This window comes from Vanrija pseudolonga, chromosome 1 (assembly GCF_020906515.1).
Source record: "Vanrija pseudolonga chromosome 1, complete sequence".
Lineage (NCBI taxonomy): Eukaryota > Fungi > Basidiomycota > Tremellomycetes > Trichosporonales > Trichosporonaceae > Vanrija > Vanrija pseudolonga.
Window position 1 is genome coordinate 591284 of NC_085849.1, and position 918716 is coordinate 1509999.

The following is a 918716-nucleotide window of genomic DNA, read 5'->3' on the forward strand; positions in this document are numbered from 1 at the left end:
GAGGGCTTCGTCGATGCGAGACGTGTGTCGACGGCTTGTGATCGACGACGATTGCTGACGTGGGGAGGTGGCGGGAAGGTTGATCGGCCGTCGGTGGGCGATCTGGACATGGGCGGTCTGGGCATGGCCCTCGGTTTGTGATCAGCATTCAGTGTGCACCTAAACACCAAGGGCGTCCGGGGGCTACCGTGGCGCAACGACGCTGTCGACGGGCAAAGGGTGTGTTGTCGAGTGTTGGGCACTGTCGAAGGGAAGGGAGGAGAGGTGTGAGCGCTGCTGTGTGCCGTCGAACGGGTACATGCGTCCAGTGAGAGGTACGCCGCTGGTCGACTCGGCTGAGTTCCACAAGAGTCCACTACATGCAAAGTGATAGATGACAACGTTGTGCAAAGGAGACACAAACAGACAGGAGCGGGGAAGAGACAGCCACCCCGGCGTGGAATCAACACCCCCTCCAGCTGCAGATCCCAACAATCTAGCAACAAACACCGCAAACAACACGATAACAAAGCAAGCCGAGCAGCCCGAGCAAGCCGAGCCCCGCGCCAAACCCGCCCGCCCGCCCGCCCGCCCGCCCGCCCGCTCACCCGCTCACCTGCCCGCCCGCAGAAACCTCGGTTTCGAGCTGCGGCAAGCTCTGTGGAATACCGCAAACCCGGCACGCGGTCGCCTGGGGACCCGCGTGGACCCGGGTCACCTCCGCGCGTGTATCGGGGTTGTTGGTGTGGAGGGGCTGGTGGATACCGCAGCTATCGCTTGACGAGTCGATAGCGAGCGCGAGCAATACCAAACCCGATGCAAATGCGGATAGTCTATCTACGTCACATGGTGTTTGAGCGCTTCTGTCGCGTCGAGTACTCGTATCCATTGGCTGCAAACTCGCGCATAGCGACAACTAGACGTCACATGGCGCTTATCGTCCAGTGACTAGTGGAGCTGATGGGCAATAGCAAGCCACTAAGCAACGTTGTTGGCCGCGCGTACCATGTCAACGTGGGCCGTGCACAACGTGTTGTCGCGTCGCCTAGTGGCTGGTGGCTAATCGTCGCGCCGTCTATCGCCAAGGTTGCGCCGTATCGCCAAGTATGGAGAGATCGTGCTGACAGCTAACCGACCTGACGTCAACGTGCGTGCGGGGCATGCGCGGCTGCGGCGGCCAACTAACCAATGCCAGCGGTCAAGGCGGCCGCATGACCGCGGGCCCCACCATCACCTGACCAACGAGGAGAGATCGTTGCCAAGATGGCAGCCTCGCAAACCTCGCACCACCCACACCCCACTCTGCCCCCCACTTTGGTCTACCGAGCCAGCGGCCGAACCGCGGGCCCCACTTGGCCCCACTGCACCCCACTCGATAGGCAACAAGCCAACATGCCAATCAAGACGGCCCTCGTGGTCCAGACCAAACGTGCCTATCAATCCTTGTTGGCGTGCTCCACTTACAATTGGAGCACTGGAGCACATGACCTCCCCGTGGCGACGTTGGCGCGATAACTCCACTCGCAAGCGCCAGTCGAGGCTGAATGCACAGTATTTCCGAGCACGTCGGCTGCCTCGTCGCACCCGGCTCGCCGCTCGGTCGGAATGTCTGCGTGCTGCAATACCAAATCGCACTGTAAATCGCTCAGCGATACCAAACGGTCCAAGGCGGCATTCACCAATGCCTTTGCCGCTGACAGCCACTCGTTCCCCGCAGAGATACCATGTGACCGTTGTGCGCAGCACGTTCCTCCACGCGAACCACACCATGCTCGGTACGCTCGCTCGCGTCGCCGATAACAGCGACTCCAGCACGTTCCAATCGCGTCGGCGCCGCGTTGCAGTTCGATATTCATGCCTTGGCGGGCGGCCAAGCGGCCGCGTCGCGAGGATAGTCGCTTCCCTATCGCCAACGACCAGCGTCATGTGCTATCGCTCTGTAATTTGTTCGCCCGATCCTCGCAACATGTTTGGTCTGATTACGAGTGCGATGAGGAACTCCGGTGGAGCAGGCCAAGGCCATCGGTCAGCGAGAAGCAGGCTCGGCGGGGTTCCATCGCTTGGTCGGTCGGAATGTCCTCTTGCCAAGGTCACCGCTGGCCAAGTCTCGACCAGGCTCCACCTCGGGACCCACCGAGATGGAGCTCTCATTCCCACTTGCACTTGTCATGCCAGAATCCCGCATACCGTCGGTGTTGCACCGACCCGTGTCACCGCGTACCGAGACTCGTTAGTCGCCACGGCCGCCTCGACGCGCCGAGCGAGCGACGCGACAAGGTCTCCAGCACCGTGTCGCCTTGACTCTGGTCAGCGGCTAGGCGTTGTCGCGTTCCTTCTGCTACTGCTCGCCGTCGGGCAGAATGTTTCTTGATTCAGAACCAGCGTCACGAGCATGGTGGACGGGGCCGTCCGTATGAGTCAGAGTCAAGTCACGGGCCTGTGGAGCCTCCACTAGTCCACTGTCGGCGGTGGTGGCCGCTATCATCTGATCGCATCTGCACCACAATGCTGACTGAGATGAATGCGCTACGATCGGCTTGGCGCAGTCCCACACCAATGGAAGCTATCTTTGCAACCCTGCGGCGACGCTGGCGGCCACTCTGGCCGCCATGCAGCACCCTCCCGGGCGCTCCACGGACGCCGCGGCGCCGCCGCGAATGTTCGCCCGGCCGCACACGCGCGCCGTTCGGCATGCCCGCGGGCGGCGGTCGCCACGACTCTGCGGTGGAACGGTGGCCGCGTGCGGCGCCCGGCGGGCGGGCGATGTGCTGCGGCGTTGGCTCGGGCCGTGTTACGGGCCGCGGGGCAGTCACTCGTACCAAACACGACGGTGACCGCGATCTGCGAAATACGCGTCACTGAAGTGTCGTGGCGCGCCTCTTTCCCGCCGGAGTCAAAATAACGTCGTCGTCGCGTGCACTCTACGTACTGCGGTCCAGATCAAGCACACTGACTGCACACATGCTCTATCTCGGCTCGATATAGACGATGCAGCGGGCGCCGATACGCATCTACGTCGGCATCTTGTTACCGGCCGCGGACGGCTGAGGGGGGTGGATTATCGCGGCGCCCGTCATCGTCAGCGTCGTAGCCGGATGGTGGCAGTGGAGCACCGAACGCCGAGAAGAAGCCGTCAACGCCCGCCAGCGTCGAGAATCCGTCGGCGACTCTATGGCGGCCGGCGGTACGCTCGTCTCGCTCGCTTCTGCAACGCCGCCGGCGCCGGCGTCGACGGTCCCCGGTGGACGGTCGCCGGCGTCGGTGAGCGCCGACGCAGTGTAAGTGGCCGCCGAGAGTGGCTGCCGGCCGCGGAGCTGGATGTGGCACACCGAAGTAGGCGAAGACGCCCGCCCACCGGCCGACGCTTCACTCGTCTCGCTCGCTTCGTGTCGCTGTCGTCGTCGTATCGGAGAGCACCGAGAGCGTACAGAAGCGAGCAGAGCGAGCGGGCGAGGATGGCGGCCGCGGCGCGCACTCACGGCGCCGCGGTGCGCGCAGGAGGCGGCTCCATCGGCGCCCGCCGCATGTTCGCACTCGTTCGGGCGCCGTCGTTCCCAGAACGGCACATCGGCGCAGAGAATAGCTCGCTTGGACATCTTATCACGGCGACGTCGGCGCGGGGTGGACGACGTAGACGGCTCCGAAGAGGAAAAGCACACGCGTAGGCGACGTCAGCGATACTGCTGGGTCTGGTTGGTTACAGTCGCGCCGGCACACGCATCTCGGTAGCCTGATTCCAGCGACTCCCCCGGCCGTGGCTTGATTCCAGCTCGCTCGGCCACGGACATGCACATCGTATCGAGCACACGACCGAGTCGCATAAACCGTTCGGAGCTCTCCTTGCCAACAACTTGCGAAGACCGCAACGTCGGGGTTACTTCGAACACATGACGCAGTCCAAACTTGACCACATGACGCAGTACACGCGATTGCTCCCATGGATCTCTGCAGCATCTCGATCGGATATCAGATTCCAGCCACTCGGAGCTCGTCCGCGGCCCACTACGGTGGAGCCGTGTCGCCCACTATGACACCCGTGACGTGGGTGGTATCTTGCGGAACTGGGGCGGCTGGGTATCAAGTGGGGCGGAGAAGTGTCCACAATCGCGGTCATGGTGGTGGGGCGGAGAGCGCGGAGATCTGGCCACCGTAACGGATGCCACCGAAGCGGATACCGCGGCGGATAGTGGTCCACTGTAGCGGATAGTGGTCCACTGTCAGTCACGGTTTATGCGCTTCCGACGGTCTTGCCGCGACCCATCGTGACGTCGAGCCGAGCTCGCTCCACCCCGATAGCATGGGGAACGGCGCCATGGTCTGCCCCGTGACCGCTTTACCGCCGGCACTGGCTCGTTTCCGCGGTATGGTGTTCCGCGCGCAGCGATTCCGAGCGCCCCAGCTCGCACTTCCTCGGCACGGGCGAGCCCCGATTCCTCGGCTGGAATAATCCTCGGCATATGGCAGCAGTGACGCTGCGCGCTGGGGCGAGCGAGCGGCGAATGGCGCCGCCGCTTGGCCTGCGTCATTAGCATTTGGCATAATGCAGCCTATTGGAAGTAAACGAGTTGCTTGGCGCGAGATTGGCTCCCAAACAACTCTGGTGTCGCGAGCGTGCCGAAGTGAGCCGCGACCCAGCCGACACTCCGACACGCTTGGCAGACGTAGGTCGCTTCTACAGCGGCATGGGGAGGGGCTAGTTAGCGCGCGTACCGAGTGCAGAAGCGAGCGCGGCGCGACGGCCGCTTCGCTCGGCGCTTCAGTCTGGTTGTTTGCAGCCAGCGAGCGAGCGACACGGTCCAGTGGGAGCTTATCGCGCCAAGTCGCACCGTGTCAGTGGCGTGTGGTGGGTGGACCAGTGGGCCAAGCCTGGCCCACGCGACACGGCTCCACACCGAGGTCGCTTGCAGCATTCGCTTCAAGCACCGACGATTCACCGACCCCACTCTGCACAAGCGACCTTACACCGTTTGGCGATAACACTATGCATGCGGCGTGTACCGAGCGCACCGATCGCGTTCCGACCGGAGAGAGCGACGTCGCTGTGGGTCGCGCCGACCCGCTCTTCGCCCGCTACATCGGCGCGGATGCGGCATCCGCACGGCCCACGGCCCATGGCCCACGTCAATGCAGCAAACAGCCAGACTCGCTTGCGGCGCCAGGAAGCGCGCAAAGTTTGCGCGACGAATGCCGCCGGCAAATGCGACACGTGAGGCGCTTCCGGGCGGAGCCAGCCAAGCCAATCCTAAGCGAGGTGGCAGCGTCGCGGAAGCCGCCTATCCGACGTCGTTCCGCGCATTTGTCCGTCGGTAGCCTGCCGCAACCTGCCGCAGTCATGCAGCGTGCGTCCAGCGCGGCCCAGCGGCCCTTTGGTCGTGCCATGCGCCGGGCGGGCAGTAGGACCGATATGGCGGACTCGCCGCTATGCCCGCCCACAACCGCGCTCAACCCGCGCATATACCGGGCGGGGTGGAGCAACAATGTGCCGTGTGCTCGCAAAATACGCCGGACAGTGGGCCCACATGGCCCGTTGGGTCGGGCCTGCGTTGCGCCGTGTAGCGCGCATGTTGGCGCGGGTGCGGGTGCGGGTACGGCGCGGCACTTCCTGCATACTGCCTGCTCCCCCACTCCTCCGTTATGCCGTGCCGCTGGAGTATTCCGAGCGTTTGTATTCCGACCGTTGTAATCCCGTTGCCAAGCTACTCTGGCCAACTGTATTCCCGCGGCATAGCTGTTTGTCCAGCGTATTGCCTTGCTTTGCCTGGGTCGGTGTTGTCACCGAGCCATTGTATTCCCGGGCCAAGCCCAGCTCTCGCACCACTGTCCGTGCCGTGCTTCCGCTGAATACCGGCCGCGCCGGCTCGATCCCGTGGCTCGTAGATCCGTGGCTTCGCTTGACTTGCAAGACCCGTGGCATTGGGTGCAGTGAGCTACGCATGCATGCACAGATCCTCGGATAAGATATGCCTTGGCGTTTGGCGAGGATCATGTGGTCGGCAGTTGGCAGGCAGTTGGGGAGACTGCCGACTGGGGCGGGCTGGCGGCCAGCGAGCAAACGAGCAAGCTTCGCTTGTGGCTGCTCGCTTGGCCTAGCGGACAGGACAGTATCGTCCGCGGCCGTGCACGCTGCTCGAAGCGATTCCAGTGGCTCGGCACGCTCGTCAGCATGTTCCATGCACAGAAGGGCAGGCTCCGGCGTGGCTCGGCGTGGTTCCGGCGCCGCCTTCGCCGGAGGTGGCACATGGGTCGGCTGCGGGCCAGGACATTTCGGCGCAGCACCGCAGGACAATCCACCGGAATAGACACGCTGCACGCCGTATTTGGCGGCATCGGCAGCTCGAGCCCATGTGTACACGGCCTTGGCGAGTCATGGGGTGGAGATTAGCGGCTGGGTGCTGCGCCGAGACATGTGCTCTCGCTTTGTAGCGGCAGCCGAGCATGTGCTGCCCGCGTTTGTTGTCGGCTCGCAGTCGGCTTGGGGGCTCTTTGCCCGAACATTCGGCCCGCTAACACAGCGGAGCATGTGGGCGACGGCGTCTTCGGCTCGCCAAGTGTGCTGGAGCATGTGGTCGACGGCGTCTTCGGAACTTGGCGCCACGGTTCCAGAGTGGAGCACGCCGTGGCATTGCTATCGACTACGTCGGTTGCCCGCCTCGCACCGCCGAGAGCACATGCTCAAGCCCGCTCCACGAGGAGTAGCCCGACCATTCGGCTAGCCAAGGCGTGTACCATGTGCTCGCGGCTGGCTTGTCCACTTGGGCCAGGGCTATCTCGGCCCAAAGCCATGTGCAGCCTCTTCGGCGACGTCATACATGCGTCCTTCGCACCACACCACACATGCTCGAGTGGACGCCTATGCACTCGGCGACCAGCTTAGCCTTCTCGGCGTTGCTCTTGGCTGTGTTTGCCCGAATGCCCATGTGGACAGTACTGATCTATCTCAGAGCTGGGCATGTGGGTCCTCGTGGAGCGGCTCCGCCGAGTCGCTTGTCATGCCGCGCTCCACATGACAAGCGTACTTGGCCCCGCGGCTGGCCGTGTGCTCATGTCGGATTCGCTATCTCGGGATGACTGGGCACGCGGCTCCTCGTGACTCTTGCGTCGCCGCGTCGCTTGCAGTGTCTCGTATCACATGGTAAGCGGCGCTTGGCCGCGCTCGGCAGCTTGGAAGTAGCTTGGCCTGCGTGCTGTTGTCGGGCAGCTCCAGTACGCACCATGTGCTCGTCTCTCCCCCGGCCGCGGCTGGAGACGCCGAGATAGTACCTGCCCATGTGTCTAGCTTGCGGGTACTCTCCGCGAGGAGGTGGCTGCATATGGGTGTTGTGGTCTCATGCTGCCAGTTGTCGCCCTCGCTTGCCGACATCGGTCTTCTCCAAAGACGACCATGTGCCCGCTGTCGTTTCCGCGTGCTCGTCAGCCCGAGATAGTACCTGTCACATGTATGCTTCGCTTGCACGTCTCAGACACGACTGCGAAACGCATGCCAGCACATGGGTGCACGCTTCGGCATGGGCCTTGGTCACCGGCCTCTCGGTCATCTCCACGCAGAACAATGTGGACGGAACGGTTTCACACATGCTCCGTGTCCCGAGATAGTACCTGCGACATGTGCTCCGCACTCGGCACTGACGTCGCTCCCAGGTGCACAGCAGGCCTACTCCGTGTGCCACGCAATGCCATGCCAGGATCGACCAGCCATGTGTTGGGCACGGAGACGAGCGAGAAGGCGCTCCAAGCTTCGAACGCGCTGTCGAGATGGTGTGCGGCGAGTGCTGTATTAGTCAGTCCAGCGTGGTCGGGGAACAGAGGCAGCCTCCCGAGGCACTCGAGTAGAATAGCCAGAACGCTCATGGCCGGAGGAGCATACATCATGCGGCAGGCTACCAGCTTCGTCTGCGCGGGGAGTGTGTCAGAGCAGAGTGCGCCACAAACGTTGTCACCCAGGTGTCGAGTGCCACATCACGATGCACGGACCACCAGACACTCTACAGCGCCTACAGAGCTCTCGAGTGAGATGAATCTCACTACCTATGAGACTACTAGAGAACGCAGTGAAGAGGAAGAGCAGTGGTCTCACTTGTGCGCGTGGCAGGAAGGAAGCGTTTGGTGGGATCCTCCACCGCATGATCTCGATCTGTGCGTCTGTCGTGCATTTCTATGACATGCAACTATGCTTTCCAGTTCTGTCTTCCCGGAGGGAGACGACCCGTACACCTGGACAAGTGATCTCATAGCACTGACAAGAGTGAAGCGGGGAGAGATACGAGGGGACGATGTGAAGCACTGCCTCGGTATCGATGCCCAGGCCGTTGTTCAGCCATGGTCTACAACGAGCCCGTCACAACTGGTGCACCCGTCTCCATACCAGTCCCTCGGATTCCTCCCAACAACGTCCGACTCCCGTCTTCTGATCTCGTCCGCGGCGGAAAGAGGAGCGGCCAAGGAGGTCGGCGGGCCGAAGGCCATCCACGGGCGAGTTGCACAGTGAGCCTCCCTCCTCCGACCGGTCCACCAGCTCCGAGGGGACTTCCCTTCCTCCCTCAATCGGCGACCGGGCACGCCGACCAGCCGGTTCGGTGCAGCTCGCCGTCCGGCGTGGACGCTCACCGGCTGAACAAGGCGCCGAGTTGGACGAGTGGCACCCGGATCCGCGTGGGGGAGGGAGGAGGGTGCACAGGCCTCCGGGCGGCGGCAGTCTGCTGCTACGGCACGCATTCATCCACCCAGGCGTAGCCCGACTCATGAGCGGTACGTGCCCGTCCGCAAAGCCAAGCCCATCCGAGCCGTACCCACCACCCTCAACACTCTCCCACTTCGGCCCGACCTCGCCGCGGCACAAGCAGCAGCAACGCACGCCCTTCGGCGCACCGATATCGCGGTGCCTCCTCTCGCCTGCTCGGTATCGCTCATTCCGCGCGCTGTATCCGGGATAACGGTGAGTGGGGGGCCCGGGTACCCCCATCCGCAGCGGCACGAGTGCCGCTCTCGCCGAGGAATCGGGCCCACCGACCACCGAGCGCGCGCCACGGCCACGCCGGTGCGTACGGACGCCTCTCCCCCGGACACGGTGGTCGGCAGGCGTCTACCGACGACGATTGTACCGCGTCCAGCCGTCGTCGCTCCGGTGGTCGGTGCTCTGCCCTGCCCCCACTCCACGCGCGGCATATCCACTCCATCTCTAGGAAGTACAATGTGCCGGCTCCCCCGGGCCATTTCCTCGGGCCGTCGTGCGCCGTGCCGTGCCGCTAGACGGGCCGCTGGGTGTGCTGTTTGCTGGCAGTACTGCCGCGCGGCACGGTGCGGTGCGGCGCAGCTCGGCCCATTCTCGGCAGTGCTGGGCTTGGCTTGGCTCGCGGCGCGCTGGCCGTCCGGACGAAGCAAGCAAACACGCCCACGCCCGTATCAACGCCGTCTGCGCCGATACCGGAGGCAGCGTCGATCTAACCCCGTTCGATTGTGCGTGCGGCATGTATCACCGCACGCTGGCCAGCGCCAACGCCGCACGCTAGCCCGCCCACAGCCGCACGCAGCCGCTTCCCCCTCCCCTTGCCCTACCCTCCCTGAGGCAAAACTGGTAAACCCCCACCGAACCGGGCCGCAGTGCGCCGCGCTGCTCCCTGCCGCAGTATACCGCGAACGGGAATAGCCAGCCCACTGAACGGGAATAGCTGGCGCTCCTGCTGCAAATTTCAGACACAGTGGCAGGGAAGGGAGGCGGCCCCACCCTGGCGCGGCGCGATAGCACCACCGGCAAGTGCGCCGTTATCGTCCACCCACTGCTGCGCCGCCGATAGTGCGGGCCCGCGCTCGGTCGGTCGTCGGTGCTGCTCGGCGGCGCGGCGGACGCTGCACCCCCGGCGCCTCGGCCCGCGATGTATTGCCATTTGTATGTCGCAGCGTGGGCGCTGCACGGGAATCCTCGCAAGGGACCACAAGCGAGCACGCGCCATCGCAGCCGGCGGCAGATTTTCGCCTCGTCGTGACGATGATGATGACTCTGACGACGGGAGTAGTGGCTGTGGTGTCATCCGAGTTGTGAGGCGCCGTGTCATCGACCGAGGTGCCAACGGAACGCTCGCTGCCTGTGGAGCCCGTCGTCGTGATGACACCCACCCACTGCCCGTCCACTGCCTACACCAGCCTGACTCGCCTGCCACATGTCAGCAGATCGCCCGTATGACGCAGGCTGTGAATCACTTTTTGACCCGGCTATTGATTGATCGCCATGTGCGGCAGCCATCGCGACATGACATTGGCGAGACGAGACGAGGCGAGACGTTTACCGGTGCCGCGGCGCCCACGACGACGCCTTCTCACGGCGTGCTTGGCAGGTGGCACACCTTGGCACCTGGTCTCTCAGCCAGCCAGACCCGCCGATACGCATCCTGTCGGAGTGTCTCATGCAGCTGACACGGTCCGGGGTCCGGATAGCAAGACCCCGGTTACCTGCTTGTGGCTCGGTGGCTGCGTGCGGTGACTGACTTGCGCCATCGGAAAGGGTCGGCGTCATCGGCCGCGATCGGATTTGCACGGTACAAGTGGCGGGCGGGTGACCGGGCAGTGGCTCCCCGAACTAAGTAGGGTGGGTTTTTGGTGGGGCTACCACACCCGTTGCTGTGGAGCCACCAACAACGGAGTGGCTCAAGCTCAAGCTTCATGCTATGCGTGCATTTTCTACTGGTTCGTCTACAATGCGAATGATGACGCTCTATGCTCGGAAGGGGGGGAATACTACAACCAATAAACAGTAACAATAAACGTGTAGATGGGAGCGGGTGGACTGGGTAAAATGTTTGTCCGTGAGACTATGCTTGTGCGGGAAGGTGGCGTGAGATGAGACAATGTGGTAGTAGGAGGTGGTCGTGCAAGTAACCGTAGCCGGTTTGGTGTGTGTGAGTTGATGTAGTCGTTGTTGTGTGTTTGTGGCCGGAGCCAGCTATACCGGAGGACGTAGACTTGTTACCCGAGGAATTTGCCACGCCTCTAGTGCGTCCCACATTCAATGCGTGCCGCGAGTGGCGAGGCGCGAGGCGAGACACAAGTCGAGGCGCTTCTTGAGGGCAGGTGATGCACGCACTGACGCGTGCGACTCGACTGCGTAAGATAGGTTGGTGATCGGGTGGCGCACGGTGTACAAGCACCAAAGTCGTGTCGTGATCGGCAAAGATGCAGTGGGTGTTGTGGTCGTCGGTGGCGATGGCGATTAGCAAGCAAAGCAATGCTTGCTGCGCATGCTAGCTTGTGCTTCTCTATCATCGTCCAGCCAGCCTACTGCCATCGAGAGATGCCGTATGGGTCGGGGTAGTAGCTGTCGTTGACTGCGCGCTCCTCTTCGCTAAAGTCGAGCGCCGCCTCGGCCATGTCCTCGTCCATCGACTCGTCCTCCTGCGAGTACTGGGGCACTGGCTCGTTGTCGACGGGTGGTGCGCCAAAGCCGAGGGCGTTGTGGCTTGCCTGCTGCTGGCCAAAGGAGCCGAACACGCTGGCGCCGTTGGACTGGAACATGCGCCACGGGTCGGCCTGCTTCTCATTCACAGCGGGCTGTGCCCATGTGACTGTCGATGCAAACGCGTCTCCCGCAAACGCCGACTTGAGCGCGGCAATGCTCTCCTCCTGCAGCTGGGCATGTGTTGGCACCGACGCGTGCGAGGCCGAGCGCTGGTCGTAAGAGTAGGTGGGGGTAAAGGACGAGGCAGGGTATTCGGGGAGACCGAGTTCGCCGCCCATGTCACCGCCAAAGTCGAAGCTGGCGTACTGCGCGACAGGCGAAGGGAAGGGCTGGTGCGAGGGGGGGAGGGGCATGTCATCGAGGTGGTAACCCATGCCGTTGGCGAGTGATGGTGCGCGAGCACGGGGGATCTGGCCGTCGAGTTCTGGAGAGATGGGGGCGGGGATAACGAGCGTGCGCGCGAGGTGGGCCTTGAAGTTTTCGAGCTCGGCCAGCTCCTGCGACACATGCATGTTGCCGTTGAGTGTAGCGATTAGGTCTTCCATCGTGGTGGTGGTGGGGGAGGTGGGTGGTGGTGGGTGGTGATAGGGAAAGAAAGTAGGAAGAGACAAGAGCAGTCTAAACTATTGTTTAAAGGGGGATTGCGGACAATGATAAGCTATCGGATAGCAAAGGCGACAATAAACGGCTTGTGCTTTCGTTGTCGGGTCAGAACGTGCGTGCCGGGCGGGGACACGGGGAATCGGAGCAGAGCGCAGCAATTGTGCGACCGGGAACGCGACGATTGTCTACGTGTTTGTTTGCTGGTGTGGGTGTGAGAAACAAGGCAGTGAGAACAGAAACAAAAGCTTTGCAGTAACACCACAGTGCCAAGTTAACCGGGGCGTGTTGGGGACCACCGGCCTCGTTTACACTGTGCCAGCGTTCGAAAACCGGGTGGGTGGTGGGAGATGGTGACAGGATGGCAAATTGACAGCTCAGGCGGGGGGACGCAGGCCACGCAAGGGGACGCAGCGGGGCAGCGGGGGTGCACCGTGGGGGGCACCCACCCTTGGCTCACGCGCCCCCCTGCCACACTCGTCAGGTCCCGGTGCGACTGCCCACCCCGGCGCACCACCCGAGGTTGAGGGGGCTACGGGTCGAGTCTAGCCGGAGTACCTGACCGGCCGGTTACGGTTACTGCAGCAATACACAAGACGCCACTGCACACCACCAGCCTGCTCGAGCCGCCGCGTCCCCCACCCACCCACACTCATTGTAGTCGTCGTCGCCATCACACGCACGCACGGCTATCACGCAGCCTCTGTTGCCAGGATCGCCAGTTTCGCTATCTGTCGTCTGTCTGTCGGGTCGTGGAGTGGAGCGTACGGCAAATCACCGCACACCGCCCATTTGAGCAGCCTGCAGCAGCGCCGCCGCGAGCTTGGCCCGCGCACCCGCGCACCCCGTCCGCATCATTGTCCGCGCTCGCCTCGCCACAAAGCCCCTTCCCCACATCCCCACAAACTTTGTCAACGCCATCCCCCACTTGCCGCCGGGTCCCTACGTCCCTGTTTGACCACCACAATTTTTTTTTCAAGAGTCGCCAGTAGTACTACGCAGCAGCGCTATGCAACGCGCTAATCGCGCTTGCATGCAGTAAGCACGCACATGCACCCACTCTGGTGCAACAGCCAAGCTTGTGGCCAAGAAGCCAGCCCACACGTCATGACGCCACAAATGCAACTTTGTTCACTACGCAGCCGTCGGCACCCAGGCCGGAGCAGACAGCGCCGGCGCGGGCTCGCCGCCGTTCCGGTGCGGACAGGACAGGACAGGACATGCTCGCTCGATCGGGTGGATCGGCGCCATTGTCCGCCCTCTATCGCCGTCACCCCGCACCGCACCCCGCATGCTGACGTGCCTTGCCGTCTCCGCCGCCGCCGGCGCTCGCCCGCTCATTCGCCCATTCGTCGATTCGTCCATTGCCCCTACCGAGGCGTCCTGGATAAGCATGCTCCTGTATGCCTGCATGTGTGCAGCAGCGAATCGTTCGGCGCCACTATCCGACGTCCACTCGTGGATCACGCGGGGCAACACTCCAGCCAAACACTGTCGAGCAGTGCTGGTGCTAATTAAACCTTGGAGCTCCGGCTACGTCGCCGCCGCCACGGTTAGCGCAATCGCGCCAGTTACGACGTGTCTGACGCGCGCTGTGTAAAAAAAACCGAAGCTAGTGCGGGTGGAGGGGGTGGAGGGGCGGATGGAGCTCGCCGGTGGAGGCGAGGAAACAGCCGATACGTCGTCGACGCAGCAACGGAGGCAGGCACACCACCCCACCTGGACGCGTCGGCTCGTACACGCCATACGCGGAATACACGTCGTGACACCCAAGTGTGCCATCTGTCAGTCAATTTTGACCGAGTTGAGTTGCATTAACCAGTGTGATGCGCGCGATACGGCACGACACGCACGACAAGGCGCGCCAAAGCACGCACGACGCGTACGACATGGCGTTTGTGTCTCACGTTAGCGCCCCACAGGCCCCACTCCACCCATCCCGGGCGGAACTTCCCATTCACCTGGTCCGGTCTGAGCGCGCGTGCTTTGATTTTCTCCACATATTTCTCCACAAGCCCACGCCCGGCCCCGGCGAACAATAAAAAAGCTGTTCAAGTACCCGTGTGTATTGTTTCGCAGCCATCGGGCAAGTGAGATACCGAGGACATTCCGGACGCCCCGCGGGCTGGGGCAGCCGCAGCCGACTCAGCGGCGCGCCTCTTCGTGCCGAACCCGACGACTGCACAAAGCCGCAGTCAGCCATGGCCACAGTCAAAGAGATCCACAGCGTCAGACTCGATCACGCCACGCGCCATGGCTGCAATCACGCGGAATGCGCTCTGCTTCGCCACACCGGTTGTCAGATACGCTGGTAGCTGTTGGCAGGCATCGGCTATGAGTAACCGCCTCGTGGCAGTCAGTATCGAGAGTATCGAGTGTGGGTTAGCCTTGTGCCACGGACGTGGGACACGGGTCTCCGAAACCATGACGATCGGGACGCTGCACACTGCTGCTGCATGCTTTCTTTACACTGCTCTTGTCACCTGACAGCTGGGTCCTCTGTAAACAATGCCTGCCGAGTTGTGAGAGTACAGGGGGTCCCTTGGGGACTCGTTCTCCTGCTGACAGCTCCCCCCTACTACACCCCTGCCCCATTCGACTCCCCTCCCTTACATGAACATGCCACCTCCTCCCCCGCCGAACCCACCAGAACCGCCCCCGAATCCACCTCCAAAGCCTCCTCCCCCACCGAACCCACCGCGGCCCCCAAACCCGCCTGGGCCTCCAAACCCTCCTCCAAACCCACCACGCCCTCCGCGAGGGCCACCGGGGAACCTCGGTCCCCCAAGGTGACCGAGGTCGGGGCCAAACTCGCCGGGCGGGGGCAGCTCGTCGCCCCAGTCTGGGTCCGTGCTGCCTACCCCTCCGAGGGGGTTACCCCCTGGCCCCAGGAAGCGAGGTCCGCCCGCGCCGGGGCCGACGGGGTCCCAGCGCGATCCGGGCGGGTTGATGGAGCCGCCTGGGCCGTCACGGTCCGGGTCGCGCGCGCGGCGGCCATCAAAGAGCGGGTGGTTGAAGTCGACCAGCATCCCGCCCCCTGCCTCTGAGCCCAGTCCGCCCGGCCCGCGCAGTGGCCCGAGGGGGTCGAGGTCGCGATGGCCGATGGACGGGCCGGGAATACCACCAAAGCGCGGCACATCAGCCAACGGGTCGATGAGCGGGTTAGGCCTCGCCGGCTGCGGCTCAGCACCAGGCCGCCTGGGTGCGCCCGGCTGCTGAGCTGGTGGTGCTGGGGCAACAGGACTGACTGTCAGCGATGCTACTACTTTGTAACTTACGGAGCACGGTAGCCTTCCTTCGCAAGGCCTGGAATCAGCCGCCCAATAATATCGCGGTTGTACTGCTCGATGAAGCGGCGCACGGCGTCGAGTGACGTGAAGCCGAGTGATGACGCATCGCGGGCAGTGGCCGCGCGGCTGGCCGTCGCAGCCGACGGGATGGGGAACGCTGACGCGTTGACAATATCAGCGAGCACAAGCGAGAGGGTGTGCGGCGCGCCATCCTCTGCCATGGCATCGATCTGGACGCGGCCGCCCATGCGGCCCACGCGCACGCGGAACGTCATCGCGCTCTGGGGGTGGCGATACTCGAAGCTGTATGCGTCTTCGCCGCGGTCGTTCCACCCGCGCGGGAGGGCAGTTCCGGGCGGCGCGGCATCGGGGAGCGCCTCGTCCGGGTCGACGGCGGTGGTGGTTTCCGACGCCGCGTCGTCAATCTCGTCGTTGGTCGACCCGCTCGGACCAGGCTCGTCGTCCTCTGCCTGGGCACCATTCTCAGCCCCAGCGAGCCGGAAGCCCAGCACCGCATGGATCGCGTGCACCAGCGCCGCAACGGCATCAGTCGGCCTCGGGAGGGGCGAGGTCGTGCCAGGCGGCAGCAGGAGTTGGAGGAGGGCGAGGACCGCCACCGGGTCGAGGGGGTTGGACATGGCGAAGGATGGATTCGGAATACGATATCTAGCTCGTGATGGATTCAAGCAGCTGCTTGCTTATCGATCGATAGGCACGGCGCGGTGGGTGGCCGGGAACGGAGAGCACGCCGCGCTGCAAGCGTCGCGTTGTGCGTTTGTAATACAGTGGTGCCGAGGCGAGCGAATCGGGAGGCGCTGGAACTTTCCGAGCCGAAGCCGTGTCCCGAAATCTCAGATGTGGTCTCGACGCGCCGTGGCGTTCGGGAGACGATGGTGTGATTGCGTTAGATGTGAGTGTGAGGAGGGGGTGGGTGAGCTGTGGTGTGAGGTGAGGGCGAGGTGGTGGTTTGTGTCGAGATGGAAGTGGTTGTGGGATGTCAGCATTGGAAGTGCGTCATGGTCACAGACGCGTCACCGTACAGCTGTATGGTAGTGAGACGGAAGCAGATTCTCCCACCCAGGCCGACCTCCACCGAGTGAGAGCAGGGAGCTGGAACCCAGCCAGCAGCCACGCCGGTATGCCGAGGTTGAAGCTCGACTCGACTTCGACGAGCAAGCACCCTCAAGAACCCAAGCACGAGCTGAAGGTGCAGCAGCAGCTCGCACCAGCCCAATCGCCCAACTCATGCATCCATACACATGAGCGAGCCAAGCGTTATCAAGGGATCGCCCGGCATCTTACCCTGGGCCCAGCCGAGACCCTACACGCAGCCTTGCAAATTACCCGCCCCGCCGCCGGCATCCTCGATCGGCTACGCTGCGAACGTGTGCAGTGAACGTACGCTGTAATGGGAAATAGCCGCGAGGTATGTGCGGGATTGGCCATCGTCATCGCACTGTTTGCTGTGCGAGGCAGGTACTTCGGCCGGTGGTCGGGGAGGTGGTGGTGCAGAGTGCAGAGGAATAATCTGGGCATACAACAAGGTGGCGTGAGTGGTGAGGTTGCCGCCTCGTTGACCTCAGCACGTTATGCCTTGACTTCGAGTCAAGCCACACGCAATGTCGCGTCGTCGCCGGGAAACAGCCGGGCATGCATACGCTACACAGAGAGAGCATGCAACCCGGTGCTCCAAACGCGTGCGTCGTGCGTCACTGACTGACTTTGCCCCAGGGTTGTGTGGCACTGGGTGTATCCGGCAGGCACGGCGACAACTGGCCCATCACGCCATCGGTGACCATTGTGGTGGCACTCGTTCGCGACGTTGCACAACCGTCCCTACTGCTATGCGTGCTTAGAAAATTTTGTAATTGGCAGCCAAGGCAGCCAGGCAGCGCAATACAAGCACACGGAAAGAGTAAGCAGCACGCGAAATGGGCAGGTCCCGCCTCGTTGCGGGGCACTATGGCGCCATTGTATGGGCAATGGACAGAGTGGAAAACGGTGCAATCGCTCGCCATGGCTACGACGACAGCGACAGTGTATAAGAGTGCAAGCGGGTCGTTCTTGCTCCTGCTCCACAGCACAAACACCACGCAGTACACACTGCCAGCACTTGCCACCGAGTAAAGAACAGCAAGCAACGACGAAACAGCATCGCGCCGCCACGAAAACACATCAACCCACTCAACCTACCCCACCCAGCCCCCCACCCCACCCAACACCACAATGACCGCCGCCGTGGCCCAGCCACTGTCGCCCAAGAGCACCGTCTCCAACATCGAGGACGCGATCCTCAAGCGCGAGATCTCGCGCTCGACCCCGGTCGAGATCCACTCGCTGCGCCACTACAGCGCCGAGGAGGCCGTCGCCATCGCCGACCGGGGACGCCGCACCGCCGCCTCTGGCCGTGGGCGCGACAGCTCGCCCAAGGCGCTCGTGTACGCCTCGGGCTCGTCCCCTCCCCCCGGCGGTCTGCCCGGCCTCCCGCCCCGCCGCCGCTCGTCCGCCGCGTCCACCTCGCTCGACGCGCACGACTTCCACTCGCACCACCAGCCGCCTAGCGCCACCGCCGAGCCGAACGACGAGCCCATCCTCTACCTCCCCCCTCTGCTGTCTGGCCTGCCGCACGACGTCGCGCCCGAAGACCCGTCCACGCGCGGCGAGTTCGACACGCGCCTCCCCCACATCGACCCTGCGTCCCTCGCCCTCCACCAGGCGCTCCACCACTTCCACCCCGTCGACAACCACTACGCGTCGACAGAGTACCCCGAGGCCTTCAACTGGCGCGACCTCTCGCTGCCCGAGGACGTCGAGCGCGAGTGGTATGTGGTTGTCTTCCGCTCCCGCCGCCGCCCCGAGTCGGAGAGCCTGAGCCTGTACGCCGCCGACCGCGCCGCGCACGCCGAGGCAGTCGCCAATGGCGGCCTCATCCTCTACTGGTACGGCGTGCCAGACCACACCGGCCTCAACATGGCCACCTGCATCTGGCAGTCGCGCAAGCACGCCGTCAACGCCATCTCGGGCCCCAAGCACATGGAGGCCATGAAGGAGGCCGCGGGCGCCTACGAGACGTACAACCTCGAGCGCTGGCGCCTCCAGAAGGTGCTCGGATCGACCAAGCTCCGGCTCGCGCGCTGGGAGGGCGGAGACGTGGGATGGTAATTTGTCTTGCCACCACCATTGTCAACGTCACGACCCTTCACGACCACAATTAAAAGCGCCATAGAGCCACATAGCATATTTGGGCATTTAGCAGCACCGCCACCCGAGGGCATTGTACGCATTATAATGTAGTAGTAACATGCAAGAAGAGTAGAACAATCAATCAGCAGAGAGCACTGAGCGGCGGGTTGAGTAGGGAGCAGGTATCAACGATAGCCAACATCGCCAGCGCGAGGCTCCACTACGCCACGTCGGCAGTTGACAAAGTCAGTCGGGTAGGCAACATGGCGTCAACCGTGAGCCGCGCGTCCGAAACCCAAACGGCAACTGCCCAGGAGCCAGCCTCCTGGTACAGCTGACGCCGGGTTGCTCGGCCGGTGCGGCCGCTGGAGCCATGAGGCTGTGGATCCCGCCAGTGCATCAGCATGTTTGGATTCTCGGCCATCTCGCTCGCACGAGTCGCCTCGACGGGGGTCTTTTCGAGGCATGGTGCACAATCGCCCGCACGAGATGAACCGTCAGCCGCAGCCCCATCCTCGCTGCGGTACTCGGCTTCGGTAGCGCGTGATGCCGGTTTCCTATCCAGCAGCTGGAGACCGGTTCCACCTCGACACCGCCAATGACTGCTGCCCTTTTGGGTCTTGTCTGGACGCTGGTTCAGCGACTGGCGAATGTCGAGGCGCTGGAATCTCGGCATCGATGTCTCCACTGCGTCTTCATGTCCAACAGCCGTCCGCGCGACGGCTGGACGAAGTTCTCCTGCCCGTTGCGGTGGCGTTCGGCTTTCAAGTCAGGTATGAGCGGTTGTGTCGGTACCGCCGTCGTTGGTCGTAGAAGCACAGTGAGGGCCGTAGTCGCCGTCTGCTTTTCCCCTCTGCGAGAGACTTTTCTCTCCTCGCTCTTGTTTCTTTGTGAGCTTGCTCCTTGCTCCTTGCTTCGCGTCTGCCCGTCTCCACCTGTCTGGGGTTGGCCGCGCCTGCCTTCGTGCCGTGCGCTCCCCTGCCGCCACCAACACTCCCTCTCCATTCCCCAGCTAGGGTATACAATGCATTCGACCGAAAAGAAAACCTATGCGCCGCCGCTTATCGTCAGCTTGGCCTTCGACATGTGACTTACACAAGGATGTTGTTGATGGGGATGTGGATCAGCTTGACGAGGTAGCCGATGACGCCCATGACGCCGAAGCCGATCGCGATGGCCTTGCAGAGCTGGATGTACTCTGGGGTGTGGGTCAGTGTGTGTCGCTGGGCGGCATGCTCGTGAACGCGCGTGCGTACCCTGCTCGGTGGGCTTGGTACACCTGTTGATGAACTGGGAGAAGTCAGCTCGGCCCCGCTAGCAGCAAAAGCAGGCCACTCACGTGTGTGCCCTCCTTGACGAAGGATTGGGGGATCTCGACAAGCTCCTTGAGGGACTCGGACATTGTGTTTTGTCGTTTGTGGTGGATGGAAGGTTGTCGATGAGATGTTGCGAGTTGGCCAGCACGCGAGTTGTCAGGGCGACAGCAGCAAGCAGGCGGGGCTGGACGTGGCACACCACATTGCAATGCGGCGGGATCAAATTGGCGCGCGTGGCGTCTTCCATCCGCCTGGCGGATCGATCAGTCAACAAATGTCGAATCGCTGTTGCTGCTCGCCTCCACTCCTCCTCCTCGACACCACTTGCGACCATGTCAAAGCCAGAATACGTGACCCTCGACACGTCAGTCGGGTCCTTCACTGTCGAGCTGTACACTGCGCACGCGCCAAAGGTGGGTACCTTACCCGGGCGACAACGCTAACCACTGCAGACGTGTGCCAACTTCTCCAAGCTCGCCGAACGGGGGTACTACAATGGTGTTGTGGTGGGTTTACCGTCAATGTTACGGACCCAGCTGACCCCCCAGTTCCACCGCGTCATCCCCGGATTCATGATCCAGGGAGGTGACCCCACGGGTACCGGCCGCGGAGGAACCTCCATCTACGGCGACAAGTTTGCGGATGAGATCCACCCCGAGCTGCGGTTTGTCGGCGCGGGTATCCTGGCCATGGCGAACTCGGGGCCTAATACGAATGGTAAGTCAGCGAGCGAGCGCAGCGAGTGAGCTGGGTGTGGACTGGAGTGTGATCGAGCAGCGGTTCGGCGGCCGTCCGCCACGCTGCCCAACGCTCGAAACAGCTCACTGCCTCATGCGCTCCCCTCCCTTCCCCAACCCGCTCACCCCATCCCCAGGCTCCCAGTTCTTCATCACGGCAGCCCCCACGCCGTTCCTCGACGGCAAGCACACGATCTTCGGCCGCGTCTCGTCCGGTATGAAGACGGTGCAGCGGCTCGAGGCGGTCCGGACGGACGGCAACGACCGCCCGGTCGAGGACATCAAGATCCACAAGGCGCGGCTGGGGGACGGCGGCGCGGGCAACTCGGCGCTCGTGTACCGGGACTAAGTAGGCGGGGTGTGGTGCACCACCACAACGACGACGACGCAGCAGCAGCAGCAGCATAGAATGCAGTGTATACTAGCTAGCTCACGATACATGACTGATAAATGATGATGGTACAACTCGACTACTAACCTACGCAAACCCAAAGATCTTGTTGGCGTCCTCCCTCGCGGCGCGCTCGCCAGCCGGCATGTCGGGCGAAAGCTCGAACGGCTCGATGCCCATTGCCTGGCGCGCCGTGTGGCCTACGACGTCGCCCACAGTCCCCGTGCCGACGAAGCCCTGCTCGCCCGTGCCGCCGGGAAAGTCGGGCGGGGGCACGGCGTCGCGCAGGCTCTCGAGCTGGTCGCGCACGTACGCGGCGTTGACGCGCGTGAGCGGCACCGTGGGGATATACATGACTGCGCTGGGGCCGGTGCCGCGGTGCGCGGCCTCGACGGCGTGGATCGTGTCGGCGTGCCACCACGCCTGGTCGCCCGGCCGCACGCGCGGGATGGACACCATCGAGCGCGAGAGCTGCAGGTGCGGGTGCGTGTCGTCGTTGAACTCCTGCGAGCGGGCGGGCGGCGCGCCGGGAAAGTCGGTCGTCTCGGTATCGAGCACCCAGTTGTCCGGGGCGAGGTACGCCTCGTGCCCCACTTCCGCTTTGCTCTTGAGCTCGCGGAACAGCGGCCGGAGGAGGGTGTACGCCGTCTCCTCCTTAATGAGGGGGTACACGCGCAGTGTCCCCTCCCCGGGGCCAGTGTCGGAAAGGCTAGTCCAGCCCTGGAACGCGCGGAAGATGCCGCACGCGCCGGCGCCGTCGTACAGGTTCTGGTTTGCGGCGCTGCGCGCCTCGATCTCGAACGCGTCAAACGCCTCCCACTGCCCCTGCAGGATCGCGGCATACACGGAGCGGTACGTCGGGTCCTCCCACCGCTCAATGCTCCCCCCGTCCATGTGCGGCCCGAGCGCGAAGCGCGAGTCGCCCGGGTGCCGGACGCGCAGGCGGTCCGCGTACATGAGCGGCGAGGCGAGGGATACGGACGAGGCGGGGGACGACGCGAAGAGGGACAGCAGGGCGCGCTGGGCGGCGACGCTGCGCGGGTGTGCGCGGGCTGCGAGCTGCGGCTTGGACCAGCTGGTACGTGTAAGCATATGTAGATCCAAAATAGAGCATTGTGGCACGTACTATACCTCAAACACCTGCTTGTCATCCGCTGGGAACCCCTTGACCTGCGGGTTCGCCGCGACATACTCCTCAACCTGGCGAAGCCAGCCCTCGGCCTCGGGGCGCGGCACGACGCCCGTGAGGACGAGCGCGCCGGCGCGCTTGATGCGCGCGATGGTGCCGCTGTCGGCGTTGATGAGGTCGTCGTATGCGACGGTGGGCACGGCCTAGACATGGCGTCAGCACGGGCCTTCTCCCCCACTCGGGTCGGGTCCCCACCCCCACCCCGACTCACATCCTGCTTGGCCGTTTCAATCTCGTCGGCTGCCTGCGCGAGCCGCGCCGTCAGCCGGCCCCAAGACGCCGTCAGCGCGGCGCGGTCCGCGTCGTTGATGATCTGCCGCTTCAGGTCCCTAAAGCGCGGTGGGAGGACCGCGGCCTCCTCGCCGCTGAGGGAGGCGAAGACTGAGCCGATCTGGCGCGGGGGTTAGTCACGCACGTCTCGCTGCCATGGATGCGGCCACTCACATCGCCCTCGGCGCGCGGCTTGCGCTTGGGCGCCAGCGCAGCCATGCTCATCATCGGCGGTGGCGGCGGCGGGGTGGCGTGCGTCGCCGTCTGCAGCCCGCGGCGTGCGAGTCGTGTGATGTGCGAGCTGGTCGTCATTGTTGTTATTGTTGTCGTGTGCCACTTTGTGTTGGTGGTGATGGTGGCCCGTCAAGTCGTCGTCGGCACGCCACTTTATACCTTGCCATGCAGATGTCGAGTGCAGTGCAACGACGACGACCTCGCTGTGCAATTAACAGATGGATGCACTCCTCCTCGTCGTCCCCACCGTCTTGTTGGGGGCCGACGACCAACATTACTCAGTTTACCAGTTCATCCGGGGCAGAGTCCTGCTGATCTGCCCAGTGGCCAGGTGGACGGCCTGGGTGGGTTTTCATCGGCAGTTGGTCCGCTCCACAAACCTTGCTTGGCTCAACGGCCACACCTTGCGGCTCTGCCGTCTGCTGATCTCCTCGGCCGGCGGCAAGAGCCCCGTGAAATCGGTAGAGATGATGCCAAGGTGCTCCATGGAGTCCCCCCAACACACCCGCCCTCGCAACACAACGACCTGCGTCACACATGCATTTGTCGACTGGGGCACCCGGGCCATGCTCGTCCGGGGCTGCGCTTTTCGGCGTCCTCGGCCGGACTCGTCTCGGCGCAACTTCGCGCCTCGCCCCTTCTCGGTATTCTACAGATAGTCTACATGACGCTCCCTCAGCCTTGGCGATCCGTGGCTGTCTATGACATGGTCTAAACGCCCACGCCTACGCCTAGTCGTAGCCGCGGCCAGACCTCTGCTTGCCCTTCTTCTCCTTGAAGTGCTTTTTGCTGTTATCCCGCTGGTTGGTGCCGACCACGGGCTCGAGCAGGGGTCGTCCGTCGGGGCCAAGTCGGCGCTGGTGGGGGTACATTGTGGAGCGTGAGAATCCAGCGCCGCCAACACCTCCGTTCTCGGTCTCGACCGCGGCGCCCTGCGAGCGGCCCTTGACCACTGGCCGGGGCGCGGGGCCCGACTCGGTGAAGAAGGCGTTCTCAAGCGCAGCTGCGCGCTCCTTGCCCGTGCGAGCAGGTGCCGATGCAGCCGTAGCCTTGGTCGCGCGGATAGTGGGCAGACGGGCCTTGATTGCGGGGTCGTTGGCGGTCGCAGCGGCCGAGGTACCAGCGACGGAAAGCTCGTCTCCCTCGTCACCCTCGGCACCTTCGACTCCCTCAACGCCCTCCTCATCCTCAAATTCGTCGTCAAACTCGTCGCCGCCCCGAGCCGCAGACGCCGCGGGAGCGACGTACGTGTCGGCATTCTTCGAAACGTGCGTCTCGGGAGCACGCTTGCGGCCGTTGGCGTACTCGGCCTCGAGCTTGGCAAGCGTGAGCTCGCGGGACGTCGACATGTACTCCTCCTCGTCAATGCCGGGCGGCGCGCGGCCGTACAGCAGCTTGGCGTTGACATAGTCCTTGAGCACGTAACGCGACGCACGCGACGTGTCGGGCATACCGAACGACGCACGGGTCATGCCTCGGGCAATGGCGTAGGCGGACAGCAGATCCTCCCATCCGACCTTGCCAGTTCCGCCGTCCTCGACCTCCTTGACGTCGATACGGATACCGTATGTGCCCTCGAGGATGGCACGAGGGATGCGCTTGCACACGAGCTCGACGGGGGCAGAGTACTCGCGCATCTGGTCGATGGGGAGCACACCGTCACAGATCATGTCGGCCTGGGTGTTGGCGAACTGGGGGAACACGAGACCGGGGCAGTCGCAGAGCGTGATCTCGTCTGAGAGCACAAGCGTCTGGAAGTGCTTGGTCTTACCGGGGGTGGCCGAAACGGACACCTTCTTGGAGCCGATGAGGGCGTTGATAGTCGACGACTTTCCGACGTTGGGGTAGCCGACCAAACCGATCATGAGCTTGGTGGGGTTGGGGTCACGGGGGGTCGCAAAGTCGGCGAGGGGAGGAGCGGCGCTGATGAACAAGTCCTCGAGCTCGGTGACGGTGAGAACGCGAGTACGAATGTCCTCAATCTCCACTGGCTCCTGGTCCTCCAGCTTGGTCTCCTCGAGCTGCTTGGCGACCTCACCGGCCTCCTCCTCCACATCCTCCTCCACATCCTCCTCAATGTCCTCGTCGTCCTCCTCGTCGAGCTCCTCGTCGTCGTGGGCGGGCTCATCGTCCTCGTCCTCGTCATCATCGTCGTCCTCGTCGTCCAGGCCCTCCTCCCTCCTGCGCTGCTTCTCAGCCTGCTCCTGCAAAGCAGCAGCGTCGGCAGCCGAGAAGAAGGCGTAGGTGATACCGTGCTCCTCAAAGTAGTCGGCCCACACGGAACGCTGCTCGTACGTGAGCAGATCCGCCTTGTTGATGAGCAGCAGTGACCGCCTCTTGCCCTTTCCGGGAACCGTCACGTCGTCGCCCGTCGAGTCGTCGCCGACCTCCTTGACGTACGCCTCCAGGTCCTCGGAGCGGAAGTTCAAGGGGTTACGGGCGTCGACAATCTGCACGACGAGATGCGAGCGCTCGAGCACACGCCAGAGCTGGCGCCACAGCTGGATGTTGCGCTCGAACGGCGTGAGCAGCAGCGACGAGTCCTCGGCGAGGTGGGCGAGGTCGCGGCGCCAGTCGAGGAACGAGTCGCGCTCCTGCTGCTCGAGCTGCTGGCGGGTCATGGAGCGGGTCCATGCAGGACGGCGGGGCACCTTGAGGCCGTGGCGCATGTCGTACTGCTTCCTGGCAACCTTCTTCTCCTCGTTGGCGCTCAGGAGGTACGGGTTGACAGCGGCGGCAGGCATGCCTGGCCCGGCGACAATGCGCATCTTGGAGCGTTCTGTGAGTCAAGTCAGCAACGCTCGGCTCCGAGCACGTACCCGTCGTGAAGTCGGCATCGGCGAGGGCGGCGTTGGCGAGGAAAGAGTCGAGGTCGCGCTCGTGGGTGACCGATGCGAGGGGGTTGGAGTCGTCGAGCGTGTACTGTCGCTGGTCAGCCGCTGCCAGTCATGACTTGCGCCACGCGCCAGGCTTTGCTTACCAGCTGGGACTCCTGAGGAGCAATGGCCTCCTTGTGCTTGCGGTTGATGAGGGCCTTGCCGAGGCCGGCCTTGGAGACCTTTGTACGGTTGGGCGCCTAGTCCGTCAGCACCACAGCTCTTGAAAAGGTACCCACCATTTTGTCTCTGGTCGTTTGTTGCTTGTTGACGCAGAGAGGTGTGAGATGTCAAATCGTCACACTACCTCGTTGCGTCAAAGATTTTGAACAACCTTTGCCACTGAAAGTGGAGGAAATCTCTCGTCCATTTCAAAAGTCACGTGGCGATTAGAAATCCCATTCAAAGTCGATATATTTGACTCCGCTAATCACTAAGGACGCGTCCCACCCAAGATTTCGGATTTCGACACGATCCGGCTTTCTCCTACAACCTGTTTGTCGACGTCTGCTATTCCATCGCACAACCAGAAAAATGAGCCGCAACCTTCGTTTCGCCAGCAGCCTGCGCACAATCGCCTCGGCGCCGCGTGCCGTTGGCGCCCGCGCCGTCTCGAGCGCAGCCGGCTCGGCGCCTTCGCTGCCGCCTTCGCCCGAGGCGACTTCCTCGACCGCCTCGTCGTCGTCGACCGCCGGCCGGACGACGCACTTCGGCTTCAAGGACGTCCCGGAGGAGGACAAGGAGTCGCTGGGTCAGTATTCCCTTACCGTCTTGTACTGACCGTCCCAGTTGGCGGCGTCTTCTCGTCTGTCGCGTCAAAGTACGACATTATGAACGACACCATGTCGGCCGGCATCCACCGGCTGTGGAAGGACGACTTTGTCGCCTCGGTCCTCCCCCGCCTGCCGCCCAGCGTGCACCGCAACCCTGTGCGCGCGGACGGCACCCAGGCCCCCGACCACGAGCCCGCCGCTCCCGCGCCGTTCAAGGTGCTCGACGTTGCCGGCGGCACTGGCGACATTGCGCTCCGTCTCCTCGACCGCGCGCGCGAGAAGTTTGGCAGCAGGGATATCGAGGTCGAGGTCGTTGACCTCACGGAGGGCATGCTGCACGAGGGACGGAAGCGTGTTGCCCAGGGTATCTACTACAACAGTGAGTCGCGCTGCGGAGCGATGCGTGAAGAATGGGCCTGGATACCGATCTGGACCGACATTGAGCGATGTCGGACGCGATGGTCCATGCCGAGCCGACGCGCACCCTATGCCGCGCCGATACTCACACTCCCAGCCCCCCAGATCACCTTCACCCAGGGCAACGCCCAGGCGCTCCCAGAGCACATCAAGGACAACTCGATCGACCTGTACACCATTGCGTTCGGTATCCGCAACTGCACGTCGTTGCCTGCTGTCCTGAGCGAGGCGTACCGCGTCCTCAAGCCCGGAGGCCGCATCGGTGTCCTCGAGTTTGGCAAGGTCACCAACCCCCTTCTCAAGGAGTGAGCCTGGCTTCGAATATGATGAGCATGGTTAGCCACTCACACACGCAGGATCTACCGCCAGTACTCGTTCCAGGTCATCCCCGTCATGGGCCAGATCATCGCCGGCGACCACGCCTCGTACCAGTACCTCGTCGAGTCGATCGAGCGCTTCCCCAGCCAGCCCGACTTTGCCCAGCTGTGAGTTTGCTGATTGGCCCCCCCTTGTCACCCAGCTAACTCCCCAGTGTTCGCGATGCCGGCTTCCAGACTGGTGCCATGCGCGAGGGCAAGGGCGGCGCCTGGACGGACTACACGTTCGGTGTGGCGACCATGTGGACCGGTGTCAAGGCTTAGAAAGCCACATAGGGTGTAGCGATAGATTGGTATAGGCGAGCATAGATGCACTCCTCTTGACTGACGGCTGCGATTCGTACGCCACCTACGACTCGTACGGTATTCGTGCATGTCAGGCGGGGCTATAACGAGTCACATTATCAAAACAGTAGTAGTATAAGCAGTTTGCTGTACAACTTTGGGCAGTCACGACTTGGAGCGCGTGTCATGGGCACAAAGGGCGATTTAGACAACGAGGTAAGGGCGCTGGACGTGGGCTTCGTTGATGTCGGGCTGCGAGTCGGTCTGGTTGTAGGCAGGACGCGAGAGCGCCTCGTGCTGGATCTTCTCGTGCTGGAGAGACTTCTCCTGCAGAGCCTTCTCATGCAGAGCCTTCTCCTGGTGGAGCTTGTCGGCGACAATGTTGGTCTGGATGTACGGAGCCTTCTTGTCGGTGTAAGGGGGGTTGATCACGGGCTCATCGTAACCGCCAGGTGGCTGGTACGTGTCGTCATCCCTCTGGTACTCGCCGTTGGGGACGTGCTCGTAGGTGCCCTCCTCGTACTCGTCGGGCTGCTGCTGCGCCGCGTAGTACTCCTCCTGGAGGACCTCGCGCTCGGTGACGACAACGGCCTCGGGGTTGTGGGCGGCGTCGTACTCCTCCTCAAGTCGAACCTCGCGCTCGAACTCAATCTCGCGCTCCTCGGCGACCACGTCAGCCTCCTGCTGCTGCTGGGCGGCATAGTACTGCTCGCGCTGGGCTTGCTTCTCAACAACGGGGTCGACCGGGGCCGGAGCCACCACAACGTCCACGGGCTCCTGAGCCTGGTTGGCGTCGTGAGCGCGCACGTGGTGGTGCGAGAGCTCGTTGGGGTGGTTAATGGCGGGGCCGATAGGAGAGCGGTCGGGGTGCGCGACGTCGATGGCCATGAGACGGTGGACGATGTTCGCAACAGCAGGTGCGGTGCCAGGGTCTGGAGGAATGTTAGATGTACGCTCTCCGTCACAGGCTCGTAAACCTAAACTCACACAGGCAGAAGGCGTGCTTGACACCCTCGATACGCCACGAGCGCTCGGGGCCGAGAGCCTCACGGATGCTGTTGGCCTCGTTGCCGACCCAGTGGTCGAGCTTGCCACCCGACCAGACGGTGTAGATACCCCTGCCGACGGGCTGGTTGCTCTCCTCACGCCACCAGGTGAGGTTGGGGGCCCTGATGTTGTCCATCTCGGAGCGGGCGAGGTAGAGCACATTCTTGATCGTGGGCTTGTCGTGGATGAGCTTGAGGGTCGTCGGGTTGGCATCGGCCATGCGGAAGAAGGGCCTCATGATGGCAGCGATTCCAGTGCCCGCCTGGAGCAGCGGCGCGCGGAAAACGGGCCACATCTTGATTCCGTTCCAGGTCTTGCCGATCCAGCCAAGGGTCGGGAAGAGGAGGTACGTGACGTGAATGCCCTCGGGGTTGCGCTCGAGCATCTGAGAGCACATCCAGGCGCCGACCGAGTGGCCCATGAGGGTGAAGCGAGGAGGAGGGAGGTGCTCAAACTTGACGCCACCCTCGGCGTGCCATGCGTTGAGAGACTGCTGGAGAGCACCGACCAGCTCGATCTTGGTCTCGAGAGTCTGGTAGATGTCGAAGGGCTTGGGGGGCGGCGGTACGGACGGGTCGTGGCCAACGTGCGAAGTGCAGAGGACGGCATACGAGTCGGGGACCTTGTTGTGAAGCTCGAGGAGGAAGTCGTCGTAGTAGTCGAGCAGGGCGGGGTTACCTTGACATGTATCAGCACTGTGCCCCGGCCTAGGCACTCTTTAGTCTCACCGAGGATGAAGAGAACAAAGTTCTCGGGCGGAAGGTCGGTGCCGCGCTTGGGAGGCAGGTAGCTCATGGCAGCCTCGCCCTCGCAGCCGACCTTGCGGTGCTCGAACGAGACGCGGATAGGGAGCTGACCATGGCCGGCCGACTGGATGAACTCGAGGCGCGGGTCGACGTTGGAGGCAACAGAAGATTCACCGTCGATGGAAGAAGCCATGCTGGAAGTGAATGTAAGTTTCGCAAGTGATTGCGAGGGTGGGTTGCCATCGACCAGTCATCACCAGTCTTATAAGTGCATGCAACAGAATCAATGCACCTTGCCGACCTTGCCCCTTGACGTCGACTCGTCGGTGATGCATGAGTGCAAGGTGTGGTCGTGGCTTCTGTTGACGGGGCCTTGCTCTTGTCGGGCCGGGCCAAGAGTCGTCGTGGTCAGAGTATGAAGTCACAGGACCGAGTTGTCAGTAGGTGCCAGGGCCTGGGTCTCGGTGGTAAGGTGGCAGCAGATAGTCGAGACAGAGTCCGGATTACTAGGGTTAGATTTGTGTGCTTTGATCCGTTGGGCAGGCCGATAAGTTTGGGCTGATCGGCGACGTGGTTTGGGCCAGCTGTGATGGGGGGGATCGGGAAGGAGGCATGGGTGGGGGTGGGTGGTCAATGTCAACGTCGATGAATGCGTCGTCGGTGACGGTGATCAAGGACAACAAGACAACAGGCAACAGCCAAGGTTCACCCACTGCGACGTTGACCATCGCCGAGACCTGGGCCGATATGTGGTAAGGGTCGCCACGTGGACCACGTGGCGAGCCCTCCCTGGCCGACAATTGGAGGTGGATCCGATGTAGCTGACTGGACCCCACGCGACAAAGAAAGTCATGAAAAGCAAACGACGCGTCGAGCAACGCGCAAACAACAACAACAATCATTGACGACGCGTTGGACCAGACGTCGCGCACAACGTCAAGATGTCGACACCAGGCCTCTTCTTCCCGCCAGACTCGGACGACGGCGAGGACGACGACCTCGACTTTGGCAGTGGCGTCGGCAACCATAGCGGCAGCGGCAGCACGCGCGACGCCCTTCCTTCCGCTGGCCCTTCCTCTGCCTCGGCAACGCGTACGGCCAGTCCTGCACCTCCTCCGCCGCGCGTCAAGGAGGCATTGTTTATGGCCTCCGATGACGAAGACGACGGTATCATGGCGCTCGACCAGCCTGTCGCGGGGCCATCGTCCTCTGCGAGCCGAGCCCCAGCTTCCTCGGCGCCATCGTCTTCCTTGGCCAAGCGCCGAGCGCCGCCCTCATCACCATCCAACGTCCCAACAGGATTCCAACGAGGATACCTCGGCGAGTTTGTCTGCGAGGGCTGGTCGCTGTCCAAGGGCAAGGGATACTGCTCTCCAGGAAGCAAGCTCGTGTTCGAGCGGCCCAAAGCCAAGGCAGCCACTGCTGTCGACAGCTCTTCCAAGGGTGGCCCGACGCGAATCGTCAACGGCAAGGTGGTCAGCGGTACCAAGGCACCGATTGGAGGGAAGCAAGCAACTATCAGCTCCATGTTTGCGAAGAAGGCTTCACCCGCGGTAGGTTCCTTCTGCGGGCTCGGCTGATGATTCAGCCAGTGAAGAAGGCAGCGGCCAAGGCCAAAATCGACCAGGTCATCCGTTTTCGCAACGAGCGCGGGTTTGGTGAGCAACAGACTGTGCTGTGCAATGCTGACGTTCTCAGAAGGTAAGCTTGAATCTGAATCGCGGTAATCTAAACGCCCAGTCGGCCGCCTATCAGTCACCGAGGCAGGCTTCCTCGTTCACCTCCTCGACAGCGGCGTCAGTGAGTGACGAGTACTAGCGCACCTCTAACATTCCAGTCGAGCTCGAAGGCCATGTTATCGACTGTCCCCAGGTGCTCGCAACGGGTACAACGATCTTGCTCAACCTCAAAGTGTACCTCGCCAGGAGGGGCTTCGAAGAGACGGACAAGAAGGACAGGAAGGAGGGGAGCACGTTCTGGCAGGAGCAGCAGGAGACTGAGGAAGAGGAGGCTATGAGGAATCGAAAGGACGCGCTTGGGGCATTGTTCTGTGGGTGTTTTGGTCATGTTTTTGAATCACCCATTGACGTCGCTCAGCACGGATAGGCGTCAAGCCGACTCAGTCCAACTCGCTGCTCGCTGCCCAGAAGGGCCCTGGCACCGCCGCTGCTACTATCAACGCGACATCGCTCAAGCACTTTGCGTCTTCACCAAAGAAGCGCAGCCCTAGCCCGTCCAAGGGCTCAAACGGCAAGGCAAAGGGCAAAGCCTCAGCATCGGCATCGGCCCACAACAGTGACGACGAGGACGATGGCGACGACAGTGGAGATGAAGCCGAGAAGCTCGACGAGAAGCAGATGGACGAGATTGACACAATCTATCGCAAGTGAGTCAAGCATCCTCTATCAGGCACCACCCAAGGCTAATGTGGCAGAGCGCAGATGAATGACGCAATGCTCGAAGAAACCGACCCTCCAGACACCTTCCTCTACACCCTTCGACCGTACCAAAAGCAAGCGTTGACATGGATGAGTGCACGCGAAACTGGCAAGGACAACCTCCGAGATACGAACCAGACCCTGCATCCACTGTGGGAGGAGTACGTGTTGGGTGTTGTCACAGTTGCTGAACGTCATAGGTACGCATTTCGAAAGGACCACGCCATCGGCGAACCCATTGAAATCGAGGATGACGATGACTTTATCGACCCCTCCCGGAAGTTTTATTGGAACCCTTACAGTGGCGAGCTGAGCCTGGAGTTTCCAAAGTCTGAGAACTCAGCCCGTGGAGGAATTCTGGCGGATGCGATGGGTACGTCATTCGTCAGAGGGCGCCCATCTAACCACGTAGGAATGGGCAAGACTTGTATGATGGCTTCCCTGATACATCGTAACCGCGAGGTCATCGACGACGAGGAGCCCGGCGAGCTGGAGGCCGAGCCAGTCAAGCAGGAAGCAAGCAAGCGTCGCAAGTTTGTTCAAGTGACGCTGTCGAACCAGTGGAAGGCAGTGGCAAACGCTCCCAAGCCGGTTTCCCGGCAACCCCCTCGTGCCACACTCGTCGTCTGCCCTGTTTCGCTGGCGTCGCAATGGCAGGAGGAGCTTACCAAGATGTCGGCTAAGGGTTCGCTTTCGAGCTTCTTGTGGTACGGCAATGACCGTGCCGATGTTGGCCGCCTACTGGCTCAGGAGGGCAAGAAGAAGGTCGACGTTATCATCACGAGTTATGGCACTCTGGGAAGCGAATACCAACGGTGGAAGAAGAACAAGGATAAGCCGTCCTACGAAGGCGGCAGCATCTATGATCGTGAGTGTGAGGCAGAGTACACGGCTGACAGTCAGACGAGTTCCTCCGCATTGTGCTTGATGAGGCGCACAACATCAAGAATCGTACGGCGCAGATTTCAAAGGCATGTTACGAGCTCAAGGGCCGCCGACGCTGGACGCTCACGGGCACGCCGATCGTCAACAGACTGGACGACCTATACTCGCTGCTCCACTTCCTACGACTCGAGCCATGGGGCGTGTACAGCTTCTTCCGGAGCTTTGTCACCATCCCATTCCTGGCCCAGGACCCGAAGGCACTCAATGTCGTGCAGTACATCCTCGAGTCGTGCCTCCTTCGGCGCGAGAAGAACATGCGCGACAAGGACGGCAAGCTCGTCGTCGACCTGCCGCCCAAGAACATTGATGTCCAGGTGCTCAACTTCTCGAGATCTGAACGGCAGATTTACAAGCGTCTCGAGGACCGCGCCAAGAGGCGGTTCATTGAGCTCGATGCTGACGGGCGTGCCATGTCAAACTATACGTCGATCTTGGCCATGCTCATGAAGTAAGTGTGTGGTTGGGGGCCAAGGCTGACTCCAGGCTGCGCCAGTGTGTTGATCACCCTCTGTTGGTCATGGGCAAGGGATCAGACGAGGACAAGGATGGCGACAAGCTGCTCGACGGTGACGACGACGGCGAGGGCAGCGTCAAGCAGTTAATCGCCAATTATGCTGGCCAGAAGAGCGGCAGTGGGGGAGACGACGATGTCGACCCTGCGTATGCTCTCCAGGTGTTAAAGGAGCTCGCCGACGCCGAGTCGACTCCAGAGTGCCTGATCTGCTTTGGCGAGGTGTCGGACGAGGTCCTGCTGCCATGCTATCACAGAGGGTGGGTCGCAAAAGCTTGCCGTTGCTAACCCACTAGGTGTCAAGACTGCATCGTCGACTACATCGGCCACTGCGAGGACGCCGGCAAGGAAGCGTTCTGCCCGACATGCGAAAAGGGGCCGATAACTGTGGCCGATCTGCGATCGGTTCAGCGGAGACGGAGGCACATCAACCCATTCACCAAGAGTGGACAGCAGCCTCCGTCTCAGGGCGAGACAGTCACACTGGGCAAGGTCGACCTCGCGACAAGCACTAAGCTGCGTGCTCTGACGCGCAAGCTGGAGCAGATGAGGCAGGAAGACGGGCTGTACAAGGCCTTGGTCTTCTCGCAGTTCACGTCGTTCCTCGACCTGATCGAGAACAGCCTGACGGCGGAGGGCGTCAAGTGGCTGCGCTTCGACGGCTCAATGAGCCAGGCGCAACGCGCAGCGACGGTCGAGGAGTTTGGCGAGAAGCACACCGAGCCGGTGGTGCTGCTCATCTCGCTCAAGGCCGGCGGTGTTGGGTTGAACCTGACGATGGCTAACCGTGAGTTCGCCATCGTGTCGGCAGAGGCTAACTCTCAGATGTTTTCATGATGGACACGTGGTGGAACGAAGCGATTGAGCAGCAGGCGATCGACCGCGTGCACCGTCTCGGGCAAACGAAGCCCGTGTACGTAACGCGCTACATCATCAAGGGGACGGTCGAGAAGCGTATCATGAAGATCCAGCGGACGAAGACGGCGCTGATCAACGCGTCGCTGTCCGGCGCGGGCAAGGACAAGCGGGTTGCGCTGGCGGACATTAAGAAGATCTTTGGCCTCGACGAGGAGGACAGCGAGGACGAGGTGTACTAGGGGGCGTCGAGCAGGTGGAGGTAGCGGAGGAGAGACACACACAAGAAGGCACACAAGCCACACACCACACACAGCATTACATTCATATCAAGGAGCGCATGCATAAATTGGAGCTATGAGCTAATGGCTTGCTAAGTGGTGGAACAACGGATACAATGGTTCAGTGAGGACGAGGACGCGGCTAGTAGTCGATGTACAGGTCGCTGTACTCGCCCTTGCCAATGACGCGGTTGAGGATCTTTGCGAGCCGCAAGCCGCCCTGGGCGAGCAAGCGCTCGACGACCTTGTCGCGGCCAATACGGCCGAGGTACTCGTCCGTGTCGAGCTCGATGAGCGGCCCGCTGCCCGTGTACTCTTTCGGCCAGGCATACTCGCAGTTGATGGCGTGGTTGGCGCGGGACCAGGTGTAGGGGCACGCGGGCTCCTCAAAGGTCTCGCCGCGCTTGGCGAGCGCGTCGGGGTGGTTACGCAGCAGCTGGCTATTGAACCCCTCGTACGACGCGTCCGGGACCGGCAAGAGCGGGGCGACGACCCCGCGCAGGCTGTCGGGCAGGCTGAGCGCGGCCACATGGCCCGCGTTGACCAGCCCCTCGAGCCACGGCGCGCGGTGCGCCGCCTTGCCCTGCTTGCTGGGCGGCACGTTGCCCTGCGACGAGTGGGGGTAGGGGTCCCCGCCGGCCGGACAAGCCAGCCAGCTGTCGACGTCGTCCTTCCACCACTGCCTGATGCCCTCCCACACGATCCAGCGGACGTACGGGTCGAAGATGGCGTGCGGGAGGTTGTTCTCGATCTGTTTGGCAGGCAGCGGGGAGGTGTAGTTGCTCAGCTCGCGGATGTTCTTGAGCACAATGCCACCGTCCCACACGCTGTGGAGGTTGCGCGCGCGCCCCTCGAAGCGGAACAGCGCGCCGTTGCCGCCTTTATCGCGCCCGGTCAAGTGCAGCGGCTGGTGCAGGTCGCCGAGGAAGTGGACCAGGAAACGCAGCGAAATGTCGCCCTCGCCCGCGGCGACGCCCGCCGTCTTGTTCATGATCGCTGTCAGGACGTTGACGTCCTCGTTGATCCAGCCGTGCTCGCCGTACTCGCAGTGCGCGTTGGGGCCGCCGGGGAAGTCGTTCTTGGCTGGGTGGGTGAGCGACAGCCCTGGCAGCTTCACTTGGATCGCGCTTCCTCTCTCTCCGTACTCCCCATGTCTGTCTCCCACATGCCACCCCCTCCGCTCGCTGCGCTCGCTCCGGGTCGCACTCACGATTAACATAGTGCATCGGCCCCGTCTCGGGATACTGCCGGCGCACCATGTCCGCCCAAGCGGCCACGGGGGCGAGATGGCACCCCGCCTGGCGCGGGAGGATGCGGCAGAGCTGGTCGCGGACTTGGGGGTGGAGGTGGATCTGGGCGATGGTAGCTACGATTTCGTGGCCTGGAGCGGGTGTCAGCGGGCGAGCGGTCGCGACCAGGCCAGGCGACGACGACGACGACGAGGGACGCGTCGACGCGGACGGTGACATCGTCGTTGTCGACGACGCCTCACCCGACGCCGCCAGAGGTGACTTACCCGCCGCGCCCCATGCCAGCGCTGTTGGCGCCGCTGTCGCTGCCAGCGCAGCGAGGAGAGCAAGCTTCATGATGGTGTTGCTGTAACGAGTGTGATGTGGTTAGTGTTGAGTTGAATAGAGTGGCGCGCGGCGCGATGGGGATGACTGGTGGCTTATCGACCACGGCCAAGCCGACCGACGTCACGTTACGTCACGTGGCGCGGCGTGGTTAACACGTGGAAATACACCCGTTCTCGGACCGACAGCCGCCGGACCGCCGGCTCCGCATCCGACATTTGTGCGGGGTGCTTGTCTCCGCCCTCCGCTCTGCTTGTTTCTGGGGCGATGGTCGACGCGCGCGGGGCATGCGGCGGGGCATGTGGGTGGGAGTGTGTGGGTAGCATGCACGCCGTGTTGTCTGTTGTGCCGCGTGCTCGAGTGACATTGACATTGACAGTGCGAAAGGCAGCGAACGACGACACGGCCACAACAAAGAAGCACGTACACCTGGCCTCTGCGCGCACGACCGCCCCCTGGTCCGTTCTCGCTTCCTTTCCCCAACGCGTGCGCGCGCTCGACCCACCCACCAGCCAGGACCTACCTCGACCCACGGACATGACAGTCACCGTGTCGACGACAATGTCATCACCATCACCCCACAGCACCACGACCATGGGTGCCGACGTCGCGCGCCTCGCGCAGGAGATCATCAAGGCGTACGCTGGGTGAGTGGCGTCGTGGTCGCGTGAGGCGCAGCAGCCGGGCTGATGGGCAGGGTGGCACAGGACAGGAGGCTGCTTATCGCCGTTGCTGGGTGAGTAGGGCGGTGGGTGGCGGGGCGGGGGCGTGTGCGTCGGTGCAAGCAAGCAAGCTGCGCTCCATCACATGGCAGCGAGCGAGCCCCGACGCCCCGCTCGTCCGCCCGCCCGCTGGCGAGCCCGAGCTGACCCCCCTCGCAGCCGTCCAGGCTCCGGCAAGTCGACGCTAGCGTACCCCCTCGCAGACCACATCAACGAGCTCCTCCTAGGCCACCCGGTACCCGAGGCGCCCATCAACGCCGAGACGGCGGTCGCGAGCCCGCCAACGACACGCGCGGACGACGACGTCGCCATCTGCGTCGGGCAGGACGGGTGGCACTGTACGCGGGCTGAGCTGGACGCGTTTCCTGACCCTGTCGAGGCGCACTGGAGGAGGGTACGTCGAGGGGAGGGGAGAAGATAAGAGAACTCACGCACGCCCAGGGCGCCGCGTTCACGTTCGACCTGCCCCGCTACGCCGAGTTTGTGTGCTCGCTCCGCGCGCCGCTGCCTGCCCCACCGATCCCCTTCCCGACGTTTGACCACAAGCTCAAGGACCCGCGCCCGAGCCCCACGCCGATCCTGTCGCGCCACCGCATCGTCGTCATCGAGGGCCTGTACACCATGCTCGATGAGCCCGGGTGGCGCGAGACGGCCGCGCAGATGGACATGCGCGTGTGGGTCGAGGTGCCGCGCGACGTCGTGTTCCGGCGCGTGCTCAAGCGTAACACGGAAGCGGGGATCGTTAGCTCTGAGCTCGCGGAGAAGCGCGTCAACCAGAGCGATATGGTCAACGGCGACGACGTGTATGCGCACCGCTACAAGGTCACCGATACGATCTACCCCGCCGATGTGCCGCAGTAGGCGCAACGTGCGCCACGCAACCAAGCAAGATAAGACAGCCACATTGTAGAATAATACACCCCCCACCCATCCCCACCCCTCATCCTAGACCGCCGTATGGCTATGCATGTCATTAGAGTCCCGAGATATGATTACGATTGCGTCTATGTGCATCATGCCCAGGGCCGGAGCGCCTAGGCAAGCTTGAGAATGTCGTTGATGCGCGGCTCGCCCTCGAGCACAGTGGCAGTCACGGCGCCCTTGCCGGCCGCCTCGTCCCAGCCGAGCGCGCGGCTCTTGGCGAGCATCTCGTCCCACCAGGGGAAGAGGAGGTCGCGCGCGATCAGGCGGAACCACGGCGTGAACGAGTACTGGCTGTCGGCGAACATGGCCTCGAGCTCGGCGCGCGAGACGTAGCGCGCGTCGCCAATCTCGTTGGGGTTGATGTCGGTGGGCACGTCCTTGGCCGTGAAGAGAATGTAGTCGACTAGGGAGCGGCGCGTCAGCGCCCGCCGCGACAAACACGCCTCTCGGTTCTCTGCTACTCACTCTCGTGCTCGCCCCACACGCCGTTCGACGGCGCGAGGTAGTGGATCCGCGTGAGGAAGGTGAACTCCTCGGGCTTGATCGCGTCGGTGGGGATGCCGAGCTCGTGGTCGAGCTTACGGATGGCAGCGGCGCGGACACCTGAGCGTGGGTGTCAGTACTTGCAATGTGGCAGCGACGAGGCAACGGCACGGAGGTCGGCCTCAGCTGAGAGCTTCGGCCTGGGCTCGCGGGTAAACCCCACTCGGTGTCTTGGCACGGAGCACCAGCACGGGGCGCCGAGGCGCCGAGGCGTCGACACGACACAACAGCTGCAGCCCGCGCGACTACTCACCAGCCTGTCCCTCCTCGACAATCTCCGACTTGATGTACAGCGGGTGCGAGCAGCAGGTGTTTGTCCACTGGTCGGGGAAGGTGATCTTCTCGCTCGCGCGCTTCTGGAGGAGCAGGCGGCCGTCGGACGGGCGGAAGAGGAACACGGAAAAGGCGCGGTGCAGGAGGCCGTCGTTGATCGAGGTCATGAGGTGGCCTGTGGCGGGGTGTCAGCTCTCGTGTCTTGCCTGACAGCTTCGAAGCTTCACCACACTCACACTCCTTCTTCGAGCCCTCGCCGTACGCCTTGTCGTTCTCGTCGACGAGGATGCAGCGCTCCTCCATGAGGCGCACCTGCTCCTCGTCGTAGCCGTCGAGCGAGACGGTGTTGTTGGTGGCTGTTGTCGTTGTGGTGGTCGTGGCGGACATTTTAGCAGGCAGATGCGATGGACAAAGTCAAGGCAGGAGCAGCAACAAATGTCACTTTTGTCAGTGGTCGCCCAAGGCGCGTCGAGCCAAGCGGAGATCGTGCCACTGTCGGTCAGTCGGCTGGCTGGGCCGCGGCGCGGCGGCGGCGCGTCTTAGCCGGGCGGAACAAATACATTTGATAAAAGTGGCCCAAGGGTTGGAAATCACAAAAGCCACGTGTAAAATAGGCTAAACTTGTAAATAACTTGAATGGATCTGTGGAAGGCCAGCGTCGCGCGACCACACGCGCGCCCACCGCCCACTTGACCTCGTCGACATTCGCCACATACCACCTGCCCCATGATCATGAGCAGAGGCGTAGTACATACCTCGGATGCATCATTGCGGTCGAGCTGGGCGGGACGAGGGCCAGCTGACGCCCGGGCAATGGGGAGGGGAGACGGCGTCATGCACCGCCGACGAGTGGGCCTCATGACATGGTCACTTCATATATCTGCGCGGTCGGGTGACTGCCAGCGCGCTGCTCGCCGTCGTCTCCCACGCACTCACAACGTCTCAACCTAGCAACGCAACACATCTACACTCGCTGTCCTCTTGCAGTAGTGAGTTGGCAGGCTCTGGCCTCAGTGGCCCTGTGCCTCCCCACGACCTCGCCACCGAGGTGTGGCCCGTGTGCCACTTTACCGCGGCGGCGCCGTTGCCACAAGCCCGCTGACACCCCAGTGAACACAACGGACATGAACGTGCGCCCACTGACTAGTGAGGTCGTTCCGTCTGCTAATACCGCCCCTTCTTCCTCCCCGTCTGCATCTGCCACACTACCCCCCGGGACAATCACCTCGTGCTGCTGCTGGTGCTGCACTGCCGCCTGGGCCGCGGGCTTAGCAGCCTGTCTCGGACTCGCCGCCGATGGGCATCCCCGCCGAACATCAAGTACGCCCGAACGGTCCTCGTCGGAACAGCTGCGAGGCGAGGCCGGGGATCATCGAGAGCACACATCTCGCGCCGCTAAACGAGGGGCTCGTCGCCGAAGAGCACGAGCATGCCGTCGAGATTGAGGGCGAGCGTGGGTGGCGGCGGACGAAGCACAGAGCTGACAGCACGAAGCCATAATGCTCCCGAAAAAGATGGCCATGGGCAGCAAGCACATGCGCAAGATGTAGCGGCGGTCGTTGCTGCTGCTGGTCCGAATTTAGCCCTTCAGTTCGGGTTCGTGGAATGGAATGCGAGAAGGATGGAGTGAGGGGAGGGGAGATAAGGAGGGCGGGGTACATGGCCCCACGCGAGCCGTGTCCTCGTTCATTGTCCTGTGGCGTTTGTATGAGGCTTGCGAAGAACAACAAGACTGCGATAAAAAAAGACAAACACGTTATAACAATGTTGGTGATAGTCAATGCAGGATTCAGTGGCGTCAGAGTCGCCGAGTCGGCTTCGCGTCTTCCCTACCTTCGCCACCTTCCTCGTCTTCCCTCCGTTTGTGAAGGAAGGTGGCCCATGGCTCACCCACCCACCCACCCTCGAGCGTTGCTCGCGAGGGAAGGTCGCCCACCCACCCACCCTGCTGCGCGAGCAAGACGTCGCCCGCCCACCCGCCCCTATGATCGCTGCGCGATCAAGAATGTATGCCACCACCCACCCCTCCTCCGGGTTCCGCCTCCCCCAATGCTGGCACCCACCCCTCCACCTGCTCCTTCCCTCCAGCCGCCTCCCCAGGCACAACACCCCACGTGTCGGCAACGTGATGGTGAGTAGTAGTAAATGCCAGGTACCATATAAAGACGTGATGAAGTGCAGCCAAGCTAGCAAAGATTTGTTAGAGTTGTGGGATGATGCGGGGAGGCAGGCGGCTCGAGGCGGTGCGAGTTGGCAGAGTGACGACAAGGCGTTATATGCAGGGGTGGCTGGCGCGGGGCGCGCATGGCACACATTGCGGGAACTGGGACGGTGAGGCAGTCATGGGCCAGTTCTGCGCTAGCAAGGCCAGAAGAGTCGATAGACGGTGGGACGGGACGAGGGGAAGGGAGGGGGACACTGCGCTTTTGGTGGCTTGGGTCGGGGCATATGTACGGGCGGGCGGCGGGCGGCAAGCGGCAGGATTGCCCAGGGCGTGGAGGGTTGTGATGGCGTCGGAACAGGCACCAGTCCAACCAACATGTATGTCGAGCCAAACGAGACGAGGGCATCTCGTCGAGGAGGAGAGCAGTCAGAGTTCAGCTGCCTGCCTGTCTGCCGCTGCATGGTTGGTGCCTTCTCGGTGTGCCTCGTCGTCTGTCCATCTCATTGTCTTTTGAGCTGCAGCCAGCCCAACAACGACCGAAGGGGGCCAAAGCGCAAAGCAATCCGACAACGACAAGCACTAGCACTCCATCACACTGCAATCACTTTTATCTCACCCACACTACACCTCTTTGCATCTCGCTGTTACCACTTGACCACCTAGACTGCCGTCACGACCCATTTCTAGAAACGACGCCACGCGAGACACGGCGCAGTCACCGCGACGAGGACCACGACCCGCGCCGCGACATCACTGTGACGCCACGATTTCCATTTCCACTTGCACCAGCACCACGCGCAAGCCAGACGCCTTAGACTCCCCACTAAGAGGCCTGCTTTAGAACTCGCATCTCTACGACAACTGCGCCGCGCCCATCTCGACCTCGACGCCCATCCACTCGTCGCCAAGAACACACGACCACATACACACAGATTGTCAACAGCCGAGGCCCCTTGCAGAGCGCAGGGTCGACTTGTTGGAGCCCACTCTCGTCCCCCACATCAAGCGCCCGCCCGCCCGCGCCTGCGCGCGCTGCGACACTCATTTCCACGCACGGGTCACCGCTTGTGGTTTCATTGTCGCTGCCGCCGTGGCTGACTGCCAGACTCGTTGACTGCTAGGAGCTAGCTCACAAGGTGAGTGGTCAGTCTGGCGTCGCGATTAGCTTGACCACTGGCGCCGCCGCTGCAGCCGCTGATACTGACGCGCTGCTCCGCCTGTCTTCCTCTGCGTGACATCTTTTACAGGACGATTACCGCCCACCATCCTCGACGCGTTCTGGCCCAAAGCCTAGCTCTTTGCTGGCCCCGTTGCCCGTTGCCCGTTGCGCCGCCGCGTACACAACGCCCAGCCTACCTTTGACTATCGACAACCACCCACCGCCGGCCAGTCTGCACATACCCCCCTTCCCCTCCCCTCCCCCCTCCAGCTTGGTTCTGCGCCACCGCAGCATCCCCTTTGTTGCGACCGCCCAACTCTCCGCCCAAACTCTGCGTCTCTTCTTGTTTGCTCGACGTCGCCATCCAATCTCCCTCCTCGCACTCGTGCGCCGCAGGCCGGCTCAAGACGACGTGTTGAAAATCGAACGCCCAGCAGCCTAGACAACCATGGGCTTCGAAGCAGCTCCAGCTGCTGCTCCGATCCAAAAGGATGGCGGAGATGACGACGCCATGCTCCTCCAGTCGGTGAGGATGAAGATGTCGTCGCGTGATCTGGAAGCCATGCGTCGCGCAAGGTGGACAATGATCGAGGGGTCGGATGGCGCTCCGTCCCAGCTCTACTCGCAGACCCCCGCCGTCAAGCCGGGTCCCCGGAGATCAAGCTTGAACAATGAGTTAGAAATGGCAACAGAGCCTCCCCGTACAAGGTCGACAGGCGTTACCCCAAAGGTGCGAAGCGGTCGACCCCAGACGGCACCTTCTAGCAACGCGAACGGAGAGGTGCGTGCAGAGCTAACTGCTCGTACTGCTCGTCGGATCTTGGACTGACGTCGACGCGCCCAGCTTTCCTCGCCTCCATTCAAGCCAGACTACGTCATTGCAGTCGTCGGACACGATGGAGTAGGCAAGTCGACAGTCATCAGGCGGGCAATCAAGTCGTACAATGTCTCCACTCCCGTTACAACGGCCACCCATGATGGACATACCAGTGCGTGCCACTGTGCGCCATGGTCCATGAAACCCTGACTAACGAGCACCAAAGTCACGTCGTCGTACGCCCAGATCAAGGCCGGAGGAAAGTTGACCCACGACTGTGCAGTCGAGTTTGTGGAGGTCAACCTTCGCGCCCTCGACTTGTCTGGCGTTGCCAAGGTTTGGCCCGCACAGATGCAGTCGGTGTCTGGTGCGATACTGTGCTATGATGCCGACCGGCGTGATACTCTGCGTGGATTGTCCGAAGCGCTGCGTGAGTGTACCTTGCTGCTTGGACCACCTCCTCGGGGGCTGTCGCTCACACGCACAAAACAAACAGACCAGCTGTGTCCGGCCCTCCCCATCGTGCTGTTTGCGTGCAAGTCCGACCCGGGTAAAAAGACAGAGGTCGACGCCCAGGTCGGCGACTCTATCGGTCACCCATACAACGTCGGTCTAATCGAAGTCACAACAGCAACAACTCAAGGAAAGCACAAGATGCGAACTGGCCTCCGCTGGCTGCTCTACCGTTTGGAGGAACGCCAACGTGAGTGGCGGTCTTTTGATTGCCGCCCCTGTAGCAACAGCCACTGACAAATTTAACAGGCCGAGAGGCGCGCCGCGCGGCTGGTCGTGCTACGCCCGATGGCACAAAGTCGCCGTCATCGCCCGGACCTCCTTCTGGGCTCACAACGTCTGGCCTGACTAGCGACGAGAGGGCAATCTTACGAGCCAAGAGCCGCCGCCCTACCCACGAGCGTGGGACTGGGAGTATCGACGACTTCTCGGACACGCACTCCAGCTCGTCCAGTCTCGGCTGGATGATCAAGAATGGTCTCGGCAGCTCGGCAACGTCGACAGAGGAGTCGCACGAGAGCACCCCCACGCTGGAAGGAGAGAAGAGCGCGGGGCCAGAGCAGCCAACTCCCTCCCAGACCCAGTCTCAGCCATCGACCACTGGCGAGCCAGAACTCTACACCTCGCTCGAGGAGCTGATGAACCGGCTATTCACCGCCATTGTCTCGACAGAGAGTGAGTGGCGCGTAGCTGGAAGCAGCGCTGACACACCCCAGACGATGCCTTTGTCCAGGCATTCTTCATGACGTACAGACGCTTCTGCCACCCTCGAGACCTGATGAAGGAGTTCCACGACCGCTTCGTCGAGGTCGAGCAGTACGCAGTGTCGCGCGACATTCGGCTATGGGCGCTCATGAAGTGAGTTTGTTGACTCGAAAACATGGTTCGATGCTCACGCCTCCAGGCTCGCGGGTGCCTTGGTAACTTGGACCACTAGGTACCCCGGCGACCTTGCCGACCCGGAGGTTCAAGCGCGTTTCCGCAAGACCCTCAGCCTCTTGCTGCAGCACACCTTCCTAGCGCACATCACATCCGAGTTGGTCAACGTGGAGCAGAGGTTTGACAGCACTGTCGACCTCGACGACTCGTGGTCGTACAACCCCCCGGCTGAACCTCTCCAAGACACCAAGGAGGCACCGCTCCTCGAGTCGGCCAACTCTGCCGTTGAGATTGTGCTAGACAAGGATGACGAGGTCGACTCGACCACACCAGTCAGCAAGAAGGCACCATCGTCTCGCACCATGTCCACGACGAGCTTGAGCATGGAGGCCGACCCCTATGCGCCGCGCAAGGGGCCTGCTTCGGAGCGCGCGACCACCGACTCGAGCTCGGACATTTCGCGATCAATCGCGTCCATCAACTCTGGCGACGAGTCTGGGCACCAGCGTTGGAATGCCGCCGTTCAGACGATCCTGTCGATGGACCCGCACGTCTTCGCCCTCGAGTTGACGAGGATGCAGTGGGAGTTGTTCTCTGCCATTCGACCACGTGACATCTTCCGCCACGACTTTGGAAAGGAGCGCGGCGACCCCGTGGGTGTGTCCATCACGTTCTTCAACCACGTCTCGCGATGGGTGTCGACTCTGATCATGGCCCCGTCCAAGCCCAAGTACCGCGCCAAGCTGTACGAGGCCTTTGTGCGCATCTCGCACCAGCTCCGCCGCCTGAACAATTACGACACGCTGTGCGCTGTAATCGCCGGTTTGAGGGAGACGTCGGTTCACCGTCTCAGCCACACGCACCAGCATGTTCGCCTCGACGCGACTCTGCAGCGCGAGTTCCAGAGCCACCTCAAGCTCATGGACCCCCGTGGTGGCTATGTCCACTACCGCCGTGCGCTGCAGGCCGACAGCACGTGCGGGCACGCGGCGATCCCCCTCTTGACGACTGTGCTCAGCCTGGTCAGCCGGCTGCAAGCTGGCCGACCAGAGGACGTTCGGGCCGACGGCATGATCCAGTGGGACAAGTTTGCGCGCTTTGGCCAGATTCTTTCTGTTATCAACGAGTTTCAAGCTCGTGGCGCCATGGTTCCAGGCCATGTAACGCCTGCATTCCGGCGGCTAATGGAAGAGACGCCCATTATTGGAAACGAGGACGTGAGTTTGATTTTGGTGGGCGTGGTTGTGGGAATCATTCGCTGACGGCAACTTCAGGCACTGTACGAGCGGAGCAAGTTGATTGAGCCAGGAGGATCCCACGGGGGCGGCATGCTGCGCAAGCTGGCCAGCCTGGCGTTGTAGAGCGGGTGGGGGGGTCTTGGCCTTGCGTGAATTGCGCGATAGAAGAAGGAAAGGACAGACGACAGAAGTTGATTTTTGGGCTTTTCTAGCATCCACATGTACTACAACACTGCAATTGATTCTCACCCTGCATTGTAATGTATACCACCGTGATTTGTGCGACAAGTGTAGAGGGTTGTGGAACGCGTTAGTATTGCGGCTCTCGTCGGGGTTGCCACACTAGTAGTAGTGTCAGTGTGCCACGTGAGAGAGAGTGAATTTTGCGGCGGGCGCGGCGCGCGGCGCCGAGCGGCGACCTAAAGGAATGAATTCGGGATTGTGACTGGCATTTCAGGCACATCGTAATAACACTGAGAGTTTTGTGCGGCGTCCCAGCCAAGCGACTTGGCCTGGACAGTGCAGTGTAGCCCATTCCACGGCCGTGCACCACGCTGCCGCCCTCTCTCCCTCTGCCCTCCCTCCCTGTGTGTTTGTCGTGGGCTCAGAGTGCCCACCTGATGCCCTCGCTCTGCCCCTGCTCACCGCCTAGGTCCGGCGCTAGTCTACGTCACGAAGCGAAAATGCCTCAACTCACGACCGAGGCGCAACAAACTCTCACCCCTCCTCTCCTCCTCCCTCTCCTTCCCCCACCACCACATCCCGAGAGATACAAGAACGTCGTCGATCGTCGATCTTTCTCTCGCCACACAAACACACACTCACTCAAAGACTCAAAAGTCTTAGACGTACACCAAGAACCACTCTAGACACACATAACAAGAAGCAACAATGGCATCCTCGAGCTCGTGCGGGTGAGTAGTAGCGAGATTCGAGGAAGGAAGGAGGAGCTGGCTGACGACACGGCAGCTGCAAGTCGACCCCCAAGACGGCCTGTGTTTGCCCCAAGGGCCAGTGCGCGTGAGTGTCGTGTCGCCAAGCTGGCCGTGCACGCCCACGTTAGCTGACCCCTCTCTCTAGCTGCGGCAAGGCCACCACCACCTCTTCGTGCCAGTGCAAGTCTGGCGGCGCGTGCTCGTGCGCGTCCGGCTCGTGCAAGTGCGGCTCGTCGAGCACCGCCTGCTCGTGCTCCACCAGCGGCGAGTGCAAGTGCCAGTCGAGCAGCTGCACGTGCGCCAACTGCCCTCACAAGCAGGCGTGCGCGTGCAACCCGTCGACCGGCGCGTGTGACTGCCGCACCGCTGGCAAGTGCACCTGCGCGCCCGGCAGCTGCCAGTGCGCCAACTGCCCCGCGAAGCAGGCGTGCGCTTGCAACCCCGCGACCGGCAAGTGTGACTGCAAGACGGCGGGCACTTGCTCGTGTGCGCCCGGCTCGTGCCAGTGCGCCAACTGCCCTGCGAAGGCTCCCGGCTGCTCGTGCAAGTCTGGAGGCAGCTGCCAGTGTGCCGGCGCTTGCAAGTGTGGCGAGGCCTCCTCGTCGTCGTGCTGCGCCGGTGGCGCCTCGTCGTCGTCCACCGCGTGCGCCTGCAACCCCTCGACTGGCAAGTGCGACTGCCGCACGGCCGGCAAGTGCACCTGCGCCCCCGGCAGCTGCCAGTGCGCCAACTGCCCCGCCAAGTGCGCGTGCAACCCCGCCACTGGCAAGTGTGATTGCCGTACCGCCGGCACCTGCACCTGCGCGCCTGGCTCGTGCCAGTGCGCCAACTGCCCCGCCAAGAAGTCCAGCTGCCAGTGCAAGAGCGGCGGTAGCTGCTCGTGTGCTTCAGGCTCGTGCAAGTGTGGCCAGTCGTCGTCGTGCTCTTGCTCGACCGGCGGCAGCTGCGCCTGTGAGCCCAGCTCGTGCAAGTGCGCCAACTGCCCCCACAAGGCCGCTTCGGGCTGCAAGTGAGTCGAGCTACCTACCACGCCGGTACCTCGCTAACGCGCACAGCTGCAGCTCCACGTCGGTCTGCTCGTGCGACAAGGGCTCGTGCAAGTGCAGCCCCTGCAACGCCGAGTTCACCACCTGCGGGTGAGTATAACGCCAGCGCTGAGCCTCGTTCTCCACTCACACACACGCAGCTGTGGCGGCAACGGCGGCGCCTGCACCTGCGCCCAGGGCAAGTGTGTCTGCGACTCGTGCCCCAAGTCTGTCCGCCGCACCGACTGCGCGTGCAAGGCTACGTGCACCTGTGCGCCCGGCACCGACTGCGGACCCGGCAAGTGCGGCTGCGCGACGTGCCCCAAGCCTCCTCAGGCTTCGGCTTCGGGCTCGGCTTCGGGCTCGGGATGCAAGTGAGTGTTGGCGTGTGGTCTTGGGGCAGGCATCATCAGCCAGAGCAAGGCTGATAGGCATAGCTGCGGCGCGAGCTGCCAGTGTTCCCCGTGCAAGTGCGGCCAGTAACTGGTTGACGTGATGACGGCGTTGGAGGAGAGAGGAGGACGAGCCGGAATGAGGATGCCCCAGGAGCCGGAGCCGGAGCCGCCGAGTCGAGTTTCGTTTGAGCCTTGATTGACCTGGAGCAGAGGTCGGTTGTGAAGAGTCAAGATTGTGCAGCATTACCGTCCCTTGTAGCAAAGATATTCATGAAGTGGTTTGATATATACGGGTAGGGCGGGCATTGAGTGACTGGAGGGGACGACCGCGCGGGTCGTGTGGGTGGGCGTGACGTGGGCGGGGAAGGAAGCATGTGTGTGGAGTTCTCAGAACCATGATCTCATTGCGTCCCGAAGCGCAAGGCCAGGCGAGACGAGCTAGTCACAGCTTCGCAGAGGCGCAGAGGCTAGTGCCGGCTGGCCGGAAATGCCAGCCAGCACGACCAGCAGTTGCCACGAGACCCACAAGCCGTCATGATCCACCACACCCCCCGCACAAGCTCAGCCGGGCCTCTGGATCCGCATCCCCTCCCGCCAGAGTAGCGGGTGGGTACAGGCGCACCAGTCGAGCTGGGCACGTTATCCTCGGTTTGGTTTAATCATTGCTTGTGGGTGGGGGAGAAGGACATTGCAAGTTGGAGGACGGGGGACGGAGGGAGGAGGGAGGAGGGACGCGGGGAAGGGGGGCGTCGACAATAAGCACAAGGCTGCGCCTAAGGGGATGGTCAGCTTGGACAAGCGTCAAGCCGCCGAGGCCGTCCTGCATATGTCAGCCGCGTCAGTTACCCAGCGTCGTCGCGTCCTTGCTGGCGCGCCAGGCGTGACAAGTCGGTCGGTCGAATCGAGCTCGGTGTTGCGCGCGCGCGCACAGCACGCCAGTCAGCTATGTAGCTCGTGTGAGTGCTCTGGTTCTGGTGGATCAGCATCGGCGCAGCGGCGGCACGGCCGTTCCGTTCGTTGCTGGCGGAAGACGAAAGATGAGCAAAGGCAAAAGTCGGCCAGCCAGCTCTCGAGGAAATGCACACAGGTCACCCGCCAGCCAGCGCACGGACCCACGGCGATCTCCGCGCACACACCACTGTTGACATCACGGTTGGCGCGGCTGTGTCACCACAACCACCCTTCCACCATGTCGCCGAGCGTGTACGTCGAGCTACCCAGAAGAACTGCCAAGCGGCGCGCCGAGGTCGTGCCGGACGCGGCCGAGGCGGGCCCGTCGCGCCCATGGCCCAAGGTGGGCCCGTCGGCCGTGGTCATACTGACGGCCAGCAGACGCGTCGGACCGCCAGCCACGCAGAGAGCAGTAGCGATACCGACGAATACGATATCAAGAGCGAGCAGCCCTCGCGGGGCGACGAGAACGCCGAGGCGGTCGAGAGTGACGAGAGTGAGGACAAGCCGCGCCTCGACGACGCGAACGCCCAGCCGCGCACCAGGCGGCGCAGGCGGCGCGACGACGGCGAGCCGCGTGTCCGGCGCCAGCGCCAGCCTCGGGCCAGACGGCAGCGGCGGCGCAGGCACGACGACGACGATAACGACAGTTATGGGGAAGAGGACGACGAACAGCCCCCTGCGCGGCGGCGTCGGGCGAGGCGACGGCGCGCGTTCGACGCGCACGCCGACGACGATGACTACGATGACGGCGGAGGCGGCGGCGTCGCTGGGCCAGTGGGCATCCGTACCAATCCCAACGGGGACCAGTACATCCAGGTAACTAGCAAGGCGTTGTGGTCGGCACTGACGCCAGCTCGCACCCTACCGCCACGTCACGCTGCGCGTGTGGCAGGGCGAGACGTATGTCGATATCCGTAATGTGCGTGGTGTGTGGGCCGGGGCGACACTGACGCTCGCCAGTTCTACAGGGACCGAAGCGGCGAGCTCGCGCCGACGACCAAGGGGATCAGTCTCACGCCCGAGCAGTGGGCTCTGCTGCGGGACAATGTGGGCCTCGTGGACGAGATGCTGGGCGCGGCGGTGGGTATCCATCTGTAGACTCGGACAGCACTGCACAACTTGATGTATCATCCTACAACCACTACTACTAGAGCTTGGCATCAGTCGCGTCCTTGCGGATGCGCACGACGGCCTTGCCCCACGTCTTGCGCTTCTCAATGTCCACCAGGCCGCGGGGCACGCTCTGCAGGCCCTCGTAGAGCGGGTCGAAGACCTGGGGCACGAGGTCGCCGTTGCGGATGTGCTTGAGCACAATCTGGATGACCTCGGCGTAGCGCGCTGGGTCCTTCTTGGCTGTCGCGCCCCAGTGCAGGCCGACGACGGCGACGTTTTTGAGGAGGAGGAGGTTGGCGGGGACCTGGGGGAGGGGGTCAGCGTGCGTCCTGTCGTGGTCGTGCACAGCGGCCTCTGTGCTCGCGGCTAACGCCGCTCGCACGCGCTCGACGTACCTTCTCAATCGCGCCCGCGGCAAAGCCCACAACAATCAACCGCGCGTTCCAGTTGACGCACTTGAGCGAGGGCACGAGCATGCCCACGGGGTCATACACGACGTCGACACCCGCCCCACCAGTGATCTTGAGCACCTCCTTCTGCCACCCCTCCTTGCCATAGTCGACGGTCGCGTCGGCGCCGCCGCGCTCGACGGCAATCTTGAGCTTTTCGGCACTGCCAGCAGCAGCGATGACCTTGCACCCGAGCATCTTGGCGATCTGGACGGCGGCGAGGCCGACACCGCCGGCGGCCGCGAGCACGAGCACCCACTCGCCCGGCTGGGCGTGCGCGCGGCCCACGAGGCCTTCGTAGGATGTGGGGTAGGTCCTGGGCGGGGTGTGAGCGGTCTGACATGTCTTTTGGCGTCGACGGCGGCGGCGGCGGCGGCGTAGCTTCCACAAGCTGCTGCACCGCCGATACCCCGCTCGCCGCGCCCGCTCGCCGCTACGCGGCTCGCTTGCGCCTTGCGCAACTCACAAGTAAACCCCCGTAGCCTGCTCGAGGCTAATGTTGTCCGGCACAGGCAGCAGCTGGATCGGGTCCACGGCAACCTGCTCGGCGTACGCGCCCTGCGTGTACCCGAGCACGCGGTCGCCCGGCTTGAAGGGCGAGCCGGGCGGGATGGGCGAGTTGGCGCTGATCCGGCCTGCGATCTCGGCGCCGAGGACGAAGGGGAACGGGGGCTGGACTGGGCGCGCGAGCGTCAGCGAGCGCTTTCTCTTCCCCAGCACGCGACTCACGCTGGTACTTGCCCTGCGCCTGGAGGATGCTGTGGAGAGGTAGCGGTTAGCAGAGCACGAGGAAGGACAAGCACGCGGCCCAGCCTGCCTCTGGCAGTCTGCGCCGCCGACCTACTCGAAAAAGTTGAGCCCCGCAGCGTAGATGTCGACCAGCACCTGGCCGTCCTTGGGCACCGGCGCGGCGATGTTGGAGCTGTGGTCGTCGTCAGCCACGCCCCACCCCCCACTCCCACTCCCCACTCACATCTCGAGCTTGCTCGGGTGCTGGTACTTTGAAATCTGGATGGCCTTCATGTTGTTGTCGGGGATGAATGGGTAGTCACAGCAAACAGTTGTCGAGAGTCGCGAGTATATAGTTGTGGGGCTCGCTGGCTGCCTGCTTACGGGCCGAACATGGCCCCGGCTAACACCTCACCGACGGGCAAGTCCGTGGGATTACACTCCAAGGCCTGCCTGGCCCCTCACTTCACTCAGCGGCGCCCGCGTCACAAGTCTTATGTCACACTATAGCATATCCGGCCATCACCATCTTCATTAGACGATTAGCTTAGCTCATGCAACCGACTGTCCCCGTTTACACAACTGCCAACTGCATACTGATAACACAAATGACTATCTGCGGCTACCAAACGTATCATTGTTCAATCGCGCTCGACATCGCGCCATCGCTACGACCGCACCGTAGTCGCCGTAGGCAGCACCAATGCAGGCGGGAACGCTGCTCCGGGCTTCTTTTGCCGGCGGCTCAGAAGCGTGGCGTTGTTGATGTCGAGCTCAAACACATTCTTCGCGCCTCGTCCCCGGTCGCGCGTTCCCGCACGGCCATCGTACAACACTGATTCGGCCTCGCGCCGGTTGGCGCCACCACGGCCCACATAGTGGGTGACAACGGGGTCCTTGACGCCCGCCGCAGCGTTTGCGGCCGCCCTGGCGCGGTGCTCGTCGATCTGGCGCGCAACAGCCTCGCCGTGCCGTCTCTTGGCCTCTTCGAGCTGCACCTGGGCGTCTTCCTCCTCGTCGTCCTCGTTGAGCGCATTGAGGAATCCGCCGCCCGAAGCATTGTGGGCTCGTCGCCTCGCTCCCTCCTCCTCCATGCGATGGACGGCGTACGTGATGTCAAACGCCTCCTTGAGCTGGCCAACACCAGGCGACCTGCCCTCGCGGTTGCCCGCGCGTATAGACGCAATGAGTGGCGAGTCGACGGGCGCCTGTCCGGCAATGGGAGGGGGGCGGGTGGTCGCGGCAGGAGCTGGGGGGCCCTGCTTGATCCAAGGGTGGGCGAGGAACTCGTCAATCGTGTAGCGCTGAGCCGGGTCGACGCAGAGAAGATGCGTGATGAGGTCCTTTGCCGACGCCGAAATGTCGTCCCACCACGGGCTAAGGAACGTGTAGTAGCCACGGGCGACCTTTTCTGTGAGGACGTTGATGCTCTCGTCGTAGAATGCTGCGCACTGTCAGCGGGTGAAACATTACGCCAAACTCACGAGGGAAGCCACACAGCAGGGTGTACAGGACACAGCCAAGAGCCCACATGTCCACAGACTTGCTATATCTCTCGTCCTTGACAATCTCAGGGGCAGTGTATCCCACGGTGCCGCATGGAGTCATCGTCTGCTCGTCCCAGACAATCTTGGACAGTCCAAAGTCGGCAATCTTGACCTTGCCAATACCACCACCGCCGACGCCCGGGGTGAACTCTCCCTCATCCTCCTTCTCCTCGTCGTACGGGCGATGGATCGGGTGCTTGGACGGGACGACGGGGATGCGCTCGAAGAGGAGGTTCTCCGGCTTGATGTCACGATGAACAACGCCGCACACCTCGTGCAGGTAGCGAATGCCCTCGGCGACCTGCAGAATGACGTGACGAGACAACTCCTCGGAGAAGTACGTGAGCTTGACAATCTGGTGGAAAAGCTCGCCACCTTCGAGCACTGCCATGTCAGCACAAACACATGCCTGCGACCACTCACGCTCGAGGATCAAGAAGTAGTGCTCTTCACTCTCAAAGAAGCCGAGCAGCTTGACAATGCTCTCGTGGTCGATGCCGCGCATGATCTGCACCTCCTTGAGGATGTTGGCGCGCTGGGACATTAGCAGCTGGACCGTGTCCGATCGCCCGTGCATTCCCCACTCACCTCGGTCACACGGGGACGCTTCTTAAAGTTCTGGTTCAGGTGCCGGTTGCCATTCTGAGTCGAATGCAACTCGTACTTGCGCACGACCTTGATAGCGACCTTCTTGCCGTTACGGTTGTCGATCGCCTTGTACACGTTGGAGAATGCACCGTCGCCCATCTTCTCAACGAGCGTGTAGTCGTCGAGGCCCTGACGAGTCAGCACGGGATCGCACAGATCTCACGGTCAGCACGTACGTCGTACTTCGGCATCCTGTCACCCTGTGCCTTCTCCTCTGCGACAATCTTCTCGGCCTCCTCGCGGTAGTTTGGCTGTTGAGGAACGGCAGCGGTCTTCTCAGACTTGGTCACTGCGGGAGCCTGGGCTGCCGATTGCGACGTTGAAGCCTGGGCTGGTGGTGCTGCTGCCGCCGCCGCCGGGGCAGACTGAGCCTCTGGGGCAGCCTGCTCCTTTGCAGCACGGCGTTCACGCTCAGCGTGGGCCTGCTTGCCATGTCGGAGGATCTCTGCACTGGTTAGGTGTGTTCTCGCGATGGCCATTGGCGGTGTTGCTGAGTGAGATGGGGGCGTGGGATCCGCTGACAAAGACAGGAACCAGAGCCGCGACCGGTGCGCGTGTGGTGTGTTTATGGGGAGTTTGGAATGTACACGACTGAAGGAAAGCCACTGCAAGAATGGGAACCGGGCATCAAAAGGAGTGCTTGTGTGCCCAGACCTTTTGCAAGCCAGGAGCCGTGTCTTTGCGCGCCGCCGCCGCCGCGTCTACGGTCCAATCTCAATGGGATTGACACGGTGCCCATGACGCAATGAGCGCCGTTGATGAAGGGCGGCGTTGCCGCGTCGTCTCTCCCCACCCCCCTCGTCCTTCCCTCTGGCCTCTTCGACGTCACGCACGCCACCAGGAATGAGATGGAAAGGGTTTTTGGAATACTATGGCTTGATGCTTACGCTTGAAACTGGACAACATTGAGTCTTGATCGGTGATGCGGATGTTCTCGAGCTTGTTGATGGCGACTTTAAAGTCTTGGCGGCGGGTGCGGGGCGAGCGGCCAGTAGCTGTAGTAGAAGTGGTGCTCTTGGCGGTGTTGTCTAAGCTTGCAGTCGCGGCGAAGTGTGCTGCGTTGACGGATGCGGTATGCGGCTTTGCTGGAGCGGCTGGTTTGGGCTGAAAGTGATGATGATGGAGCGACGTCTTTTCGCCGTGCTTTTGACTGTGGTAGTGATGAATTGCAGTTGCAGAGGAACGACGACCTGCGAGGGCGGACGGGACGCTGCTCTTTGGCGCCGATGCGGACGATGACGCTGAGGTGACGGATGTCCTGTTGGTGGGCGACGACGGCGAGGTTGAAAGCGCCGAGAAGCTGAACTTGCTGCTTATGGGTGACGACGAGTCTGTGGTTGAGAATGATTCGCCCAGGTCTGACAAAGGAACAATGCTGCTTGGGGAGCGTAGAGGCAAGTTTGTTGTGGATTGGGAGGATGCAAGTTGATCGAGTGATGCAAACGAGGGAATCGCACGTGGAGGTGGTGGTGGTGGAGGAGGAGGAGGAGGAAGGGAGGAAATGGTGGGAGGTGCCAGGTCGTTATTAGAGCGGGAAGGAGGAGAAGGAGGAGGAGGGAAGGAGGAGGACGAAGTGAATGGCTGTATGACGGCAACGATTTCTAAATGGGACAAGTCGGCAGTTTATAGGGGGGGTTTGGCTTTGGGGTGGGCAGATTGACTTTTGGCTGGCCAGACGTCGTCTTGCAGTAGCAGCACCTAGTTGGACGAGCGATCCCCAGCAAGGTTGACGAGGCGTCGAGTGACTAAGGGGCAGCAGCAAAAGCAGCAGCGATGATCCAGCAAGAGTAGCGAGGCCGAGGCGAGATTGCCCAAGCCAAGGAAGGCAGGGTAATTGTCGGCGATTGTGGCCGTATCGATGGGGGCAGGTTTTCGAGTGACGACAATGGCGTCGAGCACGCGCGACGAGCAGTACCGGCTATGGTCGACGAGTAGTGAGCGGAGGGGCGTAGACGGTGTTGTTGTGCAGGGGAGTGAGTGTTATGGCCGAGTCGAGACGTTTCCGGCCTTGCGAAGTCGTACTGTAGGCGTTGTTGGCTGGCAACGCAATCTGGCTGGAGGGCGGGGGGGTTGAGGCAGGCGCGGGGTGAGTCCGTCGCCGTTGTTATACGCGGCGTGGGAGTGGCAACTCTTTCTGAAGCGATAGTGGGTGGGTAAGAGCAATGGTCAAGATACAACGTTGCTCGATGCGATGATGCGAGTGGAAGCGATGATGATGATGATGCAGAGAGAGCGGAGCGCACCACTGACAACATGGTGGTGGCCGCAGCGGGCCGCAGAGCGAGCGAGCGAGCGAGCGGCGCCGCGTTGTGATGTCACACTGTCGGTCGCCTCGCGCTCTATCGTGCGTGGCCCGCTGACCCGCTAGCACCCGCAGCGCAGCGCAGCCAGCAGCATCAGCTGCTGCTGCAGTTGAGCCGCTGCACCGATGATGTGCATCCGTCCTGCACCCCTGCCCTGCCTGCCGGCCCATGATGCCCTGCAGGCGGCTGGCTGGCAATGACACAATGGTGCAGCACCATGACTCACCAATGACGTCGCGCCGCACGCACGCTGCCACCTGCGCACCTGCCTGCAGCAGAGACGTGCCAGCCAAAACCCAATACTTACACCTCGTTACCCCGACTAGCGTTGTGCTCATGCACATGGGCAGCCGGCCCCACCACGGCCAGCGGCCCCACTCGTTTGTTCTTTCGCCGGTGGGCCTTGGGCCTGGCCTTTGCCTCGTTGTATATCTCGGATCCAAATACAAATACACCCCAATCCAAATAACAAATCGTCTTTGGTCATACAAAAGAAGGCACAGACACTAGTGGAGAGGTGGGCAGGCCGGATGCTGCTTGCTGTATACGCGCCGGACTGTACCATCGTCCACTCATGCATGTATCAGTGGCCATGCCATCGTGGGTGGTAGTTGCTCCGCAGCAAACTGTCGTCGCTCTCTTCGTCGTCGCCGTCGTCGTTGTCGCAGCACCAGCGCCTACACCGCCCGCCCAACAGAGTGGAGCGCCGTCCACCCGCCTAGTGGTTTGTATTTCCCAGACAGCAGTACCATTTCCGCGTAGGATCTGGCTGATACTATTATTGCCACTGGGCCACCACGAAATGGCAAATGCTTGGCGCGTGCTGGGCAGGTTCTGCGCTGCGGGCTGCGGAGCATGGGGCAAGTTGGAGCGAGCTCGAGTAGGCAAAGCAAGCATAGACGACTGCCGACAGCGGCGTTTACTCGTGTGGGGTGGTGTGGATCATTCATGTAGTGTCTTGTTGGTTGGTCTTGTCCTTGACGTCACTTGGGAAACCCCGATTTAGCACCCCGAAAACGTCATTGCTAGTTGATTACACCCGACCGACAACGCGCCCAGCGACCGACCGACCACGTCCCCAGACGCCAGCCAGCCAGACGCGCCATCGACCGCCAACAACACCCCTCCCCGTCTGTATCAACTAATAGTGTACATTGCCAGAGGTGGGAGAAAAAGGTACGGGCTACAGGTTACGTTGCTCCACATTTACGACACCACACCTTGTCCCAATGGCTACACTCTCTAACACCCTCGTGCCAATCACGTGGCACACATCATCTCGGCGCCTTGCTCGCTCGGCGCGCTTGCTATCGCTGCGCAGGGTGATCATGTGAACCGCTGCCCCGGTGGGCATAGCCTCGAGACGGCGACAACCCGCGCGCCGTCGGTGCTTCGTGGCCGCCGGCCGCCGTGCCGTTCGGAGCGTGCAAGTACGGCCGCCAGTCACTCTGGCGACCATAGTCGCCAGGGCGAGGTGGTGCCCCAGAGTGCACGTGGATAGGAGCACCTGGAGGGTGCCCTGATCCGTTGGGAGGGAAGACACCGAGAGACGGCATACCAGCGGGATCCCAGTGAGGTCCGCCTCGAGCACTGGGCGCAGGCGCCGCCGAGGAGTGGGGTGGGGGGTAGTAGGCGCCAGGAGGAGGCGGTCCTTCACGTTGTTGCCAGTGGCGAGTACCAGGGGTCGACGAAGGGGGGTAACCATACTGGCGCTGGTATCGCTCGTCGACGTGGTCAAATGACGGTCGCCGCTCAAACGATCTGCCTCGTTCGTATGATCCGTGGTGGTCTCGTTCAAACGACCTTCCACGCTCAAACGACGGGTGGCGGTCGTCATAAGATCGGCCACGTTCAAACGAGGGCGGGCGGTCTTCAAACGCTGGTCGGCGTGGGTGCTGCTCGTAAGAGCCATAAGCCCCAGCCGGCAGCGGCGAGGGGCGACGCTGAGCCGGGCCGTCAAACTCGTCAACGGTACCATCTGACACAACAGACGCTGTGTCGAACGGCTTCGTGTCCTTGGGCGGGTCGTCGTTCAACAAGGCCGAGATGCGCATGCCACCAGATCTCGAAACGGGAGCAGGTGGAGAGGGTACTCGTGCTGAGTGGTGAGGCGGGCTGGGCGGGAACACGGCCATGCGGGGTTCGGTTGGGAACGAGTCGCGACGCGGCTCGGGGTACTCGTGCGAAGTTCTGCGAGGCCCAGGAGGGAAAGAGTCGTAGCCCGGTGGAGGAGGGTATCGTCCCGGGTAGCCTTGCTGCGGCTGCTGCTGTTGTTGCTGGGTAGGAGGAGGCTGCTGCTGCTGTTCGGTCGACGGAGTGGGAGTGGGGATAACAGGCTTGGTCTCTCTGGCAGCCTCAACGCCATTGACCTTGACCGGCTGGACGCCGACTTGCGTGGATGCTGGGAGAACAATACCGCTGGCTCTCATGGCGTCGACAGTCTGGTTGTAGTGGTTTCTGACCTGAATGACAGTCTTGGTGTTGCCTAACTTGTCGGCGATAGCCCTAAAGTCGGCACCATGCTCGCGCACAAGCTCGGGGAACTTCTGCTTCTCAGCAACAGACCAGTATGAATTGGTAGTCGTTCGTCTAGGCTTGCCACCTTCACCAGGTGGGGGAGGTGGCGCGTTCGGGTCCGGGGGAGGTGCGTTGGGATCAACCGGTTCGACGACCTTTTTGCGTCTGGCGCGCTTGACGGGTGGAAGAAGGGGGACAGCGTCGACGACAAGGCCCGTAGCGGGATCCACAACCTGGGTTGCCGAGCTCGAATCCGTGACCGCAACGGGCGGCGGGGCCACCTCCTGGACGACAACTGGAGCAGTGGTGGGCTGGACAACAGGCGATTGAGGGACAGGAGCCACCTCGACAGCCTCTGTCGGAGCTGGGTTCTCTACCGCATCCTTGTTGACGCGCGCTCGCTTCGTTCCCTTGGCTCGCGACTTGTCGCCACCACTACGCGACTTGGTCTTGCTGGCGGTTGATGGTGCCTCCGATTCGGCTCTGGAAGGCGTCGCGCTCTCGACATCTGGTTCTCCCTCGGGCCGACGTTTACGCGCAGGCGCATCAGCACCAGGGGTTGCAGGCATATCAGAACCCTGACGAGCACGCTTGTTTCGGCCGCCACCCTGTTGCGTCGCAGTGGTCGACGCAGAGCCCTCACGGTCGCGGTTTCGGCTGCCCTTTGGAGTCGGTGTCGACTGCTTGTTGCGTTCCAGATCGGCCATGAGAGCAGAACTCTTCTTCTTTGCAACCGCGGCTCTTCTAGCCTTGGCGCCGCGTCTTGTAGCAAGAAGCGTCTTGTAGTCGTTTTCGTACTTGGTGCGGTAATAGTAGAGCACGCAGTCTCCAGCAGTCTTGTTGGGCAGGCCTTCGGCAATCTTTCCAAACAGCTTTGGATACTGAAGGTATCTTCTGAGGAACTTTTCCCGCTCCTCTTCAGTCCAGATGGCTTCGGCGTTGCCGGCAAAGTTGTAGAAGGCAAGCGGGTCATCGACGCGGTTGTTCTCGTCTTCGTACCTAAAGTCGCGCTCCTTGTCGAGAATCATGTCGGGGATCGTAGCTGCCGTCTTGGTGGCACGGTGCGTTGGGTCCTTGGCTGCGCTGTCGGCAAGACCGGCCAGGATGGCCTGATACTCGGCTTCAGTGGCAACCGCATCACCCACACCACGGCGTCGGTTAGAGCGCCCACTGTAGGATGGCTCCTCTGCAATTGGCGTTGCCGGCACAATACCAGGAGTGGGCGGCGGTAGCACACTACCGGGAACAGCATACAGGTCGGCTGGTGGTGGTCCTCGCTTCTCCATGGTCTTGTCGAGCATTTCGCGGTGTTCCGCCCAAAGCTGGTCGAGCTCAAGGTACTCTTCTTGCAGATAAGTGACCTTCTCCTTGAGCTCGTGGTTCTCACGGACCACAACCCTTGCCACGATATTGGCGGTTGGGGCTTGCTCCGCAGCCATAGGTCGCACAATGTCGGCGATGAGCTGGTCGGCATGGAAGTTGCCAACCTTGGGTACACGTGAGCTCTCGGTCGGCGCAGCTTCTTGGTTCCAGGAGAGAATATCCTCGACAGTCTTCTCACAGCTAGCGGGCTTGCCGAGAGCCGCCTTGACACCAGCAACCAGAACCGCCTCGCGTTCGTCGATTTCCATGACCTCGACTTCCTCGTCGCCGTCTGGAGCGTCCGAAGGTGGTGGCATTGCCTCGTCATCGGCTTCTCGCGGTGTGGGTGGCGCATCCGGAGTCGCTCGAGCAGAATCCGACTTGAGCTTGGTGCCAAGTCTCGGTTGTCGTAGAGCCCTGGTGCGGCTTGGGCGATCAACTGTTCGGCGTTCGCGGAGCACGGTAGTGACAGGCGACTGAGGCGACAGGGCCGGAGAGTCGTCGAAGGTGATACCACCATTGTCCACAGATGGTTTCCGACTTGCTCCAGCTTCCGATGCAGGTGCCGTGGGGAGATCGGTAGAAGTCTTGGGCTCATCCAAGCTGATAGTCGGAGCAGGCTGCTTTTCGGCAACCGCATCGGCCATCTCCACGTCCTCGGAAGCCTGCGTCTGGGCGTCTGGCTTTGCCACAGTCTCCACAGTTGGCGCGGGGAGGGCGGTGGCAGCCTCGGCGTCGGCCATCTCCACATCGTTGTCGACATCGACCTTTGGCTCAGGTGCGGACGGCTCGGAAACGACTTCGGCGACAGGGGCAGCAGGCTGCGTCACAACCTCTGGAGTCGTCTCCTCAACCTTCGGTAACGTGGCCTCAGCGACGGCGGGTTCGGGGGCTGGCTCTTCCACTGTGGGAGCCGACTGTGTGGTGGCAGCAGTTGGCTCCTCCACGGGAGCGTCGACCGCGATCGGCTCGGCCGGCAGGTCCACAGGAGAGGGCGGTGTGATCGGCTTGGTCACCTCGACAGGCCTCGGCAGCTCGACGGCCTTGGGTTCGGCCGACTTCGACGCTTCGATGGCATCCTCCACAACGGGCTCGCCTTCCTGCTCCGGTTCAGCCTCAATCGCAGCTGCCTCCGGCGTCGTTGGGCGTGCAGCAGTTGTTTCCACCACCGGCTCCGGCGTCACTGTGCGCGCTGTTGTGTGCTCCGTTACGGCGCTCGTTGCTTCTTCTTTGGTAGCAGAAGAAGCTTCGGGAGCGGGCGGAAGGGTTGGTTCCTTGGCCAGTTCCGGGACCGGCTCAACCTCAACTTCCAGCGCTTCTGGAACGGCGGCACTTTGAACAAGCTCGTTCGTCCCTTCGTCGGCTTCTTGGGGCTCAGCCGCAGTCGATTCTGGCGCATCTTCAGTTGAAGAGGACTCTTCAACAGTCGAGATTGCAACCACAGGCTCTTCGACAGGTGCGGTCTCCGCCTCCTCGCCGGTACTGAGGCCCAGAGCCCCAGTCCCAGTAGAAGGAGACAAGGATCGCTCAACCGACGTTGGCCCGTTCTTCAGTGGACTCGACGCCTGAGGCTTGACGTCTTGTGCTCGAGCCGTTGCAGAATCATCCGTGGGCGCTTGGCGATCCGCCTCGGTGGGGCCCTCACTGGCCTCGCTGCGAGGTATTGACGGCTTGCGGTCTTGCTCCTCTCTTCCGTGGAATCTGCTGTCTGGGAAGCCGGTCGGGGGAGTTCGAGTTCGTGATGCTGGTGAGCGAGGACGTGACGCCGACGCCACTGAATCGGCCGCGGGCGAGTATGGCCGAGAGGACCGAGCATCGTTGGGACCAGCCGAGCCACCACGTCGAGACTGAGTAGGCGATGAAGTTGCCCTTACGCGACGAGAGCCCCAGCCGTCATCCATCGGGCGGCCACTGAACGGCGGCGGTGACGGACTGCGTTGTCTGGAACCGGGACGCGGTCTGCCGGGACCCCATTCTCTGCGAGGAGGGCCCCATTCCCTGTCGCGATCACGCTCACGCTCACGACCAGGTGAAGGCCATCGGCGGTCCCTTTCCCTGTCGCGGTCGCGATCCCGGTCACGGAGCTCACGCTCGCGGAGTTCACGTTCACGCAGGTCGCGATCTCGTTCACGGTCGCGTTCACGGTCACGGTCGCGTCCATCGGGTGGCGGCCAACGAAGAGGACGAACCGGAGATAAGACCTCGCCTTCTTCCAAGTCGCTAGCATTCTGGCCGGGGCTTCGTCGAGCAGGGAGAGCATTTGGGTCAGCAGTAGGAGATGATGATCCTCGCATTGAGCGAGGGGCGCGAGGTGGTGACCTTGCTGCCATTGTCGAGGGGCCAGGTCCTGGAACTGGTCGGCCTTCTTCCCTTGAAGGAGGGCCACGGTGGCCATTTCCCCTCCATCCTGGAGGCGGCGGTGGGGAGATGGGCCGGCCTCGATCCCGTGGTGGCAAAGGGCTCAGTCGAGGAGACCGCGGGCCGCTGCTACGGTTAGAAGACGCAACTGGTACCAAAACCCACTTCCAGTCGTCGCGGTCGCGGTAGCGATCACTGTCTCGGAAACGGCGGTCCTCGCGTTCCCGTTCACGGTCAAAGGGAGGACGGTCTCGAGGGGGAGGACCACGGCCTGGTGGGCCGGGTGGTGGTCCACGTCGGTCAAACCCCCATTCACGATCACGTTCCCGGTCCCAATCGCGATCACGATCCCTCTCCCAGTCGCGGTCGCGGTCAAAGTCTCGGTCTCGTTCTCGTCGCGGTGGGGATGGGCTGCGCGGCCGCCCATTAGGACCAGATGGACGGAACGATCCACCTCGGGGTTGACGGGGAGGCCACGGTCGTCCATGGGCCTGTACATGAGACAGATGGCGGGGGAAGGGGTCGAGGGGGAAGGGACGAGGGGCAAGAGCACGCGTAGAACAAGGATGGTATGAACAAGGCGGTCGAGGATGGGTTGACAAAGCAGTCGTGTCAGCAAACGACCAAAAGCCCTCGAACCCATGTTCACGCCCCATCTCGCGTCTCAAACTCACTTCTGGAGGCCAAAAGCCTGGTCCGCTGCGGCTGTCGCGTGGATCACGGTCGCGGTCACGGTCGCGAGGCCCATGGGCAGGGACGGCCTCTAGTTCGCGTGCGCGCGCGCCGCTGCCGCTGCCTGCCTCGTGTGTCGCCGCCGCCGAAGGTTTTAACGGCAAATGCGGCGGGGGCTGGCGGCCTTGCGGCCCCTGCGGCATCATGATGGCGTGGTGGGCAGGATGCGCAGTCTGTCGACGGCGCTACAGGTTTGAGAAGACAGTGTGAAGAGTTGGATGTGGGAGGGCGGGTGAGGTGGAATCAGTGGGGATGGGGGGTGTATTGTAGCGACTCGTCGATGGCGGCGGCGGCGACGGGGGCACAATTGTTGGTGGTTGGGTGTCGCTGTGAAGATTGCAGAGTGACCGGGTGCTCGAAAAGGACGGTGAGGAAGTGGTAGAAGTAGAAACTATAGGCGACGGTTGTAGGTAAGAAGGGAAGGGGGAGGAGTCGAGGTGAAAAGTGATGCTGCTAGGTAGAGGACGACCATTGAAGGAAGAGGGAGGTGGGTGGGTGTGTCGACAAGTGTTCCGCGCGAGCAGCAAAGGGGGGGACGACCCAGGCAGGTAGCCAGCCAGCCAGCCAGCAGCGACGTTGGACGGGCGTCGACTGACACACAAACCCACCAACTAGACTGCATTAGGCATCTCACCGCCAGCAAACCAAAACAACAACCAAGTCGAGCATTAGCGGGATCAAATATGCACACTGTGTTTTCGTTTGAGTCGACAGGGGCCGCTGCAGGGTTGTGTGATCGATTTCAAGGCAAGGCAAAGGCGAGAGCGAGCAAGGAAGGGGGCGGCGGGCAAGCCTGGCAGAAGAATCCTCTCTCCTCCCCTTTGGAGACTTTGGTCAGGGTGGAGTCGCCAGTCGAATCACCCTCGGCCGTTTCGCCCTGCACTCAAAATTTGATCCCGTCACTCTGCCAAACTTGGTGTGGCGCAGGGGAGGGCATTCCATTTGCCACCCAACTTGCTGCAAAACCTCCAAGGCAGCAGGCGGCAAGAGCAGAAAGCGCGCAAGAGCACCAGACACTGACGCCGACGTCAACATGCCAGCAGTCCTCTGCTGCTCCATTCTCGTTGGGGATAACAACAACCTGGCATGAATCAGCGACTTGTACATTGCACTCTTCCTCACACAGCCACACAAACTTACAATGTCTGACACTCAAGCTCTCTTCATGGGTCTTGTTCACACCGTACAGGTAGGTGGCGTCGTCACTTGACTTGTGCCTCGCTCACAAGACACTCTCCAGGGCGTGGGTGAGAGCGCATTCGCCATTGTCTCGTCGGCTTGGGGCGTCGTCTACACGTTTGTCCGCGGCCTCGTCGTCCTCTTGTGGGACACGCTTGAGAGCTTTGCCGGCTTCCTCGGCGCGTCGGTCAACTTTGTCATCTGTAGGTGTGACGGCTGGTACCATGGTGGTGCCACGATCGCTGACGCCTCCATAGCCAACATCCTCTTGCTCGTCGTGCTTGCGGTTGGGTTTGCCGTGTACCGTGGGCGTGCTGCGGGCAAGCCGGCAGCTGCTGCGCGTCGCGGCAAGAAAAAGGCAGAGTAGAACGACACCGAGCGCGAGAAATCATGATGGGTGGCAAATTGATCGGTGGGTGGAGGTTGGACCGCGAGTGGCGCAGTTTGGTCGAGTCAAGCGGGGCACCTGTCCGTGCTTCGCACCCATCGCGCGCCCCGCCGGATGATCGGTCTTTGTGGTGATCAGCCTTTGTCGAGTCTGTAGTATTCCGTACAGTTATTATGTAGCCCTTTGTACAACCAATGTATCGTCCCGATGCTGTTGCTATGCCAGCTGCCGGAATGTGAGGCTAATTCGACCGTGTTTGACTTTTGGTTCTTTCGGGATCTCATGCTGCGGGCGTGTCAGTGGCAACCCTGATGGCCCACAGCTGCTCACCTTCCAAAAGTCCTGCGTCATCCCTGCTGTCAGAGGCCATACCTCACGAACACACCTACCCTGCATGACGAGGAGACTGCCATTGGCGAGGCTGAGCATGTCAGATAAACTCACGACCACCGCCTTTGACTCACAGCCAGCGCCTCGTCTCGCGCTTCGCCAGCTCGGCACTGCGCTCCGGTGGAACGACAATAGCACTTGCCTTGGGTGGCAAGCGAGGCGTCATGACAAACGTCCGCTCGGCACCGACGCTCAAGCTGGCAATGACGACATTGTCGCGCGTGTCCGAGTGACGCCTGGACAGCACAGACGCCACAGTCAGCGGTGATGGGTGAACAAGGCCGCCGAGAACCCACATACCCAATGTATACGCTGCCGTCGTCGTAGCGGTTGAGCATGACGTGGTTGAACTGCACGCCGAGGGCGTCCTCTACGCGACTGGCCATGGCGCGCAGCGCGGGAGGAAGGGGGTAGTGCACGTCGATCTCGGCCCCAGAGTACTTGAAGCTCGTGCCTGGGGTCGTCGCGTACACTGCCACTGCGCGCGACTGCGTGATGGTCTTGCCGTAGACTGTGATCCTGGGGTTGTCTGTGTATGCGTGAGTCGATGAAGAGGGGGTGTGGACGAAAGGACAGCAGGCGAGGATACTTACACCCTGGACGCGTTAGCCCGAGCTTGCACCACACAACCTACAGGTGTCAAGGGCCGCGAGCTCGTGGTACCACTGCACCGCGTCGTCCTCGGCGATGAACTTGTCTTGGTCAGAAAAGAATGCGCGCTGCTCAGGCGAGCTGGCGGCGGGGGACGTACCGAAGGGTGGTAGTAGACATCTGCGCCAAAACCTAGCTCTCTCATGTGCCATTGTTCAAAGCCGTCACGTGTCGGAGGCTTGGGGGCGGGGGCGGGAGGGGCGCGAGGTGGAGGTGCTGTGGGCCCTGGTGCGACATTGCGCTTTGAGCGACGCGGTGGTGGTTGCTGCGAGTCTGTGGTCGCGGGGAGCTTGCGCTTTGCCATTTGTACAGAGTGCAAGAGGAAGGAAGCCCCCGGATTTTGAAAGAGATGATGAGTGCTCGAGGTAGGGTTTACTTTTGGATCGAGGACGAGACCAGGCAGGAAATCGACTGGCGTCACTGGCGACTGGGCAGTGTCGTCATTCAAAGTGGCAGCACAGCCGCGGAACCAAACCCAATGGCAGTGGCCGCAAGGACTCTCTGTAGGGGGGCACACTTTGGGTGTAACGCTGCGCGCACTCTGAGCTACAGTATGCTTGTTTGCAGTTGACGGTGAAGGGGGGGTGACAGCTCAGGGAGAGGAGTCACCGCCAGCCAAGAGAGCAAGTGATTCACACTTTATGATGCAGAAGGGTTGGTTGGCTATGGACGATTGTTCTACAGTGCCACGCCAAATATGAGCAGCTCAGCTGGCTTTTAACAGTGGGGGTAGTCTATATGCAGAGTAAACCTAGGCCACAGTGGCATTAAGGTCCTCCTCAGAGGTAGAGGTAGGAAGCGCAACATGGCCCTTGCGGGCGAGCTCCTGGCAGCGGTCGTAACAAAACTGCCAGACGAGGAACTCGCAGTAGACGAAGAGAGCCACGCCGATCCAGAAGATGATGTCAAAGACAAAGTGGAACGCGACGTACACAAACGCGTGGCCGGCAATGGCGTAGTAGATGATAAGACCGAGGCCAAAGACGTCAAAGACGGCGATCTGGATCCAGGTCCACTTGTACAGTCCGTGGGCACGGCCCTCGGCGTAGTACTCGGCGAGGTAGCTCGCGCAGAGGAGGCCCTTGGTCGTGGCGACGAACAGGAGCGAGAGGGTCGCGACGAGGTAGATGGGGCGGAGCGAGTACTGGAACGCGGTGACAGACGCGGTGAGCACGAAGATGGTAGCGAGCTTGTAGAAGGTCTCGATGGGGCGAAGGCGGAAGCCGTACGAGAGCTCGAAGAGGTAAAGGGTGGTGATGAGGAGCGCAGCGAAGCGGACACGCTGGACGGCGACAAGGGTCTCGTCACCAAACACTGCAGGGATGGCGGCGAACTCGAGGATGAAGGCGATAGCGCCAATGACCAGGGTGAGGATGGCGAGCACGGTGCGGTGCTTCCTCTTCTCCTGGCGGAGGCTCAGCTCGTCCGAGTCCTCGACCAAGGAAGGGTCCCTGGCGGTAAGGATAGCCTCGAGAAGCTTGGCAGCGATGATGATGGCGACAAAGAGGTAAACACCGTTGGCGGCATACAGGGTCGTGTCCCAGCTGGCCTGGTTCTCGCGCTCCATGAGGATCTCGATGCCCGAGTTGACGTGCGAGCTGCCCGTCATCTTGATGTGGCCAATGTAGGGCTTGTTCTCCTCGTTGGGGGTGAGGGGGCCGATGAAGCCGTGGGGGAAGTGGTCGGCGGTGACGACCTCAAAGTAGTCGCGCTTGATGCACATGTCGCCGCCCGATGGTCCGACGTGGTCGCAGTGGATCTCGGGGCGGAGCTCGAGCATGCCAACGTGGAGGAAGCGGCAGGCAATGTTGTCGCCGCCGAGGTGCCACATGTCGCCGATCTCCTTGGTGTCGAGGAGGTGGCTCATCCAGTGGTCAAACGAGTCGTACTGCTTGTTGTCACCGTAGCAGTAGTTCTGGGCACCGGTACACGTCTGGTTGGCATAGTACTGGGCCCAGACCTGCGTGTCGTTGTCCCACTTGTCGAGACCGATCCACTCGGCCATGGCAGGTACCTGGAGGGGGAGGATGACCTCGGACGCCCACGGCCAGCGGCGGAAGGTGGTCGTGTACTCTGTGATCTGCTGCTGGTCGTTGAGGGTGAAGAAGGTGATGAGCTCGAGAGGGAAGGTGCGGTTGATGTAGGGGTACTCAAAGTCGAAGACGACGGACGCGGCGACATTGTCGTTCTCGACGAGCAGCGCCGTGACAGTGTAGTTCTTGGGGATACCGAGGAACGAGGGGCCCGTCGTGTCGAGGTGACCGAAGAGGCCAAACATGTATTCCGTGTTGAGCTCGCGGCCGTCAAAGTTGGTCGTAGCGTCGACGGTGCCGTGGACGTCCTCGGAGAAGAGGGTCGAGTTGATGGCGTCGGCCTGCTTCTTGCTGTTGGGCCAGAGGAACTGCTTGGAGAAGTTGTCGACGATCCGGAGGTTGTCGTACTCTGACCTGCTGCGTGCAGCGACGGCACCGAGCGCGCCGAGCGCGACGAGGAGGGACGAGGGCCTCATGCTGGTGGGGGTGGGGGGTGGGTGGTTAGTAGGCAGAGGAATGGAGAAGGGGCAGTGACTGCCCGGTACGAGGCATTATATCTGGCGGCCCGTCGTTCGGACGGACGGACGAGCGACGAGGGCGGCGGCGCGTCCATGCCCGGGAAGCAGCAGAGCTTGTCTGTCTCTTCTCGTCACCTGCAAGTGGAGGGGGGGGTGGGCCTTGCGCATCAAGCTCGGGTCAGGCTGGAGGAAGCCTTGCGGCCCAGCCTTGGCGTGCAGCCGCGGGGTGCGGCAGTCGCAGCGTTTCAGAATGTGGGGGGACAGACAGACGCATCCGCGAAGCGCGGACGCGGCGACGGCGGCGTGCTGGCGGCCAGCGCCCACGAAGATGGAGTGTGGCCTGGCAAACATTACGCAAGGGGTACGACGACGACCAGGAAACTGTTAAAGGTACCAGGAGGGCGGCCGGCGCGGCTGCCCTGATCCTGACCCGACGAGCGACCGAAACACGAGGGTGCCGAGGGAGGCGGTGGCCGGCTGACTCGGTCGCTGGGTTGCCGTGATAGTCGGCGCGGGGTGGGCAAAGCGAAGAGCGAGGGGAGGCATGGGAATGTCTGGGTGGTGGGCTGGGGTGGGTGGCCGCTGGTGCTGCGACGCGGCTCCACTCCCCCTACCCTCGCACGTTTGAGGGGGGTGCGCGGCATGCAAGTACAGGAGGAGGTGGTCTTCCGCACGATCTGCGGCAGGCAGGACAGACAGACATGACAAGATCGCCGCAGCGTGCCCTGCTCGCTGACGTGTGGATTGGCCGTGTGAGCGGCGTGTGTGCGACAGCGCTGATCCCCCGCCCATTCCATTCATTACCACGCCGCCGTCTCTTCTCCATTGGAAGACCGGCAAGCACCGCATAAGCATATCCATCCATAACAAGCAAAGGGTACCCGCTAGCAAATCCTATTATGAACTTATGTAGCAGCAGCTGTGCTCCTGTGCTCCCGTCCTCGGGCTGCAGGCGGCGACAAGAGCGTCTAGACGACCAGGGTTAAAACCTTATTACGACGTGTGCTTGTCGACCCGCCGCGCTGCTGCTGCATGCAGTATGCAGCAGCAGCAGCGTTTCAGCTGTTCCGTATCCGCCGGGCCCGGCCTTGGGCGGGTGGCATGTCATCACGCCAGCCAGCCAATGCATGGGGGTGTGTGTCATGGTGTGTACGCAAGATTGAAGCAGCGTAACGCCTCGCCTCCGTCAAGACCGGCACCGTGGGGATCGGAGACGAGGCAGTCTAGCATCTGATCCATCTGTGCATCTGGTGCTCACTCACGTACATCCATTGCTTATCGGGCGTCGTGCTCGATGCGGAGGCGGCGTGGCGGGGACGGTGAGCGCCCGGGTTCCTGGTGGTGGATCGATGTCGACGCCGCACAGACGTATTGCATCGGCGTCAGATCCTGGGCAAGGGCGAGTGTGCAGAGTGGGTGCGAGTGCGAGTGAGTGGTCTGCTGACCTCGATGCATGTGTGCATGGTCGTCGTTGTGGAATACACTCTGCACCGCCTGGCCCGTTGGCAGTGCACGACCGGGAATGCAGTGTGCATTAGGTTAACCTTGTTACTGGCGCTCTTACCACGATTACCACGACGGCGTCGCCTCCAAGCCGCCCTTTCCATCCCATCCCAGCCCTCGGCCCTCACTCCTCACTCTGCCCCCTCCTTCCCCCTCCTCCCCCGGGATGTCTCAGTCGACCCCCAACCTCCGTCCGACCGACACGCCCACAGCCAGAGCCCAAAACGCAAGTTGCAACTTGAGCAACAGCCTCCATGATGCAAAACAAAAGAATTACAGTCTACTGCAGGGGTCGAACCTACGACCGTTGGTTTTAGGCATCGCGGGACCGAAATCCCTAACCGAAGGCCAACGCTCTGCCACTGAGCTAAGCAGACGAATAAGACCGGCATCGGAGACTCCGGGCCGGCTGCCCGTTGCGCCCCGTCGATCATTTTAAGCTTACGACGGTGTGAGTGTGTGTGGCAGTGAGGAAGGAGGGAGGAGGACTTTGGTGCGTCCTCCACGGTGCGTAGCGCCGGCTGACGGCGCCGCTGGGTATGCATTGAGTTGTCTCTGGTCCTGGGTTGGCTCCTTGCTCGCCGTGCACCCTCTCGCAGCTCACCACGCCTGCACGGACTTCCTCCCGATGACGACCATCATCAGGGCCCACACATCGGCGTCCATCCACTCGTGTGCATGCCGGGGCGCGCAATTTGATTAACGCTGGTGAGTAGCGAGCGACCAGATCTGCGCGCTCAGGCTCGGGCGATCTACATTCCAGTGTCCAGCGTCATGCCGCCCTCCACCACAGACAGACAGCGTGAGCGATGCCTCTCTCTACCTTCGCATGCCTCGGCATGGCGGCGGCCGTTGCAGCACGGGCACCCGCGAAGCGATACTACCCAGCACGCCCCCCACTCCACTTGACGGTGTGCCGAGCGATGCCGCGCCACGCCCCCCTGCGGCCTACGGATCGCCGTTGAGATCTCCACCCCCCAGCGCCGACGGATATCGCTTGTCGCTATCGCGAAGCGGGGCGACGTGAAACGCAAGCCTGGCGCATGTTTTGGGTCTCCGCGCCGAGGAATGGCCTTCTCCATGCGGCCCCCGACGCCGCCCGGTTCGGCTTGGGCTTGGGCTTGGCCTGCATACATTCTCGGGCGGTGGCGAAGCCAGACTGAGGAAGGGAAGGTCAAAACACCGGCCGGGCGGGCGGGGTGCGTCTCGTCGCTTCCATCGAGGGTTGGCAGTTGGCCTTGTTTGTCTTGTCGTACTGACCACGGCGTCATCTTGACACTACTGGACCAGGCAGGCCGGACCAACAATCTTCACACTTGGACAGCCCATGTCCTAACAGCCATAGACTCGAACGCAGCAAACACCCTCCCAATGCCAAACTCGCTGGGCCAGCAGGACGCCGGCCCGAGCCGGCATGACCAAGACCACGACAACAGTAACCACGACCACAGCAACAGCAACCACGACCACAGCAACAGCAACCACGACAGCGGCAGCACCACGGTCGATAAGCGCGAGCGAGAGCGGTGAGCCCGCCACCGACCCCAACTCACACCAGTCTCGACACGCTGCACGCGGCGCACACGCTCCTCCTCTCGCCGGCACACGACGAGCTCATCTCGGCCCACTTGGCGGACGTACATCGCTCCGGGCGGCGGAGTACGGTGCTAGACGTCGGCACAGTAAGCTGGTCGCGTATCTGTACACAGCTGACCACAGGGAACCGGCACCTGGGCATTCGCGATGGGCCGCCAACACCCTTTCGCGGACATTATCGGCGTCGAGTGGGTCGGTCCACGACAGAGCTGACACCAGCATCAACTGGTCCGCATATGGCGTCCAAGACTCTCCGCACGGCAACGTCGAGTTCCGCACTGTTGGTGGGTTTGAACCGGAGTCCGTCCTGACGCACCAGACGTGACGAAACCCCTGCCGTGGGCCGGCGGAACGTTCGGTACGCCTCCCAGCAAGCACGACTAACCCCAGACCTGATACATGTCAAGGCCATGGTGATGGACATCCCGCACTACCCGCAGCTGGTCGAACGGCTCGCGGTGACGCTCAAGCCGAGAGGCCTCATGATCCTAGTCGAGAGCTCGATGTCCTTCGTCGGTTGTTTGTCGCGTCGTCGGGATATTGACAATACTCCAGGAATGCATAGACGGCACGCCCTCGGCCGTCGTGGCTTCGTGGTGCTCGTCGCTGCGGGACGCCCTAGCCACCAAGAACTGTGCGTGTCCGTAGGCTGCGGTAGAGCTGACCCGCACAGCCGATATCGACCTGCCGCGTAACCTCGACCGAACGGTAGCTGCCACCGGCGTATTGTAAGTGCCGACCGACCCAGACCCAACTGACCCCACCCAGCACGTCAGAGTTCTTCTTCCAGGAAGTAGGGTGCCCCGTCGGCGCGTACATGCGCAGTGGTGAGTCGTAGTGTAGTTCTGGACGCCTGCCCCGCCCAGCCGCCCCGCCCGCTGACGCTCGCCCGCGCAGAGTTGTCGCCCCGGAAACCGCAACCGTGCCGTCCCCTGCCGTGCCGTGCCGCTGACGCCACACCATCTAGGCTCGGAGCGCCTCCTCCGAGCGGGGAGGCTACACGCGTCCGTCATCCAGCCGACCTTGTGGCGCCTGATATCGAGCCGTCTGGAGCCCGGACCGCGGCGGCGGAACCTCGAGAGTCTGAGCGATGAATGCGCCCGCGATGTGAGCTGAGACGACGTCCTCCTTCAGCTGACCCCACCCCAGCTCATATCCCCGTCGTCGCGCTACATCCAACGCCTGTTCGCAGTGTACGCCTTCAAGCGGCCGAGTAGCGATCGGCTCCTCCCCAGACATCGGCATTCCTACTAGCTCTCGTGCCTCACGTCGTCGTTCCGGGATCTTCGTCGTTGAACACTGCTACTTCCACGAGCCATACACGCACAACGAGCAGCCATACACGACGCTTTGCGAAAGAAGTGATGCATCTCTTGCTCCTCCTCGCTCATCGATGGCGGCTGATCAGGCCCTCGCGGTCCGCCTCGGGGCTCCAGTAGACTGTCGCGCGGCCGGGGTGCGGCGCCCGGCTGCTTGGCACGTCGACGACAAGCGACAGCAGCGTAAAGTGCCCCGCGGCGTTCTTGACGTAGTCGGCGCGGACCTCGCCGATCTTGTACGTTCCCGGCGGCTCGGATTTGGTCACGCTGCGCACAGCCGACGCGGCACCCCGCAAGCTGAGCGACGACGCCCAGCGGCCCAGCAGGCCGGGGCTGCTCGCGTCCTTGCTCTCTCCGGCAGCACCGGCGGCGGCCGTGACAGGCTGCACGATATCCGTGGCCGGCTCGACAGGCTCGCTCGCAACGCCGAGGAGATACGCGCCCTGCCGTGCCCAGCCCTCGGCCTTGGCCCACCACTTCTTCGCCCACGACAGCGGCTCGGGCTCGTCCCGCCCCCGCCCGTGCACCCAGAACGTGATGAGCAGGTGGTCGCGCCCCGAGATGGGGTGGCGCACCGCGCGGTGCACGACGGGTGCGGACCCGCGCGTAGGTGCCGACGAGTGCGGCGAGTGAGTGTACGAGAGCGGTGGGAGGAGGTAGCCGTTGAGCTGGGGTGTGGGTTAGCTTGAGCTGTCGACCGCAGGAGCAGCTCCAACCCACCGCGTCAGAATCCCGGATCATGTCAATGCACTGCGAGTAGAGCACACTCGGCGAGTTCTTGGCGAACAGCTCGGTCGTGAGCGCGATCGTCAAGATGACAAACAGGCCACCGCCGACGAGGATGATCGCGAGGTTACCGCTCTGCCTGAACGCGCGTCCAACTGCCACCATCAGCACAACCCTCCCCCGTACCGGCGCACTCACTCTTCCCGCGCACCCCGAGGTCGGACCAAGCCTTCCACGGCTTCTTGCGGCCGCTAGCGCCGACGCCGAGTGGAAAAGGGCCAGCATGGTCGCGCTGCGCGTCGGCCGCGGTGGCGCGGCGGCGCGCCTCGGCCTCGAGGCGCTCGAGCAGCTCGGACGTCGACTCGGCCGGCTTGCCGCGGCTGCCGGCGCCGGGCTGGTACTTCGGGTCGTCGGTATGGCTCGCGAGGTGGCGCGTGAGGGTCGGCATCACGCGCGGCGCGGCAGCCGTCGGACGCGCGAGCGCGTGCAGTGCGCGCGACGACAGCGGGAGCACGAACGCCGCCCGGGGCGCCGCGCTGCCGATGCACGCGGCCGCGACGGGGAGGAGCAGTCGTGGCGGCATGGCGAGGTGGTGTGAAGTGAGTGTGTGATGGTGGTGGTGACGGGTGCTTGGCCCATAAGGTCTTTGGACGTCATTTGGCTAAGACGAGCCAAGTAATGTAGGCGGGGTCAAATGCCCGCGTGGAAGACACGCGACTCTCGCACCGTGCGCCAGCCAGCGCCCAGCGACGCGTCGTATAAATCTTCGCACCTGCGGCTCGTCGTGTTCCCCATCATTCATCACTCTCGACCGACTCAGCATACGCAAGTACGCGCACAAGTCACGGCGGCAGGCGCCCATCCTGCCCCCACCCCGTCGAGGGTGTAGAGTTTAGTCCTCGTTTGAGGGTCGTCGGCGGGGATCCTACCCCGGCTTCCCATAGTTTGGACACAAATGCGGACGCGGCGCGCCGGGTTTGCGCTTGCGCTCATCCTGTGAGCGCCGTGGCTGGTGCTGGCCGGTGGCCGCATAGTACGCGGGGCTCACGAGCTCAACCATCTCATGTCACTCTTCTGCATCTACTATATCCACCCTATCTAATTTGTATCTGACAACACTGATTTCTAACCCCAGCCGACGAGGACGAGGACGCGCCTAGTGGATGAACCTAAAGTCGAGACGCTTGTTACCCTCGTCCTTGGTCGTCTCGAGGTAGTGCTGCTTCTGCTCGTGGGTCCACGAGTTCCAAATCTTGTCGCGCTGCTTGTTGCGCCAGATGTACCAGCCCTTTGTGGCCCAGAACAGGAGCAGGTTGACGACGACGAGGCCGAGGAGCACGCGGTTGCCGCGGTGGTAGAACGGCGCGTCCTTGGGCTGGTAGATGTTGGACGAGATGAGCGACGAGGCCTGCACGAACATGTTGTAGAGGGATGACGCGACGGTGCGCGTGCGTACCGAGCCCGAGTTCATCGAGTTGAGCGAGACGAGGATGGGATGGGGGTACTAGGGCGTGTTAGTGGTGCTCTGGGGCTTCCGGTGCCGTCGCGACACCACTCACAGGATAGCTCATGACCAGCGTAAGCACGGCCCAGCGGGCCCACTTGCTAGCGCCGGTCGGGAGGTAGATAGTGATGAGCAGGAACACGAAGAGGTACGACGGGCAGAGGGACGAGACGAGGATGCGCTCGTTCACCCTGCGGGCGAGGTACGCCAGCGCGAGATTGCCCGCGATGGTGAGCACCTGCATGGGGATGGTGAGCATGTTGGTTTCGAACGCTGCGAGGGGGGTTAGCTCGTCGTTCCACAACTGGCAGCCAAGACCCACTCGTGTAGCCGAGGTTGCGCAGCGAGAGGGTAAAGTACGCGCCGATAGTGTGCGGGGCGAGGAAGGTGGTCAAGCCGAGGATGTACAATGGCCAAAGGTCGTAGTCTGTGAACGACTTCCACAGCTCCTTGAGGCCCAAGCCCTCGCGGTTGTGCATCGACGACTTGGTCGGGTCGTCACGCAGTACCTTGTTGACGATGATCTTCTCCTCGCGCTCGGTGAACCACCCGGTGCTGGGCTTGCCGCGGATCTTGGCGCGCAGCTTGCCCCACATGTTGCGGCTGGTCTGCGTCGGCCCGGGGGGCAGGTAAAAGAAGGCGAAGACGCCGATGAGGAAGGTCATTGTGCCCTCAATTGCGAAGAGCTGGGTGGGAGTGGTTAGCCACACGTCACCTGCCTGACACGCCCCAGCCACTCACCCAGCGCCAGCCAGCCATGTGCGTAATGTGGCGCAGCTGCAGCAGCCCTGCAGCGAGGAACGCAGCCACGATCTGCGTGACCGTGAGCGAGACCCAGAAGTAGGCGAGGCGGATGGTGAGCTCGGCTGAAGTGTAGTAGTAGGACAGGTACAGGATCGTGTCGGCGATGAACCCGCCCTCGATGAGGCCGATGAGCGCGCGCGTGACGTAGAACGAGGGCAGGGACGTCAGGCCGACCTGCGCGATGGCGACGGCCGACCAGCCCATCATCTGGATGGGGATCCAGACGTCTGACCCGAGCTTCTTGGAGACTGCGCTGGGGTTAGCAGGGAAAGGGGCGGGCGTGTGGGAGTGGGCACGTACTCATCTGCGAGGGGAGCTCGGCGAACAGGAACGAGGTGTAGAAGATTGTCTGGCCGATGTTGTCTGCGTGGCGTCAGTCACTGTGGCAGGAGCACAGCGCCGCACACAACCCACAGTGGTACGTCGTCAGGTTGAGGTCCTTGAGCATGCCGTCACTGAGCGCATTGTTGATGTTGCCGCGGTCGAGCTGCAGTGCAGCAAAGCAGATACACGCGATGAACGTGACGCGCAGGTCGAGCCGGCGCGTGAGCTTCTTTTCCTCCTCGGGCGTCCACTTGAAGCGCGGGTCCCAGCGGTGCTTGTTCTCGTACGCGTCCGGCGGGGTGTACCATTTCTCCAGGATGATGCTTTCTTCTTCCGACGGGTTGCCGAGGTGGCTCTTGAGGTTCAGGCCGTGCTCGTTGGTGTCCTGCGTGCCGTAGTGCACGTCGTCTGCGCGGTCGTCGCCGGCGGCCGTGCGGTTCTTGTCGTCGTTGGTGCCCGAGCCCGCGCCGCCGCTCTCGATCGACTTCTCGTCGTCCTTGAGCGACTCGCGGTCCGCGTCGACGCGCGGCGGCGCAGTGTAGCCCTTCGTGTCTACCAGCACAGGCGCTGACATTGTGGCTTCTCCTGGCGTGTGAGTGGGTGAGTGGGGCCGTGCGTCGCTTCCTCTCCCTCGTCCATTTATGCCCCGGCGATCAACTCCCTCGGCCACCTCCGACTGACTCGAGCAACACGACATCATAGCGTGCGAGGGTAGCTGAAACAGCGTGCACTCTGGCAACTCCCCCGCCCATGTCGTGTTCGCTGGCGCCGAGCACGCCTCGTAGTGCCAGCTGCAACACGTTCCAGTGAGCAGAGCACGCAGCGTCACGACTGGCGTGCGCTGGATTCCAGCTATTCGGAGGAGGGCAGCGAGCTCATGATGATGCGATAGTGCAGCGTTATTCCAGATAATTTGGCCAAGACATTGTGCCAAGAGATGTGGGTGGAGCTGAGTGAGTGAGTGGGGGGAGGTGGCTAGTACAGGCGAGACGCAACGTGGTCTGCGTGCTGGCGCGGTGCTGGACCACGGGCTGCCTGGCCTGGCCAGCAGCTTGGCAGCGGTTGCGGCGTTCCTGGCCTCCCACACGCGCGCCGACCGACCCGACCGAATCGCGCAAGCATTGACAATCGCGCCCCGGAGACTGGTGGACCGTGCCAAGTGCGGCGCGGGAGACGATGTAGATAAGACGCGGCGCTGTGGCGGGATCCCTTTGCCGACAGTGATGATATCTGCCAAGACTGAGATCGTGATGGGTGCCACTTTGGTGCCATCATCACGCCATGGTGTTTCACCGGGCCTGGCTTGGCACTCACTCACTGGCAGTGTACATGCACTTTGCATCAGTCTTGACCCGAGGGATTGTGATGCTATGCGGACGGGTGAGGCCCGTCGCTCGGGTAAGACGAATGCATGGCACCGCGTAAGATGGATGCGTTGTTGCTTGAGGCACGGTATATACTTGACTCTGCGGCGGCGGCCAAGCGCGAAGCTGCAGCCGCCTCCATAGCTGTTGTTTTCCATCACATCCCTGATCTGTAAGTATGCACTGTTGCATGCAAACAAAAGAGTGGTTTGTACTGTCTCTACTCGCATTCGAACACCCTTGCAATAATCCATGTTGCCTCTTGTCTCGATGGCGCAGGACCAAGGTTATGTTCTACCATTATACTAGCGAAGATAGTCAACCACCCATACATCATGTTCAATACTGCTCTATGACTGTTTCCAGGTCTCCCCTTCACCCTCTCAGCACAACCCATTACACTGCACACTGTTACATATGCTCTATGCTTGGCTCACGACTAGAGACCGCGTCGACTTGCTCGACGCAGCGAGGCTAGTGCACCGAGTCGCGCCTTCCCTGAGTTTGCCACATGGCCTCCACTTGGCTGCACCACAATCAGTGATCTGCGTTTCTCGCGGCAACTCTTCGCAAACACAGCCATATCTCTTCCACATACGCAAATGAGCAAGGTAAGTCTCCCCGAACAGCACCCTCTGACGTACTAGCGGAGCCGGCGCACAGCAGGCACCTCCAACGGTGATCCACACGACCCAGCGACGGTCGCAGCCCGTCTCCTCGGCCCGCTCGGCCTCACCCCCGGGCCGCTCACGAACCTGCAAACCCTGTGGGCGGGGTACGGCTCCATCTCGTCGTTCTCCGCGGTGGACAAGAGCGGCTCGTCGCACGCGCTGATCCTCAAGCTCGTTGCGCCGCCGCGCGGCGCGTCACAAGACGAGGGCCACCGGCGAAAGATGCTCTCCTACGGCGTCGAGCAGCACTTCTACTCTGCCGTTGTGCCTACCCTCCACCTTCCCTCGGAGGTGGGCATCGCAAGCGTCATCGCTACGAGCGGGGACGGCGTCATTGCCACTGTGCTCGAGGACCTGCGGCCGCGGTTCCCCGTGTCAGGGGAACGCCGGGGCGAGCTTTCGGCGGCCCAGGTGTCGGCCGCGCTCCTGTGGCTAGGCAAGTTCCACGCCGCGTCGTGGGGCTACGGCAAGGGCCAGCTGGACGCCTTCGTCCTCCCGCCGCTGCTCGAAACTGAGGACGGGAAGAAGGCGCTCTGGCTGAACGGGGGGTACACTTACCTCGCGACACGGATGAGCGAGTTCGCGACCCTCCAGCGCGGGCGGGGCGAGTGGAGCGTGCTCGCTGAACTCGACGGCGCGGGCAACTCGCCCGCGAGCCTTGCAGCGCTGTTCCTCGAGCCGCGAGGCCGCGCTTACGAGTCCTTGATTCACGGGGACGTCAAGTCCGAGAACCTGTTCGCGAATGCCAGAGGGGACAGGGTGGCCTTCTTCGACTTCCAGTATGTCGGGGTGGGACTGGGAGTGTGCGACCTCGCCAAGCTGTTCACGTGTTCTGTGCCGCTTGAGATGCTCGTCGACACGGACGACAGGGGGCGAGTGAAGCGCCGCGGCATGGGCAAGGGCGAGGAGGCCTTGCTCCGCGAGTACCTGGCGTACACTGGCCGGAGCAGCGAGTACGCCTTTGCCGACCTCACCCGCCACTGGGAGACCGCGCTCGTCGACTGGTGCCGCTTTCAGGCGAGCTGGGGCTGGTGGGGCAACACCGACTGGCTACAGAGCCGCGTGCGCGAGATCCTCGCGGACGGCGGGTGGCGGCGTTGGGTGGAGGGGGAGGTGAGCGCTGGGCTGAGCGCGGCGGCGGCGCGGTAGCGGCGTAGATGGGGCGTAGACAGCATCATTGCATGTGCATGTACTTTAGAGCGGCAGTGCGGCTTGGACAAGCGTTCAGAGCAGCGAGCAGCAGCTCGGATATACCCGACGAAGACGTCACACCAGGCGGCGTCCACTCAACGCAGGCATCGGAACGCAACCGCCTCCCCCATGGTTATCAAGCACGGCGGCGCTGCACGCCACCTCCCCACCACCCACTGCGCAATGGAAGCAGCATCAGCGATAGACCACACGGCGTACCCGGACGTCCTGGACGAGATCATTGAGCTCGCGCCTCCGCAAGCGCTAGTTCGACTGCGCGCGACGTCGCGCGATTTCTGCACGCGCGCGGACCGCGTGCTGCTCCGGCACGTCGTGTACGCTTGGCGCAGCGACGCCAAAGGCAACCAACACGCTGACCTGCTGGCGCCGTTTACGCGCAGCAGGCCGCCGCAGGATGGCGGGCAGCGCGGTGAGCGTGCAGTGCTCCCCCTCAAGCCCGAGTGCGTCGAGGTGCTCGACCTGGTCAAGTAGGTGGGGTTCGTGGGTGGAGTGTGGGGCCCTACAGTAGGCTAATCACCGATGCAGTGCGTGGCCCGCGCCAATGCCATCCACCCTCCTCGACCGCTTCACGTCCCTGCACACCCTGCGGCGCATGGGCGCCGGCCTGCTCTCGCGCAGCGCGGACCGGACGGTCGTGTACCCCGCGCGCACCGTCGCCGACTTCTACGCGATCGACGACTTCCGCCCCGGCGCGGGGGTGAGCAACATCCCCGTCGTGCCGGACCCGCACTACGCGTCCGACGCGTGCACGCGGTACGTGCTGCACCTCAAGTGGCGCGAGGGGCCGAGCTGGGCCGGCAAGGAAGTGTGGAGTCTGTCGACTTTGGCGGCTACACGTCTGCAGGAGCTGGATATCGTGCTGTGGTCGTATGGCGACGTCGACGCCCCGCAGCCGGGGGCCCGCGTCGTCGGCCTGCTCCAGGTCGCGGCGCGGTTATGGGACGGCCTCGTCGCCGGCAGCACGCGGCTGACGGTCGTGGGGCTGGAGAAGGTGTACCGCTGGCACATTGACCAGCGGGACCGCTCGACCGAGCGCGGCCTGCACGGCGCCGCCGAGCTGTGGCGCGCCGTGCTGAGAGCCGGCAACTCTGGCGGCCCGGAAGCCGAGTACGACGCGGCGGTGGCGAATGTGACGTTTTTGACGCTCGACGAGTGGCTCGACTCGCTGGGGGACCGACGCGCGGCCGAGGGCGAGTGGCCTGATGCGCTTTGTGGGACATGCGGGAATGTGAGTTGCGCCGCGAGGGTGACCTGACGACATGGTGGCACGCTGACGACGTGCAGTCCAAATGGTATCCATGCGATGCTTGCGGCGACGAGGAGGTGGACGAGGAGACGCGGTACAGCTAGGCAGGCTGTTGTGTGTGTGGCGATGTGTAGTCAGCAACCAGTGTGGCACTGTCAAAGCGTTGTATGCAGCTCGTTGGTCTGTCGGCATGCTTCTCGTGATCGATCCGATCGGAGCAGTGCCCGGGGGTTGCCCGCGCCCGCGAGCGACGGGCGCCGTGATTCACGGGGTGGGCGTGCAGCACATGCCCATGAGGAGATAGACCAGCCTGGCGGGCGGACGGGCGGCGGCGGCGGCGCCATCAGCCCCGTGCTTCGTCGATGCGCCGTGGTACGACTGACTGGGCGCGCGGCGTTGCCTCGCTGCGGATCTGCTGCCCGGGGAAGGACCATCGCGCGATCAGCGCCGTGCTGGCGGTGGGTTTTGCTGGTTCCAGCGCCCAATTCCCGTGCCACACACACACCTCTCGGCGCCACGGCGCGGTGGTCGGTCGACGAGGCGATCTGTGCGCTGTGCGTGGCGTCTGGCGCCGCCGGTGCCCCCGGCGCTACTTGCCGTCTGTAGCCGTGCAGCAGCGCTGTGCTGCATGCATGCGCGCTCTCCTCCGCGGATTCTGATTTCGCGGCGGCCGGCGCGCGCGCCCGCCGTTGCGTGCGCCACGGAGCAGGACTGTGCGCGCGCGGCCGCGCGCATGCAGGCAGGCAGTTAGTCACGCGCGCGAACGTGTATGGCTGCCTTGGCGAGCGGGCGGGATCCCGGCCGATATGCACCGCTGGCCAAGCTCCGCTCTGTCCGTCCCGCCATGCACATGCACCGGCGTTTGCATTATCTGGCTGGCTGGGTGGGCCCATGCCCGAGTAAGCGCTCTGCCCGCGCAGCGCAGCAGCAGTGATCGGAGTCTGTTGATAATGTCTTGCCTGATGTTTATTAGAACGCAGCAGGGCAGCAGGGCTTGGGCAATTAGGCACGGTGAGTTGCACGTTGGTCGTCAAAGTTTGGGGGTGAGGCACAGAGCAGCAGCAGCAGCGGTGGCGACTGATGCCGGGCTCTCGCTGTTTGAGTCGTTAGCTTGTATAGATTGTTATGCCAAGCCCGCTGCGGGTGTCAATTGCGCTGACTATTCATTCAGCCCAACTGGGCGAGATTACACGCCGCGGCGTGGTTGGCAGTCAGCGACGAGGAGACGAGGGGGGGGGGTGAGCTTAATCGCCAGGTCGTGGACCCCTTGACGCCGCCGCCGCCACAGCGGCGCAGGCGAGTCCAGTCCGTCTCTCACGGCCGTCTTTGTCACCACAGCCAGCCGGGACAAGTGCCCCGTGGTGGGTGGGTGAATGCTGCGGCGTGCCGGCGGCGGCGCCTTGGCGCGACGCCACGGATCGACGTCGCCGCAATAGTCGTCGCATTGGGCAGGGTGTCGCCGCGCCAGTCGGCCCTGAACTGGACACCATAGTGCCAGTGGGTGGCTTTTGGCGAACAATAGAGCGAGTGAGCGAAGCGCCTGGCGACGGCGTGCTCGATGGCAGCGTGCGTCGTCGGACTCGGAGGAGACTCGACGGGCGACAACCCCTTGTTCACACTCTTTGACTCTTGACATTCACTCGTTTCGTTTCTCGACACCACCTTGCCACTGATTCACTTTTTGCCCCGCCAGCTGCAGCTGGCGCACCGCACCCAACACTCCGAGCCACCCCGCTCACTCCCCCACGCCCCGCTCGCTCGGACCCGCCGCCCCTGCACGGACGCCCTCCGACTCGGCATTGGCGTGCTCGTGCTCTTTGCTCGGTGTGGTCGCTGTCGCCTCGGCCGGCTAGCTTGCCCACGACGAAGACGACGACGACGACTCGACGACGGCAGCGTTGACTACTTATTCGTTGTGCAGCCGCCGGAGTGTCCTTTGACCCGTGTCCGCCTGCTCGCCCACTTTGTTTTTGTTTCCGAGGCCCAAAGGAACGGATCAACGAGATCCCGGCATCCCAGCGCAGCCAATTCCAGACGACGAGAGCTGAGCGAGGCACGGCACCGTAGCAGCAGCAAGCAGCACGCCCGCGGCACGCACGACTGGGCGACGACGACGACGACTCGGGGCGGCAGAATACCATACCTACCTACACGCAGAGGCCGCGGGCAACCGTGAGTTTGGTCCCAAGTCTTGTGGCTTGCTTGGCGCCCACGAACGGCCACCGCGCAGCCTCCTACTCGGGCGTTTCGTTGCAGGCGCTGCTCGCAGCTACATGCACCAGCAGCCCCCTTGCCTTGCGACAACCACTCGTTTGCCCTTGTTGTCAACTGACATTTGACAAGACAGTCCTCGTCGTGCCCCCCCTGGCCGCCGCGAAAGCTCTTTCCATACCGGATCAGCCACGGCCGCCTTCTCATCACACGCACACACACACGCGCGCGCACATCTTCCCACCGCCGCGCGCGACTCGTCGTCGTCTCTCGTTGGTGTAGACGTCTGTCGTTGGCCACTACCCCACTGCATATAAGGCCACGCAGCAGCAGCAGCATGGACTGGTATCCCACGCCACCAGATCTCACTCCCGACCCCGACCCCAAGACACCCGGTGCAGCAGCCGTCGCAGCCGCGTACAGCCGCATGCCGTCGCTTCCCGCGCTCCCTACGCCGCCAGCGAGGCCCGACGACGACGGCGAGTCAGCCCTGCGGCCCCGCTCGCGCCGCAGCAGCTCGCACTCGTCGAGCCCGTACCCCCTGCTCACGCCCGATCTCGACGTGACGCAGCACATGTCCTTCTCGCTCGCCGCGGACAACAGTGACCGCGGCGACGACGAGTCCACCTCGCCCGCAGACGAAGTCAAGGTGCCAGCTTCGCAGCCGATCGCCATCGCCGCCGCCGCCGGACGTGCGCGCCAGCAGCCTGTGCCGTTATCGCCAGCGGCGGCTGTGGTGAAGCGTTCGACAGCCCCCGCAGCCCTCGTCCTCGGGCAGCAGGACGTCACGTTCGACACTTACGTCCCGCCACTGACATCGACCCCGACGACAGAGCTCGGCCAGTTCGAGTACCCCGTCACGTCTTCGGCGGCGACCTCACCCACGGCGCCGACAGCGGCAGCAACAGTCAGCAGAAGCCCGCCCGCGTCGGCGCCGCACCACCACAAGGCGTTCGCGTCGGTCGTGTCTGCGCGCGCCGTGTCGACGTCGACCGCCTTTCATCCGCGTCCGCCGCCGCTCGGCCGGCGCGGGTCCATTGCCAGCGGCCAGATCTCTCGCTTGGCCGCTGGGCTTCCGGGACCCGACAGGCCCGAGCAGCAGAGCCGCGAAGCCGTCCTCCGCCGGCCGCAGCCAGTGGCGACGGGATCGACGCCGGCGCTCCCGACGCTGTCCCTCTCGCCGAGCCTGCGCCCGGTCAGCGTGCCAGCGACCTCAGCAACCGCGCTGCTGCAGCAGCCTGCGTCGCCGCGCTTCTCGGGCCAAGTGTATCTTCCGCCAGCGCCAGCGCAGCCCCGCCGTGGCGGGCCGATAGCGTTCGCGCACGCGCCGCTGCCGGCGCCCATCCCGCCCTCGCTCCTCGCCCGCAGAGGCTCAGTGCCCCACAACTCGCTGCTCGGCCTCCTGCCCCCGCCGGGCGGGTGGGCCACGAGCCCCCACTACACGGGCAGCAGCGCCGCGGTGGCGCAGTCGCGCCGCCGCCTGAGCGGCCGCGACGAGTTCCGGCCAAAGGTCACCCCGCCGAGTCTTGTCCTCCCCGCGTCGGTCGGGCCCAACGTTGCGGTCGTCGCGGACGACGAGGACGACGGCGCCCAGCTGCCGACCCCCACGGCTGTGTCGACCGCGTCCGTCGTGTCAGACGACACGGCCGCCGCCCCGCCCCACTGAGCTCGGTTACGCCGTCTCGCTAATCAATCAATCAATCACGCCTCGTTACGCCCGCATATCATCTTGGTCATTTGGTTCTTTCTTTCTTTGGTATTTGGTCTTCTCGGTCGGTCATACTCGGGTCTTTCGCTCTCTCGCTCTCTCTCTCTCTCGTCTCATCAGGTACTATCACGCACACCCACACACCCACACACACACACTATTGCATTACACTAGCTAGCATGTGACTATATGTTGATTGCGGTGGTGGGAGTGGGGCGAATGGCTGGCTGTGATGATTGATTGTGCTATGTGGTGTGGTGTTGAGAGTTCCGTGGCGGAAAGGTCAATGGTGATGGAAGTGGCGAAGTCGCGCCGATAAGGGTGGCAAATGTCCAGGGGTATAACCGTACACACAAATAGATGCAGCGAGCACAATGTCGTGCGCGTCGTGCTAAAACCGGCTGGGGGCAACCATGCCATGGTCGACGAGCACGCTGCGGGGTCAGCTGAGCCTGCACAAGGGCGCGCACGACGCACCTGAGACGCGCGTACTCGACGCCCATGACGGCGTACATCTCGTGCTCGAACTTGTCAGCAGGCGCCGCACACGCGAGGCGCAGCGCGAGCGGGTCGGCGTCGGCGTCGGCGTCGGTGTCGGTGTCGGATCCGGACGCTGAGGCCGAGGTGGCCGGGCTGGAGGGACTAGGCGGGCGCGGCGGCGAGGGGAGGGACGGCGCGGCGTCCCCCGGTGTCGGGGGCCGTGCTGGCCTGCTACTGCTGCTAGCTTTGTCGTTACGCGACGACGCGATAGCGACGATCGCGGCGCCGAGGGATGCGAGGTCGTGCTCCGCGTGCGAGGTGAGCACGTCGGCGTCGAACACGGCCGCGAGGAGCGGCGCCATTGCCGTGCTGTGCGTTGTCAGTCAGCATGCCCCATCCGCGACAAGCACGGCGCCTACTCGAGGTCTCTTGAGACGAGGACCACGCGCGAGACGGTGCCGAAGGGCGCGACGTCGCGGGCTAGCTGGAGCACGTGGCTCTCGAGGACACACCTGGTGGGTGTCAGCGGTGCATGCGACGCACGCTCTGCATCATCGCGGGCTCTATACCACGCGCCCACCCACCTCGAGTTGGCGCGCAGGTCACGAAACTCGGACACGACGGCGCCGTGCTCGAAGCGCGTCGTGCCGGGGTATGCCCCGCAGCGGGCGGGGTACGGCCTGTGCCAGTCGTCAGCTCTCTCCTCTGCTGCCTCCACCACCCCACACGGCACCCACCGGACAAACGCAAAGCACTTATCGTCGTGCCCCACCCCGCCGCCAGGAGGCAGTATACCCGCGAGATGGGCGAGCACGTCCCATTTCGCGTTGGCGTACTTGTCGCGCACGGCCAGGCGCGCGGCGGGCGCGTTGGCGTCGGCGAGCACGGCCACGGCGCCGGGCCCGACGAGCTCTGGCAGCCCCGCGTCGGCGTCGGTGCAGAGCGCGGCGTAGTCGATGTCACGCGTGTGAATGACCACCAGGTCGCCTGCGCGCGGGGAGAGCGTGAGGCGGATTGCTAGCGCCGCGGGGAGGACTGGGTGTGAGCGATGCCAGAGCGGGGGGTCTTACATGGCAAAACGCGCGCGCGGGCCAGGCCGTACCGCTCGCGCCAGTATGTCCCGACTGGCCCCAGCGCCTCCGCGGCGCCGGCGACCTTGGAGCGGATCTCGGCCGAGGCGAAGGACGCCGACAGGGAGCGTTCCTGCGCCGTTGCGGCGCCGGAGCGCTGCAGGAGGAGGGAGGTGAGGAACCGGCCGAGCGGGGCGGGGTCGGGCTGCGCGCCCGGGCTGGCGATGGGGGTGGCGATGGTGCCCGTGAAGAGGTCGGCGATGGGCATGTCGGGCAGCTGCTGGGCGCCGAGCGGCAGCGTCGGGTCGAGGCGCGCGAGGGTGCACTCGAAGCCTGGGGCGAGGGCGAGATACGTCGGATGCGGGACCGTGCCGCTGATTGTGGAGACGGCGCCCAGGTCGGCGTGCTGCGCGAGCTTGTAGAGCGTCGTGTCTGGCGTTAGTGGGACGGGTGGCACAGTACGTACCGAGGGCTTGGAGCTGCGCCGAGGTCGACAGCGGCTGGTCCTTTGGCGTCAGTGTTGCGTTCGATTGCCGGCCAGCTTACAGAGGAAGACGACGACGAGAGCACGCGGAACGCCGCCGACAGCTCGACGACCGACTCGAGCCCGTCCCACAGGGCTGCGGTGAGACTTGTCGGCGTGAAGCTCAGCGTCAGGTGCATTGTGAGCGAGCGAGTGAGTGGTGAGTGAAGGCAACAAGTCAACATGCTCTAGTGGTCGTGTTTGCAGCGTCGACGGGGGGCGGGGCGTCGACGCGTCGGCACCGATCCATCCATGCCACCCATTCCGTCGCTCGTCGCTCGTCGCCGTCGCTGTCGTCGTCTTCCTCGCACTCGAGGGGCCCTGGTGCCCCAGCGCCCTCAGCGCCCCAACACCGCCGATCCTCGACACGCGTAACGTCACTGGCCCCCACACTCACTTCACACCCATCACACAGTTTGCATAACGGCTCGACGACCTGCGGCACAAGTAACAGGCGACACTTGACGAGACACCACGCGCCAGAGTCGCAACGGCTTTCGCGACTCGGCGCGCCTCTGCCTCCGACCGACCTCCTCGGCGGGGTACAAGATTTGTCTGGTATCGACACTTGATTTCTGCGGTATAGCGTTTTGACTCGACTCGGTTCCATTGTTCGGTTTCATCGCTCATATCTAGGTCGGGCGGGGGACGCCGGCAGCAGCTGCGGCGGCGGCGTTTCTATACGTCAGCATTTGCACCACGAGACACACTACTCACCGGTTGGGAATCTGTACATGCTCTCGGACAAAGCTGGCCAACTGCGACAGCTGGGCCTTGGTGACGGCGAGCTCCTTCTCCAGCGTCTGGATCTTGGCATCGCGCTCAGTAATCTCGCGCGTGAGCGTCTCGAGTTCCTCCTTTCGCCGCAGGCGGTGCTTCTGTGCCGAGCGGCGATTGATGCTTCGCCGGTCTGGACGTCAGCTGTCGTCGCCAACAATACCACTCACGCTCAAGCCTGTCGATACGTCTCTGCTCCTCGGGGTCAGACCCATCGACATTACGCACGCTGCGCTTCGCTCCCAGCCGCCTCGACGACGCGCCGGCGTTCGCTGCGCTCGACCCCAGCGCTTCAGCATCCGGCGCGATGGTCGTTGGCGCACCGCTGCCGCCCCAGGGCACAGCGGTCGCGCCGAGATTGAGCGCGTTCAGCTCTAAGAGCGGAGACGGGGAAGGCTGGAAGTCTCCTGCCACAGAGTTGTCGTCCGTGTCCATGTCGGTCGTGTAGAAGCCAGAGTCATCCACATCCGTGCTCGACAGCGACACGCGCGAGTGGTTGCTCGCAGCGGAACGAGGGCGGAAGACGTCCTCAGTGGGCGCGGCAGGGGCTGCTGACGCTGACGCTGGCGCTGGGGTCTCGGGCGGCACGAAGCCCGAAGGTGGGTCGAGGCCGACCTGGGCAAAGAAGGTGTCGTTCGTCGTCGACTCGTTGAGGAAGGCCATCGGGTTGAACTCTGACGGCTGGCGCGCGAGGCCGGCCGCAGCGGGGTCGATCGTGCCCGTGCCAGTGGTGCCGACCTCGGATGGCAGCTGTCCAAAGCCATGAAGCTATCGTCAGCCACCGCATCGCGCGCTTCCTTCACTCACATAGCGATCGAGTAAGGACTGGTCTCCGAGCGCCGAGTCGCTCTGGAGCACGCCGAGCCGCCCGCCGAGGAGCGACTCAAAGTCCCTCCCAATGCTGTCGGTCGGTCCGAGGCCGGCACCAGCGCCGCCGAGGTTGGGACGAGGGAGGTCGCGCTCCTCGCGGTCGGGCCGGATAGTCGCCGACGACGAGTTGAAGCTGGCGCGTGTGAGCTAGGTGAAGGGGGGAAGGCGAGGAAGGCGAGGAAAGAGGGGAAGGTAGGCTCGGACTTACGAGTCTGCAGGCTTGAGGAGCGGAGCCATGGTTGGTGGCGATGGCTATGTGGACGAAGTGATGGTGGTAGTGATGGTGACGACGCGGTATGTGGACTGCCCGAGTGATGGTCCTCGGCGGCGTTGGTGGCAAGCGGGGAAAAGGTGGTGACGGTGGTGGCGACCGTGGTGACGGTGGGTGACGGGAGTGGCGACGATATACGTTGAGAGTAAGGTTGAAGGAGGGAGGGGGGAAGGTGGTTAGCGTCGACTTTGTTATGTCTTTTCCTTTTGCCAGACGAGTTGTAGTGAAAGAAAAACAACAGGACTCGCCTTGTCCCCTCTTCGGCACGGCTTTGGACGCACCGACACAGTGGGCACACACTGGCAGGACACACACAGGAGACCACAATGGCGCCAGGCACGGAACAGTTGACTGGACTGCGGCCACGTGAAACACACAATCTATCACATCTGATCCCGTCGCCGCACACACCCCAGCCGGCTCCCCCTATAAAGTGTCCCAGCAGTCCGCTACATATGCGCTACTACTATATCCCTTCGCCTCGATCCCCTCTGCCCGATATCCCCTCGTCGACTCGACATGCCACATACACTGATACACGCGGATAGCACCGCCCCTCAATCATACTTGTACTGGGCGACAAAGTGGCGGATCTTGTCTGTAATGATGCTCGCCCTGACCTTGATGTTGGGCTGGCTGACACTGACACCCTCTTCGCATCCGCGCATGCCACACGTGTCGGGCGTGCAGTACTTGTCCTCGTTGACGAGGAAGTGCTGCACACCGGCGGCGGTAGCCAATGGGCTGTAGTCTGTCTGTCGGCGAGTCAGCAAAGCGCGCCGTGCCGTACCGCTGTCAAAGACTTACGACTGTGCACCCCTTGGGCTGCATTTCAAACACGGCGCGGTGCTTGCCAGAGTTCATCCACAACGTGTGCGTCAGGCCGTTGCCATGGACTGACACGAAGAAGTCGACCGTGCCAACAAGCGCCTGGGTGCTGTTAGTGCCGATCGTGGCGCGGCGGACTCACAATCTGATCGACAAAGGTGACGTCGTCGTCGAACATGGTAATGGTAAGCTTGACGAGCCCCTCCTCCTCGAGCTTCTTGAGCTGGAGAACGAGTGCCTGGTGGTCGGAATCGGCAAGACGGCGCGTGGTGTCCTGGCGTGAAAGGTAGAGCACGTGCGGCTTGCGATGCCTCTTGATCTTGACAACACGGTCGCGGAGTTCGGTCAACCACTCTGGGTAGACAGGAAGGCGCAAGACATCACCCCACGGCTTCCACGACGCCGAGGGACCGTTGTGACCGCTGTATCGGTCTCCGATGACGGCCAGCGGGAAGCGGTACAGCTCACCGGTGGCAGCAAGCTTCTCCCAGTCCTTACGGGCCTGAATCTTAATTCCAGGGCTAGGGGGGGCGTCAGTTGCCGCGCACAAGAATTCTCTCTCACAAGAATGCGTTGAGGAAGAACTCGTTGGCGCCGGCGTGGTCCTGCCACATCATCTGTGGATCGTTGAGGTCCGCAAAGTCTTGCTCATTGTAATTGCGGAGGAAGTTCATGTGCGTGAAGGTTGGCAAGCGCTTGCCAGTCTGGTAGTAGTAGTGCTGCACGATGCGCCATGCACCGAGGAACATCTCGCCCATAAAGTGGTAATAGTGACCGATGACTGGTGATATCAGCGCACGGACTTGACTGCAACGATGTCACAATACGACTAGATGTCACGACACGACTACCCACACTCAAAGTCGTTGAGGAAGAACTGGCAATGTCAGCGTCGGCCGGACGGACGCGCACGCGCACGCGCTCCACGCTACTCACATGCGTGCCGGGCACCTCGATGGCGTCGTCGCTGAACGCCTTTGCGACCTCTGGAAGCGTGCTTGTGCCGAGCTCCTTCGACTCGTCCATGTGCGAGTCGAGGGCCGGGCCACGAATTGAGAGGATCCTGACAACCTCATCTGGCACCTGGCCCCAGTACTTGGTGCCGTACTCCTTGATGTGGTTCGAGCTGACCACGTACTTGAGCTCCGGGATGTGCCATGGCGCGTCGGTGAGGAAGTAGTAGGTGTAGTTGCGCCAATATCTGGGCCGCGTGAGCTGCTTGTCGTGGTTCCTAGCGCCAAGAACAGATCTAGCTCACACATTCTCCGCAATCGTGAAGCCTGGCGCGTGGGCGATGATCTTGGTGAGGTGTGGGCTGCCGCCGCTGCTGGCGCTGCTGCTACTATATGCTGCAGAGCCGTCGCCAGAGGGGAAGAGCCAGCTCCATACTGATCTGCTGGCGGAGGTGCTCTGGTTCTTGTGGGAGGGGAAGGCGATGAGGAGGAAGAGGGGAGCAACGATGAAGCTGATGATGATGATACGCAGCTGGGACCGCGTTAGCAGCATGGTGGACGTCGAGTCGATGAAAGTCGAGCAATATCAACAACGTCAAAGACGCGTGTGAGTTGGTTGGGTGACAGCAGTGTGTGTGTGTTCTGGCGGCTGGCTGCCTGAATTGCAGGCTGGATGCCGTGCAGTGTGCAGCATGCGCGCGAGCAGAGTGTGGTGTGTGTGTGGTTGCCGCGCCGCCAGCCAGACCGCGGAATGGAAGGTCATTCAGTGGTGCACTGGGCTTGTGGGATGCATTGTCCTGCGCTGTCCTGGCTCTCAGCCGTAATCGGGCCAAAGGGAAAGTTGCAGCCAGGTCGAGCGAGGGCAGGAGACCCCTCCCAACGGCTATTTCTACGCTAACAAAAGTAAAAGGACGCCACTGACATGCAGCACCTCGAATGAGGCAAAGGGTCACGGTTGCAGGGCAAGGGGGCGAAGGGCGACAGGGACTACAGGGCAGAGGCATAGAGGCAACATGATCCGCCTACAGTTGTTGTTATTGCGCACTCTCTGCCATCCTGCCATCCTGCCAGCCATACTCAGCCAAACAACGCCCAGACCTGACACGCTGGCAACGCCCTCGGCGCCGCCAGAGACGCCCCAATTCTGATACACAGCCTCGACACACATCGGCTGAATGGGGATTGACGCCGCGGCGCCGAGGCGGCGACATGTGAGAACCGACAGGCTGTGGGCGGGCGGCGAGGGTGGTTGCACGGGCGGGGAGTACAGCAAGGAGTTCGTGCAGCCGTGCAACGGCACGGGACCGGCGCGCAGCCTGCCAAGACTACCGTGTCTGCAGCCTGCTGCAGCCTGACCGTCCCGATCCCTCGTTAGGCCAACCTGCACATACATCGATGGTTGCGTTGGTTACTTAGCGCAGAGGTACTACCCGCGACAAACTGTGTCGGCTCTTGTCCCCACCCAACGGCGACTAAAAACTGAAAATAGGCAAATAGGCGTAATCACCTGCCCTTCCAGGACGGCCTGGCCACTCACCGTCCTAGTGCTAAACTTGTCGACGGCGCCAAGGGGGGATAAGGCATCTAGAATGCTGCAGTTCGGAGGTCGGCGGCGAAGCGCGAACTTGGGTGGTGCAATCATTGCGCTAATCGTCGATCTGGGATGTGTACCAGTGTATGGTAGCCACCGCCCTTGCCCTCTTTCCAGCAGCGCCCTTGCCCTCTTTAAAGTCTCCGAGTCGCTTGTCGCGCACCCGGAATCAGAAACAGGCGCAAGGTGACCTCCCAAGACCCTCACCAGACATGGGCTGCTGGGTGATTGATGCACTCGTCGCACTCGTCTGTGTCAAACCTTGTCCACACCCACAGAGCTTACTTGTGCATATGTGCATCGTGCATAAGTACATAACCTGGCGATGACGTCAAGCTCAACTCGAGGCACAGGTGGCCGTGCGCGTGCCTTATCAAGCAAGAGGAGGTCAATGCAGCAGCAGCAAGGCGACGACTAATCGGGGAAGTGGTGGTATCGTCCAAGTGGTAAGTGATGGAGGAGGGTGCAGAGTGGGCATATCGAGGGATAGATAGGCGTATGCAACGAAGGGAGGCCTGCCACACCCAGATAGAACCTTCTTGGCGTGAGTGATAGCGTGATCCTCTGTCAACGCCGCAAGATTGAAGGATGTGCGCGGAGGTGAAGGAGGTGCGAGGCATTCAGTAAACCCAAACCCAAATCCATTTTTAAATGAGGACCTCTTGTCGGCTGTCGTGCCCTAATGACCCTAATGAAATTCTTCACCCAGCAGCCAGAAGCCAGGAGACAGCCACAACATAGTCGCGAGAATAGCAGCAACGCGCCAGCCAGCCGGCCTGCCCTGCCCTGCTCACAGCCGCACTTCGCCGCCGCCCTAAGCAGCACACAGTCAACTGTTGCTGCTCGCTCGGCCGACATCGACCCGCCCAAGGCGCAGCTACATAAGACGGAACGGCTCCAGCACCGGCCAAAGCGGCCACTGCATCCGGACGCCTTGGACACCACCCACACATCATGTGACGCGTGCTGCCAACGAGCTGGTCATGAGACGACGCGCGCAGACGCCCCGCGCGCCCCGCCCCGCCCGCAGGTGACCTCTGCCAAGAGAGCTTGGGCGTCAGTCGGCGGGCGGAGCCTGCCTGCGCAATGGGCCGTGGGGCCGTGGGTGACTTTGGCGAGGGCCTCAGCGAGGCGAGGAGGAAGGAGAAAGAAGACACAGGCGGACATGAAATCGACCGAGCGAGAGCTGGAGGGGAGGTGCATCACGCCGGTATGCCGGCCCACCCATCGCACCGCGCACCGATCCGACAACAACGTGGCCATTTCCCCGCCTGTCGCTGTTATGGGGCAGGGTCGTCAGTGCCGCCGGCCGGCGTAGTCCGGCGAGTCGCGGGCCGAGGTGGCGGGCGGCGGTGGCGCGTGCGGGCATCTCGCGGCGGCAAGTGGTGCGGGGGAGCGTGAGTGAGCTAAGGCCGGGCCTGCGTCGCTGTGAGGGCGAAGAACAAAAGAGGCAGGGCAGAACGACGACGACGAGGCGTGGGCGTGGGAGGATTTGTGCAGCATCGTGATTCCGAGGAGATGCAGCACAGAGGCCCCCTCGGCCACTTTCCCCCTCGCTTAGCCCGCCCATCGTGGATCATGCGCGCCAAGATTACCCCCACTTGTTCCGGCTGCCCTGCCCCCACCCGGCCCAATCACGAGCCGAACGACGATCATTCCGATGTTGCTGCGTTCCGATGCTCTCTCTCTGTTGTGAGTTGTTGCTCGAATCGACGACTGCTGCACTCGTTGCGACGACCTCGCCTGTGCTCCTGCTGCTGCACTGCACCCACCGCATAGAAACTACTTCTGCATCCCTTTTGATTTACTGCTTATCTCCTGAAACAACTACTACCCCGTCATCAAACAACCCGTAGAAAAAGCCCAAGTAATGATATCACCATGCAGCGTTCGTAGCGCAGCTGATGGATGCAATCGTGCTGTCGCTTGGAATGCTCGCTCTGTGGCCTAAATCGCTTAGGCGAAGAGGTCGAGGACGGCACGGCCGATGATGGTGCCCTTGGCCATCTCCTCGTAGACCGAGTCGAGGGCCTTGAAGGGAACGACCTTGATGGGGGTCTTGACGTGGCCGGCGGCGGCAATGGCAAGAGCCTCGTTGCAGTCGAGGCGGTTGCCGACGTACGACGAGGTGAGGGTCTTGTTGTGGAGGACGGTGAAGAAGACGTCGGCCTTGACGTAGGCACCGGCGGGGGGGAGACCGACAGCGACGACAGTGCCGAAGGGGCGGATGTACTCCATGGCGGTGAGGTAAGCCTCAGGCTTGGGCGAGGCAATGACGGCGGCGTGGGGGCCGAGTCCGTCGGGGGTGGCGGCCTTGACGGCGGCAATGATGGCGTCTCCGGGGTGCTCCTTGAAGTCGACCCAGGCCGAGGCGCCGAGCTTGGCGGTGAGGGCCTTCTTCTCGGCACCCGAGTCGATGGCGATCGACGAGAGACCCATGTACTTGGCGTACTGGATGGCGACCGAGCCGAGACCACCACCGGCACCGGGGATGGCGACCCACTGGCCGGCGCGGGCACCCGAGCGCTTGAGGGCCTTGTAGACGGTCACACCGGCGCAGAGGATGGGGGCAGCCTCAGCCATGTCGAGGTTGTCGGGGATGATGGTGAGCTGCGAGGTGTAGGCGGGGCAGTACTGCTGGAACGAGCCCTGGGCGTTGATGCCCGAGCACTTGGCCTCGGCGCAGAGGGGCTCGTTGCCGGCAAGGCAGTAGTCGCACTGGTTGCACGAGTGGGCGATCCACTTGACACCGACGCGGTCTCCGATCTTGAGCTTGGAGGTGGGGTCGTTGATGGCGACAATGATACCCGAGCCCTCGTGGCCGGCGATGCAGGGGCGCTCGGGCTTGGCGGGCCAGTCCTCCTTGATGACGTGGAGGTCAGTCTGCGAGGTGGGTTAGCAAGTGAGGACGATGAGGAGTAGCAGCGACGACTAACGTGGCAGACACCCGAGTAGAGGATCTTGACGAGAGCGCGTCCGGGCTCGAGCTGGTCGGGCTGGACAACGGGGATCTCCTTGATGGTGAAGCCAGAAGCGTCGTCGGAGACGGCGGCAAGCTGGACCTTGGGGATCTGCTCGTTGGACATTGTTGTGGGTGGGTTGGGTTGGTTGGGTTGGAGTAGTAGTAGTGTAGAGATGCTCGAGAGGAGGCTTGGTGAAGAGACAAGAAGTGTCCAGAGGGCCTCTTCTTATACCTTGTCGAGGGGGGTCGGGTCGTCGGTTTCCAGTATCGATGCCAGAAGGCTCTCACAGTCTCTCACACCTGCAACAACCACTGCTGGACGCCCTCCGAGCGAGCGAGAGCGAAGGCTGCAGCCGCAGCAGCTCTGCGCCTCCCTTGATCCCATCAGTGGCGGAACGCCCATCGCTGCCTCCGCCCCCTGCCCTGGCACACCGGACCCCACGGCACATGCGCTCGGGTCGCGACTTGCTCCGACACTGCCCGGGCGCGCAAAGATCTAGAGCCCCGCTCGAGCAATAACCGGGTGCATGTGCCAGGGCCTTGATTGTCTGTTCACTTGCGCTGCGGCCTGTTTGAGGGGGTGGGGTGGTGGGGTGGGGCTGCTTGGCAAAACACACATGAGTCGCCCGTCTCAAACCGTAACGTACAGGCAGCTGTAGGCTCCTGCTCCTCCTCTCGGCTGCTGCAGGGGCGGGCTGGGCATGCGGCGTGGTCACAGCAGAGCAGAGCCCACAATCGCCGCAGGTTGAGAGCGTCTACCGAGAGGGGGCCCGCTCCGATGTTCCTAGCCACCCTGAGCTCGAGACGGCTATAGACTTCTTGCCGGTCATGTCGCTCGCGTCCAGCCAGTCAGAGCGGGTTCTGGCCCCCCTTGTTGCCACTTGTTGCCGCTTCATCTGCGGCAAAAGATATCGATAGTGAGCCGGTAACGAGGCAACCGGTACATCAAGCCGCCCCAAAGAATCGAAAACTCGGCGCCAGGCGGTGCCAATCTGCGGCGGCGGCGGCGGCGCTCGCTCGCTCGCTGCTCGAGAGTTTTCTGTTCCTGGGACAACACACTGACACACTGCTGGCGCCCCGGGGAGCCCGACGGGGGGGTGACGAGGCAAAGAGGAGACGAGGGCGAGGGGCGAGAACGCAGCAGCATCATTGTGCACAACGACGTTGCTACGCCCAGCCAGCCCTGGGGTGGGTGGGTGGGTGGACTGTGCCGAATGGCCGCCGCGCGCCTCCCTCCCACTCGCACTTCCCCAAGGTGGCCCACATTTGCCCCGGGGCCACTGGTAAGCAGGGGCGAGCGAGTAGCGAGACGAGGCGACGTCGTTGGCTCGGGCGTGGTCGTCGCGACGACGCTGGTGCATGCTTTGGACATTGGACGGGGCATGGCGGGGCGGGGCGGGGGCGGGGCGGGCGTGGCATTACCATGCAAGGCGTACACTGACTGACCCATGCTGCTCGCTCCACTCCAGGTGCGTGTGCATGTTACGAGGGGCTCGGGTGGCAGCAGCAGCAGCAGCAGCAGCAACAACACGCTCTGCCTCGTTTCGTCGTACTCCCCATCAACGTTTGCTGGTAGCCTAGCCTAGCAACGCCAAGTCTTATCGGACACTCTCCGTCGATCACGGTGGGTATTGATTGGCATTGACTGGCGGGTGGGTGGTGGCTAGATTAGCCCGGTCGAGAGGGCGGCCGGCAACCTGCCTGCTCTCTGACGCTCTCTGCCTCTCTCTGGCTTGCACTCGGGCCGCTCTTTTTTTCTTTCTCTTCTCCCTTAACCGCCCGCCTCGCCTCAGGACCGTGTGAGCCACGACGCTCGAGACCACAGGTGACTGACCCGATCCGAGCCCAGCCTTTCCGAACCAGTCGTTCCGAGAGAGACATCTCGCTGTGCCGTGCGTGCCACGTCACGGCGTCGTCGTTCCGACCAGCCAGGGCAGGGCTGTTGGCCCCGGACGGCCCAAGCCGACGTCGCAGGCAAGGAACAAGCATGAGCCCAGCTGCTCACTGCAGTAGCAGCCGGTTACTCTAGCCGTGCGTTTCCGTGTGCTGTGAACCCACTCTGCGCCTCGGAAATGCCAGACGGTCGATATCAAAAATCTGTAAATACGGCCTGGGCATTTCGTAGAGCCTCAGCAGAGTCATGTGACTGACCCGGTGCTTGTAGGCTGCAACTTGACCCGGTTGGTGCGGGCCGGGCCGTCGTCGTTGTTGACAGCGTCGGGTGCGTCGCGCGGTACAAACCTCGAGCCCGGCCTGCGAGTGCACGCGCAACGACCCGCCGGCCCTTATCGAACCCGATTATTTCGAACGGAACGCTTGCGCTCCTCCCGAAGCAGTGACCGAGAGGAAAAAAAAAAGTCGAATGTGTGGGGACCGGACGACGGTGACGGGGGCACGACTTGCAGCGAGCTAGCAACCACGGCTGGCTCGGGGACCACAAGGCCATGTACTGTAGGTGGTGGCTGCTGGGCGTTACACTGCGATCGGACAGCGCCGCGCCACGGTCCCGACGGCGGTGGAGGGGGTGTGGAGGGGGGATGGGGGGTCGGTGGGATACCCCCCGCTGTCGCTGATGTTGGACTGTTGCTCATGGTTGGAACTTGGGGGGAGAAGGGGCTGAGTCGACTTCACTGGTGAGCTTGCGGGGTGGGGAGTGATGAGGGTGACGAGGTTGAGCCGGCCGGTTGAGCTGGCTGGGCGGGCGGGGAAGGTGGTGCGGGGCATGATGGCGAGCTCGAGCTCGAGCTCGAGCTGTGGGGGAACTCACGCGCAGCTCGACATTAACGATGACGAGGCCAGCGAGCTCGACAGCGACGCTCCCACACCCAGCTCGACCTCGCCATCGCCATCGCCATCGCCGTCGCCATCACCTCGCCCAACACCCTCCCTTCGACACGACGACCCCGCCCCCACCGCCCCACCACCCCGCCCCCACGCACCACAGACGCGTGAATAACCGCATTCACGCACGCGCCGCCGCGCTCAGGCCAGGCCGTGAGGCGAGATGAACGCCGTGGTCGCGGTCAGAGCGGTGGCGGGATTGGGCGGGGCGAGCGGGGGCGGGGGATCGCGCTCGGGCCGGCTGTGACGCGACAGACAGTGACGACGACGGTGACGCAGGTCTCGGGGTGTGTTGAAGTGTCGAGGTGTTGTCGACTCATGCCCAGCCATCGACGCCCACCAGCGTAGGTACTTGAGGACACTATGGGTTACGGCGGGTGATGGCGACGCGAGGCCAAGTGGTCGTGAGCAGGCAGCCCAGCCCAGCCCAGCCCAGCCCAGCCCAGCCCAGCCCAGCCCAGCCCCCCGCGCAGTACCCAGCCTGCCTACACCTGCCATGACGCTGACCTCGCTCGCAGCTTTATCTACCCCATACCCCGCCCAAGAATCCACCCCAGCAAGGACCCGACCGGCCGCGCGCAGCGGTTGTATCAGGCCATCAGGCCCAGACACGGTGGTCGACACGAACACTGCGCGGTCACGCCGTCGATCCGGCAGCGACGCGCGCGAGTAGCCGTACCCCGTCGTCGTTGTCTGGAGCTCCGCGGGGTGTGGTGATGCCCCCACCGCGCCGTGAGTCCACCGCAGGCTCGGAAGCGACCGCGCGCGAGCGGCGTCGTCGGCGAGGGCAGCGGCAAGCCACGCCGGCGTACCCACCCTCGGTGCGTGAGAATCCGCCGTGGGCATGGCCCTGCCTGCGCCGTTCGTGGCCGCCGCAGCCATGCTGACGGGAATAGATGACTACGGACATTGGATGGCGGGCATGCTCGCTCGGTGCGTACCGCGATGGCCCGAGGTTGGCGAACTCGAGCTCAGGTGCATGTCCCGTGCTGCTCTCCACTGCGTGTGTGTGCGTGTGCCGTCCTGCGGGAGCGGACACACTCGCGGTGGTGAGCTTGGTCGGGTGCGCGCGGCGGATCTGCGATGCTGGCCGACACGGGACCCACCGGCGACGGCGACCTCGGCACCGCTGTGACGAGACTGAGTGACATCGGTGAGTGCCGGCTCCACCGCTCCGTCGCTGACTGGTAGACGACAGCCACGACCACATCTCCCAACCTCAGCTCTCGCCCAACCAACGCGCAAATACCTATGTGCATGCACTTCTATTGATGACGACCAATGCCAGCCATCGTGAGTCGAGATTGTCTCTGATCATCTTACACTGTACACTCCCCACGTCGACGACGACCGTACTCGCCGCGCTACGCCGTAATGGCTGCAGTTAACGCGTGGAGAATAGTCTCCTTGTCCTCGGCAGAGTCTGCAAACATGAAGTATTCCTGCTCGCGTCAGCGTTAATCACCCCGCCACAACCCACCTCGCCGCTGCCGGAACGCAGCTTCCAGCTTCCCTGCACCTGGCTCTCCTCGTATGTGTGCGACACCTTGGCCGAAGAGCCCAAGGGGGCAACAGTGATCGGTCGCGCCTCGTGGTCCGTCTTGAACATTTGCAGCTCGTGGGCAAGCAGGTGGAAATATCGCCGGCGCCACGTCATGCTCTGCATCGTCTGGACCGTGACCCACTGCGAAGTGTCAGCGTTGACCCAGACACGACGCCTTCGCAACACTTACACCTCGAAGCAGGACAGGCGCCGCACTGCCGTTCGAACCCTGCGCCGCCCTCGACTCCTCGCGGGCTTTGGCAGCGGCAGCATCGCGGGCAGCGGCCTCGGCGGCACGGGCTGCAGCGACCTCGCGCCGGCGCTGTTGCTCGGCGAGCTGCTCGGCCCGGATAGCCGCCTCCTGCTCTGCTCGAAGCTTGCGCTCCTCCTCGGCCTTGGCCCGTGCTTCAGTCTTGGCCGCTGCGCGGGCCTTGGCCTCGGCCTCGCGAGCCGCTCGAGACGCAATCTTGGCCTCACGAAGCTGCCGCTCCTCCTCGAGGCGAGCAGCCTCCTCGGCCTCGGCACGCTCGGCAGCTGCACGGGCAGCCATGGCCTCGGCCTCAAAGTTGGGCGTGGGCGGTGACTCCTCAGACGAATCACGCGCTGCCAGGCGGTGCCGTCTGGCGGCCGATGCCGCTGCTGTGATCTGCTCAACGCGAGCTCCATCCTTTGCAGGTCTCGGCGGTGCCGGGTCACCACGTCGGATGGCGTCGACCTGGTGAGCCGTGTCCGGAACTCGCATAGGGTCTGGGACCTGGCTGGGGTGAGTGTCCTCCGGGCTGCTCCAGTGCACCGACGCCTCGGGACTGTGAGAGCTCTGCGAGAGCACATCGTCCTTGGACTTGGTAGCCTTGGTCTTGGCCTTCCTCTCCTCCTCTTGCTTGCGCCACAGCTCATGGGCTTCGTTGTGGGCGGCCAGACTCTTCTGCCTAGCGCTGAACAACGCAGCCTCAGCCGACATGTTGGGGACCGGCGGTGCCCCCTGCTTGTACGTAGGGGGCGTGTAGCCGATGCCTCCAGAGGGCGTGCGGTAGGCGCTCGGAGCGTGCATGCCGAGGGTGAATCCTAGGCCGATCGGCTCAGGGTGAATGTCGTCGCTGCTGATGCCGACGCCACGGAACGCTGGAGATGCGGGTGGGGTCTCTTTCTTGCGGCGGAACACCTTTGTGAGCGACGCTGTGCGCAAACGGCTGGCGCTGGGCGATGGAGGAATAGAGCCGTGGTTCTGATCCGACGACGCCGGTGAGAATCCGTGATCGCCAAACTCGGAGCTAGGATCGCGCAGGTCACCGTTGGAACGTTGGGACCGGAAGACGTGTCGCAGCTTTGCGCTCTTGGTCGATGTCTGAGATCCTCCACGCTCAAGCAAGGAAGTACTGGCAGGAGCTTGGTGGGTAGTGGGAAGTGGCGAACGAGCGAGGTTGGGCGATGTCGTTGCAGACGCCGCCGCGGCAGCAGCAGCAGCACTACTAGCCCTGGCGCGGTTTACCGCTTCGGACACACTGGACTTGCGCCGTTTGGCCAACGTTGCAACGCGCTCGTCTTCTTCGGTCGCGGGAATGGTGACATGGTCCTTGGAGATCGAGCACTGCGCGACACCATTCGCGTCGCTAGGGGCAGGGCCGGGACCAGGAACGGACGGGATGGTGGCGGCCTCGGTGGTGATGTGCGCTGGCCTGGTCGCGTCAAACTTCTCGATTGGCTCAGAGACTGGCGTAAGGTTGCCGTTCGAGATGTCGACAACACGTGCAGTGGCGACTTGCGCCGGGGTGAGCTGGCCAGCTGCGACCGAAACGACGGCTCCCACGCCATCATCTGAGAATGCCCCCGGGGACGACAACGGAGGCGACAGTGGCACGGTCGAACGTGTAGCGTCGCTGAGCGCGGGTGAAGGTTTGGTCGCTGAGTTGGGGTCTGCTGCGCGACGTGACGAAAATGTGCCAGGGCCACTACCGGTTACGTTAGTATCAAGCTCTGAAATCGTCGTAGTGCCTGCCGCCGCGTCTGGCATTTGATAGAGCTTGCTCAGGCGCGTGGTCTGCTTGCGCTCGAACTCGAGCAGGTCGTCGTCAACCTTTGGCGGAGGCTTGCGAGTTGAGGTTTGTCTAGTCGGCGTTGGTGATCCAAATGTCGGTGACCGGGGGGATGACGGCGTGGCCGGAGCCGTAGACGTTGCAGGCATGGCGAGAGGGACAGGAGCAGGGGAGCGGAGGACCTCGGCAAGGGGCGATGTAGGAGTGGTACGCAGCTGAGGCGAGACCTCTGGCAGGAGGGAGCTGCCAAGCGTGCCCGACTCAGGATTAGCAGGCTCCTCCATACGTGGCGACGTGACCGACTCTGGTGAAGAGGACACTGAGCCGAGGACGGCGGCGCTGGCTGCCAGGACTGACGCGGGAACAGCCTTTGGAATGGGTGGAAGAGGGACTTCGGGGGCAGGGCTGGCTGGAGGGCCATTCCTGCCAAAGGACGAGCGACTACGCGGTCGCGGGGGTAACGGTGATGTGGATGGTACTGGTGGCAGAGGTACTGATGGTGGCGGATGCTGAGGGGGTAATGGGGATGGTGATGCAGGGTAGAAGGTCGAGGGGATGGGTGGGGTATTCAGTGAGCTGCGGTTCGGCGTACCGGGAGGGCGCTCTAGGCCTGGACCGCCGGGTGCCGAGTGCAGCCGCTCTCGTGAGACGCGCCGAGGGATGGTAGTACGAGTAAAGCCTGCTCCTGCTCCAGCAGCAAAGGCCTCCCTCAGAGCCTCTCGCGAGCTCCTATGCAACGCGCTTGCGCTTGAAATAGGCGGGTGCGCGCTATGCGGGTCGGCGCGGTGGTGGATTGGCGATTGAGCAATGTCGCGACTGAGCCGTCTTGGTGTCCCGATCGCGTGCGCGCCGAGCTTGCCCAACGATGCCGAGCTAGCATGGCTGTCGCGCGAGCTGGACGCGCGACGCATCGAGTCATAGTCTCGCGATGAACGCCGAGATTCGACCGTCGACGCACGTGACACCTGCGACACGCGTGGATCACTGGTATGGGACACGCGAGTGTCGCGGGGGTCACCCGTCGAGTACTGCGACGCACGAGAGTCGGGGACAGAGTACAGGGAGGTGCGCGAGTCGGCCGCCGAGTAATGCGACGCACGCTCGATGCCCATCGTGTCCCTGGACACCCTCTTGGCGTCGCTGGTACGCCTCGAGTCGTTGCTACAGAGGGGCTCGCGCGACGAGCGGCGAAGGTCGCCATAGCGGACGCCAAACGAGTCTCTCAGGCCGCCAGCGGAATCGCGCGACAGACGGTTCTCACCTCCTCCAACGCTGTCAGAGTCACGGGACTCGCGCGAGTACCTCGCCGGTGTGTCGGCGGGCGTCGGTGGGATGTCATCCTCTGGCACGGGTGGGGGGATTCCAGGTGGCGGTCCCAATGGGGTCGGCAGAGGAGCCGACTCTGGCACAGGCTCGAGGCTGTTGTCCCTTTCCGATCGGTCTGATGGCTGGCGGTCGCGCTGCCTTGGCCGGTCGCCTGAGATGACACGTTCTCTCGGCGTGCCACGGCTACTGGTGGATATTGTCCGCTCTCTCAGTGGCGGATCGATCGCAACAGGCTCGTCGACGGTGACAGGCTCTGGCGGTGGCGGGGTGACTGGCGGTGGCGCTGCGTTGGGGACATCAAGATGCGCCGTCAAGGCGTCGAGCGCCGCCTGTGGGTCAAGCGAGGGGCCACGGGCATGGAGATTCCTCAGCTCGCCTGGCAGTTTTTGTGCGACCGGGAAGCCAGTTCCAAAAGTCGGCGAGGCTGGACTGATCGAGGGAGCCAAGTCGCGAGTCGCCGAACTCTCAGGGATAGGAGGCAATGGGAGTGGCGGCACAGGCGGCTCGTCTCGTGAGCTCGCTCGTCTTGCAGCCGACCGAGCGGGGATCGGCGGGGTCGGGCCTCTGTCCCGCAGTCTGGGACTGGAGGAGCCACTAACCGGTGAGGGCGAGTACCGGGGTGGCGTCGAGGGCAATGTGGGAGGCGTGGGTGAGGGTATTGGCGAGGGAGGTGTCGGCGCCAGGTCAAACGCCGCCGGTGCCGAGTCGATAGGGGGAGTCGGCGCCAAGTCAACCGTCGGCCCTGCGGAGATCTCGGTGCTTGGCAGCGGAGGTGCCACTGCGGCGGCTGGAGCAGGCGCTGCTGGTGCGGGCGCCGAAGGTAATATCGGGTGCTGCGATAGCAGGGCGGCCGCGGTCCCCTGCTGAGCATCAGGGTTGGGCGTGCCCTCGGCAGTGACAAAGTGCGATGCAGCGTCCAGCGCCGGGTCGTCCAGCGACTCCACACCGAGTTTGTCCTTGAGCAGGTCGTTGGTAAGCTCTGATCCAGAGGTGACAGTAACGAGGGCGGTGTATTCCTGGTGGTTAGCAGGCGCGAGAAGCGGCGGCGACTCACGAAGAGCGCAGCGAACGCGCGCGAGTGGACGATTGCCTTGGCTGCAGTGTGAGCAACCCCATCTCGCAGTCAGAAGCCTACCTCGCCGCACAGCGCTGAGACGACGTCAGTTCTAACCCCCGCTAGTTGACTCACCCGACCCCCTTGCCCATCTTGACGACGACGAGGCCCTTGCCCGCGACGCTGGCGTACCCGAACGCGATGGGCTCCTGTGCCGTCGCCTCGTCGATCGCGATGCCGAGCGCGGGCAGCGGCGGCGGCCCGCCCGACGCGTACAGGACGAGGACGTTGGCGCTGCCCGCTGCATAGGTCGACACGAGCCTGGTGTGGTGCGTCAGCAATGTACTGTGGATCCGGCGATCGATCAACGCCGACGACGCGCGGGCACGCAGGGCTGCGCTCCGTAACCTGAGCCGCACGTCCGGCGCGAGCGAGCGCAGGGTGCACTCGGCGGGGTATGCGGAGGAGGTGGTGGCCGCGAGCGAGCATGTGCAATGTCATGTCCACAACCGGCGGCGGCGAGGTAGTACCCCTCCGACGGCAACAACGTACCAAGAAGTCCTGTCGGATGAGGAGGATGAGGGCGCGTCGTCGCCTCTGCGCACGGCGGCCACGGCGGCCGCGAGGGCCGGGTCCGACGTGTCTGCCGCCATGTCTAGGCGAGTGTGGGCGGGCGGACGATGCGCTGTGCGCGATTAGGCGCCTCTAGGGCGGATGGTGATGGTGATGATGATGATTGCGAGCAGAGCGTAAAGAAAGTGCCGATGGAGGATGTAAGGTTGCGGAGGTTGGTCGGTCGGGGGCGCGTGGGGGGGCGGCTGGCTCGAGTCGCGCGACGATGTCCAGCGGCGGCGCAGAGGACGTGCGTGCCTGCGTGCGTTTGTGCGCGTTGGTGCAGCCGCGGGTCGTCGGGGATGGTCAGGTCGAGCAGCAAAGACGGTCACGCTGGTGCTTGACTTTTTACTTTTTGACAATCGTGTCGATGTGTTTGATGCCCACACTCTTGATGCATGCAACAATCGTCGTCGTGACACCGGCTGGCTTGTGAGCACTCGCAGCCCCCTTGCAGCCATTGCTGTCCGGTTCCCTGCATTTTCTCGACACGTCTCTCTGCCAGAGCGCCAATGTTAATTTAGCGTGGTAGGTTGCTTGAATGGGCCCAGCGCCCAGCAACGCCCAGCGGCGGCGGTCATGGAGGCTTCGCGGCGGCCTCGTCGTCTGTCGCTTGTCAACTGCGGGACGACCCAAGCAAGCCATCGATGCTTGTCTTGGCCCAGACAGATCTCTCATCTAGGAAGGCAGGCGCAGCAGCAGCCAGTCGGCAACCCCATGATGACGAGGCATGGCCCCCGTAGCGTCGTCCATCGCGGCATGGGCAGCACGCAGCAGCAGCAGCACCCGGCAACCAACGACACTAGCGCCACTGACGCAGGACAACCCGCGCCTCCTCATTTCTGGTCGCGATGCATCCCCTGACATGGGCCCTGTACTGGCTGGCCAAAAACGACCTTGCATTCTCGGCCAACACTCGTGACCCCATCTAATGATATGGACTGGGTGGGTGGCTCCCTGCTGGGCCTTTTCGCTCTCTCTCGCACTCACAAACTGGCCGCCGCCTCACCCTGCAGCCTCTGACAAGACCTGGGCCCCAAAGGCCGTCATCCTCCCCCCTGGCTCTCTCGTCCTCCCGCAGAAACATGAAACACTCGACTCTGAGCCTCTGGGCGACCTGGCGGCCCCCGTTTCGGCATTCACCGTAAGGCTGACGGCAAGGCGTCACTGCGAGCTCTCGCACCCGGTGCTGCTGTACCCGCTGCTACTACCCAACTCGGTCAGAGGCGAGACCGAGGGGCTACCGTTGAGCGTGGCCAAACTCGGCGAAGCGCTAGGCGAATCGACGGTCACGGTCATGAGCGCCGCGTCGTTGACGTTGCCAGCAGCAGCAGCAGCAGCAGCAGTACCACCAACAGTATCACCACCACTGTAGGCAACAGCAGCAGCAGCGGTATCAAAGCTTGGTAGGGCCGAACGGGCCACCGTGGCGCCGGCCGCGGGAGTGGCGCTTGCACCGATCGGCATTCCGAGCCCTGGCCCAGCGTGGCTCCAAGTCGGCGCCAGGCCATGCCAGACGTACCCAAGGTTACCACCCCACGGGTGGTGCGGGGTAGTAGCATGCGCGGATGCGGTGTCGGCGGCACCAGCAGCGGCGAGTGAAGCAGCGGCTGATAGCGGCGAGGGGCGGTGCGTCGCCGGAATCGAGGAAAAGCCGTAGACTTGATTGCCCAGAGATGGAACTGGGCGATAGGCGGAGGGCAGCAGCCCCATCGGGTGGGCCGACGGCTGCGCCGACAGCGCCGAGTGCGTGGTTGCCGCAGGTTGGTTCGCAAAGTGGGCGGCATGGGCGGCATGGTTCGTCGCGTGGTAAGTCGAGTGGGCTGGCTCGGCAGACGATGGCACTGGCTCCACAAGGAGGTCGATGGCCGCTGAGCGTGTGGGCTGGCGCGAAGCTTGGCCAAGGGGAGGGAGAAGTGCGAGGCCGCTGCTAGACTGGGTTGCGAGCAGCGACTGGATGCGGCCAGTAACAGCGGTGATGTGCTACAGCGTCAGCGGCGCCACCAGAAGCTTGGGTCGCGACTCACCATGTTCGGGCCCACAATCTGGCACTCGCCGCCGCGGGAGACGCAGCCGTCATCAGTGAAGTCGGCGGTGCGGCACCACTCGGCACCGTTCCACATGCTGAACGCCGCAGTGCCAGCGGGGAAGGAAAACTGGACGGACTTTGCGTCCGTCTCGCACGCCGCGGCGCCCTTGGCGCGGCCGATGAACTCGCCGGCGCTGAGGTCGGTGATTGACGCGTTGAGCGGGAGCGTGATGCACACTCGCTGGCCCTGGAGCACGGAGTAGATGTGTAAACACGGGGCTGGGCCACCGAGCGCGAGCGCGAGCCCGAGGTCGGCGCTGTAGTTTGCCGGCAGGTGCGAGTGCTTCGGGTCGGGCGCGGTCAGGAGGCGGTGCCACCCGGCGACGAAGACCTGGGTGATGGGCACGAGGTGTACTGTGTGTATGTCAGTGCCGAGACTCCCGCCGCCACCATCACCACCACTCACCATCATTGTCGCACACGAGCTGGCGGAGCGCACCAGTCTCGGCGTGCTTGAGGGCTGCCTCGCCGCGGCGGTGCTCGAGCATGCGGTCCTTGGCGCGGGCTTTGGAGCGGCGGTTCTGGAACCACACTTGTAGCGTCTTGGGGCTCACGTTGCCACCGAGGCGGTGGCACAGGGCGACACGCGTCGGGCCGTCCGGGTTGCTGCGGCGGTGGTCAGCGAGAATCATCAGTGTACCAGCTCACTTGTCGCGCTCGTACACCATCACGAGCAGGTCGTACTGCTCCTTGGTAGGCTTGAAACGCGAGGGCTTTGCGTCACACCGGCGCGTGGTGCGCTCAACGTCCTGGAGCAGCATGAAGGGGTTGGCGGTCGTCGTGATGGGCAGCGCGGGGAGTAGCGACCCGGCCGACGACGACGACGACGGTAACGAGGGGAGTGAGAATGTCCGCGTGTACGGGTGCGAACGCGAGGGGCCCGCAGGGGTAGGCGTCGAGGCTGCGCGCGTCGTTGGGCGGCGACGCGGGGTGATCGGCGCCGATGTTTGAGCTGCAGCGCCAGCGCCAACAGGGAGCTCGAGCGGACTCGCGCTGGCCGCGGAGATACTGGGCGCGGCCGCCGGGCTGATCACGGGGAGAACGGGTACCTGTGGTGGGGCGGGGGCTACGGGCGTTGCTGCTGCTGCTGGTGTGAAGGGCCAGAGGGGTGTGGCAGTCGGCTGCTGCGGCGTCGTCGTGGCAGAGGCGCCGACACTGGCGCCGGGGACAAAGTTGGCACCGATGCTACCAGCGCCAGCGACCTCGGGCGCGCTCGAGCTCGTGCTCGCGTTGAAGATGAACCCGAGCCCAGTGGTGGCGGGGGTAGAGCCGGCGGCGCCACCGGCGATCGTGATCTGCGGTGCTGGCGCGGGCTGCAGCGCCGGGGTGAGGTTGAAAGGCGTCACGTGGTAGGGGTAGGTGGTGGGGGTGATGGGGTTGAGCAGGCTCGTGAGCATGGTGTAGCCGCCAAGGAGGTACGGGTTGATGCCTGCGAGGGCTGAGGGGGCGAGGTAGTCTGGCTGGTAGGGCGGGGGGAGGCCGAGCGCGGTGGGGAAGTAGGCGTGGGGGTAGGAGTGGTACGGGGTGTAAGAGGGGTACGCGTAGGGCGGAAGGAGCGGGGTGATGGCCGGCGCCGGCGGGTCGAGGTTGAGCGCCACGAGGCGCGGCGACAGGTCGAGCGGGGGCGGGAGCGCGAACGGCGAGCACTGCGGCGTGGGGGTCGGGCTCGGGGAGTAGGCTGTCGAGGAGGAGGGGTAAGAGTCCGAGTCTGACGACCCAGGCGAGGGGAGCATGATGGGGGTGGTGTGTAGGCTCGGTGGTTCTAGAACAGAAGAGCTGAGCGCTGGGGGAGTGGACGGAGGGATGGGGGGAGGGGGTTATGTATGTCTCTCAGAGGTCGGGGCGAGGCGGGCAGAGCAGTAGGCGTAGCAAAGCCAAAGCCACTGATATGGCCAGATAGGAGGGAGATGGAAGAGGCAACTCGGAGCTCCTTTCGTGTGTGCGCGGCTTGCGGCCACCCGTTCTCCTATATCCTAGGCCCCTTTACGCACGGCTGCTGCGGCAGAGGCAGCAGCGCGAAAGGCGTCGGGGTCGAAAGGACCCAGGAGGCAGCGACGGCACGGGGCAAACGGCGACGAAACCGATCCCCCGCGCGTATCGACGCCCCAACGCGTCGCGTTGTGTTGGGCTGGGAGGGGGCGCAGGCGCTGGTGTTTAGGGGTGGTGGCCGCGTCCGAGCTGCGTGTTTCGCCGTTGCGCTGCGTTGCCTTGCCTGCTCGTTCTACGCGTTCGAACGGCACCGGCGTGCCGTTGATATCGGACAGACACACAGCGCCACACACCACACCACAGCTTCCAGATCCCACACAAGATCCAGTTGCGACTGACTCACACGGCAAGCACACCACAGCACACAGCTTCAAGGAAGGCTAGCTTGGCCATCCATGCCACGTCGGGAAAGATCTCGCTCGACGACTGGGTGTGAGTGTGTCTACGGCCTGCCTTGTGTGTGTGGCGCCGGCAAGTCTCCCGATCGGGCCGTGTGCCACACCCACACACCCACACAACCCTCTTCTTCCGGACGGGCCCTGGGCCGGACGAGAAGCACACATGCATGCACACACACGGCCGCAGGGCTTGGATAGATTGCAGAGACAAGTACGCTTCTGGTAGGTACATACGCTGGCCAAAGGCACCGCTGCGGTGAAGCATTGTTGTCCACATGTCTGAGGCGTTGACCATGGTCACGGCGCCGCGCTGCTCGTGCACCTCGTGGTTATCTTGTCACGCTGCACGCTGTCACCCTCTGTCTACGATTTGCGAGCACCATCACAAACAGCCCGACGTCTTCCGCCGTTTCAACTCTTGCTCTCAACTGAGGTCGACCCCACTCGACCCACTCGACGCCCCCCGAGCGACCCACCACCGCCCGTTCTCCCGGCGCCCTCGCACCCACCGGCCCTGCTCGGAACCCCGCCGCCGACACACACACGCCCCCCGCCCCACCCCCCTCCGTTCGCCCTCGCCCTCGCCCCCTTCCCACGCCTACAATCTACATGTACACAGTATTGATCTATCGTCTAGATGCTGGATGCAAGATGGTGAATACTCCGGCGAGTAGCCTTTTCCGGCAGCTCTGTGGTCTGGCTACAAGCCCTGCGCCAGGCTCTGGCTCATCGACCTCTTCCGCTTCTTGTCCGTGAGGTCCGGCGGCGTGATGCCCTCTGCGAGCACCTTCCAGCCGACGCGGGCGGGGTCAGCACCCGTCTGCGACGGCACAGGGTCGCCCTCGACCCAGAACCACCCGTCCGCGTCCTTGTCGGCCACCTTGACGCTAGGGCCAGGCGGCAGGTCACGCGCCGCAGCCGTCAAGAACTCGGCAATGGGCGTACGCACCCACCGGTCGGTGGAGCCCCAGGGCCCGTCGAACCAGCCCAGGTGGCCACCACCGCCTGTAACCGCCAGGTGCACGTGGCTGCCGCCCTCGACCTCCTTCATCGGCAGCGCGTCGCCGTGCACCACGGGGTCGTCCATGGCGTTGATGCCGAGTGTGGGGCTACATCGTCAGCAAAACGTCATCATCCAACAGCCCGCGGCTACTCACACTTGGATGTTGTGGATCAGCTGGTGGCTACCGGCGTACGTGTAGTACGCGTCCGCGTCGGCGAACGGGAACGGCCCGTGTGGTCCTCCCAGCTGGCTCGTCATGACGCCGTCGACCATCTTGAGCCTGAGGTCACGGCCGAGCCCACGGAGGCGCTTCATCTCAGGGATGAGGTGCTTGACCGGTGAGTCGTCGCGCTCCCACAACTCGGGGTTCTTGTCGTAGTGGCCGAAGAACAGACGCACGAGGTTACTGCCCAGAGCGTTCGAGTAGACGCGCGAGCTGAACCACCCGTCCTCGAGCGCATGGGAGAGGGCAGTGATGTCCCACGGGCAGCCGAGAAGGCAGCCCGACGAGAGGAGCGACGACGAGCCCCGCTCGCCGAGGTACCGGGCCAGAATGGACGCGCCGAGGCTGAACCCGATTCCGTGGAGCGCCGACTGGGGGAAGCGGTCGCGGAGGTAGTGCGCCACGTTGTGGATATCGCACGACGCGGCGGCAGAGTACAGCTGCGGGGTGGTGACGGGGACGTCGCCGCCGCATCCTCTAGACTGGGTTGTTAGTGGCGCCTCGGCACAACCACTCACGTTGACGACGACACCACGGCCGCCCAGACCTCCCTCCGACACGGGCTTGACGACCCATGCGAGCACGTTGCGCACGTAGCTCTCCTGCGAATTGCCAGTCAGGCCGTGGAGCACAACGACGGTCGGCGCGTCGGCAGGCAGCTCCTCATGGTTCTCTGGTGTGATGTCGACGGCGCTGGCGTCAGCTTCGCAGCTCGACAAACAACAACTCACATAGTCCCGCCGTCGGGGATGCGCAGCATCGTGCGCGTGTACTTCACGAGATCCGTCTTTGAGAAGTCGGCCGCGACAATCCACAGCGTCTGGAGGTGGCCGCTGAGATGGTCAGCAAGGCGGTCAAATCAGAGCGGCTGCCGCCTCGAGCGTCCGTGCGTTCGGCAGCAGGCAGTACCCGGTCGACGACGAAGCTTGATCGGCATCGCACCAGCTTGCTCCACCACTACTCACTTTGGAAGCCACCACGACGGCGTGAACGTGCCCTTGAGGCTGGGGACGTTGTCCTCAACCCACTGGTCGACGGTGAGCTCGGCGCCGCCGTTCGTCTCCTTGGCGGCCGCGACGGCAGCGGCAGAGCGCACCAGCGGCGCGGGGTTGCGCGGGCGGACGCGCACAATCTGGCGCGCGTAGTGCGCGAGGCCGACAAGTCCCATGATGGCGAAGAGCAGCTGCGAGGGGAGGGCGAGGATGCGCGCAAACACCGACGACGAGGTGGGGAGGTAGAATGACTTGATGGGGAGGGGCGAGTGCGAGGCGGTGTGCGACTTTGTGGCCGTGACCATGGCTGTGAGGGGAAACGTGTTGGCGCGCGATGGCGTTGGAGGCGTTATCGCGGTGCTTTTGAGAGATGAGATGTTGTGGTGATTCAACGACAGCAAGAGTAGCAGCAGGACGACGTGGCTACTTGGCCTGATGATCGACTTGTAGCTCGCTTTCCACGTTGCTTGCTTGCTGCTTGCTGCTTGTGCGACCTGCCGTCTTTGTCCTTGTCGTCGAGTCACTGTCAACTTTTTCCTTGACCTAGACGTCATGGAGTGACCGCCCCGGCCAAGGCTGACGCGAACTGCATGACTGTCGGCAACGCACAGGGGTGTGATGGAGCCTGAAGGGGGTTGGAGCCAAGCCACACCGAAGATCACGGACAAAGTGGTAGCCACGTGTACAATCACGTGATGCGGCCCCCGATGTTTGGTTCCGCCACTCGTCGAACAGTTGGAGTCCACCTCGACCTGTCAATCGCGACGACATGACCCCTCCAAGCCAGCTCGCTCATATCTCGTCGCGTTGCCCCACTTGACTCAGCTGCGGCGTCGGCGCTCGACGTGGACTCGGCGTGGGGACCAGCCATTGCGTCGTCATCGCCGACGGGCGACGCAGCCGAACGAACGAACGGCAACGGCGACGGCGCGCTCACGCTCCAGCCAGTCGCCCTTCTTCTGCCTGATCACACCGCCGCGTGATAGCCTGATGAGATCCTGCCACTCAACACCAATCACTAACTGGGAGAGAGACCTCGCCCCACCTGCGCACCCTTTAAGCAATGTTGAAACGTGCCCGAGCTGAAACGCGATGCGAGCGAGCGAGCCCCGCCTCGGCATTACGGCCCACCCTGTGGATAGTGGGTGACGGTTGACTGTTATGGGGTGTGGCGAGACCCGTGCGTGGGGTCGCCGTTTCACGACGCGGCTGGCGGAGACGACGACGACCGGGCGGCCCGACGCGATCGGGCAATGGCCTCTTGATGATACGTAGGAGAAATCGGAGGAACTGGCTCGGGGCTGTGGGGCCAGCACCGAGGCGGATATCTGCCGTCTGACTGTCTGACTGACTGTGTGAGTGGCAGCTGACAGACTGTGACAATAGTCGTCACATGGTGTCGATGCAGCGCAGAGCCCCGAGTGGCATCGAGCAAGGACTACAACAATGCCAAGTGATGCCGGAGATCTTGGCAGAGCGACAATAGCGCAGACAATCATGTGGCCACTCGCCGTCGTCGTGAGCCCGAGGCACACCCACCAGCACAGAATGGCCAAAAGTGGGTCTTGCGTCGTCTGCAGCTCGGGCAGATATCCCACCAGGCCCAACCTCGCGTATACGGGCGGGCAGGATATCGACCATTGGTTCTGCGGCAGCGCCCGAGCGCCGCCACACAGATCCCCGTGGCGTCGCCCCACATGGGTCGCGCCGGGTTTTGCGTGTGTGCCGGCTGTTCTATTGGTCGCGTGCAGCGGCGCGTGAGCTAGTTGTACAGGTCGCACGCAGGAAGGCATGGAGACAGGCGGGGCCGCTGGACCTGGGCGGCGAGGCGAGCACGTCACGGGGACGGGAAATCGCGAGCTCTGCAACGCCTATACGCTGCGCTGCGCTGCGTTTTCCCCGCTGCGCACACAGCCAGCAGCGCCGGACATGCCCATCCGGATCGCCTCGCGCTCAGACTGCGGCCCGAGCCGAGCGAGAACAAGGCCATGGGGCCAGACGCCACGGATATGGCATTGCCATTGCCATGGTCGCCGGATTTCGTCTGCGGCCCGGCCCTGTGGCGTCGTTGCTGCTGGCGCTTGATTTCCGGGCGCGTCCTCTCGTCCCCAGTCGTCCCCCGCCTACCCCGGGGCCCATGCGCCACTCTCCGCCACCAGGACGGTCGATAATCTGGGACGAATGGAATAATGGGTGTGCGGTGGCGGCGGGTGCGCTAGTCTGGCTCACTCGCTCGCTCGCCTGCTCGCTGTTATAAAAGCCCGGCAAGGACGGCGGGTCGCGCCGCATGACTCGCGAGAGCAACCTACACTGCACAAAACACGCTCATTGAAATGGCGACGACAACAGACTCGTTCTACGCCGAGAACGAAAAGGGCAAGGGCCAGTGGACGGCCACCGTCGACAAGCCTGCGGGCGAGGCGTGGGCCACCGAGCCCAACCACCTCGACGATGAGAACCTCCAGCGTGGGCTCAAGCTGCGCCACATCTCGGTGGGTTAGCCGACGCCGACGCCGCTGACACGCCGCTAGCTCATCTCCATCGGCGGTATCATCGGCACGGGTCTCTTCCTCGGTTCTGGTGGTGCGCTGCACAACGGTGGCCCGCTCGGCCTGTGGCTCGGCTACTCGATCTTTGGTGTCATTCTCGTCTGGTGAGTTTGAGCACTTGGCACCGCTAATCCAAAGCTTGATGCAGGGCCTCGGTGAGATGGCCTCGTACCTCCCCCTCGCTGGTGGCCACCTGCTGTACGCTTCCCGCTTTGTCGACCCCGCCCTCGGCTTCGCCCTGTCGTGGACCTACTCGGTCATGTGGCTGATTGTCAACCCTGCCGAGCTGTCGGCCGTCGCCGTCCTCATGAACTACTGGGTAAAGTCGACCGTTGTCAACAACGCCGTCTGGATCGCCATCGCCATGGCCCTCGTCTTCATCCTCAACCTCTTCCCCGCCTCGGTGTACGGCGAGACCGAGTTCATCTTCTCGTCCATCAAGGTCATCACCATCATCGGCCTCATCATCTGCGGTATCGCCATCAACTGCGGTGCCGGCCCCCACGGCAAGTACATTGGCTTCAAGTACTGGAAGGACCCCGGACCGTTCGCCCCCAAGTTTGCCAGCCTCACCGGTGCCAAGGGCCAGTTCCTCGGTTTCTGGGCTGTCCTCACCCAGGCTGCCTTCTCGTAAGTGGCACCACCTCTTCGGCGCTTCCAGGCTAATCAACCCCCCAGGTACCTTGGTTCCGAGGTCGTCGCCGTCACCGCCGCCGAGTCCAAGAACCCCACGCGCGCCATCCCCCGCGCCATCAAGCAGGTCTACTTCCGTATTTGCGTCTTCTACATCCTCGGCACATTCATCATTGGTAAGCCCAGTCAGCTGGCCCGTGCCGCGTGCGCACCACGCTCACACACGCCCACAGGCCTCAACACCTCGTCGACCAACAAGGCCCTCGGCTCGGCCGGTGACGTCCGCGCTTCGCCCTTCGTCATCGCCATCGAGGCCGCCGGTATCAAGGTCCTCCCCCACATCATCAGTGCGTCGTCATCAGCTGCTGCTGCTGCTGCGCTGGGCGCTGGCTAACCTCCCCAGACGGTGCCCTCGTCACCTCCGCCTGGTCGGCCGCCAACGCCGACATCTACATTGCGTCCCGCTCGCTCTACTCGCTCGCCAAGCAGGGCTGGCTCCCCAAGATCTACCTCCGCACCAACAAGCGCGGCGCCCCCTACGTTGCTTCTGCCACCGCTGCCACCTTTGGCGCCCTCGCCTTCATGGCCGCCGGCACCGAGTCGGCTGGCACCGTCTTCGGCTGGTTCTGCAACCTCATCGCCGTCGCCGGTCTCTGCTGCTTCACCATCATCGCCTACACCTACCTCCAGTTCCGCAAGGCCGTCGACGCCCAGGGCATTGACCGCAACGACTTCCCCTTCCGCTCCAGCTTTGCCCGCGCCGGTGCCTGGGTCAACCTCATCGTCATCCCAAGTAGGTAGCACGAGCCCGAGCTGGCGCTTGGACCACACCCACTTACGCTCTCAGTCATCATCTTCTTCTCCGGCTGGACCGTCTTCCTCAAGTCGAGCGCCAAGTTTGACCACGCCAGCTTTATCACCAACTACCTGCCCATGGTCCTCACCCCTCTCCTGTGGGCCGGTTACAAGCTCTACCACAAGACCAAGGTCATCGCCCCCGAGGAGGTCGACCTGCACACTGGTGCCCGCCTCAGGTCCCAGTTCGAGGACGAGGATAATGTCCTGCCTACCACCTGGTGGGGCAAGGCTCTCAGCATCATCTTCTAAGACGTGGCTATAAGTTATAATCAGTAATCGCTACTCGTATGCACATGTGTGCCAGTGAAACAAAGTTGCCGAGTCGATAGGGAGTGGTCGTTGATGTGTATTGGGCTGGGCGACCAGACTTGGTTTACATGGCGCCCATGTTGACATGGGCGCTGCCTAGAGTCGATGCGGCCGTCGCAGTCGGTGTCTACCCGGCGTGGCACCGGGCAGGCCATAGGTAGCCGAGGGTGGACTCTTGTCAAAGTATTCACCGTGCCTCCCTTCCGTGGTGTTGACGCCGATCAGTCAAGTGGTGTGAGTGCAAGGACAAGTGGCAGTCGTCGTCTCGAGTGATGATGGGCATGAACGGCACCCCTTCCTCCCTCTGGACTCTTATACCCACCCACCTCCCACCGGACCACATGCTCACGCCATTCCGAAGCGAGACACACGACGAACAAGACACAACTTCCGCCATCGCACTCGACATGCAACGCAACCGCCAGGCCGGAGCATACCACCGTTCTCCGGATCAAGTGGCGACGCGCGGAAGTGTGTCCCGCGCGGGGCGTTGCGCGAGCGGGGGCAAGGGAGGCATGGGTAGGCGAGCGCGCGAGAGGTGGACTTGACACGCGAGCGGGGGCGAAGTTTTGCTCGTGGTCGGGAAATCGCACCCCGCAATGGGCCGAAACGCGCCTCAAGCTCAATGGTACCGGCGTGGGTCGCGGTGAAACGCGGCCCGAGCGCGTAAGCGAGATTCAGTCGTGTCATGTCCCAACCCGCAAGCGAGGTGCTCTGCGTGGTGGGCGCAGTGAGTGAGTGCGAGCGCGAGAAAAGTCAGAGTACATAAGGCAGCAGCGGCGTTGGCGGTGTCGGTGGTCGACTGGCGTCGCAAGAGACGGAAATGGCCAAAAATGCAGATAAATCGCGGAAATATTTCTCCGCAGCTCAAGTGACGGATATGACACTCGAGGCTTATCGATTCCAGCGGACACCGACGTGCTGATGGCTGACGCTGGCGCATGGTACTGTTGTTCCGATCGCATACAGGTCTCGTCTGGTCTGCCGCGCGCTGCGGTGAGGGCCGTGAGAGACAGTGTGGCGCCATGCCGCCAAGCGTGGTGGGCAAAAGGCACAAGTTGGCACGCGAACCCTGCGAGAGGGCAGATAACCCGCCGCAACCGGCAGCATTGTCGGCGGTCTGTGCAGCAGCGAAATCTAAGCGAGGGGACGTGTGAGTATCGGGCCTGGCCTCAACGCAGCAACGCACAGCACATCAGAGGCAGAGGCGCAGAAGCAGCCGCCATGCCAAGCACCCTCGCACGGACACCTCGCGGCCCCGCACCCGCCGTAGCTTGCGCTCACGCTCACTGGCGGGAGATACCAGGCCAAGAGGCCCGACTATCCGGGTCAGACGGTATAGCCGCGGGTGGCGGAGTGTCTCGCCTGCTTGCATGCGGTAGGCGGTGGGTATCGCTCTACCCGTACCCGGGTACTCTGTGCTGCACCGCAATATGTACTTAAGGCGGCGTGTCGCGACTCCGAGTCAACTCTGCACCAAACACCAACAACACAGCGATGAGCATCTCTGAATCCAAACACGACTTCCAGGCTGGCGCGTCCGTCGAGGCTGCGCAGACGGACAAGCAGTTCAACGACGACGAGGGCCTGCACCGCGGCCTCAAGCCGCGCCATATCTCGCTGCTGTCGATCGGAGGCATCATCGGCACCGGTCTCTTCCTCGGCACTGGCAATGCGCTCGTCCACGGCGGCCCGCTGGGCCTGTGGCTCGGCTACTCGATCTGTGGCGGTATTCTGATCTGGTAGGCGGAAGATATGGGAGTGGCAACGACAGGTTGGCTGACGCCCACAGCATCATGCAGGGCCTCGGCGAGATGGCGTCGTACCTCCCCGTCGTGGGCGGACACCTCATGTACGCCTCGCGCTCCGTCGACCCCTCGCTCGGCTTTGCCCTCAACTGGATCTACACCATTGTGTGGATGCTCGTCTGCCCTGCAGAGTGAGTCGAGTGGCGGAGGAAGTTGACGAAGTCGCGACCCGCCGGGGGCGGTCGCGGAGCGACCGCCCCCGGCAACAAGGACCCGGCAAGGGACGAGCCCACAGGGCACCACACCCACAGGAACCAAACCAAACCACCATGAGCCTAAATCCCCGCATCCAAACTAGCGCGCATGCCTAACGCGATCTGGCAATGATCGAGCCAGAACAGACAACCGCAAGCATCAAATAGTCGTTATCATGACGCCGGAAGGCCAAATCACTATAATCACCGTCTATCATCTAACAATCGCCCACACTCGTCCTACCGCGGCTTGGGCAGGCAATTGGCCGGCTTGTAACCCTCCCAGGCTCTCTGCCATTGCCGTCCTCATGAACTACTGGGTCAAGGACACGGTGGTCAACAACGCGGTGCGGATCATCATTGCCCTCGTCTTTGTCTTCGCCATCAACATGTTCCCGGCGGCCGTGTACGGCGAGACCGAGTTCATCTTCTCGAGCATCAAGGTCATCACCATTGTCGGCCTGATCAGTGAGTCTTGGGAAAGTTTTACCAGGGCCCCACCGCTGACACTTGCTTCTCAGTCGCCGGAATTGCCATCAACTGTGGCGCCGGCCCGAAAGGGCACTACATCGGCTTTAGCTACTGGAAGAACCCGGGCGCCTTTGGCGTGAACTACAACGGGCTCAAGGGCTCAAAGGGCAAGTTCTTGGGCTTCTGGGCCGTGCTCACCCAGGCCGCCTTCTCGTGCGTACAGTAGCGCCTGGCTGGGCGACGTGTGCTCAGAAACTGGCTGACCCAGACAGGTACTTTGGCGGTGAGGTCGTCGCTGTCGGTACGTATCACGCACGCCTCTCGACTTGCCTTGCCTCGTTCGCCTGGAGGACACGCACTGACACACCCCAGCCGCCGCCGAGTCCAAGAACCCCGTCAAGTCCATCCCCCGCGCCATCAAGCAGGTCTACCTCCGTATCTGTGTCTTCTACATCCTCGGCACATTCATTATCGGCCTCAACTGCCCCTCCAACGAGCCGCGCCTCGGCACCACCTCCGATGCGACCGCCTCGCCCTTCGTCATTGCCATTTCGCGTGCGGGCATCAAGGTGCTCCCGCACATTATCAGTACGGAGTCAAAGCTCGACCTCTACTAACGCTCACAGACGGCTGTCTTATCTCCTCGGCCTGGTCGGCAGCCAACGCCGACATTTACATCGCCTCGCGCTCCATCTACACTCTCGCCTCGCAGGGATGGCTCCCCAAGGTCTTCCTGACCACGAGCAAGCGCGGCGCCCCCTACGTCGCGTCCATCACCGCCGGTCTCTCGGGTCTCCTCGCCTTCATGACGGTCAGCAACAACGCCAATAAGGTCTTCAACTGGTTTGTCAACCTCATCACCGTTGGCGGCCTCATGGTGTACACTATCATTGCCATCACGTACCTCCGCTTCCGGAAGGGTGTCGAGGCACAGGGTATCGACCGCTCTCAGATGCCGTTCACCTCTGGCTTCGCCAAGACTGGCGCCTGGATCGCCGCCTGCTTCATCCCTCGTACGGTTTAGTCTCCTGACGTCGCTGACCCCAGTCATCATCTTCTTCTCGGGCTGGGAAGTCTTCCTCCACAACGGCAAGAAGTTTGACCACGCCACCTTCATCACCAGTGAGTCGCATGCCACGAACACGGCACTGACCACCCACAGACTACCTCCCCGTTGTTCTCGTCCTTGGAGCCTACGGCGGCCACAAGCTCTACGCCAAGACCAAGCCTGTTCCCATTTCCGAGATGGACCGTGAGTGGGCCTATTATCTGCGGCATCGCTGACCCGCTCCAGTGCACACTGGTGCCCGCCACAAGGGCGACTACACCGAGACCACGTCCACCGAGAAGCTTCCCATCTGGGAGCGTATCGGCAACCTCATTGGTGGTTAAGCATCGAGCTTCGTTCTTCTTGGCGTGTTTGGGATCGTTATATTAGTGTTCCGTACGGTCTAGAGATCTTGGACGGGATATGGACAAGGATGGGATGTGTCGAGCGACTGCCACAGTTGGTTATTTGGTTCCGCAGGAACCTGCAGGGTGCAAGCCTCAGGACGACACGACACAATGTCCGTGTTTGCCACCCAACGGCGCGTCCTTCGTCTGACAATGTCCCATTTGCACGCATCGAGTCGATCATTAACGCGACTCGAAGTCTTGATGATCAGTGAAATGGCAGGATCCGGAGCGAGAGACACGCCTCTCGAACACTGCCTCGGACGCCACGATCGCGCACCCTGCGTCACAGCCTCACCGTGCCGCGGCATCGGATACCCCTGGCGGGCATCGCATCACACCGTCGGGCTGCAATGCAATCGAGTCAACCGTCAACAATCTGCAAATAGGGTGTGCAGCTGCCCTCAGCATCCTTTATCAGGTGTCCCGACCGGCCTGCCAAGCACTTTTCCCACTTACCTGACAGAATACACACCGGCGGCATGACTACATTGTCGGACACTGGCGCCTCCGCGCCCGAGAACTGGACTCTCCCCACGGCGTTCACTGACCTCCTCGGCAAGCCCATCGCCGAGGCAGTCGACATCCTCGTCCCCCCTCCCCCGCCACTCCCCAAGAAGAAGCGCGAGGCGGCAGCCAAGGCCGCCAAGGAGATGCAGAAGACATCGGCCTTCCTTACTGCACTCGCTTCGGCGCCAGACACCAAGACGTGGAACGGCGCCAAGGCATTCTCCTCCACTGGCGAAACATTGCTCGACCTCTTCAACGACCTGTCGCCTGGCATTACCGCCGACAAGCTGTTCGACCTCCTTGACAAGGCCTGGGACGCGCACCCCGAGACGTGAGTCGTGTTGCTTGTCCGTGCTCACCCCGCAGCACATTGCGTATCATCCTCCACGCGCGTTCTATCCACGAGGGCAAGGGCTTCAAGAACGGCTTCTTCCGCTCCATCGCGTGGCTGTACGAGAAGCACCCCCGTACACTGTTCGCCAAGTGAGTTGGCCTCCTCAAGCTCATCAGCTCACGCCCCAGCCTCCACCTCATCGTCGACCCCACCTGCGAGCGCGAGCGTAGCGTGAAGCGCGATGCCGCCAAGGCCGAGCGCAAGCGTGCTGCCAACAACGGCGTCGAGGTCCTCGACGACGAGGGCCATGTTGAGAAGGACGAGGAGCCCGAGTACCCTCCCCGCCCCCACGGCAGCTTTGACGAGTGAGTCCTTCGTGTCGATCGTGCTAACGCCCCAGCCTCAACGACATCCTCATGGTGGCGGTCAACGGCCAGCTCTCAACTGCTCACAAGGCTCCATTGACCGCAATGGACGGCGCGCTCATGTCTTCAGCGGCTGGCGCGGCGTTCAAGCGCGCGCGTACCACTGCACAGGACGAGACCATGGCCGACGACTACGCCAAGTCGCTTCGCAAGGAGGCATTCAACGAGGCGGGAGGTTTGGCCTTGACTGCTGCCTCCAAGGCCAGGGCTTCGCGCCCAGTCGCAACCCCTGTTGTGGCCCACCTCAGGTCGACCAAGACTGTCAAGGCCAAGGCTCTTGCCGCTTCGCAGGCCCCGCCCAAGGACACTACGGAGCCTTTTCTCACCAAGCTGGCGCGCGCAGGGACCAAGGAGGCACGCATCGCGCTCATCAAGGGGCGGGTGGTGACCGCGCTCGCCGACAAGAAGCTGCAGGCTCTGTACCTCGCAGTGATCGACCTCTACGCAGCCAACCTGGCGCAGGACATTGCCCGACTCAAGGCTCACAACGAGTACCTGTTGCGTCCCGCCGACCAGCGCAAGAAGGAGGGCTACGGCAAGGCGGGCACATCACCCCACCTCTTTGGCATGTCGTACGCGGCCAAGTGGGCGCCATCGCCCGGCAAGTCGGCCGACAAGCAGCTGCATGTCGCGACAGCGCTGGCACTCCGCCTCTTCCCCGGGTCCGACACCAAGACTGCTCGTCGCAAGCTGCAGGGCGAGGTGCTCGCGCCTCTCCGCCGCGTGCTTGACATCCCGGAGATCAAGATGGTGCGCGGCCCCTGGACGATCGAGTATGCCAAGGTGCCATCACGCGCCATGGCAGCGTACAAGGACTCGTTCTACGCGCACGACCCCGAGGGCTTGGAGGAGTGCCTTATCAAGGTGGCTTCTGGCAAGAGCACGATGGCTGGCGCGTCCATGGCGCCTCATGACCTGCTCAGCGAGGCCCTGTACGGTAGTGAGCTCGGCGGTCGTATCGCCGACTTGCAGTGGGCGACGCTTATCGACTCGATCCGCTCTACGTCCAAGAACGAGCTGGCGAACTGCATTGCCGTTGCCGACGTCTCGGGCTCGATGGGAACTATGGACCAGAAGCTCGCCCGTGGCCGCACCCCATCACCTATCTGGCCATGCGTAGCTCTCACCCTGCTTATGAGCGAGCTTGCGCGCGCTCCCTGGAACGGATCCTTCCTTACCTTCAGCGAGTTTCCCCGGCTCGAGCATGTCGACTCGACCCTCACCCTCCGCGAGCGTGCGTCCCGCCTCGGTCGCGCAGGCTGGGGCTACAGCACCGACTACAACGGCGTGTTCAAGCGCATCCTCCAGGCTGCGCAGCGCGCCAAGCTTGCCCCCGAGGAGATGGTCAAGAAGGTCTTCGTCTTCTCCGACATGCAGTTCAACTCGAGCTCCAACACGGCCTTCGGCCGCACCGAGCACGAGGGCGTGGAGCGCATGTTCGCCGAGGCGGGGTACACGATGCCCGAGATGGTGTACTGGAACTTGCAGGCCGGCGCTGCCAAGCCTGTGCGCGCCGACACGCCTGGTGTGGCCCTGGTGAGCGGCTTCTCTGGAGCGCTCATGAAGTACTTCATCAAGGCGCTCGGCGAGCCGCCAGAAGAGCGCAAGGCGGCTGCGGCGGCCGCGGGCGGTGACGACTTTGACGACTGGGACGACCTGAAGGACGAGCTGGACGAGATTGGGGTCAAGACCGAGGCGACCCCAGCCAAGGGAGACAAGAAGGACAAGGAGAAGCAGAAGACGCCGCTTGAGCACATGATGGCCATTTTGAACGCCAAGCCATTTGGCGGGTTGGTGTTCGTCGACTAGATGGGTCTTAGACGAACGAGCCGGCGTGCTCCTTGTATGAGTATACGTGTATGTATACAAGTGTATCGTGCCCAGAGGTGGCGGGTGGGCGAGGGCGTCATGCCACGGCATCGCCTTGGAGCCCTGCCGGGAGCGTGCCTCTTGGTCGAGCGCGCTCCTCACCAGCAACGCACTCAAGCGCGCAGTCATGGCGATCATGGAACAGCAGTAGTACTGCTACTCCCTCTGGTCAGCACGGCGGGAGTTCGAGTCCGCTCGCTGAATCCGAACCGGTCTCAGGAGGAAGGGGACTGGCGGCCGGGGTTCGGGAGCGGGGGTAGAGTCTCTTTTGTGGTGTGTGTGGGTGTGTGTGGGCGGCTGTGTGTCGCGCGGTGCGGGGCCACACTCCATCTCGTCCGCTCGCCCTGCTTTTGCTTGCTTCTTCGCCACGACAGTCGACGACCGTCAGCGGCGGCAGATTGCCCAGTGCGGACCATCGTGCCGGAGCTTCTTATCTGGCCTAGTATGACGTGCGGTGCCACACGACGCAACAGAACTAGCCAACCTCGAGCCGACGATTTGCGACGTGTGCCTTTGGACCTCCTCGGCCCGGCTGCACCAATGCAGACGAAGATGATTCACCCGCTGGCCGGCCAGTTTTCCCGCGAGTGGGTCGCCCCACCGCCAAGGGTGCCTGTCAACAAAGCCCGTTGTTGACAAATGGAGCAAGTCCGACGACGCGGACAAGTTGTGCGAAGGTGACGCTCGTTGCGTGCCGCTGCCGCCCGGGCCCCACCTCCACTCACTGTTCTCCACACATTTGGCCCAAACCTGTTTGCTCCTCCTTTGACGAAGAGTGTGTTGCGCCCTCGTCTGAAAACGGTGAACAAACACACACTGAGCAGTGCGGATCCCTCCCACGCGCCCCACCGCAGCGCCCCACCACACAGCGCCCAGAAAGTGGCAATCCAAGTTGCCAAGGTGCCAACAGTGGCTGTTCAGTTGCAACCCGCCTTGTCTTTCCGGCCTCCGTAACCGACCTTTGTGCAGCACTACCCCTGAACCTGGCAAACGCTCGAATTTGACCCCGGCCGCATCTGATGCCTATCAGTTAGCATGGGCTCGAATAAATGGCGGTCCTTGCTCAAGCGACCCTGAAGCTCGTCAGGTCGCCGATATCTACAGGCGTGAGATGCGGCCGGGCTCAAATGTGGACGACTTCAAACGTCAAGGCATGAGACGCGGCCGGGGTTATTTTGTCGTTAGGCTAGTTGTCATTCTTGTCCTCGTCGCCTGCGTTGGCCACCTTGCCCATGACCAATGGGCCGTTGTCGACGCCCAGGACACGGGCGGGCCCGCCGTGCGAAGCGCGCAGGCCAAGTGGATCCAGTGAGACCGGTATTCCCCAAAGAATAGGTGGGGAGGGGGGTTCTCCCCCCCTCGCTCCACGGTATAAGAGGTGTGCGAGCCAGCGCCATTCCCACCTCACTCTGCTATCCTTTCTCACCAGACGCGCTCGCACCACTCTACTGAACCCCCTTGACCACCCCTCTACTACTACTACCACCCCGTATCAATAGCACTGTAGCATGCTCCGCTCCCCTGTTGCCCGGCTTGCGCGCGCCGCCTCGCGGCACACGCCGCGCCACCACCTCCGCGCCATCTCCACCACGGGCTCGCGTGGCCTCGCCACCCCGACCGACAAGATGGTCGGCGCGTCGAGCCAGTGGGCCAACCCGTTCCCGCACGACCAGTTCCACGTCGGGAGCGAGAACGGCTTCCTGCCCCGCCAGGACCCGCTCGCTGTCCTGCCCCAGGAGTACGAGGCCATGGAGGACCTCCTTGACCGCATGCCCCTCAAGATGGCTGATGGCTCGGCCGGCCTCCTGGCCACTGGCGCGTTCGGCGACGCCGTCGAGAAAGACCTCCCAGAGTACGACATCTCAAAGGTGTCGGACCCGCAGCTCCTCTCTGGTGAGTGGCGTCGTCTTGTGATCGTGTCTACGCTGCAGATCCGGTCCGGTCGGAGATCGCCACCGCCGTCACCACCACTGCCGCCACTTTACCCGTGCCCCCTGCGCGCGCCACCGTTACGCGTAATCAACAACAACTAACACTCTCCCAGCCCTCTATCGCGACCTCACGTTCGTCGCGAGCGGATACCTCCTCGAGCCATGCGACATCAACTACCGCAACACGGGCGGCTACGGCCTCGGACGGCAGACGCTCCCCCGCAACATTGCGGTGCCACTCACCGAGGTCGCCAAGAAGATTGGCCAGCGCCCCTTCATGGAGTATGCGCTCTCGTACGCGCTGTACAACTACAAGCGTGTCGACCCGTCCAAGCCGCTCGACTATGACAACCTCGAGCTGATCCGCTCCTTCTCGCGCCACGAGGCCGAGCACGGCTTTATCCTCGTCCACGTCGCCATGGTGCGCAACTCTGGCGGGCTCGTCGACGCGTCCCTCGCTGCGCTCGACGCCGCCGCCCAGGGCAACCGCCCGGCCTTCAACGCCGCCATGGACAAGATGCGCGAGACGTACCAGGTCGTCAACAACGTCATGGAGACCATGTGGGGCCGCAGCGCGCCAGAGGCCTACCTGTCGTGTGAGTTGCATCGGAGATCGCCGACGCCGACCACGCGCTGACTCTTCCAGACCGCACCTTCATCATGGGTACCCGCGCACAGCCAATGTTCCCCAACGGCGTCATCTACGAGGGCGTGTCGGACGAGCCGTTCCAGATGCGTGGCGAGTCGGGCGCCAACGACTCGATGGTGCCCCTCGGCGACAACCTCCTCGAGCTGACGGGCAACATGCCCGTCAACCCCCTCACCGAGGTGCTCCGCGACTTTAGGACCTACCGCCCGCGCAACCACCAGCAGTTCCTCACGTACGTGCAGCAGCGCGCGTCGGCCGTCGGCATCCGCGAGTTTGCCATGGGCGACTCGACCAGCGCCGCGCTGTACCTCGCCAACCTGGACCAGATCCGCGCCTTCCGCCACCGCCACGTGAGTTGCGAGCCGTGCGAGGCTTCAGAGCCGAGCTGCCTGTCTGCTGTGTGCCGCCGCTGACGCCCCCACCAGTGGAACTTCACCAAGCACTACATCCTCAAGCGCACCAAGCACCCCGTCGCGACGGGCGGCTCGCCGATCGTGACGTGGCTCCCGAACCAGCTCGACGCCGTGCTCCAGCAGATGCTGGTCACCGAGGCCGGCATCGACCGTGAGGCCCTCCCGCCGCAGTACCAGACGATGGTGGAGGAGATCTCGCTGCGCGCCGAGGCGCAGCAGCGCGTGCTCACCCGCGAGGTCGCGCGCCTCACCATCGAGCGCGGCGCGCAGGCCGCCAAGGTCGACCCGTCCAAGCCGCAGGACGGATACGCCACCTCGGCGTGAGGGGGTTCTTCGAGAGGCCGCTCTTGGGTTATGAGGTCGAAGTAGAACGTAATGCTAGAAGAAGAAGTGCATGCACGTGTGTGAAGTGTGCTGGTGGTGCTCAGCTGGTCATGGTGGACTGGGTATGGGGAGGTGTCGGGGGGCGCGAGTGTGGCACGACGCTTCGACGTGCGCCCTCCGTTCCACACATGCCAACTCGCTGCTTGACTTCGGGATGTCAATCGCGCTCACCTCGTTCCACTCCCGAGCCCCTGCTGCTTCATTTAATTGCATAGTTGATATTTCTGTACGGATGTGTCCACGACACACTGGAGCCGCGCTGGCTGCGTGCATACCCACAAGTGCATCATGTACAAAAGTCCTTTGGGTGGGTTAAAGAAAGTAAGACGGCAGGCGTGGCCGGGCCAGTGGGCGGGGACAGCCTCCAGCCAACCTGAGCGCTGGGCTTGAGAGAGCCAGCCGGACCCGTAAAAGTTCTGGGAGGGTTGGGGTGAGAAGGACGCTCAGCCCCGTGTCCGTAGCGGGAGGTAATGCGGTCATTGTTGTAGTCGTGTGGCCTGGCCTGCCCGCCGGGAATGGGACATTTGGCGTTTTGGAACGAGTCTGTATGATGCGAGGGGTTGCTGCGAGCAGCGCGAGTCTGTATGAGAGCTGCTAGCCCTAGAGCCATCGTCGAGCGAGGGGCCTCAAGCGGCGACGGATCATGCGCGCAGCCGTGTTCGCCGTCGAGTTGCTTGCCTTGCCGGGAAGAGGAGCAGTCGACTCGTCCGAGCCGGCCGGCGGCGCGGAGGTCCCGTTCGGGTCGCTGCCAGTGACGTTGTTGGCGGCGATGGTGGCGTTCTCGGGTCCGGGCGTGGCGGTAGGCGGGGGCTTCACGGCCTCGGGGGTCTGCGGTCGTGGGCGGCGAAGAAGAGGGTGCTGCGGCATCTGCAGGTGACGACGACGGGCCGAGGGAACGGGCGGCGTCGTAGTGGGCTCGTCACTGCAGTCAGGGAGCTCCGACGAGGTAGTCGTAGTGGGAGGCGCCGAGGTGGTAGTGGGGCCAGCAGTCGTAGTGGGACCAGCGGTAGTCGGCTCATCGCTGCAGTCGGGAAGCTCCGAGGAAGTAGTCGTGGTAGGAGGAGCCGAGGTAGGAGGAGCCGAGGTCGTGGTAGGACCGGCTGTGGTCGGCTCGTCGCTGCAGTCAGGGAGCTCCGACGAGGTAGTCGTAGTGGGAGGAGCCGAGGTAGTAGTCGGCTCGTCGCTGCAGTCTGGCAAGTCGGACGTAGTGGTCGGCGTCGGCCCAGCCGTGGTCGTAGGCTCGTCGGAGCAATCTGGGAGCTCAGAAGACGTCGTCGTCATGGGCTCGTCAGTGCAGTCCGGGAGATCAGAGGTGGTGGTAGGGCTCGGGCCGGCGGTGGTGGTGGGCTCATCCGTGCAGTCGGGAAGCTCAGACGACGTCGTGGGGGTCGGCTCGTCGGTGCAATCAGGAAGGTCGGACGAAGTAGTCGTGGGCTCGTCAGTGCAGTCGGGAAGCTCAGACGATGTAGTCGGCGTCGGCTCGTCGGTGCAGTCCGGCAACTCGGAGCTCGTCGTGGGCGTGGGCTCGTCGGTGCAGTCTGGAAGATCGGACGAAGTAGTCGTAGGCTCGTCAGTGCAGTCAGGAAGCTCGGACGACGTCGTGGGGGTCGGCTCGTCGGTGCAGTCGGGAAGCTCCGAAGATGTCGTGGTGGGCTCATCAGTGCAGTCGGGGAGCTCAGACGACGTGGTGGGGGTCGGGTCGTCGGTGCAGTCCGGCAGCTCCGAGCTGGTCGTGGGGGTGGGCTCATCCGTGCAGTCCGGAAGCTCGGACGCAGTTGGCGTGGGCTCATCCGAGCAGTCGGGCTCCTCTGTCGTGGTGGGAGTGGGGTCGTCGGTGCACTCCGGAAGAGAGGTCGTCGGCGTGGGCTCGTCGGTGCAGTCTGGCAGCTCGGACGCGGTGGGCGTCGGCTCGTCAGTGCAGTCTGGAAGCTCAGACGCGGTGGGAGTAGGCTCGTCGGTGCAATCGGGGAGCTCGGACGCGGTGGGCGTGGGCTCGTCTGTGCAGTCGGGAAGCTCAGAGGCAGTTGGCGTGGGCTCGTCGGTGCAGTCGGGAAGCTCAGAGGCAGTGGGCGTGGGCTCGTCGGTGCAGTCGGGAGGCGGCTCGTCGGTGCACTCGGGCAGGTCGGACGTGGTGGGAGTCGGCTCATCAGTGCAGTCCGGAAGCGAAGTTGTCGGGGTCGGCTCATCGGTGCACTCGGGGAGCTCGGACGTGGGAGTCGGCTCGTCAGTGCAGTCCGGAAGCGACGTCGTAGGCGTCGGCTCATCGGTGCACTCAGGAGGCGGCTCGTCGGTGCAGTCTGGCAGAGGCGCCGAGGTGGGGGTCGGCCCGTCAGAGCACTCGGGCGGCTCCTCCTCGCAGTCGGGCTCTTCGTCGCAGTCCTCGTCCTCGTCATCGTCGCAGTCGTCCGGCGGCGCCTCGCAGTCGGACGAGTGCGCTGGGGGCGCACGGGTCGTCGGGGTCGGGTCGTCGGTGCACTCTGCTGGCGACGGCGTCGGCGTGGGCTCGTCGGTGCAGTCGGGGAGCTCTGACGTGGGAGTCGGCTCGTCGGTGCAGTCCGGAAGCTCAGACGCGGTGGGGGTAGGCTCGTCGGTGCAATCGGGGAGTTCTGACGCGGTGGGGGTAGGCTCGTCGGTGCAATCGGGGAGTTCTGACGCGGTGGGGGTAGGCTCGTCGGTGCAATCGGGGAGTTCTGACGCGGTGGGAGTGGGCTCATCGGTGCAGTCGGGAAGCTCAGAGGCAGTCGGCGTGGGCTCGTCGGTGCAGTCGGGCAACTCTGACGCGGTGGGAGTCGGGTCATCCGTGCAGTCCGGCAGCTCGGGCGACGTCGTCGGCGTCGGGTCATCGGTACAGTCTGGCAGCTCCGATGCGGTGGGCGTCGGCTCGTCAGAGCAGTCTGGAAGCTCAGACTGCGTCGGCGTAGGGTCGTCGGTGCAGTCTGGGAGCTCGGACTTCGTCGTCGGCGTAGGCTCATCCGTGCAGTCTGGCAGCTCGGACCCAGTCGGCGTGGGCTCATCGGTGCAGTCGGGAAGCTCAGAGGCGGTCGGCGTCGGCTCGTCGGTGCAGTCGGGCAACTCTGACGCGGTGGGAGTCGGGTCGTCGGTGCAGTCCGGCAACTCGGAGCTCGCCGTGGGCGTGGGCTCGTCGGTGCAGTCTGGTAGGTCGGACGAAGTAGTCGTTGGCTCATCCGTGCAGTCTGGCAATTCCGAGGTAGCCGTCGGGCTCACTGTGGGCTCGTCGGTGCAGTCTGGCAAATCAGAGGTTGTCGTAGGAACGCCAGTAGGGCCACCGGTTGTTGGCTCATCACTGCAGTCTGGCAACTCTGAGGTCGTCGTAGGAGCGCCAGTGGGGCCACCTGTTGTTGGCTCGTCGCTGCAGTCTGGGAGCTCGGAAGTAGTCGTGGGAGCACCAGTGGGACCGCCAGTGGGGCCACCTGATGTCGGCTCGTCGCTGCAGTCAGGCAGTTCCGAGGTAGTCGTGGTGGTGGGAGCTGCAGAGGTGGGAGACGGGGTCGTGGTAGGGTTCGCTGACTGGCGGTAAACTCCACCACCCTTGCCATGACTGTTCTGGAAGCCGTGGCCGTGGCCGTGGTCGTGGCGATGTCCAGGCTTACCACCGTGGCCGTTTTGGTATCCGGCGAATCCGTGGTGGTTGTTGTTGTTCCACCATTGACGTTTCTCCTCTGGAGCATAGTAGTAGCGGTCTCGGGGGTAAGAATTGTCGTCATCTAAGGGGTTGTCGGAGGTGGCAGAGTCGTCTGAAGCCGGGGCCGGTGCCGGGTTTGTCGACGAAGAGTTGAACACCAGAGCCTGCTGTTGTTGCTCAATCTGCCACAAGGCTTGGTCGTCTGGGGGTAGGGATCGGCCGCCCGCCGGGCTGGCGCTATTGCTGTCCACTGGGATGGCCCCTCCTTGTGCTGCCACAAGGGCGAGGACAGCAAACAACGCAGCGAGGCGAGCCATCGTTGCTGACGCTGTCGCTGTCGTCGTCTTTGTGTATCGAGATGGGGGAAGAAACGAACGAGTGGTGGGGGATCACAGAGACTCCAATGCTATGCCAAATGTGAGATACGATACGCTTGGGGTGAAGAAGGGGATGGGGAGGTGAGTATATGAACAAGGGGGTCTCTGGTCTGCTGGCGTTAGTCTGGTTGTCGATCCTCCTCTGTTCGGCCACCTTTGTGGGCACGCACACTCTCTCGTCTCCAGCCCCATTCCCAAACCTTGAACAGGGGCGAGATGTAGTAGCCATAGCCATCTAGCTGCCATTGAGGCCCGGCGACCGCACAAGGGGAGTGAGGAGCGTGAGTGCGCAAGCAGGTGGCCGTGCAAGGCGGCGCACCAGTGACCACAAGGGTATCGGTCGGTCCGGGGTAAGGGCAACCAGGACAGGCGACATGATCATTCGAGGATAGACAAGCGCTTTGGGACCTGTGCCAACCGCGAGGTGTCCACTGTCCGAGGAGAACGAGTTGCGTAGCTGGGGTGAGGTGCTGCGAGGCTGCCGGCCGGACATGGTTAGATGCAAAACAAGCAAGTGCAAGTGGCCGAACTGGACAGCCGGCCGGTGGAATGAGGGGCAAAGGCAGGAGAGCAGAGGCCGACAGGGTGCCTGCCCAGGAAGAGAAACCGGAGTAACGGGGGGCGATTCCAACCATGGTCACTAGTGTCGTTTGACAGAGCCGATTTAGTGCGGGGATGGGTTTGGCGGCAGACTAGGCCAGCAGCAGCAGCAGGCAGCGCCAGCAGCAAGCAGCAGACGCAGCAAGGTGTGGCAGACGACCGACCTTACCCCGCGACAGCAGCTTGTCGCTTGGCTGAAGTGCCCGGTTGCATCGACGCTACTCGTGTCAGACCCTACATTGTCATATAGCCGAAAAGGAACATTCGGTGTGTTGGACGGTCCCAACATTACTGCAATGAGGCGTGTGAGACATATCGCCCAAGACATTGTTACCCCAGCCGACACTGATGCGGGGTGTGTGTCCAAGCCCACTTAATGTTGCGCGCAAGTTTAAAGCGGCGGGGGCACGATGGGCGCCAAGCGAGAGGAGCATCATGCCCGCATGCAGACTCGTGTGTGTCGCAGTAGCACAAGTAGCATGGATCCATCCCGCACCGCAGCAGGTGTTACATTAAACAGCAGTAACATGTGTGTCTCTTGGCCGCAACCATCTTGTCTCCCCGGCATTGTTTCCAGTCACCGTGGTGCTGCTGGCTGCGTCGGTTTTTGTTGTGCCCTCACAACGGCAAGCAGACCTGGCAGGGCAAGTTCTCGCAGCGCTGCACGACAGGAGGGGGGGGGGGCTATGTACAAGTGAACGTGAGCCGAATGCACAGGCATGCTCAGCTGATGATGATGGCATCGGCCACCCGTCCTCGCCGTTGTCGACGTCGTCGTCATGCACCCAACCTACTTAGGTTTTTAAACCGGTCTCCGGTCATCTGGCGCCAGGAACACTCAGGGTCCAGACACAATATTCAGGGAAATGCGACACGCTAGTTGAGCGGGGGAGAGGCCCGTGCACGGCGGGGAAGCGCGGGGGTCCACAGACCATTTGCCACGTGGCAAATAACAGGGGGTCACGCAGATAAACTAAAAGTCTGGCAAGGGGCGTCATGCGAGTCTCGTCTGCCTTCCCTGGCCGAACAAGCTGCGTTGCTGCTGCAACAACAGAGAGTAGCTAGTTTACATTGCCTATTGTGTCTCGTCGCCAGCCCACGGCAGCTGCAGAGAGAGAGAGAGACCATGGCCACTCTCACACCTATACCCTCGAGTCTAAGACTAGCTGCCCTGGCTGCATGCAGACAGCAACGACAGGTGGCACACCAAGCGACGGCGCAGTGGCCGAGACACTACACCCTGGCTTTCCCATCTCGTCGTCGACCACCACCACCACCACTACGACACGACCGCTCACGGCAACTGTCAACCTCCACCGCCTCCTCTGCCGCCACAGTCACCGCCGCAGACGGCCTGCAAGACATCAAGCTGCCCACCCTCGATGACTTGTATCTCAAGGAAGGCGACAATGGTGAGCTAGAACACAAGACGCAAATGGCTCACGGCAACAGTTGTAGTCGCCATGTCTGGTGGAGTGGACTCGTCCCTCACTCTACGTCTCTTGGCAAACCTCGTACGTCATCCTCTGCCACACACCATCTGCATGCGCCTCTTCTGACGTTAGTCTCTCAGCCCCTGAAACTGACGGTGCTGTTCATGCGCAACTGGGACCCTCTGCTCTCTGAAGAAGCCGCCGCCGACGACAGAGGCGACACACATGATACCACGCTATCATACTCTTCTCGGGATGCAGGGTCGTCCTCGCGCGTGCCCAACCTGTCGCCCTGCGCATGGGAGCGTGACTGGGCAGACGTCAAGCGTGTATGTGCGCACGTCGGCATACCCGAACAGGATATTAGCCTACTAGATCTGTCCAAAGAATACTGGAGCAGAGTGTTCGAGCCGGCCGTCGCTGTCTGGGAGGCAGGGCAGACGCCAAATCCTGACGTCGCATGCAACCGGTGAGTGGCGTGGTGTGCTGTGAAGGGAGGGAGTCGCTGGCCCAGAGTCGTGCTCCTACGCCTACTAGAATGCAAAGACGCTGATGCCTGCTGGTCGCTTGTGTTGCAGGGAGATCAAGTTTGGTGCCTTGATGCAGCACATTCAGCCAGGGCACTATCTTGCGACTGGTAAGTGGCGCCGTCTCAGTGTGACAGCCATTGCCCGCATAGAAGGCAACAGCTGACACTAACAGGCCACTATGCCCGTGTCGTGCGCTCCCCTGCGGGCGACGCCACACTGCACCGCGCAATCGACAGCAACAAGGACCAAACATACTACCTCAGTCAGGTCCCGCGCGACCAGCTAGCCAAGGTGCGGCCAGCACACACACACAGGCTGCTTCGGCTATGTATGCTGACTGGGCACAGGCTGTGTTTCCTCTAGCGGGCATTCCAAAGCCAAGCGTCAGAGACCTCGCCGCACACTTTGCGCTTCCCACAGCCGACCGGGAGGAGAGCATGGGAGTGTGCTTCATTGGCGAGCGTGGCCATTTCGGCGACTTTGTGTGTAAGTGTGGCTGCTGCTGCAGGACAAGTTCTTGGCACAACTCAACTCGGACTAACGTGGCGGCCACTAGCGCAATACACTTCGCCGCCGTCGAGCACCGGCTACCTCGTCGACACGGCAGGGAAGCGATTTGGGGTCCACCGAGGCAGCCACTACTACACGATAGGGCAGCGGGCGCGGGTCGGGGGTATGGACGGACGCTGGTATGTGGCGCAGAAGGGGGTCGGCGAGAGTGGCAACGACATCTTGCTTGTGCACGGAGGGTGAGTCACGTGGCGTGGTTGTGGTTGTGGCTAACGTCGTTCAGTGATCACCCTGCGCTGCAGTGCAAGGAGCTCGCATGTGGCGAGTTCAACTGGATTGCAGGCGCTCCTCCGCCAGAGCTGGAGGATGGCGGTGTCCTCGACGCAATGGTGCAGGTCCGCCATCGCATGTCGGCCGTCAAGGCGCAGGTCGAACTCGTTGACGGGCGGTGAGTGTTTGTGGTACGGTGCGTACTGACCCTTCCCCAGTGTGCATATCACGTTCGACGATACTGTGGTCGGCGTCGCGCCGGGACAGATTGCGGGCGTGTGGAAGGACGACCAATGCCTCGGGAGCGGGCTGATCGCTACCACGAGGTGCTTGGAGTAGAACTGTACCATCTTCATCACCACTCATTGTACAACACCATCATCACAATGCATAGATGGCATCGGCGTGTCTTGCCTTTCTCTTTTCCCCACCTGCCTTCCTTCCTCGGTACTGTCCCCGTTTCTCCCCTCTTCCCCCTCTGCGACCCCTCCCCCTCCAACTGACATTCATCGCGAGCAACTCACCTCTCCCCATCTTCTCACTCACTCTCACTCGTTACACATCTTGACTCAAGCCCTTTCTTCTTGAGTCCAGCGCGAACCCTACCACTCTCACAACCCACTCTCCAAACACAATGACCCCCCGTAAGCGCGCTGAGACGAGCAAGCCGAGGGCGCCGAGGGCGAAGAAGGCGGAGAAGGCGGAGGGCAAGGCAGAGGGCAAGCCCGCACGCCAGCGCAAGCCGACCGAGAAGGCAGCAGCGGCGGCGGCAGAGGCCAAGCCGCGCGCCGCGCCGAGGTTGCGCAAGCCCAAGGTTATCCCCGCGTCGCCGCTCACCCCGCCCCCGCCTGAGCCGATGTCAGCCCCTGCGGAGGCACCGGTGAAACCTCCGTCGTCGTCCCACCTTCCCCCTGACGGTTCTCCCCACCCCTCGGCGTCGTCCGCTTCCTCCATGCAGGACTTTGAGTCGGAGGAAGGCGCGAGCGTGCGGGCCGAGGTAGCGCTGGCGCCGGAGGCAAGCGAGGCGGCGGAGACGCGCGAGGTGGCCAAGGCTCAGCGCCCTGTCGAGGAAGAGATCGACGCAGCAGAGTATGTTCTCCCCCTCGTCCCCCCGCTAACGCCAGCCTCGACGCCGCCGAGGCCGTCCTGCACCTAGCCAACCCGCGCACGCCGCCACCCGAGCGCCGCGCCCCCGCCCCCTCCCCCATCCCCCGCTCACCTTCCCCCGCGCCATCGCTCACCTCGTCCTTGGGGCGCGAGTGCACCCACCGCACAGGCACGGCGCGGGTCGCGATCCGCTCCGCCCCGCGCAGCCTGGTGGCGGGGGCGGCCTTCGGCCCAGGCGACGTGGTCATGTCCGAGCCGCCGCTCATGGTCGCTGACGACGCTGCGCCTGACGAGCTCGCCGGCCGGCTCGGCGAGCTCGCACCGGACAAGCTGTATGCGCTCCTCTCTGCCCCCACGTTCGCGGCGCGCACCGCCATCGAGGGCGTGTTTGCTGCCAACTCTGTGCCTGCGGGCGACGGGTACGCGGCGCTCGGGGTCGGCAGCTACGCCGAGCACAGCTGTGCGCCGAACGCGGGGTTCACATACTGCGACTACTGTGGCGATATCCGTGAGTTGGTCCCGCAGTGGCTTGGCTTACTCGCAGTGCTCGTGGCACACCGCCACATCGCGCAAGGGGAAGCCATCACCGCGTCCCGCTGGAGCCCAGCCACGCTGTGCCGGCGCACGACGGAGCGCCAGGCGGCCATCACCTGGGAGCAGGGGCATGCGTGCGCGTGCGGCGCGTGCGCCAACCCCTCGCTCGTGTCCGACTTTCGCCGGGAGGAGGTCCGCCACTGCCTCAAGATGCTCGACGAGCGGCCCCTCCTCGAGCTCGCGGCGGGCGGCGAGCGCGTCCTCGAGCAGATCATGCAGGCCGCCGCTGCTGCCGAGGAGGAGGGGCTGGCCGAGGTGCTGCCCCGGCTGTGTGAGGGCGCATTCTTCATCCACGCCGCGTGGGGCCACGACGGCGAAGCCGAGGTCGCCGCGCAGAGCGCCGCGGGTGCCCTCCGCCGCGTGCGCGGACGCGACGCCGTGCCGCCGACTCATGTGTTCGAGGTATGGGCTCGCGATCCGCGCTCGTGGGAGCTCTATGGCGCAGCGCTCGACGACAGCAACTAGCCCATATGGTGTGGGGTCCCCTCGTAATCTCATAGCATCGTAGTTTCGTGTCAACAGCAGCAGCAGCATCAGCATGCAGCATATAGTCTGAATCCCATGTCCCTTGCGGGGAATGTGAGACTGCGCCACCCGCCACAGGCTACCTTCCATACCCCACACTTCTGGCGCGACACGACAGATGCACAATGACTCGCAGATCACTGAACAAGCGAGTGGATGATGCATAGGCTGGATCCGGTGTGCTCGCTGCTGCTGCTCTACTCGATCACACTTAACATCCCTCGATGCCACCCACGGCTGCCACTCCCACAATGAGTCGTCACCTCGGAACCGAACCAACCGAACCGGTCATTTCGCACAATCAACCCCGCACGGCACCCACCCCCACCCCGTTCTTTAAAGCCCATCCCATGCACCCATCACATACGCCTAATAACAACACCCCTCCCCTCCCCGACGCAGCAGTGACAACACCATGCAGCTAGCCCCCCAGGGGCTCAGCGTGGCCGAGTACAAGGGCTGTCTCGCGCTCCTCGGGCCCAGTCTCCTCTCGGCATGTGAGCGCGCGAATGCGGCTGATGGTCGGGGATCGCACCAGCCAGGCACGGGACCAAGCAGCCTTCTTCTTCCCGAACAACAACAGCACGTTACGCTCGTCACCGCCGCCGAACGCAAGCGACACCGCATCCCGGTCGCTGGTGGCGGCGTCCCGACGCAGCCGACGCACCCCCCGCCACCACACCCCGCCGTATCCAACGTCTACGTGCTCTATCCCGCGCAGGAACGCCGGCGAGCGCGCTTCCTCACGGTCGTCTGGGCACATGGGGACGCGTGGCGCGCAGCCCACGGGCTCCCGAAGAAGGAGTACCACATCACCTTGAGCGCAGAGGACGACCACGGCGTCCCGAAGGGCGTGGGTGCGCTGGCCAGCGCGCATGGCGCCGATGTGGTGCTCGAGCAGCTCGCGAGCCTAGGCGAGACGGCGCTCGACCACGCCTCGCTCGCGTGCGATGACGCTTCCTTCGTGAGTGGATGCTTGTGGCAGTGGCCCAGCTGACCACCCAGCGCGCGCAGATCGCAGAGCGCATGGTTGCAGACTTCCCAGACTCGTACAAGGGCTATGCGCGGCTAGCCGAGGCAAGCCCCGACCCGAAGGTATCTGCGCTGTCGTACGCGTGTGTGGCGGCGCTCAACCCCGCACTGCTGGGCCGCGCCGCCACCCAGATCGCCAAGCTGCGCGACAGCGTGTCGTACGGCGCGGTGGTCACCGCCACCGAGCGCGACACGCTGCCTCCAGGCCTTGCCACCCACCTCCTCCAGCCGTGGCCGGCGGCGCTGGACGCCGAGCTCGCCCACGTCCTCTGGATGCATGGCACGGCGTCGCGCGAGCGCCAGATCTCCGCGGCGGGGTACGAGCTCCCGCGCTTCTTCTCGTGGCTGTACCCCGGGCGTGTAGCGGGCATGTCGACCCCGCGCCGCGCAGCCGACGTCGACGCGCTCGCCACAATGGGCTTCACGCACGTCCTCACCCTCACGGAGGAGACGCCGCTCGACGAGCAGTGGTTCCGCTTCGTGCTCGAGCACGTCTTCGTCCCTGTGCCCAACTACCATCCGCCGACAATCGCCGAGATGGACGCCATCTGGGGCATGGTCGTCGCTGGCGGCGTGTGGCTCGTGCACTGTGGCGGCGGCGTCGGGCGCGCCGGCACCGTGCTGGCGTGCCTCATTGCCATGCTCGGCACGGGGGACGAGGAGGGCGGGGAGGAGGTCGGCGTGAGCTCGACACCGCGGCTGGACGCCGGCACGGCCATCGCGCTCCTCCGGCGCGCTAGGCCCCGCTCCCTCGAGACGGCGCAGCAGGAGGCGTTTGTCGCCAGCTGGATCTCACACCGGTGGAAAGTGGTGCACGCGAGCGCCGCGCCGCTCGTGGAACCAGTCACCCTGCTCGGCGTCGAGGGCGACGCTCGCGCACCCATCACTGCGCTTTTCCTCATCGGCCGGCCGGGGTCAGGCAAGTCGTGGCTCGCTGCTGCGCTGGCCAAGCGGCGCGGGCCCAAGGAGACGGTCGTCATCTCGCAGGACGAGGCGGGCTCGAGGGCCTTCTGCGAGACGCAGCTGTCGCGGGCGGGCAACCTACCGCCCGACACTCTGGTCATCCTCGACAGGTGTAACCCGTCCCGCGTGGACCGGAGGGCCTGGCTCAGCCTCCTGTCAGGGAGGCCTTGCGTGGCGGTGTACTTTGACTATCCGGCCGCGCTGTGCAAGCAGCGGCTCGATGCTCGGCTCGACCACCCGACACTGCGCGCAGGGCGCGGCGGGAACGCGCTTGCCCAGATGGACAGGGAGATGGAGGCACCGACGCTCGACGAGGGCTGGTACTCCATCCTCACCATTGCCAGCTTCCCCGCCGCCCGCCAAGCAGTGCAGCATATTACACCCGACCCCCCGCTGCTCAAGTTTCCTCGCACGCCGCACCTGCTCAACCTGGGCGCGAGCACGGCCGACGACGTTGTGCTGGGCGACTTTGAGGAGCTCACCGGCAACCTGACGATCGAGGAGAAGATTGACGGCGCAAACATGGGCATCAGCCTCGACTTCAACGGCGTGATTCGAACCCAGAACCGCAGCCACTGGGTCTCGTCGGCCGACCATGCGCAGTTCAAGCCGCTCGACAGCTGGGTCGCAGCACACGAGGATGCGCTGCGCCGTATCCTCGGTGCCGACGCGCAGTTTCCAGAGCGGTTCATCCTGTATGGCGAGTGGGCGGTTGCGCGCCACTCGATCGCGTACTCTGCTCTGCCCGGCGCGTTCATCGCGTTCGACCTGTACGACCGTCTCGAGGCGCGCTTTCTCTCGCGAGGCGCCTTGACCCGCGTCCTCGCCGGCTCTGATATCCCTCAGGTCCCCCTCATTGCTGAGACGACGCGGGTGACCCGCGCCGAGGTGCTCGAGCTCGTACAGCGCACGAGTGCGTTCACCGACGGCCGCGTGGAAGGAGTGTACGTCCGCACCGAGGACGACGAGCGCCGATACACGGTAGGCAGGGGCAAGGTCGTGCGCGGCGACTTTATCGCCGGCAACGAGCACTGGACAAGAGGCCCGCTCGTGCTCAATAGATTTGCTAGAGACTAGACTTGTTGTGTGTATACTGTTAGAGTGGCGTGGGGGCGGGGTGGCGTGCGGTGTGGGGGTGCGGGGGGTGGGGGGGGTGCATGTTTGGTTCCAGCCGCGCCGCGCACCGTACTCACCCAGTCACTCAACCTACACTCACCACACCACGCACTCATCCTCTTCCTCTTCCTTTCCTCCTCATCACTCAACGAAATGACCAACGACGAGCTCGGCCTCGAGCGCAAGCCTACGCCCTCCCAGCTCGCTCCCCAGATCCCCCTGCCGTCGTTCCACGGCGCAAGGATCATAGTGGGCAAGAACGGCGAGCGCGGCCCTAGGCGCTGGCACCTCGCTTCGTCGCCGTCGCCGCCGCCTTCCTCGGACATGGCGGCGACGTACGCGCCGGGGCTGCACATGCTCTCAACCCAGCACCACACCAAGCAAGCACCTGTGGCGAAGCGTCTCCGCGCCGAGCCTCCCCGGCCCAACGCGCACAAGCGCCCCGCCGACTCGGACGAGCTCACCACGCCGCCCGAGCGCCGCGTGTGGCCGCTCACGCAGCACGCTATTGCGCGTCACAACGCCGAGGCGACCAAGGAAGCCGAGCCAGTGAGGTGGGTCGCTTATCCTTGTTCTCGGCTCTGACCCGCCCAGCGCGCCGCCGCAGGCTACGCCTGCCTGGGTCATCAAGCCCAGCAAGACCGGCCTGGGGATGTACGCCACCGCGACGCTCTACGCGACCGACACCATCCTCTCCGAGGACCCGCTGCTCATGACGCGCCGCGGCGCGACGCCAGGCGACGTGCGCGCGCAGCTCCGCTTCGCGCCGTCGGAGAACTGGCTCGAGCTGCTCAACCTGTGCGTCGGGGCCGGCGACGGCGAGCCGCGCGCGGCGATCGAGTGCCTGCTCGACACGAACGGCATCCCGTGCGCGAGCGAGGACGGCGATAACCCCCCCTACGGCATCTTCAAGGCTGCGTCGCGCATCAACCACTCGTGTACGCCGAACGCGGGGTGGTACTGGTGCAGCGTGAAGAAGACTTTACGTGGGTCGCATGCGTTGGCACAATATGAGCCGCTTGCGCTAACGCACTCTTGCCCCCAGTCGTCGTCGCGTACCGCAAGATCAGGAAGGGCGAGGAGATCACCGCGAGCTACCTCCCGCCCGAGGCGCTCTGTGCCTCGCGCGCGGAGCGGCGCGAGCGTATCCAGCTGGGCTTCGGCTTCGAGTGCGCGTGCGCTGCGTGCGGCGTCACGTCGTCCAAGGACTCGGACCTGCAGCGTGCCGTCATCGCCCGTGTGCTAGCCGCGGGGAAGTACATGGACCCGTGGGTGTCGGGGCACTTGACCTCGGTGAGCCACGCAAAGGCCGCCATCGCGGCCATGCGTGCCGAGGCGCTGTGGCCCGTCGCCGCCGAGCTGCGCATGCTCGAGTACTACGTGCACGCTGCGTGGCGCGAGGACGCGCACGCCGAGGAGGCGGCGAAGAATGCGCTTGCCGCGCTCGCGGCCGTGCGCGGCTGGCGCGCCGCGAGAAAGCACTTTGTCGCGCAGTTCGTCAAGGACGTGACGTGCTGGGCTAGCTACGGGGTGTGCAAGTCCGCGCCGAAGTGAAGCGGCGGGAGTGTGGCGGCGCCACGAAGTTGGCTGCCGCATGCCGAATGCATGTCATAAGTTTACCACGCCGGCGGAGGGGCGCAACGCACGGGCGGACACTGATCGGCGGGGAAACCCGCTGTAGGCGGCAGGCAGGCATGACGTGGGGGAGAGCACGCGTGCCGCGCCGGTCGGGCTGGCTTGTTGTACGCCGGTATCGTCAGCCCAGCGACGCACCATTGTACGTCTGACCTCGACGCGTCGCGGTCCAGCATGCAATGCACGCACAATCAACCCCCGAGCACCGCACCCCCGCACATGCTTTGTCTCGCGTGATGCACAAAGAACAAGGTGGGTGAGTCACAAAGGACGCCACGCCTAGGTGGTGAGGGGGCGCATTGTTGACCGTGCGCGTCATGTTGTGCCATTTCACGCGCCCGCCTTCCTTCTCGCCTTGATTTCCCCGCCTTCCTTCCTCGTCTGACTTTCACTTTCTCTCTCTCACGCAACTCAAACAAACAACATGGCACTCAAGCGCGTCCGCCGCCGCGACCCAGACTCACCCGCTTCCTCTCCCGGCCCCGGCTCCGACGAGGGCAGCTACTTCGAGCTCACCGGCGGCGCCGCCGAGATCGAGTGCACCGGGCGGAAATCGCCGCCCCGCGACACTACACAACCGCCGCCTGCCAAGCGCCGCTGGACAGGCTCAGGCCCAACCCCGACGCCGGCACCGATACCGGCACCCAAGCACCCTCCCTACGAGCTCTTCTGGACTGGCGCGCCGCGCGCTGGCATGAAACCACCACCACAACCTGCCCCGACGCCCGCTGCAGCCCCCGCGCCAGCCCCATACCCCACCCCGCGGCCGACGGCGTCGCCGTCGTCTTCCCCCGCCACGCTGCCTTCCTCCGACCTTCCTTCCTTCGGCGAGGGATCACACGTCGGCCCAGCACCACCGTCCCCGCCGAGCATGGCCAACGACGAGGACGCCCCCGTCATACCCCCCGACCCCGACGACTTACCGCCTCGCTTACCTTGCCGAGGCCACGGCCTACGCGCCACTCGCAAGATCAAGCGGGGCACCGTGATCGTCTCAGAGCGCCCGTTCATCCAGATCAGGTACCCGATAAACGACGACGCCGTGAGGGCGGCATTCAACGCGCTCCCCGACGACGACAAGATCGAGTTCCTGTCCTTCTCGGCCGTCGCGAAGGAAGGCGAGGAGCTCCTCGTGTTCCAGGACATCTTTGACACCAACTCGCTGCCGTGCACCGCAACTGATGAGCGCGACAAGCTCCTGATGGGCGAGGCGAGCGACGACGAGGCGGAGCACCGGGCCGGCATGTTCAAAACCATTTGCCGCACCAACCATTCCTGTGCGCCGAATGCGGAATACCAATGGGTTGAAGGGCGGAAAGACCTCAGTGAGTGCGGGGCGGGGCAGTGGCAGTCGGCTGACGTCAGTTCTCTACGCTCTCGCCACCATCCAGGAGGGCGAGGAGATCACGGCGTCGTATCTTTGCGTCCTGCGGCAAGAGACCTTACTCCCGCACGCCGAGCGGCGCGCGCTCATCAAGCAGCGGCTCCTCTTCGACTGCCGGTGCGACGTGTGCTCGCTCAGCCCAGAACAGATCAAGGAGCTGGACGCGGTGTACACCCACGCGCGGGAGCGGCTGAGACGGTGGGAGCAGCTGTCGAGCCAGGACTATGTGGCCAACAACGTCGCCGAGACGGAGCGCACGATCCGCGTGCTCAAAGAGAAGCGCCAGTTCACCTTCCTGAACGACGCGTACGACGCGCTGTTCTACACGCACGCCGTATGGGGGCGCGAGGCCGAGGCGCGTGACGCCGCGCGGCACGGGCTCGCCGAGCTCAGAGTCAAGCTTGGCGCCGAGGCCAGGGACTGGCCCGTGGCCTCGTGGGCAGAAGACCCGAAATCACACGAGGACTGGGACCTCGCGAACCGCGAGCCGCCGAGCGTACGTGCGCCGTCGTTGGGCCCACTGACTCAACATCAGAGCGGCGAAAGCCGCACTCAGGACGACGGCGAGTGGGAGGGGTCCGACGACGAGGAAGACTCGGCCGACGAGCGCAGCCAGCGCGCGATCCGCAAGCGCCTGCAGGCCAAGGAGCTCAAGGACCGTCAGCGGCAGGAGCGTGCCGCGCGGCGCCGCGGCGGCGGCCGGGCGCAGCATTAGTAGACATCAGTGTAGCAACATCAGTTCCGTACAGCCAAGTGCCATGCTACATCGTGCAGGTGCGCCTACTTCTCCTCCTTGCTGGCCAGCGCGCGCTCAACAGCAGCCGCGATGCCCTGTGCCTCTGCGTCCGCGAGCGCGGCAGCCGTCGCGGTGGAATGGTATCGCGCGTCGGTGAGCTTGGCGACAAAGCTCGCCTCCGTGTCCTCGCATGCGTCGGCGGCGTCGAGCGCAGCGACGAGGTTGGCGTGCCGCTCGGCCTCCTCCTTCGCCTTGCGCCACTTGCGGATCTCGCCCTCGGTCGCGATGATGCCCTTTAGCGCGAGCGCGTTGCGCGCTTCTCGCCGGATGGCGTTCTCGACCATGCGCTGGTCTTGTTCGTATTTGAGGAGGTAGTCGTCTGCACCGAGCACCGAGCACCGAGCGTCAGCGAGGTGCGAGGTGTGTGCGTGGGTGGGCGTGACGCCGACGCCGAGCGCAGCGGGGCGGGACGCAGGGAGCTTGGGCTGCAAGCGACGAGCAGCGGCGGCGGCCGCCGCCGCCGCCGCCGACGGCATCGCACCCCGCCCAGCCTCACCTCCCAGCTTCACCGCCCCCGCTCGCTCGCTGCGCTCGCGACCACTCACCAGCCCCAACGACCAATCCAAAGATAGTAAAGCTGCTCAGCAAGAACGCTTTCAGCGCCCACGTCTGCTTCCTGAACCCGGGGGAAAAGTGGTGCGCGGCGCCGATGACCAGTGTGCCGACTACGGTCCAGCGGGCGGCGCCCTGCACACACTAGCGTCAGCGAGTGCGGCGTGGGGAGCACCGCGCCAGTGCGGTCGGCGCGGGCAGAAGCACAGCGGAGGCCCCGCCGGCCGCTCGCTGCGCTTGCTCGCGGCTCGCGGCTCACTCACCTCCAACCCGCCCTTCAACTGCAGCTCATACTGCCCTTGTCAGCGAGCCCACGCCCCCACCCACCGCCTGCTGCTGGTGCGCGAGCCTCCGTCCGCGGTCGCTGCTGTCGCCCATGGTGGTGTGTGGTGTGGTTGTGAGGTTGGTGTCGGGCTGAGCCCGCTTCTTGCGGTTCTGGGGGTGAGGCCTGCCGGTGGGTGCGGAGAGCTCCGGTGGAGGTTGCCACGCGACCTGAGCCGAGGAGTGGCGGGTTGCGCTGCGGTGGTGCTTGGCGTCATCAACGCGCACGGTGCTTTGGGCTGCGTAGCGGCGTCAAGGCCGAGGGTTAGATAAGGACATTGGCGCTGGTGTGACCCGCGCGACTATACATTCCAGCAAGCACAGCCACGAGATCTGTGTCTGCTCCACTTTCTTCCACCCACACACACACGACGATGCCACCCCCACAGACCCCGTTCGCCGCCCCGTCCCGCGCCCACTCGTTCGGCGGCGTGACCTACCTCTTCAGCAGCACCAGCGCGCCGACGCCGCCCCCGCCGCCACCTGCGCCGCGCGACACCGAGGTGGTTCGCGGGCCTGGGTGGCGGCCAGCGCCAGCGGCGGACTACCGACGGCCGCCGCCTCCCCCTCCGCCGCCTGACACGGCGCGGTCGAGCATCGGTAGTTCCGCCTATGCTGCCGCCTACGATGCGCTCGGTGATCCGCGCGGGGTTTGGTAGTGCGCATAAGCTTGTGGTGCTTCGCTGACCCGCAGACCCGCAGACCAGATTCTCTTGCCTGAGGAGCCCGGCAGCGATCGCGGCCTTATAATTACCGAGAGACACTGCTCTCGCCCGCCAGGTTTACTGTAGCATAGTCGATGTACATGTCTAATGTGTGCTCCCCCCACACCCCCTACTCCTCCTCGGGCCCGTCCCAGCACGCAAACTCCCACGTCCTGGCCTTGCCAACGCGCCCAACAATCTCCTCGTTGTTGGCCTTGCTAAGGCCCTCGCGCCAGCCGATTGTCCGGCGGTGCGCGTACCCCGGCCAGGCGGAGGGCACGAACTCGAACGAGCGGAGGAGGCGGTAGCGGGGCTGCGGCTTGCGGCTGTCGGTCTGCGCAGGCGGGGGCTTGGTGGCCAGGCGCTGGAGCTCCCAGCGCGTGTACGGCTCCTGGTTGAGCAGCGTGACGAGGAACGAGCCCTGGCGGAGGGGCGGGGTAAAGCTCGCGGCGACGGGCGTCGCCTTGTCCTCGTCGTCGCCCTCAATGTCGGGCAGCTCGCCCTCGTCATCCGACGGCGGGCTGGGCGCACGCACTCGCGGCGGGCGGTTGTTCTTGCCGCGCAGCTGGACGACGACCTTCTTCTTCCCCTTCTTGACCGGCATGGGGAACGACGAGGGCCCCTCAGTCAACAGGGGCCACACGCTCGCGAGCGCGCGCAGCAGGAGCACCTGGTTATCCCGCACGTTGCGGTCCTGGTCGGTGATGCCCGAGCCCGCGTGGGGGAAGTTGAAGACGACGCGCGACCACCTCCGGCCCTTGCCGACGACCTTGTGCGCGCGGTCGAGCGCACCGGCGTCGACGTTGAACGCGACACGGGATCCGGCCTTCCGGAGCGCGGCGACGTGCGCCGCGGCGTCCGGGTACTTCTCGTATGTCTCCTCCTCCGAGTCGAAGGCGGTCGCGCAGACGAGGTGGGCGGGGTGCCCGCGGCCGACGACGAGCGCGTGCGCAAACGAGAAGTTGGCCTCGCCGAGGAGGAGCACCGTGTCGTCCCGCGCGAAGGGTATTGTTGCTTCGCCGCTCTCGCCGGCACGCTCGCGCTGCTCGCGCAGCTGGCGCTGCTTCTTGAGTGCCTTGCGCTCGGGGAGGGCGATCTTGGACGCAGCCGCCTTGACCTTGGCTGCCGCGGCCGCCTTGGCCTGCTTGGCCGCGTAGGCCGTGTTCGCCTGGTGTCCTGCGAGCGAGGCGCGGAGTCGTCCCTTTGCCATTTGTGCGTGGGTGGGGGTGCAAGTCGAGATGGATCAGGCTCAAGTGGAGGTTGGCAGAACTTCACTCGGTCGTGCGGGGCACACTTCCGGCGTCGAGGTTGAGGCGCCAAACATTTTGGTCCCGTCGACAAGGTGGGTGGTGGTGGGTTTGGTGGAGGGGAGATGGTTATCAGCGGGCACAGGGGGTGGAGGGGGGGGGACGTTTGGGTAAGGCGGCTTCACAGCCGAGGAGCGACCGCGAGACTCAGAGTGAAGCAAGGAGCCGCGAAGGCGACGCCGACGCCGAGGCAGACGGCGCGGCACTGCGCACACCGCCCTGCTTACACCCAACCTGCTTGATAATATCGTCCAGCAGCCCCGACGCAAGCAACCCGACGCAACATGTAAGCGACGGCAACCGGGGTCGTCTGACTCGGCGTCTCCGCACGTGAGTGAGTTCTCGGCGCTCCCTCGCTTGCTTGGCCTTGGCTTCGATGGACAAAGTGCGACCCAGACAGTGGTAATTGCAGGTACAAGCGCGGCAGTATCATGTGCGTGCCAGAGATACCATACCGGGCGCAGCACGCCGGTTGACCGAAAACAGCGTCGCTTGCGCCTGTCGTCAGAGTCCGAAGTCTGCACCACTCGGTAGTCGGCAAGCTCCCGCCGATGGCAGCGGCGAGACGGAAGGACACGGCCGAGTCATCGGCTATCTGCGAGCCCCCGGGGGCAGCGGCGAGCGAGCGAGCGAGCACGCATGCATGCACGCACCGTGCGTTTGTTTGGTTTGGTTTGGGAAGAGCTGCTCGCGAGGTTGGAAACACGGACTCTGGATATTTCGAAGAGTGATTGCGATTTACTTAATAGGCTGGCTAAGCGCGCGCGTGTCGAGTCGACACGGCGCAGCGTGCGCGCTGTGGCCGCGCCGCGTTGCCGGAACGACGCTGCTGTCGGGGTCTTGTTCGCGTCCTGGCTCTCATACTGGCTGCTGCTGCCCCTCATGCATGACCCCTGAGGCCATGTGCTTGTCCTCGCATCTGACGAATGGGGCCTGCAGCGAGCACCTGTTTGCGGTGCGGGGTCGCCTGGGTTGCCTGGCAGTCGCCTCCACTGCGCCAAGCACTTTTGCAAGATCTCGTGGCTCCTGGACGGACGGGTGGATTGGAAAACGGCATTAGTCGTCTTTTATCGCCGCGCGACGGCAAGCCTGGCAGCACCGTGTCTTGCTCCCCCGACTTTGGTAGCAACGACGAGTCGATAGAGAACGAGAACGCAGCGGTCATAGCTGCTGCACGAGTATGCATAGGAGCGAGCAGGGCGACGACGACGGCGACGACGAGGGCGATGGGAGAGGGATTACGTCGCGGCGTGGGTTCCTACCTGCCTGCGTCGCTGGATTTTTCCGGCCCGAGTCATACCACCACCAAGTGTCCAGCTGCCAGCCAGCCAGCCAGGGCTCTGCCTGATTCCATCCACCTTGCTCCGTACCCCACCCCACCCTGGCCAGCAGCTGCTGCCTTATAACCCACACCCCTCGGCTACTCGTGGCCTCTTGACTTTTCCAACCCTTCCAACCGCTTCCTCGGCTGCACACATCGTCGCACCAAACTCCACCTTCTCTCACCCTCTCCATCACCACCACTAGCCCCACAATGTCCTCCGAGCCTACCATCGTCGGCGCCCCCGCTGCCGCTAACGGCGCTTCGACCCCCTCGTTCCCCGCCCGCTCCGCTGGCACCGCCGCGGCCGGCACGCCCAACTTTGGCGTCAAGTCGGGCCTCGCCTCGATGCTCAAGGGCGGTGTCATCATGGACGTCATGAACGTCGAGCAGGCCAAGATTGCCGAGGAGGCCGGCGCCTGCGCCGTCATGGCTCTTGGTGAGTAGCAGCAGCGGCGGCAGCGGTAGTAGCAGGCGAGCCGACGGGATCCGATGGTCACGCCGAGTGCGGTGCGCTTCGCTGCGATGCGATGCGATGCCACTGGCACCCGGCGGCATCGTTGGAAATCACCCCCGCATGCTCGCAGCCCGTGCGCGCGCCACGCTTGGCATGTAGTGGCCAGTGCTGACTTTGCGCAGAGCGTATCCCCGCCAACATCCGTCGCGACGGTGGTGTCGCCCGCATGGTGAGTAAGGAGTGATGAGTCGGTCAGAGGGACGGAGGGGCAAGGCGGGCAGAGACCGAGCAGTGACCGACCGAATGCGTGGCGCCGGCGACGGCGACACCGGTGACTGCCCGGTGGCTCCGCTCCGCCCTAGCGGCCCTCCCGAACCCCGCAGTCGTCCCGAACGCTGAACTCTGCTGACCCCCCAAGTCCGACCCCGGCATGATCAAGGAGATCATCAACGCCGTCTCGATCCCCGTCATGGCCAAGTGCCGTATCGGCCACACTGTCGAGGCCCAGATCCTCCAGGCCGTCGGCGTCGACTACATTGACGTGAGTGAGGGGAGAGCGCAGCGGCATGCAAGCCGCAGCAGCTCGGACCTCCGCCGCCACACGCCTGGGACGGCCAACTGACATCCCCCGCAGGAGTCCGAGGTCCTCACCATGGCCGACGACCAGCACCACATCGGCAAGCACGCCTTCAAGGTCCCCTTCGTCTGTGGCTGCAAGAACCTCGGCGAGGCTCTCCGCCGTATCTCCGAGGGTGCTGCGTGAGTCGAGGTGTGGAGTGGCAGCTTGATAGCACCTCTGGCTGTCCTCTCTCCCGCACCTGCTAACACCCCCCAGTATGATCCGCACCAAGGGTGAGGCCGGCACCGGCGACGTCGTCGAGGCCGTCAAGCACCAGCGCGCCGTCATGGCCGACATCCGCCGCGCCGCCGCCATGTCGGACGACGAGCTCTACGCCTTCGCCAAGGAGATCCAGGCTCCCTACCACCTCCTCAAGGAGACTGCCCGCCTCAAGCGTCTCCCCGTCGTCTCGTTCGCCGCCGGTGGTGTCGCCACCCCCGCTGACGCTGCTCTCATGATGCAGCTCGGCTGCGACGGTGTCTTCGTCGGCTCGGGTATCTGTAAGTGCCGAACCACTCGCTATCTTCTTGTTTGTCTGACACACGCCCAGTCCTCTCGGGCGACCCCGCCAAGCGTGCCCGCGCCATCGTCCAGGCCGTCACCCACTACAACAACCCCCAGGTTCTTGCCGAGATCTCGGAGAACCTCGGCGAGGCCATGGTCGGTATCTCGGTCAAGGACGAGGTCAAGACCGGCAAGGAGACTGCCTACTCGCAGCGCGGCAACTAAGGGGCAGTAGTAGTGGGGCCTCGTCTCCCGCGTCTCGTTCCTCGGTTTCTCGCATTTCCTCTCATTTCACCACACACACACTAAAACTACCGCCCGGTCACACACTCTTTGCCGCCTCAACGCGGGCCGGCCGGCGCCGCGGGCGCGCATACTGTATCAGAAGGATAGGATGCACGTTGTTGAAGAGCACGGCTTGGATGTGGGGTAGGGGAGTCGGGGTGGGTGTGGCAGCTGAAGGTGGATGTGTGGCGGGTGTCAGTGAACCGAGTTTGGCGACGACTGTCTTGACTTCGCCATCATGGTGACAGCTTTGGCGCTTCACCCTCCCCCGCCCCGGCCATTTAATGACGAGTACATGTCGCGACCATGCGCGCAGCGCGCCGCATCTACCACAGCAACAGAGAATACGGACGCGGCCGAGAGTAGTTTTAATCGACCTAGGAGGGTATAGGGGGTATCAAGGTGCCACTGGGCTGGGAATACGACAATTGGGTGACGGGTGATAGGGAGGCCAGAAACAACCGGGATCGGGATACGGGGGAGGGAAGAGGATGGTTACTTGCGCTTCGCAAAGAGCTGCGGGGTTAGCTGTGCTCGACTCTCTCAACCCACCTTGTTGAAGAGTGCCAACACCTTGGGCACGTTGAGCTGGACATACTCGAGGTCGAGCGTCGCGTCATTGTCTTTTTGCTTCTCAAGCAGGTCGTCGATCTTGAGGTCCATCTCGAGAATGGGCTTCTCGCGCCCCTTGAAGTGAAGCGCGATGAGGAAGGTCCCAGGCGTGGGGGATGCAATGTTGAAGAAGATGTTTGCGCGCCTGGGGCGTTAGTTGGGTGCTACACAGTACTATCATCAACTCACCTGTTCTCCGGCACGTTGCTCTCCATGATAATTCCCTCCTTCTCAAACTGAGAGTGCGTAAAGCGGTACGGGCCGAGCGACTGGGCGCGGCCGAGCTTTCTCTCCTTGCCGTTGACGCTGACGACGCCCACACCGCCGGACCCCTTGTCCTTGGACATCATCATGCGTGAGTTGACGAGGTAGGCCTTGTACTGCTCAATCTGTGACCGGAGGTAGTTGTTGTGGTCGCAGATGGTGCGATACACGGCCTCGAGGGAGCGGGTCTCGAGAATGACCTTTTCGCGGGCGTTACCGAGGTGGACCATCTCCATCGACACTTCGTCCTGTAGGATCTTGTAGTGGTCACCCTTGTCAACAACGCCGGCAGCCTCGAGCTCGGAGAGCAGGTTCTGGACCTTGATACCACGGCGGACGAGCACGGGGTCCTTGGACGTGGCGGCGCGCTCTGCCAATGCTGGCAGGTCGATGGGTCTTCTGTCGGCGAGCTGGGGCATGGAACGCAGCAGCTGGACAAAGATGGACTTTGTTTCCATAAAGTGCAGGTCGTTTTGCGTGACACTGTCTGACACGAGTGCAGTCGACAGGTCCTGAATGGGCGTCTCCCATCGTGAGTAGAGGGACAACTGGAAGCTCTTGTTCTCTGCACGCGGTACTTGGGCTGGGGCGGGTCCGAGCTCGTCCAGGAGCACGCGCAAATGATGACGGTCATTGAGTGACTGTACGAGGTTAGTCACGGCCCGTGTAACGCCAGCGCACGCCAGGCACATCACTTACCAAGGTGTCAATGTGATGCTGGAACAGGGCGTGTGTGTTGTAGAGCTCGTTCAGGGTGATCGAGATGGAGAGGTCCTTCTTGGTCAGGGCCATGTACTGGTCCATCTCGAGCGACTCGTAAAAGTCGCCGACCTCGCAGAGGTTGTTGAGGAACTGGTTGATGGTCGTCTTGTTCTGCTCGACAAAGGGGTTGAGCGACATCATGTACTCCTCCTTGGAGTAACTTGGCTTGTTAGCCAAGTTTTGGAGCATTTTTGCGATTAATGTCAACGTTCTTCGGGGGTGTCTGGCGGGAGTCTCGGTGACAAGCATGTAGGCCTGTGGAGTGACAATGGACGGGTTGATGAAACGGAGGAAGAAGAAGCCGCCGATGAGCGAGCACATGGACGCGTCTGTCGCGTCGGGGTACTTTCGTCTGGTGAGAGATCGAATCTGCTTGCAGATCCAGCGGATACCATAGGGCACGAGTTCGATCGAGTCCATGATGGTTGCCAGGAAGGTGTCTGCAATCTCCATGAGCATTGTCAGACGAGGCTGGATAATGGCCTGGACGTCGACATTGGCGGCCGCCACCTCGGCGGGGACACCACGCGGCAGCGACGGGGGGAGGGCGCCCGTGTCCTCCTCGATCTGCTGGATCATTTGCTCGTACACCTGGTAGGCGTTAGCACTGGCCGCTGGGACAAGGCAACCGAAGTGAGGAATGCGGCCCGTGCTTTGAGGGTGGCGCACCCGCCACTTTCAGCGCGCTGGCTCTTCTTACCTTGAGTGGGTTGATCTCGAGGTTGAGATCCTTGTGCGCAATGAGCGAGTTGATCCGCTCCGACAGGACGTCCTTCAAGTAGGCCTGACCTGGCCCTCGGCGCGTGTAGGTGGTCATCATGCGGGAGACGGGGGTGTTGGCACGGAGGAGGGATCCAAACTCGGTGGTGCTCTCAAACTGCGCAGCAAGGACGCTCTGGGGCACGCGGTGTCAGTGTCGTGTGATGTGCGCGCCCGCCAAAACCAGTTTGCCGACTCACTTGGAACATTGTGAGCAGCAGGTGCTCTTCACGCTGCTCGTACTGGTTTCCGTACAGCGTGAACATGACGGTCTGCAGGAGCGTGTCGATTTCCGTTAAGGATACCAAGCGACACAATGAAGCAACGTGCCGTGGTTCCGACTGGAGGAGGAAAAAGAGGTTGCTGTATTGTGATAGCTTGCGCGAGTCTGGGAAGGCTCCACCCTCCTCGTTGACGTCCTCGAGCGTCTCCTGTACTTGACGCTTTTCATCTGCGGCGATGCGGTTCTGGATGAGCAGGCCGATGCGCGAGTCGAGGTATCGGACGTCTCGTTCGAGAACAAAGTTCTTCTTGCTCTGGCTACTGATACGCGTCTTGAGGTCGCGGAGGCGCTTTTGGGCGCGGGCAAGCTCGTCTTCGACCTCGACGTCCTGCTCGGCCGCGAGCGAGTACATGGCGTTGACGCTGTAGCGGTTTGTCATCCTGTTGGTTATTCTCCTGGTGGGTGAGCCTGCCCCCGAGCCCGAAGGATCGGCGCCAGGCGCGCCTGCCGACGTTGCAGGCCGCCCGCCGGCGCCTTTGGGGGCGACGGCACCGATGGCAATGGTCGAAGGGAGTGAGGGGGTCGAGGATGTCGCGGCGCCGAGCGTGCCGAGCGGCGAGAGGGGCGTGCCCGGAGCGGTCATGGTTAGCGCGGCCATCGATGAGCGCCAGAGGCAGCGCTAAGTGTTGGACGGCGGTGGCGGGGTTGAGTGATGAAGTTGGGGATGGATGTGTGTGGTGGTGCGATGGCGGCAAGAGTAACACGACACGTGTGGGCGAGTGTGTGTGTGTGTGTTCAGTGCGCGCTGGCTTCTCTGCTGGCTGCTGGCTTGGAGAATGTTAAAGGCGTGCAGGCGTGTGCGGAGGAGCGTCGCCGTTGTGAGGCCCTTGTGCCCAGCAAGTCTCGTGCGTGGGGGGGAGGGAAAAGGAAATGAGCAGGGTTTTGCGTGTGCGCCGAGGGGCTCGAGCACAGCGGGCGGAGGGCTCGGGCTCGCGCGTGCGGCGTTGTTGCTTTTACAAGCTGCGGCGGCGGCGGCGAGGTGCGGACTCGCAGCAGCAGTTAGGTGCGAGCGAGCGGGGGCGCGGGGGCGGCCGAGCGCACGCGACGGAGTCCGCTGCGGCGTGCTACTAGCAGCTCCGGGTGTGGGGGTTTGGCGGATGCCGGCGGAGGCTGTGGTGTGCCCTGGCGCCGTGTGTGGGGGTGGGCGCGGCGCGGCGCGTAGGTTGAGTGATGGGAGTGGTGGTGGTGTGGACAACGACGACGAGGGCGATGAAAGACGACGAGACCGAGTTGACAAAGAGATGAATTGAGTAGAGCCGCGCTGCCGTCGTGTGGGTCGCGCGTGTCTGGGCTGGCTGGCGCCTGGCTACAAAGCTGCTACAAGGGGTCGCGCAATGATGTTTCAACACCTAAAGAAACTAGTACGACGAGCGACGACGACGACAGCGGCATGCCAGAGTGTCAGTGCCAGATCTGGCCAGCAAGCTCAACCTACATATGCTGCATGCTGCATGGCTCTCTCTCTCGACTCGGCACACGCTCATTCCAACGCCGTCGCCGTCTTCACCGCTCGCCATCACAACAACACACGATTCCGCCGGCGTCTGACCGCTGCGGCGACTGCATATGGGCCCAGGTCTCGGCGCTCACTGCTCCTTGCCTGCTGCCCCAGCGTGCTGCGTGCAAAAACGTAAGGTTGGGTGGTATCCAGGCAGCGTCGTTGCTGGGCCGGCTGGGTCCTAGTCGACGCGGCCAGGCGGAGCATGATATTTTCCCAAAGAGGCAACTATCGTCAGGGTTCAAGTCTTCCCATTAGAAGCGTCGATAGCCCCTTAAAGTGGTCGCCCAGTCCTTGTTCCATCAGCGACTGCCTCTGCACTGTGCACCCTGGGCTGGCTGCAGGCAAGTGGCACCAGTGGCAGCAGCAGTAGCCGCGACGACCACCACGACCCACCACTGCACCCGGCGGCGCTAACATGAAAGGCTCATGTACGGCATGCCGTGAGACAGCGAGTCACCTCTTCATAGACGTCGTCGCGCATGAGCATGACTGACTGCCATGCACACAAACAAACAACACCGACTTGCATCTTGACGCCAGCGGCCCATACCGCCATTGTCCAAGCCGCACGGCTCAGAACATCCGACCGACGACAGGCCGCGACCAGCACGCCGCGGAACGGGACTCCCGCCCCCGCTAAACATAATCGCTTCCATCATTACCGGGGGCCATGGACGCGCTTGCGAGCGCAGCGAGCAAGCGCCAGGCAGCCAGATCCCGCCCGCTTGCATGTGCATGTGCGTGGCAAGGTGACAAACCCACCCACCGGCACCGCCCGGCTGCCGATCCGCCGCAAACAAGCAAGGCTGAGAGGTGGGCACGGCGTGATCGTTACAGGGGTGCAGGGGATGATGCAAGGGGCTGTTGCTACATATACGCGACGACACGACGCGACGCGACGGCGAGACGCGCCGGCGGCGTCCACTGCTGACTGACCACGGCGCATCGGACATGCCATGCACCTTTGTGCCCTGTCGCTGCACACTGCCGAACGAGCGGCCGGCCGATAGTACCTCGGCGCCTCTGGACTGCCACACCTGGTAATGAAGGGCACGGTAGCCCGCTGTCGTCCGCCGAAGACACACCACAGACGGAGAGGAGAGGACAAGATACCCTCCATCCGTCAGAGAGAGGGGGCAGAGGCTGCGCGAGACCATCACGCAGTGGCAGCAGAGGCTACTGCCACCCATACCACTCACTACCACCGCACCACCACCACTGCCACACTACCACACTACCACACTACCACACTACCACACTACCACACTACCACACTACCACACTACCACACTACCACACTACCACACTACCACACTACCACACTACCACACTACCACCCTACCACCGCCACAGCCACGGACAGGCATGCAGGCAGCGGTACTGCCCGACGAGCCGCGCCACGGGGCCGCGACTGCCCCGTGCGCCGCGCCCTCCTTACACCCCTGGAGAACGAGAACAGCGAGCCACGTACAAAGGGAGAGGTTGCTCCCCCCCCCCCTCGCGACTGCTGCAACGGATAGATACCCCGAACGCTAATGCATACGGCATGCTGTCAAGTGGCGTGGCGTGGCCTCCTACTTCTTGGACCTAGGGCAGGGGGTTAGTATGATCTCGAGGCCGCCGCAACGTGGTGGCGTGGCACACGACCACCGGCCACAACTCACTTCTTGATGCCAGCACCGCCCATGGGGCCCTTGCCGGCAGCTGTGTGTGTCAGCAGTGTTCCAGCTTGCGCAGTCGCCACACGAAACAACAAAGGTCGACATCTTAACAGGCACCGAAGGCGCCGCAACCACGCCGCCGTGCCGTGCCGTGGTGGCAGCCGATCTGACGGCACGACCTCATACGAGTGGAGCTTTGCAGAGGCCCTCGGGCTGCTCAGCAGCACAAGCACACGGCCAGTAGACAAATTACCAATGCACAGTGGCACTTGTGGCAACGCCTCAACCCTTCGTCCTTCGTCCTTCGTCCTCCTCATCCCTCCGCCCTCTCCGCGTCCCTCGGTGTCCTCCTCGTCACCGACACGATCAACACACCTCCGCAAGGCCACAAGACATGCACACAGAGTGCCCCTGTGCGCCCTCACGCCGTTGCAACTCCGCCAAGCCACATCTCTCCAACCGACCACCAAAACGCCCCACAACACCCCCAAACCCCCGTCAAGCCCACTCACCCTTCGCAGCGGCAGCCTTGAGCTCAGCAGCGTCCTTCTTGAGCTTCTCGCGCAGAGCGAGATCGTCATCGTCTAACTCTTTCTTGTCCTTCTTGGGAGCCTGTAGAAGTGATGTAAGATGAGGTGTGGGAGTTGTGAGAGGTCGAGGAGGAGGTCCGGGGGTTGGGGCGGGCGGAAATGGAAAGTGCCACATTGCGGTCGGTGGGGGTGTGTAGGCGGGGCGGCGGGGGCGGAGAGGGGTGCAGGAGTTCCCGTGAGCAGCGTGTAGAGCAGGTGTAGCGACCGTATAGAGAGCAGAGAGGAGCAGCGTCAGCGCGGACCACATGCCGACGAGGACAAGGAGGACTCACCTTGAGCGGCTTGGCTTCGCCCGGCGTCAGTACACCGTTACCACGTCCTTCGCTACGCATACGCACCCTTTCCACCTGCACGTTAGCCCCATCTGTCGCAGCATGCGTACGCACCTTGACGTCCACCCATGTTGATGTTGTTGTTGTTATCGAGATCGACGAGCAGGTGCCCGCAGAAAAGTGCAGGTGTTTTGCGCGCTCACGTCGCTGCTTTCCCACGGTCGTCGCGAGTGGAACCCCTTGACATGAGGCACTTGAGCTGTCTTGTGCACCCCCAGCACCCCCACGCCCACTCAATCCTACACCCCGTGCATGCGCTCTAATAATATGACACGCTCGCACACAGCTGCTGCGCTTCTACAGATAACACATCCTATCCCTCAAGCCTCGACGTTCCAGAACTGAACAGCAGGTGTTCCTGGCTCTGATGCCTCGGTCTTGTCAAGAGCCCAGCCGTCCGACTCGCCGTTGGCGGCAATGTGCGCCTTGGCGTCGGCGACAGACACAACATCCACGTCGGTGTACTTGAGAGCCACCTTGATGTACGGGACGAGCGACTTGAGGGCGTCAATCTCGGAGAAGGGGAGCGAACGGCCAAAGGCGCGCTTGCCCTGGGTCTGGACCTTCTTCTTGAAGACCTGGACGAAAGGCATGGCCTTCTTGTCCTTGCTCAGGCCGGCGTCGGCGAGCGCCTGGCGCATCTTGGCCTCGTCGAGCGACTGGGTCGACTCGTCCCATGCAGTCTGGACGACCTCGACACACTGGTTCTGCCACTCAGGGAACTCGGTGGCAACGTAGATGCGGGCAGCCTTGGGCTTGGAGGGGTCAAAGACGACAGCAGGACCCTTGCCCTTGCCCTTCCTGCGCGAGAGCTGGGCCTCGGCGGCACGGAGGTTGTCAACGACGGCACGAATGTACTCGAGCTCCTCGAGGACGACGTGGTCGACAGGGGCGGAAGGCTTGGGGAAGGGAGCGTTCTGGACCGAGCCAGACTCGCCGAGAATGTTGCGCCAAATGTCCTCGGAGAAGTGGGGGGTGATGGGGGTGAGGAGGAGGGCGTTGTTCTTGATCCACGAGAAGACGAGGTCGCGGTGCATGCCCTTGCCGCCGTTGTGGGGCTCCGAGATGAGACGGTACCAGTTACGGGCGTTCTCAAAGTCGTAGAGGCCGAGCTTGAGGGCGTCCTTGAACTCCATCTTCTCGTACGCGGCGTAGGCCTTCTCAACGAGAGCGTCGATCTCGGTCTGGAACTGACGGTCAAACTCGTTGAACTCGCCAGTGCGGAGCTGGCTGGCAGTCTCCTTCATCTCCTTGGCCCAGAGCGAGGCAGTGTGGAGACGGAGAATGGCAGCGTTGGCGACAGTCTCCTCAAAGTTGGCGTCGGTGATGTCGTCACCGGCGTCAGCAAGGGTGAGACGGACAGCGTCCGAACCGAAGCGCTCGGTAGCCTCCTTCATGGTAAGGAAGTTGCCGGTCGACTTGGACATCTTCTTGCCGTTGAGCATGAGGTGACCGTTGGCACGGACAGCACGAGGCCAGTGCTTCTCGGGGAAGATGGCAGCGTGGTTGTAGATCCAGAAGGTAAGGTGGTTGGGGATAAGGTCCTTGCCCGACGAACGGAGGTCGAGAGGGTAGAAGTACTGGAACGAGTACTTGAGGTGGGCGGCCTTCTCCTGGCTGACCTTGGAGTCGGCGGGGTACTCGCCGTCAGCGAGGACGTACTCCCACATGGCGTCGGTCATGTCCTCGGGGGTGATGCCGAGGGGGCCGACCTTGCCCCAACGGTCCTCGTGGAGGAGGTTGGCGACAGTGTAGTACGACATGTAGATGGTCGAGTCGGAGAGCGACTCGACGAGGAACTGGGGGTCCCAGGGGAGCTTGGAGCCAAGACCGTACGAACGAGCGCAAGCCCACTGGTTGAGCCAGTCGAGAACGGCGTTGAAGTTGTTGCGGGTCTCACCAACAAAGGTGTTCATGCGCTCAAGGAGGCGCTCGGCCTTGACCTTCCACTCGGCCTCTCCGTAGTCGAGGTACCACTGGTTGACAAGGGCGACAACACACACGTCGGCGGAGCGCGAGATGACCTCGCTCTCGGGCTCGGCGTAGGCAACAGCGACGTTGGCGGCGATCATCTGGTCGCGGACCTTGGGCTTGGCCTCCTGGACCGTAAGGCCCTTGAAGTCACCAATGGTCATGACACCGTTGTAGAAGCCCTCCTTGTAGGCCAGCTCCTTGGCCTCGGCGAGCTGCTTGGTGTCCTTCTGCGACTGAATCTTGAGCTCAGTGACGAGGGTAGGAGCCGACATCTCGCCGTACTTGGGAGTAGAGAGGACGGGGATGGGGTCAACGGCGGCCCACTCGGGCTGGATCTTGTAGTGCTCAGCCTTCTTGCGGAGGTCCATGAGAGTGCGGTAGTCGTCAGGCGAGTCGGAGGGAACCGAGGTGACGACACCAGTACCCTTGGTGGCAAGGACACCGTCCATGGGGAGGACGTAGACCTCCTTGACGATACCGAACGCGGGCTCGACCTTGGAGCCGACAACCTCGTCGCCCTTGAGCGAGGCAACCTTCTTGTACTCGCCCTCGGGCTTGTCAAAGATGCCCTGGAAGGCCATGTTGCGAGCAGCACGGTCGGTGACGAGCCAGAGCTCCGAGTCGTTGGCCTCGTAGAGACCGTAGTCGAGGTTGGTGCCGACGAACATGTTGGTCTGGCCGTACATGGTCTCGGGACGGAGGGTGGCAGCGACGAGGTAGACAGTCTTGCCGCCGACAGCCTGCTGGATGTCCTTGGGCGCGTTGGGTCCCCACTCGAGGAGCTTGCTCTTGACGGCAGTGTACTCCTGAGGGTTGACGGCCTCACCGCTCTGACGGTCGTGGTCCATGCAGGGCTGGCCGTCCTTGGGCGAGTAGATGGTGTAACGCTTGCCATACTTGATGCGGCCCTGGTCGTGGAGCTTGTTCATCTGCCAGCGGACAAACGAGTCGTAGTAGAGGTTGGCAGGGGTGGTGAGGAACTGCCTGCGCCAGTCGACACGGGCACCGAGAGCCGAGAGGTCCTCCTTGGCGATAGGAGGGAAGTACTCGAGCCAGTGGTGGGGCTCGGCGAACTGCTTGATCTCCTCACGGGGGACACCAATGAGCTCCATGATCTGGAACTGGTAGCTCAGGCCAGTCGACTTGGCGTTGAGCTTGCCTTTCTTCGCCTTTGCGGGGTCGGTGGAGGCAGCCGCCTTGCCGGCCGCGGGTGCGGGGGTAGGCTCCGGCTCCTCGGTAGGCTCCTTGAAGTTGGCAAAGTCCTCTCCAAACATCTCCATCTCACGGATGAGCTTGTCGGCAGAGGCCTGGCAGAAACAGTCAGCTGTCACCCGCTCAATGCCACGGGCGAGTGCTTGCTTACCTTGATGGGCATACCAGTGGCATGGTAGCCAACGGGGAAAAGGACGCGCTTTCCGCGCATGCGCTCAAAGCCCGAAGCGAACTCAATCTTCGAGATGGTGAAAGCGTGACCAAGGTGGAGCGAGCCGTTCATGTACGCGTACGGGAAGGTGCCGAACCACTTGGGGTGCTTCTCCTGGACCTCCTCCATGGAGAGGCCCTTGGCGAAGAAGTCGGCGTACGACGAGACACCCTCGGGGAGGGGTGCGGGCTCGGTCTCAAAGATCTTGTCTTTGGCCCAGGCCTCCTGCGCGCTCTTCTCGAGGGTAATGAGGTAGTCACGCTTGTCGGTCTGTGACAAACGTCAGTTTGGCACTTTGGACGGCGGGCACGGGTGGTCACTCACCTTCTCCATGGTGACGACCGGCGCGGGCGCCTCGTTCTTGGCGGGGGCAGACATGGTGAAGGGTCGCGAGTAGGTTTTGGAAGGAGGGTATGCAGTAGTCGAGGACAGTTGTAACAGCCGGGTAGAGATTACAGTAGCCGCTGTCCTCAGGTGGAAGGGGGTAGAGTGGTGAGCGAGCAGCGCGCGGCGGTAGACGGGGGCTGCGGGTATCGTGATGATAAAAGCCAGGACACCTCTGGCTCTTTGTTTTGAAGTGGAGAGAGTAAAGGGAGGTGAGTTGAGAGTGGCAATGAAGGAGTTGGACGCTGTCGAGCCTGTCTCACCCAGGCCACCAGGCCACACTACTCTCCGAGTCAGAAAAGAGCAGTCAGTTCCAAGGTCCGACTTTCAGATCGGCGCCAAAAAATGACGTGGATTAGGCTCCGCCACTTGACACACAGCCACCATTCATCCACTCAGAACTCTATGTATCCCTCTATGCATGCATGCTACAGCTTCTTCTTCGCTCCTGGAGGCTTCAAGAACTTGTATCCTGACGCTCCAACGTAGCTAAAGCCGCTCCAAATCGTGGTGACGGCCACAGTCCATCTGAGGCGGGGGTCAGTGTTTGATAACGGCGATCGTGATCGACGTACTGCAAGGCCTGGAGAATGCCGTCCATGGGGAACGCCGTGACCATTGGAGAGATCGTTGTGATGCCCATGAGGAGTAGCTGGAGAGCCGTGTTGATCTGTAGAGTTGTTAGCAGGCAAATGTGGGAAGCTCAACTCACCTTGCTGATCTGAGTCGGCTGGACCTCTGCTGAGGGCATTGAGACGTCAAAGTAGCGTTTTAGAGTGCGCTGCAAGGTGTCAGATGAGGACGCAGTAGCGCAATCTGTACACACTGGTGGAGGAATCGACTGGTAGCGAAGGTAGAACGCCCACAACGAAAGAGCAAGGTCGCGCCCGAAGATGATGACCGCGAGGGGGACTGGCAGGTCAGAGACGAACTTCGGAGGTGCACCTACGAGGGAGAAGACCCTTGTAGGTCAATGTCACGACCAGCGTGGTCATGAGCGCCTTGTCGGCCATGGGGTCGAGGATGGAGCCCAGCACAGACTTCTGGTTCCACCGCCGGGCAAGGAAGCCGTCAAGCTGGCAAGTCAGCATTGGTCCAGTGTCAATAGTTTACCTACCCAATCTGTGAAGCCTCCAACAACAAGGATACCAGTTGCAAGCTCAAAGTGGCCCTCGACGATCGCGTACCCGAGGAAGGGGCATGCCGCGATACGCGCCAATGTCAACGCATTGGGGAGGGTGTATGGCGACTCGTGCAGCTCGGTAACTTCTTCCGTCCCCTTCTTTGCGGGCTCTGTTGATAACGGCTGGACGCGTGTCAGAAGGACCCAATGCCTATCGGGGTAGTACCCACCTCCTTCGCTTTCTGTGGGGCAGCCGGTGATCCCTTAGTGGAGTTGTTTGCCCTTGGGGTCGAGGAGAAGTTTCGTGTGCCGAGCAGGCGCAACGACAACGATTGTAATGGCGAGATTGTATGCCTTGGTTTTCTTGTCGCCGGGGCCAGTGCGCTTGTTTCTGGACGAAATGCTAATGTTGAGCGAGCTCGTCCGAGCAGGGGCCCACGTCGGAGAAGTGGTTGAACGTGCCGTGAGGACGTCGCCGCACGGTCGAACAGTCCCACCGATACCCGGGGAATGCCCAGGAATATAGTCGTGGACATGATATGCTTGTATGCTAGATGCAAGCACCCAAGAATGAGCTATGATCGCGATGAAGGAGGCTCAAAAGATCAGAAGAGGACGCGGTCCCTCCCCCCCCATCCTGACGTACCGGGGCGCCGACTTTGTGTTGATCACGTGATTCACCTCCACTTTGCGCTCGCACCCAGTCCAAGCCAAGTCGGTGTCAACAAAACAAAGCCACCGGGCGACCAGCCCCACATTGCGCGGCCCTTGGACACTTATCACAATCAACCACCACAACGACGACTACGACCATGAGTCAAGGGTCTTCATTCAGAAAGCGGTTCGACCCGTACGCCGACCTTGTCGACATTACCGCATCGCCAAAGTTTGTCGCACCCACGCCGAGAAACCATCGATCGCACCACGAGATTGTGTCTTTAGTGTCCGACTCTGAAGACGACGACGATGAAACACAAAGATCGGCGTCTCAGCGATCGTCGCGACCTGGCCCTCCTCCTGCTGCTCCCTTGGTGTCGTCGAGGGGCGCAAACAGAGGAGGCGCCATGCCGCCGCCCGCGACAACGGCGGCGGCTGCTTCGCGTGACGAGTTTGGTGACCATGCGTTTGGTGCTAGCATTCTCAAACCACAAAGACCTCAAGCAGCGACACCCAGAAAGAAGGCGAATGGGCCACCTTCCCTCGTATATCAACCACCCACTGCATCCCAGCCCCAACAATCCACTTCATCCTTCAGCAGCTTCATCAAACCTTCAAAAGGCTTCGCTCAACCTCAGAGCAACAACATGTCGTCCCCCTTCAACAACCAGGCTGACGGAGGAGGTTACCAGAACGGCTGGCCGTCATGGGCATTGAAACCGGGAGCCATAGCATCTCTTCCTTCCTCGTCTAGCATCGCCTCGAGTCCAGACCCGGAGCGCGAGAAGGAAGAGGTTGAGGAGAATGGCGAGAACTTTGACCTCGACCAGGCCAAGATCACCGCCGAGGACTTCCAGCGTCACATTGGGGACGCCGACGAGCAGATGCGCGACCTGCTCGCTGGGGCTGTGGGTGATGGGGAGGACGAGGAGTCTCGCGAGCCAGGTGACGACATCATCGAAGGCTTCGCGGACAACATCAAGCTCATGCCACACCAAGTCCGCGGTGTCAAGTGGATGCGGGACCGTGAGAAGGGAAGAAAGTATGGTGGCATCCTGGCCGACGTGAGTTGGGGAAGGCGTGGTTGCCGGAGGGGGAACTGACACGCTTCCTCAGGACATGGGTCTCGGTAAGACTGTGCAGACGCTCGCTCGCATTGTCGAGGGCCAGCGTACTGCCGCCGAGAAGAAGGTGTACAAGGGAGGAACTCTGTGAGTTGGATTATTGGTACCCGAGCTGCAACTGACCCTACAGGATCATTGCACCTCTCGCCGTTATGGACCAGTGGGCGAATGAGTGCAAGAGCAAGACTCAGCCAGGACTACTCAAGGTCAAGACACACCATGGCGCTTCGCGAACAAAGTGTAAGCAGGGTCGCTGAAGTCGAGTTCTGACAATGTCACAGCTGGCAAGGAGCTTGAGAAGTTTGATGTTGTCATCACCACGTATGACATCCTCCGCGCCGAGTACAATGCCGTTCAGAAGAAGAAGGCCAAGCCTGTGAACAGCAGCGATAGCGATAGCGACGCTCCGAAGAAGCGGAAGCCCAAGCCCAAGGCTGCGCCGGGCAGTCTCTTCGACGTCAAGTGGTACCGCGTGGTCGTTGACGAGGCGCAAAACATCAAGAACCACAAGACCCAGACGGCCAAGGCCGCAGTTGAACTACGTGCCAAGTACCGGTGGTGTCTCACGGGTACACCCATCCAGAACAATGTTGAAGAGCTCTACTCCCTCTTCAAGTTCCTTCGCGCTCGGCCCCTGGACGACTGGCAGACCTTCAAGGAGCGTATCTCGTCACAGGTGAAGGAAGGCCGCACGGGTATTGCTATGAAGCGACTGCACATCATCTTGAAGTCGATCATGCTTCGACGGACCAAGAACGCGACCATTGGTGGGTGCGTTTATTGGGTTCCCGCTGACCTCCAGATGGCAAGCCGATTCTCAACCTTCCGGCGCGCAATGTCAATGTTGTTGAGTGCCAGTTTGATGCCGATGAGCAGGCCTTCTACGATGCTCTCGAGCACAAGACCAACTTAACCATGAACCGGGTAGGTAGCTGTGCTCCCGAAAAGCCGTTCTGACCTATCAGTACCTGCGAAGTGGCACCGCCATGTCCAACTACACGTCGGTTCTTAGCATGCTCTTGCGTCTGCGTCAAGGTGCGTAGATGACGTGTTACGAGGGTCCCCGCTGACGCCTCAGCTTGTGACCACCCCGCACTTGTCACCAAGAGCCTTGCCCTCGACAAGGACGCTCTGGACCCTGAGCCAGAGAAGCCCGAGGGTGTGGACAAGGACACGGCTGACCTCGTGGACATGTTTGCCAGGACTGGCATCATCACTGAGGCCAAGTGCGAGATCTGCTTCGTGGTGTGAGCTTGCTGGAGTTTGTGACGTTTCAGCAGCTGACACACTCAGCCTCGAGGATCAGACCAAGTCACAATGCCCTGATTGTTGGGACATTACTCGCAGGTCCAGGGAGAAGTCTGTCGAACCTGGAGACCTCCCCCCGTCGAGTGCCAAGATTCGCAAGATGCTCGAGCTGCTCAACGAAATCGACGAGAGGAGTCAGCAGAAGGAGAAGACGATCATCTTCTCGCAATTCACCAGCTTCCTGGATATCATTGAGCCGTTCCTGCGCGATGCTGGTATCCCCCACGTGCGATGTGAGTACTTGGTACTGGGTTTGGTTGACGATCAGACGACGGATCGCTCCGAGCCGATCAGCGTGAGGAAGTCCTGAACAAGATTCGCACCTCCAAGACTGTGAGGGTCATCCTCATCTCGTTCAAGGCCGGCAGCACAGGTCTCAACCTGACGTGCTGCAACAATGTCATCTTGATGGATCTGTGGTGGAACCCAGCGTGAGTTTACATGGCGATTTGAGGTCTAACTCTTCAGTCTCGAGGACCAGGCGTTTGACCGTGCCCACCGACTCGGCCAGAAGCTCGATGTGCATATCCACAAGCTGACCATTGCGGAGACTGTCGAGAATCGTGGGTAGGACTACAATGTACATGCTCACCCACCAGGCATTCTTCAACTGCAAGACTCGAAGCGCGAGCTCGCCAACGCTGCGCTGTCGGGCACGGGCGTCAAGAACATGAAGCTGTCCATGGCCGACATTCTCAAGCTGTTCCAGCGTTCCACTCACGACGAGGACGACTAGCCAGCTTGCCAGCTTGCCTGTGTTTATTTCTTTTCTCTATCGTATCGTATCCGTTCCCAACATTGCATGGCACCCACGACTCTGCCATGCATAGATGTAAAGTGTAGACATGTAGATTGCCGTGGAGGCGTCATGGAAGGAAGGCCATGACTTCGGCCGCCACTGAGCCTCAATCTCGGAGACTATAAAGCCGGGTAAACCGGCGGCGAGGGCCTGCATGATGCCGTGGTCATTTGTCACCTCATCAGCCGGCGCACGCACGCTTCTTGTTGTTCTCGCACCAGTCCTCATGGGCATTCTCGACACGCTCACCTCTACCCCCGCACTCGTCGCCGGCGCCCTCGGCCTCTCCGCGTACCTGTACACCAAGACCCGCGCAGCCCCGCCAGTCTCTGCCGCCAACGCCGCCGCCGCAGCAGCTGCCCCTCCCCAAAAGCCAAAGTCTTCCGAGCCTGAACCAGCCGGCGCCAAAGTCGCAGCAGTAAGCGTGGTCGAGATTGTTGACTTCTGACACTCTAGTCTGCATCCATCATGTCGTCTCCTGCCGCCGACCTCGCCCCGCCCAAGGTGAGTCGCGGAGCTGCTGAGCGCTGCTGGGGGGCTTGGCATCGCGCATCGCACCGCCCCATTGTCCCCATCGTACCTCCCCCCCACTGACAACTCCAGGACGACCCCATCTCCGTCGCCGAGCTCGCCAAATTCGACGGCTCGGACCCCTCCAAGCCCATCTACGTCGCGATCAAGGGCCGCGTGTACGACGTGTCGGCCAAGACGGAGATGTACGGCAAGGGCTCGGGGTACAATGTGTTTGCCGGCAAGGATGCGTCGCGGGGATTGGGTGAGTGTGGTGGCGGCGGCGGCGGCGCTGTGAGGCGAGGTGCTGGCATTAAGCACCGGGGCGAGCAGGGCGTAGCTACTCGGCGCTCGAGAGGCCCGAGCTGGCTCGCTCGCTAGACGAGCCCGGATGGTGGCCCCCGGCGCCGAGCCCGAGCACCGACCCGTCAAACCAGAACGTCGCTCACACCGCAGGCATGTCGTCGCTCGACGCAAAGGACGCCGTGGCCGACTACTCGACCCTCACCGAGGCGCAGCGCAAGACGCTCGACCAGTGGGACTCGTTCTTTGCCAAGGTGGGTTGGGTGGAGAGAGTGGCGAGGGGTCAGTCGGGGTGATGGCGTTGCCCCCCATCGGCCCATCACATGGCTGCCATCGCATTGCACGATGGCCCAGAGCCTGCTCCAAACAAGACCCCCGCTAACACGTGCAGCGCTACAACGTCGTCGGCAAAGTCGTGCCGTAGTGCCTATTGCCGTGCCAAGACTCTCGACAACAACTAATAGTTTCTAGGTGTGATGCAGGTGTGAGCAGCAACGACCGCATGGTGCTGGCGCACAGAGCAGAGAGAAGCAGTGCCTGCAGCTTATCGCGTCGTCCGCGAGAGCGTAAATGCGCGCGGAAAAGCGCGCAGTGAGGAGCCGTTCGGCGCTTCGGCGCCTTTGCGTCGAGCTCGTGGGGTGCTGCGCGCTGGCCATTGGGTACGCGTGTGCGTAGAGCGTGCAGCAGAGCTGTGGCGCTGAGCAGAGCTGCTCGCCCACCCGCTCACCCATCAACCGCCGCAGCGGCCAAATCACGCGCGCATCGCCCTGTGCACGGACGCGCACGGGGCGTGGAGGGACGATGGGGCGTGGGCCGCCGCCAGGCAGGCAGGTAGGCAGGCAGGCAGGCAGGCGGCAGGCGCCGTTTTCTCGCGGAGGGAAGGTGGTGCTGCACATTACCAGCTAGCTCCTCCTCACTACTACTACTTATCACTCTCTCGACGACACCGCGCCCACGGCCAGCCCAGCCACGCCCCACCACCACCCACACACCATGTCGTACGCGCCGCAGCAACCGCAGGGATACTACAACGGCCAGCCGCCGTACACGCCCCAGACGGGCTTTGCGCCGCCCCCGCAAGGGCAGTACCCATACAACCCGGGGTGAGTGGGCCGGGGTGGGCGGCGGCGAGGGAGCGAAGGACGCCGAACGAGGAATGCTTCGGCGCGGCGCGGGGCGGGGCTGGGAGCAACTCCTCCGCTCGAAGGCCCTCGTCGATACCATCACCGCCACCGACACACACCGCTGACACGACCCGCAGCATGCAGCCCCAGCCGCAGGTACGCTGATCGATCGCCGACGAGTGGCCGGCTCCCCCCGGCCCACCCACCCCGACCCCGCTCACCCAACCTCCCCCAGGTCGTCGTCATCCAGCAGGAGCAGCAGCGCCCGTCGGCGGCGTCGCAGGCAGGCTGTCTCGGCCTGGGCATGGGCCTGTGCTGCTGCCTCGAGTGCTGCGCGTGCGACGAGTTGTGCTGCTAGGTGTGTGTGTGCGTGCGTAGGGGGCAGCGGCGTATCGCTGACTCTACAGCTCGACCGTGGCATGATGATGGTGTTGATAGAGCGAATGATGATGGACGGATGCACTATATTCGTCGGTCGTTGTCGTCGTGGTTTGTGGCGTCAGTGGCTCCCGTGAGCGACCTTCCCTGCGTCTTCTGAAGTCATGTCGGTCGGCTTTCCCGTGTCCTCCTCCCTTGTTCGGCGCGGCGATTGTCAACAACGCCAGTCATGCCTACTTCCCATCAGCGCCGTATCGTGCCATTTGTTTTATTGTCCACCAGCCGGCCTGCGGCCTCCGGGTGCGCAGCAGCAGCGAGAGCCAAGCCTGCCTGCTCAGGGCGAGGTGGCGGCGGCGCTTGAGGGTCCTCGGCGCGCGCGGCGCGACAACGAAGACAGAGTCGAGGGCGTCGGCTGCCGGGCGTCGTCGTCTACGGCTCGCTCGCAGTTGGAGTCGCGATGCAAGCAAAGTCAGTAGTCAGCTCGCTCGCTCACTAGCTTGTTGTTGCTCCTCTCCATCGCTGACATGATCTCGCCGGCGCCGCCGTCGCCCCCTCCTGCGGGGAGGAGCAGCAGCGCGTACGCCGCCGTGGGCGACGTGTACGCCGAGTACGACGCGAGCAGCTCTTCGCGGCCCGTGACGGCGGCGAGCTCGCACTCGGCATACACGCACTCGACGTCGCCGCCGACGTCGACGACGCAGACGCACGCGCATCCGCCCGGCGATGGCAGCAATCCGCACACACACACGCACTACCACCTCGTCGAGCCGCCGCTCATCACGCCGCCCGACCCCGAGCCGGGCCTGCAGCAGCAGCAGGACGCAGCCGTGACCGGCCTCGGGCTCGACCTCGGCGAGCCGCTAGAGTACGGCGTGGACCTCCCGCGCCGCAGCTTCGAGTTCCCGCCGCGCAACCACGCCGACATCGCCATGCCCAAGGAGGAGGACTGGGCGGCCCAGCAGGGCCTGTACGCTTCCTTGGTGGAGGCGGAGGACGTTGCCGCTGCCGCTGCCGTTGCCGTTGCCGCCTCGCCCCGGTCGTTTGGCGCCGTCACTACGCCCCCGAGCGCACGGCGCAGGAGCCTGCAGCCGCAGCCGCGCGATAGCGAGTACTCCCTCGCCCACATTGAGCCCATCGCGTTTCCTGTCCCCACCGTCATGAGCGCGTACGGCCGCCAGCCCACGAGCCCGGGATACCCCACCCGCCTGCCGCCCGCGCCGTACACCGCACCCTCGAGCCCGGGATACTCTCGCCGTGAGCCGCTCGCGCCGGCACCCATGCCCCCCAGCCCGGGCTACTCAAGGCGCGAGCCGCTCGCTCCTGCGCCTATGCCCCCAAGTCCCCAGCGAGCAATGTACCCTCCGCCAGCACAGTGAGTTGCCCTCCTAGTCTCAGTTCTCAGCGGGGCTCGCTAACGCTCGCCCTTCCCCAGAATAACCACCCAGCCCACGGCCACGGCCCGGATGGACGTCCGCACATCGCAGCACTCGGCGTCGGGCAGGCTCAACGCCCGGGTCGACACTCCGGCGGGGCAGGTCAAGGTCCGCGGCTGCTTCTGTTGTCTCCGCTAGGAGGGAGGGTCTGATCTAGGTCTGTAGGGTTCATGCCATGTACAATGTATACAGCGACTGTGTCGCGGGGTGGGGTGGGGGTAGTGAGACGTGACAGCGAGGTGGCGAGGCCGGCGAGACGATCCGCGAGCCACGTAAGAAAACGCCTCGAAGACGTCGAGAGGGGGCAAGTGGCCTCCTGTGCTGGCCGAGCTGTGCCGCTTGATGGCAACAGCTTTCTCGCGCTCCCACCTATGCCTCGTCCTCGACCTCGTCGGCGTCGTCACCCTCCTCGCCGCCCTCCTCATCCTCCTCCTCGTCACCCTCGCCCTCCTCACCCTCCTCGCCGTCGTCGCCCTCATCTCCATCCCCAGCCATGCTGACGTCCCCCTCGCCGTCCGCGGCACTCTTACGCCGGCCCTTGCCGCGTCCGGGACCGGGGGGCTTGGCCTTGGCCGCCTTGGTCGCGGCGAGGTTCTGCCTGTATGCTGGGGGGGGTCAGCCACACACTACAACGCGCCCACAACGCTCTCCCTACCCACCCTGAAGCTCCTGCTCGAGCAGCGGGACAAGCGCGTCCGCCGGGCCAAAGTCCAGCTCGGTGATGGCCTTGAGCACGTCCGACGCCGTGACCGACTTGCCCGACCGCGAGAGGGCCTGGTCGTGCGCGCTGGGGAGTCAGCAGGTGGCTCACCGTCCGACGACGACACATACGTCGCGGCTGCATTGTCAGCGGGGTCCAGAACACAAACGAGCCAACTCACTCAGGTACGAGATGAACAGCGTCGACGAGCGCATCAGCGCGTGCACGACGTCCTGCTGCATCTTGACATTGTCTGGGATCTGCGCGGTGCGTGTGAGCAAACGCGGCGCGGCGCGGGTCACGCGGCGCAGCTGGTGGACTCCGGACTCCGACCTCCAGCTGTGCGCACACCCACACACGACTCACCGAGCCCTTGGCCAGCTTGGTCAAGCTCGTCTTGGGCAGCTCGAGGTCCGCGATCGTGGTGGCGAACTGGCGCTGCTGCGCGCCGGCAGGCGAAGGCGGCGCGTCCGGTGCGCTGGGTGCGCCGGCGCGCGCGGGCGGTTGGGGCGCTTTTGGTGCCATTGTGGTTGGGGTGGTGGTGGGGAGGTGGTGGGGAGAGAGAGTGACAACGAGTTGTTGTGTTCGCGTTCGTGCTGCGGCGGCGTAATTTCGGACGCGGCGCGTCGCGTGGTGACGGGTGGTGGTGGTGTATGGTGGGAAGTCACTCCGCCGCCCAGTCTGCCCTCCCTTTCTGCTTCCTCGCTGTAGCCTCCCAACCGCACCACATGCACACCCTCGCTGACATCGCCGCCTGCTCTGCACGCACTGCGCGCACACGGATGGACGTAATAATGCATATGAATTAGACTCTGCCGCCGTCCGCGTCCTCGGCCTCCTCCTCCTCGTCTACACTTCCCTCCTCCGGCTCCGCCTCTGCCACCACCTCATGGGATAATGATCAGATACAGGATCCTGCAGGTCAGCAAGCACGAGCGCCAAACTGCGCCAAACTGCGCTAACTCGACTTACACAAACGCGTTCACGACGATCAGCGGCACTGCGCGTAGTGTCAGTGGAGCCCGTAACGAACAAGTCCACGCCCACTCACACCGCATCAAGGTTCGCACCGCGCTGATCAAGTTCACAACCTTAGCCTTGAGGCTCACGCCTTCGGGGCTATCAAAGCCCTGGTTGCCGCCGTATGCGTCGGGCGTGGCGCCGAAGCCCGAGTTGGCCGTTGCTGGGGCCTTGGCGGACCATCCGACTGTGGGCCGAGCGCGCGAGCGGAGCGAGTACGCGAGGGAGCAAGGATGTAAGCACAGGCGAGACACCAATAAAACAAGGTAATCGTCGACCGTAGAGCAGGTCGAGAGTGTGATGGCGGTGGCGATCAGCAGACAGACGAAGAGACATCAGAGAAAGTCGCAAGAAAGACAACGTCAGCTCGTTCGTTCCCCGCCCCACACCAACGCGCTACCCACTCTTCGCCAAAAAGCGCTCCTCGTTCAAAATCGCAATCGCGTTGGTGAGCAGCAGCGCCGCGTAGAAGACGTTGCCGAGGAAGCCGAACATGGTGGTGGGTGGGGAGGGGTGGTGAAGAGGAAGGCTGAGGGCGGGAGACGCGGGGGTCTTGCAGTCGAATGTAGCGCTGCCGGTGGTAGGCTTCTCGCGCTGCTCGTGTAGTGGCCGCGCTGGCGGTGCTGTGAGTTGTTGTGGAGAGTGGACGAATGCAACGAATCTATCCAACAAAGTCTGACGAGTGCGCGCTCAACATCGTGCTGGACGACACGCGATCGACGTCAGGTAAACGTGGCGAACACGTGACACGGCTCGAACTGACTGAATCGCCATCTGCAACCGCGCTCCTCTCTCCGCATTCATACACTTTGTTCATGCTTCAATGTGGTACATAATACCAGCTGCGCGCGCGCGTCGCACACACGCGCTCGCGGCGCAGCCAGTTCCTTGAATTCTAAGTGGCGGTCGTGCCGGCCCGACAGATTATGCTGGGTGGGATACCCGCGATGCTAGAGGGTGCAGGGGGGTGCAGGCGGTGTTTTGGCTGGCTGCTTAACCGAGGACCTTGCGGAGGGCCTCCTTCTGCGGGGCGGTGAGGGTGCGCGGGAAGACGACGTTCCACTTGACGATAAGGTCGCCCTTGCGCTTGACGCTCGCCGCCTTGGAAACGGGCATGCCCTCGCCCGTCACGCGCGTCTCGTATCCGGGCGAGATGATCTCGCCGGCCGGCAGCGACACGTTTATCCTGCGCCCGTCGAGCGTCTCGACCTCCTTGGTGATTGATCCGCCGCCGTCGGGGCCGAGCAGCGCCTGCGAGAGGGTAATGTTGAGCTTGACGATGATGTCGTCGTCGACGCGCTCGAACCGCGGGTGGGGCTTCTCCTCGACGACAAAGGTCACGGTCTGCGCCTGGCCGTACTCGTCCTCGTTGCCTGCAGACGCAAACTTGATCTTGGTGCCCTTCTTCCATCCAGGCTTGTAGGCGACCTCGAGAATCTTCTCTTCGGTCGAGCCGGAACGCAGGTGGCGCGTGATCTTGAGGCGCTTGGTGCCGCCCTTGTACAGCTCCTCGAGCGAGAGGGCGAGGGGCTTGACAACCTCTCCGGGGGGAGGAGGGGGCTTCTCAGGCTCGGCAGCGCCGAATCCGCCAGGCATGCCGCCCATGCCGCCCATGCCACCCATACCGCCGCCCATGCCGGGGAATCCACCGCCGCCACCGCCGAACGACGAGTAGCCACCTCCGCCGGGGAAGCCGCCACCACCGCGCGACGAGCGCATACGGGGTCCACCGCCGCCGCCGCCGAACGAGGCGTACTCGTCTCCGCCGCCGCCGCCGCCCATGGACGAGAAGAATGCGCTGGAAATGTCAGTATATTTGCTCTCGTTGCCTGCCACACACTCCGACTCACTTGAAAATGTCATTGGGGTCCGTGGCGTGGTACGAGAAGCCGCCGCCGCCACCGCCGGCGCCTGGGAATCCGCCCGCGCCAAAGCCGCTACCGTTGGGGGCTCCGCCGCCCTTGAGGCCGTCCTCGCCAAACTGGTCGTAGACGGACTTCTTGTTGGGGTCCGAGAGAACCTCGTAGGCCTCGCCGATCTGGGCATGTCAGTGTCGTGTTCGTCGCTCGGTGTGCCGAAGGCGGTTGTGGGCGCCAAGTAGCGAGCGGTCCGAGCCCCAGCCGGTCGTCCGACCCCGAGCCGAGGTCTACGCTGCCAGCCGAGAGCAACCTTCACCGTCCTCCGGTAACTCGTCCCATTTCCAACGAACCTTTTTGAATTTCTCCTCGGCAGCCGCGCGCTTGTCGCCGGGGTTCTTGTCCGGGTGCCACTTGAGCGACTCCTTGCGGTACGCTTTTTTGATGTCGGCCTCGGAGGCGTCCTTGGATAGTCCCAGGACCTGTGGATGTCAGTGTGGGTACTGGGTGTCGACGGATGCGCAGGCCTCTTCTCACCTTGTAGTACTCGGTATTGTTGACCATGGTTTGATGTCAATTAATGTGATGAGGGGTTGGTGCTGGTGCGTGACTGCGCAGCAGGTGGTGATGTGGTGGTGATGGATGGGGGTGTGTTGCAAGAGAGAGAGAGAGAGAGAAGTGCGAGATGGTAGGATCTGTGTGTGTGCAGAAGAGTAGTCGCGATGGAGGGTGATGAGGGGAGGGAGGTGGGTGTCGACGGGGTTGCTGGAGGTGATCCGCTTCCCTCCGTGCCGTGTGAGAGACGGCTCTGGTCGCAATCCCGTTCAGTGACGACAACCTTCGCGCACTTGCCAGTGTGTGCTGGAAAGAACCTAACGAATGTTCCTGACGACGGAATCAACTTCCTAATGCCCTTCTTGTTGAATACGGGCCAACTGAAACCCCGTCCTAATCCATACTCACTCAGGGAAGACGGTGCCTTGTGCGCGTCTGTGCATGACGTCGTGGGCAAGTGCAGGCAGGTAGGCAGACGAGCAGAAGGACGTAGAAGTGCATGGTGATGAACGCGTCGCCAACCTACAACGAGCGAGAGTGATCATGGCAGACGACTGCAAGGTGGGAGCTAGGCTAGCTTGACCCTTGGGAGATGGAAGATGACCAACTCCACGTGTATGCCCACCATGATCTAGTGGCTCGGCGGTTCCCTATCTGACACGGAATGCACTTGCGTTCCAGCTGTCTTCCTCGGTCGGTGGTCACCCGCGACCAGAACGCGTCTTCGCTGCGCACGGTCCACTCCGATGAACGAGGGCACACCGAGCCATCAGCAGCTCCATGCTGCTTGCACTCACCGGCCATGGGTGAATACACTGTACTAGGCCCGTGCACGGGCCCCGGTGAATGACAGCAGAGAAAGTGGCAGTTCAAGGGGAACGGGGGGAAATGTAGCTGATGATCGATGAGGTGCTGATCGGCGACGAGGGCGTCCTCGACGGCGTGGAGCTCGCGTCAGCTGGCCTCGAGCACTTCTTCTCTCTCTCTGTCACCCTCGTCTAACCGCTCACCCCTCCAGCCGAGAACAACACCCGCACCCTCCTCCTCGCGCTGAGGCCGTGCAGCGCCGAGGACGCAGTGGACCAGTTCGACGCGCAAGGCATCCGCGAGATGGGCCGCGACGTGCTCGCCCTCGCGACGCATAACCTCGCGCAGGCGAACATCCGTTTCGCGACCAGCGCGCACATGATCCGCTTCGGGGCAGCCGAGGTCGGCTTCTCGTCTTTCCCCGCGCACCCGTGGCCCGGCGAGCTCGACGACGTGCAGTCGCGCGCGTGGGACCTCCTCGCTGTCGTCTCCAACTCAGGCCTGACGGTCGACCTGGACTCGCTGCGCGAGATCACGACCGTGCTCGGCGCGAATGGCGGGCTGGTCGCTGTCATACAGGATACCGGCACCACTACGTACTACAGCGCGTAGGAGATCGCCGCCGCGCTCGACATCCTCGTCGCCTGCAAGGAGGAGCTGGATCCAGCGTTCGAGTTCGGAAGTTCAAGGGGCGGCATCATACAGGGCTCCATCCGGAATGTCTTCGCGAACGCGCTCGCCGACCTCCAGGCCAACGCCCCGCCCGCCGCTCGCACCGTGCTCGCCCCCCGCTGGGCCTACCACTACATGTACCGCAGCTTCAAGGCGTCTATGACCCCTGAAAATGACTGGCCGAGCTACTTTCCACCTCCTATGACTCCTGATATCTTAATGCTAACGCCATAGCGAGCGTCTGAAGACATCGGTGACATGGACGATGACGAGGGCGGCAACGACACGATCGCCGCCGCCGAGGGCGCCGACAACGCCTAAACCGACACAAGACCACATCGCAGCAACGACCGACATTCATCCCACCCCCATTCCTATTACGCGTGCATACAGGCCACTATGAATGAATAAATGGTACAAGGCCACCACGAATGCTGGCAGCCACAGTGGCAGGCGGCGAATTTGCTTCCGCGCCACACTCGTCCCCCTCTCATGTGAGGTTGATGTCGTTGAGGGCTACTGCATTAGCGCTTGACCCAAGTCCGCGACGACCGCCTAACTTACCGACAGAGACTGTCGCACGATGATGGCCTTCATATCCCCTAACCGTCTCGCCCTGGGCAGCGCGTCAGCAACCATTTCCCCCACGAGACCACCCCAACTCACCGTGGCCAAGTCCCAGAGTCTCGCCGCGTGGTCAGAGCTCGCAGTGACAAGATACGCCGAGTCTGCGCTGAACGCCGCGTCCCACACCCAGCGCTGGTGGCCCTCGAGCGTCCGCTCAAGCGTGTACTCGTAGTCCTTTGTGCTCCATAGCTTGACGGTTGTGTCGGCGCTGCAGGTGGCGAGGTGGCGCGTATCCGGCGACAGGAGACAGCGCGTGACGTACTTGTTGTGCGCAACAAAGCTCGTCACCGGCACGAGGTTGGTGCTGTCCGCGCCGCCCTGGATACGCCAGACGAACACGGTGCCCAGGTTGTTGCCGGCCACGAGCGTCCCGCCGTCCGACGCAATCGACACGCTGCGAATCGGCACGTCCTCGGCCGGCACGAGCTCGTGCGTACACGTGTTCTCGCCCAGGTCCCAGATCTTGACGCTGCCCAGCTGGTCGCAGCTGATCAGCTCGCCCTGGTTCGGGTGGATGACCACGTCGTTGACCATCGTCCCCTCGTGCTTGTACGTGCGCTGCACCTGGCCTGTTCTGCGGGCACTGTCAGCAGGCGGGCCTGTTGGCTCCCACACGCCCGACCCACCTCGTGTCCCACACCTTGACTGTCCCGTCCTCGCTGCCAGTCACAATCCACTTTCCGGCTGCAGAGTACTGTAGCGCCGTGACGTTGGCCGTGTGGCCTTCGAGCTGCATGATTGGCGAGTTGGAGAGCGACGGGATGTCCCATATCCTGGGGCTGTCAGCATGCCGTTCTGTCCCCAGACACAACTGCTACACACCTAACGCTCGCGTTGCCCGCGGCAGCGAGGTACGTCTTATCCGGGCTAATCGCGAGCCGATTGACCTGCTTCTGTGGGTCCGTCAGCCGCTGGCCGCTTACTGTGCAACACCATACGCACCCATTGCGGCGGCATCGTGATCTGGCGGTAACAGATACCGCTCCATGCCTCCCAGAAGCGGATCGTGTGGTCGTCTGGTGGCGGGTCAGCACGCCGCACCCCAACAAGCCGGGCACACAACAACTCACACCCTGCAGTACACAGCACGACGCTCATCTCGGCGGCCTGCTGTGATGGCGAGTCGGACGCATATTGTGTCGCCTGGGCTGGTGGCGCCGCCTGCTGCGTCGCGGCGGGCATGGTGTTCGGAGCGGACGATGTGAGCCTGGTTGGAACAAGTCTGTTGGGGAGCAGTGAGTCGCTCGAGATTGTTCTGACGTTGATGGTCGGCGGTGGTGGCGGCGTCATGGCGGGAGTATATTGTGGGTAGGCCGTTGGTGGCACGAAGCAACAAGTTGAGCGAGACAAGAATACCTTCAACAACGCCCATGCATATGTTTCTGCCTTATCTATGCACTCGACAAGCTCTGGCCATACCACTCAGTGGCAAATCAGCGCCGACTTGCACAGACTGCACCCCCATCGGGTATCAGGCGACGCACAATGAGAAGGGCGCGCCGCCTTGTGTTTTGCCATTGTCTCGATTGGCGTGGCCTGGCGCCGTAGTGCAGCGCCGTGTAGTTAGTACCTGCAGCCTGACGCATGGTGAGCAGGGCTTGCACGCATGGACCGTTCTCTGCGCCCCGATACGTAGAGATCTACAAGCTCGCGTGATCACAATCCCTCAACGGGCCCAACACGACTCTACGCGATAAAGACACTCCCCCACAGTCCTAAGAAAAGTGCATGCTATACCTAGATACAACACACAGGGTGGCGTCAAACGCGACACGCTTAGTCGAAGAGACCGAAGCCCATGTCGTCGTCGGACTCCTCCTTCTCCTCCTCCTTGGCGGCGGCGGGGGCAGCCTCGGCGGCGCCACCAGCAGCGGCGGCAGCGGGGGCGGCGGCAACGGCGAAGGCCTCGGGGTTGGCAAGGTACTCTTTGATCTGTAATTGTCAGCCTGGCCCTCGATTTGGAGATGAGGAAGAAGAGGGATAGGTAGCGTCGATTTCAGAATGAACATATCTGCCTGCCGCCTGCGGTGAAGCCGGGCAATGCAATAAGTAATCTCCAGTAGAATAAGAAAGATTCACATCACAAGAAGAGGGGGAAGGGCACACAACAAGAGTACTCACCTTGGCCGACTCCTCGAACTCGTAGTCGGTGGCGATCGAGATGGCGAGGAGGTTCTTGTACGAGTTGACAAGCGAGTGGGCGACCGAGGCAATGGTGGGGAAGCCAATGGCGAGCGAGAGGGCGGCAACGGTCTTGATACCCGACGAGAACTGGTCAATGAGGGTCGACTCCTCAATGTCAAGGACCGAGGGGGGGAAGACGGTGCCGTTGTCGTAGACCTGAACAACGCTCATGCCGTAGGTGAAGGGCGAGATGTTGAGCATGTTAAGGAGGGTAGCCTCCGAAGAGCCGACCTTGGTGCCGTTGGTAACGACCTGGACGTCGTTGACAATCTCAATGGTACCACGGGCAATCTTGGTGGGGATACCGAGAGCCTGGAAGAACGAGGTCTTTCCGGGCTCCATGCCGGTGTTACCAGCAGGGACGAAGACGTCGGTGGTGGCAATGGCACCGGCACGAGCGGGGGCGGCGACCTTGTTCGAGACAATGGTCTCACGGACGTCCTTGAGGTCACCCTTGGTGAAGACGAAGCCGATGTTGCCCTTGACGAAGGGGAGGATCTTCTCGTACTGGGGGAACTCCGAAAGGATGGTGCGGAGGGCACGGCGGACCATGGTGTTCTTGCCCATGAGGACGACCGACTCGCCGCGGAGCGACTGACGGATACCGTGGCACTGCTGCGACGAGACGTTGTCGATGTTGACAATGAAGAGCGAGGCTGGGGGTGATGTTAGGACATGGTCTCGTCGTCGTCGTCGATGCAGTAGCACTCACGGAACTCCTCAATGAGAGCACGGAGCTTCACGAAGTAAGCCTCCTTCTGAGCACGAGTGGCACCCATTGTGAAAAGTTTTTGGGGTTGGTGGTGGGGGGTTGTTGAAGAGGGTCGTAGAGTGTCTCCCAAGTGATCTCGCTGTTGAGATCAGAAGGCTGTTTAAAGACTGGGTTGAGGAGCAACAAGGCGATGGCGACGACGAGAAAAGAGGTCGCGAGGGCGCGAGCGAGCGAGCAGCCAGCAGCAGGCCAGCACCCAGCACCCAGGCCACTCTCACTGCACGGACCCGAAAATCGAGTTTCAGGCACGACCAGGATTGTCCACGTGGCGGAAATTGTTTGAATCGCCGAGGTGGCATTCTGACTCCGTCGTGATTTCAGCAAGGTGACTACTACGGAGTTGGTGGTAGGCTCGTCGCGACTGATCGGGGCGAGACGACCACCACACTTCGACACAGACGACCTCATCGCACCTAACAAACTCAACGCCGATACAATAACACACGGCCGGCATCTCACGGCCACACCCAGGACTCGCAGCCGCCGACCCACACTTCCCCAGCCATAGCGTCACGACAGCACTCGTGAGGCGGGAGCGGGCGCGATGCTCGTGCCTCTCGTCCTCAGAAACATTGTGCTTCCTTACCTGAGGAGCACGCCAGCGGCAGCGGCAGCAGCAGCGACACAGGCCTTCTCCACGACAAGTACAAGTCGACGAGCGGCTGAAGCTGTCGCCGCGCTCGGCGAGCAGCTCGATGACCCCTTCAGGCAGGCAAGGCCGTGGACATCGTCGCAGTCGCTGCGGCACGACCGGCTGCTGGACCATGACCCACCGCGGCTGAAGCGGGGTTCATTGAACCCCGTAAAGCGGGAGGGAACGCCCGTACGGCTACCCCGAGCCGAGGACCGGAAGCCGGCTGAGCGTGAGTCGGCTTGTCGCCTGCCTCGTTGTTACGACCAACTGACAGCGCCGATAGCAATACCCCAACGATCAGAGCTACAGCAGGCGGCTCCGGCAACAGACCCCAAGGCGTCAGTCTTCGACCGCTCGCGGCCCCCGCCCATAGTCGACGTCCCGCCCGGCGTGGCCCAGCTCCTCGAGGCCAGGCTGTACCGCATGGCCGTGTTCCAGGTCCTCGGCTCGCCCGAGCTAGTGTCCGATACCGAGCTAGTGGACCACGTCGCGCGCAAGCTGGAGAAGAACGGCGCAGGGAAGCTCGCGCGTCGCCTGCGGCGGAGTGTCGAGCTCGCGGCCGAGGCGCCGCCAGGCCAAGGCGACAAGGTCCGCCTGTGGTCCGACCCGCGACCAACCGACGCCGCCCGCCGGCCGCCAGACTTCTGGCGCGTGGACCGCACCGTCCCGCGCCATGACGGCGCGTACCCCGGCAACACGCCCGCCGAGCGGCGCACGCACCACTTCAACCAGCAGCTCACGCGGCTGCTGACGCTGCGCCATACGCTGCCGTACGAGCTGCACCTTGGCCCGGACCCGCGCGCGCCGGCGCCCAAGCTGCGCCGCGTGCGCGACTTGCTCCACTACATCGACCGCCTGCGCGCGAACCACAGCTTCGTGCCGGACCGCGTGACTGCCAACATTGTCGTCAAGGCGTGGCTGGTCAACCTGGCGCGTGGGACGCACGGCCACGGCGAGGCTGCGCGCGCCAAGCTCGGCCGCGACGGGCTGGAGAAGGCCGAGCTGCGCGGCGTGTTCGAGTTCGTCTCGGCTTCCATGAATGCGGAGGTGGAGAAGTCGGGTGGCAAGTCCCAGCCCGCGGTCTTGGGCGGCGACGACGGCGCGCTTCCCTTCGACTCGAGCCTCGACTTTGACCGCCACGTGCGGCCGTTCGCAAAGATCATGCTCCGCGCCATGCGCCGCATCGGGGACCGTGAGGGCCGCGAGGTGGTGGCCAAGTGGGTGGAAGGGATGGAGATCCAGTTGAAGGGAAAGCAGGAGGAGGAGGTGGCGGAGGTGCCGCGCAAGGGAGACTAGACAACAAAGCAAACTCAGGATCGTTTCATTCATCGGGTCAGTAGCTGTAGGCATCGATACTTGCATTGCATCTGCATGGGGTTGGGTTATGAGGAGGAGCGGAATGGGGCGCTTGTTGAGGTAGGTGGGCCTCCGGGTTTGTTGCCTCTGATGAAGGTGGGGGCTGCCCAGTGTTCACAGAACCGGCTCACCTTGACCACGTCTTTGCTTTGACGGTGTCCCAATTCACAGGTAGAACGATGCGATGCAATGCGAGGATACAAGTACACTACGACACGGCTGCCCTTTGAACACTCCAACCCGCCTAGCCCCGGAACACCTCGGCCTCGAGCCACCAGTTATCAGCCTCCCACCCCTCAGCAACGACACGGAGATGCTTGACGCCGCTCTCCCCTCCCTCACCCTCACGCAGCAGCACAAAGCCAGCGTCGCGCGCCGCGCCTTCGACCAACCGCCGCAGCTCGCCCTCCACAAACAGGTGGTAGTAGCGGTGGAACACCTGCTGGTTGTCGGGCACGTGCTCGCCCTTGGCGCGCAGCGGCGCCAGTACCCACGGCACGAGGAAGTCCTGCGTCTTGTCCTTGTCGTCGGAGCCGGCGAGCGAGCCCATCTTGCGCCTGGAGTTTGGGCCCTGCTCGTAAGCCCATACGTAGATGAAGAAGCGGGCGGGGGGTTCCGGGGCGGGAGAGACGCGGAGGGGTGAGAGAAGGGCCTGTGTGGGTCAGCAAGGGTGGAGTCTGCCTACCCACCTTGACGCTCTCTGCTCTCCGCTCCGGCGTGGAGAGGTGGTGGATTGCCGCAATGGAGATGGCAAAGTCCTAGAGTAGTCAGTAACAGTGCGGAGGAAGGTAGCGTCGCGGAGGAAGGTTGCGTCACTCACAAACACGCCAGCGCGCCACGGCGCGTCGCTAATATCCCCCCGCACGCACTCGGCCCCGTCCTCGAGCTGTCCCTTGGCGATATCCAGCAACCCGCGCGAGCGGTCGACGGCGATCGCCCAGTGGCCGGCAGCCGCAGCAGCAGGGAGGTACTTGCCGTTTCCTGCGCCTGCGTCCAGCCCGACGCTGTGTGGCGGGAGGCGGGAGAGGAAGGCCTCGATCAGTGGCCACGGCTTGAAGCGCGTCCTGGCGAAATGCGGCGCGATGGCCTCGTACACCTCGTGCACCTGCGTCTCCTCGTCCGCGGCGGGGTCGCCAGAGGACGTCGCTGGGCGGGGGAGGGGTTTGGGTGCCGCCGCAGGCGGTGGGGCTGGCGTGGTTTCCGACATGGTCGTGACGTCGCGTTGCGAGCCTTCGAGTCGACAACGAGTCGGGTGGCCAACGCAGCAACAACGGGCAATGCCGGCCGTCGCGCTCACTTGGCAAGCCACTGCGCTGCTGCGAGGTGGTGGCGAATGCTCTGTCTCGCTCGTTTGCTCGACCCGGCGGCAAGTGCGGGTGTTAGCGGCGGCGGCGGCGGCGGTGAGTCTCTCGCTCCGTTTCCCGCGTCGTGATCGATGTGTGTCCCTTGAAGCCTAGAATCGTCGTTTAGTCGTCTCGCGCGTATGGTCTGTCGCGAGTCGGCCGAGGGGGGTGGAGGGTGTGATGGGCTCATGACCTTCTGCAATCAATATTTGGCCGATTGAACGACTGCGCGGGAGCAAAATCGGCAGGAATGGATGGCGGATCTATTTGCTCGAGGCCAAGTCCGCACTAATGCCGCCGCGTTTTCTTATCAGCTGTATTAGAGTCGAGGCAACATAACGATGGTGGTGGCGCGTACGACGGCGCCAGCGACGACGAGTGATGCATGCATGCATGCGTAAGATGTTCCAGCAGCGACGTGTCCGTACACGCAGTCGAGAACATGTCCAAACGCCAACCTCCACTCGACGACGCGACGTGCTGGAACCCGAGAACACCATCACCACAACACCACCCGGAGCTTTCGGAACCAGATTCCGCCGCGCCACGGGCGGTCGGACTCGATCGGCGACGAGACACCACCTGCATCACCACCGCACGCCGTCTGTGCTCTCGGCCGCGTCGTCATGGCTCTCGCGGCCGAGGATTGTGCAAGATAACGATGGCGAAAATGTGACGAGGTGTATAAAGATGTCGAGGGGGTGCACGGACAGGCAGCAACACGTTCAAGCAACACACCACTGCCTGTCTGCCTGCCTCCAGCACCCCCCACCCACCACAGCCCAACCGCCACAATGGCCGAAAAGCAACATCAACATCCCCCGTCCGAGGCCTCGTCGACCACCGTCGCCGACGCGCCCCTCGAGAAGGTGCACACGCACTTCGCCTCCAGCAAGGCCGACGCCCCAGCGCCCGCCCACGCGCCACTCACGCGCACGACGACCGGCCGCTCCATCCGCTCCGTGTCGGCGCGCAACGCGCCCGACCTGTCGTTTCCCTACCTCACCTCGGACCCGTCCGAGGGCGTGACGGGCGAGTACCATGCCGAGACGGAGCGCGGCTACATCACCGCCGACGACCCCGAGTTCGGCCTGCGGCCCATCCTGTCTGCGTCGACGCGCCACTCGGTCGCCACGGAGGGCTTCGCCCGCGTCAAGTCCCGCCTCGACGACAAGAAGCTCGTGACCTGGACTCCCGGGGACAAGGAGAACCCCTGGGAGTGGAGCCACGCGCGCCGGTGGTGTAAGTGGCACATGGCAACGTACCTTTGAATCCAGCTGACAGCGCCACAGTCTACACCGCCATCGTCGCCGCCGCCGTCATGGAGGTCGCACTTTCTTCTGCCATCGTCACCGGCGACTTTGGCGGCCAGGAGCGCCACTTCCACGTGTCCGCCGAGGTCATGGCGCTGACTGTCACGCTGCCAGTGTGCGGCTTCGGTATCGGCCCGCTGCTGTGGTCGCCGCTCTCCGAGCTGCTCGGCCGCCGCCCGCTCTGGATCGCCCCTTGGTTCGTGTACATCCTCTTCAACATCCCGTGCGCGCTTGCGCCCAACATTGGCTGCCTGCTCGTCTCGCGCTTCCTGTGTGGCTTCTTCGGCTCGGCGCCCCTCACCCTCGCGGGCGGCACGATCGCCGACCTCTGGAACCCCGAGGAGCGCGGCTTCGCCATCGCCATCTTCGCCGCTGCCCCGTACACTGGTCCCGTGCTTGGCCCCCTCATCGGCGGCTTTATCGGCAAGTACGCCGGCTGGCGCTGGCTCTACTGGGTCAACATGATCGCCGCCGGCGTCGTGTTCATCTTCATCTGCATCCTGCCCGAGACCTTCGCCCCCGCGCTCCTCAAGAAGCGCGCCGCCAAGATGCGCGCCGAGACCGGCGACGAGAGCTTCGTCACTGAGCAGGAGGTCGCCCGCCGCCCCCTCGGCGAAATCGTCACCGAGACCCTCGTCCGCCCCTTCCAGATGCTCGCGACCGAGCCTATTCTCCTCCTCATGTCGCTTTACATCTCGCTCGTCTACGGTCTGCTCTACGCCTACTTCTTCTCGTTCCCCGTGGTGTTCGTCGAGGGCTACGGCTGGGACGACGCCAAGACCGGCCTCACCTTCTGCGGTGTCTTCATCGGTGTCGGCCTTGCGCTCTGCACCACCCCCTGGCTCGAGAGGAAGTACAAGGCCGCGGGTCCCAACCCCACGCCTGAAGACCGCCTCCCCGGCATGCTTATCGGTGGCCCCTGGGTCCCTATCTCGCTGTTTATCTTCGGCTGGACCTCGCCTCCTTACGTGACGCCTCACGGCGCCAGCTGGGTCGGTCCGACCATCTCGGGAATCCCGTTCGGCTACGGAATGGTGCTTGTTTACTTCGCCGCCAATGCTTTCCTCATCGAGTGTTTCCCTGCGTACGTCGCCTCAGCCCTCGCCGCCAAGACTGTGGTCCGTTCAGCTGCCGGCGCGGTGATGCCCCTCTTCATCCCGCAGATGTTCCGTCGTCTCGGTAACGGTGGCGCCGCGTCTCTGCTCGCCGGTATCGCCATAATCATGGCCATGGTTCCATGGGCCTTTGTCCGCTGGGGCCCGGCCATCCGCGCCCGCTCGAAGCGCGCTGCGGCGTAAAGAGCAGAGCACGACGGGGTGAGCGATCACCGGGTAACTCGCAACACCGCGCCCCGCGCGATGTATAATACCGCACACGACATACCTAATACTAGATTACATAGAGCACGGACAATGCACATATAGCATTTGCGATGGCGGCTGCTGGGGGCGCGAGAAGAGGCCGAGGAGGAGGGAAGGGTGGAGGTGCCACACTCAACTGCCACTCGGCAGCGCACGGACATTGCCACACTTGATCAGGTCCACAGTACGACTCGGACTCGTACCCAGCCCATGCGCCATCGCTGGCTGTCTACGGGGAGAGAATATAACACTCACGGCTCTGAATTCCTAGCTGCCGGAGCGAAGAGGTGCGCCGACGGCAGCGGACCATACCCCTCCGCCAGCCCACCCAGCACCACCCACCTCAATGGCGGGGCGGTCAAATCCTGTGGTCTCAAACAACAGGTGCGCGGTTCGAACCGCGGAGAATCCGGTCCTGAGGGGTCAGGCGACGGGTTCGGGGAGTAGGGTCGGTCTCCTTTTGTGTGTGCGGTGCGGTATGGGTGTGGGTGTGTGTGTGCCGGCAGCCGTGGCGTGGTGGTCGTGGTAGTGGCGGTGATCGGCAGCCACACAGGGCTACATATCGTGGTGCAGCGCCCCATATCATGCGCTGTCTGTCTGTCCTCGGCGCCTGTCTCGATTCGAATCCCTCACTCCTCTATGCCCCTCGTGTCTCCGGCATGCATGTGGCCTGCACCACCGCCAACCCCCGGTCCCACTCCCATGCCCCACCGCCTCGTGCCGACAGCGCAGGCGCCCGCGCCACCGGCAACAAACGACAGCACGGACCACATGCATGTCGTGCTAGTCGCGCCGCAGCGCACAGACGCGCAGATGCAAGAATATAAAGCATCCAGGTCGTCGTGTTGTTGTTGTCCACCACCACATCTCACCACCAGCTATTGCCCCGGCATCGGCCCGACCCCACCCACCTCCACCATGCTCCAACTCACCAGATTAGCCCGCCGCCAAATTATCCGTTCAGCCGATGTCCGCCTCGGCAGTGCTGGAGTAACGACCGCGTCGGTCACCACGTTCCAAAAAGTCGCCTCCTTTCGACACCATCGAACACACTCCCACCACCACCACCACTCTTCGTCTCCGCGCCCTCGCCGCCTAGCGCTCCGCCTCGCGCTCGCCAGCTCGCTAATCTACCCGCTCTACTTCTACACCTACGCGCCGGCGCCTTCTCCTGCTACCACCATGACGCAGACCGCATCTGTTGTCGTCACTGACGGCCTCCTGTTCGACATGGACGGCACGTTGCTGGGTGCGTTGACGGCGAGATGCGGTGTGCTGACCCCCGCGCAGACTCCACACCCGGCGTCCTCGCCACTTGGGACGAGTACGCCAAGCAGTACAAGCTCGACCTGGACCACGTCCTCAAGAGTGAGTAACGAAGGGCAAGGTAGTCACCCGCTGACGCGCTAGCCGCCCACGGCGTGCGCACTATCGACAACATGCGCAACTTTTGCGGTATCACCGACCACGAGGAGCTGCAGGTCGGTGTTGTGCGGGCAGCGGGCGGGCGCTGGCCCGGCCTTTGTGAACTGCGACTGACTCCCCCAGCGTGAGGTTGAGCGCTTCGAGGCGACGATCGTCGCGCAGGCGCAGCGCCTCCAGGCCGAGGGCAAGACGGGCCTCAAGATCCTTCCTGGCGTGCACGACCTGTTGACCGTGGTGAGTGGGGTTGTACCCGAGCGTGTAGGCCACGCCCCGCCGCAGCGCTGACGCGCTGCTCTCCTACTCGCAGCTCAACACCGCGCCCAAGCACGTCTGGGCCATCGTCACCTCCGCCACGACAAAGTACGCCTCTGCCGCCCTCCCCACCGCCCAGATCCCCGAGCACCCCCAGCTCGTCACGGCCGACCACGTCACGCTCGGCAAGCCCAACCCCGAGCCGTACCTCACCGGCGCGCACAAGCTCGGCCTCGACCCCAAGGACTGCATTGTCGTCGAGGACGCGCCGAGCGGGATCAAGGCTGGTGTTGCTGCGGGTTGCAAGGTGCTCGCAGTGTGCACTTCGCACCCGCGCGAGGAGCTCGAGGGCCTCGGCGCCGAGTGGATCGTCGACGACCTCTCCAAGGTCGAGGCGGTCATCACCCCCGAGTCCAAGGTGTCCCTTCGGATCACCGTCTAGGGTGTCGCCATGATCACCGTCTAGAGGATAGAGAGAGTATCTGATGCATCGTGGTATCCGTGTACGAGAGTCGAGCCGAAAGAAAAGAAAAGAGAGACCGCTAAAGAAGCCGTGCCGCGCCGCGCCGCGCTACTGCATACTGCCGAGGACCTTGAACGCGAGGGCTTTGAGGATCTGGGGGCGTGAGTTCTGCATCTCGTCCTAGAGTCATCCGCCGCGGCACCCACCTGCGCCTTCTGGCTCGAAGGCAAGCGCGCAAACACTTCGGCCACGCTCTTGCCCTTGGCGTCGCGGATCGCGCCGATCCGGTTCCCCGCGAACCCACCCGCGACCGCACCGGGGATGTTGGCGACGATGTAGCCCAGCGCGGCGCCAGCCGCGCCACCGACCCACGACCACGTCTTGTGGACGTGCGCGACCTCGGGCTCGAGACTAAGGCCGTCAGCCACGTCCCTCCTCCCTTCCACTTACAGCTCCTCGAACACGTCGCCAAAGACGCGGTTCGCGTCCGGCCTCCGCGTGCGTCCCGAGGCACCGGGCGCCTGCGGCCCGTCGCTCGCAGGCGTCGGCTTCTCGCCACCGGCCGGCGTGCTCGCGCCGCTGTCCACCCCCGAGTCGGGCGCACCGCTCCCACTGGCCGAAGCGTTGGTCGCCTCGGTGAAGAAGCGCGCAAACTCGGCAAAGAAGTTGGAGCTCGCCTGGTCCTGCTCGTCCTCGTCGGCGGTGGGCGACGTGAACGCGCTCGCGGGACGCGAGCGGAAGAGCCGGTCGTACTCTGCCCTGCGGTGCGGGTCCGAGAGGACGTAGTATGCGTCTGCGACGGCTTGCTGGGGTCTCGTTAGGGCGGTGCCATAGGGGAAGGGGGAGGGCGGGGACGTACGAAGCGCTCGGTGGCGCGTCGGCGCTCCTCGGCTGGCGCCTTGGGGCTCAGGCGATCCGGGTGCGTCTTGAGGCTTTCGCGCCGGTACGCCGCGCGGATGTCTTCACTGGGGAGTTAGGCGGTCCGAGGAAGAGACAACTCACGCCGTGGCCGTCGACTGGATGTTCTGCGGGTCAGATGGAGCGGCGTTGTTTGTGACTCACGAGGATGGTGTAGTACTGGTGGCGTCAGTTGTGGTCGTTCGCTGTAACGTACCTGCGGCAGCGTGCTCATTTTGGACCGATTCCCTGTTCCGTTTGTAGTCGAGCGACAAGTGGCGAGAGTGCGATGGAGACAAGAGTGATTGCTGTTCCACGTCGATTCAAAAAGACGAGTTGGGTGGCGTGACAAGGCAGGACTCTTTACCCGGCATCGCAATCGGAGCGCGGCACGCACAACAAGCGATCATCGTCCATTTTGAGACACCTGACGTCATCCACTTATCGCCCTCCTCTGCTCATCACTCGGCGGTCCACGCTGCTCCTCGCTCATCGTGGCGTTTGCATTACAATCATATCTACAGCTTGAACTTCTCCAGCCCCGACTTGACAAGGTCGACGACCGCAGTGTTGTCAAGGGGCGTGTACTGGTTGGTCACCAGCTTGATGACCTCCTGGCCCACAATACCGCCAAAGAACGCGGCAGTCGTAGGTGGCGTCGCAAACCCGCCGCGCACGACCTCGCGGATCGAGTCGGCCAGCTCGTCAGGCACCTCGCCCGTCTCGGCATGCACGGTGGACAGAGCCTTGATCGCAAGGCGCTCCACCTCAGCAACGTCCACCTCGATCGAGTTGCCCTCACTAGAGCCAGGCCAGTGGCCAAACGACTCGTAGTACTTTTCAGAGGCGAGGATGGCCAGGGCAATGCAGATGCCGACTGAGGGCTGAGCCTCGAACGCAAAGTCCTCGGCTGGGTGTGTGAGCTGATGACCCGGTCCTGCCCAGCACAACTCACTGATCCGCTCCTTCATGGCACCCGAGTACTCTTTGGTGGCGCGCAGGGGCGAGCCGTGGACAATACCAACACCACCGACATTCTTCACAAAGGACCCGACCTCCTCCTCGGGGATGGCGTCGCCGGGAAGTCCAATGCTCTGGAGGACACCGGCAAGGAGCTCGGTGAACTTAGCCAGGTCGTGAAGGTGCTGCTGCTTGTAGAGGTTCTGCAGGGCGACGTATGAAGTCGTCGACGAGTGCATGTCTGGAAGGGATGGTGAGACTGGCGGAAGATGTGCCGGCGTAGTGTTCACAAACACCTGCAGAGTGTGAAGCAGGAGATGGAGGTTTTTGGACTGGCGGGTTAGGTACTCCCAGGCTCTTCGCACCCACAGTCTGAGAGATCTTGATAACCGCTGGGTCCTTGAGGAGCTCGTTGGTCTCGTAAGGGAGCTGTAGGGTCAGCTCTGCACTCGCTTCGAATAACGCACCTCTGACGAGCCCCACACACGGTACGCCTGCTGCAAAGCCTCGTCAAAGTTCTCCTCGTCGCCTTTCCGCCTCCAGCTCGTCAGGAGCTTCTTGAACTCGGCCTTCTCTTCAGAGTTTGAAGGGAGCTTGCCACCGTGCTGGGCGGGGTTAGCTATGGCCTGTGCTATCACTCCGAAGCTACTCACTACCTCCTTCCAGATGCTGCCAGCGCGAACCAGGAGCACAACCCAGGGGATATGGGAGTGGTCCATCGAGTCGAGCGACTCGATGTCCAGGGAGCGCGCATACGACTCCAATGACGGGAAGGGCGAATCGATGCGGAGGGTCTGGGTGTTGTCGGGATGTGTGTCGACAACTGCGGAGTTGGTAGGTGCCTCACTCGATCTGCTTGATACCTACTCAAATGCTCGCGTAACTGGATCTGCAAGCGTCCAGTCAGACCAGATGAACGGATGGAAAGCAGCGGGATGTCGGAGTGGCCTGGAATGGTCGAGTCTGGATCGTGTCAGTGATGTTTGGTTTCATTACAACAACACCACTCACTCTTCCACAACAGATCGGAGAGCTCGAGCTCAAGCTGGGGTGCAATGTTCGATGCGATGATGAGGTTGAACGAGAGGAAATAGTTGGGGTCGGCCGCAAGAAGCTCGGTCGCGTCCTGATCTCGTCAGTAGAGCACTTGCGGCCTGAAAGTGAACTCACCGCGAGGCGCGCCTCGCCATGGACAGCAGGGTTAAGCTCGCGCAACAGGCTGGGCCGTCAGTGCTGCCTCACCTCTCGATAGGCCATCACTCACCGGACCTCTTCCTCTGCAATCGGCTTGCCGATCGAGGAAGGCTCGAGGAAGAAGTTGCTCGCGACGTCGGCGGGGGCCGTGATCGCGTCCGAAAGGATGGTGAAGTGCTGGATGCCTGAAATGTCAGCTCAGCGCTGATGAAGCGGCAGCTAACCTGGCAAGACGAGGTTCTTGAGCGACTGGCATCCCGCGGCGTCGTCTCCGATGAGGAGGATGCGCGCCGACTCGAGCGAGCGCTGGCCAGCAGATGCCCAGAGACTGGCGGGAGGTGTCAGCGTTGCACTCGTACTCACGCCACCTCACTCACCGCAGCTGCCTGTCGTACCGCCGGGCCTTGGCATCGGGCCGGCTCCTGTGACTTGTCAGCTCTGCACGATCTCCTCGCGGCAGCTGACTCACGAGGGCACCGGCGTCGAGCGCGACGAGCCGACAGTGATGGCCGTCGTCGCGTCCGATATGTCTAGCGAATCGGCCATCTTGGGTAGCTTGTGGGGGTGAGCGGGGGTAGGTGGCGAGGAAGGTGGGCCTCGTCCGGGCGTCGCCATGGGGTGCGAGTGGTTTGGGCGATGAGGTGGGGCTCGTGACTGGGAGTCTGAGCTAAGCTGCTGGGCGGCGATGCAAGCGAGTGAACGCCCCGTGTGTTTGCGGGGCTGGATGGAGTGGGAATCGAGTACGTGGCCGCTTGTTGCGAGGAGTCGAGGTGGTGTGTTGAGTGAGGAAAGAGAACGCAAGAGGTTGTTTGTCGCGCGTGCGGGTTGCTGACAACGGCGATGACGCGAGGAAGGCCAAGTCCACCACGACCAAGTCTCAGAAGCTCCCGTTTGGTCATGTCGGCCCCACCCCGCTGCCACAACAACCGCAGCCCCCGGCAAGCAAGCAACGACATGGCTCCCAAATGCATTCTAATATGTCTACGCGTATTCTCGCTCGCGAGACTAAACAAGGTCGTCTACTGTACATGTGTGTGCTCGACGCCGCAAGGCACGACAATCACCAGGCGAGGAAACCATTCTCCTTGGCGGTGGCGCCGGGGCGAACAACGCCAGCGGCACTGCGCAGAAGTCCGGGGACAATCTTGCCCTTGAGGATAGTGTCCTCCACGACGCGTGGGATCTCCTGAGGAGTGACACGTCCGTACGAGAGGTACGCGCCGGAAGGGAAGAGGATCTGTGGGTGTCAGTTGGGGGTTTCACCTGATCCGGCCAACTCACCAACATGACACCAGCGTATCGGTGACCACCGAGGTGGTTGATGTTGAAGATGCCGACTTCACCACCCTCTCCGCCGTGGACACCCTCAATGTTGGAGATACGACGGCCCACCTCGGCCTCACGCTCGGCCTCGGTGCCCTCAAGGTCCTCGAGCGCGCCGAGCTCCGGCACGGCCAGGGACGAGCCAGTCTCGTCGACATGGATTCCGTGCTTGGTCAAGCAGGTGACAAGTGCAGAGCGGAGAAGAGGAGCAGCGATCGAACACCGCTTGTCACGGCGTTTGTGCGAGCCTGAGTTGTCAGCCTTTGCCCAATCGTACCGGCCGGCCCCACCGGGTGGCGGAAACTCACACAACAGCACAATCGCACGGTAAGGCAGGACGTACGACCTCCGGCGGTTGCAGCCCTCGCCCTCGTTCTGCAGTCGCTGGCCCGCGCGGCCAAGCGATCCGGACAGCGCACCGTCCCACAGGCCCTGGGCACCCTCGAGCGAGTTTTCCACCTCGAGCACGGCCTTCCAGTCAGGGAAGACGAGGACGGTCTCATCCTCTGGGTCCTCGGCCTGGCTGATCAGACACGACGAGTAGAGCGACGGCAGAGGAGCAATGGGCCCCGAAAGCGCAGTCGATGGAGGAGGGAAGGCCGAGTTGAGCACATATGTGCTGGGATCGGCAGGGTTGCCGTCCTTCTTGTTCTTGCCACCGCCCTTCTGCTTGCTGAGGACCTTGTTGACCTGGTACGAAAGCGAGTCCTGGGCGTCGACGTGGTCCCGGGGCCAGTCGCTCTTGCCGGTGGAGATGACGACCACGCGGCCGACAGGTGGGCCACCAGAGCCAGCGAGGTCGCTCTCCCAGTCCGTGTCGATAGCGGCCGGGAACTCGTCAAAGTCGCCGTACTTGTCGTGGACGTACTGCTCGTACGTCTTGCCGTCCCATGCGTTTCCAATCTCAGCGACGGTGCCAGCGCCACCCGCTCCGTTGGCAGCACCGTCGGCGCACGGCGAATCACAGGCCGCGCAATCCTCAGTAGCGACGGGCACGCCGTAGTCCTCCAGCGTCTTGGCGAGCTGGGCGTACTGCTTGACCCTACCCGGGCCGTGGTGTCCAGCGAGGACGGGTGGCTCGGGCGTGCCGTTGCGGGGCGTGCCAGAGATGGACGAGACTGCCGAGGCGATCTTCTTGAACATTTTGGTGTGGGCAGCCAGTGAATGGGCAACGACAAGAATGAGAATGCTGCTGCGCGCGTGTCAAACGCTTGCTCATCGACTGGCGGCGATGGTGAAAGTCAGGGATCTCGGCGTCATCTGAGGCCCAACATTTGTCGGACCCGCAGCAAGCCGACGCCGCCGAGTGAGCCGAGACGGAATCGGCCGATTTAGTTCCGCCGCCGACGAAGAGCCCAAGTCACGTGATGGGAATACAACAACATGACCAGTTACGCGACTGATCAACGGAAAGCCGCCAGGTTGATAGCAGCGAGTATTGTGCGCTTGACATCTCCACAAGACTCACGACGCGACAACGACCATCAAAGACGCGAGCAACACGCTGCATATAGTTGGGTCTGGAAGAGGTGGTCAGCCCCTATCGCTACACTAGCATCCGCGGCACACCCCTCACCCAGCTCCGACCACCATGGCACCACCGGCACCCTCGTCCGACCCCTACGACGACGGCGACGACATCTTCGGCGACCCAGCGGCGCTGAGGGCCATCGCGGCGATTGAGGAGAGAGCTATATCTGCGTCTCAAGCTCCGCGGAAGGTTGGAAACAAGTACCACCACCAGGTTGCACCTCCAGGAGCAGGACCACGGGCAGCGGCGGCATCGACCTCGGCGCGAGGAAGGCCACCGGCACCGCTGAGGACCAACCCCGAGACGCGTGTTTGCGGGTTTGGCTGGGAAACGGGAGGCAAGCATGCGACCAAGTATGAAGCCGCCCAGGCCGCGCGTCCAGCTGCGATCGACGAAGAGTCGCCGCCGACTGAGTTTGTGGTTGGGGACGATGGGCGGTATGGTTTTGGCCCAGGATCTGGGGACGACGAGCCGATTATCGATCGGCGCGCGCGGCCTGAAATCCGGCAAATGTTTGACTCTGCTCAGCAGCAGCCACAGCAGCAGCCACAGCAGCAGCAGCAGCAGCAGCAGCAGCAGCAGCAGCAGCCGCAGCAGCGCACAAACCGAGCAACGTCTGCCGGGCCAACAGTGACTGCCCAGCCGCGCGGCCAGTTCGCGGCGCGCCCTCTGTCGCGTACGACCTCGACCACCTCGACGACCTCCACTGGCGCGCCTAACGCGCCACAACTGGGGCCCGTGCGGACATTAGCGCGGTCCGTGTCAGCAGGGTCGCATATCTTTGCGCGTAATGCTTCGGCGGGGCCGTCAAGACCAGGCGGCTGGCTACCTCCCATCTCGGGCTCGCAGGGCAGTCAGCCGTCATCACAAGGCGCTGCGGCCAGGCGTGCGGTACTGGAGTTGGAAGAGGAACGGCGGATCCGAAAGCAGATGGAGGACCAAAATCGCGAGCTGAGGGCCAAGCTGGAATCCAAGGCTGGCGGTCCGTGGCGCGACGAGGTGCAGAGCGGCGGCGACTCGGAAGACGACGTCGCGGCACTCAGGCAGCAGCTTTGGGCGGCGCAAGGTCAGGCTGAAAATGCTGTCCGGGCAAAGCAAACAGTGCGTGGAGGAGGTGTCCACCGCTAACGTGTTCAGTTAGAGACTGAGTTGAAAGCCGAGATCGACAGGCTGCGAGCGAACGCGAGAGACATGGAAGGCCAGATCAGGCAGCGCGAGCACGACGCCAAGCAGAAAGTCGAGAGCATGAAGACGCAGGTGGTGTTTAGTGTGCGTGGTGCCGACGTCTGCGTCGCTGACGGTTCAGGCCCACTCGGCACATGCCTCGGCGTCCAAGGTAAAGCAGCAGTCGCAATGGGCAGCCTCACAGCGAGCGGGTGTTCCAACGCCTATGCGAACCGGGTCTCCATTACGCGACAAGTCGATGGTGACACCAGCGCCTCTTGGCAAGTCGGCCAAGGGCAAGGGTGGGTACTGGAGGCGGTCTCAGGCTCACAACGCAGCGCGGATACCGCCACCACGATTCGACGGTCTGAACAACGCCTTCAACCAGGGGCCGGGATCGCGAACAAAACGACAGCGAACGGAGATGCCGAGCCCAAGCCACTCGCCCAGCAGGACCCCACAGATGACTACGCCGACGAAGAGACAGAGGTCCATGTCGCCGGCTGTTCTCTCCCCGATCCAGAGCCAAGGAAGCCAGGGTATGCGTCCGCCTACCCCCGGTGGCGACGGCGGCATGGACTGGGAGCCAGATGTGGCGAGCGGACTGCCAGATGTTTCGTCGCTTCGAGATCCAAAAGCCGAGGTAGGTGGCTGAGCTGGCCAAGTAGAGGAGAAGCTCACACCCACAGCTGGTACACCACATCCTCAACCATGTCGCCCTGTCACCGCTGCAAGTGTTCCTCGACTACACCAACCAGCCGACGATCCTCCGCATCGTCAGCCAGCCGACATTAACGACTGTGGCGTTTATCACTGACAGCCACCCGCCTTGGAAAGACCTCTGTGCCGACCTCCTCCGCTTGTGCAGCGACACGGAGCTGTCGTTTGAGGATCTCAGCCCCGAGGTGGTACGTGTTCTCGGAGGCATGGTTGCCTTAACAAACGACTTGGCATTCTCTGGCGACGCGATTAGTGCCCCTGTCGCACGCTCTATGGTGAGTACGCTGAGCTGCCACTCTAACCACCACAGCTGTGCTGCTTAATCAATGTGTGCCGACTATTGTCGTCGACCTTGTTTCTCTTTCCTACCCTGCTCCACAGCAATGGCGATGCGGCGGCAGGCATCGTGACGAACATCAACTGGATGAGCGAGTTCATCGGGCACTCGTATGCAGATTCCGCAGCCCTCGAAAGGCCGTGGGTCGCATTGGAGAAGGAGCTGGACGAGGCGGACGTTGCCGCTGTGCCGGAGTACTGGCACACACTCAAGCCTGAGCAGAGACCGTCGAGGCTTTGCAGGGCCGAGTTTGCGGATGCGCTCGCCGAGCTGGCCGAGGCCATCTGCCTGTCAGAGGGCAAGAGTGTCTGGTGAGTTGTGGCCAACGGTCCAAGCTAACAACCCAGGGCGTCGGATGAGCTTGCGCGCACCATAATTATGTTTGCGCAGTCAGACGACGCGGCGACGGTCGTGCGAGGCCTCGACCTGTTCGTTGTCGCCGCGTGCAGACAGGACCACTTCCGGCCGCTGCTCTTCCCGGTAAAGCTTCCAGGCGGCGACCAACACGTAATCGACCGGGTGGCCCGCTTCCTCGTCAGCGGGCACAAGGACCTCACAGCAGATCAGGTGAGCTAAGTGATTTGAGTCCTTAGCTGACAGCAGTCGTACCGTGTTAAAACGGACATCCTGTCGGCTCTGTTTGTGCTTGCGTCGCATGACCCGGACGCGATTGTCCTGCTCACGGAGAAGTCTGTCCTCGTGCCTGCCCTCTTAACGCTGCTGCACCGTGAGAGCTCACGGGTGTGGGGCGTTCGCGCAGGTGTTGCACCGTCGTACAAGTAGGTACCTTCTTCGCGTGGTGTCACCTAACCCCCAGCCCGCTCAGCGTTGTGGCGCCGACAATAGCGCTGCTGCACCACATGGTCTACCCCACACCACTGGCGAAGAACAACACGGCATCCCAAGCACCAGATGCGAACGACGATCCGGACGCGCATCTGTTTGCTGGAGCCCCGCCACAGGCCGTAGACCTTGCCCGTCGGCTGCAGGAGGCCTCCTCGACCAGCGAGTTCAACGGGATCCAGCACGTCTTTGTGTCGGCGCTGGGCGCGCTGGCATACGCCGACGTCGATGTCGATGACAGCGTGTGGGGGGTTGCGGCGCGTCCGCCGGGCGAGCACCCGTCGACCAAGCGGGAGCGTGCGCGCGAAGCGTGGCTGAATGATATCCGCACTATCCAGTGTAAGTTGTAAATGTTGTGCTTGTGCCAGCTCACACCCCAGTCCTCGCTCAGGACCTGCTCGAGGCCGTCGTGGAAGGGCCAGAAGGCGATAGCGTATACGAAATCTACGAGGAGGAGGTTGGCAGCGACGACGCGCGCGCCGAGATGGAGATCGACGAGGGCTATGATGAGGAGCAGCGCGTCATGGAGGCTGAGCGCGTCGACGAAGACGAGTAGATTATTTCCACCATCAAATGTAGCTCATTAGTTGCTTCGCCCCGTCCGTGCCGTGCCGGGCCGTTTCGTGAAACATTCATCGGGGCAACTATCAAACGGACGAACACACAGTACAGATGGGAGGGCAAGTGCCCAGAAATGGGAAAATACGGCGCAGCGCCGGGAACACGGTCCACTTGTCTAGCGGCGCCTAGCAGCAGCCTCCCTTCTTGGCGGTCGCCTCGCCGCCGAGCTCGACGCGCGCCGCGTCGCCGGCGGCGGCGTTGGCTGCTGACCTGCGGCCCTGTGCGCCGCCAGCCGCGGGCTTTGGTGCAATCGAGTCGAGGGGGATTGTCTTGGCTAAAGTCGGTGTCAGCAGCCTGTCGCCTGTCGCCACACCACCACGCCACTATCGCACTCACCAATCTCGGTGAAGATGTCCTGCACATTCGTACCCGTCTTGGCCGACGCCTCGAAGAAGAGGAGGCCACACTCCTGGGCATACTTCTCCGCCTCGGCAGTAGGCACCTGCCTAGGCCCGGCCGGCGTGGCGGGCGGCGCGTCCTCCTCGGCCTCGTCGTCGCCCTCTGCGGGCTCTGCGGCGGCGGCAGCGGGCGCCGCAGCCTCCTCCTCGGCGCCCTCGACCAAGTCGAGCTTGTTGCCGACGAGCGCAATCACAATGTTGGGGTTGGCCTGGCGCTGCAGCTCCTTGACCCACGCCTTGGCCTTCTCGAGCGACGCCGCCTTTGTGATGTCGTACACGACGACCGCGGCGGCCGCGTTGCGGTAGTACATGGGTGCGAGCGAGTGGAAGCGTTCTGCGGGAGGCGTTAGCCGCGCGCGCAGGAGAGTGGTTATCAAGTCAAGGGCACCCTGCACTCACCTTGTCCGGCCGTGTCCCAGATCTCAAACTTGACCACCCGGTTCTCGAGGCGGCATTCTGCGTCGGCGTCAGCAATCAAGCAAGCAGGCAAGCACTAGGCGTCACGGCGCCCGCTGGCGCGCACGCCCGCCGGGCAACTCACTCTGCGTCAAGAACGCCGCGCCGATAGTAGGCGACGTGTTCTCGTTAAAGTCGTTCTGGACGAACCGGAGGACGAGCGACGACTTGCCGACGGCGGCCTCGCCTGGGGTAGGGAGCAGAGGTGGGTAGGGAGACGCACACAGCAGGCAAGACAAGGAAGGAACGCGCGTCAGTACACTAGCTACGGGTACGCCAGCCGTAACCCACCAAGAAGGACAAGCTTGACCTGCACGGCCTTGACGGACGGGTCCTCGGAGGCCATGGTGTGATGAGGGGCGGGGTGGGAGCGGGCGGGGCGGAGCGGAGCGGCGAACGTGGGGCGGGGGGTGGTGGGTCGCGGGAAGGGGGGAAGGCAGTCGATTCAGTCTATGCTCGCGGGGCGACGGCGGCGGCGTACAGCGAGCGCGGCGAGGTTAAGAGAAGAATAAAAGATGGCTAGGAGGACGAGGACTCGAGTGCAATGCCAACTCGACTCTGCGACGCACAGCAGACAGCAGGCAGCAGCGACGACGACAGGTGGCAAGTCGTCAGTGCAGCCAGGCAGCCAGGCGGCGGCGGCGGCAGAGGCGGGCAGGCAGGCAGAGGCAAGGGCAGCACAGGGTAGCAAGCGTTTCGTAACTGGGGGGACGGGATAATCCGCAGCACGTCTCCAGGTCCCACCCACCCAGTGCCCAGCGGCATCCAGCAGCACCCACTTGCACGCAGCACGACCCTCGGTTCGCCATGCCGCGCCGCGCGCGCTGCCTGGCTGACTGGCTGTGGGAGTACGGGAGCTTGGAGCACATGCGGACATGCCGACGACATCACGACACCCACGACGACCACGACACCACCCCGACACCCCTCATCTCACACGCGACCACATGCCACCGCTGCACCACTGCACCACCACGGCATCACACGACGAACAAACGACGCCACTGCTCCACACAATCACAACAACCTGTCCACACGACACCAGCTCCACAACCGGATGGCTCAGTTTTGCATTTTGAGAGGAAAGTTTGCACTCTGAAATCGAACAAGCAGATATGACCATCCACCGGCCTCGATTACGAGGACAACCACGCCGCTACAGAGCGTGCACACGAGCTAGAAACTCGATATGGAGGGGGAGGCGCTTAAGCGCCAAGGGCAGGGAAAGCCGAGGTGTCGTTGACCGACACGGCCTGCTGGCGGGGGGCGCGCTGGGCACCGCCACGGGGGGCGGCGCCGCTGCGGGGGCCGGAACCCCGCTGGCCGCCACGGGCACCACCGGCACCACGGCCGCGCTGGGGGCGGTCACCGCCAGTGCGGGGAGGGCGGGCGGGCGAGGCAAAGGTGCCGTCGACCTCGATGTAGACCTTCTCCTTCTTGGGGGCCTTCTCCTTGGGGGCAGAGGTCTTGGCCTTGCCCGAGAAGAAGTCCTCGTCCTCCTCGCGCTTGAAGGCGGTGCCCTCAAGGTTGTCGGCGGTGACCTGGCGGGCCTCCTTCTTGCCGAGGTCGCCCGAGAGGGCAGTCTCAGCCTTCTCGGCGAGGTACTGGTCGAGGGTCTTGGAGGTGTCCTCCTCCTCGACGACCTCCTCGACAACCTCCTCGGCGGGGGCAGCGGCGGCGGCCTCAACACCGTCGGTCTCGCCCTGCTTCTCGGCTGCGTATGGCGTCAGTAAAAAGTCTCCGAAAAAAAGTTGCACATCGACTCGGACAAAACGCCACAAAGTCTCGGCACGCCGCGATAGACACTCACCGCTCAGCTCAGCCTTGCCCTCGTCGTTGTTCCACGACTCGGCGGGGGCGGCCTTCTTGTCGCCCTGGGCACCGCCGGCACCGCCGGCAGCGCGGCCACCACGGGCACCACCCTTGGGGCCACGGGCACCAGCGGCGCCGGGGGCACGCGAACGGGGGCCGGTGTGGGTGCGGTCCTCACGGGGGCCCTTGGTGTGACGGTCACGGCCCTGGTGGTCCTTCTTGGGGGGAGCTGGGGGAGGGTGTTAGTTTATGTGGCTGGTGGTTGGTGATGGCGGCGTGGGTCGGTCAGGGAAGGGATTGGGATGGGTTCCGACAGCCGGCTGACAAAGGCGACGGAGCGGGGCGGAGATGACACTGGCTAAGGGGTGCCACCGGTGTCATCGTCGTCGTCGCCATCTCCAAGGCCTCCGCCGCCACCATTGTTGTCGTTGTCGTCGTCGTCGTCGACAACCCATCCCTCTGCGCTTCCTTTTCATAGACACCACGCCACGGCTCGGCGCTGCGCGCCTCGCCTTGCCATGCCTCCTCTACTCACCAACACGCTCGCCCTCGAAGCCCTCGCCGCCCTCGGCGGGGCGCTCCTCGCGGTAGACGTTACGAGGGCCGCCACGAGCAGGGTAGCGGGCGCCACGGCCGCCCTTGGGGGCAGCGCCGGGGACGACCTTGGGCTGGGCGGACGCGGGGGCGGGGGTAGCCTTGGCGGCGCCGGCCTTGGGGGCGGGGGAAGGAGCGCGCTCCTCACCGTCGTCTGTGTGTGTGTTAGGTTTGTGTGACACGGCGCCGTTCTTTCGGCCGGCACAACGCACCACCGAGGAGGTCGAAGGGGTTCTTGGAGACCACGGACATTGCGGTCGACTCCTTTATTTGGAGCTGTGGTATGCGAAGGTGCGTGCGTGCGATGTGACGAGACGAGGGGAAGCGAGGTGACAAGAACCACAAGAGAGGGGGAGCAAGAGTCAGCAAGACGGTCGAGAGGGAGAAAAAAAAAAAGTCGTCGCCCAGACACGGCGCCCACGCCGGGGCCTGCGGCGCGCGCGCATACCCGCCGCACCCACCTTGTTTGTTGTACGCGCTGGGGCGTGTGGTCGTGATAGAGATGGGTCGAAAGACGCTGAAGGGGCAGAAAGTAGTCGTGATGGTGGTATGGAGCGTGGGTGGCAGGCAGCAGCAGCAGCGCGGCGCGCACTGCCAGTGGGTGGGTGGGTGAGTCCCGCCTGCGCCAGGCAGCAGCAGCAGCAGCACCACAGCACCAGCGGTAGCAGGCTCGCTCACCCAGCGCCTAGCCCAGGCAGCCCAGCCTGCTCCCGCCTGCGCTACCTGCAGCTCCAGTCCAGGCTGCACCTGCCTGCCCAGCTGGGGCTCTCCTGCTACCCCGCCTGGCCGCCTGCTTGCGTCCAAACCTCACCCAGCGAGAAAACTCGAGCGGGGGCAAATCGACCCCGCCAGTTTGGATCTCATCTGTCTATATTCCCGCTCCTAATCCCGTAAGGTGCGGCGACCTTTGTGCCACTGTGGCAATTTACGCCAAGCGTACCTTAATCCATGTTCGTGGCTTCAGTCACCTCGTCGTCGTCGTTGGCCACGACGGTCCCATGCTCGGTCCCATGCTCGCTCGGCGCTGCGCATCTCGCCGCACACAGTCTCAGTAGTGCTGTTGCATAGCAATAATGGCTAGTGGAATAATGTATCTATGGCAATTGCGTGCTCCCAAACAACCGGCTACTGTGTCGCAGCAGCCTCCAATGCAATTTCTCTCCTATGCTCCTTCTCTCTTGACGATACAATTAGTAGTCGCTGGCAGGGCCGACAAAGTCGCGCCACGAGCCGACCTCGGAGGGCTTGAGGCCCTCGTTGTAAGGGATGGGGTTGTTCTTGAGGAACTTCTTCTCGAGCGTCTCGGTGAAGAGAACGGCGAGCTTGGGGTTGTTGATCAGGGGGATACCAAAGTCAACGGCCGCACGACGGGCAGCATAGTCCTCGTCGAGCGTGGTGGCAGCACGCGAGCGGGCCATGTTGATGACCGTCTGGATCTCGTGCTCCTCGAGAATCTCACGAAGCTTCTTCTTGTCCTTGACGGGGACGAGAATCTTCTTGATGCCGAGGTAGGGCTGCTCGTTGATGTGCTTCTCAACCTTGGAGTCGTAGGTGTACAGGGAGAAGCCGAGCTGCATGAGGTTCTTGGCAACCTCGGCCATCTCGGGGCGGGTAATGTCACCGCCGAGGAGGATACCCGAGCCCTGCTTGGGCAGCTTCATGCCGTTGACCGACAGGAGAGCAGCCCAGTAGGCGTCGTGAATGTCCTTGCCGAACGAGGCGACCTCACCAGTCGAGGCCATCTCGACACCGAGGAAGGGGTCGGCACCGGGAAGACGGGTCCACGAGAACTGGGGCACCTTGATGGCAACGTAGTCGCGCTGCTGGGCCATCAGGTCAATGGGCTCGGGCACGTTGGTGTCCATGATGGCGGCCGAAGCAGTGTCGATAAAGTTGTGGCCAAGGACCTTGGAGACGAAGGGGAACGAACGCGAGGCACGGAGGTTGCACTCGATAACCTTGAGCTCGGCGTCCTGGCCGTCGACAGGGGGCTTGCGGATGATCTGCATGTTGAAGGGACCCGAGATGTCAAAGGCCTTGGCGACCTTCTCGGCAATGACCTTGAGGCGGCCCATGTCCTTGCCGTGCAGCGAGAAGGGAGGGAGGACAAGGGTGGCATCACCCGAGTGGACACCGGCGTTCTCCACGTGCTCCGAGATGGCGTGGACGAGAAGCTTGCCCTTGTGGGCAACGGCGTCAACGTCAATCTCCTGGGCGTTGTCGATGAACTGCGAGACGACGACGGGGTGGTCGGGCGAAACGTTGGTGGCGGCAGTGAGGTTGTGCTCGAGGGCGGCCTCGTCCCAAACAACGTTCATGGCGGCGCCGGAAAGAACGTACGAGGGACGGATGAGAACAGGGTAGCCAACGGAAGAGGCAAACTCCTTGGCGGCAGCGAGCGACGAGGCCTCGGTCCAAGCGGGCTGGTCAACGCCGATCGAGTCGAGGATGGTCGAGAACTTGTGACGGTCCTCGGCGTTGTCAATCTGCTCGGGGTCGGTACCAAGGACGCTGACACCCGAGTTCTTGAGACGGAGGGCAATGTTCTGGGGCAGCTGGCCACCGACCGAAACAACGACACCAGTAGCGGCCTCGAGCTCGTAAATGTCCATGACACGCTCAAAGCCAAGCTCCTCAAAGTAGAGGCGGTCGGCCTCGTCGAAGTCGGTGGAAACAGTCTCGGGGTTGTAGTTGATCATGATGGTCTTCTTGCCAAGGCCACGGATAGCACGCGAGCAGGTAACGGCGCACCAGTCGAACTCGACCGACGAACCAATACGGTAGACACCCGAGCCGAGAACCATGGTTCCGTGCTCGTCAAACTCGACGTCGTGGGTCGACGCGTTGTAGGTGGTGTAGAGGTAGTTGGTGTAGGCGGGGAACTCGGCAGCGAGGGTGTCGATACGCTTGACGAAGGGAGTGACGCCAAACGACTTGCGGAGGGCGCGGACCTCGTTCTCCGTCTTGCCGGTAAGCTGGGCAATGTGGGTGTCCGAGAAACCAGTCTTCTTGGCCGTGGTAATAATCTCCTTGTCGAGCTTGTCAAAGGGCGTGTTCTGGAGCGACTTGTACACGTTGACAATGTTCTCGAGCTTGTAGAGGAACCACTTGTCAATCTTGGTCAGGTCGTGGAGGTAGTCGACCGAGTAGTCAAGGTTGAGCATGGCATGGGCGATGGCGAACAGACGACGGTCGTTGTTGTTGGTCAGAGCAGTGACCATGTCCTCGGGCTTCCAGTAGGCCTCAAAGCCGTGGAAGTTGGGGTCAACCTGGCGGATGGCCTTCTGAAGCGACTCCTCGAAGGTACGACCAATGGCCATGACCTCACCGACCGACTTCATGGCCGAGCCAACATCGCGGTCAACGTGCTGGAACTTGGCCAGGTCCCACTTGGGGATCTTGGTGACAATGTAGTCGAGCGAGGGCTCGAAGCACGCAGTGGTAGTCTTGGTGACGGCGTTGGGGAGCTCGGGAAGGGTGTGGCCGAGGGCAATCTTGGCAGCAGTGTAGGCAAGAGGGTAGCCGGTAGCCTTGGAGGCAAGGGCCGACGAACGCGACAGACGGGCGTTCATCTCAATGACACGGTAGTCGCGGCTGTTGGGGTCGAGGGCGTACTGGACGTTGCACTCGCCGACAACACCGACGTGGCGCACAATCTTGATGGCGGCCGAACGGAGCATGTGGTACTCGTCGTCGGTGAGGGTCTGCGAGGGCGCAACGACGATCGAGTCACCAGTGTGTGTGCCGAGAGGGTCAAAGTTCTCCATGTTGCAGCAGATGATGGTGTTCTAGAAAAAAAAAAAAGGACTGATCAGCACAGTGCCTGATGCACAAGCAGCAGAAAGGTGACTCACGTCGGCGGCATCACGGACGACCTCGTACTCGACCTCCTTCCAGCCCTTGAGCGACTTCTCAATCAGGACCTGGGGCGAGAGCGAGAGCGACTTGGCGGCAAGGTTACGAAGCTCCTCCTCGTCGTGGGCAAAGCCCGAGCCGAGACCACCGAGCGAGAAGGCGGAACGAAGAATAATAGGGTAGCCAATCTCCTTTGCGGCGTCGAGGGCGTCCTGGATGGAAGAAACGGCCGTCGACTGGGCGGCGGGGATGTCAATCTCGTTGAGGGCCTGGACGAAGAGGTCACGGTCCTCCGAGACCTCGAGGGTACGGATCGGCGTGCCAAGGACCTGGACACCGAGACGCTCGAGCACACCCATCTTGTCGAGCTGGATACCGACGTTGAGGGCCGACTGGCCGCCAAAGGTGAGAAGAATACCGTCGGGGCGCTCCTTCTCAAGCACGTAGGCGACGTAGTCGGCCGTCACGGGGAGGAAGTAGATCTCGCTCGCGAGGTGGTGCGACGTCTGGATCGTGGCAATGTTGGGGTTGATGAGCACCGTGTCAATGTTGCTCTCGCGGAGGGCCTTGATAGCCTGCGAGCCTGCGCGGGTTAGCGTCTGCAAAGGCCATCACCACAAAACCCACCAGAGTAGTCAAACTCGCCAGCCTGGCCGATGGACAGACCGCCCGAGCCGACGACAAGCACCTTCTTGACGTCGGGCTTCTCGAGCTGCGGGAGGACCTGGGCCGAGATACGGCGGGCGAGCTCGGACGGCGAGTTGAGCGTGGGGCCGTCGTTGACCTGGCCGTACGAGCCGACCGCGGGGGCGGCGACGGCGTAGCCGCGAGCGCGCGCAGCGCCAAGGAGGCGCGACGCGGGGGCAGCAGCGCGGAAGGCAGCGGGCTTGGAGGCGGCCGCGCGCGCGAGGGACGAAAATGAGCGCATCATTTTTGTTGCCAAGTTTTGTCTCTTAAGGAGGAGCACCGTAGATTGTTCAAGAGGGAATTGTTGAGGAGGGGGGTAGGCAAGAGGCAGCCCGTGGTTGAGCTAGCCTAGTGCTTGTGGGTTGTGGGGAGGCCGCGAGAGGTCTTGGAGAGGAGTGTGATGGAGTAGAAGGAAGGAGATGGAGAGTTTTTCGGACAAACGATAGGGAGAGTGGGTGGGCGGGCGGGGGGGAAGGTGCCCACTGGCTGGCTGGGCTCGCTGGGTGAGCGGACCGTCCGGCCGGTGGTGGCTCGCGAGACAGGAACCAGCCAGGCTGCCGACTTTTTCGACTCGCTCAAAACTACTAGCCAGTCGCGATAAGGGTTTCCACTGGCGCACAAACTTCGGGAAACTCGGCCTGGGCCACTGTGCCTATGCATACACGACGGACAATGACCGCCACATACACACATACACCACACAACTACTGCTACAGACTCATGCATGCATGCACAAGTCGACTTGTCTTGCGTCGGCTATGCCTCCAAGCTTTGTGCCCGGCCGACGCGACTGGCGACTGGCTGCCTTCCCTTTCAATTTGGCCTTTCCTTCCCTGCCTGCACCGACGACAAGCGCGTATACAATACCACAAAACAATTTCGACTCGTCGGGCCACTCGGATCAATCAAAGCTCAACCTGCCTTATACTGCAATCGACCCACGAATGCCGGCCGGTAGGGTAAATAAGCAGAGAGATAGCAAACCCTGGCAGTGGCACACGAGCAATACAACAGTGGCAATCCATGCAATGCAATAATGATCTAGACACTAACACTATGACCGGGCCAACTCCTCCTCAACGTCGTCGACAAGCACACCGAGCAGCGTCCGCTGGGTGGCGTTGAGACACGCAATGGCCTTCTTGAGTTCCGCGCCGCGCACAGACCACGCAGTGGTGACAGCCGCGTGGCGAGCCTTGGCTGCTTCTCCCATGGTCTGCGCCTCGGCGGCCTCTCGTGCAATACCAGTCAGCAGTCGGCTGACCTCCTGGGCGACCTCGTCCTGATGGCTCTTCTGCGCTGAGGAGAGAGCAAGAGTAGCCACCTCGAGAGCGGGCGCCCAAGCACTCTTGAGCCCGAGCCGTTGTAGGACGGCCGAAGAGGTGGGCACGAGAATGGGGATGCCGGGCTGCGCCGAGACAGCCGTTCGGAATCGTGCGAGCATGGCTGTCACGCGGCCGCGGCGCGCGGCCTGCAACGAGGCCAGGTACTCTTCCTCTCCCGGCTCGATGTAGAGCTCCTGGTTGAGGGCGGAAAGCGCACCCCAGTGACGGGTCGCACAGGCAGCTGCCACCGCCAACGCCGACGATCCAAGGTCCCAGCCGTGCGCCTTTGCGACTTGCGCCAGACGGTGGGCGAGGGCTGGTTCGCGGGCAACAAGGTCGTGGAGGGCATCCTCGGCGCCGGCTTCGCCGAGCTCAGCGATAAGGACGGCAATGTACTGGTCGGCCTTGCTCGAGTCTTCCGGAGTGATAAGGGCATGTGCGTGCAGCATGGTGAGCGCGACCTCCACCTTGGATGACACGCGGCCAGAGGTTGTGAAATAGTCGGTAAGGACGCGCTCGGCCGACTCGGTGTTCCGAAGCAAGCGATTGCCGCGGGTGAGGGAGCGGACGACGGCGATGGTCGTGCGCGCGTCAACCAGTGTGTGTGGCGAGTGCTCGCGCCACTGGTTGTAGATTCCGCGCGCAAAGGTTGACAGGTTGGCAGCGGCGAGAACGCGGAGCACATCCGGGACGGTCGCGTCGTCAGCCCCGGAAGCGCTGAAGTCGTTGGCTAGCCGGCGCAAGACGGCGCGTGGTGGGCGAGTGAGCGCGATTCGCAGCAAGTGTCGCGTTTCAGGAGCGCCATAGCGCTTGACGGACAGTTTGGAGTAGAACCCGAGCGCCTCAGCGTTGGGCAACGCGTCGAGATGTGCGTTGATTGAGGACGCCGGCAGTGGCGGAAAGCTAAAGTCACCGGCCAGCGACAGCAGCACGCCCTCGGACCACTGAACCAGCTCGGGATTCTTGGTCAAGTCCGCAATGCGGCAGGCCTGCAGAACAACCTCGAGAGACGGCATCGACACCTCGGATGACCGCATCGTCTCGAGGATGGCGTCGACAGCCGAGGTCGCGCGCACATCCATGCCCCATTCGAACATTGTGCGGGCGACGGCCGACTGAACCATGAGTGCAGCGGCCTCGGGGTGGTTCGGCGAGCTGCGACCCAGGGCCGCGGCCGGCAGCTTGCCAAGTGCGAGGGGGTACTGGAGCAGCTTGAGTGCCGATGGCGCTCGGCCACGGTTCGCAAGGTGCAGGGGGATCTGGAGGGCCGCCCACGCATACTCTGGTTCCCACTCCATTGTATGCGCGAGCTGGTAGTAGACCTCTGTGAGGAGGTCGAGGGAGTCCTGGTCGCGGAGGGCACGAGCGACGACAATCGTCGCCTGCCGCGAGAGCGGCGGGAGGGTGCGCCGGCGGAGGGGTGTCGCTATCGTGCGGTAGATCTGGGCCACTAGGCCAGCCCGGAGGGGGGTACCGGTGCTCTTGGTCTCCGCTTCCTCGAGGAGGATCTCGCGGAGTGCGCGCGCATCGGGGTTGCGCAGGACCAGGTCGGAGACGAGCACCTGGTGGATGCCCGACGCACGGAGGTTGGCGTACAGTGTCCTGAATCGCGGAAGCAGGAGCTGGAGGTAATGCGAGAAGAGGGACGAGCCGCGCAGGCCGAGGTAGGCGGTTGCGGGGTCGATCCACGGGCCATGAGGCGAGGGGTTGAGCATGGCCGACATGAGCTCGTCCTCTGCGGCGAAGGACAGGGCCGACCACAGCGCCTCGTCCGGCCGCTCGAGGAAGGCGTCGAGCGTGAGCTTTGAGCTCGAGGCGTGCGGCGACGGGAGGAGGAAGGGCGGGAGGGTGGACGACGGGTGGGTGACGGCGGCGGCGGCGGTTGCGAGTGCCCTCAGCGGTTGTTGCGAGGCAGGCAGCCGGGGAGCCACCCGCCGCAGGCGGAGGAGGTGTCTATTGCCAAAGCTGGGGTCAGTTGTGGTGGGAGGGTAGGACTCACCTTGGCATGTTGCGGCGCTGGTCCTCTGTCTGGCCGTGAGAGATGAGAAAGATGCAGAGAGTGTGATGGCGAGCAGAGACAGTCGGAAGTTGACTTCGCAGTCTTCCGCATCTCTGCGGTTTCAGGGTCTATTGCCACGTTGACCACGTGGCGACCAGTAATATTGATGCTGTTTCAACCTTTGAATTATTTGGGCGGCAACAAGGGCCTCAATGACGATCAGTTCAACCACCGACAACACACAAAATGGTACATACGCTACCTGCTCGAACCCGCTGACCCCAGCCCCGCGCAGAAAGGACCAAGGCGACACGGCGGCACGGCGCAGCGGCCCCGCTCACGAAGCGCGCGCTCGTCGCTGACGGGGCGGTGGAGCACGTTCTGCCTGGTTCGAACCCGGCGGCGGAGGTGAGTCTGGCTTGGGCGTGGGCGTGGGCGTGGCGTATCAGAGGGCACCGGGCGAGGCGCCTAGTGCAGTCGAGCATCGTTGGCCATGTCGATCCCCGCTGCACACAGCTCTTCACTATCCCGCTGACGGCCAGATCCCCGACCTCGCCCCATCAAAGCCCGAACCCACCTCCAAGCCCTTCCACGGCGCGGTCCTCGCCGGCGCCGCGGCCCCATACTCGAAGTCGCACGCGCGGCGAGAAAAGCGCAAGGCCGCGCAACAGCTCGGCAGCGGGCTAGGCAGCGTCGCGGCTGCGCTGTTCGAGGCGGCTGGGGAGGTGCCCGTGCCCACTGCGCCGGTCGCCACGAGCCGCGGGAAGAAGCGCGCCGAGGTGGTGGAGGTGCCCCCGCAGCTTAGGAAGCGGGAGGCGGACGGCAAGATTGGCGAGGGGAGCGCCAAGACGATGGGCGAGAGGCGGAGGAGGAAACAGATGTGAGTAGGCCCAGCGACAGCTGGGCCGCACGACTCGGATTGCCTGCGATGTCCGTCTCGACACTGTCCAGGCTATCCAAGCCGTGCGGCGCTGCGTGACGATGTCCTAGCCTGGGGGGCTATGCTGACCGCCCCGCAGCTCCGCCGCCGCACAGCGCATCCCAGCAGTAATGGCGCACCCGTCCTTCAAGGCCTCGCCGTGGGCCACGATCCGGGAACACGCCGCCAACTCGCTCGCTGCCGCCGAGGCATCGACTTCTCTCGCGCAGAGAAAGGACACGAGCGGGGCCGCTAGGGCGCAGAAGGCGGCTGCGTACGCTGCGTCATCTGGTGGCGCGATGGTCGGGGTTGAGTAGGGCGAGGGCAAAGGGGGAGGGGCATGTATTGTATTGTACGCGGAGTGTCAGGCGCGGTCGCCTCGACTGACTGCCACTTGCACCAGCCAGTCGGTAGTCGTCAATGGTGCACTGCGGCGGTGGCAGTGGCTCTCCGCCCGCGACGCTGCGTTGCATGCACTGCATGCACACGCCATCCCGGACATGTGAGCGGCTGTAGACCACCCCGGGCACGTCCTCGTCGCTGGGGTATGGGTCAGGAACACGAGGTACTGGATGCAAAGGTTACTCAGGCCTGGGAATCGTCAGCTGCCTTGCCTGCCACAAGCTAGCCACCAGCCAGGCGACAGATGCACTTGCATACATGCACGTCGTCCATCACACGCGGCCAATCTTCCTCCTGCGCATCTTCCGCGCATATGGAGGGCACCACCCCCGCCCTCGCGCAGGATCCAGGCCCTCCTCTCCTGTCGTGTCGAATGGCTGCCAGGAACGCGGAGCGATCGCGCAAGATGCTTGCTCGGGATACACTGTGCCGGATTCGCACCACACCACGGCCGCCCAGGATGCTTTTAGGGGGTCAAACACGTCGCGTCGCGCATGGGTGGCAGTCATCGCCGCGCTGCGCCTCGCTGCGCCGATGCCGACGCCGAGCGTCGCAACCATGGCGCCGACGTACATTCACGCGTCGTCGCACGCAGCTCGTGTGCACGACGCAGCCAAGGGCCGCAGCACTCGTTTCGTTTGGGGGGCACATCCAACAGGCCACCAGGCGGGCGGGAAGATGCTGAGCCCGCCCTGCCGTACGCATAGACAATGCCGTACGCATGTACTTACGAAGACGGATGTCAACGCGCCCATCCGCGCGCCCTACACCGCGCGCACTGCGTCCCTGCCCACCGCGAGCCGCTGCCGCATGCCGTAGTCGCAGACATTTCAGGTGGCGGAAGAACGGCCACCTGGCTTGGCTGGCCGCGTCGTCTGTCTCATGCACTGCCGCTGCTGCAGCTGGAGTTACGAGGTGCAAACGAGCCAGCGCGTGCATGCATACATGTCGACAAAAGAGCAGGAATAGCGACTCATGCATCTCTCCACTTACCTCGCGATGCCCGACTCGAACGTGCCATACACGCTCCTCGTGCCCCGCGACCAGCGACCGCCAAAGCGCGGCTCGCGCGCGTTCGTGCTGCTCTTCGCCGCGAGCGCCGTGGGGTTTGTGTATTTCCTCGCGCACCTGGGGCAGTGAGTGTAGCCTTGCGCGCTCTACCACCAACTGACACAGCACCAGGCGCACAACGACGCTGTACCCCTCTTCGTCGACATCGGCAGCCTGCTCCCCGTACGACCAGCGGGGATACCTCGCGTTCGACGCGCACGACGCGCACGCGAACCGCTGGACGCCGTACGCTGCCGGCGAGGACTCGTGCCACCGCCCAGCGCCGGCGCTCGGGGCGGCGTTCGTGCGCGCGGCTTGGGACGCCCAGGTGCCGTCTAAGCGGCCCAACGGCGCCGAGTTTGCGCAGGCTGCCAATGGGCCGGACGGGCGCGAGTGGGAGGACGTGTCGTGGGCCAAGGGACGGACAGTGTTGCTCCTAGGCGACAGTATCCACCGGTTCACGACAAAGTACTTTTGCGAGGTGAGTGGGGCGGGGGGGCGTCGTCGCTTGCGTGGCGGTTGGGCGGTTAAGGCATCGACGACAGCGCTCACACACCCCAGATGGCAGGCGAAGCCTTCCTCGAGCTGAGCGCGACGCACCCCTGGTCCCCTGCCCCCGTGCCAAAGGACTACAAGACGACCAAATACACTGCCGGCGGGCGGCCGAACGCGGCCACCAACACGTCGTGGCATACGCTCGATGCTGGGAACGAGGGGGCCCATGGCGGGCATTACTGCTATGTTCCTGGACTGGACTTTTTGCTCGTCCACGTGCACACTTATGGGCTGGATCGGGAGGATTATTGGGTGCATAAGGTGAGCAGCGTGAGCGCCAGCGAGCGCAGCGAGCTGGTGCGGAGGGGGTGAGAGGGGGAGACTACGATGCCACAAGGCGACGATCGACCGACTGCCTCACCCCGCGACCTGCCACACCCCCACCCCCACCCACTGAACCCCGCCCTAGCCAACCTACATCCCCCCGTACGACTAGGAGGACCGCATCAACCTCCTCGCCGTCCCATATCTCGCCAACATCCGCGCGACTGCCGGGCGCGGAGACGACGCGCCAGAGCTCGTGCACGTCAACAGCGGCATGTGGGATGTCGTGCGGTACAGCCACGAGGACGCGTCGGCGGGTGCGGATCTCGAGACGCCTCTGAGCGCGTGAGTCGCGTTGCGATATCCACCTTGCACCACTGACGCCGCGCCAGCGCCCGAACACGCGAGTATCGCGAGCGCGTGCGCGATATCCTCGTCGCCACGGCGGCCGCGTTCCCCCGCGCCGCGCTGCGGTGGGTCACGACGCATTACCGTGAGTGAGAAGCAACTTGCTTGTCAGTCGTGGCGCTTGCCAGCTCACCCCGCAGCAATCGCCGACTCGGGCGCGGGCGGCAACGCGTGGTTCTTCGGGGACGCGAAGCAGAAGCCCAAAACCAAGCCAGACGTCAAGCTCCTCCGCCTGGTCGAGCTGCACGAGGCTGCGCTGTCTGCCATCGAGGACACGGGGGACGCGAGTGCGCCTGAGGCGGGGGTGTTGGAGCGGGTTGGGGTTAATCGCTGGGGCACGGCGATGCGCGGGTGGGAGAAGCACCAGGTGGACAGGTGAGTGCGGTGTGCCGCGCGCCGCCAGGCGTGCGGCGGTGGCGACGCACGGCAGGCGCCACGCGCCAAGACGCACGCACACAGCTAACGCTCGCCCAGCCTCCACCCCGCTTTCTTGCCCGGGGGATACCTCTGGGCCGACATGATGCTGTACGACCTGCGCGCGGCGCTCGGACACTGAGCGGGTGGGGTGGGGGAGGGGCGTGGCCCCGGGCGTGAGAGCAAGAGGGCGCCGTGGGGCGCTCGGGGCGTGTGAGTGGGTGGGTGAGGGAGCGGGGTGCGCGGTCCAGTCTCGCCTGGCTGGCTGGGCTGCGTCGAGACCGCCATAGATGAGGCTTGTCTTGGTCTGTTGTGATTGATTGATTGATGCATTGCATTGTTCGGCGGGCGGGGGTGGTGGGTTCGGCGTGGTCGGGTGCCACTGCCACCACCAAGTGGACGGACGCACACTGTGCAGACCCGATGCCGCGCGGGCGGTTGGCCGTTGGGCCCCATGACCTGGCGATCAATCACCCGATGCGTGTCGCTGTCGCTGGTTGCATGCCCCGTATTCTCTTGGCGTGCACCTGCACCTGCACCTGCCGCAGCATTAGCATCTCGGTTGAAGGTGCAGCATCGGGATGCTTGTTCGTGCCGAGTTGTCTGCCGAGAGTCATGGTGGACCAGTGCCGGCCCCCGCAAAACTCGCTGGGTTGAGGCACGCCCGGCGCCGGTTGGCTGATTGCCGTGACGGTCATGGCCATGACACTTGCAGCTGGCAGTGTTGGGGGCAACCCCAATCAAGTCACACTGTTTCCACCTCGTCGACCTCGACGACTTTGTTGCAACTGCTCACTCTACAACAACAACAAAGCACTATTAGCCTGCAGCTCATCGCCAGCCAGCGACCGCACGCTCCTTGACAACCCTCGAAACACCCACCACACTCCCTCCCCAATGTCCAAGCCGTCCGAGTTCAACGCGCTCATCGCGCGCCTCGCGCGCATGACGAGCAGCCCCAACGGCCTCGACTCGTCCCTCATGATCGGGCAGTACGGCGGCCCCCTCTCGGCCGGCCTCATCCTCGCCGCCCTCCAGTGGCTCAAGACGCACGGCAAGGTCGTCGCGGACCAGCCTCGGCTCGTGTCCCTCGCCGCTGGGCTGGTCCGCATGGGCGGCGCGATCGGCTCGGCACGTGTCGTCACCAGGCTCTTTGGTAAGTGGTCGTGAGCGCGCGGAGCGCGCGAGCGGGCAGCTCGGAATGAGGTTGGCAGCGGGCATTGCGATACTCGAGCAGCGACGCTGGGGCCGTGTTCATCGCAACACGGCACGGAGCACACGGACGGAGCACGTTGCTACCCCCGCCGCGACATTTCCGCAGCGCCTCCAGGCGCAGGCGCAAGTGTCCTGCACACGGCGGCCAGACTGGCCGGGCACGATACCACGCCACCACGCCCCGCGCCGATGATGGCCATCATCGTGCCAGGCTCCATGCTCTGCACCTCATGCTCCGCGTACGACGACAGCAGCGACGACCTCGCCAACCCCGAACACCGAGCGACGTCGCCCCACGCGCGCATGCCGTCCCTCGCTCGCTCGCGCGCTGCTCGCTCGGCCGTCGCCCCCGCTTCTCCGCACGGCCCGCTGACCCACCCCAGGCCTCCTCCCCATGATCGACTGGCTGCTCAAGCTCCACCCCCAGCCCGTCAAGGCCTTGATCGGCCTCATTCTCCACCCGTCGCGCTTCTCGCTCGACATTAGGAACGAGCGCGTCTACGCGACCATCCGCATCATCGCCCTCTGTGGCTACTACGTCGGCGAGCACACTGCCTGGCTCGCGAGCCAGGGCGTGCTCCAGCTCCAGCCCGCCACGGTCTCCAAGATTGCCGTGTGGTCGGTCCGTTCATGGGCGTGAGTGTGGGAGTGAACGAGCTCTGGCGAGCTCGTTCCGAGCGATCAACCCGTCTCCTAACCGCTGACCTTTCTACCCAGCCTCGACGTCGTCCTCTCCTGCATTCAGCTGTTCCGCAAGTACCTCGGTCTCCGGGCCCGCGAGCGCGCCCTCAAGGCCTCGGCCAAGTCGGAAGTGAGCACCACCGACGATGAAGATGTCGAAGGCTACGAGCTCACCCCCGAACCCAAGGAAAAGACCACTGCCGAGGACCAGAAGGCCGCGCGCGCGGCGCTCAATGCCGACTGGGCGTCGTGGGAGCAGCAGGCCGTTGTCAACTAGTGCGTCACGACGGATCCACTGTCATTTCCCAGCTAACCTCGCCTCAGCGGCTACCTCCCCCTCACCGTCCACTGGTCGACCCCCGGCGGCGTCTGGACATCACCGCTCATCACGGCGGCCCTCGGCTCGGTCGTGTCGGTGGGCAAGCTCGCCGGCGCGTGGGCTGCCAGCGCGTAGATCTAGGTGTTGCAGAGGGGTGTGGCTGCCCCAGCAACGCGTACGTCACGCCACACGCGGGCTGGCAGCCGCGACCAGAGACGTGTAAAGAGGTAGTGGTGGCGGCGAGGCCACGGTTTGTAATGCGCACCTGTAGACTCGGGTGCTGGTGCTCCAGCTCATATGATGATGGCTTTGCATCTGTATGCGACATATTCATGGGCGGGGTGTACCTGAGGGGGACGGGGGGAGCTCTTCTACAACTATATACAACTATGCGCCTGCACGCCCGCCTAAATCGCCACCTGTCCGCCGTCGCGTGACCACACGACGGGGAAGAGAGGATGCTCCATGACAGCTCCGGGCGCGAGCTCGTCCGCGAGGCCAGGAAAGTCGGGGCTCGTCTTCCACCGGCGGGGGGCATGGCGCACGTCGTCGCCAATAAACCTCAGCGAGAAGGCGCGCCGGCGCGCCGTAGCGCCAGCGCTCGCGTGCAGCGTGAGCATGTGGAACGCGACCATGTCGCCCGGCTCCAAGGCCCACTTCTTGATCTCGAACGCGCCGCGGTCAGCCTCGATATCCGGCAGGTCGGCCAACGAGCCCTCGGGGAACCACTTGGCCTCGTTGTCCATAAACGTGCGGGGCATGAGCCAGGGCCCCCTGTGCGAGCCGGCCACAAACTCGAGCGTCGCTGCCTGGTCGACCTTGTCGACAGGGATCCACATGGACACGCTCTGCTGCCCCTCGATGTTGTAGTACGGCTGGTCCTGGTGCCACGGCGTGCGCTGGCGCGTGCCCGGCTCCTTGACCAGCAGGTGGTCGTGGTATAGTCTTGCGGTGTTCGAGGCCATGAGCGCGCCGGCCGCGCTCGACGCGGGCGAGCGCGCGATGAACGACCGGTACGCGGCGTGCGTAGGCCAGTTACAAAAGTCCTCGAAGAACCATCCCGGATCGGTGGGGGAGGAGGCGACCTTGGCCCGCGGGGACGGATTCGCGACGTTGTTGTCTATCCCCGCCGCCAGAGCGGCAATCTCGTCGGCAGTGAAGAGGTTACGCACCACCACGGCGCCGTCGCGCGCGTACGCGGACACGGTCTGCGGCGTGATGGCGGCTGCTACGCGGGCTGCGAGGTCGGCTGGGGAGGGGGAGGTGGGGGCGGTGGTCGCTGTTGCCAGTCGGCGCGCGAGGCGTGGCGAGGCCGAGCGCGCCGCGCTGATGGAGCGCGAGAGGAGCATGATGCCCGCTGCGATAGAGACGTGAGGTTGTAAGAGGTGCGTGCGGCCGTCGCCGTATCGACAACACCCCACACCCACACTCGAGAACCCGGCCATAGCCGAGACGTTGTTGCCGTTGCCGGCGTTCAGGCAGATCTGTTAGGTGTTGGGCGGGTTGCGGGAGTGGTGTCACACGCAGGCAGCCGTCAGCGCCGAGACACACTGACAGCATGCATGCGCACAGCCCGCCTCGGCGGGCACTGCCATGCCGCGCTGTCACCACAGCAGGCAGCAAGTAGCCTGTAGCCACGAAGCTGTCGCCACCAACTTGGCTGACAGCCCAGTCTCGTGCCATTCGCCACCACCACCACCCGAGCCACCCACACCCACCCGCCACGGAACCAATCTCCGCGGAATCTACCTGCCTGCCTGCCCTCGCACCGCGCCGCGCCCGCAGCGCAGGCGGCATAAATACCGCTCGCCGCGCCCATCACTTGCCTCTACAACACCCTCGCCTGCACCGTCCCGCTGCACACCATGCGGCGCGGTTCTCGCGCGAGGCAGAGAGGCGGTGTGCGCGTGCCGACGCGATCCCCGCTCACGCGGGTCGAACGCCGAGGTGTGCCGCGCCGCAGAGCTCACGTATCTCCCGCCCCCTCTTGTCGTGTGGGGGGGTGGGTCGAAGAGGGGCACACATTTAGCTTTGTAGCGCTGGTGCTTTTGGAATGGATTGTGGTACGAGCACATTTTGCATTCGTGGTTGCAGAGCAGAGCAACGCCGCGGCGGGAGACTGTGGCGTGGTGCCCGCCAGACTGGTGGTGGTCATGGTCATGACCTGCCCGTGTTGACGAGGCCAGCACGGCCAGCACACTGCGCACAGCAGGCTCGATGGCCTCATGGCCTCATGGAAGCCGTGCCACTTACTGCAGACCTCGGTGATTCTCCGAGCACGCCTGTACGCCCCAGCGACGCAGTCCCTCGCATCTACCGTGGCTGCTGCCTCGCGCATCCTTGCCAGCAGGCCTTGGATGCATGCGGCAAGCAGCCAGAGAGCCCGTCGCCTTCGAGTGGCGCAAAGGTCAAAGTGCCTCTTGAACGGCGATAGCGCAATGCCGCGAAATCGAGTGTGGCACCCGTTGACCGTGGCCTGGTGCTACCTACCACCCACGCCGCCGCTGCTGCCCGTCTCGCTGCTGCCCCGCCGCCTCATTCAAGTGGCCCACCACAACCACCACGCTCTCCATCCATAATCAGTCATCCAACGCGCACTCGACATCACCCACTTTGACTGCTTCGACACGCACAACAAGCGCACAATCACGCAGCGCACACACGCACACACGCAGCGCTGCATAGCGCACTCTGCCCCCGCGGCCCACTCGCCCACACCACCTCTCCACGTCCCGGCCCACCCCGTGCCCCAGCCAGCAGCCGCCTCACTCCCACCCAACCGGCCCCTCACAGCACCCCCATGTCACTAGGGCCGGACAGCACGCCCGCCGCGACAGCCCCCTCCCCCCAGGCATCCATCACCCGCACCTGGGACTCGCTGGCCACCCCGCGCGCCGCGGCATCACCCACCACGCCAACACTCACCACCGCCGACACGCCGCCACCACCCTGGAACCAACCGCCACCAAAGTCAATGGGACCCTCTCCAAGCTGGCAAACGCTCCAAACACACGACCGCCAACGCTCCCAGGTAGTCGCGAGAGGTTCCCCAGCCCGCGCTGCCAGTGACGCCGACGCACGCACCACTCCGTTCGTTACAGAGCCCCCAAATACCCCGTCAGCGCACGCACACGCAGGTCACGCAACTCCGCCTACTACTTCCGCCAACTCTGCAAACGTGGACCACCACCCATCCCCATTGTCCACGGGAGCCCAACCGCTCCGTGGTAGCAGTCTCCGCACGTACGCCAACGCCAACGATACCGACGATCCCATGGACGGCGGCGGCGAGTCATCGGCGACGGCCACGCCAGCGCCTGCGCCAGCGGCGGCTGCGGCACCACTGTCCAACGAGGGCGTGCGCCCGCCAAACAGCGGCGTCATACTTCGTATCCCTGCCTCTGCAGGCCTTCACCACGCTTCTTCCACACGTGAGGGAAGCAGCCGTGCAGACTCGCCGTCATCAGTACCCGGATCTGGGGGCAAGCGCAAGCGTCGCGCTGCCGAGTGAGTAGTTGCTGTTGCACAGCCATCATGATGCATAGAAACTGACCCATGGCACAGCCCGCCACCTCCGCCATCCACTCGTCCTCGCCGCAGCTTGCGCGGCTCGTCGCCCGTGCTGCCCGTCACGCCCGGTGGCGGCGGCACTACGTCGCGGGACGGGTCTACTGCGCCGTCGTCTCGCGCTACGCCTGCGGCCGAAAGTATGGCCGCCACACCCGCGCCGACGGGCCATGCGCTGAGCATCTTTGCCGACCGCACCGACAAGGACGTGGCAGGCGACCTGCAGACGATCGTCGGGCCCAGCGCTGGGCGCACGCTCCGTGAGCGTGTCGAGCGTGAGACACGTGCCGACTCAGAGTCCCGTGCTCGCCCGACACGCGGCGGCGAAACGCATGTGCGCTCGGGCGTGTCGGCGTCCGGGCGCGGCCGTAGGATTGGCGGCTCGGCGCGCATCACCGCCACGGGGGGGAGTAACGGCGCGACACGCAAAAAAGGCAAGGGGAAGGCAGAGTCTGACATTGTCAACCAAGACTTTTGTTCTGTTTGCAAGGGTATCGGTCGCTTCCTCTGCTGCGACGGTTGCCCGCGGTCATTCCACTTCATGTGCCTCGACCCGCCTCTCCGCATCGACGAGCTGCCATCCGAGGAGACGTGGTACTGCAACAAGTGCCGTGCTGAGAAGGTACGTGGGCATGGATGACGAGAGAGGGCGGTGAGGACTACGACTGACGGCCTTAGAACCCAGAAAAGTTTGCGGATATCCCTGCAAAGTTCAAGGAGAAGCCCGTGACGTCGCTGTTTAGAATGCTCGTCAACAAGGTCGAGAAGGACAACCCACAGCAGTTCAGGCTGCCCCAGGAGATCCGCTCGTTCTTCACTGGTGTTGGCACGGGCAACTTTGGCGAGTATGTCGATGCCGAGGGTGCGAGGACAAAGTACGAGTGAGTGGCAGTGTGGCACTCGTAGTTCCCGTCTAACAATACCCAGCCGCAAGGGCTTTATCGAAGACCGCGACCCCATCCGCCTTCGCGACGCCAAGCAGCGTCCCATCACCTGCTACAAGTGCGGCGGCTCGTCCATCCCGCTTCACTCTCTCGCGTCCGACCCCGAAGCGTCGTGGCGCCAGATTGTGTCGTGCGACTACTGCGCGCTGCACTGGCACCTCGACTGCCTGACGCCTCCGCTGGCGTCGATGCCCAACTCGATGCGCAAGTGGATGTGCCCCAACCACGCCGAGCAGGTCATGGCGCGTAGGCGTACGGTCAAGAACGGGCTTGAGGACGTCGATGTCGACGAGGGAGGCCAGCGCAACAATGGCAACATTACCATTGTGGAGAACGAGGAGCCGCGCCAGGCTATCCCGACCGAGGACATGGTCATCAACAACAAGCGCTACCGCGTCCCCGAGAAGATTATCCAGCTCGACTTTTGGTCCAAGCTCAAGGAGGAGCGCGCGGCGGCCGTCAAGCGCGCCAAGGCGTCGGTCGACAATGCGTCCAAGGAGGATTTGGACGCCGCGGGGTTGATTCTCAGCCTGTTCCATGGTGGGCCCGTTGCCGCGCCTGCCCCCGCCCCCAAGGCGAACGGCGGTGGCGACCACGAGCGGGCTGCCGTTGCCGCGGACCACGCACGCGTGCCGAATGGTATGCCTGGAACGCCTGGCTCGGATGCCCCGCGCAAGATTATGCTGAGAGTTTCTCGTCCAGAGTGAGCAGGCGTAGCGCGGACACGAGCGAGTGCAAAGCGCGTAGACGAGTTCAAGGGCGTAGACGAGAGCAAGAGAAGACGAGAGCGAGGCGCGTAGAGCGAGCGAGCGAGCGAGCGCAAGGAGCAACGTCGAGGAAGATTGAACGAGCGGGCGTCACGTCGAGCGGCCTGCCGTCCCACCAACCCCACTACCCAACCCCCATTTGCCATACCACATCCTGTTATTCCACAGTTACCGTTTATCCCATCCATGCGCCGCGCCGCGGCAGGCGCCCCCCGTCCCCACCCCATCATTCCTATCATCATGTGTATAGTTTTGGCATCGTCGTAGTTTGGTCATACCCATAGGAGGTGTCATGCATATTGCGTGTGCCGATGAGTCGCGGCGTGAGCCGCCCGATGATATAACCAACCCTCTATTAACGTCCATCGCTGTCTGTCTACCATTACGCTGCAGTCTACACAATAAGGTCGGGCGGCGCGTCGACCTTCTCCTCGCTTCCCATAGCGCGCATAGCCAGCTCGAACGCGACAAACGTAGCGCCGTTCGCAAACGGACTACGCACGAGCGTGGGCTCCAGCCCGCCGAGGAAGCCCTTGACGCCCTGCGCGCGCCACGTCTTGGCAAAGCAGTCGAGCATGCCCGTGTACTTGCGCTTCGAGGGCTCGAGCGCGTCCGTCTGCAGCTTGGACTTGACGACGTCGATGGGGTAGATGGAGAACCAGAGGGCGAAGCCGGCTGACGCGCCGAACCCGAGCGACACGAGCGGCGAGATCTGTTCGCGGGAAATGTTGTTGTTGCGCGTGTAGCGTTGGACGAGGTACTCGTACGCGAGGAAGTAGCACCTGTGTCGTTAGCGGCGAGCGGCGAGCGGAGCGAGCCGCGAGGCGCGGGGCGGGCAGCCAGCGACGTCGAGTCGGAGTAGAGCAGTGCCACACCACACCACCCCCGCCACGCACAACGCACCACCGCTGCGCGGTGCTGCTAGGACTCACCCATATCCCACACCATCACGCCACATGGTAGCCACCTGGCCCTTGAACAGCCCGCGGGGCCCACCATGCGCCCAGAGCTTGCGCGCGCAATCAAGCGGCCCGTTGTACAGCTTGACGTCGGCAGGCTGCGTCTGCAGGCGGATACGGATGTGCTCCACTGGCCCGGCCACAGCCGTGTTCGCCACGCCCGCGATCGCGCCGGACGCATAGAGCTCCGCGAGGGAGAGGGGGCGCGCGCCGGCGCGCGCGGCGAACTGGCGCTTGGCCCACTCTAGCGCGCCGAACTGGATCGAGACGCATGCGCCTGCGAGCGAGCGTTAGCGAGCTGCGTGAGGGTCGGGGAACGACGTACCGATGCCGAGGAGCGGGGTGAGCGTTCCCTGTGTACGTTAGCACACATCAACACTGGGCACGGCACACCAGCATCACCGCTGTCCCGTCCCCGCCAGCCTCGCCGCGCTGCGCGCGCCTCGGCAGCTCCGCTTACCTTGTAGAACCCCAGCAGCCCCTCGTTCTTGAGCAGCTTGGTCGCGCAGTCGAGCGGCGAGGAAAACGTGCCCGGCGCGGCGGTCTGTACGCGGACCTTGACAATGTCGAAGGGCTATCGAGCAGCGAGCGTTAGCGAGCTGTTCGGTCGTTGGCTGGGTGAGCTCGGCGCGGTGGGGCCAGCCAGCCAGCGCCGAAACAACAAGCCATGCTCCACCCCGCGCTGCAGCTCACCGGCTACGCCGGTTCGCTGGCGCTGGCGCGACTCACCTGGCCCACCAGCACCTGCGCGACGCCGCCGACCGACCCGCCCACGAGGTCCTTTTGCGTCTGCGAGAGGCCCATTGTTGATGGAGAGATGGGCAAGTGCACAACGCGGCGCCGATTCAATCCATCCCGCGCCGCGCCGCATTTGAAGCGCCTCCCAAAGATAAGGCTTGGAAAAAACCCGAGCTATGTTGGAAATGACGCTTTTCGCGTATCCAAATGGGCCGGCTGGGCCGGTCGCCCGGTTTCAGGCAATGTCAACAAGGCGGCGCAGAGGTGGCCGTGGCCAACCACGACAAAGCCCTTTCCAACAATCCCAGGCCACTTTCCAACGAGCCCCAACTCGCCAACTCCAATATACACTCATACATCTCTAGCAACATGTCTACCACACTTACTCAGATATCTACCAACGCGCGCTCATCTCAGACTAGGCCTGGAACAGACGTGCTCATCTCTCACACTAAGCCTGGAATGGAGGCAGCATGTTGGGCCACTGCACCGCGCCGCCACCGTTGGCAAGCACGGCGCCTCCGTTTACAGTGGCGTTTTGCCCCGCACCAGCAGGCCCCGCCCCCACCGACGCCGCCGGCGAGTCCGTGTCCATTGCAGACATGGTCGACGGGTCAAACAAAAACTCGTCAAACGGGTCACCGACAGACAAGCTCGCAGTCGCATTCGCCAGCATGTGTGTCTGCGACACGCTCGACTCGGACGACGGGTGCGAGCGCATGAGGGGCGGAGGCTGGGTTGGCGCCGCGGCGACCGGGACCGGCGCGGCCCCCGCGACTGTTGACTGCCGCGCTTGCTGGTTTAGCAGCGCCTGCAGAATTCGGTCCACATCGGACGGGTTCAGCGGCTTGGACAGGTCGATAATGTCTGGGTTGATCTGCCCGTTGGCCGCGGCGGCAAGCGGCGCCTGCAGCTGCGAAGCCGCGGCAACAGCCTCGGGCTGCAGAATCGCCGCAGGTGGCTGCTCACTTGCGCTGCTAATGCTGCCGCGAGACGGCGCATTGTTCTCGCCTGGCATAAGAGGTAACGCCGCAAAGCTGTTGCCAAAGCCGGGGTAGTACACATCATCGTGGCGCTTGAAGAACTGTTCGGGCGACGCGCCGTTCGTAGAAGAGGCCTGGTTCGACAACCCCTGCTGGCTGGTTGGCTGGAACCCGACAATGCCGGCGAGTTGTGCGTCTTGGCCGAAGGGGAAGTATCCCTTGTTGCTGGCCTCGGCCGCGTTCGCCTCGGCTGTACTCATATCACCCTGCGCGCGGATTGGCAGGCCATTGGTCTGCGGGACGGTCGCGAGGTTGAAGAAGAAGTTGAAGTTGGATGTAATGTCGGGGTTTTGTGATGGTGTGGGCAGCTGCGCCTGGGGTTGGGGCTGGGGCTGAGTCGGGGGTTGCGCTTGTCGTTGCTGCTGCTGCTGCTGCTGCTGAGCCAGGTGCTCCTGTTGCTTCTGTTGCTGCTGCTGCTGCTGCTGCTGCTGCTGCTGCTGCTGCTGCTGCTGCTGCTGCTGCTGCTGGGCCGCGCCAGCATCCGGCGCGTCAATCACGCCCTGCTGCGCCAGCGCGCCCGCGATAAGCTCCTGGATATCCCCCATGGACGCGCCGTAATCGCCAATGTTGGCATTGAACATTGGAGGGTTTGGCACACCGTCTGCGTCTACTCCCTGCACGTTGATTTCTGGCGGACCGGTGAGACTCGAAAAGGGGGACTCATCCGACGCGACGCCGTTGGTCGACAGGAGCTGGTTGAAGAAGGCCATAAAGTCCACCTCGGACGCTGCGAGGGCCGTTGCAATGTCGTCGACTCCGACTGCCATACCACGATCTGTCGAAGCAATGTCGTCGCGATCTGATTCTGGTACTGGGACAGCTCCAGCCGCACCAGGGCTGCCACTTCTCGAAGCCTGCGACGACGGTGGCTGGGCGGTAGGCGAGTGTTGTCTGGCGCTGCCACTGCCAGAGGCTGAACGTGGCGGTGCTAGGCGACTGGCTCCCGCTGCAGATGGCTTTGGCAAGATTGGGCGAGGGTGGTGCGGGTTGGTGTGCAACGCGAGTGCCTTGGCCGACGACTTTGAGCCAAGTGAGCTCGAACGCTGAACAGAGGCTCCACTAGTGACACTCGACACTGATGTACGTCGGCCTGTCGGGCCGTTGGAAGCCTCTTTGGCGCGATGAACCGATGTCGTGCGACGCACGGGCCCACCAGCCGGCAAGCCGGTAGCTACTCCATTTGGTGGTGTGGAAGTCGATTTTGGAATGGCTGACGTCGATGGCTGAGGTGATGGCTGTCTGTGCGCAGAAGATGGTGTCAAGGCAAGGGGCGAGGTCGATTGCGGCGTGGGTTGGAGCAGCCCGTTTGTCGAAGTCGTCGGCGGGGTCGAGGTCGAGGCGGCTCCTCCGCCACAACAGCCACCGCCAGCGGCTGGTGCCGTTGGCGGCTCGGCCGCGTCGTGCATGTGGGTGTCACCGTCCTCGTCACAGGCACAGCGCACACAGCATCCGCAGCACGAGCTCTCGCAGGTGCATTCACCAGGCGCGCACTGGCACCTGCCGTTGCAGCACTCGAGCGGGAGAAGCTGCACAAGGCCGAACGCCCGCGCCGCGTCGTCGCCCATGTGGGCCGCTGGCGGCAACACGGTCGTGTCGTGCGGATTGAGGTCGGTCGCACGCTGAACCCTTGGCGCAGGCACGTTTGCAGCGGCCACCTTGATGAGCTGCTCGACCGACTGCACACCCGAAGGGATGGAGACGTGGTTGTGGCAGTCGAAGCGACTCGGGCAGTTGGGGCCACAGGCACCATCGTGGCCATGGTGGTCATCGGTCGACGAAGAACCCGGCGCTGGCGGGTTACCGTGCAGTGCACAGCCGGGACACTCGCAACCGTCGCCACACGTGCATCCGGAAATGGTGACGTCTTCCGAGGTTGGGAACGCCACAGGACCGTCGACCTCCATCTCCATTGTCTCGACCTTGATGCCGCCTTGCTGGGCAGCGGTATCGAAGGTATGGATACCTGGCAGTCCAAGAACCGAGCGAGGGATCTCCGATGCAATGGAGCCGTCCTGGTTGAACGCAGCACCGAGCAGCCTGTTTAGATCCGTGAGCGGACGCAGGCGTGGCGGCGGTGGACGAATCGACTGGCCGTTGGTCCATGCCACGGGTGACAGGCCCGACGCCGAGGAACCAGACTCGCTGCGAGCCTTGCCGTGCCGGGGCGACGAGTGGCCGTTGGTAGAGTATGGCGAATAGAGGCGCGTCTTGTGAACATGCGGTGAGGTGTGTGCGGGGTGGTGCCTTTTGTCCGGAGATGCCAGGTTGGCTGTTGTCATGGACAGGTTTGCCCGCACCAGACTGCTGAACGGCTGCATGGTCGCGGCCTGGCTCGGCGTAGAAGAGCCAGAGTTGCTCGTCCCGGCCTCGGATGGCGTCGTTGTCGTCGCCTTGGCCTTGAACATTTCAATGAGGCTGTCCGTGACCTGGGCATGGGTGTCGATACGCGGAGGCGAGCGCTCCCGACGCGCTGCTTCGGCAACGGGAGCAGCTGCCGGTCGCTTCGGCGCACAGCACTTGCACAGGCCCGTCGTCTGGCAGTGGCATGGGTTGAGGAGATTTTGCACTGGGCGTGAGCTAGGTGCCTCTTAAAAGCTATACTTACACTTCCGTTCGGCGGCGCGGCTGCTGTCGCCGCTGAGGCCAGTGAGCGCCTCTGCCGCTGCGGCCATGTCATGGACATCCTTGAGACCGTTTGGGAACGTAGGCGTAGATCCAGGAACGCCCTTCTTTGTTTCGACAACTTCTGGGACAATCAGTGGGGCCGGTGCCGGTGGTGGTTGGGCAGATGCGACGATGGTGGCGGCTGCGGTTGCCGCTCCTCCCGGCAAAATGGTAGAGGGCGCCTGGTTCTTGAGGTCACCGCAAGAACACTGGGGAAGGATCAGCCCGTGCGTGCATAGTCTGGAGCTGGCGCGGGAGCGCTGGGGGGTGCCAGTGGGAGGGCCCCACCCCAGCTTCGGCCCCATCACACAGAGACCACGCACCTTTGTGTGAACGCTGCCACCTCCATTGCTGGCGCTGGCCGACGACGCAGAACCCTTGCGCTTGTCGCGGCAAAACTGGCACTGCGTCGCCGGGCGGCCCTTCTTCTTGACCTCGAACAGGGGCCGGTCGGTATGCGTGCACCCCGACACGCGGTGACCCTTGATGCAGGTCGCGCACGCATACTTTTTGTCGTTGATGAGGACCATTGTGACGACGGGTGCGGTCGCGGAGGAGGGCGGGCGCTAAAGAAAAACAAGGGTGTGTCGGCGAGTGAGATGGGAAGGGTGGGGGGAGAGGGACGGGGCAATAGACCGGTAAGTGTGCTGTACGCTGTTTGGAACTGGGCTTGCTGGAGTCGAGCTGGGCTGTGGTGGTCTCGACTCGCCTCCTCGCTGAGGAAGACGGCGTGCTCGGCGTAGGCGGTTGGTGTGTTGAGTGGGGTGGGGGGACTGAGGCTCGACGACTACCCACTAGGGGTTTTGCCGGCCGTTGAAGCGCGTGTTATTGCCTTGACGAGGGGCAAACCATCTGCCTGGTCGACAATGGGCCAGTGTGGGGGGGAAGAGTAGTGGTTGTGCGAGGGGGAAGAGTAGAGAGGTGGGGATGTTGAGAGAGAATGGACGCGTGGAGGAGAATGCGCGTGAGTTGGGAAGGGGAGGAAGCTTATGTTGAAAGCAGTGGCAACTGGCAGGTAGGTTGCGTGGGGTGGTGGGGGCGGGGGTGGGTGGGTGGGTAGGTAGGAAAGGGGGAGTGCGACTGCCGCCTGGCTGTGGTGGTAGTAGTAGTAGTGGTAGCGCAGAGGTGCTAAGTAGGTAGGAGTGCTGCCGTTGGCAGGCAGTTGACAGGTACCAGCCAGTTGTTGCAACGGACGTCTGACACACCACACAGACACACCGACACTGCAGACGCAGGCGGAGCAGGGCGGGCACAATGCCGCGATGCCGCTGGGCTGTCCGTGCTGCCTTGCCTTCCTCTGAGCAGCCCAAACATTCCCTCTGCATGCATTGCACTAACTTTTTTTTTGGTCCCCATTGTCAGCAAAGTACACCAACAGGCCAACTGCCCCGAGCACCGCTCTCAGCTCTCCTTAGTTTGAATGCAACCAGATTCATATTGGCCATTTGCTCTTGGTAGGATTGCTGCTGCATGTCACCCGTCGCCGTCGTGCCTGTGCTCCCATGCTCCTTGGATCCTTGGTCCCCCCTGTCCCCCGACCACCTGCCCGACCCCCTTGACCCTTCCCCTTCACCCCCACCCCCCCCCCCTCCCCCCTGTTTTGCAGTTTTACCCCTTGCTGACGCCAGGCAAGTCTTCCCTGCAAACTCGACTTGAGATTGTTGAACGCCGCGCCGCGTGCAACCATCCCCCCGCGCGCTTGTCGCCAAACGACGCCACCCAATCTACTGGCCTCTACGTTTTTGATCCCGCCTGCTCGCTCGTCCGCTTGCTCCGGACCCGTATTCTCCGACGACCCAAAGGCCCAAGTGGGATATCGCAAATAGAATTCAGTTGCCAAAATTATTATTGACGGCCCCTCGCCACCCATACATATGCACCCATATTAGGCCGAGTGTGGCATCGCACATCAACGGGGGCATGGCCTGCCCATCTGCTCGACGCTGCACAGACAGCTGCTGGCGATCAGAAGATCAGGTGGTGATCGTGACGCCTCTAACATGTACGCCCGACACCGATCCGGCGATCGTGCCCTCGCCGCCTCGAGCGCCGCGGCCGAACAGGACAACTCCGCCTCGGAGACCACCTGCGTATGTACCTGTACGGCTGCACTCGTATTCCCGGCAATACACCTATCTAGGCTGCTGCCACGATCCCGCATTAGCGGTCTCACGTTAGCACCGGCGTTTCCCAACCCCAACCCCGGTCGGGGTGTCGGTAGTCGAGGTAGGTAGGTCGGCCATCATCGTCGGCAGAAGCCAGCAAGCCAGCGATCCAGCCAGCGCTTGCGTCGATCGACACTTGTCTCTGGGTCATGGGTTTGCCGGACTAGAGTGCTGCAGTTCTATTTGAGCCCACTTGGGCCCCCGTGCCCCCTGCCTCGCCGCCTCGACTGCTGCGGCCTGCTGTGCGGTGCAAACAAGTGAAACCGACACTAGTGGCGACTTTTAGTTTGTGCCTTCCTCGCGTTGTTGAGCCGTGGGTTTATCAATGGAATGCAACTGGCTGACGGGTGTTTCACAACAAAGACCACTGACGCAATGGCGCCTTTGGACAAAACACAGGTGCATGCTACAGTGGCGGTAAACCTAGACCTAGACTATGGGTTAAGCGAGAACCAGGCGTACACCGGCCTGGTGCGAGTCGAGCGCAGTGTTCAAGCTCGCAAAGATGCGCGACACGTCGACCTCGGTGATGGCCTTCTTCCAGTCCTCGCCGTTCTTCAAGAAGCGCGCGTGGCTCGCAATCTCGCGGCACGCGTCGACACTCGCCGTCAGGAGCTGCGTCAACGTGTCGGCCGGGACCTTGATGATCTCGGGCAGGCGCGTCTCGGAGCTCTTGGGCGGCGTGAACAGGTCGCCCGGCTTGCGTCCAGACCACCAGTTGCCGGTCGCGTGCTTGAGCTCGGCGGCGCCCTCGAGCGACTCGGACGGCTCGAGGATGCCGAGGTGGAGGAGCACGCCAAGGGGCAGCGGCAGCGGCGAGACGTTGGCCAGCGCCTTGGCCTCGGGCAAGGGGATCGCAGCGTTGTTCGGGCCAAACTGGTGCGCGAGGTCCTGCAGCAGCTCAAGCGGCGCCGCGGGGAGCACGGTGCCAGGAGGGGCGGGGTACGGGTCGGCGAGCGTGGGAACCAGCCCAACGACCAGGTGGCAGAAGTCCTTGGCGAACGACAGCGCCGTGTCGGGGTCGGAGACACTGCGCTCCTTGTCGACGGTGAGGAGCGCAATGACCTCTTCGCCGAGACACGAGGCCTTGATGCCCTGGCCGAGGGTCTGGAAGAGGACGACGAGCTCGACGGCAACGTCGACGGCAGGCTTCCACCGCTCGCCAACGCGCACGCCCTTCATCGTCTCGTGCTCGCGCTCGCGGAGGATCTCGATGCCGAAGAACTCGGCGATCTTGGCCTCGGTGAGCTCGTCGGCGGCCCACGCCTTGGCCGAAAGGAGGTTACCCGCCGTCCATCCTGGCTCGGAGGCGAGGAAGAGGCCGAGCACACCGCGCAGCGCCGTGTCGCCAGGCGTCTCGCGCGACTCGGCGAAGTACGCCAGGTGCTGTGGGCCCGAGAAGGCCGCGTTGACGAGGTGCAGGACCGCGAGGAAGTTGACGTGGTGGAGGTCCGAGGGGAACGCCAACGGCAGCGCCGTGGGGAGGTGCGACGGGGGGGCGGAGGTCAGCACCTCCTGCGGGAGGCTCGCGAGGAAGTCTCCAATGGCTTGGACCGAGATCTCGACGTGGCCGGGCATGTTGATGATGTGCTGTGGAATGTGGATGCGAGAGAGTGTCGTTCACGTCGTTGTTGTCAGCAGCTGCTGCAGCAACTCACTGCGTCATCGACACCTTCTCGTGTCGTCCGTGCCTGCTAATCTCCAGCACGTGTATTTGATCCCGCCCGCTTTGGCTGGCGGAGGCGCAGGCAGAGGCGCCGGCCAAGGCGCTCGGCGATGCGTATGCAGTGTCACTGCCGGCTGCCAAGCACTTGCTGCCATGCACATGCGTGCATGCGTGCGTGTGACAAGCCAGAGTGGGGGAGGCAGGGCCCACCCGCCTCGCCTCGTGGGGGCTGCCCAGCGGCAACGCGGGGGCCAACCCAACCCAACGTACCCAACCGGCAAATGCCATGAGCCATATTTGCCAGGCTAGCCGCAGCGAATCGCGACGAGTGTGGCGGTTGAGGCAGTTTTGCTGTTGGCGGCGTGTGTCGCTGGTTGCTCACCAGCCGCGAGCCGCGCGCGTCGGGTACCGGTTGCTCGCTAGGTGGATGTATGTTGCGAACAAGCGAGCGAGCTGACATGGCACATTGTTCATGCATGCATTCATGTTGCCCTCGAGGGAGGCGGCGCGCTGGGGTCGATTGCCAACGACGAGCAGATGGGCGGGGCGCTCGAGTAAGGGGGAAAGTAAGTAGGTACGCGCTTGCGAGTGACACCCGGCACGGCGTATGGCATTGCAGACGTGGGCCATCTCGATGGATCCGTGTAACTGGCCCGGCTGTGCCACAAGGGAGGGCAAGGAAAGAGTGTCGCTATGCCCGCTCGCTCGGTCTCGGGTCGGTGATTTGGCGTCACTTGCTCCGAAGCGCACCTCAGGCGCAAGGCGATCACTCTAATGTATTCAGGTCCAAGGCGACTGAAAGGTTTGGAAAGTGGTACAGGTGTGCTAGGCTCACTTGCGCGCCGTCGAGTCTGTGAGGGCCGATCGACGAGCAACGGCTGATGGTATTTTCGTCACCTTTGTGAGTGGGTCTCGCTCCCTTCCTTGAACGAAGCCCATCTTGTTCTACTAATACAACTAACTGACCTCAACCTGCCCTACAGCTTCTGCATCTGCATGCATGCATTTGATCTCTCCACCAGCGGTGCGGTGCGATTCTCACCACAGCCACCCACCTCCAGTGCCACTCGTTATCAAAATAATTCCGTGTACTCACCCCATCACGTGACCTCACCCTCGCCTGATTTCTGAAGTTTCAACGCTCGCACCGGTTCAAACCTGCTGCTGCCTGCTGTTGCTGCTTGCTGCAACGACCACTCCCACCCACCTACATCTCATCCCCTCTTCCCCCTTCTTCCGGGTGTAGCCATCATGGCTCCCACGGTCTCTGACGCTCTGCTCGAGTAGGTCTCAGCTTCGCTTCCCCTGTTGCCCAGCTGACGCCGACAGTGCCGAGCTCACGTTCTCCTCGCCGCCGTTCAGCACGCTCGTTGACGCGCGCGTGCTCCGCGCGCTCGCGGACCTCAAGTTCGCCCACCCGACCCTAGTGCAGGCCAAGGCGATCCCCCTGCTTCTCGAAGGCAAGGACGTGCTTGCCCGTGCACGCACAGGCAGCGGAAAGACAGCAGCATACCTCGTCCCCGCTGTCCAGCGCGTGCTCGAGCTCAAGGCCGCCACGACGCCCGCCTCACCAGACTACCAGGCGACACGGGCGGTCGTCCTCGTCCCCACTCGCGAGCTTGCGATCCAGGTCACAACCCTCGTCAAGGCCCTCTCGACGTACTGCGAGGGCCTGATCTCCGTCGCCAACGTCGCGGCCGGCGGTGCTAGCGTTCAACGGTGAGTCTTGTTCTGTTCCCCCTCCCAACTCGTCAACGACCTTTATGATGAAGCATTTTTCGGATGTAAATGCCTACGGGCAGTGTCCGAGAGCGCAAAACCATGTGGACACCTCCGTTGCCTTCCTTCTGATCCTCTCTTCCTTTCTCCATGTCTTGTGCTCTGCGGGACTGGGCTAACAAACGATAGCGTTCTGCTCAACGACAACCCCGACATTGTCGTCGCCACTCCGACCAAGCTCTTGTCGCTCCTTCAGTCCAAGAGCATCGACCTCTCCCACCTCGCCTTCCTGGCTATCGATGAGGCCGACCTGCTGCTCTCCTACGGCCACAAGGATGACCTGAACCGCATCATGGACCCTGCGATGGGCTACGTTCCCAAGCTCGGCGTTCAGGGATGCCTCATGAGTGCTACGCTCAGCGAGGAGGTCGAGGGTGTCAAGGGATTGATACTCCGCAACCCCGCCATCCTCACCCTCTCCGAGCCCGCCACATCATCTTCTCTCCTCACACAACACTTCACCTACACCTCGGAGCGCGACAAGTTCCTGCTCATCTACGTCCTTCTCAAGCTCAAGCTCATCAAGGGCAAGTCGATCATCTTTGTCAACGACGTCGAGCGCGGCTACCGCGTCAGGCTGTTCCTGGAACAGTTTGGCGTCAAGTGCTGCGTCGTCAACTCTGAGCTGCCCCTCGCCAGTCGATACCACGTCGTCGAGGAGTTCAACCGCGGTGTCTACGACGTCGTGGTTGCCACCGACGAGGCTGCCCTCGGTGACGACGAGGAGTCAGATGAGGAGGAGGAGGCTGAGGAGGAGGCCGAGGAGAAGGACGAGGAGAAGGACGAGGCCGAAGCTGAGCCTGAAGCCGGCCCATCAAAACGTCGTGCCTCGTCACCTGCCGGCGGTGCCCCCGCCAAGCGGAGAAGAGGACCTGGCAACTCGATGGCGCGTGGCATCGACTTCACCGCCGCCTCCTCCGTCATCAACTTTGACCTCCCCACCACCCCCACCGCCTACCTGCATCGCGTGGGCCGCACCGCGCGTGCTGGCCACTCTGGTCTTGCGCTGTCCTTTGTCGTGCCCCGCGAAAAGTGGGGCAAGGACAAGGGTGTGCTTCTCAAGACTGCCGAGCGCGACGAGGCCGTCTTTGAGAAGATCAAGGCGCGCGTCAAGGCCGAGGGCGGCGCAGAGGTCAAGGAGTGGGACTGGGGAGGACGGCGCGGGGAGATCGAGGGCTTCCGGTACCGTATGGAGGACGCGCTGCGCTCCGTCACCGCCAAGCGTGTTACGGACGCGCGCCGCGAAGAGGTCCGCCGCGAGCTGCTCAACTCGGAGAAGCTCAAGCAGCACTTTGCCGCCAACCCTCTCGACCTCGCATACCTGCGCCACGACGCGCCCCTGCACCCCGGCCGCACGGCGAGCCACCTCAAGCACGTCCCGGGCTACCTCATGCCCAAGATTGCTGCTATCCCCGCCGGCTCGGGCGACGTGACCGACAACCAGCACATTGGCTTTGCGAAGCGCGGCCGTGGAGGACACCGCGGGCGTGGTGGAGGACGTGGAGGCGCGTCGAGGGGCAAGGGCAAGAAGGTCGACCCGCTCAAGTTCAAGGCTTAGATGGTGTAGTGTAAGCTCTTGTAGACTACCTGTATTTTATGCCACACATAATCAGAGGACAAGCGTACATGGCTGCCAACAGCGTCTATAATAAAGATACATCTATCAGTCCGCAAAGCGGGCTCGTTTTTGGGTGGGCTCGGGGCTGGCGAAGCGGGTGCGTTTGGTAGTCTCCGCACGGGCTGGGCTAGCAAAGCGTGCACGCTTGCCGCTGCTGCCTGCGGGTTCGTCCTCAGTGAAACGAATACCACGCTTGCCCAGTACCGGCTTCTCATCGACGTCCACAGCGAGCGGTGTGCCGGGCGTGATGAGTGGGGTGTCGTTTGGCGTTCTGCTCGGCGGTGTGACCGCGCCAAGCGCGCGCGCAAGCTCCTCTTTCTCGGGCGAAGTGAGCTCGCTGCCGACCGGCACAAGTTTCACGGGGAAGTATTCCCGCTTGTCAGCTTCGGCCGTGACGTAGCGCGGGTTCTGCGGTGTCAGCTCGGAGCCATTTCATCAGCTGCACTCACCTCGATCAACGCCCGCGAGTACGACTTTTCCTCGTCGCTAGACCGCGACGCCGCCTCGCGCCGCACAATGTCCTCTTCGAACGTCCCCTCCGTCACTAGGATCTCGATGTGCGTGGGGCGTGACTGTCCGATTCGGTGGATACGCTTGATAGCCTGCGCCTGCACGTCGAGACTCCAAACCGGGGACACAAAGAGCATGCGGTTGGCGAGAGTGAGAGTTAGACCACGCGCGGCAAACTTGAGCTCGAGGAGGCAGACCCTCATCTCGGGCTTGGCAAAGTCCTTCAAGGCCTTCTTCCTCGCGTCGGCGGCGACGTGGGCACCGGCGTACACTGATGTGATTCCCGCAAGATCGAGCGCCTCGGTCAGATGCGCTATTTCTTCAAACGTGCCGAAGATGACAAACTTGTCGTCCTCTGGCGCCGAGGTGACCGACTGGATGACATAGTTGGACTTGGCCGACTGGCTTGAGGTTCGGAGGATTGAGGGGAGCGGACGCGGGAGAACGGAAGACAAGTCGGCGGCACGCGCAGCGTTGGTGGCCGCGAGGTTCAGCTGGACATCGATCACATCGTCGTCTTTGGCTTTTTCTTTGCCTCCTGCTTTAACGCGCACAACTCTTGGAGCCTTTGGTTTGTCGGCTGCAGCTTTGGTGTCGCTGCGGTGGTGCGGAAGACTGGCCGTCTGCAGGGACACGTCTTCGCCGCCCGTGGCGCGCCACTTCTTCTCCGCCTTCTCCATTGCCTTGGCGTATTCGTCCGCATAAGGCCGTTTCCCTCGCTCCTCCCATCCCTCTCGGCAAAGACCCGCGACATCTGCCCCTCGTTTGTTAAGGCCGCGAAGGAGCCTCAGGGCATGTGCGTCGATTGTAGTCGGCGATCCGTCTGGGCTCTCGGACCAGGCGTCCAGGATTGAAGCAGGAAGGCCACTGCCGTCATAAGGTATCGACACGACAGCGTGTTGAAACCACTCGGCCCAGCCTGGCGCTTCCAGCGCCTGTCGCATGTAGCTGATGGCTTCGATGACACCTTGCCGTTGCTTTTCGTTCAACTTGTGGCCCTTCTTCTCCAAGTGCTTATCGGAACGTTCTAGTGCTCCTTCAATGTCCATATCGGCCGAGCTGAACCAGAAACAGGCGAGATGCAGGTTTGCCACGACCTGGTTGAAGGCCTCGGTGTTACGAGGATGAAGGAAGTAGTCGGCGTCCTCGAAGCCCGAGGTGTACACGTTACTTGCCACAAGGGCAGTAAGCGCATTGTAGGTTAACCGCTGCCAGTTGGTAAAGTGGACCTTTTCGGCAGTTAATGTGGAAGGTGGGAGGGCCACTTCCTCGTCGATAATGCCAGGTCGGTGCTTGACCATGACGGCAGACATGATCGTGCGTATCCTGTCGACTGCGCCGTATATCGGGCCATCAATACTTCGGAGTGGACTCGTCACCAGTCGGGCAAAGTTTTCACTCTGGAAAACTTCTGCAGCTAAGAAGCCCTTGAGCATGTTACCCAGGCGGGTGACATCGTCGAGGTCGGCCTTGGACCATTTTTTCGTCTTTTGTGCCGATTTGGTCTTTGTTGGCGAGGTCAATCCCTCCGACTCGAGGAAAGATTGTGTGACAACTTCCGTACCCTGTTTCAGATGTGTTGTCGGGGCTGTCGATCAGTACAAAGACTTTCCTGATACACTCACTTCCACTAACGATCCACCTCCTCTCTATGCTTAAAGTCTCTGCAAGTGTCATGGCGTCGCTCTTGGTGTTGTTCGCAATGTTTCCCTCGTCTGATGGGTCAGGGAAAGCGATGGATAGTACCCACCCAAGATGATCCGCTTCCAGCGAGCTCGTAACAACTCAGTCGACAGGAGAGCGTCGGGATCACGGTGTCCCTCGCGTCGGAATCGGTCCAGACTCATGAGCACAATCTGGTGGTCAGTCACGCTCGGTCAGACGCCGCCACTCACATCATGCTGGACCAGCTCTTCCATCGGTGGCAGGGGCTCCTTACCCTCTTTAATGACCAAAATCCTCAGAGCCCCTTCCTGTAGGTGCGACTCCGCCTCCTGCACCCACTGCGGCACCAAGATCGGGGGCACGACAATGAGGGTTGTGGGAGCGAGGACGAAGGGCTCGGCAGGGCGGTACGGAACCCGCTTCGCTCCGCGTGGAAGGCGTGCGGGTGGCGGAAAGCGAAAGTACATGCACTTCCTGTTGTTGAGGAGGTTCTGCGCCACGGGGGATATGGGCAGGTCGCGCGTCCACCCAGCGGCAGGGTTGGACTGGACGATGATATCGGCGCACATGGAGCTCAGTGACGGCGTCCCGGCCAACTCGTCGTCATCGGCGTCCAGCTCGAGTCGCAGGGCAGCCATAGAGGCGGTCGAATAAGTCTTCACCGCCACATCCGTGACTACTTCGGAGATGTCAGTGGCCCCGGGCGGCGGGAGGGTAGCCTGGTGCCGCGAAGCGAGGACCAGCGCAAGGCACATGAGCGTCTTGCCCACACCCATTTGTTCACACAAGATGCCTCCGCGGGATAGCGGGAAGCGTTCGGGATAGCGGCGTATGTCCATGGTGCTGAGGTTAACGTAGTAGTTCTGGCCTGTGAGTTGCTCCATGAAAGACGAGTAGGCCGTCGACACCATGGTCGCCGGGTTTGTCTCCATCTGGAGCATGCGCGCCACCGACCGCTGGACGTCAGCCCCGTATGCAACGGACCCACTCACAATCTGATACTTGTACATCATGGTCTGGACGCCCGGCGGGTTCTCGTACCCCGCGAGGCCATCGAACGCCTCTTGGTCGCCGATGAACTCTGGCTCGCCGAACGCCGGCTCGGGCGGGGACTCGATAAGTGCGTAGAGAGCCTGCATCCCCACGCCTACTTCCTCTTCCTGATTGGTCAGCTCAGGATCTACTGGGTCAAGCTCACAGAGGTCGCGAGGAGCCGGCCCTCGCCACCGTCCCATCCGCGGTCGAGTAGCTTGAAGAGTGCTTTCAAGCGCTTGGTTCTTGCCCCGCCGGCGCGCCACCGTCCGTTATCGTTGGGCAAAACGGACACACGGATGATAGTACCGCTGGGAGTGGCGCGCTGCTCGAGGTAAGCGCCAAGTGTTAGGTCGTGGAGCAAGCCGAGGAGCAGGGCGACGGTGTCCGCTTCCGATTCCGGCCAGTCCGTGTCTTCGAGGAAGGCAGCGTCGAGGGGTTCCCATGGCCCTGGATCGCCATGTGGAGCTCCGCCACCACCGGGGCCACCACGACGCGCCAGCACCACCGTCCCGAGCTTGATGGCGTCGGGGGCCATTGTGCTGGCGGCGGTGAGAAGGTGAGTGAGAAGGCAACAACAAATGTCAGGTGGAGGTGACATTTGGAGCCGCGCCAGTGTGAGTGTAAGTGGCGTGTGTGCCGTGCCTGAATCAGTCATTAGCAACAAGTTGCCCCTCGACCCTCTGCGTCCAGAGGCTCGGGGGGGGTAATCTTGCCGCTCGATCGGCTCACCGTGTGGAACCAGCATCCAATCCCAGTAGCTTGCTGGGTTGGAACGAGGATTCAAGGGCATAAGTCGCCAATGAAACCAAGCGGGCGTGAACTTGCGTTGTAAGCCGTAGCCACAATCCGCAAGACTCATGGGCGTAACACGGTGATCAACCGTGTTAGGCACCCAAGGGTGAAAGAAAGCGGGGTTTACGTGTTATTATGATCAGATGCCTCGGCTGGGCATCCAGAACCCCCCTGCGATGTGACACCATTCTGCGGTTACGGTGCTGGACATTGCGTAGCATGTCGGCGTTGGGGGTGATGCGGAAGCCCATCGGCGAGGTTAAGTGCGGCGCAAGCATCCAACCCGCGTGTGTATGTCACCACCCTCTTACACGATGTTAATGACAGTGGACCCGGGGTTGTTGTAATACGCACATTTCAAGTGGAGGCTAATAGTCAACCGGCTATCTCCGGGCCGTTGAACCCCCACCAGCCAGTCGGCTCGGTCCTGGCGGGCACAATCCGCCCCGGACAAGTCACTGACGTGATGATGCAGCCAGCCAACCGCCCGGCCGAGCGACCGAGCCTCCTCTTGGTCAGTCACCCCCACAACAACGATCAAGCTTGCATGACTCCGAGGGCATTGCGCAACTCTGCCTCGCTCTTGTCCAGTATCTCGTCTAGACGCACACCGCTGCTGCAAGCCCACCGCACGTTCACCTGGCCAGCCATGTCCGACATCCCCAAGTGAGTAACACCGCCGGCGTATCTATCGCGCTGTGGCGCCTGCCAAGCCGGCCCCGACGCCGTCGACGTCGCGCCCCGCACGCTCACAACAACAGCTACTACTCTGGCCAGCCGCCGCTCAACCGCCTGTCGTTCCAGCGCCCGCACGCCGACATTCTCAACAGGCACCTCGAGACCAAGGGCGCGCAGTTTACGCTGTACAAGTGGGTGTGGAGCCGGCTTTGTCAGCACTGACCGGGCAGGAATGGCAGCGTCCTCATCCACAAGGGCAAGACTGGCTCGACGCTGTTCGTCACGTACGACGTGGTCAAGCCGCTGATCGGGGGCGGGTTCCAGAACCCGCCTGCGACGGTGACGGACCCGCGCAAGGCCAAGGTGTTCGAGTCGACGCGGCTGCCCAACACGCTGCCGTCGGTCGTGTTCCTCGGCCTCGACGAGAGAGGTCACGAGCAGAGCGGCGACCTCGAGAACCCGACAGGCACGCCATACTTTGCTGTTGACGCGACCACGCTCGAGTGGGACCCCGAGGCCGTCGGCGGCGAGTGGGGCGACGCGCGCGCCAACGGCAGCGTCATGACGCCGTGGGAGGCCGGCGTGTTTGCGCTCTCGCGCCACCTCATCGACTGGAACTGGCGCAACAAGTTCTGCCCCGCGTGCGGCTCGCAGACGTACTCGCTCTGGGGCGGCTGGAAGCGCGCGTGCATCACGGCCGTCGAGCCGATCGAGGGCAAGGAGCCGTGCTTCTCCACCACGGGCCTGCACAACTTTGCCTACCCCCGCACGGACCCTGTTATCATCATGGGTATTCTTAATGACGCGGGCACGCACATGCTGCTCGGCCGCCAAAAGTCGTGGCCAAAGGGCATGTACTCGTGTCTTGCTGGGTTCATTGAGCCCGGCGAGTCGTTCGAGGACGCTGTCAGGCGCGAGGTGTACGAGGAGGCTGGTATCGAGGTGGGCCCTGTGAGGTAGTGAGTGGTACCGGCAGGGTGGTGGCAGGTGGCTCCCGCTGATGTCCCCAGCTCCTCCTCTCAGCCTTGGCCGTACCCCGCCAACGTCATGGTCGGCTGCTTCGGCCGCGCAAAGGACGGGCAGACGATCCGCCTGGACCTGGACAACGAGCTCGAGGACGCCCAGTTTTTCCCGCGCGAGCTGGTGCGCGCCGTGGCGTCCACCAAGGCCGGCACGACGTTTACCCGCGAGGACCTGAAGCAGTTTGACAATGCTGCGCTCGACGAGCAGGCGCACGGCCACCACGGCGCGCTCGCCAAGCAGGACCGCGCGGAGAAGGAGAACCCGTATGCCGACTTTACGCGCGTGCCGCCCGAGACTGCTATTGCCGGCCAGCTCATGCGGCTGTGGGCTAATGGGGCCGAGGGGCTGGACATTGTCAGCAGACTCTAAGCGGCGGGCAGCAGCGGGCCGAAGGTCCGCTGTGGCAGCGGCCGCTGGACGCGGGGTTGAAGGCAAGTGAGCAGTAGAAGCTTCTTGACATGACAGTACATTTGGTCTATGGCACGGCGGCGGGGCGCTACTACTAATCCAGCATGAGCATCTGGGGCGAGAACGGGATGCGCTCCCACTTATCAAACTTGCTGGTATCGCCGACGATCTCGTCGGCGGCCGCGTCGTCGCCGGGCGCAGTGTCGATGCCGCTCCCCTTGCCGAGGTCGCCGAGCAGCCGGTTGTCCGGGTCGACAAGCACGACCTTGTGTCCTGTCGAGCGGAGGCGGCGGAGCGCCTCGGCGAGGATCCGGGAGGCAACAGGGTATACCTGATCCACGCGGCGCACGTCGACGACGATGCCGTCGAGCTTGTGCTCGGGGTTCTTGAGCGTGCGCCCCTGCATCACGCGCACGATGCGCTCGGTCGCGGTGAAGTTTACCGCGCCCATCAGGCTCACGACGACGACCTTCTCGCCCTCTGCCGAGCGGAGGAGGTAGTCGCGCCTGATTACCGTGCGGGCTGGCGGCGGGGGGAGCATCATGTGGAGGACCATTTCTTTCGCGATTTGCTTGTACCTGGGGGCGTCAGACCAGGAGACCTGCCACACAGCCCGCTCGCTCGCTGCCACTCACATCCGCATACCGCGCACACTGTTCCCCGCCTCGTCCAGCCGCGGGCTAAACGTCGCCATGCCCAAGTTGCCCGGCAGCACGCCAAGCACACAGCCGCTCACGCCGCTCTTGCCCGGGAAGCCGACCTCGCACACCCAGTGCCCGGCCTCGTTGTACATGCCGCAGGTGGTCATGACGGAGAGCACCTGGCGCACGGTTTCGGCCGACACGACCTGCTCGCCAGTCACGGGCTGCTTGCCGCCGTTGGCGAGCGTCGCGCCCATCGTCGCCAGGTCGGCGGCCGTCAGCTGGATCGCGCACTGGCGCGTGTAGCCCTTGACCACGTCCCCCGGCTCGGCCTTGATCGCGCCGTAGTTGCGCAGCATGTACGCGATGGAAAAGTTGCGGTACGCCGTCGCCAGCTCGCTCGCGTAGCTCCCCTCGTCTACGCCCAGCTCGCGGCCGGCGAAGCGCGACAGGCCCTTGCGGATATGCTCGAAGCGCTCGTCGACGGTCATCGTGCCCTCGCCAATCAGGGAGTGCGTCGTCATCGCCCCGGCGTTGATCATCGGGTTCTTGGGCAGCTGCTTGCCGTCGAGCGAGAGCTCGTTGAACGCCTCGCCGGACGGCTCGACGTCGACGCGGTCAAGCACCCAGTCCAAGCCGTGCTCCTCGATCGCGAGCGCGTACACGAACGGCTTGGACACGGACTGGATGCTGAACTCGACGCCAACGTCGCCGCTGCCATACACGTACCCGTCGACAGTGGTGATGCACGCCCCGATCTGGTCGCTGTTCACGGCCGCCAGCTCGGGGATGTACGCCGCGTTCGCGCCCGGGTTGTCCTTGCTGTTCTGCGCGACCAGCCCCGCGAGGTAGTCGGTGATCGGGGACTGGATCTGGACGCCCGGGTGCGCGTTCGGGTCGGTCGGCTTCGGCGCAGCCGCGCTCGCTATCTTGACGGTCGCGGCGGGCTTGGGCGTGCTCGTGGTGGCCATGGTGGTGGTGGTGGGGGGGGGGGGGTGGGGAGGGGTGCCGGTGAGGACGACGGACAAGGCCTGGCCCACGCCCCGTAGCTGGCCGACCTTTATGCATCAGCGATGGGCCGCGCCCTCGTCGGCTCCCACCCCGTCGACGATCGTCTCCACCATCGCCGCGTCGCTTCGCCTCGTCGCCTGCCGAGCCGTGACTGAGACTGAGAATATGAGAATGTGCAAATGACGTAGCCGGGGCCGCGGCAACGTTGGGTGGGCCACTAGGCCCACCGCCGGCTTTCCCGTACCTTGCTTGCCGAACCATGCCAGATCTATGGAACATATACATTTCCGATGGACATGGTACGGCGGTCAGGCGTTTACATGATACGGAGAAAATACTTTTGTTCGTTAATTATCTTCACCAGGTGGGGTGGTACTCGGTGGTTGAGGGCGGGTATTGGCCGGTAACGGCGGGCGTCTTGTGGTCCACCACCACCTCAGCCTCGCCCGTCGCGAGACCCAGCCCGAGGCCGATACCGCGCTCCGAGCTCGAGCCCGCAGACGACGAGCTAGTGAGCACCGACCATTGGCCAGGAATACGCGCGTACGACAGGCTCGTCGTCGACCGGTAGGTAGGTAACGGGAGGGGCAGGTCACGGGGGCGCCGCGGGGGCGACGGCGACGGCGAGCGGCGCGAGGGAAAGGCCGCAAAGCTTTGCGGGCGCGGGTGGTACATGCGCCGCGAAGAGTCCTGGAACGAGCTCTGGCGCGACGTGAAGGGCGGTAACACCGGTGAGGGGTCGCGGTTGTGCACGACCCAGTAGGTTGGCGGGCCGGTGAAGTGGTGGAGGGCGGTGCTCGGAGCGTCCTCGGCGTGCGCGTCGTAGGGCGGCTTGGGGAGGTCCTTGATCATTGACAGGCGGAAGTTGGAAGCTGACTGGCGCTTGTCGACAGATCGGCGCATCTCAACTGACCTGAGCATGTCGGTGCGGCGTGGCGACAGCACCTCGGTCTCGCCTAGCAGCTGCGTTGGCGACCTGACATTAGCTTCACTTGCGTTGTTACTCACCCCGCCACCTGGCCAAACTTCCAGGACGCCCAGTTGACCTCGATGCCCATACACCCGCGGGCAACCCATGACGCGTGGCTCGCCCAGACGGCAGTCTCGACAAGCGAGAGGTTACGTTTCGTCTGCGCGCTGCGGCGCGTGTCGAACCCCACGAATGGGTTCGCGTCGAAGCGGTGCGTGCTGGGGCGGTATGGGTGGTCGCTGCGTGCGATTTTCTGTACGAACGGGAGGAGAGTGGCTGGTACTGGGCGAGGAAGGAGAAGGAGCGCCTGGTGTCAGTGACGCGAGGAAGGCGACTTACAAAGGAGCTGGCCATCGCCCCGTCGCGCAGCCGGTATTGCAGCGCCGCGAGCGTCCACTCCCGACCGCAGTCGCCACTGCCAGGTGAGTGAACAGACACGTGGCACCACCTACAAGTAGTGAGCTGGGAGGTCAGAGTAGCCGAGGACACTGACCACCGCCTCGCGGATGGCCGAGAGCCTTGCTGGCTCATTGAGAAAGTTGCCCGCGGTCGCGTGGAAGATGTCGCTCTGGCGGGTTAGCGCGACCAGCTCACGGCACCCACTTTGTACGCGTGCTCTTGGGGCCCGGGGTGCCCGGTAAACCATGGGCAGGACGACCGCCGCCCGCACCCGCACTGGGCGGGGGAGAAGCTGATGGCTGTCAGAAGACCGCGGAGCGCGTCGGCGATGGACATTGGCGACATGGGACTTACAGAGAAGGCATTGTTCAAGAAGAAAGGTTGGTATTTACAGAGAATCGGAGGGGTTGGAGGAGATACACAGGGTGTGGGAGCTGCACTGCAGTGAGGATGATGAGGTTGTGGCAGGAAGGAAGGTGATTGTGTTGCACATGAGGGAAGACACACCAATGATCCACATCGACTGTCGGCGCCAAGGAGATGCCACCCACCCACAGGCCACAGGGGCGTCTACACATCAATGATACAACTAATTGCTACAATCTATGCGCCCTACACGCCCTACAACGGCGCCTCGCCGCCAACCCAGTCGGCGCACCACCGCGCCATATCCGCAACCTTGCGCATACCGGGGTCGCTCCTCGCCAGGCGCAGGTCGGGGCGGAGCCTCACATCCTCGTCCATCATGTCGCCGCGATCGCCCGCTGGCACAGCCCCTCGCGCACCAGGGCGGTAGACATAGTCGCCCATGATGGCCGAGTAGCGCGGCAACGTACGGAAGAGCACGACTGGCGCGGGGGGCAACTGGCCGCCTGTGGGCGACAGGACTAGCTGCGCGCCCTCGCCTGTGCCGGGCGACGCGGGGCGGAAGGTGGCATCTGGGGGGCGTAAGCTGCGGCTCATCGACGCTTGCAGTCGCGCTGTCGCGCCAACGCACCTTGGATCAACACCACATCACCCTTGCGCACCATGCTTCCCCAGTCTCGCGCACACCCCTCCCAGAGCTTGACGTCGCAGCTCACAGGATCCTTCATGCTCTCACCGCGTGGCGGAGGTGCAGACACCCTCCATGACGCGATCCACAGCTCGGCGTCACGCCCGCCACGCCCGCCGCCCCGGCGCTGTCGTTGGACAGGGGGCTCCACACTCATCACACAACACATGACCGTGACGCGCTGCGGTCCAGCGTCCTCGGCTGGCCGCCTAACCGACCGAGTGCGTACTGGCGGCTGCTCTGCCAGCACGGCCTGCAAGGTCGTAAGCTTGCTCAATGGCAGTGTCCATCTGGGGAGATGGGCAACGGAAGCATTGGGAGCACTCGGAGGCAGGGATGCCGTCGTGTTCAATGACGATATCAAGCTTTCGGTCTGATCGATATGTGGGAGCGCGGCCAGGAAGGAATCTGTCGTGTGAATCGCAGGTTCGCACGCGTTCCGCACCGACTCGACTCACCCGACGCTCGCAGCCTCCTTGACCGACGTCTTCCCGAGCTTGACTCTGCGTGCGGGTCCACGTCGTCGACGGGGCGCTTGTCTGGCTCGTCAAACACAATCTCTGCGCATGAAGAGGACTGTGCCAAGCTTTCAGAGACGTGCCGCAACGGTGGTTCCAGCGGTACAATGCTCTCGCTGGAATGTTGTTGATGTGGTATGGGAATCGCGTGCAACGTCACGTGGGGCTCCGAGAATGGAGATGCCAAGTCGAGGATTGGGGGCAGATAGGCGTGATAGTGGGTCGTCTTGTCATGTGAACGGCGTGTTTGGGCACTCGTGGGTGGTGCCGCCGCGTCGGCGCGTGCCATGCGGACGGTGGTGTTTCAAGGGCCGGTCAGCTGTGAGAAGTCGGAGCTGCAGGTCGGCGGTCGGGCCGTGTAAAACAGGCGAGTGACGGGGCGGAAGGAGGGATGAAAGGAAGACACAAGAGTGGGGGAGCAGATTGACCCGTTTAGCGGCGACTTGGGTTTGTTAATCCCCAAGTCACCTAGTCACCTGATGACTTGTCGCATTTCAAAGTGGGCAACAAACTTTGTTAATGGGGGTTTGCGGGGTCAAATAGGCAAATTATACGATTTTCGGTCGATAACTCTGACGAAGTGTCAGGTGTTTCTCGGCTTTGCCCCTGACTTTGCAAACTGTCCATCCCTGCCGAAGCGAAGCACGAGCAGAGGTCGGTTACACACACGATGACGTTTCCCGCATCTCATGCTCATCGGCAATATCCTTTCAAGTCCCTGGCTGGCACGGCGGCTGGGCAACAGGCAAGGCCACGACAGACTTGAGCCCTCGGCGCCGCCCCAGCCAGCCCCGACTCGCACACACTGCTGCACTCTCTGTCTCGTACCTGATGCGGCGATCACTCGTCATGGTCACAACTGGGGGGGATGGCTCTAGGGGTACCTCCCCTCCCGCAAATGCGCAATGACGGGTGTTACCCTAGCCAGCCGCAGCCGCAGCCGAAGCGCACGCCCGACCCGCACCTCTGTGCCGCTGAGGTCGCAGAGCCCAATGGCAGCAACCCTTGCCCCCCCCGTGTCGCCGTTCTATGGCCCCAGCCTAAACCGCTTGGCACATCCTGAGAGGTCCACCTTATCCTGGCCATGTGGAGGGCCAGCAAGGGTTGTCTCCCGGTCCCGTGCATGCAAAAGTTCCCCCCCAAGGTACGGCCCAGTTGTCGTCGTCGTCGGCTCGGTTCAGTGGGCGTGCAGATCCTAGAGCACGCGCCCGGCGGAAACTGCCAGGTCAGTCGGTCGGGGCAGTCACAGTCACACCCACCCCGACACTTCTCTGCCTGCCTGCTGATCACTCTCGTGTCAGTCTCTGGCAGAGACAGCCGTCTCCCGCGACGACGAGACAACCGTCTGCTTTCAACAACACAAACACGTCTAGCACACACTTGTCTTGCTTGTTCCAGACCAGCATTCTCACTCAGGGCGCAACGCAACACGCTATCAGCAAGCTAGCTACCGACACACGGCCCGACAATCCTTATCCTGCGGCCGCCGGCCCACACCCCTTCCTCGCCATGACAGGCAGCAGTGCCCCGCCGCCACCAAAGCCGTCGTCGCGAATCATTAGCGACTGGTCTCTCGATGCGAGTCTCAAGACGGCATCGTACCCTGGCTCTGCCGACGGGGTCGAGGCGCTCGAGAGTGGAGTCGAGAACCTCGCGCTCGAGTCACTACCCATTGACATGAGCCGGCTGCCCAAAGAGTATCTCGAGGTGCGTCGCGTCCAAGCTGGCCTCTTGCTAACGACCCAGGCATATCCGTACCCCGCCTTCGTCCTCATCAATGATGTCCCCCCACGGCCGTGGGCGAACGGCCGCGGAATCGAGCCGACATCGGTGATCGATCTGCCATTCACCCAGACGACAGCCCTATCCCTCCCAACCTTTACGCCAGTATGGGCCAACGAGCCGTGGAAACTGGCTGCAGAGGGCAAACCACTTCTCTCATGTCTCTCGATTGAGAGCGCGCGCATGTTGGGCGAGTGGCTATCCGGAGCCCAGGATTTACGCGTTCGCTCCATTTCGGGAGCCACCAGCAATCACAACAGCATTCCTGACCTCGACTCGCCAGATGCCGTGCCCGAGACTTCTCCAGGATCCGTCTCAGACGTCACCAATACCCCCTCTCTGACGTCTGCGTCGACGCAGGACACGACTCTTTCGGGCACGCCTGCAGACCTGCTCCCTCCGCCCTCCACTCTCACCCTCGAGTTCAGCTTCCCCTCTGGCCCGCGCGTCTTCGAGGTCATCAGGTCGACCATGCCCGTGTACTACAGCAACAGGAAAGAGGCGTCCCAAATTGGAACACATACCTTTGCCGTCATCACCATGATTCCTCGGCCCGGGTCTCAGCTGCTACCAAAGCAGCAGCTGTCTCCTGTCACTCCCAAATCGGCTGGCATCCCAGCTGTCACCATGGTGGAGCTGGAGGACGAGATTACAACGCCATCGATTCCGAAGGGGTCTGAGCTGGCTCGCTTGATGCTCACGGGAAGACCTGAAGAACCCCGTTGGACACCAGAATCCAACACGCCGCACGCGATGGAGAGCCCGTCGCTCGCCAGCGGCCCCGTTCACTTCTACCGCGATGGGAGAGTCAGAAATATCGTTTCTGCTACCAGTGTCAAATCGGAGAGTGACGACGCTACTACAACGGACGTCCACGAGCTGCTCGACCGTGTCGATTGGGCAAAGACGTCACTGGGTGCAAAGGATGATTGGTCTCAGAGCCTCAAAACGAGTGGTTCGTAACCTCGACTCTGTCCGCTGCTGACATCAGTTTCAATGGTGCTCTACTACCCGCTCAAGGCCTGTCTGTGGTGGGGCAAGGACTTCACTCTGATCTATAATCAGATGTATGCCGAGGTGAGTGTGGCGGTGGTGGGCTCTCGTGATGCTGACGAGAACAGCAAGTGCCAAACCACCCCAACGTGTTTGGCAAGTCCGGTCCTCAAGCTTGGGCAGGTACGTTTAGTACCTGTGAGAATCCGGAGCTGATCATGCTAGAAATGTGGACCGTGCTCGGCCCCTTGACAGAACTGGTCCTTGGAGGAACTCCTATGTATCGGGAGGACGGTATGTCAAGTGCTCCGACCTCGCTAACAATAGATTTCTTTTTGTGGCGAAAAGTCGACACCGAGCCGCTCTACGAGGCGTATCGCTCCCATGTCTGGCTCCCGATCCTCAAGCCAGAAGGCCAAGTCGGAGGCTTGTTCCACTCCATGGTGGACACCACCGAGAAGGTCCTCTCCGAGCGCCGAATGGCCGCCATCAGAGATATGGGTGAACGGACCTGTGAGTGTGACAACGATTTACCGAGCTAACAAACCCCAGTTGTTGCCCGCACCGTCGAGGAGTTTAGCCAAGGCGTCTTGGAGGGTATCGAATCGGGTTACAAGGACACTCCGTTTGCCCTCCTCTACCATGTTGAGCCACCAAGTGAGACGCCTTTGGTAGCTGCAGCTAACCCACAGACACCTCGCAACCGAGAAAGACCTTTGCGCATATCATGCCCTCGGACGATCAGCTCGCCCCGACGCAGGTTCAGCTCCGATACGCAGGAGGTGTAGGCGTTCCGGAAGGTCATCCATCATCGCCAGCCACAACGACTGTTACGATCCCCGCTCGATCGATTGATGTATCCAGCAGTATCAAGGCAGCGTTTACCGACCCCGATGCTGGTCACCGGCATTCTTCAGCTTCAATTGGCGGTGTCAACCCATTTGGAAATGCCCAGGCTCTCACCGACCCAGAGGACATCATCCGCGGGGCGAGCGAGCAAAAGAACGCCGGCCACCAGTGGCCCTTTATGCAGGCCATCCAGACTCGGCAGCCTGTGCTCGTCGAGGACTGCCGCTCCATCATTACTGGATATCCTATCAGGGTGTGGGATGAGTTACCAACCAAGGCGCTCGTCATCCCCATTGCCCATGATTCGGAGGAGGGCCTGCCGAATGCGATTCTCGTCCTTGGCCTCAACGTTCGGCGTCCCTACGAGGCGGACTACAAGGCTTTCATTGTGAGTTGACCGCGCTGTGGACGACGCTGACATCTCTAGCACGGGTATGCCCATACAATACACGTCTCACTTCGCGTACTGACGAAGACAGCCTTCGCCTCCAGATTGCTTCTGGCTTGACGGCAGTGCGGTCATACCAGGCTGAGATCCGCCGAATCGAAGAGCTCGCGGCGCTCGACCGGGCGAAGAGCATGCTCTTCTCCAACGTCTCACATGAGCTGAGAACGCCACTGACGCTTATTGCTGGGCCGATTGAGGACCTGGTGAACGAGATGCCTGATGGACCACAGCGCGAAGCGCTCATCATGGCTAGGCGGAATGTGTACGTGGAGAACGAGTCTTTCGGGTGAAGCTGACAGTCCAGGCGCCGCATGACCCGGCTGGTATCCATGCTCATGGACGCAAGCAAGCTCGAGGCAGGCAGGCTCAAGGGCTCGTTCCGCCTGGTCAACCTTGGCATCGTCACGCGCGACATTGTCGTAAGCCCATTGGAGCCGACCGCAGCTGACACATCCCGCAGAGCCTCTTCCGAACCGCCATGGACAGAACAAAGCTTGAATTCATCGTCGACTGCGATCTCAGCAACTGCGAGGTCTACGTTGATCCTGAGAAGTGGGAGAAGATTCTGTTCAACTTGGTCGGTGAGTATCAGCAGTCGCAGCGAATGCTCACGCCATCAGGAAACGCCATGAAATATACAATGGAGGGCTACGTCAAAGTGTCTCTCCACTACACCCGCGAGGAGGCAATCGTCGAGGTGGCCGATACAGGTGTCGGAATCCCAAGTATGTGGCAGTGTGGCTGCAACACCTTTCCGCTAACCACTCCAGCCTCCGACCTCAGCTCTGTTGGCGAACGTTTCTTCCGCGCCGAATCAGTAGCGCATCTTCACGAGGGCACTGGCATCGGGCTGTCATTGACCAAGGTGGGTAGTCGAGAGGATTCATATCTGACCCACCAGAAACTCATCCAACTGCACCAAGGCACGCTGGACATTGAGAGTAACACTGCCGAGCAGTCGGACGATGGCAGCCGTAAGTCGTATGTGGCTATCAGTTGCTGACACGCGCAGACGGCTCAGTGTTCCGCGTCCACATTCCACTTGGCCGCAACCACCTACCCCCTGATTCCATCGAAGACGACGTTACGACAGACATTGTCTCCTCCTCGCGGTCCTACACCCCAGGCATGGGCGAGGAGTGGCACAGCTGGTCCGAGGGCAGCATGTCCGAGTGGTTTGACGCCGACGAGCCGTCGACGAACGTCATGCCTGGTCTCGGCCCCTCGTCGCGAGGCATCGATCCAAGTACGCTGTACTTCAAGAAGGAAGACGTTATCATGCTTGTTGACGACTCGGCTGATACACGACGATACGTTCGGTCAATCCTCGAGCCGTTCTGCACCATCGTCGAGGCTCGCGATGGCCAGGAAGCTCTCGACACATACGACGTCAAGCCGCCCGACCTTATCATTGCCGATGTCATGATGCCGAGAGTGAGTTGGCTGTATGTGCACCTCCTAACTCCCCAGCTTGATGGCTTCGGCCTTCTGGAAGCGCTTAGGAAGGGAACGAAGGAGCAGCAGATTGTCCCATTCATTCTGCTCACCGCTATCGACGACGGCCAGTTTGAGGGTCTCCTAGCAGGCGCTGATGGTGGGTTTGAAATATGAGCGCGCTGACCCTTCCAGACTATCTCTCGACGCCTTTCAACGCGCGTGAGCTCGTGGCTCGTGTTCACATGCAGTAAGTTGCCTCACCTCGCTCAGCCACGTTCTAACTTTCTCTCCAGGCTGCAGCTTGGCAAGAAGCGCAAGACGCTGGAAACACTGTTCGACGAGCGTACTGCCGAACTGAGGACGTTAACAGAGCTGTCACCGGTTGGCATCTTCCGATGCACTCCAGACGGCTATGTGTCGTACGCCAACCACGCCTGGTAAGCCCTTGACCGCCTCCCTCCCGCTGACACCGCAGGCATGACCTCTCTGGCTACCCTATGGGCCAGGAGATCACCAACTGGGGTGACTTCATCGTGGAGGAGCACCAGGCGCGTATCCGCCACCTCTGGGAGACATACGTACCGTCGACCGCGCCAAGCGTATGGGCCGAATGGCAATGGAACAATGGGCGGTGGGGTGCCACACAGGTGCTCCGCCTCGACGAGGTGGTTCCTGGCTCTCCTCCAGGCTTCATCGGCTGCTCAATCGACATTACCGAACGCAAGCTGAACGAGGAGATGCAGCTCTTGCGCGTCAAGGAGGCGGAGCAACGGCGCGAAGAGGCCGAGGATGCCAAACGCCAACAAGAACTCCTCATCGACATCACGTCGCACGAGATCCGCAACCCGATCAGCAGTCTCATGCAGTGTTCATCGCTCGTCAAGACCAATTTGACGGCTCTGCAGGAAGAGCTGAAGCGCAGCATGGAAGGGGACGACGACTTCAAGCCGACGCACCAGCTCCTTGCGACGATCGACGACGACCTCGAGGCACTGGAGAGTATCTACCAGTGTGCCCTTACGCAAGAGCGGATCAGCAACGATGTGTTGTCTCTGGGCAAGATTCAGCTCGACATGTTGCGTGAGTGGCGCAGTCGACTGTGGCAGAGTACCGGCTTACCTTGCAGAAATGTTCGACGTCGAGACGACAATCGCCAAGCAGGCGCAAAAGGCCGTGTCCGTGTTCCAGAACGAAGCACGCATGAAGCGTATCGACCTGTCCATGGAACTCGGGGAGGCGTTTGAGAAGTTGGGAGTGGAGGTGGTCTTGACGGATCCAGTGCGACTGGGTCAGGTGTAAGTGAACGCAAGTCGTCGAGGTGCTTAGCTCACGCGCCAGTGTCACCAACCTGTTGTCCAATGCAATCCGTTTTACGGCCACGAGCAAGGTCCGCAAGATCAAGCTCGAGGTTGATGTCGGTTTGGAGCAGCCGACGGATGCGACCTGCAACAAGCCCAAGCCGTCTGGCCCTCTGCCGTCATCTGTCGACGCTGACACACCGTTGTACCTCTATGTGTCTGGTGAGTGCTGACTCGCGTGGCTCCGGAGCGAACGCAGCGCTGACAATTGCAGTGTCCGACACAGGCCCAGGCCTCACCGAGGAGGAACTGAACATGCTCTTCCTGCGCTTCTCCCAAGCATCAGCCAAGACCCACACTGTCTTTGGCGGCTCAGGCCTCGGCCTCTTCGTCTGCCGCAAGATCACGGAGCGCATGGGCGGCCGTATCGAAGTGGCAAGCAAGTACGGCCAGGGGTCCACGTTCCGCTTCTTTATCAAGGCTAGGGCATGTCCGATCCCCAGCGGCCCAGCCCACCCCGGCACCCCGCTGGCTGACCCGACGGCGTTCAGCTGGGACACGGAGAAGCCGCACATCTTGGTAGTGGAGGACAACCTGATCAACCAGACGGTTCTGAGGCGGCAACTCAAGCACGTCGGGCTGACGGTGGACTGTGTGTCGAATGGCGTCGAGGCGCTGGACAAGATCCGCTCGACCATGTCGCTGGTGGAGGGGACAAGCGAACGGCAGAACCCCAAGGAGCGCGGGTACGACTGTGTCCTGATGGACCTCGAGATGCCGATCATGGACGGGTACACGGCTGCGCGGATGCTGCGGGCAGACGAGGAGGCTGGCAAGGTGACGCGGGCGTCGATTATCGCGTTAAGTGGGTAGCCGTGTGGTTGACTGAGCTGACCCAGCAGCTGGAAACGCGCGACAGGCGCTGATCAACGAGGCGATGAAGGACTTTGACGATGTAGTGGTCAAGCCGTACCGCTTGGTGAGTGGGAGACTGCGATGGCGCAGACAACTGACGCACGCAGGACCAACTGCTGTCCAAGATTGAGACGCTCACAAAAGGCACGATTGACAGGGCAGGCAAGAGAGAGGTGACGAGACCTGCACTGAGAAGGAGGACGGGCGGTGTGGAGATGGCGCCGGCGGTGCAGGCAGCGCAATCCTAGAATGTATCCCTAGACGACTGTAATAGCGGAGGGCCGCGACTGTAATCATGCATGCATATGTAGGCTGGTGTGGGGGGTGGGGTGGGTGACTATGTGAGGCAGAGTGTGCGGGCGTGGCCGCTACAGCACCTCTGCCCAGCCGAGCGCGATCCAGCGCTCGACGAGGTGGTACCGGACGAGATGGGTTGTGCCTTCTGCGAGGTACGCCGTGTCGCCGCTGCGATGTCAGCACAATACCCACGCTCCTACTCACTGCTCGAGCGTGACCTCGCCGCAGTCCTTGCGACAGAGCACCAAAACAGGCGTATTAGCATTCGGTGTGGGCACTAGGTGGGCGTCAGCTCTTCCTCCTCGCTCGCTCGCGTACCCATCGACACCCCATCCCCGTACGTCTCGTCCGTGCGCCTCAGCCACTCGGGCAGCGAGTCGAGCACCGAGTGCGCGTAGTGCTGCGACACGAGCTCGGCGTACTTGTGCGCGTGGGCCAGTTCGGCGCCCGAGAAGAGGGGGTGCAGGTCGGGCGTGGAGACAATGTGCTGGGCGAACTTTTCGATCTGGGGGAGTCAGCACCTGGCCATCTCAGGCTCATCGAGTCCTGGCTCACGCCGAGCTCGCGCCTGCGGCGCTCGCTTACCTTGTGCAACCTGACCCGCACGTAGCTCCGCACGAGATACTTTGCCCTTTCCATCTCAGTCTGCACCAGCACGAGACGGAAGTGCTCCTCCTCGCTGGTCTGGGGATCGGCGCGCAGCGTGTCCAGCATTTGTTGCTGCAGCGTGAGCATGCACATTACCCCCACTTCCACAGCGACGCAACCCACCTGCTGCTCAAGCCGATCAAGTAACGAGTCCAGCAGCTCCCCCTCCCACCTAAGCAAGGAGGGCACGCCGCGCTCGCGCACCCACGCGCGCGAGAGCCGGCGCACGTCGTCGAGCGTGTCTTCCTCGTGTCCGGGGGAGAGGTCCGCCGCGGAGAAGATGCTCGACGGCTCGGGGGCAGGCTCAGCGTCCATCCCCCCTCCCCCGCCCGCGTCCGTAGCCCCGTCGAGCACGCTCTCGCCGTACAACCCCGGCGCGGGCGTGCCCGCCATGCTCGACAGCCGCGTGAGGAACGACCGCGCGGGCGCGGCGCTGCCTGCACGCGAGGAGCCAGCTTGTGCCTGCCCTGCGGGGTAGTGCGCCTCGTCGTCGTCGTCGAAAAAGGAGGACATGGCGTGGTGGGTCGTGGTGGTGTGGGTTGTCGCAAGATGCGCAAGAGTTACCGTCGTTGATATCTCGGATTCAGGGTTTCGACGCGCACAACCAACGCGTCGGCGACAACGGCGCCAAAGCACAAACAATCAATCACCAGCCGGATGCCAGACAGCCAGCCGCCAAACCACATATCATACATGATGCTCTCTGCTCAAGCCTACGCCACGCCCTACTCCGCAAACCGCACCTTGCCGCCGCCCCCACCGCGTCGGTCTATCCGCACAGCACGCCGCCCAACCGCAGCATAGATGGTCTTGCTCGCCAGATCCTCCGCCCCGTCCCACCCGCGCGCGCGGCACACGGCCCCGAGCCCGCTCTTCGCCTCGGGCATGGGCACGAACGCCTCGGGGTTGGGGCCGGCGCTGCTCTTCCCACTCCGGAGAAGCATGAGCGCGAGGTGTGATAGCAGGATCGCTTCAGACGTGATTGGTGGCGCGTCGCCGCCGCCGCTCTGCACCGACGCCGTGGACGGCGCCGCCAGCGGGTCGGCGCGTGATAGCCGGTGCAGGTGCGCACTAGGGTCAGCGCGGCTCATGTAGAATCCACGTACATTGTCGCCTCTGGCGTCTTGTCCACTGGCTCGTCGGCACCGAGCAGCATCAGGTCGCCGAGCTTGTCCCAGATCTTGTCCTGGATGTCAGTGGGGTCGCGGCTGAGACACGTACGATTGACGGGCCGATGAACGGCAGGTCCACCTCAACACCTTCGACTCTTCGGACGCCTGGTGCTGGTGCAGGCGAGGGAGCAGGCTCCACCGCGGCTGGCGTCGGCACCGGCAGGGGTGTAGGCGCGGCAGGCGTAACCGCGGGCAGCGTGTGCACCGGCACCGGCGTGACCGCCACAGGCGCCACGGGCCGTGGTGTCGCCACCAGCGAGTCGTTCACGTTCGGTGTCGCGACAAACGGCGAGGCCTGGAATCTGCCCGCACCAGCCGGCGTGAAGGTCGGCGGGCGCGCAAAGATAGTGCGCGACTCATCGGCGGCCCCGAGCACCGAGGGACGGAGAGACGACGCTGCACGCGGCGTGCCCAGCAGATGCAAAGGCGAGAACTTGCTCCCTGGCGGCGGGCCCGAGGCCCGATGCGGTGTGGTCATGTTGACCAGCGAGTTGGTAACCACGGGCATTTCACGGGGAGTGCGCGGCGCCTGCAGCTGCTGCTGACCCTGGCCGTACAGCCCTCCGCGGGCCGGCGTCGGCCCCGAGCTTCGGAGCTCCTTCTGCTGGCTCCGCAGCGCCTTGAGATTTGCCTCGAGCGCGCGCAGGGCCTCCTCTTCCGCCGCGATCGCCTCGTCAATCCCAAGCGGCGGGGGCGGCGTAGATGCCTTCGTGGGCGCGGGCTTGGCCTCTGCCTTCGGGGCCGGCTTGGAGGCCTCCGCGATGAGCGCCTGCAGCTCGGCTGTGCGCGCCGCGTGCCGCCTGTGCGTGTCGACCAAGGAGTGGATGTGCGCCTTGGCGCGCGACATGGGCCGGTACGAGTCGACGAGCGCGTCGACAATCTGCTCGGCGGCCGAGAGCGCGTGGTCGACCTCGGCGCCGGTGCCGCGCGTCCTGCGTAACGCCTTGAGCGGTGTGAGCTGGTGCCCCTCGCGCAGCTCGACCCGCCGCTGGCCCGTCCCGCCCGTAATGCCGAGCTCGCCCGCGCGCGACGAGCCAGCTTGTGTTTCTTCCCCGATGAACCGGTACGGCTTGCGCTCCGACTCGTTCGAGTCCCGGATCAGATTCAGCACCGTGCGCTTCGGTGCCCTGCTGCCTGGAGGCTGGAGATACAGGTACGCTGTCGTGAATGGCCCCGCGGGCCGGATGTTCTGGCTCGAGTAGAAGTCGATCTGCTCGCACTCATTTGCGAGCTTGTCGAGCGCTGCGCCGAGCGACGGCATGGTGGCGGCGAGCGTGACTGAGTGAGTGAATGGACAGTGATGGGATCCAGGATGCCGCACTGACTTCGTCTCCATCACTCTTTGTTGACACATTTCAGTGGCTAGACTGATTTTGCTTCCGCGACTGATTTCTGGCCTTCCCTCCCTCCACCTCCATCTACCCCAGCCTGCACACCGCACACGCCAACTCCTCATATCTGTATATGCATAGGCACACTTTTTTCCTTTACTACGTTATACGATTGGGTGTACTAGATAAAAACCTAGTACCTCGCCCTCTACTGCTTGTTCGAGAGCGCGGCAACACCGGGGAGCTCCTTGCCCTCGAGGAGCTCAAGCGAGGCACCACCGCCGGTCGAAACGTGCGAGAGCTTGTCCTCCTTGCCGGCGTTGGCAACGAGGGTGGCGGTGTCACCACCACCAACAATGACGGTGGCGCCCTTGGCGGCGGCGTCAATGGTGGCGTCAAGGAGGGCGTTCGAGCCACCAGCAAAGGCGGGGAACTCGAAGACACCAGCAGGGCCGTTCCACAGGATGGTCTTGGACTCAGAGACGGCCTTGGCGAAGAGCTTGCGCGACTCGGGTCCGGCGTCGAGGCCCATAAGGCCGTCGGGGATGCCCTGGGCGTCGGTGACAATCGAGGTCTTGGCGTCGGGGGCGAACTTGTCGGCGGTAACGTAGTCGACGGGGAGGATGAGCTCGACGTTCTTGGCCTTGGCCTTCTCAACGAGGCGGCCAACGACCTTGGAGCCCTCCTCGTCGAAGAGCGAGTTGCCGATCGAGACGCCATCGAGGGTCTTCTTGAAGGTGAAGGCCATGCCACCGCAGACAATAAGCTTGTTGACACGGTCAAGCATCGAGTCGATGAGCTGGATCTTGTCCTGGACCTTGGCACCACCGAGGATGGCAAGGAATGGGCGGTCGGGGTGCTCGAGGACCTTGGCAAAGTACTCGAGCTCCTTCTTCATGAGGAAGCCGGCGGCACGGACGGGGAGGTCAATGCCGACCATCGACGAGTGGGCACGGTGGGCAGTGCCGAAGGCGTCGTTGATGTAGACGTCGCCGAGCGAGGTGAGCTCCTCACGGAACTTCTTGACGGCGGCGGGGTCGGCCTTGATCTTCTCGTCGCCCTTCTTGCCCTTGCCCTCCTCCTCGACGTGAAAGCGGAGGTTCTCGAGAAGGAAGACCTGGCCGTCCTTGCCCTCGTTGACGGCGGCAGTGATCTCGGGGCCGACGCAGTCGGGGAGGAACTTGACGTCACGCTTCAAGAGCTCGGAAAGCTTGGTAGCAACAGGCTTGAGCGAGAACTTGGGGTTGGGCTGGCCGTCGGGGCGGCCAAGGTGCGACATGAGGACGACCGACTTGGCGCCTGTGCGGGTGAGCACGTTTCTTCCATGACGTGGCCACAATACAACACTTACCATTGTCAATGGCGTACTGGATCGTGGGGAGAGCAGCAACAATGCGAGCAGGGTTGGTGATCTCGAGGGTCGTCTTGTCCTGGGGGACGTTGAAGTCGACACGGATGAGGACGCGCTTGCCCTTGAGGTCGACGTCGGTGATGGAGAGCTTGTTGGAGAGAGACATTTTGCCTTTGGATGCTGTAGTAGCGGTTTTGGTGAAAGGAAGAATGCCAGAAGGACCGGTTGCAACGACTGCCAGCAGAGCGAGAGCGATGGGGATAAGGCCGTACGCGGCGGTGCGAGAGGGGCGTGGGATCAGGTTGGACATTTCAGGGGGGAGGGGGGTGATGTGCGAATCAAGGTGGAGGGGGAAGGAAGGGGGCAGGCAGGCAGGAACGTTTGCAGGACACGACAATGTCAGCGATAACAGAGACGAGGGAAAGAGTTAAAGGGTGCACGTACCACTAGAGTCCGGTTTTATTTACACGTTAGGAGCAACAGACTGAGCTTTCGGAGCTGGCAGGAGCAAAGCAAAGGGTGGTGGTGACTAAAGGCCTGAGCGTCGAGAGTGGGTGGGTGGGACGGAACATGGAGGACCGGAGACGCGCGGAGTGACGCGGAGGGGGGGGCACGGAGGTCCTTGTCAGGCTGGCTGGGCTGGCTGGCAGGCTAGGCTGGGCAGTACCCGGTAGGTGAGGGAGGCCAGGCTGCCTGGGCACTCTTGCTGGCACCTGGGCTGCGGTATGAATGACGACATGTGGTTGGCTGGCCGCGCTTCCTTACCGCCGGTCCCCAACGACAAGTTCAACGCCCGATTGGACCGACGCGGGGCCCAGGGGCTACAATGAGACAGGGCCAGCAGCGCGTCATGCAGCAGGCAGGCAGCAGGCAGGCAGGCAAGCTAGATGGATGGTGGCGCGTGAGAGGCGAACCACTGGTTGTCGTTGTCAACATTCGTCTACTTCTGCACACTGCACATTGAGGAGTGCTGATCCGCACAGCCTGCGACATGGATGGTGGACTCACTCTGACACACACACTCACTGCATTGACCCCCTCGGCTCTCACGCCAGTGTGCACGTCGCGGGGGAAGGTGGAGGCAGCCTCGTGGTGAGAGCGCGCCGAGGGGCGTAGCCGCGTAACCTGCCCTCGGCGTCGGTACGCTGTGGCAACGTCCATGGTCACTCCCCACCGCCCCCGCTGGCTCGTCCCAGTCTACTCACCCACCCATGCGCCCATTCTCTTGCTGGGCCTTTAAATTTCTCTCTCTCGCCGTCTTCCTTTCTCTCTCAACTTGACATTTCCCCCTCACTCTCTAAACTCGCCCCTGTCCCTTCTTCAACCAGTCTCTGGTACGACCTTCTCTCTCGCCACCTCTCACCACTCGCACTAATACTTCTCCAACAGCGCTTGACTGGAGAGACACCAAACATCCCTCTTTGTTTCACGACCGCCAGCGAGAGAGCTCGCACCGTCGACTGTGAGTAACCAACTTCTTCCCTCACTCGTGCCTTTGACCAGTGTCGCTGACCTGTCCACTCGCACAGCGTCCGTATCGTCGTCGCTATCTTCTCTCACACACTTGCGGTCTTCTTTCAACTCACTTCTTTGCCTTCCTCGCATAGCCCGTCAAGCCAAGGTGAGTGAGCATACAGCATGGCGGCCAATGACTGACCCACTCAGAGCCCCTAGTTTAGCCAAGGATGGACCGCAACAATCAGTGGTGAGCAACAGTTGCCCTTCTCTTATTCCCGGCACCGTCACCACCCCTCTATGTGCTGTCGTCGGCAACTGTGGGCCTTTGGTGTTCGGCCTCGCCCTGCTCACGCCCGCCCCCTCCCCCTTCTCCTCCAACGACACGCACATTCATACTCTGCCTCACACCCCCATTGCTCGACGCCGCCCCCCCCCCCCCCTTTTTTTCCATTTGTCTGATCTAACATTCTCTAAGGCAAGGCCAAGGCCAGCGTCAGAACCAGGATCAAGGTTGGGGCGGCGGTGGGAATCAAGGTAACCAGGGGTGGAATCGGGGCGAGGGCCCTCGCGACCGCTCCGAATTCTCCTCGGGCTATGGTCTTCGCGATGCCAATGTAAGCCACTCATTTGTCCTCCTCCATCGGGTACGCTGACATACTAGCAGCGTCAGGATGGACCTCTGCCCCCTGAGCACGAGAGGGTCACTCCCCACGGCTCTGTTCACCGAATCTACCCTGCCCCCACAGAGACGGCGCGCCCTCTCAACGCAGATGAGGGCTGGCCTGAGACCACTTCCCACCAAGACGACAAGGCCCATGGTGCTGGCGACAGTACTGTTGTCCAGCGCAACAACAGCCGCGACTACAACCAGGACTACAACCAGCGCCCCGACAAGCAGCCGTCTGGCGACCGCAACCAGCGCCGCGATGATCAGTCGTTCGGAGGTTGGCCCGGGGCTCAAGCCAGTCAGAACGATCCCCAGCCGCCAACGCACGGCGACTTCTCTCAAGGCGCAACTTCCCCTACCTCTCCTGGCCCGTATGTCCCTTGGGAACCTCCTCAGTAAGAAACCTCAAACGGCTGATACACTATACTGACCACGGGCCAAGGTTCTCTCAGGTGCAGAAGGACTCGGATGCCGAGCTCGAGGCAATGTTTGCCCAAGAGGCGGAGCGCAAGAGGGACAAGGGCATCATCACCATGTTTTCTCATCTTCGTATCTCTCGCGATGATGCTCCTCGCCCGTCCGGAGCTGGGGGCTGGTCTCAGCCACAGCAAGACCAGGGTTGGGGCAGCCGCAACCAAGGTGACAACGGCGGTGATTTCGGCTCGCAGGTGGATTTCGCACCGGTGGCAGTGCAGCTGACAAGGAAAGCGCGAACAGCCACCTCACTTTGGTGGGGGAGGCGTCCGTGGTTGCTTCAACTGCGGTCAAGACGGCCACATCGTGAGTCTTTGAAGTGAAAGGTTGCTAACATATGTTCAGAGCCGCGACTGCCCTCAGGGTGGCCGCACGTGCCACAACTGTGGCGAGCCGGGACACATAGTAAGATGACTGCAACGAACCTGCTGACCACGCCAGAGCCGAGAGTGCCCAAAGGGAGGCGGTGGTCGCACCTGCCATGGATGTGGAGAGCCGGGACACATTGTAGGTCTGGAGTGTTGGAACTCAGCTGACAAGAGTAGCGCGCCGAGTGTCCATCAGGCGGTGGTGGTGGCGGCTACGACTCACGCACTTGCCACAACTGTGGAGAGGCTGGCCACATCGTGAGTCCACCCATTACTTGCGCTGTGATATCGTGCTCACTAGAACAGAGCCGCGACTGCCCATCGGGTGGTGGCTCGCGCACGTGCCACAACTGTGGCGAAGCTGGTCACTTTGTATGTCTTGGGGTTAGGCCACGCTAACATATCACAGAGCCGTGAGTGCCCCAAGGGTGGCTCTCGCCCGTACGGTCAGAGGCAGGGCGGCGACAGCTGGGGTGGCAACACCGGCGGTGGCGACAATGGCTGGGGAGGTGGCGGTGGAGGTGGCGGCGGTGACGATGGCTGGGGTAACAGCGGCGGTGCGGGTGGTGCTGGCAACGATGATGGCTGGGGTAGTGGTGGCGGCGGCCAGGCTGGTAGGTACTATGGGGGCTTCCTCGGCTGACGTCTCTCAGGTGAGAACGGCAACCAGAAGAACGACGACGACGACTGGGGTCAGTCGGCGGCTGCCAACAATGCCGATGACGGCGACGACTGGGGCCAGCCCTCCGCACCCCCCAAGGCCACCAACGACAGCTGGGGCGAAAGCAACTCGGCTCCCGTTCCCAAGAAGCAACTCGACGACTGGGGCGTTCCGCCTTCCACCCCGTCAAAGGCCCCGAGCAACCCGGCTGGCAACGCCGCTGCTCCGAGCCCCGGTCCTGGCATCCACCCAGACAGGCTGCGCCAGATGCAGGGCGAAACTCGTCGTCCGGCCGAGTTCATCCCGTCCTCGCAGCAGGCTCCCGCCAGCGGCCTGAGTGGCCCTGGCACCGGCCTCCGCCCTCCTCCTCCTGCTCAGCGCCAGTCTTGGGACGGACGCAACCGTGAGCAGGGTAGCGGCTATGGCGACAACCAGCAGGGCCCCAACCACCAGCGCTACAACAACGATGGCGACAACCAGAACAGCCCTATCAAGCAGCGCTACGCGGACGAGCAGTACCGCGACGGCACTCAGTCTGGCAGTGGCGGCCGTCAGTCCAACCAGTTCGACGGCGGTGCGAACCAGTATAGCGGCAACACTCACTTTGGTGGCGGCGGTGGTGGCGGTGGTGGCGGATCGCCTACGAACCAGCTTGCGGGCGGCAACCAGTATGGCGGCAACAACGACCAGAACGGCCAGTATGGCGGCAACGGCAACACTCAGTTCGGCGGCGGTGGCAGTGGCGGCCCTCCTCGCAACCAGTACAGCGGTGACGGTCAGTACGGCATCGGCGGTGCAGTCAACGGCCGTCAATACGGCAACGGACCTAGCGGCAACAGCAGCTATGACCGTGACCACAACTACGGCGGTGGTCTCAGCGTCGGCAACGACGGGCAGCGCGGCTACGGCAACGACAACCAGTACAGGGGCGGCAACGACAACCAGCACAGCGGCGGCAGCGGCGGTGGCTACGGCCACGACCAGGGCCGCAGCTCTGGCCCTCCCCCTCCTTCCGCCCCCGTCGCCCAGCAGCAGCCGCAGCCGCAGCAGCAGCAGGCGCCTGAGGTGAGCTGTTCGGCGCGAACTTTCCCTATAGCTAGCTAACTTGCTGTACCAGGTTGCCGCCAATGACGAGTTCGGCGGCTGGTAGGTGTCCGCGTACACCTCTCCCTCCATCCCCCTCCAGTCTCTTCTCCATCGCATTCCCTCCAATCCCGGTGACAAACGTGTAGGCCGTGGGCCGGCCGAGTGGCCCCCAGCATTGTAATTAGTTCGAAATTGTGTCAATAGATTGTGCCCAATGTCATGGCGCAAGTAGATGGCATGCACATGGGTGGCATATCAGGTGACCAGGTGGCTCTACAAGGAGGCAATAAGGGCTCATCTACGGGCCTTGGCTGCGAGGACAGCGGCGACCATGCGCGACGGCATGTCTGTAGTGAGGAAGCTGGACGCGCCCTCGATACGAATGGCACGGGGGACATTGGCCTGGGGGGTCAGCCGCAGAGCAACGACGAGTCACTCACGCTGTCGACGCGGTAGGCGTCCTTGGCCTCTTGAAGGTTGAGCGGGACCGGCGTGGCGTTCTTGCGCTCCGCCGCTGCGCGGGCACGCGACGTCGCAACAGACTTGAGCTTGAGCTCGTCCTCAGGACTGGGGGTTAGCGAGCTCTCCAGCAGCCAACACTTACGTCAAGACCCAGTCGTCAGTCCAGCCGCCGACGCTCCGCTTCTCCGCGGGCGCGGGGCTCTCCTTGCCGCCCTTCAGGTCCGACTTGGAGCCAAACTTGCTCAGCGTGGCGGACAGCAGACTCGTCGCAGCGCTAGCCGCGGGTAAGCGGCTCCCACTGCCGCTGGCGCTCGGCGTGCCAGCCGCACGCTTGGGAGCAGGTAACGGGCTGCCCTTTGGCGTGTCGTCTGCCCTGCGCTTCGGGGGCAGCTTCTTCTTCGCCGACTCGGTGGTCGGCGTGTCGACCACCTTGTTGGGCTTCGGCTTCGGCTCGTCCTCTTCTGGTGGTGGAGCAGACGCCGACTTGGCCCGCGCCGGCTCCTCCTTCTCCTTCTCGACGCGCTTAGGCGGCGCGCCGCGCCCGGTCGCCTTCTTGCGCGCCTTGCCTGGTGCCGGCGCCGCCGCGACCGGCGCTGGCGCCGGCTCAGGCTCGGCCTCGTACTCGTCGTCCGAGCCCACCACGCGCCGGCGCGACTTTGGTGCTGGTGCCGGTGCGTCCTCGCCGTCGTTGTCGTTGGCTGGTGGCTTGCGGCCCTTGCGCTTCGGCAGCTCGGCGGGCTCGGCCTGCTCGACCTCCTTGGTCTCGGGCACGGCGGCCTCGTCCTCCTCCACCACCGCGGCCTTCTTCTTCCCCCTCTTCGGCTTTGGAGCTGCGCTTCCGCTCGCCTCTGCCGGAGCACTGATCTTGAGCTTGATCTTCGGCGCCTCGGCCTTGTCAGGCTCTGGCTCGGCGGCAGCCTCTGCCTCTGCTGGCTCCGCGGCGGGCTCGGTCACCTTGAGCTCGATCGACTGCCGCCTTGTCGGCCGTGCCGCTGCCTTGGCTGGGCTGGGTGGCGAGGTCGGCGGCGCATCAGACAGCGCGGACATGGGGGACGCGGGAACGCTGCGCTGTGATGGCCCGGCGGACATGTCCTCGTCTGGCGGAGGGGTGAGGGAGGACGAGTTGGACTCGGCGCCCGGGGACGGCGCGCGGCCGAACGACATGGCGGAGGCGTGGGTGTGGGTATGTGGGAGGGGAGCGGAGGGGCTTGCGGTGTGTCGGCTGTGTAGGAGGTGCCGAGCTGTGGTGGCCGTTAGAGAGGAGTTTGGGTGATTCTTGGGAATCGTTGTTGCCGGTGATGGCTTGTTGGAACTGCAGAGTGGAGGCGAGACAGATTGTAATCGTATTGGAACGGAGGCTTTTTGGACTAGGATGGCGGAGATGGACATTGAGATGCGTCCAAGACAAGGCGGTGTGCGTCATTGCCGGCTCGTCATTGTTCATGCATGCCTCTGACGCCTTCAGCGGCTGGCAGAGTGGCCGGACGGGGAGCAGCTGACAGAGTACAATGGCGACATGCGATCTGGCGGAATGCGGCGTAGTGGGCTGGGCTGGGCTGGGCAAGCTGGGCTTGCCACCGCCAACTTGTCACGGTTGGTCGGGTTAATGGAAGCAGGCTGGCGGTGTGTAATGTCTGCCGCGCCTGGCAGACGACGCGCTGGACAATTTGCTCGTTGTCGTGCGCGCCGCCCCCCGCCGCGAGGCACAGTGATGCGTCCACGAGCCGCGGCAACAACGCCAACCGCATCCGGTGAGACTGTCCGTGTCCGTCCACCACCCCCTTGCGTCACAGTCGAGCCAGCGAGCGAGCGGGCGACCAGCTGCGGGCGGCAGGCGGGCGTGCGGGCGGGCACCTAGCGTCGTCGCGTGCCCAGTGCCACCGCCTTGCGGCCACCACCATTACTACTCCGACCTTGTGTGGTCCCCAACTCTATTCTCGGACGCGTCCGTTTTTCGTCGTTGCACCGCTTGTTGCTGTAGTCAGTCACAGTGGCGACGTCGTCAGTCACATTAAATACCACGCATCATTATTCAACGATTGATTCACAACACACGCAGTCACCGACGACAACGACTGCTGCTGCTACAAGCAATCACCGCACTACGCTGGCCCGCACGACCGTGACTTGCGCACCGCCACGCCCGCCCAGCCAGCCGCACTGCCGCGCCAGGGCTCCACCACGCGAAAGAACGACGACAGAGCAAGGACGCGGTGCCCTGACCCCCGTCGGCCCTCACCATCTACTGCTGCTGCCCAACGCCAAGGCTTGAAAGTGGCTTGAGGGGCTCGCTCTCCCTCCTCCCTCCTCTCTCGCGCTCTCATCTTGCTTCTTCCTTCTTCGCTCACCACCGAACAACAACATATTGTTAACGCGCGCCCGCCCAGTCCTCGTGCGACATCGCTTCCCTCCTCGTCACCTCGCACGACTCCACTCGCCCATCGCAACCCATCGACTCACCACCCCGGCGCGTCAACCACACAGACGCCCGTTTCGACGTCGGTACCGTGCACCCACCCTTTGTCGACCTGCATCCAAAGCATCTCGGCGGCCGGCCTTTGGCGAGAACCACCACCACCACCACAATCCACGCCACCTTAGCGTGCACCGACTGCTCGCAGTCGACCCATCTGCGCGACTCTTAGTCAAGACTCTAGCAACAGACACGACCAATCTCACACACTCACACGCACACCGTCCTTACCATGTTCTCGTCTCTCATCGCCGCGGCGGTTCTCCTCCCCGCTGTGGCCAACGCCGCTGGCAAGTCAACAATCGACCAGATTGCGGCCAAGTACGGCCTGAGCACAAACTACAACTTCACGCAGCCTACGGATGCCTTGAATAGCCAGGCGGCGCAGAAATTCCTCGTCAGCAACTGGGCGCTCAACGGAGATCACATCGACTTTGGCCTTAATGACATGTGAGTGGACGGGGGCGAGGCAGGCGCGTGGGACCACAAGTACTGACGCCCCTAGCTCGTTCGTCAAGGACCCAGCAGGTGACGCCGGCAACGCGGTTCTCTCCATCAACTACCCCAAGGGCTCGTACTCTGGCCAGACCGGCGGTACCCAGTTCTATGCCCAGCCTCTGAATGCCTCGTCGTCGACACCACACCTTGCGGGCAACGCGTCGAGTGACGGCCAGTTTGAGCGCATGCTGCTCGCGTACGACATCTACTTTGACCAGGGCTTCCAGTGGAACCTTGGAGGCAAGCTCCCCGGCCTTCGTGGTGGCCCAGATGTCTGGGGCTGCTCGGGTGGCCACCAGTCGGACGGCAAGAGCTGCTTCTCGACGCGTCTCATGTGGCGGACAAGCGGCAACGGCGAGGGTGAGTGTGGTTTGGTGGCGGTGTTCACGTTCCCACGACTCTCGCTAACAACCCTACCACAGTCTACGCATACATCCCGACGACAATGAAGAACTTTTGCACGCAAAACTCTTACATCATCTGCAACAGCGACTTTGGTACCTCGATTGAGCGTAGCTCGTTCGGTTTCCAGAGTGGCAAGTGGCAGACCATTTGGCTCTATGTTGCCCTGAACGAGGTTGGCATCGCCAACGGCGAGGTGTCGATCTGGTACAACGGCGTGAACGCGTTCTCGCTCACCAACCTCGAGCTCCGTGCGTCTGGCAGCATCGAGTCGATCGGTGGCCTGTACTTCTCGACCTTCTTTGGCGGCTACGACTCGTCATGGGCGTCGCCTTCGAGCCAGAACTCGTACTACCGCAACATCAGAATGATTGGCGGCCTTGGTGCTGCCAACGGCACTGGCCAGCCGTCGGCCGCACCCACGACCATCGCGTCGCCAACATTGGGAGTTGTTTGTGGCGCTGCGCTCGTCTCGGTTCTCGGCCTCGCCTCGTACCTCTTCTAGGCCTTCACCTTCATTTAGAATTTCATTGATACCCGCTCTTTGATAGAGAATACCATTTGTCACGCTGTAGCCTCATTATGTGATCTAGCATTGATGTCCCCGGGTGTTGCATGGGTGCGAGGCGGTGTCGGCGGCGTCGAGTGGTCTCACCAGCAGATTCAAGATCATTGGCCGCGAAATGGGGTCGGCGCCATGTGCTGCGCAGCGCTTTCAGGCCTTCAGGGGATGAGATACGACCAGTGCAGTGCAACGGAGGCGAGCGGAGCCGGGTGGTGAGGGCATAGAGGTAGCGAGGTGAAGTAGAAGGCGAGGGCTCGCTTGGGAGGGAGATACGGGGGTGTGAAGGCTGCACCGCCGCGTCGAGGGTAGCGAGGCGACGAGGCACAACACAAGGCAGCCCACGGCCCACAACACGCCGCGAAGAAGTGACCAAATCGACCGCCGTCAGTACATCATCAGCCGCAACCTCTGCTCCCAAAGGCAGCGCCACAAGACAGTGTCCACTCATACGATACATCCCACAAGCCGCGGCAAGCCGCGACAAATGTGTGCCCAAAGCGAAACGTCGTGCCCGCGATCCTCCGGCGAGGTAGCGACCGGCAGCGACGTATTAAGAAGGCGTGTATCTTCTCCAACGGCCATATGGCCCCGTCCGTAGGGGGTGAGAAGGACGCGACCTGGTTTTATTGTTGGAGTTGCGAATATGTGAGGAGCAGAAGCTGGTGCGCGGTCGGAATTTATGCTGTCGGCAACCCGTCGTGCCTGAGTCGCCAAGCCACGTGGATGCCAACCGCCACACTGCCTTGGGAGTTTGGATTCCTCGATAACGCCGAGTTTGCCCCCGCTCCAGAGTTTCGAGCTGGCCTCGTCCTGCAGAGAGTGCAGCGGTCGCCTGGTGCTGCTGCCGCCTGCAGGCTGCTGCACTGCCAGACTCTCTGCTCGCTGCCACCGCCGCTCGTCGTTCAAGCCCTCTTGCTCAACGTTTGTCTCCTCAACCGTCAACAAAAAAAAACTGTGCGTATGGCGCCGTGGCGACTACAGAGGGCGAAGTGCTGACCGTTGTTCCTCTCGCTGTCATCTCGCCGCTTCGCAAATTTGTCGTGTGCCGCTTGCTCGCGTTGTCGTGCCGTCGAAATTGTCAAATTGTCACCTGGACGTCGAAACTGTGACCTGTCGTCGACTACACTCGCTCCATCTCTCCTCTTGGAATCTCGAACCTCCCTCGCTCTTGCTCCCCCCACTGCCCTTTGCTCGCGCTGCTCTCTCTCTGTCCCCCGGCACTCCCCCAACCTCAATTTCCACCCACAGCACAATGGCTCGCTCGAACCTCCGTTACGGCCTCAACAAGGGACACCCCACGACCGTCATCCCCAAGACGGTCAAGCCCTCGAACAAGAAGGGTGTCAAGACGTGAGTGGAGAGGCGATGGGCTGGGCGAACAGGCAGGAAAGCAAGGCAGGGCACGGGCAGGACGGACAAGGACTGGGAAGGACGAACGGAGGGTCCGACTGGACGGTGCAACCCACCCTCGTCACGTCGTGCGATGGGATCACGAACAGCTCAGCGCTCGATCTACCGTTGTCCTCCCCGTGGTGCCGCTGCGATCTCCGTCCTGTCGCTTGTCCTGCCGCTGTACCACCTGGCGCCCACAACCCAGCCACACCCCAAGACCCCCCACTAACCCACCCCCCAGCGAGAAGAAGACCTTCGTCAAGTCGATCGTCCGTGAGGTTGCCGGCTTCGCCCCCTACGAGAAGCGCATTATGGAGTTGCTGCGTAACTCGAAGGACAAGAAGGCCAAGAAGCTCACCAAGAAGCGTGTAGGTGTCAAGATGCCCATTTTCCCCATGTTGTGCTCACACCCCGCCCAGCTCGGCACCCTCCTCCGCTCCAAGCGCAAGGTCGAGGAGCTCTCCGCCATCATCCAGGAGCAGCGTCGCCAGGCCGGCCACTAAACCTCTCTCTTTTCTCTAGGGATCTGAGGAGTCGTCGGGAGCCGCCTTGTATCTTCATCGCCGCCGATGCAGCTGTGGTGATTAGGTCTGCATGGCATGATATAGCATGGGCATAGTGGGGTTGTGGGCGGCAGGCGGTGACGAGGAGCAACTGACCAAGGGGTGTGGTGGGGAGAGGGATGGCTGCAGTGGTAGTGGAGACGGGCCCCTGTGAACGGCGAGCAGTGCGCACTCTGCTAGTCGCAGCATACCAAGCCGACACCACCGCGCTACACTCTCAACCACACATCCTCCCTCGTCTTCCTATTCTCGGCCTTGCGCCGCTCCATCTCAGCATTAGCAGCCTCGGCGACCGCGTCGGCCTCCTCGTCCTTGCTGGCGTCGGACCCGGACTCTGCGCGGCGCGTCATGGTCGCCCACCAGCCGTCCTTGAAGCGGAACTTGTCGGGTCGGTGGCGCCATGCGAACTGGGTGTGTGTGTGAGCGGGTGCGGGGGCGTGCGCTGGAGATGGGATGGAAGACAAGCGCCTGTATGGGCTGGAGATGAAGCGAGTCGTGTGTGCCAAGCTGGGCTTGGTGAGGGAGGCGGTCGGCTGTGGCGCCACACAACCTCGCACCCAACCTGATTCCTCCTCACGGCAGTCATGCCCTGCTCCTGTGCAATCACGAGCGACGCGACCAGAAGCTGCCACCACAGCTCGGTGCTCGTGGCGCCACCAAAACCCTCATCCATCACCTCCTCTGCCCATCCCCCATCGCCTAAACCCACCTTGATCACCCCCGTCCCCAACCCGATCGCAATACTCCCCATCAGCCCAGGCGCAGCGAAGAACGCGAGCCCAGACCCAAGGGAGCCGAGCACCCCGAAGCCGACCACGGCGATCACGGACCCGACGGCGCCGTACAGCGCGATGCGGAGCAGCCGGCGGACGGCGTACCGCAGGACATAGCTGGGTCATGTCAGCCGCCGGGCTCCAGAGAGGACAGGTAGGTAGGTACCCACCGCAGCGTCGTGAGGAAGGAGCGCGTCGTCAGACTCTTTGGCGCGGCGCCGGCGCTGCTCCCGAGCGCGAGATACTTGAGATTCGTCTTGGTGCTCTGCAGGCGCGAGTCGTGCGCGGGGGCGGAGGCCGGGGCCGGCGGGGATGCGGGGGTCGCGGCCGGGGCCGGGGCCGTCGGCTGGGCTGACATTGTGCGCGGGGTGAGTAGTGAGTGAGCAAGTGTGCTGTCAGTTGTCAGCTCAGTTCGGGCAGCGGACCGTCGGGGTGAGGGAGGGTCGGGCCCGTCGGTGGTGCTGCTGCCATCACTGCGGCGATGACGTCGGGTGGGGATGCTGCCTCAGCCACTTTTTATGATCGAGCCAGCCGCTGTCCAAGCTCCGGTTCCTACGGCAGCATGGCTGGTATGGTTTGAGCGACCGACCGACCGAGACTTGGCGCCTGTCAGCATGCACACGATCTACCGGCATAGCCCAACTGGCCCAATGCATGCCCACGCATCTTTGTAATGGCCCCCACGGCGTTCAAATGGTGGTAATAGTGCTCATTCCGCGCTCATGTCGAATTCTTCCCACGGTCGATCTCAACCAGCCGAGGCGGCGACTCAATGAGCGATTAGGCCCCCCTCCCTCCCTGTCGCCTGCCTGCCTACGCTGCCTGGCCCTTCCTTCCCTCTCGTGCGCCCCTTGCCTTGCCCTCCGCCTGCCGCCTCCGCCGCCGCCGCCCATCACTCACTCACTCGCTCGCTGCCAACCACCCTCGCAGGCTCCATCACTTATCTCCCCTTGTTCTACTTTATCCATTGTGCGACTCTACTCTACGTCAGTCTGCGACTAGGACGTCTTCACACACACACACACTACACAGCAGCCGCTGCATACCTTGCCGCTTCGTCCCAGGCCTCGTACACACACACCCGGCCTCGAACACCACCACCACCACCCCCACACACCAACCCCTCCTCCCCCACTCGACTTGTGTTGTTCAAGTCGACGCATCACACACCCACTCCCACACCCACATCACCACCACCACCATGCCGCCCCCTCCCCCCGCCCCTCCCGTCTTCTACTCGTTCCCCGACAACCAGAAGCTTGTCGGTGCGTTATCCTCCGGCGTTGCTGGCATTGCTGGCGTTGCTCCCTCGCTCTTGCTTGCCTACCGAGCAAGCGCCCGAAGCGACCCACGCAAATCTCCACAACCCCCCCTTTGGCTACGCCGCTGACACGTCACGCGCACAGACTCGCTCGCCAACTTTGTGATCAAGGCGCAGCGCGATGCCGTGGAGAAGCGCGGAAAGTTCACCATTGCCCTTTCTGGCGGTTCGCTCGCCGCCAACCTGCGCGGTCTGGCTGGACAGGAGAATGTCCAGTGGGACAAGTGGTGAGTTGGAATCAATGATGACGCTGGGCGCTGACAACCACCCCAGGGAGGTCTTCTTCTGTGACGAGCGTGCCGTGCCGCTCGACTCGGAGGACTCAAACTACCACTCAAACTATGTCTCGTTCCTGCAGCACGTCCCCATCCCACCAAAGCAGATCCACACCATCAACCCGGCCTACCTTGACGACCTCGAGGAGCTGGCTGACGACTACGAGAAGCAGCTTGTTGGCCACTTTGCCGCTTCCAACGCCGCCCGCTACCCCACTTTCGACCTGATGCTCCTCGGTATGGGCAAGGAGGGCGAGACGTGCTCCCTGTTCGCTGGACATGAGGTGCTGAGCGAGCGTGACGCCTGGGTCACTTCGCTGGATGACGCGCCAAACGGACCCAAGAGGCGTATTACCATGACGTGAGTGTACGAGCCGCCGCGCGCGCCGGGCGCCAGCCGGGCGAGCGAGGGGGCGACTGCATGGGCACTGCTAACTCTTCCCCAGCATCCCCGTCCTCACTCACTGCTACCGCGCCGTCTTTGTCGTCTCTGGCTCAGAAAAGGCCGAGCTGCTCCACACTGTGCTTGACGAGCCCGAGACTGGCCTGCCCTGCTCGCGTGTCCGCCCAGCGTAAGTGGCTGCCCGGTTGGGTTTCCCTAGCCACTGACACACCCAGCGCCCCTGGTCTCGTGTTCTGGTTCGCCGATGCCGACGCCGCCCGCCTGACCAAGTACCCTCCCACCACCTTCAGGTGGATCGACAACCAGAAGGAGGCCGAGGAGGCGGTTGCCGCTGCCAAGGAGAGAGCTGCGCGCCGCGCGGCCCAGGACGCCGAGTAGTTTGTCCGAGTTCGTCCCCCTCATTCCCGCCCACCGTATCACCGAGACGAGATGAGATACCGCGCGACGGTGTCACCGCGGCGCTGAGCGTTCTAAATATCAATGCAGATGTACACAGCTATGAGTAGTGGTTGGGTGGGGGGTAGGGGGTGGGGGTGGGGTGATTCGGGGGTGGTGGCTTTGTGGCGCAGCGCGCATCACGTTGTTGTTGCTGATCTCCCCCACGTTGATTGTCATCGGCCTTTGCACGTTGCTCGTTGCTTGCAGCTCAGAACCTGCAGCTGCCAGCCCAGCGAGGGAACGCAACGACGTCGCGCACGTTGCCGACGCCCGTGACCCAACAGACCCAGCGTTCCCAGCCCATGCCCCACCCGCCGTGAGGGACAGACCCGAACCTCCGGAGGTCGAGGTACCAGTCGTACTCGTGCTCGCTCAGTCCCGACGCGGCCATGCGGGCGCGGAGCGCGTCGAGGTTGTGCTCGCGCATCGAGCCGCCGGCCATCTCGCCAATACCGGGGAACAGCAGGTCGAAGCACGCGACCGTCGGGCCATGCGCCGCGGCAGCCGCCTCGGGTCCACTGGGGAGCATGTAGAACGGCTTCAGTGCGGCGGGATAGTCGGTGACGAACACCGGCCCGTTGAAGTGCGTGCCGGCGAGCCACTTCTCGTGCTCCGAGCTCAGGCCGTCGCCCCACGTCGGCGCGTGCTCGAACGGCACGACGGCGTGCTCGTCGGCGAGGAGCGCCACGGCATCCGTGTACGTGATGCGCGCGAACGGCGTCGTGGCGGCCGCGAGGAGGTGATCCAGCGGGCCCGCGGCCTCACCCTCACCCCCGCTCTCCCCCTCGCCCTGCTCCGCCGCGAGCGTCTGCGCAATCTTGGCCAAGTCGGCGCGTGCGCGCGTCGCCCGGCGCGAGTCGTACGCCAGCAGCCTGCTCAGCACGCCGCGGAACGCGGCCTCGGCGACGTCGAGCAGGCCGTCGAGCGTGTCGACGAACGCGACCTCCGCCTCGAGCATGTAGAACTCGGCCAAGTGGCGGCTCGTCATGCTCGGCTCGGCGCGGAACGCCGGGCTGAGCGTGTATGTCCTGCCCAGGGCGTGCGTCGGCGCCTCGAGGTGCAGCTGCCCGCTGACGGCGAGGTTGGTCGGCCGCGGGAAGAACGGCGCCGGGGAGCCCTCCGGCCCGGGGAGGGACTGGGACAGCGTGAAGACTTCTCCGGCGCCCTCACAGTCTGACGAGGTGAGGATCGGGGTGTGGACGTGGACGAATTCGTGGTCCTGGGCGCCGTGTCAGCTGCCATCGCTACCGTCCTCCCGGGCACCCCGCTCGCGGCCTGCGGCCGCTCACGCACCTCAAACCAATCATGCCAATCCCGCGCGAGCGCATCCCGCACCCGCATAACGCCGGCCGTCTGCGTCGTCCGAAAGCGCATATGCGCGTGCTCGCGCAGCAGGGGGGCAGGCAAGGCCTTCTTCTGGATGGGGTACGCGTCGGGGTCGGACGGCCCCAGGACGCGCGCGTCGGAGACTTGCAGTTCGAGCGCTTGGCCGCGTCCGCGGGAGGGGGAGAGGGTGCCGCTTAGGCGGACTGAGGAGCCGAGTGTGATGCTGAAGAGCGGGCGTCAGCGAGCGAGCTGGGTGGGGCTGGAAACATCGCGGCGATGAGCACGACAGAGCGGGCTGGACAGCAGCCGGCGCACTCGCCCTCGCGCCTGCGGCGCACGCGCGCGACTCACCCCTCCGCCGTCCTCCCCTTCAGCACAGCCTGCACGCTGTCCCCGCTCCCGTCGTCGACCTCGGCGAACGCGACGTTCTTGTGCGCGCGCACGGAGCGGACCCAGCCGTTGACGGTGGCCTGCGACGGGCCCGCGTCGGCGGTCGCGGCGGCGGATGCGAGCGCCGCGCGGACCGTCGGCGTGAGTGCGTTGGCGCGGGCTAGGGCGCGTGTGGGACGCATTTGTCGTGTGGTGAGATGGAGTAGCGCCGAGATCGAGTTATCAACAATCTACTGTAGTCGTCGGCTGCCGGCCGACTTTTTGCTCCCGACCACTGCCGACGCCGATCACCTCCACCCACCACCACCCACCCCACTGCCCAACCCGATGCATGTACTGTACAATAATGATGGTGGCGCCTACGCCTAGAAGAAAATGGGACTCGGACACGGGTTGTCACCCGCCTGGCAGAGCGCAAAGCGCGGATCGACGCGCTTCTTCTCCTGGTCAGTGAGCGGGCCACACACGTCCGGGTGACATGGGAAATATTCGCCATTGACGCGGGTATGTGCCGTCTCGTATAGTGTTTGTAGGCGCGCCGCTAGCGGAGGGTGCGATGGCCCGCAGATGTCGGTGACGTGCTTGGCCCAGATGAAGTAGGCCTGGATACGGCGGACCGTCCAGCCGACTGGTGGGGAGCGGCTGATGGACTCGAGGTTGTGCAGTTTGCTGGCGTGTCGCGTCAGTTACGCGCTCGCTGTGAGAAGCCCAAGTCTCTCGCCCACTCACTCGGCCAGCTTGACCTGCTGCGCTTCCCGGCTCTTGAGCGGTGCGGTCCGCAGCTGCTCCGCCTTGCGCTCCTGTCCCGTCAACGTCGTGTCGTCGGTACACTCCTCGACGATTGACGCGACCTCTGGCCCAAACGCGCGGATTACTTCCTCTGCGCGGGTTAGCTGGGCCTCTCAACGCACCCACCAATCGTCGTATGCGTGTCCTCTACTGTGTCATGGAGGACGGCGGCCTGCAGAACCCGGATATCGGTGACGCCGGTTGACGAGAGTAGGTTGGCGACCGCCTGGAATTGTCAGCGCCCTCCTTGCCTTCCCTCGTCTTTCCCGACGCGCCCGCCCACTCACAACAGGGTGGTTGATGTACGGCGTCTGGTCGAGATCCTTGCGACGCTGGCAACGGTGTTTCTACGCGTCGTCAGCTGGTGCCCACATCTCTGCGGACTCACATAGGCTGCAAAGTCGACCGTCCGGAGCATGAGCGCGAGCGGCGGCTCGTCGCCCTCGGGGCACTCGTGCTTGCGCTCGTCGAGCGGCGGGCTCTGCCGCAGCGCGGGCGAGTGCAGGCGGATGTCGTCGTCGTGGTGATGCAGGCCGAGGTAGCTGCTGCTGCCGCTGCCGTTGCCGTGGGGAAGGCCGTGGCCGTTGGCCGCGGCGGAGCCCTCTGGTGGAGGCGTGTTCATGGTCGGGTGGTCGGAGCCCACGAGCAGCCGCCTGAAGATGTGCAAGCGGGCCGAGGGGACGGTGGAGAGGGAGCGGCGCGTAGTGATGCGCGCGGAGTGGAGGGTGAGGTGGGACGCGGCGGCGACGGCAACGGCGGAAGAGGCGGCGGTGCGGAGAGGCGAAATGACGGGTGATTAGCAAGACGAGAGCAAGAGTGAGTTGACGGGGTTGGCGGGTGGCGCGGCGGCGGCAGCGAGCACTTCTAACCGGCAAAGCAGGCAGTCACAACGTGTGCAGGGGCCTTTTGTTCGGGTGAACGACGCAGGCGCCAAGCTGGTGGCGTCGAGGGGGGGGGGGGGGGGAGGGGGGGCAGGGAGGGAGGCGCAGAGGCGTGAGCGACAACGACCTGTTCAACGTTTGTGCTGACTGCTGCTCGTTGATCGTCGTCGGTGCGGAGATTCGGACGCGGTGGGAAACGGGCGGGCGGCACGGGGCGGCAGCAGCGGGGGGCTGGGGCTGGAGCCGGAGCGCGTAGTCGGTGTGGTATGGACGTGCCGTGCGTTTCGGTGTGTGAGAAGATTGCTTTGGGTGGCGGCGTGAGTCGTCGTCGGTCGTGCGTCGTCGTCGTCGTCGTTTGTCGTAGCAAATGAACGAGTGGCTGATGCATCCAGCCAGTGCAGTGTCGCCCGCCCGCTGCGGCCGCTGCTGAGATAACGCGCGCGATCCGGTACTCCGAGCCAATGAGGGTCGGGCTTGGCCAAAACTTGCCGCAACAAGGCCGCACCAGCTTACAAATGATGTCACTGGCAGCTGGCAGCCAGACGAGTCAAGACCAACTTGTTAACATGCTTGCTACGGCTACAGAGCACAAACTATGCACAAACCCAGGACAATGGTACGCACCCAGACCAGCCCGCTTCACCAACGCCACCTCCCATCGAGCAGTGACTACCACACGAGCCGCGGCTCCTATCAGTCTCTCACACGACCTCTCCCGCCGATCACCTCCCACCATTCCGCCCACCCCCTACTCCTCTGGAAGCAGCCACGGCGGGGTAAGATTCCGCAGCTCGGGGGGCACCTCGAGCCCAAACTCATTGTACACGCTCCTGAGCTCGTCGTCCAGGTCGACCTTTTCACGCGGCTTGCTCGCGTCGACCTCCCATGCGGTTTCAAAGTCGACGAGGCGCAGCGCGCCCGTCGGCGAGACGCACACATGCGCCGCGCGGAGGTTGCCGTGGAATACGCCGGCGGCATGGAGCTTCTTGTACAGCGGGACGATTTTGAGCCTGCCGTGTCAGTCGGGCCACTCACCCGAGGTGACTACCCCCAGAAACTAGTACTCACGCCGTGTCGGGATCCACTTCCGCACTGGTCATTGCTACCGGCTCGCCGACGTCCTCGAGCAGCATGATAAGAATGTCGGTGCGGTTGGAACCAAAGTAGCCCTCGTACAGCCCGTGAAAGTGCGGCACGACAGTGCCCTGTAGCGCCTGCAGAGGAGAACAGAACATTTCCGCCTCGTTCCTCACGTCGGAGCGGATAGACGCGCGCCCGCGCTTACGCCGCGTATCTGTCGCCGGGAAATCGGACAGGATGACAATCTTGGCAACGAGGGGATGTGCCACGTTGCACGGTTCGACGGAATCTACGCGGAACGTGTCGTAGATTGGCCCGCTGGCGATCAGCTCGCCGAGAACCAGATCAAACCCGAATGTGGCGGCCCGGTCGAAAAACGACAACAGCGTCTCCTCGTCCGTCGGGTACGTCTGGGCCAGCTCGGTGACGATTTGCGTTTGCTCGTTTGCATCTAGCCCCTTGAGATGGTCAGCATGCAGTGAAGAACTCCAGGCGCACAGTTATATACGTCTGCACTGTCGGTGGCAGATCGATCGTCGGGTCGTCCCGGACCGGTGCTGTGGCACGAGGCAGTAGACCCGGGCTGCCGGGGTAGTCTGTCCACCGGTCAAACGTGTCGTCTGAGCGATGCAATGCTAAAGAAAGGATAAGTTGGAGCAGGTTGATGTCCTCTGGTGGTGGCCGTGGTGTGCCGTACCCCAGCAGGCCCGACCATTTCAGCTCATTGGCGCCAGTTCGGCTCAGCACCGAGCTGTTGAACCATGCACTCGCGACCAGCGTATCGCAGCGGTATACGTGCATTTTCTCCCACAGCTGGAGACGGCGTGAGTAATTTCGCCTCTGTGCCATACACGCACCTGCGCCATCGCATCGACCCAAAAGGACGCCTGCCCATCTCGGAGGTTCGAGTTGAACGAGCGGAGTTTGCCGCTCGCGTGCGACAGGTAGACGGTGAAGCCGTGCTCGGATTCCACCTCTTTCATGAATGCCGGGCGATCATAGTGACTGAAAATTGCCCACATCCGAGCCTCTAGTAGCGCCATGGCAGCGTACCCTGTCGCGTGGTTGGCAATGCACACTGCCTCGGCTGTCGACGTCGGGTTGGCGGCGCCTCCCACCCCTCTTCCGAGATACGTTGTCTCCCCTTCGAGGTTCCACGTTGACCAAAAGTGAGCGTTTTTTGGATCCCGCCGCAATGCGGGGTTCACCACGAGACTGTTGACAAGGCCGAACGCTTGGCACAGTGCCGCGGTGAGATCTTCTTGCGACAAGGGACCGTAGAATAGCGACCGGCGGGCTGATTGTTCGTGTTCGGAAACCAGCTCTGATGGGACAGGTGAATCGAGCTTGAGCTGGCTCTCGAGCGTGGACAAGAAGGGCGGAAACGCGTCCCTGTCGAAGCGCACCACGACGTGCTGCCCAGGAGTGGCGGCAAATACGATGCTCGCCTGGGAAGTCGGCCCTCGGAGGTGGTCGGGGGCGCGCTCGTCCACCGGGCCGTTAGGTGGCGAAGTGATCTCAATGGGGAAGAAGCCTCGCCGAAGAAACTCGCGCAGTGTCGGGACATCGAGCCCTTCGTCTGGCGACGAGAGGCGCGGCGGGCACGGCGTCGACGCGTCGCTGTCCGCCCGGTCACGGTCGGGGGTCGTGGCCATTCCCCCCCTCGCCGCGGGGATTGTGGTTACCATTGTGGCGGTCGCGCGCTGCCGTTGGCATCAAGGTGAACGGCGAGATGCGAGGAATGAATGCTTGGACGATCAGGTCAACACAGCGTTGCGTGCGAGGACAGAGCCGAGCTGCTCACCGCCTAAATATCTCTTGGCTCGGCCAAAAACCAACGACGCTTGACGTCAGGCTGGCCCAAGATAGAAGAAGCACCTCGGATCTGTAGTGACCGTTTGTCGGCTGATGCAAGACGCACCGCTTAGCGAGCGAGGTGCCCGCCGATCCTCATCCAGCAACAAGAGCGACAGAAAGAGATGCTCAGTTCACACAGTCAGACTAAAGCGAGTTCTAGACTCGTCAGAGAGTTGCGGCGGCGGCGGCGTAGGCAGATCTGTGGCAGGCGGTGGCGGAATGTGTTAGTGGAGCCGACGTTGTGCCGGTGCACTATGGGTGCCTGAAATAGGCCGTGGCATGGCTCGTCCGCCTTGTTTTGTCAGTTTGAGGCGGCGCGTGAGAGGGGAAGAAAGTAAGATCTGAGTAGGTGCACACAGAGTAACGCGGATGGGAGTTGCCCATCGCCAAGCATGCTCCAGTGGTCATTGCCGTGTCGTACTGTTCCCTAAAGGCGATTGAATAGTCCGTAAGTCATGGTTATTCCAAAGGATCTGTGCATCGGCATTTGCCCTACCAACATGGTTACGTAAAAAGGAAACGCGTGGTCACCACGTGCATATCAAATTCAGTGGCAATTTCGTATCACTCCACCAACCACCACCACCACCACCTCGCCCGACCACAACCAAGGACATTTCCACCCTTGTGTCGAGATCAACATCCACCCACTCCAACACCAAAACACAATGGCGCGCAACTCTGAAAAGGCCCAGTCGATGCTGTATCGCTTCCGCGAGCAGCAGGCCGTCGAGATGGGCCTCGGCAACCGCGTGCGCGGCGAGCGCAGGCCGCGCATGGCGTCGTCCGTCTCGAGCCTGCGCGAGTGCGAGCGCTGGCGCGGCGACATCATGAAGGAGATCAGCCGCAAGGTGTCCAAGATCCAGGACTGTGGGTTACCCGTATGCTGGTGTAGCTGACCGGCCAGCCTCGTTGACAGACTACGAGATCCGCGACCTCAACGACGAGATCAACCAGCTCATGCGCGAGAAGCGCCACTGGGAGACGCAGATCGTCAACCTCGGCGGCGCAAACTACAAGCGCGCGCAGGCGGCCATGGTCGACGACGAGGGACGCGAGGTGCCGGGAACGCGCGGGTACAAGTACTTTGGCCGCGCGCGCGACCTGCCTGGCGTGAAGGAGATGTTTGCCAAAGGCGGTGAGTGTGGAGGTGGAGAGTGATGGGGGAGCGTTGTGCTGACAACGACCAGCCCAGGCAGCAACAGAAGAGTCGGCGCGCAATGCCAGCTTCCAGATGTTTAGGAACCAGGGGCCAGACTACTATGGCGATAATGACGAGCTGGACCCGAAGTTGGCGGCCGAGGAGGACGAGGCGACGCGCCAAGGTGAGTGGGCGTGACGGGGAGGAGGCGGTGTGCGGAGCGTACCCCAGGCGCGTTTTACTTTGAGGCGTATCCTGGGAGTACCCACAAGTTGCGCGTCCAGACAGCCGCGAGTCGAGGGCGGTCGATTCACCGCTGCCCGGAGGCTCCTCAGCTTCGAAGTCGCTGCTTGGGGTATACTACTCCAGACGGTGGTCATATTGCTCGACAGAGACTGACAGCCACAGACTGGGAGCAGGCAGCGCGCGAGGCCGCCGAAATATTGGCGCTGAGCGACGATGCGGTGGTGCCATTCCCCGAGCCGAGCAAGCCTGCTGCGCCTGCGGCGGGTGAGGCCTCTACCAAGCGGAAATCGCCCGAGCCAGAAGCAGCTGCCGAGGAGCCAGCAGCAGAGGACACGAGCAAGAAGTCGAAGAAGGGCGGCAAGGGAGGTCGTGGCAAGAAGGGCGCCGCACCCCCCCCACCGCCACCTGGGGCGCCGGCCGCGACCGGCGGCAACGACGCAGCTGCCGCTGCTGCTCAGGCCGCCCAAGCCGCCCTTGCTGCCAGCTTCATGAGCGTGTTCGACGCCGCTACGCTGAGTGCACCCACTCCTCTGTCGACCGACGAGCTTGGCAAGATTCTGCTGGAGAGGAGGAAACAGGCGTTGAGGGAAGAGTATGGGGTGTAGGTAGAGAGGTGGCGGTTAGGCGCGTGAGATGAGAGGCGTGCAGCATGTACCATTAAATGCATTAGAAGGCTTTTAGGCGTGCATTATTAGTAGTGTGGAATGTGATGATGGCCATGGTGGGCCTACATTCCTGGTTTTGTATTTGACGGGGGCGAGGTCTAAATACGTGAATAGCGCGTCGGATCGGGAGTTGAGAGGTTGACGGCGGGGGGGCGGAGGCAGACTGCGGCTATGTGAGCCAAAGGGCTCCCTCCCCCTTCCTCCCTTCCCTACCTGGGCGTTCATCGGCAAGTCAGGCACGGGTGCAGGAGGTCACGCACGTTCATGCAGAGCCCAATGATGCGATAAACCTGGCAGACCAGACGGAGGAGCCATCACTTGTCCTGGCCGGCCATCACCCACCTTGCCCCCCCTTCGTCCCCTGCCTGCTCATTGCAGACACTGGGTACAAGCCCTGGCACACGACAAACGTTTGAACAAGGACCAGAGAGAGCGAGCATCCAGTAGCACTCCCTTGGCACAGACTTTTGTACAATCCTTGCAACAACATCTATCTAAGGACTCAACACAAACCACCCCATCATCCCACCTGGTCCGTGTCTTGTTTTAGCGTTCCATATCGCACAGACACTTTGTCACAAAACATTGATACGCCACGGCGTAGACAAGCACGGCAATCTCAGCGACCCAAGGACTCGACGACGCCCCCCAGCAGCGACGTCCCATCCTCGTCCGAGCGAAGCAGCAACTAGATAACACGGAACTTGAGATCGACACCTTCCTCCACTCTCTTCCCACGTGCCTAGAGCGACATTGCATCTCTGTTGCAGCAATTTCTCAAGAGCACACAACACATCTCTCTCTTCCTCCTCCCCCTCTCCCACCTCTAGACCTCACTCATCATGAAGTTTGGTCGCCGCATCAAGGTGAGTCGCCGGCATCACGCACAGATATAGCCACGGCTAACACTTCCCCACAGGACTCGCGCTACTCTGAGTGGGCCGACAAGTACGTCAACTACTCTGCGCTCAAGAAGCAGATCAAGTCCAACCTCCCATGGACCGACACTGCCGAGGCAGAGTTCCTCGTCTCGCTCCGTGCCGAGCTTGAGAAGTGCGAGACCTTCCAGCGTGAGAAGGCGACCGAGATTACCGACCGCATCTCGCAGCTCGAGAAGGAGGTCCACCTCCTCGTCGCCCGCGCCGCCCTCGAGGACAGCTCCGACGAGGACACGGACGAGCACCACCCCCCGCGTACCGAGCGCGAAACCGAGGCCCAGGTCAGCGACTACCGCGACGACGATGGCGGCTCGGACGACGAGGATGAGGACGACGACGAGCCCCTCACCCTCGACGAGATTGAGGAGCGCTTCAAGGAGCTCGAGGAGGAGGTCGCTGTTCTTGTTGCCGACGTCCACGACCTCGCCCTCTTCACCAAGCTCAACTTTACCGGCTTCATGAAGATTGTCAAGAAGCACGACAAGCTCACTGGCTTTGCCCTCAAGCCCACCTTCAACCAGGACTTCCTCGAGGAGCACCCCTTCTACAAGATGAACTATGACCCCGTCATTGTCAAGCTTTCCAAGCTCTTCGACCTTGTCCGTACCCGTGGCCACCCTATCGAGGGTGACTCGTCGGCCGGTGGTAGCCAGAACGCCTTCGTCCGTTCGACCACCAAGTACTGGGTCCACGAGGAGAACATTGTTCCCCTCAAGCTCAACATCCTCAAGCACCTCCCCGTGCTCGTGTTTGACCCCAACAAGGAGTTCAACATCAAGGACTCGGCCATCACCTCGATCTACTACGACAACGAGGACCTCGAGCTCTACCTCGGCCGTCTTGAGAAGACTGAGGGTGCCGAGGCCGTCCGTATGCGTTGGTACGGTGATGTCGACGGCAAGGTCGTCTTCGTCGAGCGCAAGACCCACCGCGAGGACTGGACCGGCGAGAAGTCGGTCAAGGAGCGTTTCACCATCAAGGAGGACAAGCTCAACGACTTCTGCTCCGGCAAGTACACCATGGACGCCGAGTTTGACGAGCTCGTCAAGAAGGGCAAGAAGACTGCCAAGGACGTCGAGGCCATGAAGCAGCTCGCCGACGAGATCCAGTACGGCATCATCACCCGCAAGCTCCGCCCCGTCATGCGCTCGTTCTACAACCGTACCGCCTTCCAGCTCCCCGGTAACGCCTCGGTCCGTATCTCGCTCGACACTGAGCTCGCCCTCGTCCGTGAGGACAACTTTGACGGTGTCGACCGCACCCACGGCAACTGGCGCCGTACCGACTTTGGCATTGACCACCCCTTCCCCACCGTCAAGGCCTCAGACAAGGAGCTCTTCCCCTACGCCATTCTCGAGGTCAAGCTCGCCACCCGTGTCGGCGAGGAGCCTCCCACCTGGATCAAGGACCTTGTCAACTCGCACCTTGTCGAGGCCGTCCCCAAGTTCTCCAAGTTCATCCACGGCTGTGCTACTCTTCTTCCCGAGCGCGTCGACCTCATCCCCTTCTGGCTCCCCCAGATGGACCAGGACATCCGCAAGCAGCCTTCGGCCCGCTCGCGTGTCATGATCGAGCGTCCCCACTCGGCGCCTCACTCGGCCGACAGCCAGTCCGGCCCCGCCTCGCCCCTCGTCTCGGGCGAGGCCTCGTACCACGAGCCCGTGTCCGAGGGCGAGGAGGACGAGTACCTCAACCACGCCGGCACCGTCGACGACGAGGACAAGCGTCTCCGTCTCCCTGCCGAGGCTGCCGCCGAGGCCAAGGCTGCTCGCGAGCACCGTGAGCGCACGGCCAACGACTCGATCGACCAGGGCTCGGCCTTCACCCGCCCCGCCGCCGGCAAGTACGAGCGCGGCCTCCAGGTCGACCCGCTTGTCCCCGCCAGCCGCTTCGACAAGAGCCTCGACCTCAAGCTCCAGGCTGCCATCGACCGTGAGGCTGAGGAGGACGAGATGGATGAGGAGGAGGCCAACCCGACCGTCGTCATGACTCGGGAATTCCGCGCTCCGGTGAGTTTGTGGCACTTGTGGCACTTGTGGCACTTGGGTTGTCAATAGTGGCTGACATTGTCAAGGCTGGCAAGCTCATCTCCGTTCCCATCCGCATCGAACCTAAGGTTATCTTTGCAACCGAACGCACCTTCCTTAAATGGTCCCATATGGCCGTGCTGCTGGCCATGATCAGCGTGGCTATGGTCAACTTCACGGGGCCGGATGACACCGTTGGGATGTGGGCGGCGTTCTCGTACACCTTGATTTCCCTCGCGGCAACAGCGTATGCGGGTTGGCGGTACGCTTTCCGTGTGCTTGCCTTGCGCAACAGGCGCTCCGTCGAATACCACGATTCCTACGGCCCTGCCGGGCTCTGTGTTGCCCTGGTCATCGCCTTGACCCTCAACCTGGCCCTCCGTGTTAGGGAGCTTTGAGAGCTGTAGATGAGTGCAGCGCTGTCCTTAGGAGGCCAGCAGACCTGTCCTTAGGAGGCCAGCAGACCGTCCTTAGGAGGCCAGCAGACCTGTCCTTAGGAGGCCAGCAGACCTGTCCTTAGGAGGTCAGCCGACGAGAGATCGAGGAGGAGGAGCGGCCCTGTTCGAGGGCGATGACACAATAGTCATTCTACCCCAGCCATGGCTGGGATTAGTGGCCTGTTCTTGCTGGCCGTAGTTTTGTTATAGCAATCAAGCCTGTTTCATGCATTAGTTCACCTGGGTTTGTGTGCGCCGCGGTGAGGAGTTCTGAATATGGTGGGACTGTGAGGCGAGTTCTGTTTGGATCCAACCGTACGCATGACAGTTCATTTTGTGTAGCAGAGGCGACAGTGTATGGAGAAATCTGACCAAACGACTTGTTGAATGCCTCTGCACCCCCCCCCCCCCCCCCCTTACTCGTCACTGAGCAGGTCCTCAACGGCCTTGTGACTGGGTGGCGCTGGCTGTGTATGTACAGCTTGCTCTTCGCGTAAGCATCCTTGTACAGTCAGTTTGCTTGGGTTCCTGCCATAGGAAGGCGGAAGAGGAGAGGCAGGCCAACGGAGATCAGGTATACATGACTGTACTTGCCGGCCATCTTGTTCTGCGTCTTCTACGAATCCGCCTCCCTCTGCTCGTCCGTCCTTTCATCGCGCTTGGATCTCCGGGTCGCGAGGATCTCGGGCCCGTTTGACTGGTATGCGGCCTTCTGTTTCGCGAGGATGGTGGTCTTGTTGTCGGCGTAGTATCCGTGCTTCTGTGCCAGGATCTCTGTTCGGTGTGACGAGTAGTACTCCTTTCGCTTCGCCGCTGTGACGGCGACTTGCTCGTCCGACCGCGAGGCGTAAACCTCCCTGCGCCTCCTAGACTCCCTCTCGCCGTTTCGCTGCCTCCACGCCTTGGAGTAGGCGTTCATGGCGGCCCTTTGTGCGGGGGTCTTGGCGTGGGCGTAGTAGTACCTGAGGGCATTGGCGCGCAGGCGCCTCAAGCGCTCCTCGGGGTCGACGCAGCTAATGCCAGGGACACCTTGGGTAAGTGGCGAGACCATATTGGCCCCCACATAGGGCGTGGAGGGGAAGACGGTGATCGCGGTGCGGTCGTTCAGAGTGTTCAACCATGCGATTAGGAGTTCCTCGACCCAAAACACGAATGCACGCACGGCGCAGCTTTCTGGATTTCGAATGACGTATTTCGAGGCGTCGATGCTCCAGAGTACCACGATGTCGACATGCGCCTCCTCGGCGGCACGGCCAGCGCGCTCAAACATGCTGCTAATGTCAGCAATGTCAAGTGGGGCCAAGAGACCACTGTACTCACCCGACGGCATCCTTGCGCCAGAAGAAATTGTACTCGTGGGTCTTGCCACGGTGATGGAGACCTCCCTTGATGTTGAAGGTGGACATGGAGGTGGCTAATCCCAGATACACTATCCAGCGCCTTCCAACGCGCTCGAGGACCTTCCGGCTCGGGTGCAGGGTTGGGTGCGGTCGTGGTAGTGTCGATGCCCTCCACATCGTCATCGTCGACTGTGACTACGTCTGGCTCGTCTTGTGCCCCGGCGTAGTCCTCTTCTTCAAAGTCAAAGGGGTCCATGCCCCAAATCATTGTTCATGGTAGCCACGATTTCGTCGTAGGTTGGCATCGTTGACTCGTCGGCCTCGTTGGACGACTTCTCGTCCACGTCGGTGTAATATCCGATGGCTGAGTCGATGGACTCTGCGTCGCTTAAGTCGCTGTAGTCCTCGTCCGGGTCGTACAGCTTGCCGTCCATGAAGTCCAGTCCATCCTCATCCTCACCAAACATGTAGTCGGCAGCATTGATCGATGAGTCGTTATAAAGCTTGCGACTGGACCGAGTCGACGGCCCCGCCACGGACTGTCGTTTGCGGGGTGGCTGGTACACCGTCTCCTCGTCGGACGATGGGGGGACGAGGATGTTGGAGAGGGCGCTGTTTGACTCTGGAGGGCGCGACGTGGACGCCGCCTTTGAACGTTCTGCAGAGCCAGATGGGCGATGTGGCTGGCGCCCAGGCTTGCGGGTGTACGAGCTCGAGTCGGCTTCAGAGTCTGACGATGGCGGCACTAGAACCTCGGAGCGGGTCTTGAGCTTGGTGGTGGCACGGCTGCTAGATGACGCCACCGTCCGGCGTGATGATTTAGGGCCTGACGAGTGTTTCGAGTTGTGAGGCTGTTTGGCCTGAGACGACTCGCCGGCTGAGCTCACCGGCACTAGCGCGAGAGGGTGGGTCTTGCGCCTCGAGCGGTTAAGCTGGCCGGCAGCGAGCTTTGGCTGGCGGCGCAGCTCGTCCTCGTCGGGGTAGGACACGGGCGAGCGAACGCTGGGACGAGAATTCTCGGCGGGCACACCACGTGAAGATGACGGCGCGGTTCACCAACAGGAGGAACGTCCGTCATAAACGCATCGAGTCGCGTCTGGCGGAGCGAGCCCTGAGACCAAGGTCAGCAGTGTCCACGCAAGTGACCTCCAACACTCACAGTCTTTGCGCGCACCGTGTCACCGTGTCGCACAGCGGTGGCCGCGGTGGGCGCGTTGCTCGCCTTGCTCATCAGCATGTACTGTACCGTACAGCATACTGCGCCGCACCCCGTAGCCCGAGTTTGACCCCCAGACGGACAGCATGTCTAGCTGCCAGCATGCCGTGTTGGGAGTATAGATACCCCAGCATCTTAGAGACCACCGGTACCCTTTTGCACAGTTGTAAAATCCCAACATGCCGGGGAGCACTGTACTGGTATGCTGTTAGCGTTCGAATATAACCTTGGTTCTGAGCTATTGAGACAAAAAAGGCAACATGGATTATTGCAAGGGTGTTCGAATGCGAGTAGAGCCAGTACAAGTCACTCTTTTGCATGCGACAGTGCAGGCACCTGACTTGGGGAATGATCGTCGTACATTCACAGTCCATATCCACGGAAACGCCCGTGACCTTGTTGGGACATCATAGCCCGGCGCCTCCAGCGATCACTAGTACCTTTTGTGGAGCTGTATAAATGCCTACAGACCTGGACGAAGGCGGTCAGGAGTGGGCCTTTGGTCAAGGCGCTGACCCTCTTGGTGTTGAGCTGTGCCCGAGTCAGTCATCAACCAAACCCGGTCGAGAGGCTGGCTGTACCTTGGCCGCACACTGCTTGAGCTGCTTGACTGTCTGCATTGTCAGTTGTGGATTCGGGTGGGCCCCAGGGGGGGGAGGGGGTAGGGGAGGGGAGGGGAGACGGAGAAGCACGGGGACGTGGGTGACAAGAGCGGGTGGTGTGACTACAACGCACGGGCGACACTTACTTTGCCGTGCAAGTTCTCGTCAGTTGGACGTGTCGGAGCGCGCGTTGATTGTGCTTGAAGATGGCGTGTTGTAATTGTGAGGAGGGTTGTGCCACACTCGACTTGGTGCCACACCACAAAAGTTAGCCACACCCAATGGCTCCGTCGTGTCTCGGAGCTCGCCACTGCTCGCTGCTTGCCCATACCACCTCTGTAGTTATGCAATGCATTGGTCTCTATCGTCTAAGTATCTCGTACATCTAAAGCATCCCCTCCACGCCGAGGAACACGAGCGCCTTGGCCATGAAGCTGACCCTCCGCTCCTCCAGCTTCCAAGTCTCCGCGTCGACATCGTGCGCGTACTCTCTCAGCGCGCCAATCTCCTTGCCCAGTGCCTCGCGCAGGCCGGTGCTCGAGGTCGCAAGCAGGAGTGACAGCTCAGTGTCGAGGTTAAGCGAGCGCGTTGAGAGGTTGGACGAGCCGATGAAAGTGAAGAACGGGTCTTCTGCCCTTGGCGAGAGCCACATGCCTGCCGTCAGCTGTGAACGTAGCTACCACCCACCCTTGGCGTGATATGTCCACCCCTTGCGCTCCCACTCCTGCAAGCGCACGCCCTTGCCCTCGCCGTCCCACAACCGCCCGTGGCTCGCACACGCGTCGTAGAACCGGCTCTCGAGAAGAGTGTACCCCTCTGGAATGAGGCGCGAGATGCCCTTCGACCCGTAGAACCCGTTGGATTTCGGCGACGCCGCGATGATGCGCACGGGCGCAGGCGAGTCAATCACGGCCTGCTTGTACGCCTTGTACAGACCAAAGTATCCCGACGTGAGGTCGACATTCACGGCGCCCTCGCCGGCCATCCGGATCGCGTGCCAGACATCGCCGAGCGCGCTCTCCTCTTCGCGGATACCGAGCACGCCCGCCTGGATCACGGGCCAGAACCACGTGTCCGCGCCGTCTTCGCGCGCGTCGCGTGCCCGCACAGAGTTGCTCGCGCGCCACGCCTGCTGGAACGCGCTGATTGTCGCTCTCGCGTGCGGCGCCCACGCGCGGGGCTCGAGTGACCGCTCTCTCCACAACGCGCCGGCTGTTCCGGGCTCGAGAGCCACGCCGTGCGGGCCCAGCGTACCCGGCCGCACGTTCGGGTGCACCTTGTACGAGTAGTCTGAGATCAGGCGCGTGATCGACGACAGGTACGACAGCAGCGACGGGTGGTTCTTGATGTGGATGTACCTATCTTGCCGATTGGTAAAGTACGAAGCGGCGAGGTTGGCCCCGCTCAGCACGACGTCGTCGTCGACGGCATAGTACTTGGCGTGCCAGGTCCCCCAGCCCTCGTTGTACCGCGGGGGCACAATCTTCTCCAGCGGTCCGCGCAGCTTGGGCGAGCGGTACAGCCACACGTCTACGCGGTCGCCGAAGCGCTCGAGGAGCGGTAGCAGCATGTGTACTGTTGACTCTGGGCCGGGGCTGCGCCCGAGACGCGTCGCGCGGTTGTAGTCGAGGATGAAGGTGGCGCGGAGGTGCGGCTTGGACTGGAGCGCTGTCGTGACGGCGTCGACCTGGGTGTGAGCACAGCCTTGGCCGGGTACTCACCAGTGACTCCTCCTCGACACCGATATACAGCGAGCTGATGAGGATGCGCTTCTTGGCCTTCTTCACCATGTCCAACAGCCGGTCGTGGAACGCGGTCGGCGTCTCGAGGATCTCGACCTCGTCGCCGCGCATGCCAAAGCAGGGCTGCGCAGTCGACAGCGTGCTCGCGAGGTTGCTGAACGCCTCGTGGGGGTGCGGGATGACGGGGGGCAACGTCGAGGGGTCCTCTGGCGCAAGGTTAGCCGACGAGCTGTGCCATGGCCGTTGGAGGCGCGGGGCGGCTGCGCGTGCCAACGACGCGCCGACGATGCGCCGTGAGGGCCCGGCGATGGGGTGTAGCCGCGGCGGCATGGATGCTTTGTTGCTGGACACAAAAGTCAGAAACAAGCGTGATCGACCATGCTGCATCGCGTCCCCGACGAAACCCGACTGGCGGCCGAAAAGGGCCAGCAGGGTCCAGCCAAAAGTCCAGGCACGCCAGGCCAAAAGTCCTGGAACTGCAGCAGTCACCTCATCGTATCTCGACTCATTCCCGATTCTCCTCTTTCTCCATCTCACCTCTCTCCTCCTCTCCTCTAAACACCAACAAAATGGCCGCGGCACTCAAGCGCACCTCGCTCAAGATCGGCATGATCCCCGCCGACGGCATCGGCAAGGAGGTCCTCCCTGTGAGTGCTGAGCGGGGACGACTCGGAGACTCCCTCGGGAGCTCGGTCCCAGGCCTGCCGGCCCAGCTACACTGGCCTCGGGATGCATTAGACTACAGCGTACTGACCCCCCCGACAGGCCGCCCAGCGCGTCATTGAGGCCCTCGGCTCGGCCATCCCCAAGCCTGAGTTCATCCCCCTCGCTGCCGGCTGGGAGGAGTTCAACAAGAACGGCAAGGCCCTCCCCGACGAGACTGTCCGGTGAGTTGCGGCTTTCGCGTACGTACCCCAGCCGCTAACTACCTCAGTGTCCTCAAGGAGGAGTGTGACGCCGCCATGTTCGGCTCCGTCTCGTCGCCCTCGCACAAGGTCCCCGGCTACTCGTCGCCCATTGTCGCGCTCCGCAAGCACCTCGACCTGTACGCCAACGTCCGCCCTGTCCAGAGCGTGAGCGGTACCCCCGGCCCCGACGTCAACATGGTCATTGTGCGCGAGAACACCGAGTGCCTGTACGTCAAGCGCGAGGAGATCAAGGAGCTCCCCGACGGATCCAAGATCGCCATCGCCGAGCGCCAGATCACCTCCAAGGCCTCGGAGCGTATCGCCAAGCTCGCGTTCGAGCTCGCCCTCCGCCGTGGCGCTGAGCGCGCCGCCCCCGGTGCCCCCGAGACCTTCTGGAAGGGCCCTCCCCAGGTCACCATCGTCCACAAGTCCAACGTCCTCGCCGTTACCGACGGCCTCTTCCGCGAGTCGGCCCGCAAGGTCTACGAGGAGAACAAGGGGCGTTACTCGGGCGTCAAGGTCAACGAGCAGCTCGTCGACAGCTTCGTCTACAGGGCCTTCCGCGAGCCGTGAGTAGATTCTGGTTGTGGTGAGGAGGATAACGGGCGAAGGAGAGAAGTGGCGGACTTCTCTGCCGCCTTCCTCGTCGTCCACTTCGCTGGAACCCTTCGACTACCATACTAACTCCACGCAGCGAGATCTTCGACGTCTGCGTTGCCCCCAACCTGTACGGTGACATCATTTCCGGTGAGTCTGAATCTACACAGGGAACCCACCTCCACACCGCCACACTGCCACTCAACCACCAAACCTCCCTTCTTCCTCAACCCTCTTCGTCCTTAACTGACTCTCTTCTTCAGATGGTGCTGCTGCTCTTGTCGGTTCGCTTGGATTGATTCCCAGTCTCAACACCGGAGACGCTTTCGCCAGCGAGTAGAGTCCAAAAAATGACATGCTGACCCTCCCAGTGGGTGAGCCCGTCCACGGTTCGGCTCCCGACATCGAGGGCAAGAACATTGCCAACCCCATCGCCTCTATCCGCTCGGCTGCCCTCCTCCTCTCGCACCTCGGCTACCCCGAGGCCGCGAACCGCATCAACGTTGCGGTTGACGACGTCATTAGGTCCGGCGTCGCGACCCCCGACCTTGGTGAGTTTGAGCTCGAGCTCAAGGAGGGCGATGGCTGACACCTTCCCAGGAGGCAAGAACTCCACCACCGAGGTCACCGAGGCTATCCTCAAGCGCCTCTAAATCCATACCAGTACATAAGTCATTTAAACAGGCAGCATGCATTGGCTCCTCGGCGTGGAACGGCGGTTGAGGGCAGGCAGGGATGATGAACCACCGCTGTCAATTTAATCCCGCGCCAAGTGCGGGGCCACGATTTTGGATCATCGGCCTCCACTTTGAACGGGCAACTCTTTGACATTACTCTCTCCATCTCCCTATCTTGTGCAAACAATGTCAGAGGACGACGACGTACCACAGTGAGCTAAACTCTTCTCATAAATCAGCTGACATCAGGCTCCTCGACGTCGACGAGCTGCAGGACGGCTCGGACGGCGGCGACGCCTACGACCGGCCAAAAGTGCCCATGACGCTGCTGACTGGATACCTCGGCGCGGGGAAGTCTACTCTTCTCGAGTACGTGGGCAGCTATCCAAAACACGATTGCCAAAGCTGACCACTCAGCTATATTCTCACCGCGGACCATGGGTACCGCATCGCCGTGTGCATGAACGGTACGTGAGGAAGGCGGGGAAGGCAGAGAAGGTGCTGACTCCTCAGACTTTGGCGACACGACGGACATCGAAGGTGGGTAGCTGCGAGGATCTCAGATCGGTGACCAGCTATCTAGAGGTCATGCTTACTTTTCAGCCAAATCCCTCACGTTCAACAACCCTGACGACCCCAACGCGACAACCGACACGATGCTCACCCTGCCCAACGGCTGCCTCTGCTGCTCGTTCAAGGACATGGGTATCCAGGCCATCGAGGACATGGTCGCGGCGCAGAAGGACAAGATCGACTGGGTCATGGTCGAGTTGACAGGCCTCGCTGATCCCGGTGAGTCGGCTAAGAAATTGTACTCGTGAGCTGACTTCTCAGCGCCCATCGCGCGAGGGTTCTGGGCGAACGAGGAGATGGGTGACCTCATTCTTGACTCGATTGTCTGTGTCGTCGACAGCAAGAACTTTGGGAAGGTGAGCTTGATGGAAGCCCCCCTTGCACCCAGCTGACGTCCAGCAACTCGCCGAGGACCGACCAGACAACGAGCCCAACGAGGCGGAGAAGCAGGTTGCCTGTGCGGATGTCATCCTGCTCAATAAGACCGACCTCGTCACGCCAGCAACACTGAAAGAGGTCGCCGACTCGGTGGCGGACATCAATCCCACGCTGAGGGTATTCGAGACTGTCAAGTCGCGTATGCCGCTCGACTCGCTCTTCAACCTGAAGGCGTATACGTCCGGAGCGGCAGCTGCCTTGCCAGAGACCGAGTCGTGCTGCGCCAACGGGGAGCACGACCACGACCACGCGCACGGGCACCGCAGCGCCATCTCGACCGTGTCGATCCCACTGCCAGTTCTCTCAGCATCACAATGGGACAAGCTGAATGGCTTTCTTGAAGCGCTGCTCTGGGACGGCGAGGAGCGCCCGCCAGGCCTGCAAGACCCGCTGCCCGACGTCCTGCGCACAAAGGGCTACGCGCGGCTCGAGGACGGCTCCGAGCGCGTCGTGCAGGGCGTCGCGGACATGTTCGAGGTGACTACGCCGCGCGGAGGAAAGCGAAGTGGTGATCCCGAGCCGTCGCCCAAGATGGTGTTCATCGGGCGTAATGTCGACGAGCGGTTGGGGTATGCGCTGCGGAGTCATGTCGGTATCTAGGCGTCAGCAACATTGCACGGAACGCGCTGCCTGGACTGTATCAGCATAGCAAGCATAGAATGCAGATTGTGTATACGCACGCCGTGGCCTTGGTGCCGACTTGCCCGCCATGCCCGCTCTGGGCTAGTCAATCGGATAACCGCGTGGCGAGGACCTGTCCGGTGAGTCATGTGTTTAAGAGGAGGACTGTGTGATCCGCGTCGGTGTTATCGCATCCACTGCTCCTCTCCACGTACACTACACTGCGGCATTGACTAGACACTGACCGACCTGGACTGATGCTCGTCCCAACCCCACCACCACCACTGCCCACCTATCGGCCCGGAGACTCCGACTGCCCCACCAAAACCCAAGTATTCATGCCAGCCTTAACAGACACCACATATACCGAGTGCAAGATACGACGCATACGGGGAGATAGATACAACGAGGCGACACGGCACGACTCGCGCCGCGCAGTCGCGCGCTACTTATTCGGCAGTGGCGAGCTCGTCGTTGGTGGCGGAGCAGTCGCTGGGGCAGGGTGTCAGCAGCATACCCGGAAGCCGAATCTCTTGGCTGGCGCCGCCGCCCCAGCCAGTCGTGAACCCTCCCCCTCCCCCTCCCCCACAAACCCGCCCGACCCACACTCACCGCGCAATGTGGCCCGTCTCGTTACACTTGTAGCACTTTTTCGCCGAGTCGTCGCGCGGCGCGAGGCAGTCGCGCGCGAGGTGGTTCTCGCCGTTGCAGCGGTAGCACTTTACTGGCGTGCCGTCTGGGTTGGCGGCTGCGCGCGGGCGCGGGGGGAACGCGCCTCCTCGTCCACCGGCGCCAAAGCCGCCCACGCGCGCCTGGGGACACATGCGCGCAATGTGGCCTGGCCTGCCGCAGTGGTAGCATTTGGGCGCGTTGTTGCCGCCAAACCCTCCGGGCCCACCGAAGCCGTTAGCCGCGCCGTGCCCGAACGACGCGCGCATAGACGGACAGTCGGCCTTGACGTGCCCGACCCCGCCGCACGCGTAGCACTGCTTGCCGTCCGTCGTGCGCGGGTGCGGACAGTTGGTCGACTCGTGCCCCGCCTCGCGGCAGTTGTAGCACAGCCGCGCGGGCGACTGGCAGTTCTCGGCAATGTGCCCGACTGCGATGGGGGTTAGGTGGTGTGCGTGGCCGACGACGTACGGTTGCCACACCTGTGGGGGTTAGTATTGCGAGGTATGAGTAGCTGGTCTTGCGACGGAAGCTGGAGTGCCTCCCGAAGCCGACATGACTCACTTGAAGCAACCCTGCCTCGACCCCGGGATGGATGCCGCCGCGCTGCATGCGGTTAGTGTCGCCATCTCGGTAGCCCAAGGCCAACACGTACAACATGATGCAATATGCCTATCTGCAGTAGTAATGGCGGTGATCAGCGCCGTCTGGCCGTGTGCGCATCGCGGCGCCCGCCGACTGCGGATAACTGCGCCGCGACGCGCGCCGTCGACTCGTCGCTCGTCGGTTGCTCGCTCACGCGAGCAACGCGCGCCTCGCGCCTCGCCTCGCACCTCCACTCACACTTCCCAGAGAGATCTGCCTGTGCCTCCGCTCTGCCTCCTCGAGACCTCGCGCCCGTGTCGATTAAAAGAAGGGGTGGGTGGGTGAGTGATCACAGCGTTGATGGCAGACTGGCATCTCTTGGCCCCCGCCCGCCCGCCTCGCCTGCTTACAGCCAGCCGGCCGGAAAAGCGCCGCCGGCTTGCTTGTGGCTGGCGCGTATTCGGGAGTGTGATGGCGGGTGAATCTGGCTGGTCGCTCTGCGTGACGGGTGAGTCGAGATAGACGGTGGGGGGAGGCATGATAGCATTGATGCCGCGGCCGGCGACAGCCGACGAGGAATCTGACGTGTAACCAATGCCAAGGCTTCGGGCCTGGCAACACAATCTGGCTGTAGCTGGCTGTAGTTGCCTGCCTCTGCCTCTATGCAGCAGCCACCCAGCTCCCAGCTCCCAGCTGGGTCCGTCCCCAGAAACCCGAACCCCAATTCCAGTTCCCTCCCCTCGTCATTACCGGGTCGGGTCGTGAGCCTTCCGACATTACGACCGGCCACTTGTTTCAGACGGGGGTAGGTAGGTGGGCGACGTCGACGTCGCCACTTGCAAAAGACACTGCTGCTTGCATGAATGAATCGCTTAGCCTGCTGCGAGAGCGTCGTATCTCGCCGCTAGGATCCAAGTACTCCTGATTGATCGCCAGCGCCAGTGTCGCGTCCCTCTTCCTCCCCCCCTCTCCGGTTCCGATGGTACGTCCGAAAACAAACTCTGCTACTCCCTCTGTGATCTCACCGACCCACGCTCATCGACACTTGCCCGAGCCAGAAGTTGTTGCTGCTGCTGCCTGTTGCTGCCCTGTTTCTCCTCACTCCACGTCTCAGGGATACCAAAATGCTGTGTGAGCGCTCTCTCTCCTCACGACGCGCCACATCCACGACCCCCCCACCCCACTGCGCCAAGCGTCATCGCTAGGGGTAGCTCGGGTCTGTAACACGTCACGCTGGCCCACGGTTCGCACACCCACACACATGTACTTACAGGCACGCGCGCTGCGACTGCTGCTCGTCGCACATTGTTGCACCTTTGTCCCTCATGTTCCCATGTCTCTACGGGGCCAGCAGCCCCGGGACAGAGGCTGTCTGTCGCAAAAGAGGCAGCAGCCAAAAAAGAGGCACATACATCATCGGCACTACTGCAAGAGCAAGAATGCCACAGCCAACTGCGCATTCCTGCAACCCCTTGCACCCCCAAGAGTCTAATGGCTGGAGTAGCAGCAACTGCTGGAGCGCCGCCGGCGGCCGACCTCGACGTCAACGCAAGCACGCACGCACGCAGCGATCACTTGGAAAAATTAGAGGCACTGCAGGCTCATGAAGTCACCAAAGCCCAAGTAACCCCGTTGCTACGTTTCGTCGGATGGCCAACTGCTGCGCTCCTGCTTCTTCTGCGCTTCTGCTCAAATAGCCCACCGTCTCCACGCCGTCAGACCCCCCTTCTCCCATCATCATCTTCTTCTCCTCCATACCCACCACCACTGCTTAGAACTTCACTGCCAGCATGTTTAACCAGGCCATCATTGTTTCTCTGTTCGTCGCCCTCGGCGCCTTGGCTCAGGGCAACCTCACCGTCGACAGCCCGGTATGTTTTGTTTTGACTCGTGTCACGCAGCAGCAGTGGCAGCCACTGACCTAGGTCCTTCCTCCGACACTGCCAACGGCGCGCCACCCCTGATTTCCGGGCCCCTCGCCACTCACACCCGCGTGCACATACCGGCTTCCTCACCAAACTTGCTACTGTTTACAGCCCTCGGTGACCCAGTGCCGTGAGTGATATTAGACGGACCCTCGCATGCTTCAGCCGCTGACACCCGCCCAGAGCCCACCCGCTTCACATGGCATGGCGGAGCTCCTCCGTACTTCGTGTGAGTTGGCCAGCGAACCAGCGGCGTCGAGTACCAAGCGAGGCGTCGCCACAGCCACCACTGGCCCCACTGACATCCCCAGCCGCATCATCCCCGACGGCACCATCAGCAGCACCCTCGAGACCCTCCTCCAGGACACCACCGAGACGTCGTTGACCTGGATCGCTGACCAGCCGGCGGACACCGTCATCAACCTCGCCGTCAAGGACTCCACCGGCCTCGAGAACTACTCGTCCAAGCTCACCGTTCAGAAGGGCAGCACCACCGACTGCAAGAACAACAGCACGGCTCCTGCTACTGGTGGTACCGGTGGTGCTAGTGGCAACGGCCAGTCTGGACAGCCTGGCCAGCCTGGCGGCCAGCCCTCGGGCACTGCCGGCGGCACTGGCGGTGCCGGTGGCGCGGGTGGTGCTGGTGGTGGTGCCTCCTCGACTGGCAGCGGCGCTGCCGGCGCTTCGGGCTCTGGCACCGCGGCCGCTGGCGCGTCTTCTGGTGGCGCGTCTGGCGGCTCGTCGGGCTCGGCTACCTCCGCCCCCGCTGGTGGCTCGAGCGGAGCTGCCGCGTCGCCTTCGGCCTCGCACCCCAGCAGCGCGATGGCTGGCGTGGCCGCCCCCGGCCTCGCTGTCGCCGCGCTTGCCGTCGCCGCTGCGCTTGCCCTCTAAACGGGCACAGTATCGCCCCCACTATGTACCGGGTCCAGGAGACCCCGGCCCTGGCGACTGTGCGCCGTCGGACAATCTTCTTGTAGTCGTTAACGTAACCTAAAGCCTCTTTATTGCATGCAGCCTTTCGTTTATGAGTGGGACCGGGGGTGGGGCGTGGGGGGTGGTGGGCAGGTGGGTGCATCGCTGGCTTGACAACCCCGTTTATTGTTCTGGCGCCGCGGCCGCCAGTCGCCACCACCGCCGCCCTGTCGCTTGGTCGATAACAATGGGCACGAGCAAGCTGGGCGTCGACCTCGCCGCCAATGAAGATTCTTCACGGCGTCAGCTGGGGCGAGCAGGCTATGCACGCTTTGCACGTTCTGCTCTTGGCTCGCTGCGGGACCAGTGGCCCAGCGCATCGCATCCGCCAAGCTAGCTCGAGTGGGTCAATACCTTTTGTTGTAATCAATCGCCTTCTGGGTCTCTTTCAGGCACGGCACGGGGCCTGAACAAGCGTGTAATCTCACCATCCCGGCAACTTACGCTCGAAGTCTTGGTGCTTTACTTTGCTTTGCATCTCCCATCCCCCCTTGGCATTACAACAGTCACTGCACGTTGCCAGTTTGACTGGGCGCGCCACACAGCCAACCTCGGATCGCTGCCGACTACGCAGCGCAGCCCCGCAGCGGCCAACTCCACCTCCCACCCACGCGACGTTGGTTGTCGGACACGCGACGCGCACAGACCCCCTCGGCCACCCTCTCTTGAGGCTTACCCACCATCCTCACACACCCACCCACCCAGGGTGGAAGGGAAACAACAGGCCATCGCATGACCCGACGTTGACAAGGAAGGCCCTACTCTTCCTTCCTTGTCGCGGCGGCGTTGACCGAGTAATCCTCCTCGTCACGCCCACCCACCTCTGGGCCCGTCCCTCTCCCTGCTCGAGCAGGTATGTCGGACAGCAACAACCCTGTCGCACTACTTACGCCTCGTGCTTCTTCTTCAGCCGCCAAAGGACACGCACAACCTTCTCAAGGATCTTGCGTGCACTCCCTCTTCTCGTCGTCGTTGTCTCTCTTCCACCACCACCAGGGCCGTCTTGCAGATCCGAGCGGACGCCGACATTCCCTCTGCGCGCGCCGCGTCGGGCCAATTCCTTAATCACAGATTACAAGCCACAGGATCTGTGCACGACGACGAGGGACACTGCTCGTGAGTTTTTTTTTGCTCTGTCCTGGGTCTTGCGGGGTTGCGCGTGGCCGGGGGGCACGAGGCGGGCTGCACCGCTCCGGGTGCCCCGAGGCGCCGGCACGAGGCAACGGCAACCACGACGACGGCCACGACGACGACCACGACGACAACGCTGACAACTTGATTCTCAGTCTGTTGGGTTCTTCGTCCTCACACTCTCACACCTACGTCTAGGCTTTTACGCCCCGCCCCTCGCCGCCGAGAGTGACCATCAAGGTCCGATCCGTCAACACGTTGCCAGCAGCCACACCGCGGGCTATATTCCCACTGTCACCTCTAGTCGCCGCCCACCGCGACTTGCTCACCACCAACTCGAGTGCCGTCTCGACGTCTACGCCGCCAGAGAGGGCTTCAGCGCTGCCGTTTTCGACTGATCGTGCTGCCTTCCCTTGGCGCGCGCCATTGTGTTGCGACGACGCGCGTGTGCCCGGGTCTCTTTGCCATTGAGTGCTCGGACCGTCGCCCCCCGTCCCCAGGTCACGCACAGACCCACTCGCGATCCTCCTCTTCTCTTGTGCCCTCGTGCACCACCCAGCGCTTTTCTGGCCAGTGTCGTGTCCTGTCGCCTCCCTCCCTCCCTCGACCGTCCTTGCCTCCCTCCTGGCCCTCTCTGTCCTCGCTCGTCCTCCATCCTGTCCATCACCCATCGAACCACCCCACCTATCCCATCATTCTACGTTTCATTCACAACCTTTCCCCTCATTTCCCAAGGCATCCCAAAGCATCCTGTCCATAGGCAGGCGACATCAAGACTACTCTCCCTCTATTCCCACTCATTGCCACTGTCTCAACGCAGGCCCCCCTCTCCCAGGCCAGCCTATTGTCTTCCGAACAAGGTGAGACTCTTGTCCCAAGGCCCCAGCACAATTCGCTTACCCATTGCTCGTCGCTCTGTTCTCCGCATCTCTACGCGTGCCCTATGGAAACACAACGTGCACGTCTACAGTCACTTTATCGACACCTTGTTCGACACCAAACCTTTCCAGCTTTCCTTTCACTCAACTCCCTCCCACCTACCTACACACCTAGGTGCCTGACGACTCGCGCCCGACAGGCTCCAACATAATGTCGACACAATCCGAGATTCAAGAGAAGATCTCGGCAGCCCGAAGGGAGGCAGACGGCCTCAAGGACAAGATTCGGGCAGCCAAGGACCAAACAGCAGACACGAGTCGTGAGGCAACAATGTTGTGGAGGATAGTTGCTAAGCTGCCCAGTGCGCGCCATGGCCAATGACACCCCTCCTCTCCCCCGCCTCACCCTCAAGGTTCGGCGAACCCTCAAAGGCCATCTGGCAAAGATTTACGCGCTTCACTGGTCGGCCGACAAGAGGCATCTTGTCTCTGCCTCTCAAGATGGCAAGCTGATCGTCTGGGACGCATACACAACCAACAAGGTTCACGCCATTCCGTTGCGGTCTAGTTGGGTCATGACCTGCGCCTACTCGCCCTCAGGAAGCTTTGTCGCCTGTGGTGGTCTCGACAACATCTGCACAATCTACTCGCTCCGCGGAGCTGGACCAGGGCAGGGCGGCGGCCAGGTCAAGGTCGCTCGCGAACTGAGTGCCCACACAGGATATCTGTCCTGCTGTCGATTCATCAATGACCGCCAGATCGTCACTTCGTCGGGCGACATGACTTGCATGCTCTGGGACATTGAACAGGGAACACGGACGATGGAATTCAACGACCACACTGGCGACGTCATGAGCATTTCACTTGCGCCCAACCAGAACTTGTTCGTGTCGGGCGCGTGCGACGCAACAGCCAAAGTCTGGGATATTCGTACCGGCCGGGCCGTCCAGACGTTCACCGGTCACGAGTCGGACATTAACGCCGTTCAGTGAGTAGGCTATACCTGGCGCGCACAGGGAGCAACAAATGTCCAGAAACGGCCTCTAACAATACCCTCTCCAGGTTCTTCCCCAACGGCGATGCGTTCGCCACAGGTTCAGATGACGCCACCTGCAAGCTCTTTGATCTCCGCGCAGACCGCGAGCTCAACTCGTACCAGCACGACAACATCCTTTGCGGCATTACTTCGGTCGCATTCTCCATCTCGGGCCGTGTCCTGTTTGCCGGCTACGACGACTACAACGTCAACGTCTGGGACACGCTAAAAGGCGAGCGCATTGGTGTGCTCGCAGGCCACGACAACCGCGTGTCCTGTCTCGGTGTCAGCGGGGACGGCATTGCCCTCTGCACTGGCTCTTGGGACAGCTTGCTCAAAGTGAGTAGAGAGAGCACTTGTCGCGTGGCTGCTGCTAACCCGTTACACAGGTCTGGTCGTAGAATATCCCCACCACACAGTTGGTTAATCAATGTCAGTCATCGCATACAATGCCCCCCATCACCCATACCCCTGCTCTTATCATCCTTTCCTCCTCCTATGTTCACATGTCTCTGTCGCGATCTTGTACAAAGTTTGGGTACGACGACTTTGGCGCGGCGTCGCCAGACATGCATGCTTTTGTCAGCAACGTGTATGCGGGGTGCGTGCGAAAGGGGAGGGAGAGCGAACATTGCGGTGGCTCCAGATCCAGCGGCGGTGGCGCCGCGGGTGGGCGGCGCTGCGAGACGTGCGAAGCGTCCGCGCCGTGGCCGCGAGGTCGGCGGTGCTGCCTCTCGCTGGATAGGTCAGTGGCGTGTGGTTTGGGCAGTGCCGATGCGTCGTCACCGGGGTGTATCATGTGTGCCCTCGCTCAGCCAGCCAGCCTTGGCAAAGGAAGGAGGCGGCGAGGCTGGCGAGCGTGGCACGGCGGGCAACATGTGGTCAGTGGCAGTGACCACCGTCAAACCAGCCGAGCGAGCGGCGAGCAGTTGCATTGTATCCTAGCGAATAAGCACAACACAGGCATCAAGCCTGTGCCTGCTCTCCGCCTACAAAGCGACGGCAGCAGCGAGGGCGGCCGCGGCGACAGCGAGGCCGGGCACAGCGACGGCCATCGCTCTGCTAGGGTGCGAGGCGGAAGGCGACGCCGCCGCCGCCGCGCCGGACGTGGCCTCGGCGCGCGCAGACGACGCGGACGCCTGCGCGCTGCTGATGGCGGCGGCGGCCTGCTGGTTGACCGCGCAGTCGCTGGTCCCGTTCCGGACCTTGTAGGGCATGCTGAACACCTGCACGCCGGACGCGTCGGTGAGGCGCAGGTCGAACCCCGTGCCCTGGGGCAGGTCGACGACCCAGGTGTATGCGTGGTCCGAGGTGGCGTTGGTGAGGACCGTGAGCGGGCCTGCGTTGGGCAGGCCGGGCGGGTTGGCGGTGCTGCCCGTCAGCGGGGTGGCATAGCGACCTGGTGGTGCACTCACAGGACGTATGGCGGCGTGCCGCCCACCCAGGTGATGTTGGCCGGTCCTGAGGGCGTGCGTCAGCTCTGCGCGCGAGACGACGGCGGCGGCGGCGCACTGCACTGGCTCGGAGGGGGGTACTGCGCCGTCAGTCAGCGTGGACGAGGACGTGGGCCTAAACGTACCACCTCGGCGATGGCGAACTGGGCCGCTGCGGCCGTGGCGCCGAGGAGCGCAATGGCGGTGGGGTAGATCATGCTGGGCGGGGCGGGTGTGGTAGCGAGTATGTAGCGGGAGGGGGCGACATGATGCCCCGCGTCGTCGAGCGCCTGCCTTATGGCCGCTTCGCCTCGCAACGTCGCAGATCCGGCGGTAGTACCCGCACTGTACTGTATGCACAGCGCCAGCCGCCAGCCACTCTTGGCGTGCAGAGAAGGCATACTGTAGGTGCACAGCGCTCGTGTCCTCCAACCCGACATCAGTGCCTCGCTCGCTGCAACAAGGGGGTAGGGGGACGGGGCCGTGCCTGTATCTGAGGCGATTCTGGGCCGCAGGAACACAACTTTGCGAGATGTGCCAACGTGAAACGACTTTCGGCATCAGGATCTCGCGTTGCGAGGTGAGCTCTGGGGCCACCCCTGAGTGTAGAGCTACGAGGCAGCCGCCTCTCTTAGCAGTGCGCCTGCGGGGCTCTGGCCAGACGAGAAACGTACACACAGGTCGACAGGTGGTTGTCCGCTAGCATGTGTCGAAGCGGCAGTGCCACATTCCACACCCTTCCCCACCCCCGCCATTCACGCATGTGTTCATCATTAGTCACAGCTAGATAACATTCAAATTTCGTACTCGTCCCGTATCTAGAAGCCGATGCGGTAGACGACAACCCGGCCGCCCTTGAGGTCATCGAGACGGTAGCTGATCTCGTCGGGGTGCCCGCGCTCGACCTGCAACACGCGGAGCTTGTGCTTGTTCTTGACGTCGTACTCGGCGATAATGCCCAGCAGCGGGTCCTCGACGCTGCCAATCTGCTGCGTGTAGCTCTGCAGACCCTTCTTGCCCTTGAACTTGCCGTCGTAGATGGCGACAATGTCTCCGGGACGGGGCTCGTCGAGGCGCTTGAGCACGCTCGACGCCTCTTGCTCGTACACCGGCAGCCCAGGCGGACCAGTCAGATCAGGAGCGTTGAGGTGCGCCTGCTCGAAAGCGATGCGAATGAACCCAGTCGGCGAGCCGTCACCATAGTATCCGCGCTTGCCCTGGTCGAACACGCTACGCGCGGCGCGGATGAGAGCCGCACCGTGGGTAGTCGACGCCTGCTGTAACTCGTTGAAGCCGGGTCGGTGGGCCGAGAGCGATGCACGCCCAGCCTGGTGGTCTCCAGAGCCGGTCGAGGTTACCTGACTAACAGCGCCGCCGAGCACCGGGGGTATGAGCGGGGTACCTGGAGAGGGCGGGAGGGTGGACTGGCGCGAGGGCGGAGGCGGCAGGGTGGCCTGGCGGGCTGGTGGAGGTGGCGGGGGTGGAGCGTCAAAGCTGGCCCGCGAATGCTCCGCAGGCGACTGGGGAACCGGTGGGGCGTACCCAGGAGGGAGGCTGGGCTGCTTCTGAGGAGCACGAGGTGGGGGAGGCGGGGGTGGGGCGTCGTCCTCGACGTAGCGCTGGTTCTCCACTGGTGGAGGAGGGGGCGGGGCAGCACGGGCAGGCGCAATGGGGCTGGGGGGAACAACCTGAGTGGCAGACCTCGATGGGATCGGGACAGCCGGACGAGCAGGCGGCGGGGGAGGGGGAGCATCCTCCTCCTCCTCCTCCTCCTCCTCTTCTTCTTCCTCATCCTCCTCCTCGTCTTCGTCCTCGGGAGGAGGAGGGGGAGGGGGAGGGCGCGCAGCATGTGGTGGGGGCGGAAGGGAAGCACGGTGGCCTGGGACAGCAGGGCGAGCCGGAGGTGGGGGAGGAGGAGCCTCGTCCTCCTCAGCCTCTTCCTCCACACCCCGCTCGTCTTCTGCCTCTTCGGCCTCCTCCACAGCCTGAGGACCGCTGAAGAGGCCGAACCCGAGAGCACCCGTAGCACGGAGACGAGCAAGAGTAGCACGGCGACGCGCAGCCTCGTCCTCTGGCGAGCTCGGGTCCTCGGCAGACCCAGGGACCAACGACGGGCGGGGCGCTCTGGTAGGTGGGTGCGGGTCATCCGCATCGGCGTCAGGGTGCTCCGGGTCGTCAGGCGATGTCACTACGGGGGACTGAGCGGCATCATTGGCGACAACAGGGGAGGAAGCTTCATCCACGCTCTGCTTTCTGAACACGGGGGGAGGAGCGCCAAACTTGATGCCTCCGAGCTTGGCCATGCGCGCGGCAATGCCGGCACGACGCGAGGCCTCGGCGTCCGCGGCGTCGCCCTCGGCGCCGTCAGACGACCCAGCCGCAGCGGCGATCCCAGCACCAGCAGCGAGTGCCCCGAGACCGCCGATACCGGCGGCAGCGGCAGCGGCAGGCGAAATCGGAGACCGGCTCGTGGCCGTGGGCGACGTCGCGCTGCGCGCGGGGGGCGGTGGCGGCGGCGAGGTTTGCAGCGGAGGGAGTGTCCTCTGGTGGGCAGGAGGGACCGGGGGGGATGTCGGCTGGCGAGCCGGAGGGGAAGGAGGGGGAGCCTCGTCCTCCTGTTCCGGGTCAACCTCAATGTGTTCCGGGTCAACCTCAATGACCTCAATCTCCTCCTCGTCCACTTCGACAAAGTCGTGCTGGGGCACAGGAGGGGCCAAGGGACGACCGACAGGAGGCGGGGGAGGGACCGCCGCAGCTGGTGGGACGGAGGGCACCTGAGGCGGCTCCTCTGGAGGTGGGGCCGGCCGGCCTGGGGGAGGCGGGGGTGGGGCCGAAGCCGTTGCGGGCTCGTCATCGTGCTGACCCTCCGCCTCCCCATCCTCCTCATCGTCGTGAGCTGGAGGGCGAGTGGGTAGGGGACGAGGTCCACCCGGGCGGTTTGCCGACAAGCGACGAGCGGCCTTGGAGGCGTCAACAGGCTCGGGTTCGGGCTCCGCGTTGTAGTACGATGCGTTGGCAGGTGGCGCATTGGGGTCCTGGGCCTCGTGCTCGTCGTCGCCCTGCGCCACGAAGAGATGAGCACCGTCCGCACGGAGTGCGTCGAGAGTGGCTTGATCCTCGCCATCCTCGTCGTCGCCGATGGGCGAGAGAGCGATGCCAGCGACAGCAGCACCAGTCGCACCGTGGCCGCCTCCGCCGAGGTTCTCCTCAATGCGTTCAACGTCCAACTCGGCAGCCGACTTGGGGAGCGGCGTCTCCTCGCTGGCCACCTGGGGAGGAGGGTCGGGGATCTCGGTGTGCTGGGAAGCTGGAGCAGGGGAAAGAGCGATACCTGCCGCCGCGGCACCGCCAACGCCAAGAATTCCAGCGCCGATAACAGTCTCGATCTTCTCGAGACGCTGCTGCTCTGGGCTCTTGGGCAGGGGGTCCTCCTCACCGTAGACGGGAATCTGGGGCGGCGGCTCGATGGTGCCGTCAGGGAGGATGCGCTCGAGGCGAGGGTTGATCTCGGGAGCTGGAGGTGCCACTGGGGAGGCAGCTGGCTCAGCAACGTGCTCAGCGACAACCGGGGCGGGCGGCGCGGGCGGGGCTGCGTCGACCGGGGTCTCGGGCGCCGAGGCGGAAGGCGAGGCAGCAGCCGGAGTCGTACCGCGCTTGCGAGGGCCAGCGGCACGGCGCGCGATGGGGGGCATCTTGACCGACGTGGGTGCCGCGGTTGTTGCGTCGTCGGCGGCGGTGGCGATAGGGGGAAGGATGGGCACGGAAGCCGCGATCGGCGATGCGGCGGGCGGGGCCTCGGGCTCGGCGGCAGGTGCGGCCGGGGCCTCATCCGCGGGGCTAGCCACGTCCTCGGGCTCCACAGCCTTGCTGACCTCCTCCGAAGGCGTCACTGCCTCAGCGGTCGGCTTGCGGGCTGGGGTCGGGCGAGCGGCAGGGACAGGCGGGGCGAAGCCCATCGGCCCACGAGCGCCGAGCTTGGCCATACGCGCGGCGATGGCTGCACGGCGGGCCTTCTCGTCGTCCTCCTCGGTCTGCTCGGCCGGGGCTTCGTCAGCCTCCTCTCCCTCTTCGGGATCGGCGCGGGGGATCGCGATGGGCGGGGGTGGGACAGCCGCAGCTGCAGCGCCGTCCTCCTCGCCCTCCACGGGCTCGGGAGCGGGGGGAGCGACGGGCCGCGTCCAGACCTTGCCGGACGGCTTGGGGGGAGGCGGGCGCTCGGCCGGTGCTCCGAACGCACCGCCCGACGCGAGCGCCGCCATGCGCTCCTTCAGCGAGCCTCCCTTCGATACGGCCGCGGCGGCGTCAGCAGCCGACATGCCGGTGCCCTCTTCCGAGTCGCGCGAGGTCGCTCGGGCGATGGGCGCGGCGGGTGCGGCCGGAGCAGCAGCCTCAGCTGGAGCGGCAGTAGCAACGGCTGCAGGAGCAGCAGGCGGGGGCGAGGCAGCATCGCCACGCGCAGCGGCCTCCTCGCGCTCCTTTGCCTCCTGTTCCTGGCGGAGCTTCTGGCGCTGGCTCCAGGTGAGGCCGCCAGCCGCGGGTTTGGGCTTGATGGGCGGCGGCGGGGCCGTCTTCTGCTGGGCGGCGTTGAAGAAGGCCAGGCGGTCCTTCATCGACTGGGGCTTGGGTGCGTCGTCGCCCTCCGCCGCCGCCGCGACGGCAACGGGAGCGCGCGCGGGGGGCGGGGCAGCAGCTGGCGGGGGCGAGGCCGGCTTGACGGCGACTGGGGAGGGGGGCTTGGCCGCTGGGGCAGGCGCGGGGGCGGGGATGGGCGCGGAGGCGACGGGCGCAGGGATCGGGGCGGGGATCGGGGCTGGCGGCGCCTCGGCGACGGGCGACGCGACGGGTGTCGCCTCGGCCACGCGCTCGACCGGGGCTGGGGGCGGGGGCACAGGCTCAGCGGCGGGTGGGGGTGCGGGCGGCGCCGGCTCCTCGACGGGGGCGGCGGCTGGGGGAGGCGGAGCGACTGGGGCCGGCGCTGGCACGGCGGCAGCTACGACTGCAGGCGCTGGCACCACCGGCGCCGCCGCCTCCTCCTCCTCCTCGATCGCGACGGCAAAGTCCTGCCATCAGCGCCATCTCGCAACCAACGCACCTTGGGGAACCCGCCTGATCGCGTGCCGTCGAGGCTCTCGCCGATGGCCCAGTCCTCGTCGTCGGGCGACTCGCCGGTCACGCGGATGCTGGGGGGTGAGCACAGGAGTCGTGGGGTGGGCACGGGCCCGGAGGAGCGCCGATGGCTGGGCGTCAGCCAGGTCGCTACTCACGTCTCGCCCTTGGCGAACGACAGATCCGTCGCATGCGGCGACTTGTACTTGAACCTAAGTAGTTGTTAGCGGTGCTGTGATCAACAAACGTACGTCGTGCGCGCGAGATATGGGTACGCGGCCATTGTGCGCGGGCGGTCTGGCCGGTGTGTGTGTGAGTGAGGGGTATGAGGTAGTGTCAAGATGTGTGTGGGTGGTTGTGGATGCGATGCTGTTATACTCCTCCTAGTGGTGGTCGTCGTCGTCGTCGATGTTCGTCACTGTTGGGCGGCCGACAGAGACAGCGGGGCGGACGAGGAACCAGGGGAAGATGCACCACGACCGGCCTGAGGGGCAAGCAGCAGCCAGCGAGCGATGCACGCCGCCAGACGCCAGCGCCGCGCACCGCACCGCGTGACGTAGCCATCTTTGGTCCCGCAGTCGTCATCGCCCACTCACTCACCCCACTCATGCTGCTGCTCCTCCACCCCACCCCACCCACCCAACCATCTAGGACAACAAATCCATAAGACTTATAGTATGCCTTACTATGATACTACTACTTCTACTCATGCAACAATCTCTGTCGCAGATACGACCGCCGGCTCACCACTCGGTTCATCTATCAGCGGAGTCTCCTCGGCAAGCGGTGGGGGCGCGAGCTTGTCCTCGGTGACGGGGGCTGAGGGCTCGCCCACCTCGGCGTCGGCCATCTCAGTGTCGCCGTCCACAGCCGCTGCTGTCGGTGTATCCTCCACAGGGAGCTCCGGTGGCACCTCCTCACCATCCTTGCCATCAGCCTCCACCGCAGCCTCAGCGTCACCATTTGCCTCGGCAGTCGACTCGGGCTCTGGTGCTGCAGACGGCGCAACTGATCCCGCAGAGGAAGATGCCGACGCTGGCACAGCCAGCGCATCGGCTGAAGGTTGCCGAGCCGGAGTGACAAAGCTGAGCGATTCAAAGTCGCCCGTATGAAAGGCTTCCTGAAAGGCGATGAGGTCGGCCGTCAGCTCTTCTAATAGCTGAGCAGCAGTCGGTGGTGTCGGCGTGGGCGATCTTGTCCGGACAGCCTCGCCGTCCGTCATGGCAATGTCGCCATCGGCGTCCTCAGCGGGCTCCGGGATCGGAGTATGCTTGCCCTTGCCCTTGCCGTACCTCTCTTCGCTGAGAGGAGGTAGCCGTGGACGCGGCGCCAGCGTCTCGGGGATGCCAATCTGCTTGGCCCGTTCACCGCGCTTGGTCTCTTCTATTTGAACGCGGCCAACGTATTCCAGCACGTTTCTAACCCTCTTGCGCATCTCGGAGACGGTGATGCGTTTGACGGGATACCGGACCCGAGTCGGCGGCTCCCGGTGGTTGACTGCGTCGCTGTCGGTTTCCCGCAAAGCCCGATCATCTGGCAAGATCAGCTTTCCAGCCTCGTCGCGATCCTCGGTGAAAGGGCCGTATCGCTGGTTCAAAAAGTGGCTTCGAGGCAAGAACTGCAGTGATCGCGGAGTCGGGACTACCAATGGTGTCGGTGTTGAGGCCGGTAACAAGTCGGACCATGCGGAGAGGTGGTCTGGCAGGTACCAGTTGAGGTTGGAGATGGACGAAGTGGCGTAGTTTGCCGACGCCAGGCTGCTGGCAATGGCACCTGCGCGTCGTGTGCCGTGCTCGTGGGAAGGAGGCGGGAGAGTAGGTTGCGGGGTTCCATTTCCTCTCCGTGCAGGAGACTGGGCGATGGCGCTGCTCTTGGGGCGGTACGTATACTGGTTGGGGTGTTTGGGCTTTGACGGTGCCGAAGGAGCGGTGGCTTCAGAGGACTCTGATAAAGAGTCAGTTTCCGTCTCAACACACAACTCACCATCTTCGTCCTCCTTCTTCTTCTTGCCCTTCTTGGCCTCCTCACCATCATCGTCTTCAGGGCGCCTCCGCTTGCGGTCGTCTGCCGACTCCTCCTTCTCGGGGTCTCCAGACAACTCGCGGCGGCTGGCTTCCAGACTGGCCTTTAGTGCCTCCTCGTAGGCCGCATCGCGCGAGTTCATCGTGCTCCGCTTCCGAGGTTCGGGTCCGACACCTCCACGCCCAGATGGAGGTGGAGACATTGACGACACGTCCGTGGACACTCGGCGGTTGGTTGGTCGTCGGCGATCCCTGGCACCGTCCTTGGACGAGATGGCACTCTTGTCCCTCCCATTCGGTGCTGGGGCGTCACGGCCACGCGCGCTTCTTCGGCCCGCATCCGACTCGGTCTCCTTGCGGTGATGTGACCTCGGAGTGGGCTTGGGAGGAGGCGGGTCCATGAGATCTGGGTCGGTCCAGCGTTTTGACTGAGATGGCGGATTCTTGTCGTTGCTGTTGTGCAAGGCCTGCAGCTCCGATGGCGTTGGCGCAACGAAGGGTCTGGTGTCGTCAGCATGCGGTCGCCATCTCCAAGCTTACGCGTTACGCGGACTCCGTCTGATCCACTTGCGGAGAGCGTTGTGGAGGTCGGGTCGACATTCTTCACAAAAGTACTCTGCCAACGTCAGATCAACAACACGAAGCAAGCAACTCACCGTCGGGAGCCTCGTCGTCGCCCCAGATGCCAACACAGCCTCCGTGCTGCCAAACGTTGCATTTGTCGCACTGGATCATCATGACGTCGGCGTCCTCTGCTCTTTGTTAGACCACTGCACACACATCCGTGAACTCGCCATCATTCTTGCAAACACATCGCGTGATCTCCTCCTTGCTGTCATCATCCTCCTCGTCCTCCTCCTCCTCGTCCTCCTCCTCCTCGTCGGCAACGTCATCCACCACGTCCTCCTCGACAACTGGCTCTTCCTCTTTGGGCTCTGGAGGCGGCTCGCTGCGCTTTGAGCTTGGGGCCTTTTCTCTTCTTGGAGGGATGGCGGCGTGCACGCGCATCTCTTTGGGCAAGAGGTGGTCGTCGAGAAGGAGCTGCTCCTCACCCCGCCGCCTACGCGCCCGAGCTTGAGCCTCGGTCGCCTCGGCGGTAGGGGCAGGGGCACCTTCCTCGGTCGCTGGTTCGTCGGCGACGACCTCGTCGTCCACCGGCGGCTCCTCGGCAGCGCCCGAGGCATCGGGATGTGCCGGTGCGTCGCTAATAGCCTCGTCGCCAGCGGCTGCTGCGACATCGTTGGATGGCTCCTCCACTGGCGGTGGTACGGCATCCGTGTCGACGGGCTCAATCTTGACTGGGGCGGGCTTCGCGCCGCTGAAACTCCGGACACCCCGACTGCGACGATACGCGTCCCAGTCGTCACCGGTGTCCTCGGCGGCAGTGTTGGTGGCGACGGGGGCCTCGGATGGCGCGTTGCCATTCGTGTCCACGTCCATCTCGTCACCGTCACCCGGCGGCGGGGTCAGGCTGGAGGCGCTCGGTGGCACGTTGGGCTTGCTGGGCGAGGCGCGGAGGCCATCGCGCTGCAACGCGTCCGAATCCACATTTGATGTGCGATCGTCGTCATCGATGGCGCTCGAGAGCGCGCTCGACGACGCTAGGCGTGGGGTCCTGCCGGCGGGGCTACGGGATGGCGCCTTGGGGGAGTATTTGGGCGAGTTTTTCGACTGCTTGGGAGGTAGTGGGGGAAAGAGGGGGCCGTTGGTGGGAGGTAGGGGGTTGCGACCACGCGTGCGACGAGGTGCTCCTGCGAGTGTGTCAGCTCAAAGTGTCTTGGAAAATGTACACGAGCTCGGCGGAGCTCGGGGTGGAGAGGGGCCAGGGGTGGTAGATTGGGTGGGAGTGGGAGGTGGTGAGCTGCTCTTACCGTCATCTTCCTCATCGCGCTTGGGGGTGACGCTTCCCGAGCCTTTGCCGTGGGCCAAGGACCTCTCCTCGTGAGAGAGAGAGGTGGATGTGGAAGCAGAGGCTTGCCGCCGCCTTGCCTCCATGGCGGCTGGGGGTAGTGGGGGGTGGTCTCAAAACAAGGTGGTGGAGATGCGAGGTGTGCGGCAAGATGGGGGCTGGGGCAAGGGGAGCGCGGGGGACTCTAGAGGGGTGGGTGTGAGGGGAAGAGCTTGAGATGCAAATGGTAGCTGTCGAGTCGAGCAAGAAGAAGATTGGGGGAGAGATGGTGGGTTGGTGACGCGAGATGATGATTGAGGTGGGTGGTTGGGTCTGGCCGCCGTCGCACTGGAGGAGTCAGTCGGTCGGTCGGTCGTCTCGGGCGGCACACACACACTGTAGGCTGGCAGGCGGGGGGCCAGGCAGGGTATACCTACCCAGGACAACACCGGCTGAGCGCTTCGTCATTTTTAGATAGGGGGACTGCATAAGGTTGGTTCCAAGCTAAATCTGCTTCCGCCGGCCCCGCCGCCCCGCCGATGAGATTGCCGATGAGCAGGGCATCTGCCACGTGCACCACGTGGGAAATCACAACTCCACCGCGCAGAAATGTTAAGCCGCTCACTGGTCGCGACGGTGGGCCACGGTGCTCGCGTTGCACAACAAGCCAACAAAGCAACAGTTACATGCTCAGCAAGACAAGCGCAAGGTTGTTCAGATCCACGCTCGCGCTCCCCCTCCTCCGCCCTACCACTAGAACCTTCATGTCGACCAGCCCCGCTGCCAAGAAGCAAAAGATGACCAAGGTGTGTGCGATCGATCCCACGGACCGCGGTGCCGCGACTGACGGTGCTGCAGACTCTCGCGACCCACAACGGCACCTTCCACTGCGACGGTGAGTCGATATGGCTGGTGGGGACAGGAGTCGATTGTGGGACCACAGACAGGCCCCATCGCACTTGGCGCTGCCACTCACCTTCCCTCGGCATACTGACCCTCCTCAGAGGCCCTGGCCATCTACCTCCTCCGCCAGACCGAGGAGTTCAAGGACTCGCGTGCGTATGATGGTAACACAGCTGCGTCTATAACTGACACCTCGCAGAGCTCGTCCGCAGCCGTGACCCCGCGAAGCGTGCGTTATCTCAACCCGGCGCTGGCTTGCGCCAATCACGCGAAGCCTATTACTGACTCGTCCCAGTCGAGCCTGCCGACATTGTCGTCGACGTCGGCGGCGTCTACGACGCCTCCAAGCACCGTTACGACCACCACCAGCGCGGCTTCACCGAGGTGTTCGGCCACGGCGGCTTTGACAAGATCAAGCTCAGCTCGGCCGGCCTCGTGTACAAGCACTTTGGCAAGCACATTATCGCGAAGACGCTCGGCCTCGCCGAGGAGGACCCCAAGGTCGAGACTCTCTGGCTCCACCTGTACGGCGAGTTCATCGAGTCGATCGACGCCATCGACAACGGCGTCAACATCACGTCTGGCGAGCTCGCATACAACCAGCGCACGGACCTGAGCTCGCGCGTCCGCCGCCTCAACCCCCGCTGGAACGAGCCCACCTCGGACGAGATCTACGACGTGGGTGACGAGTTGCACCCCTAGTCATCACTAACACGCCACAGGAGAAGTTTGAGGCCGCGTCCAAGATCACGGGCGAGGAGTTCGCCTCGCAGCTCGACTACTTTGCCAACGCGTGGCTCCCTGCCCGCGACATTGTCGTCGCCGCCCTCGAGGACCGCTTCAACGTCGACAAGTCGGGCCAGGTCGTCGTGTTCAAGCAGGTGAATGAGGTGCGGCGTATGCCGACACTGCGCGTGCAAAGCTGATGCCCCCAGTCCGCGCCGTGGAAGGACCACCTGTTCAACATTGAGCCTACCCTCAACCCCTCCTCCAAGATCCTCTACGTCCTCTACCCCGAGTCGCCCGACAAGGCCGACTCCAAGTGGCGCATCCAGTGCGTCCCCGAGTCATCAGACTCGTTCATCAACCGCAAGTCGCTGCCCGAGGCCTGGCGCGGCGTGCGCGACGCCGACCTGTCAAAGGTCTCGGGCATCCCCGGCGGCGTCTTCTGCCACGCTTCTGGCTTCATTGGCGGTAACGAGACGTACGAGGGTGCTCTGGCCATGGCCCGCGCCGCGCTCGCAGAGTAGATGTAGCAATTGGTATATGACATTGCATGCAGGGTAAAACTAGAAATTACTTTCCACTAACGGTGAGGTAGCCCGCATGGCGATTGACCCTCCACCCGGCGTCGGTGAGCGCGTTGTAAACGGCCGGCCCGAGAACACCAACACCGCCCGCAGAGTGGTTGCCCTTGCCCGTCACGATGACGAACGAGGCTTGTGGGCCGCCCTTACTTGTGGCCCCTCTCTCCTGCTTGGCCCACCATCTCGTCGTGGTCTCGAGAGACAGGGTGACCGCCTCGTCGATGGTGAGCTTGTGAAGGTCGATGACATTGGGGGTCTCGGCCTGCTGGTTCTCCAGCTGGATGCGAGCACTCTTCAGCTGCCAGGATTGTGCAGCCGCCGTCGCCTCGCGCGCCCGCATAGCGTAGTGACTCTTGGCCATGGCCGCCAGGTCCTTGCGACCACCAGCGGCGAAACGATAGTGATGAGCGCCAGAGCGGATGGCGTCCGCGCGGCGTTGCCACTCGACCTCACCCCGGCGATTGCATTCCTCCAACGACAGGCGGCCGTCGGCGGCCCTAGCCTCGGCGAGCTGCGCAGCCTTGAGGGCACCAGGCGTGTTGTTGCCTGGGAGCATGCCGCGGGCGTAGGCGGGGATGCTGGCGGCCAGTGGATGAGTAGCAGCCGGTGCCCTCTTGCGACCGGCGGCAACTGTCTTCCAGTCTTTCTCTTTGACGGGCAACTTGGCGGCGGGTGCCTTCTTCTTTCCACCGTTTGGAGCAAGTGACGAGCGCGGCGCATAGTCGACGAACTGCCTAGCAGCCCCCGCAGGTATCACGGAACCTGGCGGAGGTGGCTTGACCATGGGTTCGGGGGCCTTGGGTCTCGTTAAGCGGTTCATGTTCTGGACGCGAGTTGCTTGAGCAAGCTCGGGGGTCTGGGGCCTCGATGGGATGGCGGCGAGCGCAGAATCCAACGCGCTCAGAGTGGCGAACGGGTCGGCTTCACGCTCCTTGGCAGCTTCGTAGTCGGGCCAGAGCTTGAGCTCTCTGAGGAGCTCGACGAGGTCGATTGCAACGCCGACGTCGCCGTCGGCGGCTCTTATGGCGGCCCAGAGCTCGTTCTGGGTATCTCTCTCCTCGTCGTCGCGACCGACGCCGAACAAGGATTCGAGAATGAATTGGGCCTCGGGGGTGGGCTTCGCGGTAGATGAGGTGGCGAGGGCATTTAAAGCAGCGATGACAGCGTCGTAGGCGGTATACCAGTCGGGCGAATGGAGGTAAGTCAGGAAGTAGGCCGAATCGCCCCGTCGAACTTGGTCCCCCAGGAACGCCGCCAGCGACGAGAACGCTGTCCAGACGTCAGGTGGCGGGGCAGATGAGGGGTTGGGTGTCGAGCTGCCAGAGCTTTTCGTCGAGCCCTGTCTTCTCTGCATCGTATCGACTAACGGTATCGTTCTCGTTGCGGCCTTGGCCTTGGGTTTGCCTTTCCCCGTCTTGATCGGTGACTGCTTCTTGCCATTCTGCGACTTGGCGCCAACCGTGGCCCAGTCCGAATCTCTGTCGTCATCGGTCTGATCGGGCCACTCGCCCGATCGCTGAACGCCGCGGATGAGCTCGACGGACAGAAGAAAGTCGACCCGAGCGTCAATGCTTGACTGCGTGTCGATGGCTTCCATGATAATAGCCTTTGGCCTTCGATGTTAGCGGCGGTGTTCAAGACGTGTGGTCCTACATATGAGGGAAGAAGGCAGATAGCACTTCGGCGTCGGCCTGTGGGTCGTCATCCTCTTCTGACAACGCGCTCGTCGTCGGGTCAGTTGAGTGAGACAGCCAGTCACCAAGCCGGCTTTGAGAGCGCGACGCGTCCGTTGAGGTCTCCTGCCCTGCCGTGTCCCATATCGATAGATCCTCTTGCCAGCCAGGGGCATCGGTGTCGGGAACGCTCGTTGCTTCGAGGATTCCCAGCTGCGTCCTGATTTCGTCGACATGGCTGTGCAGCGTGTCTTGGTCATAGTCGAGAAGCAAGGCGTGAATGAGGGACGAGTCGATCAAGGGGTAGTCGGCCTGACGTGAGTTTGTGTCAGCGGGCGATGTCTGTCGGGTGACAATTCGAAGCACTCGAGCACTTACCGCAAGCAGGGAAGCCAAGACGGCAGGGTCGACCGTGTCTAAAGGTGCTGAAGGTGCCAAAGGTTCGAGTGGCCCCGGGGGTGGCGCCGACTTGGATTGCTTCTTCTTTCCCATGTTCTGTGGTGGTAGTAGATTGGACGATTGGATTGAGGAGGGGCAGAGAGAGAGACGACTGAGCTCTTCAGCTATTTAAGGGGAACATGGCGGAGGAGGGCAGAGAGGTGAGGGGGGCAAGCAGAGTTGATTGATGAGGGCCTTGGGCACTCTTGCGCGTGGTTGACGTGTTGCACGCGCGTGTTTGGGAGCAAAGGAGGGGTGTTGACCAGGCGAGGCGAGGCGAGGCGAGGCGAGGCGAGGCGAGGCGAGGCGAGGCGAGGTGCGATGTGGGTGCAGGTTGTGTGTCTGTGGATCTGTCTGCGACAACAACCACTCGTGCATGAGTTGCAGCAAAGGGGTTGAACCATCCCCTCCACTATGCTTGTCTGGCCCAGTTGTTGGTCACCTCGACTCCTTCACAGTGCTACCCCGCATTCTCCACACACACATGAACTCTTACGTAACGGAAACCCACGCGATTAGATTTGTGGCCACCGTGCACCACAACATTTTTGAAGACTGGTGTGTAACAGTCCTCCACTTTGTCTGGCCAGATTAGACACAAACCACACACCACACACCACCACGACACAACAATGCCCAGGGCACCAAAGCCAACCAAGGCGAGGCATGACCCCCTCCACGTCGCCATCGAGGCAGACGAGAGCGTGCGGAGGTTTGGACGCGTGACCGCCCCTGGAAAGAGGAAAGGCCGCGTCGACGAGGATGCCGAGGCCGAAGGCGTAAGTTGCAAAGCTAGCAGCGCTGGGCAGCCCCCCTAACACCACCCACAGCAGGTCGAGGATGCGCGCATGTCGAGGAAGATTCTCGACCTCGCCCGCGAGCAGCAGGACGAGATTGCCGACGAGCTCGGCGAGGGCGACGACTGGGAGGACGAGGAGGACGAGGACGAGGCCGAGCCCTCGGCGCGCCCAAGGCAATCGCGGCCAGTGGACTCGGACGACGAGGACGAGATGAGCGATGGGGACGTGTCGGGTGGCGAGGAAGAGGCTGAGCTGGTAAGTGAGGTGACGGGATCTTTGTGTCGCCCTAACCTCGCCGCAGCACATCGACCCCGAGGACCACGCGACGCTGGATGCGCTGAACGCTGGCGAGAGCTCGGGCGGCGGCAAGACGCTCGCCGACATGATCTTCTCCAAGCTTGAGAGCGGTGTGACATCAGCGTTTGACGAGGACGACGGCCCGCCCGACCCGGCAAAGGGCCTGAACCCCAAGGTTGTGGAGGTGTACACCAAGTGGGTTATACACGATTGTACTTGACCCATACTTACACCCCCAGGGTCGGCTTTCTTCTCTCGCGGTACAAGTCTGGCCCATTGCCCAAGGCGCTCAAGATCCTGCCGTCTCTTCCCCACTGGGCGCAGCTACTGGCACTCACCCAGCCCAGCAGCTGGACGCCGCACGCGACCTACGCTTGCACCAAGATCTTCGTGTCCAACCTCAAGCCGTCCGAGGTGCGCGTGTTCAACGAGGGCGTGCTGCTCGAGCGCGTGCGCGACGACATGCGCAACAACCACGGCAAGCTCAACGTCCACCTGTACGAGTCGCTCAAGAAGGCGCTGTACAAGCCCGCAGCCTTCTTCAAGGGCATTCTCTTCCCCTTGTGCGAGTCGGCATGCTCGCTCAAGGAGGCGGCGATCGTCGCGTCCGTCCTGAGCAAGGTATCGGTGCCGGTCCTCCACTCGGCCGCTGCGCTCCTCCGCCTCGCGAGCATGGACTACTCTGGCCCCAACTCGCTCTTCATCCGCATCCTGCTCGACAAGAAGTACGCGCTGCCGTACAAGGTCGTCGACGCGCTCGTGTTCCACTACATCCGCCTTGCCAACTCGCCCCGCTCGGCCGACGGCGAGGACAAGCTCCCCGTGCTCTGGCACCAGAGCCTGCTTGTCTTTGTCCAGCGCTACGGCTCGGACCTGACCTCGGACCAGAAGGACGCCCTGCTGGACGTCATCAAGGTCCGCCCTCACCCGACTATCAGCCAGGAGATCCGCCGCGAGATTGTCAGCTCGGTCGAGCGCGGCGCGCCCCGCCCTGATGACAGCGGCGACGTGGCGATGTAGAGGGGTTGCTTTGATTGTCATGCATGGTGTAGAATAGTATAGATGTGATCCGTGGCTTTGGGTGTGGCGGCGGAACAGGTATATTCGAGGCGCAGAAGACGGGCGGCCGACAATCCGTGGTTTCTGGTGGGACTGCCAGCGTCGGCCCAGGCCTTGCCAGTTGTAAAGAGGCCTGAAAAGCAAGAAGTGAGGACAAAGGAGGCGGACAGACTTGGCGACGAGGGGTGGTGCCAGCAGCAATAGTGGTGCTCCGGGGCACAAACACCGCCTCGCCCATTCCTGCCCTTGTCCTCCTCTTTTATCTCTCCTTCCCCTCTCCAGCGTGATTGTATCTGGCGCCGAGGATCGTCAACAGACGGGATGGGCCACGGAGCTTGCTCGGTGTGTGGGCAGTGCAGCGCCCCTCGTCCGCTCTCCAAACTCCACGAGGTAACAACTCACCGCAAGCCACGAAGCCGCCATCACGCACCACAATTCCTCCCATTGCCTTTATTCCTGGTAATTGTACTACCTCGCTGCGTCCTCTCCTCTTCTCGGAAGCGAAGGTGGCTCCGAGGTGGAAGTTGTACGAGCTCAGTTTGGAGGACGTTCCTCACCCGAGTTCGAGGCGGGGATAAGGCGACGCGTTGTCTGGCCCTCCAGTGGGCTGCGGGTGCATCCTTCGGTATGCAGGCTTCAGTCAGCACACAACCTCCCAAGACAGGATGGACAATGCAGAGAACAGTGGTCGAATTAATTGTTGGACGAACAACCCAGCAAGCACAAGAATAACCCCCGCCATTAATATAGTTTGCACCATCCACGCCAGTCAATCCAGTCGTCAAGCGTGCGCGCTCACGCACTCGCTCGCTCGCGCACACTCAGGGAAGCGCAGGCCAAACGTCACGGGAGTGTCGTGCACGACGACAGCCGCCGGCGGGCGGGGACTGGCTGGCCGTCGACTGTCAACTGTCGACACGCTGTCCGTGCGTGCACTGGCAGCAGAGGACGATGGGCGTTGAACGCCGCTGGAGCCGAGTGCTCGGTTGAATCGGCGCATGTCCCGCTCGGCTGTGTGCGGGGGGTTGTGTGCCACAGCGGTGCACACCGTTGGTATCCAGGCTGGCGGGGTGGGCGCGGGCGGGGTCATTGCCAGACGTGCGTGCATCCACTCGCTCGCTCGTTCGCTCGCCCACCCACGCCTGTGCAGAGGATCGCTTCGGTCCGTGCATTGCTGCCACGATTAGCACGGCGGCGGCGGCGCAGCAAGTGCAATCGACGACGATGAAACGCTGCTCGTAATGGGAGGCAGGCAGGTTGCTTGCTTGCTCGCAGCGCCGCCGTGGGTGCCACGCCACACGCAGGTAGCGAGCCAGCCACCGCATGCACCACCGACTCCCGTGAACTGGTCTTTGGGATTCTGGACCCATGGGTGCGTGCCATTCGTGCATTCGTGCTTGCTTGGTCGGAATGACTTGAGTTAGGGAACAACACCCGGCAGTGGCAGGGGAAACGGAACGCATGCCGTCACTGTGCTATGCATGCGCTCCTGGTCGCCACGTCGAGATGATTAACTGCGAAAGGAGGGGATAATCATCCGATCGTCAGCCAGGCAAGGCATGCCCTTGGGCCTATTGCCTAGTTTGCGCGCGGTCAGTTTGTATTTATTGATTACCCCCATTAATATTCAATGGGCACAGCGTGTGTGTGTGTTTGCGCCCAGCCCCCGCGGGCTCGGCGTAGGCAGGCGCGCAGGCTGGCGGTCAGCCGCCCATAGTAGCCCCCTCCCCCTTGCCCCGGACCCACCGCATTCGACTACCGGAGACTGGGCAGCTTGCAGTCTCGACCCCCCCCCCCCCCCAATAGCACTCCCCCCCCCTCTTCTTCCCCCCCCCATCAACCTCACCTCACTGTTTCCTCTTATTATCCTACCTCTCAATCACTCCAGTTTGTCACTCAAACGCGTTCCTCTGCACCCCCTCACAACCCCCACCAACTCTTATCAAGACATCATGGCCGGTAAGTGCATGCGCAAGGCCCCCAGCCGCGTCGGTGGAGGTTGTTTACGCGCCTTCCCTTGCGGCCTTCGGAATGTCCTGTGGCAGACGTCTCATATACTGACCACATTGCTCTTTCAACGCGTCGTCCTCTTTCGTCTTCCCCCTTCATCCATCCACTCGTCTACTTACAACATCCACCTCACCATCGACACCAATCATGGCCGCTGCAGCTGCTAAGAAGAGTGAGTGGTCGCGCACTGCTTAGACTCGACGATGCACCCCCCGCTGACGCTGTTGTTTGTGCCTTCCTTTGCCACCTTTCACCGACGCGCTTCACCACACAACGCGTCTCTACACACTCACCCGACCATTCATCCATCCATCCACATCCACCACGCTAAACAGCCGGAGGCAAGAAGAAGGCCGGCAAGACCTCTGCCTAGTGAGTTGCTTGGCACCCTCGGATGCGCGGGACATGAGCACTGCGTCGGCACCACCAACGTCGTCATGCTAGCGTGCCTGTCGCGGCACCTTCCCTCGAGTCCCCACCCCCAACCTTCCTTCCTTCCTCGCCTAGCCTACGCACTCGCGTACGCACCCCGCACCACGCACTCTGCACACGTTTCAGAGCTAACCATGCAGCAACGAGTACATGAAGGTCCAGCTCGCCAAGCTCAAGGCTGAGGCTGAGAAGGCTGGCAAGAAGCCCGACCACAAGGTGAGTTGCGTTGTACCCGTCCACTAGTACCAGCTGACACTTCATTAGGAGAACTTCAAGAAAGTCGCCGAGCTCTGGAAGGATGCGTACGTATTGGTGCCGGTCGTGATGCTCTGAAATTAGACTAACATTGCACAGTCCCGAGAACCCTGTGCGTCGCCAGTCACCCTCGTCCGAGGTCGGACATCTTCGGTTGGTTGCTAACCCCTGCTGCAGAAGAACAAGAAGTAAACAAGACGCCGTCGTTACCGGCCGCCAGTCACGGCGTCTCCGATTGATTGATTACTTTGATGATTGATTGAGCGGGGAGCCGCCGAGTGGGCTGGCTGTTTCGATAGTGTTTGTAGAAAGCGCGGCGGGCGATTGTGATGGTGCCAGCTGTTACAGTTGGGCCCAGCAAGAGCTGTGTATGTAAAGCAGTCGAAATCAACCCAGAACCTTGTTTTTTCGCGTGCGAGGAGGCGAGTGAGGTGCGAGCGACACGCTACACGCTTGTTGTGCACAAGATCAAGGCCCGACGTTCCAAGGACTGAATCGCGGGGCGCCCAATTCAAACGACTGGTGGAACAGATTGGCCTGTGTTTGGACGGGTTGGCAGGCATGGCAGGGGCTGATGTAGCGCGGTAGAAGGGGAACATGAGGGGGGAGCGAGGGCGGTTGATGGGGGCATGTGAATACGTCTGGGAGTGGGCTACGGCGGGTGAGAGGTTGCATTGAGTAAGTACCAAAGTATGAGCGTCAAGAGGGGGCCTAGGGGCAGCAGGGACCGACGGCCGTCGTGTCTGAGCATTGCGCAGACGACGACGTGTTATGACAGCCGTGTTTGTGCGTGTGTGTGCGGTGCGCCGTGCGCCGTGGTGTGTGGGCGGGCTTAGCTCATTCTGCACAGACATCCGGCTGCAGCGCGCTGCGCGTGCATTACGACTAAGGGCTTGGAATGGAACCCGGGTGATAATTTAACGCCAGTCATGTGTGCTGGCTGGCCGCTGGGCACGCTGCGGCAGGCTGGCTGGCCCGCCGCCTGCCTGCCTGCCTGCCAGGGAAGGGGAGCGTCCGGCGCCGGTCAAGGTCAGTCAGCTGGGTCGTACCTGAATGCCCAGCATCACTCACTCACCGCCTGGCTGCTGGCCTCTCGCGCCGTGCTGCCGCTTAAAACTCTTCAACGGTTAAGTTTGATACACCATTGCTGCTCACTCCTATATCCCCTCCCACCACATCTCATCTCTCACTCTCCAAACTCCCACTCCAACCTCACACTCACACTCACCTCTACTCTCGTTCAACCGACACTCTGAGCGTCGCGGGTAGAGACGCCTCTCAACAGCATGTCAAACTACCCGCACTCGACGCTCGCAGCGTCGCTCTCATCTTCCCCCTACGGTATGTAACCCTTAAAATTCTAATCGTCACCGCAGCACAGTCAGCGACGATCATCACGCCTTCGCTGGCTGGCTGGCTGGCTCCCCCCCACCCCACCACCCACCATCGCTGACATTGATCTGCAGCGCTACATAGCAACCTCGAGGCGCTGATTCAACGCTCGCGCCAGCACCCCCACTCGCACTCGTACCGTCACTCGTATCCCGCAGAGTACCTCCACAGAACGCCTGCACAGGGAGGAATCCCCGAGGAATCTGGGCAAGATGGCGCCGCCCCTGCGCCCCGCGGCAGTATCGACGAGGACGCCGGCATGATCATGTTCCCACAGGATCGCGAGGAGATTGCCGCTGCCGCTGCTGCAGGCGACCGCGGTCGCCCTCGCGAGGACTCCAGCGAGGCCGCGGCCCCCTCGTCACGCTGGCGCAGGCAGCACAAGCCGGCATACGGAGCAGTCTCGGAGCCATTCATCCCCTCTGCGTCCGCTCTGCCCGCCGACTCTGCCGTCGACCCCTCGGCCGGAGCGGGCACGTCTCGCTCGCGATCAAAGGGAAGGACTCCACCGCGCCGCATCGTCCGCCCCATGACCCGTGCCCATCGCGAGGCGGCCGCGCTCGCGGGCGCATCGCTCGGCGACGTCCCGGCTGTCGACGCGGCCGCCGGCAGCCTCGTCTCGACGACGACGGTCGACAGCCTCGACGCCGGCTCGGCCAGTCCCGAAAACCTCGTCCCGGGCAGCCTTGCGATGGGACGCGGACGCTCGTCTGACCGCCGCCCCATGTCACCGATCATCACTTTCAAGCCCCTGATCAACGGGCAAGGCGGCGGACACCACGACGACGATGTCGAACGCGGATGGAGCGCATTCTCCCCTCCCCCGCCCGAGCCCTTGAGCGGCGACCCTGCACTAGAACTCGACGACAGCGACCTTGATCTTCCCACCGATCTGACCGGACAGGACCACGCTTCAAGGCATGCGCTGAATGTAAGTTTTTGACAACTTCTCTACCGCGACGACGACGACATGCTGACCCGCCGCGTCAAGACCGAGCTCCCTATCCTGCTCAAGACCACGATCCCAATCTTCTTCACCCAGCTCGCAGAGTACTCACTGCAGCTGGCCTCCGTCGTGTCCATCGGGCATCTTGGCACGACACAGCTTGCGGCGTCTTCGTGAGTGAAACTTTGTTTGACCAAACTAACCCCTACTAGCCTCGCCAACATGACGGCCTCGGTTACGGGTTTCTCCATCTTGCAGGGCATTGGCACCGCGCTGGATACGCTCCTCCCCGCTGCTTGGACGTCGTCTGACCCGACCCGTGTCGGTCTCTGGACGCAGCGCACCATGGTTGTCTTGGCCATTGCCATGGTAGGTCAACCGAGGACTGTGCGGTCACTGACGGGTAGCTCCCCATGCTCGTTCTCTGGTTCAACATGGAGGCTGTTCTTCTTGCCCTCAACCAGCATCCTGATGTCGCCGCGCTTGCCGAGGTCTACCTTCGCTGGCTGTCCATTGGCCTCCCAGGCTACGCCGGCAACGTCGCTCTTAAAAAGTGCGTGGTCAAATGTCTCACCACAGATCGGCACTAACGGCTGTTGCAGGTACCTTCAGGCCCAGAACGTCCTTAATGTCCCGACTATTGTCCTCTTTATTGTTGCCCCCATCAACCTGCTCTTAAACTGGGCCCTTGTCTGGGGTCCCAAATGGTGCAGAATGGGCTTTGCCGGCGGCGCCTTGGCGACTGCCATCAGCTTTGATCTGACTGTGAGTCTGTGGCTTGGTTACACCAGCTAACCTCCTCCAGTTCATCCTCCTTCTCGGTTACATCATGTTCTTTGGCTCCAGGGAAGCATTCTCTCCGTTTAGCATCAAGTCGGTTTTCTCCAAGCTCGGCACTGTATCATCACTCGGTCTGGCTGGCACGGTCATGGTGCGTGTCGGGTATCCCGAGGTCGCCGATGCCGCACAAGAGCTAACATTTTTCTCAGGTCTCGTCGGAATGGTGGGCATGGGAAGTTTGCGCACTTGCCGCCTCGTTCTTGGGCCCTACGACGCTCGCCGCCCAGTCGGTCGCCCTTTCGACATGTGCGACCCTGTACCAGTTCCCTGCTGCGCTTGGCATTGCATCCACTGTTCGCGTCGGCAACCTCCTTGGCGCCGGTCGCGCTTGGGAGGCCAAGTGGGCTAGCCGGGCCAGCTTCATCCTCGCTACCGCCTTTGCGCTGTTCAACAGGTAGGCCGTCGTGGTTGTGAGCTGCTGCTGACTCTTTTCCAGCGCCATCTGTATCATATTCCGCGACAACTGGGGCTACATGTTCAACTCTGACCCCGAAGTCGTCGCTATTGTAGCCTCGGTTCTCCCTTGGATCGGACTGTTCCAGGTCATGGACGGTCTGTCGGGTGCGGTCAACTCGATCCTTCGCGCCCTCGCCCTGCACTCGACTGGTGCCGCCGTCAGCCTGACGGCCTACTATGTCATCGGCATTCCGTTTGGGCTGTGGCTCACTTTCCCGATGAAGCTTGGCCTCGTCGGCATTTGGATCGGGCTCACGATTGCGCTCTCCGTGTCGTCTGTCGTCGGCGGCATCATTGTCTGGCGAGTAGACTGGGTGCTGGGCGTCGAGCGCGTCAGACAGCGCCTCGGCCTCGACACGCTGCCGCCCGATGTCAAGTTTGACGACGAGTGTGACGAGTCGTCGTCGATTATCAGCACGCCGCGCGGGGAGCGCCAGCCGCTGCTGGGATAAAGTAAAATGTAAACGAAACGAACCTGCCCACGCACACATAACACTCTACATGTATTCTCGCCCCACTGGCATTCATAGCTTGTCCTGTTGGATATCGTGCCCTGTTACTATGCATTGTTTAGCATTGAGCGGAGCGGGCACGAGCGAGCGCAGCGAGCGAGTGTGCGCGTGCGAGGCGTGGTGTGAGGACTGAGATGGCAGTGCTGTGGCCGGAGCCCCGGAACCAGCCAAGGCGCTCGCTCACTTTCACCCGTCGTCGCGCCGTGACAGATGACACACCTTAACTCGCACCTGTCTTCCATCGCCACCACAAACCAACCAACGACCACAATGTCCGACCCCCAGCCCCAGCCCGACGTGATCGAAGTCATCACCCCCGCTGCCGCTGCGGCGTCCGCAGCAGGCGAAAAGCCGCGCGCGCGCCTCGGCCCCACCGAGATTGTGCAGCTGCGCGACCCGCACGACTCGGAGGACGAGGACGACGAGGACAAGGCGCCCGAGGGCGAGGCGCGCGACGATGACTTTTTGGCAGACTACCCGGATGACACGGAGGTGAGCGTGGGCCGAGCACGAGCGACGCGAGGGCGAGGGCGAGGCCGGCGGCAGGGCGAGGCTACGGCCTTGTTGCCATGACCGTCACGCCGTCGCCGCGGTCTCGTCTCTCGTGCCGCTCACTCGCACGCTGCGCGTGCTCGTTCGCTCGCTGACTCGCCCAGGAACTCCACCTCCAACACCTGCGCCTACACAACACCTCGCTCCCGCCGCTCCGGCTCCCGCGCTTCGGCCGCACCCTCCGCCGCCTCTGCCTGCGCCAGAACGAGCTCAGCTCGCCTTTGCCTGCGGAGGTGTTTGACGGGCTCGACGCGCTCGACGAGCTGGATCTGTATGATAATCGCCTCGGAGGGCGGGTCACGGATGAGGAGTTGAAGGGGGTGAAGAATGTTACGTGAGTAAGCGGCAGGGCCGCGGAGCGGGCCTGCGGCGAGGCTGGGCTCGGGGTGTCCCTCGTCGCCGGCCTCATTGCGTCGACGCACCGCCGCGCTATCGCGCGCCGGCTCCGCACCGCACCGCTGACGCGGTGCTCGTTAGCTCCCTCGACCTCTCGTTCAACAACATCCGCCACGTGCCCAACCTCCCGTCCCTCACCGCCGTCAAGATCCTCTACCTCGTGCAGAACAAGATTGGCAAGATTGACGAGGGCGCGCTCGACTGGTGCAAGGACACGATCACGAGCATCGAGCTCGGCGGCAACAGAATACGCGTGAGTGGGCTAATGCCCGGCCCGTCGTGGCCGCGCTCGCTTTGCTCACACTGCTGACCCCCGCGCCCAGGCCATCGAGCACCTCGAAAAGCTGACCCTCCTCGACGAGCTGTGGCTCGGCAAGAACAAGATCCGCGCGCTGGAAAACCTGGGCACCTTCTCCAACCTCAAGATCCTCAGCATCCAGTCCAATCGCATCACCAAGATGGAGGGCCTCGACGGCCTCGTCAACCTCGAAGAGCTGTACCTCGCACACAACGGCCTGACCAAGATTGAGGGGCTTGAGAAGAATGTGCGTGCCGAAAGAAGGGGACCGCGCTCACACTGCCTAGACCAAGCTGCGCACGCTTGACATTACCGGCAACTTTATCGAGGTGATTGAGAATGTCTCGCACCTGTCCGAGCTGGAAGAGTTCTGGGTGAGTTGGGTCGGGTGGAGAACGGCCGGGCTAGCCACTCACCCCCGCTCTCACACAGGCCTCGTCCAACAAGATCGCAACTCTCAAAGACCTCGACACGCAGCTCCGCCCGCTCAAGAACCTCGAGACTGTCTACCTCGAGCACAACCCGTGCCAGACCAACGACCCCGTCAACTACCGCCGCAAGATCATGCTCGCCCTGCCGCAGGTCTCGCAGATTGACGCAACGTGAGTGGCGCTGTGGCCGTCACGCTGACCCCACGCAGGTTCGTTCGCGCGTCGTAAAGTAACCGCAACACAGGCCCTACACAGCCCCCGCGCCCATCCCCGCCCCATCTCTGGTAGATGACAACGCTGCATAGACCCCATGTCACTGTTGATATCTCTACTGTAAAACCCAAACGACCGAGTCGTGAATAATATAAAGCTACACGCGCGAAGCGCTGGGCCGAGTCTCGGCCCTTTTATGTCTGCTGACAGCCTCGATGCTGACTACACCCGCCGCCTCTTGGCAGCCCGCGACAGATCCACCTCGCCGTCCCTAGGTGTCGCAGTGTCGAGGTAGCGCAGCGCGTCGCGCACGGCGCTAGTCTCGACCGCGACGCGGCGCTTGGCGGCCTCGTGGATGTGGTTCTGGGGCGACGAAGGCGGGGGGGACATCTCGACGCGCGGGCCGAGACACGGCGCGCGGCGCGCGACCACGTCGGCGAGGATGGCGAGCGGCGTGAACTTGGAGTTTGGGTGCGCCTTGAGCGCCTTCCACGCCTCGTCTGGGCGCATCTCGACCTCGTCGACGCCCGCCTGCTGCTCCGTGACATACGGCTCGGGCGCGCCGAGGCCAATCACGTCGCCTGCGCACCCGCCTGCATGGCCGCACAGCTCGGGCGCGCCGCAGCACGCCAGCACGAGCGGCGCCTGCGGCGGCGGGGTGAGCGGCGTCGCTGGCGACCCGGGCACTGGGCCCGTTACGAGCGACGCGATCGAGACCGAGCTAGCTGTTGCTGCTGCTGCCGCCGCGGCGGCGGCACTCTTGCCCGGCCCGCACTGCGTCGCGCAGTCGTGCTCCTTGCCGAAGAGGTGCCCACAGAACTCTTGCCCAAACTTGTCGTTCTTGCACGCGTCGCAGTTTGACGGGTCGCCTGTACACACTGCCTCCTTGCGACTGGTTCCGGACGGAACGTTCTCCAGCGACCACACGCTCTGGCGCTTTGCGGCGCGAGAGCGCAGGCGGAGCGGAATGGCTGGCGCTGCGATGCCGACAGACAGCGTAGGAAGTGGCTTGGCCTTTGGCGGGGGTGGCGCCGCCGCAGAGATGCCAGACGACGGGCCGCTGCTTGCCGCTGCTGCTGTCGCCGCCGCGCCAGCACGGCACGCACAGAACTCGGACGCGGTGCACAGCCCGCAGTCGGGCGAGTCGTCTGGGCCGGGCGAGCTGCGCGGCGAGCGCGGGATGATAGGCTTGATGTCCTCCTCTACCGCGCTGCAGAGACACGCCTCGGGCGCGAGGTCGCACAGCCCGCAGCGCGCCGAGGCGGAGGCGATCGGCCTGGCCAGAGTCGACTCCATGCCCGTGTCGTCGGGCTGCTGGCAGGGGCAGTCTGGATCTGGGTCGGGGCAGATGGGACACGCGAGGGACGAGGAGCCGGTCGGCTCGCGCGGCGTGCGCGTCGCCGACCCGCGCCGTGGTGTCGAAGCGTACGATCGCAGCACGGGCGTGAGTACCGGCGAGCGCGCGAGCGCGGCCAGCTCGTACTCTAGACGCTCGTCGAGGTGCGCTGCCGGGCTGGAGATGTTGGACGCAGTGCGCAACGCGTCGACCTGGGTACGCATGGTCCTCAGCGAGTCGTTGAGCGCTTTGCGCTCCGCGAGCCACTTTTCGCGGTCGCCGCGCGCAGCGGTGAGCGCGGAGCGGAGCTGAGTCAGCTCGGCCTTCATCTTGTCGTTGTCGGCCTTGAGGGCGCGCGCGACCTCCTGCAGGCGGACATTCGAGTGGATCTCGTCGGCCTCGTACTGCCGCAGCCTGTCCTCGAGGGTCTGGATGTAATCTGTCCGCCGGGCGCGGTGTGCGCGCTGCGACAGGCGGTTCTGCGACTGGCGCTTGTTGTCGGGCTCCTCGGTGCTCGCCTTGCGGCCGGGCTTGGCGCGCTCAGGGAGCACCCATTCCTTGCTGGGCTTTGCGAAAACTCGCCCCGTCGACGACGACAGGTCCTTGCCCTGCGGCGGGGGTGCGAGCTTGGGTGCTGTCGACGGGCCCGCGCGGGAGGAGGTGGACGACACGGACGCGACGCTGCCCGAGCGTGGGCGGGCCAGTGGTGGCGGCATGGATGATGATGACGATGGTGAAGTCGATGCTGATGGCGCGGGTTTCGCCGAGAGCACTGGTGCGGCTGGCCTGGGCGCCGTCGGCCGGGACTGCACACGCGGCGGCATTTTGGTGGCGTGCGAGGCGGAGGGGGTGGACGAGTGGTGGTGGGTGGTAGCGGCGTGGGAGTGGGGAGTGGGCCGGAGCGGGGCAGCGACCGACATGTCGAGGCCGGTGGCGAACGGCGAGCAAGGAGCGGCGAGGGCTCGTGGCCTTGTCGGTGGGACGCGGCAAAGTTATTGGCGGTGTGTGTGTGCTGGTAGTGCGGGCTCGGCGCCGGCGCAGACGACGTGGCTGGCGAAGATTTGAGTGGCAAAGAGAGAAAGAGTGTAGATGAGCAATGGCGAGGTGGGTGACAGTGCAGACGGGTCAGTCGACGACGGTGACGAGGCGAGACCCTGCTGGCTTGCTGCAGGTGTGGCCTGGCTGGCTGGTGCTGGCTGGCTGACTGCGTTTTCTCACCAGTGCTGCTGGGGCTGGCTTGGCTCGACACTGCCCCGCCCGACGACGCACACTTGGCCCTCTGCGAGCTTGCCGAGTCGACGGGTTATCAGATTAGACATCAACTGGCGGCGGGCAGAGGGCGGGGCTATGGCGAATTGGCGTGTGGCGGGGGGGGGGGAGAGACTGGGCTAGGGCAAGCTGGCGGGCAGCGTCGGTCGAGGCGGACAGTCTCCTGGGAACTGGAGCAAGAGCAGAGGACAGAGACGCGACCTTTTTGCGATGTCCCTGTCGGCCGACATTTGGACAATGTCAAGCACCACCTCGCTTCGGGCCAGTTCGGCACAGCGGCGACGTCCTGGCGCAGTGCCCGGTGTCCACTTGAAGCGGGAGTATTTTTTTTGGGTTCCGTGTCGGCCGATATCTCGCCAGATCTGGGCAATCTCGTTCGTCACTGTCGCATTGGTCGCCAGTCACATGTCGCCCCTGTTCGCGGCCGACTTTTGCCTTTTGGCCCTCAGGGAAGCAAGCAACAGCACAGGCGACAGACCGAAACAGAAACAGAGCTAGCAAGCTAAACGGTGGTGGAGCCCGAGCCGCCTCCCACATAGTTTGGTTCACTTTGGCGCCGGCGACGCTCCACCTGCACTTCCCGCGCCGAAGGCACGGCCAACCACATTTGTGCGAGCGATTGGTTCGACATGGGCAAATTATGGCCTTTATGACGCGCGCGGCGACCAGATCGAGCACCGAGTCAAGGTCATGGGGCCATGCATGAGGGCAATGTACAGCGTGGGGACGTGTGTTCGTGAGCAACAGCGACCGAACTGCTGGCCAAACAGAGCTGCAGAGCCCGCTGGCAGAGGTCGCGGAATGCCAGGCTGTATCTGATAAATACCCTGGGTGTGTGCCCCCTCTAGCCCCTCACCCCCACTGCTCGCTCACTTGTCGGCCGGTGCCAAGCAACTGTTCGGACTCGTTTTGGTCCTCGGAATAGCCAGGATTCGCTGCTGCGACTACGCTTGTTGCTCAGAGCTCCTACGGGTCTCCCCCTCGCCCCCGCCGCCCCCGCCAACCGCCCACTAGCGTCGGCCTGCAAAGTCCCAAACTTGCATCTCGCACGCAAAAAAGGCCTCTGCGCAGCCGGTCCAACCGCCTTCTGTTGAGACACTATTATCAGATAAATCCCCAGCAGCGCAAAAAAGGATCCCCCCCATCTCTGCGCCATTTCCATCTGGCACCCAAGAAGCCACAAACAGCGCGCCAAGGCTCCCTCGACATCGACAACCTCGCTGACCTCGCTGTCGACCACCAGGCCAAGACTCTTAGCCTGCTGCGTACCGCTGGTGCACCCTTAGAACCCGCCGACCTTGCCTGCCGCTACCAGAGCACGACTCGCCCACCATGGCCAAGGACGTCTTCTATGTCCCCATCTTCTTCATCGTCTTCCGTGAGTCGGGCGGGCAGAACATGTGACAGCGACGCAACACTGTGCCTAACACCCCACGCCAGGTGAGACGATCGAAGCCGCCATCATCGTCTCGGTGCTGCTCTCGTTCGTCGAGCAGCTCATGACGACTGGCCGTCTCTCGCCCACCGAAACCGACGAGCACGCATTCGGAGACCACGACCAGGAGCACAATGCGCAGGTCAAGACGCTCATCAAGCGCATGCGCTGGCAGATCTGGGCCGGCACCCTGTCCGGTCTCGCCATTTCTCTTGTTATCGGTGCCGCCTTCATCGCAGTCTTCTACACCAAGCTCAACAACCTCTGGGGCAAGACTGAGCAGATCTGGGAGGGCGTCTTCTGTCTCATTGCGTGCATCCTCATTCTGCTCATGGGCCTTGCCTTCCTCAAGATGGACCGCTCGCGTATCAAGTGGCGCTACAAGCTCGCTGCCGCCTTCTCCCAGTCGTCCAAGAAGATGATCCGCAACCGCAACCGCGACTCCACTGAGGAGGGAACCCCGGACGAGACGGCCAACCTGACCGCCGAGGACCGCCGCGAGTCGCGCTCGTCAAAGTGGGCCCTCTTCCTCCTCCCCTTCATCACCGTCCTGCGTGAGGGTCTCGAGGCTGTCGTCTTCGTCGGCGGTGTGTCGCTAAACGCGCCCGCGACCTCCATTCCCCTCCCCGTCGTCGTCGGCCTCATCGCCGGCTTCATTGTCGGCTACATCATCTACCGCACCGGCTCGACCGGCACGCTGCACTGGTTCCTCATCATCTCGACCACCATCCTCTTCCTCATCGGCGCTGGTCTCGCCTCGCGCGGCGTCGGCTTCCTCCAGTACTACGTGTTTGCCCAGGGCGTCGGCGGCGACGTCGCCGAGACTGGCGACGGCCCCGGCTCGTTCCAGGTCGCCGGCAACGTGTGGCACCTGACCTACGGTAACCCCGAGACTGGTTCCCCCACCACCAACGGTGGCTGGCAGATCTTCAACGCCATCCTCGGCTGGAACAACACGGCGACGCTCGGCTCAATCCTCATTTACGTCTTCTACTGGCTCGTCGTCATTGTCGCGCTCATCTACAACAAGTGGACCGAGGGCCGCTTCACGTTCTTCGGCCGCGGCTCGTCGGCGTACAACCGCCGCATTGCGCGCCGCGAGGCCAAGGCCCGCGACGCTGAGCTCGCTGCCCAGACCGCCTCGACGCCGCTCGACGAGAAGACGGGCCACGAGTCGGACGACGCCGGATCCTCGAGCGGCGCCACGGCCGAGGAGCTCCCCAACAACAACAACAACAACAAGAGCAAGGAGCACATCCCCACCATCTAGACGCGGGGCATCATTCGTAGATTCATAATACCACCACCACCATGCAAGGCTCTGCCTACGGAACCCGACCTGCATGCACGCACGCAGTAGAACGCCGCTGACCAGAGCCGGCGTCTGAATCCGGCAGTGGAGAGCTGGCTGGCTGCTGCTACCCTGCCACGCCACACGTCATGGGCTATATTCGGGGGTCACGAGTCACGAGTCACGAGCCCGCGCGCTCCCTCTTAACGCTGTCAAGCGAGCGGCAGAGGCCGGCCGACGACGTCATTCGTCATTGGTCTCAAGTTGGGCGATATCGGTCGGTGGAGCCGCCCCGCCGGCTCCTTTGTGACTTCCCACGCCTGCGGAAAACACAAACCAACCAGTACAGACGCGGCAACCACACGTTTCGGCCTAAGCTTACGGTGCCTGGTCCAGACTTGCGCCGCGTGTTGTACGTACTTGTGAGTGAGGGGTGCAAGGGTGATCGATCCGCGTTTGTGTGGCAGCGGATGGACACGTCCGCGCCAGTGCCCCTCCTCTCCCCACTCCCTCTCTCCTTGACCATCTACTGGCATGCATACCAAAGGCTCCATCATGTGTACTCGTTACAACGAAATCAATTCTTTTCGTGATGGAGAAGGGACAATATAATGCAGGATGGGGGAGCGAGAGAGTTACAGATTCAGACTGAAAGATCCCAATCTTGGTCAAAGTGCAGATATATGAAATGTTCGTTGGCGTAAGAGTGCTGCGTGAGGCTCGTTGGCGGGCCTCACCGCTACTCGTACTGTCCGGAACCGAGCCATCTTAGCGTCGGTTCTGCTGATTGATCGCCCGACACCACTGCAGGGTCGAGCTGTGAGAGCCACCGTTGAAGTAGTAGATGGACTTGTTGTCGACCACACGGAGGATGCGGTCGTTGCTGCTGCTCACACTAGCGGGCTCGCGAAGTGTGGCCATGCGAAGAACGCTGAACAGGTCGACCTGGCCGTCCCAGCCCTCGCCAGTGCGCTTTTGGACAAGCACGAGCATGTCGGAACAGAGGATGAGCATGATCGGCTTGTCCATTGGCTCGGCGTTGATGTACTCGATCGGGATAACAGCCTTGGATCCTGTGATGGTCGAGTCGCCGTCGGCGTTGACCTTGATAGACGGAGTGTCGACCTCCACATATGATGAGGCCTTCTTGACAACGCGAACAAGGGCAAGGGCGCCATCGAGGACAAGTTTGCGGTGGGGCTGGACAAGAGGTGAGGGACCACGCGAAGTGATTCGCTGCTGCCAGTGAAGTAAACGCAGACGCGACTCGGCCTCGCGCTTCTCCTCGTTCATCAGCGAGGCGAGGTTCGAAATCTCGTTGATAGCGTCGTCGAGCGCGTCCGTGGGGCCCAATGATTCGCGAGGTGGCGTGCACATGGCAAGGTCCTCGAGTAAGAGCTTGTAGCGGGGAACGCGCTGCACAGGCAGAAGGAGGTAACTCTCGAGGTTGATCTGCGAGTGCTTGGGGCTCTCCTTGGCGCGCTTCAGGAACGTCTTGACGCGCTTCTTCTGCGCGGGAGTGAGGTGCGAACCCGAGTGAGGCACACCGTCACCGACGGGCAAGACGGCAGAGCCAACCAGCGAAGCGCCAACTGCGGCGACGCCGACAGCACCGCTCTTCGCAGCGGCGGCAGCGGAGGCCTTGGTGACGGGCCCGCCGGCTCCGGCCGTGGCCGTCGTCCAGGCTCTCATGCGAGCAAGAGCGTTGTCAAAGTTGTTGATGTAGGTCGAGTACTGCTTCATGTACGCGATGTAGGTGCGGAAGACCTCGCCGACTTGGTGGGCTGTTCGGGCCGAAAGGGCTCCCTCTGGATCGTCACCGTTGTCCAGAAGAGGACGGACAACCTTCTCCAGCGCGGGGAGGAAGTTGTCGCGGTGGATGACGAGGACCGACTCGACGCCGCCAAAGACAACCTTGCGCTCGGCAACCGGGATGATCGTCTCGTTCTTTGACGAGCTGACCGCCATGCTCGCAGGCTTGACGTAGATCGAAACAAGCTCACTGAGACCACGAACGTATGTCTTCTCGGTCTCGTAAATCTCGCGAACGACACGGGCACGCTTGGCCTTGTCGTCCTTGAACCGCTTCGAGGGAGTGTCGGGGTTGGCTGGCTCATGGACCGAAGGGAACCTTGTCTCGCGCTCGCTGCCAGAGCTGGCCATCGACACGCCACGAGAAATAGCGCTACCTTCAACGGCGGGGTGGCGAGCAGAGCCGGCGACCGACGCTCGCGATTGTCCCTCGGTACCGGAGGACGAGTCACCGACGGCGTCAATGACCTCGAAACCGCCGTACGGCTCAAGTGCGGGCAGGGACAGGTCGTACAAGTCGCGAAGGTACGACTTGATCGACTCGAGTCCGCGAGCGTATCGGCCGTCGTTGTCGGCAATCGAGTAGTTGGAAACCGACATCTGGCGACTAGACTTGCGGCGGTAGCCTCCAGGTCCAGCATCACTCTCATCGCCAAGTGTCTCCATGGTATCGTCCGCCTCGGTGAACCTGGGCTCTGTAGGCTCACCGCCTAGGGTGGCCTGTGGAGCCATGAGAGGCGACAGCGAAGGGATGGCGACATTGAGGGACGGCGGGCTCGGGTCGATAGGCAAGAAGCTGCGACGCTTGCCACGAGCTCCACCGGGAGAGGTGCCGTACGCATTCACCGGAGGGACCGGCATCGCACCGGTCGCAATTGGCATCGGCATGGCCGAACCAACCGATAGCCTAGACTGCCCGTCGTCGATGTGCATGTTGTTGAAAGTTGGAACAACGCTGGCTGACCTGGCGGCGGGGGGCAGCTGAGGCCGCGTAGGGAACGCAGGTGCCGGGAGGGAGTGCTGATGCTGGATCATAGGCATCGTCTTGACGTTGGCAGCAGCCGAGACCTGTAGCTTCTCAATCTTGTTGTCCTTGTCGTTACGAAGACGAGACATTGACATCTTGCGAAGGAAGCCCCACTTTGGCTTGGCGTCGCTGTTCTCAGCGTCCGACTCATCGGTCGCGTAGTGGCCCATCGAGCTCTGGGCGCGTCTGTTGCTGGCCGTCGAGAAGCGGTCACCAGCAGAGAGCACCTCAGATACAGGCGGAGGGCCCGTGACGGCGCGGCTTGGAGCACGCATCGAGCCAGGGTGAGATCCATCTGGTCTCTTGTTGCCAATCAGGACAGGACCGTTCAGAGTCGTCATGATCGAACTTGAGATGGGCGAGGAAATCTCCATGGGTCCCCGCGGCGCGGAGACGGGCTGCAGACGGGGGTTGGAGCCCTGCACATGCGTTGGCTGCGAGAAGTCACTGCTTGGGAATGACGGCGCCGGGGATGGGCTAGTAGAGCCCCCGAACGACGATGGTGTGCGAAGTGAAGCCATTCCGCTGGCACCAATCATTGACCGCAGGGAAGAAGACTGCTGAGATGCCGAACGCGAGTGCGTAGGCGTCTGCTGACTCAAAGTAGACGCCAGGATCGGTGCCACAATTGGTGCCCATTGTGACGCGAAGGGGTTGTTGTCCACCCGGAGCGACTCGAGGTGTGTGAGCAGGCAAAGCCACGAAGGAATGACGACCAAACGGTTGCTGCGAATGCAGATCGTGTGCAGGCTGTTCAGCTGTGCCATCTCTGCTGGAAGGCTCTGGAGCATACAGTTGTCGGCAATGAGCATGCGGAGGTTGACGCAGTCGCCGATAACTGATGGTAGTTGGCGGAGGGGGTTGCCCGAGACGTTGAGCTCTTCGAGCGCCGTGCAATGCCGGATGCCGGTGGGGATGGCGGTCAGGTCATTGTTGGGGATGTCGAGGACCACCAGAGTCGTCGAGAGGACATCCAACAGAGCCGGGAGGATTTGGAGAAGCTCGGGGCCAATGCTGGGAAGGAGCAGGTGGGTGAATCTTGGAAGACGAAGCAAGTCGGCCTCATTCATCAGGCACAATGCCCCGAGGCCACCCATGGCATCCAATCTGTCGTGGTCGAGGATGGCACTCCGGCCGTCGTCGATCATTGCGACGGCGTTGGCCTCGCTAACGAGTTGCTGTGGCTCGTCATCCCACGGCTGTCTTGCTGGGAACGAGTGCGAGAGGTACGAGAACGAGTGCGCGAATCCGACTGAGAGACGATCATCCGCAGCAGATTCCGACGTATCTGTCGATTCTGTTGTCGACGCCGAGTTACTGCGTTCTCTGGAGACCATTGGTGGTGACCGCCATGACTGCTGAGTGTGGTCGTACGACGACCCTGGGGACACGGCCTGGCAGCTTGTCAAGGAGCTGTCCTCGGCAGTCGAGGTACGGTTGTATCCAACTGGGTGTGGGACGGGCATAGGTGGCGGGTGGGGGTGGAAGGTGTTGTCGCTGTAGGCATGGAACGAGTAGCCCGCGGAAGCCATCGATGACTCGGCAGAGGAGTAAGCGTTCTCCCGCCCCATGTTGGTCCGAACACGTATGCGAGGCTCGTGCTCGGGCTTGCCCTCGAAGCGTTCCGTTCCGTACGTGTAGGCATCGCTGATCGATGGCGAGCTCGTCGTCGAGTCGACGGTGGAGGTGGTGACAAAACTCAACGTTGGCTGGCGTACCTCGTCCTCGAGGTCATAGTCCTGCGAGTAGCCTTGCGAGTAGACATCAAGGTCGACGTCGAGCTGGTGCTGAGATGAATCAGACTGCGAGACGAACGGTTCGTGCATGGGGTACTGGGCGACCTGTGGGGTGGGGTCGGTGTACTTGCGGTGAGCATGGTACATGTGCTCCTCTGAAGCGGCTGGGTAAGTGGTTGCTGGGCGACGCGCCGCGTCGAGGTTTGATGCCCTGTAACGCGGCTCTGCAAAGTTGATTGCAGGCTCGAACATTGTGTGGTTGACATGGCCGACGTTGGGTGAGATGTCGTCGTGAACCGGAGGAGTCGGGGGAAGCGCAGATTGGGGTGCTCTTGGCTTGCTGGGTCCAGCTTGAGGCTGGTCAAAGCCGTCAAACATGCCAGTCTTTGCTCGGAAGGATGGCGTTGGTGTAGGAGGGAATGGACTCGATATGCCAGACATTGCGTAGCTGGAGCAGAGATCTTCTTGTCGACGGCGGGCCAGCGTCGTCGGTCCGGGACGTGGCACGGGTCGGTAAGCTGTCGAAACCGACACGGACGCCGAGGAGAAATGGACAGGAGCGATTGGAATGTGAAGTGGGAGGAAGATTGACGGTGGGTAGGAGGACGCGTAACGTGTTTTGTTGTGTGGGATGGACGGGCGACCCGCGACGGGAACTAGTCAGCGATCCAGCTCCAATTGTAAGACATTGACGAAAGTTCACTCACAAGTTGTCCGCGCTACAGATGGATGGATTGGAGTGTGCGCAATGGATACCTAGAGTATCCAGTGGTAGGACGATGGTGGGTTTGTGCAGTCAACGAGGCCTGAGGGGAGAGAGAGGACCCGATGTCAGCCAGAGTGCTTGGGCCGTCTGACACGGTGGTCGTAATCCTCTTACTCTGAAACGCCAACCCTTCTTCCTTCCGCAGCAGTCGGTTGGCAGTCCAACAAGGCCGTTAACCGGAATGGCTCGACTGCGTGGAAGGCTCGGTGTATGCGAGGCGAGGGTGCGTCGTCGTCGTGTCGGGCAACGTCAAGTGCGCGAGATCAAACTCTGGTCGTGCACAGAGGTTTCGTTGAAATGGAAATTCTGCGACGCGGTGGTCAGTGCTTGGCTCGTGGCGCGTTTGGTAGTGTGGTGGTGGATGGGTGACTCGGCGACGGTCAAGGGGGGAGAGAACACTGTCAAGCAGACATCGGGCTGGCGAGTGCATGCGCACAATGGCCACGACCAGAGGAACACACATCGCGAGGAAGGGCCGAGTTGCCCACCTCGTCCTCTCCGAGCCCGTTCACACTGCCAGTGCGCAACACTGCTGGATAGATCTACTCACTGCGTAAAAAGGAAGCGCAGCTTCCAGACGTGTCTGTCACCTGTAGAACTAGCAGGGGTGTTGGTGTACTAGAGGGTCGTCGTCTCGTCCTTGCCGGAGGATGGAGAGAGAACAGCCGGTGTTGGTGTCGTAAAAATGACGATGCCTGGTGACAGCACAGCTGATCAGAGGAGCCGACGTCGCAACACGAGGCGGGTTGCTAAGAAACACGCTAGATTGTCGCGCGTGATTCGTGTCGATGTGCCCGTGTGGGTAGGCAAAGGCGTGTGGTCGTAGAGGATGAGTGTGCGTGCGTGGGGGGAAGGCCGTGTAGATTTGGCGTCGAGTGGGTGTGGGTGGGTGGTGCCGGTGGTGTTTGGGTGTTTGGCGAAAACGAGCCGGTGGTAAGGGGGAGATATGGCGGCGAGATAGATGAAGAGATGAGTGAGGAGGCTCGGTCAAGTCGTTGTGCTTGCGAAATCGAGGACCTTTGTTGTACGTTTGACTGCGTGCTCGTTGTAGAAGAGGGGTCGTCACGAGTTGGGTGTCCCGGGAAGGTGGGCGTGAGGGCTGGACAGGTAAGGTGGTGTACCGTGCGGCGTCAAGGACGAGCTACCAACTTCACGCAACGAGGCGTTGTGCGGCGTCGATCCAACGCAACGCAGAAATCCGCAACCGAGATCGGGGGCAGTCTGTCTGTCGGTCTGCAGCAGCAGCAGCAGCAGCGGCGGCGGCGGCGTTGCAGGAGGAGGGGGAGGGGAGGAGGGAGGGGTGTAGAGGGAGGGACTGGACCGACCAAGTTGTCGGTTGTAGCTGAGGGAAGGTGGTGGACGAGGTGCGCGGCTGGCTGGCGGCCTGGCTGCCTGGCTGGCTGGCAGAGGCGGCAGCGGCGTGGTCGCCTGGGTGGTCGCGTTTCGCTGAACCTGGACCACAACGGCGGCGGCGGCGGCGGCAGGATTGTGGATCCCTGAAGGTTCTGGGGGACCGAGGCGGGGGCAGTAGGTAGTTTTGGGATCCTGGGCGCGAGCCAGTGACGAGAAAGGACAAGGGCGAGTGACTTGGCTGCGCGTCGGCGGTTTGTGTTGAATAGACGTCCTAGTGTGTCATTGACTTTGGGACACAATTTCTTGTGAGAGGGAAGAGAGATGGAGATTGCGAGGGAGAGGACCTCTGTGCAAGCAGACGGTAGACGTCTGATGTGTTGTGTACTTTCTTTGTGTGTGGCGAGGATAACGCCTTTGACCGGGTTTCCTTATGCCTGACCAGGTCCAAGGGGGGGGCAGGGGGGAGCAGCAAGGGGCGGTGGTGTTGCCGGGGGTGGACGACGCATCAACAAGCAGCAGCAGTCAGCAGTGAGTAACAGAGGCCGCCGCGTCCCATGCCTCTCTGGCTGCCTTGCCTTGGATCTCGTGCGCGTAGTGTCTGCGGTATGAAACGTTATGCTTTTTCGGCTTGGGGAGGAGGGGGTTCTGCTGGGCCTGCAGGCTGTGGCGCGGCCCAGGCCCCCGCCCCCGTCGGAGCCAGGAGGGAAGGAAAAAAAAACCTAACTTGTCCAGGGTAGCGCCAGGGGTCCATTCGAGGGTTGTCGCGTCAAGCTCGTCAAACTGGGCAACACTAGAGCCAGGCGCGTTGCAAAAGAATTACGAGGGGCCTAGGGGAACAAGAGCCAACGAGCCGGTCGAGACCCACGCACCGACATGTTGTCATTCAGAGGCGCCGCCAGTCGGACGCCGCCCGTGCCGCCCACCAGCATGACGGCTGCGACACGCCGAGACACCAGCGACGCCAACGACGACGCCAGAAACGCGCTATCGACCCTCGGTATTCTCTCTAAACTGTCCACACCCCTCAGTGGCCCTCGGCCCACCCGTATCCAGGTGACGGCAGCACCGCTGTGCATTCGTTGAGCTGCGCGCCCAGCCAGTCGGGCTTGTCGTAGTACGCGACATAGCACGACTATTGTGCTCGACGCAGATTCAATGACGCTGAAACTCACTTGGGCCAGCCAGCTCAATGCAAGGAAATCTCTCTCACGCTTTCGCCTCGTCGACCGGGTTTACGACGATCTCTACCAATGTACCTGCTGCTCTCAGGGCGTAGACAGGTGCACCAGGCCCCCCCAGGCCAAGCAACCCCGACATGGCCCATTGTACAGACACCACAGCAGCCTGGCACAACACTGGTAACCAGCGTCACCCTTGCCTCCGAGGTTGGCTGGATCACGCTAGCGGCATGGCAGCCCAACCCACAGGCGGGTCATGGTCGCACCAGGTGTTTGCGTCTCGCCCGAAGCCAGAATCCAGAGTTTGGGAACAGCAGGGGGTTACCTCACTGCCTTGCCCCTGGCCGTTACACGGCGGCGACAACTGACCACTGTCTGCGTGCTGCCTGTTGCCTGTTGCTGGCGTCGTCGCCAAGCAGGCTCAAGGTATAAACAAACATTGGGACTGGGACACGGTCGCCAATGACGTCTAGCCCAGTTCCAATGTGCCTTGAAGTGTCATCGGGTCGTGTCTTTACGACCGAGTTGCATCGTTTGGGTCGGGAACTATGTGGGCAGCGCAGCGACGCGTCGTGTATAAGTATCTCGTTGCCCTTCCTGGGGTTGTGTTGTTCATGCTTGCCTTGCCCTCGTAACCAGAGCGACCGACGACGGCGGGCATGTTCGCATCGTGTTGTTGCGCTGCCCACTGTTGAGCCCCACTCGGGCATGGCGAAGTGGCAAGCCACACACACACAGGTCGCCGCAGGTATCTGGCCTAAGGCAGCCTGTGCAACCCTGCACCAAGCTGCATCCGTCACTCGCTCAATTGACACAAAGCCAAGTGCGAAAGGTGTGGCATGGGTCACACGCTGAGGTGAGCGAAGGCCGTGTGGCGTCAGGACAGAGCGCCGCGGTTACTAGTCGTGCGTGGGTCAAGCTGTCGTCGTCATGGGATGAGTATTACTCGGTGTGGTGCATGTTGACGAGGGCGAGCAGCAGTACATAGCAACAGCAGCGGCAGCGACAGCCGCGGAAAGGGACATGCGTAGGCCAATCGATCTGTCAATGTGTGCCCAAAGTAAAATCAAACGCGTTACATGTGTCACGAGGTGACAAAGAGGCGATGAAGGCATGGGTCGAGTTAGTGGCGAAGTGGCTGGCTGGGGGGTGAGGCAGTGACAACGGTGACGGCGGTGACCGATATTCAAATGCTCTATTTGAACTTTAAATTCAAGTCAAGACCACCCCGGAATTCTTTAGCGGGATCAAATCCGGCCCTCATTGCTGGCATCTGTGCGGTGCAGCCGCGGCCATTCCGTTCGCCAGGCCATCTCCGGCCGGTCCGTTCATGTCCGGCAAGCGCGACCGACTCGCGACCGACTCCTTCCGCCGCCCCGCATAAGCAAGTTACATCATATCCGCGACTCGACATTACTTTCGCAACTTTCTTTCGCCTCTACCCTCCCTACCCACAATGTCAACAGCAGCAGAGCAGACCGACCTCCTCCCGGGCCAGAACCTCGCACACCTCCTCCCGCCGTCGTGGAAGCAGGTCATCCCTACCTGGTTCGCCGAGGACACGCCGTCCTACGACTGGGCGGGCTTCGTCGTCGGCGAGGAGGAGCAGGATGCGATCTTGTGGGGCAAGAGCGGGGTGGGTGGCGGGGTGGCGACGGCTTGGGGACCGTATCTTACTGACTGCCACAGGGCGTTGTCGCTGGCGTGCCGTTCTTTGACGAGATCTTCAAGTATGTCGACTGCACGTGAGTTGAGCTGGCTCGGACCTCCGTGCTCCCCCCTGACGGACCCCACACAGTGTCGAGTGGCTCGTCCCCGAGGGCACCGTGATCCCAGACGGCGCCAAGACCAAGGTGGCCGTCGTGCGCGGCAAGGCGCGCGACCTGCTGCTCGGCGAGCGCGTCGGCCTCAACCTCCTCGCGCGCGCTTCCGGCATCGCGACCGTCTCGCGCCGGTTCCGCGACCTCGCGCGCGAGGAGGGCTGGGGCGGCGTGATCGCCGGCACGCGCAAGACGACGCCAGGTGAGTTACTCGGCCTCTGGGAGCCTTACTGAGCTGACGGCGGCAGGCTTCCGCATCGTCGAGAAGTACGGCATGATTGTCGGCGGCATCGACCCCCACCGCCACGACCTCTCGTCCATGGTCATGCTCAAGGACAACCACATCTGGGCCCATGGTGCGTGCTTCTCCGTGGGCTGGCCTGGGGCGGTGCTGACGCTTCAGGATCAATCACCAACGCCGTCAAGGCTGTGCGCCGCGTCGCGGGCTTCTCGCTGCTGGTCAATGTCGAGTGCCAGGACTTTGCAGAGGCCGACGAGGCGATCGCTGCCGGCGCCAACATTGTCATGCTCGACAACCTCGTCGGCGCCGAGCTGCACGGCGCAGCCAAGCAGCTCAAGGACAAGTGGCGCGGCAAGCGCGAGTTCCTGATCGAGACGAGCGGCGGTATCGTCGAGGGCTCGCTCACGAGCCGCGTCGGCCCGGGTGAGTACTACTCGTCGAGCCAGGAGCCAGCTGACACACATCAGACATCGACATCCTCTCCACGTCCGCCGTGCACCAGGGCACACCGCACGTCGACTTCTCGCTCAAGATCCAGCCACGGAAGAAGTAGGCGGGCGTCACGAAAACGACATAATGGTATGGTTGGTTGGTTGGCTAGAGGCATGCAGCGGGTGTGTGATTATGATGATGTGGGGGTCATGGCCGGGGCGGGCGCCGGGGCTCTGCAGGTCGTGCTTGGTTCAGTGGGTCGTGGCTCGTCGGCGATGGTGCTGGGATCGTATTGCGCGGTGTGCTGGTCTGAGCCAGCTTGGTGGTGTTACAGTTCACTGAGTGCGCCGTCAGCTAGCCAGCTCGCCTCGCTCCTGTCTCGCTCACGGTAGCGTCATTTCCCCGACACGGGGGTCATGGGCTCGCAGGGCTTCGGGGGCGGGTGCGGCGTGTCCCCCGGGCGCATGGTTGTGTTCTTGTTCTTGTTATGCGAGCGAGCGTGCGTGTGGTGCGGTGGCCGCGAGGCAAGCGCAAGTGGCAACGTCGTGCCGAGCGACAAGGACAGCCAGTTACATATGGCCCGCGAAGCGTGAAGGTCATGGGGTTCGGACGTGGTACGATCGCCGGCTGGCTTGCTTCGATGCTTGCTCCATGACGACAGCACCGGCGAACGCGGACCCCACGACATACATAGTGGGCGAGGCGTTGGCGCTGGTCGGAATGGCGCTCGCTGCTGGCGCCAAGTCGTACCGCGGGTGTGCTTCTGTGACGGCATGTGGCACTAACTCGGTGCCCCCTATCCTAGTCACCGACCGACAGCCATCAATCGCCGTGCCCCACTTCTTTTTGCATGTTATACATTGCTTTCTCAGCGTCATTGGCCTACGGTCGCCTGCTTCTCTCGCCATCTGCTAGAATACACATGAATTTTTTTCTACTTTGCGAGCTCTTTTGGTGTTCATCCGGTCGTGACTTGTTGTAAATGCGACCGGTACGTGGTCATTGTCTCGCTAGTTCTGGTGGTGGTGGTGGTGCAGAGAGCGGGGAGTGAAGTGTGCGAAAGGCCACTCGGCGGCGGGTGGTCGAGCATGTTGGAGCCCGAATCCAGCCGGGTTGAAGAGGGTATGCAATGCGGGGGAATCAGTTGGTAATGTTGATGAGGTGTTTGGTTGAAGTGCTAAGTCCGGAAGGAGGAGTGGAGGTGACGGCTCAAGACTGGGAATCGGCCTACGAGCGCTGGGCCTGCGCTTGCGGCGTAGGCGGCGTCGTTCCCGCCAGCCGCGCGGCAGCGTGGGCGGGTAACTTGAGCTGGAGCTGCGCCGGTGTCATGCCTGGGCTGCCGAAAGGAGCCTGGGTAGCAGCTCCGTTCGCGGCGACCTGAGGCTGGCCCACAGCGACCTGGGCAACAGCAGCTTGTTGGGCTTGCTGGGCCTGCTGGGCGGCGGCGAGCTTGGCCATGCTGATGAGGCGGGCTCTGTTCCGAGCGTCCAGGAAGCCCTGAACGTTGGTGCCAAAGCCGTTCTGCTGGGCAAGCTGGGCAAGCTCACGTCGCTGCTCGGCAGTCGAAGCCTCAAAGCTGACGTCCCCGGTGGCCGCTTGCTGGTTCTGCGCCTGTTGGGCGAGAACATGCGCGCGTGCCGCCGCCATTCTCTGCTGCTGGATCTGCGGGTCGATGGCGCCGACAGGGCTAGGAACGCCAGGCGTACCGTTGGCGACGGCCACGTACGGCTTGCCGTTCTGCATGACCATGCCGCCGTTGACAATCTGGGGAGATTGTTGTCCGCCATTGGCGGCAAGGGCGGCGAGCTGGGCCTGCTGTTGTTGCTGCTGCTGAGCTTGCTGCTGGGCCTGTTGTTGCTGAGCCTGCTGCTGGAGGGCAGCCTGCTGGGCAGCGGCCTGCTGCGGCGAAGCCGAGGCGCGAGCAACGTCCTGCGCAGACGGTCTCTTGACCGCAACCGGTCTGCCGTTCTGAGGGACGCCGTTCGGCGGCAGCATCTGAGGCGTGCCGTTCGGTGTGGCAACACCACCGGTCGGGGTAGTCTGAGCCTGAGCCTGGCCCTGGGCTTGCGCCTGGGCCTGAGCTTGAGCCTGAGCGTAGGCCGCCTGCTGTTGTTGCTGAAGCCTGGCCTGCTCCATCGCTTGCTGCTGCTGCTGGGCAAGAAGCTGGAAGCGCTGGAGCTGCTCCATCTGCTGCTGCTGGATCATCTGCTGCTGGTATGCGACAATCTGGGGGTTTGTCGGGGCGGGCTTGATAAACTTGGGCGGCGGTGGCAAATCCTGAGGTGCTTCGAGGTCCATCTGGGCCTGGGCGAGGAAGGAGACGTCGGGGCGGAGCTTGGCCAAGTCGTCCTCCTGAAGAAGGGTGACACGGTGGCGAACGTATTGGTCCTTGTAGTCGTCCAAGACCACACGGTCCTCGTCACCAGAGAAGCCCATGCCAACACCAGTGCCGCCACCACGAGCGGCATCATATCGCACAATCTCGTTGATCTTCTGGCGTTTCTGGCTGTGGGCATCGGCGAGCTCATCGTCACCGCCGTCGAGAACGTCGTCGATAGACCTCAGGCGTCGGTATGAGCGCTGGTGCGAGCTAAAAGTGTCCGGGAAGAACCAATCCTTGAGCTTGTCGGGAGAAGTGGGCATGGCGCCGCGTCGCGAGGCAAAGGTTGGCAGGCGACGGTCGAGATGAACACGTCCGGCACGGCCACGACGCAGGCGGAAGGCCATGGGGCTGACGAGTCGGTCCTGGTCGTCCGAGTCCGAGTCATCCGTGTCGGGGCTAGATCTATAGAGGGGGTCGAGAACATTGATGGGGCGGAAGGCATGCGAGGCATGCGACGCGGGAAGAGGCTGATACGAAGAGTCGGTGTAGTCATCCCACGAAGCGTCGGCGGCCTTGCGCCGGCCGAGCTCCTCGTCGAGCTTGGCGTGCAACGCCTGCAATCGCTCGCGAATAGCATCGGGTGCCATCGACTTGCCCGGCTGCGAAGAGCGCTCGTAAGCACGCTGCGCTTCCAGGGCACGGTCCCGTCGCTCGCGGTCGTCCTTCTCTCGGTCGACCTGCTTGCGGTTGCGGGGGATGTTGGTGTTGGTGGTAGAGAGCGGGTGGCCAAACCCAGCGGCGGACTGCTGGACGGCAGCAGCTGCAACCAAAGCCGCAGCTGCACCTGTCTGGCGGCCTGTAATAATCTCTTCCTCGTCTCGCGAGACACCGAGTGAAGGCCATCGGCGTTTGGTCTCGAAGAGCTTCCACTTGGCCTCCCAGACATCCTTTTCGGCCTTGTAGAGCGTCTTCTTCTCCGTCTCGCGGTTGAGGACGAGTTTGGCGAGGTCGTGAGCACGGCGAAGCTCGTACTGGAGCTTCTGCATCTGCTCGACCGAGAAGTTGTCGGTACGGCGAGTCTTGCGTGCAGCACGGACGTCACGGCGACGGAAACAGACATACGGGTCTCCGTCGTTGGTTTCGTCGTAGTTGAGCTGCGGCATGATCGACTTGCCTTCACGAGCCTCTCGCCTCGTCTTCCAGTGAGGGAAGACGGAGCGAGCCATGCGGGCGAGGACACGGCATTCGGGGATGCCCTTGGGCACCTCGAAGCCGGGGTAGAAGGAAGCGGCAAGCGGGGACGAGAACAGAGGCTCGACATGGCTGAACAAGGGCATGAGGGAGAGGTTTGTGTGCAGCATGGGGACAGTGTCCTCGGCGTGCTTCTCGAGAACACCCATGATGTACTCGAAAGTGTCCTCGGAGATGTGGAGCGCGGCCGGAGGCTCGCCCTTCTCCTTCTCCTTGCCCTTGGTGCGGCGCTCGCCACGGCCCTGGGCTGGGCTGGTGGGAGTCGCCGTCGTGCCATTAGCCGTGCCGTTCTCGCCGCTGCCACCTTCCGCCTTGGCGTTGAAGGAAGTGAGCCAGGTAAGGTCTTCGTCGTCCATGCAGTAGTTCAGACCGCCCGAGCCGCCCGAGCTTTCCTCTACAGTGTCGCTAAAGCGAATGTAGTTGACGGGCTCGTGGAACTTGTGGGCCTGGTACAGCTTGGCATAGTTGATGTTGTCGATTAAACCAGTGGCATCGGGGGTGGGGATGTGGTAGTTGAGCGTAGCGTTGGCCGACGTGCCGTTGGCAGCAGCTGCCTTTTCAGCAGGAGCTGACTCTGGCTTTGTCGAAGCCGCACGCGAGGTGTTGGGGCTGGACGGCTTGGTCGCATCGCGCGAGTGGAGTAAGGAGGCCGAGGAGAGTGCAGCTTGGAGATGGTGTTCCTGTGATGGTGGTTAGTATTTGGACGATTCGCCACATTGGAGCCACAGCCATGGGAAGTGCCGCAAAGGGAAGGTGAAAAGAAGGAAGGAGCTGGGCGTGGGAGGATTTGCCGCCCAGCTATGGAGGGGATGGGATGCACTGTAGAGTGAGGGGGTGCATTGCACTGGCCGCAAGAGGTCGTGTGCTGGGCAGCGGCCCCCTCTCTGGCATGCCAGAAGCCACACTGATGGCACAGATTATTGTGTGTGTGTGTGCCCCGTGTGTGGATTGTGTGTCGTGTCCGTCGAAGGTGGTGGTGCGGTAGGGTCGGCTGACACGTCGGCCCTTGCCTCGTTTTCGTCGGGGCTGTGCGGTTCCCACGCCGCCGCCGACTTTCGAGACCGTTTTGATGGCGAACGGCCTATGTATACCACCTCCGCATGCATAGGAAAAGTTGTAGAGCGGTCGCTACTCACCAAGAGCTCGCCAGTCTCGACTCCTTTGGCGCCGACATGTTGGTTCTTGGTGGCCTCTCCGGATGCTGAGTCACTGTTCCAAACAATGGTTTCGGCTGCGCTTAGGTCGACCTTGTCCGATCCCCTGTAGACGAGGAGTTTGGTCTTGTTGGTGACTCGTCCGGCACGCCGCGACGTGGTCACCATCCTGCCGGACGTCATGCACGGGGCTGGGGGGGTGGGGGGGTGGTGAGGCCGCAATGAAGCGGTCTCGGTGCTGTCGTTTGGAGCGGGCTCGACGACGATTTACCGCGGGCCCGTCCGATAGCTTTGGGTGTGGGGTGGGGGTGGTGGAGCCTGCTAGAGGGCGTGACACTGCAAAGAAGGGGTGCTGGCCGGCCGAGCCAAAGGGCGGTGCGTGCACGGCGGGAACGGGTTGGGCACTCGAAGGTGAAAAGGCGACGGGTGGCCAATCACGAGCGAGAATTCCGCCAGGCGGCCAGTAGGCTACGACAATGACAGACTGGGCTCAGTGTGAAAATCTGCAACGGGCAAAGGGGCGGCAGGGCAACCTAGAAGCGCCATCAAGCCCCAATTTGATCCCGCTCAGCCACGGTTGTGACACTAACACCGACTTGTGGCGAAGCGGGACCTTTTGGGATATCAGACCCACAGGGTCACCACCATCACTGACGACATGAGCCACACAACACCTGACTGCCACCACACCACACACACAACAAACACGCGACCATGCAATGCAACCCTGCGAGTTGGTCAGTATGCGGTTCCCCCGGGGAGATCTTGGAGCTTGTGCCGCTCGGCAACACGCCGAACGCACAATGAAATCTATGTAAACCCGACTGTTCTGTCAGCCTGGCCTCGGATCAACTCTACGCAGCGCCGCCGCCACTCACCGCCACAATGCAGCCAGCTGCTCTACCACTTGGAGCGCTTGTGCCACCCCTTGCCCCGGCCGTTCGCCATACGCTTGCCCTGCAAGTCTTCGTACTTGCGCTTGGCGTACGACCCGATGTTGGCGTCCTGGATGAGGCTGGCCACAATCTCGCCTGCACGGTACTTGCGTTCCTTTTGAACCGTTGTGTCCTGAAGGTGGCGCGGGGCTTGGACCATGGTTCCGATCTGATGATGACATTGTCAGCCTGATCCGCAAAGAGCACACATCCCACACCCCACTCACGGCAAACTTCTCGGGGACCTTGCCACCGCGGTTGCCGCCCTTCATGAATCGCTTGGGGTCGAGCGAGTTGGCCAATGCAAGCGCCTGGTAGTCGCGCTTCATCTGAGGGAGCTCGTCTTGGCGGGCAGAGGGCAGTGTAGTCCACAGCTCTGAGGCCGTAGCCTTCTTTGGCTGCTGCGGAGAATGTCAGCACTGTAGGCGGCAAGGGCCTCCACGCGTTACTCACGGCGAGCTTCTCCCGCTTGCTCAGAGCACGCTCGTATCCTCTCCGGTCGAGCTCGGGGGCGCCCTCACGCAGCTTGGAGGGACCAGCCTCGCCAGCACGTGCGGTGCCGTCGTCGGCAAGGACGAGGTGGCGTGTAGATATTGAGGGGATCGCGAGGTCGGGGATAGGTCTGTTGTAGATTTTAGCACGTGCACGCGACTGGCAGCAGCCAACTCACGCCTCCTTGGGCTCTTCGCTCTCAAACTTGAGCTCGCCGTCCTCGTCCTCGCCCAGGGCTGTCGAGGGGGCTGCGGCACTGCTCTTGCCCTTCTTCACGGCCGCGGTGGCGGACGCGCGTGCGGCCGCGAGCTGGCGCTCGAGCTCCTCCTCTTCGTCGTCGCTGTCGTCGTCGTCCGAGTCGGACTCGTCGTCGTCGTCATCTTCACTTGACGAGTCGTCGTCTGATGAAGAGTCTGATGCTGATGATGTTGATGTGGAGTCGGATGGAGAGTTTGGTCCCTCGGAGCCGGAAGCTTCACCTGCGTCTTCCCCCCCAGTGGGAGGTTCGGGCGATTCACTGATCGTCGCCGCTTTCGGTGCACTCGACCTGGCCACAGGCGTGCCGCTCACGCTGGGCTCAGCCGAGGCCTCGCGAGCCCGTGTGAAGGCTGCGTGCCGTCTCGCGCGGGGGGACATGAACGAGCTGAGCCCGTCCTCGTCCTCGCTCCCCAGGAGCTGGGAGGCCTCGGCACGCGCGAGCAGGTCCGCCTTGGTGTAGTGCGTCGGCGTTGCTGGCGCAGGCAGCAGCACCACCGGCGACGAGGCAGCCAGGCTTCTGCGCGGTGTCCGGCGTGGAGTGGACATTCGTGGGAAGAGGATGAGAGGAGGGGGGATCTGGTGGAGAGGGATAGGAGGCCACAATAGGCAGTGTCGGAAGTTTGTGCGACGCGCTAGAGCGTAGCTCGGGGCGGGTCGGTGGGAGGAGGAGGTGGGGCAAGTGACGCTGTCGAACCAAGTGCAGTGCAGTGTGCTGCCGTGCTGTCGAAGAAGAAGAAGAGACTTGCTCTGAGCACCTACCGCTGGGACATGGGACACAAACGACAGACGAGAATCGAATCGCGGCAGAGGCAGAGGCGGCGGCGGCGGGCGGCATGGCGGGCGGCATCAGTGGACGCAACTATACGCAAATGCACAAACCCACCCAGGCTGGGCCGGTGGAAAATGATTGTAAAGTCACGTGATGCGGAGACCCCGGAAATTGTCAACCCATGTGTGGTTCCTGGGCGAGGGCGGGTCTGCCTGCAAAAGACAAGATCACGACCGATGAGGTTATGGTCCGCCCGTCCACCACCACCACCACAACTCTTTCTCCACGCACAATGCCGCACGCCGACTCGAGCCTCGTGCCTCCAGGCCTCACGACGTAAGCATCCGCCAAGAGTCCTCCTGACACCGCAGCAAGGCCGAGTTCTACGCCCACGTCACGGAGCAGCTCGAGCTCCTCCTCGACGGACACAGGTACTGGGTTTCCAACCTCGCGCAGGCCAGCGCGCTGCTGTACCACTCGTATGCGGGGTCCGAGCTGTACGGCCTCGCAGACAACCACACGCCCGTGGTCAACTGGGTCGGGTTCTACGTCCAGCCGTCGGCTGAGCCCGTGAAGGGCAAGCCGGCGCCGCTCGTCCTCGGCCCGTACGCTGGCCGCCCGGCGTGCATCACCATCTCGCCCGTTGCCGGGCGGGGCGTGTGCGCCGACGCGTTTGTGAATGACGCGCCCGTCGTCGTGGGCGATGTCGACGCCTACCCCGGCCACATTGGTGAGCTTGCCCCACCACCAACACGAGCTCGGCTGACGAAGCAGCTTGCGACGGCGACACCAAGTCCGAGATTGTGCTTCCCTTGCGCTTGAGCACTCCTGCTGGTGTCTCGGCCACCGTCGGCGTCCTCGACCTCGACTCGACCGTCCTCAGCACCTTTGACGACGAGGACCGCAAGGGCCTCGAGGAGGTGGTTCGTATTCTCGCCAAGGCCAGCGACTGGACCCCTTGAATGCCGTGATGCCACAGCAGAGCCCTAGAGCACATGCACTCTTGATACATAAACACGAGAATGATACCTAATACACAGAGCTACAGCCCCACACGCTGCCTCTCTAACACACTCTTCTGCGACGCGTCGCGTGACACACGCCAGTAGTATTCAAGCACATCATGCGCAGCAAGGCGCTGCAGGAAGCCTTCGTCGTGGGTAATGACGATCAGTTGGAAGTTGTTCTGGCGCCGCCTCTCGCGAATAATCCTGCAGGGTCAGAACAGATGCGTGTGTGACACTCACTCGGCAAGAGCCTCGGCGAGCGCATTGATGTTCTCCTGGTCAAGGTTGGTTGTTGGCCTGAGCGGTCAGCCACGGCCTTGGTGTCGTTACTCACTCGTCAAGCGCGAGAACGCCACATCCCTGGCCAAAGCTTTCGGCGAGAGCCAAGCGGATGATGATCGACGCCAGAACCTTCTGACCAGCCGAGCAACGCCCACGCATGTCAAGCTCCACATCGTTCTTGACCATCACGACACGGTAGTTGTAGCTCTTGCGGGCGGAAGTGCTGGCCTCGTCATGGTCTGAAACGATGCGAATACCATCAATATCTGCGTGGTCAGCCTTCGGCACCGGTCATTCGCCTTACCTGTGCCCTGGTACGTCTTGTTCCACAGGTGGCCGATGGTATCGTTGATCTCATCCATCTTGATCGAGTGGTACTTGAGAATGGCGCTGACTGTCAGTAGCCAGCCACGAGCGTCCACCTACTTGTCCAATGCCTTGCCGTACTTCTCCAAGTCATTGTTCGCAACCTCACTGGTCTGTCCGATCAGTCATGCCCGCGCATCAAAACTCACCTTTGTCTTAATGAGCTGCTCCTTGAAAGTCTTGTCAATGTCCTTGTATTCGTCCCTGAGGGTCTTCTCGGACGACTTGCGCTGCTCCTTGAGCTGCAAGAGCACACCGCTGGCCAATTGCCACTGCAGATCGTCAGCTCAGGCGGCCGCAGGCTGGAGAGACCACATACCCGATTCTGCACAGACGTCTGCTGGTCGAGGGAATCCTGATACGTCTTGTTGAACTCCTTTCGGCGCTCCGCAGATTCCTTGACTGGGAGATCTGCAAGCTCCTTGAGGATGGCATCGATGTGCTGGCTCTCCACCCGGTAATCAATGTTGGCCTTGATGTTCCGGCGCGTAGCATTGGCACTCGAGATGTCGTCTGTGAGCTTGGAGATGACTTTCTCGATGCGACCTTGAGCCTCCCGAGTCGCCACAATCTCCCCGCGGAGCTGCTCCATGTGAGCCTCGTTCTCCCGGATCTTGCGGTCGTTGCCCTCGGCAACGTAGCGTTTACACAGTCGGTCGGTGTTCTCCAGGTCATTGAAGCTGCTCTGGTACTCGTTGACCTGCATCATGGCATCGTTCTCCGCATTCTGCCTCTCGGCGCGGTAGCGATCCTGGGCAGACTTCTTCTCCTTCCATGGAGCAACAGCTGCCTGGGCCTTGGCGTCGAGTTCCTGAACTGTCAGCTTATATGGTGACCTGATCCTCACCTTGAGCTCCTTTTGGAGAGTGGCAAGGGACTCTTGTTGCTGACGCAGTGCCAGTTCATCCAACTTGTGGCGCTCCTGCTTTGAGCGAAGCTCGCTCAACTTGACAGTCTTGCGACTGTGGTCATCGCCAAGACCGCGGAGTGTGTTGACTTTGAGTTCCTTGTCGGCCGACAGGTTGTGCTGCTCGCGCTGCAGATTCTTGCTGTGGGGCAGTGTCAGCAATGCAAAAGAGCACCTCCGTAGACGCACATCTCGGCGGCCATGTTGTCAATGTCCTGCTGCACCTCATCCACTGTCTTTAAGGAGCCCGATGCCTCGAGGTCTCTCTCCAGACGCTGGATATCAGACTTGAGATCCTTGATGTCTCCAGCCGCACGAGCGATGATCGCAGCAGCACTCTTCAAGGTAACCAGGTCACGGGCTGCCTGCTTGACTTTTTGGACCACCAGCTTCGACTGAATGCGTTAGCACTAAACCGACACCACTGACACCCACATCGTCAACCTCGCTTTGAACCTTGGACAAGTTGGCAGTCTCATCTGCAATCTGCTTCTGCAGAGCAGGAATCTCGACCTCTTTAAGCTTTGCAACGACTGCGACTGATGGCTGGACAGCGCGAAGGTTGTTCAGCTGTCCCTCCCATAAGGCAAGCTCCTCCTTGACCTCGCTTGAGTCCGTCGAGGAGCAACGATCGATTCGAGCTTTGATCTGAGCGTCAGCAGCATTCTCGCTTGACTGAGACTCACATAGAGCTCAAAGCCCGGCGTCTCGTTGGCGTGAATGGCACGATCACAACCCAGACACTTCTTCTTCGTCTGACCCAGGTCCAGAATTCTGCGGTAGAACTTGAGACTGTTGGCAGTGTCTGCAAGCTCACTGGGAGGTCAGGAAGAGGCGTCAACGGACTAACTCACTCTTTGCGAAGGTTGACCTCTGTCTGCGCCTCTCCAATCGCCTCGTCAACCGAAGGTGTCTCGAACTCCTGCAATGCGTTGGCAATCTGGGCTTCGAGGCCTGCAGTGTTAGCTGGGTATGGGCGGTGGCACGTACGAGCAAGCTCATCGTTCTTGCTCCTCAGATTCTGCTTCAGATACCCAGTGCTGGTCTGGATCTGAGACAGGCTTCGGCTACTGGCGGCGGCGGCAGACTCGGCATCCACTAACTCGCGATCCTTGCGGCTAGACTATCAGTCGTCTGTCATTGCAGCATTTACTCACCTAAGAGCGGCCGCGATACTGTCCTCCATCGTCTCAGGGTTGATGTCGGAGCCCACAAGTTCGCTGAACTTGGCAGAGTGGCTCTGAGTCCTACGCTTGTCAGCATGGCTCGTCTCGATGACACCTACGAAGCCTCGACCTGATTGGATTTGGATTGCAGTTCATTTCTCTTGATGGACAACTGGGCACGGGTGTCTGCTTGACGGTTGAGTGCCGAGAGTTCCGAGTTTGCCTTGTCACGATCGGCCTCCTTCTGGCGGATGGCGCTCGCCTTTTCACGCATTTGCTCATCATAGCGCGCATTCCTGATCTCTTCGGAGAGGCGGTTCTTGCGATCCTCAGTGGCAGCAATGTCGTTCTCCAAAACGCTAATGTCTGCGTCCACCGAGCTGATAGAGTCGAAAGTCGCATCCATCTGACGAATCCGCGTGCTCAAGGTGACAATCTGGTCATCCTTGCTTGCCCTGGTAGCAACCGCAGCGCTCTTGGCGTTCGCTAGGGCATCGAGCTCAGCCTGAAGCTCCCGATCCTTGCGTGCACCCTCCGTCTAGGAACGTTAGCTTGATGAACGAGTGAGGTGGGAACTTGCCTGGATTCGCTTCAGGTCGCTCTCAGCCTTGCGAATGAGATCCTGGAACCTTTCGACAAACTCGGCCACCTTGGTGTCCTCAAGTGGGCTGTAGTCGAATCCAGGGATGTTGTGCGCCTTGGCAACTTCGTGGACGGCCTTCTCACGGTCACGGAGATGCTGTTCGTGGTTTCTGCGGTTGCCCAGCAAGCCTCCTTGAGCGCCGACAAGGTGGCGCTCTTGCCTCTCCAGCTCCTCACGAGCCTGTTCTTCCTTGTCCCTAAGCTGCACCTGCTTGTCCTTGTTTCCTTCAATGGTGCTCAAGTGCTCATCGAAGTTGCTGAACATGCTTTGGAGCTCCTCGGTGGGTTCTGGCAGGTGAGCAACGTGCCACGTCGATCACATCAACTGTGCATACCTTTGAGAACACTCATTTCCTCCTTGATGCGTTCGCGGTTCCTCTCAAACATTTCCTTGCGCTTCGTGAGACTTTCATGACGCTCATAGACCTGCTGGAATCCGGTGGCTGTCTGGAAAATGGCGTCGGTGTGCTCCTTGAGACGCTCAAACTCCTCCTTCAGGTTCTCGACTTCTGTCTCCTTGGCGTTCTCTTTTGAGACCAACGCCGCCAGATCCTTGCGTAGCTATCGCCATCAGGATAAAGTCTGGTGCTGCGACGTACCTTCTCTGCCTTGTCCTTGTCCGCCTTATAGAACTTCAAGCGCTCCTTGTCCACCTTCAGTTCGGCTGTGCGTTCCTTTCGCAGAGCCTTGATGTTGTCAAGGGCTTTGGTGTACCTGACGTTAGTCACTGGCTTTACAACCAACAACTCACCTAGTGGCCTCAAAGATGTCGTCAAACTTCTTCTTGAGGGCAGCGGGCTCGGACAGGGGCCAGTTCGAGTCTTCCTGGTGGCAGAAGATGACGTTCTCGAGGATCGCCTTGGAAACTCCCATGAGCAGCGGAACCTCTTCGTCCATCTCAGAACACTTGGTCGAGATGACGTTCCTCTGGGATCATGTCAGCGTTTGTTGAGGGGAAGGGTCGAGCTCACCTTGCCGTCTCCACCGTCTGGCTCAGTCTTGGCCAGCAGACCCTCCAATGTCTTCATCGTGAGGCCTCCAGCCTTCTTCACCGTAACCTGGAGACTACGCGTGACAGTCATGCGCTGGCGATTGACGTTCCAGAAACGCAGGCGGACTTGGGCCTTGACCTCCTTCTCGTTGGCCATCTGGTGGTGTCAGGTGAAGCATGGGCGCGGCGCCATCAGCAGCTGAACACACCTTTGGGTCGTGCACGAAGGCTCCGCCCTTTGTGTTTGGTGGCAAGTCACCGGTTGTCGCATACTTCAAGCACTCGATGATGGTCTGGAGAGACGTCAGCGCCGATCCGTCCTTGGGGACGCCCAGCCCACCACTCACGGTCTTTCCGCTGCCGTTGTGACCAACAATAACAGTGAGCGGAGAGTAGAATTCGATCACCTGGACGTGCTTGTCGTCGAAGGATCGGATGCCACGAATGGCAAGCTTGTTTAGCGAGGCCCTACGGGTCGTGTAAGCGCCATGCTGCAGGGTGCCAGTGACTGGAGAGGAGGGAAGGGCACTCACATGACGGGCGAGGTTGGGTGTTGGTCGAGTAGGTGGAGGTTGTGCCAAACTTGTGGACAGGTAGCCAGTTGGTCAGCTGCTCTTGAAGTTATCGGTGTGTAGTATCTGTCTCCAGCAAGGTTGCTTGAGAGGACAGAGAGAGTCGAGTTGGAGAAGTTATGCGACCAAATCGCGGGGTTACGATCGACGTGCAGTGTCGAGTGACTTCATCGGGTCTCTTGTCGGGCGGCGCGTCGGTCCACTCACCCGCACTGTGCATTGTGCCTTGGCACGCGTTCAAGACGGAAGCAAATGCCAAAACATTGCTGATTATCAGTGACTTGTTGACTGGCCGTACAGAGCCGGGCGGCCACAGCCTTGATCATCGCTCCCCGCACCAAGCACCATCAACAAGGCACTCGTCCATGTCAACATTTCGCCATCACTCATTGCATAGACTTAGAACACTATAGGCACAATGTCTTGGGTAAGAAAACCATGCTGGAGTTCAAGACGGATCGCTAACACCACTGTACAGCTTATTCCCTCCCTCCCTTCCATCCCCGGCTGGTCAAGGCCAGCTCCACCAGCCGAATCAGAAGACGACGAGCACGACAAGAAGATCAATGGCGAGGAAGAAGAAGACGAGGATCTCGACGTCCCTCCCCAATTCCCGCTCCCCAACTCGGCCCAGCGCTCGCAGGCCCTAGCCCCGCCCCCAGCACCAGCACTAGCTCTCGCGCCACCGTCGCCGCCAAGACAGCGCTCGGCGTCTCCGCCGTCCGACCTGAATATTGCAATTATCAACGACCCCATCCCGCTCGGTAACATGCCTCTGCCGCACAGCACGACAACACGGCCCGAGTTTGGCATCAAGGCCGGTGGCGGCCTGGACGCGAGCGGCGCGCTCAAGCCCCCACCGCCCAAGAAGGTCAAGGGGCGGGGCAAGGTCGCGCTCGCGCCGGGCCACTCGGCGCTCGACTGGGCACGTCTGCAGCGCAGTGGGGCGGATCTGCGAGGTATCCAGGGGACGGTATATCTGCGCGTCACGATGGAGGAGCTCAAGCAGGTGCGTGTGGAGGCGAGGAGGCCCGGGCGCTTGTTGACATCTTTGTTTTGCAGCACAAGTCGCGTGACGACGCGTGGTCGGCCTTCAACGGGCGTGTGTACAACATTACACCATACTTGAACTTCCACCCTGGCGGCGCCGACGAGCTGATGCGCGTGGCGGGACGCGACGGCACAAAGCTGTTCAGTGAGTTGGACGTGGCCATAGCTGGACTCAACTAACTCGTCAGTGCTTACACACTCGTGGGTGAACCTGGAGCACCTGATGGCGGAGTGCATGATCGGCATGCTTGTCCGAGGCTGAGTGCTGCGGGCGGCCACTGAGGGGGTGTGTACGTCGGCGTCGGCCTCCAAGGCGGTGTCGCCGAGGCATCTAGAGAATGCCGCTGCTTGAACCCCGCGGCAGGTCGCCAGCTGGCCGCGACGCGACACGAACTAGAGGCGTAGAAACAGCCAGCAGAGCACCAGAGCACCCATAGTCATAGATCTAGACGACCGTCATGACATCTTGTACATTGTTGCGTCGTGGTACACAGGTGGCTGTGTGCTTGACGGAGTCACCGAGGCCAATGGCGAGATGTCCATCACCACCACGCGGCGGTTTATCCGGCCGTGCCTGAAACTGACCATTCAAACTCGAATGACGACCACAATCTCGCCATTGTATCCACACCACGATGAGCGACCCAACGGGCCTCCTCTCGCTCCCAGACGAGCTGTAAGCTGCGCTCCGTCTGTCCCGCTAACACCAGCCTCCTGCAGATAGTCCTCGAGCTGCCCCCGACCCCAGCGGCGCTCCACGCCCCGAGCCTCACCTGCCGCCGACTACACGCGGCCGCGAGCTCGCCGATCGCGTGGGCGCGCGTGTTCTTCGCTGTGCCGGGGTTCCGGTTGCGGCCGGAGTTTGCGCGCCGCGTAGTGGCGACCGTCGACGCGCCGGGGCGGTGGGACGAGGACGGGCGGACGTGGGTGCCGGGCCGCGCTGGGCCGCCGGCGCCGGCGCTGTCCTGGCGTGACTGGCTCGCGCGGTTCCCGCGCCTCGTCCTCCCCGCGCGCCTGGTATCCTTGCTCACAGGCGAAGCGGCAGAGGCCTCAGCGCCGGCCGGAACGCGGACCCCGAGCTCGGCGCCGTTGTCGACAGCCGACGCGCCAATCCCAGTACACTACCCCACGCTGTACCGCGCGCGCCTGCTCGCGGGGGAAGAGATGCGCGGCCTCGGGCCGCACGCGCGCTTTCCCTACGCTGGCATCGACGACGAAGCAAGCGAGGAAGACGTGCCCGTCAGCCCGAACCACGTGTGGACGATGGACGCGCACGCGGGGTACGTGTACGCTGTGGCGCTCAAGTCGCCGTGGGCGATCAGCGGGAGCCGCGACCGCAGCTTCCGGGTATGGTGTATGCCTCCCCTGGGGGCGGTCGAGAGCGAGTACGGCCCCGTGCTTGCGTACACCCATGAATCAGCACACGAGGGCAGCGTGCTCAGCGTCGACTTTGAGTGTTCTGGCAGCGCGGGGTTCCTGGTCACTGGGTCGAGCGACATGACGGCGTCGTGCTGGGCGCTCGACTTTGGGACTGGCGCCCAAGACGCGCGCGGGGACGTGTCGGGTGTGTCGGCGCACAAGGTCGCCACGCTCAGAGGGCACACAGGGCGCGTGGCTGCCGTCGCTCTGACACAGCGGTTCATTGTCACTGGGTGAGTTGGGCTCTTCCCGCGCGGCGCTAACCCGACTAAAGGTCGCACGACAGCACGATACGAATCTACGACCGCGCCACCGTGGTCGACGACGCGCCGCCGCTCCACGTACTCCACACGCACGTCGAGCCGCTGAGCGCGATCCGCCTCGACCCGTCGGGCGGCGAGCGTATCGTCACTACCGCGATCGACGGGAAATGGGCGATCGTCGACCTTGCGACGGGGGCGGAGGTGGCAGGCCGGGGCGGAGGGCCAAAGTACACCTGTGTCGACTGGGCGGGGGACACGGTGGCCTGCGGCACCGTCGACGGGCAGGTCCTCCTCTACTCTGCGAGCGACGCCGCCGTGCGCCTCGCCATTCCTGGCGAGCTGCGGCGCCCCGTCCGTGCTGTGCTGTATGACGATGATGCGGGGAGTATCTTGTCTGCCGGGCACGACCAACGCGCACACTTCTGGGACCTCGCTGGCCGTAGGCAGCGGACGTACGACTTCCAGGCGCACACCGTCTACGCTATGAGCCGTGACGGGCTTCGCTTGGCCTGGTGAGTGGAGCTGTGCTGGTTACGCTGACGACAGCGCCGCGGGCACATCAGTCTGGTTCATCACGTACGGCGCGGGCCTGCCCTACTTCGGCCTGTTTGCGTGAGCGATCGAGCAAGCGGGCAACGTCGATTGTTTGGTTCCCCTAGCGCTCGCTCTCTTGTTCGCCTCGCTCGCAGCGCAGGCCGAATACACCAATCGAAACAAGAACCCGATCTATTTGTGTATTGTTCCGCACCACCAGATCTCGCCCACCAACTCACACCCCCGACGCCCTGTCTCGGCCTGTAATGCTAGAGTGGTATGCATGTAAGTTGCCCATGTAGAGGCATGTAAATTGCCCGTGATGGAGTTTTGCGTCTAGTCCTCGTGGAGCGATTTTACGTCTACTCCTCCTCCTTCTCGGCCTCCTCCTCGGCGTTGTTGGTCACCTCGTACCGCTTGCCGCGGATACCCCAGATGCCCCAGTTTGTCTTGACACCGACGCGAATGTCCCACTCGGCAATCTCCCACTTGCGCGAGCCGAAGGGGTTGGCGCCGGGGGTGAGGATGAGCTCAAACTCGTCAGTCACGCCCTCAATGGGCGGTGCCGGCGTCGTCGGCAGGCGGACAGACGAAGGGTACTCGCTTGGGCTGTCGGGGCCGGCCGTGGGCGGCTGCGTGCCGTAGACGGCCGACACGTCGCGCGCGAGGTCGGTAGGCGAGAAGGCAGTGAAGAAGAGACCGCACTTGGTCTCGAGAATCTGCTGCAGTGGCTTGCGCCACGACGTCTCGGCCTGCACGAGCGGCTGCTGGCCCTCCTGCTTGTTCTCGGGCGACTGGTCGGGGAATCCGAGTCCAGGCGAGAAGGCGAAGAAGACGTCCTGGTAGGGGTCGAAGGGGCCGAGCTGGTTGTGCACGTTCTGGTACGTCGACTGGATCGACGTGAGCTTGAGCTGCGGGCTCACGTTGAAGTCGCAGGTCGGGTAGCCATACTTGCTTCCCTCGGTCTCCATCTTGAGGTATTCGCGCTTGCGGCCGTCGACAATGGGGATGCCGGCCTCGGGGCCGATGAAGAAGATGTTGAACTGAGTCGTGGGGAAGAGGTGAGCGACCTGCAGCCACAGGTCGGCAGGGAGCGTCGACTCGGCACGCGCTCCGAGAATGAAGATGCGCACGGGGGGCATTGGCCGAATGTCGCTCGACCTCTCAATCGTCGTGCCGGGGGGAGGGTGGATCGTGGAGTGGATCGCTGGGGTGTGAGCTGTGAAACCAACGCAAGGCAATTAACTCACCGGCCATGCTTCTCCTGCCCTCGTGGGTGATGCGGCCATTGCTAGCGTTGAAGGGACCGTTCTGGTGCAGCACACTGAGGATGGTGATCGGGTACGTCATGAGCTTGGAGACGTGGCGGATTGCCCGTGGCGAGTTGATGGACACGAAGCCACGCGTGAAGAAGAACGAGTCCCACGTCGCGAGCGACACGGCCTGCTCGTATGGCTGAATACCTGGAGGTGTTAATACGAGCTGGACACCACCTCATGGGCTCCTCCAGCTCACCGGGCATGTTCTCAAACTCGACAATACGGCGGCCGCTACGAATGTCGTGCTCGTCCTCGTTCACCTCGCGGATACGGGGGCAGTACTCGTCGTGCTCCGCCTTGCCCTCGACCCATCGCTCCTCGCTCGCATGCGAAGGGAAGCCGCAGTTGGGGCATTCGTACTTGACCGGGACCTGCTCGTGGTGCTTCTCGTATGAGACAGGGCAGATCGAGTAGGTGCGGATCCGCTCGCCCTTCTCGCGGAGGGCCTCGAACGGCGACTCGGAGAGCTTGTGGAACAGGTCGGCCTGGGACAGGATGAGCTTGTTGTCTGTCCCCTGTTCGAACTGCGGCTGCTTCTTCTTCTTCTGGAAGATGTTGAAAAAGGTGCGCTTGGCCTGCAGCGAAGGTACGGCCTGGCGGGGGAGCACGGCCGAGGGAACGGCGGAGGGAATCGGACTGGCGCGCGACGCGACGACCGGCCGGTACGCGGCGCGCGTGAGAGCGCGTCCTGTAGCTTGGCGCATGGTGAGCGGTAGGGGGTGGGGCTACCGGTGACGGTGATGTGCCGAGATCGTAGAGTAGAGAGGTGTGGTTGTGATGGAGGAGGAGACGGAGGACCGATTCTCGGAGACGCAAAGTCTCGTTGGGCCTCTGCCGGATCGACGCCGAGCGCCGGCATGCGAAATCAGTGAATGCGTCACGTGACTTTGGCGTCGCCACCCAGGGCAATATTGTGTTTTGGCGTTTTGCTAAGACCATCAAGTCCTTGTCTTTCCGTATCTCTCTTCAACGACACTGCACTCTCTTGCTCGACAGCGACAATGATATCGGCCCCCGTGGGCATGGCTGGGCTGGGGTCACCCTTCTCCACGCCTAGGGCTCAGCGGTTCGCCTCGTCACTCGACGCTGTATCCCCCTCACTCTCCACCCCACTGTTCAGACCACGCACCCCGCTTGGACCTTCCCTCCTCAACTCGTCACCAGTCGCTGTAAAGGCCGACCCGCGTGACACACCAGTGTACATTGCACCCAAGCCCAAGGCAGCCCCAACAGCCAGCATCAACGACCTCGCAGTAGAAGTGAGCCTTCAGTGACAAAGCGTACGCTGTGTTTGGACAAACACTAACAGCGCCCAGATCATTCAGGACATTCACCTTCTAGCGGGCAACCCCCATTTCCCGGCCGTCAACCAACATGTTCACAACTGTCTCACAAGCCCATCTCCAACATATGCCGCTGCCTACATGCTTCACCTGTATCGCGACTGTCACACCAGGGACATTCTCACCAGCGCCTTGCGACACCGTATCGTCGACATTGCCGTCGCCGAAGAGATGAGGCGTCTGTGGAACAATCGCCGGGGCTATGTCCCCAGTCACCAGTCGTACCTCGACACCGCCTCGCCACGAACTCGGTCACCGTCCAGGACGCCGACTGTGTCAGTGCCCTCCACACCGGAGAAACAGCCCAAACCTAGCAGACCAGCCCTCTCTGTGCACCGTCTTCCCCGCCGCATCTTCCGGCACCGTCCAGGCCCACAAGACCCAGCCATCGCACCCATAATCAAGTTCCTGTTCGAGCGCTACGACCCACCTGTCAACAGTGGCCAAGGATATGCGCTCCAGCGGTCGGTGTTGAACGCCAACTATGAGCTAGTCGAGTATCTCTTGCGTCGCGGTGCCGACACAATGATCAAGGACCGGCTAGCCATCATTCTGGCCATTCGCGCCAAGGACTTGCGCATGATCAAGCTGCTTGTCGAGCCACTTCCTGGCGCTGGGACGTTCAAGGAGGAGGGTGACAGTCCAACAACAAGTCGCGGCAAGAAGCGCAAGATTATCGACCGTGTTAAGATCGACTCGAAGCTTGTCCGTGAGGCCATGTCCGCCACCGACCCATGCGAAGAGATCATTCACTACTTTGTGAATGAGAAGGGTGAGTAGGGCTGGCTTCCGGGGTTTGGAAGACCGCCGCTAACGAGTTTTAGGAGCCATGCCCCCACTAAACGAGATTATGGCCCTGGGGAGGGATTAGACCACAACTTTGTACAAGTAGCACTACACTAGCATTGAGCATGTTGCCAGACCACAACGCGTTACGCGTCAGATAGACGCGTAGGGGCCAGACCCCGGGGTTTGTCTCGGCCGAGGTGAAACAGGAAACAGTCGCGGTGTCAGACGTGCTGCACGTCGACGTGGACGCGTGCCCGGCGTGGCCCTATCCCTACAATGTGCGGCGATAGACGCGAGTACATGAGTCCAGTGAACTGTAAACTGGACCAGGCTCGAGTTGGGGGTGTTAATATCTTTGTTTGGTTCGTCTGTGCACGGAATGGCTTGGCCGTACGCAGTAAGCCCGAGTGGGAGGTGTGGCATGCAGTGGCCGGCCTGAATCGTGCCTCTTTCGCGGCAGCGCGGGCGGAGATGGATGACGCAACAAGCCGAACACGAGCCGGTGAATCAGTGTATCAGCACGCGCGCGGCGTGTACCCAATGCCCATGCACTGGGTCGCTCGGTTGGCCGACATGCTGCCTGCCATGCATGGTACAATACCGAGCCGCGGCTACCTACCTACACAGCGGGCAGCAGCGTTGCGCAGTTTTACAGCTGCACTTGCCGAACGGCCAGCCGACCGACCAGCTGAGTGTCAGAGGGGACCTTAATTCAAGGCGACGCCGACGACGGCGGCCTGATCTTAAACTGTGGCGCGTGAATGCCACCATCCATGGCCGCCAGCCCTGGCTGGCGTAGCTGGCGTCACACACCGCCGCGCGCGACTGAATGCATTGATAACACATTGTATCGGCCACGGCGCGACGCCGCCAGCCCAGCCGCGCGGCGACGGACAAACACAAGCTAACATGCATGGGCGGGCGTCGCGAGCCGTGCGTGCTGCTGCTGCGCGACGCGCCGCCAGAGCGAGGCGTCGGGGGGCGGCGGCGCGCCAGGCTTCGGTCCGATCGCAAGGTGACTCTGCTAGGATGTTGCCGAGTGGTGCGTGCCTCGCCTCACCTCGCTGCTGAAACAGAGATGAACCCACCACGTACGCACACACCGGGCACCATGTCGCTCCTGTCGTTGTCGCGTCCCGGTGCCAGGCAACGCCCTCCCTCCCTGCTCAGCTGCCAGCCAGTTGCTGGCCATTCATGTCGCCCGCTCCTGACCCATGCGCCATGGGCTAGACGGCGCGACGGTGGGCACGGCGCCAAAGGAAGGCAACAACATGGACATTGGTTGCCGCACAGCTGACCTTCCTTGCTGGATTCTGTCACGACGACGTCTGGTGGAGCGCAGTCGACACTACTTAAGCACCTCTCAACGTCGTCTTCCCTCTCTCATCACTCTTCTTCTTCTCTCTGTCCAGTCTTCCACCTTCACCTTCAGCAACTTGTCAAGTTGTGAACACACTTCTCTTCATTGTGAACCACACCCACCTCCTCACCCTCCTTCACATTACAATCTCGCCACCCCTCCGCTATGCGCTCCCCAACCGTCTTCCTCGCGACCGCCGCGGTCGCTGTGACCTACGCACAGGCCCAGACCTTCCTCCAGTGTGCTCTGCTCACCGCCGGCACCGGCATCCTCTCGGGCCTCACCAACCAGGTGTCGAGTATTGGCTCGCCAGCCAACTCGCCTACTGGGTGCCCGGTAAGTATGACCCCCCTGCCTTCCTCCTGACCTCCTAGGCGGCGTGCAAGGCCAACGTCCCCGGATCGGTCTACTCCTTCTTCTTCCCCATCGTCGGTGGCCTCGGCTCCTGCTACTGCGGCGGAGCCGCAAGCTCCCCCGGCGCAGGATCCGTCTCGATCGGTACGTGCTCCTATAAGCCCATTCCCAGTCATCACTGACTCGAGCAGGAACAAGCTCAACTGGAGGGTGCCCTGTCGGCGAGTTTGACGTCGAGTACCTCCCCGCCACGCCCTTCACCTTCACTGGCTGCTTCTCCTCGGCCACGATCACCCCCGGGACCTCCACCTCCATCACCGACGACGCCTCGTGCTTCACCTCGTGCGCCGCTGGCGGCTACAAGTACATGGCTCTCACGTCGGCCTTCAACAGCAACAACTACCAGTGCCAGTGCTCCAACACGGTCACTCCCGGTCCTGCGCAGACTTGCCAGGTCGGCTCGGTCCAGCTCTACACTTCGTCGACGGCGTCTGGCGCTGCCCGTCGCCGCCGCAACCTCCTTGCTGCGCAGGAGGCTGCACGCACCCGTACTCTCTGCCCTCCCTTCCAGACGGCGTGCACTATCCCCGACTCTGAGCACAACTACGAATGCGTCGACACGAGGTACGAGCTTGGTAAGTGTCTCATCACACACTAATCGCGAGTTGCCCGCTGACGATCAATCCAGAGTCTTGCGGCGGCTGTGTTACTCCGATCTTCGGCGCCCAGACTGGCATCGCGCCCGCACGCATTGGTACCGAGTAAGACATTCTATTGTTCTGGATCAAAACACTAACACGCGCCAGCTGCACCTCGCTCCCTGGCGTCGCCTTTGGCGGTGTGTCGTGTATCCAAGGCAGGTGCCACATTGGCCGCTGCGAGCCAGGCTACCAGCTCCTCCGCGGCAGCTGTGTGCCCGCCCTCTACTTCAACGGCATGAAGCGCCAAGAGTGATGGCAAACCACTCTAAACCTCTCCTTCCCTCCCTCTCCCCAGCCATAGACCCCCACCTCCTCCCCCCCATAATGCAAGTGCGAACGATGAGGAACGCCCCGACTTTCAACCCTTTCGGAACCAAGTCGCTTATGACCTAGTCAATACCCAGCGCGGACATTCAGCGGACAGACAGGCCCAACCCATGAACAATGAGATGTAACTTTTGTTACTTTGGCGTTCGATCCAACTAGAGGCTGACTGATGTCAATGGGCAGCTATTGCTGTCCTCGCATTGCTTGAAAGGTGACAAAGCTTAATGTGGCGCTGCTCGGAGTCAATAGAGAATCTAGGGCAATGTCTGATTGTTTCGGCTTTGCCCTAAGCAGCCACTAGCTACAGTCGACGCCACACTGTCGTTTCTGTTTCGAACCAAGACAGAAGACTGAAAACCTTGTTCTGAACTGGCATGGCCGGTGAATGGCGCCAGCCTGAATTGTGCCTGCATTATACCCGACGTGAGGGAGACGCGTACTGGGTAGTCACGCACGGCAGTCACTGACGACTGCGCGCGACTGCGGACTGAACCTCGACGCCCGTCACCTTGATGCCTGCAAGGTCTTACTTAACCAGGTCCATCTATCAACTGGTGCATTCGCATTATTCAGGGTGTGCAGTGCACTGGGACATTGATGATGATGGTATACAAGGGGCCAAAGGGCGAACCAAAGCTACAACAGACGTGAGACAACAGTGAATGCACACACACCCAAAAGCCAGGGAAATGTCCTGTCGTCCTCTATTCTTCCTCCTCGTCCTCCTCCTCGATCACGGGCGCTTGTGTGCGTGCCGCGCCGACGGTGCCGCGCCGGCCTCGTGTGGTTGTCGAAGCACACGACGATGAAGTTGTCGATGTCGACTCCGGTGCACTCTTCGCAGCCGGCTTGCTACTGCTGCCGCTCCCTTCGTCGATTCGCGCTGGTGCAGGGTTTCGTGACGCCATGCCAGGAGGCGCGCGCTTGCCTGCAGAGTTGAATCGGCCAGTAGCAGGGCCTGATGGAGCAGCACCAGGGTATGCCGTGTTGACGCTCCACCTGTTCTGGAACGAAGTCGTCGCGCCTCCAGACGACTGCTGGCCGAGCCCACCAGCAAATGCGTCGTCGTCCTCGCTCTCCCAGTCGTCGTCGAGGTCCTTGTTCTGGAACACGTCGCGGAGCGGCGGCTTCCCGCGGCCAAGAGAACCATGCGCGCTCAGGGCCAGAGGCGAGCGCGTTCTGGTGTGCATGCCATGATGGTGGGACAAGGTCGCTCTGTCCTCAAGTCGTTTGCCGCGGGTAGACGCGGCGTCTTGCGACAGGTCGGCATCGCTCTCATCACGGTCGGCTTGCCGGCTAAGATCGATTGATGATGCGCGAGACGAAACGTTGGATCTAACGCTCGAGGCGACAGACGCCGGTCTCATAACCTTTGCCTCATGCAGCACCTTCATGTGGCGGACCCTCGTCGACGAACTGCCGGACGCCGCTCTGCGGTGGTAGTCGTGAAGCGGTGAGGCCGGCGGGGCACGGAAACGACCAGATCCTTCCGACTGCATTGTGGGAGAGCGCAGCGACGATCGGCGGCTGTCTCCCCCGCGTCGGCGCACAGAGCCAAGTTCGTGATCGGAAGTTGGGGTCTGCGTCCCACCGCTGCGAGCACTTCTGGTGCTCCGATGACTACGCTCACTCGCTCGTCGGTTAAGACTGTAGTTGAGCCCATCGTTCATGTTGATCGTAAAGTCGGCATAGTGGTTGGACGCGATAGAAGACCGACGAGAGTTGACACTGCTCGAACGGTGCGAGTAGAGTCCACGGCCGCCGTCAAACGAAGCGCGACGAGAAGAACCCGGGAGTGGTGTGCGGTTCATGTGAGGACCCCGCGCACCAATGCCCCTCGACGGAACGACGATAGGCGGCGGCTTGTTAGGAACCCGGATCGGCGATGGCTCGCGCTTCTTGCGCCGCTTGTCCTCGTTGAAGAGATGGCGGAACTGCGCCCAGATACTATCCTTTTTAGGAGCCTTGAGCCGAGCGGCTTCCAGCGTCGACTCTGCACTCCTGCTGAACGATTCGCCACCTGACCGATCGCTGGGCTGGCTGGCGGGAGTGATCGGGATTAGGGCTGGTGATGGCTCCCGGCTTCGGTGCGACCCTGGCTGTGACGAGTCGGCATTCAGTAACGTCGGATCACTCTCGCTTCTCGGCATCCGCGGCGGCATGGGGATCGGCATCGTCTTTCCTGGCGAATCGGCTCGCTTCGGTCCAGAGTCGGTCGTCTCGGAGGAATGCCAACTCGGCTCCCTCGGCTCACGGTCGCCGAAGTCTCGACTTGGGTGCTGGTTGTGTCCCTCTTTTACGTCGTGCTTCTTACCACCAAGTGCTAGAACTGAAGTCGCGCGCTGAAGCATCGTCATCGATGGCGAGCGGTTCTTGTTCTTGTCCCGAGGTGGTGACAGCTCCAAGGTCGGGGGTGTCTGCGTGATGACGGCAATTGGGGAGTGTGGTGGCGAGTGCCTGTGCTCTGCTCCGTCGCCTCGATGGGGAGCCAGAAGGGTGCTTGTCGACGTAGTCGACGATGGCGGGATGCCATGCTCTGGAGTTTTGGCTCTGGACTGGTCGGTAGATGACACGGTAAACGTAGGTGGGTTGATATGGTCGGACGTGAATGCTGCTGCAGACGGCGAGCGCTCGCCAGCTTCGGCGCGGCGTTCCCTGGCCCGCCGCGCCGCGCGCTCTCGTTTCCGAGCCGCTGACGCACGGCGGGCTTCAACGACATCATCCGTCTCACCGCGCTCCAGCTGCTTGAACCGGAGAATCCACCACATGGCAGCCGAGCTATCACAAGCGTCATTGGACACCGAGTGAACAATCTGGCCAGTGTCGAAACCAAGGTCGGACATCTGGTGAAGAAGCTGCTTCTCCGAGGCCGTTGAGAACAGCGGCGGCTGGTCGGTGTTGACCAGAATGAGATAGTCCTCGGGCTGGAACGCCTGCCACTGTCCAGAGGTACCTTGGTGCGAGTGCCGTCGCTCCACAGGAAGTTGCGATGTGAGCGACCGCCGTTTTGTTCGCACCGGCGTTCGAGAATGGTCGGCGACTGGCAAGGGGAGCGAGTGCTCCTCAATCATTGGCAAACTTGACAGACCCTGCCGCTCCTCGGTGGCACTGGTGGTCCCAGACTCATCCTCCTTCTGTCCTTCAAGCGTTCCGCGCCGTGAGACCTTGCGAGAGGAGGAAGACCCAGCATTGCTAGGAGACTCGGCCTTGCGGATGGTCGACTGGCTGCTGTTCTGGTGCTGCAGATCCAGCTTGTTGCTGTCATTCTCTGCCCGCGAAGCCAGCTCGCCGACCTCGTCCTCGTTCTCGGCAGTTGTCGGTGTCGTGTCTCCGCTTGCTGGCTTGCTGTGTGTCCAGTCACCAAACTCAAACGAGGTCTCTGACGGGGCGGAATCGGCGTCTGGCGACGTGCTCGCGTCCTTGGTTTGCTGCTGTGGTGATGCTGATGTGCGGGGTGAGAATGGGAACGACGAGATGGAAGTGGATGAGGGAACGGGCTTGAGTCCGGTGTCGCCAAAGCTTGTCTGGTGGGGCATCGGGGAATTAGGGACGGAGCGCTGGTCATCCGAGTGGAACGAGTTGAAGGACCTGGGGTCGTCGGTGCTGACTGCGCCTTGCAAGCTGTCATACATGGTCTTCTTGAACCACTGGTGGTTGAGAATGCCATCCATTGACAAGCGTTCGGAGGGGTTGAGCCGCAACATGCCTCGTATTAATGAACGGGCATCTAGAAAACGTCAGTTGGTCCGCTGTCGATGGGACGTACCCTCTGACAGCCATTCTGGTTCTTCGTACTCGCCCCGCTCGATGAGGTCCTTCATGACACGCTCGTCATCGTCATCAAAGGGGAGCCCTCCACACAAGAGTGTGTAGAGGATGATGCCGAGGGACCAAACATCCGTCTCCACGCCCTGGTACTTCTTGCCAGCCAGCATTTCGGGACTGGCATAACCCGTGGTACCGCAGAATGTCTCCATTCTGTGTCTGTCAGATGCTGCAAGGCTGCACCAACTCACAACCTTCCGCGCTGGTACTCGCGAGCAAAGCCCAGGTCACCGAGCTTGACGCGCAGCTCTCCGTCTAACAAGACATTCTCGAGCTTGAGGTCTCGGTGGACAACGCCCTGTCGGTGAAGGAATCCCACGGCGGCGCAAAGTTCGCCAAATAGCCGACGTCCTTCGCCCTCGAGGATGCGCCCACGCTCGACGAGATAGTCGAAGAGCTCGCCACCCGAGCAGAGTTCTGACACGAGCCAAATATGGGACTCGGTCGCGATAATCTCGTGGAGGTGGACAATGTGAGGGTGGTGCAGCCTCCGGTGGTGGTGGATTTCGCGCGTCAGCTGGGCCGATGCAGACTTGGGAATCTTCTTGATTGCGCAGCGAGTGCCCGTTAGACGGTGTGTCGCGATGTGCACAGAGCCAAAAGTTCCTGGTGAACGGGTCAGCGCGCGCCGCTCCACAGCAGTCCAATGACGAGCCGACGCTGAGCCTACGCACCTTCGCCAATGATCTTGCCCAGGGTGTAAGCCCCCACGACCTTGATCTTGTCGCTGGAGAGCTCCTTGGCGAGCTGCTGGTACGCAGTGGCGAGCTGGGAGGTGAGCGAGGGGCCTAGCGCCGACAGCGCGCAACTCACCTGAGCGGCTCTCGTGTTCTGCAGGTTGCTGGCATAGCCGTGGCCTGCCCGTGGTGGGTGATGCGCAGAGGCGGCCATCTCTGAGCACTGTGCAGGCCGCGCTCTCCTAGGCAGTCACGGCGCGTTCGAGTCTCTGGGGACGGGGCAAATGGCGAGATGGGGCGCGTGATGGCTTGGGAGGCAGTGCGTCGGTGCGGGCCGAAAAGCAAGTTGTCAACGGCGGCGGTTGGCGTGGTGTCTAGAGCCTCGCGGGACGTGCGCGTACCGCCTCCGACGCGACTATAAAAGGTCGAGATGGGGCCGTAGTTTGTAAAATGTGCGAGAGGCCACGCGCAGAGATCGACAACGAGCGAGACGAGTGTTGACTTGGGCTAGGGCGTGTCTCGGAGTTTGCTCCGAATTGGAGGGGGCTGGAACTGGTGTAAGATGCTGGGGGCCGGACTGGAGCGTATGTGGTCGTGATTCGAGCTGTTGAGCGTGTGGGTATCTAGTTTATGTGTGATGTGAATGTAGATGATATGTGAGCGTTGGGCCGAGTTGTGAGCTGGTCGACGGCGGATGTTGCCAGGCAAGGCAAGTCAGTCGAGGGGGGCAGGGGGCATCGCATCGGTTGGCCGCAGTCAGAGGCAGGCAGCGAGCGGCGACGGACTTGGAAGGCACCACCACCACCACAGGGGCCAACTGCGCAGGGGGGCTGCCAAATAAAGAAAAAGTCCATGTCCTTGTTTCGTCGATTTTGAACCCCCCCTTTTCCTTGGCATTTTTATTGTTATTATAGCTGCTAAAGATGATCAAAACTCTAATAGCCTATTACAATCTCACCTCACCCCCCGCATCCCCCAACCCAAAGTGTGAGCTTGTGAGATCTCAGTGTCCCAGTGTCCCACTCGCCCGGCATTCGTCGACCTGTCAATCTCCACCATCTCCACTGCGGTTGTGCTAGGACGGACGGCAGTGACAAGCCCCCGTTAAGCTTGATACGCACTCTCGTCGGCCCACGCGTGCACCATCCCGCCGTGGAGCTAGCGTCGGCGCGAAGCTGGCTAATGAGAGGGGTTGTGGATGCGAACAAGCACACTTGTGCACTTTGGATGGTAGCCGTCGGAAACAAGTCACGTGGGCCACTGCACTGGAGCCGCGGTGGTGCGGTTGTGGGTAACAGACTAATAACTAGCACGATAATGTTTGGGTCTGGTAAGGGAGTTGATTGTGCCGTGGTACCACGCCTTGACTGATCGCTGGATCACATTGCCCAGCCGTCAACCTCTGCGGGCATGCTGACTTGTTGCCGCCGCCACCTGACCAAACCAGGCAAGGGGGAGTCGTCGATGTCGACGCCTGCCTGCCTGCATGCCTGCCGCGGGGTAATCCCTGTGCCAGCGCTCCGATCTTGTGCGATAACCCTGGCGTCTGCTCCCGAGCCGTGAGCCCGACGGTTCCGAGCCTTTGCGCCGCCTCGAGCCGGCACTCCCATCATTAGCAAGGCGTCCTCCCCGCCGCCCACTGTCAACGCACACCCACAATGTGACGCAGACTTGGGCTCGCCCCGACTCCCCTGACCCGACGAGGTTACCATTCTTACATGAGCTTGGAGCTTGTCGCCCCGCCCTGAAGCTTACTCGCTCTCGCTCGCGCGCGAGCTCCGGGCCTCGCGCGACCGCCATGCGCGCCACAGGAGGCATGCCGGAACCGCCCATGCGTCACCAAGCCAAGCCACGCCTCGACGCCTCATCTCAACATGATCACTGCTCGCGCGGGTGCTGCACTCATGCCGTTATGCCAACTCTGGCCAGCGGCGAGAGCGAGAGCAAGAGCAAGAGCTAAAGCGACGTCCTCAAAGGCAGCGAGCTAGATGTGATCTCTCCCCCGTCCCCCTCCTTCCTCTCCATTCTCCTCCTCAGTTCCCCCGCACGATGTCTGTCCGATCAGTGGTCCACCTCGCGCAGCTCTCGGTACAGATGACCGCCAACCCCAACCCGAAGACGCGCAAGAGCGCCGTTCGACCGCGTGAGTGCTGTTCACCAGACGCCACTGACCTGGCCCAGTCGGCGTGATGGACCGGTACATGCTCGTGCGGCACAACACTGGCCGACCACAAGGCCTGATCCACGTCGTGACTTACCCCGAGGACTCTTTACCTTCGCGCGACTTCCTCGAGGAGCGGGTAACGGAGCTGCAGGAGCGGCTCCCGATGCTCTACGCGCGCGTCGTGAACGGCCGCACCAACCGCCCAGGCTTTGCACTCAGAGACGAGCCGTGGCCTGCCAACGCCGTGGTCACTGAGGGCTTTTACTCTTCTGTTCCTGGCTCAGAACTGGACGAGGCGACGGCCGTCCTCCGCGACCAGCTGGCGCGCTTCGAGGCCCGCGACTTTAACAATGAGCCAATGTGGTCCGTGTCCCGCATCGCCGGCGGGCCGATGGACGACCGCGCATACCTCGTCGTCTGTGTAGCCTACCTCATGTGCGACACGCGCGCAGCCGAGCGCCTCACAAAGGCACTCACCGCTCCCAACATCGACCACATTGCCCACGAGGCATGGAACGCGGCGACGCGCTTCGACGACACGTTCTCCCTCCGGCCATCGGCGCGCTTCCTCGCGCCAATCTTCTACCGCGAGATCGTCCTCCCCCGCCTCCCAAAGGCCATCCAGGCAAAGCTGCGCAAGGAGGACCCGTGGCCGGGAACCAAGGTGGACCGGTCGCCGCTCGTCTGCGGGATGGGCATGCTCGCGGCGTCGGTGCCCTCGGCCACTGTCGCGCGGCTGCGCGAGCAAACAAAGCGCAACCACATCGGGTCCCTGCACGCCGTGTACAAGATGGCCTTCTCGGCCGCCATCTGGTCCGTGTTCCTCTCGGACGAGATCGAGCCCAAGCGCATCGTCGCCGCCACGGCGCGCGACGACCGCCGCCCAGAGCTCGGCCACTCGGCCATGACGAACAACTACGTCCAGAGCCCAGAGTACGACAGCAAGATCTCGCCCAATGTCAACTTTTGGTCCGGCGCGCGCCAGCTCAGCGACTACCTTCGCTCGAGCACGACAGCGGCCGAGGCGCGCATGACGCTCGGGCTGCTCACGCAGATCCCCGACCCGGAGATCGACCCCAGCTCGCCGGAATTCGACCCGTCCGCACCGACGGGCTGGGAGCGCTTCTTCATCCAGCGCTCGGCGTCGGCCACGCCGTTCCGCAACAGCTTCGCAATCACCAACATTGGCACGACCGAGCTGCCGCCCGGCGCGCTCGACCAGCTCTGGGGCCAGTCGTCGAACCCCTTTGCGCCGGTGTACAACCTCCAGCTGTTCGAGCACGAGGGCGGCGTCCGCATGACCGCGGCGTACTGCGAGGGCGCGGCCGTCACCGCCGAGCAGACGCGTCTCGTCCTCGCCGTGTGGGAGCTCATCCTCGACCGCGTCGCTGACGGCGCGGGCAACCGCACGATTGCAGAACTCACGAGGTAGAGCCAGTTGTTCGGAGGCTTCGTCAGGCGTTTGGGTTATTTGATTTTTTCGTCTCTCCGTTCATATCCTGTATTTAGTAGCCGCCATACACACGAACATTGATCAATGCATGTAGACTAGTGCTTTATCCCCTGTGTCGCCCCACCCCTACGCGCTCGCGCCTGTGCGGCGGCGCCACTCGGCGTCGCGGTTACGGCGGTCGAGGGCGGTCTCGGCGTCGCGGAGGCGCATGCGGCGGCCCTCCTGGCCCGCAATCGACAGGGTGCCGGCCACGAGCTCGACGGTGCGCAGGCTCTCCATGTTGGCGGGGATGGCGTACGTCGTGAGGCGGGGGTCGGTGTTGGAGTCGATCAGGCCGATGGTGGGCACGTTGCGGGCGTTGCACTCGCGGATGCCGCCGACGTTCTCGCTCGGGTTGAGGAAGACGACGAGGTCGGGCACGTAGGTCCCGCGCTTGACGACGTCCATGCCAAAGTACGTCTCGGCGTTGGTGAGCATGCCGGGCATCCAGTTGTCGGACGCGTAGCCGTTGTCGCCCATCCGTTCCGACGCGGCGATCACAATCTTCCGGTGCATCTTGCGCGTGCCGACGAACAGCACCACGCCGTCCGCCTTGGCGACGTCGCGCACGAGCGTTGCCGCGCGGCGCAGGAGCGGCAGCGTCTGCTCCAGGTCGATGATGGACAGGCCGGAGCGCGTGCCGTACACGTACGGCGAGAACGCGGGCGTCAGCAGCTGCGCAGAGTGGCCGAGCGCGGCGCCAGCAGCGAGCAGAGTCGACAGCGACGCCTCGGTCGGCGACGCCGTGCCCCTGGGCTTGGACGCCGGCTCGGGGATGTAGAGCGGGACGTTGGCCTCTGCGTGTTGTTAGCAATGGTACCACAGCCAGAGTCTAGAGGCGAGCGCTCGCTACCCACTGATCGCCGCGTATCGCCGCCGCCAGTCGCGCACGTTGTTCATCTCGCGCGTCCAGTGCTGCTCGACGGTCTCGCCCGGGATAATGGTCGACTTGTTCGACGACGTCGAGCTCTCCGCCTCGGCCGAGGCGTCGCGCGAGCACGCCGACGAGGCAAAGGTGCGCGCGATGGGGGCCACTGGGCGTCAGCGAGGTTCTGTCGGCGCAGACCTACCAGGCCGCAATGCGCCCGTCTGGACCGCCCGGATCGAAGTAGTCGCCGCGCTCTTCATGCTGCCGGTGTTGCGTGTCGTTGCCGAATGGAGCTGCAGGAAAAGTCGAAATGAGTGCCGTTCTTGACTTTCAGTTTTCGGATCACGGCGGATTGTGTCGACGGAAGCAAATTTCAAGCTCATGTGGCATCTACATGTAAGCTACGAGTTGTGTGTATGTGCAAGATTATGCTGTCTACGGACTCCTCACGTCCTCCATCGGCTCACCCTCGCTCTCGCTCCCGCTCTCACTTCCAGTCTCGCTACCTGACTCGCTGCCCATCTCGGCATCGCTGCCCTCGTCGTTTCCCAGCGTCGGCAGCTCGTGGCGCTCAACCTCAAAGCCGAGCTCCTTGAAGCCAGCCTCCACCTCGTCCGCCTTGCCAGTGTTGACAGTCACCGCGCCGATAGCAGTGTTCGAGTCAAACACGGGAACAAAGTACTTGCGGATGACATCGCGGATCTGGTCCAGAGTCACACCAGGCAGCTTGGCAAGCATCTCCTGGCTAAAGTTCTTGCCGACGCCCTTGAGCGCCTCATCAAGGTAGGCGGTCGAAGCCGCACCGCCAACAGTCTCCGACTTGCGGGCGTAGCTGTACGTCAAGCTGGCACGCGAGCCGTCAACAATGTTGGCGTCAATCTCCGTGGTGCCGTCGGCGAGGCCCTTGAGGACCTTGCCAGCCTCACGGTACGCAAGCATGGCGTTGGGGCTGCGGTACACCGAGAAGCCGACGAGGCCAGACTCGGCGTCGACCTCGACGTTGGCGCCGTACGCCAGACCAGAGCCACGAATGGACTTCCAAAGGTACGACTCCATGGTGTTGAGAACGTTGGCAGCCAGTGTCAACGCAGGGAGGTCGGGGTGGTCCCAGCCACTCAGGCCCTTGGCGTAGTGGTGAGAGTACGAGCCTTCAATGGCAGCCATGGGGACGACAACAAGCTGGCGTGTGAGCTACGCGGTCAGAGCTTGGGCAGCTTACCTTCTTCGAGGGGTTCTTGCCCAGCTCAGTAAGCGACTGCTCAGACGTCGAGATGGTCTTGAGCGCAACAGCCTCCTTGATCGGGATGAAGTTCTTGGCAAGCACAGAGCGAGGCTCAGGCAGGCTCAAGATGTCACCAGCCACGGCAATGCGAAGGGCATCGGGGTTGATCACTAGGCCGGTCAGCAACGATCTCCAACATTCACAATCCACGTACAGGCAGCACGAAGCTCCTCGAGCGTCTTGATCACCTTCTCCGGGTCCTCCTTGAGCTCCTCGGCGACCTTGGGGATGAAGTCAAGGAGGCTGAGGACAGCGCACGACTCGGAGGGCGAGCGCGAAGCATCAAACGCGAGCTTGTTGATCCACGAACGGACAATCATGTCGCCGTCACGCTTCTGCGCAGGAAGGTTCTGGAGCTCCTTGGCAATGATAACCTCCAATCGCTCCTTGGTAAAGATGGAGCCAGTGAGGACGTCACGGAGCCAAGAAACCGCCTGGGCATAGTTCTCCTTCTCGGCCTTGATGGACACAGTGAAGTTCTCGGCAAAGCAGCGGCGGTAGGAGAAGTTGCTGTCCTGGTCAACAGTAAAGTCGTTGAGCTGGTTGACAACCTCCTCGTGCGAGAGCACGGTACCGTCGGCGCGGCGGACGCCGAGGCTGAAGAGGGACGGCTGCAGGATGGCCATGTAAGGCATCAAATGCGAAGGAAGGTTGGCAGCGTCCAGGAGAACGCTGATGGTGACAAAGTTGGACTTGACGTGCGAGAAGTGAGCCTGGAAGGGGACAGTGGCACCGTCAGCGTCAATGTGACGCTGGACCTCGCCCTTGTCGGTCACAATCTTGTCGCCAGGAGCCTTGTTGATGGCAGTCTCCACAGGGATCCAGATGATCTCGGCAGGGTTGGTGACGGGGAAGCTGGTGAGGATCTCGGGAGGGATGGGTGTGTCGCTCTCCTTCTTGGCCGCATCCAGCTCCTCCTGCAGGCGCTTGAGGCCAGCCTCGCCGAGCTCAGCCTTCTGCTTGGCGACACGCTCCTTCTCAGTCGTCTCAATCTCTTGCGAGAGCTTGGCGGAAGGCTTGCCAATGGTGGTAACTGAAGGCGCAGAGACAAGGTACTTGTCGATGAGGTTGGCCCACTCCTTCGCTGTCCACTTGCTGACGGTGGCAAAGTCACGGAGGTCGTCGAAGGCCTCAGGCAGGTCCTTGCCGTCGAAGTTGCCATACAGGAAGTCCTGGATGACAACGTCAGACAAGACGCTGCTGACAGAGGTCTCGGTGCGGTTGAGCATGGCGCGCTTCTCCCGGCGGATGACGCTGTTCATGCGCTCCATGTCGATTCCTTCCTCGGTGACAATCTTCTTAAGCTTGGCCTTGACAAGGTCGGGGAAGGTCTCAAGGTGCTTCTTCGGGACATCGCTGGCAGTCAGCATCAACTCGTTGTGGTTGACGCGTCCATCCGTGTAGAAGCCAATGTATGTGGAGAGCGGCTCGGGAATCTCGATAAACTCCTTCTGCAGCGGCGAGGTGGCCGAGTGGGTGAGGTAGGTGCCAACAACGTCAAGCGCGAGGTTGTCCAAGAAGTTGGTGGGAGCGGGGCCAAGCCAAACGGACATGGTCTCGCCCATCGACTCGTCCTCCTCCATGAACTCGACAACCTTGGTCTCCGAGCCGGGGAGTGTATGAGGCTCGGCAGTCGTGGTCTCAACGAAGGGGCGCTTCCAGCCGGGAGGAGGGGTGTAGGTGCCGCTGGTGTTGGCCTCGGCAGCAGCCTTCTGCGCCAAGATGAGAGGCTCGACCTTGTTGTTGAGAACGTCGAACAGCTCAGGGACATTCACCGCACCGTCCATGTGAAGGCAGAGCTAGGGCCGTCAGCACATCACACAAGGGACCCCGATCGCCAGACTGACGTTGTGCGCGACATAGTATGTGCTGTGGTACTGGCGAACTTGAATGCGTCAGTCACAAACTCCGCGCACAATGACGTACTTTGTTCGGCGGTAAGAACACGAAGCATCTTGAGCAAACCACCCGTCTCCGAGCGGTACGCAGAGGTCTGGGGGTAGATCGTGCGCTGGAGCCTACAGGGTTAGAGTGAAGGCCAGCGCGTGCGACTCACTCCAGGGCCATACGGTCGTAAGATTGGTTCTCGCGTCCCTGCATCTCGCTGTAGACCACACCGGCATCCTCGCCCTCGCCATTGATGTGGTGAACCTCGGTAACGAAGCCCGCGTCCGTCATGGTGGGGTGGAGGATGTGGTCGACATAGACAGGGAGCATCTCAAGGAAGCCCTTGCTGCCGGCTGTGGCGATGGTGTAGGCCGTGTCTGTGGCTGGTCAGCTGGTGCGTAGCTTGGCAAAACGCACGGTCGTTCGCTGTCCAGGCATTCGTGCCGTTGCTACCCGCGCGGTTGGCAAGCTGGTCGAGAACGCCCTTGTAGGGGTACGCCTTGGAGCCCAGGAAGACAAGGCTGCAGGCATCAGCAGGATACTATGCTTTGCCTCAGAGGTGACGTACTGCTCAAGGGTGTGGGGGCGGCCAGTGTCATCGAAGACTAACCATCAGCTGTGCGCAGAGAACCGGGCGATCTACTCACTCTCGGAAGCCACGACAAAGTATCCATTGGTCTGTGAGGTCAGTTATGAGATCGAGCCCCACGCCTAGGCAGTCCTGCTCACGATAGGGGCTATGGGGTGTTAGCGTCTGCCCACTTGTGTCTCAAACAACTTACACGAGTGATTGCCAAGGGTGACGGTCAGACCCGTCTTGTCGCTCCTCCACTTGGAGACAGTGACCGGGGCATAGTCGAGGTCGAAGCTCTTGACGAGCTTGAAATGTCCGTAATCTCTCGCGGTACTAGAAGGCGCGACCATTGTGGATGCTGAACGGCGAGGCAGAGTAATGGGGGAGAAGGAAAGACGAGAAGCCGAAGGGACGCGGTGGTGGTTCTTTGCAGTGGAAATGTGCCGAGTGATTGGGAGGGAAGTGACGGCCGTGCGAGCAGAGTGCTTGAGTATGCCTGCAGAGCGTGGCAACCTCTTGAGCGATGAACAAGGTATCATGCGCTTGTGTCGGGGGGGAGGTGCGTCGGGTGCGTCGTTGTGTTTTACCAGCGATTGAAAGTTCAAGTCCAAGGCAGACGCGACTGTCCCGCATGGTCATCCATCGTCCTTCGAGCCGACTTCCAAAGCGGCAACCGACGCGCAAACCCGATGTCATGGACATTGCACACAACTCCACCCGCCTCTCCTTCCCTCCACTTTGCAGTCCAGTCAACCGATCCTTCTCTGCTCGCGCTGCTCGTTTTACTTTGCAACTTGACCACATCCTATTCAATTGTTTGACAACGTTCTACATCCTCCGCCAGAGTAACGATGGTGGGGGGAACAAGAAGGCCAGAGCCACGGCGGTTGTCCAAGGCTGAGAAGGGCAAAGGAAAGGGTATGAAACGGAAGCACTGGGCGCTGCCCGTAGAGGCTTGTTTTTGTGTTGACGCCGCCGCTCAGCCACGGCAATCGAGGTCCCAGACTCGCCCATCATGATCCAAGACTCGTCCGACGAGGAAGAGGAAGACGAGTTTGAAGAGGTCGCTATCCCTTCCCACGTTGGCTCATCGTCCATGGCTGGCACGCCGCTGTCCGCGTCGACACCCAACAACTATGACGTCGAGTCGGCGAACGAAGCTTCGCTCGCGGATGTTGACATTGGGCACGGATACTTGGACGACGATGATGAAGAACCAGAGGAGGAACGGGTCATCCAGGTCGTGATCGGAGGAGAGACTGAAGAGCAGAAGGCCAAACGGATAGCCTTGGCTCTGCGCAAGTGAGCTACCAATATTGGCCGCCGGTAGCTGACACTCCCAGGAAGCCATTGACTGCCAAGGACCGAGCCATCCGCCTTCAGATCCACAAGCTTCACGTTGTCACCTTGCTGGCCTCTGCAAAAATCCGTAATCAGTGGGCTTCCAACGCGTTGCTGAAGGTGAGTGCACAAGTCGCAGCGTTTGCTCACACGACAAGGCCCGCCTCCTGTCTCTACTTCCCCACCCCTTGCAGGCGGCGTTCGTCATCCCTCCCAAGCGGTTTCCAGATCGTGCCCAGCGCTCCCGGCTCTTCCTCGACGCCCTTCAGTCCCTCGTGACATGGTGGTCACAGGTGTTCTTCGACGTCTCAGACCCGGCGCTGGGAATGCAGACGCGGACATGGGACTTTGTTCAGGAGATTGTCGACCGGTTACCTCGCTTACAAAAGGCCGACTTCCAAAGTGGTTCGTTACTTAGCAGCCGCCCCAAGAAGAAGAGCAGCAGCCCCAAGAAGGCCAAAGGGAAAGGAAAGGAGAAGGCCGGCGACGACGACATCATGGACCTGCTCGAGGACGAGATTCCAGACGAGCGGCTGCGGTCTGTCAACAGCGTCATGAAGAAGGCCCTTCAGCAAGAGGGTTCACGAGACATGTCGGCTCTCCTGTTCGTCTCCCTTGCGCGTGCCTGTGGACTTGGTGCACGTCTCGTGGTCAGTCTCCAGCCAGTGCCATGGCGTGCGGAGAAGGCTCCGCCGAAGAAGAAGCCTCGGGCGGGAGCTGGCAGCGGCGCGAAAGGGCTTCACAGTCGACAGGGAATGGGGCCTGATCCCGAGAGCGAAGATGAGGACGAGTTCGAGGAAGTGCCAATACCTGGGGTGGACGACAAGCCGGGGAAGCTGCCGAAGAAGAATCGGGTGCGAGGCGCTGGCCACCGGTTGAAGGATCCAGCAGATGTCTTTCGACTGAGGCAGCCAAGGCCGGCACCACAGCGCCTGGGTTCCAAGCCCAAGCCAAAACCAAAGCCTACAGGTGAGCTGGCACCTACTGTACACCAAGCTGACAATTCAGACCTCAGCGCATATCCGCCTGTCTTCTGGGCCGAGGTGTTCAGCCGTTCAGACCAGCGGTGGATCCCTGTCGACCCCTTATCTGGCGTCATCAGAAAGAAGGCGCCATTCGAGCCCTCGAACGACAACGGACCTGTGCGCATGATCTACGTCGTTGGGTTTGAAGAGGGTATGTAGAGCATTGTTGAGCATCTTGCTGATGCTCAAGATGGATATGCTCGTGACGTGACGCTCCGCTACGCGAAGAACTTTGGTGCCAAGACGTCGAAGCTTCGCCCTCCCCCTCAGAAGGACGGTACGGATTGGTGGGCACAGTTCAGTTCCCACCTCCAGCGGCCCGTTAGGTTGAATCGGGATGATCTCGAAGACGCCGAGCTGGAGATGAGTCAGGTGTCTGAAGGCATGCCGTTGCACATGACTGGCTTCAAGGACCATCCAATGTGAGTGCCAATACTCCACACGAGAGCAATCACTCATGCGTCCAGCTATGTCCTCGAGCGTCATCTGAAACGCGAAGAGGTCATTCTTCCAAAAAGAGAGATAGGAAGATTCAAGGGCGAACCAGTCTACAGACGCAAGAATGTTCTTGCGTGTCGAACCGCAGACAACTGGATGCGCATCGGCCGCACTGTCAAGATCGGGCAGGACCCACTCAAATGGGTCAAGCAGCGCGCTGTTACAATCCAGAAGCGCCGTGCCCAGGAGCTCGCCATGCAAGAGCAAGGTGAGCCTGTTCAGCAGGGCCTTTACGCCGAGTACCAGACGGAGCTGTATTACCCGCCTCCCATCAAGGATGTAAGTTGACATGGAGCCGTTTGGGGATCAACTAACATGTATCCAGGGCATCATGCCTCAGAACGCGTTCGGCAATATCGACCTCTACGTGCCTACCATGCTCCCAGCCGGCGCTGCCCACCTGCCGTTCAAGGGAATTGCAAAGGTCGCCAAGCAGATGGGCGTCAGCTACGCGGAAGCTGTTACTTCCTTCGAGTTCAAGAGTCAAAGGGCTGTCCCTGTTATCACTGGAATCGTTGTCGCGGAGGAGAAGGAAGCCGCGGTCCTGGACGCATACTACAAGTCCACTGCTGCTGCGGACGAGCGAGCGAAGATTCGAAAGGAAGAACTTGCGCTCAAGCGATGGGCAAAGCTTGTCAATGGTCTGCGTGTGCGAATCCGACTGCGGGCTGAGTATGGTACTGGCGAGGAGGTGAGTGACTCATTTACGCCGGCACTGACGAGTTCAGCTGCATAATCAGCAACACAACCCGATGGGGGATGCCCAGCCGTCGCGAAATGGACCTGACAAGAAGACGGCCGCTTCGATCATTGCGCTTTCGAACAATCAAAACACGGAGGCGTGGGTTGATCGCTTCAAAGCGCGGACTCCCAGCCCGGAGCCAGACGAGGAGGCCGAGCCTGTGCCGGAGCCAGTCGAGGAGCCTCCAGCTCCTCCCACTCGAGCGTCACGCCGGAACGGCACCACCACCGCGGCCCCAATCAAGATCAAGTTGAATGTTCCCCTTGCTGCTCTCCCTAAGGCTACCCCTAAAGCCGCTGCCAAGTCGACAGCAAAGGCAAAGGCCAGCGGGAGACCCAAGAGGGCGAGTAGAGGGAAGCGGGCGAGGGACGACGACGACAGCGAAGCCCAGTCATCTGAAGGCTCTGACGCTACGCCTCGCCGTGTACCTGCACCTGCGCCGGCCGCATCCACACGCAGCCTCAGGAGCCGCGCCCCAAAGTCTGAGCAACAGCAGCGAGATGAGGCAGAGAGGAGAGCGGCTGTGCGTGCGGCACTCGCCAGTGACGAAGAGGAGTACTAGTGTTGTACCATTGTATCTATTATGTACTCGTGCATCATCATACAACATACAGTCTCAGACATTTACGCCGACGTTGCGACCTTGGGCGGGGGCATGGACGCCTTGTCCTTGTTCTGCTTGGCGGCGTCGGTCTTCTTCTTCTTCTTCTTGAGCAAGGCGGCAGCGACGGCCGAACGGACATTCTCGTTGATCTCGCGGCTTTCCTCCATGAACTTGTTGTCGTCAAACTTGTGCTTCTTGCGCGCGAGCTCCTCCAAGTCGACCTCGGCAAGGTGCTTCGCGCCAGACCCATCAGCCTTGGCGTCGATCGCGTCGCTCGAGACGCCGAGCTTGCGCTCCAGTGCCTCGAGCTTGGCCTTGGTCTCGGCCGCCGCCTTGGCCCGGAGGACGGGCAGGCTCTCCACGAGCTCTGATTGCCTGGGCATCAGCACCTGCATTGTCGCGCGGCACTCACTTCTTCGCCTCCTTGATGCTCCCCAAACGCCGGCCATTGAGGTCCCGGCACGAGTCGACGTTGTCGCTCTTCCCGCCGCTCATGCGTCCACCGGCCGCGCGCAGCTGGGCGCCGAAACCGCCCTTGCCGCCGTGCAGGCGCGCAACGACATCGATGCTGATCGGGTGGGACGGGGCCGTGGGGCGCGCGAGCGACGAGACGGGAGCGAGCGGAGACAGGGGGCCCGAGGAGCGTGTCCGCAGGTACGCTTGCGTCTCCCACCCCTCCGGGAGGAGGGATCCGAGGGCCGTCGAGCCGGGGAGGTCGAGGACCTGCGTGCCGAGCGGGCTGGGGAGGCGGAGGTGGACTGTGACCATGTTTATGGGTAGGTGGTGGTGGTGAGATTGAAGGTTGGTCACCGACAAATGTAACCTTGTGTAAGAGTTGGGTGGCAACGAGAACACGGTGGTGGTGAAAAGGCGTAGTTGGATCAAGCACGCCTATTGACGAATCCCCAAAATAGGCCCGCGCTACCACGTGTTGGCCTCCACAAAAGTTGAAAGCTTCATGTCCGCTGAAGTTGTTGCCATCGCACTCTGCACCAGCACCAACATAATGGCACGCAAGCGCTCAAGAAACTCGAGCGGGGGCGGCAAGAAGGCCGCGCCGGGTGCGACGATCAACAAGATCGAGTCGTACGAGGACACACTGGAAGAGGGCGGTGTCGACGACTGTGGGTAGCTGAGGCTGCAGGTGCACCAGCTGACGCCTCAGTCATGTTCAAGCGCGACCAGATCTCGTTCAACCCGCAGAACGACTCAGGCAACGATGAAGATGTAAACGGGGAGGTGGGAGACGAGGTTCTGGGCCTGGACGTTCCCTCCCGCCGCCGCGCCGACGAGGACGAGGACGATGAGGAGGAGTTCGACGAGGACGAGGACGAGGCCCCGCTGCCCAAGCAGCGCAAGGCCAAGACCAAGGCCGACCTGTCGACCAAGGGCCGGTACGGCAAGGAGGAAGTGGACTCGGACGAGGAGGAGGACGACGACTCGGACGCGTCCGGCTCGGGCTCGGAGATCGACGACGAGGAGGGCTGGGGTCGCCAGTACTACTCGAAGCCATCGACGCGCCGCGAGAAGGAGACGGGCGAGTACGACGAGAAGCGCGAGGAGGAGCGCGAGCTCGAGGAGAAGGAGGTGCGCCGGCTCCAACGGCGCGCGCGTGAGGCCATGGGCGGCGACGACTGGGGCCTCGACGACATTGAGGTCGAGCATGCTTCGTGAGTGAACTCGCCTGGGTGGGACTGACAGGCAGTTCTGTGAAGGAGAACGACGAGGCACCAGCACCTGTTGCCGCGCCTGAGACCACCGACCGCGATGTGCTCCTCCGCCACATGCAGTCCCACGAGCCGCTCAAGCTCGCGCTCGCACGCGACTTCTCGCTCGTCCTCCGCAAGCTCAAGAAGACGGCGCGCGGCATCAAGGCAATGGAGGCCGAGGCTGAGGGCGAGGAGTCATTGCATAAGGGCCTCGGATGGCTGCACTACCAGACGCTGTTGACGTACGCCACGACACTGGCGTTCTACATTCACCTGTGCGCGCTCCCGCCATCAGAACGGCCCGACCTGTCCAACCATCCGATCCTGCCGCGCCTCCTCCAGCTCAAGGAGGGCGTGAGCGCACTGCAGGACCTCGACTTTGCTGCCGGCTCCGTGTCGGATGCCGGACCCGAGCTGTTTATCCGTGACGGCTTGGGCGAGGACGACGAGGATGAGGACGAGGAAGAGTTCCAGAACCTCCTGCAGGCGAAGCGCGAGCTCATGGCACGCATGAATGCTGGCGGTGGCGAGGACGACGAGGAAGACGAGGAGATTGACGAGGAGGAGGACGCCGAGAACCTGTGGCACCAGGCCGGACTGGAAGACGACGAGTTGGATGGTCTGCTCGCCGACCAGGAGGAGGCATTGGCTGCCCCAGTGGCTGCGCCACCGAAGAAGCAGAAGAAGAAGCGCGAGCGCGGACGGAAGAACAAGTCCAAGGCGATCGAGATCGACGAGGACGACGAGGACGAGGACGTCACGCCAACAGCGACATTCACACCTCTTGCCGAGCCCGAGTTCGCACCGTCGACCAAGAAGTCGAAGAAGGCTGCCGACGCATTCATGGTCGAGGACACGCTGGGCGACGCGACCTCGCTCGCCGACGCCGATGCTGCGGACAAGGAGCACAAGAAGCGTACGCTGCGGTTCCACACTTCCAAGATCGCTGCCACGTCGGCGCGTCGCTCGGCCGCGCGCGACCGCCGCATGGGTGGCGACGACGACATCCCCTACCGCGACCGACAGGCGGCACGAGACGCTGCGCTGCGGAAGAACGCGCCCAAGGGCGATGGCGGCGAGGCGCTCGACGGCTCCGACTGGACCGAGAGCGACCGCAAGCGCGCACGCGAGGTGCGCGAGGAGGCCGAGGAGGCGGCCGACGACGACGACGGCGACGACGGGTACTACGACCTCGTGAAGCGGCGCAAGGTGGCCAAGGACCAGGCCAAGGAAGATGCGCACGAGGTGTTCCGGGACGCCAAGTTCACGGCGTTCGAGGGCTTCGACGAGGAGACGGACGGGCCCCGCGGCCTCACGCGCGCCATCGAGAAGAACCGTGGTCTCACCCCACGCCGGTCCAAGACGGGCCGCAACCCCCGTGTCAAGAAGCGCCAGGCGTACGAGAAGGCCAAGCAGAAGGTCGGGTCCCAGCGCGCCGTGTACAAGGGCGGCCAGGGCGCCCTGTCTGGTGCGTACAGCGGCGAGAAGACGGGTATCTCGACGACTATCAAGTCGCGCAAGTTCTAGGTGTTGCATGCATATGGTACATTGGGGTGTGGTGAGGTCTACTTTTTGCGCGAGGAAGGTGGTGGGCGGCGCTTCTTGAACATGGAGGAAGGGGCGGCTGGTTCGGCGGCCGGCTCTGCAGACGCGGGGACAGCGGCAGCGGCCTCTGCCCCGGGCTTGACGTCGGGCTTGGAGTCGGCAAGCTGCGCTGCGTCCGCAGGCTTGGCCTCGTCCTCGGCCTTGGGCTCTGGCGCTGCGTCTGGTGCGTCTGGCTTGTCCTCCTTCGACTCGGACTCGCCCTCGGCCCGAGCCGCCGCCGCACCACTACTCCCGGCTCCGAGCTCGAGCTTTCCACTCCACGCCGAGCGGTCGAGCGCAGCGCCAGGCGCCACGGGGGCCGCGGCTGGTGCCGGCGTGGGTTTGGCCTCAGCCGGATTGTCCCCCGCCGAGCCCTTGCTCTTCAACTTGAGCCCGCTCAGCGCCGCCTTGGGGTCCCAGTCGTCGTCGTCCCACACGTCGCGGACGGGGCGCTTATCCCGGTGCGAGAACTTGAAGCTGTCCGGGTCGTCCTCGTCGACGACCTCCGCCTCGTCCGCCTTGCGCTTGAGCTCGGGCAGCCCGTCGGCGCCGTACACGACTTTCGGCTCCACGACCTCCTCCCACGCGCCGACGGCCGTCCCGCGCCCGCGCACCATCTGCTCGATCTCGTAGCTGCTCAGCTGGGTCTCCTCGTCGTCGAAGCCCAGCTGCGCGGCGCTAGAGTAGTTGGCAAACTTGTCGCCTGAGGGCGCTGTGCGTGTGCGCGAGGACGATGCGATCGCGACGCGCCGCGGGGCCGGCGCGGGCGCGGACATGCCTTTGTCCTTTGCGTGGGCCGACTTTGCTGCCTGCGGGTGTGAGTGGGGAGTTGGTGGGTCAGTGGCGCCACTCACCGCCTCGATCCGCGCATACTCCTGCGCCTCGATCTCCTTGTCCCGCTTGGCCCGCTCGCCGCCCTTGTACAGGTCGCGGATGAAGCGCTCCTTGTTGCCCTGATGCTTGAGGCCGCTCTCGTGCAGCCGCTTCGACGGCGCGTCATCGCGGATGAAGATCGAGCAGTACTTGCACCAGTACTGCTTTTTGGATACCCAGTATCTGGGGGAGGTGTTAGCGACGCCGAGGGAGGAAAGGGGCACGACCTACTCTGACATGTTGCTGGGTGTGTGATGTGCAAGTTATCAACAGGAAGTCGCTGCTCATCTCGACTTTGTGTCTTCTGGTGGCCACAACAGGTTCAGTACATGGGGGTATCATTTACGCAGTGGCGAAACCCGGGGTCTCCGCACACAGCACTCGCATGACATGACGAGGCGAGCAGGTCCAGTTGAGATGCAACTGTCACTCTCACCTCACTCCAAGCAACATGGTGAGCAGCACAGTGCGAGGAATGCTAACATACATAGCACGGAGTCAAGCGCACAAAAGTGTCCCCCGAGGCCGCCGAGGCCAAGCGCCTCAAGGAGCTCACCAAGATCCAGGCGTACACCGCGCTCGAGGAGGACGTGCTGGCGAGGGTGGGTGATGTCCTGAGTTACTTGACCCACCTGACACGGTCCAGAAAAAGGCCAACGACTACTCCCCCGAGGCACTGAAGCAGACAACGGCCCTCCTCGACCTCAACCCCGAGTTCTACACCATCTGGAACTACCGGCGCAACATCCTGTCGCGTGGGCTGATCCCCAAGTCGTGAGTTGGCTGTTCATGACACAGCTGACGACACCAGCACGCCAGAAGAGGTCGTGGCCCTCCTCACTGCCGACCTCCGCCTCACGATGGCGTACATGAAGGTCCACCCCAAGGTGTACTGGATCTGGACGCACCGGAAGTGGTGTCTCGAGAACGTGCCGCAAGGCCCTGATGACACGGAGGGCTGGCGCGAGGAGTTTTGGCGGACAGAGCTGGCTGTGGTCGAGAAGATCTTGAGCGTGGACGCGCGAAACTGTGGGTACCACATTTTTGAACAAGCTAACCCACGCCACAGTCCATGCGTGGAGCTACCGCCGCTACGTCGTCGGCTCTCTTCCTGCGTCCTTCACGCCGCCGCGCACGCCGGCCGACGAGCTCAAGTACACGACCAAGAAGATCGAGGCCAACTTCTCCAACTTCTCCGCATGGCACCACCGCACCAAGCTGCTCGGCAAGGAGTGGGCCGCACTGCCAGCCGACAAGGTCGCGGCGCAGAAGGACAAGGGTTCGTGGGTATATGAGATTTGGCTGACGATGGCGCAGAGTTCGAGCTCGTGACACAGGCGCTGTGGACCGACCCGGGAGACCAGAGCGGGTGGCTCTACCACCGCTGGCTGGTCGGCACGGCGCCGACCGTGCTCGTGCTCACGCGCGAGGTGGACAACATCCGCGAGCTGAACGAGGCCGAGCCCGATTCCAAGTGTACGTCGGCGTGGTCAAATGGTCCGCTGACGGCAGGGTGCATGAACGCCCTCGCGCACAACCTCCTCCTCCTTGCTGGGTTGTCGAGCGAGGCTGAAGCAAAGGCACTACGCACGGAGGCTAAGAGCTTGCTGGAACGCCTGGAGGTCATTGACGAGGACAGGAAGGAGCGCTACCGCGAACTTGGTGGGTAGCCCGTTCGTCACACACTGACCCTCGCAGCAGGCAAACAGTAGCATGCTTCGCACTCCATAACAGCACTATGCACCTATTGTATGTACACTACACCCAGATATTAGTCCTACTCCTACCTACTCCTCTACGACAGGCTTCTCAAACAGGCCCCGCCCAAACGCGCCAGCGACGACACCGAACCCGTCGTCCGAGTCGCGCACCTCGCTGATAAAGAGGTCGTGACGGTCGGCCAGGCGCGTCTGGTTTCGGCGGATCTCGCGCACAGTCGCGTGCTGCTGCGAGCAAAGGATGCACTCGGGGTCCGAGTCGGACAGGCAGCGCTGGTGGTAGCTGTGCTTGCACATGAAGTGCACCGCAGGGAGTGTCAGCTGGCCGTTGCAGGCCGCACACTGCGTGACCTGGAACACCTCCGGCTGGCTCGTGCTGGTCAGTGAGCCAATCTGCTTCTCCTTGGCGGCCGTCTCTGTGCGGTATGACTCGACTAGGGCCTTATCCTGGGAATAACGTCAGCACACGGCTCAAAGCACTGTTGTTCGGCCACACTCACGGCCTCAATCTCCTCGCCGGTCTCCTCAATCTTGGCCCGCAGCCAGTCCTTGACCGTGCCGACGCTCGCCACGCCGTTTCTGCTAAGCAGCTGCACGACGGCCAAAGGCGGCATGATGCGCTCGGCATCGATCGTCTCCAAGATATCTGGGAGCTTGTCCTGGTGTCGGGATAAGAGCGCAGACGAGCTTGTAAGGTATCTCAGTACCAGGGGATAGAGGCTTGGGTTGCCCTCGCCGTAGAGATCAAGGTAGCGAAGAACCTCGTCTGACGGCGCCGGGCCGGCCGAACCATTCGATGCCGCATCGCCTTCAGGCGAAGCCTTGTCCTTCTCCATCCAGTATCGGAGTACGTCCTCGTACATTCCCATGGACTCCCAGAGGCCGACGAGGCCGTCCGTGAACCCTGCCATGGAACAGAGAACGAGCGCGTGCATGGCGTCGTAGGGGATGGTCGAGCTGCTCGCGAGCAGTGACAGAGCCTTTGCGCGCGCCGTGGCGGCAATGGTCGAGTCCTCTGACTTGGTCGATGCGAGATACAACTCCAAAAGTGTGTTCCACACTGCACGCTGATCGGCCAGAGCTTCGCTAAGAGCTGCCGCTGCATCTGTATCCCGATGAGGAACCGGACCACTGCGCGCAGGCGGGGTGGAGTCGACCTTCTGGTTCCAGAGAAGAAGAGCGACGTCCTCCAGATAGTGCACGAAGAGGTCGTGGTGGTCGACGAAGTGGGCGAAGAACTGTCGTGGAGAGGGCGGAATGTACGACACGCCGTCTTCCTCGGCCGGGCTCTCCACCACGGGCGACTGGTGGCCGTTGGGGGCTGCTGATGCCCCGTTGGCATCTCCAGCAGGGACTGGTGCATCCCCTGGCTGGGTCGCCGCAGGAGACTGGCCGCCACCGAGCAGACGGTTGACGCCCAGATATGACAATACCGCCGGCCCAGATCCATTGACCGTCTTGTTCCCCGTGCCGTGGACCTGAGAGTGAGTCACCTTTTTGCCGAGGTTGCCACTGCAGAGGTCGATTAGAAGGTCGGTTGTCGCCTCTGGCTCATGCTGGAGCAGGCTTCGACCGTATCGCAGTAGGTTCTTCTCGCACTGGGGAGGGATTAGTCAGGAACAGAGCCACATACTCACGGCCTCCGGACCCAATGACCGCAGATACTTCAAAGCATCCTTGTACTCCTCGGCATCCTCAATCTGAATCCGCAGATACTCCTCGTGACGGCCGTACTTCTTCGCCAAGTACGTCGCATGCTCGAAGAAGCTGGCCTGGCGACAGACTCGAATCGCAGTATCCAAGTCGAAGGGGAGCACCTCTTTACTGCCACCTGCCTGCGTGCGCCTGGCTTCAGTCTTGATGAAGGTGTCCAGGCGAGCCTTGTCAGACGTCTTGGTGTAGCAGTTCAACAACAGTGTCGTGTGGTCGGGATTTGCCAAGCCACGAGAATGAAGCTCTTGCAGGTAGGTCGTGAGGTTGTCTATTCTTTGGGCATCCAGGAACTGCGGGGTGTCAGTTACGCCAACGTGTGACACTAACCTTTCGGATAACATAGCTGGGCTGGAGGAACCCAAGCGTCTTGATAAACTGGTCCATGGCAGCGTCAAAGTCCCCCTTGCCGTAGAGATAATCACCGTAGAGCTTGTGGACCTGAGCCAACTCGGCATCGTCAACTCCCTGGGACTTGGCCAAGCTGAGCGCCAAAGTGTACAGGTTGCGCTTGTACATCGCCTCGAGCTTGGACGCCGTCGAGTTCTCCTCGAGCTTGGACAGCTGGCCATTGCCTTCCAAAACAAAGATGCTGTTCCACTGGTTGAACAGGACCTTTACGCCGTTGCGGAAGATGCCAGTGTAGGCAATCAGCTTGCTATTAAGGTCGAAGATCGTGATCTTGGCAATATCCGCGGATCCGTTGTCACCGGGGGTCCGCGTGACACGCCGCGCTGCTGAGGAGCCAGATGGGGGCGAGATGATGATCAGGTTGTGCTTGAAGACTGAAATGAACGACTTTGAGCCTTCGTAGGCATAGCATGCGCCACGGCCCTCGGGGCTGTACAGGTAGATTGCATCGTCCCGGGCGACGATGAGCTCGCTCCTGCTTCCGTCCATCACGGAGCAGCCGAGGCCTGCTCCTGTCTCGTCCAAGACACGCGTCTCGCCGCCCTTGGCAGAAACCGGAGCTGTGAGAACGCGGTTGGTGGTGACAATGAAGAGCGCAGATGCCGTTGATGCCGTTGGTGATCCTCCCCCTGCCGCTCCTGTCTCTTCTCGGAATCCCAGGCCAGTGACCGCCTCCGGGTTCCGGTCGTTGGGTTCAAGGACCACACGTGCTTTGGGGAGAGATGTCAGAGCCGTTGGCGAGGCTGTGATGGATTGAAGGAGGTGGCGGAACAGAAGCACAGTGCCGTCTCCAAGACCAACGGCCAGATGAGAAAGGTTTGACGTCAAAGCGACAGCCGATACCTCGGAGGTGTCAGCATGACAAACTGCGATGTCGTAGCGGCGACTCACTGGATGAGGTCTTCCCGACGCATGCTGGATCTTGGCATTGCGCACCAAGATTGGAACCCAGGCTGGACCACCACCCGCCTTCTTCTTCTCATCGCGGGTCAAATCCCAGACCTTCAAGGTAGGCTGGCGGCTCCCTTCCTCCTCACCCACGGCCAACAGAAGTCCGCCAGCTTCGACGACAGCCGTTGCGCGTCCGCTGCCCTCCCATGCTGTGAATGTCCGCTCCGGTGCGAAGTGTCGATCCAGGATGGTGATCGTGTTGCCCGAAGCAACAATGATCGCTGGGGCAAGTGGTGAGGCTGGCGATGTCGGTGTGATGAGGATGGGAGGGGTGAGGTCACGAAGTGTCCGTGGGCTCTGTCCGAGGTCTTCAATGTCCTTGACTGACTCCAGATCGAAGAAATTAAACTGACGCCATTGCAGTGCCGAGACCGTTTCTGGGCCTCTTGAAGGACCTGCCATGGCGCAAAGTGTGACTCAAGAATGTGTAAAGAGGAGAGTGACAAGTGGTTGATCTCTGTGCAGTGCATTGATTGATGGGTCGGCTCACCGGCAACAACGTCACTGCGCGCGCCCAATCACAAATGTGGGAGGGTGAAACAAGGTTGCCACTGCACACGCGCCATGGTGATCGAGGTGGAGGCATCCACCCCCCCCCCCCCTGGCGTCGCGCGTCACCAAAAGAACACCGCTTGGCCCGGGGCGATCTCTGCGTCGACTTTATCTCGTCTCCATCTCCACTTGCAGCACGCCAGAGGATGGGGGCACAGGACGATGACGATGACAAGAGGAAGACCCTGGGCGTCCGGCCAGGCTCAAAACCCCGACCAACTGTACGTCCATCATACTGCCAACTTGAGGACTGACCCCTCCACCTCAGCTCATCATCGCGCCGCATTTGACCTATGAGCCTCCAGAAGGGGACTTTAGCGCTCCACCATCACCTCGATCGCCAGAAAAGGCATCTCATTTGAAGGCCCCCCAGCGTGCTGGAACCCGCAATGTCAGCAACAACAGCGCAGCAAGCTCGAGCCAGCCCTTGAAGCAACGTCTTCGTCGAGGAACTCTGGCAGGGCGCAAGGGCCAAGGCCTCACGAACACCAAAGGACAGTTTGAGACTCAGCAACTGCTCCAGGATCGAATTGAAAAGCTCGAGAACCGCGCCAAGGTCCCCGACCTTCTCGACCAGGCAGCTGGGAACGCAAGGCGGAGTGCCGTCCGAGCCAAGGTCAAGGGCAGGTCCCGGCTCAGCGTTGCGGCGTCTTCGTCTGCGCCACATCGTGCCGATACAGCAAACGGCGCAGGTCCCTCATTCGCGCCAACAGAGATCTCAAGCGAAGACCTCGACCGGTTAACATGGACCATTGAGGACGGCCAGGACGACATCGACCATACCTACGAGCTGCTCGAGCAAGTGCGAGACCTCCTCGTCTTGGGAGAAAAGCAGGGTATGGACCTGTTCGGGTCATCACATTTGGAGGCTGCAGAGGCTGCCAGAAACAAGGCCCGGGGAAGGCGCAAGACTGGGAGATTCTCGACCTCTCCGTTAGTTCAGAAACTCGCGGACAATCTGGGCGACGACCCTGTCAGGAGCAGTGTCGACTCCTTCGTCTCCGGTCCTGATCTCTTGTCACGCTTGCAAGCTCTCATCAAGCAGCTCCTTAGCGTTGACTGCATTCACGTCGTGCAACGGTTCCGCCTCTACCGCCCCCCATACGCACTCCAAGCCATGTGCTTGGACATTGCGGCTCTGCTGTATCACAAGGGCACCTTGGACATCAAGCTGTCAATGATGTCGGCGGCTATCGACAGCATTTACGCAATGGACGAAGCTGTGACGGAACGAGTCTGTGTATGGCTCGAGGGCCGACTGGCCGAGCTCCTCGACATGCTTGCAGACGAGCGTGGCCACCTCGATGGTCGCCAGCAATCAGTTGACTTCAGCGGTGAGTGTGCCACGGACTTCAATTCTCTAACGCATACATAGATCCCTTCATTGGATCTGCCCAAGTGTCTCCAGATGTTCCTACCTTTGCGTTCTCTGCGGAGCCCGCGGATATGGACGCTCCAGCGAAGAAGCAGGGCTGGATGAGGTGGTCTCCGACCGCGCCAACACACAACACCGGGCCGACGCCACTCTCTCGCCGCGACGTCACTGGCGTGTTGTCCACACATGCGACTTCTGGCATCTCGATCACCGCCCTTCAAATCGCCGAGCTTGTCCCTCGTATCCTCGTGGCAATCACGTCGACAGTCGACCTCACAACGGCCAAGCTGACGACGCTTTATCGATGCCACAGGATGCTGTCATTGATCCTCACTGCCAAACCCGACGCCGCTCTGGACCTGTTGGAGATCGTCGCACACGGTCCTTCGGTCACGAGAAGACGAGCAGTCGACCTCCTAGCCACATTTTTCCCTCAATCGATGGGTCATAATGTCATTGCCCGTCGGCCGGCCATCTCCACATACATCGCCCACCAAGCCAAATGGGAGACGGGTCAAGATCGTGTGCTAGGGGAAGACGACATGACTGGCCATTGTTACATCCCTTGGAGGTCGACTGATCCATCAGAGACACTCTGCACCTATTGTAATCAGGAGGTCGACGGCTTCTGCGTCCGCTGCGTGGAGTGCCAAGGAGTAAAGCACTTGAACTGCTTGCGCATAAAGCAGGAGGAGATGTTCGAATATGACGTCCTCCATATGGGTGGCCAACAGACGGTCCGAAGCGGCGTGATGGTCCGATTCAGCAAGTGTGTCCCTCGCTTGGACGAGCTCGTCCTGGGAGGTGGCCCGACACGAAACACAGTCCAGGCTACACGACGAAACGTTGGCGGCCATCGTTTGTACCTGGTCAACCTGTTCACATTGACGCTCTGTGGAGAGTGCCGTGAACCACTGTGGGGTGCTTCCTCGCAAGCGTACGCCTGCATGGGGTCGTGCCAGCGCTTCTACCATCGCAATTGCGCTCAAGTCATGCACGAGAGGGGGAATGTTACCTGCCGATCTGGACATGAAGTATACATCAACCCAGCTTCCGTTGACCGCCGACGCGACCCATTCACGACCTCTTCAGACGACGTACTGGATTCGTTCCAGCGTTCCAAGGCCCAGCTCTTCCACGACCCCGACCAACTCGCGAATCTATCCTACGATGAGGTGGTTCTGCTGTTCAACAACCTCTGGGCGCAGGCACAAATCTACAGGAATGGTGTGCAGGCCGGTGCGATCCGGTTCAATAATGACGTTGAGGAGGCTCTCAAGGCGGACCTCGTCGGCTTTGAGAAAATCATCTCTGCGTATGAGGAACAACTGTCGTCCAACCGCCACACCCCTTCAGAAGCACTGGCAGACTTCTCTGGAGTCACAGGTGTGAACCTGGAAGCAAGACACGACCTCCTGTGGCAGCCCAACTATTTGCGCTACTGTGCAGCGGTGACACGAGCGCCACCTGATCCGGAGGAGGCTCATTCTTCATTCGCTTCCAGTGGCGGCCTCTTGACAGTCACCGGAACCCCTCTCACGGCCAGTCCTGAGACCGAGGCACCGCCAGTTTCCTACGAGTCAATCGACATGGCCTCCATGAGGGAGAGTTTGGCTACGGATCTCAGTGTTGGTGACGAGCTGGCCGCCTCGATTCTGGTGGAGCAAATGCGTAACTTTGGTCTCGTCGGCATTCCAAAGTGCCTCTACTTTGGAGTAAAGGACGTTCAAGATAACACGCTTCAAGTGACATTCCCCCTCCCTCTCCTCATGGACTCGTCGCCGACGGTAGAGCTGCTCGTTCTTGTTATCGAGACGCTGTTGGAAGAGATCGATCTGTCCGCCAACGAGCAAGCTCTCAGTCTGCTTGTCAACAGGGCTTGGCCCAATACCATGTGCTCAGCTTATGCTCTGGAGCGTCTCGGAGGAGCAGTCATGTCGTGGATTATGGCGCAGGTGAGTGTTTCCATACGCTACCGGGCCAAACTTACGCCCCCAGGACGACGTGCTGCACCACATTGTGAAGAACTATGCTAGCAAGCGGAAAAGGTTGCCCGGTGTAAGGTCTACAAAGAGCACCACAGTCCAGTCGTACAAGGAGGATCGCATCGCATTGCTCCACCGCTATGCGTACCCGTGGCTCAAAGCACTCCATGACCAGGACACCGCTCATTACGCCAGCTTGGCATACGAGCGCAGTAAAGCCATTGATAATCGTTACGAGGTTATCGAGTTGATGAAGGGTGAAAAGGTAGGGCCACATGGATTGTCGCAGCCGCTGACGCATGTCAGGGTGCCTCTCAAGTGGCTGAGATTGCATTGGAACGGCTCACAGCGCTTGGCGACGCCAACGTGCTGTTTTCGTCATCACTGGACCTCCTCACTGCGTGGCTGGAAGATCTGGGCGCTCTTATCAACAAGGTAGGCAATAGGTTTCGGCTGGTCACTGACAACCACCAGGACGTTATATACAAGTCGCTTCCACGTCTATTACGACATGGAAGTGAGCTGTCCAGAGACACCGCAGGACTGTGGGAGCTCTCGCAAGTCACCAGCGACGAAGGCCCAGATGGTTTCCAGCGAGTGGCACGCTGGATCCGAGTTCTTGCGTTCTCCGGTGTGGAAGTACCTTGGCCCATCATTGAAGGGATGGTGGACGCGGTGTCGCCCCAAACCAGCACCCAAGCAAAGTACGACTTGGTGTCTGCAATCAACGCCAACATCACCGAAGCTCAACCGAAACGTCTGGCGGACATTTGCAACAACTTCTTCAATGTTGTGGTTGCGGGCATTGAACGTCGACCGCCCCTCCCTGCGTCCGTCAGCCCCCCACCAGCGTCTGAAACCGAGGTGGAGATTGTTCGAATGGGCCTTCTGGCTATCCTGAGAGCATATCACACCCCAGCCGAAGCTATCGCGACCACGCCGATCCAGCCAACGAAGGACGCACCTGCGTCGGCTCACCATACCTTTCAGAAGAAGCGACGGCCGACTGTCACGACAACGGCGAGAGTGCCCCTCCAAGCTGAAACGGTATTAGCAGCGGCAGGGCTGCTCCGGCGACGAGAGTACCCAGCAGAAATGTTCCTCGACTTTCTTTGGTTGCTCATGGTCAAATCTCAAGGTGCTGAGAATGTGGACGGCTTCTTCTACATGATTTGCCCAAACCTCTACGAACTCATCTGGCCGCTGTACGACCGACCGGTCGACACACGCAGTCGTGGACGCCTATTCCTGCGTTTACTGACGATCCACCCGGGTCCCATGCAAACCCGGGTGGCTCTGGAAGTCAGCAAGACAGGACGTGCGCAAATCCGCGAGAGGCTTTTGACCTTCGTGCTGGGGCTTGCCGACGAGAACATTACGTCCGGGTCAACAGGATGGCGAGCCGCGGCAGTAGAGCTCATTCTACTTTTCTTCAGCCGCTCCCTCAACCACACCAACCCTCTGCCAGACAACCTGTCCATTTGGAGCGCCTTTCTCCCCTCGCAATTGACTGCGATATCGGCCTGTTTTGAAGAGTACCTCAGCACTTGTACGGATGAACAGCGCCTCAACTTGCTCGTAAGGCTGCAGGAGCTTCAGCCGGCTCTGCCAACCTGGCCCAGTGAGTCCTCCGTTGGTGCCACAGCTAACACCTCAGTGATCAAATGGCAAACTATCGAGCAGCTGTTGATCGAGCAAACCGACACCATTCGACAACTGGAGCGCGCGGACTCTGACAACAGCATGGCGGCGCTGCGAGATGCCCGTGTTACCCGCGCCAGCCTTCTCTCCCTCGGCCTCAACATGTTGTCGGCGGGAGTAGCTTGTGACTGGATGTCGCTGCAGCGATTCCAACAGCATGTGGCTGCTGCCTGTGCTCTTCCATGGCCGGCAGACTCTGAGACGATCACCGGGATTATCCTTCCTGCCTTGAAGCAGAACCTAGACGCCACTGCTCGTATTCCGATCAACGCGAATCAAACAACTGCAAGGCAACCAAAGACAATCCTCATCGGATCTCTCTTCGTTTCTGTGGTCACCGAGTTTGCAACTGAACTGAAGAAGTACGACTTCTTGACGCAGCGTTATATTCTTGATATTCTTCTGGTCGTCTTTTTCAAGGTAGGTAAACACCAAATCTCGTCACTGACGCCCAGCACAATGTCATGCCCGTTGAGCTGCCTGCTCTCAACGCACTCCAGAAGGTTGCGATCTACGCTGCTGACGCCGACTGCATCGACAACAAGTTGCTCGCTCTACGGGTTCTGCAAACGGCGCAGTCACACATGGCCACCGATAGGTTCTCTAGAGTGCTGCCCCAACTGTTCGTCTACGTCTCCGATATCATGATCAGGGAGGCACACGCACAGGGTGACCCTCTTGTCATTGACCTGTGCCGCGGCTTCCTTCACGAGTCTCTAGCGGACTTTGGAAGGGCAGGCCTCTTCCTGCAAGTCCTTCTTACCGACGGTCAACTGGGTGATAGCTCGAGGTCACCAGACGCCATTGGCCGGGCTCTCCGTATCGCTGGAGGCGGTAAGAAGGCTTCGATTGAGAACCACCAAAACTCTTGGCTGGAGCAATTGCTTGTGGACCTGTGAGTTGGCTTAAAGGTCATGACGCTGACTGTTCAGTCCAGGTATCTTGCGTTGGAACCGCGCAAACATCGCGAGACTGTTGCAGTCGCTCAGCCGCCTTGCTGCGACACTGGAGGACAAGCTTACCGAGGACGGCGCGACTGGTATGATTGGAGCCGCGAACATCTTGCTGAGACTTCAGAATTCGGAGCGTTCATTGCGCGGCTGGGCAAGACGGTGGCAGAATGGGACAACCCAGCAGCATTCGACCCCAACCCCGTGTTGCAGACGTGCAGCGCGATCCTCCAGCTGACCCCAAGTTCCTACTCAAGCGTGAGTTATTGTCAGCGTGTGAAGAACCCGCTAACTCCGCCACAGACGCTTCTTCACCAGGTATCCACCTTCCTCCACCTGGCGTTGAGCCGATTCTCTGTATCCTTGGACCCAATCAAGGCGCTTATTCCCGTCTCTATTGACATCTCGTCGTATCACCGCACGGAGAACACGGTGACGACTGTCCTGTTTGAGCTTGCGGGCGAAGCCATATCCGGCCTCGCCGTCATGCCAGAAACATTGCACACCCTCTTGACGGTAAGCTGGGTCCTTTGACTGCTTAGCTGACAACTAGTTCCTCACGACCATGAGCGACGACAGGGTGGCCGGCAGGGCAAACCTCCGGAAAGAGCTCCTCCGCATCCTGGTTGAAGCGTCGCCTGGATGTGAAGCGATTCTGGTGCGCTCGCACCCCACAACCAACCTCCTGCGAGGGCGTCAAAACGCCGAACAAGCGATGAAGTTGTTCAACGCGGCGGCGCAGGTCATCGTACGGGCTGAGCTGGAATCGCCAGGCAACATTGGTCTCGTTCTCAGGGGCATCCAGACACAAGCCTCCATCGTTCAGATGGACGTCTTCACCCACGTCCTGTATGCCTCCCTGAACGTATCGCTCAAGGCGGCCCGCGAGAATCTCATCTCGCTGTATCCGATTCTGGCACGCGCCGCGGCCCTCAGTCTGTTCGCTACTGCCGACCTTCTGCAAGTGAACAACCCGTACGACAGCTACGGCGCGCAGCTCGCCTCGTCCGTGTTTATCGTGTGCCGCCTCGCAACGCTAGCAGTGCACGATATCCAGGACGGTGTCGTGGTGGACGAGCATGCTGGGGCCGACCGGGCACTCGCGGCCTTTTGGCGCCGCCTCTGGCCAGACTGGGAGCGCCTGCTCGCGCTCTCGCTTGCACCGACCTGCGCCAACACCTCCCTCCGGTCCGTTGCCCACTCCGTCCTCCTCGACATTGTCATCTTTGTCGGGCAGGCACAGCCGTCGCTGCTCATCGAGCCCGCCACGCTCATTGGCAGCGGGCTCAAGATGCTCGAGGAGTGGTACCCGCGATCAAACACCACGGCCCCGGCCAAGCTCGGCCGTGCACTCTCAGCGCTGGACTCGGCCGCACTGCGCGGCCACGCTGCTGGCCTGACCCAGCCAACATCATCGCCAGCCTCCACGCGCCGTGAGACCATCAAGCAGATATGGAACGACATGGTCGCAACTGAGCGTCTCCTCTCCATGCCCACCGGCGACGAATAACGAAAAACACAACAACAAACGAAACCGCACGAAACTTTGCATGATGCATACAGGTGGAGAGACAATGAGCTATAGATGTGAGAAGTTGTATGGGATGAAATGCAGCCTAGTTCTTTCCCTTTGAGTGCCTGGGCTTCTTGGACGGCCGTCCCTCGCCGTTCTCCTTGCGCTTCTCCTTCTTTGCGGGAGCAGCAGCAGGAGCCACAGCGGCGTCCTTGACGCTGACAGTCGTGGAGAGCCTAGAGCGCATCTCTGGCGCGGCGGACGCGATGGCCTCGACCTGCTTCTCGGCCTGGGAGAAGTCGGCGCCCTGGTCAATCGCAAACTCGGCCATGTCGAGGGTGCTCAGGAGCTCGCGCTGGGCCGCGCGGGCGCGCTGCTTCTCCTCACTCGCGGCCTCGGCGACGTCCTCCTCCACCGTCGTGGCAGCGGGCGCGAACGTGGGGCCAGAGGTCGGCGCCTCGGTCGGCAGGTCGGCGCCAACGGCCGCCTTCTGGATGTCCTCCAGGTGCCGGGTGGCACGGCGAACCAGCTTGCCAAAGAGCGCGAGCACCTGGTGGGCCGGGGCGCCGAGCTCGGTCTCGAGCGTCTCGAGCGACTTGCGCTGCAGGCCGAGAGCGAGCATGATGGCCTGCTGCGCCGCACTGATGCTGAACTCGGGGCCGAGACGGCGGGAGAAGTAGAGCGCTGCCAGCGTGGGCACCAGGTCGAGGATGACGTGGTAGTCGACCATGCTGTCGGCGTACGAGTCGAGACGCTTCATGTCAAAGGGCGAGATGAGGGCGCTCAGCTCGTCGCCAGTCACAGTCTTCGTCTCCTCGGCCTTGCGGCTGGCCGCGTCGATGACGCTGAGGGCCGTCTCGGAGCGGAACTTCTTGAAGCAGTCGTACGAAAGCAGGTTCATGAAGCGGTGGCGGAAGTCCTGGGCAAAGGCGCTCAGCCAGCCCTCGGACTGGGCGACGTTGCTGAGCAGGGAGCGGAGCATGACGAACGTGTGCTCGCCCGTGAGCTCGTTCTCCTTCTGGCTTGCGTAGAGAGGGACGTAGCCGGCCTTCTTCCAGAAGCGGAGGAGCTCGGGAGTAAGACCGAACGAAACACCAAGGTAGTCGAGGTTCTCAGGCTTGCGCTCCGAGAGGCGCTGGAGAAGTGGAGGCATGCGCGCGACGTCACGGACACCAATAGTCTCCGTGGCGAGCGAACCGCCAGACGATGCCTTGGCATTGTCGGTGAAGGTCGCCTCCTCGGTGACCTCGTCGAGGTTGGTGAGCTCGCCGCTGTAGAACGAGTTGAGGGCCTCGAGGGCACGAGCACCGTAACCCATCTGTATTGTCAGTTGTGTCGTGCTAGGGGTGGTTAACAACTTACCCTGGCGTAGTCGGGGTGAGTGGCGATGCGAACGACACGGGCACCGGAGAGCATTGCAAAGTCGTTGTCCTGGAACTGCTGCGAGATGACCCAAGGGATCATGTCGCCGGCACTCTTGGTACCTGAGTGGCTGAGCTCCTTGAGGATCGCCTCGCGCGAGATGTTGCCTTCCAAGGCGACCTGGAGGACGACGAGAGGGTCGGGGAGGGTGCTGTCGTCCTCTTTCAAGGGAGGAAGGAGGACGAAGAGGTGGTGAGCAGGAGCATCGGAGAGCATCTGCAGGTCGTTGGGCGAGTTCTTGTAGTGGCTGGCAACGTAGAGACCCATCATGCGCTGGAGGAACACCTCCGAGGCTGGGTGGTACGAGAACAGCGTGTCGCGGTTGACGTAGTACAGCTCGCAGGTCGATGGGTGGGGGCAGCCCTGGGTGACCTTGGAGACGACCGTGGCGTCCAGGCAGAGGAGGTGGTTGAGCCACTTCTCGACCTCGTCACCGGGGGCGTAACGGATAGGCTCCTCAAGCTTGATCTCACGAAGGGATCGCACCAAACCGGCACCGGCCTTGCCTGCAGCTCCCTGCTTCGACGAACCGCTGGGGCCAGCCGAGGTCTCCGCCTTGGAGACCGACGGCCGTGTCTGCTCTCGCAGCTGCTGAATGAGCTTGATGGAGAGCGAACGGCCAGTACCCTCGTAACCGTTGATCGTGGACGCCATAAAGACGAGGTAGGGGCCGATGAGCTTGCGGACCAGGGGAAGGGGGATGGCGGCCGCCTCGTCAATGATGACAAGCTCGGCCTGGCCCAGAACGTGAGCGTCCTCGGGGGCAATGTACTGGATCGTCTGACGGTGGCCACGGAAGATGTTCACGCGGACGATCGCCTTCTTGAACTCGGGGTTTGTGCTCTGCACAATGTCGTAGTCGACGTGCTCCTCGTAACCGAGGGCATCGAGGCCCTTGAAGATGAACTCGAACAGGGTCTTGAGGTTCTCGGGGTCAGGCGAGGTGACGAAGATGTTGGAGTAATCGTGGGCAACAGCTGCGCTGATGGCGAGGCCGAGAGCGGCCGACTTTCCGCGACCACGTCCAGCGGTCAGGGTGACGGTCGAGGAGAGCGTCTTCTCGGAGATGGCGTCGACAAAGGTGAGGAGGGCCTTGGCCTGGGGAGTGTCAGTCGCTGTTCGACAAACGCAATACTCAGCAACCCACCTGGTCAACAGTCTTGGACAGCTTGGCAAGAGGTCCGACAATGTCGACACCGTCCATGCTCTCCTTCATGTCCTTGAGCTCCTCGGCCTTGCGCTTGCGGCCACGGTCGTCGTCGGAGTCCTTGATAAGGGCAATGTCCTTGCCCTTGCTGAGGGGAAGGACGTTGAGTTCGTCATCGAGGACGAGACAGTCGGGGTTTGATCCGAGCGAGAGGATGAAACGCTCGTTGAAACGGGGCTGCACGAACTGGTGCGCGTCGGTGCGGAAACGGTTGTGGACATCCTGGATGTCAGCTTTGACTCGTAACACTAGCTTACCATGGCCATCGAGTACAGCTGCTTCAAGCTCGACATGGTCTTGAGGAGGAGGACGACAATACCACCACCCTCGACCGTCTCGATGGTCCTCGCCAACAGGTTCGGTGTGATGGCCTCGTAGTCCTGGAGCACGAGCATGCCAAAGGTCTGACCGAGGATCTTGGCCGAGTCCTTGTAGTAGCTGGCGGCGTCAGCTCTAACCACTGCGGAGATAAGCTGAACACTCACGCATAGCGGATGTCAGTGACAGTGATGAAGAGCTCGAAGGGGTCCTGGTCGTTGGCCTCGCGGATACCGCGCTTGATATCGCGCTTGATCTTGGCCTCGCGCTTCTTACGGTGGCTGTAGGGTCAGCTCAACCCCGCCACTCTAGCCAGCTGACGCACGTAGTGAAGCCCAGCTCCTTCTTGTAGCACCAAAGGACGTTGGGGCGCGACGACACGCGGGCCTGGGACAGGAGGAAGTGCAAGTTCACCACCTGTGTTGTTAGTGGAGGTGCCACGGGAGAGTCTGATCACCTCACCTGGTCACGGCCGCGGTCGCCGACGAGCACGAAGAACGAGCGGTGGTTGGACCGGACGCCATTGTTGATGAGCGCGGGGATGCGCGGGTCGAGCTGCTTCCTCATCGTGGGTAGCTAGCACCTTTGTGAGATGGAGCAAGTTGACACTCTCCTGGACCGTGAGATGCAGCCCAAAAGTGGAGGCAGCCAGCAGAGTTGCAGAAATCTCTCTCGCTACCACGTGGCTTTCATGCCCGGATTAATGTGTGGAAATGCCGATAAAAATAATATGGCGCGAGGGACCCCAGAGTCGGGTGGGATTGGTATTAAAGGCCCACTGGTCGAATGTTGCAACCACTCATCCCCCCTCGAAACAAGTGCACACTCGCCACTCGCACCCAGCACTACCGCCCCACACCACACCACCAGCGCAACTGAACGTACCCGGTGCACTACGCCACCGCAACCTACCCGCTGGACCAGGCGCAGCTGCTCTGCCCCGTAAACACTGGCAAAGATGTACGTGTGGGAGCGTTGGCTGGTGGTGTGGAACCTTGTCCACTGCCACCACGGCAAGCCTTGTCGTACAGCGCTGACACTCGCATAGGTCCAACAAGATTGTCGTGTGTATCTGTGCCGCTCGGTGCTGGTGACCTTGCTAACGTGTTGATCCTTCGCTACACCACGCTCAATCAACCTCCTTTACCGTGCCTCCAATTACATTGCTCGTGATTTGTCCGACGGCGTCCCACCCACAGCCCCAGATCTACAGAGCCATCATTGACGATGTCATGGCCAACGTCGCGGTCGACTTTGAGGAGTACGGCATGGACGAGGACCTGCTCCCATTACTGCAGCAGGTGCGCGCGCTCTGGCACTCTTATCTTATCAGGTGGTGCGGTGGGCTGACTCAGCAGAAATGGGAGAGCAAGCTCCTCGAGACGCGCGTAGCCGAGTTTGCGCGCGCGCCCGGTGCGCCCGAGACTGGCAACGGCGATGCGTCTGCTGGTGCTGGTGCGAGCAGGCCGCCTGCCGCTGCAGCCCCCGCTGCTGCGGAGAAGCAGCCCGAGGCGGTGGTCAAAAACGAGCCCGATGACGTGCTGCGCATCCGTGGTGGTGCGGTGAGTTTGCTGCGCTGTAGTCCGAGACCAGAGCTGACTTGCCAGGCGGACGAGCACCACCCCGTGCCATTGCCAGAACCGCGCGTCGAGCCCAACGCCGCCGGCCTGCTCCCCGGCGACGAGATCATCGACTCGGACCTCGACGACAGCGACGACGAGCTGCGCGACGACGACGAGGGTGAGGACGGCGACGGCGAGATTGACATCGTCTTCTGCGTGTACGACAAGGTACAGCGCGTCAAGAACAAGTGGAAGACGGTCTTCAAGGACGGCATGGTGCACATCAATGGCCGCGACTACCTGTTCGCCAAGTGCCAGGGGTGAGTGGGGCTGCTGCGCTGGTTGGTTGGTGGACTGGTGCTGACCATTCGCAGCGAGTTTGAGTGGTAGACTGGCTCCACAATACACATGATAAAACTCGCTGTAGACAATCCTTCTCCTCTGGTGACACCACCCTCCTCCACCCCCCTCAACCCCCACAACACCCTCCCAGCCCCACATTGAATCACCAAAAGACAACACCCTCCACACCCTCACATCCTTCCTGACCATCCAAGACGTGTACCAGTAGAACTTCATGCATTAAGCGTCAATCGCAATGTCAGGGCGGGAGGAGCTTTGCCCGCAAACCCCAACCCACGGTAGAGATAAGCCCAAGCCCAACTCTTAAATCTGCCGACTCGCACCCCCGGTCCCTTCTCCGAATACCAACCACCTGGACATGTTTACGTTTTCTGCATAAGCTTCCTTCTGACCGTTACGATTATAAACAGTCGTCAAGTAACTCCGTGTATATAGGTTGTGTCGTGTGCTTCGTTGTCTACATAGTCGTCATGTCTGGAATTATAGGGGTATCGGGTGGTGTGAATGAATAGAGCCATGCGTTTAGATGCCTCCGGTCCACTTCTCGTCTGGTGGGGAGCGAGAGACCTCGATCTTGGCCTTGACGTCCTCGACCGCATACTCAGTCGACGCGGGGATGCCCTGGTCGTTCAGGCGCTCGGCTTCAGAGTTTCCAATGCCAAGAGGGTCGTTGGCGATCCAGACGACAGGCTGGGGCTTCCACATGGCCGGGTTGTCAAAGTCGTGAATGATACCGTCATCGCCAGCAGTCTCGGGGTCGTCAACGTCGTTGGACGTGACAGTGAGCTTCTCCGAGAGCTGGTTGAGGTTGGTCTGGCTTGAGCTCTTGCCGTTGGCAGAGCGGCCGAAGATGATGGTCTGCCTCTTGAAGCCAATGTGGTCGATCCACGCCTGGGTGATGGCAGTGACCACGCCCATGAAAACGAGAATGGCACCACCAGCCAGGCCGATCTTGGAGCGCTTGCCGTTGGCGTCCGTGGTGAGGAAGAAAAGTCCAGCCAAGCAGATCTCGGTGAGGTAGAGGGACACAAAGACGGTGCGCATGGCCTTGATGTAGTACAGGCCGCCGGTCTCGAGGTAGCCGGGCTGGTCGGCAGTCCAGATAAGCAGGTACTTGTACGCAGCGTAGAGGATGATCATGGTGACGAGGCCCAGGGCGGTGATGAGGGGCTGGATAACCGAGTAGACAATCGTCACGCAAACGACCAGGCAGTACACTGGCTGGGCGGTAGACCAGAGGGTGGATCCCAGGGAGAAGGTCTGGCCAAACACCTTGCGAGGAGTGTTGCCAGCAAGGAAGCCGCGGAGCTGGTACATGACGAACGGCACGACACGGGCCAGAGACTGGGCAGCGCCGGACCAAGTCACAACCATGATCCAGGTGAGGAAGAAGGTCGAAGCACCTGGGAGCTTGGTGGCAAGGATGCTGCAGATCTCCGTGACGGACAGTTTACCCTTGAGCAGGTCACCAAGAGAGCCGATGATGCCACCCGAAAGTGTCATGATAAGGAAAGAGTGGATGACCTGGAAGAGCCAGTAGCGGGTGAAAAGCTTGAGCTCGACCTCGCTCTTGCGGATCTCTCCCTGCAACTTGATCCAGATGCGGAGGACGATGGGGAGGAGCATCATGAGGACAGCGAGCAAAACCGGAGGAAGGATACCCTTGATGATACCGAGAGGCACACTGCACAATATGTTAGACCACGGCCAGCACGCCATGAACACCGGTACTCACCCAGGAATGTCCTTGCAGATCCAAGCGAGCCACTTAACATCCTTACAGAGAGCGTCAAGGTTGGAAATGGTACCGACAAAGGCCACAGGGATGGCCCAGATGATGATGAGACCAATAGTGAGCGACCAAGAGACAATAGTACGGGCGAGGCGCTGCCAGAAACCAATGTTGGTGTTGGACCAGATAACGTCCTCGGGCTGGACGTTGATGCTCGCCTTGACCCTGTTGAACGACTTGTTGGACTTGGGGCCGAGGCGGGCAAAGTTAAGGGCGTCGTCCTGAGTAGCGAAGCGAACGAAGGAGACATCGCCCTCCTTGTAGTCGTCCTTGGCGCGGAGCTCCTGGAGCTGGTCGTCCTGGGTGTGAATGTACTCGGGGAGATCATCGAGGGCAATCTTGGACTTGAGGAACCCGGGCCTCCACTTGGGCTGCTTCTTGGGAGCAAGGTACTTGTCGAGCAGCTTGGCACCAGCACGGTCGGTGTCAAGTGTGCCTGTGACCGTGTCAGCCCATCGGCCGTGCACGCCTGACGGTCATCACTCACCCTTCTTCTCAGGGGTCTTGCCCTTGCGCTCGTTCTTCAGAGCCTTGCTAATGGCCGAACCAATGGTGCCCTCGAGGCCGTAGATGGCCTTCTCGCGCTTGTTCCAAACTTTCTCCACATCGCCGACCTTCTTGCCAACCCAAACGTCCGTGACACCACCCCCGAGCTTGGGGCCAGCGGCAGTGGGGCTGTCAACCGTGACACCGCTCGGACGGGGGTAGTTGGCATCCGTGCTAGCGGCAACACCAGAAGCAATCTCCTTGATGCTGTCCTCATTGTTCATGCCATTGGGGACGTTGATGAGAGCGATGGTGCGGCTCTTGAGCTGAGCACGGATCTTGGGCGAACGGAGCCAGGTCTCACGGACGCTCAGGTAGTGGTTGTACTCGTGCACAAGCAGGTAGAGAGTATAGGCTGTCGACATGAGCTCGGACCGCATTGACGATCCCGCGGAACTCACAGATGAAGATAACCGCGGCAACAATGTGAGCAATGTTGCGAAGCTGCGCAGATTGAGGCACGTTGCCCATCGTCATCTTCTCGACACCAGTCTTGCCGTTGTTGGGCTTAACAACACTACGAGGATGTCAGTAGAGCACGTGTGATGGAGACCACCATCACTCACGCGATAGGGACAAGAACACCAATCGCGAGGATGACCAAGGGGGCCAACAGATAGATGCCGAAGACCTTGATGTAGCGAACGAAAAAGTAGGCATCAGGGCCGTTGAGCTCGAGAACCTCAAAGTCATCGAGGCTGAAGACTCGCCTCCACCAGCTAACGGGGTTGGGTGGCAGAGATTCGGGTCGCTCATCTGCGAGCTTGATGTCTGTGGTGCGCGGCTGGAAGACGGTGACGAGCTTCTTGCTACCGTGGAAGATCAACCAGAAAAGCAAACAGGCGCCAACCATAATGGCGGCTGAGACGAGAGCCGCCGTGAAGGTGCCGGTAGACGCCGCATTGGCCTGGTCCGAAAGAGACTGCTGGGCCATGGTAGCGGTTGATGAGGTGTCGACCGGGGAGAAGAAGGAAAAGTTGTCGAGTTTGTCGACCTGTGGAACCAAGTGTCAATGGCTGCAGCTAGGTAAATGGGGGATGGAGAGAGGATGCGAGTGGCAAGGGCCAAAAGGATAGGGGGTAGCTCGGGTTGGATGTTCACGCGCGCGCCACTGGTGCTTCTGCTGCCAGCCTGGGTGTGCGTGCAGGTTGAAGGAAAAAGCCAAGCGAATGTCGATCTTCTTGGGTCCGACGCGTGCACCGTGCAGCAGGCGTGATGGGCGAGGTACAATGAGATTGCAGGGGTACGAGCAGAGCGGGTTGGACGCGAGCAAGGGAGGGAGGGCACGCACGAGGGGCGTGACACTTACAGAGAGGAACCGTTACACCGCCCTCGACAGGTTTGTTGGGAGACGAGGAGTGCGTGTGATGTGCGTCGTCGTCGTCGTTGTCTTGTTTGGCTTTTTGGACAAACAGAGGGGTGAGTATTTTACAAGCAAGAAAGGAGGGAAGGAGGGAGGGGAAGGGTGAGACCGAGTAGTGTCTAAGTAGGGGGGGAGTCGCCACTGCGGTGGGCTGGCTGGCTGCGAGTACGGTCACTCTGGTTGACGACCAACCGACCATTGAGTTTTAAAGTCAGTCTCCTCGTCGCTCTCCCTCTGCTGTCGCCCCCTGTCTCTGGCCTGGGCGTTTGGGCGCCGGGGTGGCGTCTGGTTGCTTTGGGTGGGGATTGGTTGTTGTTGGCGGCCATTTCGACTGAAGCAGCAGCGCTATACTAGATACGGTGCCTGGAAAGGGAAGGAGGGGGGGACTGCATCTATTTAGCCTCTCGATCAACGACAGAGAAAGGGGTTTCAGAGCCAAGCGACAAGCAGGCCAGAGGCAGGCCGACCACGGCATGACAGCAGAGGGGGTACCGCCAGGGACGACGAGCCATAATCATTTGGTCAGAGGCAGGCATGGAAGGAGAGGCATGCCACGGCAGGTCACGAGTGGGAGGTGGAGAGGGGAATGCGACGACAACAGACCAGGGCAGGCAGGAGACGGACACAACCTGTTGGTGCCCTTTTGGCCATTGCTCTGCCCTTGCCAGAGCCCTGATCTGCGTCACATGTAACAGACACCCAGCGGCGCAAGGCCCAAAGAGCCACTCAAGTTGTACCCGACGCCAGTCCTAAATCTGCCCATTGCACCCAAAGCTTTGAGCTTGAAATATCCACCACTGCTCTGCACTTCAGGATACTGGCACCAAACAAACCATCGACGCCAACCCGCCCGAACCCTGCATCAAGACCAGTCCACCGTCCCTCTCGCCCCTCCCCCTGACGTCACACTCGCTAGGCCCAATCACCACGGCTCCGTCGACGTAATTACTTTTTGCATCAACAAGGACACAAAAGCACAGCCGCAGCGCGCGTGCGCGACATTCTCGAGGCCTCTGTCTCGGTGAATAACTGGTCTTCCTCTTCTGTCGTCTAAAATGACGCGTGTGGCTCCCATTCCCCTAGCACCACTCTTCCTCCCTCGGATGACGGTGTTTATGGGTATCATGATGCCGAGGTACCGACAGGAATGGTACCAGGGGGTGGAGCAGCATTGGAGCAGCAACAGAGAGACAGGATGCAAATGCCCGAGCACATTGAGAGAAAGCCAAGACGACGGGGGCCTGCCTGCGGTTCTTGTGCTCCATCACCCCGGAAGTCGTTCGGGTCGGGGCAAGGACTGAAACGGGCCAAGAAGCTTGGGTGGTGACGAAGTCCGTCCGACTGTGTGCGTGCACAGGTGTGCAGTGTGAGTGCGCAGTGTGTGCGAGGTCCAGCGGAGGCGGATTTGGTTCCTGGGCAACAAGGTAACCTTTGTCGGGAGTCGGTCTGCGCACTGCGGTGGGTGGGCAGGTGGGCATCAATCCAGTATGCCACCAAAACGCAGCAACAAACGACTGCGTGCGTGCGTACGGCCGTATCCACTCGCCGCAGTGTTGACAGAAAGGAGGTCTGAATTGTGTCTGTCTGCAGGACTACCGGCGACTGCGCCTTGCAGGCCCCCTTGTGCATACAGCTGCGTCATGTTGCCTCTTGTGGAATGGGCGACAGTGTGGCGCTGCGGAGGCCCGTGCCACCGCCGAAGAGGCTGCAATGGCGCATGGCTGCGGCCAGGTGGCTATGGGTGCCACCAGGCGACAATGAGCGCCAGTACGGCCAGTACGCCATTCAGCGCGCCGCGGACGCGGACGCTCGGAAACGCGCCGCGTACGATTGTGTTTCTATACTCGGTGCGTGAGGCTTCTGATCGAGGAGATGGATGTCCGTTTCCGTAACCGCTAGCTTCTTCGCGCCCTCGACGCGACAATGCTACCTGGCCATATTGCTACCTGATGATCCACTTGCCCTTACTTCTCTACCCTAGACAGCAAAACGGAAATGACCCGGCTCGCACTCAACGCGTCGCCCCTGCTTCCATTCTGACAAGTCCAGTATGTAGCCACACGTCCGAAGCAGCCACTTTCATCGACGCCAGACGCATGGGCCGCAACCCCTGTTACACACAAAGACTCGGGGCTGATCCCGTCCTCGCGGATAAGGCTACATGGTTTGGTGACTACCTCTGCAGACTATGATGCACGCGTTCGTGGGTGACATGAGGACGAGCGGGGTGGATGAGGCCGTGAGGTACACTGTGGATCTTGGCACAAACAATGACGACTGTGAGTCGCATCGGAACTCGGCTGGTCTGAGCAACGAGCGGATCTTGGCCAACTCGTCTACCTCTGTCAATGCTCATGCAAAGGCAGCCTTTGATGACAACTGGGTATTGCAGTTGGCCCATTGTTATTGCGGGCCCACTTCGGTGCCGGCGGGATCAAAACGCGCTATCAGCACCCACCCCCGCGCTTCCCTGCCAAGGAGTCCACTGGTTCCGCTCCTGGCACAACTGCGCGCAGTCCAAACGCCCTTCCCTCGCCTCGGCCAAGACTTTTGTTTCCAAGAACGCTCGCCGACGTTATCCTACCCCAGTCAAGTGTTGGCCAACGCAACTCGACAGAGACAGCGACGGTAGACGCAGATCAACGGCCTTGGCAAGCGTCAAAAGTAGCTCCCACTCGACCTCCACCCCAGCAGCCTCGCCACCCTACGCAAACATCATCGACGGCCGCAGTCGCACAGTTTTCCGGACCCGCGACACACGTTCCCGCCCCGCTTCTTATCTTCACTTCAGCCAGCGGCAACACCAGCAGCGGCAGGCTTCTACAATAGCCGCGCGCTCTACCCCGTCGTCCGCGGCATGACTCTGGGCTGCTAGGACAAGCTCGACGTAACTGCTCCACAACAGAGCCATCCCCACCCCCCCTCAGAGCACCCCCTTCCCCCCATCACTCACAAGCGCCGCTAGCACACCATGGGCTTCCACCCCTTCGAAGTCAATGCCGTGCATCTGGTGTACACAATCCTAGGCGCGTTCACCGTCATCTTCAGTCTCGTCTCGCTCTTGGTACGAGAGAAGCTCTACCTCGGTGAAGCCCCGATCGCGACGGTCGTCGGCATTATCTTAGGGCCCTACGCCCTAAACCTCTTTGACCCATACAAGTGGGGAGGCAACAAGCAGCATGTGACGGACGAGATCACCCTCGAGGTCACGCGCGTGGTTATCGCCATCGGCGTGTTCGCTGTCGGAGTCGAATTGCCAAAGGTGCGCAGGGTGACAAATCATCACTGGCCTGGCCTGACTGACACCTCCTCAGGCGTACATGAAGAGGCATTGGCGCTCCCTCTTCTTCCTTCTCGGCCCGTGCATGGTGTACGGCTGGCTCGTGTCGGCAGGCTTCATCATGGCCATGATTCCCGGGCTCACGTACTTGTCGTCGCTGGTCATCGCGGCATGCGTCACACCCACCGACCCAATTCTCGCACAGGCAGTCGTGGGTGGAAAGTTTGCAGACAAGCACGTCCCCACCCACATTCGCCACCTCTTGTCCGCCGAGTCGGGCAGTAACGACGGCGCCGCGTTCCCCTTCCTGTACATTGCCCTGTACCTCACCCTCGACAGGTCGGCCGGGCACGCCGTCGGCGAGTGGTTCTACGTCACATGGTGGGTCATGGCGCGTGTGTGCAGACGTCTGACGCGCTCAGGCTCTACGAAGTCGCGCTTGGCATTGTCCTTGGTGCCCTCCTCGGCTGGAGCGCCCGCAAGGCCATGCAGTTTGGCGAAAGGAAGAAGTGGATCGACCGTCAGTCGTTTGTCGCCCAGTATGTCAGTCTAGCGATTCTGTCGATCGGTAAGTGCTTCCGCGAGTGCCGCGACGCGCAACACGCAATGTTGACAACACAGGCATGTGCACGCTCCTTGGAAGTGATGATCTCCTTGCTGCATTCGCCTGTGGCACGGCTTTCGCCTGGGAGTGGGTCTACAGTGCCGAGTTCATACTGACTCGCCAGTGGTTACTTCAACAAAGCTACCGAAGACGCCGTGTTCTCCAACGTCATCGACCTTCTGTTCAACTGTGCCGCCTTCATCTACATTGGCGCCCTTATCCCCTTCAAGGACTTTGGGAACAAGGATTTCCACGTGGGTGGCACGACTGTGCTCACGACTAACACTGGCAGCTCTCCGTTTGGCGCCTCATTGTCCTGGCCATCCTCATTCTCCTCTTCCGCCGCATGCCCATCATTCTGGCCCTGTACAAATGGATCCCAGACATCAAGACATTCCGAGAGGCCATTTTCGTGGGCTGGTTCGGCCCCATGGGAGTCGGTGCCATCTTCATTTCTACCCTCGCCCGTGTCAACATTCCCGAGCCCGAGCATGACGGTGACACCAGTCAGGTCGACCTACTGCAGGAAACGATTGGACCGATTGTGGCCATGCTGGTTCTGGCATCGGTGCTGACTCACGGTCTGTCGATTCCCTTCCTCCTGTCTGGTCGACGCGTACGCAGCATCACCTACACGTGGTCTCGTAACCCATCGATGGACACGAGAGGGGGCAACGAGCCGGCGTGGACGACGCACACCACCCGCATGGAACCCGGTCAGCAGGTAGTCATCAACCGCGACGACGAGGAGGGTGACGTCGGGCTTGCCCACAACCTGCGGAACCGCAACATCCGTGTCGCCACCGAGGACGGCTTCAAGAGCGAGGGCAGTGGCGAAAGCACCAGCTCGAGGACTCGCGAGGGCAGTGACGGCAAGAAGCGCAGCAACGACGAGAGCGAGGAGATCGAGTTGGAGCGCCGTGGAACGCCTCCCCTTGCCGCGTATCGCCAGGGGGACGACCTCATCGTTGAGCGCAAGAAAACGAACGAAGATGTAAGCTTTCAGGTTTTGTCTCAAACTGACAAAACCAGGTCGATGTCAGTGTTGTCAAGGACGTCTACGAGTGCGAGGGGGCCTCTGCCGATGATGTCAAGCGTGCGGTCCTTGCTGCCGCTGCTCGTCGTGGCTCGCCTGCTCCCAGTCGTCATTCGACCAACGCGTCGTCGCCGCGACCTGCCAGCCGCGGCTCGCGTCACTCGACAAACGAGGACTCTGGAGACGAGCACTCTACCAACGCTGGGTCCGACAACGAGGACGATGGCGACGGTTATGTGAGACGGCCCAAGCCGTACGCGGGGGCGCGAGCGCCAACTCCGCCTTCTCCCGAGGAGACACCGTCAAAGGTTCACTCGTACATTCCTGCGAGCCGTTTGGCTGGCAAGCAGAAGCAGGAGAAGGAGGCAGGTTGGCGCCGTTTCCTGCGTGTGCCGACAACATCGAGCCAAGCGTCGGGTGTGTCGGCTGCCGAGGAGGGGCGATCGCGCACAGTTGACCGTGACGACGGCTTCCTGACACCGCGTGAGCGGGACAATGGACGGTCGATCACGATCAACGAGCCGATTGTGGAGCACGGCGACCACGAACACAACCACGACAGAGGGCTGAAGCTCACTCGCACCCTGTCGCGCGCGATCAGCTTTGCGCCCGAGGCCGCCGACAGCTCTGAGACGGCGCCGGGTGTCAACTATGGCGCGTCGAACCCGCGATTCAAGCGAACGCCAGGGCTGGGCATGTACCGGACGACGTCTGTACAGTCGACCGAGGAGAGTGGCTTCAAGGAGCCGACTAGGCGCTGAGGAGCGTTGTAGGGCGGCGAGTGTTTTGGCGTGGGAGCCGGCGCGGCGTAGGCGCAGGCGCATTGTCAATCTCTAGTTTGATCATTCTCGCTCTCATCTATCAATGCATTGCATTTCATTGTTATTGTTATCGTCCGGCGCGTGCGTGCGGGCGACTGTGCGGGAATCGGACAAGACCGAGCGCGGTCCGAGGATTATCCGCCGGGCCGAACTCGACCAGCAACCAAGTACTTAATGGGGCCGATGCCGCGGCGCACTCTTGTCAGCCCCGTCTTCCCCCAATTGACGACTAACATGCCCGGGCCGATGCCGCGGCGCACTCTTGTCAGCCCCGTCTTCCCCCAATTGACGACTAACATGCCCGCGGAGCTCAAACCAGACGGCGCCAAAAGCCTCCAGGCAGCCCTAGACGAGTGGAGCGACAAGTTGCCAGGCGTGACCCTCGCGCTGGCGTCGACCTCGGGGCTCCTCTTCTCCTCCTCTGCAGGGCGGTACGACGTTCTCGACGCCTCGTCGCGCGCGCTGGCAGAGGACGACGTGATGTGGTTCGCATCGACGACCAAGCTGCTCACGGCCGTTGGTGCGTTCGTCCCCCTTGACACCAGCTGACGGAAGCCTACCTCCAGCTCGTGGACCGCGGCGTCGTTTCGCTCGACACGGACATGCGGGGCAAGTACGCCCCGCTCGACGCTGCGGCCTCGCGGATCTTCACGCGCCTCGACGAATCCGGTACGGCGCAGTTCGTGCCCAACGACAAGGCCGTGCCCCTTGGCGCCTTGCTCAACCAGACGAGCGGGTTCGGCATGGAGTTTGGCGAGCAGGTGCAGAGCTACAAGACTTCTGCGGACAAGGGTACGGGCTTTGTCAACTCGTGCAAGGTTGTGAGTTGCTCCGAACCGTCTACACGCAGGCAGGAGAAACTAATGTCCAGGAAAACCTCATCAACACCCCGCTGATGTTCGAACCGGGGAGTACCTTCCAATACGGCAACAGCGCCGAGTGGCTCGGCCTCATCCTGCCTTCGCTGGTCGGCGTGTCGACCGAGGACTACTTCCAGGAAAACATCCTGCGGCCGCTTGGCATGTCGAACACGACGTTCTATCCGTTTGGGGAGGAGCTCAAGGACCGGCTTGTGCCGCTGCGCTTTGGCGGCGAGCACGGTTACGAGGTGCTGACGGATCAAATGCCGCTGCTTACCCTCCCGCGCAAGTGGGTAACCCTTCTCTCTTCTGTCCAAGAAACAGAATGTCGGGCGCATGCTGACCCCCCAGGACCGAGGACATCGAGTACCCCGTCGCTGGGGGCGGCATCTACTCCACGAGCAGAGACTACATCAAGCTCCTCTCGCACCTGCTCTCGCACTACGCATCGCTGACCGGCGGCGCGAAGCGACCGGAAAGCCCTCTTCTCTCCGACGCCTCCGTGTGGTCCCTTTTCTCCAGGAGCCTTCCCGAGGCCGCGCTCCCGGCGATGGCGACGGCCCTCTCGCACTTCATGGGCGTCGACGGCCTCGCGGCGGGCGAAGCGGACTGGAGCACCGGCATGTCGCTGTACCTCCCCGCTGATGGCCGGCGGGCGCCGAACGGCCGGCACGCGGGCAGCGCGGGCTGGGGCGGCGCCGCGGGGACGACGTACTGGATTGATCCTGTTGCCGGGGTCGCGGTGAGTGGCAGAGGAGGAGGACAAGCTGAAGCCCTACCTAGGCGGTCTTCTCGACACAGACTATCCCCAGCTCCGCACCCGCAGTAGTCGCATTCAAGGGGGCGATGGAGCGCTCCGTGTACGCAGCGCTAGCGTAGCGCGGGTGTCTCGTCGACGAGCATGCATTGCGTTGAGGTTACACGCGAGATACAGTGAGCGAGACATGTGCCAGAACGCGGACGGGGGTGCCAAATGCTCCCGTGCCTGCCACAGTGGCCGCCTCATCGCCGAGGTGCCCGAGTCCCGACGGTGACGCCACCCGCGACGCGCGCCACCATACGGGCAGGCAGGTATCACGCGGGACACAACACCGCCGTCACCGTTGCTGCAACAACTCGGCATCACTCTCTCCACATCACACACTCACCCACAAGCACACACACACACAATGTCCGGCTCTATGGGGGTGTCGACCCTCATCGCGGGCATGTTCCTCACGGGGTGTGCCAACAGTCTTTTGTGAGCCGCGGCGCGGCGGGCGTCGCCACCCCACGCCCGCCAGCTCGCACGACTAACCCACTACAGGGGCAAGTACCAGGTCAAGCTCTGCGTCGAGGACTGCAACACGGCCAACCCGGTGTATTTCGAGCAGCCGGTATACCAGACGCTCAAGTGGGTGTGACCTGACTCGCGGTGATCGTCAGCCTAACTAACGGCCGCAGCATGTTCATCGGCGAGTTCTTCTGCGTCCTCCCCTTACTCTGGGCATGGCTCTCCAGCCCGGCAAAGGGCGGGCGCCAGAGCTACCTCTCGCGCCTGCTCGCGCGCACGCCGACGCCGGAGGGCTACGAGCCCGTACCTGCCGAGCCGGCGCCCGCGGCGGCGGAGGACGAGGAAGAAGAGGGCGACTCGGACTCGGAGACTGAGCTGCGCGTCGGGCGGCCGCTGCGCGGGTGGGCCGTGTTCTGGATGTGGTTCCCGGCATTCTTTGACAGTGAGTGGCGTGGGGGGTGGTCTCCCCTGGCACGTCTCAGCTGGCCGGCACACCCCGCGATAAGGTTATCGTTCGTGCGCTGACGCGCGCTCCCTCGCCCAGTCTGCGGCACGACCCTCATGAACGTCGGCCTCATCCTCTGCCCCGTGTCCATCTACCAGATGTCGCGCGGCGCGCTTGTCCTCTGGGTCGGCGTGCTGAGCGTCATCTTCCTCCGCCACCACCTGTATCTGTACCAGTGGGCCGCGCTACTTATCGTCACTTTGGGCGTCGCGCTCGTCGGCCTGGCGGGCACGCTCATCTCCGAGGCGCTCAAGCAGGGCGTCGCGCTGCCCGATATCCCGTCCGACCTGGTCCTACGCATCGCGACCGTGCACATGCGCTCTGACGACGACCCGGCCAAGGTCGCCCTCGGCGTCGGGCTGATCCTCTTCGCGCAGATCTTCACTGCGTCGCAGTACGTCGTTGAGGAGAAGATCATGGCACACTACTCTATCGAGCCGCTCGCCGCCGTCGCCCTCGAGGGCACGTTTGGCGGCGTGACCACCGCCGCCGCCATGCCCTTCCTCCACCTCGCGTTCCACAAGAAGTCGTCGTACTTTGACATGCCGCGCGGCTGGCACCAGATCATCAACAACCCGCCGGTCATGTGGGCGTCGCTCGCGATTGCGACCAGCATTGGCGCGTTCAACTTCTTCGGCCTGAGCGTCACGTCGCGGGTGAGCGCGACGACGCGCTCGACAATCGACACGTGCCGTACCCTCGGTATCTGGATCGTGTCGCTCGCTATCGGATGGGAGGTGCTTCTGTTCCCGTACAGCCTTATCCAGCTCGCTGGTTTCGGTCTGCTCGTGTACGGCACGTTTGTGTTCAACGGCCTCGTCAAGCCCGTCATCTTCCCTCCCCCGCCCGACGTCCACCTGCCCCACGAGCCCGAGCTGCACCACTCGGCCGAGCTGCCTGCGTCGATCGAGCACGGGTCTCCGGGCTACGACGCGTAGGTGGGGTGTCGGGCGGGGAAGCAAAGAAGGCAGGCAAGCGTGTCTTTTGGCCGCGGCGTGGCGGCCGACGTGAAGTACAATTCCTAGCATTGATACAATGAATTGGTAGAGCGGCAGTGGAGCAGGGTGCGCAGGGGCGTCCACCGTCAAGAGGCGTCACCGACAGCCTACTGATGGAGCAACTGCGTGTCGTCGCTCAAGCACAAGTCACTGTGCCGTGCCCCCGAGTCGTTACTACGCGCTGCATACAACAAAGCGATATGGTCGGCGCAGGCAGGCGTGGCGGGGCGAGCCGCACGCACCGCGCGCGCCGTAAAGTACAGTCGAGTCGAGTCATGTCATGTCAGAGTCTCGCCTCGCCTCGGGTCAGGTCACGAGCGGTCGGTCGGTCACGGTCACTTGGAGAGCGACTGCCGCCAGCGTCAGCACAGCCCCCATACCCCACACCCCACGCACAGACTGGTATGTGACGCTGCTGGACGAGAAGAGGCGGTCGGCGTCGGTCGGCTCGGGCTTCTTCTTGTTCCCCTGCGCGGGGGGTTTGAGGTAGTTGTCGAAGCCCTAGCGAGCGCGTCAGCGCGTCCCTCACCCCATGCCATGCCGCGCTGCCCCACCTTGATAATGTTGCCCCCCGACGCGGCCGTCTCGTCGAGATAGCTGCCCTCGAATGCCCAGATCGACGCCTCGAGGTTGGCCTGCGCGCAGTGTCAGTACGAGCGAGTGGAGGGCAGCAGCCGGCCCCGCCCACCAGGCTCGTGTCGATAGCCCGCTTGCGCCGCTGCGCGTTCTCGAGCTCGGCCAGCGCGGCGGCCTGCGCCTGCTTCGCGTCTGCCGGGGGGCCTGACTGGGACATTCTATGGGGGTGTGTGGGGGTGGGTGTAAGTGTTCGCCGTGTGGCTCCAGTTATCTCGGAACGATCACTGACGTTGTTGCACCACCACTTCCCGACTGATCGTCGCTCTGCTCCGCCTGCGGCTGCAGGCCACAACCACGTGGGTGAGAAACCAAACCCCGAAAATTGCCCCCGCTCGTACTCTACATCTGCAGGCCTAAACCACCACCACCACACCACCACACAAGCAACATGACATGCAGATACACCAGCGACGCGAGTGGCAGCAACAGCGCCAGCAGCAGCATAGCAGCGCCGCGAGAACCGTATCCCTGCCTTCCCCGCCCCACCTCTCAGAGCATGTGATCCATCATACACGACACCCTAAGGTGCCAACCCAATGCTAGCAGCGCGTTTATGCCTCGATGGCGGCAACAGTCTGGCCAGTCTTGGCGGCAACGTCAAGGTCCTTGGCGCGGGCGACCTCGGACGAGGGGGTCGAGAGGATGATCTCAATGTGGCAGGGGTGGCCCTGGTAGGGGTTGATGCGACCGTGGGCACGGTAAGTACGGCGGCGGGTCTTGGGGGCCTGCTGGACGACGACGTTCTTGATGATGAGCTCGTCCGAGGCGAGGTCCTTGGCCTCGGCGTTCGACTCGGCGTTCTTGAGAAGGCGGAGGACGAACTGGACCGACTTGACGGGCCAGCGACCTGGTCGGGGGTTAGTGTCTTGCTGCCTGTGTCCAAAACCTCGAATCCACACCCACCCTTGGTGGTCTTGAACTGCTTGGCCTGGCCGGTGCGGCCGATCGAGCCGTCGAACCGCCTGAAGGGGATGACCTGCTTCTTCTCCTGGACGTCGGCGAGGTACGCGTAGGCCTTGGAGAGCTTCATGCCTGGGATTGTATGTCAGACGACTGGGGACCAAAACCTCGAATTTCTTCAATCCTCACCCGAGATGGCGGCGGCGACCTCACGAGTGTTCTTGAAGTGGGTGCGGACATACTCGCCGCGCGCCTTGGCGACTGGGTCATGTTAGTCTTTGTCCTCGTCGTCGGGTCCATCTCATCTCAACGCACACTTCTCGGGGTTCGAGTTGACGAGGTGGGCGGAGGCGTAGCGAACCTGTCGTCTGTGTCAGTACGTCTGCTCTACACGGCGGTCCAGTCGGCGTCGGCGGCGGCGTAGGCGTCGGTGCGGGTCCATCGCCGTCGTCGTCGTCGTCGAGCTCGCGATACCCACCATCTCGGCTGTTTTTTGCTGGATGAAGAGAACAAGTCGTGAGTGTGTAAGTGTAGGTGCAGCCAACCGTCGCTGGGCGGGCCGTGTGCTGCCTGCCAGTCTGCCCAGTCTGGCTCCGCCGCCAGCCCGTGGGCGGGGCACGCACACTACGCTGGGAGCTCTGCCCACAGAAACTTCAGACTTGGACATTCAAACTTGACAAATTGGTTCCGTCAAGTGCCACAGTTTACTCGGCATTTGTGAGTTTCCGGCGTTACAGCGACCACGCGTACTTCACGTGGCCCTTAACAGCAGGGCATAAACAAATCGAATTAGCCACGTGCACTATTAACCACGGGGCACCAACAAATAATTGTCAGTGGCGTGCCTTGCGCCTCGCCACGAGGGCTGTGGCACTCCCACTGGCCGGTCCCATCTCCCCGAATGCCCCGCCTCCTGCTCGCTTGCCGTCATCCACGACGCCTCCCTACGACTCCTCGCCAGGGGAGGCGGGCTCGACTCGCCTAGTGTGAACTCAACTCAACTGCGGCGTCTAAGCTGAACGCCTTGTACTCGTGCTTGTACCCGTCTGTGGGTATCCTCTGGCGTTGCGTAATCGCCCAGAAGTGGCATTGACAACCGTTTCATACTGAGACAACGACGCCTGGGTGTGCCCTGCTCGTAATTACTCCACGGACCGGTACCGTACCGTACCGTGCCATACGGTACACGTACGCACACGCGGAGCCTTGGGCAGGCAGAGTGTGCGAGTGGCTGGCGTCGGGCGTGTGGCACCTCTGCATGCTTACGGAACTGCGCCGCTCCACCGTGCGTGCACTCTGGTTCAGCGTCCCGTGTTCTGGCCACTGAGACAGGTCGAGACAGGTCTCATCCCCTCGTTCCCTTGCTCGCTCGCGAATACGTCGTCGCCGTCGACAGGGTTTCGTCTTGGTTGTACCGTGGCCGTTGGGAGGCTGGGAGCAAGCGAGCGAGGCGGTGCGGCTCGGTGGGCTGTTCGGGGCTGGGTGCTGCTGGGTCGCGGCCGGCCGTATACACAAGTGGCGCGAGGTGTCGTCCTAGTTGCACCCGTTGGCATTGGTGGCGAATACAGTGTGGCGCCGAGCTGTTGTGCTTCGTCTTGGAACGATGGCGTGAAGAAGAGAAGCTCACGGAATGGCGAGTGGCGTGCGGTGGCGCGAGCTAATGCGAGTCGGCTTCGGGGGAAACGAAACTGGGACGAGGGTGGGACGGCACGCCCATGTCTCGCTTTGAAGATCGACAGTGAGATCGACATCCGGCCATCTGCTCGAAGAGATGTTCAGTACCAGACACATGCAGCTGGGGGCACGCAGTGGGATCGGGCGCGCTTCGCAGCCGCGAGACGACGGATTTAGGTGGATGCGTGGCACGGTCGGTGGCTCACGAAACTCTCACTTCGCCTAATCAACTGTCGCGGTTCAGACCGTCGGAGCACCGAAGACCCCGACAAGTCCACGTTTAGCCCAACACCTGTTCGCAGGAGATGCTAGAACGCTGGATCCCCCTCCTTTTTGTCGGAGGCTCACTTGCAGCCCTTCACTGGCGCATGATGGGTAGCTGGTGCTTGGTGAAAGAGCATACTTGGTACTCGGTGAACGAAGAAGGATTGCACGACAACAAGAGTTCCCATTAATGCAAAAGAAGACCAGAACACGACAGCTTGGTCACAAATTACCGCTCGGCCCTCCTGTGCTCGTTTACATTCACTAACGCACAAGGTTTGTGGAAGGCTCCGAGGTGCGTGCGCCATCACAACCGGGACGCCCCCAATGTGACGACTTCGGAACGTCCGACGCGTCGTTTCCAGCGGCGACCGTGCACCGACGGAGAGAGGCCTTGGCTGAACTCAACTCTCAAACGCTGCCCACTTTGGCCTCAGTAGCAACCATTCGGGCACAGATAAATCTCATACCAGCCTGATACAACATCACTCAAGGATCTACGAAGTCGCGGCAACCGTCGCGTGCCCTGGCTCGACAGCCTCGGCCTTGTCCTCCTCGTCTTGGGCGTCAACAATGTCATCCTCCTGCTTGGTGGAGGCTTGCTTCTCGATGTTGGCCGATGCCAACGAGACACGGGGCGAGTGTCGCAGCTCCTCTGGGTTGGTGCTGCGAAGAGGACGGTGCAGGCGGCGGCGGGCAACCATGACTGGCACCGAAGACTTCTGAACCAGATAGTGTGATGTGGATCCAAGAAGGATGCTGGGCGGGTTAGTACCGACCGTAATCTAGTAGTGCCTTACCCCTTGAGCTGGCCGAGGCCGCGCGAGCCCACAATAACTAAAGTGGGCTCAAGGAAGTCGATCAGGTCCAAAAGCATATGCCTAGCGTTCTTGGCGTGCAGGGCCTGGCAGGTGACAGTAATGTTGAGACGGGTACGGGTCAGGAGACCAGTGACCTGGCGGACAAGGAGAAGGGCGGTTGTTTGGCGCTACAAACGTGGTCAGAATGCCCAGCCGGGAGCTACGCACCTCCTTCTGAACCTTGATCTTGAGAGCCTGATCTTTACTGGACCAGTTCTTGGGGTCAACCTTGTCCTCGTTCTCCATGACCGAGATAAGGAACACCTCGTCACCGTCACGGGCAACCGTGCCAATGGCCCACTCGACAGCGTAGCGACTTTCCTCGGACAAGTCACTGAGCACAACGTAGCGACGCATACGCTTGCCACTCTCGTCGAGCGCAGCATCGGGGTCACCCTGGGTGATGGTAATGGTGCAACGGTCACGAGCATATGTCGGGCGCGACGTGACCAAGTCGAGGCCAGACTTGAGCGACTTGCGGACCTTTGCAGGCTGCAAGTGCGACGGCTGGGCAAAGATGGGCTCCTCAGGCACAACGACATTGGGTCCTTCACCGAGAACATCTTGCTCAATCTCCTCGCCGTAGACGTCAAAGTTCTCGCGGTTGAACTCCTTCTGCTCGGTGGTGCCGTCTTCCTTGGCGATGATGCTGTCATCCTCGTAGAAGGCGTTGGCCTCGGTGTTGCCCTTTGTCTCGTCGTCGAAAAAGTTGTCCTCATCCCACTCAGAGTCGTCATCGTCATCGTCGTCGTGGGGGGTGTGGTGGTGCTCGGGTTCGCTGTCGTCATGCTCATCCTCGGTAAGACCCTCGTTGCCGCTCTCGTCAGGTGACTCGTATGCAGACACCGCGGGGCGGAACTTGCGGGGTCCACCAGACGTAGACTCGGCATCCGACTCGTGGCCAGTGATAGAGTCCTTGCGCAGGGCTTGAACTTCGGGGCTCTTGTCTCGCGCACGGCGCTCCTCGCGGGACCGGCGGGCACGGAAGAAGGGGCTCGGCGACCTGGAGCGGCCAGTGCTCGACGTCTTGGTGGACGAGGTGCGTCCCAGGGGGCGCGAGGGCTGGAGTAACGTTTTCGACGTGGGGTTGGCACCTGCACCTGCACCTGCTGCATTGGGTCCGCTCGGGGGGTCCTCAACGACAGGGGTGGGCGGAGTAATAGTGGGACCGGCGATGGCGGCAGCACGCATGCCAAGTGCCGCTAAGGCTCCAGCCGTGGGCTTGGAGGTAATGGAGCCCTTCTTGGGCTGGTGAGCGGCGGATGGAATGGGGCTGCTGTTGCTTGTTGACCGGCCAAGGGCTGCCATGATAATGTCGTTGGACTGTTGTTCCAAGTCGCGTTCATCGGGAATGACGATTGGCAGGGAGACGACAGAGTCCTGCGTTAGTATTGAATCTTCTCTTCCTGCTTCTTGTAGGGTAGGCTGCTCCAGTTCTGGCACTGGCTCGACCTCTGAGATGTCTTCTTCAACGCCACCACTGTGGCTTGCACACTCTGGGTCGACAGCGTCGATCTGGTGGCCCGACTCTGAGCTCTCCACCTCCGCGGCGGCTTCCGCAGCCCTGCGCTTGTGCCGCCCGCTAACGGACCATGCCGAAACGACGCCAGGCGGAACACCAGTGAACGCAGCGGTGAGGCCGTGAGAGCCTCCCGAGCCTTGAAGTAGAGGGAATCTTGGTGGGAATTGGGGGAGAGAGTCGAGCGACGAGAGTCGCATCATGACGGGAGAGTTGTAGGGTTCTTTGGCATCTGGGCTCACCTGGGACACTCGGGTCAGCGCTTGCCCAACGACGACTCCTTCTTCCGACACTCACCTCATCCTTGTCCGCTCGTCCCGAAAAGACTTTAAAGCGCGATACGAAATCCGACAAGGATGGAGGCCAAGTCCACGATCGATGGAGTTGGTTGGTCATGGATAATGTCGATGTGGTATCGACATGAGCATGTCGTGAAGGGCGACGGGTTGACGGCAGTTGTCAAAGGAGGGGGCCGAGAGTGTGAGGCAGGCGGCGACGATGAGGACAATAGAGGAAAGAAGAGGAGGGAAGATTGTCAGCGACTGATCTAAACACGTTGCAAAGATGCACGCTTCGGTCGTGGAGGGGATGGGACGGGGGGGAGGCGAGGCGTGGTGTGCGTCGTGGTGTAGGAGCGACCAGTGCACGTTGCCACTCAAAGTTTCCATAGGCTACACCACCCGTGCTCCATGCAGCACGAACAGCACCGGATCAAGGACGACGACTAGTAGCAGGGAAGGGGACAGGCCTGCGCAGAGACCACACACACACACTCGTCCAACTCACCATACTCGGCTGCCGCCTCCACATTGTTGTTGGTTTTCTGCAAGGGCGCGCGAGATTGTCAGAATAAATGTCAACCAACGGCGAGAGGGCGAGTGGTGGGCGCGCGCGCCAGTGGCTCGAGGCTCGAGAGGCTCAAGGCGCGAGCGCCCGCCTCATCGCAGCGCCCAGCCCAGCCCAGCCCAGAGCGCCCGGCGCAGCGCCCTCGTGGATGGTAGGGAGGGGAGGGAGGGAGGGAGGGAGGGATCCAGTGCGCATAACGCCTCGAGTGACACTGTCCCTCTGGCCTGTGCGACCGGGCGAGCGGGCGAGCGTCGAGCCAGACAACAACGTCATGCGACCGACCCGACGTTGCTTGGCTGTGCTTTGCTTCCCTTGCCTTTCGGATGATCGTCACGTCAACCAGAGATAATCAACTCACGCCGAGGGCGAACCGCGCCGACCTGTCCGAGATGCCCAGGTCCTTGAGCTTGTTGACCAGGTCCTGCGGCGCGTTGTTGGACGACATTGTGCGTAGTGGGGGGCGATGGATGGCCGTGTGCACAAGTGAGCGAGCGAGTGGATGTGTGCGATGGGTTGTGGTTGTGTAGGTGTGTGTGGGGTGGGTGTGAGTGGGTGGGTGGGTGGGTAGCCCGTAGGCGCAATCGGCCCAACAACGAGTGGGGCCGACGGGCCACGAGTCCTGGCGGGGCAGGCCTGCTGGGCTGGCTGGGCGGCGGGCTGGGCAAGCTGGGCAGACTGACTCCTGGCTGGGCGGCGGCGGCGGCAAGTGGCCAACCCGCCCATAGGCTCATAGCCTACTGGGCGGTGCCTCGCTCAGGTTCACTTATCGCCCTCGACTAGGAACCGCACAGCCAAAAGCTAACTAACCATACATGCCCGTACATAGCCGCACAGTGGCATCGTCATAGCCGCCGCAACCATTCATGCTTCAGCCTCGGCAAATGACTCCCATTTATCCAGTGACCCAGCATATGCATAAGCGTGTGTGTGCAGTCCATGTATGTATGTATCGTGTGTGTATGTGCAGAGAGAAAATAGAATTGTACAAATAAGGGTGGGGGTTGTTTACAAAGGAGTCTTGCTGCTGCTGTTGTTGGTCGCTCCACCACCGCTCTTGGTGCCTCCCCCGCTCGCAGGTGTATCCAGTCTATCCCACTCTGCCAAGAGCTGAGCGCCAACACCTGTGGGGGTTAGCGATGGAACAAACGGCAGCAGAAAAAAAAACCTACCAGGTTCAACTTCCGTTCCGTCGCGCGACACCTTGACCTCACGGTCCCCGTTCCAAGGGTTGCGCAAGTGCCGTGTCCGTGAGAAGCTGAGAGGGCCAACCTTGAGCCATTGCAGGCGGAAAGCCGGTGCCAAGGGGTCGGCCGTATCGGCATCTTGCTCGGCCTCGTACGTGTCCGGAGCCTCGACAATGACCCTCTCGCCACCCATGCTTTCCCTCCGGAGATCAAACGTTTCCTTTCGGACGTTCTCCCCAATGCTCTCCCTCCGAACGTCAAACGTTTCCTTGCGGATGTGAGGCGGAACCAACAGGGAGCCCGTGTGTTGCTCCATGGTTCCGAGCCGTGTGGGCTTTGACTCGCGGCGCTCAAACGCCCGAAGTGTTTGGGGGTCAAGTGTGCTCGCCCGCCTTGCGCCTTCTTCCAACATGTCGGGCGACTCGGAGCGAACATAGAGGTGCCCGCCTTTGGGTGACAGCTCAAGGTTGCCAAAGCCCATTGTCTCGTCGGTCAGAACCCCCGGTGACGAAGCCGAAGTCTCGCTGCGTTGAGGGGCAGGTGACAGCAGCCCGTACAGTCTGTACGGGTCCGTCGCCGCCCGAGTCGCATTGTCTCGGGGGTCGATATCCTCCTCTTCTCGAATCGGAGCAGGTAGCGAACCCTTCTGGTGGCGAGGCAAGTCTTTTCCACCCGGGCTCGTCGCGAGCAACAGTCCAGACGTCGAGGTGAATGAGGAGCGAAGAATGCTGCTGCTTTGCCGCTTGTTGTTGCTAGGCCCGATCATTTTTGCGTAGCCGTAGAACTCTCCAGAGCGGTTGGCGCCAAAGATGAGGATGACTTCTTGCGACGTTCGGAACGCCTGGTCTAAGATGGGCTGATTATGCCGCTGCGTCTTCCACAGGCCGGTCTTGACACACTCCTCCAAGTCGCTCTGGAAAATGTCAGCTGCTTGTCAACGGTCTCCTACTCACAGTCGTGAGACTCTTGAGGATAAAGTAGCGCTTGGGGAAGTGGTGCGCAAGAAAGCTCGAGTTGGTACTCGCAAAACTGGCCGAGCTCTTGTGCGCAGACGACGAATCGTGCCCGCTGTGATCGCCATCGGGCGGCTCAAGTAGCGAGTTCTTGGGAGAAACGGCCAACTGAGCTTGCCTTTCGCTGTGTCGGTGTTGCTCAATCCATGAGCGGTGCATTCCCACGCCACGCTGCGCTCCAACACCGGCTCGGAGGTCGTCGTCCTTTCGTCGCACACGACACACCATGCGGGGGCAACGAGGGTCCCACGGTCTGAGTGACAAGCCGTTGAAAAACGGAACTGCCCGATCGAGATCCGCCTGTGACGAAAAGTTGACGAATGCGCACGACGATCGCGAGATTAAGAAGATGGAGGATGGCCCGCGCCATGGCTCGGACGAGGCTGGGGGCGTAGTGGACGTCGTTGGGACAGTCGTGTTGAAGAAGCGCCATAGCTCCTCGTGCGAGACGTTGCTCGGGCTGACGGCATAGTTAGTGGCCGCAGACGCCAACAAAGCTAGTAGGTACTCACACATTACCAACCCACATGACCCACTCGCTGCGACGCGCAGGGGGCTGAGGGTGGTACTCCTTGCGCTCTCGGTCTGGGCCAGGGCGGACCGCGGCGCCGGCGCCAGCGCCAGCCTTCGACGCTGAGGCCGCGGCGGCCGCAGCAGACGCGGCTGCCGCCCCAGCCGCCGCTGTTGCTGCTGGCTCTTCTCCGGATGGGCCACTGTACGACTGTCGGTTTGGTTCGCGCGCCGGCGCCGCGGGCGGGCTCATCCACGCTGTAGTCGCACCAGCGGCGTGCGGAACGTATGCTGGCCTGACTTGGGCAGCCGCCGAGTTTGGAGGCCAAGCTTCTTGGGGAATCGTCTCGAGTCGGTCGGCACGAGGGCTTGCTCCCTGATATGCGGGGAAGAACTGATATGGCGCGGGAATGACTGGGGAGGCAGACCAAGCAGAGTGGGGGGCGTGGCCGATGTAGACGGACCTTCCATGGGCGAGCTCTTCTCCTAGTTGAGGCTGGCCAGCGTGTTGTGTGCCCGGTGGAGCTGCCATGCCGCCGTAGGAGCCGTAAAACGGTTGGGCTATTGGTGAGTTTGTCCAAGCCGCTTGAGGGACGGGCGGTGTTGTTGTGGGTGGATGGAACGAGGGCACCGCAGGCGTCTGCTGGGAATACGTGTTGACGGGCGATCCACGCGTCGCCGCGAGCGGTGGATATGCTGCGTGAGCTCCGGCATGTGTGGGGTCGACCGAGTACTCGACGGGACCCAAAGTCGGGTCATAATAAATCTGGGTCGGGTAGACGGGTCGGACGGCGGCATAGCCCTGTTCGCTGTAGCGAATTTGCTCTGGCAATGTAGAGGCCATTGGGTGACTTGGGATGTAATGCACGGAATCTGGGGGGTTGGTGTAGGGATGGGATGCGTGATGTCCGTGAGCAGGGGGTCCGACGGTGGGGGCTTGAGCTTGAGCGGCGGCGGCGGCGGCGGCGTGCTGTGGAGGGGGGTGCTGTTGCTGCTGCTGCTGCTGCTGCTGCTGCTGTTGCTGTTGCGAGTGTTGTTGTCCAAGCTGTCGTTCGTCTTGTTGGGACATTGCGACGGTGGATGGTTTTACTTTGTTTGGCAATGCATGTGGTGAAGCGTCGTTGAGATGGTGAGCTGTAGTTGAGGGTACTGGTAGACCTGTTGGATGATGCGAGTGTTAGCACTAGTAGCAGCAGAGATGGACGACCACGAGGGACGAAGGATGGGCCTGGGCGGAGGAGGGAGGAGGAGGGAGGCTGCAGGAGGGGCCGTGGTGTCCAATATGACACATTTGGACCCTTCTGATACATGGTTTACGCACTTGAATGAGTTACGGGCTTGGCCACTCCGCCAGGGGAGACATGATGTTGATGCTCGACATGGCCAGACTCGGGAGAACCGTCTTCCCCTCCTTCCCTCTTGACAATAACCTTGCTGTCAGATGCACGTCGCTGCGTCGTGGGATCAATGTGTCCCGCAGGGTTCGACTTTGTCCCAGGGGAAGCCGGCGAGGTCATGATGACGGAGGCGGCGGCGGCAGAGGCGGCAGCGCCAACGGCAGCAGCAGCAGCAGTACCAGCGGCGGCGGCGGATTGAGCCGCGCGGCAGCGGCAACAGATGGCGGAGGGTGGTGCACGGTGTGGGTGGGTGCGCTGGGTGGGGGGCCGCGTGTGGTGTGGTGGTTGGGGTTGCCGACCAGTGTCTCACTACGAGGGGGAAGCCAGTAGCGTGTGGCCGCGCGGCACTGGAGCTTGGAGCTGGAGCAGTTGTGCTCGTCTGCTGGGTTGGCTCGGCGTTGGAAAGTAGGCAGAACTTTGTTTCGTTGACGACAAAGGGTAAGCGTCCAGGGGTTTACGAGGGGAAAGTGGAGAGGGGTCGAAGTTTCCCAAGTTTATGCCGGGAGAGCGAGGCAGCGAGGTACGGGGACGCAGTTCAAGAGTCGCGACGGCTCATGGGTAGAGGGGAGAGGGGGAAGGCAAGGGGGGGGCCGGGCAGGCCTCGCCTTTGGAAAGTGCGGTGATTAAAAGAGGCGTGGGCAGCGTGTGAGAGATTGGAGCAATTGTGTGCGATTGCTTGCCTTGCCGTAGTTGTAGTAAGTGATGAGACTTGTACGGGGGGGCGGTGACGATGGCGTCCGTGAGCGGGCGCGGCTTGTGTGTGGATGGTTGCCAAGGGGTGGCGGGCGACAAGTGATGGTGGTAGTAGTGTGTCTGTGCGGCGTCGGATGGCGTTGTTGTTCTCTTTCTTCTTCTCGGTGGGCGGCGGCGGCGGTGGCGGCGGCGGAAGAAGCGATCTAGTCGACCGACCGAGAGAGCCAACAGCGTCGCGCGCAAGAGGGAGGAGAGAGGGCGCAACTAAGGTTTGAGTGGAACGTTGGGAACCACTGTCAACCTGTTCTTGTATTCGCAGTCTCCCAGTTGTGTACAGTTGACAAGAGATGCACTGCTGCTATACTACTACCACTACCGCTACTACCACTACTACTACTGCGACTACGGCTGTTGCTGCGGCGACAGACAATGGCGGCGGCGCTCTGATACCGGGCGCAGCTTGTGTGGGTCGGTTCAAGCAAGTTTTTCCTACTAGGCGGCAGAACACGCTACACTCGATGCATCATCCCAGGATAGTGGGCCCGTATTGTCAGTGCCGGTCACCTGCGACAAACATGCTGCCACCTCGCAGAGTGGTAAGCCCGTCAGGATCTCTGCTGGGATCTGGGAAAGGTTTAGTTCAGCTAGCAGCAGGGACGACGCATCACGGCACTTGAAGCCGACGACTGGGACCCGGTGTCGGCGGAACATTGCTGGGCCAGGCCCCAAGTACCCCAAGTAAAGTACCAATGGAGGGCTGACAGCTGGGGAGGCAGGTAGGGAGCAGAGGACCCACGATCGTACTCGATAGTCCATTCCACCCACTAAAACAAGGCTAAGACTGACGTCGAGAGGGTGGCTCGTCCTGACCTGACTTTTGACCTGACCTGACCTGGCCTGACCTGACTGACCATTGTAAACAGACTTTTGGCGGCCCGGGCACGACCGACGACCGGCCACAGACACTTGCACCCGGGAGACCACGCCCCGAGCGAGCGAGCGAGCCGCCCTTGCTTGGCTCCTGGTAACCAAGGTAAAGGCCTAATGATGGGATGACGTAACAGGGAAGACCATTCTCAAACCCAGGGAACACACTTTGCACTGCCCCTAGAATAAGGCCTGCCAGTTGCCCATAACAGACGAGGATCAGCGATTGCCGGATGGCCCAAAGGGCAAAATGAGTCGAGTAAACGGCCGAGACGTCCGCGACGAGGGCGGGTTCAGCAGCCAGGCAGCGCGACGAGGCGCGCGCGCCACGACGGGCCACACCCACCCACCGCCGCTGCCGTGCACACCAAGGGTGTCCAAATTACGGAACCCTCGTCATTGCCAAAACAGGCATTATCGTTGGAATTCGTCCCCCCCCCTCCTTCACTGGCCTCGTGCTTGCGTGCGCCTCGGAGGCAGGTTTTCATGCGCGCCCCGGCATACCGTTGACTGTGCTAAGCCGTTGTAAGAGTAGAAAGAGGCGTGCTTCTTTTTGCAACAGCGCCCGGGCGCAGTAGAGCTGCGGGGCATGCCCATTCACTCCTGCCTCGTTGCAAGAGTGCCACTGGCCAAATTCCACGGATGGCGCCTTTGTTGTTGGTCCCTGGCTTGAGGGGGGGGGGGAGGCGTCGTCCCTGGCCCTGAACTTGTTGCCCCTCATCCGTGCCCCCGACCGGCAGTCTGTGCTGGCAGGCAGCTGGTAGGCAGCATTTGGGCATTCCTCAACCACGACCTGATCCACCGATTCGGTATTGGCGTGGCCCCTCCGGTGCCGTGCCGACACATTGCGAGCCTAACAAAGCAGGTTTTTAGGCCCATGTCTAGGCATTTCCAGTTACCGCACAATCACGTGACCCTCTCCAGATGGTGACCGACTTCTTGGCCACCCAACTCGTTTGTTATGTGCGCGCGACCACCTTCCCTCGTCAACAATAACATTGCGGTCTCGACCACATCGACATCCAAGCTCGCCATGGACGTCGACAGCACTGTGGAAGCGCAGGCTGACCCCCAGGCCCTCGTCAATGAGCTCGGCGAGCTCCTGGCCGAGCTCGAGGGCAAGCCGACCAACGTCCGGCTCCTTCGACGACAGCTCGAACTCATGCTCGAGTTGGACATGATTGACGAGGCTACAGGCGTTCTTGATTCAGTTTTGAGCTTGACATTCCTTGGAGAGCGTAAGTGTACGCGCGACTGCGCTTCTGACACCTTCCAGAGGTCTGGCTGCGCCTGATCAATGCCAAAACAAAGCTCTCGGTTCAACCTCTGACCTTGGAGGGCTTTGCCGATATCCTTGAGCTCTACTCCAAGGCTGAGAATGACTATTTGTGTAAGTTTATTGTCCTGCAGTGCGCCTCTAACCTCATAACAGCTGCTGCCGTTCTGGAGCATCACATCAATTTCATTCTTCAGGCAGCTGGTGCTGCCAGTACCGACGACTCGGCCGACGAGCCGTGGACGGTGGACGCCGAGGTTGCCGAGTATCTGAACACCGAATCTGTGAGGGACCAACTCAAGGGTGCGGTGCATCGCGGCATTGGGCTGCTCAGCAACAGCCAACAGCTCTGGCAGCTCTGGCGCGACTGGGAAGTGAGCCTCCTCGGCTCGCTCGAGGGCGAGGAGAAGTGAGTCCAATGGTCAACAGCTGCGAAAGCTGACAGACAGGTCTGAACAGATCAACCACATTCACGAGATGTACTTGGAAAGGCTACAGACACCACACTCAAGTGAGGATCCGTGGGTGCTCGGCGCTAACCAAGCAGCAATGGCGGAGACTTCAGGTGCCTACTCGTCCTTCTGCTCGGAATACTCGCCCGACGAGTACGAGGGTCGATTGGTCGCTGCCACCGAGGCTTCTCAAAACGCGCAATGGAAGTGGTCCTCAGAGCGCCGGCATGCCAAGACCAGGGCGGACTTTGAAGAGTCACTCGTGAGTCATCACCGCTAAGCAGGGGTTGACCCGGCAGGCATACAGCACCGATGTTGCCCAACAAGCCCAAGTCCTCCTCGGTTACGTTGACTGGGAGACTGATCCGTTTGCGAAGAAGCCGAAAGGAAAGAAGGGCCCGAAGGTGGATGTCACCCTTACGGCTGCCGCGTTCGAGCGCACAGTTGTTGTTTACGGCAATGCGGCCTTCACTGCTGAAGACGCGTCCTTCGGGAAGGACTCTACGGTTGAAACACAGCTGGTGGAGACCGCTGCGGCTTACAAGACGGCCGAAGCCCTGGTTTGGTCACGATACGTGGACTGGATGGTGAGTCCATATCGATCATCCCGGGTGTTGACAGAAGCAGGCTGAGAGCGGTGCGCTTGATAGGGATCAGCGAGACCTTGTGGTGGATCGCGCGACTCGAGCTTGCCCGACCAGTTCAGAACTTTGGGTCCACAAGCTCAACGATCTTGTGAGTGTGCCTACCGACCTATTCATAGCCTTGCTAATGCCGAATCAGGAAGCGGAAGTGGATGTTCCGGAAATCGAGAGCACAGCGGAAAAGGCAAGGAGCCTCGTCGTGGCGAATGGCCAACCCGTGTCTGCGTTGGTTGATATCCTGTATGCCCACGCGGCGATCTTGGCAAGGCGGAACCGCTCGCTGGACGGATCGCTCGAACACCCCGTCTTCCAGTTCCTCACCGAGGCCGTGGAGACTGTTACCGCAGTTTTCAAGTCGGGCGACCCATCTCTGCGATTGGAAAAATACTTTATTGCCTGGGTAAGTGCCAGCTCGGTCGGTGGCTTGAATCTTCTCTGACTAGCTCAGGCTGAAGCGTCGTCTCCCGAGCTTATCCCTGGGGTCATTGCAGTTCTTGAGAAACCCATCAGGGCCCGATTGTCCTCATACCAGTGGGCTATCTTGCGGGCCGATGCGCAGGCTCGCACCGGGGACTTGGAAGCGGCGCGGCATGTGTACGAATCCGCAATCCAGCGGACCGATCTCGACTGGCCAGAGGCCGTATATGAGGCTTTTATTCTGTTCGAGAATGTGTACGGCGACCTCGACACCTTGTTGAAGGCCCGCCGCAGCATTGCCCGTGAACAACAAAAGGTCAACAGGAGGCGGCAGAAGCAGGCCGAGCAAACACAGCAAGCTGCGCTCGAGGCATATCAGGCCGAGGCTGCCGCGGCGGCAGCCGCGGCGCCGACAGAAACACAGGGAGAGGTGACCACAGCTCCAGCGGCGGATGCCGCCGACGTTGTGCTGACCGAATCCACGGAGGCGCCGACCAACGGGGCACCCGAGAAGCAAGCGGAGGACGCCGAGGTGCATCAGAAGAGGTAAGGCCGTAGTTTGTGATCGTAACTGACATTACAGGGACCGAGAGAATACGACTGTCCTTGTTAGTGGCCTCAAGAAAGGCACTCATGAGGACCGGCTGCGGTCGTTCTTCGAAGCGGTACGTCTACCAGCACGGGGCAGGCCTAACAAGCACAGGTTGGCAAGATTCGCGAATGCACACTCCTGCCTGGTGAGGAGACTGACTCGGCACTAGTCGAGTTCCAGTTTGCCGATGATGTCCCCGCCGCCCTGGACAAGGACCGCAAGAAAATCGATGGTCACGAGGTACATGTTGCCATGCTGTGGCGGTCAACTCTCTTCGTGACCAACTTCCCAGCCAACAGTGATGATGCCTCTCTAAGGAAACTCTTTGGTCAGGTACGTTCTTGGCACGGCACTACCATTGGCCCTGCACATCTGACAAGTTCCCAAGTATGGCGGGATCCTTCAAACCCGGTGGCCGAGTCGCAAGTATGGCGACGCACGACGCTTCTGTTACATTACAATGGAGTCCCCTGTAGGTTTCGATCGGGATCAGGTACCGATGCCGGCCGACTACTGACATCACTTGCCACCCAGGCTGTTGCGCAAGATGCCCTTAATCTCAACCAGTTTAAGATCGATGGCGGTCACCCGATGACCGTCCTGATCTCGGATCCATCAGCAAAGACGAAGCGGAGCGATGCGTCCAAGTCGACACTGTTTGTTGGAGGCCTCAATGCCAAGACGACAGAGCATGACGTCCGGGGCTTGTTCTCAAAGGTGGGTTCTCGACGTCATTGACCTTTTGAGGTCGAGGTACCGGGATGCCGTAACTAATAAATGCTTCAGTATGGCACACTTCTCGGCATCAAGTTGGGATGGGATCCCGTTAAGCGTATTTGTAAGGGTTTTGCCTTTGTTGACCTGTCCAAAGACGTGAGTATTGGAGCATCGCTTTCTTTATTTGGCTGACATGCCGTTCAAGGCCGAGGCCAAGGCTGCTCTGGAGTTGAACGGGACCCAATACCGAGGCAAGTACCTCAAGGTGGAGCTCAGCGACCCGAATCATGCCAACAAGAAGAAGGCTCCGTGAGTTGCATTATCTCCGCAAAAGGCGGCCACTAGTGGTGCTAACAGTTACCTAGACGACCAGCAGGGTCTGCTCCTGATGCAAGTGGAGCTCGGGAAGCATCGGAGCGACGCTCGAGGCAGGTTCGCCTGTATGGACTGCCTGAAGGCAGCGAAGAGGGCCTCCTCCAGCAAGCACTTGAGAAGATTGTGCCTGTCAAGCGCCTCGAGATCTTCAGGTCCAGCCATGAGGCACTTGTGGAGCTTCAGTCTCAGAGCGTGAGTAGAGCGTCGATCAACATACGGCGGAGCTGACATTGCAGGACGCCGGCTTGCTTCTGATGCGCACGGAGCCCTTCGAGTTCAACGGAGCGACTCTCCGAATCGGCGACCAGAGCGAGCGTGCGAAGCCCAGCGCGCCAGGGGGGGAGGCTGCTGCCCCAGCTGCTTCCGCTCCCCAGTCCTCTCTTGCGTTTGCTCCCCGTGCGCGCAAGCCGGCCAAGTCGCTCGGCAAGGCGTACCAGCCTCCGAAGAAGGCGGCGGCGACAGCAGCCAGCGTGCCGACGACCGGCGGCCAAGGACAAGACTCGTTCCGACAGTTCATGACCGCCACCAACGAAAAGCGCAAGACCAATCTCGACGCAAAGATTGCAGAGAAGCGCGGGCCCGAGGACGAGCCAGAGGGTGAAGGCGAGGCGAAGAGAGCAAAGAAGGACTAGTCGAAGAAGAGCAAACTAGTCGAGCAGAAGGAAAACCATCGAGCGCGCAAGATCACGTCGTCGATGTACATACAATGCATGGATTCCAGCCAATGTATCAAGTCCTCAGGTGTAACTGCCACAAGTCACTGCGTGTGTGTCCGTCCGTCTCTATGCTCTACCAAACAGCCTCCTCCACCACCTCTTGAATCGGAACCAACCCCCACCAGGCCAGCCTGGCTGCCTGTCTTCCGCGCCAGTCCAGATACGTCCCGTTCCAGACCGGATAACGCCAGCTTCGTCCTCGGCCTCGATCTTGGGCACCTGGACTTGCAGCTCGTCGACCGTGATAGTCTGCCACGGCGTGTCGAACCCTGTGCCGAGCTCAAGATCCTTGAGCGCACGCCCGGGCCGCGTTAACGGGAAGCGTGCGTCCATGTTCTTTCCGCCCTGGCCGCGATACACCGATGCGGGGAAGAGGGCCATCAGCCGCTCGGCCTCCTCGTCGTCAATGTGCGCCGGGAAGACCCAGAGCCGGAAGCGGGGCCGGTTGAGGTCGGCCTCTTCCGCCGCCACATCGTCCTCGTTGAGCTCCTCGTCGTCTGTCGACTCGGCAGAGAGCGTAGAGAGAGGCGATGCCTGGCCGTGCGGGAGCAGCAGGTCGCGGTCCTCTGGGCGAGCTGGGCCCACGAGCGATCCGCTCGGGTCAGGCGTGACAGGCAGTAAGGGCGATGATGGGCCTGGCTCGTCGCGGATCGGCGAGTCGAGCGGCGACGCGGGCGCCGTAGGCCTCCGCCTTGAAGGGGGAGGCTGGGGTGCCGGCCCACGGCCAGAGGGCTTGCGCTCGCGCTGAGCTTGGGCAGCTACGGCGGCCGGTTTCGGACGGTCGGTGAACGGGTCGGAAAAGGTGCGAGCGCGGTTCGAGTGGTCGACTTGGGGGAGAGTGGTGATGCGCCGCAGCTTGGGCGGTGTAGTCAGAGGCTGATCCTCGAAACCCAATACGCCCTTGATGATGGTGACGGCCTCGTGCATGAACTCTGGCCCCCTGAGGCGGTGTCAGCTTGCTGCCAAGAAACGCCGGCGGCGGCCGGCGCGAGGGCCCGGCGTCGCTGCCACTCACCCAGACTCGAGGAAGACGGCGTCGTCCACTTCCCAGACGGCTCGCTTTGGCCCGGCACCACCGGCGCTAGGTGGGCCCCTACTCTGAACGCGCAGGACCGACCACAGGCCGCGGAAGAAGGGCTCTAGTGGACCTGCACTGCTCGCGTGCCAGGTGTGAATAAAGCTGCGCAGGCGCTCGAGACGCTCCGTTTTACCACGCGTGCCAGTGAGCTCGGAGCGCGCGGGAACCGACAGCGAGCCGTTGGCCACCGTCGACGACATGAGCGCGTGGAACGACGATATCCTGACGCGCAGGTGGTGGAGGTGCGCCTGGGACCGGAGGCGCGACTGTACGCGTGTGTACGCCGCCCTGTGTGCTGGAGGCAGCTTGGCCAGAGTCTTGGAGATGAACTCGGCCGACGAGTCATCCGGCGACCCGGACGAGAAATAGAACAAGCGACAGTGGTGTGCGAAGAGCTCTAGCTCCTGGGGGGCGATGTCAGAAAGGGAGGAAGGCTGGACGTCGAGGTAGTGGGGACTTACAGCTGGAGGAGGGCTAGATATTCCCTCGCCACGGCGCGAGAAGGTGCTGCCTTCCCTGCCTGATAAGACACTGGGGCTGGTGCCGCGGAGGGGTAAAGGTGGTGGTGTGCGGCCGAGGCCATCCTTGGTGGGGATGGGCGAGCTCGCGAGGATGTTGTGGTTGAACTGGGTGGTCTCGGAGGATCCGCGGCGACCAACAGACGGACGGCTCGGCATACGGGAGGGGAGTGGTCCTTGGACCAGCGTCTGGGATGTTAGGGACCGCATCGTGTTGTTGGCAGTGTTGACAGTCTTGACACGTACAGGACTCATTCTTGATCTATCTCCACTTGGGAAGCGCGGTGGCTGGGGGCGAGGCGAGCTCGGCAGTGCCGGAGGCACCCTATCACGCGCGGCCATGATGGCGAAGCAGACGAGTGGGAAGTGAGAAGAAGTGCGGGTGTCGAGTGGTAGCGCGTGGGGCGAGCAGGTCGTGCGTGGCTAGTCGCTAGTCGCGCTGATCGAACTGATGGGCCGTGTCTCGAGGCGATGTGCGCGGCGACGCGATGAAACACCGGCTGGGTGGATGTGGAGGATGGAGAGCACAAGAAGAAGGCTCGCTCGCGATGGTGCGGTATCTGCGGTCGAGTCGTGACTATGCCATGTCGAATGCCAAACGAGGCTACACTACAATGATGCTTGCTGCTTGGTTGATTGCGGTAATTGATAGCGTAGCGTGGTGCAGTAGGTGGTGGGAGACGGGCGCGCGGGGAGCAGGGGGCGGGCGTGGTGATGGCGGGCCCGCTCGGGCGACCAGAAGGGGGAAAGGTGGGAGGTGGGGAGGTGCCGGTGATGTTTTGTGCCGTGGCCGTGCGCAACAACGAGTAGGAGAGACAAGTGGTGTGTGAGTGGCTTGCGAGTTGCGCAAACAGACGAGGATAACAATGGGGGGTGTGAGGGTCAAGCAGCCACAGGGAATCGAGGTGATTGCCAGTAGCGAGTGAGCGAGCAGCCACCACCAGTGGCAGTGCTTGTCGCTTGCCTGTAGGAGTGACGCGTCGCACCTTCCAAGGCACGCACCACGCTGCCCTCGCCCAATTTGGGGGTCTCGGCGGTATCATTAGCACACTCGCTGCCTAACAATATCTCTCGATTCTGTTCCGCGCACCACCCACCCCAACACCCAACACCCCCTCGCGCGACCAATGTTTCACAATGCGGCATATGCAGCGAATCTGGCAGTTAGCATTGGCCGCCCCCGCGTCGCGGACTCGGACGCGTCGGCAGACGTGGTCGCGGATACGCGTGCAGCGCGCCGTTCAGGCCGACCTGGCGTCGAGCTGCGATGCACTCTGCTGCTGTATTGCACTGCCCCGCATTGCCTGCGCACGCAGAACGCCCAGTCCAGCCATGCACCCATCCTCGGACCTTTGCTCGTCATTGCCCCTTGCGCATTGGCCCATTCAGCGCCAAGAGACTCGCTCGCTCGCTCGCCCCTCGCGTGGCGTCGCGTGGCATTCTATTACATAATCATTCGCCACTCACCACGTGGTTCTGACCAAAAGTTGAAGATCGTCCATCGCAGAGTCTGGAGCAATGTCAAGGCTTGGGCAGATGTGCTCAGCTCGCACGACTAGACTTACAACAACACCATTGACAGCAGCATCATGGAGAGATCAACAACAAGACCACACGACGAGCCAGAGACCGCACCAGCGGTCGTCGCGGAGCCAGCCCACCGCCCAGACGGAAGAGGATACATTGACGACGCGGACGCCCTCGACAATGTCACCGAAGCTGGCGGCGACGATGCGTCGTCGGACGGCTCGAGCATCGAGGAGGAGGACACCGAGGACGAGCGGAGCCACGGCGGGTGGCCGCTCGAGGCGGGGGCGGACGAGGCCGAGCTGGTGGATGAGCTGAGCGACGACGAGATGCTCGAGTGGGGCGTCGAGGACGAGGACTGGGAGCTGGCCGACGGTAGTGAGTCGCCGCGCGGCGCTGCTGCTGCTGCGCTGTTGTCACATCCTAACGCACCTAGACTTCACAAAGCAGTACAACCGCGTACGGCAGTCGTACGCCGCGACGGACGCGACCGCCGGCCCGTCCAACGCCCTGCCAGCGCGCAACACGCACGCCCTGCGCACGCAGCGCGCGGCCCCAGCGACCGCCGGCAGCCTGAGCAAGAAGCTCGTCAACCCCGCCATTTTGGCTGGCGGCGTAGCTGCCAACCCCAAGAGCGTGGCGGACCGCGCCAACCAGAAGGACAAGGCCGACCGCGCGACGCATGAGCAGGTGCTCGACGCGCGCACGCGCCTCGTGCTCTCGGCGCTCGTGAACCGCGGATACTTTTCCGTCATTGAGCACTGCATCTCGACGGGCAAGGAGGTGGGTAGGACCACAGGGAAGTGTGCTGATGTCTCAAGGCAAATGTCTACCTCGCGTTCCCAGGCGACAATGTGCCCCCCGAGCCGTCGCCATACCCGCCCACCATCGCCGTCAAGATCTACCGCACGTCCATCCTCAACTTCCGCTCGCGCAAGAGCTACATCGAGGGCGAGCACCGCTTCCGCGGCGGCTACACGTCTGCCAAGAACCCGCGCAAGATGGTGCGGCTGTGGGCCGAGAAGGAGCTGCGAAACCTCCGCCGCCTGGTACAGGGTGGTGTGCGCGCTCCGGTTGTCATCGAGCAGCGGGAGAACGTCCTCGTCATGGAGTTTCTGGGACAGGGGAGCACGTAAGTGCGCAGTGTCTGACGCTAGCTGACGTCCCAGTGCCTCACCACGGCTCAAGGACGCGGAAATCTCAAACTCGAAACTCCCCCGTCTGTACGGCGAGCTCCTCGTCGCCATGCGCCGCATGTTCCACCACTGCCACCTCGTGCACGCCGATTTGAGCGAGTACAACATCCTCTACCACGCGGGGCACGTGTACATTATCGACGTGTCCCAGAGTGTGGAGCACGACCACCCGTCCGCATTCGACTTTTTGCGCTCTGACATCCGCAACGTCGAGGACTTTTTCCAGCGCCGCTCCGGCGGCGAGGTGCGCACGCTGGGTATCCGGCGCACGTGGAGCTTTATCGTCGACGAGAGCGTCGGCCTCACGCCCGAGGAGGAGCAGGGCGACGCAGGCGAGGACCGCCTGCTCGACATCCTCAAGACATGGCTCGACGCCGAGCCCGAGGCGGCGGCGGGCGATGCTGTGGCTGCCACGTCGGAGCAGAAGGCGGTCGACGACGCCGTCTTCTTCAGCTCGTACATCCCCCGCAGCCTAGGCGAGGTGTACGACCCCGAGCGTGACGTCGAGCTGCTCCGCAGCGGGCAGGGCGACAAGCTTATCTATGCCGGCGTGACTGGGCTGCAGATTGCCGACGGCAAGGGTGGCGAGGCTGAGGCTGAGGCGGGGGCCGAGGCAGAGGCAAAGGCTGAGGTCAAGGCCGAGGTCAAGCCCAAGGCTGCGGCCAAGGCTGAGGGCAAGGTTGAGGCTGAGGCCGAGGTGCCAGCAGCGCCAGTGGAAGTGGCGGTGGACGCCGAGAAACCTGCCGACACCGACGCCCCTTCCAAAGCGCCCAAAACGGTCCGCTTTGAAGGCGACGATGAGGAAGAAGAGGACGATGGCAGCGACGACGACGACGCCCCCACCGAGAGGAAATCGCGCGGATTCCGTCACGAGGACAAGGAGGCCAAGAAGGTAAGCCATCATCGCACCGACCCTATCGGACGACTCGGCTGGCTGGCGGTGGCTGACGTATCCCAGGAGCGGAAAAAGGCGCTCAAGGAGGAGAACCGCGAGAAGCGTCAGAACAAGATGCCCAAGGGAGAGAAGAAGAGGCTTATTAAGAAGTCTGGGCGGTCATAGGGGCTAGCGGCATTAGATCATAGAGGGGAGGGGAAGTCTTGGGCCTTGGCCTTGCCACTTGCGATGTACTTTGATGCATAATCAGTGGGTGAGGGTGGCTCTATGGAGCCGATTAAACCGCGCGAGATGAGTGCATAATGCGTCTAGGGGGAGGGGAGGGAAGACGGGTCGTCATTGCAGAGTTTCAGAATCGAGAAAGCTTTGGGCCGGGCGAAGATGGACGCGATGGGCCGGGCGTGTTGATTCCATCGCCTGTGACCGCATAGTCCAGGAACTGGAACCTCAAACGGTGGAGCTGGGACGGTGAGCTGCTGGGCCCACGTCGGCATGCACGAAATCGCAACACTCACAATCGGCAGCTTTGGGAAGAGAACAAAGACGAGTGCGGCAAAGTTGAGCGCGAAGAGCGTGTAGTCGTAGCGCGTGTAATGGGTCGAGATCAGGAACCTGATTGGGTCAGTGATGTCACGGACGAGGAAGAGTGGCGAGCGAGCAAGTCGCCGCTCGGCAGAACTGCTCGCTCGCTCGACAAGGCCCACTCACAGGCCGATGGGAACGCTCGTCAGCCACTTCTTGGCCGGCGTGTACTGTGCGCCCGAGTCAATCTGCTCCCAGAGGGTGAGGTCGTCGTAAGCGCCGCCGGCGGACACCCTGTGGCGACGAGTTAGCTGGTCGTACGATGTGCGCCGCTGCTGCGCCGAAACTCACGACGACTCGAATGGAACACCGGTAACGTGGTGGAACATGAGGAAAGAAAGCTGGGGTTCTGTCAGCGGCTGTCCGCACCTGCCCACACTGGTCGTCGCCAAGACACGCACCGCAATGTAGCCGAGGTTGACAATGGTCCAGCTGACGTCCTGAGTCATGCCTGGGAGAGCGTCGATGAGGATCTTTGCGCCGAGAATAAGCACGGGGTGGATGACCCAGGCGCCTGGAGGGGTGTCAGCAGACTGTCGATCGCGCATCGTCGCCAAACAACAAAAGGACATACCCGGTGCATTGACCCAGGCGGCGTTTGGGTTGGTTGCGTTGCCCAGGCGGTCGTTGACGCCTGGTTCGTCCGTGCCGACCTCGGTGACAGTCACGAGCGAGCCGGAGCGCGCGCGGCCCTTGCTGCGGGGCACCTGGACTGCGAGGCTAGCGAGGGTTGCCGTGCCCGACGAGCGGCCGTACGAGCCTTGTCCGACTGCGTTGGACGACAGCGAGCGGGCAAAGTTGGCGCGAGGGTTGCCGCCCTTGCCACTGTCTGGCTGGAGCGTCATGTACTGGAAGAAGTCGGTCTCTACGCCCTCGCGCAGCGGCTGCGAGACGGACCGTGTGCGGCCTGGCGACGAGGGGGCCGTGAGCGTGGCCGATGGCATGGTCGTGAGGTGGTGGTGGGCGGTGGCGGCGGCGGCAAACGTTGTGATTAGATTTGTTCAGTGTGGGGCCTGCCTGAACAAGTGTCCACGGGAAGAGGGGCGGTCGGAGCGGGTCACGTAGGGGCCGTAAGGAGGGGCGTGAGGGGGGGAGGTAGAGGTTGAGAGATTGAGATGGAGGTGGTGTGTGTAAGGTGAAAGAGAGATGAGAGAGGTGACGAGTTGTTGGAAAGAATTACTGGGTGACGGAGTGCGACACGGTGTTGTGAGCCCGCGAGTTGCGTAGGCGTGTGGGAGGGAAGTGACAGGGACCAGCGACGGCGGCAAATGTGGCTGGCTGGCTGGCTGGTGGCGACGGCATTATAATGCGGGCGGGGCCTAATACAAAAAATCAACAAACCTTAATACACCTTTTATTAATCGAGTTTAAGCTAAAGCTAATGCCTCAAAGGCAGCACGTCATTGTCATTTCAAGTCCTTCCGACTGACCTCGACAGACACGCAGGTTGGGCAAAGCAAGGCTTGGCAAGCTATAGACAGCGTAGACGCTGCATAAACGGCCGGCCCGACCCCGGGGCTACGACGACAACACTCGACCCACCCACCCACACGACATACGACATTCCATGACTACATCGGCATGACTCTAACACCACTACATCTACCAGGCCACGGGCCGCCCATTGCTTGGCTTGCCCTTGTTGCGACGGATCTTGTCCAGCTCCTTGGCCTGCCCGTGGGGTTAGTATCCATCTATCGCCTTAGTAGTCACTAGACACTCACCTTGCGCACACTGATGGTCGTCGTGTCGATGCCACCATACTTGTCCTCCTTGATCTTGCTCAGGCGGATCGGCCGGTTGCCGACGTACTTGCCTGCAGAGGTCAGTTATGAGTCTTGTTGGGCAAGCGGCTGCTGCACCACGCAACCCACCATCCATCTCCTTCCACGCCCTGAGAAAGTCTTCTGGGTCTTTGAATGCGATAAAGCCGTACTTTGCCTGGTGGCGTCAGCTCGCGTTCCACCTCCAGCACCCACCTTCTGGCTCAGACGGTCGCGCACCACCTTGCACTTGCAGTACGACGGGTATTTGCTAAATGCGTCGTCGAGGGTACGTTCACTGACGTCGTTGGAGACATCGCCCACGAACAAGCGGTACCATTCTGAAGAGTCAGCATGCTCCTCCGCCGCCGTCGCCGCCGCCGTCAACCGCCGCAACCGCCACTCCATCACTTCGATATGACTCACTGGGATCCCACTCAACCAACGTCGCATCCTCCCATACCCTGCCACCAGCCTTGCGGATGACGGTATCGCGACGCCCGACCGGGACCTGGGTCTTGGCCTTGCCTGTCGTCTTGGGCACCTCGGCGCCGGGGACGTAGACCGACGACTGCTGGAGGAGCTCGGCGTCGAGGAGCTGCGGCGCACCCGCTCCGCCCGTAGACGTGCCGCCAGCGTGGATCCGGTACCCGTTGGCATCGTACTGCACCTGCGACGATGCGGCCGACGACGATCCCGCGCCGTAGCTCGAGCTCGATGCAGCCGGCCCGTACGAGGAGGCATCGGCGCCGGCGTCGTACCCTCCCTGCTGAGCGTAGTACTTGACGGGGTCAGCGGCAAACATCGTCGTACTTTGTGTCTCGACTCACGGCTGCCCACTACACACGGCCAGATCAGCATAGATCGTACGACGGGGGTTGACACTTACCGCTGCTGCGCGCTCCGCCTCCGAGTATTGCTGTTGTCCGTTGCTTGCCATTGTTGTTTGTGGTTGAGACGAAGAATGTCAACATTGCATTATGAAACTCGAGCATTTGTGGTTCAGTGGTGGTGAGTGATTTTGCTCCCGCTACCGATCGTCGCGATATCTTGGATTTTCCTTTTCGCGACGACCGACGACTGTCTGTTCAACTTTCCGAACCGTAACCCATACCCACAACAAAACATGGCGCTGCCTCTCCTCGCCAGGACGGCCCGCGCCGGCCAGCTGCGACAGCTGAGCACGACCGCTGTGCGCGCCGCCGAGGTCCAGCGGCAGATCCGCGCACCCAGGACGCCGGTACCCGAAGGTCTCCGGAGTGAGTTAGGCATCTGCGATCCGACCGACTGACCGGCAGAGCACACTGGGCCCGCCGTCCCCAAGCAGGGCCTGCCCGAGCTCATCAAGATGCTCACCCAGCTCAAGGCTACGAACCTCCAGCCCAAGCCTGCTGCATACCTTGCTCTCATGAACGCCGCGGCCGACTACGCCAACCGCCGGGGCAACAACAAGCGGGAGGTAGCAGAAGGCGAGGAGGCAGCCGACAAGTCGGTCCGCACGCTAGGCTTTGAGATCGCCCTCGGCGCCATGCGTGATGCCGAGGCTGGTGGCATCGACCTCGGTGTCGAGGCGCTCGAGATCCTCTTCCGCGTGAGTGGCCCGGCCCTTTGGTGTATCGCTCGCTGACCTGACCCCCAGTTTGCCACTATCCACCCCGACATCCTCCCGTCCCTTCTCATCGAGCTGGCGGGCAAGGGCACCGTGTCGCCCACGGCTGGCAACACGCTGGCCAACGCTGCCATCTTGTCGCGCTCGCTCGAAGAGCTTCTCGTCGTCGCGGTCGAAATGCTCCAGCACAACCTCATCCCCAGGCCCCACGTCGTCAGGCAACTTATCCGCAGTCTGTGCGAGTGGGGCCTGCCTCGCCTCGCGCTGCAGTTGATCCAGCGCTACGAGTCGATGCCTCAAGCGCCCAAGATTGACGTCGTGTCGTGGATCAACATTCTGACCGCAAGCGCCGAGAACCAATTCGTGGGTTGAGATAAATTTCGGTTCAGAGCTAACCATTCAGCTCGAAGGCGTCGAGGCTGCGTGGGCGCACGCCGTCGATACCAAGGCGTTTGCCCCCGACGAGGGTCTTATTCTCGCCGTGCTCGCTGTTGCCGGCCGCTGGGGCCGTACGGGCCTGGCGACGGAGGCACTCGGCCTGCTCCCTTCGCTCAACGTCGAGGCACAAGAGCACCACATGGCGCCGCTGCTGGAGGCGTTCTGTAACGAGGGCCGTGTGCCAGACGCACTCAAGGTCGTGTCGTCGCTCCGCGCGTCGGGCATCAACCCGACCCTCTCGACCGTGCGGCCGATTGTCAGGGTCTTGACCAACACTGAGATCGTCGACCAAGCGTTCTACGCGCTCGAGGACATGCACAAGGAGGGCGAGGTTGTCGACGTTGCTGCTCTCAACGCAGTCATCTCGGCGTCGTCGCGCCTCGGCGACCTGCAGCGTGCGCGCGCGACTCAGCTTGCCGCGGCCGACCTGGACGTGACGCCGACGATTGAGACGTTCAACATTGTGCTCGAGGCGTGCTCGAGCGGCAGGCACCGCCACTTGGCCGACACGATTCTCCAGGAAATTGCCGAGGCCGGGCTGCAGCCCAACCAGGCGACGTACGAGGCCATGGTGGGCGTGTGCCTCAGCGAGGTCGAGTACGAGGATGCGTTCCACTACCTCGAGAAGATGAAGGCCGCCGGATTCAAGCCCAGTTCGGCCGTCTACTCGCGCCTCGGGTTCAAGTGCGCGCGCAACAACGACAGCCGGTGGAAGCTGGTGTCCGAGGAGATGGGCCAGCTGGGCTACCGCGCGCGTGACTTTGCTGCTGAGTCCGAGAGCAAGCCGCGGGGACTTGGCGACGGCAATGGCGATGGCAGGCGGGCGGGTCAGCGCAACTCGACCCGGCGCAGGCAGGGCGGTGGGGGCGGTGAGGGGGGTGAGGGCGGCGGCCAGAGGCGGTCGAGGGGGCCGAGGGGGCCCAGGCGCAGCGAGTAGAGCGCGCGTCGCGTCGTAGACCAAACATGTATTGCATGGCATTGAGCAGGGCCAAGGCGTGCCAAGCAGCCGCAGGCTGCGAGGCAGGCGGCGAGGCTGGTTGTGGTAGTGCCTCGAAGCCGCGGCGAGCGGTGAAATCAGCATTACGTAACAATGACTGCCGATTTCTTTTGGATGACGCCGGCCGGCATGGCGACTGACTAGTGCAAGAGGCGAGCAACGGCCTACGTCTCTTCACCACCATCGCAAGCACGCCGCCGCCGCCGCCGCCGCCGCCGACAATGCAGTGAGTAGTAGGCAGCGTCGCGCTGCGTACTTCTCCTCCGCCCGCTCGCTCGCTGACGCTCGCTCGCGCGCACGCAGGTCCCTAGCGGAAGAATGCACGCCCCTCAAGCAGCGCTACGACTCGTGCTTCAACCTCTGGTTTGAGGGCTATCTCCAGCCCGCGCTCGACAGCGCGTCCTTGGCGAGCCGGAGCCGGGCCGAGCTGGAGCTGGCGGCTCTCACCACCACCACCTCCTCCTCCTCCTCCTCTTCCTCCTCTCCCACCTCAACCCCCTCGACCCCCTCGACCCCCGCCCCCGCGCAGCCGGCCGCCAAGGCCCCCTTCCACCTCCCCAAACTCGCGCCGCGCCTGCCAACCTCGTGGGCGACGAGCTCCGCCTTCCGCTCCCGCCCCGCCCCGACGGCCTCGCCAGATGCCAATGCCCACCATAGCGCGGGCGCCGAATCCCCCGCCGACGACATGGTGTCCGCCGCGCATGTGCACCACTCGGCTGAGGAGGCCGAGCCCCTCGACACGACTGGCCTTACGCGCGCGCAGATCAAGGCGGCCGAGTATGAGCGGTATTGCGGGGCTGCTTGGCGCGAGTACCAGGGATGTTTGAGGGTGAGTCTAGCGCCGAGCGGCGCCCGAGGCGGCGCGAGGCGGCGCAAGGGGCGTTGGTTTGTCTGGAGAGAAGAGTTGGTCGGGGAGGGAGGAGGCGCAGACTGGGCGGTCTCAGCTCTTCCTCCCCAGAGCTGCGGAGTCGCCTGTCTCCTCGCCGATCGCGCCGAGGCGCCGAGGAGAGCATGTCACGCAGCCCACACACCCACACCCCCACACCCCGCTCGCTCGCTTCGCTCGCTCACGCTCTGCAGAAAGCAATCGCCCAGAACACCAACCTCACCACCCTCCTCGACCAAGCCCGCGAAGAGCACCCCCTCCACACCATGAACGGGCTCGAGGGCACCGCATGGGACCCCAACAACAAGGGCACCACGGACTGAGCAGCTAGCAGCTAGCACGCAGATAATTGCATTGTAACATATGGATACCACTCTAGGAGCAGAGGTTTTACGCACGCGACGCCTTGACAATGTCCTGGTACGTGCAGAGACGGAGCAGGTTGCGCTGCAGCATGGCAATGGTCATGACGCCGACACTTGGGACGTAGATCGAGGCCTGGGGGTGTCAGTGGGGGTGTGGTGTGGGGGTGGGTGGTGGTGAGGAGCGAGAGAGGGACAGGTCGTGTCCCTCCCTGGCTATGCCTCGCCCTGCGGGCTCGGCTGCTCGGCCGGCCACCCGGCGCCGGACTCACCCGCTCGCGAACATCCGCCTCAAAGTTCTTCTCGCCCGCAACATTAACACACACGCAGCCGTCCTTGAGCTGCGCGGTGGGCACCTTGAACTTGTCGCTGGGGACTGCCGAGATGACAACGTCGGAAATGGCGAGGCACTGTTCCAACGTGTTGTCCGTCTTGTTGCTGACGTGGTGCGCGTTAAACTTGGACTTTGCTTCTCCCGTGGGGCGCTTGGAGAACTCGACGACCGAGTCAATGTCGACCGAGAAGACACGCGCGCCGTCGTTGGCGAGCAGGGCGGCGAGCGGGCGGCCAACGACCTCGGAGCGGTTGACGACCGTGATGACCTTGCTGCGCGGTTGTTAGTCACCCTCCACCACGCGTTGTCACCGCCCGCACTTACCCGCGCGCGCGGTCACCATATGTCAGAAGCGGGTTGTACACGCCCACGTGCTCGAGCACCTTGACAATCGCCAGCGGCGTGCACGGCAGGATCGACTTGACGGTGCCGGGAGGGGGCTGGTCGTCCTTCTTGGGGTCGGTGCTCTGCGGCAGGTGCGATGCTGGGATGGGGCGGAGGGTAGCGGGCGAGATGAAACGGATGCTGCGGGTGTCAGTCACCTTACGAGTTCTCTACTCACTTGTGGTACAGGTTGAAGAGGAACTGGTGGTTGAGGCCCTCGACGTCCTTGACGGGGTCGACAACCGACTGGAGGTACTGGTCTTGGCGGTCGCCGTAGATGGGGTAGTAGACCATGATGCCGTCGACGTCGTCGTCCTCGTTGGCCTGGCGAGCGTCAGAGGCTAGGTCAGGCAGCCGTACCCACCTCGAGTATAGCCTCCTCGACTCCGATGCCGACGCCCTCGCCGTCCATGCCCTCGCGAGCCTGGCCGACAAAGCGCAGCTCAAAGTTGATGCCAATCTGCTCGCAGGCACGCTTGGTGAACTAGGACGCGCGGGTCAGTATCGCAGCGACGAGACACACACCACCCACCTCGGCATAACTCCTCGCGTCCTCCTTCTTGGTCGCGAGAATGCCGACGAGGTGCGGCGGGCGGCCCTTGAAGCGGTCGGCAGAGATGTCCTGGATGAGCTCGGTCTTGAAGGGCACGACGACCTTGGAGGCGGTGACGAGCACGCCCTGGGGCGCGGACGGGGCAGCAGCGGCGGACATTGCGGCGGTGGGTGGGTGTGGGTGTGGGTGATGTTTGTGGTGCAGAGTGCGATGCGCGATGTGTCCCGGGGACTGACGGGCTCGCCGCGATCGATGCCTGGCTGCCGTCGCTGCCAGCTACGGATGACGGCTGCCCTCGCTGCTGCGTTGCCATCAGAGATTGCTGAAAATCTAAGTCACGTGATGTACCACGTGGGCTGTTGTGGCCCCGTGCCTTGGCGGCATGGCTGTCCCCATCAGATCCAGCCAGCCTGGCCGGCCGGCGTCACTCGCACTCCGCCGGATCGTGCTTTGCTTGTTGCTGGCGTCGGCGGCGTCGGGGCAAGCTGAATGGCCATCCGTGTTTTGTCAACCCCGACTTACTTTAAACAAGCTCTCTTTACAAAGTCGCGCGACAACTGCGAGCGACAGACTCCTCCTCCAACTCTATCACTGCTCGTTACATTTAACCCATCACCCCTTCCACTCCTTTAACCTCGCTCGCGGCGATCATCGTCGCCCCATCACGTCACCGTCGCCGCAATCACCCACCTAGATAACCGTTGACACGGTCACGACCACCAACCACCCAACCAACCAACAAGACGCGTCGACCACACCAACGTCGCCCGTCCATTCATTCCCCACATTCCCCCGCTCGCTCGCCCGCAGTTGGATCTCTCTACACACGCCTCCAAAGTCTTGATACCACTGCAACTCATTACCGCAGCCGCGTGCATCGCATCACATCGCATACAATCCGGCCCCAAACATCCCCGGCGCTTGGGTCCCTCACCACTCTTGCCCACACGCCCGTTACCCGGCTACTCGCTAATACCCATTTCGGCCAGCGACTCCAGCTACGTCCTCGCCAGCATGTCATTCGTCGAGACGGCGCGCACCGTCGCGGGCTACCTCAACCCATCACTCCCATTCCCGTTCAACTATGTGGGTAGCTTGCCCGCTTACTTGCCGCACGGATGAAACGTGCACGTTCTCGGGCGGTCGCTCACCATCATGACGCAGATCCCCTTATTCTTCCGCCTCTTGTCAGTCCTCCTTGCGGCGCCCTTCCTCGTCTTCATCGCGCTCGACCTCATAGCATATGGTGAGCATGCACAGCAGGCAGAACTGACCCCCTCAGCCATCGCGCGTACCCTCCACCTCTCCATGTCGCAGCTGCGCGTGCCGAGGTCACCACCTTCGGTGCCTCGCGAACTCGTTGCCGACGACAAGGACGACGACGACTTTGACAGCCCGATCGTCGACGGGCTCGAGTCGTCAACGGGCTCGCCGGTCGCAAGAACTCGCAAGCTGGAAGAAGGCAGCAAGGGCCAGGCTGCTACTGGCCCGTCTCTCGCCAGCCGGCTCATCCTCCCAATCTCCTCTTTGGTCGTCGTGCTCGCCATCTTCCTCCAGCTCACGAGCAGCACCAACAACGTGAAGAACTCGACACGCTTGGCCGCCCTCAATGGCGAGGCTCCGCCATACGCGCTCATCCTCACCGCCCACCCAGACGACGAGGTCATGTTCTTCGCGCCCACAATCCTCAACCTCGTCGCGACCGGCTGGTCGATCCTTGGAGTCTGTCTCTCGTCCGGTACGCGTCACAGAGATTACCCACGTGCTGACCGACTCAGGGAACGCCGACGGGCTTGGCAGCACACGAGTTCAGGAGTTGTACGACAGCTACCGCATTCTCGGCGTACCGCAGGACCAGGTGGTCATTGTTGAGCACCCGTGAGTGGCAGAGAATGTGGGCAGTGCCACAACCCCTAACCTCCTCAGCCAACTCCAAGACAGCCTCACTACGAGCTGGGACGGACAGGTCATTTTCAACGACGTTCTTGCGCCTCTGCTGAGGAAGGGTATCACTCATGTAAGCCACCGCCACTCTCAACTGCCCTAACATGCCGCCAGATCATTACATTTGACAAACAAGGCGTCAGCGGTCACCCAAACCACGTCTCCTTGTCCACAGTCAACAAGTTCTTCCCAGAGGACGTGAAATACCTGCCCGAATTCATCACGCTTGAGTCTCCATCACTCGCCGCAAAGTACACGAGTGCTCTCTGGGCCGCGTTTTACGCGCTCCGCGACTGGGCCCGCATCGAGGAACCCGTCGAGCCCGGCCTTGGCCTGACTTTTATCGCCTCGCCGTCCCAGTACCTCCGCGGCGTGAGGGCCATGCTTGCGCACGAGACGCAGATGGTGTGGTTCCGCTGGCTCTACATTTCCTTCTCGCAGCTCATGTGGGTAAACCAATTAGTGTCCAACTAGGTTGGCGTTGTAGCTAGTATAGCTGTTGCATTGTGAATCTGCTCGGGATAACGTTCATATGACATGAAGAGTACTGATGATCTATGACAATGATGGAGTGAACATGGGGGCGGACGGGACAACTTGGGAGATAATGATGATGGTGCGGCTTTCTGTGTTTGGTGGCGCCAGTGTGAACGCTGCTCACATCGCCTGGGCGGCGTTCTCAGCATCGGCCAGCTCAGTGGCGGTCTTTTCGGGGGTTTGCTTGGGAGAGTTGCGAATTGTGAACTTGGGCGGCGAGAACTTGGTGCAGAGATCGCCCAGGAACTCATCCGTGTATGGCGACGGAGGGCCGCTCTGTTCCTCGGCGAGCTCGGCTTCAGTAGCTTGCCAGAAGTTGGGAAGGACATCTGATGGTCAGAACTACCCCTCCGTACTCGCACCCACAATCCTTCATCTTAGCAATCCAGAAAGTCTCGTTGTCATTGATCTTGATCTCGGCCCAGCGACCACGGATGCCCATGCCGATGATCCAATCGTAGTTCTCGTGGTTGAGAGTGGAGAGGTCGACCCAGATGTCAATCTCCTCAGGCGTCTCCACAGTGTCCTGCTCGAGCTCGAGAGGCATCTCCTCTTCGGGCTCGTCAAAGTCTGCCACCTTCTCGATATCGGTCTCCAGCGTCGGGTCGCGGCGGGAACGCCACTGCTCCTGCTCAGTGAAGGGAGCGGGGACGGTGCGCAAACGGTGGTGAGTAGTCTTGAAGTCGGGACGGTCTGGAGACGACTTCTCGGGGGAAAAGACGGCGACCACACGACGGCGACCGAAGGCAATGTAGTTGTTTAGCATCGCCTTCGCGGGGTAGAATGGCTTGAACAGATTCTTGAGCTCCTTCTCAGCTGAGATATTAGCACACCTTCGACGCCCCACGCTCTTCTACCCACCATCCGCAGGCGACACGTTCAAGATGGGGCGAATGTCGGCGTAATCAAAGACGACGGCGCCATCCTTGTCACGGGCTACGTAAAGTTAAATGGGCACCATCCATGGCCACTCACCAACACTCCAGCCGCCGTCATCCCCCTCGGTGTTGGCACCACCACCTTCAGAGCTAACGGGCCCCACAGGCTGGCCCAGAGGCCTATTGCGGTAGGAGCCCCCGTAGCGAACCCAGCTGGAATAGTTGAGACCCTTACGGGCCTCGATTAACTCTTCGACTGTGAAAGCATTCTTGATCGCCTGTGGGGCAGAGCGAGCCAACTTGGCTGCGCGGTGAAACTTGGGCGCGAGGTGAGGCTCGTTCAGCACCTCGTAGTGGTCGAGGGAAGAGAGGAAGGCAGCAAATATCTCTGAGACGAATTAGGAGGTTTCCGCGGTTGCCAGCTCTGACACTTGCCTGCAACGGCCACAGCGGCCTCAGCATCCCTGTCGGTGTCAATACCCGAAGTGCGCGAGTCCAATGACGTACCAAAGCGAGGTGACTTCAAGCGGGGCTGAGCTAGCCTCAGGATTGGCCACAGCTGGTGTACGGCGACGGACTGCGCCAGCCTCGCGACGAGCAATAGCCAGGAGACCACGAACGGAGCGGTCGGTGTAGCGAAGGAGAGGGCACGACTCATGCTTGCCGGGGTTCGCATTCCAAGCGTCGAAGTCGGCACCGGAAGACGTCCGCTTCTCGTTGGTAGATGGTTCGTAGAATTCGGCATCGGGGCCGCTGCCCGGCCAATGCTGGACGGAATGCCTCCTCTGGAGGTCGAAGATGCCGCGAACCTGCCATCGTCAATAGAGAGCTTGTTGTGCCTGCCGGGTTCGTACCGTGGAAAAGGCCGAAGCAGAGACTTTGGGGCCAAACTGGAAAATAGGGGCCCTCGAGTGCCAGAAGTCAATGGTGGCGTTCACCACTGAGCGTGAGCAAGGTCTCAGGTGTCTAGATCACCTACACCTGTTGTAAGGAGGAACAGCGCTGGACGCAAGTCAGTACACAATTGCCGGCGTGTGCGTGACACCTACGGATCAGTATTGACGAGGCAAGTATAGGGGGGCTCCTCCCAGCCGCTGCCTTCGATACCAATCTTGAAAGAGTCCTCCCGGCGAATTTGAGTGAGCTTGCCTTCGATCACCTTGTACTCGCGATGCTCTGGCAGCGGAGTGGGCTTCGACTCGGGACTCGTGTCCACGAATCGCTGGCCGTACGAGTCGCGGCCATGCTGGAGGACGTCACGATGGTAGTCGTAGAGGTCATTGCGGTAGGTGGAGGCGCTGACACTGACGTCAGGAGGGGCAGGAACCGTGATAGGGGTGTTGGGGTTGAGCCGCGACCACTCTGCAAAGGTCAAAGGGGGTGGGCCCTCGGCATCGGGACCGGTGGAGGCCGTATCAGCAACCTGGCTGTCACTGGGGGTCGCCGACAAAGTGTTGACAGTGTTGTCCACAGTCATTTTAATTGTGTCGGGGTGGGTTGTGTGCGTGTGTTGAGTGTTGAGAGAGTGAGTGAAAGAGGGAGAGAGAGTGAGGGAAGGAATGCCCTTTTAAAGCGTGGGGGAACAGGGTGCCAGGCGCGAGGTGTGCGAGGGTGAGGCGAGAATGGAAGGGCGTGAGGGGGGCGCGGATGGGGCGATGGGGGGGAGGATCGATGGGGGATGAGAAGGAATGAGAGAGAAAAAAAACGAGGCGACAAACTGGCTTTGGGGGTGACAGAATCCAAAGTGGTCTGTGCGTAGAGGAGTGAGGTCACCAATGATGGAGGTGGGGCCCCAGAGACTTGGCCCGCGAGTTAGGCTTGCACAGCAGTCTGTGCGTCGCTGGTTGTTGTTTTGACCCACCCACCCAGCGGCGTGTGTGATTTTTCCCTTTCCAGGACAAATGACGGGCAAGCGTCAGGGACCAAAATCGCGGCATCACCACCCAACCGGATACCTCTAAACAATGTAAACAGGCAAAGGGAGGAGCATATCCCACCTTTGACATCTCTCCTTCTTGTGCATAGTACTTACTCTCTCTCTTGTCAACGACCATGGCTTCCTCTAGGAGGTCAAATCGTAGCCAGGACATGGGCGACGGAGCCCCCCCTTGGAGCCGCAACCCGTCCCCCGTCCCTCCTTATGATCCCCCTCACTCGCCAGCCTACCTCCCACCGCCTTCCCCGGGGGGATCGCACAACCCGTACAACATCAACCTTCCCCCGAGGCAAGGCTACCCCGCCAACCCGCCCATCTACGCCCCTCCCTCGCCGTCGGTCGTCGGCTCGGCGCTCGGCGGATCGACCCTCGCCCCCTCGACCGTCTACGGGTCCACCATCGGTCCATCGACCTCGCCCCGGCCGCCGTCTCGACTGACAAACTTTGAGGCTGCCTTGGCCCGCGCTCGGGGTGAGGCCCCGCCGCCAGTGGTCGAGACGCCTCCGGTCGAGATTCCTCCTCTGATGAGGCCGACATACTCCCAGCCGGCCCCCTCTTACCTCCCGCCGCCGGATAGCAACCACCCCGATCTGAACGTCGGCTTCACACGGGCGTCGACTATCCGGCATAGTGGCCTCCGTCGCCGTGAGCCATCGCGCTCTCCGTCTCCTGGGTTCGACAACAGTATGGTCTATGACCCTATTCAGCGCCACGAGGACATTGAGAAGGCCCTTCTGTCCGACGAAGAGCGCGACCGCATCTACCAGCCGATTCAGACCCCTCTTCCCCTCTCGAGGTTTACGCTCCAGAAGACCATGTTGGAGTCGAACGGTGACCTGTCTCTGATGGGCAATGCGCCGCGCCCTGCTGCCAGGAGGTCCTCCATCGAGAAGACGGGGCTCGATGGCTTCGAGCCCGTGGCTCTTGTCGACGGCGCGCATCCGGAGGACACCCATCACTACGGCCCTGCTCCGGAGGGTCGGGTCAGCAGACGCAACAACCAGCACAAGCGTGTCAAGCAGAGGCTTACGCTTGATGAGGAGGGCACCTTTGCCGTTGAAATGCCTATTCCTTCTCGCCTGGCCCAGTTCCTTCCCGTCAAGGGCGTCGAGGAGCAGAAGACCACCAGGTAGGTGTTGTCACCAAGAACGCTGCTGACCCTAGGTACACGGCCATCACGACTGACCCGGACGATTTTGCCAAGTCGCCCATTCGTCTCCGCCAGGAAATGTTTGACCCTCCTCGCAAGACTGAAATGTTCATCGTCATCACCATGTACAACGAGGACGCCGAGCTCTTCTGCCGCACCCTCTACGGTGTGATGAAGAACATCGCCCACCTCTGCGGGCGTAAGAACTCGCGCATGTGGGGAGCCAATGGGTGGCAGAAGATTGTGGTCTGCATCGTTGCCGACGGTCGTAAGCACGTCAACCCTCGAGTGCTCGATTGTCTGGCTGCTCTCGGCGTCTACCAGGAAGGTGCGTACAGGCTGGCTCAGCATCGCAGACACTGACACTGCCAGGTGCAATGACCAACCAGGTACAAGACCGCCCTGTCAAGGCCCACGTCTTCGAGTACACCACCAGCTTTGCCCTCGACCCCGACCTCCACTTCAAGTACCCGGACAGGGGTATCGTGCCGTGCCAGATCCTTTTCTGCATGAAGGAGAACAACGCTAGGAAGATCAACTCGCACCGTTGGTTCTTCAACGCCTTCGCGCCAAAGCTCCAGCCCAACGTCTGCATTCTGCTTGACGTTGGTACCATGCCCGCCCAGAAGTCCCTGTACCACCTGTGGAAGGCCTTTGACGTCAACTCCAACGTTGGTGGCGCCTGTGGTGAGATTGCGACTTTCAAGGGCAAGGGCTGGAGACTACTCCTCAACCCTCTCGTGGCGGCGCAATGCTTCGAGTACAAGATGTCCAACATTCTCGACAAGCCCATGGAGAGTTTGTTCGGTTACACTGCTGTGCTTCCTGGTGCCTTCTCGGCGTACCGCGTGAGTTGTGCAGGTGGCTGGGGTGGCTTGACACGACACTTACGCTTCTCCCCAGTACATTGCGCTCCAGAATGACGAGAATGGCCGCGGTCCACTCTACTCATACTTCCAAGGCGAGAACCTCCATAGTGGAAAGGCCGACTCGTTCACCGGAAACATGTACTTGGCCGAGGATCGTATTCTCTGCTTCGAGATTGTGTAGGTGTTCACGCTTACAGCTGAGCCTCTCGCTGACGACACCAGCGCCAAGCCCAAAGCGAGCTGGGTCTTGAAGTACGTCAAGTCGGCCGTTGGCGAGACCGACTGCCCCGATACCATTCCCGAGTTTATCGGTCAGCGTCGCCGCTGGCTCAACGGATCTTTCTTTGCTGCTGTGGGTTACTTCGAGCGCGCCCATAAAGCACCCAGCTTACACCTCCAGGTCTACTCCCTTATCCACTTCCGCCAAATCTGGCGCTCTGATCACAGTGTCGTCCGAAAGTCGGCGCTGATGGTCGAATTCGTTTACAACGCGCTCAACCTGCTCTTCGGCTGGTTCTCGCTGGGCAACTTTTACATCTTCTTCGTTATTCTCACCAGAGCATTGGAGGGCAAGGCGTTCCACATCAAGAACATTCAGGTCCTCAATGTCATAGTACAATATACGTACTTGGGCACTGTCATTGCGTGCTTCATCTTCGGCATGGGTAACAGGCCGCAGGGGTGAGTCAACGCGAGTGTGCTACGGCACTATGCTGACAGACACAGCTCTCCCTGGAAGTACAAAGTGGCCATCTGGATCTTCGCCGTCTTAACGTTCTACATGCTCGTCGCCGGTGTCATCTGCACTGTTGCGGCGATCCAGAACATTGACAAGCCGATCTTTATCCGCCTCGTCGTGTCGCTTGCCGCGACGTATGGTATCTTTGTCGTCTCGAGTTTCCTCGCGCTCGACCCGTGGCACATCTTCACCTGCTTCCTGCAGTACTTGCTCTTCACCCCAAGTGAGTATGGTGCGGGTGTTGGGTTATTGTGCTGACCATTGTCAGCCTACATCAATGTTCTCAATATTGTGAGTCGCGCGCGGTTAACAAGGATCTTTGCTAACGATGCCACAGTACGCCTACTCCAACCTGTCAGTTACCCCTTCATGTGTTGAGACCCAACTGACATTCCCAGCCACGACTTGTCCTGGGGTACCAAAGGTGCCGACACTGTCGAGACCGACCTGGGCAAGGTCCAGGGTGTTGGCCGCGACGTCGAAGTGGCCCTGGTGTCGGAGCAGCAGGACATCGACATGGCCTACCAGGATGCCCTCGACAACCTCCGTATCAAGCGCGCAAGAGTGGACCCGGATGAGATGCCGCCGGCCAAGAATGCCAGCGAGCAGAAACAAAAGGACGTTTACGCCAACTTTAGGACCAATGTAGGTTGCCACAGACGACTCAGAGCGCTGACGGCAGCTTCTTCTTGTTTGGTCGCTCTCGAACGCCTTGCTTGCGAGCATCATTCTCGCTGGCAATGACAACGAGACGTTCAGTGGCTCTGGCAACAGCCGCCAGGGCATTTACATGCTGATTATCTTAAGTGGGTGTGGCCGAGGTGCTTCTTTGCTGACATTCAGTCTTTGTCGCCGGTATGGCTGCCTTCAGATTCATCTGTGCGACTTTGTACCTCATTATTCGCCTCTTTGGCGGTTAGACATTGCTGTGGACAATGTATGGTTCGCATGCATTCTTGAAGGACCGAGTGGCTTGGGCTCGAGGGGGTCGACGGTGCGCTCCGTGTCGTGGGGAAGGAACACCTTGGGCGATTATAGTTATGGTGGTGACTTGTACGAAGGGAGCGGGGGTGTCAACAATCTCTGGCCCACCTCCACTCCCCACTCGACTTTGTCAACAACCAACCTCCACACCAACAACCACAAACCGACACCATCATCAAATGGCCACCGCGCACCCGGCCCGGGCCTCACCAACGGCGCAGGCGATGCTCGCGGCGATGGCCGGGGAGCTAGAGGACCCAGAGTGGGGTGCGTCTGCGCCGCGACGAAAGCTGACAGCAGCAGACCTCGCGCCGTGCGGCCCGCTCGTTGCGCCCTTGCTCGCGCAAGCCGTGTCCGCCATGACGGCGCTCCGCGACGACGACACTGTCTCGGACGAAAGAGGACAACGCGCCAAGGTGGCACTCGACACGCTCCTCACCGTCGCAAAGGGCCAGGTCGCGGCGCTCCCTTTTAACACGGTCTCGCGGCACACCCTGCGGCTATACACGGACGCGTCGCTGCTCCGGACGGCGCTGGACCTGTTAACTGGCCCCGTCGTGGAGGGGCCGCGGCGCGCGTTCTGTCTCGCTGCCGTGGAACGCGTCGACCGCGCCATCATCGTCGCTGGCGCTGTCGGGCCGCAGAGGGCCGAGTGGGCGCAGCGCCTGGTGGGCGAGGTGCAGGGTGTGCTTGTCGCCGAGGGGATCGCGGCGCCGCCAGCTGGCAAGGTTGCAGCCAACGGCCACGACGACGACGACAGCGACACCAACCCGCACCCCGCAAAGCGGCGCAAGCACGCCGCGCCCACTCGGCCCCCCTTCACGCCCCTCTTCGCGCCCTCCCCAATCCCAGAAACGACAACCTACCCCACCCTCGCTGCCCACGCGCGCGAGCCGCACCACCCGCTAATCCTGCGCGGCTACCTGTCCTCCGAGGCGTGCGCGCCGTGGCCCGCCCTCGAGCGGTGGAAGGACGCAGGCTACCTCCTCTCCTGCGTGGGCGAGGGGCGCGTCGTGCCCGTCGAAATTGGGACCGCGTACGACGACGAGGGGTGGGCGCAGCGGATTGTGCCGTGGCGCGACTTTCTGTCAGCGGCAGGGTGGGACGTGGTGCCGGAGAGCGATGAGCTCGACGCCGCCCCCGCCGCGCCGCTCTACCTCGCCCAGCACGCCCTCTTCGCCCAGTTCCCCGCGCTCGAGCGCGACACCGCCGTGCCAGACTACGTGTGGTCCGAGCCCCAGCTGGCGGGCTACACCGCGCCAGACGACTACCTCGTCAACGTGTGGGTCGGGGCTGGGGGCTCGCGCATCGTCTCGCCGGCGCACACGGACCCGTACTTCAACGCGTATGCGCAGGTGCTCGGCCGGAAACGCGTGTGGCTCGCGCCGCCGGACGCCGGGGAACACATGTATGCGTATAGCAAGGGGAGCGAGGACGACGCCGACGACACCAAGTCGCCCCTCGCGGCAGAGTACATGGGCAACACGTCGACCGTGCCCATTCTCCGCGGCGACAGGTTTCCCGACGCCGCAGCGGCGTCGTTCCCCGCCTTCTTTGAGCACGTGTACCCCCGCGCCATGGAGGCTGTGCTCGAGCCCGGAGACCTGCTCCTCATGCCGCCTGGGTGGTGGCATGCGATGCGCGGCGAGAGCGAGGCCATGTCGTGGAGCGTGTCGTTTTGGTATTAGCACATTCACAGCATTGATAGTAGATTGTAACACGACCTGCACACCACACAATGTAACACCACCACCACACACCACACCACCACGCAACAAATCTAGAAGCATCGGATATCAGATACGTAAACTACAGCTCTACATGACTGGCACACTGCGTAATCACGGTTATCGGGTGGCTTGCGCCTGGGGCTGGTTCCAAGAGAGGACTGGGGGGGGGTTAGTGGGGCTCGATGTGCGGCTAGCGTTGACTCACGAGACATGTCGCCCATCTTGCGGGGCTTGATGAGGTGGCGAAGGAGGCCGGCGAGCGCGAGCGCGACACACAGAATAGCACCGGCGACGTACGCCCAGCCGAGGAACGGCTGCTTGCCACCGACCCAGGCAACAGTAGAAATGACAATCGACTTTGTACCCGAGAACATCTTGACAGGGTAGTTCATGTTGGCGAGGACCTCGTAGTTGCCCTGCAGCATGACGTCGTTGTCGTTGCGGCCCCAGAGCTTGCGGAACGTTGGCAGCGCAGCGACACGCATCCAGATCTGGAAGTGCTCGTCATCGGCGAGCTTCGGCCAGCCAGTCGCGTTCGTGTATCCGTCGGGGTACTTCTTGGCCCAGTTGGGCGGCGGGAGCGTGTTCTCGTAGGTCAGCTCGTTGTTGGGCTCGTTCTTGTAGTTCTTCGAAATGCCGTGCCACGCGATGTTCTTCTCGGAGAACTCGTACGTCTGGTTGTTGGCGCCGTTTGGTGCGTTGAGAAGCACGACGGATGGGAACGTGTCGTTGAACAAGCTGTTGGCGATCAGGCCGCAGGGGTAGTACTGCTTGTCGTCCTTGGAAGTGATAGGCTTGCAGTTTCCCTTGTTGATGTCGTGCGTCGAGCGCTTGTTGCCGAGCAGCTGGCCCGAGTCAAAGCTCTGCACGTAGCGACGGTGGTTCTGGTAGTAGTTGGTAAGCTTGTAGTACAGGAAGACGCCCCTGCCGAGGTCGTAGGGGACGTTGAAGCGGATACGGCACTGGGCCTGCTGGTCGTAAGGGCGGGTAGAGTCGTTGGAGAAAGTCCACTGCGGTGCAGCAATCGCGGATGACTTGATGGGCGAGCCGGACTTGAGGTCATCTACGCGCGCGTCAGCCATCGGCTCCACTTCCCTCCACCTCCTCGATCCAACGCACATCCATAAGCACTCTTGGGCATGTCAGCCCACGTGCCGTTGGTCGGCGCCTGCTCATCGCACTGCGTGTAGTCGAGGGTAATGGTCGTGACCTTGCCGCTTCCCCAGATGATCAACGCGCCGATGGGCGCAAAGATGACGCCGATGAGGAACAGCGTGGGGAGCACGGCCTTGGGCGTGAGGATGGGTTGCCATGCCTTGAGGCGCTGCTGCTTGAACGCAGTGTCTGTACGTGTCAGCGGCGAGTCCAGACGTGTGGGGTGTGTTTGTTTCCAGTGCGCGTTGTCGCCGTCGTCGTCGTCGCGCCGCTGAAAACATCGCCGACGGGCGGCAACATCATGACCACTCACTTGCTGGGCGTTTCGACCATTTGACCTTCTCCTTGTTTGGCTGGTCGGCGTCGACGGGGACGTCCTCTGCCGGCTTCTTGTTCTTTCGGTTGAACAAGCCCATGGCTGGTGAGTTGTGGTGTGGTGTGGAGAGTGTGTGATGATCGAAAGAGTCGAGATGGGCGTGTCCCGTCGGTCGGTCGTCACTGCATTCGCCTGTAGCACAGCGTGGCGACGACGCCGAGCCCTCGCAAAGCCGAGCCTGGACAGCGTCGCTGGATGCAAATACTCTGTGTCATGAACTACGCGTCCCGTAAACGGGTGACACTGCACGCCTAATCCGGCGCCCATCGGCACAACAAAGCACGATATAGTAAATTAGATCTTGCACGCCTGATCCCCCTGCTCGCCTACCCAACCACGTGACTGTCATCCACTTTTGCGATTTCTCGGTGGAGGCGATATCAATCAAGCCAGGCGACAACAGACTTTACATCACAACACGCACACCATGCCCAAGGCTACAAAGAAGAAGAAGGAGAAGGTCGAGGACTTCAAGGTGGGTTGATGGAAGCCTTTACAACACACTGACACGCACAGAAAGCAAAGCTCAAGCTCGGAAAGGGCAAGAAGCCGGCCTCGAACGGCACCGACACGTCGTTCAAGGCGCGATGTAGGTCGTCACCGGCTGGCATTGACTAACACTACAGCCATTGCCCTCCCGTCCCAGAAACCCCTAGCTCGTGCGCTCGCAAACAAGCAGGCCGAAGACGATGGCGAGGACGACGGGCCCGCCGGCGAGCCGACGACTGCCGCCGGCCTGACCATTGACGACGTGCTCATCCAGCTGCGCCATGCCAACGCCGGCGTGCGCCGCGAGGCCGTGCACCACCTCAAGGAGGTGCTTGTTGCGGGCATGAACATGGGGATCAAGATGGGTCAGCGGCCAGGCGAGGTCGCCAAGGTCGTGCGGGCCATCGGCGGGCTGATTGCCGACGATGTAAGTGGCATGGAGGTGTCACGACGTATAGCTGACCCGATCAGGACGCGTCCGTCCGCAAGGCGCTGCACGACTTCCTGGGATGGTACCTCGCGCGACTTCCCAAGCGCGCGCTGTCACCCTACCTCGGTCTCCTCCAGCTGCAGATCTCGTCGGCCCTCTCGCACATCTTCCCGGCGGTCCGACTAGACGCGTGCAAGCTCGTCGAGCTGCTGCTCGAGACGCACCCCGCCGAGATTGTCGCCAATTGGCCCACTCCTGCAGTTACAAGCGAGAGCAACGCGTCGCGCATCGTCCCTACGCAGGGCGACTCGACCGTGTTCGAGGGGCTGCGGCTGAGTGCCGGCCTGGGTGAGGAGAAGGGTGCGAGCACGCAGGCTGGCTTCCGCATGACACCGGCGTCGAAACTCATCATTCTGCGCACGATTAAAATGTTCATCGCACAGGCGCTGCGTCCGACGCTCGACCGCACGAAGAATGTGCTCGACGCTGGGCGGGGACCCGCTGCTCCGCTGCTGGGAGAATTCACCGCCACAGAGCTGAGCCTCCTGCCTCCTGGCCAGCAGTGGTCACTGGACGCTGGCGATTTTGCATTGGAATGGTCTGCAGAATTCCAGCCAACAAAATCCCGTGGGCAGGACGGAGTGTTGAGTGACGCGGCTTTGGAGGAGCTTGCTGTGAGTGGCTAAATCGCGGGGGAATGAATGTGGCTGACTGTCCCTCCAGAAAGCTTACCTCTCCTTGCACTCGCTCCTCCTCTCGACTTTCATGGAGTCGGCCCCCAGTGTCTTTGGCCCTTCGCAATCAGCACCAGCTTCTGACGACATTTATCTCAACTTGTGCTCAGTATGCGCCGAGCTTGAGTGTATTGTCGCCCAAGTCCTACTCGGACACCCAGAATTCCACACCTTGTCCGAGGCAAGCCAACTCCGCTCTAGCTTGTCAGAATTCCTCAAACGCATGACGGCTTGGTTCCCTTTCAACAAGGATTCGACGGCGGCGAGTGATTCCTCGGCGATCCTCTTTGGACTGTCCCTCAGCTACGTAAAGCTGGCGTCAATACTCGCGCCCAAACCACCGACGGTCGTTCTTCGGTCCGGGAAAATGGCAAAGGACTTTGGATGGCGTCAGCGGGTTCGAGCCATCGAGACGTCATGGAAGGCTGCTGCCCAGCCACAGGGCAAGAACACAGGCGCCGAGGAGGTGGCCTTCAACTTGGCGTCGGAGTGGCTCGAGGAGAGTCTTGTGAGTTGGACCTGCATTTTAATAATGTAGCGTGCCCGCTGACACGGCAACCAGGAACCAAATACCGACGTCCTCGCACCTCCGATTAGCCTATCAGCCTACGAGGAGCTTTTACCCGTGATTTGGACGTTGCTGCTAACGGCACGCAAGGACGGCGCCAAGGAAGACGGCTTGCGCGTCGACGAGGCGTTCATGTCCGGGCTCTTGTCGCTGGGCTCGGCGAGTGGCAAACGTCGGGTCGGTGACGCCTTTGTCGTGCGCCTGATCGAGCAGCACGAAGACCGTTTCTCTACGCTCCCATTTTTTGTGCCTGTCAGGTCCGCTCTTCGGTCCCAGATTGAACTTTGGTTCAGCTCGGTGCCGCGAAGCCTGTGGGAAATCGGGGCAAAGGACGACGAGGCGACGACGGGCTTGCTGCGCTTCCTGCTCGAAATCGGAAGGCGGGGGCCGTTGGCGTACGAGGCGCCGTATAGCCTCATTGACGTCAAGGTGAGTTTGCTTGTTTAGCCACCCAGTTCCTGACTTCCGAGACTTTCCCCGCCCTTGCCGCCAAGTTGGCGCCCTTCTTCCATCTGCAGCACCCCGTCAAGGGCAGCGTCGAGGGGCCGTGGGCCAAGTTGGCCTCGGCCAAGACACAGAAGCTTGCCCTCGATGTGGCGCGCATCTGGCACACGTTTGACGACACTGGCCGCCTCGATGACGCCGTGTCCATTGTGGTGCAGTCGCATGCCTGGGCACACAGCTACTGGCACCGAACATAATCTCCGCAAGCCGAGGCTCGTCACAAAAAAGGCACGCAACGCACAATGATACCCTGCATCATTTCTCCTGTCCACCAACCATGTACTACAACAATACAAATCTATGCAAACGTGAGCTTGCGCGCCACACTGCGCTCTAATGCTGTTCCGTTGGGAGACTCTGCCTTGCGCTTGGTGCCCGACTCCACCTGTGGCCGCGTGTCCTGAGGTGCGACGGCGCGCGGGCGGAGCTCTGCCAAAGGCTTGGGGAGGAGGATGGGCGGTGTGGGGCGTGGCGGAGCGGTAAAGAAGGGGTGGTAGAGGGCCTGTGTATATTGTGTTTTTGTTAATTTCGTCTGTTCCTTTCGGAGACTTGTTGTCAAGCACACGCAGCGCTGTGTGTGCGGCACGCACCTTCCTAGCCGTAGGGCGAAGTTTTGGGTCGTAACGCAGTAGTTCTCGGGCGAGGTCCTGGCCGTCCTTGCCCAGCGAGGCGACCATATTCCACCAGGGGTTCTTGGGGTACCCGGGGATCTCGTGGTAGTCTGGCAGCTTTGTGTGGCCCTGAGGGAGGGAACAAGGGGGGGTGAGGGTGAGCGGACGGGACTGTCGGTTGTCCGCGGCAAGCGGAGCGGGACACTACGTACTGGCCAGTCTGTTTCCGTCGGAGAGCCCATGGCATGGAACGTCTTCTTGAGCTGGTCAATGTCCGAGTCGCCCGCGAGGAACGGCACGCGCAACACGAGCTCGACGAGGATTGTGCCGATCGACCACATGTCGACTGCGGGCGAGTAGTAGCGCGAGCCCCAGAGCAGCTCGGGTGGGCGGTACCACCTAAAGCAGAGCAGTGGCGTCAGCATCGTCAGCAGCAGCGTCACGCGCTAGCCAAACTCAAACTAGCTGGCGAGACGCCAGACCGCAACGCATAGCATGACGCACCGCGTAATGACCTGACAGGTCATGCGGGACGCCGCGTCACCAAATTCCCGCGCGAGGCCAAAGTCGGCCACCTTGAGCTCGCCGGTGGAGGCGATGAGCAAGTTGTTTGGCTTGAGATCCTGCGTGGGGCGTGCACGGGTCAGCGCAGAGTTCGCAACCCCACCCCGCCACGCCAAGCTCACACGATGCAGCACGCCGTTGCGGTGGATGTATTCCAGCCCGCGCAGCGACATGGCCATCCACGACTTGATGTCGGCCGTCTGGAAGATGAGCGCCTTGTCGCGGATCACGGCCTCGAGGTCCGTGTCGAGGAACTCGAGGACCAGGTTGACGTTTTGCTTGACGCTGAAGACGTCGAGGAGCTGGAGTCAGCTTCATGAAGATACGTAAGCTCACAGCAATGATGTTCGGGTGGTGCAGCTCCTGCAGGAACTTGACCTCGCGCAAGGCGGTCATGTCCAGCCCGTCCTTCATCTCGCCGACCTTGATCTTCTTGATGGCGACTGGGGGTGAGCGGCGCGGCTTGCGGGCAGCGGCATACCTTTCCTTCCTGTCGCCTTTTCCGTACCTGCGCGTGTCAGCTGCAACTGGGAGCCTTGTATAGCAGACACACCCTTGTACACATTCGCAAAGGTACCCTCTCCGACCTTGACCCCCTTCTCCCCTGTCGCCGTCAGCATCAGATCGTCGCCGCCGCGGATCCACACAAAAGGTGCGCCGGCGAGCACTGCACTCACACCTCTCTGCTCTCTGCTGGTTCTCCAAGGCGGCTAAGTCCATGGCGGTGGAGGATGATGGAGCAAGACAACAACGAGTTTCGTTGGATCCATCGTGAACAAAGCCGTCACCACCTCCACCTTCGCGGCGACTTTGGCGGGAGCAAATCTCGGCAATCTGGTCAATCTCGACAACATGCATCTAACCCAAATAAAAAGGCGATTAACAAGGCGCTCACTTGTGCGCAAGCAGAGCGATAAAGATAACGAGGATGGCAAGGATGAGGGCCACTAGAGAGAACGACACTCCACCAAAGCTGGTCGGGATAACAATCGCCCGTAACGTGTTGTCGGCGCTAGCAGACACGAGGAGGGTTGCGGATGGGTTGAACTTGAGTGCCGTCGGCGGGAAGGAATGTGCTTGCAGAATCTTGAGCAGGGGCTGGGGGAGAGTCAGCCGAGGGCCGGAAGTCAAAACCCACCGCTAGCGTGTTGGTATCCAGCAGGCCGATTGAGAGGTCAGACGAGCCATATGACACGAGATGGCCATTTGAGCTAATGTCAAAGACGGTGACGGGCTTTGACGAGACCTCGCGCTTGGTCGCGAGCTCCCATGCGATGCCCTTGACTTTTGATGGCTTCTCGTCGTCGTTCTTGTCCTGCGACGGCTCCTGCTGGTCGGAAACAGATGCTGCGTACTTGGCGACGAACGCCTTGCGCGCCTTGCTCTTGCCCTTGCGCGACGGCGAGTTTGTCGAGTTGAGCACGGCGAAGATGTTGGGGCATGAGGGGATCTCTGGAGAGAACCTGGGGGGGGGGTGGGTTAGTGTGGGAGGAGCATGGTACCCACCGAGCAGCTCGGAACACGAGCGGGAGGTCGTCGATCGTTGGCAAGGGGATCGACTGGAGAAGGCTGAGCTTGGTCTTCTCGTCCGAGTCAAAGTCGAAGACGTTGATGGCCTTGCTGGTGGTCACAGCAAGCTGGTGGGTCAGAAGAGCGCGACGTCGAACACCCACCCATGAACCCTGTGGGCCTCCCCAGGCGAGGTCGACGAGCTCGCCGGCGCCAGGACTGCGTGGTGAGACGACAATCTCGAGGCTTGGGACCTTGAGAATCGCAAACTCGTCATCTGTCGTGCCGACGGCGACAAAGCCGGGCGTGATGGCGGTGAGTTTCTGTGCCCGTCAGTCGCTGCCTAACCCCTGCAAACCCACTTGGTATGGGTAGTCGTCCGACCACTTGGCGTGTAGTGTCTGCTGCGACGCGACATACTCGAGCCTGGCATCAGGTCAGCACTGCAGGCCAACAAACGTGCGTACTCTTTCGCGCTGTACGAGAACAGGCGCGCCTGCTGGTTCTGTCCGGCCTCGATGGACGCCTGGGACGCGTTGATGCCCGTCACGAACTGCTTTGCCTAGGCGTCAGCTGTGTCGACGGCTAAACGCACCGCCCGGTCCGTCGCGATCGTCATCGGCGCGTCCTCGTCGCTGCTGAGCGCGAGCTCGAACACGGGCTCAACCTTGCGCCCATCCTTGGACACCTTGACGAGTTTCTGCGCGTGTCAGCCGGCTGCGTCATCGCGTGGGCAGTGTGTGCCGCGACGTACAAACTTGTTGGCGATGCCGCTGCGGCTTGCGCCGCCGCCGCCGCCGAGGATGGCCGTGTCGTCGTCTGCCCAGTCGAGGCAGTATACGGGGAAGGAGTGTGTTGGGTGCGAGTGGTGGTCGGTGCGCGTCATTGCATAAGTGAGTGTTGTTGTTGTTGCTGGTGAATGTGGGTGACTGGGGTTGGAAGAAGTTGAGACTAGTGAGTTTGGGTGAGATGGGGGTAGCGACTGGCTGGGACGAGCTGCTGCTGCCTGCCCCGCCCATCAACGTCGTCACGTCGGGCGCGTGTCTCCGTCGTAGGACGAAATGGATTGGGAGACACGTCGACCACGTGGATTTGATTCCGTGATTATGATTTGTTTGTGGTCGGGCGTGGTGGGCGTGGTGGTTGAGGTATGACGCTAGACTGCTATGCATGTAGCAGTAGCCATGACAGCGATGACGCACAGACAAGACTTTTGTGTTTGACGCTTGCCGACTCGTAATAATGCCTGTGCGGCGATTTGCCAAAAGTGACACATCTCTCTGACCGGCTGACGGCTCGCACGGCTGGGGTGACTTCGCCGCGGGCCACCCACCCGGCTCCATCAACGTAACCCCACTCCTTGTCGGTCCGCTCGCTTGCACAACCATTGACGCCACACACCCCCATATCACAACAATGACACCCGCACCACATCACAAGTCGGTTCCTCGGAATCCAAGGCCAAGGCGAGGGAGGAGATCGCCGACCCCCGACCCCCGACCCCCAGCCCCAAATTGTCGTCGAGATTTTTTCATACGAGCCGCTAGTGTATGACTGGTTAAACCCATGCAAAGATGTGTCAAAAATCGAGACGAATGTGTTGATGGTCCACGCTCGTGAAGACAAATATAGGCCATGAGAGGCGAGCCCGTCACTCTCTCTTCCAGAGACAGTCCCAAGCAAAGTGTCGTGATGTTTCACCGGAGTCAGCAGCTGCGGCTGGGCTTGCGGTTCGATATTAAAATGTCCGTGGTCTAGAGAGATGCGGGGAGGGGGGGAGCGGTAACGGCCACAGCCACCAGTTGTCACACTGGTCACGGGCGGCCGGATCTCCGAATCCATGGGTCGCTAAGCTACCATCTTGAAGGCGGTGAAGGCCTTCGGTCTGAAGAGTAGCTTGAGATGGAGGGGAGTGAGGGTCTAGATTGATGAGGATGGGGTAGGGACGATGTGGCTGAGGGCGATCTCCCGCTCAACGGCCCTGAATGTGTGATGGCCGGGAGTCGGATGGGCGGCAGCTGATCCTGTGGAGTCGCTGATGATGCAGACGCATCTGGCGGCAAGTCGCGGTCCAAGAAGGGCAGGTGATGATGCACGGACGGGGTGTGGGGCGTGTGCGGCTGGGGGGGTGAACGCCGGCCAGTGGGTGCCGAAGAGTAGGGAAACTGGGGCGGGGATCGCCGAGGACGGGTTTGCTGCTGTTGCTGCGCAACTCCCTCGGCGGGCGACAGTGACAGGGATGATGTGGCAGCCGGAGGATACTGTAGGCAGGGGCACGCGCTCGTTAGTCATGATTGTGCGCGTCGTTTAACAGCCAGAAAAAAATGTCGCGTAACACTCACCGCGTGCAAAGGTGGCACCAGGTCCCTTGTTGTCGACGAGGTAGTTGCCGCTCGGAGATTACGCTCCCACTCGACCCATCTGTCGACCGTCGCGCGTAACCTGTCATTCTCTTGGGATGCGAGTTTGAGATCCTCTTGGAGCCGTCGGTTGGCAGATTCGAGGCGGGCGACACGCAGATCAGGGTCGGTATCGGGGACGCTCTTGGACGACGAGGGGTATGGGTATGGCGACGAGTGAGGCTTGTAAGAGGACGAGGGCCCGTAGTAGTCTTCGTTTGATTGCCTTCGGTCCCAATCCCTCTCGTCAACTTGGCCTAGTCGGCGCACGAGGGTGGTACGCTCTTCTTCCAAAGCTCTGACCCGTTCCTCGAGGCTGTCCTGATACCCCTTTTTCCGATTTCGAAACCGTTGAGCTGCCAAGCGGTTGGCTTCCCGCCTTCGAAGGATCATTGACTCGCGTGATGGGCTTGCCCCTCTCCCTCCGCCAACAGCCGCGGGTCCCGAAGATGGTCGTACTCTATGCCCTTGATCTTCCCATGCAGGGGAGCCGTAATCACGGTGGCCGGCACTACTCGAGCTGCCGGCGGCACCTTGGCCGTGGCCGAGGCCGAGAGATCGCGAGGGAGCCCCGAGCCACTCTGACTTGACGTGGTGATGATGGTGGTGTGGCGCGGCTGTTGACGTGGACGGGGTCGATGTTGAGGTGGATGGCTCTGTCAGCTGAGGGGAGATGCTGGTGGTGGGCGAGCTCATAGTGGACGACCCCGAGAAAGTCGCGGGGGTTGTGCGTAACACTCCAGCAGTGTTCGATCCGTGTTTCTGTCGGACACGCTTGTGGAAGTGCAGTCGATGTGTATGCTTGCAGTTTGGAGCAGAGAGGGGTGGGGATCATGTGCGCTTTGGATAGTAACCTTGTGTCGACATGACGCGGTGGTGGTATGGGTTGTTGTACAAACAGTGGATTACTTGGAAAATGCCACTGAGGCGTGATGAGGTTGTTCGGGCGGGGCGGAGGGAGCGGCGTTCAAGACAAGCTTAAGTGGGTGCGAGCAGGGGCGTCGGGGGGAGGGGACAATGAATTGGGGTGGGGGTAGAGGGCGAGGGGAGGTTTAGGCCAGGAGGCGCTGGCTGGCTGGGAGGTAGGTACGACTGCGGCGGGCGGCTGGCACAAACTGGCGTCGACTGGCGCAGACCTGTTTGTCGCGCCTTTATCTGTTGATCCTAGGCGGGCCGGACGATCAATCCGGGGGCGGCGGCCGGGGCGATCGCTAGACAGTTGCAAGCCGAGACAATAACGGCGGCGGCAAGAGTAGCCGTTTGTGGATGACAACAGCCGCGGTCTGTGTGTGTGGGTGGATGCAGGTTTATGTGGGGGCCGGCGACGACAACGAGCAAGTGAGCGTGCGACAAGGCCAGAGCCAGCCAGCGAGGCAGGGGGTGAGAGTGAGAGAGAATAACGACAATGATGCACCCCGGTCGGCCAACGTTTCATTCCTTTGTTGGGTCGGCCAGCCTGGCTGCTGCTGGCTTGCTGGGCTGGCTGGCTGGCTGACAGGCTTGGCCCTCATCCCAACGGAGATGAGATGGCTTTCGTTCGGCGTGTGTGGTTGCGTGCGTGCGTGCGTGCGTTTGTGTTGGTCCGGACAGGGGCAGGGCAACCGCCGGCCAGGTCGCAGAACATGCGGCAGGAGCGGCTACGGCGCACGCGCCGCGCCCGGGAGTCAACAGCTACACATGCGAGGGGAGGTGTACTGCATTGCTGGACTCGCACTCATCAGATTCCAGCAAACGGCCTCCTCTGGCCTCAGGGGTGCTGCTGGCCACTTGCACACTTGTCGGTTGCCAGGCACACGACGGACGAAGGGGCAGCGAGCAGGCCGATGACACCGGCGGCCGCGGCGCCTGAAAAGCCTCCTGATGGCGTTTCCCCTTGCCGCCACCCCTTAGTGCAAGTCTTGTCCGTTATCCCGTAGGCAGTATGTAACAGCAAACAAAGTCGACCAACTTGCTCGCAGCCAGCCAGGAGCCAAAAAGAGGAGCCGGGCTCGGGCCCTGGGCCCTGCCTCGCTTCAGGTAACTCGTAACTCTTTTTTTCTTCCCTCCCTCCGTGTCGTTACGCCACTCCTTACTCGTCTACAGTACTACGCGGCATGCACCGCGCGACGCAACTACGACGCACCACCGGCCGGCACCCGGAGCCACGCTCACGCTCACGCTCCTGGCCGGCCGCTTAATTCGGGCGGTTCGTGCCCAAAAAGACTTGCAGACCTTCACGTAACACCAGGCCCACAATAAAACTTACAGGCGCCCCTGACGTACTTACAATCGATGCCCAACCCTGATCCCCGATCTGCGTCCTGCGTCGTGCAGTGTACTACGCGCGTGTGCGTCAGTCAGCCAGCGTGAGGCATGAGGCATGAGGCAGCAGCCGCTGCGTGATCCGCGACACCCACCCACCCCACCCACCTCATTCCCCACTCCACAAGCCCCGGACATGGCCGCCAACCTCGGCACCACCGGTCAAAGTCAGGTGAGATGCACCCACCTCACGGTCGGTATTCGGATCATCGCATCGCCAACCGCTCGACAACTCCGCCCACCCGCACACCCCGCACCCGGGCGGCGCCACTCCCCACTTGTTCTTCGGATCTAACACTCGCTTTCACTGGAATGCCCACATCCGCCAGCCAAGCGCACCACCAGATCGTCGTGCGACGCGGAGACTGGCGCTCGTCCCCAACGCAACGCCGTGGTACTGCGCGATGAGATCATCCCGCACTCTTGCCCACACACACAGTCTCTCCCACCCCCTCAGTCTGTTCCTTCCTTGCCCACCTTCGCGACTACCGCGTTCCACCCCCTCTCGTCCTGCCCATCCCATACTGAACCGCTGCAATGCATATGTGGAGAGGAGAGTGGTGTGGTGTGTTCCTAGGGTGCAGGCTGCATCCTAGCTCGTGGCGCTTGCTTACGCGGTCGTGAGAACTGTCTCACAGCGGTGACACAAAGCGTCTGCCACTGTCGCTGTATGCAGCCAGCACCGAGGGCATGCACTCTTTGTCGACGCCGAGACGGTGAGCTCCGCAGAACCCTTGGCTACAACCCACGTCAGTCACGCTCGTCGATCGGCGGCATCGCCTCGTCTCCGCCACCGTCCAACTTACAGGTTTCGACGGGAGCCACATACGACCACTCAGCCGTGTCAACGCCGGGCGCCAATCGGACCTCGGACACGCCAAAGATGCTAGCAAGTAGCGCCTCTGAAACAGTTGTCAATATTTTTTTCTCTCCGAGAGACCTTCTGGTCCTCCGAGGCCCTTACCATTCTTCGCCAGAAGGCTGCTCAAGTCTCCGCTGGAGGCGATTTGCAAAGTGGCTTCAGTCCCTACGCGCAGTTGCCTGGCGATCTCAGGTCAGCCACTGGTGCCTTTAATGCTCCTTTTCTCCCTTGCTTACTTTGCTTCACGTGCACTCGTCAACAACTTTTGCAGCTCGGTGCGCACAGTCAGCAGGGCAGTCATCTCGTCGTGCGCCGTTGGGTTGAGCCACTCCGTCTAGGGGATTAGCGCGCGGTGAAACGTTTACAATGCGTACCTCTGGTGACCAGTGATCGAGGAAGACTGACGACTTCACGGGGGATCCCGACGCCTCGTAAACCTCCTCGGCAAGGTGTGGCGCAATGGGCGCGGTCATCTTGACGAGCGCTTGCACAACCTATCATAAGCCCCCGCGTCAGCAGCGTCACTTCAAGGTTGAGCGGGCCTTACGTGACTCAGAGTAGCAACAATGGCCTGTCGCCGCGCTCCTTCGACAGGGTCGCAGTAGAGCGAGTCCTTCACCACGTCGAAGTACCACGCCGAGAGGGTAGACTGGAATGTGAACACGCTCTGGACAACTAGCCAACGTTAGTGCTCTGTCGCCAGGCTCCAACATACCTCTGTTAAACGCAAACTGGTCATACGCCGACTCCACATCCACTTCAAGCTGGTTCAGCAGGTGGAGAATGTACCTCTCCGCCTGACTCGTTAGAAAATATCAGCGAAAAATCACGCACAATAGACAGCTCGACGTCGGCCAGCGCTGGTGGCGGTGCCCTGGACGTGTTGCCAATGATGAACCGCATGCTGCTGCGCAGCTTGCGAAGAAGCTCAGAGGCGTGCTCAATACTGGAAGGACCGATGGATGCGTCCCGTGTGTAGTCGACTCCAGCTGCCCAAACACGCAGGGTGTCCGATCCGCGCGCAGGGGTACTCTGCAGTGAGTCAGAGTTTTGTGATTCCAGCGCCCGGTTTTACAGTACGTGTGCCTTTGCTGCACAACGAGCTGCACGCGGCGCCAGGAGTGGCGGGCAACACAAGTCCCCAGCCTCCTGGAGACAGGAGCAGTCCTCAGCCTCCTGGAGACAGGAGGGGCCACCCCCCTGCTGCTACGAAAATGGACAAAATACCCACCTTTGTGCCGTTCACAATATCCATGGGCGAGACGCCGTTCCCTTGCGACTTGCTCATCTTGGCGCCCGTCTCGTCCGTCGTAAATCCGTGGGTAATGAGGTTGCGGTACGGAGCCACGGCCTGGCGACCCTCGAGCGACGCCAGACGCGTCAGCAGACTCGACTGGAACCAGCCGCGGTGCTGGTCGGAACCCTCGAGGTACACATCGGCCAGGGGCTCGTCGTCGGGACGAAGGTGGGCAGCCTCGATAAGAGTCCACGAGGTTCCGCTGTCAAACCAAACGTCGAGGGTGTCGTAGCCGCGGGTAAACACCTGCCCTTTGAACGAGGGCGGAATAAAGTCTTCGGTGGGACCAGACCACCAGTGATCCACACCCTTCTCGTTGAGAACCCCAAGGATGTGCTCTACGGACTCTTCTGTGAGAAGTGGTTCACCGGTGGCGCTGAAGAGAGCCGGGATGGGCACACCCCAGCTTCGCTGACGAGAAATGCACCATTCAGAACGAGAGGACACAGTGGCCGTGAGGCGGTTTCGACCTGTGGTGTGGCGTCAGCTCCACGCCGCTTTTGCCATTCCTCGACCACGACGTACCACTCGCAGGAATGAAATTAATATTTGAGATCGCCTCGGCGGCATGATCTTTCAACGACTCGACATCGGCGAACCACTGAGGAGTAGCCCTAATAATAATGGGCTCCTTTGTCCTCCAGTCCACAGGGTAACGATGGCGGATAGATTCCTTTGCGAACAAGAGATTGTGCGACTTGAGGAGCTCAATCATCGCCTTGGAGCCGGCCTTTTGGACTGGAAGGCCAACAAGGGTGGCAGAATCCTCATGCCCCGACCACGCCTGAACCTCGCTCGTGAACTTTCCGTCATCATCAATAGGGCATCGCAGTTCGTCCTTGAGCAGTCCGAGCGCCTGGAAAGACTCGTAATCCTCGTGACCATGAGCTGGGGCGGAGTGAACCAGACCGGTACCCGAGTCGGAAGTCACGTATTCCGCAAGGAAAACACTTGGGCGTTCTTCGCTGGAAGATGCAGGGTGGAAGAAGTGAGTGTACTTTGTGCCAACAAGTTCCTCGCCTGAAAAGTCAGCCTGTTCGACTGCTGCTACTCACCGGTCAGCTTGTCAACGACCACGAGAGGGCCAAGGAACTGTTGCAATGCCTCCAAGCGCTCCTCGGCAACAACCAAAAGACGTTTACTCTCGTCCACGGCAACGACATAGTTGAGCTCAGCGCCAACCGCCACGCCCTGCATCGTTAGTTTCACATAAAAACGAGTTCACTGACCATGTTGCCGGGCAAACTCCACGGCGTGGTCGTCCAGATGGCAAGATGCAACTTTGCACCAGGAACAGTCTCCCGGCCCTTCGACAAAGCCTGCTGCAAACGAGCCGAAGCGTCCGCATCCTCAACGGCAAAGGCCACATACACGGACGTCGACGTGAGGTCCTTGTACTCGAGCTCAGCCTCGGCAAGGGCAGTCCTGGACGATGGGGAGTAGTAGTTGGGACGAAGACGATGCGAAATGAATCCTACGGGGTCAGATATCGGTTCTTTAGTGCTGTCTCACCCTTCGAGACCATGCTCTGGAATAGCTTCAGTTGCCTCAGCTCGAAGTCGTGGTCTGTAACGCTCAGCTCTGCGCATTTTCGTCCCGTCATGTGAACACACCAATGGTCCGGTACACTCCCTTATCGTTATTCCAGTCCGCCATGACACCGAGCTGCTTGAACTCGTCCTTTTGAATGTCTATGGCCTCCAGAGCGAACTTCTTGGCCTCGGTTCGGACACTGATGGGGTCAAGGGCCGTATGTGATTTCTGGGGGCTGTCAGTGTATGCGCGGAGGAATCTGTAGCTCACTCCAAGAGCAGCCAACGCCTTGTGCTCGATGGGCAGGCCATGGCAGTCCCATCCCGGGACGTAGCTTCATGTCAGACGATTCGTTCAACCTCACAGCGACTCACTGGACCTTCCTTCCGCGAATGACGTTGTATCGGTTGATCATGTCTTTCAAGATCTTGTTCAGAGCATGGCCTGATCGGTTAGCCCTGACGCGTGTTCCATAACCTACCCATGTGCAAGTTGCCGTTTGCATAAGGCGGGCCGTCATGGAACACGAAGACCTTGCCCTGGTTGGAGTCGTACTGGCTGGTTAGCTCCGCGCAGCACAGCTCTGCTCACCTGGGCGCGATAGAGTTCATGGGTTGTCCTGTCCCGGTACTTGGCCTCGAGAGCTGGGGCGTTCTTGACGCGCAGCTGCATGTCCGTCTTTGGCAACAACAAGGAGGCCGAGTACTTCTTCTTGTCCTGGGCGGCGTCGGGAGCTGGGGCGGTCGTCGCATAGCGCACGCAAGTCGGAGCCCGCGTGAAGGCCTGAGCCCTCAGGCCGTATCGCAGGCCGTGGGCCACCAGGAGACGAGTCATGGCCAGTGTCGATGCAAGGTTGCGGCTCTTGATCAAGATCAGTCGGGTCGATCCGAAATCTCGAGGAAGGCGAGCCGATCAGATGGAGGTTGCGGATCCACCGTGGGAAAGTAAATGACGCGACTCCTGGATGGACGCGGCAAGGCGCGGTCGGCATTGTTTTGATGGGTCCAGTGGTGACAACCTCCACTTTGGACTCGACCACATCACCATTGACATTCCCTCCACTAGCCACGATGAGCAGAGTTAGGCTGTCCAAGCCGTCGTCAAGCTCGTCAAGGTCGTCGAGACCCTCGGCTGTGCAGCCGAGTAAGTCGCGCCATCATGCATCCCCTGACATCACCAGAGCCGCCGCCCAACCCCATCATGCGGGCCCGAGCCTCGCCAGGTATGCAGCTTTGTCATACTTGCTGGTGAGCCGCTAACGCTCCACAGTACCAGAAGACGACTTTGAAATGGTGGCCTTGGCCGAGGCGAAAGAATACGCCGCAGTGCAGGAGAATGCCGCGGCTCGCAAGCGAGTCAGCGAGGAGAACGCGGAACGGAAGAAGAAGGGGCTCGCCGCCAAGAAGCTCCCTCCGAAGATCGTGCCCAACGCCTCGAAAGGTAAGGGCAGGGCCCTCAGGAGTAGCTCGTCCAACTCGGGAGAGCAGAGCTCTGGGGATGAGATGGAGTACGAGGGCCGTGAGTAGTGGCTGGCGCGGCGCGGCATGGGGCTAACCTAATCAGAGGTCAAGCTTGGCTTCAACCCGCTCCCGCTACTCGCAAGTGAGTTTTGTCCGAGAATGACCTCAGTGGCACTAATGCCTCAGAAACACCTCTTGATACCCCGGTGGCGTCTATTCGAGAGGCTGACGTGAGGGCAAAACGCCGAAGCGAGTCGACACCATCACCTGCTCGGAAGGTTACGCCGAGCCGGCCGCCGCGCACCAGCGAACGGCAACCTATGTCGCCAGACGTCAAGCCTAAGATCGAACCCGATGTGAAGCCAAAGATTGAGGTTGACGTCAAGCCAAAGATTGAACGTGGCGTGAAGATTGAGCCGGATGTCAAGCCAAAGATCGAGCCCGACACAACGCCCGATACCAAGCCCGTGCTTCAAGTCAAGCTTGAGCCAGGAATTGACGCATCTTCCCTGCCCGATTCCCGGTTGAACATCGAGGCAAGAGGAAAAGACGAGGGTGATCAGGACATCCCAGCAACAGTCGTCAAGTCGGAGCCGCAACCACCGGAGAACCACGATGATGCCGAGTCTGAGGTTCTAGAGGAAGACGACGACTACGACGAAGAGGACATGATCGTCACCGTTCCATGGGCGTCCAGTGGACAGAATGTAACCCACGCCGGCGTGGAGGACGCAGACCTTCAGCCTGAGACTCTCGAGGAAGAAGACGACCAGTACTCTGATGACGACCTCTTTGACTGTAAGTGTCGCTGTCCCAAAATATGCTGATGGTAGACTCCACGTCGACTGGAGAGCCTTCGCAGAAGATGGACGAGTCCATAGGAGGGAGTGTTGCAAAATGGGAGGAGCGCCCCAACTTCCCGGCGACGCCAGAGCAGCGACTAAAAGGCCCGTACCTCCTCGACAAAGACAACCCCACCATGGCGGTGCCGGCATCGATCAACCGTTTCCTACGGGATTATCAACGCGAGGGAGCTCAGTTCATGTACAACAAGTACAAACAGGGCGTGGGCGGGATCCTTGGCGACGACATGGGGTGAGGAGCGAGGTTGCTCGAGTCACATGCTGACGATCAGTCTCGGGAAGACGGTCCAGGTCATTTCCTTTGTGAGTTGGGCCACATGACAACCAAAAATGTCCGCTGACTTGCTCTCAAGCTGTCTGCTGTGATGCGCAAAACCGGGACGTCACAAGACGAAGGTCGTCGAAAGCTACTTATCCGGGGAAGTGGCAAACTATTGCCTCCGCGGCAGTGGCCAACTGCACTGATTGTGGTCCCCACTTCGCTTATTCCGAATGTAGGTAACTGAACTCCGATGGCAAGCTTGCTAACTGTGAACAGTGGTGTCGAGAGCTTGACACAGTGAGCCAGACCATGTAGGACGTTTCTAACCCTCCGCAGTGGGGATTCTTCGAGTACAAAGTATGGGCCACGGAGCATCAACAGGCTGTGAAAGAGCAAATGCTAGGGGGCTATTTGGACATTGGTATGTCAGGGTGTGTTTCTGCTCTAACATGCCCAGTTCTGATCTCCAGTGGGATGATGGCGAGGTCCAGTGACACATTGAAGGACCTCGAGTTCTCGTAAGTTGATCGGCTGTCCACCGGCCTGTAGCCTGACACCAGAAGCATCGTTATTGTGGACGAGGCACATCGACTCAAAAAGCCAGACGGTCTCCTGACATTGGCTGTGAAGAAGATGAAAACTCAGTCCTGTTTCGCTCTCACCGGCACCTTGATCCAAAATCGCATGGATGAAATGTGGAGTGTTCTCGACTTTGTGGGTTTCCTTGTCGCCTGTCTTATCTAACCGAGTTATCAGGTTCGACGCGGTTGGGCTGGTACCCTCGACGAGTGGAGGGAATATGCAGTCAATCCCATCAAACGAGGACATCGTCATGATGGGACGGTCGAAGCTGTGGTCCGGGCAGTTGTGCGTCGAGTGTAAGAAGAGGTCCGTTGCTGACGTCTCAGATGCGAACAGGAGAAGTCAGCAAGAAGATTCTTCCCCATTTCTACCTTCGACGCGACAAGCGCCTCATTGCAAGCGAGGTACGTTGCATGCTCAACCTCGTATTGACCCTGCCGCAGCTTCCTCAGAAGCGAGACCTCGTTGTGCTCTGCCCACTGGGTAGGAACCAAGCCGCCGTCTACCAGCGTATCATTGACTCGCCTGGTGCGTGGCTGGCCGGAAACCTAATGACTTTGTGCTAACACGTCGGCTTAGACGTCGCATTCATTCTCCACGCTCATGACCCTTGCGAATGCGGGTCTAATGAAACGTGTGTGCCTACAGCGATCGTCTGCTTACCATCAGCCGACGAAACTGTTGCCACCGAGAAAACGCCATCGGCGACAGTTACCCCGCGACTATGCTGAAGATGTTCGACGCGCTCGGGCGCGTGGCAAATGTGGGTGCATCGTGTGCTGATGACGGGAAAAGCTGACTTGCAAAGCATATTGCCCTTCTTTATCCTGGTACGCGCTAGGACTTCAGACCGGAAGAGCTGACCATGACAGGCAAGGGCGACACTTTGCGATCTGTGAGTGGCAAGGCATCGACATTAATGCTAATAAGCCCAGCAACAGATCAGCAGACGTGTCTTTGAGTTCTGCGTACGTGGGGTCGTGGAGGGCTATGACTATTTTCTCACGCATCATGCAGACCGGCACAGCATACGACCCTGCGGTCCACAGCGTCGTGGAAGCGACATTGTGAGCCCTCTCAGCAGGAGTGCCGCTAACGAACAGGGACCCGAACAACTGTGGCAAATGGAATGTTCGTGGCCACTGACGTACGCATCAACAGCTGACATGCCCAGCTCCTTGAAACACTGTTGAAGGAGTGGAGGCGAGCCAGCGAAGAGAACAACAAGGGTAGGTTCAGATACGCCTCGTCTGGGCAATCCCTGATCGCCTCAGTCCTCATTTTCTCCAACTCGGTCCGTCTCCTCAAAATGATCAAGGAGTTTATCGACATTTCCGACGAATGTGAGCGGTGGAGTCTTCCGTCGAGCTGACCTACAGTGGCTGGTGTTGACTGCGATGTCTTCTCCGGTGACGTTGACAAGAGTGATCGCATGGCCATGGTGGACAAGTTCCAAGATCCCAACCAGGACATGTTTGTGATGCTTGTCAGCACTCTGGCTGGTGGCGTGGGTCTGAACTTGACCGCGGTAAGTGTCTGCTGCACGATGGTGCCCTGTGGTTAACACCACCAAGGCGAACAAGGTTGTCATCTTTGACCCTTCATGGAATCCCGCAAACGACCTCCAGGCAATGGACCGAGCCTTTAGGATTGGCCAGAAACGCCCAGTGTAAGAGGAATCCATGCGGCGTTGCTGACACGCAGTGATGTCTACCGTCTGGTAGGACAAGGCACCGTGGAGGAGGTTATGTATGAGCGGCAAAGTCAGTCGTGGGATGGGACTCCACTGACAGCCAGTCTACAAGCAGCAGCGTGCACGCCAGATGAATGACGGAACATTCGAGCGCCGCACCCACACTGGTTACGAGGGCGCACAACACAAAGAGGACAAGGGTGAACTGTTTGGTGTCCACAACATCTTCAAGTTTGACCCGCAAGGCTTTGTCAAGGGCAACGTGGGTGATCTCTGTGGGCCGGGGTTAACACTGTAGCTTGAACGTATTCGCCTCGCAGAGGACCAGATCCGCCTTGATCTCATTGAGGGCGAGTACGACGAGGAGCCAGAGGTGGACGGTGATGAATCGGACGTGAGTTAGATCCTCTAGGCGTAGGCTCTTTTCTAACAACCCAGGACGAGATGGCCAAGGAGGTGCGGGCACAGCGGCGTGCCAAGGCTCTTAAGCATGCTATTGGCCAGCCAGCCCTCGAAGACGAGAGTTTGTTGTCCGAGATCAACTCGGACGGCGTGGCTCAGAGTGGGTCCGTTTCGTGAAGGCATCTGACACCCGTAGAGCCAAAGACCGACGACGACGTGTTGAAGCAGCTCGGTGTGACTTGTGAGTGGTGCCGGACATTGGAGCCAATCACCACTGACTTCCGCAGCCCTCCAACACGACAGTGCATTCCGGGACTCTGCTGAAGAGAGGGACATTTTTGAAATCGGGCTCAAGGTGGGCTTCATTGATTCCAGCTCAGCTCACCCCAGATCCTTGCCCAGCGGCCGGACCTCAAGGACATCAAGGCCAACGACGCCGGTAAAGTCCGCCTGCGCGACGAGAAGAAGCCCAAACGCAAGTCTCGAGGTGGCGACGATGAGCCCGATTACAGCGAGCAGCCGTGGGCAAAGCGGTTTTCTGCGGGAAAGACCCGAAACAAAGGCAAGGTGCTCGCCGGGCTCGATGACGACGAGGAAGTCGAGTAGTGTCCATTCTGTATCATGTTCCCAGTTGTATCATTCTTGTGCCTGTCATATCCTGCATACATGCATGTGTTGTGTCCCTAGCTAGTCCATGAACCCATCTATCAAGTCGTCTAATGCTCGCTCACACCTCCCGCGCCGCCTACCCGCGGCGCTCCTTGAAGAACCTAGCGTCGATATCCTCACCATCAAAGTGTCTGCGGGTGTACTCTGACCGGAGCACGCCGTCGGGGTCGACGCGAGCGACGACGCGCTTAAAGTCCTCAAACTTGGGGTAGAGCGCCTCGACGCCCTTGGGGGTCAAGTTGTGCTCCTTTGCCCAGTGGGGCCGTCCGCCGTGCGCGGCGCAGATCTGCGCAAACCGGTTCTGGAAGACGCGGTACGGCACGGCGAGCCCATACGGGCGGAAGGTCACGAGGCCGATCCACACCGTCTCGCGGCCCTCCGAGGGCGAGAGCCAGATGTCGTCGGCGGCCGACCAGCGGATCTCGATGGGGAAGTGCACGCGCTGGCCGTTGGGGTCGGCGGCCTCGTCGTCGAGCCAGACCTTGATCTCGTCGAGGGCCGCGCGGGCCTGCGCCGCGTCGAGCGCCCACTCGGACGTGTACTGCGGGAACTGGCGCCGTCAGCTCCGAGTACAACTGTCAAACCCACCAGACAGTCAAAGTTGAAGATCTTGTGGCTGTGGTCAATGGCCGTGTGCGACCCCCGTGCGAGGAAGTACGCCCACCGCCCGACGTACGGCGTAAAGTTGCGCCAGTAGCGGGAGACGAACAGGAGGAACTGGGTGACGTGGAAGCCGAGGAAGTGGTTGAGGAGGGAGGGCTTGGGCTGCGGGGGCTAGGGGGGAGTCAGTAACACACTCCCATCGCCACGACGTTACCCACCACGTAGGTCCTGTTCGCGCGCGCCACGATGATGCCCCTTGCAGCGGGGTACCACCATGCGCGGACGTGCTGCGCGGTCCCCTTGATCTCGTTAATGTTCTCGAACACCTCGTCAAGGTTGTCGTAGCTCTGCTTGTGCTCTTCGAGGCGGTACGCCGGCTCGACGGCAATCTCAACCGTCAAGATGAGGCCCGTGGCGCCGAGGCCGCACTGGCTCGCCTTGAACAGCTCGGGGTCCTCCGTCGGGGACGTGTGCACGACCGGCGCGCCCTCAGTCGGGAGGACGAGGTCGAGCGAGCGCACGTCGCCCGACACGACCTGGTAGCTCACGCCCGTGCCGTGCGTCGCCGTGCTGATCAGCCCGCCGATCGTCTGGTCCGAGATCGAGCCGACGTTGCGGAGCGCGAGCGGCGGCTCGGCGGCCAGCAGCGCAGCGTGCACCTCGTGCAGCGTCGTGCCGGCGCGGAACGTGGCCGTGTTGGCCGTGTGCGAGAGCTGCGGGGTGTGTGAGCTGAGTCGAAGGCGCACTACTGAGCAACTCACGCTAATCAAACCCTTCACACCCTCCATGCGCACCAGCCAGCCGTTGGTGCACGCTAGGTCGGACGGCGAGTGGCCCACGCCGACGGGGTGCACCGTCGCCTTCTCGCGGCGCGCGAGCTCGACGATCTGGCGGCACTGCAGCGGGGTCGTGGGCGCGAACACGCGCGCCGGGTGGCACTGGAATGTGCGCGCCCAGTTGGTGAAGAAGGCGAGCGGGGACGCGGTGGGCACCGAGATGGGCTCCAGCGCGCGCTGGAGCTCGGCCGTCGGCACGGCTGTCAGATCGGTGTCGAGGCCCATTGTGCGGGGTCGGGTGGGGAGCGGAGGGAGCGGCGAACGTGCGTGCGTGCGTGCTGCGGGGGCTGGGATGCGTGCTATGCCCAACAGCTGGGTGTTGCTGCTCGTCGTGGGTGTATGCACAAGTGTGGTTGCACAGATAGATGTGCCGATTGTGATGGAGGTGGTCCGATCGAGGACCCTCGAGGCCCAACTTTTTGATTACACACCACGCATGACCCGACAAAACAATCATGACTGAGTTGTATCTCGCCCGCCCTGGGCGCCCGCCAGCTCGGACCGCCACCGAGGTCAAATAGCGACACAAATGGCCTGCTATCACGTCACGAGTCGGCAACAGCCGTCGGCCTAAGTGGACCAGTCGCCGATTACAGTTCGAGTCTAATGCATCGTGTGCATACCGCATACCAGGCTATGTCGTTATGTCGGGAGGAAGCCGGCGCTGCGCGTGGGTTAGTTGACATTCCGTCGATGCTGCAAGTGGCGCCACCACTCACGCATCAGAGTACATCTTCTCGGGCGTCTTCTGGAACGCGACAATGCCCCCCATGATGGCCGTGATGAACACCAAGCTCTCCCAGCCGAACCACACCACCGCCCAGACTACCGTCAGCGACATGAGCCCGCGACCAGACTCACTGTTCGATGTCCACCCGAGCATCCCGGCAAACTCTGTGCAGTCGGACGAGTTAGGCTTCTCGAACACGCGCTCGTCGACGTAGTCCCACACCGTGTAGAAGAGGTGCAGGATGCCTGGGGTGAGTGGGTGGACGTACAGAAAACGAACCAACAAAGAGCACTGGGGTCAGCTTGCCCTCTACGCCACGACGCACCGTAGAACCGCAGCGCGTTGCCGTGGTCGCCGAACCAGAGGCCGATGAGGAGCGCCTCGGACGCCATGATGGATGCGTAGGCGCTGCATATCAGTGGCTATCCTTTCACACGTTCTTACATCCAGTGGTCGGCCCGGATAATCGGCACCAGCAGCCCCACGCCGATGGTGAACGATGCGACCTTGCTCGCGACAATGTCGACTGGGGTGAGCCGTGTTCTGGGCGCTACTCACAGGCAGAAAACTGGCGGCGTCAGCCCAACCCCAACGCGACCACACCCACAACATAGCAGAAGCCAAGCACTGACGAGCCAAAGTACCCCGCGCTCAGCGTCGCGACCGCCGCTGCCGACCAGTACAGCCGGCCGAAGGTCATCGGCCCGGGGTCGGCGTACACGCGCGGCTCGGTGCGCATGAGGTTGACGAGGGTCGTCGAGCCGCCGTCGTTGGGATCGATGCAGACGCTTCTGACCTGCCCGCCGCATATGACGCCGACCGCGAGGTGGAACAGCTCGTGGGCGCCGACGACGAACAGCTGCGCAGGTGAGCGACGTCTGGAGACCGGCCACCTGCCTTGAGGCCCGCGATCATGTCCCGCACCACGGGCAGGTTCCACGCTACGAGCGCAACGGGGATGTAGATGCACCCCACGATTACCGTGTTGATTTCTGCCGCCAGGTCAGCCGAGGGTGCTAGCAGGGGACACACGGAAGTGGTTCGGCGTGAGCGAGGCCGCGTGCGGCGCCTCGGGGGCGGGTATAGGCGTGGGTGGGGCCATGGTTCGACGACAATGGATGACCCAAGGTCAACGAAGAGTTGAGAGATGGGTTGAGTGACCCATCAGACCTGTTGACCTCCTTTGTTTACGCCGCGCGCACGGGCCGGCGTGACGGCGAGGTGGGGGGTTGGGAGAGATCCAGTGTGCAGCAGGGCGAGCGAGGGACGTTGATCATGGCGATGGGCATACGCGGCAAGTGTGAACTCCCCTTGTCGTGCTTGTCGTGTCGTCCCATGCTCGCCAGGCCTGTCATGCATGGATCAACATGAGCAAAGGGCAGATCGGCACTCGTACCAGACAGAGGCAAACCCCCTCGCAGACCATTGTCAACAGCGGGGCCCCGGTCAACTTTCCCACGCTCGCCCCGGCACCCAACGCACCAATCCAGCTCCGAGCCTTCCCGCTCAGCGACCACACCGCCCGTCGCCCAGGCCGTGCAGTCTGACGTCTTCACCGACGCTCTCGACACCGCTCAGCAGCCCACACCCTATCCTCCAGCCGCCATGTCCGCCCCCGCCGCTCCTGCCGCCCCCGCGCCTGCCGCTGCCCCCGCGGCGCCCGTGCCCTCCGAGGACCAGATTGCGCGCAAGGTGGGTGACGCCGTTGTCGTTGTGCGATGAGCTGACGCTGGACCAGTTCGACAACTGCGTGAGTTGACCCGTGGGAGTGGAGATGAGCGCCGCTTGCTCTGGCTCCGAATGAGGACGTGGTCGACTGCTCGACTACACGATGTGCTGGACTGACACGCCAGCTCGCTGACCTCCTCGTCAACGCCGGTGTCGGCTTCGGCGTCGGCGTCGTCGCGTCCGTCATCCTCTTCCGCCGTGAGTGCAGATGTAGACCAGAGTGAGACTGTACTTACCCCCCAGGCCGCGGATGGCCCGTCGCCCTCTCGACTGGGTAAGTTGGCCCGCTGGCTGGCCGTGTAACATACTGACTTTGCAGCTTCGGTGCCGGTGTTGCGTACTCCAACGTGGGTGTGATTGACGGATATGTCAGAGACCACCCGCTGACTTGCCCAGTGCAACTACTCGCTCAACCCCTACGTCCTCCCCGGCACCAAGATCCTGCCCGCGTCCAAGCAGTAATCGGACGGTTAAAAGACACGATAGTGTTTGATGATCAACGCGTAGCTAGAGTCTGGCAGGGGGTGTGGGTGCGGGCGGGTGCCGCGTCCAGAGTTTGCGGCGTTGGGGTAGAGGCGCTTGCGCAGAGTGTGCTGACGAGACATTGGTTTGAGAGCAAACTGACAGGTCGTGTGGCATGTGGCGAGCATATCGGCGGCTTCTAGGACATGAACCGATGGCGCGACAACATGATGACAGTGAGACGAACGCAGATGTGCGCCTGTGCATTCTATGTCTATGCTATTGAGGGGGCATGGAGTAGCGCTGCTGGCGCCATCACATGCGTATATGCTTGATGTTGATGGGGGTTGGTTGTGACCCAAGGGCTGTTCTCCGCCAGTGACCATTGCGACCAGGCTGCTGGACCTCTCGACTCCACTCTACTACTACTGCTGCCCGGGCGGCTTCCCGCCCGTCAGGATGCTCGGCAGCTCCGTCTGGGCGCCGTCTCCAGGTCGCGGAATCGTGCGCTGCTTCTCGCCCATGTACGCTGTTTGTCAGCCTTGCCTCAAGACGGCCACTCACTCCGCCGGTACAGGATAGCCGAGGTGACCACGAGGAGGGGGAACGAGATGATGATGACCTAGGGTTGGGGTTAGTGGGCAGTATAGGCGGCGTACTCACTCGCAAGCGCTTGGCGTCGGCGGTGAGGGGGGCCATTGTGCTGTGCTTGGTCGAGCAACTCGGCGACGCGATGATGGAGAGTGAGTGTCGGGGGTTCCGGTCGGTGCCGGCTCAAGATGGATCCAGGTCGAGGTCGAGATTTAATCCCGGGGGACGTGATAAGGCCCCCCACCCTGTCACCTTAGGCACCTCCTGCTCGAGCGAGGCCAGTCACGCTCGTGTTGCTAACACTGATAATCCCCATTCTCCCTCTTCCTTCCTCTCCCATCCTCGTCACTTCGTCGCCTCGTCGTCCACCTCACCCACCTACCGCTCCCCCATCTGCGTCGACGGCTGACCACCACCCCTTCCCATTCTTGGACACCCTACTCATTGCACACAACCCACGTCTAAGCCCCTACTAAGCTAGAAACACTGCTTCTTGACTTGACCAGTTAATATCCTCATCTGCCATGAGCGGCTACAACGGAGGAGGAGGAGGAGGCTACCCACCCCGCCCGCCCCCGTACGCCAACAACTCGTACAGCGACAACAGGCCAAAGTTTCCGCCCTTCCCACCCCCAGCAGGCAACTTTCCTCCGTTCCCCCCATCGGCCGGGTTCAGCGGCGGCCCTCCACCACCGCCACCTACACTCCCCACTTTCCACAACCACTCGCCGTACGACGAGTACAACCCCAGCGGACCAGCACTGCCGCCACCTCCTGGAAACTACCCCTACGACCAGCCGCGCAAGTCGCTCGACCAGGACGTGTACGATCCATACCAGTCTGCCTACGACCCGGGCGCACCGCAGATCCGCAGCAGCGCGCCCTCGCAGCCCTCGTACTCGGCGCCAAAACACTCGCTTCCCTCCCACCCGCTCCCGCCACCCCCGCATAGGCCCGCTCCGCGTGTCGGCGGCAGCGGCGGCGGCGGCGAAGCCCATGACCTGCCCCTGCTCACGCCTGCAACCACAGTCAACATTGGCAGCTATACCGCCACGGTTCACGAGCTCCCGCCAAGTCACCTCCCGATTACGAAGTACGTAGCCGTCAACCCCAACGACGCGATCGACATCCACAGGGCCATCTGCCAGACGGAAATGACGCCGTCGGTGTGGTACTCGGACGGCTCGAACCGCGGCGGTGAGGGCTGGGCCGCGGGCGTCGAGTGGGTCATCGACTCTGGCATGTCCGGCGCAAAGCTCAGAACCTGTGTTGGCATGACCGACTCTCTCGGGACCGAACTCGGTGGCATGATCAAGGCGGTGGAAGGCTTTGCCGAGCAGCTCAAGAGCTCGATCCGGACACAAAAACCAATGTCACACGAGTTTGTTCTGTTCACCAACTCGCCTGCGGCTATCGTGAGCATCGATACGTCGTCTCGTCCCGAGAGCATCAAGTTTTGCGCCTTGTGGCGCGAGCTCTGCTCCGACTTCCTCAAGGCCCACATGACGATTGCCTACCTCCCAAAGAACAGTGAGGTTGAGGGCTTGACGCTGGCCGAGAAGATTTCCACGGTGGCGGCGTCGAACAGCTTCCTCCGCCGTCGCAAGGAGCGCACCATCGACGAGATCTACAACCGTCCCGGTGGTGGCGAGCCAGCACCTGGCGGCAGCACAGAAGCGGGGCCTTGGCAGAGAGGCGACGCCGACCCTTCGCGTTACAAGTCTCCATTCAACCGCCCCAAGCCTTTACCATCACCGGCTCCTACACTGCCCCCTGCGGCCCAGTCACCAGCGCCCCCTGCGGCTGCCGAGCATGAGCCTGAGGACGAGGGGATTCAGCCGCGTGCTGGAGCCCTCTGTGTCACCAAGTGGGTCCCTCGATGATCTCGTTACGCCCTGCTAACCCACCAGCTTCCCTGATGATGTCTCTGCAAAGGACCTCGGCATCCTGTTTGCCCAGTTTGGCGAGATGTAAGTCGGCTGTCACTTTCCACAGACTCACGCCCAGCCTCTCCGTCGACATCTTCTCCATTCCCCCTGTCAAGCCACGGTTTGCCTTTGTTGCCTACGACGACCCCGCCGTTTCTGGCGCTGCCGCTGTCGCCGCCCTGCACCGCAGACCTCTCCGTCTCGACACGCCCTTCGCCATTGAGAATGCGCCGGATCTCGTCATCTGGAAGGGATGGTCTGGCGTTCTGACTGTGGTGGAATCTGACGCTGACCGGCTCGTGCCGCTGAGCGTCGCGCAAGACCTGCCTGACCTCCCCGACTATGCCATCGGCGGACGTCGGGCTAATGAACGCTCAAAGTCTGACGCAAACCGCAAGCGCGAGCGCACGGTCGAGGAGCGCCCAGATGCCAAGCCCTTTGCTTCACCGTGCGTACTATCTTATCGGCACTACTCGTGTCCTAACACCCACAGCCCCGCGTCATCAGCGGTTTCAACGCCGTCACCGAAGAAGCGCCGCCGCTCGGATCTGCCTTCTGACACCGCTGAAAGCACACCCATTGAACAGTCGTTACCCTCTCACGACTCTCACTTCGCTGCTCGACCCAACGAAAGCGCGGACGCAAGTTCCGGCGCTACTACCGCGGCGAATGCGGACCGCACCCAAGCCACGACGCCACCGACAGGCCAGGGATCCAGGCTTCTCAATTCTCATCCCCCTCACCCACTTCCCCCTACTCCTCTGACCGCCCAACATGATCAAGAGTCCGCGTTCGCACCCAAGCCATCACCGCCCGAGACAAAGCCCTTGGCCGGCACAGAGGTGGCGCCTGCGCCGGCGGCGACGGCCGTGGGCACAGACGAGCCGGCGGCGTCCAACTCGGCGGTCACTGCACCTCAAGAGGTGGTCCCTGTCAAGCTGAGCCACAAGACGGTCGAGGCCCAGATCAACCTCGTGAAGAACGTCTTTGTCAAGCATGACCAGTCCAATTGGATCGCCCACACGTGCCTTGTTGCGACAGATCTCGACCAAGCCCGCCGCCATTTGCAGGATGACCTGTACGCCACCGATGAGGCCCTAATCTCTGGACGCGAACTTGAGAAAACCCTGCACGCACGGGGATTTACCTCGGCAAGGATTGACCCCCTTGTCAAGAAGGTTCTCAAGGTGCTGGATGGGATTGCGATGGAGGACGAGCTCGAGAGTGGCGGGCCTGGGCCGAGCGCTGCCAGCGACGCACCACCTGTTGCCCGCGAGGGTGAGTTGGCCGAGCTTCTCGCGCCGTACCCCGAGCAGACGCGCGAGGCGATGGCTGCTGCTGGCAAGGTGCTCGAGTACCTCAACCTGGGCAAGGATGAGCAGGAGAAGAAGCGCCTGGATGTTGAGCGCCGTGTCAAGGTGCTCGAGGGTATGGTGAAGAAGGGGGAGCAGGTTAGCAGTATTGTGCGTTACCTATTGACAGAGGACAAGTGAGACGGAGTGTGGCGTCTGGGGAGGGAGGCTAAAAGTGGGCTCGAGCGGGCAAGACACTGCCTGTTTCTTGTATGCCTGTCTGCAACAATATGCATCATGTCTATAGGTTGTGCCTATGGCGGCGGCGGCTTGGATGGTGTCTGGGTGTTTGCGGGGCATCGGGAGGTCAGTGTAGTGCGTATACAAGTGCGGGATTGAACGGAAGGACCTTGACAGGACCTGTTTGTGAGTGTGCCAAGTCCCAAGTCGAGCAGACGACTAATGGCGGTTGTTGCCATGGACGTAAGGGTTGATCCTGCAGGGAGTGAAAGAGTTGCAGTGGATGAGTTGGATGTATTTCGAGTGCCTTGTTGGCCGCCTTAAGCCTTACTAGCGCGCAATGTCGAACAATGTAACTTGTGCCCTGACGTAGAGTCTACTTGAGTACGCACGCGCAACGCGCAGCGCGACGAGAGGCGAGGTATGAAACCAGGACTCAATCGCGCTCCCGTGGTCGTTTCGGTGGGAAGAACAGTGGATGGACGGGCGGACGGACGGCGGACGCGGCGCAGGCGGCAAGGCGGCGGCAGGCGACACGACGACGACGACACGACACCGCACACAGGAAGTTGCCGTCTCAAAGGCTGACCTGGCTGGGTATTTTTGGGCCTTGCAGCCTTGCTACTCGACGCATGCCGCGCCGCAGACACAGACTACATGGCCGCAACCGCAGCACATAACTTGCAACCACTCTTCTTCCCACCAGCAGCAGCAGCAACGTATACATTAGATTGACTCTCGTGTCTTTCTTTGCCTCGTCGCCCGCCAGCAAGCAAGCATCAGCCTCTCTCAGGGCGGACAAGAGAAAGCGAGCGCAAGCGCACGTACCGAGAGGCTTGATGCTGCGTCCCTAAGCCCGCTCGCCCGTCTGCCTGCCTGCTTGCTGCCAGCATCCAACCCAAACCCACCGACGCGGCGCCCTGACCGATGCGCTCGCGAAAGCAGACGCCTCCGTCTTCCTCACCACCACTCGACGTTGAAAAGGCAGCAGCAACAGCATCAGCAGCAGCAGCTCTAGACTCGTCGTCTACCACGCAGGTCCATAGCGCCGCGTCCGAGCTCCACCGCCGCCAGTCGGGCCACCGCACAACCGCCAGCGAAAGCGACACGATGCCCGCCCCGTCGCCGCAGGGCGCGCGCACCTCGGCCCAGGCCGCACGCCTCAATCCCCTCTGGTACCAGTACGCGTGTGCGACGGTCGTCGCGGCCGTCGTGCTGGGCAACCTGCTCCGCTGGGCCTTCCTCGACTGGGCAGACCCGTACCACTGCGGCGCGCTGCTCACAGAGGGCAAGTGGCTCGACCCGGGCACGTACAAGAACTGGCAGCCAGAAGGGTGCTACCAGAAGCCTGCCGGCGCTGCCGGCCTCGCGTCGTGTCTCTCGTCCCCCGGCGCCCACTCGCCCGGCGCGCGCGATCGCCGCATCTTGTTCGTCGGCGACTCGTCGGTCCGCCAGCTCTTCTTCGCCACGGTGCGCTCGGTCAACGCCAACGCGACCAACAAGGTCCACAACCCGTACGACAAGACGTGGGAGGTCAACGGCGGCGAAAAGCACACGAACCGCGTCGCGGTGTTTGACGCAAAGGGTTCGCCGGCGCCCAAGAGCGGCGCGGCGGCGCTGACCATTGATTTCTGGTGGTAAGTGGGGGAATGAATGGCTGATTGCTGTTTGTCGAGCTGGACTGACTCCCTCACCAGGGACCCCTTCCTCAACTCGACCGAGACGACCCAGTTCCTCTCCACCACCCCCGCAAACCCCACTTCGCTGCTCGTCATGGGCTCGGGACTGCACTACCTCCGGCACCCGAGCTCTGGTGGGCTCCCCGCGTGGACAACGATGACCCGCAAGACGTTTGACCAGCTGCGCGCCAACCAGGGCACGCCGCGCGCGCGCATCCTCCAGCCATGGGACTCGATGAAGACGACGCACTTTAGCCTCTTCCCCGGCGTGCTCCCCGACAACAGCAACATCGAGGCGCGCCAGGCCTCGCACGACTTTGGCCTCTCGGACGCCGTCATCTTCCTGCCTGTCATGAAGCCGGTTGAGGACAAGCTCACCGCCGAGCGCAAGGTGATCAGCCACGAGAACGTCGACCTCATGAACGCCTCGCTTGAGGGCCGGCTCAACAAGGAGAACCCGCCCCCGATCGTCGTGCCCTCCGTCTTCAACGACCTGCTGATTGACAACCACACCACCGACGGCCTCCACTACTCGGACACGATTGTCAACAAGCAGGCCGAGCTGCTGCTCGGCTGGCGCTGCAACGACGCGCTGCGCTACAAGGGCCAGCAGGGCACCTGCTGTGCGCGATACAAGACTATCCGCCCCCTCCAGGCTCTGATCCTCCTCTTCCTCGGCGTATGGGCACCCGTGACCTACGTCTTTGCGTCCAAGATTCGTAAGTTGTGCCGTCGTGACGTTTGCCTGACTCTCCCCAGCCGCTGGTTCCTTTGTCCACCGCCTCATTCCCTCGACCAAGGCCGCATCGGCAATCAGCACCTTTGGCCTGGCCATGGTCTACCTCTTCCTGGCTGACCGCACGACCATCTTCAACAAGGAGCAGAAGGACTACGACGCGTACATTTTCGGCTCGCTCACTGTCCTCGCACTCGTTGCCGGTCTTTTGACCATCAAGAACAAGGGCAAGGATCTGGGCTTCCTTAACCGCGACCTCACGGACGAGTGGAAGGGCTGGATGCAGAGTAGGTTCGCGTGACGAGCCAGTCGCTAACCTACCAGTCGCCATCCTAATTTACCACTTCTTCGGCGCGTCCAAGATCTCGGGCATCTACAACTCGATCCGCATTCTCGTCGCGTCCTACCTCTTCATGACGGGATACGGCCACTTCTTCTTCTACTACAAGAAGGCCGACTTTGGCTTCCAGCGTATCGCCATGGTGCTCGTCCGCCTCAACCTCCTGTCGGTCGTGCTTCCCTACACCATGAACACCGACTATGCGTTCTACTACTTTGCGCCTCTGGTCTCGTACTGGTACATCATCATCTACTCGGTCATGGCCGTTGGGAGCAAGTACAACGACCGCCCGGCGTTCCTCGTCTCCAAGATGCTTTTCTTTGCCGCCCTCCACTCGGTCTTCATGCACTACACCTTCCTCATGGCCGGCATCTTCAAGGTCCTCAACCTCATCTTCCGCATCCAGTGGTCGGCCAAGGAGTGGTCTTTCCGAGTCAGCCTCGACCTCTACATTGTCTGGGGCGGCATGTTTGCCGCCTACGCCTACATCAAGGCCAAGGAGTGGGGCATCCCCGAGCGCGCCTGGTTCAACAATGCGCGCCTCGCCGCCGTCGGCGCCAGCGTGCTCGGCTTTGTGTGGTACTTCTGGTTCGAGCTCCAGCTCCACAAGTTCAAGTACAACCAGTACAACGCGATGGTGTCGATCGTGCCCATCCTGTCGTACATTGTGCTGCGCAATGCCTCGGCCCTTTTGCGCCAGTGCTCGTCTGAGCTCTTCTGCTTCGTGGGCACCATCTCGCTCGAGACGTTTATCCTCCAGTTCCACGGCTGGCTCGCGTCCGACACCAAGGCCATCCTCCTCGTGCTCCCCGCGACCAAGTGGCGTCCCGTCAACCTCGTCATCTCGTCCGTGTGCTTCATCTGGCTTTCGTACAAGGTGTCGGGGGCAACGGGCGACATTACAGAGTGGTCGGTCGGCAAGAAGAAGGCACCGACCCTCCCCCCACCTGCCACGGCACCTACCAGCGAGGCGGCCAAGGACGGCGCCGCGGCGCCAGAAAGCATCCCCCTCATGGACCGCAACGGCGAGGCGACCGAGGACAAGGAGGCTGACGAGCCCAGCGCCGGCACGTCGTCAGGCGCGTACACGCACACCCGCAAGTGGTCAGACTACACGGCCCTGTCTTTCCTCACAAACGTCTTCTCCCTCGCCGAGCGTCACAACAGCGTCAAGCTCGGCCTCGTGCTTGTCGCCCTCTGGATCTTCAACTGGCTCTACTGAGCGTGTACATGACGACAGCGTAGCGAGTGTCTCCCATACACTGTACATTTTCGGGATATGCGTAGAGTAGAAGTGCAGATGCAATAGAGTATTCGTGTCATCTCGGCCTGCCTTTTGTGCAATGCTAATACATGTCAAAACTATCAACAAAAGCGCTCCATGAAAGCGCTCTCCGCAAAATGCTGGAGACAAGTGCTGTACGGTTACCAAGTGTTGGTGCCAAAAGTGCCGGGCAGGCAATCGTCTCAATGAGTGTGTCGTGGGCTGGGGGTGTGTGGGTATCAGGGGCCGGGGCGACTATGCGCCCGCAGCAGCGACAGCGAGCGGCTGGATCGTCGTCGGCTCGACCCACCCGTCAGCGGCCTCTGCGCCCTCGTCCATGTTGCTCTCCTCGTTCTCAAAGTCTTGTTCGTCTTGCTCTTCTTCTTCGTCGTCGTCTTCCTCCTCATCCTCGTCCATCGGCTCGACGTCGTAGCGCGGCTTCTGTGCGCTGCCGTGCACACTGCTCCCGCGACTGCTGGGCGGGGGCGACGAGTAGACCTCCGGGTCGTCCATGCACCGTCCGCACGGCTTGTCCTTGTCGTGCAGCTTGTAGCAGGGGCGACAGACGTCGACTTCGTAGCAGATGGCCGGGTTCGGCGGTCTCTGCAGACACTGGAGCATGTCGTCGAGGTCGACAAAGTTCTTGGGGTTGGTCGCGAATCTGCGGTGCTTCTTGGACGCGACGTGTAACGAAAGGTCCTGGTATCTCACGCGGCAGTTCTCGCAGTACCCGCTCGCCGTGTCCTGGTCCTTGCGCTTGTATCCTGTGTCAACGAGCTCGCGATTGCGGACGCGCTCGTCGTATGATGGCTTGGCCATGGTCGTCGGTGCCTTGAGCTGCTTGAGCATGGCGACGACCTGGTTCTGCGACAGGAACTCCTTGACGGGGGGGGTGGGCGCGTCCATGCCGGTCGACTTGCGGCGGCGTAACGTGGAGGGGCCGGCCTCGTTGGGGTCACGGTTCTCGACACCGCCAGCCAGCTTCTTGCTGCTAGCGGCGAGGCGCGCGTTGCCCTTGAGGACCTGGACGCGCTTGCTCATCTGCATGATGGCGCGGTCCTTGTTCGCGCCGAGCTGCGGCACACCACCGACAAACGTCCCTGGCGTCGTGTTGGCTGTTGACGTCGATGCAATCGCCGACGTGATGACCACACTGTTGCCCGATGCCTTGAGGTACGGCTCAGCCTCAGGAAGCGACGACGTGAGGGACAGGTCGCGGAGCGACTGGGAGCGCTTGAGTGCAGGCTGCGGCGGCTCCTCGCCGCGGAAGGGGACGCGGTCGACGTACAGCGACAGGGCGCGTTCTCGCAAATCCTTGACAATGTTGTCGGACCTAGCCGAGGTGGGCAAACACGACGACGACGTGAGCCGGAGGAAGTGCTCGTGGACGCAGGGCCATTCCTTGTGGTCCTTGGAGTTGTACTCCTTGACCATTACTGGCCTGTTGCGTCCCGTGGCATCCTCGATGAGCAAAAACTTGCTTCCAGGCTTGAAGTAGTAGAAGTCTGGGCGCGGTGCCGAAAAGTCGCGTTCGCGCGTGCCGTGGATCTTCTCGTCGGCGAGCAGGTGGGAGAGCGAGTCGCCAGCGGCGTTGCCCACTGGTGCCAGCTGGTCAAGCATGTCGGTGAGCTCTGAAGAAAGTGTCAGCAACGACGCGCACAGCTGAGAAGCTTCTCCAAGCTCGGGTCATCCAAGCCCGGTACGCCGGCCAGCCTCCACCCACATCCACTCACTCTTCACTGTCCACACCTTGATCCCTAGCTTCTCGGCCTTCTGCACTAGATCCGTCACGCCCGTCGAGTCCAAGAACGGGTTCGTGTCCGCTGCTTCACGCGCAACGCGCTTTGATTGCGATGGTGCAGCACGGGGCTTGTGTGGTGACGCGCCGCCCTTGACCACAAGGTGCGACACGCGTTGTGAGAAGAACTGGTCCACGCGCTGACGAAGCATCAGTGCGAGCTCTACCCCCACCAACAATCCCACTCACCGCTCCCATCTGCTGCACGCGGTTGTTGAGGTTCCGGCCGACGACGCCTTCCTCGGCGCCAATCTCAAAGTGGAACACGAGGGTCGGGAACACCTTCTGCCACTTGGCGAGCCACTGCTCCTGCTCGTGCTTGTGGCTCTTGGCCGCCAGCGCTGCCGCCTCGGCACGGGCACGCTTGGACGATGTCGCGGGCGCAGAGCGCTCGCGGGGCCGCTTGCCGAGCGCGCTGGCAGCAGCAGCGCCGGTGCGGGGCGGCTCGGTGTCAAACACGTCTGGCACGGCGGCGGGCTGCGGGATCGACTTTGCGTGTGGGCGCGCCGCCGTCTGGAGGCGCTTCTGCAGGGTCCCGACATTGAGGTTCACGCCGGCGAGCGCGGCGCGCGGTTCTCCAGCGGCGGTCGTGGCCGCGGGCGGCGCGCGCTTGCCGTCGACGAGCGCGGCCTTGCTCGACACGAAGCGCTCGGCAGGCGCCGCCTTGCGCGGGCTGTTCATCTTGTCCACGGCCTTTGAGGGGGCGGCAGAGCCAAACACGTCTGCTGCTGGCGGGGGCACGGCGGGCTGGAGGGCGAGGGGGCCATGGGCGGGGTTGTGTGCTGCGAGGGGGTCGGTCCGGGTTCTAGTTATGGCCGTCATAGAACCCGGTGTGTGGGTGGGAGGTGAGGCTAGTGGGAGGAAGGGAAAGGAGAGGAGGAGGTGGTGGGCTGAGTGAGATGGGTTTGGTGGTGATGATGGCTCAATGTTGGGTTGCAGCAGTTTGTGTGTGTGTGCCGTTGCTGCGTGCCAGCCAGCGCTTCCCCCTTCAGGAACTTTGCGACGCCTTCAAGGGCAGGCGCGTCCAGCCTCGTTCAAACATTCAACACGTGGATTTGATCCCGCCGTCACCCACTCAGGCCACACAACATGACTGAAGTTGACGTCAACACTGCATCGTGGTCGATTTTTGAGACAGCAGCACTCGCTCGAGGAGACAAACATCCGCAACCCATGTTTATGCACAAAAACATCTGCTCTAGTACTCTCATGTAGCCTATCCTGCCCCTCTTCAGCGCCTTGCCCCCAGGCTATCAGTACCAGTCTCGCCCCTGTGGGCCCTAGTTACTCGCGAGCGATCGGCACCTCGGTATCTCGTCATGCTATGCTGCATGCTTGCTATGGATTTATGCAATATGAACCAGCTCAGGTACTTAGAGCTCGTCGTGAGAGTACGACGAGCCGTCGTCCTCGGGAGCGCCGCCACCAGGGGCACCCTCAGCGTAAAGCTTGGAGGTAAGAGGACCAACAACATCCTGAATGTCGTCAAGCTGGGCCTGGTACTCGTCGGCATCGGCGTCGGGGTTGGCGTCGAGCCAGTCCTGCTTCTCCTTGAGAGCGTCGAGGATGGTCTTCTTGTCAGCCGCGTCGAGCTTGCCACCGAGGGCCTTCTCGTCGTTGAGCTGCGACTTGAGGGTGAAGACAAAGTTCTGGAGGGCGTTCATGTTCTCGATGCGCTTCTTCTGCTGGGCGTCCTCGTCGGCGAACTCCTCAGCCTCCTGAACCATGCGCTCAATGTCCTCGGGCGAGAGACGGCGCTGATCGTTTGTGATAGTAATGGACTCGGACTTGCCGGTGCCCTTGTCGACGGCCGAGACCTTGAGGATACCGTTGGCGTCAATCTCGAAGGTGACCTCGACCTGGGGGACACCGCGAGGGGCAGGGGGAATGTTGGTGAGGTCAAACTCGCCGAGGAGGTTGTTGTCCTTGGTCATGGAACGCTCGCCCTCGTAGACCTGGATGCGGACGGTGGGCTGGTTGTCGACAGCAGTCGAGAAGATCTGCGACTTCTTGGTGGGGACAACCGAGTTACGGCCAATGAGCTTGGTCATGACACCGCCAGTGGTCTCAATACCGAGGGTAAGGGGGCAGACGTCGATGAGGAGAACGCCCGAAGAGCCCTCCTCGCCGGAAAGGATACCACCCTGGACGGCGGCGCCGTAGGCGACGGCCTCGTCGGGGTTGATGCCCTTGGAGGGCTCCTTGCCGTTGAAGAACTCCTTGAGGAGCTGCTGGACCTTGGGGATACGGGTCGAACCACCAACAAGGACGACATCGTCAATGTCCTCCTTCTTGACGTCGGCGTCCTTGAGAACCTGCTCGACGGGCTTCATGGTCTTGCGGAAGAGGTCCATGTTGAGCTCCTCAAACTTGGCGCGGGTAAGAGTCTCGGAGAAGTCATTGCCGCCCTCGAACGACTCGATCTCGAGCTTGGTCGACATCTGCGAAGAGAGAGTGCGCTTGGCCTTCTCGACCTCACGACGGAGCTTGCCAAGAGCCTTCTGGTTGCCAGTGACGTCGGTGCCAGTCTTGCGCTTGTACTGCTTGACAAAGTAGTCGATGACACGGTTGTCAAAGTCCTCACCACCAAGGTGGGTGTCACCAGCGGTAGCAAGAACCTCGAAGACGCCGTCCTCGATCGAGAGGAGCGAGACATCGAAAGTACCACCTCCAAGGTCGTAGACAATGATCTGCGACTCGGTCTTGGTGGAACGGTCAAGACCGTAGGCGATGGCGGCGGCGGTGGGCTCGTTGACGATACGGAGGACGGTAAGACCGGCGATGGTGCCGGCGTCCTTGGTAGCCTGACGCTGGGCGTCGTTGAAGTAGGCGGGGACGGTGACGACGGCGTGGGTGACCTTGTGGCCGAGGTAAGCCTCAGCGGTCTCCTTCATCTTGACAAGGACCATGGCGGAGATCTCCTCGGGGGTCTGGGGGATGTGTCAGCGGCGCACTTTGGGCAAAGCAGGCAGGCGGCAAACTTACGAAGTCCTTGAACTCGCCCTTGTGCTTGACGTGGATCATGGGCTTGCCGTTCTTGTTGACAATCTCGAAAGGCCAGTGCTTGCGGTCCTTCTGGACATCGGGGTCCTTGAAGTCGCGGCCGACCAGGCGCTTGGCGTCGAACACAGTGTTGGTGGGGTTCTGGGCTCCCTGGTTCTTGGCCGCGTCACCAATGAGGCGCTCGTCCTCGGTGAAGCCGACCCATGAGGGCGTGATACGGTTTCCCTGGTCGTTGGCGATGATCTCAACCTTGCCGCCGCGCTGGACGCTGTAGTGGGGTCAGCGACGTGTCCCTCGCGGGTCGGCGGGTGGGGGGTCGACCCGACGCGTCGAGTCGGAAACGCGCCGTGCCGTGCCGCTCCCACTGGTACAAATCAAAAACTCACGCAACACAAGAGTAGGTAGTTCCCAAGTCGATACCAATAACAGTTCCGTAGTCGTTGTCCTTCTGCTCGGCGGCGCGGACCTGGTTGCCAACGGGCAGGAAGCACACAATGGCGAGGAGGACGCAGCAGACGAGCGTGATCTTTGAGAGGAGCGATGCCGAGGCCTGAGCCTGCTTGCTCCTCCGCGGCCTGATGGTGGCACGGGGGTATGCCATGGTGAATAAGGAAAAAGGAGTGTGGAAGAAGGAGAAGAATGGGAGCGAACAAGCAAAGGGGTTGCTCGACTTTTAGGTGCTGGGTGTGGTGGGGGTAGCAGCGTGTACCAGTCCAGTCCGTGCCAGCGTGGCAGGTGTCGACGTGGCGCACGCAGCGCAAGTAAAACGCGACCGAGCCAGATCGGCGCGCGCGGCGGCGGCAGGGGACACGGGCGGGTGCGGGACCAGGCGGCAATTCCAACTGACGTTGCAGGCTTTCCAGCCACTGCTTACCGCATCCAACCGCCCAGCGCCCAGCATTATTATTCCACGCCCTTCGAGAATGCTCCCGCTAGTAACAATATAATTCAATTTGGGTGGGGCCGGCGTAATGGCCCACGTGGATGCCCTGAGTAAACTACACTCGCCACGCTGGACGCCTGCCGCCAGTCATCACCACCGACCGCCGTCAACCACCGCGTCACTGACCTCACCGAGCTCTCGACGCATCGCAAGTGCCAGCAACAACAAAAGGCAAAAGCACGACGACTCGGCCGACGACGACGCGACACGACACGACACCACGGCCGCCACCCACTTCTTGTTTGCCAGAATGTACTCGACGCTCCAGCGGCTCAACCACTTCGGGTCGATATCGACGACCTTCATTGTCGTGCTGCTCTCGCTCATCTCGCTCGCGAGCTTCCTCACGCAGCCCGTGCCCGAGGTGGGAAAGATTGCAGTCAGCGACTTGATTGTGTGAGTGGTGGCGGCGGCAGCGGCGTCAGCCGCGGCCGATGCCGATGCATGCCCTTCGTTTACTTCCTACTTCCTACTAACCCCCGCCTCTAGCCAGCGCGGCCGCCTGAACCGCTGGGCCGCGCGCGAGGAGGACATTGCCTCGCTGCGCTTCAGCGTCAAGACGGACCTCACGCCCCTGCTCACGAGCTACAACACCAAGCAGCTCTATCTGTACCTCACGGCGGCGTACGTCGACCACGCCGGCGCAGCGCACGAGGCCGTGCTCTGGGACCGCATCATCACGCGCGCCGACTCGACAGACTTCCGCGCCGTCGGCAAGGGCAACACCAAGCCCCGCGTCATGCGCAACCCCCGCCTCAACGTGCCCGAGAGCAGGAGCCACTACCACTGGCGGAACCCGTCTGGGTCGTTCCGGTGAGTCTGGCGTGGATATTGGGCTGGAGAGTACGGGAGGGAGTGGCCAGCGTCGGCGCGGCGTTCTCAATGTCGTCCTGCCGCGTCGAGACTGTGCCTTTCCGCTAGGCCCTACTGTGTTCGATGCCCCGTCTTCGTTCTGCTAGACGCCATCGAGTTGGACAGCGATCTGGGCGCTTCACTGCTGGCACCACCACGAGATGGAACCCCGCTCGTTCGCTCGGCATATCCATCAACTGCTATGCCGTAGCCTTGTGCGGCTGTTCTCGACGCTACTCATCCTCCCCTCCGCCTCCCGCAGCCCTCCCTGCCCGCGCCTCGCCACTGACACCACCAGAACCGTCGACAACGCAAACATCACACTACACTACTCGCTCATGCCCTACGTCGGCATTCTCACCTCTGGAATCGCCGCAGAGGCCCAGGGCTCAGTAGACATCACTTACAAGAAGCGATAAAGTTGAAAAGTGGCATTGTGTACAATAGGTTTGCGTAGGCAGCTCGGTGCATTAACCCATACAGACATGAGATGCAGTGTTGGGGACATAGAGGTATGGGGTGCAGCTTGCGCGCTGAGGGTGGTTTCGGTTAGGCAATGCACAGAAAAGTCTTGTTGCTACAGGATGAGGAAGGTCAACTATAGGCAAGCGCCGATGAGCGGTCGCTTGGTGGTGGTGGTGGTGGTGGTGGTGGTGGTGGTGGTGGTGGGTGTGGTTGGAGAAAACCGAGATGGGATTGGGGGCGGTGGTGCGGGTTGTGAGATCCTGGCACCAGCCCGTCCTGAAACGGAGCCAGTGCCAAAAGCTGTGCAGGTCGATGGGGGCGTTAAGATCGCCGTGGTGGCGCCGAAAGGTGGCGCGCACGTCGATGTGGGGAGGGTCGCTGATCCTCAAGTGGAGAAGGCGGTGCATGGAGCGGCTGCGCCGTGGCGAAGCGCCAAAGATGTCGGCTCTCGGCGTCTGAAGTGAACGGAAAGGAAACCGGTGGCAAGTCCGAGTCGCGAATCGGACTTTACGCGGCCGCATGGCTGCCCATGGTGGCGGTAAAGCTTGGCGCCTGTGCAGAGGCCATTGTAACGTTCGAATTGTTGGACCGGACAGACCGAGATGATCTGGTGGCGGGCCTTACAAATCGCTCGGCACGAGTGACTATTGGTGGTGGTCAGCAACGCACCTTGGTTTTCACGCCAAGCTAGCGATCCCGAGCTGGCACTCACCAGTAACGCGCAGGACTTTACCACTGAAGTTTGCGCGGACAGACGTCATGATGGCATCGTCACCGAGTTTGATCTCCCACTGAGCATGGTCTTACGCAGTCAACACCAATTCGCCAAGGCATGCGCATTAAACCCACCATTTTCATCCCACAGGTCCGCCACAATATGCAACATTTGATTGCGTCGCGTCGTAATGGTGATGTCGTCGAGTCTTTGGGGACGGTCAATTAACCTTTCTCTGCGGCGCCACGTCTCGGGCGGACTCACTGGAAGCCTGGGAGCCAGACCATGACTTCGTAGACCGACGAAGTGCTCTTGATGGCAATGCGGCCAGACTCTCCCTTGATGACTTCAATCCACTCGCCGGCAGGTCCCTCTAGAAGCTCGGGGTCAAAGTCGATGTCGGGACGCTCGGGGCCGTTATCAAATGACGACGCGCGGCCAGAGTACGAGCTCATCTTTGCTGGAGGTTGAGCCCATCGTGGCGGGGGTGGAGTGTCGGCCTTTATTGATCCGCCACCGTTGGAGGATCCCGACCCCGACGACGAAGAACTAATGACTGATGCACGATGATGCTCGATAGGTGTTGGCACCGTGTTGACGAGCGAACTTGTTCGGTGATGGTGGTGAGCTCCGGTTGGTAGTGCCGTTGGTAGCGGGTAGAGTGCCGGAGGGGATAGCGTGGAAATGGAGCAAACTGTTGCAGCTCCTCGACTGCGGGCAGAGATCACAGGCTCAGTCACGCGAGTTTCAGAGGCGGCATTGTCGGTTGTCCACTCTGTGTGATCTCTTGCCCACTGTTGTAGCGAGGCCGTGTTGTCCTGTCCATGACTGTATTGTGTCATGGGGTGCCGAGAGACCATGATCATGATAGGCGATGGAGGTTGACGAAGAAGAGAAAAGAAGTGAAAAAGTGAAGCGTTGGTGTTGGTGGCAAGAGGTATTATTTTGTGGTTTAGGGCGAGTAGTAGTGGTAGCAGGAGTAGGCGTGTGTGTCAGCGCGCGTGGCCAAGGAAACATGTGCTTGGGGGTGGTGTGTATCCTCAACGCTGTGCGGCGACTATGCCTGACGTCATGCACCAAGGGAAAAACCCGGGGTAACGACCGACTGGGGTACAATCCCAAAACGAAGATTGGAAAGGGGAGACAAGGGGGAGGAGTCTTGGTCCTGCCGCGTGTCCAAGTTGCGCAGCATTGCCACCAAGGACGCACGCACGGGCAGGCAGGCGCGTGGCAAACACACTACCCAAGGCGTAAACAGGCCTTAGCGTGTGCCAGTTGACCGGGCGCGGGGGTGGCACGACGGCACGACGGCACGACGGCACACACCGGCGCACAAGGGGCAAACGAGTGGCGGCTCAGGGCTTACGACCTTCCCTCCAAAACGCAAGTTTACCCTGGGAAAGGGACAGGCTTTCGGGCACCCGTCTAGCTTGTGCATCGCCGTTGGCAGGCGAGAGGAGGATGGGAGTGGTTGCCGCCCAAGTCGCTAGCTCCAACCCAACTAGAAGAGGGGGAGCGGGTGATGGGATTCCAGGACTGAAATGTAGTATACACAAAACAAGCGTCCAGCATCACGACGAGGCACACACTTGTCCGGTGTGGAATGGGGTGCACACAGACGAGGCAACAACCGTTAAACTCACCTGACAAGCTTGATTCCAACAGTCTCGTGTGCTGTATCTCTCTTTACCATTGACGACGTGGGTGTCACATTACTATGCAAACGAGTCAGTGCGGCGCCCTCCAACGTGTGTGCATGGCAACGGGGCCTGTGCGTACCTTGGGTGAGATTCATAAGACGCGGATGCGATGTCCGTGTCCGCCGGTGCGCCATAATGATCGTCGAGATTGTGCAGGTCCGGTGGGGTCATCGGAGTGTCATCAGACTCGAACGAGTTGCTCGACTGGGGCTGCGAATACGAGTCTGCAGCTCCTTGCCCAGTGACTGTCACGAGATCGCGAGACGTGGTAGACATGAAGGAGACCATGTCCGCCGTTGCCGTGATCGATGACGATGGGCGTGTTTGGGGCGGAGGGGGGGGGAGAGCTCGCGCAGTGCGATGCAGCCGTCGGGCTGATTCTCCTTGCTGGTCGTACTTTTTGGATGCTGGCGTGTGTGAGGAAGGACGCGACGTTGATGACGAGGCCAAAGGTTCGTTCAAATACAAATGGACTCCCCGCGGCGGCGCGTGATGCGTGGTGACGCCCCTGTCAACACGGGTGGGGTGGGGGGCGCCGCTTTCCGGTAGCTCTCGTGGGCGGGCGCTGGGAGGGAAGGTATCGGAGGGAAGGACGGATCGACGCTCGTGTCGTTCCTTCTTGGGCACGCGCGCCTGGGCGTTGCTTGTGTAGAAGAGATTTGAGGATGTCGCTGTCGCGACGTGGTTGAGATGTGTTGCTGGGCTGGCAACGGGGATTCAAGACAGGCAGGAAGGGGAGGGGGCGGGAAAGGCGAGGGACGATGTTGATAGGCCAGCGGCGTAAGGGTGCTCTGGGTGGTGTGCGAGCGGAAGTTGATCACGACTACTGCCGGCGACCAGGGCGTGTTGCTGCTGGACTGGTGGGCACGACTAGAGCCGGCAGACACAAAGGTGGATAGTTTTGCGATGGAAGCTGAGAGATGATGATTGAGAATGGGTGCGAGTTGTTGCTGCGTGTTGCTGCTGCGTGTTGGAAGAGAAGGCCTTTCTTGGGTTTGGGTTTGGACCTACCTTGGTTTCAGTTGACCCGATGACTCAAGGTATTACAGATACCCTGTAAAAGCCAAACCCTCCTCTCCCTCTCAGGTGTGAGATTCCACAACAGGAAGACGGTGGCGGAGGGGAATGGAATGGTTCCGCCGCTCGCCGCAATGCACAAAACAGCAAGGTGCGCCGTGTATGACCTATTTGTAGTACGTCGGTACGTCGAGAAGAGTCACAATGAGAGAGACGAGACGAGGACAAGGCAGTTTCCAAGTCCAGTAGATATCTGTCAGAGGGGTTGAAATAATTCAAAAGTGCAATGGCGCGAAGAAGTAGTTGCTAAGCAAGTGGCCATGAAAGGGTTTGCCCGACCCGACGAGACGAGGTGCAAGGCAACGAGTGGGCTATGGAATGAACCTCTTGCAATGATCAAAGTCGTGTCGATGGATGTAACACTGTTACCCCTTGTCGGGCGCAGGACGACGCCCCCTCACCCTCTTGGCACCCTTCGTATTCAGGTTTGGGGTGGTTATGTACCCCCCTCCTTCTGTGAAGAGGCGGGAGATGGGCGCGCAGGACAATGTGTGTGTCGTCTGGCAGAATGTGCTGGGATGCAAAGGGTAGCTGGGTAGCTGCGCAGTGGATGTAATCACCTGGCGTCATGGGACAAGGGCTAAGCCGTTATAGCTACTCGTTGTGCGTGCGCGACACGCAAGGGCAACACCACTATCGGGGCAGGGCAGCGGTCGCTGGATTCCGCAGCCGACAAGCCAAGCCAGTCGGGCTCGCAGGCTGGCAGGAGGTCGGTCGGCTTAGCACGCAGCACCCGGAGCAGAAGGGGGGGAGGCTTAAAGCACCACGCCGACCGAGGGCTACGCTATCTCGTGTGGCCTCTCTCTGACAAAGGGTTTCAAGGTAGCACGTCAGGGGAGCAGTCGGCTGCGGTTGGTTACACACGGCTGCCTCGCACCGTCCATGACGATGACTGTCCTCGGGCCAAAAGCCTAGCGGCGCAGCGGGGCGAAGCAGAGCTGCGACGCACACACCCATCAACCAGCAGCGAGCGAGCGAGCGAGCGAGCGACACCAGCAGCAGCAGCACCAGTTAGCTCAGCCGCCGGGGACGAGTGGCGCTGGGCGGCGTGAGCGAGGCGGCGCGCGTGACTAGAGCAGTGGGAGGATGGCGCTGAGGCGGCAGGGTCGCAGCGACACGGAGCGCACATATGCATGCCAAGAGGCATGCTTCTTGCCCCCACTCAGTCACAAGTGGGCCGTGCCGTGCTGCGCCTTGCGAGAGAGCGTACTTGTTCAGGAGTGAGACGGCAGGAGAAGCAGCAGCAGCGGCGGCGGCGTCGGTGGGGTGCGTGCGTGATAGGGTAGTCGTAACTGGTGTAGGGTTCACTGCCCGACGCCAATGCAGGTTTAGACTGTGTGCCTTGGAGAAACAAAGGTCCTGAAAAGGTGCAAGGTTGCGGGTCACAAGTTGCACCCAGCGCAGCAGCAGGAGCACTGGCAGCGGCGGCGGCGGCGGCGACAGCAGCAGCGGAGACCGGCGGCGACACGAGGGGGTTTCTTGCAGGCTGCGGCGGGTTGCCGTAATGAGGAGAAACGTTGAGGTCTGTAACAAGAGCATGGCACTGCACGAGGGACGGAGGTATCACCCACCCAATCGCTCCGTACCAAAACGCCCTAGTCTGTTGTGGCCGCGCAATCACTCAATGTCTTGGCTTGCGAGTGGATGAAACATTATGTGCCTAATGAACCGATTAGGTCTCGGATGGCACGGGATAGCATTAGGGGGTGGGCAATGATGCGGCACGCCTAAAATGACACACTGCACACTGCACTATAGACGTCATAAATAATAACAATAATACAAATGGAGCCCCACCAAGTATGTGCCATTCCTCAAGGAAGTTGCTGGGCGGGTGGGCAACGCACACTCCGCCAGCCAGCCAGGCAGCAATGGCCACCACACGCCACGGCACAAGCGATCACACAATTCCAATCTCACATCTCGACAACAACATCATCACACTCACACTCACCTCCACCTTTAAATCCAAAACAGGCCCACAATGACACCAGTAGGTCACAACCACCACCACGCCCGAGACACGACTGACATGCATCTCCCCACAGGTCAGGCTGCGACACCCACGCGGTGTGACGACGCTCGAGATTGACCCCGAGACGCAAGGGGTCGCCGACCTGCGCGTCCTAATCTTCTCGGCCACCGAGATTCCCCCGAGCGAGCAGGAAAGTGCGTCGTCCCCGCATCAACCATCTACATGACATGTAAACTCCGCGGCTAACACGCTCAGTCAAGTACGGCTACCCGCCAAAGCCGCTGCCCGACACGGCGGGCAGATTGTCCACTATCCCCATCACACGTGGCGAGCAGCTTATCGTGACCGCCGTGCCGCCGACAATCAAGTCGCCGCGCCTCCGTCGCCCATCCGTCAAGGAGCAGGACGCGGCCCTGTCGGCGCCGTCACCGCCGAGAGACAAGCCCGCCCCCAAGCCCCAGCTCTCGCCCCTCGAGGACGGCGACATCCCCGTCGAGGCGTCCGAGTCGGTCAAGCTCCCCGGCCTCGATGCGGGGTATCTCCAGCTCCGTGTGGTGCCAGACGACAACTCGTGTCTCTTCTCCGCGATCGGCTTGGTGTTTGAGGGCGGAATATCGGCAGCGCAAAACCTGCGAAAAGGTCGGTATTGTGGTGGTGGTGGCGTGCGAGGTCTGTGCTTGCTGACACCTGCCAGTGGTCGCCGATGCCATCAAGGCTGATCCGGTGAATTACTCGGACGTGATGCTGGGGTGGGTCAAGGTAGCTTGCGTTGGTGGTGCTGACGCTGCAGACGGCCACGCGACGAGTACATTGCCAAGATCCTGCACAAGGACACCTGGGGAGGCGCGATCGAGCTGTCCATCTTTGCCCAGCAGTGAGTGCTCATTCGCCACTCGGGAACGATGACTAACGCAGTCGTCCCAGCTACAAAACCGAGATCTGCTCGTTTGACGTCGCGACTGGCCGGTGCGACAGGTTCGGCGAGGGCAACTATGAGTCGAGGTATGCATGTCCGCAGAGCGTTGCTGATTGATTAGGTGTCTGCTGGTGTACTCTGGGATCCGTAAGTCGTTAGACGCGAGGCGGCCGATGCGGCGACCTAACCATTCCGCAGACTACGACGCGATCACGCTCTCTCCGCTCGAGACATCACCGCCGTCATTCCACACGACCGTCTTCCCCGTCAACGAGGACGACATCTTACCGACGGCTGAGAAGCTCGTCACGACTCTCCGCAAGCGCCACTACTTTACCGACACTGCCAACTTTGACCTCAAGTGCGGCGTCTGCGGTCTCGGCCTCAAGGGGGAGCAGGGCGCGCGCGAGCATGCCATGATGACGGGCCGTGAGTGTTGGGTCGTGTCACGGGGACTCTACTGACCCGCCAGACGTCGACTTTGGGGAATACTAGGTGTAATTGTGCTCACTCGAACACTGGCTCTCTCTCTCTCTCTCTCTCTGGCTCTCGACTATAGATGCTGTTACCCCGGCTGGTTGTTACTGTTTACCTGTTATGATATGTGATACTTATTCCTCCCTCACCGTGTGCCGTGTGTGTGTGTGTGTGCCGGCGTGTGGGGGGTGTGCCGCTGCGCCCCTCGTCGCGTCAATCAACACGCAGAAAGCTGACAGCACTGATGATCATCTTTCTCTTTCCCATTCTCCTTCCCCCCTCCCTTCCACTCTTGTCGCGTCTCACCTCACAAACTGCATAACCACAACACCCACAATGGAGGCCACAGAGCTGCCTGTGAGTAGCACAACGCGCAGAGCTGACCCCAGGCGCTGCCCCCAAGCCGGCCGTCGAGCAGGGCGCGCAGCCCCGCCGCAGAGGACAGCAGCCTCCGCACGGCGCCGCCAGTCAGCCCGCCGACCCCGCCTACCCCAGTCCCAGCGACACCGCCCTCCAACAACCACATCCTCACCTCCTCCGTCGACGAGCTGCAGCAGCTCTTCGCGCGCCAGCTCGTCGGGCCGTCGAGAGAGATGCCCGGCTCGCCGGTGCTCCGGCGGGGCCCGTCCCCGACTATTGCTGACGTTGACGTCGACGGCGACGATGACGAGGGCGCCGAGAATGCCAAGAAGGCGCCTGTTGTTCGCCTGCCTCCGGTCGAGGAGAACTCGGACACGGTGGCGCCGGTGCGTCAGCTGCTGTGACTCCTTGAGCTCTGAAAGCTGACTGCTCCAGGTCGAGCTTGCCCCGCTCATCACGACGGCAGAGGAAGGCGAGGAGGACGGGCAGGACGAGCTTGCGGCACTCGTCGCCGAGTGCGCAGCTGCCCAGCACGCTGAGGTTACGGACCCCGCTAGCCCCGTTGCTGACGACACGGCGACTACCCCTGCCGATCTCATCGTGGTTGCAGCCACCGAGCGGGCACGCACCCCAAGCCCCGCCCCGACGATCACTTCTCTCATGGCGAGAGCGGGGCTGAGCCCATCGTCGTCGGGTACAAGCACCCCTGCTGCCCTCGGCACCACGCTGGAGCGGCTCGTGTCCATCGAGCCACTGTGGCTCGAGTTCAAATCTGCATTCTACCGGTTCGAGAACGACCTCGGTGGCATTGCGTCGGGCGTGCATAAGGAGATTGAGAGGTATGTGGCGGTTCTGATCGGCGCTGACTCGCAGCCACAAGTGTGCCTCCGGCCCCCCCAAGGAGGAGGAGACGACGGCCCGCGCAGCCTCGGCCGAGCTTACTGCAAAGGTCGAGCAGCTCGAGCTCGAGAACTACGAGCTCCAAGTGTGCGAGCGCAAGGCACTCGAGGAGTCGGCGGAGAGCAAGCGGCTGCTGGAGGTGTTCCGAACCCAGCTGGAGAACGTCTCCAAGGAGCTCCAGGAGGTGCACGGCAAGTGCGACCAGGCAAACAAGGACCTCGAGGAGGAGCGTAGCCGGCACGAGGCCGAGCGCAAGCTGCGCGAGGCGATGGAGAAGGCAAAGGTCGAGTCGGTAGCCGACCATGCGCGACTCAACCTCAAGACGGTGGAGCTGGGCAAGCGGTACGTCGTGCTCGAGCACGACCTCGAGATGGCGCACAAGGAGAACAAGTCGCTGCAGGCGCAGCTGGGCGTGAGTGGTTTCCGTTTATCGGGGCATAGCTGACCCAAGGAGGCGACGGCGACGGCGTTCGTGCTCGTGCTCGTCGAGGCCGAGGCACGAATGGTGCGTGAGCCTGTGTGGCGTCGCTAACGTTGGCAGTTCGACCCCCAGCTCCTAAGACAGGGATATTATGGAGGTGAGTGGTACCCCGTGTGGAGCTAACTCCCCCAAGGCGCGCAGTACGCCGACGCGCTCAAGGCGGGCGCAGAGAAGCTGTATAGCATGATGAACCCTGGCGAGTGCCCGAGGGTCGTTATCGTTATTTACTTTGACGCGGTGAGTGGCAGAAGGGAGAGACGGAGCTGACTTCAGGCCACCGTTGCCGACCAGCTCAAGGAGGTGGGTGATGGTGGTCATGGTACCCACTGACGGCAGGTTGGGTGGGTCAAGAATGACAACCAGATCGACGACTTCCTCGAGGGGCTGTCTTCCTGGGACTTGACCACGCTCTCGGACGTCTCGGGGTCTTTTGGCGCGTCAACCAAGATCAAGGGTGGGTTGCTCTGCTGTGCAAGTTTCTAACCCGCTCAGCTCAGCTGGGCATGCTTGGCAGCCTTTACCAGTGTCAGATGATCGTCCTCGTCGCCGGGCAGGTAAGCTGCCCGAATTTTCTCGAAGCTGACTCCCAGGACCGCAAGTACATCGCCAAGCTCGACGAGCTTGGGCCCGATATCAAGAACAAGGTGACTGCCATCCGTTCAACCCCGCTCGGCGAGGCCAAGAATGACCCCTTCCGCTCCCTCGGTGACGACAGGCTGTACCACATGCCTACGGTGTTTGCCACCTCCCAGGCAGAGTGGGACAGCATCAGGTATCGCCCTGCCCCTCGCCCCGCCGCCCCGCGCTCGCCTACCAACACGATCTACCATAACCCACAGCAGACCCCCCAGCGCCACGAGGAATACAGCACGCCTCGTCCCCCAAGCAACCAGCGCATGGCTCAGCCTACGCCCGCCAACAACTATGGATATGAGCCTCAGCCGACACCGATTCCACAGCACCGGTCGCACCAGAGCCAGGAGTACGCTCCACACCACTCGGCTGATCCTCGCCACGACCCCCGCCACGACCCCCACCACGATCCCCGTCGCGAGCGAGCTCAACACGGCCACGACCGTTCTGATACCTACTACTCGAGGGCCTATGACGGCAACGACTACGATGGCAACGGCCACGGCTACTCGACACCCTCGGGCTACCAGCCTCAGAGAACGCCACAGCCAGAGCCCGACCGCTACCAACAGAGGTCGCCACAGCCACCTCGCGCAGAGGCAACCTCCCGCCCCCCGTGGCAAGAGTACCGCGCGTTCTCTCAGGCGGTCGACTCGACGCGCGCGCAGGCACAGCAGCACCAGCAGCAGTCGGTGAACCGCCCGCGCAGCCCGCACATTATCCACCGCCGCCCGGGGTCGTCGATGGGCGGTTCTCCAGCCTCGAGCGACGAGCGTAACCCGCCTCTGCCGCACATCCCCGCTGCGGCGAGGACTCACGTTGTGCGCCCGCCAACCTGGGCAGCAGCAGGTCAAGACATTGCGCGCCCACAAACGTCCAACTCGCTCATCTCGACGATGACCGGACAAGGCATGGGCGGCGGCCCACCGCCCAACTGGAGGGTCAATCTGACCACTTACAACCAGGGCTATAACCACCAAGTTCACTACCCCTCGGCGCAGACCCAGCAGGGGCAGGGCCAGCAGGGGGCTGGTGGCCAATACGAGAGATACCAGCGAAGCAACAGCTCTGACGAACGCGTTAAGCAGTGGCGGGCGTCCAGGTGGGTCCCGATCTGTTCAGCACTGACCCACGCAGCGACTACTCGCGATCGTAATTAACTGTGACGTGTTTCGTGCTCCTTGAAGCGAATGTACGTAGTGTCGTGTACGTATGTATATGAGTGAGTGTGTCTGAGGGGGTGAGCGTGATGTAGAGCCTGTGAAGGGCCAGGATTCCATGTTGCAGGGTGGCTGTGGCTCGGAACAAGTAGTGGACCACCTCCACCACACGGCCGTGCAAGATCAAGACCAAGTCTGTGCGGCGTGCGGGGTGCAGTAGCCCCGCCAGCCCCGCCTATCAGCTGCCACCAACGTCGTCTGGGTCGCACCATTCGCCACAGCACGACAAGAAGGCCGAGCGCCGCCGCAATCAAGCGCGCAACTGTGCGGCGGCGGCAAGAGCAGCGGCGTCGATCTATCCCTGACGTCACGCCACGGCACGCCTCGAACCGCGCGTCCACCCGACTTTAAGATCCACGCACGCATCGAACTTGCTTCTGCCCACACCATTAACACAATGTACATCCTCGCACTCAACTGCGGCAGCTCAAGCATAAAGGGCAAGCTGTTCGCGCTGCCCGCAACCCCGTCGGCGCCACTAGCGGCGGTGGCCACGCTCGCGGTCAGCAACATCGGCGCGAAGGGCGACAACGTCACGCTGCGGCTCAAGTGGGACAACGGGCCGGACGAGCGGCAGACCGGGCCCGACGGCGGCGCTGTCGAGCGTGAGTGCGCGCTGTGGCCCAGCTGACCGAGTAGACCGCGAGCTCTTCCCGTGGATTCTGGACCATATCGCCCGCTCCGGCGCCGTGAAGAAGGACGACATCAAGTACATTACGCACCGGATGTAAGTGGCCGCGGGGACTGGGACGGGGGCGAGCTGACGCTCACGCCCAGCGTGCACGGCGGCACCAACACAAAGGGCCTCGTCGTGACTGCTGACCACCGTGAAGCGCTGGGCGAGATGGACGCCTTGTCCGAGTTTGCGCCGCTGCACGTGCGTTTGCGTGAGAAACGGCGGGCGGGCGGCGGGCGGGCGGCGACGTCGACGACGACGCCACCTGGCGCGCCGCGACTGCGCCACGCCTTGGCCGAGCCGACCCACCGACGACACTTGCCACCTGCTAACAACCCCCGCAGAACCACCACGCCGTCCTCGGCGTCAAGGCCTGCCTCGACGTTCTCCCGCAGCACACGTCGCTGCTCCTCTTTGACACGCTCTTCCATGTACGTTATGCCCGAGCGGGCCCCCGCACGTTGCCGCCGGCAGTTGACATCGGACGTGCCTACAGCAAACCATCCCACCCGAGGTCTACACTTATGCGCTGCCGCCGCCTGATGGCAAGCTGCCGATTCCGCTCCGCAAGGTGGGTACGGGGTCGTCGTGACGCTGACACGCCGCAGTACGGCTTCCACGGTCTCTCGTACGCGTCCATCGTCCGCTCCCTCGCCTCGTACCTCGGCAAGCCAACCGACACCCTCAACATTGTCGTCGCGCACCTCGGCTCGGGCGCTTCGTCCGCCTGCATTCGCGGCGGCAAGTCGATCGACACGAGCATGGGCCTCACGCCGCTCGAGGGCCTGGTCGGCGGCACGCGGACCGGCACGATCGACCCCACCGCCATCTTCCACCACACCAAGGACTACTGGACCGACGCGGGTCTGCCGGGCATCAAGGTGTCCAAGGCCGAGGCGCTCCTGAACAAGAAGTCGGGGCTGACGGCGCTGGCGGGCACGCCAAACTTTGCGACTATCACGACGCGTGCCAACGACCCTACGTCGGCGGAGCACGCGCGCGCCAAGCTCGCGTACGACGTGTTTGTCGACCGCCTCATGGGCTTTGTGTCGCAGTACCTCGCCAAGCTGCTTGCCACGCTGCCGATCGCCGAGATTGACGGGCTGGTCTTCTCGGGCGGCATTGGTGAGAACGCAGCTGGGCTGCGCGCCGACGTGCTCCAGCGCCTCGGGTGGCTTGGGACCGCTGTCGACGCCGCCAAGAACGATGTGCGCAGCGACGACGTCGTGCGCGAGATTACCGTGCCAGGCTCCAAGCTCCGCGGGTGGGTCATCCTTACCGATGAGGAGGGATACTGCGCCCAGGCGGCGCGTGAGCAGCTGGCATTGTAGGTGGTTATTCGCATCGTATTAGTAGTTTCTAGTTTCCCGGGCAAGCTCTCTCTCTCCTATCCGTACATATAGACGATACAATTGGTGCTGTTGGGTGTTATGCGTTATGCGATTGATGATCGTGCGTTGGTGCTCAGATATGCTGTCGAGGCTGTCGCTGTTGTCGACAATGCCTTACTTGGCAGGGCGGTCGATGCCCTCAGTCGCGGTGAGCTCGGCGCGGCGGCAGCTCGAGAAGTTGCCAGCCGAGCAAGCCTTGCACGTCGCCGCGTTGCCGGTGCACTCGGTCGCGAGGCAGCCGTTGCCCTGGCACACGGAGCACGAGGAGGGGTTGGCGGCACAGCCCGTCACCTCGGTCTTTGCGCAGTGGTCGTGCGAGGCGGGGGCGGACTGCGGGGTGTTTAGCTGGTGGTGTCGTGGAGCGGGCTATGGGGACTCACGCCGCAGAAGCCGCAGTCGGAGGGGTTGCCGGTGCACGAGGACATTGTGTGGGTGGGTGGGGGTTGGGCTTGGTGGTAGGGGTTGGTTTGGATAAGCTGAGCTAGCTGCGAGCTGAGAGACGGCGTGGAGAGCTGTTGTGATGAATGGTCGAAGAGCAGACAGATCCAGCCCGCCTTTATACGTGTTTGCGGCGACTCCACGGCCATCCCACGACGTCATGCACCACCCAAGCGGCTACTCTGCCCAACGACGAATCGACGACTCGGCAATCGTCAGCGCTCAGTCGGGCCAATAGGGGGCACGCTAATAGTCAGCTGCCAGCAAGGCCAAGACAGCGACGGCCGAAGCTGCCTAACGGGGAGCGTGGATAAGGTGCCACGTGTACTCCATGCGCCTGACACGCGAGCAAAGTCACGGAACCAGATCCCATCCCATTCCCGAACGCCTATCCCCAGCACCCCCACGTCAGCACTCGGCCGTCATCCCCCGCCCGCCCCACATGCCTGCACGCAAGCCGCCAGTGACGAGTGCAGTGGGAGGACATCCTATTGGCAGACTGTCAGGCGGGTCCACATGTCACGGCTGCTGGCGGGGTTGGCGACACTGCCTACACACAAGCAGCCCCCGCGCTCTGCCGCGTCGGCCCCAGCGGGGGCTGTCGCCCTGGAATGTACTGTCTCTCGTCGGCAGTGGCCCGCGCGCCTCGCTCGCTCGCTCTGTGGCTCGGCCAAAACGACTTGGTCCGTGCCGGGTAAGCTTTGTGCCGGTGCGATGTCCACCTGCCTGGCCGCCTGGCTGGCTGGCTGCTGGCTGTCGGCCTCGCGGATGCCTTGCCCCGCACTCACACCCACCCAGTGGTCACTGCTAGATCGCCTAAAAAGTGTCGTGGTCCAGTCGCGGCGCCGGTAGCCGAGCTTAGAGCCCAGCCAGCCAGACACTACTAGCCCACAGTCGTCGTGTCCACCCCACCCAGTCGCAATAAAACCCCCCTGCCCCAACGTCACACTTTACACTTTCCCCTCTAGCTCGTACTCTCCACCACTCTTCTGCCGCCCAAAAAAGTCATCAACAATGTCCGCCCTCGCCCGCTCCCTCCGCGCCTCGACCAACGTGTCGCGCGTCGCCGCCGCGCGTACCCAGGCCCGCGCCTTCTCCGTCTCGGCCGCCCGCAAGGACTGGGACTTCACCACTGTTGAGAAGCCTGGATCGCTCTACAACTTTACCGACGAGGAGAACCTCCTCCGCGAGACTGGTGAGTAGGGATGGGATGATGGCATTGGCTCTGGGCCGCAGTCGCGCGATGCCATGGCACTGGCACGCGCGTGGCGTCGCCCAGCGTGCCCTGCGTCGCTCTCACGCGCACCGCGCTCACACCTTCCCCAGTCCGCAAGTACGCGACCGAGGTCATCGAGCCCAAGGTTCGCGAGATGGACGAGTCCGAGGTCATGGACAAGGTATGTGGTGGAAAAAAACACAATAGCACACACACGCCCGGACCCCGGCTGACAGCGACCGCAGGACGTCATTCAGGGCCTCTTTGACAACGGTGTGAGTAGCTCGTGGCAGTGCGTGCGAAGGCTGCAACTAACCACCCCGCGCAGCTCATGGGTATCGAGACCCCCGAGCAGTACGACGGTGCTGGCATGTCGTTCACCTCGGCCATCATTGCCGTCGAGGAGATTGCCCGTGTCGACCCCTCGGTCGCCGTGCTTGTCGACGTCCACAACACGCTCGTCAACACCGTCTTCCGTCACCACGCCTCGGACGCCGTCAAGGAGAAGTGGCTCCCTGGCCTTGCTACCAACAAGGTCGGCTCGTTCTGTCTGACCGAGCCCGGAGCCGGTTCCGACGCCTTCTCGCTCCAGACCACTGCCAAGCTCGACCCCTCGGGCGACTTCTACCTCCTCAACGGCACCAAGATGTGGATCTCCAACTCGGGCGAGGCCGAGACCTTCCTCGTCTTTGCCAACGTTGACCCCTCCAAGGGCTACAAGGGCATCTCTGCCTTTGTCATCTCCAAGGACATGGGTGTCGAGATTGCCAAGAAGGAGCAGAAGCTCGGTATCCGCGCTTCGTCGACCTGCGTCCTCAACTTTGACAACATCAAGATCCCCAAGGAGAACGTTGTCGGTGAGATCGGCAAGGGCTACAAGTACGCCATCGAGATCCTCAACGAGGGCCGTATCGGTATCGCCGCCCAGATGATCGGTCTCGCCCAGGGTGCCTTCGACAAGGCCATCACCTACGCCTACCAGCGCAAACAGTTCGGCAAGGCCGTCGGCGACTTCCAGGGCATGGGCTTCCAGTTCGCCGAGGTCGCTACCGAGATTGAGGCTGCCAAGCTCATCACCTACAACGCCGCCCGCCTCAAGGAGGAGGGCCGCAACTTCACCAAGGAGGCCGCCATGGCCAAGTACTACGCCTCGACCGTCGCCATGAAGGCCGCTGGCCAGGCCATCGAGTGGTGCGGCGGTATCGGCTTCACCCGCGACACTGGTATCGAGAAGTACTGGCGTGACTCGAAGATTGGCGCCATCTACGAGGGCACCAACAACATCCAGCTCGAGACCATTGCCAAGCACCTCAAGAAGCAGTACGCATAAGCGGCGAGTTGAAGAGGACGGTGGTAGCAGTTTAGGTCAGCATAAGAGGACACAGAGTTACGTCTAGACGCCCTCAGGCGCACAGTTGTGTATAGGTAATGCATCAATAGCAATACGTGGTGTGGTTGGGGCTGTGTGGGGCTGTGGCAGTGGGGTCTGGGGTCGAGGTCGTAGCGTACGGGGAGCTCGAGCTTCTACGGGGTCTGGGGCTGTGGGGAGAGCGTGGGGAGAGCTAGAGCTTGCGGTGCGATGGCCAGTTTGTCGTCTTTCAGTGCATGAGCCACATCGTAGCACGGTGCGGCTTGTGCAGGTGTGTCGCCGTGTCTCGCCCACACTGACCCGTTGATCGTTGCGGGTATCGCCCCAGTCCGATTCGCGCCGACGCGTCGTCGCGCTTATCACGATTTAGGCGATGTATTGTGAAACAGAGAGGCATGCGCACAGACCTGGCAATCAGTTGGGGGGCGCGCCAAGGCGGGGCGAATTGCACGGCCGCGGACGAAAAAGCCGAAGAATACAACAGTATATGCATATGTACAGCGTGTGCAGACACGCACAACGATCCGAGTGTGGTGCCCCTCCTCCGCTACACCACTGGCACGCCTGCCCCACGGCCCCAGACGACCTGCTTCAACCCAGGCACTGTCGACGGCGTGATAAACTCGCCTGCGAGCCCGCGCAGCTCGGCAACGACCTCGCTCGCGAAGACGCGGTAGGATTGGCGGTGGAGGACGCGACGGGCGTCGATTCCGGCCTCGTATGCCACAAGCGAGGACACGAGGAGGTTGACACAGCGGTAAATGAGAGTCTTGGTCGCTTGCGGAGTGTGCCTGTTCCGCAAGAGATGGGGGAGGTTGGCGAAGATGGCTGGGGAGTTAGAGCCAGCCACACACTTCAACTCACCCTTGAGCACCTCGATGCGTTTCTCCATGAATGTGGCACGCGTAAAGTCGTGCAGTTCGGGCACGGCAGTGGCCACGCCCTCGAACAAGTCGTTGTCCATGGCGCCGGGCAGGGAAAACATTGCCGACGCGTACTTGTGCTCGACTGTCAGGCGGTCCGTTGCCATGGTCTGGAAGAGCAGCGAAATGAACTCTTCCTCGAGGGTGCGAAACGCGCCTGGGTCGAGACGCGCGACGTTCAGCATAAAGTGTAGGCCGACCTGCAGGCGGCCTTGTTCGTTGCCCAGCCGCGACCACGACTGCTGGCCAAACGCGCCGACGTACGACGACCAGTCCTGCGGTGTGAGATGACTTCGGTGACACTGCAACTCACTGCCAACTGGTGCTCAATGACAACAATACCCGCCAGGTCTGACCAGCATTTCGTCAACTTGTTGATGAAGACCTGCCTCTCGCCCTGCGCCTCGATGGATATCTCGTCCATGACAACAGGGAGCATGTCGGAGAGCAGGCGGTAGATCCTGGGACAGATGACATTGAGAATGATCTGGGCAAATTCGCCGTCCTTCTTGTCGATGGGGTCGACCACGGCCGCCTGCTCATCTCCACCCAAAGCTGCGAGATCGACCGCGTCAAAGTCGAACCCGAGTGATGGGTAGTCGTCCAGGCTCTCGACGGCTTTTGCCTCTAGTGCACGGCGCGCACGGCCCGGCAGTGCAGCGCTGCGGGCATCAAGGAACGCCTGGATCGTCAAGACGATCTCCATGCCCGATTTTACGTCCTGGGCGAGGTCGAGATTGAAGATTCGAGCAGTCCAAGCTGCGGGTCAGGTTTGCCAGCGCAGGAGAACTCACATTCGTGCAGGAGCGCTGGGTCAGGGTACACTGGCTCTGGTCTCGCCAGATACCCGGGATGCTCAATGATCTGCCGGAAGCAGGTGACGACAAGAACCATCGTCCTCTCAATCTCGACCCGAGTGGGGAAGAACGCTGGGTTGGTCGGCCGTCCCACGGCCTCAAGTTCAGCCTGGAGTGTACCGAGGATGTCCGCAAACCGCGCGACGACCGTGTCAAGCGAGTGGTTATGGTGCCGACACGCAACGGCGAGGTACATCAGGCCACGGATGCACACCTGGCGAGAGTCAAAGTCGGCTGCGTCAAACGACAGCCACTTGAGCGAGTTTGCGAGCAGCCAGGGTAGCAACGATGGCGAGAAGTAGCACGCGACAACCATGGTCGAGTACCGGTTTGTTAGAGCGCCGAGCTGGCGCAGCGTTGGGGGAGACGCGCGGGTGAACGGCACAGCACTGAGCGGGAAGATGGACATGATGAGACGCTGAACGTCTCGTTCGGCCTGCTGGGCCTCGGCGAGCGCCTCGGCTGACCCGATAATGTCAGACGCAGCGACACAAGCGAGGCGGAGGTAGAGCTCGAATGCGGACGCGTGCCGCGTATTCTCGTCCTCGGCCGTGAGGCCAATGTCGAAACGCGAGATGAAGTCGGGAAAATCGGCTGGTGGCTCAGTAGGCAAGTTGCGCTGGCCCCGTTCCTTGAACACGGCGCCGAGGTCGCGTGTGGCCACAGAAAAGCTCGAGCGGTCAAACGACCACCGCCACGTCGACGACAGACGGAGGCAGCGCGCCACCATCGTCTTGATGTACCTGTCCCGCCCTTGCAGCTGGTTACGGTGCGCTGCCTCCTCGGCTTCCTGGCTGTGCGTGATCTTGATAAGGCCTATGGCGCGCTTGACCAGCGACCATCGAGTATAGGCGATGTATTGGGCCCCAATGATGCCGTTTGCACCAAACTGGGAGAGTGCGCAGAGACCAAAGACCATAAACCAGATGCGTTCGGCTGCGAGGGGGCCAGCTTCGTTGCGGAAACGGTGCTCGAGGGCGTCCGATAGCGCATCCCCAAATGTGCCTTCAGCGCCACTCTTGCGATCATGCGCTGCGAGGACATGCACGGCCGATGCCCACAGCGCCACTGACCAGTCGGTGATCTCGGGCGAGTCGGCGTCGCCGCGCAATAGTCGGCGGATAGGCCGCATGGTGCGGTCAAAACCGTAGATGAGCAAGAGCCGAATGAGGTTGGTCGCCACGAGCGCCACGGACGCGTCGTCCACGAGCAGTGCGAGCTCCAGCAAGCGGTAGCGTGCCAGAGCGACCTGCTCCAGAGCTGGGCGGGACGCCTTGTCCCCCGAAAGGTTGATGTTATCGAGGCGGTCACCCAGGATCTGGAAGTGGGAGTGGGCCTTCGCGCGAGACGTCTCGTCGCAATGCAACAAGGCGAAACGGACGAAATCGAACGGCGCGAGGTCGGGCTTGCGAACAGAGATACCGTCTGCAAACTCGACAATGGCGGTGTGCATACCGTCAACAAGGACGGGCAGGACAGCGAGGAGCTCTTCCGATGCCATTGTCGAGGACAGGTCAACTCCATACGAGCGGCGGGGCTTCGGCCCTTCGTCGTCCGCCGCTGCGCCACGCTCGAGGGCACTGAGAAACTCGACGAGCTGGCCTGACCCTGGGATGCTCGCGTACGCAAGGTGCACACCTGATGGGAGCGGAGTAATGTCAAAGTCGACAGGGAAGCGGTCAAAGTTGGCCCAGGACTTCGCCTTGCCCACTCCGTCGTCGACGCGGGCAGCAGTGGGGCGTCGAGTGCTCGGCGAAGGTACAGAGCGGTTTGAAGGCGAAGCAGCTGAGCGCGGGCTGTTGACAGCACGATCCTTGCGCATCGTAACGGTCGCCAGCTGTCGCTTGCGCGGAGGTGGCGCCGCAGAGGCTGTTTCACTTTCGAACGCAAACTCCTCCGTGGCGAAGATGACGCGGTCGTCGAGGTGAATGGCGGGACGCAGTTCTGGGCGGTTGGACGTAACACCCAGCTGGCGCTGGCGCGGGCCCCTTGTCGACTTGTTCTTTCCTTTCGCTGCTGACCGCCGAGCCGATTCACGGGCCTGCTCCTTGTCCACGGCCGGGAAGTCGAGGCGAGCCTGTACCATGTGGCGTGGCTCAGGCGACCCGTCTTGACGACTCTCGCGACGCCGGAAGCCGATGGCCGGGCGACGGATGTGCTTGCGAGGCTTTTGCCTTGCCGCTGACTGGCCGTGTGGACGCTCTCGACCTCCGGTTGCCGCAAGTCTGCCACGAACGAGTCCCTCAAAGTCGCCCTGCCGAAGCCTCGCAAGTCCGTCTTGGCGCCGATTGTCTTCCATGGCCTCGGAGCGCTCACTGTCACTGGAATCCAAGACAATGATAGGGCCGTCCGAGGCAGAGGTGTCTCCTTCTTCAGCCTCAACCTCGTGACCCTCCCGAACTGAATCATCGGAGTCGTCGTCGGCAAAGATGTCGTCCATGCCCTCCAGACCGCCGCCCCGAATGCCGCGACGCACAATGGCGTGACCTGGCCGAACTGGTGACTCGGTGGAGATCCTAGCAGCCCGTCGCTGCTCTGCAGACTTGCGGGCGGCACGGTCAGCCGCTTCGCGTTCCAGGCGCTTGAGCATGGCCGCGGGCAGCATGCGACGGGCGATCCTTTGCCGCTTATCTTGGACCGATTGCTCGGGCCTAGAGTCGTCCGACTGGCTCGAGCTTGACGACAACCGGCTGCGGGCCTTGGGCTGAGGAGCGGTGCGAGGGGACAGCGGCTCGACCGAGTCCTCGAAGATGTCGGGTGCAAAGTCATTGAACCCAGGCTCGTCGTAGTCGTCGAAGGCAGGCGCCTCATAGTAGTCGTCTAGTGCAGGCCCTGGTGAGGGAGACCGCATAGGCGGTGATGAGGTTGATGACGGACGATTTGCAGGGCGCTCGACCAGTGGTGGCGGCCGAGGGGGCTCCTCATCACTGCCCGGTGGTGGATCTGACAGCTCCGAGTCGGATAGCACAGTTGCCTTTGGGGGTTGCGGACGCCGACGGCTGTAGGTTGTTGTGCGAGGAGTCTTTGACTGGCGGTTCACCGCAGGTCGAGGAGTGCGAGTGGCTGCCGCCTTATCCTTCGGCGGCGCCTTTGCGCGCTCCTCGGCTCGCCGACGCTCTCGTTCCTCTTTCCCTGCGCGCTCCTCCGCCCGCCTCTTCTCTCGCTCTTCTTTCTCCTTTTCCGCGTTTTTGCCCGCAATGTGAGCCTCAAATTGTCGCCGAGCGCGCTCAGCGTCACGTTCCATCTTCTTCGCGTGGCGCTCGGCACGCAGACGCTCACGGGCGATGACCTGTAGCTTGCGCGCGTCCTTCTCATCCTCCTCGTCGGCGACTTGGCCAAAGCGGAGAAAGTACTCGTCGAAATCGGCGTCGACGAGCTCTTTTGGTGTCCGGGGTCGCCGAACGCGCTGCTCGTTCTGTGTATTGCCGATGACGATGGCGTCGGCCGGTGTGGCGTCTTCGGCCTCGCTGCCACTGCTAGAGTCGCCATCTTCCTCTTCGCGCGGGACGGCGATGGCGGCGAGGTCGGTCTGAGGAACCCGCTGCTTGTTCTTTGTTGTCCCGCCACGACGAATAACGCTCTCGTACATTGCTCGTTCGCGAGTGTAAGGCTGCAGTTGCAGGGCAGTACGAGTCCGGAAGGTGCGCGCTGACCTGAACTGGAGAAGTGCGGGGTCGAGTGGGGGTTCGCGGGCTGCAGAGGGCGGCACTTGTTGTGATGGCGGCCGCGACGAAGGTGGCAGGTCCTCACCAAGCGGGTTGAGAAGCGAAGACGAGGCCGGAGTCGGCAGAATCGGCGATCCTAGACGGTGAAGACGGGGTTCGGCGTGTGAGCCCTGCCGTAAGTCCATTGGTGAGGACGGTTCCCGGGCGCGGGGTGGCGTCGGCGTCCCTCCAAGCAGCATAACAGGGCGGGAGGCCCGTTGGGGGGAGGGGGAGGGAGGGTGGACACTGGGGCTGATGGGGTCGTCATGAGGGCCATCGTCTGGCCCGTCCAGATCCATGCCCACGTCCATGTCCATGCCAAAGTCCAGGTCCATTCTGTCGTCTCCTCCGCCGAGCGGGTCAACGTTCATCGGTACGTCAGCCTGGCCAACTCCAATCGGACTGGAGCGAACCGGCGACAGTGGCTCGAAGCCAAACGCAACCTCGAGGCCTTGCGATACGGGCAGCTGGCTCTCTTCTTGCCGGGGTGATGATGCTCGTGGGCGTGATAACCCTGGAGTAAGGGGGCGTTGAGGTGGTGGTGGGGTGTGTGCGTGATGTGGTGCTTGTGGCGATGATTGGGGCGATGCTCGTGGAAGTAGTGGTGAATGCGGTGATTGTGGGGGTAATGGATGTTCTTGTGGTGATCGTGGTGATGAGGGAAGGGCAGGTAATGGCGATGCCGATGCGATGGGCGATTGCTGTCTTCTCCGAGCTGTTGGAAGCGGCGCCAACGACCGCACACCCGACGAGAGGGCGAGGCTCGGTCTTGCTGTCGGTCTGAAAGGAGGCAAGCGGAGCGGCGATGAGCCTGGCGGGGGCGACGGTGACGGCCTTCCGGCCGCGGCGCGCTCCTTTCCCTTCCTTGACGGCGAGGACGTCGGCTCAGAGTCTGAGATGCCGTCGTCGCTCCCTGCGTCGTCGAACAGGGGCACAAAGGTGCGTGGTGCGGGAGTCATTGCAGCAGTCGCCTGGGCCTGAGCCGACGACTCGGCTTGCTGCGGGGTGGGTCAGCTAGTCCACCACTGCCAGGCAGCAGACTCACGCTCTCGAGCAGCACGCTGCTGCCTCCAGCACCATAGGCCCGCTCGACGGCCCTCACGGCCCGCCACGCATCGTATTCGTCGTCACTACTGGGCGGGACGAGGTCTGCCTCCCCTCCCTCGGCGGCGGCGACGTCAGGCCCGCGCACGGCGCGCCGGAAGCGCGTGCGACGTGGGGACGAGGGCCCAGCTACTGCCGTTGCTGCCGCGCGCCGCCGTTGGGTCAGCGGCGGCGGCGGCGGCGGCGAGGCCGACACCGAGGGCGACTCCGCGACTGCCCTACTGCGCGGGCGCTTGGGCGGCATGCTGTGTGTTTGCCATTGGCTTGTGAGTGAGATGAGGATCTTGGCTTGTTGTTCGACGCGTCGCGGTTGATTGTGCTGCTCAAGCACTGATTTCTGACCTACGGTCGCGTGGTCCACGTGGCATTAACCCTGAAGCCGTCCAACCAAGCCGAAGTCAAAGCAAAAGATGAACCCGAGATGATGCAGTCGACTTGCTTCAACATCTTCATCTCACATTGACTCGGCGACACCGCAGCGGAGTAACGCATGCGGACACTACGGCGCGCTAGGTGCGCAATGGGCGAGAGCCCTCTGGCGTACAGGGCCGTGCTGCGCCGACCGCCAATACGACCACCACTACCACCACCACCATCGCCTCGACGGCTGTCGACATCGGTCGCGGCCGCACACACGACACACACGCTCGCCGAGGAGCCTGCAGCATGGGCTGCGCCGGCTACTACGGCCTCTCCACGCAATGTACGCTCAACAAAGGCGACGGACGATCCAACTGCGGCGCTACGCCGAGCGATGGACGCAGACCAGTACATGGGCGCCGGGAATGCGCTTGCGCTGGTGCCGCCCGGCACGGCCTTGAGCGTCGACATGCTGTTCTATGTGCTCTCGCTGTGGCCGTCGGCGCGCTCGCAGGCCACTGTCCTCCGGCTCATCGGCGAGCTCGACGGGGAGAGCATTGCAACGCACATGCGCCTCATAGTGGCGTACATCGGCGCTGCGGGACTCAACCAAACGCTGGTGTTCGTCCGACCGGCCGTCGAGCTCGCCTTGCGCCGTATCGATGAGGCGTTGGCCGCCGACTTGACCAACGAGACAGCGGCCAAGGCAGTGGAAAACACAATAACGTACCACGATGCCCTGCTGCGCGCGCTCACGGCGTACTCGACCAAGGACGCCTACTACCGCGACGCGAGGGACCTGCCGCCGCATGTGCAGCACCTCGTCGGTGTCGTGGTCAAGCACCTGATCGCGTCGCTCGACTCGGTGCCATCCAGCAGCTCGGCGGAGCAGCGGCCATCGATTGGGCAGCGGTCGGCGACCCTCGACGCTCTGTTCTCCCCGCGGATGCTCGTGCCAGAGTCAGTCCCTGCGCTGATTGCGCACTGCGAGAGCACTGGAGTGCGCATGAAGCCTGCGTATTGGCGCCAGGCTACGATTATCGCCGTGTACGGCGAGGACCACGACGCGGCGGTCGAGTATGTGTCCAGGCTGGAGCAGGGGGAGGAGGGGCACGAGCTGGCCCATCTGCTCATCACGGCGCGGGTCAAGACCAACGTCACCGAGATTATCGAGACGCTAGTCCCGCTGCTACAGGCCGACCGTACAGAGAAAGCGGTTGCCGACAGCGAAGACGGCGGCCCGTCAACCGTCGAACGGGCGTGGTGCTTCCTCCTCTCCCGGGCATGCGCCGACCCGGCCGTGACGTCGCAGGAGATTGTCAACCTCGCCAACACGGTGCCCGAATGGGCTATCTCGGCGTTCTCGCTCACGCCGACGATTTACGCGCTCACGGAGCGCGGCGACGTCGACACGGCGCTGGAGATATGGGGGGATCTCGTGCACCGCCACAGACTCGCTGGACGCAAGATGCGGCGGCAGCTCATCGATGCGGCGGCGCTCTCGGTCGGCGCGGACGCCATGTACGCGTCTGAAGAAGAGGGAGCCGATGACCCGCTCGCGCGGTCCATCAAGCTCGTCGACTTCTACGCCGCCGTAGGGACACTCGCCGCGCGCGACGCGATGAGCGACACCACCGACGCCGTGCCCCTCGACACGCAGGTACTCAACACGCTCCTGCGACTATGCGAGCGCGCCGGCCGCCCAGGGACGGCCTTCCGGCTATGGCATGCCGCCCCGCTGCGTTGGGGCGTCAAGCACGATGACATCAGCCTGACGCTGCTGCTCAACACGGCGCGGCACAACTCGCATGACGGCGAGCTCGACCTGTTCCGCCAGCGGCTGCGGCTGCTGCGCGACGCGCTGGGCACACAGCATTCCGACGACGAGGTCGCGGCCGAGCCCACGACGCGCCGCGACGCCGAGTGGCGCACTGGCCCGTCGACGGTCCTCATCGACGGCCCGCGGTATACCTGGCGTGACGAGCACGGCTCTGTGCGCCCCCACGAGAAGGCGCGTGCGGTGTTCCGCGACGTCGTGCTGGGCAACTGGCCTTCGCTGTTGTCCGTCCGCTCGCCGCTCGACCACCCGACGGGCGCGTTCGCCACCTTCTCAGGCTTCATCTCGCCGCCGTCCGCGCTCGCAGCAGACGACGGCGAGCACCCGCACCCCCCGCCGTCGGGCGACGCAAAGTATCCGCACATCATCCCGACGCAGGCCAGCTGGAACTCGTACGTCGGCCTGCTGGGCGGGTTTGACCGCGTACCCGAGATCCCCGCGGCCCTCGCGTGGATGCGCGCGCTCGCCACCCCGCCATGGCGCCAGACAATGGCCGTGGCGCTCATGCATATCGGCGAGCACGAGGGCCCGCGCCGCCGCGTCCGCTGGGCGTCGGGCGAGACGGCCCTCGCGCGCGACGAAGAGATTATGCGCGCGTGGCTGGTTGAGTGGCTTGGTGAAGACGCCGTGCCGACCGAGGAGGAGGTCGCAGAGTATCGCCGCGCGAGGACGAGCCAGCCGTTGACGAGCTAGGCGGGCGCGGCGCGGCGCGGCGCGGTGAGCGGGCTGGGCCGGTAAGCCGGTAACATAGCAGATAGAGATCATGTAGCATGCAATCCCATTAGACTGCTTGGTGGGCTGCGAGCAACAGGACAGCACGTGGCACCCCTTGAGCCTTCGCCTTCAGCTCACTCCACTCAACCCACTCTCACCCCCTCGCACTCGGCATCATTACATACCAAGGGTACTATAGTGTACAACGACATACCTGTCGACCTGATTTTAACGTTCAACACGTGGAGGAATCTCGAGTGCCGCAGCACGGTGGTATAAACATGGGTGTTGTACAGGGAGAGAGACAGACGCACATGGGCGACAATAGGGGGTGGTGGTGGTGCTAAGGTATAGAGTGCGGGTGCTGATGGGCACACGATGAGTGTTCTGATGGATGATGCTCGGCCTCGAACCTGTCGAGACCGTCAATGTCCTCAAGGAGCAGCGAGTCAGACCTCGGCGCTCTCAGTACGGCGGTTGAGCATGCCGAGGTTGAGCCCTGCCTTGCGGCGGATGCGGGTTGCAAAGTTCTTGTCGCCAATCTCGTCAATGGACCCGGGAGGGCCGTACGGCTGGCGGATGACATAGGACGCCGGGACAGCGCCCTGCTGGGCCATGTTCTTGGCCTCCTCGCGCGAGTAGGACGAGAAGGACGCCGAGCGCGTCGCCGCGCTACGCTCAAAGCCGAGGTACGACATGGGCTCCTTGACGAACAGCGAGTCGGACGCCACGACGCGCTCAGACACCGTGGACCACTGGCGCGGCTTGGGCGTACGGCCCAGCGTGCTGCCGTTCACGGGGCCTTGGTGACCGTGCTCGGAGAGCGGCGAGGTCGCAGCCGTGTCGGGGCCAATGGACAACGCGTCGTCGTCGGTCGCCTTCCGACGCGACAGTAAAGCGGCCAGAGGCGAAACGCCAGGCACGGCAGCCTGAGCCGCGGCCTGGTCTTGACGCGCACGCGCGAAACGCCCAAGCGCAGCAGGCGGTGCCGAAGTTGGCGGTGACGTCGTGATGGCGGGTGGGGAGGCTGGTCTCGTGCTGCTCGACGAGCCGCTCGAGGACTGGCGACCAGGCGCGGAGGGCAGGTTCCAGCCAAAGGGCCACTCGGAGCTGTTTTGGGGTGCCGCCGCCACTTTTGCAGTAGGCGACAACGTCGTCGTCCACCCCGCAGCGGCGGCCGAGTCGACGGGGGGAGAGATGGGTGGGAAGTAGCCACTTGAAGGGCCATTTTCGAATGCGGCGCGCACACGGGCGTCATCTGGGCTCATCGGGCGCGTGCGCTCCCGCTCGCGCAGCTCACGGTCGCGCTCTCGCTCGCGGCGCAGAGCGCCGGCCTCCAGCTGGGCGGCGAGGGCCTGCCTCTGCCCCTGCTGCGCCGTGTACTGCGCTTGGAGGGCGAGGACCTGCTGCTGCAAAGCCCGCTGGTATGCTGGGCTCTGCTGAACGGCAGCAGCCCGCTGCTGCTGTTGAAGCGCTGCGAGCTCTAGCTGTGCGGCGTAAGCTCGCTCGAGGTGCATGGGCGGGGTTGTCGCAGCCTGCTGGGCACGCTGCAGCTCGATGAGGGCAAGAGCTTCACGCAGCGCCTGGGGGTCGTTGGACTGGAGAAGGCTTTGAAGGGCAGACGCGCTCTGCTGCGCCCGCTGCACCTGCAGCTGATGCAGCTGCTGAGCCTGCAGAATCTGTCGGGCTTGCTGAGCCTGCTGATGTGCCTGCTGATGTGTCTGCACCTTGCGCTGCAGCTCGGCCACGGGTAGCGACTGCTGCGAGCGTCGTCAGAAACTTCGCGCGACAGGAAAAAAAAAGCGGTCCACTCACGTAGTAGCCTGACCGTGATGGCTCAAACCCGAGGGCAGCCATCTTAGCGGCAATGTAGTCCGAGTCGTCGCCGTCTTCCTCCTCGCTGAACGTAGGGCCCAGCGTGTGGTCGGCCCCCGCGTAGCGGTGGGTGCTACGCGGTGCTGGCTGAGTCGAGGACAAATGCAGTGGAGGCGGTGGGGGCGCCGCCAGGGGAGTCGCTAAGGGGGTAGCGAGAGGCGTCGCCAATGAAGGCGCGAGGCGCGGCGGAAGGTCGAGCGTTTGGGCAAACGGTGGGGGCACAGCTGTTGACAATTGTGACGAAGGGCCGCCTGCTGCTCGGAAGCGCGGCGCAGTGTTGTGAAGGGCGCTCATGGTGAACGAATGTGATGGTGGTGGATCCGTCGGGCGCCAGAAACGATGAGGAGAATGTGACACACGAAGAGAAGAGGCGATGCTGCTACTGCACAGGAGTCGGCGACGTTGAATGTTGGGCGCGCCGTGGTCGTGGGATCAATCGATCGCTTCAATGCAAGACGCAAGCGTGGACAGGTGATAAAGCGGTCGTCGGAACGGGAGGTCGAGCGTGGATAATGGGGTTGGTCTCGGGTGAATAGAGCAGTCGTGTCGTGGTGCGTGCAGAGAGAGCCACACAAACGGACGATACGCGTCTTGGGGGATGCCGTTACAGAGATGAGCTGGCTGGATTATACTTGAAGGGGAAACTTGTTGTAAATCGCTGCCTCGTAAAAAAGGACGGACACGAGCAAGAGGCGACGCGAAACACAAAAGGTGGGCACGCGCGATACCAAGCAAGGTATGTCGCCTGGTTTGTCGCGCGGGTGGGCGAGCGGGTTTGAATGAAGTGTGTGTGTGTCGAGAGAGACGGGTACGCTAAGGACGAGAGATTCAAAGTCGAAGGATGCGAGTTGGGTTGAATGAAAAAGTGGCCCAGTCGAGGCGCAGTGGGGGGAGGAGGGGGGATCGAGAGTGAGAGTGAAGGGAAGGGGGAATGATAACTCGTCTAGTGTGTGTCGGACGGGAACGAGGATCAGAGCCGGAACACGCGCTTCGAGCGACGACGTCAAGGGCAGAGGAGGGAGGGAGGAAGACACAAAGTGCAAGCGGACCGCCGGAAGCTTGGAGGTGGATGAACAGAGAGAGAGAGAGGGAGGGGCCGAGCCGTGCCGTGCCGGCGTATGCAGGAGTCGCGAGACGAGAATGCAGGGGAAGCAAGGATTGCAGGAGTGGTGCTAGAGGAAGGACGACGAGGTGGTGCTCGTCTGCTGCGGCTGCGACTGCGACTGCGACCTGTTTCGGTATATCGTTTTGCCTGGGCTTGGGTGGGTTAAACGGTCGTCGTAAGACACGAGACAGTCGGTTTGAACATGCAGCGTCGCGCGCGCCCCGGGGGTGGGGGGGTCCAGGCCTAGTCTGTGTCGTGAGTGTGGGCCATGGGCGCGGCGGCGCACAGGCCGCCCATGTACTCTCTACGTAAAGTTCCCCTGGCAGCGCCGTTTCATCGAGCGTTAAAACTCGCCGCGGGATGACCAGCCGACGCAGAGTTTGTGGCGGAGGCGGCGGCGGCGGGCGGCGACAGGCGACAGACACAGAAGACGCGTTGCATGTCCCCAGGCACGGGCCCACAGACAGAGAAGAGGACAGATCCTGCCTTGGTAAGGACCCTGCAGGGTTCTTGTGGGCCAAGGGGGCCACTACCACTACCACGGCCTGTCGTCGCTGGCTCGTCTCCAGCATACCCATCATCATCGTGCGGTGTGTCAAGTTCGACCCGTTCCCGCTCACCTCACTTTCGTTTATCCTCCGGTGCAGACCCTCAAACTGGGTGTGGCGTGATGCCGAGGTGGTTGCAGATACAGATCGGTGCAGCAGCGGGGCGGACATTTGCGTCGTCGCCGCCGCCAAGCAGCAGCAGGCAGCGTTGCAGCATGCCTTCCCCGCGCGCCCATTTCACACACACTGGGTCAGCAACAGTGCCTTGGTAAGGGGCGTGCCCAGCCGTGCCAGGCCGTGGCTCTTGCGTGGCTACAGCTTCCAGAATCAAGGTTCCAAGTGTGCGGCGTGTGGGGCCGGCAGAGGCGGAGATGGGATGGACACTCTGGGACCTGGGTAGACGGACAGACAGGCGGACGGTTGTAGAAGGGGTGGTGCGGTCGTGGATGAGAGTAAACCCGGTGTGCTTGGCATGACTTGCTGTTCTCGCAGCGAGCATATGGACGGGGTGTGCGAGGAACGACTTGGTGCGCTGTAGCCCGTTTGTATGGAACAGATGCATGCGAGAAATCGTAGAGTAGGCTGGAATGCCGATTTGGACTGGTGGTAGAGTCTATCAGATTGGTATCCCGCCACCACGGCCACTGGTCATACTTAGGGAGGGGCGCCTATGGCGTCACCGGTCTAGTCTGCCTGCCTGTCTGCCTGCCTGCCAGCTGCCAGCGCACTCAACCACAACAACAATGCATCCATGCAACAACCTTCCTCCTACACACCCTTCTTCTCGCTCCCCCCCTTTCCTCCTTTCCGCGGTTTCCAACATACCTACATCGCACCCGCTCCCCCCTGTACCATCTTGAGCCTATTGCTCATTCCGCCCACCACACCACCCTTGATACACCATGGCGTGGAATCCGGACAACCCAACAACAGGCGATATCTTTGGAAGGCATGCCAGAACACCCTCAAGAGGTAATCGAGACACACCCGTATCATCCACCCCGCTTCGCCGAGGCCCATCGTCATCCAACGCATTCACACAGACGCCGACAAGACACGGCATGCAGGACCGCATCCCCCGCCCCACTATAGACGGCGCATCAGAAACCAAGCAGACTTCCTTTGAGTGGCCAGTCCGTGACGTGCGGGCACTACAGGCACAGCTATTAGCCGGGGATGCAGAGGACGACGACGACTCCCGCCATGAGATCTTTGCCGGCGACGGGGCATACTTTGACGACCTGGCGTACAAGCTTCATCTCGGTGAGTATGAGACAGCGGCAGTGACATGGTGCCAGGGGGCGGGGAGGTTGTTGCACGTTGTGGTGGTTGCTAACCAGGGCGTGTCTCAGAACGTTCACCTGAGCCGCATGTGTCGGACCAAGGTGACCAGGATCGCCAGGAACAAACGCCAACCGAGCCAACCCTCGTCTTGGCTGTCATTGCACTGTGGGCAAAGTGCTCAGACTTGCCCGCAGATGAAGCACTCGCCCGCCAAGTCTTTGTGGGTATCAAGCCCTATGGCACTCGAACGCTAGGGGAGCCACAGTGGATATGGTCGATGGCTACCGTGGCGCTCTTCTCCAAGCGACAAGAGTATCTCGATGTGACCCTCCCGCCACTGGGCACACTGCTCGAAGATCCGTCGGTAGCGGCAGACGACGCCTTCGCCATCCGCATTGTGATCAAGCATGTCTCCGAGCCAGGGCTCCCGCCCATGGTGCACGCGGACCAGCAGTTTATTAGCCGGCGTGTGACGCGCCAAATGGCGGGCTTGCTCGACAGCAAGCGTTCTGGGGACGTACGGTTCCTGTGCCTCGAGCATGCTGGCTTGGGCACTCCCGTGCATGACGGATCTCGACCCATGGCTCGACGTCGGGTCATTTATGCGCACTCTGAGATTCTGGTTCACATCGAATACTTCAAGGCGACACTCCACGGCCCTTTTATTGAAGGAGCCGACTCGAACTTGCGGACGCTGGTCGTGGACGATGCCGGCTTCAGCACCCTGTACTGGGTGCTTCGCTGGCTCTACACTGACGAGATCTTGTTCAGCACTGCAGAGAGCGTGCGCAACGTCATGTCTCAGTTTGCGGTCGAGGCTGAAGCGGTGCGAAAACTGCTCGCACTCGAGTCGTGGGAATACCTGGCTGTTGGTGGCAGCGAGGAGCAAGACGAACCTTCGGATATTCGCGCAAAGCGAGGCAGCGGCATAAGCGATAGTGCTGCTGGTCGGCGCTCGCCCTCGAGTCTGAGCGTATCAAGCGTCGCGTCAAGCTCGACGACAGCAGCGGCGGCGGCAAAATCCAACGCCACCGCACCGCGCCGTGGGTCCGGTTCGGCGCTCGCTACGCCTACCCCGCGGGGCGCCCTCGCCAAGGCGTCACCGTCCAAGCGGCCCACATCTCCGCGGCTGCCCGCGGGATCTGGACAGCAGCAGCAGCAGCAGCCGCCGTCGAGGAAGCCCCCAAAGTCGCCAGACACGGCACCGACCTCGCCCATGGGGATTGGACGCGTCGCCTACTCGGGTTCGGCAACAGGCCCTCGGCGGTCGCATCCCACCCCACCATCCGATCCCCACAGCCATCCAACAGAACCTCCGTCCTCGCCGTCACCTCTGGCCGTGTTCATTCTCGCGCACCGATACGGCCTTGAGGAGCTTCAGGCGCTTGCCCGTGATGCGGTGCTACGCCATCTGACGACGGATACGTGTATCGCAGCGCTGCTGGCGACGTACCACTTTTCGGATCTCCACGGGGCGATTCTCGACTATGTGGTGAGTGTCTGTGCAGGCGTTCTCCATGCGTCGCCATGCGTGACAGCGCGTGCTGATCAAATGAATGTCAGAGCGACAACTGGTCCGAGGTCAGTGCTTCGCCCGAACTGGACCGATGTTATCAAGAGGTTTCTGCTGGCGTGTAAGTGGGATGATGAGGGCAATGTTGCGGCTTTGGGAACGCCGTCGTTGCTGACAATATACAGCTGGGGCGAGCATGCCGGTGGTCAGGTTCTGCTCGGTCTGACGCGGAGGCTGACGGGTGTGGCGTAAGCCAATACCGAGGGGGCACGGGGGTGGATGATTGCGTTGTGCATATGAGATGAGAGCTCAGCTGGGGCAGGTCACATCTCGGAGGATGCGAGAGTGTGTACCTGTACCTGCTGACCTGCGGGCATCGAGCGGCGTCGGGGCGGAGGGCGGGCCGCGATGTGATTGTCAATTGGAGCCATGCATTGGCGGAAGATGGTGCAGTGGAGCGAGGTCTATGCGGAGATGGATCGGAGTGGTGACCGGGCTGTGTCCGTGGTTGCTGGCGGTGCTGGCTGGCTACGCTGCGGGTGATGTGCCTTGCCTGCTGTCCGTCTAGGTCCGTGGACATAATAAAGAGTGAGGGCCGGAAGAAGGACGGAGTGAACGGGTTTGCAGGCCTTGGCGGGTCAAAGCGTCCACCACTACATAGCAAGGGGGGGCTATCGGCAAAGAGCCAGGATTTCTATACCCGCCACCCCCGCAGCCCCGCGCGACGCTTGCCCCACATTGCTTTCTTCGCTGTGCTTTGACCGCCTCGGGTAAAGCCCCCCAGCCAGCCAGCGCCATTGCCCCGCGCCCTTCGCTTCGGGCCGCCAAGCCGAGTTTGCGCCGGCGGTCACCACCCCACACTCGGATCACACTGCTCGAGAATGCTCGTCGCTTGCTCACTGTCATATTGCCGTGCGGCATCCAGCTGGCATCGAGCTCTTCCCCACACGACTCTGTCTCTGACTACTCTTGCTGTTTGTTCACGGCCACGGCCACTGCATCCTCATCCTCGACGATCACTGCACTGCTCATCAACAACACTCAACTTTACCCACTCGTTACCCCACACTCCGACGACGGCGCCCCCTCCTGCCCCAACATCATCATCATCCCCCGCCCCCGCCCCCGACGACGACACCAACATGACAATCTACCAGTCAAACTACCCCGTGCCCCACCTGCCCCAGAGCTCCATGTTCCACTACCTCTTCCCGCAGGAGGCCGGAGACTCGCCCCTGCCCTTCCACCCGCCCGGCCTGCCAGCCTTCATTGACGGCATCTCGGGCCGCGAGATCACGCGCGCCGAGATTGAAGACTCGGCGCTGCGCCTCATCACGGGCCTCAACGACCTCGGCCTCAAGCGCGACGACGTGGCCTGCATCTGGTCGCTCAACTCGCTCGAGTGGATCCAGGCGCTGTTCGGCTGCATGGCCGCTGGCCTTGTCGTGTCCCCCGCCAACCAGGCATAGTGAGTGACACACCCAACCTCGGTGGTTCACCCGAGCCCGAGCCGCGTTCCGAGGTTTCTTGGCGGCTAGCAAGCAAGCAGCTGACATCCATCCCTCATCACAGCGCCGCCCATGAAATCGCCCACCAGATCAACAACTCGGGCTCGACCATCCTCTTCATCGACCCCGTCCTCCTCCCCATCTTTGAACAGGCGCGTAAAGAGATCAAGCGCGACTTTCCCGACGACCGCATTGTGCTCCTCGTCCCTAGGGACCAGAAGCCGCTCGGCACGGGCCACAAGGCCCTCAGCGAGCTCTTTGGCCGCCGCGGTGTCCCCGAGCGCCGTGAGGGCGTGCATGTCCACGACACGGCGACTCTCTGCTACTCGTCGGGCACGACCGGTCTCCCCAAGGGTGTCATGACGACCCACCACAACCTCACCAGCCAGATCCAGGCCTTCAACGTCGCCTACGAGCCCCTCGACTACCACAAGGATGTCATCCTCGGCTTTGTCCCATTCAGCCACATCTACGGCCTGTCCGTCCTCATGTTCCAGGTCTTGTCAAAGGCCACGCCAGTGGTTATTCTTCCTCGTTTCGACGAGCTCGCCGCGCTGCGTGCGATCGAGAAGGTGAGTGTGGCAGTGGCAGTGGCAGTGGCAGCGGCAGCTGGAATATTCCACCACACCGGCTAACCCCCCACAGTACAGGGTCACACACTGCCTCATCGTCCCCCCAGTTATCATCACGCTCGTGCACTCGCAGCACCTCGACAGCTTTGACGTGTCGTCGCTCAGGAGTGTCATGTCGGCTGCCGCCCCGCTGTCTACCGAGCTTGCCGAGGCCTTCCGCAAGCGTCTCCCCGGCGCCTTCATCACCCAGGGCTACGGCCTTACCGAGACTTCGCCCATCATCACGACGTTTACGTCGCACGACTCGCAGGGCAAGGCCGGCTCCATCGGCCGCCTGCTGCCCACGTTTGAGGCGCGCCTCGTCACCCCGGACGGTGGCGACGCTGCCCGCGGCGAGCGCGGTGAGCTCTGGGTCCGCTCGCCATCCGTCATGAAGGGCTACCACGCCAACCCCGAGGCGACTGCCAAGACCATGTCGGGCGAGTGGTTCAAGACGGGTGACGTGCTGGTGCGCGACGACGACGGATGGTACACTGTTGTCGACCGTGTCAAGGAGCTCATCAAGTTCAAGGGCTTCCAGGTTCCCCCCGCCGAGATGGAGGGTCTGCTGCTCCAGAACCCCAAGGTTGCCGATGCCGGTGTTGTCGGCGTGTACGACGCGTCGCAGGCCACCGAGCTGGTGCGCGCGTACGTCGTGCCGAAGAATGTGACGCTCAAAACGGCCGAGGACGAGGCGGCGTACGCGCGTGAGCTGTCGGCATGGGTCGCCGCCCGTGTCGCGCACTACAAGCGTCTGTCTGGCGGCGTCGCCATTGTCGACTCGATCCCCAAGACGCCATCGGGCAAGATCCTGCGCAAGGACCTGCGTGTGCGCGCGCAGGCCGAGCGCGATGCCACCGGCCACGGCGCGACGGCCAAGTTGTAGGCGTTGGCGTATCCGACGTCATCAGTAGTAGTAAATCTGCCCAGCGGCGGGCATAGTGTAGGGCCGGGCTCGGCCCGGCCTGTTGTATACCTTGGTTTTTGGCGACGACGACATGCAATCGCAATGCACTCGACTTGATAGGGCAAGTCGAGCGGGGGAGGGTGAGAGGTGTGGGCGAGAGGGCGAGAGCGGCGGCCAAGATAAACGATAGTGGCTAGTGTGACGCTAACGGGGGAGTGGGCACCGGGGGGGGGGGGGGGGGGGACGCACGAAGGCACGCAAGATAACAAGCACGCGTAAATAAGGCATAACGCCAGCGGCCAGCGGCTGGTCGTCCGACTGGCTCGCCCAAACGAACGAACGAACGCCACGCACATTGTCGTGTCGGTGGCACGACCAACGGCCCGAAGCCGATGCCAGCGAGGGAGCGACAATAGGCCAGTGATCGCCAGTGAGGAGTTTCTGCGTCGCGTCGGGTTTGGGCGGGGGGGGGGGGGGAGGGGGGGGGGGATCGCCACGCCCCGCCACGCCGCGCCGCGCGCTGTTGTGCATGCGTGCTATGCGATCGCTAGAGCGTATTGTTGTTTTGTAGGCGTGGAATTGTGGAATGTGCGTTGAGCGTCTACGCCACGGTGTGAGCGTCAATCAAATCGCTCAGAGGGCACGAGGGGTGAGGCGGCGCCACGCGTGCGAGGGGTGCTGCGGAGTGCGATCAGCGATCAGCGCTCATAGCAGCATTAGTGGGCGGAGGACGCGCCGATGACCCCGCAGGAGCGTGTCAGCAGCCGACAGTGCACGTCCACGAGCGAGCGACTGGCGATCATCACGCGGCGCGGCGCCGAGGCGCTACTCGCTGCTGCTGCGCGCAGACGAGCCTTTGTCCCTCGCCTCGCTGGTATGCGCCACGCCACACCCACCCGCCGGCGCCACCCGCCGAACAATAGACAGCTGCAAACAAGCTTGTTGCTGCTCTATTGTTCTCGGTATAACAATAGACACGGCTGTGGGGTTGACGCACGGGCGTGGGGATAAGCTGGCAGTCTGTCTGGTGGCCAGAAGAAAACGGCGCGAGGTGGCGACAGCGGGGCGAAGTACGCGCATGTTGCTGCGCTAATATGTAGTTAGTCGTGGCCTCGACGACACGACACCCCCACACACACCACATGCATGCCGCAGCCCGACCCCGCCGCAGCGATAGACGAGCGCGCCACGACTACCCCGGCGCGCGATCCCAGCCCGCCGACCCGGCGACGCGCGCCGCCTCCCCCGATCCTCGTGGTGCCGTTCACGCCGGCGCCGAGCCCCCCTCCTCCGCCGCGCGCCAGCATGCCGCAGAGGCCAGGGCTGCGCCGCGCGATGACCGACGAGCCACCCGCTTTCCCCAGCGGCGGTGTGCCCATGTGCCGGACTGAGAGCGTGCCCGTGCTCACTTATGCCGAGCTTGCGGCGGGCGGGCGGGAGCGAGAGCGGGCGTGTGGTGTGTGAGTCGCGCAAGTGGGGTGACGAGCGCTGACAATGAACAGACCACGGTCCGGGCCGAGGGCGTTGCCTCTGCCTCTGCCTGTGCCTCTACATTTGCCTCTGCCACTGCCGCCCCCGCTGCCGCCGCTGCAGCACCCTCGGCACGTCTTCTCCGACCCCTTCACCCTCACCGCCGAGCCCGACGCGGCGAGCGACGAGGAGCCGGGCGCCGACGACGCCGACGTCGACCCACGACCGCTACACCACACACGACACCACCACCGCGCGTCGCACCCGCTGGTGCCGTACACGACCGCCGTCACTGCCCCTCTGCCGCCCGCCTCGCCCCGCCGCGCGTCAGACATGGACGCCGTGCTGCAGATCCGGAGGCGCGCCGCGGCCGCCGAGCGTAATGCCGCGGCGACGCCCAACCGGCACACCATGCACGCTGCGTCGCTTAGACTGCCCCGCTTGGGCGAGGACGACGGCGCGCTGTACCTCCATCTGCTGCACCACCACCCCCACCCCCATCCCCAGCATCACCATCACCATCACCATCCGCATCAGCATCATCGCCGCCTCTAGCGCGGCACACATTGCACACATACAATTGTATCAGATAGTATCATGCAGCCGAGTATCATGCGCCGAGTACGAGGTAATGCTGTCCTGTCTGTCTTCGCGCCTAGGACGCGGGCTGGTGTCTACGCCCGCCGCCTACTTGCCCTCCTTGGCCGCCTCCTCCTTGAGCTTCTTGGCCAACAGCTTGCCGCCGACGTTGCGCGCGTTGGCCGCGGCCCGCTCAATCCCGCCCGCATGCGCCTTCTTGTACAGCGTGAGCGCGGTTTCGAGGTTATCCGTCGACTCGAGGATCGCCGCCAGGTTGTACTGGATCTCGGCGTCCTCGGGCGAGATGGACATGGCGGCGGTGAGCGCCTTGATGGCCTCGGCGGCGTTGGGGGGCTTGGACATCATGTAGGCCGAGCCGAGGTCTGCGAGCGAGTGACGAGCGCGGAGCGCGAGTCGCGAGCGGCGTAGGCGGGCGAGGGTTAGGGAGGTTTAGTAAGGTCGAATGAGGCGGAAGAAGGAGCAGAGCAGAGCAGGTGACGCAAACGCCATCGTCAGCGCCGTAACCCAGCCACACCCCACCCAACCCAACCCACTAGTGTACGCATCTGCCGACGGCTCAAGCGCAATGCTCGCGCGCCACGCATCAATAGCAGCAGGCAGCTGTCCGAGCTGGTACTCGACCACGCCGAGGTTGAACCACCCGCCCGACGTGGGCTTGGCGCCCACGCTCTCCGTGTACATGGCGCGCGCTTTGGCCAGGTCGCCCTCCTCGAGGGCGCGCGTGCCGTCCTCGAGCAGCGACTGGGCGTGCGCGAGCTGCGTGTCGCCTGCTGACGGCGTGTCGGGGGGTGTAGCGTAGGCTGGGCGTGAGCTCGAAGAAATGGGATGCTGAGCTTACACCGTGAGAACGACGGCACGCGGGATGCAGGAGCCACGAAGGCGGCACGCGCGACGGCGACGGTCGGACGCGACCTTGGCACTGCACGCAGAGCTACACGCGCGAATCGAGACATTGTTGTTGATGGACAGTGTCGACACCTTGGTCGCCGAAATAATCTCACTCACCGATCTCACCCATTGCCGATCTCGCTCCGGCATATTTGGCTCCGCATTCCCGTGACTCGCCGCCCCGGCGGCGCGGCAATGACGGCGACGACGTGTCTGTCGATCTCATGGCCGTGTCGATTGTTCACTTTGTCTGCTTCAATCTCACTGTTCTTGCACAGGTACTCGGTGTAGCCGTGCGCACATAGTACCCGACGAGCGCATCGCGATTCAACTCGACCTGCAGACGACTGCAAGCCACCACACTCGCTGCTCGCTCCCTCGCAGCTCGCCCCCGCGATGTCATCCCCACCACAAGAGGACCAGCCCCTCCTCCCGCCCGGCACGCACCTCACCGCCGCGGCCTCCCGCTCCAAGCTCCAGGCAAGAAGATACCTCACGCCGCCGGAAGGTCCGCCGTCGCCAAAATCGGAAAAGGCGCGGGGGAAGCAGCGCGCAGTCGACACGTCGGACGAGGACGAGCCGGCCGTCCCCAAGGCGAAGGGTAAGGCGCGTAAGGCCGAGGCTGGTCGCGCCGTCACTGTCATCTTCTCAAACGAGGAGGCAGGCGGTAACCTCGAAGTCTGGGTCGAGGACGGCGAGAGCGTGGGGCATGTGAAGGAGAACGTGAGTGGCGGTGTTGCATCCGACGCTGACGACGCAGATCCGGCACTTGCGCCCCTCGCTCGCAGGGCTGCAACTGCGTCTGATCCATGCAGGCCGCCTACTAACCGACGGTATTTTGCTCCTCCCGTGGCTCCGCAGCCTGGAGGAGCGGGTGCGCCGGCAGGCCGCCGGCGTGGGCGGTGATGTTGGCGAGGTGCTCCGCGAAGTCGGCCTGACAGACGAAGGGGCCGACAAGCCGCGCCCCCCGGAGAAGATCTACCTGCACTGTAATGTTGGTGGCCCGCAAGCCGCTGGCGAGTCAACGCCCAGCGACGCGGCGGAGGAGGCGCCCGCGCCTAGGCGACGCGGATTCGACGCACTCCTCGATGCTGGACTCAGCCCTGAGGAGGTCGCGCAGATGCGCCGCCAGTTCTACGAGAGCAGAGGGGAGGAGGTGCCCGATGGGCTGGACGCTGGGGACGTCAATGACGAGCATGCGCGTGCGTTGGAGGAGCAGTGGATTGAGGGAGACTTGACGCCAGCGACCGCGACTAGTGAGTTGGCGTGTGGCCCGCTGCCACCCCTCGGCGTGCTAACAACCCTAGCCTCAACCGAAGGCATGTACACGTCCATACTGCACGGCCTCCTCATCGGCTTCCTGGTGCCCCTGACGCCGTGGTTCTTCTTCCGGGACCCGCCGCTACCCAACTTCTTCGACGCCGAGGCGGAGGCGACAGACCTGCGGCGAAGGGAAGAAGAGGCGCAGAGGGCCGAGGACGAGCGCCGCGCCCGCGTGCACGCCGTAGCGATGGGTCTCGCGGTGCCGCGCGACGACTCGGCGCGCCCGTCGACCGACACGACGGGCAACGCGAGCCCGAGCACCCCAAGCCTGCTGGAGGCGATCGCGCCAACACAGCAGCCCAGCACGTCGACGACGGATACCGTCTCTGCGCGCGTGTCCTCGTCCCCGCTGGTCGGAGCCGAGGTCGTCTCGTCGGTCGTGTTTGGCAAGCGCATGCAGGTGGGCTTGGTGCGCGTGGCAGCGCTAACGAACCCCAGATCGGCGTGATTCTCGGGACCATCATCAACGTCTTGACTGGCGTTGCCCGGTTCGTCCTGACCCCGGGATGAGTCGGCGTGCCCGACGACGGCGGTGACACGTGTGAGCGACCCACGGCATGTAGTGAAGATCGTGGCATGTAACCATATGCTTTGTACCCCGCGGTCATCTCGCCATCTCGCCCGGCCGCATCTCGTGTGCCTTCATTATCCAAGGCCTCGCCATGACGACCCATGTGGGAACGCTAGTGCCTAGCCGTTGCCCGCACGGCATGTCGGTGCTGAAACACGTCCTGGAGGTGTAATGTTGCGTTGTGTTCTGCCCGACCCGATTCCCATCATTGTGACAGCGCGACGGGCATGCCGAGACACTTGTCGGGCAAGCCGGGGGGGTTAGACACCTCGTCAGGATGCGTTAATTGCTCATTGGCTGCGCAGCAAGCGACGACGAGGGGGCACAGTGTCAAGGGTAACACGGCAGCCATCCGTGGCAAGGCGTTGTGGCGCCCCCTGCCGCCTCTCTTTGCCCTATCAACACCGCAACAAGCATGTAAATAACGACATGAATCACCAATCACCGGGCTTAGAATCGCGAAAGAGGTGCATAACGGCCATCGAGGCGTGTCACCACCGTCATAACCACAGCAAAGGCAGGAAGGAGGAGGGAGAACAGAACTGGCCGAATCAGATTGTATATGGATTAGGTCTGAGCGAGAGAAGGGGTGTGGTGTCGGACGACCCAGGCGGGCGTGGGCGTGCGGGGCGCGCAGCCTACGGCCTGCGCCTGCGCCTGCGCTCAGCCTCCGCCGAGGACGTGCTTCTAGTGCTTTATCGTCGGACCAGAGCCAGCTTAGAGGGCGATCCAGCCGGCGATACCGGCGGCAACGGCCAGGCCGGCGGGGGCAAGGAGCTGCTCGGCGCCGCTGGGCTTGTTCGAGGCGGAAGCCGAGGGGGCGTGCGAGACGGACGAGACAGAGGCCGAAGCGCCCGACGTGGCCGAGTGGCTCGCCGAGCCAGTGGCAGAGCCCGAGGCGGAGGCAGAGCCCGAAGCCGAGGCCGAGCCGCTGGGGAGCGACGAGGTCGAGTTGGCGGCGGCGGTGCCCGAGGGGCTGACCGACGAGGTGCTCGAGTTGACAATGGCGGCCTGGTCGGGGGTGAAGGTGCCGTTGGTGCCGCGGATGCTGCGGTGACGTTAGTGGTGAACCTTGTGGGCGGAGACTAAACTGGGACCGCGGTCTGCTATTCCTGCACAAGCCGAAACAACCCCAAACCCCGCAGCTCTAGAACAAACCAACTCACGTGAAGCGGCCCGAGAACGACTGGTAAGGAAGAGTGCCGTTGCGGAGCGAGTTCGAGGTCACGCGGACAAAGTAGTACTGGCCGTCCTGGCCGATGGTGGGGTCAATGGTGGCGGTGACAGTCTGGGCCTTGGAGACGTCGACGTCCGAGGCGAGGTTCTGGACGACGACCTGGGTGAGCGGCGAGCCGACGGCAATGTCGACCGACGAGGGGCCAATGTCGGCGAGCTTGGCACCGGCGCCGTCGTCCTGCCAGGTGACGTTGATGGTCTGGCCGGCCTCGACGATGGACGACGCGGTGGGGTTGGTGATGTAGACGCCGGCGTTGACAGAGGACGCGAGGGCGATGAGGGTGGCGAAGAGGGCGGTGACGGCGACCATTGTGGTGGATGGGGTGGGTTGAACGAGTGTGGGTGGATGTAGAGAGCGTGAGTGGCAGCTAAAGTAGCGCGCGTAGAGCAAGAAGAGGTTGATGGACAGAGTGCAAAGAGAGATGGGGCGGCGTGATGAAGAAAAGGGCGTGCTGTGGGCTACCAACGACGACGGCGCAGGCGTCGAGTGTGCGTGCCAAGCGGAACAGGTGGGGAGACGAGGGGAGACGAGGGACGAGGGACTGAGCGAAAACGCCTCACAGCCGTGTTGGACGACAACGGCGGATGGAATGATGAGTGCGTGATCGCGAGCAGGCTGCCAGGCAGGGCACGCGCGCCGCAGCCACAGCAGGGGGGGGGGAGTGATCCGAGCAGAAGAGGTACCCGGCGTAACAAATGGCAGAAGACGATGCACCTGCGGCAGTGCATCGCGCGGCGGGAACCCAATGCGAGACAGGGGTAAACAAGCAAAACAAACGACGCGGTCGACGCGCGCGACGCCGCGTTTATCCACAACAAACCTTAACTCAGGGACACGGCAGCGTACACAAAACCCTGGCGAGGGCGCTGGGAGGGCGCACGGGCCCAGGGGCGCCGCGCCCAGCAAGCACTGACGCACAGACCTACCACAAAATGCCAAGCACAAATACTTCCGCTCCACCACACGCCAGATGAAACCGACATGGCGAAGAGAGCGCGCGGGGTCCCCATACTCGGAGCTTTGGGTAACCCCGCTCCTGCCACGTGGTTGTGGCATCTATTTCGGCCGGGATACGCGGTCGGGATTCGAGTCGAGAGGATGGATCGGCCGCCGTTTTCGACACAGCCAGCCAGCCAGCAGCGAGCCAGCCAGCGAGAGTCGAGCCGAAAGTCAAGTAGTCGACAGACTAATATCTCGACCACAACTCACCCACTCGCATCCCGCACCACCCAAAATGTCGCTGTCAGCAAGCCTCAGGCAGCAGGCCCGCCCCCTCGCGCGTGCGCTCAGCACGTCGGCGACCGCACGTTCCGGCAACAAGCCCAAGCCGATCGACGACAGCACGAGCGCGCTCAACTGTGAGTTGAGGTTGGTCCGAGTGATGGCGCGCGGGGGTAGTGATGGGGTTGAGATGCCGAGCGGACACGGACACGGACAGCGTCCCGAGATACAGCGGCCTGCTGCCAGCTGGTACACCGGCCCGAGATTGCTCGCTCGTGCTCCTGCTCGCTTGCTCGCTCGCCGTGCTCGAGACTGCCCGCGCGATGGTGATCTGATCGGCGCGGGGCCGCAAAGCTCGAGTCGACTTCGAGTCGGGCGCACCAAGACCACAACCCAGCTACAGCTCTAACACCCGCAGACAAGATGCACCGCCCGTCAGCGCGCCTGCCCCACCTCGCGACCGCTGTCCCCCGTGCTCCTAGCGCCGAGGACGCCGTGACCAACATCCTGTACAACACGCCTGCCCCCAGCACCGAGCCCTTCAAGCGCCATCTCCTCAACTGTCTCGTCCAGAACGAGCCCGGTGTCCTGTCCCGCGTGTCGGGTATCCTCGCCGGCCGTGGCTTCAACATCGGTGAGTAGTAGTGTGCCGTATTGGCCACGCCACGCCCGCTGACAAGGCCAGACTCGCTCGTTGTCTGCCAGACCGAGATCCGCGACCTCTCGCGCATGTCCATCGTCCTCAAGGGCCAGGACGCCGTGATCGAGCAGGCGCGCCGCCAGCTCGAGGACCTCGTCCCCGTGTGGGCCGTGCTCGACTACACCAACACGTCGGTGATTGAGCGCGAGCTCCTGCTTGCCAAGATCTCGATCCTGGGCCCCGAGTTTGCCCAGCAGCAGCTCACCCCCGGCGCCGTGTCGTCCGACCCCATCGACCAGCTCCAGCAGCGCGAGGAGGCCCTCGCCCGCCAGTTTGAGCACTCGGGCGAGCGCGACAGCCTCCCCGCCGGCGTGCCCCAGCCTGAGCTTTACCCCTCAAGGCCCCGCGGCGCCGCCTCGCCCTCGGAGCTTCTTATCGCCAAGAACCTCCACCTCGCGGCCATCAAGACGCTCGCCGACCAGTTTGGCGGCCGCGTCGTCGACGTCGCCGAGTCGAGCTGTACCGTCGAGCTGACCGCCAAGTCGTCGCGCGTCGAGGCCTTCCTCGGCCTCGTCAGCCCATTCGGCGTCCTCGAGGCTGCCCGCTCAGGAACCATGCTCCTCCCCCGTACCCCCGTCGCCAGATGGACCGAGGAGGACGAGGTCACGGCTGTTGCCGAGTCGCTCGACGCGTCGCTCCTCCCCCCCGGATAAACAAGCAGTTTAAAAACAACATTGGGTTGTGGTTGTGTACATATGCAATAGTGGATATCGGTGTGTGTGGGGGTCGCGGTGGGGTGTGTGGACAGAGTTTGTGGCAGTTGTCTGACGTGATGAGGCGAGGACGTGCACTGTGACTGGGCCCGAGTCCGCGAACACCGACGACCAACAGTGAGCCCAACTGTGCTTTGCGCGAGTGCTGCATTTTTATGTCTACTAGATTCTAGGCATGGTGATACCTCCTATGGCACGACGCTCGCGGCAAGGGGGTACACCTTTTCGTATACAGAGAAGACGATGCCGCCGCTCATCTGGGACACGAGGGGTCAGTCACCACGGCACGGCGCACAAGGTATGGCCACTCACCACCAGACGGCCGAGACGCGGCACGGTCCCCTTCCAGAACTTGAGGATGCCCTCCTCTGTCGCGATACGGTACGCGCAGTGCAGGGCGTTGCGGTACTCCTTCTTGGCCTCGAGCGACTGCATGCGGGTCTTGATAACGCTGTGGGGTGCGTGAGCGAGCGCGCTAGCGACATGCCTCTGCCGTGTCGAGCCTCGCCAGAGCCAACCACACAACTTACTCGAACGGCATCGTCGTGTACACGGTAATCACGCCCGCCGTCGAGCCGATACCGAACGTTGCCCAGCCGGGCAGCTGCTGCCCAGGGGGTAGGTTACCCTGTGCGAGCTGCTTGAGCGTCGAGTAGGACGAGAAGCGGACGGCCGAGTTGGCGCCTTGGCGGAGCATCTGTGGGGGGTCAGTCTAGACCTCGCTACAACCGACAGAGCCGAATACGCACAACTGGCCCGACGCCGCGGTACACCCCCCGCCAACCCTCCTGCGCGACAATCTTGCGCACGCCGTCGACGAGCCCGTTGAACTGGGGCTGGGCGCGCTTCGAGTCCTCGATCATCTTGGTCCTGTCCCATCAGTTGTGTCCCCACACCACACCCACTTGATCGTCTCGGACGGCGTCACGGCGATCACGGCCTCCATCATGCCTGCGCCGAGGCCGGCGAGCATGGAGCGGGGCGCGGTCAAGTTTCCCTGGGCAAAAGTCAGCACGGGCCGTCGTGTCGTGCGAGCAAGCCGAGCCGAGCAGAGCAGAAGCAACAGGGAATCAATCTGTCAAACTTGCCGTGCCATGCCGCTGCCGCTCCCCACACCCACCTGGTCGTCCTTGAGAATGCTCTTGAACTGGTCGTACGTCGTGAAGCGCACGCCGGCCTTGAGCGCGTTGCCGATCACGACGGCCGTCACGCCGGCATACAGGCCGCGCACGCCGCGCTCGCGCAGCGTGTCGGTCAGGATACCGTATGGTGTGAGTTTCTGGCGGGTCAGAAATTTCCATTGCAAACTCGCCCATCACACCACTCCACACCCACCTTGCCGCTTGGGGAGCCGAACTGGAGCTGCGTCTTGAGACTCTCAAGCGGGTACGTGATGAAGGCTTCCACGCCGCCGGCGGTCGCGCCGGCGAGGAGCGACGCGATCGGCTTTTCCTTCTCCTTTCCCTTTGGCGACATTGTGCTGGTGGTGAAGGAACAACTACAAGCTACAGTGCTATGTGCTCGCGCGAGCAAGATGGAGGTCGATGGCGACTCGACTTTCTGTCCCTGTGGCGTGACGATGGACAGGGTGCTTAGCCGGGGAGGACCGGTGGGTGGGGTGGGAGAAACTCAAGCGACTATAGCGACGGCAAGTGAGGCCGACGGGAGCAGATTAAGTTGACATAGTTGGCTGCAACAACAACTCTGACGCAACTGGTCATATCGTTGGACTGTCACTCGCCCACACCGCCATGACAGACTTAATAGGCCTCACCAAGACGCTCGAGTCGGGGCGCACGCTCCTCGGCACGGGGTGGAAGACGGTCGAGTCGTTTGACGATATCGACGACGATGAGTACGAGGAGGACGAGGAGGTGAGTGCGAGCAAGTGCGACGCGGCGAGCAGCGAGCATCTAGCGACGATGAGCTCGTCGCGCTTGCCGATCTCACACCCCTTACACCGCGGCTCCAGCTAACAACTCCCCCAGGAGTACGTCGTCATGGACCTCGGCACGGCGATGGACGGCCGCACGCTGCAGACCGAAGCGGCGTACCAGCTCATTGTGGGTGGCACTACTCAGCTCCGCTAACCCGCCAGGGCATGGACACGTCCATGCCGTTCCTCAAGGTCGGCGAGCACGTCTTCCAGGGCAAGGTGACGGGGTTAATAGGCGACGAGGTGCTGTTCGACGTCATCCGAGGTGGGTACAATGTCAGCCGCTTGAAACCCACCGCTCACGCGCGCGTCCAGGCGGGGAAGACGCCCAGAACGTGCACTACACGCCGATCCACACGACCCGCAAGCGCATAGAGTTCAGAGGCATCACGCTCGCCCCGCGCCCGACGTACCGCGGGCCAGCGGCCGACCCAGTCGTCGTGATCGAGGATGTACCGATCCCGGGGGAGGAGCCGCTCCCTATGGACGTGGACGAGGAGGAGGCGCCGCTCGAGGCCGTCAAGCCGGAGACCTCGCCAGAGGTCGCGCAGGCTGCGCTGGCGGCGGCGCCGGCGGCGCCGGCTCCACAGCCTGAAGCTGGGCTGTCGCGCCGCGGGAAGGGCAAACCCCGGCGTGGGCGCCCCATTGGCGTGGCGGCGCGCGCCGCGATCGAGGTGCGCACGCTGGCTGATATCGCCGATATCCACTTTGCTGGTGGGCTTGGCGAGCTGCGTTGTGAGTGGGGCCGCGGGCGGCAAATTGCATCGATCGTGCTGACACGCTGCCCCACGCAGTGACGATTGCCAAAGACGCGACAAAGGAACTCATCGACGCCGTGTCCGAGGCGCGCGGGAACAAGCCCTACACGCCCGGCCAGCGCCTCTCCCGCGCGCAGGAGGAGCGCCTGATCAGACGCCGGCCCGGCACCGGCGCCGGCAGTCGTGGCGGCAAGGCTGGGCGCGGGGGCGCGCGCCTTGGCCAGCCTGTGCCCGGAAGAAAGAGGGGCCCGAAGGGCGGTCCCGGGGTGGACAGCTCCGGCGTCGGCATGGCCGACGACTTTATCGGCGGGATTGAGGGCGGCGGCGATGGTGTCGGCGAGGGCAGCGGCTGGGCCGGATATGATGACGGCGATGAGTATGAGGAGGACGGAGAGGGAGATGGAGAGGGAGAGGGAGGCGAGGCCCATGATGCCGAGGACGGCGCCGAGGGCGAGGATGGCGACCACGAGTAGCATAGCACGCACAATAACTGTACTGTACCACCCCACACCACACCACCACCCACCATGTCAAACTAGTGTGCATTACATTACCACGTACTACGTGAGACGTACAGGAGCTAGCTACGGACTACCCAGAGAATACACAATGTCCACAGCGGTTGTGTTTGCGCCGACCAAGTCGGCTGTTTTGTTTTCGTTCAATTAGATCAAATTACGACCACGCCTAGCTCCACAGGGGATAATCCGCTGGCACGTCCAGCGCGTTCCACGACTGGCCGAGACCGCCCTCCTCGTCCATGAGGAAGGAGAAGATGTCAAAGGTCGTGGCCGGGTCGACGACTGCGCCGTCGGCAGCCACGCCATTGGTCGCGACGCCAGGCGTAGCAGCACCACCGCCGTTGGCCGTCGGCGTCGCGTTGCCCAAGATACCGTTGATAGTGAGCTCGTTGAGAGCATTCGAGCTTGTCGCTGTCGCGCCGAGCGCCACTGCCTGCGCAGTGGTCTGTCCGCCGGGCCACGACGGGCCATTGTTCGACGACGCGGCGGCTCCAGAGGCGACCTGCGCAGCAATGCCGTACGGGCCGAAGCTGTGGAATGCCGCAGGGGGGAGGGACTGCGGCATGCCGGGCGACGCTGCCGACGGCTCGCCATTCTTCAAGCCATTCTCGCCGCACACCTTCTTGCAGTTCTTGCTCTTCGGACCGTTCGTGTACTCGCTTGCCTTGTTGTGGCTCGACATGGGGTTGAGGAACAGGTTGTCGAGCAAGGTGAGCTCGTATGGGAGGGTCGTGGGCGGAAGAGGAGCGGGGAAGGGCGCGTCATTCGGTAAGGGGTCGTCGCGCGACGAGGAGATGGGTGCTCCACGGAAGCGGCCGCCTGGCGACAAACGACCCGGCACCTCGTGGCGAGGCGGCGACATCTTTGACAGCTGCTGGAAGAGCGACTGGGACACGCTGCGCATTGTGTCGTGACAGGCGCTGGCAGAGGGGACGCGGGCTGGAGAGGGTTAGCTTGAGGTCATCTCAACACACGCGCTACTCACGAGAAAGGGACTCGAGAACAGCCAGACACGACTCGATGTCCATCATCGCCTCATCCAAGGTAGGCACACCGGCGCCCCCACCCAAGCTGTAGAGATTGGAGAAGGCGTAGAGGAACGATAGACCAGCCATGAATGAGAAGTGACTCGTCATCCACAGCCAGCTGATCCTGTTGTTGAGCTGCATCCTGCGGTAAATGCGGATGATGTAGCTCGAGCTCGCAAGCACCGTCGCGAGCGCAGCACGGCCAGGCTTGGGGTTACCACGCGATGGCCTGAAGAGCAGCAGGCACGAGTTGTGGAACGAGATGGCGTAACCCTCGGAGGATACCGTTCCGCGAGGTTCGGGCGAGCGGGCGAGCCAGTCCTTGAGGCGCTCAAACATGTCATCAAACCACTCGGGCTTGGGCTTGGGCATGCCGTTGACACCATACGTGTTGTTGAGGATCTCGGACTGGAGCTGGCGGAGCTTGACCGTGTGAGCAAACACAGCCTTGTAGGGGCACGCCTCGCCGGTGAGAGGGCCAAATGATCCAGCGTGGATGTCCACGTCATGCTGCAATGCAGGCATGGGGACGTGGATGAAGCCATCGGGGATACCCGGCGGCCTGCCGAGCGACTGGGACAACAAGCGGTCCATCTTGTACGTGATCCAGAAGAGACGGCGGCGCATGTCGATCTCGAGGTTGTCGAGCTTTTCGGCTTGCGCATTGTTCGAGTTGTGGAAGCCGAGGTCGACGCACGTGCGGGTAGCGAGTCCGACGAGGAACCAGATCGACCCCTTGTCTGGGTTGAGGAGCGAGTACCAGACCAACAACAAGATGGCCTGCAGGCCAATGTAGCTCTGGGCCTCGAACACGGCGTCGAGGTGCTTCAATGCCTCGGCGTGGAAGGCTTCAGAGCAAGCGCGCAGCTCGTCTGGAGGGTCGACGAACCGCGAGCTGGCCATCGTACTGAGCGCGAGAACCATCATGACGACGAAGACGTCACTCTCGTCGACGTCTGTGCCCTCGCGCATGCGCTGGAGCTGCTTGCCCAGAGTCGGGATGTGAATGATCGGAGCGGTCACGCCGACAAAGTCGACATAGGCCGCGACCAACCGCTCCACTGCAGGCTGTGGCGGGAGCGGTGGGACATGGAATGCGCGTCTCACTCTCGACTTTGCAGACGAGACGGACGGCGCGGGGCCGCCAGTGACCGACGACACGGAGGGTGGGCCGCGCGTATGGGGGACATTGGCCGGGAGGGAAGGGTGGGCCGAACGCGGCGTGAGAGTCGTCTCTGGCGAAGGGTTGTACTCCTCGCGATCGTGGTCGCCAACGGCCGGTGAATCCTTACCGAAGGATCCACGGTCGCTGGGAGACTCGCCAGCGCGCACGGAGCCCGACACACTTGGTGGGCCGTTGGTGCTGGTAGAGTTGAGGAGCGTCGCACCCGTGATGGCGTGGCCCGTACGCAGGGCAGCGTCCTGGACCATGCGGGTGAGCGACGTTGCTGCGGCTCCGGTGCTCGCGGTGATCGGGTTGGAACGCAATGAGCCGCCGGGCACAATAGGCGAGCCAGAGGGCGAGTCGTGGCCGCCGAGCGGCGTCTGGGGGAAGCCATACTCGGACCGGCTGCGAGCGTTTACAGACGGCGACGAGTCCCACGGTGAGCGCATAGGAGGCTCGCCATCGGGGCCCTGCAGCGCCGGGTCGATGGCCAGGCTGCCGTTGAGAGAAGCAAACGTTGCGATGGCCTGGGAAGCGTTGGATGCAATCTCGCGCTTCGTTCTGCCGACCGGATCCTGTCCCGGCGTCGAGAGGGCAGCCACCTGGGCTCTGAGCTGAGCGACCTCCTGCTCGAGCTGATGCAAGTAGCTGTGGGGATGAGCATGAGCATCCATGATCTAGACGACAATGGCGACGGCGCTACTCACTTTCGTGACACATTCGTTTTACTAATGGCATCGAAGCCGATGCATTCGACCTTTGCGCGTTCACAGGCCGAGCATGCCGGGAGCTTGCCGTCGCATTTTTGCTTTCGCGAGCGACAGCGGGTACATGATGAGATGGCACGGGCGACCTTGTACTGTGTCTGGTCGGGGACCGATGCAGCAGCCGAAGGCGAGCCCCGAGAGACGGAGCTGTTGCTGCGAACGGGAGGGGCTGGTTGTGAGAAGGATGGGGGCAGGTTTGAAGAGGTGGGGTAGGGCGAGTAGTGAGAAGTGTCCGAGGACGTCCTGCGTTCGGTTGGGACCTTCATTGTTGTGGTGTGTGATGGGGCCTCTTGACCTCTGTCGGATCAGTGGCCGATGGAGAGGACACAAAGTTGGGCGGCGGGCGGCAACGAGATGGAGATGGCCGTGTCTTGGATCGTTTTGGCGTTAGGAGGGGGGGCGGTGGGCCGCCGGGTGAGGACGGCGGGTGCTGAATGACTCGGTGCCCAAGACGGATGAGGCCGAAACGCAACCGTTCACAAGTTGGGATGCCGAGTTTGTTCAAGGTTTTGGCTTGTTGCTTCACGTCGCACGTAAAAAGAGTACAAGCCCTTGCCGATGGATGGAGAGGATGTGTACGAGGTGTGGCTGCGTGGGAGAGGAGAAAAGTGCAATTACCAGCGATGAGCCCACTCCTGTGCGTTGTGGGGGGGCGTTATCTTGACCCGAGCATGGCCCAGCCCTGCAACAAGGAAATGGCTGCTGCGCGGCTCTCAGTGGCGGCACGCGGCTGTTTTGGCTGACTGATTGACTCGTTGCTAGCTCGCTTCCCTTGCCTTTCTTTTGCAGGGGCGGGCGGGCAGCCAAGAGCACGCACGCACAGGCCAGTCGGTCGGAACGACATGTCGTTGCAGCAGCCGTTCTCTGTCGTTGCACACTTTGGCAGCGCTGCGACCTGGGCACGACAGGGCAAGAGAAGGAGGAGCAGGCCGACTCAGGCGCGGCATGCAGACCGTCGGCAGTCTCAACAGCCAGGGACGGAACAACAATGTGCACCCAAGGCGCAACCACCACCGGCCTCATCCGGCGACTCAATTAGGCTTGCGTGGTGACCCTGACCAGTCTCAGTCAGGTGCACTACTGCCTTGGCACGCCTATTATTCTCGGTTGACTAACCTCACGTGGACTTGGAAACGCGTCGCGTATGCGCTCCAAAAGCAACAAATGACGGCTGGCGTTGGCCACTGACAGAGTTCTGTTTGTTCGTCAACAACCTCTCCACTTCCACAACGAAACAAAAGCACCCAATAATGAGTGAGTACCAGCACCGACACACTACTGACAGTAGGCAACGGCAACCCATACTACGGCGGCGGTGGTGGTGGCGGCGGCGGCTTCGTGCCCGGCGGCTCGCCGTTCGGGAGCCAGGAGTCGCCCGGCGGCGGAAGGAAGGTGTGTCTGCTAGACTTTGCTGTTCTTTTGTAAGCTGACACGCTCGACCAGAGCCGCGCAAACCAGACCCTCCGCCCCGTCACTATCAAGCAGATCATCGACGCGGCCCAGGCGCACCCTGACTCGGACTTCCAGATCGACGGCGTCGACGTTCAGGCTGTGAGTGGACGCGCGGGGGTTGGTGTCGTGGGGTGAGGTCGGGTGGCGGAGGCAGTACCGGCGCTGGCCTTTAGTCTTGCTCGGCCCGCAGTGTCGTTCTTGATGAACAGGGGCGTCCGCTCCACCCTCGAGCTTAGGTCGAAGAGCTGCTCCGACCAACGCCACGCCCGCGCCCAACCCCTTCCCCCTCACTTCGCACGCACTCACACCCACAGGTCCAGTTCGTTGGCTCGGTGCACAACCAGTCGGCGACGGCTACCAACGTCTCGTACGAGATTGGCGACGGTACCGGCTACATTGACGTGAGGCAATGGCTGGATAGCGCCGACGACGAGGCGGGCAAGACATCTGGCATCGAGCAGGACAAGTACGTCGTCATCACGGGTAACATCAAGGTGTTTGGTGGCAAGAGGCATGTGTCGGCGCAGCACATTCGCCCCGTCACCAACCACGACGAGGTGTACCACCACCTCCTCAAGGCTGTGTATGTCAGCCAGAGCTTCCGCAACCCCAATGGTGTGAGTAGGGCGTGGATGGTATGGGTTGGAGCTGACGTGTGGTTTTTTCTTGTGCGATCTGTCACGGCGATTCGCTCTGCTCGTTACCCTACCTCGTCCTCCTCACCCCGACCGTCAACCCCACAGGCCTCCGGCGGCGCTGGTGCTGGTGCAGGAGCTGGAGCCAACCACAGCGACTACGCGGCCGCGGCCCCTGCCGCCATCTCCGCAAACGACTACGCCCACCTCCCGCCTCTGCAGCGCAAGGTCATGGAGGTCGTGTCGGCCGAGGAGCACGACGACGGTATCCACGTCTCGCTCGTGTCGAGGCGGTGCGGCACGGCCAACGGCGAGGAAGTGATGTGAGTAGCGGCTGCGCAGACGTCTCGAGGGGTGTCAGCTGCCCGCGTGTGTCGGTTGCCCGCATGTCGATCAATCTTGGCGGTGATGGTCGCTGACGTATGCAGGGAGGCAATTGAGAGCCTCATGTCTGAAGGCATGCTCTTCTCGACGATTGACGACCTTGTGAGTGGTTGTTGCTGTGATGGCTGCTGACGTTGTAGCACATCAAGGCCGCTTAGAAACCTGTCTTGCGCGACCGCGTGATCAGCGATGACGAGACAGAAGACTCTGTATCATGTACGTATGCAAGAGAAGTGTGCGGTTTAGTATTGTTCTGCTGGCGGTGATGGGTGGAGGCTTGGGTGGCAGAGAGTGAATGCTTTGTGTGTGCAGGGTGGTGGAAGTGCTGTGGTGGGCTTTGGGGGCGGCAACGGCACAAGGGTGGTCAGGAACGAGGTTTACGAGAACCCTTTTACCACTGGCTTTTGATGCTCGCCAGAATGAGTGGACCCTGCATCAGGGCGTAATAGCGTCTATTAGACATGGGCCACAAAGCCCAAAAGACTGTAGCTCACAGTTTGTTTCCAGGGCCGAGGACGTGAGGTGTGACGGGGAATGGGCACCACCCCAGCACCTCGACGCGTGCGTGCATTGCCTTGACTCTTGCAACTGTTCAGGGTCAATGGAACGCCTCTTGGCCGCCTCACAACACGCCACCATATTCTGTCCATCCTGTCCGTCCTCACCGCCATCACTACACTTTACTCTCCTTCACCTTTCTCTCGTTCGCTCGCTTGCAAGCCTCAGCCACCCACCCGCTGCTGCTCGTTGAGACATTGGATCTCGACTCTCTTTAGCTCGGTTTTGTTCTTTCTTTTGGACAAGCAACCGGCCAAAATCAAACCAAGACCCGACCCAGGCCCAAGTAGTAGCACCAGTCACCACCACCCATCTGGCCAATCTTCCCTCAAGCCCACTGTCGATCAATTTCTACTCTTCTACACCTCACACCTCACTTCGCCAACCCCAGCCCACCCCACACCACATCATGAGGGGAGAACACTGCATCGCCGGCGCCTCGGTCCTGTCCTTCATGGCCATGGTGCTCGTCGCCTTTGCCAACATTGGCCAGATCTCGAGCGGCGCCCTCGTCAACAACATTTACATGGTCGAGCTCAACCTCAAAGCGTGAGTGCACGTGGGAGGTTGGGGGGGTAGCATGGGGGCCAGTAACGATGGCAACGACGGAGACAGCAACAGCAGCGCCGTTGCCACCCATCACTGTGTGGTCGCTGTCCCGGTCTGAAGTCCGGCCGCCCACCGAGGCACGCGGGACGGCGCGGGGCAGCGGGATGGCTTGGCGGCGGCGGTGCATCACATCGCGCGGGCATGGATGGAAACACACCCCGTCTGCACAACTTTGACGCTCCACGGCCCGGCCCGCTGCTTCCCCTGCCCATGTACACGACTCCTCCGCGTCCCGCTAACATGCATCAGGTTCGGCAACGGCCTCAAGGGCGCGATCAACAAGGACCCAGCGGGTCTCTACTCCAACTCGCTCACCCCTATGGGCCAGTCGCAGGGCCTGAGCCAGTACTACCGCTACGGCCTGTACAGTGAGTTAGCAGCGCTGAGTGCCGGGTGCCACCTCACCTTGCGTGGCTGGCTTGTGGACGACCCGCTGACCCGGCGCAGAGTCGTGTGGCTACAACAACCAGAACCAGGGTCGCTGCAACGCGACCATCTTCGGCTACCCCTTCGAGCCCGTCTCGCAGATGGTCTCGGACATCCCGGCCACCAGCTCGGCGGGTAACCTCAAGGACCAGGCTGTTGCGTCTATTGGCAAGGACGCCGTGTCGTTCAAGGACAACTCGTGGAACCATGCGTTGTCGCGCGCCGGCTCGCTCCTGATCTTTGTGAGTGCTGTGGTGCCGCCCGCATGGTGACAGCACTAACACACCACCCAGGTCGGCTCGTGTCTCACTGCCCTCGCCTTCATCTTTGGCCTGATCAAGCACCGCCTGTCGTTCTTCGTCGCCGCGCTGTGTGCGACCATCTCGGCCTTCTTCCTCATGATCGGAGCAGCCATCTGGACATCGGTCATTGCCAAAGACTCTGGCATCCTCAAGAAGGTCAAGGTGACCAACGGCCAGCCTCTGGGCATCTACGTGAACGCTGGGCCTTCGCTCTGTGAGTGGTGGCGGTGTGCGCGTGGCGCAGCTCCGGTGGCCTTTGCTGACCTCCCTCGCAGACCTGACCTGGGTCGCGTTCGCGTGTATCGCCCTGTCCGTGTTCCCGTACGTCATCTCGTGCTGCACGTACAGGAAGTAAAAGAGCGTACACCGCCACACGTCGTCGAGACTGCAGGGGTTTGCGTGCGCAGCAGGGAGCTGCCCGCCGCCATGACTGTCTCGGCCGTCGCCGTCGTCGTCGTCGCTTGTGTGGAGGGCGAGCGACGGCACAGCCTCCTAGACCGCAGCGTGCGCTGCCTGTGCACCCCATCTCTTCTCTCATTCTCTTGCCCGTAGAACTATTGGGTCCATGTTGATTGATGTATTGGTGACATTGGTGTGCAGCAGGGGGCGTAGTGGAGGCCGGCGTCGGAGGCAAATTACGACGCGTCGCGCGCGTCGATTGACTGATTTCATGATTTCCGGCGGGCCGCGGCTGCGCTGTTGTTCTCCACCACCCACACAATGCTTCCAAAAGACTACATCACGGTGCGGTTCCCGCAGACGCAAGACGACGAGAGCTACCAGCTGCTCGAGCTGCCGCCCGAGATCCTCGCGCAGGTGGAGGGGGGGTCGGTGGTGCCGTAAGTCGTCGCCCACGGGGTCCCGCTCGTCCATGCTGATGTTGGCCCAGCCTGACAATCAAAGGCCGGCCAGCCGACGACAGCGTCCTCTGCACGCCGGACAAGACGTACACGCTGCGCAGCGTGACCATCTCCAACTCGCTCGTCATCCTCCGTGCTCCCGAAGAACGTACCCTGGCGATCCGCGACATCTGCCACGAGGTGCTCGAGTGCGTCCCGGCCGCGGGGCGCGTCGAGCGCGTCGGCGTCGTGCTGCGCGAGAGCGCGTGGCGGGGCTTGGGCGCCGAGGAAGCAGCCAACGGAAGTCGGAAACGCAAGCGCGACGCCGCGGGCAAGCGGTACACGCGCGCGCAGCTGGAAAGCATCGTCCAGGCCAGCGACGCGGAGCTCGCTACCGCGCTGAGGGAACAAAACGTCGTCGAGGTCGACGGACACATGTTGCTCTTGCCCCCCGCGCACCTCGCGCCCTTGCTGAGCATCCTGCTGGGCATCGCGACCGCACATGGCGTGCTCTCCGACGAGCCGGTGGGCGTGAGCATGCGCGCCGAGGCGGCGGTCGACGCGCTCGCGGAGCACGACGTCGCTGAGGGCTTGTCGCAGGCCGTGCTGCGCCTGTTTGGCGCTGTCGACGACGCGCACTGGACGTGTGATGTGAGCGCGGCGGTGCGCGAGCTTGGTCGTGGGTTGCTGGTCGGCCTCGGGGTAAGTGTGGACGCGAATGGGGTGTGGCCGGGCTGACCCCGCGACACAGGACACGAAGCGGCCAGAAGACGAGTTCGTAGCCGAGTGGAAGACGGCCGCGGGGGAAGCGTTCGAGTCGGCCGTCGACATACAGCTGCTAGCGGGCGACTATTTGTTGTTCGACCCCCCGCCGAGCGCGTTCGCAGCCCCCGGCAAGCTGGTCTCGTACTTCCCCCGCTCGGCGCTGCCCGCCGACGCGGCCACGCGCTTCGCCGACCTGTTCCTCACGCGCACCGCGTGGCGGCCAGACGACATGATCCCGTTCTTGCGCGGCCTGTTCCCCGCAGGGGATACCAAGGCGCGCGATAAGATTGTGGCCAAGTTTGTCAGGGCTGTCAAGGGGCGCGATGGGACGTGGTGGCACCCTCGGCGGAGCGGCTAGGGAGGAGGTAGTGGAGCAGCGGCATGGAGCCGCAGCAGCAGCATTCAGCATGGTCTACTGTACATACATCCGTCTCATGTACAATATGTTTGTGTGGGTGCGCGTTGCGTGCTGCGTGTGTGCGGCGTGGCACCGTGGCACAAGGTCTAGTGGTGTGTGGGTGGCCTTCCTCTTACGCAGGTGGCGGCGCGTCGCCGTCAGCTCGGGGGGTGTATAGCGCTGTTGGGTGTCAGCATAGCGCCAGCCACGCGCACCCACGCAGCGCCTCTTCATGCCTCTTGCGCTCGGCGCTCGCGGCGCGCTCCGCCTCGATACGCTTCCACACGGCATGCGCCTGCCCGTCGCCGACGACGAGCTTGGCCGTGATGACGCCGCCGCGGCCGGGGGACGGCAGCCCTGAGGTCGGGGTGCCGTCCGGGACGAAGGACACGAGGAGGTGGTTGGCTGAGAAGAGGGGCACGGAGAAGTCGTTGGACTTGATTGTGGCCTGGGGAGTGAGCGGGGAACGTGAGGTCGGGAAGGAAGGCGGAAGGCACTCACGTACGGCACCACCAACGAGCTCAGCGTCGGCGGGCGGTCGTACACGCGCATCTGCGAGTCGGACTGGGGCGCCTGCGAGATGACGACAAACTGGGGTCAGCTTCGTACCATGTCGCACGCTTAGCTCACCCGCTCACTCGTGATCCAGATCAGACCCGCGGCATTCTCGACGCGCTTCGGCCCCTCAATGGTGGCTGGCACGCGGAGCTCCACCTCGGCCGCGTACCCGGGCGTGAGGAGCTTCTCGCCCCGAAGCAGCGCAAAGGCCTTGCTGCCGTGCTCTTCCGTGTTGACTGACATGGTGTGGGAGTGGGAGGAAGCACAAGTGGAGGTTGCGTCGTAAGTATTCTCGCATCGTCAGTGGCAACACTGGCTGGTCGCCGCTGGTCGTGCGTCCACTCGCCGCCCGCTGCCGCCACGTGGACCCCGTGGGGTAACCATGACGTGTGATTTTTCGTCCTGCGGTGGTTGGTTCGGCTGTTGGCGATGGATGGCCCAGTCGAGCCGCTCACCCACTTCGACGGCGCCGACCACTACTTGCCTTGTCGGCGCGCGGCGGGTCGCACTACCACCACCAACTCGTCACTTCTTATCCCCATTCCTTTGTCCATTGTCACTTTACAACTTACACATCATCCTTCGGCTCCACTCCACTACTACACACACACAACGCGCATCACACAGCGCGACCTCCACTCAGCTCATCCACCCCCCACCCACCCAATGCCTCGCGTCGCCGATGCTCCGGTGAAGCGCGAAGCAGGAGCGCGCGGCTCAGCAGAGCCGAGCGAGAGCACCGCGGCGAGCCCGCACGCGAACGGGCACGCGCACAAGCACGCCAATGGCAACGGCACGCCGATCAAAGTCGACGGCAGCGACGACGGCGCCGAGGCTGCCGCCGACGCCGCGCCAACCTTCCTTGAGGAGGCGAAGCGCCGGCACGAGGCCGATCTCGCCAAGCACGCGTACGAGCCCCCGAGGCCGGAGCGCGTGCAGGATGAGTGAGTTTGCAGCTGCGCACCCCGGGCCGAGCTAGACTCGGGCCCGCGTCGCATCCTGCGCGCTGCATGCACACGACCAAATGCTAACGCCAACCCCAGCTGGCAGGTCGCATACACATGGGCGTTTATTGTAAAGTTCAACCTGCGTGACAAGATTCGCAGGCTCGAGTGTCTGGAAGAGTGAGTCGTGGTCGCCGGAACAAGGGCTGGTCGGAATGGTGCATCGTCGGTGGACGTTCCGCCGCGGTGCTGCTGCCGCCGGAGGGGCGGTTCGTCGGGTGGGCCAAAGTGCCACACTGGTGGTTTGGCCAGTTTCCGGGCCTTGGCTGACGCTGATCGTATCTAGCTTTGAACGCTGCCTCACTGAACCCGTCGCCAACCGGCCAGACGACGTCCTCGAGGGCGTCCTAGTCCGTTTCCTCGCAAATCTCAAGCCCGGCCTCCGCAACCTCGAGTACGTAGATCCGCCAATGTGGCGCTGACACCCCAGCTGCACAAACATCCAATCTCATCTGTCAAACTACATTTCAGACATGCTCCTCAACTCGTCAGAGTTTACCGTCTGGGACAGGCCCTGGCCACCCAACGAGGAGGCGCGTGGCGGCTGCTGCAACCCGTCCGAGGAGCGTCTCGAGCTCGGCCGCTTGCGGTACCTAGGCGAGGACCCCAAGGACCGTGTTCTCCGCAACCCGCTCAAGCAGATGGAGGCGCGTGGTGGCGGCCTGTTTGAACTCGACTGGCACGAGCGGGCAAGGTTGCTCCGCCAGCTGGTGGACTGGCAACGTGAGTGGAGTGGAGGTCGCGTGGGCTAGAGCTGAACGGGGCAGTGACGCACTCGGAGGTCATTCGTGCCATCATCAAGGAGCACGAACCGACCAGCAAGCGTAGCGGCGAGCTTGATGCGGCTATCAAGACCGAGCCAATCGGTCTTGACCGTGGGAAAAGCCGCATCTGGAGCCTGGATTGTAAGTAAAAGCTCGGTCAGTACACGTCCCTGACCGCGGGCAGCCTCGGCCCGTTTGTACAAGTCTGGCAACCCGTTCAAGAGGCCATGCCCCTTTGTCGCCATCACAACCACCCGCGCCGAGTTGCAGGAGCAGCAGGCAGTACACGCCGCGCATGGCGAGTCCAAGCCTGAAAAGCCGGCGGGCACGGGGCCAAAGGGCAAGTTAAAACCAAGCGAACTGTTGGCGTACCGCCGGCAAGTCAAGGGTGTCGAGGACGAGGCAAAGCTCGCAACGTGGCTCGCTGAAGACTTGATCCCTCGCGCCGAGAAGGAGGAGCTGCGCGTGCAGCGTGCCCGGACGCGTATCGTCTCGACGTTACGCGCCATGCAGCAAGCCGAGCTGCGCAGTACGCGGACGCGCAGATCGACCAAGAAGGTCGACTATACTTACGACAGCGTTGATGTAGGTTTGCGTTTGTCTTTTGACTTGCTGACAGGACAGGAGGACGACGAGCCGCCCAGGCGAGGAGGCCGTAGGGGCGCTGCCGAGGCGAGCTTTGGAGGGTATGAGCCATCAAAGGCGCGGCCAGTGATCCCAGGCGAGCGGCGCTCGGCACGCGTCAGCCGGCGAGCCGAGATCGAGGAGGACGAGTATGACGATGCGGGCGAGGGCGGCGAGGGGAGCGGAAGCGTGTCGGCGCCTCCCAGTCCACCTGCCGCACCACAGCCCATGATCGTCGAGGTTGTTCCTCCGCCCGGCGTCAAGAAAGTCAAGGGGTACACGTGGGTGGAGGAGGTTGTGCCAGTGGGCGAGACGGGTGGACCAGTTGCCAACGGGTCGAGCCCTGGGGTCAGCGGGGTGTCCGAGGCGATCGAGGTCGACGACGACTAGTAAAGCGCCGGCTCGCCGAGACGCCGAGCGAGTAAAACTTGTCCACGAGTAGCTTGTGTAGACGACACTTGTGTGGCGCCATGCATTTCAATGCGATATCCAACTCTCCCTCTCTCTGTCTCTCGCTCTTCTCGTCAGTCTGCCAGACGGAGTACAATGGCCGAATGTCAAGTCCTGCATGCCAACTACTCTCGGCGCGTTCATTAATGTGCTGGGGGTGTGAGTTGGCGCCGGCAAAGGTGGAACAACTCACCCTCGGGGGTCTGGACAAGGCGCCGGGGTCAGTAGGAGCTCGGGACCGCGAGTCGACAACAAATCAGTACACACCTTGACAACGTACTCGATCGCTGTCTGTCAGCTCTGAAGTCACACTCTGCACCCACCCTGGTCGACCGTGTTGATGGCGTCGGCCTCGGCGTCGGGGATCTCAATGGCAAACTCCTCCTCGATGGCCATGACGACCTCGACGGCGTCCAGCGAGTCGAGACCGAGGTCGGACGTGAACGTGGAAGTGGGGGTGAGCTGGGGTGTGTGAGTGGGGGTATGACACGGCGAGGGCGGGCAGGAGGGAGGCGCGGTGAAGGCAAAGCCGTTGCCGCCGGGCAGCTCCGCGGGTGCGGCGCGGCACTGCGCTCGGCAACAACGGCGCCACCGTCACTCTGGTTTCTTCCCACGCCGTCGGGGGCCTGACCACCCCCGCCTCGCTGCGCCTCCGGCGCAGCTCGGTATGCGCACCTTGGCAGCGTCGACCTTCTCAAACGACTTGAGCACGTCGAGCACACGCGAAGTAATGTCGTCCTTGGTGAGCGCCGCGGCCGAGTAGGCGCGGAACGCGGGACGGGCGGCGACGGCGGGGCGCGCGAGCACGGCGGCGCGGGCAGGCGAGGCGGCGGCACGGAGGGCGAGGCGGAACATTGTGCTGGGGGTACTGCTACTGTGTGTTGCTGCTAGCTAGCTTGCTTGCTTGTGAGCAGAGATGACTGAACGCTCCCTCGTCGCAGTGCCGAACCAGACTGCAGGCGGTGGTCATCGGGCACTCGAGGGACGGTAAGCACGGAGTTATGCGGCCTAGCGCCGCAGTGTGGCACTTGGCCCTGGGTGGTGCGGCGGGAGGGGATGCTTGCTGCATGAGTGGGGACGGGCGGGGTGCAAGCGGTGTATGCGGGCAGCGTTGTGCATGCATATGTGTGTGTTGGGGGTGAGTGCTTGGTGCGGTGGGTATGCATCGACGTGTGTATGGTGAAAGCTGGCTTGGTGGTCTGTGGTCTGGTAGTGGTGATGGTGTGAGGCAGCAGCATGCCTCGTGGCGGTCGATGGGCCACTCAACCAGAAATGCAGGCAGCTTGGACAAATCAACTCGATGTCAGTAAGTAGCCGAAGAATAGGTGGGGAGATGGAGGCACCAGCCACTCTGAAGTGCACCAGTGCGTGCAGAACGTGGCGGGGACACCGCCATCCGCTGGCCGTCGCCGCGGGGGTGCGTGCGCAGCAGCTCCTCGTCACGACCAGGTCTGGAGACGAGGGAGAGTGGGTTGGTAGGTGTCAGGCCATGTACACCGTCGGGGGGCAGTGCACCGAGGAGCCAAGCAAGGGTTAGGTTGGGGGTGGACGAGGAGGATACGGGGAAGTGGCGGGCCATGCAGCGGGGGTTGGGGGCAGGACCACCCATCTTGCACTGGCGGTGCTTGTCTGTACACTGGGCTCGAGTGTATACTAGACTAGCCCCCAGTAGCGCTGTACCAGTACAGGATCAACCCTTGAGCATGACCCACTGGGTGCAACTCGCCGCCAACTGAGGACGAAAGCCGCCTTCTCGCCACGCTAGCTCGCCACCCGCCTCCTGCGATGCACCAGTACCCTCCCCGTACCAAGCACACTCACCTACTCCCACCACCAGACCCTATGCATAGTTGTCTCACCTTCCGATGCAAGCCTCCCACGGCGATAGTGCACCACACCACACCCCACCCCACTCACCCACCACCCAACTCGCCTCCACCAATTTGCTCCCGCGCCTCCTTGAACGGACATTGTCGGTTCGTCAAAAGTCGGTTGACCACCATCGCGATCAGCTCGAGCGACCACTTGAAACAGCAACAACAACACCGCGACCCGCCATGAAGCACGGCATCAAGCTGCGCAAGCTCCAGAGGACGCCGAGCCACCGCGCCGCGCTCCTGAGGTGAGTTGCAGCGCCCCCGGCACCCACGCACCCCGCCCGCCGGCTCACTTTTCAGAAACCTCGTCTCGGCCCTCCTCCACCACGAGGTCATCAAGACCACCGTGCCCAAGGCCAAGGAGGCGGCACGCCTGGCCGAGAAGGTGTGTTAAAGCTGCGGTGGAGGGCACTGTACTGATATCCCAGATCATCTCGCATGGCAAGCGCGGCACTGACCCCGCGAGGCGCGCAGCCCAGGCTTTCCTCTTCGTGAGTTGGCCAATTCCGCGTTCAGCGCTAACTCGCAGCCCGGACACCACTACACGCCCGTCTCGCCGTACGAGCAGCCCGTCGCGCCGACCCGCGCGCCAGGCTACGACCTCGAGACGTCGGACCCCGAGACGTTCCAGGCGTCCACGTCCCTGCTGCCCAAGGTCTTCGGCACCCTGGCGGAGCGGTACGCTGAGCGGCCGGGAGGCTACACGCGCATCACGAAGTTTGGCCGCCGGCCGGGAGACTACGCGCCTGTCGCGCTCGTGAGCCTCGTCGACGGCCCGCGCGACATCAAGTTTGAGCTCACTGCGCGCGCGGCCGCGCGCGAGAGCGCCGTCCTCGCCAACTACAAGGGCCGCGACGCGCTGCCTGATGGCTTTGACACCTCGAAGTTGAGGGAGCGCACGGCGCAGTCGGTCAACAAGGTGCTCAAGTACCGCGGTGACAAGGGGAAGCAGGAGTTTGCGGCGCTCGCCAAGGAGTTCTCGGTGAGTTGGGGCGAGTGGCGCGGCGCGGCGCCACGCCGTAGGCGCGGGCTTGCGATGCGGCTAGCTGGTCAAGGAGGCCGCTGGGCACGCAGTGCATGCGCCTCTGCATATCGATGACAAGCAGCTAATCATCCCAGGACAAGCTCGTGGTTGAGTCCGCCGCCGTTGGACACCGTCGCTCCACCAAGGAGACCGAGTTCCACTTCAACAAGCCTTCGTGAGTAGCATGGGTTGATGCCCTCTCTCGACGAACCAACCCGCTCACACCCCGCAGCCTCACAGCACCACTGCAGGGCCGCCGCGTGCTCGCTGGAGAGCGCTTCCCCGGCATATCGGTCCGCAACACTGGTCTCGGCCTTGCCCGCGGCGCCCTCGCACGGCACTCGGGCAAGCGCAACACGGAGGCCTTGTTTGTTTCTGAGCGTAGGGGCGACAAGGCGCCCGTGGCAGAGGTTGACTAGACGTGATCATGTATGCATTGTTGGCACTTGCGGGGTGTGGTGGTTGTGGTTTACTCGAGGCGCGGCACAAGGCGGAGGTTTTCTTCAGGGCCTTCGTCGGCGGGCGGCCTTGTTGACTTTGCGGTTGCCGATCAACAGAGTGGGTGTCTGGGTGTCTGTCAGGTGGCCGTCGTCGGTACCTCACTTGGCACTCCTCTACCCCACCCGGCGACCCCCCAACAACCCGCACCGCACCCGACGACGACCTCATGACCCACTCGTCGACATTGTGACAGCACTCTTCTCCGTCTCATCGTGATGCGCATCGGCCCCCTCGCGCGCGCGGCGGCGCGTTCAGCAGCAGCAACGCGCGCCTCGGGCTCTTCTTCGTCTGCCAGCCCCAGCCGCAGCCGCAGCCTGCACGACTTTGTGCGCGGGACAACACCAGACGGGAGTGAGTCGGCGCGCCGCCGTGCGATGTTCGGAGCGGGGTCGCTAACTGCCGCAGCCGTGTACAAGGTCCCGCTCAACTCGCCCAAGGTCGTCGGCGTGTACAGCTCGCGCGGGCAGCGCGCGTGAGTGGGCCGAACCGGCTGCATACCTGCACCGCTGACACGCGCAGATACCAGGAGGACGCGACAGCCGTCCACGCCCTCGAGATCGCTGTCACCGAGCTGCAGGCTTCATTGCCGAGCAAGGCGCCCAAGTGGGACCCGGCAAAGGCAGGCGGCGAGGCGCTGGCCAAGCAGGTCGGCTTCTTTGCCATCTTTGACGGGTGGGTCATGTGGCTTAGGAAGCGCGCTTCTGACATTGCAGGCATGGCGGCCGCTCAGTCTCCAGCTTCCTGCACTCGCGTCTCGCGGAGATTGTCGAGACGTGCACGCCTGCCGATATCCCCGCCGTTGTGGAGGAGACGGTCGAGCTGGGCGGATACTTTCGCCGTTGGCGCGGCGGCGCATTGCAGCGGTATACCAAGTGGGCCATGTCCGAGCCCGCGCCCGTGACGGAGCCCATGACGCTCGAGGAGCGGTTGACGCTCGCGTTTCTCAAGGTAGGTTGCGTGCGTGGGCGGGTAGTGCTGACGCCAGGCCGACCAGATGCTGCGGAAAGAGATCGAAGACGGCGCCGAGCACACGGGCTCGACGGCGTCCGTCGTGCTCCTCCACTCGCTCGACGAGCCGGGCCAGCCGCACTGGGCCGCGAGGAAGATCCACCTCACCGTCGCGCAGGTCGGCGACACGCGCGTGCTGCTCTGCAACAAGAAGACGGGCGAGGCCAAGGCGCTCACTGACCGCCACCATGCGGAGAGCCGTATCGAGGCCGACCGCCTGCGACGGATGGGCACGGACAGATTGATCTCGGACAGCTTTGGCGAGACGCGCTGGATGGGCGCGATTGAGAATACTAGAGGGTGGGTTGAATCGCGAGCCGCGAGCGCAGCGAGGGGCGAGCTGGATGAGGGGGGAGATGGGGGGGAGGGGACCAGGGGGGTGCAGAGCGAAGGCACAACCGACAAACGCTGACTCCCTAGCTTTGGCGACTTCGAGTTCAAGTCGTCGGGCGTTACAGTAGAGCCAGAAGTGCGGACAACAATCATTGACGGTAAGTGTTCTGCAGCCATGCGCGAGACGCCAGCACTCACGCCCTCCCCAGGCGCCGACAACTGCTACCTCATCTTCGTGACGGACGGCCTGACGTCGCTCCTCTCGGACCAGGAGCTCGTCGACCTTGCCCGGCGATCAATAGACCCGACGCGCGCCGCCAAGACGATCGTGCACTTTGGCGAGGACCTCGCCGCGCAGGACAACTGCACGTGCATTGTCGTGCCGCTCGCCGGGTGGGGCGAGGTCGGTGGCGAGGACTCGACCGCCGCACGGCGCGAGTACCGCCGCCAACAAGCCGACATGCTCAGCACAAGGATGCAGCGCATGTAGGCTGGCTGCGAGCTGCTAGGTGTACGATTAGATCCCATATCTGTTTCCAAGCATTACATGCATGTGGTTTTTGGCTGGAGCGCAGCGAGACTGTGATGGTCTGGTCGCACTGCCACGGCGCCACTCGGTCGCCGTGTCGGATTCAGGTCCCGTGCAGCCAGCCAGGTCGCTGGTGCCAAAACGTCACTGTTGCACCTGCTGGCTGCAGCACGTCACGACGACCGACGAGACAATCAATCACCTCGCCATCACACCACACAACAACCATCACAATGGACGAGGAAGAGTCCTTTGCGCGCCTGCTATCAGCGTCGACACCAGCGCACAGGCCATCGCTGTACAGCAACTCGACGGCCGAGGCGGACCCATGGGCGAACCCGTTCAACGAGAGCGCACCGTCGTGGGGCCCGCCGCCGCCGGCTGCGTCACAGCAGCACGAGCCAGAGCCAGAGCCAGAGCCAGAGTACGCCGGCTTTGGGGGGTTCGCAGCGACCGTGCCCGACCCGCCGTCGGTCATCGCTGCGCGCGAGCGCGAGGAGCTCGCGCGCCAGTCGCAGCCTGCCAGCCCCGAGGCGTACCCCGCCGATCCGTACGCGCCGAGCGGGTTCGTGTCCCCGCCGCGCACCTCACCGACGGCCGGCCTCGGCCGCTCGGCAGCCCGCTCGCCCCCCACATCGCCCTCCAAGCCCCCAGTAGCGGCGGCGCCCCGCGCACTGCCCGCCGGCCTGATTGACGAGGAGCTGCTCGCCCAGAGCGACCCGCACGCGAGCCTCAAGCGCGCGTTCGTCGCCTCTGCCCCGGCGGCAGCGGCGGCGTCGACGCCGGCCTCCGCCGCGCCGCCGACACCAGAGAAGAAGGGCACGTACGTCTTCCGCCCCAAGCCGGTGGACACGAAGCGCCGGCTGCCGACCGACCCCACCGCCGTGCCGCTGCCTGATTCGGCGGTGCCCTCGAGACCCGACACGCCGGTGGCTGCGGGCGCGGCTGTGCCGACGCCGGGCGATCGCGTGTCCGTGTCCCCGCTCGAGAGCGCAGCGGCCGACGACTACGGGTTCCAGAGCCTCGCGATCGGCGGCGCGACGAACGGGATCGCGGCGCGCATCGGCGGGCGGGGATGGGGCGCCGTCGACGCCGACGAGGGCCCGCTCGCGGGCGGCAGCGACCCGTGGAACGAGGGCGGTGGAGGCTGGGGCGGAGAGCAGGACAGGGAGTCCGAGCCCGAGCCCGAGCCCGCTGCGCCGAGCCCGACCGGCTCGGGGCCGTCGCGCGTCCAGGCCCGCGAGGGCTCGCTGCCCGGCTCGCCGCGCCGCTCCAAGCTACTCAGCACGCCCGTGTTCCAGATCACCGTGTCGAACCCTACGAAAGTGGGGGACCCGGTGCGCGGGCACGTCGTGTACACTGTCCAGACGAAGACGACGTCGCCGCACTACCGGCGTGGCGAGTTCAGCGTGCTCCGCCGCTTCTCTGATTTCCTGTGGCTGTACGAGGCCCTGCTGGCGAACAACCCCGGCGTGTTTGTTCCGCCAGTGCCGGACAAGCATGTGTTTGGACGCTTCCAGGACCAGTTTATCGAGACGCGCCGCTCAGCCCTGCAGCGCTGCCTGACCAAGATCACGTCGCACCCTATTCTTCAGCTCGACCCAGACCTGCGCCTGTTCCTCGAGTCGGACAGCTTTGCGCTCGACATCAAGAACCGCGGCAAGCCGCCGACCGAGGCACCACAGAACACTGGCGTGTTGGCCAGCTGGACGGGGCCGCGCTATGTCGAGCAGGACGACTGGTTCGACCAGAAAAAGCTGTACCTCGACCACCTCGAGACGCAGCTCAAGGGCGTGTCCAAGTCTCTAGATGTGGCGAGCAAGGCGCGCCTCGAGCTCGCGACCACGGTCGGCGAGTTTTCAGATGCCGCACAGGCGCTCGCAGAGTCGGACCTCGGCGCGGCAATGTGCGCTGCGCTCGGCCGGCTGGCGGATCTCACGAAGAAGGAGCGCACGTTTGGCGAGGAGCAAGCGACGAGCGACGTCGCCCAGCTGCTAAACCTCGCCGACGAGTACGTGCGCTTCATCGGCAGCGTGCGGCTCGCGTTTGCGTCCCGCGTGCGCGCGTACCACACGGCACAGGCGGCGGATAGGGAGGTGCAGCGCGTGCGGCAAGCACGCGAGAAGGCGCGGCTGCAGGGCAAGCTGGCCGACCGGGCGGCTGCGTCAATGGCCGAGCTTGGCGAGGTAGGTGGCATTTTGTGAGCGTGAGCTAGTTGCTGACCCGCGCTCCCAGGCCGAGCGCCGCTCGCGCGACGCCGCAGCAGACTTTGAGGCCCAGTCCAAGCTCGTCAAGGCCGAGTTTGCTCGCTTCGAGCGCGAGCGTGTCGACGAGTTCCGCAAGACGCTCACCATCCATCTCGACGGACAGATTGCGCGCCAGCGCGAGCTCGTCACTGCGTGGGAGGAATACCACGCCATGCTGCTCAAGATGGTGCACCGCGCCCAGCAGCAGCAGCAGGCGCAGGCGGCCGCGGCCGCGCAGGCATAGGCAGGAGGCGGGGGCGGAGTATGTGGTTCGGAGTGAGAGTAGTGGCTAGTATGATAATGACATCTGTGCATCTGTGTAGCTGTGCGCCGTGTGGGTGTTTGTGGCCGCGAGAGGGCCCGCTGTGTGTTCCGCATCCCTCGTCGCCAGATCAAATGATGATGCATCCCAAGACAGACCCATGCAAACTACATGCCCTTGCGCTGGATGTTCCTCCTGAAGCGGCGCCTGTCGCCGCCCACAGCCTCGGACGCGCCGACCTCGAGGAACGGCACGTCGTCCCACCGCACGCCAGCGAGGCCCTCGTCGCTCAGGCGCTCGCGCCAGTCGAGCATGCCGCAGGCGGGTAGCTCGAGCGCACCGTTACGCACGAGGGCGGACGCGCGCGCGAGGTGGGCGCCGCCGAGCGGGGTGACGAGCTGCAGGCTGAGCGTGCGTTCTGGCTCGGCACGCACGGCGCGCACGAGCGCCAGGCCGAGGAAGGTAGACTCCTCGGCGGACGGCTGCGGACGGCCAGCCACATACGTTTCGCCGTCGGTGTCCTCCTCCACCAGTGCGACGAGGCTTGCGTTCAGCGCCAGCGGCAGGTCGGAGGGCAGCACGGCGTCCGAGCCTTCGCCGATGAGGAAGGCGCGCTGCAGCGCCGCGCCGCCGAGCTCGACCTGTACGGGCGGTACGGCGAGCAGGGGTGCCGAGAAGTCCCACCTTCCGCTGTCGAGCCGCGCGTGCATGTACGCGATGGTGCTGAGCGCGCGCATGTCGACGGCAGTGTATCGTGCATGCAGAGGCGATACGGGGGCCGGCTCGATGGCGAGCGTGACCGCCGCCGAGGGGAGGTCGTGGGTCGGCAGCACCGGGCTCGTCGTCCACCCTTCCGGTGCGTGCACGTCGTCGAGCTGCTCGAACGCAAACACGCGCGTCGGTTCTGCCGCCGCCTCTATCGCGCCCAGCAGCTCCTCGCCGAGCCCCTTGACCCAGCCCTGCGTGTTGACCACAAGCGGGATCACGTCGGTGCGCTTCCCGCCCACTGGGGCCGAGCCCAGCCCCTCGATGGGGTTCTGCACCTCGTACTTGTAGTACTGGAGCAGTTGGAGCACCGCGTCGAGGTACTCGTCCGGACAGGACTGGGGGCTGACTTCGCCGAGGTAGTGCGCCTTGACGGGGACGCGGGGGTGTGTGAATGATGGGCCTGACTGTTAGCTTCGGACAGACAGGGTCGCAAAAGCTCACCAAGGACAGGCTGGTCAATCACCCAAAGGCCGACAACACCGCCACAACCAAACTCGGCCTGTCCCAGATCGCTTTCGAGCCACGCGACGCGCTCAAATGATTCCAGGAGGCGGTTAAGCGACGCCTTGGCCAACGACGACTTGCCGCTCCTCTTCGGGCCCTTGACGAGCACAACGGGCACGTTGTCCCCACTGTCGAACGCAAAGTCGTCGTCGTCCTGGTTTTGGACGTCGGGCGTGTCCAGAGAGTCGAGGGCCTTCCTCCATGAAGGCGGAGTGACGTGGGGATATACTGGCGTGTAGAACGACCCCGTGAGCTGAGGATTGTCAGCTGGGGTCGGCATTTTATAGCTCACCAAATGCACACCCCTCAGTCCCCACGTTCCCTTTTCGTCCAGCCAGATGTTATTGAATCCCGGGACGATTTTCCCGTGCAGCCCCTCAATCCCAGAGTGAAGCTCTTGGATAAGGGAGATGGAGCGGCTCGCGTCCTGCTGGAACTTCCTCGGCAGGGCAAGGGTAGCCAGCGGAGGTGAGACCTCGGTGTCTTCCCCCTGCTGGCCGGTGAGCACCGGCACAGGGTGCGACGTCGGCGCGTAGACGGGATACGAATCAACAGTGTCGGCAGATGGCCTGATAGTCGCCGACAAGAGAGATATTGACTGCTGCAGCGGGGTGACCGTGAAGGTACCTGCGATCACGAGGCTCTGTGATGTCAGCGGACATACACCGTCTCGCACTTACGTCCTCCTCGCCGAGGCTCACGACGACGCCAGGCCCTGGAGTCTCCACTCCCGCAGCCTTAAGCACCTCCTCATCAACCTTCAGGATGTTAACACCCTCCCGAGGGACAAAGGTCGACCTGCCGACGTCGAGTGCAGGCCTGAAGAAGTGTGAGCTCTCGTCCATGTGCAGCTCAACTCACTGTTGAGCGAGGCGCGACGGCCCAGCATGGAGGCTCGGTGCTCCAGACCACGACACCATGCCCTCGTCCTGTCCCCCAACCTCCTCCTCCTCGCCATCGCTTCCCGAGCTGCTGTCGTCGTCGTTCGGCTTGCTGAACGAGAACCGGCGCTCCTTCTTCCTGGGCTTGGGCTTCTCCTCCTCAGCCGGAGCGGCATAGTACCTCGCCGCCGCCTTGGGCGTCGCCTTTGGTGCCTCTTTGGTCACCTTTCTCCGCTTGCTCGTCCGTGGGGCAGGCTCCGACACCTCGGACTCGGCGTCAGAGGAGAGGAAGGCCTCGCCGGCATCTGGGCTTTCGGGCTGCGGGGTCGCGTTGCGAGGTGGTTCTGGCACCTTCTGTTGGGGAGTTGGCGTCGACGGTTGGGATGCTGACAAGGCAGCCTGTGCTGCCCTCCTTGCTGCCAGAGCGGACATTGTCGACGGGGGTGTGGGAGGAGTGTGCAAGCACAAACAAAGCCTGTGTGATGCTGCTCTGCTTGGCTCGCGACGACGAGCCGAAAGTCGAAACTTCGATCCAAATTCACGTGGTATTTGTGTGTGGAGCCCCGAAAACCGGCCGCACCGGCGCCACTTGCGAATGGCGGAGTCGATCAAGGCGGTAAAAGGAGAGAAGGATGGATTTGACTCAGCTCATGTCGACATCTTGCAAACCTCCTACCTTTCAACAACAACAACACTGTTCTCACTCTTCAAATACCTCTACAGGCTCCTTCTACACGTCCTAGGCTACGACACAACCATGACTGATAGGAAAATCCGTCAGGCGGACGGCCTCCTCATGGAGATTCACGACCCCTCCAAGGGTCCCGTGCTCCCCGTGAAGGGCCAGCGCAACATCCTCATCACCTCCGCTCTCCCTTGTGAGTACAGCGACGCTTGACTTGATGAACAGTATGCTGATGTCGCCGTAGACGTCAACAACGTCCCCCATCTCGGTAACATCATCGGCTCGACCCTCTCGGCCGACGTCTTTGCCCGCTACAACAGGTCTCGCAACCTCCGTACCCTTTACGTTCGTGTCACGCGAGCGGCGGGAGACATTGTGCTGACATTGCCCAGATCTGTGGTACTGACGAGTATGGTACTGCCACCGAGACCAAGGTAAGTGGAGTTGTGGTGTGCACCTTCGAGTGGCGGCGCTGACTTGCTAGGCGCTCGAGGACGGTGTCACCCCGATGGAGCTCTGCACCAAGTTCCACGGCCTTCACACCGAGGTCTACAAGTAAGCTTGTGTTGCTCGCCACCACACGAGCACCCGCTGACGCATCTAGGTGGTTCGACATTGGCTTTGACGAGTGGGGACGCACCTCTACCCCCGAGCACACCGAGTGGGTCACATGCCAAGCTGAATTTCGAGTCGGTTCGGTTACTGACGGCCTTGCAGGATCGTCCAGGACATTTACAAGCACATCCACAAGAACGACTTTATCGAGCTCCAGACTGCCGACCAGACGTACTGCGAGGACGACAAGCTCTTCCTTGCTGACCGTTTCGTTGAGGGCGTCTGCCCCAACTGTGGCTACGATGTGAGTATCAGCCAAGGCGTGCCCATGTGCAACAACGGCCGCTGACGTTTTGACAGGATGCCCGTGGCGACCAGTGCGACAAGTGCGCGCTCACCTTCTCGTCCCCCACCGAGCTCCTCCACCCCCGTTGCAAGCGCAACAAGAACCACAAGGTCTCTGTCCGCCCTTCGACGCACGCGTGCTTCAGGTTGAACAAGGTGCAGAAGGACCTTGAGGCCTGGATGCAGGAGACCCGCATCAAGGGCAAGTGGGCCGGTAACGTTGTCATCAACGACAAGGGAGAGATTGTCGAGCCCCGCATGCTGGGAGAAGGTCTCCGCCCCAGCCCCGTCACCCGCGACCTCAAGTGGGGTGTCGAGGTCCCCAAGGTGGGCGACGCAGAGGAGGACAAGAAGCTCGAGGACAAGGTCATCTGTGAGTCGAGCGTGTTGGTGACGAGGCATCCGCTAACACAATTCAGATGTCTGGTTCGACGCCTGCATCGGCTATGTTTCGATCACCTCCACCTACACCGACAAGTGGCGTGAATGGTGGTTCGCCCCCGACGATGTCGAGCTCTACCAGTTCATGGGCAAGGACAGTGAGTGTCTTGCAGACAAGCCACAAGGCTGACAGCCCAGACGTCTACTTCCACACCGTCCTCTTCCCTGCCACGCTCATCGCCGACGGCCGTGACTGGACAAAACTCCACCGCATCTCGGGTACCCAGTACCTCAACTACGAGGACACCAAGTTCAGCAAGAGCCGAAACGTTGGGTAAGTGGCGTGGAAGCGTTGGAACTACGGCTGACAACCTTAGTGTGTTCGGCAACCAGGCCCAGGAGATCGGCCTCCCCGCGTCCGTCTGGCGTTACTACCTCATTTCGCAGCGCCCTGAAGCTGGTGACACTGCCTTCCAGTGGTCCAACTTCATCGCCGCCATCAACAATGAGCTTCTCGCCAACCTCGGCAACTTCATCAACCGCGTGATCAAGTTCACCAACCTCAAGTACGCCTCGGTCGTCCCCGGCCCTGCCGACCTCAAGGGCGGTGAGGTCATCCCACCCGCCAACCCCACCACCGAGTGGGACAAGATTGATGCCGAGTTTGTCAAGGACGTCAACGCCCGTCTTGTCGAGTTCCGCGAGTCGATGGACGCCACCAAGATTCGCCATGCCTTGAGCGTTGCCATGGCTGTCTCGGCCCGCGGCAACCAGTACCTCCAGGACAGCGGTCTTGACAACGCTCTTCTTGCCAACCACCCTGAGCGCTGCGCCCAGGTCGTCCTCAACGCCATCAACCTCATCTACGTCCTCTCGGTTCTCTTCCACCCCTTTATCCCCTCCACTGCTGAGGACATTCTCAAGCAGCTCAACGCTCCCGCCCGCTCGCTGCCTGAGCGCTTCTCGATCGACATCCTGCCCGGCCACAAGGTTGGCCAGGCTGCTCACCTCTTCAAGCGCATTGAGAACCCTGAGGAGCAGCTGGCCATCTGGCAGAAGAAGTACGGTGGCGACGCCGTCGTCGAGGCCGGCAACGGTGACGCCAAGCCAGTGGCCGCCAAGGGCCCTGTCAACCACGACTCGAACTGGGCTGCCTCGTCCAAGAAGAAGAAGGCTGCTGCTGAGGCGGCTGCCGCTGCCGAGGCTGCCAAGTCTCCCGAGGAGCGCGCTCTCGAGGCCAAGGTTGACGCTCAGAACCAGGTTGTCAAGAGCATTCGTACCGGCAAGGCTCAGGGCGACGTTGAGAAGGAGACTGCTCTTGCCAAGCAGTTCAAGGCTGAGCTGACCGAGCTCAAGAAGAAGCTGAAGGAGGCCAAGATCTGAGCATTGACTATGTAGTAGAGCTATGTTACATTATGGGGTAGCGAGCGGTTGCAAGGATACATGCAACAGCAGGGCAAGAGTGGACACTGAAAGTGGAGGTCCGGGCTTAGGGCCGATCTCCGTGTCGCGACTTGTGAGAACGCGTCTCGGTCCAAACAATGACGGGCGACTTTCGTGGTCGTGTCGATCTTGACGCATTGCCTCTGACATCTCAACATTCACGTCCCCGCCTCTTCGACTAGCTCGTTTTATCAGGTAACCCTTATCGGGTTTGGCCAAGATGAAGCGAGCCGGTTCCATCAACAACATCCTCATGGAGGTGAGCTCGACAGGCACCGAGCAACCTGCCCTAACACTGTCCAGCTGAGGAAGGTGTGCCAGCACCCTTACCTCGTCGATCCCAGCTTGGAAAACTTGGATCTGTCTCCAGAAGAGCAGCAAAAGCGCCTGACGGACGCGAGTGGCAAGCTCTTATTCCTCAAGAAGCTCCTCCCAAGCCTCAAGGCTCGTGGGCGGCGCGTGCTGCTCTTCAGCCAGGTGGGTTGAAGCTGCTGAGGGCATGGCGCGCTGGCTGACGGCACATCTTTGCAGTTCAAGATCGCTCTAGATAGGAGTGAGTGTGACGTCGTGCAATTCCGTGCGTCGCTGACACCGCCCAGTCGAAGACTTCATCATCGGCGAGGGCTACAAGTACTTGCGCCTCGATGGCGACGTGAGCCAGGTGCGGCGGCAGAAGGGCATGGACAAGTTCAACGCCGACAACTCGGACTATTTTATCTTCCTGTTGACGACTCGCGCGGGCGGTGTGGGCATCAACCTCGCGACGGCCGATACAGGTGTGTAGCTCGGTATTGGGGCACGGGGCTGACGACAACAGTTGTGGTCCATGATCCCGACTTCAACCCTCACCAGGACCTACAGGTAAGTTGAAGGGATATTTCGTTGCTGACGCCCCAGGCCATCGCCCGAAGTCATCGCTATGGTCAGAAGAAATCGGTCCTCGTGTTCAAGCTCATGTCGGAGAATGCGGTCGAGTGTGAGTGAACCCCAACGACGCGCATGCTGACATTGCAGCCCAGATAATGGCCAATGGCAAGAAGAAGCTCGTGCTCGATCATCTTGTCGTCCAGAAAATGGGGCAAGAGACCGAGGAAGGCGAGCTTGATGACCTCCTGCTCTACGGTGCCGAGGCGATAAGCAAGGCCGACGAGACTGCTCAAGACCGAGTGTGGACCACCCAGAAGGTCGACGAATTGATCGACGGGGCCGAGAAGGAGGCTGAGGAAGAGGCCAAGAGGCTGGCGGAGAGGGAAAAGGAGAAGGAGCGGGAGAAGGCCCAGGGAAAAACGGGCACCAAGGAAGCTATGGGCTTCTCGTTCGCCAAGGTCTGGGAGACGAACGAAGGCAAGCTTCGGGATGAGGCGGATCAGAACGACTCCGAGGAACCTCAAGACTTCGACGAGAACAGCTGGCTGGCATTCATCGAGAATGCAGACAAGGAGCTGGAACGCCAACGAGCAGAAGAGCTCGCCGCTGAGACGAGCAAGGGTCGCCTGCGACGCAAAACGCAGCCCAAGAGCTATGTCATCGACGACGAACCAGATACCCCGAAGAAGGGCCGCCCCAAGGGCAAGGGCAAGGGCAAAGACGACAATTCCGACAACGAGTTCGTTGCGCCGACGCAGGACGAAGAGTCGGAAGACGAAGTCTCAGACGAGATTGACTACTCCGACCTCAGCTACGGGGAGAGACACAGTCTGGGGGGCGTTCTGGCGGGCAAGCTGGCCGGCAGGCAAAAGCTCACAAAGCACGAGAAGGAGCTCTTGAGAGCCCACAAGCAGGGCAGACGACTCGCTGCACAGCAAGCCCAGGCTGCGAACGGGATAGCTGGGCCCGGGCCCTCGACATTGGCACAAGGTGCCGAGGGCGGAGACCACGAGATTCTGCACCGCATGCAGAACCCGCCGACCCAGATACCGGTGACAGTGACGCAGCAGGGCGTCCTCCTTGTCCCCAACGGTGCCCCCACTACAGCTCAACCCCAGAACGCCCCGCCATCCAGCCCTGCTCAGGCGGTATTGCATTCCAGCAAGATGTCAGCGGCCCGCCAGTTGCTCCGCAATCTCATTGGTGAACTCGTCGCGTCTCCCTTCACGAAGAACAAGGACACCCTGCGGAGGATATGGAGCAGCATGACGGAAGCTGGGGGACCACTGGAACATCGCGAGATACTTTACAGGCACCTGGGCAAGTTGGCCGACCACCTTGGCACACCGGACCGGCGCGGGCCTCTATATCTTCTGCCGGATGCTGCCGAGCTTGTCAGGTACTTCTTCATCGCGAACGAGCCGATTTGGGACCCCGCAGAGGTAGAGGAGCGTCGACGCAACGAAGAAGCCCAGTTAGCCACAGCTCGACTCAAGAAGCAACAAGAAGAATTGGCAGCTGCGGCCCAGCATCAGCTCGCCAGACAAGCTGCACACGTGGAACGAATTGAAAGACTGGCTGCATTACAGCAACAGGCAGTGGCAATGCAGCAACACCAGATCCAACACTCGTACAGCGTTGCCCCCAACCCCGCCGGCCCCTCTGGCCAACCTCATGTGTTGTCCAGTACAATCCAGCCAGCTCCAAGACCAGCGTCGCGACTGGTGCTTGTCCCTCACCCCGAACGGCAGCCACAGCAGCCGGTGGCTCCTCCTGCCGACGTGCCACTGCAAATGCCCCAACCTCAGTACGCTGCCGCAGCGAACCCTCTTCGGCAAGGTGCGAAGGCACTAGCTCAGAACGGTGTCCAGGACCATGGGACTGACGTCCCCGACCGGCCGCAAGCCAATGGCCAACCACACGCCAATGGCTCTAACTACCCAGACGCATATCGCCTAGAGAAACCGGATCCCAATGAACCTGAGTCTTTGGACCCCTCAGACGACGACGAGAGGCCGCCACCTGCCACTCTTCCTTCAAGGCCGCAGTCATCTGGTAGCACGGGGCCAGCTCCCAGCCGAAAGTCCATTTCTTTGAGCGCCAGCAAGAGGCCAAGCACAGCTTCCTCGGACCAAACGCCAAGCGCGTTGCAACTCGGCGATTCGTCTCGGTTCGACATCAACGCTCCCAGCAAAGACGAAGACGAGTGTTACTGGTGCAATGAACACCATGCGCTTCGTGACTGCCCCAACCTTGTTCCCGAGGAAGATTTGGAGAACTTTAGGCAGGCAATCGAGCAGGGCGACGAGTCGCCCGAGGACAAGCAGAAAGGCCGGGACGCGATCCAGAAGATGCTTGCGGCGCATCGCGAACGCAAGAGACCATCCAGGCGCCCCAGCAGCAGAGCGAGTAACAGAAGCCGTGACGCACCTGGATCCAAGCGCCGCCCTATCGACCTCGATGCCACCGACGACGACGAGCCCGCACACCCGGTGAAACGCCCACGGCCCAGCGATGTCGAACGCGTCGAGGAGGATGACTATCAGCCGTTCCAAGGCTGCACCATCTGCCACAACGAGGTATATCACAGCACATCGCAGTGTCCTGTGGTGAAGGCTGGCCCGGAAAGCATTGAAGAGTAGGTGATGATGAGTGTTTCCAAGTGTGCTGACCCCCGCAGAGCCCTTAAACGGTTCACAGCCAGTGATGCCGTCTACGCCGTTCTCAAGCAGATTCTTCGAGTACTCCAGATGGGGCGATCGACGGCGTCGACATGCCCATACTGCGGGCTGCGGTGTGGGCAGGCGGTGCGAGCATGCGCCGAGGAACGCGGCACGCGCAAGGATCTGAAGGAGAAGATTCGCGGCCTCGAGGAACAGATGACTCGGTACAATGCGCGAATCGACCAAAACAGGGAGCAGCTGAGAGCTCTGGGCCGCACTGGAGCCGGCACGTCGGCACAGACCCAGGCCGATGTGCTGATCCGCGAGATCAACGAGATCACCGGCCAGATTGAACAGGTTCGCGAGGTGATTGATCCGCTGTACAAGGCGTATCTGGAGGTGAGTTACGTCGTCGCGTGTAGCAGCTGACATCCAGTGGCCGAAGGAGGACAGACCTTCCAATAATTAGCACCACGGGCAGTCATTTCCGGTCCCGTCCACCATTTGTATCATGTAGTAGTGCATTGCATAGTGATACCGGCTCATGCCTCGCCCATGGCGGCGAGGAGGCGCTCAGCGCGCGACTTGGCGACCGCAGCGGCGGCCTCGGCCTCCTCATCAGCCGGCGTGGGTGCGGCGGGTGCAGTTGCCGTCTCGGCGCCCTTCTTGGCCTCGGCGTCGGCAGCCTCGGCTGGTGCCTCCTTGTCCCCAGCCTCGGGCTTGGCCTCCTCCTCCTCCTTCTCCTCGACCTTCTTCCCGTCCCGCACATCCTTAGCCCTGCTAACGAGCGCCTAGATCGTCAGCGCAGCCCAAACCCCAAACTCACCGCCCGCGCGCCACCGACAACAGTGACCAGGTAGCCGATCACGACGTCGACATACGCGTCGGTCACTTCGGCGCTGCTAAAGACATTGCGCAGCAGCCAGCCCTGCTTGGCCTTCTGGAACTTCCACCCGCTCGTGTCTTTCGCCGCAAAGGCCTGCGCGTACGCGATGCCCTTCTTCGCTGCGTCGGAGAGGGTGGGGTCGGCGAACACGTCGGCCGAGAGCGTCGTTACGCCCGCCGCGAGCTTGGCCGCGTTGGCCTTCTTGCTGCCTTTTGGCCGCTTCGGGGGCTTGGCTTCGGCGGGGACCGCTTCTGTGGGCTCGGAGGTGGTGATGGTCTCAGCGGGGGCGGCGTCGGCGTCGTCGCCGTCGCGTTTCCGCTTCTTGTCCCTCTTGTCCTTCTTGTCGACCTTGTCGCTCTTGTCCTTCTTGTCCTTCTTGTCCTTCTTGTCCTTCTTCTCCTTCTTGTCCTTCTTGTCGCCCTTCTCCTTCTTGTCGCCGGCCTCCTCCGCCTCAACCTCCTTCACCTCCTCAGCAGCCTTGGCAGCCTTCTTCGCCGCCCGGCGCGCCCTCCGCTCATCCTTGGTCTCCTCCTTGGGCTCGGTGTCGTCCCCAGCGCCAGCGGCAGCGGCCTTGACCTGGTCGTCAGCAGGCATCACACGCCCCTACCCACCTCCTTCTCGGCCTTGCGGCGTGCCTTGCGCTCCTCTTTTGTCTCTGTCGAGCTCATTTTGGCGTGTTGATGGGTCTTGTTGACGTCCAGTCGTTGTCGGCTTCGAAATTTCATACCTCCTCCACCTGATGTCTGATGGCCCCGCGATCGGCGACCACGTGGCCTCGATCGGCTCACGTCGACGACGCCATTAGGAAAATGAGGTTGTAATGTTCTATTAGGTAGCCTATTTGAATTGAATTGAAATCCAAACGACCGTCCCGTGCCTGCCGCGTTACCCATCCGTGTGTGCGTGCGCGGTGGCCGTGTGGGTAGGGTTGGCTGGTGGCCACGAACAACGAACGACACCATCTGCTGCTTTTGCGTAAGCACACTTGCCATCCCCAGTCTCCACCGCTTGCTTTTGTCCCAGTCACTCATCCCATCTCGGGCAGCACGCCACGCCTCTCACGACCGCGAGCCCGACAACGACGCGCACGAGCACGCCAAACGACCAGCATAGACGCGCAACGCGCAACACTATCAGCAGCAACAGGAACAGCTCCAGCACCGACCACCCCATCTCCACCACCATCCCACCACCACCATGGGCCTCTCCCTCTCGAGGATCTACTCGTCCCTCTCGTCCCTCGCGTTCTGGGGCAAGGACAAGGAGGTCCGCATCCTCATGGTCGGCCTCGACTCGGCAGGCAAGGTGCGTGCGCCGTGTACGGCCGGCGTGGTGTGGTGCTTGTGGAAACCTTAATCCCAGGCGCGAGATCCGCTGGCCGGGGAAGGGAAGAGACAGCGAGACGACGAGCTTACACACGCAGACAACGATCTTGTACCGCTTGCAGATTGGAGAGGTCGTCTCGACGATCCCAAGTGAGTTGCGGTGGTGTCGGCGCCGCTGTCCAGAGGACACCCCCGAGCTCACACCGCAGCCATCGGATTCAACGTGGAGACGGTGCAGTACAAGAACATCAACTTCCAGGTGTGGGATCTTGGAGGTGCGTAGCGGCTGCGTGGCAATGTGCTGACATGCGTAGGACAGTCGAGCATTCGGTGAGAAGGAGCGACATGCGGTGCCTGCTTGGCACGAATGAGCACAGACTAACCAACCGCGCAGACCATACTGGCGATGTTACTACGCCAACACGCAGGTGGGTCGCGTCGAGCTAGCCTGCCAGACTGTACTAACTTACTTTCCAGGCAATCATCTACGTGATCGACTCGGCCGACGCAGCGCGCCTGGCCACGTCGCGCTCAGAACTCTTGACAATGCTCGCCGAGGAGGAGCTCAAAAACGTCCCCGTGCTCGTCTTTGCCAACAAGCAGGACGTCGCCGGCGCCCTGTCACCCGCCGACATCTCGGACAAGCTCGGCCTCGCGGGCCAGGAGAAGGGGCGCGAGTGGAGCGTGCGCGGGTCGTGTGCAACCAAGGGCGAAGGGCTGGAGGATGGGTTGGACTGGTGAGTCTTCGAGCGCGACGCGGAGCGGCGCGTGAGCAAGCCTGTGGTCAAGAGCCTCGAGCAGAGCCACCCACAGCCCCACTAACACGCGCAGGCTTGTCAGCATAATTCAGAAGTAACTACGGCTCCTTACCACTGCATAATTCTCTCTCTCCCTCTCGTGACGCGTTGGATGACTCGGGCTCGCGCGCGCCGGTGTACGTGACCATGGCCTATGTAGGGCCGATACATAGTCTGCAGCATATCACATGGCCTTTAGATGCACCCTGTGTATGAGTGGGGCGCGAAGTAGGGCTGACGCGCTGACGGAGACGTGGGGGTTGACAAACGACTTGGTTACATGTTACTCTACTACTGCTGCCTGGACGTACAATGTCGGTGCCACTCTACGAACACTCTACGAAACTGCGCCTCCGTCCCCTATACTGCACACGTCGAGGCCATGCCGTACTATGAACGCAGGACGACTACCACGAGTGCGTAACGGACTCGAGGCCGAGGAGCGTGCGGACGGCACGCACAAGGTCGTCCTTCTCGACAGTGGCGGGCACCGGGGCAAGTGCCACACCGGGAGGGAGGAGACGCGCGGGGAAGCCGGCGCGGCGGTACGTGATGTATCCGGCGAGCTGGGCCTCGCTGACGCCGGCGATGGCGCTGGCGTCGTCAAACTGGTGCTGGGGCGCGGCGAGTTAGTCTCCTTGCGCAGAGTGTCTGGCCTGCTCGTTCTCGCGGCACCTCACTCACAGGAAAGCCGGGCGGGAGGGGGACGCCAGGCACTGTGATCGTGATGATGGGCTGGCGGAGCAGGTGGCTCGCGCAGTTGAGCGGGCTGAGGAAGGCGCGTCAGCGCGTCAGCGCATCAGCGCGCTTCGCGCAAGCGGCGATCAATCAGGAGACGGACGACTCACGCAAGCTGGGCGATCGCGAGGGCGTCAACGAGGTCGTTGACGCGGGCCGCGAGGTCGTCGGCGCGCTGCGCCGCGTGACGGTCGAGCGCGTCGGCGCCGTTATCCGTGTTGTTGGCAGCGACAGCGACGCCTGAGCATCAATCAGCCACGCGCCGCACAGGCCACACGTACCGCCCACCGCGAGCACGTTGACCTCGGCCTGGAGCTTGAGCGCGGCGGCGAGGGGCGCGCCCTTCGCGGGCGAGCGATGGAACTGGAGGAAGCAGACGAGCGCGCTGAGCTCGCACAGTGTGTCGTCGTCGACTGGCGTGGGGATCGCGTGCCCCGCCGTGTCGTAGGCCGCCTGCAGACGCGGGTACGTCGTGATGTACGGCTCGAGGACGGGGGTTATGCTCGGCATTGTTGGTGAGTGCGTGAGTGGGAGGAAGATGTTGTTGTTGATCCAAGTGGTGGCGAAGTGGCGATTATATACTGCTCTTGTGGCACCCTGCTGCTCGCGCCGCATCCGGCACCAATGCCATGTCACTTCATGCTGCTGCTACTGCTTCTACTGCTGCTGCTGTTATACTACAAATGTCGATGCAATGCTAATGACTCAGAACCCATTGCCCATCCCGCCGCTCATGCCGCCGCCGCCGCCCATGCCCATGCCCATCCCGCCGCCCATACCGCCGCCGCCGCCGCCGCCCATCATGCCGCCCATGTTTCCGCCAGTGCTGAGGAAATGCATCAGCTCGAGCTGGTTGGCCGGGCGGCCTGTCGACGCCTGCCACGCTGCCGCGAGCGCGGACCACGAGTCGGGCGACGTAGGGTCGAAGGAGGCCAGGTCGAATGTTGCGAGCGTGTTTTGTGCCGCTGGCGCCTGCTGCTGCTGCTGCTGCTGGGGCTGGGGCTGGGAGTGGTGGTTCTGCTGTTGCTGTGGTTGGTGATGCTGCTGCTGCTGCTGCTGCTGGTGTGGTGGTGGCGCGTGAGACTGCGCCTGCGACCCCGCCGCGACGGGCCGCGACGGCAGACTTGCCGGCAGCGCGTAGTGACTCGTGCTCGCCGCCGAGGGGGGCGGTGGCGGGCCACTTGGGCGTGGGGGAAGGCCCGACGGTGCGGGCTTGGGCGGCAGACCGGCAGCGCGCGCAGCTGGTGGTGGCGGTGCGCGGTCAAAGTCGCGCCGGGGCGGCGACCGCTCGCGGTGGTCCCGCCTATCGCGGTCATAGTCGCGTCCGCTGTCCCCGCGCCGGTCGTAGTCGCGCCCGTCCCGCCGGTCAAAGTCACGCCGTGGTGGCGACCGCTCGCGCTGGTCATAACCCCGCTCGCGATACTCTCCGCGACCGTCGCGGCCATCACCACGCTCCCCCCGCCGCCAGTCTGGGCTGCGACTGCGCGCACGTCCCTGTGCGCTTGGGCGCCGCTCGGACGGCCCGGCACGCGAGCGGTCTGACTGCTGCTGCTGCTGCGGCACCGGCGCGGGGAGGTTCAGCCCGCTCAAGTTCTTGAGGTTTGCGAGGGCCGTCAAGTCGAGTGTGGGGGCGGATGCTGGGGCGGGGGCCGCTGCTGGTGGTGGTGCTGATGCTGCTCCGCTACGAACGCCGGCGAGCACGGCGTCAAGCGCCGAGTTGGTCTCGGCCCTATTCTGTCAGCTCTTCGGCTCGGCTCCGCCTCGCAACTCCCACGCGACTCACTTCGCCTCGGCAGCCTTCTGGTCGGCACTCTTGACACCCAGGAGCGCCATGATCTCGGGCGGCAGCTGACCCGGGGCCGCCGCGGGCGCAGGGGCAGGGCTGGCCGCCTTGGCCGGCGAGCCGGCGCCCGCGCGGCCGTACTTGGCCAACAGGTGCGGCGGGGGCGCAAACGGCGGGGTAGTGGAACGCGTAGCTACTCGGAGTCTCAGCAATGCTCAAAATAGGGAAAGCAGAAACACAACAGCACACGGCACCTATCTTGCCTGCGCGTTGACACGCGCGGCGGTCCGTACTCTAGCCCGTCTGCAGCGGCAGTGCAGCGAAAGGGATGCATGCGTGGAGGGTGGGTGTGGTGTCGTTCGGGTGTAGGGGTCTACAACCGTATACACTGGTTGTTGCGGGGTTAGTGGGCGCGGCCACCGGGGCCTTGCCCGTCCGTAAGCCACCGGTCAGAGCGGTGCGCGGCGACGGCCACGGCCACGGGTATGCGTGTTGCAGCGTTCGCGGTGCCGTCGCCGACGCGCCTCGGATCGTCGCCGCCGCCTCCATCACAATAACTGTCAACCAGAACCAACATTTACCTGAATTCGATCCTCCCTCGGCCGTTGGCGTCGTCGCCGACGGTGTCGACGCCGAGGCAATGATAGCCGCGAGGCTGTTGACACACTCGTCGGGGAACGTGCTGCCCTTGCGCCAAATTTCGATAATCTTGCGTGTCTTGTCCTGCTCGTCAGCCCGGCCCAGCGCGACGACGACTCACCCTTCCCTCGGACCACACGCCGCCCTTGCCGTCGTCGACCATGCCCTCGATAAAGGACGTGACGACCCCCTCGAGCTTGGCGAGGAGGCCCGCCTGCGTCCCCTGACCGCGCTCGGTCGACACTGCCCGCCCGACGCCACGGCTGACGGCCGCCTTGGCCTGTCTAGCGATCGCGTCAAACACGTACAGGCTCGAGATGCGCTGAGTGCTCGCTGGCGCCAGCGACCCGTTGAGACGCAGCAGCGCCGTCACGATATGGTGGTCGTGTGCGACGAGCTTGGTCTCGGTGAGCGCGAGGATCTCCTTGACTTTTGTGCCCGACAGGCGCGGCGCGCGCACCGTCTTGTCGAGCAGCTCGTCAAAGGCCTGGGGGTGTGAGCTGTGATGCACAATGCAGTATCAACTCACCTGTACTTCGGCCATTTTTGGTATCTTCGTGTGTGTCGAATGTGTGTGTGTATGTTGATGTTGACACCATCTAGTGGTTGTTGTGGACCAAAGCCAAGTGCCGCCCCCCGCTCCCCTGCCCTGCCCAGCTCGTCGCAGCGGCGTTATTTCAGCGGATGCTAAAAATGTGGCGGGTGGAATAATGGCAGGGGAGTGAAAGGTCCATGACGTAGCGGCAGACTCTAACTTTGGACCGTTCTGAGCGTTCTGCTGGCAGCCACGTATTGCATCACTGGCGCGAGGAGTACTGCTCGGCTACAGTGACCCGCTTTGTCGATCCTTTCAACGAGCCCGGCCAGTTGCACCACCCCCTTGAAACGCATCACATCCACGCTCTTCACAACCTTCAACACCCTCACATCTCACACTCTTTCATCCCTCTTCAAACTAACACATCCAACCGCAGCCCAACATGACAGTGCGTCGCGCCACCCTGCTCTCCGTTAGCCTCACACTGACCCCCACCCACCAGCTCTACTACTCCAGTGCGCATCTCATCTCGGCCGTCGGCCACGACCAACTCCGCCCCGCCGTACTGACCCCCCAGTGTGCTTTGCACTCCTCATGTCCGAGATTGCCCTCTTCTCGGTCATCATCGCGCCCATGCCATTCACGATGCGCAAGCGGTGAGTGCGAGCGCGCCGTCGCACCCAGGCGCGGAGGGGCACCGCCTCGCCGCTCGGCGCAGCTTCTAACCCGCGCAGCATGTTCCACTTCCTGAGCGAGAACCCCATCGTCGCAAAGGTCCAGTACGCTGTGAGTGGCCTGCTAGTTATGCTGCTACACCTCTGACACCCCGCAGCTCAAGATCACCTTCATGTGAGGCTTACGCGGCTTGTGGCGTTCCGCACACACACAACTCACACACCACCCTCAGATTCGTGGCCGTCCTCTTCATCGATGCGCTCCAGCGCATGGTCCGTATTGCGCAGGAGGGCGCGTACGCCAAGCAGAAGCAGGAGATGGCCGATGTTCGCGCCGAGACGACCTAGTAGGTGTCGCCACAGCGGGCCGAGGCCCGAGGCCCTCGGCGATTAACCACTGACGCACGCAGCGCGGCTCGTCGCTTCTACGCCCAGCGTAACCGTGAGTGTGCTAGGACATGCAGCGCAGCGACGTCGCAGCACTAACCTCGCTCAGTCTACCTCACCGGAGCGACCCTCTTCCTCTCGCTCATCCTCTCGCGCGTCTTCTACATCATCCTTGACTTCATCCACACCCAGGAGGAGCTCAACGCCATCACTGGCAAGGGCGGCAAGGCCGCCAGCGCCGGTGCCGAGATCGAGCAGCTCCAGGCCCGCAACAAGGAGCTCGAGGACAAGGTCAAGGCTCTTCAGGCCAAGGACCGCGACTTCGGTAGGTGTGGGATGCGGAGTGCCGAGCAACGGCTGACAACCACCCCCAGACAACCTCAAGAAGCAGGCCTCGCAGCAGGCTCACGAGTACAACCGCCTCGCTGATGACCTCAACAAGGCCGTGAGTGAAGTCACTTGTATATCTGGCCCACGCTGACGGTCCCCCCCCAGACTGGCTCGGTCTCTGACAAGAAAGCCGACTAAGTTCAAAATGTGGCGTTGTTGACATACATCTGTTGCAAGTAGCCCCCTGTTCTTATCATACACTATATGCCATTCGCGCCAGTCGCTTTGCCTGCAGTTGTTGTGGCTGTCGTGGCGCACGTTGGATGCTCGATTCACAACGCCAGTGTCAGTAGCCGCCCTGTTGAGAGGCTCCCATGTGCACAGTTTCAGGATGCCGCGGGTGAGGGCCAGGAGGAATGTAATCGGCCCAGGCTCTGGGTCTATTTTACATCATCCAGTTCCTAGACAATTGCAGCTGGTCACTGACATCATGTCAAAGAGGTAAAACTCGAGTGCCTGAGTCGCGCAATAGACATTATCAACCTAACATGCATCATCACAGAACTTATGGAGGCAGCCAGCACACTTTGAGCGCACAGAAGCTAGCACATCACACGGATATGGCGCCCTCCCGCGCCCAACCTTGGCATTCGTGCCATGAGGGGGGCTAACAGGGACTCGGAGCTGTGACGACGCTGGGCTGTTTGTCATTGTGAGAAGGGGTGGGATACGGTGTGTCAGGGTGAGGGAGAGGGGAAGGGGTGGAGGACTGTTGTACGGGGGAGGTTGGCGAGCGGTCGTGTCGAGAGAGGTAGACACGCCAGGGTCGCAGCTGATGAGGTCGCGAGCGCATCGACGGCGCTGCGGGAAAGGTGTTGGATCGTTGACGACGCAAATGAACTGAGACATATGCCTGCGCAGTCCCAAGAGGCCTGGGCAAAGCGACGAGGCGGGGTATAGATTAAGGGTGGGGTGGTGGTGGTGGATCGAGTCGATGGGTGGAAAGATGAACGTGTCATTGAGTTTAGGGTATCGCGTGTGTTGAAACTTGAGTCGGGGGGTGCAGAGAGAATAATGCAGACAATGGGGAAAGTCGGGGATGGTCGTTAACCGGAGCCATGGCGCCGGGGAATCGTGACTGGCGGTGCAGCGACGTCCGCTCAGTGGGGTGATTCCGTGGCGAGCCGAACCGAGGGGCTCCTACGCATCCGCGACCGCTGCCATCCACCATCGTCCGCTCCTACCGCACTTCACTGTTGTGCCTGAACGCACGGTCACACCACGACCAGCTCGGTCAAAGTGGCGTGCCTGCGCTCCTCGTGCTCTTCTCCTTTACCAGTTTCCCTGCTGCTCACGGGCAATGTTACGCGTTTGCGAACGGAGCTGGCGCTGGGGCTCCGCCTTGGGGTCCTGGGCAATGCCGAGGTGAGCCTCAGGCGCCATGCGGAACTTCTGCGACTCGTCGCGCGGCTCACGGGTCTCGGTGACCTTGGGGGGCTGGACGGACCAGTCGAACACGTAGTCGTACTGGAAGCCCTCACGGACGAAGAGGTCGCGGAACAGCTTGCGGAGGTACGAGTAGTCGGGCTTGTCGTCGAAACGGAGCGAACGGCAGTAGTTGAGGTAGATGGCAAACTCGTTGGGGAAGCCACGGCAGAGGACGTCGGTGGGGGTCGTCATCTTCTTCTCCATGATGCGGTCGTACTTCTGCTTCTTGGTGGCAGCCTTGAGACCCTGCCACGGGAGCTGGCCACGGAGGAAGTACATGAGAACGTAACCGAGCGACTCGAGGTCGTCACGACGCGACTGCTCGACACCTAAGTGGGTGTTGATCGAAGTGTAACGAGCAGTGCCGGTGAGGTTCTTGTTCTCGCGGTAGGGGATGTGGAGGTGGGTCTTGGGGTCACGGTACTTCTTGGCGAGACCAAAGTCGATGACGTTGACCTGGTTGCCGCGCTTGCCGATGCCCATGAGGAAGTTATCGGGCTTAATGTCGCGGTGAATGAAGTTGCGCGAGTGAATGTACTCGGCACGCGAGATAAGCTGGTCGGCGAGGAGAAGAACCGTCTTCAGGCTGAACTTGCGGTTGCAGAAGTTGAAGAGGTCCTCGAGCGAGGGGCCACTGGTGGAGTGTCAGTCCGGTCACGCGCGCTGACGGCACCTCTGGTTACTTACAGGAGGTCAAGGACCATGGCGTTGTAGTCGCACTCGGTACCGTACCAACGGACAAACGGAACACCGACACCACCGGCGAGCGACTTGTAAACCTTGGACTCATACTCGAGCTGAGGGTGCTTGGCCTTGACGGACTCAAGCTTGATAGCAACCTCCTCACCAGAGACAATGTTGACACCAAGGTAAATGTCACCTGGACATTAGTCAGCTGATGCCCACTCCGACCTGCGTCTCTCCACTCCTCCACTCCACTCACCGAACGAGCCGCTACCAATCTTCTTGCCGATGCGGTACTTGCCGCCAACGCGAAGGTCCATGGAAGTCATCCTGGGCTGCTGGGCGTACGCCATGGTATATGGGTTATAGCGGTGCACGAGGGAAGGTAGATGAAAACGAGGCGTCGTGGAGAAATGAACGGGTTGATGAGTGGCCACGAGGGTGACGTCAACGTCGAGTTGAAGGTGTTGACGATGGTCGGGTACGACGAGTTAAAGAGCGGATGCAGTGAGCAAAACCAGATCGGAGCGAACAAAAAGGTTGCGCCAAATGATGGAAGGACAATGGGCGAGTCCACGAACGCGGCGTGGGAGGAGGGTCGTGCAGAATGTGAATTGGAGGAGACGCGAGTTGATGGTTTGCCCCAAATATTGACGAGACGGCGCGACGTTTTCACAATGCGAGGTAACGGTGGGGCAAAGGAGGCGGTCGAGACGAGCAGTGAGAGCGTCGAGGACGAGGGCGAGGGCAATTCGGTGAGGACAAGGAGAAGAGTAGTGGTCAGCAATCAAATTTGAATTGTCCACGTCGCAGTCTGGTGGCCCTTGCATTGACACTGCCCGTCACAATGCATGTATGGGCAAAGTGTTTGCGCGTGCCCGCAAAGGACGGGCATGCAGTGCAGTGCAAGGCGAGGCGAGGCGGCCAGGCGCACCAGTGATGCGTGACAGGAGGCGAACTCACCTAGTCTTGTTGTGTGTCGGGGGGAGGGTACGAAATGGGCACGCGAGGGCGTGGGTTCGACGAATGCAATGGCAGATGCACTTAGGCGTCGGTGAGGGGCCGCGAGTGTAAGTAGAGACGATACTACTGCCAATGGCAACAGTCGAGACGATCGGTGCGAGGGGGGCGGCGGGCCAGGGCGTGCAAGGGGGAGGGGGCTAATGAGACAGTTGGCCGTCCAAGAGCGGGAGTGCAGAGTCGCGGTGGGTGGGACGGTGGCCGGTGGGCGGGGCGGAGGGGGGCGACGATGCACGAGGAAGGCGCACGGGTGCCCGTGTTGATATCGATACGGGGGGAATGACGACGAATGGGAAGTGAAGAAGAATGGGACGAGGGGAGGAGTCAGCTCAAAGTAATCACTGGGCGGCGGTGTGGTGTGGTGGGTGTGTGGGTGGGTGGGTTGATGGTCGGCGGCGGTGGTGGTGTGGTGGTGGTGGTTTGGTGGTGCTCCGGGACAAGCGGGGAAGGTGTCACTCTGGCACGCTTCCCTCTCAAGTGTCCTAGTACGGAGCCTGCAGGCAGCGCGGCGCGGCGAATGGAGCGAGAATTTAAATCGTCGGAGCGTGACGACGAGGGCGCGCGGGCGTGTGTGTGTGTGTAGAAGGAGGAGGGCGGCGAGTGATGCTTACCAGGTGGTGACGAAGGGTTGAGTGGGTATACCTCGAGGTCCAAGTGAGGGGTGTGCAGACTTGGAGACGACGAGAGATATAAGAGTGTATTGGAGGAGAAGGAAGGGAAGGGGGAAGGGATGGAGCAGGATGCGACGTTGAATGATGAATAGCGTGGTGGTGCAGCCAGGCAGGCGGGCAGGCAGGATGCAGCAGCCAGGCAGGGGCGGGGCGGGGGGGGGGGTGGGTGATGGGTGCGCAGGGGTGTGACTCGGTGCAGTGGTGCTGGCTGCGATGGGTGGTGCGCTGGCCCGTTGGCTGGCTCGCTCGCTGGCTGGCTGGTTGGCTGGTAGAGTGAGTGCACTGCCCACTGGCTGGCTGGATGCACTGGATGCGGGGCGGGGCGGGCTGGGCTGGGCTGCAAACCTGGCGCCAGGTAGGTTGCGGGGCTGGCTGGCTGGCTGGGCTAGCTGGGCTGACTGGTTGGCGCAGTCTGGCACGCTGGCGCTCCCACTGGCGTGGCCCGCGTCCCTGGGTGGCTGTCAATCACTCCCACCAACAGAACGCCACGGCCCGGCAATAGACCAAACGCCGTCACCGTACGGTCGCTCACCCAGCCTTGCAGCGCTCAGCGACGCGCGTCATTCTCGACGCTGATGCAATGAGTGCAGCTGGCCAGCAACAACGACAACGATTACAACCTCAACTGCATCACTTTCTGGCCATCACAACCACAACAACTAGCAATCATGGTACGTACCGACCCAACACTGGCAAAGCAGCAGCACAAGCTGACCACCCCGCAGTCCCACCGCATCGTCCCACCAACAGTCAACGCCTCCAACGAGCAGTACGCCGTGTCCACCAAGGTATGCCTCGAGCTGGCAGGAGACGACACCATGCCCAGCTCGGCACAATGCTGACTGGCTACAGGCGACCAACCACTCCCAGTCTGGTGTTCACGACGCGTTCCGCTTCGGCCCCTCGTCGGCCGCCCAGACCGTTGCTGCCGGCAACGCCAGCCCCCTCCAGGCCCGTCTTGAGAAGGTGCGCCGGTTGCGTGCCGAGGAAGGTTGCTGGTGCTCCTACTAACCTTTTCCCAGTGGTCCGAGACGCAGCAGCAGCTTCGCTCGACTGTCCAGCGCAACACGTTCGGCCTGTCTGTTCCCCTGAGGCAAGCCATGGAGGTCAAGGTCGTCCAGGAGGTGGGTTAGCTGCCCATTTGACACCTCGTAGCCAACTGACACCCCGCAGGAGCTCCACCACCCCGTCCTCCTCTCGGCCACGCCATCGGGCATGCCCCTCGGCGGCTCGCACAACCTCCACCTCGAGATCCTCAAGGGCACCGACGAGACGCTCGACGCGCCCGACTTCATGTCTGGTGGCGCCGACCTCCGCGAGGTGCTCGACATGAGCGCAGCAATGGAGCGCAGCCGCGGCATTTAAACGAGTGAGAAGGTCTGTATGTGGATAGAACAACATGCATTGTATTATCAAGTATGTCGTGGGTCTAGAGCTGGGCGGAAAGGGGTACGGCCTAGTTGATGGGCTGGTATCCGCCGTGGTTGGTGTTGCGCGGGGCCTGGCTCTCCTCGTCGCCTCCGAGGCGGTATCCGCCACCAGAGGGGAACGCGCCGGGCGGGGGAGGTGGTGCAGACGCAGCGGGGCGTGGCGCCGTGCCAATGACTCCGCCGGCGTGCTGAGCCTGGGATCCCTGGTTGTTCTGCCATTCTGGTACCCGTCAGCACGGTCCCCGTCACAGAGTCCAAACGCACGCTGCCACAGGTCGACGCCGGGGTAGCCAATGTCTCCGCCCTTGTCGCGGAGGCGAACGAGCGAAGAGCCAAAGATGGGCGCCTTGAGCGCGAGGAGCGCGAGGACGAGGATGAACTGGAACCCGCTCGCGCTGCCGTCGACAATGGCTAGCAGGTCGAAGAACCCAGCCACGGCGACAAAGATGAGGAACCAGCGCAGCGGGCCGGTGCTCGACAGCTCGAGGGCAACAAGGCCGAATAGCTGGGGGCCCGTCAGCATGCCTCGCTCCGCCTTGGACACACCATGAGGGTCCACTCGTTCCGGAGCGACTTGACGTCGATGAACCATGTGAGCACCTGGCGTCAGCTTGCCCGGGCGGGCGGCACACGCACCGCCGAGATACCGATCAGCGACGCGGGGTTGAGCGCCGACGCGCGCTCGTACAGGCCGGCAAGTCCGCCGTTGGGTGATGCCATTGTGGTGGTGTGGTGCTAGTTAGTTGGACGTGAGCAATGTGTCCAAGTCGACGCGCGTTGACGTGACCCGACCCCCAACCAGACCTCCACTTGAGCCGTCCGCCTTCCCTCCACTCAGGCACGGCGTCACCTTCCCCTCAACCCCGACCCGTTCGGTCATGCGATGGACGATGGCGTTGTGCACAACAATTGTCACGGCGACGAGTGCACTTGCGCTTCGACACTCCTCGCCACCATCACAATGGCGCTGACTCTTGCCCTCGTACTCCTCCTCCCCGCACTCGTCGGCGCGCGGCCTTCCCCCGCCACCGCCGCCGCCGAGGGGCACCTCGACCTCGACGGCCAGGCCGAGACTTGGCGCTCGCCACCCGTCCTCCCCGTCCCGACGCGGCCGCTGCCGTGGGGCGATGTCAACTTCCTCGCGACGTCCGACACGCATGGTGGGTGTGCTGCGGGAATTAGCTGACAGCAGGCTGGCTCCGCGGCCACCAGCACGTGAGTTCAGTGTAGCTGTGGTAGCTCCGGCGCTGATAACAACAGAACACCTGGCCTGAGCCTGTAAGCTCGCTCGCGGGGACCCCGCTGACAACAGAACTATTCGGGCGACTTTGGCACGTTCGCCAGCTTTGCAGAGCACATGCGTGCGCAGGCGGCCGAGCGCGGCGTCGACCTGCTCCTCGTTGACGGCGGCGACCACCACGATGGGTCGGGCCTCGTGTCGACGTCGCCCGAGTCGGCGATCGCCGCGGACAACATCTTCGCGCAGCTCACTTACGACGTGCTCGCGATCGGAAACCACGAGCTGTACAAGTACGAGTCGGCGCTCGACATCTACCAGAACAACCGCCGCGGGCGGTGGGGCGGCCGCTACCTCACGTCGAATGTCAACATCACCGTCGAGGAGGGCGGGAAGGTGGTGTCTGTGCCGGTGGCTGAGCGCTTCGCCAAGTTCGAGACGGCCCAGGGACGGAGGGTGACGGCGTTTGGAGTCCTCTTTGACTGTGCGTTACGGTTTTGAGGGCCTAGCTAACGCGCAGTCAAGGCCCACGACCGGTAGGCCGAGTGTTAAGGTCGTACTGACGAGAAGCAACCTCACTGTCCAAGCACCGACAAAGCTCGCGCGCGAGGCGTGGTTCCTTGATGCGATCTCCGATGAACCCGACTTCTTGTAGGTGATTAATGACCTCGCAGCTCACCTCCCAGCCTCCTTGTTGGCCACATGCCGGGCCGTGGCCTGACGTCTGAGTGGACCCCTCTGTATGACGCCATTCGCACCCTGCACCCCACTGTCCCAGTGTTTGTCTTCGGTGGCCACACGCACGTCCGCGACTGTGTCCAGTACGACGACCGCTCGATTGCGTGAGTAAGCTTCCCGGGTTTCGCTCACCCCCGCCCAGGCTCGTGCCAGGACGATACCTCGAGACCATCGGCTTCGTCAGCTCGTCCCTCCCCGGTGCTGAGGATGACGGCGGGCCCCTGGACATGAACAGGCGCTACCTCGACGCCAACGACGTGTCGTATCAGTACCACACCGGTACTAACAAGGACACATTCTATACACCGCTTGGACGCAACATCTCGTCAGCGCTCGCTCGGCTCGCGCAGGACTTAAAGATTGACATTCCGTTCGGCACCGTCCCGCACGACTACTTCCTGAGCCGCCACCCGTACGGTCACCCACGCTCAGTGCTCACCCTTCTGGCAGACAAGATCCTGCCTGACGTGCTGGAGGACGAGAACCGCACTGGCCCTCGCATCATCATTGGCAACGCAGGCACCCTCCGCTTCGATGTGTTCAAGGGACCGTTTGACCGGAACGACGAGCTGACGGTGTCGCCGTTCACCTCGGCGTTCTTGTACACCCGCCTCCCCGCATTCCTCGCCACAGAGGTGTTCGCCGAGATGAACCGCGCCGGCGCGTCAAAGCTGATGCCGACTACGGCGAGGGAGGATGTCGAGGAGAGGGCGACCAAGATCTACAACGACTGGCTCGCCGACCAGTGGGAGGAGCATGTCTCGGCCACGCTGCTCGGCGGTGATGACGACGAGCTGTCTTTCGGATCGCCAGACAAGAAGCCCCACACGCTGGGCTACGTCACGCGCGACGCGTGCAAGGGGCGTGGGGACGACATCCCCCACATCCCCGTGCCGTTCTCGCGCGACCAGGTGTGAGTAGTTGATCTTCCCGTACTTTTCGCCAGCTAATCAGCAGCGACTTCATCATGACTCCTGTTCCCGATGTTCCGGACAACGAGGTCGTCGACGTCGTCGTTATGGACTTTGCAATGGACGACTTTTGTGAGTGCCTCATTCATCCGCCACTGACCCACCCCAGTGACTGCCGTCCACACGGTCGACCCGACGAGCAAGCTCACGCTCGCCGATTTTGAGCCGTATGCCGAGGGGACACTCGTCAATGCCGTGTTTGGCAAGTATGCGTCGCGGGCGTGGAAGTGATAGAAAGCATGTAGACTGCATTGTTGGATCGTGAGGGTGGCGGGCCTTGGACAGTGGTTGGGCGATGTCGGCCATCCAGCGCGCAGCATATCTCCCTCCCCCTCCCTCGCAGCAAGCAGCACACAACGCGCACATCCTGCCGATCATGGCCCCTGCCCTCACCGCGCCGATCCTCCCCATCCGACGCCCCCAAAAGGATTATTCCCGACGCGGAAGAGATTCGAACTCTCGCGTGCAATGCACAACACCTTAGCAAGGTGCCACCTTAGGCCACTCGGTCACCGCGCCTTGAGTGGGAGTCGAACCGCCGACCTGGGCCTGAGGCTCAGGGTGGCTTCCGACTCCGCCAAGGAAAGTCGATGACGTCGGTGCGATTTGGCGGGGTATGAGGAGGCGGCGGTGGTCACGTGGCGGTCGACCCGTGTGGCAACCGCCGTCGCTCCTGCTCTCCTGTGCGAGCGCTCACGACACAATGCAATGGCTACGATTATGATAGTCTACTAGTGTACTAGCGTATAATTATGAAGCTACGCCACGGCGATCGGTAATGCTGGGCGCTGGAGGGGGAGGGCCTGAGGCGGCGGCGACGGCGGTGTCACGTCCTGCTGAGGCGCGGCCTCCGCCACTTTCTCCTCCCGCACCTCCTTCTCAGCAGCCTCTACCGGTGCCTTCTTAGACCCCCGCTTCGACCCCCTCCTACAGCAGTGGCTCGCACCCCCCTCCGCCTCGCTCTCGCCATTCCCATCGCCGTTCCGCTCAGCGAGCTTAGCCCACAGCGCGACGGCGTGCTTGCCCTTGCCAATCGGCGCGTCGACGCTCTTGGCGACCTTGTGCGCGAGCTCAAAGTCACTCAGCGCGACGAGGGCACACCGAGGCGGCGACTCGGATTGCAGCGAGCGCGTGAGGAATCCTGTCGCTTTCGCGCGGGCATAGTCGGCTTCGCGTACGCCGCGGAAATGGGCCAGCTCTTTCGGGAAGCGCGCATCCCACTCCGTGCGCTTGGTGATCCAGTTATCTATCGGCCCACCCGCGCGGATGAAGCCTATCTTCTCTTTAAGGGTTGTATTGAGCGCAGCGACCTTGGACTCGGGCTCGAAGGCTGATATCACGCCGTGCGCGCTCACGCGTTCCGCAAGGATCGTTCGCCCGGCCCACTTAGGCTGAGTGCCCTCGATCACCATGACGGCGTGCCCCTTCGGTGGCGCTGGCTCTCCCGGGGTCGTTGGGCCTGATGATAACGAGCTGCTGGTAGTAGCGGGAGATGACGCTGCGCGCTCCATCCCCACGGCTATCGCTGGTGGCAGATCACGAAACGCCTCGGACGTGGCGGAGCGCGGCGGGGACGCAAGGTCTTCGCACAGCGCATCGTGGATACCCTGCGGGCTCGCGTCGATTTTCTTCTTCGACGCGTACTTGTATGCCCAGATGTTGAAGCTGGTGGTGTCAGTGGGATACGGGGAGGGGGCCTACTTGGCACTGCCGCGGATGATGAGCCGCGCAGTCCGTGTCCATGCCAATGTTGGCGCTACGTGGCACGCGCCTTCGAAGACCTGCAGAACGACGTGTGTGGGCGGGTACTTGTCCACCTGGGCCGCGAGGCTTGGGTACTCTGCTAGCGTGTGCGATGATGGCGGGTACTTGGTTGGGTTCGCCGCCTTGTGCGCGAGGTAGATGATCTCGTCGCGGAGGAGCTCGGCGCCGCCGGCAGACTGGGGTCAGCGGAGCCTCTCGCGACACGCACAAAGTACAGTGGACACAGCCCACCCAGGGACCCCGAGTTGATGACCGACACGAGGGGATGTGTGATGAGCTTGTTCGTGCTTCCGTCCGTCAGCGACGCCATGCGGCAATCACACACCAGTACTGGTGGATCTGCTCGTCGAGATGCTGCTCCTCGCCCTTCTCATCGGTGATGGTTATCCCGTCGCCAGGCAATGGGGGCCACGCAAGACTGGGCTTGAAGTGGAACCTGGCGTCAGCCGTGCCCCGGGGGCGCACGTACCCAACATTGATGATATGGTCGCCCCCGCCCCACTCGTTGATGCTCGGCATGCTGTGCGTGAGGTCGCACCACGCCGACACGAGGTTGGCGGCCGCGGGCAGCGGAACCCCCGTCTCGCGCATGGTGACCAGCAGGGCGACGATGAGGTTTGCGCCTGCCGAGTCGCCCATCATGATGATTGACGAGGGGGGGACCGGCGCCTGTGGCGAGTCGGCCGGCGGGTCAATGAGGTATAGGTACGCTGCGAGCGTGTCGAGCAGGGCGCAGGGCTGGGCGTGTTAGGTTGTCCCGACGCGTCGCCACCTACGAAGGGGTACTGCGGCGCAAGGCGGTAGTTTGGGGTGAACGCCCGCGCGCCCGCTTTCTTGGCGTGCTTCTGGATCTGGTACCGGTGGAGGTTGACGCTGGAGAAGAAGAATGCGCCGCCTGGGGGATGGGGTCAGCGGCGCTGGGGATGGGGTTTTGCGTGCCACTCACCGTGGACGTAGAACAAGACCCGGTCACCGCACACATCGGCCCCCGACCCGTCCTTGACTGGTCTGCGCGTGCGGTGGAGGAGGTGCTCGAAGCCATGCCACGACATGCGCCTGCTAGCCCCGCGCCGGCTGCTGCTGCTGTTGCTGGCTGCGGGCGACGCGTTTGCCCGGGTCGCGTGTGACTGCTTCACGCGCTCGGTGTAGTCTTTCGGCTTGGCATCAGCCGTGGGTTTTACTCTCGACCTCACCTCTAGCCACTCGGCCTCGAGCTCGCGCCCGCGCACCTGCCACCACTTGTCCCCGCCGACGAGGCCCACGAGGTCCCCGTCGCGGGTGTACGTCCGCAGGTGGTCCGCCACGAGGCCGGCGGCGCGCTCGATCGTCGCCTCGGGAATCCCGACCCACTCCTTGTGCCAGCCGCCGTCTGGGGTCAGTCGTCACGCCACCAGCTGTGGGCTCACGCGAGTCGGGCACCTCCTGCCCCGAGAAGCTCTGCACCTCCTCTACGGGGTGCGCCATCGAGTAATCGAGGAACCGCCGGATGACCTTGACTCCTGCGTCGTACCGCAGCTGGTTGACGGGCAGGTCATTGATGCCGACTGGCGACCCGGCGAGTGCCTCGGCGTCCTTTGGCTTTGCGTGCCGCGCCGGCCAGGACGCACAGTGCTCCACCGCGGCCGAGAGCACCGTCGGCGTGGCCATGAGCACGACGTTTCCCGTGCTGAATGGCGACATGGTGGTGGTACTGGTGGTGTGGTGGTGGTGATGAAAGTTGAGACACAGCGTTGGAGCGACCGATACAGGCCACGCGGCTGTGCTGCTGCTGCATGCTACGACTTATGCGCGCCGCAGCTCGGGCACGGCTTGCCTTTGGGCCCGAGCCGACGTCGGGCCGTCAGTCAGTTTGTGTCTTGTAGGTGCGTGTCATTTGCGTCGTCGTGGGTCGGCGAGGACCGGGACCCGCGTTGAGGTCGACGCAGTGGCCCAGACTTGGCAACAACACAATTCCGCCTAGTTTGCCAGAAAACGCCACCTCCACTGACGCGACAACTTGGCAGTGGCTCCACTCGAGTGGGCGGGCAGTGGGGCCATCTCCGCTCGACAGTGGCAGTTGACATGCTGCTCGCTCGACCTGTCGCGCCGAACGGTGCATGAAGAATGCTGCTGTACAAGTGGAGCATGGGTCGTCGGAAGAGGCATGTACACTGCATACCCGCTCCGCATCACCGAGGCAGTGTAATCCGCGGAGGCTTCGTAGTCGCGTCGTAGGCCCCCCGTGATCAAGCCCCAAGCAAGGCGTGTTCCTCGCCACCGTTCATCTGGGTAAGGGAACGCGCATTAGGGTGATTGGAACCTCGCGTAGACGGGACATGTGATCTCAAGGGAGTGATCTGCATCGGCAAGTGTGCATGGTGGGTGCACCGGGTACGAGTTTGGTACACATACCTCGACAATCTCAAGTGGAATGTCAATGGCGACCTACATCAGTATCGCACTTCATCGGCACGACCCGTCGACTTCGTCTTACTCGAAAACAGAGGCCTGTGTGTTCGTCTGCACTGGGGTACCCGTCGTACTATCCATCCGGGGATAACTGGGTACCGAGCACCGTTGAGGCGGCGAGTGTCGACGGGGTGACGCGGGCTCGTCGTCATCGCCACAGTGGACCAAGCGAGCGACTGCAGCAGGCGTATCTCATATCGATTCCTAGATTTGTATTAGATTCGGCCCGGGATTAGGAGACCGGCGGCTACGAGCAGTGGGCAGGATGAGCGAGACGTTGGCGGATGTCTATTCGCCAGCCACCGGGAGTCGCAACTTCTCCAGTAGAGTCTAGTCCCTCTATGCAACGTGACACAGGCCCAGCCATTACATGTTTCACACAAGATCGAAGGTCTGGTACAAACCAGTGCGAGGACCGTCCGCCACGTGCCCACAGACACTGCTGCTACTCGACTTGGCCATGTACATCCCGACTTGTGCTTGTGGCGGCGAAAGCCCCGCCACGACAGTCAGTCTTAACCATGCCACCTCCCACCGCCAAGCATTCAGTTGCTCGCCCGCGCCCAGGATGATCAATGGGCGGCTCACAGCCGATAGCGTTGACTCGGAGTGCACGGATATCGTGAGAAGGCCGGTTTGACGGGAGACATTGTCTACTCGATTTGTGTGGTGTCTTTGCTGTCGGGCGTGGGCCGACGGTGGAAAGGAAATAGACTGTCGATAAGGATTTCTAATGTATATTTGATGCCGCTAATGCCTGATTACAAAATATATTACGTGTATAAGGCGCCTTTAGTGTCCAAGATCCGGTGTCGGGCCGTATCAAAATGATGCGCGCGCACCAACCCGTCCGAGTCGAAAGTCAGAAACGGGCAGCCACCAGCCAGCAGCCAGCCAGCGAGCAAGCCACGGCGGTCGAGCACTTTAAACGACGAGGTGGTATCCAACAACAACACTGCAACAACCACTATAACCATGTCGACAGACGCACTCGCATCTGCCGTCGCTGACAAGCTCAGCGTCAGCGGCTCTAGTGCGTAGCTACATCATCAGTCGAGATTAGCTGACGCTCCACAGAGCCCACGCTCTACGTCGACGAGAAGAAGGGCTCCGACGAGACGGGCAAGGGCACCCAGGATGCGCCCTTCGCCACCCCCGTCGGCGCGTACCTCTCGCTCGCTCCCTCGACCGCGTCCGACAAGGACCCCCTGAGCGTCGTCAACATCCTCGTCCGCAAGGAGGCCGAGGGCGACGCGCCTGCCGAGTGGGCCGAGCTCTCGGGTGCCGGCAAGAAGAAGCTCGCCAAGGGCGTCGACCTCCAGAGGAAGAAGGCCGCCAAGCTCGCTGCCGACGGCGAGAGGCTCGAGAAGGAGCGTCTCGAGACTGAGGCCCGTGAGAAGAAGCGCCGCGAGGAGGCCGCCCAGATCAAGCTCGTCGAGGACCCCTCCAAGCCCGCTGCCAAGAAGGTGGGTTATCGAGAACTGTGGCCGCACGACTAACCCACCAGGCCAAGCTCTACCAGCTCCCGGAGCTCATCGGCGACCGCGTCCGTCTCCAGGGCTGGGTCCACCGCTTGCGTACCCAGAAGACCAACTACTTCATCATCCTCCGTGACGGCTCGGGCCCCCTCGCCCAGCTCGTCCTCTCCGGTGACGCCATCAAGACGCTCGACGCTCTTGACCTGACTGTTGAGTCGACCATCGAGGCCACTGGCACGATCCAGAAGGTCAAGGAGGGCCAGAGCGCTCCCCAGGGTGTTGAGATCGTCGTCGACTGGTGGAAGATTGTTGGCCGTGCTCCCTCTGGCGACGACGCTTTCGAGGGCCGCCTCTCGGCCGACACTGACGCCTCGATCCGTGCCGACCTCCGTCACCTCGAGCTCCGTGGCGAGACCGCCACTGCTGTTATGCGCTTCCGTGCCCTCCTCCTCCGCTACTTCCGCGAGTACTTCAACACCAAGCGCATCACCGAGGTCACTCCCCCCTGCATGGTGCAGACCTCGGTCGAGGGTGGTTCGACCCTCTTCTCGTTCGACTACTACGGTGCCCCCGCGTACCTTACCCAGTCGAGCCAGCTGTACCTCGAGACTGTCCTCCCCTCGCTCGGCGACGTCTACTGCATTCAGGAGTCGTTCCGTGCCGAGAAGTCATTGACCCGTCGTCACCTGTCCGAGTACACCCACCTCGAGGCCGAGCTCGTGTTCATCAAGTTCAACGACCTCCTCGACCACCTCGAGGACATCATCTGCACGGTCGTCGACAACCTCCTTGCCGACCCCGTCGCGTCCGAGATCATCAAGACTTTGCACCCTGAGTTCGTTCCCCCCTCGCGCCCCTTCCTCCGTCTCGACTACAAGGATGCCATCAAGTACCTCAACGAGCACGGTATCAAGAAGGAGGACGGCTCGGACCACGTCGTCGGCGACGACATTGCCGAGGCCGCTGAGCGCAAGATGACCGACCAGATCAACCGCCCTATCCTTCTCATCAACTTCCCCAAGATCCTCAAGTCGTTCTACATGAAGGCTATCGAGGGCGACGAGGACTTTACCGAGTCGGTCGACGTTCTTGTTCCTGGCGTCGGCGAGGTTGTCGGCGGTTCGATGCGTATCTCGGACTTTGACGAGCTCATGGCCGGCTACAAGCGTGAGGGCATTCCCCACGAGCCCTACTACTGGTTCACCGACCAGCGCAAGTACGGCACGACCGAGCACGGTGGCTACGGTCTCGGTGTTGAGCGCTTCATTGCCTGGTTCCTCAAGCGCTGGACTGTCCGCGAGGCGTCATTGTACCCTCGTTACATGGGCCGTGCAACGCCGTAATGTAGAGGGAGAGGTCGATATGGGGTTAGATGCATGGCGATTTATTGTAGAGACGAGGTCAGGCCGGTCAGGGTGCAGATAAGTCGCGACGATAGTCATGCCGATTAACTTTTGCCACGTGGGGGAATACAGAAATTTCTGTAGCTGTAGTGGAGGTTGTGCAAGATGCGACCCGATTGTCCCATCTCGATCAACAACTCTTCTCCACACGACACGATGCCAGCCGAGCGACATCAACGACCAAAGCGACACTCCAGCGGCGGGGGCAACGACCGCGCTGGGTCGTCGTCCAAGACGGCGTCGGGGCACAAGAAGCCGCTGCCGCTGGAGAAGCGCAGCGCGGACGGCATCCCGGGTCTGTCGAAGCTCAAGGGGTCGATCCGGCAGACGAAGCGGCTGCTTGCGAAGGTGTGTAGCGGGATGGCCCAAGCTGGGCATCACTCGTAGACCTTCAGCTTACTTACGCCGCCAGGACAACCTCGAGCCCAGCCTCCGCGTGCAGACACAGCGCCGCCTCGCGGCCCTCGAGGCCGACCTCGCGACGGCGCAGAAGCGCGACGTCGAGCGCAAGAACGGCGCGAAGTACCACGCCGTACGTAGCCTCTGCTCACCCCCTTATCACCCAACTAACCCCCCCAGGTCAAGTTCTTTGAGCGGCAAAAGCTCACGCGCGTGATCAAGCGCGCGCAGCGCAAGCTTGGCGGGGAGAAGAAGCTCAGCGGGAAGAAGCTGGCCAAGGCCGAGGCCGAGCTCGCCGATGCGAGGGTCATGCTCAACTATGTGCTGCACTTCCCGTGAGTAGAGAGCGCGCTGCTCAGCACGGCGCCAGGCGTGTGCTGCCATCTCGTGCTGACGCCACGCCCAGCAACACGCAAAAGTACATCTCGCTCTTCCCCTCGGACGCCAAGGACAAGGCAAAGGACGGCGGCGACGACGACGATGACGAGGGCTTCAAGCTCCCGCCTCTGCTCTCGCAGTCTGCCGACGGGCTGGACGAGTCGGCGCGGAAACGGCGCGAGATGCTGCTCGAGACGCAGCGCCTCATGGGCGAGGGCAAGCTGAGCGCCACGCCCGAGGAGGAGGGCGCCGGCGCCGCTCGCCGCGACGTCGACATTGCGCCCAAGGCTGTCGTGGCCGCTGCGGCGGAGGAGGAGAAGGAGGCGTCGGATGCCGAGGACGACTTCTTCGAGGGGTAGGAAGGGGTTAGAGCAGGCGCAGACTTGTATGTAATGATTGTTCAGAGATACATGCTGGTCTACAGCAGCGACCAGCGCGGTACGAAGATATCTATGATGTGGTCTAGGCGGCTGCTTACGCTTACGCCGACACGAGACCCGAGTGGAAGTTGAAGTTGTACAGCTTGTCCTGCCAGCAGCCAGCGGTGATGGGCACCTCGGAGGTGCCGGATGCCGAGCCGGCGCCGGACGAGAGCTCAAACTTCTGCTGGCCAGTGCCCATGGGCACCTCAAAGACCTGGATACCGGCCTGGGCGTCGAGCGTGACTGGCGCATTCGAGCCCGAAGTAACAGTGACCTTGGCGCCGCTCTTCGAGGACACGGCGACAAAGACGACGTCGGCGACAAACTCCCAGCCCTGCGGCTTGCCGGCCGGCACGCCGCCCGGCTGGACGTCCTTGCTCGCGCTGCCCTTTACGGGGTCGGTGGCGTCGCACGACGCAGACTTGAGGTGCGGGCGGTGCCAGTACACGACAAAGTCCTTGTCCACGACGGGCGCCTTGCCGCCCGCCTTGTACGCCTTGATGAAGGGCACGGCGAGGTCCATGAGCTTGGTGTGGTCCAGCCCCGCGGCGTAGTCGGCGCTCCCGTCGTCGCCTGCCGCGGCGGGCCGCGGGCCGACGTGGTGCGACTCGCCAAAGTCGTTCCAGGTCACAATCTCGACGTACTGCGGCGCCAGGTCGAGGATCTGCTGCCACCTGTAGTGCCACAGCTGCTCCGACTTGAACAGGAAGTTCTTGGTGTACGACTTGTCCGAGCCGATGTGGGTGAAGACTGGGGGAAGTCAGCTCTGGGCTCAAAGTGGTGCGCCACATGACACTTACACCAAGGCGACACGGGCGCCATGTAGTCCTTGTTGTTCTTGCCCACGAGTGCCTGGTACGCCTTGTCCGTGTCGGTGTTGAGGCTCGCGTCGACGGGGATGTTGTTCTCCTGGCCCGGCCAAGCGTGCCACGAGAAGAGGCCGTCGAGGGCCGCGCTGGCGATCTGGCTCTGCGTGCCCGCGTCGTCGGGGCGCAGGTTGCCGGGGATAATGTGCAGGGGGAAGCCGACCTGCTGCTTAACGCTCGCCCAGTCGAAGCCGGCACCGATAAACGTCGAGACAAACGCCGCATTGTTCGCCTTGACCTTGAGCTGGGCGGGCTTGGACGCCCACTCCTTGAGGTAGCTGACGACGTCGGCGACCTGGTCGTTCTTCCACCAGTTGAAGTCGAACGACAGGAAGACCTTGAACCCGAGCGCCTCGGCGGCATTGTACGCGTTGGTCAACTGCGCGTGGTTGTACTCGTCGCGGCCAATGTTGAGCGCGAACGCGTCCACGCCGTACAACTGCGCCTTGCGGATGTCGGCCTCCCAGTCGGCCTGCTGGTACGGCCACGTGATGCCGACCATGAAGTGCGCAAAGACGAGCTTGTCCGACGAAGCACCAGCGTCGGGCACGGGCGCGCCCGTGGCGTCGGGACGCGAGGCATTGCCCGAGTCCGGGGCCGAGGAGAAGGTCGTGGTCGGGGTAGGGCTCTGCGACGAGGTCGTGGCGGGCGAGCCAGACGTCGGTGCAGCGCTCTGCTGCGACGAGGCCGGGGTGATACCACTCTCGGACGAGGTCGAGGTCGAGGCCGAGACAGAGGGAGTGGCTGATGCAGAGGCTGACGCAGAGGCAGACGCAGAGGACGAAGGGCTTGTGGCAGGCGTGGGAATGCCATCGCTCTTGGCGCCACTAGGACTAGCCGCGGGAGCCTCCCCGGGCGTACCGGCGGGAGAGGGCTGCGACTGGACGGCCGTCGGCGCGAGGCTGGGGCTGGCGCTGACGTCGGGGCTCGCGGTCGGGGCCGTGCCGTTGGCCGAGGACGAGGGGGCCGAAGAGGAGGGGAGGACGATGTCGGACGGGCCGGACGGCGTGGGTGCCGACGGTGCTGCCGATGAGGACTTGGACTTGGGGCGGCACTTTGGTGCCACGGCCGACGCGGTGGTGAAGAACGAGCTCACGCTGCTTGTGCTGCTGCTGCTGCTGCCGGACGCACTGGCCACATCGCTGCTCGTCGTCGCGTTCGGGGCGATTGTGAGCCGCGGCTCCAGGCGGCGGCGCTTGACCGGCGAGGCAGCGGCGCCGGTGAGCGCCAGGAGCGCGCCGAGGACGAACGTGGCCTTCATGTGAATCTAACTTTTGCGGGATCGGAGGTGGAGGGGGGGCAGCGGACACCGGGTCCTGGTCAGTGGAGAGAGAGAGGGTGATGGGATGAAGAGACGCTCTTGTCTCCGCGGCGATCTTATACCAGACCATATGCATGCGGCAAGCAGCTCGACGTGTTTGTCGTCGCTAACCATTGTTGTATGGGGTGGGGTGGGGGTCGGGGTGCCTCGACGAAACAAAGAGACGACGTCAGGATAGCCTGTCACAGAATGTCGCCCCTGTTCCTCGTTGCTGGAACTGGGTGCCGCGAGCGAGCAGGGCCCAGAGCCGCCGGGCAGTACAGAAGGTAGAAATGGTGGACGAGTAGAGGATGGATAGTGGGAACGAGACGAGCAAGGTTGGATGGTGTGATGCGCCAAAACCATGTGTTACGAGACGCGTCGTAAGGGCGGGCGGGCACGCTGTGGCACCAACCTCCCGACGACAGCTCCCGACACAGACAAACCGGCGGCACTGCACCGCCGGCCACAGGGCTGTGCCGTGTCCGCGTCGTCCTCACGCGTCACTCTCCTGGTTCCTGCTGCTTGAGCCGTCACCCAGCTCGGCGTCCTCGTCCTTTGCGCGCCGCTCCACAATCTTGTCGACAATGCCAAAGTCGAGGGCCTCGGCTGCCGTCATGAAGTAGTCACGTTCCAGGGCTTTCTCTGCAAGGCGACCAGTGTCAGCAGGTTGGGCCATCTCACTGCACCCTTCCCCTGGCCTGGGCCACTCACCAAACCGCTCCCTCGCAACGCCGCGTTCCTCGCCCTCGCGCGTGCAGTGGTCGGCGTAGATGTCGGTGAGGACGGAGCGTATTCTTAGAATCTCCTTTGCGTGGAGTGCGATGTCGGATGCTTGGCCAGACGCGCCGCCCGATGGTTCTGAGGCACCCAGTTTCAGCGCCCCGGTACAGTGCACCCTTGCCACCCTTGCCAACACGGTCAACTGGCGGGGCTCGGCGTGCCCAGAAACGCTAGATGCTGGTTCCAGCATCTCGTTGCGCCGCCAGAAGAGCTCGTCGCACCGCAGCCACCGTCGCCGCAGGCACACGCCGACAACAGCCAACCAACCACACTCACGATGGATCATGACACTCGAGTTTTTCAGCGAGAAGCGCTTGCCCGGCTCCCCGCCAGCCAGGAGCAGCGAGCCCATGCTCGCCGCCTGGCCCAGGCAGAACGTGTGCACCGGCGCAGAAATGTACTGCATCGTGTCGTAGATGGCGAGTCCAGACGTCACGCTCCCGCCAGGCGAGTTGATGTACAGCCTGATGGGGCGCGTCGCGTCCTCTGCCTCGAGGAAGAGGAGCTGTGCAGTCACGAGGGACGACATGGCGTCGCCGACCTGGTGGTGTTGGTGTCAGTCGCCTGTTGTTGTGTTGTGTTTGCTTGCTCGCTCGCTCGCTCGCTTGCCAGCCGTTAGCCGCTTGTGACTCACCGGCCCGCCGAGGAAGATGACGCGCTCGCGCAGCAGCCGCGAGAAGATGTCGTAGCTCCTCTCGCCGCGAGCCTAGGTAGGGCGTGTCAGCATCGGTACGTCTTGCATCCCCTGGCAGCGCGCAGCACCCAGCTGGGCCAAACACCATGCCCCAAACGCACCGTCTGCTCGACAACAATCGGCACCAGCGTGTTTCGCACAACGGGGTTGACACTGTCGTCAAGGTAGCCGCCGGGTGCGCTCGCGCCTGCGTCAAACCCGAATGTGCGTCGCAGCGCAAAGCTAATACGGGGCGACGACGACGACGACGACGCCGGCACGGCAGCAGCAGGCCGCAAGAGCTGCGCCAGAGGCCGGAGGTGGGCCGCACGGAGAGACATGGTTGAGGGTGATGTGACGATGCAAAGAGAGTTGGTCGTCGTTGTTACCAGCTCGAGCAACAACGGCAATGACGGAGGCGTCGGCGTCACTCGGTCAGTCGGCAAAGTGGAGGTCCGGTCGCATGACGGAATCCGCAACCCGACACACTGTGGCAACAAACCGCCTGCACCTGCACCCTCCTGCTTTCCTGCTGCTTTAGACTCACAATGGGCCATGCATGTAAACAATACTGTGATGAGGGTGATACAATATAGGGATGGGGGCAGGGACAACAGATGGGGAACGCTCGCTCGCTGGCGTTTTTACTACGACTGCTGCTATCATCACACGACAACGGTGGCCGGCGGAGCCGACACAATCACAGATGGAGGCTGGGCCTGGGGCGCCGAGTCGCCGAGTCCAAGCGCCGAGGTTGGGGCGGGGAGAGCAGCACCGGAGGTACCCGGAAGGCCAGCCGTGGCGACCTGTGGCGTACCAGTGACCGACGTCGCGAGGGACGCAACCGCGGTAACGTCGCCAGTGCCAGCAAACCCAAGGGCCGCCTGGGCTTCTGCTGCAATCGCCGCCTGCTCAATCGCCTTGGCCGCTTCGTCCTTCTCCTTGCGCCAGTTCATCTTCGAGTCATTGACAAGCTTGAGCTTGGCAGCACGCTGAGCCGAGATCGGCGCACGACGTGACGACCGAGCCTGGTCCAGTCGGATGGCGTCCGACGAGAACCCTGGCAGCGAGCGGCCAAACAGAGACTCTGTGGTGTGTCAGTTGAAGATCCAACATGAGCGTGTCAACCCACCATAGGCAAACTGCACATCCTTGCGGTCGATCGCCCCAGCCTTGCGGTGCTTGGCCAGCTGGCAGCTAGTCTGAGTCACGAGGTCAATGTACTCGTCCGCCATGTCGAGAAGGACGTCCTCCACTGGCCGGTCGATCTGGAAGCTCTTGTCGATTGTCTGCGCAAACTCTTGCACCTTGAGCTTCTTTTGGCCAGGCATGCCGCTGCCCTCGAGGTCATGCTTCTTGCCAGCCTTCTCCAATGCCTCGCTCTTGGCGTCGGCGTCGCCCTCGGCCAGTGCGCGCAGGTCGGAAGGAAGCTTCTCGCCGAGCACACCGGCCAGAACGGGGACGGTGGACATGCCCTCGAGGAGCGTGGAGCGACCAGCCGAACGCGTAGACTGCTGCTGCAGACGGAGGAGGCTTTCTCTAAGCGCGGCATCATTCTCAGCCGACGGCTGCCAGGAGACCTTGGACAGCAGCGAATTGGAGCGGTCAAGCGCTCCCGACACCACATCGTTTGTCGAACGCTGTGGCACAGTCTGGGCCTGAGGCACAACGTTCTTCTTATCCAAGTCGGATAAAATGAGCGCCGGTGTCATGTGCTGACCAGGAACGAACCCTGGGCGAACCGGCTGCTGGCCTGGTGCAACGGGGATGCCACCGGGGAAGAGGCGCTGTGGCTGCGTCGGCTGGCCGGGTTGTGGGGTGCCACCGGCGGCGCTCGACGGCGTGCCCACGGACGGAGCGGTGGGGCGGACCTGGGGCGACTGCGTGGCGGTCGGCGTGCTAGGCTGCTGCTGAGCTGCCAGATTGCGCTGCTTGTTCGCTGGGATGTGAAGGTTGGGCACGTTGTTGAGGACAGGGAAGCCCATTGGCGTAGGTGGCCGGACCTGCATCTGAGAGGCGTTGCCTTGCATCGGAACACCACCCATGTGCTGCTGCTGCTGCTGTTGTTGGGCTTGTTGCTGAGCCTGCTGCAACAGTTGCTGCTGCTGCTGCTGGTCGGGCTGCTGCATCTGTTGCTGCTGTTGCTGTTGCTGCTGAGCTGTCTGCTGCTGTTGCTGCTGCTGAAGCTGCTGGGCCGCCTGGAGCTGAGCCTGCTGCTGCTGGGCTTGCTGCTGCTGGGCTTGCTGCTGGGCCTGCTGAGCGGCGGCGGCGACCTGTTGAGCCTGCTGAGCCTGCTGAGACTGCTGCTGTGCTGCTTGGGCAGCGGCCTGCTGTTGTGCTTGCTGCTGAGCGAGCTGAGTCGTCTGCAACGAGATGTTGGAGTGGTACAACGCTCTAAGCTTGGGATTCTATAGAGAGAGTGTGTGTTAGCCGTCATTCAACCTCCAAGTCAAAATCAGGCACGTACTCTCTCAAAGGCCTTCTCCCTGTCCTGCTCAGATAGGGTCGCGAGCTTAGCACGGATGTCAGCCCAGTTGTTGGCGACCTGTGCGGGGGGACGGGGAGAGCCAAAGTTGTTGCCAGCGGCAAGTGCTGCCCCCTGTGCTGCTTGTGCTGCCTGTGCTGCCTGCGCTGCCTGCGCTGCTTGCGCTGCCTGTGCCATCTGCTGAGGAGTGAACTGAACGCCTGCCGCCTGGGCATTTTGTTGTTGCTGTTGGAGAAGCTGGGCCGCCTGAGCCGCCTGGAGGACTTGCTGAGCTTGCTGGTGCTGCAAGCCTTGCAGCATGTTGGGCTGGCCGCCGTTTGCAAGCTGTTGCTGGGCTTGCGCCAAAGCCTGCGCCTGCGCCTGCGTGCGGTTCGCCGCTGCTTGCTGGTTGGCCAGTTGTTGCTGCCGGAGCAACAGCTGCGGGTTCTGCTGGAGCAAGAACTGCTGCTGTTGCTGCTGGTGGAGCTGTTGCTGCTGTTGCGGAGTGAGCATTTGGCCTTGCTGGGCGAACTGAGCGAGCTGCTGTGGCGCGAACTGGGCCATTTGATCAGGGCCGAGGCCGGCAGCGGCCGCGGCAGCCTGCTGCTGCTGCTGTTGCTGCTGGTGGCGAGCGAGCGCAGCTTGCCTTTGCTGCTGAGCCTGCAGGTGAGCAATCTGCTGGGCGGCGAGCATGGCGGTCGGCTGCGAGGTCGCGTTACCCTGCTGGGGTGACTGCTGGCTGACGTTGTTGGCTAGGTTCTGGCGGATCGTCTGCTGTCGCTGGCTGATCTGCTGGAGGTAGTTCTTGACTTCGGGCGTGCTGATGAGCGCGTCAAACTGGATCTGTCAGTACAACACTCTTCCAGGCGAGTATTGCTCACCGTCTTCTGCATTTCAGGAGGCATTTGACCTAATTGGCGCAGTTTGAGAAGTTCAGGCATGTTGGCAATGATCTTGCTTGGATCGCTCCCAAACATGTTCAGCCCTTGGGGCGGTCCTCCACCAGCCGCACCAGGCGTGCCTGCTTGGGCGATACCGGGCCCCGCGCCGCCGCTCGCGGCAGCCTGCATGCGCTGTGCAACTGGAGACTGTCCCAGAGCAGCCTGGTTGGCCATTGGTGACTGCTGCGCCTGTGGAGAGGGTGTCGCAATTGCGGCCCCCAATGGGTTCAATGGGTTCGCGAGAGGGGTGGCGACGGCACCTGCCGGTGTCCCGGCTTGTTGTTGCTGCTGCTGTTGTTGCTGTTGTTGCTGCTGCGCTTGCTGCTGCTGCTGTTGTTGCTGCTGCTGTAACCTGTGTTGTGTTGCAAGGATCTGTAACTGCTGCTGATGGGCCGCCTGCTGCGCCTGCACTTGCTGAGGCGTCTGTTGCTGACCGAGCTGCTGCTGTTGTGCCTGTTGCTGTTGCTGTAGACGGATCTGCTCTGCCAGCGCTGCCTGCTCCAGGGATATCAGCAATCTCTTTCTCCTACACATAGAGCACACTTACGTTTTGGGCCAGCTGCTGAGCCTGCTGAACATTCATCTGCTGGGGTTGCTGCATGCCGACTCGTGGGCTGGGCGTTTGACCGACCTGACCGGCTTGCGGCGGCCGAATTACGGACGGGCCTGCTTGTCCTGCTGCTGCCGCTGCTGCTGCCGCCTGTGCTTGTGCTTGTTGCTGCTGTGCCGTGGTCTGCTTTCGCCTATTCTGTTGGTCGGCCAACATGAGGTGAACGCGCTTTCTAAGAATCTCATTTCGCACGTCTGGCGACATCTGCTTCTCGGCGGGAGTAAGAATCTGTGGAAACTTGGCGAGGACCGCCTCCATGTTGATCGGGCCCGACATGTTGCCTCCCCAATGCGCTGGAGCCTACTGTCGGGAATTGGGGCCGTGATGGTCCCAGCCGAGTGATGAAGTGGAGACGGCGCCAAGGGGTGGCCGGCGGTGACGAGAGGGGTGCGAGCAAGCCCCCGGTGATCTCGAGTCGCGGCAATGGCAAGGCTGGGCCTAGAAAACGAGGGCAACAATGCACCGTGTGTCGAGTCGTTCCGTGTCGTCTTTTGTGCAAAGGGGTATGCGTATGGGACGACTTGTGACCAAGTGGGATGGATGTGAAGAAAGTTGGATGAAGATGGACAAGGCGTAGTGATGAAACACCACAGCCAAGTGAGAGGGGAGGGAGGGTGGGGGGTGGTCGGTGGATGCTCCTCCTGGGTGGCGGCTTCGGCGGAGGCGGCGGCAGTAGCCGTTGCTCGTCAGTCTCCTCGCACACCCCATTGTGCCAATCAACTGGCACCATTGTTCCCACTCGCACCAGTGCTCGGTCACGTCTCACTCAAGTGCATTGGAATGTCTATGGCTAAAAGTACATTCACTACGGGCAAGCACAAGTGCCCGTGCATCGAGAACAGCTCGGCTTTTCTCGTCTCTATAGTCCGTCTCTTGCTCAAGGACGGGGTTCACCCGGCGGTGGCGAAGAAGGGCGACTCGGCGGGTCTGTGCGCGCAAAGAAGAGGTCGCTGATAGTGACATCAGCATGACTCTGGTCGCAGTACGCAACCGACTTACCCAAAGTTTCTGCCAACGCCTGCCTTGACCTTGCCATTCTCGCTCTCCGTGTCCTGTGCGCTGCCAGGGGTTGGGTCCGGTGACGCATCCCGAGGAGAACCCGCGTCATACTCGTTGAGCGCGGTAGAGCTGGCCTTCTGGGCCTTCTTGGCATGGTGACGACGCGCTGTCACCGAGTTGGAGAACAGGGGCAAGAGGTAACGCTCATCGAGAGCAGTGAACCACTGGCCATCGCGGAAGATCATGCCCTTTCGTGATGGTCCAGCGGTACCTGCCTTAGCGTCAACTTCGGCAGGGTCCCCGTAGTTTGCAGCTGGGAGAGGCTCCTCGTCCGACTCTTCAGAGTTGGTAGAGAAGCCTGCCGCCGAGGCGCCGCGCGCCAGACGAGGACGTTGTGACGAGTGGCGCGAACCAGACAGGCGAACGCCTCTCTGGAAGGGCGAGTCGAGCGGCGAGGTGAAGGGTACGTCGTCGTCCTCGCTGTACATGCCCTGGCCATTCTGTCCAGCATAACGGCGGCTGCCGGGGCCAACTTGGAGCGCAATGTTGCCATGGTGGCTGGTCCAGCCTTCACCCTCCTCGTCCGAGCTGTCATCGTCATCCTCGACGCCGACGCGGATTCCGAGGACTTCGAGCATACGCGCTGTGGTGCCACCGAAGACGATGACAGTGAGCACGACCACGACGAGGACAGTGGTGCGCAGGGCGTCGGCGTTGGGGCCAGTGAAGCCAGTGGCGAGTGCGACGCCGACAGCTCCGCGGAGACCAGCCCAGAAGAGCATCATCTGGTAAGAGTGAGGAAGCTCTTCGTAGCGCTGGCCACGAGTGTGGAAGATCCAGTTGATGAGCTCAGCCAGAGGGAAGACGGCGGCGTAACGCGAAGCCATCACAGCGATCTGAGCGTCAGCCGTGCGTCGCTCCACAGAAACGTACCGCAGACACGAGGATGAAGAAGGGCTTGAACACCTGAACGTCCTGGGTGAAGAGGTTCAATCCAAGATAGATGAAGATGAAGTTCTCTGACAGCTGGGCGAGAACTTGGAACATGTACTTGGTCGTTCGCTGGGTGCGTTTCGACATTGTGTGGTAGGCATAGTGCTTGAGCGTGATCCCACAGAACAGGAGGGACACGATGCCTGACACGATCAGCACAACACGCATCCATTCACTCACCGCTCATCTCCAGACCGTTGGAGAAGAAGTAACTGGTGTAAGCCACGAGGGCGACAATACAGCTCTCGATCTGGGGGTAGCTCGCAAGGTGAGAGTGCTTGAGGCCAAGCGAGCAAGCGAGGCCAAAGGCAACACCAAGTGCCATAGACACGAGGAACGAGAACAAGAACATGCCGACACCGTGGAACAGCGTCGAGACGTAAATGTCCTGCATCTCCTGGTTGTGGAAGTGGGACAGCGTCCTAGAGAGTCAGCTCCCGCCACATTAGCAACCACAACGTACTGGTACATGACGATAGAGACGGCATCGTTCAAGATACTCTCGCCAAAGATGATCGAATAGAGCTTGGGGTCGACCTTTGCCGAGTTGAAGATGGCCAGAATCGTCACGGGGTCCGTGGCAGACAGCGTTGATCCGAAGATTAGACACTCGAGGAGGCTAAACTTCAAGCCCTCCAAGCCGAGGAACGACCACAGGTAGACCAAGACACTTGGCGCGTCAGCACAGCGCACCTCCAGCACGTCACCTACCCAATGCCCACGGCTGATATGAACGTCCCCAAGAACGCAAACGTGAGGATGACTCCAAAATTCCTGAAGAAGTTTTCCTTTGGTTCATCAGTACGCGCCGGGGCCCAGACGCACCTGCTTGAGCTCGTAGCCCGAGTTGAGGATGATGGGCGGGAGGAGGAGATTGAAGAAGACGGTGTGCTTGAACGCCTGGTCGTGTCAGCCGTGAAGAACGAACATGACGTGCTCGACGTCCATCGTCATGCCCAAGCTGCTACTGCTACTCACAAACATTTCACGGATAAGGTGGCCAGGCGCGAGGCGGAAGATGAGGCCGACGAGCATGCCGGCGAAGATGGAGACGACCGTCTCATGGACGGCACGGATACGCTTGATCTGGAGGTAGTACGAGGTGCAGAGCGCGCCGATGAGGAGCACACAGAGGATACACAGGCCCCATCTGTGCGCGTTAGACTCAGACTAAGGGCGCCCATGATGCCGCAACAACTCACGAGGCGTAGAACTCCTCGTTGATGGGGTCGATGGCCTCGGGCGGCTCGGTGATGGGTTTGTTGCCCGCCATCATGGTGGTGGGCTATCGTGCGGCCAGTGTGCGGCTGGGCCTCTGTGTATGGGACGTGTGGGAGGCGCGAGCGGTGGGAGGGTGTAGTGGCTGGGTGGCTCGTCGCCGAGCTGAGAGCTGCGGTCGCAGCGTCTGATCAATCGAGCCTGGTCTTGGAATCGGCCTGTTACTCGTATCTGGATGCTACCAGCTGCTGTCGACGACGTGTTGTGGTGTCGTAACCGTGTTGTGCAAGAGGCAAGACAAGACGCGATACGCTGGAAGGTCGAGGATCGATCGCTGGGCGTGGTATGCGTCGCAGTTGGCGTCGTGAGCGGCGTGGAGATTGTAATCGTCACCGCGTCACCGAGGCGGAACGCGACATGAGAAAGGAAGGCGCGGGATCAAACCTTGTCTAAGCCAACTGATCTCGAGCTGGACCTCCTGGTACTACAAACCCATCGATGCCTTGCAAGAGGTGTACAGCATGTACAGCTTCCCCTTCGATGCAATGTTATACATGTGGTGAGCTTCTCTCGCCTGCTATGAGATGACCCTGGAGCTTCTTCCGCCGCCAAGCCTCTATCGATGGCCGCTGCGGCTCATTACGCCTCGACTCTTCTGTCCCTCGTCGATGCCATTGTCACGACATCCTCGTTACAAGTCCTCGAGGGCGGAGATGTAGAGAACTGCGGGGTAAGCTCAGCTGGTATTCCAAGAAGCAGGTAGCTGAACCCACCATTGTTGCCGCGAAGGAAGGTGTCGCCGTAGCGGTTGGTCAAGCGGCCAGCGACCCACTCCTCCGTGTCCTCGAGCGCGACGTTCATGTAGCCGTCAAGGCAGGTCAGGAGGCCTAGGGAAGGTGTCAGTGTGTGTCAGTTGGAGGGAAGCAGGCCATGATCGTGGCCACTGGGCCCTGGTCGAGGCGCGCCACTTACCGTGGTAGTCGATGCCGTTTCCGATGCGAACCTTGACCTTCTTGCCGACAATGTTCTTGAGGAAGTCGGAAGGGGATCCAACGATGGGCTGGTCCTGGCCCTCCGATTGTGGTGATGGTGAGTCCATGGTGTGTGAGTGAGTTGGTGTGGTGTGAGATGAAGACGAGGAAGGAAGGAGGAGAGCTCGTATCAACAACAGGAGTTGGTCGCTGGCTGGGACGCTGCGGTGACGCTGGGTGGGGTGGGTGCATGATGGGATAAATGATACCGGATAAATCCAAGAATAATAATTGCGGGATCAAACGGTAGTAGCATCCACCGTGCGTGACCTACCTGGCGCAAGCATCATCACCCATCACAGGTGTGCCCCTTAAAGGACGGCAGCGGCCAAGGTGATGTTGACGTCTTGACCAAGTCACCTGACTCGACTCCCATCTCTCCCACGGCCCCCCCGCCAAGTGACATCAGGCATCCAGACCACCCACCGAGACACCCATCCAAGCATCCACAACGCGCGCAACCAACACACACACATCTCAAACGCGTGTACAAACCCTTCTTGCACCCTCCCTCCCTCCCCCCTCCCCCGCAAGCCATCGCAAAATGTCCCTCGCGACCGCGCAGGGCGGTACCAGCCCCGCCAAAGACGGCGACCTCCCCTCTGCAGCGGCCGCCACCTCGCCGCGCCAAGCCTCCGAGGACCCGTTCGCAAACCTCGACCCGTCGCTGCATCCCGTCACGCTCAACAGCGTCGAGACCGAGGCGCAGAACCCCCTCACCCACTTTGCCCAGCACGTGCTCGATGACCACGATGGCGGGCTGCTCGGCTTCAACGTCGACGGTGACCAGGGTAACGCGTTGTTTACGGCCACGGGCGAGGCGAGATTCGGCGAGCTCTTAGAAGCGGCCGGCCAGAGCGAGCGCGTCCTCGAGCAGCAGTCGACAAACGGCGGCCACGACGACGCGTTCACCATCAACTCGCTCGAGGCTGGCGCGGAGGGCGGCCACAACGAGGAGGTGGGCGAGGATGGTGTGGTCAAGATGGGCAGGCTCGTCGGCCGCCCGAAGCGGCGACGCGATGGAGAAGAGATAATCGTCGGCCCCGTGGAGAATGGCGAGCCCATCGACCCCATCAAGATGAAGAAGGACAGCCACGTGCGTCGCGTTATGGCTTGGTGCCACATTGGGCTCTACTGACAGTCCCGCAGAAAGAGGTTGAGCGCAGGCGGCGAGAGAACATCAACGACGGAATCAACGAGATTGCGCGTCTCGTTCCCGGCGGCAGTGAGAAGATGGGCAAGGGCATGCTACTGCGCCGCGCTGCCGACTACCTGGGCGACATTGCGAACAAGATGGGTCGCTTTGATGAGGAGCTGACGAGCAAGGACCGCGAGAAGCAGACGATCCAGGTGGGTGTGGCTGACGATGGATCTCTATGCAGCCACTAACCCTCCCAGTCCGAGCTCGTGCACTCGCAAGCCCGCTTGGCCGAGGAGCACGCGCGTTCGATGCGCTTCGAGACGTCGTGGCGCGAGGCCGAGGACCGCGCGGCGGCCTCGCAGTTCGAGGTGGATCGCCTCAAGACCGAGATCGAGCAGCTGAAAAAGAAGCTGGCGGAGCAGGAGGCATGAGTTGAGCTGTGAAGCTGGTTGTTCCAGACTAGACGCCGAGGCGATGTTGTATGTGTAGAGAGGCGGGCGATGACCGTTACGTGTTTGGAGCAGATGAATGGACTGGCAGCACAAGGATCAGCGGACTGTGTGTGTGTGGTGTGGCAGTGGACCAAACAAGGAGGATGCGTCCATTAGCAAAAGAGTAATCAACTTCCCGTCGGAGAATCGAACTCCGATCTCCCGCGTGACAAGCGAGCATACTAGCCGTTATACGAACGGGAACAAATTTGTGTTAACACGCTGATTAGCAACTTCGCACGCTCATAAGCTGGCAAGAAGCGGAGGTTCGTCGGTGTTGACTGCCGTGATGTTGTCTGATGATCGTGTAGGTTCGTTGTGTGGGCGAAGGCGACGTGCCACTGAGGGCTGAGGGATTGCAGCGTTCCTTCCCGTGGTTTAGGTTGCCGTGTGCCTATGACGACGACGACGGCCGCCTGCGCATCCCATGCCTGGGTCCTTTGTGTGCCTCCACCTACGCGTTTCACCTCCACCTCGTGACCGATTGTTGTTGTTGTGGCGGCGATAAACGTGTCCGGGTGGCCGTAGTCACGCGTGATGCGCACGGGGCCCAACTAGCCTAGGACCCATTAAAGCACACGGCGACTGTAATCTCATCGCACATCGCATTCACACCCATACGCTGCCGCAGCCAGCATGGACGACGCGACGCCAGTCAAGCACAAGGCAAAGCACACCACCACCAAGGGCATGGTGCGTCGTCGCGCGCGGGCTTTGGACGGCACTGACGGCGGCGGCAGGGCGGGGCAGCGAACAGGAGGACGCTGGCGTCCCTCCTGCGCATGCAGACGGTGGAGGACAGCAAGCCGAGGGTGAGTGGGGGAGCAGGCGTAGGGAGGCACTTGCGATGGCTGACTCGCTCGCTCGCAGCTCTCCAAGATATCCTGGCTCGACGACGTCCTCGTCTACCGCCCCTCCATCATCCCCATCGTCATCCGGCCCGTGCTCTTCATCACGCTGTTTGCGGCCGGCGTGGCGCTCGCGTCGGTCGTCTACGGCAAGCAGGTAGCCTTGACCAACAACGTCGGTGGGTAGATGACTTGAGCCAGTGATTGCCATCTGACCACTCAGTCCCCCTGCTCTCTGTCGTCGTCGGCCTGCTGCTTGGTACGTCTGCCCTCGGTACCCAGCTCACACTCCAGTGTTCCGCAACTCGACAGCGTACGAGCGCTATGCAGAGTACGTTCCACGTCGCAGACCCCCGCTGATCACCGTCTCCAGGGGCCGCAAGGACTTTACGATGTTGCTGTCGAATGCCCGCAACCTGGCACGCGTGGGTGCGAGCTAGACGACGGCCCTAACCAACCCCCAGGTCATCTGGATCAACGTCGTGCCCCCGCCACCAGGGGAAGGACCGCTGATGGACCGCGACGCGCTGACGGAGCGCAAGCGCGAGCTGATCCGCCTCGTCGTAGGGTTCGTCTTCGCGACCAAGCACTACCTGCGCGCCGAGGGCGGCGTGCACCATGCCGATCTGCAGGCGCTGCTCCCCAAGGCGCTGCTCGAGTCGGCAATGGGGGCGTGTACCCCGCCAGACGAAGAGGCAGTGGGCGGCGGTGACATCCTCGACGCGCCGACAGTCATGAGCCCGCGGTCGTATTCCATGTCCGCAGTGTCGATCGGCGACGAGGAGGAGAATATCGGCGGGTCCGGCGGATCCGGGTCCAGCTCGCCGAGGAAGCGCACCGTGTCCAAGTCGTACTCCGCATCACCGAACAACAAGCCAGAGACGGTGTCATCATGGATCGGTGGCGAGAAGAAGAAGCCTGTGCGCCGGCCCACGGCTGTGCGCGTGAGACCGGTTCTCGAGGTGGAAGTGAAGAACACGGTGTATCTGTCCTCGTCCAAGTCGACGACAACGCTCAACGAGCGCACGCCGCTGATCAAGTCGGGCGTGAGGCCTGATATCCGGAGGACGAACGACGACGTCGACAGACAGTCGGTGGCCGGCCTCGGCCGCCTTGTTGAGGTCGGGCTCCCGCTGATCATGTGAGTTGTGCGGAAGCACGAGCACGCTGACGACCCCAGCGCACACGAGATCAGCCGCGGCCTGTTCCGCTTCAGGCGCCAGGGATGCCTCGAGGCGATCGGCCCGGCGGGGTTCAACGCGATGCAGGGGTTCGTGCAGTCCATGACCAACCAGCTGGGCTCGATGGAGCGGATGTGAGTGGTGTGGTGCCGCGTAGGGGGTGAGCACTGACACCGCAGTGTGTAAGTCGTGTCAGTGCATGCCCCACCTGACCACAGCCAAACGCCCCTCCCCTACGTCTTCTGCGTGCACCTCAAGCAGTGCGTGACGCTGTATCTCCTGTGCCTCCCGTTCGTGCTCGTCGAGAGCCTGGGCTGGAAGATGATCCCAATCGTGACCTGCACGGCGTTCACGCTGTGCGGCGTCGAGGGCATCGCAGCGCAGATCGAGCAGCCGTTCGGCACCGACCCAAGCGACCTCAACCTCGACCTGTTCTGCACCGAGCTGCTGTGCGAGTGCGAGTGAGTGTGGTGGTGTGAGCGGCGCTGACTCGCGCAGGGCTATTATCGAGAAGCTGCCGCAGGGCGACGACGACGAGGAGATTGTGTTCACCCGCTCTGCGTCGCAGCGCAAGATTGACGACGAGGACGGAGAGTAGTAGTGCATGTGTAGGAGCTTCTTTGTATGCATCCCAGATCAGTTAACTGCACCCCTCGCTTCAGTCGCTTAGTGAGATGATCGCCGCCACTTCACGTGGCAAGTACCAAATCCCGTCAACTCAAAAACGCCGAACAGTTTCGAGGTAGATTTGGTCCCGCTTGCAAGTCTGCCTGGGTGAGGGTTTGGGTGCACACGCCCAGCCAGGCTGCCTGCCTGCCCAGTCCAGCAGCACCCAGCACTCGCTCACTCGCTGCCTGCCTGCCGCTGCCGCCGCCGAATTCTTCACCAAAGTGGTCATCGACAACGCTCCTTCCTTATCCACAAAATCATTCAAAATGGGTGCGTCGAGAGCGCCAAAGCCGTCGCCGTCGTCGTCAAGGTCGTGACCGCCGCCGCCATGCCGTCGCCCTGTGCCGTCAAGCTCGACTCGGACTCGTTCGACAATGGAGGGAGGGAAACTGAAGGATTGGAGGACAGGCGAGAAGATGGCACAGGCTGGCGCGGACGGACACGGCACGACAGACAACGACGACGACGGCAGGCTGGACAACCCCGAACGAACACTAACCCCGCGCAGAGAACGACAAGGGTGTCCTCGTTGACCTTTACATCCCCCGCCACTGCTCGGCGACCAGTGAGTGGACTTGAAGAACCCGCAATGGAACCGCGCCTGACCCCCCCAGACCGCCTCATCACGGCCAAGGACCACGCCTCGGTCCAGATCACCGTCGCCGACGTTGACGCCGACGGCAAGGCCATCAAGGGCCAGGGCACCGTCATCGCTCTCTGCGGCCAGGTCCGCTCGCAGGGCGAGGCCGACGACGTGAGTTTGCGAAGAGCTGAGCCGGCCTGCGGCCGGCGAAGCGGGGAAGGTGGTCTCGCGTGCGGCGCCGACGAGGACGAGGGAAGGTCGAGCGTTCGTTTGCCGACTGGTACGCGCCAGTCTGCTGTGAGCGAGACCTGCTTTTCCCTCGTCTACCGCGTTGTCGCACGAGACCCTCTCTCCATCCTACCTTTGCACCCAGCTAACCCTGCCCAGTCCATCAACCGCATCGCCACCAAGGAGGGCGTCCTCAAGGGCGTCTGGAACTACTCCCGATAAATGCTCTCTGCATGAGTTTGGACGGGTGTATGCATAGGTCGTCATTTTGATCATTCTGGTCGGTTTGCCGCGGGCCGCGAGGTCTGCAGGACGCGGTTCGTGAAGACGTATCGCGCTGTATCAAAAATGCAGATTGCATCCTAGCATATGGGGGTGGTTCTGGCTGTGATCTACTGATGCTGTCGTGTGGTCGTCGTACTGTTGTGTCTGCTCCCCATCGCCGCAACTACCGGCCCCAGTCCTTGGGGTCCCACTCATCCGCCGACGTGACGTCCGAGTCGTCGCCCCAGATGCCGTCGTCGAGCGTGTCCTCAGGCAAGGGGATGACGCCGTCTCGGCCGGCAGTGCGCGCGACGCGCTGCGCGAACCGCTCGAGGGCGTAGCGCTCGGCGCGCAGTTCGGCGGGGTACCAGCTGGGCGTGGTGTGAGCTCATGATAGCACACCACTGCGTCAGCCAGCTCACTAGTTGACCGCCACGGCCAGCCCGCTCGGCCCCTCGTTCTGCTCGACCTTGTGCCACCACCCCGCGGGGAGGTACAGGCTCTCGCCCTTCTCCAGCGTGATGGTGAGCGGGCGCACGCTGTCGGGGAGCTGCAGGTCCTGTACCCATGGCACGGGGTGTGCTGGCTCGCTGTCAGGCCGGGGTTCGAGCTTGCCTCCTTCGCCGCGGACGAGCGTCGACGGCGGGTGGAAGCGCTCTGCGGCGGCGTCAGCGTCTCCCAGCAGCGAGCGCACACACGGTCCAGCCGCAGCCCGTCGATCGGCGACACGAGCGTAAACGTCTTGCTGCCGCTGAGCACGGTGTATATGTTCTCGTACGGGTCGTGGTGGAAGCTCGTCGTCGACGCGCTCGTCCCGACCCAGAGGTTGACCGCCTCGGCAGAGTGGCCGGTCGCCTCGGCCATCCAGGGGATATCGCGCTGCACGACGGCCTGGAACGGCGCGAGCTCGGGCTCGCGCTCCGCCTCCGCGCGGTAGATGTTGCCGTCTTGGCTTTGGAGGTAGAGGGCTTCCTTTTCCTGCGAGTTGCCGAGGCGCGCGAGGAACGCGGCCATGGTCATGCGCTCATCGAGCGGCTTGACGAACGTCGTGCTGCCGTCGGCGAGCACGCGCACCGAGTCGGCCAACCCGTCGTCCGTCACAGCGATGGTCACCTCCTTGTCGCCTTGGATACCGCTGTACGTCGCCGGCGCGTCCCAGTCGCGCTCGACGCCAGGGGTGATCGGGCTAAAGCCTGGCATTAGGGAAGGCTATCGCTCCATCGTACCGTATATCACTGTCGGGTGCGCCTTGTTGACCATGCGCAAGGCAGCGAGCGCCGAGGGCGACGATGGAAGCTGGTCCGGCACTGGCGCTTGGAGGTCTGCTGTCAGCTGGCACGCCACGAGCTCCTCCACGCACCATAATAGTCCTCTGCCAGTGTGTCGAGGTACGCCTCGAGGACACTCTCGTCGACTGGCATTGCTCTCTGTCAGTGTTTTGGACGACGCCTCGAGCGCCTCTACCCTCAATCTCGGCGTCGCTTGTTGTCAATGTCAGACTTTTGAGTGGTGCCTTTGGCCGCCACGTGCCGGCGAACGCGTCCATCTCGTGCGTCATAGGCCCGGCGGTGTTCTCTCAACAATCGCCGCCAGTCATCCGCGACACATCTTGTCCTCAGCCTTTGTCTCTTCTTCCACTGACCCATGGCGACATTGGCGTAAGCTTCATACTCTACACCACCATGCCGCGCTGGGCCAATATCCTGGCCGCGGTCGGCACGCTCACCGCCGCCGCGGCCCATCTCGACCAGCTGCCGCAGCACGCTTCCTCGCCCAACCCGCCGCCGATCACGGGCAGCAACCCCCTCGTCGCGCTCGCCGGCGCCGTCGTCAGCAGCGTCCTCTACCTCCTCCAACTCGCCCAGTATGTTGCTGGCGTTGTGACCATCACCGTGCCCACGTGAGTCCACGGACCCCAGCACGGACTTGCGAGACAGAAGCTCGTCGCTCGCATACTTCTGTCACCTACTAACCACACACCACGCTCGTTCAGAATGATTGTCCGCATGCTCCAGTACTCGTTCACCATCTCCCTTGGATTCCCGCACTTTGCTGCCCTGTTTATAGGCTTTGCAGGCGCCCTCTTTGCCCTCATTCGTTACCGCGTAGGTGTGGTCGTCTTGCTCGGCTGCTGACAACCCCCACAGTACCTCACTCAATATACCAAACTCAAGGAGAGCGCGTGAGTGCCAAGCAAGAAGCGCATGGCCCCACTGACATTCCCAGCCTCCCACTACCTTCCCCCGCATCTCTCGCCAACACCCTCCCTCTTATCAATGATGCAGCACTCAACGACGCCTCAAGCAGGTCCACAAACGTGCTTCACTCTTACCTCGATGACTTCCTCTCCGCTATTCGCATCTTTGGCTACCTCGAGCGCCCTGTCTTCCATGAACTCAGCCGCCACCTCCAGACGCGTCGCCTCGCCGCTGGTGACACGATAGAAATCGGTGGCGGCGAGTTCTGGTGCGTCGTAGAGGGACGCGTCCAAGTGGTGAGTCACCGTGGAACCGGTAATCGCTGATCTAGCCTAGTTTGCTCCCAACTCTGATCACTCGCCTTCACTCGAGTCGCCTGATCCGTTCGAAACGACCAGAGAGTCGTTCAACGGCTATAGCCTCGTCAACGAGGTGTCGACTGGAGGCACGTTGTCGTCCTTGTTCTCCATCCTGTCCTTGTTCACCGAACACATCAAACTCTCCTGGAACGAGGATGCCGCCGAAGCCCCTCGCTCTGCCTTATTCGCCGAAGAGCCCGAGCGCCCGCGTTCCAGAGCAAACTCTGACGTGAGCCAGCTCGACGGCAAGACCATGGGCGTGGCGAGCCCGGAAACTGTGCCGCAGGACAGACCACCATCGTCCCCATCTACCTCGACCGTCCAGGGCACTATCCGCCAGTCGTCTTCGTCTCCCGAGATCAACAGATTGCCCCAGTCTGCTTCCTCCTCGCAGCCCTCTACCAGCACCCACTCGCCCATGTTTGGCCCACTCAATGGCATGTCCACATTAAAGCCCCCAGGCCTCTCGCACCTTGACACGCACCAGCCGGGCTCTCGCGGATCAGGCTCCAGTCGTCATCGCCACCAAACGCCACTCGAGTCGGTCGCTATGAAGGGCACTATTGCCCGCGCGACTGTAGACAGCACACTCGCTGTCATCCCTGCCGAAGCGTTCCGCAAGCTCACCCGCAAGTTCCCCAAGGCTGCAGGATCAATCGTTCAGGTCGTTCTCGAGCGTTTCAGCCGTGTTACCTTCATGACGGGTGAGTTTGCTTGCCGTGGCTTCTCAGAGCTTAGCTGACTCCCCAGCTCACAAGTTCCTCGGGCTCACCCGCGAGATTCTGCGCTCGGAATCTGCGCTCAACTCCCTCGTGTCCCACCCTCTTCCCCGGTCCTTTTACAGCGGCGGTGGCATGCAGGCTCTTCGAGACCGCTTCCAGCCGGAACTTCGTCCCAAGCACCAGCCCTTCCCTAACCCGGAACAGTCTCCAGCACGCACAAACTCAGGCGGTCCCGACTTCTTCACCTTCGAGTCACCCAGTCCAACTGTCAGAGCCCCGTCACTCCCCTCCGTCACCCCAAAGAACATTGGCACCCCAGCAACCAAGCCCATGACATTCAAGGGCCTTGGGGAGGGGTTCTCCAAGTTGGCCTCCGACTCTGAAGATACTGTTGATGAGGTCCTCAGCCCGACCACACCTCATACGCTCCTCCGCCGCAACTCTGCCATGCGCAATGAGGTCGCTGCCGGAGACCTGGCCATGGCAGGACAGAAGGATAGCGACGGTTTCTTCAGACCTCGCTTCCCCAGAATCGACACTTGGCGCGGTCGCACTCCCACGTCTTCTCTCAACGACCGTCGTCGCGCTTCAGCATATGAGTCGGAAGAGGAGGACGACTACCAGTTTCAACTGCGCGATGAGCTCGTCAAGTCGATCGCAAAGTCGATTGGCCTCCTTCAGCCGCCTGACCAGCCGTCCGACTCCCGGGGCAACCGCTCAATCGCTGCCTCTTTGTCCCTCTCTACACCAAACTCTCCAGCCATGTTCCCCAATGGCCGTCCTCACGGACGCTCGCCGTTCGGCAATGTGCTCGACATGGCCAATGCCTCTCATGAACGTGGAAACATCAGTGGCCTCCTTCGTGAAAGCCTGCTGAATGCTCGACTTGGCGTCGACGACGATGCGAGCAGCATGTCTGCCAGCGTCCTCGACAGTCATGGTGGTGGGATGGACGTCAACACCACTATCATGCGCGACCTTGGTAACCACCTCGACATCCTCTACTTCAAGAAGGGCAGCGTTCTCGTCAAGCAGGGCGAGAGAGCCGCAGGTCTCTACTACGTTATCGACGGTTTCCTCGATGTAAGCCGGGCCTCGAGTTATTTGAAGCTAATCTCAGGTGTCCATCCCCATTCATACTCCGGGCGACCCCACGACCGCTAACCTCCTGGCTTCTGATCTCTCTTCGGCAAGTTTAACCCGACCATTCGGCGCCGCTCTGGGCATCAAGGACCCTGAGGCGCCGGGGTCGGCCAAAACCCCATCGAAGAAGGACGCTTTGGAGTGTGAAGAGGTCTTGTACACGGTCAAGGTAAGACTTATGCCGCTGCTTCGTACTGACTCGTCTAGCCTGGTGGCCTCGCAGGCTATCTTGCTTCTCTCTGCAGCACCGAGTCCTATGTCAACATTTCGTGAGTTTGTTCTCGTCTTCGCAATCTGACAGTTCAGCGCCAAGACCGACTGTTATGTCGGCTTCCTGCCACACAACGCCCTTGAGCGCATCCTGGAGCGCCGTCCAATTGTCCTCCTAACTCTGGCAAAGCGCCTTCTGTCTCTTCTCTCGCCATTAGGTGGGTCTGAACGCGTTTTCACAGCTGACCCACTCAGTCCTCCACATTGATGCCGGCCTGGACTGGATCCAGCTCAATGCTGGCCAGAATCTGTACGAGAAGGGTGACAAGGCAACCGACTTCTACATCATTATCAGTGAGTAACCCTACCGCAACCCCACTGACAATGCTTTAGACGGCCGCCTGCGCGCTATCGATAAGAAGGCAAACAGCGACAACGTCTCGGTTATTCGTGAATACGGACAAAATGATCCCATAGGCGAACTGGACGTCATTCTCGGCGCTCCACGCTCCGACACTGTCCAAGCTATCCGCGAGACTGAGCTGGTTCGAATTCCAACGGCCTTGTTTGACGCCGTCTCCGTCAAGCACCCTGCGACCACAATGCAGTTCATGAAGCTCATTGTGGGCGAGGTTCGCAAGGCGGTGACTCAGCATCAAACCGAGTTCCACCAGGGCAGCCACCATGCCTCTGGAACCGCGAGCGAGCTCCGGGCGGATCGCAACTTGAGTAAGTGGTATTGCCAGCGGACAGAGCATAATAATAACACTGGCAGAAACTGTCTGCATTCTGGGATCCAACCGTGATGCTCCTGTGGCGCAGTTCGCTGCAAAGCTCAAGACTGCCCTGGAGGACATTGGCTCGTCGACTTCATACCTTGACCAGGCGACTGTCATGCGCCACCTGGGCCGCCATGCCTTTACGAGGATGGGGTAGGTTTAAATGAGAAGCATTTGCTGACAATGCCAGCGCGCTCAAGATCGCAGGCTGGTTGGCTGACCAAGAGGTGAGTTACTATCTGCAGGGGCGTTAGCTGACATCCAGCAACACTATGAAATCGTTCTCTATGTCGCCGATACCCCGCCTTCGAGCCAGTGGACCATGACCTGCATCCGCCAAGCCGACCTGGTTCTTGTGCTCGGGGCGGGCGATGACCCCCAGCTGGGAGAGTATGAAAAGGTGCTCCTCGCCATGAAGTGTTACGCCAGGAAGGAGCTCATTCTGCTTCACGACGAGCGGGCTGTGCCCCCAGGATCGACCCGCCTGTGGCTCAAGGTGAGTGCAGATTTGAGGACTTGGGGTCGGATCTGACTTCTGCATAGAACCGCCCTTGGCTCCAAGCTCACTACCATCTGGAGCTCCCCGGCGTGGCAGCCCCGCTCAAGTCGGGCAGCATTCACATCCATGACCCGTCCGCCGTCGCCGCCTTCAAGCATCTTCGCGAGAAGGTCGAGACGCGCATCAAACAATACCGTGGTCTCCGTCCCCTTGGTCGTCCCAGGCGTCCTCCCCACCTGAATGACTTTGCACGCATCGCCCGTCGTCTCACCGGCAGGCAGATTGGTCTTGTTCTCAGTGGTGGCGGTGCGCGTGGTATCTCTCATATCGGAATGCTCCAGGCCTTGGAGGAGCACGGTGTCCCCATCGACGCGATTGCCGGCTGTTCGATTGGTTCTCTTGTTGGTGGCCTGTACGCTCGCAAGACGGACATTCTCGAGACGACTGGTCGTGCCAAGCAGTTTGCCGGTCGTATGGGCTCTGTTCTGCGTATTCTCAGCGACGTGACATACCCATTCGTGGCGTATACTACTGGACATGAGTTTAGTGAGTTCTTTGAACTAACAGCGAACTGACCTCTCCAGATCGTGGCATTTACAAGGCTTTCTATAATACTCACATCGAGGGTACGTGTCAAGTGCCTTTTGAGACCTGCTGACAGCCCAGACTTCTGGATCCCCTTCTTTGCCAACTCGACGAACATTACCCACTCTCGCATGGAGATTCACCGTTCGGGCTATGCCTGGCGTTATGTCCGCGCATCCATGACTCTTGCGGGTTTCCTACCACCTCTGTCGGACAATGGAGAGCGTGAGTTGCCCTCCAAAGTATACAGCTCACCCCCAGTCCTCGTGGACGGCGGTTACATGGATAATACCCCAATTGGGCCTCTCCGCGCCAGCGGTATTCGCGACATTATCGTTGTCGATGTCGGGTCTATTGACGACACGTCGCCACGCAACTACGGCGACTCGGTCTCCGGCTGGTGGCTGTTCTTCAACCGCTGGAACCCATTCTACAGTCGCTCTGTGCTGTCTATGACCGAGATCTCGTCTCGTCTCACCTAGTAAGGCCGGCTCGCTGACATGCCACTAACGCCCAGCGTTTCCAGCGTCAAGACGCTCGAGGACGTCAAGAGTGACCCTCGCGTGTTGTACATGGCCATGCCCGTGCAGGTGAGCTTTCTTTGTGTGCCGTGAAGCTCACCCCCAGCACATTGAGACCATTGGTGGCTTCAAGCAGTTCCCGCAGGTCTTGGACATAGGCCTCAAGGCCGCGCGCGTCAAGCTCAACGAGTGGGAGAAGGACGGCCGTCTGCCTCACGGTGTCTCCGTCGAGCAGAAGCCCGCATTAACCCGTCGCGGCACGCGCATTCGCCGATCCTCGATCTGAGCAGAGTGCCAAGCACGTTCCCTTCAAACCTGTACAACATTGCATATACACTTTTATCAACAGATGCAGTCTGTTTTGTTCGAATGTCTATGCCTTCCCTGGGGCGGCCATGTGGAATCCGGCGGCGCCAGGGGAAATGCTCATATGCTCTAAACTGGTGGAAAGGCCAGTGTCCTTGATGATCCGGCGGCGGTGCTCGCCATACGACCCAGGCTTGGCAGCCATGGGCATGATTTTGGGTAGCGAGCGGCCGGCCGAGCTCGACATTCTGCCTCTGGTGAACTCGTCCTCCATCTCCTCGCTGTCCTCCGACTCGTCGCCCTCCTCGTCCGAGTCGCTCTCGTCGTCGCTATCACCACCGAGATCGACGGCAACATCGCTCCAGGTGCGGTACAGCGCATCGACGTATTCGCCCGAGCGAGGCAGGTCGTACGGGTCGAAGGGGAAGTACGAGTCGAGCCCGGCGTCGATGTTGGTCTGGCGTGCCGTACGCGGGGCAGCGAGTGCCGGGGGAAAGGGTGCCGCCGGTGCTGAGGTCGTGCGCGAGAATGTCCTCCGGTTGCCCGTCGTCGAGGCCGTCCTCGATGCCGAGGCGCTTCGTCCATTCGCCGAGTTTGTCGAGGCGCTCCGGCCTGCTGTGGCGTGCTGGTTCGCCTCGATAATGGAGAAGCAGTACGCAAAGCCGGTCGAGTGGGCGACCTTGGCAAACGTGCTCACGATGGAGGGGTTGCACCCAAGCAGAGGGTTCAGCTCGCTCGTGAGCGCACGCTGGAGAACGTCCAGGTCGCGCATCCAGCGCCCCTCCGACTCGCCAGTGTCGCTCTCTCCGTCCAAGTCAAGCTCACCGACGACGCCGTCGCCGTCTGTGTCGGCCGTGAATGCTCGCCAGCGGAAGCAGAAGGTGAGCATGACGGCCTGGCAGACCGCGTAGAAGAGGGGCAGTTCGTCCATGGAGACCTTGCCGGAAGCCGCGGCCCGGGCCTGGGCGAGCTTGCCGTCAATGTACGCGAGAAGGTAAGTCATGACGGTGCGCGCCTGGTCGTCGGTGACGTAACGCGCGCGGCAGACGAGGGAGCCAATGTAGACGGCGGCGGCGACCCGCTGTGTGAGGGACACGGGCTGCGAGGCGAGGGTCGGCGCGTTCGAGGTCGTGGCGTACAGCGCCTGCGAAACGAGGAGGCCGAGGAAGAGGTCGGTGTGTGCCGGGGAGAAAGACGAGGCCAGAAAGAGGAGGAAAGGGAGGTGCTGGGTGGCTGACGTGGGGAGGATCTGGCGGGAGAAGAGGTTGAGGAGGGCCTGGAAGTGCGCTAGTGACTGGGCCGGGGTGGGCTTTGGTCTTGTCGGGAGCGCTGGGAGAGCCGACGCCGGAGGTGTGGAGTTGGTCGGGGTACCACACGTTGGCGTCCCCGAGCGGGGCGTCGAGGAACCAGAGCTGGCGACGGAGGACAATCCCAGCGCCGCGAGTTCGGCAGCAGAGGGGCCACGCTCGCGGCCACCCATGGCCTCCTCGATGTGGCGCAGGAAGTAGTACATCATGCCGTCCAGCTTTGCGCGCATCGACCTGAGGGCCTCGCGTTTGCGCTTCTTCTGAGCGGCGATCTCGACAGCGTTCGTCGTGGCCTCGTCGTCGGTCTCGCGCTCGTCATCCGAAGACAGCGCGTCGGGGTCGAGCTCTCCGTCCTCCTCATCGTCGTCGTCGTCCTCATCATCGTCTCCCTCCTTCGGGACGTCCTCGGAGATGAGCAGGTCGAAGGGGTCGTTGGCCGGCGCGCTTCCACCCGTCATATCTTCGTCGTCGTCGTCGTCCTCGTCGTCATCCTCATCGTCGTCCTCGACACGGTTGGTGATCTCGACGTCGATCCTCAGCATTCGGTCGACGAGGCCGGACCACACTCTGGGGCCCAACTCGGGGCAGTACTCGATCATCTCGCACGCGTTGCGGACCCAGGTCGTCTGGCACACCTCATCCTCGCGCTTGTGAGGCGAGTTGCGATTCAGCAGAGGCTGAATGATGTTGGGGAGCGTGGGAATGAGCGACAGGAGGTGCGAGATGAGCAGGTGGTGACGGGCATGGAAGGCGCGTCGAGTGATGGGGGTCGAGGAAGCGGACGCGATTTTGGGCTCTGAGGATGGCGTCAGCGCGTGCCCCTTGGTTCTTCTTGACAACTTACGCCATGTGAGACCCCTGATGGCCATACCGACGACCTCCTTTGCCCACACTGGGTGCGCGCTGACGAGCACACCAGCGAAACCGACATAGCACTTGACGAATCGGTCGTCGCCGGCGGCCCAAGGCAGTGCGACGATCGCCGAGATGAGCGACGAGTGGATCTCGGGGGACAGGAGCGAGACGTGTGCCGTCAACGCGCGGAGAAGGGGAAGGATGGGCGCGAGCGGCACCGTCGTCTGCAGCGCAGTGGGCAGGAAGTGCGCCAGCAGGTCGTTGTAGTTTGCCATGTTGCCGTCTGCCGACTCCTTGAGGGCTCGGGGGACGAACACGCCGATGAGCTGGCGCTGGAAGGCCTCGCGGTCCTTTGCGTCGGCGGCGGTGCGTCCTGCCTCGCTGACAGACTTGGTGCGGCGGTTGGCGCGGAGCGAGTTTGTTCTCGGATCCGAGCTGTCCGTCGACTCGCGGGGCCGCTTCTTGCCCGTGAGCGACGATGCGCGGGGGGTGGCGAGGGCGAACGCGTCGCGGGACATGGCTGGCGGCACGGGCGAGGCTATTGGTGGTGGAGGGAGGTTGTTGCGGTGCTGCTGTCGCTTTTGGGATAGCGGCGAGGGCGAGGCTGGTGGCTGTGGGTGGCGCGGTGTCCTGGCCGTGTGCTGTGATGACCAGGAGGAGAAGGCTAGTGGTGGAGGCATGGATGGATACGCGTGTAGTCCTTTCCCCCTGGGGATGGGTGGGGGGCGAGACTCGGCGAGGGATGCGCGCCGGTTCTTGTTGCTTTGCTGTTGCGGATGCGGGGTGGAAGTCGAGGAAAGTGATGAGAGTGGAAGGCATCACTTGTCGCTGCAGTGAGCACACGATCCCAGCCAGCCCGCTACCCACCGCACTAGTCGCGTGATGACTGAAAATATCTGGCGGGAACGAATGACACGTCATTAATGTTTCAGGAACAAGGCACGTGGGTGTCGCCACCGAAGGCTGGGCCAAGGCTGGCCAAAAGGATCACCGCACAGACCTCCACTTTGGGCGTCCACACAAGTAGCGGGGAGATTTGTGGCGACGACGGCAACGTGCGCTTGGGTCGTCTCTGGACAGTCAAACTCGAGCTGGCAGGGCGCGTAACTTTGCCATTGAATAGTGCAAATCTCGCAGATTTGGTGAATGCGGAGGGAGAGAGATAAATTGAGAGAATAAGGAGGGAATAGGGAGGAGGGAAGGGGGGTGAAGTGCCCTCAACCCCTGTGCGCACCGACTCTCATTGTGTCGCGGGGGCCGGGCCATCCTCCTCGTCGTCCTCATCCTCGTCATCTCTCTATTGCTTTCCTCGCCACACACACGCGCCCCCTTTCCAACCTCAACACGCCCCCTTTAGACCCCCTCTTGAGCAACTCGCACCCTTTGCGCCCCCCTTACCACCCGCCCACCCTTATCTTTAGCGCCACCACAATGTCCTCGTTCGACATCCCAGACCACGGGCTCAACACAATGCTCCTCCCAGAGCTTCCCTCAGACCTCGTCCTTCCCCCCCTCCCACCCATCGCAGACCCCCAGCTCGCACGACTGGCAGTCACCCACTCGAGCGCGCACCAGTTGCCGCGCCGGCCCACCAGCCTAGAGTTTGAGGCCGACGAAAAGGTCGAGGACTATGAAAAGCTCGAGCATGTCGGCGACAGCATGCTCGGCTCGGTCGTGACTGGTCTCCTGCACGACCTCTTCCCCCTCCTCCGTCCCGGCCCGGCAACGGTACGTGGGCAGTCATGACGTGGAGCTGACACACCCAGATGCTCAAGTCGCACCTGGTGTCCAACGCCACCCTGCGGCAGCTGTGTATCCGCTACAAGATCACCGACCATATCATTGCGGCCCCTGTTCAGCTGCTTACGATCAAGTCACAGGAGAAGCCAGTAGCGTCCATCTTTGAGGCGTACATCGCCGCCGTGTTCTACGACTACCTCACCAGCGACCTGCCCGGCGCATACACTGCCGACAATATCGAGGTGGACGATGACTGTGCGTCCTCCGAGACCACGGACGAGGTGTCCGTCACTGGTGCCACGGCCGACGAGGAGTCAGTCCAGGGTGACGGCGAAGTGGACATTTCAGTAGACACTGCTTCCCGAGCCCAGTCGGTCGTGAACAGCCAGTCGTCCGAGGGGCTCCCGGCTTCAGTTGCAGTAGGTTTGTCACGCTGCATCTTCTGACCTACGCCAGAACATTGCCGAGAACCTTTCTCTCTACGAGGCGTCGCTCCCCTCTAGACTCGAGGTCCCGAAGCGCAGCTTCAGCAGGCTGCGCGAGACGAGCGGGACGACCTCGGCGTCGGCGCCATCTGGACCTCCCTCGACTGTCGACGCTGACGCGGGGTCCGACATCGCCTCGACGATCGGCACCGAGGCCCCACCGATCCTCCACCCTCTGCGTCCCCTCCAGCTGCGCACACGTGGCGGTGCATTCGACTACATTGACGCCTGGCTCCGTCCTCTCTTCACGCCGATCGCGCGCTGGGCGCTGGACCAGATGGCGGCTGATGCCCGCGTCGTCGTGCAGGAGGGCGAGCCGTCGACGGACCACGCGACGGTCGGCGCCCTGTCCCTCCTCCACAGCTGGGCGACCAAGGAGACGGGCCGCCTGCCGACGTACACGTCGCTCACGGACTCTGGCCCTCCCTGGGCGATCGAGTGCATCGCGGTCGACAAGAACGGCTCACAGGTGCGTGCTGACGCAACGCGCGAGACCAAGGGCGCGGCCAAGAACGTCGCGGCGTGGAAGGTCGCCCGGGCGCTGGGTCTCGAGGTGCCAGAGTAGGCGCGAGGCGAAGGGGGGACAAGCGAAAGGCGACAGTGGTACCATATCCATCCTGTGAATACCGCAGCCGTGTCGGGCGTGTGATATCGTGTCGTTCGTAGCATCGTAGCGTGTGTAATATATGTCGAACATGTCGAGCATGTCGTTGACGCCATGTCAAGGATGTCGGTCGAGTCGACGAGGGCGGTCCGCGGCGCTGTCTCCCGGCGCCAGCCAGCCTACCCACTCATCAACCCGCGCCACCGCTCAGCCCTAGCAGGCCTCCCAAGCCCCTCCTCAATCGCAACAAGCAACGCAAGCACGCGCTCCCGAATCGCGCCAACGTCGGGGCGCCAGCCCTCGTCGCCCTGGCGCTTGAGCAGGCGGCGGCACTCGGCCTGTGCGGCCAGACACTCGGCCTCGGCGGCGTGCAGGTCTGGCGGCGTGAGGAGGAGGTACGCGTCCGCAAGGTCGGCGCGGGCGGCGAGCAGGGGGACGGGGGAGGGGCGCGGCGGGCGAGGTGGCGCGGAGGTGTCGCTTGTCGTCGTGGGTGTAGCTGGGGGTGGTCGTGCCGCCGCCGCAGCGGCCTCCTGCAGCAGATGTACCTTCGCCGACAGGAGCTTTACGCGTTCCGACGGCTCCGACACCCCCTTGAGCGCCGTCTCGACCACCTCGAGCGTGAGGAACTGCGAGGAGAGGATCGGGGCCGGCATGGGAGGAGTAAGTGCTGGACGGATGACGAAATGGGTCCAATCGACGAGTGGTTTCATTCCGCGCCGACGCGCTTCACTTTCTTCTGCTTTGCTTTCGCACTGGCGCCGACGACGCGTGCCTGGAATGCCATGTGCTTCCATTCCCACCTCCCCGCGACTTCTCACAACGCGTTCAACGCACACCCTCTGCATAAGTGGCTACAAACATTGCAATTAACGCCTCGTGCGAGTATCGTCTCCAACGTGGACACAGTGTACACAGCATGCGGATGCGTGGCCCAGGCGGGGGGCCGAAAGTGGGAGCGGAATGTCGTCGCTGCCCCGCGCCTAGAGGCGCTTCAGGCCGCGCTTGGCCTTGGCTGCGGGCTTAGGTGCAGCCTTGACGACGGGCTTGACCACGCTGTCAAAGCCGGCCGCGGGCACCACTGGCGCGGGGCTCGTCTCCTGACGCGCGTGGTTGCCGAGCGGGGACGGTCGGCTCGCGGTGGGCTGCGGGGACGAGTTCTGCGGCGATGATGGCGACGACCTTGTCGATGGCGCTGAAGCGACAGGGGGCTGCGGGAGGAGCGCGTCGACCGACTTGACTGACGCGTCACGGAAGGGGGCGGGGGGAAGCTGCGGTGTGAGTCATGTCACGCGTAAACACTGGACGACAACACACCTTTGGCGTCGCGTGGATACCGGTCAGGAGCCTGGCGTACTGGCGGGTGTAAGCACGTCACCAGACTTGAAACCCACCTTGCAGTACCCGTCGTAATCCGCAAGCAGCTGCTTGCCTGCCTCCTCGTCCAGCGCACTCTCCGGGTTGGGGTAGATGAGCAGGCACTTGATCGTCTGGACGTGTGAGCGGCGCGGATCACACACCGCCATGTCTCGTCCCACTCACAACAAGCACATGCGCCACACCATAGTCCTTCCTCCAGCCCTTCTTGAGCGTGTCGACGCAAATCTCACCCGCCTTGGAGATGTTGGGATGGAATATTTTGGTGAGCATGGTGCCTGTGGTGTCAGCGGCGTTGGTATGCCCACCCTCAATCGGCGTGACGCAAACACACATTTGGGCGGCAGGTTGGGGTACTCTGGGCCAAAGTCGAAGCGCACGCGAAAGTATCCTCCCTCGTAGGGTGTTCCAGCTGGGGTTTGGTGTGAGCACGAGTCGAGGAAGGGGCCCATGGACAACATGGAGCGCCGCGGGCGACGCCGCGTCGCCAACTCACCTGGTCCCTGCACCCAACCCTCGAGCGCCGTCAGGTCGTCCTCATCAACGACGACGCGCACACCCTCGGGCGGCTCGGTGCGGAGCGTGACGAGCTCGCGCGAGAGGAGGCGCAGTGCTTGTGGTGTGAGGGACTGGGGCGTGAGTGAGCATGGACGTGTGGCGGGGAGGTGGAGCGCACGAGACCGAGTAGCGAGGTGCGCTCCCGCTGTTTGACTTTTGGTCCTCGCGCCGTTGACTTACCATTGGATTTGCTTTGCTAGAGGATGATTGTGGGTGGGGATGCAGACAGCCGTGGTTGTGTATGTGTCTGATGCGGGATGGAGGGGATGAGGGGGACCACAGTGTGTCGTCACTTGTGGTGGGTTGCGTGATGGTAGTTGCTGCTCGTTTGATCGAGATGTAACCAGATGAAATGGCTGGTGGCTGGCGACTTCACTTCACTCGCCGCCGTTTCCGGGTCAGGCCAGGTCAATAACAACAAACTCACACACGCCCACGCAACCAGAACCAGCCAACTAAGGCGGGATCAAATTGGACGCCAAGTTTCAGATCTCCACGTGGTTTGTGCGTGGCTAGCCGCTCCACGTGACGCGGCATATGGCGGCAAGAAGCCCAAGTTGTGATGGAGAGACAACGGCCACCCTTCCCATCCCCATGCATGCTATTCATTCGGACAGCCGAGCACAAAGAGCCCAAAGCCCGCTACCACGGTCGTGTGACCTTGCACAAGCCTCCCCGAGACACAAGGTTCAATAAGCCAGGCCGCATACCCATACCGCGGACTGTATCCAGGACGACGCGGGGCACCGAATACGTGGTGACTCCCGACGGTATCGGACGGGCTGCGGCCGCGATAACCACCATTGTCGACGAAGTCTTATATATTCTCCTCTTCACACTCGCCACCGATATACAATGTCGGGCCCTCCGCCGTCACCAAAGCAGCAGCCGCAGCGAGAAGACGCGCCGCGCCCGTCTTCTGTCCCGCCCGCCGCTGACCCGCGCCCATTCCCCCCATCGCAGCCGATGCGCTCCAGCTCGACGCAACACGTGCCTGCGCGCTCGTCGCCTCTGGCTCCAGCTGGCGTCATCTCCATCGCCGGCTCGGCCGCCAAGCCCAGACGCATCTCGCACAGTACCGACCTCCAGAGACTCGGCTCGAGCTCGTCGAGAACAAAGGGCAGAGCTCTCGGCCTCGCGCAGCAGCTCCGCGCCGAGGGCGATGGGGTGGTCAAGCGCCGCTCGGGCGGTGTCCTCGCTCGCGGGTGAGTAGAGCTACCTTCTCCCTCAGACCTAGCTCACCTCACTCCCCAGGTTCATTCTCAAGACTGACCACTACCCAACCGGTCGTGCCCTCGACCTGGACCTCAACGTCCAGGGCGCCCCAAACTTTCGCGCCCCGGATAACGAGGCGCTGAACGTGTTTGGAGTCGCACAGCCCACCGTCGCTGGCCTCAAGTCCATTCTCACCATCCTCAACTGCCAGCCTGCCAAGCCCAAGACACCTGAAACATCGCCGATTGACGGGCCGCTCCACCGCCGCAGGTCCTCGGCAGTGGCTGCGGACACGCCAGGCCACACGTTCTGGTTCAGTACCCGTGAAGAGACGCTTGGTGGGTGATACGCTCTATGGATTGTGCTAACCCTTACAGTCTACATGTAGGTTAGAAAACAGACCAGAGTCGCTAACCTTCAGCGCCGGCCGCCCGTACGTCCTCAGAGACGGCTCGAACCCGTTCCAAACCCTCGCACTTTCCGACCGCGCATCCAACCTCGAGGACATTGAGCGGCGCCTCAAGATCGACATTCTCGAAGAGGCCAAGCGCTATGGCGGACTGATCCTCTGCCACGACGAGGTGCAGGGCGGCGAGATTGTCCCCACGTGGGTGAGCGTCGACGAGAAGATCATTCGTACCCCGAAGGAAGTGTACGACGATGTGCGCAACGCCGGCTGGAGGGTCGACTACTGGCGTATTCCTGTGGGGCCTGATCGCCCCATTGAGGACAACTACCTCGACGCTTATGTCAGCCGTCTCAAGGACACTGACCCGCTCACCACATCGCTCGTGTTCAACTGCGGCATGGGCGTCGTCAGAAGTGAGTGTGGCGCCCGATGTGCACTGACGCCACAGCCACGTTCGCCATGGTCGCCGCGTTACTCGTCAGGCGCGGACAGTACCTCCAGCGTGGTCTCGACGACCCCTTCCCCACCGCTGCCGGCTCGGGATTCGCAACGCCCTCTTCCCAGTCGCCGGCGCCGGGACAGGCTGCACAGGTCCTCCAGCAGGCCTCGCAGCAGCAGGCGCTGAACAAGAGCTTGCTCAAGGTCACGCGCATGCTCGACGAGAGTGAGTTATGCCAGCGTGAGTGCAGCTAACTCTCCAGACCTTCCCTCGCGCCGCTCAACCGCCGCTATCGACCTCCTGTCCAACAACCCCAACCTGCTCGAGTCGCTCAGAAGAGCCCACATGGGCAACTACCAGGTGGTGCTGTCCCTCCTCTCCAGTCTCGACCACGGCCGCGAGCTCAAGCGCCTCGTCGACATCATCATCGACAACTGTGACCAGGTCATCAACCTCCGCGAGAATGTCATCGAGTACCGTGTCAAGTATTCCGTCGCCAAGGGCGAGGACAAGAACGGGCACTCGTGGCTCGACAAGGCAGTGCGGTCGGTGAGTCACAACGCCGGGAAATACGTCTGACCCCAGCTCGAACAATACTTTGACCTCATCGTCTTTGCCGCGTACGTCGAGAGCGACGTCGGCATGGTCTCGGGAACCAAGTTCTCTTCGTGGCTCAAGGCCCGCCCGGAGATCTGGAAGTGGGTTGCTTGCACCTGTAGGAAAGCTAACCCACCAGCCAGATCAAGGTCCTCCGACGCCGATGGGGCGACAGGCTGTTTGCGTTCGCGCCAGCCAACGACCTCAGCGTCATCTCGCGCTCGCTCGACCTCGGCGACAGGCGCGACCAGCGGAGAATCGACTCGGGCCTGGACCTCGAGGGCGGCAAGGTCCTCGGCGACGAGTGGGCCGAGCATGTCGTCAAGAACCGTAACGGCATCATGCTGCGTGCTTCGTGAGTTGTCCAACTCGTCCGTTCAACTGACGCCAGAACCCTCCTCAAGCGCGACCTCTGGGTCTCTGCCACCGCCGCATCGACTGATGGCATTCGTGGCGCCATTGGCTTCCGCCACGTCGCTGGCCAGAGCATCTACACGACTGGCCAACCGACGCAGGACGCTATCGCCACGATCCTCGACATTGTCCAGGAGCGCTCCCACTCCGTCAACCATGTTGTGTGGGTTTGTCTCCGCGAGGAGCCTCTCGTCATGATCAATGGTGAGTTGGGATCGACAGGAAGGCCAACTGACAACCAGGTGCTCCGTTCGTGTTGCGACGAGACACAACTGCTCTGCGCAATATGCGCGACTACACCGGTGTGTCGCCAGCCCGCCTTGAGGTGCTCGAGGAGCGCCTGAAGAGCGACGTCGTCGCCGAGCTTGCCACTTTCGACGGCAGCGTGCTCCTGCACGCTGAAACGGCCAACGGCAAGGTCGTGCCGTTGTGGGAGAAGGTATCAAAGAAGGACGTCGACACTCTTCGCGAGGTCATGGACGACATTGCAGCCAAGCAGCATGACGTGGTTCTGACATTTGAGCGCATCCCCATTACTTCGGAGTCTTCCCCAGACGTAGGTTCAAGAGGGATACCCGCTGCTGACCTGCCAGTTCCACGACATTACCCAACTGCTCGACCTCTGCATGCGCATCAACATGGACAAGACGGCCATCATCCTGAACGACCAGCTCGGCCGTGGTCGTAGCTCTAACACTGCAGCCATTGTCTACCTTATTGAGCGCTGGCTGCGGCTCAACCGCGCCCACCCTCCTACTACGCCGCTGCGGCAGCGTACAGCGTCTCGCAAGAGCCTGATGATCACCGGCGAGTCAAGGACTAGCTGGCAGATCATCAACAGCGCCCTCCGTGTCATCCGTAACGGCCTTGAAGTCAAGCGGGTGGTCGACGAGGCGATCGACCGTACGTCGGCCACTTTCAACCTTCGCGACGCAATTGAGGACTTCAGGGACCGCGCCGAGCAAGCCCACACCCCCGAGGAGAAGAACAGCTACATTGAGAAGGGTGAGTGGTGTGTGTGTGACGGTGGCGCTGATCTCCAAGGAATGCACAACCTTCTCCGCTACTTCCACCTGCTTGTCTTCCAGGCGTACCTCGACGACACCAAGCCTGACGACGAGGAGGCGTACACCTTCGAGTCGTTTGTCAAGCACCGCCCAGTGTTCAAGACGCTGCAGAAGGATCTCCAGGAGGGCGGCCTTGAGAGCTTGACGCCGCTTGAGCGCACCGACCCAGAGACTGGCATGGCTGTGCGTACTGTGGAGAGGAGTGTTCTGACCCACCCAGCTTGAAGACGAAGTCTCCAACGTCGTCACGAACCGTAGCGGCGCGATCCTGTCGGCGCAGACCATCCTCAAATCGGACTTCTTCTCCGGCCTGCAGAAGCAGAGCCTTCCGGAGCGTGTGGACGGTGCGGCCAACTACCGCCGCCTGCCGCTGCTCCTCGATGGGACTCCCGATGCTGAGGCAGCCGACCCCAAGGCCAAGTTTGTCTACGGCACGGGCATGCCGAGTGCCGAGGGCCTGCGCAACGCGCTCATCAAGATGCACGCGGAGCCTGGAGGCAAGAGGAATGTGACGTGGACGTCGCTGCGCGAGGAGCCTGTTCTTGTGGGTTACAAGCATTCTAACCAAGCTAACCCACCAGTATGTCAACTCGCGACCTCACGTCCTGCGCCTGATTGACAAGCCCGTTACGAACATCGAGACGACTGGTGTGACGGCCTCCGTGGTCGAGCGCATGGAAATGCAGCTCAAGGAGGACGTGCTCAAGGAGATCCGGAATGGTAACGGCAAGCTCCTGCTCCACGACGAGGTGGAGATCAAGCCGGGCGTCTACGAGGTCATTCCCATCTGGGAGACTGTCGAGCTCGAGAACGTCATGACTCCCAAGGAGCTGTACCAGCAGGTGGAGAACGAGCACTACCAGGTTGACTATCAGCGCATTGCGATTGTGAGTGGCGGTGTATGTGGCAGTGTTCTGACGGGCAGACGGATGAGCAGGCGCCACTCCCTGGTGCGCTGCAGCAGATTGTTGGGCGCGTATGCACCGGCCTGAAGGAGGGCCACGACTTTGTGTAGGTCAACAACGTTGCAGCACTCTGACGACAGGTTCAACTGTCAAATGGGCCGTGGCCGCACCACCACTGGCATGATCGCTGCCTCGCTCATCGCGACCATCGCTACCGAGACCAAGGAGGAGCTCGCGCGCGAGGAGGCGACCGACCCAGAGGACGAGGACGACCTCCTCGACCTCGAAGACGAGACACAGTACCTCAACGGCGAGTACAAGACGATCTTGCAGCTCGTCACGGTCCTGAGCCACGGCAAAGGTGGGTGAAGAACCACGTGATCACCCGCTGACAGCAGACGCCAAGCGCATTACCGACAAGGTCGTCAACCTGATGGAAGGTGTGCAGAACCTGCGCAAGGCGGTCTACGAGTGGGTTATACTCCTCGTGTGAAAACTAACCCCCAGCTTCAAGCTCAAGGTCGACGCAGCAGAGCCAGGCTCGGTCAAGTTTACGACGCTGCAGCACCAGGCAATCAACTATCTCTACCGATGTGGGTGTGCGCGGCGTGAACAAAAAGCTGACGGCAGACGGCACGCTCATCGTGCTCGCCAACTTCCTCCTCGAGGCCAAGGACCGCGGCGTGTCGCTCGACAAGGCCGACTTCCCCCAGTGGCTCGAGCAGCACCGCGAGATCCGCAACGTGCTCAGCCGGAAGAATCTCGACTAGCGCAACAGCGCCGTGGCATCATAGAAGCACATACATGCATAATGCGAGAAGAGAAGTCTATTGCTGCTGGTGCTGGCCGTCGTACGGGCCCTGGCCGGATGGATAGCCGCCGCCGTACTGGCCTCCTCCACCCTGCTGCTGCTGCTGCTGGGGCCAGTATCCGCCCATCATCTGCTGGTACTGTGCCGCAAAGCGGGGGTTGATGGCCGGCGCGTTGCCGCTGCCGTCCTGGCCCTGCGGCGCGAAACCGGGGATGCCCATGCCGGGCTGGGACGGGTTGTACCCGGCGGGGTTGTACTGCTGGAACTGGGGCTGGAACTGGGGCTGTTGCTGCTGGGGCCAGAAGCCTGCCTGCTGCTGGAAGCCGCCCTGCTGCTGCATGGGCATGGCGCCGCCGAACCCGCCCATCGGCGCCGTTTGGCCCCACTGTCCGGGACGCTGGGGGAGCGCGTGCACCGGCCGTCCGCCGCCCGTCGCACGCCCCTGTCCGCGCCCTCCACCTCCGCCTCCTCCTCGGGGACCACCGCGCCCGCGCCCCCGGCCGCGCTGGGGCCGCTGTGCGCCATAGCCAGAGGGCACGTCGTCGTCGTACACGACCGCGTGGCGCTGGCTCGCGGTGCTGCCTGCATCGCTCACCTCGTCCCACCTGTCCGCGCCGTCGCCGTGCAGGCTCACGCTGTCGTCGTCGTTGCCTGCGTAGTCGAAGTGTGGACGGGGCGGCAGCGGATGCTGCACTGACCCGGGCGTGCCGGGCACGCGCGAGCCAGCGCGCTTGCCCTTCTTCTTGCGCCTGTTCTTGGCGGCGCGCTCCGCCTCGTCGTCGCTCCACTCGACCTCGTCGTCGCCCACCTCCTCGTCGTAGATGTTACTCGCGTCCGACCGGAAGCGCGGGTCGCGCACGGCGTGCATGTCGACAAAGGTGCGGTAGTCGGCCGACTGCGGGAAGAAGACCTTGTCCCCTGCTTCGAGGGAGGGGTAGGGGAAGGGAGGGGGAGGAAGACGGACGGAATAAAACGGCGACGTGAGTGGCCCGAACGTGTCGTGTACCGCGCCGAGAATGTGCCCGTCGGCTGTGGTGAGGACTGAGCCAGACTCGAGCCAGCCGGTGCCGGGCGCTTGCATTGCGCGGATGATGATCGTGCCGGACGAGTTGAACTTGGGGATGGCGGGTGCGGCGGCATCGGCAGCAGGTTCGGGCTTGGACTCGGTGGCCTCGGTGGTGGGCTTGGTCTCCGTGACCTCTCCTGCCTCTGTGGCGGGCTCAGGCTTGACCTCGACGTCGCCGGCTGCAGCAGCCTCCGACTTGATCTCGACGTTCTCGCCAGCAGACTCGGCCTTGATCGCCCCCTCGGCCTCGCCCGCGGCCTTCTGCTTCTCAAGCCACGCCTCCACACCGCGCTCCTTCATCCAGCTCACGACGTCGCCAGCGAGCACGAGCGGTACGGTCGCGGGGATGTGCTCTAAGGGTGGCTGCGGGACGGGCGGGAGAGCCTGTTCGTGGGCCTGCGGTGGTGTCAGCTAATGCGAACCCGTAGCACAGCTGACTCACACTCATGATCGCCCCCGGCTCCCCATCATCCTCGACCGGCGCATCAAAGTCAAAGTCGTCCATGTCGACCTCGTCATCGTCGTCGTCCTCTTCCTCTTCGGAATCCGTGACGAACTCGAACCCGCCAAGCTTGTCGAGCACGGACGCCGTCGCTGCCGAAGGCGCGGGGGCAGGCTCGCCCGTGAACTCCTCGAGCTCCTTCTTCATGCTGGCGTGCTGCTCGGCCGTCATGGGCGTGGCGTCGGGCTTCTTGTACTCGTCATCGTCCTCGTCCTCGTCGCTCGATTCCTCCTCGGACGAGCTCTCGTCGCCAGTGTACTGCGGCACTGAGCGGCTCGCCTCCACCTGCGCGCGCTTCTCCGCCGCGCTCATCGACACCGGGGGCAACGCGCCGACGACCTCGCCGCTCGAGACCATCTGCGCGATCAGGTCCAGGTCCGATACGGGTGCCGCGGGCGCGGCGAACGCCGGTGCCGGTGCCGAAGCTGGTGCCGGGTCGATGGCGAGCTCAATCTCCGTGTCCGAGTCGACCATGGTATGTGTGGTTGTCGTTGAGTGACTGTCGCCAAACACAAATATGACGGCGACGTCCAAAATCGTGACGACCCCGTGGGGAGCAGTCATGAGCGGCGACTTATCTACCACACCCACTTTGTCGCGTGGCTCCCACACTCTCTTGATGTCTTATCGTGCTGCCATACTGCTGCTGCTCTCCTCGATCACTTTAGGGCGATCACCCTGCAGGAAATCACGCACAACTTCTGCACATGCACCCTGCGGCCATTTGTTGCTGCTGCTGTTGCAAGCACGTACCCAGCCAGCACCTGGCTAGTCTGATTGCTACATGCATCTACCAAACGAGTCTCAAACGCCGTCGTACGCTCTCGCTCTTGTGTCTCTTGACCTGACAGTCGCCGGACAAAAAACCTACTGCCATGCCGTATGCTTACGACACACGGCCATCTGCAACAAGCTGCAAGAGGCAGCGGCATGGGGCCGAGGCCGGTCGATCCGTCGGACTGGCCTCGTTCCGGCGCGTGTGCCCTGTGCAGAGTAATGGACGAGTAATTGGCCCAGCGAGTGAGCGCAAGGTGGGGTGGGTGGGTGCTTTGGCGCTTTGCTTGGCGGTGAACGAGGAGGTCGAGCGAGCAGGGCTTTGGGGAGGCAGGCAGCAAGGCAAGACAAGCAAGACAAGCAAGACAAGCAAGACAAACAAGACAAAGCAAGACATGACGCGTCTGGCTGGCATGGTCTCCTTGTCTCGGACATTTGGTGGTATGCATCGCTGCAGCCTCCGGGAACCTGGCAACGTCTATCTGGCCATGTGCTGCTGGCTAGGTCGGTAGGTGGGCAGTGGTGACCGGCCACAGTCACCCCACCCAGATGCTCCAGCGTTAGTATCAGTCGGAGTAGGTTGCCGCTCCGGCGCGGGCGGGCGGGCAGGCGCAAGGGGGAACAAGCAAAGGAAGTCAAGGGATGGTTAGCACGTCGTAAGTCTGTCACTCTGGGTGGGCGTCGGTAGTGTGGAGAGTTTGCCGGCGACGGCACCGGTCGTAGTAGTCGCAGTCGTCGTCGTCGTCGGTCGGCCGAGGGGCTGTCACTACTGCTGCTGCTGCTGCTGCCACTGACTGCCTGCCTGCCCACTACTGCCTGCGCAACTTGAGGTGGTCGGTGCGCGGCGCTGTCGCTGCACGGCGTCGCGGCGGCGTCGTGGGGTGGGAGTGGAAGGCGCAGGGGTAAGACGCCGTCTAGTTTGATTAGAAAGAGGTCCGTGTTACTCGCTGCTGCTACCAAGACCAACCAGTCTTTTGGTGCTGCTTGTTGTCTGTCCTGCCCCGTGCCTGAAAAGTGAAAGTGTGCGCGGCGCACCCCCCTCGTTCCGTTTAGATCCAACCCAGCAGGCGGCGGAGGCGGCGGCGGCGACCCTCTTGCCTGGCTCTCTCTGCCCTCGCGCGGGTCGTTTGGCCCATTGCACCCAAACCCCCCGTTTGTGCAATGCTGCCTTTACGACACCAACCCCCCCCCCCCTTGGCTTGTACTGTGCTGCTGCATTTGACACTTTACTCGAGACTACTACATCCACATTGTCCTCATCGTCGTTGCACAACTACTTTACTCACACCGGCAACTGATACAACGCCAATCTGCGGCAGCACGCACACACACCCTCGCCACCAGACCCCGCGCCGCCCACCGTCCCGCGCCGCCCGCCCCTTCCTTCCCTCCCTCCACCTCGACAACGGGTTCGTGCTCGCGACTAGACGTCACACCATTCCCCTCCATCGCCATCACACCCTCCTTCCACTCACTCTCGCCGATTCCGACGTCCCCCGCATCACGCCAAACGGCATCACACGTCCAGCATGGTGCGTGCATGCCGCCGCCGCGCACCGCGAGCAGCCCTTCTAACATGTCACCCCCCCCGCAGTCGCAATCATCGCGCATGGTCTTCAAGATAACCGTCCTCGGAGACGGAGGCGTCGGCAAGACTGCCTTGACGGTACAGGTGGGTCTGACGGCTCCGGCCTGGGAGATGCGCACGATGGGGATCCTCCCCACCCCCAACGGCCCGCGTCGCTCGCCCAGCCCGTATCGCAGCGCGCGCAGCTGACACGCTCAGTTTACAATGTCTTCATTCGTCGAGACGTACGACCCCACAATCGAAGACTGCTACCGCAAGCAGTGGGTGGTGGACGACCAGCCCTGTCTTCTCGAGGTCCTCGATACGGCCGGACAAGGTGGGTGTGGATGAGGGGAGAGGCTGGAGGCTGCCTGTTGGACGCAACGGCTGGCACCGCGCACCACCACCACCGCGTCCAGCTGGCACCACGCAGCACGGACGCTGGGGCCCACCACGGGTAGGGCGCCCGTGCAGCCGCCAGCCCTGTACCTGGGGAAGGAGGATGATTACGACGGGAGGACAGCACTGACCACGCGCAGAGGAGTACACGGCGTTGAGAGATCAGTGGATTCGGTGAGTCGGGAAAGGGGCGGGGGAGAGGAAGGCAATGGGGCCGGCGACTGGGTTCTACGGCGGCAGCCACTGGCGCGGACCTTGGTGCTACTGCTGGAGGCCAAGCCGTGCACCGTACGATTCCTCACTAGGCCATCTGGTCGCACGCGCGCACGCGCGCTCGCCTCAAAGACCCTACCCTGGCTCCCCCTTGTCATCCCAATGACACTGCTAACATCCATCCCAGCGACGGCGAAGGCTTCCTCGTCGTCTACTCTGTTACGGCAAAGTCAACATGGTCCCGGGTAGAGAAGATTGTCGACCGCGTCATGCTCGTCAAGAATGAGAACTCGCACGCGGCTACCGACTCGCCAGGCTTCGCACCAGGCCAGCGGAGAACAGCAGCGTCCCGTAGCAAGATTCCGATTGTTATCGTCGGCAACAAGCGCGACATGACCAACAACCGCGAAGTGACACCAGAGGAAGGACGAGCCTTGGCACAGTCGCTGGCGTGCGACTTTTACGAGACGAGCGCACGGCTGAACCAAAACGTCGAAGCCGCGTTCAAGAGTCTAGTGCGCCAGATCAAGATTGCAAAGGCGGGCGGCGAACTTCCCAACGAGAAGTCTGGATCACAACCAAACGAGAAGAAGAAGAAGCACAAGAAGTGTGTCATCTTGTAGGCGGCTGGTCCAGGCGTTTGCACTGGCGGCGGCGGTGCGGCGGTGACGGACGGCCGACCACGCTCGCCGCCGCTTTCACGACGGCTCGTTTACGACTTGCACCTACCTCACGACTTATTCTCGGGCTTATACCGGGCGCGCGCGCGTCGGCGCGACGATTTGTGTGATTGAGACAGACTCTATTATTTTACTCTGGGATACAGGCATAGTGGATGCATCGGGCGGGGGTGTGGCGGGAGCCGCGCTGTCGTCTGGGTGTGATATGAGCGGCGTGAGCAGCACAAGCGGAGCGAGTGCTGCGAGGGGGGTAGGGTGGGTGTGCGAGTGCAGTGGAAGGCGGAGGCATCAAGTGCGCACACCAGGTGAACCAACGGTCCGAGGCACGCTATCTTGAACACCGCCGCACGATGTGCCGCGGGTATCGCACCGCGCCGCACCGAGAGATCAAGCCGAGAGATATATCAATGGGCATGGCCGTGCCAACCAGCCGATGGACGGACGGGCCGTGATGATCGATAGCGGTGCAGTGCTGCGGACTTGGCAGTGCGAGAGGGGAGGGAGGGTCCGGGTGGGTCGGGCGCCGAGCCGAGCAGCCCTGGCAACGGCGTGGTAGTCAGACGCGCAGACTCGGTGTCAGCAGGGTGTGTGTGCGCAGTGCCGTGGCATCAGTGTGCTGTCAGCAGGAGCATCGGCGTGGCATCGACGTAGCAGCAAGTGTCCTTGCTGCGTGCCACGCTGATCGTCGCCGTGTCGCTTCGTAGCGCACAACGATGACGTCCTCGCCCACCGGCACCGTCGTCGCCACCCCGAAACCAAAAGCGACGCCCTGATATCAGTCGCAACTCGCCACTTTCAAACACCGTTCGTGCGACTTGGCATCCTTCTTCTTTCTTTCATTCTTTACTCTTTGATAGAGGCTCGACAAGTTATCGCCATGCCGTTCCTCGTCACGCGTTTGATCAAGTGAGTTGGGCCGCGCCGCAACTGCGGTGCCCGCCCGCCCGCCCGCCCGGCGCACTGGGGTCCGCGGCGTTCGCTTCGCTCACGCCGCTCACACGCCCAGCGTCACCGGCGTGTTCCTCTACCCCGCCTACGCGTCCTACAAGGCGCTCCAGGCGCGTCCCCAGTCCAGCCCCGAAGCGCAGGCCGCCGTCGAGCGCTGGCTGCAGTACTGGGCCGTCGTGGGCGCGTGGGCTACGATCGAGGGGGCTGTTGGGTTCCTATGGTCTTGGTGAGTCGACCGAGCCGCGAGCCAGCGCAGCGAGCGGCGGGCGAGGGAGGTGTGCCGTCCCGGCCTTGCCCAGCCTCTCGCTGCCGAGCTCGCTCCGCGACCGCGACGCCGCTTCGCGCCGTCGCTAACGCTCCCGCGCAGGATCCCCTTCTACACGATCATCAAGACCCTCGTCTTCCTCTACCTCACCCTGCCGTCCACCTACGCCGCGCCGTACGTCTACCGCACCTTCCTTGCGCCCCTGTTCGCCGAGCACGAGCCGGCCATCGACGCATTCCTGGGGGACATTCGGGCCAAGACGACCGGCGCCGCGGGTGGGACGGTCGGGTGGTTGTGGGAGACGGTGCGGAAGGCGCTGGGTGTGAGTTGTCGAGCCGGGCGAGGGCGGCGGCGGCGGAGGCATGATGTGACAAGGCAGCGAGCGACGTGCCTTCTTACCCCGACCATGCCACGCTGCCCCGACCCGCCCCCGGCGTGAGGACGACTGCTGACCCCGCTGCAGCTGACGCAGGACCAAGCCGCGTACGCCGCCCACGCGGCAGGCATCCAGCCCCCGCCGCACGGCGGCGCGGCGCCGCCTCCATACGCTTCCCGTCCCGGCGCTCCTCCTGGTCCCCCTCCCCAGCAGCAGCAGGGCGGCGGCGGAGCATTCGGCCTCATGTCCGGCCTCGCGAAGCAGTACCTCCCCGGCGCGATCGCCGCCGCGTCGTCGGCGCTGGGCGCGACCGGCGCCGCCCAAGCACAAGGCTACCGCGTGCCGAATGTGTCCAACCGCTCCTTCTCAGCGGGGAGCGACACGCCGTCCGCGCCCGCTGGTGGCCAGTTCCACGGCGAGACGGACACGAGCGCGCTGCACGCGCACGCGCCGGCCGCACAGCGCAACGTCGCGCCGCCCAGCTCGTCGCGCACGCCGAGCGACGCGAGCCTCGCCTCTGGTTCGGGCTCGGCGGCCAACCTCCGCGCGTCGGGCTACGACGAGATCCGCCGCGAGGAGGCAGAGGGCGCCACGCCCGACCCGTCGCAGCGCCGCGCGTCTGGGTCCAGCTGGCTCAAGTGGGGTGGGGGTGGCGCCGCGCCGCCCGGTGCCCCCGGTGGCTCGGGCAAGGACAAGGCAGAGTAGCTTGTAGCTAGCGTATGGAGCGTATGCAGCGCGGCGTATACACGGTGCCGTGGGGGGTCGTGTGCGTTGTGGTCGTGTTGGTGGCTTCGGGATCGTGGTGGGGGCAGGTGGGGCACGCTCACTCGCTTCGCTCGTTCAAGCCGCAGTCAATAACCCGCTCACTCAACTCGCTTCGCTCGTTCGTGTTCATGCTCGCTCGCATGATGCATTTACTATGTCACAGGCCGACTCTCGTCGCCGTGTTTTTGTACAAACGACCCGGATTATGGGTATATACACACTTGTTTCAATTTCAATGGCCGTCCGTGACGTGTAGGTGGATGTGGGTGGTGGATAGGTGGATACAATGAGGTGTGGCGTCTACAGGGTTGGTGGTGGGTAGGCTGACAGGGGGTGGTGGTGTTGGTACGTTGTTGGTGTTGTGTGGATATGACTTGTCGTGTGGCGTGGCATGCAACGTGTCGTCGATATTCTTAGGCCGCAGCAAGGCTCGGTGACCGACCGTCTCCAGGAGCCCAGGGCAGTCCGTAGGCCGCGGTTACGGGCGAGCGTCCAGATGGGGACGGTGACGCGCGAGGTGTGGTGCCGGCGCCAGATGTAGCCGTAACAGTCGGGCTAGAGTTACCGCCAAATGGGTACGAGTCGAGCGCTTCGTAAGACCTCGTCGGCGTAGGCGTGTCGAGGCGGCTGCCGTCGTACAGATCGAGGCCTGAAGACGACGTGGCAAACCCGGACAGCGGGAGATAGTTGGCACGCGGGGCGTAGTGGTCATCCAGTGGCGTCGTCACCTTGGGCGGCGACTTGAAGAAGCAGAACTTGTCAAGCTACAAGGAGGTCAGTTCAAGCGTCACGAAAGTGTGGATAGGATGAAAAACGAACGTACGAATTCCTGGTAAGAGGCGGCGTTTAACGTACGCCCAATGTCATCTGCCTGAAGGTTGAGTGCCAGGTCTGAAGGCGACTCGGACGGGAAGTCACGCACCGGCGACGAGTCGCCAGTGGAGAGCGATGCCGATGGCGACAGAGGACCAGGGAGGATGGTGCTGGGGGTAGGAGGCGACGAGAGGTTACTGCTGGGAGGAGTCATCAACCCATTGTCGTCACCAGAGTCAACCAACGACTGGAGGTTGGAAGAGCTGCGGTTGTGGCCGTGAATGCCCGAGCCAGAGGGCGCCTTGACCGGCGAGTCGAGGGTCGAGGTTGTCGACTCGGGCGACGAACCCGGTTCTGGCGAACGCGGCTTGGTGGCGGTGGGCGTCACATCGCTCGCTGCCTCGCTGTCGCTCGAAGAAATCGTAGTAGGCGACGTAATGAGGGGCCCGCTGCCCTCGCCGGACCAGCTAAAGTTGTGTCCAACACGGGGCGTCCAGACTGTAGCAGGACGGCCGTTGACGAGCGTCAAACTGGGCCCGCTAGGCGCTGCAGGGGCGGCCGTGGCATGCGTTGGGGCAAGCGAGAGCGGCACCATGCTGGTTGGGAATACAATCTTCTTGGGTGGCGACAGTGGTGGCGAGGGAGCGCACCAGCCCTTGAGGGCAAGGTGGGTGTGGACATTCGGGGGAGCAGGTGCCTGGAACGAAGCGGCAGGTGGGGGACTAAGCGCTGGCGAGTCGGCGCGTGTCGGCTCGGACACACTGCGCGGAAAGACCCAGTTGCGAGGGTTGGAGCTGTCGCTTGCGGCGCGGGTAGGGCGGCCAAGCACGGGGATGGACGGCGCCTCGGTGGTGCTGTTGCGCAGGAAGGTGCCAACCCTCGGCTTGCGGATAGACGTGCGCTTGAACGTGAATCGGTAATTCTCGCCGCTGTTCGAGTCCCACCACTCGTGCCCGTCGCAGTTGTATCGCACACAAATCTCGAGCGATCGCTCTTCAATCTTCCGCTTGAAGTCGTCCAGCCGCACAGTAAAGCCGAAACGGTCCCAGCCCTCATCGCCCGTGGTGCCCGAAGGGATGTGCACCACGTGCTGGCCCGCAACTTCGGACACTGTCTGCCAGTGGTCGAGGGTGAACCTCACGGCGATGAACTTTTGGAACGCAACGTTGCGAGCAATGACAGTGCCGCGAAGGGCCAGGGACACGCCGTTGACAATCTCGACGCGTTCAAGGAGGACGTTCTCAGAGTCGAGCAGGCCCTGGGTGCCTGGGCCAAAGTCCGTGCGGACGCGGGGGACTCTGCTTCCAATGTCGATCTCGACTTCCTTGTCGTCGGATCGGCCGCCATTTCTGCGGGTTCGGAAATGGACATAGTCCGAAAGATCGGTATCATTGTCGTCTTCTGTCTCCGTAGAGGGATCGGCGGCAGCCGATGAAATGGCCGTGACCTTTTGCTCGCGGAGGAAGAGGACAACAGACTCTAGTCTGCGGTCAGAGAAGCGGACGCTCTTGGCGTGCTCCCTAAGGTCGCGGGTAGAGCGTGTAGCCTTCTTGTCCGTGTCCGAGCCGTCGCTGTTGCGGCGGCCAAGATCTGGCGTCGACATGGAGCGAACCTTGAGCGACGACTTGACGACCTCGCCCGACTTCTTGCGGACCAAGTCTGTGGGACGCACATACGTCGACGCAATGAACTCGCGGTTGTCGGGCGAGGGCAACGTCGCCGAGTTTCCGCGCTCGCGACCGTGCTTTGGTCGCTGACCAAGGCTCAATCGTGGAGGCTGGTGCGCAGAGTGCGACTTGTTCTTGGGTGGCGGAGGGTTGTTGAGGAATAAGGTTGAAACGCTACCACCATCGGGGGTGGGAGTGGTAGGCACGCCACCGCTCGAGTCTGAGCCCAATGGTTCTGATGGGTGGGCACCGTGAATCTTGAGGCCCAGGCTGCCCGAGGAAGCAAGTTGAGGAACGCGTCGGGGGATAGCCTCGACCGAGCGCATTGCGTCGAGGGCCCCCTGCGCGGACGATCCTGCCATTGGTGGCTTGAGCGGCTGGGTAGTTGCCAGTGACAGACTCTTCAATCGAGGAACCGACGAGCCAAGAGATGGCGAGCGGCGAGGGAGGCTAGGCATGGGGTTGGACACTGATCGCACGGGCGTAGTGTCGACTGGCGACCCCTGCGAATACCGCCTGCGAGGCGCAAACGTTTTAACAGGGGACGGAATGGGAGACGTGGGTTCGGTGTATGGCATGGTGCTGGGCACAGGTTAGCCGTCTGCGGGGAGGGGGGGGGGATGTTGCAGATGTGGGCAAGATAGGTAGGATGGGCGGAAGTGGGCGATGGATGAGACACGAGATAGCAAAGGGGGGTGGAGAGCAGTCTCCAGGACTTGTTGGGGAAGTTGTGGGAAGTAGCAGATGTACTATCTGCAGGGGAGATGAGACCGACACCCACACGGCGTAAAATTGGTGGTGGGGATTGTGGTTCAATTGCATGGGAACGACACGAAGCGTGTGCGACTGCGACGCATGCAGAATGTGTCGGCACACTCGACACACGTTCAATCACGCCCGCAGTAGAATACACAAAGAGAGTGGTAGACACAAGTGGGGAGGGGTGGGGGAAGGTTGACGAGGAGCAGAGGTCCAGGGGAAGGAGATAACGACGCGATGACTCACAACTGTGGCAAATGATGCGATGGGATAGAGAGTTGTCTAGAGTTGAAAGTCGCACAAGACGAGTACGTCGTCGCCGTCGTCGTCACTGGAGTGTTGTGCTAGGGCGTTATGTCTAGTGGGCACGAGATCATTGCGAGGACGGGGATCGATGTGTGAGGGCGGCAGCGAGGGGGATTCAAGATGTTGGGCGCGGTGGTGGTCACGATGGTCACGCCGATGGAATTGATGCCACAGGCGAGATGGGGCGAGGGCGGGGAGGTGCGGGGGCGAGCAAGCGGGGTTGTGGGGGGTGGGCGAGGGGCGAGGATCAGCTTATGCACAAGCGATGAGAGGTGGAGAGTGTGTGAAGTGGGTTGGGTGTTGCTTGCAGCGTTTGTATAGCAAGCAGTGTATACCAAACTGGGAGAGGCGGAGGGGAGGGGGGGGAGACGGGTTGCGGCTGTAGGGTGGCAGTTGTACTCCTTCCTCTGCGCTGCCGCGCTTTCCGTCGGCAGGTGGATAAGGATTCCCTTGACTCTTGGTCAGGTGGGTGGGTGGCAACATGGGGGGACCAGAAATGTATTTTTTACAGCCGCTGCAGCCAGCAGTATAATGCTGGGCTTTTGGTGGCGTGGGAACGGTGAGGAGAGACGAGGGAGAGGTGGGCAGTGGCAGTGGGTATTCTTACTCACCTTGTGACGGCAAGGCAATCCTTGGCGCCGGGGCTTGGGTCCGCTTGGGTGCGTGCTTGGTACTGCTCCGCGTGCTCCGTCTACGCCGCGGCAGGTCAGCATTACAAGCACCGAAACCAAAAACACCTGCGTCATCATGCCCTCGGCGAGCGAGAATGCACGATGAGCGAGGGAGGCCGAATCCGAAATGGCTTTGTGGAATGATGTCACTGCAGGCCGGGGCGGGGCGGAGCAGGAGGGGGAGCAACATCCGCCCCGTACCCTGCCTTCCTTTCCCTCCCTGGCAGGCCGTCATACACCGAGGCTGCTGCTGGCGGGCGACGGCGGCCGACCAAAAGCATCTCCGCGTCGGCCCTGCATCCAGCAGCTGGTAGCAGCCGCAGTAGCACCACATGGCATCATGCAACAACCTCGGCCAGGCCAGGCCCAGTCCAACGGCACCCAGCAAGCACCACAACACCCAAGACGCCGCAACCGCACCCACAGAGTCCGACTTACCAACTATGGCAAAAAGTCAATCGCGGTACGCGCCGATCGAGCCAGACAAGATGCAATGGTCGTGTCGTTGTCGACGTCGTCCGTCACGGAATGCACACGCACACTAGTGGTGCACGTTCCAGTTGTATGGAACCCTAGGCACGCGTCGGGGATCGGTCTGGCCGGTTGCTGCTGCTGGTGCAACAAAAGGAATGGTTTGTGGCTGCGGGCTGGCTGGTGCGTTGGTGGTTGTGTGATGATTGCTGGTGGTGCAACCTTCCTTCGGTCGGTGGGATCGACGAAAAATGATCGCCGCGGGCGTGAGGTTGGGGGGGGGGGGACGTGGGCGACGCGTCGAGGGAAGGTAGCGAAGCTTATGCGCGTCGCGCGGTCGTGCAGTCGTGTGGTCGAGCGTCGTGAGATGCGCGTCGTTACAGTCGAGCTGTTGTCGGTGCAAGACACGTTTTGTGACAATGAGTGATGGAAAGGGGGGAGCGTGTGAAGGCCGCTGTCGAGGCGATGGCGTAGATATGAGCCGTTCTGCCAGCTACCAGAGGGGGGGTCGGGCAAGGAGTGCACGAGTGGGCGCCAACGTGCCAAGACGGCCGTCAACGTCTAAACAAGGCGATAAACCGGCGGCCCGAGCAGAGTCCCATGGGCCGACGATGTCGTCGTCGTCGTCGTCAACAGGGACGCGTGTGGCGCTGGCTCTGGCTGGCGTGTAGAGGCTGCTAGAGCGCGTCGTTGTCGTCGTTGTGATATCCCGGAGACCCGAGCGCTGCCGACCGGTGAGAGCCAAGCTTTGAGGCGGCGGCGTGTGGCGTCGTTGTCGAGTGCGAGACGGACCGATGCGGCGAGACTTGACGATGGCGTACGGGTGCGGTCGGACAAGACAATGGGTGTGGCGTTTGTTGCAGTCAAGATAGAACGAGTGCGTATGTCGGATGTCGGCGAGGCGGGGCGTCGGCGGCCGATGCGGTGCGAGGTGGTGTGTGATGTGAGCGAGTGTGTGTGTGTGTAGCTGTCGCCGACAGTAATGTACAGAGCAATGTAATGTTCGACGAGGAGACGACCTGGTTCTGAGAAAGTCACGTCGAGACTAGCACTGGGAACGGCACCAGTGCTACACCAGTGCAATTGTGCAATGTGGGCGGGCACGAGGGGCTTGCAAGGCAGGAAGGACGCAGGACAAACGTCCAAGTCTAGACGCGTCAGGGGGGGAGAGGCTGCTGCTATTGTGCTGGCCAGGGTCGAGGATTGGTCTCAGGGAAGACATGCTGAATGAATACCGCAATGGCGGCTCGTGCTGCAACAGCAGGCTAAGCTACGGCACGGCACGCCAGCCAGACGCGACTGCTAATCGCAGCAGTCTCCGCCCCCTCAGCGCCGTTCCCACGCCAGCGGCGCAGTGGCGCGGGGTAAGCTTGTCGACGGCGGGGGCGGCGAGGAGGACAGCCTCGGCGTCGCTGTCGCTGTCGTCGTCAACGAGACCACCACCCACACTACATGCTGTGCTCTGCATGCAATACTCGCTGCTGCTTGCTGCTCGCTGCTCGTTCCTCGCCCCTACTCGGCCACTTTTTGGGGACAGGTTTTTCATTTTTCACAATCTGTCACGACGCGTCAGTACGTGATATGTAACGCTTCTCTGCTGCTCTGCAGGCTCTGCAGGCTCTGCAGGCTCTGCAGGCTCTGCGTTGAGCCTCGGCCCTTCCACCCTCCCTGCATTTCTGCTTTCCACATGACACCGCCCAGGGGGGGCTGTACATAGGCAATAGATACGCTCAGGGCGCGCGTTCCAATTGCGACAATGTGCGATAGCGCTGCTGCAGCGGCAGCGCCGACATGCCTTGTGCGACAGCTGCATAGATCTGCCAGATCACCTACAAGAGCCAGAGCTGCAGCAAGCAAGCAAGCCTCGCTCAGCGTCGTGTCTCGGCTCTGCGCTGCACTGTCTCGCGCGGCTGTCGCTCGCTCGGCACTGCAACCAGCAAGCCAGCCCACACCCCCGTAAGCGGAAGAACGTGCACCTCGTTCGTTTCCCTTCCCCGAGGCAGGCAGGCCCCAGATAATAAATGTCCGGGGCAGGGCGGGGGCACTAGCTAGCTAGCTAGCTAGCTAGCTGCAGCAGAGATGTCTCACTCTGGAAAGAAAAGTAGCAGCTACTGTTCATGAAATTTGGAACACGCATACCAGCACACTTTGCACCACACGTCCCGCCATCACGCCACTATCAATGGCGGGAGGGAGGTGTGCAAGCCTCGGCAAGCGGCTGAGGGGGGCAGGCTACCTCAGCGCAAGAATGCACAATGCGTCGTCGTGCTCAACAACACGCACCAAGCCCCGCTTTGCTGCACAGCACATCCCCAACGAACAGAAAAGAATGCAGATAACGTTCTGCATATTCGCGCAAAACGGGGTCAATGGCGACGAACGAAGAGCGGCACGAGGCACAACCCCATGGTGCCCAACGGCCCCGCATGGGCAACGAAAAAAAAGTTAACCTAGGCCGTGAGAACCAGAATTCCAAGTTACGACACGGCGGCGTAGCCATGCATGCTACGCACGCGGTACGGCGTTCCTCGTGTATCGCTCGTGCCGAGAATGCCTCCGGTCGGAGCCGCTGGCGTGGGGGTGGGCATCGCCTGCTCCGTGCCGGCGTTGCCAGGCCACCAGCCGGCGCCGGCCGCCGCCGCTGGCGTCGTCTCACACACAAGCTACAAGCTACTACTGCGACGTGTGACCTTCGACCTGCCTGCACTTGCCGACTCGCGGACACTGCCCGCCCGCCCGCCTGCGCAGATCACAGATCTGTCTCACACTGCACACCGCCACACTTTCGCTCGCTGCTGCGACGCACGCCAGCCAGGCGCGCCTGGCGGTGCAGGCGAGGGCGATAAGCGCCTGTCGAGCCTGCCGGGCGAGGATAGGCGGTGATCCGGCCAATGCGACCGTACCGGAGTGGCCGGGGCTACGAGCTGCACAGTGTGCTGCGCGTAGCCTTGGGGCGCCGGAGGCAAGCCGCACCCACGCCACGGCTGAATCGTGCACGCCACTGCCAAGTCGTGGTGGTGGTGGTGGTGGTGGTGGTGGTGGTGGTGGCAGTGGCGGGTGTGGCCGCCAGCATATCCGCGGACCACGGCCAGGCCAGGCTACGCCACTGCTGCTGCTGCTGGTGCACCGACCCTCCGCGATCCACGGCGGGGTGAGCGAGCCGCCCCCGCCCCACAACCAAGCCCCAGCGGCAGCGCGCCACAGCCAAACCCCGCTGCTTGCCCACCGAATCGGTGCGAGCAAGTGGCCTCCGCCGCTGCTGCTGGAATCAGTCGATCAAAAACAGATCTCGTCGTCTCTCTGATCGATCGCCCCGAGGACAACGGAGGGCACGAGCCAGCCAAGCAGCCCAACAATCTAAGAGTGCATGACATGCCAAGCGTAACCGATACAGCCCACAAGAAGCGAAACGAAGCGAGACGAGAAGAAGATCACCCGTTGATCTTCTTGGACCGCCCTTGGCGCTGCGGCAGCGTGAGCTCCGTTCGTATTGTTCGCGCCGCGCCCAACGTACCTTCTTCATGCGCTGGGCCTTCTTGGCCGACATCTTGGCCGCGACGGCCTCGAGGCGCGCCTTCTCGGCTGCACGCTCGCGGCGTTCGCGGATGATGGTGACCTTGCTGCGAGGTGTCAGTCAGGTGACGACGGTCTTCGGGACGAGGCAAACGCCAGGGTGGTTAGTTGGTCGCGCGACAAGACCAGACTCGACTCCCGAGGCTGCCAGAGCCACTGCCTGCGGCAGCGGCTCGCTCGCACTCACCGGTCCTTGGCCGCCTGCTCCTCCTCCTTCATCTTCCTCTCGACCGCCTTCATAGCCTGCTTCTCCTTCTCCCTCTCCATGCGCTTCTCGAACGGCGTCTTGAGTTCCGACGAGATATAGTTTCGGCGCGTGGCCGTCTTCTCCGACTTCCACGCCTTGCCGTGCGTGCGGCCGTTCTTGGACGCGCGAACCTCGAGCACGACGAGGGGGCGAGGGGTGGTTGATGATTCTGGTGTTGGGTCGGACATGGCGGTGGTGGTTGCTGCTGTCGTGGAGAGCGACGCACAAGTCGTCGTGTTGACGCAGGTGGTGGAGGGAAGCCTTGAAATTCTCAAACTTGTCGGAGTTGCCACACTTCTCCGCCCACGTGTCGGCCACGCTAGTCCAATGTATCGTGCCTAGCTTCCGGACGCGTCGCAGTCGCCGCATTGGGCGTTTCCGCCCCTGGGCTGCCTCACTCGCGCCCGTCACCCGCAGCCTGTCTGCCTGCAGCCCGCCACCGCGCGACCAATTTCCCTGTAGAAGTCATCCAGCAGCAAGGATTGTCCTTTCTCGCACCTCTGTCGTCGTCGCTATCCTTTCCTCCTACCACCTCCAACCCATCCACTCCTTGTCGTCTCTTGTCTCAACGCTCATTGTATCATACTACCAACTCGTATCGTATCTTGTCAAAAATGTCGGGCGTCAGCGTCACGCCCAGGAAGCGCACCGCCGCCGCGGCGCCGCTCACTCCAGAAACTGGTCGAAAGCGCAAGGCTGGGTGGGTAGAGCTTGAACCGGGGCGACCCACTGACACCGCAGCGCATCCAGCAGCCCGATGAGCCCGCTCACCCCCCTCCCTCCATCACCCCTTGTGTATCGCGGCCGCAGGCTGGACGTCGATGCCGAGGCCCTGCCCACCACCTCGTCGCCGTCTCGCACGCCCAAGGGTCCACCAGCACCCATCCCTCCCCACCTCCAGGCCCTCCTCAGCCTGCATCACGGCCTCAACGTCGCTCTGTCACTGCACATCGCCACACATCCGCCAATCCTCCCGCCACACTCGTCGACAACGACGCAGCTCCAGCTGCTCAACCTGACAAACTATGCCGCTATCAAGGACACCGTCGAGCGCACGTCGGGACGGAGATTCGGCACGCAGGAGCTTGCGCGCCTGGCCTGGCTGTGGACGTGGGACGGGGAATCGTTACCTGCCGAGTCGTCAACCAAGGCAGATGACAACCCCTTCATCGACGCCGCGCCCGTTACCCAGGTCGCAGGCCTGTCGTACCTCATCACGCCGACACGCACCCTCGACCCAGTCACAGGCCGCCGCATTCAGTCGCACGGCATCGGTATCGAGCTCGAGCTACAGCCTGGCGAGACACGCCAGCTGCTGTTGAACGGCGCCGAGGGAGGCCTTGGCAACATGGGCCAGGGCGGCGGTGTTCGCGTCATTGGGCGTTGGAATGCTGGCGCAGAGCTGAGGGAGGAGGCCGTGAGGAAGAGGCTGGAGCAATGGGTCGAGCTGCACGGGGGATACACTCCAACGGTGAGCTAGCGTGACTCCTAACTCTGAGCTGACAACCAGGAGGTGCAGAACGACCAGCTCGCCACGCCGACCACTCGCGACTCGGGTCGCTCGACCATCCCACCGATTCCCCTCCACCCGCTGCCCAAGCTCGGCCCTGCCGTCTCCGCAGGCAGCTTGTTCACCCTCGCCTCAAACACCTCGGACTCAGGCCCAGGGCTCACCTCCCTGCCTAAGTCGACCTCGGGTTTATCAGATCCGTTCGAGATGAAGACTCCGCCGAAGAAGCCGGCTGCCAAGGGCACGCTTGATGAGCGCCGACAGGCCATGCTCGAGAGGGTGAGTTGGGCTGCTGTTTGTAAGGTGCTAACTCTTCAGGTCAAGGCCCGCTTCAGCGCCAACAAGGGCCCTACGCTCGCCGCAGCGATCAAAAGTGGCGCGGCTGTCATCCACCACAAGTCAACGGCGGAGAAGCAGGAAGAGTTGAAGCGCCGCAGCACGCTGAGCCGACTTGAGAGCGTGGCTGAGGGCGTCTGGATGTGGGTAGAGTGTCCTGGAGTACCCACCCGCTGACTCTGCAGGATGTTCTCTGGCCCACCGACTGCCTCGCTCACCAGCACGCCACGCCAGCGCCGTAAGGCCATTCTCATGTCCGAGATGAGCGAGATGATTGTCAAGAGCTCCAAGACGCCAATCTCAGAAGGTGGGTGTCTCGCTACTACTGCCAGGTTAAAGCACCCGCTGACCTTCCCAGCCGAGGCCCAAACCTCTTTGCTCATGCTGTGCGACCTGTGCCCCTTCTTCCTAATCTGCAAGACGGTCGCAAGGCGCGAGTGGCTCGAGATGCCAATGCAGGTGGCGTCGTTCCACCCCCAATCCCCCGGGTCTGCCGACCCCGTCGCGGCTCTCCTTTCCTCGCCGACGACAGGATCGCCACGTACCCTCGCTGGTCCCGCCAGCCCAGGCCGTGTGCGCAAGACTGGCGGTCTGCGTGAGGTGCGCGAGCGTATCCGCCGCGAACTGGGCCAGTGGTGATTGGCCTAGACATAGAGAAGCAGTCAGAAGTACCTTGTAGTAGTTTGCCGCGCCGTGCGCTGCCATAATGCCATACCATGCATGATCTTAGCATAGGCGTCGGGTCAGTGGTCATGGGATGAACTCGCTCCTGGGCCAATCATGGGTGGATGTCAAAGTCAAACCAGTCCGGATGGGCAAGAGCCGGTGGGGAAGAATACCGCTCAGCCTCGCCTACACTTCCTTATAGCTAAAACACAAGTATGGCAACTCCCCAAGCCGGTGCCACACCCACAGGCCATACAATAATACATGCACCTACAAGCTCGCACACTAGTAATCGTCGTCTCCTTCGCTCGACTCGTCGCCCGCCGGCGGAGGCGGAGGCGGCGGGCTGGCCTTTGGCGCCTCGCTCGGCGCGCGGCTCCCGCTGCCAGTCGCGACGGAGCCCTGGCTCGGCGGCGCAGAGGGGGGCACCGAGGCGCGGTTCATGCCCGGGAGTGTCTTGCGGCCAATCTCTGCGCCGGCGGATGCGACGGACCCGGCCGAGCCTTCGCGGAACGACGCGCCTGTCGTCGCCTTCTCCGGCGAGAACGGCGACGCCGAGTGCGCCTTCGTGCCCATTGGCGGCCGGCCGAGCCGGGACGGCGGGTGTGGTGGCCGGCCTGCTGACGGCGGAGCACTGCCCGAGTGCGCAAACTTCTTCTTTAGGCTCGCCTTGGTTGGCGACTGGGCGCGGGACTTGCCGTTCAGCAGCTCTGGTGGGTTAGCGCCGAGAAGGATCCAAGTCACCCACTCTTCCGCTTGCTCGCGCCACCGCCGACGCTGTCCGCGTCGCTGTCGTTCTCGCTCGCGAGGTACGGCGACGGGCTTGCACGGTCGTTGGTGCCCAGGCGCGCCTTGGCTGCTGCCATGCGGCTCGCACCGCGCCGCGTCGAGCCCGAGAAGCCGAGGCACGATGCGAGGTGGGGCGCGTATCGAGCCGATGTTATCTGATGTGTCAGCGACGTCATCCTGCCCGTACCACTGTACTGCACGACTCACACTCCGCCCACAGACCAGACAGTCGAAGAAGACGTTGCCACTCGCGTCCATCCGCCCGCTGCCGCTCCCCACGCCCGTGCCGCCGCCGGTCCCCTTCTCCGGGCCGACAGGGTACCCCGCTGGCCGGGTGGTCGTGAGCAGCCCCTTGGCCGGGGAGCTCTCGCGGGACGCGGCGGTGGAGGACGCGCCCGACGCGAGCGGCTGGATGGGGTCGTGTGCGCGGCATCTGGTGGTGTTAGAACCTGTCGCCGCCACTACTGCCACAACGCGGCTCGGTTTTGCTCGCTGCCGCCCCGCGGCGCAGCACTCACCGCGTGCCGCAAATCCCACACATCGCTTGCCCGCGCTTGATCTCGCGGTGTGCCTCGATCGTGGTCGTCAGCACGCTCTCGCCGAGGAGCTCGGCAAAGATGGACTCGGCCTGGTGGTTGTCAGCGGCGCCACGCGCGGCGGCACTCACCACCGCACGGATCTCGGGGCTGGGCATGTTAAGGGTGAGGTGGTGTGTGGTGGCGGGTGATGGAGGAGAAGGGAAAAAAAGTCGCGGCGGTCCCGGGCGAGTCGCTACCCCGTTGAATACACTCCCTCTACGTCGAGTGTGCGCGCAGTGATGGGGGTCGATTGTGAGGTGTCAGACGAGGCCGACGAGAGCTTTGGAAGCACAAGTCTGACTGACGCAGATCATGCAATCCATCAATCCACGGCGAGAGCCCAAGTGCGGTGACCACGATGTGAGTCAATCACGTGATGCAATCCCGAGGGCCCCGCAATCCATCCAATGTTATTACACCCGCTCCCCCCAGTTAAGAATTTCAAGCGAGAGCTGCAGGTTGTGCTGCAAGATGTGATGAGCTGCCTGCATTGACTGCTCTCTTCAACCAAAAGGGCCTATACACCCATGGCACCACCACACGCAAGCAAGAAGCGCGCGGGCGGCGCCGGCGCCTCGCCCTCAGCAAAGAAGCAGCGCACCGAGCGCACCGACCGCGCACCACGGGACGACCACGCCGCGCCCCGCGCCGCGCCGGCCTTCACCTCGGCACTGCAGTCCGAGGAGGTCGACTTCCCCCGCGGCGGCGGTTCGAGCTTCACCGCCCTCGAGACCAAGCAGATCCGCGCCGAGGGCCAGCGCGAGGCCGACGCCGAGGCTGCCAGCTCCGCCGGCAAGAAGCAGCCGCGCAAGGTCAGCGAGCGCCACGCCAAGCGCATCAAGAAGAGCAAGAGCACTATCGACGCCGAGCGTGCCGAGCGCGACAAGGACACTATCCGTGTCGAGGAGCTCAGCTACAAGCGTCTGGTACCCGGCACGCATGTGCTCGGCCGCGTCCACACTGTGCTTCCGTTGCATCTCGTCCTCTCGCTCCCCAACAACCTGCTCGCCCACGTGCCCATCACTGAGGTCTCGGCGACGCTCACCGCCGCGCTCAACAAGGACATTGACGCCATGTCCGAGGATGAGGAGGAGGAGGAAGACGACGAGGACACTGGCGCCCCCGAGCTCGCCGAGCTCTTCACCCCAGGGCAGTATGTGACCGCCAAGGTGCTCAACCTGTTCCCCACCGCCAGCCAGGACTTTATCGCCCAGTACCCTGTGTCTGAGACGACCCGCCTCGCTGCCCGTGTCGAGCTCACCCTCATCCCCGAGAAGATCAACATCGAGATCGCCAAGGCCGACGTCGAGGCGGGCTTCCGCATCGTCGGCGAGGTTCTCTCCAAGGAGGACAAGGGATACCGTGTCGGCCTCGGCCTCGAGGACGGCGCCGAGGGCTTCATCTCCAACGACGAGGTTGTGGCCAATGTTGAGGGTAAGTGCGGTGAAGTGTGGCGAATTGATGAGTGCTCACACACCCCAGCCCAGGTCCTCGTCCCCGGCCAGCTCGTCGCCACGACTGTCGCGTCGCTCACTGCCGGCGGCCGCGTCGTCCAGCTCTCGCTCAACCAGCAGACGCTGATTCACTCCAGCATCACTGAGGTGTCCAACATTGGCTCGCTCCTCCCCGGCCAGCTCGTCTCGTGTCTCGTCACCGCCGTCGTGCCCTCCGGTCTCAACGTCAAGATCGCCGGCTTCTTCGACGGCACCATCGACCTCCAGCACCTCGGCCTTGGCGAGGCCGACATTGACGACCGCTACAAGATCGGCAAGAAGCTCAAGGCTCGTATCCTCTACGACACGGTCGCGTCCTCTGAGCGCCGCTTTGCGCTCTCGGCCCTCCCCCACATCTTCAACCTCGCCTCGCCCCTCGCCGCCGACAAGAAGACGCCTCTCGAGCTCGCCGTCCCCATCGGCAAGACCCTCCAGTCGGTCAAGGTTATCCGCGTTATCCCCGACTGGGGAGTCATCTGCCGCACCGATGACGACCTCGAGGGCTTTGCCCACATCTCGCACCTTGCCGACGAGCGCGTCGCCTCGCTCTCGGCCTCTACCGGCCAGTTCAAGCCCGGCACCTACCACCGTGCCCGTGTCATCGGCCATTCGCCCCTTGACGGCGTCCTGCTCCTCTCGTTTGAGGAGAAGGTCCTCAACCAGGTCTTCATGCAGGTTGGCGAGCTCGAGGTCGGCCAGGTCCTCAAGGGTACCATTCGCCGCCTCTCCGACAAGGGTCTCTTTGTCAATGTCCAGGGCAGCGTCGACGGCGTCGTCTGGCCCCTCCACTACGCCGACATCCGCCTCAAGCACCCTGAGAAGCGCTTCAAGGTCGGTTCGAGCATCAAGGTCCGCGTCTTCGCCATTGAGCCTGCTCGCAACCGCGTGGTCTTGACCGCCAAGAAGTCGCTCGTCGAGTCCGACCTCCCGGTCCTCAAGTCGTTCGCCGATGTCAAGGCCGGCGAGATCACCCCCGCCGTCGTGTCCAAGATCCTCGACAAGGGCTGCATCGTCGACCTTTTCGGCGGTCTCCGCGCCTTCATTCCCCAGTCTGAGGCCAGCCAGAACTTCATCGTCAACCTCAACGACATCTTCTTTGTCGGCAAGCCCGTCAACGTTCGCATCACTGAGGTTAACGAGGACTCCCAGAGGCTCGTCGCTTCCGTTCGCCAGGCTCTCCCCACTGCCATCGCTGCCGCCAAGCTCGAGGTCGGCGAGGAGGTCAACGGTATCGTTGCCCAGATCCACGCCGAGCAGGTCGTTGTCTCGCTCGTCCCTAGCCAGCTCACCGCCCTCCTCTCGCTCAGCAACCTCTCCAACCACCGCGGAATGGGCGTTGACGAGCTTCGTGCCTCGCTCAAGGTCGGTGACAGGATTGACGACCTCGTTGTCGTCTCCAAGAACCCCACCTCTGGTCTTCTTATCGTTGCCAACAAGCGTGTCAAGGGCACCGTCAAGGCCGCTTCCGGCGTCTCTGCGTCCGCTCGTGCGATTGACGAGCTCGTCGTCGGCGATGTTATCCCCGGCCGCATCATCGCCAAGAACCCTCAGGGCGCCATGGTCAAGCTCGGCAACAACGTCCGTGGCCGTGTCGCGCCTACCGACTCTGCCGACGATCTCGCCCTCGCTGCTGGCGACGGCGCTCTCAACGTCGACGACACGGTCATGTGCTACATCCTCAAGGTTGACGCTGCCGCGCGCAACATTGACCTCTCGACCCGCAAGTCGCGCGTCCAGCCCGAGGCCAAGGACATCAAGATTGTCGACCCCGAGATCGCCTCGATCGCTGACCTCAAGGAGGGTCAGGCCATCCGTGGTCTTGTCCGCAGCGTCGCCAAGAACGGCGTGTTCGTCTCGATCGGCCGCAACGTCACTGCCCGTGTCATGATCAAGGAGCTCTTCGACGACTTCGTGAAGGACTGGAAGTCGCGCTTCACCGTCAACCAGCTTGTCTCGGGCAAGATCCTCAGCATCGACGCCGACAACGAGCTTGTCGAGATGACGTTCAAGTCCAAGTCCAGCCCCCAGAAGGGAGCCAAGATCAGCATCACCGACTTCAAGGAGGGCCAGAAGGTCACTGCCGTCGTCAAGAAGGTCGAGCCCTACGGTCTCTTCCTCCGCATCGACGGCTCCAACATCAGCGGCCTGTGCCACAAGTCGGAGATCTCGGACAACAAGAAGCAGGACGTCAGCCAGGCGCTCAAGGGCTTCCGCGAGGGCGACCAGGTGCGCGCCGTCATCACGTCGGTTGACGCCGACAAGGGCAAGCTCAACTTCAGCATCAAGGCCAGCCACTTTACCGATGAGTTCGCCAACGGAAAGGAGGACGGCATGGATGTTGACGAGGAGGATGATGTCAAGGAGGAGGGTGACGATGACGAGGATGAGGACGACGACGAGGATGAAGAGGGCGAGGAGCTGAAGCTTCTTGGCTCTGACGACGAGGTTGAGGACGGAGAGGAGAACGATGACGAGGACGATGAGGAGGAGGAGGGTGATGACGACGATGAGGAAGAGTCTGACGGTGAGGAGGAGGAGGAGATCGACACCGCCCCTGCCCACAGCTCCAAGGCTCAGAAGCGCGTCTCGACCGCCGGCGGCTCCACTGCCCTCTCCCTCGCTGGCGGCTTCGACTGGAGCGGCTCCAAGCCTGATGGCGAGTCCGACTCGGACTCTGACTCCGAGTCCGATGAGCCCGCCCCCAAGGCGTCGGCCAAGGCCAACGGCAAGAAGAAGGCCGTCGACCTCGCTGCCACGGCACCTGGCGAGGGCCAGCCCGAGACGGCGTCCGAGTTTGAGCGTGCGCTTCTTGCGTCGCCCAACTCGTCATTCCTCTGGATCCAGTACATGTCGTTCCAGCTCCAGCTGCACGAGGTGGACAAGGCGCGCAAGATTGGCCGTCAGGCACTCGAGCGCATCGCGTTCCGCGAGGAGGAGGAGAAGCTCAATGTCTGGATGGCCCTTATCAACCTCGAGATTGGATTCGGCACCGACGAGAGCACAGAAAAGGTCTTCAAGGAGGCCGTGCAGTACAACGATGCGCGGACCGTGTACAACCGGTACGCTGACGCTCTGATTGCCGCTGGCAAGAACGAGCTCGTCGAGCCCGTCTACCAGAAGCTTCTCAAGAAGTTCTCTGCCTTCCCCGACTCGTGGGCGCGCTTTGCCGAGTTCTACCTCAAGAGCGGCAACGTTGAGGCTGCTCGCGCGCTGCTGCCCCGTGCGCTGCAGTCATTGGACAAGTCGAAGCGTGAGTGAGGGAACGCCGGCAAGTGCTAACGCCACAGACGTCGAGATGACCGAGAAGATGGCCGTCCTCGAGTTCAAGCACGGCGATGCAGAGCGTGGCAAGACGCTGTTCGAGGGCATTCTCGACCGCTACCCCAAGCGATTGGACGTGTGGAACGTCTATGTCGACCAGGTCGGCAAGACGGGCGACATTGCGACCGTGCGGAGTCTGATTGAGCGGGCGCTGGCGCGCAAGTTGACGCAGAAGCGAGCCAAGTAAGTGGGCGTGTACCTGTAGCTACAACAACTGCTTACCCGTCCACCAGGTTCCTGTTCAAGAAGTGGCTCTCGCTCGAGTCGCGCATCGGCGACGCGGCGGGCCAGGACAAGGCCAAGGCGCGCGCACGGGAATGGGTTCAGGCCAACGCCAAGCCGGCAGATGACGACAGCGAGGATGAGGAGGAGGAGAGCGACGACGAGTAGACGGATACGGCGAAGCATTCATATTGGTACATCGTTCATGCACATTAGATTCTGAGGACGGCGCTGCAACAAACAGATGAAAAAGGGACATGAGCCACTCACTGCCTGAGCGAGCCCGCCCGGTGCCCCGCATCCGCCACGCGTCAGCCTCCACGCCGCGTTGCGTTTCGCGTCTCCGCCGCCGCGCCGCCGCTGATGATGACTTGACGTCGTCGCAATCTCACAATCGCGAACACTTTTAACTTTACACCCCCTTACTTGCTTGCCCTTATCGCAAAGTTTCCCGAGCCCATCGACGTCGCATCGATCGCATGGCACCACCCCCTCTCCCCTCCCCCGGCGTAGCCGCCACCGCCGACGCCCTCGAGTCGCTCTTCCACGCAGGCACGCTCGACCTCGTCGTGCCGGCGACGAGCAGCCTCCCGCCCCTGCCCGAGGGCAAGGACGAGGCCGAGCTCGGCGCGTGGTGGGCGGGGGTGCAGGCGCTCGAGGCAAGGGATACGGCGTTTCTGGGTACGTTGCGGCTCCTCCCTCCCACTGACCACACCCCCGCGCAGACGAGAAACTAGCCTACGCCGTCTCGCTCTCCTTCCCCGACGCCCTCTTCGACGGCGACGACAAGCCGCCCGCGCTGTCCGCGCTTCTCTCCCGCCTAGTCCTGACGGCCACGGCGGCCTTTCTCCCGCCGCTAGGCAGCCGGCCAACCTCGACCGCGACAACGCCAGCAGGCGGCCTCCGACCGCCGAACAGCGCAGGCGCGACGCCGCGCACCGCGTCCACTGTCGGCCCGCCGACTGCCCGGCCGAACGGCTTCGCGCCGTCCGCAGGGGCCGAGGGCGCGCCGCCCCTCACGCCCAACCCCATCCCCGTTACGCGTGGCAATGATGAGGAGTGGGCCGGCGTCAGCGGCGTCACTGTTTGGGAGGGCGCCGTCGAGGCGCCGGATACGGATCCGCGGCCCGTCGTGGTGCGCACCGAGGCGGGGTGGGTTGCTGTTTGGCGGGGCGAGCTGCCGATTGGTGAGTGCGAGTGGGGTGGTGTAGGAGGTTGCGCATGGCCGCTGACGCCCGCGCGCAGTCTACGTCCGCACGCAGATCGCCAACCCCGTCGTCGCGCTCACGGCCTCGGCGACCCTGCGCGAGGGCAGCGGGCGCAAGCGCTCCACCGCGGCGCCGGACAACGCGTCGATCGTGTCGTCCACCACGATGCAGACGGAGGAGGTGGACATTGACGAGGACGAGGATGAGGGTGATCTCCTGGCGGGGATGCAGGAGATCGACCTCCTCGGCGGGCTGGGCGGGCCCGAGCCGATGCCTGGCTCACGGCTCGGCCCGTCGCTCCGCGACGACCTGTTCGTCCGGCTGCCAGTCCGCACACCGACGTCGAGCCCACTCGCTATCCGGCCCCTGGCGCCCAGCACGACGCTCCGCCAGTCGTTCCGCCGCGTGCTAGCCCTTTCCCCGGGCCTGCGGGTGCGTATGCGCACGCTGTTCTTACCGCAGATCGTCTCGCCCTACAAGGACGCCGACGAGACGGACGACAACGGCGAGCGACGGATCGTGCTCTGCGTCGAGATTGAGAACAGCACCGACGCGCAGGAGCACGGGTTCGAGGTCGACGCCGTGACGGTTGATGTTGGCGGTAAAGGCGCCAAGGCGACCGCAACGCTCGTCTGCGAGCCTGGAGCCACGCCCGAGAACGCCGCGCCGTCCGTGTTCCCGCTTCGCCTGGCCGCGTTGGAACAGTTCAACCTCCTCTACGCAGTCGAGATTGCCTCCTCGCCCACCGGGCTGGGCGGCACCGAGCCCCTGCGGAACAAGGGCGACGAGCACCGCCCCGTGTCCATCATCCTCTCGGGCAGACCTTTCCGCGGCGCGCCTGCCGTTTTCCCCACCGCGCCGTTCCAGTCACGCTGGAACTGCGCGCTGGATCTGGGACCCTTCTACGCCAGCTTGCCACCTGCACCTCCAGCCCCGCCAGCACCAGCACCGCGCCCCGTGTCGCACAGACTGAGCAAGCCGACGCCGCCGACACCAAACGTCATTGCAGGTGACAAGCGCTTCTCCTTGTCAACGTTACTGGCTGCCGATCCCAAGCCCGCAGAGCAACAACGCCCAGGACCGCAGCAGCGCAGATTCGTCTCTAACCCTGTCCGCCCGATTGCACCCACCCTCGGCAACAGGCTAGCGTCGCACCGCGGCCCACCACCAGCGCACCTGCACGTCCCGCACCAGAACGAGGGTCACGGCCTCCTCGTGTCCGTCAAGCTGCTGCCGCAGGTCGGCGATCGCGACGGCAAGAAGGTGGGCACGGCGGGGAGTATCCGCCCGCTGGGGACATTCTCCATCGAGATCTTCGTGCACAACCGTACCGACGCGGTGCGGCGCTTCCGCCTCGCGATCCCGTCGCGCGACCCCGTCGACGGGCGGATCCGCGAGCTCTGGGCCCGCAAGCGGCGACGACGGGCCGACGAGGCGTCGTATGGCGTCGACGACGCCGTCCTCGCCGCCCTGCTGCGCCAGCACGAGGCCGGCGCGGCGGCGCTCATCCCGCTCGAGAACGACGTGCGCTGCGGCCCCCTCCTGCCTGGCGCGTCGCTCGCCGCGCGGATCCGCTTCCTCGCGCTGCGCGAGGGCGTGCACCGTATCGACAAGCTGCGGCTCACTGGCGCCGGGGACGAGTTTGACTTTGTCATCTCGCCTGTTATCGAGGTGGTGGTCGGCGCGGCTGATACGCCCGTCGCGGCGGGCGAGGTGGAATAGAGCGCGCTGTGGCTACTACACAGCTAATGCATCATATAAGAGTGGCACTGTGGCGGCTTGATGACGGTGGTCTACAACTCGGCGATTACCTTCTGACTGGGTTTACACCCCTTGCACCTGCAGATTAGCGGACTGGTTGCAGGAAGTGCGCGGCCCACCACCACTGGGTGAACCACCACGGGTCGTGCTCTGGCTCTGGGGCCGTCACGAGCGGGTTATAGTTGCGGCCCTTGACCGCGGCGGCGATGATGGCTTGCACAAGGGCGGGTTGGTCAAACTCGACCTGGGGCGTGAGCAGCTGAACGTCATACGTAGGTAAGCTGTCTCACGAGATGGCCGGCGTCATCGACCCGGAGGAGTGTGAAGTCAGTCCCGGCACCGATCACATCGCCCGCCGCGAGGCCGCCGAGAAGGGGCACGAACGACGCGTTGTTGAACGCTGCGCGGTGTGGCGAGTCGAGGCGGCGCATCTGATGTCAGCTGAGTATCCCAAGCGCGTCAGCTCACCCATGACAGCGTACTCCGCCACCCGCAGATCGTGTCGTCTTTGCCCGAGTAGACTGGCGTCAGTTCCGCTGTAAGAGAGGCGTACCGAAGAGGCGGGTCCCGGCTTCCAGCGCGGGCGTGAGGAGGCGATAGGCAGACTGGTAGCTGGGCAGGTGAGCTTTCTAACCGAGCTGAAGACACCTACTGGTCTGCCTCGTTGTAGAAGTTCACTGAGGCGGGTCCGATGATCGGCCACTGGAAGACGTCTGTTGGTGGCGCGCCGAGCTGGTGTCGTGGTCAGCTTACAGCGAGGGATACCACTCACAAGACGCCTCAGTGGCTCGGTGTTCATAAGACTCTGCAGTGGCTCGAACCACCAGAAGCACTTGTGGATTGGGACGCACTGGAGAGTGAGTTAGTGGCAACCAATGCTTCACTCACATGCTCCTCGCGCCGGTCATACCGGTTGCGCAGGGCGAGCTTGAACCCGTCTTCGTCGAACGGGTCGTACTTCTCCCGCGCGTTGAGGCGGTTCGCGGTCGTGTTGTCCTCGATAGCGAGGGCGAGCGCGTCCTGGCACGCAGGCAACTTCTCGAGGAGATCGCCACACCTGTACTCCCCCCAGATACGGGGCTCGTCGACACACATGGTGGTGTACTGCCATGTCCTGGGATGAGTGGGGCTCGCCAGGAGGGTCACTCACATTTCCGCGACCATATCTCCGAGGGGGTTACCTAGGACGATGGCGTCAATGTTCTTGGCAATTCGGCCAGGAGAACGTTCCTCATTCTTATTGTTCACCACTGACGCGATGTGAGGCACATATGTCCCGCCGTAAGACACAGAATGGAGCACGAGCGGCTGGGTGGCGTAGTTTGAGAACTCGGTCAGGAATGTCTGCAGGAAGGAGTCAAAGTCTTGTGCGGCTGCAGCCGAGGTGTTGGGTGCGATCCTTGGGTGGCGCGGGTCTGCGTACGACGAGAATCCTGTGCCGACCGGATAGTCGACAACGAGGAGCGAGGCGTGCGCGGTCCATGGGTACGGGGCCGGTGTGAGCGCCGCGAGGGTGGCATTGGCGCCCTTCGTGAGCTGGCAAGGGCCAGCACCTGGGGGTCAGCAGCTGATGATCACGGCACTAGCAGCTACTCACCGAGGAAGGCGTGGTCAAACGCGCTCATACCGGGCCCGCCTTGGAAGTGCACGACCAAGCCCGGCGCCGCGCGCCGCGCCTGGAACAGGGACCAGAACATGTCCCCTGTGGGCAGGTGGACCCAGCCGGAGATCACGTCATGTGCGCCGTCTCCGCAGTCGAGCTGCCTGGTGGCTGTGATCGAGAGGGGGGTGCGGGGTGACGTCTCCAAGTACGAAGTGAGCGCCTGCAGCTGCGGGGCGAAGACTACAGTGAGGAGGAGGAGGATAAGCGGGGAGAGGAGGGCCCAGGTGAGGTGGGGTGATGCCATTGTTGTGAGATGGGCAGTGGGAGTAGCATGATAATGTCGTTGAGATTATTTTGAAGCGGTGGCGAGAGTGAGTGAAGGTGACGACGACGGGCGTGCAAAGGATGGACGCTCGTCTGTGCGCCATCCAGTCATCTCTGCATCTCGACGCCCCCGACTTCCTCACCTTCCCTCTTCCTCATCTTTCCTCATCTCCACCTTTTCCATCTCGACGAACATTCCCCACTCCTCGTCGACACACATCGACCTCACATACAACGGGTACTAGTCCTTGACCTACGCCATAGTGTGTGCACCACGCCTCGTGCCACACTCGCTAATGCCACCGACCGACCTCCGAGCGCCGCGCCGATTCCGCCCCAGCTCCGCGGGACATGCCCTTCCGAGGCGAGACGAGCGATTATCACGCTGATAGTCACCATCGATACCAGAATACATTCGACAGGTGCAACGCGCACCTTCCATGGACCTGGATTATCAATGGATGTATAATCGACTATGGCGAGCACAGGAGACATCCGCGAAGTAAGGCAGTTTAAGGCCCTGCCACAAGCTAAAGCGATCTAGTGATTATCAGATTACCTCGTGGGCCTTGCCGAGCCTTTATGGAACGATTTGCTCGCTTAGGCAAAAGTGCCAATGCCAAGGCGAGAATTTAACACGCCGCTCCAGCCGGCGGCGGCGGCGCGTGGTCACAAGGTTGCTCCTGCCTCCGCAGAGTTCGCCGGACGCCGCCGGGGCCGAGAGGTGGAGGCAAGGAGGCAGTGGAGCAGCGGCGCGCGCAAGTGCGCAGCAGGACTGACGCCGGGTGTGACCAAGCCTTGCTCCTGCATCTTCGGCAGTGCCCCGATTTCCTGTTGTTGCTGCTGCACAACAACATTGCCCAGTCCACCACCATATCCACACCCACTTACTCACCGCGATGAGCGCGTCGGCTCCAGAACGAGATCCAGGCCTCACGTCCAAGGGGCGTCCGAGGCAGAAGCGCGTGCGCACAGTCACGGGCTGCCTGCTGTGCCGACAACGGCGCGTCAAGTGCGATGAGCGGAGGGTGAGGGCGCCGGCGTTGACGCTGCTGACAACCCGCAGCCGCGATGCACAAACTGCACGCGCCACCCGTCGCGCGTGTGCGTGTACCAGTTCCCGCAGAACGCCGAGGCGGGACCCTCGACGCCGAGCGACGAGGCCGGCCACACCGCCGGCCCCTCGTGGCACGGCATGCCGCTGCCAGCCGGCCAGATCCACTCGGTGCCGTCGACGCCCGGTGTGCCGCCGACCCCCGCGCAGCCCGCCCCTGCTGCGCCGCCGCCCGCGCCAGAGCTGACCAGCGTCGCCATCGCGCTCGCGGACAGGCCGTACCTCTCCCCCGCGTACCGCGACCTCGTGGTCGAGCGCGTGCTCATGGGCATGATGAACGCCGAGGGGCGCGCAGTCGACGTGTTGAAGTGGGTCGTGTGGTAGCGTGCATTAGCGCTGACAACAGTCCGTTCGGGAGCAACACTGCGCTGGCAGACTCGCTGCTGTCCAGGGTAGGTGACTTGTTTGGGACCGTCGCTCACCTCCCAGTACCCGATCCCCGAGAAATCGCCCCTGCGGACGATTATCCAGTGCCACGAGTCGCTGGTACGGCACTGCTTCACCGAGCTCGAGCACGACGCCGAGAGCCGGTTGGTGGGGTCGACAACGGCGCTGCTCGCGACCGGCCTGCATCAGAAGGACAAGCAGCAGGACCTCGTGTCCAACTACATTGCGCAGGTGCGCGGCAAGCGCATCGACCAGCCGGTCACGGGCAAGCTCGCCGCGTCGGCATTTACGCTGTACCTGTCGCAGGCGCTCAGCCACGTCCCCGGCCGGTGGAAGGAGACGCTGCGCGTCGGCGTCGAGTGGAGCATGGCGCGCGGTGGCCCCGGGTGGGTCATTGGCGTCGCGCCGCCTATCCCGGGATACCATGGCGGCGTGCTACAGAACGTGCAGCCGCTCGCGATGGCCATGTACTCGGACGTGACGGCACTACTCGTGACTTTTGGTGAGTTGAGGTGTCACCCGCGGTCAACTCTTCTGACGCCACAGCCTCGCTGACCGACGGCACGCTCCCTTCGCTCCTGAGCGTCGGCACGCGCCCATGGCTGCTGGCGTGCCGCGCGCTGCAGGTCCAAATGGCGCCGAGCATGCCCGACCTGTTCGAGACGCTGCTCGGCACGCCGCGGATAATGCTGCCGACGTTCGCGACGGCCGTGTCGCTCGTCGCGAGGCGCATCGGGCTGGACGGACAGCCGGATATGGTCAAGGAGGAGCTCGAGTTCGACGTCGCGTCGCTGCGCGCCGAGCTGGAGCATGTGTGGCCGGCACGCCTCGCCGCGCGCCAGGATACCCGCAAGCTGCAGTACGGCGGGCGTCTGTGGCGTCTCGGCGTGCTCATCTTCACGATGCACAAGGCGCAGCTGTACGCGCCGGCGACGCCAGAGCTGCAGGCCGCTGTCGGCGGGTTTATCGAGCTCGCGACCGAGGCCGCGGCCGACGTCGGCGACCTCAGCGGCTGGATCTGGCCTGTGCTTCTCGTCGCGTGTGCCGCGCACACCCCGCGCCACAGGACAGACCTCGTCGCGTTCCTCCCGCTGCTCAAGAGCGCCATCAACGACCGCGTCAACACGGCCATCTGCGAGCGTATCCTGTCGCTCGTGTACACGCACCACGACAAGGGCGACGTCTTCTACCACGTCAAGGATGCGGTCGACGACGACCCGTCGCTCGACATTCTCCTGTTGTAGCTGCTGCGTGCGCTGCGTGGCTGATCCCCACTCCTTTTGTATCACTCCTCCTCATGTTGTGCCACCTTGTATACACCACGATGTCATTCAATGGCTATGCTTGCATGCGGTTACAACAGTGCGTGAGCTTGCTTGTGTGGGTCTACGTTCTGTGATTCTACCTGCTTGGCGGCTGCGACGAGGGCTGGGATCCTGGCTGAGAAGGGGGCTGGGACGCGGGGAGGGGCGGCGTGTACGAGTTTGGCAGCTGGGGCTGGGGCGGCGTGCGGGGGCGGCTGGGCGGCGCGCTGTTCGGCGCAGACGACCACCCTGGCCGGCCGCGACGCTCGGCCTCCTCCTTGACATGGGGCGGGGTCTGGGTGCCCGGTCCGGCGTCGTCAATGTCCTGCAGCGCGACGGTGCGCATGCGCTCCTCAATGTCCTTGAGGCTGTGGCCGCACGCGCAGTCCATCCACTTGCCCGTCACGTCGTCGGTGATGAAGCGTTTCTCGCAGGTGGGGCACACGCCGTTCGGGTTACCGACGAGCGACGGCGGGAGGTCGTGCCGCGCGTGCGGGACCGACGTGAGAGGGCAGGTCTGGCACGCCTGCTGCTCTGGCGGCGTCTTGCACGTCTTGCACGGCGCCTGCTCGAACGTGTGGCTCTCGTACGACGGCAGCTCCATCACCTCCGGGATGAAGGCGCACGAGGGGAGTACGACGGGCTTCTCGACGCGCAGGACGCGCAGCTGGCCGTGCTGCGGCTTGTCGTACGGCATGCCGCGCGCGTCCTCGCCGTACACCGAGTACCAGACCTCGAGGATGAGCGAGTGGGTGACTTTGATTGGCGTGATAACGCTGGGTGTGTCAGTGAGAATCAAGGTTGGCGGGCCGCCACACCACTCACATAGGCAGTGTTGACGGCCGACCCGCTTCGTCGTTCGGGATCCGCCCAACGCCAGAGAGGATGACGCCCCCATGATCGCTCCCCTGGGCCTTGGAACCGCGGAAGAATGCCGGTGTGTCGCGCGTCGGTGTGGCTTTTGGCGGCCGCATGCCCTTGTCCCAGACGACGAAGGGCGTCGATTGCACAATAGGCACGGCAGTGGCGGGGTCGTCGCGCGGCGATGTGATCGACGCCGTCTGGTTCAGCAGCAGGCGGGCGTAGTACATTGTTGTCGTGGGCGACGGGTCGGGGATTGAGACGTGGATCTTAACCAGGCCGCAGATTGTCCACTGAGCATTCGTCAGCCGCGTCCAGCACGCCCCACTCACAGGATTGGATGTCAACCGCACGTCGAACACGCCAATACCGCCCACATCGCCGCGCCGGCGTACGTCGAGCGTGTTGATCCCGTTCTCTGGGTCGGGGTTGTACAGCACCGTGATGTACCTGCTCGCCTCGACCGTGCCGCGGAGCCACTGGATCTCGGATTCGAGGTTAGTCGCCGAGTTGCCCCCCATAGCCTCGTTCCACGACACGGTGAGGTGTGGCAGGATCACGTCGGCGGGCGTGCCGTCGTCTTGCGCCGGCGGGGTAGCAGTGCCGCTACTTCCCCCGCCGGGCGTCGACGCCCCGTTCACGCTCCGCGAGCTCTCGCTCAGCCCCGGTAGCGGCCGCGCTGGTGGCCTGGTTGGCGAGCGGCCCCGCTTCGGCGTGCCTGCTGGCGATGGGCCAGGACTCATCGTTGAGCTCCTCCCGCCCAGACCCTCGACAGCCGCAAAGAGGTCCAGCTTGATCCCGCCGTTCGGGTGCTGGTCGTATGGCCCAAGCCCGAAAGGCACAATGATGGAGAACTTGAACCTGGGAGGTTAGTCATGGGTAGTCGCGTCCAGTCAACGAGTACCCACCGTTGCACCCCCTCGTGCAGGATGATCGCACCCTTGACCTCGACCTGCCTCTCGAAGAGCACGTCCTCCTCCCATCCCCTCTCGGGGCCCATGTTGAGCTTACACACGCTCTTGAGCGTGACGCGGATGGCGCGGCATCTGCGCGGGCCCATGCCGCGGGGGACCTCGACCTCGAGCTCGCCCGACAGGTCGCGCCCGATCGTGTAGTCTGGATCGCCGGGGGGCACCATGTACGCGTCTGTCGGGAAGACGCTCGAGCCCCCCGGGTCGCAGTTCATAAACACGCAACCGTACGAGGGGATGTTGATGGTCAAGCGGACATTCTTGCTCTTGAATGAGGGCGACGACGTGCGCGACGCCGACGACGAGAAGAAGCGCCGCATCGGTGGTGCGGCGCTGGGTGATTGTCAATGTTTGCGATGTGAAGAGAGAGAGAGAGTAAGAGAGAACAGAGTTAGTTGTCGCGATGCAAGTTGCGGTAGTGGCAGGGTGGGGGAGGAGCATGTGCCGCTCCTCGGCGGTTAACCAAGCGACTCGGTCAGCGCGGGCCGGTCATAAATCGGGTTGTGCCAAGCGACCGAGAGGTTCAGCCAGCCAGCGGCAGTCGGCGGCGTCTCCGAACGGCTCTCTTAACCGCCGCGTGATACTTTGGTGCACCGTCGACCCGCGGCTGCGGCTACTACCGCCAGGGCGACAATCCGAATGGCAACGCGGCGACGGCGCGTCTATGTATTGAACCCCTCTCACTCGTTGCAACTCGCTGCCTCGTCGCCATCACCCGTCCCTGCGGACAGACGGACGGCGTCAAACCCTCGAGGCAGCTCCGAGCTCCGGGTCCGTGCCTGAGAGATATGAGTCACTACAGCCGTCCACGTGGTCATCGGTGCAGTGGCGACCAGCGCGCGCGAAGTTGGACGCCACTGAAATCATCTTTGGCTCGCTCCCCCACAAAAGGGCAACACAAAGCGATCACCGACGTCGACTTTGCTCCTCTTACTTCCACACATACCCAATGCTGCCGCCGCCATAACAGTAATGGCCGACACGACGACGACAACGCTGCCATGGCTGGTGGCGCTGCACGCCGCCCTGCCGACCCCGCACAAGTACACCATCCTCGAGGTGCACGCCGGCTTTGGCCTCGTCGCGCTCACTATTGCGGCGCTGGTACCGCCGCCGACGCGGTCTGTGCGGCTTATGAGGGCGGCACTAGCCCCCCTCATCTGCCTGGGTTATGCCTACCTCGCCTGGGTCAGCATACTGCCCACGCCGCGAGAGCGCTGGGGCACAGCGATTCTGTTCGGTGAGTGAAAGGAAGGGGGAGGCGGAGCCGGCGGAGGCCCAGAGGGGGGAGGCGGAGCCGGTGGAGGCCCAGAGGGGGGAGGTGGAGCCGGTGGAGGGGTGGGTGGTGGCAAACATTCTTCCTCGCGCAGCGAGGATAGGGGTGGGCGGGCAGGCGACGTCTTGCTCGCGCAAGCAGGGTGGGTGGGTGGGTGGGTCACCTTCCTCGCGAGCGACAGCTCGAGGGCGGGTGGGTGGGCGACTCATCTGCGAGCGAGCAGGGTGCGCGGCGGGGTCCTTCCTCGGACTCAGCCAAGTGTGACAGGCCCGCGAAGCATCTTCAACCCCGCTCGGACTGCACTCACACCCACCACAGTCAACTTCATTCTCCGAACCCTCGAACTCCTCGTGTTCTACCCGCCCGAAGAAGGAATGTACCGCATCCTCCCGATCCGCGTGCGCACCGGCGCGTCTGACACGATCACGTTCGCTCCGGAACCCGTGCCCGAGGGCTGGACGACTGCCAAGCTGGCCTGGGCGGCGTCACTGTGGTGGTCGTGGCGCGGTATCGGGTGGAACTACAGCCCGCCGCTGTCACCGTCGCAGCTGCAGTACCCGTACGCGCCTGGGTCGAGCCGACGCGACTACCTCGTCCGCCGGGGGCTGTACTTCCTTCTCGTCCACGCCGCCGAGGACATTGCGTCGAGCTTCATGCGCCTCGGAGCCCCGGCCTACTTCCTTGACGGAACGGTGCCATACTCGTCCCTCACGCAGTTCCAGCGTGGGCTCTACTCGCTGGCGACGGTCGAGCGCGTCTGGTACTCGCTCGAGCTGAGCCACGTGCTCATGTCGCTGGTGTTTGTCGCTGCAGGCGGCATCTTTGGCCTCGAGGGCGAGATCTTCAGTCCGTGGGGGTGGCCACCGCTCTTTGGTAGCATCGCAAACATGTGGGAGTACCCCGGCCTGGCCTTCATGTGGTCCAAGGTGAGTGGCAGGTCGCTGCAAGTGCGTGACTGACGATCAAGGCGTGGAACCAGTACAACCGACGTATCCTGCAGCTCTATGCGTGGTCCGGGATCGGCGAGGGGCTGCTGGGCCTGCTACGCTCCGGCGACGCCGTCAAGCGCCCGAGGCCGAGGGTGCCAAAGGTGCAGGCGGCGGCCAAGGGCAATGGCACAAGCAATGGCAAAGCCCACGTCAACGGCAAGGCTAATGGCCACGGCCACGCCCTCTTGCACACAAACGGCCACGTATTGACCGAATCTTCGTTCAGTGGCAAGGGCGCTGTCAACAGTCACACCAACATCATTGCGCCCCCGCGACGCGACAACGCCCTGCCGACACCGCCGGCCACCCCGCTACCGCTCGCAACGCCAATGGAGAGCCCGGTCCCGTCACGGCGCGCGTCGCCCGCACTACCGCTGGCAGGCCGGAGCAACACGCACATGGCGTCCAACCTGATCAAGTCGGCCATCGTGTTTGCCTTCTCTGGCCTGCACCACGACGTCGGCTCGCTCGTCATGGCACTCGACAAGGTGAGGCGGGGCGAGCCAGTGCGTGCGGCCCAGCTGCTGTCCCTGTCGCCGTTCTTCATGATCCAGCCGCTCGGTCTCGTCATTGAGGCTCTGGTTAGCAAGGCCTGGCGTGCGTACAAGCGCCGCCGGGGCTACCCTCCTTCCCAGCATGCCTCGACGTTTGAGCGGGCCGTCGGCTTTGTGTGGACGTGGTTGTGGCTTGGGTGGACTGCGGGCTTCTTCGTGCAAGGCATGGCCGAGTCTGGTGTCTGGCGGTATTGGCCTGGTACTGTGCATTGGAGCGTTGTGACGCCAGTGTACAAGTGGATTGTTGGATAGAGCATAGACAAATGCATCGACGACGACTTGTTGACACTGTAATGCATCGAGCGTCACTGCCACGGCATTATTCGGCAAAATGTCAAAGTGGCGCGATTTACTCCGCGACTATGAGTGCATAACGTTCCGGCCAATGGGTGAGACCCGATTCGCAGCGACGACTGCAGTCAGGCGGCTGCAACGACGAGCGACGACTGCTACAACGACCAAGCCAGCAAGCCTCTACACCACTCTCCACCACCACACCTCTCCACCCCTCACACCGGCGCCATGGCCCTCACTCGCATCAACCTCGCGCCCAGCGTGCGCACCCTCGCCTCGGGTGTCCCCGCCGCCCGCGTCGCGTTCAACGCCCCCTCGGCCGCGCACCACGGCGAGCACCACGACGTCGCTGGCCCCCGCGCCGACGCCCCCGCCAAGTTTGCCTCGGGCTTCTCGAACGGCATCTCGGCCATCCGCACCTCGGGTATGTCGCGGCGGCAGGCGCCTGTCGAGCATGTCGGAGCGGAGTAGCGAGCAAGCGGAGGCAGGACGGCGACGTCGGCGTCGTCGTAAATGGCAGGCGCCAGGCGTCGGAACGCACGCAGATCGCACATCGCACTTTGGATTTGTGCCGTTTGTGCTGCGTGCCGAGTGCGCCTCGGTCCGAGGGACGATGTGCGCGGCGGCTGCGATGTGCACGCCGTCGCACCGCTACCTGCCGTTTCACCTGCCCCGTCGCTCACTCCCTCCGTCATACTCCGTGACGTTCCGTGTTCTTGGCCCCGGTTCACAACTAACATCCCCAGCCCGCCCCACCGGCGTCTTCACCGCCCGCCGCATGCACACCTCGACCAAGGCTCTTGCCGGCAAGCACTCGACTGGCGTCCCCGACTTCTCGGCCTACAAGACGTCAAACGAGGGCGCCAACAAGAACGTCCAGTACTTCATGGTCGGCGCTCTTGGTGCCCTTGCCGCCTCGGGCGCCAAGTCGACCGTTGTCGACATTCTTTCCAACATGGCCGCTTCGGCTGACGTTCTTGCCCTCGCCAAGATCGAGGTTGAGATGGGTGCTATTCCTGAGGGTGAGTGGGGCGCGAGCGAGGCGCGGTAGCGCCGAGCCGGCAGCCACCAATCGAGCCGCGTGGCTGCCGAACCATACCCATCTGCAACCCACTAACACCCCCGCGCAGGCAAGAACCTCATTGTCAAGTGGCGTGGAAAGCCCATCTTCATCCGCCACCGTACCCCTGACGAGATTGAGGAGGCGCGCTCGGTCGACGTCAAGTCGCTCCGTGACCCCGAGACGGACGAGCAGCGTACCCAGCGTCCCGAGTGGCTCGTCATGGTCGGCGTCTGCACCCACCTGGGTTGTGTCCCCATCGGCGAGGCCGGCGACTACGGAGGCTGGTTCTGCCCGTGCCACGGCTCGCACTACGACATCTCGGGCCGTATCCGCAAGGGCCCCGCCCCTCTCAACCTCGAGATCCCCGAGTACGCATTCGACGACGACTCGGAGAAGATTGTCGTCGGTTAAGCGGGAGAGAGCCAGGCCACGACGACGAGCCAGTTAGATATATGCACCAATATGGGTGGGCGGGGGAAAAGGCCAGCGAGCGGCGAGTAGGTATACTCGTTGTATAGAGCTGGCAGAATGTGACAACATCGAGCACGGCGGGTACGCGAGCACGACGAGCGCAGCGAGTCGTGTGAGGGGTGGGGTGAGGTGGGGAGTGTCCAGGAAGATGGAGATGAAGACTGCTACTCACTCTGCGATCTGCTGCCCAATGTCTGACGGAAAGACGCCCACGAACTTTGGCGCCACGGTCAAGAACGCCACGAGACGACGAACACGCAAACGACTGTGGCCAGAGTGGCCGGGCCACACTAAGTGCACCACACCTACTCCATACACTTGGTCTCTGCTTACAGCCCCCACCACCCTCGCCCACTCGCGAGCTCGTAGACTCGTAAACTCCCGGAATGCAATACATGCGATCGATGCAATGAGCAGTGCTGCTGAAACTACGGACGGTGTGCCATGAGCCGAGCTGCCGTACAATTACTTTGGCGCGACGCCGCCCGCCGACTGTGCGCTCGTCTCGAGCTTCTTGGCGGCCTGCTTGAGCACCGGGTCCTCGAGCTGGCCGGCCAGCGCGGGCAGCACGTGCAGGTAGAAGGCGCGTTGTGCGGCCGCCGACCCGAGGTGGGTGAAGACGCCGCCGAGGATGGCCTCGACGGTCAGGCCGCGGATCTTGCGTGCGCCGCCCTGGCGGCGGCCTTCGTCCTGCGCAGGCGTCAGTCGTGTATTCTGCAGACACTGGGGCGGCTCGACGCGACTCACAACAACACGGTCCCATCGCATCACGTTGTCCAGGCCCCACCTGTTGCCGACCGTCTTGCCGAGCTCGGTGGGGTGGATGAGGTCCTCGAGACGCCCCTCGAGCGCCTCGGCGGCGAAGAACGGGCTCGCGCGCGCGGCGCTCGACGACGGCAGCGCCGAGTGGACAAACATGCCCGTGTAGGCCTGGAGTGCGCGGCGGCCGAGGAACGACAGCCGCTCGTTGTGGCTTGCCTGGCTCTGGGCAATCTCGTCGGGCGTGTAGGGCGGCGCGTGGGCGATGCGGTGCGCGAAGCGGTAGCTCTTGTGCGTGAGGATCTGGAGCGCGAGCGCTGGCGGGAACGCCGCGCTCGGCGGCAGCGTGAGCAGGTCGGACAGGTACGCCTGCGCCTTTGCCGGCGTCGTCTCGACCGCGTGCCGGCGGTAGGTGGAGCGGGGGAGGTGGGGGAGGGGAGCGGTGGAGGGGGAGGAGAGCGGCGCAGAGGGCTCGGACACCTCGGCGGCTGCGGCGGCCGAGTAGAGGCGGGCTGTTTGAGGGAGCGAGCGAGCGAGTGGGCGGGGTAGATCGATGGGTAGGATGATCGACAGATGGGGTAGAGCGATGGATCGGGAACGGAGTCAAGGGGAGACTAGGTCAGCAGGAATACCAGGTCACGAGAACACGCCCAACCCACCCTCTGGTCTCCGTGTCGCGGCGCGCACGGCGCGGCTGGCCGAAGCGACTGTCCTCGAGGTGGACATGGGTGTTGGCGGGGCGGGGGTGAGGGGTGAGGAGGAGGGGTGGGTGTGTAGGTCGTCAAGGGCCGTTAAAGCGCTCGTCGATGCGCGTGCACGTGTCCAGTGGTCCCGAACGTGCTGTTCCTCGTCGCCGTCGTGGTGTGCGTGCTGCTTGCCGCTGCTTGTTGGTGGTCGTATGCCACTGTTTGAAGCTTCCAAAAGTCGGAGAGGACGAACTCTGAACAGGGACTCTGCAGGCGACGGCGGTATAATCCGGGGTTAAAAAAACGGTGGCGCCCAATAGGGCGGGCGAGTGGCGGCAGACGAGATGCAGTGGACATTACAACGATGATGCTACAATGCATAGAGGATAGATGCTAGTGCTACATGCATGGGGAGGGGGCAGGGGAAGCGAGAAGGCAGTGACAGTTATGCAAAACTCCACACACGCATCACCTCGACGCCGGCGTCATCGGCTAGGGCCACAATCTTCTGCTCGTCAAATGCCAGCTGTCGGATCGCGGGGCGGAGATCACTGGGGGCAACAGATGGCGCGGGGTGGAGCGAGGCCGGTGGGGTAGCGAGGAAGAGCTGTCGCGCGGCGGTGGAGATGGCTGCAGGGTGGGGGAGGGCAGAGGGGGAGTCTGGCTCCGAGTCGTCCGAGTCCGTGTCGGTGTCCGGCGAGGAGGGGTGACCAGCCGGCGGGTCGACACGGCGCCGCCCGCCAGGCTGGACCTCGACGAACCCGATCGTCCGGCCCACCTTGGCGCCCTCTTCGTCGCCTTCCCCCTCGTCCAGCTCCCATACGAGCACGCGGCCGTCACGTCCTCCTGACACACAGCGCCCGGACGCGAGTGAGACGGACGTGACGGAAACGGTTGGCGCGAGGAGGGTCTGCGCGTGGACGATTGGCGGCGGGTCTTCTCCCGCCTTGGTATGCGGCGTGGGGAGCGAGTACACGTGAATGACGCTATCGCTCCCCCCAGCGAGGACGCACCACCGGCCGTCGGTGCCGACGCCGACTGCCTCTCCGCGCACGCCGACGAGCGGGCTCAACCGGCGCGGCCAGGCGTCGTGTGGCGCCCCGCCGCCGACCCGGTAGCACTCCCCGCGGTGGATCGCGGCACCGGAAGGCGACAAGCTGATGCCCAATTCCTGCACCGCGACGGTCCAGGACGACGGGTAGATCGGCGTCGAGTACGTCAGCGCCGCGCGGAAGCGGCCAGGCTTGGCGTCGACAGGGGGGAAGAGTGACAGCGCTGCCGGATGGAAAGAGACCTCCGAGTGCAGCGAGCGGAGCAATGTAGGTTTCGTGTCGGACAGGAGGTAGACCGACAGGTGGAAGTGCACTGTGCAGGTTATGAGCACGGGGTAGTTTAGCGCGGCGAGGATGACGGGGTCCGCTCCGGCCGGTGAGCCGCGACGGTGTGGCCGCGCTCGGGTCGTCGACACCGACTCGCGCCCCCAGACGAGTCGCCCGTCGACCAGGCGGAGCCGCACGATCGCGAACCCACCCGACGCGTAGAATATTGCCAGTCGGGCGGGGAGCGCGCCGTCCTCCGCCTGGACGACGGCCTGGTCGGCACAGATCGCCGTAACGTTGTCTGGCCGGCTGGGTGACGACCAGCCCGGCGGCGGCGGAACGATGCCAAGCGAGGGCGGCGCGGCGTCACCCCTCTGAGGTATTTCGCCTTTCTGCGCCGCGTAGACGTGTACCAATGGCGAACTTGGGCTCGAGGTGCAGATGAAGGCCGGGAACAGCGCGAGGTGATGTGGCGTGTACGGCAGTTGCGGTGGCGGGTCGTCTTCCTCAGGCTGGTCGGCTGCCCGCGAGACAGGCGAAGGGGGGAGGGACACGCTCGCCTCGGACCGTGCGTTGCCATTCGACCTGGTGTCAGCTAGTACTCAACACCGGTCAGCTCACCAGTTGGTCCCTAACCGCATCATGGCCTTCCAGTCGATCCCGTCGTTACGCACGACGTGTTCAGTCGCCAAGCTCTCCCGGGTCAGAGCGCCCCGTGCGCTCCCTTTCCCCGACGAGACGAGGGCAATGTCCAAGGCCGGGGACGCAGGCGACAGCGGCGGCGGGAATGCGCGCGACGGCAGCCGCGCGACGGGCCGCAGCGGGGTCGACGCGCCCGAGGGGCGCGTGTATACTAGGCGCGAGTGGTGCGGGTGGGGGTATCGGTCTGGGAGTCGCGTGTCAGCTGAAGTCTGGGGTGAACTCAGCTCACCGAGGTACAGCCGCTTCCACAATTGCGGGTCGAGCGCCATCCTCGCCCAGTGCCGGCTCACGCCCTGCGCGCTGGCGAGCTCGCGCGCGTCGAGGAAGCCCAAGACGCGGAGGAAGAGCTCGTCGAGGACGAAGAGCGCGGGCATGGCCGTGTTGGCGGCATGCCCCCTGTTCCTCATCGGTGACGGCGACCGTCTCCGCTTGCTGCCCGGCATGGTGTGCTGTCAATGTCGTCGCGATGCGATGGTCACATTGTCAATGCGCTGACCAGACCACCTCCACCATGTATGACGCGTTCGCCACCCAGCCGGTGCCACACCCCCGGGGATAGCGGCGTCAACTGGATTTGGTTCCGTCGAAAGGGCGTAGCGGGAGTAAATTGGCTCGAACAGTGGTAGGGGCAATTTGGCTGGCCAGTTGCCTCCGCGTGCAGCACCCCCAGCCTGGCTGGCTGGCTGTCCCTCGCTCCGCCTGGTCGCCCACCGCCTGGCGCCGCTCGCTACGTTACATTCGCCTCGTCTCTCATCCTCTATCCGACAAGCAAAAATGTTAGTAGCCCCAGCGACGACAACGACGACATCGACGACGACAACATGGACATCGTGCTGACGCCCACAGGCCTCCCCAGGTGAAGTCCAAGGCCCAGAAGGCCCTTGCCGCTCAGGCCGGTTCCAAGGCCGGGTGAGTAGTTTCGTCGACAGACTCGAGGTTCGGCAGGCAGGCAGCGACGACACGGACGACAGCGAGGAGGGGGAGAGGGAGGATGGCGACGAGGATGCGCGGGCGATGCGCGAGAGGGAGAAGAGGATGCTGTCGTCACGTCGTCTGCCTCTATGCCGCTTGCCGCCTGCCGCCTCGAGAATCTTCAATCGAGCTTCTTCTGACACTTCACAGTAAGAAGAAAAAGTGGTCCAAGGGCAAGGTTAAGGACAAGGCCAACAACGCCGTTGCCCTCGACAAGCAGACCTAGTGAGTGGGCGAGCGTGGACATGGTCGACATTTTTTTTGCCCTGCTAACAGCCTTTCAGCGACCGTATCCTCAAGGAGGTCCCGACCTACAAGCTCATCTCGCAGTCGGTCCTCATTGACCGCATGAAGGTCAACGGTTCGCTCGCCCGCCGCGCCATCGCCTTCCTCGAGAAGGAGGGCCACATCAAGCGCGTCGTCCACCACCACGCCCAGCTCATCTACACCCGCGCCACCGCCGGCAAGGAGTAAACGTTACCAACCTACGACTACGAATCGTTATGGCAGCGGGCTCGCACACGACCATGTGGCGAGTGCAGGGCATGTAGGATTATGGACAGCTTGCATCAGAGCTTCACTGGGACCTGGGACGGGGTTGGGGGCTGGGTGGGACATTGGAGATGGGCCTGGGAATGGAGACAGACTCACCACTAACGCTGCCTGCTGGGATGGGGCGTAGAGGGGGGACCTCTTTCCGCCGTCGGACTGGACCACCTGCATGGAGCCATGAGGCTGTGCTGCTTTGCAGAACTGGTTCACCTTCCATCAAGCATGATTTTGCTTTTTGCTTCTCGGACCTATGTCGTGTGCATGATCGTCCTTTGCTGCGCGGTACCTACAAGCGGTGTCCAGTGTCTTATCTCTGCACGCGCTCCTCGCACTGCCCGACGCCGCAATCTCGTGGCTCGTGGACACACTGAAACACATTGGCAGACCCACAGCCTCGTCCAATGCAATGCAATACATGCTCAATGCTGATCATATGCTGTGTCCGCCCACTGACTATCCTCTCACGCCGCTCACCTTCGGCCTTGAGGCGAGATACTGCCACACTTCCTCGCCGACATGCTTCATCGCTTCGCGCACCTCGTCGCCCTCGGCGCTGCTCTGCACCATCACTGGCCGGCCGGCATCGCCTCCGTCGCTCACTGACGTGACGAGTGGCACTTTGCCTGCGGGGTTAGCTTGAGGACCTGCAACTGCAGCTGTACCCACCAAGCACATCCAGGCCAAGCTCACTGGCCGCCGCGGTAAACTTGTCCGAGCTCCCAAACAACTCGTGTGGCGTGTCGCACGAGCCGCACTTAAAGTGCGACATGTTCAACAGGAGGCCGATAATCTGTGGCGCCGAGTCAGCGGCTTCGCTCGCCTGCAGCCCGCCTCCGTACTTACCGGCACGCCAACTTTCTGGAACATGGCGACTCCCTTGCGCGCATCGATAAGCGCAACATCCTGCGGCGTGGAGACGATGACGGCGCCTGGGGTGTCAGCTGCTGCATGCGCCAAGAGAATTCAGCAGACTCACCATCAACAACAACCAGCTGTCCCAGACTGAGCTGCACGTCGCCCGTGCCAGGTGGCATGTCAATGACGAGCGCGTCGAGGTCGCCGCCCTGCGACCAGTCGACATCGAAGAGTAGCTGCTGGACAGCCTTCTGCACCATGAGACCACGCCAAACAACCGGCGTGTTGGGGTCTGGGGCTGCGGCGTTAGTCTCTCACAAAGCAGGCAACGCACGCAGCAGGTATCCGATGGACATGGTCTTGACGCCGTGGTTTTGCAGCGGAACGAGCTTGTTTGCTAGGGATCCAGGTCAGCATGCAACTGAATCTCAATCTCCGAAGCAGACGGCGTCTAGCACGAGACACTCACTGTCGCTCAACTCTGGTTCTCCGGCACGATCGAGACCCATGAGAAGGGGTACGCTTGGTCCAAAGATGTCGAGATCCAGCAGCCCGATGCGCGCCGGGCGGCCGAGGGCTTCGGGCGATGTCTTGGCCAGGGCGAGGGCGAGATTCGCTGCATGCACAGTCAGTGGACATGCTCCACCGGACGGAGGGACATCTTGCATGTGATGTGATGTGATGGTGGAGGAGGCGGTCACGTACCTGCAACAGTGCTCTTGCCGACTCCGCCTTTTCCGGACGCGACGACGACGACATGGTTTACACCGCGAATACCGCTCTTTTGCGGTGGCCCAGGTGCGCGACGGGGAATCTTTGGCGCTGGGTTTGCCTCGCGCTTAGGGATGCCCTGTTGTTGACGTTAGTGTTTGCGAAGAATGCGGAGTTGCGAGCTGCGTGCTGCGAGGCGTACCAACGGGTTCTCGTGGAGATGTCTCGCAGAGGAATGCAGCTGTCGCAACAACTGCGATGAGGCTGATGTCGGGTTAATCGGGGCGGCTGTGGTGGTCCTGGTGCGTCCATGGCGCAGCGCTAAAGAGGTGCTGAAGCCCGTGGCTAGCGGTGCCGAGAGCGTGTGCTGGGCGCGGCGGGCAACGAGCGTCGAGAGCGCTGTTGTGCGCTGCTGCAGAGCTGCGTGCATCTTTGCGTTTCTGGGGGGAGGCGGAGCGGGCGAGAGGAAGCCAGCAAGGACAATGGGGAGATGGACAAGGGGTTGGTGATGCGGGGTTCAAAACGGTTGAATAAGTAGACAAGTCGTTGTGCTCATCCGCGGCGGCTTCCCTTATCCCTCTCCCTATCCGCACTCCCACCACCAACCACCACCACCACCGACCCCACCCCCCTTGCACCATCTCTCACATCTCTCTCTCTCACTTCTCTCATTCCACTCTTTCTTTTCCTATCTCACTTCACTCTTGTAGCCACTTCGAAAGGGCCTTGTCCTCGTGCTTACCGCCGACTGCACCTAGAGCAGCTCCCCACGGCAGCAGTAGCACAGGCAGACCACCATCAACGCCACGTGTAGCGGCGTCACCTTCCGCACGCACGCCGCGCGCCGCACACACCACACACAATGAGCTCAAGACCCCCGCTGACGGCAACCCGTCCAGCGCCGCAAATGGGAACCCCCAGGCGACCAGGCGGCGCGCGTCCAAATCCATCACAGGCAGCGGCCGCAGCAGCAGCTGCATCTGCATCGGCAGCCCCTGGAGGTACGCCGCCGCCGCCGGTAACGCCATCACACCGACAGGACTCGGGTTCCGGGTCTGGCTCTGGCAGTGGGTCTGGCTCGTCGACCCCATCGGCCACTCCAAACCCCAGCTATACCTACGCGCCCTCTCCCTCTTCCTTCCCCACGCGTGCAGGCCCACAACCACCAAAGCTTAGCATCCCGTCTGGCAATGTCCGTGAGTAGGAGCAGCATCGTCCTAATTGCCGTACATGCTAACCCCAAAGCCGGCATCAACGTGGACCAAGCAGGTATTGGTGGCTGGCACCAGCCGCCGCCGGCGCTGCCGTCACTGGCGATGAAGCCGCGATCTGGGTCCTCGTCGTTGGCGCCTGGCGCGTCATCACGACCAAGACTGACTCTGTCGCCTGCACTCCCGCCGCAAAGGCCGCAGACGGCGCCCCAGCTTCCGACACTGGCCACGGGACCAAGTCTACGGCCAAGTCTGACCCTTGACCCGAGTGTGCCCCCGGCGCAGTTCGCACCGGGCGCTCCTCCTCGAGCGGCACCACGACCGGGCGGGTTAAAGCTCCAGCTTGCGATCCCAACTGGGAGCGGAGGCGGGGGCGCGGCATTCATGGCCAACGACTACCCAGAAGAACGGACACCTGTGCCTGGAGAGGACCGCGACGCGACGGTTCATGCGCACAACCCGAGGCATGAGCCAGGATACTCGGCCTATGGCGGTGGATATGGCGGGTACGGCGGCGACAACGACGGGCAGGGCCTGCAATGTGCGGAGGAGGCCGGGTTCCAGATTGAGGACATTCGTCAAGCCGTGTCTCGCATGGGCAGGCGCGATACCAGCCCGGCACCCAGTGCGGGCCGCTCGCGCGCGGGCTCTGCGGCCGGATCATTCTACGACCAGCCGCGCTCTGGGTCGCGCACGGCGAGCCGGAGCGACTCGCGCAGCAGCCTGGTGGACATGGACCTGTCAACGTTGCGTGCCCTGTCGATTTCAACTCCCACCCGCGACTTGGAGAACGGCGCAAGCCGGCCCACATCTCTGCACGAGCAGGCCGTCTGCGATGAGCCCGCGGTCTGGATCGACCCGAATGTCGAGCCCGAGCTCAGGCTCATCCGTCACTTGGGCGAAGGCGCTGGCGGCGCCGTTGATCTCGTCGTCGAGGCACGTTCCGGCAAGGTCATGGCGAGGAAGGTGGGTCATGTGCTCGGCGAGCTGTGCTGATTCATCCTCCAGGTTATTACCCGCTCGCCCAACCCCAACATGCACCGTCAGCTCATGCGCGAGCTCCAGTTTGCATCGGAACGATCGCCGTACATTGTGGAGCACTATGGCGCGTTCCTCGCCGAGCGTGACACGCAAATCTGCATCCTGATGGAGTACTGCGAGGCCGGCTCGCTCGACTACCTCATTGGCAGGATGAAGGAGACGGGCTTGCTTGCTTCGGAGCACGTCCTGGGACGCATCGCGTCTTCTGTGCTTCGCGGCCTCGACTACCTGCACGAGCGACACATTATCCACCGAGACATCAAACCTAGCAACATTCTCATTACGCGCAACGGACTGGTCAAGCTCTGCGACTTTGGCGTGGCCGGCGAGCTGGTCGACTCGCACGCTGGCACCTTTACGGGCACTTCATTCTACATGGCGCCTGAGCGTATCCAAGGCCAGAACTACTCGATCAAGGCCGACGTGTGGTCGCTCGGTCTGACGCTGCACGAGGTGGCGCACCTGCGGTTCCCATTCCCTCCCGAGGGCGAGCCACAGAACGTCGCACCGATCGAGCTGCTCAGCTACATTGTCACGGCGCCGGTCCCTGCAATGGTCGACAACCCGGCCACTGGTCGCCAGCCGTGGTCTCCTGAGATCCGCGACTTTATTGCGCAGTGGTGAGCACGCTGGCTGGCTGCGAGGATTGCCGAGTGATTATGCTGACCAGTTACAGTCTGATCCGATCGGGCACTGAGCGCCCCTACCCCCGCCAGTTACTCCAGCATCCCTTCATCATTGGGTCGGAACACAAGAATGTCAATATGGCCAGATGGGTCGAGAGGCTCGTGCCGTCGCTCAACAACCCGCCTGTCGCATAAATGCCTCGATAACATTACACACACTCACGAACATGGACGATGACCCCAGAACTACTGCACTCGTTGCAACTCGACGCAAACCACTTTCCACCACTTCCCATTCCACTCCACGCCCCCACTTCCCCGTCCCCTGTCCTTGCACTCACTCGCGCGGCCGCCGAGCCAGCTACATTACCCTAGTAGATCCACCACTGCATGTGCCTAAAACTCTGATATGCATGTTTAAAGCAATACAAGGCGGTGTCGCCGGTGCAGTTCGTGTCGTCTATACAGTCTAGAATACAGATCGGGCCGGGGGGTCGACCGGGAGGGGATTGATGACCGTCGACCCTCGCGCCCCGCTGATCAGCGCCGTCGCGCGTCAGAATCATGCATTGTCGCCTACTCGCCCTCGCCCTCCCACAGCAGCACAGCAAAGCCCACGCAGATCATGCAGGCGCCAGCGAGCGTCTGGATGGTGGGCATGCGACCCATCCACACCGTGTCGATGATGGCGACGAGGCCGATAGTGAGGAGGTTTGCGACGGACGAGGTCGTCGGGCCCCAAATGCCGATGAGGACCATGAGGCCTGCGTTCTGGGCATATATGTCAGTGGCTTCCCCTGGCGCCACCAGCTACACCACTCACATAGATCGAGCCGCCGGCACACACGACCACGAGGATGCCGAGCAGCTTGGCCCCCCTTGGCTGGACGTACGGCTCCACCCCGGTCCACGAGAGGATCGGAATCGGCACCCACAGCAGCACGAGGGTCGCGAAGCCGATCGCGGACGTGAGGAAGTTGGCGTGGAACGCCTCGGGCAGCTGCGGCAGGCGCGCGTGGTGCCCCACCGCTGGGGGCTGGAGCGGCGCGTAGTGCCCCGGCGGGGTGCTGTCGCCGTTTGTCTCGCCGTTGGGCATGTCGCCCTTTGGCAGGAGCGGGGTCCTCGAGCCCTGTCTCTGCGGCCGCGGGGCGGATCCCGAGCCGAGCGCGATGTCGTTGTCCTCGTCGTCCGACTCGGGCTCGGAGACGATCGATGGTGTCGGCGGTGCGTCGAGGCTGCGCCGGCCGCTCTCGGCGTCATGGCGCGCGTGGGCATGCCGCGGTTCCGCAGGCGACTCGGGCAGGACCATCTTGTAGACTACCTCGTAGAGGCCGAGGAGCACCGCGCCGACGACCATGACGAGGTCGCCGAACACGCGCCCTTTGCCCATCTCGCCTGGGCTCGTGCCGTCGAGCGTGAGCACGATGACGCCGGCGAACGCGAGCGCGATCGCCAGCACGGTCGTGCGCGTGAGCCGCGTGCCGAGGAGGAGCAGCGAGAAGAAGTAGGCGTGGAACGCGCTCGTCGCGTAGATGGCTGTGATGTCCATGGCGGGCGAGAACGCCATGGCGATGTACCAGCACAGCGCGGGCGCCGAGATGAGGAGCGTGAGCGGGGTGATCTTGCGTGTCAAGGGGCGCGCGAGCGCGCGCCATCGCGGCGCTGTGCCGAACTGGTCCGCGAGCACGGCGCGCAGGTTACGCAGCAGCCCCTTTGCGCGAGCGCGAGCTCCGCGCGGGCCAGACCGCAGCGCGAGCACGAGCAGGTGGACTGGGAAGACGAGGGTGAAGCTTGCGTGCGTTACGAAGAAGGAGAAGTAGGGCTTGTCGAAGCCGAGCGTCGAGGCCATGTAGGACGCCGCCTCGGTCTGCCACGCCGAGGCCAGGACAATGCCGACGAGCACGACGAACGGGCCGTAGAATGTGCGGGCGTGGGCCGGGGCGTCCACTGCCGCGCCGCCGGCGGGGCTCGGCGCGCGGGACGAGGTCATGCTGTTGAGGAGGTGGGGGGAGGAGGACTAGAGTGGCGGCGATTGTGTTGGTGTTGTTTGTGTTTGCATTGCGGGTCGAGGCGCGGAAGTGAAGTGGACAAGAGAAGGATGAAACGCTGTGGGGCGGTGATGATGACCGGCCAAGTGGTGGCGCGTGGCGCGCCGCGCAGGGTGGCGGCAGGTGGGTCGCGTGACGTCTCCTGCGGTGGCTTGCCTGCTTCAAACTGATACACAGAGCTCCAAACGCTGCGTCAGTTTGCGCAAGCCGAGCGCGGCGCAGTGGTGGTGCGTGGCGGGCAGCTCGCGCGACCCGTGCATCCCGGCACGCTCCCGACGACCCTCGCGACCATCTTATCGCGGCACGCACGGCAGCGAGCGAGCAACCCCGCTAAACCTTACTGCCGCGTAGTCGCGCAGTCGCATCCCGGTGGATCAATCCCATAACCAAGCCATATATACAGCCCACATCAAGTACAACTACACAACCGCGTCAAACACCTTGCGCCAGAGACTCCGCCCCGCCTCGTCCTTCTCCTCCCGCACGTCCTCGTACACGTTGAACACCATGTCCTCGTACGGCACGACCTTGCACCGCGTCCAGAGCTTGTGCCCGCCATACACGACGGGGAAGAGCATGATGGGGAGGTAGGTCGTGATGAACGTCGGCGTGTCCCATGCGCCTTTGAGGAAGACGTTGTAGCCGGAGAAGCTAGGCGTGGGTCAGCACGGGTGTGTGGCAGGGTGGCAGGCGCGGCGCGACGTACAACAGGATGATGGAGATCAGCACCGCGGCGTACTTTGCCGCGGCGGCGCGCCGTGTCAGCACGTTGGTGTACGGCAGGTCGGCGCGCGGGACGCGCTGTAGGCGCAGGCCCTTCTCGAAGCGGATGTGGGTAATGCATACCTGGGCGCGACGTCAGTGTCTACTCAGTCACCCTCTCGCGCCACTCACCCCCCACCACATCAGCAAACCACCGGCCGAGCCCAGCGTGGCAAGGTAGCCAAAGGCCGTCCCCGCACTGCTCTTAATGCTCATGTACGCGAGCGCGCCGAACAGCGCACAGCTCAAAATCGCGACGTACGGCACGCCGCGGCGGCTCGTGTGGCCGAAGATCTTGGGCGCGTGCCCGTTGACCGCGAGGCCGTGGAGCGCGCGGCTCGACGTAAACAGCTCCGAGTTGGCGGCCGACAACCCAGACGCGAGCAACGCGGCGTTGACAATCGTGGGGAGCACCTTGATTCCCGCCGTCTGGATGGCGATGACGAACGGGGACGCGAGCGCCGTGCCGCTGTTCAAGCCCAAGCGCGGGTCGTCGCTCGGCACAGTGATGCCGATGACGAACACGCCCAGGATGTAGAACAGCAGGATACGAATGTAGACGTTGCGGATTGCCCTCGGGACGTTCTTGCGCGGGTTCTGCGTCTCGCCCGCGGCGATAGCGACGATCTCCGAGCCGATGTACGAGAAGGCGGCGCGCGTGAGCGTCGACCAGAAGCCGAGGAAGCGGCCGAGCGCGCCGTCGACCCCCGGCGCCTGCACGAACGGCCCGGGGTTACGCCAGTACTTGAACCCGATTGCTGGGGCACCCTTGACGCCGCCAGCGGAGATGACGATGTCGACGATGATGAGCCCGACAATCAGAAAAATCTTGACGTACGACAGCCAGAACTCGGTCTCGCCGTACCATGCCGAGCCCATCATGTTGATGCCCACCGCGGCGACGAGGAAGATGCTGATCCACACGGCGTTGTTCACGCTCGTGTTCCACAGGTTTATGAGGACCGCGATGGCGGAGAGTTCCGAGGGCAGGAAGATGGTCCACGTGTACCAGTAGAACCAGCCCAGCGTGAAGGAGAGCGACTCGTCGACGAAGCGCGCGGCCAGGGAGATGGCTCCGCCCGGCAAAGGGGACGCGCTCACCATCTCGCCGAGCGAGATCATCACGGCGTACGTCACGCTGCCCATGATGCTGAACGCGAGGAGGATGCCGAGCGGCCCGCCCTCCTGCAGCGCCGCGCCAGTGTATAAAAACAGGCCGGTGCCGCTGGGCGTGTCAGCGCCACTACATCGCCAGCCGACGCAACTCACAGCACGCCGCCAATACTGATCATGGTCAAGTGTCGGCTCTTGAGCCCGCGGCTCAGGTCCATGTCCTCGCCGTGTACCGCTGCGTCGGCAGCAGGCGAAGGCGACGCGAGGCGGACCTCTGCGCCGCCCGCGTCCTTGTCCTCGTACTCGACCTTGTCGGTGCTCATCGCGCTGGGATGTGGGGCTGGCTGGGCAGGCGTGCCGCGGCCCCAGCCGCGCAGCTATATATGCACCCAGTCAGGCGATGTCAGTCAGTATCCATGAGTCGGTCGAGAAAAGGAACAAACTCCTCCCTTCCCCTGGTTACCTGCCTCGCCTCCCTCCACTCGCCGCGGCCCCGCCCCGCCGGCCGCTCAGTGCCCACCCCCACCCCCTCGGGCCGTAAGTATTACAAGCCACAATCTGTTTGTTCGGTGACTCCTCGGGTCGGGTGGTGGGGTCGGTCGGGAAGGCCAGATCTGGGCATATCGTCACATGCGCGCGTGTCGCGGGTGCGTTCCGCGCGCATGCATGCGTCGGCTCTTATCGTGGGGCGCTCGCTCTCTGCTGCCTATGTACGGTGAGTGAAGGCATGGACGAAGACGCGACGCATACGCCCACCGGTCATCACCTGGCCACGCCTGGCCAAACACCCCACCACGGCCACCACGTCACGTCCCGTATTCCTGGGCCAGGCTAGCCAGCACGCATACGCGCCAAGATAACAGAGCTTATGCGCTAGATGCGCGCCGGCGACGACGCAGGCCGAGGCCCCACCCCGCTCCCTCCTCCGCAGCTCCTCAGCGGCGACTGCCATGTCTGCCGGGTCTGCCGACCGAGGCAGGCAGGCAGGCAGCGAGGCAGCGAGGCAGCCAGTCAGTCACCCGGAACCCATTCCGACACTCACGACCAGTCGCCGACGCGTGCACGCTGCGCCGACGGCCGTGCCCCCCACCCGCGCTTCATGACACCTGATAGCTGACACTTCACCCATTGGCCAACCCAACCAACCACACCGCGTCGCACCAGTCAACCCCCATCCATACCCTATGCGCTCCTCAACCACCACCACCAATATGGATAGCAATGTGGAGATAGACTAGATTCCGATTAGGCCTCAGCCTTGGCCTCCTCCGCGGCGGCGGCGGGGGCAGCAGCAGCCTCAGCCTCGGGCTCCTCGCTTGCCTCGTCGGCACCCTCGGCGACAGCAGCATTCTGCTTCTGCAGCTTGGCGACAACCTTTTCGACGCGCTCAATCTCGGCCTGGCACCGTCAGCTTTGTTGTTCCACACCCACCACGCCACACCCACCTTGGTCTTGGCCTCAGAGTTGGCCTCGAACCACGTCTTCTTCGTCTCGAGGTCGGTGACAGTACGCGCAACGTCCTCCTTGTTGGAAGGAGGCGAGATGCCAAAGGCCAGGAGCGCAGACAGCAGGTTCATGGGCAGGTTGACGGATTCGGAAGCCGCAGAGGCAGAGGGGGTAGCGGCGCCCGAAGCGCCGGCCGACGCGCCGCCCTTCTTTCCGCCCTTCTTCTTCTTCGAGCCACCAAAGAAGCCCTCGAGCTCCTCATCCTTCTTCTTGAGCTGCATGCCCTTGAAGTCGGCCTCCACCTTGCGAACCTCGATCGCCTTGACACCCTGGATCGAAGGCGCCGCAGACGCAGCCTCCTTGGCAGATGCAGACGTCTCGGGAACCTCGCCGACGCCGTACTTGCCGGCAAAGTAGTTGATGAGGATGCGCGCGTCCTCAATCTCGGCAGCGTATGCCGGCGCACGGGCCTCCTCGCGCAGACGGACAATCTCCTCCTCGCGGCGCGCAGCGTCCTCCTTGGCCTTCTCAGCCTTGAATCGGTCGTTGCGGGCCTGGCGGATCGCAGCGATCTTCTGGTGGTAGTGGTCCTTCTGCTCGCGGAACTTTTCGGCCAGCTCGCGCTTAGCGGCGTACAGCTCGTCCTGCATCCGTCAGCCGCCTGCACCCCACCCCCACACAGTCCCACGCACCATCTTGGTAGACAGGGCGCTGCGCTCGTCAAACAGCTTGTTGCGCTCCTGGAACGCCTTGTCACCCTCGGCACGGAGCGCGTCCATCTCCTTCTTGAGCTCGTCAAACCTGTCGCTGACCTTCTTGGCCTCGGGGTCGTCGAGCTTCTTCTTGATCTCCTCAATGTTGGCCTTGTCGGCAGCAATAGCGTCGTCGGAAGACGAGCTCGACTCGAGCGTCTTGCGCGCACGGCGGAGCGTCGTGATCTCCTGGAGCGCCTTCTTCTCGTCGACAAGCTTCATGGATCCAGACTCGATCTGGGCGTTGAGGTCGCTGCGGGGTTAGCTGGTTACGAAGCCGTCCTAACCCACGTAATGCGGTTGTCGATCTGCGAGACGTTGTTGAAGCCAGTCTTGCCGCGCTGGGTCTGCACGTCCTTGATCTTCTTCTGCACGCCGTCCTGGAGCTTTCGGAGCTCGTCAAAGAGCTTGGAGCGCTCGGCCTTGAACTTTCCCTGCTCTCCACGGAGCGTGTCCATCTCGGCCTTGAGGGTGGTGCGGCGGTCGTTCGACCCGGGGCTCTGCGAGAGCGCGATGCGGCCACGGACAGCCTCCTGCACGAGACGTTAGCCTGCCCTCTGCGCACGCTCGCATGTCCGTGTCCACTCACGAGCTTGGTCTTGACGGCGGCAATCTCCTTGTTGAAAGCCTCCTGCTCAGAGTTGTACTTGTCCTGGTCGGGCTTTCCGCCGACATGGTCAGCGCCGTCGTGCGCGGCGGCAGGGGCCGCTTTTGATGCGCCGTTGGCACCGCCGGCCGCAGCCCCGTTGCCCTTGGGGGCGTTGGGCTTTTGGGAAGAGGTGGTGGGCGGCATGACTGGTGGTGTGAGAGATGAGATTGTTGACAAAATGGGGGAAGGTGCATGATCGCTGCGACGCTGGCTGCACGCTGGCTCTCCGCCCACTGGCTGGCTGGCGTTCCACATCGACTTTCCTGGACGCGGCGTGGTGTCACATTTTGATCCCGTTAAACCATGTGGCACTGCCCTTTTGTGGCGCATTGGGCGACATCCGGCGCATCCGGCGAGAGTCAAGAAGGGGTTTTATGAGGATTCATTCTGCCAAACGAGCGGGCACTGCAAGCTCGTAGGGCACCAAACAATACTACAACTGAAAAACTTAGGCTTAGGTTTAGACTGAGGAGGCAACTTGGACTTGAGAGAAAGAAACTTGTCCCACTGGGGGGACGACTGGGGCTGGCGCGAATCGCAATTAGACACCAGCGACAGTGTTGAGGATACCGGCGGGGTTCTGCGTGTGTCAGTGACTGCGGAAGCACCACCCCGCTTCCACTCACAGCCGACGGGTCCCACTCCCAGAACATGACACTGCCCGGCCAGCCAAGGGAAGATTTGCCCTGGCTGACGCACGAGCCGAGCGCAGAGGGGCTCATGTAGCTGTTTTTGGTCAGCCTGTGCTGCGTTGCAATGCGGCGACTTACCCGCTGTTGGCGCCAGCGCTGGTGAGGGGCTTGCCGAGGACGAGCTTGGCGAGGGGGATGCCGTCGTGGCTGTTGAGCTCGCCGCTCGAGGTGTAGGGCCACGAGGTGGGGGCCGAGTTGAAGAGGAGGGACTGGTGGTGTTAGCGCTGCTGGGGGTGGCGCACCCACGTTGCAGTCAGTGTAGGCCGAGCCCTGGTTGTAGTACTGAAGGCTGTAGAAGTCGATGGTGTTGCCAACCTGGTCGTTCACGGCAGCGTAGGCGCCGTCCGAGTAGCAAGAGCGGCAGAACCAGGGGGCAATAGGAGCTGTGTGTTAGCGGGAGTTGAGGATTCTTGCATACCGTGAGAGATAAGGTAGTTGGGGCCGAGGTTGTTGCGGAGGGCCTGCTGGAACTCTGAATGGTTAGAAGGGCATTGCGCTGCTTGGTGTACTCACGGACGAGCCAGTTGACCGAGGTGCCACCGTTAACAGCGTTGAAGTCTGGTAGTTAGCATTACCCAGTGAGCGGCACCCACCCTCGTAGTCAATGTCGACACCGTCAAGCTGCCACTGGCGAACAAAGTTGGCAATCGTGTTGGCAAGGGTGACGGGGTTCTGGCCATTCGAGGTGGGGGCGTCTGCAAGTCAGTTCAGTCACATGGTAACTCCGCACCGGTCGAGCCGAAGGCGGAGACCATGATGGCCTTTCCGGCGGCGTGGTACGAGTTGAGGATCGAGGTGCGGGTGTTCTGGTCGAGCTGGGTCCAGAGGACGGCGTCGTCGACAGCACCAACGGTCATGTCAAAGGCGAGGACAAAGCGGTTGAAGCCGCCGAGCTGGGCCACAGTGGGCATGTTACCGCCAGCGAGCCAGGCTGGAGTCGGGTCAGCTGCGGCCCAGGTGGTTCACTCACAGTCGGCGTAGATGACGTAGTGGGGAGCGTTGAACTTGCCGGGGGTAACGGTCTGGACGGGGGGAGCAGACGACGTGGTGGTGGTGGCGGGGGCCTGGGTGGTCGTAGTGGCACCACCACCACCGCCGCCGCCGGCCTGCCACGAGTAGACACAGCCGACGCTGGGGGACGTGCTGATGAAAGTCAGTATGGGTGGCCAGCCGTCGGGAAGCGATAGCGCCTCCGTGGGGTCGTTCCGAGGACGGAAGGGAAGCCCCAGCGTATCTGCTCCCGAAGGACTCACGAGCAGACGAGGCCACCGGAGCAGGTAGCCATGTTGACCCAAGCGCTGTTGACGCACTCTGCGTTGTTAGACAATTCGGGAGGAGCACTGACCCTGGAGAACTTGGCCCGAGCACGACCAGGAGCCGCTCGAGCAGCCGCGCTTGCCACCATGGTGGGTCGTGGCGTTGAGCTTCGGGTGGATAGCGGTCGGCGGCCAGTGCTGCGGCTTCCAGACGTAACCCGGGGGGAGGCTAGTGAGGCGGCGGGGCGCGTTGGCCTGGTCGCGTGAGCTGTGGGTGCTGCTGCTGCTGGTCCTGCTGCCAGCGCGACTTACAGGCTTGGCGGGCGCCGCGAGAGCGAACGGAACAAGGAGCGCAGTAAGGATCGAGGGCAGGATCATTCTGTTGTTCTGTGTAGTGTAGAGACTGTTGCTGTATGGAGCGAGTGTGTGAAGGGAGCTTGGTCGGGGCTCAAGTCTCGTGAGGGGTCTGGGGAAGAGGATGAGGAGGGCAGCGACGCGGCCTTAAGTATCTTCCAGAGGTCGTTAGGGGCGAGAGAGACGACGGCGAGACCAGATGGATAAGCCAGCTCACGACCACTCGGCAAGGCTACCCGGGTGGGGGATCAAGACGGGTGGGGACATCAGCAAAGGGATGAAAGAGCGCCGAGAGCGCCACGGCGCGTCCGCCGACAAGAGAAATGATACGGCGAGCAGGGCGATAAGAGTGGGTGCGCCGGGACGTGTCAGTAAGCCACACCCCCGCCAAATCGGCGCGCACGCATGCACGCACGCAGACACGTCGTTCTGGCGGCGCGTGGATGCTACGGCGCGTCCCGTACTTGCCGGGATCGCGGGCCGGTTGGGCGGGGCGGCGCGTGCGTGATTGATTGAGTGATTGAGCAGGAAGGAGGTCGCGCGAGCAAAGCTGAGCTGCGCAGGGGCACGACATGACCGTGCGAGCCCCACAGGTTGGGTCGGCTGTACATTGCTCCAGCTTGGACACGGGTGAGTCACTGCAAGTGCCTGTTTCATCCACTTCTTTACCTGTTTGTTACGTGCGGTTGACTGCTTCGTTTGCTCGTGTGCCAGTATGCCACATGCCACTCAAGCTCGCTGGTCACGTGATGTTGGTGGCTTACGGATTGTCGCGCTTGGGCCTCCACTTTGGACGATCACCTGCTAGTCGGCGTTGCGTCACCACCTTTGGTGTGTCTCTCTTCTCGTCTTCCCATCCTCCTTGACATACCCATACATCCCACAACACTGTAAGTTGCTCAGAGCCATCATCCACTTCCTCTTATGCCTGCCCAGCTGCCCTGAGCTTGTTCCTACGCGCCGGCTACCCTCGAACTGAGAAAGGTCGACTACAGGCGAACGCTGAGCTCTTGGTTACCCTCGCTACAATCACCTCCCCCGATCAAGTTTGGTTCGGCACTATGAATCTCGCACACTGGGCCAATCAGGCAGGCTGGAGCGACCGCGAAGCTGTCAAGGGACTGACTCATCGAGACATTTGCCAACGGCACACTTTCGGAAACACCTGCGTTCGTCCGTGAACGCAGCAAGACGCTGGCGTCTATTGTTTGGAAGTATCACAAGCAACTGTCAGACATTGTCCAACGGCATGAGGCTACGATACAGAAACGTTGGGCGAAGAAGACCAAGGCCCAACGGCTTAGAATCTTGCTCAGTGCTTGGCCTAATATGCTGCCCATCCACCGGCCTGAGCTTGAGGCTTACAAACGTCGGTCTCCCAACCCCCTCGACGCGGACGAACGGGACGTATACATGTTCCCTTATATCAATCAAGAAGACTTGGTCAAACCCAGGACTTTCCCGCTCCTCCTCAACGCTAGGGCTAGGAATCTTCCTTGCGACTTCGCCGGAGCGGACCTTAATGCCATGCATCTCGGCTCGGTTTTAGGCGTGATATCCTGCAAGTACCTCAACGAGCACACCATGATGCTCAATGGCATGCGCAATCCCGACGATTACGGCAAACTGCTATCCTGGGACGACCACCCTGAAGCCATGAAGTGGATGGTCACCAAGCAGTTTCAACCTGGAGACGGCTTACTTGTCCTCGAGGTGCAAGGTCGTATCCTCGAGTTTCTGGCCAAGTGTGCACAGCAACTCCTTTCCGACATCCCTATTGACCGGTTATTGTCTGAGGAGTATCCTGTGCTGCCAGAGCCGTCGTTAGCACCCGAAGCAGCGACTTCCTTGGTCAACTCGCTCGCTGACCTCGCCGAGGAGGCCCCGTATCGCCTGCCGCGCGCCATCGACTTAGCTCGCATCGAGTTCCTTTTACAAGCTCGCTATGATCAGGCTGTGGACCATTTGTGGACGCTGCGTGAAGATCCAGGCTACTTGGCAGAGCAATACCATGAACATGAGCAACATCGGCACGAAAACATCCGTGATACCTTGGGAGGAAAACACCCGATCTTTGCAGCTTCCCGGGTGGACAACTTCACCAGTCGTGTCGTCCGGGAGATGATTCTCCAAGCTTCCTTGCACGTGGTGACGTTCCCGGAGCTACTGGCAGAGTGCCGCTCATTGAGGCGGCTGCACGCTCGGTACGGCGCCCAACTGAGCCCGCTGGATGAGCTACCGGAGCCGTACTTGCAAGCCATCCTCGAGTTTCGACATCACCTTCAACAAGCGTCCAAGCAGTTGTTCCGCCAACTCAGGAATTCCGCGCCATCCTCACCGCCTTTGCGAAAGTATTGGGCCCGACGACCGACAACCAACATCGATAGAATTGAGGCGTTCCCTCTTGAGGTCTCGGGCGAGCCGCAAGCCCTTGCCGAGCTTCTCTGGTTCCTGCAGACATTGTGGGAGGATGGCCAGGTTCTCAGTCGCCTCACTTTCGAATTCGTCATCGAGTCTCTGATCAAGCACATTGAGACTCAGGCCGAACAATACGTCACCAACCACCTCGGCACTATCATTGCAGACCTGTCTATCCTAGCCGAGTGCTTGCGGCAGTTGAACTCATACTACCCGTGGTCCCAGGGCTACAACTTTGCCCTTTTAGACCGGGACAGGAAGGACCGGATCCGCAGAGCAACGGATGCTCGCACCGAGGGTTTGGTCAAAGTGCACCTTGCACTGGATCACAGAAACGATCTCTCATTCCTCGCCATCGCCAACCTCGCGAACCCAGCCCACAACCGATTCCTGTACCCTGTGGAGAGACGCCGAAGTAAGGAGAACGTCGACAAACTCCGTCAAGCCGAGGCGAATTTGGATGAGTTCTGGGGCCACCTTGACGCCCACCTGCGCCGCCACGGCTATCCCCTGCAGCCCCCGGCTGGGCGAACATTGCAACGCACCCCAGAATGGGTGGCTCCTGCCAAGAAGCCGGCTGCTAGTGTCAAGTCGGTGGAAGCTACCTTTTTGGACCTCCGCATCGGCGCCTCACCGCCCTCTACAACGCCCGATACGGCGCCCAAGACCAAGATCAAGACGCGAGGCACAGCTGTGGCGGCCCCAACAGGTGCTGCTCCTGTCCCAGAAGCTGTCGCTACACCCACCGCACCAACTATACAGTTTGCCGTGGACGCTCGCGCACTCAAGGTTTTCCGCATCCTCTTCTTCACGCCGAATGTGAGCGACACGCCAGGGGAAGCGCCATGGAACGACTTCGTACACGCCATGAACAGTGTCGGGTTCCAGGCAGAGAAGGTCTATGGCTCGGTCTGGCAATTCTGGCCTACCGATACCGGCAATGGCGCCATGCGGTCCATCCAGTTCCATGAGCCGCACCCAGTGAGCAAGATTCCGTTCCGTGAAGCTCGTCGCATGGGGAGGAGGTTGACAAGGGCTTTTGACTGGACTGTGGAGACGTTTGCCCTTGCTAAGAAATAAACCAGAATATGAATGTCGCTTTGCCCGCGAAAGTGTTAGCCACATCTCATTTATCCAGGATAAATAAATGTGTGCGGTGTGTCGGCCCAGCTGTCGTGTCTGTGGAGATCGTTCTTCTTCCATGGTCTGTCCTTTGTTGACCATGGTGGATGGTTCCCACGTTGCCACATTCGTGCCGACTTTGGCTCTGACCTGAGCTGGCCTGGCTGTGCGTGTCGCAGTCGTTGGTCATGGACTCGAACAAGGCTGCGTCTGACTGCCACTCTGCCACCTTGGTATGTACCTGTCACGTGACCTGCTCGGCCGCTTTGACCCACCGCCACTTTCGAAGCTCGAGGCCGACCCCCACTCCACCCCTCCTTTGGCCTCTGGCTCTATTGTATTAAAGAGCAGCTCCTTTGTTCGTCCCATCGTCTTCTTGTTCATTCGCCCACTCCTTCATTCCTCTTCTTCACACCACTCCCCACCACTGGAGTGTGTTTGCGTCAAAGCCATCCACCCCCTCTCGCAGCTAGCTAGCTGCCTGAGGTTCCTGCGGCACTGCCACCACGACTCAGAACTGGCCTCGCTATCCTTTACGAGGACCACGCCAAAGGTATGCAGCTACCGTAGCATTCCCCGTGAGGTGTTACTCATTCCCCCATAGCACCCGCCACCGCCACCCCGCGCACGCTTCACTACTCTCGTCAACAGTTTGCCGAGGATGAGCGTCTTTTTCCATCTGGCCAATGAGTCCGCGCCCCTCGTGTCGATCCCTCTGCCGACCACGAATTTCACACCCTTCCCGGAGAACATACCCGAGGAGGAGGTCCTGGCGAGGTCCGAAGCCTATGCTTATAGCATACGGCAGAATTATTCTCTGCTGTCCGACAATGTCCAAAGCCATGAAGCATGGATTCGGGGGCAGTGGGAGCAAAAAACGGAAGCACAGCGTTACATGTTGCTCCGTTCGGCTTGGGGCGGAGATCTGCCACCTCATCACCGTCCCGATATTGCTGCGTGGGTTCGCGGAAACAACTATCCACGCGACCATTACATGCTTCCTTACATCAACCGGGAGGACCTCATTAAGCCCACATCGCTACCTCTGCTCCTCGAGGCAAGGACTAGGAGCCCTCCGGCTGACTTTGCTTTCGCCGACTTCAACTCGTTGCGCCTGGGCATGGAAGTCCGAGCAATCGAAAAGGTTGGGGTTGAGGGATCCCCCGAGCTCCCGATATTCCATGCCATCAGTCTTTGCAACAAAGATTATGGAAAACTCCATTCAATGTCGGCAGACCTGGCTGCCTTCCAGGCACTGGACCCACAAATGTCATGGTCTGTTGCGTCGGCACTTCTCATACTCAAGGTACAGAAAAGGCTGCTCGAGTTTCTCGTCAAATGTGTCCAGCAACTTGTGAAAAACATCCCAGTCGACAAAGCGAAGTCCGACCCAAATGCTGCTCAACCCGAGAAGCAGCCTGAACAACCGCCGACTACCACATCACTTGTTGACTTGGTTGTGGAAGCCCAGTACCGCCGGCCTGGGGACATCAACTTAGGAATTGAAGAACTGCTGCAGGCACGGGCTGGTCAAGCCGAAGACCATCTCTGGACATTGCGCGAGAACCCTGGCTATATGGCCGAATACTACGAGGAATACAAGGCGCATCGACGCGAGTGGATTCTCGACGGTGCCAGGAAAGAGCACCCGGACTTGTCAGACAAACGCAAATTCAACAGTCGGGTTGTCTACGATCTTGTGAATCACGCTGCGTGGGGCGTCTCAATGTTCAATGACCTGCTCAAACTCTGCCAGGCTTTGAATGAACAACGCGCGAAACATGCTGCGCACCCGTTGCGTCCACTCCCAGAGTCATACCGGACGGCGATTCTCAGGATGGACCATGCCATCTTCCACTGTGTGGCGGATTCCGTGAGACAATTCAACAAGTATTTCGCTCCTTCGCCTCAAACCCGGAAGTACTTCGTCCGGACCCCTTCTGAAATCGACGAACTGCGTTCGTCTCTCAGTCCGAACGCGCCTCAGAACCTTATCCGTTTATTCCAGCTTTACAGTGACCTCGTCAAGCTCGGTGCGAATCCTGATTCTGCGTTGGTAATAATCCCTACGGCAATCGAGGAACTGAGAAGACTCTCGAACAACGAGGCAAAGGATTTCGTTTCGTCCATTGTTCAACGTATAATCACAGATCTGGTGATAGCATCAGAATGTCGGAGACAGCTCCACTTTACCTACCGATGGTCACCTTCAATTCAGGCCACCTACGAAAAGAAGAGGATGGAAATCATTACTAAGTTCCCCCTTCGCAACCCGTTCGGAGCGTCCAGCCATGAGAGTATCCCAAAGCTTTCTCCAACTTCTATGGCAAGCTTTATCGTCGTCACCGAGTTGGCAAATCCCGCGGATGGGAAATTCTTTTACCCAATGGAGCGACAGGGAAGCAGAGAGGAGGTCGATAAGCTACGCCGGGCGGAGATGAGCTTGGATGACTTCTTCAGCAAGCTCAAAGGCTACTTACGCACGCAAAAAAAGCCCTCCCTGCCGTTCCCCAAGGGCCGGAGCCTGGTTCGTACCCGCAAGTGGGTCGAGGTGGCCAATCGAACTACTCCGCTGGCGGTTCATTCACCACCTTAGTTCGCTGTTAGTCAGCGTTCATTAAACGTCTTCCGCACCATGTTCTTCTCGGACGGGGCCTCAGACCATCCCGGTCTCACCCCCTGGAAAGAATTTGAGTTCGCCATGAAGGAAGTTGGATTGGAAGTGACAAAAATCAACGGTGGGACTCGTCACTTTTCTGCCGTCTCGCCTGCCATCGTTCCGCGGGCTCCGTACTCGACTCATGCCCCACACGATGGTAAAATCGAGTTCTGGACGGTTCGAGCCATGGGCCGTGATCTTGCTAATAAATATGGGTGGACGTGGGAGACCTTTTCCCTCAAGCAGTAGCCGTTGGGTGTTGTTTCTTGTGGTAGCTTCGTCTCTGCGTGCCGGTAGCATTCTATAATCCCAATAATGCCATGTATACGACTGAAGAGATAACCTGGTGCTATTATGACTCCCCGGGCCGCCTATAAAGTGGTCTCTCACTGTCCGCCACGCGCGCCGCGGAGACCGTGGATCCGGGCGGCGTTTACCTCCTGCCACACTCGCTGCAGGAGTGAAGAGTCAGTGACGGCAGGTCTTAGACGGTGCGGGCTGGTCGCCACCCATCCATCCGAGCCCAATACCAAGGGTGCTCTCCACTTGCAGCGGCACACGAGGGAGGATTACTTGGGCTTGCTGCCTGTCACCAACCATGAGCGGCAGACCGGTCCCAGCCGGAACAGGGTCGCTCGCCGATGGTGACGCGTTACACAACCGACGCCACACACACAAAGACCTGATTGTGCACGATGGCATGCTCACATGCTCAGACCTGGTCAGTGCGAGCTGCGAGCTGGGGCTTGAGGCGTCACGGAGGGAGGAGCGCCATGCGTCGCCGCGCGGTCTCAGCGCACTTCACCAACACGCCGTGCCGCGACACCGCCGCACGCCACCCGCCACGCCACGCACACCACGGGCCCCCGGGCCCCGCACGAAGGGACTATGCGTGGGACCCCGTGCCATGCTTGGCCGGTACATGCATGCTGCGGACAAACGTGATTGACTCATGGCGGCGGACTGTGCCCCAGTCGCCGAGCCCACGCCCCCGGTCAGTTGATCATCTGTGGCTGGGAGTGGCCGCGGCATGCCCGTCGAGGATGGCACGGCGCGAACGCGGCGTGTGTGTTGTGCGTCACGGAGAGAGAACCGAGTGTCACAGTGTGCGCTTGGCCCTCTCGGTCTCTTTCCCTTTGTTTGGTGACAAACAGAGTATATAAACACTGCGGCACGAGCCAGTCACAACACTCTTGACATTCCTCCCGACGAGCAAAATGGCCCCCCACACGGCACCAAAGCCTCTCGGCACTGTCGCCACGCTCGACACCACGGACGCCGAGACCGTCGTGCCGACGCCGACAGCGACGTCCGTGGGCTTCGGCGATATCGAGCTCAAGAACAAGAACCTGGCCGTCCGCGGCCGGTTCGACGACGCGGCGACCGACACGGCGACGCTGACGACCTTCGTCGCGCCGCACCTGACCCAGGGGCGCAAGTGGGTCCTGCTGTCAATCTTCTCGCTGGCCATGTTCATTGATATCCTGTGAGTTGAGCTAGGCCCTCGGCGCCTCTTGCACGGCGGTACCTGACGCCACCGCTCGCAGCGGGTACTCTGCCTTCTTTGTGCTCACCGAGTCGATCTCGCGCGACATCGAGATCCTGTACCAGCAGTCGTCGTGGGTCATTACGTCGTACAGCGTGACGTTTGCCGCCTTCCTCCTCTTCTGGGGCCGCGTGTCGGACCTGTACAGTTCGACAACCGTGTTCGTGGGCGGCTTCACTGCCCTCGGCACTCTCAGCCTCATCATCAGCTTCCTTACGGACAAGTACAGCTTCTTCGGTAAGCGCCGCCGCGACCACAGCAACTGACTTTCAGTTTTCCGTGCCCTCGCTGGCATTGCCGGAGGCGCCCTCATCCCCTCGAGCTACCGCCTCATCACGGCCGTCTTTGACACGGAGGAACTCACGCTCGCCTTTACCGTGTATGGCCTCAGCGGCGCAATCAGCAATGTGGTCGGCACCGTCAGTGAGTCTTGCGGCTCTTCCCAACGCGCTGAACGCTCACACTCCTCAGTCACCGGTACCCTGATGCTCAGCCACGGCCAAGGCCAGCTCGCCGCATGGCGCTGGTTCTTCCGCGTGCTGGCCATCATCATCCTCCCGGCCGCGGCGCTCTCATACTACGTTATCCCTTGGTACCCGGGAACCGAGGCCGGCGACGGCCAAGCCCGCAAGACCAAGTGGCGCCGCCTCGACCTCCCCGGTGCGCTGATCATGTGTGCGGCCATCGTCCTCCTCATCCTCGGCCTCACCCTCGGCGCGTCATACGGCTGGCGCAAGCCCGGCTTCCTCGTCCCGTTCCTCCTCAGCTGGCCCCTGTTCGTCAGCTTCTTCGTGTGGGAGAACTACCTCGGCGACGAGGCGCTACTGCCCCCCAAGACGTGGCGCATCCCCAACTTCATCGTCCTCATCGTGTTCGCCCTCGAGGTGTACGGCTGGTGGGGCGTCAACTTCCTCCCCCTCACCGAGTACTTCATCACCATCGCCCACGAGATCCCCCTGCTCGCAGCGACACGCACGCTCCCCCAGGGTGTCATCGCCCTAATCGTTACCATTGTGCTCGGCACCGTCCCCGTCCTCGTGTCCCGCCCACGCTGGACCATCGCCGCCGGCGCCATTCTCAGCGCCACGGGCTACGTGCTCATGGCGCAGCCCGACACGTATGTCGGCAAGAGCTACTGGCGCTGGCTCTTCCCCTGCTTCATCATCGGCAGCGGCGGCAACATGGCGTGCTTCTCAGCCATCAACGTTGCCATCATGGTGACGTCCCCGCCCGAGATGGCCGGTGTCACCGGCGCCGTGCTCCAGGTATCACTGCAGGTCGGTACCGCCGTTGCCTTGTCTGTCCAGGCTGGCCTCCTCACCACCCACCCTGGGTCCATCACAAATCCCGCCAACCTCCGCACCAGCTGGTACTTCCAGATCGGCTGGATCGTGCTCTGGCTCATTGGCTTCCTAGCGTTCTACCGACCAGACAAGGCGCCGTCAGCAGACGCAGAGGCGACGACGGTGACGCCTGCCACTGAGGACTAAGCGCAACAGTCCCAGAATGTGATCTCCGTGCTCCCCAACTTTAGTATGCATGATGCATGAGTATTGCTGTGCCCTGCCGTTGAAAACGAATCAGACCACAGGTGTTGGGGGTGTGTGGATGATAATGATGCCGATTGCACAGACGCCGATCCTACAGACAAGCAAAAAGGCATCTCACCCACTCCCGGACCCCGGCCGCCAATCTCCTTCCTCCTGAGACAGGTCCGGATCCAGCTCGCAGGCTCGAACCCCCGCCGTGCGGGCCAGAGGGAGTGACAGTACAACTGTTGTTCCGTAGCCGACACTGCTAACACGTGTGGTGTGCTTGGAAGGTGGGCGGGTCGCTTGATGATATGGGCTGGGGCTCGAGTCTCGGCTTGTGGCGAACCCCTTAATAACACCAAACAATGCCACATCCGCGACCGACAAGACAACAAATTCATACGGGCCCAGCCCTGGGTACTACAGTAGTGTATCGCGAGCATGCGTCTCCTTCCTCGTCGTAACCGTCCTACCTGAGCCGCCTGCCGCCATGGCGGAGGGGCACACGACCATGTCGAGGGCGGTGCGGGACGGACGTGCGCTTCCAGCCGGCAGTGGCGGTCGTGTCGGAGCTGTCTGGGGTCGCACTGCTATCCCCTGCACTGGCTGTGCTGGCTGCGGTGTCGGCGCTCGCGGCGGTGGCGGTCACGTCGGCGGCATTCGCTGCGGTTGCGCTACTGTGCTTGTGGGGTTTGGAGCCGCTGCCAGAGCCACTATCGGAGCCTCTGCCAGAGCCGCTGCCAGAGCCCGAGCCTGAACCTGAACCCGAGCCTGAACCTGAGCCCGACCCAGACCCCGATTCAGAGCCAGATTCAGACCCGCCACCGCTACCGCCACTCCCACCCCCGCCACCCATCACCGTCTTGAGAATATCGGCCGGATTCTGCCCGTCAGCGACTTAACCGTCTCCTGCGAACCACTCACATCTTTCGGGATCCACTCCCAGAACATGACGCCGCCGTTCCACCCCATCTGCTTGGCCTGCGCGACGCACGTCCCGAGCGCAGAGGGGGTCATGTACCCGCCGTCGGCGGCGGCCTTGTCGATCGGCTTGCCGAGCACGAGCTTGTCGTACGGCACGCCCGACATGCTCTGTAGCTGTGCAAGCGAAGTGCCGGGGTATCCTGTGGCCGTCGAGTCTTTGACCAGTTGCTGCATAGTGGTCAGCGGGTGCCGAAGCGGCGACGCACATCACAGCTCGTGTAGTAGTTGTTCTGGTTGTAGAACTGGAGGTTGAACCAGTTCAGGCTGTCGCCCACGGCCTTGTACACGGCCGTGTACCCGCCGTCCTTGTACATCGAGGTCGAGAACCACGGGGCGATGGGTGCTGGGGTGGGGTCAGTGACACGCTCGACGACGCACGTACCATGCGAGATGAGAGCGTTGGGTCCGAGGGCGGAGCGGACGGCCGTGTGGAAATCTGCTCTGTCAGCCAGCCATACTCGCCCCTCGACACACTGTTGATCCACGGCACGCCAGTGCCCCCCTCGAACGCGTCAAAGTCTTCATAGTCGATATCGATTCCGTCAAAGCCGTACTGCTTGACGAATGCCGCGACCTTTGTGGCGAACGAGGTGGGGTCGAGGCCATTGGTGGTGGGTTTGTCTGTCGCGGCGTCAGCCCCTGCTCTCCCCCACCTCCCGACTCACCAGTGCCCCCGAACACGGCGAGCATGAGTGCGACCCCGGCGGCATGGTAGCTGTCCAGCAGCGTCTGCCGATCGGACGCGCTCATAGCGACCCAGTTGACGACGTTCTGCGAGTCCTACATGCCGTCAGCTACGTGAGGGAGTCCCCAACTCACCTGGTACCCCGAGCTCTCGTAAAATGACAGTATGAGGCGGTTGTACCCGCCCAGCTCTGCCACGCTGGGGGGCACATCGTTCGCAAAGACCGTGTCTAGAGTCAGCGCGGCCACGGCAGAAACGTACCGCAAGCGTAGATGACGTAGTGGGGTGCGGAGAAGGTGTGCCCGCTGCTGCTGCTGCCGCCACTGCTGCCACCGCCACCGCTGTTCTTGCCGCCGCTAGCGCCAGCGGTAGACGACGAGTTAGACACAGGCGCGTGGGAGGCCTTGGGCTTAGGTTTGGGTTTGTGTACCGCCTTGGTGGTGTTGGCCTTGTGCTCTGGCTGGGCGAGCGCGACTCCGAGAGCCGTACAGCCCCCAGGGTCGGTGGTACACTGCGAGCCGTCTGCGCAGTGGACAATGTCGGTCCACGAGCCAGCGGTGCACACTGGCGTCCGTCAGCGAGCGCAGTGACAGAGGTCGACGCACGAGACAGGACGGTGCCGTTGCAGCGCATGCTGCCGGGCACACAGTCTGACAGTGAGCGGCCGTCGAGAGGGGCCAGGGTGGCGGTCACGAAGGGCAGGAGGAGGAGGGAGAGGAGCATGTTGTGTAGGTAGCTAGTGAGCGAGGATGTGAGCGAGTGAGTGAGTAACGAGTTGGACGAGTGGGTTGTCCGAGTTGCTCGTCAGCGCCGCCGCCCTCTTGTACTGTGGCCTTGCTGGGCATGGTTGTCGCCAGGTCAGTCGTAGTCGCCAGTGTGCGCGACAAAGAACCATATCTCGTTGCTGTGAATCAGTTCCTTGGGTAGTCGCATTGTCGACAAGTCAATCGCCACACACGGACGGATCGGCGTCGTGATCGCCACATCAGCCCATTGTCTGCGCGTATGTCCGTGTCTGCAGTGCAGGTGCATTATTCCGGGGCCTCTATCCCACGGTCCTGTATTACGTCGTATCAAAGGACAATGCAGTCTCCTTGATCGTGACCCGTGCCTGGCGAGAACCAGACCATGCTATCTGTACCTCTGACAGAGCGCCAGTGTCGTGTAATGGGTCTGTGGTGTCAGCTCCAGCTCCCGTTCGTTGTTGCCCGCAGATACGCTTGCGCCCCTCGTCGTAGATACGCTTTGTATTCAACTGGCGATACGCTTGTGCCTGCAAGACTGCTGCGCCCACACCATGATACGCTCGCACCTCGCCCCGGCCCTCGTCTTCGCCCTCGCACCTCCTTTACTCACCATCTCCAGCCCTGAACATTGGGAACCGTCGATAAGGCTGCCCAGCTGCGGCGCCTTGGCGAGGTGGCCCGCCAACGTTCAACCAACCGCTGAGCGAGCTGCCGACCTTCCAAACTGTCACATCGCCCTCCTCGAGCGACACAGTCACCAAACGCCTGCCGTCGGGTGAGAACGCGACCGCAGACACCGGGTGCTTGTGTGGATCAATCACGTAGAGACGCGACGCAGTCTTGAGGTCGTACATGATAGCTGCCCCCTCATGCGTTCCCACGACAAGCTTTTGCGTCGTTGGGTTGAAGTCGATAGTTGTGAAGCTGCCGTTAGCGCTATGCCTCTACGATGCACTTACGCCTGGACAAGCTCGTTCAAAATCACAGTCGCCGTCTCCCACACATCGTCGCGCATCTTGCCCACATTGGGGTCCAGGCTCTTGACAACGGCCTCGGCAATACGCGGCAGCCCGTTTTCAAGGAGCGCCGGTCGCTTGCGTGCCATGAACACACAGAGCTTCATGATACTCTTCCGTGCCGCAGCCGACTTTGCGTCGAGAATGTCCACCGACAGCGTGGACATGAACAGTGGGGCGTTGAACGACGCGACGTGAAGCACGGCCAGACGCGCCTGCGCCGCCACATTCTGGCCTGGCACATCCTTGTGCGTCGCCAGGTAGAACAGGCGCCGCAGTAGCTCCATTGCGTCACAGAACGTCTGCCACGTCGCGAAGCCCTTGGAACACAGCTCGATCGCCAAGCTGACGTGCGTCGCCTCGGGGTCGTGCAGATACAGCGCGATGGAATCGGCGACGTTTTTCAACGCACTGGCGTGAGCTTTGCTTGCACATGTGCACTCACACTGGGTTCATGCACTCGATTCTGTGGAGCGCCACGCCACCAACCATGGTGAGGGCACGCGCCGCCTGCTCGCCCATCTTCTCAGACTCAGGGACAACGCTGGGCACTGTCTGTCAGTTTCATGTGCTATCGCCTTGCTCACAATGTGATTGTTGCGCATCGACCAGGGCTTCTATCTCCGTATTGGACATGCGGCTTATCCTTGCGCCAAACAGCATGCGGGCCGCTTGGTGCACATCTGGGCACGAGTCCAGATAGAAGGCAGCAAAGAGCTCGAGCTCCGCTTCGATCGCATCATGCGGGAGGCACGAAGCATAGAACGCAATGACATCCGCCGCCCAGGTCTCGTGATCTGGAGTAAGCATACAGCCGAAATCGCCGGAACGCACCTGGCGAATCGAGGAATGGTCGGAGAAGCGACACGATCGCGAGCTGCCGCAATCCCGTCGCGGTGGACGAGACGCGCCACGCGTCCACCGGCGACGTATACGCGACGGTCGCCGACCTACGCGACCTTGACAGTTAGTAACCTCGCCGTGTTGCCCGCAAACCCACCCTTCCAGGCCAACGGCGGCCGGCGCCCGTGGTGGTGTGATCCCCAAGTTGCTGGTGCACACCTCATCAATCGCGGGATTGACACCAAACGTCAGAAAGACCGACAGCAAGCCGCGCAGCGCAGGCAAGGGCGATGCCGAGCCGCTGTGCGTCTCGCCGAGCTTGCGCAGATCGAGCTGAAGCAGGCGGCCCAGATCCGATCCGTTTGGTGTTTCGCCGACAACCTTGGTCACCGGGCCAGCCAGTGCCGGAGGTTCTTTCAGAACCACCTCGGCCCATCCGGGCTGCGACACCATGTCGTCGGCGGCGTCCAGGCCAGTAGAGCGGCGGAATTCGCGCGTCTCAACGTTCCATACACGCGCTTTGGCATTGGCGTAAGCGAGAAGGATGTTGTGGCCGCCGACAAAGACGCGTGCCAATGGTGCGCGAGAAGCAGGGAGTAAGAAGAGTCTATGTGTCAGCCACGCGTCGTTGGTTCGCAACCCACTGATCCATGTCACGAAGGGAGATGACAGCAACCGAGCCTCGCTCAGAGGTGCACAGCAGCGCACCTTCGAGCGAGGCCGCTTCCTTGAGGTCAAGGTGCGCAATGTTGTGCACCGGGTCGTCAAACAGGGTCCATGAACCGCGTAGTCGGAAAGGCCTGGGGTTAGCATAGCACGACGACCTCAAGCTCACTTGGCGTCCCACACGCGCACGCTGCCGTCCTCGTCACCGGCGACGAGGAACGCTCCACCAATAGCCATATCGGAGTGGATGATGGCCGAGGCCGTCACGCCCGACTCGAGGCGATCACTGCTGAGTACATCGTCACTGGCGGGCACGCCGTGAAGATACTCGGACAAGGTCTGCTTGCGCACGGCGCCGCTGGTATCCGCTGCGAACAATGTATCAGCATCGAGGGGACAGAGATTGTCTCCAGCGACAGGGGCCGACAGCTTGGCTTCGACGGTACGCTCCAGCCGGCTGCCGAGGTCCACGCTGGCCGCTGAGTCCTTGTCCACCGTGTGGAGCAGGCCGGCGCTGATACACGCGCCGCGCGCAGCGTACGCCTTTCGGCTGACCCACTTCAAGGCTCCGGCCTTGAGTGGGCCTTCGCGGCCGTAGAGCTTGGCGTTATCACCCGCGACGACGACCACATCGTGCCAGCCAGACGTGAAGACGACGTCATGGCACTTGCCCCCATCAATGGATATTGACCCGCGCACTTTGAGCGTCTTGCCGTCAAAGTCGAACGCCTGAATGTCAGTTGAGAAGAGGCTCCCCAACTCACCTCGACGTGGTCCTCGGCAAGACCGACACCTTGCCCGTCATCATGCAGGCTCACGCTCTTCCAGTGACCGCCTCCGTCGCGCATCACTTCCAAGCCCTCGTCAATTCCGGCGGTCGGAATCTTGTCCGTAGGCTTCTTCTTCGACGGTAATCGGCTCGCGGCGAGGAACTTGGCCAGCCCGCTCTCCTTCTTTGCTCCAGAGAAGTTGCGCACCTGGGCAAGGGCGCCTGTGCGTCGCGGCATCTCCGGCCGCAAGAGGGGCGACCCGTCGGACGCGGCGGACGACAACCGAGGCGTCGAAGACCCAGAGACAGAGGTGCCGGGGAAGATGATGGGATACGACATGAGAGACGTGGCGGTAGCGTGGAGGAGATAGCTCGCTGGGGTGTCAGGTCATGCTCGGTATTCGTCGACCTACCCTCGCTGGTCGACGAGACACCGACGTCGCCCACACCAGGCAGCTCGAGTACAGCTACCGGCTGGTGGGTTGGCAGCGCGAGCATGGTCACTCTCGTAACCTCTCCGTTAGCCGATGGCCACGGTGACGGCCATGGTTCGCCATTGATCACCAGCAGCGCGCCCTCCGTGTCAGATGGCTCTCATCCTTCAACCTACCTCTTCTCTCGCGGCGAGGTGTACCCGACGCCAGAGCCATGTTGTGTGTAGCAGCGGGGTCTTTGAATTCGTCGGCGGTGCAGCGTCGTCCAGCTCCACGTGAGTGGTGAGTTGCAGCGTACTGAGCGAGATGACGTCTAGCAAGCTGCAGAGTTAGCTTTCGAGCAGTGGGCGCAACTCACCCCGCATCACGAAGCACCACCAGCTCGCCAACTTCCTCGAGGACGGCTAGATCGACAATCTTCCCTCGGCCAGGGTATGGAAGCACGATCCTGACCGGTCCGCCTTCCCCCAGCCGAGGCGAGTTCGTGCCGCTGTTCTGCCTGCTCACGCTCCGGCGGCTGACACTGGCCAGGGGCGTGCGGTCCAGCGTCGTGCTAGCGCTCGCGCGCTCGACGACCTTGACCTGCTCCGCCTCGGCAGCGGCCTCGGCCTCTCCGCGGTCCATCTCGCGGTCGATGGCCGTCTCGTGCAGCTTCTCTCTCGCGCGCGCCTGCGCCTCCTTGTCCTGCTCTTCGGCGTTGGTGCGGGTGAAGAAGCCTGACAGGCGGGACGCCTTGCGCGCCGAGTCGGTCGACGTCGTCGACCGCGGGCTCTCGACGCCGCCCAAGCCGTTTTCTTCCTCCTTCCCGTGGACAGGGAGCCCGCGCCGCGTGAGCGCCGCCAGGCCCTTGCCGAGGCCGGCGCGCTCGTCGACCTCGGCCTGCGCCTTCAGCTGGTCGAGCAGCTCGGCGCGCTCCGACGCAGGGATCGCGGCATGATCATCTGGCGGTGCGGGGGTCGCGTCCATCGAGAGGAGTGTCGGTGGCGCCGGCGAGCTCGCTGGTGGGGAGAAGACGCGCCGCAGCGCCGACGAGTGGCTGAGGATGGAGGACGCCGACGAACTCGCACGTGGTCTTGTCGTCCGTGGTGTTTCGCCCGGCGACGGGAGGGAGAGGGCGGGGAGTGAAGACACTCGTTCATGGTGTGTGGACGAGGGCACCACCCAGATGCTGTTGTCCTTGCCGGCTATTGCGATGCGCTTGGATGGGCCGGACGCCGTCGAGGTGACCCATGCTGCAACACGTACTGGGTCGACAGGCAGGCCGTTGCTCACCGACGCATCCGGGAGGAAGGGGATGACCAGTGGGGGTTCTGTCATCACTCCTGGCGTCGTGAGTTGTTGTGAAGATGGAGAAGAGTACGTCTAGGATTGGCCTCGACTTGGCTTGACGTGGCTCGTCGACCATCTCACTCAAGCGGTGACCTCATTGACTTGGCTCATTCCGGGCTCAACCGGGTTTGATTCCGCCCGAGTCGGAACGGGCACTCACATTGCACCAACAACGACGGCCACCTCTTCGACAACGACAACGACCTCTACCCCACCCCCCGTCCATTGCTACGCCATGCATTCCCATTGAATGATACAGAACATGCTCCTTTTCTAGTGGTGTGCCTCCTCGCCGTTGAACATCCGGGGCTGTGGTGTCAGTTGTGTTCGCTCGCCTAAGGAGACAACTCACAGGAATGTTGCGCTCCCTGCAGTCATGGTTAGCATCATGTCTCTCGTATGGTCACTCGTGCCAGCCAGTACGCACCACTTTGTGCCGTCGGGGAAGAGAGGTGCTGTGGAGGGTCAGTAGACGGACGAGAGCGACTACGCTGGACTCACGCCTGTAGGGGTCCGGGTGGGCCTCCTTGGCGAGCTTGGCCTCAGCCTGCTCGAGGACAATGGCGAGGGCACGGGGGTCGGTGATGTTCCTGCGGGTGTTAGGAGGTGCGCTTTGTGGTGTTGAGAACGAGCGGGGCCGAAGACGCAGCGAGGAAGGCGAGCACCGTAGACGGAATGGCATCGTGGTGACGTCCGGCCAGCTGTCGATAGCTCGCCCGGCTGGGCCGCGATCATTGACACGCAACGTCGCCAGCGGCTGCGAACAGCGTGGTGAATCGTCATGCCACCGCGCAGCAGACCACCACCCATCCGAGCCGAGGGCATCGACGCTTCGACGACGTCACGGGCAGGCCGCGAGCCGCCGACCATTCCGCCCATGCCCACGGCGCTCGATTCCCTCCTCGCCCTCCATCCTGTTCCCGTTCCCCGCTCCTCTTCCTCGCCCATGCCCGGCAGCACACACCTGTTGCGCTCAAACTCGGCGCGGATCTCGATGGCCTTCTGGCGCCAGAGGTCTCGCCTGATGTACCAGTTGAGGGAGTTGACGAGGTAGCGACGGTACAGCGACTTGACGTAGAGGCTGTGGGCCGAGATCGACGTGGGGCAGGGGTACAGCGGCGGCGCATATGCCAGTTCGAGGTCAAGTCCATTGACAACATGGACATGACGGTTCGATGACGGCGATCGGGCGGTTGAGTCGGAGGAGAGACGCTGGTCAGTAACGCGCACGCTGCACGACGCGGACGCGGACGCACCGGTGGGCCGCGGTGAATGCCTGGGCGGGTGGGACGGACATTGTGAGTGGTGTTGAGGTGGTGGTGTGTCTGCACGCTCGATGTCAATGGCGACGTCGAGAGCCAAGTGAGTCGCAGCGAGCGCGAGCGGAGTGCACGCAGGCTGGCCAGGCTGGGGTGGTGCACGCTACGGTGAGCCTAGAGCCTGGCTGGACGGCGGGCTCGGAATGAGCGGAGAAAAGAGCTGTGGCACCCTGACCCAATGAGCGGCGGCGTAATGCCAATTAGGATTTGTGCGTATTACAGCGGCTACAACGACGCGGACATGCATAGAGCTAGTAAGGACGAGGTACGAGAACGTAGAGCAAGATGCATGATGCACAGGGCGGTTGGCTGGGTGAGCCGCTGCAGGTGTGAGAGCTCGGCGGAGGAGCAAGTGCACCAGCACCGCGCACTCCTCCGAGCTGTATCTCGTCCAACGATCAGACGGAGTCTCCAGCCCAGGACGTCCGCATGCTCAGCACACTGGCCCCGAGAGACCCGTGCGTGCGCCGCTACAACCATGCCAGCCAGGTGCTTGGTACGACGGCGAATTGAAAGGTTGGTGGCCCACAACCCGCCGACGTAGGAAGCATGGTATGGCTGCCGAGGGCTCGAGCAGCTACGCCAGGTAGATACACCCAGCGCATGGCAGGATGTACTGCCGAGCCTGTCGAGCTGCTGGCTACGCTACGCCTGCGTGCTGTGGTCGAGGAGGCAGGCGAGCAGGCAGGGCAAGGGCTAGAGGTGTCTGAACGCGAGTCGGCACTGCCCACGATAGGAGCGATGCTCTTCCGCGCGTGTCGGACTCCCTCTGCCCAGACCCAGCCCGCCCGCCCGTTCGTCGACGCTGGTTCCAAGGCTACCTTTGATGAGATATGAGCGATACAGCAGACAAAGTCACAGCCTCCCCCCCCCTCAGGGCCATCAGCCTCCGTCCTCCACAAACACGATCCAAGCGTGATCTCATCACGTGACACGTCAATCACGTGACTTTATTGATATTGATCTTTCTGATCTGTTCAGCCAGTGAGGCGACGGCGATGGCAGCCAACACAAACAATCTGGCGAGCTGGCGACCAAAGCAACATTACCCAGCCAGCGCGTGTATATAAGACCCACCTTGGCTCGCTGATAACTTTCTCTTCATCACATTACCCACAGTACTTGTTCTCGCCACCGCGCAACCTCAACCTCAACCTTCACCACCAACCACCCACCACCACACAACATCCACAATGGCCCGTACCAAGCAGACTGCCCGCAAGTCGACCGGCGGCAAGGCGCCCCGCAAGCAGCTCGCCACCAAGGCCGCGCGCAAGTCGGCCCCCTCGACCGGCGGCGTCAAGAAGCCCCACCGTTACCGCCCCGGTACCGTCGCTCTTCGTGAGATCCGTCGCTACCAGAAGTGAGCCCACCGCCACCTTCCCACCAGGCAGCCAGTGCTAACGCCGTACCAGGTCCACCGAGCTCCTCATCCGCAAGCTCCCCTTCCAGCGTCTCGTCCGTGAGATCGCCCAGGACTTCAAGACCGACCTCCGCTTCCAGTCGTCGGCCGTCCTCGCCCTCCAGGAGGCCGCTGAGGCCTACCTCGTCGGCCTGTTCGAGGACACCAACCTCGCCGCCATCCACGCCAAGCGTGTCACCATCCAGCCCAAGGACCTCCAGCTCGCCCGCCGTCTCCGCGGCGAGCGCTCGTAAGCGCGAGCTCCTGCTCTGGCTAGATAGCTAGGCGGCGGCGTGTCGCCACCGGCGGCACAGCCCCACCAACCCACACTTCGTATTTCGTTTTGCTCTCTCGCATTGTTAGGCCGGGTCGAGCGTATGTATCGAGCTCCCTGGTGTGTCATTCACTATGTCACTGGTCACCTGTGATGGTTTTGGGCGTTGCGTACGTCGCATCTAGCGTCAAGAGGGAAGGAGTGGCGTCTGTTTGGGTCGTGCTGCCAGCAGTTGAAGCGCCTCAGTTTCCATCAACAACACCCCGCCGATCAGTCACAATTTTCACCGCCACCAAAACAAGCGGCCCAGCGATCATCCACCCCGTCGTCACCACCCACCTCCTTCCCCCTCGACGCAAAACAAAATAATTAATTGTACGACAACGACATGATTCGAACATGTGCTCCCGAAGGAAGTTGATTTCGAGTCAACCGCGTTAACCACTCCGCCACGTTGCCTTGTACGTTTTGACGAGATTTTGCTTGCCCAACAGCCTTCGCCAGCACGTGGGTTTGCTCCCGTCTCTTCCTCCTCCCTCCTCCTCCGTCTCCCGACAAAGTCGACCAAGTCGATTGAAAGGTCGTCCAACACCACCAACCACCACACACCACAACACAATGGGCGGAACAGCCTGGGTCCTCCGCGACATCCGCAAGCGCGTCTCGGCCGACAAGTGGGAAGTCCAGCGCCGCGCCTTCCTCGCCGTCGCGCGCAACACGACGCTGCCGAGCCAGGTGCGCCTCAAGGCGCAGCTCGCGTTGAACGGCCTGAATGGCGGAGAGGGGCGTATGGGCGCCGTCAAGAACCGCTGTGTCGAGACTGGTCGTGGACGAGGTATGTTTGCTCGACCCGGCCCGCTTGTTGGGCCCGGGAGACGGCGTGGGCATTAGAGAGCAGAGCTGACTCCCCAGGTATCCTTTCCAAGTACGGCCTGTGCCGCGTACGTGTTCCCGCAGGAGGTAGAGCGAGCACCACTGACAGCTCCCACAGTTTCAGTTCCGCCTCGCTGCCATGGAGGGCGAGCTTCCCGGCGTCAGGCAGTCGTCGTGGTAATCGATGGACGACGACCAGCGACAAGACGCGACACGCCTCGACAAGGCGACTGGCCACCGGCCACACTTTGCATTTTGCATCTGATGCATTCATACCCTTCTCACGGTGCAGGAAACGGGCTGGCTGGAGTATGGCGGGACAATGCCTCGTTGAGGGTCGTTCAAGGAGGAGGAGACTTGACTGCTCGCTTTCACCGCGCTGGCCACCAGCTTCTTCATTGCTGCATCTCTTTTCATCTATAATCCGCGACTCGGCTCTATGAGCGCACTGTACATCGCTCCACCTCGCGCTGCGCGCTCGGCGGCTAGTTGCCGTAGCCACCCCACGACGGCCTGTGCACGTTCCTGTTGAACGCAAAGGTCGTGACCTGTGGCTCCTCCTTCTTGTCCTCGCCTGCGGCGTCGGGCAGCGGCTCGGTCGCCCAGCGCTTACGGTCGTCGGCAATGACCTGCTTGACGGCCTCGGCGGCGCCGCCCCACTCGACACGGAAGACGAGCTCGACGTCGCGCTCGCCGGGCTGGTCGGCGCCCTCGCGCGGGTTGGCTTGGAACACGCGCAGGAAGCGCGGGAGCGACGTGCTCGTGTGGTAGTTTGCGCTCGGCTGGCCAAACTTGATGGCCCAGTCGTACCGCAGGTTCGAGTTGACCATGGCCACGCCGGGCGGCGGGACGAGCAGCTGCGCCTGGCCCGTCTTGGCCGCCTCCTCGAGGTGGTCGGCCGCGTTCGAGAGCCACTTGAGCGTCAGGTCGGCGTCGTTGCGCAGCTCGTTGAGCGCGCCTCTGACCACACGCGCGATCGCCGCCGTGCGCTTGGGCGACGGCGTGTCGGCGACCTTGGCAGGCAGGGCAAACTTGCGCATCTGCGCCACGTTGGCGGAGAGGGTGCCGAGGTTGGGCGGGAATGCCGGGTGGTCCTTGTGCATGCCGCGGTACTGGTGTGTGTGTCAGCAGGTGTCAAACGGACATCAAACGGACATGAACACCTCCGCACTCACGTTGACAGTGTACACCATGTCGGTGAACTGCTGGCCGGCGCGCTCGAGCACGCTGACCCACCAGCCGGAGAGAAGGTCCTGGTCGGACAGCTTCTCGCCAGGCAGGCGGACAGCAGTGATGTGCTTGAGCTCGTCCTGGGTAAGGATGACGGTAACGGCCTCGCTCTGGGCCTCGGCTTCGGCGTAGCCCTTGACCATGTCGGCCATGGGCACGGGGTTGACACCGAAGAACTCGAACTGCTCGCGGACGCCGGGGGTCGAGTGGGGGATGTTGACGTGGGGCGCGAACGTGGGCAGCTCGTCGCCCTCGAGGGACACGCTGGGGAGGTTATAGAAGAGGGACACGTCCTCGATGAAGCGCGAGAACGTCTTCGCGTCGCCGAGGATATGCGCGCCGTTGATACCGAGCACGGAGCCGCCCGAGCTCAGCGTCGTCAGGCGCACAGTGAGCAGGGGCGCGTCGGCGCCGGCCACGAAGAAGTTGGGCGCGAGCGGAGGGAGGTAGTCGCCCAGGCTGGGCTGGATGACGCGCTTGTCGGGGAAGGGGTACGCCGCGTCGACCGTCTGTGTAGAGTACGGGATCGGCGACTGGGTCACGGCGATCTGGAAGAGGGAGTCAGGTACTGTGCACGGGCGGGCGGGCCTGGGCAGGGGAGGGGAGGGAGCACGGGCCAGCAGCACCACACAACGCCGGCCGGAGCTCGCTAACTCACAGCAAATTCGTACCCCGGCGTCGAGGCCTTGACGTACCGCCCCGCAACGTTAGGCCAGTAGCTCGCGGCGGTCGCGACGGCGTTCTGCAGGCGCTCAGAGTCGAGCGTCGTGGGGAAAGCGAGGACCGAGGCGACCGCGCCGACGGGCCACGTCGAGATCGCCGCGACGGGCAGCTCGGCGCCCTTGACGGTCGGGTTGGCGAGCGGCTTGGGCGTGATGTGCGACTCTGTGATTGCCATGAGGGGCTGGTGGTGTGGGAGGTTGTGAGGCGAGTTGGTCGTGTCAGTCGTCGATGTGACGCACCAAGACAGAGTCTGGCTCCGACCATCTCCACTTTTGTAACCGGCCAGATCTCGGATCCGGATCGCCCCTCGTGGCACCAGTGGTGCAGTCGGCCCGACTGGCCGCGACACTTCACGACTCGACAGACTCGCAGCATGGCAGCAAGCACGTTGCATGCAATAAGTATCTCTATGTACACCATCGGCCGCATCTAGGGCCCGGTCGCGACCGACGCCGGCGCTGCTGCATCCTGCTCCGCACTCTCGGCATCCGACTCCTCGCGCGACTTGAAACCCTCGAGGTACTGCTGTCAGCTCGGTTTAATCGCAGTCAGCTTACCCTCTTGGCAAACTCGTGGTGCCCTGGCAGTCGGTCCGCCGTCAGCTCGTCGACGTGGTTGCCGAACGTCGGAAGCGGGCACTCGTCGGTCGTCTTGACCATGGTGATGAGCTGGGTTGTTAGCCCGAGTCGCGGTACTGAGCCGAGCCCGGCTTCGCACCCCGGCCTTCGGCCTGGCTGCTCGCACTCACCCTCCGTCCCCACTTGCCAAAGTCCTGCACACTTCCATCGCCCCACTTGAGCTCCTGCATGCCATCGACGATGGGCACGTCGACGTGGTCAAAGTCCTCGGTCACTGTTGGGAGGAAGAAGACGAGGCGGCCGCCCTTGACGAGGAGGTAGCGCGCGAGGTGGATCAGGTCGAGGGTGAGGTCGACAAGCTCGTAGGGCTTGAAGGGGGGGAGGTAGGACTCTTTCCTGCGCGGGGTGAGCGGCGGCGTCGGGCGCACGACGGCACCCCACTTACTGGTGTGCCAGCGATCCGTCGGGCATCACATATGCCTCGTCGCGGAGCACGTTGCGCTTTCGCGTCTCGGACCGTCCTATCCGCTTCGCACCGGCACGCACGCCGTCTGGCGGGTCAGTTCTGCACGAGACACTCAACCCACAAGGAGGATCCGTCACGATCGCGTCCATCCACCCGCCGCGGCGCCACGGCCCCTGTGTCACGTCAAAGTTGACATTGTCGAGGAACTTGTCGCGGACGCCGTACTGCTCTGCCGAGCGGAGGATGCCCGGCGTGATGCCCTTACCCTTGGCTGCGCGTGTCAGTTGCGTGCCTTTCGTCGACGCTCAACTCACCCTTGCCGCGGAACTGGCGCGCGTCAATGTCCGAGCCCACGACGTACGCGCCCCACATGGCGACGGAGTAGAGGAGCGAGCCGGTACCGACGAACGGGTCGTAGATGATCTTCCCGGGGGCAGGCTGGGAAACAGTTAGTAGCTGCCTTACAGCCAGTTTTGTGGCCCACGCACCAGCGCCTGCCCGGCCACCAACAGCCCCATCTCAGCCTCCATCGTCGTGTTGCCGTAGAACGTCCTCTGCTTGACGTCCATGACGTTGAACAGCGGGCGAGCACGGGACACGCCGACGCGGCGACCAAAGTACACCTGGCGGAAGTTTCCGTCGCGGACAAGGCGCGCCTCGTGCGTGTGGAGCGTGACGAGGTCGTAGTCTTCGAGCGCGACGAACTCGACCTCGGGGTTCGTGAGGTCGATCTTGCCCCGCAGGCCGGTGTACGCGAACGAGTTGATGACTGCACGTGCGCGCCGGTCAAGCGCGCGGTTGTTCACCCCGTCCACGACCATCTTGAAGGTCACGTCGAGGTCGGGCTCGAAGAGGTCGAGGCGGGTCTTGAGCTGGTCGTGGAGCTCGTCGTAGGAGGCGCCTTGGGCGTAGAGGCGGTTGGCGGAGCTGCGAGCGAGCGAGCGTCAGCGAGCGAACGGACATGGGTGAAGGAGAGCTGAACCCCACCCCGACTCACATCACCAGGATCCCGCGGTCCAAGATCCGCTCGACATATTCCTCCTTGTCAACCTCGATAACGACGACGCCGCGGCTCAGGTCCTCCGAGACAAACTTGAGCTCAAAGTCGAACAGCTGCGCGATGGACAGCAGCTCGGGGATGCGGAACGAGAGGTGCTCGAGCGACAGGCGCAGGAAGTACTGCGGCATTGTGGTGGGGCGTGGGTGAGGTGGGTGTTGTCGAGGTGGAGTGGTCGCCTGAGCGGCTTCTTGGCCACCTCGAACTTTCAACATTCAACATTTCGAGGATAACCACGTGGCGTCACGTGATCTGTCGAGATCGACACTGACGTCGGGCGACGAGGACGAGAGACGAGAGTCTTGTCGTCGCCCTCTCCTTCAAGACTCACCCCCATCACAACAAGCATGAGCGCACACGTTGGCGGCATGCCCCCACCATCAGCTCCGGCCCCAGCACCGCCACCAACAGACGGCATCGAGCTCCCGTCCGACCCGTTCGCCCCCGCGCCCCTCCTGACCACCGAGGCCGGGGTACAGGCGTGGCCCCGTACGCCGGGCTACCAGGCCTTCAACGGCTGGCTCAAGGCGCGGTGCGGCAGCATAAAGGGGAAAGAGATCATCCCGGGGTCCGACGGCGCGGGAGTGGGTCGCTTTCATCTCCAATGCTGACCCGTCACAGCCCATCGGCGTGCTGATGCGCGTGCTCGACGCGCTCGTGGCGCTCGTTGACGAGGTGCCGCCCTTGGAGGAGTCCCAGCGGTTCGGCAATCGCGCGTTCAGGCGCTACATCGCGCTGGTCGAAGAGGTGGGTTCGTAAACGTGCAAGTCTCACCCGCCAGCGCCTGCCGGCCCTCCTCGACACCGAGGCCGCAGACCACCCGCTCCCACCGCACCTCCGCGCGCAGATCCTCCCGCTCCTCCTCAACTCGCACGCGTTCGGCCACCCGACACGGCTGGACTACGGCACGGGCCACGAGCTGGCGTTTGCGCTGGCTTTGTTCTGCTGCGTTGTCTCCGGCTGGGTGGTGGGCGAGGAGGCGCAGGACGAGCTCGTGCTGCGCGTGTTTCCTCGGTGGGTAGCCAACGTCTCCTCATGGCTCGCTGACCCCCCCCCCCCCCCCCCCGCGCAGATACCTCGACCTCGTGACCAAGCTCCAGGCGACGTACCGCCTCGAGCCGGCCGGCTCGCACGGCGTCTGGGGCCTCGACGACTACGCTTTCCTGCCGTACCTCTTCGGCTCGGCGCAGCTGCTCGGCTCGGACGTGACCCCGGCGCAGGCGCTCGTCAACGCAACGAGCACGAGCGGGCCCTTTAACGACCTCTACACGCTCTCCCTGCACCGCATCACGCTGTTCAAGCGCGGCGCGGGGTTCGCCGAGCATTCGCCGCTGCTGCATAGTCTCTCGACATTGCCATCTTGGGTCAAGCCCCATGGCGGGTTGGTCAAGATGTATGCCGCCGAAGTGCTCGGCAAGCGCGTCGTCGTGCAGGGCTTGTGGGTTGGCGGGTGGGCTTGGGGCGCGGAGAAGCCTCATTTCGTGGGCGAGGATAAGAAGGGCGTCGCGACGGTGGCACCGTCGACCACGGCCCAGACCACTGCTGCCCCGTGGGCCGCGACTGCTCGGCCTGACACGCGGGCGGACGCCGCCCGCGCCGCTAACGCGTCCTGGGGCGCCATTCCGCAGAGGAGGTAGCGTAGACGACAATATACAGTAGATGGCATTATGTATGTACTTCTAGGCCATGTCTAGATCCTAACTCCGGGCGAGATGCTCTCTGACAAGCTGGACGACGCGCGGCGCCTCGTCGACGCCGTCGGGCGCCGTCCACTCGGTCTCGAGGATGACCTCCTCCAGCTCCTCGTCAATGTCGCCGTCGGTCGTGAGTGTCGTGTAGAGCGCCTCGCTCGTGAGCATGCGGATCTGGGTTGTTAGCGTGGCTGTTGCAGGGGACAACCTCAGCCTTACCCTCGGGAAGCGGTGCGCGAGGAAGGGGAGGAGCGCGTCGGCCGCCTTGGCGCGCACACCGTCAAATGGCAGGACAAGACTCGCGACGACGACACGCATCGCCGCTGTCAAACGGTCGATTGACTTGATCTGCGACGCACCGCGCGCGGCGAGGGCCAGTGCCCGCGAGTACAGCGCTGGTACCGGCACCACCTCGTGAGACTGCGACGCTGGCCAGGTGGCGATGCCCGCGTCGAACAGCCGCCCGATGGTCGTTAGTGCCGGCACGGCGATGCGGTTCGAGCTAAAGTTGTTGGCGAGGAGCGAGACAATATCGCCCAACACGCCGTCGAGAAGCGCCGAGTCGGCGGGTCCAAGGTCTCTCAGCCATTTAAGGAGCGCCGCGCAGGAGCGTTCCGTCTGGTGTGTCAGCTGGCGAGCCACAGCGCACCTCAGCGGTACTCACCGATGACACGCTACCGCCTGCACTCTGGAGAATGCCAGATACAGCGGCGGGGCGGTATCGTGTGCGGAAGACCTCCAGACCAGCGCTGAACCACTGATCTGTGTGACGAGGGTCTGTGGGCGGCGGAGCCGTGGCAAAGACATTCGCGCCAGGCCAGTCCCACACCTGATCCGCCTTGGCCTCGAGGAGCACAGCCCACGTCGTAGTCGACGCATCACGCACGACCTGGAGCTTCTCCAGCGCCTGCTTGACGATACCCGAGATAGCAGCATCAAACAGCTCCTGCGAGACGAGGTCTGCGGGTGTGGCGGCCGAGGCAGCGCCACCAATCACCCGACCCAGCGCCAGCACCGCCGCTGTGCGCACCCATGAGCCGACGTCGCCTCGCTGATCCGTCGTGTAGTCGTCTAACGCCGCCACGAGTGCCTGAGCGACGCTGGTGGTGCCCTCGGGCCGGAGCAGGAGGGTGCCGTCCGGATCCCGCTGGCACGAGAGGTCGGCAAGCGAGCGGACGGCGTTGCGTTTTGTCTCGACGTCGGACTGGCAGGTCAGCAACATACGGGAGTATCAACCTACCTTGGCTTCAGGGGCCAGCAGTCCCAGCAACGCGGCCAGTGGAGCCTCAGCCGCCACATGCGACTTGTACTGGAAGTGTCCGAGGCACAGCGCCGCAGCCTGCCGCTGTGCCGCACGAGCAGACTTCAACTCGTCGATCGACTTGAGCACTTGGGGAGTGGCATCGCGGACCTCGCTGAGGCGTTGACACGCGTCTGCCAGAGCCTCGTGCACAGGCGCTTCTCGCCGGCGGGTGGCAGCCTCAAAGAAGCGCGGCACAGGCGCGAGGTCAACCGTCGGCGTGAGCGTTGCCGCGATGAGCTCGCACCCGGCCGTGATGATGTCCGCGGCGTCGGTGGACAGGAGCGCAGCGGCGCGAACAGCATCGAGAGACGCCAGCAGCTGCGTGGGTCAGCGAGGTAGGGTTCAGCTCACCCACTTTTGCCTTCGTCGCGTCGCCCGTGAGCGAGGCAATCTGCGTCAGTGCCGCGAGCGCGCCATGCGCGCTGCACGAGTCGAGGCTCGGCACCTGTGCCAGCTCGCGCGTGATCGAGTCGGACACCTCGTCGGGCGACGACAGCGCCAGGATCGCCTTGAGGGCCGCCGCGCCGGCCGTGCGCATCGCGATATCCCAGTGCCGCAGGGTTATGTTGTGCAGGAACTCGCGCATCGCGGCGCGGTACACCGCGTGCTCGGCGACCGCGGGCGCAGCGACCGTGAACGCCTTGCGGCGCACGCTGACCGAGTAGAAGTCGGTCTTGGCGAGCACGTCAATGCCGGCGGGGTACAGCCCCAGCCGGCCAACGCCCTCCTGGAACGCGGCGGACGCGGCGCGGCGCACGCCGACCTCGCGGTCGAACACCGCCACGCAGACCAGACTCGTCGCGATCTTGTCCGCGGCGGCGGACAGCTGCTCCGGCGGGCTCGCGCGTGAGAGCGACCACAGAACGTACGACGCCGCGTCGCGCACATTCGACCCGATGGAATGCGACGCGCGGCGCAGGTCAAACGTGAGCGCCTTGACGACCCACGGCGTGACCTCTGCCACTGCGTCGGCGTCCAGCAGGCCGCGGCGCGCGAGCTCAGCGACAGCAAGACAAACACCGTGCCAGCGCGCTTCGCCGCGCGTCGCTTCCGACCCGCCGAGGCCCATCGCGCCGCCCGACGCAGTACTGCCTCCAGGGTCAACAACGGTCCCGAACGCCGTCTCGACGACGGGCTCGTCGTCCGTGCCGGCGAACAAGCCTATCGTTGCGAGCACGATCTGGTCCGACAGCTCGGGCGGGAGCAGCGCCGAGATGCGCCCGAGATACTTTGCGCTCGAGTAGCGCACGATCGTGTCCCGGTCCCCGAGGCCAGACATGAGGTCGTCGAGCTGCTCCTCAATCCCGTCGGGCAGCTCGGCGTCGGCGTCGTGCCGGAGCCCGCGGCCGAGGCGCGCGAGCCACCACCGCCCGCGGGCCTTGACTGCCAGCTTGCGGATGAGCCCGGAGGACTGGGACGTGCGCCCGCCGGCCAGGTGGGGGACGAGGATGTCGTTTAGGAACGCCGCCTGCGCGGGGAGGTGGCGCTCGTCCGCCATGCCCGGGAGGAGGGCGAGCAGGGTGAGCAGCGACGCGACGAGGTTGGCCTCTGCCTCGCGCTCGCCCTCGCGCAGCTCGGCGGCCGCCCAGTCAAAGAACCCCTGCAGGCCGTGCACTGCGTCTTCTCGCGCGAACAGGCGCGCAAGCACCAGCGCGGCGTACCCGCCCTCGCGGCCTGGTCGGTGGAGGAGCGGGAGGGCGAGCAGCGTGACGCGCACGGCGAGGTCCGGCGTGGGCTGCGAGAAGAGGCGCGCGTGCGTCGGGATGTCGAGCCGCGTCGGGGTCGACTCGTCCGACAGCGCAGAGAGGGAGAAGGGCACGGTGAGGAGGAGCGCGAGCCACAGGAGGAGGACGGCGCGCAGCTCCCAGTCGTCCGTGTCGGCGGCGGCGTCCGACGGCCTCGGGGACGAAGGCGCCGACAGCACGTCGATGAGCACCCCGAGGTGCACGATCGAGCTGGGAAAGTGCGGCACTGGGGCTGGTCAGCTGGCTAGCTCGGCAACGCGCACGCACCGACCGCCTTCCACCCGCGGACCTTGACGACCCAGTTGACCAGTCTGCCGACGCGAGCCAGCCGTGCGCCGTTCGCGGCCGCTTTCGAGCCGAGGGCCGAGGCCAGGGCGACCATGAGTGGGGGGACTATGCTGTCCAGCGCTGGGTCGAGCAGGCCGGGCATGGGGAGGTAGTAGTCGAGCTGGGCGGGGTTGAGTACGTACGCATCTCATGTAGAGGGAGGAGGGGACGAGATGAGAGGGGAGGGCGGACTCACGATCGCGCCGAGCGAGTTGACCAGCCGTACCTCGGCGTCGTCCTCGCTTGCGCTCGGCGTACCCCCCACGTCGATCGCAAGAAAGCGCGCGAGCTGCGCCTCGAACTCTGCCCTATGAGCAAAGTGCGAGTAGGTCGGGTCTGCGTCGTCCTCTATTGGCGGGTTGGACATTGTGATGGGGTGAAAGAGTTGACAAGCAAGGAGTGGTCGATTGAAACGCGAAACTCTCTCGGTTGGTCTGCCTCCACCTCGCGCCGCGTCGTGTCAGACTGGCTTGCTGGCTGGCGGCTCCTGCACCACCACCAGGTGGCACCACCATCATATCGTGATCTCATGGATGATACAACGTGTCTACTCTACATCTACTGGATGACGACACGTCCAGCTCATGCTCAATCTAATGCCTCATGCTATTACTAGTCCTCCTCCATTGCATTCTCCAGCAGCGTCTCAGTGTCCTCGGCCTCTTCCGCCTCGCGCTCCTCCGCCACACCCATGCCCGCGGCTGTGAGCGAGAGGAAGCCGATCCCTCCGAGGCTGGGCGGCGCAGCGCCAGGCGCGCTCGCGGCGTTGACTGCGGCCGACGCGCCTGGTCCGGTGGGGATGAAGGGGCCGCCTAATGGCCTGCTTGGACCAGTCAAGCCGCCGTTCCCGAGCGAAGACGACAGCACGCCCGACGTGCTGCCGATGCTCAGCGCCGGCGACGCCGCGCGCGACCGCGAGCTCATGGGTCGCGTGTACGGGTGGGGGTGGGCCGACTTGACGGGCCGCCCCAGATTCAGGTAGCCTGGCGAGCCCAGTGCCAGGGCTGAGCCAACGTGCGGCGCGTGACTCGGCGAGCTCGGTATCGGGATGGCCGTCGGCTTGGAGGGCGACAGCGCAACGTTCTGAAATGGCGATGGCGATGACCCGCGAGGCCGCTTGTACGGGTCGAACCGGTCCTCTGCGGCCGCTGGTGGGATTAGTGACTGATGCTCAAAGTAGAGCTTACCCTTTCGCTTGCCGCTTCTGATCGGGACGGGGTCGCGGTACTGCATCATGCCCGGGCTGGCAAGGCTCATGGCGCTTGGGCTCGCCCCGAGCTCGGACTTTTCCGCTGTAGGCGAGCCCAACGGCGTGCCTCCTCCTCCGCCGCCACCCATGGCTAAGCCACCAAATGCTGTCGGTAACTGGAGGCCCATTCCGGGTGATGCGCCAACAACAATGTTGAGCCGTGCCGACTTTGGCGCTTGGCCCTGCCATTGAGACCCGGGAGTGACTGTGCCCGGTGTAGGTCCGCTGTCGCTTGAGAATCCATTGGGGTTGGGGGTCATAGATCCCGGAGCCGCAGATCCAGCTCTCATTCCAGCTGGTGTACTCTTACCAGAATCTGATCGTCCAGGCCACGCGCTGCTGCTTCCGCTCGAAGCCGGGCGGTCGAGGTCCATGACGCTTGCAAACGCCGAGTTGACTGCCCCGGCCGCCGCGGACGGCGTAGGCCAGGACGGCTCGTCGTCCATCATGTCGTCCGAGTCCGAGTCGCTCGACGCCGCACGCCACCTCGCACCAAGACTGAGGCGCCGCCGTGGAATATCATCATCGTCATCGTCATCGCCACCGACCATTTCAGGAAACCTTCCTCGGGAGCCCCGTGTGTTCCGCCGTTGTCTTGGTGTAAGGGGAAGTGCAGAAGGATGCGACGTGATTAAGCGTTGGAGGCGCGCTTCCGAGCGCATCTCGTGTTCCAGCGGGGCCGACTCGGAGATAAGAGTTGCCAGGAGGGCGCCGTGGAGTGGTCTGCCTGGGAAGCGCGACTTGGTCCCCGACGAAGATGACTCGGCGTCCTCGTCCCCGCCGAGCACGTTCGACTTGCCGCCAATCGTGCGGCGGCGCTGCAAGTGACCTGGCAACCACCTCGGCGGCGAGCTCATCTCGGAGACGTCCATTCCCGAGTCGCACGCGTCGGCGCTGCGGCCTGTCGATAATGGCACGGGCGAGTTGCTCGTCTTGAGCCCCTCGATTGGAATGGGCGGCGCAGATGACACACGCTCGACAGGGGCGCCGGTGATAGCTGTGAATGGCGCGACGCTTGTGCCCCAGCGCGGCAGTGGCTGCAGTGCTGGCGGCGAGCCGATGTGGTGGTGCCCTTGCCCAAAGGACCCCGCGCCCTGGTGCTGCTGATGCGAAATGGACGTGCTCATTGCCGGCGAGTTTGAGCCGCTCGACAGGCTTGGCACATCCGACCCAAAGGCGGCGGTGGGCGAGGGCTGATCATCACTGCGTGGGCCCATGGCGTCGTTCTGGTTGGTTGGTGCCAGCGATAGCAACGACGGGCGGCGGAGGCGGCGAGTCGGGCCTGGTGATGTTGGGCTCACGGCCGTCGATGAGCCAGAGGAATGCGAGAGAGAATGAGAGTGTGAATGACCGTGGGCGTGGTTGCTGTTGAGCGTGTGTGGATGGGGCTGGCTACTGAGCGATTGAGAATGCGAGTGCGAGTGCGTGTGGTTGCCGCCAAACAGTCCCATCCCGCCGCCAGCGGTCCCACTTGGCCCGGGGGCGCCGTTGCTGCTGCTGTTTGACGAGCCGAGGCCAAAGGCTCCCGAGCTGGCTGCGAAGCGGAGCGGGGAAGCCGGCGTGCTGGTCGCAAAGGCAGGTGGGGGTTGGGCGGCTTGGTGCAAGTGGCCAGAGGAGCGCCCGTCGTCGTCATTGTTGACGAATGACGAGAAGGCGCCGCTCATCGTGGCCTTGACGTTTCCCGGGGAGACTAGGGAGGTGGCAAGCGTCGCGGCGGCGGTGGGAGGGGGGGTGGCGAGGTGCGCAGTGCACCCGAGCGGCGAGTGGGCCCCGGTCTGTGCTTGCAAGAGGGGTGCAAAAGGACGTGGAAGTTGTCAGTTGTTGGAAAGAGGGAGGTTATGGGCAAGGTGTGGGACGGGTCGTTGTCATGGCGGGATTGAGGAGGGTCTGGGGTGGAGGTGAGGGTGACTCGGGTCGTCACGAGCAGGTGTGATGCTGCTGGGCGGGCCAAGACAATTGTTGTTGCAGGCGTCGTTGAGCGCCCTATTTAAAATCGATTCTGACAGATTGCTGCACAATGCCAACAAGAGTAGTGATGATGATGAGAAGAGTGAAGAATGTGTGCGTGTGAGCGAGGGAGATGTCTCAGTGAGACATTGCCTGCCTGGCTGGAGTCGGCTGCCTGCCTGCCTGCCTGCCTGCCTGGTGGACACTCTCACTCCACTGTGGATCCACTTGCACTTGGCACTAGACCACCACCGAGCCACCTTCCAGCAAAACACGCCTCACAATCAACCTCGACCCCCATCGCACTCTCATCAACAATCACTCACTGCATCAATCACACACACGACAGCATCCCTCCCCATCCTTCCCCATCCTTCCCCATCCCCCCCATCCTCCCCCATCCATAGCTCACTGCCCATGCTCAGAACAAAGCAGGCATGAGCCACGCACAGCAGCAGCAAGCGCCGTCCCCCACCGCCGCGGCACCGCCAGCAAGGCCCCATTCCGCCCACCCCTACATGATGACGCTCAGCACTGGCCTCTTCCGCTCCAGCTCCCACCCCACACGGCCAGCAAGCGGCAATACCACCCCGCAGGACGAGAACCCGCCAGCCGGGCGCTCCAGGCGCAGCCGCGACGCCGAGTGGGACGACGCGTGGGACTCGAGCTCGGACCGGTCGGACGACGACGAGCGCCCCGCGGCGCCGCGCTTTACGCCGCGGCGGAGCACGAGCACGGGCGCGAGCGCCAGCTCGGTGCCCGCTGCGACCAGCACGAACGCGAACGCTGCCCCGATCCCCATCCGGCGCGCCGCGGAGACGGAAGCGAGCCCCCCGCCCGCCGGGGCCGGCTCGGGCTCCATCTCAACGTCGTGGGTGAGCGCAAGCTATCACCCGACCCCGGCACGGGGCACGCCGCCGTCTGGCCCGGCAACGCGCGCGCTCGCTTCCTCGTCGGGCTCGCAGGCCCGCGTGGCCACCCCGCCGCCGGCCGAACCGCACGCGCCAGCACCGACGAGGCTGCCCCCCGGCGGCGCATGGGAGATTGTCGAGACGGCCGACGCCGCCGAGGCGCCCTCCACGCCCACGGCCAAGGCCGGTGCTGAAGCTGTGCGCGCCGACGCGGACGATATTCTGAGAGGTGAGGAAGGTGGTTGACGGCGCTGACCCCACCAAGACCCGTTGCACCTCCTCGGCTCGCTCAACTCGAGCTCAGCGCCGCCAACGCCTGGCCGTACCTCGCCCGCACCGCGATCGGGCGCCACCATGTCGAGACAGAGAAGCGTGCGGACCGAGCGGCGGCGGGAGCGATTCGTGCGCATCCTCGCCGGCGACTCGGGCGGCGCGATAGACATTGCCGCCGTGCGCGCCATTGCATGGTCTGGCGTGCCAGAGGAGATTCGGCCGATCGTGTGGCAGCTGTTGTTGGTGCGTAGGGCGACGGGCCGAACGCCGAGTAGAGCTCACCCACCCCGCGCAGAACTACCTCCCCCTCGCGTCCCAGCCCCGCCTTGCAACCCTTCAGCGCAAGCGGAAAGAGTACAGCCAGCTCGTGGAGCAGTACTTTGGACGGGGGCCCGCATCGCTCGACCAGCAGGTAAGCCCATGCCACTCCTCACGCGCTCACGCAGCAGATCTGGCACCAGATCGAGATCGACGTGCCCCGCACGCGGCCCGGCGCACCGCTGTGGAGCTGTCCCGCGACACAGCGGGCATTAGAACGCATCCTGTATGTGTGGGCGATACGGCACCCGGCGAGCGGGTACGTTCAGGGGATCAACGACCTCGCGACGCCGTTCTTCGAGGTGTTCTTGTCGGCGTACGTGAGCGTCGACCCCGAGTCATTCGACGCCGGCGCCCTGCCCGCCCCGATCCTCGCGGCGATCGAGGCAGACTCGTTCTGGTGTCTCACCAAGCTGCTCGACGGCATCCAGGACCACTACATCTCGCAGCAGCCCGGTATCCAGCGCCTCGTGAAGCGCATGGGCGAGCTCATCAAGCGCATCGACGCGCCGCTCGCCGCGCACTTTGAGGATCATGGCGTCGAGTACATGCAGTTCGCGTTCCGGTGGATGAACTGTCTGCTCATGCGCGAGATTAGCGTCAAGTGTACTATCCGCATGTGGGACACGTATTTGGTGGGTTATCGCTCTGGGCAAAACTGACCCGCACAGTCCGAAGGCGCAGACGCATTCTCCCAGTTCCACCTCTACGTCTGCTCAGCCCTCCTGGTCAAGTTCTCTGACCGGCTCCGCGAGATGGACTTCCAGGAGATCATCATGTTCCTCCAGCGCCTGCCGACGACCAACTGGACCGACCACGACATTGAGCTGTTGTTGTCGGAAGCGTTTGTGCTTAAGAACACGTGGTCGGGCGCCGAGAACCACTTTGCAAACCTCCAAGTCAATGGAAACAACAGCTTTGGCATGCTCGGGAGAACATAGCATTACAGCACGAGATAATAGTAGCGCCATAGCAGCCGTAAAGCACCAATGCAGTACATGCTATGCTAGCCTCGCCTCCAATGCGGCTCGGGCTGACGACAACCAAGGATCACACGACAGATGTCTTCTTCTTTTTGTTTATACGTCTATGCTGCTACAGATACCACCACCTAGTCGAGGTCGCGGTCGCGGCGCTCGCCCTCCTCCATGTCGACCTCGCCGTCGCCGTCCGCCGCCCCAGCCGCCGCAGATGCAGCGCCGTTGCCAGCGTATGCTGGCGCCGGGGCCGAGTGCCACGCGGCGTTGAGGTTGCCAGCGAGGTTGGGAATGTCCTTTGTGCCGTGCGAGAGCGCCTTCTCGGCCTTCTCGCGCGACTCGTACGTCGCCAACAAGCCGCCATCGGGGCCAGTCTCGATCCGCCCGCCCGTGCTCTCGAACCACTCGCGCACGGCGGCGTCGCCGCCAGCCAGCGCATCACCAGTGAGGTGGATCGTCGTCGAGCGGTTGTCGAGGCGCATCGGGCGCGTGAAAGCGCCGCCGCGGCCGCGTCCCCGTCCGCGCGCACGCGGGCTGCCGCGAGGAGCGCCGCGGCCGTACGGCGAGAAACGGTTGCCAGTGATACCGAGGGAGGACGCCTGGGGAGTTAGGCTCGACACTCGCTCCGACAACAGCCCACTCACCTTGTCCTTCAGGGCTGACAGCTGCGCGTTGAGCTTGAGCAGCTCGGCCTGGTCGGCGCCGGCGCTCGTCTCCATGCCGTGCTTGGCCAGCTCGGCGTCGAGGCGGTCCTTGTCCGTCATGTCCGTGTCAACTGGCTCGGGCGCGGGCTTGTCGGCCTCCTCCATCTCCTTGGCAATCTCCTTGATGCGGCCGAGGATGGCGACCTTGTCCTCCTTTGACGCGGTGGCCGCGCGCGCAAACAGGACCTTTTGCTCGGCGATCAGCGTCTCCTTCTTCTGGCGCTTCTCCTTGGCCTCGAGGAGCGCGAGCGTCTTCTTGAGCCGGCTCTCGGGGCCCTCGAGCTTGGCGACCACGTCGCCCTGGGCATTCTCGCCGCTCTCCAGCTTCTTCATGTTGGCGATGAGCTGCGCGCTCTTCTCGAGCGCCTTCTGGCCCTCCTCGCCCTGGCCGGGGCGGGGACGGTGCCACAGCACCTTGACATGCCGCGAGCCAAACACGGCCTCGTCCGACTTCCACGCCTTGTACGCCTCGCGGTTAGAACCAAACGACACGAGTGCTCTTTTCGAGTTGCCCTCGATAGCGACGTTTGTCACGTCGCCAAACTGGCCAAAGTAGTCGCGGATCGCGCCCATTGACAGGTGCTGCGGCGGCACGTCGGTGATGAGAATCGTCGTTGATGTCCGGTCCGAGGGGGGACGGTTCGTGCCCTGGAAGTCTGCTGCTGGGCCGCCACCAGGAGGGAAGGGCATGAACGGTGGGCCGCCAGGCATGCCAGGCGGCCCTCCCATGAAGGGAGGCATGTTGGGGTCGAACGGCATGCCGGGCATGGGGCCCATGGGACCCCCTGGTCCGCCGCCGCGTCCGCCACGGTGTCCTCCCCGTCCGCGTCCTCGGGGGCCGCCGCGCCCTCCGGGTCCAGGAGGCCCCATGAAGCCCTGCTGGGCCTGCTGCATCTGGAACATCATCTGCTCGGGTGTTGGGATGAAGACGTCGTCCGAGTGTTCGAAGGGGCAGTTGACTCCGCGCATGCAGAATCCGCGTTCTGGAGGGTCAGCAATGCCTTCGCGTTCGGCCACCCACCATGATAGTCGCGGCAGCGAGCGCGCTTCCGCGGCGCCTGTCCACCCTGTGGCGCGCCGACCTCTCCCGCCTCGCCCATCTCGATCTCGTTGCCCGCGCGTCTTGGCGACGACGGGCCCGCGACGGGCTCAGCGGCAGGGGCAGCTGGAGCACCAGCCTGCTGCTGGGGGAGGTACGACTTTGTATGCAATGTTGTGAAGCAGAGGTCGACGAAGGGGGCGGAGTTGGCGTCGAGGAACTCTTTGAGCTCGTCGACCATGTACTGGGATGTGTCAGTGGCTTTATCCCTCCACGGCAAGCCACCCGCACCTTCTTCCACTCGGCCTCGGTCATGCTCGACTCGTGCTTGAGCAGCGCGATGATATAGTCGGCGAGCACGTCGGGATCGGCGTCGCACCTGGGGGACTGTCAGCGGCAACTCGCAAGGAGGCAACTTACATCGGCTCGAGGGTGGTGATGAGCCACCGCTTAAAGTCTGGCGACTCGCATGCCTCGCTGAAGGACATGGCTGCGGGTGGGTGTGTGGGGCTGTGTTGTGTGTTGTTGAGAGGTGTAAGTGTCTGTTGGATGAGGATGGTTTGTCAGTGTAGTTCTGGCTGCTTGGATTTCTGGACGACGGCGAAAGAGGAAAACGCGACCAGTGATGTCGATGGTCGGCGGGAGTAAAGCCACGTGGCCGCACGTGGTACTGGCGCCGGTGCCCCATTGTTGACGACGAGAACGATGCCCTGCTAGCTGCTGCGTCTACATGCTCTGCGTTTGCTCTCATGCTCTCTAACAAGGCCCGAGTGCGACAAGACGACGGCCAGGCAGCACGTATTGCCCTGGATCGACACGCCCAACAATGCAATACATGAAGTGTACCCTCCTCCTCCTCCCCCTCCTTCCCTCGTCCATCCGCCACGCTCCCCTACTCTGCCGTCAGCCACGCCCCAAAGTCTGTGGGACTCACGAAAGTCGACCTCTTCCAACGGCTTGCCCCCAGCAACAACAGGCTCAGCATTGACGATGACGCTGACCCAGCGCGCGCCCTCGGGGCCAGCCTCCCACCCGTGCACCGTGCCCCGTTGAATAACAATCTCGCCGGCTTGCACGAGCGTGCGCTTCTCCTTCCCCTCGCCGTCGGGCGTGATGAGGTACACGCTGCCCTTCAACAAAACATTGTAGTCGACCGAGTTGGTGCGGTGCATCGCGACGCGGAAGTTCGGCGCGAGGTCGGTGACCTGCGCGTTGACGCCGTTAGGCGTCACCACGGCGGGCGCGAGCGCCGCCGCGGCGTCGATGCCTGCGCTGTCGATGGCATGTGTCGACTTGGCAGGCAGGCCGAGGGTCGCGAAGAGCGCGGTGAAGGCCGCACCCCCGTCCAGAGCTGTGCGGAACGGCGGCGTGTCGTCGTGCAGCTCGACCTGCGAGCCGTCGGTGTCCGCCTCGGCGTGCGAGGTGACGATGCGCCGGAAGGGGCCGTACATTGACATTGTTGGGCGAGGTGGTGTGGGAGATGGGGTGCTGGGGCTGGGGAAGGAGCTGCACCGCGCGCGGACGACAGCCGTCCGCGCTTTATGTGGTCGCGGCGCGGCAATGCTGGTTGTGCTGGCTGGCCGATTTATCGGCTGGCTTGGGCCGGTACGTCTTTGTGCCGATGAACCGGGCGTCATTCCGGCGGATTGGCGAGGCCGCAGCTGCATCGACGACGCCGGCGACGGTGCGCTTGGCGAGGAGATGTACCGAAGCCATGGAGAACGGCACACTGCATGCACTACCCCGAGACCGACAGCCGTGTCACTTCTATCATTCTAGCATTGCCTACTACACTACACTACATCACAACACACTTCCCCTCGTCCTTGATGAACGGCAGCTCCTTCTGCGCCTCAGCGAGCCCGGCCCACGGCTTGAGCTCGTTCCACGCCTCGACCCACTGGGGCTCGAGGTCGCCGGCCGACGGCTGCGCAAAGACACGCAGCGCGACCCACTTGGTCTGCCCGGCGCCAACGTGGCCCAGCACGGTCGGGAAGACGGTGCGCCCCGATACGAGGTTGGTGCTCGCCGCCATGTCGTGCACGACGGCCTCGCCCGTGCCGAGCAGGTCGTAGACGGCGCTCACCCCCGCCTTGGACGTCGCAATCGCCGCGCGCTTGTCGGCCGCCTCGTACCGCCCGTGCGCTGTCCCAACGCTCTGCACGACAGGCAGATGCCGCTCCGAGTGCTTGGGACCCGTGTGCGAGTGGATGGCGAACCCGCCCGACGAGAACTTGATCCCGCGCCCCGACTCGATGCGGTGCACGCGCGTGTGCCACGGCGTGTGCTTGTCCGGCGGAGGGATAAGCCACGTCGTGATCGTGATGTTGGGCTTGGGCTTCCAAGTCGACTTGATCACGCCCTCGTCCGACACGCTCACGTCGGTGAGGTTGCGTGACACCTGCCAGTACTCGCCGTCGTCGTCCTCGCAGATGCTGATTGTCGAGTCGGCCGCCGCCGAGTCGAGGCCATACTGGCCTCCGACGACCGAGAAGCCAAACGCTGACGAGTACGCCAGCTTGCCGTACTTTGCTGCCGTCTGCAGCATGGGCCAGTTGGTGCACTGCCCGCTGGTCAGGAGGAAGGTGTGCCCCGCGGCGTGGGAGAAGGTCTGGAGCCACGGCTTGACGACGGCGTTCTCGCTGAACACCTCGGGGATGGACTCCTCCTCGGCTGTCCAGAACGGATGCTCCTTGGGCAGCGCCATGACGAAGAAGGTCTTGAGAGCCCAGTAGGGCGACTGGGGCGAGTTGTATTGCTGAAGGTTAGCTGCCGACACGATTGCTCTAACCCACCTCGCTCATGAACAGTGATGGATAGGTCCACCCGATCGTCAAGCTGCCATCACGCGCAAAGACGCTCTCCTTCTGGGTGAAGTATCGAATGGATCGGAGGACAAGACCCTTGACCACGCCCCAGGTGAGCGGTGCAGGCAGCGGGTGCTCATCGTCGGTCGCGTACGCCAGCGCGGACCAGAAGGCCGCCGTGGCAAAGCGATATGTCATGCTGCGTCCGAATGGGATCGACGCGCCGTCGGGCGCGAACAGGTGGATCACGTTCGGGATGTTGGCCAGCGTCCGCGTCCAGATCTTGCTGATCCGCGCCTTGTCCTGTGGCGCGAGGCGGGTGTACAACAGCGAGTAGAACGGGATGGCAAACGACGTCGCGTAGTAGTCGTACGCGATCATCTGGTCGCATGGCCCGTCGGCAGGGAACCCGTCGGCGTTGTAGTGGCTCTCGACAAACTCGAGCGTCTCCTCGATCGCGGCCTCCGAGTACTCGGCGCCGACAGACTTGAGGCTGACGTTGGCGAGGATGCGGAACCCTGGGCGTCAGCAAAACCCACGCGATCACACACTCACATCGCCAATTGTTAGGCGGGATCTCGACGTCGTTGATCGCCGTGATCCACTTCGCCACTCGGGTCTTCGCCTCGTCCGACAGCGGGGTCCAGAAGACGTCGGGCGCGATAGCAATGGCGACAGCAACGGCCGCGATCTCAACACAGCGCTGGTCGCGATCTCTCAGCTTGCCCCAGTACTCCTCGTGCGCAGGGTTGGTGCCGTTGTCCAGGCCCGCTCGCCACCGGTCGCCGAGCGGCCGGAGGAGTGGGTGGTCGGGCTCGGCAGCGAGCGCCGGAGCGAGGCCCCACAGGGCGCGCGCATAGCCCTCGAACTGGGCTGCAATCTCGCCGAATACCACGCCGCCCTGGAACAGCTCGACGCGCGCCCCGCCGGCCGACTGTGCGTCGGCGAGCGGCGCGAGCAGGTCGAGCAGGAGCTGGACGGCGTCGTCCCGCGTCCGAAGCGGGTTGGACGTGATGGCCTTTACGGCGGGCGAGGGGGTGAACATGCTACTGGTGTTGACGGGGGGCCGCTGCCGCTGTGCATGCTGCGTGCGGCCTTTATAGATGCAGGCTTCGGAAATAGGAGGAGCAAGGGAGAGATGGGGGCCGGCGGTGGCCCGGTCGGATGGAGCATCCTGTGTGTGTGTGGAGGTGGCCCGAGTCGGCTGCTGCCAAGAGTGGGGGGAGTGTGTGTGGACGCTATTTCCCCACATCCGGACACTTGACCCCCGCAAAGGACGGCCGCGGAATGACACAGAGACAGGGATGTGATAATAAATGATGACGTGTAAACGGGATGCAACCACGTGCATTCCATGCGGCCCAGGCACGGGACTGGCGGTTGTGTCGAGTTGCGTTGCTTGCTGCCTCGCCGCCGCCTGCCTGCGCGCGTCACATCGCCCCTCCTGCGACTTCTTATCAACCTTCATCATCATCACGGCAAACAACCAACATCAACGCGACTGTCTACTCGACAACAGCGGCAGCAAGGTACCTAACCCACACGCTACGGCGCCCACCACCCAACTATTACCCTCCGCGTCCCACCCCCCCTACAATCCCAACAATGCCCGCGCGGCCAATCACACCTCACCGCGCTCGCCCTCCGCACATGGACCATCACCCGTCGCCATCATCTGCAGGGCCATCACATACGCCAGTAGCGGCACAGACGGAAGATGAAGACGGCGGCGATGAGAACGTCTTCCGAGACATGACGTTTGAAGAGGTCCTCGAGGACCTCAACGCCCGCTTCCTCGTCAACCTCCCAGAACAAGAGACGAGCCTCGTGCGCGTCTACTGGCAGGCAGAGCAGGCCCACTGGTTCTACGAAGACTACATCAGACCGCTCAACCCCTTCCTCCCGTCTCTATCCCAGCGGCAGTTTACGCATCTCATCATCGAGTCGTCGCCGCTGTATGCCAACTCGGCCATCGACTATGACGCCATATGGGAAGAGTACTGCGCGTACAAGAAGATGGTGCCATGCTGCGGCGGCATCATCATCTCGGCCAACGGGGACAAGGTGCTCATGGTGCGAGGATGGAAGTCGAACGCTGGCTGGTGCTTTCCCCGAGGCAAGATCAACTCGGAAGAATCCGACATGGACTGTGCGATCCGAGAAGTGAGTGAATTGTTGGTTTATCGAGCCTAACGCCCCTCTAGGTTGAAGAAGAGACAGGCTACGACATGTCGGGAAAAGTCAACGAGAAGGACTTTATCAAGACGCAGATCAGCGCCCAGGAGGTGACCATGTTCCTTGCCAAGGGCGTCGACGAGTCGACAGTGTTCGAGACACAGACCCGCAAGGAGATTGGTGCGATCGAGTGGATCCCATTCTACGACTTGCCGACCTGGACCAACAAGAAGGGACCAAAGCGCACCGGTGGCAAGGGACAGAAGAAGTTCTACAACGTCACGCCGTTTGTCGGCCCACTCAAGAAGTGGCTGGCAAAGAACGGCATCAACCCGTACCCACCCAGACCTAAAGAGAAGCAGCAGCACACCAACAACATTCCTGGGTCGGCTGGCAAGCAGGGCAAGGAGCGCCACCTGCAGCCCTTTGCGTTTGACGACACGCATGCCGCCGCTCAGCAGCCTGCGACTGCAATCGACCATCTCTTTGCCAAGTTTATCCAGAAGGACGAGGGTGTCCTGGCACTGGAAAGCGACAATGCCCGCAAGCTCGACCAGCTGTTCTCAAACCTGGAGCCAAAGAGCGCCGAGCAGCAAGCACAGGAGCGCAAGGAGGATGACGCGTTAGCGAGTCTTCTCAGCGGTCTGTCAACCGTGGCTGCGCCAGCACCACCACAGCACGTCTCTGCACCCCCGGCCGACCCCAAACAATCAAAGCTCCTCGGCATCCTCAACGCGCCAAAGGCAGCACCATCTACTACTCCCGCATCTCCCCCACGATCGACTCATCAATCTAACCTGCTCTCCATGCTTGCCTCGCCACCTAAGCCCGGCGCTTCCCTCCATGCTACGCCATCTCCCGCAGCAACAGGGTCCGCCGACAACCACGATGACCGCCGCAGCCGCCAACAGGCTCTCCTCGAAGCCAGCTTTGGCTCAGAGTTTGGCGCACCCCAACCCAACCTCTCCGTCCCTCCACGATCGCACACCCACTCTGCGGCGACATCGACCGGCACCTACCCGACTCCCAACGTCGCCCCGATCGACATGCCCTCGCCGCAAAACTACACCAACCCCGGCTGGCACGAGCCGCCGCAGCCGCCTCCCCAGCAACCACAGTTCAACCAATACTCGCCCGAGGCGCCTCAGCACCGGGCATATGACGGCTCGCCGCAGCGTCTTGGCCAGTATGCGTCGCCTCTTCAACAGCCGGGGCAGTTTGTTCAGCCGGGCTACCAGCAGCCCCCACAACAGTTCCTCCCCCCGGCTCCGCCCAACGGCGGCCCGGCGCCGAGCGATCACCAGCGTGCGCTCCTCGGCACGCTGTTTGGCGCCGGCGGTGGGGCTCCCAGGCCCCAAGCCGGCTTCCCTCCCCTAGGTGCTCCCTTTGGAGCGTACCCGTTAGGACCTCAGCCCGGCAACTTCCCTCCTGGCGGCCTTCCTCCCGGCAATCTCCCTCCCCCCGGGTTCGGACCGGGCGGGTTCCCCAACCAGTACGGTGCTCGGCCATCTGCGACTGGGCAGTATGGCGCTGTGCCTCCCCCGCTTCAACAGCAACGGGTGTACAGCGGAGGATACGCGCCGCCACTGGGGGCAGCGTATGGTGGCCCCGGGCCGCAAGGCAATCTCCCGCCGCTGCAGCAGCAGCCTCTGGGCCCCCCTCCGGGCCTCGCTCCGCTGCCCGTCCCGCCTGCCGCGCAGCCGATCTCGCCTTCGGCCGTGCACCAGCCTGTGCCGCGCCCGCCTGTCGGTGGCGGCCTGCTCGGGCTGATGGGCGGGCGTTAGTGGATGTGTGGAGGATGTCTGGATGTGTGGAGGTGGGGGTGGTGGAGGCCGGAGGACGCCGAGGCACATGACTGTTTCAGAAGGAAGTACAGGTCTATAGGGTACGATTCCTCGTCATGTGTATGCAGGCGTGTGGCGCGTGTGGTGGTGTGTCGTTGGTCTTGGCTTGGTGGCAATGACTTGGTCTCAGCTGACTGATAACATAACACCGGTCCGGTGGTTAGCGCGTGCAGTGGGGCCAGGGCGGCCGGGAGTACAGCTGAGATACCAGCGGGGCCCTGTGGGCAGCCAGCGTGGGTCGTCGCCCACCGCGGCGCCGCATATAGCGCGTCTGCTGGCTCTCTCCGTGCCCTCTCCCTGGGCTGCGGCGTCCGGCGTCATGCAAGCGAGCAGCAGCAAGTGGACCGTGTAGCCCACCCAAGCCAAGTGCACTTGGCGCGGCGTCGGTACCGTCGGGGTCGGGCAAGAGGCCGCGGGCCGGCACACGGCCGGCGGGCGGAGCACTGTGCGGGCCGGCGTTAGCTACATCCGGGGTATGTCCGGGCCGCCGCTGCGTTCTCTCACCTGCTACAGTACGACGAGACGACATGCACGCTGTATATAACTCACACTCGCTATGCATCATGCCTGGCCCAGCTAAGCACGACCTCTCTACCAGCACCATGCCCTCCGCCTCTGCGCCGTCCATCACTGCCCGCCTTGCTGGCCTGCCCGCGTCCGCGGCGGACATCTTCACGCCGTCCGACATTGTGCGCGTCGTCGAGGTCGCTAAGAAGTATGACGAGCCTGAGGTAAGTCGGGGTGGCGAGGAGAGAGAAGTAGTGCTGACACCGCGCCCAGGGAACCCCCATCACCCGTATCCCCGAGTACACGCAGCCCGGCGGCCCGAACAACTACCACTGCAGCAAGAGTGGGTCGCGGAGCGAGGAACAGCAAGCTGAGCTGAGCTGACGCACGCCCAGTCGAAGTCGCGTGGACGCAGGGCTTCTTCCCCGGCCTGCTGTGGCTGCTTGTCGAGCGCGAGCGCCTTGTTCCCGGCACGCTTGCCGCCGCGGGCTACACCGAGGAAGAAGTCGTCGCCTTCGCGCGCAGGTGGCAGGGCAGCTTCCGTCACCTGGCGCGCCATGCGATCAACCACGACCAGGGGTTCCGCTTCCAGCTGCCGTTCGGGCGCGACCTCGCGCTGACGGGCGAGAAGAGCAACGTTGCCGTGCTTGTTGAGGCGGCCGACTCGCTCGTCGACCGGTACGACGAGCGCGTCGGCTGCATCCGCTCGTGGGACACGATGCTCAAGGTCGGCCTGCCGGACATCTACCGCCGCGACAACACGCACGAGCACTACCTCGTCATCATCGACAACATGATGAACCTCGACCTGCTGTACGAGGTCGCCGACCTGACCGGCGACAGGAAGTACGCCGAGATTGCCACCACGCAGGCCGAGAAGATGATCAAGGGCCACATCCGCCCCGACGGCACAACGTACCACGTCGTCAACTTTACCCAGGACGGCGAGGTCGACAAGCAGATGACGCACCAGGGCTACGCCGACGAGTCGTGCTGGGCCCGCGGGCAGGCGTGGGGCATCTACGGCTATGCCCAGTGTGCGCTGCGTACCGGCCGCAAGGAGTTTGTCGACGCGAGCAGGCAGCTGGCGGATGCGTTCATCAAGCGGCTGCCCGAGAGCGGTGTTCCTTGGTGGTGAGTGACACGGGCTGTGGGACCCAGCACTGCGAAGTGCTGGTGACTCGCCTCATCGCCATGCTGGGTGCCCCAGCCCCCTCCCCCGCGCACCCCACTAACCCCGCAGGGACTTTGACGCGCCCAAGCCCTGCCCCTACGACGCGTCGGCGGGCACGATCGCCGCGCGCGGCTTCCAGATGCTCTACGAGCTGCTGCTGCCCTCGGACCCCGCAGCGGCAGAGTACTACCTCGCGGCTGGGTTCAAGCTCATCGACGACACTGTGCGCGAGTGCGCGTCGCCCGCGGCGAGCGTCAAGAACGGCGCCGTGAGCTGGGGCGAGGGCGGGTGGGAGACCATCCTCCAGCACTCGACGATCAACGGTAACCAGTACTCGACGCGCAAGCTGCTCGACCACGGACTGGTGTATGCCGACTACTACTATGTCGAGTTTGCGAACGAGGCGTTGAAGCTCAAGGCCAAGCTGGCGAAGGCGTAGAGGACGTGCGTGGGGCATGTTGAGATTGTAGAGTATGCAGTGTAGTTTGTTTGTGGGTGGCGAGGGGCGTGGGAGGTGGGGGCCAGGCTGGGCAGGGGCGGTGGTGGATCGGCGTGGGTGGGGGCGGCGGAGTGATGGCGCGGTGGCGATGATCAAGTGGTGGCTGACGTGCAATGGTCAGCAGAGCATGGCGCACGTTGGATGAGGACAACAAGCACGGTGGAAATCTTTTTGCTGGCTGGCTGACTCTGACGCGCGGGGTCGAGGGTCAAGTAAACGTCGCGGTGGGGTACCAGTCGCTCAAGTCCGACAGTGCCAGGAGCACCTTTTTGCTGACCCAAACCTGTCATTTTTTGACAATATGGTCGTGTAGCCAAGTCGGAAGAGCACAGGTGCTCCAAGTTAGCGATTATTCAATAATTCCGTCAGTGACCATTCATTGGTGTTCCCACCCCCTAGGCGTGCTCGTCTAGCTGTAGTGTCCTAGCTGGGTCTGTGGGTTTTCCTCCTTGGTGCTTGACAGATGCTGCAGTTGGCTCGACCGAAAGGGGGGGTTGTCAGTCGTGGTGCCAAAGGTCAAGTGGGGGGAGCTTGAGTGACAAAACCCCCGTGGATCTTGAGAGTAGGTTGCCTGGGCCTAAAGCTATAAGCGATAGGGCAGGCCTCTGAAATCAACGCGTCTCCGGTGTGGCCGGATCCCGCGGCGGTATAGTTGTAAAACACTGGTGAATGGTAGTAGTGCTCTAACTCTTTTTGGTATCACATCAACACTCGACACCACCACCAACGACGCGCTCGACGCCATCGTCACGACGCGTCCGACACCACCACCAACGCGTCGCTCGCCATCATGCACGCGTCACACGCTACCACACCTACACCCAAAATTCATCATGCATGCACCCGACACTGAATTTCATCCAACCCGGCATGCATACACACGCTGCATCCACCACAAAGCAGCAGCAACAACATAGCAGCAGCATCCACACAGCAGCGCATAGCAAGCGAATACATAGGCGAGCACATGCATACATGCACTCTGGGGATGCATACGGCGGCCATACACACTATTCCCGCCGCCCCTCCTCCTCCCCCACCCCCGCCAGGCCAGCACGCGCATCGCGAGCCCAAGTCAGCGGGTGGCAAACCACCTCCAGCAACGCCCAAGTGCACGAGGGGACGAGGGGAGCGGTGGCGACCAAAATTGTCAAAGCGAGGACAAGGCCCAGGCCGGTCCATGTCGCCTGGCCACACTGCGGCTAGGGGTCTCTGGCGTCGGGTGTGAGCTCTCGACTTTGGGTCTGATTCTGTGGAGACTTGGGCGGTGTGCCACTCGCGAATGAGGAATAAGGAGGAGCGGGAGCAAATCGCAGGGCGGCCTGGGTGCGCTGGGCGGTGAGGCTGGATGAGCCCACGTGGTGGGTAGTCACGTGCACGTAATGTTTGGTTGCATTGGTGGCGGCGGTGCGGCGAAACGGGATGCTGGTGTTGACGGCGCAGCGCGGGTGCATGGCTGCACTGGGCGTGGCGTGAATGTGTGGTGGTAGTCGTGTTGGGTGCGGTGGGAATGTTGGATGGCGGTGCGACGATGGGTGGCGTCGGCGCGTGCAGGATGGTGGTGGACGCGTTTGCGGTGGTGTCGGACGTGATTGTGGTGGTGTCGGAGGCGTGTTTGATCGCGTGACGCGTGTGCAGGGTGTTGCACGCGTCGTCGATGACAGAGACGGCGCGTTCCCACGCATCCTGACGTCAGTTCCTCGTGACTTGACATGAAACGACGTGCCCACCACACGCGCCATGCACAGCTCCCACAACCACAACCAAGCAAAAAAGGTTCCAATCTTGGGCATTTTTATCCTGCGTTTCTCGGGGTTGGACTCGACCTCGGCTGGTCGGACCTCTATGGATCAAACTCAGCCTCGGGATGCCCCGGGTTACTTAAAGCTCCCACTGACCCGCGCCCGGTCGGGCCGACTCACACCGTCTGCCTACTCAGCCAAGCTGCCAGCGCCGGCCTTTCGGGCTACGGTTGCCTCTGGATGCGCCTCCGTGAGCGAACACGGGTGGAGGGAAAGACGGGGGAGCGTCTTAACAGTTCAGGCAAGCGACTTTTTTTTCTAGGAGGCGGGGGGGTGGGGGTTGGTTATAAACGCAGCCGGGGCTCGATCCTGGCCGTCGACCTGGGCCAGGCCAGCACCTCGCGTCGCGGGCCGCGACCCTCGTCCAGCCAGCCAGGGGACACCTTGAAGTCATGCATCCCGCAAAGCATCGTCAAATTCAGTTGTGCACCCAACGCCCACACCGCCCAGGTGAAGCACAAAGAAATCACACGCGCCGCGCAGCATATTACGCGGTCCGAGCGTCGCCACCCATCCATCGTCCTCATTGTCCACACCTGTAACACTTTATCCACACACACAATACATCACACATCACACACAAGGACATACACACGCTGTCAAGGGGTCAGTCCCTCACTCTTCATTGCCCGTCGGGGGTGTGGCCACCCACCACTACGTCGCCGCGCCGCCGCCGCTGCCGACGACCACCACACCGCCCCGACACGCAAGCCATCGTCCTCCATCAGCCGCGCGTCGTCCCCCTTCACTTCCCACTCCTCACGCACTATTCCCTCTCACAACTACTCATACCCCCCACTCCCACGCCCTACCCCCACCCACCATGTCGCGCTCGGAGGAGCTCTACGAGCACTACTACCGCTACTTCCGTCACTGCGAGCTCGTGAGTGTCTTCCCTCGGGCGGCGCACTGACGACAGACGGCGACAGGCGTCAATACGCCCGTTTACACTTTCGGCCTTCCCTGGGCCATTGCTCATGGCATACTGTCAGCGTGAGTCGGCTAGAGGCCCTGGATCGCGAGCTGACCCCGCAGAAAGTGCACCTATCCCGGCGCGCTCGGTGCCTTCTTCGTCGCCACCCGTGCGCCGATGATCTTCAGTGTGGTGAGTCGCGTCGGCCCCGCCCCCGCTGCTGTCCCCGCAACCCCCTCCCTCGCACCCAGCGCTCACCCCACCCCCGACACTAGGACTTTCCCCGCGCCGCAAGCCGCCTCGACGACATCACCCGCGGGCAGGTCATCGACGAGGCGGTCCGCCTGGCGACTTCGACCGAGGAGCAGGTCACTCCCACCAAACGCCCGCACAACGACCTCGCGGGCCAGGCTGAGCCGAAGAAGCGCCGTCCCGCCACCACTACGTGGATCTGAGTGTTCGTATTGTCTCCGCCGCGATCGGCGCGTTGTTGCCAGTCACCTGTTGTAAGCCTTCACATGGCTCATGTTGTCTGTTAACTTCAATGGTGGGGCTATGTTTCGCGCCTGTCACTTAGCCAGACGGGCTCAGTACTGACTACAGACGCACTGGCACTCTGGGGGAAGGAGAAGTAACTCACACACTTGGTGATCACAACTGCGTTGCGGAGAAGCATGGTCTGAAGTACAGTCCGGCGTACCAAAACAGCAGTGCTGTGGCAGAATGACCATCATGACGCCTCGGCCGTACGTGTCCTACGGCTCCTCTACTCGTCCTCGACTGTCACTTTGCCGGCCGCGGACTTTTGTCGCTGCCGTAACTCTAAAACTTAGTGGACGGCAACCGGTACTTCTCCTCCGTCACCCGCTCCGCTAGGCCTGCGGCTTGGCGACGGACGCTCCGCGCCTTGTCTCCCACTTGGTAGTTCTGGCTGGAGGTGGATACGCCCCACTGGACGATCCCGCGCGGCGCCCGCGCGGCGACGGCCGTGGCGGTGATGATGGTGGCGCTGGTAGCCGTTGGAGCACCATGGGCGGGGCAGCCGGTGCGGCCTACGTGAATGTTGGGGCCATGCGGGAAGGGGAAATGACATGCTGAGTGTGCCTGGTGCCCCTAGATACAGTACATTAACTCTGTTAGTGTGTCACACCATGTGGGTACGCATCGCTTGATGCGACATCCATGGAGCAGGCGGGCGATGGCCACTCGGCGCGGGTGTGCTCGAACTTGGACTGTGAGGGACGCTGGCACTTCGGCCACAAGGCCACCGCGGGTCTCAACACGGCTGCCGAGAAGTCGCGGTGCATGTTGAAGCGATGCATGGGGGCCTCCATGGCTCTCCCCATCCGCTTGGAGGGAAACAGCCTTGGGCTCGGTTTTAAGCGGCAAGGCATGCGCCGAAAGAGCAGCGCAGATCGCGAAGAGGACATGAACTAAACGCATGATCGATGTGTTGGATATCGTTTCGAGTGTTACTAGGTGAAGGTTGTGGCGGTGGGTGAGGCGAACAAAGACGTCGAGAATGCCCTTCCTTTATAGCATCCTATGAAGCCCTTGCCTTTGCATACATCCCTTTGCAAATAAACGTCACTTCACTGGAGAATTCACATTGCACGCTTCAATGAGCAATATCTACCAAAGGGGCACACGATTGGCATGCGTTTGGTGTGTAGAGCACAGTGGTATGCTGGCGGGAATGGTTGGAGCAACGAACCACGTTCAGCGAGATACATGCACCAAAGCGCCACGGTCGTCCCGCCACATTCAGTTACGACTAGTGTGGAGCGACGTGGGGTGAGTGGTTGAATTTCACATCACTGCACCTCAGTTTGTGGGGCACGTGGAGGAGCGTTTGAGAGCGCGAGAGCATGAGAGGACTGTGCGGTGCACGGTGAGTGCGGGATTGTTCCCAGCCGCGTCATCCCCGTGATAAGTTCAGTTACGGTGCTAGTGTGGAGCAACGTGGAGCAAGTGGTCGATTTGCACAAAGGTTGGTCAAGGGCAGCGGTTAGTCTATTGCTGTTCCCTAAATACACTGACTGCTCCGCAAAGTGCGACCGAGTTACGGCCGAGGGCTTGCCGCTGCGACACATCCCTGATATGTAGAGGTTGCGATGGTGCTATCGCGATGGTGCGTGCTATCATGTCGTCACGTCACATACAACATACCCAGTTGGCTGAGCCCATGTGGTCCGTTCACTTCACATTGTAACACTATCCGGCAAAGTCGCCGCCTAGTCAAAACGTTTTAAGGCTGGCACTATCACACGCACTTGCATTTCTTCCTATCCAACATGGGATCGCAAACACCCCCCCACACCTTCCCACCAGCCCCGCCGCTGGGCGAGGGGGACGACCATGACGTCACACTGGAGCTCCCATCCACCGACAGGCGCCCACACCGCTACTTCATCCTTCCCAATGGCATCGAAGCCGTCGTGATATCCGACGTGAATGCCGACAAGGGTGCAGCAAGCATATCAGTTCAAGCCGGGTCCATGAATGATCCCGAAGACCTCCCGGGATGTGCACACTTCTGGTGGGTTCCCCATGAGTGACGGGGTGCTGACAGTCAGCGAACATCTTGTGTTCATCAGCTCCAAGAAAGTTAGCGCGCTCACCCACGTCTCAATCTGACACCACAGTTTCCCGAGGAAGACGGATACAAAGCCTTCCTGAAAGCCAACAATGGCGGTTCCAATGCTGGAACCGGTATGACGCACACCGACTACTTCTTTGATGTCGCTCCTCGTGCGCTGAAAGAGGGTCTTGAGCGGACAGCCGATTTCATTCTCAACCCTCTGTTTCCTACCAGCCAGGTCGACAGGGAAGTCAACGCAATCGAGGCAGAGTACAAAATGGATCTCCCAAATGACCCTCATGTAAGGATGCGGGGCAGCGCAGAAGCTGATTATCAGCGACAATACCAAATCCTCTATACGCTGGCGAAACCAGGCCATCGGCTCAATCATTTCAATATCGGCAACATCGAATCACTTGTCACACTTCCTGAGAGAGACGGGCGCAGCCCGCGGGATGAGCTGGTCGACTGGCATGCAGCCAACTATTGTGGTCGGCGAATCAAAGTCGTTGTTTTTGGTCGAGAGGATGTGGATACTTTGCAAAGCTGGGTGACAAACCTGTTTTCAGATGCCCGGATCTCGACGCAAGGCCTGCCGTTAACCGGTCCCAACGCCGTCTTCCGCTCCTTTGACATACCTTTCCGCCCAGAGGAGCTCGGTAAAGTTGTCTTCTACCAGGCTATCAGGAAGAGTCGCAACATTACGATACACATCCCAATCCCAGATGTTCGTCATATGTACCGAACAAAAGTACGTCACTGTTGAAGTCACGGGACCCGGTGCTGACTCTTGTAGCCCTTTTGGTTCATCGTTCGACTACTTGGGTATGAGGGTAACGGATCCGTCCTCGCGTCACTGAAGGAACGCGGCTGGGCGACCAGTTTGGACACCTGGATAGACGAGAGGACGCCCGGATATGGCCTCCTCGGGCTCCACATCATGTTGACAGCCGACGGATTGAAGCATTGGACCGAGGCCTCGGCGCTGGTCTTCGACTGCGTGCGGATGTTGCGTCGACGATCGCATGACTTGGAGCAAGTCTTCGAGGAGCAGCAAGAGATATCCAATCTCAAGTTCAGGTACCGGCAGAAGCGAGATAGCGTGGCACACGTGAAGAACCTGGTGCAGCGCCTCCGCCATCCCGTTCCTCGATCGAAGGTTCTCTCCTCGGCTACGATCTTTGAGGAATACAACTCGAGTTTCATCAACACAGCGCTGGAGCACCTCCAACTCGAAAACGCCATCGTTTTTGTGGAGTCTCAGGAGCTCCCCGCCAACGGTCCTCCTACTTTCACCACAACTGAGCCAATCTACGGTGGTCGGTTCACAGTCGACAGTCTTCAGAAGTTTGTTCAGCTCGGTGACACAATTGATCCAACACTTCATTTGCCAAATCCCAACCCGTTCATCCCCAAGAACTTTGAGCTGACCCCGACGGGGACGGTCTCGGATGTTCCTCTTCTTCTTTCCGACACCGCCTACTCGCGACTGTGGTACAAGAAGGACACGACGTTCCTGTTGCCGAAAAGCTCCATCAAGATGAAGCTACAGTCTCCTCTCATTAACGCTTCGGCGCGCGGAGCAGCACTCAGCCTCTTGCTTATAGAGTTGACTCATCATGTCTTTTCAACAGAGGAAGGTGACGCCGAGGTTGCAGGATTCTCGTGGTACGCGGGTGGGGTCCACGATACCCTGCGCTTCAACATGACGGGATTCACCGATAAACTTGGCTTCTTCGTCGGCAGAATCATTTCCACGTTGTTGAACTTTGCTGTTGACCCCACAACCTTTGGTAACGTGGTCGAGCAATCGAAGCAAGATCTCAAGAACGAACTGTTCCAACCGCCATATCTTGTTGTATACCACGAAGCCCCCAAACTTCTCGTGGAAACTCATTGGAATCAGGAAGAGCTAATTCAGGAGCTAGAGAGTGGGTCAATGGGATGGGCGGATTGACGCTAATGGCAGATGTAACTGTTTCTGATGCGGTGGCATTCAGGACCGAGCTCTTCGCCAGGCTGCACATTGAAACGTTGGTGTACGGAGCAATCTCGGAGGAGGGCGCAATCAAGCTCCACTCGAACATCGAGAAGGCCATAGGCAGTGCCGCTCTCACTCCGAATGAGAAGGGTGGACCGCCAAGGTCGCTGCTCCTGCCGGAAGGTGAGTTATTTCCTTACCCCCCAAGCTGAGACGATTTCAAGGGTACGAAGGAACCAAGGAGTTCACCTATGGGAATAGCGAGGAGCCCAGCAATGGGATCGCCTATACTCTCTACGCTGCGACTGGCGTGGACGATCGTACTACCCGCCTCATTGCGTCACTTGTCCTCCAAGTTGCTCGTGCTCCGTTCTCCTCGATTCTACGAACTCAAGAACAACTGGGGTATGCGGTTAAGCTCCACCCCGATGTGGTAGAAGGATCACTTGTGCGCCTTCAGGCGTACATTCAATCAGACCGCGAGCCCGCGTTCGTCGAGAGTCGCATCTCAGACTTTTTCGGCCACAAGCTCGGGGGCATCCTCAGGGATCTCTCAGACGACGACTTTGCAAAGTACGTTCAGAGTGTCGTGGACGCGCTCGAGGAGAAGCTCCCGAACCCGGACGAGGAAGCATTCCGCATCTGGGAAGCCATCACACATGGGCGCTACGAATTCGACCGTCGAGCGACCGACGCCGCCCACCTTCGTACTATCACCAAGGCCGACCTTGTTGACTTTTACGACCGCTACCTCAACAGCAGTTCCAAGACGCGGCGCAAGCTCGTCGTCTACCTGCGCAGCCAGAGGACTGCCCCCACAGAGGTCAAGTCGGGCGAGAAGATTGAGGACATTGCTGCGTTCAGGCAGGGTCTCGTGGCCGACAAGAGGGCGACGCCTGTCAAGCCTTGGACGGAGTATGCCAAGGGGTCATGAGCGGGCACGAGGTCCGCCGGTGTATTGTTTTGTCTGTTGATTCGATCTGTAAAGTGTTCTGTTAGTCGGCGGCTGCTGGCAGCTGCCTCGAGCCTGTGATGCATTGTGTGTGATGGTTGGGTGGATCTGAGTGAGTCCACATTGTCCGTGCCACTGATCGGTGCGGTGGCTGCAGTGCCGTGTCACTCCTTGCATTGTATGCTGTCAAGCTCGCTGCGGATGGACCATTGACATCGGCCTCACGGCATTCGCGCGGTCCGATCGTCCGAGACGGAGCACTGACGTACCGACCAACTGACGGGCCGCGAGAGTGACTCACGCCGGGCGGGCCTATGGAGCGCGCGGCCCGTGTCACCGAAGCCGAAAGTGCCGAAGGGGCACGTGAGATGTTGACAAAAAGCAATTGAGCGCGGCGTCACACGCTCGCTCGCTCGCTCGCAGACGCGGTACGCGAGATGTGCGCACCAAAGGCAGGGCGAGCTCGGCGTGTGGGCATCCGCCATGCGCGCCGTCCGGCCCGCCGGTGCGGCCTCCTTGGCAGAGGTCGACGACGAGCTGGAGTCACGTCACGGTAGATTGGCTTGCAAGGAGGCGAGGCGACCTGATCATCTGCCTAAACAGACGGCAAGTCCCCCGGGCAAGCCGGGATCCACGGCCCGTGGGGCACCCAATCGCTGCGATCCAAGGCGTCAGATTACCGGATATGAGCCAGTTCCGCGGTGTGAGTATGCTCCCGGGGCTCTCACGTGCATTGCACAGGCAGGAGCGCAGGGGCTTGCCCGAGTCGAGCGAGAAAACAGAAAGACGGACAGGGCCGCCGCTTCGCCGCGTCCATGGTCCGGTGCACGCACGCTGCAGGCGACAGCAGGCGACCCGACGACCCGTGGCAGCTCTCCCCCGCTCTTTCGCCTCCCCCACTCTCGAGGCGGCGGGTGGCGGCCCGGCCCGGACCGAATGCCAAGGTCAGGTGTCTTTTGGAATGGCAATAAACCGGGGGGGAGGAGGCGTGGCGCCCCAGGTCCCCCGCCTTTGCGTTGCTCTGCTGTTGCATCCCCTGAAGCCGAATTTGCGTTTCTGCCTCTTGCCTGCGGCCGATGCCAACTGGATTGCATTGCGCTTGGCACGGTGACCAGAGCCAAACACACACCCAGGATGTAGCGATAGGGCATCTAAACTACATCCTGATCGGATAGGGGCGCGTGTCGTCGGGAAGCAAAGCGTGGAGCGCCGGGTTCTCTTTGCGGGGTGAGTCGTATAAAGGTGGGGGAGAGTGAAACCTGGTCTCGCCATCTCTCCCCCGACCGCCGCAGCAAGTAACACGCCCATCCTCCACAGCATGACAGACCGCAAGGAGTCGTTCAAGGGCGACGCGACCCACTACGAGGACAAGCACGACGCCGAGATCGCGCACGCCAAGGCGCCGCACGTCGCCGACACTTTCGCCGACGCCTATGTCGACCCGACGCTGCAGATCTCGGACGCCGAGAACACTGCGCTCCGCCGCCGCGCGCACCGCCGCATCCTCCCCTTCCTGTGTCTCGCGTACCTCTGCCAGGCGCTCGACAAGGGCACGACCGGCACGTCGTCCATCATGGGCTGGCAGAAGGATATCGGCGCCAAGGGCCAGGACTATGCGCTCACTTCGACTCTGTTGTGGTGCGGAATTATTCTCGGTGAACCTATTGTACGTGGCGGTCGGTCGTGGGTGGCGGGTCGGTCGCCGGCGTGCGACGCCCACCGTGGCAGAAGAGCGGAGTGGAGCCAGACAGCCAGCTGACCACCACCACCCACAACAGGCAAACCAATGCGTCCGTCGCTTCCCCGTCGCCAAGCTCCTCGGTGGCGGTATCCTCATCTGGTCGGCGCTGCTCTTCGGCCTCGCCTTCTCGCTGGCCGTGCCCCCCGTCTTTGCCATCCGTTTCCTGCTCGGATTTTTCGAGTCGCTCGTCGGCCCCTGTCTCCTGTCGCTCACGGTCCAGTGGTACAGGAAGGAGGAGCAGCCTTTCGTCTCTGGTAAGTAGTCCGGCTAGCGGCGTCTCCAATAGGTTGATTACTCACACCACCCGCAGCCATGTGGCAGATGATGCTGGGCCTCAACTCCATGTTTGGCGGTATCCTCGGCTTCGCCTTCTACCACGTGCAGAAGAACGCGCTCCGCGGCTGGCAGTGGATGACCATTGCCATTGCCATCTTCTCGCTCATTTCCGGCGTCGTCATCCTCCTGTGGCTCCCCGACTCGCCCACCAAGGCGCGCTGGGCTAGCGAGGAGGAGAAGTCCAAGTTTGTCGAGCGCGTCCGTGTCAACAACCAGGGCCTCAAGAACACCGAGTTCAAGCGCGAGCAGGTCATGGAGGCGTTCACCGACCCCTACACGCTACTACTCTTCCTGCTTCCCTTCTTCCAGACCCTCATCGTCGGCGGCATCAACACCTTTGCGCCTCTGCTCATCAACAAGGCGTTCGGCTTCTCGGTCCTCAACGCTCAGCTGCTCAACATCCCCATGGGCGTCATGACGGTTCTCATGTACCTTCTCATCCAGTACCTCATCACCAAGACGAACCAGACTCTCCTTGGTAAGTTGGAGCGCATCGCCCCGTGGTTACACCACCTGACCTCACAGTCATGATCGGCTTCACGATCCCCAACATCATCGGCACCATCGTCCTGATCACGGTCAAGCCCTCTCCCAAGACGCAGGGCGGCCTCGTCGTTGCCTTCTACGCGATGCAGGTGTTCCAGGCAGTGAGTGGCACTTCTGCCGATCCCGCACCCGGTGCCACTTTAGGTGCTAACCCACCCAGTGCAACCCCGCCATCTTCCTCATGCTCTCGCGCAACTCGGCCGGCCACACCAAGAAGTCGATCACCTACGCGATCACTTACATCGGCTGGGCGGGCGGCAACGCCATCGCGCCCCAGTTCTTCCAGTCGATCTGGGCGCCGCGCTACCTCAACTCGCTGTACATCCACCTGGCGATGTACGGCTGCTTCATCGCCACGTGCCTCGCGACGCGCATGCTGCTCGTCAGCCGCAACAACAAGCGCATCGCGGCGCAGGGCGACAACCCGCCCAAGAACGAGCTGGCCTTTGAGGACCTTACGGACTTGCAGGTGAGTTGCGGTGCCTCTTCCAACGTCCGAATACACGCTCACACACGCCACAGAACCCCGACTTCCGCTACTCTATCTAAGCGGCGGGCTTGTGGGACGTTTGGGATGTGTGGGATGGATGGTTTTGTAGTTGTTATCGGCAGGGATGTGGGATGAAGGAAGTTTGGATTCCGCCACGTGGCTGGCTAGAGGTTCATGTTGCCACACTCGCGCTGGTGTACAAGCGTGACGGTGCTCACGCATACGCGCGCGCACGTTGCTGAAGACCTGGGAGAGGACGAACATGTGGGTGTGTGTCAGTGCGTGCAGGCGGGGTGCAGCAGTAACAGAGTTGCCTCACCTCGCCGTCGCCACCTCAGCACGTTGTGCCACTCTCCCGGAGCTCACACCTCCGTCGGCACGCCGCCGCTGCCCTTACGACTGCGCACAACCCTCGAAAGCCTGGCCAGACCACGCTGCGCACCGCGTGCATACCGCCGCATGGCCCCACGTCGCGGCACACGGCACACGCAGCCCACGCATGCTCATGCATGCTCGGAGCGGCACCTCCGACTATCGCACGCGTCTTCGGACCATGTAGGTAGGTAGGTACTTCCCGCACAGTCGCGACGCGACGACGCGTCGGCGGCGACTACCACGACGGGGACGACGACGTAGCGGTCGTGCGAGTGTCGACGGCGCCGTCGAGCTCACACGAGCGCACCCCGCTCACTACACACACCCCGTCGTTGCCACCCGTCCCGCCCAGATCTGCTTTGTGTACAGACAGATCTTGCCTCCCCGCTCGGTTAGTGCTGCGCTCGGCGATTAATTCACTGATTGCCCAAGGCGGTGCAGCAAATCGCCGCTGTGCAGCTAATCGCCGAGTTTAGCGTGTGGGTGGCGAGGCAGCCACCGCTAGTCATACAAATGGACGATGCATGGTACTAAGGCTGACAATCTACTACTCTACATGCCAAGATGGGTAACTAGGTCGAGACAGCGGCGATGACAATGTATAGGTCTCGCCGGTGGTAATGATGGTATTGGTGGTACTCTCACTCTCTCTCTGCACTCAGTGCGACGTTGACGTCTTCATGAGATCAAACTGGTTGCGCATGCCGGCGACAAAGTCGTCAAAGTGGTATGCAGGCATGAAGGGAAGGGACGGGCCGGCGTGGATACCGTCGCGATCCTGTCGGCGGCGTCAGCGGGTGTGCCTTTGGCGTTGTCGTCGTTTGCATTCCGCAGACTTCGCATCACTCACAATGTTGACGGTGACCGGCACGTCGTCACTCTTGATGCGCTCGACAAAGGCATTGACCTCGTCGATGAAGCCCTCGATCTCGCCGACATTGACGAACACGGGCGTCTTCTCGAGGAACTTCCAGTAGCCTGCTGGCGCGAGCGTGGGGGAGAAGAAGGGGCCGCGGACGGCCTCGGGCGTGTAGTAGCGCGTCAGACTCTTGATGGGCGTCTTGAGCCAGTCGGCTGTCAAAAAGTCGATCGGGCGGTGCTGGATCGACGGGAACGACAGTGTCAAGTCGACCCATGGCGACACGAGGGTGAGTGAGCCAGGCAGGTCCTGCGACGTAGCATGCAGCTGCTGCGCGAGCGCGAGCGTCAGGTGGCCACCCGCGCTGCAGCCCATGACCTGCACCGACGAGGCCGGGAACTCGAGCTCCTCAGTGATGTACTTCCATGCCGAGAGGGCGTCGATCAGAGGGGCAGGCCATGCCGTCTCGGGCGTGGTCGACTTGCGGTATTGCAGGGCTGGAAGCGGGCGTCAGCGTGCGTGCGCACAGAAGGGGGGTGCTTCTGCTTCTGCGACTCACCAAACACACGGCGGTTCGTATCGCGCGCCACCTTCCACACAAAGGGGTCGGCGACAGGGTGGCCGATCACGTAGGCGCTGCGGGGGTCCATCAGCATGTGTTGCAAAAATAAAACAGCGCTGCGATGCAACCGCCGGGCGAGGCGGGCATAGCATCGCACATACGCCGCACCGCAGCGGACTTTTGTGCCAGCCAGCGACCGCTGGGCGTCGTCTCGTTGCACTCGTTGCGCAGCAACTGCGCACAGCATAGACCGCGCAAGGCCGCGCCACGCCGTCGCTCAGTGAATACTCACCCTCCGTGAATGTAGAGTGTGATTTGCTCTCCGGGCTGGGCCTTCTCCGTGCCCTTGCCGAGGGCCGTCTTGGGCGAGATGATGAAGCCTGGGCGCTCGACGGGCTGGACCTTGCCGTTGGCGGCTGGGGGCAGCGCGGCGTGCTGGACGAGGTCGACGGCGGGGACGGGGGGCACCTTGATGACCTCGACCGTGTTGACCTGGAGCGAGTTGCCGTACACGAGGTTGTTTGCAAAGCCAGCCTTGGGCGACGAGCTTGCCGCGCTCCAGCTCTCCGGCGTGCCGAGGACGGGGTTGGACGAGAGCAGGAGACGCATGTACTGCATCGAGAGGTACTGCCTCAGGCTGGTGCGCTTTGGCGCCGAGGTCGCGAGGTACTTGACGGCGTAGAAGGGGGTCGTGGTGGGCAGGACGGTGGCGAGGCCGACGAGGAAGAGCTTTTCAAACGCCGAGCCGTTTGGAGCGTCTGGGTCTGCGACCTCGCGGAATGGTGAGACGCCAGTCATTGCGCGGGTCGAGATGGAGAGGTTTGTGAATGAGAGAATGGTGGTCGGTGGCGTGGCGTGCACGATAAGTAGGAAGGGGAAGCGGGAGGGTGGGGCCGTCGTGGCCTGTCGCTGGCTGTCGTCGGTCTACTACGAGTGGCGCGGAATGATGGAGATTGTAGTGATGATGAAAGAGGTGGGCGGGTGGGTGGTGCTTTGCTGCTATTGTTGGAGTGGATGACGACCGAGGGCACAAGTCTCGGGGGGCCAAGTCGTCTGTGCTTTTTTGAGCAACCCGTCGTGGCTCGTGGGCCGGTCGCGAGGGCGTGTGAGAGTGGCTCTAGCTTGACGTCGCCGAGGTGCAAGCAAGCAAGCGTCAAGATACGCGACACGCCGTTGGAGCGGGCCATGGGGCCCGTTTTCTCGCAGCAGTCCCATTCTCGCTTTGACCAGATTCTCGCAGCAGCAGTCGCTCCTGGCCGAGGTTACCCTTAGAAACCGACTTTGACCGCATGTGCAGGAACAGGGGCAGCAGGGAGGCAAGGGGGCATATGCCGCCGCTGCCGCCGTGCACCTGGCATGAAACATGCGTGCAGGGTTGGGACCTGAGCATCCAGCTCCAGCAAGCGAGGACAGACCCAAAATCTGAAAGGCAGACCCACCTCGGCCAAGTGGCCGACCGACGACACGGGCGCCGTGACCGGTCCCGCCCCACACGACCAAGCGCCCGAGCCAGCCAGCGAGCCGCCAGCCAATGACACTAATCCGCGCCAGCGCTACCACAACGGGCTTATCGCGCGCTCGCTGACGAGGCTAGCAAGTCATCACCCGTGCATCAGCCGCCGGCAGGTGCGCGAGCAGAGCGGGCGGCGGGTTCACATAGCAGCAGCCACTGACGTCGTGAGAGCTAGCTGGCTACTGCAATTTCGGAGAGACGGGCAACGCCGAAGACGACGACGACGACCAGAGACGACGACGACGCAGCCTCGCCTCGGGCACATGTGCTGCGTGCGTTATTGGCGCACGCACGCGGGCGCCGTGCGTCGATACCGCTTGTAGATTCGTCTTCGGACTGGTGGATATCAGATCCCATCGGGCTTGGCCGCTCGACACGAGAACAAGAGAGCTTGCGACGCGGCGCGCCGGCGGGCGGGCGGAGGAGAGGCGTAAGTGCGGCGGCGCATGCGGCGGGGGAATGGTCACCGCGCAGCAGCTTGTCATGTCATGTTGCTACACATGGTCGTGAGACACGACGGGCGGCGGCGGTCTGGGTGAGGAAAGGAAGGCATTGACAAGACTGGCGAGACTGGGGCGAGAACGTTCGGTGTGCAGAGGCTTCCTTCAGTCTTGTTAGTCACTGCACAGTCATGCTGGATCACCCAACAACAACAGCTGGCAGGTTTTTGCCACCCATCACTTGCACACCACCACCTCACACGACCCACAGTCCCACCCGCCCACGCCTCATAGCGTCACACTTCATTGCACAATGGTTCGTCGAGTACAGAACCAGCACTACAAGACGTATCTAGATTCTCAGCCGTGCCAGCGCGCCAGATTTAGCTGGCCGATTGATTACGAGTTCCAACAAGAAAGAGAAAAAGAGAAGAGTTCTAACGCGGCCCCGCAAAGCAGGCGCAGCTGACCAGAGATACGTCGCAAAGGCCCACGGGGTAGAGATTGCGTGTTACAGGATCGTGTACCGCTGCGTACACGCCGTCGAGTCGAGGAGGCAGGCGCACGCACTGCGCGTCGCCGTCGCCGAATGCCGTCTTGTATAGGCCCGACCCGATCATGCCAAGATGCTGCCCCTGCTCACCGTCCGGCTAGCCTTGCGCGGGGCACCGGCCTTGCTGCGACGAGAGGCAATGCTGCTGCTGCTCACGCTGCGCTTGTCCTTGGACAAGGCACGCTCGCGATCGTGCTGAGCGAGCATCTCGGCCCATAGTGGGTTGGACGGCACGCGCCCAATGAGCGCGCCAAGAGTCTCCATCCTGAAAAAGTCAGTCACGCTCATTGCCAAGTCGACCACTACACTCACCACACGGCCTTGTCGTCGTCCTTGTCGGCAGAGAAGGTGAGCTTCTCGCCGTCCTTGAACTGAAGCTGGAAGCTCCTGGGGCGGACGCCAAACGGATCATAGTCGTCCAGGTCCTTTTTGGGAGTCGCCGCAGTCACATTCAGGTCGGTCATCTCGACGGCCTCGGCCAAGTCGATGCTTGCGACCTCCTTGCGCGTCACCTCGTTGATGGCGAGCAAGTTGGCACCGACAAGTCGGAACATGCGGCGACGTGGGACACGGCAGTCGCCTCCAACCTGGGTAAGAATACCCTCGAGGTACATCTGCTCGTGCCAGGCGTGGTGTCGCAACCCGCGAAGAGTCTCGTCGATCGAACCAGGCAGCTCCTCTGGCTCAAGACCAGGCAGGGGTGGCAAGCGAAGGAACTGCAGGGTGATCTTGGCCACTTGAGGTCGTGGCGCTGTACCATCCGCCTTTGCCGTGCCCTTGAACATGGCGAACATGGGGTATCGGATCTCAAGCACCTTGGCCTCGCACTGACGCGCAATAGGCTTGAAAGCAATGTGCGTCTTGGCCACAGTCGAGCTGTTGGCATCGACAAGGTAGCGGGCGATAGTCTCCGGCTGAGGTCTGGAGGACTGGGCAAGCTCCTTTTGTGGAAGCGGGGCCGCGGGAGGTGGCATGGCCGAGATGCTCGATTGCGAGCGCTGGTGCTTGGGCTTGCGGGGCGACTGGAAGAGCGCTCGGAAGCCGCCTGTGCGAGAAGCGACCGAGGACACAGGCGTCTGCGGTCGTGGTGGCTCGAGAAGTTGCCTGGACAACGGCCTAGGCGCAGGCGTAGGCTTGGGCGGGTTGTTGCGCTCATCCACCAACCTCACAATGTGAGCGTCGCTGCGGCGGATGTCGAGGGAGAGGGAGAACTCAAAGTTCGAGTGCTCCACCAAACTGAACTCCTGGTTGATGCGGACTCCATCCCCGAGAACCTGGTATGGCGTTCGGATGTAGTCGATGCCATTGTCGAGGGTGATGCAGAAGTGGGTCTCCTCCCTTGGCAATGGAAGGTTGAGGGCCTCGAGGCCGAGAACCTTGACAAAGACAGTGCCCGACGACTTGCCCTCATTGGCCTCGCGGGCACGGGCGGCGCGAAGTTCCTTGGCATGCGTGTTCATGTCCGAGGGGCGACGAACAGGACGCCAAGCACGGCCCGTCTCGAGGTCACCAGCCTTTGTCGCAGGGCCTCCAGTGTAGGTCGCCCTAATCTGGCGTCTCTGCTCACGAACTCGGTAGCCGCGGTCGGTGCCAATGTTGTCAAACTCATCGCGCACAGACTCGAGGATCGACGCGCTGTCCTCGTCAATGCCGAGGGTGAGGAGCGGCATCTCTGGCTGCGAGTCGATCTCACTGGTGCTAGCGCTGCGGCGACGCGAGCGACGTGCAGCGGCGAGCGCCTTGGGGTCGTTGACGATGGAGCCGGCCACAGAACCAGGGATCTCTGGAGCGTCCGACTTGGGCGCCTTCTGAAGGATGCCCACGGGGTTGACGAGCTTGCTGGGCGAATCGCTGCCGCGTCGGCCTATAACGGGCACTTTGGTGTCCTTGCCAATAGCCGACATGAGCTTGTCTAAAGCAGACTTCGGGCTGTCTTGCGACTGTCTGTAGGCCGCCGCGGCAGACGTCGGGCTCCTGGGCGACGTTGGGGAGAACGACTGGCGGGCATCCGAGGAAATCACAATGGGTGCTGGGGGAAGCGCCTTGTTCTTTGCCTCGGTGTCCACCATTGACATAGGGCGACCTTCGGCGGCAACCCTCTTGTTCACCGTTTCGCGGATGAGCTCACGCGAGATGCGCTGACGGACACGAGGGTTGACATTGCTGTCAGCTTCGTCCTTGACGGGGGACTTGGTTGGCTCAAGTTCAGAGAACGGGCGAGCGGCCAATGAGGCGGGAGGAGGTGAGGCCAGCGGTGACGAGACCGAAGGCTGCGAGGGCGTGGCCCTAGTGGGAGTCCCAGGCTCGGAGAAGCGATTCGGCGTCCCCTTCGATGAGCGTGGCGTCGTGTGCTTGGGCGTGCTGCGAAGGACAGCGGGCTTGGTAGGCGTCGCTGCCGCACGGGGAGTGTCCGGGCCACTAGACGAGTCCGAGTCGGCTTCCTTCTTGGCCTTCTCATCCGACTTGTCACCCATGTCGATCGAAATGTCTCCAAACTCGAACGATGGAATACGAGGGCTGCTCTCACGGACCTCGCGGTTGATCTTTGGCGGAGGGGTGAGAGGCGCGTCCTCGGCTTCCTCCTCCTCGGGGGCACCAAGGTCGGCCGCCAGCTCCTCCTTGGTCTCCAACCCGAGATCAAGGTTCAGCTTGGGTGCATAGTCAGACACGCGACGAGTGTGAGTGACAGCGGTCGGCTGAGAGTCATCGAGCTTGAGCTGAGAGAAGTTCAGAAGAGGGGCGTCGTCCGGAACGCGGGGCTCGTCCTGGCGCTGGTCGGCAAACACCGAGTCGTCGGTGAGGAGGGGCGAAGTGCCGATGGCGGGGAGCGAGAAAGGAAGGCTCAGCTCCCCACGCTTGGCCGTAACAACCTCGGCTTCGTCAGCCGAGACTGCAGTCGAACTCGTCGCGTGCGAAGCGGTCGACTCGGCTTCTGACTCGCTACCACTGGGGTAATGAACGGGGCTAGGAAGGTCGAGAGGAGCCGGCGCGGGAGGACGAGGAAGGCCTCGCTTAGGGGTCGAGTTGGCGGATGAAGGCTTGGTCTTCTTGAAGTTCATCATGCGGCGGCTAGGGCCCTGGAGCTCGGGGACGTCGGAGACGACCCGGTCAGAGACCTTGCGAGCGGCGGGGCTGGCGATAACGGCGCCAAAGACGTCAGACTCGACGGGTCCGGAAGGAAGCTCGGGAACCGAGTCCACTTCGCTGGTGGTGGAGCCTTCGGTGCTGCCACCCGAGACCTCTCGCTGAGGGATCTCTTCGCGGGGGATCTCCTCGCGCGTGACTTCCTCTCTGGTTGAAGAATCCTCCATCCAAGAGTCGTCGGCAAGCTCACGGGCGGTAAGGAGCTCATGGCCTTGGGTCTGGCGAGCGGGAGCGCTGGGGAAGCCGCGGCCTAAACCCTGGCTAGCCATCATTCGGGCTGCGGTAACACGGTCGTGATGCGAGGTGCGTCCGAGAGGAACGCCACCCTCGCTACGGTCCTCGTGTCCGACATACAAGTCCGTGGCCGTCTGAATCGTGATGAATGGGTCTTGAAGAGCGCCAACTTGGTGGGCGTGGGGACCGGGGGTAATAATTTGCGGAATCTGTCGGGACGACGGCTCCAACACGTTGCCGTTGAACAACATGTCGTGGTCGTCGCTGTGGGGCAGCTGCGGCTGCTCCACAGGCTTGACGTGCGGTGTGATAATGTGGATATGGTGAAGCGACTCCGGGACGACGAGCTCGGCGTGGCCCATGAGTGGCGTCTCGTTGCCAATGGACGGAGTCGAGAGGGCGGCACCCATGTCCGAGCTGCTGGTAATGTCGTCGGGACCGAGAGACGCCTCCATGGGCAGCTCAAAGCCGTCGTGGTCGGCAAACACAGGGGTGTCGAGCTCGGGGGGCGAGAAGAGGCCCTCCTCGATGAGCGAGTCCATAAAGTCGGCAGTGGCCGACTCGTCTCCAACATGGTCTTCCTCCGACGTCTGTGACTCGCGAGAGATGTTGTGCTCGTCCTGGACAATGTGCGTGAGCCAAGCGTCATCCTGCTCGGCGACATCTGTCCACTCGGTATCATTGTCGTCTTCCTCGAAGCTGCCGTTGAACGAGCCCTCGACGCTCATGCGCTCAAACTCCTTGACATCGGGAGTGGCCTGGAAGGTGACCGTCTTGCGGGTCGGTGACTCTTGCGCAGCACCGATCACACGCGGCCCGACCAGGCGCTTCTTGGCGCTCGCGAGGGAAGACTTGGTCGGCGTGGGTGTAGCCTTGGACTTGGGGGCCGCAGCGGGGTCCTGGACTGTAGCGACGTCCCTGGTGAGAGGCGATGGAATACCCGAGTTGCTGAACGAGCGCTGAGGTGACGCTGATGGTGACATGGACGGCGCACGTGCCTGTGTTAACGAGGTGCTCGGGCTTGCCCGACGCTTGCCCGAGCCACCAGAGACACGGCGAGTGGCAGGGGAGGCCAAGACCTCCTCGGAGCCTGCAGGGCTGCCAATGTCGACGGCCCGAGCCTGGGTGGCGGCAGCAGGAGCCGACTCGGCATTCGAGGTGGTGTCCGACTTGAAGGGTGAATGAGTGACATACTCGTTCTCGACCAGGCCCATGTATGCACGAGACTGGCGGGGGGTGCGGCGTTGCTTGGCGGGCTTTTCTGGCGACTGATTTTCCTGGTTGTCGGCGGCAGCGGCGGCGGCCGCTCTGCGTTCGGCGCTCGTCTTGCGCTCGGTTGCAACAACCGACTGGTAGGAGATCTTGCGCTCGCTCGACACCTTGCGATTGCCACTCACGGCGGCACCACGGGAGACAGGAGTCGTGCTAATACCCAGGCCAATGGCAGCCTTAGGGGTATTGGCGCTGCCAGTTGCCACCTGGGGGGCCTGGCCTAACTGGCGAGACGGTGCCCGACGCTCATGGATAGGAGCAGGCGGGGGGGATACGGACACACCGTTGGACATTGCGCCCTGAGTTGTTGATAAGTCTTTGAATGGCGAGTTGGCCACGAGGCTGTTGGTAGCCATGTGACGGAACGAGCTTGACGTGCGGCGAGGGGTGCCAGATGTGGAAGCGCTGAGGGAGGAAGGCTTGGAAGGGCTGAAAGCCTCGCGCTCACGCTTGTTAATCTGGAGTGGAGACCATCCCTTGGCGCTCGAGTTGATGATGGAGTTGCGAGCCGCTACCGCCGCCGAGCCCGCCGTGTCGTGCAGGCGTAACTTTGCCGGGGACGGGGACGGGGGCGCCACTCTGGAGGGGTTGGGGGAGGCCATCGCTAATGCGTGGCACTCGAGTGCACAAGTGACGGCGAAAGAAGGAGTTGTTGGTCAAGTAAAGTGGTCGGAGCGGCAATGTTTGGATAGATCGGTTGGTGGGTCGAGATGCCGGGCCGCCGTTGTTGTTTGGTGGTGTCTGATCGCCAGGGCGGTGTTGCTGGCACACAAGGACAATGCTTGATGGGATCTTGTGTTGTGTGCCGGTGGTGTCGGAGTTGCTGACCGGGTGGCGGTGGACGACTAGGCAGTGACAGAGGAGGACCTACTTGTTGTTGACTAGTAAAGTGGGTGGGTTGGGTGTTGTTGGTTGTTGTGGTGGTTGTTAGGTGGAATGATCTCTGCGGGGGCTGGTCATTGCAGCGGTGCTCTCAGACCCCCCCCAAATGGCATTTGCACCCTGGAAAGTCATTGACCACCCCCGGCCTTGCCCTGTTGTGGGCCCAATGCAAGAAATCAGGCGCGCTTTGCTCCCGCTCATGTCTCACAGTTCAGGCACGCCACGGGCATCGGAGAATCGTAACCCCGGGGCAAGTCAAATAAAGCTAAGGGGTGATTAGAATGTTATCCATTAGCCTTGACCAGTCTGCTGTCTAATCTCAGGGGTGACTCAGGGCCCTCGCGTGAAACGCACGCGACTGGAGCGTCATTGCGCGTCGCTGCCCGCGGAGTGCAGGTGCCCGCCGCCCACCTTCGCGGCCTACGAGCCAGGCGCGCCGCGCCACCCCACGCTTGCATCACCAACACGTCCTCGTTACTGTTGCTTTCCTCGCCAACCATAAATACATTCAAATCCCTCTCCCTTGGACACAACACACCAAGCATAACACACACGAAATGAACACCTCACTGCTGGCTATCCAGGCATGTCACACCCAGGGGACCTCTGTGCATCGCTGACACAAAGCAGAGCCAGTACTGGGCAGTCCGTGACTACCTCTCGCCGGTAAGCCCGCTCGCCACCCAGCGTCCTTCAGCTGCTGACCATGCCAGGTGCTGCGCGAGAGCAAGTTTAAGGAGCACGGCCGTATCACTCCAGGTGGGTGCGACTCTTCGTCTACTTGCTGACCCACACAGAGGAGTTTGTCGCCGCGGGAGATTTCCTTACGTTCAAGTTCCCCGTCTGGCAATGGTAAGTTGCTATTGCCGTGGCGTGGAGCACCTCTGACCAAGCCCAGGGAGAAGGGAGATGCCAACCGCGCCCGTGACTTCCTCCCAGCGGACAAGCAGTATCTCATCTGCCGCAACGGTGCGTGGTGTGTGCCAGCGAAGCGGGGCCAAGGCTTGAGCACTGGCCTCACGCCCTGGCGTTAGCTCTGTTCTCGGTCCGCCGCCGCTGACGACGATGTTTAGTGCCATGCCTGCGACGCGCAACCGCGCTGAACTACACGGACGACGACGAGGATGCTGAGAAGCTGCTCAACTTTCTCGACGAGGTGCGTGTCGTGGTCGTCCGAGGGCCACCCGCAAAGGTGCGCCACCGTGGCTGAAGCTGACTCCCGTCAAAGGCCGAGGTTGCCGACCCCGACGACGAGTGGGTTGCAACGCACATTGGTCGAGGTGAGTGGTTGTGCCGTTACTGGGACTCGGCTGTTGACACTGTGCAGACTCGAAGCCTTCTGCAATCACCGACATTCCGGATCTCGACGAGTCGCCAACGCTGAACGCTGCCACTGCCAACCTCCACATTGGCGATGACGACGAGATTCCCGACATGGACGACATTCCTGATATGGACGAGGCCGCTGGTCTTGAGGAGGAGGAGGACACCGCTGCTGCTCGGCCGGAGTGAGTGCTGCCTCTAGGAGATCCTTCAGCACTGACCCATCACCCAGTGCTAGCTCGTCGTCTAACCTCCTGCAAGTGCGCACGTACGACTGCTACATTTCATATGACAAGCACTACCAGACCCCCCGCTTCTGGCTCTTCGGATACGACGAGCACAAGACGCCTCTCACGACCCAGCAGGTGTTCCAGGACGTACCTTCGGACCACGCGTTCAAGACGATGACGATGGAAGCGTTCCCTCACTCTGGCACTCAGCTGGCCTCGGTCCACCCGTGCAAGCACGCAAGCGTGATGAAGAAGTTTATCGACCGCATGGAGGCGAGCCAGGCCGAGGCCCTCGAGGCTGGGCAGAGCCAGTCGCCTCAAAGCAGCGGCAAGCGCCGTTGGCTTGGTGGTGTCGTCCGCAAGGTCACTGGTGGTGACAAGCCTGCTGCCGACAAGGCCAAGGCGGCAGCGGATGCAGACGGCGAGGAGCCGAGCGGTGTGCAGGTCGACTTTTACCTTGTCATTGTGAGTAGCTGTGCTTGACGCCCGCTGACATGCCCAGTTCCTCAAGTTCATTGCCAGTATTGTGCCGACAATCGAGGTCGACAGCACCACGTCGTTCTAAAAGGCGTAGACGGAGCCTACCACTATTTGTTTTTATTTTTTTCGCATTGTCCATGGGAGCGCGCCATCTTCATCGTCCTGGGCCTTGTCTTTTGGGTCATTAATCTGCGCTGCAGCGCTTCCATGAGATTTGTATCTATTAACCAATATACCAATACATGAAAAGAGAAGGAATGATACAGAAGCCTCTGCGTAGTGGTCGTTATCGTTATTGATTCGTAAGTCGTGTCGTAATGTAGGGCCATAGTGGAAAGTAAGGGTGGGGAGGGTGTCGGAGCGGAAGGTAGGGTGCGGGGCGGAACCAGGAGGTTGGGTTCGGGGGTGAGGTCGGACGGACTGATGGGATGGTGTGATTTGCGTGAGATGAGAACAGAGTCGATAGCGTGCGGTGATGTCGCGGTCGTCGTGTGAGGCGAGTGCGCGAGTCCGAGACACGACGGGAGGTGTTGCCCGCCGAGCAGTGCACGCTGCACGCCGTGCAACAAGCACATCAAACACCCGGCACCGCCCGGCACACCCGCAGCCCCTTGGCACCCCGTGTGGCGTCAGAACGATCCCATGGTGGCATCATTTAGAGCCAAACTTCTTGCTGTTGTTGGCGTTAGCTTGTTGCGCGGTGTGAATTGAACCCCGTCATATGGCGTAGCCCACCGCGCCCCGGGCATTGTTTTGGCGTGACGCCGCCCACCTGGACCACTCCACTCACCCGAATGGCTTGAGGAGCGCGTTGTGTATCCAGCGGAGCGCCTTTGGCTCCTTGCTCTTGGCGCTGCTGTCCTTGGGCACGGCGGCCGAGAGGGTGAGGTTCGAGTTATTCAGCGACATTTGCGACGCGAGCGCCTCGGCGCGGAGGTTGGCGCGGCGGTGCGCGCGCAGATGAGCGCGCGGGTTGGCACGCAAGGGCCGGTCGGCCTCGCGGTCCTCGCGGTCGACCTCGAGGCTGAGGCAGGACGCGGACGCGGGGCCGCTGAGGCGCGGGGAGCCGCTCGAGCTCCCGCTCTGCCTGCTCCGGTGCGAGTGGGCTGCGTGCGGCGCAAAGTTGTTCTGCACGCGGTTCTCGGCAATGGTGCGCAGCGCCCGGCCCTGGTCGTCGACCAGGCGCCGCCGCGAGGAGTTCGAGAAGTGCGAGAAGGACGGCGTCGACGCCGACAGCCGCGAGTCGTACCCCCTCATCGGGGCGTCGTCGGCCGCGAGCGGCACCGTCGTGACGGGCGGAGCGGTGGGGCTGGCCTTTGCGCTGCCTGTCGGGCTGGGGAGGGGGAGCTGCTCGGCGGCAGGTGGTGCAGGTTCGTAGGTCATTGTGGGTGTGTGTGTGTGTGTGTGAAGCGTTGTTGGTCAAGTATGCGTGCCCCTGCTCGTCGTGTCTGCAGCAGCGAGGTAGCAACAAGAGTAAAAGCAAAGCAGCAACAAACAACAAGACGGCGATGCAAAGCAATGTCACGGCGCCATGCATGCCGGGAGTGACCGAGCCAGCCAGCGAGCCACACGAGCCAGCCAACTTTTACTTTGCATGTGAATGCGAGGCACACGGTAGCGGCATCAGTAGAGTCCACTCAGCCCAGCGCCATGCCGAGAGGGTGAGCTTGTGAGAGCGTGCTTGTGCCGTGTGCAGGGAGCGCAAAGGCGACTAACCCAGAGTAAGCATGCGGGGTGTGCTTCCCACCCCAGGGAGCAGGGAGCAGTGTAAGAGGTTTGCGGTTGACGGCCGTTAATTGAGGCCTAATTGTTAGGGCCGTGTGGTGTCGATTGCCACGGCGATACGGCGACCACAAAGGCCACGCGAGCAGGTGAGTTGGGTCAGTGAACTGTAGACTGTCACTCCAATGGCCGCGAATTCGGTGAATGGACAAACATGACAAGGCGAAGCTAGGAAGCTAGGCTAGGAGATGTATCGGAGAGCTGGCTCCGCGCGGAGTGCAGTGATCCGACGACTCCAACAGAGCTAGCTCCACCTCGCTACCTCGTGGCCAACTCGACTTTGTGGACCCTCCGTCCGCGGCCAGTCAGCTCCAGCAGACCAGGCAGCTGCAGCCGCAAGAGTGCCTGCGGCGGCGTCGGCCCGACCTGCGGCACCCACCTCGGCCAGCCTCCTCCCAGCAGCGCCAGAGCACGATCACGCACACCACCCACAAGGTTCGACCCGAGGGCCATGTGAAGGAGATAGGTGGTGGGTCCAGGGCGGCCCTGAGGTCGGCGAGTTTGGGCTGGGCGAGGTCGATGAAATGCTTAATACCGTTGTTGTAATGACCCGACGGCGAAATGTAATGACGAGGAGGTTACCTCCACCACGCGTCGTCGTGTTGTCTTGACGACGACGATGATGCTGCGTCCATATCCCCCAGTCCCCGTTTCATCTATGCAGACCCGCCGCGCAGAGGTAGCGCATCTGATGCGCCTGATGCTCCTGGGCGCGCAGCACCGACTGACCGAGATCGAGCATCCCTCACCTCGGCGCACGCAGGCACGCACCACAAAAACTCTAACCCGCGCAAACGTGCCCCCAAATGCCTCGCGCTCGCTCCGCCGGGTTCCTGCAAACCGCGGGTGCACGCTCGGCACCTGCGTCGTCGGTCGATGAAGTTGCTGGATCGCTGTGCCGACCGCGTACCGATGACTGTGCCTCATGCAATCTTCTGCGACACTGCCCTAGGTGCAAGCCAAGCGCTGCAGATCACTCTGCTTCTGCGCCACTGAGCCAGCACACGCCCTCTGACTCACCCCTACCACCCCCTCTGTCCCTGCCGCGGCCGCTGCTCTGGAACGCTGCCGTGCCGAGAACGCGAGCGAAGGGGAGCAAAGTTGACGGGTGCGCCGGGAACCGGATCGAAAGGACGCACACCGGCGCACGTTGCTGGTGTCGTATAAGACTCACGCACCCCTGCGCCCTTTGTTTTGTTGTGTCTCTCCACTCCCCTCCCCCCTCCTCACCACCTCACTCACGCCCGCCACGATGCGCGCCACGACCCTCCTCCTCGCCACCGCGGCGCTGTTCGGCGCCAACGTCTCCGCCCTGACCAGACGCGAGACCACCAACGCGTTCACCAACTTTGTCGACCAGTTCCTGTCGCCCAACAACGCCAAGGTCGCCGCGTCGGTCAACTCGACGCTCTTCGCCGAGGACGTTACGGGCACGGTCGATGGTGAGTACTGGGCGTACTGCTAGGGAGAATGGGCGAAAACTGACTGTGGCAGTTTCCACCAAGTGGGTAATGCCACACCACCACCAAAGCCACCCAACCACCACCACCACCACCCGACCTCCTCCTCCTCCTCCTCTTCTTCTTGTCACACGTCCATGCAACTGACATGCTCTAGCTTCGACGGCCGCGAGTTGTCAACCGAGTACCTGTTTGGCTTGTTCGGTACGCCGTGTCTGCGTGCACACGCGTTTGCTGACGATATTTAGTCAATGTTGGCCAGGACGAGCGCCCGAGCCCCATCGGCGTCCCCCTGTCGTACAATGTGAGTGGAGAGGGACAGAGTGTGGGGGACACAGCACCGGCCTGCTGCGGTGCTAGAAGGCGGTTCACGCACTGACACCCCCAGGTGACTTCTCTGGCGGTTCAGAACAACTACGTCTTCGCGTCGATCAAGTTCGACTGTGAGTGCCACATGTGGCGGCGGCGAGGGAATGCTGACGCGCCACAGTCTACTACCACAGCCTGAACCTGCACTACCCCGTTCAGATCGACCTCTGGCTCCTGTTCAACGAGCAGAAGGAGGTGCAGCAGTACGACGTCGCCTTCCGTCGCTGGGCTTGGGCGACCGACAACCTCGCGCCCCTGATCCTGCCCCAGATGGCAAAGTACGCCAACATCACCGACACGACGGACCCGGCCCAGATCCTGACGCGCTACACCGCCCCCATCATCTGCGGCGCCCACCAGCTTTACTGCAAGGGCGACAACCAGCAGTACACCGACTATGCCGACTGCATGGCCCAGGTGGGCAAGAAGCCGCTCGGCACCTTCTACCGCATGGGCGAGGACAATATCCTCTGCCGCAGCCTGCACGTCCACATGCTCCCGCTTCGCCCGTCGGTCCACTGCCCGCACATCGGCCCCACCGGCGGCGGCATGTGCGTGTCTCGCAACTACACCGAGGTCGTGCTCGCCGACCACTTCCCCAAGGGTTTCATCGCGCCCAAGTGCGTCAAGCCGAAGAACCTCTACGGCCCGCGCGGCAACGGCAACAGCACGGCATAAAAGGTCCAGACTGTGTAACGACCAACCAACGAATGAACAACGAACACTGAGTGAAAGATCAACGAATATACATAATGACCATCGAGCATGTCTATAATGTGGATGCCATCGCATGGAATGTTGAGGGGAGACGGTGGGGATGGTTCATGGCGACGGGGTGCCACTGAGCCACTGACGTCCAGCCGGCAACTCGGACAAAGCCGACACAACTCCCCGCGCCCTACCCCACGTATGCGTTGCTGCTGACGGCGCACACCTTCGGCCTACGGCGTCAGGGCCGCCCCCGACGCCACGCCACACTCGACTCCACACAGTTCCCGAAACAGCGGCGCCGAGCCGTCGGGGCAAGTGGTTTACAAGGCATTTTTGTAGTCCTGGGACACGACACTGTCCTCTGGGCTGCGCCTAGTGCTGAAGGCGGCCCATGGCATGCACTTGCTTCTCCAAGTGCTGTCACCAAGATGCAAGATGCATCAGTCGCCACGCGCCGCAAGCCTCCACGTCTCCCTTCCACGTGTCTATAGTCCCGCGTTGCTTAATAGAATGTAGAAGCGGCCGATACATAATGGGCGGTTGTAATCGGACCCGGCGTCATTTCACCTTTGTCTTCTTCCCTGACTCCCACTCTGCGCCGCTTACCTCCACACTGCGACTGCTTCAAAGTCAACTTTTGGAGCGAGCAATGGCGGCGTAATACAAACCGACGTTCAACCTTGTCGACTCCCCCCCATTGTCCTCTCTCTCTGTCACATCTTGATCATCTATAGACATCTCGACGGCATATCACTTAGACACATACACCTAGACACACACGCCTCTGCCGGCACACGAGTGCACAGACGTACACACACACAAACACACCACGCGTCACGGCTTCCGCTTCCGCTTCGGGACAACCGGAAGCCACACCCATTCCACACAGCGTGAGCCCACACCCACTCTGTCTCATCACTAAGCCACCAGCGTCAGTCAGCCTCGACCTCTCCCGCCCCACAGCCCTACAAGCTAGATGGACGCCGCCGCCGCCCGCGCTGCCTCGTCGCGGACGCGGACCGAGTCGCCCGCTCCATCGCCCCACGGCGCCATTGGCGAGTTCCCCGTCGGCATAGGTGGCCCTCCTGCACCCGGCCCCCCTGCACCTGGCGGGTCGGGCTCGACCTCGTCGGTAGCGTCGTCGACCGCGCCGCGTAGAAGCTCATCGCTCGCTCGGCCGCGCACCCCGCAGGGTGCGGGCGGCGGCAACGACGAGATCGACCTCACCGCACTCATCGCGCAGGGCCAGAGACAGTTTGACCTCGACGGCGAGCGCGACCGGGGCCGCTTTGGCGCCGGCCGCTTCGGCATGCCCATGCCTGCTGGCGTTGGGACGGCCGCCACGCGCGCCGACTCGCCCTCGCGCTGGGACGACGACCAGTGGCGCGGCAGGAGCTCGAGCATGCGCAGGCAGACGTCGACACACTCGGCAACTGGGGGCAGCATCACGCCGACCGCGTCAGGCCTTTCGGGGTTCTTTGAGCAGCCGTTTCCTTCGCCCATCGGCGCTAGGCCGGCGCGTAGCTCGGTGAAGCTCAATTCGGCCCCGCCGGCGCCTGCTCCTGGTGCGGTTGCAGCCCCCGTCGACCCGCGCAACGGCGCCGGCAACTCCACGGAACCCGCCGCTGCGGCTGCGCACCACTTACAGGCACTCACGGCCCTCCTTGGACCCCTCAGCGCACAGACGGAGGAGATTCATCGCCTCCGTGCCGAGGTCGAGCTCTGGCGTGGCGAGTGGCAGCGCTGCGATCGCGAGCGCCGCCGTCTCGAGGCGATTGTGAGTGCTAAGAGCTCCGAGCCGGTGGGTACAATCGTTGGGAGTGTTGCTGACTCTATAATAGATTCAAGGTTCGCCCTTCTCAGTGGTACTGATCGACGGCGACGGATTAATCGTGGGTCGCTGCGGCTAGGGGCACTGCTGATACCACCAGTTCCAAGATGAACATCTCCGCAAGGGCTTTGCTGGTGGACAGCAGGCGGCCCGTGCCCTCGTCGCCTCGCTTCCGAAGCTTGCCGGAGGCGTGTTTGTGTCGACATCATCGGCGCCGTCACCTCGCTCAGACAGCACAGACGAAGCGCCGACGCACGAGCTTGGTGCGGTGGTTGTCAATGTGTTTGTCAACAAGTCTGGACTTGGGCATGCGCTGCTAAGGGTGAGTGAAAAGGAAGAAGTTTTTGTTCTGACAGCATCAGGCCGGCTCCATTCCATCATGGAGCGTATATGATGCCTTCTGGCTCGGCTTCTCCGCCGCTCATGACCTGTTCTCTGGTGAGTCGCAGCAGGGCCTGCCGCGTGCCTCGTCTAACCTCCCAGTGATCGACGTCGGCCACGGCAAGGAGGCCACCGATGCAAAGGTCCGCGAACACCTCAAGCTTTACACGTCGAATCGCCAGTGTGGCACCATCTTCCTCGGCGCCTCTCACGACAACAGCTATACGACCGTCCTTCAATCCCTAGAGACGACCACTCCCCTGATGTCAAAACTCGTCATCCTCAAGGGTTACAGCGATCTCGCACACGGTCTGAAGCAGTACGCGGACCGTGCGGTCACTGTCCCAGATTTGTTCCGGACGACTCGCTTGGAGAAGGTCGTCGCGGCCCACCCTATGAACGGTGCTCCGTCTCCGACTAGCCCGACCGCCCCCGCGGCTGTCAAGGGGCTGAGGCAGCGTCGCGGCGTACCTCCCCCTAGTCCGCTTGCCGCCGCGCCTCCTCCTCCTCCTCCTACTGTTACCCCAGCGGTCCCCGAGGTGGAGGAGGGAGCGTCCAGCCATGAGGAAGAAGCCCAAGCCACGGCTTCCGACAACGAGTCCGAACCGGATGTCCAAGTCATAGAATGGGACAGCCTCGGTCACCCGCCCCTGACTCCTCAAACGCCTGGTTGGCCATCGCGTGGTAGTGGCAGTGGTCCCTCGGGCCGAGGTGCCCGACCGACGTCTGCCCGCGCCAACAACAACCTGCTGGCCACCCCTGGTGAGGAGGAGGATGGTGACTGGGAGGACGGCAAAAAGAAGGGCAAGAAGTACAAGCCCGCGACTCGGGCAGCTAGCATCCCGACCGTGAGGAACCTCAAGCCGCGGCCTTGCCACACTTTCTACCTGTCGCCATGGGGCTGCAAGAACGGCGACGGCTGCGAGTATGCCCATCATTACAGTGAGTGTGGACGTTGGTTGTGGACGTTGGTTGTGGACGTTGGTTGTGGACGTTGGTTGTGGGCCTTGGGTGTGAACCTTGGGTGTGGACCTTGGGTGTGGTCATTGGGAGTGAACATTGGCTGTGAACATTGGCTGTGAACATTGGCTGTGAACATTGGCTGTGAACATTGGCTGTGTTCGTTGGCAGTGAACATTGGTTGTGTTTGTTGGCTGTGTTCGTTGGCTGTGAGCATTGGTTGTGATCATTGGCTGTGGTCATTGGTTGTGGACATTGGTTGTGCACGTTGGCTCTGAACATGGTTGTGGACTTTGGTTGCGGTTGGCGGGCCATCGCTAACACACACAGAACTCAACGAGGAGCAGACTGAAGAGCTCGCCCGCCTGGCCAAGGAGATAATCTGCCCCTACGTCCGCACCAAGCGCTGCCACTTTAGCGAGGACGAGTGTGTGTATGGTCACCGCTGTCCTCGCGGCGAGCGCTGCACCTTTGGCGAGACGTGCCGCTTCAAGGACCTCCCGAATGGTCATGGCGAGGCAGATGCAGCTGCGGCGGCAGCTCGCGGCTAGGCGATAAAAACAAGCGATTGTGGAAGTGGAGGTGGACAACGGTGACTGTATGCTGTGCTGTTCGCACCAAAAGGTAAACAAACATGCCCAAGGACATGCTTTGCGCCCTACCCATACCTCTACGCCCCTCCCCCCCGCCGCCCCCAATATCAATCCCCCCTCCCCAATCAATTTTAATCTACACCCAAAGACACATCAGCCATACGCGTTGTGCATATAGGTTGTGCTAAGTCGTTATGTTTGGTAACCCAATGCACCAAAGTAGGATAAAGTTACTTGTTTGCTCCGAGTTTAAACATACCTACCGGTTAGTAGACATGAGACTGTGGGGACCCCATTGGGCCAAGAGTGAGCACGCCATTATTTCTGGCTGGTTCGGAATCTGGAAGAGGGGTGATGGTGAGACCGGTGCGGCTGCTGCTGCGCCGCTGCCGCTCGCCGCGTCGATGAGTGCCGATGATGTGATGCATGTCGAGATTAGACCGGGCGGAAGTGCATGGAGACTGCAGGCTCTCGTTGCGCGCCGTTGGAAACACTGGAGGATCCGTAACCAAGCTTGCCAACAATGCGGCTCCCCCAAAGCACATAAATAGGGCGTGGCACGACGCCATCGCGCTACTTATCATCCATCCACTCTTCCACTCTACCACCAACCTCCAACACAGCAAACAATAGCAACAATGGGTCTTCGTCTTGGTGACATTGCTCCTGACTTTGAGGTGAGTACTGCCAAGGGGAAAGCGAGGGGGGGTACGGGCGGGGCCGAGCGGGGCGAGCGCGCCGCGGTCGGTCCTCGAGCTCGACGGCTGGCCTCCAGCTCGCTCCAAGCGCACCCACGACCCCCAGCACACCCAGCACACTGCTGGCAACGCACAGCCCGCCGCTGGTGCCCCCCACACCCCGGCGATCGCCGAAATCCACCCCACAGCCCGAAACCACGCCGCCACACCACCCACCGTTGCTCACACCTCAGGCCGACACCTCCAAGGGCCCCATCAAGTTCCACGAGTACATTAAGGACTCGTGGGCTATCCTGTTCTCTCACCCGGACGACTATAGTTCGTAGGCCTAAAACTGTTCTCTCACCCGGACGACTATTATGACAGTCGTCGGGGTGCGAGAACAGGTTGAACCAAGCCCCGTTGCTGACCCCCCGCAGCCCCCGTCTGCACCACCGAGCTCTCGGCCGTCGCCCTCTCGTCTGCCGACTTTGCGTCGCGCGGCGTCAAGCTCCTCGGCCTCTCGGCCAACGACGTCGAGTCGCACCACGGCTGGATCAAGGACATTGACGCCCTCACCCAGGGTGCCGACCCCCTCGACTTCCCCATCATCGGCGACAAGGACCGCAAGATTGCGACCCTGTACGACATGCTCGACCACCAGGACGCTACCAACGTCGACGCTAAGGGGTGAGTGGAAGCGAGGAGGAGCCAGGTGAAAAAAAAGTCCAGTCGGCGACGTGCCCACGTTGGTTGGCACCGTCGTGAGGCACAGCTGGTGTAATTACGGCAAGATGTTTCCTGGTCGCCGTCTGGACAACCGGCAACCTTAAACGAGCCGCGGAAGCTGAAGCTGACGCCGCTGCCCCTCTACAGCCTCCCCTTCACCGTCCGCTCCGTCTTCATCAGTGAGTGGTGTTTACGGCCCGCCGAAAGGCTGGACCAGTCCGCCGGAATATAGCGCGTGAACAAGGCACTAACCCCGCCCTCCAGTCGACCCCAAGCAGACCATCCGCCTTACCCTCACCTACCCTGCTTCGACTGGCCGCAACTTCCCCGAGATCCTCCGTGTCATTGACTCGCTCCAGCTCGGCGACAAGCACAAGGTGAGTTGTGAACGTGGAGGAGGGGGACAACAACGTCATGGCGGTGGTCTATCGCGCCATGTGGTGGCGGCATGACGCCCCTGATATTCCGAATACGCGTCCCTATCTACCCCGGCCGGCTCAGCCTGGCGAGGGTTGAAACGGGTCTGTCCGCCGGTTCGCGGCACTACCCAGTGCTAGCTGTATCAGTGCAGCACGTGCTGCGGCAGTTGCCGGCGCCACCAGTCGCTGCCACTCGCCCTCCCTCCCTCCCCTCCGTCCTCGACACCGTTCTCCTGCTAACAAGCTCAGATCACGACCCCCGCCAACTGGCAGAAGGGTGACAAGGTCATCGTCCACCCCTCGGTCCAGGGCGAGAAGGTCAAGGAGCTCTTCGGCGACGACGTCGACGTTGTCTACCCCTACCTCCGCTTCACCAGCGACCCTTCGACCAAGAAGGCTTAAGTTTCTCGCGCTGTTGTCGAGTAAAATCAGTGTGGCCGGCACCTAGGCCGTGCACCACAGCAGGGGTTTCAGTAGTTGTTTCTTTACGATGCACGAGTTGTGTCTACGACATGGGTGTACGGTGTGCAAGAGGTCCCAGCCTTGGGCGGTTACGAAAAAGGACGAATGTGGCACCAGCCAATGAGGCACCTCCTTTGAAATACATCCGACCCTTCGGCCACCAAAAACGTTTCACGCTTTCACGCGATACTTTTACACCGTAAGGGAGTCGAACCCCTGCCGCGTCGATACAAATTTATTACTAAATGGCAACGACGCATGATACCGTTTCACCAACGGTGTATTAGAATCTTTTCTAATGAGATATTTTCCGGATTCTTCGGTCTGTTATAACTGCACACCTGAGCCTGGAGACATTCTTGGCAGACTCACTTTCCGGCCACAGCGCTGCATTCGATGTTGACGCACAGCGGTCAACCGGCTTCAAGCTGACGAACCCATGACTTGCCCCCGCCCCCTCCTTCCTCACCAGTACTGCCAAGTGCATGCTGTGCATTACTACGAATGACATACTGAAACCCAATGCCTAGCGGGTAGAGACCAACAGGGACAAGACGGTGTGGGGGGTCATGGGGGGAGGATGTGAGACTAATGTGATGTGGATGGGTGTGGTGTGTGCGTCAATGTGCTAACGAGATCACGCCGATGATGCTGTTGACTGATGGGGGATGATGTCGTGATGTCTTTTGAGGGTATCCGGGTCTGGGGGTATGCTGACTCTGGCGTCTTGTCTACGCTCTATCGGACACGCTGGTAGAAGAGGAGGTAGGCACAACGTTCGCGGCCACCAATCAAGCCACCCTTGCCGTTGCGTGCCTCTTCCTCGCTGACGACAACGTCTTCGATGGGAACGGGCTGCACCAGCTCATCATCGAAGTGGAGCCATCCGGTTCCGTCTGGGCGAGCGACGGCGACAGTGTAGTGGCCGCCAGTGGCCGAGTGACCGTGGTGATAGACGACACCAAACAGGCGGTACTTCACGTGCTGTGCGGTCCGTTTGGATGGAGAGATGATTTCTGATCACGTCAGCTGAGGCTCAAAGCCAAGAAGCCAACAACACAACTCACCTTGTGGGATGACGAGCTCGCTGGGATACGAGATTGGCTTGGAGCGCTTGACAACATCTTGCTCCTGAGAGTCGTAGACAAACCTCTTGAGGTGAAGAATGAGGACGCGAGGGAATGTCTCGAGGAACAACTGCTTGGTGGCGTCGACCTTGGCGCCTCGTGCGGAAGACCAAACGTCCTGAATCACCTCGGGCTCGTTCAAGTGGCGGAGGGCATCAACCAGAGTGAGCACCTCCTTGGCCTGAATATCGAGCTGCAGGGGCTGATATGGCTCAAGCGAGACGCTGTCCTTTGAACCAGGGGTGTGGAGCACGGAACGAACTGTGCCGCCAAAGACCTTTGAAACTGCAGACTCCTTGGTCTCAGCAGTTCGAACCACATGCGTCTTCTGCTTCTTGCCGACTTCTAGCCAGTCGTCGCCGCCATTGTCGTTTGCGCCTGGCGAGACAGGGCGGTCAATGGTGCGCTCGTCACCGTTGACAGTAGCCTGCTTGGACACGGAGCGTGCGGGCTGAGTGCGGGAGTAGAGACCAAGCATCTCCTCGTGGAGCGTGTCGAGGAAGAATCCGAGGTACTCCTCTGCGTCCTCCTGGAAGCCTCTCTGCAAAAGGTCAGTACTTTGTCAGGCTGTCTCCTACTCACCCGCATCGTGTCGAAACGCTTGTTCTCCTTCATGGCATCATACACGTTCTCCGGCACAAACGCGTTCTTGGTGTCACGGCCCTTGCCCTTGGGCGTGGACGCTCCACTGTTTGATGGGCCAGGGGCAAACTCGCGGAGGAAGATGATCATGGCCTCGAGAAGCGGTGTCCTGCGGGCAAGGTCTGCCTTGAGACGCTTGCCAAGCTCCTCAAAGAGCTCGGTAAAGGGAGGGCAGTAGACAAGAACCTGGAGGATCTACTTGTCAGCAACGATACCCGCGAACACGAAACTCACAGTGTTGGCATAGCACATGTTGCCAGTGTTGATGAGACCGCGGGGCACAACAGGTCCCACAGCATTCGCCGGGCGAATGCGGAGACCCTCAGTCAGGAGGCGCGCCAGATCCTCGGCAGGCGTCAGCGCTGTGCCGATCGCGGCCGCCGCCGCATAGTTGAATGCGGGACGAGGCTGAGCAGGTGCTGGTCCGGCGGAGGGAGGAAGAGATGCCCCCGTCGCTGACTTTGGAGTACCAGGGCCGTCCTGCGCCGATGGCAGCGACGCTGTTGACTTGGATGGCGACGGCACGGTGGAGGAGGGCGCAACAGACAGGCTGTCCGGTGTGCCTGTCGGCTTTGCTTCCTTGGTGCGAAGCAGTGCAGCCCACGAACTCGGCTTCGCAGGCTTTGGACGAGGAGCAACGGCGGGGGTGACGGCTGGCGCCGCCGCCTGAGCCGCCTTCTTGGCAGCCGCGGTCGGAGTAGGCGGCATCGCTGGTTCAGAAATGATTCCAAAGACGAGCGACAGAGTAGGGAGCGGTCGGCCACCGGCAGCACCGAGAATGAACACTGCCTTGCCCTTTGGCGACGGCCGTCCGCGGGTAGAGCGCTTCTGGGAAACACCGGCAAAGTGCTCCCTCGCAACGGTTGCAGGAATGGACGAGGTCAGGCCCTGGGCATACGAGTTGCCGACTGCACTGTCGTGTGCTGGACGGGATGGGCGAAGCTGGATAGGGTCGGAAGGCTGGGGACGACGGGGTGTAGGAGCGGCCTGCGTTGGTGGAGGAGAAGTGTAACCAACAACAGTGTCGCCAGTAAACGTGAGGGACGGTGCGGAGGGCGTTGACTCGGCGATGACCGGCGTCGCCTTCGGAGCCGAAACCTCTGGCTCAGATGCGACGATCGGCTTGTCTTCTGCCAGCTTCGTCTCTGGCTTTGCTGGTTCCGGGGCCGCCTCAGCAGCTGGGGCCGGGGGTTCTAATGACAAGCCAAGGGAACTAGTGGCTGCAGCAGGAGGCTGTTCCACTGTTGGTGGCTTGGTCGTTTCGGGAGCAGTTGCAGCAGCCGGCGGTACAGGCGTTTGTGTATCGTGTCCGTTTGCACTGCTACCGTTGGGCACAGACACCTTACGGATGGGAGGGACATAGTTGAAGCCCGCAGCGGCTGGGTTCAAAGCCTTGCTCGAAGTGGGTGGTGGAGGGGCTGGAGCTGGTGGAGCTTGATGCTGTTCTGGCACGACATAGCCATCCGGTCTGTATCCACCACCACCTCCGCCCATACGGTTGAACTGAGCCCCAGCTCCAGAGAACTGCGGATATCCCACTCCGCCTCCATAAGCGTAAGGGTGCCCTGGAGGGTAGTAGGGCTGGGGAGGGGCGAAGCCAGAGTGGTGAACGCCATGGCCGTTGGGGTGGAAGACGCCCTCGTCACCACCTGGATGAGCGAACTTGGGGTCCTCGCTCCCGTCATAGCCACCATATTGGCGGTTGTCGTAGTTGTTGTGGGGGTAGTAGCCGTTCTGCATGCTGTTCTGCATGCTGCCGGGCCCTGGTCCTGGCACTGGCAGCCCTCCGTAGAAGAACTGAGGGGGAATGTAGTTCGGGAAGCCGCTGTGGAACTGGCCTGGCTGGAAGCCACCGCCGTTGGGTTGTCTTGGCCCACCACCGTGTGGTCCAGGATACTGGGGAGGGAAGACGGGCTGGGGGTACCATTGTTGTTGAGGCATCATGCCCGGGTGGTGTTGTGAGGGGCCAGCAACTGGGTTGTAGGCGAGGGAAGGGTAGGTGGGGACGGGCATGGCGCCGTCGGTCGGAGGTTGCTGAGGAACGGCTGGAGCTGGCAATGGTGATGCCGCCGTTGGCCTGCTCCCAGTACTTGCTTCTGGTGCGGCCATGGGGGAAGAAAGAGTTAAACGAGTCGGCCAGGCCGTAGGCTTTATCACTGTCAGCAACGTGGTCTCGAGGTCTAGTGGTAGCGCCGATGGGGGACAAGGTAGCCAAAAGTCGAGGGATCTGCCTTGCTATTGTCTAGGCATTGCAAGTTTTGTCCTTGTAAAGTTGAAGCAAAGATGCGAGTGTGGATCATGTGTGGAGTGACGCACTCACGTGAGCTTTGTGTCTTTGGAAACAAGAGTCGGGAGAGATGGAAGGCTGTGGTGCAAGTGGGGGGCTGATGAATCGGCGGGCGGCGGCGTCTCAGACAGCGCGGCGTGCAAGCAGAATGTGTTGTGTGCGTGTGGTGACGGCGGTGTTGTTATGCAATGAGATGATTGTGTATGTGGGATGAGAGCGTGCTTTGTGCCAAAGTGGTGGTGATGGTTGTGCGTGGAGGAAGGTGGTCTTGATTGTGTTAAATGGAGACAAGGAAGGCAGGGAAGGCAAGTCGACTTTCGTGGAAGGGGTAGTAAGGGTGTGTGCCGCAAATGGACGAGCGGAACAGCGGAAGGAGGAGGAATGGGGTGAGTGTGCGTGTGTCGTCAGCGAGTGGTGGCCGACAATGACAAAAGTGCTAGCTAGATGGCTAGGAAAATGGGCCGCAATACGACAACTATGTGAGTCGAGGAAGGCAGCAGCAGCAGCAGCAACGGGCAGCGGCAGGCAAGGTAGTCAGCCAAGCTGCAGCCAGCCAGCCAAGGGACAAGGAAGGTCGTCGACTGACGTTTGAGCAGCGGGACTGGCGGAGCTGGGCGTCTGTCATTGGGGGAAGCCTCAAAGTGCTCTTGCCGCCCTCTAGACTCTAATCGACGGAACCAAAATTACTTAGCATTGCCAGCTTCAACTTTCCAGGCACGGCTTCCTTGGATCCATTTGAACAACCTCCACCCGACTCACTCCTGGTGCTAATTTCTTTCCCATTTATTTTCAATAATTTATCCCAACGCAATCTTGACTGCCAGTCCTCTTTCGAAAATTGGCCCTTCCTCATCGTCGTTGCCTGCTCACACACCTTGTCATCAACGAGTGTTGCAACACACACACAACAGCAAATCTCACTCCCCCCTTCTACACCCTTACCTCCCCTTCAAAACAACCCTCTCAAAATGGCTTTCGGTGACCGTGGCGGTGGCGGCGGACGCGGCGGTGGACGCGGCGGCGGTCGCGGTGGATTCGGCGGCGGCGGTCGCGGCGGTGGCCGTGGTGGTGCCTCGTTCGGCGGCGGTGGACGCGGCGGCGGCCGTGGCGGTGGTGCTGGTGGCCGTGGTGCTCCCGGTGGCCGTGGTGCGTACACGATCGCAGCAGAGGCGTAGTTGTCCGCGTGCTTACCATTGATCCCAGGTCGTGGAGCTCCTCGCGGTCGTGGTGGTGCCGGTGGTGGACGTGGTGGCGCCAAGGGTGGCCTCGGCAAGAAGGGTCCCGGCGCTGTTACCATCGAGCCCCACCGTCACGATGGTGTCTACATCGCCAAGGGCAAGGAGCACCTCCTCGTCACCCGCAACCTTACCCCCGGCGAGTCGGTCTACGGCGAGAAGCGCATCAGCGTCGCCCAGACCAACGAGGCTGGCGAGGAGGAGAAGATCGAGTACCGTGTCTGGAACCCCTTCCGTTCCAAGCTCGCTGCTGGTATCCTTGGTGGTCTTGACAACATCCACGTGAGTGTGGATGTGATGTGGATGGGGTGGATGGTGAGAGGGAATGCTGACAAACTCGTGTAGATCAAGCCCGGAGCCAAGGTCCTCTACCTCGGTGCCGCCTCTGGTTCGTCAGTGTCGCACGTTGCCGATGTCGTTGGCCCCGAGGGTGTCGTCTACGCCGTCGAGTTTTCTCACCGTCCTGGTCGTGACCTGATCGGCATGGCCAAGAAGCGCACCAACGTTATCCCCATTGTCGACGACGCTCGTCACCCCCAGAAGTACCGCATGCTCCTGCAGATGGTCGATGTCATCTTCGCCGACGTTGCCCAGCCTGATCAGGCTCGTATCATTGCCCTCAACGCGCACCACTTCCTCAAGCAGGGCGGTGCCATTGTCATCTCGATCAAGGCCAACTGTATCGACTCGACTGCCCCCGCTGCCCAGGTCTTCGCTTCCGAAGTCAACAACATGCGCAAGGAGGGCATCAAGCCCAAGGAGCAGCTCACCCTTGAGCCTTACGAGCGTGACCACGCCATCGTTGTCGGCATCTACGACCGCCACTCGGCCGCCAACTAAGCGAAGAAAGAGCTAGTTGTCTTGTCCGCCGTCTGCTACCTACCTCCACATCCTCACATCCGCCGCGGCCTCGCGAGGCGCACATCTTCAACCTACCACACTGCAAGCGATGATTGGGCCAGAGCTTAATACGACTCGGCTCCACCTTGCTTCACTTGTACCGCGGCATGCCGCACATGTATTGGGCTCGAGCACGCAGAGGCTGGGGAGGGGGATTGAAGCAGGGGGAAGCTACTTACACACACACTGACATGGGCACTACTTGGTTATGAACACTCGTCATGATACTATGCTACAGCGGCCACTCCACTCAATCGAGGGTCTCGCTCGCCCGGTCGCCAGCAACGATAATCACAATCCTGCGGAGAGGATCGTTGCCAGTCGTCGTGTTGACGATACTGCGCCCCGGGATCCGGAAGGGTAGGCACGCAGGCATGGGGCCAACGCGCCCCGCCAGCGCCCACAAGATCAAGTTGGTGACGTTTGGGTCGACAGCCTGGAGGATATGCCGCACCCGGTCGTTGGGGCAGTGGTCCTGTATGACCACGTCCGTGGCGCCCGGCTCGGCGATCACGCCACTAGTGTATGGCAGGACGACCGTATCGAGGCGGCTCACGATACTCGTGTACGCCGGCCCGGGGACAGTCAGCCCGCCGGCCGCGAGGTCCGACAGGAACGGCGAGCCGGGCAAGATCTCCTCGCACGACGGGCAGACCTTGAACAGCAGCCCGCCGACGCCAGGCAACGCGCGCACGACGCGGCTGAGCCCGAGCAGCGTCGTGCCGCGGAATTTCGACCCGAAAGCGACGAACGCGTTGACCTTGGCGGCGCCGCCGTCAAACTTGAGGTAATACGCGCCGACTGTCGTGCCGGAGCTGTGGCCAATCAAGTGCACCTTTGACGCGCCGGTGCTCGCGCGCACGCGGTCGACGATACCGTCGATCTCCTTGCTGCTTTTACGCATCGAGCCCCAGCAGGGAAACACATGCCACCCGTACGTGGGCGTGAAGACGCAGTATCCCTGCGACGCGATCAACGGCCCCTTGGTGATGAAGCTTATTGCGCCGGGCACGCCGAGCCCGTGCAGCAGGATGACGGGGTCGCGCCCGGGCGTCGCCTTGCAGGTCCAGTCGTTGAGGCCCGAGGTGACGGTCACGAGGGGGTCCATTGCGATGTCGAGCGGGGAGGCGGGGGAGGTGCCGGGTGGGGTGGTGGCGGGGTCGGCGTCGGGCGGGGCGTTGGGGTCGTCGGGCGCGACTTCGATGATGAGCGGCGGGAGGGGCGGGGTGACGGCGCTGTCTGCCGGGGCCGGGGCTGGCTGCGCGGCGTCGACGACCACCTGTGGGCCAAGGAGATCCGCAAAGCCCGTCGGCGCCGGCCACGAGGCATTGCCTGTCGCAGTGACCTGCGCGACGCCCACCGACGTGGGCGATGGCGGCGCCAGTACGGCCCAGCTCGCCGCGAGGAGGGGCCACGGCTTCATGGTGGCGGTGGGGAGTGTGGGGCTGCATGTAGGGCGACGAGGGCGTGTTGATGAGGGAGTGACGAGGGGCTCACGGCCCAAGCTCGGTGCGTCATGGGGCTGCTTGGATGCGCTTCGAGCACCGTGGGGACGATGCGAGGGTTAGTAACTCGGTGTGCTTGGTGCGCGGGGCAGTGGAGGTTAGTGGGTGCCACTTGTGTGAGTCGAAAGTGCCACACGCCAACTGATGCAGCGCAAGGCGGCTTGTCCACGCAACACCTTAACACACATCGCTATGCATCTTGCATTGGCGCCTCGGTACCACCCGCCTCGACGACCTCTGCATCAGGCACAAGCACCATCTTCAGCACGCCGTCGCAGAGCGAGACGCTCAGCGAGCTGACGCTCACCTCGACGCCGAACCACCCGTCATCGACGTCGTCGGCGGCGGCGACGTACGGGGTGACGGCCACCCAGTCGTCGAGGTGCGAGGCGCCCAGGAGCGGCGTAGTGGGTGGCGGGGTGAGGGGCGGGCTGGGGCCGGGGGTGGACGGGGCACTGGTGGTGGTGTCGGCGATGAGCTGTGCGACGCCGGCGGGCATCAGGGGCTCCGCCGCGTTCGTCTGGAGGAGGGTCGGGGCGGCCACGCTGGCAGCAGTGGTGTCTCGTTCGCGCTTGTGCTGAGGGCGGACGCCGCGGCCGTCGTGAGCAACAGCGGCGAGACGTCGTCGTCCTGGCGTCAGTGTTGCTGTGGATGCAGAACCCACGTCGTGCGCGTCCGCGGCCAGGAGGACCGGCGAGCGGAGGAACGGGTCGAGCGCACCCACGTCGCCGGTGGGCGGCGGCGAGGCCGGCTTGTTGAAGTCTGGCAGTGCGCGGGGGCGCGCAGCGTGCGTGAAGCTCAGTTTGAGAAGCTTGGGTGGTAGGTCGGGTGGCGAGTGGCGCGCGCGGAGACCTGGGGTGGATGCCACGGTGGTCGCCATGCTTCGTTGCTGCGTTGATTGATTGTTTTATTGTGAGTGGTGGCGACAAACACGAACAATGAGAAGTGGGTAGGAATTGAAGCAGTTGCAGCAGCGTGGACAACCACTCGCACCGGCGCATGCATCGGCCATCGGGGCGCACGCAACACACGCCGCCCACACTACATCATCATCGCCATTACAACCGTGCCGTCTCCGCCGCCGCCGGCGCACGCAGCCGCGCGACCCGCTCGGGCGTCAACCTAAAGCTGCGGGGCATGGCGGGGTCCCACTCCCCCGTACGCATATATGTCGCCAGCACCGGCGCGCAGAGGAAGATGCGCGCCATCCCGTGGCCGTTGTAGCCGAGCGCGGCGAACTGCCCCGGCTTGCCCGGCACGCCGCCGACGAACGGCACCGCGTCGGGCGTGACGGCAATCGTGCCGGTCCAGGCGTACTCGAACCCGCGGCCGCCGAGGCCGTCGAGCGGCGTGTCGCTCCCGACGGACCCGCGGCTCGCAGCCTCGGACGCGGCCTCAAGCTCGGCGGTAGACGGCGCCGCCCAGCCCCCAGCCGCGAAAATCTGGGGGAACGTGGCGAGCGCGCGCACGGCAATTGTCGGGTGCCAGCCTGCGTCGTCGACCGTGTCCTCTGTCGTGGCGGCCACGTCCGGCCCGTCGCCTATCCGCGACGCGCCGAGGACGACGCTGCCGTCTGGCCGAGGCGCGACGGAGTAGAACACTTCCGGGCTATACCGCAGAGAGTAGCTCGCCTGCAGTGGCGGGAAGGCCGCTGCGCCAGCCGGCGCAGGAGAGAGCTTGTGTGCCTGCGCGCGAATGGGCGTCACGAGCCCCGCGAGCTCAGGCAACACCGCACCCGTGTACCCGTTTGTCGCGAAAACGACTTTCGGCGCCGTGATGGCCCCGCGCGGTGTGTTGACGCTCCACGCCCCTTCGGACCCGGTGACGGAGCGCACCGGCGTCCAGGCGAACACGGCGTAGCGGCCGCCCGATTCGTCGAGCGCGATCTGGTGCACGCCCAACGTGAGCTTGGCGGGGTTGACCGTCGCCGCGTCCCACTTGAACGCTGCGGGCGCGGGCGTGCGCGTCTCAGCTGCGGCAGTGGCGCCTTCGAGCGCTTGCATCGCTGGCGTGCCCCCGGCATTGCGTAGCCCCTGCGCCGCGATCTCCGTGTGCCGCTTGAACTCGGGCGTCAAGCACGCGTCGTACGTCTTGCGCAGGGTCCACTCGCAGTCTACGCCGTAGTGCTTGATAAACGCGTCGGCGCTGGCAGCGAGTCAGCTACGCCCGGCGTATCGCGCGCAACTTACCGCGCAAGCACGTCGGCCTCCGACTCGAGGATGTGGCGCGCCTCCTGGGCGCCGTGCAGCGCGGCAAACTTGGTGAACCCGCGCGCGGCGTCCGGGCGACAATGGCCGGCGTTGCGCCCGCTTGCACCGGAGGCCAGCTCGCGTGCCTCGAGGAGCACGACGCGCGGCTTGTCGGGGCCGTTGACGAGCGAGTGGGCCAGCACGGCGCCGCAGATGCCGCCGCCGACGATCACAACGTCCGCCGTCGCCGGCAGCGGGTCGCTCGCACCTGCGTTCAAGAGCGGGTGCGAGCGCACGGTGCGCTGCCACACTGAGAGGTTGGCTATTGGTGGTGGGAGGTGCGGGTGGGTCATGGCGTTGTGGGGTGGGCTGAGTCGAGCTGATTTCTGCCCGTCGCGACGACAGTTAAGAGTGCGCGAGATGCCGTGCCCGGCGTCGGTGATATCCGACCGAGTCACGTGCAGTCCGCTCGATCGGGCCGATACAGTCCGGTGAATGAGACGCAGGCGCTTAGCTGGCGTGCAGCGTAACGTGCATAGGCGTTGTGCGGCGCCGAACGAGTCGTGGTCCGACGTGGCGGAAACGGTCCCTCTTTCATCTATTACAGGCGGAGGTGTTGGAGTGCGCCAATGGGCACAGAGGACGGCCGCCACGAAGGAGGATAGCGCTTACTTGGAGATTGGGTGCGGTCAATCAGGTCCTCGATGTCGAGGTGGACACGGGACTCTGTCGACTCCGCGTCGCAGGGCACCGCCATGGTCACGACGACGCGACGACATGGACTCGCCGAGACGAGACGATGCGGCACCGACGCGAACGTGTGCGCTTTGGACGCGTGATATGTGTACCACCAGCGGCCGTTCCTCAATTATTCAGACACCCGCGGCCACGAACGACTGCTCACGATCCCGTTCAAGCAAGGTCTGAACTGCATATCTCCATGGGTGCATGAGTCAGAAGACTGGGGTACCATGCTCCAGCGGGACAGACACCGAAGCTTGGACCCCGTCAACAGCCGCTGGCTGGGCTGAGGTTCAAACAGGACGGCGCCGCCACTGACGACGGTTGATTGCCGATGGTAAGCACGGGGCCTAGATCTGCATCCTAACCCCCATCATGCGCTCTCACTTCGTCAACTTATCGTGTTAATGTTTGTGGAACACCGCGTTTGATTTGTGGCGAGAAGTCAAGCACCACGAATGCCGCCAGTGAGCATTGAACCCGGCCGCCGTCCCTCGTCATGTCAGTCAGGCACGCCTTCGTCATGACGATAAGGTGGCCCAAGTGCCCGGCTCGGCTCTCTCTCAAGTGGCCGCGGCAGGTCCATGCAACAAGAGAGCGAGCGAGCGAGCGCACAACGTTGTCTTATAACATTGTTGCCTCGCACCTCACCTCAATCATACTCACTCACACGCACACTCATTAACCCCACCCCCACCACCCCACACTCATTCCCTCCCCATGGCCCCCCAGCCAACCATTGCCGAATGTGAGTGTGCCCGTCGCCCCTTCTGGCTGACGGCAGGCGACGCCATCATCACGGCCAAAGGCAGCCCCTTTGAGATCACGACCGTCGAGATCAACGGGCTAACATACAAGACCTGGCTCCATGTATGCTGGCGCTGCTGTGTCGGCACCGCTGACACCAGGCGCCGCCCCACTGGCGCGCGTTCCTCGACATCAAGCTCGAAGAGTACGCCGACAAGGAGTTCATCTCCTCGCCCCTCGCGCCCCCCGCGCCTCAAACTGCCCGCGAGACAGTGACCTATGGCGAAGTGCACCGACGCGCCGTCCGCCTCGCGGCATGGCTCAAGGGCCAGGGCGTTGGCCTCGGCACACGCGTCGCCGTCGGCGGCTCGAACAGCATCGAGTGAGCTCGCTCCCGGGCCCCGTGCACATCTCACCACCACAGATGGGTCGTGGCCTTCCTCGCCGTGCACCTCCTCGGCGGCGTGCCCGTCCTGCTGAACGGTACTCTGTGAGTAGACGACACGCGCGCGCGCCGCTGACACGCGGCAGCACGTCCAAGCCCCAGATCCACTGCCTCCAGATCGCGCAGCCCAAGATCACGCTCGTTGACGAACACGTCGCCTCCATCATCGGCGTGCACAAGGCCGAGATGAAGCGCCGCGGCATCACAAACCTCTACTGCTGGAGCAGCACCGACCACCTCCCGCGCAAGGCGCGCCTTCCTGTGGGTTGCGGCGGCATGGGGCGAGGCTGACGGCAGGAACTCGGCGAGATCAACCCCGACCCCAAGCTCATTGAAGCTGTCGAGCGCGGCGAGGGCCTCGAAGGCCTTGGACCCGAGAGCGACGCGACCATCTTCTTCACGTCTGGGTGAGTGTATCCTTCGGCTAGCCTGACCCACGCCAGTACGACCGGCCTACCCAAGGGTGTTCTCTCGACGCAGCGTGCATCGATGCACAGCGTGCTCACCAACTTTACGCGTACGCACTGCCCTCCCGTCTCCGCTGACACCAGCTACGCTTCGCGACGGCCTGCGACAGGGCGGCGACCTCCGTACGATGCTGACCACGCCCTACCCCGTTACCCCGACGATGCTCATCTCGATCCCCTTCTTCCACGTCACGGGCTGCCTCGGCTGGCTCGTGCGCGCCATCGGCTCGGGCTTCAAGCTGGTCTTCATGCGCCGGTGGAGTACAAGGGTCGTGCTCGACCTCATCAAGGCGGAGAAGGTCAACGTCATTGGCGGTGTGCCTGCCATCGTGACGGCCATCCTCCAGTCACCCCTGCTACCCAAGGACACGGAGATGTTGTCGGTCAACTACGGCGGCGCACCACCACCCGAGCGCCTGCCAGGCGACCTCACTAGGCGCTGGCCCAACTCGGCCATTAGCCACGGCTACGGCATGACCGAGACCAACGCGATGCACATGGCCGTTAATGGCCAGGACTACATCCAGAGGGTGGGTGGGTGGTCGAGGGCAGGGAAGCTGACTCCAGCCCACGACTGTCGGTGTGCCAACGCCCATCTCCGAGGTCAAGATTGTCGACCCAGAAACGCGCAAGGAGTTGCCGACAGGCCAGATGGGTCTCCTCCTCGCACGCGGTGTCAACATAATGAAAGAATATGTTGGCGACCCGAGTGAGTCGGCGTGTAAAGGTAAAGTGCCATCTGACACCACACAGAGGCCACTGCCAACGCGCTCGACAAGGACGGCTGGCTCGACACGGGCGACGTTGCCATCGTCGACAGTGACGGCTTTGTGCACATCACTGACAGGAGTAGGTCGCGACGCTGAGCTGCGCTGACGAGGCAGTGAAGGACATTATCTTCCGCGGTGGTGAAAACATCCCCTCCGTCGAGGTCGAGAACGCCGTGTACGACGACAAGCGCATCGCCGAAGCTGCGGCTGTCCCAGTTCCAGATCACCGACTCGGCGAGCTTGTTGGTGTTGCTGTCTCCCTTGCTCCTGGTGCTACCGCCACCGAGGCAGATCTCCTCGCGACAGTCAAGCCCAAGTATGTGTCTGTCGGTGTGTCAGCCGAGCTGACAGTGCGCGCAGGTTGAGATACCCTGCCCAGCCCGTAATCATCTACGTCAGCAACGAGCCATTGCGTAAGTCGCTCTCCTTGCAGCCCGAGCTGACCTCAGCCCGAAACGCCAACGGCAAGCCGGTCAAGCTCGACATCAAGAAGATTGTCGTCAAGGAGTACCTGGCCCGCCAGCGCCAGAGCAAGTTGTAGGACCATGTCCTTCCTGTACTATACGCCTTCTTGTCATGCTACTATCCGCGGCTATCTGTGCATACCATACAACCATGACACGCGCGCGTGAGTCTAGAGCAGGGCCTTGAGGCTCGCCTTGGTGTTGTCAATCTCGCCCTTGATCAGACGCTGGAACTCGCGGAAGTTGGGCTGGCCCGCGTCGCCCATGAGCTGGAAGAGGACTGACTCGGACGAGCCGACGTCGACGCCGGCGGCGCGCAGGCGCGCAAGCGCAATCGGCACCTCGGGGGCATTGACGCTCGAGACGGCGTCGGCGATGACGATCGGGGCAGGGCCGCCGTCCTTGGCCGAGAGGCGCGCGGCCTCGAGCGACGTCTGGAGCACACAGACGTGGGACTGGCGTCAGCTCCACCGTTTAGCGGCATCACCCACCTCGATACCGACGACAATGATGCGCTCAATGCCCTCGGGGTCAACCTTCGCATTCGGGTCGGCGAGCGTCGCGAAACGCCCCCCGAGCACCTTGCACACCTCGGGGGTGAGCATCGAGAACTGGTGTCAGCGGTGCGAGGACAAGCACCCACCTTGGACTTCTCGTACGTCCCCAGGTTGAGGTGTGCGGGGAGCGCGTTGATCGTCGTCTGCAGCTCGGAGATGGTGTGCCCGAGTGCTGGGGGGTCAGAAGCTGCTGGGTGCTGGAGGGAGCGGAGCGCACGGCCGCCGTACCTTTGGGGTTCTGCTCGGTCGTGATGACCTTGAGCTGGGGGTGGGTTAGTGTTGTCGTCGAGCGGTGCATACCTCGAGAATCTGGGGCGTCAGTGTCGTTGCTCTCCACGCCTTGCACTTACAGCCGCCGCCTTGAGCATGCGGTTGATGGTGGTAGCCACCGCGTCGAACTGGTGGATCGCGCCGCCTGGCGTGGTTAGCGGCGCGGCAAGCGCGCGCACGACTCACGGAAGCGCTCCTGCACGTCGCAGATGAGGAGGGCGGTGCGGCGGGGGTTGAGGGCCATGATGTGTGTGCTTGTGCTGGTGCTGGTTGGAGAGTGAGTGAGCGTTGACAAGGGCGACATGTGGAGGGCAGCGCGGGGTAAAGTGGCACGCAGCAACCGCAGTCGGGTCACATAGCCGGGTGGCATTCCGAAGATCGGAAGGGCTCCGCAGGCGGTGATAACCGATTACTGTCCTCATCGACGACACACTCTACATCGACGCACGGCACACTCTACATCTGCATACAAAACTAGATTTTTACACCTTGACGCGCTTGGCGTCGTGGCCGTTGGCGACGCCGTCGTCGCCGTTCTCCCCCTCGCGCTTCTTCTCAGCAGCGTTGGCAGCAGCGACCTCGGCGGCGATCTGCTCCGCGAGCGCAAAGTGGTCGGTCGTGTTGCCGTCTCCGACGGGCTTGAACTTGGCCGCCTTCTCCGGGTCGACGGGGTAGTTCTCGTACGTAGGCCACGCCTCGTACTCGCCGCTGTCGATCGCCTCCTGCTCGTACTGCCTGACGAGGGGGAGCACGTGGTCGCCAAACTCGGCGACCTCGTCCTGGAAGTGCAGGAAGGCCGTGAGGATCAGGTCGGCGCCCAAGGCCTTGAGCGCGATGATGCGCCGCGCGACCTGGTCGTAGCTCCCGATCAGGCCGGTACGGAAGCCCTCGTTGCCCTGGATAATGTCCTTGAGCGACGCGTTGGCCCACATGCCCTCGCCCTCGGGCGACGACTTGCCCGCCTCCTCGAACCGCTTCATGAACTCCTTGAGCTTCTCCTCGTCGGCGCCGGCGACAATCTCGTTAAGGCGAACGTACGCCTCGGTGTGGGTAGGCTTGGCGATGACGAAGCCGCTGCGGGGGTGTCAGTCTGACGCGTCTAACTAGCTCCAACGCCGCACGACCCACTTGATTCCAACACGGATGCGACGCCCAGCCTGGCGCGCATTCTCGCGCACCTCGATGATCCAGCGCCTAAAGTGGTCGTCGTCGTTGCCGTTGAAGAAGAACCAGTCGGTGTCGGTACCGCCCAGGCGGCGCGCGGCAGCCGAGTTGCCGCCCATGAAGATGATGGGGCCGCGGCGGCCCTCCTTGGGCGGCTCGGCGCTGTCGAGCGTGCCGTGGTTGGTGCTCGTCGACGACGGGCTCACGCGGAACGTGGGCTTGGGCTCCATCGTGTACTTGTCAAAGTTGTAGAACTCGCCCTTGAGCGAGAACTCGTTCTCGTTCCACAGGCCGCGGATCGAGCGGATAAACTCCTTGGTGCGCGTGTAGCGCTTGTCATGCTGGCGAGTCAGCGGTCGATACGGCCAAAACACCCACCTCGGGCCACTCGACACCCATCCGCGTCTGCTCGTCCTTCCACCAGCCAGACACGACATTGATCGACAGACGGCCGCCCACGTAGTGGTCGATCGAGCCGAAGATCTTGGCCGCGAGTGCGGGGTGCCATGGGCCAGGCAGGATGGCGGCGATGACGTTCAGGTGCTCAGTCTTGCTCAGGATAGCCTGGGAGAAGGAGACGGACTGGGGTTGTTAGAAAGACGCCGCACCTCACGCCGCCACACCCACCTCGTACTGGCTGTCATCCCCAGCGGCCATGAAGCGAATCTGCGTCAAAGCAAAGGTGAAACCCTTCTCCTCGGCGATCTGCGCAAGCTTGACATTGTACTCGAGCGAGTTGTTGGTCCGCTGCGGGATCGACGTGTTGACAAGGCCCTTCTTGATGTTGGGCACCCTGCAAGTCAGTAACGGCCTCCAACGTCCAGCTCAGCGAACTCACCAGTAGGCAAACTCGATAGGAGCCATCGTGTCTAAGCTTGTATGGGGAAGAGTACAGAGTTAGAAGAATCCCACAGCCTCAAAGTTGACGGAGGGAGGCCTAGCGAAGGTCCCTCCCACCTTGGTCGAAGCTAGCAAGTTGGCCGCCCCTGCCGAGGTCCGCCCTGGTTTCCTCGTGAGCATGAGCATGCATGATATCTGCGGTGGGCGGGCGCGAGGCATTCCGAATGACGAATGGCGCGCGAGACAGTCGAATCACGCAAACATGACTAGGCCGACGACGGTAGGACGGATGGGCAGTGGACTGTAAGAATGTGCGGTGCGGCCGGCCCACCCAGGACGCCGAGATGAGACAGGTGCACGCTATCGCACGCAATCTGGTGGAGGTGGAGGTCGTGGCGCCGTCTTCATCACCGTCTTGTCTCGGCTGCCTCGCCTCGAGTCGCCTTATGCGTGTGATAAGCTCGCACAGGGGGGTTCGAAAGCCAAATACATACAGCATGACACTGGCATGGATGACTGGGAGCAGGGGATCCTGGGTGGGGTGGGTGGAGGAAGGGATGAGGCGACGTCGAGATCTGTCTGTGTCACCCAGCTGGAGTCGCGGATGGACTCTTGATGGGAACCAGGCAGCCCTAGCACCATCCACTATGCGTCCAGAAGCACATCAGGCGGAAGCACTAGGGCGTCATGACGGGAATGGCCTAACTCGTCGATCTCAACACACATTGCTGACGCGCTGATCAGACTGGCTGTGCCAATCCTTCCTCCTCCGCCACCAGAAAAACCATCAACAAAAGGATAATCAAACTTCCCGTCGGAGAATCGAACTCCGATCTCCCGCGTGACAAGCGAGCATACTAGCCGTTATACGAACGGGAACAAATTGTCTTTAGCTGACGATTTTGTTGTTTCCGAGGTCGTATCTGAGCTTCGCGCTTACGATCCCTCTGCAGCTTCCCTTCTTTGCCACTGTCTGACCAGCCCTGTGCACACAGGGCTACGGTGGGTGACCCAGGCGCATGCCCCCTCCAGCCTCAACAAAATTCTGGACACGCCGCCATTCTACACTGCTGCCCTTGCTGGCTATGCTGCTTTGCTTTGTGTCGCAGCATGTAACTCTGAAGGAAGGCGGTGACGTTTTAAGTGACTTCCAGCTCAACGGTCCGTACGATGGTCCTTACGTAAATGTGAGGAGTTGCCTGCTTTGGGTGGTGTTGACTCTCTTGGCTGCTGGAGTGGGGAAGCGGTTGCGGCAGTATTGTGTGTGTCGTCACCCTGGCTGGGTTGCCCAGTTGACCCCGCCCTGCCCGGCGTCATTCTGGCTCCTAGGCTCCATGACGGTCCACACGGCCCAGCCCAGCCCAGCCAGCGTCCATTCAGCACCCGCCCGCCACCGCCATCAACGACACACCACACCACCACACCACATCCAAGTCGCTTCCTATCCACCCGACGACGCCACCACAACTACTACTACAACTCCCTCTCGACAGCTTATTCCTTTCATCCTACTCAAACTCCACGTCCCCCTATCATTACACAATGTCGGCGAGGAAAAAGGTTCTCCTCAAGGTAAGTAAAGGCAACGACACAACACAGCCTCGTCCACCACACCCCCTCCCCTCCCCTGGCTCCTCCCCGAGACCGTCGGCCGACCATGATCAAGACGACACGACTCGCTAGTCTGTCTCTATCACGACGTCGATGGTGCCCTCGAGCACACCTTCCCCTCATTGCACACGACTGCTTCACACGTACAGAGCAACGAGCTGACGCATCCCTCTCCAGGTTATCATCCTTGGCGACTCTGGGTGAGTATCACGTTTCAACATTAGGCCTCTCGGCGTCGGGTCATGAAACGTCAACGTCTATTACGGCGGGCATTGCAGTCATCGCGTCGACTTTGCCGAGTAACCATGCTGACGGTGTGCGCTTCCCCCATTCCTCTGGATTGACCGATACTCGTTCTGCGTTGCGCCGCCCGATGGAACGTGATCTTGTGACGCCCCATGTCGACCCTATCATCGACTCGTGTCACGCTTCCGCTCGTCCGACCTATCTTCTCCGTCGTTCCCTCACTGCAGTGTCGGCAAGACCTCGCTCATGAACCAGTATGTCAACAAGCGCTTCTCCAACCAGTACAAGGCTACTATCGGTGAGTCGTTACTAAGGGTGTCGCATCGACGCTTCCCTGCCGCCCTGGAGTCGTGCTGACGCTGGCGATTCGTTCCATTCACTATCTCACGCTTCGCTTGTTCCTCACCAACTCTACGACGCGACTTGCTATGGCCTACGGTGTTCACTGGCCTCTCTCCGCATCTCTCGCCCGCTCGACTGGGAATCTTCCATACGCCTCGAATCATCCCCTTGGCCTCTCACCTTGACTCTGGCTATCAGGTGCCGACTTCCTCACTCGCGAGCTCGTTGTCGACGACCGCGTCGTGACGATGCAGCTCTGGGACACGGCAGGCCAGGAGCGCTTCCAGTCGCTCGGTGTCGCCTTCTACCGTGGTGCCGACTGCTGCGTCCTCGTCTACGACGTCAACTCGAGCAAGAGCTTTGAGGCTCTCGATGGATGGCGGGACGAGTTCCTCGTTCAGGTGAGTGTTGTTGTCTTGGTTAGGCTGGGGCACGGTGATGTCACTTGTCCGTGTGGGACAGGCACTACTCGCTCCAGCCCGTTCACCATGGCCCGGGCGACTGACAAGTGCAGGCCTCTCCACACGACCCTGAGAACTTCCCCTTCGTCGTGTTGGGTAACAAGATTGACATGGAGGAGTCGAAGCGCATGGTGAGTGTCACTTGAAAGAGAAGGATGATGAGCGTCTGACACCTGCCTCAGGTCTCACAAAAGCGGGCCATGACTTGGTGCCAGGCCAAGGGCAACATCCCATACTTTGAGACCTCGGCCAAGGAGGCGATCAACGTCGAGCAGGCGTTCCAGACCATTGCCAAGAACGCGCTGGCACAGGAGGCCGAAACCGAGCTGTAGGTTCAATACCCCTCCCCTTTGATAGTCGCTCACACTACACAGCTACGCCGACTACCCCGACCCGATCAGGATCGACTCGGACAACTCCCAGAACTACGGCTGCAGCTGCTAATGGGCGCTCATGACCCTCCGCACCCCAGCCGCCCGCCTTGCTTGCAGACCCGCCTCCTTACCCGCGCACGTTTAATTCCCCCGGTCGGCCTTTCAAGCCATTGCCGTTCCTTACAGGCTTCACATTCTCCCATTTCCAAGTCCAGTCCTTCGATGTCGTCCCTGTAGACCTTTTGTGTATAGCTAGTGATGGGAGGGAAGGAGGGGACGGGCGGGCACTGGCAGTACGACAGAGACTAGTGATGCATTGTGTGTTGGCGTTTGAGTGTGGCAGCTTCGGTCAGTTGGGGCGTGGTGGCACTTTTAGCGTCGTTAGAATACACTGCATATAGAAACAAGCGTTATGGATGGATGGGGGCCGGCCCTTTTTTACTAGCGAGCATGGGTCTCACCGTCGTCCTCCGCACGCCCATGAGCATGAGGGTACGCCTCCTCCTCAGCAAGAGGAGTAGGTGGAGCCCAGCTGGGGTTGTAACTAGGGGGCACAATCGTCGACTCTACCACTCCGGCGTCCTCTTCCTGCGTGTACTCCTCGACGGCGGGGAAATTGCTTTCGCTGACGGCAGTGCGGGGCTTGTTGTGGGCGAGGAAGGGATGTGACGAGCCCGAGCCGCCAGCACTGCTGCTGCCAAGCGAGTTGAACCACGTCTGGCTACTGCTCGGGGTCGAGGTCGAGCCGCCCGACCGCAGCTCAGGCATATCAGGCTCAAGCGAGGACGAAGCCGCAACCGAGCCTTCGCCGCGGGGCGAGTCCTCGCCAACACCGCGGATGGTAGGAAGAAGCACCGACGACGGAACGGTCGACGTCGGGCCAGGCGTGTACGGCACGTTGAGGTGTGCGCTCTGCATCGGATCCAGAACGGACGACGGGACGGCCGAGGGCGGGCCGCGCGCGTGGTGGACGTGGAACGCGCTGGGCGGCGGTGCACCGTTACCGCGCTGGCGGCCCTGCGCCGCTTCATGCGCCTTGGCGGCCATGACCTGCGCGCGGTGGTTCTGGCTGACATACCCCATGGCGTCGGGCGTCGGCTGGGTAAGGCGTGTCTCCTCGTCGCCCGATGACGAGCCCGAGCCGTCGCGCTGCTTGGGCTCGATCTCGAACGGCGTCGGGTCGGACACGATGGGGCTCGGCTTGCGCTTGCGCCTGCAGCACCTGAACGCGATGAACGCGAGCAGCGCGAGCAGGATCACGCCGATGCCGATACACACGCCGACGACGGGCCAGAGCCACTTGCGCACGCGGTGCACTACGGGCGGGGGCTCGGACGACGTGGCGGCCGGCGCCGCCTCGGCTGTCGTGTTGGGAATCGCCTGGTTCGACATGAAGACGGCGCCCGTGAGCTCCATCGCGCCGCGCTCGTACGAGGTGACCGCGCCGGTCGCGTTGAACTTGGAGATGCCCGGGACGACCTTTGACCGAGTAGGTTACGTTGGGGTTGAGCGGCGCGGCGTACAGCAGCCCCTGGTTGCGGTACGGCGAGTAGGCGCCGTGCGAGAGCGTGTAGTTCATCTGGCGGGCGGGCGGGTACGGGTCCCACTCGAGCGTGAACTCTGTGTTGGTCGGGCCCATGATTCCCGCGAGCTGGAGGAACGACGTGTTGGCCGGGATCGGGATGGTGATGTTGCCGTTTGTCGTGGCGAGGGCCGTGTAGTTGTTGACGGCGTGCGTCGCGTTTCCAGACGTGTTTTGCGCCACGGTCCAGTTGCCCTCGAGCTTGAAGTCGGGGTTGGGCTTGCCGTCGACGACAAACGCGGCCTGCTTCATCACGACCTGGTCCATGGCGGTTGCCTCAGACTCCATGCCAGTGAACACGGTGTAGCCTGTGATCCTCAGGCGGCCGGCATACAGCCGCGCGTGGATGTTGTAGCTCCCCCACGCCATGAACTTTGTGTCAAAGATGTCAGGGCCGACCGTGCCCTCCGCGTTAAGCTGGGGCGTCATGACCACGGGCTCGGGCGGCATGTCAGAGCCCAGGCCAGCGATGAAGTGGTAGCAGCTGAGGTTCATGGGCTGTGTGTTGCCGTTGAGCTGGTCGATTGTGCCGTGGATAATGATGCGGTTGCCGATAAAGCCCGCGTTGAACACGGTGCGCAGCGTGTCCACCTCGTGCCCGTACTCGGTGTAGATGGACGGCGCGAAGGCCGTCGTGTTGAGTGTCGTGGCGTTGTAGGCCATGATGCTGCGCGACACGTCGCCGATGCCCGTCTCGGTGTTGTCGGCAGTCCCGTCATATGTCACGTTCCACATCGAGTAGTTGCGCATCTCGGTCAGGTTGTAGCTGTACATCGAGTCGGGCGTGTACACGAACATGCCGTTCTCGGTGGGGATGGACACGTTGAACTTGAGAGCGGGCTCCCTGTCGACCACGTACTGCGCGCCTGGCGGCCCATGGGGGTACCATTGTCCGGTTGGCTCGGGCGCGGCAGAGCTGCTTGTTGCGTTTGTAGGTGATGCCGAGGTGCTAGCAGTGGAAGAAGAGTCACTGGCGGAGGAGGAAGAGTCCTGTGCAATCGCCTGCGGAAGGTAGCCACACACGGCGGCGCCAAGGGCCACAGCAGCCACAAACGATGCCGGTCGGATCGACATCATTGTCGGTTGCCTTGTCGTCGTTTCCGTTAATCTACAGTCGTAAAAGAGGAAGAGAGAAAGCGTTGATAGATCGACAGAACAAGGGGGAAGAACTGGTATCGCGAGAAGCCACCACCTGTTGGCAGTAACACCCCTCTCTCCTCTCTCTCCTCTCTCTGCTGTTCACTGCCGCCGCACTACCACGAATGCCGCACTGCACCATGTGCAAAGGGGGCCTCGAAGGGGTCGAGGGTCTGTCACTCTCGTAACATCCAATCTTGGCCTGCTGCTGCACAGTGCCTGCCTGTCTCCACTACGTAGGCGGCGTGGTATGCCGGGACCAGCGGTGTCATCAGAGTCGCGAGGCAGGCAGGCCGGCAGGCAGGTGAGGAGTCGTCAAAGTGTCCGAGGGGCTCTGGTTTCTGTTTCGACGCAGGCGGGGCAAGGAGGGGGATTCCCAGGGTAAGCCGCCCATCTGGCGAGCAGCTGTTGACTACACCCGCCGCCTCGCCTCGCTTGCTTCCAGGTCCCGACAGCGTCTCACATGGAGCGCAGTCTCCACAGTATTAGGCCCTGCGATAAGGTTTAGTATCGGGACGGGCGTGAGGCCTGGCCTTTTTTGGCACGGCGCACGCTCCAAGCAACGCGCGGGCAACGGTGCATGAGACCGGAGGCAAGAGCCACACCCACCCACCCACCCACCCGGTTTTGCCCCTCCCACGTTTCCCTGGGCGGATGTCAATCTTGTGTGCAAGCCTTCCTTGACCCGAGCCCTCGACATGCTGGCAGAATTACGGCGAGGCACCTACTCTCCCCCGTCCCGGACGCCTGTCACCCCTCTAGGCCAACAACGTCAATCGGTCCCAGTGCCTGGGCCGCGCCATTGACGGGCGTCGGTGGGAGGACGCGAGCAGCAGACCAGCCAGCTCAGAGCAATGTCCTCGACGTGCGCGTACCCTGTGTGTTTTGGCGACAGTGCGCCGCCCACTACCCCCGCTCACCCGGCACTAGCTACCTCGCCGCCCGCTGAGCTCGTGGGTTCCTGCAATCAAGCCAGCACATTTGTACATCGGGGGCAAAGTTTTCCGCCCGCAGTGTCGGCATCCGGGATCGGCAGCCACGGGTGACTCGGGAGCTACTTAGTTCCTCGTTGGCTGCTTTTGCAATGTGGTGTGTGTGTGCCAAGAGCGCGTGTGTCGAGCACGCAAGACGAAAGACGTGTGCGTGTCCTCGTCTCGTCGACGGCGCAGATCAAACAGAATGAGGGTCTGTCACTTGCCAAAGGGGGCAGGAAGGCGACTCCAGACGGGGGTTAATCAAGACGACGAGGGATCTTCACAATGTGCAGCATGCAGCTTCCTAGGAACCTTACTCGGGGGCATGTGGGCTGGCGTCCTTTCTTAGCCCGTTAGGTCCGTTGGACTGCCACCCTCCCCTTGCCCTCCTCCCCGTGCACAGTTCCAGAGAGCACAACAAAGTGCCAAGTGTGCGCCACCCCGGGTGTTCCAACGATCGCCTCTGTTCAGGAGCTCATCGTCCTTCCCTTGCTTTGTCTGGATGCGATCACTGGCTGGCTGGCTGGCTGGCCGCACACACTGCGGGGGTCATCTGTCGTCGAGCACGCCTTCGCTGATCACGATCAAAGTGCATATTCTTTCTGCTTCTCCTTGCGACGCCGTACCTCGACAAACCTTGTTGACTGCGCCAAGTTGAAACGGGAGGGCCATTTGGTATGCGGTGACCCAGCGGTGACCCAGCAGAGTTGAAGACCATGTCTTAGTTGGAATCTTAACAGACGCGCGACTATGGCAAGGTGCTTGCTGGGGCCATACGCATACCCAGAACCTTGGCAGCGTACGGCAACTGCAGCACCGAGACAGCATCGGATCATTCTTCAGCTCCCGCCGTGGACCATGTTGCCCTACTCTCCGTGAAACAACAGTCGGGCAGGGGAGTTGAATGCTCCGAGACTGCACAAACATTGAGGATTCCGGCGGATGTTCTCATGATATGATCGCGCGCGCCTTGGAGAGGTCGATGGTTGCAGTGCGTGCAGGTTGCGGCGCTCAACAACAAAACCTGGTCGCGCGGGATCCTAGCACGAGCCCGTCGTAGTTGACTCCTCAACACACTAGCCACCCAAGCGCCTGTCCGTCCGCATCTCACTCCCCCACACCGCTCTGAACTTGCTCTGCATCGGATGATTCGCCGTTTTGCCGTCGCGAAAAGCGCCGCAAGTCGCGTCGCGCTGGGTCTGTGGGCAGTGACCGAGTGACCAAAGGAGGTGACGCGTGGCGCGGCTCTCGCTGGTCCACTGGCGCGCTGGCTATCAGTGCACAAACGGACACTGCCGTCGTTGGGCGTGAAGTCCCGAACCAGGATAGGAGAGACGTCCCGAGCGCAGGCCCCGTTGGGGAGGAGGCGCCGACGGGCCGTCATGTGAGCATGTCTGGCGTGCACCGTGGATGTGGGGGAGAAGTTATGTTGGGCGCGCTGCGGCGCAGTGACACGAGGTTTGCCGCGTTTCGTCTTTCCGCGCGTCCCAATGTGGTGGGTGGGACGACAGTCGATGGCAGGCAGCACTGATCTTGCTGTGGTCGGCCCATCCACCGGCTGGATCTCGCTCACGGGCCCACAGACCACAGACGCCTCGGGCTGTTGCAGCCGAGATAGCCAAGCCTTGGACTCATTGGCCTGCGCTTCAAGCAGCCAACAAGCGGCAGAAAACGGCGCACACGAGCGATTTTGTGCAGTTTGCGGAGGCTTCATGGAAGGAGGAGTGCGCAGTCGCACTGCTCTTGTTATTGTTGTTGTTGCTGGAACATGGTGCAGTGTGCAATGACGCATTTAGTGCCAGATAGAGTCACTTGGCGAACAGGAAAGGAAGGGAAGCCTAACTGCATTACAATTTCTTCCTATTCAGAATAGTCGCGCTTTTGTAATGCTTCGAGTTTTAATTTGACGCCACCCGCCCACTCGCTGGACGCGCCGCGCGCCCGAATTCATTTTTGCCAGACGCGGAGTGAGTGGATGGGGGTGGGTTTGTTGCCAGATCCGTCCAAGCCGCCGTCAACAAACTCTACTCGCGAGTTGGAGTTGTGCATAGCCGCCCTCGTCAACCCGCCGCTCTCACTCTCAACTCTCATCTACATTCTCGACATCTCCGTCGTCCCCATTTGACAGCGACAAGCGAGCTTCACACACACGGCCGACTGCTCCGCTCTGCTTTGCTCTGCTCCTGCACTTGCCCCCAAACACAACAACTGGACACAACCTCCATCGCCGTGCGACCCCGCGGCGACCAGCACCAATGCCCTCCTCAAAGTCGTCCCTCGACAAGCGTGACGTCTACTACCGCAAGGGCAAGAGCGATGGTGCGTTGCTTGTCCACTCTTGGCATGACTTGCTAGCCTCATATACGGCTCACGTCGTGGTCCAAGGATCACGCAAGGGACATCGAGTCGGACCCACTTGTACCTCTGTCAACGTCCCGGACGAATGACGTCCCGCTCAGCCTCCATCTGTCCCCCCTCTCTCTACATTGCAACCTCCATCGGAATGCAGATGCTGACACTTCTTGCTCAGGCTACCGCGCACGATCGGCGTACAAGCTTCTTCATCTCGGTGGGTAGTCACGGTTTCACACTGTCCTTGAGGCTGGCTAACCTCGCCCAGATGAAGAGTTCGACCTCTTCCGTGGCGTGACCACAGCTGTTGACCTCTGTGCCGCCCCCGGATCATGGTCTCAGGTCCTTGGACAGCGTTTGAAGTGAGTTGATCAGCATCGGCAAGATTGCTCTCTCGCCAGTCCTTTACCCCGAAGCTGCCCGCTGACCACCATAGGCCGGGTTTCAACGCTGGTGACAACCGGGTGGTTTCCATCGACCTCCAGCCCATGGTACGTGGTCTCTTCATCGTCCAATGGCTGGGGGGGGGGGGGTGGTACCGTGGGGCTGGCGGGCGGCTGTGTCAGGTGCTGCGGATGCGGGCAGAGCTCGGTCCACATCTCGGTCCACGGTGGACAAGGCAATGGCCGAGTTTCCCGAAGTTTCTGTTCCCCTGCAGAGCTACTGCCCCGTGTTTGGTCCAAGATGGGGCTGCGCTCTGTCCTTGTCGGACCAGATCAGCCACCCTGTCGGTGGCGCATTTGCTTCTGTTCTGCGCCTGTTTCAGATCGGACGCATTGCATTGTGCCCAAAGATTCGCCCCAAGCTGTGGAGGGCGACGCAAAGCAGAGGCCTCGCTGACCTTCACAGGCCCCTCTTACCGGTCTCACTCTCCTCCAGACTGATATCACTCTTCCCTCGACTGTACCGCTTGTTCTCGACGCTCTCGGTGGGCGAAAGGCCGACCTCGTCATCTGTGACGGAGCGCCTGACGTCACCGGTGTCCACGACCTCGATGCCTACATTCACTCCCAGCTCTTACTCGCCGCTCTCACTCTGAGTCTCACACTCCTCGCGCCTGGGGCGACTCTCATCTTCAAGATCTTCCTGTCACCCAACGATCCCACGGCAGCTCTCCTTCAATCTCAACTGAGAGCCTTCTTCCCAGCACCACCTCCAGGATCCTCGAGCGGCGACCCGGCTAGCTTTGCCGAGATTGAGGACGACGGCGACGACCTTGACCTTGGTCCAGAGGACGACAGCACAGCCCCCGCCGCGCTGGCCAGTACCAGTGCTCCGGGACCTGGCTTCGACTCCTTTGGTAGGAGAGGAGGAGTTTGGATTCGCAAGCCCCGCAGCAGCCGCAAGGGCAGCGGAGAGGCCTTCGTCGTCTGCCGCAACTTCGACCCAGCTTCCCTTCCACTTCCGGCTGAGTTTACCCCGGAATCTCTCACTGCTCTCCGGCAGCACGTCGGCGGCACGCTCACTCTGGAGTCACTTGGCTCCTTGGGCACAGATTCTTCCTCCGCCACCACTTCCGCAGTCGCCGCCTGGCCTGCAACCAAAGGCTTTGTCGGCACTGGCAATCTGAACAGCGGCAGCTCTCTCTCCGGTCGTAAGACTCGGCAGGCTCTCAGTTTGGACGTTTCTGGCGGCCCCCATCAACGCGATCATTCGCTGGGCAGCATCGAAGGTGCCCCGAGTCCCGTGGAAGCACACCACAACCTTTTCCCATCAACGGACCAATCTCCTGGTCTCGTGCAGCCCAAACCAGTTGCAGCGGTGGACCGCGTGCGTCAGCGGGCAACCTCTGAATTTGCCCAAAGTACTCCGAGCTCGGCTTTGGATACATCAGGCATGAACACCCCGGCCGTGTCGACTCCTATCCCATTGCCTTCACCAGTGCCAGGCTTTGCGCGTGACCATCCATTTCGGGATCACACGTTTCGGAGCTCTCAAGACCATGGCTTTGAGCCAGGTGTTCGCCAGATGCGCGATCTCTCAAGCGACGGCTTTCACGAGGGCTCTTCGCTTGGGTACAACGATCTGGCGGCCTACTCGCAAGGCCTCAGCCCCACAAGCCTCTCCTCCCTTCATGGTACATCGCCCCTTTCAGCTACAGGCTGGACAGCACGGGAGAGAGACATTGTTGCGTCAATGCCGCAAGGCGATGGGGCTGTGTCGCCGACGTTGAGTTCATCCTCGAAGACGGACGCCTTTTTCTCAACTTCTCAACGCGACTCGCTTCCAGTCCCTCCCAGACCTCTCCCAGGCTCGGCCAGTTTGGGGCGTGCAAATTCCCTGGGCCGAGGACCTGCCCCCGCCCGCGCCCGTGTTGTGACTACACCAGCAGGCCCGGGAGACAACATCTCGTCAACATCGCCGACTTTCACGCAGCCTACTGGTCTGCGCTCAGTCACCGGCCCCCAACCACCACAGCCTTCCACTCCTCCACCGGCGTTTCCCATCACGTCGACTATTCAAGTCACCTCTCCCGACCCCATCGGCGCGACCCTTCCTGTCATGTCGCCGCCAAGGGGTGCTCAGGCCAATCTCCCTGTGACACCATCGCCGCTTTCGCCGAAGAGGTCCATGGGCACTTTCCATCCAACAGGTGGTGATACCAGCCGTCGCGGCGTTTCTCCCCGGCCTACGATCCGCCAGCCGCGGCCTGACAGCTACATTGCGCGTGAGGTGCACCACGCCGAACCTGGCGAAGTCGCCGTCAAAGCTGGAGATGTCTTGAGCCCTGTGGCCGACGACAGCTTTCCCGTGCGTTCGTCGGAGGCCCCCGGCTCGTGGCGCCTGCGTAGTCTGCTGGGGCAGGGTGCTTTCGCGAGCGTCTGGTCTGGCGACGCAGAAGGAGACGGCGAGACTCCTCGAGGCACAGTTGCTGCCGTCAAGCTAGTGGACCGCGGCGCGTGCACCCGCAACTCGAGAACCGCCATTGCCTTCTACAGAGAGGTCGAGGTTCTCCGGCACCTCGTCCACCCCGGCATCGTTGGGTACTACTGCCACTTCTCGACTGATACGCACCACTGCCTGGTGCTGGAGCGCCTTTCTGGCGGTGAACTGTTCTCCCTCGTTGAGGATGAGCGAAACCGTTCACGAATGCTGCGTGCTGGGCCCGACGACCCCGAGGGCTTCGGTCTCGTCAGGAGGATTTTCGGCGAGCTGGCCCGTGCAGTGTCCTGGCTGCATGAAGTCGAGGTCGTTCATCGAGACATCAAACTTGAGAGTGAGTACATTAGTGTTTGAGACATTTCAGCTGACTTGTCCAGACATTCTCCTTACCGTGAATCCGTTCTCGCTTCCGCCAACAGCCACTGGTTCGATCCCCCTGGATCGTCTCCCCGTGCCTCTTGTCAAGCTCACAGACTTTGGCCTGTCGAGATTCATCCGCGCTGATTCGCCACTCTTGACTACCAGATGTGGAAGCGAGGCGTTTGCTGCCCCCGAGGTCATCATGGGCAACCTCTACGACGGTCGCCGTACGGACGCATGGGCCCTCGGTGTTGTTCTTTACGCCCTGGTGGCCGGTGAGCTGCCGTTCGACGCAGATGCTCCTCTTCCACCTGGTCGAGCTCGTGCTGGATCAACTGCCTCTACCGCGTCCACTTCAGCATCGGAGAACGCTCGTGAGAACAGGCGACGTACAATGCACCGCATTGCCAAGGGAGAGTATGCCTGGCGCGACGGAGTTGGCACTCCGGCGCTTCATCGCCTTGTTGCCAGACTCCTTGTTCGCGATCCTTCCCGCCGATCGCGCGTCGCTGAGCTCTGGCAGGAGGAGTGGATGTCGACTGGGCCTGGGGCTGTGCCGCCGCCTCACGAGCCAATGCCTTCGAAGGCAGCCCCTTCAAGCTCGGCCCAGGCTGGAAGTGAAGACCTCCTTCAGGAAGTCGTTCCCGACATCCCGCGCCGTGCCAGCGATGCACCGCACGTTGTGGTTCAACATGGCCTTTTGGTCGACCACGAGAGAATCGACGATGTCGCCAGGCAGGACGTGAGCGCCAACCAAGCGTACGATCAGTAGGGCTGGCTACAGACATTGAAGTAGCGAAGAAGAAGTTATCATTGATCTGGAGTTCATCCATAGCATAATCAGTAATGTCATACAGTATGCACAACCATTTTCACAACAGCCTTCAGAACTCAGACGCGGCGGGATCGCTGGCAACCGTGTTGGCGACCTTGACCAGTGACGGCCAGTGACCCGTTTGCCAGTTAGCCGTAACACCATCCACCAGGGGGTCAGACAAGCCGCTGGTTAGCCGCATCGTTCCCAGTTAATACTTCATACACAGAGTCGACCCGTCTATAATACCTCGAGCTCGCCGGTCAGAAGTGGGCGCGACTACTGGGCCTTCTTCTCCTGGACCTCGGCCTTGGAAGCAGCGTCCTCGGCGAACGCGAGGTAAACGTAGCCACCGAGGACAATGTTGGCGGCGAGGACGGCCGAGAGCGCCGCGTACGCCGTGTTGCCTGCACGTGTCAGTGTGTCCCGAGGGGCGGAGAGCAGCAATGGTGGTGCAGGCGGCACAAAGTGCCTGGGGCCAAGTCGACTCACCATTCCAGAGGTGCTGGACGGTGACAAAGTATGTTGAGATTGGCACGATGGCCATGAGGACGGCAAAGGTGAAGAGCTTCAACAGGACACCCCTGGGCGGCGCGGTCAGCAAGCTCGGCGGTCAACGTGAGCCCGGCGGCGAGAATAGAAGCCGAAGGGCCGGCGCCTGGGCCACAAACTCACTGCTCGATGCCCTGGGATGGAGGAGCTGCCATTTTGCCTGATGCTGGCATTGTTGATACGCTGCTTGCGAGTGGTGGAGTGAGCGTATGCAAGAAGCTTGCGAGTTGAGTGAATGTTGTGAAGCAAGTAGTCGTCGGCGGCCTCGACCCAGACGCGTGCAACCTACTTTGGTGGTGGGTGACTGGCGACGCGCGCGGGTGCCTGAAAATGTCCGTGTCCACCACCACCCACCACCCACCGGGGATGGCTGGGTGTCGATGACGCTCATCACTCATCTCGAGCATCTCACTCGCCCGCTCGCTTCAACCTCCCTTCCGAACAAAGGCCCGACCTCTCGGCAGCCTAGACACCCCAAACACCACACAGCACAGGCAAGGCAGGATGGCGGATCCACGCAGGACTATCCTTGCCGATCCCCTCGCCACCACGCACCGCCGGAATGGCAGCCGCACCCACTTCGTCGTCGCGGGCCAGAGCGCGCCGGGCGCCAGTGGCGACGTCAAGATGTTTGAGTGGGATCCAGCGGTGAGTCGTGCCGCGGTGTAGATGTACCGCGCGTCCGTAAAGGCATGGGCGCGCTGACGGCACGGCAGGCCGAGTCGATGAGCATGGTTGGATGCCAGACCGACGTTGGCGGCGTCAAGGTGAGTCCTTTGAACGGCTGCCGCCGGGACGAGGCTGACACTGCCTCCCCAGGCCATCACATGGTCGCCCCTCCCGACACATCGACACCTGGTAGCGCTCGGCCTGAGTACTGGCCGGACACAGCTCTCGTCGCTCTCGTCGGCGTCTCTGAATCTCACCATGTCGGGCAGCACATCACCGGCGCCGCAGCCGCCGCTCGCGGCGCTGTTGACAGTCAAGCACTCGCGCCCTGTCACCGCGCTGTCGTTCTCCGATCGGGACCCGTATCTCCTTGCGGCAGGCTACGACCGGCATCGGTCCGACTACTCGCTCGTCATCTGGGACATTGCCGAGGCCGTCGCTGCGATGCCGCGCGACTCGGACGGCGACGCGGCGTTCAGCCGCCCCGCGGAGAGACTGGAGGTCACCAACCCCCTGGCACTTCGTCCCGCGAGCGGGCTGCACTCGAGCAAGACAGACACGACGATCCGCCACGTACAGCAGTACTGCCCCTCCGAGGCGGTTCAGAGCGTCGCCTGGGTCCCCAAGTCGTCCACAGAGGTCATGGCCAGCGCCAACAGCAAAGTCATCCGGCTGTATGACCTCCGCGCCCCCGCTGCAGCTGCGGCTCCAAGCCCTCGCGACCCGAGTGCGGCGAGCATGGCTGGAGCGGCAATTCAGTGGAGCACACGGGCTGTGTATACGATCACTCCGAACCCTGATAGGCCGCAGCGCCTGGCATCGGTGGAGCAGTCGCCAGCTGGGGGTATCGTCCGGCTGTGGGATACTCGACGGCCTGGTATCGAACTGTTGAATCTACCCCTCGAGCACGACTGGTCCGGAGGAGGAGCCAGCTCGTCGATCGTCTCTCTCGAGTGGATGCGTACACCAGGAATGCCAGATTTCGGGGCGTCGGCGCTCGGTGTCGGCACGCGTGAAGGTGGCATCTCCATCTGGGACATTATCAGTGGTCCGCAGCGAGCCGATGGGCTCGACGAGTGGACATCTGTCGGCGGCATGCGGCAAGGTAAGCAGCCAGGAACATGCAGGAGGGTATGTCTGACAAATACACACAGTCGTCAAGCCGAAGCTCAACCTTCAAAGCTTCGTGTTTGCGCCACCAACGTCGCCGGCTGTCCGTGACGTCGTCTTCGTGGTCAAGGACGGAACGATCGGCGCAGGGCCCGTAGGTTTGGCACCTTCGGTGAGTTCTTGTTCTTGGGCACGGCCCGTTTGTCATATTAACATCGGGACAGATTGCATCCAGTGCCCGTGCAGAGCTGGCCGTCAGCGCTTCGTCGCTGTTCATTCTCGACCCCAACGTTCCTAGCCGCACCCGCGCGTCCACCCCCGGCACTCGATCCCCACGGTCTCGATCCCACTCCCGTCCCCAATCCCGCGACCCAATGACCGATGACCGCAGGAAGAATAGGTTCCAGCTGCCGCCAGAGCGTGTATCGGCACTGCTGGCGGCTGAGCGCGCTCGTAGCCGAGATGCTTCGCCATCAGGAATCGGAAGGACGGGTCGTCGTGAGGGCCTCGATTTCGAGGAGCTGGATGGGGAGGATGAAGACTACGGAGACGAGGTCTCGGGGCCAGATGGCTTCAGGAGGACTCTTCGGCACGACATTGCGTTTATCATGAAGCGCAGGGTCGAGGAGGGCTATGGTCTTGACAATGTGAGCTCAAGGTGACTGACGGGGGTAATGCTGACCGTCGTAGCTGTTGTTGAACGCGGCGGTAGGAACCAGGTTCCCCGACGCGGACCGTCTGTTAGGCACCTGGGAATTCGTTGATGGTGAGTAACCACGAGTTTGGCGTGGCAGAGCTGACATGTCATTGCAGAGTTTATCCAAGGTACTGCCTCGGATATCTCGATTCAAGGCAACTACAACCTCACCTATCAAGGTATCTGGCCAATATGGTCGGGACAGATCGGCGCACCGCCATCCTTGGCAAGCTCTGTCCCAGGATCAGCGGCCTGGACAGCACTTCGTGCCCATAACAATTCCCACCTGGGCGTTGGACAACGAGACACCGGTAGCGCTGGATCCACGCCAAGGCGCGATGCAGCAGACCTCCTTGACCCCGACTACACGAGCGCCATCGCCAAGATCAATGCGGCTCGGGCAACGGCTGGGGCCAGTTCCAGCCCTGGAAATCACAAGCTGCCACACACTGAGAAGATGCCACAGAGGCGTATGATCTTGGCCGTGTGCGGAGAGAACCATGCGTACGAGACTATGGCCGAGGTCAACCGGTGAGTCTGCGCTCGTTGCATTTCATACAGCCTCGATTGACGCTTGCTCCAGCCTCGTAGATGATGACCAGCGAACAAAGGCTGCCTGCTGGGCGTTCTTCGCCGGCGAGGAAGGCCCCGCCGTTACGATTCTCATGCGGTCTGATGGTGAGCAGACCTAGCGCTCTGCATACAAGACTGACACTCTCCAGATGAGAGGCACCGCCTTATGGGTGCGACCATCGCAGGCTTCATGACCCAATCTCGAGCGGAACGTGGCTCACTATTCTGGCAAGAGCACTGGAGAAGCATGGTGGACAAGGTGGATGATCCATACGTTCGCGCAGTCCTTACTCGCATCGCCGGCGAAGAGTGGGACGGAATCATCTACGACGAGAGCTTGCCTCTTCTTGATCGCATCGCGGTCGCCGTGTGCAACCTGAGCGACAAAGACGTAAGCTAGCAATTCCACGCGCTGAAACTAACATCTCTCAGCTCACCTTCTTCCTTCGCAACCGCCTCAACCGCTGCATTCAGCTCGGCTCGCTTCAGGGTCTGGCTCTAACCGGCTTCACCCCCGCAGGACTCGATTTGCTGCAGGCCTTTGTCGACAGGACCGGCGATGTGCAGACAGCAGCGCTCCTCTCGGCGTTCTTCCCGCGGTCCCGCCTGTCTACCAGCCAAATCGCCATGCTCGAGCGTTGGCAGGAAGCGTACCGCGACCTCCTCGACAGCTGGATGGCATGGGTCCCTCGGTGCAACTTTGACGTTGGGGTCATTGCCCGCCGCCGTGAAATCGGCGACTTGGCTGCCGATGCCGTGCAGACGGTCGTCGTCTGCCCGGCCTGCAACAACCAGCTCACGAAGCAAACAGAGGAGCATTTACTCCGCAAGAATGCCCTGCGAGGTGCCATCAAGCCTCCAAGCGTCCGAGTAGGTTGTGTGAACGCGGCGGAAGCTGACATCTCCCTAGACCGCGCAGTGCATGTACTGTCAGAACTCTCTGCCACGGTGTAGTATCTGTCTCGTCCACGTCCGACCCGAGATCGATACCCGTGGACGCGAAGTGCAGGTTGATACAATGGACACGGCATATGTTTCTTGCCAGACTTGCCGGCACGGTGGTGAGTAGACTCTGCGCTGTCCCAGTTCGCTGCTAACCAGGAAGGCCATGTTGCACACATTCTCGCGTGGTTTGAAGGGGGCCTCGATGGGGAGCCTCCCCATGATGTCTGCCCAGTCGCTGGTTGCGACTGCCACTGTGCCAGCCTGTGAGCGTGTCGCGAGGGGTTTAGTTTTGTTTTGTGGCACACCATGCATTTTGTATACTGGTACATGACTGCTGCTGCTGTTCGGCGCAAAGTCTGAGATGGTTGGTTGCGGCTGCATGTCGCAGCAAGATGCCATTGCTTGTAGGGCTGATGCGGTCATCGGTGTTGGTGACAACTCGGAAAGTGGGTGCGGGCGGCGCATCGTTTATGCTTGGGGTTTGGATTTGACGGAGTGCTTGCCTTCAGCCTGATTGACGAGCTCGCGGGCCAGCCGCTCGTCCTCAACCGCTTTACCCAGGGCCTCCATCCACCTGTCAAGGCTTGCACGGCCGCCTGCGCGTCCAGCCAGATAGCGAGCGTGTGCCATGACAGGCACCTTGCGCAGGAAGCGCCCACTCAGCTCCAGCTCATGACAGCGCTCTGCGATTTCGCGGAGCTTGTACGACGCCTCTCTTGCGCGGTTCACTCGCTTCTTCTCGGACAGTGGGAGCACACCGCGGGCCAAGATGCAGTCGCTCCATTTCAGGAGATGCTTAGCCCCTGGGGCTAGATCGGCGTCGCCAAGTGCTTGCAAGCAGGACGAAAGGATCCAGTAGATGGCGGCAACCGGTGGGAGGCCCACGTATTGTTTGATATCGGCGCGGTCGACAAAGGCAGAGTCTGCAACGTCAGCGGCTTGAACGATGTAGACAAGGCTCAAACTCACCGATGGACCCAGCGAGATTGGAAGTTGTCATGACTAGGACATTCTTGCGGGACTTGAGCTTGTCTAGTTGCGTCAGGAGGGCATTGACAACCTGGTCCAGTGTCAGCGCGTTCCATCAACCGTGTGGTACTTACCCTCAAAGCATCAGAAGGCTCATTGCCATTCATTGCCCCTAACCGGGCGGCCGTGAGTGACTCGACCTCGTCTGGACAGTTAGCCTCAGCATGACGGACCTCGCTCACCGATCATGACCACGACAAGGCATTCGTCATCTTCTGCCAAGTCTGTCACGTCGTCGAACAGCTTCTGCACCAGCTTGCCGCTCTCGCTGAACCATTTTGAAAACAGGGAGTGGGAGTTGATCTCGACAAGTTGCCCGCGCGAGTATCTACATGTCAGCCACGCGCTCGAGAAAGAAAATGCTCACGTCTCCGACATGCGGATAGACAGTTTCTGTGCCAGGGCGCGACACAGAGAGGTTTTGCCCGTACCTGGAGGCCCATACAAGAGGATAAGGCTGGGTTGTCAGCCACCGAGAGCAGTGCCCAAACCTTACCGATTCCAGGAGATGACGTTGAAGTCGACTTCGTTCTCTGCAAAGAGCGAGGTCGAGTGGATGTAGGTGAGAAGCTTCTCTTTGATGTCGTCTGGATATACGAGACTATCCCACAGACCCTCGTGCAGCCGTGAAGGGAGTTCACAGATAGTGGCTGCAGATGTACGCGAGTCGTCTTCGTCCTCGTCTAATCCGCCAGTGATGTGGGTGACGGGCCGGTCAGACGCTCTGTAAGTGTGGATTCGGAAGTCCGCAGTGACCGCTTCGACCGAAGCTATAAGAGTCAGAGCATGATCTCAGACTTTCAACCCACCATCACATTCAGCGATGTAAATCTGCGCAACGTTCCTTCCTAGAATGGGGATGTCCGCCCAGTACCTCTCGGGCACGAATGTTGCAGGCGGCACCCATTCGTACGCTTGCCGCAGCATTGGGAGAAGGTTGCTCTCGATAACGCTCCCGATAACCCTCGAGTCATCACTGAGACGCACTTCGACTGTTATCAGCAAAGATGTGTCGGGCGAGGGCGAGGTGCAGCAGGGGCGAATAGTGTCAGCCAAGAACCAAACAAACAAACAGGACACTAAGGCTCGCTCACCATGGACAACTGGGGCTATGGGCTGGTCATAGTCATCATCGTCATCAGAGTCGCTCTCCTCATCTTCGTCATCCAGCATGGACATGTCGACCTCCTCGCCATCAAACTCGTCCGAGTGGCCTTTGCGGTGGATGCCATTGGGTGCCGTGCGGCGTCCGTGCTGGATGGCTTCGCGAGAGTCAGCGGGTGCTCGGTACTGTGGTAAACCACCCACCCATGTCGATGTCAACCGGATCAGCAGGCTCTGAACGAATTGGTTAGCCATGAGAAACATGAGGTGACTCGAGGAAGGCTGCGCTCTGTACCACAGCAGAGGGAAGGGGAAGCCGCGTCGGGGGTGTTGACGCACCTTGCTTGACTGGGCTTTTCAATGGAGAGGAATGGAGAGCACGCTGTCGCATGTGGTCCCTGCTGCTTGCAGGAGGAGGTGGAGGTGCTGCGAGAACTCGTGCTGGCATGAGAATGGACATGGAGTGAATGTAAGAGATGTTGAGGAGAGCAAAACAAGTGAGCGGCCGTTGCCGTGATGGGCTGCCCGGCCAATGTTGACAACGAAAACAAAGTCAACCGCGGGGCGGGTGATAAAATGGTGGGACCAAACAAATCGTAGCCTGCTGAGCCGAGGCTCAGCCCGTGCACAGCGCCAACAACGTCCGACAAGTGGCCAGCCTCGTGTAGCTCCTGCGCCAGAACGATGCGTTCCATAAAGAAGGCCTATTATGAGGGTACAAACGTGACTGGTTCACTAATGGGTTCCTCGACAGAGGCGACCAGGTTCGCTGTGAAGCGATGGGCTGGCCACAATTACAGAATTACACATGATACACGAGGTCACCGAGGCCGGCGCCTGTTGTTGACGAGTCGATAGAAAGTGAGCAAGCCGTGTCGGTCGAACTAAGGGGCGTGGGAGAGGGGATGCGTGCTTGCGAACATACGGAAACTATGCGGGGCATTGCGGTTGATGACCATCCGAAGTCGAGTGCTTCGGGTTTACGATGATTATGATGTGGGTCATGATCGACAAACATGAAATGGGGCTTGGAGACCTAAGTCATCCAAGGCTCCACGTCGGGGTTGTCGTCCTCGACGAAGAGCATGCCGTTGTATGGGCGTGCAGACGGGCTCATCAAAGGCACACGCCGAGCTGCGAACAGCTTTGGGTCGTGCGCTCCGTGAGCCGTCGCAACATGGAAGGCGACAAGGGGTGACCGACCGAGCAGATCGCCTTCACGTGGGCTGCACTCAGGGTCGGTGTCGAGGCTGCGACAGCGAGTAAGGAGTGGTGTCTGCTCGTCTGGGTCAAAATTTTGTTCGTTGATAAAATCGTGCCAAGACTGGTCGGCCAGGGCGTCGTCTGTTGAAGGGGGGCCCGGCATGGCCATTGGCGGAGCAGGGCGGGCAAGCTGAGCTTCGGTCCAGACGTTGACAGCGGCGGAAAGGTCTCCATCAAAGGAGGTCAGACTTTGCCTGGAAGAGAAGAAGGCTGCCGAGTTCTCGCGCTCCGATTCTGCCGTCTTGTTCTGAGCAGCGAAATAGTCGGAATGCTTTGATCTTGAGACGGCAAGCGCGTTTCCAGTGTAGCCAGCGGAAGGTGCAGGTGTAGACGCAGCTGATGCTACTGATGGGGCACCCTCAGTGGCCTGTGGCGTGGCTGCGGCAGGCGCAGGAGTGCCGGTAACAGCGGGGCTGGGTGCTGGCTTAGTCTCCTCTGTGGCTTTGGGCTTCTTCGCAGTCTTGGGTGTCGTAGTCGAGGCCTTTCGCTTAGGCGCCCTTGGCTTTGAACCACTCGGTGTGCTTACTTCGGCAGCTGGTGTTGCAGCTTGCGTGGCTGGCGTTCGGGGAAGCTTGGTGTCCTCAGCAGGAGCCTTAGGAGACTGCTCGACTTTGACCTTGCGGACCTTGGGTGGCGGAGGCGGCTTGAGATCTTCTTGCTTTAAAGGTCTCTTAATGAGGTTGTTGACGACCTCGGGACTCAGCTGCATGCCTTGCTGGAGCGGCGTGCTTCCCCCGATCGCATTCGCCAGGGCAGCCTGAGCCGCCAACGGCGTAAGTTGGCCGGGAGCAGTGGGCATCGACTGTCCCACAGCAGCCGCAGCCGCCGAGGCTGTCGCACCACCGTTGCTGGTCTTGCCGAGTTCACTGGTCAACATTTGAAGACGCATTCTCAGTCGAGGTTCGTTCATCGCAGTGGTGAGGTGGGCGTTCGACTCATCCAGAACAGTCTTGAGTCTAACGCGTACGCTGTCGAGCTCCTTCAGTGTCAGGCAAGGCTGGTTGTTCTTCGCCTTCATGACAGCTGCCGAGCAGATGGACGACAGCTGGATGAGGCCTTGACAACGAGTTTTGTCGACCTCGTTGGGGCCGCACACGACATTGAAGAGTGGACTCTTCGTCTTGGCCTCGTGGGCCAGGCGAGCAACGGCATCCAGGACAGTCCGGTAGTCGTTTTGCTGCTCAGGCGGGATCGGGACAACCTGTCGGCGGGTGTTGACTGTCGGTGTAAGTAAGAGGTCAAGACAGTAGGGTCCCAGACTCACTGAACGCCGTTTCCAATTCCCGCTCTCTTGCTCGAATCCCTTCTATCAGTTCAGTAAGGTTACGAGGTGGCGCCTGAGTCTGAGTTGGCTGACCGGGCTGGGCTGGTTGACCAGCCTGCCCTGGTGTCATCTGGCTCTGCTGGGGCTGTTGCGCGACCGGCTGCTGTTGCGGTTGCTGAGGCTGTTGCGAAACTTGCTGCTGCTGAGGCTGAGGCTGCTGCTGCTGCTGCTGCTGCTGCGGTTGCTGCTGCTGTTGAGCCTGTTGGGCCTGCTGGGCCTGCTGGGCGACTTGCTGCTGCTGGGCCTGCTGCTGCTGGGCTTGCTGCTGGGTCTGCTGCTGGACCTGTTGCTGCTGCAGTTGCTGCTGCTGCTGCTGCTGTTGTTGGGCCTGCTGCTGCTGCATCTGCTGCTGCTGGTGGAACTGCTGGTTTTGCTGAGAAACTTGCTGCGTTGGCTGAGGCTGCGGCCCTTGCGGCAGCTGCTGTGGCTGCTGCTGTGGTGTAGGTTGCTGCTGTTGTTGCAGCTGTTGGGCCTGCGCCTGCTGATTCCTCTGCTGCGCCTGGACAGCAAGCATCAGGCGACGCTGGTCCTCGGTCATCGAGATGTTGGGGTTTTGGGAAACGGCATTCAAGAACTCTGCAGATAGGCCTTGGGGGACGCCTCGTAGACCCTGAGCGAGAGCATTCTGCTGCTGCTGAGTCTGGGGCTGCTGCTGCTGCGCCTGTTGCTGCTGTTGCTGCATTAAGCCGTTGATGGTCGCCTGCTGCTGAGGCGTGAACTGGCTGAGCCCGCGGTTCATGTTGGTCTGCTGGTTGTTCAGGGCCGTTTGCTGTTGATGCTGCTGGGGTTGGGCCTGCTGAGGCTGAGGCTGCGGCTGCTGCTGCTGTTGCTGCTGAGCAACCTGCGCCGCACCTTGCTGACTCGTACCGGCGGTCTGAGGGGTCTGGTTCTGCTGGTTCTGCTGGCCCTGCTGGTTCTGCTGGTTCTGCTGGTTTTGCTGGTTCTGCTGCTGAACGAGATTCTGCACCCAGAGCTCCTCAAGGCGGCTGAGATATGTGTGATAGATGTCACTGATCTGCTTTGCGATCGCCTCGGTGCCAGGCTGCCCAGGGGCCGAGCCTATGCTGAAGCCAACAGAGGCCGCCGCCAGAGCCCAAAGCTTGTCCAAGGGCTGAGTGTCGAACTGGACGTCAGCCTTAATCGTGATAGCTCAACTCACGAAGCGGTACCCTCCATAGGCAAAGACATAAGCGAATAGCTTGTAGAGGTTGACTTGTTTCCCGTCGACCATGGGGTACTGCAGGTTTTGATTGTGGTGCAGTCCGCGAAGCACGCGAAGCCAATCCGCCTCAGAAGGAAGATTGGCGGGAGACCGGATTGGCTGGGCCGCCCATGGCTGAGCGCCGGGCTTGGCCTGGTTAAGGCCGGCGAGCTGGGTCTGCTGAGACATCGTCGGCGTGCCTTGTTGCCCTGGCTGCTGTTGTTCTGGCTGCTGCTGCTGCTGTTGTTGTTGTTGCTGGGGCTGAGACTGCTGCTGCTGTAGAGGCAGTTGCTGCTGGGCGGGCTGCTGCTGCTGCGGCTGCTGCTGTTGACCAAGCGGCTTTGGTGCATTTTGGCCCTGGTTCTGCTGGTTCTGCTGGTTCTGCTGGTTCTGCTGGTTCTGCTGGTTCTGCTGGTTCTGCTGGTTCTGCTGGTTCTGCTGGTTCTGTAACTGCATGAGCAGTTGCTGCTGTACGGCAGGAGACAGAGTGGGTTGCAGAGGGTTTTGCTGGAAAGCGTTGGTGAGCTGCTGAACCTGGGCCAAGTTGGCCATGTTGATGTTGCCTGAAGGCAACCGGGTCTGTTGAGTGCGCTGCTGCGCCGCCATCGCTAACAGCTGGGCGTGGGTGTTGGGGTTGACACCGCCCTGCCCGGCAATCAAACGCTTGGCAAGCTGCTCGCGTTGCTGAAGGGTCATCTGCGATGGGTTTTGGGGCATTCCAGGCTGCTGCTGAAGCGAGTTTTGCTGCAGATTCACGTTCTGACCTTGGGGCAGCTGTGTGCTCGGCATTGTGGGGGTTGCGTTTGTCAAGTCAACAGGCAGCGAGGCACTTGTGCCAGCGTTGTTGGCGGCGTTCGCCGAGTTCTGAGCAGCCCACTGTTGCCTAAAGTCCAATGTCAGCTGAATGGCTGAAGCATCGGAACGCAGGCAACATACACTTTCTGGATAGCCTTTTGGATATCTGGTGTCATGATGTTGCCCTTTCGAAGCAATCCCGTGTACTGGCTAAACATTTGCTGGGGGAGCGAGGACAGGTCCTGTGGTGTGTGAGTGTCTGCTGTTGGGAGAGGTGCCCACGCGTGGGCTAACCTTGGTGTTCAAAATCGCCTCGGCTGCCTTCATCGCCATCGTTTGAAGCTGGGCTTGAGCCTGGGCAGGCTGCAGGCCTTGTTGACCCGGCTGGGGCTGAGGCTGCTGAGGCTGCTGCGGCTGGCCCATTTGCTGCTGTGGCAGGCGCTGCGCGGGCTGCTGCGGCTGCTGCTGGGGAGTTTGGCGCTGCTGCTGCTGCTGCTGCTGCTGCTGCTGCTGCTGTTGCTGTTGCTGGGCAGCCAGTTGTGGGTGAGCCTGTTGTAACTGCTGGAGTTGCTGGGCGATTAGGGCCTGGGTGGCGTTCTGTTGTGGAGAGGCGTTACCCATACCACCCGTTCGGACGGCTTGCATGTTGCGTAACTGAAGTCAGCACTTATCAAGACGTCAGACATACGATATCTAATTGGCGTTGGCTGTCATTGGCCTGGGGAACGAGTGGGTTGCCACCGAGCCCCTGGTTGACATTGACCTGATTGAGCTGGTTGCCTTGCTGTTGGGGCTGCTGCTGTTGACGAGCCTGCTGGTTCATCTGCTGACTAGCCTGGGACTGCAGTGTGTTGAAAGATGTGAGCCACCCTTGTGGGATCGAGTTTCCGCCAGCACCTCCGAGGTTGGCCGTCAACTGGCTCAGGTTGAAGCCTGATGCTGCCGACTGATTCTGCTGGGATTGGTCGCCCCCACCACCCACACCAAGGTTCCCCACGTTGATGTTGCCGCCAGCATTGGGGAGTTGGTAGAGGAGCGAGGGGTCAAACCCAGTGTTCTGGAAGCCCTGTCCAAAGTTCGACATTGCCGCCGACGACGTCGCCGTTGGAGCTTTTGGCGGGTTGAGAGTAACGACTGGTCTCCCTTGGCAATGTGCTCAGGCAAGGTGGCAAGATTGGATGGGAGACGTGTGTTCGGACCTGGGTCGAGCGATGGTCGTAGGTGTATGAGTGCAAAGTGGAGTTGACCGTGATGCTTGATGCTAGATGAGGATGATACAGCTTCGAATGCAGAGACGGCAACTAGGTGGATGGTGACTGTTGCGCGGGCCAGTGGAGGACGTTGGTGTGTCCGCGAGTCAGGCAATGGGCGGTATAGGCTCGTTCAAGCTTGCGAGTTGGATCAAGCAGACGACCAGATGGTGCACAATGAGGATCGAGGGCGAGGGCGAGGGCGAGATGGGGAGGGGAGGGAGTGTGAGTCTTGTGGGGGGAATGTTGCTGTGGGTACGTTCGTGTGGACGAGCGTGAGAGTCGGGCCTCACGCGAGTGGAGATGCGGTGAAGACGAGGACGAGGGGGTTGGGGGGGAGACCAGATGGTGGTTGGAGCGCAAGGCGCGCCCGGTATAGGCCGACTGCCTACCGGGACCGCCGGCGACCTGTTCACCTGATGAGTCGGTAAGACAGGGAGGTCGCGGGGCGGGGGACCGAGCGCTGTTGGATGCTGGATACCACGAGGGGATGCTTGCCGAGCAGTGGTTGAAATGCTTGGCGTGATCCCTACGCTATGCAGGTTGACGCTGGTCGTTTGAATGAAGACAAGTTGGGTGGGGGAAGACAAAAGATGATGTGCGGTGAGTGGTGGTGGTGGGTGGTGGTAGGTAGGTAGGTAGGTGCGATGTGGGGACGGGGGGAGGGGAGGGGAGGGAAGGGGGAGCAAGGGCAGCGGCGGCGGCGGCGGTGGTCAAGGGACGCAGCAGGCAGGGAGGGGGGGGGGGGGGGAGGCAGTTGGAGTTTAGTTTGGGTGGTATGTGAATGGGGAGGGGCGGGATGGGCACTGGCGTTTTTCGGTGTCGCGGCAAGGACAGCGGCGGCGGCGGCGGTAGCAGCAGCAGCTGGGGGTGGACGACGACAAGGCAGGCAATACAGTTGGGGCGGCGGCAGCTGGCTGGAGGGGTTGCTTGGCTGACAGACTTGTGCCGTGGTAGTAGCCAGCTGCGAGTTACTACGGGCACGAGCAGCACCAGTTGTTCAGTCGTTTGGCCTGACGCCGTTTCGATGGTGGTCGTCGACGCCTTTGGTTTCTGACCGACGACGACAATGCCACCTGGCCGACAGAACAGACAGGCTCACAGGGCAGACCGACAGACAAAGCCATGCAAGGCCATGCAAGACCCAGTCAGCCAGATGGCAAGGCAGACAAGGGCGACAACGACTTTTGGCACACCAGCTGGCCCTGCATCGGTCCCTGCTTCCTGAACCCACACCCTGGATCCAAGTTGAATCCCAGCACTCTCCATCGCTGCTCTAAGCCTCCAGGTTGGGACAGAGATACACCACAGACGCCCCTCTCTGCCCCCCCCTTCTCCTCCTCCTCGTCCTCCTCCTCCCATGCTTGCTTCAGAGCATCCGTACGCAGACCGACCGTTGTCTAGTGACGACGTATCAACAACGATCAACGAGAGAGGGGAGGGAGACGAGGAGCATCCCTCCCCCCCAAGTGACTGGCTCTGCTGGTTTGCTGGGTCAGGACAGAAGGCCCTGAGCAAACTTCCCTGAATTCGTCCCTTGAACCCTTGACCGGTGTGCCCACCCACATGTCCCCTCACATGTCACCCCCCCGGTACCCCTCTCTCTCCCTACCCTTCTGTTCGCCATTGCTCTTCTTGTGCCCTTCGTCGTCGATAAAAAATGCCACTGTCCCTATTGTCACAATGGAATGCTTGTCATTGTGCCGTTCCTATCAACCTTGATTATTTGGGTGCATACCTCCTTAACCCCCTCCCTGTAAACGAGCAAACAACCGTCCTCCGAGCCAAATACAACTTAATCAGATCGGATCGTCAAAGGAACAATCCGTCGAAGACGACTAACCCCCCCTTGCGGCAAAGCAAGGGGGACAACAATGCAGATTGTGCCCACCCGCCTTGCAACATTCAAGACTCCGCTGGGGGCTTATCTCTAGTCAGCCAAAAGCTCCGGCCAAAGCCCATTCAATATGCCACTCGGAAGTGCCACGGCCTATACACATCCACATACATTGGTATCTATCGCAACAGGGGCCACTACAGGAATGGGCACCTGCCTGAGAGCGGTTGCTTTTCTATAACTGTAATCGGGATGAAGCAAGAAAGACAGGTGCTCCTTGGAGTCGGGGAAAGGATCTGCGAACGGCAGTTCACCTCCCTTCTCTTGACAATCGTCATTTACACCAGCAGGGTGTTGAAGCACCAGTCCCAAAGCTTCGAGGTGACACCAAAGCCAAGCTCAAAGTCTGCGTATGGTTAGCGATGGGCTGGTACGACGAGGCAAAGTAGAGACTTACTCTTGTAGTGGTGAGCAAGGTGGTAGCGCTTCATCTCAGTAAGGTACTGAGGAAGGCGGGTGTGGTGGAGGGCGTAGTGCATGCAGTCGTAGAGGATGTAGAAGGTGAAAGCACCGGCGATGATGCCGTTGGCGACCGCCTTGGGGAAGATGAGGTGCGCAAGACGGGTGAACGGGGTCTCGAGCACAAAGAAGAGGAGAGGGGGCATGACCAGGCGGAGACGGTCCATGGGCAGGTAGTGGTGGACACCGTGGAGGAGGAAGTGGAGCATCAAGGCCCAGTTGGCGTCGGGGAGGTAGTCGTCGATGTGGAAGAGGAAACGGTGGAGGCCGTACTCGAGGAGCGTCCAGATGAGGTTGCCGAGGAGGAAGCAAGGGATGGTCTTGGCGAACGCCGAAGACGCCACAGTGGGAAGACGGGGCAGCGGCCACTGCAGGATGTCGCCAGCGACAATCGACGAGTCGGTGAACTGGAGGAGCGAGAGGTAGAAGAGGAAGCCGGTAATGGGACCCCAGAACAGGGGAACCACAAACCACTTGGTACGCGTGAAAGCCTCCAGGAAGTCATAGCCGAAGAGACGAGCCGACTCCTTCAGATGGCGCGGGTTGTGGACCTGCTCGAGGTAGTACTCCTTGGACCAAGGAGCACTCCACACCTGTGCCAACAGGGGCTTTGACAGGTCAAGGAACTTGTTCTTGTCAAAGTCGGCCTTGGTGTTGGTCTCGTCGGGGTGGAAGTTCTCATCAGGCACCCAGTCTGGGTCATCGTCAGCACCTTCAAACGCGGTGCGATTGTGGATTACGCAGGCATTGTACGTACCATCAGAGACTGTCGACTCCCCTTGCACAAGGACACCAATTTTGAAGTCCTCGAGCATCTCGAATGCCGAAGGCGAGTGCTCGTGCCAAAATTTGTCGGTCATGACATCCTCGAGGTCACGGCCAGCGTACTGGAGGAGGAAGGCCTCACCTCCTGGGTGGTCGTCGAGGAAGGGGGTGATGTCGTAGACATTGTTCTCACTGGTAACCCAGCAAGCCTTACGCGAGGCCCCTACTCAGGTGTCAGCACAGGTGAAGCTAGTCGGCTGCACAGACAGTTGCAACGGCCGCCGGCACGAGGGCTGCATTGTATACCGGCGAGGCAGCCGCACCGTGTCTCAACTCACTCTTCTTGACGTCGGCCGGGGCAAAGATGCGCGGCTGGGACATTGTCGTGCGAGTAAAGTGGTGGGTGGTGGTCGAAGGGGTCAAAGGGATGTGGGTGTGGAAGGAGTGAGAGTGACCCGACCGAGCTGACCGAGTGTGAATGCAAAGGTCGACGAGGCGGTGGCGATGACGACGACGACGACAACGACAACGACAAAGACCGAGTGCGGTCTATGTAGAAGAAGTGATAAGGATGAGAGAAGGGGAGGATCGACGACTTGTCGGAAGTGATCGCAATGGCCAAGAGGAGCAAGGACGAACGCGGGGAGAGGCCGAGGAAGAGATTGACCGCCAGTACTACTTATGAAGCAAAAGAAGGTCGAACTGTCCAAAACATTCTAGTTGAGTAAAACGCGTGTGCTGCGAGGTCCCACGTAGTCTCCACCACCGGCGGTCTGTGCAGTTGGTGGCGGCGGGCGGCGGGCGGTGGCACAGGTGGCACGACTGACAGCGGGCCCACGCGCAGGGCGCTGCCGCATACACCCGCCCTCTGGCGGTATGCGCTCCAAGTAGTTTTGCATTGACCCCGGTACGACCGCGTGCCCATCCCCTCGATCCCTCGCGCCGCGCGCGCCGCACAACGGCGCCGTTACGTCTGCCCAGCCTCGGCCAACGCCTTGCCAGGGACAAGAGATCCGCCGGGGAGACAAATAAGCTCGTATTTTTATTCCGTGTACTAGCTTATCAAGCCCAACGGACGGGTTTCACAGTGGTCTCTGCCCGCGCTCCCGGCGGCCACTCGCCGATTTGCGGACAATGACCATGCTACAAACCCATCAGCCGCCGACGACCGGCCACACTGAGGGTGAGCAAGCACAATGGTCGGTCACAAAGGTAACCAGGTTGTCTGCCGCCACGCCACGCCACCAATGCTATACCTGGTACGCCTTGTGCAATGATCCTCCTCTCCTTCCAGATCTCCTGAACATCCTCCGGCCAAAGGTGTCTCCGAGCGGAGGAGCGAGGAGGAGCTTGGGGGCGAACGGAGCAAGCCGCCAAGGCGGCGGCCGCGTCGCCTCGTTGCCACACGCGATCGGTGCCCAGCCGGAGAGGTCACCGTGTCCCCTGCCATTCGCCGTCACCGACCTGCCCTCTGAAGCATAAAACAAATGTGCTCCACTCTCGCAGGTAGCGAGGTTCCTCGGGGCTTCGTCACCGATCCAGCAGAGTTACAGCCCTTTGGCTCGGCAGCGCGAGGCAGTCGACCGTTGGCGCCAACGGTCGTTACGCCAGAAACTTGCCCCGTACCAACGGCACTGAAGCCTCGCCGCTGGCCCAAAGGTCAAAGTCATCATTAGATCGATGTGGCGTCGCCCCCTGCGTGCTGCAGCATCCATCCATCCTTGGACCTCCGAAGGGATACTGAACCGCAGCAAGTGCTTGCGGCATGGGTGATCGGAGTGATATCAAGTCGTGTCCTCGTTTCGGCATCTCGCTTGCGGGCATTACTGGACGGGGCCCCACGCAATGACGGTCAGACGGGTGCCTGTCGGTTCACACCAAGAATCCGGCACTCACGGCGACGTTGTTGCATGTGGTGCACTGTGCGTGAATGTGTTGTCGTATCTCACACCTCACCTCAGCTTACGGACCCGTCGAGTGCCCAAGGCAGAGAGACGCACCATGGTCTCAAGCGTTCGGTCATCCACAGACTCGGGGGTGACGCGGCGCGCCTCAGCAATTTCTCAGCGCCGCCCGAGCCCAGTCCCTCACCAAAGAGGACCTCCCGAAGGGCATGGGCGACAGGAACCCACCCCGCTGCCTGTTGCAGCGCTGACGGCCCTCTGCCTGTCGCGAGCTAGCGAGGCCTTCATGTTCGCCGTCATCTTTCGTGAGTCGTAGGCGCGTGCACCGGCTTAGCGCGCCAAGCCTACATCAACGAAATGATGCACGACTTCGGGGTGCCTCAGGAATCAGTCGGCCTCTGGTCAGCAGCAGCGGTGCGTGAGTTCGCATACAGCTGGGTCCTGACAAGCCCTAGGAATCTGCCCTCATGATTACCGAGGCGGTCACTGCTCCGATGTACGCGCCTCTGGCCGATCGATACGGCAGGCGCGCAGTGTTTGTTCCGCTCGTGGCTCTGTGGGCGGTCTTCGCCCTGGCTTTTGGGTTTGTGAGGAGTGCATTCTCTGCTGTTCTGCTACGAGCTTGCTGTAAGTGGTCTTCTTCGTCATGTTGCTAATGGGCTCAGTGGGGCTTCTGTACGTTTCTCACGACGCCGAATGCGCTGATGCAGTGCCGGCGTGGGTGTCATCTCTCGCACCATTATCGGCGAGCTGTGCGACAAGAGCAACCGTATTCAATGTAAGCGGGATTGCGAGAGGCTCTGCTGATACCGAGGCTTTGCTCTGTTCTCACCCTCGTTCACCATCGGAGTGACCGTTGCGTAGGTCAGATCTTCTGAACCACGCTGCTAACACTGCAAGCCCCATCATCGGCGGCTTCCTGTCACGACCAGTACCTAGGCTCCTGCCAGAATCCTTTACTCTCTTCGTTACGTACCCTTATCTTTTGCCCGCTATCGCTGCGAGTGCAACAGGAGTGGCAGCAGCATGGGCCTCCTCCGTTTCTCTCCCCGAGGTCGGTACTTTGTCCCTTGTCCCTTGTGCAATCGTTAACGTCACAGACACTGCCTCCGTCCTTGAGGGAGGCTCGAAGCTCAGTCGCCTCGGCAAGTGAGGGACGGAAGTTGGGAGGACTGGAGACCTTGGTCAAAAACAGGTCTTTCCAGAATGTGCTCCTTGTGTACGGGCGTAGGTCATCACCTTCAATATGCGACCCAGACAGCTGACGGCTCCCCAGTCGCGAACATCATCATGTTCTCTTGGGAGGCTATCTACCCGCTGTTCGCGTTTACCGACAAGAACCTGGGCGGTCTCCAGCTTTCCGTGAGGCTATACTCTTCACCGGTGCTAACAACCGCTAGACGCAGACCATCGGTCTTCTGCTCGCCTTGGGCGCGGCATTGTCCATCGTCCTGACCATCTTCTTGTTCCCCGTCCTGCACCGGGTTGTGCCAGAGAACGCATACTTGACATTCTGTGCGTCAAGCGCTCACCTGGCTGCTGACGTTCACCAGGCCTTGTCCAGTATCCAATCGCTGTCCTGCTTTTCCCCGCAGCATGGGCCGCTAATAGGGATTACCCTGTTGCTGGTCGCCTGAGTGGAACGGCATGGGCGATTCTGTTCGTCCAACTAACTCTGCGTCGAGTCGGCGACTTTGCCCCGACCCTACTCGACACGATAGTCCTTGACACTATACCTGACAGCTCGCTGTTGGCTCTAGCAAACTCTCTGACATTCAGTACTGCGGCTATCACCCGCTCTGTTGGTGTCTTTGTGGTATCGTCATTCTTCTCCATCTCCACAACTGCCAAGTCGCCTTACTCGTTAAAGCGACAGCTGGTTTGGATCGTCTTTGTGGCCTTGTGTTTGCCATCGCTTTGGTTTGCACGCCGTGTCGTCGTCGGAGCCAAGCCCCAGGTTAATGATGAGGAGCAGCATGAGTTGCTTGGAGTTGACGAGTCGGCGATTGACGACGACAACTAGATGGTTGGAAACGATACTTAGTAGATAACGAGTCACGTGATGCACATGATGACATCAACCGCAGTCAGCGGGATGCTTGCAGGCTTCCGCGCCCCGAGCTGCACAAACATCCACTTTGCCATCTCCTTCCTCTCTTCATCCCTCCCTCCCATCATGCCCTCGTCAGCAAGGTATTATCGAGGGCATCAACAGCAAAACCGATACGCGCAAGGTTCAGCAAAGCAGGAAGACGAGCCATCATCTTCTCAGCTGCCGCCGCCCACTCAATTAGCACCCCCTTCTGCCATCGATCGACCACCAGGATGTATAAACCGCTACCCTTCCCCGCAATTCGCTCTGCTCTGTGCCCTAATGGACAGGCTGCGCAATGAAAATGCTACAAAGCGGCGAGAGTCTCTCGAGAGGTTCATGCATCAATGGCGAGTCAAGGTCGGCAATGACTTCTATCCCCTCATTCGTTTGTTGCTGCCAGACGTGGGTGTCCCTTCCCGTTTGTGGAGAGCAGAGCTGAACAGAGTCAGCGGGACCGCGAGCGACCAGTATACAATCTCAAAGAGGCATTAATGGCGCGATGCTACATCGAGGTGCTCGGCCTCGACAAACACAGTGAGGCGGCCCAGAGGCTGATCAAGTGGAAGCAGCCAGTGGAAGGACAGGTGAGTTCCGGCCCACCGTATCATGCTAACATGCTCGTAGCGAGAAGGATTCTCGGGTGACTTTGCGCGGGTCTGCTACCAGGAGATTCAGGCTCGCTCAGTTGTTGAAGAGGGGAAACTCAGCATCGACGACGTCAATGACCTGCTCGATGAGCTGGCCAAGGGTCGAATGAAGCAGTGAGCCTTTCAGCGCTGGCCCTGGACTGAGATTTGCACCAGACACGAATACGTGCCGATTCTTCGTCGGATCAATGAGCAGTGCACACCAACCCAGCAAGAATGGATCATCCGCATCATTCTGAAGGGTGAGTGGTCGCTTTGTTGGAACACCTGCTGATCTTAGATCTCCGGATATCTTTCAAAGAGAAAGGTGTTCTTGGCGCGTTTCACCCAGACGCCATGGCCCTCTTCAACGTGTGCTCTGACCTCAAGCGCGTGTGCTGGACCCTCTACGAACCGGAGATCCGACTGGAGAAGAACGTGAGGTGCTGCACCGACTGGATCTAACCACTGCAGCAAACGAGCATCGAATTGTTCCGGTGCTTCTTGCCTCAACTCTGCCATCGTTCACCCTCTTCGTCACTAGACGCTTCAGCCAAACTCGTTGGCGCTCCTGCAAAGGAGTTCATCATGGAGGAGAAGCTGGATGGGGAACGAATTCAGCTCCACATGCGCGGAAATGGGGCAGAGTGGTTTTACTGCTCACGCAAAGCGAAAGATTACAGTGAGGAATGGGCTGCTGGTACGATCTCACCACATAGCCTACCTCTACGGAGCCCATGTGGGAGAGGGGAGCCTCACGCAACACATCTCAGGGGCCTTCCAAGATGGTGTTAGAAAGTGAGTAGACCAGGCAATGCTTCCTAACTCGTCCAGTATCATTCTTGACGGAGAGATGATGGTGTGGGACCCCGTTTTGGACAAGTACCTCGCATTCGGAAGCCTCAAGACGGCTGCTCTTGGTATGAGGGAACCTCGGCAGCTGCTGACGTTTCCAGACGCTGTCGCCGATGAAACAACGCCTCGGCCATGCTGTAGGTGTGTGGATTCAACGTAGCTGACAATTGTGTACAGTCAAAATCTTTGACATTCTCTATCTGAATGACAAGTGCCTTACCGGTTTCCGGCTTTCTGAACGCAAGCGCCTTCTCAAGTCTGGCAGGGTATTCAAAGGCCTCGACAACTTCCGCGGTCGTCTGGAGTTTGTGGATGAGCGGGTGGGGCAGAACGGGAAGGACATCCGCGCCATGCTGGAAAGCGTTCTTGAATCCAAGTAGGTCCTCTTCTTTGGAACCATATCCGTCTGACCCACTCCCAGGGGCGAAGGAATCGTGGTGAAGCGAATAGATAGCACCTATCAAACCAACTCTCGCGGAGCCGACTGGGTCAAGGTGAAGCCTGAGTATGCGGACCAGATGGGCGAGGTGAGTGCTCAATTACCGAGCGATGTCTAACGGCGTAGAATCTTGATCTCATGGTGCTAGGTTCGTCATGGTTGCGGACAACCACTAACAGACGTAGGCGGCTGGTGGGGACAAGGTGGCCGAACAGGCAAGATATCCAGCCTTCTTTGCGGGTTGCGCGTTCCACAGGACGACGAAGGAACAGGCGATACGCCAGCGTAAGTGTGCGCTTTGGCGTCTCTGACCACAGCAGATTCGTTACGTTTGCCAAGGTTGGCTCTGGAATGAGTTATGAGGACTACGACTGGATCAAGTTTGTGCATCTCTTCGACCCGTGACTCACACTGTCCAGGAATCACCACAAGGATGACTGGCGCCCATTTGAACGCAACAACCCACTCCCGTGGCTCACATTGGGGGCAGTTGGGATTGACGATAAGCGTGGGTTAGCTAGACGGTGTTTGGAGCATGTCGCTAACTGATGGGGTAGCTGATGTCTACATCAATCCAGAGAAGTGAGGCATGAAAGCGTGCCTACTACTAACGAACCAGATCATTCGTCATCGAAGTCAAGGCCTCGGAGATCACTTTGGCCGGTACGTGTCAGCTCCCATGAGTGACCGTCGCTGATCAACAGCTGGCAATTATGGTGCGGGCTACACTCTTAGGTTCCCTCGGTGCCGCTTCATTCATTGGGACCGAAGTAGCCGCGAACATCCGAGCAGCGACGAGCATCGCGATCGTGACATGTGGAACTGCGTAAGCTCAGCTGAATACATTTCAATCAGTCGACTCACAACTTCCAGCTCAGCCTCGATGAATTCACAGCCCTGCTGAATGGACCACAGAAGCGCTACGTTGACGACGAGGCAGGCTCGTGAGTGAGAGATCGATGGCGTGTTCCTAACCGAGCAGGACGAGGAAAAAGCGGAAAACCACCACGAGCCGCAAGGTTGAACTCTTCGAGAGTTTCCGTGGCCAGAAGATTGTGGACACTGCGGAGAGCCATATCTTCAGTGGTATCACCTTTTGTTCGTTCTGAGAGCACATAGACGCTAACGATTGAAAGATATCCCAAAGGATTCTGCAGATCACACCAAGCAAGAACTTGAAGCCATTGTCTGTAAACATGGGGGCGACTTCACTCAGGCGCAACTGGCAGATAACTCGGCAAGGGTGATTTCGAGCGACGATAAGAGTCAGTCACATTGTCCTGCCAGCTGCTGATAACTCAGGCCCCCGAGTGAAAGCGCAAATCCGGAAGGGAAACAGCATCGTGAAGCCTCAGTGGATCTTCGAGTCCATCAAACGGAAGAAGCCACTGCCCCTCATTAAAGAGTATGTTTGCTCACAGCACCTCCGGCTCTCTAACGGCCACCCTTAGTTTGCTCGTATTTGCATCGGAAGTGGACAAGGATACTCGTTACTACAACAAGAGCTTGGAAGAGCTGGACGAGACAACGTTGATTCGCGACCGTACAGGGCTGATCCTGCCAAACGATCAGCTTTCAGGCAACGCGAACGCACTCGCTTCGGATGGCTCCCAACTCTCTGATACGGTAGCAGGATCAGAGCTTGACCCCGTTTCCAATCCGACGCCGTCTGCTGCGAACACCGAGCTGGAGCTAGACTGGGGACTCGGTGCCTCTCAGACGACTGCACAGCTTCACGGTGACGGCCACCTTGACTCTGATAGTGAAGACGAAACCGAGGACGATAGTGGCAACCAAGAATCAGCCGACGAAGGTGATGACGGCGATGCCTCACCGTCGCCGCCGCGGACCGACTCTGCGACTCTTCCAAGCACAGACAAGGCTCTCTTCCCCCTTCTTGAACCAGGCAAACCGCCACCTGATGTGGGTCGTCAGAGAAAATGACATGTTGACATATTGCAGTATCAGCCGATGGGGGAAACACTCCAGGTAGACACGTATGACGACGATCTGGTAGGTCTCCCACCCAAGCGTCATGCTGAACCTGATTAGATCTTCTCGCACCTGGTCTTTTATCTGGACACTGCGGATAATGCCGCAGCGAATGGGTTGACCTCGTCCACGCCGAATCCTGCCTCCGTCGAGCGGTGAGTCGTGACCGTGTCATAAGCTAAGACATCGACGCAGACTACTACACGCTGAGCGTCTACTGAAGGAGAATGGCGGCCGCATTACTGGCGACGTACTTGACCCCAAACTCACCCACATTGTCATGGATGACGATGATTCTGGGCGCTATGTGGAACTCGTCCGCAAGACTTCTCGGTAGGTGGACAGACCCGGAGACCTTGAATCATACTGACTCGTTTTCCCAGTCCCAAGCATAAGCACATCGTCCTCCCATCTTGGGTTACCGAGAGTGTGGATGAGGAGACACTGATGAATGAAGACGGTGAGCAGGCCAAGTGGAGAGAGGCGAGGAGCTAACACAGCTGCAGGACACAAGCCAAGTTGAGGCCATCAGGCCATATTCTGCATTGTGCGATTGACAGGGTTGCATTGGATTCTGTGATGTATGGGTGCAGGTATCGGATAGACAACACGGCGAATAGTGGCAAAGTCATGAGGGAGTCGTCACGGCAGAGATGTGCCGGAAGTTGTATGAGATGGTGGGAGTATACTGTTGCTACAACGAGATCAGACCTAGGGCCAGCTTAGGGCTATATGAACAAGGAGGGGGCAGGCGACACAGTCATGGAACAAAAGAGGAGCGCGGGGCGGGAATTGTCCATTGGCTTCAAGCCACAGTCATCTTGCGCCGCTTCGCGATGGGCGAGTCGCCGCAGTCACTCAGCGAGTAGTGAGTTGGGCTTGTTGGTGGGACGTTTGGAGAGCGCGGAGTGCGGGTTGGGGACTCGGCCGCGTTCATGCGATCAAGAACACCGCTTATCTCCCATAAGGGGGTAGAGAGATGAGCAGACGCCGATGGTGGGGGCCGAGCTGGGCTGCCGTACGTGAGAGGCGTCTTGTGAATCATGCCTGGGGTGCGCAGACCTCCGAGTCGCGGCGTGCGATCCGCAGCAGCAGAAGATCTTGTGACAGGAGTCTTGGGAGGACCGCGGTCGGCGGCATGTGGCACAAGCGAATGCACGATGCTGTCATCGTCCCGAACCAGATGGTCTGACTTGAGAACAGATGGTTTCAAGTCGAAGGCCGCGTCCAGCTTGCCTGGGGAGGTGGGTGTGGTCTGGGCCAAGTCATCGTGCGTCCACGCTTGCTGAAGGGCGCTGGGGTGGTGGTGCGAGGTTCTGGTGATCGTCGGCGGCATTGGTGACGACGTCGGCGACGAAGAAGTCTGGACAAGCGCCGGGGTCTTGAGGGCACTGGATCCGAACTGTGCCGAACCCGAGAGTTGAGTTGTTCGAGACGTTGCACGGGACGGAGTGATGAACATGTCGGCATCGTCATGAAGGAACGAGCTTGTGGCGGATTGTTGCTCGTGGATGGGCGAGAGGGGCTCTGGACGGGCAAGCCGTACCCGCTTAGGGCCGCTTGTGAAGACATTCTCGTCATCATCATCCCGAAGGCCCCTCTTGTCGCCGTAGTCGAGCGGGGGTCGCATAGCATCTCCACCGAAGCGAGGTGGTGGTGGCATGTTAGCGTGAGAGAGGGGGCCCATCTTTGGCTTGGAGAGCTCTCCAAACTGAAGAGGTGGGAGGGGTCGATCGCCTTCTGATGTCTCCATCGGAACGAAGTCGCCATCGTCCTCAAAGTCGAACGACGAGGGGTGCAGGCTTGGGGGCCGAGGTGGAGACGACGGAGGTGGAGGCGGCATCATCCGAGGCTGTGGAGGAATGGCGTGGTGGTGTGGAGGAGGAGGGGGAAGGGAAACGGCCATCTGTGGGGGATGGGAAGGACCATGGTGTGAGCCGGGGTGGTGGTCGGACAACATGAATGGTGGTGGTCTGGAAAGTTCAGGCGTCTTGTGGCCCTCATCCTTGGCAACCAACTTTGCCCTTCCCTTCTTCCCCTTCTTGGCGACATATTCACGTCCTTCTGCCTCTGCCTTCTCCCGCGCGCGTTGCTCCAGCTGCCTCTCGTGACGAGTCTGACGGCAGACTGCGTGGTGGGGATGAGAGGACGGAAAGTTCTTGATAAACTTGTCCTCAGATGGCCAGTGTACCTTCTCGTTCTCGTCGATGATCCAGATGCCACCCTTGCCTGGGGGGTGCTTTTCTGTCCTCGGAATGGTGACAAAAATCTTGTGAATCGAGAGGTTATGACGAACCGAATTGCGCCATTGGTCGACGGATTTGAAGTACGGGTAGGCTGTTTCCACGTAGCGATAGATGTGCTCGAGAGACAGACCCCCAGCGGCAGATCGTAGAATGGCTTGTCCGATGATGCAAGCAAAGGACTGCGAAGGCCTCTCCAGGGAGCGTACTCCAGGGGGAATGCCCTCTACACCTGGGTCCTCTGCAACCTTGGCAAACTTGGCGCTCGTTCGGCCAACGGCTGCTGGTAGGGGCTTTGGAGGAGCAGTTGGGCGTTGAGGCCGCGTGGAAATGGCAGTGACCTTCTTTGGAGGCATCATGGACCTGCCCGAGCCCTCACCCTGCGACGATTCGAACGCAGGGACGCGGTCTCGAACGCGCTTGGTAGGCGAGTCGTTCTCATCGTCGCTTGTTTCGATCATGACGCTATGCCTGGACGGACGATCAACCGAGCTGTCCGCCTCCGTGCTGGACGACGCCGAAGAGGACGACAGCATGGTTGGCTTGTAGGTGTGGGCATTGGTGGGGGTAGTATGCGAGTCGTTCGAGTTGGGAGTGGCAAAGGGTTGTGGTTGCGGGGGAGCAGGTCCTAGGGCACGGGCCGGGGAGATTCCTTGCAACATGTCTGGGTACGAAGGCTGTCGAGGTTAGTTAGACCGATAACCTCCGACTTACTTCATGGATGTTGAAGTCATAACTGGGCATGTGATGGCCATTCGTCGGCGCGTCCATCACAACCCCCGAGCCGCCCATCGAAGGAGTGGGCACAGCGCCGCCAAACACGTCGCCCCCTAACATGTGTGGGCTGTCGGAGCGCGTCGTCTGCGCTGATGACGGGCGCTGCATATTGGGGACGAACTGATGATAGCTTTGACGGTGCTGGTGATGAGGGCGGGGATGGTGCTGCCCTTGAGGGGGGACCATTGCCGAGTACTGGAGCAGCTCTGGGGTAGGGCCATGTCCCATCATTGCAGGTGAGTGCCCTGGTGGCATTCCCGATGGACCGGGAGATACGAGGGGCACCTGCCCTCCAACATCAGGTGAAACCATCATTGTCGGCATGGCTGGATCAAACTGGCTTGCCATGCCACCGGGGTGCATTGATGGAGAGACAGATCCGTCTTGAGTGTATCCTGATGGACCTGAAGGTCCATAGGAGTGTGAATGCATGAAGGACGCGTCGAGAAGCAAGTCGGACGATTTCTGGATTTGTGGAGTACGACAAAACCTGAAGACTCGTAGGCGTTAGCGATTCATTGTTGCCTCTGATCGTCGCGTACTCACAGATGCCCGCACTCACGGGGAGTAAAGCGAGGGTATCTGCGCGAGCTTTACGCGTGCCGTGGCCACTGGGCGATGTGCTGGTTGGTGAGACGGTGTCCAAAGAATGATCACACTCACACTTCGGCACAGAATTCAACACGGCGCTCACGCTTACGCTCTCCTTCCACCTAATGAAGAGAGGAGGGCTGAAGATGTGATATCGCGAGCGGTTTCGTAACAGTGACGCAGCCTTTGTCGGTCGCACGTCGTTGAGTCGAAAAAGCTGTTGACGAGGGTGTGAGGTTTCCGTCTCGACGCGTCGAGGGACCAGTATCCGGTAGCGGGGAGGCAAGAGTCGCGCAGCGCAAGACGGGTGCAAGAAGGTGAGGGCAAGGGCGATCAAGAGACAAAAATCATTCGGTCGGACGACGCGTCTCTTTGCTCGAACAGGTGTCTGGTGGCAAGACGGAGAGTGAAGGGTCGCGCGCGGCCGAGTCTGTCAAGTCGACGAGGGTGTTGTTGGAGGGGGCAGCGAGGAGGTTGGAGAGAGGTGAGTGATGGAAATTGGATGATGACGGAAGGGTGAAGGGGCAAATGTAGTGTAGGATGGGTTGTGGGTTAAAGGTCAATGATGATGTAGAGGGGGGGAGTGGAATGATGGATGCAAAGGCAACGAGGAGAGAGAAAGAAGGCGTTGCGGGGTGGGGGGGGGGGGTGAGGTGAGGATTGCTGGGTGCTGGCTGGGTGGGTGTCTGTCGCCGGGTACGCGCGCATGCAGGGCGGGCGGCGGCGGCGGGGCAGACGAGACAAGGGGGGGGGGGTGGGGTGGGTGGTGCAAAATGCGTGCGACGGGCACGAGAAAGTGAGGGGAGGGGATGGGATGGACGCGTCCTGTTCTTTCCTCTTTGGGAGAAATCACTCAGGGCTATTGTTCAGGAAAACACAAAGGCAAATCCAGACCGCGGGGGACGCGCGCGCAAAGCACACCGCGCACTGCACTACCCTCACCCACTCACCCCACTCACTGTACTCACTCCCCACCTAAAGCCAAAAAAAAAGGTGTCATAGGGGGCGGCGCAGTGGTGCGCTGCCTAATACCGAATGATCGACCTAGCGTGGCACTCTGGCGAGACAGGGGCGCATCACCCAGGGAACACACCCAATCCCTGGCAACAACGCCCCGTCACGACGACCGACCACGGCCATCACGGCGGCGGCGGCGGCCAAACCTTTCTCAGTGGGCGTGCATTGCGGCAAGGCAGCGAGGGTACATCACAGGGAACTGGACAAGACTGACCATTCAGCACTGTCCGTCACTCTGACGCGACCCAGCATCGCTCTCACCGACCAGGGCGTTCGCTCCAGGGTCTGTGGGACAGGGAGAGCCATCCAGGGTGACAATCAGCTTGCAAGATTGAACAAAGTAGACGAGCTAGAGGCTCAATTCGCTGGATTTCACTTTGAATCAATGACCTGACGCTCCACAAGTACCGACGCGTCTCACTTGGGAACGCGCCCTCGTCTACGCGACCGTGAACGCGACGCACGACGACAACCGCGTTCATCCCGGTTCCTGTCCAGTCCAGACGGAGGAGACAGACCCAGAACACAGTGGGGGCGACAAACCAACTCTGCAGTGGCGTAGTCATCCCAACCTTCCATTAATCGTTGAACACGCCCGGCAGGCATTCGTCAGTGTCACGAGCAGCAACCGAGCTGGCCGCTGCCCGTTTGCACCAGCCCGAGGCCGAGCGAGTTTGAAACAAGCATCATTATGACATGCCATAATCGACATGGCCAATCCATTATGCTAGCTAACGAGCATACCCTAGCTTGTCATATTGCCGGGCTGCATACTTCCATCCATGGGTTGTGAAACGGTTCACCAGCCAGGATGGTCGGCCAAACCGTCATAGGTGGAGGTCGATTCCAGCTTTTCGTTGCATTTATGACGTTTCCACATTTCAGCCAACGACCTCCGCAGTTCATTGATACCCTCCCACACCGCGGCGCCATGTGCGGGCTCACTCTCACAATATCTAGTCTGGCACAATCAGCTGAGCCAAGCAACGCCGCTCTTGTTCGTTCACTGCACGCTGCCAACAGTGCACGAGGTCCAAACAGTCAAGGGCTGTATACGAGGCGCTTGGATACCCCGGCCGGCGACGTTTTGGTATCCCTCTCCGCCAGCGTGCTCGGCCTGCGCGGAGAAGGCGTGACGGCTCAGCCTCTGGTTGGCAAGCGAGGAGTTCTGGGTTGGAACGGTCAAGTGTTCGACGGTCTTGACATTGGCCCCCGTGATAACGACACACGAGCGATCTTTGAGAAGCTGGAAGCCGGCGAGTCACCAGCAGAGGTGCTGCAAGAGATCGAAGGCCCGTGCGTGTGATCAGCGACGCACCCAGTATGCATGCTCCAGTGCTGACACCTACTTAGCTTCGCTTTCATTTACCTCAGCGTTAGTCATTAACTCGATACTACGAGCGCCCTCACTGACTGTCCGTCGGTTGCAGTTCGAAACCAATGTCGTACACTTTGCGCTCGACCCACTGTCCCGCCGCTCTCTTCTTATCCACGTTCCTGAACCGGGATCCTCGTGCCAGACCTTGATCCTAACCTCCTCTCGAAGCGCTGAGGGTCGTCGTCAAGGTGTGCCAATGAGGGCACTTAACGGCGGCGAGGGAGGATCGGTGGACCTGTCCAAGCTGTCACGGGGCGACTGTGTGGTAAGTTGGAGGTCGCCGTATCTGTCTTTCTGCTAACGAGCTCTCTAGGGCATCGATTTTGAGCAGGCAGTTCACCTTGTTTCCCAACCGGTGCGTACGACCTGTCTGGACTGGGAGAGCGTGCGGCTCACCAAACAGCATCGTGTCGCGACCGTGAATACAAGCGAGGCCCCGTCAACCAGTCTCGGCGCGGAGCCTGCCTTGGCCGAGTGCAATACCTTCGTCAAGAACTTGTTGGGCAGCGTCCGACGACGCGTAGAGAACATCCCTCCACCCCTACCAGGGTAAGGCGCCACCATCACTATCCAGCTAACAAGTACAAGTACCGCAAGAGTCGCGCTGCTTTTCTCGGGCGGAGTTGATTGCACCTTGCTCGCCTCTCTGGTCCATCAGTGAGATACACCGCTGACAGAGTAACTGACATCTCCTTAGATGCGTCCCTATCGATGAACCCATTGAGCTCATCAACGTTGCCTTCGAGGGGCCACAGAAGGAGGTTCATCGATCTGCCCGACAGCAGCCTCCAAAGATCGCTACGTACAATGTCCCCGACCGTGTGTCTGGGCGCGAGGCTGTAATGGAGCTGCAAGCCTCCTGCCCAGGTCGACACTTTCAGTTTGTCGAGGTGAATGTCACAATCGAGGTCAGTTCAGTATCGCCTCGGTCCTCTGCTGACTCCGCAGGAAAGCCGTAGCCATAGGCAATCGATCGTGGATGTCATGTACCCGAGCAACACTGGTGTGTAGTTAGGGCGAAGAGTTTGAGACACGTAAAAGCTGACAAATATCGCACAGAAATGGACATTGTGCGTGCCCAGAAGCAACCGACATCCTAACACTTGCAGTCGTTGGCGTACCCGCTCTATTTTGCATCGAGGGGGCACGGCATCATCAAACAATCAGACGGCACCGAGACGCTGCACGTCGTCACCTCAAAGGTCTACATATCTGGCCTCGGCGCCGACGAGTAAGCCATGGGGTTAGCCCACTGCTCACCAAATTAGACAGCTTGGCGGCTACTCTCGCCACCGACGAGCCTTCGAACGCGCTGCTTGGACCGGCCTTCATGAAGAGGTATGAGTCCGCTACAAGAGCTTTGTTGACACCACAGATCCAGATGGATCTTGATCGCATCCCCCTCCGTAACCTCTCCCGAGATGATCGTGTCATCTCGTCCCACGCCCGAGACGCCAGGTATCCTTACCTTGACCTTGGGTTCATCAAGTATGTCTCATCGTTGCCCATGTGGCAAAAGTGCAACTTCGCCCTCGGACCTGGACACGGTGACAAGCTCCTTATTCGGCTTGCGGCGGAACAGTGTGGCCTGTCCCTCACCAGTCACCGCGTCAAGCGAGCAATGCAGTTTGGTACCAAGAGTGCCAAGCTGCAGGAGTCACGACCCCGAGGCTTCAATGCCGGAGCACAGGTTATCCAGGAAGGGACATAACTGGGCATCGAGTGCCATTCATTGATATCATATAATGTATGTACAGTACTTGCATTGGGTTTTGCATCATGCGAAATGGTGAACACAGGAGGGCCACGGGGGTCGACTACCCCACCATCCCGAAGTCGAGAGGTGCCAGCATGCGGCCGAAGCGGACATCACTGGTGCCTGGAGCTTGAAACGAGACGCTACCACCCGCCGTTATAGGCAGGGGATTAGTCTCGGGCAGTTCGTCGAAGCGACGACTGTTGGTGGCCATGGAGTTTGATGAGATATTGAGTGAAGCAGGCGAGTATTGTTGCTGCTGGGGAGGAGCAGCCGCGGGCGTCTTGAACTGGGGAGTCTGAGAGACTGGGCTTCGGGTCTTTGGGGTCTTCGGGGCCTTCGGGGCCTTCGAGACCTTCGAGACCTTCACCTTCGGGACCTTTGAAGCCTTCGGGGCTTTGGAGGCCTTCGAGACCTTTGGGGCCTTCGGGTTCTTCTGAGTCTGCTTCGAACTCTTGCTGGGAGGCTTGGAGGTCTTCGGCTCCTCGTCAACCTCTTTTGGGGCAGAGGCCTTCTTCGGCGACGCAGAAGTGCGACCCTCGCCGACTTTACGCTGCCGCCCACTCGTCAAGGGGTTCGTATTCCCTTGCGCCTTAGAACCGGGTGTAGTCTTCCGGCTCTTCGACGTCTTGGGATTCGTAGTAGCCTTCTGGGTCGTTGGAGTCTTTGTAGTCGCCGTGGCTTTGGGGTTCCGTGGCAACTGTGGAGCAGGTGTCGCCTTCGGACCGTGCGAGGTAAGGGGACGGCGGTCGCTCTTCGTCATGGTGGGGCTCGTCTCGACCTCGAGTGACGCGTCGGTGGCAGAAGGAGGAGATTCGTCCAAACCGCCACTGCTCTCAAAACATCTGGGTTCGTCTGTGGGGTACGAGTGGTGGATAAACGGGAGGCTGGTATGCGTCTCTGGGTAAAAACTCGGTCGATTGCCGTCGTGTGGCGGTTCAGTCTCATGGTCTTCTTCCTGTTCCGCAAGTCAGGTTTGGATTATTGCACGAGAATTCCACACGTACCAACGGAGTCCAGTCCTTGATCCGTTCCCCACGCCTCCCCACAATCGTCTTTTCAATCGCTGCCACAAATGCTGCACTGAATCTCGTGGCGGAAGGGTGGATGGTAATGTTTTCGGTATCCTGCCAAACTGTCAGTTTCACTGGCCACTTCAATTGGGAAGCGAAACATACCCAGGTCACCATGCGTTGACCAGCATCGGCTTTCTGAATCGCTTCGCTCTGACTGTGTAAAGCCATCCCTTTCTCCTCATCGAAATGGAAGGCTGTAGCTTCAAGGGGAAGGTACTGTGCCGCGGAGGACACGAGCAAGGACACGCTGGAGTTGTTAATAATGGCGCTTCCGTTATTGAGCGCGACACCATGCTCACTCGTGATCACCGGTCGAAAAATGTCCTCCGACGAACGACACCGGCACCTCGTCCATATTGTGAGTCCTCATAAAGAGGCTCCCGTCAGTGGCATAAAAGTTGGGAGCACGATAGCTGCAGATCAGACTCATTTCTCTCAGTTACTCACTCCGTCGGTGTGTCGTCGGTGTATTGAAGTCGGATGTCGACATAACGTTGGCCTGGAACAGGTGAGTAGAGGCGCTAATCTTGTACGCCAGGACTCACGTGGAAGCGCGGGAAGCTCAGATATCTTTTTGTTAAGAGTTGTCAGGAATTCCTAGTTGCTATTCAGCTCACATGAACTCGTCAGGGGCCAGCCTTACGATCATTGTCATCTGTAGATCAGCTGCACTAGCTGGAGCCGTCCCAGTGATCGAGGACTCGAGCGAGGTAGTAGTTGAGAACTGCGACATTGAAATGTCGGGTGAACCCGTCTCATCACAATATGAGAAGTCGAAAGTATAGGCCTCGATGACGCTGGAAGTGAGATGCGTGAGCCCAGAGACACCGAACCGCCCAACTAACTTGTCGCGATCATTAGGGTCCTGTGAGCCCATGAGCGTCCCTCCTTGAAGCCATCAGACTTGGGACCCACCAGGAGGATGACAAAACTCAGCTTCTTCAAGTACCGGCTTGCAATCGCATGGTAAATCCCACCAGCGGGGGTTTTCCCATCGTCCGAAGGCCCCGTTAGGTGAGCTGCGAGGGCATCGACTTCAAGGCTGTTCAGGAGCGGGACGTCAAGTTAGTCTGGATACACAGCGTCATTCAGTCACACTCGTACCATTCCCCTTCTTTGAACGTTTTCACACCCATGACGATCTTCGGATTGCCATGTTCATCATAATCAGCCTTCACTTGGTGGTCCTGAAAGACTTCATCCGGAAGGATATTCCTGGGAGTAAGGAGTGAGCTCCACCGTCGGAAAGGAGAAGGCAGAAGCAGACCTGTGAAACGTGATTGCTCCGAATGAGAATTGAAGGAGCCTCTTGATAAAATGCCTTTTGACTTTAGGGGTGACTCTAGTTGTAGGAAGGGCAACTCGGCTGCTATTTGTCGGCGCAGTGGTCTGGAGTTTGGTGGTGGGTCGTGTCTTGGGGCGTCAGTCAGGCGTATGGGCCGGGTGTCGTGAATGGCGTGAGAGGACAACTCACGCGGAAAGCTTGCATCTTGATCGTCGTGTGAGCGGAGTGACGTCGCGAATGAGTATGCTGAGAAGGGCGTGGGTTTGGGAGACGGAGGATTGGAAGGTTACGACACGGGGATGAGGAAGAGTGAGAGTTGAAGGAAGTTAGATGATCGTCGACGCGGAGGAAGGTACTGCACAAATCCAACAGCACGACTCCGTGCACCGGTCGCTGACTCACCTGCTCACTCAGTGGTGGGGAATGAGGGAAGGCAAGCCGAGCAAGGTAGATTTCTCCTTTCTCCCCTCACTTGTCGAGTGGCAAAGTTGGTGCCAAAGCGCGATGGCCTTGTCGTTTAACAGTCTAAGAGGTGATCCATACTTCTGAGCATCACCCACTTCAAAACAACACTGGGGTACAAGCATAAACAAACAATGCTGGCGGTCTACACAACTGAATCACTTCTAAATGTCTCCCCCGCGAACTGCCGTGGTTAGGAGCGTGTCCAACAAGAGAGCTTCCAACTTACGGCTTCCTTCGCCTCGTCACAGTGGCTACCGCCAGATTCACCATCAATCTGGTGGCAGATGAAGAGAGCATCGGCACTTTGTTGGTTGTGAGTGAAGGTTTCCCAGCGACAGAGCGAGCCGACTTACGCATCACCCAACACTGCCGCCCCCGCGCGAATAGCCAGGAAGGGGACTCCACCACACAAGATGGCAGCCACTGGTGCGTACCCGGGGTTGCCCAGAGAATGCGCCATGTAGAGATAGCCGGCGGTAGCTGTGAACAGCCCCGTTGCCGTCGAGCACAACGTCAACAGAAGCTTGATCAAAGTATCTGGTGGGTTAGAAAGTGCTATTTAGATCCGAACCTACAGTCGAGAAGTTTTCCAGCATTTTTGCGGCTAGCGAGGCCAACTGCACGCCGTGCACTTGGCCAGAAGGCATCGCCTGTGATGCCGACGTAGACAAGGGCATAACCATTAAGTTGATCCAGAACACTTGCTGTGATGTTGAAGAATGGCGTAAGGTGTGACAGGAATGAGAGGGCCGACGGCAAGACCTTGGAGCGAGGCGAGGTGATGCGCTTGAGCTCGGCCGCCATTCGGCCTACGAGCCTGACAGATGCCACAATGAGAGAGCCAAGGCAGACGCTCCCTAAGGATGTCCCTGTCGCTCGATGAACTGCGGCGGTCGTGACTTCCAATGGGTCGAGTCCATTTTGACTGCCTGTCAGATGGATTCGCACTGTGAAACTCACCGATGGAAGTACCACTCGCCGATAACGGCCGCGACAGCGACGCGTCCTACCCCTCGGATTACCCCCCACGACCACACCCAAACGACAGTGACAATGAAAATGAGCCAGCCAGCATAAGGGCGGATTTGGAAAACATAGGTGTTCTCGCGGCTAAACAGTCAGCACGACCTGAGACCCTCAGACGCAGAGTACGTACGGGTGGCGCCAGTAGCCAATCATTGCGAGGCGAACCAGCAAGGTCAGGAATGGGATTGAAGTGACGGCAAACACAGCAAGCAGGAGTGGGGTCAGAAGCAGTAATGGAGGGTGCGTGAGGAGGAGATGGGTAGAGAGCTGCGCGTCAGTTACTTGAAAAAACGATGGCAGCTCACCTCGACGACGGTCACGGTGCGTTCCAGCTTTCGGCGCCGCAGCCATAGCAATCGCGCGAACCAAGCCGAGAGTAGCCAGAGGACAACCGCTCCGAGCTGCAAGCCTCTCGTTGCCCACCAACGGTCTGCCTGATCGGCGTCTCCGACGGATTCAAAGCTTGCACCCAAGGCCCACCAGCCGCAAACAAACAGCGCAAATGGGACACTGATTGATGTAGCCAGTAGGACTGGACGGACCGTCTTCTTCAAGAGGAAGAGGAAGACCGGAGGCAAGATCAGCGTTGGAATGACCAGTAGCAACAGGATTGGGAGAAGGGGAATGATTGAGGGCGCCCTTCGGTGGTTTGGCGACTCGGATGGCGGCTGCATCGTGTCAGTAACAAGGACGCGGCGGGCTGGGGGTGCGATCAGGCTTACATCTGTCGAACCCCAAACAAACATCAGCCCGATGACGATGGCCAAGAGACTCGTGAGCCAGAGCGCCAAGAACCCCGAATCTAGGCCGTCAGTAACCCATCTAACTCAGTAGCTCACCTTTGTACTTCCTCAAGCCCTCACGCTCCCAATGTCCAAAACGGCCGTGGTACACTTGGAGGCGCACAGGCACCCTGGTGGTCATTTGTGTGATCTCATCAGGGCCGAGGAGAGGCTCCTCGAGGGTGGACCCCGTTCCGCCTTGAAAGGGATCGTCCGCGATGCGGGGCTTGCCACGCGACTGTCCCATCACCCCCATCCCACCGGCGTCGCTATCGTCGGATTCTGTCCCTTTCTCGCTCTCGGTCGCTTCACTGGATGATGACGACGGGAACACGCTCTGGTAGGCTAGCCATCCCTTGTTGGTCCTCGACTTTCGCGAATTGTCGGAAGGGCCAACCAGTGACCGCCGAACTGCAGCCACCTGATCGAGGTCGTCTTCCAGTTCGCCTTCGCTATCCGATGATGGGCCGTACGGGTCTGGGACGGGGCGGCGAGAATACGTGGGCGGCTGCCGCGGTCCCGGCCGCTCGTCCGTTTCGGATCGATCAAACAACAGGCCGATACCAGTTGTCTGGCTGTCTGCGATGTCTGCAATCGATGGGATTCCATCTATGCCTGGTCCAGGGAACGGTGGCGTCGGAGGTGGCGACACTGAGCGAGAGGACCCAGCCAGCCGTGGCTGAGATCGAGATGCGCTGGGCGAAGGCAAGAACGGGTCATCATGGGATGGTGATCCAGGTGATGACGCGCGGAAGATCTTCCATCAAGTGTCAGAGAGCAATTGCATTGGAGCTGGGGCCTGCAACTCACCTGGCTGCCAGACAACGGTTGTTGATTGGCATGACGGCTGTTTGAGAGGAACTTGCTGGCGTACGCCGAGAAGGAGGCGGGTGTTGATGACTCGGCCATGCTTGGTTGGCGGGTGCGGTGTCGCGCAAGGAGGTCCTATCTGGCGTTGTTGAGGTCGTCTGTTGTTGGTGCGGTTGTAGTGCACTGCCTGTATTGGGTGGTGCAAGGGATGTATATCACAAAGTCGTTCGACCAGCTGCAACGACGACAGCGGGAGGCTAGGATCGGAATGAGATGTCTTGAGGTGTGTTGTGAGATGGTGTTGAGTGAGACGCGACGAGTCGAGTTGATGGCACCGCACACCCGAGTTGAGTTGATTGCGGACGGTTCGGTCGCGGGGGGCTTGGTTGCGCACAACGGAGTGCGCAGAGTGAGTGATTGAGCATGTGGGTGGCGCGAGTCACACCCACGGACGGCCACCACACACCTACGCAACCACCCAGGCTGCTTCACAACATGCATACGTAAACAACGGCTGCTGGTGGGCGGGGTGGGTGGCGATCGACACCCTCTCAATGACGACAGACGGCTCCGATATGAGCGGAAGCAATTCTGGTTCGAATATAGGACCGCGGGGACTGCAGAGCGCCTAATTCCATAACCTGTAGAGCACGCCTAATAACCCTCACTCACCCCACAATGCCGCCGGCAACCCGGCCGTCAGGGTGCTGAACCCCCAGTGCAGGCACCGCTCTGCTCTGTCCGCTCGCTCACACTGACGAGAAGGGGTATCAGCAATCAGCAATCACGACGAGCCACGGTGAGAGGACGCATCAAAAGTGTAGACGATGCACTGGCTGGCTGTGAAAGATATTCCTTCCACTGTCCACTGCCATGCCATACATACCGTGCCATGCCATGGGTCAATGTCTTGCAAGTGCTTGCTTGACTGCTTCACGGAGCGGAAGGCGGATGCGGATATGGTGGTCCGATATGGGTGGATTGTCTGCGGCCGGCTCCCGGACCGGCCGGTTGTGTGCCGCACGAGTGTGTGGGGGTTGCAGAGTGAGGCGGAGTGTAATGTCCGCAGCTTAGGTTGTCTGTCAGCATACCCAGGCCAGGGTGTATTGGTGGGTCACGACGTCTGTCAGCAGTCAGTCATCCCAGCCCAGACAGCCAGCCAGTCGCGCCAAAAGCGAAAATGCACTGACAGGCGGGCCTGGCGCTGGGCGCTGGGCGGGGGCGCAGAGGCGGCAGCTGACAGAGGGCCCTGACGTCCTTCCTGACCACGTCCCCCCCCTCCGTTCTCTGGCTGGACCTTGCCCCAACCAACGTCATATCCTGCGCGATTCCTGGTCAGGCAGCCAGCTACATGCACTGTTGCCCTCCGTTCCCACCTCCCCTTGCCCCCCAACCCCGATTTGTTGCTACAGCCGCTCATCCATCATCACTCCTTCACAAAGGCTCTATCTCCTTTGTCTTCTTCATCACATCTCTCTCCTCCAACTTGACCCCCATTACACCGAATCATAATGGCTACCGGCAAGCTCGCGTCTGGTAAGTTGGCCAGGCAGCCAAGCCAGGCAACCAGCCCGCCCCAGTCTCTTGGGCTGACAACCGGCAGACTACGAGGCTTGGAAGAAGCTCCAGGCTCTTTACCAATCCAAGCGCTCAAGCTATGTCCTCAAGGACCTCTTCGCTGCCGACCCCGAGCGCTTCTCCAAGTACTCTGTCGAGTTCAAGACGAGCGCTCCTGCCGTGGACATTCTCCTCGACTACTCGAAGAACCTCATCGACACTGAGGTCCTCGCCGGCCTCTTCGCCCTCGCGCGTGAGGCCAATGTCGAGCAATTCCGTGACGACATGTTTGCCGGCAAGCACATCAACACTTCCGAGGACCGTGCCGTTCTTCACATCGCCCTCCGCAACCCCCCTGTCTCTGAGGGCGGCTGGGACATCAAGGAGGAGGGCGCGACTACTGGCGTCCAGGAGGTCCTCGCCCACATGAAGGAGTTCTCCGAGCAGATCCGCTCTGGCTCCTGGAAGGGCTACACCGGCAAGGCCATCAACACGATCGTTAACATCGGCATTGGTGGCTCCGACCTCGGCCCCGTCATGGTGACCGAGGCTCTCAAGCACTACAGCCAGCGCAACCTCCAGCTTCACTTCGTCTCCAACATTGACGGCACCGACCTTGCGGAGGTCCTGCGCCAGTGTGACCCCGAGACGACTCTGTTCATCGTCGCCAGCAAGACGTTCACCACCCAGGAGACCATCACCAACGCGGAGAGTGCCAAGGAGTGGTTCCTTACTTCCGCCAAGGACGTGCGTTGACCTTGAGCCGTACACGCATCGGGCTTTTGCTAACAGCGGTCACAGAAGGCCCATGTCGCCAAGCACTTCGTTGCCCTTTCTACCAACACCGAGGGCGTCACTGCTTTCGGTATCTCCGAGGCTAACATGTTCCAGTTCTGGGACTGGGTCGGCGGCCGCTACTCGTTCTGGTCGGCCATCGGCCTCTCGATCGCTATCAGCATTGGCTTCGACAACTTCCGCGAGGTCCTGAACGGTGCCCATGAGATGGACAAGCACTTCAAGTCCACCAAGCTGGAGGAGAACCTCCCCGTTATCCTTGCCCTCGTCGGCATCTGGTACAACGACTTCTACGGTACGTTTTGAGGTGCTGCTCCGAGCAGACGCTAACAGGCCTTAAGGTGCCCAGACCCAGGCCCTCCTGCCTTACGACCAGTACCTCCACAAGTTTGCCGACTACTTCCAGCAGGGTGACATGGAGTCGAACGGCAAGACTGTGACCAAGGACGGCAGCCGCGTCGACTACGAAACTGGTGTAAGTTGCTTGCACACCTACCTACCTGGCCTGTACTCATGCCATTCCAGCCGATCATCTGGGGCCAGAGCGGAACGAACGGCCAGCACGCCTTTTATCAGCTTATCCACCAGGGCACTAAGCTCATTCCATGGTTGGTACCGACCTCCACTCAAGTGAAATACTAATGGCAGTGACTTCTTGGCGCCCGCTGAGACCCTTAACCCCATTGCCGGCGGCAAGCACCACGAGATTCTCCTGTCCAACTTCTTCGCTCAGCCCGAGTCAGTAGAGCCGTCGGTTGTTCTGGCTGTCCAATGCTAACACGTGGCTTCTTCCTTAGGGCTCTCGCGTTTGGCAAGACCGAGCAGCAGGTTGTCCAGGAGCTTGGCCCCAAGCAGTCGCAGAACGCGGCCTTGGTCAAGTCGAAGATCTTTGAGGGCAACAAGCCCACCAACTCGATCCTCTTCCAGAAGCTCACCCCTGGCACCCTTGGTGCCCTTGTCGCCCTTTACGAGCACAAGATCCACGTCCAGGGTGCTATCTGGGGCATCAACTCCTATGACCAGATGGGTGTCGAGCTCGGCAAGGTCAGTGCTCGGAGCGGGTCTCTTTGGTGATGGACCATTCCCCTAACCCATCCCGCAGGTTCTCGCCAAGGCGATCCTCAAGCAGCTGCCTGACCCCAAGGATGTCACCGGCCACGACAGCTCGGTAAGTCCGACAGGGACTGGCTCGTCTGTCGGGAAAGAGCGTAAACTGACCCATCATAGACCACTGGCCTCATCCACTGGTACCAGGCGCACCGCAACAAGTAGGCGCTGATAGAGCTGGCCTGGAATGAGATGTACCAACGACGAAAAAACAAAAGATTAGTTCTGTAGAACCTACTACATACGAAGCCATTCTATGCAGCAGTTAGGTGTACTTGTACGGAGTGTGAGCGTGATAGGATTACGACGAGTCTAGTCGGCCCTCGGAGAAGGGGGGGGGGCGTCGAGCAGCTCTTGAAGGAATCCGCATGCCGTGGCAGCGGGATGACAAAGCATGGTGCTCCGCTGTTGATCCGGGATGACGGATTGTCAAGTTGTGATGGGGTTGGTCGAGTCGCGACTTGTCGCACCCCGTCGGCTGCTAGCCGCTGGGTGCGTCGGATTTACCCGATCGCCATCTGGCAAAGGCAAAGGCGGATTACTTCCGCTATCCGTCTTGTGGATTCCATCTGACTTGTTCTCGCCAAAAGGGAACTTGTTCGGCCTCGAATCACAGCCGACGTTTGTATCGGGTCAGAGACAGACAAGACAGACAGACACTGCAGCAACCGCCGTCATCGCATTCGCATTCCCTAAACTCTCCTAAAGAACGAGTACAACCCGAGCCTCGCACGCACTCTTCCCACTCGCTCATTCTCACTCGCCTCATCGCATCATGTCGGTCGCCCGCACCATCCTTAGGGCTCTCCCTAGGCACGCCGTGCGCCGAACGGCGCTCGCCTCACCGTCGTCGCTTTTGATGCACCGCGCGCCGACTCTCGCCACTACCAACGTTCGCCACGGCTCCTCCATTCCGCCCCGAACCGAGTCATTCACAACGGTCACCAAGGATCATGTCGCCCACTTGCGTTCTCTCCTCAGCTCGGAAACGTCCCTCCTCTCCACCCTGGACGGATCAGCTACCACCGATGAGCTCGTTACATACAACGACGACTGGATGAACAAGTACCACGGCAAGAGCCAGGTCGTTGTTCGCCCCAAGACGACCGAGGAGGTCTCCAAGGTCCTGAAGTACTGCTATGACGAGGGAATCGCCGTTGTTCCCCAGGGCGGTAACACCGGTCTTGTTGGTGAGTCCCGGCGCTTGCCTGGACGGAGTTGCCGTTAACAACCTTCCAGGTGGCGGAGTGCCGGTCCACGACGAGGTCGTTATTCAGCTTGGCAACTTGAACAAGATTCGCTCGTTTGACCCAGTGTCTGGCGTTTTCGTGGCGGATGCAGGTGTTGTCCTCGAGGTTGCCGACAACTACCTCGCCGAGCAGGGCTTCATCTTCCCTCTTGACCTCGGCGCCAAGGGCTCCTGCCAGATCGGTGGAAATGTTGCCACGAACGCTGGTGGCCTCCGACTCCTTCGCTACGGAAGTCTCCACGGCACTGTTCTCGGACTGGAGGTTGTCCTGCCCGACGGAACTGTCTACAACCACCTCAGCAAGCTGAGGAAAGACAACACTGGTAGGTGTACAGGCGGCATGTAGCGCGCTGACATGAAGGTTTCGACCTGAAGCAGCTCTTCATCGGCTCCGAAGGCAGCCTGGGAATCATTACGGCCATCTCCATTCTTTGTCCTCGCCGCCCCAAGGCCATGAACGTTGCCGTCTTCTCTGTTCCGTCGTACGAGGCGGTTCAAAAGGTCTTTGCCGAGGCCAAGGACCACCTTGGCGAGATTCTGTCTGCGTTCGAATTCTGGGACAAGCAGGCGTACTCGGTTGTTCGTAAGCACCAGGAGGAGCTCGGAGGCGAACGCAAGGTCTTCGAAACAGAGGGAGACTTCTACTGTCTCATCGAAACTGGAGGCAGCAATGCTGAGCACGACGAGGAGGTGAGCACACTTTGTCCAACTATATGCTGATATTAGAAACTGGGCGGCCTGTTGGAACACCTCATCACCAACGAGATCGTTCTGGACGGCGTTCTCGCGCAGGACACCACCCAGTTCAGCTCGCTTTGGTCTCTTCGCGAGGGCATTCCCGAGGCATGTGGCAAGGCTGGACCGGTCTACAAGTACGATCTCTCCATCCCTGTCGGCGAGATGTACGAAGTTGTCGAGACGATGCGCACTCGTCTGAGGGAGCGCGGCCTTCTTGTTGGTGACGGCAACCCTGAAGGTCCCATTCGGGCGATGGTGGGCTACGGTCACATGGGCGATGGTAAGTTGAACGCATCCTCTTATTTGCGATGTTCTAACCATTCAGGTAATGTCCACATCAACATCGTGGCGAACAAGTACGCCGAGGAGATCGAGAACGCCATCGAGCCTTACGTGTACGAAGTTGTTTGTGAGTGGACTTATCTGCAGAAGGGTTCAAAAGCTGACATTTTACAGCTGCGAAGAGTGGATCTATCTCTGCTGAGCACGGTCTTGGTGAGTACTGCGAGGCTCTTCTCTTCGTTGGCTAACCGTCTCAACAGGTGTCATGAAGGCACCACACATTCACTACTCTCAGTCGGATGTGGGCATTGGACTCATGCACCAAATCAAGAAGCTCTTCGACCCCAAGGGCCTGCTTAACCCGTACAAGTACATTGTGTAGAGTGTGATGAGCATTTGATGACTGCTGGGCTTCCCAAAGCTGCCTGCTCGCATGTTGTCTAAAGTAATATCATTAGCGCATGGCCGTCTACCATTTATCAAGGACCAGAGGATGGGAAATAGTAGGGGAGGTTATCAGCTCCAGGCATCAGCCACGAGAAGTCGCCGAAACTCCCTTGGGGAAGGTCGCTGTTGAAGATGGATAGGGGTACGTTACCCAAGTTGATCGCGGCTGTGAGAGGAGATAGATCGTTGCGGGTTGCGTCGTCTTCAGCCACTTGACCATCTACAGTCGAGTCAGCTGCGCGGCCGTTCTCGTTGTGGTGCCGCGCAGCAGAGGAGCTGTGCTGGATGTGGATACCGGTCTGATGGGCGATTGGGCGATACCACGCATATCGCTTTCCGAGGTGAGACGACGAATCCCTTGTCGAAGACAAAGGATAGCAGACTTGGCACACCCGTATTGTCTCGTCGAGCACCTCGGCCGCACCCAGAGCGACTGGGAAGAGGGCCACAAAGTTGCGCAGGGCAACAGATGTTGCGTGGAGAATGCGAGTTGCTTCTTCAGCATGTGTGTGGTGGTTTTGGGCACGAGCGGATAAAACACAAGCCAAGAGGAGGCGTCCGGTGAACAGCAAACGATAAGCCACCACTGCGAAAGCATCAGCGTAATGGTCCCACGGATGCACGCACAGATGTCGCAAGAGCGCAAATGATGGGTAAAGCCAAGCTGCACAACGAGGCCAACCATCTCGCGAGCAGCGTCCACAACGGCCGCCCGGTGACTCTCCAGTATATTGGTATCTGGCTTGGAGCGGCTTGTTTCCACTTGGAGAGCTCGAGCTGCGACAAGCAGTTGAATCATCTGGTAAATCGAGGCGACCTGCTCAGACGCCACAGAGTACTCTGATGTATGCGAACGATCCTTTGCTGACGGCAAGGAGATGGCAGGCGGTGCAGAGCTGGTCTATGTCAGCAGTGTATTGGGAGGAAGCTGTGTCTCACGTCCTCCATTTCCGCAAGGCGGCCATAGTGACGTCGAGCCTCGATGCGTCGTCCAACGCAGGTCTCGATTGGCGAGCGAGGTCTGTCAGGAAGCTCGAGTTTTCCACGATGGGGCGATCGACAGACGCACGGAGAGCAAACTCAAGCACGCCTGATAGTTGAATCAACTGGCGGAAAGTTGCCACATAATCCTTGTCCTTCTCGATAGGCCATTCGGGGCTCGACCAGTGTTCATAATGAAACGGCTCGGGAAGCCGAACGTCCATGTCCCAGAGAGCGTTCAAGAATGGCCGCCCGCAGAATGCGGCGATCTGCTTGTCCCATGTGTATATGGCCCACGCCACGCGCTATCAGGCGTTAGTACCGAGCATCAACAGGAATTGGTGACTTACTGATCTCACTTCTCTGACCACCGGGTTGCCCCAGATGTCTGCAGACACGTGTCGGTGGATTCCACCATCCAATGTCCTTGAAAGTGCGTCGGCAAACAAGCCCTGGGCGACAGGATGCGGGACATTATCCACGCAGTGGAACATTGACGCAAAGAAGCGGCCTTGGATCGCATAGATAACGTGATCGCTGTTCACAGCGTGTTCGATGAGGCGGTTGAACAATTCGTAGTAGCGGACGCCAGCGGAGGCCGGATTGTCTGGATCTGTGAACACCCGAGGGTCGGAGCTGTAGCGGGACGCCAGCATACACATCGAGACTACCAAGGCCGAGAAGGAGTGCTCCTCAAGCTGTCCTAGGTCTTGGAAAAACGTTGGAATGTGCATGATGGGCCATACCGGGTGGATTGTCGAGAAGAAGATGCCAAGCAAGTCGTTCATCAAATCTGGGGGAACTTGCTGGTCAGTAGGTTCGCGCTTCCTGTCATCTTACTGATATCCTGAACACTTGAGAGCAACTCATCGCCTGCGGTCGAATGCGCGATGTCTCGCCCGGGAAAGTACTCCTCAGCTTCAGGCTGGCCGGCACCATCAGGATTTCGAACCGATGCTGTATCACCGTCACTCAGGAGGTCCTGCAACCACTGCCAGTCCAGATCTGGCATTCCCGCCTGTTTTTGGTCTCCAGCTGTGTCACTAGCTAGGCGCCGTGTGGCTTCGCTGAATCGTCAGGCTCCCGCCAATCAGGCGACGTACAGGAGAGGTAAACCAGATGAGGATCCAGCGTGATGCGCAATTCCGTGAGAAGAGAGGAAGAAGTGGGTAGAGTTGCCGCGAGGGACTGGGACAAGTCAGTCTCGGAGGAAAGGCAGAGAGTAGATCGGCGTACCACCTCGTTTCTTCCGCGAAGGTTCATCTCCCGAGCTGGATGACAATCTACGCTTGTTCACCGAGGGTCCAGCTTCCGTTGGGGATGACTGCCTGTCCGCTGAGTTGCCTCTGTACCGGCTGTCAGCACCCGTGTTTGGACACGGGGAGGGTTATGGACTGACATTTGCTCAGCGCTTGACAGAAGCGTGCGTCCATGGCTTCCCGAAGATGACGAGAAGGAGCAGGTGACTTTCGCAGCAACACACTTAGAGCATGGGTTTTCGTTGCTACACTGTGATCGATGTCAGCATAGCCAACTTCAGCCATGCCGATCAGTACCTTGATTTTCCTCGATCTGCAAGACTTGTCAGCGGGATTACGGTAGCGCCAAACTCACCGGCATCGGTCACACGCCCGCAGGAAGCGGACCCGACCAGGATCCGCGGCTGGCTCCGAAGACATTGTCCTCACGGCCTAACTGTCGGTGATTTGGTGAAATGAACGACAACAAACATGAGAGGTGGAGCTCGGTTGTGATACAATCGGTTGGCCCCACACGACCGGAAGCAAATGCTCCCTTATCGGACATCGCCGACTCATCCGCGCCGACTCATCAGCCGACGGCTTCGAAAACCGTGCCGCACTGTGCACTCATATAACTGACAAGCGAGCGGACAAATGCTTGCACGTACACAAGTGACAGCCTGAAGCAATGAGTCCTTCGCTGCAAGCTCGCTACTGCGATGCATTCGGACGCACTAATGCAAACTGGGCAGCCTGCTTTCGGAGCCACGATGCCTATGCATGAGCGATGCGAGCGAGGGCTTATTTCGCATCCGGGCACACCGAAGAAGTCGGTAGGCCCATACTCCGGAAGTGCGCGGAAGTGCGGAGCATACATCCCAATCTCATGCAGTGTTGACACAGGAAAGCATGTAGTCAAAACTCTGCCATACGCAACCTTCCTCTTGAGCGTCAAGTGTTGCCGCCAACTACAGAGGCTAGGTACACGAAGGCTGCAGCTGCACCTGAGGCTTGAAGATGGGGTCCAGATGAAAGAGTCATTGCAAGGAGATAAGTCACCCCCTGTGAAAGTATCAGTTACTTACTTGCCTTGAATGCTGCAAATGTGTTTGCAGTTTTGGCACTTTCCAAACCGTGACAGCTTCGTAATAAAGTCATATTGAGAGACAACTCAGTCAATTTGCTCCTGAGTCATACCAGGCGCACACTGGAAAGATGAAAGGAACCCTGTCAAAATCTCTACTGCTTCATAAGATCAGCCAGACGCTCCCTGCTGCCTGCGATCATGCCTCATGCGTTGTTCTAATAGCCAGAGAGGCTGAGTCTCAGGCGTATATTGGTTTCGGGCTGGCGGTGACTGGTGCCCAGTTATTCACTTGCAAAAAGCTCTGCACAATACCACAGTACCTTTGGTCCCTCTTTACCCATCGAAGAATGGACAGCACTGCTGGAATGTCCGGGGCAACAAACCCCTATGTATATTTGCAGTCCTGCACAGATCATTTATTGGACTGGCAGCCTCAATTAGGTCGTCCAAGACGTCTGCAGGCTCTACTGGAATAGGTTCCCTGGTACTTGAGGTCAAGCTCATACACACTGAGAAGAATTTGTCAGCAATTCCTGAATGCTAATCCAACGAAAGCCACTTCCAGTGCGCATCCAGATCACTAGCCAAATCCACAACGGTGGAGTTTCTGATTTTTTTTTTTTGAACATCCTCTTTCCATGATGATTAGTCGCGTAAATGCACCTTACACTCCCAATTGTGGTTCCTTCCACATTGGTTGATGAGCATCAACCTCCTGGGGCTACTGAAAAGTGCAATTCTGGTAAACTACACGAGTTCCGCACTGAATTGCACATCGAGCGCCCTTTATTGAACAACATACACACACCGGTACCCGTAAAGTGACCCAGCAAACTGCTTCCAGAGGAGTCATTCAGTTATTCTACTTCAATACGTTGAACCGATTCAAAACCATGGTGTCGTGCATATTCCGGAACTTCTTCACGGACAACGACTCAACTAGACCACATGATGGGAGACCTTCGCTCGGACAGAAATGGCTCAATCGAACTACTTGACAATTCTTCAAAGCTTTCACTTTCTGAGGTCATTATCATTTCGAGCTGCACAACCACAACAATTATAAAAGGACCACCGTGTGTAATAGTGTACTCACAATATACTCAGCTTGTCTCAACATTTTTGGATCATATTCCAAAGACTTTTATTAGAATGTAAAATTCATTACCTTTTCCTAATGAAAATCTGACAATTCTTGAAATGGTCCTTACAGCCGCAGATGCGATCCATACCCTAACAGAACATCCAAACGGTCGAAAATCACTCTTGAGTGAAGCCCTCTTCACAGAATTACACCAGGAAATGAACGTCCAAAGTCCTAGGTTGGACACCCGGAACATATATATAGCGCTGTTTAAATTTTTTAAAACAACGGTTGGATTCGGACCCTTTTCAACTCTGAACGTTCAGCATTGAATTGTAATCATTGGGGACAAGGGTGATGATCAGCTCAGGGACATTGGGTTGTGGACTTGTGTGGCTTTATCTACAAAATAAAGGTCCCGGAGAAGCGGTTAGAATTAAGAGTACGAATTAGCATTATGAACTCCTAGTTAGAAATTGTAGTTTCCAATGAAGCATTCAGTCCTTTGTGAAAACGAGAATTCGACACTGGAATTCGTCCAATGTTTCGCGATTGTGGCGGGCAATGTCGTGGTCCACATTATCCATAAAAGGTTAACCCACAATTGTCAGAACGCGGTTCATTATATTCCAACACACATACCGATAATTGCATAATTTTGTCTTGATTATCTGGAATGCAGAGACAGCCGCCTCCATTTGTGGGTTGTACATCTTGGCCTTGAAGCCAGGAGTCCCATTTCTCGTTGAAACAGGTTGGTGACTGTTTGAGTCCATACATGGACTTGTTATGTTGTAAATCTTGACTTTGTCGACGGTGGAAACCTTCGGAGGTTCTACAAAGAAGGATTCCTCCAATTCTCCGCTCAAGAACGCCGCCTTGATCTCGACCTCGCTGCGTGCAAAGTCGAAATAGTTGACAATGGCCAGAAATGCTCCAACCAAGTACTGATGGGCTACGGGCTCCACCTCCGCAGAGTTTGTCTTAGAGTCCGGTATTGCGCTGCGGATCATTACGGAATATCCAACGTCCAGAGGATCGTCATCTTAGGATCAAGGGAGGAGGGGAACCGTCCTGAAGGTCGTGGGTGGATGTGAGCTTCTTGTCGTATCGAATGCACATGGTTCAAGTACTTGCTGCTCGATTCCGCACGTTTTGGTTGTCAGACATACTGAAAATTGACCGCCATCTGATGTTTGGTCTCCAAATGTCGAAGCAGCTTGATTCATATGTTGCGGGTCAAAAATACCACTTTCGAAATCTTTTTGGGGTAATACTGAAGATCCATATTCGATAATTGGTCATTCCGTTTAGCCAGGTCGCCGTGTATCGATTATCGTCGATTCTGAAGTCATAGGAGCAACTTCAAGAATTGTCGAATTTTCATTAGGAAATCCTAATGAATTTTGGGCCCTAATAAAAGTTGCAGAGTTTTGGCGCGAAGCGACTGATGATTAGTGGGATAGTGGTCTGAGCATGTGCCATCATTTGCAGTGCATGTGGCCCCTTGGAGGCGCATTGCTCGAATTGATATCGGCCTTCGAAAGTCGAACCGTTAAAGAATTCTCAAGTCGGTCAATTGGTGTTTTTTGTGTGATCCGGAAACATCCTGAACATGATAGCCTTGCGATCCTTCCAGGTGTGCATTCCAGCTGTGCAACTAGGATTGCAACATTAGGGCAGGCTGTTAGGACCTGTGGACCTTGTAGAAGACCAAACTCCCAAAAGAAGGAGGTTGACGTGTTGAATTCTTTCTTGGTGTTATTTCTAAGGAATGTTTGTTGTCAGTGCCGGTTGGGCAGAAATTGCGTGTGTATGCTAGCATAGACACGCCGCTCCTTCTGCAACATGAGGGATGTCCTGTTTCGACCAGGAGAGTTCGTAACTTCACCGTTCAGGATTGTCAGATGGACACGTGCTACTCTTCCTGCTTGTGTGTGGGATCCGGGCTGAATAAAAACCTGTTCTATGCCGTTGTCAGTGCAATAGTCCCGTAGTTTGTTAGAGCAGTCTGCGATCAAAGCTGAGCTTGCAAAGATGCTCAATCAAGCAAAAGGCTTCTTCTCCCTCAAATCATCCAAAACAACACCCCATTCCTGCCAAAAGAGTCCTATCGAGATTATGTCGAAATACAACCCTTTCGGGTCTATTGGAGCACTTCTATCTGCCAGCGTGCTTTCTGAGTATTTGCATCCGCTCGTTTCCTCAGATTTCGCTACTTCCGTCTATTTCTTGATTCTGAGATCCACAAAAGCCATTTATGATGTCGTTTGGCTGGTCGGCATCACCGTCCGATAATACCTGTAACCATCCAACACTATCCCTATTCCTCCAGGACCCATTTCTATTCTCCTTGTACCTTAGATCCGACTCATACAAGTAGGTGTAAGTTAGATAGATCTCGCCAGGTCACCCTCACCATACCCGACACTTTTGATGTTTCAGTATCTCACCGATCCTGAACTTGCCTGACCTCCATAGTTTTAAGCCGCATACACCTACCTCCATAGATGCTCAACATCGGTCTCTCGCACGTACTTTGACAGGTGGGTGCTGGACATGCTTGAATGAAAATACCACCGGTCAAGTGACGTGAGTTGAGGCGCATTACAGTTTTACGCGATAGATACTGATATCGCCTCGCCACAATTACCTACAGGCTGATGTACTGATAGTCGCTTGCTGTGGTAGCATAACGGGATTCCACTTCCTGTGCTGAAGTTATTTGGGACGACGAAGCCAGCTTCTTATGGATGGTCGTTTTGATGAAGTGGAACCAGACAAGTGTCAGGAGACGGCTTCCAAAGGCTTCATTCATTGTTTGTGTCTCCTACGTCTCAAGGACGTGATCCAGCCGCAGTAGACATGATTCTGAGAGATGACATCAATATTTGGTGCCATTATTTGGGAGGTAGGCTCTGTTAGACCAGAGATAATCCGACAAGTGCAGGTTGCTTTAAACTGGAGAAGTTAGCCATCTCATCATCACTAACTGCGTTGCTTCCTAATACGACTCCGAGTTAGGAATTACTTTGCCGTGCATGATGCCTCAGAATTCACATACGGGATTATGATTTATCACACTTCAGGACCCTTTCAGGCCACCTGCACTATGTAGCTGTTGGAGTATAATGAAGCCGCCTCCTGACAATTACCGGTTACCCTTTTGCTTTGTGGTTCTTGACGGTAGCTAGATGTGAGACACCTCTTATCCACATGAGCAAATGTCCCACACCAGAGCAGTCTGCAATACACATTCGAATAGCACACTCTCACGATAACCACTCCCACTCACCTCCTTTGCACATGAATGACTTCGCTGTGGGTTGTTCGTCTGCGCACATCACGGAATCCGTCCTGCGATATCCTTGACCCAGTTTCATTCCAGTACTTTAGAGCTGCCTGATACGATGCATCACCGAGCTGTCGACGATCCCGATGGCGTCTCTCCCTCCCGTCACTGGGCTACCCAAAGACAACGGCATGGAACTGAACAGTCAGAGGTGTTCTGGTGTTCCTGTTGCAGGAAAGTGCCAAATGTAGATACTCCGTCGAGGTCATATGCGCAGGCCACTCTCAACAACCTCTGGAGGCCAGGACGCTGGGGGATCGGGAGTGCGTGTCGTTACTAAAGAGCTAACATTCAGAAAAGCTGGGAGCGCTCTCACCATTGTGCGGTGAGTTCCTTCATCCATGCATCATCCCTTGTAGAGAGTTACCTTCTTCCAGGCAGTACTTACTGCGTTATTGACCTGGCAGAGCCAGGCGTGGGCGACACCTTCCTTGCTGTTGCCCCTTGTGCCACTTTTTCTCTACACCCCAGCTCATATACTGACTATTACTGCTCATTCGTATGCAACATACATACAGTGCACGTAGCTATTTTACCGAGGACACCCCATGGACAGGCATCGTTGTCCACAGTTGTTGATTTCAGTTTGCTCCGGCACGACTTGGATAACTGCCACCTTGCCACCAAATGTCGGTTGCAGAAGTATCACGTGATCAAGAAGTCCATGCTCACGATCGTGACGCGCACGAGTTTGTGACGTACGTTGTCCATTCAATTGTCCATTGACCCACACGACATGCAAACCAACGACACTGGGCTGATCTTCCAGTCCTCAAGGCAACTGGCGGAAGCCTCGAACAGGGAGAGGAAGATTATTGCTGCTGAAGGCATTGGAAACCCCATCAAGGTCAGCAGCAAGGTCTTGGACCTGGTGATTCGCGATCAAGATGGTTGGACGGCCGAGTCGGGCTGGCAGGCTCGACGCTTGGACCTCAATGTGAGCTACTATGCTTCAGCCCATACTCACTGAACAGACCGGGAAGACTCGAATGCTCTATAAGGGCCATAAAGGACCAGTGACATCGCTCAGCCTCCACCAGGTTCCAGGCGACAAACCTTGGTTGGCGCTCCTCACCGGATCTTGGGATAAGACAATCCGTGTTTGGGATGCCCTGGTAGGCAAAGTGACCTGGCGCGAGATCCATACTGACTAGTGTTTAGTCCGGGGATCTGGTTGGTGTTCTCGAGGGTCACACCGACTTTGTGAAGTCGGTGACCGTGCTGCCTACTGTGCCTCCCTTCCTACTCTCGACGTCGTCCGACAGGACCTTCCGCCTTTGGGACCTGTCACCCTTGGAGAATCGAAAGCTTCCCACAGCCCGCCAGACTGTGAAGGAGCATACGCGCCCTGTCGAGACGGCATCGTTTGAAGTTTCATCGCACAAGGAGCCGACAGAAAGAACTGTGGATGTGTGGACTGCCGACTCGTTAGGTGCAATCAAGCAGTGGAGTGTGAAGCAGGTAAGAAACAGACTTCCGGGGATGCCTCGCTAATGTTAGATCGTTCCTAGTTCATCTGCCCCCTTGACGTTTGTCATTGACAAGGAGAGCCACGAAACGAGTGTCTCCCAAGTCGTCGCCGTGGACGACGGCCTTTGGAGCGGTGAGACGTCGCTGTTGTGTCCTGCGAGTACTGACACGATGGTAGCGTCCATGGACAACACTGCCAAGCTGCAAGGCCCATCCTCTCAGAAGCTGGTTCACCCCAGCTATGTCAAATCGATTCTGCCAAACCCCCAGGGACTTCCTTACATTGTCACTGGGTGCGAAGACGAAAACATTCGCCTGTGGGACGCCAACAATCTCGATTCCAAGCCAAAGCCGCTGTCAATCGTTGAAGGGCACTGCGGTGAGGTTTCCGCACTTGACGTCTGGATCAAGGATGAAGATGGCAAGAAGGTCGTCAACATTGTGTCCGCCAGTCTGGACGGAACGTTGAGGAGATGGACCATTCAAGGTGTGTTTTGGCGATCAGACTCGGACTCGCCGGGCTGACGTAACGTGCCAGAACTTCTGAATCCCCCCAAGCTCAACTATGAGCCAGTCAAGGACACGAACGAGGTCGGCTTGACCGAGGAAGAGGAGAGGGAACTCGCCGAGCTCATGTCAGATAGCGATTGAGGAGTAGATGCCACATAGACCCGTGATGCAGAGATAATTGAGTGGTAAGAGGTACAACGCAGGACGCGGATGCGTTGGAATCTATTGCTGAAGGGCACTGGCGGCGAAGTCCAGCACCCGATCGACGTACGCACCCAGCTCCGGGGTATCGTCGAGACTCTCTCGCAGCGGAGACACGGACGATAGGCCATAAATGCAGTAGAGGTGAGATGCGATAAGAGCATCGAGGGGGGTTGGCGTCCTGAACGCGGTGGTCAGCATCTGCAACGGTTGAGGAGTCCTCACTTTGCCTGTAGCGCCCACTGCTCAGGCTTGACCAGTTCCTTCAGTGTCTCCAGCGCCTGGATCCCGGATTCGACCAAAATCACGCCGTCAATTGTTCGGTCATCTCCTGTAAAGGAAGCAGGCAAGGGGGTTGTGAGACCAGCAACTAGTGCCGGCGGCTGGGGAAGCAAGGTGGCAATGTCGGCGGACGTCTCGCTCTTTGACACCAAAATTGCAGGGAGAAGTCGCACCAGAACCAGTTGAGCAATCGCAAGCGCCTCGTCATACGCTTCCTGGTTTGGCATGCCATGGAGCCTAGCAGTGTCAGCCGACACGCACAGCGTGGGTCTTCACTTCCACTTACTTTGCCGACTTGCCCTGCAAAGGATGCGTGCTATCCAGCCACTGACGAATGTCGTCTGCCGCAACGAGCCGATTCTCCTCGATCACATGGAGAGTTGGGAGCTTTCCCTTCGGAGCAGCCTCTTCATTACTCCAAGGCTGAACGCGGATTGGGACTGCACGCAGGAGGAATAGAAGTTGAGCGCGAAGAGATGCGGGCGAGGCCGACGCCCACTCTCGATAGTGTGGACTGTTGAAGACCGTTGGAGGGTGAATCTATGACATAAACTGATGTCAGCATGTGTAGAGTCGGGAGACGGCCAACGAACCCAAAGGGTGTACGGGGAGCTGGCAGAGCGCTTCCACTCAAGGGCGTCCTCTTGTGGGAGGACAACCAATGGATACTTTGCGTAAAGGCTGCTGATCCACTGGGGAGCCTTGAATACCGAAGTCGATGACATGACAGAGGCGACTTTGTATTGGTGAGTGTGGACGTCCCGATGTGCGCGCGCGATGCAAACTGTAGCAGCAGGAAGGTTGAATGAAAGTCGAGATTGAGGTTTGAAGCGACAGGCAATGTTGTCGCGACTGAACGGAGAGATATTGCATGGGTTGTGGAAGGAGCCCCGCGTTTGGTTGCTTAAGTATGCCCCCTGGATTATGGGATTGCGTGGGTTGCCGCGTCGTCACTCGCTTGGGTGCGTCGACCGGGCCGGCATACGTCGTGTGGGGGTAAGGGGGGAAGGGGGGAAGAGGGGGGGGGGGGGACCGAGGGCCGAGGGAGCGATGCAACGATGACGATGTCGACACCCACAGCCACAGCCGCAGCCACCACCACCAATACCACCACAACCACCACCACCACCACCACCCCCCCACCCATCCACCGCCCCACCCTCCAATCCTCTCTCGGATCATCCATCCATCCTTCTTCTCCATCTCCCCTCTTACCTCGTATCATTCTCATCCCCATCTCATCGCGCCTATCGCTCACTTTCGGCTGTCACAATGGCAGTCCCAACTGCCCAAGAGCAGCAGTACTACGACCAGCTCTTCGACCTCGTCGACAAGGATGGCGTGAGTACACAGCCCATGTCCACATTGCCAGACTGACTCCCTCGTAGAGCGGCATTCTCCCCGGATCTGAAGCGTTTCCGTTCTTGACCTCGTCTGGTCTGCCCCAACAGACTCTCGGTGAAGTCTGGGCTATTGCCGACCCCGATAACAATGGCTTCTTGACCAAGGATGGATTGTACAAGGTTGCGCGTCTCGTGGGTTGGATGCAGTCTGGCAAGCAATCCCAGGTGGAGCCTTCCCTCGTCAACAAACCTGGGCCGTACCCCAAGTTCGCCGGTTACCCTCCTCCTCCAGTGGCACCGCAGCTTACTGGAACTGCTTCACCTACCCCTCCGGGAGGAGCGCACGGCCTTCCGCCCCTCACCCCGTCTGATCGCGCCCAGTTTACGCGCATCTTTGCTGGTACCGGACCGGTGAATGGCCTTGTGGCCGGTGACAAGGCTAGAGATGTCTTCCTGAAGAGCCAGCTCAGCTATGACAAGCTCGGCCTCATCTGGTGAGTTCGCAACGGAGTGGTCTGAGCATTGGCTCACACACTTCAAGGAATCTCGCAGACACGCAGCAGCGTGGTGCTTTGGACCTGACCGACTTTGTTATCGGCATGTGGCTCATTCGGAGTGCAATGGCGAACCCATCCGCTGTCCTTCCTCAAACTCTCCCACCTGGCGCCTACGAGACGGCCTCTGGAGGTCGAGCTCCTCCTCGACCTACGAGCCCTTTGTCTCACCAACACACGGGTGGAACCTCCAGTCCCATCCAGAGGCAGCTCACGGGCACTCTTCAACCCCAAGTTACGGGCCAGAACTTTGGCGCACCTCTCGGAACCCCGCCACGATCAAACACTTTAACCCCCTCTCGGCAGTCAACCGGGCCAGCTGCCTTCGGGTCAACCCCTGTCTCCAGTTCCGCATCGGCCCTTCCGTGGGACGTTACGGCGGAAGCCAAAGCAACCTCGGATCGCTTCTTCACGCAGCTGGACAGTCAGAACAGGGGTGTTATTGAAGGAGACGTGGCCGTCCCGTTCATGCTCCAGAGCCAGCTGGACGAAGGCACTCTTGCCAGCATCTGGTAAGTTTTATAGTGCAGTCACCGCTGATAGGCAGGGACCTGTCCGACATCCGGGAGGAAGGCAAGCTGGATCGCGACGAGTTTGCTGTCGCCATGTATCTCATCAACTCCAAGCTGACCGGCAAGGAGTTGCCGACGGCTCTGCCTCTTAGCCTGGTACCACCCTCCCTCCGAGCTCAGCATGGCCGTGCAGCAGCGCAGGCGCCCCCCGCCGACAACACGAAGGACCTCTTCGATCTCTTTGACGAGGCACCGGAAACCACAGACAATGCTGCTCCGCCGGCGGCGGCGTTCCTGCCCCTGCCCCCTTCCCGGAGGGCTACCCAGGAGCCGTCGCGGCAGACGTCGCGTGCTGTCGTTAGCCCGTCGAATCTCTCCGCACGCCCAGCCTTTGGTACGTTGGAGGCAGTGACGCAGACAGAATAGCACTGACTGTTCCCCAGCCCTCCCTCTGGCCCAACCTGGCAATGACTTGCTCGGCGACGATGGTGTTGAGACTGCTGCAACTTCGGCGCTTGATAAATCTGCGGAACTGGGCAACAAGAAGAATCAGCTGGACAATACGGCACGATCTGTGACAGCCCTCGAAAAGGACCATGCGGAGCTGGAGAGCCAGACAGCTTCCAACGCGCAGGCCCTGGAGAAGCTGGAGAGCGATCTGACAGCCGCTCGTGGCAAGCATGACACGGAGACGAAAGCTGTGTCTGATCTTCGCATTCGTGTGGGCGAACAGGCTGCCAAGTTGAAGCAACTGCAAGCAGATGTCATCTCGGCCGAAAGCGACCTTACAGCAATGCGCCTTGAGAAGGATGAGCTCGAGCAGAGCCTTCTCCGCGACAAGGAGGAAGTGCGCAGCCTGCAAAAGCGTATGAAGGAAGTCGAGGACGAGAAGACGGGCCTCAAACTTCTTCTCGACAAGACCAAGAAGGACGCTCGGCAGCAGAAGGGCATGGTCACAATCGCCAAAAAGCAGCTATCCACTGCAGAGTCTTCGCGGGACTCTGTGCAGCAGGATGTTCGACTTGCCGAGCACGAGTTGGAAGAGGCTACCGCTGCGCGTGCTGAAGGTGTGGCATCGCCATCCTCGGCTACTTCCGCCGCTGCCGTACCGTTACCGCACACACCTCAGACACTTAGCCCCGAGCCAACTGGTGTCTCTCAGCGGTCCAACAACCCATTCGACCGTTTCAGTCGCTCGTCCTTGTCCCGAGCCACCCAGAGCCCTGAACTTGCGCCGACAACTGCCGCGGCGTTCGCGGGCGTTGGGGCTGGTATCGTTGGTGGCTCAGCTGTCGCTGCTGCTGCTGCTCTCTCTGGCACAGCGCATTCCGATGCTCACCCCGCCCATGAAGAGGCATCGGAGCCTGCGGACGCTGCTCCCGAGGCTGAGGCCAATGTCGATCCATTCAATGTGCCGTCCGACTCTACGGTGCCTGCTGCCGACAAGATCGCGGACGAAAGCGATCCGTTTGGCGCAGCTCCTGTCTCTACCTCACACTCCGACGAGCACAAGCTGTCCCATGATGCGACGACCAGTCACGGCTTTGGGGACTCATTCGGAGCGCCTGTCGACAGGGCCATTCAGGAGCCGAACGGCGAGCAGCACTTCGGGACGGATCACCAGGCTGCGCCCACAGACTTCGACTCTGCTTTTGCTGACTTCGATACTCCTGCCGAAGGTGTGGAGGGTCCGGCAGACGATGCCCTTCACCTTGCTCGCCCTGTCGTGCATGACAACGCCGAGCCCTCCGTGCCCGCCGATACCCTGCCAGTCACCGCCGACACCCTGCCCGTCGCTGCAATCTCTCACGAAGCCCCAGAGATCGCGCCAGCGTCGGTTCCGACCGCTACGACTTCACCAATTGCGGCCACCGTCGCGCCACCTTTACCGCCCGCAGCATCGCATGAGCCGACGCCTGAGCCGACTGCTGAACGCGCCGCGCACCTCGACGGAGGAGAGTCATCCGATGAAGATGAGGGCCCCGAAGACATCGAGGCCCCCCGTCGCAATTACAGCTCTCCTCCACCGGACGCGAGCACTGCAACGTCGCCAGCGTCCCCCAGAGAGGACCGGTCGACTACTGAAGGCCCTGCCGACGAGGTCCACGCCAAAACTCGCCGTAGCGCTCCGCCTCCCCCGGTTAACCGCCCACCTGCTTCGGGTACGCAGGTTCCTCCTACCGGAACCGATATCTTTGACCCGTTCGGAGCACCTGTGGAGACTGAGAGCGGCGCCCACCAGGCACCGGCACCGAAGAGCACGCAATTCGATGACGAGGATGATTTCGACTTTACCGACCTTCCTCCCTCCCACGCCGAGGGCCAGCAGGGCGGCGCCGTGTCTGCCTTCGATGACGAATTCGCTAGCTTTGACGACTTTGCCAGCCCGGCATCTCAGGTGGGCACCGGCTCCGACAACTCCAACTCGCTTCTTCAGACGTATGAGGTTGTCTCGTCGAAGGCTGGTCAGCACGAGGCAGACTCTGGCTTGGATGAGTGGGGTGTCAGCACGGCTGCTGCCCTGGCTGCCCCAGCTGCTGCTGCACCCGCCCTGTCATTCGATGACGCGTTTGGCGGCGACTTCTCCTCGAGGTATGTTTGATCGCAACATGCAGGCGCGCAGCATCGTTTGCTGACATGAACTGTAGCTTCAATACCCCCAGTCACCCCGCGCCAGCCCCGGCTCCAGCGGCCTCGGCACCTGACCTGCCCAAGAGGCCATCTCTCGGCACGGGTGTCAGCGACCTCCCCCAGGCCGACGATCTAGAGGATGTGAAGAGAGTAAGTAGGCGTTGGCGATGGGCTGTGCAAGGTATCGATGCTAACTGCATAGCTCTGCGCTATGGGCTTCCCTCGTTCCCTGGTAGTTGAGGCTCTGGATGCCAACGGATACGACTTCCAGAAGGCCCTCAACGTGCTTCTTGTCAAGTAGAGAAAGAATGTTATGGCTGGCTGCCAGCCGTTTGGAACTCGGATGCATATCTTTTGTCTTTGGAGCGTTCTGCACTTGCTTTGTGCTCACTCTCCACCGAGCCTCTGGCCAGAACCCCAACGATGGCGCACAGCTGCGGCAGCTGAGCCGGCTTGGTTGTCCCGGTAATCGGTTGCAGTGATGCCGCCCGAGAAGCTGGTTGTTCGTCCGGCCGTCGAGCTACCGCTCCCAACAAAAAGACGTCGGAACCAACGAGGCGTACCGAGAGCATTTGGGCGGCGCAAGCGCGCAGGGGCGTGCAGCGGGAGGTAGGTTGAGATAAACCACCTGACGGCTATCAGTGGCGATCTTTGAAGCCGACATTGAATGAACCCACCAAAGATGTCCGGCAATGATGCCGATTAACCCAGCGTAGAAACCGCTCATGCCCAGAAGGACAAAGTCCAGTCCTGCCAGGACCAACGGATACACTGGAAAAGGGTCAGGACGCAAGTTGTGCGTGAGTAATGAAGAACTCACAGCGCGTAGGAACGGACACAAGCCCAAAGATGCTCATCTTGGTTCCTGGAAACTCCTTGCACCAGATGTAGATGAGGGCATTGCGGAGTGGGTGGGAGAGAATGCCCATGTTGACTGTGGCGGCGTCGAGAACCTGAGGGAGATGAGCGGTGGAACGTGATCAAGACTCACCAGAATGAAAGTGCCCAACATTAGCAACGTCCATACATAGGCGGGGCGATCGAACAAGCTGGTGGGTCAGATGCTGACCATGTTCTTCCCTTGCTTACGTCTTCTTCTCAAGGGCAAGAGATGTCTGGTATAGGTTCATCGTGTTCATCAAGAACGGGAAGCCCTTTCCACCGAAGAAGAAGGCGGTAAATGGTCGCCATATCTGCGCGGTCAGGTCAATTGGGCGCTTTACACACAATGTGCATCGTCGGCACATACCTCAAAGTTGCCATAGACTCTTGGCCAGCTCAAGAAGATCTGTATACAGTTAGAGGGTTGTTGCAGGCTTGACGCAGCCACCTACGTAGCGGAGGGGGATCACACCCGTCAAGCCAGCTCTGAAAGCCACGTCAGCGACAACTCTGCGCATGTTGGCTGCAGACGAGAAGCCGGTGCTCACGCAGTGATTGCGACTGTGCTTCCCACCAGCGCGGCCGTTACTGGGGGGAATTCGAATGAAGAATAGTCAGCCATGGTGATTGTGACAGGAGAAGCAAGAGACACAAGGAGATAGCAACATGTGTATGTGTCAGTCACTGTGGCTGGCTGTCCAGTGTGCCGAGGTGGAGGTTGTTTTCCACCACGCGAACACGTCATGCAGGGCGCAGGACAGAGTGGAGGCCGCGCTGTGCGACGCGTCAGTTATGTTTCTGCCCATGTTCTGGCAAACACCACACCGACTTATGACCATTGACATGCTTCCATCTCGAGATGTGGATCTGTTCGTGTACCAGGAGCCAGCCAGCGGGTGGCTACGCTGCCCGCCAGAGGAAGCGAATTCCGAGGCTCCTTCAATATGCCGCGACTTCTCGCTAGTGTTCGTGCTCCGAGGCGAGACGGACAACATGGTGGGTACAGCCACACGCAGTGCTCGTCGGATACTCAGGCCAGGTGCTACTTGGGAAGAAGAAGCGAGGGCTGGGCAAAGGGCTGTCAGTTGGCTCTGCGACTGAGATAACTGACGCGACAGCTTTAACGGCTTTGGAGGGAAGCAAGAGCCAGGAGAGACAATGCAGGAGTGCGCCATTCGGGAGCTGCAGGTATGGACAGCATGCCTAGAACGTGAACATTGGTCCTGACGCGGTGCCCAGGAAGAATGCGGCTTATGTGTTGCCAAGCAGCACATGAAAGCCAAGGGCACGCTCACAATCGCTCGACGCGCCGAAGAGGAAGGAGCAGCTCCAATCGTTATCACTATACACCTGTTTACAGCACAACAGTGGCAAGGTGCCCTAGTCGAGTGAGCAAGGGCTGTCGTTCTCCTGTTGCAGCAACTGAAAGCGCGGCAGGACTGAAGAAATGTCACCTGAATGGTTCAGCACAAACGACATTCCGTACGGACAAATGGTGAGTATCCTCATTATCTTTATCAATCTGAAGGAGGTCAGTGGCCAGAAGCAAGTTTCTACGTCTCCCCTTTGCTGCAACGCTCCGTGAGCAGTTCGACATCTCGTCGTTTGATGGTGGGTCGCGTCGACTACTCTGCCCCGACGACGCTGGCGGGTTTGTGGCTGGGTTGGTCGCCAGAGCCACCAGAAACGAACACATGAGGATGCATTTACTTCTCAAACGCTGACACTTTGTATCTCTACTGCTTCACTCGGATCATCTTCGTCATATCGCAAAGTTTGAATGTCTTCGCTCGCGCTTAGGCGTAGAGACTGATCTTGGTTAGTCGCCTGGCAGCATCTCGGGCGTGGCAAACCACTTACTCGTCGTCGTCGGCCTCGTTCTGGAAGGAGGCACCGCCCTGCTGAGCGTCGCCGCTCTCTGGGAACTAGCAACGGTGTCAGTACAAGACCGGACGGAGCACGCATTTGAACTCACCTTGAAGTTGGAACCGCCAAGTCCCCTAGACTGCTGAAGCTGCGAGCTGAACATCTCGTAGCGGCGAATGTCGGCATCCGAAACGGAACGACGGGCGAACTTCATAGCCTCCTCGAAGTGCTCGCTGTCGACTGTTAGCATGCCGAGTTGTCACACGTGGGGAAAAACTTACACAGAGATGGCCGGAACCTCGTCCTCATCGTTCTCCTCGTCCATGAGGTCGACATCACCGCCAGCCTGCTCAGCCTTCTCCTTACGCTCGTTCTCCTTGCGGATGTCGGACTCGATGCTTGCACGGATAGCAAGCTTGGCCGCGCGCTGACAGATCTCAGTGAGATCGGCACCCGAGAATCCGGCGGTGTTCTTGGCAAGGAAGTTGAGGTCGACGCCAGGAGCGAGGGGCGACTTGCGAAGAGTAGCCTGGAGGATAGAAAGACGCGAGGCCTCGTCGGGCAGAGGGATGTAGATGAGCTACAGGGGTCAGTCATAGCTCGGACAACAGTCAACGTGAGAAACCTACCTGGTCAAGACGGCCAGGACGAAGAAGAGCAGGGTCAATCTGGTCGGGACGGTCTGCGCAACAGTTAGCGACAGCACCTAGCTACCTTGCCTTGGGAAAACTCACTGGTAGCACCGATGATGAAGACGTCTGAACGATTCTGTCAGCATTGAACAACTCCAGACGCGGCTAACGCACTCTTCTTGGCGTTCATGCCATCCATCTCAGTCTGCGCATTTGTGAGCATCCGGCACAGAAAGACCCACACAACAACTTACCAGGATCTGGTTCAGGACACGGTCGCTGGCGCCTCCAGCGTCACCGCCAGCCCCACCACGAGACTTGGCGATCGAGTCGAGCTCATCGAAGAACATGACACACGGCGCAGCGGCACGAGCCTTGTCGAAAACGTCACGGACATTGGCCTCAGACTCGCCGAACCACATGGTAAGCAGCTCAGGGCCCTTGATCGAGATGAAGTTGGCCTGGCACTCGTTCGCGATACTGCATGTCAGCGTCTGCCCATGCGCAGTGAGACTTACGCCTTGGCGAGCATGGTCTTACCAGTACCAGGGGGGCCGTAGAAGAGCACACCCTTGGAAGGAGAGAGACCATACTTGAGGAACTTCTCGGGGTGCTCGACAGGGTACTGAACAGTCTCCTGGAGCTCGCGCTTGACCTTGTCGAGACCACCAATGTCGTTCCAGGTGGTGGTCGGGATCTCGACGACAGTCTCGCGGAGGGCAGAGGGGTTGTTGACGCCGAGGGCGTAACGGAAGTTCTCCATGGTGACACCAAGCGAGTCGAGAACCTCGGCATCAATGGTGTCCTCGTCGAGGTCGATGAGGTCCATCTTCTCACGAATCTGCTGCATGGCAGCCTCCGAGCAAAGCGACGCCATGTCGGCACCAACGTAACCGTGAGTGTCGGCGGCAATCTGCTCGAGGTCGACGTCATCCGAGAGCTTCATGTTCTTGGTGTGGATGCGGAGGATCTCGAGACGGCCAGTGGGGTCGGGGATACCGATGTCGACCTCACGGTCGAAGCGGCCGAAACGACGAAGCGCCGGGTCGATCGAGTTGGGACGGTTGGTGGCAGCCATGACGACAACATTCGAGCGCGACTTGAGGCCGTCCATGAGGGTAAGGAGCTGGGAGACAACACGACGCTCGACCTCGCCATTGGTCTTGTCACGCTTGGGGGCGATCGAGTCGATCTCATCGATGAAGATGATGGCAGGGCTGTTCTTCTCCGCCTCCTCGAAGGCCTTGCGAAGGTTGGACTCGGACTCTCCGGCCATCTTGGACATGATCTCGGGACCGTTGATAAGGAAGAAGAAGGCGCCGGTCTCGTTGGCGACAGCACGAGCCATCAAGGTCTTGCCGGTACCGGGGGGTCCAAACATCAGGATACCGCGAGGAGGCTTGATACCGATAGCCTTGAAGAGCTGGGGGTGGCGGAGAGGAAGCTCAACGAGCTCACGGATCTACAAGTCCAGTCAGTACTCTCCAAACAAAGCCGTCTGTTCGGCAAACTAACCTGAGCCAGCTGCTTGCGGCAACCACCGAGGTCGTCGTATCCGACAGCGTTAAGGTCAGCCTCCTCGACCTCACGGTCCAGAGGGTCGCCCTCGGTGTGGATAACAGTGTCGGAAGCCACAATCTGCAAGGGCTGTTAGCAGTAGTTCTGATACCTCTGGTTCGACTTACACAGTACGGAGAGGGGTCGACCTCGATGACCTTGAAGTCGACAGTCCTCATGCCACCACGAACCTGGAAGACATCACCTACACGCGTCAGTCGTGCTCTTTTACCATAACGGTCTCGCACTCACCCTTGCGGACGGGGCGGTAAGCCTCGAGGAAGTAGGGCTTCAGGTAAACGTCAAAGAGGTTGCCAGAAAGACCTGAAAGCAAAGTTAGCCAAAGCACAGCAGCGTAAGCAGAAGAACGACTCACCCTCGATGGAGTCGGCGAAGGGGAGGATGTGAATGCTGAGCCAGGGCATTAGTAACCAACCATAGTGTTTGGCTGAGTGACTTACCGCTTGCCGTACTTGATGTCGTTGGCAGCCGACACGTGAACGAAGTCACCGAGCTTGATAGCACAGTTTCCACGAGCAACTGTAAATGTCAACCAAGAAGTTCCACGGAAATTCGCCACAGGGGTGACTTACCCTTGTTCATGCAGATCTTGCCCTGCTCAATGTCATCCTGGCTCAAGCAGATGAGGACAGTGTCCTTCCTGCGCTTGCCACGGACTAGAAGATTAGCATACATCAAGAGTGTGTCCTCGCTGGTTGCTCTGCTTACCAATGATCGTGTCGCCGCTGTGCTGTGTGTCAGCGTTTGGGAACACAAGTGCTAAGGCGGTGGCCACGAAAGCTGCACATACCGGAACAGGCCAAGTGCCTCCATGGTGTTGGGGTGGAGCACAGCCACGCTGTTGTCGTCCGAAGGGCTCTCGTCAACCATAAGACGGTTGGGACTGGAGTGGTTGATCAGCACATGACCGAGGGGCTTCAACTCGACTTCACTCACGACTTCTTCTGACGAAGAATAGCGGTGGCGGTAGAGTCGTCGGGTACAGGCTACAGCGTGTCAGTGGGCCGTAGAGAACAAGGAAGAGTTGCCATTGGGACGCTCGGTAAGCAGCAGTTGGACACCACTGATGATGGACAAGCTGCCGCTGATTACAGCGCTCCACTCTGGTTATCGCTGCCCAGCTCGCATGGGCGGCGCGCAAGGTGTGGAGTGGATTGGTACTGACCTGAGATGGGTCTGCCATGTTGATTGAGGTTACTAGGTTTGAAAGGATTGAGAAAGAGAAAGAGTTGAGAAAGAAAGAGAGAAAGGAATGATGAGAGGAAGTAAATGGAAGCCGACAGAGGGAGTGGACGACTGGCTGGCAACTGGCGACGGACGCTGGGCAGGCCACCGCCCAGAACGCGATGACGATGCGCGCGTCCCACTCAACGCCCCCTCGGGTGCGCAGGCAGGCGTGCGGATGCGTCTGTGACTGGACGCACGTGTTTAAATTGGGGGTTTACTTAAATAAAGAGGCGTCCTATTGTTCTTTCAACTTTACGTAAACAATCTTTTCGGATCCGTGATCTGGGTCGATGAGCCTGTGAGATGCTCGCACCGCCAAAAGCGTCAAAACAAGCGCTGCAGCGCGGCTGGGTGTGCCAGACGACGACCATGACGCGCTCGGAGACACCCAACCATCCACACTGTTGACCGTCGCACTCTCCTCATCGCAGCTTCTACAAGCAACTTGAACCATTCTCATCGCGCCTTTACGAACACCTCGCTCCCATGGTTGTCTTGGACCCGTTCGCAGCGGCCTCCAAGCCAATGCCAAACTGGGACACCATTCCCTCAAACCCCCTCCGTTTTGCTGCAACCTTGCATTCTGTGGATGTCAACACGCATCACCCAACACCCTCGTCAGTCTCGTCGTCCCAGAAGTTGCCTCGACCTAGGCGACCAAACGACGCCTTTCCGTCATCGTCTTCAAAATCCAACGCCAAGCACGCGAAAACCCACAGTTGGGCCGCTTCCACCTCATCACACCATGGCGCAGTCGGCAGCGACGAGTGGATGGAGGAGAGGGTAGCCCAGTGTGTCGACAATGCCAAGAGTGACCTCATTATTCAGTGTGTATCCTCTCGCGACACGCTCTAACTCTATCTCAGAGATTTTGGGCTTCAGTCTCTGTCAACCAAGATCGCCGACTTGCGGGACCTGGTCACACTCTCTCACCTTCGCTCTCCTACCGCATCACCATCGTTTCCTCGACCTTCATCGCCCTTGTCGCCTTCATTGGGCCCCGCCTCTCCTTTTATCAGAGACCTGCGGTCTCCAACATTGCACCATCTGGCACCGAGCGACCGTGGGTTCTCGCGAACTCAGTCTGCCCCTGCATCCGCCGCCTTCTTCACTACACTTCGACAGGATGATACTTCAGCGCGCCCGAGGCCAAGTAACGCACTTCTTCCTGCAGTGGCCATCCAGGCCCCAGGCTCTGTGACACCAGCTGCTGCTAGTGTTGTTGGAAGTTCAGCGCTGGTACCAAACAGCACAACCTCTGGACGGCAGTTTAGTCGAAGCAAGACAGGGGGAGTGCTCCGAAACCAACTGCGGCCTGACCAGCGAAGGTCCGCCCCCGACATTGGCGTCTACGCAAGTCAAAACCTTCTCGTCAGGTGTGTAACCACGGGACATTCATCGTACGAGCCCACTAACCATCTTAGCCTTCCCAGTGCCCTGTTTGACATCCGAAATCTCACGGTGCTGAGTCTGCGTAAGTGTTTTTGAAGTGTTCCAGCGCCGTGCTGATAAGATTAGGGAGCAACAGGCTGCAGTCACTTCCTGCTGCTATCGGCGAACTTCGGCATCTGAAGGAGTTGAATATCAGTAACAATCTCATTGTTCGTGGAGAAAGTGGTGTTCGGCTTTGTTCTAACTTATCCCCAGCGTTATCTTCCCTCCACAATCTTGGATTTGTCTCTTGAGCAGTTCTCCGCGCACCCCAATCGCTGGATCGAGGCCCCCCTCGATGCTCCCAAGAGCACGAAATCTCCAGCTGTCGGCAGCCGCAACTCGCTTATCACTGCGCCAACTCGATTGCTCACTCAGAGTGGCCCGGTTCCAACGCTGGCCGCCCTCTGCATGACCGTGCTCTTGTCGCCTCGACCACCGTCCAATTTGGCCCCCTTGATCGACTGTTACAACTGGGACGAATGCCGTGTCCGTGGACAACATCCCCTTCTCGACCCGCACATCTTGAGTCACAGCATGCCTCCGAGCTTCGGTGTAGAGGAGCTGGGACGAATCCTTCAGAGCGTGAAGAGTGCTTGTTCAAGTCGAGCACAGACGGGACGATTCACTGATCCATTCCCTCACTCATACCGAGTCCCCCCTCCGGATGACGCGGCTGAGAACCCCTACTTTTCTCCTTGCCCATCTCCGCGGCACTGGAATGAGAACGATATTGTCGACAATCTCAACTCTCAGTCACGTCGCATCTTTTTGCATGCTGCAGAAGAACGGTTTCAATGGCGAGAGGTCGCCAACGTATCCAATCTGCCCATTCGCTGGCTGGGGTGCTCGCCAGGATGTTTAGAGTTCTTAGACGATGAAGACGAAGAAGAAGAGTGGCCAGTAGATGTTGTAGATGATCTCTGAGCTGTTTGTACTTGGTAAGAGTTGTTGCAAGAGGGTTGAGTGCATGCAAAACATCTGGACCGTATACTTCAGCAGTGGCGACCAACTCCGGAGTGTCCGCAACGGAGTGGCCGGAGCTTCGGTCCGATATCCACACGCGGGTCGGATTGACGGCCGAAACTCCAGGATCGGTCTTCACCGAGATTGTGCAGAGGTGCACCACTTCGCTTGACAGTGTGCAAACCTGCTGCTACTCCTCATTCGCACGCATCGTGGTGTCGCAGGTCATTGACAGACTTTCGAGGTCACCGTCAGTCGCCTTGATTGAGCGGCTCTCTTGACATCCGATTTCCTTCACTTGACCTTGAATGTCCCAATGTCGTCCTCCGCTGGAAATGCCGGGCAGATCATCTACAAGGGTATGTGCGACGCTCGCTCGCCTCCAGATAACAGCGGTGGAGTGGAGGAGACTGACGACTTGCAGCCTTTACGCCTACGTTGAAGATGGCACTGTGCATCGTGGCAGGTTTCATAACCACCAAGGCAGGCATGCTTCCCCCGTCCGCCGCCAAGGGCATCAGTCTCGTCACCATGGTGAGCTCCTTGCGCGATGTGATGGGTGGCGGCAACTAACCCGCCAGAACATCTCTCTTCCATGTCTGATCTTTGGGTCAATGGTGTCAGCCTTCACGCCGCACAATGTCGCTGCCATGGGGCCGCTGGTATTGGTGGCAGTGATCTACGAGATCCTCGGCCTGCTGTGTGCGTTTATCGTCAAGGAGATTGCCTGGGTCCCCAAGGACTTTAGATGGGGTATCCTCGTGGTGCGTGGCTCGTGCATCGGCGCCCCAGACATGCTAACCGGTCTTGTGGCAGATGGGTGTGGTGTCCAACTGGGGTAGGTTATGATCCGGCCAAGTGGCAAAGTCTGTGCTGACTCCTTGCCAGGAAACCTACCCACGGCGGTTGTGCAGACCATGGCGAGAGAACCACCATTCAACCCTGCCACTGACGTCGACCTTGGAGTGGCGTACATTGCGTTGGTGTTCTGCGTGCCCAAGTGCCTAGACTAGATCTGACATTGCAGCATCTTCGTTCTGGTCATGAACACGACGTTCTTCGGCCTCGGTTTCCACAAGGTAAGTCGGTATGCCGAGCCACACTCTCTTACCTTTTTAGCTCTGCGCCTGGGACTTTACGGACGACCATGCGGCCGAGGACTTGTTACCGTTCAAGCAACGATGGAGGGCGAGGTTTGAGACGGTGCAGAGATGGCTCGGGCGAAAGAAGCCGGCAAGAGCCGAGGATGCTGAGATTGCGCTTGCCGAGCCAGCAGAGCCGGAAGCGTCATCGGGACACTTGCGGCCGATCTTGGAGGTGCCGAGCGTCGAAAGACTAGACTACCGCGGGGCCGAGAGCATTGCGACCAGTGCCACAAGGGTTGGGACGCACAAGGCGTCGGATCTGGACTCGAACCGCACCACCATCAAGCCACGAAAGCGGTCGTTCACGTCGCGGATGGAGGCGACGCCACGCATTCCCGCCACGGCGCCACTCGACAGCCAGGCGACCACCGCAGCCGAGTCGGTCCAGCTCGCCCACTCGGACAAGCAGTACACCTCGGGATCGGTGTACACGCGCACGTACGGCAACGAGCCCTCGCCAGCTACTCCGCCGAACCGCCGGCGCGAGTGGGGCGCAAGGCTGATGAAGATGCTCCGCAACACGCCGCCGCCGACATGGGCCGTCGTGTTCGGCCTTCCGTGCTCGCTTGTCTCTCCGTTGAAGGCTCTGCTTACAGATGTTCCTGGATGGACTGGCTCTCGGATGCCAAACGCGCCCGACGGTAACCCCCCGCTCCACTTCATCTTGGAGACATCCATCTTCATTGGGGCGATCGCAGTTCCGATGGCCCTGATTCTCCTCGGCGCGAGCTTTGCTCGTCTGACGGTGCGTGGAGATGATGAGTAGTGGCGCTTACACCAAGGTCCCTTCGCGTTGGCGTGATCTTCCATTAACGGCCATTACGCTCATGACTGTGTCAAAGAGTACGTGGTGTCCCTTTCGAGTTGTAGCTGACCACGCTACAGTGATTTTAATCCCAGTGTTTAGCGTGTACGTGTTGTAGTCTTCGCTCCGCCTGCCTCCGTGCTCATTTCCCCAGATTTGTCGTCCAGGCTATGCGGAAGAACACCGGACTCTTCCCCCCACAGGAGAAAAGTGAGCGGATGGCTAGCGAGTGGTGCTGACATCGCAGTCCGAACATTTGTGGCGATCCTTCTCTCAGGTACACCCGCTGCTGCCAACCAGCTGGTAGTCACACAGATCTACAACCCAGCTGGGACAGCTCATACGTTGGCAAGCTTCTTGCTCTTACAGTGTGAGTTGACTGGCCCCTGATACTGTCAGTCATGCTGACCATGCGACCAGACGCACTAATGTTCATCTTGTCAACGTGAGTGGCAAACGCGGCACGAACCTTTGTGGCAAAACACCCAACTGACCCCTTTAAGTGGCCTGGCAGCCATTGCCTTGTACATCGTAGCATAGACCTTCTCACTTGCATGCATCACACAAGTCTCATTGGCAGCGCGACAAAAAGGGCGAGACAAACTTGGGAGGCATTACATCTTCCGACACACTTGGACACTTTGGCAGGAAATTATAACCGAGAGCTATCACGCTCACTACAACAGTATTGTCTCCAGGGGACGATGACGGGCTGTCAAACATCTTAGGAAGTGATACAACTCAAAAGCCGGGCCAAGAACGTCTGCTGTCAAGGGGAACATCGAGCTCCATGTTGCTGAGAGAGTTTTGCAGTTCGTGCTGAGAGTCCTTGCGAACATGGGTGATGGTGGTGTCGGCAGAGCGCTGCTCCTCGGCAAAGTCCATCAAGCCCCACACGACGGCATCCTTGCTGTCCGTCTCGGGCGAGCCCGAAGACAGAGGGGTGGAGCGCTGCATGTCGCCGCCCGAGGACGCGTCGGTCGGTGACGGCTCAAAGACGAGGGCCGAGTTGAAGCCACTCCACGTTGACTGGTTGAGAGGAACCAGGCGCTCCGGCTCCGGGCTAGCACGCATAGCCTCGAGATTGTCCGGGGCGTACGACAGCGAGTCTCGGCGCGGCTGGTCATCCAGGTTCTGCGACGACCACGACGAACCACCCGGCTGACCACCGTTCGTCATGAGAAGGCTCTCAAGGTAGCGAATACGGGATGACTGCTGCTCGTTCACCACTTGAAGATCACTGCGTGGTGTGTTAGGTGGGCTGGGGAGTCACCGGGGGTATGTGCTCACCGAATGTACTGGACGCTGTCGCTAAGAATCCTGCCCTTGCACTGAGCAGAGTCCTTCTGCTGCCTCGAGGTAGAAGCCGCACGCTTGGTCTTCTACACATGCATGTCAGCAACTGGTCATGATGCAAAGGCAGAGGGCAGGCAGCTTACCTTCTTCTTGATGGGCGAGTCGGCGGTTGCCTCCTCCTCGTCCTCGTCCTCAATCGCAACCTCAGCCTCGAGAGGCATTTTGAACTTGGAAGGCAGGAGCTTGTTCAGTTCCTCGATCATGGCGTTGATATGCTCCCGTCTGCGCTTTTCCACCTGGTTGTGACACTCGCGACGACGCTGCTTCCTCGTCTCGTCGCCAATCAGGCTCTGAATGTTCTGCGCTGGGGTCACAGGGCTGAATATCGCGTCAGTAACCAACGTGTGGCGACCTGTCCAACGAGCAGCTCACCTGTCCAAGCCAGCGCCGTCAATGCTGCCACCATAACTGGCCATGTTGTCAGGAAGCACGCTAGGCGCGCTGCCACTGGGTCCTCCCCACATCGGCCGCCCAAAGTCGTTCCTTGGGATCGGGATACCGAACGACTGGTCAAAGGGGTAGTCGGCACCAGTGATAGAGTCGCGTTGCGAGCCGAGAAGAGCAGAGGCGGAGGGCCTGGTGTCGGTCTGGAAGGAAAGAGACCGCGGTGGCTGGATGGCGCGCCCTCGACCTTGCTGCATGTTGGGACGGATGTCATTCATGGACAGCTTACGCCCAGAACGCGAACGAGCCGGAGGCGCCTTGCCTACATGCGACGAGCGACTTGATGACTGCGAACGGGATCTGTCATCTCGCGACGCGTTGTTATCGAGCGACGAGGCAACCACCGGTGGCTCGCGATTCTCGGTGCCCATGTTGAAGTGGCTGAACATGGAATGCGGCTGGAAGCTGTGGGGTGACGCGCTGGAAGGGAGAGGAATGCCTGACGAGTGAGGGGAAACCATGTTGCTGTAGTCGAATGGGTTTGAGAGACCATGACTAATGGAGGGGAAAGAGCTGCCGGGATCCATGAGGGAGCTGAGGATGGACGACTCGACAGTCATGGAGCCATCCGAGAATGGGCGGTTGAGCACTGGTCGAGGCGGCGACGAGAGTCTCGCGGAAGGCCTTGAACAAGACCTGTCAGCATGGAGGGATAAGGGTGACAAGGTGATGCCTACGTGAAGCCTTCCATCTTGATTGCCCCGGACATGTTTGAGGATGACGGGGGGTTGTGGTTGGGAGCACTAGGTTGCGAGTCTGTGCACTTCGGTTAAGGCCTGTGCACTAGAGCGTTGGTTCGGTTGCGAGCTCCAATAGAGAGGTGGCGACAGGACAATGTGTGTGATAGAGAGAGATAGATGGACAGTGGGGAGAGGGGGTGAGGGTGTGGGTGTAAAGGTGTAAAGGAGGGGGGGAGAGAGGAAGGGGGGCACAAAGTGAGGGGGGGCGGGGGTGGTTGGGTAGTAGTGGTCGAGGTTGGGGAAAGCGGGGGACCCGGGGGGCAAAGAGAAGGGATGGCAATGTTGGGAGGGTGGAGGGTGCGGGGGGTGCAACGCCAGAATGGACCAGGGCAGGGCAAACCGGAGAGCAAGAAGGTCGAGCAAGAGTCAAACTCGGTCCTGTCGTCTTGCTGTCTTTGCCCCTTTGACCTCGCGCGCTCTCGACCTGACTGCTCTGCGTCTCTCTTCCTGTCTGTCTGGTTGCTTTCGTGTCACTCAGCCCTGGATAAAAGACGCACAACGCCTGGCCAAAACCCACCGCAGCAACAGCAGCAGCAGCAGCAGCCGCCGCCGCCGCCTCTGCCGCCGCCTCATCGCCCGCCTCACACCCGCCTCCTTGCTACTACCTACAACAGACGTACTCGGTCTACCTCTCCCCACCTCCCTCGCCTCCCTCCCCCCTGCTTGCTTTCCCTTGACACCCGATAGTTTGAAATCCCCGTGTCTGTCATACTCGTCACTTCTCTGCTACTCTACCGTACCTTTTTGCCTTCCCTTTGGCTTCAACGGATTGTTCGTTATGGCTCCTGTAAGCGCATATCAACGGGCAGGTACAGTTGTGCAGGTCGACGAAGGCCAGAGGCGCGGAGGCAGGGGCAGGCATGGGGGGGTGAATACCGAGGCTGAGGAGGCGGTGGTGGCCACCAGAGGCGTCTGAGGGCTGAAGGCCCAAAGCTCGCACACACATTGCCTCGCCGCTCTGTGTCTCGAAGTCGTAGGCCTCGCGTTGTCGCCTCCGCCGCGCACCTCGTCACTGTGGGCTTGTGCCCCCCCAACGCTCAATGCTGCCGCCTCCACTCGATGACTGCGGCTTTAACCCTCGTAGTTTCCCTGAACTACTAAGCGGCGTCGTACTTCCCCTGAAGTCTACTCTCGGGCCCCGCGCAGTTTTGCCACTACCCCCACCTTCTTCCCCACGGGCCGCTTCATCACATCTCAGGGCGGACGGATCAAATCAAACCATTCGACATTTCCCCTTTAGTAGAATCCTCGTCGCGCACAAGGCAAACCAAGACCAGCCCATGGCAGCCCAACCGACATTGCCGCGCGTGTCTGCCGTTGACGACCTCCTCGCGCGCTTCGCTCGGTGCTCGGTGGTCGTCACCGCCCGCCCGCCTGCCCGTCTGCCCGCCCACCGTAAACTTGGTTGATAGTACGCCATCCGTAGACTCTGCTACGGTGAAGAATACTCCCGTTCACCAGGTCCGTGCTGATGTGTTTTTACCCCAAAAGAGGCAATTCCTGCGTCAGGACCCAACAACTCTACTAAAAGTGTGTTTGGCACTAGTGGGGTCGATGGCGGCAACTGCGAACAAACGCCTCTTCGCTCTTCGTCTGCGGCCGCTGTCTTCTCTCTCACACAAAAGCTGGGCAATGCTTATTCGAGGCGTAGCGGCCACAGAATCGTTCAATCGCCAATAAGCGGCTGCTTCCACGCCCACTTTTCGTATTCTAGACAGTGGATTCGATGCCGAGTCGGCAAGCAGCGCGTCGTATTTCACACCACCGCTGCCCGCAACCACGCAGCCTTGGATGAACCAGAACGACCAGAAGCCGCCATATTGTCTTGCACGATCGGCTTCCGCCGAGGTTAACAAGGCGCGCACAGATCATCCATGTCGTTAGCACGGTTTAGACACAAGGTTTTCCGCCAGAACGGAATATGACTGCATACGTAATGCTCTAGACATGACTGTCCTCAATGACGTTTTGTGGCTGCAATGACTTTGGGTGGTCACTGTCACACCTTGACTGCTGGTAGAGCTGTGCCACTGACTCTAGTAAGATTACAACACGCGCTTCGCCGCAGCTGGCCGCTCTCAGTCCATGCTGACCATGGCGCTCACGCTGTAGAGCTTTCGACCAGAGCTTGGGCCAGAATCGTGTGCGTCGGCTTGGCTCCAGTCACGCCAAGCTCCACCATCTGCTGTTGTTAACGGCTACTCTCGAAGTGCCTACCTAGACGCAGTCTGACTCACCTTGCAAGCCTCATCGAGGTCCGCCTCTCCGACAAAGTGGAAGCTGGTTATCCTGCCAAGGGCGGGCATGGCTCCAACAGTCACAGTCGCCTGTGCAGAGGCCAAGTCGCTCGCCGCTGGGTTCAAGAGTAGCGAATCGTCGTGAGAAGCCTGCGGGTGAAATGTCAGTCTGGGGGTCTACGCAGTGCCGGTAGAGTGACCCACCACAGAGCTCCCAACAGTGAGACCAGACATGGGGATCCCAGCGTCGGCAATGGCAGCAGAGCAAGCTGTCAGGCCAGCCGAAAGAACCGCCGCGTCCGAGTCACCCTCCAGGACGAGCACGTGGACATCAATCGACAGCTTGGGGAGGAGGTGAAGGCGGAGCGATGGCAGCAACAGCTGGGTCAGGAGGACCGAGTGGTTGACGGGCTCAGTATCCTAAAGCAACCGGTCAGCCCGTGCGACAGCATCACTTGACCGGTAGCCATTGGTGCTCACTCTCAGTGGTGCTCGTCGTGAGTGGCTTGCGAAAGGTGCAAACTTGACCTCGACGTTCAGCGAGCCTTGGGGGGAGTAGGGTGGAGGCTTGGGACGCGGTCCAAACCTGTTTACACGTCAGCTCAAATCCGCACCAGCTCGAGATCGCTGCAACTCACGCAGAGCATGCAATCTTAACGCCGTTGGCCTCGATATATGCACTTCCGTTTGCCTGAGTCACCAGTCCAGTCTTCAGGTCTGTAGCGCGTCAGTGCCGGACCGGTGGTGTTGGAGGATGGACACATACAGACTGATCCAGAGTCTGCCTGCTTTGAGCTCGACGACGCGGCATTCTCGTAGATGGGCGGGTGAGAGTCCTCGGGCGCCGCGATTCGACGGCGGTCGAATGTAGTGGCCATTGTGGTGTATGGTGTTCAATGTTGGGAGAAGGTTGAGGATCAACAACAGAGCCAGAGGTGACGCTGGTCGGAAGGTGGACGAAATTTCAGTGACAGGTGGAGGTTGGGCGCTGGGCACGTTTAGGTGAGATTGCACCGATGTTGACAAGGCCACAGCAAACTGCAAGAATCCGTCCTCTGCGCGCCGAGCGACACAAGCAAACTGATCAGTGATGGAATCGAGAGCGAGAACACACGGCACGAGAGCACGAGAGCCATATGCAGGTAGAACATCGAGCCAAAAAGTAACATTCAAAGCGATACAAAAATGTTGGCAAGACCCAGGCCAGATGCACCACGCCAATGCGGCACTGACAATGCGCGCGTGACAGTGAGCTGGCAAATAATCCTGGCAGACTGTTGTCTAGGTCATAAGGTAGGGCTACGACAGGAGAGTTGAGCCTGCCGCAGCTACAATAAACAGACCATAGATTGATTGATGAGTAGGAAAACGTCAAGGACACGCATCGTCGACTTTTTAAGGCGGGTGGCAGGGGTGCAACTGGGTGCGAGAAGGGCATTATCACCCGCGCACCTTAATTATGACTCATTAATACCGGATATGAAGTCAATCTCCGTGTCACGTCTGACGACCTGGAGGCACTCGGGTCAGATGCGTGATGCAGGCTGCAGGCTGCTAGGTGGTGCCGACTGCCTGCCGGCTCCCGGGTCAAACGTTTGTGCTAAAATGTTGTTGTTCAAACTTCATTACCAGAGCTAGCACAACCAGCCGACCAGCTCAACGAGCCTCCCTACCATGGGTATCGCCCTCTCCCAACGGGGCCTGCGACTCGCCGCATGCAATGCTTGGCGCAGCGCTCCCCTCGCGGCGCTCTCGCGGCCCACCACCGCCGCCCAACTGCTGCGGCTGAGACTCGGGCCGGAACGCGGACGCGCCTCGATCGTTGGCGCGGCGTCGGCGTGGACCCGATCGCTGTCGCATTCCGCGACCTGGGCGACTCCAGTGCCGCCGACGACGACAGACCCCACTGCTGCTGGGCAAGCTCCTCCGCCGCCACCAGGCAAGGGGCAGACGACCAAGCCCAAACCACCCGCCGGCCGTGGCGTTCGGAGACTGGGATACTTGGCTGTCGGCCTCACGATCGGTTACCTTCTCTACGAGTTCAACACGACTTTCCGCTACTCTGTCATTGCCCTCATTCGCTACTCCCGCTTGATGAAGGCGGTCGTCTTGGACGTGTGGGACTACAAAACGACGTTTGCCAGGGAGGATCGCGCTCAGGCAGCTGCTGATGGTGATCTGTCGCCTGAGGAACGCGCCCGCCTGCGGTCGGAACGCAAGGCCTGCCACAGTCGATCAGCTCAGAGGATCTACGAGGCCCTGAGGAAGAACTCGGGCATCTACGTCAAGCTTGGGCAGCACCTCGGAGCTGTGCACGTTCTTCCCAAGGAGTGGACACAGGCAATGATCCCGCTGCAGGACCAGTGCTTCCCGACGCCTGTTGAGGACGTGGACGCGATGCTCCGAAAGGACCTGGGCATGGGTATCGATGACCTCTTTATCGACTTTGAGCCGAACCCGATCGGTGTGGCCTCGCTCGCCCAGGTTCATCGCGCGGTGGACCGCCGTTCCGGACGACCCGTGGCTGTCAAGGTTCAGCATGCGGCTCTGGAAGAGTTTGCGGCTGTCGACCTCGCGGCTGTCAACGTTGCTATCCGATTTGTCAAGCATGTCTTCCCTGACTTTGAGTTCGACTGGCTCGCCGACGAGATGAACGAGATGCAGCCCTTGGAGATGAACTTCCGGCACGAGGCGGCCAACTCTCTGAGGTGCCGCCACGACTTCCAGCATCTCACCGGCAAGACGAGCATGTACCTGCCCGAGGTACTGTGGGCCGAGCAGCGCTGCCTGGTCATGGAGTACATCGACGGCTCTCGTGTGGACGATCTCGCCTACCTGAAGAAGCACAAGATCGACCGCAACCAGGTCAGCCAGGAGCTCGCTCGCATCTTTTCTCAAATGGTGTACATCAATGGCTTCTTCCATGCGGACCCCCACCATGGCAACCTCTTGATCCGACCAAAGGCGCAGAATTCGTCGTCCCCGTTCAACTTTGACCTCTGCCTCTTGGACCATGGCCAATACGTTGCGATCCCGTCCGATCTCCGAGTCAACTATGCTCACTTCTGGCTTTCGCTCATGACGCCCGTGTCTGAGAAGACTATTCGGGAGCGCAAGAAGTACGCCCGGTTGGTTGGCAACATTGAAGAGGATATGGTGAGTACACGTTGGCGCGCAGGCGGGCGATGCTGACCGCGCAAAGTACCCCTACCTCGAAAGCGCCATCACCGGGCGCATCAGCATGGACATGGACGAGGAGGAGACGCCGAATTCACTACTGGACGAACAACAGCCGCTTTCGAGGCATCAGAAGAAGCTCCAAAAAGCCATCCTGGATCGCGAGGGCGTTGTGGCCGATATCTTTGAGCTGCTACGCACAATCCCAAGGTACGTGTCGACTCTCACAATTGTGGCCTTTCTGACGACCTTTCAGACGATTGCTCATGATCCTGAAGCTATCCGACCTCCAGCGCGCGCTGGATAACAGCTTGGCGACTACACATGGTCCCAATCGCATCTACCTCATCCTGGGGCAGTACTGCGCTCAAGCCAGTGAGTGGAGGACGAGGCTTTGGCCCCTCCCCAGTTTTGCTGACGAGGCCCAGTCTGGCAGTCTGATCGCGAAAACCTGAGCGATGACTACCACAAGCACGGCCTATCATTGCATCTGTTCACCGGTTTCGCCAGGAGCTGGCTGTCGTACATGTACTACTCGACCATGTTCGGCACGGCGGAGTTGGGAATGGACATTAAGGCGCGCCTCACCAAGGTCGGGCTCTGGTTCCGAGGTCTTGCCAAGGGTGGCTTTGCTACTGCTTCGCAAGAAATGGCTGGCCTCGGTGCTACCGCATAGATTGATACGATATAGAGATAATGTAGATCTTGGTTGTTGCAAGAGTTGTGTTAGCAGGCCCTCTGGGCTTGGGTGCACCAAGGTCCGTCGGAGTCAAAAGTCAGGTCCTGGGCGAGGAGGACGTGTTCAATGTGTCCCTGTCCACGCGTCTGGCTTCAGAGCCAATTCACAACATCACACCGCCAGTCGACACCGCGACAACCGGCAACCAAACTACTTTCTAGACAACCCAACGCCCACACCCCCTCACTCTCCCTTCAGCCTACTCCGAAGAGCCGTTCACGGCGCAGGTCACCATGAGCGCCTTCCACTCAGCTGTGAGCCTCGATGTCGACCGCGATGGCGCGCGATCTGACTGACACCCGTCCTCGCAGATGACAACCATCACCCACAACATCCCTTGGATTCTGCGAGCCCCAGCGACGGCACTCATCGGCGAGAAGTGCTACACGGTCCTCATCTACGACTTCAACATCACAGAACCCGAGTGCTTCAAGTACGCCCTCTCCAAGGGGCTCGGCTTTGGCATTGTCGTCGGAGGCGGCATTGTCAAGATCCCGCAGGTCCGTTGGCAGATGTGCAGCTGCCTAGCGAGCACACTGGCTTACGCGCCGCCCAGATCATCAAGATTGTCAAGACCCACTCTGCCCGCGGTCTCTCATTATCAGCCTACGTGAGTCTCCCTGGCACTCGGCCGGCGACGGGGCTGGCTTTCTAACTGGCGTAGATCCTCGAGACGGCGTCGTACGAAATCTCGCTCGCGTACGCGACGCGCGCAGGCTTCCCGTTCTCAACGTACGGCGAGAACTTCTTCATCACGATCCAAAACTTCATCATCACGCTCATGATCCTCTACTACGCCGCGCCAAAGGGAGCCTCGTATGCCGGCCTCGGCGCCAACCCCTTGTCCGCGCCCACCCACTCGGTCCCTCGCCGCGTCTATGTTGGCGCCGGCATCATCATCGCCACGTGCTTGTTCCTCTGGTCGACCTCGCTATGCCCCCAAGGCCTGTGTAAGTTGAAATGACGAGCTGCGCCTCCCGCCGTAGCTGACCGGGCGTTAGTGTCATTCCTCCAGCTCTGCACCATCCCCCTGGGCATCCTGTCCAAGGCGCCTCAGATCCTCGAGAACCACAACAACCGCTCAACAGGCAACCTGTCCGCATTCGCCGTGTTCAGCGCACTCCTTGGATGCCTCGCTAGGCTGTTCACCACCAAGCAGGAAGTCAAGGACCCCCTCGTCTTCTGGGGCTTTGCAGGAGCGGCCCTGTTGAACCTCGTCCTCGCGCTTCAGATGATCGTCTACTGGAAGGCATCAGACGAGCCCTCTCTCGCCAGCCGCAAGATCCCTGCCGCCATCCGTGCCGACAGTCCCATCAGAACGGAGAAGGTGGCATCGACTGACGGCTGGGCTCGCAAGCAGGATTAGATGTATTCTCGCGGATGTATTCCTCCGCACTGGCTGGCTAGCTTGGAGACTGGCCATGGGGAACTGATCATCTTGTCTTCCCCCTCACCTCGCGTTTTCACTCATCTCTCCTACTCACTCTTGCACCGTCCTTGCGGTGACCTCATCATCTCTGCATCGAGGCCAGTGTCAGTGTGTATTGTCTGTCCTTACAAGCGTTCGTTGTGGTGGGTAGCTATGCGCCTGCGCAAGTACAACCCCTCGCGTGACTCCGCTCGCGAGGAAGCCCACCAAGCGCCGTTCCCTCCCCCCTCTGTCGGGTACGATACTGCCCAGACAACCAAGGCCCCAGTTGCGCCGAATCTTCAAGACCTCGAGACACCTCTCACCGGCGGCTCACCAGCGAGCGAGTCCCATTCTCGTCAGGAAGCATGGCTTAGGAGTAAGCTTAGACCTGCGACGACATGGCCGCTAACACAATCAGCCCAGACACCCCTGCAACCCACCCGCCGACCTTCTCCCCCTCCTACTCTCACCCCCCAACCACCACCCCGACCTTCCCCGTCGATGCCTCCCAGCGTCAACCGGCACCCTACCCTGCGCAGCAGTAAGGGCGACCAGGAAGTGATTGCCCGCGAGCTCATGCGCCCGCCCAAGTATGGTGGGCGCTCGAAGCGCGACCAGCTCGGGAGCATTGACGAGTCTTGGGGCCCGCTCCCAAACAGCTCGCACCGCGTCGGACTCTTCCAGGCCGAGCCTGAGCCGCCCAGTCCGAGCGCTACTCCCGTTCAAGACTCACCGGCGCAAGCATACTACAACCAAGCAACACCATATCTCACCACCAGTGCGAGTCAACCCACACTCCGCGCCACCTCGAGTTCCCCGCCTCCTCAACCTCAAGATGGTCGTTCGAGCCCGACGAGGCGTTAATACGCGACACGTGACGGGTCCGACGAAGGTAGTGGCATGACTCTGAGGTGTTAGTGTAGCATCTGTGTATCAGAGCCAGCGTTATTGTTGTTGCAAGTTGAGTGATGTCTCCAGAGTCGATGCATCCATCGTGTGCCGCCACAGTTTTTGGGTTGAGTGATGAGGGAGGCGGGAGTATTTTACTGGGTGGTTGCCACTCTCCTTGTTCCCAGCCAGCCAGCAGGCGCGCGAGTCGCTCGCTGTTTCGTAGCCGTTGTCTGTCGCGTTGTGCGTCACACACCCAGCTCCCAGACTTCAAGATCCCCATCCCACACCTCTTCCACTCCTTCAACACACTCTCCACATCTCTTCACGACCTCTCTTTGCGCGTCACCCGCACCTCAGCCAACCCTACCCTATTCCACACCCACCCATCTGCGCCCTGGCGCAGACTTGAAAGTCAACCTCCGCCTGGCCTCCCTCACTCAACTCGCAGTCGTCTGATACCGACGCGACCCTAGCTTCTGGGTTCACGCTCGTAACCTCGATAGAATCAACACCGCCGCACAGGACATGGCTCAGCCCCCATCCGACACAATGCAGCAACAACATCAACAGCCCTTCCATGGGCAATCTACCGGCCAGCAAGCCCAGTCGGCGACTAACGGCACCCAACCACCATGGGGCACGCCGTACCCGGCTCTTCACCTTTGGCCGGTCCAGGACACCTTTCAGATGAAGATGATCCACCTCCCTACCGGTCAGCGCGTGAGTTGTTGCTGGCACATACGCGCCGAGGGATGGTGTACTGACGCTGGCTTCCTAGGTCAAAATCGGTCGTCAGACCAACAACAAGACCGTGCCGGGCGAGAGAAATGCGTACTTTGACTCCAAAGTCCTCTCGAGGACGCATGCCGAGATCTGGGAGCAGGGGGGCAAGGTGTGTGCTGTGCTCAACGTATCCTAACACTGTGCGCAGATCTTCATCAAGGACGTCAAGTCGTCAAACGGCACCTTCATCAACGGCCACCGACTCTCCCCGGAGGGAGTCGAGAGCGAGCCATTTGAGCTGAAGAGCGAGGACATGGTGGTGAGTGGACTGATTGGCCTCGACTGTGCAACCCGATTGCTGAAAGTCCTCTAGGAGTTTGGTATCGACATCAACAGCGAGGACAACCGCACCATTATCCACCACAAAGTCTCTGCCAAGGCATATTGTGTCTTCACCCCGGAAGATGCCCAATCGAGTGCACGGTGAGTAACCCTGGGCCCCATCGCATGTTTTGCTAACTCTCGTTCAGCGAGCTGGCTACTTACGGCGGCACCAATGGTGACCCTCGAAACGGACTACGCCGCGCTCCTGCCAGCTCGATGGCTCAAGGCAGCGGTGCCAACTCCATGAGCCTCATGGGGCAACCTTTGATGAGTGCTGGGGGGAAGCCCAACGGCCTGAGCTTTGACCATGTACTCCAGAAGCTCCAGGTACGTGCCCATTGTGAACTTTGGGAACGAAACTGATGGCACCGCCCCAGAACGAGCTTCATAGGAGCAAGGAGACAACCCAAGAGCTGCAAGGCTTGAACTGGTCCATGACCGATGTCCAGGACACATTGGGGGGCGGACTTGTGAGTCGCTAGACCCCGAATGTGGCTGATAGTTCACAGGCTCCAGGACAGAACGGATCAGCTGCGCAGTATATCCCAGCTCAGTTCCGAAACCCATCAGCAGAAGCGCAGGCTGCGCTTGCCGGTCCCCACGGACCGCAAGCGGCTGCCTTCATTTCGCTTCAAACCCAGATGACAGATACCCAGTCATCATTGTCAAGTCATTTGGACAGGATTCGCCAGCTCGAAGGCCAGCTTCAGCAGCAAGACGCTCTCAAGCATGACATTGCTACTATTCGCGAGCAGATGGAGGCCAGCAAGTTGGAGGTTGAGGCACTTTTGGTGTCCGCCACACGGCACAACAGCCGCAACCAGCGAGCCATCGATGATGAGTATGATGACGATGACGACGATGCCCGCAGCGTTGCGACGGTCGTTCCCGACGACGATAGCCATTTGGATGGCGACAAGGGCAGTAACGGCAGCAAGGTCGCCCGCAAGACAGCAGCCCCCACCACGGGCGAACCTTCGGCATCCAGCGACGAGCTCGCCGCACGCATCCAGTCTCTCACTTCCGATATGGCCGAGGCTGTTCAGCTTTCGCGATCACTGCATGCCCAGCACACAGAAGCTATGGCGGCTGTTAAACATCTCACAGATCGTGTGGGTGATTTGGAAAACGGCATCGCCGACCGTGTGGCCGCCGCTGTCGTCCAAGCAGAAGGCCGATGGGAAGCGTGGCGCTCCAAGTTCGAAGAACGATGGAGCAAGGAGCGGGATGGCTGGGAAGCCGAACGCGAGCGACTGAGAGGTATCGTTCGAGACTGGGAGGAAGCCAGTCGACGGGCAGTGGAAGAGGACGAGGACAGAGAGATGAACCAGCATCTCAGCGAGGACGAACTGGTCGACGAAGAGGAGGAAGAAGAGATTGGCCAGGACGACATTGAGGCTGGTGAGCTTCTTACGATCCACAACCGCTGGCCCAATGGTCGGACACTCGAGTCTGGTGAGCAGGCCCTCGACATTGGCGAGACCGCCCCGTTGAGGTCACCAGGCAAGCCTCGCCGACGTCGCCCCAGCACCAAGACATCTTTGGCTGTCCGTGGCCTCCGCTCAGTAGCGAGCGTTGCTGGTGCTTCGACGCCCAAGGCCCCGGAGATCGACTCGCCTCCTTCTGATGCACCCCCTCGACCACGTCAACTTCGTGGCGGTGCATTGAGCCGCGTCAAGAAGCTCTCTGGTCGCGATAAGTTCCGCTCCTCTTCACCCGGTGTGGACAAGGAGTCTTCTGAAAGCGGCCGAGAGTCCGCAGACACTCTGCGAGGAGACAAGGAGAACCCCGGAGAGCACAAAGTGGACAATCACGCACACACAATCCCCCCACAGGCAAGTCTTCCAGTGACACCCATGAGACTATTGGCTGACCATCCTTTAGACTATTCCCCTTGCCACTGTTATCATTGTCGCCGCTGTCGCAGGCCTGATCTACTATCGTCACAAGGACTGAAGGGGCCGGGAGAGGTATCATGGATACGCAAACTGTACAATACCAAACGCACCATGCAGACGTCACGACACGAATGGATATCCGGGCCACACCGCGTCGAGATAGCTCTGGGAGCGGCTTCCGTTGGCGCAAAGGACACCACAGATGCAGCATCCGCCCGGCGGTCGACGACAGGTTTTCACATCACTCATATTCACACTTTAGACTAACAGTAGATATCTCGGACAACTCTGGCTAGTACTCCCTCTCACGACGAGGGGGCGAGCGCTCACGGGCATGCGACGACGGCTCATCGCCGCGGGCGTCGCGAGCGTCGCCGCGGGGTTCGTACCGCCTGTCGTCGTCACGACCACCACCGCCGCCGCCACCACCCTCCTGGCGAGGCTCACGGTCGTCGTAGCGACGCTCGTCGTAGCGGGGGCGGGCATCCTGACGGGGCCTGTCGTCATAACGGCCACGGTCGTCGTTGCGGGGGCGGTCGTCGTAGCGGGGACGGTCATCGTAACGGGGACGGTCGTCATACCGCGGGCGGTCACCGCCGTAGCCGCCGCCGTAGCGACCGCCGCGGTCATCGCCGCGGGGGCGGTCGTCAAAGCGACGGGGAGGAGGGGGACGGTCATAACCGTCACGGCCACCACCACCACCATCCTGAATCTCAGTCACTGGGCTCCGTTGGGCGGGGATCGAGTCTACTCACCGCAGCGATCTCAAGCTTGACGGGGACACCCTGGATCTCAGAACCATCCAGGCGGCGGATGGCCTCCTCGGCCTCCTGCATGGTGGGGTACTCGATGACACTGCCAAGTCAGTCGCCGAGGTAGGGTAACAATCTTAAGACTAACCCGTTGCCCGTGAAGCGGTCGACGTCGGCGTAGGTGATGCTCTCGTTGCCGTTACGTCCAAAGTCCTTGAGGTCCTGTAGGTGATTGGCACATCAGACTAGTCCGCGCATGCTTGAAGAGATCGCCTTCCCTGGGGCCAGAACCACGTCTCGGAGGACCGTCCTCGGAATCCGCAGAGCCCCCAGATTCATTCGCCATGGACGAGAGAAAAGGCTGCCGCCAAGCAGGAGGCAGCCCACGAGCGACATTGCACCTTGCACCCGTCCACTTCAAGAAACAGAAACGAAGGACCGCACCTGCCAGCTGGTGCCATTGGAAATACCGATGACATTGATGCGAACACCGCGGCCGCGAGGAGCGCCACGAGGGGGTCCACGACCGTTGCTACTGTTGGTCAGAACACAAAGGAAGGTAGGTCGGTAGGCCCAACTCACGGGTCGTACGTGTCGCGACGGCGAGCTTCTTTGGAAGGCTCGACAATCAGACTATCCTAGGTCAGAGGGAACGTTGTATGACACCGGATGCACTCACCGCTCGCCGAGGAAGTTCTTGCCGTCGAGCTCGCGGCACGCGTTCTCGACATCCTTTGAGGATCAGTAAACAGCCCCCCTCAAGCACCATGTACCTCGGCAGTCTCAAACTCGACAAAGCCAAAGTTGGACATGAGGCGGACCTCGACGATGCGGCCGGATCCCTTGAAGTGCTGTGTGATTGTGAGTGGGATGGGCCAAGATTAGCCGATCGATCGCCTTACATCCTCGAGCTCGCCCTTGGTGACACCTGATGGATCACGCGTCAGCCGCGAGATGTAGATGCCAGAGTCGAGAGCCAGCTTACCCTGGGGGAGGCGTCCGACGTAAACGCTGGGAGGCATGATTGCAATGTCTATCGACGTAGAGCAAGGATGGACAGTTTTAGGTGGTTTGGTTGCAAACAAAGAGAAGCTCACAGTGCTTCTTCGGTCAGTGTGGTGTGATTGTGGTTCGAGACGGGGGGGCCGTGCGGGATCAAATGACACTCACCCACCCATGAACCCACGCGCCGCGCCCGGCGGCCAAGTAGGGTGACGGCCGGCGCCACCCACCACTGCAGGCGGCTGTGCACACTCCACACACTCACCACTCGCCGCTGCCCACTGCATGCGTCATACCGTGTTTTCGTGTCGCCCTCGTCCGTGTCCCCTCCTCCATCTCCACTTTCGTCTTGTCTCTCAAACTTCAGTCTCAGCCCAACTCTGTCCCATCATTCTCATCCCCCAAATGGATCAGCCAATACAGGCCCATCTTCCCAACGCGGAACTGAGAGCACCACCACCACAGCATGTCCCTGCATCGCGCTCAACTTCCGAAACACACTTCGCGCTGCAACACCATCGCCCATCAAACGCCACCACGCCAGCATCGGACGTGTACCAGCCCCACCGGAAGCTGGGGATCCCATGGTGGAAACCTTGGGAGAAGCTCCAGACCCCAGCCGTCCCAGACCCATGGATCTTGAGGAAGCAGGTCGTTGGGTAGGTACTGCTGCCGCGTGCAGCCTCGCTAATCATCACAGCATCGTCCTCGGCCTGTCGGCTTGGGCGTTCTACGTCGGTGTTGCGAGGGTGTGCGCCCCAGCCATTCGAGAGTGGCCCAATGCTGGATTTAGCAGGGCGGCAGGAAGTAAGCTTGCTTCTGAGACTATTTCCCGATAGCTGACAGCGAAGTTGGCACCTTGGTGGCATTTGTTGTCCTTTGGCTCATGTTCATGTGGTCTTACATCGTTGTAAGTCGGACATGGCGTACACCTCTGACGTTGCTAGATCATAACAACACCACCAGGGTTTGCTGCCGATGTAAGTGCTGGAAGCAAGGTGCTCTGCGTGGAGAAATCTAACTTGAAAGGTGGTGATAAACAACCCCGACCCGGAGGCGATGGAGCCTACAAGCTCCTTGGACTCGAGCCTTCTTCCTTCTGCTGAGCACCCGCCCAAAGCATTTGAGATGTCGGCAATGGGGTCGTCAGCTTTCACTACGCAACCTCTTCATCCCCTCGATGGCCCAATTGTTAACCTGACGCCGCGCCCCAATGCCCCTCCTCCACTTGCGGAACCCGCCACCGACGGCTTCATTCCCTACCAACCACAACAGTACCCCGTGAACCCCCAGCCTCCAACGTCGGACTCCTCTGGTCCAAAACGGGTTCCCCGGCCAATTCCTCCTATTCCAACAGGCCCACGATACTGTCGGCATTGCAACATCATCAAGCCTGAGAGGACTCATCACTGTCGGCACTGTGCCCGTTGCGTTCTTCAGTTTGATCGTAAGTGGCTCTTGGTAGTGTCTGTACTAACAGTGACAGACCACTGCTTGTGGATCGGCCAATGTGCGTATACTGCCCCCAGAACAATGGCATGCTAATGACTAGGCGTTGGGTGGAGGAACCATGCTGTAAGTCTGCCGCCACCTCCAGAGTTGGTCACTGACCCCCTCAGGTCTTCTTGACTTTCAACTTTTGGGCGGGTCTGTTCTGCCTGTACAACACGATTCTCCTCATTGTCCACACTGTCAAAACGCCAAAGATCGATGCCCAACAGGTTGCGCTGATTGCCATGTGAGTTGAATATTCTTGTTTAACACCCGCTGACTGTTCCAAGCTCTGGTTTCCTATTCATCTTCACACTCGGGATGCTCTTCCCTACCCACGTTGTTCTCATTCTATCGGGCAAGTCCACAATCGAATCCTTTCAAGACAACGGACAGCGTCAACGGGAGAACGCCGCCCTGGCTGAGCACCTGGGTGGAAACTGCAACGTCAGGGAGAGGCGAGGTGTCATCAAACAATGGGATGCCGAATGGGGAGGGGTTAACCCGACCGACCGTTGGGCGTTTGGGACCAAGTCTCAGATGTGGAAGAGGGAGATGGGTGACAAGTGGATTGGGTGGATCCGTGAGTCACCGACTTGTTGGTATCAGGGCTGACGATTGTAGTCCCGATTGGCAAACCTCAAGGCGACGGGGTTCACTTCGAGTCGAATCCTCGGTTTGGGCCGAATGGGGAATGGCTGCCAAAGCAGCACTGGCCAAAGGTTGTGGCGATATAATAGTCTTAAAGGCATTCACTAGTCTTATCATGTTGCCACACTATGTATAACATTATCATGTCGACTGCCAATGGTCTGAGGGGAAGGTGAGTGTGCACGGTCCGGAGCCGAAAGAAACGCAGATCGCAGGAGGGCCGTGCACTTGTTGATGGAATCCGCCCCCGCACCACCCGAATCGCGCTTGGTGGTTGTCAACGACGCGGCTGTCTTCCTCGCCTTCCTCGTCTTCCTCCATTCCATCTTCCTCACGCCTCATCTTCTTTCTTCCTTTCAAAGTCATTCATTGTACACTCACCACCACACGCATCTCTCAACTCCACTCTCCTCTCACTCTCACTCTTACATCACGTCTGACCACCGTTCTCGGCTCCTCCGACGGCACCCCACTGACATCACTCCCACTACCCAGCAGCCGACACCCCGACACCACCCCTCCCCCTCTGTCAACCATGACGCCGCTCTGGGCCATGTCGCTCGCCGTGACACTCGGCCTCCTTCAATGCGCCCACTCTCTATCTCCACAGCACCACGGTCCGGCTGCCCCGTCGACGACACTGACACCGGCAGAGATGCGAGGCTCCCAGTTCGCCGTCGACGCCCCAAGCACGACCTCGTTATCAGGTTCGTCGGCAACACTTGTAGGGCGTACTAACCCCCCTTCAGAGCTTCAGCAGTCCCTCAGCGGAACCGACTGTCACGCCTCGATCGTGCACGACCTATCCATCAGCTGCGGCGGTAGTGGGGGTGGAGGAAGCCGGGAGCGCATGAGGAGTGACTGTACGTCTGGCGTCGCGCGCGCCCCCACTCCATCCCCACTGAACCAGCACAGTGGCCATATCCCTCACCTTGTGCTCGTTGCAATCGGCCAATCAACGGATCCCCAAAGAGTGTCAAGGCTGGAGTGCCGTGGAGCCCACTTCCTGGTGGAGAGGGCGTGGCTCGGACAGGACCGACCCAGGCAACTGCTTGGCGTGAGTGGCGAAATCTTCCCCATCCGTGGAACAACCGCCACTGACCTTTCCAAGCGCGCTCCATCGGAGCCCTCAAGACTGGACCACCTACAATGGGTACTTAGGCTCTTCGAGTGCGTTGGCGTTGGCCAGGTGGTGTCACTTAACTCGCTAACACCTTATCAGCTCAACTGTGTCATGCTTTCACCCATGAGCGGGAGGCAGGTGAGTGATTCGCTCCGACTCAAGACCTGATGGAAGAACTGGCTCGTGAACTGTACGCAAATGCCACTCGAGAGAAGATCGCCATTCTGCGCCATCTGCAAGACCGAGAGCTTCACTTGGAAGAGCAGGGTGCGCACGTGCAACAGCTGTGGGAGAGCGCCTTACGGGTAAGGGCGGTCGCCTGACGACCTCGAGTGCTGACCCTCGTAGGCAATGGAGGACCGACATGAGGCAGTTGAAACCACGCTCATGTCTGGGTTGGCTGCCCATACCGAAACCATCACACACTTGAAACAAGTCGTCCAACTTCTCGAAAGCAGCCAAGTATCCATCCGTGATCAGATCCCAAGGGAAATCCATGATCTGGCCGAGGCAGCATCAGGCGAGCTGAAGTCCGCCATGGCGGTACTTCCCCATGTTATTCAGGCGGAAGTGAGTTGTGCGAACCTTCGAGTAACTCTGACTCTAGATCAAGGAGTTTATCGTCCACGGACTCACAGATGAGGTGGGATTCCCGTGGTTCGCTACTGATACAGAGCATTCACCATTGTTCTTGGCCGTTCGAAGGAGCTTGGAAGAGACGCTCTCAGGCGTTTCAAACTATCATCTGAGCTACATTGGGGAACGGTCAAAGCCCTTCCTCGTGAGTGGTTGTGCTTTGGTATCGCACTGACACTCAGACGTCGCTGGAATCATCGGCCATTCAAGTTCGCCATCAGTTTGAACTTGCATCACGAGTGAGTATCTGGGTTGGAAGTTGGTGCAGGGCTGATATCTTTGTAGGCTGGCGACGAGCTCCAAGCGTCGCTGGCTTCCCTTACTGGGGCGGTCCATCATCTGCTGGACCATTCTGAGGACCTCTCGGTGCGACCTGATACTCGGGTTCCAGTATCTGACCTGCCTCAGGTTGCACAGGAGGATATGCTGGTCCACTTTCAAAACCTCGGCCACTTGTCCAACGTCGTATCGGAGGGCTTAGGCAACAGTCTTACTTCATTCAACGAGACCTTAAAGACTCTCTACTTACCGACTCGTCCAAGATTCGGACTGTTGACAGGTGAGTCAACTCGTACTCCAGTCTCTGACGTGGAGGAGTCGATTGGATTATCCGCCGGCTACCCGAGGGGCTATGGGTCGCCTCAACAACCGCATCGTTATCTGCGCCAACCAGCTGGGCCATCTTCCACGCCATGAAGCTTGTCTGGCTGGGATTCAGCTGTACGGTGAGTGGACATCGTGGGGATCAAGGCTAACCAGCAGCTTTCATACTTGGTCTCTTTCTGGTGCCTTGCGAACATGAGGCTGGTCATACGACTTCGAGCTTTGATCAAGGCGGTGGCTGGACGGCTTCGAGCTTGGGCCTCGCGTCGAGTTCGTGTACCGGACCCGTCCCCAGTTCAAGGTCTTCCGCGGTTTAGTATCGAAGAACGCTCCCTGTCTGCCCTCCAGCAAAAAGCGTCGCAGGACAGGCGTCGCGCCTTCTCTGAAGCGCCACCGTAAACTTGCCGCCACTGTGGTTATTGCCACTTCACAGATGTATCCTGAGCTGTGTGTGTGTGATGTAGATGTACAACCGCTGCATGTTATGGGTAGTAACTCACACGGCTTGGCTCTCCACTCGACACTAAACACGGCTGAAGTCGCTGGCAGACAGAGACGAGTGCCAAGCGCAGAAGTTCTAATCAAGCTCGTTCTGGAACCGGCGTTAGGCTGAATAGGATACATGCACGTGTTGTCAGGCGGATTGTTAATCGCCACTCTCCAGGCATTAGCGATCTGACCAGACCGACCTCCACTTTTGGACCCACGACGTCACAACTGCATCTCACCATCTTGCCATCGACAACAAGGAGCCCTCCAGTCCTCGCATGCGTCGACAGAGCGCACATAATCAATTAAGAGTAGGCAGCCCGCGATGGGGGTACGTCAAGTCGTTCATACCCTTTGTGGTGTGCATCGCCTTGATGTCCCTCGGGCTGTCGAGCTACTCGCTCCTTCATCCCGTCCCATCGCCAGTCACGACACAGCAGCTGGGCTGGCAGTCGTGGGATGTCGTGGATATGGGTGCTGGGAACGGTAGCTCATCAAAGTCGAGCAACTCTTCTGTGGGATCTAGCATCCGTCTCGACGTCTGGGTAAGTTCCTCCCAAGGTGCAGAGCTGACGCCATCGCAGGATCCGTCCGCTGCACACACCACAGGCTGTGAGTGCACGAGATACTGCCCATGCCAACTAATGCTGACTGAAAGCAGTAACCGAGATTCGAGTGGAGCACTGTATGTTCTCACCTCATCTATTGGCAGGATACTGCACCCCCAAAAGCACGCCAGAAGAGGACAAGGCGAAGGGGAAGTGGGTTCTGGTCGACGTCGATCTCAACAAGCGGACTGGGCTATGGTGAGTAATGTTGCAGCGCTGGAAGCTCACCGCAGGTACTTGTACGTGTACTACCGGCGAACGCGGCGCCTGGACGTGCCGCTCATCTCGGACCTCCGTATCGCCACCGACGTCTCGGACGACGGGTGGACCAAGGCGCACGGCAACCTCCACTCCGGGTTGTATCCCAAGCAGGACAAGATCCATCTGTGGTACAAGCTGCAGACGCAGGACGGCCAGACCGAAGGCCTGCAGCAAGACATCATCACCGAGATTGACGTCCTCTATGGCGACGACGCGCCGTTCTACGGCTTCCACCGCGTCGACGGCGGCAAGATTGTCAACGCCAAAGCCGGCAAATACGAGAGCGTGGACCTGGTCTATCGGCGTGGGGCTCCAGGTGGGTTGGTGTCGTAGCATCGCTGACCGTAGCGCCTGTTTCCGCGCCCGAACCAAGGTTCCACTCGAACGGGACATTCAAAGTGTTGCAAAGTGAGCTAGCCCATCTAGACCTGAGGAGCTAGCTCTGACCCATGACAGTTGCCGATCTTCACTACTCCGTTGGCGAGGGCAAGTGTAAGGATACCGACAAAGACCCCTGTGTCGGTGACAAGGACACAGAGGAGTGGCTCGCCCGAGCGCTGGACGCGGAGCGGCCTGATCTGGTGGTGTGTTCGGCTGGGCATGCGTGCTGTCTTTATCTAACGACGCAGGTGTTCTCCGGCGACCAGTTGAACGGCCAGAAGACGTCATACAACGCCCGCTCCGTCCTTGCAAAGTTTGCAAAGCCTGTCATTGATCGCAAAATCCCTTGGGCGGCCGTCTTTGGTGAGAGGCTGGCACTGGGCAGGTCGGCTGACGCCAGGCAACCATGACAGCGAGATTGCCGACGACCGGGCGGAGCAGATGCGGGCCATGCAGCAGATGCCCTACTCCCTGTGTCAGTCTGGGCCAGCGGACGTGGACGGCGTCGGGAACTGTGAGTGGAAGTTGGTCGAATCTTTCGCTGACAGACAAGACGACATCAGAGTCCACTCTGGAGACAGCTCGCGCACCCACATCTTCACCCTATTCTTCCTCGACTCGCACGCGTACCAAAAGTCGCTCCTGCCATGGAAGAAGCTCGAGTACGACTATCTCAAACAGTGGGTACATGGGTGAGGTACGACATGAACTGACGCGCCTAGGACTCAGATCGACTGGTTTGTCAACGTGTCAACGAGCATCAAATCGATCGAGCGTCCTTTCAGGCCTGACGGCGGCGAGGATATCCCAACAGTGTGGGCGAAGCGGCGGTTAGGACGGCAAACCCTCCTGGCGCGTCCCAACGCCATGATGTTCTTCCACATCCCTCTGCCCGAGGCATACCTCGCTGCGGACCTCACGGAGGACAAAGCCTACGCGTCGGGCCAGCTCGACCTCGGGAGCCAGTTCGACAAGGAGGGTGCGAGCAACCACAATGGAGGCTTCTTTACCGAGGCGATCAAGCACTCTTTCGAGGTCGATGAGGGTGGAGAGAACCCTGTGACGCAGGTCAAGGTGCTCAGCCACGGCCATTGCCACATGACGGATCGCTGCCGTCGCGTCGATGGCGTCTGGATGTGCTTTGACGGCGGCTCATCCTTCTCGGGGTACGGCAAGGCCGACTTTGACCGGCGTATCAGGGTGTACCTCGTCTCTCAGTGGGGCGAGGTGATAGAGACGTATAAAAGGCTGGTAGGCGGCGACGTCGTCGACAGGCAGGTTCTCGTCGGCGAAGGTGCTGCCAGCGGCTGGGGCCAGTCACCCCAATAGATTTTTGTTGTATATTAGTGGTGAAATGCTACAACCCATAAGGATGCATCCTCTCCCTCACATCGAGAAGTGCTCTATTTCTACTCATTACTTGGTGCTTTCACCAGTGGCTGCGTCGGCAGCCTTTGCATCGGCTGCGGCATCCGTTGTCGTGGCCTCCGTCGAGGTTTCCGTCGTTGCGTCTGCTGACACATCGGTTGTCGTTGCGTTCGTTGCGGAGGCTGCCTCTGGTGAGGTCTCCTCCTTCTTTTCGGCTGACTTGTCGCCCTTGGCCGTCTCCTTGTCGGCCGCAGCTGCAGGGGCGTCTGGCCCCTCCTTGTCGTACGCTGGAGGCTCATCCTTGGGAAGTTCTGGTGCGGACGTGGCTTCCTCGCTCTCCTCCACAGCGGGTTCGTCACTCGGTTCGTCGGGTGTGAACCCCACTGGTGCTGAGACAGGGCCGTCCGTCGAGGGAGCTTGGATGTGAACGACGGGCGGCACCATGGGTGGTGAAGGCAAGGCAGGATCCGAACCATTGTTGCCACCCTTCGCGCTGCGGCTACCGCGGGAGCCACGACCAGACGATCCGTCCTGTGACGACTGAACAGGGAACTTGAACCCGCGGTCCAGCCGTCCATCAGCCTCGGGCTTTGGACTGCGCGATCTCGCGGACCCAGCAGCGTCAGCTGGGCCAGATGCCACAGGAAGCTGTGGGATACGTCGGTGCTCAAACGACTCGGTCCGCGACGACGGGGACATTGCAGGGCCGGCACTGCTCATGCGCGCAAGAGTTTCTGGGCTCGGTGATCGGATCGTGCGGTGCTCCTGCACGGGGGTGGACGGGGCGGCGAGTGGCAACGACGACCTCTTGAGGTCCGAAGGGCGACGGAATGGGGCTGGATCCGCTGACGTTGTGATCGGCGCCGAAGGAGCAGGGAGCAAGTAGTTGGCAATAGGGACGAGTCTTCTCTCCGCAGCAACTGCCAACAGCCAGGCCGGGCTGACCACTGGCATGTTGGCGTTCACCGCCTGCTCGTACGCTTCGTCAATGTGTCCGCCCCGGCCAGAGTCATCGCCTCCGACCAGGGGGGATGTGCACACGAAGTGGGTGGTCGCAAGCTGGACCGTCGGGGCTTCTCTAGCACCAATCTCTTGCAGGGACTGGCGCAGCTGGCTCAACAGCGATGGAGGCTGAACAGCTCCAAAGGTGATGTAGAGGCCGGTCAAGTTGCTGTGCTGTGAGCTAGACGTCAGGGCTTCGCAACTCACTCCATGGTGTGGGTGCGCACACGGATGAGATTGGACGTGAAGGTGCCGGCGGTGGTCTTCCTGTACGGGGTCAGCGGCCTGCTAGCCTGGTACGCGACGTTACTCACAAGACAATCTGGAACGTGTACTCCTCTCCGCTCTGAAGGCCACCAGTCTTCCACTCATGCTTCTCGTGGTCGGTGCCAACGTCAGCTCCGACGCGTCCCCAGCGCTGGCCATTGCGGTACATCTCGAGGCTGCGGAACGACGCGCTGCCGAGCACGAGGGGGTCCCACTCGAGGGCGACGCTGGTCTGGGTCACATTCTGGATCCGGAGGACGGGCTTTGCAGGGGACGCGGTGCCATAAGATTCGACGATCATGGCTTGCAGCGAGTCAAACGCATCCTGGGCGGCACTTTCAGCCTCGAGGTCGCGAGACACAGTGATAGTAAGGATCGAGCCGGGGCCGAGGGGCGGGTCGTTGGGCGAGGGCGTGGGGAGGAGTAAGGACGGGAACTCGAGCAGATGGGCATTGGGGCCGAGCAGGATGGCCTGGAGAGTCAGATATGACGGACATGTAGGTCGACCACTTACCATTCCCGCATCGAGCTTGCCCAAGGTGAAGGTGACTGGGGTCGGCATGTCAGCCAAGCACAAATATGGCAGACGCGTCGATGTTGTGACTTACACTTCTCCATCTTTGTCTTTGACGACGCCATTTGGATGGGCAGAGGCTTTTGCGTCGTCGTCACAGACGTTGCAGACGTGTCGACCATGAGCAATGTCGAGTTGCTCCCTTGGCTGTGCGGTGCGAGGGGGGCAGTGATGAGCGATGAGCGACGACGACGAGATGTCACTGACCGCTTCACGACACGGACCCACCACTCACTCAACGCGGCGGCACGCCAGCTGGGACGTGTCCTGTCACGTGACTTGCTTCCCCCACCCACCCAACGCACCCACTTGGCGAAACGTAGAGGGAGGGTCGTCAATGCACGACCACCACTCTGCCAGTGAAAGACTTTGGATTCAGGTGTTGCAACTTTGCATACTCATACTCTGATGCATCGGCACATTCACGACCGAGATTATACGACGCGTACCTTGGATTTGCAAGCTCCAACCAGCTGGGAACCAGCACAGCTCTACTGAGTACTGTGCCCCCTAGCCAGCCAGCTCTTTGGCCGTTGGGTGGCGAGCCTCCCTCCTGGCGTGTTTCTCCTTTCCACTACTGCAAGGCCTGGAACGACAAACATCCTGCCCTCACAACGCTCGCTCACTCTACATCTTGCATAAGTCAATCCCCCCTGCTCACTTCGTCGTTACCCCAACAGTCAGAACTCACAGGGCCAACCCCTCGCCACCGCACACCCTGTCGCCCCTCACCCACCTACCTCCACTCTGCTCCCCATCAGTCAGCCAGCCGGTGTCACCACCCCCCTTCTCCCCGCCACCGAGGACAGTCAGTGGCGCCGAGGTCAGCACGGCTGCAGTCACCGCCACGCTCGCTCTCGAGGGCTTGCGAGGATGACGCGGCTGGGTCTGGGGACCGGTTAAGTCTGTGCGGCCTCTCCGGGTATGATCGGAAGCATCTTGGGTGACCGGCCACGGGTTCCGATGCTGGCGAGCGTGGAGACCAAGTGGCGACCAGAGTCTGTTGGGCGGTCCGGAGCTGCTGCTGATGTCGTTGAGTGCCTTGCATGTTGCTAATGCATATGCGAGTGGTCGACTTTGTATGAGGAAAACGTAGAATGAAAATGGGCCAAGGTGGGGACTGGTGTAGGCTGGCTGGGGTGACCCGGCGGTGGACCGGGGTCAAATGGTGGCGGGTACGCGGCGGCACGCGTTGACGACGAGCGCAACGGCGCTGGCTGGCTGGGCCCTTACAAAGTCGCTCGCTCGCTGGGGTGCCACCCGCGCCCGCTGTCCGCGCTGCCCCCGCTCGCTGCCCCCGTTGCCCACGCTCACCCACCAAAGGAAAGGGTCGGGGCGCACGTCGTCGGCATCCCGCTCGCTCGCAGCATCCACTCCATTTCACACCCACCTCGGTGCCAGCAAGCATAGCATCAAACTCACCTTGTGCATTGTAAAGAGTCTCTTCGTCAACGTCGCTGGGACCATCCACCACCCAAACCGCCCGACACCGGTCAGCACTCTAGACACCCGTGTCACCCACCCAATCCGACGCCGACGTCGGACGACCCACCCGCCTGGCGGCCACCACCTCCCCCCACCGACACAAAACCTGCGTAGTACCACCATCCAGCTCGCCATCATTGCCAGCCGTCGAGGACACAGGTACGTTTCATTCGTCTGGAATCCAGCTCCGTGTCCATCTGCATATCTCGGCCATTTAAACAAAGAGTCGCAAAAGTGTCACCTCGGGGTGGATTGAGTTCACACCTGGTGGGGAGGAAGACGGGGGGAGCGAGAACCTTCCCTCAGTCGACGGCGCAGGTCTATTGTCAGGCCGAGGACGTCGTCAAAGACACTCCTGCGCGTCATTCTCGACTGGAGCAAGTCGAAAACAAGGTTGAGAGAGAGTGGATTAAATGAAAAGAGGTTACAACATACCCATCTTTTCCAAGACGCGTCTCGGTGCTGATCGGCTACAGGTAACACCTTCCCCCATCGACACCGCAACCATGCAGTCTGAGGAGTCATCCCCAGAACCGCCGCAGAGGGGGTCTCCCGGCCACGTCTCTGCAGCTACTGGCAACAATGGAGGTAGCGCTCTGCCAGTAAGTACCTGCATGGGACCCCACTCTGGGTCTGGCACTGATCGGTTTGAAGGCACCGCGGCAGATCATCCTCAAGCCTCCACGCCCCGCATCCGATGACGACCTCACTCCCGAGCCATCTGACGACGACGCGGACGAGGAAGGCGAGGACGAGGTAGACATGGACAGTGAAGCACCTGTAAGTGTCCAGGCACGTCTGACGCAACACTCGGGCTGACCCTTCTAAGGCCACGGGTCTCGTCTCGAGAAACGACAGCGACTCTGAGCAGGACGAGGAGTCGGAGGACGACTTCGACGATGACGATGGTGACGGCGATGACGACCCAGATTTTGGCGACCAGCCGAAGAAAAAGGCTGTCAAGCTGCCCAAAGTCGTCAAGAAGCGTGAGTAGAGAGAGTCCCAAGCATCATATTAGGCTTCATACTGATCCATCAGCCGCTCCCACTGTCTTCCCCTCCAAGCGCCCTCAGTCTGACTCGTCGGACGAGGACTACGCAACCAAGTCGCACAAGAAGAAGTTCTTCCAGCGCTCGGGTGCCAACTCTCGCGGCACCGCGACGCCTGACACGACCTTTGGCGACTCGGACACGGGGTCTTGGCGCCGAGGAGCTGCCCGCAAGGTTGTCACCTACAACGAGGCGAGCGTGGACTATGGCCTGGACAGCGAGGGCGACGAGGACGTCATGTACTATGACAAGGAGGCTCCATTGAGTAAGTTACTGTTTGCAAGACAGGTGTATTGACGCACCAGTTGAGAACGGAACAGCCGATGAAATCGACCTCGTGCTCTCTCACAGCCGCGATGAGGAGCATGCAGGCGATGAGAAGGACAACCCTCACACCAATCTGGTACGTTTCGCGTTGTCGTCCGGAGAATGTTTTTCTAACCCTGTTAGCGATTCCACATCAAGTGGAAGGAGTACAGCCATATCCACAACACCGACGAGATGTACGCCTTCCTCAAGGGCTACAAGGGCTTCAAGAAGGTGGAAAACTACATCCAGAAGGTTTGGCAGGTCGAGCAGGCCTACCATCACCCTGCCCCAGATGCCAAGTGGAAGCCCACTCGCGAGGACCTGGAGCAGTACGAGATCGATCGCGAACGAGTGCGTGAGCTCCAGGACAGCTATAAGACCGTGGAGCGTATCGTTGGTGAGAGGGACGACAAGCGTGATGGCGAGCGCACGACGCAGTTCTTGGTCAAGTGGACCAGTGAGTTCTTAAAGCAAGCGCGTCACTGACGTCAGACCTGCAGTATGCCGAGTGCACCTGGGAGAGTACGTGTCACTGACGTTGAGGTGACGGCCGCTGACGGGTGACCAGAGTATGACGATATCAAGGACCAGGCTCAGGAAGCCATTGCCGCCTTCCACGCACGGGAGGCTCGCCCAACTGTCCCAGCGCGCTCGGCTTCGTACCCAGTGCACGGTCGTCCAGCATACCAGAAGATTGCCGAGGACCCCGAGTACTTGCACGTTGGCGGCGCTCTCAAGCCTTTCCAGCTCACTGGGCTGAACTGGCTTGCTTATCGCTGGTCGCAGGGTGGGCACGGTGCCATGCTTGCAGACGAGGTACGTGCTGCTGCTTCTTGAACTGGACAGGACCTAATAGTCAAACAGATGGGCCTCGGCAAGACTGTCCAGTCAGTCAGTTTCCTGTCGTACTTGTTCCACACCCAGCGGCAGTACGGCCCATTCCTTGTCGTCGTTCCTCTGTCTACAATCAACGCTTGGCAGATGCAGTTCAACACATGGGCCCCCGATCTCAATGTCATCGTCTACATGGGCTCTGCTGCTTCCAGGGATAAAATTCGTGAAACCGAGTTTGGACCACCAAAGAACCTCAAGTTCAACGTGCGTAATGCCACGCGAGATGCTCGGTTCTAACAATCAGGTTCTCCTCACCACATATGAGTTTATCCTGAAGGACCGCCAGGACCTCCAGCAGATCAAGTGGCAGGTCCTCGAGGTCGATGAAGCCCATCGCCTCAAGAACAGCGACGCGCAGCTCTACGAGGCGCTGTCAAGCTTCTCCACGGGCTTCAGGCTGTTGATCACAGGCACGCCCCTCCAAAACAACGTCAAGGGTGAGTTGATCGACTAAGGCCCTGGTGACTAACCCCTCCAGAACTTTTGGCGCTCCTCCATTTCGTGGAGCCAGAGCAGTTCGAGTTGGCCAATGACTTTGAGCTCGGTGATGCCGAGCAGGAGGGCAAGATCAAGGCCCTGAACAGCCAGCTCGAGACCCTAATGCTGCGTCGTTTGAAGAAGGACGTGGTCAAGGAGCTGCCCACCAAGTCCGAGTCCATTCTCCGTGTGGAGATGTCGGGTTTGCAGCAACACTATTACAAGAGTGAGCTCGAGTGGTGGGAGCCTTTGGCTGACAATGTAGACATCCTTACCAAGAACTTCGCCGTCCTCAGCAAGGGTGGCACCCAGAACGTGTCGCTCATGAATGTGGCCATGGAGTTGAAGAAGGCGGCGTAAGTTAACCTTACACACTGGAGTTTTCACCCGCGCTAACCGCCCAGCAATCACCCATACCTGTTCGACGGAGCAGAGGACCGGAACAAGCCTCTTCACGAGCAGCTCCGTGGTCTTGTCATGAACAGTGGCAAGATGGTCCTCCTGGACAAGCTCCTTGCTCGACTGAAAGCCGATGGCCACCGTGTCCTCATCTTCAGTCAGATGGTCAGGCTACTCGACATCATTTCCGACTACATGATGGCACGCGGCTATGTTCACCAGCGTCTGGATGGTACAGTCCCAAGTGACGTGCGAAAGAAGAGTATCGAGCACTTCAACGCCCCTGGATCACCCGACTTTGCATTCCTTCTGTCGACGCGTGCTGGTGGATTGGGCATCAACCTCGAGACGGCGGACACGGTCATCATCTTTGACGTGAGTCTCGTCTCCTACGGGCATCCGCTGACATGCAGAGCGACTACAACCCTCAAAACGATCTCCAGGCAATGGCGCGCGCTCACCGAATTGGACAAACGCGCCACGTCAACATCTACAGATTCGTGACCAAGGGCACCATCGAGGAAGATATTCTTGAGCGTGCCAAGCGCAAAATGATTCTCGAGTATGCCAGTGCGTATTAGTAGCTGCAGAGTCCAAAAACTGTATGCTGACGAAGTAGTCATCAACCAAACGGACACGAGCGGTGGTCACATCAACGGTACCTCCACCCCCAAGGACAAGAGCGGTGACTTCTCTAAGGAGGAGCTCGCTGCCATTCTCAAGTTCGGTGCAAGGTCAATGTTCCAGGCCGATGAGGCTGCTCAGAACCAGAAGCTCGACGCCATGGATCTGGACGACATTCTCACCAAGGCCGACAACTTCGACACCGAGGCAACTGCCGCACCAGCGGGTACCTCGTCTGGTGGTGAAGCTTTCTTGGCACAGTTTGCTGCCATTCAAGATGTCAAGAACGACCTTGATGACCTCAGCTGGGACGACATTATCCCCGTCGAGGAGCGAGTCAAGCTGGACGAGGAGGAGAGCCGGGCTCTGCAGGCCGAGGAGCTGGGCTCTCGCAAGCGTGCCGCGGCGCGTGCCCCTGGTGCCTATGAAGGCATGGACGAGGCCGACCCGGACCTCGATGCCGAGCGTGGAAGCAAGGCCGCTTCACCTGCAGAGAAGAAGGCCAAGATTTCTGGGCCAAGGAAGAGCAATGCGCAGCGGGCCATTGAACTCAAGGGTAAGTTGGGAAGGACTATAGAGATCAACAGAAAGCTGACACGCTCGTAGATCGTGACCTGCGCGTGCTCATCCGTGGGTTACAGAAATGGGGCCCAATCCGCACCCGCTATGACACCATTGTCGACGAGGCCAAGCTGTCGGCAAAGAACCGCGTCGTGGTTATCCAGACGTGTGACGAGATTCTGGCCCAAGCTGAGGAGGCTGTCGCTGCCCACAAAGCCGAACTTCGGGGCATGCAGGAGCGAGGTGAGGTAATCTCATCCTCCCTTCGCCAGAAGGCCATTCTCTTCTCCTTCCGGGGCATCCAGGGCATCAACGCCGAAACTGTTGTTGCACGCCACTACGAACTGAAGGCCCTTGTCGAACATTTCAAGCGGGTTGAGGATCCCGACAACTACGCGATCCCCCATGACAACCTCAAGCCAACAATGAACTGGTCCGTGGAGTGGGGTGCAATCCACGACTCCAAGCTTCTTGTCGGTGTCTGGAAGTATGGCTTTGGCGCCTGGGACCAGATCAAGGCGGTGAGTTGTGTCGGGGTGAACAGCGAAGAACACCACGTCTGACGTGTACAGGACCCTGCGCTCCAGCTCGCAGACATGATCTTCCTTGAAGATCCCAAGGTCGTCAAGGACCCCAGTGCCCCGAAAGCGGGTATCCCGGGACCCATACATCTCGTTCGCCGCGGTGACTACCTCTGTGAGTTGATGCCCTGGCTTCCAGCTGCTAACAGTCAGGTGGTTTGATCCGCGAATATGAGGAGAACCGCCGTATGCTCATCGAGCAACAGGCGGTCATTGAGAGCATGCCGGTCAAGGAGGGCTTTGGATACGACCACCCGCCATTGCCAGTGCCTTCAGGCTTTGCTCCGAGCACCAGCTCGACTCGCGCTGCACCAGCTTCTCGTTCTGGCGGTGGTGGGGCCAGTGCGTCTGCGGCGGCGGCTGCTGCTGCTGCTGCTGGTGACAAGGGCAAGAGAAGAAAGACTCCGGAGTACACGGATTCGGAGGACGAGGAGAGTTACGAGTCGATGGACGAGGATGCCGTCAAAGAGGCCCTTCGTCCAGCCAAGAAGCATTTGGTATGTTGGCTGCCATCACCGATACTGCGAAACCTTGCTGATAATTCGCAGAAAAAGCTCAAGTCTGGTACCGAGCATCTCAGCCGCGAGGAGAAGATTGCCGCTCTCAAGGAATGTGTGGCAGGCATCGGCTCTCGAATCGACGAAATCGTGACGGAGAAGACGGCACTTGGCCAGGATGGTTCCAAGTGGCGCAAGCACTGCTGGGTGTGAGTACGGCCTGCCTCGTAGTTCTCTCAGTGATGTTTTCTGACACGTATTCAGCTTTGCCAGTTTCTTCTGGCCAAGACAAGGCGTCAACTACGCCAAACTCATGGACATCCATTCAAAGCTTGTGAGTTTTTCGGCTTGCCAATCGTCACCGAACGACAGCTAACCAGTATTTCCAGGGAGCTCAAGGAAAGGAGTCAAGTCCGGCGCCCAAAAAGGCAAAGGCGAAGCGCAAGGGAGACGGTAGTGACGTGGGCACGAAGAAGAAGGTAAAGGTTGAAGATTAGATCAAAGTATGGTAGGGAGGGCCGAAACAGGTCGAGGCTCTTCTGTTGGCCACCGTTAGCTTTGTTTTCCATTTCTTATTGGTCTCGTCTGCGACGCTTGGCTACTACACATGTATGCAACAGCGCGTTTATGATGACTAGAGGCTACATGGAAGGACATGTTGCTATGTGTGCCATGTGGTGCGCCGCCTTTTTACCCTGACTGTTAGAATTGTTAATGGGCGATCCCGCGTCGTCGAGGGGGGGAGCCTAAGTAGTAATACGGCCTTGTCCGCGGCGGTTTACAAGTAGGCCGAGGCCCCGATTCCTATTATTGGCGCGATTTGCTCATTTGCTGCGGTGTGAGTCACAACACAAAGCACACTAACCGACAACTGGCACACACACCAAGTGGCCCATCGCGACTTCGCGACCAAGTTGCTCAGGTAGCAACCACCACATCTCATTGCAGAGTCCACTCATCGGCTACTCTGCCATCACGCATCACATCCCCACCCCAGCCAATGAGCTCAAACTCGGCACATGGCCCTTCACCTGGTGCCGCCGCCGCCGCTGCCTCGACAGCGTCGTCCTCGGCATCCAACCACGCCGCTGCCGCCGCCGCTTCGGCAAGCGGTGCACGCCGAGTCAAAGGCAAACGAACACGGACTGGTGAGCAGACAGCCATCAACAACCATCGTCAACAACACTGACACGCCCATCAGGCTGTCTGACATGCAGGGCACGAAAGGTAAGATCTTGCTTGGGCCAGTGCAGATAAGAGCACTGGCTCGTCTTCATCAGACCCGATCGCTTATCGATTGTACAGGTTAAATGCGATGAGGCGCCCGGGACCTGTGCCAACTGCGAGCGTGTCCTCCTTGCCTGCCGCTGGCCTGCAGTGCGCGACGTCTTTGACGAGCGCGGAGGCTCCGTGTCAGTCAAGCAAGAGGCGCCTGAACCGTACCCATCTTCATCGAGTAGGTATCGCGGATGTCATGTTTGCTAACGCCTCTAGCCGGACCCGTTCGCCGCAACCGCTATGCTGCATGTGTCGCGTGCCGCGTTGCGCGGAGCGTGTGCTCTCAGGATCGGCCGTCGTGCACGCGATGCACAGAAACGGGGACGGTATGCAAGTACCATCCTGAACGGGGAGCGTCGATGCATTCGATCCACTCGGGAGCAACCCCCAGCAGTACCGAGGAGTCACCGACCGACGACCCCGGACTGTCACGGACCAACAGTATACCCTCGTGAGTCGAGATCTGGTTCAGTGCCCACCTCGGATGTCGGAACGCTAGCGACTGACATAAACAGGCTGCACGGAATCCCGCGACCGGTGCTCGACCGGCATCTCGAGGCCTTCTTCACGTACGTCTACCCGATCCAAGCGAACGCCATTGTCCATCGCGGAACACTGCTACGAGACGTTGCCGACGGACGCGTAGCACGCAAGGTCATTCTGGCCATCTGCGCTGTCGCCGCGCGGTTTGTGTCACCGCCCACCACGTCTACACCGCCCGGTGCACCGCCTCCGCCGTTAGCGGGTAGCGTCGCCGCCCAGGCCTGGGGGACCGAGTCCAAGGCTGCCCTTATGGAGGACGACATGAGCCTTGACAACGTGACCACCGCCCTCATCCTCGCCAAGCATGAGATCAACTCCGGCCGCTTCGGCCGTGGCTTTGTCCTGGCGGCTGTGGCGACCCGCACAGCACTGGCGCTTGGCCTCCATCGCGAGCTCCCTCCCGACGACCCCGCATCGGTAACTGAGCGCGAAACGCGACGACGGCTCATGTGGGGCTGCTACTCGCTGGACAGAATGATGTCAACAGGCGTGGCAGAGTTCCTTGCGGTTCCAGCAAGGAGCATGAGCATCCGCTTGCCCTGTGACGATCAGCAGTACCAGTTCGCCATACCGACCGAGGTACCTGTCCCCGCTATTGAAACAGAGGGCGAAGGGGAAGCGCTGCAGGAGCGCTACAACGATGTCGGTATCCTCGGTCATCATCTCAGGCTGCAGGGTATCCGGGCGATTGTCTTGCGCAGCTCAAGGAACAGAAACGCCGCGGTCGACCTGCCACCATGGGAGCCAGGATCAACATTCGCTGTGGCGGAACGCAAGCTCAATGCGTGGCGGGCCTCGCTTCCACCTCAGTTCCAGCTCGAACGAGAGACAATCTACGCACGGCATTATCAGAATCAGCTCACGCCACTCGTGATGCTTCATGTCTGGTACGAGATCAACCATGCCGAATTGTACCGCCTCGCGATGCCTGGCTTCCCGGAATCACTCGAGCCTGGGATCGCTGCGGCCGCGCCTCCAGGATGGATCGAGACAACTCGTGACGCCTGCTACGCCCATGCGCAGATGGTGGCCAGGACGATCCGACACGTCTGCAGCATTGTTGACCAGGACACGTTACTCTTCGGTGACAATGCCCTTCCAATCTGCGTCCTAGAAAGCGTGCGCATACGTCTTCAGCATGCTTTCATTCTCCCGCCCGCCCCGCAGGCGGCAGAGCTTGCAGAGCTTAGCGCAGACATCGAGATCATGGATGCCTTCCTTATGAGGATGGCTGTTCACTTCAGACAAGCAAAGTGGCTCGTAAGTGCTGTATCCGCCTCGAACTCGTGTGTGTGAGCTCACACCCACTCAGCTCACGGAGATGCGGCGCATGTTGAGACGCCATGGCATGGACCCAGTGAATGGCATGGGATCAGGCGAGACCTCTGGTGCTGCCAGCCCAGGAGCCACGGACCCTTGGTCAAGACGAGTTCGCCTCATCCGCAACAACCCACCACATCGTCCAGCTCCGCCACAGCAACAGGCGTACCTTGCTCCGCCCAATCAATCCATGGGTCCACCGCAATCCACTGGCCGTGGAGTGCAACAGTCGAACGTAAGCACAACGATACGTGTGCCGATACTTCACGCTAACTACAAACAGGCCGATGCCTTTGGCTTCACTGAGACGACGTACAACATGACAGAGTGGAACACGGCCCCGCTCGAAGTCAACCACGAGGACGTCAATGCCATCTTGGGGCAGTTTGAACAGACGCAGACGGGAACGGGTGGCATGGGGTCATTCCTCGCCACGTTTGCCGACTGGGTGGCCACGGGCTACGATCCGAGTGTCAACATGACCAGCGACCAAGCGACCTTTGGCTCGTCCGGAATCTAACATAGAATAGAAGCCATCGCTGAGCGCGGCACAGGCTGAGGCACTATTTGATACAATGAATATATAATATGTTGTCCACACGCTCGCGCCTACGAGCTGCTACCCTCGCCAGTGCCCGAGTTGCTGCCCTCGCGGTAGGCGGCAAAGACCTCGTCCCAGGCCTTCTTGCCGCCCGACTCGATCACGTCGCCGTGGCAGGGAATGATGAGGTCAAACTTGGCGGCGAAGATGGGCGCGAGCTGCTTGATGCCGAGCTCCTTGTCCTTGATGACGTCGTTGGCGAACCGCGAGTGGAGGATACCGCCCGGGCTGAGCGAGTGGCCGCCGCCGAGCAGACGAATCCAGTACGGCAGCCCGCCGGCGCGCGAGTACTGCTCCGTCGCGGGGAGGTTGAAGAGCAGGTCGGCCTCGAGGAGGGTGCCGGAGGGGTGGTGGATCGCAGCGAGCTCGTCGTTGACGTGCGCCGAGACGTTGACGAGGGTGATCTGGGCACAAGTCAGTTGGTAGTCACTTGATGATGCTACACATGAACGAGCTCTCGTCCAAGACGACCACGGATCCTGCGCTCCCCTCGAGCCCTTCCGACACAAGACCGGGCTGTCATCCAAGGTGACCATCGGTCCGGCGCGTCCACATCTCATACACGTACACCGATGCCACCAACCACGAATTCAAACAGCTCGGCGGCAAGGTCAAGTGGCCCGTCACCCCGGACGGCGAGCACGGAAACATGAAGGCAGGCAGTTCCCGACGCACGGCCGATCGACGTGTCCAACACTTTCAACCAACACTTTCAACCCCGCTCTCCGCCCCCCTACCCCACAAACCGAAGCCTTGTTGTCAAGCACGCACCTCGTCCTCAAAGCCATACTTCTTGTCCTCGCCACCGGCACGGAAGAGGCCAGCCCACTTGACCTCGGGCTTCTGGTGGCCGAAGCGCTTGACGCCAATCGCCTGCGCGTCGGGGAACTGCTCGGCCCAGGCCTTGATGTTCATTCCGTGCTCGCCGTCCGGGGTGACGAGCCACTTGACCTTGCCGCCGAGCTTCTTGAGGGCCTCGTCGGTAGCGTTGGTGTAAGGGTGCGAGACGTAGACGAAGATGTCCTCGCCGTTCTGGAGACGGATGGCGGTCGAGCGTCCGCCGATCGGGACCCAGCCGAAGCGCGCCTGAATATGGTGTTAGATTATTCTAATGCCTGGGATGTGCTACGCACAAAGGGGATGCTGAAGGTGAGCAGGCCGGGGACGACCTCGCGAATCACGAGGTTGGCATCGCGAGGGTCGGAGGAACCGGAAGCGAGCTGGTCGAAGGGCGTGCTGCTGGCCATTGTTGCGAAGAAACGGTGTGCGAGTGGCGACTTTGAAGAGAGGGATAGAGGGTTGTAACGACGAAGGGCAATGTTCATGAGAAGAGATCTCGTGTGTTAATCGAGGAGGCGCGAGGTGTTTGCGCTACACCGAAGGCAGAAATCGAGGCGACAGGCCGATGATGACATTGCGGCCCGCGAAGAACCGGTGATTGATCAGTGTGACGTTGTGGCGGACACGTGGTACACGTGTGGCCTGCATGGGAGTCGCATGGATAGCTTTAACCGTCCCCCCATTTTATGCAGACGGAAATGGCGCCAAAGCCGTCAAGTGTGGGCGGGTTCAACAAATGGTGGGGGGATTTGGCCCAAACCTCGTGATCAATGACATACAAGTCCCGGTTGGAACTTCTAGCCGGCAAGTAATTGGGTGGTGGGAAGAGATGGGCCTCGGGGGAGAGGGCACAAGAGTGGAAGTCGTCCGCCAGGCGGCCAGGAAACAGGCGAGAGAACAGCAGAGATACACGCGAATCGGCGCACAGGACGCCCGTGGCACGCTATGGTCCGCGGGGTAAAGCGGGTGAACGGGGCGAGCTCTCCTCCCCAACTAGGCGAGCAGACTAATCACCAAGCTGGGAGCGGAATGGACCTATTGGAGCTCGGCTATCATAGGAGTTAATGAGTCTCCCCCCGCAAGACGCAAGCCAGCTCGTGCCAGAAACTCGGGCGGGCGGAAGCAGAGACTGGCTGGCCCTCTTGGTCCGCATTGGTTCGTGCCTGTCGTTGGAGAACGGACAAGTTGAGAGAAGAGAGGGGGGCCCTTGAGAATGAAGCTTGGCAGAGCCAGCCAGACCAGGCGATTGATGATGTAGCGCAGGTTGTAGTAGGATGCCGCCGATGCCGCGTTGCTGCCGCTGCCACACCCTACCCATCCCCCTACCCCCCGCCCTTGCACCCCAGTTGCCTCGTCCCTGGAACGAACGCGGGGTTGGCTCAGACCCAGACACGCACCCACAGCCCACAGCCCTCCGCCCACAGCCACCCACAGCCCACTGGCTTCTAAAGCACGACATGTTGTCATCCCCCCTCCATCCTTCAGCCTCCCCCACAACCCCACCCAACACTCTACATTTTGGCCTCCATAGCACCATCGTACTCCCATTGCCCCCGACAGCTGTCGACGTTCCCACTGACTGACGGATTGACACGGCCACGCCACCGACACCAACCATGTCGACCAGTCCCGAGATCATGATGGATCCGTTCCTCGCATTCTTTGGGGGCGGCGCGAATCCCTTATCAACTGCAGAGTCGATTGGGACCACTGCAGCAGAGACGGCAAGCCAAGCCGGCACAGCTACCGCCCCCGAGCCTGGAGGACAGCGCTCGCGTTCTGGATGCTTCACCTGCCGTCGCCGCAAAGTCAAGTGCGACGAGTCACGGCCGACGTGCGAAAAATGCCAGGTCGGACATCGCGAGGTAAGTGGCTCGGCTCGGCCCCTGCCTTCTGCTCGCTCTGCTGTGGGCCCTTCCGTCTGTGTTTGGCCGCGTCGTGTAGTGAGCGGTGCGCGATGTGCCGTGGGGCAACGCACTGCCTGACTATTCCTTTGTCCCTGTAGGACAAGAGCCGGTCTGTGCAGAGCACATCGCGACGCGCGCCCTCGACGAGGCCTGACCACCAAAGGCCCCGAAGGCCCCTCCTTGCTGGGCGTTGCGTTGGCTTGGCTGGCCCAGATGATGCGCGGACCCCGCTAATCTTTGATTCTCAGTGCACCTGGCCGCCAGACGATCCCGTCCAGCGCCGAAAGAACCGCCCCCGCAAGCCACGGAGTCATTCGGTCACCGAGCCCGCTAAGCGTCGCTTCAAGCTCAACTTTCACGCCCCAGAGGCCTTTGTCTCGTCGCTCCATTCCCTGGGATCCGTCAAGGGCAAGGAGCGCGAGGTCGAGCTCGTTCCCGACCATGTCCGCGCGCAGATGATGATGGACCCGTGCGTATTTGGGTGGCAAAGTTCGGGCATACGGTACTGACGGCTTGTCTCAGATCCTTTCTCCAGCCGTACTTCTCATCCGTGTAGGTCTTCGCGTATCGGACTTGATGGCCCGCCGATTGCCGCTGCCTCTTCCGATCGTTTCCTGCGCCGACGTCCAAGCTGATAGTGGGGTTCCCCGCACGCAGAGACGAGCGCTTGGTCATGCGCCACTACCTCTCGAGAACGGTCCACATTATCCTCGCGTTTGAGGCTCCGCATACCCCGTGGAATCCGTGGTTGACTGTCCATGCGCCACTGGCTTTTACACAGCTACCTGGGTTAGTCTGGGAGTGGGGTGTGAACTCGAGGAATGTTGGGGCTGACCACTTGCCCGCAGCGTATCCCCGGCTGCCGATGCTCTGCGAATGGCCATTCTCGCCGTCGGCGCAGTTCACTTGCGCTATGTCTCAAACCCAGAAGACCAAGAAGGGGCCTGGAGAATTACCCGTGCGACGCGTCCTCGCATCCTCGAGCTGGTGCGCTGCGCTCTGGAGGGCCCAGACGGCACACCCAAGAGCATTGACAAGACCGAGATGGAGCTCGTCCTCGCAGCTCTCTTGAGTTGCACTATTGCGAGTGTAAGTGCGATGGAGTCAACTCGGTGCTGACGCCTGCGCAGTCACTTGCTGCGGATGACGCTTGGCACTCGCTTCTTACAACGGTGCTGTCGCTTATCGCCCGCCTGGGAGGTGCACAGGCGCTCCTCGCAGACTCACCGCGCGACCACCTCTCAATCTCGCGCTTTGTGCTCGAACAACTCGCCATTCGCGATGTCTTTGGCTGCATGACCACCGAGCTGGCTCCGTCGATCCTTCGAGATGCGTTCACTCCTTGGTTCTTCGAGGCGGAGAGCTGGTCCAAGAGCGAAAACGAGTGGGAGAGTATCGAGCGCATGTTTGGCATGTCCCGAGGAATGTGCGACCTCATCGCGAGGGTGAGTCAAAGAGGCAGAGCTGGGCTGACATCATTCAGGCTTGCACAGTCGTCTCGCGAGTCCGTGAAGGAGGTTACATCATTCACGAGCGCGAACCCGGCACAAACCATCACAACGCTACAGCGCAGATGTCGTCGATGCTACTCAAGCTCCCCCCTCGAGTGACTGCCCGCCTGCCTCAAGGTTCCATGCGCAGCCCGGGAAAAGATGGATCGTGCCCTTCCGACTTTGCGGCGTCGATCGATGGAAAGCCCATGGCCAACGGTCTGAGCGACCGGGCGGAGCTCGAAGAACAGGCGAATGCGCTGCTTGCGGAGCTCAAGGTCTGGGACAATGCGTGCAATTTCACGCCGTTCCACCCTCGCACCCAGTACGGCAACATTGCTTATCGCCATGCCACCAAAATCCGCCTGCTTCGCATCGTTTTCCGTGTCCCAAGTACCGACCCCCGCATCGACAGCGCCGCTCGAGCCATTATCGAACTGGCCAAGGAAATGCTTGCGACGTATGGACGGATTACATGGCTCACGTGGCCGCTTGTGATTGCTGGTTTCCACATCCCTAAAGGGGATCCCGCTCGCCAATCAACCATTGAGCTTCTTAGCGAATTTGGGTAAGTCAATCGCCGAGACGAGCGCAACCACAAGCTGACTGCCCCCTCAGTCCGCACGCCTGCTTCGATAACCGAGCGGCCAGGCAAATGATGGAGACGTTCTGGCGTTATCACGACGAGGACTTGGAGGACTTGACGCCGTGGGAGGTTGCCAACAGGCTCAACTCGCGTATTTTCCTTGACTAGAGGCCACGTCGTAGTGAATGGACCCTAATTGTGTTGCGCTGTGCAGTGATTCTGCGTGAGTCAAGTGTGGAGGCGACCCACAACCTTGCTGATAGCCCTTGGCAGCCCGATGTCTGTTTCGATACCGCGATAACCGAGTTATGAAGCAAGGGAGGAAGGACTGAGGAGGTTGGGCACCGTAGCACGAGGGTGGTCACGCCAGGGATCACGAAGGGCCTGCCGCCAGACGTCGCAAATAGCTGTTCGCGCTCTGCAATGCACCGTGTGGTTCTGCGTGGCCTTAGGTGCTGTGTGAACGTGATAACCGAGTTTTGGACGAGGAATGGGAGATTTCCGCTGTCGAAGGGATGGTCCCGAGAGACTCGTCGCCTAACGAGCCAATCATTTGTTGGGCACACTCTCCTATGCACCGTGTGATTCTGCATAGCCTTACTTGCATTGTTTACCCAGAACTGTCTGCTTCTACAACGTTTACTCCGTACCTCGTAGCGAGGCTTGCCCGACAACACGCCACACCCGAACCGAGCATCGGCTATCTCCGCCAAGATAGGCACTCCGTTGACCCACGCCAATCCTCTACTTCCAACCAAGCCAAACGCCACACTCTGCTAAAACCAGCTCAGAGCCGGTCTCTACTTGACGTGGTGGCCCTGGTCGTCGACAGCAGGGACCTCGGAGACGTCAAAGCCCTTCTCGTTCGCCTCGGCCACCTCGTTGTCCTGGGGGAGGGCGGGCGGGTAGCGGCGCGAGAGGATGACAATGCCGCCGGCGATTCCGACCGCGACGGCACCAGTGACGAGGGTGGCGATCTGACCGTTGCGGAACTTGGGCGCCTGCGACACGGGCCAGACGGTGATGGCGTACCAGAGGTTCCAGAGGTTGGAGAAGAGGTTCATCGAGAAGAGCGTCATCGAACGCAGCATGTCGTCGTCGCGGGTCATCGAGTTGGCCCAGGCAAAGTTGCTTGCCTGGCCTGCGTAACCGATACCACTGACAGTGTACGCGAAGAAGTGGCCGCCGATGCCAATGTTCCAGACGAGCAGCATGATCGAAGAGATGAAGACCGAGGCGTACATGATGACGTTGGCGATGAAACGATGGCCGGTGGCGTCGCAGTAAACCGTCATCGCGTAGGTGGCGACAATACTGAACTGTTAGCTCATGCAACCGTATCAAGACTGACGCTACAGCGGTCTGAAGCGTAGACAGGTAGTTGACCTGGGACGCAGTCCACTTGGGGGTGCCATCGGCGTTCTTGACCGTCTTGAGCCACAGGAGCATTTCGGCGTAAATGCCCGTCTTGTCTGTCAGCCCAGCCGATTCCCTCATCATCTTACCTTCTCGAACGACGTGGCCGACACCATGAACAGGGAGCTAAACATATACCACCGCCAGTTAGCCACCATCTTCCAGGCCGAGGAGCGGAAAGTGTTCCAAGTGATCTTGTGGTGCTCGGTGTACGGGAGACGGCGGAGGCAGAGGTCACGCTCCTCGTTGCTCAGCCAGAAGGCCTTGGTGTTGTGCGGCGTGTCGGGGAACATGGCCCAGCCGTAGGCGGCGATGGGGACTGGGAGATGGTCAGCTCAGCGTTCGCTCGTCGCCACCAGGCAGCACGTGCGGCGGGCAGCCCAGTGCCAGATTAAACTAACTCGTCATCTGCGAGATGGTCAGCTCTGCAAACGCCCGTTGAAGGTGCACGAACCGCAAAGTTGATAATGAACATCCACTGCCAGCCCTCCTTGCCGTGGTGGCCGTCGAGAGTCGACCTGATGGCTCCCTGCATGATGCCCGAGAAGAAGGTGCCGAACTGGGCCGAGGATGTGAAGACTGCGGTGCGCTTTCCCGAGTTCAGAGTCCTTGTACCAGCATCCAAGGATGTAGTGCGTTCCCGAGAAGGTGCTAGCCTCGAACAGGGCCTGGACGAAGCGGATGGCGAAGACCTGGTGGACGTTCTTGACGAAGGCGAGGCCGAGGGTGCAGAGTCCCCAGCAGAAAACGCAGAAGGGGAACCAGAAGCGGGGCGTGATACGGCCCGAGGCAAGAATGATACTTGAAGGGATCTGGCCCACGACATATCCGGCAGTGAAACACGAGCCTGGTTGAGTTAGCAGACCGAAAGGCATGAAGGAAGGAAGGGATCGTCCCGAAATCGCCACATCGGTCAAATCCGATCGTGCCACATGGCTCGATCGCCGCTCCTCAACCCTCACTCTATCAAATCGCTCGTATCAAATCGACTCACCAGCAAGCGTAAGGTCATTGCCCTTGAAGCCCACGGCCTCCTTCATGCCTGTGACATACGCCTGGGGCAAGTTAGTCCGGTTCCGCTCAGCTCGTCCGGCTCGCTCCCACTCACATTGTTGAGGTTGGCACGGTCGACATAGTTGACTGGGAGGCCGTGTCAGCGCCAAGTGTCTGCTTCAACTCTCCCTCGACACTCGCTCCAGTAACTCAAGCACACATATGACAGAATGATAGCGTCGAGCTTGACGAGCAGCTTGCGCTCCTTGGGGTCTGCGGGCGGCTTGCCCCAGAAGAGTGTCTCGATCTTGTCGCGTGTTGCGCCCATTGTGGAGTGTTGATGATGGAGCGATGGGGGAAGAGACATCCGGATCGCATCCTCCCTGCTTTATGACCTGCGCTCGGCCGAAACTATCCACTCACAGCGCTGCTGATAGCGGCTGTCGTGGGGTGACCCTAGGGCGAAGCGCAGGGCCCCAACTCGCGCAGAGGTCACAGGACATCAGCGCACAGATTTGGCGGTAACTGGCGGGTGGGCTGTGGCGTGTACCGGCTCTACCGATTTTGGCGCTAGCTGACTGGCTCGCGGCTATCTCTGCCAGTGCTCCTCGAGTAGCCCACACTCTGGCCAGCGTGCAGCTCTGCACCAAGGCAAGCATCCGTAATCTGTGTCGGCTAAAGAGCGGCCTGGGACACTCCCGAAAGCGAGGCGGCGTTCGTGCAGAGGTGGGGGATACCTGAGCTGACCTCCCTGCTTGGCCTGCGGCGTCGAGAGATCCTCCAGGGAGAGATGGCTCCAAGAGGGAGGGATGACTGTTCACGTCAGGCTCAGGTCCGTAGCGGGGCCCGGAGTCTCGGTGTGGGGAGTATCAAACCCGGCCGTCGCCGCTCACGGGGCGGCGCGCTGTGCGGATTCTCAGCGGCTAGAGGGCCTACGGGCGGAGGTGAAGAACACGCGCGCCAGTCGAAGGGAGCAGGAACACATTGAGGACAAACGAAAAGTCGGTGTCCCTGATGAATGCGGACCGATCCCCGGTCGTCGGCCCGGTCGGCGCTTCAGTCGGTCACTTCCCGATCGGTCTGGGCCTTGGGACGCAAAGCCCTCTTCCACCAGTTTATCCAGCTCGACGGCGTTTGTGGAAGTCATTGCTATCGTGCAGACACGAGTGGGTGTGCTGGTATCTGGAGTGCTGTATCGCGCAGTCGGTGCTATCTGCAGATGTGGGTGATGAGAACGGTTTGTCAGTGTGGCAATCTTGCATGCTCCGACCGGAGGCGTCGCGGTCCAGAGGTCATCGAGTGCCCCACACACAAGTCACACATCTCTCCTCGACCGAGGCTGTCCCCCCACGCGCCTCGCCATTCGCCGTGCGCTGATATGCGAACGCTCGCCTCCTCGCCAATATGGATCTAGGCGAGGCCAATATCTGCCAGGGATGCATGGGGCGCTAAGTTGAGGCAGAGCTGCGGCGTCGCCGCTGTCAACAAACCCTCGGACGGTGGCCCACAGGGCAGGGTCCCGAGTGGATATAGCAGCTTGCCCACCCCTGCCCAGCGGGCGGTTCCTGCTTGGTATACGGCGGGATGTGTCGCTGGGAGGCGCACAGCATGTACGAAGCGGCACGTCCGCCATGTCGCACGTTCAGTGTGCGGGACCGAGGTGCTGCCGATCCGGAGCTCTTACACGCGGACGGTTGCAAGCGGCACAACGACAACTGTGGTACATGTCCCAGTAGAGCCCTACAAACCAGTCTACATGCTAATTTACTTGTCGGCAAGCGCAGCGGCAATGACGCCGGTAAGCTTGATCGCCTTCTCCTCCTCGAGGCGCGCCGTGACGACCTGAAGGGACACGGGGGCACCGGCAATCTCCTGGGGGTCGTACCTCTCCCAAATCCTCTTCTCCATATCGCTGCGGTACTCGCCAATGCCGCCAGCAGGCTTGGCGTCGTTCGGGGTCGCGAACCCGACAGGGAACACGACAGACGATTGGTCGGTGATGTTCCACATAGAGGTGTACGAGACGTGCTCGAACGTGTGGTGAGGAGGCGCGGAGTAGGCGGTGACGGGAGCAATGACACCGTCGAATGGCCGTCCAGTGCCGGTCAGGCTCTTGGAGGCCATCCAGTGGTCGAGAGCGCCCTTGGCGTAAGCCGTGCGCTCAGCCTGCAGCGACCAGAGGTTGCCGACGAGCGGGGGCTCTGAGGCGAGCTTGTCGTGCGCCTCCTTGTAAGGGATAAGGCCCACAGGCCAGGGCTCACTTCCGTCCTTGATGAACCCGGCAATCTTCTGGCCGCCGTCGCCGACAAAGAAGCGCTCGAGCAAGCTCTGGGCCTTGAGCGCCTCGTAGGGCGACCAGACAATGACCTTGTGGCCGGCCTTCTCGAGGGCGGCCTTGGTCTCGAGCAGCGCACGGGTGACGGGAGGCGTGGGGCGGACAATGCCATTGTCGAGGATCAGACCGAACGCGAGCTGCTGGGGAAGCTCGACCTCACGCCAAGGGATGGGGAGCATGTTCGGATCCCTCTCCCAAGGCTTGGAGCCAACGACAGTCTTGGACCACAGCTCCACCGACGAAAGATCAGAGGACATGGGGCCGTTGATCGACTTCACGGCCTCCTGGCCGGGCATGCCGGAGCGAGCGCCGTAGGTCGCGAAGCGGCCAAACGACGGCTTGAGGCCGTAGATACCGTTGAGGGCAGAGGGGATACGAATGGAGCCGCCAATGTCGGTACCAACGCCCAATGGCGAGCCTGTGTTGTCAGTTGGGGCCCATGACTTGACAACCCACCCTTCAGCGCAAGGAGAGCACCCTCGCCGCCCGAGCTACCACCGGCCGATGTCTTGCGGTTGTAAGGGTTGGTGGTGTAGCCCCAGACGTTGTTGTACGACTCGGCGATCATCATGGCGGTGGGGACGTTGGTCTTGCAGAAGAGGACGGCGCCCGACTCGCGCATGATCTTGGTCATCTCGCTCTCGGCCTGCTGGGGCTCGTTGGCCCAGGCGACGAAGCCGACGGTGGTGTCAAGGCCCTTGACATTGAAGTTGTCCTTGAGCGACACGGGCAGACCGTGGAGAGGACCGATAGCCTTGCCAGTAGCAGCGTACTCGGCGTCAATCTTCTTGGCGGTCGCGAGGGCCTCGTCGAAGAAGATCTCAGTGAGACAGTTGGTCTGTGCGTCAGTTACTGCACAAAGCGTGACAACCCACCAGCTGCTGCGCAATGGCGGCGCGCTTCGAGAAAGCGAGGGTGACAGCCTCGGACGTGAGCTCCTTGGCGAGGATCTGCTTGACGAGGGTAGAGGCGTCCGTCTCGGTGATCTTGATCTCGGCGGGCGAGAGGATGCCAGAGGTACGGGGCACGTCGATAACGTTGATGACCGACTCCGGGACATCAACCTTCCACTCGTCGGGGATGAGGGCGTCGCGCTGGGCGCGCTTGTTGGCCGCGATGGTCTCCCAGGACTGAGTCGTCATTGTGTGCGTTGTAGGTGGGGGTTGGAATGGTGAGATGGAGTCCACTGAAGGGTGCCAGTGGGTTTATACCGGGGTGCCCCACCGATATTGGACCGGCCCGTCAGCCCGGCCGTGCGCGAGGACGTATATCTGTCGGCGATGGCCGTGGCGCATGCTGCTTTAGCCGCTCATACTCCGCCGCCTTGGGAGCCATTGAACCGCCCGCTGCTGTTCTCCTGCAGCCTGACTGCGCAGAGAGCCCACCTTGGCTCTGCCAGTCCGTGCTCTTGGACGGTGCCGTCGGCCACTCAGGAGGTGCACATTTAAGGAGGACGGCCTCTCTCTGGTGGTACCCTACCTCTCTCTCCTGCCTGCAGGTACAGAAACCGGCCAGCGCCAGGGTCGTTATCGTTCTCGGCCGTGTCCTGGGTGCTCTACTCGCTCAACGCCGTTACGTAGAAGGATGACATAAGTTTTCGTGACCATGCAGTTCTACTGATTGCCGGGGCTGTCTTACGATACGGCGGCAATTGAAGGTGGGGAGCAGCCACGAGGCAGAGGGGTGCCACCACTCGCCAAACTGGCCACACTGAGCACCGCGGTGGTCAGACTATGTCCTCCGCAACAAAGCACTCCACCCAGATAGACCAGACGGACTTCCGCTCGCCAAAAAGGTCATATCAACCACCCAAAAGGTCACATAGAGCTGCAGAAAGGTCACATAGTCAACAGTAAAAGGTCACATAGAGCCTCAGAGTCCAGGTCAAATGTCGGCTGATTGGCTCGCGTAAATTGGATTCTCGGGCCGAGGGGCGACTGCCGAGGCGCGGAGGGGCCGTCGTGACCAGCCAGTGCGCGTCCAGAATGGCTGCCTGGCTCGCTGTTTGGGCGCACTGGGCGGTAGGCAGCGCGGCTATCATGCACTCCTGGCTGGTGGATGGGTCTGTGTAGCCAGCGCTACCATGGTAGGCGAGGCAGCGGCTGCGAGTGCGGGGCCACAACCACCCCACCAGTTCAGGCGTAACCTTTGCTCGCGTCGGGTGTCGCTTGGCTGGCAGCAATCCCATATTCCACCACGCAGCAACCCACCCAGCTGCTGCCAACAGTCGACGACATACCCCCGCTCCCCCGGTATATATTCCTCGTATCCCTTCTCACCCACCCCTTCTTCCTTCTGTACACACCACTCCTCCACCCCCCACCATGCGCTCAGTTGCTCTGCCATCTCGCGTCGTCCGTGCCGCCCGCACCCACTCGCGCGCCTTCTCCTCGCGCTCCCTCATCCCCGACGAGCCCGTCAAGCCCCAGGTGCTCACCGCTGCCGTCCCCGGCCCCCAGAGCCTGGCCATTGTGAGTGTGAACCGGCGGGCGTGTGCGAGCCCGAGCGTGGAAGCAGTAGCGCCGCGCGGGCGATGCTGCTAGCGCTCGGGAGCTTTGCGGACAGTCGCCGAAAGGACAGCTGCGCCCACAGGACAGCTGCTAACGCTCTCCCCAGTCCAAGGAGATCGACCAGATCCAGGACGCCCGTACCCACGTTCTCGTTGCCGACTACGAGAAGTCGAGTGGAAACTACCTCGTCGACGCCGACAACAATGTCCTCCTCGACGTCTTTGGCCAGATCTCGTCGATCGCCCTCGGCTACAACGTTCCCCAGCTGATCGAGCTCGCCAAGTCGGTGAGTCTTGCTGAAAAGAAGGTCACCCAGCCGCTAACGCTCCCACAGAAGGAGTTCATCACTGCTGCCCTCAACCGCCCTGCCCTCGGCTCCTTCCCTCCAAAGGACTGGGCCAAGTGGCTCGAGGAGGGTCTCCTGACTGTCCGCCCCAAGGGCCTCGACCAGCTCGTCACCACCCTCTGTGGTTCGAGTGCCAACGGTGAGCTCGTCGTTATCGTCCTCGTGCTCGAGCTGACACCGCGCAGAGACCGCCTTCAAGGCTGCCTGCATGGCCTACCGTAACCGCGAGCGCGGCGGCGCTGCCTTCACCCAGGAGGAGCTCGACTCGTGCATGCTCAACCACGCCCCCGGCTCGCCCGAGCTCGTTGTCCTCTCGTTCAAGAGCGGTTTCCACGGCCGTCTCTTCGGCTCGCTCTCGGCTACCCGCTCCAAGGCCATTCACAAGATTGACGTTCCCGCTTTCGACTGGCCTGTGGCCCCCTTCCCCAACACCCAGTACCCTCTCGCTGAGAACGAGGCTGCCAACAAGGCCGAGGAGGCCCGCTGCCTCGCCGAGTACGAGGAGATCCTTGTCCAGCAGTAAGTCGATGACTCAACCTGAAGCATTGCTAACAAGCCCAGCAAGAAGACTCGCCCCGTCGCCGCGGTCATCATCGAGCCCATCCTCTCGGAGGGTGGTGACTGCCACGCCTCGCCCGAGTACTTCCGCCAGCTCCGTCTCATCGCCAAGAAGCACGACGCCTACTTCATTGTCGACGAGGTGCAGACTGGTGTTGGTGCTACCGGTACCTTCTGGGCCCACGAGAAGTGGGGCCTCAAGGAGGGCGAGGAGCCCGACTTTGTCACCTTCTCCAAGAAGATGCAGCAGGCCGGTATCTTCCACAAGCTCGACACGCGCCCCAACGCTCCCTACCGCAACTACAACACCTGGATGGGTGACCCGATGCGCACTCTCCAGGCCCGTGAGCTCATCAAGGTCATCAGGGACAACAACCTTGTCGAGCACACCGCTGCCACCGGCAAGAAGCTTTCCGCCACTCTTGCCGACATCTTCTCGCGCAACCAGGGCGTCGTCTCGAACCACCGTGGCCAGAACGACGGTACTTTCCAGGCCTTCGACTTTGAGACCCCCGCCAAGCGTGACGCCTTTGTTACCAAGATGCGCGCCAACGGTATCCAGGTCGGTGGCTGTGGTGACCGCTCCACCAGGTTGCGACCCACCCTCACCTTCGGCGATGCTCACCTCGCCATCCTCGCCGAGGGCATTGAGAAGACGCTCAAGCAGATCTAGACGGGTGTGTTGAGGAGTGACAAAAGGTTTCCACTGGCATGATGTAGGCGAGGCGATATCGGTAGTGTGTGGCAAGGGACTGCCACGAGGTTCTAATGATGCTGTATGCAATGTACCGTACCAAGCAGGCCTGTGTTATCGCTCGGTGATTGTCCAGGGCAAGAAAGACGTGTCGTCGTCGTCGTCAGGCTAGATCCCCATCGCCTTGCCCATGCTCGTGTTTCATGTAGCTGTGCCGGCATTGATTGCCGAGTCTCGAGAGTCGGGCATGGGCGCGAGGTGGGGAGGCAGATTCCAGTGCCATCTAGGCTGTGCTCGCGTGCGCTGGCATGTCCTGGTATGCCCTGGCATGCGCTGGCAGATGGAAACTGCTCATGGGGGCAGAACATTAAGCATAGTGCCCATATCGGCCGGTGAAACGAGCCCGAGGTCGGCGGAGGCGGTCCGTCAAAGCGGCGATTAGCTTTTTTTGCTGCTTTTTCCTGCCGATCAGTCTGCGCAATTACGGCTGCGGGGTAGCTGCGGCACACGACGCGTCATCGTTCACCATGCAATCTCGCAGCGACTTTGACGCGACTCGACGCAACAAGGTGCACTTGTTGCACCAAGGCAAAACACTGCGGCGGTGCATCCCGCTGCGCGTGCGTGTGAACTGACTTGTCGCACGCACGCGTAGCCAGGTGCCAGGTGGCGCCTGCGCACGTCGGTCCCCGAGCCGCTTTGCCCGCAGCCGAGGTGGCGGCTCGACCTCGCCGACCTCCTGGCTTGTGTTTTTGCTCGGGGTCTGTCGTTTATCTCTCCATGGCCGAGCTGTCGCAAGAGATAAAAGGCGGGCTGTTGGGACACTAACGAAGCATCAACTCACCCCCCTTCCTCCCCTCACTCTCACACACACACAAACACAATGGCAAACCTCGAGTACGTCCCCTCTGCCGTCGCCACCGCGGATCCTGACATCGTTAGGGATAAGCCTGGTGTCGATATCGAGAAGGACACGACCCCCGCTCCTGCCGAAGCTGAGAAGAGCGACGACGACGTCGTGCTCGTCGACGCTGAGGCTGCTGCCGCCGACGTCGACGCCACCGCGGCCGACCTGGCCAAGGTGGCGCTCGACGACAAGGAGGACAGCGAGAGCACGTCGTCGTCGTCGTCCGACTCGGAGTCCGAGTCAGACGCCGAGGTCATCATCGAGGCCCCCGGCGACGGAGAGCGCGTCCGCGTCGTCTTCGTCGGCGGCAAGGGCGGCCGCCACTGGCGCCGCTGGGCCCGCGATGCGCAGCGCGCCGGCTTTGGCTTCGGCGGCGGCGCCGGCTTCGGTGGCCACTGGCCCGGCGCGACTGGAAACTTCCCCGGCGCAGCTGGCCCGGCCTTTGGACCCCGCGGCTTCGGCGCTTGCCCCGTCGGCGGCTTCGCTGGCCCGGCAGGCATTGGCCCCAACTATGCTTCCTTCTTCAGCTACGGCTCGCCCGGGCACCGCGGCTGCCCCGGCGCCGAGCACAGGCACAAGCACAAGGAGGGCAAGGAGAAGCACAAGGAGAAGCGTAAGGAGAAGCACGAGAAGGACGCCACCGACAAGGATGGCGAGAAAGCCATGGACGACAACGACGAGAAGCACGACAAGCACAAGCACAAGCACCACCACCGCGAGCACCGCCGCCACCACCACGAGCACTCCCGTCACCACCACGGCAAGCGAGCCTTCGACTTCCCCTTCCCCTTCGGCCACTTTGAGGCCTTTGGCCCCTCTGGCCCAGCTGGCCCTTCTGGCTTCGGCGGCGGCCCCGGATTCCCTCCCCACCACCCAGGCTTCGACTCGCACCAGGCGCCGCGCACTCCCGCCGGCCCTCCCCCTCCCGGACCTCCCCCCGGCTTTGACGAGATCCCCACGGAGGCGCCCGAGTTCCCCTCTGGCCGCGGCGGCTTCGGTGGACCCGCTGGCCCAGGTGGCCCTGGTGGTCCCGGCGGTCCCGGTGGCTTCGGCTTCGGCGGTCCTTCTGGCCCAGGCGGTCCCGGCTTTGGTGGCCCCCGCGGCTTCGGTTTCGGCGGCCCAGGCTTCGGCCGCCGCGGCCCCCACGGCTTCAGCTTTGACGTCGAGCTCCCGCCCGGCGTAAGCCCCGACGAGGTCGACTGGCGTGCTGAGCTTGCCCGCGCTGCCGCCGACCAGCGCCGCGCCTTCCGCGACGCCGCGCGCGACGCCCACCGCGCCCGAAAGGAGCACAAGAAGGCATTCAAAGCTGCCCGTGCGCAGTCGCGTGCCGAGGCCAAGGAGGCCCGCCGCGAGCGCAAGAAGCGCGACACGACCAGCTCGAGCTCGAGCAGCTCCGAGTCCGAGGATGAACGCGAGCGCGCGTTCCCCTCTTTCTCGCCCTTCGGCGAGCGCAACCAGGCGTTCGAGGCCGGCGAGTCTGGCTTCGCCGGCGGTGGTGGCGGCGGCGGCTTCGGCGGCTTCGGCGGCCACGGTGGTGGTGGCGGCGGAGGTCCCTTTGCCTACGGCTTCTCCCACGGCGACTTCACCCACGGCCCCGGCCGCCACGGCACCGGCGGCAGCTGGAGCTGGTTTGGCGGCCGCCCCTCTGGCCACGGGCACCACTTTGGCCCTGGCTCCGGCTTCGGTGGGCGCGGTCGTGGCCGCGGCGGCTTTCACGGCCACGGACGCGGCCCGCACGGCTTCACTGCCGGCTTCGAGGCGTGAATCGCCTCTGGCCCCTCCACGTCGACCCCGACAACAACCACAACCACAACAAGGTGGCCTGCTCCCGCAGGCCGGACACCGCTACGCGCAGGCCCGTGATCGCCCCGCCTGAGGCCCGCGCTTCGGTCCGATACCCACAGCGGCTCGCCGCTTCGTTTGGATCATAGAAAAGAAAACCGCAAAAAAATCTACAAAATATAAAAACTTTCGAAAGTGATGCATTGCGTCGCGAGTAGCTTATGACCGTCGCGTCTCTTGTTCAAACCCTCCAAAATCAAGCCAAAAACAAACCACTTATAATCTCAACACATGGTGTGGGTAGGGTTCGATCCCCTCGTTGTCCCGCGGCAGAAAGGTCTGCGACCACCACCTTAATCACAAAAACTGGGGGCATATTTGTAACAGACGCGTACCGCGGGGCCAGTGGGAGCGGAGGGGGAGGGGGGAGGGGGTTCTAGTCAAAGCAAGTTCGGGGCATCATTGCTAGTTCGAAGTGTAACAACCTGTCAATGCTGGGGTCTCGCACGCCTCAGCAACATGCATCCTGTCAGTGTCGTGTGACTAACTATGGTTATGTAAGTACTGGACGGACGATGCGACTGCATAAGTGTTACCTGGAGGGCAATGAGTGGTGGACGACAGCGAGCGCTCTTCGTTCTACTGGCTGCCGATACGATACGTATTCTATGTATGGATGCTGCATGCATTACAAAAAGGCAACGCTGCTATGCTTTGCAGTTTCAACCCCTTGTTAGCGTCGGTGTCAAGCCATTCCTGTGGGGATGCCCGGGACCCAAGGATGCAGAGCCGCCCGCAGATGCTTCCTTGGACCCAGACTGAGGACGGCGCGTCTCGGCTTCGCTCTGTATTCGAGGTCATGTTGCGTGATTCGAACACACGACGCAGAATCGGCTGCGCCCTGTGCTGCAACGAGCAGTGCTAACCACTCGTGCAACGAAT

General features: G+C 61.8%; 317 protein-coding genes and 6 non-coding genes across 353 annotated transcripts; 155 read left to right on the forward strand and 168 right to left on the reverse strand.

The window, feature by feature from the left end:
- Positions 1–11244: 11244 nt before the first annotated feature.
- Positions 11245–11970, reverse strand: LOC62_01G000263 (uncharacterized protein; the record flags this gene model as incomplete). The annotated part of the gene is made up of 1 exon (XM_062766684.1): positions 11245–11970. The coding sequence occupies one exon, from the start codon at positions 11968–11970 to the stop codon at positions 11245–11247; it is 726 nt and encodes a 241-aa protein (XP_062622668.1).
- A 2664-nt stretch (positions 11971–14634) lies between these two features.
- Positions 14635–16312, reverse strand: LOC62_01G000264 (uncharacterized protein; the record flags this gene model as incomplete). The annotated part of the gene is made up of 2 exons (XM_062766685.1): positions 15304–16312; positions 14635–15268 (listed from the first exon to the last, which is right to left on the reverse strand). The coding sequence occupies exons 1-2, from the start codon at positions 15951–15953 to the stop codon at positions 14635–14637; spliced, it is 1284 nt and encodes a 427-aa protein (XP_062622669.1). The 5' UTR covers positions 15954–16312.
- A 1229-nt stretch (positions 16313–17541) lies between these two features.
- Positions 17542–18477, forward strand: SPBPB2B2.08 (UPF0643 protein; the record flags this gene model as incomplete). The annotated part of the gene is made up of 1 exon (XM_062766686.1): positions 17542–18477. The coding sequence occupies one exon, from the start codon at positions 17542–17544 to the stop codon at positions 18475–18477; it is 936 nt and encodes a 311-aa protein (XP_062622670.1).
- Positions 18478–19457: 980 nt separating this feature from the next.
- Positions 19458–19927, reverse strand: sss1 (putative protein transport protein Sec61 subunit gamma). Its single transcript, XM_062766687.1, has 4 exons — positions 19838–19927; positions 19755–19788; positions 19594–19696; positions 19458–19558 (listed from the first exon to the last, which is right to left on the reverse strand). Exons 1-4 carry the CDS (start codon positions 19898–19900, stop codon positions 19546–19548), a joined length of 213 nt encoding a protein of 70 aa, XP_062622671.1. The 5' UTR covers positions 19901–19927; the 3' UTR covers positions 19458–19545.
- Positions 19928–20127: 200 nt separating this feature from the next.
- On the forward strand, positions 20128–20997 carry CYP1 (Peptidyl-prolyl cis-trans isomerase-like 1). Its single transcript, XM_062766688.1, has 4 exons — positions 20128–20227; positions 20267–20320; positions 20363–20531; positions 20689–20997. The coding sequence occupies exons 1-4, from the start codon at positions 20147–20149 to the stop codon at positions 20898–20900; spliced, it is 516 nt and encodes a 171-aa protein (XP_062622672.1). The 5' UTR covers positions 20128–20146; the 3' UTR covers positions 20901–20997.
- Positions 20998–21029: 32 nt separating this feature from the next.
- Positions 21030–22713, reverse strand: ybiU (the record flags this gene model as incomplete). Its single annotated transcript, XM_062766689.1, has 4 exons — positions 21030–22017; positions 22069–22274; positions 22343–22522; positions 22576–22713. The coding sequence occupies 4 exons, from the start codon at positions 22711–22713 to the stop codon at positions 21030–21032; spliced, it is 1512 nt and encodes a 503-aa protein (XP_062622673.1).
- A 447-nt stretch (positions 22714–23160) lies between these two features.
- lsg1 (Large subunit GTPase 1) lies at positions 23161–25800 on the reverse strand. The gene is made up of 4 exons (XM_062766690.1): positions 25751–25800; positions 25616–25711; positions 25455–25557; positions 23161–25414 (listed from the first exon to the last, which is right to left on the reverse strand). Exons 1-4 carry the CDS (start codon positions 25751–25753, stop codon positions 23367–23369), a joined length of 2250 nt encoding a protein of 749 aa, XP_062622674.1. The 5' UTR covers positions 25754–25800; the 3' UTR covers positions 23161–23366.
- Positions 25801–25976: 176 nt separating this feature from the next.
- On the forward strand, positions 25977–27406 carry coq5 (2-methoxy-6-polyprenyl-1,4-benzoquinol methylase, mitochondrial). Its single transcript, XM_062766691.1, has 5 exons — positions 25977–26262; positions 26301–26663; positions 26799–27006; positions 27058–27186; positions 27234–27406. Exons 1-5 carry the CDS (start codon positions 26046–26048, stop codon positions 27340–27342), a joined length of 1026 nt encoding a protein of 341 aa, XP_062622675.1. The 5' UTR covers positions 25977–26045; the 3' UTR covers positions 27343–27406.
- Positions 27407–27436: 30 nt separating this feature from the next.
- LDAH (Lipid droplet-associated hydrolase) lies at positions 27437–29377 on the reverse strand. Its single transcript, XM_062766692.1, has 3 exons — positions 29139–29377; positions 28351–29088; positions 27437–28295 (listed from the first exon to the last, which is right to left on the reverse strand). Exons 1-3 carry the CDS (start codon positions 29347–29349, stop codon positions 27568–27570), a joined length of 1677 nt encoding a protein of 558 aa, XP_062622676.1. The 5' UTR covers positions 29350–29377; the 3' UTR covers positions 27437–27567.
- Positions 29378–30022: 645 nt separating this feature from the next.
- RAD5 (DNA repair protein RAD5) lies at positions 30023–34147 on the forward strand (the record flags this gene model as incomplete). Its single annotated transcript, XM_062766693.1, has 11 exons — positions 30023–30709; positions 30745–30814; positions 30897–30956; positions 30994–31206; positions 31254–31542; positions 31591–31967; positions 32007–32462; positions 32498–32987; positions 33023–33310; positions 33347–33837; positions 33876–34147. The coding sequence occupies exons 1-11, from the start codon at positions 30098–30100 to the stop codon at positions 34145–34147; spliced, it is 3618 nt and encodes a 1205-aa protein (XP_062622677.1). The 5' UTR covers positions 30023–30097.
- An 81-nt stretch (positions 34148–34228) lies between these two features.
- ENDO2 (Endonuclease 2) lies at positions 34229–35811 on the reverse strand. Its single transcript, XM_062766694.1, has 3 exons — positions 35703–35811; positions 35397–35567; positions 34229–35269 (listed from the first exon to the last, which is right to left on the reverse strand). The coding sequence occupies exons 1-3, from the start codon at positions 35770–35772 to the stop codon at positions 34329–34331; spliced, it is 1182 nt and encodes a 393-aa protein (XP_062622678.1). The 5' UTR covers positions 35773–35811; the 3' UTR covers positions 34229–34328.
- A 316-nt stretch (positions 35812–36127) lies between these two features.
- Positions 36128–37464, forward strand: SPAC227.14_0 (Putative uridine kinase). The gene is made up of 4 exons (XM_062766695.1): positions 36128–36407; positions 36458–36496; positions 36642–36876; positions 36924–37464. The coding sequence occupies exons 1-4, from the start codon at positions 36298–36300 to the stop codon at positions 37341–37343; spliced, it is 804 nt and encodes a 267-aa protein (XP_062622679.1). The 5' UTR covers positions 36128–36297; the 3' UTR covers positions 37344–37464.
- On the reverse strand, positions 37442–38625 carry IDI (Isopentenyl-diphosphate Delta-isomerase). The gene is made up of 4 exons (XM_062766696.1): positions 38459–38625; positions 38203–38397; positions 37872–38009; positions 37442–37809 (listed from the first exon to the last, which is right to left on the reverse strand). Exons 1-4 carry the CDS (start codon positions 38607–38609, stop codon positions 37517–37519), a joined length of 777 nt encoding a protein of 258 aa, XP_062622680.1. The 5' UTR covers positions 38610–38625; the 3' UTR covers positions 37442–37516.
- A 3310-nt stretch (positions 38626–41935) lies between these two features.
- On the forward strand, positions 41936–45225 carry gefK (Ras guanine nucleotide exchange factor K). The gene is made up of 8 exons (XM_062766697.1): positions 41936–42326; positions 42390–42534; positions 42589–42792; positions 42859–43065; positions 43125–43550; positions 43592–43733; positions 43780–44971; positions 45029–45225. The coding sequence occupies exons 1-8, from the start codon at positions 41994–41996 to the stop codon at positions 45113–45115; spliced, it is 2736 nt and encodes a 911-aa protein (XP_062622681.1). The 5' UTR covers positions 41936–41993; the 3' UTR covers positions 45116–45225.
- Positions 45226–45420: 195 nt separating this feature from the next.
- On the forward strand, positions 45421–47330 carry LOC62_01G000277 (uncharacterized protein; the record flags this gene model as incomplete). Its single annotated transcript, XM_062766698.1, has 5 exons — positions 45421–45906; positions 45962–46012; positions 46073–46936; positions 46983–47063; positions 47114–47330. The coding sequence occupies exons 1-5, from the start codon at positions 45884–45886 to the stop codon at positions 47328–47330; spliced, it is 1236 nt and encodes a 411-aa protein (XP_062622682.1). The 5' UTR covers positions 45421–45883.
- Positions 46746–47387, reverse strand: LOC62_01G000278 (uncharacterized protein; the record flags this gene model as incomplete). The annotated part of the gene is made up of 3 exons (XM_062766699.1): positions 46746–46870; positions 46955–47057; positions 47241–47387. The coding sequence occupies 3 exons, from the start codon at positions 47385–47387 to the stop codon at positions 46815–46817; spliced, it is 306 nt and encodes a 101-aa protein (XP_062622683.1). The 3' UTR covers positions 46746–46814.
- Positions 47388–48536: 1149 nt separating this feature from the next.
- On the forward strand, positions 48537–49415 carry SUB1 (Activated RNA polymerase II transcriptional coactivator p15; the record flags this gene model as incomplete). Its single annotated transcript, XM_062766700.1, has 4 exons — positions 48537–48641; positions 48680–49117; positions 49155–49220; positions 49262–49415. 4 exons carry the CDS (start codon positions 48537–48539, stop codon positions 49397–49399), a joined length of 747 nt encoding a protein of 248 aa, XP_062622684.1. The 3' UTR covers positions 49400–49415.
- v1g238856 (Quinone oxidoreductase-like protein 2) lies at positions 49410–50934 on the reverse strand. The gene is made up of 6 exons (XM_062766701.1): positions 50837–50934; positions 50708–50785; positions 50593–50621; positions 50330–50540; positions 49810–50179; positions 49410–49718 (listed from the first exon to the last, which is right to left on the reverse strand). The coding sequence occupies exons 1-6, from the start codon at positions 50884–50886 to the stop codon at positions 49449–49451; spliced, it is 1008 nt and encodes a 335-aa protein (XP_062622685.1). The 5' UTR covers positions 50887–50934; the 3' UTR covers positions 49410–49448.
- A 231-nt stretch (positions 50935–51165) lies between these two features.
- On the reverse strand, positions 51166–54980 carry srk1 (Serine/threonine-protein kinase srk1). The gene is made up of 6 exons (XM_062766702.1): positions 53675–54980; positions 52964–53232; positions 52728–52916; positions 52563–52674; positions 52077–52523; positions 51166–52036 (listed from the first exon to the last, which is right to left on the reverse strand). Exons 1-6 carry the CDS (start codon positions 53691–53693, stop codon positions 51261–51263), a joined length of 1812 nt encoding a protein of 603 aa, XP_062622686.1. The 5' UTR covers positions 53694–54980; the 3' UTR covers positions 51166–51260.
- Positions 54981–56221: 1241 nt separating this feature from the next.
- On the reverse strand, positions 56222–64971 carry SPAC22E12.19 (the record flags this gene model as incomplete). 4 transcript variants are annotated; one of them, XM_062766704.1, is made up of 12 exons in its annotated part: positions 56222–61453; positions 61493–61818; positions 62002–63140; positions 63200–63441; positions 63496–63911; positions 63957–63979; positions 64016–64047; positions 64091–64252; positions 64317–64545; positions 64610–64612; positions 64642–64708; positions 64768–64971. In XM_062766704.1, the coding sequence occupies 8 exons, from the start codon at positions 64969–64971 to the stop codon at positions 63843–63845; spliced, it is 789 nt and encodes a 262-aa protein (XP_062622691.1). The 4 variants fall into 4 exon arrangements, with proteins under 4 accessions (XP_062622691.1, XP_062622688.1, XP_062622689.1 ...); XM_062766705.1 differs by lacking the exon at positions 64610–64612 and having other exon boundaries at positions 64646–64708; positions 64768–64824; XM_062766706.1 differs by lacking the exons at positions 63957–63979; positions 64016–64047; positions 64091–64252; ... (2 more) ...; positions 64642–64708; positions 64768–64971 and having other exon boundaries at positions 63200–63518.
- LOC62_01G000282 (uncharacterized protein) lies at positions 63201–63605 on the forward strand (the record flags this gene model as incomplete). Its single annotated transcript, XM_062766703.1, has 2 exons — positions 63201–63248; positions 63300–63605. The coding sequence occupies 2 exons, from the start codon at positions 63201–63203 to the stop codon at positions 63603–63605; spliced, it is 354 nt and encodes a 117-aa protein (XP_062622690.1).
- A 447-nt stretch (positions 64972–65418) lies between the features above and the next one.
- LOC62_01G000284 (uncharacterized protein) lies at positions 65419–67176 on the reverse strand (the record flags this gene model as incomplete). The annotated part of the gene is made up of 1 exon (XM_062766708.1): positions 65419–67176. The coding sequence occupies one exon, from the start codon at positions 67174–67176 to the stop codon at positions 65419–65421; it is 1758 nt and encodes a 585-aa protein (XP_062622692.1).
- Positions 67177–68998: 1822 nt separating this feature from the next.
- On the reverse strand, positions 68999–69098 carry LOC62_01G000285. The gene is made up of 2 exons: positions 69063–69098; positions 68999–69034 (listed from the first exon to the last, which is right to left on the reverse strand). It is a non-coding gene; the product is annotated as a tRNA-Arg (tRNA).
- A 994-nt stretch (positions 69099–70092) lies between these two features.
- Positions 70093–71571, forward strand: laeA_0 (Secondary metabolism regulator laeA; the record flags this gene model as incomplete). Its single annotated transcript, XM_062766709.1, has 10 exons — positions 70093–70247; positions 70280–70403; positions 70441–70505; positions 70537–70601; positions 70708–70829; positions 70873–70951; positions 70991–71045; positions 71086–71144; positions 71285–71424; positions 71467–71571. The coding sequence occupies 10 exons, from the start codon at positions 70093–70095 to the stop codon at positions 71569–71571; spliced, it is 969 nt and encodes a 322-aa protein (XP_062622693.1).
- On the reverse strand, positions 71544–72972 carry LOC62_01G000287 (uncharacterized protein). Its single transcript, XM_062766710.1, has 3 exons — positions 72561–72972; positions 72357–72517; positions 71544–72304 (listed from the first exon to the last, which is right to left on the reverse strand). Exons 1-3 carry the CDS (start codon positions 72943–72945, stop codon positions 71705–71707), a joined length of 1146 nt encoding a protein of 381 aa, XP_062622694.1. The 5' UTR covers positions 72946–72972; the 3' UTR covers positions 71544–71704.
- A 546-nt stretch (positions 72973–73518) lies between these two features.
- YIL166C_1 (putative transporter) lies at positions 73519–75568 on the reverse strand (the record flags this gene model as incomplete). The annotated part of the gene is made up of 6 exons (XM_062766711.1): positions 73519–73866; positions 73922–74139; positions 74189–74552; positions 74608–74918; positions 74971–75033; positions 75085–75568. The coding sequence occupies 6 exons, from the start codon at positions 75566–75568 to the stop codon at positions 73519–73521; spliced, it is 1788 nt and encodes a 595-aa protein (XP_062622695.1).
- Positions 75569–76960: 1392 nt separating this feature from the next.
- On the forward strand, positions 76961–78178 carry LOC62_01G000289 (uncharacterized protein; the record flags this gene model as incomplete). Its single annotated transcript, XM_062766712.1, has 2 exons — positions 76961–76969; positions 77006–78178. The coding sequence occupies 2 exons, from the start codon at positions 76961–76963 to the stop codon at positions 78176–78178; spliced, it is 1182 nt and encodes a 393-aa protein (XP_062622696.1).
- Positions 78179–78403: 225 nt separating this feature from the next.
- Positions 78404–79591, forward strand: LOC62_01G000290 (uncharacterized protein; the record flags this gene model as incomplete). Its single annotated transcript, XM_062766713.1, has 3 exons — positions 78404–78708; positions 78767–79469; positions 79526–79591. The coding sequence occupies 3 exons, from the start codon at positions 78404–78406 to the stop codon at positions 79589–79591; spliced, it is 1074 nt and encodes a 357-aa protein (XP_062622697.1).
- A 1542-nt stretch (positions 79592–81133) lies between these two features.
- On the reverse strand, positions 81134–84248 carry LOC62_01G000292 (uncharacterized protein; the record flags this gene model as incomplete). Its single annotated transcript, XM_062766715.1, has 2 exons — positions 81134–83840; positions 83884–84248. The coding sequence occupies 2 exons, from the start codon at positions 84246–84248 to the stop codon at positions 83798–83800; spliced, it is 408 nt and encodes a 135-aa protein (XP_062622699.1). The 3' UTR covers positions 81134–83797.
- LOC62_01G000291 (uncharacterized protein) lies at positions 82036–83364 on the forward strand (the record flags this gene model as incomplete). Its single annotated transcript, XM_062766714.1, has 1 exon — positions 82036–83364. The coding sequence occupies one exon, from the start codon at positions 82036–82038 to the stop codon at positions 83362–83364; it is 1329 nt and encodes a 442-aa protein (XP_062622698.1).
- A 53-nt stretch (positions 84249–84301) lies between the features above and the next one.
- Positions 84302–85619, reverse strand: LOC62_01G000293 (uncharacterized protein; the record flags this gene model as incomplete). The annotated part of the gene is made up of 6 exons (XM_062766716.1): positions 84302–84398; positions 84471–84566; positions 84624–84873; positions 84957–85388; positions 85423–85462; positions 85503–85619. The coding sequence occupies 6 exons, from the start codon at positions 85617–85619 to the stop codon at positions 84302–84304; spliced, it is 1032 nt and encodes a 343-aa protein (XP_062622700.1).
- Positions 85620–85881: 262 nt separating this feature from the next.
- On the reverse strand, positions 85882–87686 carry LOC62_01G000294 (uncharacterized protein). Its single transcript, XM_062766717.1, has 5 exons — positions 87335–87686; positions 87064–87259; positions 86427–87024; positions 86197–86389; positions 85882–86157 (listed from the first exon to the last, which is right to left on the reverse strand). Exons 1-5 carry the CDS (start codon positions 87361–87363, stop codon positions 86112–86114), a joined length of 1062 nt encoding a protein of 353 aa, XP_062622701.1. The 5' UTR covers positions 87364–87686; the 3' UTR covers positions 85882–86111.
- A 100-nt stretch (positions 87687–87786) lies between these two features.
- LOC62_01G000295 (uncharacterized protein) lies at positions 87787–89799 on the reverse strand. Its single transcript, XM_062766718.1, has 7 exons — positions 89484–89799; positions 89162–89426; positions 89081–89102; positions 88790–89006; positions 88368–88746; positions 88205–88327; positions 87787–88152 (listed from the first exon to the last, which is right to left on the reverse strand). Exons 1-7 carry the CDS (start codon positions 89729–89731, stop codon positions 87955–87957), a joined length of 1452 nt encoding a protein of 483 aa, XP_062622702.1. The 5' UTR covers positions 89732–89799; the 3' UTR covers positions 87787–87954.
- Positions 89800–92543: 2744 nt separating this feature from the next.
- Positions 92544–94924, reverse strand: adh-1_1 (Alcohol dehydrogenase 1). Its single transcript, XM_062766719.1, has 2 exons — positions 93706–94924; positions 92544–93652 (listed from the first exon to the last, which is right to left on the reverse strand). The coding sequence occupies exons 1-2, from the start codon at positions 93853–93855 to the stop codon at positions 92726–92728; spliced, it is 1077 nt and encodes a 358-aa protein (XP_062622703.1). The 5' UTR covers positions 93856–94924; the 3' UTR covers positions 92544–92725.
- Positions 94925–97752: 2828 nt separating this feature from the next.
- LOC62_01G000297 (uncharacterized protein) lies at positions 97753–103527 on the reverse strand. The gene is made up of 7 exons (XM_062766720.1): positions 103081–103527; positions 102664–102849; positions 102610–102623; positions 102529–102569; positions 98306–102490; positions 98053–98256; positions 97753–98014 (listed from the first exon to the last, which is right to left on the reverse strand). Exons 1-7 carry the CDS (start codon positions 103179–103181, stop codon positions 97937–97939), a joined length of 4809 nt encoding a protein of 1602 aa, XP_062622704.1. The 5' UTR covers positions 103182–103527; the 3' UTR covers positions 97753–97936.
- A 777-nt stretch (positions 103528–104304) lies between these two features.
- Positions 104305–106962, reverse strand: PRRX2 (Paired mesoderm homeobox protein 2; the record flags this gene model as incomplete). The annotated part of the gene is made up of 4 exons (XM_062766721.1): positions 104305–105123; positions 105168–105583; positions 105636–105835; positions 105878–106962. The coding sequence occupies 4 exons, from the start codon at positions 106960–106962 to the stop codon at positions 104305–104307; spliced, it is 2520 nt and encodes an 839-aa protein (XP_062622705.1).
- A 1245-nt stretch (positions 106963–108207) lies between these two features.
- YMR210W (Putative esterase) lies at positions 108208–110454 on the reverse strand. Its single transcript, XM_062766722.1, has 5 exons — positions 109808–110454; positions 109574–109675; positions 109361–109535; positions 108774–109324; positions 108208–108725 (listed from the first exon to the last, which is right to left on the reverse strand). The coding sequence occupies exons 1-5, from the start codon at positions 110386–110388 to the stop codon at positions 108317–108319; spliced, it is 1818 nt and encodes a 605-aa protein (XP_062622706.1). The 5' UTR covers positions 110389–110454; the 3' UTR covers positions 108208–108316.
- A 1676-nt stretch (positions 110455–112130) lies between these two features.
- On the forward strand, positions 112131–118142 carry DIP5_6 (Dicarboxylic amino acid permease). 2 transcript variants are annotated; one of them, XM_062766724.1, is made up of 9 exons: positions 112131–112326; positions 112366–112482; positions 112532–113013; positions 113062–113143; positions 117082–117244; positions 117283–117669; positions 117704–117778; positions 117819–117908; positions 117951–118142. In XM_062766724.1, exons 1-9 carry the CDS (start codon positions 112168–112170, stop codon positions 118046–118048), a joined length of 1653 nt encoding a protein of 550 aa, XP_062622707.1. In that variant the 5' UTR covers positions 112131–112167; the 3' UTR covers positions 118049–118142. The 2 variants fall into 2 exon arrangements, with proteins under 2 accessions (XP_062622707.1, XP_062622708.1); XM_062766723.1 differs by lacking the exons at positions 112131–112326; positions 112366–112482; positions 112532–113013; positions 113062–113143 and adding exons at positions 115827–115925; positions 115976–116653; positions 116707–116869; positions 116929–116957 and having other exon boundaries at positions 117029–117244.
- Positions 118143–118285: 143 nt separating this feature from the next.
- Positions 118286–121259, forward strand: MIMI_L728_1 (putative protein). Its single transcript, XM_062766725.1, has 4 exons — positions 118286–118952; positions 118988–119104; positions 119144–119320; positions 119356–121259. Exons 1-4 carry the CDS (start codon positions 118594–118596, stop codon positions 121187–121189), a joined length of 2487 nt encoding a protein of 828 aa, XP_062622709.1. The 5' UTR covers positions 118286–118593; the 3' UTR covers positions 121190–121259.
- A 1407-nt stretch (positions 121260–122666) lies between these two features.
- Positions 122667–124656, forward strand: Ido1 (Indoleamine 2,3-dioxygenase 1). The gene is made up of 4 exons (XM_062766726.1): positions 122667–123142; positions 123294–123776; positions 123827–124179; positions 124255–124656. The coding sequence occupies exons 1-4, from the start codon at positions 122758–122760 to the stop codon at positions 124564–124566; spliced, it is 1533 nt and encodes a 510-aa protein (XP_062622710.1). The 5' UTR covers positions 122667–122757; the 3' UTR covers positions 124567–124656.
- Positions 124657–125226: 570 nt separating this feature from the next.
- Positions 125227–128183, reverse strand: olpB_1 (Cell surface glycoprotein 1; the record flags this gene model as incomplete). Its single annotated transcript, XM_062766727.1, has 2 exons — positions 125227–127871; positions 128156–128183. 2 exons carry the CDS (start codon positions 128181–128183, stop codon positions 125227–125229), a joined length of 2673 nt encoding a protein of 890 aa, XP_062622711.1.
- A 2147-nt stretch (positions 128184–130330) lies between these two features.
- On the forward strand, positions 130331–132361 carry mnmA_1 (tRNA-specific 2-thiouridylase MnmA). 2 transcript variants are annotated; one of them, XM_062766728.1, is made up of 9 exons: positions 130331–130658; positions 130699–130760; positions 130820–131148; positions 131258–131334; positions 131382–131500; positions 131557–131695; positions 131766–131958; positions 132003–132167; positions 132208–132361. In XM_062766728.1, the coding sequence occupies exons 1-9, from the start codon at positions 130373–130375 to the stop codon at positions 132326–132328; spliced, it is 1491 nt and encodes a 496-aa protein (XP_062622712.1). In that variant the 5' UTR covers positions 130331–130372; the 3' UTR covers positions 132329–132361. The 2 variants fall into 2 exon arrangements, with proteins under 2 accessions (XP_062622712.1, XP_062622713.1); XM_062766729.1 differs by having other exon boundaries at positions 131258–131316.
- A 262-nt stretch (positions 132362–132623) lies between these two features.
- LOC62_01G000305 (uncharacterized protein) lies at positions 132624–134155 on the forward strand (the record flags this gene model as incomplete). Its single annotated transcript, XM_062766730.1, has 2 exons — positions 132624–133078; positions 133114–134155. The coding sequence occupies 2 exons, from the start codon at positions 132624–132626 to the stop codon at positions 134153–134155; spliced, it is 1497 nt and encodes a 498-aa protein (XP_062622714.1).
- A 475-nt stretch (positions 134156–134630) lies between these two features.
- On the forward strand, positions 134631–137287 carry DUSP23 (Dual specificity protein phosphatase 23; the record flags this gene model as incomplete). Its single annotated transcript, XM_062766731.1, has 2 exons — positions 134631–135179; positions 135221–137287. 2 exons carry the CDS (start codon positions 134631–134633, stop codon positions 137285–137287), a joined length of 2616 nt encoding a protein of 871 aa, XP_062622715.1.
- Positions 137288–137479: 192 nt separating this feature from the next.
- set5_1 (SET domain-containing protein 5) lies at positions 137480–138880 on the forward strand (the record flags this gene model as incomplete). Its single annotated transcript, XM_062766732.1, has 3 exons — positions 137480–137880; positions 137921–138312; positions 138372–138880. 3 exons carry the CDS (start codon positions 137480–137482, stop codon positions 138878–138880), a joined length of 1302 nt encoding a protein of 433 aa, XP_062622716.1.
- A 505-nt stretch (positions 138881–139385) lies between these two features.
- On the forward strand, positions 139386–141060 carry set5_0 (SET domain-containing protein 5; the record flags this gene model as incomplete). Its single annotated transcript, XM_062766733.1, has 2 exons — positions 139386–140286; positions 140327–141060. 2 exons carry the CDS (start codon positions 139386–139388, stop codon positions 141058–141060), a joined length of 1635 nt encoding a protein of 544 aa, XP_062622717.1.
- Positions 141061–141094: 34 nt separating this feature from the next.
- LOC62_01G000309 (uncharacterized protein) lies at positions 141095–142240 on the reverse strand. Its single transcript, XM_062766734.1, has 4 exons — positions 142021–142240; positions 141957–141986; positions 141687–141837; positions 141095–141460 (listed from the first exon to the last, which is right to left on the reverse strand). Exons 1-4 carry the CDS (start codon positions 142069–142071, stop codon positions 141126–141128), a joined length of 567 nt encoding a protein of 188 aa, XP_062622718.1. The 5' UTR covers positions 142072–142240; the 3' UTR covers positions 141095–141125.
- Positions 142241–142848: 608 nt separating this feature from the next.
- Positions 142849–143928, reverse strand: bmt5 (25S rRNA (uridine-N(3))-methyltransferase; the record flags this gene model as incomplete). The annotated part of the gene is made up of 1 exon (XM_062766735.1): positions 142849–143928. The coding sequence occupies one exon, from the start codon at positions 143926–143928 to the stop codon at positions 142849–142851; it is 1080 nt and encodes a 359-aa protein (XP_062622719.1).
- Positions 143929–145358: 1430 nt separating this feature from the next.
- PDX1_0 (putative pyridoxal 5'-phosphate synthase subunit PDX1) lies at positions 145359–147340 on the forward strand. The gene is made up of 6 exons (XM_062766736.1): positions 145359–145785; positions 145986–146032; positions 146222–146344; positions 146438–146562; positions 146639–146922; positions 146973–147340. The coding sequence occupies exons 1-6, from the start codon at positions 145560–145562 to the stop codon at positions 147149–147151; spliced, it is 984 nt and encodes a 327-aa protein (XP_062622720.1). The 5' UTR covers positions 145359–145559; the 3' UTR covers positions 147152–147340.
- A 148-nt stretch (positions 147341–147488) lies between these two features.
- On the reverse strand, positions 147489–151231 carry gap1 (GTPase-activating protein). Its single transcript, XM_062766737.1, has 6 exons — positions 149809–151231; positions 149550–149744; positions 148787–149440; positions 148013–148728; positions 147764–147968; positions 147489–147727 (listed from the first exon to the last, which is right to left on the reverse strand). Exons 1-6 carry the CDS (start codon positions 150487–150489, stop codon positions 147707–147709), a joined length of 2472 nt encoding a protein of 823 aa, XP_062622721.1. The 5' UTR covers positions 150490–151231; the 3' UTR covers positions 147489–147706.
- A 2977-nt stretch (positions 151232–154208) lies between these two features.
- Positions 154209–157969, reverse strand: lrs1 (Putative leucine--tRNA ligase, cytoplasmic). The gene is made up of 3 exons (XM_062766738.1): positions 157697–157969; positions 157313–157642; positions 154209–157256 (listed from the first exon to the last, which is right to left on the reverse strand). The coding sequence occupies exons 1-3, from the start codon at positions 157748–157750 to the stop codon at positions 154296–154298; spliced, it is 3345 nt and encodes a 1114-aa protein (XP_062622722.1). The 5' UTR covers positions 157751–157969; the 3' UTR covers positions 154209–154295.
- Positions 157970–158157: 188 nt separating this feature from the next.
- Positions 158158–159415, reverse strand: Crls1 (Cardiolipin synthase (CMP-forming); the record flags this gene model as incomplete). The annotated part of the gene is made up of 8 exons (XM_062766739.1): positions 158158–158284; positions 158332–158426; positions 158469–158537; positions 158583–158668; positions 158706–158832; positions 158874–159062; positions 159110–159121; positions 159377–159415. The coding sequence occupies 8 exons, from the start codon at positions 159413–159415 to the stop codon at positions 158185–158187; spliced, it is 717 nt and encodes a 238-aa protein (XP_062622723.1). The 3' UTR covers positions 158158–158184.
- A 276-nt stretch (positions 159416–159691) lies between these two features.
- Positions 159692–162813, forward strand: SPBC582.10c (putative ATP-dependent helicasec; the record flags this gene model as incomplete). Its single annotated transcript, XM_062766740.1, has 11 exons — positions 159692–160600; positions 160653–160747; positions 160791–160900; positions 160942–161427; positions 161463–161584; positions 161626–161695; positions 161739–161907; positions 161954–162201; positions 162237–162399; positions 162437–162531; positions 162568–162813. 11 exons carry the CDS (start codon positions 159692–159694, stop codon positions 162702–162704), a joined length of 2604 nt encoding a protein of 867 aa, XP_062622724.1. The 3' UTR covers positions 162705–162813.
- Positions 162814–162932: 119 nt separating this feature from the next.
- Positions 162933–164216, forward strand: MP3 (putative steroid-binding protein 3). The gene is made up of 5 exons (XM_062766741.1): positions 162933–163185; positions 163224–163271; positions 163371–163542; positions 163734–163834; positions 163972–164216. Exons 1-5 carry the CDS (start codon positions 162994–162996, stop codon positions 164002–164004), a joined length of 546 nt encoding a protein of 181 aa, XP_062622725.1. The 5' UTR covers positions 162933–162993; the 3' UTR covers positions 164005–164216.
- A 302-nt stretch (positions 164217–164518) lies between these two features.
- Positions 164519–165145, forward strand: LOC62_01G000317 (uncharacterized protein). Its single transcript, XM_062766742.1, has 4 exons — positions 164519–164683; positions 164842–164860; positions 164940–165040; positions 165112–165145. The coding sequence occupies exons 1-4, from the start codon at positions 164574–164576 to the stop codon at positions 165125–165127; spliced, it is 246 nt and encodes an 81-aa protein (XP_062622726.1). The 5' UTR covers positions 164519–164573; the 3' UTR covers positions 165128–165145.
- A 461-nt stretch (positions 165146–165606) lies between these two features.
- On the forward strand, positions 165607–166680 carry LOC62_01G000318 (uncharacterized protein; the record flags this gene model as incomplete). Its single annotated transcript, XM_062766743.1, has 2 exons — positions 165607–166454; positions 166515–166680. 2 exons carry the CDS (start codon positions 165607–165609, stop codon positions 166651–166653), a joined length of 987 nt encoding a protein of 328 aa, XP_062622727.1. The 3' UTR covers positions 166654–166680.
- A 204-nt stretch (positions 166681–166884) lies between these two features.
- On the reverse strand, positions 166885–167740 carry Pole3 (DNA polymerase epsilon subunit 3; the record flags this gene model as incomplete). Its single annotated transcript, XM_062766744.1, has 5 exons — positions 166885–167120; positions 167175–167302; positions 167347–167353; positions 167397–167475; positions 167582–167740. The coding sequence occupies 5 exons, from the start codon at positions 167738–167740 to the stop codon at positions 166885–166887; spliced, it is 609 nt and encodes a 202-aa protein (XP_062622728.1).
- A 256-nt stretch (positions 167741–167996) lies between these two features.
- Positions 167997–168884, reverse strand: yos1 (Protein transport protein yos1). Its single transcript, XM_062766745.1, has 4 exons — positions 168640–168884; positions 168267–168422; positions 168188–168215; positions 167997–168130 (listed from the first exon to the last, which is right to left on the reverse strand). The coding sequence occupies exons 1-4, from the start codon at positions 168728–168730 to the stop codon at positions 168103–168105; spliced, it is 303 nt and encodes a 100-aa protein (XP_062622729.1). The 5' UTR covers positions 168731–168884; the 3' UTR covers positions 167997–168102.
- Positions 168885–169032: 148 nt separating this feature from the next.
- DNAJB4 (DnaJ subfamily B member 4) lies at positions 169033–170828 on the reverse strand. The gene is made up of 4 exons (XM_062766746.1): positions 170629–170828; positions 170445–170573; positions 170086–170273; positions 169033–170033 (listed from the first exon to the last, which is right to left on the reverse strand). The coding sequence occupies exons 1-4, from the start codon at positions 170653–170655 to the stop codon at positions 169229–169231; spliced, it is 1149 nt and encodes a 382-aa protein (XP_062622730.1). The 5' UTR covers positions 170656–170828; the 3' UTR covers positions 169033–169228.
- A 620-nt stretch (positions 170829–171448) lies between these two features.
- On the forward strand, positions 171449–172446 carry LOC62_01G000322 (uncharacterized protein; the record flags this gene model as incomplete). The annotated part of the gene is made up of 3 exons (XM_062766747.1): positions 171449–171488; positions 171665–171993; positions 172360–172446. The coding sequence occupies 3 exons, from the start codon at positions 171449–171451 to the stop codon at positions 172444–172446; spliced, it is 456 nt and encodes a 151-aa protein (XP_062622731.1).
- A 50-nt stretch (positions 172447–172496) lies between these two features.
- Positions 172497–173975, reverse strand: pop3 (Target of rapamycin complex subunit wat1). The gene is made up of 7 exons (XM_062766748.1): positions 173823–173975; positions 173695–173768; positions 173575–173645; positions 173379–173525; positions 172792–173326; positions 172690–172741; positions 172497–172641 (listed from the first exon to the last, which is right to left on the reverse strand). The coding sequence occupies exons 1-7, from the start codon at positions 173932–173934 to the stop codon at positions 172616–172618; spliced, it is 1017 nt and encodes a 338-aa protein (XP_062622732.1). The 5' UTR covers positions 173935–173975; the 3' UTR covers positions 172497–172615.
- Positions 173976–174520: 545 nt separating this feature from the next.
- rpp0 (60S acidic ribosomal protein P0) lies at positions 174521–175824 on the reverse strand. The gene is made up of 3 exons (XM_062766749.1): positions 175649–175824; positions 174874–175592; positions 174521–174684 (listed from the first exon to the last, which is right to left on the reverse strand). The coding sequence occupies exons 1-3, from the start codon at positions 175713–175715 to the stop codon at positions 174529–174531; spliced, it is 942 nt and encodes a 313-aa protein (XP_062622733.1). The 5' UTR covers positions 175716–175824; the 3' UTR covers positions 174521–174528.
- A 941-nt stretch (positions 175825–176765) lies between these two features.
- On the forward strand, positions 176766–177638 carry LOC62_01G000325 (uncharacterized protein; the record flags this gene model as incomplete). Its single annotated transcript, XM_062766750.1, has 1 exon — positions 176766–177638. One exon carries the CDS (start codon positions 176766–176768, stop codon positions 177636–177638), a length of 873 nt encoding a protein of 290 aa, XP_062622734.1.
- Positions 177639–177901: 263 nt separating this feature from the next.
- On the reverse strand, positions 177902–179203 carry trm9 (tRNA (carboxymethyluridine(34)-5-O)-methyltransferase). The gene is made up of 3 exons (XM_062766751.1): positions 178519–179203; positions 178388–178456; positions 177902–178350 (listed from the first exon to the last, which is right to left on the reverse strand). Exons 1-3 carry the CDS (start codon positions 178903–178905, stop codon positions 177943–177945), a joined length of 864 nt encoding a protein of 287 aa, XP_062622735.1. The 5' UTR covers positions 178906–179203; the 3' UTR covers positions 177902–177942.
- A 538-nt stretch (positions 179204–179741) lies between these two features.
- Positions 179742–181784, forward strand: SPBC409.08_0 (putative MFS-type transporter8). The gene is made up of 2 exons (XM_062766752.1): positions 179742–180283; positions 180334–181784. Exons 1-2 carry the CDS (start codon positions 179836–179838, stop codon positions 181650–181652), a joined length of 1767 nt encoding a protein of 588 aa, XP_062622736.1. The 5' UTR covers positions 179742–179835; the 3' UTR covers positions 181653–181784.
- Positions 181785–182897: 1113 nt separating this feature from the next.
- On the forward strand, positions 182898–183834 carry hxpA_0 (Hexitol phosphatase A; the record flags this gene model as incomplete). Its single annotated transcript, XM_062766753.1, has 5 exons — positions 182898–182964; positions 183006–183083; positions 183126–183205; positions 183264–183374; positions 183448–183834. 5 exons carry the CDS (start codon positions 182898–182900, stop codon positions 183832–183834), a joined length of 723 nt encoding a protein of 240 aa, XP_062622737.1.
- A 129-nt stretch (positions 183835–183963) lies between these two features.
- On the reverse strand, positions 183964–184987 carry SPCC63.13 (putative J domain-containing protein3; the record flags this gene model as incomplete). The annotated part of the gene is made up of 6 exons (XM_062766754.1): positions 183964–184008; positions 184062–184266; positions 184306–184661; positions 184715–184820; positions 184858–184880; positions 184970–184987. 6 exons carry the CDS (start codon positions 184985–184987, stop codon positions 183964–183966), a joined length of 753 nt encoding a protein of 250 aa, XP_062622738.1.
- A 246-nt stretch (positions 184988–185233) lies between these two features.
- Positions 185234–187703, reverse strand: Nae1 (NEDD8-activating enzyme E1 regulatory subunit). The gene is made up of 12 exons (XM_062766755.1): positions 187376–187703; positions 187284–187328; positions 187131–187234; positions 186977–187091; positions 186883–186931; positions 186724–186838; positions 186580–186675; positions 186366–186535; positions 186180–186317; positions 186082–186141; positions 185708–186044; positions 185234–185662 (listed from the first exon to the last, which is right to left on the reverse strand). The coding sequence occupies exons 1-12, from the start codon at positions 187519–187521 to the stop codon at positions 185271–185273; spliced, it is 1767 nt and encodes a 588-aa protein (XP_062622739.1). The 5' UTR covers positions 187522–187703; the 3' UTR covers positions 185234–185270.
- Positions 187704–187850: 147 nt separating this feature from the next.
- Positions 187851–189457, reverse strand: AIM32 (Altered inheritance of mitochondria protein 32). Its single transcript, XM_062766756.1, has 3 exons — positions 188538–189457; positions 188188–188477; positions 187851–188143 (listed from the first exon to the last, which is right to left on the reverse strand). Exons 1-3 carry the CDS (start codon positions 189370–189372, stop codon positions 187967–187969), a joined length of 1302 nt encoding a protein of 433 aa, XP_062622740.1. The 5' UTR covers positions 189373–189457; the 3' UTR covers positions 187851–187966.
- Positions 189458–189820: 363 nt separating this feature from the next.
- On the forward strand, positions 189821–193391 carry LOC62_01G000332 (uncharacterized protein; the record flags this gene model as incomplete). Its single annotated transcript, XM_062766757.1, has 10 exons — positions 189821–190861; positions 190898–191029; positions 191067–191226; positions 191263–191567; positions 191614–191919; positions 191955–192292; positions 192329–192548; positions 192582–192760; positions 192799–193163; positions 193205–193391. 10 exons carry the CDS (start codon positions 189821–189823, stop codon positions 193378–193380), a joined length of 3222 nt encoding a protein of 1073 aa, XP_062622741.1. The 3' UTR covers positions 193381–193391.
- Positions 193392–193443: 52 nt separating this feature from the next.
- On the reverse strand, positions 193444–194862 carry VPS21 (Vacuolar protein sorting-associated protein 21). The gene is made up of 5 exons (XM_062766758.1): positions 194591–194862; positions 194385–194486; positions 194243–194299; positions 193782–194177; positions 193444–193719 (listed from the first exon to the last, which is right to left on the reverse strand). Exons 1-5 carry the CDS (start codon positions 194643–194645, stop codon positions 193571–193573), a joined length of 759 nt encoding a protein of 252 aa, XP_062622742.1. The 5' UTR covers positions 194646–194862; the 3' UTR covers positions 193444–193570.
- Positions 194863–195355: 493 nt separating this feature from the next.
- LOC62_01G000334 (uncharacterized protein) lies at positions 195356–197249 on the reverse strand. The gene is made up of 5 exons (XM_062766759.1): positions 197167–197249; positions 196918–196981; positions 196647–196859; positions 196110–196340; positions 195356–196013 (listed from the first exon to the last, which is right to left on the reverse strand). Exons 2-5 carry the CDS (start codon positions 196955–196957, stop codon positions 195505–195507), a joined length of 993 nt encoding a protein of 330 aa, XP_062622743.1. The 5' UTR covers positions 196958–196981; positions 197167–197249; the 3' UTR covers positions 195356–195504.
- A 502-nt stretch (positions 197250–197751) lies between these two features.
- On the reverse strand, positions 197752–201677 carry argA (Carbamoyl-phosphate synthase arginine-specific large chain). The gene is made up of 3 exons (XM_062766760.1): positions 201188–201677; positions 200560–201143; positions 197752–200493 (listed from the first exon to the last, which is right to left on the reverse strand). Exons 1-3 carry the CDS (start codon positions 201489–201491, stop codon positions 197896–197898), a joined length of 3486 nt encoding a protein of 1161 aa, XP_062622744.1. The 5' UTR covers positions 201492–201677; the 3' UTR covers positions 197752–197895.
- Positions 201678–202266: 589 nt separating this feature from the next.
- LOC62_01G000336 (uncharacterized protein) lies at positions 202267–204623 on the reverse strand. Its single transcript, XM_062766761.1, has 2 exons — positions 204572–204623; positions 202267–204537 (listed from the first exon to the last, which is right to left on the reverse strand). The coding sequence occupies exons 1-2, from the start codon at positions 204577–204579 to the stop codon at positions 202302–202304; spliced, it is 2244 nt and encodes a 747-aa protein (XP_062622745.1). The 5' UTR covers positions 204580–204623; the 3' UTR covers positions 202267–202301.
- Positions 204624–204805: 182 nt separating this feature from the next.
- LOC62_01G000337 (uncharacterized protein) lies at positions 204806–205931 on the forward strand. Its single transcript, XM_062766762.1, has 4 exons — positions 204806–204820; positions 204857–204979; positions 205114–205451; positions 205591–205931. The coding sequence occupies exons 1-4, from the start codon at positions 204818–204820 to the stop codon at positions 205805–205807; spliced, it is 681 nt and encodes a 226-aa protein (XP_062622746.1). The 5' UTR covers positions 204806–204817; the 3' UTR covers positions 205808–205931.
- Positions 205932–206891: 960 nt separating this feature from the next.
- LOC62_01G000338 (uncharacterized protein) lies at positions 206892–208725 on the forward strand (the record flags this gene model as incomplete). Its single annotated transcript, XM_062766763.1, has 7 exons — positions 206892–207028; positions 207069–207423; positions 207504–207758; positions 207934–208106; positions 208154–208254; positions 208310–208544; positions 208644–208725. 7 exons carry the CDS (start codon positions 206892–206894, stop codon positions 208723–208725), a joined length of 1338 nt encoding a protein of 445 aa, XP_062622747.1.
- A 616-nt stretch (positions 208726–209341) lies between these two features.
- On the forward strand, positions 209342–211133 carry LOC62_01G000339 (uncharacterized protein). Its single transcript, XM_062766764.1, has 4 exons — positions 209342–209739; positions 210182–210434; positions 210516–210755; positions 210804–211133. Exons 1-4 carry the CDS (start codon positions 209481–209483, stop codon positions 210931–210933), a joined length of 882 nt encoding a protein of 293 aa, XP_062622748.1. The 5' UTR covers positions 209342–209480; the 3' UTR covers positions 210934–211133.
- A 72-nt stretch (positions 211134–211205) lies between these two features.
- Positions 211206–212147, reverse strand: LOC62_01G000340 (uncharacterized protein; the record flags this gene model as incomplete). The annotated part of the gene is made up of 1 exon (XM_062766765.1): positions 211206–212147. The coding sequence occupies one exon, from the start codon at positions 212145–212147 to the stop codon at positions 211206–211208; it is 942 nt and encodes a 313-aa protein (XP_062622749.1).
- A 1925-nt stretch (positions 212148–214072) lies between these two features.
- On the forward strand, positions 214073–216016 carry SPAC2F7.07c (putative protein; the record flags this gene model as incomplete). Its single annotated transcript, XM_062766766.1, has 4 exons — positions 214073–214305; positions 214363–214987; positions 215044–215246; positions 215293–216016. 4 exons carry the CDS (start codon positions 214073–214075, stop codon positions 216014–216016), a joined length of 1785 nt encoding a protein of 594 aa, XP_062622750.1.
- A 454-nt stretch (positions 216017–216470) lies between these two features.
- On the reverse strand, positions 216471–217839 carry SPAC4G9.20c (putative mitochondrial carrierc; the record flags this gene model as incomplete). Its single annotated transcript, XM_062766767.1, has 5 exons — positions 216471–216858; positions 217009–217312; positions 217361–217388; positions 217496–217609; positions 217765–217839. 5 exons carry the CDS (start codon positions 217837–217839, stop codon positions 216471–216473), a joined length of 909 nt encoding a protein of 302 aa, XP_062622751.1.
- Positions 217840–218224: 385 nt separating this feature from the next.
- On the reverse strand, positions 218225–222515 carry CRF1 (Copper resistance protein CRF1; the record flags this gene model as incomplete). Its single annotated transcript, XM_062766768.1, has 3 exons — positions 221804–222515; positions 221422–221689; positions 218225–221382 (listed from the first exon to the last, which is right to left on the reverse strand). Exons 1-3 carry the CDS (start codon positions 222008–222010, stop codon positions 218225–218227), a joined length of 3633 nt encoding a protein of 1210 aa, XP_062622752.1. The 5' UTR covers positions 222011–222515.
- A 1571-nt stretch (positions 222516–224086) lies between these two features.
- Positions 224087–225223, reverse strand: LOC62_01G000344 (uncharacterized protein; the record flags this gene model as incomplete). Its single annotated transcript, XM_062766769.1, has 1 exon — positions 224087–225223. One exon carries the CDS (start codon positions 225221–225223, stop codon positions 224087–224089), a length of 1137 nt encoding a protein of 378 aa, XP_062622753.1.
- A 1260-nt stretch (positions 225224–226483) lies between these two features.
- DBP9 (ATP-dependent RNA helicase DBP9) lies at positions 226484–228705 on the forward strand. The gene is made up of 3 exons (XM_062766770.1): positions 226484–226594; positions 226641–227030; positions 227220–228705. Exons 1-3 carry the CDS (start codon positions 226563–226565, stop codon positions 228646–228648), a joined length of 1851 nt encoding a protein of 616 aa, XP_062622754.1. The 5' UTR covers positions 226484–226562; the 3' UTR covers positions 228649–228705.
- Positions 228706–228719: 14 nt separating this feature from the next.
- Positions 228720–232472, reverse strand: SPBC23E6.02_3 (putative ATP-dependent helicase). Of its 2 annotated transcripts, XM_062766771.1 has the most exons (7): positions 232082–232472; positions 231876–232043; positions 231114–231839; positions 230969–231074; positions 230844–230933; positions 229158–230806; positions 228720–229116 (listed from the first exon to the last, which is right to left on the reverse strand). In XM_062766771.1, the coding sequence occupies exons 1-7, from the start codon at positions 232451–232453 to the stop codon at positions 228754–228756; spliced, it is 3474 nt and encodes a 1157-aa protein (XP_062622755.1). In that variant the 5' UTR covers positions 232454–232472; the 3' UTR covers positions 228720–228753. The 2 variants fall into 2 exon arrangements, with proteins under 2 accessions (XP_062622755.1, XP_062622756.1); XM_062766772.1 differs by having other exon boundaries at positions 231114–232043.
- An 803-nt stretch (positions 232473–233275) lies between these two features.
- Positions 233276–236442, forward strand: SPBC1778.03c (putative NADH pyrophosphatase). Its single transcript, XM_062766773.1, has 5 exons — positions 233276–233376; positions 233472–233579; positions 233619–234347; positions 234399–235397; positions 235455–236442. The coding sequence occupies exons 1-4, from the start codon at positions 233360–233362 to the stop codon at positions 234778–234780; spliced, it is 1236 nt and encodes a 411-aa protein (XP_062622757.1). The 5' UTR covers positions 233276–233359; the 3' UTR covers positions 234781–235397; positions 235455–236442.
- Positions 234914–236431, reverse strand: glsA_0 (Glutaminase; the record flags this gene model as incomplete). The annotated part of the gene is made up of 2 exons (XM_062766774.1): positions 234914–235397; positions 235455–236431. The coding sequence occupies 2 exons, from the start codon at positions 236429–236431 to the stop codon at positions 234914–234916; spliced, it is 1461 nt and encodes a 486-aa protein (XP_062622758.1).
- Positions 236443–240694: 4252 nt separating the features above from the next.
- todS_0 (Sensor histidine kinase TodS) lies at positions 240695–247422 on the forward strand. The gene is made up of 25 exons (XM_062766775.1): positions 240695–241119; positions 241159–242149; positions 242186–242271; positions 242316–242370; positions 242413–242481; positions 242515–242700; positions 242740–242844; positions 242880–243424; positions 243464–243468; positions 243516–243746; positions 243789–243903; positions 243945–244065; positions 244105–244209; positions 244255–244349; positions 244386–244458; positions 244497–244918; positions 244955–245078; positions 245114–245168; positions 245215–245358; positions 245397–246001; positions 246048–246216; positions 246260–246441; positions 246494–247084; positions 247122–247198; positions 247242–247422. The coding sequence occupies exons 1-25, from the start codon at positions 240922–240924 to the stop codon at positions 247380–247382; spliced, it is 5490 nt and encodes a 1829-aa protein (XP_062622759.1). The 5' UTR covers positions 240695–240921; the 3' UTR covers positions 247383–247422.
- Positions 247423–247431: 9 nt separating this feature from the next.
- On the reverse strand, positions 247432–250512 carry sld5 (DNA replication complex GINS protein sld5; the record flags this gene model as incomplete). The annotated part of the gene is made up of 7 exons (XM_062766776.1): positions 247432–247599; positions 247636–247708; positions 247750–247936; positions 248017–248151; positions 248874–249150; positions 249186–249265; positions 249301–250512. The coding sequence occupies 7 exons, from the start codon at positions 250510–250512 to the stop codon at positions 247503–247505; spliced, it is 2061 nt and encodes a 686-aa protein (XP_062622760.1). The 3' UTR covers positions 247432–247502.
- A 188-nt stretch (positions 250513–250700) lies between these two features.
- pgk-1 (Phosphoglycerate kinase) lies at positions 250701–252350 on the reverse strand. The gene is made up of 2 exons (XM_062766777.1): positions 251934–252350; positions 250701–251881 (listed from the first exon to the last, which is right to left on the reverse strand). The coding sequence occupies exons 1-2, from the start codon at positions 252241–252243 to the stop codon at positions 250791–250793; spliced, it is 1401 nt and encodes a 466-aa protein (XP_062622761.1). The 5' UTR covers positions 252244–252350; the 3' UTR covers positions 250701–250790.
- A 4561-nt stretch (positions 252351–256911) lies between these two features.
- Positions 256912–258507, reverse strand: LOC62_01G000352 (uncharacterized protein). The gene is made up of 3 exons (XM_062766778.1): positions 257252–258507; positions 257088–257214; positions 256912–257049 (listed from the first exon to the last, which is right to left on the reverse strand). Exons 1-3 carry the CDS (start codon positions 258496–258498, stop codon positions 256942–256944), a joined length of 1482 nt encoding a protein of 493 aa, XP_062622762.1. The 5' UTR covers positions 258499–258507; the 3' UTR covers positions 256912–256941.
- Positions 258508–259135: 628 nt separating this feature from the next.
- Positions 259136–261086, forward strand: LOC62_01G000353 (uncharacterized protein). Its single transcript, XM_062766779.1, has 3 exons — positions 259136–260032; positions 260088–260440; positions 260503–261086. The coding sequence occupies exons 1-3, from the start codon at positions 259815–259817 to the stop codon at positions 260985–260987; spliced, it is 1056 nt and encodes a 351-aa protein (XP_062622763.1). The 5' UTR covers positions 259136–259814; the 3' UTR covers positions 260988–261086.
- Positions 261087–262299: 1213 nt separating this feature from the next.
- rpl36 (60S ribosomal protein L36) lies at positions 262300–262942 on the forward strand (the record flags this gene model as incomplete). Its single annotated transcript, XM_062766780.1, has 3 exons — positions 262300–262397; positions 262681–262807; positions 262859–262942. 3 exons carry the CDS (start codon positions 262300–262302, stop codon positions 262940–262942), a joined length of 309 nt encoding a protein of 102 aa, XP_062622764.1.
- Positions 262943–263211: 269 nt separating this feature from the next.
- On the reverse strand, positions 263212–264133 carry LOC62_01G000355 (uncharacterized protein; the record flags this gene model as incomplete). Its single annotated transcript, XM_062766781.1, has 3 exons — positions 263212–263409; positions 263712–263892; positions 263946–264133. The coding sequence occupies 3 exons, from the start codon at positions 264131–264133 to the stop codon at positions 263212–263214; spliced, it is 567 nt and encodes a 188-aa protein (XP_062622765.1).
- Positions 264134–264706: 573 nt separating this feature from the next.
- SPCC16C4.10_0 (putative 6-phosphogluconolactonase) lies at positions 264707–266280 on the forward strand. The gene is made up of 5 exons (XM_062766782.1): positions 264707–265040; positions 265182–265323; positions 265370–265732; positions 265818–265943; positions 265990–266280. The coding sequence occupies exons 1-5, from the start codon at positions 264977–264979 to the stop codon at positions 266150–266152; spliced, it is 858 nt and encodes a 285-aa protein (XP_062622766.1). The 5' UTR covers positions 264707–264976; the 3' UTR covers positions 266153–266280.
- A 49-nt stretch (positions 266281–266329) lies between these two features.
- On the reverse strand, positions 266330–268110 carry Nars2 (putative asparagine--tRNA ligase, mitochondrial; the record flags this gene model as incomplete). The annotated part of the gene is made up of 3 exons (XM_062766783.1): positions 266330–267431; positions 267506–267761; positions 267890–268110. The coding sequence occupies 3 exons, from the start codon at positions 268108–268110 to the stop codon at positions 266421–266423; spliced, it is 1488 nt and encodes a 495-aa protein (XP_062622767.1). The 3' UTR covers positions 266330–266420.
- Positions 268111–268243: 133 nt separating this feature from the next.
- On the reverse strand, positions 268244–269666 carry Hddc3 (Guanosine-3',5'-bis(diphosphate) 3'-pyrophosphohydrolase MESH1). The gene is made up of 5 exons (XM_062766784.1): positions 269106–269666; positions 269005–269064; positions 268844–268943; positions 268658–268808; positions 268244–268597 (listed from the first exon to the last, which is right to left on the reverse strand). Exons 1-5 carry the CDS (start codon positions 269337–269339, stop codon positions 268294–268296), a joined length of 849 nt encoding a protein of 282 aa, XP_062622768.1. The 5' UTR covers positions 269340–269666; the 3' UTR covers positions 268244–268293.
- Positions 269667–270346: 680 nt separating this feature from the next.
- LOC62_01G000359 (uncharacterized protein) lies at positions 270347–272333 on the reverse strand (the record flags this gene model as incomplete). Its single annotated transcript, XM_062766785.1, has 4 exons — positions 270347–270608; positions 270667–271136; positions 271177–271491; positions 271536–272333. 4 exons carry the CDS (start codon positions 272331–272333, stop codon positions 270347–270349), a joined length of 1845 nt encoding a protein of 614 aa, XP_062622769.1.
- Positions 272334–273203: 870 nt separating this feature from the next.
- ISY1 (Pre-mRNA-splicing factor ISY1) lies at positions 273204–274597 on the forward strand (the record flags this gene model as incomplete). Its single annotated transcript, XM_062766786.1, has 4 exons — positions 273204–273405; positions 273443–273673; positions 273726–273860; positions 274085–274597. The coding sequence occupies 4 exons, from the start codon at positions 273204–273206 to the stop codon at positions 274525–274527; spliced, it is 1011 nt and encodes a 336-aa protein (XP_062622770.1). The 3' UTR covers positions 274528–274597.
- A 320-nt stretch (positions 274598–274917) lies between these two features.
- Positions 274918–277995, forward strand: VTC4 (Vacuolar transporter chaperone 4). The gene is made up of 3 exons (XM_062766787.1): positions 274918–275453; positions 275507–277534; positions 277600–277995. The coding sequence occupies exons 1-3, from the start codon at positions 275430–275432 to the stop codon at positions 277948–277950; spliced, it is 2403 nt and encodes an 800-aa protein (XP_062622771.1). The 5' UTR covers positions 274918–275429; the 3' UTR covers positions 277951–277995.
- Positions 277996–278605: 610 nt separating this feature from the next.
- LOC62_01G000362 (uncharacterized protein) lies at positions 278606–279395 on the reverse strand (the record flags this gene model as incomplete). The annotated part of the gene is made up of 2 exons (XM_062766788.1): positions 278606–279260; positions 279310–279395. The coding sequence occupies 2 exons, from the start codon at positions 279393–279395 to the stop codon at positions 278606–278608; spliced, it is 741 nt and encodes a 246-aa protein (XP_062622772.1).
- Positions 279396–279571: 176 nt separating this feature from the next.
- On the reverse strand, positions 279572–280633 carry LOC62_01G000363 (uncharacterized protein; the record flags this gene model as incomplete). The annotated part of the gene is given in 5 exon segments (XM_062766789.1): positions 279572–280180; positions 280217–280345; positions 280360–280440; positions 280489–280569; positions 280598–280633. The coding sequence occupies 5 exon segments, from the start codon at positions 280631–280633 to the stop codon at positions 279572–279574; spliced, it is 936 nt and encodes a 311-aa protein (XP_062622773.1).
- An 871-nt stretch (positions 280634–281504) lies between these two features.
- On the reverse strand, positions 281505–283245 carry pgs1 (putative CDP-diacylglycerol--glycerol-3-phosphate 3-phosphatidyltransferase). Its single transcript, XM_062766790.1, has 3 exons — positions 282869–283245; positions 281835–282834; positions 281505–281801 (listed from the first exon to the last, which is right to left on the reverse strand). The coding sequence occupies exons 1-3, from the start codon at positions 283217–283219 to the stop codon at positions 281533–281535; spliced, it is 1620 nt and encodes a 539-aa protein (XP_062622774.1). The 5' UTR covers positions 283220–283245; the 3' UTR covers positions 281505–281532.
- Positions 283246–283408: 163 nt separating this feature from the next.
- On the forward strand, positions 283409–285102 carry LYS12 (Homoisocitrate dehydrogenase, mitochondrial). Its single transcript, XM_062766791.1, has 6 exons — positions 283409–283536; positions 283655–283776; positions 283824–284366; positions 284492–284544; positions 284766–284945; positions 284995–285102. The coding sequence occupies exons 1-6, from the start codon at positions 283459–283461 to the stop codon at positions 285045–285047; spliced, it is 1029 nt and encodes a 342-aa protein (XP_062622775.1). The 5' UTR covers positions 283409–283458; the 3' UTR covers positions 285048–285102.
- A 131-nt stretch (positions 285103–285233) lies between these two features.
- On the forward strand, positions 285234–286682 carry Cbwd1 (COBW domain-containing protein 1; the record flags this gene model as incomplete). Its single annotated transcript, XM_062766792.1, has 7 exons — positions 285234–285283; positions 285321–285440; positions 285489–285538; positions 285585–285611; positions 285675–285863; positions 285906–286000; positions 286044–286682. Exons 1-7 carry the CDS (start codon positions 285258–285260, stop codon positions 286680–286682), a joined length of 1146 nt encoding a protein of 381 aa, XP_062622776.1. The 5' UTR covers positions 285234–285257.
- A 223-nt stretch (positions 286683–286905) lies between these two features.
- On the reverse strand, positions 286906–288305 carry GIS2 (Zinc finger protein GIS2). The gene is made up of 5 exons (XM_062766793.1): positions 288216–288305; positions 288028–288048; positions 287937–287978; positions 287844–287854; positions 286906–287802 (listed from the first exon to the last, which is right to left on the reverse strand). The coding sequence occupies exons 2-5, from the start codon at positions 288030–288032 to the stop codon at positions 287312–287314; spliced, it is 549 nt and encodes a 182-aa protein (XP_062622777.1). The 5' UTR covers positions 288033–288048; positions 288216–288305; the 3' UTR covers positions 286906–287311.
- Positions 288306–289565: 1260 nt separating this feature from the next.
- On the forward strand, positions 289566–290773 carry LOC62_01G000368 (uncharacterized protein; the record flags this gene model as incomplete). Its single annotated transcript, XM_062766794.1, has 4 exons — positions 289566–289828; positions 289994–290012; positions 290066–290111; positions 290194–290773. The coding sequence occupies exons 1-4, from the start codon at positions 289748–289750 to the stop codon at positions 290771–290773; spliced, it is 726 nt and encodes a 241-aa protein (XP_062622778.1). The 5' UTR covers positions 289566–289747.
- A 566-nt stretch (positions 290774–291339) lies between these two features.
- On the forward strand, positions 291340–294488 carry gpbA_2 (Guanine nucleotide-binding protein subunit beta). 3 transcript variants are annotated; one of them, XM_062766795.1, is made up of 7 exons: positions 291340–291707; positions 291765–291970; positions 292141–292845; positions 292956–293183; positions 293227–293851; positions 293926–294238; positions 294289–294488. In XM_062766795.1, the coding sequence occupies exons 4-7, from the start codon at positions 293075–293077 to the stop codon at positions 294298–294300; spliced, it is 1059 nt and encodes a 352-aa protein (XP_062622779.1). In that variant the 5' UTR covers positions 291340–291707; positions 291765–291970; positions 292141–292845; positions 292956–293074; the 3' UTR covers positions 294301–294488. The 3 variants fall into 3 exon arrangements, with proteins under 3 accessions (XP_062622779.1, XP_062622780.1, XP_062622781.1); XM_062766796.1 differs by having other exon boundaries at positions 291340–291970; XM_062766797.1 differs by lacking the exons at positions 291340–291707; positions 291765–291970; positions 292141–292845 and having other exon boundaries at positions 292931–293183.
- A 400-nt stretch (positions 294489–294888) lies between these two features.
- LOC62_01G000370 (uncharacterized protein) lies at positions 294889–295550 on the reverse strand (the record flags this gene model as incomplete). The annotated part of the gene is made up of 4 exons (XM_062766798.1): positions 294889–295270; positions 295315–295360; positions 295412–295433; positions 295479–295550. The coding sequence occupies 4 exons, from the start codon at positions 295548–295550 to the stop codon at positions 294889–294891; spliced, it is 522 nt and encodes a 173-aa protein (XP_062622782.1).
- Positions 295551–296150: 600 nt separating this feature from the next.
- Positions 296151–304628, reverse strand: cti6 (Putative histone deacetylase complex subunit cti6; the record flags this gene model as incomplete). The annotated part of the gene is made up of 10 exons (XM_062766799.1): positions 304331–304628; positions 303250–304210; positions 303116–303216; positions 303000–303075; positions 302422–302960; positions 301186–302382; positions 300690–300735; positions 300597–300650; positions 300425–300512; positions 296151–300392 (listed from the first exon to the last, which is right to left on the reverse strand). The coding sequence occupies exons 1-10, from the start codon at positions 304452–304454 to the stop codon at positions 296151–296153; spliced, it is 7428 nt and encodes a 2475-aa protein (XP_062622783.1). The 5' UTR covers positions 304455–304628.
- Positions 304629–305007: 379 nt separating this feature from the next.
- C27H6.8 (UPF0160 protein) lies at positions 305008–307048 on the forward strand. The gene is made up of 7 exons (XM_062766800.1): positions 305008–305153; positions 305206–305242; positions 305352–305402; positions 305450–305479; positions 305546–305928; positions 305973–306131; positions 306186–307048. The coding sequence occupies exons 1-7, from the start codon at positions 305034–305036 to the stop codon at positions 306498–306500; spliced, it is 1095 nt and encodes a 364-aa protein (XP_062622784.1). The 5' UTR covers positions 305008–305033; the 3' UTR covers positions 306501–307048.
- SPCC1235.03 (Smr domain-containing protein) lies at positions 306547–308722 on the reverse strand (the record flags this gene model as incomplete). The annotated part of the gene is made up of 3 exons (XM_062766801.1): positions 306547–308170; positions 308211–308542; positions 308609–308722. 3 exons carry the CDS (start codon positions 308720–308722, stop codon positions 306547–306549), a joined length of 2070 nt encoding a protein of 689 aa, XP_062622785.1.
- Positions 308723–309231: 509 nt separating this feature from the next.
- On the forward strand, positions 309232–310847 carry BYSL (Bystin). Its single transcript, XM_062766802.1, has 4 exons — positions 309232–309447; positions 309499–309723; positions 309770–309960; positions 310005–310847. Exons 1-4 carry the CDS (start codon positions 309301–309303, stop codon positions 310783–310785), a joined length of 1344 nt encoding a protein of 447 aa, XP_062622786.1. The 5' UTR covers positions 309232–309300; the 3' UTR covers positions 310786–310847.
- A 2134-nt stretch (positions 310848–312981) lies between these two features.
- Positions 312982–313599, forward strand: LOC62_01G000375 (uncharacterized protein; the record flags this gene model as incomplete). The annotated part of the gene is made up of 4 exons (XM_062766803.1): positions 312982–313006; positions 313170–313206; positions 313407–313482; positions 313531–313599. 4 exons carry the CDS (start codon positions 312982–312984, stop codon positions 313597–313599), a joined length of 207 nt encoding a protein of 68 aa, XP_062622787.1.
- Positions 313600–314675: 1076 nt separating this feature from the next.
- SPAC323.07c (putative transporterc) lies at positions 314676–317718 on the forward strand. Its single transcript, XM_062766804.1, has 9 exons — positions 314676–314862; positions 314988–315844; positions 315905–316032; positions 316072–316228; positions 316267–316412; positions 316462–316624; positions 316665–316790; positions 316849–317093; positions 317136–317718. The coding sequence occupies exons 1-9, from the start codon at positions 314808–314810 to the stop codon at positions 317605–317607; spliced, it is 2349 nt and encodes a 782-aa protein (XP_062622788.1). The 5' UTR covers positions 314676–314807; the 3' UTR covers positions 317608–317718.
- A 187-nt stretch (positions 317719–317905) lies between these two features.
- Positions 317906–322108, forward strand: Ppp1r7 (the record flags this gene model as incomplete). Of its 2 annotated transcripts, XM_062766805.1 has the most annotated exons (7): positions 317906–318159; positions 318324–318553; positions 318697–318868; positions 318939–319160; positions 319201–319287; positions 319346–319515; positions 319554–322108. In XM_062766805.1, 7 exons carry the CDS (start codon positions 317938–317940, stop codon positions 319570–319572), a joined length of 1122 nt encoding a protein of 373 aa, XP_062622789.1. The 2 variants fall into 2 exon arrangements, with proteins under 2 accessions (XP_062622789.1, XP_062622791.1); XM_062766806.1 differs by lacking the exons at positions 317906–318159; positions 318324–318553; positions 318697–318868; ... (1 more) ...; positions 319201–319287; positions 319346–319515 and having other exon boundaries at positions 320600–321001; positions 321034–321045.
- On the reverse strand, positions 319780–321717 carry pap1 (AP-1-like transcription factor; the record flags this gene model as incomplete). The annotated part of the gene is made up of 1 exon (XM_062766807.1): positions 319780–321717. One exon carries the CDS (start codon positions 321715–321717, stop codon positions 319780–319782), a length of 1938 nt encoding a protein of 645 aa, XP_062622790.1.
- Positions 322109–323030: 922 nt separating the features above from the next.
- Positions 323031–324931, forward strand: ftr1 (High affinity iron permease 1). Its single transcript, XM_062766808.1, has 2 exons — positions 323031–323540; positions 323603–324931. The coding sequence occupies exons 1-2, from the start codon at positions 323495–323497 to the stop codon at positions 324865–324867; spliced, it is 1311 nt and encodes a 436-aa protein (XP_062622792.1). The 5' UTR covers positions 323031–323494; the 3' UTR covers positions 324868–324931.
- A 9227-nt stretch (positions 324932–334158) lies between these two features.
- On the forward strand, positions 334159–335446 carry BNA6 (Nicotinate-nucleotide pyrophosphorylase [carboxylating]). The gene is made up of 6 exons (XM_062766809.1): positions 334159–334396; positions 334450–334505; positions 334559–334782; positions 334829–334936; positions 334984–335244; positions 335289–335446. Exons 1-6 carry the CDS (start codon positions 334217–334219, stop codon positions 335372–335374), a joined length of 915 nt encoding a protein of 304 aa, XP_062622793.1. The 5' UTR covers positions 334159–334216; the 3' UTR covers positions 335375–335446.
- Positions 335447–335816: 370 nt separating this feature from the next.
- Positions 335817–342484, reverse strand: DNTTIP2 (the record flags this gene model as incomplete). Of its 2 annotated transcripts, XM_062766810.1 has the most annotated exons (6): positions 341587–342484; positions 341370–341538; positions 341144–341317; positions 340860–341085; positions 339964–340805; positions 335817–339507 (listed from the first exon to the last, which is right to left on the reverse strand). In XM_062766810.1, the coding sequence occupies exons 5-6, from the start codon at positions 340162–340164 to the stop codon at positions 336481–336483; spliced, it is 3228 nt and encodes a 1075-aa protein (XP_062622794.1). In that variant the 5' UTR covers positions 340165–340805; positions 340860–341085; positions 341144–341317; positions 341370–341538; positions 341587–342484. The 2 variants fall into 2 exon arrangements, with proteins under 2 accessions (XP_062622794.1, XP_062622795.1); XM_062766811.1 differs by lacking the exon at positions 335817–339507 and having other exon boundaries at positions 340792–340810; positions 340889–341085; positions 341144–341314.
- A 212-nt stretch (positions 342485–342696) lies between these two features.
- On the forward strand, positions 342697–343458 carry ytsP. Its single transcript, XM_062766812.1, has 3 exons — positions 342697–342771; positions 342807–343165; positions 343210–343458. Exons 1-3 carry the CDS (start codon positions 342728–342730, stop codon positions 343395–343397), a joined length of 591 nt encoding a protein of 196 aa, XP_062622796.1. The 5' UTR covers positions 342697–342727; the 3' UTR covers positions 343398–343458.
- Positions 343459–348753: 5295 nt separating this feature from the next.
- On the forward strand, positions 348754–351915 carry cyb5r4 (Cytochrome b5 reductase 4). The gene is made up of 6 exons (XM_062766813.1): positions 348754–348795; positions 348847–349377; positions 349431–349563; positions 350143–351070; positions 351112–351612; positions 351647–351915. Exons 1-6 carry the CDS (start codon positions 348787–348789, stop codon positions 351714–351716), a joined length of 2172 nt encoding a protein of 723 aa, XP_062622797.1. The 5' UTR covers positions 348754–348786; the 3' UTR covers positions 351717–351915.
- Positions 351897–353731, reverse strand: MSS51 (Protein MSS51, mitochondrial). The gene is made up of 3 exons (XM_062766814.1): positions 353150–353731; positions 352885–353097; positions 351897–352841 (listed from the first exon to the last, which is right to left on the reverse strand). The coding sequence occupies exons 1-3, from the start codon at positions 353655–353657 to the stop codon at positions 351997–351999; spliced, it is 1566 nt and encodes a 521-aa protein (XP_062622798.1). The 5' UTR covers positions 353658–353731; the 3' UTR covers positions 351897–351996.
- Positions 353732–353910: 179 nt separating this feature from the next.
- LOC62_01G000385 (uncharacterized protein) lies at positions 353911–355220 on the forward strand. The gene is made up of 3 exons (XM_062766815.1): positions 353911–354212; positions 354270–355068; positions 355121–355220. Exons 1-3 carry the CDS (start codon positions 353955–353957, stop codon positions 355165–355167), a joined length of 1104 nt encoding a protein of 367 aa, XP_062622799.1. The 5' UTR covers positions 353911–353954; the 3' UTR covers positions 355168–355220.
- Positions 355221–356610: 1390 nt separating this feature from the next.
- Positions 356611–357753, forward strand: LOC62_01G000386 (uncharacterized protein; the record flags this gene model as incomplete). The annotated part of the gene is made up of 5 exons (XM_062766816.1): positions 356611–356781; positions 356820–356943; positions 356991–357434; positions 357488–357560; positions 357606–357753. The coding sequence occupies 5 exons, from the start codon at positions 356611–356613 to the stop codon at positions 357751–357753; spliced, it is 960 nt and encodes a 319-aa protein (XP_062622800.1).
- Positions 357754–358531: 778 nt separating this feature from the next.
- On the reverse strand, positions 358532–362980 carry Mark2_1 (Serine/threonine-protein kinase MARK2; the record flags this gene model as incomplete). Its single annotated transcript, XM_062766817.1, has 5 exons — positions 362466–362980; positions 362327–362420; positions 361844–362258; positions 361594–361805; positions 358532–361554 (listed from the first exon to the last, which is right to left on the reverse strand). The coding sequence occupies exons 1-5, from the start codon at positions 362541–362543 to the stop codon at positions 358532–358534; spliced, it is 3822 nt and encodes a 1273-aa protein (XP_062622801.1). The 5' UTR covers positions 362544–362980.
- An 837-nt stretch (positions 362981–363817) lies between these two features.
- Positions 363818–366045, forward strand: LOC62_01G000388 (uncharacterized protein). The gene is made up of 2 exons (XM_062766818.1): positions 363818–364472; positions 364511–366045. Exons 1-2 carry the CDS (start codon positions 364379–364381, stop codon positions 365923–365925), a joined length of 1509 nt encoding a protein of 502 aa, XP_062622802.1. The 5' UTR covers positions 363818–364378; the 3' UTR covers positions 365926–366045.
- On the reverse strand, positions 366022–371202 carry SPAC3H1.02c (putative protein). The gene is made up of 13 exons (XM_062766819.1): positions 370805–371202; positions 370752–370759; positions 370670–370700; positions 370591–370627; positions 370440–370543; positions 370192–370399; positions 370062–370153; positions 369983–370020; positions 368290–369934; positions 368073–368245; positions 367321–368032; positions 366843–367019; positions 366022–366782 (listed from the first exon to the last, which is right to left on the reverse strand). The coding sequence occupies exons 1-13, from the start codon at positions 371133–371135 to the stop codon at positions 366073–366075; spliced, it is 4266 nt and encodes a 1421-aa protein (XP_062622803.1). The 5' UTR covers positions 371136–371202; the 3' UTR covers positions 366022–366072.
- A 204-nt stretch (positions 371203–371406) lies between these two features.
- rhp42 (DNA repair protein rhp42) lies at positions 371407–374764 on the forward strand (the record flags this gene model as incomplete). Its single annotated transcript, XM_062766820.1, has 9 exons — positions 371407–371514; positions 371580–371898; positions 371940–372057; positions 372096–372906; positions 372946–373113; positions 373153–373384; positions 373430–373739; positions 373786–374151; positions 374189–374764. The coding sequence occupies exons 1-9, from the start codon at positions 371448–371450 to the stop codon at positions 374762–374764; spliced, it is 2967 nt and encodes a 988-aa protein (XP_062622804.1). The 5' UTR covers positions 371407–371447.
- A 10-nt stretch (positions 374765–374774) lies between these two features.
- sde2 (Telomere maintenance protein SDE2) lies at positions 374775–375600 on the reverse strand. The gene is made up of 2 exons (XM_062766821.1): positions 375219–375600; positions 374775–375181 (listed from the first exon to the last, which is right to left on the reverse strand). The coding sequence occupies exons 1-2, from the start codon at positions 375572–375574 to the stop codon at positions 374827–374829; spliced, it is 711 nt and encodes a 236-aa protein (XP_062622805.1). The 5' UTR covers positions 375575–375600; the 3' UTR covers positions 374775–374826.
- A 198-nt stretch (positions 375601–375798) lies between these two features.
- SAS10 (Something about silencing protein 10) lies at positions 375799–378042 on the forward strand (the record flags this gene model as incomplete). The annotated part of the gene is made up of 3 exons (XM_062766822.1): positions 375799–375930; positions 375972–376476; positions 376512–378042. The coding sequence occupies exons 1-3, from the start codon at positions 375813–375815 to the stop codon at positions 378040–378042; spliced, it is 2154 nt and encodes a 717-aa protein (XP_062622806.1). The 5' UTR covers positions 375799–375812.
- A 4-nt stretch (positions 378043–378046) lies between these two features.
- On the reverse strand, positions 378047–379226 carry ZOP1 (Zinc finger protein ZOP1). Its single transcript, XM_062766823.1, has 3 exons — positions 379204–379226; positions 378954–379155; positions 378047–378908 (listed from the first exon to the last, which is right to left on the reverse strand). Exons 1-3 carry the CDS (start codon positions 379209–379211, stop codon positions 378081–378083), a joined length of 1038 nt encoding a protein of 345 aa, XP_062622807.1. The 5' UTR covers positions 379212–379226; the 3' UTR covers positions 378047–378080.
- Positions 379227–379423: 197 nt separating this feature from the next.
- On the forward strand, positions 379424–380684 carry bet4 (Geranylgeranyl transferase type-2 subunit alpha; the record flags this gene model as incomplete). Its single annotated transcript, XM_062766824.1, has 8 exons — positions 379424–379426; positions 379464–379574; positions 379619–379746; positions 379784–380001; positions 380042–380251; positions 380290–380448; positions 380485–380634; positions 380671–380684. The coding sequence occupies 8 exons, from the start codon at positions 379424–379426 to the stop codon at positions 380682–380684; spliced, it is 993 nt and encodes a 330-aa protein (XP_062622808.1).
- On the reverse strand, positions 380442–384209 carry Vps11 (Vacuolar protein sorting-associated protein 11). The gene is made up of 6 exons (XM_062766825.1): positions 383703–384209; positions 382731–383654; positions 382328–382693; positions 381191–382288; positions 380671–381137; positions 380442–380634 (listed from the first exon to the last, which is right to left on the reverse strand). The coding sequence occupies exons 1-5, from the start codon at positions 384162–384164 to the stop codon at positions 380760–380762; spliced, it is 3228 nt and encodes a 1075-aa protein (XP_062622809.1). The 5' UTR covers positions 384165–384209; the 3' UTR covers positions 380442–380634; positions 380671–380759.
- Positions 384210–384455: 246 nt separating this feature from the next.
- Positions 384456–391835, forward strand: LOC62_01G000396 (uncharacterized protein; the record flags this gene model as incomplete). Its single annotated transcript, XM_062766826.1, has 12 exons — positions 384456–384535; positions 384583–385648; positions 385690–387644; positions 387688–387939; positions 387981–388109; positions 388149–389295; positions 389332–389795; positions 389831–390270; positions 390308–390414; positions 390453–390583; positions 390629–390841; positions 390879–391835. The coding sequence occupies exons 1-12, from the start codon at positions 384461–384463 to the stop codon at positions 391833–391835; spliced, it is 6936 nt and encodes a 2311-aa protein (XP_062622810.1). The 5' UTR covers positions 384456–384460.
- A 27-nt stretch (positions 391836–391862) lies between these two features.
- KRE33 (RNA cytidine acetyltransferase) lies at positions 391863–395379 on the reverse strand. The gene is made up of 7 exons (XM_062766827.1): positions 395248–395379; positions 395111–395202; positions 394953–395066; positions 394725–394905; positions 394408–394689; positions 393201–394358; positions 391863–393156 (listed from the first exon to the last, which is right to left on the reverse strand). The coding sequence occupies exons 1-7, from the start codon at positions 395350–395352 to the stop codon at positions 391942–391944; spliced, it is 3147 nt and encodes a 1048-aa protein (XP_062622811.1). The 5' UTR covers positions 395353–395379; the 3' UTR covers positions 391863–391941.
- A 217-nt stretch (positions 395380–395596) lies between these two features.
- Positions 395597–396946, forward strand: toa1 (Transcription initiation factor IIA large subunit). Its single transcript, XM_062766828.1, has 6 exons — positions 395597–395745; positions 395834–395849; positions 395991–396086; positions 396144–396347; positions 396393–396667; positions 396722–396946. Coding segments are annotated over exons 1-6 (609 nt in total). The 5' UTR covers positions 395597–395743; the 3' UTR covers positions 396738–396946.
- Positions 396947–397065: 119 nt separating this feature from the next.
- RSN1 lies at positions 397066–400575 on the reverse strand. The gene is made up of 6 exons (XM_062766829.1): positions 400358–400575; positions 399615–400042; positions 399450–399565; positions 398990–399403; positions 398446–398938; positions 397066–398394 (listed from the first exon to the last, which is right to left on the reverse strand). Exons 2-6 carry the CDS (start codon positions 399980–399982, stop codon positions 397233–397235), a joined length of 2553 nt encoding a protein of 850 aa, XP_062622813.1. The 5' UTR covers positions 399983–400042; positions 400358–400575; the 3' UTR covers positions 397066–397232.
- A 2648-nt stretch (positions 400576–403223) lies between these two features.
- sod22_0 (putative Na(+)/H(+) antiporter) lies at positions 403224–406187 on the forward strand. Its single transcript, XM_062766830.1, has 7 exons — positions 403224–403673; positions 403726–404072; positions 404114–404259; positions 404313–404382; positions 404420–404549; positions 404588–405289; positions 405328–406187. Exons 1-7 carry the CDS (start codon positions 403383–403385, stop codon positions 406090–406092), a joined length of 2451 nt encoding a protein of 816 aa, XP_062622814.1. The 5' UTR covers positions 403224–403382; the 3' UTR covers positions 406093–406187.
- A 166-nt stretch (positions 406188–406353) lies between these two features.
- On the forward strand, positions 406354–407934 carry lovD_5 (Acyltransferase LovD). Its single transcript, XM_062766831.1, has 5 exons — positions 406354–406672; positions 406708–406973; positions 407024–407301; positions 407364–407754; positions 407796–407934. Exons 1-5 carry the CDS (start codon positions 406387–406389, stop codon positions 407889–407891), a joined length of 1317 nt encoding a protein of 438 aa, XP_062622815.1. The 5' UTR covers positions 406354–406386; the 3' UTR covers positions 407892–407934.
- A 65-nt stretch (positions 407935–407999) lies between these two features.
- On the forward strand, positions 408000–409844 carry SLC35F6 (Solute carrier family 35 member F6). The gene is made up of 4 exons (XM_062766832.1): positions 408000–408252; positions 408319–408405; positions 408456–408727; positions 408830–409844. The coding sequence occupies exons 1-4, from the start codon at positions 408182–408184 to the stop codon at positions 409726–409728; spliced, it is 1329 nt and encodes a 442-aa protein (XP_062622816.1). The 5' UTR covers positions 408000–408181; the 3' UTR covers positions 409729–409844.
- Positions 409845–409943: 99 nt separating this feature from the next.
- On the reverse strand, positions 409944–410629 carry meaf6 (Chromatin modification-related protein MEAF6). Its single transcript, XM_062766833.1, has 4 exons — positions 410477–410629; positions 410343–410423; positions 410185–410289; positions 409944–410138 (listed from the first exon to the last, which is right to left on the reverse strand). Exons 1-4 carry the CDS (start codon positions 410579–410581, stop codon positions 410124–410126), a joined length of 306 nt encoding a protein of 101 aa, XP_062622817.1. The 5' UTR covers positions 410582–410629; the 3' UTR covers positions 409944–410123.
- Positions 410630–410738: 109 nt separating this feature from the next.
- Positions 410739–411841, reverse strand: RPL17 (60S ribosomal protein L17). The gene is made up of 5 exons (XM_062766834.1): positions 411803–411841; positions 411640–411685; positions 411514–411585; positions 411328–411456; positions 410739–411271 (listed from the first exon to the last, which is right to left on the reverse strand). Exons 1-5 carry the CDS (start codon positions 411803–411805, stop codon positions 410976–410978), a joined length of 546 nt encoding a protein of 181 aa, XP_062622818.1. The 5' UTR covers positions 411806–411841; the 3' UTR covers positions 410739–410975.
- Positions 411842–413708: 1867 nt separating this feature from the next.
- Positions 413709–416975, reverse strand: SPAC167.05 (putative protein). Its single transcript, XM_062766835.1, has 6 exons — positions 416846–416975; positions 416428–416464; positions 415939–415967; positions 414291–415883; positions 414063–414250; positions 413709–414021 (listed from the first exon to the last, which is right to left on the reverse strand). The coding sequence occupies exons 1-6, from the start codon at positions 416930–416932 to the stop codon at positions 413760–413762; spliced, it is 2196 nt and encodes a 731-aa protein (XP_062622819.1). The 5' UTR covers positions 416933–416975; the 3' UTR covers positions 413709–413759.
- A 414-nt stretch (positions 416976–417389) lies between these two features.
- Os06g0677700 (Zinc finger CCCH domain-containing protein 45) lies at positions 417390–420711 on the reverse strand (the record flags this gene model as incomplete). The annotated part of the gene is made up of 6 exons (XM_062766836.1): positions 417390–417608; positions 417657–418584; positions 418625–419144; positions 419197–420164; positions 420285–420352; positions 420516–420711. 6 exons carry the CDS (start codon positions 420709–420711, stop codon positions 417493–417495), a joined length of 2796 nt encoding a protein of 931 aa, XP_062622820.1. The 3' UTR covers positions 417390–417492.
- A 2477-nt stretch (positions 420712–423188) lies between these two features.
- SPBC1861.04c_1 (putative RNA-binding protein) lies at positions 423189–427398 on the forward strand. 2 transcript variants are annotated; one of them, XM_062766837.1, is made up of 17 exons: positions 423189–423449; positions 423488–423601; positions 423644–423896; positions 423937–423998; positions 424035–424201; positions 424239–424526; positions 424567–424674; positions 424723–424983; positions 425032–425546; positions 425584–425665; positions 425704–425925; positions 425981–426064; positions 426127–426309; positions 426379–426465; positions 426515–426618; positions 426675–426876; positions 426921–427398. In XM_062766837.1, exons 1-17 carry the CDS (start codon positions 423245–423247, stop codon positions 427314–427316), a joined length of 3333 nt encoding a protein of 1110 aa, XP_062622822.1. In that variant the 5' UTR covers positions 423189–423244; the 3' UTR covers positions 427317–427398. The 2 variants fall into 2 exon arrangements, with proteins under 2 accessions (XP_062622822.1, XP_062622821.1); XM_062766838.1 differs by having other exon boundaries at positions 423488–423896.
- Positions 427399–427430: 32 nt separating this feature from the next.
- Positions 427431–429754, reverse strand: LOC62_01G000408 (uncharacterized protein). The gene is made up of 4 exons (XM_062766839.1): positions 429243–429754; positions 428940–429185; positions 428416–428882; positions 427431–428340 (listed from the first exon to the last, which is right to left on the reverse strand). Exons 1-4 carry the CDS (start codon positions 429336–429338, stop codon positions 427467–427469), a joined length of 1683 nt encoding a protein of 560 aa, XP_062622823.1. The 5' UTR covers positions 429339–429754; the 3' UTR covers positions 427431–427466.
- Positions 429755–430288: 534 nt separating this feature from the next.
- On the forward strand, positions 430289–432809 carry rio1 (Serine/threonine-protein kinase rio1). The gene is made up of 6 exons (XM_062766840.1): positions 430289–430504; positions 430556–430901; positions 430960–431306; positions 431345–431655; positions 431693–432611; positions 432678–432809. The coding sequence occupies exons 2-6, from the start codon at positions 430586–430588 to the stop codon at positions 432777–432779; spliced, it is 1995 nt and encodes a 664-aa protein (XP_062622824.1). The 5' UTR covers positions 430289–430504; positions 430556–430585; the 3' UTR covers positions 432780–432809.
- A 30-nt stretch (positions 432810–432839) lies between these two features.
- SPBC119.09c (putative protein) lies at positions 432840–434369 on the reverse strand. The gene is made up of 6 exons (XM_062766841.1): positions 433771–434369; positions 433598–433710; positions 433488–433537; positions 433323–433430; positions 433130–433226; positions 432840–433074 (listed from the first exon to the last, which is right to left on the reverse strand). Exons 1-6 carry the CDS (start codon positions 434138–434140, stop codon positions 432964–432966), a joined length of 849 nt encoding a protein of 282 aa, XP_062622825.1. The 5' UTR covers positions 434141–434369; the 3' UTR covers positions 432840–432963.
- A 429-nt stretch (positions 434370–434798) lies between these two features.
- On the reverse strand, positions 434799–435764 carry SPAC22E12.02 (putative RNA-binding protein; the record flags this gene model as incomplete). The annotated part of the gene is made up of 5 exons (XM_062766842.1): positions 434799–434867; positions 434921–435012; positions 435071–435137; positions 435176–435300; positions 435386–435764. 5 exons carry the CDS (start codon positions 435762–435764, stop codon positions 434799–434801), a joined length of 732 nt encoding a protein of 243 aa, XP_062622826.1.
- Positions 435765–438894: 3130 nt separating this feature from the next.
- Positions 438895–440742, reverse strand: mtd1_0 (Methylenetetrahydrofolate dehydrogenase [NAD(+)]). Its single transcript, XM_062766843.1, has 6 exons — positions 440502–440742; positions 440334–440453; positions 440148–440293; positions 439910–440110; positions 439524–439857; positions 438895–439387 (listed from the first exon to the last, which is right to left on the reverse strand). Exons 1-6 carry the CDS (start codon positions 440679–440681, stop codon positions 439280–439282), a joined length of 1089 nt encoding a protein of 362 aa, XP_062622827.1. The 5' UTR covers positions 440682–440742; the 3' UTR covers positions 438895–439279.
- Positions 440743–441059: 317 nt separating this feature from the next.
- Pigl (N-acetylglucosaminyl-phosphatidylinositol de-N-acetylase) lies at positions 441060–442985 on the forward strand. The gene is made up of 6 exons (XM_062766844.1): positions 441060–441608; positions 441687–441768; positions 441805–442260; positions 442301–442400; positions 442449–442539; positions 442581–442985. The coding sequence occupies exons 1-6, from the start codon at positions 441537–441539 to the stop codon at positions 442938–442940; spliced, it is 1161 nt and encodes a 386-aa protein (XP_062622828.1). The 5' UTR covers positions 441060–441536; the 3' UTR covers positions 442941–442985.
- A 138-nt stretch (positions 442986–443123) lies between these two features.
- Positions 443124–445358, reverse strand: LOC62_01G000415 (uncharacterized protein; the record flags this gene model as incomplete). Its single annotated transcript, XM_062766845.1, has 8 exons — positions 443124–443332; positions 443370–443819; positions 443865–443939; positions 443979–444269; positions 444450–444690; positions 444736–444821; positions 444861–444883; positions 444931–445358. The coding sequence occupies 8 exons, from the start codon at positions 445356–445358 to the stop codon at positions 443124–443126; spliced, it is 1803 nt and encodes a 600-aa protein (XP_062622829.1).
- A 575-nt stretch (positions 445359–445933) lies between these two features.
- On the forward strand, positions 445934–451247 carry CHS3_3 (Chitin synthase 3; the record flags this gene model as incomplete). Its single annotated transcript, XM_062766846.1, has 13 exons — positions 445934–446946; positions 446982–447295; positions 447340–447815; positions 447871–448013; positions 448059–448188; positions 448237–448517; positions 448563–448798; positions 448844–448866; positions 448913–448929; positions 448974–449220; positions 449258–449381; positions 449419–449490; positions 449863–451247. 13 exons carry the CDS (start codon positions 445934–445936, stop codon positions 451245–451247), a joined length of 4461 nt encoding a protein of 1486 aa, XP_062622830.1.
- Positions 451248–451329: 82 nt separating this feature from the next.
- mug89 (aminophospholipid translocase regulatory protein CDC50) lies at positions 451330–452975 on the reverse strand. Its single transcript, XM_062766847.1, has 4 exons — positions 452758–452975; positions 452409–452633; positions 451495–452352; positions 451330–451447 (listed from the first exon to the last, which is right to left on the reverse strand). The coding sequence occupies exons 1-4, from the start codon at positions 452858–452860 to the stop codon at positions 451407–451409; spliced, it is 1227 nt and encodes a 408-aa protein (XP_062622831.1). The 5' UTR covers positions 452861–452975; the 3' UTR covers positions 451330–451406.
- A 272-nt stretch (positions 452976–453247) lies between these two features.
- On the forward strand, positions 453248–455742 carry ipi1 (Pre-rRNA-processing protein ipi1; the record flags this gene model as incomplete). The annotated part of the gene is made up of 7 exons (XM_062766848.1): positions 453248–453295; positions 453337–453409; positions 453447–453736; positions 453781–454413; positions 454463–454981; positions 455036–455470; positions 455512–455742. The coding sequence occupies 7 exons, from the start codon at positions 453248–453250 to the stop codon at positions 455740–455742; spliced, it is 2229 nt and encodes a 742-aa protein (XP_062622832.1).
- A 101-nt stretch (positions 455743–455843) lies between these two features.
- Positions 455844–459174, reverse strand: cdk7 (Cyclin-dependent kinase 7; the record flags this gene model as incomplete). The annotated part of the gene is made up of 14 exons (XM_062766849.1): positions 458984–459174; positions 458825–458929; positions 458697–458791; positions 458592–458655; positions 458394–458552; positions 458227–458357; positions 457859–458183; positions 457616–457818; positions 457057–457228; positions 456843–457022; positions 456661–456779; positions 456369–456555; positions 456136–456285; positions 455844–456047 (listed from the first exon to the last, which is right to left on the reverse strand). Exons 1-14 carry the CDS (start codon positions 459113–459115, stop codon positions 455844–455846), a joined length of 2226 nt encoding a protein of 741 aa, XP_062622833.1. The 5' UTR covers positions 459116–459174.
- A 4234-nt stretch (positions 459175–463408) lies between these two features.
- On the reverse strand, positions 463409–467467 carry ileS (Isoleucine--tRNA ligase). Its single transcript, XM_062766850.1, has 18 exons — positions 467213–467467; positions 467103–467175; positions 466996–467065; positions 466892–466955; positions 466702–466849; positions 466601–466654; positions 466318–466562; positions 466144–466279; positions 465614–466108; positions 465023–465558; positions 464626–464823; positions 464507–464588; positions 464339–464466; positions 464166–464285; positions 464028–464125; positions 463894–463970; positions 463736–463831; positions 463409–463667 (listed from the first exon to the last, which is right to left on the reverse strand). Exons 1-18 carry the CDS (start codon positions 467453–467455, stop codon positions 463540–463542), a joined length of 2991 nt encoding a protein of 996 aa, XP_062622834.1. The 5' UTR covers positions 467456–467467; the 3' UTR covers positions 463409–463539.
- A 224-nt stretch (positions 467468–467691) lies between these two features.
- Ercc6l2_1 (DNA excision repair protein ERCC-6-like 2) lies at positions 467692–472553 on the forward strand (the record flags this gene model as incomplete). 2 transcript variants are annotated; one of them, XM_062766851.1, is given in 30 exon segments in its annotated part: positions 467692–467764; positions 467802–467843; positions 467891–468139; positions 468185–468223; positions 468268–468879; positions 468915–469176; positions 469217–469247; positions 469298–469438; positions 469543–469627; positions 469664–469724; positions 469767–469920; positions 469963–470073; positions 470115–470192; positions 470232–470316; positions 470368–470422; positions 470458–470551; positions 470724–470756; positions 470816–470855; positions 470870–470919; positions 470963–471017; positions 471063–471131; positions 471168–471316; positions 471363–471457; positions 471493–471551; positions 471586–471743; positions 471780–471875; positions 471920–472043; positions 472080–472124; positions 472171–472238; positions 472274–472553. In XM_062766851.1, 30 exon segments carry the CDS (start codon positions 467692–467694, stop codon positions 472487–472489), a joined length of 3429 nt encoding a protein of 1142 aa, XP_062622836.1. In that variant the 3' UTR covers positions 472490–472553.
- On the reverse strand, positions 472530–474400 carry GULO (L-gulonolactone oxidase). The gene is made up of 4 exons (XM_062766853.1): positions 473917–474400; positions 473374–473868; positions 473141–473326; positions 472530–473102 (listed from the first exon to the last, which is right to left on the reverse strand). The coding sequence occupies exons 1-4, from the start codon at positions 474214–474216 to the stop codon at positions 472629–472631; spliced, it is 1455 nt and encodes a 484-aa protein (XP_062622837.1). The 5' UTR covers positions 474217–474400; the 3' UTR covers positions 472530–472628.
- A 233-nt stretch (positions 474401–474633) lies between these two features.
- Positions 474634–475896, reverse strand: LOC62_01G000423 (uncharacterized protein; the record flags this gene model as incomplete). The annotated part of the gene is given in 8 exon segments (XM_062766854.1): positions 474634–474655; positions 474711–474816; positions 474853–474966; positions 475047–475129; positions 475166–475227; positions 475329–475580; positions 475598–475713; positions 475754–475896. 8 exon segments carry the CDS (start codon positions 475821–475823, stop codon positions 474634–474636), a joined length of 825 nt encoding a protein of 274 aa, XP_062622838.1. The 5' UTR covers positions 475824–475896.
- A 405-nt stretch (positions 475897–476301) lies between these two features.
- On the forward strand, positions 476302–477046 carry MINOS1 (MICOS complex subunit MIC10). The gene is made up of 6 exons (XM_062766855.1): positions 476302–476413; positions 476460–476471; positions 476575–476647; positions 476693–476723; positions 476769–476796; positions 476846–477046. The coding sequence occupies exons 1-6, from the start codon at positions 476327–476329 to the stop codon at positions 476909–476911; spliced, it is 297 nt and encodes a 98-aa protein (XP_062622839.1). The 5' UTR covers positions 476302–476326; the 3' UTR covers positions 476912–477046.
- A 119-nt stretch (positions 477047–477165) lies between these two features.
- LOC62_01G000425 (uncharacterized protein) lies at positions 477166–477647 on the reverse strand. The gene is made up of 3 exons (XM_062766856.1): positions 477575–477647; positions 477476–477533; positions 477166–477440 (listed from the first exon to the last, which is right to left on the reverse strand). The coding sequence occupies exons 1-3, from the start codon at positions 477608–477610 to the stop codon at positions 477337–477339; spliced, it is 198 nt and encodes a 65-aa protein (XP_062622840.1). The 5' UTR covers positions 477611–477647; the 3' UTR covers positions 477166–477336.
- A 183-nt stretch (positions 477648–477830) lies between these two features.
- LOC62_01G000426 (uncharacterized protein) lies at positions 477831–480984 on the forward strand. The gene is made up of 4 exons (XM_062766857.1): positions 477831–479369; positions 479413–479472; positions 479510–479878; positions 479924–480984. The coding sequence occupies exons 1-4, from the start codon at positions 478027–478029 to the stop codon at positions 480921–480923; spliced, it is 2772 nt and encodes a 923-aa protein (XP_062622841.1). The 5' UTR covers positions 477831–478026; the 3' UTR covers positions 480924–480984.
- A 689-nt stretch (positions 480985–481673) lies between these two features.
- On the forward strand, positions 481674–485036 carry CAS1 (putative O-acetyltransferase CAS1). Its single transcript, XM_062766858.1, has 4 exons — positions 481674–482599; positions 482660–483360; positions 483401–483664; positions 483702–485036. The coding sequence occupies exons 1-4, from the start codon at positions 481890–481892 to the stop codon at positions 484937–484939; spliced, it is 2913 nt and encodes a 970-aa protein (XP_062622842.1). The 5' UTR covers positions 481674–481889; the 3' UTR covers positions 484940–485036.
- A 200-nt stretch (positions 485037–485236) lies between these two features.
- Positions 485237–487601, reverse strand: spo6 (Sporulation-specific protein 6; the record flags this gene model as incomplete). Its single annotated transcript, XM_062766859.1, has 3 exons — positions 485237–486612; positions 486715–486919; positions 486969–487601. 3 exons carry the CDS (start codon positions 487599–487601, stop codon positions 485237–485239), a joined length of 2214 nt encoding a protein of 737 aa, XP_062622843.1.
- Positions 487602–488152: 551 nt separating this feature from the next.
- grp78 (Endoplasmic reticulum chaperone BiP) lies at positions 488153–490427 on the reverse strand (the record flags this gene model as incomplete). The annotated part of the gene is made up of 3 exons (XM_062766860.1): positions 490169–490427; positions 489765–490050; positions 488153–489709 (listed from the first exon to the last, which is right to left on the reverse strand). Exons 1-3 carry the CDS (start codon positions 490381–490383, stop codon positions 488153–488155), a joined length of 2058 nt encoding a protein of 685 aa, XP_062622844.1. The 5' UTR covers positions 490384–490427.
- Positions 490428–490779: 352 nt separating this feature from the next.
- Positions 490780–492227, forward strand: Arxes2 (Adipocyte-related X-chromosome0 expressed sequence 2). Its single transcript, XM_062766861.1, has 3 exons — positions 490780–491121; positions 491215–491538; positions 491876–492227. Exons 1-3 carry the CDS (start codon positions 490976–490978, stop codon positions 491994–491996), a joined length of 591 nt encoding a protein of 196 aa, XP_062622845.1. The 5' UTR covers positions 490780–490975; the 3' UTR covers positions 491997–492227.
- On the reverse strand, positions 492222–495725 carry LOC62_01G000431 (uncharacterized protein). Of its 2 annotated transcripts, XM_062766862.1 has the most exons (7): positions 495469–495725; positions 494537–495417; positions 494401–494472; positions 493022–493585; positions 492892–492965; positions 492755–492844; positions 492222–492686 (listed from the first exon to the last, which is right to left on the reverse strand). In XM_062766862.1, exons 2-7 carry the CDS (start codon positions 494743–494745, stop codon positions 492550–492552), a joined length of 1146 nt encoding a protein of 381 aa, XP_062622846.1. In that variant the 5' UTR covers positions 494746–495417; positions 495469–495725; the 3' UTR covers positions 492222–492549. The 2 variants fall into 2 exon arrangements, with proteins under 2 accessions (XP_062622846.1, XP_062622847.1); XM_062766863.1 differs by lacking the exons at positions 494401–494472; positions 494537–495417; positions 495469–495725 and having other exon boundaries at positions 493022–494374.
- A 1747-nt stretch (positions 495726–497472) lies between these two features.
- On the forward strand, positions 497473–499050 carry yod1 (Ubiquitin thioesterase OTU1). Its single transcript, XM_062766864.1, has 9 exons — positions 497473–497527; positions 497583–497703; positions 497765–498148; positions 498204–498258; positions 498300–498383; positions 498434–498511; positions 498547–498572; positions 498624–498854; positions 498898–499050. The coding sequence occupies exons 1-9, from the start codon at positions 497519–497521 to the stop codon at positions 498918–498920; spliced, it is 1011 nt and encodes a 336-aa protein (XP_062622848.1). The 5' UTR covers positions 497473–497518; the 3' UTR covers positions 498921–499050.
- Positions 499051–499238: 188 nt separating this feature from the next.
- Positions 499239–502432, forward strand: LOC62_01G000433 (uncharacterized protein; the record flags this gene model as incomplete). Its single annotated transcript, XM_062766865.1, has 12 exons — positions 499239–499259; positions 499292–499648; positions 499698–500101; positions 500136–500574; positions 500614–500667; positions 500704–500740; positions 500777–500880; positions 500917–500943; positions 500980–501097; positions 501136–501197; positions 501234–502378; positions 502414–502432. 12 exons carry the CDS (start codon positions 499239–499241, stop codon positions 502430–502432), a joined length of 2787 nt encoding a protein of 928 aa, XP_062622849.1.
- A 456-nt stretch (positions 502433–502888) lies between these two features.
- Positions 502889–505239, forward strand: CNN01560 (the record flags this gene model as incomplete). Of its 2 annotated transcripts, XM_062766866.1 has the most annotated exons (7): positions 502889–503101; positions 503136–503223; positions 503274–503373; positions 503517–503603; positions 503669–503743; positions 503781–504893; positions 504944–505076. In XM_062766866.1, 6 exons carry the CDS (start codon positions 502894–502896, stop codon positions 504501–504503), a joined length of 1281 nt encoding a protein of 426 aa, XP_062622850.1. The 2 variants fall into 2 exon arrangements, with proteins under 2 accessions (XP_062622850.1, XP_062622851.1); XM_062766867.1 differs by lacking the exons at positions 502889–503101; positions 503136–503223; positions 503274–503373; ... (1 more) ...; positions 503669–503743; positions 504944–505076 and adding an exon at positions 505113–505239 and having other exon boundaries at positions 504673–504711; positions 504733–504875.
- LOC62_01G000435 (uncharacterized protein) lies at positions 504678–504988 on the reverse strand (the record flags this gene model as incomplete). The annotated part of the gene is made up of 2 exons (XM_062766868.1): positions 504678–504893; positions 504944–504988. The coding sequence occupies 2 exons, from the start codon at positions 504986–504988 to the stop codon at positions 504678–504680; spliced, it is 261 nt and encodes an 86-aa protein (XP_062622852.1).
- Positions 505240–505861: 622 nt separating the features above from the next.
- Positions 505862–507662, forward strand: Acadsb (Short/branched chain specific acyl-CoA dehydrogenase, mitochondrial). Its single transcript, XM_062766869.1, has 4 exons — positions 505862–506196; positions 506328–506398; positions 506463–506492; positions 506546–507662. Exons 1-4 carry the CDS (start codon positions 506016–506018, stop codon positions 507545–507547), a joined length of 1284 nt encoding a protein of 427 aa, XP_062622853.1. The 5' UTR covers positions 505862–506015; the 3' UTR covers positions 507548–507662.
- Positions 507663–508133: 471 nt separating this feature from the next.
- On the reverse strand, positions 508134–512955 carry mus7 (Protein mms22; the record flags this gene model as incomplete). Its single annotated transcript, XM_062766870.1, has 4 exons — positions 508134–508414; positions 508451–508784; positions 508823–509268; positions 509304–512955. 4 exons carry the CDS (start codon positions 512953–512955, stop codon positions 508134–508136), a joined length of 4713 nt encoding a protein of 1570 aa, XP_062622854.1.
- A 1973-nt stretch (positions 512956–514928) lies between these two features.
- On the forward strand, positions 514929–517064 carry LOC62_01G000438 (uncharacterized protein; the record flags this gene model as incomplete). The annotated part of the gene is made up of 1 exon (XM_062766871.1): positions 514929–517064. One exon carries the CDS (start codon positions 514929–514931, stop codon positions 517062–517064), a length of 2136 nt encoding a protein of 711 aa, XP_062622855.1.
- Positions 517065–517534: 470 nt separating this feature from the next.
- LOC62_01G000439 (uncharacterized protein) lies at positions 517535–519254 on the reverse strand (the record flags this gene model as incomplete). Its single annotated transcript, XM_062766872.1, has 2 exons — positions 517535–518845; positions 518901–519254. The coding sequence occupies 2 exons, from the start codon at positions 519252–519254 to the stop codon at positions 517535–517537; spliced, it is 1665 nt and encodes a 554-aa protein (XP_062622856.1).
- A 2141-nt stretch (positions 519255–521395) lies between these two features.
- 4cl2 (putative 4-coumarate--CoA ligase 2) lies at positions 521396–526415 on the forward strand (the record flags this gene model as incomplete). The annotated part of the gene is made up of 5 exons (XM_062766873.1): positions 521396–521876; positions 522092–523389; positions 523461–523531; positions 524983–525490; positions 525564–526415. Exons 1-5 carry the CDS (start codon positions 521516–521518, stop codon positions 526413–526415), a joined length of 3090 nt encoding a protein of 1029 aa, XP_062622857.1. The 5' UTR covers positions 521396–521515.
- A 2084-nt stretch (positions 526416–528499) lies between these two features.
- On the reverse strand, positions 528500–529467 carry OGT (UDP-N-acetylglucosamine--peptide N-acetylglucosaminyltransferase subunit). Its single transcript, XM_062766874.1, has 3 exons — positions 529345–529467; positions 529040–529306; positions 528500–528868 (listed from the first exon to the last, which is right to left on the reverse strand). Exons 1-3 carry the CDS (start codon positions 529457–529459, stop codon positions 528594–528596), a joined length of 657 nt encoding a protein of 218 aa, XP_062622858.1. The 5' UTR covers positions 529460–529467; the 3' UTR covers positions 528500–528593.
- A 166-nt stretch (positions 529468–529633) lies between these two features.
- Positions 529634–531521, forward strand: dsc3 (DSC E3 ubiquitin ligase complex subunit 3). Its single transcript, XM_062766875.1, has 4 exons — positions 529634–530117; positions 530155–530650; positions 530702–531117; positions 531156–531521. The coding sequence occupies exons 1-4, from the start codon at positions 529791–529793 to the stop codon at positions 531225–531227; spliced, it is 1311 nt and encodes a 436-aa protein (XP_062622859.1). The 5' UTR covers positions 529634–529790; the 3' UTR covers positions 531228–531521.
- A 292-nt stretch (positions 531522–531813) lies between these two features.
- Positions 531814–533102, reverse strand: LOC62_01G000443 (uncharacterized protein). The gene is made up of 2 exons (XM_062766876.1): positions 532455–533102; positions 531814–532336 (listed from the first exon to the last, which is right to left on the reverse strand). The coding sequence occupies exons 1-2, from the start codon at positions 532832–532834 to the stop codon at positions 532006–532008; spliced, it is 711 nt and encodes a 236-aa protein (XP_062622860.1). The 5' UTR covers positions 532835–533102; the 3' UTR covers positions 531814–532005.
- A 580-nt stretch (positions 533103–533682) lies between these two features.
- ILV6 (Acetolactate synthase small subunit, mitochondrial) lies at positions 533683–535160 on the forward strand. Its single transcript, XM_062766877.1, has 3 exons — positions 533683–533883; positions 534165–534380; positions 534432–535160. Exons 1-3 carry the CDS (start codon positions 533760–533762, stop codon positions 535097–535099), a joined length of 1008 nt encoding a protein of 335 aa, XP_062622861.1. The 5' UTR covers positions 533683–533759; the 3' UTR covers positions 535100–535160.
- A 131-nt stretch (positions 535161–535291) lies between these two features.
- Positions 535292–536773, reverse strand: SPAC19G12.05 (putative mitochondrial carrier). Its single transcript, XM_062766878.1, has 7 exons — positions 536495–536773; positions 536280–536438; positions 536065–536156; positions 535909–536029; positions 535690–535856; positions 535472–535610; positions 535292–535416 (listed from the first exon to the last, which is right to left on the reverse strand). The coding sequence occupies exons 1-7, from the start codon at positions 536633–536635 to the stop codon at positions 535348–535350; spliced, it is 888 nt and encodes a 295-aa protein (XP_062622862.1). The 5' UTR covers positions 536636–536773; the 3' UTR covers positions 535292–535347.
- Positions 536774–536910: 137 nt separating this feature from the next.
- On the forward strand, positions 536911–538326 carry LOC62_01G000446 (uncharacterized protein; the record flags this gene model as incomplete). Its single annotated transcript, XM_062766879.1, has 5 exons — positions 536911–537033; positions 537148–537222; positions 537258–537360; positions 537411–537809; positions 537890–538326. The coding sequence occupies 5 exons, from the start codon at positions 536911–536913 to the stop codon at positions 538324–538326; spliced, it is 1137 nt and encodes a 378-aa protein (XP_062622863.1).
- Positions 538327–538378: 52 nt separating this feature from the next.
- uaY (Positive regulator of purine utilization) lies at positions 538379–541949 on the reverse strand. The gene is made up of 3 exons (XM_062766880.1): positions 541275–541949; positions 539360–541215; positions 538379–539313 (listed from the first exon to the last, which is right to left on the reverse strand). The coding sequence occupies exons 1-3, from the start codon at positions 541598–541600 to the stop codon at positions 538541–538543; spliced, it is 2955 nt and encodes a 984-aa protein (XP_062622864.1). The 5' UTR covers positions 541601–541949; the 3' UTR covers positions 538379–538540.
- Positions 541950–542584: 635 nt separating this feature from the next.
- On the forward strand, positions 542585–544045 carry ssb2 (Replication factor A protein 2; the record flags this gene model as incomplete). The annotated part of the gene is made up of 7 exons (XM_062766881.1): positions 542585–542588; positions 542623–542726; positions 542778–542885; positions 543101–543403; positions 543530–543744; positions 543850–543907; positions 543946–544045. 7 exons carry the CDS (start codon positions 542585–542587, stop codon positions 543961–543963), a joined length of 810 nt encoding a protein of 269 aa, XP_062622865.1. The 3' UTR covers positions 543964–544045.
- Positions 544046–544490: 445 nt separating this feature from the next.
- LOC62_01G000449 (uncharacterized protein) lies at positions 544491–546299 on the forward strand. The gene is made up of 5 exons (XM_062766882.1): positions 544491–544912; positions 545222–545340; positions 545420–545640; positions 545692–545914; positions 545976–546299. The coding sequence occupies exons 1-5, from the start codon at positions 544773–544775 to the stop codon at positions 546053–546055; spliced, it is 783 nt and encodes a 260-aa protein (XP_062622866.1). The 5' UTR covers positions 544491–544772; the 3' UTR covers positions 546056–546299.
- A 121-nt stretch (positions 546300–546420) lies between these two features.
- On the forward strand, positions 546421–547662 carry DDB_G0271400 (putative sister chromatid cohesion protein DCC1; the record flags this gene model as incomplete). The annotated part of the gene is made up of 3 exons (XM_062766883.1): positions 546421–546539; positions 546590–547241; positions 547291–547662. 3 exons carry the CDS (start codon positions 546421–546423, stop codon positions 547660–547662), a joined length of 1143 nt encoding a protein of 380 aa, XP_062622867.1.
- Positions 547663–547714: 52 nt separating this feature from the next.
- On the reverse strand, positions 547715–548531 carry LOC62_01G000451 (uncharacterized protein). Its single transcript, XM_062766884.1, has 4 exons — positions 548332–548531; positions 548203–548292; positions 547917–548149; positions 547715–547881 (listed from the first exon to the last, which is right to left on the reverse strand). Exons 1-4 carry the CDS (start codon positions 548500–548502, stop codon positions 547860–547862), a joined length of 516 nt encoding a protein of 171 aa, XP_062622868.1. The 5' UTR covers positions 548503–548531; the 3' UTR covers positions 547715–547859.
- A 394-nt stretch (positions 548532–548925) lies between these two features.
- Positions 548926–551041, forward strand: LOC62_01G000452 (uncharacterized protein; the record flags this gene model as incomplete). Its single annotated transcript, XM_062766885.1, has 6 exons — positions 548926–549203; positions 549303–549383; positions 549550–549657; positions 549694–549986; positions 550031–550168; positions 550212–551041. The coding sequence occupies 6 exons, from the start codon at positions 548926–548928 to the stop codon at positions 551039–551041; spliced, it is 1728 nt and encodes a 575-aa protein (XP_062622869.1).
- A 249-nt stretch (positions 551042–551290) lies between these two features.
- On the reverse strand, positions 551291–552033 carry nuo-12 (Acyl carrier protein, mitochondrial; the record flags this gene model as incomplete). The annotated part of the gene is made up of 3 exons (XM_062766886.1): positions 551777–552033; positions 551425–551563; positions 551291–551388 (listed from the first exon to the last, which is right to left on the reverse strand). Exons 1-3 carry the CDS (start codon positions 551954–551956, stop codon positions 551291–551293), a joined length of 417 nt encoding a protein of 138 aa, XP_062622870.1. The 5' UTR covers positions 551957–552033.
- Positions 552034–553113: 1080 nt separating this feature from the next.
- rplQ (50S ribosomal protein L17) lies at positions 553114–554451 on the forward strand. The gene is made up of 6 exons (XM_062766887.1): positions 553114–553223; positions 553279–553363; positions 553407–553469; positions 553508–553960; positions 554098–554177; positions 554235–554451. The coding sequence occupies exons 1-6, from the start codon at positions 553159–553161 to the stop codon at positions 554419–554421; spliced, it is 933 nt and encodes a 310-aa protein (XP_062622871.1). The 5' UTR covers positions 553114–553158; the 3' UTR covers positions 554422–554451.
- A 183-nt stretch (positions 554452–554634) lies between these two features.
- vps5 (Vacuolar protein sorting-associated protein vps5) lies at positions 554635–558960 on the forward strand. The gene is made up of 9 exons (XM_062766888.1): positions 554635–554854; positions 554909–554975; positions 555023–555175; positions 555217–555451; positions 555489–555811; positions 555932–556002; positions 556054–556330; positions 556354–558559; positions 558609–558960. Exons 1-9 carry the CDS (start codon positions 554719–554721, stop codon positions 558861–558863), a joined length of 3723 nt encoding a protein of 1240 aa, XP_062622872.1. The 5' UTR covers positions 554635–554718; the 3' UTR covers positions 558864–558960.
- Positions 558961–559006: 46 nt separating this feature from the next.
- Positions 559007–561466, reverse strand: GRC3 (Polynucleotide 5'-hydroxyl-kinase GRC3; the record flags this gene model as incomplete). Its single annotated transcript, XM_062766889.1, has 5 exons — positions 559007–560049; positions 560091–560406; positions 560446–560796; positions 560834–560972; positions 561015–561466. The coding sequence occupies 5 exons, from the start codon at positions 561464–561466 to the stop codon at positions 559049–559051; spliced, it is 2259 nt and encodes a 752-aa protein (XP_062622873.1). The 3' UTR covers positions 559007–559048.
- A 325-nt stretch (positions 561467–561791) lies between these two features.
- Positions 561792–564383, forward strand: rar1 (putative methionine--tRNA ligase, cytoplasmic; the record flags this gene model as incomplete). Its single annotated transcript, XM_062766890.1, has 10 exons — positions 561792–561912; positions 561964–562064; positions 562112–562153; positions 562204–562274; positions 562324–562380; positions 562437–562578; positions 562635–562992; positions 563039–563158; positions 563199–563334; positions 563378–564383. 10 exons carry the CDS (start codon positions 561792–561794, stop codon positions 564381–564383), a joined length of 2154 nt encoding a protein of 717 aa, XP_062622874.1.
- Positions 564384–564659: 276 nt separating this feature from the next.
- Positions 564660–568442, forward strand: mit1 (Chromatin remodeling factor mit1; the record flags this gene model as incomplete). The annotated part of the gene is made up of 10 exons (XM_062766891.1): positions 564660–564702; positions 564747–564920; positions 564975–564996; positions 565043–565219; positions 565261–565304; positions 565341–565419; positions 565458–566362; positions 567911–567948; positions 567991–568372; positions 568410–568442. Exons 1-10 carry the CDS (start codon positions 564664–564666, stop codon positions 568440–568442), a joined length of 1893 nt encoding a protein of 630 aa, XP_062622875.1. The 5' UTR covers positions 564660–564663.
- A 41-nt stretch (positions 568443–568483) lies between these two features.
- CG050 (putative protein C7orf50) lies at positions 568484–569534 on the reverse strand. The gene is made up of 3 exons (XM_062766892.1): positions 569471–569534; positions 568800–569435; positions 568484–568764 (listed from the first exon to the last, which is right to left on the reverse strand). Exons 1-3 carry the CDS (start codon positions 569525–569527, stop codon positions 568516–568518), a joined length of 942 nt encoding a protein of 313 aa, XP_062622876.1. The 5' UTR covers positions 569528–569534; the 3' UTR covers positions 568484–568515.
- Positions 569535–569848: 314 nt separating this feature from the next.
- Positions 569849–571187, forward strand: ARF1_1 (ADP-ribosylation factor 1). The gene is made up of 7 exons (XM_062766893.1): positions 569849–570164; positions 570283–570334; positions 570394–570459; positions 570499–570514; positions 570579–570612; positions 570662–570921; positions 571016–571187. Exons 1-7 carry the CDS (start codon positions 570057–570059, stop codon positions 571038–571040), a joined length of 561 nt encoding a protein of 186 aa, XP_062622877.1. The 5' UTR covers positions 569849–570056; the 3' UTR covers positions 571041–571187.
- Positions 571188–571252: 65 nt separating this feature from the next.
- LOC62_01G000461 (uncharacterized protein) lies at positions 571253–572229 on the reverse strand (the record flags this gene model as incomplete). Its single annotated transcript, XM_062766894.1, has 4 exons — positions 571253–571595; positions 571666–571750; positions 571830–571959; positions 572001–572229. The coding sequence occupies 4 exons, from the start codon at positions 572227–572229 to the stop codon at positions 571389–571391; spliced, it is 651 nt and encodes a 216-aa protein (XP_062622878.1). The 3' UTR covers positions 571253–571388.
- Positions 572230–572424: 195 nt separating this feature from the next.
- On the reverse strand, positions 572425–574716 carry LOC62_01G000462 (uncharacterized protein; the record flags this gene model as incomplete). The annotated part of the gene is made up of 5 exons (XM_062766895.1): positions 574671–574716; positions 574263–574628; positions 574084–574225; positions 573503–573695; positions 572425–573448 (listed from the first exon to the last, which is right to left on the reverse strand). The coding sequence occupies exons 1-5, from the start codon at positions 574683–574685 to the stop codon at positions 572425–572427; spliced, it is 1740 nt and encodes a 579-aa protein (XP_062622879.1). The 5' UTR covers positions 574686–574716.
- Positions 574717–574984: 268 nt separating this feature from the next.
- On the forward strand, positions 574985–576364 carry SPAC9E9.04 (putative protein). Its single transcript, XM_062766896.1, has 9 exons — positions 574985–575127; positions 575257–575335; positions 575414–575465; positions 575512–575528; positions 575587–575700; positions 575764–575795; positions 575850–576065; positions 576115–576185; positions 576236–576364. Coding segments are annotated over exons 1-9 (615 nt in total). The 5' UTR covers positions 574985–575126; the 3' UTR covers positions 576269–576364.
- Positions 576365–576602: 238 nt separating this feature from the next.
- Positions 576603–580175, reverse strand: hhp1_3 (Casein kinase I hhp1). Of its 2 annotated transcripts, XM_062766897.1 has the most exons (4): positions 578502–579205; positions 578246–578438; positions 577546–578192; positions 576603–577480 (listed from the first exon to the last, which is right to left on the reverse strand). In XM_062766897.1, the coding sequence occupies exons 1-4, from the start codon at positions 578593–578595 to the stop codon at positions 577434–577436; spliced, it is 981 nt and encodes a 326-aa protein (XP_062622882.1). In that variant the 5' UTR covers positions 578596–579205; the 3' UTR covers positions 576603–577433. The 2 variants fall into 2 exon arrangements, with proteins under 2 accessions (XP_062622882.1, XP_062622881.1); XM_062766898.1 differs by having other exon boundaries at positions 576603–578192.
- Positions 580176–580585: 410 nt separating this feature from the next.
- Positions 580586–581354, forward strand: ump1 (putative proteasome maturation factor ump1). Its single transcript, XM_062766899.1, has 4 exons — positions 580586–580721; positions 580804–580899; positions 580956–581057; positions 581107–581354. The coding sequence occupies exons 1-4, from the start codon at positions 580602–580604 to the stop codon at positions 581296–581298; spliced, it is 510 nt and encodes a 169-aa protein (XP_062622883.1). The 5' UTR covers positions 580586–580601; the 3' UTR covers positions 581299–581354.
- Positions 581335–582133, reverse strand: LOC62_01G000466 (uncharacterized protein). The gene is made up of 4 exons (XM_062766900.1): positions 582000–582133; positions 581910–581963; positions 581628–581868; positions 581335–581583 (listed from the first exon to the last, which is right to left on the reverse strand). Exons 1-4 carry the CDS (start codon positions 582081–582083, stop codon positions 581390–581392), a joined length of 573 nt encoding a protein of 190 aa, XP_062622884.1. The 5' UTR covers positions 582084–582133; the 3' UTR covers positions 581335–581389.
- A 2612-nt stretch (positions 582134–584745) lies between these two features.
- On the reverse strand, positions 584746–584828 carry LOC62_01G000467. Its single transcript has one exon. It is a non-coding gene; the product is annotated as a tRNA-Ser (tRNA).
- SPAC4A8.06c_1 (AB hydrolase superfamily protein) lies at positions 584799–587813 on the reverse strand. The gene is made up of 7 exons (XM_062766901.1): positions 587480–587813; positions 587020–587442; positions 586850–586968; positions 586399–586811; positions 586282–586360; positions 586011–586249; positions 584799–585974 (listed from the first exon to the last, which is right to left on the reverse strand). Exons 1-7 carry the CDS (start codon positions 587751–587753, stop codon positions 585068–585070), a joined length of 2454 nt encoding a protein of 817 aa, XP_062622885.1. The 5' UTR covers positions 587754–587813; the 3' UTR covers positions 584799–585067.
- A 1625-nt stretch (positions 587814–589438) lies between these two features.
- DED81 (Asparagine--tRNA ligase, cytoplasmic) lies at positions 589439–591395 on the forward strand. Its single transcript, XM_062766902.1, has 3 exons — positions 589439–589554; positions 589599–589987; positions 590029–591395. The coding sequence occupies exons 1-3, from the start codon at positions 589497–589499 to the stop codon at positions 591340–591342; spliced, it is 1761 nt and encodes a 586-aa protein (XP_062622886.1). The 5' UTR covers positions 589439–589496; the 3' UTR covers positions 591343–591395.
- A 150-nt stretch (positions 591396–591545) lies between these two features.
- On the forward strand, positions 591546–592590 carry EFG1 (rRNA-processing protein EFG1). Its single transcript, XM_062766903.1, has 4 exons — positions 591546–591750; positions 591815–591934; positions 591982–592136; positions 592208–592590. The coding sequence occupies exons 1-4, from the start codon at positions 591559–591561 to the stop codon at positions 592536–592538; spliced, it is 798 nt and encodes a 265-aa protein (XP_062622887.1). The 5' UTR covers positions 591546–591558; the 3' UTR covers positions 592539–592590.
- Positions 592591–592659: 69 nt separating this feature from the next.
- On the reverse strand, positions 592660–596573 carry PCH_Pc12g07500 (the record flags this gene model as incomplete). Of its 2 annotated transcripts, XM_062766904.1 has the most annotated exons (5): positions 594718–595412; positions 595482–595628; positions 595827–596091; positions 596185–596256; positions 596346–596573. In XM_062766904.1, the coding sequence occupies 5 exons, from the start codon at positions 596562–596564 to the stop codon at positions 595264–595266; spliced, it is 852 nt and encodes a 283-aa protein (XP_062622889.1). The 2 variants fall into 2 exon arrangements, with proteins under 2 accessions (XP_062622888.1, XP_062622889.1); XM_062766905.1 differs by lacking the exons at positions 595482–595628; positions 595827–596091; positions 596185–596256; positions 596346–596573 and adding exons at positions 592660–593275; positions 593300–593351; positions 593402–594138 and having other exon boundaries at positions 594229–594728.
- Positions 596574–596773: 200 nt separating this feature from the next.
- TAF12B (Transcription initiation factor TFIID subunit 12b) lies at positions 596774–600514 on the reverse strand (the record flags this gene model as incomplete). Its single annotated transcript, XM_062766906.1, has 5 exons — positions 596774–597310; positions 597356–598631; positions 598691–599530; positions 599569–600123; positions 600176–600514. 5 exons carry the CDS (start codon positions 600512–600514, stop codon positions 596889–596891), a joined length of 3432 nt encoding a protein of 1143 aa, XP_062622890.1. The 3' UTR covers positions 596774–596888.
- A 483-nt stretch (positions 600515–600997) lies between these two features.
- NHX1 (Endosomal/prevacuolar sodium/hydrogen exchanger) lies at positions 600998–603789 on the reverse strand. The gene is made up of 9 exons (XM_062766907.1): positions 603433–603789; positions 603209–603380; positions 603056–603130; positions 602942–603018; positions 602694–602900; positions 602411–602652; positions 602171–602373; positions 601238–602133; positions 600998–601188 (listed from the first exon to the last, which is right to left on the reverse strand). The coding sequence occupies exons 1-9, from the start codon at positions 603504–603506 to the stop codon at positions 601116–601118; spliced, it is 2019 nt and encodes a 672-aa protein (XP_062622891.1). The 5' UTR covers positions 603507–603789; the 3' UTR covers positions 600998–601115.
- Positions 603790–603984: 195 nt separating this feature from the next.
- On the reverse strand, positions 603985–604582 carry LSM6 (U6 snRNA-associated Sm-like protein LSm6). The gene is made up of 3 exons (XM_062766908.1): positions 604421–604582; positions 604222–604335; positions 603985–604171 (listed from the first exon to the last, which is right to left on the reverse strand). Exons 1-3 carry the CDS (start codon positions 604545–604547, stop codon positions 604140–604142), a joined length of 273 nt encoding a protein of 90 aa, XP_062622892.1. The 5' UTR covers positions 604548–604582; the 3' UTR covers positions 603985–604139.
- A 433-nt stretch (positions 604583–605015) lies between these two features.
- psiR (Psilocybin cluster transcription regulator) lies at positions 605016–606158 on the forward strand. Its single transcript, XM_062766909.1, has 3 exons — positions 605016–605575; positions 605629–605829; positions 605878–606158. The coding sequence occupies exons 1-3, from the start codon at positions 605024–605026 to the stop codon at positions 606049–606051; spliced, it is 927 nt and encodes a 308-aa protein (XP_062622893.1). The 5' UTR covers positions 605016–605023; the 3' UTR covers positions 606052–606158.
- Positions 606159–606243: 85 nt separating this feature from the next.
- On the reverse strand, positions 606244–606315 carry LOC62_01G000476. Its single transcript has one exon. It is a non-coding gene; the product is annotated as a tRNA-Asp (tRNA).
- Positions 606316–606747: 432 nt separating this feature from the next.
- On the forward strand, positions 606748–608738 carry sll1024_0 (UPF0187 protein; the record flags this gene model as incomplete). Its single annotated transcript, XM_062766910.1, has 9 exons — positions 606748–606804; positions 606852–606923; positions 606982–607138; positions 607183–607218; positions 607254–607384; positions 607424–608100; positions 608140–608274; positions 608359–608601; positions 608639–608738. The coding sequence occupies 9 exons, from the start codon at positions 606748–606750 to the stop codon at positions 608736–608738; spliced, it is 1608 nt and encodes a 535-aa protein (XP_062622894.1).
- A 282-nt stretch (positions 608739–609020) lies between these two features.
- Positions 609021–609990, forward strand: RPS21 (40S ribosomal protein S21). The gene is made up of 4 exons (XM_062766911.1): positions 609021–609079; positions 609318–609374; positions 609424–609563; positions 609780–609990. Exons 1-4 carry the CDS (start codon positions 609076–609078, stop codon positions 609840–609842), a joined length of 264 nt encoding a protein of 87 aa, XP_062622895.1. The 5' UTR covers positions 609021–609075; the 3' UTR covers positions 609843–609990.
- Positions 609987–611310, reverse strand: JMJD7 (JmjC domain-containing protein 7). Its single transcript, XM_062766912.1, has 5 exons — positions 611245–611310; positions 611111–611206; positions 610583–611077; positions 610307–610541; positions 609987–610255 (listed from the first exon to the last, which is right to left on the reverse strand). The coding sequence occupies exons 1-5, from the start codon at positions 611303–611305 to the stop codon at positions 610069–610071; spliced, it is 1074 nt and encodes a 357-aa protein (XP_062622896.1). The 5' UTR covers positions 611306–611310; the 3' UTR covers positions 609987–610068.
- A 256-nt stretch (positions 611311–611566) lies between these two features.
- NTE1 lies at positions 611567–620175 on the forward strand (the record flags this gene model as incomplete). Of its 2 annotated transcripts, XM_062766913.1 has the most annotated exons (21): positions 611567–611784; positions 611878–611989; positions 612032–612066; positions 612111–612378; positions 612419–613145; positions 613192–614246; positions 614284–614475; positions 614514–614575; positions 614613–614734; positions 614772–614870; positions 614910–615245; positions 615292–615448; positions 615486–615522; positions 615561–615791; positions 615839–616340; positions 616379–616420; positions 616461–616604; positions 616641–616860; positions 616897–616969; positions 617007–619309; positions 619358–620175. In XM_062766913.1, the coding sequence occupies 20 exons, from the start codon at positions 611567–611569 to the stop codon at positions 617184–617186; spliced, it is 4812 nt and encodes a 1603-aa protein (XP_062622897.1). The 2 variants fall into 2 exon arrangements, with proteins under 2 accessions (XP_062622897.1, XP_062622899.1); XM_062766914.1 differs by lacking the exons at positions 611567–611784; positions 611878–611989; positions 612032–612066; ... (14 more) ...; positions 616641–616860; positions 616897–616969 and having other exon boundaries at positions 617410–617943; positions 617970–618200; positions 618348–618383; positions 618642–619163; positions 619433–619453.
- Positions 617274–619886, reverse strand: rrn3 (RNA polymerase I-specific transcription initiation factor rrn3; the record flags this gene model as incomplete). The annotated part of the gene is made up of 2 exons (XM_062766915.1): positions 617274–619309; positions 619358–619886. 2 exons carry the CDS (start codon positions 619884–619886, stop codon positions 617274–617276), a joined length of 2565 nt encoding a protein of 854 aa, XP_062622898.1.
- A 624-nt stretch (positions 620176–620799) lies between the features above and the next one.
- Positions 620800–622158, forward strand: rnc_1 (Ribonuclease 3; the record flags this gene model as incomplete). The annotated part of the gene is made up of 3 exons (XM_062766916.1): positions 620800–621096; positions 621135–621421; positions 621612–622158. The coding sequence occupies 3 exons, from the start codon at positions 620800–620802 to the stop codon at positions 622156–622158; spliced, it is 1131 nt and encodes a 376-aa protein (XP_062622900.1).
- Positions 622159–622376: 218 nt separating this feature from the next.
- Positions 622377–622850, reverse strand: LOC62_01G000483 (uncharacterized protein; the record flags this gene model as incomplete). The annotated part of the gene is made up of 1 exon (XM_062766917.1): positions 622377–622850. The coding sequence occupies one exon, from the start codon at positions 622848–622850 to the stop codon at positions 622377–622379; it is 474 nt and encodes a 157-aa protein (XP_062622901.1).
- A 194-nt stretch (positions 622851–623044) lies between these two features.
- BRAFLDRAFT_259979 (Ubiquitin-conjugating enzyme E2 S) lies at positions 623045–624456 on the reverse strand. Its single transcript, XM_062766918.1, has 7 exons — positions 624310–624456; positions 624068–624200; positions 623906–623983; positions 623737–623849; positions 623589–623684; positions 623512–623550; positions 623045–623465 (listed from the first exon to the last, which is right to left on the reverse strand). Exons 1-7 carry the CDS (start codon positions 624310–624312, stop codon positions 623178–623180), a joined length of 750 nt encoding a protein of 249 aa, XP_062622902.1. The 5' UTR covers positions 624313–624456; the 3' UTR covers positions 623045–623177.
- Positions 624457–624767: 311 nt separating this feature from the next.
- On the forward strand, positions 624768–632046 carry pald1 (Paladin). Its single transcript, XM_062766919.1, has 19 exons — positions 624768–625334; positions 625384–625686; positions 625745–626166; positions 626202–626417; positions 626455–626741; positions 626778–626890; positions 626929–627144; positions 627181–627407; positions 627446–627759; positions 627797–628208; positions 628248–628453; positions 628491–628814; positions 628852–629157; positions 629196–629281; positions 629316–629536; positions 629574–629646; positions 629683–629768; positions 629806–631448; positions 631495–632046. The coding sequence occupies exons 1-18, from the start codon at positions 624985–624987 to the stop codon at positions 629943–629945; spliced, it is 4302 nt and encodes a 1433-aa protein (XP_062622903.1). The 5' UTR covers positions 624768–624984; the 3' UTR covers positions 629946–631448; positions 631495–632046.
- Positions 630003–632028, reverse strand: naf1 (H/ACA ribonucleoprotein complex non-core subunit NAF1; the record flags this gene model as incomplete). Its single annotated transcript, XM_062766920.1, has 2 exons — positions 630003–631448; positions 631495–632028. 2 exons carry the CDS (start codon positions 632026–632028, stop codon positions 630003–630005), a joined length of 1980 nt encoding a protein of 659 aa, XP_062622904.1.
- A 1539-nt stretch (positions 632047–633585) lies between the features above and the next one.
- Positions 633586–635397, forward strand: ras-2. The gene is made up of 5 exons (XM_062766921.1): positions 633586–633860; positions 633923–634000; positions 634115–634232; positions 634435–634468; positions 634695–635397. Exons 1-5 carry the CDS (start codon positions 633858–633860, stop codon positions 635128–635130), a joined length of 669 nt encoding a protein of 222 aa, XP_062622905.1. The 5' UTR covers positions 633586–633857; the 3' UTR covers positions 635131–635397.
- A 592-nt stretch (positions 635398–635989) lies between these two features.
- On the forward strand, positions 635990–637528 carry HVA22H (HVA22-like protein h). The gene is made up of 4 exons (XM_062766922.1): positions 635990–636093; positions 636194–636361; positions 636503–636722; positions 636864–637528. Exons 1-4 carry the CDS (start codon positions 636065–636067, stop codon positions 637479–637481), a joined length of 1035 nt encoding a protein of 344 aa, XP_062622906.1. The 5' UTR covers positions 635990–636064; the 3' UTR covers positions 637482–637528.
- Positions 637529–637670: 142 nt separating this feature from the next.
- Positions 637671–643466, reverse strand: Ppp1r3b_1 (Protein phosphatase 1 regulatory subunit 3B). 2 transcript variants are annotated; one of them, XM_062766923.1, is made up of 5 exons: positions 642196–643466; positions 641698–641777; positions 641027–641138; positions 638365–640603; positions 637671–638305 (listed from the first exon to the last, which is right to left on the reverse strand). In XM_062766923.1, exons 4-5 carry the CDS (start codon positions 640597–640599, stop codon positions 637955–637957), a joined length of 2586 nt encoding a protein of 861 aa, XP_062622907.1. In that variant the 5' UTR covers positions 640600–640603; positions 641027–641138; positions 641698–641777; positions 642196–643466; the 3' UTR covers positions 637671–637954. The 2 variants fall into 2 exon arrangements, with proteins under 2 accessions (XP_062622907.1, XP_062622908.1); XM_062766924.1 differs by having other exon boundaries at positions 641027–641777.
- Positions 643467–645492: 2026 nt separating this feature from the next.
- Positions 645493–646399, reverse strand: CGR1 (rRNA-processing protein CGR1). Its single transcript, XM_062766925.1, has 3 exons — positions 645989–646399; positions 645743–645848; positions 645493–645692 (listed from the first exon to the last, which is right to left on the reverse strand). The coding sequence occupies exons 1-3, from the start codon at positions 646234–646236 to the stop codon at positions 645660–645662; spliced, it is 387 nt and encodes a 128-aa protein (XP_062622909.1). The 5' UTR covers positions 646237–646399; the 3' UTR covers positions 645493–645659.
- A 206-nt stretch (positions 646400–646605) lies between these two features.
- LOC62_01G000491 (uncharacterized protein) lies at positions 646606–648603 on the forward strand. Its single transcript, XM_062766926.1, has 6 exons — positions 646606–646748; positions 646790–647519; positions 647559–647837; positions 647877–648037; positions 648080–648201; positions 648253–648603. Exons 1-6 carry the CDS (start codon positions 646663–646665, stop codon positions 648531–648533), a joined length of 1659 nt encoding a protein of 552 aa, XP_062622910.1. The 5' UTR covers positions 646606–646662; the 3' UTR covers positions 648534–648603.
- Positions 648604–648810: 207 nt separating this feature from the next.
- LOC62_01G000492 (uncharacterized protein) lies at positions 648811–650202 on the reverse strand. Its single transcript, XM_062766927.1, has 5 exons — positions 650017–650202; positions 649868–649977; positions 649557–649782; positions 649309–649504; positions 648811–649270 (listed from the first exon to the last, which is right to left on the reverse strand). The coding sequence occupies exons 1-5, from the start codon at positions 650041–650043 to the stop codon at positions 648846–648848; spliced, it is 984 nt and encodes a 327-aa protein (XP_062622911.1). The 5' UTR covers positions 650044–650202; the 3' UTR covers positions 648811–648845.
- A 240-nt stretch (positions 650203–650442) lies between these two features.
- rrp5 (rRNA biogenesis protein rrp5) lies at positions 650443–655187 on the forward strand. The gene is made up of 4 exons (XM_062766928.1): positions 650443–651361; positions 651410–654670; positions 654708–654924; positions 654975–655187. The coding sequence occupies exons 1-4, from the start codon at positions 650455–650457 to the stop codon at positions 655129–655131; spliced, it is 4542 nt and encodes a 1513-aa protein (XP_062622912.1). The 5' UTR covers positions 650443–650454; the 3' UTR covers positions 655132–655187.
- On the reverse strand, positions 651397–654269 carry LOC62_01G000494 (uncharacterized protein; the record flags this gene model as incomplete). The annotated part of the gene is made up of 2 exons (XM_062766929.1): positions 651397–654040; positions 654088–654269. The coding sequence occupies 2 exons, from the start codon at positions 654267–654269 to the stop codon at positions 651397–651399; spliced, it is 2826 nt and encodes a 941-aa protein (XP_062622913.1).
- A 255-nt stretch (positions 655188–655442) lies between the features above and the next one.
- Positions 655443–657893, forward strand: LOC62_01G000495 (uncharacterized protein; the record flags this gene model as incomplete). Its single annotated transcript, XM_062766930.1, has 3 exons — positions 655443–655644; positions 655689–656150; positions 656209–657893. 3 exons carry the CDS (start codon positions 655443–655445, stop codon positions 657891–657893), a joined length of 2349 nt encoding a protein of 782 aa, XP_062622914.1.
- Positions 657894–658017: 124 nt separating this feature from the next.
- On the reverse strand, positions 658018–659839 carry CPY1_0 (Carboxypeptidase Y; the record flags this gene model as incomplete). The annotated part of the gene is made up of 9 exons (XM_062766931.1): positions 658018–658176; positions 658223–658363; positions 658401–658453; positions 658486–658544; positions 658585–658664; positions 658705–658782; positions 658821–659046; positions 659083–659485; positions 659530–659839. 9 exons carry the CDS (start codon positions 659837–659839, stop codon positions 658018–658020), a joined length of 1509 nt encoding a protein of 502 aa, XP_062622915.1.
- Positions 659840–660710: 871 nt separating this feature from the next.
- SPBC15D4.02 (putative transcriptional regulatory protein) lies at positions 660711–662604 on the forward strand (the record flags this gene model as incomplete). The annotated part of the gene is made up of 5 exons (XM_062766932.1): positions 660711–660887; positions 660926–661281; positions 661320–661365; positions 661403–661862; positions 661907–662604. The coding sequence occupies exons 1-5, from the start codon at positions 660759–660761 to the stop codon at positions 662602–662604; spliced, it is 1689 nt and encodes a 562-aa protein (XP_062622916.1). The 5' UTR covers positions 660711–660758.
- Positions 662605–662723: 119 nt separating this feature from the next.
- LOC62_01G000498 (uncharacterized protein) lies at positions 662724–664851 on the reverse strand. Its single transcript, XM_062766933.1, has 4 exons — positions 664434–664851; positions 663858–664386; positions 663490–663818; positions 662724–663440 (listed from the first exon to the last, which is right to left on the reverse strand). Exons 1-4 carry the CDS (start codon positions 664814–664816, stop codon positions 662762–662764), a joined length of 1920 nt encoding a protein of 639 aa, XP_062622917.1. The 5' UTR covers positions 664817–664851; the 3' UTR covers positions 662724–662761.
- Positions 664852–665435: 584 nt separating this feature from the next.
- On the forward strand, positions 665436–667567 carry LOC62_01G000499 (uncharacterized protein; the record flags this gene model as incomplete). Its single annotated transcript, XM_062766934.1, has 3 exons — positions 665436–665736; positions 666091–666698; positions 666740–667567. Exons 1-3 carry the CDS (start codon positions 665469–665471, stop codon positions 667565–667567), a joined length of 1704 nt encoding a protein of 567 aa, XP_062622918.1. The 5' UTR covers positions 665436–665468.
- A 177-nt stretch (positions 667568–667744) lies between these two features.
- NCU06606 (Cytochrome b-c1 complex subunit Rieske, mitochondrial) lies at positions 667745–669221 on the forward strand. Its single transcript, XM_062766935.1, has 3 exons — positions 667745–668033; positions 668356–668631; positions 668740–669221. Exons 1-3 carry the CDS (start codon positions 667838–667840, stop codon positions 669081–669083), a joined length of 816 nt encoding a protein of 271 aa, XP_062622919.1. The 5' UTR covers positions 667745–667837; the 3' UTR covers positions 669084–669221.
- A 298-nt stretch (positions 669222–669519) lies between these two features.
- Positions 669520–670818, reverse strand: LOC62_01G000501 (uncharacterized protein). Its single transcript, XM_062766936.1, has 3 exons — positions 670562–670818; positions 669891–670414; positions 669520–669833 (listed from the first exon to the last, which is right to left on the reverse strand). The coding sequence occupies exons 1-3, from the start codon at positions 670626–670628 to the stop codon at positions 669609–669611; spliced, it is 816 nt and encodes a 271-aa protein (XP_062622920.1). The 5' UTR covers positions 670629–670818; the 3' UTR covers positions 669520–669608.
- A 215-nt stretch (positions 670819–671033) lies between these two features.
- LOC62_01G000502 (uncharacterized protein) lies at positions 671034–673052 on the reverse strand (the record flags this gene model as incomplete). Its single annotated transcript, XM_062766937.1, has 3 exons — positions 671034–672492; positions 672529–672793; positions 672839–673052. The coding sequence occupies 3 exons, from the start codon at positions 673050–673052 to the stop codon at positions 671034–671036; spliced, it is 1938 nt and encodes a 645-aa protein (XP_062622921.1).
- Positions 673053–673363: 311 nt separating this feature from the next.
- Positions 673364–674156, forward strand: rps25 (40S ribosomal protein S25). Its single transcript, XM_062766938.1, has 4 exons — positions 673364–673385; positions 673456–673518; positions 673732–673806; positions 673866–674156. Coding segments are annotated over exons 1-4 (330 nt in total). The 5' UTR covers positions 673364–673383; the 3' UTR covers positions 674056–674156.
- A 412-nt stretch (positions 674157–674568) lies between these two features.
- On the reverse strand, positions 674569–676226 carry IND1 (Iron-sulfur protein IND1). Its single transcript, XM_062766939.1, has 8 exons — positions 675902–676226; positions 675694–675838; positions 675458–675604; positions 675323–675385; positions 675110–675286; positions 674977–675062; positions 674800–674923; positions 674569–674756 (listed from the first exon to the last, which is right to left on the reverse strand). The coding sequence occupies exons 1-8, from the start codon at positions 676127–676129 to the stop codon at positions 674587–674589; spliced, it is 1140 nt and encodes a 379-aa protein (XP_062622923.1). The 5' UTR covers positions 676130–676226; the 3' UTR covers positions 674569–674586.
- Positions 676227–676272: 46 nt separating this feature from the next.
- Positions 676273–678993, forward strand: MKK2 (MAP kinase kinase MKK2/SSP33). Its single transcript, XM_062766940.1, has 4 exons — positions 676273–676895; positions 676945–677876; positions 677919–678571; positions 678628–678993. The coding sequence occupies exons 1-4, from the start codon at positions 676562–676564 to the stop codon at positions 678770–678772; spliced, it is 2064 nt and encodes a 687-aa protein (XP_062622924.1). The 5' UTR covers positions 676273–676561; the 3' UTR covers positions 678773–678993.
- Positions 678981–680567, reverse strand: LOC62_01G000506 (uncharacterized protein; the record flags this gene model as incomplete). The annotated part of the gene is made up of 2 exons (XM_062766941.1): positions 678981–679348; positions 679401–680567. The coding sequence occupies 2 exons, from the start codon at positions 680565–680567 to the stop codon at positions 679154–679156; spliced, it is 1362 nt and encodes a 453-aa protein (XP_062622925.1). The 3' UTR covers positions 678981–679153.
- A 477-nt stretch (positions 680568–681044) lies between these two features.
- LYP1_2 (Lysine-specific permease) lies at positions 681045–682823 on the reverse strand (the record flags this gene model as incomplete). The annotated part of the gene is made up of 4 exons (XM_062766942.1): positions 681045–681276; positions 681332–681471; positions 681520–682612; positions 682657–682823. The coding sequence occupies 4 exons, from the start codon at positions 682821–682823 to the stop codon at positions 681045–681047; spliced, it is 1632 nt and encodes a 543-aa protein (XP_062622926.1).
- A 922-nt stretch (positions 682824–683745) lies between these two features.
- Positions 683746–685500, reverse strand: SPAC458.02c (putative protein; the record flags this gene model as incomplete). Its single annotated transcript, XM_062766943.1, has 5 exons — positions 685288–685500; positions 684990–685231; positions 684639–684951; positions 683946–684590; positions 683746–683898 (listed from the first exon to the last, which is right to left on the reverse strand). The coding sequence occupies exons 1-5, from the start codon at positions 685489–685491 to the stop codon at positions 683746–683748; spliced, it is 1557 nt and encodes a 518-aa protein (XP_062622927.1). The 5' UTR covers positions 685492–685500.
- Positions 685501–685888: 388 nt separating this feature from the next.
- Positions 685889–687673, reverse strand: LOC62_01G000509 (uncharacterized protein; the record flags this gene model as incomplete). Its single annotated transcript, XM_062766944.1, has 9 exons — positions 685889–685927; positions 685974–686073; positions 686118–686248; positions 686286–686422; positions 686553–686597; positions 686633–686734; positions 686770–686970; positions 687010–687103; positions 687608–687673. 9 exons carry the CDS (start codon positions 687671–687673, stop codon positions 685889–685891), a joined length of 915 nt encoding a protein of 304 aa, XP_062622928.1.
- Positions 687674–688710: 1037 nt separating this feature from the next.
- Positions 688711–691147, forward strand: LOC62_01G000510 (uncharacterized protein; the record flags this gene model as incomplete). The annotated part of the gene is made up of 2 exons (XM_062766945.1): positions 688711–688818; positions 688841–691147. The coding sequence occupies 2 exons, from the start codon at positions 688711–688713 to the stop codon at positions 691145–691147; spliced, it is 2415 nt and encodes an 804-aa protein (XP_062622929.1).
- Positions 691148–693824: 2677 nt separating this feature from the next.
- LOC62_01G000511 (uncharacterized protein) lies at positions 693825–694097 on the forward strand (the record flags this gene model as incomplete). Its single annotated transcript, XM_062766946.1, has 1 exon — positions 693825–694097. The coding sequence occupies one exon, from the start codon at positions 693825–693827 to the stop codon at positions 694095–694097; it is 273 nt and encodes a 90-aa protein (XP_062622930.1).
- Positions 694098–695065: 968 nt separating this feature from the next.
- SPBC1683.03c_2 (putative MFS-type transporterc) lies at positions 695066–696884 on the forward strand (the record flags this gene model as incomplete). The annotated part of the gene is made up of 4 exons (XM_062766947.1): positions 695066–695334; positions 695396–695631; positions 695668–695817; positions 695866–696884. 4 exons carry the CDS (start codon positions 695066–695068, stop codon positions 696882–696884), a joined length of 1674 nt encoding a protein of 557 aa, XP_062622931.1.
- An 897-nt stretch (positions 696885–697781) lies between these two features.
- Positions 697782–699318, reverse strand: LOC62_01G000513 (uncharacterized protein; the record flags this gene model as incomplete). The annotated part of the gene is made up of 6 exons (XM_062766948.1): positions 697782–698078; positions 698117–698253; positions 698385–698531; positions 698576–698690; positions 698730–698824; positions 699201–699318. 6 exons carry the CDS (start codon positions 699316–699318, stop codon positions 697782–697784), a joined length of 909 nt encoding a protein of 302 aa, XP_062622932.1.
- Positions 699319–699603: 285 nt separating this feature from the next.
- On the reverse strand, positions 699604–704410 carry WDR7 (WD repeat-containing protein 7). The gene is made up of 13 exons (XM_062766949.1): positions 703428–704410; positions 703246–703390; positions 703049–703211; positions 702631–703010; positions 702036–702595; positions 701845–702000; positions 701358–701807; positions 701192–701316; positions 700945–701154; positions 700803–700908; positions 700301–700768; positions 699952–700265; positions 699604–699768 (listed from the first exon to the last, which is right to left on the reverse strand). Exons 1-13 carry the CDS (start codon positions 704384–704386, stop codon positions 699659–699661), a joined length of 4146 nt encoding a protein of 1381 aa, XP_062622933.1. The 5' UTR covers positions 704387–704410; the 3' UTR covers positions 699604–699658.
- A 209-nt stretch (positions 704411–704619) lies between these two features.
- CIB22 (NADH dehydrogenase [ubiquinone] 1 beta subcomplex subunit 9) lies at positions 704620–705752 on the reverse strand. Its single transcript, XM_062766950.1, has 6 exons — positions 705655–705752; positions 705363–705479; positions 704900–704988; positions 704826–704853; positions 704751–704766; positions 704620–704707 (listed from the first exon to the last, which is right to left on the reverse strand). Exons 1-6 carry the CDS (start codon positions 705693–705695, stop codon positions 704672–704674), a joined length of 327 nt encoding a protein of 108 aa, XP_062622934.1. The 5' UTR covers positions 705696–705752; the 3' UTR covers positions 704620–704671.
- Positions 705753–706320: 568 nt separating this feature from the next.
- On the forward strand, positions 706321–706554 carry LOC62_01G000516 (uncharacterized protein; the record flags this gene model as incomplete). The annotated part of the gene is made up of 1 exon (XM_062766951.1): positions 706321–706554. The coding sequence occupies one exon, from the start codon at positions 706321–706323 to the stop codon at positions 706552–706554; it is 234 nt and encodes a 77-aa protein (XP_062622935.1).
- Positions 706555–706855: 301 nt separating this feature from the next.
- Positions 706856–707539, forward strand: H31 (Histone H31). The gene is made up of 2 exons (XM_062766952.1): positions 706856–707080; positions 707133–707539. The coding sequence occupies exons 1-2, from the start codon at positions 706911–706913 to the stop codon at positions 707371–707373; spliced, it is 411 nt and encodes a 136-aa protein (XP_062622936.1). The 5' UTR covers positions 706856–706910; the 3' UTR covers positions 707374–707539.
- Positions 707540–707771: 232 nt separating this feature from the next.
- On the reverse strand, positions 707772–707852 carry LOC62_01G000518. Its single transcript has one exon. It is a non-coding gene; the product is annotated as a tRNA-Ser (tRNA).
- Positions 707853–707989: 137 nt separating this feature from the next.
- Positions 707990–708544, forward strand: MRP2 (37S ribosomal protein MRP2, mitochondrial). The gene is made up of 3 exons (XM_062766953.1): positions 707990–708228; positions 708306–708334; positions 708385–708544. Exons 1-3 carry the CDS (start codon positions 708012–708014, stop codon positions 708445–708447), a joined length of 309 nt encoding a protein of 102 aa, XP_062622937.1. The 5' UTR covers positions 707990–708011; the 3' UTR covers positions 708448–708544.
- Positions 708545–708657: 113 nt separating this feature from the next.
- On the reverse strand, positions 708658–712469 carry trm11 (tRNA (guanine(10)-N2)-methyltransferase). Its single transcript, XM_062766954.1, has 11 exons — positions 712261–712469; positions 711752–712190; positions 711578–711701; positions 711385–711534; positions 711243–711348; positions 710968–711193; positions 710777–710887; positions 710699–710741; positions 710155–710381; positions 709442–710044; positions 708658–709378 (listed from the first exon to the last, which is right to left on the reverse strand). The coding sequence occupies exons 1-11, from the start codon at positions 712449–712451 to the stop codon at positions 708752–708754; spliced, it is 2847 nt and encodes a 948-aa protein (XP_062622938.1). The 5' UTR covers positions 712452–712469; the 3' UTR covers positions 708658–708751.
- A 163-nt stretch (positions 712470–712632) lies between these two features.
- On the forward strand, positions 712633–713957 carry RRD1 (Serine/threonine-protein phosphatase 2A activator 1; the record flags this gene model as incomplete). Its single annotated transcript, XM_062766955.1, has 4 exons — positions 712633–712904; positions 712942–713067; positions 713102–713334; positions 713393–713957. Exons 1-4 carry the CDS (start codon positions 712668–712670, stop codon positions 713955–713957), a joined length of 1161 nt encoding a protein of 386 aa, XP_062622939.1. The 5' UTR covers positions 712633–712667.
- Positions 713958–713980: 23 nt separating this feature from the next.
- TFCD (Tubulin-folding cofactor D) lies at positions 713981–717760 on the reverse strand. The gene is made up of 7 exons (XM_062766956.1): positions 717583–717760; positions 717327–717507; positions 715670–717285; positions 715252–715632; positions 714676–715215; positions 714231–714629; positions 713981–714185 (listed from the first exon to the last, which is right to left on the reverse strand). The coding sequence occupies exons 1-7, from the start codon at positions 717751–717753 to the stop codon at positions 714018–714020; spliced, it is 3456 nt and encodes a 1151-aa protein (XP_062622940.1). The 5' UTR covers positions 717754–717760; the 3' UTR covers positions 713981–714017.
- A 238-nt stretch (positions 717761–717998) lies between these two features.
- Positions 717999–720676, reverse strand: LOC62_01G000523 (uncharacterized protein; the record flags this gene model as incomplete). The annotated part of the gene is made up of 2 exons (XM_062766957.1): positions 718574–720676; positions 717999–718534 (listed from the first exon to the last, which is right to left on the reverse strand). The coding sequence occupies exons 1-2, from the start codon at positions 720297–720299 to the stop codon at positions 717999–718001; spliced, it is 2262 nt and encodes a 753-aa protein (XP_062622941.1). The 5' UTR covers positions 720300–720676.
- A 218-nt stretch (positions 720677–720894) lies between these two features.
- Positions 720895–723069, forward strand: gyp1 (GTPase-activating protein gyp1). Its single transcript, XM_062766958.1, has 5 exons — positions 720895–721722; positions 721759–722009; positions 722062–722178; positions 722216–722719; positions 722756–723069. The coding sequence occupies exons 1-5, from the start codon at positions 721020–721022 to the stop codon at positions 723023–723025; spliced, it is 1845 nt and encodes a 614-aa protein (XP_062622942.1). The 5' UTR covers positions 720895–721019; the 3' UTR covers positions 723026–723069.
- On the reverse strand, positions 723064–726261 carry SPBC902.04 (putative RNA-binding protein; the record flags this gene model as incomplete). The annotated part of the gene is made up of 6 exons (XM_062766959.1): positions 723064–723660; positions 723706–724748; positions 724787–725048; positions 725096–725183; positions 725225–725294; positions 725739–726261. The coding sequence occupies 6 exons, from the start codon at positions 726259–726261 to the stop codon at positions 723196–723198; spliced, it is 2451 nt and encodes an 816-aa protein (XP_062622943.1). The 3' UTR covers positions 723064–723195.
- A 258-nt stretch (positions 726262–726519) lies between these two features.
- On the reverse strand, positions 726520–728769 carry LOC62_01G000526 (uncharacterized protein). Its single transcript, XM_062766960.1, has 3 exons — positions 728167–728769; positions 727600–728129; positions 726520–727562 (listed from the first exon to the last, which is right to left on the reverse strand). The coding sequence occupies exons 1-3, from the start codon at positions 728654–728656 to the stop codon at positions 726603–726605; spliced, it is 1980 nt and encodes a 659-aa protein (XP_062622944.1). The 5' UTR covers positions 728657–728769; the 3' UTR covers positions 726520–726602.
- Positions 728770–729087: 318 nt separating this feature from the next.
- dcp2 (mRNA decapping complex subunit 2) lies at positions 729088–731710 on the forward strand. The gene is made up of 2 exons (XM_062766961.1): positions 729088–729774; positions 729816–731710. The coding sequence occupies exons 1-2, from the start codon at positions 729217–729219 to the stop codon at positions 731568–731570; spliced, it is 2313 nt and encodes a 770-aa protein (XP_062622945.1). The 5' UTR covers positions 729088–729216; the 3' UTR covers positions 731571–731710.
- Positions 731711–732188: 478 nt separating this feature from the next.
- Positions 732189–733803, forward strand: gbs1889 (Unsaturated chondroitin disaccharide hydrolase). The gene is made up of 4 exons (XM_062766962.1): positions 732189–732361; positions 732411–732480; positions 732533–733271; positions 733381–733803. Exons 1-4 carry the CDS (start codon positions 732194–732196, stop codon positions 733748–733750), a joined length of 1347 nt encoding a protein of 448 aa, XP_062622946.1. The 5' UTR covers positions 732189–732193; the 3' UTR covers positions 733751–733803.
- A 2632-nt stretch (positions 733804–736435) lies between these two features.
- Positions 736436–736980, forward strand: LOC62_01G000529 (uncharacterized protein; the record flags this gene model as incomplete). Its single annotated transcript, XM_062766963.1, has 4 exons — positions 736436–736495; positions 736532–736605; positions 736648–736717; positions 736801–736980. 4 exons carry the CDS (start codon positions 736436–736438, stop codon positions 736978–736980), a joined length of 384 nt encoding a protein of 127 aa, XP_062622947.1.
- Positions 736981–738751: 1771 nt separating this feature from the next.
- STE23 (A-factor-processing enzyme) lies at positions 738752–742140 on the forward strand. Its single transcript, XM_062766964.1, has 7 exons — positions 738752–739064; positions 739102–739132; positions 739171–739407; positions 739444–739857; positions 739903–741037; positions 741076–741270; positions 741312–742140. The coding sequence occupies exons 1-7, from the start codon at positions 738820–738822 to the stop codon at positions 742019–742021; spliced, it is 2967 nt and encodes a 988-aa protein (XP_062622948.1). The 5' UTR covers positions 738752–738819; the 3' UTR covers positions 742022–742140.
- A 1217-nt stretch (positions 742141–743357) lies between these two features.
- On the forward strand, positions 743358–745211 carry SPCC417.10_11 (putative transporter; the record flags this gene model as incomplete). The annotated part of the gene is made up of 6 exons (XM_062766965.1): positions 743358–743705; positions 743818–744034; positions 744091–744594; positions 744642–744763; positions 744823–745131; positions 745185–745211. 6 exons carry the CDS (start codon positions 743358–743360, stop codon positions 745209–745211), a joined length of 1527 nt encoding a protein of 508 aa, XP_062622949.1.
- Positions 745212–746032: 821 nt separating this feature from the next.
- Positions 746033–748074, reverse strand: mlhB_0 (Monoterpene epsilon-lactone hydrolase). Its single transcript, XM_062766966.1, has 4 exons — positions 747241–748074; positions 746946–747022; positions 746378–746883; positions 746033–746305 (listed from the first exon to the last, which is right to left on the reverse strand). The coding sequence occupies exons 1-4, from the start codon at positions 747744–747746 to the stop codon at positions 746186–746188; spliced, it is 1209 nt and encodes a 402-aa protein (XP_062622950.1). The 5' UTR covers positions 747747–748074; the 3' UTR covers positions 746033–746185.
- A 1006-nt stretch (positions 748075–749080) lies between these two features.
- On the reverse strand, positions 749081–755000 carry mid2 (Septin ring organizing protein mid2). The gene is made up of 2 exons (XM_062766967.1): positions 749767–755000; positions 749081–749719 (listed from the first exon to the last, which is right to left on the reverse strand). Exons 1-2 carry the CDS (start codon positions 754704–754706, stop codon positions 749518–749520), a joined length of 5142 nt encoding a protein of 1713 aa, XP_062622951.1. The 5' UTR covers positions 754707–755000; the 3' UTR covers positions 749081–749517.
- Positions 755001–755543: 543 nt separating this feature from the next.
- ATG3 (Autophagy-related protein 3) lies at positions 755544–757287 on the forward strand (the record flags this gene model as incomplete). Its single annotated transcript, XM_062766968.1, has 10 exons — positions 755544–755594; positions 755617–755652; positions 755700–755745; positions 755784–755838; positions 755885–755955; positions 756060–756142; positions 756215–756266; positions 756314–756494; positions 756542–757004; positions 757042–757287. 10 exons carry the CDS (start codon positions 755544–755546, stop codon positions 757102–757104), a joined length of 1101 nt encoding a protein of 366 aa, XP_062622952.1. The 3' UTR covers positions 757105–757287.
- A 383-nt stretch (positions 757288–757670) lies between these two features.
- On the reverse strand, positions 757671–758402 carry LOC62_01G000535 (uncharacterized protein; the record flags this gene model as incomplete). Its single annotated transcript, XM_062766969.1, has 2 exons — positions 757671–757692; positions 757810–758402. 2 exons carry the CDS (start codon positions 758400–758402, stop codon positions 757671–757673), a joined length of 615 nt encoding a protein of 204 aa, XP_062622953.1.
- Positions 758403–760053: 1651 nt separating this feature from the next.
- LOC62_01G000536 (uncharacterized protein) lies at positions 760054–761308 on the forward strand (the record flags this gene model as incomplete). The annotated part of the gene is made up of 6 exons (XM_062766970.1): positions 760054–760243; positions 760296–760305; positions 760419–760465; positions 760510–760565; positions 760650–760704; positions 760752–761308. The coding sequence occupies 6 exons, from the start codon at positions 760054–760056 to the stop codon at positions 761306–761308; spliced, it is 915 nt and encodes a 304-aa protein (XP_062622954.1).
- Positions 761309–761921: 613 nt separating this feature from the next.
- LOC62_01G000537 (uncharacterized protein) lies at positions 761922–765228 on the forward strand. 2 transcript variants are annotated; one of them, XM_062766971.1, is made up of 7 exons: positions 761922–762231; positions 762272–763142; positions 763183–763233; positions 763273–763494; positions 763535–763610; positions 763656–764495; positions 764844–765228. In XM_062766971.1, the coding sequence occupies exons 2-7, from the start codon at positions 762318–762320 to the stop codon at positions 765062–765064; spliced, it is 2235 nt and encodes a 744-aa protein (XP_062622956.1). In that variant the 5' UTR covers positions 761922–762231; positions 762272–762317; the 3' UTR covers positions 765065–765228. The 2 variants fall into 2 exon arrangements, with proteins under 2 accessions (XP_062622956.1, XP_062622955.1); XM_062766972.1 differs by having other exon boundaries at positions 763535–764495.
- A 371-nt stretch (positions 765229–765599) lies between these two features.
- On the forward strand, positions 765600–767444 carry PRX1 (Peroxiredoxin PRX1, mitochondrial). Its single transcript, XM_062766973.1, has 6 exons — positions 765600–765783; positions 766038–766122; positions 766224–766473; positions 766660–766691; positions 766777–766889; positions 767181–767444. The coding sequence occupies exons 1-6, from the start codon at positions 765745–765747 to the stop codon at positions 767331–767333; spliced, it is 672 nt and encodes a 223-aa protein (XP_062622957.1). The 5' UTR covers positions 765600–765744; the 3' UTR covers positions 767334–767444.
- Positions 767445–767586: 142 nt separating this feature from the next.
- LOC62_01G000539 lies at positions 767587–767675 on the reverse strand. The gene is given in 2 exon segments: positions 767587–767621; positions 767640–767675. It is a non-coding gene; the product is annotated as a tRNA-Gly (tRNA).
- A 182-nt stretch (positions 767676–767857) lies between these two features.
- On the reverse strand, positions 767858–771926 carry ubp3 (putative ubiquitin carboxyl-terminal hydrolase 3). The gene is made up of 5 exons (XM_062766974.1): positions 771483–771926; positions 769397–771310; positions 769103–769357; positions 768461–769061; positions 767858–768409 (listed from the first exon to the last, which is right to left on the reverse strand). Exons 2-5 carry the CDS (start codon positions 771269–771271, stop codon positions 768132–768134), a joined length of 3009 nt encoding a protein of 1002 aa, XP_062622958.1. The 5' UTR covers positions 771272–771310; positions 771483–771926; the 3' UTR covers positions 767858–768131.
- Positions 771927–772286: 360 nt separating this feature from the next.
- Fbl (rRNA 2'-O-methyltransferase fibrillarin) lies at positions 772287–773724 on the forward strand. Its single transcript, XM_062766975.1, has 3 exons — positions 772287–772595; positions 772653–772966; positions 773030–773724. Exons 1-3 carry the CDS (start codon positions 772418–772420, stop codon positions 773522–773524), a joined length of 987 nt encoding a protein of 328 aa, XP_062622959.1. The 5' UTR covers positions 772287–772417; the 3' UTR covers positions 773525–773724.
- A 110-nt stretch (positions 773725–773834) lies between these two features.
- estB_1 (Extracellular esterase EstB) lies at positions 773835–775007 on the reverse strand (the record flags this gene model as incomplete). Its single annotated transcript, XM_062766976.1, has 1 exon — positions 773835–775007. The coding sequence occupies one exon, from the start codon at positions 775005–775007 to the stop codon at positions 773835–773837; it is 1173 nt and encodes a 390-aa protein (XP_062622960.1).
- Positions 775008–775279: 272 nt separating this feature from the next.
- LOC62_01G000543 (uncharacterized protein) lies at positions 775280–775969 on the reverse strand (the record flags this gene model as incomplete). Its single annotated transcript, XM_062766977.1, has 1 exon — positions 775280–775969. The coding sequence occupies one exon, from the start codon at positions 775967–775969 to the stop codon at positions 775280–775282; it is 690 nt and encodes a 229-aa protein (XP_062622961.1).
- A 178-nt stretch (positions 775970–776147) lies between these two features.
- On the reverse strand, positions 776148–777631 carry ordL_2 (putative oxidoreductase OrdL; the record flags this gene model as incomplete). The annotated part of the gene is made up of 2 exons (XM_062766978.1): positions 776148–777234; positions 777279–777631. The coding sequence occupies 2 exons, from the start codon at positions 777629–777631 to the stop codon at positions 776148–776150; spliced, it is 1440 nt and encodes a 479-aa protein (XP_062622962.1).
- A 1088-nt stretch (positions 777632–778719) lies between these two features.
- Positions 778720–781039, forward strand: fadD3_2 (3-[(3aS,4S,7aS)-7a-methyl-1,5-dioxo-octahydro-1H-inden-4-yl]propanoyl:CoA ligase). 2 transcript variants are annotated; one of them, XM_062766979.1, is made up of 13 exons: positions 778720–778767; positions 778804–778889; positions 778928–779148; positions 779191–779256; positions 779298–779472; positions 779509–779618; positions 779655–779728; positions 779763–780208; positions 780246–780387; positions 780432–780527; positions 780563–780798; positions 780828–780861; positions 780898–781039. In XM_062766979.1, exons 1-13 carry the CDS (start codon positions 778740–778742, stop codon positions 780987–780989), a joined length of 1806 nt encoding a protein of 601 aa, XP_062622963.1. In that variant the 5' UTR covers positions 778720–778739; the 3' UTR covers positions 780990–781039. The 2 variants fall into 2 exon arrangements, with proteins under 2 accessions (XP_062622963.1, XP_062622964.1); XM_062766980.1 differs by having other exon boundaries at positions 780563–780764; positions 780809–780861.
- A 6-nt stretch (positions 781040–781045) lies between these two features.
- On the reverse strand, positions 781046–782021 carry isoc2 (Isochorismatase domain-containing protein 2). The gene is made up of 6 exons (XM_062766981.1): positions 781926–782021; positions 781820–781884; positions 781698–781731; positions 781556–781641; positions 781404–781523; positions 781046–781367 (listed from the first exon to the last, which is right to left on the reverse strand). The coding sequence occupies exons 1-6, from the start codon at positions 781981–781983 to the stop codon at positions 781083–781085; spliced, it is 648 nt and encodes a 215-aa protein (XP_062622965.1). The 5' UTR covers positions 781984–782021; the 3' UTR covers positions 781046–781082.
- Positions 782022–782221: 200 nt separating this feature from the next.
- Positions 782222–783883, reverse strand: sfnG_0 (FMNH(2)-dependent dimethylsulfone monooxygenase; the record flags this gene model as incomplete). The annotated part of the gene is made up of 5 exons (XM_062766982.1): positions 783742–783883; positions 783531–783696; positions 783282–783485; positions 782868–783244; positions 782222–782813 (listed from the first exon to the last, which is right to left on the reverse strand). Exons 1-5 carry the CDS (start codon positions 783765–783767, stop codon positions 782222–782224), a joined length of 1365 nt encoding a protein of 454 aa, XP_062622966.1. The 5' UTR covers positions 783768–783883.
- A 667-nt stretch (positions 783884–784550) lies between these two features.
- LOC62_01G000548 lies at positions 784551–784622 on the reverse strand. The gene has a single exon. It is a non-coding gene; the product is annotated as a tRNA-Asp (tRNA).
- Positions 784623–785165: 543 nt separating this feature from the next.
- On the forward strand, positions 785166–787106 carry 17E5.300 (putative Ras-related protein Rab7). The gene is made up of 7 exons (XM_062766983.1): positions 785166–785315; positions 785532–785554; positions 785828–785898; positions 786141–786343; positions 786457–786534; positions 786586–786731; positions 786778–787106. The coding sequence occupies exons 1-7, from the start codon at positions 785286–785288 to the stop codon at positions 786845–786847; spliced, it is 621 nt and encodes a 206-aa protein (XP_062622967.1). The 5' UTR covers positions 785166–785285; the 3' UTR covers positions 786848–787106.
- A 112-nt stretch (positions 787107–787218) lies between these two features.
- Positions 787219–789436, reverse strand: LOC62_01G000550 (uncharacterized protein; the record flags this gene model as incomplete). Its single annotated transcript, XM_062766984.1, has 2 exons — positions 787219–787999; positions 788301–789436. The coding sequence occupies 2 exons, from the start codon at positions 789434–789436 to the stop codon at positions 787219–787221; spliced, it is 1917 nt and encodes a 638-aa protein (XP_062622968.1).
- Positions 789437–792510: 3074 nt separating this feature from the next.
- Positions 792511–796945, forward strand: SPAC4F10.03c (Putative tRNA (cytidine(32)/guanosine(34)-2'-O)-methyltransferase). The gene is made up of 6 exons (XM_062766985.1): positions 792511–792789; positions 793001–793039; positions 793091–793184; positions 793259–793313; positions 793672–796039; positions 796083–796945. The coding sequence occupies exons 1-6, from the start codon at positions 792726–792728 to the stop codon at positions 796835–796837; spliced, it is 3375 nt and encodes a 1124-aa protein (XP_062622969.1). The 5' UTR covers positions 792511–792725; the 3' UTR covers positions 796838–796945.
- Positions 796946–797085: 140 nt separating this feature from the next.
- On the reverse strand, positions 797086–797658 carry VMA21 (Vacuolar ATPase assembly integral membrane protein VMA21). Its single transcript, XM_062766986.1, has 3 exons — positions 797555–797658; positions 797372–797463; positions 797086–797286 (listed from the first exon to the last, which is right to left on the reverse strand). The coding sequence occupies exons 1-3, from the start codon at positions 797602–797604 to the stop codon at positions 797159–797161; spliced, it is 270 nt and encodes an 89-aa protein (XP_062622970.1). The 5' UTR covers positions 797605–797658; the 3' UTR covers positions 797086–797158.
- A 217-nt stretch (positions 797659–797875) lies between these two features.
- Positions 797876–801735, forward strand: SEA4_1 (SEH-associated protein 4). Of its 2 annotated transcripts, XM_062766987.1 has the most exons (12): positions 797876–798079; positions 798148–798198; positions 798251–799205; positions 799255–799382; positions 799435–799857; positions 799901–799976; positions 800024–800438; positions 800491–800585; positions 800630–800871; positions 800913–801357; positions 801391–801541; positions 801586–801735. In XM_062766987.1, exons 1-11 carry the CDS (start codon positions 797936–797938, stop codon positions 801432–801434), a joined length of 3018 nt encoding a protein of 1005 aa, XP_062622971.1. In that variant the 5' UTR covers positions 797876–797935; the 3' UTR covers positions 801435–801541; positions 801586–801735. The 2 variants fall into 2 exon arrangements, with proteins under 2 accessions (XP_062622971.1, XP_062622972.1); XM_062766988.1 differs by having other exon boundaries at positions 801391–801735.
- A 158-nt stretch (positions 801736–801893) lies between these two features.
- On the reverse strand, positions 801894–803950 carry Trip13 (Pachytene checkpoint protein 2; the record flags this gene model as incomplete). The annotated part of the gene is made up of 10 exons (XM_062766989.1): positions 803898–803950; positions 803763–803792; positions 803549–803716; positions 803264–803446; positions 802951–803224; positions 802822–802911; positions 802637–802782; positions 802529–802599; positions 802395–802485; positions 801894–802348 (listed from the first exon to the last, which is right to left on the reverse strand). Exons 1-10 carry the CDS (start codon positions 803947–803949, stop codon positions 801894–801896), a joined length of 1560 nt encoding a protein of 519 aa, XP_062622973.1. The 5' UTR covers position 803950.
- A 283-nt stretch (positions 803951–804233) lies between these two features.
- Positions 804234–809225, reverse strand: PF14_0175_0 (uncharacterized protein; the record flags this gene model as incomplete). Of its 2 annotated transcripts, none has more annotated exons than XM_062766991.1 (7): positions 804234–806039; positions 806086–806923; positions 807305–808229; positions 808283–808383; positions 808436–808795; positions 808830–809093; positions 809124–809225. In XM_062766991.1, the coding sequence occupies 7 exons, from the start codon at positions 809223–809225 to the stop codon at positions 804595–804597; spliced, it is 4035 nt and encodes a 1344-aa protein (XP_062622974.1). In that variant the 3' UTR covers positions 804234–804594. The 2 variants fall into 2 exon arrangements, with proteins under 2 accessions (XP_062622974.1, XP_062622975.1); XM_062766990.1 differs by having other exon boundaries at positions 806086–807256.
- Positions 809226–811380: 2155 nt separating this feature from the next.
- Positions 811381–813219, reverse strand: SCS7 (Ceramide very long chain fatty acid hydroxylase SCS7). The gene is made up of 4 exons (XM_062766992.1): positions 812851–813219; positions 812505–812735; positions 811686–812441; positions 811381–811634 (listed from the first exon to the last, which is right to left on the reverse strand). The coding sequence occupies exons 1-4, from the start codon at positions 812891–812893 to the stop codon at positions 811567–811569; spliced, it is 1098 nt and encodes a 365-aa protein (XP_062622976.1). The 5' UTR covers positions 812894–813219; the 3' UTR covers positions 811381–811566.
- Positions 813220–814513: 1294 nt separating this feature from the next.
- LIG4 (DNA ligase 4) lies at positions 814514–824170 on the forward strand (the record flags this gene model as incomplete). The annotated part of the gene is made up of 42 exons (XM_062766993.1): positions 814514–814721; positions 814760–814830; positions 814872–815043; positions 815082–815091; positions 815127–815194; positions 815231–815276; positions 815317–815470; positions 815517–815643; positions 815693–815778; positions 815817–815931; positions 815970–816075; positions 816196–816295; positions 816961–817095; positions 817136–817272; positions 817315–817400; positions 817439–817575; positions 817612–817819; positions 817857–817935; positions 817972–818057; positions 818094–818129; positions 818170–818368; positions 818414–818519; positions 818558–818579; positions 818617–818716; positions 818752–818811; positions 818851–818939; positions 818989–819013; positions 819051–819094; positions 819136–819257; positions 819305–819375; positions 819414–819529; positions 819568–819696; positions 819734–819836; positions 819883–820354; positions 820394–820444; positions 820484–820578; positions 820619–820756; positions 820807–820883; positions 820930–823343; positions 823381–823943; positions 823992–824066; positions 824107–824170. The coding sequence occupies 39 exons, from the start codon at positions 814514–814516 to the stop codon at positions 820944–820946; spliced, it is 4203 nt and encodes a 1400-aa protein (XP_062622977.1). The 3' UTR covers positions 820947–823343; positions 823381–823943; positions 823992–824066; positions 824107–824170.
- FOXJ1 (Forkhead box protein J1) lies at positions 821229–823410 on the reverse strand (the record flags this gene model as incomplete). The annotated part of the gene is made up of 2 exons (XM_062766994.1): positions 821229–823343; positions 823381–823410. The coding sequence occupies 2 exons, from the start codon at positions 823408–823410 to the stop codon at positions 821229–821231; spliced, it is 2145 nt and encodes a 714-aa protein (XP_062622978.1).
- Positions 824171–825862: 1692 nt separating the features above from the next.
- On the forward strand, positions 825863–827440 carry ASNSD1_0 (Asparagine synthetase domain-containing protein 1; the record flags this gene model as incomplete). The annotated part of the gene is made up of 7 exons (XM_062766995.1): positions 825863–826347; positions 826405–826426; positions 826482–826694; positions 826743–826978; positions 827012–827086; positions 827127–827337; positions 827378–827440. The coding sequence occupies 7 exons, from the start codon at positions 825863–825865 to the stop codon at positions 827438–827440; spliced, it is 1305 nt and encodes a 434-aa protein (XP_062622979.1).
- A 50-nt stretch (positions 827441–827490) lies between these two features.
- Positions 827491–828140, forward strand: ASNSD1_1 (Asparagine synthetase domain-containing protein 1; the record flags this gene model as incomplete). Its single annotated transcript, XM_062766996.1, has 4 exons — positions 827491–827499; positions 827539–827660; positions 827698–827767; positions 827805–828140. The coding sequence occupies 4 exons, from the start codon at positions 827491–827493 to the stop codon at positions 828138–828140; spliced, it is 537 nt and encodes a 178-aa protein (XP_062622980.1).
- DDB_G0288717_3 lies at positions 828047–834002 on the reverse strand (the record flags this gene model as incomplete). 5 transcript variants are annotated; one of them, XM_062766997.1, is made up of 23 exons in its annotated part: positions 828047–829143; positions 829193–829312; positions 829364–829508; positions 829561–829674; positions 829709–829760; positions 829807–829858; positions 829905–830058; positions 830107–830126; positions 830177–830303; positions 830366–830476; positions 830529–830674; positions 830736–830750; positions 830957–831055; positions 831107–831192; positions 831238–831313; positions 831365–831548; positions 831587–831936; positions 831972–832121; positions 832168–832304; positions 832343–832705; positions 832760–832839; positions 832877–833576; positions 833630–834002. In XM_062766997.1, the coding sequence occupies 10 exons, from the start codon at positions 833726–833728 to the stop codon at positions 831154–831156; spliced, it is 2178 nt and encodes a 725-aa protein (XP_062622984.1). The 5 variants fall into 5 exon arrangements, with proteins under 5 accessions (XP_062622984.1, XP_062622985.1, XP_062622983.1 ...); XM_062766998.1 differs by having other exon boundaries at positions 830736–831192; XM_062766999.1 differs by lacking the exons at positions 830529–830674; positions 830957–831055; positions 831107–831192 and having other exon boundaries at positions 830736–830792.
- Positions 834003–834993: 991 nt separating this feature from the next.
- Positions 834994–837362, forward strand: gpi1 (Glucose-6-phosphate isomerase). The gene is made up of 9 exons (XM_062767002.1): positions 834994–835165; positions 835233–835933; positions 835988–836276; positions 836323–836456; positions 836507–836589; positions 836630–836719; positions 836779–837025; positions 837084–837149; positions 837209–837362. The coding sequence occupies exons 1-9, from the start codon at positions 835141–835143 to the stop codon at positions 837251–837253; spliced, it is 1680 nt and encodes a 559-aa protein (XP_062622986.1). The 5' UTR covers positions 834994–835140; the 3' UTR covers positions 837254–837362.
- A 344-nt stretch (positions 837363–837706) lies between these two features.
- SPBC713.03 (Putative D-lactate dehydrogenase, mitochondrial) lies at positions 837707–839946 on the forward strand. The gene is made up of 7 exons (XM_062767003.1): positions 837707–838278; positions 838328–838660; positions 838699–839027; positions 839064–839355; positions 839401–839484; positions 839532–839570; positions 839618–839946. Exons 1-7 carry the CDS (start codon positions 837864–837866, stop codon positions 839737–839739), a joined length of 1614 nt encoding a protein of 537 aa, XP_062622987.1. The 5' UTR covers positions 837707–837863; the 3' UTR covers positions 839740–839946.
- On the reverse strand, positions 839837–842493 carry LOC62_01G000564 (uncharacterized protein; the record flags this gene model as incomplete). Its single annotated transcript, XM_062767004.1, has 8 exons — positions 842400–842493; positions 842022–842109; positions 841889–841973; positions 841626–841852; positions 841136–841578; positions 840744–841090; positions 840432–840700; positions 839837–840390 (listed from the first exon to the last, which is right to left on the reverse strand). Exons 1-8 carry the CDS (start codon positions 842403–842405, stop codon positions 839837–839839), a joined length of 2019 nt encoding a protein of 672 aa, XP_062622988.1. The 5' UTR covers positions 842406–842493.
- A 5792-nt stretch (positions 842494–848285) lies between these two features.
- Positions 848286–849697, forward strand: SPCC126.01c (putative WD repeat-containing protein; the record flags this gene model as incomplete). The annotated part of the gene is made up of 6 exons (XM_062767005.1): positions 848286–848486; positions 848524–848664; positions 848711–849010; positions 849050–849152; positions 849198–849506; positions 849558–849697. The coding sequence occupies 6 exons, from the start codon at positions 848286–848288 to the stop codon at positions 849668–849670; spliced, it is 1167 nt and encodes a 388-aa protein (XP_062622989.1). The 3' UTR covers positions 849671–849697.
- Positions 849680–850829, reverse strand: LOC62_01G000566 (uncharacterized protein). The gene is made up of 4 exons (XM_062767006.1): positions 850606–850829; positions 850299–850552; positions 849956–850249; positions 849680–849911 (listed from the first exon to the last, which is right to left on the reverse strand). Exons 1-4 carry the CDS (start codon positions 850735–850737, stop codon positions 849752–849754), a joined length of 840 nt encoding a protein of 279 aa, XP_062622990.1. The 5' UTR covers positions 850738–850829; the 3' UTR covers positions 849680–849751.
- A 455-nt stretch (positions 850830–851284) lies between these two features.
- Positions 851285–855353, forward strand: EDE1 (EH domain-containing and endocytosis protein 1; the record flags this gene model as incomplete). Its single annotated transcript, XM_062767007.1, has 7 exons — positions 851285–851353; positions 851401–851849; positions 851897–852421; positions 852457–852815; positions 852865–855013; positions 855085–855202; positions 855255–855353. The coding sequence occupies 7 exons, from the start codon at positions 851285–851287 to the stop codon at positions 855351–855353; spliced, it is 3768 nt and encodes a 1255-aa protein (XP_062622991.1).
- Positions 855354–855439: 86 nt separating this feature from the next.
- Derl2 (Derlin-2) lies at positions 855440–856288 on the reverse strand (the record flags this gene model as incomplete). Its single annotated transcript, XM_062767008.1, has 6 exons — positions 855440–855680; positions 855730–855823; positions 855873–856005; positions 856044–856101; positions 856142–856245; positions 856280–856288. The coding sequence occupies 6 exons, from the start codon at positions 856286–856288 to the stop codon at positions 855440–855442; spliced, it is 639 nt and encodes a 212-aa protein (XP_062622992.1).
- A 463-nt stretch (positions 856289–856751) lies between these two features.
- LOC62_01G000569 (uncharacterized protein) lies at positions 856752–857632 on the forward strand (the record flags this gene model as incomplete). The annotated part of the gene is made up of 5 exons (XM_062767009.1): positions 856752–856930; positions 857174–857322; positions 857372–857429; positions 857524–857545; positions 857619–857632. The coding sequence occupies exons 1-5, from the start codon at positions 856766–856768 to the stop codon at positions 857630–857632; spliced, it is 408 nt and encodes a 135-aa protein (XP_062622993.1). The 5' UTR covers positions 856752–856765.
- On the reverse strand, positions 857619–861307 carry cdc48 (Cell division control protein 48). Its single transcript, XM_062767010.1, has 19 exons — positions 861176–861307; positions 860947–860996; positions 860801–860893; positions 860719–860735; positions 860583–860666; positions 860451–860529; positions 860366–860400; positions 860242–860313; positions 860118–860194; positions 859948–860079; positions 858951–859894; positions 858687–858912; positions 858607–858637; positions 858535–858558; positions 858430–858482; positions 858082–858380; positions 857910–858033; positions 857795–857859; positions 857619–857743 (listed from the first exon to the last, which is right to left on the reverse strand). The coding sequence occupies exons 1-19, from the start codon at positions 861191–861193 to the stop codon at positions 857731–857733; spliced, it is 2436 nt and encodes an 811-aa protein (XP_062622994.1). The 5' UTR covers positions 861194–861307; the 3' UTR covers positions 857619–857730.
- A 373-nt stretch (positions 861308–861680) lies between these two features.
- LRCH1 lies at positions 861681–866157 on the forward strand (the record flags this gene model as incomplete). Of its 3 annotated transcripts, XM_062767011.1 has the most annotated exons (13): positions 863845–863993; positions 864059–864168; positions 864216–864398; positions 864451–864472; positions 864523–864613; positions 864662–864713; positions 864754–865524; positions 865562–865622; positions 865665–865689; positions 865739–865794; positions 865832–865954; positions 866005–866029; positions 866088–866157. In XM_062767011.1, exons 1-13 carry the CDS (start codon positions 863951–863953, stop codon positions 866122–866124), a joined length of 1599 nt encoding a protein of 532 aa, XP_062622996.1. In that variant the 5' UTR covers positions 863845–863950. The 3 variants fall into 3 exon arrangements, with proteins under 3 accessions (XP_062622995.1, XP_062622996.1, XP_062622997.1); XM_062767012.1 differs by lacking the exons at positions 865562–865622; positions 865665–865689 and having other exon boundaries at positions 865752–865794; XM_062767013.1 differs by lacking the exons at positions 864059–864168; positions 864216–864398; positions 864451–864472; ... (7 more) ...; positions 866005–866029; positions 866088–866157 and adding exons at positions 861681–862064; positions 862104–862613; positions 862662–862711; positions 862756–862838; positions 862885–863571 and having other exon boundaries at positions 863870–863902.
- Positions 866158–866325: 168 nt separating this feature from the next.
- Positions 866326–868093, reverse strand: LOC62_01G000572 (uncharacterized protein; the record flags this gene model as incomplete). The annotated part of the gene is made up of 5 exons (XM_062767014.1): positions 866326–866824; positions 866875–866966; positions 867024–867258; positions 867313–868008; positions 868062–868093. The coding sequence occupies 5 exons, from the start codon at positions 868091–868093 to the stop codon at positions 866326–866328; spliced, it is 1554 nt and encodes a 517-aa protein (XP_062622998.1).
- Positions 868094–870077: 1984 nt separating this feature from the next.
- Positions 870078–871295, reverse strand: mtr3 (Exosome complex component mtr3). Its single transcript, XM_062767015.1, has 6 exons — positions 871128–871295; positions 871000–871078; positions 870842–870947; positions 870566–870781; positions 870362–870511; positions 870078–870306 (listed from the first exon to the last, which is right to left on the reverse strand). Exons 1-6 carry the CDS (start codon positions 871237–871239, stop codon positions 870226–870228), a joined length of 744 nt encoding a protein of 247 aa, XP_062622999.1. The 5' UTR covers positions 871240–871295; the 3' UTR covers positions 870078–870225.
- A 697-nt stretch (positions 871296–871992) lies between these two features.
- SPBC15C4.02 (ABC1 family protein MCP2) lies at positions 871993–874254 on the forward strand. The gene is made up of 4 exons (XM_062767016.1): positions 871993–873517; positions 873564–873748; positions 873795–873913; positions 873967–874254. The coding sequence occupies exons 1-4, from the start codon at positions 872036–872038 to the stop codon at positions 874212–874214; spliced, it is 2034 nt and encodes a 677-aa protein (XP_062623000.1). The 5' UTR covers positions 871993–872035; the 3' UTR covers positions 874215–874254.
- A 147-nt stretch (positions 874255–874401) lies between these two features.
- On the forward strand, positions 874402–875643 carry Mpdu1 (Mannose-P-dolichol utilization defect 1 protein; the record flags this gene model as incomplete). The annotated part of the gene is made up of 5 exons (XM_062767017.1): positions 874402–874531; positions 874589–874777; positions 874834–874887; positions 874942–875227; positions 875279–875643. Exons 1-5 carry the CDS (start codon positions 874511–874513, stop codon positions 875641–875643), a joined length of 915 nt encoding a protein of 304 aa, XP_062623001.1. The 5' UTR covers positions 874402–874510.
- Positions 875644–876823: 1180 nt separating this feature from the next.
- On the forward strand, positions 876824–879729 carry SPBC3H7.13 (putative protein). The gene is made up of 8 exons (XM_062767018.1): positions 876824–877299; positions 877358–877471; positions 877511–877621; positions 877676–877785; positions 877833–878013; positions 878064–878156; positions 878196–879533; positions 879571–879729. Exons 1-8 carry the CDS (start codon positions 877105–877107, stop codon positions 879640–879642), a joined length of 2214 nt encoding a protein of 737 aa, XP_062623002.1. The 5' UTR covers positions 876824–877104; the 3' UTR covers positions 879643–879729.
- A 77-nt stretch (positions 879730–879806) lies between these two features.
- Positions 879807–881413, reverse strand: Srsf4 (Serine/arginine-rich splicing factor 4). The gene is made up of 9 exons (XM_062767019.1): positions 881322–881413; positions 881239–881264; positions 881110–881187; positions 881016–881068; positions 880919–880969; positions 880781–880871; positions 880485–880558; positions 880340–880439; positions 879807–880290 (listed from the first exon to the last, which is right to left on the reverse strand). Exons 1-9 carry the CDS (start codon positions 881356–881358, stop codon positions 879877–879879), a joined length of 924 nt encoding a protein of 307 aa, XP_062623003.1. The 5' UTR covers positions 881359–881413; the 3' UTR covers positions 879807–879876.
- Positions 881414–881684: 271 nt separating this feature from the next.
- Positions 881685–883615, forward strand: LOC62_01G000578 (uncharacterized protein). Its single transcript, XM_062767020.1, has 9 exons — positions 881685–881997; positions 882039–882145; positions 882190–882248; positions 882305–882318; positions 882632–882785; positions 882825–882848; positions 882958–883076; positions 883120–883412; positions 883454–883615. Exons 1-9 carry the CDS (start codon positions 881744–881746, stop codon positions 883564–883566), a joined length of 1137 nt encoding a protein of 378 aa, XP_062623004.1. The 5' UTR covers positions 881685–881743; the 3' UTR covers positions 883567–883615.
- Positions 883616–886596: 2981 nt separating this feature from the next.
- PAP29_1 (putative inactive purple acid phosphatase 29) lies at positions 886597–888954 on the forward strand. Of its 2 annotated transcripts, XM_062767021.1 has the most exons (10): positions 886597–886876; positions 886916–886943; positions 886993–887137; positions 887173–887516; positions 887549–887608; positions 887657–887784; positions 887830–887944; positions 887982–888095; positions 888135–888261; positions 888304–888954. In XM_062767021.1, the coding sequence occupies exons 1-10, from the start codon at positions 886610–886612 to the stop codon at positions 888908–888910; spliced, it is 1935 nt and encodes a 644-aa protein (XP_062623006.1). In that variant the 5' UTR covers positions 886597–886609; the 3' UTR covers positions 888911–888954. The 2 variants fall into 2 exon arrangements, with proteins under 2 accessions (XP_062623006.1, XP_062623005.1); XM_062767022.1 differs by having other exon boundaries at positions 887657–887944.
- Positions 888942–890961, reverse strand: cfr1 (Cell fusion protein cfr1). The gene is made up of 5 exons (XM_062767023.1): positions 890827–890961; positions 890733–890767; positions 890266–890690; positions 890159–890218; positions 888942–890120 (listed from the first exon to the last, which is right to left on the reverse strand). The coding sequence occupies exons 1-5, from the start codon at positions 890912–890914 to the stop codon at positions 888998–889000; spliced, it is 1731 nt and encodes a 576-aa protein (XP_062623007.1). The 5' UTR covers positions 890915–890961; the 3' UTR covers positions 888942–888997.
- Positions 890962–892172: 1211 nt separating this feature from the next.
- Positions 892173–902804, forward strand: hrp3 (Chromodomain helicase hrp3). The gene is made up of 29 exons (XM_062767024.1): positions 892173–892436; positions 892754–892879; positions 892932–893057; positions 893107–893263; positions 893316–893591; positions 893632–893729; positions 893777–894092; positions 894128–894157; positions 894204–894451; positions 894500–894733; positions 894774–894966; positions 895008–895232; positions 895272–895362; positions 895411–895780; positions 895819–895975; positions 896025–896585; positions 896636–897111; positions 897163–897286; positions 897325–897668; positions 897720–897877; positions 897933–898002; positions 898058–898129; positions 899163–899272; positions 899338–899397; positions 899462–900608; positions 900657–900749; positions 901093–901814; positions 902182–902496; positions 902544–902804. The coding sequence occupies exons 2-27, from the start codon at positions 892784–892786 to the stop codon at positions 901327–901329; spliced, it is 6069 nt and encodes a 2022-aa protein (XP_062623008.1). The 5' UTR covers positions 892173–892436; positions 892754–892783; the 3' UTR covers positions 901330–901814; positions 902182–902496; positions 902544–902804.
- LOC62_01G000582 (uncharacterized protein) lies at positions 901419–902657 on the reverse strand (the record flags this gene model as incomplete). Its single annotated transcript, XM_062767025.1, has 3 exons — positions 901419–901814; positions 902182–902496; positions 902544–902657. 3 exons carry the CDS (start codon positions 902655–902657, stop codon positions 901419–901421), a joined length of 825 nt encoding a protein of 274 aa, XP_062623009.1.
- Positions 902805–903741: 937 nt separating the features above from the next.
- Positions 903742–906664, forward strand: moc3_3 (Transcriptional regulatory protein moc3; the record flags this gene model as incomplete). Of its 2 annotated transcripts, XM_062767026.1 has the most annotated exons (9): positions 903742–904115; positions 904406–904626; positions 904680–904709; positions 904815–904946; positions 905006–905246; positions 905288–905602; positions 905641–906215; positions 906266–906456; positions 906507–906664. In XM_062767026.1, exons 1-8 carry the CDS (start codon positions 903867–903869, stop codon positions 906399–906401), a joined length of 1899 nt encoding a protein of 632 aa, XP_062623010.1. In that variant the 5' UTR covers positions 903742–903866. The 2 variants fall into 2 exon arrangements, with proteins under 2 accessions (XP_062623010.1, XP_062623011.1); XM_062767027.1 differs by lacking the exon at positions 906507–906664 and having other exon boundaries at positions 906299–906401.
- Positions 906665–910346: 3682 nt separating this feature from the next.
- On the reverse strand, positions 910347–912140 carry amdS_1 (Acetamidase). Its single transcript, XM_062767028.1, has 3 exons — positions 911853–912140; positions 911434–911815; positions 910347–911395 (listed from the first exon to the last, which is right to left on the reverse strand). The coding sequence occupies exons 1-3, from the start codon at positions 912117–912119 to the stop codon at positions 910407–910409; spliced, it is 1638 nt and encodes a 545-aa protein (XP_062623012.1). The 5' UTR covers positions 912120–912140; the 3' UTR covers positions 910347–910406.
- A 1054-nt stretch (positions 912141–913194) lies between these two features.
- On the forward strand, positions 913195–915188 carry GATA (4-aminobutyrate aminotransferase). The gene is made up of 4 exons (XM_062767029.1): positions 913195–913448; positions 913594–913972; positions 914019–914352; positions 914395–915188. Exons 1-4 carry the CDS (start codon positions 913302–913304, stop codon positions 915062–915064), a joined length of 1530 nt encoding a protein of 509 aa, XP_062623013.1. The 5' UTR covers positions 913195–913301; the 3' UTR covers positions 915065–915188.
- A 690-nt stretch (positions 915189–915878) lies between these two features.
- On the forward strand, positions 915879–918020 carry LOC62_01G000586 (uncharacterized protein). The gene is made up of 2 exons (XM_062767030.1): positions 915879–915982; positions 916028–918020. The coding sequence occupies exons 1-2, from the start codon at positions 915969–915971 to the stop codon at positions 917754–917756; spliced, it is 1743 nt and encodes a 580-aa protein (XP_062623014.1). The 5' UTR covers positions 915879–915968; the 3' UTR covers positions 917757–918020.
- The last annotated feature ends 696 nt before the right edge of the window (positions 918021–918716 follow it).

Coding starts and splice junctions, on each gene's coding strand:
- SPBC409.08_0 (XM_062766752.1), top strand. CDS start 179,836: ATGGCCGAAAAGCAACATCAACATCCCCCGTCCGAGGCCTCGTCGACC. Junction 180,284..180,333: donor GAGCCACGCGCGCCGGTGGT/GTAAGTGGCACA, acceptor ACAGCGCCACAG/TCTACACCGCCATCGTCGCC.
- GULO (XM_062766853.1), bottom strand. CDS start 474,216: ATGGGCCTCGACACCGATCTGACAGCCGTGCCGACGGCCGAGCTCCAG. Junction 473,869..473,916: donor GTGTGAAGGGTTTGATTAGC/GTGAGTTGCTCA, acceptor CACACCCCGCAG/CTCTCGCACACGGCCAACAC. Junction 473,327..473,373: donor GCGCGAACAGGACCTACGTG/GTGGGTAACGTC, acceptor ACTCCCCCCTAG/CCCCCGCAGCCCAAGCCCTC.
- ARF1_1 (XM_062766893.1), top strand. CDS start 570,057: ATGGGCCTCTCCCTCTCGAGGATCTACTCGTCCCTCTCGTCCCTCGCG. Junction 570,165..570,282: donor GCCTCGACTCGGCAGGCAAG/GTGCGTGCGCCG, acceptor TTACACACGCAG/ACAACGATCTTGTACCGCTT. Junction 570,922..571,015: donor CTGGAGGATGGGTTGGACTG/GTGAGTCTTCGA, acceptor TAACACGCGCAG/GCTTGTCAGCATAATTCAGA.
- LOC62_01G000388 (XM_062766818.1), top strand. CDS start 364,379: ATGTCTGTCCGATCAGTGGTCCACCTCGCGCAGCTCTCGGTACAGATG. Junction 364,473..364,510: donor CAAGAGCGCCGTTCGACCGC/GTGAGTGCTGTT, acceptor GACCTGGCCCAG/TCGGCGTGATGGACCGGTAC.
- BYSL (XM_062766802.1), top strand. CDS start 309,301: ATGCCCAGGGCACCAAAGCCAACCAAGGCGAGGCATGACCCCCTCCAC. Junction 309,724..309,769: donor GCGAGGAAGAGGCTGAGCTG/GTAAGTGAGGTG, acceptor ACCTCGCCGCAG/CACATCGACCCCGAGGACCA. Junction 309,961..310,004: donor GTTGTGGAGGTGTACACCAA/GTGGGTTATACA, acceptor TTACACCCCCAG/GGTCGGCTTTCTTCTCTCGC.
- Acadsb (XM_062766869.1), top strand. CDS start 506,016: ATGTCCGCCCTCGCCCGCTCCCTCCGCGCCTCGACCAACGTGTCGCGC. Junction 506,197..506,327: donor GAACCTCCTCCGCGAGACTG/GTGAGTAGGGAT, acceptor CACCTTCCCCAG/TCCGCAAGTACGCGACCGAG. Junction 506,493..506,545: donor AGGGCCTCTTTGACAACGGT/GTGAGTAGCTCG, acceptor CACCCCGCGCAG/CTCATGGGTATCGAGACCCC.
- HVA22H (XM_062766922.1), top strand. CDS start 636,065: ATGCCGTTCCTCGTCACGCGTTTGATCAA. Junction 636,094..636,193: donor CTCGTCACGCGTTTGATCAA/GTGAGTTGGGCC, acceptor TCACACGCCCAG/CGTCACCGGCGTGTTCCTCT. Junction 636,723..636,863: donor CGGTGCGGAAGGCGCTGGGT/GTGAGTTGTCGA, acceptor ACCCCGCTGCAG/CTGACGCAGGACCAAGCCGC.
- H31 (XM_062766952.1), top strand. CDS start 706,911: ATGGCCCGTACCAAGCAGACTGCCCGCAAGTCGACCGGCGGCAAGGCG. Junction 707,081..707,132: donor GAGATCCGTCGCTACCAGAA/GTGAGCCCACCG, acceptor ACGCCGTACCAG/GTCCACCGAGCTCCTCATCC.
- todS_0 (XM_062766775.1), top strand. CDS start 240,922: ATGACAGGCAGCAGTGCCCCGCCGCCACCAAAGCCGTCGTCGCGAATC. Junction 241,120..241,158: donor TGCCCAAAGAGTATCTCGAG/GTGCGTCGCGTC, acceptor CTAACGACCCAG/GCATATCCGTACCCCGCCTT. Junction 244,066..244,104: donor GATTCTGTTCAACTTGGTCG/GTGAGTATCAGC, acceptor TCACGCCATCAG/GAAACGCCATGAAATATACA.
- ras-2 (XM_062766921.1), top strand. Junction 634,233..634,434: donor CCTCGATACGGCCGGACAAG/GTGGGTGTGGAT, acceptor GACCACGCGCAG/AGGAGTACACGGCGTTGAGA. Junction 634,469..634,694: donor TTGAGAGATCAGTGGATTCG/GTGAGTCGGGAA, acceptor CATCCATCCCAG/CGACGGCGAAGGCTTCCTCG.
- LOC62_01G000408 (XM_062766839.1), bottom strand. CDS start 429,338: ATGGCCGCGCGTGATAGGGTGCCTCCGGCACTGCCGAGCTCGCCTCGC. Junction 429,186..429,242: donor ATAGATCAAGAATGAGTCCT/GTACGTGTCAAG, acceptor CTAACATCCCAG/ACGCTGGTCCAAGGACCACT. Junction 428,341..428,415: donor GCCGTCTTCCTCGAGTCTGG/GTGAGTGGCAGC, acceptor ACACCGCCTCAG/GGGGCCAGAGTTCATGCACG.
- ubp3 (XM_062766974.1), bottom strand. CDS start 771,271: ATGGCCGCACCAGAAGCAAGTACTGGGAGCAGGCCAACGGCGGCATCA. Junction 769,358..769,396: donor ACATGTGCTATGCCAACACT/GTGAGTTTCGTG, acceptor GCTGACAAGTAG/ATCCTCCAGGTTCTTGTCTA. Junction 769,062..769,102: donor AGCGTTTCGACACGATGCGG/GTGAGTAGGAGA, acceptor GACCTTTTGCAG/AGAGGCTTCCAGGAGGACGC.
- RPS21 (XM_062766911.1), top strand. Junction 609,375..609,423: donor CCGCCACTGCTCGGCGACCA/GTGAGTGGACTT, acceptor TGACCCCCCCAG/ACCGCCTCATCACGGCCAAG. Junction 609,564..609,779: donor CGCAGGGCGAGGCCGACGAC/GTGAGTTTGCGA, acceptor AACCCTGCCCAG/TCCATCAACCGCATCGCCAC.
- pop3 (XM_062766748.1), bottom strand. CDS start 173,934: ATGCCCGCCGCGACGCAGCAGGCGGCGCCACCAGCCCAGGCGACACAA. Junction 173,769..173,822: donor CGTGCTGTGTACTGCAGGGT/GTGAGTTGTTGT, acceptor ACCCGCCACCAG/ACGACCACACGATCCGCTTC. Junction 173,327..173,378: donor GTCAAGGTGTGGGACACGAG/GTGGGTCGGGCG, acceptor CAGTGCCCGCAG/AACAGGCCAGGTGCAGCGCA.
- IDI (XM_062766696.1), bottom strand. CDS start 38,609: ATGTCCGCCACGACCACCACAACGACAACAGCCACCAACAACACCGTC. Junction 38,398..38,458: donor CGAGGGCTCGAAGAAGGAGT/GTGAGTGTGGTG, acceptor ACCCCGCCACAG/GCCACCTCATGACCTCGATC. Junction 38,010..38,202: donor TGTCGAGGAGGGACAGGCTG/GTGAGTAGTCGC, acceptor ACCCACGCTCAG/GTGTCCGCGCCGCTGCCATC.
- dsc3 (XM_062766875.1), top strand. CDS start 529,791: ATGTCATCCCCACCACAAGAGGACCAGCCCCTCCTCCCGCCCGGCACG. Junction 530,118..530,154: donor TGGGGCATGTGAAGGAGAAC/GTGAGTGGCGGT, acceptor CTGACGACGCAG/ATCCGGCACTTGCGCCCCTC. Junction 530,651..530,701: donor GACGCCAGCGACCGCGACTA/GTGAGTTGGCGT, acceptor TAACAACCCTAG/CCTCAACCGAAGGCATGTAC.
- psiR (XM_062766909.1), top strand. CDS start 605,024: ATGTCCCTCGCGACCGCGCAGGGCGGTACCAGCCCCGCCAAAGACGGC. Junction 605,576..605,628: donor AGATGAAGAAGGACAGCCAC/GTGCGTCGCGTT, acceptor ACAGTCCCGCAG/AAAGAGGTTGAGCGCAGGCG. Junction 605,830..605,877: donor GCGAGAAGCAGACGATCCAG/GTGGGTGTGGCT, acceptor TAACCCTCCCAG/TCCGAGCTCGTGCACTCGCA.
- Nae1 (XM_062766755.1), bottom strand. CDS start 187,521: ATGGCGACGCCCGGACGAGGCCCACCTTCCTCGCCACCTACCCCCGCT. Junction 187,092..187,130: donor CAAGAACCTCGTCTTGCCAG/GTTAGCTGCCGC, acceptor CTGACATTTCAG/GCATCCAGCACTTCACCATC. Junction 186,318..186,365: donor GCAGCATCTGGAAGGAGGTA/GTGAGTAGCTTC, acceptor AACCCCGCCCAG/CACGGTGGCAAGCTCCCTTC.
- DBP9 (XM_062766770.1), top strand. CDS start 226,563: ATGGCTCCCACGGTCTCTGACGCTCTGCTCGA. Junction 226,595..226,640: donor GTCTCTGACGCTCTGCTCGA/GTAGGTCTCAGC, acceptor TGACGCCGACAG/TGCCGAGCTCACGTTCTCCT. Junction 227,031..227,219: donor GGCGGTGCTAGCGTTCAACG/GTGAGTCTTGTT, acceptor AACAAACGATAG/CGTTCTGCTCAACGACAACC.
- fadD3_2 (XM_062766979.1), top strand. CDS start 778,740: ATGGCCCCCCAGCCAACCATTGCCGAAT. Junction 779,473..779,508: donor CGCGCAAGGCGCGCCTTCCT/GTGGGTTGCGGC, acceptor GGCTGACGGCAG/GAACTCGGCGAGATCAACCC. Junction 780,388..780,431: donor AGAATATGTTGGCGACCCGA/GTGAGTCGGCGT, acceptor GACACCACACAG/AGGCCACTGCCAACGCGCTC.
- srk1 (XM_062766702.1), bottom strand. Junction 52,675..52,727: donor AGCGTCCCCGTGTGACCGAG/GTGAGTGGGGAA, acceptor CTAATGTCCCAG/CGCGCCAACATCCTCAAGGA. Junction 52,037..52,076: donor CCTGCTGTGTGGCTTCCCTC/GTGAGTTTGGCG, acceptor GACAGTGCGCAG/CATTCTACGACGAGAGCATC.
- SPAC323.07c (XM_062766804.1), top strand. CDS start 314,808: ATGTCAAACTACCCGCACTCGACGCTCGCAGCGTCGCTCTCATCTTCC. Junction 316,033..316,071: donor ACACAGCTTGCGGCGTCTTC/GTGAGTGAAACT, acceptor AACCCCTACTAG/CCTCGCCAACATGACGGCCT. Junction 317,094..317,135: donor GCCTTTGCGCTGTTCAACAG/GTAGGCCGTCGT, acceptor ACTCTTTTCCAG/CGCCATCTGTATCATATTCC.
- yod1 (XM_062766864.1), top strand. Junction 498,259..498,299: donor TACTCGGACGTGATGCTGGG/GTGGGTCAAGGT, acceptor CTGACGCTGCAG/ACGGCCACGCGACGAGTACA. Junction 498,512..498,546: donor GAGGGCAACTATGAGTCGAG/GTATGCATGTCC, acceptor CTGATTGATTAG/GTGTCTGCTGGTGTACTCTG.
- LOC62_01G000537 (XM_062766972.1), top strand. CDS start 762,318: ATGGACGCCGCCGCCGCCCGCGCTGCCTCGTCGCGGACGCGGACCGAG. Junction 763,143..763,182: donor GTGCTAAGAGCTCCGAGCCG/GTGGGTACAATC, acceptor ACTCTATAATAG/ATTCAAGGTTCGCCCTTCTC. Junction 763,234..763,272: donor TCGACGGCGACGGATTAATC/GTGGGTCGCTGC, acceptor TGATACCACCAG/TTCCAAGATGAACATCTCCG.
- SPBC119.09c (XM_062766841.1), bottom strand. CDS start 434,140: ATGCCATCGGCCACGCTCACGGCCCCCTCGTCGCCAGGCCGCACACGG. Junction 433,538..433,597: donor TCAACCTCGGCTACATTGCG/GTGCGTGTCTTG, acceptor ACAGAACCCCAG/CTTTCTTTCCTCATGTTCCA. Junction 433,075..433,129: donor TCTTCCCAAAGCTGCCGATT/GTGAGTGTTGCG, acceptor TCACCGTCCCAG/CTCCACCGTTTGAGGTTCCA.
- PDX1_0 (XM_062766736.1), top strand. CDS start 145,560: ATGTCCTCCGAGCCTACCATCGTCGGCGCCCCCGCTGCCGCTAACGGC. Junction 146,033..146,221: donor ACGGTGGTGTCGCCCGCATG/GTGAGTAAGGAG, acceptor TGACCCCCCAAG/TCCGACCCCGGCATGATCAA. Junction 146,563..146,638: donor CGTATCTCCGAGGGTGCTGC/GTGAGTCGAGGT, acceptor AACACCCCCCAG/TATGATCCGCACCAAGGGTG.
- LOC62_01G000466 (XM_062766900.1), bottom strand. CDS start 582,083: ATGGCATCACCCAACGGCGGACTTGCCGGCCTGTACGAGCGCGCGTCG. Junction 581,964..581,999: donor CGCTGATCGGTATCTCGGCG/GTGCGTGTGCCG, acceptor AGCTGACGCCAG/GTGCTCACATGGTTCATCGA. Junction 581,869..581,909: donor GGAACGAGTGGACCCTCATG/GTGTGTCCAAGG, acceptor ACGGGCCCCCAG/CTATTCGGCCTTGTTGCCCT.
- ytsP (XM_062766812.1), top strand. CDS start 342,728: ATGCCGCACGCCGACTCGAGCCTCGTGCCTCCAGGCCTCACGAC. Junction 342,772..342,806: donor GTGCCTCCAGGCCTCACGAC/GTAAGCATCCGC, acceptor CTGACACCGCAG/CAAGGCCGAGTTCTACGCCC. Junction 343,166..343,209: donor CGCCTACCCCGGCCACATTG/GTGAGCTTGCCC, acceptor CTGACGAAGCAG/CTTGCGACGGCGACACCAAG.
- SPBC3H7.13 (XM_062767018.1), top strand. CDS start 877,105: ATGGCTCAGCCCCCATCCGACACAATGCAGCAACAACATCAACAGCCC. Junction 877,300..877,357: donor ACCTCCCTACCGGTCAGCGC/GTGAGTTGTTGC, acceptor CTGGCTTCCTAG/GTCAAAATCGGTCGTCAGAC. Junction 878,014..878,063: donor ATGTACTCCAGAAGCTCCAG/GTACGTGCCCAT, acceptor GCACCGCCCCAG/AACGAGCTTCATAGGAGCAA.
- rrp5 (XM_062766928.1), top strand. CDS start 650,455: ATGGCACCACCACACGCAAGCAAGAAGCGCGCGGGCGGCGCCGGCGCC. Junction 651,362..651,409: donor GGTTGTGGCCAATGTTGAGG/GTAAGTGCGGTG, acceptor CACACACCCCAG/CCCAGGTCCTCGTCCCCGGC. Junction 654,671..654,707: donor GTCATTGGACAAGTCGAAGC/GTGAGTGAGGGA, acceptor CTAACGCCACAG/ACGTCGAGATGACCGAGAAG.
- LOC62_01G000337 (XM_062766762.1), top strand. Junction 204,980..205,113: donor GTTCGAACCCGGCGGCGGAG/GTGAGTCTGGCT, acceptor GCTGACGGCCAG/ATCCCCGACCTCGCCCCATC. Junction 205,452..205,590: donor AGGCGGAGGAGGAAACAGAT/GTGAGTAGGCCC, acceptor ACCGCCCCGCAG/CTCCGCCGCCGCACAGCGCA.
- trm9 (XM_062766751.1), bottom strand. CDS start 178,905: ATGTCGGAAACCACGCCAGCCCCACCGCCTGCGGCGGCACCCAAACCC. Junction 178,457..178,518: donor CGTGGCGCGCTGGCGTGTTT/GTGAGTGACGCA, acceptor TGACTACTCTAG/GACTTTGCCATCTCCATTGC. Junction 178,351..178,387: donor GGAGAGCAGAGAGCGTCAAG/GTGGGTAGGCAG, acceptor TGACCCACACAG/GCCCTTCTCTCACCCCTCCG.
- sod22_0 (XM_062766830.1), top strand. CDS start 403,383: ATGGGCTTCCACCCCTTCGAAGTCAATGCCGTGCATCTGGTGTACACA. Junction 404,383..404,419: donor GGCACGGCTTTCGCCTGGGA/GTGGGTCTACAG, acceptor CTGACTCGCCAG/TGGTTACTTCAACAAAGCTA. Junction 404,550..404,587: donor TTGGGAACAAGGATTTCCAC/GTGGGTGGCACG, acceptor TAACACTGGCAG/CTCTCCGTTTGGCGCCTCAT.
- GATA (XM_062767029.1), top strand. CDS start 913,302: ATGCGCTCAGTTGCTCTGCCATCTCGCGTCGTCCGTGCCGCCCGCACC. Junction 913,973..914,018: donor CTGTGGTTCGAGTGCCAACG/GTGAGCTCGTCG, acceptor GACACCGCGCAG/AGACCGCCTTCAAGGCTGCC. Junction 914,353..914,394: donor GAGGAGATCCTTGTCCAGCA/GTAAGTCGATGA, acceptor TAACAAGCCCAG/CAAGAAGACTCGCCCCGTCG.
- SPAC4F10.03c (XM_062766985.1), top strand. CDS start 792,726: ATGCCCTCCTCAAAGTCGTCCCTCGACAAGCGTGACGTCTACTACCGC. Junction 793,185..793,258: donor GTCCTTGGACAGCGTTTGAA/GTGAGTTGATCA, acceptor TGACCACCATAG/GCCGGGTTTCAACGCTGGTG. Junction 793,314..793,671: donor CCATCGACCTCCAGCCCATG/GTACGTGGTCTC, acceptor TGACCTTCACAG/GCCCCTCTTACCGGTCTCAC.
- dcp2 (XM_062766961.1), top strand. CDS start 729,217: ATGCCCGCGCGGCCAATCACACCTCACCGCGCTCGCCCTCCGCACATG. Junction 729,775..729,815: donor TGGACTGTGCGATCCGAGAA/GTGAGTGAATTG, acceptor ACGCCCCTCTAG/GTTGAAGAAGAGACAGGCTA.
- MKK2 (XM_062766940.1), top strand. CDS start 676,562: ATGAGCTCAAGACCCCCGCTGACGGCAACCCGTCCAGCGCCGCAAATG. Junction 677,877..677,918: donor GCAAGGTCATGGCGAGGAAG/GTGGGTCATGTG, acceptor TTCATCCTCCAG/GTTATTACCCGCTCGCCCAA. Junction 678,572..678,627: donor CGCGACTTTATTGCGCAGTG/GTGAGCACGCTG, acceptor GACCAGTTACAG/TCTGATCCGATCGGGCACTG.
- JMJD7 (XM_062766912.1), bottom strand. CDS start 611,305: ATGCCAGTCGACGAGAGTGTCCTCGAGGCGTACCTCGACACACTGGCA. Junction 611,078..611,110: donor GCACCCGACAGTGATATACG/GTACGATGGAGC, acceptor CCCTAATGCCAG/GCTTTAGCCCGATCACCCCT. Junction 610,256..610,306: donor CTGGCCGTGGCGGTCAACTA/GTGAGCTGGCTG, acceptor CACCACGCCCAG/CTGGTACCCCGCCGAACTGC.
- LOC62_01G000297 (XM_062766720.1), bottom strand. CDS start 103,181: ATGGCGGCAGACACGTCGGACCCGGCCCTCGCGGCCGCCGTGGCCGCC. Junction 98,257..98,305: donor CGCCTGTCCTGCTTCGAGGT/GTAAGTGTTGCG, acceptor GACACTTCGCAG/TGGGTCACGGTCCAGACGAT. Junction 98,015..98,052: donor TGCGTTCCGGCAGCGGCGAG/GTGGGTTGTGGC, acceptor TGACGCGAGCAG/GAATACTTCATGTTTGCAGA.
- LOC62_01G000449 (XM_062766882.1), top strand. CDS start 544,773: ATGAGGGGAGAACACTGCATCGCCGGCGCCTCGGTCCTGTCCTTCATG. Junction 544,913..545,221: donor GTCGAGCTCAACCTCAAAGC/GTGAGTGCACGT, acceptor AACATGCATCAG/GTTCGGCAACGGCCTCAAGG. Junction 545,341..545,419: donor CTACCGCTACGGCCTGTACA/GTGAGTTAGCAG, acceptor GACCCGGCGCAG/AGTCGTGTGGCTACAACAAC.
- BNA6 (XM_062766809.1), top strand. CDS start 334,217: ATGTCAACAGCAGCAGAGCAGACCGACCTCCTCCCGGGCCAGAACCTC. Junction 334,783..334,828: donor CACGCGCAAGACGACGCCAG/GTGAGTTACTCG, acceptor TGACGGCGGCAG/GCTTCCGCATCGTCGAGAAG. Junction 335,245..335,288: donor CACGAGCCGCGTCGGCCCGG/GTGAGTACTACT, acceptor GACACACATCAG/ACATCGACATCCTCTCCACG.
- LOC62_01G000287 (XM_062766710.1), bottom strand. CDS start 72,945: ATGCCGCCACGACTGCTCCTCCCCGTCGCGGCCGCGTGCATCGGCAGC. Junction 72,518..72,560: donor CCTCGGGGTGCGCGGGAAGA/GTGAGTGCGCCG, acceptor TGATGGTGGCAG/TTGGACGCGCGTTCAGGCAG. Junction 72,305..72,356: donor TGATCCGGGATTCTGACGCG/GTGGGTTGGAGC, acceptor CCCACACCCCAG/CTCAACGGCTACCTCCTCCC.
- isoc2 (XM_062766981.1), bottom strand. CDS start 781,983: ATGGCCCTCAACCCCCGCCGCACCGCCCTCCTCATCTGCGACGTGCAG. Junction 781,642..781,697: donor GACCGAGCAGAACCCCAAAG/GTACGGCGGCCG, acceptor CTGACCCCCCAG/CACTCGGGCACACCATCTCC. Junction 781,368..781,403: donor TCATTGTCGTCGGTATCGAG/GTGGGTGATGCC, acceptor AGCTGACGCCAG/TCCCACGTCTGTGTGCTCCA.
- LOC62_01G000317 (XM_062766742.1), top strand. CDS start 164,574: ATGTCGTACGCGCCGCAGCAACCGCAGGGATACTACAACGGCCAGCCG.
- LOC62_01G000426 (XM_062766857.1), top strand. CDS start 478,027: ATGAGCGGCTACAACGGAGGAGGAGGAGGAGGCTACCCACCCCGCCCG. Junction 479,370..479,412: donor GGAGCCCTCTGTGTCACCAA/GTGGGTCCCTCG, acceptor CTAACCCACCAG/CTTCCCTGATGATGTCTCTG. Junction 479,473..479,509: donor TTTGCCCAGTTTGGCGAGAT/GTAAGTCGGCTG, acceptor ACTCACGCCCAG/CCTCTCCGTCGACATCTTCT.
- SCS7 (XM_062766992.1), bottom strand. CDS start 812,893: ATGTCCCAGCCGCGCATCTTTGCCCCGGCCGACGTCAAGAAGA. Junction 812,736..812,850: donor CCCGGCCGACGTCAAGAAGA/GTGAGTTGAGAC, acceptor ACACCTGAGTAG/GGGCCTCGCGTAAGGCTTGC. Junction 812,442..812,504: donor GGAGTCGACAGTCTCTGATG/GTACGTACAATG, acceptor ACGATGACCCAG/ACTGGGTGCCTGATGAGAAC.
- sde2 (XM_062766821.1), bottom strand. CDS start 375,574: ATGGTCACAGTCCACCTCCGCCTCCCCAGCCCGCTCGGCACGCAGGTC. Junction 375,182..375,218: donor AGCATCAAGGAGGCGAAGAA/GTGAGTGCCGCG, acceptor GCTGATGCCCAG/GCAATCAGAGCTCGTGGAGA.
- ump1 (XM_062766899.1), top strand. CDS start 580,602: ATGGTACGTACCGACCCAACACTGGCAAAGCAGCAGCACAAGCTGACC. Junction 580,722..580,803: donor AGTACGCCGTGTCCACCAAG/GTATGCCTCGAG, acceptor AACCACTCCCAG/TCTGGTGTTCACGACGCGTT. Junction 581,058..581,106: donor AGGTCAAGGTCGTCCAGGAG/GTGGGTTAGCTG, acceptor GACACCCCGCAG/GAGCTCCACCACCCCGTCCT.
- NCU06606 (XM_062766935.1), top strand. CDS start 667,838: ATGGCCCTCACTCGCATCAACCTCGCGCCCAGCGTGCGCACCCTCGCC. Junction 668,034..668,355: donor CTCGGCCATCCGCACCTCGG/GTATGTCGCGGC, acceptor TAACATCCCCAG/CCCGCCCCACCGGCGTCTTC. Junction 668,632..668,739: donor GATGGGTGCTATTCCTGAGG/GTGAGTGGGGCG, acceptor ACCCCCGCGCAG/GCAAGAACCTCATTGTCAAG.
- CIB22 (XM_062766950.1), bottom strand. CDS start 705,695: ATGTCCGTCCCACCCGCCCAGGCATTCACCGCGGCCCACCG. Junction 704,989..705,362: donor GCCGAGTTTGAGCGCAACAG/GTGTGTGCTGCC, acceptor TAACACCCGCAG/GAACATCACCGACCCCCGTG. Junction 704,854..704,899: donor CCACCCGGACCCCTACAGGC/GTGAGTCCAGCG, acceptor GACCCTCCACAG/CACCTCTCTTCCCCGACGGC.
- Srsf4 (XM_062767019.1), bottom strand. CDS start 881,358: ATGCCTCCCAGCGTTTACGTCGGACGCCTCCCCCAGG. Junction 881,265..881,321: donor CGTCGGACGCCTCCCCCAGG/GTAAGCTGGCTC, acceptor GTGATCCATCAG/GTGTCACCAAGGGCGAGCTC. Junction 881,069..881,109: donor TCGAGTTTGAGACTGCCGAG/GTACATGGTGCT, acceptor TGATCCTCAAAG/GATGTCGAGAACGCGTGCCG.
- coq5 (XM_062766691.1), top strand. CDS start 26,046: ATGAGCCGCAACCTTCGTTTCGCCAGCAGCCTGCGCACAATCGCCTCG. Junction 26,664..26,798: donor CCAGGGTATCTACTACAACA/GTGAGTCGCGCT, acceptor TCACACTCCCAG/CCCCCCAGATCACCTTCACC. Junction 27,187..27,233: donor CAGCCCGACTTTGCCCAGCT/GTGAGTTTGCTG, acceptor CTAACTCCCCAG/TGTTCGCGATGCCGGCTTCC.
- MIMI_L728_1 (XM_062766725.1), top strand. CDS start 118,594: ATGACTACATTGTCGGACACTGGCGCCTCCGCGCCCGAGAACTGGACT. Junction 119,105..119,143: donor CCCCGTACACTGTTCGCCAA/GTGAGTTGGCCT, acceptor CTCACGCCCCAG/CCTCCACCTCATCGTCGACC. Junction 119,321..119,355: donor CCCCACGGCAGCTTTGACGA/GTGAGTCCTTCG, acceptor CTAACGCCCCAG/CCTCAACGACATCCTCATGG.
- 17E5.300 (XM_062766983.1), top strand. CDS start 785,286: ATGTCGGCGAGGAAAAAGGTTCTCCTCAAG. Junction 785,316..785,531: donor GGAAAAAGGTTCTCCTCAAG/GTAAGTAAAGGC, acceptor ATCCCTCTCCAG/GTTATCATCCTTGGCGACTC. Junction 785,899..786,140: donor CCAGTACAAGGCTACTATCG/GTGAGTCGTTAC, acceptor TCTGGCTATCAG/GTGCCGACTTCCTCACTCGC.
- EFG1 (XM_062766903.1), top strand. CDS start 591,559: ATGCCAGCCGAGCGACATCAACGACCAAAGCGACACTCCAGCGGCGGG. Junction 591,751..591,814: donor CGAAGCGGCTGCTTGCGAAG/GTGTGTAGCGGG, acceptor TTACGCCGCCAG/GACAACCTCGAGCCCAGCCT. Junction 592,137..592,207: donor AACTATGTGCTGCACTTCCC/GTGAGTAGAGAG, acceptor CGCCACGCCCAG/CAACACGCAAAAGTACATCT.
- cfr1 (XM_062767023.1), bottom strand. CDS start 890,914: ATGGTCGACACGTCTGCAACGTCTGTGACGACGACGCAAAAGCCTCTG. Junction 890,768..890,826: donor AAAGACAAAGATGGAGAAGT/GTAAGTCACAAC, acceptor TGCCGACCCCAG/TCACCTTCACCTTGGGCAAG. Junction 890,121..890,158: donor GTGCGCACCCACACCATGGA/GTGAGTTGCGAA, acceptor CTCACAGCACAG/CAACTTGACCGGCCTCTACA.
- SPBC713.03 (XM_062767003.1), top strand. CDS start 837,864: ATGTCGGTCGCCCGCACCATCCTTAGGGCTCTCCCTAGGCACGCCGTG. Junction 839,356..839,400: donor CTACGGTCACATGGGCGATG/GTAAGTTGAACG, acceptor CTAACCATTCAG/GTAATGTCCACATCAACATC. Junction 839,571..839,617: donor CTCTGCTGAGCACGGTCTTG/GTGAGTACTGCG, acceptor CCGTCTCAACAG/GTGTCATGAAGGCACCACAC.
- LDAH (XM_062766692.1), bottom strand. CDS start 29,349: ATGGCTTCTTCCATCGACGGTGAATCTTCTGTTGCCTCCAACGTCGAC. Junction 29,089..29,138: donor CTTTGTTCTCTTCATCCTCG/GTGAGACTAAAG, acceptor ATACATGTCAAG/GTAACCCCGCCCTGCTCGAC. Junction 28,296..28,350: donor CAAGCACGCCTTCTGCCTGT/GTGAGTTTAGGT, acceptor ACATTCCTCCAG/ACCCTGGCACCGCACCTGCT.
- DNAJB4 (XM_062766746.1), bottom strand. CDS start 170,655: ATGGTCAACAATACCGAGTACTACAAG. Junction 170,574..170,628: donor ACAATACCGAGTACTACAAG/GTGAGAAGAGGC, acceptor TGACATCCACAG/GTCCTGGGACTATCCAAGGA. Junction 170,034..170,085: donor GACCCCAATGACATTTTCAA/GTGAGTCGGAGT, acceptor TGACATTTCCAG/CGCATTCTTCTCGTCCATGG.
- amdS_1 (XM_062767028.1), bottom strand. CDS start 912,119: ATGACGACTCAGTCCTGGGAGACCATCGCGGCCAACAAGCGCGCCCAG. Junction 911,816..911,852: donor CCGCCATTGCGCAGCAGCTG/GTGGGTTGTCAC, acceptor ACTGACGCACAG/ACCAACTGTCTCACTGAGAT. Junction 911,396..911,433: donor TGCTCTCCTTGCGCTGAAGG/GTGGGTTGTCAA, acceptor CTGACAACACAG/GCTCGCCATTGGGCGTTGGT.
- hhp1_3 (XM_062766898.1), bottom strand. CDS start 578,595: ATGGCGTACGCCCAGCAGCCCAGGATGACTTCCATGGACCTTCGCGTT. Junction 578,439..578,501: donor GATTGGTAGCGGCTCGTTCG/GTGAGTGGAGTG, acceptor ACTAATGTCCAG/GTGACATTTACCTTGGTGTC. Junction 578,193..578,245: donor GCCATGGTCCTTGACCTCCT/GTAAGTAACCAG, acceptor ACACTCCACCAG/TGGCCCCTCGCTCGAGGACC.
- CAS1 (XM_062766858.1), top strand. CDS start 481,890: ATGCGCTCGCGAAAGCAGACGCCTCCGTCTTCCTCACCACCACTCGAC. Junction 482,600..482,659: donor CTGACCATTGATTTCTGGTG/GTAAGTGGGGGA, acceptor CTCCCTCACCAG/GGACCCCTTCCTCAACTCGA. Junction 483,665..483,701: donor GTGGAAGGGCTGGATGCAGA/GTAGGTTCGCGT, acceptor CTAACCTACCAG/TCGCCATCCTAATTTACCAC.
- SPCC16C4.10_0 (XM_062766782.1), top strand. CDS start 264,977: ATGCCGCCCCCTCCCCCCGCCCCTCCCGTCTTCTACTCGTTCCCCGAC. Junction 265,041..265,181: donor CGACAACCAGAAGCTTGTCG/GTGCGTTATCCT, acceptor TCACGCGCACAG/ACTCGCTCGCCAACTTTGTG. Junction 265,733..265,817: donor AAGAGGCGTATTACCATGAC/GTGAGTGTACGA, acceptor ACTCTTCCCCAG/CATCCCCGTCCTCACTCACT.
- pgs1 (XM_062766790.1), bottom strand. CDS start 283,219: ATGCCGCCGCGGCTACACCCCATCGCCGGGCCCTCACGGCGCATCGTC. Junction 282,835..282,868: donor GTGTCGAGGAGGAGTCACTG/GTGAGTACCCGG, acceptor GCTCACACCCAG/GTCGACGCCGTCACGACAGC. Junction 281,802..281,834: donor GTGGACATATCACGCCAAGG/GTGGGTGGTAGC, acceptor AGCTGACGGCAG/GCATGTGGCTCTCGCCAAGG.
- gbs1889 (XM_062766962.1), top strand. CDS start 732,194: ATGCCTGGCCCAGCTAAGCACGACCTCTCTACCAGCACCATGCCCTCC. Junction 732,362..732,410: donor AGAAGTATGACGAGCCTGAG/GTAAGTCGGGGT, acceptor CACCGCGCCCAG/GGAACCCCCATCACCCGTAT. Junction 732,481..732,532: donor CAACTACCACTGCAGCAAGA/GTGGGTCGCGGA, acceptor ACGCACGCCCAG/TCGAAGTCGCGTGGACGCAG.
- LOC62_01G000339 (XM_062766764.1), top strand. CDS start 209,481: ATGTCCAAGCCGTCCGAGTTCAACGCGCTCATCGCGCGCCTCGCGCGC. Junction 209,740..210,181: donor TGTCGTCACCAGGCTCTTTG/GTAAGTGGTCGT, acceptor GACCCACCCCAG/GCCTCCTCCCCATGATCGAC. Junction 210,756..210,803: donor CAGCAGGCCGTTGTCAACTA/GTGCGTCACGAC, acceptor ACCTCGCCTCAG/CGGCTACCTCCCCCTCACCG.
- mlhB_0 (XM_062766966.1), bottom strand. CDS start 747,746: ATGACTGGCGTCTCACCATTCCGCGAGGTCGCAGACCCAGACGCTCCA. Junction 747,023..747,240: donor ACACTCTACATTCACGGAGG/GTGAGTATTCAC, acceptor GGACCCCCGCAG/CGCCTACGTGATCGGCCACC. Junction 746,306..746,377: donor TGCCGGTCACCGTCAACATT/GTGAGTGATGCG, acceptor CGCCGCCGACAG/GATCGCGACGGTATCCACGC.
- ILV6 (XM_062766877.1), top strand. CDS start 533,760: ATGTCGCTGTCAGCAAGCCTCAGGCAGCAGGCCCGCCCCCTCGCGCGT. Junction 533,884..534,164: donor CAGCACGAGCGCGCTCAACT/GTGAGTTGAGGT, acceptor TAACACCCGCAG/ACAAGATGCACCGCCCGTCA. Junction 534,381..534,431: donor CGGCCGTGGCTTCAACATCG/GTGAGTAGTAGT, acceptor TGACAAGGCCAG/ACTCGCTCGTTGTCTGCCAG.
- LOC62_01G000352 (XM_062766778.1), bottom strand. CDS start 258,498: ATGTCCATCTCCGCCATCCTAGTCCAAAAAGCCTCCGTTCCAATACGA. Junction 257,215..257,251: donor ACTGACGACTGGGTCTTGAC/GTAAGTGTTGGC, acceptor GCTAACCCCCAG/TCCTGAGGACGAGCTCAAGC. Junction 257,050..257,087: donor ACGCCTACCGCGTCGACAGC/GTGAGTGACTCG, acceptor CTGACCCCCCAG/GCCAATGTCCCCCGTGCCAT.
- pald1 (XM_062766919.1), top strand. CDS start 624,985: ATGTCGGGCCCTCCGCCGTCACCAAAGCAGCAGCCGCAGCGAGAAGAC. Junction 626,167..626,201: donor CGGCATGGGCGTCGTCAGAA/GTGAGTGTGGCG, acceptor CTGACGCCACAG/CCACGTTCGCCATGGTCGCC. Junction 628,454..628,490: donor ACCCAGAGACTGGCATGGCT/GTGCGTACTGTG, acceptor TGACCCACCCAG/CTTGAAGACGAAGTCTCCAA.
- SPBC15C4.02 (XM_062767016.1), top strand. CDS start 872,036: ATGGGTATCGCCCTCTCCCAACGGGGCCTGCGACTCGCCGCATGCAAT. Junction 873,518..873,563: donor GCAACATTGAAGAGGATATG/GTGAGTACACGT, acceptor GACCGCGCAAAG/TACCCCTACCTCGAAAGCGC. Junction 873,749..873,794: donor CTGCTACGCACAATCCCAAG/GTACGTGTCGAC, acceptor ACGACCTTTCAG/ACGATTGCTCATGATCCTGA.
- RPL17 (XM_062766834.1), bottom strand. Junction 411,457..411,513: donor GGTCGCCGCCGCCATCTCGG/GTGAGGATTGAA, acceptor ATACAATCCCAG/GCATGAAGCTCTCCAAGGCC. Junction 411,272..411,327: donor GCAGTTCAAGACCACCAAGG/GTGGGTGTGGAT, acceptor ACCCCCGACCAG/GTCGCTGGCCCGTCAAGTCG.
- uaY (XM_062766880.1), bottom strand. CDS start 541,600: ATGAAGGTCCCAACCGAACGCAGGACGTCCTCGGACACTTCTCACTAC. Junction 541,216..541,274: donor AAAACGAATGTGTCACGAAA/GTGAGTAGCGCC, acceptor TCATCCCCACAG/CTACTTGCATCAGCTCGAGC. Junction 539,314..539,359: donor TGTTCTCGAGTCCCTTTCTC/GTGAGTAGCGCG, acceptor AACCCTCTCCAG/CCCGCGTCCCCTCTGCCAGC.
- vps5 (XM_062766888.1), top strand. CDS start 554,719: ATGCGCATCGGCCCCCTCGCGCGCGCGGCGGCGCGTTCAGCAGCAGCA. Junction 555,812..555,931: donor GCGATTGAGAATACTAGAGG/GTGGGTTGAATC, acceptor CTGACTCCCTAG/CTTTGGCGACTTCGAGTTCA. Junction 558,560..558,608: donor CAATGGCCGAGCTTGGCGAG/GTAGGTGGCATT, acceptor CCGCGCTCCCAG/GCCGAGCGCCGCTCGCGCGA.
- LOC62_01G000578 (XM_062767020.1), top strand. CDS start 881,744: ATGGATCAGCCAATACAGGCCCATCTTCCCAACGCGGAACTGAGAGCA. Junction 881,998..882,038: donor TTGAGGAAGCAGGTCGTTGG/GTAGGTACTGCT, acceptor TAATCATCACAG/CATCGTCCTCGGCCTGTCGG. Junction 882,146..882,189: donor ATTTAGCAGGGCGGCAGGAA/GTAAGCTTGCTT, acceptor CTGACAGCGAAG/TTGGCACCTTGGTGGCATTT.
- IND1 (XM_062766939.1), bottom strand. CDS start 676,129: ATGCACGCAGCTCTGCAGCAGCGCACAACAGCGCTCTCGACGCTCGTT. Junction 675,839..675,901: donor ATCTCCACGAGAACCCGTTG/GTACGCCTCGCA, acceptor CGTCAACAACAG/GGCATCCCTAAGCGCGAGGC. Junction 674,757..674,799: donor GCTTGGCCTGGATGTGCTTG/GTGGGTACAGCT, acceptor CTAACCCCGCAG/GCAAAGTGCCACTCGTCACG.
- VPS21 (XM_062766758.1), bottom strand. CDS start 194,645: ATGGCCTCCGAGGACCCGTCCGTCAAGGCCGTGCAGGTCAAGCTTGTC. Junction 194,178..194,242: donor CTGGGACACGGCCGGACAAG/GTGAGTGCAGGG, acceptor CGCCTCCCGCAG/AACGCTTCCACTCGCTCGCA. Junction 193,720..193,781: donor GGACATCTTCACCGAGATTG/GTGAGTGCGATA, acceptor CACCGACTTTAG/CCAAGACAATCCCCCTCGAC.
- gyp1 (XM_062766958.1), top strand. CDS start 721,020: ATGAGCCACGCACAGCAGCAGCAAGCGCCGTCCCCCACCGCCGCGGCA. Junction 722,010..722,061: donor TCGTGTGGCAGCTGTTGTTG/GTGCGTAGGGCG, acceptor CACCCCGCGCAG/AACTACCTCCCCCTCGCGTC. Junction 722,179..722,215: donor CCGCATCGCTCGACCAGCAG/GTAAGCCCATGC, acceptor CTCACGCAGCAG/ATCTGGCACCAGATCGAGAT.
- SLC35F6 (XM_062766832.1), top strand. CDS start 408,182: ATGTCCGGCTCTATGGGGGTGTCGACCCTCATCGCGGGCATGTTCCTC. Junction 408,406..408,455: donor CCGGTATACCAGACGCTCAA/GTGGGTGTGACC, acceptor TAACGGCCGCAG/CATGTTCATCGGCGAGTTCT. Junction 408,728..408,829: donor GTTCCCGGCATTCTTTGACA/GTGAGTGGCGTG, acceptor TCCCTCGCCCAG/TCTGCGGCACGACCCTCATG.
- meaf6 (XM_062766833.1), bottom strand. CDS start 410,581: ATGTCCCAGTCAGGCCCCCCGGCAGACGCGAAGCAGGCGCAGGCCGCC. Junction 410,424..410,476: donor GGGCTATCGACACGAGCCTG/GTGGGCGGGGCC, acceptor CACTGCGCGCAG/GCCAACCTCGAGGCGTCGAT. Junction 410,290..410,342: donor CGGGGGGCAACATTATCAAG/GTGGGGCAGCGC, acceptor CGCGCTCGCTAG/GGCTTCGACAACTACCTCAA.
- Arxes2 (XM_062766861.1), top strand. CDS start 490,976: ATGTACTCGACGCTCCAGCGGCTCAACCACTTCGGGTCGATATCGACG. Junction 491,122..491,214: donor GCAGTCAGCGACTTGATTGT/GTGAGTGGTGGC, acceptor CCCCGCCTCTAG/CCAGCGCGGCCGCCTGAACC. Junction 491,539..491,875: donor AACCCGTCTGGGTCGTTCCG/GTGAGTCTGGCG, acceptor TGACACCACCAG/AACCGTCGACAACGCAAACA.
- SPAC3H1.02c (XM_062766819.1), bottom strand. CDS start 371,135: ATGATACCTTGTTCATCGCTCAAGAGGTTGCCACGCTCTGCAGGCATA. Junction 370,628..370,669: donor CTTTGTCGTGGCTTCCGAGA/GTGAGTAGATCG, acceptor GCTGATGGTTAG/TCTTCGATGACACTGGCCGC. Junction 370,544..370,590: donor CGCCCCCACACCCTTGAGCA/GTACGTCACCTC, acceptor TGATGCCTGCAG/CCTTGTCTTCCTGGGCTCCA.
- LOC62_01G000451 (XM_062766884.1), bottom strand. CDS start 548,502: ATGTCAGTCAACACGGAAGAGCACGGCAGCAAGGCCTTTGCGCTGCTT. Junction 548,293..548,331: donor TCTGGATCACGAGTGAGCGG/GTGAGCTAAGCG, acceptor AGCTGACCCCAG/TTTGTCGTCATCTCGCAGGC. Junction 547,882..547,916: donor CATGAAGAGGCGCTGCGTGG/GTGCGCGTGGCT, acceptor GACACCCAACAG/CGCTATACACCCCCCGAGCT.
- LOC62_01G000501 (XM_062766936.1), bottom strand. CDS start 670,628: ATGTCCACCTCGAGGACAGTCGCTTCGGCCAGCCGCGCCGTGCGCGCC. Junction 670,415..670,561: donor CGCGACACGGAGACCAGAGG/GTGGGTTGGGCG, acceptor TCCCTCAAACAG/CCCGCCTCTACTCGGCCGCC. Junction 669,834..669,890: donor TGCGATGGGACCGTGTTGTT/GTGAGTCGCGTC, acceptor ACGCCTGCGCAG/GACGAAGGCCGCCGCCAGGG.
- DED81 (XM_062766902.1), top strand. CDS start 589,497: ATGTCGACAGACGCACTCGCATCTGCCGTCGCTGACAAGCTCAGCGTC. Junction 589,555..589,598: donor GCTCAGCGTCAGCGGCTCTA/GTGCGTAGCTAC, acceptor GACGCTCCACAG/AGCCCACGCTCTACGTCGAC. Junction 589,988..590,028: donor CCAAGCCCGCTGCCAAGAAG/GTGGGTTATCGA, acceptor CTAACCCACCAG/GCCAAGCTCTACCAGCTCCC.
- SPAC9E9.04 (XM_062766896.1), top strand. Junction 576,066..576,114: donor GGCCAAGGACCGCGACTTCG/GTAGGTGTGGGA, acceptor AACCACCCCCAG/ACAACCTCAAGAAGCAGGCC. Junction 576,186..576,235: donor CTGATGACCTCAACAAGGCC/GTGAGTGAAGTC, acceptor GTCCCCCCCCAG/ACTGGCTCGGTCTCTGACAA.
- cdc48 (XM_062767010.1), bottom strand. Junction 859,895..859,947: donor GCCGCAAGCAGCTGGCTCAG/GTTAGTTTGCCG, acceptor CTGGACTTGTAG/ATCCGTGAGCTCGTTGAGCT. Junction 858,913..858,950: donor AAGACCATGCTCGCCAAGGC/GTAAGTCTCACT, acceptor GCTGACATGCAG/TATCGCGAACGAGTGCCAGG.
- VMA21 (XM_062766986.1), bottom strand. CDS start 797,604: ATGCCAGCATCAGGCAAAATGGCAGCTCCTCCATCCCAGGGCATCGAG. Junction 797,464..797,554: donor CCATCCCAGGGCATCGAGCA/GTGAGTTTGTGG, acceptor CGCGCCGCCCAG/GGGTGTCCTGTTGAAGCTCT. Junction 797,287..797,371: donor CGTCCAGCACCTCTGGAATG/GTGAGTCGACTT, acceptor TGACACGTGCAG/GCAACACGGCGTACGCGGCG.
- Fbl (XM_062766975.1), top strand. CDS start 772,418: ATGGCTTTCGGTGACCGTGGCGGTGGCGGCGGACGCGGCGGTGGACGC. Junction 772,596..772,652: donor TGGTGCTCCCGGTGGCCGTG/GTGCGTACACGA, acceptor CATTGATCCCAG/GTCGTGGAGCTCCTCGCGGT. Junction 772,967..773,029: donor GTGGTCTTGACAACATCCAC/GTGAGTGTGGAT, acceptor AAACTCGTGTAG/ATCAAGCCCGGAGCCAAGGT.
- TFCD (XM_062766956.1), bottom strand. CDS start 717,753: ATGTCCAACCCGCCAATAGAGGACGACGCAGACCCGACCTACTCGCAC. Junction 715,633..715,669: donor GCGACGCGACGAAGGCAAAA/GTGGGTGAGCTG, acceptor TGACCCACGCAG/CTGCTGGCGTCTCTCGATGC. Junction 714,630..714,675: donor CAGGCGGTAGCGTGTCATCG/GTGAGTACCGCT, acceptor CTGACACACCAG/ACGGAACGCTCCTGCGCGGC.
- LOC62_01G000294 (XM_062766717.1), bottom strand. CDS start 87,363: ATGGCTCCGCTCCTCAAGCCTGCAGACTC. Junction 87,260..87,334: donor CTCCTCAAGCCTGCAGACTC/GTAAGTCCGAGC, acceptor CACACGCGCCAG/CTTCAACTCGTCGTCGGCGA. Junction 86,390..86,426: donor ACGTATCGACAGGCTTGAGC/GTGAGTGGTATT, acceptor GCTGACGTCCAG/ACCGGCGAAGCATCAATCGC.
- LOC62_01G000498 (XM_062766933.1), bottom strand. CDS start 664,816: ATGCGGCGCTTCTTCTCGTCGTCGGCGTCGCGCACGTCGTCGCCCTCA. Junction 664,387..664,433: donor CTGCACGAGGGGGTGCAACG/GTGGGTACTCGT, acceptor CTAACCTCCCAG/GTTCAAGTTCTCCATCATTG. Junction 663,819..663,857: donor TGCGGTTGACATCCAATCCT/GTGAGTGGGGCG, acceptor ACGAATGCTCAG/TGGACAATCTGCGGCCTGGT.
- gefK (XM_062766697.1), top strand. CDS start 41,994: ATGGGCTTCGAAGCAGCTCCAGCTGCTGCTCCGATCCAAAAGGATGGC. Junction 42,793..42,858: donor TGGATTGTCCGAAGCGCTGC/GTGAGTGTACCT, acceptor CAAAACAAACAG/ACCAGCTGTGTCCGGCCCTC. Junction 43,066..43,124: donor CCGTTTGGAGGAACGCCAAC/GTGAGTGGCGGT, acceptor CAAATTTAACAG/GCCGAGAGGCGCGCCGCGCG.
- LOC62_01G000491 (XM_062766926.1), top strand. CDS start 646,663: ATGTCGGGCGTCAGCGTCACGCCCAGGAAGCGCACCGCCGCCGCGGCG. Junction 647,838..647,876: donor GACAGGCCATGCTCGAGAGG/GTGAGTTGGGCT, acceptor CTAACTCTTCAG/GTCAAGGCCCGCTTCAGCGC. Junction 648,202..648,252: donor CAAGACGCCAATCTCAGAAG/GTGGGTGTCTCG, acceptor TGACCTTCCCAG/CCGAGGCCCAAACCTCTTTG.
- KRE33 (XM_062766827.1), bottom strand. CDS start 395,352: ATGAGGAAGCAGCTCGACCCGCGCATCCCCGCGCTCATCAACAATGGC. Junction 395,203..395,247: donor GCGACCGCGGCCGTGACCAG/GTGAGGTGATCA, acceptor CTAACAACACAG/GTGGTGAACTTGCACTTCCT. Junction 394,690..394,724: donor AGCTGTACTCGATGGCCATG/GTAAGCTAGTGT, acceptor GCTGACATCCAG/GATGTCCACAACCGTTTCCG.
- SEA4_1 (XM_062766988.1), top strand. CDS start 797,936: ATGGCGGATCCACGCAGGACTATCCTTGCCGATCCCCTCGCCACCACG. Junction 798,080..798,147: donor TGTTTGAGTGGGATCCAGCG/GTGAGTCGTGCC, acceptor ACGGCACGGCAG/GCCGAGTCGATGAGCATGGT. Junction 800,872..800,912: donor GCAACCTGAGCGACAAAGAC/GTAAGCTAGCAA, acceptor AACATCTCTCAG/CTCACCTTCTTCCTTCGCAA.
- Hddc3 (XM_062766784.1), bottom strand. CDS start 269,339: ATGAACACGCCTCCACCAGAGGGCTCCGCCGCGGCCAACGGCCACGGC. Junction 268,944..269,004: donor CGTACATCAACCACCCTGTT/GTGAGTGGGCGG, acceptor TGACAATTCCAG/GCGGTCGCCAACCTACTCTC. Junction 268,809..268,843: donor GGACACGCATACGACGATTG/GTGGGTGCGTTG, acceptor TAACCCGCGCAG/AGGAAGTAATCCGCGCGTTT.
- STE23 (XM_062766964.1), top strand. CDS start 738,820: ATGGGATCGCAAACACCCCCCCACACCTTCCCACCAGCCCCGCCGCTG. Junction 739,133..739,170: donor TGTTCATCAGCTCCAAGAAA/GTTAGCGCGCTC, acceptor CTGACACCACAG/TTTCCCGAGGAAGACGGATA. Junction 739,408..739,443: donor ATCTCCCAAATGACCCTCAT/GTAAGGATGCGG, acceptor GCTGATTATCAG/CGACAATACCAAATCCTCTA.
- BRAFLDRAFT_259979 (XM_062766918.1), bottom strand. Junction 623,984..624,067: donor GGGTTGGGTGCAGGGACCAG/GTGAGTTGGCGA, acceptor ACCAAACCCCAG/CTGGAACACCCTACGAGGGA. Junction 623,850..623,905: donor CCCCAACCTGCCGCCCAAAT/GTGTGTTTGCGT, acceptor CTGACACCACAG/GCACCATGCTCACCAAAATA.
- Ppp1r3b_1 (XM_062766923.1), bottom strand. CDS start 640,599: ATGCCATACACCGAACCCACGTCTCCCATTCCGTCCCCTGTTAAAACG. Junction 638,306..638,364: donor CCGCCTCTTACCAGGAATTC/GTACGTTCGTTT, acceptor ACCTCCTTGTAG/CTTGACAAGTTCTGCTTCTT.
- LOC62_01G000295 (XM_062766718.1), bottom strand. CDS start 89,731: ATGCTGCTAACGCGGTCCCAGCTGCGTATCATCATCATCAGCTTCATC. Junction 88,328..88,367: donor TCACCTTTGTCGATCAGATT/GTGAGTCCGCCG, acceptor AACAGCACCCAG/GCGCTTGTTGGCACGGTCGA. Junction 88,153..88,204: donor AGCCCAAGGGGTGCACAGTC/GTAAGTCTTTGA, acceptor ACTCGCCGACAG/ACAGACTACAGCCCATTGGC.
- DIP5_6 (XM_062766724.1), top strand. CDS start 112,168: ATGGCGACGACAACAGACTCGTTCTACGCCGAGAACGAAAAGGGCAAG. Junction 112,483..112,531: donor CGATCTTTGGTGTCATTCTC/GTCTGGTGAGTT, acceptor AGCTTGATGCAG/GGCCTCGGTGAGATGGCCTC. Junction 117,779..117,818: donor CCACGCCACCTTCATCACCA/GTGAGTCGCATG, acceptor GACCACCCACAG/ACTACCTCCCCGTTGTTCTC.
- mtd1_0 (XM_062766843.1), bottom strand. CDS start 440,681: ATGTCCGCCGCTGCTGCCCCGTCCGCGCCCCAGGGCGTGCTCGTCACC. Junction 439,858..439,909: donor TATGGTGACCGCGCGCGCGG/GTAAGTGCGGGC, acceptor ACAACCGCGCAG/CAAGGTCATCACGGTCGTCA. Junction 439,388..439,523: donor AGGCGGATGTTCGCGAGCGG/GTGAGTCCGGCG, acceptor TGACACCCCCAG/GCCTCGATCTACGTCCCAAG.
- WDR7 (XM_062766949.1), bottom strand. CDS start 704,386: ATGACAGAACCCCCACTGGTCATCCCCTTCCTCCCGGATGCGTCGGTG. Junction 703,391..703,427: donor GTGGTGCTTCGTGATGCGGG/GTGAGTTGCGCC, acceptor CTAACTCTGCAG/CTTGCTAGACGTCATCTCGC. Junction 702,001..702,035: donor GTGCGCGTGTGGGACGCCAA/GTGAGCTTGAGG, acceptor TGCTAACCCCAG/GCCTTTCCGACTACGCGGTT.
- SPAC227.14_0 (XM_062766695.1), top strand. CDS start 36,298: ATGACAGTCACCGTGTCGACGACAATGTCATCACCATCACCCCACAGC. Junction 36,408..36,457: donor ATCATCAAGGCGTACGCTGG/GTGAGTGGCGTC, acceptor GCTGATGGGCAG/GGTGGCACAGGACAGGAGGC. Junction 36,497..36,641: donor CTGCTTATCGCCGTTGCTGG/GTGAGTAGGGCG, acceptor CCCCCCTCGCAG/CCGTCCAGGCTCCGGCAAGT.
- Vps11 (XM_062766825.1), bottom strand. CDS start 384,164: ATGGCAGGTCCTTCAAGAGGCCCAGAAACGGTCTCGGCACTGCAATGG. Junction 382,694..382,730: donor CCAGCTATGTTATCCGAAAG/GTTAGTGTCACA, acceptor GACACCCCGCAG/TTCCTGGATGCCCAAAGAAT. Junction 382,289..382,327: donor GGTCATTGGGTCCGGAGGCC/GTGAGTATGTGG, acceptor ATCCCTCCCCAG/TGCGAGAAGAACCTACTGCG.
- OGT (XM_062766874.1), bottom strand. CDS start 529,459: ATGTCTCGATTCGCGCGTGTAGCTCTGCGTGCAGTGCCAAGGTCGCGT. Junction 529,307..529,344: donor CGTGCCGTCGTTCTCACGGT/GTAAGCTCAGCA, acceptor GCTCACGCCCAG/CCTACGCTACACCCCCCGAC. Junction 528,869..529,039: donor GTCGGCAGATGCGTACACTA/GTGGGTTGGGTT, acceptor ACTCGCTCGCAG/ACCTCGGCTCGGCCTACATG.
- LOC62_01G000353 (XM_062766779.1), top strand. CDS start 259,815: ATGTTCTCGTCTCTCATCGCCGCGGCGGTTCTCCTCCCCGCTGTGGCC. Junction 260,033..260,087: donor GACTTTGGCCTTAATGACAT/GTGAGTGGACGG, acceptor TGACGCCCCTAG/CTCGTTCGTCAAGGACCCAG. Junction 260,441..260,502: donor GACAAGCGGCAACGGCGAGG/GTGAGTGTGGTT, acceptor ACCCTACCACAG/TCTACGCATACATCCCGACG.
- hrp3 (XM_062767024.1), top strand. CDS start 892,784: ATGCAGTCTGAGGAGTCATCCCCAGAACCGCCGCAGAGGGGGTCTCCC. Junction 895,976..896,024: donor AATGATTCTCGAGTATGCCA/GTGCGTATTAGT, acceptor CTGACGAAGTAG/TCATCAACCAAACGGACACG. Junction 897,669..897,719: donor GTCCAGCCAAGAAGCATTTG/GTATGTTGGCTG, acceptor GATAATTCGCAG/AAAAAGCTCAAGTCTGGTAC.
- LOC62_01G000443 (XM_062766876.1), bottom strand. CDS start 532,834: ATGGTCGCCGTCACCGCCCTCTTCGCCACCCTCATCGCCCTCGCGTCC. Junction 532,337..532,454: donor TCGTTCTCGGGCCGCTTCAC/GTGAGTTGGTTT, acceptor ACGTCACCGCAG/CATCCGCGGCACCAACGGCA.
- yos1 (XM_062766745.1), bottom strand. CDS start 168,730: ATGTTCGGCTTCCTCGGCAACGTCTTCTACGCGGCGCTGCTGCTCACC. Junction 168,216..168,266: donor GGTGCGAACCTTGATGCGGT/GTGAGTGGGCGT, acceptor CACTACGCGCAG/TGCCGCTGATCGTCGTGAAC. Junction 168,131..168,187: donor ATCGTCGTGAACGCGTTTGT/GTAAGTCGAGTT, acceptor GCTGACCTGCAG/GATCCTGTATCTGATCATTA.
- CGR1 (XM_062766925.1), bottom strand. CDS start 646,236: ATGTCCGACCCAACACCAGAATCATCAACCACCCCTCGCCCCCTCGTC. Junction 645,849..645,988: donor GAGCAGGCGGCCAAGGACCG/GTGAGTGCGAGC, acceptor GACACCTCGCAG/CAAGGTCACCATCATCCGCG. Junction 645,693..645,742: donor AGGCCCAGCGCATGAAGAAG/GTACGTTGGGCG, acceptor ACGCTGCCGCAG/CGCCAAGGGCGGTCCAAGAA.
- LSM6 (XM_062766908.1), bottom strand. CDS start 604,547: ATGGACTCACCATCACCACAATCGGAGGGCCAGGACCAGCCCATCGTT. Junction 604,336..604,420: donor AAACGGCATCGACTACCACG/GTAAGTGGCGCG, acceptor CACCTTCCCTAG/GCCTCCTGACCTGCCTTGAC. Junction 604,172..604,221: donor CTTCCTTCGCGGCAACAATG/GTGGGTTCAGCT, acceptor CTTACCCCGCAG/TTCTCTACATCTCCGCCCTC.
- CG050 (XM_062766892.1), bottom strand. CDS start 569,527: ATGAGCTCGACAGAGACAAAAGAGGAGCGCAAGGCACGCCGCAAGGCC. Junction 569,436..569,470: donor GCCGCAAGGCCGAGAAGGAG/GTGGGTAGGGGC, acceptor GCTGACGACCAG/GTCAAGGCCGCTGCCGCTGG. Junction 568,765..568,799: donor TTGTCGGTGGCGCGCGGGCG/GTGAGTTTGGGG, acceptor CTGACGATCTAG/GCGCTCGTTAGCAGGGCTAA.
- rio1 (XM_062766840.1), top strand. CDS start 430,586: ATGGAGAGATCAACAACAAGACCACACGACGAGCCAGAGACCGCACCA. Junction 430,902..430,959: donor CTGGGAGCTGGCCGACGGTA/GTGAGTCGCCGC, acceptor TAACGCACCTAG/ACTTCACAAAGCAGTACAAC. Junction 431,307..431,344: donor GCATCTCGACGGGCAAGGAG/GTGGGTAGGACC, acceptor TGATGTCTCAAG/GCAAATGTCTACCTCGCGTT.
- SPAC4A8.06c_1 (XM_062766901.1), bottom strand. CDS start 587,753: ATGTCGCCATTCAGCACGGGAAACGTCGTGCTCATGGCCACGCCGACG. Junction 586,361..586,398: donor GAGCAGATCCACCAGTACTG/GTGTGTGATTGC, acceptor GACGGACGGAAG/CACGAACAAGCTCATCACAC. Junction 585,975..586,010: donor ATCATCCGCGGCAGTGCCAA/GTAGGCCCCCTC, acceptor TGACACCACCAG/CTTCAACATCTGGGCATACA.
- NHX1 (XM_062766907.1), bottom strand. CDS start 603,506: ATGATGGCGGGCAACAAACCCATCACCGAGCCGCCCGAGGCCATCGAC. Junction 603,131..603,208: donor ACCTTATCCGTGAAATGTTT/GTGAGTAGCAGT, acceptor TGACACGACCAG/GCGTTCAAGCACACCGTCTT. Junction 601,189..601,237: donor GGCGTTGGCAGAAACTTTGG/GTAAGTCGGTTG, acceptor TGTCACTATCAG/CGACCTCTTCTTTGCGCGCA.
- SPBC23E6.02_3 (XM_062766772.1), bottom strand. CDS start 232,453: ATGGCCCCCGACGCCATCAAGCTCGGGACGGTGGTGCTGGCGCGTCGT. Junction 232,044..232,081: donor GCCGGCTCCTCGCGACCTCT/GTGAGCTTGACC, acceptor CTGACCAATCAG/GAAGAGGAAGTAGGCGTGGG. Junction 231,075..231,113: donor AAGAGCTGGTCCAGCATGAT/GTGAGTGGCGGC, acceptor ACTGACCACCAG/ATTGTGCTCATGAGTCTGGA.
- LOC62_01G000526 (XM_062766960.1), bottom strand. CDS start 728,656: ATGTTCACCCCCTCGCCCGCCGTAAAGGCCATCACGTCCAACCCGCTT. Junction 728,130..728,166: donor CCCGCCTAACAATTGGCGAT/GTGAGTGTGTGA, acceptor GCTGACGCCCAG/GGTTCCGCATCCTCGCCAAC. Junction 727,563..727,599: donor CATCACTGTTCATGAGCGAG/GTGGGTTAGAGC, acceptor GCTAACCTTCAG/CAATACAACTCGCCCCAGTC.
- LOC62_01G000385 (XM_062766815.1), top strand. CDS start 353,955: ATGATATCGGCCCCCGTGGGCATGGCTGGGCTGGGGTCACCCTTCTCC. Junction 354,213..354,269: donor TCAACGACCTCGCAGTAGAA/GTGAGCCTTCAG, acceptor AACAGCGCCCAG/ATCATTCAGGACATTCACCT. Junction 355,069..355,120: donor CTACTTTGTGAATGAGAAGG/GTGAGTAGGGCT, acceptor AACGAGTTTTAG/GAGCCATGCCCCCACTAAAC.
- trm11 (XM_062766954.1), bottom strand. CDS start 712,451: ATGCCGCAGTACTTCCTGCGCCTGTCGCTCGAGCACCTCTCGTTCCGC. Junction 711,702..711,751: donor TGGTGGCCGGGCAGGCGCTG/GTGCGTGGGCCA, acceptor ACTGTTTCCCAG/CCTGCCCCCGGGAAGATCAT. Junction 710,888..710,967: donor TTGGCAAGTGGGGACGGAGG/GTGAGTGCGAGC, acceptor CTAACAACCCAG/CTCATCACCATGGTCAAGAC.
- LOC62_01G000566 (XM_062767006.1), bottom strand. CDS start 850,737: ATGTCATCGACTTCGGTATTCAAGGCTCCCCAGTGGATCAGCAGCCTT. Junction 850,553..850,605: donor GCTCCCCGTACACCCTTTGG/GTTCGTTGGCCG, acceptor TTTATGTCATAG/ATTCACCCTCCAACGGTCTT. Junction 849,912..849,955: donor CAGTGGGCGCTACAGGCAAA/GTGAGGACTCCT, acceptor CACCGCGTTCAG/GACGCCAACCCCCCTCGATG.
- mnmA_1 (XM_062766728.1), top strand. CDS start 130,373: ATGGCCACTCTCACACCTATACCCTCGAGTCTAAGACTAGCTGCCCTG. Junction 130,659..130,698: donor TCTCAAGGAAGGCGACAATG/GTGAGCTAGAAC, acceptor TCACGGCAACAG/TTGTAGTCGCCATGTCTGGT. Junction 131,149..131,257: donor CCTGACGTCGCATGCAACCG/GTGAGTGGCGTG, acceptor CTTGTGTTGCAG/GGAGATCAAGTTTGGTGCCT.
- toa1 (XM_062766828.1), top strand. Junction 396,087..396,143: donor TGCTCCCATTACTGCAGCAG/GTGCGCGCGCTC, acceptor CTGACTCAGCAG/AAATGGGAGAGCAAGCTCCT. Junction 396,348..396,392: donor TGCGCATCCGTGGTGGTGCG/GTGAGTTTGCTG, acceptor CTGACTTGCCAG/GCGGACGAGCACCACCCCGT.
- LOC62_01G000425 (XM_062766856.1), bottom strand. CDS start 477,610: ATGGCCCCCCTCACCGCCGACGCCAAGCGCTTGCGA. Junction 477,534..477,574: donor CCGACGCCAAGCGCTTGCGA/GTGAGTACGCCG, acceptor CCCCAACCCTAG/GTCATCATCATCTCGTTCCC. Junction 477,441..477,475: donor GGCTATCCTGTACCGGCGGA/GTGAGTGGCCGT, acceptor GCTGACAAACAG/CGTACATGGGCGAGAAGCAG.
- argA (XM_062766760.1), bottom strand. CDS start 201,491: ATGATGCGCTCATTTTCGTCCCTCGCGCGCGCGGCCGCCTCCAAGCCC. Junction 201,144..201,187: donor TGGCGAGTTTGACTACTCTG/GTGGGTTTTGTG, acceptor TAACCCGCGCAG/GCTCGCAGGCTATCAAGGCC. Junction 200,494..200,559: donor TCGTCCGTGATGCCGCCGAC/GTGAGTCACCTT, acceptor TTTTTTTTCTAG/AACACCATCATCTGCTGCAA.
- LOC62_01G000309 (XM_062766734.1), bottom strand. CDS start 142,071: ATGGGCGACAGCAGCGACCGCGGACGGAGGCTCGCGCACCAGCAGCAG. Junction 141,838..141,956: donor AGTTGAAGGGCGGGTTGGAG/GTGAGTGAGCCG, acceptor CGCTGACGCTAG/TGTGTGCAGGGCGCCGCCCG. Junction 141,461..141,686: donor TGGATTGGTCGTTGGGGCTG/GTGAGTGGTCGC, acceptor TGCTCGGTGCAG/ACGACTACCTCCTCAAATAC.
- CYP1 (XM_062766688.1), top strand. CDS start 20,147: ATGTCAAAGCCAGAATACGTGACCCTCGACACGTCAGTCGGGTCCTTC. Junction 20,321..20,362: donor GGTACTACAATGGTGTTGTG/GTGGGTTTACCG, acceptor CTGACCCCCCAG/TTCCACCGCGTCATCCCCGG. Junction 20,532..20,688: donor CTCGGGGCCTAATACGAATG/GTAAGTCAGCGA, acceptor CCCCATCCCCAG/GCTCCCAGTTCTTCATCACG.
- rps25 (XM_062766938.1), top strand. Junction 673,519..673,731: donor CAGGCCGGTTCCAAGGCCGG/GTGAGTAGTTTC, acceptor GACACTTCACAG/TAAGAAGAAAAAGTGGTCCA. Junction 673,807..673,865: donor GCCCTCGACAAGCAGACCTA/GTGAGTGGGCGA, acceptor ACAGCCTTTCAG/CGACCGTATCCTCAAGGAGG.
- C27H6.8 (XM_062766800.1), top strand. CDS start 305,034: ATGCTCAGCAAGACAAGCGCAAGGTTGTTCAGATCCACGCTCGCGCTC. Junction 305,480..305,545: donor CAGCCGTGACCCCGCGAAGC/GTGCGTTATCTC, acceptor GACTCGTCCCAG/TCGAGCCTGCCGACATTGTC. Junction 305,929..305,972: donor CCTCGGACGAGATCTACGAC/GTGGGTGACGAG, acceptor AACACGCCACAG/GAGAAGTTTGAGGCCGCGTC.
- LOC62_01G000431 (XM_062766862.1), bottom strand. CDS start 494,745: ATGGTCTCCTTCATGTCTACCACGTCTCGCGATCTCGTGACAGTCACT. Junction 492,966..493,021: donor GTCTGGCTCCCAGGCTTCCA/GTGAGTCCGCCC, acceptor CCGTCCCCAAAG/ACTCGACGACATCACCATTA. Junction 492,687..492,754: donor TAAAGTCCTGCGCGTTACTG/GTGAGTGCCAGC, acceptor CACCACCAATAG/TCACTCGTGCCGAGCGATTT.
- lovD_5 (XM_062766831.1), top strand. CDS start 406,387: ATGCCCGGGCCGATGCCGCGGCGCACTCTTGTCAGCCCCGTCTTCCCC. Junction 407,302..407,363: donor CTGCTTACCCTCCCGCGCAA/GTGGGTAACCCT, acceptor CTGACCCCCCAG/GACCGAGGACATCGAGTACC. Junction 407,755..407,795: donor ATCCTGTTGCCGGGGTCGCG/GTGAGTGGCAGA, acceptor AGCCCTACCTAG/GCGGTCTTCTCGACACAGAC.
- gpbA_2 (XM_062766796.1), top strand. CDS start 293,075: ATGTCGACACAATCCGAGATTCAAGAGAAGATCTCGGCAGCCCGAAGG. Junction 293,184..293,226: donor CCAAACAGCAGACACGAGTC/GTGAGGCAACAA, acceptor TAAGCTGCCCAG/TGCGCGCCATGGCCAATGAC. Junction 293,852..293,925: donor TCGGACATTAACGCCGTTCA/GTGAGTAGGCTA, acceptor TACCCTCTCCAG/GTTCTTCCCCAACGGCGATG.
- ileS (XM_062766850.1), bottom strand. CDS start 467,455: ATGACTCGTCTCCTGGTGGCCCACGGCCTGCGATACGGCCTGAGGGCT. Junction 466,850..466,891: donor AGGCGTTGGCTGCTCTTGGA/GTGAGCTACAGA, acceptor GACAGCCCCCAG/AAATCACATACGGCCCTTGA. Junction 466,280..466,317: donor GGAGTTTGCCCGGCAACATG/GTCAGTGAACTC, acceptor CTAACGATGCAG/GGCGTGGCGGTTGGCGCTGA.
- ftr1 (XM_062766808.1), top strand. CDS start 323,495: ATGGCCAAGGACGTCTTCTATGTCCCCATCTTCTTCATCGTCTTCC. Junction 323,541..323,602: donor CATCTTCTTCATCGTCTTCC/GTGAGTCGGGCG, acceptor ACCCCACGCCAG/GTGAGACGATCGAAGCCGCC.
- SPBC1861.04c_1 (XM_062766838.1), top strand. CDS start 423,245: ATGGACGTCGACAGCACTGTGGAAGCGCAGGCTGACCCCCAGGCCCTC. Junction 423,999..424,034: donor GCTACAGACACCACACTCAA/GTGAGGATCCGT, acceptor CTAACCAAGCAG/CAATGGCGGAGACTTCAGGT. Junction 425,926..425,980: donor TAAGGAAACTCTTTGGTCAG/GTACGTTCTTGG, acceptor CAAGTTCCCAAG/TATGGCGGGATCCTTCAAAC.
- SPAC19G12.05 (XM_062766878.1), bottom strand. CDS start 536,635: ATGTCGCCAAAGGGAAAGGAGAAGGAAAAGCCGATCGCGTCGCTCCTC. Junction 535,611..535,689: donor TACACGACGATGCCGTTCGA/GTAAGTTGTGTG, acceptor CGCACCCCACAG/CGTTATCAAGACCCGCATGC. Junction 535,417..535,471: donor CGCGTCTCGGCCGTCTGGTG/GTGAGTGGCCAT, acceptor CTCGTGTCCCAG/ATGAGCGGCGGCATCGTCTT.
- cyb5r4 (XM_062766813.1), top strand. Junction 349,378..349,430: donor CGATGGAGGAGCTCAAGCAG/GTGCGTGTGGAG, acceptor TTTGTTTTGCAG/CACAAGTCGCGTGACGACGC. Junction 351,613..351,646: donor GACGGGCTTCGCTTGGCCTG/GTGAGTGGAGCT, acceptor CGCTGACGACAG/CGCCGCGGGCACATCAGTCT.
- mtr3 (XM_062767015.1), bottom strand. CDS start 871,239: ATGGCCACTACATTCGACCGCCGTCGAATCGCGGCGCCCGAGGACTCT. Junction 871,079..871,127: donor GGCAGACTCTGGATCAGTCT/GTATGTGTCCAT, acceptor GACGCGCTACAG/ACCTGAAGACTGGACTGGTG. Junction 870,948..870,999: donor GTTAAGATTGCATGCTCTGC/GTGAGTTGCAGC, acceptor ACGTGTAAACAG/GTTTGGACCGCGTCCCAAGC.
- AIM32 (XM_062766756.1), bottom strand. CDS start 189,372: ATGTTCAAGAAGATCGCCTCGGCAGTCTCGTCCATCTCTGGCACGCCC. Junction 188,478..188,537: donor CCGTGCGATTGTGCTGTTGT/GTGAGTTTCCGC, acceptor CTGACAACTCAG/GCTCGCACAAACGCCGTGAC. Junction 188,144..188,187: donor GATACGCTGGTGTCATGTTG/GTGAGTTGGCCG, acceptor TGACACCCACAG/ATCCTCTTCCCTTCCGGCGC.
- MRP2 (XM_062766953.1), top strand. CDS start 708,012: ATGGGCGGAACAGCCTGGGTCCTCCGCGACATCCGCAAGCGCGTCTCG. Junction 708,229..708,305: donor CGAGACTGGTCGTGGACGAG/GTATGTTTGCTC, acceptor CTGACTCCCCAG/GTATCCTTTCCAAGTACGGC. Junction 708,335..708,384: donor CCAAGTACGGCCTGTGCCGC/GTACGTGTTCCC, acceptor CAGCTCCCACAG/TTTCAGTTCCGCCTCGCTGC.
- RSN1 (XM_062766829.1), bottom strand. CDS start 399,982: ATGGCCCAGCAGTCTCTTTCGGACCAGGCCAATGCGGCGTCTACCGGC. Junction 399,566..399,614: donor GGTGTTCTTGTCCCTATCGC/GTGAGTGATGGT, acceptor ACATCCTCGTAG/TGTTGTTAAGCCCAACAACG. Junction 399,404..399,449: donor TGCCGCGGTTATCTTCATCT/GTGAGTTCCGCG, acceptor TCATGTCGACAG/CCTATACTCTCTACCTGCTT.
- rplQ (XM_062766887.1), top strand. CDS start 553,159: ATGAAGCACGGCATCAAGCTGCGCAAGCTCCAGAGGACGCCGAGCCAC. Junction 553,224..553,278: donor CACCGCGCCGCGCTCCTGAG/GTGAGTTGCAGC, acceptor CTCACTTTTCAG/AAACCTCGTCTCGGCCCTCC. Junction 553,470..553,507: donor CAGCCCAGGCTTTCCTCTTC/GTGAGTTGGCCA, acceptor GCTAACTCGCAG/CCCGGACACCACTACACGCC.
- Ido1 (XM_062766726.1), top strand. CDS start 122,758: ATGCTCCGCTCCCCTGTTGCCCGGCTTGCGCGCGCCGCCTCGCGGCAC. Junction 123,777..123,826: donor GCCAGAGGCCTACCTGTCGT/GTGAGTTGCATC, acceptor TGACTCTTCCAG/ACCGCACCTTCATCATGGGT. Junction 124,180..124,254: donor GCGCCTTCCGCCACCGCCAC/GTGAGTTGCGAG, acceptor CGCCCCCACCAG/TGGAACTTCACCAAGCACTA.
- lrs1 (XM_062766738.1), bottom strand. CDS start 157,750: ATGTCTGCCCCCGCCAAGAACGAGGCGCCCGCGCCGGTCGTCACCATG. Junction 157,643..157,696: donor CGGTCGTCACCATGGAGAAG/GTGAGTGACCAC, acceptor CGTTTGTCACAG/ACCGACAAGCGTGACTACCT. Junction 157,257..157,312: donor CCACTGGTATGCCCATCAAG/GTAAGCAAGCAC, acceptor TGTTTCTGCCAG/GCCTCTGCCGACAAGCTCAT.
- v1g238856 (XM_062766701.1), bottom strand. CDS start 50,886: ATGAAGGCCATCCAGATTTCAAAGTACCAGCACCCGAGCAAGCTCGAG. Junction 50,622..50,707: donor GCGGGGCTCAACTTTTTCGA/GTAGGTCGGCGG, acceptor ACCTCTCCACAG/CATCCTCCAGGCGCAGGGCA. Junction 49,719..49,809: donor CCGCGGGCGCGATTGAGAAG/GTACGTCGAGCG, acceptor CCCCTCCCCCAG/GTCCCCGCCAACCTCCTCCT.
- MINOS1 (XM_062766855.1), top strand. CDS start 476,327: ATGTCCGCCCCCGCCGCTCCTGCCGCCCCCGCGCCTGCCGCTGCCCCC. Junction 476,648..476,692: donor GTCCGTCATCCTCTTCCGCC/GTGAGTGCAGAT, acceptor CTTACCCCCCAG/GCCGCGGATGGCCCGTCGCC. Junction 476,724..476,768: donor CCCGTCGCCCTCTCGACTGG/GTAAGTTGGCCC, acceptor CTGACTTTGCAG/CTTCGGTGCCGGTGTTGCGT.
- YMR210W (XM_062766722.1), bottom strand. CDS start 110,388: ATGACGTCTAGGTCAAGGAAAAAGTTGACAGTGACTCGACGACAAGGA. Junction 109,536..109,573: donor ATCCCCGACGGCGGGACTAT/GTGAGTTGTTGT, acceptor AGCTGACGCCAG/CGCCGTCGACATCACACCAG. Junction 108,726..108,773: donor CTGATCCACAACATCCAAGT/GTGAGTAGCCGC, acceptor CTGACGATGTAG/CCCCACACTCGGCATCAACG.
- mid2 (XM_062766967.1), bottom strand. CDS start 754,706: ATGGCCTCCCCCAACCCCTCCAGAGTGGCGCCCCCGTCCCCGTCCCCG. Junction 749,720..749,766: donor GACGACGACAAGGCCGTGTG/GTGAGTGTAGTG, acceptor TGACTTTTTCAG/GATGGAGACTCTTGGCGCGC.
- mug89 (XM_062766847.1), bottom strand. CDS start 452,860: ATGGGCTTGTTCAACCGAAAGAACAAGAAGCCGGCAGAGGACGTCCCC. Junction 452,634..452,757: donor ATGGTCGAAACGCCCAGCAA/GTGAGTGGTCAT, acceptor TGACACGTACAG/ACACTGCGTTCAAGCAGCAG. Junction 451,448..451,494: donor CAAGATGGGCGACATGTCTC/GTGAGTCAACGC, acceptor ACCCCCCCCCAG/TCCTCTCTTGGAACCAGCCC.
- MP3 (XM_062766741.1), top strand. CDS start 162,994: ATGGGCATTCTCGACACGCTCACCTCTACCCCCGCACTCGTCGCCGGC. Junction 163,186..163,223: donor CCGGCGCCAAAGTCGCAGCA/GTAAGCGTGGTC, acceptor CTGACACTCTAG/TCTGCATCCATCATGTCGTC. Junction 163,272..163,370: donor CCGACCTCGCCCCGCCCAAG/GTGAGTCGCGGA, acceptor TGACAACTCCAG/GACGACCCCATCTCCGTCGC.
- LYS12 (XM_062766791.1), top strand. CDS start 283,459: ATGGCCGCGGCACTCAAGCGCACCTCGCTCAAGATCGGCATGATCCCC. Junction 283,777..283,823: donor CTCCCCGACGAGACTGTCCG/GTGAGTTGCGGC, acceptor TAACTACCTCAG/TGTCCTCAAGGAGGAGTGTG. Junction 284,367..284,491: donor TACAGGGCCTTCCGCGAGCC/GTGAGTAGATTC, acceptor AACTCCACGCAG/CGAGATCTTCGACGTCTGCG.
- SPAC167.05 (XM_062766835.1), bottom strand. CDS start 416,932: ATGTCGTCCAACAACGCGCCGCAGGACCTGGTCAACAAGCTCAAGGAC. Junction 415,968..416,427: donor GGAGGCGGCAGCCGAGTATG/GTGAGTTGGACG, acceptor CGCGCTTTAAAG/TCTTTTCGGGACGAGCGGAC. Junction 415,884..415,938: donor GACGAGCGGACAAGGATGAG/GTGAGTGTCGGA, acceptor CGAGTGTCCCAG/GTGAGCCCAGATGCCAAAGA.
- lsg1 (XM_062766690.1), bottom strand. Junction 25,558..25,615: donor CTCCTCAGGAGTCCCAGCTG/GTAAGCAAAGCC, acceptor GACCAGCGACAG/TACACGCTCGACGACTCCAA. Junction 25,415..25,454: donor CGATGCCGACTTCACGACGG/GTACGTGCTCGG, acceptor CTTGACTCACAG/AACGCTCCAAGATGCGCATT.
- gpi1 (XM_062767002.1), top strand. CDS start 835,141: ATGGCTACCGGCAAGCTCGCGTCTG. Junction 835,934..835,987: donor TCCTTACTTCCGCCAAGGAC/GTGCGTTGACCT, acceptor CAGCGGTCACAG/AAGGCCCATGTCGCCAAGCA. Junction 837,026..837,083: donor TGGGTGTCGAGCTCGGCAAG/GTCAGTGCTCGG, acceptor CCCATCCCGCAG/GTTCTCGCCAAGGCGATCCT.
- sss1 (XM_062766687.1), bottom strand. CDS start 19,900: ATGTCCGAGTCCCTCAAGGAGCTTGTCGAGATCCCCCAATCCTTCGTC. Junction 19,789..19,837: donor TCGTCAAGGAGGGCACACAC/GTGAGTGGCCTG, acceptor GACTTCTCCCAG/TTCATCAACAGGTGTACCAA. Junction 19,697..19,754: donor TACCAAGCCCACCGAGCAGG/GTACGCACGCGC, acceptor CCCACACCCCAG/AGTACATCCAGCTCTGCAAG.
- SPBC1778.03c (XM_062766773.1), top strand. Junction 233,580..233,618: donor GCGCAGTTTACGCTGTACAA/GTGGGTGTGGAG, acceptor CTGACCGGGCAG/GAATGGCAGCGTCCTCATCC. Junction 234,348..234,398: donor GAGGTGGGCCCTGTGAGGTA/GTGAGTGGTACC, acceptor TGATGTCCCCAG/CTCCTCCTCTCAGCCTTGGC.
- ZOP1 (XM_062766823.1), bottom strand. Junction 378,909..378,953: donor AGTATGCGCGGATCGAGGCG/GTGAGTGGCGCC, acceptor TCACACCCGCAG/GCAGCAAAGTCGGCCCACGC.
- VTC4 (XM_062766787.1), top strand. CDS start 275,430: ATGAAGTTTGGTCGCCGCATCAAG. Junction 275,454..275,506: donor AGTTTGGTCGCCGCATCAAG/GTGAGTCGCCGG, acceptor ACTTCCCCACAG/GACTCGCGCTACTCTGAGTG. Junction 277,535..277,599: donor CTCGGGAATTCCGCGCTCCG/GTGAGTTTGTGG, acceptor GACATTGTCAAG/GCTGGCAAGCTCATCTCCGT.
- PAP29_1 (XM_062767022.1), top strand. CDS start 886,610: ATGCGTCGACAGAGCGCACATAATCAATTAAGAGTAGGCAGCCCGCGA. Junction 886,877..886,915: donor GCATCCGTCTCGACGTCTGG/GTAAGTTCCTCC, acceptor ACGCCATCGCAG/GATCCGTCCGCTGCACACAC. Junction 887,517..887,548: donor CTATCGGCGTGGGGCTCCAG/GTGGGTTGGTGT, acceptor CGCTGACCGTAG/CGCCTGTTTCCGCGCCCGAA.
- pgk-1 (XM_062766777.1), bottom strand. CDS start 252,243: ATGTCCAACCTGATCCCACGCCCCTCTCGCACCGCCGCGTACGGCCTT. Junction 251,882..251,933: donor CCAGTACGCCATTGACAATG/GTAAGTGTTGTA, acceptor TCACCCGCACAG/GCGCCAAGTCGGTCGTCCTC.
- gap1 (XM_062766737.1), bottom strand. CDS start 150,489: ATGGCCGCGCTAACCATGACCGCTCCGGGCACGCCCCTCTCGCCGCTC. Junction 149,441..149,549: donor TCGAGATCAACCCACTCAAG/GTAAGAAGAGCC, acceptor AACGCCTACCAG/GTGTACGAGCAAATGATCCA. Junction 148,729..148,786: donor AGCATCACATTGACACCTTG/GTAAGTGATGTG, acceptor AACCTCGTACAG/TCACTCAATGACCGTCATCA.
- LOC62_01G000334 (XM_062766759.1), bottom strand. CDS start 196,957: ATGTCCGTGGTCTCCAAGAACCCCTTCGACCTCCTCGGTG. Junction 196,860..196,917: donor CCCCTTCGACCTCCTCGGTG/GTGCGTTGTGCC, acceptor ACACACACACAG/ACGACGGTGAGGAGCGCGCT. Junction 196,341..196,646: donor CTTCGAGGGCGAGCGTGTTG/GTGAGTAGAGGA, acceptor ACCCTCCCCCAG/CTCCCCCCAAGAAGGACCAC.
- MSS51 (XM_062766814.1), bottom strand. CDS start 353,657: ATGCGCCAAGCTACAGGACGCGCTCTCACGCGCGCCGCGTACCGGCCG. Junction 353,098..353,149: donor CGAGTTTGAGAACATGCCCG/GTGAGCTGGAGG, acceptor TAACACCTCCAG/GTATTCAGCCATACGAGCAG. Junction 352,842..352,884: donor GGGCAGGAGAAGCATGGCCG/GTGAGTTAATTG, acceptor CTCACACCCCAG/CGATCCACTCCACGATCCAC.
- PRX1 (XM_062766973.1), top strand. CDS start 765,745: ATGGGTCTTCGTCTTGGTGACATTGCTCCTGACTTTGAG. Junction 765,784..766,037: donor ACATTGCTCCTGACTTTGAG/GTGAGTACTGCC, acceptor CTCACACCTCAG/GCCGACACCTCCAAGGGCCC. Junction 766,123..766,223: donor CTCTCACCCGGACGACTATA/GTTCGTAGGCCT, acceptor GACCCCCCGCAG/CCCCCGTCTGCACCACCGAG.
- adh-1_1 (XM_062766719.1), bottom strand. CDS start 93,855: ATGTCCAACGAGCAGATCCCCAAGGTCCAGCTTGCCGCCGTCTCCGAC. Junction 93,653..93,705: donor TCTACTCGGGTGTCTGCCAC/GTTAGTCGTCGC, acceptor CCCACCTCGCAG/ACTGACCTCCACGTCATCAA.
- rpp0 (XM_062766749.1), bottom strand. CDS start 175,715: ATGGGTGCCACTCGTGCTCAGAAGGAGGCTTACTTCGTGAAGCTCCGT. Junction 175,593..175,648: donor TGCTCTCATTGAGGAGTTCC/GTGAGTGCTACT, acceptor CATCACCCCCAG/CCTCGCTCTTCATTGTCAAC. Junction 174,685..174,873: donor AGTTCGAGGAGTCGGCCAAG/GTGAGTACTCTT, acceptor TGACAATTACAG/ATCAAAGAGTACCTTGCCAA.
- Pigl (XM_062766844.1), top strand. CDS start 441,537: ATGTCATTCGTCGAGACGGCGCGCACCGTCGCGGGCTACCTCAACCCA. Junction 441,609..441,686: donor TCCCATTCCCGTTCAACTAT/GTGGGTAGCTTG, acceptor ATCATGACGCAG/ATCCCCTTATTCTTCCGCCT. Junction 442,261..442,300: donor TGGAGTCTGTCTCTCGTCCG/GTACGCGTCACA, acceptor TGACCGACTCAG/GGAACGCCGACGGGCTTGGC.
- LOC62_01G000492 (XM_062766927.1), bottom strand. CDS start 650,043: ATGCCCAGCCCCGAGATCCGTGCGGTG. Junction 649,978..650,016: donor GCCCCGAGATCCGTGCGGTG/GTGAGTGCCGCC, acceptor GACAACCACCAG/GCCGAGTCCATCTTTGCCGA. Junction 649,271..649,308: donor TGGCGCGAGCAAGCGGAAGA/GTGGGTGACTTG, acceptor CTAACCCACCAG/AGCTGCTGAACGGCAAGTCC.
- ENDO2 (XM_062766694.1), bottom strand. CDS start 35,772: ATGAAGCTTGCTCTCCTCGCTGCGCTGGCAGCGACAGCGGCGCCAACA. Junction 35,568..35,702: donor GCTGGCATGGGGCGCGGCGG/GTAAGTCACCTC, acceptor CACCCGCTCCAG/GCCACGAAATCGTAGCTACC. Junction 35,270..35,396: donor GCCGATGCACTATGTTAATC/GTGAGTGCGACC, acceptor TCACCCACCCAG/CCAAGAACGACTTCCCCGGC.